This window comes from Sinohyriopsis cumingii, chromosome 10 (genome assembly GCF_028554795.1).
Source record: "Sinohyriopsis cumingii isolate HCF-2022 chromosome 10, ASM2855479v2, whole genome shotgun sequence".
Taxonomy (NCBI): Eukaryota; Metazoa; Mollusca; class Bivalvia; order Unionida; family Unionidae; genus Sinohyriopsis; species Sinohyriopsis cumingii.
The window spans coordinates 36,120,525-37,273,957 of NC_142970.1; the positions used below are offsets into that span (position 1 = coordinate 36,120,525).

Here is a 1,153,433-nt window from a genome sequence, read left to right on the forward strand (position 1 = left end):
TTGGCCATCAGACTTTTTAAAAACAAGTCTTCAACAATGGAAAATGGTTGCACAGCCATGAACTCTGCAATAGTTTGTTCCGACTAATAGCTCTCGGGTCGTCAGATGCAAATGGCTGCTTCTGGTCCAGCATGGCATCAGTAGTCAGAGTATGAGGAGTTGCTGCAGCTGCTGAGGTTAACTGTGCAGCATCCTTTCTTTTTTATCTGCCAGAAACAGGCCATGTTCGACGAAGTGAGTGCAGCACAAGTGCTGGACAAGATTTGATGTATAGTTTTTAGAATCATTTCCACATCTGGAAATGCATGCTTTGCAAAATGTGCAATCGACTGCGTTTAGTTTGAAGTAATTCCAGACTAAACTTGAGTGTTTCAAGTTCGACATTATGCATAGGCTTGGTAGTATATTTAATAGTGTACATTAGCTAGTCAATATTAATCCAAATGATTCATGCTCTTGAAACAATGTTTTAAGTCAGGTAAGTTACTACTAAGTTGTCCATATGGCTGGATGGATGCACGCATCATGCTGCGAGTCGTGCTGAAGTAGCTCAGCAGCTGGGTTATCCAGGGGTAACGTCGCTGGTGCTGGCATGCCAGTATCAATGCTGCATAATATTTGTATGTCAGTGTTCAGCTGCTTCAGCATCCAACCGTTATTCGTTGATTAGTAGCATTGCAGGACTGGTTAAAGAACAGATTAACTATAGTGAGTTATAGTTTAATAGTAGTTGGAAATTTCGCTAGCTATCTAATCTGCCTAGCTATCATCTAATGTGTATGCTGGAAGTTCAACAGCCACATGAGGCCTCATTGGCTGGTTGGCTGCTGTGACTTTTATGAGTGCATGAATGGTATTGATGATTTGTTGTGTGCAGACAATCAGCAGTAGTTTACAGCAAGTGTGTTAAAAAGTATTTACTTTTAAGAATATACTGTCTTTCAATTAAACCCCAAATCAAATGTTTCTTCCTTAATTTCTACATTTTAATTCTGATTTAAAATTCAAGCCATGTCAAGATGAATGTTATGATTAAATTTATAGTTTGGAAATTTGTTTACATTGGCACCGATTATTTTGGCCGATACGGATTATACCGATTGTTCTAATAATCGGCCCAATTGTGAGTATGGCCGGTTAATCGGTACAGCTTTAATTTGGAAGTCCTGTAAACTCCTTGAAAGCATTTGGAAGTCCTGTAAACTGCAGGGCTGTTTGAACCATGCAGTAATAGAGTTATTATTGTGTCCTTTTTGTTTTGAAAAGAAGTCAGTCTTAGAACAAGTCCTTAATATGAGACCGAATATCTGCAGTCAACAAATAAAAATGTTTATTCATCTAATAAAATATAAATTCAGGCTGCGTTATAATAATTCTGTTCCATGTGTTATTTATGGTACCTAGAATGAGGGAGCTGCAGTAGCTCAGGGGTTAGCATACCAGACTAAAGATCAAAAGGGTGGGGGGTTCAAACCTTCCATCGGACCAACCAGGGTCAGCTAACATGGTGTCTTTTGGTAAGGCACTTTTCTCCTATTGCCTTGGCATTAAATAGCCTACTTGTGTTGCTGTGCCATTAAGCACTAAACCAAACCTTGAACCAGTTTCACATTGAATTAAAGTCATGTTAAAGTTGTAAAGGCTAGGAATCTTTTTCAGCATATTTATGAACACTGTCATTAGTAAAGTTACAGAAATCATTTAATATTTCATCCTTGACCACATGCCTCCAGGGGCCCCGAGTGGCCGAGTGGTCTAAAGCGCTCTCCGTTACGGATCACTGCCATCTCACCTCTGTCTGTGTGAGTTCGAGTCTAGGATTCGGCTAATGTGGGTATGTGAGAAAGCTTGCCAGTAACTTCTCGTGGGTCGGTGGTTCTTCCTGGGGTTTTCCTGGGTTCTTCCTCCACCATTAATACTGGCCGCCATGTATAGCCTATCGTGTGCTGAAAAATGGCATTAAACCCCACAACAACAACAACAACAACATGCCTCCAAGCATACTTTGGCAGCTGAATCTCAGGCTGTATGCTCATTTTAAGAAATTCACATCACAAAATGTTTTTATCTGTCATTACTGGTATATATTATCAACTGTCCAAGCAGTGATTCCAAAACACAGATCAGATTGAGGAAGGGATACATACCTATCACCATGAAAATGGAGGAACTGTCTACTTACTTGTTCATTCTTTGAAGATATACACATGTTGTTGTAGGGTTTAATGCCATTTTTCAGCACACAATAGGCTATACATGGCGGCCAGTATTAATGAAGGAGGAAGAACCTGGGAAAACCCCGGAAAGAACCACCGACCCTCGAGAAGCTACTGGCAAGCTTTCTCACATACCCACATAGGCTGAATCCGAGACTCGAACCCACGCAGACAGAGGTGAGATGGCAGTGATCTGTAACGGAGAGTGCTTTAGACCACTTGGCCACTTGGGGCCCCAGATATACACATACTTTTCAGAATCTGAATACTTATTATCTTTGTAATTTAAAAAGAAATGCTAAACTTTTATTTGATTAAGATGACTTTTTTGTAATGGAGAAAGGGAAGATTATGGTTCCAATCCAGTAACATATATTATGGATGTGAATGGATTAAGGGAAAGATTATAACATGCAGAAATAAATGACTTTTGATTGGAATATTTCAAACAAAAAAATGTTGTGGCCACCAGATGGTTCTGATTGCAATAGCTAGATTTTATTAGTTTTGAAATCAGTTATGTGTGACTTTATTGATCAAAAATTCAGTCCAGATTAGACAGGTGTATGCTATATAAAGATATTTATAGGAAGATTTTCATGGTGATTCATTATGAACAGGTGGATAAACATATAAATGAGAATAGACTTTATTAAGCTGTAATTTGTCTGTTTTCCACAGGATGGGCTACATTGTGTAACTACAGTGAAAGGTAGTATGTTGGTTGGTGGTAAAATGTAGATCTTTGGAATTTGCTGGAACCAGTCTGTTATCATGTTTTATATCATTCCTTTCAATGTGGGAAGGGAAACCCATCAACTGATGTGTTTGTTTTGTAGCTTTCTGCGCAATTGCATTACAGTACATTTTGTGTCTGCTTCAGACCTGTCTGTTATACATCAGATCTAAAATCCCTGGTTGTGTGTAATAGAGGGCCCACTTGTTATGCATGAATTTGGCACATTATCTTGTCACTGACTTTATGATGATGATGGTGTGGTTATAAACATGAAATAAATAATATAATTTAAGGAAAGGAAAGTTGGGGAAAGGGGTAGTTTGGAGGGCTTTCAAGTTTGTACAGCTGATGCTAATCCAGCATCAGATATTGCTGTTAATGACGATAGAAAAGTCTTCAAATGACTCCTTTTCAAAACTGCTAAATAGAATTTGACTAAATTTGAAAGATTTAATAAAAGGATTACAGATTTGTTCAAATGATCCCATCATGCTGTCGAGTATGGCCACCAGTACTAAATATAGAAAATCTTTAAACAGCTTCTAAAAAGACCTCATCAAACCATTCATGCATGAAAGCCTTTCAAATTCATACAGGTGATAGCTATCCACCATCAAATATGACCAAAATTACTAAAATTAGAAAACCCTTAAATGACTTCTCATAAAACCCTCAGCAGAGTTTGACTAAATTTTGCTTTAAGCATCCTGGCATGAACAGGTTTAGCCTTCAGATATGGTCGCCATTACTAAAAATAGAAACAACTTAAACAGCATCTTGTTAAAAACATCTCAACATAAAGAGCTAGGGCTTACAAGAATATAAATGAGGCTGATCAAGCATCAAACATGGCTATCTTTATTAACAGTAGATAAACTTTCGAATGACTTCCGATGAGAAGCCACTCAGTAGGGTTTGATTAAATTTGAGAGAAAGAATCTTTACACTTTTTTACAATTGAAGCTGATCTGCCATCAGAGTTGGCTGCCAGTACTAAAATGGAAAATTCTTTAAAAAACTTTTCAAAAACAACATAACTTGAAGAAATGTGGTAGAAGGCATCCTGGCATAAAGATGTTTTAGCATTTGAATAGATGAAGCTGGTCTGTCAAATGTGGACAAAGATTGAAATTATCAAAACCCCATGAAAACCTGTTTTTGTAACATGTGTAGTCAACAGCATTGGAAGAAATTTCTCAGACACCATTCTTCTAACCCAGATTTGGGAGCCTTGAGTGGTCAAAGGTGCTTGTGTTACAGATCACTAGCATCGTATTTCTGTCTGTGTGGGTTCAAGCCTTGACTTGGACAACATCGATATGTGAGAGATCTTGCCAGTAACTTCCTATGGGTTGGTGGTTCTTCCTGGGTTCTTTGTCTACCAAATATACTGGTCACCATGTTCTGGAAGATGGCATTAAACCCACCATATCAGATCAAACCATATCTAACCCAGATTTCTTAAGATGCATTGCATTTGGTTATTAGGTACATGTTATATCCTGATGTTTAAGTGCTGAGTACATTGAAACCCCACTGTAACATGGTGGTCTGAGTGCACAGTGCGATCATGTTATATAGCATATCATGCAATATGTAGATAGGTTAACTGAAGAAAATGTATTGCATGTGCATCATCTCAAGGGGGGGGTAAACTGCAGTCTTCAGTGATGCAGTTACCACTTTAAATTCTTGCATGTTTTACAAGACATTCTTGAAATGTTGATTACTTATTTTGTTTTTTTCTGGTGGAGAATTGTGCAATGTATACATGTATAAGAAGATTGGCAACTGAATATTAGAGTATGTATTGTGAATAACCAATCACATTGTATCTGTAATAGTAACGCCATCAAAAATGTGCATAAAGAAACAAAATTTCCTGAAATTCTGTTAGAATCCAGAATTTGAATCCAGATACTTAATTTCTTGATGATACACTTGACAGACTTGTGAAACACTGTATTTTTTAAAGTATTTCTGTATGATAGATATGTCCACAGAGACTAATTATAAACAGACAATAAAATAGTTATATGTGCTAGATATGTCCACAGACTGATTATAGACAGACAATAAAATATTTATATATGCTATATATGTCCAGAGAGACTGATTATAGACAGACAATAAAATATTTCTATATGCTAGATATGTCCAGAGAGACTGATTATAGATGCACAATAAAATATTTCTTTATGCTATATATGTCCAGAGAGACTGATTTTAGACAGACAATAAAATATTTCTATATGCTAGATATGTCCACAGAGACTGATTATAGACAGGCAATAAAATGCATAAATGAGTCTTTGGGAGTTTTTAAAGGAAAGAAACGTGTATTTAGACTTTAAATTTGTTGTGACTAAAATTTGTACATGGGTCTTGACCCTGCATTGTACATGAGATAATCATTTCAATGGGTGTATGCCACAGCCATGTTACAGAATATACTGTTTGATTTCATGGGTAAAGAGTGTTCTCTAAAACGCCCTGTCAGGACATTTTCTAAAAGCCCTATATTCCCCATAACTTAGTTTATGATGTTAACTAGGATTTTACACTACTGCAGTGTTAGACTGAGCAGAGCAAATATTTCCATGCCAACAACTTACATGTTTCAGTCATTGTTTGGAGTATTGGGTGGCTGAGTTCTTTTAGGCACATACCTATACAGGTTACTTACATCTCACATCTGTCAGAGTGGGTTGGAGTCTTGGCTCAGTCAGTGTGTTTGTGAATGCTTACCAATAGCTTTCCAGGCATTGGTTGTTCTTTATGGGTTCTTCCTCTACTGAATAAAAAAAATAGCATGTCATGTGCTGAAAATGATGTTAAACCCTCAAAACTGAAACAAATTTAGTCATTTTTCAGCATTCCACAAAACACTGTAGCATTTACAGTGACAAAAGTGGCTTGTGTATATGAGTGATTTAAAGCTGGTGTTGGGCAGTGGGGTATATGGCAGTGACCAAGACTGCTCATGAAAATTTCAAGTGGTCAACTTACATCAACAATGGCATTAATTGTCTAGTGTTTGTGCAAATTGTTATCATGCTATGTAATGGTTTATTGAGTAGGCATTGGTGGTGTATTGTTTTCTCCTAAATAGGATATAATGTGGTACTCAGAAATACGAACTTGAATATATTTGTCTTGAGTATGATACAATTACCTCAGAGTCATTTACTCATTTGGCGTATGATTAGTAGAGATAAGGCTTCATGACTTAGGTAAACTGTTGCTTCAGTTGAAAATCATGAGAATAAATCATGTCATGCAGGCCTTTTATGGTCACCTTTTCTATTCTGTTGCTGAATTGTTTAACTTGTCAGGGTTGCTTTCAGTCAGTTCTCAAGGTCTCAAAATACTCTTTAAGCTCATTATAATGCATTTGAGAGTAATGGTTGTTTAAGATTTATTTACTGTTATATCTATGATTCTCTCACTTGTGATGAAGTCGTTGAAGAGTCCATTTAAATGAATTTCTAAGCATTTTAGACCACCACATTGTTTGTTGTTTGGGTGTGTTTGCCATATGACTGAGCAAATAGGTGCTGGCAGTTGTTTGTTGTTTGGGTGTGTTTGCCATATGACTGAGCAAATAGATGTTGGCAGTTATTTACTCAGGATTGAGCAATGACTGTACACAATACATTGAACTCAGATGTGGAGTCGATGACTTTATTTTGATGGTTTAGTAACAATTACGTTTAACAATTATCAGCTTTTTAAGGAGCTAAATAAGCAAGAAATGGTTATGAAATAATATTTTTTCTTAGAGAACACAATACATTTTGCCAAATTATTAAACTTGTTTATTTTGGCATTGGAGATTTGTAGTACTTGAAGAAATTGATGAAATTGTCATAAAAATTTCTGGAGCCATGCTGCAAATTGGCTGTATTCAGATTTTTCCATAATGAAGTGAGTTATGAGTTTCACTGAATTTCATGACATTCAGAGTTCTATGCCCATCCATTTATCTGTAACTTGATGGAGATCACCAAATTTTGGTACATTATTTACTCATATGCACTGTTCAGGTATAATTCTGGCTACTGGCAGAATTCAATCTTTATTTTAATTTTCCTGCCAACTATTTGTTGTTGAAAAGGGTATTCTTAAACAGACTAATTTAAAACATGTTCAAAATCCAAGTGAAAACACTAATATGGTAACCATATGTGTGACCTGTCAGTGTTGTATGTCACCTTTGGTTTACACGAATTTGTTGGGGGATGTGTGTAAAAGGTCAGATTTAAAAAAATTTCCATGACAGTAACATTGTCAATTTTTTTGCACACAACTGATTTTGAACTAATAGCAGAGTGCATATGTGGGTATTGATTAAAATTGAGTCAGAGTGTGTTTGTGGGGTGTTGATTAAAAATGGGCAATATGTTGTTTAAAGCATGGGGATTTTAATTGATTCTTTTGTCAGAGTCTGTACTTGGTTTTTGCATATTGGTCTTCCGGCATTGCCTTCTCATGAGAAAACTATTCCCTACAGTGTTGTCTGCCAGGTATAATGCCCTAGCCCCACCAGACAAGTCAAACAGAACTGTTCCAAGTGGTGTTGTCTGTTTAGTACATGTATATTAGCTCTATCTCACCAGATAACGCTAAGAGAATTGATCCCTATAGTGTTGTCTGTCATGTATAATACCCAAAATCCATCTGACAATACTTGAACAGGTGTGCACAACACAGGGCAAATTAAAATAACACAGAAACCTGGCCCATGAAGAGTAATTAAAGAAATTAGTGTTTGCGGTCCTCAAGTGGTCTTAGAAAATGTAATCTGGCCCTAATGGCTGAAAAGGGTTGAGAACCCCTGTACTAAGTGAATGGTTCTGTATTGTGTTGTCTGCCAGGTATAGTGCCTCAGCCATACCAGACAACAATAAGAACTATTCCCTTTAATGTTGTCTGCCATGTATGTTACTCCAGATCCACCAGAAAACACTTAGAGAACTGTTCCATAAGTTTTAAGAATAGTTCCCAAGACAGAAGGCAATAATAGATGACTGCTGAAATAGTGTAATTTTGATAACCAGGTATGGTATCCCCAGGTAATGGGGAATTCATACGGCCAAAAATAAATCCTTGTACATATAGTTTGTGTATTAAAAGTAGAAAATTTATGATATAAAATAATGTAATAATTTTAATTGCTTTTCATGGCCTACTGCAAAAGTTTTAGGTCAGTACATAGTATTACCTATGGCCAGCACAAGGCAATATGTCACTTTTTGCAAAAATGTATATTTTTGGTGATTTATTTCAAATAAATATTGATGACCTTATTACCCCATAACAAATTCTTATTGGTGTAGCTTCAACATGAATCTTAATGTCATTACTGTATTATCCCATAACAAATTCTTATTGGTGTAATGTCGACATGAATCTTAATGTCATTACTGTATTACCCCATAACAAATTCTTGTTGGTGTAATGTCGACATGAATCTTAATGCCATTACTGTATTACCCCATAACAAATTCTTATTGGTGTAGCTTCAACATGAATCTTAATGTCATTACTGTATTACCCCATAACAAATTCTTATTGGTGTAATGTCGACATGAATCTTAATGTCATTACTGTATTACCCCATAACAAATTCTTGTTGGTGTAATGTCGACATGAATCTTAATGCCATTACTGTATTACCCCATAACAAATTCTTATTGGTGTAGCTTCAACATGAATCTTAATGTCATTACTGTATTACCCCATAACAAATTCTTATTAGTGTAGCTTCAACATGAATCTTAATGCCATTACTGTATTACCCCATAACAAATTCTTATTGGTGTAGCTTCAACATGAATCTTAATGCCATTACTGTATTACCCCATAACAAATTCTTATTGGTGTAGCTTCAACATGAATCTTAATGCCATTACTGTATTACCCCATAACAAATTCTTATTGGTGTAGCTTCAACATGAATCTTAATGTAATTACTGTATTGCCCCATAACAAATTCTTATTGGTGTAATGTCAACATGAATCTTAATGCCATTACTGTATTACCCCATAATAAATTCTTATTGGTGTAGCTTCAACATGAATCTTAATGCCATTACTGTATTACCCCATAACAAATTCTTATTGGTGTAGCTTCAACATGAATCTTAATGTCATTACTGTATTATCCCATAACAAATTCTTATTGGTGTAGCTTCAACATGAATCTTAATGCCATTACTGTATTATCCCATAACAAATTCTTATTGGTGTAATGTCGACATGAATCTTAATGCCATTACTGTATTACCCCATAACAAATTCTTATTGGTGTAGCTTCAACATGAATCTTAATGTCATTACTGTATTACCCCATAACAAATTCTTATTGGTGTAATGTCGACATGAATCTTAATGTCATTACTGTATTACCCCATAACAAATTCTTGTTGGTGTAATGTCGACATGAATCTTAATGCCATTACTGTATTACCCCATAACAAATTCTTATTGGTGTAGCTTCAACATGAATCTTAATGTCATTACTGTATTACCCCATAACAAATTCTTATTGGTGTAATGTCGACATGAATCTTAATGCCATTACTGTATTACCCCATAACAAATTCTTATTGGTGTAGCTTCAACATGAATCTTAATGTCATTACTGTATTACCCCATAACAAATTCTTATTGGTGTAGCTTCAACATGAATCTTAATGTCATTACTGTATTACCCCATAACAAATTCTTATTGGTGTAATGTCGACATGAATCTTAATGCCATTACTGTATTACCCCATAACAAATTCTTATTGGTGTAGCTTCAACATGAATCTTAATGCCATTACTGTATTATCCCATAACAAATTCTTATTGGTGTAATGTCGACATGAATCTTAATGTCATTACTGTATTACCCCATAACAAATTCTTATTGGTGTAATGTCAACATGAATCTTAATGTCATTACTGTATTACCCCATAACAAATTCTTATTGGTGTAGCTTCAACATGAATCTTAATGTCATTACTGTATTACCCCATAACAAATTCTTGTTGGTGTAATGTCGACATGAATCTTAATGCCATTACTGTATTACCCCATAACAAATTCTTATTGGTGTAGCTTCAACATGAATCTTAATGTCATTACTGTATTACCCCATAACAAATTCTTATTGGTGTAATGTCGACATGAATCTTAATGCCATTACTGTATTACCCCATAACAAATTCTTATTGGTGTAGCTTCAACATGAATCTTAATGCCATTACTGTATTACCCCATAACAAATTCTTATTAGTGTAGCTTCAACATGAATCTTAATGTCATTACTGTATTACCCCATAACAAATTCTTATTGGTGTAATGTCGACATGAATCTTAATGTCATTACTGTATTACCCCATAACAAATTCTTATTGGTGTAATGTCGACATGAATCTTAATGTCATTACTGTATTACCCCATAACAAATTCTTATTGGTGTAGCTTCAACATGAATCTTAATGTCATTACTGTATTACCCCATAACAAATTCTTATTGGTGTAATGTCAACATGAATCTTAATGCCATTACTGTATTATCCCATAACAAATTCTTATTGGTGTAGCTTCAACATGAATCTTAATGTCATTCCTGTATTACCCCATAACAAATTCTTATTAGTGTAGCTTCAACATGAATCTTAATGTCATTACTGTATTATCCCATAACAAATTCTTATTGGTGTAGCTTCAACATGAATCTTAATGTCATTACTGTATTACCCCATAACAAATTCTTATTGGTGTAATGTCGACATGAATCTTAATGTAATTACTGTATTACCCCATAACAAATTCTTATTAGTGTAGCTTCAACATGAATCTTAATGCCATTACTGTATTACCCCGTAATAAATTCTTATTGGTGTAGCTTCAACATGAATCTTAATGCCATTACTGTATTACCCCATAACAAATTCTTATTGGTGTAGCTTCAACATGAATCTTAATGTCATTACTGTATTACCCCATAACAAATTCTTATTGGTGTAATGTCGACATGAATCTTAATGTCATTACTGTATTACCCCATAACAAATTCTTGTTGGTGTAATGTCGACATGAATCTTAATGCCATTACTGTATTACCCCATAACAAATTCTTATTGGTGTAGCTTCAACATGAATCTTAATGCCGTTACTGTATTACCCCATAACAAATTCTTATTAGTGTAGCTTCAACATGAATCTTAATGCCATTACTGTATTACCCCATAATAAATTCTTATTGGTGTAGCTTCAACATGAATCTTAATGCCATTACTGTATTACCCCATAACAAATTCTTATTGGTGTAGCTTCAACATGAATCTTAATGTCATTACTGTATTACCCCATAACAAATTCTTATTGGTGTAGCTTCAACATGAATCTTAATGTCATTACTGTATTACCCCATAACAAATTCTTATTGGTGTAATGTCGACATGAATCTTAATGTCATTACTGTATTACCCCATAACAAATTCTTGTTGGTGTAATGTCGACATGAATCTTAATGTCATTACTGTATTATCCCATAACAAATTCTTATTGGTGTAGCTTCAACATGAATCTTAATGCCATTACTGTATTACCCCATAACAAATTCTTATTGGTGTAATGTCGACATGAATCTTAATGCCATTACTGTATTACCCCATAACAAATTCTTATTGGTGTAGCTTCAACATGAATCTTAATGCCATTACTGTATTACCCCATAACAAATTCTTATTGGTGTAGCTTCAATATGAATCTTATGCCATTACTGTATTACCCCATAACAAATTCTTGTTGGTGTAGCTTCAACATGAATCTTAATGTCATTACTGTATTACCCCATAACAAATTCTTATTAGTGTAGCTTCAACATGAATCTTAATGTCATTACTGTATTATCCCATAACAAATTCTTATTGGTGTAGCTTCAACATGAATCTTAATGTCATTACTGTATTACCCCATAACAAATTCTTATTAGTGTAGCTTCAACATGAATCTTAATGTCATTACTGTATTATCCCATAACAAATTCTTATTGGTGTAGCTTCAACATGAATCTTAATGTCATTACTGTATTACCCCATAACAAATTCTTATTGGTGTAATGTCGACATGAATCTTAATTTCATTACTGTATTACCCCATAACAAATTCTTATTGGTGTAGCTTCAACATGAATCTTAATGTCATTACTGTATTACCCCATAACAAATTCTTATTGGTGTAGCTTCAACATGAATCTTAATGTCATTACTGTATTATCCCATAACAAATTCTTATTGGTGTAGCTTCAACATGAATCTTAATGTCATTACTGTATTATCCCATAACAAATTCTTATTGGTGTAGCTTCAACATGAATCTTAATGTCATTACTGTATTACCCCATAACAAATTCTTATTGGTGTAAATATTTCTTTACCTTGTTACTGAGTCTGCATTAGCTTAAGTTAAAATTCAGCTATCAAATGTTCAGCAGAAATAATAATGATAATGTCAATTAAGCTTTGTGTGTACAGTGATTTGATGGTATGTGTGTACAGTGATTTGATGGTATGTGTGTACAGTGATTTGATGGTATTGATCTGCAGAACCATTGTCTTGTATGTAGATTTAAGATTGCATATTGAGAGTCTGTATTATTGCAGAACCCTTGTCTTGTATGTAGATTTAAGTTTGCATATTGAGAATCTGTATTATTTGCAGAACCCGTCTTGTATGTAGATTTAAGTTTGCATATTGAGAGTCTGTATTATTGCAGAACCCTTGTCTTGTATGTAGATTTAAGTTTGCATATTGAGAGTCTGTATTATTGCAGAACCCTTGTCTTGTATGTAGATTTAAGATTGCATATTGAGAGTCTGTATTATTGCAGAACCCTTGTCTTGTATGTAGATTTAAGTTTGCATATTGAGAGTCTGTATTGTTGATATACTATTTTACAATAATAGACTAATGTGTTGTCTTTCTATTTAACTCATTGCATTTGTAGATAGAATGTGCTTTCATGGTTCCAAGATTTATCTGAATTTCTTGGCTAATTCAGATAGTTCTGGAAAGTTGTCAAGGAAGAAGACTGCAGACCAGTTTATCTTGTTCAGTCTGCCTGCTCACTAAGTTGATGTATATAGTACAAACAGCTTTGGTCTTATCAGACTAGGCTTTGTGTGATTTGGCATCGAAATAGTTTATATCTGCGCAGTGAATATTTCTTTGTTGTTTTTTTTAGGAGATGTTATTTGCAGTGTTGGAAGCTTGTTGTGTCATTAACCGCAACTTAAGTTGGTTGAGCTAAATTTAGTAAATTGGTTACGCTGAAGCATATCATTTCAACCTTTTAGTTTTTATCCACTTAAGGTTAAAAGGGTGATAAATTGTACAATTTGTTTGCAATTGTGTTTATTTTCAAAAATCTTTTGACCTGTTGGAGTTATATGTATAAATATAAAATACAGTGTTTTCCCCACTTTTCATTCTTGCATCTTTTTTCATGGAAACATTTTTATGTGCACACATCAGCACTGGTAGTTTGTCATACAATGTGCACAGAAATAGCAACCAGTCTTTGCTGTCCCCCAACTTTTGGGCACATCCACTAAGTTATCAAGACTTATGGTTTTGGATGATGCAGCAATCTTCACATGGATCAAATTTACTTCCTGCTTTGAGTTCTTAACTCTTTCACTTCGACTGACGTGTATATCCGCTGTATAAATGTGCCTAGCCTCACCAGTGACTGATAAATCCGCTTGTAAACAGAGCACTATTACTCCCGGTGACTGATATATCCGCTTGCCTTTTATGCTTCCTATACCCTAGTGACGGATAGATCCGCTCTGTATGTTCATGTTACAATTGGTCTTATTGGTCAATATATGGAAGTAAAAGGATATTCAACCAATCAAAATAGAGTTAACAAATGATTGTTCTGACTAAATCCGGGTTTCTTTTTCAAATATGTACCGCGTGTTTGTTAATACATGCATTTGTAGTTGACAGTGAAAACAATGGCGTTAGCTTATGATAGTGATTCAGATTCCGAATTTTCTGGTTTTTCTGAGGACGAATTTGACCACATTGAATTAAGAAGCATTGGTAGTGACATTGATCTATCTTCTTTGTCAAGTCTATCAGAAATTGAGACAGAATCCGATGATGAAGACGACGAATTGTGGACAAGAGATCGACGTGCCCCGAGAGTCACAGAGTTTACGGAAAGCGTCGGTTCAACTTTTGTTTTGGATGAGGGGAAAAAAGAAATTGATTTTTTCTATAAATTTTTTTCCCTGGCAATGATTGAAAGCATTGTTGCACAAACGAATGGATATGCGGCAAGATGTATCGAAGAAAAGCCTGATTCACTCTGGCAACCCACGACAATGGACGAAATGCTGGCCTTTCTAGGAATACATTTGATTATGTCAATCCTGGCACTTCCAGAATACAGTCTAGCTTGGCGATCAACATGGCCCTTCCAGATAATAAGTATTCCCACAATTATGACCAGAGTACGTTTTGAAAAGTTGTCGAAGTATTTCCATGTAAATGACACCAGGCAGAATCCTCCAAGACGCCAGCCCGGGCATGACAAATTGTGTCATGTAAGACCAGTTTTAGACGAAATTTCCAAAACGTGTCTCGAAAATTACAATGGTCATAAAGAGCAGAGTGTGGATGAAGGGATGATAGCATATAAAGGTAGATTATCCTTCAAGCAATATTTGCCTGCGAAGCCAACAAAGTTTGGAATAAAAGTTTGGGAGCGGGCAGACCCACACAATGGTTATGTGCACGAGTTTCAAGTGTACACTGGAAGAGAAGAAAGCCAGGCTGGACGCACAAAAGAAGAGGGCCTTGGTGCACGTGTGATAACTGATCTTACATCAAAAATACGTGGGAAATCACATGTAGTTTACATGGACAATTTTTTCTCCAGTCCAGCACTCTTTGAAGCACTCAGGAAAGAAAAAATTTATTGTCTCGGTACAGTGCGAGCAAATAGAAAGGGAATGCCAGAGGAAATAAAATCTGCCAAATTAAAGAACAGAGGCGACAGTGTCCTGATGACAAAAGGAAGCCTGTGTGCTATAGCTTGGAAGGACAAAAAAATTGTCCATTATCTTTCAACAAGTTGCAATCCAAGCGAGAGCAAGATGGTGCGTAGGAGACAAAAAAATGGAACCTACCAGGAAGTGCCAGCTCCGATTGTCTCTGAACTTTATAATAAATACATGTTTGGGGTTGACCTGGCAGACCAGAAAAGAATGCAGTACTCTACCTGTCGCAAAGCTACCAAATGGTGGAAATATCTGTTTTGGTTCTGCTTTGATGTTGCATTAGTTAATGCATTAATAACTATGCAGGAGTCGCCCAACCACAAACTTGTCACCAAAAAAAATAAAGAAATCAGACGGAGACAACTTGATTTTAGAATTGCACTTGCACAGCAGATGATAGGGACATTCCAAGGATCGAGAAAGAGAAAGGTTGTATCTGCAATTGATAACTGTGGAAATGCACATTGGCCCATACAAGCAGAGAAACCAGGGCGATGCAAAATGTGTACCAGAGAAAAAAGGCGGCATGAGGTGTCCATCATGTGCAAACAGTGTGATATCCGTCTATGTATAAAACATAACTGTTTCTCTAGATACCATGAGGAACTACTTAAGAAATAGTAGAACACAGTGACTAGGCATTTTTAGTAATTACATGTATATATTTGATAAATAACTTTGTATAAAAGACTCACAGATAAATTTTAGTGTTTTTACAAACAGTGTTTTGTGTTATATTCCTGGATTTTATATCATTCATGTGGATGTCAGCAGGATAAAATAATCAAACAGATATAAGGTAGTTATAGCTTTTATATATGCATGGTTTTAGTCTATAAATCAGAAAATAACTAACACAATTAGCCCATATCCCCACATCATCAGCTAAAAAGTTGAGATTTGGCTGCAGCAGCATTAGGCTCTGGTAGTCAGCCCACAAATCAGCTGCAGTAGTGACCCCAGCAGCTAGGCATAGCAGTGAGCCACTACAGTATCACTAGAAGTTAAAGAGTTAAGCAAGGAATTGTAAAGAATGAAAGAAATCTCACCTTTTTTGGCTGAAAACTTGTCATCAAAGGTGATAATGACTGATGGTCAGATATAAATATTGGTCAGATATATTGGTCAAGTAGTATAAATTTATACTGTATGAAATAACTTAATTGAAATGAATGATGACACTAGGGTCATTTTCTTGGTACCTGATAGGAGTACCAGGAGTTCTGGTGGGAGTGATAGTTTGACTAATCAAGTATAAAGAATGCATCCAAAAATGTGAGAAAAAGAATTTACACTGCATACATTCAGAATAAAAGGTTAGCTAAAAATAAAGCACCTTTGATAGAGCACTTGCATGTATAGTTAATCTGATTCTAATTACAGTGTATCTTAGAAATTCTTGTATTCAATAAGAACATGTAATAATAATTAACAATTAATAATTAAGAATGTGTAATAATAATTAACAATTAAGAATGTGTAATAATAATTAACAATTAAGAATGTGTAATAATAATTAACAATTAAGAATGTGTAATAATAATTAGCAATTGAGAGTGTGTAATAATAATTAACAATTAAGAATGTGTAATAATAATTAACAATTAAGAACGTGTAATAATAATTAACAATTAAGAATGTGTAATAATAATTAGCAATTGAGAATGTGTAATAATAATTAACAATTAAGAATGTGTAATAATAATTAACAATTAAGAATGTGTAATAATAATTAACAATGAAGAATGTGTAATAATAATTAACAATTGAGAATGTGTAATAATAATTAGCAATAATTTTGAATCCAATACAACTAATATTATGAATTTTACTGCTGTAATTTAAAGGAACTCTTGGTAATTATGTTGATATAATAAGTAGTCAATGAAATTATAAATAGGCAGAGGGCGACCTGGTGTGGGGTGGTGGCTCTTATGGCCTCTTTGCTTGCAGAGTTGGAGAAAAGGAGAATTAATTTAATTTGACAAATGGAGTGCTGGAGACAATTTGAGTATTGCCACTTAAAAAGACTTTAAATATCTTGACATCTTTGTTCTTTTAAAAATGAGCATTTATATTTCAAAATACTATTTTAACATTTTATCCCCTTCATTTGAAAGAGACACAGGGATATTGATAGAATATGTCTATATGTATGTACATATGGCCACATGTAAGTATGTGTTTAAGGACATTAAACTCCTTTCTCTGTTAAAATGGAAGCCAGCCTATGATTCTCTTTCAAAATGGAAACAAGCATAAGGTTCTCTGTTGAAATGGAAGGCAAGGTTCTCTGTTGAAATGGAAGCCAGCATAAGGTTCTCTGTTGGAATGGAAGCCAGCTTATGGTTCTCTGTTGAAATGGAAGCCAACCTAAGGTTCAGAGTTGAAATGGAAGACAACCTATGGTTCTTCATAGAAATGGAAGCCAGTCTAAAGTTTAATAAAGATTTGTTTATAATGTATAAATCAGCATTTTAAAAAACCGTAGCTTCTATCTTTTGAAACTTGAGTCATCTACCTTGATTTTCTGCATCATATTGACTCTGGTTGTTCATGCTTGCAATATAAACTCCCTTGAAATTCCTGAATTTTTTGTTTCCAAATTCAATTAATATTCTGGTATTTTTGTTGTATAAGAAGCACATGCCAAGTTTTTGTTCAAGTCTTTTTCATTTCCATAGAGGATTATAAAACATTGTTGAATTGTTGCTTTAAATCATTGCAAACTATTTTTTTTTTAAATCTTAGAACACAGCAGCACTAAATAAATGTTCTTGGTACATGTATGTAAAACCCATAGTTCCTAATGATGTACCTCTGAATTCCAGATGACACATTTGTCATGTGTTCCAGATGAGACATGTCCATATGAGTTCCTGATTATACGTGTGTGTCTGAATTCCTGATAATATGTATGTCTACGAGTTCCTGATTATACATGTGTGTTCTCCAAGTTCCTGATGATAATGTGTCTTTGAGTTCCTGATGATACATGTGTGTCTGAGTATCTGATTATGTGTATCTGTGAGTTCCTGATGATACATGTGTATCTGGGTTCCTGATGAAATATGCCTGATGATTCATGTGTGTTCTGTGAGCTTCTGATGATATGTGTGTCTTTGAGTTCCTGAGTATACATGTGTGTCTTTGAGTTCCTGATGATCAGTCTATTCTTTAAGTTTATGATGTGTTCTGTGAGTTTCTGGCTATACATGTGTTCAGTGAGCTTCTGACGATGCATGTGTCTGTGAGTTCCTGATGATGCGTGTGTCTGTGAGTTCCTGATGATACACACGTCTGAGTTTCTGAGTTCATGATGATAATGTGTCTTTGAGTTAATGATGATGCATGTGTGTCTGTGAGTTTCTGATTATACATATGTGTCTGTGAGTTCCTGATGATACACACATCTGTGAGTTTCTGAGTTCCTGATGATAATGTGTCTTTGAGTTAATGATGATGCATGTGTGTCTGAGTTTCTGATTATACATGTGTGTCTGTGAGTTCCTAATTAAACATCTGATGATTCATGTGTCTGTGAGTTTCTGATTATACATATGTGTCTGTGATTTCCTAATGATACACACGTCTGTGAGTTTCTGAGTTCATGATGATGTGTCTTTGAGTTAATGATGATGCATGTGTGTCTGTGAGTTTCTGATTATACATGTGTCTGTGAGTTCCTGATGATACACACATCTGTAAGTTTCTGAGTTCCTGATGATAATGTGTCTTTGAGTTAATGATAATGCATGTGTGTCTGAGTTTCTGATTATACATGTGTGTCTGTGAGTTCCTGATTAAACGTCTGATGATACATGTGTGTCTGTGACTTCCTGATGATACATGTCTGATGATGCATGTATGTCTGAGTTCCTGATGATACATGTCTGATTATACATGTGTGTCTGTGAGTTCCTGATGATACATGTCTGATGATACACGTGTCTGTGAGTTCCTGATGATACATGTCTGAATATATGTGTGTCTGTGAGTTCCTGATGATACATGTCTGATTATATGTGTGTCTGTGAGTACCTGATGATACATGTCTGATGATACATGTGTGTCGATGAGTTCCTGATGATACGACTGATTATACATGCATGTCTGTGAGTTCCTGATGATACATGTCTGATGATACATGTGTGTCTGTGAGTTCCTAATGGTATGTGTGTCTGTGAGATCCTGATGAAACATGTCTGATGATACATGTGTGTCTGTGAGATCCTGATGATACATTTATTTAGGATTTCTTGAGTATACATGTGTGCCTGTGAGTTCCTTATACGTCTATCCTGCGAGTTTCTGATGATACATCTGTCTATGAGTTCCTGATGACACATGTGTTTGTGAGTTCCTGATGATCAGATATTCTTTGTGTTCCAATGATACATGTGTGTCTGATATATGTTTAAAATAAAATTTTGAAGTTTATGTTATGCATGACTAATTTCTGTACTCAGGTAAAAATGTAGTGTTTAACTCATGATTTCAGCCTGTCAGTATCCCTCTATTTTTTTTTATTATTTCCCACTAAAATCCTGATATATTTCCTTGCAATTATAGGACACTAAGCCATTTTAAATTCAAATAATTTTCAAAAATATGGCTTATAGGCCTGTAATAATAATAGTAATAGCAGTAGCAAAGATGGATTGAGGCATGTTTGATGGCAGTTCTGTTACCAGTGTATTTTTGGATTGTGGAATAGAACTTAAGAAGTTGGTTTTCTGTTTAATACTTTGGCCATTTAAATCATAAAGTCAGCCAACCAATATTCTAGCAAATATAGAACCCAAAACAAGGTCCATGAAATTGATTTTGTTCAATTGAGGTACTTCCCTTAAATGTCAAATTGCATTTAATTTGAAAATATATCTCCCTTTTATCTTCATTATTCCAGTTTATAATTGGTTAGATAATCAGGGCCTTCAGTTATCCCACACCCATGGTGCTGTTTGGCACTTGAGAGCCTGGCTCCTGCCAGTTGATTACTATGCATATAATCAGTCTACAGGGAGGGTGTACCCATATATGGGGGAAAGTATGTATATACAGTGTGATATTGTACATGCATCTCTGGGACTATCCATTTTTTAAGGGGTGTTGTGGTGTGATTAGTTATGATTACAGTATAATACAGCCAGATAAACCATGTACAAGTGCACAATACATTGAGGTTCTTGTAATTTCAATTATATAATGACATACATGATGAATATTTTTGACAGTTGATACTTTTTAACTATATTATATAAGCTAAGCAATGGCTTATCACTTCTTCCATCAAAGAATGGAATGAACTGGTCCAGGAGTTTCTGGTATATAAGTGTACAGCAGATAGGAACTCTTGAGTGTTTAGGAAGTTGTTTAGAGCCGCAACCAAGCTGCATGCATGCCTATTTAGCTATATCAAAAACTGTCCTGCGCTTACATATTCCAATTCACAGAGTGATTTAAATTTATGTGTGATGTGTAAATATATAATACAACAAAATGGCAGATTGTATGTCGGACATCACAGAACTTTCGGAATTACCCCCCTCAACAACGACAATTAGCACTGTTGCAGTCCAGGCTGGACGATCAAAGGTCGTGCTTGCTGTTTTGCGAGTAAGTAAAATGCATTTTAAGTAATATAGGTAATTGTTATGTTAAATTGTCATGATTCTGTTGATTAATATAGGTATTTGTTATGTTAAATTGTCATGATTCTGTTGATTAATATAGGTATTTGTTATGTTAAATTGTCGTGATTTTATTAATTAATATCGGTATGTGTTATGTTAAATTGTCGTGATTTTATTAATTAATATCGGTATTTGTTATGTTAAATTGTGATGATTCTCATGGACTTGAGAATCTTTTTCTTCAAAACTTAGGTGAAAGTTTTTCGAAAATGGTATAAAGTTATAAAACCTTAACCAAGCAAAGATTTTATAACTGTTATCACAGAACTTAGCATAGATCTGATCATGAGCAGTTAGTGCAGTGAGCTTGATAAAATTAATATCGGGGTTATAAGCTTGTATTAATAAATTGAATACAGAGGTCCCTTACTGGAGCAAACTCTTTTTGAACCATACAATTATTTTAATTAACAGACCTTCCAAAACAATGAAAATTCCCAACTACTGTAAAACTTGAATGATCCAGAAAATAGTGATCAAAAATTTTAAATCATCAAGATTCATGGAATGTGCATTGGACTTCAAAATGTGTTCTTTACCTTTTTATAATTTATCTGGGAGCTCTGGATAAAATCTGTGAAAATCATTTTCTCTATCATGCTGGGATAATCTACGTCTGAAAGTGTGTGTGTGTGTGTGTGTGTGTGTTGATTATTTGCTTCGTTTATTATTTAGTTCATTTTCCCCATATTTATATCTTATATACCTACTTGTGTCATAATTTCACCAAAAAATTGTAAAACATAGTGAACAAAACATTACTTTGAAGGATAGTGAAGGATTGAAAATGATGTCTAGTTGTAGATGGCATAATTATGTGAGATTCTTTAATAGTATAATCAATTTTAAACACTGTGATAAAATAAGCAAAATAATTCCAAATTTAGAACTATGATGTAAATAAACTTAAAGGTAGAAAAGAAAATTCCAGAAATTACTTCCTCATAAAAATGAATAGTTAGATTAAATTATACAGAAAAAAGGCCTCAATTAAAACAACACTGAAACTTCAAGGTCCCCACTTCATCAGATAATGTTTCACAGAAATGCACTTTTTACTTCAATGCTTGAGCAAATAATTTTAGATTTGGGGGGGAAGGGGGGCCCATTATCAGTTAGGGCACCTCATTTTTCAGTTTCACATTTAGAGTGGTTATTATTGTTACTAGACCATCAGTTATCTCTCACATCCACATCATCTGCTAAATTCTTAAAGAATCATATATTCTCTTCAAAACTATTTTGAATCAGTTCCTTATCAATTAAGATGATTCATTGGGGCCCCGTAATCCCAATGTAATGGGGCCCCATTGGGGCCATAATCCCAATGTAATGGACCTCAGTCCCATATTAAATATTTCAGAATCATTCAGAATTTCTTCTTTCAGCAATTTACTCCAGAAAATTGTATTACCAGCTCATCAATTTTGTATTTCCCAAAATGATGGGCAGAGGTCCCATTCCCAGTAGTTGTGGAGATAGTCCTGGGTCAGAGTGCAGTGAACATTAGTATGTCAATTAGACATAATATACAGAATTTTCACAAGCATTGCTTTCTCTTTTAAAGCTGCATAAAAAAAATTGTATTATGTTCATTCCATTTACTGATTTAAAGGTGTTAAATGTGCTATTCAAGCCTAGTACAAGTCTAACAAAAACAAGAAGTCTTAATGAAGAGGCCAGCTTTAATAAAGAGACTATACATAAATCCGGACATTCAAGTATCAAATTTGATCATCCGAAAAGTTGAATTTGTTATTGCATGGAATAATGATTTACTTTATATTGAAAGATTAGTTCTAGACCATCAACTCTGTATATACATAGGTACTTGCATTAGTGGAGAGGAACATGACAGATTGTTGGTTATCAGTTAATCTTGGGATGGGGAAAGGTATTTGCAGCATCTTGGCCAGTTGCCATGGTGACTCATATTTCCTATTTGAGTCTTGTACCTGATTTATCCTGATAGTGTCAGATATAAATAACATGTATTCATGGATTTCAAGTTGCATTTATTAGGCCACTCAGTATGCAGTAATGTATTTGGCCATCCTCTGTGCTGTAATGTATTAGGTCACTCAGTATGCAGTAATGTATCAGGCCACTCAGTATGCAGTAATGTATCAAGCATCTCTGTATGCAGTAATGTATTTGGCCACCCTCTGTGCTCCAATGTATTAGGTCACTCAGTATGCAGTAATGTATCAGGCCACTCAGTATGCAGTAATGTATCAGGCATCTCTGTATGCAGTAATGTATTTGGCCACCCTCTGTGCTCTAATGTATTAAGTCACTCAGTATGCAGTAATGTATCAGGCCACTCAGTATGCAGTAATGTATCAGGCATCTCTGTATGCACTAATGTATTAGGCCACTGTATACAGTAATGTATTGAGCCTCAGTGTACAGTTATGTATTGGGCATCTGTATGCACAGTTATATATTGGGCCATTGTTTATACAGTTGCATATTGTGCCTTTGTGTACACAGTTACGTATTGGGCCTCTGCACAGAGTTATCTATTAGGCCTCTTTATATAAAGCTACATATTGGGCCTCTGTGTACACTGGTATGCATTGGGCCTCTGTGTACACTGGTATGCATTGGGCCTCTGTGTACACAGTTTATGTATTGGGCCTCTGTGTACAGTTATGTATTAGGTCATTATGTACTTCTGTATATATTCACTTACAAGTCAAGTCAAACGTCAAAGAGCAAAGATCCTGATCTGTCATAGCATAATATGCCTGCAGATGAGGGTCTCTGATGTTTGTTTTACAGATTACTCCTAACAAACTACACAGACCCTGATCTGCCAGCTCATTTTGTGATGGCAGATCTGGGTCTGTGCAGTTTGTAGTTCGACTTGTCATATAAGCAACTATATACGGTATGTAATTGTAACTTTATCAGAGTATGCTGCAACAATTAGCCACTACCATCCAGCTGAATCTCATACATTTAAATGAAATATTGCCGTATATATTTTGTTACCTATATTTCAGGTCTTGCACATTATGTCCATTTCTGATAATATTTCATATCATTTTATGTAAATTTTCCTCAAAATGTATTTGTGATGCTAATATTGTCCATGTACATATACATCAGTAGCCATGGTACAGAATGTTGAACTTGTGCACCTTCTCAATGCTGTTTAGATGGTAATGCAATCTGTCTGTACCCCTCCCAGATGAGCTCATGCTTCCAGTCTGTGAGATTTTATGTTTTCTGGCAGGATATTAAAGTCATCCTGATAAAAAGATTAAGTAAATGTGAAGAAAAGAAAGATGGCTGAATAAGAGCCAGAGTGACTTTGATGAGATCTTAGTCATACTGGTATACAGAAGTTTTGTGCTGAATCTTCAACAAAATGAAAAGATGACAGATTTAGTAATATTTATCATTTTAATAAATAGACAGAATTATGCCTCCAGACATTAAATCACAACTCATCATAAATGTTTTTAATTTTCTCCTACTTCTGCAATTATAGTAGCAGTTATAATTGTGAGCCTTACTTTGTTGTAATATTTCATCAAGATCTCCAGTCCATACATTATTTTGTTATATATTCTCAAAAATCTTTATCGCAAGCCATAGGTTGTTTTGTAATATTTAATCAAGATATCTAGCCCAGGCCATAATTTGTTGTAATATTTTATCAAGATTTCTAATCTAGCCATACTTTGTTGCAATATTTTATCAAGACTTCTAATCTAGCCATACTTTTTTGTAATATTTGATCATGGTCCCTGGCCCAGGCCATACTTTGTTGTAATATTTGATCAAGGTCCCTGGCCCAGGCCATACTTTGTTGTAATATTTGATCATGGTCCCTGGCTTAGGCCATACTTTGTTGTAATATTTGATCATGGTCCCTGGCCAGGCCATACATTGTTGTAATATTTGATCAAGGTCCCTGGCCCAGACCATCCTCTTTGAGCTACTCTTACTTTCCCTTTCTTGTCAAGCATGTTGGTTCTTTCATATCTGCATATCCATTCTTCTGTCCAGTCATCATAAATAAAGCTTTCAATAGATTAATGCATTCACATTCACAGCATTTGAAACTGATTTTGTTCACACTGAATATTTTTGAATTGGTTGTAATATTTGATCAAGGTCCCTGGCCCAGGCCATATTTTGTTGTAATATTTGATCAAGGTCCCTGGCCCAGGCCATTATACCAGTAATTTAAAAGCAAGATTGGATTATATCAAAATGCTTGTGGCTGTGTATGAACTAGAAGTCTGTTTATTCCATTGACTTTTATGTCAGATAGATAGTGTGATAAGTGTGATCATTAATTAAAATAGGCATTACATTTTTTAATTTGTTTGTACCATTTGATTCTGACAGCAGTAGGTGTGTTGCCTTCCACCAGGTATATTAATCAAAACCAATTTAAGAAGAAGAAAAAAGACAATGATAGCAGGATTTGTTTTGATTTTATTATGTAAAGTGAAATTGTGAAACATTATTAGGATGAGATGCAGATAAGTTTTTGTTTTGAGATTTCACTTGGCATATTTTATTATCTCTGTATTTACTATCCAGTGTTAGCACAGCAGGAGTTAATCAAAGGCAGGCAAACACTAATTAGCAGAATGGTTGGTCCAGACATCCCCTGCTGGACATACAACTTTTGTTCATCCTCAGCTGGACATGACATTTGTACTTTGTTCAGGTCATTGTAATTAGTACTGATGCCACATCAAACTTAAGTGGGATTTCTCTTCAGGGTCATTCCAACCTGCCTCCTTTTATTAGGTTATTGCAAGTTTATAATGACTTTGGTTACTCTGACAGTTAGGTAAGATGAACTAGACCATGCTGGAAGCTAATTGGCCTGATGCTTGATGATTTTTATAGAAACTCATGTGACAGCCATATTGGATTGATAAAAACCTTCAGTGTGTCAAAGTTAAAGGTCTTTGCACTAAAGAAGAAAAAACTTAAAAATCTAAACTTGGATTCCAAAAATATTTATTGTAACAGTTTAGGTTCAGAACTGTTTTCAGCAAATGGCTTATTCTTGTCTTCATTTCTCTAGGATCTGAGCTTAAAAATCATTAGACCCCCCCTCCCCAATCTTTAAAATTTAACACAAAAGAACTTTTGGCCAAGTAATTTAGAAAGTTTAATAATCTTCTGTTTTCATATTTTAACTTGTCCAATGACTTAAAGTTTCATTTGTTGCCATCAGCTAATGAAGGACTAGTTAAAATTCAGCATGACTGGTACATTTCTCAAGCTACTAGTCCAACTTTGATTTTGATTGTCAAACAAAGAACACATACCACGAAAATACCCAAGGGAACAGTGACATTTTTGTTATTGAAATATGATTTTAAAAATACAGGGTTTTTACAATGAATGGAACTAGCCTTGTCCAAGCTTGTTTTAATCCTTGGTTCAATTGTAATGTTTGAAAATGAAAAATGTTTCATAAGGAAAGGATAGTTGTTCTTTGCATTCACCAGGATGTCTGGAATATTTGTTACAATTAAAGCCAGAGCAAAATAACATTGGTATGAAGACTGGAATCCATCTGATACCTGTTTGTCATAGGAAACACTTAAGTCAGGTACCAATTGTCTTAGGAAACACTTAAATCTGATACCTGTTTGTCATAGGAAACACTTAAGTCAGGTACCTATTGTCATAGGAAACACTTAAATCTGATACCTGTTTGTCATAGGAAACACTTAAGTCAGGTACCGATTGTCATAGGAAACACTTACATCAGGTACCGATTGTCATAGGAAACACTTGTCAGGTACTGATTGTCATAGGAAATACTCGAGTCAGGTACCGATTGTCATAGAAAACACATAAGTCAGATACCATACTGTCATTGGAAACATTTAAGTCAGGTACCTGATTGTCATGGGAAACACTTAAATCTGATACCTGATTGTCACAGGAAACACTTAAGTCCAATACCTGATTGTCATAGGAAACACTTAAGTCAGATATCTGATTGTAACAGGAAACACTTAAGTCAGATACCTGATTGTCATCGAAAACACTCTTCTCTTCTGATCTTGTGCAAAATTTTATTAAGAGTGTACAATGTTGTCACACCTATTAATTTTGTACTTAATTTGTACACAATGTTTGATGTAGACAAATTAAATGCAAAACACACAATGTTCGATGTAGACAAATTAAAGACAAAACACGCAATGTTCAATGTAGACAAATTAAAGACAAAACACACAATGTTTGATGTAGATGAATTAAAAACAAAACACACAATGTTTGTTGTAGACAAATTAAAGACAAAACACACATTGTTTGATGTAGACAAATTAAAGACAAAACACACAATGTTTGATGTAAACAAATTAAAGACAAAACACAATGTTTGATGTAGACAAATTAAAGACAAAACACACAATGTTTGATGTAGACGAATTAAAAACAAAACACACAATGTTTGTTGTAGACAAATTAAAGACAAAACACACATTGTTTGATGTAGACAAATTAAAGACAAAACACACAATGTTTGATGTAAACAAATTAAAGACAAAACACAATGTTTGATGTAGACAAATTAAAGACAAAACACACATTGTTTGATGTAGACAAATTAAAGACGAAACACACATTGTTTGATGTAGACAAATTAAAGACAAAACACACAATGTTTGATGTAGACAAATTAAAGACAAAACACACAATGTTTGATGTAGACACACAATGTTTGATGTAGACATATTAAGTACAAAACACACAATGTTTGATGTAGACAAATTAAAGACAAAACACACAATGTTTGATGTAGACAAATTAAGTACAAAACACACAATGTTTGATGTAGACAAATTAAAGACAAAACACAATGTTTGATGTATACAAATTAAAGACAAAACACACAATGTTTGATGTAGACAAATTAAGTACAAAACACACAGTGTTTGATGTTGACAAATTAAGTACAAAACACACAATGTTTGATGTAGACAAATTAAAGACAAAACACACAATGTTTGATGTAGACAAATTAAAGACAAAACACACAATGTTTGATGTAAGCAAATTAAAGACAAAACACACAATGCTTGTTGTAGACAAATTAAAGACAAAACACAATGTTTGATGTAGACAAATTAAAGACAAAACACACAGTGTTTGATGTAGACAAATTAAGTATGAAACACAAGATATTTGATAAATACAAATTAAGTACAAAACACAGAACATTTAATGAATACTAATTAAAGACAAAACATAACTTTTATTGCATACAGTTTATGGACAAAACATGATATTTGATGCATACAAATGATAAAACTCACAGTATTTAATATGTACAAATTAAGGACAAAACACATGATATTTAATGTATATACATTATATTCAACACATATTTAATGCATGCAAATTTAGAACAAATCACATGATATTTAATGTATGTAAGTGAAAGACAAAACGTGATTTTTGAAGCATACAATTTAATGACAAAACACATAATATTTAATTGCATACAAATTAAGGACAAAAAACAATATTTAATGCAGACAAACTAAGGACAAAACACAATATTTAATGCATACAAATTGAGGACAAAACATATTTAATGCACACAAATTAAGGACAAAACACATACTATTCAATGCATGCAAATCAAGGACAAAATACGTGATATTTTATGCATGCAAATTAAAGACAAACACATAATTTTTTATGGATATAAATTAAGGACACATTACAAGATATTTAGTGAATAAAAATTAATGACTAAACATGATATTTGATGGATATAAATTAAGGACAAAAACCCCACATAATGATTGATCATTTTATACAAATTTATTCCAAAAAAACACAATATACATTGCATACAAATTACTTCAAACTAATCTTACCAACTATAGTTTTGTCAGTTGTTTATATTTAAAACTTCTAGTGGACCACATTATTTCATAAACACTGAAATTACAAAAGCATTACAACACACTAACAAAACTGTGTGTCTGAGTGGTCTTATTTGCAGTAAAGTTGAGACATTGTTTAATTTCTAGCAATTAGTGAAGTATAACATTTTTTAATGAAAAAAAGAACTGAAATTACACCATGTCCATATGAAATTACTCAGAAGCACAGATGGTAAGGAAAAGACAAACGGGTTTCATTTAGAGTGAAAATGAAATCCACTTTTCATTTGCCTATTGCAGAGTGCAGAATGGATCCGAGTCCGTGTCCACCAGATGGAGCCAGATCTAACGGAAGTTGGCTCCACCCTGGAAGAGGCACTAGAATACCAAAAAGAGCATGATGAAATGCTTGCCAAACTACAGGTAAGATATCTTCTATGCTATGATGAAATGCTTGCCAAACTATAGGTAAGATATCTTCTATGTTACGGTGAAATGCTAGCCAGGCTACAAGTACAATATCTTCTATGTTCTCATATGGTGAAATGCTTGTCAAACTACAGGTGCGATATCTTCTATGTTCTGTTTAGGTTTTACAGGTAAACATGACAAGCTTATGCTTTAAAGCCCCAATGCCACCATTTAACATAAAAGTTATCATTCATCCAATCTAATTAATGTTGGAAAATAGGAATTGATTTGACATAAACCATTCTTTGAAATAATCAAGATGTTAGGTTTAAACGATATTCATATGTTCAGTTTAGAATTAAGAAGTGCCACCCCTTAATTTAGTTGATGAAGTCACTTTTAATTCTATTATTTTTTGGGAGTGCTCCAAAAGTGGTGGTGTGAAACATTTGACAAATGCCACTATTGATTAATCTAATAGCAACAATATTCGCACTTGGTTCACAAATTGATTCAAGCAGGAATAAAGACAACAAGGCAGATTTTTTTAAAAATGGATCTGAAAAGAACAGTGCATTAGATAGGAATAAGATTACGGTGAATGTTGGTGATCAGCTGGTGTACTGAATAATTGAAGGGTGAAATTGGGCTGCAAACAATCTGACATTGGCTTCTTATATTTACAACAGTGACATCAAATCTTGTGTTCCAGCTTTTAACTGAAATTGGTTGACTTACCAATGTTAATATTGGATTAATTAGTAAACATGTAAAAAATGGCCAGGTTTCTCAGTTCATGGGAGAAATGGTTTCTCAGTTATGGGAGAAATGGTTCATAATGTGATGAAATGTTGATATTATGATTTTGATGGAACCCAACTATGTTTAGGACCAATCTTTCAAGAGTCAGTATTATTCAGATGATTTGGCATATACAAAGTTTTGCACATACCAATGGCATTGGGGCTTTAAAGGATGTACTGATGTTCTTTGAGATGGCAAATAGAAATCATTTTGAAAGATGATTCGTATTTCTGGCAAACCTAATGGTCTGGTCCAAAGATCATGTCCTGTGAGGAATATAATAGTACAAGCTCTGTATGCCTTGTAAGCTTACCAGTTGTTTTATTTGGCTTGAGGAATTTTTAGAAGGTCAAGCATCAGGAAGTAGGAAGATCAAATACTTTACCAGATAGAACATAAAACACCCATCACCTTTGGGTGACTTGGAGAGGAATGACTAATGGGGATGACTTAGAGAGGAATGACTGATGACAATGATTTAGAGAGGAACAACTGATGGGGACTACTTAGGAATGACTGATGGGGATGACTTGGAGAGGAATGACTGATGGTGATGATATAGAGAGTAATAAATGATGAGGATTACTCTGTGTGTGTGTGTGTGTGTGATTTGGATTTTTTAACCTAGCTTTAACAATTTTTTAGCCATATCGCTATGATGTCTGCAGTGTGGCAGTTTATAGTGATGTCTAGCACTGGGGCATCATGCTGCAGACATGTAGCATGATGTCCCACCCAGTCACATTATCCTGACACCAGGCCGACCAGTCCTAACACTAACCTCTTAATGCTGAGCTTCAAGCGAGGCAGTTGTTAGTACCATTTTTGTAAGTCTTTGGTATGACTCAGCCGGGGATCGAACCCACGACCTCCCGCATCCTAGGCAGGTGCTCAAACTACGAGGCCACCGGAGCAGTCTGGGATTACTATAACAAGAATGACTGATCGAGCTATGTCAGATAGGTTCATAAGCAAGCAATATAATGTGTGAGGTAGGCTCATCAGTAAGCAATATAATGTGTTGGGTATGTTCATTAGTAAGCAATATAATGTGTTGGGTATGTTCATTAGTAAGCAATATAATGTGACAGATAGGTTCATAAGTAAGATAAGGGTCAGTTTTGATTGGGCTTAGAATTCTGGGGATGGTTGGTTTGAAGACCATGGGCCATAATTGGACTCAGAATTCTGGGAATGGATGGATGGAAGATTAGGGGGGCATATTGGTTAAGCTGAATTCTGGGAAATGGTGGGTGGAAAACAAACGTCCATATTTATGGGGCTCAGAATTTAGGGAATTGTTGTGGAAGACCAGAGGCCATATTGATGGGGCTAACATTTCTGGAAACAGGTGGGTGGAAGCACCAGTTAAATCAGTGCCAAGTCAACTGTATTTATATTTTTCTGCCCAGATACCTTATGAAGTATGTTGGCATCAACACCATTTTTCTTTGCCAACAAAATGCCGTACTGTAGCAACTACATGTACTTTCAGGCAAAGATTCTTGCAACCAATGGCAACCAATGGCAATTTCAAAGTTGCTTTAACTGTCTGCTTATTAATACAGTCAGGCATTGACTATCCTAACTTCATTGTCCAGAATGATTGGTTTTTCTCTAATTTACTTTTTTTTTTCAGTTACTAAATAGTGTGCAAAGACTGCATTATGTGTACATTTTCCACAAGTGCCTGTTATGCAGTATAAAATGGAGAACAAGCATTTAATTAAAGGTTTACTTATTTTCATAGTTGTTGTACAATTAACAAATAGCTTAAAATCCATGTACTGGGGATAATTGTTATATCAGAAAATGGCAGAAATAAAGTTAGAAAATCTTACAGGCATTATGAAAGTCGGAATGAGTAGTTCCCTTTTGGTAAAGCTACTTAAAACTTTTCAGAAAACTGGTTACATAGAATTCTGGAAATGGGAAACTGTTATCAGTTATGGTAGACTGAGATTAGTGTTTCTGGTACAGAAAAAGATATAAACTTGGTTTATCAGTGAACCAGACTCTGTTCATACTGAGTCTTTGATATGTTTTCCATGACTATCTTCACACCAGTACTATATCATGGAGATACATTCCTGCCAAGTAAAAGACATTATTAGTTACAAAACAGGTTTATCTTTCAGATATGCTGCTGTGAAGTTAGGCTGTCATGGATAATGTTAGACTGTATAGATAGGCTTCTCAGCAGGAAATAACTTTCTTGGGCCAAAATGGTTACAGAGTAGATACAGACTTGTCTTCCAACTTGTTTTGAATATCTCAGTTTCTACATCCATGGTAGGAGAGTTCACCAGCATATCATCAATTCAACCTACTCAATTCCAAAATATCTTCACCTCATATATATGTCTTGAATTAATATCAGGAAAATTTTCAAAATAATGTGGTGGATAATTTTAACATTATTTTCCAGCTTTTACTGACAAGATGGTTAGCAGCAGAGGGGGCGAATCGGACATTTTGTCCAATCGTTATTTTGCTTAATTAATACTTTCTGCACTCAACGATCTAGTGTCGTCAGCGCCTGGTAAAAAAAAAACGACGACGGTCCATCCTACACGATGGTGACGTCATTTGGTTTAATTAACACCTTCTGCGCGCCGATCCCCAGTGTCGTCAGCGTCCGGTAAGCACATCGACGACCGCGTCGATGTCATCGCCCCCTCTGCTGCTAAGTGGTTATTTACAATGATCTTACAAACAGAGTGATCACTAACTCCTCCTCCTGTAGATCAATTAGGTTATTTGACTGATCGGTGAGTTTAAAATTAATTCTCGTTAAAAACCGATCATGGCATCGCATATAGACCGGATTAATCGGATTCTCAACGATTAAAAATCCCGGAGGGGCTGTTGGTGAAAATGAATAAAGGATATATCCCTGTTGAGCTTGATTTGATTGATTGGTATCTACCTGGTAACTCCCTTCGATAACATCACACACTAGATTGATTGCTATCACCGATGCGATATTTACGTTGTATGGAGCAATATGCCTACCATCATCCCCGTTATCGTGTCTGAGGATATAAGTTGATGGACCGATAAAATCATTAAGAGACTTTCTTAGTTCTGGCGTGTTGTATCTTGGAAACTTAAAATCGGGTAAATCGGCTTCTGCGATATTATACTCGGTTAGGAATTTTTGTTTATTATCAATTCTGCTAGTGGATATTACCCCGATGATTCTTTCATTGATATATTCCATGTCTGATATAAGTTGATTTAACACCTCAACGTGTTTTTGTGCTTTTGTTTCCCGTAGCTGTTCTAGTTGTGATTGGTAAATACGATTAATCTCGATAAAAAACCTATCGATATCATTTAAATTAACTTCGACCTCGACGACCGATCCAGGAATTTTCTCGTACCTAAAATACCAATACATGGTATTCCTGTCTTGAAATGTAAACCAGTCGGGGGGTGACGAGTTTTTCATAACAAACAAAACATCTCGATAATTGGGATTAATCTCATGATACGATTGTTTGCCCTCGGGGTTTTCATAAGGTGGATTCTTAGGCCATCCTAGTATGGTTCTTATTGAACTGTTATAAATATCAACCATATACCCCGGTGTGCTTATTTCAATCGTCGACGATAACGTCGGTTCATGAACCGTAATAGCGATTTTTGATTCCTTTCCTGTGATCGATTTTATCCTGCGTTGAAATTCTTTATTGATTTGTTCTATTTGGTATGACCCAGTTGGTATTGTAACCTCCTCCCAGTTTGGGGTTCCATCGGGTTTATTTTTCCGTGCAAAAACCAGCGAGTTATTAGGTTGTTGTCCGTTAAATGCGTCCGCTCGAATATTAGGCCAACTGTGATATACTCGCAATTTTGCCAGCGCTATTTCCTTCACTGGAACCGGTGATGGAAAGTTTACACTGAATTCGGGTTTCGTTGATGTTATCGATATCATATTTGTTTGTACCGGAGTGGTGTTCTCCGCGATCCGCTGAAGTAATTGAAACCCTTCGGGGTTCAGTGACATTATTATTATTTGTTGTCTTTAGTGTTTAATATTAATAACCAGAGCCCATTGAGGTGGTTCCGGCTTCCAGTTGAAAATCCTCGATTTTTGACATCGCGGAGCTATACAACTGGACCATCGTGGAGAATTCAACATCGGATACGAACAAATTATCAATCGATAACGAGATCAACCCGGATAATTTCGAGTATGCGTCGGATACTATTTGATGTTTTACTGTATACTCGTTGAGTTTTTTCTGAAAACACGATGATATCTTCCTAGTGATTGCGTTGGCGACTCCAGCAACTGTTGTCATCGCGGAGACAGCGATTGGAACAGCGATCGGGGCTATCGTGGTCACCGTGGATAAAATAACACCGGTACCGGCCACTATACCCGACACCGAGTACACGACCGCGTCGATGGCGGTTATTTTACGACGGTATTTTTTTATTTTTACACGGTATTGTTCGGAAAGCGTTTTCAAGTTCGCGGAAAATTCTTTTGCGGTATCGAATCGATATTGATGTGACGTCGGTGATACCTCTGATTCAACTTCCTTGGTGGTCATTTTTATTTTAAAAGAGCTAGTGTTTTTAATTACTTAGATTCGCTGCAAATTCCACATACCATGTAATGTTTGCCCGGGCTAGATTTCCATCAACGGCATAAATTGTAAACTGTTCAGTTGCGTTCTTGTCTATAATTGTTGATATTGTATTGTTAAACCCGGATGAACTCGACGATAATATATTAAACTGCATCATTGAAACCAGTGTCAGTCGATAAATACCCTTAACAGTTGCGGTGATATTTACTGTATTCTGTGTAGGAGTCCAATCGAATGATCCATGCCGAATTGTGTATACTGTGTTGATGATGTTCTCATGAGGGGTTTTTATTTTTTCGAATTGCTCTGCTACTCTCGGTAGCCCGTCTTTAATCGCTTCAACATCAGTTCTGATTATTCCTACTTCCCGCCAATGCGCGTCTACATTATTTATGATCGTTACAACATTAGTTTTGATTGTTTCTATTTCCCGTGTATTCTCGGTCATACTTTTTTTGTTTGCTGCAACATCAAGTTTGATTGTTCCTATTTCATATGTATGAACGTCTATACCTTTTTTGTTCGCTGCAACATCAGTTTTGATTAATCCTATTCCCCGCCAATACGCGTCTATATTTTTTTTATTCGCTTCAATATCAGTTTTGATTGTTCCTATTTCCTGTGTATGCGTGTCCATATTATTTATGATCGTTGTAACATCAGTTTTGATTGTTTCTATTTTCCGTCCATGCGAGTCTACATTATTTATGATCGTTGCAACATTAGCGCCGATTATTTCTATTTCCCGTTCATGCGCGTCTACACTCTTTTTGTTTGTTGCAACATCAGTTTTGATTGTTTTTATTTCCTGTCCATACGCAGTGATATCATTTATAGTTATTGTAATCTCATCCGGCTTGGTATTTTTTTTACCAAAGAATTTATCAAAGTTGTCATCGATCCTGTTAACATTTTTTCGCAACGGGGGTAAATTGGCCGACATCGCCGTAAACTCCAAAATAGCATCTCTTATTGTTTTAAGATTTGGTTCGGCTATCATCGCGGTTCCAAAAAAACTATTGATAATGAATTGCATACCGGCGACAGATACTTGTACCCCCTCGAACTGAATTGCTTGTATGTTAAATTTATTATACAAATTTTTTAACGAATCCGACATGGTTATATAATTGTCGCCAAGTGTACTTATTTTTCCATTTATTATCGATATATCTTCACCCGGTTTGAGTCGTCCGTCGCTGGTATACAGCGCGATAGTGTCCTCGGCGGCATCACGCTGTCGTATTAAAACGTCATTCAGTGACACATTACCGGATTTCAATTTACCCTGGCGGTCTTGAAATACAACTATTTCGCCTGGGTCAACACTTGTTAGATTCAACATATCAGTGATTTCATCCTCAATTAGTTTTTTTATGTCGGCGGCGGCCGTTTCCGTGGATTCTTTCAGCGCCGAAACCGGTCGCCCCCAGATATCAATCATTATTATTGTAAATGTTATTCTCTAAAATCCGTTGAGCTTCTACGACCCCACTAGTGTATTCGTTTACAACCACATGAGGTGGTTTTCGCGATGATGAAATCGCCGCGAGTACGTTCAATACTTCACGGCCACATATCGGTGGGTCGCTTAATCGCTGTGTTGGCAGCGTGGAATAAAAAACCGGGGCTGAACACGCCCGGGTTGAACACGCCCCGACATACCGCATGAACTCTTTCGGCGGGGCTAACCCGTATGAATCAAAATAGACGATCGCACGCGGATCAATCGCGTATGCAACCCAATGAGTTCCCGCTCCGGAGGACCCATCGAGGTTAATTATACCGGTTTCAATATTCCTTGGTGCCGCCGGTAATTGATCCCTCATGAAAACACCTCTGAAGTTTTTTATCGCTAACGCGTTTGCGGCGTCTATTAAATCAAAATTAGACATGGGAGTCATAGACTCAGGAGTCATTGACTCTCGAGTCAATAAACGGTTCCCGGTAGTCTTAGACCCTTTCCCGAATACCATGAATACGGGGTTCCCGGTAGTCTTAGACCCTTTCCGGCCACGGGTCGTTTTTTTTTGTAGCCTTTCCCGGTTGCCTTCTTCAATGCCATCCCCGCCGCGGTACCAACGGCTCCTAACGCCGCCGCCTTAGCCACTGCTGGTGCGGCCGCGGCAATCAATGCCGGAATCGCAGCTAACAGCGGAAATATCCCACCGGTCTTTTCCATGTTTTTAATCGCTGCGGCCGAAAAATCTATTTGAACACCCTTTTTATTCTTCATCGCATCATTGAAATGTTTTATTTGACGCGCCGTCAACGATATCTTATGATTACCACCCGCCATCTGCGACGGCTTCAGCGTTATTGTGGTCCCGCATTGTTTAGCCGACTTTGATCGTAATTTCTTGACTTGACCATCAGTCAACTCTACACTGACAACACTATACGACATTTTATTGTAAACGCGTTTGTGCTTTCAATTACATGTTTTCCACTGGCGCATCAACGATTCTCATTCGTCCACCAACACCTTCTAGCAGCATTGATTTATCGCTGAGAATGACAGCGACCGCTCTGTAATTAACATTACCCGGGGCTATACGAGCTCTGAAGTGTATATCAACGACGGATTGTCTCGTTAAATCAAGATGTTCCAACGAAAAGTAATAAATCGGATACAGGTTTTTAAAATCAAGTTGTGATATTTGCAAACCAGTGTCGACGTTTTGATCACGACCCATATATGACAGCAATCGATGATACACACGTGCGACATGGTTGTCACCGTAATTAAGCTGTATATCCTCGGATGGTTCCTGTTGTCCGTTTATTCTCAGCGAAACCTCCATGACTCCTAATCGATCAAATATCATATGGCTGCGTTCTTGACTGCCCAATCGTTCCCTATTCTGTAGCGCTATGAATATATGACGCGGGGCTGAAACACCCTGTTTTGATGCTAGGTGCCATGTAAACGTATCGGCGACGTTATCCTCTTTAGCATCAGTTGTTACCGTTAGCCAACTCAACAGCGATTTCCCTCCCTGTTCCATAAATGCTAACAATCGTGCTTCCGTGGTAACTGATGGAGTCAGCACCGGCATCCACAATGCCATTTTAGTTAAAATGACTTTACCGGCAGCGACGCCAGCAGCATGCCATATTGCATTGTTATCATCGCCCCTTCGCGTCAGCGCGATTGTATGCTTAGCCCCATAGACAACTTTTCTAACATTTCTGCAGAATCCAAATATGTGATGGAGTGGAATCGCGCATGAAAACTTTCGGCGTGGTCCTTGCAACATTCCTATTCGTGTTGCAAACCCTAGATTAAAATTATCGTTAGTACTTTTTATGATATTGAACTCAGCACCCGGTCTTGCTCTGCGGTCTGGGTTGGCTGCTTCAGCTTGATTATTAAATGCGGTATCTCTTTCCACCAGCACGTTAATGTACTGAATATGATCAGCGTTATCGGTGGAGTCCTTTGCGAACATTATAGATGGGCCCGCCGATCTTGTATAATCATCCGAGTATCTCGCCAACCCAATTATCGTCGTTGCAACATCAACCTCGCGTTCTATTGATTCAATTTCTCGCCCGTCAATAAGATATCTGGCGCTCTCAAATAACGCCATGATACCGTTGTTGACGAAGCCAACTCGAACACGATGGTCATCTGCGTATGGTGCATTATCGGCGGCATTTGTCACGAGTTCTCCCTCAATTTCGATAAACGCTTCACACGGCAGAAAGTATTTACTGGTATCTTGGACTTGAAGTTCAATTCGCGATCGTAGGTCGGGTTGCGCTGCATAAAAAGAATAATATTGATAATCACGGACAGAATCATCCCTGCGTACTGGGGCGTCCATATCAAACGCGGGATCAGCGGTACGCGCAAACATTCTATTATTTATCATGTTGATGTTTTCAATTGCGATTTTTTCGTCGTAAATTCTTTGAATTTAAACCACTCCCCGCTATCGCGTTCATGAGCGCGTTGGTTGCCGCATCGGCGGATGGCGAAGTCGTCGCCAACGACTGAGTCGTCGCCAACGACTCTAATTTTTCTTCCACGGCGTTATTTATTACTTTACTGACATTTGCAGGCATCACTGTCGTTGATGGCATCACCGGTGGTTTCTGTTTTTTTCTCCTGGATTTCACCAACGACATTAGTTTGTCTCGCGCGGCAGAAAGCGCCTTTCCGGCAACATCTCCAATAGCACTAATACCCTTATCACGAATAACATCAATAGCCTTCATTCCTAATTGTTTGGCTAACGGCGCTACTTTTGGAGCCATTCTTGTAAATAACCCCGCAATGGTGCTACCGAGACCATCTCCATAGTACGCGCGGTAAACAGGCAATCGCGAGTTTACCACGTAGACGAGTACTGGTTTATCATGGTTGTAGTGTATGATCATCCTTATTAAAAACACCAGTTTTCCAATTAATCATCCACGAGCTCGTCTATGAGCGTTCGATATGCATTAATGTCCATAATACCGCCTGCAAATAAACGCTTGCAAATATCAGCGGCCTCATTGATTATTTCCGTAGAGTTATTTCCAGCTCGTTTTCCTCCGATTAGTACTTCCAGCCGTGATATATCACTGAGAACACTATTAGGGCAGGTAACGCCGTAGGATTCTTTACCAACAGGGTATCCTTTTCCTTTTTTTGGTGTTATACTCTTAACTTCCTTGTGGAATGCGTCGTAATCGGATTTACTACGATGTGGTAATGCATCTTTATGTTTACTTGCTAAATACACTATTCTTGCCCAGTCTTTTAACGACTTTATATTTTTCTCGTAACCGCTATTGATATGCTTCTTATCTCGTGTGTTCTTAGCAAAATTGTTGGCAGTAAAATTAATTAATTCTTCCCTGTTGCTGAAGCCTCTAATTTGATCTATTGTGCTCTTCTTGAGTACAATACGGGGTATATTCCCCTCTTTTTCTTCCGGTACTTCTTCTTCTGGTGTTTCTTCGGGTATTTCTTCTTCTGGTTCTCTTGCGGTGGCGCCTGGTTCTTCTTCGTCGGCCATTGTAACATAAGGTTCTTGTGGTTCGGTTATAGCGAGTGGTGGTGGCCTCCGTGTTGTAGCATCCGCTATTTTTGCAGGGAGTGTTTCTAAAGACCTTTTTGTTTGTTTTGTCTCTGCCGCTATCTTTTCAAGCGCACCAAGAACGGGTACAGTTGCCGCCGTAACATCCTTAGTCGCTTTAGTTACCGGGGCAAATAACTGTTCGCTTCCAACAGTAAAATCGGTTTGCATTTGTTGTCGCGTTTGAAGTTTCTCTCTCACCCTGTCTCGTAACGGTATAAACTTTCTAAGCGCTGCTAGCCGCTCTCTGGCTAGCCGAGTAGTAAGTGATTCACCTACCATTATTGTAAATTGATCCGCAATTTTCTAATTTTCCGCCGAGTGTACCATCGGGGGCTCCACGGAGTTTTCGTCTATAATCCTTCTAATGTTTTTGATCTTACTAGAAATCTCCCGGCGTCGTTCATAAACACGTCCGAGTTTTTTTCGTATTATTTCAACGGCAGTGAATAGTCCAATGAATGCATTTGCGTCATTGTGGTACAAGTTTTCATTGATCGTATGTTGTAATCGTTTTATAAAAAAATACTCGCGGGCCAGGGTAAAACGCCCCCGTTTCGACTGTTCGTTAATAATCTCATAATCGGATAATATTTTTTCACTGTCGAGACCATCAGATAATTCAATTCCTTGATTTTTTAATTTTGAAATCTCAGTTAATATATTATTGATGTCTTCGATATTCATTATTCTTATAAAACATCTTATTTCTAATATCAAAAATTTTAATAAAATTATTGGGCCATTTTTGACCCCGTTTTTTGTATGGACAGTACAATGCCGTAGATCTCCACTCGAGTGTTGTGGCAGATTGCAGGCATACATGGACAGTACAATGCCGTAGATCTCCACTCGAGTGTTGTGGCAGATTACAGGCATATACATATACTTAATTAAGGACATTCACATCTTGGAACCCCAAAGCATACATCTCCGGGAGGGAGGCCTAGGGTGACAAACGTCATCGTAGACCGCCCAGAAGATATGCTTGGGGGACATCACTACATGTACTTAATTAAGGATGAATATATTTACAATGAAATGATTGATGGATGATGGGACGGCACAAGACAGCACAAACATAAAACGGCGGGGCGGAACTCTACGGCCAATTCAACCAATCAAAAGCAACCCAATTAAATTAACCCGGTTGCATGATTGTGAACAAAAGACAACCACACGCCCGGGTCAAGAGCGTGGGTTAGTTTTGATTAGTTGAATTGGCTTTCGAAAGCCCCAGGCTTATAACGAGTCATCTTGTATATAAAGTGACTAATACAGCGGCGTCAGTCACAAGGTGTGTGTTAATTTGAATTCCCTTGAATCGTTTGAATCCTTAAATACTTATTAATGGTGTTTCACGGCATTTAAATGAAACCAAATACTCAAATAAAACATTAAAAAAAAGAATACAGCTGTTAGATAATAGCGTGTATTTCATTAGTTTTCATCGTAAAATGATTAATTAATCGCAACATTAATTGGACTTCAAGGGACGCAACATTAATTAGACTTCAAGGGACGTAACTCCTGTCATGCGACGCTATCACAAAACGAGTTATCTCCCTTTGATGTTATATATGAAAATCGAATTCTATGACCCGTCTTTTTTGAGATCGCTGTTTGATATATTCGTTCTGCAACAAATTGTATTGAGGCGATACAAATGTCAAAATATTTTCCTGCCTCATTCATCGACTGAAATATTTTTTCCTCGTGAGTTGTTGTATCAAATGACTTTACGGGTTTTGCTTTCTTTGAGTATTTACCAGTTTGGCCTTTTTTACTATTTTCACTCTGAGAGATGGCTTGCAGATTACACAGTCTATTATTTTGATAATTAGAATCAATGTGATCAATAACGAGACTATCTTTGATCAATCCGTGGAAACATTCATAGATGATTCTGTGACAGAGATATTTTTTCCCTCCAGCAGTAAACATTAAATACCCGTGATTGTTTTTCCATCCAACCGGCTTCTTCAGTCTACGATTTCTAACAATACCGTCGCGAGATGCCTCGTAATTGACGAGCAGGGGATGCGGCTGAAATTCTTGGTCCATTTGTATAATAATACTACTTGTCTAATTTATTATTTGGTTTAATTATGAATCTTTCAACGTAGTCTTGGGGGGTTTTGATGACGAAGTCGGCGGTGGGGTTGATGACGGCGTTTTTAATTCGCTTGTCATAATAGCGTTTTAGTTCCCTGTATCGCTTTCCGCCACAATTGATACACAACTGTGATTTTCCTCTTACACCGACGTGGCAAACCAAGCACGGGAGGGGGCCAAGAGAACCATTACGAACGCTTTGTAAATGATACCCGCAGAATTCACCTCTACATGATTTATTGCACGGGGTTGTCGACCCAATCATCAACCATTTGCAGTGATTCATTATACTATATTCTTTCATTTAAATACTTGTTTTAATTATATGGATGAGTTCGAGAGATTGGCAGCAATTAAACCCCGGAAAAATATTAGGTTTAATCTCGATAGAGTCCTCAAGGACACACCAAAAGCGTTAATAAACGATAAAACCCTGTTGAGTAAAATACGCGATTGTATCAATGAATTCAAGCGTGATGGCGCATCTCACAGTTGGTCAACATTTCGAATTGATGGCATTGTTGATGCTACCATGAACGACAACCGCGCAGCAATGATAATATCACAACTTGACGGTAAAAGGTATTTCTTCAGAGTAAAATTCATTGTCCGGGTGGAATCAGGCGATTGGATCATGCGTGATAAATTTGAACCAGTTCTCAGCGACAAGAAAACAGTCACTGTCAGCCGCGACTCCAAGCCGGGGTTGTTAACCGGAATTGACAAACCATACTATGAACGAGCGTATCCTGAAACAGCAGTTGTTTATGGAATATACCCGTTAAATAAGAAACCTGATATCGGAAAACTGAAACCGATGAAACAGTCAACTGGGATAAATTGTGTAGCAGAACGAATAATAGAGCATTTTACAAATGCATGTCGAGGAAACAAATTGACTGATTTACGACGTAGCAAAATCAACCAGTGGGAACTAACCGTAAAAGAGCGTGGAGCAACCATCAGCGACATAGCGAGATTAGAAACATCGCTGAGATTTCCAATAACCGTTACAACGATAACCGGTGAAGTATTATACGAATCGAAGTATAAATCGAAGGGAGCCCCAATCAAAATTATTGATCATAACGAACACGCATGGACGCCCGTGATCACAATATTTCCACGGGATAGAACAGTAAAGTACATACCCGAAGAATTCCTGGGAGAACAATTCTCCAAGGACGGTTTTCTCGCGGAGAGGAAACTATTTGATGCTATTGCCTACTTGTGTAAAAACGACCCTGTATCAATGTGGTTACTTCGCAGCGCTGAAAACGATGCGGATACCTTTGATCAGTTTGTAAGACCAAACGGTGAATTATATCGCACTGAAGCATTTCACAACAGGATGAAAAAAACCGCCATAGAATTTGAGGAGCATGATGAACAACTGCTAACAAATTGTTTTACGATTCCATCGGTTGTAGCTCATGTTGCAGCAAGGAAAAATGCGTGGAGACCAACGCGCAGAGAATTTCTACCGGATGTACAATCCAGTTGTTTGGAATACTATCACGGTGGACTATGGAACACTGAATACAACCGCGACGCTATGATCTCGGTTGATATGGTTGCCTGTTATCCAGCGAGTTTTCTCGGGTATGGATCCGCCGCTGAGTACTTTAGACGATTTGGACACCCCAGTCATGAAATGACTCGTGTTGCTATTAATGGACCACTGCCTGATTTTGATTTAACCGGATTCGCTCGCATAGTATCATTTGAATTCGCGGCAGGACTCCATCGCTGTTGCTATATTTGGATCGGTAGACACATGGCTGAAAAGAGATGGCTGCCAATAGCGCTGCTACGGTATATGATTGATTGTAGCATGCTAGTTTCGTTGATTGTCAGTGACGCGATTATATCATACCGGGCACAGACTGAAGTCTGGTTACCAGAACCGGAGCGTCTAGATAGCATAATTGACGAGTCCAGAAAAAACATTGATGCCGACGAGGAATATATCATCGAATGGTCCAGGAGGATATTTAACCAACGAAACCGCGAGGCAAAAGATCTCGGTAGAAGAATAATTGGTAAGTTCACACAAGGTGGAAAAAACCACGACTACAAACGATATTGCTCACGGCTGATTATAGATGACGCAGAATATGATTTCGTAATCAAGGACACAGTGGCAAAAAATAGATACGTGAACTGCAAAACAGCTTTCTTGTCCAATGGAACGAGGTTGGGTACAGTTGTTACCTACAGCGATGGAGACAGCCCGGCGTATCCACATTTGAGGGCGTCTATGCTGGGATATGCCGCTATCAATTTATTCTCGATGATAAATAGATTCCCCGATACCGCGGTTAGAGTAGCCGTTGATTCGTTTTACATAGACGTAAAGTATAAGGAAAACGTAGCCGAGTTTACTAGTCCGGACGAGAGTTGGGGTACATGGAGAATTAAAAATGAAATACGACGCGATTATTCCCCGTCAGCAGATGTCACCGTTGAGAACAACTACTTACGCGGTGATAAATTGTCAGAATGGTCTAATGCACCATCGTGTTCTGATCCAATTTGTAGACACAAGACGGTTTATTTAAGCGGCTGTGGCGGGTCAGGAAAGACGACTCGGGCAATTGAATTATTTCGAACGCGGGCAAGTATAATCGTGCTTACACCGACTCATAGACTAGCGCGAGAGATAAAACAACGAAATGTTGACGCCGTTACTTATCACAGCTTCTTTCGATACAGCGGCGGTGAGTGGACTCCTGATCGAATGGGTGAAAAATTTATTCCCGACATTATCATCTGGGATGAGATATGTACTGTTTCGTTAGATACTTTACAAATGTTTCTTGAGTGGTTGCTGCGCGCGAATACAGCGGTAATCATGTGTGGGGACCATGGCCAACCACCACCATTTGTCGGCGAGGGTCCACATGATTGGTTAAGGGGTTTTGTGGACTATTATGAAGAAACCGATACTGATTACCGAGCACTTGATGAACAACTGCGCGAGGTTAAGAAATTAATCAGATTACAGCCGGATAGAGTTCAATGTGAAATAATTCGCGAGGTGATTCCGGAAACGCCGTTAAATGAATTCTGGGAAACATGGAGACCAAACGATTTGATTGTAGCGAGTAGAAAGATAGTCAGAGACACACTTCAGCGGAAGTTGTTTACGTTGCATAAGGAAAAGTTTCCAACGCGTCCAGTGCCGTTATGTTATAGACCCGCGGACACACGGCGGCAGAACATTGAAGTTGAAATTCCAGACCGGACAGAAAAACAAATTCTCGTGCTGAATGATATCGTGCTCGTTGATATCAGCGTCGTCGAGGACGCGCTACGTGCTGATAAATCCCCGTGGACGCTAGGATACGCAACAACAATACATTCCTCGCAGGGACTAACCATCACGGACACAATTGTTTGGATAGTTGATAATCGCATCGAATGGTCGAATCTAGTCTATCTTGCAGTGTCCAGAGTACGAAGGATAAATCAGCTTCGAAGAATTGTTATTGACGAAGCCACCGACGAAGCCGGCGACAAAGTCACCATCGATGCAAGCGTCATTGATAGAAAACTCTCGGGTTACCGCCAACAGGATAAAAAAAAACAGCGGCGTTTTGATATTGATGCCGAATTAATAATCTCGCTACGACAACAACAGAATAATCACTGCGCGAGTTGCAATTGTATAATGAGTTGGCGTTATTCGGATAAAGACACTCGCCAATTTACCGTGGATAGGATCGATAACAGTCTCGGTCATGTCAAAAACAATGTGAGGTTGACCTGTCTTGAGTGTAATAGACGCAACGGCGCTAGTTAAGACCACGCGGGGGTAATTGAGTATCGTTAGGTATCACTTGTAGTTGCTCGCGTGTAAATCCGCGCTGAGGAGCAATTGAATCCAGTCTATAGATCGGTGGTCTACCAGTTGATCGTGTTATCGTTGATATGTTATGTGTGGTAACACTCCAAATAGGATCGGTAGCCCTTTTTTTACTGCCTTCAAGCTCTCCTGGTTCATATAGATATCTAACAGTGACATCGCCAAGAATCGGCTTAGAAACGCTATTTATTTTTAATTTTCCGGGTATATACTCGTATTTAATCGCGTCGCTGGGCTTCATGTTGATTACTCGGGTAATCTCGTTATTTAACGCTGCAATTACACCTGGCAACCTTTTAACCCATTCACGAGATCGTTTTTCTTGGATGAATTCCTTCGCGTATTGATATCCAAATAACCGTTCAGCGAGAGTCCGATTGAATCGTTCAACAATTGCCTGATCACGATGTAGCGCAGTATGACCTCGTCGTATCGCGACGCTATGATGTTTCAGCGTTGATAAAACAGCGCCGCGAAATTCACTACCAGGATCAACTTGTAATAGATTTGGCCAGCGCAGAGGACCTCTTCGATAAATCCGCTCAAACGCATCGGCTACTTCAGTTGCTGACTTTGTTTTCAATGGTTCCGCTTGTTTGTATCGACTCGCAACATCAACTACGGTTAGCGCGTATTTGTAACCGTTGTCATGCGGCAGAAATAGTATATCAGCCTGATGAACTTCATTAGGTACGCTGACATCAAAGCGCGAGAAGTTGATTTGTTTAGGCGGTGGTAGATAGATTTGCCATATAGCCTGTTTGGATAACCAATTAGCCGCAGTGGTCTTTGTTACCTTTGCAGCGCTTGCAAGCTTACCAATTGCGGCCTTCCCCTTCCAGTATCCTCTCGGAGAATAATAGATGGAATCCATCGTTTTTCTTGGATGATTGTTATTAATTACCAGCGCCAATCATTAATTTACCTTTCATAGCCGATTTTACCAACCATGAGGCCAATTTTTCTTTGACGGATTGATCAGGAATAGCATTTAGCGCGTGAATTAATTTTACATCCGCGATATGACGCTGTTGCAGATCGCTACTTTTGTAAGCAACATCATGAGCATGACACGCCTTATCGATAGCGTTTATTGGATACTCACCGGGTTTGGGCTGATTTTGATCATCGAGTCTAATATCTAATCGTGTTCCGGGGCCACAGTAGTTATATCCTGGGAGGTGTTTTTCTCCTGGATACTTTGCCCACGGTGTTCCGGGGAGTTTTGCCAATTTGGCTGCGATGTCACCTCCTCGCTTTTTTTTAAAACATCTCTAATAGAAATAAATCTAAATTTCTTTGTACCGCATTGTACACACTTACCAGTAAGCGCCGATCTGTTATTTCTTGTCGTAACGGTTGTCATATCATTTGTGCCAGTACGCACTCTACACTTCACACAATATAGATCCATAATTTATGTATAGAGATATGAATATAATTGATTTTTCGGCGACTAAAACAAGAGAACCAGTTAAGCATGTTGCAGCGTTACCAAACTCGATCCGGATGATTATCATCGGACCATCTGGATCCGGCAAGACGCAATTGTTACTCAATTTAATAATGAGATGGATGAAGTGGGATAAGTTGTATTTGGTTGCTCCTAGCGTAGATGATCAACGATGCTACGAGGTGTTGAAAGATTTCAACGAGAATGCATCAGCGATCGCTAAAAAGAATGTTATTGAGTTTATTACGGATATCAATGATGCACCGGGTATTGATGATATTGATGGCGACGTTAACAATCTAGTCGTGTACGATGATGTTATGTTAGACAATCAAAAGAACCCAGCTAGGATATTTTCCAGAGGCAGGCATAAAAACACTGACGTGATATATGTCACTCAACGATACACTCAGATTCCAAAAGTAATCAGAGATAACTGCAATATTCTTGCTGTATTCAACGGCGTTGATACACACACGCTACGAAATATCTGGCAAACTTGGTGTGGCGGTGACATGGACTTTAATGGTTTTCGAAACTTTTTTAGTCATGCTCAGTCGACCCCACATGGATTTGTAACGATAAATTTACATGATCCTCGGACACGATATCGTATCGGACTTGACCAAATATTCGGTTAGTTGTAAATAATTTTCATTGTAAATAACCACTTAGCAGCAGAGGGGGCGATGACATCGACGCGGTCGTCGATGTGCTTACCGGACGCTGACGACACTGGGGATCGGCGCGCAGAAGGTGTTAATTAAACCAAATGACGTCACCATCGTGTAGGATGGACCGTCGTCGTTTTTTTTTACCAGGCGCTGACGACACTAGATCGTTGAGTGCAGAAAGTATTAATTAAGCAAAATAACGATTGGACAAAATGTCCGATTCGCCCCCTCTGCTGCTTGGTTCTGTATATTATTCTGTTTGTTTATGTGATTAATAAAGATTTTTCAGTGCCAAGATAGAGAGGTAATAGGAATAAATGTAACTGGTTTCCATCTGATGTTCAGTTTATATCATGAGTATGACATTGAAAAGGTAAACATCATGATATTGTGTTAAAATTACCCAATAGCAATACATGTAAATTAGATTTACAGTTGAAAATCCTAATAGCAATACATGTAAATTAGAATTACAGTTGAAAACCATAATAGCAATACATATAAATTAGAATTGCAGTTGAAAGCCCTAATAGCAATACATGTAAATCAGAATTACAATTGAAAGCCTCAATAGTAATATATATAAATCAGAATTACAGTTGAAAGACCCAATAGCAATACATGTAAATTTGAATTACAGTTAAAAATCCTAACAGCAATACGTGTAAATTTAGAATTACAGTTGAAAGCCCTAATAGCAATACATGTAAATTAGAATTACAGTTGAAAATCCTAATAGCAATACATGTAAATTTAGAATTACATTTGAAAGCCCTAATAGCAATACATGTAAATTAGAATTACATTTGAAAGCCATAATTGAAAGCACTAACAACAATACATATAAATCAGAATTACAGTTGAAAACCCTAATAGCAATACATGTAGATTATAATTACATTTGAAAGCCCTAATAGCAATACATGTAAATCAGAATTATATTTGAAAGCCCTAATAGCAATACATGTAAATTAGAATTACATTTGAAAGCCATAATAGCAATACATGTAAATTAGAATTACAGTTGAAAGCCCTAATAGCAATACATGTAAATTAGAATTACATTTGAAAGCCCTAATAGCAATACATGTAAATTAGAATTACATTTGAAAGCCATAATAGCAATACATGTAAATCAGAATTACAATTGAAAGCACTAACAATACATATAAATCAGAATTACAGTTGAAAACCCTAATAGCAATATATGTAGATTATAATTACATTTGAAAGCCCTAATAGCAATACATGTAAATCAGAATTACATTTGAAAGCCCTAATAGTAATACATGTAAATTAGAATTACAGTTGAAAGCCATAATAGCAATACATGTAAATTAGAATTACATTTGAAGACTCTAATAGTGATACATGTAAATCAGGATCATGGTTGAAAACCCCTACAGCAGTCAAGAGTTAGAAACTCTAATAGTGATAAATGTAAATCAGGATCATATTGAAAACCCCTACAGCAGTCAAGAGTTAGAAACTCTAAAAGTGATACATGTAAATCAGGATCATGGTTGAAAACCCCTGTAGCAGTCAAGAGTTAGAAACTCAAATAGTGATACATGTAAATCAGAATCATGGTTGAAAACCCCTACAGCAGTCAAGAGTTGAAAACCCTAATAGTGATACGTGTAAATCAGAATCATGGTTAAATACCCCTTACAGCAGTCAAGAGTTGAAAACTCTAATAGTGATACATGTAAATCAGAATCATGGTTAAATACCCCTTACAGCAGTCAAGAGTTTAAAACTCTAATAGTGATACAAGTAGCTTATGCACATACCATTTGTTGTTCAAACCAAGGGAGATAACTTATCACAACTGACTACTGAATCTGCCACATTGGTGTACACAGTCTTGGCAATGTTCTTGGCAGATCAGACATTTTTTTACCTTCCCTATCTGTAGACTGCACCTGTGATATACAGAATTCTCTGTTTATCTTAAGAACCAGAAATAGATCTGAGGAGGGTATGAGTCATACTCCATGCTGAAACTGTGGCCCATGGAAACTTGCTTTGGAGATAGCAATGGTCTGTGAATAATGTAGATGGTTAATCAACACCAGAGTGTCTAAAAATTTAGGATGAAATAGATATGCTAAAGTAGTAATCATTTTGTTTGAAATAAACAACATCAAGAGTTCCCATAGTTCATCATTTCTTTAACATCCTATGCTTGAGTTAGATAATTAAAGTTAATCCTATCCCCAAGCAAATAAAAAAGCCTTTAACAAATAAACACCCTAAATGTAGCTAGGTAGGGTCTTACCTATGATAAAAGTCTTATAGTTTACAGCTGTACTGGTCAATGCTGACCTGTTGGTTGGTCATCATATGCTCATCAGTTGATACAAATTTGTTATGATAACTTCTGCTGAACTAATTGGAGAATTGCCATGAAACATTCTATACACGCATTCATTCCAAGGTCTAGTTGGTCCTAAATTAACATCGTGCTGCTTGGACATCAGTATGGCTACCACAGTGGTCATCTGGAAAATCTGGACATTGTATGTTATTGCTACTTGTCCTGAACTGAAGGTAATATTGACATGGGGGTTTTTGTTGAAAGACTTCCTGAAAGGTCTGGTTGTTCCTAAATGAAAATATCAGATATACTGATCTGACCTCCAGTATGGCAACCGCAAAAGCCAACATGGAAACCTTGTTATCACTACACCAGTCCTGGATGGATGGCTATATCAGGATAGGGTTTTCATCAGGGCATATTGTGATGTTTAGCTGAATGAGTATCATGGTGCCAGTCTGACATCAGATATGCCTATCATGGCAGTCATTATCAAAATTGTGTTATTGTTATTCCTCCTGAATAGATTGTCATATTGACATCATATTGACATGGGGGTTTAACTACAAGATGTCTAATTGGTCACAAATGAAAATAGTGCTAATCTGGAATAAAATCTGGCCACCATGTCAATGCCCTTGAATATCTCCTAAAAAAAAGTAAAGTCATATTGACACTGGGTTTTCATCAGAAGACTTATTATGGTATATAGTGTGTCCTTGACTAAAATGGTGCTGATCTGACACCCAGTATGACCACATTGGTGTTTATCTTAAATGTCTTGTTATGGCTACTCCACCTGAATGTATGGTCATATCATGGGTTATTACAAAAGATTTCTTATGATATCTAGTTGGTCCTAAATCAAATGAAAATTTTCTGGATATTACATCCAATATGGCTGGTTAGCTTAAAAATCTTGTTTTTGTTGCTTCTCATGATTTGTTGGTCATATGACCAGAGGTAAGTTAAGATTATCACAGATTGTACACTCAGCATTTACAAAGAAGTAACAGTCTTGTCTAGTATTCTCTATATAAAATTGTTTTGGCCAGTAGAACATAATTCCTTTTGAGGGACTCATGTTTTAATATTCTACTTAAATATTAGGGTTTGTATGGTACTGGCTACTTTTTCATATGTTAATTAAGTGCTAGATTATAATTTAAGGATGGTAATTTCATGTAATTTCTGTACCTTTGCTAAGCATAAAAAAAAATATAAGATCTCCTTACATGAAGATGAACAGGAAACATATTTGCAGTCAAAATTTTTATAATATTGCTTTCAGAGAAAATTCAGGATTATCTTTATCAGGGACCAATTTGTTAATGAACATCAGTATAAATTGTGAGACGGGTAAAATGTTTATCTTCATTCTTCTTAATCTGCTCCTTTACATTAGGAACTCAGCAGTATTTGTTATGATCACAGAACATCCATTTCTAGATTTGCACAGATGTTAACCTGATCTTATTTTTTTCCATCTGAACTGCCCATCATTTGCAGTCTTATTCCTCATTTTTAATCTTAAATTCCCTGTATCTTATTGCCTGCCAGTTTCAAAATTTGAGATAAGCTCATCCAAGTTGACTTTGGGTAGCTCCAGAACTAATAGATCACATTCTGATATTATCAGGTACACCTTATACTTGCATATAAGTCGAATCCAAATACAAACTGCCCAGGCACAGCTCTGGTGTCACATGATGTGCCTGCAGATCTATATCTATGCAGTTTGATAGAGTAATAAGTAGAATAAAGCAACATAGACCCTGATAATGCTGGTGCATTGTGGGATGCAGATCAGGGTCTATGCTGTTTGCAGTTGGACTCGACATATAATTGAGTAAAGATGGTACTCAGCAGACTCCTCAATATCTCATATCCTGCCATTATTCAATGGCGTATCAACCTCTCACAGTTTTGAAATCTTTACCTTTCTCTGTAACTTGTATTTAGCCTGTGGAAACTTTAACTTTGGTTAGTGTAGTTCTTGAAGATTTCACGGTGAGCTTGGAATTGGAGAAATATTGAAATTCTTGGTTGTTCTGGAATATTATTGCGAGAGTTAATGAAACTAACTGAATGGACGATGTAAGTTTTTTAATTTTATATTTCATTTACTGAAAGAAAGTAAAGTATACAAGTGATAAACTTAATATGGTTGCACCTTTTTGTACAAATTAACAAAATAATTCCAGTTCACATTTGGATGATCTCAGTATTTATACTTCCTGCTCTAGCATGATATTTATTTTTATTAAGTGTTAAGCATAATAATTTACATTTAATTTGTAGAGTATAATTATTGTGTGCTGTCATATCGTCCTAGCTACATTTAATTTGTTGTTAGAGTATAGTTATTGTGTGCTGTCGTAGCGGCCTAATTTAACTTACTTCATTCAGTCAGTATTCTCCATGATTAGTGGCCCATATGTGACTTCATTCATTCTGTCAGTATTCTCCACCATTAGTGGCCCATATGTGACTTCATTCAGTCAGAATTCTCCACCAGTAGTAGTGGCCTATATTTGACTCACTTGATTCAGTCACTATTCTCAACCATTAGTGGCCCATATTGATTTACTTTATGCAGTTAGTATTCTCTACCAGTAGTGGCCCATAGATTATGCAGTCTTTTCTCCACCAGTGGTTTCTCCACCACCAGGTGGCTGAGTGGTCTAAAATCCTCACCTTTACTGATCAATGCCATCTTACTTTTGTCCTCATGGGTTCCAGACTCAAGCTCAGTCGTGTTGGTATATGAGAAGCTTGCCAGCAGCTTCCTGAGGGTTGGTGGTTTGTACTGGGGTTTTCCCTGAGTTCTTCCTCCAGCAGTTATACTGGAAGCAATGAACAGCCTATCGTGCACTGAAAAATGGTGTTAAACACAAAACAACAACAAACAACCACCAGTACTTGCCCTTATTTGACTTAATAAATGCACAGTTAGTATTCTCAAACATTTTTTGACTTCATATAGCCATTGTTCTTCACTAGTAGTTGACTTTAACTTGTTTAATGCCATCATTGTTCTCCATAAGTAAATGGCCGTTATTTGACTTAATTCATGCAGTCCAACTTCTCCACTTTTCCATCAGTAGTTGCCCTTATTTGACTTCATGCAGTCAGACTTACCCACCAGAAGTTGCCCTTATTTGACTTCATGAAGTCAGACTTACCCACCAGAAGTTGCCCTTATTTGACTTCATGCAGTCAGACTTACCCACCAGAAGTTGCCCTTTTTTGACTTCTTGCAGTCAGGTTTACCCACAAGTAGTTGCCCTTATTTGACTAAATACAGTCAGACTTACCCACCAGTAGTTGCCCTTATTTGACTTTATGCAGTCAGATTTATCCACCATAGTTGCCCTTATTGGACTTACTTTGTGCACTTATTTCTGCTCTTGTTAATAAATTTCAGTCATATTTGGCAGACAGGTTTACATTAGTGCTGCTGTTCCCGCTGCTATAGGTAAATAAATTTGCAGACACTTTTATCAACATTTAGTAAAAATCAAAGGACAAAAATAATTTGTTGAATTATAGTGTACTTAAATATTATAGAGCACAAAATAATTACAGACAATAAAGTATTGGAAAGCAGTTTTACCAGAAAGGATTTTATTGTGGTTTTGAGAAAGAAAGACTTTTAAACAATTTAATTAAATACGTCAAACATATAGTTGGTCTGAATATACCTTACTAACTTGAAGTGCAGTGCATTTTTATTACTCATTTATTTTGGCTACGAAATTTCAGATTTGAAGGTTAATATTTGCTTACATGGCGGAAATTTATTTTCACTGTTTTACCCAGCTAGATTGATCCAGCCAATATAAGAAGGTATATCATGGCTTTTGGCAAGAATTTAGCAGCTGGATATATAACAAATCTTGGATGCAGGGTTGGCAATAACCCAGAAATGCTACTGGTATATCATCATCATGGTTACAGATTGCAGACTAATTTATCTGGTAACCATAGCAACCTCTAGCAGGAGGAATGTTGCTGCTTTGATTACCTTGGGCCTAGTTTTGGGCAGGAGTAGCATTGATGTGTGGGGTTGAGATAATAAAGTTTAACTGCAGATTTGGATGTACAATGAGCCAGTAATTGTTAGAGGGCAATGAAACTTAATTGTGAATTAAGAACCAAAATTCTAATACAAGTTTTTTTTTATATCTTTGAATTAGGATAGAGATTCTTCTATTCCCATTGTATTTCTTTTTTGGTATAGAATTTTAAAAACTTCAATAATTTTTTTGAGAAAGGAGTGACAATAAAATAGGGTAAAGTTTGTGAATTTCTTGCACTTGGGATAAGAACAAAGCCTTTGAATTTGGGATCAAAAGATCATGGTTGTAGTGTGTCTATAAGAAAATAATAGTTCCTTCACTTAGGGCAAGCCAGGGCGTGAAAAGGACAAGATCATTGGCTGGAAAATAAATATAGGTTGTGGCAGAAAAATGTCCAGTTCTTGATCATATATCATTTCTTTGGCTGACTTACACTTTTAATAAGAAGCAAGCCTGTTGATCTTGGGATCAAAGGGTAAAATGTGAAGGTCACTCTAAAAGAAGAAAAGTAGTTTGTGCATCATAACTTTAGTTGTAGACCATGTACCTTGAGCAAAGTTTGTGGATGACTTGCACTTGTGGTATGAAAGAAGCCCATAGATTTGGGGATTTTAAGTAAAGATTGGTTGTTGTTCTTGTGGGTTTAACAGCATTTTTTGGCACATAATAGGCTTTACATGGTGGCCAGTATAACTGCTGGAGGAAGAACCAGGGAAAAGACTGAGAAGAACCACTGACCAACAGAAAGCTACTGGCAAGCTTTCTTAAATACCCACATTGGTCAGTCCCAAGATTCTGACCCATGTGGACAGAGGTGAAATGTCACTGATCTGTAAAGGCAAGCCCTTATACCACTTGACCAGCCTTGGCTCCAAAAGTCAAAGGTTAAGGTCATGGCAAGTCTTTAAGAAAATGATGCTATCTTCACAGTAAGTTTAGTTCATAGGTCCAGGTTATTGTGTCCCATTGGTGATTAAATCTCTAGAGTAATTGATACCTACAAAGTGCCTACATAGAGTATTTAATCTGCAGCAGGCATATATTATACTGTTCATGCTACACTTGTTAAAACAATGGAAATTTTGTAGAAAAAACATACAGTATCCATTTTATTGAATAGAAGTGACAAGTATGGTTCTTGTACAGTGAAACTAATGAACATTTTTTCTGTCATGATTTAATTGGGAAGTGTTAGATTTTCAGGATTGAGTCATCTTAAATTTTACTCTCAAGTTTTAAGATACACTTCATATGGCAAAATTCTTGGTGTAAAGTAAAAAATATTTTTAATGATGCATTTAAAAGATCTGTTAATGGGAAAGAAGGTTGAGCTGGGTAGGTAATGCATTATTGATAATGAGTCTTACTTTGTAATATATATAGTTTAATGCTAAACCTTAAAAAACCTAAACTTTCCAGCATCTGTTGCTGGTGCCTGTAGACCTGTAATGGGGTGTAATGGAGCATCAAATTATCACCCCTCTCTGACTCCCTCTCTGTGCTTGTTGGCATAACTGTTGAAAGCCTTTTGTATAGCCAGGCAGCCCTTTCCACATGGAGGAAGAATGACTTGCATGGCATGCAGTAAAGGACATTCAAGATATCACTTTACAACCAGCATATGGCATCTTTTTATAGTTCATTCCTGAGCTTTGTTGAAAAATAAAGATGTGATAATATGAATTTGTTAGTGGAGCCTAATGAGGAGTAAATTGGTCCCTAATATTAAACTCAGTAATTCCCCTTATCTCCTTACTGATAAATGTGCAAATGAGTCCACTGTCAGTGAATGCAGACATGCATAAGCAGAAGAAAATCTCCTGTGTATTATTGCTTTAAATGTCAATGGAGAAAGCCATAGAAGCAGTTACATGATAATAATAATAATAATAATAATAATAATAATAGTTAATTATAATAGTAATAATTTATTAATTCTGGGCATGAAAATAATCAGAAGGTTTTTTTGTGTGTGTAATCAAGTATGTGTGAGACCAAGAAAATTTTCTTTCCATCCATTTTTGTTTCTAAACTTATGGGATCTCAGCATGGCTGTTTCATTGTCCCAATTCATTGATATAGTGATGCTGTTGTAAATTATAAACAGGTGTTGGCCAAGTTTAAACATTCATGATCATCAGGTTCTGTACTTGTGTTATTAATTAATGACACATACCTTCTTGCCTCTGTAATGGAATTATTACATTTTTCATCCTTTTCTCCTTTCATGTTTTAGATTCAAAAGGACTTTTAAAAATCAAGTGGGGGCCCCAAGTGGCTGAGTGGTCTAAAATGCTCACCGTTATGGATCACTGCCATCTCACCTCTGCCTGTGTGGGTTCGAGTCTCAGGTTCGGCCTATGTGGGCATGTGAGAAAGCTTGCCAGTAGCTTCTCAGTGGTTCTTTCCGGGGTTTTCCCAGGTTCTTCCTCCACCATTAATACTGGCCGCCATGTATAGCCTATCGTGTGCTGAAAAATGGCGTTAAACCCTACAACAACAACAACAACAATAAAAATCAAGTGTTGGAGAAAAAGCAAGACTACCTGAGAGGTCTCTCAAAGTTTGTTGTAGATCGTTTCAGGAAATAACTGAACATTTTGGTATTTATTCCCAAAAGCATTTAATTTTAGATGTCTTTATGTCTGCCAAACACCTATCTCCAAACACAGAATTTATTTATTAATATAGATTTGATAATGTGCTGTCAAGCTAATTTTAGAGAATAAATTTATAGGTAGAAAGACCAGACATTTCTTTGGTACCGCGGATAATCCCAAACTCATCCTCATTGCCCAGACATTCCTCTTCTTGTCTGCATCATTTCATTATGCTCATTAGTGATCTGTTTGAGGAATTAACTCATTTGCCAGAAATGAATGAAATTCTCACCTGGGATGGGGATAGACAAAAATGATCCCTCATTTGTCAAAAGTGAATCCAAGGAAATTGAATGATTTTCATATTGATAGCTGGTTAGATGTCTAGATGTCTCGAGGAAGTTGTTTGGGATTGGCTATTTCATCATGAGATGCACAGAGTGATAAACATTGGCCTAATTTATAGGTCCATGATTTAAACATTTTGTATAAAATAAATCCAATGTCTCCTAATTTTCACAAAGCATTACCACATGACCATCTTGAAAATATTGTTACCACTACTCCAGAATGGAAAATCTTGTTACCACTACTCCAGAATGGAAAATCTTGTTACCACTACTCCAGAATGGAAAATCTTGTTACCACAACTCCAGAATGGAAAATCTTGTTACCACTACCCCAGAATGGAAAATCTTGTTACCACAACTCCAGAATGGAAAATCTTGTTACCACTACTCCAGAATGGAAAATCTTGTTACCACAACTCCAGAATGGAAAATCTTGTTACCACTACTCCAGAATGGAAAATCTTGTTACCACTACTCCAGAATGGAAAATCTTGTTACCGCTACTCCAGAATGGAAAATCTTGTTACCACTACTCCAGAATGGAAAATCTTGTTACCGCTACTCCAGAATGGAAAATCTTGTTACCACTACTCCAGAATGGAAAATCTTGTTACCGCTACTCCAGAATGGAAAATCTTGTTACCGCTACTCCAGAATGGAAAATCTTGTTACCACTACTCCAGAATGGAAAATCTTGTTACCACTACTCCAGAATGGAAAATCTTGTTACCGCTACTCCAGAATGGAAAATCTTGTTACCACTACTCCAGAATGGAAAATCATATGAAATTGAAAATCTTGTTGCCACTACTCTAGAATGGAAAATCATATGAAATGAGGTTTTCAGTTTAATACTTCTTATGTCAAATGGTGGTGTTTAGACATCCAGTATGGCCAACCAGTGTCAGATCAACATGGAGATTTTACCACAAGACTTATAACATCTGGTTAGCTCTAAATAAAAATGATGCCAGTCTGACATCAATGACAGGCATGTTGCCAGTCTGACATCAATGACAGGCATGTTGCCAGTCTGACATCAGTGACAGGCATGTTGGCAGTCTGACATCCATGACAGGCTTGTTGAAAATATTGCTGTCACTATCCCTCTGCATTGTATTGACATGGGGTTCTCACTAGAAGGCTCTTGTGATGTCTGGATAGTTGGTGCAGCTCTGATCTCCATTATGGCCACCATGGCAATTATCTTGAAAATCTTATTGCTGCTCCTCCTGTCAGCATAGACTTTTTACAAAACTGCTGTCTAGTTGGTCATGAAGGAAATTATGACACCAAATATGACCACCATGGCAACCATCCTCCAAGGTTCTTGTTATATTATTACTACTCCTCCTTAAAGGACATAAATGAAAATCATGCCAATCTAACATCCAGTATCACCACGGTAGTGGCCATCTTGTTTTGGCTGAATGGATGGCCATATCGACATTAGGAATTTGAGCAAACTTGACAAGATATCTTAAAAAATTATACTAATGATGTTGATTGTTTATGTTAATTAACTCTTTTCATTACAAATTATTTTGTAGTTTTTGTTCTGTGATTCAAGCAGCAATACACACAAAAGACTGGTTACTTGTTCATCTACTCTTTCATGACCATTCCTGTGATGTGCAAAAAATGCATGATAGTGACACTGATATATATTAAGAAACTAAAGTATAGATTGATGTAACATATTTGCAACTTATTTATTTTTTTGTTCAAAAATAGGGTTCTTTGTTTTATTTCTCAATCATATTATTTGATATTTTTTATTATCGTGCTGTGATCAATGTGTCATTGACACAGCATAGTGTTTTCAAAGGTAATCTGCAATGGCTAGTTACACATTGATATGTCAGACATAATTAAAATGCATTGTCCTGGTAAATTTTAGCTTGGACTAATATTTTTCATGATAGTCCAAATAAGTACAAGTCCAAATAAGTATAAGTAGTTAGCTGGAATGTTAATACTCCATCTTGAATCAGAATGATATAGTCCAGTAAAGTATCGACAGTCAAGGACTATTTTATTGTAAACCATCATGTAATATAAGATGATCAGTGTGATATTCAAAATGTCTGAACTTTAATTAACAAAATGAAAAAACAATGAAATCATCAAAACTTGAAAATGTTCTGTATCATATGTGTTTTATGTAGCTTAGGTAAGTTTTTCACCTCTTGATTGATCGAAAATTGTCTATATGACCAGGCAGAAAATAAAGTGTTTTGCACAAGTGCCTTCTTATGGATGAAAGAGTTATTGCCCATGGCAGGCAAAATCAGTTAGCTAATAATGAGAGGTATCATTACTTCTATTTTGTATCAATATGGTTATTTTCTTCATGTCCACATCTTTATTCCCCCAAAAATAATTGTTAATAGTTTAAATTGGAAAATTGCTATATGGCGGATGGCATTGTTTATGGAGGCCAGTTTAACAGGAAAACGAAATAAATCTGCATCTTTTTATGACTTGGTTGGGTTAGAAAACATTTCTTTTTGCAAATTATGTATAATTTAGGCAGCAGTGAGAATTCACTGTCTGATGTGCCTTTCATGTCAGCTTTTTTGTTGGGGCAAAAAGAATCATCTGTTGCATGTCTGATTTATGTTTTTTTTGCCACTTGTTTGGTGTCAGCCATAACACTGTACATGTAAGTTAGTGTTGTATTGATTCTCATTGCATTCTAGTGTTGGATTTGTAATTTTCAAACAGTTAAGTCTTCATGTTTTGTTTTTTTTTCAGTCCAAAGAAGAAGAAATCAAACAGCTGCTTGCTAGAGCTGACAGTTATGCCGCGGAGAATGTTTCGCAGGCGGAGGTGTACAGTTCTATGGCAAGCACACTTCATGAGGCCTGGCAGGACCTTAATGCGAAGCTCGAATACCGGAAAGTACTTCTCAGTGAAAGTGTCTTGTTCCAGCAGAAAGCTAAAGATGTGAGTTTGTTAACCATGACATTTTTATGTAAATTGAGTTTTTATGTAAATTGAGTATCATATCAGTCATTGAATGACTCATACCCAGTAAAGAAATGCATAGATGCAGGCTGGATATTGCATAAAACCTGCATTATGTTATAATAATTTAGTTAAGAATTATTTCATTTAAAAAATATAAATATTTATGACAATATATATGATGATAACCAATATGAAAGTGCTGAGGTCTTCTTATATGTAATGCTAAATGAGTTCTCACTACTATCCCAAATAAATTGTTAAATTCAAGGGAAGTAATTTTTAAATTCTCTGTTAACCACAAAATTCACAAAAATAGGTACATGATATGACCATAGAGATTTTACATTGCTTGCTGTATGCAGATGTTTTCTGGAGCATGACAGAAAAGTTTGATCCCCAGGGTGTAGACACTTAGACATTTGCATTAAACTGTTTATTATTATTATTAATGAGTTGCTCAATACACAAATTGTTCTCATATAACACATTGGTATAAAAGTTGCTTTTAGCACAGAAATTCCTTTGTACTTGAGCAATGTTTGAAATTCTGATGACATAATATAAATGTGTGACATCACATTAGACAGAATCAGGCTTGACGTGATAAATGTGTCTGACATTAAACTAGACAGAATCAGAGTGATAATGTAAAAGTGTTTGATATCAAACCAGACAGAATCAAGCTGTAAAGTGCTTGACATCAAACCAGACAGAATCAGGCTGATTCACATAAGAGTGTCGGACATCAAACCTGACAGAATCAGGCTGATTCATATAAGAGTGTCGGACATCAAACTAGACAGAATCAGGCTGATTCACATAAGAGTGTCGGACATCAATCCTGATGGTCTCTGATTTCTTTATTGCTTTCAGCACCATAACAAATATCATGCTTTTGGCCTTAAACTCTCAAAATTACCACATTAATGTATTAAATGTTCAGTTTGTTCTATACACTTCATTTGCACTCTTATTAACATCATTGCACCAACTCTGAATGTATCTTTGCACCAGTAGTTGCATTAGTGTAACAGTTCCGATCCCTAGTACACTGTTTTTAGCTTGTTTCTTTTTTGGGTGAATAGAATGCATACAAATACTAAGTACTATTTTATTTTCTTCAAAATGTTTACATTTTTTTTTTGTCAAAAGCAGATTTCAACTATTCAATAATATGTGCAGTAGACAGCCTTTAGAACTAATTTTGTCATACCGCTGGTAGACTCACATGCATGCAAAGCTTATATGTTACTTGAACCATGTTGTTTATACTTCAAGAAATGTTTGATAGTTTTAATTCACTAATGTAACTTAAACTGCTGTTATAAAATAATAAAAATGTTTTCATAGTATGCTGTTAACATTATTAAATTTTCGTTCTTAAAGAATTCTTAAAATCTCTTTTCAGTTTGCATCACAAATGGAACAAGCTCAGAGCAAGTTTGTGAGACTTCCTTTAGCCACTGACGTTGAAACAGCCCGCAGACAACTCCAGCAACATACAGACATTAAGAGAGGTTGTTGTGCAGTTCGTTATGATGATTATTCACAAAGAAGTATTTCATTAGAAATAACAGTCATTGCAAATATTAGGGAAATAATGTATTATAAATAAAATAAATCAAGATTTACTGTCATGAAAAGAACTCTATAATAAACAGAATGGCTATTGCTTGGCACGATTGGCTGAGGATCAGCCTTTTCAGTTGAAGACCTGAAGGTCATGGGTTCATATTCCACTTTTGCAATCATGCCAAGCTGTCTAGCAAATCAGGTTTTCTTCTTCCTGTCCATTCAGTTAATGGGCGCCAGCCTCATTAGGTTGGGATAAAATGGGGTTTAACTTGAATTCATTTGGACCCCTTTCCAGGAGAAGTGGTGCACTTAATTCCAGACATATGCAACCAGAGTAAGCTGAAACTTGTATCACTCATGGTAATCTTAGAAATACATTGACTTCATCTTAACTCTATACTTATTTATGACAAATTTTTATTTTTAGTGCCAGCCTGTCAGTTTATTGACCATGCAACATTGAAACATTTTCAGCAACTTGTATAGTTATGTACATCTGGAGACATGGTACATGTCTATAAATACTTGCATAGTTATGGACATCTGGAGACATGGTACATGTCTATTAATACTTGCATAGTTATGGACATCTGGAGACATAGTACATGTCTATTAATACTTGCATAGTTATGGACATGTGGAGACATGGTACATGTCTATTAATACTTGCATAGTTATGGACATGTGGAGACATGGTACATGTCTATAAATACTTGCATAGTTATGGACATCTGGAGACATGGTACATGTCTATTAATACTTGCATAGTTATGGACATCTGGAGACATAGTACATGTCTATTAATACTTGCATAGTTATGGACATGTGGAGACATGGTACATGTCTATAAATACTTGCATAGTTATGTACATGTGGAGACATGGTGCATGTCTATATATACTTTTATAGTTATGGACATGTGGAGACATGGTACATGTCTATTAATACTTGCATAGTTATGTACATCTGGAGACATGGTGCATGTCTATTTATACTTGCATAGTTATGGACATGTGGAGACATGGTACATGTCTATTAATACTTGCATAGTTATGGACATCTGGAGACATGGTACATGTCTATTAATACTTGCATAGTTATGGACATCTGGAGACATAGTACATGTCTATTAATACTTGCATAGTTATGTACATCTGGAGACATGGTGCGTGTCTATTTATACTTGCATAGTTATGGACATGTGGAGACATGGTGCATGTCTATTTATACTTGCATAGTTATGGACATGTGGAGACATGGTGCATGTCTATATATACTTGCATAGTTATGGACATGTGGAGACATGGTACATGTCTATAAATACTTGCATAGTTATGGACATCTGGAGATATGGTACATGTCTATAAATACTTGCATAGTTATGGACATCTGGAGACATGGTACATGTCTATATATACTTGCATAGTTATGGAGATCTGGAGACATGGTACATGTCTATATATACTTGCATAGTTATGGACATGTGGAGACATGGTACATGTCTATTAATACTTGCATAGTTATGGACATGTGGAGACATGGTACATGTCTATAAATACTTGCATAGTTATGGACATCTGGAGACATGGTGCATGTCTATATATATTTGCATAGTTATGGACATCTGGAGACATGGTGCATGTCTATTTATGCTTGCATAGTTATGGAGATTTGGAGACATGGTACATGTCTATATATACTTGCATAGTTATGGACATGTGGAGACATGGTACATGCCTATTAATACTTGCATAGTTATGGACATCTGGAGACATGGTACATGTCTATAAATACTTGCATAGTTATGGACATCTGGAGACATGGGACATGTCTTTATATTCATATTAGAAATATCAACAAATGAAAGATCTTACATGGTGAAAATAAAAAACATCATGTTTTCCCTTTCTATAAGTGTCCATTACTGACCAGCAATATTAAGTGCCCTGTCACCAAAAGACGAACTGGGAGCAACATAGATCCAGATATTCCCTCTCAGAATGAGCTAGCAGCTAGTGGGGGGGGGGTGTTGTTTCTTCAGTCTGTGTTGAACCTGATCTAATGGTGCATCTTCTGATGTCACATCTGGGTCTATGCTATTTTAGGTTGGATGTGTCTTATTTGAGCTGAACGGTGCATAATGTTTGCACCTATAATTTTAGAATAATTTCTTTTTAAATGAGCATAGAGATGTGATAATTACACCTGGTTCAACTCCTATAATGTTTAATTCATTACCTGTTGGTACTTTATATTATCAACACTAGGTTTTAATTTCATAGAAATTTATGTGAATTTTCTGAAGATTCCTGACTAATATGTGAAGATTATAAAGAACCCAGTGGATTAGAAATGTGAAGTGAGGCTCTGAAATTTGTTAGTTATGTTTATTTGATATATTTTGACAGATGAATCATAAATTTAAAATTCCATTTTGCAGGTATTCTTGAAGCTTCCAAATCCACGTTAGACTTAGGACATGCATTGCTTGAGCGAATCAAGGAAATGGGTATGCATGCGGACTTACAGAACCGGCATGCTACAACATCAGCATGCTACGGAATTGAACACCTACTAGAATTATTACAAGACCGAAGACGACACTTAGAAGAAATATGGGAACAACGAAGAATTCAACTTGAACAGTGCCTACAGCTGTGTCAGCTTGACCAGGAAGTTCACAAGGTAGACAGCTATCAAAGTTCTCATTATGTTTTTGCTGTTATTGATTATAATTGTTGTCATTATTGTCATCATTATCATTGACATAGTCATCATGATAGTTGTCATCTTTCTTTTTCTTCATATTCTGCTTGATTATCTGTCATGTTTATCTTAGGCTGGCCATGAGGTGGAGATTATTATGATGACTGTCCATCCAGCCATCCATGCATTTATTACCAATTCCATTTCCCCACAATAACTAGTTGTCGACCATCTACATTTACCAAACTTATTGATGGCTTGCACTTGAAGTAAGGAAGAATCCTATCGATTTTGGTCTTTAACTCATTCGGCCCCAGCACTGTTTTCACTATCTCTGCTGACATGCCTCAGAAGCACAAAGCTGTGTCTAGCTGCTTGTGCCCCATAGTTTTACCTGTTTGAAAACATCCTGTACATGCATTCACTCTTACCTTAATTTCTTTTCTTATATCCAAACAAAATCCACGAAATTTTCACCATTTATTTCAAATGAATTTGTCGACACATTGATGTAATTTTTTCCCTATTTGTCGAAGTCTTTCACAACTTATTTATCCAGTATTTACAAACTTATGTGCAACGTTTATCCGCAAGAACTCCATCATCATCACTGTCAGCATCATCATCTTCGGACGATTCAGTCTCAGAAACTTCTATGTCCAAATCTAAATCTCACAAAATATTCAACTGCTGAACATATCTTTCCTCAGCTTGCTCAATATTTTCAAGATCAAACCCGAGAAACTCCACATTTTTGCTCTCATCAAAAATCCGCCATCATTTACGATTTTTCATGAACAGAACATGTGTAGTTAAACCGCTCTCAAACTTTAGCCTTTTGCTTCAGAACAATTCAATTTTCCACAAATGAAAGTAAAATCATTTCTGATTGGTTTAATAGTTGTTTAGTTCTTGGAACAAACCATTTCTAACCAATCAGAGACGTTGTATCTAACACACATTCATCACGCCTGGAGACAGGATCGGCCATTGAATGCAGTAAACAAGTCACGACTACAGGCGGGATCGGCCAATGAATGCAGAAACCGGATCACACCTACAGACAGGATCGGGGCCAAATGAGTTAAAGTCAGGGTCATTGAGACTTAAGGAAGGAAAATAGTTTGCGCACAATAACTCTAAGTTCTCACCATTTACAATTACCATACTTTTAATTTGGGCTAGGAAGGAATCTCATTTTGATTTCAGGGACAAATGGTCAAAGGTAACTGAATGAAGAAAAATAGTTTCCACTTAGTAACAATTGGTCTACATGACATACGTCAACCAAACTTTATGGATTGCATGCAAGGGTGGGGTATAAAAAGAAGACAGTTATTGATTCCGGGGTCAAAAGGTTTTTGACAGAAAGAAGAAAATAGATTTAGCACAGCAACATCAGTTTAACTCACTGACCTGACCCAAACTTTGAGGATAGCTTGCACTTAGGTTAAGGAAGAAGCCTATTGTTTGATGAGGTCAAGAGATAAACAGTCAGGGTCATTGACTGAACAAATTAATTTGGTTTCTGCTCAAAATTTTAACTTCTCTGCATAGTGGAATATTAAACATGAAACGGGCATATAATGTGCCATTCATGGTATGCTTGCAGTCAATAATATTACCACACTGTTTATTTCAGATCATTAACCATTTGTTGTAGAACTTTAAGACACACAAACTATTCACAAAACTGAACACAGGACTTATCACTGATATTAATTACAAAGTTAGTGCTTTTGGTCTCTTTCATTAATTAACCTTTGTATAGCATGCTTCAACTCAGGTCTGGCAGTTTATATTGTGATGCCAAATAAGAGCCTACATTGTTTTAAAATTGTAAATAAAATGGACTGCTTAGACCAGATCTGCTGACAGATGCATCATATGGCACTAATGGACAGGTTATACCCTGATCTGCTGAAAGGCACATCTTTTGCAGGAGCAACAGTAAAAGAACAGTTTAGACCAGGCATGAGCAACCTAAAGCGTGTGAGCTGTTTACAGCCTGTGACCTGGTTTTAACCAGTAACATTTACATCATACCATGTTCATTTAAAAGTCCAGCCCTGAAGAAAGTTGCACATGTCTGAATTAGGTCCTGATTTGCAGTCAGACACATCTTATGGCAGTGGAATCAAATGAATAGTTTAGATAAATCAACTGATATGAATGTCTTTTGGCAGTGGAATCAAATGGTAAGTTTAGATAAATCAACTGACATGCATGTTGTCTGGCAGTGGAATCAAATGGACAGCTTAGACCCCGGTCAGTTAACAGGTGCATCCTATTTCTGCAAGAGCTGCAAATAGACACCATAGACCCTGATCTGCTGAGCATCCTTTGGCAGCAGTATATGGACCACTTCAGTCCGGACAGATGCATCTTATGGCAGCAGATCTGGGTCTGTGCCATTGGATGTGTGTGTGTGTGTATATATATATATATATATATATATATATATATATATATCTCATTCATTGCATCTTATACATAAAATTGAACAATTGTCTCTAGGGGTTTTCTGTCATGTTTAATAAGGAATGTTAAAATTGATTGACCCATGTGCAAGATAAATTTATTATACAGATGTGTGGTTACCACTTAATTTGTTTTAATTTTCTTCTTCATTCTATCAGATCCTGGAGTGGTACAGGACTGTTGGCACAATATACCTTCAGAGAACTGAGCTTGGTGACTCGTACAACTCCACCTTGCTCGTTCAAGAAGACCACAGACGATTTGAAACACAAGCAAGAGTAAGTATATTTTAGATTTCTTTTGACAGACATGCCAGGGTGGTTACCCAAATATGTGCCAACCAAGTAATTCTTACTATGTTTATTTCAGAATCATCCCTTGTGGTCTGCTGTACCCTTAGCTGTTGCATATTCAGAAATCTCTTTAATTTTTCATAGCAGACATGTCTTGAATTTTGCATTGCAGACATCTTTAATTTTACATTGCAGACGTCTTTAATTTTTAGATTACAGAACAGTTGCAGAGAGCTAATTTCACTTATCTTATTCCATATAGTGGATATTTTGGGGGAATGTGAAATTTGTCAATTTTCATTTAATTATGGGATATTAATTATAGCTTGTTTTGTATTTTAGTGATCCTAAATCTGCATAATTTATTTTAGATCAGGTGGTAAATTTTGTTGGGATTTATTTTCATGATCTCACTCTGTGACCAAATCATTTAAATGTCTCTACCACCAGCAATTCCTGCTGTGTGGTACATTACTGATGATGGTATGTAACAAATTTGAAAATTTTGTTGTGTAGATATCTTATAAAGGTGTGTACAGATGAGTAAATTAAGCTGCTGTTCATTCTATAGGAATCCATATATACATTCCACTGATTCTCTTGTTTAAATTCATAAAATTTATTCCAGCTATGAATTGTGGATTTTCTTTACAGGAAATTCAAGACACTGTTTTGCAGCTTATACGTACAGCTGACCAGCTTCTCCGTCGGGCACGCCTTGATGTCGAGGGGGTGAGACAGCGGCTGCAGACAGTTGATACAGAAAGTGAAAACTTCATGATGAAACTAGACACTCGAAGGAAGAACATCTCCACAGCTTTGTCCTTTTTTGACCAAGCTGAAACGGTACTGGTACATTCTTCTCTGCTTTCTTTACAGTTCTTTGGAAAATCATTTAGCATCAATCTCAAAATTTCAATAATTTTTCATCTTTTTCACTTGTTCTCTTGGTTGAAGTGGTGGCTAAATGTTGTTTTGTATCATTTTATTTCATGATACATTTCAAGATTACAAAAAGGAACATATGTTCCTAAGAATGTGACATAGGTATTTTTACTTTCTTAATTTTGTAAAGAGATTTATCTCTTGCAGTTTTTCATAACCTGTTGAGAACTTTACATTACATTTAGAAAGTTGAAATAAGTCACAAAATATGTAACAATATCTAAATGAACTGTTTATTCATGTTTTTCCTTCTCTTCCCTTTTCTCAAGGCTCTAACCAAACTGAATGAAGTTGAAGTCCAACTTAACAGCTCGGACTTGCCAAGGAACAGCACAGAGCTTGCAGATAGGCATTCCCAGTTGTCAAACGCCATCGTGGAAATCTCCACACCGGCACTCCATGAGGGCCGACTCCTACTTGAGAGGGTCAGTAGGAGCGACTCTGGTGCTGATGGCGTTAGACACAAGGTCAGTTTTCATTTAGAAATGCAAGGGTATGAAAATGAAACGTTTTATAGATTTTCAGAAATCGGGATATGTAAATAGGAGCACAATTAATTGAATACCAATTTTCCAGTTTTTGAATATTCTTTAAATCATTTCCCAATCATTTTGCATTTAATAAGTAGTATTCAGTATTTTTCCATATTGAGTGTAAATCAGATCATATTGTAGACAAATGTTTGCATGTACTGTTGTTACCATGTGATATAGGACTAAATTTGTTTACAAATAACATAGCAAATGGGGACAGTGATTTTGAACAACTTTTGTTTATAGAAAACTTGTTATATAGAGATACTGAAGGGAGGGAAGATCATTAATGCAATATCCAGTAATACCTTAATACTTGACCTCCAGCCTTGTTATCGTTTTATAGATGTCACAACTGCAAGACCGCTGTGCACAACTTGAGTCCTTATGCAAGGCACGAAGGGCCGAGGCCTGGGAGAGAGGTCAGGCATTCCTTGTATTCCAGGAGAAGTACAACAGTGTGAGTAATAACAAAGAAGTAACATAGCAGTTACACAATTTTGTTATTCATGTGTGGGCGGTTGTTAGTTCGAACCCTGATTGAGTCAAACCATCAAGAGGTTATTGTTAGGACTGATCAGCCTGGTGTCAGGATAATGTGACTGGGTGGGACATTATGCAAAATGTCTATGACATGATGCCCCAGTGTTAGATATCACTATAAACTGCCACACTGAAGACATTGTAGCGATATTACTGAAAAATTGTTAAAACTATGTTAAAAATCTAAATCTCACACACACACACACACACACACACACACACACACACATGCACACACATTTTGCTTCTTCATTAGCATCAGTTTGAAAACTAATTTGTAGCTATTACACAGAATGGTCTGTGTATACAAAGGAAACAAGTCTGTCATATGATCAACTCAGTGTAATCAGGTAACGTTTCAGATACATTTGTAATTTATGAGAGAAAAGTCACAGTGGTCAAGATACCATGTTTTACTTTATGGCAACCAGATGTCGTGCTTACTTGAGCTGAACAATGTTATGCTTCTCAGCCGTTGGCTTCTTGATAATTATAATACATCATGGTTTATCCTTAGAACTGGGATACTGGGATTTCCCAGAAATTAGCCCATGTACACCATGTATATAAATAAAATAGTGCCAAGTATTGATATTGCTACGACATGGCCTGGAGAGCCCAGTAGCTGTGGTACTTAGCACTTGTCATTATAAGAAGCAAATAACAAATGTTTCCACTGAATACTGACAGCAGGTGGGATATGAATGACCTTCCAGTAATGTTCTTGCATGATGCAAATGCTGTGCTTGACCTTGAAATGACTGGGCAAGTGGGTTGGAATGTTGCTGAAGCAGATGTAGATGGCAGATGACATGGAGATGTTATTACTGGGGAAATGGAGGATGATACAATGCACATGCAGATTCAAGCAACATACTGTTAGACTTAACCAGCTTCTTTATTTATTAGGGGGTGTATCAGACACCTTTGATTACAGGGAAGACATCAGTTGCTGCAAGAAAGATTTATTTTCATACATTCATAACCAAGTTATACATCACTGTATTATTACAAAGGTCATGCTTGTAATTTAGAAATCCTATGAATTATGCAACTGTATATTGTTCATTTGGTCCCAAATATAGTAAATTGGGTCTCAGATATAGTAAATTGTTTACTTCCTATCCAGGACTGAAATAACAGTAGGACAAGCTTGTGAGCTTCATGTACTTTGGGTATTGTGGGTGAGACCGAAGTACGGTTGGGCAAGCTTGTGAGCTCCATGTACTTTGGGTATTGTGGGTGAGACTGAAGTAACAGTAGGACAAGCTTGTGAGCTTCATGTACTTTGGGTATTGTGGGTGAGACCGAAGTACGGTTGGGCAAGCTTGTGAGCTCCATGTACTTTGGGTATTGTGGGTGAGACTGAAGTAACAGTAGGACAAGCTTGTGAGCTTCATGTACTTTGGATATTGTGAGTGAGACCGAAATAACAGTAGTGCAAGCTTGTGAACCTTTCGGTGAAATCATAATATCAAACAGTGCAAACACCTTTTTTATGCCCCATTTATTAAAAAAGACACGCCCAGAACAGTTACATTTATATATTCTAATGTTTGAAGAAGAGATAAAGGTAGAGGCACAAGAACTGCAAATAAATCCAGTGGACGTGGAAAACGCCACATAAAGCCAGAAAACGAACAAAACCATGAAGTGGTGATGCAGCAAGATGTAAAAAATGTTCAGCTATGGTTATGGAATGTGAAGATAGAGCATAGGACAAAATGACTATCTTAGTGAACCTTTGGTTTCTGTATGCAAATGTGAGATATAACTCTTGTCCAAATTGAAATTTAAAATAATATCTAATGTAGTCACCACCAAAATTAAATAAAGAAACCATGAATAGGTCTACATCCAAGAACTTAAAATTGCAAGAAAAAATACAGAGAGAGAGAGAGAGAGAGAGAGAGAGAGAATTACTTTAGGTAAGCCAGCGGTGCACCTGATTAGTTATTTTCATTTCATTTTTATATTTCGAAGACATTGGACTATTTGTGTTTTGTCTTATTTCAGTTTCACACCTGGTTAACACAGATTGTTCAGACTACTCTCAGTCGCCATGGCAACATGGGAAGCAGCCTTGCTGAAGCAAGAGACTTTTTAGAAGTTCATGAACATCTTGAGGAGGACATCAGAGTAAGCTGATATGTACCAAAATATGTAGACCAAAATCTGCCTACATATAATATGAAATCTAGTCAGAGTCAATGCTGTTTCTTCTTATTATCAGTTCAGTGTTGGAATATTTAACTTGTTGAAAACTTGATATTATTACATACCACTAGCTAAGGGTCCAAACAACCCAGGTCACTTGGCATGTGTAGGTTGATGAGTTATTTCTGCATAACTCATAGTTGAATACTTACCTTAATGTTAGGGGCATTACATAGGAAATAATGGAAACAAATATTGTCACTAATAGCCCATAAAATAATAGTGGAATGAGTATTTAAAGTTGTACATGTTGAAGAAAATAGATTTGTATGAAATGTAAAAAGAAGGTAATAGTATATGAAATATAAAATGAATAGGATATGTTGGTGGTGAACTTTTTACAGAATGACAGTTATTGAGATTACATCAGGTTTCTGCAACAGAAAGCTCTCACAGTTGATTTAGGGCAGGTTTTATATTCTTAAGATTTCTCAAGTACTTTTCAGTGTCTTTGTTTTTGTCTTTTACAGGACTGTTACAGCAAATGTAAAAATTATGTACAAATATTTCTTTATTAATTAATGGGAAACAAAATCACTACCATACACTTAAGTAAGAAGTGAAATCTCATTGATGATATCATAATGCAGTGATGATGTCATTCTGATCTGCAACTGTAAGCACTGGTTTTATGAAAGTGAAAATCTAAACACTTTGATGTACTGGTGCATTATACAGGACAGAATTGGGTCTACACAGTTTACAGTAGGGTGATTGGGAAAATACTATGCACTTTTGAGAGTTACACATACAAATGTCACTTGCGCTTAGTGAGTGTGGAATTGATTTCTTTGACACACATTTTCCTCCATCTATTTCAGTCATAGAAACATGTATGAGTTTTTGTAGTTTGATTTTTTTCTCATTGCTTTCTTAAGTCATCAGCATTATATGCCTGCCATTAGGCAATACATTTCATATTGTAATGTGTTTTATATAGGCTTGCCTTAAGGCAATACATTTCATATTGTAATGTGTTTTGTATATGCCTGCCATAAGGCAATACATTTCATATTGTAATGTGTTTTGTATATGCCTGCCATTAGGCAATACATTTCATATTGTAATGTGTTTTGTATATGCCTGCCATTAGGCAATACATTTCATATTGTAGTGTGTTTTATATGCCTGCCATTAGGCAATACATTTCATATTGTAATGTGTTTTTCTGTATGCCTGCCATTAGGCAATGCTTGTCATATTATGATTTATTACAAAACCATGGTCTTAAACTAAGTGATAGAAAAGAGCAAAAACCAACACATTTTGTAAAATTCAATGAATAATTTATTTCCTTTTAATACAAAAGTGAAAAATGTAAAAATAAATTATGATATTGCAAATTAAATCCCCAAAAATTCTATAATTTCTAACACAAGTCCTAATGATTGAAGTTTTGAATAAACATTAGTGGTATTCCAAAATGAATCCAACACAGAAAGTGTTGATGTGCTTGGCAATGTGCCAATAGTTTTTTTTATGGAATGACCATAATATAATCCAAAAATATATCCCTATTTGAATTTCACTATAATTCCAAGTCTTTGTTTCCAAGAATGTTATTTTTGAACACTCTTTATTTCCAGAGAAGAATACCTTGATTTAAATAATTTGAATAAATAAATTCCAGCTCAAATGAAATACTGGATACAAAAATAATACAACTGATTCAGCTCAGATCTTACAGCATGAATGAACATTTCTAGATAAGCAAGATTATTTAGTCTTCTACTTGACCTCAGGTCACAATTAGCTTTTCTAAAAAATCCTATTACCTAATGGAAAATTTAGTTATGAAGGTTCATAATGTTTACAAGATAAAATCTTAGAAGGTCTGTTACTAAAATTATAATGTAAAATGTGGAAAGCAACTGGTAGACCAGGCATATGGGGAATTTCCAATGTTCTGGACTCATGTTGAGATAAACATGTTTACAAAACTTACTGATTTTGGACAAGGTCAGGTATACAGTTTTACATTAATCAAAATATATTGTGAAATAAAAATTGTAAGATTAAAATACCAATGATTGATGAACAAAAGATTGACTTTTAAGGTCATAAAGAGTATAAGGTCATAATGGGTCAGCAATCATTTTATTCCTTTCCATAGGACAAGAATACGGACATGAAGTCCTTGTCAGAGGCAGCGGTTAGCCTGGTCAAGTCAGGGGACCGGGAAGCCAAATCTGCTGCTGAGAAGGTCGACACAGTTCACAAGCAAGTCCAGCGACTCTACCGAGTCACAGAAGTTCGTATCCAGTTGTCTCTTCTGTATGTCTCCTTCCACAGGCTGTTACAACAGGTAAGTGCTCCCTCCATATGGGATCGTTTTCGGGTTTGACTAGTATTATAATTTTTTAACACTTTTGCTAAAAGTGAAGGAAAATTATAGCAATCATAAAATTGTAAAAATATAAGTTGTGTCAAGTTTTTTCAGTTTGTAATATGGGTATGTACATGGGTCCCTGTATCACTAATGCATTTTTCTTTGGTCATTGCCATGTAATATTTTACAATTAGTTTGAACTCTTTTAACATCATAATTAACCTGTTTAGTTTATCACACATAAAACATACACAAGTCATTGTTACATAGTCTTGGCTGTACATGTATCGCTCCCCAGCTGATTGTTGTTTTTCCCATAATATGTTGTACCATTATGGATCCTAAGAACAGTCTTGTAACAAGTTGTTGTATCATGTTACAGCCTTGAAAAATGTGTAGAAACTTTACATGTGGATAATTAATGCTTAAATTTGTCTTTTCAGCTGACCAACTCGATGAACAGCCTTGAGCATATTTTAAGATCTGAGACGGAAGATTTGCAGGACCTTAATGAATCAGTGGTTCAAGAAACAGAAAGCATTTGGAAATCTAGTGAAAAGATTTTCCATGAAATGGATGACAAAGGCAGAGCATTTTTGAAAATGTCATCTAATGTAAGTAATACATTATCTGTATTTCATCCAGTGTAAGTAATACATTACCTGTGTATCATCCAGTGTAATCAATACATTACCAGACCTGCCAACTCTTACGATTTTGCCATAAGTCTTACAAAAAATACCCCTGAAATACTAACTTACGGTATAAAGCAAAAACTATGGATAAATGATCATTGCTGACAAATCCGGGAAATTTGTTCATCCATGTTCGATTTGGATCTAGGTTTTATATTAGAAGTAATGAAATCGGTCAGGTAACCAGACTAACTTTACAGCAGCACATCAGACTCTTTAATCTGCACCTATTTGTTCATGCGAAGCACCTGCATGATCAGACTGTTGATCATATAATTTTTAAAAAAAATGGTGTAAAGCAAGCAGTGTATGTTTAAGATGAAAGGGAAAATAAGCCTCTTGAAAAGTGTTAATAATCAACACAGGAAGAATAAAAAGGAATATTCAGATTTTTATGAATAAAAGCTGGAATGGACACAATTATGTTTATTGGACATCACGTGCCAATTTGAGTATGACTCGTGGCAGGAAATATGATTGCTGTCGTCATGGAAAAAGGAAAAAGAATTTCCAGGAATTACGTCAAGTTGAGAGACAGCAACAAGCCATTGAGCTGCATAGGGTTTGGAACTAAAATTTGTGCACTGTATTAGTGGTAAATAAAATCAACGCATACTTTACAAACTTTTCAGTTTAACATAATGTTTATCGTTGCTGCTCATTCCAAATACTGAACTTTAAATTACGTTTTCCAGCTTTACAATAGCAGTTTATGATCTTTTGTTAAACCTTACTGAAAACTGGTCAAACTTACAGAAAAAATCAACTGCCTTACTGAGATGGACTTGTCAGGGTTGGCAGGTCTACTTTACCTGTGTATCATCCATTGTAAGTAATACATCACCTGTGTATCATACAATGTAAGTAATACATTATCTGTATATCATCTAGTGTAAGTAATACATCACCTTCATATCATCCAGTGTAATACATTACCTGCGCATCATCCAGTTTAAGTAATACATTACCTGTGTATTACTGCTCCGGTGGACCAGTGGTTAGAACATCTGCCTCAGATGTGGGAGGTTGTGGGTTCAAACCCCTGCTGAGTCATACCAAAGACATAAAAATGGCACTAACAGCTGCCTCACTAGCAGCCCAACATTAAGAGGCTAGTGTTAAGACTGGTCGGCCTGGTGGCAGAATAATGTAACTGGGTGGAACAACATGCTACATTTCTGCGACATGATGCTTCAGTGCTAGACATCACTATAAACTGTCACACTGCAGACATCTTAGCGATATGACCGAAAAATCGTTAAAGCTACATTAAAAATCCAAATCACACACACATATGTATCATCCAGTGTCAGTAATACATCAGTTGTGTATCATTTGTGTAAGTAATACGTTACCTGAGTATCATCCAATGTAAGTAATATATTACCTGTGTATCATCCACTGTAAGTAATACATTACCTGTGTATCATCCAGTGTAAAAGTAATACATTACCTGTATCATCCAATGTAAGTAATACATTACCTGTGTATCATCCACTGTAAGTAATACATTACCTGTGTATCATCCAGTGTAAAAGTAATACATTACCTGTGTATCATCCAGTGTAATAACACATTACCTGTGTATCAGCCATTGCAAGTAATAGGTTATTTTTATATTGTTCAGTATAAGTAATACATTACCTGTATACTATCCAGTATAATTAATAACTTACCTGTTATATAAACCAGTGTAAGTATTATGTTGCCTGTTATATCCTTCATGGTCAGTAATATATTACCTGTTTTATTATCCATCAGTGGGTACATCATGTTTTTTTCTTCAGGGTGATAGTCATGCTGAGTATTTTTAAGTTTTTCATTACACTTCTATTCCTCTCCACAACTTTAAGTTTTCCATTACACTTCCATTCCTCTCCACAACTTTAAGTTTTCCATTACACTTCCATTCCTCTCCACAACTTTAAGTTTTCCATTACAATTCCATTCTTCTCCACAACTTTAAGTTTTCCATTACACTTCCATTCCTCTCCACAACTTTAAATTTTCCATTACACTTCTATTCCTCTCCACAACTTTAAGTTTTCCATTACACTTCCATTCCTCTCCACATCATTAGAACTGTTTGAGAGAAGAAACTTGTAATAAGATACACTATCATTAGGAAGCCTCTTGTGTACCACATTTCATCAGTATTTGAAGTTTTCCCTGACACAACCTTGTTGAGAGCCTTAATCTTAAAGGTTAGGGTTGCAGGCCAATAGGTTTGGTTTCAGGAAAATTTTCCTCTCCACACTAACTTGTAAGCTTTGTAAGATGCATGAATGAAATTTGATATTTTTTATGCTGTCATAAGATGTGTTGCAATTCACTTTTTATCCCAGGGGTGGGCAAATTACGGCCCACGCGCCGCATGCGGCCTGCCAAGGGTTTTCATGCGGTCTAGGAACAAGTCATCATTGGCACTGACTCTGTTTATGTTACTCTGTTTATCAACTAAATGTGCTTCTTTTGAAGTTTAAGTTTTCAAATATTAACAACATATTAACAACTGAAAATTAATTAGATGTTATTTAGAAAAACCTTTTGTTTTTGCTATTTCAAATATTAGTTATTTTACTTAATGAACTATGCGGCCCGCGACAATGTGTAAATTTGCCTAAATGCCCTTTGAAATAGAACAGGAACCTTGGTGATTTTCCATGTCTGCTGGTCAACCTCATCTTTACAGCTGTCACAAGGACCATATTTCAGTTTTGTATACTTTTGTTGACCTCACAACTATAGGCCAGAGACAAAAATTCACTGAATTTGATTCTTTATACATGTATGTAAAAAGTAATTATTTCGACATAATTCAGGAAATGCTGAAACTTAAAAATTGTGTTGCTTTGACTTTAAATTGACGTTTCTTTCCAGATTTCGGATGATGCAACATTACAAATTCGTCATACTGTAACCATCACCGAATCAATTCTGACTGAAGTCAGAGAGCGAATGTCACGACTCACAGCACAGTGGGAGTCATGGCAACAAAGAGCATCATCAAGTCGACAGTTTAAAACACAATGGCACCAATTTGTCCAGGATGCAAGACGGGTATGTACAGCCACTTTGCATGATAAGACTTGGAGAGTTATCGGTTTGTAAGCAAGTGCTAACAAATCTTTTGGTTTAAATAAATCCATAATTTTGTAAGGAATAGCAATGAAATCTATCAAGGCAGATAACTCCATATGAAGGGTACTGTCTAAAGGACCACATTTATGACACCTGTTAATCTCACATTAAACTTTTATGAACACTTGTTGATGGGTGTGAGTGAAACTTTTACCTCCTTTGAGTATCCTTCATAGGCTGGTATCACAGTTAGTTTATTGTTATATTTTCAACATAACTTTTTCATTATGTTTTCTTGAAGCTACATTTTTCTCCATTGTTATGATTTTAACAGAAAAAAATAAAATTTTCTATTTTCCCTTTTTGCTTGTCAATATCTTAGATACAGTTATCTTTGTCAAGTCACACTGAGGAAAGCCTATTATTAACTTGAATAAACAGTCATTTATGATTTGCCATTAGGTCAGTTCATTGTCATAATCTTGTGTCTAAAACTATTCTTCTGCAGTGTGTAATCAGTCAGATGTTACTGTGACCTTACTTAGACTGTTCATTGTGATTATTTATAACAAAAGTTTCTGCACAAAATTATCTTTTATACAAATTGCTAAATGTGATTGTGAGATATTTTTAATATCACTTTTTAAAAGTTATTACTGGTTTATAATTGGTACCAATATATGTACAAGAATCAGTACATTTTGCTTCACAGTGCAATTTTAACCAACCGCAGTGTTGCACAAGCATTTTTTCTAACATTTAATTGCACTTGAAGAATTTTGCTAACCCCTCAATGTGACTTAAGTGTTTTCACAAACTTATCTTTGATGGCATTTTTCTAATCTTGCAAACTTGAAACTTTAGATGTTGTAAATAATTTTTAACACTATTTAATGGATTATTTGTCCACATGAATCTTTGTTTATTGAAAAATAACTCATAACCTTTGTGACCATTCCATGAATGATTTCTAGTTCACCTGTACCAGAGAGCTTATGCTGTGACTCTTGTATCAATGACATATGTGTCTACATTTACATCTGCGTATGCAGCAAGAAAACTTGCATTTTCTATATTAGAGCCCATAAAACAAGTATCTATTTAAAATTTCACTGCTGTGTGTTCATTGGCACTTGATTTAATCTTATTTAGTTCATTTTATCCAATTTAACTGATCTTTTTGCAGTTTATGGGGAAATATTTGAGGTAAAAGTTTGTGTGTAAGGTTTATTAGATATAGACAACAGATTCAAGTTTGTGTTTTAGGTGTGTTCAGTGTAGACTGCAGGCTAGAGTTCGTTTATGGCTTACACTTTGTGGACAGCAATTATTGTTTGTTTAAGGTTTGCTGTATGTAGACAGTTGGTTAAAGGTTGTATTAAAGGTTTGATGTATTTAGACAACAGGCTGAAGGTTGTATTTAAGGTTTTCTGTATGTAGACAGCAGGCTAAAGGTTGTATTTAATGTTTTATATATATAGATAGCAGGCTAAAGATTGTGTTTAAGGTTTGCTGTATGTAGACAGCAGGCAGAAGGTTGTGTTTAATGTTTTCTGTATGTAGTCAACAGGCTGAAGGTTGTGTTTAATGTTTTCTGTATGTAGTCAACAGGCTGAATGCTGTGTTTAATGTTTTCTGTATGTAGTCAACAGGCTGAAGGTTGTGTTTAATGTTTTATGTATGTAGTCAACAGGCTGAAGGCTGTGTTTAATGTTTTATGTATGTAGTCAACAGGCTGAAGGCTGTGTTTAATGTTTTCTGTATGTAGTCAACAGGCTGAAGGTTGTGTTTAATGTTTTATGTATGTAGTCAACAGGCTGAAGGCTGTGTTTAATGTTTTCTGATTGTAGACAACAGGCTGCAAGTTGTGTCTATGAATACAACAAGTTAAAGTTTGTAGTTAGTCACTGAATTTAAATTCCATTTCTGCTCATTTATAAGAGGTTTTTCTGACCTTTTCATTTAGTTTAAAATACAGGTTTTACTTAATAAAGTTTATTGTGAAAAGTAAGGGATTCAAATTTTCATGTTTGCTATATTGGATCAAATTTGAAAAAACCCTTTTTACCATGAGGCCAACTTTTGATAGCTTATGAGGACATCATTTGTATCTGATCCGCAACAAATGAGGAAGAATCATAGTGTTAACCTCATCTCTCTGCCCATATGTCTGTCTGTTAAATTCTCAATTTCTCCATTTTACGTAGTTCAGTTTTGTATTATTTTAGTCATGTTAGTTTTCCCATGGAGCCATTGTTCATTTTTCCATAACATGAAAGGTAGAATACTTTTATCTACATTTTTGGCAGCAATGACAGTTTCAGCTCTGCATTTAGACCAGTAATATTACTTGGGTTATGTACCTTTGGAGATATTATCTGTGGTATGTATGACTCAATCATTCCATTACTAGGTCACTGAGACCGATATTTCATGTTGCATTGTCTTCAGTTGATTGTTATTGGTTGGAATCAGTGTCTTCTACACTACTGACTCTACAGGATTTAAAAAAAAAAGAAATTCTTTTGGTTTGTTCCAATGGCACTGTTAACACATTATTGGCTGAATCATGCCAAGGAAATGGTAGCTGTCTTACCTATGGATATGCAAGGGCAGCCAACTGGGCTGGCCTGGTGGGTAATAAGCTGACAACTCAAGAGTCTGGGCCCTGCCAACTGAGCTCACATAGCTCCCTCAACAGGTACATGTATATGTCTGTTTATTGGTCATATTGAGTGTTAATCTTGTACATTCCAGGTAGAGAGAGAGAGTGCTTCATTGACATAACATGTGAATCCCCAGTAGAGAGTGCTTCGTTTACATGTGAATCCCAGGTAGAGAGTGCTTCATTTACATTACATGTGAATCCCAGGTAAACAGTACTTTGTTTACATAACATGTGAATCCCAGGTAAACAGTGCTTTGTTTACATAACATGTGAATCCCAGGTAGAGGATGCTTCGTTTACATTGCATAGGAATCCCAGGTTGAGAGTACTTTGTTTATATTACATATTTTATCCCAGGTACAGAGTGCTTTGTTTACATTACATGTGAATCCCAAGTAGAGGGTGCTTTGTTTACATTACATGTGAATCCCAGTTGGAGGGTGCTTCACTGACATGTGAATCCCAGGTAGAGAGTGCTTTGTTTACATTACATGTAAATCCAAAGCATACAGTGCTTTGTTTACATTACATGTGAATCCTTACATTACATGTGAATCCCAGGTAGAGAGTGCTTTGTTTATATTACTTAATTTGTCTGTTCCTTGTATTTACTGAAATTCCAGTACAAACTGCCATATTAATTGTGTCCCAGAAGACAAGTTATCTGTCAGCAAGGTTTTGTGATGCTCAACCAGTATTACTTCATAAAAGTTAGACAGTATATTAACTTACAAATTGGGATTTCCTCAGAAATTGGAACTTTGGTCAGGTGTTAACAGTTGGCATTGGTGTACAGGTGTTGGTGTTCAGGTATTGGTGTACAGGTGAGTGTTTTGCTCTCTTCTGTTTTCTCTTTATATATCATCTAAAATTAACCACTCAGCTTCCTGCTGCTTTTGATGTGACCTGCTTAAATCAATTTGACCATTGTTCTCACAAGATTCTTGTAATTTTTCAGACAATAGATTGGGTCTTGAGACTTGAGAGGGACTTTTTCCCTATGTTGGCTGGGCCACTAGGCTCATCCATAGAGATGGCTAATGAATATCAAAAACGTCTCGAAACATTCCTTCCACAGTTCGAGGTAAAACCATGATTTAAATTTCTTTCTAAAATATGCTTCCAGTTACTGATTTTCTTGTTTCAAGAGTGGTATTTTCACTTTGATACTAAACTTATATTGTTTCCATCAGAAATACTTTAGGCACACTCAACCATTAGGTAGTTTAACAAAAACATCAAAGTCCTATCACTTGTTGCTATGGCAAACTATGCAAGGAAACAAGAAAATCATTTCCATCATGTGTTACTGGAGGCAGATTTTAATTGTTTTAATCATTGATGTTGTATTTTTCATGCTTTTTCTTTCTCACTGTTATTTTAATATAGACCATTGACTGGGTTATGAAAGTAGAGACTGAATTTTTCCACCCGTGTATCTCTGGGGACCTTGGAAATACAATGGAGAAAGCTCAGGAATTAAAACAAAAATTGGACATATTTGAGCCCACTGTGAAGGTAGCTTTTATTCATGTTGCGACCAATATTGAGCCATTCCAGAATGTCCAGAATTCAGAGCTTGACGATATGCTATGATGTCCTTGTATCAGATTTATTGCAAAATTAAAACCAACATGCCTTATTTCTTTTTAAAGCCCCAAAACCAGATACACGGTTCTTAAAAAGGGGAGGTGAACCAGCTTAATCTTTATGTAGGTATTATGTCTAAGTTTGGTTTCAGCATCATTTTATTTATTTATTAATAAAGCAAGATGGCAGATACTCATGGTTGGTTGCTGGTTAATAATGGATTCCAAAATATAGTTTTGTTTCCTGTGAAACCTCCTCTTTCTGACCAATTTACAACTGGTGTTTAAGGATGCTGGCATTTGTTAAACCACCACATATTGCACAGCTTGAAATGATGTGATTATTATATGATGACATAATAGATATGATACCACTTTTTACCCAAGTGTATTTTAGTACTATGAACTTTTGGAAAGATTGGATGTAAAACGATGTGATTGTAAATTAAGTTCAAGAAATAAGAAAGAAAAATGCACTGATAATAATTACTATAATCATCTCATGAAAGAAAATGATAAAGTGAAAAGTGTACAAGATCATGGCAATTTTTGGATAATATATAATCATGCAGGTTGGTGTTGTGTAAAACCGATATGATCTCAATCATTGTGTGTATTTGATATGAGGAGTATATTAACCATAATCTGGACAAATTTGATGAATTTTTTAATAAGCTTTCATCTATTAATAATATTGGGATACATAATAAGTGCTGCTATGTAATAATGGGGATACATAATAAGCAAGGCTGTATAATAATGATGTGATTAACGAGGCTATGTAATAATGGGGATACATAATAGGCAAGGCTGTATAATAATGATGTGATTAACGAGGTTATGTAATAATGGGGATACATAATAGGCAAGGCTGCTTAATGATTGGGATACATAATCAGCAAGGCTATGTTATAATGGAGGCACATGATAAGCAAGGCTATGTTATAATGGGCATACATAATAAGCAAGGCTGTTTAATAATGGGGTTATTAATGAGGCTATGTAATAATGGGGATACATAGTAGGCAAGGCTATTTAATGATTGGGATACATAATAAGCAAGGCTATGTTATAATGGAGGCACACAATAAGCAAGGCTATGTTATAATGGGCATACATAATTAGCAAGGCATTTTATAATGGGGAGCTTAATGAGGCTATGTAATAATGGGGTCACATGATAAGCAAGGCTATGTAATAATGGGGATACATAATAAGCAAGGTATAAAATAATGGATACACATAATAAGTAAGGGCATTTAATAATGGATGTTTTTAAAAAAAATGTTATAATGAGCTGTAATAATAGGGAACTGTAATTAAGTCACCCAGTATAACAAGGTCCATGATAGGACCTGTGTTGTAAATTGACCTGTTTTTATATCGTGGGGTATTATTCAGAGGGACCAAAGTACATACTGTATCTATGTATGTATACATCTCTCTAAAAATTGTACCTTTATAGCTTATATTCTGGAAATGGCAATATTGGTCAGCTGTAGATAGACAGATTATACCCATGCATGCCACCATGCACAATATGGAGAGGAAAGGACCTGATCCACAATATATAGTGCATATATAGAAATTTAATTTCATAGAAAGTTTCACTTTTTGGTTGAAGCCTGGCATCCATTTAAGTATATTTCTTTTATGTTGATATCTCTTATCATGCCATTTATTTTAATGACCACCATGGAACTTTATTAGATTCCATCTGATTAAAATCTCCAACATAACTGAGATCTGATAGAGACTAATAAAAGTAATGTCCCTTTGACTTTAGATGGAAACCAATTAAAAATAATGTCCTTTTGACCTTTGACAGAAACCAATTAAAAGTAATGTCCTTTGGACCTTTGACAGAAACCAATTAAAACTAATGACCTTCAGGTCTTTGGAATTCCCTGCACACTTAATTTGAATAGCCTGTCAGATATGTATTTTGTGTTGGAGATATGGTTAGGAATGATAAGTTCCTGGTGATAGTTTTCATTTTCAGAAATATGAAGTTTTAATTTGATTGGTGAATGAAAAAGGTCAAAAAATATGACCTTGTATCAGTGTTCATCAGATCCACTTAAATTAAGTAGATGTCAATTTTAATCAGACTGCCATTTTAGCATGTTATAGTCACTCCATCTGCATACTCCATACTAACTTTAGTTTATTTTAATGCCTTAGTGTGAATGGGTAGGGCATATTGTGTCATCCTTGTCCAGACAAATGTTCAGCTCATTAAAGTTTGTGTTTAAATTAGTTTTCAGGCACTGAGGTGGGATATTTAGGTTCCATGATCAAATGTCAATTTATTGATGAATTTATAAAGGGAAACTTTGAGTTTTAAAAGTAGGCAAATTTTATAAAAAAATTGTTTTGAGTCATGTCTTTCACCAAATCACATTTATGCTTTTGATTTATAGACATATCTTACCAAATTAGATTTATGCTTTATTTTGCAGACATGGCTGCACCAAATTACATTTATGTTTTGTTTCCAGACAACATGACCACTATTAACATTCCCGTAAAAGTTATTGGATTTTAAAATCAGTACAGGTTGTTGATTTTAAAAACAGTAAAAGTTTTTAAAATCAGTGCAAGTTGATTTTAAATATATATCTTGTAAAATACAGTAATAGCCTGTGTGACACTTCCATATTTAATTAGAACTGTGTAGAGACATAATCAGATATATGACTTGATTTTTCTTGTACTCCAAAAGCATTACAGTTCTAAAATCACCAGTAGCTTAGTTGCACATACTTTGGTAAGAACACCATGAGAAAAATGTTTATTCTTCAACATATTCCTATTTATGTTACATTATATATAGGTGTTACTATTTATTTGGCATATATATCAGTTTTCAAACATGTTCCTATGTATTTGATATCAGACATAAGTGTTCCTATTTATTGTACACCAAACTTAAGTTTTCCTATGTATTTGACATCAAACATAAATGTGCCTATTTATATGACAAAAGTCATAAATGTTCCTATTTATTTGACATGAAACAAGTGTTCCTATTTATGTGACATTAGACATATGTGTTCCTATTTATTTGGCATCACACATAAGTGTTCATATTTATTTGACAAAAGTCATAAATGTACATATTTATTTGACATCAATAAGTGTTCCTATTTATTTGACATCAGACATAAGTGTTTCTTTATATTTGACATAAAACTATTATTTGACAAAAGTCATAAATGTGCTTGTTTATTTATCAAACGTGTTTCTATTTATTTGACAAGCTATAAATGTGCCTATTTATTTGACATCAAATGTAAATGTTACTATTTATTTGACAAAAGTCATAACTGTTCCTATTTATTTGATGTGAAACATAAGTCTTCCAATGTTTTTGACAAAAGTCATAAACGTACCTTTTTATTTTTACATCAGACATAAGGATTTCTATTTATTTGACATCAAACATAAGTACATTCTAATTTTTGCAAGCCTACATTTATCTCTAGCAAAGTGTAGAATATCACTTGACAACTAATCTGTTTCAGTGAAAGAAAAACAAATCCTTAATGTGACAGTTATATTATAAATTAACTAGTGACAGCATTGCATAACAATTTCCAAAATAATTATGAATATTGTCATGTAGGTATGAAATAATTCTTAGATACATATTTTCTCATCATTTTTCCATGGGTAATATTTGACTCTGCTGTAACATGACTCATCTGTTAGAATAAGCAGTAACACCGTACAATAAATAAAATGATGTGGATATGAATTGGATTAAGCTAGGAAATAATTGGTTTTGTATTCTCTCACTAAATAAAGTAATCAGGTATCTTATATTGCAGTGCATCATAGATCAGTACCTTGTCATGATACTTGTTTCTGTTTTGGAAAAGGAACATTCTGCCATTTTTGGTTGCTCACATTCCCAGGAAAACATTAAATTAAATCTTTTGAATAACATTGTAGAAAGCCAAGGCAGAGATTGAAGAACATTTGAAAACTGCAGAGCTTTTATCCCTCAAAGGGGATACCAAAGGTGAGAAGGAGAAAATTGTTAATGAACTCATCAAAGTACACCAGCGATTCCAAGCCAGAATCCATGAATATCAAATTCTTCTCAAGATGACTATTCAGTTCTTCAGAAACTTGGATCAGGTAAGGCTTTTCTTGATATGAATTTTTTTATACAAATTTTCTTTGAAAATGAAGGGAAAAATTAATAGAATGATTCTCTGGGCAGGAAAATAAAAATCTAATATGCTTGCTGTGTATTATACATACCCAAATTCTAAGTGTTGTTTCTACTTTACATCACACCATTTACCAACAGATCAGGGTTTGTACTTTTTGTGTGCTAAACATCACTTACCAACATGTCAGAGTTGATGCTGTTTGTTCACTACACATCATTTACCAACAGATCAGGGTCTATGCTGCTTCATGGCCATCACATAATTTCCAACAGATCAGGGTCTATCTGTTTGTTTGCCAGCATATTAATTACCAACAGATCAGAATCTATGATTGATGTTTGTTTGCTACATATCATCCACCAACATATCATGGTCTATGCTATTTGTTTGCCATAACATAATTTACCAACAGGTCAGGGTCTTTGATGTTTGTTTGTCATCACATTTACCAAGAGATCAGGGTTTATGTTGTTTGTTTGCCATCACATCATCCACCAAGAGATCAGGGTCTATGCTATTTGTTTGCCATCACATCATCCACCAAGAGATCAGGGTTTATGCTGTTTGTTTGTCATCACATCATCCACCAGGAGATCAGGGTCAATGCTGTTTGTTTGCCATCACGTCATCCACCAACATATCAGGGTCTATGTTGATTGCTTGCCGTCACATCATCCACCAAGAGATCAGGTCTATTTTGTTTCTTTGCCATCTTTGATGCTTGTTTGCCATCACATCATTTACCAACAGATCAGGGTCTATGCTAGTTGTTTGCCATCATATTCACCAATAGATCAGGGTCAGTGCTGTCTGTTTGCCATCACATCATTTGCCAACAGATCGGGGTCAGTGCTGTTCGCAATCACATCACTTACCAACAGATCAGGGTCTGTGCTGTTTGTTGCCATCACATCATTTACCAACAGATCAGGGTCTGTGATGTTTGTTTGCCATCACATCATCCACCAACAGATCAGGGTTTATGCTGTTTGTTTGCCATCACATCATTGACCAACAGATCAGGGTCTGTGCTCTTTGTTTGCCGTCACATCATTTACCAACAGATCAGGGTCTGTGCTGTTTGTTTGCCATCACATCATCCACCAGCAGATCGGAATCAGTGCTGTTTGTTTGCCATCACATCATCCACCAACAGATCAGGGTCTATGCTGTTTGTTTGCCATCACATCATCCACCAACAGATCAGGGTCAATACTGTTTGTTTGCCATCACATCATCCACCAACAGATCAGGGTCTGTGCTGTTTGTTTGCCATCACATCATCCACCAACAGATCAGGGTCTATACTGTTTGTTTGTCATCACATCATCCACCAACAGATCAGGGTCTATGCTGTTTGTTTGCCATCACATCATCCACCAACAGATCAGGGTCTGTGCTGTTTGCCATCACATCATTTACCAACAGATCAGGGTCTATGCTGTTTGCCATCACATAATCCACCAAGAGATCAGGTCTATGCTGTTTGTTTGCCATCACATTGTTTACCAACATACACACAATTACATGCATATTTTGTTCTGAGTATGGATAAAGAATGAGTTTGATATTGGGATACATTGAACTTATTCATATTCGATGTAAAAAGACTTTGTCTTTTTGGTCATAAATGACAGGTGGTCATTTATAACAGAGATTGTTAAAGACAGGTACAAATATGGTATTTAATTTATGGTATTTAGAAGGATGTAATAATGCAGACATGACATCTATTGGCATTATGTGGTTTGCAAGCTATTATGTAATAGGGAATATTCCATTTGTATTTATGAATATTTGTAATAAAAGCATAATAAAGCTTGTGCCTTGTATTATGAACACAGGTTCTCACTGGAGATCATTTCTGTTTTCCAGCTGGACAAATTGATTGAAAAGACTGAGCAGGAATATATGGAGTCTGACCTGCCGTCTGACTTAAATCGAGCTGAGACAATGCTGGAGGAACATAAACGCAAGAAGCAAGAGATTAATAACCTGATCACCTACACTACAGATGAAGGAGAGAAAATTGTCTTAAGAGTTCGGCAAGTGGTAGGTGGACAATTTAGTCATGATTAATACAGTGTAGAAGATCGAGAGAGGAAGTTTTAGTAAATAAAGATAAAATTAAAATATTAGAAAAATATTTGAAATATGTTATATAAAATATAATTCTACAATGTCCACTTTTCTATACAATGCAGATATTAGAATTTTAATTAATTCACAGAATCATTAATACCACAAATGTTGTTATTGGAGAAGCTGCTTAAAGTCATCTCACACTTTCTTTAACTGGTTTAATTTTCCATATTGCCCCTACTGAAGGTTCCTGGGGATGTAGTAAATCCATCTGTCCCTGGGATAGATCCATGGTCAAGGTCACTTGTGCTGAAAATGTAATTTTCCTTTCTGCATGGTAACTATTATTTTTATGGCCTTATTTTCATAAACCTAATTGTTGACTATACATGGGCAGGGGAAGTTCTATAGTGATTTTTGAAGCAGCAAGGAGAAGTGTCAAGGTCACATGGGCTGACATTGTAATCTTTCTTTTGAATCTCAAGCCTACAGGTTAATCTCAGGGTTACATGAGCTTCAATTGTCTTTTTGGATTCCACATAATAAATCTACATTCCTCAAGGACCCAAGTTTTATCAACTTTATAATTGCATTATATTTGAAGAAGGACAGCTCTCTAAAGAGTCTTTGATTGATAGATCAGAGATTAAGGCCCTGGACATGCGGTTGCAAAATTATGTTAATTTTAGAGCTGTATTCACCATGGAACAGCCATTTTACATTTAGCTATTTCAATTGTTTTAGACTTGTTTATTTACTTTCCTGACTGTTACATGTTGTATTGTCAGGATGCAGAGACAGCAGCCAAGGAAGATGTACAGCGAGTACTTACTGCTGCAGAAGATTACAAACGAAGATGGAACCAGTCGTGGGAAGAACAGGAGAGGCGGTTGAGACAAAATCTCCAGATCTGTCAGTTCAACTTTGATCTCAGACAGGTGAGACATTTTATATCAAAACAGGATAAGACAACATTAGATCAATTAAATTGATCTTGCATCAGATTTTATTTTTAATGCAAACAATAGTTAAATGTATGCATGATTATTCTAATTTTTATTGTGCTTTAAATAGTAGAAACAGAATTAAGGTAACATCATATAATGCCAGATCTAGTTGAAAGATAACCAAAGAAATGTAAAGATTCATTGGTTGAAACTGATAATGCCAGATCTAGTTGAAAGATAACCAAAGAAATGGAAAGATTCATTGGTTGAAACTGATAATGCCAGATCTAGTTGAAAGATAACCAAAGAAATGGAAAGATTCATTGGTTGAAACTGATAATGCCAGATCTAGTTGAAAGATAACCAAAGAAATGGAAAGATTCATTGATTGAAACTGATAATGCCAGATCTAGTTGAAATATAACCAAAGAAATGGAAAGATTCATTGGTTGAAACTGATAATGCCAGATCTAGTTGAAAGATAACCAAAGAAATGGAAAGATTCATTGATTGAAACTGATAATGCCAGATCTAGTTGAAATATAACCAAAGAAATGGAAAGATTCATTGGTTGAAACTGATAATGCCAGATCTAGTTGAAAGATAGCCAAAGAAATGGAAAGATTCATTGGTTGAAACTGATAATGCCAGATCTAGTTGAAAGATAAACAAAGAAATGGAAAGTTTCATTGGTTGAAACTGATAATGCCAGATCTAGTTGAAAGATAACCAAAGAAATGGAAAGATTCATTGGTTGAAACTGATAATGCCAGATCTAGTTAAAAGATAACCAAAGAAATGGAAAGATTCATTGGTTGAAACTGAGAAATGATGAGTTTAATTCTGTAAGTCTTGTGCAGAAAATAAATGATCATTCTGTGTACATTAAAACATGTTTAGAATAAAGATGCTGGGACTTAAACACAAATCACTTTCATGAATGTGACAAACACTGATTAAAGACCAATTATCAATCACATAATTAAAGACCGGTTATCAATGACATCATCAAAGACCATTTGTCAGTGACATCATTCTTGGGCTGAATTACCAGAGGTAAGGGCTTTGATGAAAAGTTTTCTAGGGATTGTTACTCTATGTACCCACTTACAACTTGGGTCCAACTGCATAGACCCGGGTCTGCTGTCTCATAATACACTGGCAGATCTGGATCTATGCATTTTGTTAGGAGTAATGAGTAGAATAAACAACATAGATCCAGATCTGCCAGTGCATTGTGTGATGGAAGATGAGGGTGTGTGTTTTTTTGTAGTTGGAAGAGACTTATAAACAATTATGTTTAAATGGTTACAAAACTTGGCAATTTTAAATCTTGTAACTGAAATGAATTACTTCCATCTGAAATTAACTATACAGTTATACTTAACATTAGTTTCTTCAGTTGATATTTCTACATAGAAATAAACAATTATAAACAAAAATTAACAAGACACATTTGTGAAAAGACCTTTATAAGCTTGAAATCTTTTTAAGCTTAGATGCACAATACATTTTATTGATCTATTTGCACTGCAGATGAATTTGTAAAAATGTAATCACAATAAAACATTTCATGCAGTCATAATATTTTCACATACAAAAACCACCACTTGTTTATTACTGTTGCAGATCCACTCAGAAATAGACGAGCTTCATCACCACCTGCAGGCCAGGAGAGGCAGTTATGGTAATTCACTCTCAGCTGCCAAAATGACCTCACAGGCCTTTAGACAGTTTGAAATGACTGTAGAGGTGAGTGACTGTCTGAGAATAGTTTGGAATCTGAATGCAGTCTTAATTCATTTAAAGGAGTAATTTTGTACAATGCAAATAAGCTTTATTAAATATTAAGGTTTTTACAAATGTGGCCTGCTATTGTTTAGGAAAGGAAAGGAAAAAATGTTAAATGTTTGATTTTGTTTGGTAAAGTATTTATATGATGCCATGAACTCCACATGTATATCCTCCTTGACCTCACTGTACTGAACTCCACATGTATATCCTTCTGTACTGCAGTGTAACCAACTCCACATGTATATCCTTCTGTACTGCAGTGTAATCAACTCCACATGTATATCCTCCTTGACCTTATCCTTCTGTACTACAGTGTAATAGCCTCTTCATGTATATCTGTCTCTACCACACTGTAAGAAAGTCCACATAGATATCATTCTGTACTTCAATGTAATAAACTCCACATCAGTATCCTTCTGTACCTCACCATGTGTCCATCCTGCATCCATTTTAACATAATAGCACAAAAATAATTAACTTCTAGACTTGTCATGATCATCAAGAGACAATCTGATTTTTAGGCCATTTTAGAAAACTTTATTTTTGTTACAAAGTTTTGAAATTGTTTTAAAAAAGCCTTCGTATACAATATAACAACAGCCACTTGAAGCAGACAAATGAAATTTGGTAAGCATACTTGTATACGTATGTAAATGACCTAATTACATATTTGTATACATATGTAAATGACCTAATTACATAGCTGCCAAGTGTCCTGTGTTTTCCGTGATTCTTCCATATTTTGGACCTGAATACAGGTGTGCTTTTTTTTGGTTAAAAATACATTTTTTAATACAAAAAAAAGGCTACTATGCCAGTCTTTAACCACTATATCAGACTGCAAAGCAGTTGCCGTTATCACTTTATCTCATCTTCATAATATTCGACTTCAGAAAGGATAGCAGAAGATTCAGAATTTTTCCAGACAGTAAAATTGCAAAGGATTACTCATGTACTAGAAGGAAAACAGTTGAGTAAAAAAAAATCACACAGAATTCAGATCATCAATGAAAGATAGTACATTGGAATCAATAATGTATGGAAAAAAGGTGTGGAAAAGGCTTCTATAAACAGCCTATGTCTTGAGTGCATTTTGCATTCTTGCATCTTCTGAATGGGCAACTAAATGGAACAGAGTGCCCATTCAGAGGTACAATAGTGCAACACATGCATCATTCTCAGACATTAAATAATTAAGTTACTGTCCTACTTTACTGATGGTTATAGATGTTGTAAATAGTTACATATGCATTAAAGTTTTAAAAATCAGTATTTGTTCCTGAAAATCAGTATTTTTGTCATAAGCATTCTATATTTTTGTCATAAGCAGTTAGTATTTGTGTCATAAGCATTCTGTATTTTTGTCATAAGCACTCAGTATTTGTGTCATAAGCAGTCAGTATTTTTGTACCTTGGAGTTGGCAACAATGTAATTAGATTTATTCAGACATCATTTGGGGGCCCTGGTGGTCAAGTTGGCTAAGGCACTTGCCGTTCTAGATCACTTGCATCTTACCTTTGTCAAGGTGGGTTCAAGTCTAAGCCCAGCCAATGTGGGTATTGGAGAAAGCATGATAGTAGCTTCCTGTGTGTCAGTGATTCTAAGCAGGTTCTTCCTACACCAATATGCTGGCTGCCATGCATATCCTATCATGGGCAAATAATAGTGTAAAACCCCTAAAATCACAAATCAAGTGTCAATTTCTTAAATGCACAGCATAACATCAGCAATTTTCTTGGTGCTAACAGAAAAAATTTGAGATGCAACTTTGAAGTTTAGTGTATTTCCTACCAAAGAAGGGCTCTGCCTGTTTTCGCATAGAAACTGTTGCAGAAAGGTTTAACATGAAAATTTAGGGAATGTTTTTTCCTCTGCTACCAAGAAAAATACTATTGATTAAGCAATTAGTAATTCAAATTGTCATTATTTGTCTGGACAAAAACACATTTTTTCTCATTCTGCAGTTAATAGAGAAGAAAATTAAGAACTTCACCAGCACTGCAGAACTAATGGTGAAAGACAAGCACTATGATGCAGCACACATTCACCGTGAGATAGACATGCTGAACACAAAGTGGACAACATTCCACACCAGTGTACGAGATTATCGGGAAATGCTTGATACTTCAATCACCTTCTACAACTTGGTTGAAGAGGTCTGTTGCATCATTTATGTTTTCTTTTGGTCTTTGTATGACCTTGTAAATTAAGGAATGACTTTAAAATGGATGGATAAACAGGTTTGAATATAGTGTTTATAAAATCAGGATAGATACATAAAACATTTGTGTGAAATATTATGTTTGGTTTTGTATAATGCTCACTGATGTATAACATGCATCCTGATGGAGTTTGAACTATAGTTTCTAAAATGTAATTGGAGGTCATTTAGGTCTGTGTGTACTTTATGAACATAATGTTGCATTCACTGCATCAGATCACACTTCTAAACATTTTAAATGCATGTTTTCTAAGTCAACAATATTATTACATGAAATTTTGCTACACCCAATAGAAAATTTGATTTGTCAAAATACTGATTGCATAAGAAGATCTTGATGGGTCTGAATTTAGGTCATTGAAACCTATTGGTTGAAAATTACCTCCAGAGTAAACCTTACCCTACTAGTAGGGGACTATTAAACACTGGACAGGCATATCATGTTTCCAGCATGTTAAATTTACATATTTAGTGAATGTGTTTATTACCATTCCTTTTAAATCATGCAAATTTGACAGAAAAGCCTGTGGCCAACAAGTCTTATAGCTGGCCAGCCTGTGCCCAACAAGTCTTATGGCTGGTCAGCTTTATTTATATGGCATTCTTATTGGTCAGTATATTTTTTATCAATGCCCATTAAAGAATTATAAATTATGGTGTGACCTGATGGTAATCAATTTGTAGGATTTATGTGCCTGGTTTTTTTAATCTCATCATAAAAGCTTAAAGTGGAGGAATGGAGCTTTATGTGTAGGTGTGCTGTTCAAATTTGTAATAAGGATAAAGAATAGAATATATATTTTTTCTGTGGCATAGTTAGTTTACAAATTGATTTTATGCTGTTTTAGAGTGAGACTTGGATCAGAGAGGGAAACACCATTCTTATTAACCTTGGACGGCACATCACTGAGTGCCGATCTCCTCAAGAAGCAGAAGAACTGCGAAGAACTGTTCACAGATTTTTGGAGGAAGGCAGGCCCCAACAGGAAGACAGAATGAAACACATTTCACAGCTTGTCATTCAACTCTATGGTATTATTATCATCATCATTGTTATTATTAGCTCACAAGACCATATGACCAAGCGGGCTTTTGGGCTGGCCTTCTGTACTTTGTTTATCCATGTGTCTATCAACAGACATTTGTTACAATTCTGGAGGCCATATTTCAGATTCATTTTTGGTGTGTGTTTGTGATTTGGATTTTTAACATAGCTTTTAAACATTTTCAGTCAGATCGCTACAGTGCCTGCAGTGTGTCAGTTTATAGTGATGTCTAGCACTGGGGCATCATGCCGCAGACATGTAGCATGATGTCCTACCCAGTCACATTATCCTGACACCAGGCCAACCAATCCTAACACTAAACTCTTAATGTCGAGTACCTAACGAGGCAGCTGTTAGTACCATTTTAGAAGCCTTTGGTATGACTCGGATGGGGTTCGAACCCGCAACCTCCCACACCTGAGGATGACGCTCTAACGACTTATGCCACCTTAGTGGTCGATCCAGTTTGGGCTTTTTTGATAAAATTATAAAGATCTTTGATAATGAGTAAGATTCATGCATAATATTGAGGTGATCTTGCATCTGATTGACTGAGTTTGCTACCCCTCTCGAAGCCATGTTTCGGATCTGATTTGGTTCATTTGTGGTAAATAGGCTTGAATCATCAATAGCCTGGATGCGCACAAGATATTGAGATCCATGCATATTAATGAGTTCATCTGACATCTGATTGGCCAAACTTGCCAACATTTTTGTGACTATTTTTTTATCAGACTTGGCAAATACTCATATATTATCAAGCTGTGTAATGAGCTTTATAGTATCTGTATTTTCTGTTCCACTCAATAACTTAAACTTATACATCATCACTTGAATGTATCATATACCACATTATGGGTCCATTCATCAAGGTCAAGGTCAATGCTCATTATTTTTCATTTTCCATCATACTTTCTCTTCTGCTCTATAACGTTAGAGTCATTTGAGAATAATGGATGAAATTTGGTAAAGCCTATTCTATCATCATGATCTGAGACTAGTAAGATTATGTGTTAGATTTAGGTTGTGTATACTGTTTCGATTTTGATTATATTTTGGTTAAATTTGTTAAATATAATGGTCTTATAGTATTATGATGTTGGATATGTTTCATGATGATCAGGATCGATGCACATGTAATCTTGTATCTTACTGGTTGAGTTAGCACTCTGGAGACCAGATTTTGATCTTGTATCTTACTGGCTGAGTTAGCACTCTGGAGACCAGATTTTGATCTTGTATCTTACTGGCTGAGTTAGCACTATGGAGACCAGATTTTGATCTTGTATCTTACTGGCTGAGTTAGCACTCTGAAGACCAGATTTTGATCTTGTCTCTTACTGGTTGAGTTAGCACTCTGGAGACCAGATTTTGATCTTGTATCTTACTGGTTTAGTTAGCACTCTGGAGGCCAGATTTTGTTCTTGTATCTTACTGGTTGAGTTAGCACTCTGGAGACCAGATTTTGATCTTGTATCTTACTGGTTGAGTTAGTACTCTGGAGACCAGATTTTGTTCTTGTATTTGACTGGTGGAGTTAGCACTCTAGAGAACAGAGTTTGATCTTGTATCTGATTGGTTGAATTACCACTTTGGAGACCAGATTTTCATTAGATTCTGTGCCAACTTGATGAATAAGCAGTATGATGATGGTGTTTGACAGGTTCTGCAATAACAGTGAGTTCAGTTATGAATGGGATGATTGCATATTAATTATGTTTTTATATTTGGAAATATATTTTATCAGATTAGAGGAAAATGGATAAAATTTAATGTTGGGGATATCTTTTATAGTTTTCTGCCTTTGTAGTACTAACAGTCTGCTTAATTATATAGTTGGCTGTTTAAAGTTATGTAAATCAAGTGAGCAATATAAGGTTCACCTGAGCCTCTTGTCATTATTAATTTCAACCCTTAGATTTGAAGTTAATATACATAAGGTACTTATTTACATTGTTAAGTAAACTTATTTTTATTGAGTACTCTAGACACATCATATGAAATGTTAAATTCAGTGATCTACTCAAAGTGTACAATTTTAATTTTAATCTAGGTCTTAAAAATACATTTTAGAATAACCATTTTCTTAGTAACTATTGAAGCAGACTCATTGTTCTGTATCATAATATCTTCAAGACATAGTCAGCAAGTGGCTTTTTATAAGATTTACACAATAAACAATTGCCTTTTTATAAGATTTATAGTCAGCAAGTGGCCTTTGTCAGCAAGTGGCCTTTTTATTAGATTATATAATCAGGAAGTGGCTTTTGATAAAATTTTTAGTCAGCAAGTGGCTTTTAAGATTTATACAGTCAGCAAGTGGCTTTTGATAAGATGTATAGTCAGCAAATGGCTTTTGATAAGATTTGTACAGTCAGCAAGTGGCTTTTGATAAGATTTATACAGTCAGCAAGTGGCTATTGATGAGATTTATATAGTAAGCAAGTGGCTTTTGATAAGATTTATACAGTCACCAAGTAGCTTTTGATAAGATTTATATTCAGCAAGTGGCTATTGATGAGATTTATATAGTAAGCAAGTGGCTTTTGATAAGATTTATACAGTCACCAAGTAGCTTTTGATAAGAAATATAGTCAGTAAGTGGCTTTTGATAAGATTTATACAGTCAGCAAGTGGCTTTTGATAAGAGTTATACAGTCAGCAAGTGGCTATTGATGAGATTTATATAGTAAGCAAGTGGCTATTGATGAGATTTATATAGTCAGCAGGTGGCTATTGATGAGATTTATATAGTCAGCAAGTGGCTATTGATGAGATTTATAGTCAGCAAGTGGCTTTTGATAAGATTTATAGTCAGCAAGTGGCTTTTGATAAGATTTTTACAGTCAGCAAGTGGCTATTGATGAGATTTATATAGTCAGTAAGTGGCTTTTGATAAGATTTATAGTCAGCAAGTGGCTATTGATGAGATTTATATAGTCAGCAAGTGGCTTTTGATAAGATTTATATAGCCAGCAAGTGGCTTTTGATAAGATGTATAGTCAGCAAATGGCTTTTGATAAGATTTATAGTCAGCAAGTGGCTTTTGATAAGATTTATACAGTCAGCAAGTGGCTTTTGATAAGATTTATACAGTCAGCAAGTGGTTATTGATGAGATTTATATAGTCAGCAAGTGGCTTTTGATAAGATTTATATTCAGCAAGTGGCTATTGATGAGATTTATATAGTCAGCAAGTGGCTTCTGATGAGATTTATATAGTCAGCAAGTGCTTTTGATAAGATTTATATAGTCAGCAAGTGGCTTTTTATAACATTTTTCTTGAATGAGCAATACATTGGTTTCAGAGAAAGAATAAGCATTTTTCTCTGTATCTGCATTAAGTATTTGAATCCTTTATTTCATTAATTTCTATATATAAATATATTTAAAATAAGACAAGGAATGGAAGGCATTTCATATAAATTTTGTATGTATTATTGAAGTTCAGATTTCACTTGTGTTTATGTGTTTTTTTAATTTAAAAAATGATTGATGGATGTATGTTTTAAAAAATAACTTTTTGCATTTATGTGATTTCTTACTAGTGTAGACTAATAGTCATTGATGCTAATTGGTATTGTTATAGGTGATGATGGTCCCAGTCGAGTCCATAACCTTCATGTGCAGCATCAAGATTTGATGCAATCCCTACAACAGGCAGACAATGAAGTCTCCAAGATTCAGAAACAGCTGGTATGTAAAATGGTCACACCTCTTACTTAGTGCTTAACCTTTTATTAACAGTTTTAAATTGGGGTTTGGCCATTCATATTATTATTTCCTTACTAATAAGTCATAAATGCTAATAATTTCAGGGATTTGCTAACAAGACATGTGAAGTTACAGAGAAACAAATTAGGTTGAAAATGACTTGAGTATTGAGAGGAGATTAGCTGTATCTGGATAGACTGTCAAACATCTACATACTGTGCTGTTACTTTTTTTTCCTCAAGTTTCTACTATTAATTTTATTACAGTTGTTATAATTATAAACATGTTGCAGATTTTGAAAATAATTTTCTCGTTTGCAAGTCTTTTGCTGAACTTGATAATTCTGAGTAGCCATTTTATCAGCTTGTAAATGTTGCAATGTAATGTCTGCATTCACCATCCAGATCTTTGTTGACAGAAGTGAACACATCATCCTCTATGCCGTTGATTATATTACCATGCATACTACACAAATGTATTCTAACATCACGTTGTCTTACCCAGTCCTATTTCTGCTCCAGATCAGAATTATTTTTCATTTGGTATGTGTTTCTTTTCTTTTTTTTGGGTGTGATGTAACTAATTGATGTAACACGTTATCCACTTTTCTCGTTGATATCTTGAAACTGATGCTGTCCCATACTGCCCTTAGTCATTTATATTATGAATTGTAGTTCATTCTTGATTGTAAGGGTTTGACCATCTTTTAGTTGTATCCTTTTGAAAATTGATTGTAACGACTTTCTAGTTGAACAAGCCTGTTTCAATATTACTAACACCAGGGGGGATTTTAATAATGATTGCAATAATGGGAGGGCCAGGGGAAGGAATGGTTGTGAATTTGTCTGTTTTGAATTATTTAGTATCTGCCAGTACTTAAAAGTTCATGTTAAAATATTTTGGTTGGCATGTCCTTCATGTTTTCTTTGAACACTACTTCACCAAATTATAAAAGACATCTTCAGGCCTTGACAATACGATAGCTCATCTAATTGGAGTAAGTAAATGGGAGGGATTTATGGCACTGTAAAAGGTTATATCATGCTGAAGCAGGTAAAGGGCTATGTCCAAGGATACTCAGTGGTAGCTGATGTAGGCTGATACAGTGGTGGTAATCAAACTTGTAATCTTCTGATCAAGATTCCATTGTCTTAACCACTGTGACTTTAAATAAGTTTCAAGTTCTTCTGGAAGTATGATTTGTAGCAGACAATGGCAGATACAAAAATCCTTTAAAAATTGGCCATTATTGCTAGTAATAATTGTATGTAATATACTGGCATGTTGTCAAGACTAGTAGTCATTAGTTTTAATTTGGTTGGTGTAATAATTTTTCATCATCATAATGTGCTTATCCAATTCGAAATAATCTTATACTAGATATTGAAATGGTATTTTTGTAATAGTTTTGAGATAATTTTTTAATAAATGACCATTCTAAGGAATGTTTACTTGTTTATTTATAATTTATGCCCATTCTAAGGAGTGTTTACTCATTCATTTATAATTTATGACCATTCTAAGGAATGTTTACACATTCATTTATAATTTTAGGAGCAAGCTGTTAGAGTTCAAGATCAGATTCAGCCAATGGAAGTAACAGTGACAGCAGAAACCCCCATACGACCACCACAAATCATTCAGCATATCAAGAGTGCTGAGGTCATTGAGGGCACAAAGTAAGGGAAGATTTCAATACAACTTGATATCTTAAAGTAAAAATGCTTTTGGCTATGTTAGTTACAACTAGGATATCAAGTTTGGACATGCTAGGGTGGACACTACTGAGTGTACATGTGTACCAATTGATGCATGAGCAAAGCATTTATCATGACCAAACTTGGATCCACTATAAGGCAGAAACTACTAAGTGTACATGTATACCGATTGATGCATGAACGAAGCATTGATTATGGCCAAACTCGGACACTTTATAGGGCGGACACTACTGAGTGTATATGTGTACCGACTGATGCATGAACAAGGCATTTATCATGGCCATTTACTATTTGGTCTAAAGATTAATTTCAGTAAACTTGTTTGAATAAATCCACAAAGTCATCATACATATTTGGCTGGTTACTATTTCAGCATGAGATTGTTTTCCTGCAAGCCAGTTTCTTTTTATACAATGTATGCATTAATAGGATTGATTTCTTTAGAAACGCCATGAGGTGTTCTCGTTGGATTTTCTCATTATGGACAATAATCTTTTGATGTAATGATTGGTTTTTGGTTCACAGAAATCATTTATTATAGCAAGATTTACATGAGAAGTCATTAACCATGTACATTCATGATGGGCATAGCATACAATCTACCCTGTAACCATGTACATAACTGATGGGCATAGCATAAAATCTGCCCTGTAACCATGTACATAAAAGATAGGCATAGCATAACAATGTATATACATGATGGACATGGTATAAATCTACCCTGTAACCATTTACATAAATAATGGATATGAAAAAGCAGATGCACATACCCAGCTGTTATTTGCCCTTAGGAACCAACCTAAGAGGTTCAGACTTCAGGGAGGAGGTCAGATCACAGAAGAATGATGGTACAGGTTTACAGATATTGATGTGTGAGGTCTTTATGGAAGAAATATAGAGCTTCTCTGTGTAAAAGTGAATCTTTTGTCAGTGATTTACAGTTATTGTACTTAAAATTTGGAATTTAATTTGATACTTACTAAAATTATGCTTTGTTTTCTGTCATATTGCATAATTGCTTTGAATTTGACGTATAAGTAGTGATCAGTCAAGTTCTGAATGTGAATAACACATAAACACAAAAGTTGAAAAATTTGATATTCATGAAAACCTAACGATGCAGGAATTACTTCTGTGTACATTATTCTCTACATTGAGACTAATCTTTCTTAATCTGTTTCACTTAGGGTAACATTTGAATGCCGCATTGAGTCTACTCCAGAAGCAGAGGTAAGGTGGTTCAAGGACAACCTGCCTTTGAATAGTCCTGACTATGAGACATCGTACCTCAATGGAGTAGCCACACTGACAATTGAGGAGACTTTTTCTGAGGATACAGCTCGCTACACCTGCCGTGCAACCAATCCTGCTGGAGCTGTGGAGTCCTCAGCTTTTCTTAATGTTAAAGGTCAGTTGAAAATGCAAAAGCTATTAATCTAGATATCTGGGGAAATATTTTTAGCTAATTTTTAGTACACTTGACCATAAAGCCTGTGACCTTATTGTATGGCCATGCATCACTGTCTGTTATTCTTCATTGGTCTCGCCTATCCATCAATAGGTACCATGTTTTAGATACGACTTTGATCAAGCTAAAAATGTTGGATTATATCATCAATATCTTTGATTGGTTGAAATAAGAGTCAGATTCATGAATATTAATGAAGTGACGTTGCAACTGATTGGCTGAATTTGTCACTGCTATGGAGGCCTTACTTTTGATTGGATTCAAATCAGATATGGAATATATGCTTGTATCATCAGAAAAAAATGTGAAAATGAGCTAGATCCACACATTAATGACCTTATCTTTTCTGATTGGCTGAGTTTATTACCACTCTGGTCTCAGTATTTCTGATCCAGTTTTGATCAAACTTGGAATATGGGCTTAGATGAATTCAGTGTTGAATGAAACCATGCATATTAATGAGGTGATTTTGGATCTGATTGGCTAAGCTTGTTGCCACTAAGAAGGCCATATTTCTAATTGGATTTTGAAATGACATGGAATATTGGCTTTTATGATCAAGTGTCAAATGAATTTGGTAATGAGGAAGATCTATACATAATTATGAAGTGAGCTTGCATCAGACTGAATTTGTTACTACACTAGAGACTTTATATTTATTCTAGTTTTAAAACTTGGTAATTAGACAAAATAGACATAAATCATCGGGATGTCCTGTGAATTGTATTATGAGCAACAAGTAGTTCTCATATTGTATGACATTTAGTCAACTTTTTTGCTTTTGGAATACCCGTTTTCAGCCTCTCTAAAGTAAAGCAGAGCAAGGGATGTAACTCATGATAATGACTGATTCTAGAGTACAGAGTTCTTCCACTTGCACAAATTATAAAAACCAGTAAAAGTATACATTTTAGAATACAGTATGCATATATGCCAGTATAAAGATGAAGACAAATTAGAAAAATAATACACTTTTGGAATTAAAGTGAATAATTTGGGACTTATTACTGAAGAAAAAGTTAATTTTAAATATTATTAACCCTTTACCTCATATACTGTATGGCTTTTTAGCCTTTCAATATACATATAGCAAAGTTACCCAGTGCATAAACTATTTACAATGATGTAATTAAAGATCAGAATTTCTTGACACAATTATAGATATTTCTTTGCAAATAGTTGTGTTTATTTTGGCTCCAATAAACAAAATATTCCTTGTAAAAACCATGCCTAAGTTTATAAGTAGATTTGGCAGATAATTTTTTACAAAAACTTTACCATATCTGAAATTCTTAGATATCTGTAAGCAAGTTTGATGTGTAAAATTCAATGCTATTACTAACAAATTATTTGTATATTTAACTTAAATTCTTTGCTTTCTTTCTGAAATCCTTCCAAATTTAATTATGAAGAGTAAATAAACTCTTGGCTCAAAACTATCTGTGATTTAAAATTTTAGTTTTTATGAATAATGCAAGACCCTGTGGACTACTGATTAAAGCTTTATCTTTAAAATTAAGTTTTGATGATCCTATATGACTTTGATTATGGACTAGAGACCGTGCTTATTAATTATGCATTTTTCTTTTGAAAGAGTTATCTATCCTTAGTCTGTAGCAAAACAGGTCAAATGAAAAAGATATAAAATTTGGGAGATAGTTTGAATTGGTTGCATTTTTACGCTACTGCATAAGATTGCTTAACGAAACAGTCACTGTTAAGTTATGTAAGTCTGGTGAGCAATATCAGGCCCTCAGTGGTCTCTTGCTAGCTGAGAAGAATGCATTTCAGGATTTGTAATACTTTTTGCTGAAGATACACGGCACTTTAGTGTGCAGATTTTTAATGTGTTGTCCTGGGTACATGTGTTGACAGAGACATCGTTAGAGTCTCAAAAACAAACAAGCTATATTAAAACTAACATGCATGAGGGACAACTTTGGATTTTAATATATACAATGGATTCAGTGAATACTAAGGATGTAATGTGATAATTCATGCCTCATGTACATGTATATACATTATAGTTATCATCTGTTATCATTTGTTGAAATAATACAGTTTTAGGCATGTGCAAGAACAGTGTTAGCACACTTGTATCAGAAAAAATGACAGGTGATTAAATCAAATTAAATTGATTAAATTATCCATTCATAATGTATTAATGATAAAAGCATTAACTTGATGGCCTTTTGGAAATTTTTAATTGTTTGAAACTTACCCATTCTAAAACGATACACAATGTCTTCAACTTTCAAAGACCTTGGCGAAAATAAGTCTTGGCATGGTTCCTAGTTTCTTCATTTGAACTTACTGGATTTCATTAAAATAAATTACATTAGAAACAAAACATGTGCATGCTTGTATTTATGATTAATTTTTATTTCTCATGTATACAGTGTATTCAAAATAAAAGCTCGAGCACTAGTACATGCATATTCATATCTTGACTTGCAGAAACCCACCAGCAAATAATCCCCCCTGATTTCACAAAGAATCTCAAATCAGTGGATGCCCTTGAGGGCTCTTCGCACTCGTTTGAGTGTCATGTGACAGGAATTCCATCTCCCACTATCTCATGGTACAAGGACGATCAAAATATCGACAACTCCTCGGATTATGTCATTACAAAAATAAATGGCACATGTTGCCTGAAGATGCGTAAAGTGACACGGAGTCATAGTGCCCGTTACACCTGCTGTGCTAATAATCCTGGGGGCGAGTCTTCGTCCTCAGCTCGTCTGACCGTAATACGTAAGATCATGCCTTTGAGTTATTTTCCTGCTTGTGTACATCCCACTTTATCCCATGTAACATTTGCTGGTGTCGTACGATGTTAGAATTGCATGGCATGATTCATTATATATCAGGCTAGCATGCACTCTGTAGCATCTGCTTACTGATTTAAATTTATCACAAAAAAACTTTCATATTCACAGATAGTGGAGTGGAGTGAAAGGGTGGGCATTGATCAAAGTAAACCTATTAGCATATGTGACATATTTTTTGTTGAAATTTCTTAGATCCCATTTATTTACATAGAAACTGATACAATCAGCATTTAGGTAGATAACAAAAGGATTCAAAATTACCTGTAACAAAATACCTTGAGAGTTGAAACTAACAGAGCATCGAAAGTTTATTTCAGTTAAAATTTTCAGCTACTTTTTACCATTGCATAAGTAACCTTGAATTATGTCAGCTAGTTTCATGACCTGGATGAATAATAGTGTCTGTCTCTTTAGGTATGTCTTTGTGTGCATTTGTAGTGTATGTCTGTAGGTATGTCATTGTGTGCTTTTGTAGTGTATGTCTGTCTCAGTAGGTATTTCTTTGTGTGCATTTGTAGTGTATGTCTGTCTCAGTAGGTATGTCTGTGCATTTGTAGTGTATGTCTGTAGGTATGTCTTTGTGTGCTTTTGTAGTGTATGTCTGTCTCAGGTATTTCTTTGTGTGCATTTGTAGTGTATATCTGTCTCAGTAGGTATGTCTTTGTGTGCATTTGTAGTGTATGTCTGTCTGTAGGTATGTCTTTGTGTGCTTTTGTAGTGTATGTCTGTCTCAGTAGGTATTTCTTTGTGTGCATTTGTAGTGTATGTCTGTCACAGTAGGTATGTCTTTGTGTGCATTTGTAGTGTATGTCTGTCTAGGTGTGTCTTTGTGTGCTTTTGTAGTGTATGTCTGTCTCAGTAGGTATTTCTTTGTGTGCATTTGTAGTGTATGTCTGTCTCAGGTATGTCTTTGTGTGTATTTGTAGTGTATGTCTGTCTCAGTAGGTATGTCTTTGTGTGTATTTGTAGTGTTTGTCTGTAGGTATGTCTTTGTGTGTATTTGTAGTGTATGTCTGTCTCAGTAGGTATGTCTTTGTGTGCATTTGTAGTATATGTCTGTCTCAGTAGGTATTTCTTTGTGTGCATTTGTAGTTTATGTCTGTCTCAGTAGGTATGTCTTTGTGTGCTTTTGTAGCGTATGTCTGTGTTGTAAGGTTTGTCTTTGCATGAATTTGTAGCATCTGTCAGTATTATTGTGCATATCTTTCTATGCATTTGCAGTGTCTGTCAGTTTGTCTCCTTATGCATGTCTTTACATGCATTTGTGATGTCTTTCTGTCTACTTAGACATGTTTTTACATATATTTGCAGTGTCTGTCAGCCTGTCTCATTAGGAATGTCTTTAGATGCATTAGTGATGTCTCTCTGTTACATTAGACAATATTTTTACATGCATTTGTATGTCTTTCTGTCTTTCTAGACATGTTTTTACATGTATTTGTATCTAGAATCATATATATTGGACTTGAAACTCAAAAGTTATCCATTCAAAACTTTTATGTTGATGTAAATTCATTGTCAAAAAGTAGTAATTTTTCTGGATAGTTCTGACCTAGATAGTAATTTTTCTCTTTTTAATGAAACAACATATTTGCAATAATATATAAGAAGCATGAAGATTTAGGACACATTGTCTCACGTGCAAGAAATATCTTGAAAGGGGAGACAAATCAATCACTGTTTAGCTCAAATGGCCTTAATGGAAAGTGAACTTGGGCATTTTGTCTGGCAAACATTGTTTCTTGTAAACTGTCCATCATCTGTCAACATTTGCTGTTTGAAACTTATAAAATAGACCATTGGACAAATTTCAGTCAAGTATGGCAGAGTGTATCAAGCATGAGAGGCTTGTATATTTATATCAATGATGCCGATCCACCATTTGATATGGCCACCATTACCATTTCCCATCCCCCAAACAATTTGAAACTAGTCCTTAATAATAGCTAGATAGAATTTGACCAAGGTTAACTGAAAGTATCCTGGCTGGAAACGCTTTTATATTTATATAAATAAGGCTGATCTGTTATAAGATATAGCCACCATTATTATTCAAAAGAAAAACCATTTTGATGACTTCTCAAAACTAGCATTTGACAAAATTTAACAGAAGGCATCCTGGCATCCTGGGGGACTTTCAGATTTAAACAGCATGATGCTAATCCATCATCAAATGGACTTGCTGTGCCTAAAAAAAAAAACTTTTTAAAAGTCTTCACAGAAGAGGATGAGATGTGACAAAGCATTTGGTGTAGATTAAAGAGCTTAATACAATTTACCATGGTGCATCTTTTTGCAATGGCCTTATCCATGTACCTGAAGTCAACGTCACAAAGGGATTGGGTCAATCAATTGTCATCTCCACCCACTGTTTTTTACAAGGGATTGGGTTGATCAATTGTCAACTCCACCCACTGTTTTTACAAAGGGATTGGGTCGATCAATTGTCAACTCCACCCACTGTTTTTACAAAGGGAATGGGTCGATCAGTTGTCAACTCCATCCATTGTTTTTACAAAGGGATTGGGTCGATTGATTGTCCACTCCACCCACCTGTCACAGAATTATTTAATTATTTCATAGTTGAAATGCCATTTGACTGCAGACCAGTCCTAATGAACCCTAAGTGTGAATTACTATACTACATAATCATACTTACAATACACAATTATTTTGTCAGTCTATGTACAAGACTAAACAATGAAGTAGTCTTCATTATAACAGCATGTTCAAATTCAATTTTTTATAATTTCATTGTTACTTTTTCATGAAATGTGCTTGAAAATACTTTCAGTTATATGGTATACTTCAAAAATAAAAATAAAATCGGTGTCAAGAAATTCCAAAAATGTTGGCATGATGCTTTCTATTCTGAAGAAGCCATATTTTTTTGTGCCTGTCTCAGAAAAGCAATGATTCAGGTCATTTCTTCTATCACATAATGCAGAAGTACCAGATCAGAGGGTTATATTGTTAGTTCTTCAAACTTAGTGAAAAGCATATAGCCAGATCTATCAGTCCTGGCATTATAGTTAAGTCAACAGAGTATGACATGATCAATCTGTAACCAATCTGTCATGGCATTATAGTTATGTCAATAGAGTATACCATGATGTGTCTGTTATGGCATTATAGTTAAGTCAGTAGAGCATACCATGATCTATCTGTTATGGCATTATCTGTTATGGCATTATAGTTAAGTCAGTAGAGTATACCATGATCTGTCTGTTATGGCATTATAGTTAAGTCAGTAGAGCATACCATGATCTATCTGTTATGGCATTATAGTTAAGTCAGTAGAGTATACCATGATCTATTTGTTATGGCATTATCTGTTATGGCATTATAGTTAAGTCAGTAGAGTATACCATGATCTGTCTGTTATGGCATTATAGTTAAGTCAGTAGAGTATACCATGATCTATCTGTTATGGCATTATCTGTTATGGCATTATAGTTAAGTCAGTAGAGTATACCATGATCTGTCTGTTATGGCATTATAGTTAAGTCAGTAGAGCATACCATGATCTGTCTGTCATGGCATTATAGTTAAGTCAGTAGAGTATACCTTGATCTGTCTGTTATGGCATTATAGTTAAGTCAGTAGAGTATACCATGATCTGTCTGTTATGGCATTATAGTTAAGTCAGTAGAGTATACCATGATCTGTCTGTTATGGCATTATAGTTAAGTCAGTAGAGTATACCTTGATCTGTCTGTTATGGCATTATAGTTAAGTCAGTAGAGCATACCATGATCTGTCTGTCATGGCATTATAGTTAAGTCAGTAGAGTATACCATGATCTGTCTGTTATGGCATTATAGTTAAGTCAGTAGAGCATACCATGATCTGTCTGTCATGGCATTATAGTTAAGTCAGTAGAGTATACCATGATCTGTCTGTCATGGCATTATAGTTAAGTAAGCTGAGTATACCATGATATATCTGTCATGGCATTGTAGTTAAGTCAGTAAAGTATACCTGTATCAGAATGGATGGTCATATCGATATTGGGTTTTCACTGCAAGAGTTCTTATGATGTCCTGTTTGTCTTAAACAAATTTGGTGCAGATGCGAGATCTAATATGGCCACCCTGGCATCCCTGTAGAAGATCTTATTATTGCTACTCCTCCTGCTTAGATGGTCATATCAACATAGGGCATTCATTAAAAGACTTCTTACAATGTCTAGTTGGTCCGACATGAAATGGTGCCAGTCTGACATCCAATATAGCCACCATGGAATGAGCTTGAAAATCTTGTAGTTTCTCCTACATGGAGTGTCATATCAACATGGGGTTTTTCACTGAAAGACATCTTATGATGTCTGGTTGGTCCTACATGAAAATAGTGCCAGTCTGACATACAATATGACCACCACTACCAGCTGTCTTTAAAAAATCCTGTTATCACAACACTGCCTGAACAGAACTTCATATTGGCATGGGGTTTTCACCAGAAGACTTTTTATGATATGCAGTTGGTTTTAAGTGAAAATTATGCCATTCTAGTATCCAGTATGGTCACCACACAGAAGCCATCTTGAAAATCTTATTATCGCTAATACTTGTGAGGGGATGGTTTTATCAACAAGAGGCTTCCTATGATGTCTAGATGGTCTTGAATGAAAATGGTGATGATCTGATGTCCAATATGGCATCACAGTAGTCAGCTTCAAAATTTTGTTATTGCTAATCCTGAATGAAAAATCTCTACTCCTCCCAAATGGATGGCTATATCAAGATGAGATTTTCACTAATAGGCTTCTTATGATACCTAGTTGGTCCTATATGACAATGGTACCAATCATACATCCAATATGGCTGCCATGATGGCTGTCTTAAAAATCATTTTATCACTACTCCCCTGAAATGGATGATTATTATTACATGGGATTTTCACCAAAACACTTCTAATGATGTCTACATTGTTCCCAATGAAAATGGTGCCAAGCTGATATCCAGTATGTACACCACTGCATTTAATTTGATTTTTTTTTTATTGCTGAAGAATATCTGAGATGGTCTGAACGTTCAACAGTTTAAAGGCGGTAATGGTCTTATCTTGAATTCCTGGGAATTCTTTTCATTCAGTAGAGCATCAGTTCCATCACAGGACCTTGTTATGAGCTTGTACACTGGTCTTGATATGGCTGAACAGAAAATTTAGTTTTGTTATGAATGCACTTTTTATGATCTCAACTGATATTTTTAAAAAATTGTTATTTCAGCTTTGGAAGCTCCATCACTGATTAAGGGACTTCATGACATCAGCGTCCCAGAGGGTCGTGGTTTCAAACTGGAAGTTACATTTTCAGCATTCCCTGTGCCAGAAGTCACATGGTATAGGGGAGTGGATAGAATTGTACCATCATCCATTTTCAAGGTGTGTCATGAAAGCTTGTCTTTGAATGCACTTATGTGTTTTATTTTCAGTTTCTTTTCAGGGATAATAGTACTGAACTCTAGAGTTACCAAACTGATCCATTAGTTTTAGCATGATATATTTATCATGACGTAAAGAATGGTTGTGATAGTTATTTGATACATAATATTGTCATCAGCTACATTGCATCTGAACTCTTTATTTAGCAGTTTTCTTAACTGCGGTATCTTTTGTAATGCAGTATGCATGGCTTCTATATTTTTCTCTAGCAAAAAAAGGAATCCTTGGTCATACATGGGTTATATGCTGAGTTATTTACTGTTACAGTTACACTGTAGTTTATGCAGGAAACTTCGCAAAAAATGTGGGCTACAGTTCAAGATATCACTTTCAGTTGCAAAGTCTGTTTTTCACCATAAATATGGAGCATTCTTGAGTTTGTACATTTATTAGACTTGATAATCTAATAACTGAAACACTTGAGATTGATTTATTGCCAGACTCAGGTCTGTTGTCCATTATGCAGTGCCAGACTCAGGTCTATTGTCCATTATGCAATGCCAGACTCAGGTCTATTGTCCATTATGCAATGCCAAACTCAGGTCTGTTGCCCATTATGCAATGCCAGACTCAGGTCTGTTGTCCATTATGTAAAGCCAGACTCAGGTCTGTTGTCCATTATGCAATGCCAGACTCAGGTCTGTTGTCCATTATGCAATGCCAGACTCAGTGGCAGTGCATAATGGACAGTAGACCTTGGTCTGGCAGTGCATAGTGGACAATAGATCAGAATCTGGCAGTGCATAATGGACAATAGACCTGAGTCTGGCAGTGCATAGTGGACAATAGATCAGAATCTGGCAGTGCATATTGGACAGTAGATCAAAGTCTGTGCTGATTGTTCTAAGTGTTATTTTGTTGATTGATTCCAGATCCAGATAGAAGTGAATAAATCGGTACTGGAAGTGACAGAAGCCTACCCAGAGGATTCTAACCAATACTCTGTCATCATCAAAAACAACTCAGGCGAGATCAGGAGCTCCTGCACTGTTACTATTGAAAGCTTCTACTCTAGCACAGCGTAAGTTTTACACAATTTTTTTGTGTTCATTTATTAGAGTGATGAATGATTTTTCTAACTTCTTCATCAACATTTCCAGCAATTATTTTGTATCAGGAAAGCAGCCTTTGACAATGAATCATAAAAAGAGTTCAGCTAAAATCATTATTTACATTCAGTAGAACAATTTCAGTGACAATGGAATTATGTCTTTTTCATGTCACAGTTACAATTAGACAATAATCAAAGATCACTTTTTTTTCAATTCTTAGAAGTTTATATGGTGAATACTGTTAATGTAAAGAATTAAAAATGCACTGGAATATAAATTGCATATGAATATAAATTTCATATTAAATACATGATTTTGTAATGGATAAAAAAAAGGGTTCTTACAGCATATCTCATCAAGACCTTGGATTAGTTTGATAATGTGGAAGAGTAATTAGATTGGCTGAGCATGTTACCAATTTGGAGACCATATTTCTGATCTTTTTTGTAAATTTGTACCTTTTTATTTTGTTTTGACAAGGCTGCATATATTATAATTAGTGCTGTAAGTAAGTTATATTATTTTTTTATTTATTCCGACTACATTAACATAAGAATGTTTTATGCCATTTTGGGGGCTGAATATACCAGTTCAAATATGATGCTTACCTTTACAGTTCTGACCTGAAAATATCCATTTAAATACTTCAGAGGGGATATTTTTAATGAGAGTTATTCCTACATGGCTTTGATGCTCATACATTTTTCAAAGATAAAATACAAAACAAGTGATAATAACTGCCAGGAGACACATCAGTCTTTATTTCTTGCATTTGAAAGAATCCATCTCAAGCTCTGTAATGCAAGAATTTTCTCCATTTCCTTGATCCTGGGCCCTATTTAGAAAATTCCTAACAGAATATGTATTTCAAGAAGTTTCTCTATTCCCTGTGCCTTAAGCCATATTCAGCAAATTCATAACAAACTCATTAATATAAAAAGTTTCTGCATGCCCCAGGTCATATTTAGAAAAGTAGGAAAATGTTTGTATGGTGGTCATGTAATTTTTTCCTAACAGAGAAGACGTGTCTCTAGCATCAACCGACCAGGAGGCAGTGAAACCAACCTTCACCCACATGCTTGCCCCAACACGAGAAGTCATGGAGGGCAGTCGTGTAAGACTGGACTGTGTGCTAGTTGGCCACCCTGAACCAGAGGTAAAAGAAAATCTAATACCAGTCAAACTTGTTTGAAGAAGCAGTATTTTGTCTGGCATAATATACACAAAACTGCTTTTATTGTAAAATTTTCTCGAGCTACTATTGCATAATGTGGCCACAAATTAGTCTACTGTCTAATAATCTGCACACTAATTAGTCTACTGTCTAATACTATGCACGCAAATTAGTCTACTGTCTAATAATCTGCAAACAAATTAGTCTACTGTCTAATAATCTGCACAGAAATTAGTCTACTGTCTAATAATCTGCACACAAATCAGTTCAATATGCACATCAGCCTGCTGTTGCATAATACATACACAACTCAGTCTACTGTCACATAATGCACTCAAAAATCAGTCTACTGTCACATAATGCATTCACAAATCAATTCAATATGTAAATCAGCCTGCTGTTGCATAATACACCCACAGCCTGCTGTTGCATAATACACCCACAAATCAGTCTGCTATTGCATAATACACCCACAAATCAGTCTACTGTTGCATTATACACCCTCAAATCAGTCTACTGTTGCATTATACACCCACAAATCAGTCTACTGTCACATAATGCATTCACAAATCAATTCAGTATGTAAATCAGCCTGCTATTGCATAATATACCCACAAATCAGCCTGCTGTTGCATAATACACACACAAATCAGTCTGCTGTTGCATAATATAACCACAAATCAGCCTGCTGTTGCATAATATACCCACAAATCAGTCTACTGTCACATAATGCATTCACAAATCAATTGAGTGTTCAAATCAGCCTGCTGCTGCATAATATACCCACAAATCAGCCTGCTGTTGCATAATACACACACAAATCAGTCTACTGTTGCATAATACACCTACAAATCAGTCTACTGTTGCATAATACACCTACAAATCAGCCTGCTGTTGCATAATATACCCACAAATCAGCCTGCTGTTGCATAATAAACACACAAATCAGTCTGCTGTTGCATAATACACCTACAAATCAGCCTGCTGTTGCATAATACACACACAAATCAGTCTGCTGTTGCATAATATACCCACAAATCAGCCTGCTGTTGCATTATACACCCACATATCAGCCTGCTGTTGCATAATATACCCACAAATCAGTCTGCTGTTGCATAATATACCCACAACTCAGTCTACTGTCACATAATGCACTCACAGATAAGTCTACTGTCACATAATGCATTCACAAATCAATTCAATGTGCAAATCAGCCTGCTGTTGCATAATACGCACACAAATCAGTCTGCTGTTGCATAATATACCCACAAATCAGCCTGCTGTTGCATTATACACCCACAAATCAGCCTGCTGTTGCATAATATACCCACAAATCAGTCTGCTGTTGCATAATGCACCCACAAATCAGTCTACTGTCACATAATGCACTCACAAATCAGTCTCCTGTCACATAATGCACTCACAAACCGGTGTACTGTAACATAATACACCAACAAATCAGTCTACTGTCACATAATGCATTCACAAATCAGTCTACTGTCACGTTATGCACTTATAAATCAATCAGCTGTCACATAATACACTCACAAATCAGTCTCCTGTCACATAATGCACTTGAAAATAAGACTGCTGTCACATAATGCACTCATAAACCGGCCTACTGTAACATAATACACCCACAAATCAGTCTACTGTTGCATAATGCATTCACAAATCAGTCTACTGTCACATTATGCACTTATAAGTCAATCAGCTGTCACATAATACACTCACAGATTAGTCTACTGTCACATAATGTACTCACAATAAATAAGTACTCTGTCACATAATGCACCTACTGGTCAATCTACTGTCATATACTTTGGATCTCAGTTGTATTGTCCAGTTGACTCAGTTACCACTTATTGTTAATAATTGTGACCAGCAATGTTTTTGCCTTCTTAACTAACAGTCATACAGAGAGAGAGAGAGAGGGAGAGGAAGAATTATGTTCTTTGTCCATGTTGCATTTGTTCTCTCCCTCCACCCCAAAGGAAGAACCAAATTGAATGCAGCTTTTGATGCACACTGGTACACACTGTAGGACTACTTGTCACAAGCTGGCTGAAAGAACATCATCAGGTCTCAGTTGATAATAAGTGGTAACTGAGTAAATCAGACAATGCCATCAGACATCATAGTAGTGCACTTAAAATCAGTTTTCTGTCACATGATATATCCACAAAACAGTCTACTGTCACATGATGTATCCACAAATCAGTCTCCTGTCAAATGCTGTATGAACAATTCAGTATGATGATGCATAATGCACCCACATATTAGTCTACTTTCACATGATGTATCCACAAATCAGTTTGATGTTATATGCTGCACACACAAATCAGTCTACTGTCATTTTTTATATTTGGTACTGTTGGTCCAAATCAGTATCTGATTAGATGCAGCTGAAAAATCTGATCCAGTCAAAGTACTTCTCACAGTGATAGTTGATAATAACTCCAGGGTTATCACCTTTCATGTTACCATTCTTTGATTTAAATCATTAAAATGCAAGTTTATCTTTGAAGTCAAAGCATGTGAACATTGTGGACAGCATTGTCTTGAATAGAGAACAAACGTAATGACCACTCTGTCATTGGTCAGTTGATTTTGCTTCCTGCAAAGTCACTAGTAACTCTTTCATACAGTAGAATGCACTACCTATGTAGACAAATTACTAAGGGTCATTATGGAACAAAGTGGATCAATGACTATTGGCTAGAAATACGTGTTTTGGCAAGTATTACCACATTTAGTTCTGGGATACATTATCAGTCATTAAATTAATTAATGTACAAACTATTCATGTTTTAGTGGGATTTCTTAATAATTGGCTTAAAATTCTAAGACATTTAGTATGACTGACATAAGTCAATCCCCAATTTGCATCATTCAGCTTTGGGGGAAGAATGCAACAACTTATATATGTGTGTATATAGTAATTATGACATAATTTTCCTTTTTACAGGTTATCTGGTATCATAATGAGAAACCAGTGAAGGAGTCCAAGGACATCCAACTATTATTTGAGGGTGACAGGTGCACACTTGTTATCAGGGAGGCCTATTTAGAAGATGCTGGCATTTACAAAGTCGTGGCTAAAAATGATCATGGTACCGCAGAAAGTTCATGCAAGCTGCATGTTGAACGTAAGAGAATGTCTTACATTTTTTTAATTATTATGACTTCAGGTAATCATATTGGATAAGTGCCAGCCAGTTTCTGATTAGATTGTGCTTAATATATAGAAGATATGTTTCAAAAAAGGAAATTAAACTTATTTGTCCTTGTTACTTTGTTTTATCATTTCTTCTTAATTTAAATGCCAATTCATTTGATCATTTTTCTCATTTTTGCACCTAATATGTTCTTCTTTCTAAAATAATAAGACCAAAGAGATATGCTGTTATTGAAAATTAAAGTCTTAAATGTATGGAAACTTTTGGCATATCTCATCATGTGAAAAAATATCTTATTTGTGAACTGTACACATGACCAGTGAAAATAATTAAACATTGAATGTCTTCTAGACATAATCTGGATGTTTTCTGTGTCTGTATAATAGATGAGAGTTTTTGGCATCAATTTTGAAATCTGTATGTCTATATAATGGGTGAGAGTTTTTGGCATCAGTTGAAATCTGTATGTCTGTATAATGGGTGAGAGTTTTTGGCATCAGTTGAAATCTGTATGTCTGTATAATGGGTGAGAGTTTTTGGCATCAGTTTTGAAATCTGTATGTCTGTATAATGGATGAGAGTTTTTGGCATCAGTTTTGAAATCTGTATGTCTGTATAATGAATGAGAGTTCTTGGCATCAGTTTTGAAATCTGGTTAATGTATAATGGATTAGAGTTTTTGGCAGCAATTTTGAAATCTGGTTATTGTATTTAAGTAACCAAAGTTAAATTTGGAAATGTAACTTTCTGTCCAGTCCTTTGGTGTACAATTTGTAACAAATTAAGTTTTATTTCCTTTTTACATTGATAAATGTAGGTAATATTCCATTCCATATTGTTTTGGTTGTTAATCACTTTAAAAGTATCTTTTTATTCAACATTTCAGCATTGAGTGAACTGAGTGATGCCTCTGTCACTGAGGTCTCACCACCAAAGTTCACACAGACTCTGCGGGATCTTGTGGTCTACTCTGGACAGAGGGTATGTCTCCAGGTTCGTATTCTTGGACATCCCCTGCCTGAAGTCCAGTGGTTCAAGGATGATCGACCCATTGAAAGTTCACCTGATTTCCAGGTAAAATTAGGCACGAGAATTCCAGATTAATCTGAGATTTCTGATGAAAAGCTCTGGTTAGTTGATTTAATTTGCTAAAGAAATTCTTGTAAGAGTTAGTTCCCTTTCCAGCCTACCATTGTAGTACTGTAGAGACATAAATGAAGACCAAAACATTATTATATTGTCTTGATCTGGAGTATCATATATTTAATCAAAAAGTCATAGTCTGCCCTTGTCTGCCCTGTCTGGAGTATCATGTATTTAATCAAAAAGTCATAGTCTGCCCTTGTCTGCCCTGTCTGGAGTATCATGTGTTTAATCAAAAAGTCATAGTCTGCCCTTGTCTGCCCTGTCTGGAGTGTCATGTATTTAATCAAAAAGTCATAGTCTGCCCTTGTCTGCCCTGTCTGGAGTATCATGTGTTTAATCAAAAAGTCATAGTCTGCCCTTGTCTGCCCTGTCTGGAGTATCATGTATTTAATCAAAAAGTCATAGTCTGCCCTTGTCTGCCCTGTCTGGAGTATCGTGTGTAATCTGTCAAAAAAGTCCAAGTTTGCCCTGTCTGGAGTATCATGTGTTTAATCTGTCAAAAAGTTTCTTGTCTGCCCTGTCTGGAGTATCATCAAAAAGTCCTAGTCTGCCTTGTCTGGAGTATCATGTGTTTAATGTATCAAAAAGTCCTAGTCTGCCCTGTCTGGAGTATCGTGTGTTTAGTTTATCAAAAATTCCTCATCTGCCCAGTCTGGAGTATCTTGTTTAATCTATCAAAAAGTCCTAGTCTGCCATGACTGGTGGACTATTTAGTATCTGTCATTATCCCACTATATCAAAATATCTTAGTCTGACATGTCTGGTGGGTTATTTAGTATCTGCCAATATCCCAATCTATCAAAATGTTCTAGTCTGCCATGACTGATGGATTATTTAGTATCTGTCATTATCCATTTCTGTCACAATGTCTTAACCCTTTACCTCATAGAACATAGTGACAAAGTGCAGCACGCTATAAATAGAACACCTGTTACCTAGCAGACCGCATCCGCATAGGCATGCCTGTGAATTGTTAAGCACTGTAGTGGTGTTACGTTTAACAGCAGTGTTAACCATTTTACGTTTTAGGTAGACATCTATTATATATGGAAAAATTGAAGAGTAAAGTCCGATTGTTATAGCTGTGTACTTATTTTTCACGGAAGAATATTCTATGTGCTTCAAAATCTTGAGAGAACTCGTTCACCGTCATGTCCGTGAGGCCGCGTGACCGACCATAGCTGCCATTTCCCATACTCGAAATTTACATGTTTTTCGTCTGCGTCTACATCACTAAGTCATCTGAATTTGATAATCAATAAAAACTAATTGCTGCTTACATAAATTTCAGAGCCTTTACCTTAGTTACTGAATCTTTCGTAGTTGTGATTCTACTCGTGAAAACTTCGTAAGTACTGAATGAAATCCTGCCTGTGAACTGTTAAGCAATTTAGTGTATGTTACGTTTAACAACAATTTTAACCATTTTACATTTTTGGTACACATATATTATATGTGGACAAATTTAAGAGTAATGTCCGATTGTTATAGCTGTGTAATTATTTTCCACAGAAGAATTTTTTTATGTGCTTCAAAATCTTGAGAGAACTCGTTCACCGTCATGTCCATGAGGCCGCGTGACCAACCGTAGCTGCCATTTCCGATACTCGAAATTTACAAGGTTTTCGTGTGCGTCTATATCACTAAGTCATATGAATTTGATAATTTATAAAAACTAATTGCTGCCTACATTAATATCAGAGCCTTTACCTAATTTATTGAATCTTTCGTGGTTGTTATTCTAATCGTGAAAACTTCCTACGTACTGAATGAAATCCGCGGCTGCCATTTTGGAGAGTGGAGATTACGACCCAGTTACTTTAAATAGCAGATATCGACCAGTGCATGAATAGCGACCACGTGATCTGACGTAATTGTCATTCGCAGAAATGAATGTAGTATGTAATAAGGGGGTTTTCCCCGAAGGTGGCGCTACGAAAACTAGCTAAAAAAAACTGATATTTACAGCAGGCGTCAAAAGGCGCTTCTATGTGAATCTTGCAGAGGCGTCAAAAGGCGCTTCCATGCGAATGGAGTAGAGGCGTCCAAAGACGCTTGTATGAGGTAAAGGGTTAATCTGCCATGTCTGGTGGGTTATTTAGTATCTGCCAATATCCCAATCTATCAGAAAGTTCTAGTCTGCCATGTCTGGTGGGTTGTATTTAGTATCTGCCAATTTCCCAATCTATCAAAAAGTTCTAGTCTGCCATGTCTGGTGGATTATTTAGTATCTGTCATTATCCCAATCTGCAAGACTAGTATGGCATATCAGAATGGGAGTTCACTATATTAGCAGATCATAATGGAAATCTGCATATGATAATCAGCCAAATGTGACAGATCATGGCATATCAATCCTGGTATGTAAAGCAGATGTGATAGATCATGGCATATCAATCCTGGTATATAAAGCAAATGTGATAGATCATGGCATATCAATCCTGGTATGTAAAGCAAACGTGATAGATCATGGTATATCAATCCTGGTATGTAAAGCAAATGTGATAGATCATGGCATATCAATCCTGGTATGTAAAGCAAACGTGATAGATCGTGGCATATCAATCCTGGTATGCAAAGCAAATGTGATAGATCATGGCATATCAATCCTGGTATGTAAAGCAAATGTGATAGATCATGGCATATCAATCCTGGTATGCAAAGCAAATGTGATAGATCATGGCATATCAATCCTGGTATGTAAAGCAAATGTGATAGATCGTGGCATATCAATCCTGGTATGTAAAGCAAATGTGATAGATCATGGCATATCAATCCTCGTATGTAAAGCAAATGTGATAGATCATGGCATATCAGTCCTGGTATGTAAAGCAAATGTGATAGATCAGTGATGCCTCTTCATTCAATTTTTTTATCTTTTATATGAAATATTCTCACAAAACCAGTCATGTTTGCTCATAAGGTAAATCTTGAGGTGTGAATAGATACAAAATCATTTCAAATCTTGATGCAGTGAATAGATATAAAATCATTTCATATTTGTTGCCTTTCCTACTACTATCTTGGATATAAGGGCACTGGGTGCCAGAATGGTCTAAAGTGCTTGATGTTACCAAACACTGCCATCTCACATCTGTCTGCATGGGTTCAAGTCTTGGGCTTGGCTAATATGGGTATGTGAGAAAGATGCCAATAGCTTCCTGTGGGTCGGTGTTTCTTACCAGGGTTTTTCCAAATTCCTCCTTCACCAGTTATTCTGGCTGCTATGTATACCCTTTCCTTTGCTGAGAAATGGTGTTAAACCCAACAACAACAACAGTCTTGGATGTATTTACAAATAACACAAATACAGATACACAGATTTATTAGAATTTTTTACAATAGGAATACCTTACTTGAAATATATTGACAGAGAGTACATTACTTAGAACTGGATACATTTTTTACATATCTTGAAAAACTGCATAGAAATTATAAATGGACTAGTTATTTCATGAAGCATTTATTGATTTCAGATTACAGCCTTTGCTGATGTTCACAGTCTGACAATCCCAGAAGCATTTGAAGAAGATGGTGGCATGTACATAGTCAAAGCAGCCAACACAGCTGGAGATGCCAAATGTTATTCTAAATTAACAGTCAAACCTACTCCTGAGCCAAGGGGGGAGATCACGACTGTCCGTAGAACAGTTGAGCCAAGGGGGGAGATCATGACTGTCCGTAGAACAATTGAGACGAGGCAGACAACTGTCAAACAGGAACCTGTCCTAAAAGAGTCACCACCAGAATTGATGAGACTCTTTGTTGATAAAGTGGTAAAACCTGGGGACTCTGTCACTTTTGAATGTGCAGTTTCAGGAAGTCCAAAACCAAAGGTATGCTCTTTTCTTAACTACTTTCTATGATAGGACCTGCATGGTTGTGTAATTTTTTCTTGATGAAAATTAGTGTGGAGATGTCTTCATGTAGATGGCCTGAAATGAAAAAGATTAAATTAGTGTGGAGATGTCTTCATGTAGATGGCCTGAAATGAGAAAGATTAAATTAGTGTGGAGATGACTTCATGTAGATGGCCTGAAATGAAAAAGATTAAATTAGTGTGGAGATGTCTTCATGTAGATGGCCTGAAATGAAAAAGATTAAATTAGTGTGGAGATGTCTTCATGTAGATGGCCTGAAATGAGAAAGATTAAATTAGTATGGAGATGTCTTCATGTAGATGGCCTGAAATGAAAAAGATTAAATTAGTGTGGAGATGTCTTCATGTAGATGGCCTGAAATAAAAAAGATTAAATTAGTGTGGAGATGTCTTCATGTAGATGGCCTGAAATGAAAAAGATTAAATTAGTGTGGAGATGTCTTCATGTAGATGGCCTGAAATGAAAAAGATTAAATTAGTGTGGAGATGTCTTCATGTAGATGGCCTGAAATGAAAAAGATTAAATTAGTGTGGAGATGTCTTAATGTAGATGGCCTGAAATGAAAAAGATTAAATTAGTATGGAGATGTCTTCATGTAGATGGCCTGAAATGAAAAAGATTAAATTAGTATGGAGATGTCTTCATGTAGATGGCCTGAAATGAAAAAGATTAAATTAGTGTGGAGATGTCTTCATGTAGATGGCCTGAAATGAAAAAGATTAAATTAGTATGGAGATGTCTTCATGTAGATGGCCTGAAATGAAAAAGATTAAATTAGTGTGGAGATGTCTTCATGTAGATGGCCTGAAATGAAAAAGATTAAATTAGTATGGAGATGTCTTCATGTAGATGGCCTGAAATGAAAAAGATTAAATTAGTGTGGAGATGTCTTCATGTAGATGGCCTGAAATGAAAAAGATTAAATTAGTGTGGAGATGTCTTCATGTAGATGGCCTGAAATGAAAAAGATTAAATTAGTATGGAGATGTCTTCATGTAGATGGCCTGAAATGAAAAAGATTAGATTAGTATGGAGATGTCTTCATGTAGATGGCCTGAAATGAAAAAGATTAAATTAGTATGGAGATGTCTTCATGTAGATGGCCTGAAATGAAAAAGATTAGATTAGTATGGAGATGTCTTCATGTAGATGGCCTGAAATGAAAAAAAATTAGATTTTCTTACTTAGCTGCATAAAAGGTCAGCTGACCATCATTGGAGTTTCTTGTTTCATGCGATGATAATGTAATAATAAGGTGAGCTGACCATCATTGGGGTTTCTTGTTTCATGCGATGATAATGTAATAATAAGGTCAGCTGACCATCATTGGGGTTTCTTGTTTCATGCGATGATAATGTAATAATAAGGTCAGCTGACCATCATTGGGGTTTCTTGTTTCATGCGCTGATAATGTAATAATAAGGTCAGCTGACCATCATTGGGGTTTCTTGTTTCATGCGATGATAATGTAATAATAAGGTCATCTGACCATCATTGGGGTTTCTTGTTTCATGCAATGATAATGTAATAAAAAGGTAAGCTGACCATCATTGGGGTTTCTTGTTTCATGCAATGATAATGTAATAATAAGGTGAGAAAATTTATCATGATAAAAATATTTAATTTTGAGCTATAGTGCAGACAGAATATGTGTCTTGACATCCATTTAAAATTTTTGTCTTCCAGGATGCTACGTGTATGCAACTTTTGTTGTAAAAAAGCATACCTGGTATTATATTTGTAAAAGGGTGGGGGAAAAACCCCCATATATTTTGAGTATGTCATGAATCAGTACTTTTAAGTATGTTGCACAAATATAGAATTTGACATAGTTCATTCAAACATTGATAGCATTTTCTTTTGCAAGTACACTAATGCCCTATCATGGAGATTGTACTTTGACCTTCTTGTTAACACAAGTTATTTTTTTCAGGTATTCTGACTTTTAGTGAAATATTTACAAAAGCAAAGATTTTTTCTGAGTAAAAGTCCACACAAAAGATTTCTTTTCTCCTTTTTTTTTGAATAGGTGACATGGTATTTTAATGGAGAACCCTTAGTGTCCCAGGATTATATTGTCAGTATGGAAGGTAATCGACACACACTGTACATTCCTGAGGTGTTTGATGAGGATGCGGGTAGGTTTGCAATCACGGCAGAAAATAATGCTGGCAAGGCTACATGCTCTGCACTCCTGATTGTGGAGGAGGAAAAACCACTCAAGAGCAGGACATTTGAGTCACAAGTGTGAGTTATATATATCTTTGTGTATTTAATTTCTAAATAGCTTTTAAAAAAGTCACTTATAATCAAAATACATATGTACATTTAAACATACTACTGTGTTCAAATAACATGGTAGACAGTTATTGTACATGTATATTTGAGGGCTATTAGGTCTGTTGGCAGTGTGGTTATTGTTATGTTTTTCAACTTGGCTTGATAACATTTGTGTAGCTTGGACCTGTGCCATGTACTTGTATCAGTGGTGTAGATTTAACTTGTGCCATGTACTTGTATCAGTGGTGTAGATTTAACTTGTGCCATATACTTTTATCAGTTGTGCAGGTTGAACATGTGCCATGTACATGTCTAATTTGTGTAGCTTGAAGTTGTGCCATGCACTCATGCCGGACGAGATGTTGAAATGGGTGGAAAGCAGATGGCAGCATAGAGCTATTGGCATCATGAACAGTGTTAATAATTTTCAGTAAAGCAGTTAGGAAGTTATTAGCAAGATGGGTACATCATAGTGTGGTTTGCAGGTGTAACAGTGTTCTGCCGTAGAGTAGGGTATCATTCATATATATATATACTATAGTGCCTTATACATAAACCTTATGGGGACACCATCCATCTGAATTTTTCACATACAAATGTTGCTTGAAATCTGTTGTAGAAAGCTCATTAGCAGAATAAACCAAAAATGCATTCTTGTCTTTTCTGACTGGATTTTTTATATATTTTCAGATAAACTAAAATGATTTAGTACCTCTTTTATTGTGAACATTTAGCTGATTGGACCAAGCATAATAACACTTTTGGCTCAGCATAATAACACTTCAGGCCAAGCATTATAACACTTTTGGCTCCGCATAATAACACTTGGCTCAGCATAATAGCACTTCAGGCCAAGCATAATAACACTTTTGGCTAAGCATAATAGCACTTCAGGCCAAGCATTATAACACTTTGGGCCAAGCATAATAGCACTTCAGGCCAAGCATAATAACACTTTTGGCTAAGCATACTAACAGTGGGCTAAGCATAACAATGCAAGCAATAAATTGATGAAGAAATTTATTTTTACTAGAGTTACACAATATGTGCATAGAATATTGTTTGAAAAAAATACTTTCATACTTATAAATCATTAATAACTAAAATTCTTTGCTACATGGAATTTAAAAAGAGTGTATTTGTGGGTTACTTAAGAAAATATAGTAGATAAAGGGGACAGTCAGTTTGTATTGTACTTTGTTATTTGTAGTAGATATAAGGGGACAGTCAGTTTGTATTGTAAGCAGACAGTCAGTTTGTATTGTAAGCGGACAGTCAGTTTGTATTGTAAGCGGACAGTCAGTTTGTATTGTAAGCGGACAGTCAGTTTGTATTGTAAGGGGACAGTCAGTTTGTATTATAAGCGGACAGTCAGTTTGTATTGTAAGGGGACAGTCAGTTTGTATTGTAAGGGGACAGTCAGTTTGTATTGTAAGCGGACAGTCAGTTTGTATTGTAAGCGGACAGTCAGTTTGTATTGTAAGCGGACAGTCAGTTTGTATTGTAAGGGGACAGTAAGTTTGTATTGTAAGCGGACAGTCAGTTTGTATTGTAAGCGGACAGTCAGTTTGTATTGTAAGGGGGTAGTCAGTTTGTATTGTAAGGGGGTAGTCAGTTTGTACTGTACTTTGGTAAATGTAGAAGATTGAAGTTTTTTTCAGTACATGGTTTACTTGGCCTTCTATTTACATCATTTGATGGGAAGAAAGATGACAAAGAGAATGTTCAGTTTGAACAGTTATATGATTGAGTTTGTGTTTCATTCTACTATATAGCTTCATCAATAGTTACAGTCTTCGTTGTAATACAGTTCATTCAGGCTATATTGTAATACATTATTGCTAAAGTCCATATTGTAATACATTATTGCCAGTCCATATTGTAATACATTATTACCAGAGTCTCTATTGTGATACGCTATTGCCAGAGTCTGTGTTGTAATACATTATTGCCAGTCTGTATTGTGATTTATTGCTATCAAACTAGATGTTTTACTGACCTAGATATTATGTATGCCAACACATCTTCAGACCTGTAACGTACAGTTAATACTCATTTCAGTATCAGCTTCTCACATATTGTTTTCTTTATCAATGTCCATTTTTATTTATCAGAACCCGGCAGCAGGTCACTCGCGAGGTTACAAAGAAGATAATGTCAGAGACTCGTGTGAGCCAATCAGTCATCAAACTGCAGGAGCAGCCAACTTATATACCATCATATGAACAGCATGCTACAACAATCTTGACACAGATTCCAGACAAATACCAGCCAATTGAACCAATCAGAGCCACTGGCCATTATGCTACCACCATTACCACAGATTTACCACCCAAATTCCAGGCAGTGGATCTCACAATTTCGGTCCCTATACCACCTAAATTCATCCAGGCACTGAAAAATATCACTGCTATGGAAGGAACTAAAGTGATGTTTGAGGGGGTGGTGACAGGTAGGAGCTTCAAGTTGATCCCTGTCATCATTGACTTCTGCTTCCTTTGTTTGTACATTAACTCCAGGGACAAGTTAAATACAGTTGTACCAGTTTAGTTCAAACATAGGTTCTGCAGATTTTGCTTATGAATCACCAAATTATTGAATCTTTCATGATTTTTCCCCCTAGATTATCAAAATTGTATCATTAGTCATTTGTATGCATAGGAAATTCATGGCAGTCCTGGATTTATCATTAGAAAGAACTATAGTAATGTTATTTAGAACTTGAATGATGTCACATGTCAGTTTTTATCATATGACTGTTGTGTTACTTTTAGACATAAACCCAAATGTTAGTATACATGTTTTATGGTTTCATGTTAATATATTATAACATCAGAAGTTTTTGTAATGCTGTGTGCATTTTTTGTTGAAAATCAGTATTTTTTTGTCATGTAATAAATCTTACAGTTATGTTAATTGAAATTGAAACTTATGAAACTCATTGAATAATTTAAATTTTATGCTTGCTATTTCTCATAGAAAAGTAATTATTTAAGTTACATTTGGAAAGAGTATACTGTTAGATTATATCCCTAAATTGTATATTTGATGTGAAATCTCTTTTTCTGCATTCCAAAAAGAAGCATAAAAATCCATTACAGCACTGTATATGGATTGTGTTGATGTACCAGTAAACCCTGTACATACATCAGTAAGCATTATGGCACTATATAGCCAGGATTGAGTTGATGTGCCAGTAAACCCTGTACATACATCAGTAAGCATTATGTCACTATATAGTCAGGATTGTGTTGATGTTTGTAAACCCAGTACATACATCAGTAAGTATTATGTCACTATATAGTCAGGATTGTGTTGATGAGCCAGTAAACCCTGTACATACATAAGTAAGTATTATGGCACTATATAGCCAGGATTGTGTTGATGTGCCAGTAAACCCTGTACATAATCAGTAAGCATTATGGCACTATATAGCCAGGATTGTGTTGATGTGCCAGTAAACCCTGTACATAATCAGTAAGCTTTACAGCACTATATAGCCAGGATTGTGTTAATGTGCCAGTAAACCCTGTACATAATCAGTAAGCATTATGGCACTATATAGCCAGGATTGTGTTGATGTGCCAGTAAACCCTGTACATAATCAGTAAGCTTTACAGCACTATATAGCCAGGATTGTGTTGATGTGCCAGTAAACCCTGTACATAATCAGAATTTTTACAACACTACATAGCCAGGATTGTGTTGATGTGCCAGGAAATGCTGTAATTGATAGTATCCCTGTCTAAACTTCTTTATGTTGTCATTTTCTGTCACTGACAGTGCAAATAAAAAGAGATGTAGGCAGAAGTTTCTAATGTCAGTAAGTCCTATCTTGAAAGAATCTGAGTATGATTGACATGAAGGAGAGTATTGCATGAAATTATTTTAGTTTACTGACAACGAATGGTGTTTTCTCTAAGGCAAACCAGAACCAACCATTAAATGGTATCAGCGTGACAAGGAGCTTACGGATCAGCCAGATTTTCAGATTTCATACAAGGATTGCCGTGTGACATTAACAATACCCGAGGCCTTCCCTGAAGATTCAGGACAGTATTCATGTATTGCAGCAAATGAGGCAGGAAAAGCTACGAGTTCAGCAGAGCTTATTGTCAGAGGTTGAATTTTACTTTTCAGTTTCACATAACATACCATGTGATTGTAAACCTTAAATAACTTGTGGTGTGCTAATTCATAAGTTGTAATTTTTAAATATTGTCATAACGTTGAGAGAATATTTTGTATCTTGATTTAAATTGGATGGATATAGTCAGAGGTTATGATGGCAGTGATAGTTACAGTATAGTGATATTCAAAGCATGATAATTCATATCAGATTGTTCAAACAACTGAGTGTTCACAACAAATTTACACAATTTTTGTTGTCTAAAAAAAAATCTTGTTATCAGTAGCTCATGCAATTATTGTTTTGAATTTTGAGAAACAACTTAATGAGTGACTGCATAATTTTAGGGGTTAAGGCTGAAAGAATTTTAAAAATCAGACAGGGATCGGACTTTTGGGATAACTTGCATTTAGGGTTGAGGAAGAAGTCCGTTGATTTTTTAGTCAAATGGTCAAATAATCAAGGTCACTGTGACTGAAGTAATACAAATCATTTCTGCACAGTAGTATCATATCAATATTACAGAGTTCAACCAAACATTGTGTATGGCCTGCACTTTAGGTAAGGAAGAAGTACATCAATTTTGTGGTCAAAAGGTCATAACTCGAGGCAAATTTAGCAGAAAAAAAGGGTTTCTGCACAATAACATTAGTTCTACATCACATACCTCAACCAAACATTGTGAATGCCTTGCACTTATGGTAAGGAAGAATTCTCTTTGGGGGTAAAAAGGTCAAGGTCACTATGATTGAAAGAAGGAAAATTATCGCTGCACCATTTTTTTTTTCTCATCTACATCTTGTACTTTTAAATATGGGTGGGCATGTAATGAGGTGTTCATGGTACTCTTGCTAACTTTAATTTTGCTAATTTTAGCTTTAGTATTTCAGTTATAATTTTAAATTTGAAATATCTGCATAAACATTTTCAAACTCCAGTTGATATTATTGAAGTATATTATTTATCTTGTTTATCCTTCAGCATCAGTGACCCCACCATCTTTCACAGAGAGGTTGTATGACATCTCCATCAAGGAAGGGGAGCCAGTTCGCCTAACTGTCAGAGTTGCAGGGCACCCTCCCCCAGAGGTCACATGGTACCGGGAGGGGTCAAAAATTGTCAGCTCACCAGACTTTGAAATAATTCAAGAAGGAGATGTCCACTTTTTATACATCCCTGAAGTTTTCTATGAAGATGAGGGAAAATACACAGTCAAGGCTAGCAACGAGGCTGGACAGGCAGCATGCACTGCTAGCCTCAGTGTTGAAGGTATTTCTTGGTTTCTTTTAATTTTCACAACATTCCATTGTGACTTAGACACAGTTGTTATCATATTTAATTATAACTTATACCTATGAAGATGTCAATATTTGGCTTGATTGTTCATATATGTGCAGTAATGTTTGAACGGATTCCATCTAAATGTATTGAATTAAAAATGACTTGGTCATGTTGAAAATGAATGCATGATTTCCATGCAAAATTGATGCATTTCTGAACAGTTAGATTTGTTCAGATTATAATTTAGAATTTCTTCTTCTTTTTCATGTGAACTCAGTTTAAAACATTATGATGATGTACCATGAGAGAAAATCTTGTGACAAGTTTTAAACCTATATTTAAGGATGTTAGATCTACATTTATTTTTTTAATTTTACAAAAACATCTTTACCTTTTATATTTTATCTTGTTGTGCATCAAGCTCATAATTGTTTGTAAGGATTTATTTATTCTTTTAGTATGTTACCCAATCATAATACTGTAGGAGAACTACTTCCACATCACAAATCTAGCCCTCCCAAATAACACTTTTAGCTAAAAGAAGCTGAAAGCAACTCACCTCTGTCTGTGTGGGTTCGTGTCTAGGATTCAGCAAATGTGGATATGTGAGAAAGCTTACCAGTAGCTGCTGGTGGGTTGGTGGTTCTTCCTGGGGTTTTCCTGGGTTCTTCCTCCACCATTAATACTGCATAGCCTATCATGTGCTGAAAAATGGCGTTAAACCCCACAACAACAACAACAACAGAAGCTAAAAGTTGTCTGCTCACATAGATGGTGATCAGGCAAAGTGATCTTTCCTTGGTGCAGCGATTGGTGGCAAATTCTGTGAATATCTCAGTTATTACTTCCACTTGTGCCAAGCAGCATGTTCTCATCAATAGGGATCCTGCAAAAATCCTCTACCAAGTTTCTGGAAACTCTACATTGACAAGTTGGAGGAGTCTTCACTTCCAAAGAGAAGTATACTCCTGTGTTTCCAACTTTTCTTTCTTCCTATAGCGACAAAGTTCTGCCTTTACAATTATCACATTGCCATCACTGATTAGTATTACATACTTGCACAGGTAGCCTATGCAACTTAACAATTGTTCTAGCTATAGTTTTAATTAGATGTGCATGCAAATCTGTAGAGGCTATGGAAAACATATGTATAATTTCCACTACAGCCAGATATATACAGGTAAGTTTTCCTATAGTAATGCAGTCTTAGCATCTAGGCACCAAGCTCCATTGAATTCACTTGTACAGGCCATCATTGAGCCTTCCTACAGTATTTATATATTGATGCTTCACTGCCCTTCATTAGGCCATTAGCTAGCACTAATTCATAGTTGTATATGTGATACTTTATTGATCTTATCTGTATAGAACATCATTTGGCCTTTTCTCACAGGTAAAATCATCTCATAATGGATATTATAGTACCTACTTTGTACGTATTAATATTGGTGCATCAGTTCCTTTTTTATGTGTAGGTTTTTATGTGTAATATAGAAAACTTGTTTATGTTACTATATAGCTTCCACCCTGGTCGGATAAGTGCAGTTTTCTACACATGGTTTACTTCATAGTGTCCAGTTCACACATGTTACTATAAGTAATGCTTGAGTGATTTTACCTGTTCAGGCTGTCAACAGTTGGCCATCCTACAGGTAAACTGTTACTAGACTTGATTATTTGCCTTCCAGTCCGTACATGTACATGCTATAAGTGACGCTCCAGTGATTCTTCATGTACCAGCAGTCAGAATTCATGTACTACAAGTCATTTGTGACCAGAGTTGATTATTTAGCATCCAGTTTCTACATCTTAATACTGAGGCTATAATTTTCTACCTGTGCCGGTCAAGTGCACCCCACTACAGGTATTTGTCACAGTGGGTAACCCTGCATGGTTTCTTACAAGTTTAAAGCAGGATGTTCACTACACTAAATGTACACTACACTAGGGTCTAATCTGTTCTGTCTTGCAGATTTTAGACCGTGGGTGAGACTGTCTGACAACCACTCACAGTGTGTCGGTTCTGTGGTTGCCATAACTTGAATAAATGTCAGACTTAAATATTATAGACACAAAAATCAATCGCAGCTTGGGGGATGATAACATCTGCCTGCACGCAAAGGTTTGAACCATTTCTTTTCTGGACAGTGAGATGGAGAGCAGCAACAGGCATCAGTTGTAATCTCACATATCAGATTTATCGACTGGATATTTGGATCAATATACCATACCCAGTCCCAACCTCAGGAACTGGACAACTGCCAGCCAAGATGGGCATGTTTCTTCACAACCAGACTTGGCCATATAACCCTAATCACAAAGCCACAACTACCATCAATCATACAGTGTCAGCCACCAGAAAACGAACTTGTCCAGTTCCACAATTTATATATGATACCCAGTTTATGGATGTAATGCCCAAGAATGCAATTCATGAAACCAGTCATATATGGATCAGTCCAACTTGCATAGTGCTGCTAGGCACTTCCTGCAGACAATGCCCAGTCTGTGCAGGCACTCTCATGGATCAGTCTAAACACATAGTGCTGTTTGTTACTTCCTGAGGAAGGCATACAGTTATACAGACACCCTCATGGATCAGTCTAACCACATAGTACCTCAAAACACCTTTGGTGTATGATATCCATCTTTGGGCTCAAGTTTCAAGAGATGTTTCTTCATCCACCTCAAGCTTCTGTCACCCAAGAGACTCTACTATGTGACACACTGGGGATCTGACTCATCATTGGTGCAAACATAGTTGTGGACTGTTACTGCAATGATACTGGCATTCAAGTTTTCTCATCATTGTTAGATTCTACTTGGATGAGTGAACTCCACCTTGCAAACTTGAACTGAAGTTTCCCACCCAATCCCATAAAGTGTCTGTCCTCATTTCTCCACATCACCAGCCTGGTCTACAGTTCTAACATCAGGTGAAATTATCTATGGAAGATCCTTTCAGTTTTCTCCCAATTGGATTCTTTATTGGTTACCACCATAGGACTCCTCATTATTGGTGATTCCTTGACACCTGAGGATTTGGCTCAATATCTTTTGCTGAATACTGAGGGAGAGAGCTAAGCAAACAGCCAAAAGTATCCTCTCAAACAGCAGATGCATGGACTGGTTATGTGGATCAAACACACTGTAACCCATCCCAACATAATGACTCAGATGATGTCCTCCCCACACAGTTGACCCACTTCTGTTTCAGCTGGACTATTCCATATATAAGGCATCATAGGATCCATGACAACAACATATACATGATAAGTCACAGTATCAATTCAGGGTACTCCACGATTTTAGTTGATGGAATAAGCAGGTTTATATTCATAGGGTAGGATGGTCCACTTCATAACAGAGACACAAAATAACTATGGCTGTAATAGCAGCTAACAGATCACAACAGATGGAAAAAAAGAGCAATGTAATGCTCTCTACTTCCACCTTACAGACCATTCATTGCCCAGTATACAGATGCAACCTTCATCATTGATTCTCTTCTTTAACCATCATTTTGATGGAATTCACAAAATTCCACCAACCTTCTCAGTCTCAGTTAAAGCAAAGGGATTTGCAAGGCAGCCAACAAGGTGGCAGTGATGTCCCTAGAGAGCATGCCACAGGGAAACAATCCTACAACTAAATGGAAGAGGCCCTCCCCCTTGTCATCCTTATCATAGATCCCAGTATGGAGAGAGCTCCATTATTTCATGGCTGATTAGGGAAGATTTACCATGACGTCATTGGGACCAAACAAGTTTTCTGGGAACTCGTTATCATGTTCAGTTCACTTACTAAGCCTTTCGCCAGAATTCGTCAGCTACAATGCAGCACTCATCAGGTGGTCCTTAACCTGGGCACATTAAGTGAACTGTTATGCTTTTGGATTTTAAATGGATTGCAACAATGGATCCTAATGCTGTCCATTATGTAAGAGTTTAACGTTGTTTTTTCTGAGTTCATCGTGGTATAAACTGTCAGTTGCCGACTCACACGGCAAATAACGCCCGAAGGGCGTTATGTAAGCTGTGTGAGTCGGCAACTGACAGTTTATACCACGATGAACTCAGAAAAAACAATGTTAAACTCTTATAATTGAAATTTTAATTATTTGTTATGTTATTTTGTTTGCATCATTAAAAAAACAGAAATTTTAATTGAGCGTAGTAATACATGTTTGTGGTTTTTTTGTTACGTAGCTATTTATTGCACTTGGGATGTCCAGCTTGATCGCAATAAGGTCATCATAATACCAGTCCTTCAACCAATGGAAGCCAAATTTTTTCAGTTATTTTTTGTTTGTTTGTTAGAATGTTGTTTTTCTTAAATGCTTACTTCATGTCTGCCTTAACTGGCGGTGTTTATCTAATGCTGTACACGTGACTCTATTTATAGAAGTGGAAAAGTAGTTCTCCTTACAGTTCATACAGAAATGAACGCAATTCGTTTTGATCACGTGGTAACATTCTGACCAATGGAAATGTTAGTTCCCTGTACCAGCTACTGGCATTGCAATTATGGAGACTGTGTAATCTTGTTGTCGGCAAGAACAACATTGACCTCGTACTGTTTCAACGTTCAGTTGACTAGATCTGGAATCAATGGACCAGCACATCTGGATCTTATTCAGTAGTTCTCTCAACAATTGGTGGAAAATCCCTCAGGTGAAATGGCCATTCACCGTAGAGGTATATGAAGGCAAAGGAATATAATCTCAGCAGAGCACACAAAAGTACTTTATACCAATATGGACATCAATAGTTAACTTCCATTGATGAGAAACAGTTAGTACCAATAACAGTTGAACCTACTGTTCCACAATCACTGGCATACTGTGCTGTCATGGAAGAGAGGATATTAAACAAACCAAAGACATATCTGATCTTCTTTTCTTTGGGATTCCACCTGGCAGATGACATTGACCCTTGCCCAAGTGCAGGTTATCATGGGTATTAACATGGTGGAACAAGACACCATTACTTAGTTCACCTATCTTATGAATCCTGCTTCTTCACTACTTTGGCAGTTAGCAGGCAAAATCAGCAATACATTTCTTATTGGTGGACCTATCTACTTGCAGTTCCTCCATGATAAATCAATATAGCTCATGAAGCCTGTGGTTTCATTGCCAAGAACAGACTTCCATTCATGAGGAATTATACATTGGTATTAATTTCTGTCTATTCTGGGCACTTCATCACAAGGTCATCAACAGGACCCAGTGCAAGCTTTGAAGCGGTATTTCAGGAATATTGAGCAGCTGCATTGAAGGAGATCATGCCTTGTTTTAGTTTCAAAGAGGTTAAGGATGATATATCAACATAGACATTTTCATGCTGAATAAGTGGGTTATCTCTCCTGCATATTGGACTAAACACACATCAATGAATTTGCTCCACATTTTGGCTCACAAAATTAGGATGGTTAGCACTATCATTGCATAGGAGTTAAACTGGAGATCCAAATACACTTCAGCAGTTCTTATCAGAGATCTCTCATCCTAAAATGCCCAAGTCGATCTGTAAGAACCTTTACCTGTGGCACAAAGGTTACCCTTCCAGATTGTTTGACAGCTACATATGGACATGATTTCATGATGTCCACTGGATATGTAGGAGGAAAAATGTTTCCTTTTTGAAGCTGCTTCCCGACAGATGGAGTCTTTTCAAGTCGGGTTATCTAGAAGTTGTCTCACATACCTTAGGGGACTGGTGATTATCTCTCCAGTGTAAGGGGATGTATCTCCCTCCACCTCTTACCTATTCTCCTAAGATACTCTGATTGGGGAAAGTGTTTAAAGAAGAAACCGATTTTTTCTAGTAAAATATGTTTCTTTAAGAATACTTATCCAATCATAATACACTCTCTAAGCCTCGCTGCAGTTACACCCATAGAGAGTGTACCTTACATTCCAGTAGTAACAGATATTCATGGAATTTGGCATCAGTACCAAGGGAAGGTCACTGTACAACCTCCACCTAGGCTGGCAGATAACTTTTAGCAAAATGTATTATCTGAGAGGGATGGATTTGTGAGGTAGTAGTAGTTCTCCTAAGGTATTATGATTGGAATGAGTGTTCTTTGTTTGCTACAGGTCCTTTTATGCATTTCATTTTCTTTAGAATGTAATCAGTATCTTATTGTCACATAAATATTTTTAATATCATTAAATCTTTGTGATGATCTGTAGAAATGACTTTGGCATTAATTATGGATTGAACCAAATAATTGCAAATTATGCAGTTGAAAATAATAACTGTAGTGTATGACTTTTTTCTGTGAAAATAAAACTCAGGTCCTCAACTTCATTTTTTTATATATTCATATAACATTTTGCATGAATAGTTGACTCTTGCAGTCATAGTTCATTTGCTTTTTTCTTAATTTTCACAGCTCAACCAATGGAAGAAGAGATCAGTCCAGAAGTTAAACCTATCAGTGAGGTTCGAGAACAGTTCGAACCTAAGAGAGCCCTAGCTGCAAAATCACTTCTGCATAAGCCTCCAGAAGAGGCACCAGAGGCTAAGGTGCCTAAACTTCAGCGCCCTTCTGAATTTACAAAGAAAGATCTCCTGAAGGAAGAACCAAAAAGATTCATAGAACAGGTGGATATTCAGGTCAAGGAAAAACGAGAACTGCCCATGTTTGAAAAGAGAATTCACTTGTTTGGAGCACCAGAAGGAGAGGCAATTAAACCAGTTCATGAGGACATAGAAAAGAAGAAAACAATCCCAAGGGAAACCAAACTGCCAGAATTAAAAGCCCCAACCAAACCAGAAAAAGTGCCAGAAAAACTAGCTGCTGTTACCAAAAAGGAAAAGCCAAGATTTACAAAGGTGAGTCAATTTTGCAGTAGTTATAAATGTATTACCTGAGAAACTTGGACCATCAAACTTTGCCCAGTACTGATTGAAGGCTGTATCTACAAAAAAGTTACTCTTGTAATGAAGTATCTACAAATCAGTACAAGGGTTTGCCTGGAGGTATCTATACATCTGTATAAGGTCTTGTCATGAAGTCCCTACAGTTCAGTATAAGGTCTTGTCATGAAGTCCCTACAGTTCAGTACAAGGTCTTGTCATGAAGTCCCTACAATTCAGTACAAGGTCTTGTCATAAAGTCCCTACAGTTCAGTATAAGGTCTTGCCATGAAGTCCCTACAATTCAGTACAAGGTCTTGTCATGAAGTCCTTCCAGTTCAGTATAGGGTTTTGTCATGAAGTTCCTACAGTTCCGTATAAGGTCTTGTCATGAAGTCCCTACAGTTCAGTATAAAATCTTGCCATGAAATCCCTACAATTCAGTACAAGGTCTTGTCATGAAGTCCCTACAATTCAGTACAAGGTCTTGTCATGAAGTCCCTCCAGTTCAGTATAAGGTCTTGTCATGAAGTCCCTACAGTTCTGTATAAGGTCTTGTCATGAAGTCCCTACAGTTCAGTATAAAATCTTGCCATGAAATCCCTACAATTCAGTACAAGGTCTTGTCATGAAGTCCCTACAATTCTGTACAAGGTCTTGTCATGAAGTCCCTACAATTCAGTACAAGGTCTTGTCATAAAGTCCCTACAGTTCAGTACAAGGTCTTGTCATGAAGTCCCTACAATTCAGTATGAGGTCTTGGCATGAAATATCTACAATTCAGTTCAGTGTGTTGTGATGAAGTATCTACAACTCATTGCAAGGTTTTGTTATGAAGTATCTACAACTCATTGCAAGGTTTTGTTATGAAGTATTTACAACTCATTGCAAGGTTTTGTTATGAAGTATCTACAACTCATTGCAGTGTTTTGTGATGAAGTATCTACAACGCATTGCAACATTTTATTATGAAGTATTTACAGTGCATTGCAAAGTTTTGTTATGAAGTATCTACAACTCATTGCAAGGTTTTGTTATGAAGTATTTACAACTCATTGCAACATTTTGTTATGAAGTATCTGCAACTCATTGCAAGGTTTTGTTATGAATTATTTACAACTCATTGCAAGGTTTTGTTATGAAGTATCTGTAACTCATTGCAAAGTTTTGTTATGAAGTATCTACAACTCATTGCAAGGTTTTGTTATGAAGTATCTACCACTCATTGCAACATTTTATTATGAAGTATTTACAGTGCATTGCAACATTTTGTTATGAAGTATCTACAACTCATTGCAAGATTTTGTTATGAAGTATCTACAACTCATTCATATATCTTGTTTATTTAAACTGTTACTAATCAGATCACAACCATTTAACAGTGTCAGGTAGCATTTCTCTTGTGCATTTATGATTAAAAGTCATGATTTTTTGAGGAAAGATTATGTTCCAAGGCCTTTTCAAGTGGTTTAGGTAAGATTAAACTTGCTTTACCCCAGAAAGAAATATGTGAGACAAAGGGTGTCATATAAATGAAAATTAAAGAATTACATGAGTAAAGGGTGTTGCTTATATGAAAATTTTGTATGAAGAAGTACATGAGAAAATGCTTAAATGTTTAATGACATTTGTTTATGATCTCTTTAATAATTATCTAAGGGCTGGGGATAAATAAAAATGAAGATTTTCAGGATGAAAATATAAACAAATCTCTTTACGGAAAAACAATCTTTGCCTCTTTTCAGACTCTCCATCCTATTACAGCCAGAGAGGGTGAGAAGGTCATCTTTGAGGTCAGATTCAAAGGTCATCCTGAGCCAATCATCAAGTGGTACAGAGATGACTCGGATATACACAGTTCCACTGACTTTGAGATTTCCTACTCTGATGAATCATCATCACTGACAGTTGCTGAGGTTTTCCCAGAGGATTCTGGGATATTTAAGTGCATAGCCACGAATGCTGATGGATCAGCAAGTACAGAATGCATATTAGATGTGATAGGTATGTCATTGCTGTAGGGGAAATGCATTTGTGTTCCTCTTCTAGAGGGTTATTTGCCTGCTGTGTATGTCATTGCTATAGGGGAAATGCACAGGTTCCTCTTCTGTAGGGTTCTGTGCCTGCTGTTTATGTCATTGCTATAGGGGAAACGCACATGTTCCTCTTCTGTAGGGTTCTATGCCTGTTGTGTATGTCTTTGCTATAGGGGAAATGCACATGTTCCTCTTGTGTAGGGCTATATGCCTGCTTTGTATGTTGTTGCTATAGGGGAAATGCGCATGTTCCTATTCTATATGGCTATAATCCTGCAGTGTGTCATTGCTGTAGTGGAAATACATTCGTTCCTCTTCTATAGGGCTATATGCTTGCTGTGTATGTCATTGCTTTAGGGGAAATGCACATGTTCCTCTTCAATAGGGCTATATGCCTGCTGTGTATGTCATTGCTATAGGGCAAATGCACATATTCCTCTTCTATAGGGCTGTATGCCTGTTGTGTATGTCATTGCTATAGGGGAAATGCACATGTTCCTCTTCTATAGGGCTATATGCCTGCTGTATGTGTCATTGCTATAGGGGAAATGCACATATTCCTCTTCTATAGGGCTATATGCCTGTTGTGTATGTCATTGCTATATGGGAAATGCACATATTCCTCTTCTATAGGGCTATATGACTGCTGTATATGTCATTGCTATATGGGGAAATGCACATGTTCCTCTTCTGTAGGGCTATATGCTACTGTGAATGTCATTGCTGTATGGGAAATGCACATGTTCCTCTTCTATAGGGCTATATGACTGCTGTATATGTCATTGCTATATGGGGAAATGCACATGTTCCTCTTCTGTAGGGCTATATGCCTACTGTGAATGTCATTGCTATATGGGAAATGCACATGTTCCTCTTCTATAGGGCTATATGACTGCTGTATATGTCATTGCTATATGGGGAAATGCACATATTCCTCTTCTGTAGGGTATATATATATATATGCCTGCTGTGACACTTCTAGCCTGATTAGGATTTTCCTAAAGTTTTTGGAGAATTTTGTCTGAGACTTTAAATCATTTGATAAAAGTGATCCTAAAATGATGATGATAATTATAGTGCTTTAACAACATTTGTGAACATCATTTCTTAAAAAATCTTTTGTACAGAGTAAATATTTCATAGTACATTTTGGTATGTTATTAAAGGATCACAAAAATCATTTAACTTCCAGATTTCATTTGGGGAGAAAGCATGAGACTATCTAGAAATAATGCATTTAATTATTTGTGGGTAATTTCCTTAATCCCAAAGAGTCTTGAGCCTGTTTCTAGACTTGAATAACAAATGCTTCTTACTAGACTCTGTTTTATAATAACCTTATTAATTGTCCTGCCTGATGTTTGACTTTCATAGGTGACATATTACATCAATGTCAAAGCTTCTATAATATGTAATATGGACAGGTAACACCTTCGATCAATATCTAAGTTTCAGTAAGATGTAATATAGACAGGTGACTCCTGACATCAGTGTCTAAGCTTCTGTATTATGTAATATGGACAGGTGAGACCTTACATCAGTGTCAAAGCTTCTATAATATGTAATATGGACAGGTAACACCTTCGATCAACATCTAAGTTTCTATAAGATGTAATATAGACAGGTGACTCCTAACATCAGTGTCTAAGCTTCTGTAATATGTAATATGGACAGGTGACACCATACATCAGTGTCAGAGTTTCTATAATATGTAATATGGACAGGTGAGACCTTACATCAGTGTCAAAGCTTCAATAATATGTAATATGAACAGGTGACACCTTACATCAGTGTCAAAGCTTCTATAATATGTAATATGGACAGGTGACACCTTACGTCAGTGTGGGGGCCCCGAGTGGCCGAGTGGTCTAAAGCGCTTACCGTTCCGGATCACTGTCATCTCACCTCTGTCTGCGTGGGTTCGAGTCCAAGGCTCGGCTAGCGTGGGTATGTGGGAAAGCCTGCCAGTAGCTTCTCGTGGGTCGGTGGTTCTTCCCTGAGTTTTCCAGGGTTCTTCCTCCACCATTTATACTGGCCGCCATGTATAGCCTATCTTGTGCTGAAAAATGGCGTTAAACCCTACAACAACAACAACAACAACAGCGTCAGTGTCAAAGCTTCTATAATATGTAATATGGGCAGGTGACACCTTATCAAAGCTTCTATAATATGTAATATGGACAGGTAACACCTAAGATCAATATCAAAGTTTCTATAAGATGTAATATAGACAGGTGACACCTTACATTAGTGTCTAAGCTTCTGTAATATGTAAATGTAATATGGGCAGGTGACTCCATACATCAGTGTTCAAACTTTGATAAGATATAATACCAACAGGTGACTCCTTACATTAATGTCTAAGTTTCTTTCACATGTAATACAGACAAGTGATTTCTTGCACCAATGTCATAGCATTTCTAACCTGTAGAATAAGTAGCAAAATGTTGTTCTCTTGACATGAGCTAAATAATGTTTATACAAGTTGACTTCACTCTATTTATATAGGTGCTCCTCCAGAGGTATATGAGATGATGGAGCCGGCCCCTGTATCCCTTCCCCAAGAAGAAAGGATCCCTTCCCCCATTGAGGCTGTCAAGCCAGCCTTTGTGGATAGATTAACCAAAAGAAGACTTGTGGAGGGTACAAACATCATATTCGAGTGTTATGTGGTTGGACAGCCCATTCCCGAGGTGTACTGGAGCAGTGGAGGCCATCCCATCAAACCAGATTCAAGGTTTGTATTTATTGGAAACATCCATATCACTTTATGAAGAAGAGACTTGGAGGCACTTACAGAGGGACATAGTTATGGCATTTTGGCAGAGGCATCAAGGTACACAAAAACAAATTGATACACATTATGAGAGGAAAGTAAATAAAAATAACTCGTACAAAAACATTTCAGTTACAACTGAAAACTGATTTTTATTTCCTTATCTTTGAAGATAAGTTGGAAATTGCTGGATTTTTGCAGTTAATGTGTAGACATACTATACACTCATAGTGACATGATATCATCACAGTTTTGTTGCATCTTTGTGACTAAACTATCCTGTCCTAGCAGGGACCTTGGGATATATGGCATTTTATAAGTTAGCCATTCTTTTCCTTATTTTCATTTGCACATCTGACATCTTATTAAGGATACCTGTCTGTGGAGGTTAGAAAATGAGGGAGTATCAGTTTCATTGTAAGTCACAGTAGTAACCTTTTGCTTATGAGGTCTTGTGCAGTGGAAATGGCCAAGAAATTTTAATTAGGTTTGTATTCAGGACCTAAACGATTGAAATGAACATGAAAATTGTTGGGAATCTGTCTTGCTTTAAAGATTTATGTGCCAGGATTGTATATTAAATAAGCTATTTCCCATTCAATTTGCTGTCCGCTACTTCATTTGTACAGTTTGAAATGCTGTAAAACGTAACAGTTTGATATAAAATGATGACCTGCATGAAATCATGATAGAGTTATGTGTAATGTAGAATATTTTTTGAATTTAGCTGTTTGACAAGTTTCAGACAGAGGAATTGTGCCAAAAATTTTTAAACACATTGAATTAAATGAGTACTGCAGGACTTGTGTATTATGCAGAAGGTTGTATTAAGGGAGCACTGCAGGCTTTGTGTATTATGCAAAAGGTTGAATATGGTAGCACTGTAGGCCTTGTGTAATATGCAGAAGGTTACTACTGCTTATCTCAACATTTTCTTAATCAACTGACATAGCTAAGTGCTGTGTATAAAATGGAATAATGAGTCATAGCAAAATCCATATTTTACTGGTGGATGCAGATATTCTTTTATCATCATTTTTCACTCTACAGTTGTCTCAGTCTCTATGTTTTGTTAATATCAAAGTTTGTTTCATAATGAATTACTTTACTTTTTATCTTGAAATAAATGATAATAATTTGATGGTAGATCAAGGAATTACACTACTTATATACAGTATTTATGCTTGTGACTGTTTTGATTTTCAGACATAAGATGACATTTGATGAGAACACCGGTCGCTGTACTCTGATCATTTCCCACTGTCGGCCAGATGATGCAGGAGAATACACCTGCCATGCCATCAATCCTGTCGGTGAAGCAAGCACATCTGCTGCCCTACTTCCTGCTGAAAGTATGTGTATTCTGTTATTGTATCTCTAGATACACTGGAAATGCTAAACTACATTTAGAGATTTTAAGACTTGGATAAATGAATTCAGAGTGTACAAAATCTGCACAGTTGGTAGATGTGTAAAATTTATCAGATACTTTCACAGCCTTTTAGCATCATTAAATGTTAGTGACTCACTAAATTAACACCATGAAGTTTTCACAGATCACCTGCATTTTGATATGCTTAATGAAAAGCATTATGTGCATCCAGATGAATACAGTTCTGCACATTATTTTTTAAAGTTAGACTGTCTTATTGCAAAATAGAGAATGATGAAATGAGTTCAGTGTTAATATCAAGTATTAAGGACCTTTGTTGGATGCTCTGGTAACATTTTCAACACGGAAGTTGATTTTCTAAATTCCAGCAAAAGCACCACCTGCTCCACCCCCACCCATTGTACCCACCAAGGCCCCACGTCGGGAGGAGCCACCTACATTCCCACCTTCTGTGCCTGTCCAGGAGCTGCAGCAGCGAGACTTGCCACCAGTGCGTGGGGAGAAGGACTTCTTCATTCCACGCTCTGAGAAAATCCTGCAGAGCAATGTGGCATACAGGATGGCTCAACCAGAGGAGGAAGAGATGCAGCCAGTCGAGGAGGAAGCAGAACCGGTGAGTAGAATATATGTGATATGACCTGAATTAAAAGGGAATAAATCTTGTTACTCTTTGATTTCCTTGTTTACTTGTGTTGAAGAGATTCTGAAATTCACAATTATTATACATTTGTTACATGCTTTACTTTGTACCGGGGTTATCTCTCTCTCTGTACATTGAACGTGCAATTCAAACATTTTTACACGTGAAGCATGAATTATTAAATGGTAAGATAATGACAGTATACACATAACAATTTCTTGTTAAACATTGCATAGACCATTCGGATTTACCAAGGTTTGAAAGGGAGTTATTTACATTGGGAGCTGTATGATCAGATTTTGGTACAAAACTGTTTTCGTCTCCTCTGAGGAAATATTTGAGAAACACTTTATCCTTGAAAGTTTATGAGAGGCAGAAAATAGAAAATCTGTAACTAAATGTAATGGAATGAGTAAAGTGAATTCCTTTTACTTGTTTATAATGCAAAAACTTTTTTGTATTGTAGAGATTTGCAGTTTCCTCTTTTGAGGAGCGTCTAGTGCAGGAGGTACAGTATCGGGAGGGGAAGGTGAAATTCTCCAGTGAGACGGAGACCTCAGAGTATGACTCAGAGATAGACAGACTGAGCCCTAGTCAAATGTCACCACCACAGATTGAACAGAAACTAAAAGACTTCCAGTTGATGGAAGGATCTGATGCAACTTTCATCTGCAGAATTACAGGACGACCAAGACCAAAGGTATAAAATTGTAAAATCATTTTTGCAATAAAATGCAAAAACAGTTATTCAAATGTTGCCTTGCATAAATTAGCAGTCAAGAAGACTGTTCAGTCCCAACTGTTTCTTTTCTATTTCTATCTGTACAGATCTTATGCACCCTGTTTTGGGAAGTATTATGACTCGATTTTTCATTCCAAGTACTTTTTTGTGATGATTTTGACAATCATCTTGGGGGGCCTATTACACTAAGTCATTAAACATTCTATTTGTTTTGATAAGACACAGCATTAAAGTAACATTGTATCATTTTGTATTTCAAATAAAATTGTCAGCATTGAATTCAAATCTTTCATCTTTAATTTTTATCTATGATAGCTTTAGTTGAGGTGGTCTGTATAAAAATTCACCATTATTTTACAGGTTGCTTGGTACAAAGATGGACAAAGGATCAAGCGGTCCAACAGATATGAGATCAAGTATGACAGAGAAGGTTTTTGCACACTGCGCATCAGAGTGGCATTACCCGAAGACCATGGACATTATACTGTACTTGCTGTAAATTCTGTTGGCAAGGACACCTGCTCAGCACAGCTGTATGTTGATGAAGTTGGCAATATTGATGCCACCTCATTTATGGCACCAGAAACATTGGACAGGATTCTCAGACGGTAAGACTATCCGGGTGATTTATCAATCCAATACTTTTAATGTCGTAAAGTTACATTTTCTTGAATTCACCAAATTCAGATTATTTTCAGTAGAATATTTTGGAAATTTGCTGATTAGCTGTGTGTGTATTCTTCATTTGTGTTGATAATTTAAGCAAATTAAATGTTCACCAATTAAGTTATGTGGCTGTGTTCACACAGATCATATGCAAGTGTACTTATATGATTAATAGATACTAAAATATTCTAGAACTTGATGTTCAGTGTTGAAAAAGGGTAAGGAATTATCAGTGAAATAATATTTTTGTTTAAGAGTCATGCTTTAGAAACGTAGCATTTGTTAAAGAATTGCTTCTAAATCAGCTACACACACTAAATGCTATTTCTATCAATAATTATATGGTGTAGACCCAGATCTGCTCTACTCACACAATATGCTGAGTTAAAGCAAATAGCATATACACTGATCTGCTGTACTCAAACAATATGCTGAGTTAAAGCAAATAGCATAGACACTGATCTTCTGTACTCACACAGTGTGCTGAGTTAAAGCAAATAGCGTAGACACTGATCTGCTGTACTCACACAATGTGCTGAGTTAAAGCAAATAGCGTATACACTGATCTGTTGTACTCAAACAATGTGCTGACTGAGTTAAAGCAAATAGCATAGATACTGATCTGCTGTACTCACATGATGTGCTGAGTTAAAGCAAATAGCATAGGTACTGATCTGCTGTACTCACACAATGTGCTGACTGAGTTAAAGCAAATAACATATACACTGATCTGCTGTACTCACACAATGTGCTGACTGAGTTAAAGCAAATAGCATAGATACTGATCTGCTGTACTCACATGATGTGCTGAGTTAAAGCAAATAGCATAGGTACTGATCTGCTGTACTCACACAATGTGCTGAGTTAAAGCAAATAGCATAGATACTGATCTGCTGTACTCACATGATGTGCTGAGTTAAAGCAAATAGCGTAGACACTGATCTGCTGTACTCAAACAATGTGCTGAGCTAAAGCAAATAGCATAGATACTGATCTGCTGTACTCACATGATGTGCTGAGTTAAAGCAAATAGCATAGGTACTGATCTTCTGTACTCACACGATGTGCTGAGTTAAAGCAAATAGCATAGATACAGATCTGCTGGAACTTAATGCAATTTCAGATCAGGATTGACACTCCTATGTGGAAATACTATATAACTGATGTTATTTATTTGTCATTATCAGGGACTCTGCCAAGGACAAGGCTAAACCAGAGGATGAGAGTGGTGTGTATGAGGCACCTACTCAACCTACATTTAAGAAGGTTCCTGCTGAAGATCAGACTGTGCGTGAAGGCAACACTGTCCGATTTGACTGCATTGTATCGGGACGTCCAGCCCCAGAGTTGTCGTGGTACTGTAACGATATGCTTGTCCATAATGATGACCAACATAAGGTACATATGCATGTACTATACTTATCTGTTAAATTCATTTGTTATCGCTTCTACAGAGTATGGCAAAATTGTATGGTTTTCTTTTTATATCTCTGTCTTAAGTCCAAGTTATTATGGCTTCTGTTTACCCATGTGTCCATTTGTATGTCCATTAATATTTGCTTGTCAGGCCCATTTTTAATGGGTAGACAGTGTTTCATCAAACTTTGCCCAGGTGTTTGTCATGTCTAGTCTATGTTTTACATACCATATCCATGCCTTTGCATCATGATTAACACATTAACCCCTGGAGCCTTGTTTATGCATCAGGAGGTAGTACCCTACTTCCAAGCTCTGTGGTGTCAAGGTCATTTAAGATACACCAAAGTGAGTGGTATTACAGAAAAGTAGACAGTTGTAGCTCTACAATGATACCAAATAATCTGGACTTTATATTTGCATTACTATAAACAGAGGGAAATATGTATTTTTTTAGACCCAGTTTTTTTACACTAAAAATTTGCTTGTGGTTACAATCCGATTTTGTGTCTGGATTTTAGACTTTTTGGCTTCAGATCTAAGGCAGAACATTCTGAACTGCACACAGACAGGCAAACCTTTGCAAAAAGTAGACTAAGATGGGGAGTTGGAGTAAAAGGTAGCCAGGACACAAAAATATTTGGTACAATAAGCAACCCCCCCTCCAACTTTTACCCTTCTGTTCATGCGTGAGCTAAATAGCCAATGAAAAATGATGTTTCTAAGACACCTAGGCCTTGGGCTAAACTAAAATCTCTTGGAAGCCAATTTATTTTGATGTATTCAAAAGTAGCCCCCAAAACGAGTTTCCTACTTGCATTGAAGGTGAAAATAACAAATATCTCCAAGGGTTAATGAGTTAAGGTTATGGAAGGGGCATTGTAACCCATTGACTTGTGTTTGGAGTATAATATTTGAACCAGTGAATATATTTTAATGAGACTCTGTTCTTTGATAAATTTTAATTTGACATTGTCTCATTTAGTCATGTCCCCAGCCTTAAGGTCAAGATCAGAGCAAAGGATAATGTAAGCCTTCACCCTGTTTCCTTATCAAGGATGATTCTAACTGTGACATAAACATTACCAACATGTCATAATAAAATAGGGAAGTCCTTAGTTCCAAGGTCAAGGTCATATGTTGGGAAAAGGTCACAAAACACTTTTTTATGTACTGTTTGCTGCAACATGTTAGATTATAATTTTATGTTATTAGAAATTAAGAACTGACTCATTTTGATATTTATATGTATTAATGTGGCTGAAAGTCAAGAAGATATGAAGGTATTTTTAGATTTATAATATATGTCATGAATTTATTATTTTTGGTTTTACTGTCTGATAGCAATATTTAAATATAAAGACTACAGAGTGTCTGGATGTAAATATTGAGACACAAATACTGAGACATAAGTATCACAATTATAGCAAGTATTAAGACATACTAAATATAATATTTATCAAGATATAATAAGACATAAGGCGTTTATGAAACTCAAGTGTAACAACTTTCAGTCAAGACATGAGTATCATAAGCATCAAGATACAAGTGTCTATTAATAAATATAAAAACATCAAACCATAAATATAAATAGTATCAATACATCATTGTTCAGATAAGTGTCAAGATGTAGGTGTCAAGACAAATAGAAAAAACATTAGAGCTAAGACAATTATCAAACATATTATTTTGAATTTGGGTCAGAGTTTTTGAAAACTACATAAAACTTCATTGTTTGTAAGAAAATTGGGAAGGCAGGGGGTGGGGTGATTGACCAAGTTCTAAATGAAAATGGTGCCAGTCATGCATCCAAATTAGCTGTTATGCTGACTGTTTTAAAAATCGTGTTGACACAAATCAGGAGGTGATCATTATGGCATGAGGTTTTCACCAAATCACTTATAATGATGTCTCTTGTGTCCTAAACAAAATGGGTCACATCTTGCATCCAGTCTTGTGTCACAGCAGCTAATTTGACAATCATGTTATTGCTGAAGAATATGATGGATGGAAAGGAAGAAATGGTCTTATCTTGAATACATGTAAATTCTTTTTGCCTAATAGAACATCAGTCCCTTTAAAGGACTTTTGTTTTTCAAATTGTGTCAGTTATTTAACAGAAATATTGTCCTTTTTTCAGATTGTTGTGAATGAAGATGGAGTTAATTCCTTGATAATAATTAGAGCCTCCAGAAATGATGCTGGATGCTGGACATGTGTGGCCAGAAACAAGATAGGGGAAGTCACCTTCACTGTGAATCTTGGGGTTCTTGGTAAGCACTTTGGGCCAAAAGAAAGACCTTTTCTTAGGTATTTTGTCTTATTAAATGAAAATGATGCTGTTATTTTGATTTTTGTGAGTTTTTTTGTTCTTACCAAAATTATGGCACTTATTTATTAGTCTGAAAATTGTAGTAGAGCAACAAAGGTTTCTGGATGTGTAACAGAATCCTTTGTATTGTATTGTTTTATTATTGTCTTATTGAATATGTGTTTTTCTGTTGGCCTTGTTGGAAGGTCTAAGGTCACTTTTATCTGTCTAGAGTGAGTTATATTAGCCTGAGGCTTATACAGCCAGTCATGGGCCAAAAAACATCATTTATGTTTGTCCGAGTCGGAGGAAAGGACTTGATCAGTGGCATATGAATATATCATGGCCTAGTGGCCTCAGCTTGGCACTTTGTCCCATTGGTCTTGTTCTGTCTGCAGACTTGTAACAAAACAGTATTATGTAATTTTGGGTATACACGTGTATTATTACAGTTTTAGGTATACACATGTACTATTACAGTTTTGGGTATATACATGCACTAGGTAATAAAAAGACTGATGGTCCGGTGGAATATATATATATATATATATATATATATATATATATATATATATATATATATATATATATATATATATATTAATGTTATCATAGTGCATGGTTAATGATAAGGCATTTATTGAGTAAAAATTGGTTTCTGTGATTTATTGGAACACACCATTGCAATACCGGAACTATTCAAAGATGTACTTAAGACAGAGATCAGATACATTCTTCTTAATTTTGTCAAGATGAAGTCAAAGCAGAATCATTGTCATCATGGTTTATAATAGACATTTTGCAAATTTAGGTCATTGATTTATTGGGATGGAGTTTTGATAGACATTTTGTAAATTTAGGTCATTGATTTATTGGGATGGAGTTTTGATAGACATTTTGTAAATTTAGGTCATTGATTTATTGGAATGGAGTTGTGATAGACATTTTATAAATTTAGGTCATTGACTTATTGGAATGGAGTTGTGATAGACACTTTGTAAATTTAGGTCATTGATTTATAGGAATGGAGTTGTGATAGACATTTTGTAAATTTAGGTCATTGATTTATTGGGATGGAGTTGTAATAGACATTTTGTAAATTTAGGTCATTGATTTATCGGGATGGAGTTGAGATAGACATTTTGCAAATTTAGGTCATTGATTTACTGGGATGGAGTTGTGATAGACATTTTGTAAATTTAGGTCATTGATTTATGGGGATGGAGTTGTGATAGTTTGTAAACTTAGGTCATTGATTTATCGGGTTGGAGTTGTGCAGGGCCAGTTATTGACACAGAATATAGGTAGCTCTGAAATATCAGAGTACATATAAATACAACAACTATTTTCATATCTATTTCAGAAAAAGAACAGATGCAACCACCTAAGTTTGTGGAGAGAATGCAGAACTACACCATTAAAGAGGGTCAGTCTGTGACCTTGACCTGTAGGGCAGTTGGCACCCCAATCCCCATGATGAGCTGGCAGAAAAATAACAGGATGATTACTCAGAGCAGGGAATACAGGTAAGCAGGCTTTCTTCACTCAGAGTTGGGAATATGTGCAAGCAGGCTTTCCACACTTAGATCTGGGAATACAGGTAAGCAGGCTTTCCACGCTTAGAGTTGGGAATACAGGTAAGCAGGCTTTCAACACTCAGAGTTGGGAATACAGGTAAGCAGGCTTTCCATGCTCAGATCTGGGAATACAGGTAAGCAGGCTTTCCACACTCAGAGCAGGGAATACAGGTAAGCAGGCTTTCTTCACTCAGAGTTGGGAATATGTGCAAGCAGGCTTTCCACACTCAGATCTGGGAATACAGGTAAGCAGGCTTTCCACACTCAGAGTTGGGAATACAGGTAAGCAGGCTTTCAACACTCATAGTTGGGAATACAGGTAAGCAGGCTTTCCATGCTCAGATCTGGAAATACAGGTGAGCAGGCTTTCCACACTCAGAGCAGGGAATACAGGTAAGCAGGCTTTCCACACTCGGAGTTGGGAATATAGGTAAACATGCATTTTACACTCAGAGTTGGGAATACAGTTAAGCAGGCATTTTACACTGAGCGCAGGGAATTCAGGTAAGCAGGATTTCCACACTCAGAGCAGGGAATACAGGTAAGCAGGCTTTCCACACATGTACATGAGAATTAAAAGTTAGGATGTTCTGGTTCTCTAGGCATGACATATTAAAGATCTCGCCAAGCCTACTAGTGGCTCTTTAGGTCAGGGTTCACCCTGGTTTTTGTAGTTTTGTTGTGCGTGAGAGTACATTACTTCCTGTGGAAAGGATACCAGTCCATCACATGTTAACTAACCTTCCACAGATGCCATTACCCATCTGCAGACAAGTTAACATGAGTAACTGAGCTTACATAACTTGCAGGGACTACAGACTTACAGCCTCATTTGTCTGAGTCAACAGTATTATCCAATTAGCTACACCTTCATTCTAGACACTGAGTTATCATAAGACATCTTGATTAGAATTTACACTTATGGCTTGTAAGTGGTAGACTGGGTGAAAGAAAATCTTATGGTATTAGGTGAAATTGCTCTGATGTAGTTGTAAGACATTTTTATGAATTTGATATACTGAAAGTTTTTTGGACACTTTGAGTATGTATATATTTAAATTTCATTATGATTACACTGGATGCAGTATTTCTTTGTACTCAAGTGATGTACTAAAAATTTAATTGAAATTAAATTCTCTACTTTTATGATGTTCATTGCAATGACTACAAGCCAATGGTTTTTGTTTTAATGTAATCTTTGATATATGATCTGTCAATTTTTGTGGGAAAACTGCCATATTATTGGTATCACTTTGTGTGGTAAAACTGGCATATTGGGACATGATTTGGTGTGGGAGAACTGCCATATTGGGGCCTCATAAAAATGCTTTTACAGTTGAACTCATTATTCATCACTGTTCACACAGTTAATTGGCATTGCTAGCGCAGAACTTACCTGAAAAGTTATTTCAGTAGTTTGATTATGTTGAGTCTTTTAATTGGGGAGAATAAAGCTTTATTACCATTGTTACAGTTTTAGACTTTAGTAATGATATTTTGCAGTCATTAAGGACAATTTTAATGTATTTACTAAAGTTCAGAAATGTCTTTACAATCTTTGTGTTACATGTTTTGCTCTGAAATATCTAAAATTTCTTGTATTACTTTCAGAATTGAGATAGAAAATGGCCATGCCACTCTGCACATCGTTAAAGCTACACTGAATGATTCAGCTTGGTTCCAGTGTTCTGCTGTTAATGTGGCAGGCACTGCCACCACCAGAGCCAAGCTTGTAGTTCAGGGTAAGATTGTTATAGTCATTTAATGGTGAATGAATAAAAAACTTCATCAATGTTAGAAATAAAATGGCCAGAGATACTAAAGTAGAAAACCTTTAAATGAGTTTCAAAACTACTGAACCAAATCTGACCAAATATGAAAAGAATATTTGCAGGTGTGATTATTAGGGGTTCTTATTTCTTATGAATAAATAAAACCTTATTGTATTGGCAGTTTCTGAAGAAGCTGGCACCATAGTGTTTTTCATATCTATTTCCATTTTACTCGTCAGACAAGGTGGTAAGGAATGATCTGCCTACGTGATTAGCTAGTTAGGTTTCAACAGTTTTCGAAAATGGCGATAATTTGCTCCTCCAGAACAGATGGTCATATTACCATGGTTTTTACTCCTCCAGAACAGATGGTCATATTACCATGTCTTTTTTTTTCACTAAAAGACTTCATATGACCACTCCAGTGACCTAAATGAAATTGATGCTGATCTTATTTCAGTATGACCACCACAGCAACCATCTTGAAAACCCTGTTATTGCTGTTCCTCCTTGATTGTATTTGCATGAGGTTTTGAAGAAAAGACTTGCTGTCTTCTTGACCTTAAATGAAAGTGGTGCTAACTTCTTCCCAATATTTTCAGCATGGTGGTCTTCTTTAAATTTTTGTTATTGCTGATGAATATCAGAGATAGTTTCAACAAAAATAAAATTAAGAATGCCTCAAGCAACCTGTTTAGTTATGATAGAGCTTTAAGTAAAATAAAAGCAATCAATAATTGACCTTGAAATGTACAAATATAAAGCAGTAATTGACCTTGTACAAAAAGGAATCAATAATTGACCTTGTACAAAAAGAAATTAATAATTGACCTTTTTTAAAAAGAAATCATTAGTTGACCTTGTTATGTACTAAAAAGCATTTGATAAAATCCACTCTATGGATATGGTTTCCCTTTTTTGCAGCTGAACCTAAGCAACCAGAGCCAGAAAAGAAAGTCATCATTCCCAAGACAAAGAAATCCCCATCACCGTAAGTACATGTATATCTTTCCTGCAGCTAATTATCCTACCTGGCACTGATCATTACATGAAAATAGTGATACATTTATTCTTTTTTTAAACATAATATTGATTATTTTTGTAAAATCCTGGAGTTCATATTATCTTTTATGAAACAGGGTCATCTTGATGAATTTGGAGATGAATAATGAGTGTTACCTTTTACTTTGCTTTCTTTCAGTATTGGATTAATTTGTATACCATCTTTTGATTGAAATCATTTTGTAGCATAAACATACCATCTTGTGATTGAAATCATTTTTGTATCCTGTGTACCATTTTGTGAGTGATCACATTCTGTATTATGTGTCTACAGTTTTGTGATTGATCTCTTTTCGAGTTTTTATATATCAATTATAACATTCTACCATGTCTTTTATAAACATGAATACCCATTATCTCAATATTGTATTTATATTCACACACAAACAAAACAATTTTACCCCTCAACAACAATAACACCATGTACACCAGTTTGTTGATGCAATACCTATATGCCAGTTTGGTGTAATATTCAAACCTACCCCTCAACCCAACCCACAGTTCCCAAGTGTCTTAATATGAGAAGAAAAATGCCTTGGTTTATGGATTATGATGTGTCTGTGGAGAACACTAGTTGTGTTTCATGAACCCAATACCTATATGCTAATGAAGTCTATTATTAAATTATCTTCCAGCTTTCCACCTTCATTGAAATTATGACACCTATCTAATCAGTGCTTTACTTGACACTCAATCTCAGGAAAATGGTCAAAATTTAGAACTAAATTATTCAGTTTTAAATTTGAGGAAAATTGATACTTTTTGAATTTTCTGATAAGTAGACATAATTGGTCTTTTAATTATAAAAAAAGACACACAGAAATCATTTATTCCATGACCTTCCAAGATGCTTGTTATGGAAGTTATTTAATTAAATGTGAGAGCTTATTGCCAAGTAATTGGATATGCAAAAATCCAAGATGGTTATACATTACACAAACATCAAACAATGTATAATTTGTACATTTTAAATAGGCTTTTTAAAGCCAAACTGCTGATGCAACAGGCAGAAAATGCAATATTTGCAACTTTTGATTGATCTACATATAGAAAAGAGATTACATGTAGATTTTATTTTATTTAAAAATATTAACATTCATTTAAGATTAATTTATGACAATATATTAAATAACTTTTCAATGAAAACCGTAAGCAGTGGAATTAACCTTAATTGGACATTTTCCAGGGATTGGGTATTAAATATCCCAATCTTGACTGATGTACAATTGTTATTCATGTGTCTTCAGAGAATATGAGATCCAGCCTGTGGGACCAGTCCAACAGATCTCATATGTTACAGATAATGCTAGTGCTGTTCTTAGGCTTGTCCAAGAGGACGAGGAAGCCAGGTTAATTGCATACTCTATTAGCATGTTATCAGAGAGAGTCATGTTCTGAACCACGTTTATTATGTTTTGTTTCTTTTTTTTATGTTGTTTGTATCCTTTCATCATTGCATTGCAGTGTTTATAATTTATTTTGCACTTTATTTTTGTCACCTTTTTAAAAAATTGATTATATTGCAGAATCTGTTTTTGAAGCTTTAATTTCTGATATTTGCTGCATCCAATTTGTGCTTTGCTTTAGGTTGTCCCAATCAGGGAGGATCACCACATTGATGAGGAAAACAGTTTCTTGAATCTTAGTTTAACATTTTTTTTCTTCTTTTCAGTAAAAAAATCTTTCTCATTAGTCAGTATTATTTGAATAAACTTTTGATGAAAATTTTACATTTCTTTGAAAATGAACTTACATTTTCTTTCCCCTTTCTATAAACTTAGAAAATGAATCCATTGGAATTAGGAAATAAATATCACATTTTGCAGTTGAAAAAATCGATCTCTGTTGGTAAAATTTACACTGGTATATTACTGTGGACTAAATCAGTTATTTTATTTTGTTTAATATAAAAATTTCAACAGGCAGTAAACTGGACACTACTCACATTTTACCCACTAGAGTCTACATTTAAAGCAATAAAGATAGAAAACTAATTTCATACTTATAGGTACACTGTGATGATGAACTTTAGAGTAATTAATAATTCTTCGGTCAACTTGAAAATATTGATAACTTTTTCTCCTGAAATAGATTCATTAATTTGTTAGCCTGTCAGTGGTTTTTCATCGAGTGCCAAAATTTTAATTTGCTTCTTGATTTTGTAGTTTCTATAGTAAAAAAGGGTAACTGTAATACTTTGCTGCTTATAGTAAAATGAATCTTTGTTATTTTAATTCTTTCTACTTTCCTGGGGTATATGACACGTTTATACTAGTCATATTAATGATTTCGTACATATGTTTTAAAAGTAAATAACCTTAAATGTAGTGCCTCGATGACAAAGATTCTACAGAAGTTATTTCTGTTTGTTAAAAATGTAAAAAAGCAGATTATTCTGAGATAAAAGCATAATTTCAAAGATTTATGCCCATAAATATAAAATAGTTGGGAGGTTTCATGAATGTCTACTTATCTGCAAATCTACACTAAATCAGAATATGTGTGTGTGTGAGTAATCAGTCCACTAAGAAAGTTACTAACAACATGATTTTACAGGTGAGAGTTTTTGTTACAAAGTGCTTTTGCATGAATGGCATTGACCTTCCCAGTAAAAAGATGAAGGAGAAAATCAATTTATTTCTGTTGATTTTTAATTGTTGTAAATTGATGCTTTATACATAATACATACCTTTCTGTTGTGCATATTATTTTGACTATCACACATGGACAGCTATTTTTACTACTGTCTTGATTTTAGGATGTTATACCCTAGGATTGAGTATCCTGAATCACCAGAGCTATCCAGAATTCCCTCTTACCCTCCACGGGTACCCCCGCCCACCCCAGTGTGTGCATCTGTGGAGGCATCACCTGAATTGAGGAGAAAGAGGTTCTTTAATGTTTTTGTGTATTAAGCATGTTGTTGTACAAAGATTTTTCTAAAGCTCTCTTTATCGTTGATCCCACTTGTGAAGGGAGATGTATCAATCACTTTTCTGATGATATCCTCATTGTTGTCAACAGTTTAAGGTTTGGGTTAAATATGTTCATTTGCATATATTTCTTAAAACTGGTGGTGTTTTCTCATCATAATTAACATACATGATATGGAGCTAAGACAGTTCATTCTAGAACATGTTTGCATGCCCTTTTTCTTGGGGTCAGGGTCATGTGACAGTCATAGAAAATTTGTGTATGTATACCACCTGCTCAGCATAAAATGTTATGTTGGTATACTTATGACAATCATTGAAAATTTGCATTAAGTATTTTGTTAAAGTTTTGTCATTTGCTTATATTTCCTAAATCGTTTGATACATTTTGTTCATGCATTGGATGAATCATTATAAAGCTAAAACAATTCAATCTGCTTTCATACATTGGATGAATCATAATAATGCTTAAACAATTCAATCTGCTTTCATGCATTGGATGAATCGTAATAATGCTAAAACAATTCAATCTGCATTCATACATTGGATGAATCGTAATAATACTAAAACAATTCAGTCTGCTTTCATACATTGGATGAATCGTAATAATGCTAAAACAATTCAATCTGCTTTCATACATTGAATGAATCGTAATAATGCTAAAACAATTCAATCTGCTTTCATACATTGGATGAATTGTAATGCTAAAACAATTCAATCTGCTTTCATGCATTGGATGAATCGTAATAATGCTAAAACAATTCAATCTGCTTTCATACATTGGATGAATCGTAATAATGCTAAAACAATTCAATCTGCTTTCATACATTGGATGAATCGTAATAATGCTAAAACAATTCAATCTGCTTTCATACATTGGATGAATTGTAATGCTAAAACAATTCAATCTGCTTTCATACATTGGATGAATTGTAATGCTAAAACAATTCAATCTGCTTTCATACATTGGATGAATCGTAATGCTAAAACAATTCAATCTGCTTTCATACATTGGATGAATTGTAATGCTAAAACAATTCAATCTGCTTTCATACATTGGATGAATTGTAATGCTAAAACAATTCAATCTGCTTTCATACATTGGATGAATTGTAATGCTAAAACAATTCAATCTGCTTTCATACATTGGATGAATCGTAATAATGCTAAAACAATTCAATCTGCTTTCATACATTGGATGATTTGTAATAATGCTAAAACAATTCAGTCTGCTTTCATACATTGGATGAATCGCAATAATGCTAAAACAATTCAGTCTGCTTTCATACATTGGATGAATCGTAATGCTAAAACAATTCAATCTGCTTTCATACATTGGATGAATCGTAATAATGCTAAAACAATTCAATCTGCTTTCATACATTGGATGAATCATAATGCTAAAACAATTCAATCTGCTTTCCAGTTTTCTTCTTGGGCTCAAGATTATTTATATCACAGCATTGCTTTGAGTGTAGGCTTAATATACTGGCACTGACCTTTTTCGTTTTTGCCAATTTGATAAGAACCTGAGACTTAGGAGCAAGTGATCTAAAGTGCTCTCTGTTACGGATCACTGCCATCTCACCTCTGTCTGCGCTGATTCGAGTCTCGGATTCAACCAGTGTGGGTATGTGAGAAAGCTTGCCAGTAGCTTCTCGTGGGTCGGTGGTTCTTTCCAGGGTTTTCCCAGCTTCTTCCTCCACCATTAATACTGGCTGCCATGTATAGCCTATAGTTTGCTGAAAAATGGCGTTAACCCCACAACAACAACAACATCAGACTTAGGATAGGCAACCACTTGTCTGCAAGTGCTTCAATTAAGGATTGAATCCAAGACTGTTGAGATGGAAAGCAAGTGCAATTACTGCCTTGCTTTCCTTATCTCAAGTTAAATCAGAGTATTTGTATAGTTCAAGTATTAAACAATACACTTTTGTTGAATACCATGTGACAGTACTCAGTATAAAACTGAGCAGTTTGTAGTATTTTACATACATGTTATGTTGAGCAGTTGGTGTACATACACGTTATGTTGAGCAGTTGGTATACATACATGTTATGTTGAGCAGTTGGTATACATACATGTTATATGGAGCAGTTGGTATATATGTTATACAGAGCAGCTGGTATACATACACATTATGTTGAGCAGTTGGTGTACATACATGTTATGTTGAGTGGTTGGTATTCATACATGTTTGCAGTTGGTATACATACGCTTGTGAACACCATTTGCACAGACAACATGAATAAATTCAGTTTACTTAAGGCTTTGCTTTGTGGTAGTGTTTTGTTAGTTGCCCTTTTAGTGTTGTTCACTTCCTGATAGGTATTTATAACTACCTCAAAAAAGAAATACATTACTGTTTTAAATCTAAATTTATAATTCATACTACTGTATTAAATCTAAATTTATAATTCATACTACTGTTGTAAATCTAAATTTATAATTCATACTACTGTTGTAAATCTAAATTTATAATTCATACTACTGTTGTAAATCTAAATTTATAATTCATGCTGCTTTTGACAAATGTTAAGAGCTTTAGAAAAATTCATTCTCACTTGCATGTCTTTCTGTTAGATGTTGTTGATTTTTTGGGTTATGCCAGTGTACAAAAGTTTTACCACAGATTCATTGTGGCAAAATGAATACATTTTCCAGGCTGGTGCATTTCTTGTTCATGTCAAGATATATTTTAAAACATTTGCTCATTATGAAGAAAATATAACCCTCACCCCCAAGTGACCTAATATTTAGATCATGCATAGCTTTTGACTTCGTTGTAATCTCCATTAGGGATTAATTTGATGAAATGATATTCGCCTGTTAAAGTTGCTAATTTAATTAAATAAAAGTTGCTTATTATTCAGGTTGTGTTTCAAGCTCATAACGTCTTACATGGATGCTTTTGATGCACATTGATTTATTTCCTAATGCAGTTTTGGCTACCCTTTGAAAAATAATAAGATCACACTGATTGATCATCATGTCCACTTGACAACTCAATTAAGGTGCATCACACGAAATGTAAATTTCATGGAAGGCTTCATTCAATAGCAGGCAGTATAACATCAAGATTTATTGCATTCAGGCTTGCATGGAAACCACCAGGGGAGCAAGTAACCCCTATCTCGCGCACAGTCCCTGAAAGATCCCCTGCTGAAATGCAGGCAGAAGTTCCTGAGGAGGAATTCATCCAGTCAACAGTCTTCGATATTAAGAGGAAATTCGAAGAACCAGAAGAACCTGTCATACCAGCCAAGGCACCTAAAAAGGTTTTACCACCACCTGCACCAAAGCCAACAGTGCCAACACCTAAGAAAGAGGTCATTGTGCAAGAAACACCAAAACCTCGCAAGAAGAAGTCTCCATCACCAAGGTTTATAGCTCAGTTCCACTGCATGCTTGTACTATGTTAGAGAAATGTGAGGATGTGCTGTGAAATTTCTAAAGTGCAGTAAACGTTAAATTATTTTTTCTACATGCTTTAAATAAAAATGTTTAGATAGGTAGGAAGGATAATTGATTCTTTTGTTGTCACAATAGCAGTTCTTGCTAAATTTTCATGTTCACTTTTGTAGTACCCACTTTACATAAAAAATAAACTCTTCTGTAATCTCATGTTAACATAAAGCCTTTGCAGCCATAGTTTTCATTAAATAATGGCTTTCTTCACATTGTAATTGACCATGATAGATTTTCATGATCTTTAGTTTCTCACAATTTCTTTAAATGTAAACTTCGGTGAATCATCTTGACTGAACTTTATATGGCAGAATATGGATGTTGTCCATCTATCCGTCCATCAGTGTTAACAATTTTGTTCTACAAAATAACTTTAGTTTTCTACCATAAACAGCTACCAGACTTTGTAGATAGTTTGTGCTTGGGATAAGGATGAACTCTATTGATTTCAGGGTCAGAAGCTCAAAGGTCAGGGTCACTGTGACTGAAACAATGATAATGGTTAATGTAAGTTTTCCATCATCTACAGGTACTAAACTTTATGAAAGATTGCACTTGGGGTAAGCAAGAAGTTTATCAGTTTCATGGCAAAAATGTTAATTGTCAATGTCACTGTGACAGAAATAAGGAAAATCGTTAATGTGATTTTTGTCATCTATATATACTAAGCTTTGTGTATAGCTTGCACTTTGAGTAAGGAAAAAGCCTAATGATTTCATGGTCCGAAGGTCAAAGGTCATGTGTGACTGAAATGAATTTTGCAAAGTAACCCAGGTTATCCACCAACTACGGATACCAAACTTTGTGAATGGCTTGCTTTCGCTTGGGGTAAGGATGAATTCTATTGATTTCAGGCTCAAAAGGTTTGACTGAAAGAAGGAACATGGTTTTTGTGCAATAACTAACCATTCTTAAACATCTACAGTTACCAGACTTTGTGGAAGGCTCGTGTTTGTACAGAAGAACCCTGTACAGAAGAACCCTATTGATTTTGGAGTCAAACTGTCAAAGGTCTGGGTCACTGACTGAAACAAAAAAAATCATTAAAGCACAATAACATTATCTCAACTTGACTTTGTGGATGGTATGTACTTGGGGTAATAAAGAAAACTGTTGATTTTGGGGTGAAAAGGTCAAAGGTCAGGTCACTATCTGAAAGAATAAAAAGGATTTCTGCAAAATAGCATTTGTTTTATATCACAGACCTAGCTCATAGGGTAAGGAAGAAATCTATTGATTTCAGGGTCAAAAGGATAAAGGTCAAGGTCACTAAATAAAAGGAAGAAATGGTTTTGCACAAACATTCAGTTATCTACATAGAAAACTGTTAAATAGGAGAGGCAAATAATGTGTTGTTCACGGTACTCTTGTTCCTTGATGTCCTTGTCATGGTACATGGTTGAAGATTCAACCTATTTCCTTTAGTTAGTGTCTGTCTTTCAGTCATTTCAACATTTAGGGATATTAAACTTGAATCATTTGTCATGACATGTTTGAGCTCTCATTTCTCACCACGTGTTTCCTGACCATCTTGTACAATAATTATACTGATGATCAAGGTTCCAGTTGACCTTAGGTCAAAGGCTCTCTCCATCTTTTAAATCAAGGCACATTTGAGGTCTTGTTTTCCACCATTTTGTTGCTCTCTAGTCTCACACAGTTGAGATCCAAAACTCTGTTTCCTTTCATTTGCAGCTTCCATAAGGTCATTTTACATTTTTATATTTAAGATTGTCTTTTTCTGCCTTTGACTTATCTCACATTGTATGCTTGAGAGACAACCTTTTTTTGACATGTCTGCGTGCTGTCTCTCATAGTTATGAGATCCAGGATGAGGGTCCAGTTCAGCTCATCACCTATGCCTCAGACACAGAGATGGGTTCTCTCCGACTCATTTCTTCAGAGGATGAGGTGGACTTCCCAAGGTTTGTCTTCTTGTGTGGTCTGCATGTTGCATTTGTGTTGATGAGTCCATTCTGAAGAAAGGTTGAGAGTTTATCTCACATAATTGGTACAAGCCACTGATAAGTCACCTGAAATGCATGGGTGTCTGCCATGGCTCAGTCTAAATGCATGAGTGCCCATCATGGCTCAGTCTAAATGCATGGGTGTCTCCGTCATGGCTCGGTCTAAATGCATGGGATGCTACCTTACTGTTGATCACTTGGTTATCCCCTCACCCCACTAAGAAAATAGAATAGATTGGAGTAATTTATAAGACTACATTAAATATATTAGAGCTTTGATTGGTCATTTGAAATGCATCAAAGTCAGCAAAAAGGGAATGCATTGTGTTTATGGTATCATTTACTGAAAATGTATTGGACTTCTTGATACTTCTCCATTGATCACTCTGAATGCATGGAGTCAGCAGTTAGTTGTACGTAATTTATAGAAGTCATCAAATGAAGATGCTCTGATAATGAAATAGATCGTGTTTCCAACATGCATGAGAAATGATAAGAAGTAAATGCCTGCATGTCCATGACAAGTATCTAAAAGTGCATGAAAGTCCATGAGTCTCCTAAAAGTGTGAGGGTCAGTTGGTTGTACTAAATGTATGATACATTTCCTAAAAGTGTGAGGGTCAGTTGGTCATACTAAATGTATGATAAATCTCCAAAAAGTGTGAGGGTCAGTTGGTTATACTAAATGTATGATACATTTCCTAAAAGTGTGAGGGTCAGTTGGTTATACTAAATGTATGATAAGTCTCCTGAAAGTATGAGGGTCAGTTGGTTATACTAAATGTATGATAAGTCTCCACAAAGTATGAGGGTCAGTTGGTTATATTAGGTGTATGAGAGTATACAGCAAGTTAGAAAAGTTCCATTGGAGTCCTTATTTGAAAACTTTCAAAACAAGTCAGACTGGATTGAGTCTTGAGAACCCATGTGACTACAGACATGAACCTACTCTTGCTTGAGTTACCACCGTGAGTTAGAATTTGGATTCAGCCAACCCAGCAAGATGCATCAGGTTTGTTCCAGATAGCATTTGAGAGCAACATATTTCACTGTGGACTATTTTCATTTCAGTATTTAGATGAAATGGTAATAAATGTGCTGCGTGTAAGTTGTCAGTGAGTTGCATTAGAATCAGTGATATTACAAATGGCAGTGATGGTAATTCATGTAAATTGACAGTGAGTTGCATGAGAATCAGTGATATAACAAATGGCAGTGACTGTAATTCATGTAAATTGACAGTTAGTTACATAAGAATCAGTGATATATCAAATGGCAGTGACTGTAGTTCATGTAAATTGTCATTGAGCTGCATAATCAGTGATATAACAAATGGCAATGACTAATTATGTAAATTGTCATTGAGCTGCATGAGAATCAGTGATATAACAAATGGCAATGATGGTAATTCATGTAAATTGACATTTGCATAAGAATCAGTGATATAACAAATGGTAGTGACTAATTCATGTAAATTGTCATTGAGCTGCATGAGAATCAGTGATATAACAAATGGCAATGATGGTAATTCATGTAAATTGACAGTTAGTTGCATAAGAATCAGTGATATAACAAATGGCAATGATGGTAATTCATGTAAATTGACAGTTGCATAAGAATCAGTGATATAACAAATGGCAGTGATGGTAATTCATGTAAATTGACAGTTAGTTGCATAAGAATCAGTGATATAACAAATGGCAGTGACTGTAATTCATGTAAATTGACAGTTAGTTGCATAAGAATCAGTGATATAACAAATGGTAGTGACTGTAGTTCATGTAAATTGTCATTGAGCTGCATGAGAATCAGTGATATAACAAATGGCAGTGACTGTAATTCATGTAAATTGACAGTTAGTTACATAAGAATCAGTGATATATCAAATGGCAGTGACTGTAATTCATGTAAATTGACAGTTAGTTGCATAAGAATCAGTGATATAACAAATGGCAGTGACTGTAGTTCATGTAAATTGTCATTGAGCTGCATGAGAATCAGTGATATAACAAATGGTAGTGACTGTAGTTCATGTAAATTGTCATTGAGCTGCATGAGAATCAGTGATATAACAAATGGCAGTGACTGTAGTTCATGTAAATTGTCATTGAGCTGCATAATCAGTGATATAACAAATGGCAATGACTAATTATGTAAATTGTCATTGAGCTGCATGAGAATCAGTGATATAACAAATGGCAATGATGGTAATTCATGTAAATTGACATTTGCATAAGAATCAGTGATATAACAAATGGTAGTGACTAATTCATGTAAATTGTCATTGAGCTGCATGAGAATCAGTGATACAAGAAATGGTAATGACTAATTAATGTAAATTGTCAGTGAGCTGCATGATAATCAGTGATATGTCACAAGGAAATGACTGTAATTCATGTAAATTGTGAGTGAGCTGCATGATAATCAGTGATATGTCACAAGGAAATGACTGTAATTAATGTAAATTGTCATTGAGCTGCATGATAATCAGTGATATGTCACAAGGAAATGACTGTAATTAATGTAAATTGTCATTGAGCTGCATGATAATCAGTGATATAACAAATGGCAGTGACTGTAATTCATGTAAATTGACAGTTAGTTACATAAGAATCAGTGATATAACAAATGGCAGTGACTGTAGTTCATGTAAATTGTGAGTGAGCTGCATGTGAATCAGTGATATAATACAGGGTGATTACAGTAATTATAATATATAATTATCCATATAATAGTCTGAAATATTATAATATGAGAGTCAGCATTTAAAAATTAGGCTGTTGCAATTTTAATATTTTGTTGTAACCTATACCTATGTCTTAGAATAATCGCTAATGTTGCAAAGAAGTCAGTTGTAAGTCTTGGAAATACAAGTTGAATATTTTGTAGTATCAGAATGGGCTGTTCTCCAGAGCTAAGCTTGCCAGTAACATCCATCAAACATTCTTCCACCTATGGAAGACCATTGATGGGACTTACAGTTGGCAGCATAAGGAACAGTGATGTTTTGAATCTTCAGTTTTTCATTGTCTTAAGTTTCGACAAATTTTGGAACATTTACATTGGAAAATAAATATCAGCTTGTCTTCAGTGAAAATGGTATCTTTAAAGATCTATCCAGTAAATTATTTCAAAAAGCCAACAAGAGCCATTTTAGTTTCTTGCTTGAAGCATCCAAGATTGCCAGGGTTTAAATTGTCTAGACAGTTTGACAATGCATGCTTGAAGCATCCAAAATTGCCAGGGTTTAAATTGTCTCGATAGTTTGACAATGCATGCTGCTTGCCTCAACAGTACAGAAGTCCAAGTGAAGGAGTTCAGAGGATTTTAAATATTAAAATCAAAACCAAGGACAGAGTGGTCAGGTTAAACCCTTTTTTAAGTTATCTGAAAAGCATGCAGTCTTTTTGTTAACATGCCATGTTTTTTATGTTGTGATATTTCATAAATTTGTATTGAATGCATGTGGATAATATATACCTTTTTGTGATTTTTATAAAAGGAAATAAAAAATTACATATTTATCTGAATCTTGTTTGTTATTTTGTTGATGTGGAAAAATTTAATTAATTTCTGTTTGCAATTTCAGGTTATGCTAATATTTTTGCCATTGTGTATTTTTATATAATGTAGATGTGACACAGTATCCCTTTTCAGAAAGTAGTGGTATTTATATCTAGTCAGTTTTATACAATCTTAATATATTCTTCTTGCAGTTTGTTTTAAGTTGTAGTACAACTTACAGAGGTGTTGCAACCACATGGAAATTGTAGTAAAATATAATTTTAAAATTTCTGTATGTTAATTTGTAGTGTATGTTCCTTAATTTGTAGTGTATATTCCTTAATTAGTAGTGTATATTCCTTAATTAGTAGTGTATATTCCTTAATTTTTAGTGTATATTCCTTTACTAGGAGAGAAGAACTGACACGTGCAGTGCCACCTATGCCAGTACCAGCAGAGGAAGATGAATACAGGTTTGTAAACAGATTTATTATCATTTACATTATGACACTAGCATGCAGCACTTATGGTATTCAAGGATTTTCATGAAGTTTCATACCATATTTACCATGGTACTCAAGGATTATCAGGCAAAAAAAATATGTGTTTCCCCAGTCATCCAACTATTCCTGTTTTTCATTTCCATCCCTAGTACTTCCCCCACCTCCTTACATTTGTTGTAAATTTATATTTTTTCAAAATTAATTTGTGCATCTAATTGACCCAGTTTTGCCAGGGACTTGAAGCACTTAGTACATTTTGTATGCTAATCATTATAATATATGTATATTTTTTTTAAAAATCTACCCAGCTACCCTAATTTTAAAACCAGTGCTATAGGAAACAGATTTTTTTGGCCTCATGGAGTTTTAAACCGTATTTACCATTGCACTCAAGGATTGCCAGAGTTTCATACTGTATTTATCTTGTTTGATACATATATAATTGTAAACAGCATATATACTATGTATCTGTTGTTGTGTATTGTGTCAATAGATCATCAGGGTCTATGACATAAACCCTAATATTGTGTAAGTAGATCATCAGGGTCTATGACATAAACCCTAATATTGTGTAAGTAGATCATCAGGGTATATGACATAAACCGTAATATTATGTCAGTAGATAATCTGGGTCTATGATGTAAACTCTAATATTGTGTCAGTATATCATCAGGGTACATGATATGAACTCTAATATTATGTCAGTAGATAATCTGGGTCTATGATATAAACTCTAATATTGTGTCAGTATATCATCAGGGTACATGATATGAACTCTAATATTATGTCAGTAGATAATCTGGGTCTATGATATAAACTCTAATATTGTGTCAGTATGTCATCAGGGTACATGATATGAATGCTAATATTGTGTCAGTAGATAATCATGGTCTATGACATAAACCTTAAAATTGTATCGGTAGATAATCTGGATCTATGATATAAACTCCAATATTGTGTCAGTAGATCATCAGGGTCTATGATATCAACTCTGATATTGTGTTAATAGTTCATCAGGATCTAAGATATAAACTCTGATATTGTGTCAGTAGATCATCATAGTCTATGACATAAACCTGAAAATTGTGTCAGTAGATAATCTAGGTCTATGATATAAACTCTAATATTGTGTCAGTAGATCATCAGGTAAATCATATCAGACCTGCCAACTCTTGTGATTTTGCCATAAGTCTTACGAAAATTACATTTAAAGTACGGACTTAACGGCATACTAGCAAAAACTACAGAAAAATCGTTGCCAAAAAGTCTGGATAATTGGTTCATCTGTGTTTTATTTGGATCTGGGTTTCATCTTAGAATTAGTAAAATTAGGGAACCAGACTAACTTTACAACAGCACCCCAGATGCTTTAAACTGCACCTATTTGCCTATGTGAAGCATCTGCATGATCAAACTATTGATTATAGAATTTTTAAAAATAGTGTCCAGAAAGAGATGCAGGTTTAAGGGGAAAATAAGTTTCTAGAAAAGTGTTACTAATCAACACAGAAGAATGAAAAGGAGTACTCAGATTTCTGTGAATAAAAGCTGGAAAGGAAACAGTTAAAAAAATTGGACATCACGTGTCAGTTTGAGTATGTCTCATGGTGGGAGATATGATTGCTGTCATTATGTGAAATGGAAAACAGTTTCCAAGAATTATGAGTTTGTGCAACTGTACTACTGGTAAATAAAGTTCACGCATACTTTACAAAACTTTTCAGTTTAACATAACTATGGTAATTACTCATTTTTATAATGTTGCAGCATCGGTCACTTGAACCTTATACATTGAAAACAATAACAGGGGAAGGTTTCAGTTTTAAGTTACAGGTTTAAGACGTCATTTTCTTAATTTGTGTTTCTGTTATTTTTATGTCCATCTGTTTTGCAGTCTTATCTATCAGTATGGTCTTGTATATTTTTTTTTCATTTGCCATTTTGTGCACATGATCAAAGATGTAAGTACAGTAGAACCAGTCTTGAAAGACCACCCCTTTGCCAACAAAATTATGGTCTTTCAAGACAGGTGGTCTCTCATAACAGGTAATAATGCTGTATAACCAATCAATCTGTGTGCATAGAGAAATTGGTCTCAAGATAGCAGTGTTCTTTAAAGACGGGTTTTATTGTTTATTTAATAATAATGTTTTTTTCCAAGTTTGTGATAATTATATTGCTTCAAAGAAATGTAATTTTATTTCTTTGAAACTAATAATTGATAATTAGTGAGCTGTACACATTTTGTTTCCCATTTTTAACTCTCATGTAATCCTTGAGTATCAACATTGAAACTGGGTATGGAATATAGTTTGACTGTATACCCATATATCAGTAGTGTATGTGATATATCTAATACATTCATGTTGTATTGCTATATAGGAATCTGTATATTCAAATATCATTTCTCTAGTATTGCTTGAGTGTTTACCATGCTACTTTATTCAGTACTAATCCTGGTAATTTATGCTAGTATTCCCTCAATATAGTCCCTTATTATATACATATAGTGTTAATACTGCCTAAGGGGCCCCGAGTGGCCGAGTGGTCTAAAGCGCTCTCCGTTACGGATCACTGCCATCTCACCTCTGTCTGCGGCGGTTCGAGTCTAGGATTCAGCCAATGTGGGTATGTGGGAAAGCTTGCCAGTAGCTTCTCGTGGGTCGGTGGTTCTTTCCGGGGTTTTCCCGGGTTCTTCCTCCACCATTAATACTGGCCGCCATGTATAGCCTATCGTGTGCTGAAAAATGGCGTTAAGCCCCAAAACAACAACAACAACAACAACAATACTGCCTAATCCATGGCAATATCTGCCTTTTAAAAGGAATTGTGAGTTCTAAATGAGGCAGTACTGTATATTCATGTTTGTGTATGTTAGGACAGTGGATATTCTATAATGTAAATAAATACATGTTTTGAATTTATTTGGCTGTAACTTTTTTATCGTTTTCCTACAGTAAGTATGGCCTTACTATAGCAGTAGTGCCTCTGTTATAAATTAATTTAAAGATGAAGAAATGCTGGTATTTCCTTAAAAATATAGTTTTCCAAATAATATATAGCTTGACAGCATCAAATCAGAATGCATGTATATATATATGTTTATGTGACCTTGTCACTGTGGCTGGGCTTTAAACTAATAAGTGCAGTATAGTGTCTTATGATGTTTTGGTGATTGCATTCTTTTAATGACAGAGCAAGGAAACAGTTTTAGTTGACAGAAAAAGAAACATTTTTGTTTTTGTGAAGAAAAAGGTATTAAAGAAGGATTGACGGTAATATTCCTTTCATTGTTACATAATCAGTCAGATTCTTGCTCATTAGTCTTGTCTGAATTGGACCCATTTTAAATATTTCATATTTGAACTTTGTTTTATAATTTGCTTGTTTGTAGTTATTTTGCTTCATATTGTTATGTATGCTGAGCATCCAAAGAAGAATCGTAAAATATCTGTAATCTCTTTCAGATGTAAAAATTGGGTGAAAACACATTTTTCTTCTAATTCTGTAAAACAGTGACTAATTTGATGACTGATTATGTAAGAATAATGATCATATGTGGTTCACAGAGCTCAAACATTAGCTGGACTGAACTATTGGACTTTGCCTTCATGTTCAAATTCATCCATTGATGTAGTGAACTACTGGACTTTGCCTTCATGTTCAAACTCATCCATTGATGTAGTGAACTACTGGACTTTGCCTTCATGTTCAAACTCATCCATTGATGTAGTGAACTACTGGACTTTGCCTTCATGTTCAAACTCATCCATTGATGTAGTGAACTACTGGACTTTGCCTTCATGTTCAAACTCATCCATTGATGTAGTGAACTACGGGACTTTGCCTTCATGTTCAAACTCATCCATTGATGTAGTGAAGTACTGGACTTTGCCTTCATGTTCAAACTCATCCATTGATATAGTGAACTACTGGACTTTGCCTTCATGTTCAAACTCATCCATTGTGCTCCAGCAAATATTGCAAACATAGCTGTGTATGATCATTATACAAGTATGCTTGATGTTATTGTATTTCATGTATTAATTATATATTATGGTGCTAGTTTGTATATGCTTGAATGTTCTTTATATCATCACTAATAACATCATGAAATTCAAATCCACAGAGCTAAGGTGGTTATTGTGGAAAAACTAAAGACACCACTTCCACCACCACCACCAGCACCTAAACCTGTTGTCAAAGCAACAATATCTCCAGTAGCAGCAGCAGTTAAGGCACCACCTGAAATACCAACAACACAGGAAGAGCCAGTGGTTCAGACACCACAAAAAGTGCCACCAAAAGTAGCACCCAAGCCAAAGCGAGAATCACCAGAAAGGTGTTTTATTAAGTCACACTTGACTAGGAGCTTTAGATCTTTCCATTTGGTTGTGGACTAACCTTCTTTTGAACTTGAAAATTCTCATTGTTTTATATCATTATTTTGCAGCCTTTGAGATTGCAGTTGGATTTATTTGAGTTGAAAACACATTTTCAGATTTAGTTCAGGTTTTAATTTTCTGACTTGGACTGATATAATTGCTATTTTTTTTTAATGATCAACTTTGACAGATATAGTGCTATTTTCCATAGTATGACCGACTTAGATATAATTATTTCTTTCTTTAGTATGACTGACAAGGACATATATAATTATATTTTCTATAGTATGACTGACTAGGACATATATAATTATATTTTCTATAGAATAACTGACTTAGATATAATTACAATTTTCTTTATCATGACTGACTTGGACAGATCCAATCACTTTTTTATATTACATGACTGACTTTGAAAGATATAATTGCTATTTTCTTAACATTTGTTTTGGGTTTTAATACCTTCAGCACCATCAGTGTTACATTACTAAGTGACCCTGCATGCATTCCATTCATTTCTTTGTTACAAAAATTACACTTACTCTTTTTCTCTAATTTCTTTCATACCTGGTGTCTAGATCTGCACAGCTAATTATATAATGTTCAGCCAGCTTGCTGTGGCTTTTCTTGTAGTAAATCTGATTGATATTTACATGGAGTCACATACTCTGTCGTTAATGTTTGGATTTCATTAGATGCTTATTATCACCAACAGCAACATTTATGTTGGTAATGATATGTCTCACAGTAAGTTTCTACATGCTCCAAGAAATACAGTCTGCATGAAAATTGGATTGTTTGCCTTTGTGTTTATGCAGTTGATGCAGTAATAATTCACAATGCTTTTCCTGGGCAGTTCTCTCCCCCCCCCCACTCTTCAGTGTTCTGCTGACAGGCATGTCATGTTTGTTGTTCATTATTATGTTTGTGTGGTTATTATTGATATAGTATAATATGGTATAATATATGGATGATTTTTATTAGCTGGTCTAGTGAATTTGTATTCTATTCAGTTACTGAGTTTTCTTATGGTTTAAGATGGAGGCACAGAGTTGGTTAGTCTTTACTGATGTGCCACTTTACTAGACTCCCTTGTCATTCATCTGTCCCATCTTTCATGTGATCTTCACATGTAATTTTCCTCTTTATATAATTACTTATGTATAAGTAAATTAAGAAATACTTTTAAAATATAATTTAGTCAATGCTGGTAAAATAATCACATTTTTTATTTTTCATCAAATACCATAAGAGGCTTGGAAAGCAACAACAAACATATGTAGACTTTTAGAAAGACCTTTAGTGACTGAGCTCTGCAATAAAGGGTTTAGGTCATCAGTTATATTACATCAATGCTGAATAATGCTCATTATCTTTTTCTTTCAAGGTCTTTAAACCATCAATGTGAGAAATAAATAGAGAAATAGTTTTGGTTTCCATTACTTAGGTATATTTTTGGTTTCCGTTACTTGGGTATATTTTTGGTTTCCATTACTTAGGTGTATTTTGTTTTAGCAGTGTAAAGAATATTCTGAGGTCATTTAAGATTAATTTAGGGGAGATATTTTGTAAACTTTTGCATGCATGCAAGTTTGATTCATTAACCTCCAGTAAAGAAAATGACTGGTATACATTCCCCATTTTTAGACATTACGATATTCAAGAGTCGGGACCAGTCCAAGAGATACATTATGTATCTGACACTGAGGCTGCTACACTAAGACTGGTTTACTCAACTGATGAAGAGTGGACAAGGTGCGTGTTTAGCATGCACTTGTGTGATGTGATAAGTTAAGATTCATATTTGCATGCAAACCACTCAATCCATGACTAAAACTTTACAAACTTTTTATTTTTAAAAAATTAGGGAGATGAAAAACCTTTGGATTTGAGAATTCAGAAATTTACACCAAATAAGTGTTACCTTTAAAATGGTTTCATGTAATTTAATAATCTGATTTAATAATCTAATGTAAAATATAAATTTGGTAGCTTATTGGTTAGCATGTTAGACTTCTGACTAGAAGTGCACATTATTGAATCGGCTTAGGATGGCTATTTTGGTGTGCCCTGGCAATGTACTTTAATCTTCTTGCCTTGGCATGATACAGCCATTGTGTGTGTGTTGATGTGCCATGACACACACACACACACATACACACACACACACACTGAAACACACCAGAATAAACCTATCTGAAGCATTAAATCAAAATAAATTTTGCTTGGTGTGCATGTTCTGTCAGTAAGTGATCTCTGATTAAGTGGAATTTTTATGCAATCTGTGCAGAAGACAATTTTTGTCTGGCCTGGAGACAGTTTTTCTATGATCAGCACCTTTAAATGTTTTTCTCAGCATTCTATGATAAACATGGTCAGTATTTTAAATGTTGTTCTCACCATTCCATGATAAACAGTGAGTATTTCTTGTAATTTCTCACCATTCCATGATAAACAGTCAGTATTTCTTGTAATTTCTCACCATTCCATGATAAACAGTCAGTATTTCTTGTAATTTCTGCAATAGTATGCTGCATAATCCATTCTTGTACAACTTGGTTTTTAATTTTTTCTGACCTTCCAGATTTGATACAGAGTATCCAAAAGTTGAGCCAACAATTCCGATCTCACTTGAGACAAAGTATAAACTATTCAGGTGCAATGTTATTTTCTTGGCATGTTGAAGTTAATCACAGTGCATTTTTGTGTTACCCTTAGTGTTATCATGTATAGTTTTTATAGAGACTAGTTGATTACATGTCAGGTATCGGTAGTACATATTTAGGTTTATCTTGTTTTTATTACTTTCAGTTTCAAAACGGGCAGCTTATTTACTGAATTAATAATTAACTTGCATCTCTATTAGTTTTTTCTTGTTTTTTTGTCTCCTGCATTCTTCATACTGGCCTGAGTTTTGGCACTGTTTAGAAATATAAAGATGTAGATCAGCTAGTGTGGGATCTTAGTTTAGTTAGTTGATTCAGAACCAGTCTATTGTGTTAGATTACCTCCATTTTAGTTGCAGTGCTAAGCATGACAGCAGAGTACAAATGTAAATGAACACACAGTGGTTAGTTGACATAGATGGATTTGAGTGCATCACTTCAGTCTCTATTCTACCACATAAATCGATAAATTTGTTGTTGTAGTAATAATATCATGACAGAAATTGATAATGTTTCAAAGTATGTTAAATTCCATGTTGTTTAGGCCTGTAAAACCACCATCTCCAAAAGACAGAAGAAAGAGAAAGACACCTTCTCCTCCAAAAGAGAAAGTCAGGTAGAAATCTGCATGCCTTGTGGATTGGTTACAACCACCATTCCCCCCTCCCCCCATTCATTCCATTCCCACCTCATTGCCAAATGGAACTGGGAGTATTAGAAGCATTTTTTTCTTATTTATCCCATAAAAGTCGTACAAGTTTTAAGCTGAGCAAAAGCCATGCTGTCTAAAATTAATATAGAGTATTTATGTTTGTTAATTTAATGTTTCATTTCCCTTATTAATATTTGATGATTCTTAATTAGATTGTTTCTCATGCATCAGCTATGTTTTCAAAAAAAATTGGAAACTGCCTTTTCTTGTTGCTAATAAATTGACGTGAAGACATTGTTAGTGTAGAAATGATGTAAAAGGTTTAAGATATTTCATTTTAGAAAAGGACCAGATTTCCCATCTTAATCACAATGCAGAAATTCATTTATGAGTCATTAGTATTTGTAAAAAGTAGCTTTGTTCAGTGGAATGTTAAGTGTGAAACATTAATCAGTTATAAAGTTCTTCCATCAATTTTCCAATCCTTTTAAAATATTTATGCAAATTTTTAGTGAAATCTCAAGGATACTATTTAGGTTTTCAGAAATTTTTCATCTGTTTATCTTTAATGAACAAAATGATAAAGTCATTAATATTTAACCCTTTACCTCATACAACCGTCTTTGGACGCCTCTACAAAAGTCGCATCGAAGCGACTTTTGACGCTTCTACAAAAGTCCCATAGAAGCGCCTTTTTACGTCTGCTGTAAACAACGGCCATTTTAAGCCGGTTTTCGTAGCGCCACCTTCGGGGAAAACCCCTTATTAAATACTACATTCATTTCTGTGAATGACAATTACGTCAGATCACGTGGTCACTGTTTATGTACTGGTCGATATCTGCTATTTAAAGTAACTGGGTCGTAATCTCCACTCTCCAAAATGGCGGTCGCGGATTTCATTCAGTACTTACGAAGTTTTCATGATTAGAATCACAACTATGAAAGATTCAATAACCTAGGTAAAGGCTCTGATATTGATATAGGCTGCAATTAGTTTTTATAAATTATCAAATTTAGGTGACTTAGTGATGTAGACACAGATGAAAAACTTGTAAATTTCGAGTATGAGAAATGGCAGCTCTACGGTTGGTCACACGGCCTCACTGACATGACGGTGAACGAATTCTCTCCAGATTTTAAAGCACATAACAAATTCTTCCGTGATAAATAATTACACAGCTATAACAATCGGACTTTACTCTTAAATTGTTCCACATGTAATAGATGTGTACCAAAAATGTAAAATGGTTAAAATTGCTATGCGTATGCGGTCAACTAGGTAACCTGTGTTCTATGTATAGCGAGCTGCACTTTGTCACTATGCTCTATGAGGTAAAGGGTTAAATGGATGACTTTGAAGTCATTAATATCTGAACAGATGATATTGAAGTTATTAATATCTGAATGGATGACTTTGAAGTCATTTATATCTGAATGGATGACTTTGAGCAAGTTTCATTTTCCATAGACCCATTAAACCACCATCTCCAAGAGAGAAAAGGAAGAAAAAGACACCCTCACCACCCACAGAAAGAGTCAGGTAGTTACTTGCATGAGCACATTTATGTAAATTGTGTGGACAAAATTGATTTCAACCCCAACTTGCTAAATCAGCAATAAAATGGATCTCAGGTCCAGTTTAAATGACTCAGAAGAATTCCTTTTTGTGAAGTTCATATTATTTTGATATTGCTATTGCAGTAATAACAATAAGAACTTTGTGGTAGAATTTAAAACTTGAAGTATAATTATTTACGTAGCACATGTTTCACGTAAAGTTGAAGACAAACAGGGCTTTGTGTTTTGAGAAACCTGAGGGATAAAATTTCAAGCAGTCTACTATGAAATTACTATTTTTCAATGGAAATTAATTTTTATGGATTTTGTGGTTATGACAAACCAAGAATTGATAAAACCAATGAATATTGATCCATCTGTGGAAATAACAAGATCCAGTCTGCAATCTGTTAATTTGTGGGAAACAGATATGTTCTCTACAGTCCATGAATCTGGGAAAAAAAATACCTTCTCTACAGTCCATCAAAGAACAAGACCCTATTACAGTCCGTGAATATGTGGAAATGAAATTCTTTTCTACAATCCATAAATCTGTGGAAACAAGACAATCAACAATTCACCACTTTAAGTACCTATATAATGATATTTTGTTAGAAAAAAATACCCCAAATTTTCATACGTATGGAAATTGGATGTTCTTAGGACTGGTGTGATATTTTAAGGTAGGAACCCAGCACCATATCTTTATTTTCACCCTTTTCAGTTGGTTGAGTCACTGTTTTGACCTTTTTTTTTGGATCTTAGTCCGTTGTGAAATACTTTATAATTTTCTAAAATTGTTTCATAAACTGAAGAGTATTATTGTATTTCTCTTTGAATTTTCTTTTGAATTTTTAAAAAATATTTTCTGTTTATATACATCTCACATCTTTCAATGGGTGAAATTAAGTAGAATTATTTGTTAATTGCAAAATGTCTTTCTTACAAAATCTTGCTATTTTTGTCTTCTTGTGAAAACAATTTCTAAGTATCTCTTTGTTTTAATTTCTTTTTGTTACTGTAGTGTCTTTCTTTTATTGTCCTTTCTAGTGTATCTGACACTGAAGCACTGACCCCACTTGTTGCACCCAAACCAATACGCCGAAAAATTTCTAAAATAGAAGTTCCAATCTCAGAAACTGGTCCACCCACTGCGATCACATTTGAGGTCAAAGCATCTCATGTATCCAAGATTGAGATACCAGTCAAACCTCAAGTAGTTCAAACAGAGTTACTATGGAAACCTTACCAAGCAGCAGAGATTCAGACTAAAATCTATCCGAAACTTAGGTCAGTTGAACAATTGCCAGAAAAACCCCAAATGGTATCTTCAGTTGAAGTTGATGCACAGAAAAAAGTCTACCGCCAAACTGCTCCCAAATCTGAAACAAAACAGAGAAGGGTTAGGGTCCACACTAAAACAACGCAGCGGGTGTCTACTATTGACATGGTACCATTACTCCCTCAATATGAAACTCCCCCCTCCATATGGAAACCAGAGAGAAAAGAAGTCTTCAAGGCCATTGCTTTGATCCAGGAAAGTGAACAATACAGGTACTTTAAACTGCCTGCAAATGATTTGGGTTTATGGCAGTTTGAGATGGCCAGTTTGACATGGCCAGTTTGTGGTTGCCTTTTTGAGATGGCAGTTTGTGATGGCCAGTTTGAGATGGCCAGTTTGCAATGTTTCATGTCATCCGTCATAGTTACTTTGGAGCAGTTTGGTTTTCATGCTTTACATCTATTTTTGTGTTTTACCTTTCTCAGCCAGCAGTGGGTTGTTCAGTCTGTTTGCAAATGGTTTTGATTACCAGCCATTGGAGATGAACTCTTGACATGGTTACCAGCAATTTGACATGAACCCTTGGCTGTGTTTGACCTAATCCTTGGTTACCACTTTGCAAAAGTTTATGCTTTTTTGAATGTTTCTCATCCCACAAATGGTTTTGATTTTACTAAATTTCATAAATGCAAGTTTTACACATTTCAGGTTGTCAGTCACATGCATAGCTTGCGTTTCTTAAGTTGCACAAAGGTTGACTTTACATCTGCTTTTCAAGCCATGCTTATTGTATACACATACAGACTTTATATTTCTTTGTGCATTTTTATATCAGCAGATAGTGACACAAATTTATCACTTTTATGGCAGCTTCAGCCATGGTGGTTACATCCAGGTCCATGGAAAACAAAATTGTTTCTGACAGTCGCATAATGATAGTGTACAATTATGGGCATTAAATGTGTCATGCATGAAATGGCGACATGCTGGAGACAATATTGTTTGGTTCTATTCTTGTTCTTTTCTGTGTCAGTCGAAAGGACATTTCATGTCTGTCAACTTTGTATCTGATGGATTTTTTTGTGTCTGCCAGTTTTGTACCCCTTAGATGTTTTATGTCTGCTGACATTGTATCCCATGGATATATGATGTCTGTCACCTTTATAATTAATGGATATTTTTTTTTTGGCTGCTGAAAGAAAAGAAATGTTTATGAACAAAAGTGTATACTTGTGTTGCTCTGCTGTAAAGCTCCAAATGAAACCATCGGGGCTGATGCTTTTATTGCACTTTCATCTGTATGCTGCATGCACCATTGTTAACTTTTTGCATGTGCTTACTTTTCAGGCTTTTTTCAAAGTGTTCTGCATAATTTTACTTGTTTTATCGACTAATACTTTTTCTCCACAGCAGTTTATGAATGTCAGAAACACATATTTTAATTCAACAACTATTGCCATTCAACCATATAATAGATATGATTTATTTATAGAATATATCACTGAATTGGACTACTCATCTTTACATTTTTCATACAAACAAATCTCATTATCACACTGAGACTTAATACGGAAGTCTATGTGTGATTGGCTAACATTACATTATTGACCAATCAGATGCTTAAGATCTCCAAGCCTGATATCTGATTGGTTAATATCATTTCTCTGATCAGTGAGACATTTTATGATCACCAGGTGTGATATCTGCTTGCCTAACATAACATTAAGTCATTGGCCAATTAGAGGTTGAATTTTGAATTGGTATTTAGTGTAAGAGTTTGATCCTCAAGACCAGGACTATTAAATATGATTTTGGTATTAGCCTGTCTGTGAGATTTACGTATTCTTTGAATGTATACATGTACAGCCCTACAGCTCTTCTTTTATTTTGATATTGGCCTGTCTGTGAGATTTACATATTCTTTGAATGTATAAATGTACAGCCCTACAGCTCTACTGTGATTTTGATATTAGCCTGTCTGTGAGATTTACATATTCTTTGAATGTATGTACAGCCCTCAAGCTTTGCACATCTTGGTATGCCTGTAAAGTTGGATTAGGAAAACAACAGTTCTACTATCAAGTTAGTGTAATTTTCACAACTAAAGACTTTTAAGTGGTTAAGTGATGGGCAAATAAATTATACTGTATAAAGTCTTTGTTGAAATGAATTTTTTTAAATGTGAAATATTTTTTTCTGTGATAATGGAATTGGTTACAATGTTTACATATAATTGGCAGTAAATATATAAGTAAATATGTAAGTAAATATGTATGTAAATATGCAAGCAAACTGTGTATTTGTATAATGATAAGCTCAACCACTCATCGATTTTTACATACTTTTTACAAATATTAAATACTCAATAATAAGTCCACATCTAGTTTTTTTTATACAAACTTGTTAAACTGTTCCCCCTTTTAACATGTGAGAAATAATGTACTGAAATGAGGAAATAAATATTTTATGTTCATATTTATGTTTAACCTTTTGTACAATGATAGACCAAAATCATATTGCAATCAGTTTCTTGCAGTTGAAAGTGATGTAATTATTTTTTTAGAATTTTTGTCTGCTAAGTATTATGTATATCTGATTGATTTGTTGCTTAGCTTTGCTGTTAATGTTTGTAAAGTTAGGAAATAAAACGTAATTTTGTAGGATATGGTGAAGTAATGATGAAGATTCCAGTTTTATAAATTTACATTGGCTGGTGTCTCATATAAAGTGTTATTGTGTGTACTACAGAGATGAAGACCAAGAAAGTGCTGTGCAGGAATACATCAGGCGAGAGGGTCAAGAGCCAGCCCCAGAGGACATCTATGGCAAAGACAAGAAAATGCCACCTAAATTCAAGACACATATCAAGGACCTACTGAGTCTGAAAGAGAATGACTCTGCTCATTTTGAATGCAAGCTTGTGCCACTTGGTGATCCAAATATGAAAGTAGAATGGTTCTTCAATGACCATCCACTTCTTCATGGTAGGTTGATAATCCAGTCTATTTTACGTAGATTTTAAAATATTCTATGTCAATAAATTATGATTCTTTAATATATGAATTTTTTTCTTGTTCATTTCATCTCTTTTTAGGAATAAAAATGTTAGCATTCATACAATTTGACACTTATTGTGTAGTCTGCTATAGCAGAAGTTTACAATTCCAGAACACATGCCTTAAGAGTTTTGTAAATGCTGTTTTTTTTTTGGTGTGTCTCCTTTAGATGTATGTATTTTCTGATTGGATCATCAGGGTTTTATCTGAGATACTATTGTATTTATTTCTGATTTTACCTTTTGATAAAGGCCATGGTTTTAGTTTGAGCTTAAAATGTAATTCATGCCCATTTTGCATCATAAATGTTGAAGGGAAGTTTTCTAATACATACTTAAGTTTCTTTCTTTACGCAGGCTTCAGATTCAAGCCAGTTTATGATTTTGGCTTTGTATCCCTGGATATCCTGTACACAATCCCAGAAGACACTGGGGTTTACACATGCAAGGCAACTAACTCCTATGGCTCTGATGAGACCACTGCTAAAATTGTTTGCAAGAGTGAGTACAGCAGATTCAAAATGTACATTGTTCTAATGTATATTCGTATTTTAAAATGTATTGTTCTAATGTATATTCATATTTTAAAATCTACATTGTTCTAATGTATATTCATATTTTAAAATGTACATTGTTCTAATGTACATTCATATTTTAAAATGTACATTGTTCATATTTTAAAATGTACATTGTTCTAATGTATATTTATATTTTAAAATGTACATTGTGCTAATGTATATTCATATTTTAAAATGTACATTGTTCTAATGTATTTTTATATTTTAAAATGTACATTTTTCTAATGTATATTCATATCTTAAAATGTACATTGTTCTAATAATGTACATTCATATTTAAAAATGTACATTGTTCTAATGTACATTCATATTTTAAAATGTACATTGTTCTAATGTACATTCATATTTTAAAATGTACATTGTTCTAATGTACATTCATTTTTAAGATCTACACTGTTCTAATGTACATTCATATTTTAAAATGTACATTGTTCTAATGTACATTCATATTTTAAAATGTGCATTGTTCTAATGTACATGTTTTAAAATGTACATTGATCTAATGTACATTCATATTTTAAAATGTACATTGTTCTAATGTACATTCATTTTTAAGATCTACACTGTTCTAATGCACATTCATATTTAAAATCTAAATTGTTCTAATGTACATTCATATTTTAAATCTTCAACAAAAGTGTTAATTTTGAATCTGCAGTTGAGATAATTATCTGCCTTTCAGTGTCGGACTAAAAAATTCAATTGAATCCAATTTTTAATATCAATACATAATTAGTCACTCAATCAGTGGAATGAAAATTGTATAATAGAGTTGTTTTTTTGTTGTTGACAATATTCATTTTATGGCGGTGTAAAGATGTAGTGATAGAACTGTGTTGCTCAGTATGTTAATGTATATATATATATATGTCATGACAGTTCTTCTGTGTAAGGGACAGTAGGAAAATCAATAAAGTGCTTAGAGTGCAGGCATCAGATTCAGACATCTTTATGTGCATTACTGCTGGCATCACAAAAAACCTGGGGTATATTCATTCCAGAAGATATATATATATATATATATATATATATATATATATATATATATATATATATATATATATATATAGGACATGCCAGCTTTTTGTTACTGTCTTATGTTGGTGTTGTTGGGGCATGCTGGCTTTTTATCACTGTCTTATATTGGTGTCGTTGGGACATGCTGGCATTTTATCACTGGGGGTAATTGGTGTAGTTGGGCATACTAGCTTTTTATTACTGTTATATTGGTATAGTTGGGCATACTGGATTATTATTAATGTGTTATATTGGTATAGTTGGGGCATACTGGCTTTTTATCACTGGCTTATATTTGTGTTGTTGGGGCATGCTGGCATTTTATAACTGGTGGGGGAGGATTGGTGTAGTAGGGCATATTGGCTTTTTATTAATGTTGGTGTAGTTGGGCATACTGACTTTTTATTACTGTGTTATATTGGTGTAGTTGGGGCATGCTGGCATTTTATCACTGGTGGTGGGGATTGGTGTAGTAGGGCATATTGGCTTTTTATTAATGTTGGTGTAGTTGGGCATACAGTAGTCCCCCTCTTGAACGGGCCCCCTGACCAGCGGCCACCTGCTCCTTACGGCCAGAATCCGTTGGCACCGATGAGTTTGTGTTCAAAAGTACCCCTCGCGAAAGGCCACCCGGCTAACGCGACCAGCGGCCAGCATATTTGTGCAAAATCATAAAATTTACCCCTCACAAGCAGCGGCATTTTATTTGAATATGTATCCAGAACCAGTATTGTATTCATAACGTGTGTTAAGTAATCCGATTTCTGTTTCCCGATGTCAGGTTTTCGTTACTGAAAGAAGTGTTGAGTAAAGTAGTTACCATTAAGGTTAATATTATATCATTTACGCCTCACGAGAAGCCAAATTTATTCCATAAAAACCGAGAAAGACTCAAATTTTAATCCATACAAAAGGGTACGTACATGTAATCCAATTAGCCTTACTGCTGTGTTATCATAAGATGTCCGGTTTAGTCACTGATAATTGTTAAGAATACAATTATCGAACAGTAGTAACAGATGAGAAGTGGCAGTATCGATGTACAATACCCAAGTCAGCAGGAAAATGGTTTAATAGCCTTTATGGCTTCCCTTAGTAAGATGTTGAGCTTGTTCACTTTGGTAATCAGTGCCTATTACTACTGACAATAATTGTCAAAATTACGAATCCTAGCGGCCGTGAGGTCAAATCTGCGTGATGTTACTGGTACATATCGAAGCCGTTTTGGCTTCTCTCACCTAGTTTGAAGAAATGTATAAAAAAAAATAGGGTACCAGACTGCGACTAACAAATCACGTGACAAGATCACTTCCTTTAAAAACACACGGCAATTTGTTTAGATGCATATAAAATTGTTTTATCAGTATTGTAGTTGGGAACATGAATAGCTTAATGCAAAAAGATCAACATGTCATCGAGGAAAATAAAAATTCTCAGTTTAGAGGAGAACGTCAAAGTAATTCAACTGACGAAGGGGGGGGGAGGTCGTCGAGGATCCTTGCAGAAAACTAACGTCGGGAAGACTCAGATAAACAATATCGTGAAAGATAATGAAACAATTCTGCAGAAGTGGAGATTATTTGAGCCAGGAGACAAGAAAAAGCAAAAATTTTGTCAGTTGAACTGGGATATGACGACTTTACTGCAAGTAATGGATGGTTGCACAGATTTCAAGTGCGACTCAATATCAAGTGTTCTGTCATTAGCGGCGAATCAGCTGATGTTAATAATGAAGTTGTCGAAGATTGGAACAAAACACTAAACGATATATGCAGGGGATATGACAGCAAGGATATTTTTAATGTGATGAGACGGGTTTGTTTTTTAGACTGTTACCAACAAAGTGACGTGATGTGAACTGTAACATAATTAAAAAGACAGTTTTAATACTGTATCAATGGTTATTCATAGCATTCTTTTGCAAATGCTGACAAAGTTTGTTTTACATTTATTTCACATCATGCATGTGATTTTTTAATTAAAATATTAAATATTTAAAATTAAATGTACTTATGACTTTTTTCATATGTATTTACTATTCGCATTTGTCATCCCCCTCTAGAAAGGCCACCCGCATTATAAGGCCACTTCCCTGCTGCATTAGGGGTGGCCTTATAAGAGGGGGACTACTGTACTGACTTTTTATTACTGTGTTATATTGGTGTAGTTGGGGCATGCTGGCATTTTATCATTGGTGGTGGGGATTGGTGTAGTAGGGCATATTGGCTTTTGATTAATGTTGGTGTAGTTGGGCATACTGACTATTTATTACTGTGTTATATTGGTGTAGTTGAATTTTGACAGTAGCTTTAATCAGAAGCATTCATCATGTAAGATGTCCTTTTGTAGGATATACATTCAATAAATGTGTAAGGGATGCAAGTTGCAACACCTGTTCAGTCTAAGTATGCAATCGAGTCTGAAGATTCAGGGATGTATATATAGCATAGAGAACAATGATCCACAGCAGATTTGCCTTCAGGTCTTTTTTTTGTAAAGCTAAGGCATGTGACCTTTTCAACTGAAGGAATTGTTCTAATGTTGTAGGTCGGCGTGCTGTTATCATGGATTCTCAGCTCCCAGGAGAGGGTGCTTTACAGCTACAGAAGATGGAGGAACACTGGAGAAGGTCATTTTTCATATCTTACATAAAATACTGGAAAAGGTCATTTAGATTATGAACTGGAGGTCATTTTTCATGTCTGACATTACAATCTGGATAAGGTCATTTACATGTCTGACATTATAAACTGGATAAGGTCCTTTTTCATGTCTGACATTACAAACTGGATAAGGTCATTTTTCATGTCTGACATTACAATCTGGATAAGGTCATTTTTCATGTCTGACATTACAAACTGGATAAGGTCCTTTTTCATGTCTGACATTATAAACTGGATAAGGTCATTTTTCATGTCTGACATTACAATCTGGATAAGGTCATTTACATGTCTGACATTACAAACTGGACAAGGTCATTTACATGTCTGACATTACAAACTGGATAAGGTCATTTTTCATGTCTGACATTACAATCTGGATAAGGTCATTTTTCATGTCTGACATTACAAACTGGATAAGGTCATTTACATGTCTGACATTATAAACTGGATAAGGTCCTTTTTCATGTCTGACATTATAAACTGGATAAGGTCATTTTTCATGTCTGACATTACAATCTGGATAAGGTCATTTTTCATGTCTGACATTATAAACTGGATAAGGTAATTTTTCATGTCTGACATTACAGTCTGGATAAGGTCATTTTTCATGTCTGACATTACAGTCTGGATAAGGTCATTTTTCATGTCTGACATTACAAACTGGATAAGGTCATTTTTCATGTCTGACATTACAATCTGGATAAGGTCATTTTTCATGTCTGACATTACAAACTGGATAAGGTCATTTACATGTCTGACATTATAAACTGGATAAGGTCCTTTTTCATGTCTGACATTACAAACTGGATAAGGTCATTTTTCATGTCTGACATTACAATCTGGATAAGGTCATTTTTCATGTCTGACATTATAAACTGGATAAGGTCATTTTTCATGTCTGACATTACAATCTGGATAAGGTCCTTTTTCATGTCTGACATTATAAACTGGATAAGGTCATTTTTCATGTCTGACATTATAAACTGGATAAGGTCATTTTTCATGTCTGACATTACAATCTGGATAAGGTCATTTTTCATGTCTGACATTATAAACTGGATAAGGTCATTTTTCATGTCTGACATTACAAACTGGATAAGGTCATTTTTCATGTCTGACATTACAATCTGGATAAGGTCATTTTTCATGTCTGACATTACAATCTGGATAAGGTCATTTTTCATGTCTGACATTACAAACTGGATAAGGTCATTTTTCATGTCTGACATTATAAACTGGATAAGGTCATTTTTCATGTCTGACATTACAATCTGGATAAGGTCATTTTTCATGTCTGACATTATAAACTGGATAAGGTCATTTTTCATGTCTGACATTATAAACTGGATAAGGTCATTTTTCATGTCTGACATTACAAACTGGACAAGGTCATTTACATGTCTGACATTATAAACTGGATAAGGTCATTTTTCATGTCTGACATTACAAACTGGACAAGGTCATTTACATGTCTGACATTATAAACTGGATAAGGTCCTTTTTCATGTCTGACATTACAAACTGGATAAGGTCATTTTTCATGTCTGACATTATAAACTGGATAAGGTCATTTTTCATGTCTGACATTACAATCTGGATAAGGTCATTTTTCATGTCTGACATTACAATCTGGATAAGGTCATTTACATGTCTGACATTACAATCTGGATAAGGTCATTTTTCATGTCTGACATTACAATCTGGATAAGGTCATTTTTCATGTCTGACATTACAATCTGGATAAGGTCATTTTTCATGTCTGACATTATAAACTGGATAAGGTCATTTTTCATGTCTGACATTATAAACTGGATAAGGTCATTTTTCATGTCTGACATTACAAACTGGATAAGGTCATTTTTCATGTCTGACATTATAAACTGGACAAGGTCATTTTTCATGTCTGACATTACAAACTGGATAAGGTCATTTTTCATGTCTGACATTACAAACTGGATAAGGTCATTTTTCATGTCTGACATTACAATCTGGATAAGGTCATTTTTCATGTCTGACATTACAATCTGGATAAGGTCATTTACATGTCTGACATTATAAACTGGATAAGGTCATTTTTCATGTCTGACATTACAAACTGGACAAGGTCATTTACATGTCTGACATTATAAACTGGATAAGGTCCTTTTTCATGGCAAACATGATAAACAGGATAAGGTCATTTTTCATGTCTGACATTATGAACTGGAGGTTATTAAGATGTCTAACATAATAAACTGGACAAGGTCATTTTTCATGTCTGACATTATAAATAGATAATACATTTCAGTCTGCTTTTCTTGTATCTATGGAAAATTGCAAGTTGCTTGTATATCAGATTTCAAAAATGAGTAAATAGTAGTGATGATGACGATTTAGTTTGGGTATTATAGCATGCTTAGTCTTTGAACAAAATTGTGTTCTTCATATTTCCTGTCAACTTTTATCTACCAGCTAATATACAAAAGTATGTATGTATTATGACAAAGTGTTCTGAAACAGCTACATCATGTCCAACATGTCCAACAAATGAATTACAAGTATTTCTTGTTGTGTCCAACAAAGGAATTAAAATGCCAGGTTGCTGTCTTGATATTTTCAACATTTGAAAATGGTTGACATAATTCTGATGTAGTTATTGTGCCTTTATCAGTTGTTTAAATACTACTTAGCCACAAAGAATAAGATGTGTAAAATCTCTTGGACTCAACAAACCCTTGAAGACTGTGACTGAATATTTCCTATGAGCTCTGTACTTGTTTCAAAACAAAACAAGATTTGAAACTGTTTTGTGGTTGCAGTGTGTTACCGTGTACCACCCTTTGTAAGAACATCAAGCCTAGACTGTAATTATGACTTAAGAAGGCAGACTCAGCATTATTTTCATCCTCCAACACTTTTTTTATGAACCTGATTAGATAAAACTGTATATTTGGACTTGATTGGATTTCTCTGTCAATTCAGTGTCATGTGTTTTCAAGGCTGTGAATCATCTTCTTGACAATGTTTATTTCATTATGAAAAACATTGATTGGTCAGGTTCCAGAATATACAGTTTTCAGTGTTTAAAAAAATATTTTTGTAAATATGTAGTCTTAGAGAAACATTTGATCATAGAAGGATAATACTAACACTAAAAAATCTACAGTAAATCAAGAACAGATAATAACACATCTTCTGGTATATCTAATAATATGGAACATACATATATATATAAAATTTATTACTAAATAAAGATAAACAGTTTTATCAATATTTGTATTATGTATAATGCACACTTATTAGAGATATAGAAAAAAATAAAATAAAAAAAAATAATTTTAAAATATATATATATATATATATATATATATATATATATATATATATATATATATATATATATATATATATATATATATAATAAAATGTATATATATATATATATATAACAAAAAAATATATCTTGATATAATCTTCACAAATGTTAAATGGGTTATCGGAACTCAATTTATATAATAAAAAAAATACGGTGTGCATAATGCTTACTAACAAGTATTTTATAAATAATTAATCATATTATATTGAGAATTAATTTATAAATTCACTTTCATTTTTAATGAATTAGTAAACTTATTTTTATGATATTAGATTATACTTTTACCAATTAAGTTTCTCTGCAAAGTAAAATAATATGAAAATATTTTTATCTAATTGTAAACAGGACGTAATTCAGAAAAAATTTTAAAAAATTAATGAATGTCATATAGTGTTTTTGAATTTAGATCTTTTGGATATACCGTATTAAGACGGTGAATCCAATAGGTTTCCTTTAGCAGACATTCCATTTCAGAATCAGCTTTAATGATAGGTTGGAAGGAGAAATCTTGCAATGTATGGGAAATTTTGTTAAAATGTGCGACAACATGAGATGAAAATGATTGATCAATATAATTTTTTATATCTGATCTATGTTGGTTCATACGTTTAGATATTTGTTGACTGGTTTGTCCAACATACTGGATGCCACATTTTTTGCATGTTATCAAATAAATAACATTTGATGTTGCACAATTAGTATCACAATGCATATTAAAAGTTTCTTTCATATTATTACTTTTGAAAGAGGTATTTTCATTAATAAATGAACAGTGTGAACATCCAGGTCTATTACATTTAGTTGATGATCCTATTTTATATGATGGTTTTTCTATATATGTATATAGTAAGTAAAGAAACTGCAAGTATAGAAACTGCAGGCAGTGACTTAGAGAATTTTGTGATCCCTGTTATGTTTTTTAAAATTTTTACTGTTTCTACAGCCTTAAAAATAGAACAAATCTGATTACATATTGATTGATCTAAAACAATTAGGGCTGCTGCACCAATTTGCAAGGAATTGTCTTATTTATTTTTGACATTTCTCATTGCAGTTACATGGATGTGGAGGAAAAAACTGTTGAAGAACCCAAGGTCAAATCTGCTCCCATTATTGACCTAAAACCAGAACCGTTAGAGGTTGAGGAAGGTGAACCAGCCAAATTCATGGTCAAGGTTGGAGGTCATCCACGACCCAGGGTCACCTGGTACATCAATGGCGGCATAATTGCAGGTGTAAGTATTCCATTTAGTAATTAATTTGAATTCCCAGAAAATGATAAGCAATGTTTTTTTTAGCTGACCTGATCATGATGTGAGCTTATGTGTCCAACAATATTTGCTATTTTAAACTTCAAAAATCCACTGGATCATTTTAAGTCAAATTCTTCACAGAGCTTCCAGTAGATGTTCACGATACACTACTAAATATGGCTGCTGTTGCTATAAATAGACAAACCTTTATGACCAAATTTGACAGACGGCATCCTGATATAAAGGGCTTTCAGACTTTTACAAATGTTGATGATCCATCAGGTATGGTTGTTGTTACTAAAAATAGGACGGACTTTACATGACTGATCAGAACTTGACCATATTTGACAGACATCATCTAGGCATGAATGGCGTTCAGTCTATACAAATGTTGATGATATGCCATCAGATATGACCACTGATAATAAAAACTACCATACAGTGACTTAACAAAAAGTACCAAAGAGAATTTGACCAAATTTTACTAGAAGCATCCTGGCATAAAGGATTTAAGTTGATACAAATTATATTGATCTGCCATTACTAAATGTTGGAAAAACTTTAAAGAACTTCTCACGAAGTTTCCAGCTGAATTGGACCAAATTTGACAGAAAGCATTCTGCCATGAAAGACTTTGAAATTTATACCAATAATGCAGATCTGCCGTCAGAAATGGATGCCACTACTAAAAATAGAAAAGTCTTTTATTGACTTCTTCACAAGTAGTACTGAAGAGAATTGGACAAAATTTAAGTCACACCAATAGTGGCATAAGGGCTTTTAAGTTTGTAACCAATAGTGGCATAAGGGCTTTTAAGTTTGTACACCAATAGTGGCATAAGGGCTTTTAAGTTTGTACACCAGTAGTGGCATAAGGGGTTTTAAGTTTGTACACCAATAGTGGCATAAGGGCTTTTAAGTTTGTACACCAATAGTGGCATAAGGGCTTTTAAGTTTGTACACATTGTTTTATTTTGCCATTGGATATGGGCACAATTTCTAAAAATTGAGAAACATTCTAACAACTTAAGAAAATTGGAGGAATTTGAACAAATTTGACAGAAAGCATGGTATGAAGTGCTGTCTAATTTTTAGAATTAATTAAGGTGTGCCATCAAATATGACGACTGTTGATGTGTACATGTACTTATAACATTATCAGTTTTTAATTGTCTTCAAGTTGTAAAATAATTATTATATACTATGTGTTTGACATTAACTTTATATTACCAGTAAATCAAAGACTTTCTGTAAAGAATATTATGCCCAGTGCAATATTCCTTTACATAAGTATATAACCAGAGGATGTTTCCCCTCCCCCCTCCCCAGTTAACTTGGAGTGAGTCTTTGTTGGATTCCAACCAATAAAATGCAAACACAAGAGGCATCATTGCAATATATGCTACAGATATAAATAGAAAAAACACATAAAGATATAAACTTCCTTGAAGATTTAGTGCCCGTTTACTGTTGCCTGAAGTAAATTTCTCCATTCCTTCCTCATTATAAGTGTTCATTTTTGATAAAGTTTATTAGAAAGCAATTATTTTTACTTGCAGTCATGCAGTGTATGAGAAGCAAGAATTGTTGTTCTTGTTCTTGTTATAAAGCATGAAAAAATATCAGAAAATAAAAGCCACATCACCACCATTGTGTAGACTAATGACTAAGGGACTCCAAGGTATGTCTTCTAGATCAACACACTAACTAATTTAGCCAAAATCAATCACACCTTTCTAGGAGACAAATAGATGATGCTCATATACAGCATATTTGCTACAGATTCTGTGCATTTTAGACTAATTCTTCCAGTCCACTAAGACTAAATATTAACCAAGTCAGCTGTCTTTTACAGGCCACAAGATTTAAAGTTCGCTATGATGGCATGATCCATTACCTAGAAATTCCACGTGTCCGTGAAACTGATAGTGGTACTGTACGTGTTGTCGCCAAAAACAACATGGGTGAAGCCGAGGCCAGTACATCCCTTGCAGTCATCCCACGTGAGGACTGGCGATCACGACTACGACAGGCACCCAAAGGTATGTGCAAGCATTAGAAAGATAATTACATTTACAATGTTTGTCATTATTGAAATATGATAGGGCATGAATGATTTTACATGAAAGTGTATTGAAACCATTTATTGTTATACAAGATTGAGAAAATTATGTGATATACAAGATTAATAGATGACAATAATTATTACTTTGATGATGATGATAATGGTGATGAGGAAGAGGATAATTAGCTATTAGTAACATTTTGTTCATCGTTTAATGGCATTTTAATGTATTTGATTTTCAGAATTTAAGATATGTATAGGATTGTCAAAATTTAAAATATGTATTGGATTTTAAGTAATTCTTAATGCAAAAGCATATCTGATTTATTGTTGATTATACTGTAGGAGAACTTGAAATTGAACTGGAGAGACGAAAGAAAGTGGAACAACGATCAGTTGAATTGCAGAAAGCTTTTGAGAAACCAAAAGCTACTGAATTTGAGCTTAGAAAGGTTGAGAAAGGTAAGTATTGAGATAAGAGTTTGATATTAAGCAAAGTATGTCCTGCAGCAATAACCTTAACAGTAGTTTTGCCTTTCCTCATGTCCAGAATCTTGAAACATGGCGTGTAATTTCCCACCAAGGACTTGGTGTCCAGTGATTTTACCTGCTGGTTGAATGGTTCTTCTCAGACTGTATTGTCATATCAATATGAGATTTCCAATGAAAGACTCAGACTGTATTGTCATATCGATATGAGGTTTCCACTGAAGGACTCAGACTGTATTGTCATATCAATATGAGATTTCCACTGAAGGACTCAGACTGTATTGTCATATCAATATGAGATTTCCACTGAAGGACTCCTTTTGATATGTTAATGGTCCAGAATAAAAACATTGCCAATCTGTCATAGAAAATAAACGCCATGGTGGACAGCTTGAAAAGCTTATTATGTCTATTCCTCCTGTCATATTGACATAGGTTTTTGCTCAGTCTGATGTAAAACATAGCTTCCTTGGTGTCCTTGGTGAAAATCATGTTACTCCTTTAGAAAGAATTTTCATGTAAACATGGGGTTTTACTAAAAGACTTGTTATGAAATTTACTCTGTGCTTAAAGACATTGATGCCATTATGTCCTTCCCATATTGATACCACAGCAACCATAATTAAAATATTGTTATGGCTGGGGATGTTTTTTCAGCATGGTGTTTTCTCAAACTCTTTGAATATACAGCTGGTCCTATGTTGATAAGATATTAATCTCACCTCAGAAATGGTTTTTTTATTGGTCATCTTGAAAATCTTCATAAGGTTACATCTTCTGAGTGTTTGGTTATGTCAGCATGGGCTTTTCACTTATATACTGTTACAATATGGAGCTCTTCTAGAATGAAAATAATGCTGATTTTGTCCACCAATATTACAGCCATACTGGCCATTGCAAAGACATTGTTACCTTTAGTCTGAAATGAATGATGTTATTGACATGTGGTTTTCACTGAAAATCTTTTGCAATATGTAATTGGTCCTGAAAGAATGGTGCATATCTGATCACCAACATGTCCATGGTATTAAGAACAAGTTTGAACACCCAATCTATTTGACCTTTATGTCATGTTACATATGACATGATTTTTTAAAGCTTTCTAAACAGAAAGAAAATACATTGATTATGTAATCATTTGGTACCCAATTTGTACATTGTATAAACAAAGCATTTGCTTCATAAAAGTTCACTACATTGCTTCTGATATACTGTTTTGATATTAGAAAATAACTGTATATTGTATTTACTTCAGCCAAAGAGGCAAAAATCCAGCTTGTACATGAGCGTGAGGTTATGATGACAGAGGAGAGGTACATTACTGAGAAGTTTGAGCTAAAACCTGTCTTACCCCGTGAACATCAGCTGCCAGCCCGTGTTGTTCGCCCAGATCGCCCTGAAATCCAACTGGAGATCCAGAAAGCACATATGGTGGCTGTAATTCCACAGGAGCAACCCATGGATGAGACTAAAGTGTCAGTGGCACAAGTTATCCTCGAGAGACGAGAACCACCCATCTTTACAAAACCACTTAGACCAGCCAGAATTACAGAGGGAAATCCATTGACGTAAGTCCTGAAGTCTGAAATTGATGAAATGTTGATAAATATAGCTTTCTCTTTTGCCATTTGTGACATGTATGAATTTTGCTTTAATTTATGTGCAATATTATGTATGTGGAATCCTTTTCTCTGATTTGGAATCTAAACTGTAATAGAGGAATTGTTGATAAACATATCTATCTGTTGTTGTGGGTAGTGCTGAGTGTTAATTTTGCTTTAGTTTATTTAGAATAATATGTGTGGAATCCTTTCCTCTGATTTGGAATTTGAACTTTTAGGATTTAATAACAGAATTCTTAAAAGTGTTTATGCTTTTCTTGTCTAAAATTAATATTTGTAAGAACAGTAAATCAACAGGCAGACTTAGCAGGGTCGTACATTTTCACATGGTTTCTTTTTTTTGCAGTCTTGAAGTTCACTTCAAGGGTTATCCACCACCACTGATTACTTGGTACAGAGACAGCTTTGAGATCCAACCATCTCATGACTTCCAGGTAAGAGGCAAAATTATCCCACACAACTATGTCTAAGATCTTCTTATTTCATTGGTCTGTTCTAGCTTGCAGTAGAGATAACAGTTCCATGTAGTGTTGACTTTACATCATACTGATTGCTGTAGTATGGTATTGACTCGACATCATACTGATTGCTGTAGTATGGTACTGACTCAACATCATACTGATTGATGTAGTATGGTATTGACTCAACATCATACTGATTGATGTAGTATGGTATTGACTCAACATCATACTGATTGATGTAGTATGGTATTGACTCAGCATCATACTTATTGCTATAGTATGGTATTGACTCAACGTCATACTGATTGCTGTAGTATGGTACTGACTCTACGTCATACTGATTGCTGTAATATGGTATTGACTCAACATCATAGTGATTGATGTAGTATGGTATTGACTCAACATCATACTTATTGCTGTAGTATGGTATTGACTCTACATCATACTGATTGCTGTAGTATGATATTGACTCAACATCATGCTGATGGCTGTAGTATGGTATTGACTCTACATCATACTGATTGATGTAATATGGTACTGACTCTACATCATACTGATTGCTATGGTATGGTATTAACTCTATACATCATGCTGATTGTTGTAGTTTGGTACTGACTCAACATCATACTGATAAGTCTAGTATGGTATTGACTCTACATCATACTGATAGTTGTAGTATGGTATTGACCCTACATCATGCTAATTGTTGTAGTATGGTATTGACTCTACATTATACTGATTGCTTTAGTATGGTATCAACTCCACATAATGTGCCTTTCATTGTACTTTTGATGTTTCTTGCTGCAAGCAGTGAATATATATATATATATATATATATATATATATATATATATATATATATATATATATATATATAGTGCATGGTAGGATAGGATTTGTTTTTAGACAAAACTGTCTTTGATCCATCTTCAACAGTCTTTAAGCATTTTTGAGGGATTGCAATACATGAACATCTTTCCATTGTTCAGATCACAACAGATGAGACCACCAGCATCCTGCGTGTCCCTGAGGTGTTTCCTGAGGATACTGGGATGTTTACTGTCAAGGCTTACAATATGTATGGACAGGTCCAGTGTAAGGCTAAACTCACTGTCATTGGTAAGTCAGTATTTGGCAGTCTAACAGTATGTATTTACAGACAAAATGTAAGGCTAAACTCACTTTCATTTTCAAGTCCATATTTAACAGTCTTACAGTTTATATGGACAAGTCCATTGTAATGCATATTTGACAGTCTTACAGTTTATATGGACAAGTCCAATGTAATACATATTTGACAGTCTTACAGTTTATATGGACAAGTCCATTGTAATGCATATTTGACAGTCTTACAGTTTATATGGACAAGTCCAATGTAATACATATTTGACAGTCTTACAGTTTATATGGACAAGTCCAATGTAATACATATTTTGACAGTCTTACAGTTTATATGGACAAGTCCAATGTAATACATATTTGACAGTGTTGCAGATGTTTCTGTTACATGCATATTATATCTTCAGCATTTTCGGGAGGCTGCAGCATTTTAAATCTTTGTTTATCTTCATCTCAGATCTCCTGCAAATAGTGAGACAGTGTTTCAAATACTTAATAATAATTTGCCAACTTTGTGGCTTTAAAACTTGATGGGTCAAATATAATAAATATCTCCACTCAGCTACTATAGTCAGTGTTTGTATGGATACAGGTATAAAATAAAATTGAAACCTGCAAAGGAGGCCATTGTTTTGTTGATATTTGTTTTTGTAGAACACAGTCTAGTATGTGACATTTTAATTAGGGAATCAGTCTAGTATGTGAAGATTTAATTAGTGGATCACAGTCTAGTGTGTGAGGGTTTAATTAGAGGATCACAGTCTAGTATGTGAAGATTTAATTAGGGGATCACAGTCTAGTATGTGAAGATTTAATTAGGGGATCACAGTCTAGTATGTGAAGATTTAATTAGGGAATCAGTCTAGTATGTGAGGTTTTAATTAGGGGATCAGAGTCTTGTATGTAAGGATATAATTAAGGGATTACAGTCTTGTATATGAGGATTTAATTAAGGGACCAGTCTTGTAAGAAAGAATTTAATTATGGGATTACAGTCTTGTATGTGAGAATTTGAGGATTTATTAAATAAAATTGCTACAGAAAATAGAATTACAATCATTCATCTCAACATTGCATTCCTTTTCTGTAGAAAGTAAAATTACAGCTTTTTATTTATGTATAATGTTAAATTACAGCTTCTTATTTCTGTATAAAGTAAAATTACAGCTTTTTATTTATGTATAATGTTAAATTACAGATTCTTATTTCTGTATAAAGTAAAATTACAGCTTTTTATTTCTGTATAAAGTAAAATTACAGCTTTTTATTTCTGTATAAAGTAAAATTACAGCTTTTTATTTATGTATAATGTTAAATTACAGCATATTTCTGTATAAAGTAAAATTACAGCCTTTTATTTATGCATAAAGTAAATTTACAGCTTAAATTACAGCTTTTTATTTTGCATAAAGTAAAGTTACAGCTTTTTATTTCTGTATAAAGTAAAATTACAGCTTTTTATTTCTGTATAGAGTATAATTGCAGCTTTTTATTTCTGAAGAAAGTAAAAAATATTGCTGTCCATTTTAGTATGAAGTAGAATTATAGCTGTCTATTTGTTGTCATTACAGAGGAGGAGGAGCCAGAGAAAGATGTTCCTCCAGAGTTCCGTCAGCAGACTCATGACACTCAGGTCTTGGAAGGAGAACCTGTCACGTTTGACTGCCAAGTCACTGGTCATCCTTCACCTACTGTCCATTGGGAGAAGGTGACCTGATTTTGTAATGCTTGTATACAGTGCTGTCTTGTGTATCTAATTTCTGTTGATCAAACTTCTGCACGGGGAAAGATTTCACATGATATAAGAAGTTCAGGTTTCTTCAACCTTTTTAATGAAGACAGTTTACAGTGGATAAAAGGTTGAGATTATGACAAGTGTTAAATGCCAGTGAATAAAAATAAAAAGAGACTTTAAACTTTTTCTGGAAAACATAGTTTCTCATGACCGATACCCTGTCAATGATTTCATCATACCATAAAACCTGTCCTGAGTGACCACCTGCTATGAGTGACCACCTGTCGTTTATGACTATAATTATAATGCCTGGATCAGTTGTATTATATAAATGCACTGTCATGAGCATCCAACTGTAGAATGTGACCATGGTTTTTTGGCATCATAAAACAGGTAAACGCTGTTGACCTTTTTTGAATCCATTGTAATGATGACTACTTAGGATGGTCTGCAAGCAAAGTGCAAATTGTTCTAAACAACACTGTTACAAACAATTGCATGCCAAAACTGAGATAAGCACCACTGACCTTTATTTAGATTTTTTATTTTTTCCTTCTTAAACCCTGTTGAATTTTGACATTTAAATATAGTCAGCTTGCACAAACCTGTTTTAAGAGACATCCTGTCTTGAGGGATCATTTTAATTGGCAGAAGAGGTGGTCTTTAAATACAGGTTTACCGTATTAGAAAATGAAATCTGTGCTTTAAGCAAATAGTTGTAAATGACAGGTGTTATTCCACAGCTATTTAACAAATTATAATTTACTGTATAAATAGATCCATGAAATCTTGTAAAAGTTTGGTTTTCGTATTGTTAGACCTGGAATCCTGCCATGTAAAATTTAGGCTAATGGTAGGAGTTAATTATCAGTAAAGGTTGTCTTAAATAGACATTGCCCAAATTTTGTTTTCATTGGGATTGGGTTTTTGTTTAAGTTTCGACTTATCTTGTAAAAGTTATGTTGCTATATTGCAGGATGGCAAACCAATGAGGGAGAGCCCACACTGGAAGTTTATCTCAGAGCAGGAGAATTACACTTTGCTGATCTTTGAGGCCAAACCTGAGAATGCTGGGCAGTATGCATGTGTGGCCATTAACAAAGCAGGCAAGGCAACCTGCACTGCTAAATTGGCTGTAGAAAGTAAGTACTTAGGGAAAAAGTTATTTCTTGTCTGAGCAGAAAAAGTTAAACATTATTACACTGCATGTTTGTGGAACATTTTTCCAGCTAGCACTTAACAGAAAAATTTGCAGTTTTCTCCAAAAAAAATCTAATTTTTAGATTTGTTAAATGCAGCTTCTGATTTGAGAATATATTGCTTTTGTTTTATGCCTGCAGCAATAATCAATTTGCTATAGAATTTTCCATGTCTTTGTCAGTCTTTTATATATTATTTTGTTTAATGGCATGTCAGCACAATACAGACAATATAGTTGTGATTAAAAGTTAAGTTTTAAAGTGTAGATACATGTTTGTTGATTTTTAGATTTTTGTTGCTTTGTAGTTCCTGTCCAGCCCCCTGAAACCCTAGAGCCCTTCCACATGGAACCACCAGTACGGACCCCAGCTGTCATAGAGGAGCCACAGAATCTCTCAGTGGATGAGGGTGAACCTGTCACATTCACATGCAGAATCAGTGGATCACCAAGCAAGTTTTTTCACAACATTGAACCATTATGTACATGTCAAGTCTTCTTTTGCAGACCATGATAGCAGTATACAAGAGTGTTTTAGAACAACAACTTGAAATTGAGCTGGTGTTGGGTAAGGTTTGATGTTGTTTCAGGGTTCCCCCAGTCAAAAAAAAAGCATGACTGGGGGAACCCTGAGACAACATCAAACTGGAGAAGAAAAAAACTGTCATGTAAAGTATTGGAAAGTTCATGGAAAATAATTGTCATGGAAAGTATTGGAAAATTCGTGGAAAAAAAAGTGATATGAAGAGTAATGGAGAGCTCATGGAAAATAGTCAAAATATGAAAAGTCCTATTACTTGCTTTTCACTCCAGTTTTAAATTGGGTAGATCAGATAACTGTAAGGTGAGGAGAAGGCCGTCTTGACAAAAAAAGCTGGTTATATGGTTATCTTTCATATCATGCTGATCAGTATTATCATTATTTCCTGTGTACAGATCCAACATTCTAACTTTAATCGTAAACATTAATTTAGTCATGGAAAATAAGTACTGAAATTCATCATGGAGAAATCAGGGTACAAAGGCAGATTTGATTTGTGTCATCATGATACAATATCCATGTTGAAAGCAGACTACTGTGATCAAAATGTGTAGTTTACACAGCTACTAAACAGTGATCCAGCTTCAATACATCATACGCTTATTTTTATCTTATTTCAGCTCCAGTTGTCACATGGTATCGAAACAATCAGATAGTCAAACCGTCCAAGTACTTCCGGATGGACTCGACACCCGATGGTGTCCACAGACTCACAATCCAGGAAGCCTTCCCAGAAGACACTGGAACATATCGCTGTGTTGCCAGAAATAAAGCAGGCGAGACATCTTGTCAGGCATATCTTAAAGTTCATGGTAAGTAGTGTTTCAAGGAATTACTTCATTTTGTATTATGCATGCTTGATACCTATGTGCTTAGTCTTCCATGCCATGCAGTGTTATGGGATTCACAGCAGTATTGTTTTTGATTAACTGTCCATGCCATGCAGTGTTATGGGATTCACAGGAGTATTGTTTTTGATTGTCTGTCCATGCCATGCAGTGTTATGGGATTCACAGCAGTATTGTTTTTGATTATCTGTCCATGCCATGCAGTGTTATGGGATTCACAGCAGTATTGTATTGTTTTTGATTATCCGTCCATGCCATGCAGGGTTTTGGGATTCACAGCAGTATTGTTTTTGATTATCTGTCCATGCCATGCAGTGTTATGGGATTCACAGGGGTATTGTTTTTGATTATCAGTCCATGCCATGCAGTGTTATGGGATTCACAGCAGTATTGGTTTTTGATTGTCTGTCCATGCCATGCAGTGTTATGGGATTCACAGCAGTATTGTTTTTGATTGTCTGTCCATGCCATGCAGTGTTATGGGATTCACAGCAGTATTGTTTTTGATTGTCTGTCCATGCCATGCAGTGTTATGGGATTCACAGGGGTATTGTTTTTGATTGTCTGTCCATGCCATGCAGTGTTATGGGATTCACAGGGGTATTGTTTTTGATTATCTGTCCATGCCATGCAGTGTTATGGGATTCACAGCAGTATTGTTTTTGATTATCAGTCCATGCCATGCAGTGTTATGGGATTCACAGGGGTATTGTTTTTGATTATCTGTCCATGCCATGCAGTGTTATGGGATTCACAGGGGTATTGTTTTTGATTATCTGTCCATGCCATGCAGTGTTATGGGATTCACAGCAGTATTGTTTTTGATTATCTGTCCATGCCATGCAGTGTTATGGGATTCACAGGGGTATTGTTTTTGATTATCTGCCCATGCCATGCAGTGTTATGGGATTCACAGCAGTATTGTTTTTGATTATCTGTCCATGCCATGCAGTGTTATGGGATTCACAGCAGTATTGTATTGTTTTTGATTATCCGTCCATGCCATGCAGGGTTTTGGGATTCACAGCAGTATTGTTTTTGATTATCTGTCCATGCCATGCAGTGTTATGGGATTCACAGCAGTATTGTTTTTGATTATCTGTCCATGCCATGCAGTGTTATGGGATTCACAGCAGTATTGTATTGTTTTTGATTATCCGTCCATGCCATGCAGTGTTATGGGATTCACAGCAGTATTGTTTTTGATTATCTGTCCATGCCATGCAGTGTTATGGGATTCACAGCAGTATTGTATTGTTTTTGATTATCCGTCCATGCCATGCAGGGTTTTGGGATTCACAGCAGTATTGTTTTTGATTATCTGTCCATGCCATGCAGTGTTATGGGATTCACAGCAGTATTGTTTTTGATTATCTGTCCATGCCATGCAGTGTTATGGGATTCACAGCAGTATTGTATTGTTTTTGATTATCCGTCCATGCCATGCAGTGTTATGGGATTCACAGCAGTATTGTTTTTGATTATCTGTCCATGCCATGCAGTGTTATGGGATTCACAGCAGTATTGTATTGTTTTTGATTATCCGTCCATGCCATGCAGGGTTTTGGGATTCACAGCAGTATTGTTTTTGATTATCTGTCCATGCCATGCAGTGTTATGGGATTCACAGGGGTATTGTTTTTGATTATCCGTCCATGCCATGCAGTGTTATGGGATTCACAGCAGTATTGTTTTTGATTATCTGTCCATGCCATGCAGGGTTTTGGGATTCACAGCAGTATTGTTTTTGATTATCTGTCCATGCCATGCAGTGTTATGGGATTCACAGCAGTATTGTTTTTGATTATCTGTCCATGCCATGCAGTGTTATGGGATTCACAGCAGTATTGTTTTTGATTATCTGTCCATGCCATGCAGTGTTATGGGATTCACAGCAGTATTGTATTGTTTTTGATTATCCGTCCATACCATGCAGGGTTTTGGGATTCACAGCAGTATTGTTTTTGATTATCTGTCCATGCCATGCAGTGTTATGGGATTCACAGGGGTATTGTTTTTGATTATCTGCCCATGCCATGTAGTGTTATGGGATTCACAGCAGTATTGTTTTTGATTATCTGTCCATGCCATGCAGTGTTATGGGATTCACAGCAGTATTGTTTTTGATTATCAGTCCATGCTATGCAGGGTTTTGGGATTCACAGCAGTATTGTTTTTGATTATCTGTCCATGCCATGCAGTGTTATGGGATTCACAGGGGTATTGTTTTTGATTATCAGTCCATGCCATGCAGGGTTTTGGGATTCACAGCAGTATTGTTTTTGGTTATCTGTCCATGCCATGCAGGGTTTTGGGATTCACAGCAGTATTGTTTTTGATTATCTGTCCATGCCATGCAGTGTTATGGGATTCACAGCAGTATTGTTTTTGATTATCTGTCCATGCCATGCAGTGTTATGGGATTCACAGCAGTATTGGTTTTTATTAGCCGTCTATGCCAGGCAGGCTTTTTCCATTTACAGCAATATTAGTTTTTGGGAATGAACTATGTCCCACTGAATCTTACAGTGAAAGATGAAACTGTCAGAGGTCTCTGGTGAAATGACATGTATATTCAGTGGACCATGACATGCATATTCATTGGACTTAGACATGTATATTCATTGGACCTAGACATGTATATTCAATGGACCTTGACATGTATATTCATTGGACCTAGACATGTATATTCATTGGACCTAGACATGTATATTCATTGGACCTAGACATGTATATTCATTGGACCTAGACATGTATATTCAGTGGACCTAGACATGAATATTCAGTGGACCTAGACATGTATATTCATTGGACCTAGACATGTATATTCAATGAACCTAGACATGTATATTCATTGGACCTAGACACGTATATTCATTGGACCTAGACATGTATATTAAATGAACCTGTTGAGTCAGAGAATTATATGAATACCCATTCTGCCTTTAGCCCAGCTTTAACATATTTAACCTCCATGAATCCAAATATTTCTTAAATATTCTAACCAATCACAATCCTGTCCATCATAAAACTTAACTCCAAATCTTTCTTGGAAATATTTCAACCAATCACAAGTCTGCATACATTGATTTCAAGTAAGGCTTTCAAGTCTGGAGTAACATTTATTTCTCAAAATATTGGGTAACTTGCCATGGTTGTGGACCACCACACAGCTGTAAACAACTTGGAGAGAAACCTATCAGATTTAAGTGTATGGCAGTTATTTGCTTGAAACAATATCATACAACAACCAAGTGTGTTTTACTGATTAGCCATTGTGCTTGACTGATTAACCATAGCCATTATTTTTTTAATTAGCTATTGTTTTTGACTGATTAGCCATTTTGTTTGACTGATTAGCCATTGTGTTTGACTGATTAGTGATAGCCATAGTGTTTGAGTGATTAGCCATAGCCATTGTGTTTGACTGATTACCATTTATGATGTACATTCATAATGTGTACAGTATCATTCAGGAGTCCAAAATGGGGTTATATCAATCTTACAATGTATGACATGCATCATAGTAATAAACACCTGAAATCTTGCTTTCATGTCTTCATCACCTCAATTGCACAGTGGTGTTACACCAAATGGAAGTGCTAGTTGATTTTATGAGGCATATTGATATGCTGACTGCATACTTTCATTGACACTTGTAGCAACTTATATTTTGGTACACTACTACGTAGACTACATACCATAGAACTTTACATAATAATAATAATATTTATTACAAGTTCCTGTGTATGTTTTCTCTCTTTCTCTCTCTCTATATATATATGTGTGTGTGTGTGTGTGTGTGTGTGTTCCCCTTGGGTATTTTTCTCAGTATTATGTTACAGTAAGTCATAAAATCAAACACCTGGTTATTTAAACGTGTACTCTCCTATTTAGACCTTGATGTTATTTTTGCTGTTGTTTTGTTTTACCAACATCTTGACTGTACACATTATGTATGCATATTTGCTTTCTAGGCCTTGAGAGCGAGCCTGAGCCCATTCAGCCTGAGACATCAACACAGCAACCACCGCAGTTTGACAAGCCAATTAGCAATACACTGGTGGTGGAGGGAAGCCCTGCTAAGTTCACTGCAGAGTTCAGCGGAACTCCAAGACCCCAGATCACATGGCTAAGGAATGCTCTGCAAGTCTTGCAGGAAACCAGAAATATCAGGGTAAAGTTTATATATTTTTAATGATTGAATGAGAAATTTGGAGTTTTTAATCCTGTGTTCATGGAAATGTTATGATACGGAAAAAGAGACATTTAAAAACTTCACTTAACTACCCCCCCCCCCTTAAAAGCCACAAACTACATTGAGCAAAACTGTATTGTATGCTTAAAGGAAAAACAAATTAAAAGACTGAAATAAGGTTTACTTTTGCATATGTGTGTGTTAAAACATTTAAAAACTGAATATAATAAATAATAAGTGATGGTACATGTGATTCAGAATAACATTGTTCTTGAATAGTTGACTTTCATGCTTCAGTCTCTGTTAAGAATTATGTTGATAATACAAACTTTGCAGGCAGATATTTTTTCACTAATTTAGCAAGGTATCAAAATTTTTGAGCTTTTTAGTACATGTGTAATTCCAATTTGCAGATCGTGAAAATGTTTCCCATCATGCTGAATTGACCAGTTCAGAAAAATTCATTAATGCAAAAATAATTTTGATAACTATATGAAGATACTTTTAAATTAAAACTGCATTTTACATTGCATTTCATTGACAATTGTTCTTTTTAGATTGAGATTACAAATACATCTACAACACTGACAATACGTGAAGCCTTTCCAGAAGACAGTGGTCTGATCACCTGTCGTCTCAAGAATCCATACGGAACAACAGAATGTTCCGCTGAGCTCTACGTACAAGGTAACTTTACAATCCTGCTGAGTCAGCAAGAGATATTTTGCATTAAGTGCATGTTTATGAAATGAGTCAGAGAGATGACATTTTAGCATGGCTGTTTGCTTTATATGATATAGAAAAGTAATAAGCGATATTGTACTTTTTGATGAAGAAAAATATGTTGCCTTAGGAGTAAATAAAATCCTGGAAAGACAAGTCATATACTTGCTGTAGAGTTTGCATTTTTTATTAAAATATTTTGTTTCTAGTACTGGCATTTAAAAATATGGATGTAATTGCAAGTTAGAATATGACAGAAAATTAACAAATTAGGAGTTTTATTAGGAAGAAAACATTGTTATAGTTTTTCTTGAAATAATTTATTATTGGGGACAGATTATGAAAGAAGGTACAAATAAAAATTTTACTGTGATAAATATTTATAATGCTGCACTGGTTACTCATAGTCAATAACTTCCAATAAGTATGCATCCGAGTTGTGATTTTAAGTTACTCACCCTGTCCCAAATCTTCTAACACACTATACAGTTGTATTTTTCAGGGCATGACATCCTGGGAACATGCTTATCGACTGTTCTTTTGTAATAATTAAGGATAAAAGATTAAAATTTTAGACAGGACAGCAAGGAACACATAAATCACTAGATACCTTATATGAGTTCATGTCATTTAAATATACTTGAATAGCGTATGTTAGGAATTACATGATGCTGGTGATAAAAGTGTTCTTTGTTGACTTTTGACATATTTTTCATTGTAATTAGAAATTGTATGCTGCTCATTGTATTAAGATGATATGCATGGCTGAAAACAATGATTGATTTAACCTTTAAACATTGCAGGTTGTTTGTTTGAGACTTTTACCTTTAATGCTTTTGTATTCAGTATTAGTTTCAGTTCAGTTCATGTGTTTGTTCTTGTTTTATGTCTTTGGATGTATCTACTAACACCATTGTTAACTTTAGTTTCAGTTTGATATCTTGGTTGGGATTTTGTTATTCAATTTTTAGCTCACCAGTCTTTAAGGCCCAGTGAGATTATGGTGTTGCTCTGTCTGTCATGGGTCATCTGGCCCTGTCATGTGTCATCTGACCTGTACTATACCAGGCAGTAGTGGCTCAGTTGCTATATGGTTGCAGGTTCAATACCCATTCATGACAACTTAAGCCATCTTCATTGGTGTCTTCATGGGAAAGACCATTGGTTCCCATTTCCCATGCATGATATAGCCAGCAGTATCTGTAAACAAATTGCAGTTTTCAACTTTTCAAAATCAAATTTCAACCAGACTTGGCAGATATAATCCTTATATGAAGGCCATTAAAGTTTGAACAAATGATACTGATCCACAATGGCCACCAGTTGAAAACATAAAAAAAGCTTTAATTGACATCTTTCTAAAACAAATTCCTCAACAACATTGTACCAAATTTGACAATTTTTATGTCATATGGGGCTTAAAATTTACATATGATACCAGCCCACCTGAAATTTAAGCCACTATTACTTAAAATAGAAAAATTCTTCAAATGACTTCTACTCAAAACCTTCTCAACAGGTATTGAGATAATTTGACAGGAAGGAATCTGCTGATCTACAATCAGATATGACAGGAGTTACTAAAAATAATTTAAAAAAAAAAAACATTTTTGAAAACTGCTAAACAAAATTTGACCAAAATTAACAGAAAGTGTCCTGGCTTGAAGGCCTTTAAAATTATTAACTTTTTCTTTATTTGGTTATTGGGCAGGTGTCAGGCAGGTGAGAAATCTTGGGCCCACCTGGACAGCTGGTTACTAAGAGATTCAGGAAAATTTGTTTTCACAGATAAGATCTGGTAACAACAGTTTCAAAGAACTGAAAATCTCAACATATTTTAATGTTTTAGGAAACCATTGATATTTGACAACTAAGTTAATTGATCAGGATGTTGCACCTAGAGCTTGCATGTTTGACAATAAGTATTATTTATGTCTTTGATTAATATGAAACTTAGAACTAAATAAAACAAAAGCATGCAGCAGTTTTAGCCCAGTAAAGGTTACCACCATTTGGATGCATGACATGTACCATTTCCAAGATGCATGATGGGATACTTGAAGAATGATGCATGTGAGGATCTTCAAAGACTAAAATAGGAACAAGATTCCTGTCAGAAATGGGTGATTTAGGTTAGTTTGCAAACTATATTTTCTTGACAAATGTTTATTAAACAATGAAACTAATTTAGAACTTTGTTGCATTATCATTCACTGACATGTCTTCTGTTTTATGTTTGTTTAGAGAAAGTAATATTTTTAATTTAAGCGACTGTATAAAACATGTATAATATATTTTGTTTAATTAATAACTGAAAAAGTAAAGTTGTAACGAGGCACACAGGTTCAAATACAATTGTGCTCTTGGTGGACTTTAGTACATACCACTGTCGTCATACATGGAATGCTAGGATTAGGTTTTAATCGTACACAGTGTATAAAGTATTTGATGACATTTTAATTCACCTTTTTGATCAGTTCCATTATAAATGCATGCTATATTTAGCTGTTGATGACAGATCTAACACAATGACTCATTATTTTCTTCACACAATGTTTTTGGTATTTTTGTTATCATTGAATATGCCATCTATTTTTTCTTAAATGGGAAGAAGCTTTGAGATCACATTTCTAATGGTCACATTTATACTTATTTCTTTATTTTGCATAAACAATTAAACATCTTTTATTTTACCATAAAATTAACAAGTATAACTCATCAGTGGCATTGATAATGATGATGACGATGACAACAATTCTTTGATAATTATTGCAGTTTTCTATTCAAATATAGATGTAGAAGAAGCCCGTTTGCTTGAGGAGAGGTACAAGACAACCATTGAAACTCGCCCACCTGAGTTCATCAAGCCACTGCCTTCATTCCAGGAGGTCACACCTGGTTCAACAACCAGGTGGGTTTAGACTTTATTTTGTTACTCTTAATGATTTTTTTTAATAGAGCTCAGCATATTTTCTTTTATCATCATGAACATTTAACTTTTCTGTTTCTCCATTACTCCCCCAACCCCATTATATATTTGGAGGCTTAAAGCATTACTTATGTCCATCCATATGCACCTTAACATATCCATGATTTACCTCACAGATTAGGTACCTCAACATATCCATGATTTACCTCACAGATTAGGTACCTTAACATGGCCATCATTTGCCTCACAGATTAGGTACCTTAACATGGCCATCATTTACCTCACAGATTAGGTACCTTAACATGGCCATCATTTGCCTCACAGATTAGGTACCTTAACATGGCCATCATTTACCTCACAGATTAGGTACCTTAACATGGCCATCATTTGCCTCATAGATTAGGTACCTTAACATGTCCATCATTTGCCTCATAGATTAGGTACCTTAACATGTCCATCATTTGCCTCATAGATTAGGTACCTTAACATGTCCATCATTTGCCTCATAGATTAGGTACCTTAACATATCCTTTTACCTCTTAGCATCCTGCATGACCTCATATTAGACATCCTAACATATCCATCATTCTGAGATCAGATATCCTAACATATAATTTACCTAAAATTAGACATCCTAACATATCATTTACCTAAGATTAGACATCCTAACATATCATTTACCTAAGATTAGACATCCTAACAGATCCATCATCCTAAGATTAGACATCCTAACATATCATTTAGCTAAGATTAGACATCCTAACATATCATTTACCTAAGATTAGACATCCTAACATATCCATCATTTACCTCAGATTAGACATCCTAACATATCTATCATTTACCACAGATTAAACATCCTAACATATCCATCATTCACCACAGATTAGACATCCTATTCACCACAGATTAGACATCCTAACATATTCATCATTTACCTCAGATTAGACATCCTAACATAACCATTATTTACCTCGGATTAAGCAATATAACATATCGATCATTTACTTCATAAGTTAGGTTGCCATTTTAAAAAGACATTTGAAGGACTAGCAGAATTTAGCCTTATGATATAAAAGAGAGTTTTTGGCCTTGTTTTACTTTTTTATACTTGTTTTATGATATAAAAGAGTTATTGGCCTTGTTTTACTTGGAAATTTGCCCATTCAGCTTATACCTGTAGGATTTGTTCATTTTTAACATGTAGGCAGGCATATCCATATATTGGCACATATGTTATTCATTTTAAGGCATCAGTTTAGAATCTTTTTAAGATTGGAAGTAGATTAAACAGCCCATGTAAAAGTCTTAACTAAAATTTGTGCATAAAGTTTGAATACCTTGGAAAGAAAATGAAATAGTTGGAATCAAATTATTAGAGACTGCTACATTTTTTGTGTGACTTGGCTACAAGTGCTGTTCATTTGCTTCAAATAAACAATGCTAAGAAACTGCTGTAAATTTATGGTCAATAAAACACTGCCAAGAATGTTTTTGACTCTCTTTTTATTCAAAGTTGAGATATTTAGCATGGTAATTAAGGTTGTTTTCAGTCAATTATTTCCTATATCACATCTTTATAATGACTCAGTAGTTGTCATGTATTTAAAAGTGTAAAACAGACTGCTTTTAGCAGATTTTATGTTAAGATATTTTTTTCATATTTTAGGGTGTTTTCCCATACTGAAGATTGATTTAATAATGTTTTGACAGTTTTATTAAAACTTTAAAGTCTGTATTATTTTTAAGATCCATATTGTACAGCTACCTAGAGTAGCATAGCCTCAAAGGAAGTTGGTTTATGCTTTCTTCATTACCACAACGCAAAATACTTGCCACAAGAAAATTCCTAGTTCTGAAGTATAAACAGTGAATTATTTATTGGTGTTTAATGGCATATCAACACATGAAAGGTTATATTGTGCCAAGCAGATTTATGTCAGATGTTTTTCCCAGAGACACACCAAGACAGCTGGCCAGGCCTCATCTAGGTAGAATTTGAACTTTCTTTTTTCTTATTGCAAGTGCAGCAAAAACAGCTTTGCTTTAAAGGAGAAATTGAGATGGATTTGACATGAGTGCTCTTTTATATAGGCTTGAAGCTACCATTGCCTCCAAGCCACCACCCAGACGCTACACATGGTATATAGATGGCAGAGAAATTAGGCCAAATGAGAGGAGACGCATCGTAAAGGAAGGGAATACAATAATTCTAATTATCATAAATGTCAGACCTGAGGATGAGGGTGATTACCTGCTCCGTGTGGAGAATGACCTTGGGGAGATAACCTGCAAGACAACTCTCACAATGAAAGGTATAGATTTGGACTTTTAGTTTAGAGGAGTTATTTATGATGGCACTAATCAGTTTTTTTATGAATAGCTATGGAATAAATGTTTATCAATAGAGGTATAGGTACGTTCTACCAAAGTATCTCCACTTTTACTAGCCATGTGACCGCTCTGGTGGCCTGAGTGGTTAGAGTGCCCACCTCAGATGGAGGAGGTTGTGGTTTCGAACCCCAGCAGAGTTATACCAAAGATTTTTTAAAATGGTACTAGCAGCTGCTTCACATGGTACTCAGCATTAAGAGCTTAGTGCTAGGACTGGTCGGCCTGGTGTCAGGATAATGTGGCTGAGTGGGACATGATGCTGCATGTCTGTGGCATGATGCCCCAGTGCTAGACATCACTAAAACTGCCACACTGCAGAAAGCATTGTGATATGACTGAAGAATCATTAATACTATGTTTAAAATCCAAATCACACATACAACCCCTACTAATGTCAATATACTTCTATTGATATTGGGTTGGCATAGAGTGTGTTATTGATGATACTCTTCTTGGCTTTTTACAGGTTGTTTTTTGCTATTTAGTCAGATGATGAAAAACTGCTTGACAAAGGCAGATGTAAATTGGTATGTGTCGGTTAGAAAAATTCAATGTAAGGTAGGAAAGAATATATACAAATGAATTAAATTATTCTTGTGTTCATATGTAGATGATCTGATTGGATCTTTACACTATTTCAATGCTTTATAAAAGGTTGCCCTGATTGGATCTTTACACTATTTCAGTGCTTTATAAAATGTTGCCCTGATTGGATCTTTACACTATTTGAATGCTTTATAAAAGGTTGCCCTGATTGGATCTTTATACTATTTCAATGTTTGATAAAAGGTTGCCCTGATTGGATCTTTACACTATTTCAATGCTTTATAAAAGGTTGCCCTGATTGGATCTTTACACTATTTCAATGCTTTATAAAAGGTTGCCCTGATTGGATCTTTACACTATTTCAGTGTTTGATAAAAGGTTGCCCTGATTGGATCTTTACACTATTTCAGTGCTTTATAAAATGTTGCCCTGATTGGATCTTTACACTATTTCAGTGCTTTATAAAAGGTTGCCCTGATTGGATCTTTACACTATTTCAATGCTTTATAAAAGGTTGCCCTGATTGGATCTTTACACTATTTCAGTGTTTGATAAAGGTTGCCCTGATTGGATCTTTACACTATTTCAATGCTTTATAACAGGTTGCCCTGATTGGATCTTTACACTATTTCAATGCTTTTTAAAAGGTTGCCCCAGTTGGATCTTTACATTATTTCATTGCTTTAAAAAAGGTTGCCCTGATTGGATCTTTACACTATTTCAGTGTTTGATAAAGGTTGCCCTGATTGGATCTTTACACTATTTCAATGCTTTATAAAAGGTTGCCCTGATTGGATCTTTACACTATTTCAATGCTTTATAAAAGGTTGCCCCAGTTGGATCTTTACATTATTTCATTGCTTTAAAAAAGGTTGCCCTGATTGGATCTTTACACTATTTCAGTGTTTGATAAAGGTTGCCCTGATTGGATCTTTACACTATTTCAATGCTTTATAAAAGGTTGCCCTGATTGGATCTTTACACTATTTCAATGCTTTATAAAAGGTTGTCCTGATTGGATCTTTACACTATTTCAGTGTTTGATAAAAGGTTGCCCTGATTGGATCTTTACACTATTTCAATGCTTTATAAAAGGTTGCGCTGATTGGATCTTTACACTATTTCAATGCTTTATAAAAGGTTGCCCCAGTTGGATCTTTACACTATTTCGTTGCTTTAAAAAAGGTTGCCCTGATTGGATCTTTACACTATTTCAGTGTTTGATAAAGGTTGCCCTGATTGGATCTTTACACTATTTCAATGCTTTTTAAAAGGTTGCCCCAGCTGGATCTTTACATTATTTCATTGCTTTAAAAAAGGTTGCCCTGATTGGATCTTTACACTATTTCAGTGTTTGATAAAGGTTGCCCTGATTGGATCTTTACACTATTTCAATGCTTTATAAAAGGTTGCCCTGATTGGATCTTTACACTATTTCAATGCTTTATAAAAGGTTGCCCTGATTAAATCTTTACACTATTTCAATGCTTTATAAAAGGTTGCACTGATTGGATCTTTACACTATTTCAATGCTTTATAAAAGGTTGCCCTGATTGGATCTTTACACTATTTCAATGCTTTATAAAAGGTTTGCCCTGATTGGATCTTTACACTATTTCAGTGTTTGATAAAAGGTTGCCCTGATTGGATCTTTACACTATTTCAGTGTTTGATAAAGGTTGCCCTGATTGGATCTTTACACTATTTCAATGCTTTATAAAAGGTTGCCCTGATTGGATCTTTACACTATTTCAATGCTTTATAAAAGGTTGCCCTGATTAAATCTTTACACTATTTCAATGCTTTATAAAAGGTTGCCCTGATTAGATCTTTACACTATTTCAATGCTTTATAAAAGGTTGCCCTGATTGGATCTTTACACTATTTCAATGCTTTATAAAAGGTTTGCCCTGATTGGATCTTTACACTATTTCAGTGTTTGATAAAAGGTTGCCCTGATTGGATCTTTACACTATTTCAATGCTTTATAAAAGGTTGCGCTGATTGGATCTTTACACTATTTCAATGCTTTATAAAAGGTTGCCCCAGTTGGATCTTTACATTATTTCATTGCTTTAAAAAAGGTTGCCCTGATTGGATCTTTACACTATTTCAGTGTTTGATAAAGGTTGCCCTGATTGGATCTTTACACTATTTCAATGCTTTATAAAAGGTTGCCCGGATTGGATCTTTACACTATTTCAATGCTTTATAAAAGGTTGCCCTGATTGGATCTTTACACTATTTCAGTGTTTGATAAAAGGTTGCCCTGATTGGATCTTTACACTATTTCAATGCTTTATAAAAGGTTGCCCTGATTGGATCTTTACACTATTTCAGTGTTTGATAAAAGGTTGCCCCAGTTGGATCTTTACACTATTTCAATACTTTATAAAAGGTTGCCCTGATTGGATCTTTACACTATTTCAGTGTTTGATAAAAGGTTGCCCTGATTGGATCTTTACACTATTTCAATGCTTTATAAAAGGTTGCGCTGATTGGATCTTTACACTATTTCAATGCTTTATAAAAGGTTGCCCCAGTTGGATCTTTACACTATTTCATTGCTTTAAAAAAGGTTGCCCTGATTGGATCTTTACACTATTTCATTGCTTTATAAAAGGTTGCCTGACTTACTGACATTTTTATGAAACAGTATTAACACATTTATATATAATAATAAAAAAAGTTTTGGTTGAGGTTTTTGGAATGTTTAAAACTAAATGTTTTCAATCAAGGTATGGAATGCTTGTTTATTTGCACATGTAGATGGTTCGATATGATTTTTCTGACATTTAAATGATCTTTGGAAGTTTTTTCAGATTTTTAGACTTTGTGGACTTCATTTTTTTTAAATTTATTTTTTGCATTGGAGCATTACACGTTTTGCAAATGCTGAATGAGTTCTGGGAAAGTCTTGCAAAAATTAAAAAGTTGAGATTGTTGTACAGTGAAATAAATTGCCATACAGTATGCAATTTTTAAGATAAACCTGAACTTTCTGGAATATTTTCATTTTTTTTTTCTGTTACAGTATTTTGAGCAGTGATGATTATGTTAGGGAAAAAAATACACCCAGGCGCTGTATTCTTGACTTTGAGCATTGATGATTATGTCAGGAACAAAGCTATGGCCAGGTCCAGTATTCTTGTCTTTAAGCATTGATGACTTAGTCAGGGTAAAAGATATGGCCAGGCCATGTATTCTTGACTTTGAGCATTGGTGATTATATCTGGGACTAGGATTATGTCAGGGTGAAATATATAGCCAGGCCCTGTATTATTGACTTTTGACCATTGTTGATTATGTCAGGGACAAAGATATGGCCAGGCCCTGGATTCTTGACTTTGAGCATTGATGATTATGTCCGGGACAAAGATATGTCCAGGCCCTTTATTCTTGACTTTGAGCATTAATGACTATGTCAGGGACAAAGATATGGCCAGGCCCTGTATTCTTGACTTTGAGCATTGATGATTATGTCCGGGACAAAGATATGGCCAGGCCCTGTATTCTTGACTTTGAGCATGACTTTATGGTCACAGAGGTCTGAGAATATGGGTCTGGGAGTGAAAAAGTCTTCTTGAATCCAGTAATGGCTCAAAATGCTGTAGCTGATCTGGTTTTACTTGCATGATGTGTCTTAAAAGGAATAGAATGCCAGTCATTTGCTTGCCATTATTTTGAATGAGTTGAAATCTTCATTCTTTTTCATAGCAAGAATAGCTTACTTGTCCAGACAACACTTTTTCTAAATAGCTAAAAGGTACTATTGTATTTACAATTACAGGCAAAGAGAAGGTGGTAGAAGTGCCTTGCACTGAATTGGCAGAACCCTTGACCATTACTCACACCACCACAACTGTCACAAGAGAAGAACATGTGATGACACGATTTATCAAACCCCAGTTTTTACATCCTCTTGAGCCAGAGATCTATGTTCGTGAGAGGGGTATAGCAAGGTGAGGAAGAATCATGGAATAATTTATTTATAAATTGACTGGTCCTTCAGGTCACATGTTTTTTACATAGGGTAGTCTGTTTCCATGTTTCAAAATTTCCAGACATGAATTAAACCATTAGAAAGAGGAAAGCAGTCTTGAAATTCCATTGTATGCTTGTAATTTCTGACAATTGGCAAAGGTCATTTATGCATACCACTGGTAACAATGAATCAGTTTTTTGCATGCAGAATGCTGCTGCTGCTGAAGATGAATCAATGTGGAACAAGCTTCCACTACATGTAAAATCTGCTGAAATATTAGAGTATTTAAGAAGAGATATCATGAGCATGTCTGTGTTTCTAATATATAATGGAATTTAGTATTTTAATACTAAACATGTTACAATAAACAGTAATTATTGCTATCTTCATATAATGTGCATTGTTATATTCTCCTTAAGAGAGCTTCAAGGGAGAATAGTCCTTGACTAATGAGTCACCCTCTACAAATAAAGCATTATTATTATTATTATTGTTATTATTAATACCACTAACAAAAGTAAATTACTGGGACAAAATTAAGTTAGTCTTACCTTAAACGGTCATCATCACTGCAGGAGATAAGGAGTTTTCATTGTTGTTGCTTAGATGTTGCTGTAATGTTTTGACACCTGATAGTGACTAGACATGGCACCTCACACAGACCAGAAAGTAAAAAGCATGTGTTTGACACATTACACTGATCAGGTTTTGTTATTGTTATTTCTAAATTGCTTGGGACCGTTCCACTAGGTCAGAGCATCTGCCTTGGATCTGGGAAGTCGTGGGTTCAATCCTCGGTTGAACCTTACCAAAGACTTATAAAAATGGTACTAACAGCTGCCTTGCTTGGTGCTCAGCATTAAGAGGTTAGTGTTAGGACTGGCCAGCCACGCGTCAGGTTAATGTGACTGGATGGGACATCAAGCTACATGTCTGCTGCATGATGCCCCAGTGCTATAAACTGCGACACTGCAGACATCATAGCAATATGACTGAAATTTTTTTAAAGCTACATTAAAATTCCAAATCACACACACACACACACACACACACACATGCTAAATTGCTTGGAAGATTGCCATGAAACTTTACACACACATTTCTATCAGGGTCTAGTCGATCTAAATAAAAATGATGCCACTTAGACATTCAATATGGCTTACCACTACTCCTTCTGAACAGATGGTCATATCAACATGGGGTTCTCATTGAAAGACACTAGTTGGTCCTAAATGAAAATGGTGCTATTCTAACATCAAGTATGGCCACCAGGGCAGTCAATTTGAGAGTCTTTTTATTGCTTTTCCCATTGGATGGACAGTTACATTGACATGTTATGATATCTAATCAATCCTATATGAAAATGATTCCATACTGACATCCAGTATAGCTGCTGCCTGTTTGAAAATGTTATTGTTAGGATGATCATATCAATGTGGGATTTTCTCCAAGAGATAATGTCTGATTGTTTTTTAATGAGATGGTGCTGATCTGGTATGCAATATAGCCACTATGGCAGCCATCTTGAAAATCTTGATATTGCTTCTGCATACTAGTAGTCATATTGACATTGAGTTTTTGCCAGAAGACGTCCTATGATATCTAGTTAAATGAAAATTGTACCGATCTGGCATTCAATTTGACCATAAGTGTAGCCATCTTTAAAATCTTCCTGAATTGATAGATGTATTTACATAGTTTTCACCAAAAGACTTCTTATGTAGTTGGTCCTGAATGCAATTGGTGCCTATTTCAAATCTGATATGCCCACCATATCAGTTGTTTTAAAAATCTTGTTATTGCAACTCCTAATGGAATGGTCATATGGACATTGGGGTTTTCACCAGAAGAATTTTGATGTTCTAAATGAAATTTATGCTGATTTAATATCCAGTTGTGCTTTCACCACAGCAGATGAAAAGTAGAAACAGTCTTATTTTGATTCCTGGGAACTCTTTTGGGCTAATAGATTGTCATTCTCTTTGAGGAACTTTTATTTGTTAATGTTTTCCTCTACAGCTGCATTTATACTGCATGTATATTGGTAATCTGCCAGGACATGAGTTTATTGAATAGTATTTATGTGGTTACACATCACATACACAGGAAATATACCAGGACATGTGGGTATTGAGTAGCATTTATGTGGTTACACAGCACAGACACAGGAAATCTACCAGGACATGTGGGTATTGAGTAGCATTTATGTGGTTACACAGCACATACACAGGAAATCTACAAGGACATGTGGGTATTGAGTAGCATTTATGTGGTTACACAGCATGCACACAATAAATCTACCAGACATGTGGGTATTGAGTAGCATTTATGTGGTTACAATGCACATGCACAGGAAATCTACCAGGATATATGGGTATTGATTAGCATTTATGTGGTTACACAGCATGCACACAATAAATCTACCAGGACATGTGGGTATTGAGTAGCATTCATGTGGTTACTTTTGAATATCATAAAGAAACTAAAACACATTGCTGCTCTTTTCACAAATTGGTACATGTTTCATTATTTCTATTTAATTTTCCATGACTTTGTTATTTCAGACTTGAATGCACTATTGATGAGTACCCACCACCCATGGTTACTTGGTTTATCAATGGCATGGAAGTAAAGCCTTCACCACACTATGAGGTTTTGTATGACAATGGCAAGAGCATCCTACTGATAATAGAGGTTGGACCAGGTGATACAGGGGAATACACATGCAAGGCTGAGACTGAGCATGGAGAGATTGTCAGCAGCACCACTTTGTATGTGCAAGGTAAACATCAAGGATACCTGTTAGGTATATAGCATTATGGCAACAAATTAACTGTACATGTCACAAAGACATTTCTAATGTCATAGTTTTATTATCACATTAGAATAGTTGAAGGATATGAAGGAACTAATCAGTATGGGTTTATATGGAAGATTTTAGACTTTTAAAACTTTGTACTAATCAGAATGATATATTGTTGAAATTATTTTGAAGGGTCCTATGCTTACACTCTTTTAGGATTATATTTGGTTATTTTTGAGAAAAGAGAATACAGAATTAAAATTTTAAAAGTAATTGTGTCTCTAATATTAATCAAAATGAATCTTTCATTCTTTGCAGAACCAGTGACAGAGGAGCTGCCTGTTCTGCCAGAACAACCTGCTGACATAGCACAACTACAACCATCACCTTCTGCAAGGATTGAACCTCCAAATTTCATCCAGCAGATTCCATCAGTAGATGCTGTTGATGGACAGGAGCTCCGACTGAACTGCAAGGTAACAGGCAAGCCTGCCCCACGCATCTCCTGGTACCATAATGGCAAAAACATAGACCATGATGAGGAGTACGTCATCAGCTATAATCCAGACACAGGAGATATCAGTCTCCTGATTGTAGAGGTTTTCCCAGAGGATGAAGGGGAATACATCTGTGTAGCTCAGAACCCAGGAGGAGATGCCATCACTCGAGGAACTCTCACAGTACTAGAGCCTATGGAGGTATTTGCAGAGGAGATGGTACCTATGGAGATTGAAACAGCTGAGGTTTCACCTGAAGAGGCTCCAGCTGAGATTACTGAGCAAAAAGTGCCATATGAAGTTACTAAGGAAGAGTCACCAGTTCAGGTTGCTGAAGAGGAGGTCAAACCCCATGTCATTGAAAGACCCAAAGTTGTACCTTTTGAAGAAGCTAAACCTCCTAGAGTCCCATCACCAGAACCAGAAATTCATCACATAGAAGAGATCCTTCAGGTTGCAGAAGAACCTGCAGAAGAGGTTGCTGAAGAGGTTGCAGAAGAAGCTGTTGCACCTAAGAAAATAGAGAAACCTAAATTGAAGCCATTAGTTGAGGAGAAGAGACCAGAGTCCCCTGTTGAAGAACTTCCTGTCGAAGCATTTGAGGTTCCTAAAACTAGAGAAGAACCAGAAGAAGAGATTGTTGAAGAAGTTATTGAACATGAGGTGAAGGTTGTGAAGATTGAGAGACCAAAACCCAAGTCTGTATATGAGGAAAGAATCCCAGAATCACCAGAGAAGGAAGTCTCTGACTATAAGGAGGTACTAATTGAGGAGCTTAAGGAACTTCAAGAAGAGGTTGTTGAAAATATTGTCATCCCTGATGTTGTCACAAGGAAATTTGATATCCCATCAGGACCTCCTTTGGATGAACATGTTGGCAAGAAAGATAGGAAGGACAGTGAGGAGGGACCTCAAGTAAAGGAGGAGATTATAGCCACTGAATATGAGATGATTGAGGAGGCACAAACTGTTGAGGAAATACCACCAGAGTTTGAGGAACTCCTTCAACCTCAGGTTGTAAAGGATGGAGAGCAGGTCATTTTGAGGGGTCGGGTCATTGGCTTGCCACATCCAACCATAACATGGTATAAGGACACAATAGAAATCTTACCAAGCACTGATTTTCAGACAAGTTATGAGCCAGAAACTGGTGAATGTCAGTTGATCATTCCTGAGGTTTTCCCAGAAGATGCTGGGGAATACGCGTGCAGAGCTGTCAATCCTTTTGGAGAGGCTGTGACCACAGCAGACATTATTGTTGAAGGTAGGGGATACAATTAATCTTGTGGTTATTACATACTATGTCTCTGTAGTTTGCTCAGGGTTCTGCAATTTAGGTACAGTTAATATTTCACTGAAATCAAATTGTGTCTCATGCAAAGTTAAGATTACATCAGGATAATTGTTTATGCTTCTTATTATTTGTAAGTGTGGATATATAAGGTGACTTTGGTAATCAGTGTAATATTACATATCTCTAAAATTCCAGATCTATGAATCAATAAAAAATGATTACTCTGTTTGTTCTGAATTTTAATCAGATATGTGAACTATCGTGCATACCGTTCTATGTCCATTTTGTAAAACATGACAAATTGTGCATATCCATTTTTTAAGACGTGGTAAATCATTCATACCTCCAAATAGAATTTTGTAGCCACATTCAGCGTTAACCAGGTCCAGATAACATGATAAAGATCACAGTCATGGATATGTAGTATGTACCGTGGCCAAATAACATTGTAGAGATCAACCTCAGGTACATGTAGTATGTACTGGTTTTAAATAACATGATAGTGATGACACTCAGGGACATGTAGTATTCATCGGGTCCAAAAAACACGACAGAGGTCACAATCATGGACATTAGTATGTACTGGGTCTAAATAGCACGATAGAGATCACACTCAGGGACATATAGTATGCACCAGATCCAAATAACACAATAGAGATCACACTCAGTGACATGTATGCACCGTGTCCAAAAAATGCAAAAAGGATCACACTCAGGGACATTCATATGCACTGAGTCTAAAAAGCACGATAGCGATCACACTCAGGGACATATAATATGCACTGTGTCCAAATAACACGATAGAGATCCCACTCAGGGACATACAATATGCACCATGTCCAAATAACATGATAGAGATCACACTCAGGGAGATCTAATTTGATTGAATATCATGCTGACTTTTTAATGTCTTGCATGAAACTTTCCATACTGTTAATGGCAGATTTAAATGGCACAAGAAAGAAAATTGGGTTTTAAGAGATGTAAAGATGAGGGGAGGTCCAAGATGTTTTGAAAAGGAGAAAGTATTAATTTTCAGTCTAAATTGCTTTCAGTATCTCCTGGGGATGAGACTGACCAAGCCGTCAGATCGACTACTGAAATACATCCACAAACACAGGCACCAGAAGAGGTTCCTGAGAAACCCATTGTGAGCTCAGTACAACAGATGCCTGAGTTTCTACGACCACTTGCACCTAACATGGAATTTATGGAAAGGGATGTAGCAAAGTGAGTTTTTGTTATCTCACCTAGGTAGATACCGAGACAAATATATATAAGTACTAAGGTTTTACATAAAAGGTTTAATCCATATACATTGCAAAATGACTCTTTTTTTTAAAAAACTTATTTTAGAAAAATTAGACAATTTATTTGGTTAATACTATTCATTGTACGGCATATGAAGGTGACTTGACATTGAAAAGTCAGTTTCTAAACAAACATTGTGTGACATTTTGGCTAAGCGAGGGTTATATATATATATATATATATATATATATATATATATATATATATATATAAAACACATCCATTTTCATGTATAGTACATGTGTGAATTTTCAATAGTATTGATAGATGCAGTTTTCTGTTATCCACAGACCTTGTCCATATTCTTGCCTGTTCCTCCACAGTTCAGAATATGTAGATGTTTTAAAGACAGTGTTTTCAAACAGTCAAACAGGTGTGATATTAGATTTTCCAACGAGTCAGATATGGTTTCAAATTTTAAGTACTTAAACAATATTAAAATGTAATCAGTAATGTATCCAATTATTTGTAAATGGGATCATGGAAAGTAAAGGAATCAAGCCAAAGGTTTACTCAGTGAATGTAAAGTTTGTGTCATAGACAATAATTATGCACAAGATCAAAAGTTGGTAGTGAACTCAAAATTGCCGAGTCAACACTCAAAGGTTATGTCAAGGATGAGCAGACATTTCCGGGTAACTTGCATGATTGTGATTGCTGTGATGAGTTTAAACAAAAATAAACACTGCAAACAATATGGAACTAAATGATGCTGGTTCATACAGCAACATGAACAAGGTGTTCCTACTTCTGGAACAATTCTCAAGCCAAAATAGTATGGATAATGACTCCGATTTCATTGCCAGCCATGGAAGGCTTTGGAGATTCCAGTGCTGACATGGAATAAAACAAAATTCATTGTCAGGAGAGATAATCTCAGTGAATCTTGCTGTGAAATGTGAAGTGATTTTGCTATATGTGTCACAAGCTGCAAAATACTATTGTGTTCTCATTTGTATTTATTAAATTCATGTTTGTGATTTTATTTCTTTCTATTCTGCTATAATTAAATCCCTTTATTCATTAATCAATCTATCTAGTGACAGAAGAAACGAAAACAAATTTTAATGTTATTGTTTCCCAAAATGAATGTTGATTTGTGGGGAAAAAGAAACATTGTTTAAATTTGAATGAACAATAAAACTAGAATGTATCCAATTCAGTACAGAAAGCAGTGATGTAATACACAATTTGTTTAACAGTACACATATTAAGTATACAGAAACCATGTGGGATAATGTTTTCAATGATCTCTTCAATATAGTTTATCCAGAAATTAAAAGTAATTTATGAAGAAAAACAAATTATACCATTATAAAGAGATAGTTATTCACAGTTTATTTCAACACAATTATAAAATGATTATTCAGCAATTTAACATGCCACCCCACCTACCTGCTCTACTTCACCTTCCTCCATTAATTTTAGTCCTTTTATTAGGATTTTATAGGTGCCTTCACTTACAGTGCTATGTTTTTGGTCCTTGTTATGTGCAAGTTATTGAGGGAGTGGTGTAACTGACCAGTCTCTGTTTCTCTGAGAGGTTTGTTCACTGCCAGAATGAGAGAGAAGTGACAGATCAGTTTATTCTTCTTTTTATCATTTACCAGTCTTTCAGGTTTGTGTTTTAGTGTATGTATATGTATTGCCATTTGGCAATCATGTGTAAGAGTTTTACAGTATACAAATGTAAAACCATTTGGCAATCATGTGTAAGAGTTTTATGGTATATAAATGTAAAACCATTTGGCAATCATGTGTAAGAGTTTTACAGTATACAAATGTAAAACCATTTGGCAATCATGTGTAAGAGTTTTATGGTATACAAATGTAAAACCATTTGGCAATCATGTGTAAGAGTTTTACAGTATACAAATGTAAAACCATTTGGCAGTCATGTGTAAGAGTTTATTGGTATACAAATGTAAACCCATTTGGCAGTCATGTGTAAGAGTTTTACAGTATACAGATGTAAAGTTAACATACTTTTTTCCATCCAAAGGTTGGAGGTAGAACTTAAGGAGCAGCCCCAAGCTGAGGTATGGCCCAAGGTCACATGGTTTGTCAACAAGATTGAAATCAAGCCATCACCAAGGATTCAGATGATACAGGACAAGAGTGTTTTCACTCTTCTCATCTTTAATGTTACACAGGATGATTCAGCTGAGTACAGCTGCACTGCTGAAAATCCAGTAGGGAAAACTGTTTGTAAAACAACCCTTAAAATAACACGTAAGTACTAAATCTTCCATCCAGTTAAAAATAATATGTAAATATTAAATCTTCTTTCTATCCAGTTAAAAAAAGGGTATTAAATCTTTTACCCAGTTTCAAATAACTTGTAAGTATTCAATCTTCAACTCAGTAAGAAATAACATAAATGTTACATCCTTTACACAGATAAAAATAGGGTCCCTGAGTGGGCGAGTGGTCTAAAGCGCTCTGTTCTGGATCACTGCCATCTCACCTCTGCCTGCGTGGGTTCGAGTCCAAGGCTCGGCTAGCGTCGGTACGTGGGAAAGCCTGCCAGTAGCTTCTCGTGGGTCGGTGGTTCTTCCCTGGGTTTTCTAGGGTTCTTCCTCCACAAGTTATGCTGGCTGCCATGTATAGCCTATCTTGTGCTGAAAAATGGCGTTAAACCCTAGAACAACAACAACAACAACAACAACAGTTAAAAATAAGGCATAAGTATTAAATATTCTATCCAATTCAAAACATACTTACAATAACATGTATTAAATCTTCTACTCAGCTGAAAAACAAACTCGTAAAATAGCATGTATTTAATTTGTTACACAGTTAAAAAACTTGTAAAGTAAGATCTCTGTAATCTTCTTCCCAGTTAATAACAAACTTGTAAAGTAAGATGTTTGTAATTTTCTACCTGGTTAATAACAAAGTTGTAAAGTAAGATGTTTTTAATCATCTTCCCAGTTAATAACAAACTTGTAAAGTAAGATTGCTGTAATCTTCTACCCAGTTAATAACAAAGTTGTAAAGTAAAATTGCTGTAATCTTCTACCCAGTTAATAACAAAGTTGTAAAGTAAGATGTCTTTAATCTTCTACCCAGTCAATAACAAACTCTCTGTAACATTATGTCCCTGATCATAAATTCTTGCTGCATTTCTGACATAACACTAAGCAGAATAATAACTCATCATTGTTTCAATATTTATTGACTTCTGTGTTTTTTACATTAGCTTATTGATTAACTCATTCGGCCCCAGCACTGTTTTCAGTATCTCTGCTGATATGCCTCAGAAGCACAAAGCCGTGTCTAGCTGCTTGTGCCCCATAGTTTTTACCTGTTTGAAAACATCGTGCACATGCATTCACTCTTACCTTAATTTCTCTTCTTATATCCAAATAAAAGCCACGAATTTTTCAACATTTATTTCAAGTGAATTTGTCGACACATTGATGTAATTTTTTCCCTATTTGTCGAAGTCTTTCACAACTTATTTATACAGTATTTACAAAATTATGTGCACCGTTTATCTGCAAGAACTCCATCATCATCGCTGTCAGCATCCTCATCTTTGGATGATTCAGTCTCAAAAACTTCTGTGTCCAAATCTAAATCTCACAAAATATCCAACTGCCGAACATATCTTTCCTCAGCTTGCTCAATATTTTCAAGATCAAACCCGAGAAACTCCACATTTTTGCTCTCATCAAAAATCAATCTTCCGTCCGCCATCATTTACGATTTTTCATGAACAGAACACGTGTAGTTAAACCGCTCTCAAACTGTTGCCCTTGGCTTCTAAACAATTGAAATTTTCACAAATGAAAATAAAATCATTTCTGATTGGTTTAATAGTTGTTTAGTTCTTGGAATAAACCATTTCTAACCAATCAGAGACGTTGTATCTAACACACATTCATCATGCCTGGAGACAGGATCAGCCATTGAATGCAGTAAACAATTCATGACTACAGGCGGGATCAGCCATTGAATGCAGAAACCAGATGATGCCTACAGATGGGATCGGGGCCGAATGAGTTAAGAAACACAAGAATGTAAAAAAATAAAAATAGTATTGTTCATTTTTTGTATGTTGTTTTACAATAAAGGTGATCATTCATTAGTAGGATTTCAGGTTTGATCTACATACATGAGTAGTGTATAGATTTTATTTTATAATATATTCTTTTAAATTTATTTCTAAGCTTGCTAGGAAATGATTATGTACTCTAGCTGGCATTAAGCAGAGTAGATTTAGTTTAATTCTTGAATCACTTGCATTTATACAGTGTAGGTACTTTAGGTGCTATACAGTGATCTAATTAACACCAAGATCTTCAACATAACAGAGCTCTGACTGTCAAATGTTCATCATCTTTGGAGTTCCCAGTTGCCAAATTTTCATTGTTAGTTTATTGTACTTCATGCCATGGAGAGTTATGGTTGGCAGTGTGTTTCATGCTGTGGAGAGTTATGTTTTGTATTGTATTTCATGCCATGGAGAGTTATGTTTTGTATTGTATTTCATGCCATGGAGAGTTACACTTTGTATTGTATTTCATGCCATGGAAATTTATGGTTTGCAGAAATATGTTTTGTATGATGAAAACTAATTTGGTAAAACAAGAGGTCAGCAGAATATGACTTCATACCAGAACCTGTCAAATCTACTTACAGTTTAGCAGATCTGAATTTTAATCAGGTTTTACTTTAAAAATACATTCATACTTTAATGTGGAAAACATTCTTTTCTTTAGGAGTTTTCGATAATCAGTATCTCTGCATATTTTGTGCAAACAAATTATTTAAAGCATAATTTTAAGCATTTAGTTCAAAGTTGACATTGCATTTCTCTTGCTTAAACAAAATCCCAGTTTTACAGTGGCTTATTTCACCAGTTTAAACTATGACACCAGTCTATGTGTGGTTGAAATCATTGTACTTGATCACAGTGAGAACACTCACAACAGATCTACAAATGTGTCTTCATGCAAAAAGATATGAACAACATCTTGATGATGAAGGCTCAGTCTTGCATTGTGTTTGTGTATTGCAGTGCCAACAAGTACTCCATCAGAGTTCAGAAAATGCAATGAATTTTAAACAAATGAGTAAAATACCCAATTTATTAAGTTGTTATCTGGAGCTCTGGAGTTTAGTTGTCTAAATAAAGATTTATAAAAAACATTTGCAGGAATGAAAAGCTAAGTTGTAATAATTTGATTGTAATTAAGCAACAAACAACAAAGGTTTAACTAAGTATTGATATTTTCTTCTACAGCTGTAAAGAAAGTTGAGTTTGTGATTAGCCCTCAAGAGGAGATCAAACCTCAGTATACATCTGAGGAAGAGGATACAATTCCCAAGAAGCCAATCTTTGAATCTGACTTTGCCCCAACAAGTGAAGATGAAGAGGAGGGCTTTGCACCAGAATTCACAGAGCTCATGAAATCCAAGACAGTCAAAGATGGTGAACAGGTCATATTTAGAGTTCGCTTCCAAGGCCAACCCCAGCCCCGAATTCGCTGGTTCCATAATGGCCAGGAAATACAACCCAGCACAGACTTTCAAATCACAATCAACTATGAGATAGGGGAGACAACTCTGATCATCATAGAAGTGTTCCCAGAAGATGAAGGGGAGTACACATGTGTGGCTCGTAACAAATATGGAGAAACCATCACAACATCTAGACTGACAGTAGTTGGTGAGTGAAACTTTGGTTTACTATCAGGCTGTTTTAATGCCCCTGACCAAAACAACCATGCACAATCAGTTTGAAAACTACATTATATTTTTGTATTTTTCTTCCTATTTTATTTACCCATGCTAAAACTAGTACAAAGCTGCAGTGTCAGATACTTTAAATATGAAGCTTATTGATGCAATTCACACAAAAGTGGGGAAAAAAGTGGATTGTCATATCAGCGTGGGGATTTCATTAAAATAAATATGTATGATGTCCAGTTTGTGCTAAATGAAAATGTTGCAGATCTGACATCAGTATGGTCACTATGGTAGCCTTCTTAAAAATCTTGTTATTGCTACTCCTCCTAAATGGATGGTTAAATCAACATGGGGTTGAAAATAACACACTTACAACGTCTAGTTGGTTCTAAATGAAAATTATGCCAATCTGAGGTCCATTATGGCAACCACAGTGGCCATCTTGAAAATCTTGTGTCTACATGTATGGCATATTGGCTTAGGATTTTCGCAGAAAGACTAGTTATGGTGTCTTGTTTTTCTAAAATAAAAATGTTGCTGATTTGAAGTTCAATATGGATACAATGGCAACCATCTTGAAAATCCTTTTGCTGCAGCTTGTCAACAAAAAGTTATATTGGTATGGGGTTTTCACCAAAGACTTCATAAGATATCCAGCTGGTCTTAAATGAACATAGTGCTGATCGGACATCCATAAATATTGTCATTGCTGCTCATTCAGAATGGATTGTCATAGTAACATGAGACATTCACTAAAAGACTTCTAATGAGGTCGGCTTGGACCTGAATAAACATGGTGCTGATTGAACATCCAGTATGGCCACTATAGCAGCCATCTAGAAAATATATTTAACTCAACTCTTGAACAGTTACCTTGAACTGGAGTTTTTGCCAAAAGGCTTCCTATGATGTCTAGTTGCTCTTAAAGAAAGTAATGTTGATCTCGAGTCAATATGGCTACATCAATGGCCATCTTAAACATCATGAAAGAATGGCCATGTCATCAGGTGGTTTTCATTAAAAGACTTGTTGAACTTAAATTAAAATGGTAATGATCTGACATCCAGTGTTTGGCTATCTTGAAAAACTTTTTTTAGCTACTCCTCTTAAAGGGATAGTGACTTTGACCTGGGATTTTCATCAGACGAGTTTTGATACTCACTTAACTCACTTTTTTCAACTGCAAGAACAAACTTAAAGACCTCATAATGTTTCCTACCTTAAATATTCTCAGCATGTTTTTTATGTTTTCTAATTTCATTGTATTTGATTTTGTAATCATATCATTATATATGTTTTTTATCTTATAGTGCTTACAGCTTCTAAAGATTAGGAGCTATACAAAGTCCTCATTATTATTATTGTTATTATACTTGGTTCTAAATGAAAATAATCAATCCTCAGGAAGGCTACCATGTTTGCTAGCTTGAAAATAATGTTAACTTATCTCTACTCTGGAATGGAATACTATGTTAACATGAGGTTTTCACTTTTTATGATATCTAGTTGATCTTAAATTGAAAAGGTTGCCGGTCATACAACCAGTATAGCTGCCATGATGAATGTAGTTAAAATCTTGTAGTCACTACTTCCCTAGAATGGATTATCATTATAACATGGAATTTGCTCCAAAAGACTTCTAGTGATGTCTAAATTGTCCTTAATGTAAATGGTGCAGATCTGACATTCAGATGCAAAAAAGTATATTTGCTTATGCAGCAAGATATAAATTCTTTTAAAATAAAAACTCTAACATGAATAAACCAAATTTAAATACCTCACAGTACGTCTGCAATAAAGAATCCAGTAAAATATGCATTGCTGTGAAATAGTGATAAGTAAAATTGACAAAGACTTGAAGTACAACACTGACATGGATATGTAAGGCGTTTGTTTTCTTGTAGGTCCAGAAGAGGAAGGTCCAGCTGAAGAGAAATTCCGTGAAACCATTGAAATTCAGCATGATAGAAAACCAGACAAAGTAGAAGAGGCTCGCTTTACAGAGACAGTTCATCTCCAGCCACAACCTATGCCTGTGGTCACAGAAGAATCGAGATATACTCAGACAATTACAATTGATCAGAAACCAAAACAACTTGTCCTGCCAAAAGAGACAAGTTTCACTGAGACAATCCAAGTTGAAGGAAAACCCCAGAAGCAGCAACCAGTAGAAATCCACTTTGAAGTTCCTAGGACAACAGTTGCTGTACCATCCACATCAGTTGTTGTAACAACCACCACAGCTGTCCATGAGACAACCACCTATATACAGGTCACTAGTGACATATCGGAGCAACCAGAGGTGCCTGAAGTCATTGAAGGTGATGAAGTTAGAACAACTGTGGTAACTTACAGGAAAGGGGAAGAAATGCAGCCAATTTCACTGACTGTCAAGGTTCCAGAGAAACCTAAGCCAGAAGATTTTCTGTCTGGAGTATCTGAGAAAACTACTTCAGTTATAAAAGACATTCGTGTGGCAGCTCTTGAAGAAGTAGGGCCCATAGAAACACACAAAATGACAATAGAAATTGCAAGGGACACTCATCCAGAAGAGGTTGAATTTCATGTTACTTTACCAAAAGAGAAGATGACTGAAGTGACAAAGGAGATAACCATTGAAGAGGTTCGAAAACCAACACAGAGAATTGAGGTAGAAATTCAGGAGGCAACAATGCAACAGAAAGCAAAACAGACTGAAATATTCGTTCCTGCCCCTGAAGTAACATCTACACAGATTAATCTCAAGCAGCCTGAAGCCATGGTAGAGGTTTCAAGACCTGTTGATGAACAAATTGAGGAGGCCAAAGATGTAATAATTAAAGAGAAACAAAAGAAGGTTCCTGAAGAAGAAAAACCAAAAGATGTCCAAATGGAAATTCCATTCACAGAAGAAGTTAAGAGAGAGACCCAGATAATTACCACTGAAATCAGGAAAGAACTTGCTGAAAGACATGCTGAGGAAGTTTCTCTTGACATCAAAGATAAGCCTAAGGAGGTGATATTTGAGGTACAAGTAAAAGAAGAGAAACCTCTCCAGGAGGAAGTCACAGCTGAAGTAGAAGTTGAAGCTCCAGAACAACCCACTATTGTCACTGAGAGAGAGACAATAGAGGTTACCCAAATAGAGACTGAAACTCCTGCACCCCTTCAGCCAGAAGAGGTGATGGAAAGGGAGACAATTACTGTCAAGCCCAAACCAGAGGTTGAAACTAGGGCCCCTGAAACAGTGATAGAAGTTACAGAGAGGGAAACCATTGAAGTCATGAAGAAGCCTGAAGAAAAGAAGGTTGAAGTGCCAATTGAAAAGGTTCCAGAGGTGACAGAAGTTGCCAGAACTGAAGAGGTTACCAAAAAGACTTTCACACAGGAAAAAATATCAGAGGCACAGGAGACCTATAAAGAGGAATTTACCATTGATATCAAAGGAAAATCCCAAGAAGAGGTTCAACTACTTTTTCAGATTCAACCTTCTGAGAAGCAAGTTGCAGAAACTGAAGAAACACGAGAGACAGAGCATATCTCAGAGACAGAGACTGTTACAGAAGTCATCCATCTTCCAGAGATAGAAGACACTCAGCCGAAAGAAATTACACTGCAGGTTGAGGAGATGCCAGAAGAAGAGATAGAGTTTTCCATTGATATCCAGGAGAAGGAAATTACTATTGTAGAAGAAATTACCAAGACTGACACAACTGAAGTTACAGAGGATACCTTACACACCCTTCCAGAATCCACAGAAATTCGAGTTGAGGAAATTACTGTGCAAACAGAAGAGAAGCCAACTGAAGATGTGTCTTTCACATTAGAGATCGTACCAAAAGGGGCACCTGTCACCGAGGTAGTGAAGCAAATAGAACAAGTAACTGAGGTTGTCAAAGAAGTTGTTCATATTGCAGAAGAAGTTGCTCCAGAGAGAAAGGAAACAACCCTTCAGATTCAAGAAAGACCAGTTGAAGAGGTTAAGATAATGATTCAAATCGATACTGAGAAAGAAGTCCCGGAGGTTGAATTAACAAGACAGGTGGATCAGATCTCAGAGGTGAGAGAAGAAATCACTTTTGAACTCCCTGAATCAGTGGAAGTCCATAAAGAAGAAGTCACTCTGGATATTGAGAAGAAACCTGTTCAAGTTCAGTTGGAAGTTCCTGTACCAGAAGAACAAAAATATGCAGAGATGGTAGTGACTACTGAGGAGATTCAGACAGCACCTGAGGAAACTCATAAAGAGGAGATTACACTTGATTTGAAAGAAAAACCCCAGGAACTAGCTGAAGTTCAACTACAGATTACAACAAAACCAGGAAAAGAAAAACCACATGTCACTGAGACATTTGAGGTTGAAATCACACAAGTGAAGAAAGAGCTTGTTGAGGAATCAGTAGCAATATCCCCTGAGGAAATGCACAAAGAAGAAATCACTCTTGATTTGAAAGGCCGACCTCAAGAAATATCAGAAGTTCAGCTCCAGATTTCTACAAAACCAGAAGAGGAAATACAACAGGTCATTGAGAAATTTGAGGTTGAAATTACACAAGAGAAGAAAGAACTTGTTGAGGAATCAGTAGCAATATCCCCTGAGGAAACTCACAAAGAAGAAATCACTCTTGATTTGAAAGGCCGACCTCAAGAAATATCAGAAGTTCAGCTCCAGATTTCTACAAAACCAGAAGAGGAAATGCAACAGGTCATTGAGAAATTTGAGGTTGAAATTACACAAGAGAAGAAAGAACTTGTTGAGGAATCAGTAGCAATATCCCCTGAGGAAACTCACAAAGAAGAAATCACTCTTGATTTGAAAGGCCGACCTCAAGAAATATCAGAAGTTCAGCTCCAGATTTCTAGAAAACCAGAAGAGGAAATGCAACAGGTCATTGAGAAATTTGAGATTGAAATTACACAAAAGAAGAAAGAACTTGTTGAGGAATCAGTAACAATATCCCCTGAGGAAACTCACAAAGAAGAAATCACTCTTGATTTGAAAGGCCGACCTCAAGAAATATCAGAAGTTCAGCTCCAGATTTCTACAAAACCAGAAGAGGAAATACAACAGGTCATTGAGAAATTTGAGGTTGAAATTACACAAGAGAAGAAAGAACTTGTTGAGGAATCAGTAGCAATATCCCCTGAGGAAACTCACAAAGAAGAAATCACTCTTGATTTGAAAGGCCGACCTCAAGAAATATCAGAAGTTCAGCTCCAGATTTCTACAAAACCAGAAGAGGAAATACAACAGGTCATTGAGAAATTTGAGATTGAAATTACACAAAAGAAGAAAGAACTTGTTGAGGAATCAGTAGCAATATCCCCTGAGGAAACTCACAAAGAAGAAATCACTCTTGATTTGAAAGGCCGACCTCAAGAAATATCAGAAGTTCAGCTCCAGATTTCTGCAAAACCAGAAGAGGAAAAACAGGTCACTGAGCAATTAGAGGTTGAAATAATAGAAGAGAAGAAAGAGGTTGTAGAGGAAGTGATAGAAATATCTCCAGAGGAAACTCACAAAGCAGAGGTTACTCTTGATTTGAAAGGAAAACCAAAGGAACTTAAAGAAGTTCAATTTCAGATAACAAGACCAAAAGAACAGAAACCTGAAATTCCCAAACAGGTTGAACTTACAGCACTTACAACAGAGGAGATCTTTGATGGCTTTGAAACTGTTGAAGGTGCTCCTGAGTTTGTTTGGGGATTAACCTCTCTCAAAGTCATGGATGGAGAAGAGGCTAAGTTCCGTTGTGAGGTCACTGGATCACCCATGCCTGATATCTACTGGTTCCATGATGACAAACCTATTGCAGAAAACCAGGACTTTAGATTGACATATGACACAGAATCAGGTACTTGCACCCTGCTGATTGTGGAAGTTTTCCCTCAAGATGCAGGAGAGTACAGATGTGAAGCCACTAATCCACTTGGCAAGGCCATTACCAGAGCCACTCTGGAAGTGGAATGTGAGTATGATGTGTAGTTGTTGTTTTTTTTGATGACACATAGTAATTGTTTAAGATCTTTAAGCCATCATCTTTTTTTATAAAATGGGATATTTATCATCATCATTATTGGTTAAGCCATATTACAGGCATGTTGATACAGAATATGTGCTCTCTTCCTTTTCTGAGTGTATTAAAAGAACTTGGATTGTCCATAAGTAGAAAGATTTGAATTTGCATACAGAGAGTAATAACTGATCAGTGTCAAGGCTTGAAAAGATTATTTTAATGTAGATGTACAGTAGCAAAGAAAAGATTTTTACTACAGGAATTTATTCATTGATTATCAAAACTTTCAGGATCCAGAACACAAAATGGATATGTTATCCTACTAAAGTATGGTTTACATTTTGCTTCTAATTGACCCCATACACATGATAATTGAAAATGCTAAAAAAAAATCAAAATTCATTTACAGAATACATAATTGGAGAACCTCTTATCAATTTGTAATTGGATCAGACTTTGATCAGTTTATAGTTAGAGTTTTTGTTGTTGTTGTTGTTGTTGTAGGGTTTAACACCATTTTTCAGCACACGATAGGCTATACATGGCGGCCAGTATTAATGGTGGAGGAAGAACTCGGGAATATCCCAGAAAGAACCACCGGCCCATGAGAAGCTACTGGCAAGCTTTCTCTCATACCCACATTAGTCGAATCCAAGACTCGAACCCACGCAGACAGAGGTGATATGGCAGTGATCCGTAACGAAGAGCGCTTTAGACCACTCGGCCACTCGGGGCCCCGTTTATAGTTAGAGAGAAGCTCGGTCAGTTTACAGTTGGATCAAACCTAGAACAGTTTCTTGTTGGAGAGAACCTAGATCAGTTTGTAACTGGATCAAACCTAGATCATTTTGTAGTTGGATCAAACCTAGATCAGTTTGAAGTTGTAGAGAACCCAATTCAGTTTGTAACTTGACTGAACCTAGATCAGTTAGCAGTTGGAAAGAACATTGATCAGTTTGTTGTTTTAGATATCCTAGATCAATTTATGGTTGGAGAGAACCTAGATCATTTTGTAGTTGTAGAGAACCTAGATCAGTTTGTAATTGGATGAACCTGTATCAGTTTATAGTTGGATTAAACCTTGATCGTTTTGTAGTTGTAGAGAACCTAATTCAGTTTGTAACTGGATTGAACCTAGATCAGTTGGTAGTTGGAGAGAACATCGATCACTTTGTAGTTTTAGATATCCTGGATCAGTTTGTGGTTGGAGAGAACCTAGATCAGTTTGTAGTAGGAGAGAACCTACAGTAAATTAGTTTGTAATTTAATTGAACCTATATCATTTTTTATTTGGAGAGATCCTAGATCAGTTTTTAGTTGGATTGAGCTTAGATCGTTTGTAGTTTTAGAGATCCAAAATCAGTTTGTAGTTGGAGAAAATCCAGATGATTTTATAGTTGGAGGGAAACTAGATAAGTTTGTAATTGGATTGGACCTAGATCAATTTGTAGTAGACCAGTTTGTAGTTGGATTGAACCTAGATCAGTTTGTAGTTGGATTGAACCAGGATAAGTTGTAGTTGGATCAAACCTAGATCAGTTTGTAGTTGGAAAGATCCTAGTTCTGTTTGTATAGTGGAGAGATCTTAGATCTGTGTATAGTTGGAGAGAGCTTTGATCAGTGTTTTTGTTGGAGAAAACCTAGATTAGTTTGTAGTTGGATCAAACCTAGATCAGTTTTTTAGTTGGAGAAAACCTAAATTAGTTTGTAGTCAAAGAGAATCTAGATAAGTTTCTAATTTCAAAATCCATTTACTGGATACATAATTGGAGAGAACCTCTTATCATTTTGTAATTGGATTGAAGCTAGAGCAGTTTGTAGTTGGAGAGAACCTAGATCAGTTTGTAGTTGGAGAGAACCTAGATCAGTTTGTAGTTGGAGAAAACCTAGATCAGTTTGTAGTTGGAGAGAACCTAGATCAGTTTTAGTTGGAGAGAACCTAGAGCAGTTTGTAGTTGGAGAGAACCGAGATCAGTTTTAGTTGGAGAAATCAGTTTGTAATTGGAGAGATGTTAGATCAGTTTGTAATTGGATTGAACCTAGATCAATTAGTTGGAGAGAATCTAGATTAATTTGTGGTTGGAGAGAACCTAGATCGATCTGTCGTTGGAGAGAATCTCAGATCAGTTTGTTCTTGGAGAGATCCTCGATCAGTTTGTATAAAGTCATGGTTTAAATTCATTAGGCCATTTTTATGAAGACCTTTATAGATAGGATTGCTAACATTTTTGGGAAAATTTTCTTTCTTAAAGTTGAATCCCAACCTTCCAGTCCTTAGAGATGTCAAAATTTTAGGAAACTTCTACCAGATACCTGTCAGTCCTAACGATTGGTTACCTGGGAAATTGTATTAAATGTGAACCTGAGCTGCTTTGTTGTAGGGTCACACATGCCAACCCCCAAGAGAGGTATAAGGATAATTATTACTAATGTTAGTGGCAAAAAGCATAATTTGAGCATTAAAAAAACATTCTGTATATTGCTTGCCAGAATTACCGAAAACTGTATGAAAAATGTACATTTACTTTTGCTACTTATCTGGATCTGCAATTAAAATTCTTATCACATGAAATGTTACTTTGAATGGAAAATAAGGAAATTAGAAGGAGGTCTAATGATGAATAAATGAGCAGCAGCCAATAGTCCCACAATACGAACCTCAGACTGTAATTGTTATTATGTGTCTCCCTTCCTTCTGGTGTCTTTGATCATAACTTAGAAACATGTTGGGTTTTTTCCTTTTTCAATTTTTAACTGGTATGTAGTTGCCAGATTTATTAACCAGATTATTATCAATGGGCAGGTACCTATTTACCCGGATTATTATCAACAGGTACATACCTATTTACCAGGATTATTATCAACTGGCAGGTACCTATTTACCAGGATTATTATCAACAGGCAGGTACCTGTTTACCCAGATTGTTATCAACAGGCAGGTACCTATATACCCAGATTATTATCAATGGGCAGGTACATATTTAGCCAGATTATTATCATTGGGCAGGTACTTATTTACCCGGATTATTATCAGTGGGCAGGTACCTATTTACCTGGATTATTATCAGTGGGCAGGTACCTATTTACCCAGATTATTATCAGTGCACAGGTACCTATTTACCTGGTTTATTATCATTGGGCAGGTACCTATTTACCTGGTTTATTACCAGTGGGCAGGTACCTATTTATCCAGATTATTATTAATGGGCAGGTACCTATTTACCTGAATTATTATCAGTGGGCAGGTACTTATTTACCCGTATTATTATCAGTGGTTTGGTACCTATTTTCCCGGATTATTATCATTGGGTACGTACCTATTTTTCCGGATTATTATCAGTGGATAGGTACTCATTTCCCCAGGCTCCCGTTGACATTTTTACCATTCACTTTCCTTTTAGTGTTTTTGGGATACTGAATTTGCTGACCTACTTTTGATATAGCACATGTAAAAAGGACTTTCTGTAGAAATTCAAACTATAATCTTTAAAGTTCAAACCCTTCCTGATAGTTATATAGAATGTGTTTAATAGTTTTGTGCTTCATGATATCATTTCAGTTTTAAGGTCGAAGATTCACAAATGATTCTTATCATTGACTATTTAAATGTCCAGTTGCAAATAATTACTATACAGAAAACATGCCTTGTTGATTTAATTGGTTTTGTTTTTAGCTTCATTCATAAGACTGCACACTAAAGAAACTGTTTTGCAATATAAATCTTGTCCAGTAACCATCTTGGTAAAAATGATAACTATTTTAAGCAGTATTGACAGTTAAGTGGTGTATTAATACTCTCATGTCCATTAGACAGGTTCTTTGATTGGTCAGTGTAATATGTCTTAGTGATATATTAATACTCTCATGTCCATTAGACAGGTTCTTTGATTGGTCAGTATAATATGTCTTAGTGATATATTAATACTCTCATGTCCATTAGACAGGTTCTTTGATTGCTCAGTGTAATATGTCTTAGTGATGTATTAATACTCTCATGTCCATTAGACAGGTTCTTTGATTGGTCAGTGTAATATGTCTTAGTGATATATTAATACTCTCATGTCCATTAGACAGGTTCTTTGATTGCTCAGTGTAATATGTCTTAGTGATGTATTAATACACGTACTCTCTCATGTCCATTAGATAGGTTCTTTGATTGCTCAGTGTAATATGTCTTAGTGACTGGAGTTTCAATGTCTAAGTTTGTATCAAAATTTTGACATACAGAAACAAAAATATAATGCATTTCACTGTCTTGAAGTTTAATCAGCAACATTTGTATAACGAAGAAGCATTATGTTTTCACATGATGGTCATTATGATATTCAATACAGCAGTTCGAGATTGACCTGCAAAACAATACAAGCATTGCAAGACTTAAGAATAGAGATAATAACAGATCAGATGTAAAGTCAAATAATATTTTGTAAATATTTCCATTATTCATAAATTAAATGTTTGGCATGCAAAATAAACTACTGCTGATTATTGAAAACATAGTGTTTGTACCCTGGTATACTGTACTTGATCAGCTTGTAATGGTTACTGCAAAGGGTAGTATGCTAAACGCCTCACCTCCCAGAAAAGGAATCAATACCACATAAGTTTAGATATCTTTCTTTGATATTTTATATCAGTGTTTGCAGAAATATATACAAAAAGGGGTTTTATTAATGATTTACAATATATATATATATATATATATATATATATATATATTTATATCATTGGAAAATGCAGCAGTTGCAAAAGCAACCAAGAGCTTAAGATTTCAGCCAACATTTACCCGTTTACTCACATTTGTCAAGTGTTCACAAGTTAAATTCAACTCCTGTTGTAAATGTCAAAATGACAGAGTTTATATGGACAGCATTAAATTAATTCCCTGTTATAAATTTCACAACTACAAAGTTATATGAACAACATTAAATTCAACTCATGTTATAAATTTCACAACTACAAAAAAATATGGACAACATTAAATTCAACTCATGTTATAAATTTCACAACTACAAAGTTATATGAACAACATTAAATTCAACTCTTGTTATAAATTTCACAACTACAAAGTTATATGAACAACATTAAATTCAACTCATGTTATAAATTTCACAACTACAAAGTTATATGAACAACATTAAATTCGACTCATGTTATAAATTTCACAACTACAAAGTTATATGGACAACATTAAATTCAACTCTTGTTATAAATTTCACAACTACAAAGTTATATGGACAACATTAAATTCAACTCATGTTATAAATTTCACAACTACAAAGTTATATGGACAACATTAAATTCAACTCGTTATAAATTTCACAACTACAAAGTTATATGGACAACATTAAATTCAACTCTTGTTATAAATTTCACAACTAAAAAGTTATATGGACAACATTAAATTCAACTCTCGTTATAAATTTCACAAGCACAGTGTTTATGTTGACAGCTTACGAGTATGTACCTGACAGTGAGGAAGCATCCGAGTCCATGATGTCCTCTCTGGACACACAGTCTCCCCACAGAATGCCTGACTCTGACACTGAGGTTTCTGCCAGCAAACAGGTCCTTGAAGAGATGCAACAGCTACAGGATCGACTTACCTCAGTCTTCTCTGGCCTCAAGGTTAGTAAAGTGGTTATTCAGACAGAAGCAAAGTTTGAAAGTATAATTTGGTAATGGAAGGCATTGTTTACAAGATATTCAGTTGAATAATATCCAGACATTTTCATGAAATTAAAAGTATTATTTATGGTTGACAGGGCTTATGCAAGATCAGACATATCAAAATGTCTGTGAAAGATTCTTTACTGGCATCCAAGTAATGCCTGCCTCAGATTTGTGCTGACATTATTTTGAATAGACCCAAAACTAATGCTTGCCTCAAATTTATGGTGACATTATTTTGAATAGACCCAAAACTAATGCTTGCCTCAAATTTGTGCTGACATTATTTTGAATAGACCCAAAACTAATGCTTGCCTCAAATTTGTGTTGACATTATTTTGAATAGACCCAAAACTAATGCTTGCCTCAAATTTATGCTTTCATTACTTTGAATGGTTCCCAAAGTAAGCTGTAGAAGATATTGTTTTTGTTTTTAATGTATATAGGTATTTTTTCATAGCTGAATCAATTATGGAATGTAAATGAATGTAATGGCTAGACTTAAAAGGCAAAATTTTTAAGGTAATATATGTCCATTATTAAAGAGGGCATTTAAAAATTCAGACTTTCAAGTAACAGTCAAATATTTTGTATGTTGGCAGTTCATTGTTTTTAAAAAAAAATTTTATAAACCTTATGCAGACACAGGTCTGCTTCACTAAACAGCAGTATACTTGCAGTCCTGTACACACCAGCAGTATACTTGCAGTCCTGTACACACCAGCAGTATACTTGCAGTCCTGTACACACCAGGATTCCATTTATTAAAAAGAACCTAAAGTTCGACAATCACTTTTCCAATATAATAGACCTACCTTAAAATTAACAGGCCCTTAGCCCTATGAAATATATCCATTATTCATTCATTTTAAGCAGATAACCTCTGTATGTGTAGCAGAATTGTTTTTCATTTTTATAAATGGTTATGACTGTCCTGTTTATATCTTTCGACCTTCAAAGGTTATTTAGAAATGAAAAGATAATAAAGCATTTCACTGACTTGAAGTTACAGCAACATTTGTAACAGGAATACCCATTTTAATTTGACATGATGGTCAGCATAATACATGATACATATTCTGGGATTGGCCATCATACAAAAACACAAGCATTACAGATCATAACAATTGCAGTGTTTGCAGATTTGATATAAAGTCCAATAATATTGGAGAAACATTTTTATATTTGGTGATTAAAATGTTTACATATACAAAACATAATGGTTATTCCCTGGTCTGTTTTATGTTTAGCAGGATGTAATAGTAAATACAAAGTATTGTATTGTATACTAAGCAGCTATTCTCAAAGAAATTGAAGCATTGCCAAGCTTGATTTTACATTCATGAAATTGTGCATCTGATTTTGTTAAAACAAACAGATGGTTGGATTACTGATTTGTAGTCATTAGAAAATGCAGCACTTACAAAAAGAAGCAAGAGCTTAAAATTTCAAATTAAATTTTCCACAATTACTCAGCATTATGTGAGCTTGCAAATTTTTAATTCAAGCCCTTATACAGCTCACTTCTACAACAATTTATGTTACAGGAGGAAATGGAGGAAGAGATCCAGCGACAGGAAGAGAGGAGGCGTGAGATCTCATCTCACGTACATCCACAACCTGAGGTTGAGGAAGAAGAGGAGGCAGCAGAGATCATTGTAGAGGTACCACAGGAAGTCACTCAAGCCGAAGCTGAACAGGCAAGTAAAATGGCACTAAATCTGCACAAATTAGTTATGTCTTGTTACAGTGTTACATGGTCTAATGCAGTATCAGTATTATAAATTTATTTTAGTTGCAGTTATATAAAACCCGCAATTCTTGTGTTCCTGTGTCTTCTTTGGTGCCAGTTCCCAGTTCAGTGAGATTATTCCCTCATCCAGTTAGTAGAGGTCTAAAATGAAAAACAATGTCTTAGTCTGTTTTCAACGATCAGAATAATGTCCTATCTGAAGGTTTCATGCATCTCTTGTTTATGCTTGAGTAGACCTGTTTTAAATTGAAAGGATATTGATTGTTAGAGTCTAGTTTTCCTAGCAGAGATTTGCCAATAAGATGAACATTGACTGACCAGTCTTATAAGATTGCTTGTTAGTATGTCAGCTGACAGCATGCATGTATATGTCACAAGTCACCAGACTGGTTACAATGTGATGTGTCAGATGATAGTAATTGTCAGTCACCAGGCACTGAGCACTGATCATTAGGCACCAGATAAATAATTCAACTATTGTCAATATTTTGATTTTGTACTGACTTTGCAGCTTTGGGTGTTAAATCATGTTCTTCTTTATAAATGCCTGTTGTTCAGCAGTATGACAGCCCTGCACTTTTTCTTCTGTGAGTATAATAGTAGATGAACAAATATTCAAGGAATCAAGGATAATGCTGCTTTATGTACCCAATAAGTTTGTAATTGTATATTTTTGATATATAAATTATTTTTGAAAATGTATAATTATGGTTCATAATGTACACTTTTTAAACAGTTATGAGTGTTTATCATATTGCTATGTGACTAGTTATTTTGTCCATTCATAAACAGGCTGAGACCACAGTGTCCAGTGAAGTTCAAGAGTTTCAGGCTGTAGCTGTTGAAGAGGAGGCTGAGGAACTAGAGATAACTGATGTACAACCTACTGAAGAGGAGGTAGTATCACCTTCTAAGGAGCTTGAATTTGAGCAACCAGAATTTCAACAACCAGAAGAATCCAAAATTGATATTGTTCAGGAGTCCATTCAACAAGCTGAAGTCTCTGAGGTCATCCCTGACAAGGAAGAGAAAGCTACACCTTCAGAGGAACAGCCAGCATTGAGGCAACCAGAAGCTGGAATTGAGGAGTTCAAGACAGAGGAAGTTGCTGAAGTGATTGTACATCCTGAAGTAACAGCTGTTGCAGCAGCTGTTCTTGATTTAGCTAAAGCAGAAGATGTGTCAAAGGAATATGTAGAGACAGAGACTCAGTTTCCTTCAGAGTACAAAACTGATACAGTCATTGAGAAAGTTGAACAGCAAGACACCTATGATGTCACACTTCAAGAGGAGGAGGTTATTGCTCCATATGAAGAAAAAATTGAATTGGAGAGACCTATACCTGAACAAGGCAAAGAATTCAAAACAGAATCTGTCATAGAAGCTATTGAGAAACCTGAAGTCACTGATGTTACAGTGGTGGAAGGTGATAGTGTCAAACCTGCAGAAATTATTGTAGATTTGACCAAACCCGAAACAAGACAGCCACAGGAATATAAGACAGAAGTTGAGGAAGAGAAAGAAGAGCAACCAGAAGTTTCTGAATTTACTGTAGGAGAAGATGTGGTTAGACCAGAGGAAATTCCTGTTAGACTGACCAAACCCAGAGCAAAATCGCCAGAGAAGTACACAGTTGATTTTGTTGCTGAGAAAGAAGAGAAACCAGAGGTCACTCATGTCTCTGACGTCAAGACTGATGAGGCAAACCTAGAAGAGGTGGCATTCGAAGTCACTAAACCAGAAACCAAACTACCAGAAGAATACAAAACAGAGATCACAGAAGAAAAGTTTGAACATACAGATGTATCTGAAGTAGCAGAATTTGAAACTGAGGCAACAAAACCAGAGGAGATTGTTATTGATTTGGCCAAGTCAGAATCACAACCTACTGAAAAATACAGAACTGAGACAATTCCTGAGATTGTTGAAGAGACCACTGTCACAGATGTGACAGAAATCGAGGAAGACACAACAAAACAGAAGGAGGTTACTCTTGATTTAAGAACATCTAATGTTGTTCATCCTGAGGAGTCAGAAGTTCCAGTGTCTGAAGAATATGTTGAAGAAACAGAAGTTCTGTTTGTGTCTTCTGCAGAAGAGGAAACCACACATCAGGCTGAGGTAGAAATTGAGCTTAAGAAACCAGTGGCCCAGCAACCTGAAGAATACAAAACTGAGATTGAGATAGAAACAAAGGAAAAACCAGATGTTACTGAAGTATCTGTTGTCCCAGCAGACAAGGCCAAGACAGAAGAGGTATCTGTTCAGACTGCTATGTCAGAGATCAAATTACCAGAAGAATACCAATCAGAAACATCAGAAGATAAGGTTGACCAGGCAGAGGTAGCTGTAGTAGCTGAATTTGAAACTGAGGTAACCAAGCCAGAGGTTACTGCCATTGATTTGACGAAGCCAGAGACACAACCAACTGAAGAATACAGGAGTGAGACAGTTCTTGAATCCATTGAAGAGACTACTGTTACAGATGTCACAGAAATTGAGGAAGACACCATGAAACAGCAGGAGGTTGCTATTGATCTTATAGTCTCTGAGGTTGAACATCCTGAAAAATCTAAAGCCCCATTGTTAGAAGAAACTGTTGAAAAAGCAGAAGTTACATTAGTGACTCCTGCAGAAGAGGAAACAACCCAGTCTGCAGAGGTTACAATCAAGCTTAAGAAACCAGAGACTAAACAACCACAAGAATACAAATCTGAGGTTGAGGTAGAAGCAAAAGAAAGCCCAGAAGTTACTGAGGTATCCGCAGTCATTACTGATGTGGCCAAACCAGAAGATGTGTCCGTTCAAGTTGTTAAGCCAGCGACTATGCTACCAGAGGAATACAAAACAGAAATATCAGAAGAAAAATTTGATTATGAAGAGGTAGCTGAAGTCTCTGAAGTTGAAACTGAGGTAACCAAGCCAGAGGAAACTGCCATTGATTTGACAAAGCCTGAGACGCAACCAACTGAAGAATACAGGAGTGAGACTGTTCCTGAAATTGTGGAGGAGACCACCATTACAGAAGTTACAAAAGACGAGGAGGACATCACCAAACCACAAGAGGTTGCACATGATCTCAAAGTCCTTGTGGTGCATCATCCTGAAGAATTTAAAGCCCCTGTTGAAGAAGAAATGGTTCCAGAAACAGAAGTTACAGCTGTTACTGTAGCAATAGAAGAAACCACCCAGCTAAGTGAGGTTGAAACAGAACTGAAGAAACCAGAAGCTAGACAAACAGAAGAATTCAAAATTGAGGTGAAGGAAGAAATTGAGGAGAAATCAGAAGTGACTGAAGTCTTAGGTACTCCAGTGTACATGACTGAGGTTATAGATGTTTTGGAAGAAGTTGTAAAGCAAGAAACTGAACAACCACAGCAATATAAAGTTGGTGTAATGGAGGAGCAGGTAAAACAACCAGGTGTGGTTGAGATTGTTCTAGGAACACCTGAACAGCTGGAGGTAACAGAGTCTCAAGTGGAGTTGGCAAAGGCCAAACCAGTGGAAATTCTTGAACTTGAGATTGAGGAGGAAGAGAAACCACAAGAAAAAATTACAGTAGAAGTGTCTGAAGAAACAGTACCTAAAGAAACCTATAAGGCAGAAATTGACATTGCTTCAAAAGAAAGTGAACAAGCTGTGTCATTGGCAGGATTTGAAATAACTCAAAAAGAAGAGGTAACCATTGAGGTCAAAGCACAGCCTCAAGTAACTAAAACATTCACTGAGACTGTTTCCACAGAGGTGGAAGCAAAACCAAGTGACAGTAAGATATCCATGATTGGAGTTGAACTAAGCCCAAAAGTTGAGGTCATTGTTGAGGCTGGAGGACCTGAGGTAATTAAGACCTTCAAAGAAACTGTTACCACAGAGATTGAGGATCGACCAAAGGACAGGAAAGTATCAATGACTGGGGTTGAAATTATCCCTAAACAAGAAATTACTCTTGAGCTTGAAGCACCTGGTCCTGAGGTCATAAAAATTTTCAAAGAAACAGTTACAACAGAAGTGAGACCAAAAGATCAACAAGTTTCCATGACTATGACCAAAGTTACTCCAAAGGAGGACATCACACTTGAAATTGAGGCTCCAGGGCCAAAGGTTACTTTCAAGGAGACCATTACCATTGCTGAGGAAGAGGAAACCACAGTCAAGGAGGTAACAACTCTTGAGAGACAGGCACCAGTCTTCATTAAACAGCTACAAGAGGTGACTGTAATAGAAGGACAAACTCTTGAAATGGAGGTGATTGTAACAGGATATCCCATCCCCACTGTTAACTGGTTTATTGATGATGAAGAGTTGTTGCCATCACCAGACATTGAAATCATCTTTCAGGAAGGTCGCAGCATCCTGACCATCAGAGAGGTATTCTTGGAAGATGAAGGGGAGTACTATGTCGAGGCAGTAAATGATGTTGGCTTTGCTGTTACATCAGCTTACATCACTGTGCTACGTAAGTAGTGATTCACTGGTTCTGTGTCATTGTTTTGGTAAAGTACTAGATATTGGCAATTTATTAACTTTTTAAGTATTATTCAAATTATATATAATATTTTGTCATGTACAAGATACTGATGAAATGTGTAAATTAGTAAGATTTTCTAACATCTGACCTTTATTCTCATAGCCATGTGCAGATTGTTCTTGCAGATGCATCTGCCATGTAGCAGGACATTTTGGATGAATTAGTTTTCTTGGTAGATAGCCATCTAAAAGTGTACTACATAATTTACAAGTAGCCTAATGATTTTTGCATGAGCTTAACCCAGTTTCTATAGGCAATTATTTTTTTGGCATTATGTCGTTTATGGCCTAATTATGGTTAAAATTGTTGGTGGGTTCAAAGATTCAGTCCTTCATGATAGATTAACACCTGTTATGGATATCAGCTTAACATGTTGTTGTAAGATTTTCACTATCTTTTACCTTTTTCAGTGAAAACTTTAACTAGTTTTGGTACTTTCTTTATACAACTTGGTAGTATTTTCTGTCATAAGTAAATTTCTAATATGATCTTTACTTTGAATTTTACTTGATTCCAGCATCAAGTGTCCCATCCTCAGATGTGCAGCCTGAGGAAGAGGAGATCTCCATCCCTGAAAAGGAAGAAACCAGGGTCAAGGAGGTCATAACTGTAGCACCACACAAGACAACAGAAGTAACCTTGGAGGTTACAGCCAAAGACACTGAAATTATCAAGGAAGAAATAACCTTGGAGAAAAAGCGACCTAGTGTTGAAGTTGAAGTCAGCATGCCAACTGAAGTTACTGAGACCTTCCGTGAAACAATTGAAGTGGAAAAAAGACCAGAACTTGTTGAGAGCAGCATAGAACTGATTGACAGACACAAACCTGAGGTGGAAGAAATCGAAATTGAGATCAAGCCACAAAAGACAGAGACTCTTGTGACATACAGAGAGACTTTTGATGTGACAGAAGAACATGTTGAGGACAACGAGGTCAAAGCTCCTCAGGTGGAGATAGTCATCTCAGAGAGGGAGCAACTCACCATAACTGAACTTCCAGAAGAAAAAGAAGAGATGATTGAGTCTGCACCTCAAGTTGTTGAAATTATTGAAGAAGAGAAACCCACTTTCAGGGTTGAGACAGAAGTTCTCAGAACAGAAATGGAGACAAAGGTGGAAGAAATTATTGAGAAAATCACTACAGAAGAGACTGAAGAGAAGGAGGAAATTGAAAAAGAAAGACCAGAAGCTGAGGTAATTGAAATTACAAGAGAAAGGATAGAAGTTGTGCAGAAAAAAACATCTGAGGTAATGCCATTCTTGGAGGAGAAGATCAAAGTAGAAAAACCTGATGTGGTTGAAGAAGTTGAAGCAGAGAAACCAAAGGATGAAATAATTGAAGTGATCAGAGAGACAGTAGAAAAGGAAGAAGGAAAACCATTCTTAGTGAAAGTGTTTGAAGGAGTTGAGGGTGAAATAACTTCGGAAGTTGAATTTGAAATCACAGAAGAGCAGACTGTAACAGAGATCACTGATTCTACAAAAGAGACTATCACTGTCATGGAGGCAGCAGAAGCTGAGGTGAAAGAGGAAATTGAGATAGCTGAAATTCCAAGTAAGGAGGAGATCACTGAAGTTCCAACTGAGAAACCACAAGTTGAAGACACCACTAAAGAAAAAGAAATAGTCCAAGTTGACTTTAGAAAGCCAAGTAAAGTCTTTGAAGTTGAACATCTTGTAGAGGTAATAGAAACCAAAGATGTTGATGAGGTTGAAATAGAAAAACCCAAAGATGAAACTGTTGAAGTAATGAGAGAAATACTTGAAAAGGAAGCAGAAAAACCAACTGTAGTGAAAGAGGTTGATGAAATCAAGGTTGAGATTCCAACAGAAGTTGAGATTGAAGTTACTGAAGAGAAGCCTCTGACAGAGATCACACAGGTTTCAGAAGAGAGTGTCACTGTTGTAGAGCAAATGCTTTCTGAGGTGATGGAAGAAAAAGAGATGATTGAAACTCCAAGTAAGGAGGTGATTACTGAAGTTGAGGTTCAGGCACCTCAATTTGATGTCACTAAATTGGAGAAAGAAACAATCCAAATTGAAACAAAAAAACCAAGTAAAGTCTCTGAAGTTGAACATGTTGAAGAGGCAAGAGAAACTAAAGAAGTTGAAGAGATTGAAACTGAAAAACCAAAAGATGAAACCATAGAAGTGATTAGAGAGTTAATAGAAAAGGAAGAGATGAAACCATCTGCAGTGAAAGAAGTTGAAGGAATCGAGGGTGATGTGTCATCTGAAGTTGAGATTGAAATTCCCAAAGAACAGACTGTAGAAGGGATCACAGAGGATAAAACAGAGACTGTAATTGTCATTGAGGAAAAAGCTTCTGAAGTGAAGGAAGAGACTGAGATGATCACAACTTCAACAGAAGAGATTATTGAAGTTGAGATGGAGAAACCAAAAGTTGACAGTACCATGGAAGTGAAGCAAATAATCCAAATTGAACAAGGAAAACCAAGTGTTGTCTCAGAAGTTGAACAATTCCTGGATATCACTGAAACTAAAGATGTTAAAGAAGTTGAAACTGAGAAGCCCACTGAGGAGAAAACTGAGGAAATAAGAGAAACTATCATACTCCAAGTGGGAAAACCTTCAGAAGTTAAGGAAGAAGTTGGTGAGATGGATGTGAAAGAAATCAAAGATGAACTTGCTGAAGTAGAAGTGACAGCACCAGTAGAGGAGTTAATAGAGGAAATAAAGGAGACAATCACTATTGAAGGCCAGAAACCATCTGAGGTGGAAACAAAGACTGAGGAGATTGAGATTACCCTGACCAAAGAAATTTCTTCTGCAGATATTGAGAAATATGCTGAAACTTTTACGAAAGAAATCCTTGAGAAGGCTGCAATAGAGACAGAGAAACCATCAGAGACTTGTGTCATTGAAGTAGATGGTAGACCTGAAGAGATTGTGCAAGTGAAATATGACATTGTTGCAGATAAAACAGAGGAAGAGATTACTAGGAAGCCAACCGTAGAAGCACTAGTTGAGGAAGAAAAGCCTGTTCATGTAGAGATTGAAGAAGAAAAACCTGAAGAAGTTCCAGTTTCAGAGCTAAAAGAAGAAATAATTGAAAAGTATGTTGAGGAAATTCTTGAAGAAGGGCTTGAAAATATAGGAATCGAAGGAGAAAAACTCTCAGAAATAATTGCAGACGAATTAGAGATAAGCCCAGAAATTCCAGCTGAACTTAAGCCTGAAGAAGAGGTTGCAAAACCAGAAGAGACATGTATAACAGTGGTAACTGAGAAAGTTCTAATCATCATAGGAAAGCCTTCTGAAATTGCTGAGCTTGAGACTAAACCTGATGAAACTCCAGTTGAAATTCCAGAGGAGGTAGAGGGAGAGAAGATAAAAGAGGTTCCAACAGAAGAAGTCACTGAAGTAATAACTGTTGAGGAGGTAGTCTCACAGGAGGCTCCTGAAGCTCCAATTGAGGTTGAAACCATCACAGTGGATGTGAAAAAACCTGAGAAAACTGAGGTCTCTTTTAGGAAACAAGATGAGGAAAAATTATCTGTTGATATAGAGATATCAGAGAAACAGAGGACTGAAATCTCCACCATGCTCATCCAAAAAGATACAAAGGAGACAGTTGTCCTTGATGTTCATCTTGAGAAGAAGCCAAAGGAAGAAGTTACTCTGGAAATAACTGCTGAGGAAACTGTATCTGAGCAACTTGAAACAACTGCAACTTTTGAATTTATTGAGGAAGGCCCAGCAAAACCAGGCAAGTTCAAGGCTGATATGTACTATCACATGACTTGTATACATAGTGATTTCATGGTTTGATTAGTTGCTTTTCATGTGAATGGAGTCGGTGTTAAGTAAATTGAATATTATTTTTACCTTTTTCATTGTGTAAGTTTAGATTTGTCTTTTGTTTCTTTTGCTCATTGAAAGCAGAAGCCTGAACATAATTTGAATTGAATGATAATGTTATATTCATAGTTCTCTAGTCATTCACTGCCATCTTTCAGGGATTTAACAAAACCAGTTTAATATGATAAGGAAAAGCTGCTACACCACTTCTGAATTTTTAAAAACATTTAACAGACCATTATTTTGAAAATTCCAATAATAATAATAATAATAATAATAATAATAATCATAACAGACTATCAAAGGTATCTTTATATTTAATAACAATCAAAGATATTTTTATATTTCAGATTTTTGTTTGTTTCATGAAGTTACTTATTTTACTTGTCTTTCATTGTTGACCAAAGTGCTGCATCACTTTTGACATTTAACTATTTTGTATGAAAAAGAGCTTTTCAATAAATTTTGCATAGAGGTTTGTTTTCACCTGACTTGCTATACTTTTTGAATCCTTATAATGATATGTAAAAATTGTTTTCTTAATCAGAAGAAGTCCCGGAAGAAGCACTTTTACCCACCAAACCAGAGGAAAAAGTCCTAGAAGAAGCAATCTTACCCACTAAACCAGAGGAAGAAGGGCCATTGGAAGCTCCCCGTTTCATACAGACCCTCCAGCGACACATTGATGTCTTCGAAGGATCGACAGTTACACTGGAGTGTGTGGTGTCTGGCATGCCCAGACCTGAAATAACATGGTATTTGGTGAGTTTCAATTCTTCTTATTTATTTGCAAAAATTAAATACTTCCAAGTTGTAATTTACCTTGATTTAGTTAATAGTGAGACATAGGTATCTCTTCTATGGCAGCCTGCCAATTTGTGTCAACAATTGCTGCCTTGTCTGCATAAAGATGAAGGAAGACTTGTAAATTATGAACACTTTTGATTGAGATGTGATTAATTTCTAAATCACAGTAAGATGTAAAGCAGTAAATAATGAGTAGAGAATGTGGATAGGTTTTGCTGTTCTTATAATGTATCAATTAACAGTTAACAATGAGTAGAGACTGTGGATAGGTTTTACTGTTCTTATAATGTATCAATTAACAGTTAACAATGAGTAGAGACTGTGGATAGGTTTTACTATTCTTATAATACATCAATTAACAGTTAACAGTGAGTCGAGACTGGATAGGTTTTACTATTCTTATAATACATCAATTAACAGTTAACAGTAAATAATGAGTAGAGACTGTGGATAGGTTTTGCTGTTCTTATAATGTATCAATTAACAGTTAACAGTGAGTAGAGACTGGATAGGTTTTACTATTCTTATAATATATCAATTAACAGTTAACAGTGAGTCGAGACTGGATAGGTTTTACTATTCTTATAATATATCAATTAACAGTTAACAGTAAATAATGAGTAGAGACTGTGGATAGGTTTTGCTGTTCTTATAATATATCAATTAAAATTATCATATAATGTATCATTTGACAAGTAGTTTATGTAAAGAAATGAAATAAATCTACTGATAACATTTACCATATTTAGCAGCTTAGAGCTGGCATGCAGCTTTAGAGCATATTAGATATAGATCTGTTATCACATAATGCATTTTGGGGTAGGGGTCAGAATCTTTGTGTACTGCTACCACCCAACTAGGACTGTGTTATAGATCTGTAATTGCATAATGCACCAACACGGCAGAATCTCTGTGGAGAACTAATACCCACCTGGGACTGTTATAGATCAGTTATCACATAATGCACCAACATGGCAGAATCAGTGGAGAAATAATACCCGACTGGGACTTTGTTATAGATCTGTTATCACATAATGTACCAACATGGCAGAATCTCTGTGGAGAACTAATACCCACCTGGGACTGTGTTATAGATTTGTTATCACATAATGCACCAACACGGCAGAATCTCTGTGGAGAACTAATCCCCAATTTGGACTGTATTATAGATCTGTTATCACATAATGCAGATTCTCTGTGGAGAACTAATATGCAACTGGGACTGTGTTATGCATCTGTAATCACTTAATGCACCAACATGGCAGAATCTCTGTGGAGAACTTATACCCAACTGGGACTGTGTTATAGATCTGTTGTCACATAATGCACCAACATGGCAGAATGTGTGTGGAGAACTAATACCCAACTGGGACCATTCTAGATACAGATCTGTTATCATGTAATGCACTGGAAAGTGAGAATGTCTGTGTAACACCCAACTTGGAATGTGTTTGATCTAGGTCTGTTGTCACATGACGAACGAGAAGGTTAGGCTGTTTCCATAGTGTCAGCACCAAATTGAAAACAATTTAGACTAGATCTGTTATAATGCACTGCAAGGTCAGAATATATACTGTTAGTTCCAGATTATAGTATATTGTGGAGTGCATACCTTGTCTTTATACTGATGCTAAGAAAAAAGTATATATAGGTTTACACTGTTTGCTGTTAGGGATATAAAAACAAACACTGAAATGATCTATGTTTTACTTGCAGGATGATCAGCCAATATCACCAGATGACCACTTTGTAACTGAATACTACAGGAACACGTGTACCCTGACAATTAAGAACATAGCCATCTATGATGAAGCCTTCTACAAGTGTGAGGCCAGAAATGAGAAGGGCGTGGCTACCACTGTTGTCGAGCTTTTCGTAGAAAGTAAGCATCAACACCTGATGGCATGGCAACAAACCGGACACCAGTTCCATCATGCATTGCAGACTCAGAAACTTAGTGTTAACCCAAAGAATGTTATGGAAAAGGCAGGTTTAATGAGATTTAAAACACTCAGTGAAGTGTATAGAAAATTATTGGTATGAAAGTCTGACAATAGTTCTGAATCATATAATCCATGAATTATATAACAAAAAACTGATTGTGAAATTTGGAATGTTTGTTCAGGGGAGAGAAATTTGTAGTGTTTGATCAGGGGAGATAATTTAGCTTTGATTTGATCTTCAAATCTAAATTTTCTAATTTCATTTCTTCAGCAGAATTATGTAGAATAGATGGTAAACTTGTTTTGAAGTATTTCGTTGTCTTTTAATCAAGAATTTATCATTTTCTGGTGAAAATGCATCAGAATAGCAGGAATACAAAATGAAATTGATTTTACTGCCAACCCAGAACATTCAAGGATAACTGTATGTTAGTCCATTGCATTTATCATTTTTGTTTTTCTGCAAGTGTACCTTTATCCATAATTCCACCAATAAGCTTGGGATTCTTCTCCATATTTCAGCACCCCTTTAGAGTTTTCTCCATCAAAAATTAGTGTGCTCATCTTTTACCCTTTTTTTGACACCTATTCCAAGTTTTTGCCATCAGGAATTTGCTGTGATTAAATCCTGACCCCCATCTTGTTGGTGGCATAAAGTTAGATGTCATTTAGAGCCATTCATTGCATCTGATGTAACTGAATTTTTCATCCATTTATGTTTGTGGGAATATTTATCACACAGGTTTTTTAAAAGGTTTTGTAAGTAACTTTGTTTCATTCTTTGGCAAATCTACTGTACATCTATGAAATTAAAGATAACTGTATAGGGATATCATTGTCAATTAAACCACATATATATGGTGATATCAATATCATTTAAATTACAGATAACTGTATCATGATATCTGTACATAGATGATGTTCTAAAACATGAAATAAACTGCACAGAAAACATAAAAATGATATAGTAAGGTAATTGGTTAAATAGAATGGAAACAATTTTAAAAGCATCATACACTCACAAAAAGGGTGAAAAATTCAGAAATAAGTAGTTACTAGTAGTTTGTTCTTTTACATAATCACACTCAGATATAGTCTTTAATGATAAGTCACTTTGACCTTTCAAAAATCTTCCATGATTCATTAATGCCTGATTTGCAAAACAGAACATTTTGAGTTGGTCAGGTCTTACAGAATCTTGAGAGTAAAGTTCAAGGTGACTCAGTATTTCATTTGATCACAGACTGAGTCAAGTTTATTGGCTCATGAGGAATAACCTGTTTGTTTTTTCACCTAGCTTCACTCGTAGTTTATAGTTTCATTGCTTCAGTTTCATGGCCTCATTTATAAACCTTAATTTTGCTGACACTTCATTTTCATCCCATAATTTATGTCAGGATGAGATTCTTCATCCTGTACATATGGGAACATGCCATTGGCAAGTAAAAGGCATATTGGGGCAAATGTTGGAAAAAGGTTTTTATAGATAAATGCCTTTTCCATTTTCCATATTAAAGCTCAGTTTGATGTCAGAAAGCTTATCTACAAGCAATTCTCATTGTCATCCACACGCCAGCTTTTGCACTTGATGTCTGCACAGTGTCCTGGGTCATGATCAAGTCATCTCGCTTAGAGCTCACATCATGCAACAGCATGAGGTCATGATCATGTCAACTCGCTTAGAGCTCACGTCATGCAACAGCATGAGGTCGTGATCAAGTCATATCGCTTAGAGCTCACATCATGCAACAGCATGTCATGATCATGTCATCTCGCTTACAGCTCACATCATGCAACAGCATGAGGTTGTGATCAAGTCATCTCACTTAGAGATTACATCATGCAACAGCATGAAGCAGTGCATCATTATGGCCAGCTTTTGTTTTTGATTTCATATTTTAAGAGACTAAACAGCAAAACAAAGTAGATGGAGCTTTGTTTCCAGCCTGATTTGAAACAGCTGAATAGAGGGCTGTTGTTTAAGCTTCTCCCACTGGCCAAGGTTATACATGGTTTTTTTAATTGACCTTCACAGATGCTGCCCCCGCCTCCAGAAGTGTGTATGTCGGCTTCTTTATGTGGAATTCTAATCCCACAAATTTTTCTGTATAACACCCAACTGGTATTAGGCTAGATTCGGATCAGGGTCTAGATTATGCACTCTAGATCAGGGTCTACACAATGCAATCTATATCAGGGTCTACACTATGCACTCTAGATCAGGGTCTACATTATGCACTCTAGATCATAGTCTACATTATGCACTCTAGATCAGGGTCTACACAATGCACTCTAGATCAGGGTCTACACAGTGCACTTTAGATCAGGGTCTGCATAATGCACTCTAGATCATAGTCTACATAATGCACTCTAGATCAGGGTATTCATAAAGCACTCTAGATCAGGGTCTACACAGTGCACTATAGATCAGGGTCTACATTATGCACTCTAGATCAGGGTCTACACAATGCACTCTAGAGCAGAGATTACACAATGCACTCTAGATCAGAGTCTACACAATGCACTCTAGATCAGGGTCTACATAATGTACTCTAGCTCATAGTCTACATATAGCACTCTAGATAGGGTCTACACAATGCACTCTAGATCAGGATCTACATTATGCACTCTAGATCAGGGTCTACACAATGCAGTCTAGATCAGAGTCTACACAATGTACTATAGATCAAGGTTTACACAATGCAGTCTAGATCAGGGTCTACACAATGCAGTCTAGATCAGAGTCTACATTATGCACTTTACCAATAAATTAAGACCCTAATCATACTGAACATTATTTTGTGGCAGATACAGCTATATTCTATTAAAAGTTATGAGATATCATCACACAAATAATCAAGTCATGAAGTTTTTATATTGAATGAAATTGAAGAAAAAAGACTATATTAGTCCAAGTTTACAAAGAGGTTTCCATTCAGATTTTGTTGGAATCAGTCCTATTTTTATTGTCAGGCTATGCCATTATGATCACTTACTTCAGATTCCAATTTTTTCATCAGATAAAATGTTATATAGGCAAACTGCTATATTTAGATCAATGGAAAACTTTTAATGTCTGTAATTAATGTGTGAAAGCATTCCTAAACACTTGTATCACAAAAGCAATGGAATATTCAGATATAGTGTGGGCAAGACATCCTGATTCATCTGAGAAAGTTGTTGAGAACTACAGAAGTCAAGGATTATACCTCAACTTGCCTTGCTACTGAAATTTTAGGATAATCAAGTGTGAATGAATGCTATCCAGTTAGAGACTTTTCGTGGTGGACTTGTGCATGTCATTTGGTGAGGAAGACATATATAGGAAGCCAATTTCAACCAAAAGCTCTTTCAGTCAATAAGGTTTCATTCTTAAAAAAGTATTTATGTATGGATTCTGATTTTCTAAAAGCTGACATCCCATTTAACATTGGTAAGGGTTGGCATTTTTGGTTTACATTATGGTTTTGACTGCAAAACAATTTTGGTCAATCCAAGATCAAGTTTAAATGAATCATAAAGTGATGTGTGATTTTGTAAAATGTAATGGTCATTACTGTTTAAAAAAAGGGCCCCGAGTGGTCTAAAGTGCTCACTGTTCTGGATCACTGCCATCTCACCTTTGTCTGCGTGGGTTCAAGTCCAAGGCTCAGCTAGCATGGGTATGTGGGAAAGCCTGCCAGTAGCTTCTCATGGGTTGGTGGTTCTTCCCTGGGTTTTCCAGGGTTCTTCCTCCACCAGTTATCCCTTTACCTCATAGAGCATTGTGACAAAGTGCAGCTCGCTGTACATAGAACACAGGTTACCTAGTCGACCGCATACGCATAGCTTGCCTGTGAACTATTAAGCAATGTAGTGTATGTTACGTTTAACAGCAATTTTAACCATTTTACATTTTTGGTACACATCTATTACATGTGGAACAATTTAAGAGTAAAGTCCGATTGTTACAGCTGTGTAATTATTTATCACGGAAGAATTTGTTATGTGCTTTAAAATCTGGAGAGAATTCGTTCACCGTCATATCAGTGAGGCCGTGTGACCAACCGTAGAGCTGCCATTTCTCATACTCGAAATTTACAAGTTTTTCATCTGTGTCTACATCACTAAGTCACCTAAATTTGATAATTTATAAAAACTAATTGCAGCCTATATCAATATCAGAGCCTTTACCTAGGTTATTGAATCTTTCATAGTTGTGATTCTAATCATGAAAACTTCGTAAGTACTGAATGAAATCCGCGACCGCCATTTTGGAGAGTGGAGATTACGACCCAGTTACTTTAAATAGCAGATATCGACCAGTACATAAACAGTGACCACGTGATCTGACGTAATTGTCATTCACAGAAATGAATGTAGTATCTAATAAGGGGTTTTCCCCGAAGGTGGCGCTACGAAAACCGGCTTAAAATGGCCGTTGTTTACAGCAGACGTAAAAAGGCGCTTCTATGGGACTTTTGTAGAAGCGTCAATAGTCGCTTCTATGCGACTTTTGTAAAGGCGTCCAAAGACGGTTGTATGAGGTAAAGGGTTATACTGGCCACCATTTATAGCCTATCTTGTGCTGAAAAATGGCGTTAAACCATAGAACAACAAGAAAAACTGTTTAAAAACTTAGTAGGATGAAACATGAAGCATTGAAACTTCCTTTTTGTTCAACATCTACTAATTTTTATTGTACTAGATTTGTTTGAGTAACTACCACATTTTATTGGACTATATTTGTTTGAATGTAGATTTAACTGAACAGAATTCATTATGACCAGGATAAATATAAATAAATGTAGCATTATTGACATTTTTTGCATATCTTTGAGACTAGACTACCTAGAATAAAATAGTATTTTTCATTTGTGGTTCTTGGACATAGTAGTAGACATGGTTTAGACATAGTATTAGACTTGGTTTAGACAGCATTTCATTAGCTGTTGGATAAGGATTTCCTTGGTAAGCATATGGAGAGCATTTGCAATATTAACTAATATGTAACATATATCTTCAGACTTGAAATAATACTTAATATAAAACATGTGTACCTTTTCAGACTTGATATAATATCCAGTATAAAATGTGTATATCTCTTCAGACTGTGCTAATACTTATTACATATACAGTCTGAGATTAGTATTCCAGCATCATATATTTAGTCAAGTGAGCCTGTGGTATGGCTGTATTCATCTTGCATTTATAACATATTTTCAGCTCATCAGAAACCACTGGATTAATTTTTAACCATATTTGGCAGGGATGATTCTGGTATAAAGGCCTTTCAGTTTTATAAAAAATGATAAATTATATATATGTAATGTGACCAAATTTGACAGACAGCACCTTGGCATGATGGCCTTTGAACTTGTACAGAGAAGTCAATCATCCATCAAATATGGTCACCACTGCCAAGAAAAAAAACAATCCTTGAAACAAACTATTCTCAGAAACTGCTGATTTGACAGAAAGCATTCCAGCAAGAAGGCCTTATAAATTTGTACAGTTGATGCTGATCCGCCATTAAATATAGCCACCATTAATAACAAAAGGAGACCTTTAAATAAGATCTTCTCAAACCAAACACTTCTAATCAGATTTAGAGATGTAGACAAAACATCTGGGCATTAAGGTCTTTCATAACTATATATGGTTACCTTTAAAAAAAAGCCTAGAACATCATTAAAAAAAACTTTTTCAGATTATGTTAGAATAATTTTACCAAATTTAATGAAAAGCATCCCAGTTTTAATTCTTTTTAAGTTTGTGCAAAAAATAATAAAAATCTGCCATCAGATTTGGCCACAGTTACTAGAAGAAAACCTTGAAATAATTAAAATCCATTTAACAACAATTGATCAGATTTCCCTCAAAACAACATGGCATTAGACATTTCATTTTTACGTAAATGGTGTTGATCTGCCATCCAATATGGCTGTTATTACTAAAAACAGAAAATAAGTTTAAATCTCAGAAAGTGTCATACTAACTTAGATTCCTTGGCCATGTTCTATGGTCGAGGTCTGACAGGTGAGTGATTTAAACTGACCTGGGCCTCGTGTTAGGAAAAGTCATCAAAGTCACGAGAAGATCATACAAGCCATCAGTGCTTCAGTAAATCTTTAAACCTCAAGCTTTACCAAGGATATTTTCTCAGGCCTGTGTGCTTAATGGTTTGCAATCATTTGTTCAAATTTATACTTGAAAATATTTAGACAGACATAATAGTTGGGTTCTTGGTATTCATGGAAAAGCTTAATTTGTTGCAAACTTTTCGCACAAGAAAATAATTTTGTTCCATAAATGAATTTGTTATGAGTTAAGTTTAATACCAGTTCATATTCAATAATTCATACTCTAGTAGAAGTTTTAGATTTATTCAGAGGTACAGAACGAGTTAATGTTGTAGCATTGTATTTATTATGAGTAAGAAAAGAATCTAAATTTTGTATGACATTTCACGATTTACTAAAATAACTATTGTCCCTTAACATGTATTTAACAAAACTAGTTTAGTTCATGGAATCTGTGTTCAACCAGTACTTGAGTTGCTTCATACAGACACATCAAGCATAGATCTAATTGTCTCTTAAAAGCCACATTTGACTTTTCATAGAAAAGTCATTGCAAATATATACACATGGGAGAGGATTAAATGTCAGTTCAAATGTATATGCATGTGAAACAGGATTAAATAGCAATACAAATGAATATAAATGTAGGATAGGTTTAAATGGCAGTACAGATCAATGCACATGTGAAACTGGTTTGAATGTCAGCACAAATATATGCACATGTGAGACAGGTTTGAATGGCAGTACAAATGAAAACAAATGTGAGACAGGTTTGAATGGCAGTACATCATTTATTGCTTTTAAGAATAGTAACACAGGACTGGAAATATTTTTAATGGGAATTAAAATTGCTATAGAATTACTTAAAAATCTTGATATTCCCTTTGTATTCTTTATAAATTTCATGGCAGATTAAAAAATACATTTTATTTGCATAGCAAACTGGACACTTTATATGCATAGCAAACTGGACAAGGGAATTATCTGTCTTAGCAGTGTTTTAATGCCTGTCTTTATAGTGTTTAACAATATTTATTTACATGATTAAGAATTACTCAGCACTGATGCACATTAGAGACTGTCTAATTCTAGTGCCATTGGACCCATAAATATTGCTTGGAATGAAGTCAGTTTTAAAAGGGAGTCATTTCTGTGCTTTATACCAGTAATTCATTCTCATAAATAGTTGCAGTAATGAGAGTTTTAAAGTGCATGCTAATCTATGCAAATATTTGTTTGATTATTGATTTCAATAAAGTGAGAAGTAACTGATTCTCTTTTCTTCTTTAATTATTGGAAGTTTAAAGAATGCATGGCATGATGACGTGGAGACCAGTTTATTTTCTCATGCATGACCATAGGATGCTGTATACGTATACATTCAAATTACTTGTTTACATAGAGTTTCATAAAGAGTCTTTAAAATATTTTATTTGCTGTTTATTTTATTTTGTTAAATGTGGCTTTTATTGCATTAAGGTTTATGCTTGTGTGTTACAGAATTGTATCATAATAATCCTAAATTTCTTTCTTGCAAGATTTTACCACAAGAAAAGGCTTGCTTGAATAAGACTGTGTAATAGCGTGGGATGGGTTTACCAACAAGCATGGGTTTCTCGTGAGAGACCAAAATTGTGTAATAGTGTGGGATGGGTTTATTATCAATAATGTTTTTATCATGCAAGATCAAAACTCTCATAGTGTGGGATAATTTTGTCATCAAGCATGCTATTATCATGTGAGATCAAAACTATAAAAGTGTGGGATGGATTTATTATCAAGCATGGGTGTATACTGTGAGATCAAAACTAATTATAGTGTGGGATGGGTTTATCATCAAGCATGGGTGTATACTGTGAGATCAAAACTAATTATAGTGTGGGATGGGTTTATCATCAAGCATGGATTTATTATGTGAGATAAAAACTGTTTAATAATGACTGATGGATTTATTATCAAGCATGGTTTTATTGTATTAGATCATCCATTTTATCTCATCATCATTTCTTTATTCATGCCTTTCCCAACTTGGCTCTATCCCTGTGCTTTTGTCACTATATATTACTAATTCTTACTCACTTCTGCACATGCCCAGAGCTTTTGAATGCTGACGATGAAATAGTGCTGCATGAGGAGTATTATCACGTTGAAATTCAAATGGAAATACACTGGAAAAAGACCCCAAACAGAACGATGGAACTGAAACTTAACAAGAAACCAGGAGAAACATCTTGATATTGTATAATCTTATCTTGGATCTGTCATTAACAGGGTGACTGAAGCTTTGCATTTCATGACACTGAATACTGGTACATAAACTGTGATAGTTAAACAAAAAAGAGATTTATAAAGTTTCAGTGACCCTTGCATTATCCATTTTGTACAACTCACCTTATTGCTGAGGTCAAGAAATACATAAATTCCTCACAATTTGAAGTGTTGACACTTTTTATGGCTTGTACTTAAAAAGAGGATACATTGAACATATTTTATATATCTATCTTGGGTATTATCTATGTAGTTTTTTATGTCTTGGATTATTTTGAGATTTGCTGGTATTATTTTATGCAGGAGGAAACATTTTACAATATTTGCTTTGTTAAAAATATTGATTCATATTATTTTAGTTTGGTCTGCAATAAGGTGGGTTCAATCAACTTTTGTGTAAAATGTCACTGGATTATTTTTAGTTTTACTTTTGGTTTACACCAGTTTTGATGTAAATTAAACTAGTCAGTGTGGTAAAGATTTTAAATATATTGTTTTTTATTAAAAAAAGAAAGAACTTTTTACAAGAACTTGTCTCATTTTATAAGGAAAATTCAAGAAAATTTACAATAATTTGTCTCATAATATAAGGAAAATTCAGAAAACATCCACTGAATTGCTAACAGCAGACCAGAGATCTGATAAAGTGATACTAAAAGAGAAAGTACAATTAATGTCATATGGAGACAAAGACTTGATAAAGTGACACTAAAATAGAAATACAAATAAAGTCATGTGGAGGCAAAGACTTGATAAAGTGACACTAAATAGAAATACAAATAAAGTCATGCAGAGGCAAAGACTTGATAAAGTGACACTAAAATAGAAAGTACAAGTAAAGTCATATGGAGGAAAAGACTTGATAATGTGACACTAAAATAGAAATACAAATAAAGTTATATGGAGGCAAAGATATGATGAAATTAGACTAAAAAAGAAAATACAAGTAAAGTCATTAGGAAGCAAAGAAATCAAACCATATGCACATCAAGTGAAACATTCCTTGCAAATTTTGCTAGAAGTAGTCGCATCTAAGTAATCAGTCTCAGGTTTTAAATATTAGTACATATTTATTTTTATTCAATGTGATGAAAATACATATTGAAGACTTCACAGTACTGTCATCAATATATATTTTCTTTTCATTTCAAATTTGTATCGACCAATATTTTAAGCATACATTTTGTTTATGTCAAATTTTAACTTATTATTTTAGTTACTTTTACAGGAATTAAATGGCAACAATTTTGATAGAAGTTTAAAGACTCTGGTAAAGTTTTACAAATTTGTAAAAAAGATGAACTAGTCATTTAGTTTTGAAATTGAAGCATAATTTATATATATATAACTGATGGGGATTTGTGTGCTGGATATGATGATTGAATCAGTACATGTCAGTGATGTTATTGTTTACATATCACATACATATAAGTATGGCTTGTAAAAGTGATTGTAAAATATACATGCAGATTTTAAGAGCAAGCAGTATTTATCTTAAAACAATTACTTCACTAGGTTTGTTATTTGAACGTTGGTCTCAGTTGCCTTTGCAAACAATTTTCCACCCAGATTTGCAATTCATTGCACTGGAGTGGTGAATTTTGTCACCACATTTAATCAGCTGTTCACTCAAATGTCATATTTTTTTTTTTTACCATTTACAAGACAAAAATTCTTATATTTTGACAAACATTGTTTCATATGGAATTTTTAAAAAATTCAAATCTACTAAAACTTTTTTTTCCTGAAAATCTTAGATTTGAGCATCTGTGTTTTTGTTTTCAAAAATTAGCATTTATGGAACACTGTTATTTTTGTAGAAATCTCGGGTGTTAAATCGTTCTTTCAAAAAATAGAAATGTTTGTCATTTTGTATTTCATAATTAGGGTCTGATTACAGATGTGATATTAGCTGATTGATGAAAGATGGAAAATTCATTGCTGAAGCATGAGTTTTTTGTGGGTGTTTTTATTTTGTCTATAAAGAATTTAGCAGTTTGTAATCTCAGGTTCACCCTCATCAGCATTCACAAGTCAGGGCTTCAGATTTCTCTCAGCAGACTCAGGTCCATATAGGAACTTTATATCTACATATCTACATCTACATCCTTCCTTAACAAATTTCATAATTCCTATGCTTTACTGAAGCTTGGATACAAGTAATTGCAAGCTATCTTGTCAGATATTCTTAGAGAATATAGTAATAGGCACTGTGTATGACCCAGTAGGTTCTGTGTATGACCCCATAGGCTATGTGTATGACCCAACAGCCTCTGCACTGTGCATGACCCAGTAGGCATTGTGTATGACCCAGTAGGCTCTGTGTATGACCCAACAGGCTCTGCACTGTGTATGACCCAGTAAGTTCTGCACTGTGTATAACCTAGTAGGCACTGTGTATGACCCAATAGGCACTGTGTATGTCCCAATAGGTTTTGTGTATGACCCAATAGGCTCTGCACTGTGTATGACCGAGTGGGCACTGTATATGACCCAGTAGGCACTGTGTTGAACTGGATTCATACCATTTTTTGTCTGATATACAAACATCTAACTGTTGTTTGATTTTTATATCTGATTATTCAGAATGTAACTTGGATCTTTTTTTCTTTGAAGACTAAGTAGCTCATCATGTTGATGTGAAGATTCTTTACAAATCTTGCCCCTGTATTTGCATCGTACTTGCACCGTAAACGTGAAAATTATATTCACTTGCATCTTGTACCAGTAAACAAGGAAATTATATTCATTTGCAACTTACTTGTACTGGTAAACATGGAAATTACATTCACTTGCATATGTTACATGTACCATTTTGCTTTTGCATTTTTTCTTATTTTTTTTAATCTAATTTAATCATGGTATATTTACTTACAGTTATATCTTCTATGCAGAAAACAATTATTTCTTGAGAAGATTACCTATCTTGATTAGTTACAGCTTTGGCATGCAAGAACACTGAGAATTGAACCAAGTACCTCAGAGGTGCAAAGCAAGAGCAGTGAGAATTAAACCGAGTACCTTAGAGGTGCAAAGCAAGAGATTATGATTATTCAGTGGAAATTCTTGGTTATAATATAGATATATATGCGCTACAGATAAGTACAAGTCAGTATCACTAGATGTAGTTTGTACTGAGCGAATCATCATTCATCCATTGGATCCTTTCCAATCTTAAATCCCTCTCATCTTTTTAGCATCACACACAACTGATGAGCGTGAATCTGAGAGACTGGAAGTTGAAGTCACACAGGAAATTCCAGAAACACAACCTGTCTTGGAAAAGCCCTTGGCTGAAAGTATCCTACCTCTAGGTTGGCCATTTATGCATTCTATCACAGATGATTATGATGGCATGCAGCACTTTTTTCTTGCCATCATTCTGGCAATTTTGTTACTCCATATTTTGGCCTGGATGTACAGATTTGGTTGCTGTTTTTGGTCTTGCTTATTTCTTTGCTTATGGCAAACTTAGGGTACCTGTCTTTAGACTATAAACAAATTGATTTTTTTGAAAACAAGTCAGTTTTTTAAGGATATAAAATGCAACAGCCAATGAAATTGGCCTAATTTTTCAACAAATCTTTTCAAAAAGAAATTAAGGGCAGTATGAGGAATTTCAGTTATTATGTGTTTGCTGTTTAATTAATTGTAGTGACATTTCATTGCAGATTCAATCATAATTTCATAATAATTTGTCCAAATAGTTTTTATACTTACAATCATTTCAGTCAGAAACAGACTGTGATATTCACACAGACCAATGTATGAAATCGAAGCATTGTGAAAAATATTGCAACTTCATGAATGCAAGTCTTTCAAGAAAAGAAAACAAAACTTTATAAAACCCATAAAAATCATAGTGTAATAGCAGCAAGAGTGTATTTCAATGACGTAGCAAATTTGTGTACCCTAAGTTTTGCCAATTTTATTTTATTAAATTTCTTCATGTCAGAACTAAATGATAATTGAATATTGATGCATATTATATCTAAATTAACTTACTAAAACCTTTGTGAATTATTAATTTCTGAAAATTGTTTTGATTTTGCATGAACAGTTATTATTATATTTTTCATTTTTTTAGATAGAAATATTGTAAACAGCCTTTGTATTGATCTGCCTCTTTCATGTACAGATTTTTAACCCTCTGTTTCATCTCAGGAAAAAAAATGAATCTGCTGGTCTTCCTGTTAGCCATTGAATAGGAAATACAATTTAAAAATTTAAAAAAATAAGATTGTGCCATGTACTTTTAGACTAAGCACAGGTACATATTATCATCACATAGTTATAAAATGCATGTACACATGATGGTGTATGATAGATCACTACATTGGCTGTATATCAGTTGCCATGGTAATTTTTCACAGGTGAGCAGTAAGCATACCATATAAATATAGAATGTTTTGCTTAAAGTATTGAAAATATATTTTTTCAAAATAAAGTTACTGGTAATTAACTCTAAAACTGAAATTAATATATATTTGTTTTTGATTTTGTTCATTGGATAAGAATACTTGTATATTGGGAAAGGGTTTCTTTCATAAGTGTGACTTCAACTGTCCTTGATGTGATAAAGTTGAATTCAGTATTTTGACTGATGATGGACCAAATAAAAGTGACATAAATGATTGATTTTGTCTTATATGTATATATATTGAAGAAAACAAATTGAATCTGATGATTTGCATGCAAAGACAGCTTTGCTGATTGGATATACAGTACATGTATTGCATAAATCCATAAATCTATAACCCTAGATTCCACATTTGTGCCAGTTAGAAACATCTAGTTACTAGTCATGTGATGTATTGGGCAGTATGCCACTTCCTGTTTTGATGTATAGGGCATTGTGACACTTCCTGTTGTGATGTATAGGGCAGTATGCCACTTCCTATTATTCATTTCGACTGTCATAGTTTTATTACTAATCTAATTTATGATGCAACCTGCACCTGTTATGTGTTGTCATTTTCACAATTTTGTACTTGATTTGTTAGATGAACTGGTTTGCAGTTGTGTTTATTAGGCTGTTTTAGATATAGGAAGTGGTATATTGCTTTTTTTTTTTTTATAAAGTATGTACAGTTTCTATGGAAACCAGTCATGCTCACCTGATGATTTTGTAAGGTATGATTTTCTATTTCCTTGTTCTAAACCTAATAGTACATATTTATGCATGTGAATGGTTTATCTTGCAGATGTCCTGTATTATGCAAACACCAACTGGCATATTTGAGAGTCATGTGAATAAATTATGCGTTTTCCCAACTGTAAGGTGAAGTTTAAAATAATGCTTTCTTCTTTTTATAACTAGTTTTTCTAAAGATTGCATTATTTTGTCTCAAGGCCTTCCTGATAAATCCTGTTATTAAGAACAAATTTGCAATTTATTAACTTTATTTCCTCTCTTTCAGATGTTTTTTCTTGTCAAGAATACTGTTACTGTATTTACTAGTTTAATCACTGACCATCTGCAGACAGTGCAGAGTTAGATCTGCTGTTGCATAATATGTTGGCAGATCGGTGTCTATCAACTGCAGTCAGTGCTGATGGAGATTGACTGTTATTAATAACAATCAGATCTCATCAGGTCTTTTTAATTTATGAACATGCCTTATTGATAAAACATTTTACATGTTGGTGTCTGAAAAAGCCATGCATATCATTTTTAATACTGGTGATATTGTGTCAGTATAGCTTTTCACCATTCTTTCCCCATAATTACTGTGCACATCTGTTTTTTAAAATTAAAATCAGCCCATATAATTAGAATCATTATTTAGGTAGAAAAATACTTGTGATTCTTTTTCTTCATGATAGAAACAATTTTCTATGGTCTTTTCATTTAAATTGTTTTCTCTGATATGTATTTTTTTAAAAATAATTATTTTACATAAGTTTGAAGATTATTTTCAAAAACAGAATCATGAAATATAAGAAGCATGCAAGTAGTACAAAATATTAGCTCCAATTCCATACACATCATTTCAAAAGTAACAGCCATGAAAAGGAGGAAAAAAATCCTTTCCCAGAATTTTTCTATGACAGAGCTTTTTGATTCTTGAAAATGACCTCAAAACAAGTGGTAAAATTAGGTGATTATTTTCATCTTCATTATTAACTTTACTTTGTACATACAAATTTATGTTTTGTATCTCATTCAGTGGTCTGACTTGATATATTGCTAGTCATATATTGAATGTATTGACACAATATCCCCAACCATATGACATACATCTGTAAGCATGTACTTGTTAGAAGTTAAGCATGACAAAAGTTTGATTACAGCAGTGGCTGATAAGCATGTATCCAGGAATGTTGGCCCCCTAAAGCATGAGTTATTTCACCTTTAAAAGGTAAGTCACAATTTATCACCAGGTGACAATTTTTTAGAGAAATTTGGAAGGTGTCATTCTTTAAGAGCAAATTTGCAATGAAAATGGTATGTTTTGACAGATTCATGAAAATGATACAGTTTGACAGATTCAGGAAAATGGTATGTTTTGACAGATTCATGAAAATTGTACATTTTGACATATTCATAAAAATGGGTCATTTTGACAGATTCATATTTATTTCTAAGAACATTTTTAAAAATTTCTAAGCACATTTTAATAGAATTTTTTTTTTAACTTGCAATTAATCAAAACTTAGAAGTATTAGATGATAATAATGACAAGAAGAAGACTGGCAGTCTGTTTATCAGGAATGTAAGAGTATGAAATATTGGTATTTATAATAACAAGTATGGAAACTTAAAGGGATAAACTTTAATTTACTCCAAATCTGAATTTTTAAATCAATGCATCCTGTATAATTTAGGTACTGGATCTTGAGAACTGTTTGAAATAAATACAGATATGTATAAATAGTGCAACCATTGCTAAACATGCTGTTGAGAAATTGTGGACATGTTCATGAACTGTAATATTTATTAATTTTGACCTCAAATATTAAGTGTTGCAGTTTCAAAGTATAATGATAAGTTCTATTCTTCTATAAGTAATGAAGGGCCAAAAATAAAACATACGACTTTAAGAGTAAACTGAATGTCTTGGACAATCCTGTGATAGTTTAGTGCTGTGAAGATGCACATCCTTTAAATGCGAGTTGCATGCTCCACCAAGCTTTCCTTCTTGCATGATTTCACCCCAAAAAGCAAAGCAAGTCTCTCCTTAGTCTGTCTCATTACTCTACTCTTGTCTATACATGTCTCCTTCTCTTGTTTAATAGAAATTTACAAGACATTATTTTCAATATTTTATATTATTTTCTTGATGTAAGAAGTGTAGTTAATTGTAGATCCTTTAGCAAATAATCTTTATTTTCAAATTTCACCCATAATGGTATAAATATTTAGGGTAGGTCATGAAAAGAGAAATGGATCTTGTTAGATGTACCTTTAATAGATAGTTCCATAAAAGTATACATAGTTAGGGTAGGTCTTGAAATGGTAAATCATTACATGTCATAGACAGAATTATAAAAACGTATAAATAGTTAGGGTAGGTCTTGAAATGGGAAATCATTACGTGTCATAGACAGAATTATAAAAACATATAAATAGTTAGGGTAGGTCTTGAAATGGGAAATCATTATGTGTCATAGAATTATAAAAACTTATAAATATTTAGGGTAGGTCTTGAAATGGGAAATCATTACATGTCATAGACAGAATTATAAAAACATCAATATTTAGGGTAGGTCTTGAAATGGGAAATCATTACATGTCATAGACAGAATTATAAAAAAGGTATAAATATTTAGGGTAGGTCTTGAAAAGGGGAATCATTTTCTGTGCTACAGAGACATATAAATTTATACATATATATGTAGGTCTTGCAAAAGGAAATCTTTAACTGTAAATTAAACATGTGTAAGTATTCATATTTAGGGTAGGTTTTGAAAAGGGGAATTTTTGCCTGTAATAAATGTACATAGTTTTAAAAGTATTCCTTATTTTGGTTGGTTATGAAAACTGAAATGATTTAACCGTAACAGATAGACATAAAAGTATACATATATAAGGGAGGACTTGAAAAGCAAAATGCAAATTACCTGAAACAGATAGTTATATCAAGGTATACATATAAGAGAATGTCTTGAAATGTGTCTCATTACATTTGTTATATAAACATTTGAGCATTAAATATTTTAAAGAGAATTTATCAATAGTAATTTAAAATGTCTTTATTAAGAAATAAAATTCAAATATATCTCAACACTCATACTGTAAATGCTGTTCAGCATATAGGCGCGTCATATTATAAGCCAGTATACGAATTAGTGAGCCTGTCTAGGATTTATATATATATATATATATATATATATATATATATATATATATATATATATATATATATATATATATATATATATATATGGCTTAAATATGACATTACAAAGTTGTCCTGTATTTTTTAAGTATTAACATTTCACACACACACACACACACACTTTATATATATATATATATATATATATATATATATATATATATATATTGATATACACACACACCCTTAAATAGATATAATCAATTTTATGGCTTTCTTGAACTACATTATAAAGAGAGACATTATAAAGAGTGACATTATAATTAGAGACATTATAAAAAGAGAGAATGCTGTATAACCTTGTAGAAAATCTCTAATTTTATATACATAAGTATGTAGAGAAAGTTAGAATGAAAAAAATGCCACAATCCACCCCACTTACCTTGAATAGGCAAGGATCTTGAAATATGTTACAGTCTGGTTTTTTGTTGTTTATCCCTATTTTCATACACTTTCTAGAAACAGCTACTGTTCCTTATTCTCTGGTCATCATTAAAATGTACCACCACAATACAGAGCCTGCACCAAGCTTTTTCACAGTGCAACAGGTCCAGACATTTCTATAAAATGTACCACAGTGTAGTCTTTCCCAGAGTGTGTCAGTCCAGGTGTTTCCATGAAACATACTGCAATATATAGCCTGTACCAAGCTTTTCCACAGTACAGCAGATCCAGACATCTCAATAAAATATACCACAATACAGAGTCTATAACAAGCTTTTCCACAGTACAGCAGATCCAGACATCTCAATAAAATATACCACAATACAGAGTCTATAACAAGCTTTTCCACAGTACAGCAGATCCAAACATCTCAATAAAATATACCACAATACAGAGTCTATAACAGATTTTACTACAGTGCAATAAGTACAAAATCTCTTTAAATAAACACAAAAAACAACAACCATAAGGATTAACATAATCTAGGTGTTGGCAGCTGCCACATTTCTTAATTCCATGGACATGTTTTTTTAAACGATTTGAAGCTAATTTCCTTAAACTAATGCTGAGGATATTTGAATTTAATTTTAAGTACTAAGACTCAAATTTTATTTAATATTTCCAGAGAAATGACTCCAATAACAGTTCTCATCTAGCTGTTACTTTTGTATATTGGCATATTGTGTTATGATTCAGTCCATCATCTGTTTCTGCACAATAACTTAAGTTCTCTACAATTTAAAGTTACCATGCTTTGTGGATGATTTGTATTTAGGGTATGGAAGAAGTGTACCAAATTGGGGGTCAGAAGGGCAAAGGTCTAGGTCACTCTGAAAGAAGAAAATTTGTTTCTGCACAATAATATTAGTTATACATCATAGATCTGGAACAAAGTGTGTAAATGGATAGCACTTTAGGTAAGGAAAAAGACGGTCGATTATTGTTTCTGAAGCAGTGGTTCTTAACCTTTTTTAGTAGCAACCCAGCTTGTGGTGTCAGCCTTATCACCTATCAAATGCTGAAAAACCACAATGGTTGGAAATTTGAAACTTATTAAGGTTGATTTTGGCAACCCACTCAAAAACAGCATGGTACCCAGTTTTGGTCCATGGGCTAAGAAGCACTGGTCCAAAATCTAGGTCTCTGACTGAAGGAGAAAAAAGCTGCACAATACCAATAATTCTAAATGACAAACTGGACCAAAATTTGTGGTTGGTATGCACTTGGGACAGGGAGGAAGTCTGTTGATTTTGTTGTCAAGATGTCAAAGGTCACGGTCATCATGACTGAAAAAAGAAAAAAGTTTCTGCCCACACATTTCATTTCCTGACAATGTACTTTCAATTCAGGTAAGTGTAATTACATCTCAAAGAAGAATTAATGTCTGCAGAACAGTTTTTGTTCTAGAGTAAGTTGATAAAACTTGGGATGGTCTGCACCTAGGGATACAGAAAAACAGTCATGATAACTCAGATTAAGATAATAATGGTTTCTGTATGTTTAGTTGAAGACTACATATGATATATTGACCAGATGTCCATGTCATTCTGACCCATTGGTCAATAATCTGCAGGGCCATCCATGCCTATATAGGTCTGTCGAACCCATGGCTCTATAATATTCAGGGCCAACCATGCCCTGCATATATCTGTTGAACTCTTTTGGTCTATAATCTTCTGGGTCAACATACACTGGGTAGGTATGTTGGTCTATAATCTTCAGGGCCAAACATGCCCTTCATAGGTCTGTCAAACCTTTGGTCTATAATCTTCAGGGCCAACTGTGCCCTGCATAGGTCTGTCAAACCCATTGGTCTCTAATCTTCAGGGCCAACTATGCCCTTCATAGATCTGTCAGACCCATTGGTCTATAATCTTCAGGGCCAACTATGCCCTTCATAGGTCTGTCAAACCCATTGGTCTATAATCTTCAGTGCCAACTATGCCCTACATAGGTCTGTCAATCCCATTGGTCTCTAATCTTCAGGGCCAACCATGCCCTTCATAGGTCTGTCAAACCCATTGGTCTCTAATCTTCAGGGCCAACTATGCCCTTCATAGGTCTGTCAAACCCATTGGTCTATAATCTTCAGGGCCAACCATGCCCTTCATAGGTCTGTCAAACCCATTGGTCTCTAATCTTCACGGCCATCTATGCCCTACATAGGAACGTTGAACCTATTAATGGATAGTCTTCAGGGCCATCCATGCTTTATGTAGGTCTGTCAGACATGAGTGGGCATAAAATGTGCTGTTCCACAATACTCTTTGTAATAACTTCTAATAAGTTTAACAGTCTGCTTTTTCTAAATAATAAATCCTGAATATGTTTTAGATCTGGCATATGTATATGATTGATTCCTCTCAATTTTACCATTTAAATAATGGACCCATTTCATGTGGCATTCTACTATGTAAATTCTTTTCATGAAAATGGGAGAAATGGTCATTGTTCAAATAAGAAGAAAATAAAAGGAAGAAAAACATCTTAATCATAGAAACCATGTACCATAAAATACACATTCATAAGAACTGGAAAGTCTATTTTTGTATGAGAAAAATTGATAAAGAGGGAATAGCTTTGTTTGGCTTATGGATTGTATTTTTACCAGTCTTCCTGTCTCAGACAGTTTTAAAAGCATGGTTATAATGACTTTGCAGATTTCAGTTGAGAGTTCCTAAGCTTAAATCATGATACCAGCAAGAAAACTATTCCAATTTAATGTAAACAAAGGTGCACAGATTACAGATAACCATTCTAAGATAATAGAAATAAAGCATTCAGAATGGCCAGGGTTTAACATTTCTGATCAAGGCAATAACAACTGACAGTTCAAGTTTTGTTGGTGCTTTATGACACAGCAACACAAGGTTTTATTTAGAGTCAAGGCAATTGGAATAATATGCCTTGCCCAGGAACACACCACATTAGTTGACCCAGACTTGTTTTTATGGAAGGATTCGAACCCACACCCTTTCGGTCACAATTCAGCACACTAACCACTGAGGCACAACAACTCCTACAATTAAAGTAGCACAGTCTTTTAGATGAGTGTACCACCAAATTCTTAGAAATGATTGATTTCACAAGTAAATATTGATTTCTATGTTTTCTATACCAGTAACATTGGTAGAGTACTTATATCTATGGAGGACATATAAAAATGATGTGAAGATATTAGGTTTCCCTTGTAGCTTTGACAACATTGTGAACTTGCAGGAATGCTTGAGTAGGCCTAGCTACAGTTCATACTTTATGCAGAATTTTACTATACCTGAGTATGTCAGGGCAGTTGCTGTACTGGAGAAGAAATTCTGACAGTTATAAACAAAGTGCAATTGTCTGTTTGCTCCCTAGTCCAGCTAAATCTTGACAAGGGGTGGGTATGTATATCGCAGTTTTTTTTACAGTACTGCGGCAAAATAGAATATGGTGTCAACTGAAGGTAAAGTTTAAAAAATGTACAAATTAACACAGTAACACAAATTTAGGAAAAATGACCCTTCCAAATAAAAGTAACCTGACATTTAACAATATAAAAATAAAACGATCTACAGGACCTAATGTTCAAAGTCCGGGAAGAAGGATTTCTGTTGACCAGATAATTAGAACCTAATGTTCAATGACAAAGAAGGACTTCAATTGACCAGATACTTAAAACCTAATGTTCAAAAACAAAGGACTTCAGTTGACCAGATACTTAGAACCTGATGTTCAAAGAAAAAGAAGGACTTCAGTTGACCAGATATTCTAGATCGTTTATTAAATGCACTTTTCAAGTCATCATTACATGGCAACAGCCCATCCACCTTCAGACAAACAAACCAATAGCATTTTTATGCATTGTATTAAAGGTCAAAATGTTAAAATAAAGAGCAGTTTTTGTTAAGTATATTCCTATGAGACACTCCAGTTCAACTTTTTTTATATGACAGTTATATGACTGTATATTTTTAAATTAATTTTATAACCCAGTGATCTGCCAGCAGAGATTTACATTTTATAGTCACAGTCTTTTTGATGTCTTTTTTGACACAATAAACAGATCTGTTAGCTTTATCAGGATGTTTGGATCAAAGTTAAATGTACTTGAATGCTAAAGAATTAAAAATGATTTTCAAAGATATAGAATCCAAAATCCACATTTTGTGTGTCATTGATTGAGAGAAGTTGATACCCAAAATTGGCAAGAAAGGAACCATTTGGAAAAATATTGATGGCATTGTTGATCTTATATATGGGATTTGATTCACGCACTTTTAGGAACTCTCCAAATGAAGAGCAATGGGAATTAATACTTCTGATGTTCAAAAGCTGCTCTGTGTCAAATTCTTTTTTTTATTTTGTCATAGCACAAGACCATCCTCCAATTTTAATACCATCTTCAAATGACGATGTTGTCCAATTTCATTCCCATCTTCAAGTGAGGATATTGTCCAGTTTTAATACTATCTTCAAATAAGGACATGTCCAATTTTAATACCATCTTCAAATGATGATATTGTCCAATTTCATTCCCATCTTCAAATGAGGATATTGACCAATTTTAATACCATCTTCAAATGAGGATATTGTCCGTGTCAAAGCACTGGATATGATAGATATTGATTGAATGCAGCATTAAATGATCATTGGTTGAAGATAAAAAACCAGCATTACTCTTGCAAGGCATATAATTGACCATGACTGTCATGTAATACCCGATTAATTTGGATGAATACTTTAGTTTTAAAAAGTTGTAGTTTATGCAGTATATTAACAAATGTATAGTTTTATGAAATGTGTACAAAATATTGTACCCCACATTTTCATCAAAACAAAACTAACCTTCATCATCAGCATTGATTTCTTCATATCCATTTTACAAATCAGTCTCTTGCTTTTCTTAAAACATGCTGTGTTATGTCCAAAGATTTGTTTGTGTTTGAATGTCACAGCAAAAGACATGCTGTATGAAGTCCAAAGACTTTTTGTGTTTGAATGTCACAGCAAAAGACATGCTGTATTAAGTCACAGCAAACTTTTGAGATTTACTTTTAATGCAGAACATATTGATGAGAGTACAATCAATGAAGAAGTAACACCTTTTTTATTTTATGCCATATTATTTTTTGAAAGAATATGTAAGAGTTGCATTTGCTATGCAATGACATGGCAACTGAACATACAAGTTCCAGCTTAATTCTGCATTACTTGCATTTTTGACAGGTTGTCAACCAAAGGTACAAGTTCCAGCATAAATTCTTCTAGCATTTTTGGCATGTTTGGTGAGGTAGAATCATAAAGGAATTAGCATAATTTTTATACACAACATAAATTTCAGGAATAAATTAATTGTTTTGTAAATACTTTTGATAATTTCATGCTTGCAGACAATTTTATCTTCTAGTCATAGTTAGTTGTGTCATCTGAACCTACTGTCACATGATGAAAATGTGTTAGATTTCTTTGCTCAGAACAAACTACTATCACATGATGAAAATGTGTTAGATTTCTTAGCTCAGAACAAACTACTATCACATGATGAAAATGTGTTAGATTTCTTAGCTCAAAACAAACTACTATCACATGATGAAAATGTGTTAGATTGCTAGTCTTTGAAAATCAGCCCCTTCAAAAGTTATGAAAAACATGTTCACCTGTCCTTGGTTATGTATTGAGTGAACCCACTGATAATTATAATAAATTTATTCAAATAATTAAAAAGTGAAGAAATTTTTTATACAGTTCAAGAAGAGTTCAGAAGTAGTTTTTGTGAGCATTCTACTATGGGTCATGCATCAAATGCAAATTTGCTGTTTACAGTGATTTACCTTGAACATCACCATTTAAAGGACGCCTAGTTCAAGAAGGATAATATTTAGGTGCAGAAAAATTTCACTTACAACTATTTCACCTGTCCACCAAGGACAATCTTTTTCTAACACTTGGAGTGGACTTTGTAGACACTTTTTATTGTATGCATGCATTATATATTCCTAGATGACTAAGTTGAAAATTTAGATTGGAAGAATAAACTAATTGTAATGTAGACTTGCAGAACTGTAAAGAATGAAAGAAAGAAATGAACAGAAAACAATTATTTTGTTTTAATATTGTCGACTTTCTAACATTGAAGTTAAGTTTAGAAATTTGTTTACAATCAGCACCTCATTCTGAGGAAGTTACAGAGGTGGATATGGCCATACAAGGAGAAGGAAAACTGGAGGGTCAAGAGGTAATAGCACCAGAAAAAATGACTCCAGAGAAATCTGAGGTCATCACCCTGGAAATGACTACTGAAGATGTTGAGAAATGGGAGACGGAGGAGATTTCTTTCGAACTAGTGACCAGGGAGGCAGCTGAAACTACTCCTGAGGAGGTCACAGTTGAGGAGATGCCGCTTTCTGAAGAGGAGGGAGTTCCTCTGAGGGCGACAGTTCCAGAAATCTCCATGGTCATCACCAAGGAGATTGAAGAGGTCATTGCCAAGGAGACTCAGCCTGAAGAGGTTAAAAGAGTCACCACAGAGCTTGAACTGTCCTTGCCAAAAGAGGAACTTCCAGAAGTCAAGACAGCTCCAGAAGAGGTATGATTTTTATTGCTTGTTTTTGTAATGAATTAACAGAATTAAATCTGTATCAGTAAATATCAGTTATTCATGATTTAAAGGAACACGTTTTTTTTAGATTACAAATGTATTAGGCTTGAGATCATGTGTGAATTTGATGTTGAGAATTATGAACATGATGAATATATATTTGTATATTTTCTAATGTCAGAAATTATTGGGATGAATAATATAGTCTTGATACTTTTGTTGCAATATAAAAATTGTCAAACATACACAGGAGCTCTTTAAATATTGAGAAAATGTTGCATGTTAAAATACTTGGAAGAAAGTTCACAAATTTGTGACATCCCCATTTCAAGTTTGGTCTCAGTATATTAGAACAAAGTTCATAACATGGATGGATGGACAGAGTTGTGAAGATGGGGAATACAGTATACTCTATATTTCTCTAAACATGTATACAGATTATTTTCTGATTGTAGGAGCTAGAGGAGGAGATACCCCATGAAGAGGTTCCCACAAAGGTTGAGGAGGAAGAGGCCAAACCATTATTACCCAAAGGTGAAGCACCTTGCTTTACTACACAACTTACTAATATCACCATCACACAGGGACAAAGAATCCAATTTGTCTGTATTGTAACTGGAATACCTCGCCCCACCATCAGGTGGATCCTTGATGATGTCCCACTTACTGACTCAGATACCTATATCACCGAGTATCGTCTGGATGGAACCTGCACCCTTACAATTTTGGAGACCTTCCAAGAAGACGAGGGAGAATACATATGTGAAGCCAGGAATATGTTTGGAACAGCTAAGACTGTTGCAGAGCTTATTCTCAGAGGTAAGTTGTGCTTGAGCCATATTTCCCCCATTTGTTTTCACATTTATAGTGTCATATTTTAAGGTATGAGAGTTCTTAATCTTTAATTTAATATATATACAGCCAATTTAATGAATCTGTCATAAGTATGTTTGTATGATGTTGTCTCATATATTGTTACAGCTGTTGAATTTCCTTTTTGTTGGAGTCATACTTCTATTTAACCCACTTGAATTTCCTTTGTTGAGTTGATTTCTTGTTTCATTGATTAGAGCTGTTGTATTTAAGTGTATATCATATTTGTGTTAAACTTAGCTTTAACAATTTTAAATCAGATATTTTCTTCTCATTCTAATATATTTTGTAATTAGAATTTGCATCTATATTTTGGTATAATTTAAAAAAATAAACACAACAAAATAAACACATTGCATTTGTGGTAACAAAATAAGAATAAATCGGCCATAACCAGTTATCTCATTAGTTAGTGATATGATACACCTGCAGAGGTTATTGTATTAAATTATCATTTCCACTCAGTTGAAGTGGGGCCATCTTCATCTAATCTTTTCAAACCATTAGCATTTCCCAAGAAGTTTCTTTGCAAGATTGCTCAAAGGCAATTCTGCAGAGACAACTTAAATTTGGATAGCATAACTGTATGTATATTCTTGATCACCCTTATAGATGTTTAGGCCAGTGGTTCCCAACTTGTGAGCCAGAGGGTTGTTCCAAGGGGTCCATGACTAACTAAATAATATGTATCACACATATATTACTAGTTTCAAAATGTATGTATTTGTTTTAGCGATGAATAAACTTTGAATTCATTTACAAATGTATAATGTTTTGTCACTGTGTATTTCTTCAGTAAATGCAGACTAAAAATACAACGATTAGCATATGGAGGTTTGTCAGATTTGTTGAAGTTAAGAATGGGTCCTCATAGTCAAGAAGCACTGGTTTAAACCAATAAAGTGATTTCTCAAACATTGCCTCATAGTATCCTTCATGGACTTAAGTTTGTTTTATGAAAACGTCTGATTATGCAAAAACTATTTGAGGTAGTCAAATGAAATTTTCCCCACAGGTGTATGTTGATGACCTTATTCAGCATCACATAATTAGTCATAACATCACATAATTAGTCATAACATCACATAATTAGTCTTGGTTAGAGTTCTGTCATTCTCGGTTTTGGCTGTAATGTTGCTATTAGAAAATATTCCTGCTTATACTTCAAGGTTTGTTCAATTTTTTTTTGATTATCAAAAACTAAGATTTTAGATATTGGTGATTATATTCCTATTATGTAACTAACATTCATTTGTAATGTAATCACATACACACCTCAACCTTTTTTTAATATAGAAACAGTTATGTTATTAAAGACCTTTGCTCTGTGGAAAAGTACCAAAACATCAGTTGAATTAGATAGGTGGAATCTAATATGTCTCACAAACATCGTATATTAATAATTGCTAACTTTGTCATATATTTTAAATATGCACAAAAATTAAATCTGTACTTTTAGCAAACTTGTTTGACATTTGTCAGTATGCTACAGGTTTAAACCAATATTAGATCATGTTTTCATGCAATTCTTTATATTGACATTTTTAAAACATATAATCTGCACCATATAACCAGTATTGTGCTGACATATATATTAAAAATAGAATTATAGGATACTATTCCTATTTTGTTATTCATTGCATGCTAACTACAAAATAGGACGCCTCTATATATAGATTGGTAAATGTCCATATTTCAATAAGCTTTGTTGGTTCTTCTTTGTGCCTTGTCAACATAGAAGGTTCAATTCCTCAAGATGAGGTTGAATCATTACCCGAGGAAGAGGAGGTTAAAAAACCCATCAGAAAGCAGTTAAAGCCTCAGAGAGAATATCCTGTGGTTTCTGTCAAAGATGATTCTTCACAGATATTTGTTGAGAAAGAAGAGGTTATACCATCTTATCAAATAGAGGAGGTCATATTGGCACCTCGGCCTCAGAAAGAGGTAACCTCAATTCATGCAAAGAAAAAAGTTGCTCAAGAGGTCTGTGTAGAAGGACCTGATTTGAAAGAGGTCAGACCTCATGTTTCAGAGGATGTACTTCAACCTGAACAGCAAAGACAACCTGAAATTTCTGAATATGAAGAAGTTGAACACCCCATACTGACCCACAGAAAGGGTGAATATGAACAAATTGATATTGGAACTTCTGAAGATGACTCAACCTATGAGTCAGTCTATGAAGTAACGAGGAGACCAGAGTATGAGGAGATTGATTTTGATGTTAAATCAAAGAAAGAGGTAGAACTAGTTCTTGAAGACACTTATGAATCTGAAAAGAAACCAGCTCTTCAGTTCTCTGCAATGGATATAACATTGCAAAAGGATATTGATGAGAGCTTGGAAGAAACAGTTCCTTTCACAAAAATGGAGCATGAGTACGAAGAAATTGGTGTTACTTTGAAACCTAAGGAAAAAGCTGAAGAGCAGGAACAGCCACAAGAACCTTTGTATCATGAAATCATAGAACTGAAAGGAAAGTCTCTGACTGAGGAGATGCCTCAGGAGGAAACTGAAATAAAAGAGGTTGAGGAATCAGAAGAACCAATATACCAGGAAATTATTGAGACTAAAAGAAAACCTATTGAGGACATTCTTTTAGAACAAGAATCTGAAATTCAGGTTCCAACAGAAAAGGTGACTTACAAAACCAAAGTAGAGGTTGAACAGAAACCTAAACTTGAAGAGATTGAAATAGATATCAAACCTGAAAGGCCAGAAGACAAAGTCTACAGAAAAACCATTGATCTTGAAATAAAGCCAGAGGCAATTGAAATTGAACTTCAGCCAGAGATAGAAGAAATGTATACAGAGGTAATAGAGGTAGAAAAGAAACCTGTATTTGAAGAAATTGAACTTGACATCACACCAGAGACTACCATAGAAACTGTATACAAAGAAGCTATTGACATTGAGAAACAGCCTGAAGAAATGGAAGTTGTCATCAAAGAACAACGAACATTTGAAGAAGTAATCACAGAAACCACATCTGTTGAAAAGGAACAGAAGCCAGTAGAAGTTGTGGTAGAATTTGAAGTGCCAGAGGAGATTGAAACATCATACAAGGAGACAATTGAGATTACTGAGCAACCAAAGGAAGAGGAAGTGACAATCAAGATTGAAATGAAACCATCTGTTACAGTTCTGCATGAGGAGTTTGAACTTGAAAAGAGTGAGGAAATGTTTGAAGAGACTGAAATGGCCATACCTGAGAAATTGGATTTCTTAGAAACAGTTGAACAAGTGACGGAAGTTGAAGCGCCACTTACAGAGACAGTCACCGAAGAAAGAGAACAGGTAGAACAAAGACAAGTTCCTGAAGAAATAGTCATTGAGTCTGAGATAGAAATACCTTTAGCAGAAACAATCACAGAAGTTAGAGAACAGGTCACTCCATCTCAAAAACCCTTAATTACTGAGGAGGTTGTTGAGGTGATGAAGGAAGTTGAAAGAGAAGAGGCTGAAGAGGTTTCTTTGCCCAAGAAAATGGTACCTTACCCAACTCAATTTCCTGAGGAAATCATTGTGGCACCAGAAGAAATGGCAGAAAAAGCAGAAGAGGAGAGACTTTATGAAGAAACTGTTGAAGTTGATAGAAAAACCATATTGGAAGAAATTGAAATTATGCCAGAGATAATGGCAGAAACTGTGTACAAAGAAACTATTGATGTTGAACAAGTACCAGAAGAAATTCTGGTGGAAGCAAAGGAAACCTACAAGGAAGAATTAGAAGTAGAAAAGAAACCTAAATTTGAAGTAATTGAAATTGACATTAAACCTGAAAGACCAGTAGAGAAAGTGTACAAAGAAACCATTGATCTTGAAGAGAAGCCAGAAGAAATTGAAATTGAACTTCAGCCAGAGATAGAAGAAATGTATACAGAGGTAATAGAGGTAGAAAAGAAACCTGTATTTGAAGAAATTGAACTTGACATCACACCAGAGACTACCATAGAAACTGTATACAAAGAAACTATTGACATTGAGAAACAGCCTGAAGAAATGGAAGTTGTCATCAAAGAACAACCAACATTTGAAGAAGTAATCACAGAAACCACATCTGTTGAAAAGGAACAGAAGCCAGTAGAAGTTGTGGTAGAATTTGAAGTGCCAGAGGAGATTGAAACATCATACAAGGAGACAATTGAGATGACTGAGCAACCAAAGGAAGAGGAAGTAACAATCGAGATTGAAATGAAACCATCTGTTACAGTTCTGCATGAGGACTTTGAACTTGAAAAGAGTGAGGAAATGTTTGAAGAGATTGAAATGGCCATACCTGAGAAAATAGATGTCTTAGAAACAGTTGAACAAGTGACAGAAGTTGAAGTGCCACTTACAGAGACAGTCACCGAAGAAAGAGAACAGGTAGAACAAAAACAAGTTCCTGAAGAAATAGTTATTGAGTCTGAGATAGAAATACCTTTAGCAGAAACAATCACAGAAGTTAGAGAACAGGTCACTCCATCTCAAAAACCATCAGTTACTGAGGAGGTTGTTGAGGTGATGAAGGAAGTTGAAAGAGAAGAGGCTGAAGAGGTTTCTTTGCCCGAGAAAATGGTACCTTACACAATTGAATTTCCTGAGGAAATCATTGTGGCACCAGAAGAAATGGCAGAAAAAGCAGAAGAGGAGAGACTTTATGAAGAAACTGTTGAAGTTGATAGAAAAGCCAAATTGGAAGAAATTGAAATTGAAATTAAGCCAGAGATAATGGCAGAAACTGTGTACAAAGAAACTATTGATGTTGAACAAGTACCAGAAGAAATTCTGGTGGAAGCAAAGGAAACCTACAAGGAAGAATTGGAAGTAGAAAAAAAACCTAAATTTGAAGAAATTGAAATTGACATTAAACCTGAAAGACCAGTAGAGAAAGTGTACAAAGAAACCATTGATCTTGAAGAAAAGCCAGAGGAAATTGAAATTGAACTTCAGCCAGAGATAGAAGAAATGTATACAGAGGTAATAGAGGTAGAAAAGAAACCTGAATTTGAAGAAATTGAACTTGACATCACACCAGAGACTACCATAGAAACTGTATACAAAGAAACTATTGACATTGAGAAACAGCCTGAAGAAATGGAAGTTGTCATCAAAGAACAACCAACATTTGAAGAAGTAATCACAGAAACCACATCTGTTGAAAAGGAACAGAAGCCAGTAGAAGTTGTGGTAGAATTTGAAGTGCCAGAGGAGATTGAAACATCATACAAGGAGACAATTGAGATTACTGAGCAACCAAAGGAAGAGGAAGTAACAATCGAGATTGAAATGAAACCATCTGTTACAGTTCTGCATGAGGAGTTTGAACTTGAAAAGAGTGAGGAAATGTTTGAAGAGATTGAAATGGCCATACCTGAGAAAATGGATGTCTTAGAAACAGTTGAACAAGTGACGGAAGTTGAAGCGCCACTTACAGTCACCGAAGAAAGAGAACAGGTAGAACAAAAACAAGTCCCTGAAGAAATAGTCATTGAGTCTGAGATAGAAATACCTTTAGCAGAAACAATCACAGAAGTTAGAGAACAGGTCACTCCATCTCAAAAACCGTCAGTTACTGAGGAGGTTGTTGAGGTGATGAAGGAAGTTGAAAGAGAAGAGGCTGAAGAGGTTTCTTTGCCTGAGAAAATGGTACCTTATACAACTGAATTTCCTGAGGAAATCATTGTGGCACCAGAAGAAATGGCAGAAAAAGCAGAAGAGGAGAGACTTTATCAAGAAATTGTTGAAGTTGATAGAAAAGCCAAATTGGAAGAAATTGAAATTGAAATAATGCCAGAGATAATGGCAGAAACTGTGTACAAAGAAACTATTGATGTTGAACAAGTATCAGAAGAAATTCTGGTGGAAGCAAAGGAAACCTACAAGGAAGAATTAGAAGTAGAAAAGAAACCTAAATTTGAAGAAATTGAAATTGACATTAAACCTGAAAGACCAGTAGAGAAAGTGTACAAAGAAACCATTGATCTTGAAGAAAAGCCAGAGGAAATTGAAATTGAACTTCAGCCAGAGATAGAAGAAATGTATACAGAGGTAATAGAGGTAGAAAAGAAACCTGAATTTGAAGAAATTGAACTTGACATCACACCAGAGACTACCATAGAAACTGTATACAAAGAAACTGTTGACATTGAGAAACAGCCTGAAGAAATGGAAGTTGTCATCAAAGAACAACCAACATTTGAAGAAGTAATCACAGAAACTACATCTGTTGAAAAGGAACAGAAGCCAGTAGAAGTTATGGTAGAATTTGAAGTGCCAGAGGAGATTGAAACATCATACAAGGAGACAATTGAGATTACTGAGCAACCAAAGGAAGAGGAAGTGACAATCGAGATTGAAATGAAACCATCTGTTACAGTTCTGCATGAGGAGTTTGAACTTGAAAAGAGTGAGGAAATGTTTGAAGAGATTGAAATGGCCATACCTGAGAAAATGGATGTCTTAGAAACAGTTGAACAAGTGACGGAAGTTGAAGCGCCACTTATAGAGACAGTCACCGAAGAAAGAGAACAGGTAGAACAAAAACAAGTTCCTGAAGAAATAGTCATTGAGTCTGAGATAGAAATACCTTTAGCAGAAACAATCACAGAAGTTAGAGAACAGGTCACTCCATCTCAAAAACCGTCAGTTACTGAGGAGGTTGTTGAGGTGATGAAGGAAGTTGAAAGAGAAGAGGCTGAAGAGGTTTCTTTGCCTGAGAAAATGGTACCTTATACAACTGAATTTCCTGAGGAAATCATTGTGGCACCAGAAGAAATGGCAGAAAAAGGAGAAGAGGAGAGACTTTATCAAGAAATTGTTGAAGTTGATAGAAAAGCCAAATTGGAAGAAATTGAAATTGAAATAATGCCAGAGATAATGGCAGAAACTGTGTACAAAGAAACTATTGGTGTTGAACAAGTACCAGAAGAAATTCTGGTGGAAGCAAAGGAAACCTACAAGGAAGAATTAGAAGTAGAAAAGAAACCTAAATTTGAAGAAATTGAAATTGACATTAAACCTGAAAGACCAGTAGAGAAAGTGTACAAAGAAACCATTGATCTTGAAGAGAAGCCAGAGGAAATTGAAATTGAACTTCAGCCAGAGATAGAAGAAATATATACAGAGGTAATAGAGGTAGAAAAGAAACCTGAATTTGAAGAAATTGAACTTGACATCACACCAGAGACTACCATAGAAACTGTATACAAAGAAACTATTGACACTGAGAAACAGTTTGAGGAAATGGAAGTTGTCGTCAAAGAACAACCAACATTTGAAGAAGTAATCACAGAAACTACATCTGTTGAAAAGGAACAGAAGCCAGTAGAAGTTGTGGTAGAATTTGAAGTGCCAGAGGAGATTGAAACATCATACAAGGAGACAATTGAGATTACTGAGCAACCAAAGGAAGAGGAAGTAACAATCGAGATTGAAATGAAACCATCTGTTACAGTTCTGCATGAGGAGTTTGAACTTGAAAAGAGTGAGGAAATGTTTGAAGAGATTGAAATGGCCATACCTGAGAAAATGGATGTCTTAGAAACAGTTGAACAAGTGACGGAAGTTGAAGCGCCACTTACAGAGACAGTCACCGAAGAAAGAGAACAGGTAGAACAAAAACAAGTTCCTGAAGAAATAGTCATTGAGTCTGAGATAGAAATACCTTTAGCAGAAACAATCACAGAAGTTAGAGAACAGGTCACTCCATCTCAAAAACCGTCAGTTACTGAGGAGGTTGTTGAGGTGATGAAGGAAGTTGAAAGAGAAGAGGCTGAAGAGGTTTCTTTGCCTGAGAAAATGGTACCTTATACAACTGAATTTCCTGAGGAAATCATTGTGGCACCAGAAGAAATGGCAGAAAAAGGAGAAGAGGAGAGACTTTATCAAGAAATTGTTGAAGTTGACAGAAAAGCCAAAGTGGAAGAAATTGAAATTGAAATAATGCCAGAGATAATGGCAGAAACTGTGTACAAAGAAACTATTGATGTTGAACAAGTACCAGAAGAAATTCTTGTGGAAGCAAAGGAAACCTACAAGGAAGAATTAGAAGTAGAAAAGAAACCTAAATTTGAAGAAATTGAAATTGACATTAAACCTGAAAGAGCAATAGAGAAAGTGTACAAAGAAACCATTGATCTTGAAGAAAAGCCAGAAGAAATTGAAATTGAACTTCAGCCAGAGATAGAAGAAATGTATACAGAGGTAATAGAGGTAGAAAAGAAACCTGAATTTGAAGAAATTGAACTTGACATCACACCAGAGACTACCATAGAAACTGTATACAAAGAAACTGTTGACATTGAGAAACAGCCTGAAAAAATGGAAGTTGTCATCAAAGAACAACGAACATTTGAAGAAGTAATCACAGAAACTACATCTGTTGAAAAGGAACAGAAGCCAGTAGAAGTTGTGGTAGAATTTGAAGTGCCAGAGGAGATTGAAACATCATACAAGGAGACAATTGAGATTACTGAGCAACCAAAGGAAGAGGAAGTAACAATCGAGATTGAAATGAAACCATCTGTTACAGTTCTGCATGAGGACTTTGAACTTGAAAAGAGTGAGGAAATGTTTGAAGAGATTGAAATGGCCATACCTGAGAAAATGGATGTCTTAGAAACAGTTGAACAAGTGACGGAAGTTGAAGCGCCACTTACAGAGACAGTCACCGAAGAAAGAGAACAGGTAGAACAAAAACAAGTCCCTGAAGAAATGGTCATTGAGTCTGAGATAGAAATACCTTTAGCAGAAACAATCACAGAAGTTAGAGAACAGGTCACTCCATCTCAAAAACCGTCAGTCACTGAGGAGGTTGTTGAGGTGATGAAGGAAGTTGAAAGAGAAGAGGCTGAAGAGGTTTCTTTGCCTGAGAAAATGGTACCTTATACAACTGAATTTCCTGAGGAAATCATTGTGGCACCAGAAGAAATGGCAGAAAAAGCAGAAGAGGAGAGACTTTATCAAGAAATTGTTGAAGTTGATAGAAAAGCCAAATTGGAAGAAATTGAAATTGAAATAATGCCAGAGATAATGGCAGAAACTGTGTACAAAGAAACTATTGATGTTGAACAAGTACCAGAAGAAATTCTGGTGGAAGCAAAGGAAACCTACAAGGAAGAATTAGAAGTAGAAAAGAAACCTAAATTTGAAAAAATTGAAATTGACATTAAACCTGAAAGACCAGTAGAGAAAGTGTACAAAGAAACCATTGATCTTGAAAAGAAGCCAGAGGAAATTGAAATTGAACTTCAGCCAGAGATAGAAGAAATGTATACAGAGGTAATAGAGGTAGAAAAGAAACCTGAATTTGAAGAAATTGAACTTGACATCACACCAGAGACTACCATAGAAACTGTATACAAAGAAACTATTGACATTGAGAAACAGCCTGAAGAAATGGAAGTTGTCATCAAAGAACAACCAACATTTGAAGAAGTAATCACAGAAACTACATCTGTTGAAAAGGAACAGAAGCCAGTAGAAGTTGTGGTAGAATTTGAAGTGCCAGAGGAGATTGAAACATCATACAAGGAGACAATTGAGATTACTGAGCAACCAAAGGAAGAGGAAGTAACAATTGAGATTGAAATGAAACCATCTGTCACAGTTCTGCATGAGGAGTTTGAACTTGAAAAGAGTGAGGAAATGTTTGAAGAGACTGAAATGGCCATACCTGAGAAATTGGATTTCTTAGAAACAGTTGAACAAGTGACGGAAGTTGAAGCGCCACTTACAGAGACAGTCACCGAAGAAAGAGAACAGGTAGAACAAAAACAGGTTCCTGGAGAAATAGTCATTGAGTCTGAGATAGAAATACCTTTAGCAGAAACAATCACAGAAGTTAGAGAACAGGTCACTCCATCTCAAAAACCATCAATTACTGAGGAAGTTGTTGAGGTGATGAAGGAAGTTGAAAGAGAAGAGGCTGAAGAGGTATCTTTGCCTGAGAAAATGGTACCTTACACAATTGAATTTCCTGAGGAAATCATTGTGGCACCAGAAGAAATGGCAGAAAAAGCAGAAGAGGAGAGACTTTATCAAGAAACTACTGAAGTTGATAGAAAAGCCAAATTGGAAGAAATTGAAATTGAAATTATGCCAGAGATAATGGCAGAAACTGTGTACAAAGAAACTATTGATGTTGAACAAGTACCAGAAGAAATTCTGGTGGAAGCAAAGGAAACCTACAAGGAAGAATTAGAAGTAGAAAAGAAACCTAAATTTGAAGAAATTGAAATTGACATTAAACCTGAAAGAGCAATAGAGAAAATGTACAAAGAAACCATTGATCTTGAAGAGAAGCCAGAGGAAATTGAAATTGAACTTCAGCCAGAGATAGAAGAAATATATACAGAGGTAATAGAGGTAGAAAAGAAGCCTGTATTTAAAGAAATTGAACTTGACATCACACCAGAGACTACCATAGAAACTGTATACAAAGAAACTATTGACATTGAAAAACAGCCTGAAGAAATGGAAATTGTCATCAAAGAACAACGAACATTTGAAGAAGTAATCACAGAAACCACATCTGTTGAAAAGGAACAGAAGCCAGTAGAAGTTGTGGTAGAATTTGAAGTGCCAGAGGAGATTGAAACATCATACAAGGAGACAATTGAGATTACTGAGCAACCAAAGGAAGAGGAAGAAACAATCGAAATTGAAATGAAACCATCTGTTACAGTTCTGCATGAGGACTTTGAACTTGAAAAGAGTGAGGAAATGATTGAAGAGACTGAAATAGCCTTACCTGTGAAGTTGGATGTCTTAGAAACAGTTGAACAAGTGACAGAAGTTGAAGCGCCACTTACAGAGACAGTCACCGAAGAAAGAGAACAGGTAGAACAAAAACAAGTTCCTGAAGAAATAGTCATTGAGTCTGAGATAGAAATACCTTTAGCAGAAACAATCACAGAAGTTAGAGAACAGGTCACTCCATCTCAAAAACCATCAATTACTGAGGAGGTTGTTGAGGTGATGAAGGAAGTTGAAAGAGAAGAGGCTGAAGAGGTATCTTTGCCTGAGAAAATGGTACCTTACACAATTGAATTTCCTGAGGAAATCATTGTGGCACCAGAAGAAATGGCAGAAAAAGCAGAAGAGGAGAGACTTTATGAAGAAACTGTTGAAGTTGATAGAAAAGCCATATTGGAAGAAATTGAAATTGAATTTAAGCCAGAGATAATGGCAGAAACTGTGTACAAAGAAACTATTGATGTTGAACAAGTACCAGAAGAAATTCTGGTGGAAGCAAAGGAAACCTACAAGGAAGAATTAGAAGTAGAAAAGAAACCTAAATTTGAAGAAATTGAAATTGACATTAAACCTGAAAGAGCAATAGAGAAGATGTACAAAGAAACCATTGATCTTGAAGAGAAGCCAGAAGAAATTGAAATTGAACTTCAGCCAGAGATAGAAGAAATGTATACAGAAGTAATAGAGGTAGAAAAGAAACCTGTATTTGAAGAAATTGAACTTGACATCACACCAGAGACTACCATAGAAACTGTATACAAAGAAACTGAGAAACAGTTTGAGGAAATGGAAGTTGTCGTCAAAGAACAACCAACATTTGAAGAAGTAATCACAGAAACTACATCTGTTGAAAAGGAACAGAAGCCAGTAGAAGTTGTGGTAGAATTTGAAGTGCCAGAGGAGATTGAAACATCATACAAGGAGACAATTGAGATTACTGAGCAACCAAAGGAAGAGGAAGTAACAATCAAGATTGAAATGAAACCATCTGTTACAGTTCTGCATGAGGACTTTGAACTTGAAAAGAGTGAGGAAATGTTTGAAGAGACTGAAACGGCCATACCTGAGAAATTGGATGTCTTAGAAACAGTTGAACAAGTGACGGAAGTTGAAGCGCCACTTACAGAGACAGTCACCGAAGAAAGAGAACAGGTAGAACAAAAGCAAGTTCCTGGAGAAATAGTCGTTGAGTCTGAGATAGAAATTCCTTTAGTAGAAACAATCACAGAAGTTAGAGAACAGGTCACTCCATCTCAGAAACCCTTAATTACTGAGGAGGTTGTTGAGGTGATGAAGGAATTTGAAAGGGAAGAGGCTGAAGAGGTTTCTTTGCCCAAGAAAAAGGTACCTTTCCCAACTGAATTTCCTGAGGAAATCATTGTGGCACCAGAAGAAATGGCAGATAAAGCAGAAGAGGAGAGACTTTATCAAGAAACTGTTGAAGTTGATAGAAAAGCCAAATTGGAAGAAATTGAAATTGAAATAATGCCAGAGATAATATCAGAAGCTGTGTACAAAGAAACTATTGATGTTGAACAAGTACCAGAAGAAATTCTGGTGGAAGCAAAGGAAACATACAAGGAAGAATTAGAAGTAGAAAAGAAACCTAAATTGGAAGAAATTGAAATTGACATTAAACCTGAAAGACCAGTAGAGAAAGTGTACAAAGAAACCATTGATCTTGAAGAAAAGCCAGAGGAAATTGAAATTGAACTTCAGCCAGAGATAGAAGAAATGTATACAGAGGTAATAGAGGTAGAAAAGAAACCTGTATTTGAAGAAATTGAACTTGACATCACACCAGAGACTACCATAGAAACTGTATACAAAGAAACTATTGACATTGAGAAACAGCCTGAAGAAATGGAAGTTGTCATCAAAGAACAACGAACATTTGAAGAAGTAATCACAGAAACCACATCTGTTGAAAAGGAACAGAAGCCAGTAGAAGTTGTGGTAGAATTTGAAGTGCCAGAGGAGATTGAAACATCATACAAGGAGACAATTGAGATTACTGAGCAACCAAAGGAAGAGGAAGTAACAATCGAGATTGAAATGAAACCATCTGTTACAGTTCTGCATGAGGACTTTGAACTTGAAAAGAGTGAGGAAATGTTTGAAGAGATTGAAATGGCCATACCTGAGAAAATGGATGTCTTAGAAACAGTTGAACAAGTGACAGAAGTTGAAGCGCCACTTACAGAGACAGTCACCGAAGAAAGAGAACAGGTAGAACAAAAGCAAGTCCCTGAAGAAATAGTCATTGAGTCTGAAATAGAAATACCTTTAGCAGAAACAATCACAGAAGTTAGAGAACAGGTCACTCCATCTCAAAAACCGTCAGTTACTGAGGAGGTTGTTGAGGTGATGAAGGAAGTTGAAAGAGAAGAGGCTGAAGAGGTTTCTTTGCCCAAGAAAATGGTACCTTACACAACTGAATTTCCTGAGGAAATCAGTGTGGCACCAGAAGAAATGGCAGAAAAAGCAGAAGAGGAGAGACTTTATGAAGAAACTGTTGAAGTTGATAGAAAAGCCAAATTGGAAGAAATTGAAATTATGCCAGAGATAATGGCAGAAACTGTGTACAAAGAAACTATTGATGTTGAACAAGTACCAGAAGAAATTCTGGTGGAAGCAAAGGAAACCTACAAGGAAGAATTAGAAGTAGAAAAGAAACCTAAATTTGAAGAAATTGAAATTGACATTAAACCTGAAAGACCAGTAGAGAAAGTGTACAAAGAAACCATTGATCTTGAAGAAAAACCAGAGGAAATTGAAATTGAACTTCAGCCAGTGATAGAAGAAATTTATACAGAGGTAATAGAGGTAGAAAAGAAACCTGTATTTGAAGAAATTGAACTTGACATCACACCAGAGACTACCATAGAAACTGTATACAAAGAAACTATTGACATTGAGAAACAGCCTGAAGAAATGGAAGTTGTCATCAAAGAACAACCAACATTTGAAGAAGTAATCACAGAAACCACATCTGTTGAAAAGGAACAGAAGCCAGTAGAAGTTGTGGTAGAATTTGAATTGCCAGAGGAGATTGAAACATCATACAAGGAGACAATTGAGATTACTGAGCAACCAAAGGAAGAGGAAGTAACAATCGAGATTGAAATGAAACCATCTGTTACAGTTCTGCATGAGGACTTTGAACTTGAAAAGAGTGAGGAAATGTTTGAAGAGATTGAAATGGCCATACCTGAGAAATTGGATGTCTTAAAAACAGTTGAACAAGTGACGGAAGTTGAAGCACCACTTACAGAGACAGTCACCGAAGAAAGAGAACAGGTAGAACAAAAGCAAGTTCCTGAAGAAATAGCCATTGAATCTGAGATAGAAATACCTTTAGCAGAAACAATCACAGAAGATAGAGAACATGAAATGCCATCACATTTAGAAGAGGTTGTTGTGACAACCAAAGAGGAAAGAAGTGAGGAAGTTGAAGAGCTCATTCATCCAGAAGTAGAAGCAGAAGAGGTTCTTAAGGAGAGGGCAGAATTTGAGACCGAGGTCTTTGAGAAGTTGCATATTGAAGAATTTGTAGAGGAAATTATCGAGAGTGCTCTTCAGGAAGTAAAATCTACAGTCTTTGAGGACCAGACTAAATTAGATCAACTGCTGCAGGAGACACCTGTAAGTAAAGTTGAAGAGGTTAAGCCTGTGCCTGATACAAAGATTATGGAAACATTAGGAGTTGATGAAAAGGAAGAGACTTCTATGGGAGAAATATTTATAGATGTGACACAAAAACCAATGAAAGAGAAATTTGTATTGTCAGTTCAGGAATATGAAACAAAACTGATTGCAGAAAGCTTTGATGTGATAACAAAGGAACCTGATGCAGGTGTAGTCACAACTGCTGAAAACATTATTCTTGATATCACTGAGGGTTTATCTGAGGAGGAAAAACCTGAGGAAAGCCTGATTGAGCTATTGATTGTTGAGGAAGAGGAAAAGTTAGCAATGGAGGAAAAAGAATTCACTGCAGAACAAAAGCCTGAAGAGGTTCAAGCTACTCCAGTTAAAGAGGAAACAACTGAATTGGCCGAGGAAATTATTCCATCTAAGTCAGAAACAGAAGAAATACCATCAGTAGAGGCAATTGATGGTCACTTTGATCAAATTATTACTGTAGAAGTGGCAAAAGAAGCAACTGAAATTTCTTTTGCACCTAAGAAACTGAAGCCAGATACTGTAGTTGAAACAGTTCAGGTTGAGGTTGTACCTTCTGAAACTGAGGTACCAGAGGTAGAAGTGGTACCAGAAATCACTAAACTTAAACCACAGGATAGCATATCTTTCTCTGTTGAGGTCATTGGCAGTCCTACAGGTACATGGACATTCCTTTTAAGCATTTGGATGCGCACATTTCTAGCATATGGTTATGTCAGCCATAGTTGTATTCTAGATCAGTGTTATCATAACAGTTAACATGCCAATGCTATTTTTTGTTGTACCATCGATATCCAGATACAAATAAGCTTTCAACAAAGAACGTGGAATAAGTTTAAAATAGATCATGTCACTTGATCAGTTATGTTACCTTAAGCTGTTTATTTTGTGCTTTTAAGGGTAACACTTATTGGAAGCTTATTGATATGATGGATTCTGTGGAAATGTTTTCAATTTGGTTTATATATAAATGCTGAATGCATGACTAAAAATAGCATGCACTAAAGAAAGAAAGGCAAACCTAACATTTAAGAAACTGAACGGTACATTATTGCTCTGAAAAAGTTAAATATTGAAAACAGAAAATTGCCATTTTCATCTTAAAGATAAATTGCTTTCTTGAATTATGAAATTTATTTTTCCACTTTGTCATTCAGTAATTTAGTTGGCAGTTTCATTGGCAGTGTTGCTCTGGCTGATGATGGAAAGGGTGGAGTACAAATTTGTATTGGGATCGAATTTCCATGACTCTGATTGATCATGGACAGGGTGGCGTACAAATTAAATGTATTGTGATCGAATTTCCATGACTCTGGCTGATCATGGAAAGGGTGGAGTACAAATTAAATGTATTAGGATCGAATTTCCATGACTCTGATTGATCATGGACAGGGTGGAGTACAAATTAAATGTATTGGGATCAAATTTCCATGACTCTGGCTGATCATGGAAAGGGTGGAGTACAAATTAAATGTATTGGGACTGAATTTCCATTGCTATGGTTCTGAAGATGGGAATAATGCATATCTTTAGAAATTCTCATATCTGAATAAGATAGGGGTCTTTCTATTTTAAGATTTGTGATCCCTGGCAATCCTTAGAAAAACCCTACATCTGGTTTGGTATTCTGTACCATCCTTTGATTTCCTGTATTTACTTTGAATTCATTTATTTTTGTGGGTATTAATTTTGCAGTTTGTGAAAAATTATGCATGGTTTTGCAAACACAAGATTTAGAAACGTTTGTACCACATGAAAATTACTGAACTCAGACTACTCTGCCAGTAAATATTGTGGAATACTGAGTAGGAAAATGATAGGATTTGCTTTTCAAAGATGAGATCAAACAACAGGAGTCAAATATACAGGCAGATTTGTTTCAGGTTTGGTCATTCACAGGACAAATTCAGATGGCAGTGGGAAAGTCTAGTCCAACTGTAAGAAATACCATGTTAATACCCAAATTAATGAATACATTTTATAAGCTGTTAAAGAGAGAAATTAAATCAAATTAGTCATCGATGTGGTACTAATCAGATCATTTTCATTTCATCTGAATTTGACCTAAATCACTTAGATTTTGTAGTACTGTTCTGTTTTTTATCAGTGTTGTCTGGTATACTTTTTATTTTTTACTGAAGCTTTCATAGTGCATCATCAAATGGTAATCTGCAGTCCAGTCAATTTCTTTCAAATTGTATGCATTAAAGGCATTACACTAATACTAAGTTATGCTTTATTGAAAGCTTCAAAGCCATTTTGTTCAAATCTATGCAAACAAATAGTTTTTAATAACAAGTTAGCTGTCATAATAACATGGTAGCTGTCATAATAACAATGCAGAAATATATTAACATCATTTAATACTGCTTCTGTTTTTATTGCAGAACAATAACATGTGATTTCTTCTAGTTTAAAATAACCTATGCTGGAACTTTTTCTTACAGAAAGAAATCAGTCATTCATTTATTTAAGAAAATAGAGCAATTTAAGTTAGCTTTTTTAAAATAATCAACCATTTCCAGGCAGTGTCATTACCACAGGCCTCAGCCAGTAATAAAATGTGGCAATTTTCTAGTAATCAGATGATTGATATATCTCATTTGCTTATCAAGAATTACATTCTTTGTTTTGGTGTTTGTTAACTTTCTATTACAGTAATTTGTTTTTTTTAAAAAATGTTCTGTTTTAATCATTATTTCAACCACTTCGTGGTATACGTCACAATGATCTTCAATCACTAGAATTAAGACTCTAGTTTTACATTCTGGAATAATATGGTATGCTGTATGCAAGGTGCAAATCAGTCAAATACAGTAGGATTAATACATGATCATATATAAACACGATTAATGTGCATGATATAAACATTCTGTATTTCTGCTTGTACAGCCAATCTCAAAATGTGTCACTGATTTAGTGTTGCATCATTTGGAATGAATATTTGCATTAGGGTCTGTTAATTGTTCCATAGTGAAGTTCAGTTTTGTGAATGTTATGATACCTTGAACTGTGACTATAGTTAATTGCTAATTAGTCACATTTTTCTATGTATAAGAAGTTATTATAAATTCAGAGTGGGTAATTTGCTAATGAAACCATATGAAACTGCCAAGTTGTAAAAGTTCTATTTTGATCATTTTAATGATTAAGATAATTTTATATCAGTTTTCATTGTATATAAACTTCATGAAATAAATTAAATATGCCACAGGTTCCTTGGTGATAGTGCATAATGTATTATTCAGTGAGTGTTGTAAGTTTAATATATGTGAATATATAAGTTTAATTTCAGACGTAATGTTAGGGACTTTGAATTACTTGATGATAATCTGTGTTGCATTGTTAAGTTTTTTTCTTGGTTTGACATAAGTATTTTATTTTTCAACATGACATTATGACACGTGATATAAATATGAACATGTGACAGATATTTATCTGACTTTGTGTGTTCTTTTTATTCTTATCTGTCTGTTAGGTCTTATATATTCTTATGTAGTATTTATAATCAGGTTATTTTAAATGTACCATTTTAAATGGTGCATTGCTAAAGCAGAACCAGGAATACCAATCAGAAATTCTTTTTGAATTAGAGTTTGATATGGAATTCATTTTGAATTAGAGTTTGATATGGAATTCATTTTGAATTAGAGTTTGATATGGAATTCATGCAGGGCTATCATCATTAGTACCTTAAATTGAAAAGCATCTTTGAATAACATTTAATTGCAAAGCAAATATCAGCAACAGCTGATCAGATTAGATGAGATTTCAAATGAATATAGGTCACATCAAACACATGTAATAATTTAGATGAGATTTCAAATGAATATAGGTCAAATCAAACACGTAATAATTTAGCTATATGAAGTTATTTCATACACGTAATGTTAGTTGTACATTTTTAATTATTTGTATGGTATGATCATATATTATGTGAATATACAATGACTAAAATTAAGCAAAGAAGTTTTTTCGATATTCAAATAGAATTGTCACATAATAAATCAGCAAAATGTGGCACAAACTGTGAGTAGGTCATTTGATAATATTATTCTGAATTATAAGATTGTTTATTTATTGCAAGAGTGTAATGTACCTTTAGATTGCAAAAAAATAAGAAGTTTTTTGTTACATTAACAGCTCAAGAGGAGAAACCAGAGGAGAAGGTAGAGGTGGAATTAGTCCTTGAGGAGAAAGTTGAAAAAGAGGAGGTAATTTTTGAAGTTCAAGTGGAGGAAACTGAAGCCAAATTTCAACCTACAGGTGAGTACAGGCATGACAAATTTTAAGCTAAGAAAGCAGATTTCTAAAAATGTTTTGCCAGGAAACACCCAATGTTCAGCATTTTGATTAGTATGTATATATAGTATGTAGATATATATGTATATATAGTATGTAGATATATATGTATATATAGTATGTAGATATATATGTATATATAGTATGTAGATATATATGTATATATAGTTATACAGTAGAGGTTTAGGCTTTACTTTATACTTTCAACTTTTTCTCTTGTGAGTTGATTTCATGCTTTTAAAAGTTTGTAAATTTGCTTGTAGTTTCCCGTCTAGTTAATTTTATTTCCTCTGAAATAGGTCCCTGGCATCATTCAGATTAACTTACCTTGGACAGGAACGATAATATGTATTCACCTATCCCATTATGCCTTATAAGCAATGGTGACCATAAACATTGACTGAATCATAAGTGAGTGTGCAGGATAATGAAGGAAACAAATTTGATTAACGGGCCACGTGTGGGATGGGTGGAGCAGGCACATGACATTTACATTGTCCCAGAACATTATATACTAATCTAAAACAATTAACCAGAAAAGAAATGAAAAGACAAAAATATATGTTAGTAGAATTTGGGATATATGTACAGTTTGTGATTTTAGGCTGACCTACACCCAGGTGTTATTGTGATATCAGCACTTTTCACTAATGGAATCATCTGGAGGCAATTAGCTTGTGTCGTGGTATCAAAGGACCACTGCCAGTTAGCTTGTGTCAAGGTATCAGAGGACCACTGCCAGTTAGCTTCTGTCATGGTATCAGAGGACCACTGCCAGTTAGCTTGTGTCATGGCATTAGAGGACCACTACTAATTAGCTTGAATCATGGCATTAGAGGACCACTGCTAATTAGCTTGTGCCATGGTATTAGAGGACCACTGCTAATTAGCTTGTGTCATGGTATTAGAGGACCGCTGCTGTTTAGCTTGTGTCATGGAATTAGAAGACCACTGTTAATTAGCTTGTGTCAAGGTATTAGAGGACCACTGCTAATTAGCTTGTGTCATGGAATTAGAGGACTCTTTTCTAAGGTTGGTATGGTAATGGATCCCATTATATTGTGTAATATTGAATACTGTGTACCCCAGTATAAAGTCAACTCAGACCACAGATCATTGACAACTCACCTACATCCACATGGATTTGAGTTTCAGTGAATATGGGTATATTAGAAAGCTTGCCAATAGCTTCCTGTAGGTCAGTGGTTCTTCCCAGGATTTTGCCAGATTCTTCCTCCACCATATATACTGAGTCACCAAGTATCATGTGCTTAAACCAAGAAAACCAATCCATCATTGTCAGAAGGCAGACATTGCTTTGCTAGATCAGCTAAAATAAGGTAATGGTTTTAGAGGTGTAATATAAAACTAGAAGAAAAGTATTTACCTGCCACCAGTTTTATAGAATAGTCTCATTCCTTACTCTTCCTGTTTCCTCTCAGCAGAGGCCCCAGAAGGGAAGACAGTTGAGGAAGTGATTATGCTTGAAAAGAAACCAGAGAAAGAGGAAGAAGAGGTTGCAATCACTATACAGCTAGAGAAGGCCAAACCCAAACCTCAAGGTGGGTTTTTATTTTTATACTGGTAGATATCTAAAAATGAGGTGGTTTGAGTCAATTTACATTGCAGCCATTTTGATTTGGTAGAAGGAATTTCTTTTAGCTTTCTGAATTTTTTTCCCACAACAGTTATTTTATATGAACCAGTACAACTTTTTATATCAGAAATCTTGTCCTTGGATGAAGCATTTAGGATTAAGTTACATGTATATTCCAAAATCTGAGTTTATCCTGAGGCCCAATTGGTATTTGTTTCTTCAAATTTTAGACTGGGAAATGGTTGATGAAAATAGAACTAGCCACATGTTGTCTCACTGTTCCAGTAATAATTCTGAAACCAGTCTTGATATATCTGATTTAAAAATGCTATAATGTATAAATGTTGTAGAAACTAAATACTTTGTTATTATTGGACACTAAAAGCTTAACTAAAGCATGGAATATACCCTATTCACCTTTGTAAAATGTGCACCGAACTACCTCAAACTTAGACCCAGACCTGACATCACATAATGTACCTTCAGATCAGGGTCTCTACTGTTTGTTTAAATCATTAATGCAACAAGCAGCAAAGTCCCTGATTTGTTGGCTTATCATGTAATGTCAGGTCAGAGTCTGTGCATGTGGTAGGTGGCACATGTTATACATAGGTAAATACCATAACTTGAATATATATTGTCTGTATCCAGTAGTCTAGAAGTGATACCAGTTAGTCATAATCCAGTGGAGATGTGTAGCTAGAAAACTTGTATAAGGTTTAATACTTTCTGTAGATCAATATATAATTACTAATTTTGATAGAATAGTTCTCTGTTTTATAACTGATTTAGTGCTTTATATATGTATATATATTTACCAATGCTTTAGGAATGAATACTTCTCGTTTTATAATATTGTATGAAGTTAAACATTATTCTCACATATATATTATACATATGCAGTGTAGCTTCCTCACCCATATACTTTCTTTCTTTATTTGTTGTTTGTAAATATGCAGTTTTATCTACTAGCACTAGATATTTAATTTTTAAATAACTCATTGCATTGTAGTCAGTTCAGTGCAGATATGGAACATTTCCAATGTTTAATGACCCTTATGTCCTATGAAATGATGATCAACACTAGTAAAGCAAACGTTGCCTGTTTTCCTTGCTTGTTTTTACCTAAAATCCATTGTTCCTTTCCACCCTTTAATCCTTCCCAGAAGTTTCCATAGAGATAGGTGTCATCATGGAAGATTTAAAACCCCTTCAACAAGACCTTCAACAAGAAGATGTATTACCAAAGATTCAAACTGAACTAGCTCAGATACAATTAGAACAACCATCAGAAGTTGAAATTCAGTTCTCAGCTGATGAAAAAATGTCAGTTGAGGCAGCTTTTGAAAGTTTACTTATTTTTGAGACCGAAAAGGAGGCTGCACTACAGCTCCAAACTTCAGAAATAACTGAAATAACTTTAGATACTTTTGAGAAAGAGGAAATAGAAGAGGTCACTAAATATAAATTAGAAACAGTAGACATATCCAAAGTAGAAGATACAGTTAGAAAAGAAACTCAAACAGACACAAAAACGTTTGAACTATCTGAAGAAACACTGAAACTATCAGTCTCAGAAATTGAGGGAGTTCTTGTACAGGAAGCAGAAAAAGAAGAAATTAAAAAAGAACAAGCTGAAATTATTGTTGAGGTTAAACCAGAAATAAAGGTTACAGAAACTACAGAGGAAATATTTGATCTCACAGTCTCAGAAGTTGGGATAGTACCCAAAGAAGAAGCAGGGAAGGAAGAAATTGGGACAGTAGAAGCTGAGATCAGTGTAGAGACTAAGCCAGAAACCAAAATCAAAGAAATTGCAGAGGAAACAATTGAGTTTTCAGTCTCAGAATTGGAGATAATTCCAAAAGAAGAAGCAATGAAAGAACAAATAGTTAAAGAGAAAGCAGTGATCACTCTGGAGACTAAACCAGAAACCAAGATCACAGAAATTACTGAGCAAACAGTCGAACTCTCCGTCTCACAACTAGAAATAATTCCAAAAGAGGATGCAGTGAAGGAAGAAATTGCTACAGAAGAAATTGTGATCACTGTTGAGACTAAACCAGAAACCATGATCACAGAAACTGTTGAAAAAACTATAGTAATTTCAGTCTCTGAGCTAGAGATCATTCCTAAAGAGGAAGCAAAGAAGGAAAAAATTGCAAAAGATGAAGGTGAGATAACTGTAGAAACTAAACCAGAGACCAAAGTCAAAGAAGTTTCTGAGGAAAGAGTAGATGTTTCAGTATCAGAAATAGAGGTAATACCTAAAGAGGATGCAAAGAGGGAAACAATTTTAAAAGAGGAAGAAGAAATTACTGTAGAGACCAAACCAGAAACCAAGATAAAAGAAACTACTGAGGAAACAATAGAGTTCTGGGTCTCAGAACTTGAAATAGTTCCTAAAGAGGAAGCAGAAATGGAAGATATTGCACAAGAGAAGGCTGAAATCGCTCAAGAGACTAAACTAGTAACCAAAGTAGCAGAAATTGCTGAGGAAACATTAGTGGTCTCAGTCTCAGAACTAGAGATATTTCCCAAAGAAATGGCAAAGAAGGAAGAAATTTTTAAAGAGGAAGCTGAGATCACTGTAGAGATTCAACCAGAAACCAAGATTACAGAAATCTTTGAAGAATCATCTGATCTTCCAGTCATAGAAATTGAACTGATTACAGAAGAGGAAGCAACAAAGGAAGACATTGCAAAGGAAGAAGCTGAGATCACTGTAGCATTTAAACCAGAAACCAAGGTCACAGAAATTGGTGAGGAGACATTTTCAGTTTCAGTCTCTGAGATGGAGATTGCTCCCAAAGAGGAAGCAGAGAAGGAAGATATTGCAAAAGATATAGGTGTGCTAGTAGTAGAAACTAAACCAGAGACCATAGTGAAAGGAATCTCAGAGGAAACAGTTGAGATATCAGTCTCACAAATAGATGTAATTCCTGAATTGGAGGCAAAGCAGGAAGAAATTCCACTGGAGGAAGCTGATATCACCCAAGAGATTAAACCAGAAACCATGATAACAGAAATTCCTGAGGAAATAGTTGAGCTTTCAGTCTCAGAACTAGAGATATTTCCCAGAGAGGAAGCAAGGAAGGAAACAATTTCTAAAGAGGAAACTAAACTCACTGTGGAGACTAAACCAGAAACCAAAATCACAGAATTTGTTGAGAAATCAGTTCTGATTTCGGTCTCAGAGATAGAGGTCATTCCAAAAGAGGAGGCAAAGAAGGAAGAAATTATTAAAGAGGAAGCTGAGATAACTGTAGAAATTAAACCAGAGACTACAGTTAAAGAACTTTCAGAGGAAACAGTTGAGGTTTCAGTCTCAGAAATATTAGTCATTCCTAAACAAGAAGCAAAGAAGGAAGAAATTGCAAGAGAGGAAGGAAATATTATGAAGACTAAAGAAGAGACCAAAACAACTGAAACAACTGGACCAACAGCTGAGGTCTCAGTATCAGAATTAGCAATAACTCCAGAAGAGGAAGCAAAGACAGAAGAAATTGCAAAGGTGGAAATGGAGATCACTATAGGGACTAAACCAGAGACCAAGATCACAGAAATTGCTGAGGAGGTAGTTGAGGATTTAGCTTCAGAACTGGAAATAGTTGCCAAAGAAGAAGCAGTCACAAAAGAAATTGAAAAAGAGAAAGATGAGATCATTGTAGAGAATAAACCAGAAACCAAGATCACAGAAATTGCTGAGGAAGTAGTGGAGGTGTTGGCTTCAGAGCTGGAAATAGTTGCTAAAGAAGAAGCAGGCACAAAGGAAATCGAAAAAGAAATATCTGAGATCATTGTAGAGACTCAACCAGAAACCAAAATTACAGAAATTGCAGAGGAAGTAGTTGAGGTTTTAGCTTCAGAGCTGGAAATAATTGCTAAAGAAGAAGCAGGCACAGAGGAAATTGCAAAAGAAAAAGCTAAGATCACTGTAGAGACTAAAGCAGAAACCAAGATCACAGAAGTTGCAGAGGAAGTAGTTGAGGTTTCAGCTTCAGATCTAGAAATAGTTGCTAAAGAAGAAGCAGGCACAGAGGAAGTTGCAAAAGAAAAATCTGAGATCATTGTAGAGACTAAACCAGAAACCAAGATCACAGAAATTGCAGAGGAAGTAGTTGAGGTTTCAGCTTCAGAGCTGGGAATATTTGTCAAAGAAGAAGCAGGCACAGAGGAAATTGCAAAAGAAAAATATGAGGTCATTGTAGAGACTAAAGCAGAAACCAAGATCACAGAAATTGCTGAGGAAGTAGTTGAGGTTTTAGCTTCAGAGCTGGAAATAATTGCTAAAGAAGAAGCAGGCACAGAGGAAATTGCAAAAGAAAAAGCTGAGATCATTGTAGAGACTAAACCAGAAACCAAAATCACAGAAGTTGCTGAGGAAGTAGTTGAGGTTTTAGCTTCAGAGCTGGAAATAATTGCTAAAGAAGAAGCAGGCACAGAGGAAATTGCAAAAGAAAAATCTGAGATCATTGTAGAGACTAAACCAGAAACCAAGATAACAGAAATTGGAGAGGAAGTAGTTGAGGTTTTAGTTTCAGAGCTGGAAATAATTGCTAAAGAAGAAGCAGGCACAGAGGAAATTGCAAAAGAAAAATCTGAGATTACTGTAGAGACTAAAGCAGAAACCAAGATCACAGAAATTGCTGAGGAAGTAGTTGAGGTTTCAGTTTCAGAGCTGGAAATATTTGTCAAAGAAGAAGCAGGCACAGAGGAAATTGCAAAACAAAAATATGAGGTCATTGTAGAGACTAAAGCAGAAACCAAGATCACAGAAATTGCTGAGGAAGTAGTTGAGGTTTCAGCTTCAGAGCTGGAAATAATTGCTAAAGAAGAAGCAGGCACAGAGGAAATTGCAAAAGAAAAAGCTGAGATTATTGTAGAGACTAAACCAGAAACCAAAATCACAGAAGTTGCTGAGGAAGTAGTTGAGGTTTTAGCTTCAGAGCTAGAAATAATTGCTAAAGAAGAAGCAGGCACAGAGCAAATTGCAAAACAAAAATATGAGGTCATTGTAGAGACTAAACCAGAAACCAAGATCACAGAAATTGCTGAGGAAGTAGTTGAGGTTTTAGCTTCAGAGCTGGAAATAATTGCTAAAGAAGAAGCAGGCACAGAGGAAATTGCAAAAGAAAAAGCTGAGATCACTGTAGAGACTAAACCAGAAACCAAAATCACGGAAGTTGCTGAGGAAGTAGTTGAGGTTTCAGCTTCAGAGCTGGAAATAATTGCTAAAGAAGAAGCAGGCACAGAGGAAATTGCAAAAGAAAAATCTGAGATCATTGTAGAGACTAAACCAGAAACCAAGATTACAGAAATCGCAGAGGAAGTAGTTGAGGTTTCAGCTTCAGAGCTGGGAATATTTGTCAAAGAAGAAGCAGGCACAGAGGAAATTGCAAAAGACAAATATGAGGTCATTGTAGAGACTAAACCAGAAACCAAGATCACAGAAATTGCTGAGGAAGTAGTTGAGGTTTTAGCTTCAGAGCTGGAAATAATTGCTAAAGAAGAAGCAGGCACAGAGGAAATTGCAAAAGAAAAAGCTGAGATCATTGTAGAGACTAAACCAGAAACCAAAATCACAGAAGTTTCTGAGGAAGTAGTTGAGGTTTCAGCTTCAGAGCTGGAAATAATTGCTAAAGAAGAAGCAGGCACAGAGGAAATTGCAAAAGAAAAAGCTGAGATCATTGTAGAGACTAAACCAGAAACCAAGATCACAGAAATTGCAGAGGAAGTAGTTGAGGTTTCAGCTTCAGAGCTGGGAATATTTGTCAAAGAAGAAGCAGGCACAGAGGAAATTGCAAAAGACAAATATGAGGTCATTGTAGAGACTAAAGCAGAAACCAAGATCACAGAAATTGCTGAGGAAGTAGTTGAGGTTTTAGCTTCAGAGCTGGAAATAATTGCTAAAGAAGAAGCAGGCACAGAGGAAATTGCAAAAGAAGAAGCTGAGATCATTGTAGAGACTAAACCAGAAACCAAAATCACAGAAGTTGCTGAGGAAGTAGTTGAGGTTTTAGCTTCAGAGCTGGAAATAATTGCTAAAGAAGAAGCAGGCACAGAGGAAATTGCAAAAGAAAAATCTGAGATCATTGTTGAGACTAAACCAGAAATCAAAATCACAGAAATCGCAGAGGAAATATTTGAAGATTTAGCTTCAGAGCTGGAAATTGTTGCCAAAGAAGAAGCAGACACAGAGGAAATTGCAAAACAAAAATCTGAGATTACTGTAGAGACTAAACCAGAAACCAAGATCACAGAAATTGCTGAGGAAGTAGTTGAGGTTTCAGCTTCAGAGCTGGAATTAATTGCTAAAGAAGAAGCAGGCACAGAGGAAATTGCAAAAGAAAAAGCTGAGATCATTGTAGAGACTAAACCAGAAACCAAAATCACAGAAGTTGCAGAGGAAGTAGTTGAGGTTTTAGCTTCAGAGCTGGAAATAATTGCTAAAGAAGAAGCAGGCACAGAGGAAGTTGCAGAAGAAAAATCTGAGATCATTGTAGAGACTAAACCAGAAACCAAGATCACAGAAATCACAGAGGAAGTAATTGAGGTTTCAGCTTCAGAACTGGAAATAATTGCTAAAGAAGAAGCAGGCACAGAGGAAATTGCAAAAGAAAAATCTGAGATCATTGTAGAGACTAAAGCAGAAACCAAGATCACAGAAATTGCTGAGGAAGTAGTTGAGGTTTCAGCTTCAGAGCTGGAAATAATTGCTAAAGAAGAAGCAGGCACAGAGGAAATTGCAAAAGAAAAATCTGAGATTACTGTAGAGACTAAACCAGAAACCAAGATCACAGAAATTGCTGAGGAAGTAGTTGAGGTTTTAGCTTCAGAGCTGGAAATATTTGTCAAAGAAGAAGCAGGCACAGAGGAAATTGCAAAAGAAAAATATGAGGTCATTGTAGAGACTAAACCAGAAACCAAGATCACAGAAATTGCTGAGGAAGTAGTTGAGGTTTCAGCTTCAGAGCTGGAAATAATTGCTAAAGAAGAAGCAGGCACAGAGGAAATTGCAAAAGAAGAAGCTGAGATCATTGTAGAGACTAAACCAGAAACCAAAATCACAGAAGTTGCTGAGGAAGTAGTTGAGGTTTCAGCTTCAGAGCTGGAAATAATTGCTAAAGAAGAAGCAGGCACAGAGGAAATTGCAAAAGAAAAAGCTGAGATCATTGTAGAGACTAAACCAGAAACCAAAATCACAGAAGTTGCAGAGGAAGTAGTTGAGGTTTTAGCTTCAGAGCTGGAAATAATTGCTAAAGAAGAAGCAGGCACAGAGGAAGTTGCAGAAGAAAAATCTGAGATCATTGTAGAGACTAAACCAGAAACCAAGATCACAGAAATCGCAGAGGAAGTAGTTGAGGTTTCAGCTTCAGAGCTGGAAATAATTGCTAAAGAAGAAGTAGTCACAGAGGAAATTGCAAAAGAAAAATCTGAGATCATTGTAGAGACTAAACCAGAAACCAAGATCACAGAAATTGCAGAGGAAGTAGTTGAGGTTTCAGCTTCAGAGCTGGGAATATTTGTCAAAGAAGAAGCAGGCACAGAGGAAATTGCAAAAGAAAAATATGAGGTCATTGTAGAGACTAAAGCAGAAACCAAGATCACAGAAATTGCTGAGGAAGTAGTTGAGGTTTTAGCTTCAGAGCTGAAAATAATTGCTAAAGAAGAAGCAGGCACAGAGGAAATTGCAAAAGAAAAAGCTGAGATCATTGTAGAGACTAAACCAGAAACCAAAATCACAGAAGTTGCTGAGGAAGTAGTTGAGGTTTTAGCTTCAGAGCTGGAAATAATTGCTAAAGAAGAAGCAGGCACAGAGGAAATTGCAAAAGAAAAAGCTGAGATCATTGTAGAGACTAAACCAGAAACCAAAATCACAGAAGTTGCTGAGGAAGTAGTTGAGGTTTTAGCTTCAGAGCTGGAAATATTTGTCAAAGAAGAAGCAGGCACAGAGGAAATTGCAAAAGAAAAATATGAGGTCATTGTAGAGACTAAAGCAGAAACCAAGATCACAGAAATTGCTGAGGAAGTAGTTGAGGTTTCAGCTTCAGAGCTGGAAATAATTGCTAAAGAAGAAGCAGGCACAGAGGAAATTGCAAAAGAAGAAGCTGAGATCATTGTAGAGACTAAACCAGAAACCAAAATCACAGAAGTTGCTGAGGAAGTAGTTGAGGTTTCAGCTTCAGAGCTGGAAATAATTGCTAAAGAAGAAGCAGGCACAGAGGAAATTGCAAAAGAAAAAGCTGAGATCATTGTAGAGATTAAACCAGAAACCAAAATCACAGAAGTTGCAGAGGAAGTAGTTGAGGTTTTAGCTTCAGAGCTGGAAATAATTGCTAAAGAAGAAGCAGGCACAGAGGAAGTTGCAGAAGAAAAATCTGAGATCATTGTAGAGACTAAACCAGAAACCAAGATCACAGAAATCGCAGAGGAAGTAGTTGAGGTGTCAGCTTCAGAGCTGGAAATAATTGCTAAAGAAGAAGTAGTCACAGAGGAAATTGCAAAAGAAAAATCTGAGATCATTGTAGAGACTAAACCAGAAACCAAGATCACAGAAATCGCAGAGGAAGTAGTTGAGGTTTCAGCTTCAGAGCTGGGAATATTTGTCAAAGAAGAAGCAGGCACAGAGGAAATTGCAAAAGAAAAATATGAGGTCATTGTAGAGACTAAAGCAGAAACCAAGATCACAGAAATTGCTGAGGAAGTAGTTGAGGTTTTAGCTTCAGAGCTGGAAATAATTGCTAAAGAAGAAGCAGGCACAGAGGAAATTGCAAAAGAAAAAGCTGAGATCATTGTAGAGACTAAACCAGAAACCAAAATCACAGAAGTTGCTGAGGAAGTAGTTGAGGTTTTAGCTTCAGAGCTGGAAATAATTGCTAAAGAAGAAGCAGGCACAGAGGAAACTGCAAAAGAAATATCTGAGATCATTGTAGAGACTAAACCAGAAACCAAGATCACAGAAATCGCAGAGGAAGTAGTTGAGGTTTCAGCTTCAGAGCTGGAAATATTTGTCAAAGAAGAAGCAGGCACAGAGGAAATTGCAAAAGAAAAATATGAGGTCATTGTAGAGACTAAAGCAGAAACCAAGATCACAGAAATTGCTGAGGAAGTAGTTGAGGTTTTAGCTTCAGAGCTGGAAATAATTGCTAAAGAAGAAGCAGGCACAGAGGAAATTGCAAAAGAAAAAGCTGAGATCATTGTAGAGACTAAACCAGAAACCAAAATCACAGAAGTTGCTGAGGAAGTAGTTGAGGTTTTAGCTTCAGAGCTGGAAATAATTGCTAAAGAAGAAGCAGGCACAGAGGAAATTGCAAAAGAAAAATCTGAGATCATTGTAGAGACTAAACCAGAAACCAAAATCACAGAAATTGCAGAGGAAGTATTTGAGGTTTCAGCTTCAGAGCTAGAAATAGTTGCCAAAGAAGAAGCAGGCACAGAGGAAATTGCAAAAGAAAAATCTGAGATCACTGTAGAGACTAAACCAGAAACTAAGATCACAGAAATTGCTGAGGAAGTATTTGACTTGTTAGCTTCAGAGCTAGAAATAGTTCTCAAAGAAGAAGCAGGCACAGAGGAAATTGAAAAAGTAACACCTGAGATCATTATAGAGACTAAAGCAGAAACCAAGATCACAGAAATTGGAGAGGAAGTAGTTGAGGTTTTAGCTTCAGAGCTAGAAATGGTTGCTAAAGAAGCAGCAGGCACAGAAGAAATTGAAAAAGAAAAAGCTGACATCACTGTAGAGACTAAAATAGAAACCAAAATCAAAGCAATCTCTGATGAAACAACTGATATTCTAGCCACAGAAATAGAATTGGTTCAAGAAGAGGAAGCAGCAAAGGAAGTTATTGCTAAGGAAGACGCTGATATCACTGTAGAAGCCAAACCAGAAACCAAAATAACAGAAATTGTTGAGGAAACTTTTTCATTTTCAGTCTCAGAGATAGAGATCATTCTCAAAGAGGAAGCAAAGAAGGAAGAAATTGCTAAGGAAGAAGGTGAGATTACTGTAGAAACTAAACCAGAAACCACAGTCAAAGAACTTTCAGAGAAAACAGTTGAGGTTTCAGTCTCAGAAATAGTAGTCATTCCTGAACAAGAAGCAAAGAAGGAAGACATTGCAAGAGAGGAAGAAAAGATCACCATGAAGACTAAAGAAGAGACCAAGACAACAGAAATGGCTGGACAGACAGCTGAGGTCACATTATCAGAACTCAAGTTAACTCCTGAAGAGGAAGCAAAGATGGAAGAATTTGCAAAAACAGAAACTGAGATCACTATAGAGGCTAAACCAGAGACCAAGATCACAGAAGTTACAGAGGAGACAGTTGAGGTTTCTGTGTCAGTACTTGAAATGATTCTCAAAGAAGAAGCAGGCACAACAGAAATTGCAAAAGATAAAGCTGAGATTACTTTGGAGGCTAAACCAGACACCATGATCACAGAAACTGTGGAAGAAACATTAGAGGCTTCCATCTCAGATATTGAAGTTGTTCCCAAGGAGGAAACAAAGATCAAAGAGACTGCACAAGAGGAAGCAGAAATCACAGTAAAAACTAAACCGGAATCAAAAATCACAGAAATTTTTGAGGACACTATTTCAGTTTCAGTCTCTGAGATTGGTATGGCTCCCAAAGAGGAAGCAAAGAAAGAAGAAATTGCAAAAGAGGAAAGTGATATAACAGTAGAAACTATATCAGAGACCAAAGTAAAAGAAATCTCAGAGGAAACAGTTGAGGCATCAGTCTCAGAAATATACATAATTCCAGAGGAGGAAGCAAAACAGGAAGAAATTCCAGAAGAAAAAGCAGATATCACTGACATGACTAAATCAGAAACCAAAATAACAGAAATTCCAGAGGAAATAGCAGAGGTCTCAGTCTCAGAACTAGAGATAGTTCCCATAAAAGAAGCAAAGAGGGAAGAAATTGCAAAAGCAGAATCTGAAATCACTGTGGAGACAAAACCAGAAACTAGGATCACAGAAGGTGCTGAGGAAGTTGATGTTTCAGTCTCAGAACTAGAGATAGTTCCCAAAGAAGAAGCGAAGAAGGAAGAAATTTCAGAAGACAAAGTTGAGATCACAATAGAGATTAAACCAGAAACCAAGGTTGGAGAAATTGCTGGGGAGATATTTGAGGTCTCGGTCTCAGAAGTACAACTGATTTTTGCAGAGGAAGCAAAGAAGGAAGAAACTACAAGTGTGGAAGCAGATGTCACTGTAGTAACTAAACCAGGAAGTGAGATTACAGAAGTTGATGAAGTAACAGTCGAGGTCTCAGTCCCTGAACTAAAGATAGTTACCAAAGTGGAAGCAAAGCCAGAAGAAATTAAAGCAGAGTATGCTAAGATCACTGTAGAGACCCAACCAGATACCAAAATCACAGAAATTACTGAGGGACTCCTTGAGGTGGAAATATCAAAAGCTGAGTTTGAGTTGATTACTGATGTTGAGGAGATACCCCAGAAAAGTGTTGAAATTACATTAGAAACTAAACCAGAAGTTCACCAGGAAATTACATTAAAAACTAAACCTGAAGTTTATCAAGAGATTTCTGAAACTGAGGCAAAATTTGAACTTGTGTCTGAGATTGAAGAGAAACCCAGAGAGGACATTGAGATAACTGTCGATATGAAACCAGAGACAAAAGGGGTTGTTCCATGCAAAGAAGACTTTGCTACAGAAGAAATAGACATTACATTTGATGAGAAATTTGAAGTCTCAAGAGTTATTTCAGAAGTTGAGAGCCAATTTGCTATTGATGAAGTAGATAAAGTTCAGTTTGAATCTGAAGAGACCATGTTTAAGGAGATAGTTCATGAAAAGAAATCAGGTATTGTTAGCATGGTCACATTCCAAATGCTTTTAGCATGCTTGCTTGAAGCAAAAGCAGCGGATTGGTCATTCTTGTGTCTGATTGGTTTGCTTTCAGTCTCGTCTCTGTGTGTGTTTGAAAGTTTTCTTATTTTGTCATACATTTAAAATCAATGGAATGGCTTATTTTTGGGAAAGTATGTTTTGAGAGGTTATTTTGTGTTCAATGTCGGCAGTTAAATTTTATAAATTAATAATTAAACCTTTCACCAAGAAAGTACAATTTTTGGACAGCCATTTAAACTGACTGAAATGTTTAGAACTAACAGATAGATTATGTACAGATTGATGCATGACTTCTTAAGATGCTTCTGCAGCAAGCAACTTTGCTGAAATGTTATAATAGTAGATGAATAGCTGTGAATCGTGTCTCTTTTACATAACCTATCAGCTTGATGGTATTATATTGAGCTGTAAACAGGCTAACAGACTGACAATCTAACATCATGTCAGACTTGATTGTAAAAGAATAAGCAAATAAACTCACATAATAGGATTGGTTATAAACTTGTAAGCTAACAAGCAAGGTAGTGAAATTTTTTTAATAATTACATTTGTTACACCAGTTCATTCCAACTCTGGAAACTGCATAACCAAAGTTAATGCTTGGTGGATATAAGCCTTAACCAGAATAACCAGATGATTTGGGGGAAATGTCTACCATTTTAGCTGGTGTGTAGTGTACTTCAACTGTGATTTAGCATATACATAGATCTTCAGTTTCAAATATACCAACAGATAAGGAATTGAGCCTTGTTATTGAAATGATAAATAAAACAAACATGGTAGACCCTGATCAGCAGGACATTATGTGACATTAGATGTGGGTCGATCTTGTTTTCAGTTTGGTATGCATAGTACATGAATAAATACAATGTTTGGTACATTGATGTAATACAGAGTATTAAATAGTGACCTAGTTTAGCAGATTACTAGACTGAATGCTTCAAAAAGCCCAGTGGAAATTAACACAGTATACTAGACTGAATGCTTCAAAAAGCCCAGTGGAAATTAACACAGAATGCTAGACTGAATGCTTCAAACAGCCGTGTAGAAACTAACAGTTCTCATAATCACTCATCTGGATCATGACATCTGCAGCAGAACAGTATTATTCTATACCTTTCTCAGTTACCATTAAGTTTCCCCCTCCCACTACACACATGTGTATGCAAATATGTCCCCACCCATCTGGCTCTGGATTCAGGGGATTGATCATAATACATAAACAGTTATGCCCATCTGCAGACCATCCCCAGTCATATGCCAACATTTGAATTCTGTTTTCATGCCAACACCAAGGTCCATTGATAACCTAATACTCCATCTTTTCTTCCAAAAATGGGGTGGGTGGGGATAACTGAATTATTATACAACTAGGTCAGACTTATGTGTAGTCGGGGATTGCAGTTTTAAAAATAACACTGGTGAAGGTGAGCACTAATATTAACTTTTCTAGCATTACAATAATTTTAGTATATATTCACTAACAGCCTAGTAGTTCTGATTTGACTTGGTGAAAGTGTAGAATGAGACAAATATACAAAAAATAAAATTCAGGAATTGATCCAGAAATGTTTAACGAGAATTGTTGTGGTATTGATGTGTGAATTAAAGTTACAGCTTGTTAACATTCTAAGAGGGAGGGACATGTCTTGGCAATTTGTCAAACCATCTGGATTTTCTTTTGAAAAGATAAACATGGTATATGCTTTGTATAATGTTAGATTGTTAGGAGTAAACTTCAGGATATAGACCATGTTTATATTTGTAAAAACTGCTACATAATTATTATCAACTGATAGCTGATGTTGAAGAGACTTAAGTGTTGAGTGCAGCTACTTTATTATACATGTACAGTTAGATGTGCAGCCAGAATTAATGTGTTGGATTATATTTTTAGAATGATCTGAGTCTTGTCAGATAGAAAGCATTCAGTAGTTATTAAAGTAAATATACAGTCAATTAACCAGGTGAATATAAACAAAACTTACTTGCTAAAATTAAGTTACTATACATGCTCAGTGGTTACTTTTATGTACTTGCAACCAGAATGGTGTGGGTTCAAATCCTACACAGAACAACCAGGATCGGCTGCTGTGCTGTGTCTTCAGGCAAGGCTGTTTACCTTTATTGCTTAGGCACTAAATAGTTTTTGATTCCAAATGTGTTCTTAAACACCAGTTAGTCAATCCATGAATCAAGCAATCAGTCAATCATTAAGACTTGACATATTTGTCATGAATCTCATTCCTACAACAATCTGCATACCAGTAAGCATTACTACATTTAAGTATTTTCAAAATCCAAATAAATCAAAGTTCTGATGTACCAGTTGGCAGAGTTTGAATGAAAGATTCTAATTGTTACAGTCATGATGACTTTAGATTTCTTTCTTTTTCAAACAATGAATGAAAATAGACCATGCTTTGATACAAATATTCATACATATTGGATACATTCATACATATTGGAATGTGATTTGATGAGTCTATTAGTTCATCCTTGTGTGTAATTTTTGTGTGACTTTCTTACAGTTGTATTTTGCTGATGTTCTAAAACCTCAGCTTCATTTTATGTTGTGTCTTATGACTGCTGAGGCAATTATGTTAATAGATGTAATGAGACCGCTTAATAATAGAATAAAAGTTCCATCACTTTCATGTTCTCCACCTCACCCATCCGAAAAACCCTTGTCAATGTTATATATTCCTTTGGTTGTACAAGTTTTGGAATGTAATTGTGCATGTTCTAGCATGGATTTTAAGAAGATAAATAAAAGTTACAAGATTAAATCAAACCTTAAGGAACACAATACACTTTATTGTTTCCTTACTTCATCAAAAAGGACTATGTGCCATATAAAATTTTGGCAGTATAAATCCTATTTTATTTGCAGTAATTATCTTCTGCTATTGCATTACCTTCCTTTCCAAGACTAGTCCCCAGTCCAAATTAATTATTCCCTCCTCCAATCAGTATTGGAGGGCCAAATTTTAAAAGAACATGATTCAAGTCTGACTCCTTTGTCACAGCCAACATAACAGACTACCATTTCTTATTTCATTGGATAACATACACATTCCATTGATTTTTATACTAGTTTTGTTGAAGCAAGCAACCACCCAACTAACTGGTTAATTCAGCAGTGCAGTAGTGGCAGGTACTAACTGGTAAATGCAACAGTGCAATAGTGACAGGTCATAAAACTAATTTTCATAATATAATGCTTAGATTTCCTGCTTCCACCCTGCTCAGATGACCTGTACTGTAGGTCCAAGTCGAAAGAGGATGGTATTCCTTATGTTGGCTGTGATTAAGGAATCAGACTGGGATCATGTTTCAGTTCTGGCCCTAAAATACTAATACAGTATGAGCAGGAAATAATGTGTTTGGACTAGGGACTAGAATCATGGAAAATGAAGGCAATGTAATAGTAACAGTAAAGTATTATATGATTAAAAAGAGTTTCCTCTCAAAAACTATATTTTGTGTACTTCATTGGTAAGAGAAGGATATTCACAGTCAGAACTTATCAAGTTCCAAAATCAACTCTTGATTGATCTAAACAAAACTATTTAAGTAAGTGAAATATTTAGTTAAGATCAATTAAGAGCTTGATTTGAAATGTAAATGAGATAAAATTTTCAATTAAATATCTTGAGTTTGTTTTAGATACTTTGTTCATCTTCAGTAATTAAATGCTAAATCTTGTCATATGACTAAAAGTGAATGATTGCAAATGTGTATTATCTGCCATTTTTCATACCTGCTAATTATGTGTATACACACACACACACACACACACACACACACACACACACACACCAGAGTGCAAAATACTGCTGTCAAAGGTTTTGTAAAATGAATTTTAACTGCCAAAGAAAATGGTGATTACTTTCAACTGTTGTTAATTGAAGGCAAAAAATATCCAATTTCTTTACTAAATTCCACACTGCTAAACTAAGTGTAAAACTTTTGTATCATACCTTTGTTTGGTAAAAACTGACTGTAAATTCCCATACCTTTATTTTTTTTAAAATGTCTTTGTAAATTCCCATACATTTTCAGCAGGAATGTCTCTGAGTCATACCAGATTCCTCTGTGAATTTTACCTCTTTGTGTTTTTTTTAAAATAATGCACCTTTATTGACATTGTTGCCAAAGCGTTTACCTCTTTATCATGAATTATTAATTTAAAAATGTATCTTTGAATTAATTTCATTCCAGAATAATTTTTCAAAATGTTTCAAATATGATTTCATGAGAGAAAGGGTCACTGGAAAAAGTAATGTTAAATGGATTATATTTCTCTTATCATTTCAAAAACCTTGAGTAAAAATATTTTTCTGAGAAAATAAAACAAATCAAACCATACATAAGATAATTCTAGAACATCTTTCAGTAAGATTTATTCATCTGGAACATCTTTCAGTAAGATTCATTCATCTGGAACATCTTTCAGTAAGATTCATTCATCTGGAACATTATTCAGTAAGATTCATTCATCTGGAACATCTTTCAGTAAGATTCATTCATCTGGAACCTCTTTAGTAAGATTCATTATTCTGGAAAAGCAGATTTTTAAAAACTATAAATTAAATAAGGAACTTTTTTAATTGATTTACGGTTTTTAATTAACTTCGGAGATTTTTAGTTATCCTCATGGGGGGGAGGCCAAAATATAGATTGTGAATCAGAGAATATCCCAGATCATAAGGGGGATCCCACATTTATGCAAAAACATCTGTGTTATAGTTTTACAAGGTTAAGTATAATTTTGACGAAAAAAGAGAAAACATATCTAACCTTGATTGCTCTTTCTGGTGACACCCTTCTCAATCAGTACTTACTGAATTGTGAAATGATTTTGACTTTGATTATTAATAGATATCTCAGAGGAGATCACCATAGAAGAGCAAATTCTGTCAGAGAAGGAAAAGGTTACAGCAGGTAATGCAGTGAATTGGACATGAACTGTTACTTGGAGAAAATGTTAATGAAATCTCCTAGTCAGATTAACTGATTTAATTTTAAACAAGTTTAAAGTAATTATTTTTACCTATTGTGAGTGTGGAAGGGCATTTAGTGTTAGCATGGTCAAGCTTGCTGTACATGTTATGTCAGTGGAGAGGGTCAAGTTTTGCATTTAGGACATCTGGTTTCCTTGAATACATTTTGTTGCAGAGGTTTTCTTTAAAGTTTTAGGTCTGATATTAAAAGCAGTGATGCCACATATGCAAGCTACATTTTATTACATCCCCATTTAATCCTACATGCATCACTCCATTTCATTACAAATGCATTAAATCTAACATGCAATACTACATTTTATTACATGCCCATTTAATCTTACATGCAGTGCTACCATTTCTTATATTCCCATTTAATCTTACATCCAGTGCTACAGTTTCTTACATGCCCATTTAATCTTACATGCAATACTGCATTATATTACATGCCCATATTTTACATGCAGTGCTACATTTTATTACCTTCCCATTCAATCTTGCATGCACTGCAATGGTGTATTACAGCCCCATTAAACCTAACATGCAACACTATATTTTATTACATACTCATTTACTCTTCCATACAATACTGCATTTTATTGTACAACCTCGGATATGGGAGATCATGGGTTTGAACCCTGGCTGAGTCATAGAAAAGACTTACAAAAATGGTACTAATAGCTGCCTTGCTCACTATTAAGACGTTAGTGTCAGGACTGATCGGTCTGGTGTTAGGATAATGTGATTGGGTGGTAGGGGTGGGACATAATGCTATGTGTCTGGGGTATGATGGTCCAGTGCTGGACATCACTATAAAACTGCCACACTGCAGACATCTTAGTGATATGACTAAAAATTTTTTAAAGCTATGTTAAACTCCAGATCACACACACATGATGCACCCATTTAATTTTACATGCAATACTACATTTTATTACATATCCATTTAATATTACATGCAGTGCTATATTTTATTACATACCCATTTAAGTTTACATGCAGTGCTACATTTTATTATGTACTTATTTAATCTTACACGCAATGCTATATTTTATTACTTACCCATTTGATTTTACATTCAATACTACATTTTATTACATATCCATTTAATATTACATGCAGTGCTACATTTTATTACTTACCTGTTTAATATTATATGCAGTGCTACATTTTATTACATTTTTATTTAATCTTACATACAATGCCATATTTTATTACTTACCCATTTGATTTTACATTCAATACTACATTTTATTACATATCCATTTACATGCAGTGCTACATTTTATTACATACCTGTTTAATATTACATGCAGTGCTACATTTTATTACATATTTATTTAATCTTACATGCAGTGCTATATTTTATTACATACCCATTAAACTTAACATGCTTGATCTGGCATTAAATACAGCAGTTTAATCTATATTACCATATTACACACCAACATTCAGACTACTTAAAGTGCCTTGTTTGACACATAGATATTTTTGGATGTAGTGAATCAAACTTTTATAATGAGCAGTTTGTTTCAAATTTCATTCATACAGTAAAGCTAAAGTTGAAAGTATAAAATAAAGGTTATGTAATCAATATAAAACTGCATTTGTATTTTGTACTCAGTCATGGAAAAGAACTTGTTTTATATGGCTTATAAATATGTCTGAGTCTGATGACCTCAATCCATCTCAGTGCCACAAGAAACTCATTTCTTCCACTAGCTCAAAACATAATATGTATGTTTTGTAGATGTATACAAGTACATTTTAATTGCATGACGTCTTTACCCCAGGGCAGAGTATAGGTATTTTATTTGCACTTTCTTACTGAAATTGTGAGTATAATTGGTTTCAAGTTTGTATTTTTTTTAATTTTTCATCCTTTTCCTTGATTTAGGTATTTCTGTTTCAGATATATTTATTAATTAATAAATGAATGAATTAGTAGGTCATTGCATTGAGGTGTTTGAGCCCTATAGCTGTTACCATTTATGTCCATCATTTGGTCATCTACTTCTTATAATCATCATAGGTCTGCAATCCTTACTGATGCCATTTTTGGGTGAACCGCCTATTGCATTTATATATGTCTTTGAAAGGTGTTGTCTTTTCAGGCCAAGTTTTGCATTTCTCTAGAGAATTACATCTCTGCTATGGCAGATCCTTGTAACCAGCATAGCTCAGGAATCTTTCAAATGAAAATAATTATTTTGATGCAGTTTGGTACATACATTGTTTTGCAAACCTAGGTGTACCATTTGTATGTTTTGTCTCATCAGCTCAATCTCGAACAGTGTGTGACCCATGACAACTATTTTTATTTCTTCATATGGGGTCTTGCTTGTAACCAGTATATCTGTAACCCTAACACATTATTGGATTCCATTTGATCGGGTACTTCCATATTACACGAAGTCTCTTTACAGATTATTGTCCAGTTTTCATCACCATTATATCACTACTACAAACGATCTTTGTACATGACATAGCTATGAAAATATTCAACATATTCTGATGCAATTTGGTGTGTACATTGTCTCAAGAGAAAGATATGAAGTTTTGGGGTTTTGCTTGTTCAACATCACTTAAAAAGAGTTATGGACCTTGACAATTCACTTCAAAATCTTCACATCGGATGTTTGTGCATTTTCATAGATCAAGAACTATGCCACATATTCTGTACGAACATTATCACGTGCCCTTGCATGTACCCATGTGTGTCTTAGTCATATTTTAAGAGTTATGGCAGCCTGATTGCTCATCCTTCTGACTTCATCACAATTTGTTGGATTTCAGCTAAATCGGGCTTCAGATTGATTAGACCTTAAATTAGTTAAATTTCCAGCAGTCCAATGGATTATTTACAGGAGTTATTGGCCCTGGTTGCCTGTCCTCCTGACAGTGGTTTCTGAGTTATAACACTACTAAGCTGGTTTTAATTTCAACCAAATTTGGCAAGTAGCATTTAGACTGACAAGTCCTTGTATGGGTTAAATTTTAAGTCTTCCACATTCTTGTTTGGAATAGTTATTGCCCCTGTCTGATCACATTCCTTACCATAACTTTAATTAAAAAAATACTGCATTTCAGCAAATTTAAGGTATTAGGAACATTTATCTTGATGAGACCTTGTATAAATTGTTTTCCAATACTCCACATCATCATATGGATGAGTTATGGCCCTTGGATGCCCATCTTCAAACTTTTGTTTTCTGACAGGAGTTCTCTGTGTTTATGACCCTGCTAAGCAAATTGTAAAGAATGAGGCCATTTGCAATGTACTTAACACTACTAGTTTTAGTTTGTTCTGTATTCCAGAAGAGGAAAAGGAAGCTACATCAGAAGAAGAAGAAGCAGAAAAGCCAGAGGCCCCAGTCTTAAGTAAGATATCTATATAATATGTAATATGACAGTATATTATGTAATATAACTTTATGTTATGTATCTAGAGCTGGTACAAATCTGAGTCATTGGACTAGTCTCCATTAACCCAGTCTTGTTATACCCCACCATGATTGAGATTGGACTATGCTCCATTATCCTAGTCTTGTTATACCCCACCATGATTAAGACTGGACTATGCTCCATTATCCTAGTCCTGTTATACCCCACCATGATTGAGATTAGAATATTCACTATTAGCCAAGTCTTGTCATACCCCACCATGATTGAGATTGGACTATTCTCCATTATTCTGTTCTTGGTAGATCCCACAATGATTGAGATTGGACTATTGTTCATTATCCTATTCTTGGTATATCCCACCTTTTTTTTAGACTGGGCTATTTTCCATTATCCTAGTCTTGTTATACACAACCGTGATTGAGATTAGACTATTCTCCATTAGCCTAGCCTTGTAGTACCCAACCATGAATGAAATTGGACTGTTCTTCATTAGCCTAGTCTTGTTATATCACTCCATGATTGGAATTGGACTAGTCTGCATTATCCCAGTCTTGTTATACCCCACCATGAATGAAATTGGACTATTCTCCATTATCCCAGTCTTGTTATACCCCACCATTAATGAGACTGGACTATTCTCCATTATCCCAGTCTTGTTATACCGCACCATTAATGAGACTGGACTATTCTCCATTAGTCAAGTCTTGTTATACTCCACCTTGAATGAAATTGGACTATTCTCCATTATCCTAGTCTTGTTATACCCAATCTTGAATGAGACTGGACTATTCTCCATTATTCTAGTCTTGTTATACCCAATCTTGAATGAGACTGGACTATTCTTCATTATTCTAGTCTTGTTATACCCCACTTTGAATGAAATTGGACTATTCTCCATTAGCCTGGTCTTGTTATAGTCAATCTTGAATGAGATTGGACTATTCTCCATTATTCTAGTCTTGTTATACCCTACCTTGAATGAGATTGGACTACTCTCCATTAGCCTAGTCTTGTTATACCCCACCCTGAATGAAATTGGACTATTCTCCATTAGCCTGGTCTTGTTATATCCCACCATAAATGAGATTGGACTATTCTCCATTAGCCAAATCTTATTATATCCCAACATGAATGAGACTGAAGTATACTGTGTTGCCTCTGCTGTCCAAAATGTCAGTCTATTCAGTTATGTTTTGCATTTTGGTCAATTTTTAGGCACTCTCGTGGGGCATTTATTAGAATACATTTCTTTGCACTTGAGTGGGGTATTTATTTGAACAAATTTCTTGTCACTGTAGTGGGGCATTTATCTCCACACATTTCTAGGCACTGTGTTGTGGCATTTATTTTGAATACATTTCAAGACACTTTGGTGGGGCATTCATTTAACGCATTTCAGGGCACTGTGGTGGGACATTTATCTCCACACATTTCTAGGCACTGTGATAGGGCATTTATTTAACACATTTCTAGGTACTGTGGTGGATCGTTTATCTCCACACATTTCAAGGCACTGACAGGGCATTTATTTAACACATTTCTAGGCACTGTGGTGAAGTATTTATTTTGAACACATTTATATGCACTGTGTTGGGATGTTTATCTCCACACATTTCTAGGCACTATGATAGGGAATTTATTTAACACATTTCTGGGTACTGTGGTGGGACATTTATCTTGCATAATGGACACAGTAATTTTCATGTGGGCCTTCTCTGTATAGACACAGTAATTTTCACTTAGACTCTTGCATAATGGACACAGTAATTTTCATGTACGCCTTCACTGTATGGACACCTGTAATTTTCATGTAGACTCTTACATAATGGACACTAATTTTCATGTAGGTCTTCACTGTATGGACATCTGTAATTTTCATGTAGACTCTTACATAATGGACACAGTAATTTTAATGTAGGCCTTCACTGTAAGGACACCTGTAATCTTCACTTAGGCCTTCACTGTATGGACACAATAATTTTCACGTAGGCCTTCACTATATGGACAACTGTAATTTTCACATAAGCCTTCACTGTATGGAGACAGTAATTTTCACTTAGACTCTTGCATAATGGACACAGTAATTATCATATAGGCTTTCACTGTATGGACACCTGTAATTTTCATGTAGACTCTTACATAAAGGACACAGTAATTGCCATATAGGCCTTCACTGTATGGACATCTGTAATTTTCATGTAGACTCTTACATAATGGACACCAGCAATTTTGATGTAGGCCTTCACTATATGAACACCTGTAATTTTCATGTAGACTCTTACATATTGGACACAGTAATTGTCATATAGACCTTCACTGTATGAGCAACTGTAATTTTCATGTAGACTCTTACATAATGGACACAGTAATTGTCATATAGACCTTCACTGTAAGGACAACTGTAATTTTCATGTAGACTCTTACATAATGGACACAGTAATTGTCATATAGACCTTCACTGTATGAACAACTGTAATTTTTATGTAGGCCTTCACTGTATGGACACTTGTAATTTTTATGTAGACTCTTGCATAATGGACACCGGTAATTTTCTTATAGGCTTTCACTGTATGGATAACTGAAATTTTCATGTAGACTCTTACATATTGGACACCAGTAATTTTCATGTAGGCCTTCACTGTATGGACACCTGTAATTTTTATGTAGACTTTTGCATAATGGACACCAGTAATTGTCATATAGGCCTGCACTGTATGGACATCTATAATTTTCATGTAGACTCTTACATATTGGACACCAGTAATTTTCATATATACTTTTATTGTGATGCATTTTTTTTCTTCCTAGCCTCAATTTCACTAGGACAAGTCTGACTTTATCTTCAGACTTAATACAGTTTGTTGGTCTGTTTTAAGTCTGACATAATTTTCAGCCAATGGAATCTAGATACTAGGGTTTAGTTTAAAGTCCAGACTTAATGTTCTATTGGTGAAATTGAGGTTTGATGAGATAATTGCTACAGAAATTAATTTTGCTAGCTGCATGATTGATTTTACATTGTATTAGCTGCAATATACACATATAATTAATCTTAAAATACAGCAAAAATCATGCACAACATTTTTGTCCAGCTGCTGACATTGGAGATGTGCATACTGCACCAGAGTTCACAGCTCATCTTGAGGATGTTCGTGCTAAAGATGGTGGACAGGTTCATCTGGAATGCCGAATTGTTGGACACCCTCGTCCCACAGTCACATGGTACAAGGATGAAGCCCTTGTAGAAGAGACTGAGGAGTTCCAGCTGACCTACAAAGATGAAGTCTGCACACTTTTCATCCCAGATGTGTACCCAGAGGATGCTGGAAGATACACTGTTGTGGCTAAGAATGAACTGGGCACTGCAATGTCATCTGCTGAAATTTTTGTTGAAGGTATGTCTTCTTCTGTGATATGTACTTACAACACGTTAATTTTGTGTTATATTATGATATTTTTGAAATGATGTTGAAATTTTACCATGGAAAGAAAGATTCTTAGAATCTCCTTTATAACTTTGCATACCATTATAAGTACTGGAGATGATGGAATGAGCAAGTGGTTCAACTCATGTCTTTGAATTTATGAAATGTTCAGTAGTTGCTATTATTCTTATTTCACAGAATTATTTTAAACACAGCATTTCAACAAATAGAACATTTAATGCTTTGAAAACTTAGAAAAAAATGAGTGAGGTCAAATTTAATTTTGGGTCTCAGGAACCTGTTAAATAATAGTGACACATGAGTGGTCAGCCTGGTGTCAGGATAATGTGATTATGTAGGACATGATATATCAGTGCTTGACACATGAGTGGTCAGCCTGGTGTCAGGATAATGTGACTATGTAGGACATGACATCCCAGTGCCTGACGCATGAGTGGTCAGCCTGGTGTCAGGATAATGTGACCATATATGACATGATATCCCAGTGCTTGACACATGAGTGGTCAGCCAGGTGTCAGGATAATGTGACTATGTAGGACATGACATCCCAGTGCTTGACACATGAGTGGTCAGCCTGGTGTCAGGATAATGTCACTATGTAGGACATGATATCCCAGTGCTTGACATGATGCTTGACATCACTATAAACTGTCACACTCCAAACATCATGGTGTTATGACTCAAATTGTTAAAGCTACATTTTTTAAAAATCCAAAATTCTAAATAATAAGTTCTGGAACTGGGATATAAATGTTATATAGCAGTTATTGGTACTGTGATAGAAATGCTATCAATCACTAACACTTTTCGAGTTTATAATTTTTTTGGACTTGGCTTTTTATCACTAAAGTATTTGAAACCAAAATTGTGTTTAAACATGTATACTTTATTCAAAGAAATCATGAAATTCATTGAACCCCAAATATTATCTTTATATATTAGTGAACCACAAGGCAGAATCCATGTACTTAAGTAAAACCAAAGTAGAATCCATGTAGTTAAGTAAAACCAAAGTAGAATCCATGTACTTAAGTAAAACGAAAGTAGAATCCATTTACTTAAGTAAAACCAAAGTAGAATCCATGTACTTAAGTAAAACCAAAGTAGAATCCATGTACTTAAGTAAAACCAAAGTAGAATCCATGTACTTAAGTAAAACCACAAGGCAGAATCCATGTACTTAAGTAAAACCAAAGTAGAATCCATGTAGTTAAGTAAAACCAAAGTAGAATCCATGTACTTAAGTAAAACGAAAGTAGAATCCATGTACTTAAGTAAAACCAAAATAGAATCCATGTACTTAAGTAAAACCTAAGTAGAATCCATGTACTTAAGTAAAACCAAAGTAGAATCCATGTACTTAAGTAAAACCACAAAGCAGAATCCATGTACTTAAGTAAAACCAAAGTAGAATCCATGTACTTAAGTAAAACGAAAGTAGAATCCATGTACTTAAGTAAAACCAAAATAGAATCCATGTACTTAAGTAAAACCTAAGTAGAATCCATGTACTTAAGTAAAACCAAAGTAGAATCCATGTACTTAAGTAAAACCACAAGGCAGAATCCATGTACTTAAGTAAAACGAAAGTAGAATCCATGTACTTAAGTAAAACGAAAGTAGAATCCATGTACTTAAGTAAAACCAAAGTAGAATCCATGTACTTAAGTAAAACGAAAGTAGAATCCATGTACTTAAGTAAAACGAAAGTAGAATCCATGTACTTAAGTAAAACCAAAGTAGAATCCATGTACTTAAGTAAAACCAAAGTAGAATCCATGTACTTAAGTAAAACCAAAGTAGAATCCATGTACTTAAGTAAAACCAAAGTAGAATATCTGTATATTAATAAAACCCAAGACAGAAATTTTGTATATTAGCAAAAGCAAGACAGAAGTTTTGCATATTAGCAAAACCAAGACAGAAGTTTTGTATACTAGGACACCCAAGACAGAATCTGTGTATATTAGTAAAAGGAAGACAAAATCTTTGTATATTAGTAAAACCCACTACAGAATTGTTTTATATTAGGAACACCCAATACAGAATCTTTGTATATTAGTAAAACCCAAGACAGAATCTTTGTATATTAGTAAAACCCAGTACAGAATCTGTGTATATTAGTAAAAGCCAAGACACAATCTGTGTATATTAGTAAAACCCAAGACACAATCTGTGTATATTAGTAAATCCCAAGACACAGTCTGTGTATATTAGTAAAACCCAAGACACAATCTTTGTATATTAGTAAAACTTAAGACACAATCTATGTTAATTTCAGTTGAAGAAGAAGAAGAGGAGGCTGAAGACACAATACCTCCAACCTTCACCCAGAAGCCCAAATTCCAGAATGTAGATGAGGGACAGGATGTCACATTTGAGACCAAGATTGTTGCTGTCCCTAAACCAGAGGTCAGTCTGACACATTGTTTAAATTATCACTGGAAGTTCAATTTATTTTGTTATGTAATTTGTGTTATGTTACATGACGACATCATAAGGAAGTTAGCAAAATAAACAAAAGCGTCCAAAATGATATGGAACTATTAGTACTGAGCTTTTTTCAGCATTATAGTTAACAAAGTTTCATTGTCCTTAACAATATGGGTAAATCATATCATTATATATTTCTAAAACTTTATTAAAAAAATTCACGTTACCAGAGCTGCCAACCCTCCTGATTTAGACATGAGACTCATGAATTTTAATGTACATGCCCGTTCTTCTACTTGGAGTGTAACTTCTCATGATTCGTCATCATTGGAAAAAAAATAACCCGGTACAATAGTAAATTCACATTCCACTTCCATGTCTTAGTGTAGTGTCTGCATCTGTTTATAATCTGTGCTACGGAAGCAGGTTCTCGGTTGCATTAAAGACACTAGTACAGTGTTCATTGTTCAGCCTTGACTGTGCTGTTAAATTTTATAAAGACAACATCCAGCAAAAGGGCAAAAAGATATGAAACTATTTTCAAAAAAGGGTATACACAAGAGTTCCAGTGTATAATGGAATTGAGGAAAGGTATTCCTTACACATTTTGTACCATATGCTGGTGTGATTTCTCAATCTCTTATTGTGGGGCCCTGAGTGGCTGAGTGGTTTAAAGTGCTCTCCATTTTGGATCACTGCCATCTCATCTCTGTCTGCATGGGTTCGAGTCTCAGATTCGGCTAATGTGGGTATGTGAGAAAGCTTGCCAGTAGCTTCTCGTGGGTCAGTGGTTCTTTCCAATGTTTTCCCGGGTTCTTCCTCCACCATTAATACTGGCCACCATGTATAGCCTATCGTGTGCTGAAAAATGGCGTTAAACCCCCAAAAAAACAACAACATCAATCTCTCATTGCAGGAAGAATGGCATAGTGAAACACATTGATACAAAGAAACATAAGGATAATGTACATTGTGTACAAAGTAATAAAAAAAGAATAGGTTTCAGTTTTGAGTGCACAGTGACAATGTTATTAATACGGAATGGTTTTTGCGTCATTTCTTATTGAACACAACTTACCCTTAAGTTGTGCTGCTCATGCAGGTTATTTCGAAAAATGTTTCCTGATAATAAAATAGCAAAAAAATGTATTGCTTGAACAAAAACTGCAGCTGTTGTTGTAAAGATGCATTTAAAGTCTAAGGTCATGAGAGAAAAAAAATCTCCAGATTTTCTTATGTTGAAAGTGGGAGATCTTATTTCTTATTTTTGGAAAGTTGGTAGCTCTTTGTTACCATTACCCATAGTATTCTTTTGTTCATTCTTCAAAGTATTATAGCTAGAAATCATATTAATCAAACCTCATGGACCTAACTTATTCTAATGGACAGTAATTTTTTTCTGGCATGTTCGACACAAACTAGTATTGTATTTAAGACATAAAATGTGCCTGTCATTGACTTTGTGTTTGTCTCATTTCAATTCAGATATTCTGGAGTAAGGATGGAACCCGAATCATTGATTCCAAACATTTCTCAATAGATTTGGATGAAACTAACAATGTTTATGTCACTTCTCTCACAATTCATGATGTCACTTCTCAAGATGCAGGAACATACAAGGTCACTGCAACCAGCAAGGCAGGAGAAGAAACAGTCTCTGTGTCTCTACTTGTCAAAGGTAAAATGTGTTATATTTATTGGTGAAAATATTACATGCTTGTTGGTGTATAAACCAGCTGTGGACAACATGGCTCTAGATATGGTGTCCTGTAATGTACTCACAGATCAGTACAACATTCAGTACAACATAATATAGAAATGCTATCCTGTACTCACAGGTCAGAATAACAGAGTTCTGAACATGCTATCCTATAATGTACAGATCAGTACAACATAGATCTAGACATGCTGTCCTATAATGTACTCACAGATTGGTACAACATAGATCTAGACATTCTAACCTATAATGTACTCACATATCAGTGCAACATAGATCTAGACTTGCTGTTCCACAGTGTACTCACAGATTGGTACAACATAGATCAAGACATGGTGACCTATAATGCACTCACAAATGCACTCACAGATCAGTACAACATAGATCCAGACATGGTGTCCTATAATGCACTCACAGATCAGTACAACATAGATCTAGACTTGCTGTCCCACAGTGTACTCACAGATCAGTACAACTTAGATCCAGACATGGTGTCCTATAATGTACTCACAGATCAGTACAACATAGATCTAGACTTGCTGTCCCACAATGTACTCACAGATCAGTACAACATAGTTCCAGACATGGTGTCCTATAATGCACTCACAGATCAGTAGAAAATAGATCTAGACTTGATGTCCTGTAGTGCACTCACAGATCAGTACAACAGAGATCTGAACATGATATTCTATAATACACTCGCCTATCAGGGTCTACACTGTTTATTCTCAATATTTCAAGGAGCAGGTTTTAGTCAGTGCTGTTATCACTTGTATTTGTGTTATGTAGGTGTACTTATGGTAATTACAATTCAACATAGCCATATTAGGTAGATTTTATAAGACATTTGTGAATTGTTATGTGTACCAGCATATGAACAGTTTTCTTTGAAATGATACCTGTAAATGGTTATCTTGTCGAAGTTGAAGATGAAAAAAAAACAATTACTAAACATGACCATGCTTTAGAAATTGTAGAAAGAGATGTATCATTATTGGCATTTTAGACAAGATTGATTGATTGATTGATTGATTGATTGATTGATTTTTCAGAATCTCCTGATGGAGAACAAAAGGACTTCAGAGGGCAGCTTAAGACAGAAGTGTAAGTACAGCATGACTAATGAATATCATTACTAATTAGAAACAAGATTAATTAAGACAGTGATGTATTCTTGCATATTGGTAGTGTTTTGTAATGCAGTGTAATTAAGTACTGCATGAGTGATGAATGTTTGAATGCAAACAGACAATGTGATGTTGTCATTATTTATTCAATATGCATCCGAGTTTTCAAACAGTAGCACATGCTATGTTCCTTGTATTAAAGTCATTTATTTTGGTTTATTTGTCTGTGTGTTATTGTAGTACATTGCATTATGTTGAATTTACCCTGGGTTTTTTATGAAGACTAATAAATACTGGCATTGTGTTGAATTTACCCTGGGTTTTTTATGAAGACTATTAAATACTGGCAGTGTGTTGAATTTTCCCTGGGTTTTTTATGAAGACTAGTAAATACTGGCATTGTGTTGAATTTACCCTGGGTTTTTTATGAAGACTATTAAATACTGGCAGTGTGTTGAATTTACCCTGGGTTTTTTATGAAGACTACTAAATACTGGCATTGTATTGAATTTACCCTAGGTTTTCTATGAAGACTACTAAATACTGGCATTGTATTGAATTTACCCTAGGTTTTCTATGAAGACTACTACCCTGTTTTATTATGAAGACTACTAAATACTGGCCAACAACAATCAGATCTTCATTGATGTTCATGCTTCATTAATTTAGGAGTCCTGGACATAAATTGAAAGTTGCTAAATAGATAGACATCATAAAACATTTTAACAGATGTCATTCTAGAACAGTTGGATGCCAAATTTCTTTGTTTATCTTTTGATTCAGTCAAGCCTATCAGAATAGTGCTAGGTATTTTTGTATTACAATCACATTATTTTATAATATCCCCTCCCACTTTCCCCATTGTTTGTATTACAATCACAATATTTTATAATATCCCTTCCCACTTTCCCCATTGTTTGTATTACAATCACAATCTGTTATAATATCCCCTCCCACTTTCCCCATTGTTCGTATTACAATCACAATATTTTATAATATCCCCTCCCACTTTTCCCCATGTTCTTCAGATGCTTTAGATTAGGACTACAAAATCAAAAGTTCTCCATTAATATTCTGAGAAGCACAATTTTTCAAGTATAAATGTTAAGCAACTATTTGTTATCAGTATTTATGGTTTTAAAACATTATAGTGATTGTTTGTACCACATGATCTCATGAAGTATACAGAATGTAATTTATTCAATTATTTTGTATTTTTTCCTGTCACAGACTATAGACCCAATCAACTTAGAAAATTATCAGAAAAAAACACTTTTGTTCTGATGCAAATATTTGAAAGAAGGTTACAGTACACAGCCCATAATTGAAATTAGACCACTGGCTATGTATGTTTGATATTTTGGATTGAATATGATCTAGTTACTTTGACTATAAAGGACTTGCTATGACTATAAAGGACTTGCTATGACTATAAAGAACTTGCCGTGACTATAAAGGACTTGCTATGACTATAAAGAACTTGCCGTGACTATAAAGGACTTGCTGTGACTATAAAGGACATAAAGGATTTACAAGGACAGTAAAGCTCATCACAGTTAGCTGAGTTCAGAACATTTTAGTATATACAGTAGTCCTTCTCTTGAATGGCACCCTGACTAGTGGTAACCCGTTTCTTATGGCCAGAAGCCCTTGGTACAGAAAAGTTTATGTTCAAAAATACAACTCATGAATGGCCACCCCTCTAACGTGGCCAGCAGCCATCATATTAGTACAGAAATGCAAATTGTTCCCCTCACAAGCAGCCACTTTTTATTTAAAATGTGTCCAGAACCAATAATTCATATCATGAAGTAAGGTAAGTAATCAGATTATCTTTACCACTGATACATGTCTCCCGATGTCAGGTTTCCATTACTAAAGAAATGTTGACTAAAGTACATGTAACACTAAGATTAATATTATATCATTATCTATAAAAGCCAACATTTACAGGAAATGGGCTCAACAATTTTATGATGAAGTTTTGGGCTTCACACATCTGTCAAGTTATTCTCGTTGATGATTACAGCCGGATGTAATTATCATGATCATAATATGATCAGCATAGGCTAAAAATAGAATCTGTAGATTAACACACACAGAGAAATAAACCTTGAACAAAACAGGGTACCAGACAAAGACAGAAAAATCACATGACAATACAAATATAATTTTCTTTACAAAAAAGGCATGTTGTCCACTCTACAAAAGTTTTGTCTGCAGAATTAAATCGCATACAGTTAGCAACAGCCAAATAGATCATTACCAAACATTAACATGTCATCACGTAAATGGAGATGTATTATTTTAGAAAAACACAAGTTATTCTACTGAGCATCGGGTAGGGTGGGGAGGGGGGACTAGCTGAACATTTTTATGTAGAAAAGAGTCGAATAAAACAATTTTATGTTGAAAAGACTCGAATAAACAACATTCTAACCGATAAGGAGGTTATTCAGCAGCAGTAGGAAAATGGAGCAAATGGAAAGAGAATTATGTATGTACATGTACCAAGATTTAAATGACATTTTTGCAATGTGCATGATAACAATACCCGCTTGCATATCAGACTTATGTCAAGAATAAGAAGTAGTATATTCAGTTGAAATAAGCCTATTCATAAGACAAGAAAAACCTTTTAATAATTAATGTTACTTTTAAATGAAGATATTAAATGCTTTGAAGTATGTAATTTTCTTACTATGTGCATTACATATACTTCTCACACAAAATTTAGTCCCCCTCTGGAAAGGCCATGAATCTTATAAGGCCACTTTCCTGGTGCCGTATAAGAGGGGGACCACCGTATAATAAGCAGGTATATTCATACTCATTATGTTATGCTTAACTTTGATATGTGAAAGTAGTTGGCTGAATAAAAACCTGCATTTGGTTGGCTGTTACACGCTTTGTACGTTTTTGTTTTCTTGCATGTACAGGACAACTAAAGTTGGTGTGAAATACGATGCAGATCAAGTTGATTTTAGATCACAGCTAAAAAGAGATGTGTAAGTTGAATAGAATAATTCTTTAAATTGACAGTTATTTAGATATTGAGTATTACTTCTGTGCATATAATTATTACAATAATTGCAGAACACATATATTATAATAATGCTAGAATACACATATTACAATAATGCCAGAATACACAAATTACAGTAATGCCAGAATAAAAATATTATGATAAAGCCAGAATACACATATTACAATAATGCCAAAATACACATATTACAATAATGCCAGAATACACATATTACAATAATGCCAGGATACACATATTACAATAATGCCAAAATACACATATTACAATAATGCCAGAATACACATATTACAATAATGCCAAATACACATATTACAATAATGCCAGAATACACATATTACAATAATGCCAAAATACACATATTACAATAATGCCAGACTACATATATTAAAATAATGCCAAAATACACATATTACAATAATGACAAAATACATATTACAATAATGCCAAAATACACATATTACAATAATGACAAAGTACATATTACAATAATACCAGAATACGTTTATTACAATAATGCCAAAATACTTATTGCAATAGTGCCAGAATACATGTTACAATAATGCCAGATCAAAAATATTATAAGGTCAGAATACACATATTGCAGTAATACCAAAATACATATTACAGTGAATCCAAAATACATATATTACAATAATGCCAGAACACACATATTACAGTAATTCCAGAATACAAATGTTACAAAAATGCCAGAATCCAAAATATTAAAATAATGCCAGAATACAACTGTTATAAAATTGTGACAATACTGATATTACAATAATGCCAGATTAGTAAACCTTTTAAATACTGAGTAAAATTAGTTCTAATTGAAAGATCTAAGAGAGAATAATTTTATAAACAGGATGTTTCTTTTATGTAATAAGATTAATTCAGGATTTGTAAACATACTTTTAATATGAAAGTATGGCTTGATTGCCATTTAAAGGAATACTTTCTTAAAACTTAAATGCTATAGTTAACTTGAATTCTAAATTATACTAAACCTTAGGAAATGTTAAAAATATGAATCTAGTTCATTGGCTTTTGGTATTGTGTGAGGGATTTTTTTTTAAGTCATAGAAAAGACACTTTTAAGTATTTGTGTAAGATTTTACCAATGGAGTTATTTTGCAGCCATGAAGTTAAATAAGTTTTACTGTATTTTTTTTGACACTAATTTAGTTGTAGCTTTGACATTTCTGCCTTCATGAGGAACTTGGTTTACACTGTGGGCTACATTTGGACATAATATTCTGCCTCCACTCATATGTCCTGACAATCATTTTTTATGCCACAAATTTACGCAAACATATTCTGAACAATGTTTTATAATGAACATAGACATTTAGATATTGACAAATGCAAGTTAACTTCAAAGAACATGAATTTTTATAATTTCTGCAGTCATATGCATGATGGAAAATTTTAACAGAAATTGGAATCATGTAGTAAAATTTAAGTTGGGTGTGCTGTTTGATAAGTGTTGCCCTAATTAAACAATTTGCATGTAGGAAAACAAAGGAAGGTGTAAAATATATGGCGGAACAAAAGGACTTCCGGGAGACTCTGACAGCTCATGTGTAAGTTCAGATTCATTAGCCTTTATTTTGTTGAGTAAACTCCAGTCAGGTTTGGGTTCTTAAAGAAACACATCCGAAAACTTAAGCATTTTCCTCTTGGAAAAAAAAATAATTTAATTTAGATTTGTATTGAAAATAACCTGTATCTAAAAGAAAATCATAATGTGTATTCATGACATTATTTATATAAACACTGAAAGACATGTTCAGTCTTTGGAAAAATACATTAAAGTTGATAGTTTTCTTATTAAAGCAGATCACAGTGAAATAATGGTTAATTTAAAAAAAACTCATTTTTATACTGACAGAAGGACCACTTTGATTGAAAAAGGATTTTCAACTTATAATAAGACAATAAAGTCAAGATAGATTAATTGGTAGAAAACTTTTGAACCTTCCCTGTTGTATTTATTCACAATTTTTGAAAGAGTATACATCAGTGGAAACTTTATAAAAAAATTAGAGACAGTCTGGTGGAATTTTTTACGTATTATGCATTTTACAGTGCAGAGCAAGATTTTAAACAGTTTTTCTCACTTTAGCACATTTTCCTCTTTTTTTTCCTTAATTGAGTTCACATGTTTACTTCATTAGGAAAACAAAAGAAGGTGTGACATATGAAGCTGAACAGGTTGATTATAGGGACATGGCACTCACTAGACAAGTGTAAGTGGATCTATTTGTCACTTCATGTATTATTGGGAAACAACACTCACTAGACAAGTGTAAGTGAATCTATTTGTCAGTTCATGTATTATAGGGAAACAAAACTCACTAGACAAGTGTAAGTGAATCTGTTTGTCAATTCATGTATTATAGGGAAACAAAACTCACTAGACAAGTGTAAGTGGATCTATTTGTCACTTCATGTATTATAGGGAAACAAAACTCACTAGACAAGTGTAAGTGAATCTATTTGTCAGTTCTTGTATTATAGGGAAACAACACTCACTAGACAAGTGTAAGTGAATCTGTTTGTCAGTTCATGTATTATAGGGAAACAAAACTCACTAGACAAGTGTAATTGAATCTATTTGTCACTTCATGTATTATAGGGAAACAACACTCACTAGACAAGTGTAAGTGGATCTATTTGTCACTTCATGTATTATAGGGAAACAACACTCACTAGACAAGTGTAAGTGAATCTATTTGTCAGTTCTTGTATTATAGGGAAACAACACTCACTAGACAAGTGTAAGTGAATCTATTTGTCAGTTCATGTATTATAGGGAAACAAAACTCACTAGACAAGTGTAAGTGAATCTATTTGTCAGTTCATGTATTATAGGGAAACAAAACTCACTAGACAAGTGTAAGTGAATCTATTTGTCAGTTCATGTATTATAGGGAAACAAAACTCACTAGACAAGTGTAAGTGAATCTATTTGTCAGTTCATGTATTATAGGGAAACAAAACTCACTAGATAAGTGTAATGAATCTCCTTGTCAGTTCATACATTAATAAGGGAAATAATTTTAAAAAAATAATATTATCCAAGTACATGCCATAAAAAATATCAATTTAATTTTCTGAGATTAGTTACATGAATAATGGAGACAGAAGTATAAAGATTTGTGTGCCCGTTTGTTTACTCTGGAATCATTATGGAAAACAATTTAAATAAACAGGAAAGCAATTTAATGGCATTAGAATCTTAGACAGCTTCTGTATAGTACTTCAGGCAGAATTATTTCAGAAGCAAATGCTCATAAAAGGTAAATGCCTAAAAATAATTGTTTCAAAATTATTTGATTTAGTAATTTTTAATCAATTTTCTTGTAAGAGATAAAGAAGAAAAAAGACTGTCTCAGAACATTTAAAATTCAGATTGCAGGGGATATTAATTTGATATTTGCTTGTGATCATAGAAAGAGACTTGATTAACAAAATCTCATAATTTATATGTTCTTACCCATGGATCCTGTTTCATAAATTGTAGTACCCTAACCTTATAATCTGCCAGTATTCTGGGTACTTTGATTATTTGTGGAATGCCTCTGTTTTTCACTAAGTCATGAAATGTTTGCAACCTATTAAAAAGATATGGAATTTAGTATTTAAAGTTTTAAATATTTAAATTCTAGGTAAACATTCATAATCCTTCTTGTGCATACTGCCTAATTTCTTCCTTTTATTGATTTGGCATGTTTGCTTGAATAGGAAAACAAAAGAAGGAGTGAAGTTGGAAGCTGAACAATTTGATTATAGGGATTCCCTTACAAGACAAGTGTAAGTGTTTCCATGAAAGATTAGAATAAAGCAAATTACAATAATATTTTCATGAACACAATATATTTTTATTTAGCAAGACTGCAAAATTAACATATTCTGTTAATATTGATAAGTATGTTTAAACCTACAATATGCATATGGCTCGCATATAAAAAAAATTAACATTTCTTACATATATGTTGGAATTAATCCAATTGCAAATAAACACTGAAACAAAAGTATATAATTGATGTTTTTTAAAGTAAAACCATAAGTGTTTCAGTTTTTAAACCTTGAGTTTGAGATAGGAGTTATGAAAAGATTATTTTTTACAAACTCTTGTGTGACTTTAAATGGTCTAAAGGTTGTATATTTAAGAGACTTTTAAGGCATTTTACACTTACTAAAAAGAAAATTTAAATCTAATACTGATGTATTGAAACACAATTTAAGTTAAACGGCATGAAATATTATTTTTTTTTTCATTCTCAAGTATGGTATTATCTATAATTATTGTTATTGGTTGTTATTTAGGCCAACAAAGGTTGGTGTCATTTATGAGGCAGAGCAGGTTGATTACAGAAATGCATTAACAAAGAAAGTGTAAGTGCTCAGTGGTGGAGGTATTTTAGTTTTATCTTTTTTCAAAGAATAAATTCATTATTGCAGACTTTATCAGAAAAAATGAAGAAAGGGTAAAAATCATCAAGTTTGTTTTCTTCAAGGAAGATAAAATGTGTCACAGATGGTTAATACACACACACACACACACACACACACACACACACATATATACATATATATATATATATATATATATATATATATATATATATATATATATATATATATATAAAATCAGCAACTATTTTCATAAACAAATTATAGTGCTTTTTAATAACTTTTATTAATAAAAATAATAACCTAAAATTATAAAATCATTCAAACTGTTTAAATAGTGTTGCCAGTGATTGCCATCTATACTTACTTATAAGACGGGTCCAACTGCAATCATGATAGACTCTAATCTGCCATTATATTATGCGCTGGTGTTTCTGGTTGTGTTGATTGTCTAATCTGTCAGCATATAATATCAGATTCTGCATCTGTCCAGTTTACATTTTTACTCAACTTATAAGTTTGTATGTATGGTATATAATACAGTTGAACCTGTCTTGGAAGATGACCCATAAATAATGGTCTTTCAAGACAGGTGGTATGTCATGACAGTTCATAATAATAAGTTGGTGAATTGAGAACCTGGTCTCTCAAGACAGGTGGTCTCATGGCAGAGGTCTCTCAAGTCAGGTTTGACTGTGTTTTGAATTGTATAAAATGCTCATGCTTATTACATTATCCTAATAAATCAAGCTCATTTGTTGAAAGAGATTATGTAGTGGGTGAATTGTTTAAATACTAACTTTGATACAGTATCTTAGTTCAAGTATTTTAGCATGACTTGTGCTATAAATGATTTATTTACTTAGTATACTAATTGTTAAATGAATTGCTGCCCTGTTTCCTTGCATGCTGTTTTTGTTAGAATGTTTGTCTTGTATTAACAGTCAAACTAAGGAAGGAGTGAGGTATGATTCAGAACAGCTCGACTTCAGACATCAGTTGAAGACTGAAGTGTAAGTTGTCCATCACAACTCAGTACAGTACGATTTACACATTTACAGCTTCAGTGTATCAGCAAGAATCATACATTAGGTATTGTCTTGTAACCACCTAGAACTAAAGGAAAAACATTACCAACCCATGCATTATACAAAATTATTTTTAACAACACATTTACCCATAGTTGTATTAAAATACTTTCCTACATTCAGATTAACCTGTATTTAAGAGATTTGTACAAAAAGTTTGCAGTTGATTTAGTTGTGGCAAGCAACAAAAAAAAATGAGTGGTTAGGAAAAAAAGAAACAATTGGTGAAATTTGTGTTGGAATTTGTCTGGCCCAGTCCTGTAACATGGTAAATTTCAAACAGTATTCAGGTTGATTTGACTTAAATGCTTTTATTCTTCTCTGCAATGTAAAAGTAGCATATACATGGTATATTTTTAATCAAACATGAAAGCTCAGTAGAAATCTTCTATGAAATATAAAAGTAGCATATAGATGGTATATTTTTAATCAAATATGAAAGCTCAGTAGAAATTTGTAATTTTTCTTCATTGAAATGTGAAAGAAGCTTATAGATGGTATATTTTTTAATCAAACATGAAAACTCAGTAGAAATGAGTAATATTCAGTTCTGATGACATGATTATTACATATGCATGTTGCTTGATGCATGACATCCCTTGTATGAATCTTGTGTACAGGAAAACCAAAGTTGGTGTGCATTATCAGTCAGAACAGCTTGATTTTCGACATGTGCTTCTGTCACCTTCCAATGAGCAGACTCCAAGGTAAGACTAATTTGAATAAGTCCCTTTTGAAGACAAAGTATGGTGAAAATATTAGTATAAGCAGTACATTTTTATTTTTAGTTTTATTCATGGTAGAACTATTTGGATCCATTGCATTGATTGTCTTTGAGATGGGATCTGATTACTTTTGCATGAACACCATTCTCTTCTTCAGTTTCCATATCATCTTCTAGAGGTGTCCATTACAGTATGCTTTGTGTCATGCTATGAAGTTCTTTTTTGGAAAGTGATTGCTCACTGAAAAGTTCAAAATTAAGTAATCGTTCCATTTGGACATCAATATAACATCACCTTTACATGGGAATATTATAGTGATATGAGCTCAGAGAGATTTGACATAAAATGTTTTGACTTCTGACTCTTATTAAGTAGCAAAAGGAACCACACAATACCATCACATTAGAGAAAATGATTGAGTCTTGGAACATTTTAAGACCATGGCAGATCTTTAGGGATTACTCAACCAAGAAGACTGTTCATAATTGTCATACAAAAAAATTTGACTCATCATGCTCTTTGTTCTTTTCTTTTGCATTTGATAAGGAATTTACGATCGTGAACTTTGATGATGTCTGAATTCTTATTAAGGTATTTTTTTTATAGACAATTGGTGTCCAAGTACTTTTTCCTTAACATAATGACCCATTCCTGTGGATATTGAACCAAAGAGTAGCATAAGAAAAATGCATAACAAGCCGTACATGTTTTAGTGGCTCTTTATTGCCTGGACTATTAGCTATGTAAAAATATTAACTTTAGAAAAGTGAACTGTTGATTTCACAAGTGATCATCCTAAGTGTAGATCATTTTTAGACACAGTTGCTTTACAGTAACCAACATCAGTAAGGTTTACCAGTATTTTCTAATCAAAGGATTTACAAAAAAGTTTAATCTCAGATTGTTGAAATCTTCTGTACTCTAAATGCCTGTTTTGAAAGAATACAATGTTTTGAAATAATTCCCCTCCCCCAAAGTTATGTAAAAAATCATGGCAAACAATTTCTAAAAATTGTAACTTATTAAAATGTAACCTCTTGCCAACATTTCATCTTTTTGAGATAGGCTTAAGAATTTGGCAAGAAAGTGGATTCCGCAGAGTTGAATATTTGGGGAAATTTGCTTCTCTTGACAGAAATAAATCACAAATCTGTCTTTAATTTTAGAACCACAGAGGAGGTTTCAGAAGAGATCACCCTTATTGAAGAAGTTGAGAAACCTGTTGAGGCAAAAGTGGTTGATGTATCCTTTGAGGTAGAGTATTTTTTATGGTTGAGGTAGAGTATTTTTTACGGTTGAGGTAGAATATTTTTTATGGTTGATGTATCCTTTGAGGTAGAGTATTTTTTATGGTTGATGTATCTGTTGAGGTAGAGTATTTTTTATGGTTGATGTATCTGTTGAGGTAGAGTATTTTTTATGGTTTGATGTATCTGTTGAGGTAGAGTATTTCTTATGGTTGATGTATCTGTTGAGGTAGAGGATTTTTTATGGTTTAGATTTAACTACATATTGTTGAACAAAGTAAGTACACATACACTCAATTCTTATTTATTTGGCATTCTGGGAAAGGCAATATCAAGATCAGTACTGTATATACATGGCTTCCAACAGGTTTTTTAAAAAGTTATTTGGAAGAAAAATTGTTGCAGAAAAGGTGCTGTTATTTCAGATGAACTTGCTGTGTAATGTATCTGAATGAAAGAGCCTAGTCTACAATAAAAAGGCCACAGCTGATAATGACTTTGGGTAAGATAACATGACACAAGCTGTGTACAACCATCAGGAACCATAATTCAGTTCAAAGCACATATGCCACTTTCAGCTATATCTTTGTAAAGTCAGTGCTGTATAATTGCCTACAATAAGCCACAAATCAGAGGATGATTGGTGGGCTGTTTTTGAATGGAACTTTCAGCACGTTATAGGCTATATCTTGACAAGGAAATGGGATTCAGTAGAACGTGGAAGTGATCTTGTAAAAGGAAATGCTTTGGAATATTTAAATTTGTATGCAGATTCATCATCATGGATTTAATCCTATTTATTCTGTTTAAAACATTGCCACATTGTTGTAATAAGTCTTTTTTGTATGTTTATGGGTTGATTATACATGGGAGGGACAGGTGAAAGACAACAAGACTAGACACAATAGAGTTCTCATCTTTGATATTGAATAATGCTGTGGCTTCAGGGTGTCAGATAAATCTTGGATTGATTTCTTGGCTGCTTTGCAGTCTGTATGTTGCAATTAAAAAATATTTTTTGTGCTATTTACAGATTTTAATTGATTGAGTGACATCTAAGTTATCAGACATGCTATTATTAGCACATTCCTAAGAACATTCATATATATTAGATAAGAACACTGTGTATATTATATCAATGGAGAAATTATTACACACACACACACACACACACACACACACACATATATATATATATATATATATATATATATAATTTGGTGCTAGATTTGTGAGAACATCTAAATTTTGATGGAGAAATGGTCTAACACTCTTGTTGAGCCCTCAATAATTATACTGGGGATGAATAATAATAATTGTAAGATTATTTGTTATGTAACATGCTTTTTTGCCCCTTGACATTGGTATCAAGGTCACATAGGCCATTTGCACTAACATGTTGGCCAAAGTTTTTCAGTTGCATATATTACCTAAATGCAGTTTTGGAATATGTTTATACATGGCATGAACCATTTTGAAGCTAATATAATTTATTCTGAAACACTCGTCTTCACTCTTATGACTAAGGGGTCAGGGTCACAGTAATACAAGATTCATGTTCACTCTTATGACTAAGGGATCAGGGTCACAGTAATACAAGATTCATGTTCACTCTTATGACTAAGGGGTCAGGGTCACAGTAATACAAGATTCATGTTCACTCTTATGACTAAGGGGTCAGGGTCACAGTAATACAAGATTCATGTTCACTCTTTTGACTAAGGGGTCAGGGTCACAGTAATACAAGATTCATGTTCACTCTTATGACTAAGGTGTCAGGGTCACAGTAATACAAGATTCATATTAACGTTTGGTTAAAGTGTAATCATTGTCACAGAAGATATCAGTTATAGGTAAAGTATTTTGATTTGCTCATATTTCCTAAACCTCATGATGGATTTTATTCTCTAGGAATCATTGTCAAGCTGAGTCAATTTATTCTGATTTGTACTGGCTTTCCCCATTGTCCCTTGGGTTATGACACAGTAAAAAAAAAACAACATGCTTTTAGATTTGGGTTGAAATTATTTCATTCTCCTTTATTTCTTAAACCTCTTGTTGGATTTTATTCATGTTTGGGGTAAATCTTTATGAAACTTAGATTACTGATTCTGTGACAGTCGTTTGCCCTGTTAACATTTTGGTTTTGGTCTCAATTATAGAATGCTGGCATTAATATACCTTATAAACCCTGGTCTTATTAAAACTTTGCAATCTTCAGATGAGTTGTCTGACACTTAGTTATGTCAAAATTTGAGTAATTTTGTATCATGTCTATGAATGCACTAAAAATAGATTTTTGTTCTTCATACAGTTGTAATTTCCATTTATTGCAATATGTATTTATGATTTATATAGGAAGAGAAAGTTGAAGTTATCTCCCCTGAATTTGTCCTTACCATGGACGACCTGAAAGTCAAAGAGGGCAAACCTGCCAAATTTGTCTGCAAAGCCACAGGTCAGCCCACACCAACTATCACCTGGTACCATGACAACCAACCTATTGAGGATGGTGAGGTCTATAAAATTTCATCTGTTGAAGAAGGTCATAGCACTCTTCTTATACCGGAATGTTTCCTTGAAGATACTGGGGTGTACGTTGCCCGAGCTGTGAATGAAGTTGGGGAGGTAGAGTGCAGTGCCACCCTGGATGTTCAAGGTAAGTCATTTCAGTTTTGAATTCATTATTTCTGTGATACTTGATTATTATCATTAAATTATATTTTTCCATGTGGTTTTGTGATTTATTTAGGCTATACCAGTTTTAGCAGACTATTAAATGGTGTGATGGAGAATTTTCTTTTCCTCATTCATTTACAAAGAATTCAGTGCAAAACACTTTATCATTTAATTTGATTTTCTTAATAGTGATTTACCCAGAGTCTGCCATTTACCTTATTTTTATTTTGTGGTTGGAATATTATTTTGTTTCAAAAGTTTACATGTATCACCATCTTGGGGAGCTTTCATTCTGTGTAGACTTTACGGCTTTAGTAATGGACACAACACTCTCATATCTTTGTCATTCTTGCAAATATCTTATATTGATATTTTAATTATAGAAATAAAAGAAAAAGCTGAACAACTCGACTTCAGGGATACTCTCAAGCAAGAAGTGTAAGTTGATTATTTGCAGTGAATTAATTAATCATCTCAGAGGCACACACACAAATGTTGTCCTGCATGTGTCATGCTTTGGAATGCTCTGATTATTATTGTTTAGTGCTATATATAAAACAATGGAATGGCAGTTTATAAAAAAAATATGATAATTTATTTGTGATTGCTCAAGGGGAGGCAGATTGTCTGTCCATCCCACCATGTCACGCCATGTCAAAAAAAATTGTTTCTGCTCAATATTTTTTGAAGGTCTTCATGTATTGAAGCAAAAGTTGTCATGAGGCTCAAGGTAAAGAAGACTTAGTTTGATTTAATTTTCAATACAAACTTTTACAAAGCTATGGTCCCTTTTTGACTTTGTCCTTCAATTTCTGCTCAAGAAAATTTGAAAGACTTAATGGACTGAACCAAATTTAGTATAGGGCTTTACATCAAGAAGACATAAAGGACATCTTTATTTTCCCTGTTTCTGACAGAACTTTGCACAGTTGTGGCTCCTTTTTGATTAAAAACTGTTTGCTTCAATAGTGTTATTTTGGGAACTGTATATGTGTCTTGTAGAGATATTTTTGGTTAACATGTTCATATATTAAGGTGATTGAATAGATGACCACTGGATCATGAAACCTCCCAATTTATCAAATGGATTAGGCAAAAATAAAAACATACCCATCAGTCATGATCAAGCAGTTCACTATACTCACAAGTTTCACAATTTCTTGTCATGTCAGTTTTATTCAGTGGCAGATTTCCCTGTGATAACCTTATTTTAGATGTAGTTGGCTCAGTCTTTAGGCCTACAGTAGCATTTAAAACCACTATTCCTTGTAACATTTCTAAGCCAGTCTGAGTGGTTAGGCTCAATTGCATATTTGGAGGAATAGGTGCCATACGTGGAGTTGTTGTGTCAAGATCATTTCAAGAATTTTCAGAGTTTAGATATTTTGGCAATACATTATGTTATCACAATCACAATACATTCATTTACCACAGTGGCAATATATTATTATCACAATGGCAATACATTCTGTTATCACAATCACAATACATTCATTTACCACAGTGGCAATATATTATTATCACAATGGCAATACATTCTGTTATCACAGCTGCAATATATTCTGTTACCAATGGCAGTACATCCTGTTATCACAATATCAACACATTCTGTTATTGTCAACAATATTGGTGTTTTGAACAATCTAGTTATTAGAACTCACTCCAGTCAGCAGTTACATGCATTATTGTAATCTTGGTCACAATCTGACTAGAGATGAGTATTTGAGCAATGACTAAGGTTTGATGACTAAAGCTTGATGGGTTTTAAACAATTATACTTTTTCCATTCAAACAAATTATCATATCTGCTGCAGTCTGTCAGCTTGCCCAGAGCTTACAGAAACTAAGCTAATTATATAATTTAGGGTCAGTCACTTTAGATATAAAACTAATTTGATCATTTATGGCCAGCCACGGCAAATATTGTGGGACTGTGAACATTTATCACCATTGGTAGTACATGTACACAAAGAGACTTGCATAGTTTTACAATTTGTCAGCAGAGTATAAATGGCATTCCTTCCTCATTAGTGAATAATTCACAGTGTATTATTTTTTTAATCTCCATTAATCTTTTCCTATATTACCAGTAGCTTTACATTTTAGCTATATACTTAAATTATCTATCTTGACAAACAAGGAATTTTCCACCCATTGTAATGCATGTTAGATATTACCATATACAGAATGTAAGCTTTGCAAGAAAGATTAAAATGTATCTTCTTCACTAACCTTTTTTTACACTGTTTAACAGTGGTTTTGCATGGCAGTGATACATAACATATTGCCTGCAACCCCCACCACCATATTTGTGCAATGGGGGGGAGTCGTATAGTGTTACACATGTCCATTCATTCATCCTATGGCTTGCAAAGTTCAATTTGGAAAGTCTTGTTATCGAAATTTGAGTTACAGTTCTTTTTTTGCCTTAAATGTTTCCCCTTGCATGTTGAATAATAATGCCAGAGGCATCTGTATCCACAGTAAACCACTGTAAACATTTCTCAGACTGGTAATAAAGAAGTAATGTGATCACTGAGATCAGGTAAGAAAAGATGTATAGGAGTCTGCAACCTAGTTTTCCGTCTTGTATAACAGAATATGTATTGGATCTGAATAAACACCTATGGATTCTTGAAAATGCTTTTTGTTTTTATTGTAGTTTTATTAGGCATGGCATTTTGTGCATGATAAAAATGGTTTCCTGTTGATTTTTAGGAAAACCAAAGTTGGTGTTGTATATGGCATGGAACAGCTTGATTTCAGGTCCCTGCTGAAGCCTGCTGCAAGAAAGGCCAAGTAAGTTGTTACACATGGAAAACATATTTTTGAAAACTTTTTATACAATTCGTCAGGAATATATTGCAAAAATTAAGTATATGTAGAAATTGTGGTAAAGTTAGAAATTGATTTGCCTTCCAGTTTTTGACTCACCTGTATTAGCCTACTGGTGTATCAAGACCCAGTCATCACTTTTTCTGGTGGTTGAACTGTCATTAAATTCTTGAAGCTTTTTTATTATTATGGCCATTATATCTGTCATGGTGTTAAGTGTTTCCCATGTCCATCCATCTTGTTACATCACATCCTACAAATTTTCGTTTCTGTTCAGTAACCTTTGATGGACTTTGTGGATTGAAACCAAATTTGGAGTGTGGTTTTACATTCAGAAGAAGGTGCTAATGTTCGATTTAGCAGAATTGTACGGCATTGTGACCCTGATTTGACTTAGACTTCAGATCTTCATTTTTGTATCCACCCAGTAACTTTTGAAGTACATAATGGATTAAAATAAAATTTGGCTTTAGGCTTTGTGTGAAAAAGTTATAATCAGTTTTCAAAATTTTCTGTCAAAACTGTTTGGAGTTACAGTTTTTGTTTTACATAGAACTTAGGCCTTCAGTTATATTTCTGCTCAATAATAGTTGAAAGACTTTGTGACTTTAAAATAAATCTGGTCTGAGGCTTCACATTATTAGACCTATGTCAACTTCCATTTGACAATTATTCAGCAGAATTTATGATGCTATGGCTGTTTGATTTGGAACCATGACTTTCTATTTAATTTCTTACAATAACCTTTAAAAGACTTACTGGATTGAAATCATATTTAGTATGAAGCTGTATATTTAGAAGACGTGGGTCAGGTTTGAGTTTTACTGTTTTCTGGCAAATGGCCCTTGTTTGGTTAAATTTGGGCTTTTAATTTTTTTTTGTGCTATAACAATGGGACTACTTGGGTTTAAATCAAATTTGGTTGAAGCTTTTCATTAGGAATATTTGAGTGAAGTTCAGTTTTCATTGTTTTCTTAAAAGAGTTATAATAGTCATGCCTGTCAATTTCAGTTCCACTCAGTAACACTTGATGGAATTAGCACATTTAAATTCAAAATTTGGTATGAGGCTTTACTTTTAGAAGACTGGGTCAAGTTTATTTTCACTGTTTTATAACAAAAATGGAGTTGTGGCCCATGTTTACCCTACCTTTCATTTTCCAATCATTTTCAGATCTAGTGGACTGGAAAAAAATCAAGCACAAGATTTTATATTATGAACTTAGTCAAGTTTGATCTTTATCCTTTATATGCACAATTGTATGGTTTAACTTGTATCTTTGTCAGTTGCATCTTATTGGCAGGGGAATCTGTGTCATGTGAAAGTCATGTAGTGTTCAAAATATGCATGTTAAACATAGTGTTCTGTTGAAATTTTTGTTATTCATATACAGGTATGCTTGCTATATGCCAATACAATTTACGCACTTTCATTTTAACGCAATTTATAATGAATTAAGTTGGTTCCACTGTACTCATTTTTATGCTGATACTGGCTCCATGTGCCGTGACTCACATCACTCACCAGGAAAATTATGCATAAATGCTCATTACTTGAAAAATTAGGGTATTATAAGCCCTTAATTTACAAGTGTTCTGTGGGAAAAATTATTTTCAATTTGTGTCAATTTTTGGTTTATGTCATAACCTCAGGAACTTGTCTATTGCAGACATTGAGCATCACCTGTATGTAAAGTTATGTTACTCTAACATCATACAATTCAACCTATTCATCAGTTGGTAATGATCTCAATTTGCTGGTGAACCCAGATAAATTACAAGTTCATATTAACATTAGAAACATTACCAGTATGTATTGTTAACTTCATTTTGTGGAAAAGCAAGTGAAGATATTATTTTTTCACCATTTTCCTGTATTAGTATTGTTGATTATGTACAGGACTTGTAGTTTGATTTTTGCAGATCCTGCTAAAATCAGATAGAAGCCATTTCAGTTTTTAATTCAACATTTATTATTCATTAACATCAACAACAGTATTTCACCAACCAGTCTTGAAATTAAAGTACCATACACACTTTCATATTTCTCTGAACACTTAGTTTTGAAAGTGACATCATCATGACTTCTCCTGCGTCATATGTTAGCCATTTGTGTCTCTGCTACTTTTCTCATCTCTGCTCCTGATCATTTTGCAATCACATTATCTTTTCATAATCTAATTTCTGCCTTTTGGTGGCAGCTTGGCACCTTGTAAATATTTCAACATGTTTTACAATTGATATTGCACAATGCACTGAATGCTTGTCAACAATGATATAAATATTAAAACAACATTGTTTGGTATAATTCTGGACAATTCATTGAGTTGACAAACGCAGCTTTTTCTGATTGATCAATACTAGCTGGAAATCCTCTACCTTTTGCTATCATCACAAATGAAGTCAGTGCTTGGAAGTCATACACCAGGTTTGTTCCACTGTGCATAAAGACTGTACTGACAATATTCACACAAATTTACTTTATGAGTGGATGAGTGGTTTAACTGCAGTCCTGTGAGCATTTATTGTACCTTGTAAAGTGCATTATTTTGATAGGTACTCAATTAACACAATAAACAGATCAATTAATCATTAAATTGAATGCCTACTCATGAACACTTCTTAACTGTTATGGTAACCAGCAGCAGTAATTTTTACTGTTCTGACAGATTAACTATGGCTGGATTTTGGTGATCTTTTTTCAGAGTCATTAATGTCATGAGAACAGATTGGCATTCATTTCAAGCCCTGAGACAGGAATCATATATTTATTGTTTAATCTCTTTGGCTTAAAAATAGTTTGCTGAAACACTCTAGATCATTTGACTTGTTTTCAAGATCTAATAGAACATATATAATTATGTTAAACGTTATTCACTTGATTGCATAATTATAGATTAATCGTCTAGGTCCCCTGGGTGTTCAGGTCATACTGAGTCTACTGTAGTAATTGAAGTCCCTTAAGTGTTCAGGCTATCCAGAGACTACTGTAGTTCTGTAAGTCCCCTTAAGTGTTCAGGTTATACAGTCTGCTGTAGTTCTGTAAGTCCCCTGTGTGTTCAGGTTATACAGTCTGCTTTAGTTCTGTAAGTCCCCTGTGTGTTCAGGTTATACAGTCTGCTGTAGTTCTGTAAGACCCCTGGGTGTTCAGGTCACACTGAGTGCTGTAGTAATTGAAGTCCTTTAAGTGTTCAGGCTATCCAGAGACTACTGTAGTTATGTAAGTCCCCTGTGTGTTCAGGTTATACAGTCTGCTGTAGTTCTGTAAGTCCCCTGGGTGTTCAGGTTATCCAGAATCTACTGTTGCTCTGTAGGTCCCCTAGGTGTTTAGGCTTTCAAGAGTCTACTGTAGTTCTTTAAGACTTCAGGGTGTTCAGGTTATATAGCAGGGGTGCACAACCTTTTTTGGCCAAGGACCAGATTGTATTTTCTAAGACTACTCGAGGGCCGCAATTTCTGTAATATAATTACTGTTCACTGGCCTGATTTCTATGCTGTTTTAACTTTCCCTGAGGGCCGGATCTGGCCTGTGGGCCACAGGTTATGCACCCCTGTTATACAGTCTACTGTAGTTATCCAAGTCCCCTGGGTGTTCAGGCTGTCCAGAATCTTCTTTAGTTATGCATTATTTTTCAGAGCTGTCAAATTTACATGCAAAAATATTTCATAATTTTTTATAGTAATTATCTGTAGTCTTGTCTTATAATGAGGACAAAGTAATATAGGTCATGCTAATTTGATGTACATGTTTGTAGAAAATAAATTATGTTCATGTCTAATGGTAACAATGGAAAAACTGAATTTTATTAAATTTCCATTCTAGGAAATTTGCTGAAGATGTGACAGAGGAATTGACCACTGCAGCTGAAGAACAGGTGGAGTTCACAGTGACAGCCCAAGAGGTCAGCATGCTATTTTTCTCTCTCAGTGTCTGTCATAACAGTTTTTGTGTGGTATTGTTTTATGTCATTTGCCTGACTCTTACTGTTTCTGTAACATTATCCAAATGACCACATTCACCTTTGTGATATGTGCATTGACTGTACAATGTATAGATCCAGAAGTGGCATGATAACATTATGCATTCACCCATGTATAATGTATGTCAGCTGTACATTGTATAGATCCAGAAGTGACATGATAACATATGTGTTTACCTATTTATAATGTATGTCAGCTGTGCATAGTAACAGATCCAAAAGTGACATCATAACATTATGCGTTCACCCATGTATAATGTACGTCAGCTGTACATTGTATAGATCCAGAAGTGACATGATTACATTATGCATTCACCCATGTATAATGTATGTCAGCTGTACATAGTAATAGATCCAGAAGTGACATGATTACAGTATGCATTCACCCATGTATAATGTATGTCAGCTGTACAGTGTATAGATCCAGAAGTGACATGATTTTATTTTGTGCCAGTGCAGTCAGCCACACACTTTATGGACCCAGAAATTACATGATCACATTATGTACCAGTGTAGTCAGTCACACACTTTATGGACCCAGAAATGATGATTTCATTTTGTACCAGTGCAGTCAGCCACACAGTTTATAGACCCAGAAATGGCATGATTGCATTATGTACCAGTGCAGTCAACCACACACGTTATTGACCCAGAAATGACATGATTGCACTATGTGCAGACCATATAGACCAGAAATGATATAATTGCATCATGTACCAGTGCAATTAGCTGTACACAGTATATGATCTGTCATCCATCTGTCCATTAGTGCATGTTTGTTGTTGCTACTCCTCCAGAATTACTGGGAGGATTGCAGTAAAACTTTACAAACATTCATCCCAAGGTCTAGTTGGTCCTAAAATGAAAATGGTGTAGTTCAGACATCCAGTATGGCCACCACTGTGGCCAGCTCTTAAATCTTGTTCCTGCTATTTCTCCTGAATGAATGGCCATACCAACATGTGGTTTTCACTACAAGACTTTTTAGGATGTCTAGTTGGTCATAAATGAAAATTGTGCTGCCTCAATGGCCATCTAGAAAAATCTTCTGATAGATGCTTCCCCAGACTGTATGATGATATTGACATGGAGTTTGTGCTAAATGACTTCTTGTGATGTCTAGTTTGTTTTAAATGAAAATGGTACTCTCCAGACATATAGCTACCAGTTTAATTTTGAAATCCTTGTTTTCTCGTTTTCAAGTCTCCTGAATAAATGGTCATATCATAATTAGGTTATCACTGAAAGACTTTTTATGTTGTCTAGTTAGTTGTAAATGAAAACAAATGGTGGAGATACAACTACCAGGGAAGCCATTTTAAAAATCTTGTGATAGATAGTTCTTCTTGATGGCTGGTCATATCATTAGTATGCTTTTGCCAGAAAGACTTTATATTATGTCTAGTTAACCCATCACATCTTGTAAGTGACTTTGGATGCCTCTGCTATGCATGGAAGCAAGTTTGGATGCCTCTACACCATTCTCTTGGAAGCACATTTGGACACCTACTGTAAACATCAGCTGTTTTGAGCTTGTTTTCACAGTGCCACATTCCTAGAAAACCTCTGATTTGATACTACATTCATTGATGTAAATGACCATTATGTCAGATCATGTCGCTGTTTGTGCTCTAGTCATAATCTGCTATTTAAAGTAACTGGGTTGGATTCTCCACACTCCAAAATGGAGGTCGAAAACTTTGTTTAGTACTTGGAGTTTTTAATTAGAATCATGACTATGAGGACTTCAATAACTTAGGCAAAGGCTGTGATGTTGATGTAGGCAAAGGCTGTGATGTTGATGTAGGCAAAGGCTGTGGTGTTGATATAGGCAAAGGCTGTGATGTTGATGTAGGCAAAGGCTGTGATGTTGATGTAGGCAAAGGCTGTGATGTTGATGTAGACAAAGGCTGTGATATTGATATAGGCAAAGGCTGTGGTGTTGATATAGGCAAAGGCTGTGGTGTTGATATAGGCAAGGGCTTTGATGTTGATATAGGCAACAATGAGTTTTTATCAGATTCAGATGATTAGTGATATAAACATTGACACATAACTTGTAAATTTCGAGTATGAGAAATGGCAGCTATGTTTGGTCACATGGCTTCACTGGCTTGATGGTGAATGAGTTCTCTCAAGATTTTAAAGCACATAAAAATTTCTTCTGTGAAAATATTTATTCAGCTATAATGATCAGATTTTACTCTTAAATCTTATGATACATAATAGATGTGTACTAAAAATGTTAAATGGTTAAAATTGATGTTGAAAGTAACATATACTACACTGGTATAAGAATATGTGTATGGAGTCAAATAGGTAACAGGTATTCTCTTTATAGAGTACCACACTGTGTGACTTTCGGATGCATATATCAACAGCCTACAAAGTCATATACTGTATGAGGTAAAGGGATAATTCTAAATGGAAATGGTGCTAATGTGATATCAAGTATAGTCTGCTTTGGCAGCCATCTTGAAAACCTTGTTATCATTACTTCTTCAAAACATAAAGTTATATCAGCATGAGGTTTGTGCCAGTAATAGATCTTTTCAGGCTGCTGTTGGGTGTTTGTTGTACAAGGATAAATATAAGATAAATTGATTTGATTATAAGATCTCTTAATTTGTACACAGCATGTCACTACTGGAAAGTGCTTGTCAGATAAACCAATGACAGGTTTAGCATTATTCAGGTTATTATCTTTTTAGCCACTTTTTTCTATTTTATCTGAAACATTTTGCATTAGATTTCATCTGCAAGAGAATTTTCATAATCGTTTTTGAAAAATAATATTTCAGAATTTCTTGTTCTATTACATCTATGGAAAAAATTGTAGTTGCTATGAATACTACACAAGTAATGTTATAAACCCTCCAGAGCAAAGAAACTTTATATTTTATTATAACTTAAACTATTTCTTAATTGCATTTTTATTTTAGCTAAGCATTATGATTGTCGTTATGCATTTATTTAGGTTGAGGAGGGAGAGCTGATTGCCCCAATCATAATCAAACCAATAGAGGACATCCAGATAAAGGAAGGTGAAAGCATCACCCTTCTGTGCAAAGCAGAAGGCAAACCTGTGCCCATGTTTGCATGGTATCATGATGGCCGGCCCATCAGATCAGATGATATCTATAAGATACGATCTGGAGAGGAAGGGGAGACAATCTTGGAGATAACGGAAGTATTTCCTGAGGACAGCGGAGTCTACACTGTCAAAGCCATCAATGAGGCTGGATCAACTGAAAGTGTTGCAACTCTCAAGGTTACAGGTGGGTATCCTTAAATAAGCAGTACAATAAGGGATACACCTCTCAATACCACAGGTGGGTATCCCTAGATAAAACAAACAATAAGAGATGCAAAAGTAAGACAAATCTGTAGAATAATAAAAAATGTACTGAAGTTCTTTTTTATAATAGGTTAAAGTTATAAAATGTTATTTGATCAGCTATGATTACTGTTCAAATAAATTTTGTCTTTACTGTACATAATTTTGAATTGCTTTAATTTTGGCCTTATTTAACATTAAAGCTGTATATTTAGTTGAATAGTGCTATGGTAAGAAATTCACAGCTCTGTTCAACAATCACCATTTCAGATAATTACATTTATTGATGTTTGTCCTTGAAACTTGTTTGGCTTTTTGAAATAAATTGAAAATCAACTCAAGCTTGCTATGGAATTTTGGACATTTCCAACAGACATTCAGTTAAGTTTGAACACTAGCTTTCTAGAGCAATGAAAAGAAAACCTTCAAATATATTTCATACAGACAATTCAGTGAAGAGCATTGTGTACAGATAAGTCAATAAGGTCTGGATGATGCATACAGACAAGTCAAAGTTCATGAAATGCATTGCATACAAACAAGTCAATGACCCATGTAGACAATGCATACAAGCAAGTTAAAATTCCATGAAATGCATTGCATACAAACAAGTCAATGACCCATGATAGACAATGCATACAGGCAAGTCAAAATCCGTGACAAGCATTGTATACATACAAATCAATAACATTGCATGCATACTTGTCAGTAACTTGCAAAACATTTAACAACACCATATTTATTTCTTTGTCTTTATAGAAGAGATAAAAGTGAGTGAGTTAGAGGTGGAAGAAGAAAGTTTCACAGTTGAAGCTCCAGAAGAGGAGGCAGCAACCATCACCTTTGAGACCCCAGAGGTGCCCTCTGGTGTGGAAGTGGACTTTGCCCTCACTACTCAGGAGGAGACAACTGCAGAGGCAGAGTTCCAGGTAGGGGATTTCTGTTAATGTATACAATTAGTACCTAACTTGCACGGTTAAGACTCAGTTGTACAGGCTTTAATTGCACTGTTAGCACCACACATTTTCCAAAGCTTGCATATCCATTCATTTTGATATTGTAAATTACTTACAACGTCTCAAATTAGTATCTAAAAGTAACGTAATCAAGTACTGTACATAAAACGAAAATATTAAGAGACTTTATTGATTGGTTTTGCCATTTTATGACTTTTTCTGTTTAGATAAGGAATATTCATTAAATAACATTTCTGTCAAATTTCTGCCATGTATGTCAGGCCTGCATTTGATCCAAGGACAAGGAATTTTACTTTAAAAATTATGTTTAACAGTTTTTGAATTGAGAAATTGTTTTCCATATTGTTTACTATTGAAATGTTCATGTTTAGGTCTTTGCTTTTGTTTACCAGTTCTCTGAAGAAGAGAAAATGGATACATGTATGAGCATGTGAAATAAAGAATGAAACTGTCTGGACATCTTAATTTCAGCTGATTAACCATGCAGCCTTCATAACTTACAGTAGAGAATAAACTTATCTTTAAAAATATATATGATGTAATTATGTTATTAACGGTTACTAGAAAATTTACACTTTGTAATCAGATTAACAAAAGGTATACAAATTATTGGATTATAGTACACAGTATCTACCATATATACTCACTTATAAGTCAAGTTCAAATGCAGACTGCACAACAGACTCAGATTTGCAATCACATAATGTGCCAGCAGATCTGGGTCTATACAGTTTGTTAGGAGTAGTCAGTAGAATAAACATCATAGACCCTGATCTGCCTTAACATAATACACTGGCAGATCAGGGTCTATATTGTTTGCAGTTGGACTCAACTTATACATGAGTATGAATGGTATCTGTCTAATAACATAGCTTTATATTAATAACTGAGTGCATCTATGCTTGATAGACAGAAAAAATACCAGGATGTCACACCTTAATATAGATATGTAGTTTAAACATTACACTTCAAAACACTAAATGTCATTTGAAGAAGAAAAAGAAAACTAATTTTAAATGTTAGATTTGCATGTCAGTATTGTATTGTACTGTAATACCTTATGCCATATATATTCATTAGCACGCATAAACTTGCATAGATCAACCTGCTGACCTTGGTGAATGTTGAAATGAGGAATTGTGGGATTTTGTAAAAGGAAACTACTGTATGAATGCTGATCTCTCTTTTGTCATAAACTTAAAGCAGAGCATAGATATTCTTGATTGCATTTTGTTCATAATATTACATTATTAAACAAAAAATGGTTTAATGAGCATATTATGTCTTTTAATTTGCCCTTGTATTAAGTTCTAATGTTCCTGGAAATTAAGGGAATTTAACTAATATTTGTATTTCAGACTCCATTACAATTAGATATCTTCAAACCTACATAATTCAAACGATTTCCTTTTTTTATTCTGTCAAACATGTTTACATTAATGGCATCTCAAATTTCTTCAGAACTGCTATATATTTTTGAATGTGAACTATTCAAAATCGATTTTTTATATCTGCAAAATTCTGCTCGAGACATTACAATTTATTCTATACAATTTCAACAAATTTTCAGATAAACTATCTGTACATACGTTAGAGACAGATTGAATGTATATGCTTGAACTTGACATGGGCATTTTGTATGGCATGGGGCTGATTTTCTGCATGTGTGGATCGCATATTTGGTGTTTGGGTTGCACAGTGGTGGGAATCACAGGCGTCTTGGTTGAGAATTTTGTATCCTTCAGCTAGGGAACAGAGGAAACAGAAAATAACTTGCTTCAGCAGAATTAGAAACATTGACAGTATTTTCGGTGTGGAATATTTCAAATTGGATTTTATATTGTGTCATGTATCAAGGAAAGGGAAGGGGGTCAAAATACAATTTGGAAAGAATATATAATTTACTCCATGTAGGACTAGCAAATTACTTGGAAATCATAGTTTAGAAGTCAACACTTTTGAAAATTATACAAACCTGTTTGAATATGAACAATTTCCAGTTTGAAATTTGATATTAAATATTAAAATTGATATTAAATACAGATATGAAATTTTCAAGTAACCCATTTCATTGGTTTTGGCTCTGATTATGCTAGATCATCAAGTATCCTATTTCACTGGTATCTATGTATATATATATATATATATATATATATATATATATATATATATATATATATATATATATATATATATATATATATATATATATAAGGAGTCATGAAAATGTGCATTCCACAACAGTAATGCATCTCAGACGATACCAGTTATATAGTACAGTACAAGTTGTCTGGCATTATGTGTTGTTGATTTAAACTCATCTGTGCAACTTCACATCAGTTTGGCATGATTGCATGAAATGCTCTGTTCTCTCCACACAGCACCTGCATGACCCAGACAGTAATGAGGACATGCATGTATATACTTGGAAATTAAAACCACAAGGTAGCTCTTATCATGGCTATTCAATTTACAAGGAAGAAATTTCTGTTGAACAGACCTATCCTACTGCCCTCACTGAAGAACTCCAAGAGGAGACAACTGAACAAGACATTGTACCGCAGATACAGCATGTTAGTATTGAGGACTTTAACCCCAAGCCAGACTTAATATCTGACTTAATATCAATAGCTGAGACCACTATAGAGTCCAGCATGACTGAGGTAGAGCATACCCAGCCAACCTTGTTGGTTGACATTTTCATTGAAGAGAAGGAAAGTGAACAAAAAGAGGAAAGCAACATGACATTCACTGGTGATAAAAAAGACAAGGCTTTACATTTGGAAAAACCTGGAGATGAATTGGAGGTGGTTGAGACAGAAGAATTTGAAGTATTAAAGCCTTATCATGAGGCAAAGAAATTGTCTGAAATGGAGGAAAGTTTTGAAATTGTACAATCTCATTCACAAGTTCCAGAATTGAAAACTAGAGAGGAAGACATTAGAAGGTATGATGAATACCAGGATATTGATGAAGAAGAGAGGAAGCTTATTGAGGAGTATGAATTTGTGATTGCACAACAGGAGGCTAGAGAAGAGGCTGGTTTAGATGGAGATGAGATCTCGGATAAATATTTTGATGCTGCAATGTCAGTCAGGACTGAGGATGAGGTAGAGGAACTCCCAGAATCTGAAGAGGCCTCTGTAGCAGACAGAAAAGATGACATGGAGGATACTTTTGAAAAAGCTGGACAGAAAGAAAGTTCCAGTGATAGTTCAAGCTCAGAAGAAGAGGAGGAAAGTGAAAAATCAGATCACCACAAATCTGAGTCATCAAAGGAAATGCCCAGCAAGGTACCATTGAAAGAAAAAGATGACTCAGGGACACTGGAGAAAGTGTCTTCTTCAGAGGAATCAAAAGAATCAACTGTCAAGAAAGAAACCCAGTTTGAAAAATTGCCATATGTACAGAAGGAAGCAGAAGAAAAGCACGATGATCTAGATATTGAGCAAGACTATTTTTCCAAACCTGAGACAGAATTCAGGGAACCTTCTCATTTCCAAATGAAAATCTTAGATGATGATTCTTCCTATGATGAATCTCTGATGGGAGCAATTCCAACAAAAGTATTTTGGGAAGTATACCAAGATGAGATTGGAAAACCAATTGTTCCTCGATTAGATCTAAGCAGCTTCCAAACTGAGGAAGCTACATCTCCAGAAACTGGTTCAGTAGATGTTGTAACTGAGGTTATGTTTGAAAAGGTTGATTATCCTCAATTTGCCACACAGCAGGAGGTTAAAAGTAAACCTGACTTAATCCAAGATGTTAAAAAAGTAAAGTCTCCTACTATCACAAAGCCAACATTGGAGCTGGAGAAATTTGAAAGGGATGAAGAGTTTCCACTGGTTGAGACTTATGATGCAGATGATTTAGGTGACATTTCAAAATTTGACAGGCAGTATGATTTTGAATTTCAAAAACCAAAGAAGTGGGTTCCTCATGCTGATGTGGAGAGGCATGATGAGAATGAAGCAAATGAGGTGCCAACCTCCACCTTAGACCGATCTTATGAAATTTTTGAAGAGTATGAAATAATGGTACCAGAGAAACCAGAAGGACAGTTACTGAAGGTCAGGGAGTATACCTCATCTGAGGAAGAGGATGTACCACTGGAAGAGGCATCTGAAGAACCTTCATATGATGCTGAATACCAGGAGGAGGATGAGGAGGTTGATCAGGAGGAAGTTGTAGAGGAAACTCAGGAGGTCATGCATGTTACTCTAAGAGATGAGTTTCTTGAACAGATTCCTGAGGAGGTTGAACCTCTTGATACCTCCTCTGAGGCATCAAAAGGCACCTCTGATGCAGAGGCAAGCCTCAGTCCCAAGGAAAAGTCTCTCCATGGAAAAGAGGCTAAGGACTCATTGATTGAGGGAGCACAAACACCAGATACAAAGAAGGTAAATGGTTGCACAGGAAAGAAGAGACAGTGATGGTGAACAAAGAAATCTGAGCTGTTCATTTTATTGCATGAAAAGTATATTAACCTTTGCTAATCAAACTTAAAAACTGTGTTTGTTGATTTTTTGACAATTTTGTTTTGCCCTTCAGGTCATAATGTGAAGTGAACTTCTTGTAAAACCCAGCATATGTTATGCATGGATAAAAATTTTTTGATATTTTCAACTAATTCTTATGAACTACAGGATCAGTTTCAACCAAATGTGGCAGCAAGTATTTTGACACAAAGGCCTGTCAGGTTTATGCAGATGATTCCAGTTTGCCATCAGTTATGGCACTATTACTAAGAAAAGAAAGACCTTGGAACAAATTTATCTTAGAAACCACTGTGTAGAGTTTAATCAAATGCATCAGAAGCATCTTGATATGAAGAACTTTCAGGCTTATACAAATGATGCTGAACCACAATCAAATATAACTGCCATTACTAACTATGGTATAAACTTAAAATAACTTCTTCACAGATTAACAGAAATTGACCATATTTAACAGATAAAGCATCCTGGCATGGGGCTTTCAGTTTTATACAAATCACATCAATCTTCTACCCTTAAATATATCAATCTTCTACCCTTGAATAAAGCTAACATTACTTAGAAAAAATTTTCAGTAACTTCTTTTCTACAACCACTCTGCAGACCTTGACCAGTTACTACATAATGTCGACAGAAATGACTGCCACTGCTAAAGAATAGACAAACTCTGAAACCACTTGTCAAACAACACTCAAAAGAATATAACCAAATTTGACAGAAAGCATCCTGGGATAAGTTTCATTCAGACTTACAGAATTTGACAGAAAGCATCCTGGGATAAATTTCATTCAGATTTATACAATTTGACAGAAAGCATCCTGGGATAAATTTCATTCAGATTTATACAATTTGACAGAAAGCATCCTGGGATAAATTTCATTCATATTTAAACAAACAAATCTGATCATCCATCAGCTATGACTGCTTTTCCAAGCATAACAACATTTTAACTTTTGTTTCAAAACTGCTGAGCAGAGTTTGACTGAAAGCATCTTAGCTCAGAGGCCATTCAGACATACTGAAATGATGTTGATCAATCATTAAATATGGCTTCTGTTGCTAAAAACAGAAAAATAAATAACTCTTAAAAAGCAGTTAGTAGAATATGACCAACTTTGACCAAAAACATCATGGTACAAAATCCACCAAATATATATGAAGGTACAAAAATTGATTGGAAAAAAAACTTGTAAAATTAATTTTTATAACATAGAGAATAAACAGCTTTATAAGAAATCTCTTACGAAGCATCTATCTAACCAAGACTTCTTGGCTATCTGCCCTTGTATTTGGCTGTTAGGCAGATGTCAGGCAAATGAGCAGTGACAGGCCTACTTCATCCATTTTTGGTCATTTGAAATACCTTGTTTTGTCACTTTGTCTCAGTTTTTTTTTGTAACTTCAAAAATCTTGGTTAGTTACTGTTTTGGTATTTACTTTGTTTGCATGTGTTATTGTTTACTTAAATATGCTTTGCATAATGTGTTACAACTCTGAACTTGTTTGTCCATTTTCTGACCATGATTAATCTTTATATTCTGTGTGAAATCATTAATTCTTTTCAAGTAAAATTTACAACAGAACTGCTCTTTTAAAACAGTTTCTTGAATACACGTTGTAGCCTTTCTGTTTTATGTTCTGTAATTGTAGGGGTAAGTCCATGACTTTGGGCCAATCAAAGTTATCTTTTTCTTTTGTTTGAATATAAAATTATAAATCAGGAAAACATTATGTGGTGACTAATCACTTCAAGCAAATATTGGTTTATAATATGTTACAACAGACTTTTTTCATAATGTTGAATATCTAATCCAATATTTCTTGCTGATTGGAAATATATAGCATAAACATTGTATTTCTCATGCTGTACAATTGGTTATAAGCTCAGGTTTCTTTGCATAAGAGTGAAAGTGAAACTTTTCATGAAATTTAAGCCTGTGTGTTTTGTGTGTTTTCACAACACAAAGCCTGTGTGTTGTGTATTTTCATGACACAAAGCCTGTGTGTTTTGTGTGTTTTCACAATATTTGTGCTTTTGAGTTGTTTTTTTGTTTGTTCTTGATTTTGTTATATTTGTTATGATTGTTTTTGTCAATTTTAACATATTTATTGTGATTCAGGTCAAAGCATTTATTCATGAGTACTAACCAGATTGCAACAACAACAAAATTTAAAACCATGTGATGTTCCTTTAATTTTGAGATGAATCAGTATTGGAGAAATCAGAAGAATATCTTGCCAAACTGGTATGCCCTAGCAGTTAGCTTTTCCATTGACAAGGTTACTCACTACTGAAGGCTTTGCTAGCAGATCAAGTCCAAGCTTTTAGTAGAATCAACAAGGATATTTTAGCAGCAGGCCTTAATTTTAAGTTCTTTTTATCGGCTGCAGTCTAGGCCTTTGTTTTAAGCTCTTAATATAGGCAGTCTAGGCCTTATTATAGGCAGTCTAGGCCTACCCCTTTGATGAAGCTGAGGCTATACAGCATTCTCTTGGATGAGCATATGAGTTGCATGGGCCATGATCCAAATCCCTCACTTATATTATTTTCCGAATTTGTCCATTCCTCTTCTCACAAAATTGACCTATGTATCAAAATTGACCTATGTATCAAATTTGACATGTGTATCAAAACAATTTGCTTATTCATACTCCTTTGCACTACATATAATATTAATATTTTACAGTTGAACTTGGAAGCTGGATGTATTTACATTTTTTTTAGCTCATCTGGCTGCAAGGTGGTATGAGTTTATGGTATGGCACTGTATTCATCATCCATCCGTCTGTCTTTCAACAAATTGCTTTATTATATGCCCACAGGATAAAAACATTTCTTCACTGCCTTAGTGGATAGCCTGGATTTGGGTTTTAAAAAGTCTACAATTCATTGTCAAAGTCATTGATAAAAGGAAAATAATTTCCACATAATTATATTAGTTCTGCATTATGAGACTAGATAGTTTGCACCAGAGATAAGGTAGAAGCCTGTCAATTTCATAGTTAAAAGGTCAAAGGTTGGAGTCTGTGTTAAGAAAGAACAAAAATGGTTTGTACTCAATAATAGTAGTTATGTGTCACATACCAGAACCAAACATTATTGATACATCCATTTTGGATAAGGAATACTGATTTTGGGGGTCAAATTTCTGAGGCTGAGGTCATTTAACTGAAAGAAGAAAAATGGCTTCTGAGGCATACACCTTTACTAAAGTATGTGGTTATTTGAACTTTGGGTAAGAAAGAAGCCTGGTGTTTTTTGGGGTCAAAAGGTGACAATCAAGAAGTACAATAGGTTTTGCACATCAACTTAGTTTTATATTATAGATCTGCACTAAACTTTGAGGATGGTTTGCACTTGAACTAAGGAAGAAGCTTACTTTGGGGTCAAAGTTCAAGGTCATTGACTGAAAGAAGAAAAATGTTTTTTGCATAATAACTTTAGTTGTAAACCACATATCTTGGCCAATATTTGTGGAGGGCTGCACTAAGATATAAAGAGGATTCTAAATATCAAAGATAAAGGTCATTCTGGCTCAAGTGAAATGATTTTTGCAAAAATAATGTTCATTCTAGACTAAGTTCCATTACCAAATTTGTGGATGGCTTGGAGCTCTGGTACTGGAGTGAATAAACCTGTAGGGGCTTAAAGGTTAGTAGTCATGATCATGGTAAATATGAAAAAGAATAATGTTTTCTGAACAGTAACTTTAATTCAAGATGGCACACTTTGACCATGCATACAGGTCAATGAGATCCAGTGCTCAATAATCTGCCTTCTAGGTTCTGCACAAATGGCTACTATACATGGCAGTAAAAAGCACTTCTTGTATTACACTCTGGAGTCCATATTTCTGATTTTATTGTAATTAAACTGTCAGAAGAGCTAGATAATGAGTTGGATCCAGACATATTATTAAAGTGATCGGCTGAGCTGTCAAATAGTTACTGTTTCTAGGCTTTTATCGTCAAGCTTTTCATTGACTATGATTGTGAGTGAGAACCAGTCGTATTACTGATGTGATCTTGCATCGTATCATCTGAGCTTGTCAACTGCTGACAACTATATTTATGATCCAGTTTAGATCAGGCTCAACCATATATTTTCAAGATATTGGATGACTTTGTTAGCGAGATGTAAGCATATTTATGAGGTAATTTTGATTGGTTGAGATAGCTACCACCCATTAGAATGAATTTTGATCGGATTTTGCTCCAATTTGGTAAATAATTTTATGTCATTGTTGTCTTAGACAGTTTCTATAACTTGAGATCATGAGATGATCTTGCATCTGATTGGCTGAGCCTGTATGCAAATGTAGATCTACAGGGTATGTTTCTTACCCAAATCTGATGAAACTTGGTAAATAGGTTGATTATGAACAAGAGATGATACATTTTAATTGTGACCTTACCTTCGAAGAAAAGATTTTTCAGACCATAATAAAATATGTAAAATCCACATAATATAAAGTTTTGGAGATAGTTTCCAAGGGTTGTGTTTTTACATCACCATAGCAACCTCTTTTAACTTGTGTAATCCAAGTTGGTCATATCAAGCTCAGGTGGGCCACTTTGTTATTACAATGATGATAATTTTGTTTCCAAATTTTTTTAAAATTGAGACAATGAAATGTCTTTTTTGATGTTAACAGTTTAAGGTTTTAATGAACTCACTTGTACTGGAGCATTTTCACCCATAATTTTGGTCCCAGATATATTGGACACAGGGAGTTGTGGTGGGGTGGGATGTAAGTATTTATGACTTTTAAATGCTTGAGACAATTTTGTCAGCTTAGAACTCCCCCACTCCCCCACTTTAAGGTCCTTCATTATAACACCATTCCTGTTATAAGAGGTGAGTATGGTCATAGATTCCATCTCATTAAGCGGTAGTTAAAATACTTCATTTTCATTATAAGGCAATATCTCTATAACATGGTATACTTGGTAGCTGTCTTGTGTTAAAATAAGGCAATATCTGTGTAACATGGTATACTTGGTAGCTGTCTTGTGTTAAAATAAGGCAATATCTCTATAACATGGTATACTTGGTAGCTGTCTTGGGTTAAAATAAGGCAATATCTGTATAACATGGTATACTTGGTAGCTGTCTTGTGTTAAAATAAGGCAATATCTGTATAACATGGTATACTTGGTAGCTGTCTTGTGTTAAAATAAGGCAATATCTGTATAACATGGTATACTTGGTAGCTGTCTTGTGTTAAAATAAGGCAATATCTGTATAACATGGTATACTTGGTAGCTGTCTTGTGTTAAAATAAGGCAATATCTGTATAACATGGTATACTTGGTAGCTGTCTTGTGTTAAAATAAGGCAATATCTGTATAACATGGTATACTTGGTAGCTGTCTTGTGTTAAAATAAGGCAATATCTGTATAACATGGTATACTTGGTAGCTGTCTTGGGTTAAAATAAGGCAATATCTGTATAACATGGTATACTTGGTAGCTGTCTTGTGTTAAAATAAGGCAATATCTGTATAACATGGTATACTTGGTAGCTGTCTTGGGTTAAAATAAGGCAATATCTCTATAACATGGTATACTTGGTAGCTGTCTTGTGTTAAAATAAGGGAATAAAATTTATATATATACATGAAATCCATTTTAATAATATAAAAATACATTTATTCTTCTACAAAGTTTGTCCTTGAGGAGGAAAAGTCATTGACAGAAGATATCTCCACGGAGGCCACCATCCCAGTTTTCATCCAGGAACTCTCTGATCAGGAAGTTACAGAAGGAGACACATTAACCTTGTTTGTAAAAGTCACTGGCAGACCATTCCCAGAAATCAAATGGTGAGTACAATTTTTCAGTCTGTTAACGTAAGTTAATTTGTTTGACATTTTATGCCTTTCATACTTCCTGCTGTTGTACCCTTATAATGTGCAATATTGGTCTGATGTTGTACCCTGATAATGTGCAGTATGACTCAGATGTTGTACCTTGATAATGTGCAGTTTTGCTCTGTTGTACCCTGATGATGTGCAATATGGCTCAGATGTTGTACCTTGATAATGTGCAATATTGCTCTAATGTGCCCTTGTAGATGTTTTGAAGAAGCAGCTAACAGAGGCAACCATTTTGTTAAATTAGAAATCTCATGATGAAGTTGCAGTGGAGAAGGGTCTTGCACTTTTTAAAACATTGAAAATTTTAACTTTGCATTAAAGGATTTACTGTTTTGCCATTATCTTTGTTTCCTGGGGCCACTTATGGCAGCTACTAACATTTACTTGGCATTTTTAGCAAGTGACATTTAACCCTACAGAAATTTTCAAGACTTGTGAACAGTTAATGGCCAGCATTTACCGTTGAAGCTGTACTTGCTCAGTAGCACTTGTCACAGTTTGTTGTTGTTGTTGTGGGTTTAATGACATTTTTTCAGAACATACTCAGCTGTACATTGTGACCCATATAGCCGGTGGAGGAAGAACCTGGGAAAATCCCAGTAAGAACCACTGACCCAATGGGAAGCTACTGGCAAACTATCTTACATACCTAAGCCTGAGACTCAAACCCATGCTGACAGAGGTGAGACGGCAGTCATCACTAAAGGCAAGCACTTTAGACCACTGGGCCACCTGAGGCCCTGTCACAGTTTGTGACATGAACAGTTGCAGAATTGACAGTATATGTCACAAATTAATCCATTTACTGGCAGCAAGTTTTCTGTCACTGGTTAATGCATAAATAAATCCATTTACTGGCAGCAAGTTCTCAGTCACTGGTAAATGTCACAAATAAATCCATTTACTGACAGCAAGCTTTCAGTCAGTGGTAAATGTCACAAATAAATCCATTTACTGGCAGCAAGCTTTCAGTCACTGATAAACGTGACATATTTACTGGCAGCAAGTTTTCAGTCACTGGTAAATGTCACAAATAAATCCATTTACTGGCAGCAAGTTTTCAGTCACTGATAAACGTGACATATTATTTACTGGCAGCAAGTTTTCAGTCACTGGTAAATGTCACAAATAAATCCATTTACTGGCAGGCAAGCTTTCAGTCACTGATAAACGTGACATATTATTTACTGGCAGCAAGTTTTCAGTTACTGGTAAATGTCATAAATAAATCCATTTACTGGCAGCAAGTATGCATTCAAATCTGTGAGATATTTAGCAGCTGTTATATTTATAATTTTCCCTACCTCAACATTATTGATCTGCACATGAAATGTATTGACAAAAATAAAAATCAATTTATTTTCATATGAGTAGAGAAATTGTTTGGACACAGTACACAATTGCCATACAGCAAAGCTATGCTATAATGAAATATGTTGCTTTACAACAAAGCTATGCTAAAATGAAGTATGTTGCATTACAGCAAAGCTATGCTATAATGAAATATGTTGCTTTACAACAAAGCTATGCTAAAATGAAGTATGTTGCCTTACAACAAAGCTATGCTATAATGAAGTATGTTGCCTTACAGCATTGCTGTGTTATAATGATGTATGTTGCCTTACAGCAATGCTATGTTATAATGAAGTATGTTGCATTACAACAAAGCTATGCTATAATGAAGTATGTTGCCTTACAGCAATGCTGTGTTATAATGATGTATGTTTCCTTACAGCAACGCAATGCTATAATGAAGTATGTTGCCTTAGAGCAACACTATGCTATAATGAAGTATGTTGCCTTACAGCAAAGCTATGCTATAATGAAGTATGTTGCCTTACAACAATGCTGTGTTATAATGATGTATGTTGCCTTACAGCAGCACTATGCTGTAATGATGTATATTGCCTTACAGCAATGCTATGTGATAATGATGTATATTGCCTTACAGCAACGCTGTGTTATAATGATGTATATTGCCTTACAGCAACGCTATGCTATAATGAAGTATGTTGCCTTACAGCAAGGCTATGCTATAATAAAGTATGTTGCCTTACAGCAAAGCTATGCTATAATGGAGTATGTCGCCTTACAGCAATGCTGTGTTATAATGATGTATGTTGCCCTACAGCAACGCTATGCTATAATGATGTATATTGCCTTACAGCAATGCTATGTTATAATGATGTATATTGCCTTACAGCAACGCTATGCTATAATGATGTATGTTGCCTTACAGCAATGCTATGCTATAATGACGTATGTTGCCTTACAGCAATGCTATGCTATAATGAAGTATGTTATGCATATTATCTACTGTTATAAAATAAACTGGGATGGATTAAAGTGAGGGATTGCTGTATTTATTTCAAAATACTGTGCAACATAACATCATTTCAGTTACATTGGATTTTAAACCATCATCATCTTTCCTTTTCATTTCCTTTTGCTCTGAACTAAACACCTTGTTTTCCCCCATTTCCAGGTTCCGTGATGGTGTGGAAATTCCAAACGATGACCGCTTTGTGATTGACTTGCGTGGCAAGTTTGCTTCTCTCATCATCAAGGACATTAATGTTGACGATGATGCAGAATACACAGTCACTGCCACCAATATTGCAGGCAAAGCTACAAGCCGAGCAGAACTTTTTGTCAATCCTTCAGGTAAGTCCATTTCATGCACAAATGTATTGCATTTCAGTAGTTATCATGTACCTTACTTGCTGGTTGGGAGTATTATATCAGGTATGTTCTAATTCCTTATTAGGACATTGCATTAAAAAAATTAACATTATCAAGTCATTTTTTCCACAAATTTTAATTGTTTGGTCAGAAGAACTAACCCTGTATGCAATTTGTCACTTATTCCATCATTTTTCTCTCCTTCAGAATGGGTACATTTTTATGCATTTGGTTAAACATCATATCAATACATCCATCTAATTGTTACAGGAAGCCTCATAAACATTCACTGAAATTCTGTTTTCTGGTCATTTCTTACAGACCGAAATTGAATGTCCATGTTGTTTGATGATGCAGCATGTTAATTTATATTTTCCATTTGATTTACATGTCAATCTCAGACTGAAGAGTTTCATGTACCATATATACTTGCTCATAAGTTTAGTCTGACTGCAAATTACACAGACCCATATCTGTGATCATATAATGTGATGGGAGATCTAGGTCAGTGCTGATTGTTAGGAGTAATCTGTACAATAAACAACATAGACCTGAACTGCCAGCACATGATGTAAAGGCAGATCAGGATCTCTGTTGCTTGCAGTTTGACTTGAATTATAAGTGAGTATAGATGGTATTTTTGTGTACTATATTTCTTCTGCAACACCATCTTAATATCATCATTATCACCATCATCAACATCAACATCAATGTCATCTTTCCCATTAATACATTCTCTATTGAAGGACAGAGTTTACCAAGTATAAAGTCATTAAAAGTTTGCTCTATACTAACTTTATTTGAGTGTACACTCAGTTTCTGTGTATTCAGAATTTGCATGGTTCTACCTAGCCCCATCGTACTTGAATACTTCAGGGCACAAATTTTATTTTATTAGTTCTTGTTCTTTTTTTACAATTTCATTTTAATGTTAGTTAAAAAATTATGCATGTTTTTGTTCAGAACTGTTAATTCCAAGGTTTGCAAAGAAATTACATTGATTAAATTTTAGTAAATAGTTAAATTAATGTCATCTGCAAGTTTCTATGTATTGTGGTTGATCATTGTGTGAAATGCATGTGCATGGTTTGTGGATGTCCCTGCTTGCTCTTGTAGGGGAGGCTCCGACATTTCTGTCTCGTCTGGAGGACACTGAGGTGGAACTGGGATCTTCCATAGTGATGATGTCACATGTCAGAGGTCAGCCCCGCCCACAAATTGTCTGGATGAAGGATGGAGAAGAGTTGGCAGGCCACAGATTTAAGTATGTCATTTTCCTCTTTTCCCCCTTGATTTTAGCTCATTTATGGAAGAAAAGAAACTTGAATTGTGTTCTTTCAAGATTGTTACCAGGTGCCCCTGAAAATTTAGGTTACATTGATCTAATATGGACACAAAGATATTGTCAGCTTTAGCTAAGGCACACTTACATACAAAGATGCAAGCCATGCAACTATGACATTGTATAAAAAAATGGCTTACACTGAAAATTTGACCTTGATAGACAGTTGTATATAAACAAATTATTGTATGTCATGTGACCTTCATCATTTGTTGGGGGCATGAATAATAGAGAGGGATTTGACCACGATTTTTGTGCAAATCTATTTACTCGAGTAGAATTTTTTGGGGGTGGGGGAGAGTTAAAATGATGCTCATTACTTTTAGATGTTGAGAGATAGTTATGTAAAATCTCAGGCATTGGAAGATGAAATAAATAATAAATGATATTCTTAGGTTTCCCTCCTCCACTTTACGGGTCCAGCCATGTGTCTGTACATCCCTTGAAATGTTCCATGTCCCATAAATTTATAGGAGGGAATATAGAAAATTTGAATTAGATAAAATTTGTCAAATTTTATATTCAGATGTTTGTTATTTGCCTTTTTCCCAAAAATATTTAATAAATGATTAGATACAGATTTTCTTTCCTTGTACCTTTTGTGCATATAACTTTTTATGAAGTGATAAATAAAAAAGCTTATGAAGAAATTTCAGTTTATGTGAGAAAAATATGCTTCATGAAAACTTTTGGAAGTCCTTGACAATTGCTTGAAAAGCATCTACCTGGATCCTGATGACTTTATTAGATTTTAACTGGGGCTGTATGAACTAGGGTATATGACCTATGTGAACCATGGTATATGACCTGATTATATTTTCACTGGGGCTGTATGAACTAGGGTATATGACCTATGTGAACCATGGTATATGACCTGATTATATTTTCACTGGGGCTGTATGAACTAGGGTATATGACCTATGTGAACCCATGGTATATGACCTGATTATATTTTCACCTGGGCTGTATGAACTAGGATATATGACTTATATGAACCATGGTATATAACCTGATTGTATTTTCACTGGGGCTGTATGAACTATGGTATATGACCTATATGAACCATGGTATATAACCTGATCAGAATTTCATTGGGGCTGTATGAACTATGGTATATGACCTATATGAACATGGTAGATAACCTGATTATCATTAGATTTTGGGAGTATTGCAGCCATTATTAAATTTTTTATGTACTTAAATATGCCTTTGTGAAGAAGGCTAAATCTCAAAGGTTTCAAAATAAGTAAATATAGTAGTGTTCTTTCATTTCATAGGTAGATGTCTTGGTTATATTTGTCCAGTTTTCATGCATTTTTTTATTTTTACTTTTTGGCCTACAATGGAGCATTGTTTTCCAAAGACAAAACTAGTTTCCATTTTCACAGTATCAAAGATTCTAATAGGATAATGATACCAGAATTGAAGCACATCACCATATTTATAGGGGCAACATCAGAACATTTTTTTTTTGGGAGTTGGTCTTTGGGGCTAGAGAAATTTTATAAAGCATGTGGGGTGGCCCCCAATTCTTCTTTTTAACTTTTCTGGTCCAGAAGAGCTGATGTGATGGTCTTTAATCCGTCATCTGTTGTCTGTTATTCTTTATCACTACTCTTCCAAAACTAACTGGAGGATTGCCATGAAACTTTAAACATACATACGATCTAGTTGGTCCTGAATGAAAATGGTGCTGCTTGGACATTGCCACCTTGGCAGCCATCTTGGACACCATGGCAGCCATCTTGAAAATCTTACTATAGCTACTCCTCCTGAATGGCTGTTGAGTCATACATGAAAGTCATACCATTCTATGTCCAATATGGCCACCACATTGTCGCTCTTGAAATTTTCTTTATAACTAATCCTACATGGATGTCAGATCAACATAGACTTTTCACTAAAGGACTTCATATGATTTATTTTTGGCTCTAAATGAAAATGGTGCCAATCTGACATTTAAAATGGCCACTTAGGCAGGCATCTTGAAAATTTTGTTATTGCTACTCCTCCTGAATGGATTGTCATAACAACATGGGATTTTCATTAAAAGACTCTTATGATGTCTAGTTGGTCCTAAAGGAAACGGTACCAATTTATACTTATGTATCTGTCTGTAAATACATCGATGCAGTCACACTCGACTGTTAAGCAATAGGTAATGCCTGGTCAGAGATAAAGTAAAGATGGTAGTGATAGGACAGTCAGAAGATAGGAGAGGCAGAAATAAGTAAAAGAGTGTCAGTGTATGTTTTCGTCCCTTCATACTCAGACCAATCCAGCTGCCGTAGGGGTGATGAGATAATGAACGTCAGCCAGCATAGCCCTGAGAATCACTAGGTCTTATTTTTAGCTGACTAGTTCTTGGAAAGCTCCTGTTTATGAGATACCAGGTCAGGAGCTTCTGCAATTATTGATGGTAATTTGTTCCAAGTCCCTTTTATATGTGGGAAGAAGCTGAACTTGAAACAATAAGCTGATGCTGACCTTAAATGTAACTTGTTCCTGTGGTTTTCCCTAGGGTCAGGTATTTGTCCCCTGCTATGTCCACCAGAGTGATTACTACCTTGTACAACATGATCAGCTGTGCCTTGGTTCACCTGGGTTCAAGTGATTCCCACTGGAGATGATTCAACATTGCACTTACACTGCTATTATTACAATATCTTTTTGTGGTGAATATATTATCTCTTTTCTGAACCATCTCTATCTTATTTAGTAGGCCTTTGTTATGTATGTTTCACACAGCTGAGCAGTGCTCAAGTCCTGGTCAAACCAGAGTGAAATATGCTGCAGTTTGTACTTCCTCATTGTTGATTTGGTGTTTGCAGCGCAGGAAACCAAGGTTACTGTTCCCAATCTGATCTCTGATTTAAAATATTATTCCAGTGCGTCCGATCATATCCGATTTGGCAATCACAGCATCCATGTTGAACATCTTGTTGTTCCTTAATGAAAATGGAACCGATGTGCCACAGCATCTGTCTTATAATTCTCTTTATCACTACTTCTTTTAAATGGAAAGTTATAATGACATGCTATTTTCACCAGGAGACATCTTATGATGTCTTGTTAGTCCTAAATGAAAATGGTGCCAGTATGATATCTGTCTTATGGCTGGCACAGTGCCCAGCTTGAAAATCTTAAAACTACTTCTCCTGAATGAGTGTTCAATCAGCATGGGATTTTCATTACAAAATAAACCTTTAATGTTTTATTGATCCTAAATTAAAATGGTGTTGATCTGACATCTGATACCTGGCCATCTTAAAAAACTTGTTTTCATTGCTCCGTGTAAATAGAAATTTGTTTTGACATAGGATTTTCATCAGAAGAGTTCTTATAGTGTCCCGGTGGTACTTAATAAAATGAATAAACCGCAATATAGCCACCATGTTGGGATCTTTGCTAGCCAAGGTTCTGATATAATAACCTTATCTACACCTTGGCAGATCGAACAGATATATTGGTGCTTTGTCCTATTGACACCTGTTATATTTCATGAGTTGCCTCCCTTATTATGCAATGCCAATTAACCAGCAGCATGGTGTATTGTACATTGGCCAAAAGTGTTGGAGGCAACTGACTGAAACTGGTTACTTTTTAAGTTTAACATCAAAAGTATGAGCATGTACCTGAGGGAATCCATTACAGGTGTATTTGGTGAAAGAAGGTATTTGTGCAAACATGGACCGGCAGTGAAAAATTGCTTATTTAAAAGTCCATTCAAGTTGTGTGCTCCTGTTGTCTTGATCTTGTAGTAACAGTGTTCAAATTTGAATTATGTAATTTTGATCGGATGCAGTTGCTTGCTGCTGCATCCAGTGAAATTCACAGATTTGAAGCACAGAAATATCTGCTCAGTATGCCATGTAGGCTGTCTTGAAAATATTATCTCTACTTCTCACAAAATGGATGATATATCTACATGGGGTTTTTACCAATAGACTTCTTACGATACCTAGCTGGTCCTAAATGAAAATGTGCCTGTCATGCATACAATATGGCTGCTATGATGATTGTCATAAGAATGCTGTTGTTATTCTCCCTAAATGGATGACCACTATAACATGGGGTTTTCACGACAAGACTTCTAATGGTATCTAAGGTACTTTGTCCTCAATGAAAATAGTTCCAATCTGACATCCAATATGTCCATCACAACAGCTAATTTTAAAATCTTTACATCGCTGAAGAATATCTGAGATGGTTTCAAAATTTGACAGTTAAAAAGAAGACATTGTGTTATCTTGAATTCCTTGAATTCTTTTGCCCAGTAGAGCATCAGTCTCATCAAGGGAATCTTGTTTATAATTTGGTCGGGCTACTAAGGCTGCCTTGGTTATCCTAGTTTCAGTGTCCTTGATTGATGTAAATTATGTGTAGGTCACCTTGTTTATAATTTGGTCAGGTTACTAAGGCTACCTTGGTTATCCCAGTTCCAATATCCTTGATTGATGTAAATTATGTGTAGGTCATCTTGTTTATAATTTGGTCAGGCTACTAAGGCTGCCTTGGTTATCCCAGTTCTAATGTCCTTGATTGATGTAAATTATGTGTAGGTCATCTTGTTTATAATTTGGTCAGGCTACTAAGGCTGCCTTGGTTATCCCAGTTCTAATGTCCTTGATTGATGTAAATTATGTGTAGGTCATCTTCATCATATTTCAGGTACTGTATATACTCGCTTATAAGTTGAGGCAAATTGCAAACGACAAATATTTTCTATAACATAATGTGCTTGCAGATCAGGGTCTGTGTTGTTTGTTCTACTGACTACTCCTGCAGTTTGCAGTTGATTTTGACTTATAAGAGAATATATACGGTATATATCTAGAAGAAAAAAAAAGAATGTAAATTATATCTTATAAGATATATACTCATACCAATGTAACTGGTAATTGTATGCTATACCATATATACTTATAAGTCAGATCCATCTGTAAACTGCACAGACCCATATCTGCCATCATATAAAGTACCAGTAGATCTGGGTTTTTGCAGTGTGTTAGAAATAATCAGCAGAACAAGCAACACAGACCTTGATCATCAAGTTCATTATGCACTGGCAGATCTGGGTTAATTTTTTGGGTTACAGTTGACAACTGAAATGTGACTCTGTGTGTGTGTGTGTGTGTGTGTGTATGTGTGTGTCCGTTTAATTTAGTTATCTTGCCAGTTATGAGAAATTGTATAGTTACAAAAGGTTTAGATTTACATTGCATTGACTTTTAATGTTTAATAAAATAAAATAAATCTTTTGCAGGTGTGAATATGAAGACGATATAGCTTGTCTGACCATTGAACACAGTATTCCTGAAGATGAAGGGGAATACACTATCAAAGCTATGAATGACAGAGGTGTTGCCACTAGCAATGCTGAAGTCCTGATTCATATTGAGGCTCCTGTCTTTAGACAGCCTCTTTCTGATGTCATTGTCAACGAAACTGAGACTGCCATATTTAAATGCAGGGTGACAGGAATTCCAAAGCCTAAAATTTCCTGGCTTATTAATGACGATACAGTTGTGTCGGAGAGTCCAAAATATTGCATGAATTTTGAAGACAGCATGGCTACATTAGAAATTAGAGATATTTCAGTAGACGATACTGAGATATTTGTTACATGCAAAGCAGAGAATATTGCAGGAGAATCTAGAAGTACAGCTGAACTGACAGTTGAAGGTATTTACGTCTGACAGTCATACCAGCTACATGTAATGAACCATGTTGTACCCTAAATTGTACCTTCCATAGCCATGAAAGAAATGTGAACCAAAATAAGGGTAGAAAATAGCCCGTAATACTTAACTTCCTATCTTTTATAAAAAAGGAGGGGTGTACTAAAATCTATCAAGGTGTTGAAATTCAGTATAATATGATGTAACTTTCCACTTAGAGTACACAGAAGACAAATTTATATATGTATGCAAATTTGTATCCAGCAGTACTTGACATGTTTATCTTCAGCAAAAGTTTATGTTGATAATGAAGTACAGGAAATTCATATTTTGCATACCTGTGTAAGGTAGGATACATATATAACTGTATGTCTGCACAGTAATTGATACATTGTTGCCTATGTGCTTAACTACTAGCAATCTGCAAATGCTTCACTTTTGATTGAAAGTTACAGAAATTTGATCATAATTCATGTTGCACAATCTCCCCCCCCCCAACAATTTCTTTCACTTTCTACTATAAAAGTTATGTACATGCAAAAAATATTTTTTATAAAAACTCTGTAAATACTGTTTTTGTAACATTTGTGTACAAGTCTACATTTTTTCTGTTCTTGAGACAAGGTAGGTTGCATTTATGTGACTGAGGATGAAAATGTAAATTTGATTGCGGTGGAATTTCATAAAAATGACATAACATTCTATTCTTATGCTTTTTAATCACGATACATTAATGTTTTTTTTTATTTTTCATCAAATTTATCTTTAGTGATTATCAAGTAATAATCATCATTATCAGCCATTTTTCATAGGGCTTCACATTTCTTTCATACCAAATTAATGGACCTGCCAGATGCATTTATCTCTGTTAACCTTGTAACCTTGACCTTTCCATTAATTGCTTGTTCATGTTGCTTTGTTTATACTAACCTAATGTCAGCATGGCGTAGGATAAATCTATATATCAGTGTATTTCTACAGAGAGTCAAAATAGCTGTGGGTACATGATAAAAATCCATTTATCATTGCATTTCTGCTTAAAAAAACAAAAGAGTTTGGGACAAATGATAACATATCTGTCTATTTATTAGTGCGTTTCTACAGAAAGACAAAATAGCTTTGGGCACATGATAACATAAATCTATTTATCATTGCATTTCTACTAAAAAACAAAATATCTTGGGACAAATGATAACATATCAGTCTATTTATTAGTGCATTTCTACAGAAAGACAAAATAGCTTTGGGCACATGATAACATAAATCTATTTATCAGTGCATTTCTACTAAAAACAAAATAGCTTGGGACAAATGATAACATATTAGTCTATTTATTAGTGCATTTCTACAGAAAGGCCAAATAGCTTTGGGTACATGATAACATAAATCTCTTTATCAGTGCATTTCTACTAATAAACAAAACAGCTTTAACATCAACTCAAGATGACGTTTGGTAGCTACTTCCATAAATTAAACAAGAACTTGTGTCCCAGAAGGGATTTTTTTGTTTGTTTTTTACCTGATTGTTTTTATATATTCTGTACATGTCATACATATATGAGAAAATGTTTCAGGTATTTGTAGATTCGTGATTATTTAAACTTGTTTTGCTTTTTTCTAGTTATCAGTTTAAATGCTATTTCTCTGCTGCAACTGGTTAAATTTTTACAATGTATGCTGTAGACGATTTTCAGTACTATCTTAGTAGAAACAAAGCGAGCCTTACAAATGTATATATAAAGATGAAGAAACAAACTCAGCATTACAAATGTATATATAAACTTACAAATGTATATATAAAACTGTAGAAACAAAAAGCAGCCTATATAAATATACATATAATGATGTCAAAAGAAAGCAACCCTACAAATATACATATAAAGTTGTAGAAAAATAGGGAGACTTATAATGTTTTGTTGTTATTGCCAGCATTACGATTCTATTTCTGTATTCAACCAGAACTTTGGTACCATGATAGTACTATGTATAGGCTAATATTTCAGTCTACCATACAACAGCAAATAGTGATACCATCACGGAACCCTTTATGTTGCCATGAGTATGGTTGGGTAACATTTTTTCATTTTAGGTCAATGTAGGTTACTGTTTGGGGTAATATTAAATATGCATGCAATATAGTTTATTATTATATGCTCATTTTTTTCTCTGTACATTGTCAGAATCATGCAGTATTTTGCGATATTAAACTCGCGTGAATAAAGGATTACCTTCTATTGTAAACAAACAATGGATGCAGATGCCAGCACTTTTGATTTATTTTATTTGTCTGTGGATGAAGTAAACCAACTTAATGAACTAAAGCAGATGTTTCATGGACTGCCACATAACAGCTGCTTTGGCACATTTCGTGTTAACTTTTTTGATACAGTGTTTTGGATTTAGGCTAGCTATAGATGCCAGACAGGTTTCTTACAAATAGCATGCAAGTGACAAGGAATAAACTGTCTTCTTTAACTGTTAATAAGAATGGCAAAAAATATACTTACAGTTTTACATCCTAAATTTCCTGAAAATTACCTTCTTAGTTCTGCAAATCCGAATTACATGAGTCATATCATGGGTTCTCAAGCTTGATTACACATTTTGCAATTGTACTGTAATTTTGACTATATTCCAAGTGCAATTAAATCCTCCTTACTGCACTCAAAATGAAATAAACATTATATTCCATTGTGTCTTTTTGATAATTGCAATTGAAAGCCTTCATATTTTTTCCACATTATGATTTCAAGCATTCAATGGCAGAACAGAAACACTCTTGCAGATGTCAACACGCTGCTCCATCGCTGCTGAAATCTGATGTACTTCATGTAGAATTGGCACATAAATCCAGTCCATAATCACAAAATTTCGTAGAAACGACAAAAATACCAAAATCTATTCCAGATCAAATGGAAAAGTTGTTGCAATGCACATTCATTCACAATATAACTCCGAATTTCAATTTTAAGTAGACCATGACGCCATTTTCTTCAGAAAGTTATGTCTAACGTGCAACTAAGTTCAAATTTATCAGGCCAGAGTTATGTGTGCATTAATACTGTTGTTGTTGTGTAATGATGAATCTGCGATTGTGTATTTAGTTCGGCTTACAGCATACAGTCAGTTACTTTGTTTCTTGTAGTGTATTTTCGTTTACATAGTTAAGCTTTAGGTAGAATAAGAAAATGAGCATATAATAAAAAGGTTACTGCATTTGTATGGGAAAATATGAACTCCTTTTGTTGGATGGATATACTTCACTCCCAAGTTTGTGCAGTATTTCCATCTGAAAAACTCATTCATATTTTACCATACAAATTCAGTAACCTATTATTCCTCTGCTTGCTTCCCATCTGTCTTTTCTCTTTTTTAACCCAGACATTGATGACTCACTCTTTCTGAACAAAAGGAAAAAGATGTTTGTAAAGGATAACAATTTCTAACAGATCATGAAAAGTATATGAATATGAAGCAAAAATCATCCAATAAATAGAATTTTTTTTTGTAATATAAGAATATTGAAATCAAAACATTAATTGTGCTTATTTGTTAAAATGAATAATTTTTACAAGCACTTCATAAAAATGATATGTGCTTAGCAAAATGATTTATATCCTTTGTGGGCTAGATCACTGTGTTGTAAATGGACTAAATATTCATTTGATAGGGTTAATTGTATGCCATGCTACAATTGTAGGAAGCTGATAATGTTACTCTCATCTGTTTTATATATGCACATACATCCATCGCTTTAACCTATTTTTATTTTACACTTTAATAACTTGAGAGAAGTTGCTTATAATCAGATTCTGAGACATTATTGACCATGGATTATGCATTAGTGACTTCCATGAAATTTTGTATTAAGGCCAGTTTCTACTGCATTATTGGCAACAGAAGCATACAGTGTACTTGCTGGATGCATCTTGATGAGTATAATGCCACCTTGCCAATATTAGGTCACTGAATAATGTTTCATTGAGGCCAGTTTCTGAGGCATTATTGGCAACGGAAGCATGCAGTGTAGTTGCTGGATGCATATTCACGAGTATAATGCCACCTTGCCAATATTAAGTCACTGAATAATGTTTCATTGAGGCCATTTTCTGAGGCATTATGAATTACAGTCTTGCAACTTGGTATGCAGATGCATTTATTTGTGTATATCTTATCAAAATAGGTAACTTTGTCCTACATTCAAGATTTTACTGGATTTGGTCGTTTTTATTTTTGGTCAGAATTGATCACAGAAGCATGCAGCTGGGATGTGTCTTCAGTACAGTGTGATCTTATTTGAAATGCATCCTTTGCACAGAAATTTGGTAACAAGTTCGCAGTACATGCAGCTAACTATCATCAGCTCTTAGTAACTTCTGGCATACGAATTACCAAACCAACTTTGACATGTTTTACGTTCCATGACTTGATTTATGAAATTTTACAAGAATATTTCTATTTGTTCTCTCTTGTTCTTTTGGTTCTCTTTTTGTCATTATGGTCACACCTTTATTGAGGTGGGGATGTACAGTCATCCTGGTGTCTATCTGTCCATTCATCCATCCATCCGGAACAGAATTTCGTTAGCACAGAAAGTCTTTAATGGATTGCAGTGAATATTATGGTCATCATCTGAATATGTGCATACAGCCAAAATCACTGCAATTATTGTTAAATCTTAACGCATTGTATAACACTATCTCACTAGAACAGTTAGTCCCAAAGATTAGACAGTGTTATAATCATCATCTGAAGATGCACTTACTGACAAATGACTGTTGTGAGTTTTGTTTGAGTTATTCCCCTTTCGTGACTTTTAACCGGATGTAAATTATAACAGAATCTTGTGAAGTAGAAGTTAGGCATTCAGTTTTGAATGGATCATTATGAAACATTGTAATGTTATGGTCATAATTTTCAAGACGTGCATTTTGAAAACTTACTATCCTTCCAGTTTTTTTTAAGAGCTATTGGCATTGGTCCTTATTGACTAACAGCTGGATGCATTGTAGGACAGAATTTTGTGAATGCAACTTCTCTTTCAGACTGGATAGTTTTGTAATTACTCTTAAAAATTGAACTGAATTGGTCTGCAATTACTCTAACAGATTTAACTGGATTGGTCTGCAACTACTCTAACAGATTTAACTGGATTGGTTTGCAACTACCATAACAGATTTAACTGAATTGGTTTGCAAATACCATAACAGATTTAACTGAATTGGTCTGCAAATACCATAACAGATTTAACTGGATTGTTTTGAAACTATTACATATTTGACTGGATTGGTATGAAACTATTACATATTTTGACTGGATTGGTATGAAGCTATTACAAATTTGACTGGATTGGTATAAAACTGTTACAGATTTGACTGGATTGGTCTGAACATTGGTTCATATTATATTCGTCATCCCGTAGACCAATTATTGTACTCACTTTTATCGGACAAGTTATATCCTTTCTCATTTCCACCATGGACTCATCATCATCAGTGCAGTGCATGAGCGAGGGATATTTATACATGAGGGAGATATACATGAGCAAATTACACTCAGTTCCACTGGTTTTGAAATAATATTGTTGGTTTTAAACTTTTATACATTCTGTTTGCTTTGACATAGATGGCACAAGAACTGTGTAATTGCTTATCAATTTTTTTACTAGGTTCATTATTTGCAATGAAAATCATACCCAGTAATTTTGAAACGTTTTTGTATAGTTTTGTTTTGTTCATCTGCAATATTTGGGGAGTTTTTTGTTTAAAACAGCTGAATTTGCTCAATCTTTTATACATTTTAGATTATAATCCACGTGTCAAATAAATAATATTACATATATTCTTTGAAAGGTATGGAAAAATTGTGTAAAAGCCAATTAAAAAATATATGTTGCAAATTCCAGCTGCATGTATTGCCAGTCCCACTTGTTTTAGCTTTTGTGTCAGAGTTGCACAAGAAAGCATGTACACAGCTCATCTCAGAGCTTTTGACTGAAGTTCCATTTTGGAATTTCTTTTTATTTGTATCTCATTAGGATCCTTAGGTATGCTAACATTTCATTTTAAAGTCATTTCACATAGTCATATAAATAAATTTGATGTTTTATAGAGCTTAGTGGTACTCAGTGTTTATAGTGGCTACATTACAGTGTCATATCTGACACACCATTGAATTTCTACATCCTCTAGGGAAAATGTAGTGTTTATTGTTTAGTTTTCGTTGCTATTTCATAATATTCATGCCATTGTTCATTATCTTGATTATGAATTCAGTTTACAGGGTCTATTCTAGAATTGACTAATTAGTGGGTACATTGAGTATTTAGTGGGTACATTGACTATTTAGTGGATACATTGAGTATTTAGTGGGTACATTGACTATTTAGTGGGTACATTGAGTATTTAGTGGGTACATTGAGTATTTAGTGGGTACATTGATTTTTTAGTGGGTAAATACCCTTCTCAGTTTGAGTTGTTTTACTGCACAGCAGCACAACTAGGTTATTTAATACTGAGGCATTTGGAGTAAATCATATTGCCAAATTAGTGCATGCCATGACCTGGGCTGATAGAAGGATTCAAACCTAGACCCTTTTGTTTACTAGTCTGACAGGCTAATCACTGACTAGCCTCTCTTAGTCACCTTTTACAACATTCCCGACCCTGTAAGGGAAATTTCAGTTTTGAAGAAGGGAGGGGTCTAGGTATAGACTGTTCATTAAGGGAGGATCCAAGATACCTTTTTAGTAATTAAAGATGTTTTCTGCTATTCCACATCCTAGGATAGACCCTGAGTTATTTTTTTTTTATTTGTGTTTTTTTTATAGTCATTCTAAGTTATTTGTATAGTCAGTTGCATCATTTATATATAGCTAATCTGCATTGCTTCGGACATTTTTGTCATAATACTACAGTTTTGAAATTCATGTTATTTTGAATAGTAAACTAAATGCATTTATCTATATACCCTCTCATTTCTCATTTGTACTTCATTTTCATCTTTGTACATCGTTTTCATCTTTTGTACATAATTTTCTTTTTTTATACTTCATTTTCATTATTGAACACCATGTGATTTCATTTTAACTTGCCATTGGAGTAAAAGATGCATCTGTTTAGATCTTTTTCACTCCATCACTTTTAAATTTCTGTCACTTCTCTATGAATTACTTTCATACAAAACTGACTTCCTTTAAGTACCATTCCTACACCAGTTTAATCATTCCAAATCATGCATGCTATATTGCAGATAGTGCAGTTATCTTTCAAGTTTGTTTACATTTTGAAAGTGTTCGTATCATTTTCCACAATGAAGATCTGATGATGGTACCTGATTAATATTATGACCACAATATTTTATCATATTGCTTTTTTCAAATTGTCCTCGTCGTTTTCTTGGAGAAGTGTGTTTGCAAACTAATGAATACTATGCTTATGTTGTTTGCATGTTGACAGAAATTTATGTCAAAATGTTGTGGCAATGATATGTATCATCAGTTTGTAGATTGTGTCTTTCATTAACAATATTTGCCTTGCATTTTTGTAGTATATAAATGTAAATAAAGGCATGAAACCAGTCTGCAAGTATTTGGTATGTTGTTATTGCTCCCATCATGCATAATTTTTCTTCCATGTTGACATGGTTCAGAATATCCATATTTTTTAAATAAAAATTACTTTGAGCGAGTTAGCATATATTTCTTGGCCACATCAAGTACAAAATGTTTTTCATTTGATAGCGGTAATTTATAGTTTATTTCTTGCCAATTTCTTAGCTTCTAGATAATTTTAAACAACTTCAGTGGTCAGTGATAGTTCACAGTGACCTATTTGTTCACAAACATTATTTTAGGTTTATTTAGGTTAATATATTATATATGGCTATTTTACAGATTGTACTTGATATGTATACAACTCCAACCAGGATTTTTCCATTCATTTGACAACTCCAAAGAGGTGTAGGTCACAGTGACCTAATATTCCTGATCAACATCATGTTGTCTATTAAAAGGCAAATTCTTTGGTATGCAGGCATGTTTATCATCCATTAGATAAATGTTGTATGTAATATAAATCCTTGTACCACAATGATACATGTCATATAGATTCTTTTATTTTGTGCAAGGTTTTTATTCTCTCTGTCATCTTTGAGTAACATATAAATAGGAAGTTATTGCTCAAATGAGGCCACTTTTTCAGCATTTAACTTCATACATTTAACTTTGGTTCAACATCAGGAAGTTTTGTGTGCTATTTCTCTGCCATTGTTGAGAATATTATCCTGGGAACTTAGAATATATGAAGTATTTGTTGTAGCCTTTTGAAATGATCTGTTAGGGATGTGTAGTTTTGAACCATGTCAGTATACATTCATCATAGCAGTATTATTTCATTCTCAATCTCCTCTCTTTAAATTTTCTAACAAGATGGTTTAATGCTGAATTTGCAGATAAAGTTTTTCTCAAAATAAGCAGTCAACTTGCCCAATATACAGTCACATGTTGATGTAGGTCAAGGATGGAGGTGGGCGAGCAATTTTGAAAAGAGGGGTGGGTTGCTGTATTTAAATTGGGCCAGCTTTCTTTGTTTTTTCACTGACTACCCCTTGAACTCTCTCTGGATTTCTTGCAGAAAATTATTACACAGAGAACAACAATGAATTTATCATTTTTAATCAAAATAAAAACTTTAATTGCTCTGACCTTTTTCGAGTTATCAAGACCTTTTATACAGAATAGACTAACAACTGATATAATCTAGAAACCAATCTGTTAAGTTGAATAACTTAATACAAGTCAAACATATGAATGAATAGAAATGATGAATAGTTTTCCTGGTCACAAAAAGCATGGACGAAGTCTGATTAGATCTTTATCAGACCAATGAATACAAATCTTTTATTTCCAATTTGTAGTTATCTTTCTTCATTCAGATCATTACTTGATATCAGATATTAAATGTCTGGCTCACAAGACTTTGATATAAATAAAGATATATTTGATCAATAAAATAAATTTGGTACCAGTTAGTAATAAAGTGAGGGTCTAAAGAAGCACTCTTCACCAATGTAGTGTTAGTCATGTTTTATGCAATAAATAATGTCTTAAAAGTATTTAATGGAGCTTAAAAGTTTCATAAATTCAATTAACTTCAATAAAGATATTAATTTTGAGATACAGAACTGAAAAAATATGGTTCAGTGTACATTGGTATGCATCTCATTTAATTTTTTAACCACCTGAATATTTTACTGTAAAAAATTTTTTTTTAAAAATGTTTAAAAATCTAGCAAGGAAATTAATTTTGTGAAAATATGTTGATTTTGAACAGACAGCGCATAACTAGTTAATGTGGTGTGGTTATTGAATTTTTACTCCATTTATATAAAATAAAAAAATATCTAATCAAACTACATGAATCAGTCATCGCTATTACAAATGTACCAATCAAATGTTTCCTCTTCTCCATTTTATATACCTGGACAAACGAGGAAGTCATTATTGTGTATACATTGCATATTCATGCATGGTAATTAAGGTCTAAAAATTTTAAAAACTGCACATTACCTGGATTTACCTTTTTTCCACAGTATTAGCAAATCAAAGGCTATGCTGCATTCCATAATAAAATATATCCATGGATAGATTAGTGTTCCACAAGCATTCAGGGGGTGGTTGTATAAACAGATATGTATGGCACCTTTGATGATTCAGCATAACCGATGCTGTCCCGCTACTAAATGAGGCTCCAGAGGAGTTTTACTAAGTTTTTAATGAAATTTAAACTTAATACCTGTTACATTCATAGCTTCATTTCTTTAATCATTCCTTCATTTACTACTGGACTGAGAAATGCAGTTGTACTCCAGTTTCAGCAGTGTTTCAAAGTTTAAACATTTCTAGGAATTCTCAAAATAAATTCCTTCATAGAAAAGTTCAGTTCATTAACAATAAGAAATATATTGAACTTTTTTAGTGTCACTCTATTGCTCTGAAGGTATGCTTTGAATCCTCTTTATTTTTGCACATCTTTATTGAGTCAGGGATATTACATTATGGCACTGTTTAACCATCTGAATGTTTACATCTTCTTGCCTCTCCTTTAACTTGGAGAGATTTTCATGAGTCATTGCTCAGTTAAATATCATGAGTAGATGATGTGTCGCATACATTAGCCGCCTTAAATTGAAAATCACCTCCAACTATTTATCATGATGTGTCGCATACATTAGACACCTTAAACTGAAGATCACTTCCAACTATTTATCATGATGTGTCGCATACATTAGCCACCTTAAATTGAAAATCACCTCCAACTATTTATCATGATGTGTCACATACATTAGATGCCTTAAACTGAAGATCACTTCCAACTATTTATCATGATGTGTCGCATACATTAGACACCTTAAACTGAAGATCACTTCCAACTATTTATCATGATGTGACACATACATAAGCCACCTTAAACTGAAGATCACTTCCAACTATTTATCATGATGTGTCACATACATTAGACACCTTAAACTGAAGATCACTTCCAACTATTTATCATGATGTGACACATACATTAGCCACCTTAAACTGAAGATCACTTCCAACTATTTATCATGATGTGTCACATACATTAGACACCTTAAACTGAAGATCACTTCCAACTATTTATCATGATGTGTCACATACATTAGACACCTTAAACTGAAGATCACTTCCAACTATTTATCATGATGTGTCGCATACATTAGACACCTTAAACTGAAGATCACTTCCAACTATTTATCATGATGTGTCACATACATTAGACACCTTAAACTGAAGATCACTTCCAACTATTTATCATGATGTGACACATACATTAGACACCTTAAACTGAAGATCATTTCCAACTATTTATCATGATGTGTCACATACATTAGCCACCTTAAACTGAAGATCATTTCCAACTATTTATCATGTTGTGTCACATACATTAGCCACCTTAAACTGAAGATCACTTCCAACTATTTATCATGATGTGTCACATACATTAGCCACCTTAAAGTGAAGATCATCTCCAACTATTTATCATGACTAGATAAAATGATGTGTCACATAGAAGATCTGCCTCAAGGTCTAGAACAAATTAAGGTAGAATGTAATCCTGAGATGTGTGTGTGTGTGTGTGTGTGTGTGTGTGCATGAAGCAACTGTATAAAGTATAACCTTTCAAACAACTGAAGATACTTCAATGAAGTTTTAACCAGTTATATATCAGGATTTAAGATAACTACACACACAAGCCTCATGGTCAAGTTCATGGCAACGGAAAATATATATCAGTGTCCATTATTAAAATGCTTAGATTTTAAACCAGTAAATATATTTTAATGAAACTTTAACCTTTTATATATCCTAACAGTGTCATATATTCACTGGCTGCCTCAAGGTCATGGTCACAACAAGGAACTATAGTTACTGTTAAAGTTCATGAAACAGGCACATGTGTTGAGTTGTATATTTTAAAAGACTATTAAATTTCATAATACACACAGTAATATTGTTTCTGTGAATTATTTCAGGCATAGACCCATTCAAATTAGGACTCGACTGAGCCATAATGTACATGTAGTTCCAAATTCTTTTAGTAGATTAATTTTTCTTCCAATATTTATTTAAGGTCCAATTGCCAATACAAAAGCAATTATGTTAAGAAGATAAGAAAGTATATGGTTTTAGAATAATAAGATTTCTTCATATTCTGTGTGAGGATCAGCTATGGAACTTGCTGGTAGATTTTCCATATTAGGCTTGTTAGTCATTAAGCAATAAATGTGAATTGCTAGGCGTGGTATGTAAGATACACTAATCTCTAGTTTCTATATTCTGGTACATAATTTAAGTGTTTAAGCAATTTTCACCTGTAAACAATGTATGTATACACCTAATTGTAAATTTTCACCTGCAAACAACTTATGTGCTCAACTGGTGTAAATGTTCACCTTCAGATAACTTGTGTATGCAGTTGCAATCAGTTGTTCAATAGGGATACAAACCATTGTACCTTTAAATGACTCCTTGTTTTCAAATTACTAAAACAATCAGAGAAATTTAAATCTCTGCTAAATTATCTTCTTTCATTGTATATTTTCATTAAAAAAATAGTACAACCACACCCCGATTATTTTTACTTGAATGCATTTGAGTTTGGTATTTGTGGTAACGTGTATAATATGGGCATATCCTTGTTGAAGTTTTATGATACATGATGTCATTGAGATTATAATTAATTGACCTGTATAATTAATTGAATTTCACAACAGAGATGTTATTCAACTCTTCCATGATAGTAAAGCCCAGCCACATCGTTTGAAGAAAAGAAAACAAAAGATGGTGGGGCCCAATACGAGAGTATATATAAAATATTTTCCTGCTTTGAGTTAACTGTGTCTTAGAATTATAATGATGTAAATGAGCAAGGTTATAACAATGATTTAAAAAAAATACTATTATTATTATTATTATTATTATTATCATCATTATTATCATATAATAAGTCTTAAGATGCAAAAGAAAATATCAAAATATATAATATTAGAATTAAAATATTTAGATGTAAGATTAAGCATTATATAATTGTTTTGAAGATTTATGACTTCATTTTTTATGTAATGTCAAATAACAAAACATTCAAAACATAATTTTCCTGTTTGTCATAACATTTGACATCTGAAGATATTTAAGTTTAAAATGTGATCTTCACACGAACTGAATTCCCAGTCAGTATTACAAAACAAATGTATTACAGATACAGGAAAGTAAATGTTTATAAACTTTCCTGTAATAGGTTCTTCAGACTAGTTTCACATCTTTCCTCAAAGTTCATTTCATGTTCAGTTATAATTTATGCTAGAGAAAATACTTGATGAGAAATTACCTTTTGTCATAAATGGAAAGCAAACACCTTGTTTAAGGTTGAGCAAGCTAAAGGTAAATATTCCCTGTTGCAGCACTCAGAAAACTTTTAAATTGCCGTATCTACCTATGTAATACATGTATGTAATATTTACACATATTCATCCTATAAGTGGTAGAGCAACTTTTAAAATTCTGTAAAATGTGTGGTTCAGTTTATTATTTGAATTCATTTGGTTGGACAACTTCTCAAAGATTTTAAAATGTGTCGATCAGTTTGCCATTGGAGTTCATGTGGTATTGCTACTTCTGAAATTTTTTAAACAGAGTTTGTTAGTTTGTCGTTAACATTTGTGTGGTGGGACCACTTTTGAAAGATTTAAAACTGGGGGTCAGTTTGTCATCAGTGAATATATATATATATATATATATATATATATATATATATATATATATATATATATATATATATATATATATATAATGACCATATCTACTAATATATACAATTGTCATAAATTGCATGCCATCTGTTACTATTGACTATTTTGTAAACAGTATATGATTTCATTTTGATCATCATTTGCTGAGTTTTAGTTTTCATCAATAAAAATCTGCACATCTAAAGCATGTACATTTACCTTGTTCCTGGAGACCAGTTTTCTTTAGGTCATAAGCTGATTTTGATATATTGTTTGAAGTCTAAAGCATGTACATTTACCTTGTTCCTGGAGACCAGTTTTCTTTAGGTCATAAGCTGATTTTGATATATTGTTTGAAGTCCAAAGCATGTACATTTACCTTGTTCCTGGAGACCAGTTTTCTTTAGGTCATAAGCTGATTTTGATATATTGTTTGAAGTCTAAAGCATGTACATTTACCTTGTTCCTGGAGACCAGTTTTCTTTAGGTCATAAGCTGATTTTGATATATTGTTTGAAGTCTAAAGCATGTACATTTACCTTGTTCCTGGAGACCAGTTTTCTTTAGGTCATAACATGATTTTGATACAGTGATATCTTACTGGAGTATGTTTTTGCATGTCGATGATTTTCAGAGATATTCGTTCTTTACTTTTATCAAATGTATAACACAAACATTTTTTACTGATGGCCATAAGAATGTTATTCTTGGTTTTACATTATTCGATTTTTTAAACTATCATCTTATTTTTCTGATGATAATTTCTGTCTTTCCAGATAGTTGTACTTCTATCTACAGTTTTGTTCAGTATTCTCCAATTCTTACTACTGTTTTATTCTATGTCCTATAATAGTTATACTTCTAACTACAATTTTTTCTCTATATCATGGTAATTATTCTTCTAACTCCTGTTTTATTTTGTATTCTCTAATAGTTATACTTCTGATTACTGTTTCATCCTGTATTCTCTAATAGTTACTTCTATCTGTTGTTTCATTGTGTATTTTCTAAATGTTTTACCTCTTTCTACTGTTTCATTGTGTATTCTCAGATAAATAATACTTGTAGCTGCTGTTTCATTCATTATCATCATATAATACTTAAAGAGAAAAATACATTTGTTAGCTATGTTCAGGCTTTATCAACTCCATGAGACTGAAAATAGCAATGTACAAGTGAATTAGGAAGTAATTCCAATACACATACTGCATGTACAAGTGAATTAGGAAGTAATTCCAATACACATACTGCATGTACAAGTGAATTAGGAAGTAATTTCAATACACATACTGCATGTACAAGTGAATTAGGAAGTAATTCCAATACACATGCTGAATGTACAAGTGAATTAGGAAGTAATTTCAATACACATACTGCATGTACAAGTGAATTAGGAAGTAATTTCAATACACATACTGCATGTACAAGTGAATTAGGAAGTAATTCCAATACACATACTGCACAAAACTAACTACAACCCAATACACATATTGAATTAGGAAGTAATTCCAATACACATACTACACAAAACTAACTACAACCCAATACACTTATTGCATGTACAAGTGAATTAGGAAGTAATTTCACTACACATACTGCATGAAACTAACTACAACCCAATACACATATTGCATGTACAAGCGAATTAGGAAGTAATTCAAAAACACATACTGCATGAAACTTACTACAACCCAATACACATATTGCATGTACAAGCGAATTAGTTAATAATATAATCCAATAAACATAATGCATTAAACATGATACAATTCAATTACACATAACGCATGAAAGAAAATACAATCCAATTCAAATACTACAAGAAAGTAAGCACCATCCCAAATATATATATATATATATATATATATATATATATATATATATATATATATATATATATATATATATATATATATATATATATACACACACACACATGCATACATACATACATGCATACATACTGCAAGAAACTAAATATTATTCAGTATACGTACTGCATGTACAGCAAGTGAATTAGTTAAGAAGTACAATGCAATGTACATATGGCATGAAACATTTGTTTATTTTATAGCTCCAGCCAAAGTTTTGGAGAAACCTGAAGACCTTATATTCAAAAAGGGTGAGGATATAACATTATCATTTTTGATTGAGGGATCACCAGCTCCAAAGGTTAGCTGGGTGAAGAATGATGTGACTTTGACTTTGGATGATCACCATGTGCAGACAACAGCAGATACATCTGTGACCTTGACCATACCCCATGCTGATGAAACTGATGCTGCTACCTACACTCTTGTGGTAGAGAACAAATTTGGGTCTGACAAGGCAACAGTTGTTGTTAAACTTAAAGGTATAGTTTTGGAAACTATTAATTTGTAGTTGCCAATAATGAAAATAAAAGCAACAGCAGCAGAAATAATGAAAACAACAATAACAGCAACAATAGTAATAAAAACACTACTATGACTAGCTACAAAACAAGCTGATTAAAAGTGAACTGTTAGCTATGTTCAGGCTTTAATGAAGTACAATGTACTAAGTAGATCTGACAGGCAGTGACACAGATTAATTCTCTGCCACCTTTGGAATTCCTGGCCTACATTTTAGGTAACCTATCAGAACAAGTGTTGCATTTCATGTTAGGGTAGAGATGTTGTTAGAAATTATATGTTTTGAATGAATTTTTTCACTTTCATGAATGTTAAAGCTGTAATTTGATTGGGGAATTAAAAGGTCAACAGATCAGTGCCTACCAGATTTCATTAATGATAGATCTCGATTATAATCAAATTGAATTACTGTAATGCTTGGAATCAGTTAGACTTTAAAGTCCCACTTCTAACGTTATTTGTTGCATTCAAAATATTTAATATCTCTGAGTTGTGTGATAATATTCCTCAAGACACCTTAGAAAAATCTTTCTTATTTTCAGGTGTTCCTCAAAATTAGTTGGCATAAGTGTTACCATGTACATAATTACTGACACAAAATAATAAAAAAATGTATCTGTGTGCAAGAAATGAAATACTTTAAATAATATATAACCCTGAACAATATAATGTAAAAAGTAACAATAGCACAGTATTAGGTTTCAAAGGTTGACTTTTGGATAATTATTTTGAAAGCAGTGAGATTCACACTTGAGCTGGCATAAGGTAGTCCTTAGGTGTGGTAGTTATAACTGTGTATGTGTGTATAGCATGCAACCAGCTACAAACAATACAGACAATGATTCGCTGTTATGTGTGCTGGCAGATTAGGGTCTGTGTTGCTGGCTTACAATTGTAAGACAAATGGACAAATGTAGATCCTGATTTGCTGTTATATTATGTGTTCTGGCAGATTGGGGTGTACTTCATTGGTTTAAATTTGTAAGACAAATGTCGATCCTGATTTGCTGTTATTATATGTGGTGGCAGATTGGGGTGTACTTCACTGGCTTAAATTTGTAAGATAAATGTAGATCCTGATTTGCTGTGATATGGCAGATTGGGGTCTATGTAGTTGATAGCTGGCATATATTATGTACACAAGCATTTTCCTAGATTTATCAGTATAGATGGTATGGCCTAGTGACAGTCTATAGTGGCATAGTTAGTACATATCAGTAACAGTGGCTATGACCTGCAAGAGAATTTATTTGTTAGTGAACAATTCAAGATCAGTCTTGCCTAACATAAACAATATATGGGTCCACATCTGTATTTTTGTACATGAATGTGTACTGTTGTGGGCATGTATTGTTACACTACATATGGTGTCATGAAAATTAAGAAAAAATGTTATTTCTAGAAAGACAATGAAAACTGGAAATTAGCTGCAGATTTTAATTATTAATTTGCAGTTATGATCAGCTCATGTTCCTTATATTGGACATCAGGGATTATCAAATAGCACAAATTCGATGAGTTCACTCTGTTGAAAATCAGAAATGGGTTAGACAAAAAATAGTGATTTTTGTGCGGATTGGAGCGGAGTAAAAGAGAAAGCTGAGAAACGTGTATAGATTTAATAGTTCTGCCAATGTTGGAGAATTCTTTTGTGTCAATTCATGCAGCAATCAAGAAAAAAGATGCTTGAGGATATAATAAACCAGACATATGTCAGTATCTACTGTAGCATGAAAATTGTGAATATTGCCTTGAAATTTGTAAATAAAGCTGGTAAGTCTTGGATATTGCCTTGGAATTTGTAAATAAAGCTGGTAAGTTTTGGATATTGCCTTGGAATTTGTAAATAAAGCTGGTAGGTTTGGGATATTGCCTTGGAAGTTGTATTAAGGCTGGTAAGTTTTGGATGTTGCCTTGGAATTTATAAATAAGGCTGGTAAGTTTTGGATGTTGCCTTGGAATTTATAAATAAGGCTGGTAAGTTTTGGATGTTGCCTTGGAATTTGTAAATAAAGCTGGTAAGTTTTGGATATTGCCTTGGAATTTGTAAATAAAGCTGGTAGGTTTGGGATATTGCCTTGGAAGTTGTATTAAGGCTGGTAAGTTTTGGATGTTGCCTTGGAATTTATAAATAAGGCTGGTAAGTTTTGGATGTTGCCTTGGAATTTATAAATAAGGCTGGTAGGTTTGGGATATTGCCTTGGAAGTTGTATTAAGGCTGGTAAGTTTTTGGATGTTGCCTTGGAATTTATAAATAAGGCTGGTAAGTTTTGGATATTACATTGGAATTTTTAAATAAGGATGGTATGTTTTGGATATCACATTGGAATTTATAAATAAGGCTGGTAAGTTTTGGATATTACATTGGAATTTTTAAATAAGGCTGGTAAGTTTTGGATATTACATTGGAATTTATAAATAAGGCTGGTAAGTTTTGGATATTACATTGGAATTTTTAAATAAGGCTAGTAAATTTTGGATATTACATTGGAATTTTTAAATAAGGCTTTTAATTGTTTTGATAATAGAGAATTAGTAATTTTATCACCTCATATGAGTAAGGTGGCCTTGCATAATCAAGACTGAGTGCTAAAGTAACAGTATGTACCATTTCATAGACAACACGAGTTTTTGTCTTGAAAGACCACCCATTGTGCAAAAACCATGCTCATTCAAGACATATGGTCTGTCATGATGGGTCTTTACACCATTTAACCAGTAAATTTGTGCATTTGGAAGATGTTATCTCAAGACAGGTGGTCTCTTGTGGCAGTAGTCTTTTAAGACAGGTTTTACTGTATTGTATCTTGGTACATGCTTGCATTCATACCCAAACCTAAGATTAAAGAAACGTGTTTGAATTACTGATTTTGCAAGAACTTGTTATCATGTTTTATATGCTAGCAGGGGTATAAATAAGGAATCGGTTGGGGGAGTTGTCATAAATAAGGAATGGATGATTGGGTGGGGGGTATAAATAAGGAATGGATGATTGGGGAGGGGTGTTATAAAAAAGGAATGTATGGTTTGGATGGGTTTTATTGTTGAGTGGGATTTTTTTTTATTAAATAAGGAGTGGGTGGTTTGGGTGGTAGTTTTTGTTATAAATAAGGAATGGTTGGTTTGGGTGGTTTTTTTGTTATAAAATAGGAATTGGTGATTTGGGTAGTAGTTCTTATTATAAATAAGGAATAGGTGATTTGGGTGGTAGTTTTTGTTATAAATAAGGAATGGGTGATTTGGGTGGGATTTTTTTGTTATAAATAAGGAATGGGTGGTTTGGGTCAGGGGGGTTTGTTATAAATAAGGTGTTAATAATTATCTGGGTAGTAGTTTTCTTATAAATAAGGAATGTGTTTTGGTTGTTTTTTTATTATAAATAAGGAAATGGTTTGGTGGAGGGGTTCATTGTAAATAAGGAATTTGTGGGTGGTTTTGTTTTAAATAAGGAATGTTTGTTTTGGGTTGCAAATTTTGTTATAAATGAGGAATTAGTTATCTGGGGGTGTAGTTTAGTTTTAAATAAAGATTAGATGGTTTGGGTGGTGTTTTAAATTTGTAAGTCTGCAGCACTCAAGAAAAAAATCATAAAATTTTGTGCAACACAAATTATATTAATTCTTCATTGTAAAACTAGAAACATAACATTATCATAAATCTATGGCCATGTCAGCCCTGCTCAAATTTAAGAATGAATTATAGTAGAGAATATGAACTAACCAAGGGTATTATAGCTATTTCTTGTTATGTAAGCTAATAGTTTAGTAATAATGTAAAACCTTGTTATGTAAGCTAATAGTTTAGTAATAATAATGTAAAACCTTGTTATGTAAGCTAATAGTTTAGTAGTAATGTAAAACCTTGGTTGATGTATCCGAGTGTTCTCTTTTAGAATTTGAAGAAGTCATCAAAGAGAAGGACACTGCTGGTCTTGAAACCAAAGGAAAAGCTCCAGAATTTATCCTGAAGATACAGACCAAAGAGGCAAGATTCCTCGCTTTTTTCACACTTTAACCATTATTTCTATATTAAAAGTACTTTATTTTCAACTACTTGTTCCACATATTGCTGATAGCACCAATTTTACAGCAGTGTAGCTTTTGCCAGATTATATTTTGCAAAATTTGTTTTTGTGTTTGTCTTTAATTTCATACAAATTATTCTTTTGACTCCATTTTTCTTGTACATTATCGGAGCATTCTGTTTTCAGTTGGAGGTTGGAGACACTCTTGACTTTAACTGTGAGGTTGTTGGAGAACCCAAACCTGAGATCAGGTGGATATACAATGGTCATGAATTAGAGAGTGCAGTCCGTTACGTCATCTTTGAGAAGGATGGATTGCATCACCTGGAGATTAAAGACATCTCACCAAAGGATGCTGGGGAGTACATCGTAGAAGCAAAAAATAAATTTGGATTGGCCACATGCTCTGCTGATCTGACAGTCAAAAGTGAGTTATGGCTGAGTTTGTAATCATTTCCTGCAGTTCATAATATTTTAGTACAATAATATTGATGAATTTACATTAAATCCTCATACAGTCGTACCATTGGCTTATTGTCAGTACGCATGTAGTATAATATTTTCATCCTGGCACAAAATTAGTTTTCGAAATTTGATCTTACTATGTATGAATGCATAAAAATTTTTGTCTAGAATATTTTGTCATTTAAAAAATGTATTCCTAAAAGAAAACTGTTTTTGTATTTCAACAACATGATTTGGATCTGTTCATTAACCTTGTGAAATTTCTTTCTCAAAATGAAAGATATTGCCAGTAACAAATGATAATATTGGAAATAATTCATCTGTAACATTTAGTTTATTATAATACTGAATTTGGAATTTATCGATATCGGACACAAAACTGTGTACACAAGGAACATAGGGATACAAATTTTACAGTGATACATGTATATGCACATAAGGATACAAATTTTACAGTGATACATGTATATGCACATAGGGATACAAATTTTACAGTGATACATGTATATGCACATAAGGATACAAATTTTACAGTGATACATGTATATGCACAAAGGGATACAAATTTTACAGTGATACATGTATATGCATAAAGTAAATTTTCTTAGTTCTTTTTGCTCAGTATTACCATTGTATGCATTGCCACAAAATATCATCCTATTATTCACCCAATTACAGCTAAACCAGCAGAAAAGGTGAAGAAACTTGAGGCACCCAAATTCACCATCGAGATACAAACTATTGAGGCCAAAGTTAGTAGTACTGCTAAATTCTACTGCAAAGCCAAAGGTATTCCAACCCCTGAAATCCACTGGTATAAAGAAGACAAAGAAATTACAAAAACTGATAATCGATTTACGATAGAGTATGATAAAGATGGAGAATCCTCACTTATTATTGTGGATGTTGTTCCAGAGCATGATGGGAAATACACTGCTGAAGCAAGGAATGAGGCTGGAGTTGCTACATGCCGTGCTGAACTCTTTGTTGAAGGTGAATTATCTTGTCTTCATGACAAATATCCACTTCTACAGAGAAAGCTTTTCTATATGCCCTGTATAAGAAGTTTGTTTGTGTCAGGGGAGGTGTACACTGGAGTCCACCCATATATCCAACTTTTGTTTACTTTATATATTTTAAATCCTTCATGAGATTCATCATTAAACTTAGTGTGTATTTGTATTATGATAAGAGTTTTTGGTTCCATAGCAGATTTGGCTGTCTTACATTAGTACTTTTCGAGTTTTAGTACAGATTGTGCCTTTATATCTGCTTCACTCTTTCTGGTCAATATGTCATGAACTGTTTGAGATATATGCATTTCTATCATGGTCGTAATTTTAGAGTAGGAATGGGGGTGGAGGATGGTAATTTGAGAGTAGGAATGGGGGGTGGAGGAAGGTAATTTTAGAGTAGGAATGGGGTGGAGGAAGGTAATTTTAGAGTAGGAATGGGGGTGGATGATGGTAATTTCAGAGTAGGAATGGAGGTGTAGGATGGTAATTTTAGAGTAGGAATGGGGTGGAGGATGGTAATTTTAGAGTAGTAATGGAGTGGAGGAGGGTATTTTGCTTACTGATCAATCTGGTTTTTATTATTAAGTTCTTTTTTTGCTGTTTGTATGGTGGATTTTTTAATGCAATATGGAGAGACCATTTTTACACATTTTGTCATAGATTTTTTATGATCAATCTAGAATACATTTAGCATAAAGATAAACATTTGCACTTTTACAGCAACAGGAGTGCCAACATCAAGATTTTGCTTTCAGAGTTTTGCTTTTGCTTTTAAAGAAAACAAAACCAAAATCGTATAGTTAATAGAACAGTTACTTATTCAAGTTCAAAACTTTGAACATCTTGGAAAATGTTTGTGACTTTTCTTTAAGTTGATTTTTATATCTTCAAGATTTTATTGTTTTGCTTTTCCCTTTACTTCATGCAAGCGCCTTTGGACGCCTCTACTCCATTCGCATGGAAGTGCCTTTTTACTCCTCTACTCCATTCACATGGAAGCGCCTTTTGACGCCTGCTGTAAACATCCGCCATTTTAAGCGAGTTTTCATAGCGCAACTTTCGGGTGAAAACCCCTATTAGATGCTACATTAATTTCTGCGAATGACCACTACGTCAGATCACATGGTCACTGTTTATGCTCTGGTCGAAATCTGCTATTTAAAGTAACTGGGTTGTATTCTCCACTCTCCAAAATGGAGGTTTTGGATTTCATTCAGTACTTATGAAGTTTTCACAATTAGAATCACAACTGTGAAAGATTCGATAACTTGGGTATAGGCTCTGATATTGATGTAGGCAGCAATTAGTTTTTATAAATTATCAAATTCAGATGACTTAGTGATGTAAACGCAGACAAAATCTTGTAAATTTTGAGTATGAGAAATGGCAGGTACGGTTGGTCACATGGCTTCACTGACTTGACGGTGAATGAGTTCTCTCAAGATTTTAAAGCACATAAAAAATTCTTCTGTGAAAAATAATTACACAGCTACAACGATCGGACTTTACTCTTAAATTTTTCCATACACAATAGATGTGTACCAAAAATGTAAAATGGTTAAAATTGCTGTTAAACATAACATATGCTACATTGCTTAACAGTTAACAGGCAGACCTATGTGTATGGAGTCGAATATGTAACAGGTGTTCTATTTATAGTGCACTGCACTGGGTAACTTTGCTCTATGAGGTAAAGGGTTAAGACTTTATAAATTATATTACCATTGTTTTTCGTGTGATTACTAATGTTGTAACTTAACACTATCATGCCTCATACAAATGTAACGCTATCATAATGTCTGTCTGTCTGTCTGTCTGCTAATTTTTCCTTTTCTTCACGATAACTTTAGTTTGACAGCATATACTATTACTAAACTTTGTTGAAAGCATACAAAGGTCAAAGTCTATTGGATTTGGGAATCATGGTTTCTGCTCACAGACTTCATTTCTCCTCCATGTGCCTTCACCAGCATTTAATTTAGCGGATAACTCTCTCATTGGGTAGGGAAGGTGCACATTGATTTTAGATCAAGCAGTCAAAAATTAAGATCACTGCAGTGGACAGAAGACAAAAAATATTTTTTGCATGATAAATTTAGTTTTACACTACCTACTTTGACCAAAGGTTGTGGAGGATGTGAACTTAAGGTTTGGAAATTGCCTATTGAGCTGGAATCAAAGTTCAAGATCATTGTGGATCAGAGAAAAATGGGTTTTGCAGAATAACATTTATTTTAAAGTAAGTTTCATGACCAAATTTATGGATGACTTGCAATTAAGGTAATAAAGACACCTGTAAATTCTGTGGTCTACAGCTCACAGGTCATGTTCATGGTAAGTCTGATAAGAAAAAAATAGTTTATATACAGTAATTTGGTTAAAGAACACATGCCTTGACCTAATGTCCAGGTGATTGGGACCCATTGTCCAGTAATCTCCAAAGTCAACCGTGCCATTCTAGTTCCTCATATATATATGACTATTACATTTTAGCTGGACAAATGATGTACTATACTCTAGAAAGAAGTAGTTAAATCTTTAAGACAGTGAGAAGTTAGATTTATAAGATAATTTTGTGTTGTTCACAATTATGCATATGTAAAGTTCAATTTGATTTTATTTAATGTAACTCCATACAGAAAAAGAAGAGAAATATGCACCTCAGTTCATCAAGACCCCTGAAGAAATCATTGTGAGGGAACACGACAGAGCTCAGTTCCTCGTAAAAGTCATTGGCAGTCCCAGTGCTACAGGTATAAACAATAGAGAGAGAGTTTTTACAAAGTCAGTACAAAATTATGTTGTTTAAGTGCATGTCGTTAGTTTCAAATGAAAATTAAAACTTTAATGCGTCAGAAATATCCAATTCTTCATAAAATAAATTGCTATAAGGTGTCAAAATTGCATGACCCATTGAGCATGTAATTTTTTTTTCGTGCAGTGAGTCATTTTAATTGCCAAAATTATACATGTATGATAATTGACTAATTTAAAATTTAATGATAATAAAGATTCAGTATAATTATATTTTTAATTTTGAATCTTTGCAGTGATATGGAAAAAGGATGGCAAGCCTCTTGATGACATAGATTTGTATCACATTGAACATTTTGAAGATACATATTGTTTTGAGATTAAAGACACGGGACCAGAGGATGCAGGCATCTATACTTGTATTGCTGAAAATGAAGTTGGACAGGTCACATGTGACATTCCACTGGAAGTCAGAGGTAATGCAAAAATTTGATTTAAGTAAGAGTAATAACTAGCTCTATAAATTCTTACTTTAAATAAAATTAGACGACAAGATGATGAATATGGATTTTTTATTTGGTATTTTGGGATATGGTTTGAGTAAGCTCATATTAAACTGAAAAAAATCCTTTTATAAGGTACATCTTTCTTGTAAATTTAAGTTTTTTTTACTGTATTTGGTTCTACTATGTCAACAAAAATGATATACACCTATTTATGTACCAGAAAGCAGAAATTCATTAAAGTATAATTTTTATTGATTTTTCTTAATTCTAATAATTGAATGTAAACCATACTTACAGACAATTTGACAAACTTGTAGTGTTAATTATAAACATTTTACTTGTATTTTAGCCTTTAGAAACACTATCAGTAGGATTCTATACAGCCATGGTAAGTTGTCGGCATGGGTTGCATTCCATAATTTTGGGTGTCAGGAACTTTTTGGTGATGATTTCTTTTTACGAGACTGTTAGTTATATATATCTGCCATATTTTATGCATAATATAAAGGTCAAGATGTGTATGCATACTTTAAGAAACACATATTATTCTGTGGTGCACTGGGAGCTCCTTTATAACAAATGACTGGGAACTCCTTTCTAACAAACCACTGGGAACTCCTAACAAACCACTGGGAACTTCTTTATAACAAAACACTGGGAACTTATAATAAACCACAGGAAACTCATTTATAATAAAGCACTGGGAACATACTTATAATAAACCATTTGGAACTCCTTTATAACAAATGAGTGGGAACTCCTTTATAACAAATGACTGGGAACTTCCTTATAACAAACTACTTGGAACTATCTAAGAAACCACTGGGAACTCATAATAAACCACTGAGAAGTCATTTATAATAAAGTACTGTGAATGTACTTATAATGAACTATTGTGAACTCCCTTATAACAAATGACTGGACCTCCTTTATAACAAATGACTGGGAACTTCCTTATAACAAACCACTTGGAACTTTCTGACAAACCACTGGGAACTCCTTACTAACCAACCACCAAGAATTTCTTTCTAACACACACATCTTTAGTGCAGTGGAACTCCCTTATAACAAACCACTGGGAACTCCCTACTGACAAACCACTGGTAACCCATGAAATACAATTATATGCAATAATAAATAAATGGAATAAAAGCAGTTATTAAATAAAAATAGGGAGTCCAATTAGCATGAGAAATTCATTAGACCAAGTGGATGTTTCACTGTATTTTGGAGTCCGATTAGCATGAGAAATTCATTAGACCAAGTGGATGTTTCACTGTATTTTGGAGTCCGATTAGCATGAGAAATTCATTAGACCAAGTGGATGTTTTGCTGTATTTTGGTCCTTATCCTGATAGTTATTTTGACTGGAAAACCATTTTGTAATTTGCTTTTGATGCAGCCATAAATAATAAATGTACTAAAAATACGACAGATAAAATTGGTGGTGGCCTGTCTATACATTATGGTTTTGATATTGATTTATATGTTGATTGTACTAAGCATACATGCTTACAGTCATTTATTTTGTTCATTATTAATAATGTAAATGTTCTTAGTCTCGTCTTTTACATTGACTTAAGGTTCTGTACTGTTCTGAGTCTATTCTGTTACCTTGACATTAAGGTTCTGTACTGTTCTGAGTCTATTTTGTTACCTTGACATTAAGGTTCTGTACTGTTCTGAGACTATTCTGTTACCTTGACATTAAGGTTCTGTACTGTTCTGAGTCTGTTCTGTTACCATGACATTAAGGTTCTGTACTGTTCTGAGTCTATTCTGTTACCTTGACATTAAGGTTCTGTACTGTTCTGAGTGTATTCTCTTACCTTGACATTAAAGTTCTGTACTGTTCTGAGTCTATTCTGTTACCTTGACATTAAGGTTCTGTACTGTTCTGAGTCTATTCTGTTATGTTTGACCTTAAGGTTCTGTACTATTCTGAGTCTGTTCTGTTACGTTGACCATAAGGTTCTGTACAGTTCTGAGTCCACTCTGTAACCTTGACCTTAATATTCTGTACTGTTCTGGGTCTACTCTGTTAACTTTAAACTTTGATTTTGTAATGTACCTTAGACCTAAGATTTTCTTTATCGTTCAGAGTCCAGTCTGTTATGTTAAGATTATGATTCTGTAATGTTCTAAGTCCACTTTGTCGCCTTAACCTCAAGATTCTTTAATGTATTTAGAACACTCTGTTACAATAAACTTACCATATCTACTCAAGTCCAGTCCAACTGCAGACTGAGCAAACCCAGATCTGCATAATGCAGCAGCAAATCTTGGTCTATGCATTTTATTAGAAGTAATCAGTAGAACAAACAACATCAACCCTGATATACTGGAACATTGTGTGATGGTAGATTAGGATCTATGCTATTTGCAGTTGGATTTGACTGTCAAGTGAGTATATTGGAGATTTCTATAGTGTTGTCAAGAGAACCTCATCTGACAACAGATCCAATATACATTTGTCACTGTTTAATTTTATGTGAGACCATGGAATTTATGTTTATGGTTTTGGAAAATTCATGACTTTATTATCTTGACCTGTCTCCACCATTACAGTTTATCTGTTTAGAATGGAGCAAGCTAGATTGACTAGACTGGTCCCACTGAGTGGCAAGAAGTTTTGCTAAAATATTAAAATCCTTTTTTCTTCTGTTTTTCTGCAAATTTGATTTGTACACGTCATCCATATTTGTTTTACTTCCTCAGATATAAGCATTTCTGGTACTTGAAATAATCAACAGAACAATTTTTTAATTAAATTGCATCAGTTTACAAAAATTTTGAGGAAGATAAGACCATTAATTAATCAGTATTATAATTCATCAGGATTTTAATTAATTTATTAACTTAACAGTCTATGCTACATCCTATTCACTTTATGTATTTTTATTATGTTTTACTTCTTTTCACTAAAATCATAAATGTAAACACTGCAAGAATAAGTATTCTATTTTACTAAAATCATAAAGGTAAACACTGTTTTAACCCTTTACCTCATGCAAGCGTCTTTGGACGCCTCTACTCCATTCACATGGAAGCACCTTTTGACGCCTCTACTCCATTCGCATGGAAGCGCCTTTGACGCCTGCTGTAAACATCAGCCATTTTAAGCCGGTTTTCATAACGCCACCTTCAGGGAAAACCTTCTATTAGATACTACATTCATTTCTGTGAATGACAATTACGTCAGATCACGTGGTCACTGTTTATGCTCTGGTTGATATCTGCTATTTAAAGTAACTGGGTCATAATCTCTACTCTCCAAAATGGAGGTCGCAGATTTCATTCAGTACTTATGAAGTTTACACGATTAGAATCACAACTGTGAAAGATTCAATAACTTAGGTAAAGGTTCTGATATTGATGTAGGCAGTAATTAGTTTTTAAAAATTATCAAATTCAGATGACTTAGTGATGTAGACGCAGACGAAAAACTTGTAAATTTTGAATTATAAATGACAGCTACAGTTGGTCACGCGGCCTCACTGACATGATGGTGAACGAGTTCTCTCAAGATTTTAAAGCACATAAAAAATTCTTCAGTGAAAAATAATTACACACCTATAACAATCGAACTTTACTCTTAAATTTTTCCACACATAATAGATGTGTACCAAAAATGTAAAATGGTTAAAATTGCTGTTAAACGTAACATACACTACATTGTTTAACAGTTCACAGGCAGGCCTATGCATATGCTGTCGACTAGGTAACAGGTGTTCTATTTATAGCGTGCTGCACTTTGTAACTATGCTGTATGAGGTAAAGGGTTAATAAGTTTCTTTTAAAATGATGAAGATAAACACTGCAGTAATATGTATTCTAAAATCATGAAGGTAAATACTGTAGATTTTTTTCTTCTATTTTATTCAGAATATATGAATTAAAACATGTTTCAACTTAGAGTTGCACAATTGTGAGGTGTGGAGATATGAAGCCAGTCTCGTACGCTGTAGATATCACAAGTGTGGAGGTATGAAACCAGTCAGGTACACTGAAAGTATCACAGGTGTGGAGATATAAAACCAGTCTCGTACACTGAAAGTTTCACAAGTGTGGAGGTGGGAAGCATATTTAGCAAATGCACAAAAGTGTTTTCATGGTATCAGCTTCATTTTTTTAAACCTGTTTTGACTGTCAATTGATTTGAATTGTTTTGCTGTATTTTAGACATCAAGAGGGATAGAATGTCAGAGTCCCCACTGGTTCTTCGTACTCAGGAGCTGACCCAGCCACCCATATTCAAGGACACATTTGAAGAGATTGTGGTAAAGATTTATTACAGATATAAAATATTATGTCTCCATCATTCTCATTCAGGCAGGTGTTGTATCTCAGTCAGTATGTGTACCCCAAAAGGAATCGATGAAAAATGCAAAAACAATGTGACTGCTCTGCTGACCTAGTAGTTAGAGCATCTGCCTTGGATGCAGGATGTCATGGGTTCGAACCCTGGCCATGTCGTACCAAAGACTTATAAAATGGTACTTGCAGCTGCCTTGCTTGGCACTCAGCATTAAGAGGTTAGTGTTAGGACTGGTTGGCCAGGTGTCAGGATAATGTGACTGGGTTGGACATCATGCTACATGTCTGCAGCACAATGCCCCAGTGCTAGACATCACTATAAACTGCCACACTGCAGACATCATAGTGATATGACTGAACATTTTTTAAAACTAAGTTAAAAATCCAAAACATGCACACATGCGCACATGCAAAAACAATGCAGCATATGTACACGTTTTGTGTCTTTGATTAATTTATCACATATAATGGAGTAGATACAGTGCTCCCTCCTTATAATGCTGTTCATGGGAACCATAGAGTGTACCACATTATAGTGAGACCTTGAAATGAAGGACATCATATGTATAATTTTACTACCACTTAATGAATTGGGACATCAAAGACGATACCTGCCTTCTAACATAAACTCCTTTGTAAAGAAGTAGGGATGGGATGGGAATGGAAATCAAAAAATCAATTATTGGTACCTTATATACTTGCCTTTACATGATGGCCCATTGCAAACTGCACAGACCCAGATCAGCTGTTCCATAATGTACTGGTACATCAAGGTCTTTGCAGTTTTTTAGGAGTTTTAAGTAGAACAAACAAGATAGACCCAGATCTGTCAATGCATTATGTGATGGCAGATCTGGATCTTTGTTGTTTGCAGTTGGACTCAACTTATAAACAAGTAAAATGCTAGCTTATGATTGATAATATTCCAGTGATTGCTTTTCTCAACAGTATTTTCATATTCTTTATTCTCACTACTCAGACAGGAAGGAATTGACTTTATAATAAAATATATATACCCAGAATTCATAGATTTTTAACTGACATCTTGGAAAAAAGAAGATATTGAAGTAATGTCTCAGGATGACAGCCGGTATCATCAAAGTTGCCATGACAGTGAAAGTTACATGACTTGTTGGCCAGTATTAAAACAAACTTTCTGTTGCTGAGATTGGCACTACCACATATATTTATCAATTAAAAATAGTTTGTTAGTATGCACTGAAAGAACAAAGCTACTATTGAATTTTATTTCTTTTTAAACAGATAAGAAAACTTTCTACATTGATCCAAACTCCAAAATTGTTCATTCCTGGTGGTATATTATAGAGAACAACATTCCATAAGAAATATGTGAAGGACAAAGGGCTGACGTACTTTACAGTGACTGTTGAATTACACACATACTAAAGATGAAACAGATTGTTTTATGGCATAGAAACTTGGCGTTAGGTTGTTTGTTTGTTTTTTTTTGTTTTTTTTTCATTGGCACTTTTCAGCACACCATTGGCTATGTCATGCCAAGGAAATGGGAATTTAATGCCTTTCTCAAAGACATGCCAAGGCAGCCAAACTGGGCTGGTCTGGATGGGTATCAAACCTGCAAGATTTGGATTATGAGTCCAATGTTCTACCAAGTGAGCTACTGTAGCTTTTGTAAAACCCTTCTTTTCATCCATTTAGAACATGTTTGAGTATATATTTTGAGACAAACATTGACAACCTGTAATATATTGTATGCATGGTAGAAACCAAGTTAAATTTTTTCACACAATCAATTTATAGACCTCAGAACTGATCCTCCATATTTCCAGTTGAACAAAAGGTCCTATGGTGATGGAGTACTTTATATTGCTATTATTTAGGAGGATGTAAATGCAGTTTGATTTTGACACCCAACTTTTACTTGGTACAAAGAATGACAATAGTTTTAATTAGTAAAACTAATGGAATCCACTGACTAACTTCATTTGAAAGCTTGATTCTTACGGTAATAGTTGGAACAATGTGTTACACTTTGTAATATAAATGACTTCATTTGAAAGCTTATTTCTTATGGTAATAATTGGAACAATGTTTTACATTGTGTAATATGAATAACTTCATTTGAAAGCTTGTTTCTTATGGTAATAGTTGGAACAATGTGTTACATTGTGTAATATGAATAACTTCATTTGAAAGCTTGTTTCTTATGGTAATAGTTGGAACGATGTGTTACATTGTGCAATATGATTGAATAAGTTCTTTTTTATTCTGCTTACATTGTTACTTAATGACAAAGAAGTTTTAGGGTAGTTTTTTTCTCCAAATGCAAGTGTAGTTTGTAGCATTGTAAAATAATTATCAAATATGGAATGAAATTAAAAATAACTTTATATCGGCTACTTAATTAAAGTCGAGTACAACTGCAAACAGTATTATAGACTCCTATCTGCCACTGCATTATGCACAGGCAGTTCAGAATCTATATTGTTTGTTCTATTGATTACTCCTAACAAATTGCATGGATCCAGATTTGTCTGCTGGTACATTAAGTAATGGCAGATCTGGGTGCAAGCAGTCTGCAGTTGTACTGAACTTATAAGTATGTTTATATGGTAGGAAATTGTTTTGATTTGCATTTTTAAACCTTTTTTATTGATATTAATGAGTGATATCACACAAAGTATATTATTCTTTCCCTCCACAGGCCATTATGGAAGAGAAACCACTTCAGCTTACCTGTACTGTCACTGGGTTGCCACGTCCTGAGATCACATGGTTAAGGTAAGACATAGATGATGTCCTTGTGTCTAATGAGATTTACTATCAACATATCTTAGACTGGTATTGGATTGTTTTTTAAAAATATATTCAGACTAGCAATAGCAATTTATCATAGACTGGTATTGAATAGTTTTTTGAGAACATTCGTGCTGTAAGAGCGAAGTTTTATAATATTGCATATGAGATTTTGCAAAATAATACATTCAAGAGAAAGGGTCTCATTATAGTGAAATGCCAATAGCTGACACATCGATATGCTTTATTCTTCAGCCTCCTTCACTCTCACAGAAATTTTTTCCTTTTGAGGAATTTCTGCTATAAGATTAAATGTATTTTCAAGTCTTAGTTTCCAGAATATAATGTAACTGTCATAGTTATGAATGTAGATGATATATTGATGTGCTTAATCAAAACAATATGGAAGAGGAAAAAATAGGAGAAATAAGTAATGACAAGCCTTTCCTAGAAGTATACACACAGATGTTGTTAAGATTCTATACTTGACCAAATTAAAAGTCTGGGAACATGTGTCTTACAAATATTATAAAACGATGATTGTGGTTATCATTGGAGAAAACAATCCTTAAATAACTTGCCAGAAATTTTTAAGAGTGTATGGGGTGGGTTTAAATCAAGCATAGGTGTATCTTCCGAGAATTAATGTATCCTGGGGAACATCATCTGCTTCTATCTTTTCTATTGCAAATAGCTGTAATATGCAAGTGCCATATGTACTTACTTATAAGTCAGTTCAAACTGCAAAAATCAGACCCTGATCTGCCACCACATAATGCACTGGGATGTCCACATAGAACTGATTTCAGAGAACAATCAGAATGGCAGTAAACTTTGACATCAGTTATACTGGAAAGGGATTATTTGAATGATATTTTCAATCCTGACTTCAAAATGTTGACATCAGTCATACTGGAAAGCAGTGTATCCCCCAGGGGTGTAAAATTGAGGGTGCAAAAAACCCCTAGGTGTCAAAACTGGGGGTCAAATAAAAAATGTGGGGGTCAAAAATGTACTGACAAATTTTCATAAGACTCGTACTTTTTCAGCTTGAAATGGGATATTGCAACTTGCACAACATTCTCTCTCTCTTTCTCTAAACATACAAATACACCAACATGCACAGTTAACAAACAAATGCATTGTCCATTCAAAGAATAATTTTATTAGTTCATATTTCTTTTAAAGTCATACTTTTAAGAGTCTCCTGAACAATATTATAGTCCAACACATTACATATAAGCCAATACAAAAAGCCAAATAAATCTTTTTAACCAAATGGGAGTTAATTTACTGCCTTTCATCAAATGTGTACTATCATAGGTTTCATTGTACTTCGTCATAGAACACATTTATCCAAATATCAAGGAGGATACTGATTCATCTTCTTTCTATTAAGTTAGGGGAAGCTTCTCCGTCATAACATTGCCTATGCTAGTCTGGTTCATTGTTTTATATGTTCCCTGCGTTGCACTTTGCTATACGAATAGAGGAGCGCAAGGCAGGGAGCAAACAAAGCGGGGAACCAGTCAATGCCTGTACGCGAAGTATATACGATGCCATCCATCGTCCAATGCATTGAGTATTAAACAAATCATGATCATATTATGAAAATCCTTTGCGTCAAAAAAACGCATGGTAACAAAATGTGTGCGTCAATTTTCTCCAGCATGCGTCCCTGACGCACAAATGTGCATAAAGGGAAACACTGCTGGAAAGGGATTATTTGAATGATATTCTCAATCCTGACCTCAAATGCTTAGTCAAGCAAATACTTAAAATAAAAATTACTGTGCATGGAGAACATCCATTTGTTCAAGCCATTCTGTAGTTAAACACATGGCAAGATGGTAATGTAAGTTAGTGTGCTGTGCATGGTGAACATCCATTTTAAAAGCCATACTGTAGTTGAACACATATGGCAAAATGTTCATGTAAGTTAGTGTACTGTGCTTGTAGAACATCCACTTTAAAAGCTTTGCTCTAGTTGAAAACATATGGCAAGGTGCTCATGTAAGTTAGTGTGCTGTGCATGGAGAACATCCATTTGTTCAAGTCACTGTGAATAATTAAACATATATGACAAGATATTCATGTATGTCAGTGATATGCGCATCAAGAACATCCCATTTCAGTTCATACTGTATGATAAATTCATGACACTCGTATATGTCAATGTGCTATGCATGGAGAACATCAATTTGTTCAAGTCATTCAGTATAATTACAAACAAATATCAAGATGTTCATGTATGGGGATGTTTTGTTTCTTTTCTCAGGAATGGCAAGGAGTTGGTGGAAACTCCCAATGTAAAGATAACCCATGAAGAAGAAACTGCCACACTTTCCATCAAGAAGATGTCTATGGACTTGGAGGGTGAATATAAATGTGTTGCCCAAAACTCTGCTGGCACAGCTGAGATATCAAGTAACATCACAGTAGAAGGTAGGCATTTAGTTTAGGAAAAGTTATTCTTGCGTCTTAATTATGAGATACATTGATAAATCTACACTTTTGCAAAGAAGGAACTCAGTGTCTCAATTTCAGAGTAGAGCTTAAGAACAAAAACTACCATGTTTGTTCATGTCTACTGTCCTCTAATTCACACTAAAAATTTTCCTTGTCAGTTTTATCTTTTCTTTCACATTGCAATGTCTTGGGCTTTTGTAGGAAAAACAGAAAGACCAGAATTTACAAGACCATTGTCAGACCGTGAGTGCCGTGAAGGTCGTCCTGTCAGATTTGACTGTGCCGTTAAGGGCCTGCCACAGCCTGAGATCACATGGTAAGTGTGTATGCACAGTCTTGATTTTTTTAAAACTCCATGAACAGAGGTTTCTGCATGAGAAGTAAATCTGGAAAAGTTCAAATTATTACATGCCAGAGAAAGCAACTGTCCAATTCAAGAGTTGTTTTTTTACCTTCAAACTATGAAACTAGTAATATTATTTTCCGGCAGTATACTTATCAGTCAGTGATTATAAGCAAGTTGATAAACATATTCCAATCATGTAATTTCAGGCATCATATGTCATAATGTTGCATCACAGAACTCAAAATTACATTCATTTATAGGCTAAAATTTCTATGATTTTTTTTTCAGATTTGTACTTCATCAAATAATCGCAAGAAAAAAGTATTTTACTTACATTCTTCTGCCAAAGTATATTTTCCATATTTTGTTGCAGGTTCATCAATGATCAGCCTATTGGGGCTGGCTTGCGTTTCCATACGGAGCAGCGCAAGGGTTATGGCGACATGACGCATAGCTTGAGTATTGACAGCACTGAGCTAGAGAATGCTGGGAAGATCAAGGCTCTTGCTAAAAACAAAGCAGGAGAAGCAGAGACCATTGCCATCCTCACTGTTGAAGGTTTTTTGAATAATCTTTTTTCTCACTTTCTTTTGCCTCAGTTGCAACAAATGTCATGAAAGATCAGACAAAGCATTCATATTGGCTGTCCTTCTATCCAACAACAACTGTTTTGGTTAAAGGTTTTCTTTTTTTGAGGTCGGTATCTCCTTTGTGCATCATTATGACTACAACTTTACCTGGGAAAAAGAAACATCCGTAATGATAATTTGACCATATCATCCCTAGGGACAAGAACCATCCATAATGATAATTTGACCATATCATCCCTAGGGACAAGAAACATCCTTAATGATAATTTGACCATATCATCCCTAGGGACAAGAAACATCCGTAATGATAATTTGACCATATCATCCCTAGGGACAAGAAACATCCTTAATGATAATTTGACCATATCATCCCTAGGGACAAGAAACATGCTTAATGATAATTTGACCATATCATCCCTAGGGACAAGAAACATCCGTAATGATAATTTGACCATATCAACCCTAGGGACAAGAAACATCCATAATGATAATTTGACCATATCATCCCTAGGGACAAGAAACATCCTTAATGATAATTTGACCATATCATCCCTAGGGACAAGAAACATCCGTAATGATAATTTGACCATATCATCCCTAGGGACAAGAAACATCCTTAATGATAATTTGACCATATCATCCCTAGGGACAAGAAACATCCGTAATGATAATTTGACCATATCATCCCTAGGGACAAGAAACATCCTTAATGATAATTTGACCGTATCATCCCTAGGGACAAGAAACATCTGTAATGATAATTTGACCATATCAACCCTAGGGACAAGAAACATCCATAATGATAATTTGACCATATCATCCCTAGGGACAAGAAACATCCGTAATGATAATTTGACCATATCATCCCTAGGGACAAGAAATATCCCTAAGGATAATTTAACCACATCCTTAAGGATGGGCACCTAAACTGATGAAATATCAAGTTAATGAGGATGGACATTAAAGTTAATACATGCCAATGGGTAAAGTGTTGTATCTCGTATTTGCATGAAAAAATTGTCAGGAGTCATTGCATAGGATTTTAAAGTAGGATGTGAAATATATCTAAAAATGTACATGTCAAAAGTTCCAAGGTTAAGGACACATGGTAAATGAATTACTCTTTGGAACTGACTTGTTTCAGTGAATTGAATTTCATCAGACTTTGCAGAGAAGTTCATCAAAGGACAAACACATATTGTAGATGTCACATCAAAAATTCAAAGCTCAGAGTAATGGAGCAAAATATTTTTAGATTTCCTTTGTTGAAATTTTCAGCAACTGGTTATATCTTTTGTTTCCAAGGGTGACATTTTATTAATATTACTATCAGATTTTACATCAAACTTAACTAGAGTGGATAGGACATGCATAGGAATAGAAGTCTAATTGAAAGGTCAAAGTCACAGTGTGAATGGCTGATGTGCTGCCAAGGTTTATAGAGTGATCTTTATTGCAGTCAAAACAATAAATTTACAGATTTAATATTTATTAATTGTAGTTGCTTTGAGAATTAATTCAGGATATTAGATTGGTTTCTTCAATGATTCAGTGTCTCGTTATATTTCTCATACCATGAGATACTTATAGCTGTTATGAACTAATTATTGGATTAAATAAAACAAAACAATTCCGTACATGCATATATTCTGCCAGAGTTATTTCCCTTTAAATTTTGCACCACTTCTCTAGTTTATCTCATTGAATGGTTTATTATTCTATTCATGCACTGCTCTTCTGCCTTGGCTATTTTGTTAACTGTTGTACAGTTGCTGATTGTATATTTTATAATTACAGAGAAGAAAGAATCTCCCAAGTTCATCCGTAAGATGGAGAATGTCGAAACTGTGGAAAAAGAGACAGTTATCTTTGAAGTTGAAGTCACAGGCAAACCTAAACCCCATGTCACATGGTAAGCATGGTTTGATACCTAAACCTAGACCCATGTTACATGGTAAACTTTGTTCCACAAAGAAACCTGACCCATGTTATGTGGTAAACTTTGTTACACAAAGAAACTCAGACCCATGTTGCATGGTAAACTATGTTACACAAGTAAACCCTTGTTACATGGTAAACTTTGATACACAAATCCAATCTACATGATCCATGATAAACTTAATTCTTCAGTATAGGTCGATAAGGTTTTTAAATAATAAATATTTTGTTAACAGATAATACTTATACCAGTAATGCAGAATTATGGGTAAATACTAAATCTGCATTTCATTTGCACTTCATTTGCATTTCATTTGCACTTCATTTGCACTCCATATGCATTTCATTTGCACTCCATTTGCCCTCTTTTTGCATTCCATTCACATTTGCATTTAAACCATCATTTCATTTTTTTTATTTATGGTCTTAAAATGACATTTTGATTTTGCATTTATCACTTCCATTCATTTCCTGTCATTTTTGTTCATTTGAATAAAATGGAATGGCATGTACCAAAGTAGTGTTTTCCATTTTTAAGAGTGAAAGAGGGAGATCTGTTGCATATCTTGTATTTTTAAACCTGTTTTAATAAAAAGAATAAAATGCAAACAGGTGTCATTGAATTTATGATAATAAAAAAATATAATTGTAACTGCAATAAATGTGAAAGATGCAGCCATATAGTGTCATTCTGCAAAAGTTTTTCCGTATTTCATTTCATTGCAATAAAAATTTAACTGATATAACCAGCATTAATGACATCAAGACATCAGTTGTAATTGTTGTCAGCCTTGACAAGAAGGGTGTCACAACTCACAACTTGTAATTGTTGTCAGCCTTGACAAGAAGGGTGTCACAACTCACAACTTGTAATTGTTGTCAGCCTTGACAAGAAGGGTGTCACAACTCACAACTTGTAATTGTTGTCAGCCTTGACAAGAAGGGTGTCACAACTCACAACTTGTAATTGTTGTCAGCCTTGACAAGAAGGGTGTCACAACTCACAACTTGTAAGGAGTGAAAAAATGGCCATCCATGTAAAGAATCATGCAAAATGGTTTTGACAGGATTTTTATTGGCAGCATGAAATGCGTGGTAAATGATTTTCAAATCCATTCATGAAATGCATTTACATTTTTTTGTTTTCATTTGTTCTTTATCATTCTGCATTCAGTGTTTTATATTTGTATTATCCTCTTGCAGCTCCTGATCTATACCTGTCTAATAAATTTTCCTTGTTGTTATTTCTGTACATAGATGTTTTGTAGTTAAAACTTCTCTTTCTATGCTAGGTTGAAAACTACAACAGAGCTTAGGGAGACTGAGGACATCCGGTTTGAGGTTGAGGACAAGGTTCATAGGATGATTATCAAGAATGTCCGACCTGGTGATGCTGGAGCCTACAGCTGCAGTGCCCATAACCCTGCTGGTCAAACTTCTTGTAGTGCCAGGCTGAAGGTTGCACGTAAGTAATACTCGCATTGAGATCCCTTGCAATCCACACTGATGCTTAAATTTATGAGATTTTTTTTACTCATTCCTTCATTATTAATACAAATGTGGCTTAAAACAAATGACAAGAAACTGTGACCCTTATTTATGATGTTATTTGAAGATATAAGAATCTACCGTGTTGAAGATATGCCTGCTTTAACACTCTAGATAAGATACAAGCAAAAATAATGCTATAATGGAGTGATATTGTATGCAAACCAATTTATTAATGGAGTTAAATTCTATGCAAACCATGTTATAATGGAATCTGTCATGTGAAATCACATTCTTATTGGGTGCTGAAAGCCAAGAATTTTAAACTTGTTATAAAAAGCTGACAAACAAGTTTAAACTAAATTGACTGAAATTAAAGAATCCTTGATAATACCCATGTTATACTGAAGTACCACTAGTACTTTGTGATTAATATATTTTTGTCAAGCCTTCATTAGTAGTTTTGGTTGATTGATACTATTTTAATGAATTCCTTTTTGTAAAGCCTTCATTAGTAGTTTTGGTTTTTTAATATTTTTTTTTAATGAATTCATTGTTGTGAAGCTTTTATTAGTGGTTTTGGTTTATTGTTGGTTTGTAATGAATTTTTGTCAAGCCTTAATTAGTGGTTTTGGTTCATTGTTACTTTTGTCATGAATTTGCTTTTGTCAAGTCTTTATTAGTGGCGTTGGTTCATTGTTACTTTATAATGAATTCATTTTTGTCAAGCCTTAATTAGTGAGTTTGATTCATGTTACTTTATAATGAATTTGCTTTTGTCAGGCCTTCGTTAGTGGTTTTGGTTCATTGTTACTTTATAATGAATTCATTATTGTCAAGGCTTCATTAGTACTTTCAGTTTCTTTGTTCTTTGTAATGAATTTATTTTTTTCAGGCCTTCATTAGTGGTTTTGGTTCAGTTTGTTAAAATGAATTTGCTATTGCCATGCCTTCATTAGTGGTTTTGGTTCAGCTTGTTATAATGAATTCGCTATTGCCATGCCTTCATTAGTGGTTTTGGTTCAGCTTGTTTTATTGAATTTGCTATTGCTAAGCCTTCATTAGTGGTTTTGGTTCAGCTTTTTATAATGAATTTGCTATTGCCAAGCCTTCATTAGTGGTTTTGGTTCAGCTTGTTATAATGAATTCGCTATTGCCATGCCTTCATTAGTGGTTTTGGTTCAGCTTTTTATAATGAATTTGCTATTGCCAAGCCTTCATTAGTGGTTTTGGTTCAGCTTGTTATAATGAATTCGCTATTGCCAAGTCTTCATTAGTGGTTTTGGTTCAGCTTGTTATAATGAATTCGCTACTGCCAAGCCTTCATTAGTGGTTTTGGTTCAGCTTGTTATAAAGAATTCGCTATTGCCATGCCTTCATTAGTGGTTTTGGTTCAGTTTGTTATAATGAATTCGCTATTGCCATGCCTTCATTAGTGGTTTTGGTTCAGCTTGTTCTAATGAATTCCCTATTGCCATGCCTTCATTAGTGGTTTTGGTTCAGCTTGTTATAATGAATTCGCTATTGCCAAGCCTTCATTAGTGGTTTTGGTTCAGCTTGTTAAAGTGAATTCGCTATTGCCAAACCAAACCATGCATACAAATTAACTTACTTCATTGCTTGGTCTTTGCCAGAATATGTCAGCTGAGTCTTATCTTCCCTTTGAGACTCTTTCTAATTTATATGTATCTGCATCCTTTCTGGAATATAATACTCACAATCATTGATACCTTATCTTTCAACAAATCGTCAAGCAGTCATTGCCTTGAATTTTTAGAATTTTCAAGACAGAGAATAAACATTTAGTCAGCCTTGATGGATTTAATCTCTCCCAAGTTTCTATTGATATCTGCTTGAATTTTTCAGCTCTGGTCATTTTAATCAATGTAAATTAAAACCACAATGTTTTAGTCATATGGGAATATAGTGTCCATTGAGTTTGGAGCAAAACTTCAAGAATTTACTGATTAAGTTTTAGTAATCCAAGGCCAGGTGTTTATGAGACTACACCTATTTCTCTTACAGCTGCCAGAAGGCCCAGTATTCTTAGACGTCCATCAGACATTGTTGCTCCTGAAGATGGATTTGCCAGATTTGAAGCCAAGATAGAGGGCTTCCCATTGCCACAAGTGAAGTGGTATGCATTTTCTTGTTTCGTTAACATAATAGACATTTCCCAAAGTATTAAATTTTAATGTTGGAGAGGCACAAAATGAGGCTCTGTTTAACACTTGGCAGCATCACTGTGTTTTGAGCCTAACTCCCAAGTGACATTGATTGAGATATGTTCTTTTAGTCATAGATGCAATGAAAATATGCCCTTACAAGCAGGGTGTCTTCCAGACAAAATGGTAAAAAGATGCCCTTACAAGCTGACAAAATGGTAAAAATATGTCCTTACAAGCAGGATGTCTTCCGGACAAAATGGTAAAATGTCACTACCTTTGTACAGAATACGGTGGCCATGCACTCATGAAAAATGCCTTACATAAGGTGGCCTACCAACAGAATGGTAAAAATGCAATACCTTTGTGCTTGATCTGGTGTCCTAGGTCACCTTGAAAGAGGTTTTACAAGAGGAGGTGACCTGATATAATGGTACAGTCACAATGGTACCTTATGTAGGATTTAATGGACTACCTCTCTTGAAAGAGGTCTTACAAGAAGAGGTGACCTGATATAATGGTACAGTCACTATGGTACCTTGTGTAGGATTTAATGGACTACCTCTCTTGAAAGAGGTCTTACAAGAGGGGTGTCATTGAGACAGAATGGTAAATATGCATTACCTTTGCATAGGAAATGGAGGTTTCTTGAAAGATGCCATTAAATGGAGGGGATCACTGTATTAAGAAATGGTCCACTTCTATTTTTCTGTTCCCATGATACCAAAGATAATTAAATTTCACTTGCTTACTAAGGGAATATTGATTTAAACTTGTATAATCATTTTGATTTCTTTTCATTTTAATTGAGTTCTATTATTTGGAAAGATGCTGGGCATAATTACATTTAAGAGTGGACATATCTATTATAAATTCACTGTTTTGTTGGCTACATTTTATTTGCACACCTGGTCATAAAAGTATTATGGCATTAAGGGATTGTACTTTTTCTATAGACATCTGTTTGCCATAAAATAAATATGGTTGCTGTAATAAAAACTCAGAAATCCTTGAATGACTTTTTAACTAAGTAACTGCTTAACAGAATTTGACCAAGCTGGACAGAAAGTGACCGTGCTTGAAAGCCATTCAGATTTGTACATAGATGCCATTATGCTGTCAAATAGTGCTGTCTTTGCTAAGAATAGACAAACCTGTTCAAGATTTATTTTCAAAAAATTCACTCAACAGAACTGACCAACTTTGACACAGACCATCCCAGAAATAGGGTCTTTCAATAATGTTTGAACAAATGACAATGATGTGTGGTCAGATATGGATGAGGATACAAAAACTTGAAAAACCTTGAAACAATTGTTTTCATAACATAAATAATCAATAGCATTCAAACATGTAACAGAAATCATCTTTATGATCCAGATTTCTTGGCTAAGTGCTTTTCCATTTGTTTATATAGCAAATGTCAATCAGGTCAACATTTTCACTCCCACTTGGGCTTCCTGTTGTGTTTTTGGTTGCTCTGACTGGTGAAAGTAAACCACCAATAAACAGTCTTTGAAGTGAAGAGGGAAATTTATGTCTTTGTAAATTTTTCACCCAAGCTAACTTACTATACACTGTATGATTTGTCTTGGGTGGGTTTTATCCTAGAAATTTAAAAGTTAGTCTGTGTGCTTGCAAAGCAAAACAAGATAAACAGGTTATTTTCACATGTAAATAATAACTTCCCGCTCTCTTTCATGATCTGTAGGTTCATCAATGACAAGGAAATTGAGCTTGGTGACACAGTCACTGTGGATGTTGACAAAGAGAACAAGACGTACACCCTTTGCATCAAAAACCCCACATCTGACATGACTGGCACTGTCAAGGCTGTTGCCATTAACAACGGAGGTGAAGAGATCTGCACTGCAAACCTTGAAGTCAGAGGTCGAATGCCAAAGTTCATCCAGGCTCCCATCAAGTGCACAGTTCTTGAAGGTAGATCAAGTATATCCTGAACAGTTTTCCATTCTTTATGGCCATTAGCCACTTGTTTTCTTCATAGAGAACAAAAGTTATCATAATAGTATCTAATTCCATGCAGAAAATAAATATTTTTACAGCATTCTAATAAAAGGCAAAAATAACCACACTTACAGTAACATACCAAATTAAAAATAATAAAGCACACCTACCAAGCAGTTGGCATTATTTACTGTTTTGTATTTCTACTGAAATAAGTATGTATATATTAGCATTTAAGTGGCACATCAACACAATAATAGCTATTTGTTGCCAATTAAAAGTGAAGTTCTTAATATGTAAATAGGTCAAAAATAGAAAGTGTGAACAGAAACTGACAACCTAGAGATTGACAGATCACTTGTGATGTCTTTCAAATTATGTATACTGGAAACAATGGTCCCTTCATGTATACTGGAAACACTGGTCCCTTCATGTATGTTGGAAACACTGGTCCCACCCATGTACATGCTTTCAGATACTCAAAAATTTGCTTTGTATTACTTGTATATTTTAAACAGCTGTATAGCTTACTAAATGTCCATTGTTTTCCTGGATTAAAATGACTAGCCTAAGCTGTATAGCTTACTAAATGTCCATAGTTTTCCTGGATTAAGATGACTAGCCTAAGCTGTATAGCTTACTAAATGTCCATAGTTTTCCTGGATTAAGATGACTAGCCTAAGCTGTATAGCTTACTAAATGTCCATTGTTTTCCTGGATTAAGATGACTAGCCTAAGCTGTATAGCTTACTAAATGTCCATAGTTTTCCTGGATTAAGATGACTAGCCTAAGCTGTATAGCTTACTAAATGTCCATAGTTTTCCTGGATTAAGATGACTAGCCTAAAGATTAAATGTTTGTGGACAACATAAAAGAGTATCATTGGATATTTAAGGAATATTTGATGTCATGTACCATTACAACTATCAATTTGTTTAACTTGTGACCACAGCTCACAGTGCATACAGATTACTATGGACCTTTTCATGCTGTTTTAAAGTTCTGAGCCTTTTCATGCTGTTTTAATGTTCTAGGTCTTTTCATGCTGTTTTAATGTTCTGGGCTTGTTTATGCTGTTTTAATGTTCTGGGTCTTTTCATGCTGTTTTAATGTTCTGGGCCTTTTCATGCTGTTTTAATGTTCTGGGTCTTTTCATCCTGTTTTAATATTCTGGGCCTTTTCATCCTGTTTTAATGTTCTGGGTCTTTTCTTGCTGTTTTAAAGTTCTGAGCCTTTTCATCCTGTTTTAATGTTCTGGGCCTTTTCATCCTGTTTTAATGTTCTGGGTCTTTTCATACTGTTTTAAAGTTCTGAGCCTTTTCATCCTGTTTTAATGTTCTGAGCCTTTTCATCCTGTTTTAATGTTCTGGGCCTTTTCATCCTGTTTTAATGTTCTGGGTCTTTTCATACTGTTTTAATGTTCTGGGCCTTTTCATCCTGTTTTAATGTTCTGGGCCTTTTCATCCTGTTTTAATGTTCTGGGCCTTTTCATCCTGTTTTAATGTTCTGGGTCTTTTCATCCTGTTTTAATGTTCTGGGTCTTTTCATGCTGTTTTAATGTTCTGGGTCTTTTCATGCTGTTTTAAAGTTCTGGGTCTTTTCATCCTGTTTTAATGTTCTGGGTCTTTTCATGCTGTTTTAAAGTTCTGAGCCTTTTCATCCTGTTTTAATGTTCTGAGCCTTTTCATCCTGTTTTAATGTTCTGGGTCTTTTCATACTGTTTTAATGTTCTGAGCCTTTTCATCCTGTTTTAAAGTTCTGAGCCTTTTCATCCTGTTTTAATGTTCTGAGCCTTTTCATCCTGTTTTAATGTTCTGGGTCTTTTCATACTGTTTTAATGTTCTGGGCCTTTTCATCCTGTTTTAATGTTCTGAGCCTTTTCATCCTGTTTTAATGTTCTGGGTCTTTTCATGCTGTTTTAATGTTCTGGGTCTTTTCTTGCTGTTTTAATGTTCTGGGTCTTTTCATGCTGTTTTAATGTTCTGGGTCTTTTCATGCTGTTTTAATGTTCTGGGTCTTTTCATGCTGTTTTAAAGTTCTGAGCCTTTTCATGCTGTTTTCATGTTTTGGGTCTTTTCATGCTGTTTTAAGTTCTGAGCCTTTTCATGCTGTTTTAATGTTCTGGGCTTGTTATGCTGTTGTAAAGTTTTGGACCTTGTTTGTTGTTTTATTTAAACTACTCATAATATCCCTATGTAACATGAATGAGCAACGTCTGATTTATCTTTTACATTTGAAACAATATGTTGGAACTGTGCACCATAATCTTTGTCCCAAAAATATTATATAAATTACACGCTAATACAATTTAGAAAACAGTTATTTGTAAGTTAATAAACTAAAACATATTTTGACATACAAGAAGTTATTTCTTAAACTTTAAATATGTTCACCAACATAGAAGAAAAATGAATGTTCTAAGTGCCATTATTGTAAAACTGAATGGATTAAAGAAGAATTCCTCTCATGTGTAAAAAATGAAGCCTTATAAAGTGTCGATTCCAAATATCATTCACATTTATGAATTATTTAACTCAAATATTGAAATCTGTTGAATATGAAAATGCTGAATATACTAGATCTTGATTAAATTTATTTTTAGTTTTCTTTTCCAGTTATTAAGATACACATGTATGTTACACATGATGATCATATTTTTATTAAATAAAGATAACAAACAGGCAACTGAAAGTTGTAACTCTTTCAAAGGTGACACTGCCATCTTTCGATGCAAGATTGATGGCCAACCTGAACCAACAGTGCAGTGGTCAAAAGGTAAATGGGCCAAACTTAAGGACAGCGATAAGACCAAGATTTACAAAGACATGACCACAGGAGAACATGTTCTTGAAATTAAGGACATTAAAAATAAAGATGCTGGAACTTACACCACCACTGCGACTAATGAGCATGGAAAGGTGGAGGAAGCTGCCACTCTCATTGTCACAACAAATCCCCAGGAAGCCGAAGACTGGAAGGCCATGCTCATGCATAGGTATGTATATGTACCAATACACATACTCATTTATAGGTATGTATATGTACCAATACACATACTCATTCATAGGTATGTATATGTACCAATACACATACTCATTCATAGGTATGTATATGTACCAGTACACATACTCATTCCTAGGTATGTATATGTACCAATACACATACTCATTCATAGGTATGTACATATACCAATACACATACTCATTCCTAGGTATGTACATGTACCCATACACATACTCATTCATAGGTATGTATATGTACCAATACACATACTCATTTATATGTATGTATATGTACCAGTACACATACTCATTCCTAGGTATGTATATGTACCAATACACATACTCATTCATAGGTATGTATATGTACCAATACACATACTCATTCCTAGGTATGTATATGTACCAATACACATACTCATTCCTAGGTATGTATATGTACCAATACACATACTCATTCCTAGGTATGTATATGTACCAATACACATAATCATTCCTAGGTATGTATATGTACCAATACACATACTCATTCCTAGGTATGTACATATACCAATACACATACTCATTCCTAGGTATGTACATGTACCAATACACATACTCATTCCTAGGTATGTACATGTACCAATAGACATACTCATTCCTAGGTATGTACATGTACCAATACACATACTCATTCCTAGGTATGTACATGTACCAATACACATACTCATGCCTAGGTATGTACATGTACCAATACACATACTCATGCCTAGGTATGTACATGTACCAATACACATACTCATGCATAGGTATGGACATGTACCAATACACATACTCATTCCTAGGTATGTACATGTACCAATACACATACTCATTTATAGGTATGTATCTGTACCAGTACACATACTCATTCATAGATATGTACGTGTACCAATACACATACTCATTCATAGGTATGTATATGTACCAATACACATACTCATTCCTAGGTATGTATATGTACCCATACACATACTCATTCCTAGGTATGTACATGTACCCATACACATACTCATTCCTAGGTATGTACATGTACCAATACACATACTCATTCCTAGGTATGTATATGTACCAATACACATACTCTTTTATAGGTATGTATGTGTACCAGTACACATACTCATTCATAGGTATGTATATGTACCAATACACATACTGATTCATATACATGTTCACATGTATACTCATATAACATTTCCCTCACAACCATAAATGCCTGCCTACATTTATATTTGACGCTGGGTGAATTGTGATGTTATGCCCTGTGATCTAGACACTTGATGTTAGGTGAATTGTGATGTTATGCCCTGTGATCTAGACACTTGATGTTAGGTGAATTACATTGTTTTGCCCTGTGATCTAGACACTTGATGCTAGGTGAATTGTGATGTTTTGCCCTGTGATCTAGACACTTGATGTTAGGTGAATTGTGATGTTATGCCCTGTGATCTAGACACTTGATGTTAGGTGAATTGTGATGTTATGCCCTGTGATCTAGACACTTGATGTTAGGTGAATTGTGATGTTTTGCCCTGTGATCTAGACACTTGATGCTGGGTGAATTACATTGTTTTGCCCTGTGATCTAGACACTTGATGTTAGGTGAATTGTGATGTTATGCCCTGTGATCTAGACACTTGATGTTAGGTGAATTGTGATGTTATGCCCTGTGATCTAGATACTTGATGCTGGATGAATTACAATGTTTTGCCCTGTGATCCAGACTCTTCATTCTGGGTAGATTGTTATGTTAGGCCCTTTGATCCAAACATTTGATGCCAGATGAATTGTGAAGTTATGCCCTGTGATCTAGGCACTTTACAGCTAGATTTAGTTAATAAAAGGATAATCTAGACTCTCATTATTTGCAAATAGGAGCATCTCATTGTACTTACTCATTTCATATTTTTTGCACAAATACATTGAAATATAATTTGGTAATATGTGTTAATTACATAGATTTATCTTGAAATATAATTTGGTAACATTTGTTAATTACATAGATTTATCTTGAAATATAATTTGGTAATATGTGTTAATTACATAGATTTATCGAACATATTTGATAATATATCTGACAGTAAACTGTATTAAGCTGGCTTATGTATTAAAATGATTATTTGCTACAAACAGGGAATATGATCGTAAAGATGAAGATGTCAGTGCAGACTGGTTACCTAAATTACGCCATGTTGAAGAAGAGGCCAAACCAACAGAGGAGGAAAAACAACCAGAACTGTTCCAAGAAGAGGAGGAGCCAATTGCTTTCCAGATCTTGGAGAAACGACGGAAGTCTTCGGTAAATATTACGAAGCACAAGATAAAACTAGAGCTGATATTTATTTCAAATTTCAGAATTGTATTAGAGTGGTGGGTTCCTTGTTGTGTAGCTAAGCAGACTCAAATTTATGTATTAGCAATGATTTGCTGACATTACTGACATCGATCCTCTGCAAAAACCTGGATGTACTGTCACGTAATGCACCAGCATATCAGTGTCTAGGCTATTTTCTTCAAATTTCATCATATACCCTGATATGCTAATACATTATGTAGATGCAGATCTGGGTCAATAACTTGGCATACATTTTCTACAAGCAAATACCATGTAAAACAACATATGACCCAAATCAGAACATGAAGACTGCTATAACAGGTAAAATAAATTTCGATCCTAGTAATAGATCAGTCTTTTTGTATTTATTCTGCATATTATTTGAAAAAATTATGTCCTACATTCTGAAACACTACTTTATTTTATACCTGCCCAAAATGTGTAAAATTCATTCAGTACCTTTACACTTTCATTAAATTTTATATTAGGTCATTTCGGGTTCAGTGCTTAATCAAATAAATGTTGTGTTTAGATTAAAGCCTTATGTTGTGACTCTGCAATGCTACTAGGAAGTCATTTATTTTTGTGAGTGTCAGTTTGTCAAACAAATGATGTGTTTAGACCAAAGCCATATGTTGTGCGCATAGCTGCTAGGAAGTCATTTACTTTTGTGAGTGTCAGTTTTCATGACTTTGTGAAAAGTAACGTTTTCATATGTGCTCATCTTTGTACTTTTGGGAAGTGGTCTTGTTGCTTCCACAGAATGATTGGTCTTCATAGGGTCTTTAAAGTCTTGGGTTGTAGCAGCCATGAAATGTCAAAAATCAGCTGGCAATGGTACTTGATGTAGGTCTGTGGTATTCATTGTACTTACTGATTTCAGTTGAATAGCATAACAAATTGGTCATCTCCTGGCACAGTATTCAACAGCAGATATAGGTCTACACTCTCCACACTTGTAGGCATCTGCTGGCACAGTATTCAACAATAGATATAGGTCTACACTGCCCACACTTGTATGCATCTGCTGGCACAGTATTCAACAGTAGACATAGGTCTACACTGCCCACACTTGTATGCATCTGCTGGCACAGTATTCAACAGTAGACATAGGTCTACACTGTTCACACTTGTAGGCATCTGCTGGCATAGTATTCAACAATAGATATAGGTCTACACTGCCCACACTTGTAGGCATCTGCTGGCACAGTATTCAACAATAGATATAGGTCTACACTGCCCACACTTGTATGCATCTGCTGGCATAGTATTCAACAGTAGACATAGGTCTACACTGCCCACACTTGGATGCATCTGCTGGCATAGTATTCAACAGTAGACATAGATCTACACTGTTCACACTTGTAGGCATCTGCTGGCACAGTATTCAACAATAGATATAGGTCTACACTGCCCACACTTGTAGGCATCTGCTGGCACAGTATTCAACAGTAGACATAGGTCTACACTGTTCACACTTGTATGCATCTGCTGGCACAGTATTCAACAATAGATATAGGTCTACACTGCCCACACTTGTATGCATCTGCTGGCACAGTATTCAACAGTAGACATAGGTCTACACTGTTCACACTTGTAGACATCTGCTGGCACAGTATTCAACAATAGATATAGGTCTACACTGCCCACACTTGTATGCATCTGCTGGCATAGTATTCAACAATAGATATAGGTCTACACTGTTCACACTTGTAGGCATCTGCTGGCATAGTATTCAACAATAGATATAGGTCTACACTGCCCACACTTGTATGCATCTGCTGGCATAGTATTCAACAGTAGATATAGGTCTACACTGCCCACACTTGGATGCATCTGCTGGCATAGTATTCAACAGTAGACATAGGTCTACACTGTTCACACTTGGATGCATCTGCTGGCATAGTATTCAACAGTAGGCATAGGTCTACACTGTTCACACTTGTAGGCATCTGCTGGCATAGTATTCAACAATAGATATAGGTCTACACTGCCCACACTTGTATGCATCTGCTGGCACAGTATTCAACAGTAGATATAGTTTTACACTTTTCACACTTTATGCTGTACATGAAATATGTAAGCTACAATTTAAATCTTAATTTTTCAGCTCTTGGAGAAACCTGCACTGCCAAAGATAGAAATTCCTGAGCGTGAGTTGCCAGAGTTGGAGGCAATGCCACCAAAACCTGCCGCTCCCAAGGCAGAAAAACCTTTGACTGAGGAACAACAACTCCAGTATATCCGGCCACCCAAGGAGGTAGAAAAGGATGAGGTGGATGCTCTGGAGCTAACCATTCCTAAGGTCACAGTAAGTCATGTTTTAGGTCATTGAGAAGGTGAATATCACTTGCAATATTCGATCAGGATAGGTCATTGACATACATTTTAAAATTTACTTGCTTTTATTTGTATAAAATAAAAATTATACTGAGGGACATCATTTATTGTTGATGTACTTACAGTTATTTAAACAATATGACTGCAGTATTGTTGTTTTTCTAAACTAGGTTTCGTATTACAAATTGCTTATGGTTTTTGTATTTTGGTTGGTGTAATTGCTCATAAATCTTACTTTCATAACCATTAAATAACCAATCACATGACTGTGTCTGCTTACTCAGTGCTGTTGGCCATTTAATAAAAGTGACAAAATAACCATCAGATTATGCTAGCATGACTTAATAAAGATGACAAAATAACCATCAGATTATGCTAGCATGACTTAATAAAGATGACAAAATAACCATCAGATTATGCTAGCATGACTTAATAAAAATGACAAAATAACCATCAGATTATGCTAGCATGACTTAATAAAGATGACAAAATAACCATCAGATTATGCTAGCATGACTTAATAAAAATGACAAAATAACCATCAGATTATGCTAGCATGACTCAATAAAGATGACAAAATAATCATCAGATTATGCTAGCATGACCAGCACCACAGAAAGTCAAAAACATTGCAGTCAAGAAAGCCACTTAAATAAGGATCTACAAATGAAATAATACAAATTTTGGGATGATACTGTTCACCATCATTTAAATATATTCTTCAAATTTTGTCAAGGAATAAACTTATTGCTCAAATTGAATCAAATATAATAATTATTTCCAGTGGGAATGGATTACACCTCTCAAGGACCTCACAGTCAAGGAAATGGAGTCAGCCTATTTTGTATGTGAGCTGTCCATTCCCAATGTCAATGTTACATGGACAGTCAAAGGTCAGAAAGTGGAGGCCAGTCCAAAGTATGCCATTGAGAGAGAGATTAAGAAGCACTCACTAACAATTACCAAGTGCCGTCCCAGTGATCAGGGTCTGGTCACCTGCACCTACTCTGACTTGACTACAGAAGCCACACTCATAGTGACAGGTATTGTTGTTTATCACATAATTTTTTTATTGACATATTATCATGTAAAAGAAATGTAAATTGCACTTTGACATAACAGTGGCAGTGTTAAAATTATTAATACCAATTAGTAATGAAGAGGTTTTTTTAGGTTTATGATAACTAGAGTCTCAAACTTGGTGCTTATTATGTGTAGAACACTGCATACAGCTTTTTCATCTTACCAGTCCTTCTTGACTTCAAAGGAATTTTTATTACTTCATAAATATACGTCAAGGTAGACACACATTTGAGAATATGCATGTACATTTTATTGTTGGTTTTTTTTTTACTGACTCTAAATTTGACATTGTTATCAAAATTCATGTCCATGTGGTATGGCTTAGAAACTAGTTTTCTTCATTTCAAAGTTTGACATTGTTATCAAAATCCATGTCCATGTGGTATGGCTTAGAAACCAGTTTTCTTCCTTTCAAAGTTTGACATTGTTATCAAAATCCATGTCCATGTGGTATGGCTTAGAAACCAATTTTCTTCCTTTCTAAGTTTGACATTGTTATCAAAATCCATGTCCATGTGGTATGGCTTAGAAACCACTTTTCTTCCTTTCTAAGTTTGACATTGTTATCAAAATCCATGTCCATGTGGTATGGCTTAGAAACCAATTTTCTTCCTTTCTAAGTTTGACATTGTTATCAAAATCCATGTCCATGTGGTATGGCTTAGAAACCAATTTTCTTCCTTTCAAAGTTTGACATTGTTATCAAAATCCATGTCCATGTGGTATGGCTTAGAAACCAATTTTCTTCCTTTCTAAGTTTGACATTGTTATCAAAATTCATGTCCATGTGGTATGGCTTAGAAACCAGTTTTCTTCCTTTCAAAGTTTGACATTGTTATCAAAATCCATGTCCATGTGGTATGGCTTAGAAACCAGTTTTCTTCCTTTCTAAGGTTGACATTGTTATCAAAATCCATGTCCATGTGGTATGGCTTAGAAACCAATTTTCTTCCTTTCTAAGTTTGACATTGTTATCAAAATCCATGTCCATGTGGTATGGCTTAGAAACCAATTTTCTTCCTTTCTAAGGTTGACATTGTTATCAAAATTCATGTCCATGTGGTATGGCTTAGAAACCAATTTTCTTCCTTTCTAAGTTTGACATTGTTATCAAAATTCATGTCCATGTGGTATGGCTTAGAAACCACTTTTCTTCCTTTCTAAGTTTGACATTGTTATCAAAATTCATGTCCATGTGGTATGGCTTAGAAACCACTTTTCTTCCTTTCTAAGTTTGACATTGTTATCAAAATTCATGTCCATGTGGTATGGCTTAGAAACCACTTTTCTTCCTTTCTAAGTTTGACATTGTTATCAAAATCCATGTCCATGTGGTATGGCTTAGAAACCACTTTTCTTCCTTTCTAAGTTTGGCACTGTTATCAAAATTCATGTCCATGTGGTATGGCTTAGAAACCACTTTCCTTCCTTTCTAAGTTTAGAAAGCTCCATGACCATAGCTAAAGGGGAATTTGGGAGGCATATAAATTTGCTTTGTAACATTGTAAACTTCTATAACATTTGCTGAAGGAGGAATGGGAAACCATGCAAATATTTCTTCATTTCTTTGTTTGCAAACTTTCATAACATTTCTAGGTTTATAAACGTCTGTGACAATTGCTATAGGGGAATTGGGGGAGAGGCTATAGAAAGTTTTCTTCCAAAGTTTGTAAACTTCCATGACAATTGCTAAATTGGCATGGATGTGCCATACAAAATTTTCTTCGCTTCTAACTTTGTAAACTTCTATGACAATTGCTAAAGGGTGATTGGGAGTTATTGGATTAGAATTCACTTTCACAATTCTATTGTGGTACATGGAATATTTAGTTCTTGGTGTACACCCCTTTTCTGTAATCTCTATTACAGAAGTACCCAAAGAATTCACCATGAAACTCGAGGATGCCACTGTCTCTGAGAATATGGAGGCCACATTTACTTGTCAAGTGAATGATGATGAAGCTGATGTTGTCTGGCTTGTCAACAACAAGGAAGTTACAGATTCACAGAAGTACCGTAGGAGGTCAGAGGGCATGACCCATACACTGACCATCACTGATTTGACCCCCGAGGACAGTGGTGATGTATCAGCAAAGTTTGCAGGGCAGACAACTTCTGCCAAACTCACTGTTGAAGGTTTGCGTACTGTATGAATAGTTAAATTTGGTTTTGAATTTTCTGTCAGCCTTTCATTTCAAGGGCATTCTCATCATCTTTTAAAGTAGAAAGCTAATTTTGAAAAGTTCATGGATTTGTTAATATAACAATGCAACTTGAATTGTTAAAATATATTTGGCAGAAGAGATGGCTTCACTTCAAAAGATACTTTTGCTTGCTGCTTGCACATAGAAAGAATATAATTCTAATATAAACATTTTGATCTCATGTGTTAAGGAACAGTCTTTAAGGAATATGTTTTATCATGTCTTTTCTTTCATTTATTTTAGCCCTGCTTGCTAGTTTTGTTTATTCATTGCTGTAGTAAAGTAGATCACAGTAGTTTTGTGTGAATATTTATTGATATTTTATGATAAAGTGAGTGTAGAAATAACTATTTAATATGCTTTATTGCAGAAGTTTCTGCTAAATTTGTTGTTCCTCTCACCGATGTGACAGCTTTGGAGAAATCTACTGCAGAATTTGTTTGCGAGCTTTCCATGCCCTTAGACAAAGTACGCTGGTTTCTTGACAATGTTGAGCTTCGTGAGGGTCAAAAGATAGAGTTCATAAGAGAGGGCAAGAAACATAAGCTTCTGATGAAACAAGTGTCCTTCACAGATGAAGGTCAAATTACGGTTGCCTTTGGTGACCAGAAATCATCCGCCAGCTTGTTTGTACAGGGTAACTACAACTATTTTTGTTTTTTCACACCCACTTTAATGTTGGTAGTAGCTGAACTAAACAAAACAATCTTTTACCTGTGGCATCACAGCATTAAAATTAAAATGCAAGGTGTATACAATATTTATCTAATTAAATTGAAAGCTTTGTTGTGTTTTAATTCAGTATTGCCTCTGTTATATTATGATACAGACTTGTATTGCCTCTGTTATATTATGATACAGACTTGTATTGCCTCTGTTATATTATGATACAGACTTGTATTGCCTCTTTTTTATTATGATACAGACTTGTATTGCCTCTGTTATATTATGATACAGACTTGTATTGCCTCTGTAATATTATGATATAGACTTGTATTATCAGTACACAACAATAAAATAATGAAATGATGTCAACTGTTGGAAGTAAATCCAAGGCCATATTTGATCTTGATACATGATGTATTGAAGACAATTCAGTTTTGATACATGTTGTATTGATGACAATTCAATCCTGATACATGTTGTATTGAAGACAATTCAGTCTTGTTACATGTTGGGATACAACTTGTCTGGTGATACATATTGGGATACAACTTGTCTGGTGATACACGTTGGGATACAGCTTGTTTGGTAATACTCAGTTCCATTCAAGAAGCACATATAAGATGAAGATGATCTGTGTGTTTAAGGGTCAATGATAAAAGGTTGTGTGGAGTCATATCTCAGATGAGGAGGTGTACTTGCTGCCTGGAGGGACTTTTGAATTTCACATTTAGAAGCATGTACATGCAACTGTGCCACATCTTTGTAACTTCCACGGGTAACATACTTCACTAATTTGTTCCTATGAAACAGCAGATTGCCTCACCCAGGTGAATGTGATAATCTTTTCTCAATTTGTGTCCACTGTATGACAGCAAATCCTAGTTCTTAATCTGTGTCCCTGTATGACTGCAAATCCTAGTTTAGTGAAAGTATCTTATAAAAACATCTTGGCATCATTTAGAATTTCTGCAGATGATCTTGCTGTAGATTTGTATATTCAGTTTCAGTTTTTTATTTTTATTTATTTGTTTTGAATGTTTTGGACCTTGCAAATGAAATTAAGCAAAAAACATTTCAGACAAATTAGATTCAGTAGATCACCTGTTTTGATGCCATTATAGCAACTTGCAATTTCTTCTAAGTTTTAATTTTTTTATAGTTTTGTTTTGTGGCAGGGGTATATGTGTTTTATAAATACAGATCCAGTTCTAATTAAGATGGCAGGGGTATATGTGTTTTATAAATACAGATAAAGTTCTAATTAAGATGGCAGGGGTATATGTGTTTTATAAATACAGATAAAGTTCTAATTAAGATGGCAGGGGTATATGTGTTTTATAAATTCAGATAAAGTTCTAATTAAGATGGCAGGGGTATATGTGTTTTATAAATACAGATCCAGTTCTAATTAAGATGGCAGGGGTATATGTGTTTTATAAATACAGATCCAGTTCTAATTAAGATGGCAGGAGTATATGTGTTTTATAAATACAGATCCAGTTCTAATTAAGATGGCAGGGGTATATGTGTTTTATAAATACAGACCCAGTTCTAATTAAGATGGCAGGGGTATATGTGTTTTATAAATACAGATCCAGTTCTAATTAAGATGGCCGGAGTATATGTGTTTTATAAATACAGATAAAGTTCAAATTAAGATCAGCTGGCCCAGTATGTGATGTCAGATCTTAGTCTGCACCTTTTACATTTGTATGGTTGTTGTTCATATAGGGTATGAACTATTGGAATCCAATTTATTCAGCTATTGGAGTTCAATTTATTCAGTTATTGGAGTCCAATTCATTCAGCTATTGGAGCCCAGTTCATTCAGCTATTGGGGTCCTCATTCAGGTATTGGAGGCCAGTTCATTCAGCTATTGTTTTTCGAGTCTTATACATAAGCAAATGTGGTATGAACCTTTGAAATCAAATTAATTCAACAGTAGTATGGTGGGTGCACATGAACAAATACAATTGTAAATATTGGAATTTCATTCAACTCTAGTATGCACCAGATGAACTTATACTGGTCGTTTTTGTTTTTTCAGATCATAATCAGACTGTATTTGGTATTTGTAAGAGATCATATGCATAATTAGAATAAATCTACTCTGTGAAATGAGTATGTTGTGTGAATTTTTTCATGAATTCTGACCTAAAACTGGTGTCAAGGTCAGGGAGTAAATTCTGATTGCAGGGTTTGTAACAGTAGGTGGCACTATCAAGAAAACAAATTGATTGTATCACTAATGTTAATATTGTACTGAAGTTCCATTATTAAATAATTTTTGCCAACTGTAGACTTTTATTTATATACTGTGATAATTCACTTACAGAGCAGCCACCTGACTTTATAAAGCCTCTCAGTGACATGATTGTCAAGGAAGGTGAAACTGTTGAGTTCACATGTGAAGTTAACAAAGAGGGAATGACTGTTAAATGGTATCTCGACAACCGTGAAATCACTGAGGATGAAAAGTATGAGATTCTCACTGATGGCAAGAAACACAAGCTTGTGATCAAAGATGCAGCTCTTCCTGATGGAGGGGAGATTATTGCTCGAGTTGAAGATAAGAAGCTGACTGCTACACTGACAGTAGAAGGTGAGTATAAACAAAAGTATGGATTAGAACCAGTCTCCAAGTTTACCAACAGATTTTAAAGTATAAGACAAGTGTAGGTTTTATGAAATTTGATTGGTCAGAATTAAGTTAGATAATCAGATCCAATCATATTGCTGGATTTTAGTTTCAGGTTTATGTTGAACTCTGAATTTGATGTCAAAATCCATCTTTGTTTATAAAGAACAATAAAGTTTCATGACAAATTCGTCCCTGTAGAGACACATGTCCAGTTATGCTGAAGTAAATTCATCTTATGCATGTAGATTTTCCCCATAAATCTATTGGAAGTGTTCAACATTTGCATATTTATTTTGGACATTATGGTAGAAAGAAAATATTCTTTCCTTGCTAATTTTAGAAACCCCTGTTGAAATCTTGGCTGCACTAACAGAACAACATGTTGAAGAACACAAAGCCAGCTATTTTGTGTGTGAAGTCAATAAAGATGATGTCAGTGTCACATGGTACAAGGACAATCAGAAAATTGCACCCAGTGACAAGCACATTCTCAGGGATGAGGGCAACAAACACACGCTTATTATCATGGACACCAGCAAGTCTGATATTGCTGAATATTCTGTTGTTGTTGGAGATAAGAAAAGCTCAGCCAAATTGCATCTGGATGGTAAGTGCTCTTCTATATTTTCAAAATGTTTCAAAGAAATTGCATAAATCTAAGACAGTAGTATCATGGTTACTTTTTAGTTCATTATGGTAATACTTGCTAAATATACTTGTATAGAAGGAACTTAAAAGCATGTAGAATTCTCAAGATTATAGAATGAAAGAAATGTAAATATAAGATGTAAATGAAAACCAGTCAAATTAATCTTTCAGTTATGATAGCATCATTTTATTTCACATTTGATCAGTTATATATTTTTACTATTTTTCGATCTTAATGCTTGGTTACTTGTTCCAGTATTATAGAACAGCCTATATAACAGCCTATACATGGAAGCCTTGAAGAATTTACAACCTTTATTTTTGTCCAAGTACTAATGGCAAATAATTTTAGGTAGCCCTTGCACATAACTGTATTGTTTATTTTTTGGGGGGGGGCCCCAGGTGGTCTAGTGGTCTAAAGCACTCACCATTACAGATCACTGCCATCTCACCTCTGTCTGCCTGGGTTCAAGTCTCAGGTTCAACCAATGTGGGTATGTGAGAAAGCTTGCCAGTAGCTTCTCGTGGGTTGGTGGTTCTTGGTTCTTTCCTGGGTTTTTCCAAGGTTCTTCTGCCACCATTTATAATGGCTGCCATGTATAGCCTATCTTGTGCTGAAAAATGGTGTTAAACCCTACAACAACAACAACAACAACATATTTTTTGTGCCATTGTAATTGAGAACTCATCACTTAATAATAAATTTGATTTAATATATATTTTTGAGAATATATATTAAATATACATGCAATGCTATTTAAACATTTTGAAAATCCAGGTGACATTTTCAGGGACTTTTCTTTGTGGCACTGCAACACACATTTCACCATGTGAAATTTGTAGGGACTTGCCTTTGTGGCACTGCAACACACATTTCACCAGATGAAATTTTCAGGGACTTACCTTGGTTGCACTGCAGCACATGTATCATCAGGTGACATTTATAGGGATTTTTCTTGGTGGCACTAAGCAACATGTGTCACCAAGAGACATTTAATGGGACTTATATTTTTTTGGCACTAAAACACAGGTGTCAGCTTGATTTAACTTGAACACGCTTGCTTTAATTTTGTAAGTAGTAGAAAACTTGTTGTAACTTAGATGATTAAATACTATAAAACAAGTTGTTTAGATTTTATATTTGTTCTACATTGGCATGTCTAGCAGCTTTTTTTTCAAGTCTACACTGTTCAATCAAACTGATATGCAGGAATTAATGAACAAGTTTTCTTCTACAAATTTTACATGAATATTTAGAATATTTCCCATGTACATGCATGTTTGGTTATATATGTTTGTATTTGTGTCTGTTTGTGTAATTCCCAAAACCAATACTATGATTACTAATTTGTATGCATCAGTCATCTGCAACTTATGAACCAAACTAGTGACATCCTATAATATTTCTCCATTAAATACATTACCTGATCACATTACATTAGGTTAATTTTCTCTGCTTCCTCCATATCAAGCCTTTCTGGAAAGATGGAGGAATGTCTTTCACAAAGGGAAACAAATCTTACAGGTTAACTCCCCTTTCTACCTTCCAGGTGACTATCATTTTATCTAGTTTACACCAGTTTCACTTTCGCTGTCATGATAAAAAGATGGCATCTGTAAAATCCTTTTTTTGATTTAATCTTTTCCTTAAAGTTCAAATTATTCATCTTTTATTTTCATTGACATAGAAAGTTAACATCTTTTATATCATGTTTTATATGGTGCATATTACATTTGTGCGAATTCTGCAGATTTATTAACATTCTTGTTATTATCATACAGTTCATTATTATCACATGTGATTTTAACTGGCAGCATTCAATTTCATTGGAGAAATTTTCAGGTGCAGTAGTTATCATCTATTAAACTTCTAAGTCATTTTGATAATGTTGTTTACATATTTTTATATTTGTTGCATGCACTTGCTTCTTCCTCTTCCTCATTATAGAAATGACAACCAAGTGCAAAGAATTTAAATGATTTAAGGTAGTAGAGGATGGACATGAGAAATGGTTACTCATACAGTTGTTCATTGGTACATGTTATGTGTGTACACTTTGGTACAAAATACTTTGTCCAACATTTTGGAAAAGCAGCTAATGGGCTGCAACAACAAACATGCTCCAATACATTGTATCAAGACTTTTAATATACACCTTACATGATGATTAGTCTCATGGGGATGTCAAGATGCCCTGTCCACCCATGATGCAGATGCAAACTGGCATTATATATAAAGCTGTCCATCGGAACCACATTGGTCACTCCATTCCATGGTGTAATCACTTTGATGGCATATCCAATGGCCAAAATTATGATGTGTGCTGGTTATCCTTCAACATCATTTCCTGTCAGTGAAGGTGATAAAATGGAAATACCAGAACATGCAGATCAGACAAATGTTCATCACTCAGAATCAAAACAAGTTTGGAGTTTTAGTCATGGAGAGGATTAAACAGCTGAAGACATAAAAGGCGAATTTGTGTGCTGTCAGTGACTGGTGTTACATCAGTGAAGTCACACCAGTTTCAGCATCCATTCCCCAATGGTAAGCATCTTTCTACTCTGCTTGGAAGTCGACATGTAAGCCCCTATCACATTCAAGTGATATTGTTTCATGATATCTGACACATTCAGACTTCCTGGAGGAGATGATTTTGATGACACCAAGGTAAACTCTGTCTTTTGGTCCAATTCTAACATATCCAGACAATGTTCATTTATGTTATTCCCAACTGGAATCTTGGCCAAACATGTCAGTATTTGAGCCACCCCACCCACCCACCCCCACCCCCACAATGCTCTGAAATAGCTATCGTACATGACATGCAATTTATCACAATGCTAATGTTGACATGCAAAGTGAGTGAGCTGCATACAGTATGCATAGATCTGAACTACATGCAGTTTTATTCTGACAGTTCAGTCATTCTAATGATATGTTCTGGTTGCTTGCTAAGAACAGCTTGCTGTCACTAGTCAAATGACAATGACTATTCAGTTCCCCTCCTTGATCAATTAGTTGAGAGAAGCAAAACTGTAGGACCCTGTATATACGCTCAGATGTTATCAGCGATGCATGGACAAAGACTATTCCTACCATAGAAGGCAAGAATGCAAGACATAACCAACAAAGATTGGCCACTTGGGTAAAGGGAATTATTAGATCTGTGTACTCTCACATAGATCAGGTATACAAATGAAGTAAAAACTGGCTTAAACGAGGTATAACTGTAGTCTTGTAGTTGGTAGAAGGGGAATTAACCTGTAAGAGTGACTTCCCTTTGTCTGTTTAATGTATAGACAGGAAGACGTTTCTCCATCTCTGTGGGAATGCTGGATTCAGAGTTAGCAGAGAAAGTTATCCTAATGTAATGTGATCAGATAAGTATTATTGGAGAAACATAATTTCCCCAAAAATCTGCTTTCGCCATTACATTTGGGAACAAATTTCAGAAATCCTTTATTCCCAGTTAAATTTTAAATTCCAAGTTTTCATTTTTGAAGTAACTGATGCTTTTCATCTTCACAAGGTCATTCTCTGGAACAGTGAAAGAAAGAATGATTTGTTTTTATTTTCACTATGCAGTCTAGCACATTTTTTTAATTGTGCATAAAAAGCTATCACATCAGATATCCACAGTAAGCTATCACATCAGATATGCACAGTAAGTTATCACATCAGATATCCACAGTAAGCTATCACATCAGATATCCACAGTAAGCTATCACATCAGATATCCACAGTAAGCTATCACATCAGATATCCACAGTAAGCTATTGCATTAGATATCCACAGTAAGCTATCACATCAGATATCCACAGTAAGTTTGGGTAGATCTTGCACATGACTATTGCATTACAGCTGTATTCAAGTTCACACAAGGTTATTTCTATCGTGTAGTGAAATAAAGAATGATACATGTCCCTCTTCATAGTGCAGTCAAGCACATTTTGTTGTGCATAGATAGCTACTATGTTAAATATCTATGACATGGGGAAGAAGGGTAGGGGTAGATATTTGCCCTAGTGCAAGGCGCAAGCATATTTGCACATAGATAATATGTGCCTTTGTTCAAGGTGCAAGCATAGTTTGTGAATCGATAGCTACCACATTAAATATCCACATGGGAATGGAGGTGGGATGAGGAGTTTGAGGTTGATGTGCTTCTGTTCAAGGTACAAGCATATTTTATGCATTTAGACTTAACACAGTAAACATCTCTTACTGGGATGGGGAAGAGGGCATAGGGGTAGATAATATGTTCCCCAGTTCAAGGTCCAAGCTCATTTTATTGTGCATAAAGAGCTACCATATTGAATACTGATGGAGGGGAGTAGGGGTGTTTGGTAGGGATAGATTTGTGCCCCTTTACAGTGTTTGTAAAGGCTTTGTTTGAAAAGTCCAGATACATGTATGTGGAATTATCATTATAGATTTTAAAGATTTTGGATACAGCTGTATATTTTAAAAAGCATGATTTGCATGATGAAAAGAGAGAGGAACAAATGTATACAGTAAAATCTATCTTTAAGCATCTGGATTCAAAGGACCATTAGGTTTTATTGTTATAATATGGACTCAATCATCTTGATTCATATGACCATTAGGTCTTATTGTTATAGGATGGACTCATTCATCTGGATTCAATGGACCAATAGGTCTTACTGTTATAGGATGGACTCATTCATCTTGATTCATAGTACCATTAGGTCTTATTGTTATAGGATGGACTCATTCATCTGAATTAATAGGACCATTAGGTCTTATTGTTAATGTATGGACTCACTCATCTTGATTCATAGGAACATAAGGTCTTACTGTTATAATATGGATTCATTCATCTGAATTCATAGGACCATTAGGTCTTACTGTTATAATATGGACTCGTTCATCTGAATTCATAGGACCATTAGGTCTTACTGTTATGGGATGGACTCATTCATCTGAATTCATAGGACCATTAGGTCTTACTGTTATGGGATGGACTCATTCATCTGAATTCATAGGACCATTAGGTCTTACTGTTATGGGATGGACTCATTCATCTGAATTCATAGGACCATTAGGTCTTATTGTTATAGTATGGACTCATTCATCTTGATTCATATGACCATTAGGTCTTACTTTTATAGGATGGACTCATTCATAAGGATTCATAGGATAATTAGGTCTTACTGTTATAGTATGGACTTGATCATCTTGATTCGTAGGACCATTAGGTCTTACTGTTGTAATAAGGACTCGTTCATCTTGATTCATATGACCATTAGGTCTCACTGTTATAGGATGGACTCATTCATCTTGATTCATAGCACCATTAGGTCTTATTGTTATAGGATGGACTCATTCATCTGAATTCATAGGACCATTAGGTCTTATTGTTATAGTATGGACTCATTCATCTGAATTCATAGGACCATTAAGTCTTATTGTTATAGGATGGACTCATTCATCTGAATTCATATGACCATTTGGTCTTACTGTTTATAGGATGGACTCATTCATCTTGATTCATAGCACCATTAGGTCTTATTGTTATAGGATGGACTCATTCATCTGAATTCATAGGACCATTAGGTCTTACTGTTATGGGATGGACTCATTCATCTGAATTCGTAGGACCATTAGGTCTTATTGTTATAGTATGGACTCATTCATCTTGATTGATATGACCATTAGGTCTTACTGTTACAGGATGGACTCAGTCATCTTGATTCATAGTACCATTAGATCTCACTGTTATAATATGGACTCGTTCATCTGGATTCATACGACCATTAGGTCTAACTTAATAAGTTCAATATGTATCTCTTACAGTATGAATTAACACATAATCAGGCTAATAATGATACTGTACATATATAAGTTAATTTAAAGAAATTTCTTCTAAACAATGCCACTTTTATGTTTTGAGACTTGATGTGAAGAAATTTACTTATGCATATGTTTTTTTTCATTTGAAAATATAGAACTTTAAAAAGTTGATAAAAAGATGACAATTTATTTTAAATAAATTTTAGTTGTTTATCTTGGCAGATTTCATTTCAAGATTTTAGTGTAAAAGAGTCACAAAAGAAATCGAAGAAATTTCTTGACTTACTATTTGGATTCACATATGCATGACCCCATATAACTTAACAGGATTTCTTTTGCTTGCTTCTATTTACAGAAACTTCACAAATCCAGATTGTTAAACCTCTGAAACCAGTTGAAGCCTGCAAACTTCAGTCAGCAACATTTGTTTGCAGGCTCTCACATGAAAATGCACGAGTCACATGGTTAAGAGACAATCGACCAATCACTTCATGTAAAAAATATGCCATGCATGTTGATGGCAGAGTACACAAACTTACTGTTACAGATCTTAATTTTGAGGATGATGGGAAATATTCATTAAAAATTGGTGACAGGGTTACTACTGCAAAATTGCATGTGACAGGTCTGTAATGTTTCAATGTTAACCCTGCATGCAGCAAAGTGGGGTAGGTTTTGATGCCTTATCACCCTGCACCTCCTTCCAGCAACAACATTAATATTTTTATGCTATGACAGATAATTTACACCATGACATTAATTATTCTAGTCACATAAAGACATCTCATTTGTTTAAAAGATGCCAATATAAACACAAATTACATAATATTTATTCAGTGCCATCCTTTTATCAAATGTTTTTTGCACCTAAACAGCTTTTATGTCGTTTATAAATTTATTTTTTCATTATTTTCTATTTTATTTTATTTAAGCCCTTTTTTTGTCAGAGTTTTTTTAAATATCTTTAATGAATAGTTTTTATAGGTTTTATAGTGCTTGTACTTAATTAATATTAGTATCTGCTTCTTTATGTTGCCCTTACATGTGATAATAAGTAAATACTCACTTTAGTTTGAATTCTTTGTTAACTGTCAATATACTTATATCTTGTACCCTTATTAGATTTTTACAAATAAATATACATATATAATAGTTACCTAGCAAACACAATCATGTTGTTTTAACAGGACATACTGCAGTCATCATTTAAAAAAGAAAACCAGTTTGCTTTACAGTTAAGAAAAGCAATTTTTTTTAACATAGGAGTATTACATCAAATATAACAAAGCTGCCATGCAATCAACTCACTATATACAACTTATTTAACATGTAACACTAGTAGCACAGATTGAAGTGTATTTGTTATTGGCATAGAATTTATGTATATAATTACATTTGATGTAAACACTTGAATATATATTAGCATACAAGTAAACAGGATTTGTTTTATGTTTATAAACAAGGGTCAGACAAAGGGGTATAATTTCATAAACCATGACTAATGTTTATATATTCACACAGAACATTGTTCCTCACATGTTCACCTCGAAGTTTTCACTCTACACCGCACCGTCCCACTTTTTCACGTAGTTGTACATTCTGAATCAAACATGTATTCCCAATACTCTGTTTATCTGATATGCACATGTAGGAGATTTTATCCAAAAATCATATGACTCAAAATCCCTTCCCAAAAAACTTTGCATTCCAGAAATCCCCATTAACCTGTCATTGAATCTTAAACATCACAGTCTTGACTCAGAATCTATGGCCACATTTACTTGCATCGTGTCCAAAACAAACATCGATGTAACATGGTACAAAGATAATACAGAGATAGCCCCTAGTAGTAAGTATGAGCTTCACCAAGATGGCTGCATGCACACGCTTACCATTCATGACCTTTGCATGTCCGATTATGGAGATTATGTTGTCATCATTGGGAGACGTCGCAGCATGGATATTCCAGGCATTGAAGGTTCGTATTGCTTAATATTATTGTATTTTTCAAAAAATGTAATGCCCCAATGTTTAGAAGTAGGTGATATATACCTTTTCTTTGTCTTGTCCATCAGTGTATTGTCCCTGTTTCGACTTGAAGCCAAATGTTGAGATTAAACTTGCAGTGTGGATGCATCTTTGCTGATTGTGTTGCTTACCAAAACTAGGTCACTTTGACCTTTCTTAGGCTTTAATTCTTATGCTTTTCAACTTTTTGCCACCTAAGTTAGAAAGTTGCCACTAAAGTTGGAATTTGGGTGCATCCTGAGATGAATGTTACACTTTGAAACTGAGTCGCTGTGACCTACTTTCCATTGTTTATTCAGTGCTATTTAAGAATGCTAATCATAGTCACAGTACTAAGCTTCTGCTTACTGACAACGTTATGAGTACAAGGCTTTCCTTTTTTCTAAAAACAATAATGGGTTCAACTCAAAAGTACAACAAAATACCTTGGAATTAGAGTAAAAGATGGAGCAGTAACAGTATTGGAGCATTTGGTTTTATAACTTTCCTCAAATGACTCAGCTAAAGTCAGACAAAATTATTGTAAAGACTGACATGCTTTCTTAGCACATGGACCTGCATATGGACCTGCATCTTTCAAGAGTGAAGTAATCAGTAAGCAACAAAAAGTGTATGAAATCCATGCTGGTTTACTGAAAAAGGTCCCAGTAATGTAAGGCCCTGTTGCAAGGTCCTACATGTAATACAATATATGTTGTACTTATCAAAACTGATCATATTTCGTTTCCTTTTGAATGTGTGGATGCATTATGTTTAGGATATTGTTTACATTACATATTAATTTGTGCATCTTGAAAATCCAGACAATCATTCTGGGTATTTTGTTTCTTTTTTTCTTCTTATGATAACTGAATTTATGCACTGAATGGTATGGTTGATGCATGTTTCAGGGGTGTCTTGTTGTGTGAATCCATTTGTAAATTGTGTTTTGTGTAAACTTCAGAATGACCTTTAATCTCGTACATTATTTAGCATTAAACTTTATTATTTCACAGATCTATATGGCATGCTATTAAATGCATGATGTAGAAGGCATAACAAAATTCTTCATTTAGTCTCATTTTCAATATTTAAATTGAACAGAGCTAATTTAGTTAATCTGGTATTCTTTATGATCTTCAGAAGCACCAGCTCAGTTTACAATTCCACTGCATGAGGCAACCTGCCATGAGGGACAAGATGTGACTTTCACCTGCGAGGTCACTGAAGAAAATCTACCTGCCAAGTGGTTGAAGGATGGCATTGAGATCGGACCTTCTGACAAATACATCATTTCTCAGGACAAGACACAATATACAATGACAATAAAAAATGCTCAGCTAGAGGATCGTGCTGAATACACCATTGTTGTGAAAGACAAACACAGCGTAGCACCACTATTCGTAGAAGGTACTAGCAAAATCTTCAGATTCTCGATACAGCGAGTCCTCTGTGTTTTGATAATGCTGAGCATTTGGAAATTGCTTTTTCAGTTGGCATTGGTACTCCACATGTAATTGTTTCTTGTTTAGAATAACTGCCATTTATTTTGGCACAAGATTTTCTTGTTGTTTGATATGATGTAAACCAATCAGTCAAATTGTTACGGTGATAAATGCTCAATTTGTGGATAAGAATATTATGATGAACAAGGTCGAAAGCTTTTCTAAGATCAACTTGTATGGATGCAAGAAATTTTCCTTAATCTTAGGCATTCATTCCTACCATACTAGACTGCTCCAGTGGCCTAGTGGTTAAAGTGTCTGTTCAGATGCAGGAGGTCACGGGTTTGAACCCCTGCCGAGTCATATTAAGACTTTTAAAAAATGGTACTAACAGTTGCCTTGCTTGGTGCTCAGCATTAAGAGATTAATGTTAGGACTATTCACCCTTGTGTCAGGATAATGTGACTGGGTGGGACATTATGCTACATGTCTGCGGTATGATGCCCCAGTACTAGACATCACTATAAACTGCCACACTGCAGGACAAGACTGAAATTTTTGTAAAGCTACATTTAAAATCCAAATCACACACACACGCACACACACTCACCTTCAGTACCAAAGGTGTTGGGGTTGGAATATGGATTATTCATTCCATACGAAAGGGGTTGAAATAGATTAAAGTAGCATATAATTGAAGTATAAGAATGGGTGTATCATTTTAGAATACCATATCATATCATTGAAGTATAAGAATGGGTGTATCATTTTAGAATACCATAGCATATCATTGAAGTATAAGAATGGGTGTATCATTTTAGAATACCATAGCATATCATTGAAGTATAAGAATGGGTGTATCATTTTAGAATACCATAGCATATAATTGAAGTATAAGAATGGGTGTATCATTTTAGAATACCATAGCATATAATTGAAGTATAAGAATGGGTGTATCACTTTAGAATACTATAGCAGATAATTGAAATGTAATAATAGTTGTATCATTTTAAAACACAGTGGCATATAATTGAAAGGTATAAATAGTTCTATCATTTTAAAATACAATAGCATATAATTGAAATGTAAGAATTGTTGTATCATTTTAAAATACAATAGCATATAATTGAAATGTAAGAATTGTTGTATCATTTTAAAATACAATAGCATTTAATTGAAATGTAAGAATTGTTGTATCATTTTAAAATACAATAGCATATAATTGAAGTGTAATCTTAAAATGGTTTCACAAAATACTGATGAAAAAATATCAGATTGACTCAGTAGTCATAAAAAGCCGGACTATTTGTTAATTACTTTCAGTGAGTCATACTCAGTGATGATCTTATTTAAAGCAATTTTGAGGTCAAAGAGACTAATTTTATTTTAAACTAAAAAGATGGTATAAATGAAAACATTTTGCAGTATATTCCTGACTATATCTGAAACATGTCTTTTCTGTTTTGCTTGCAGAATCTCCAACTGAGTTCATAGTGCCACTGCAGAATAGAAATGAATGCGTTGAGGGAGATACGATTACACTGGTCTGTGAAGTCAATAAGCCAGGAGTTCTTGCCATGTGGCTTAAAGATGGAGAACAAATCACCAAATCTCCACACTATGATATCAGTGTGGATGGAATTCGCCACATGCTGACAATCAGACAGGCCAGTTTGGATGATGAAGCAGAGTATACTGTCATGGTGGGAAGTGCCGAGTCAACAACCATGCTTTATGTGGAAGGTAAGACTAGTACTGCAGTTTTATGTAACTTTCATTTCTTTAAATATCACAATTTAACAATGGTATGATTGGAATGATCTTTGTGTATCAGATAGTTGCTTTGTTCTAATGATTAATACATATTGTATGACATCTATGAATTGCAGCAAAAAAAAAACATGCTAGTAATTTTTATTCCAGTCAGGTGTTCCTGGGTAGCCCAGTGTCCTAAGGCAATTGTTTTTACAGATCACTGACATTTCACCTCTGTCCACTTGGGCTTGGCCAATGCAGGTCTGTGAAATTGTTGGCCAGTAACTTCCTGTGGGTTGGTGGTTCTTCCTGTGTTTTTGACCAAGTTCTTCTTCCACCAAAATATACTGGCCACCACATATAGCCCATCATGTGCAGAAAAATGCTGTTGAACCTGTAGCAACAACATTCCAAACATAATGTTGTTTTTTTACTGTATTCTTATTGTGATTGTTATTAAAGCAAAACTTTATTGAATTGTCTTCATTGATTGATTTTCTTTCTTTCCCAGAATCTGCTGCAGAATTTTCCCACCGTCTTGGAGATACAACTGGCACTGAGGGTGAAGACATTGAGATGTATGTTGAATTAAGTCGCCCTGATGTTCCAGTAAGCTGGCTCAAAAACAAGGTGCCACTGACACCCAGTGAGAGAATCAAGATTTTGTGTGACCGTTACAGACATGTCCTTCAGATTCTGGAAGCTATTCCTGAGGATGAAGGCGAATATACCATCCAGCTGCCTAACAAGTCTGAATCTTCAGCCAGGCTCACTATCAAAGGTGATTATATTCCCTTAGTTAAATTGTCTCCCCTTTTCGAAATCAAAATCTTTGTGTTAATTTTCAAAATATTTTGGCAACAAGTACAAATATCTAGCTGTCTGACACACCTTCACCAAGGTTTAATATATTGTACATGATTATCTCTTAATTGATGAGTTAGCTCCCTTTTTGGAGGTCATTCTCAAAAGTATTACACAATGCCAGCAGGCCTAATGCTTTAGGGAAGAGATTTCAGACTGTTACATCAGTAGGCAGCGGTAAACAATGAGAGAATGTGTTTTTTTAAAACACAAAGTGAGTGAGATAAATGGGCTTGAATATGAGGTAAAATTTTCATTATAAAATGTTTACAGTTGGGAAGATTTAAACTCACATGAGAACCAGAATATAATTTCATGACAGAATATACATAAGATTTAGGATTAGAATTTCGTATAAATGATATCAGTTCTTGTGCTTATAATATGGGAATTTTTTGAACCTGTAGTGATGAATTAAAACAACTGTATAGCTGTTACACATAATTCGGAAGTTCAGACAAACAGCATTTTCTGTATTGACAAATTTGGATCAGATATGTATATTTGAAACCAAAAAGTTAGAACTTTATTTTTTTCCATATTTATTTTAGAGCTTCCACAGGAATTCACAAAGCCTTTAAAAGACATCACAGCCAAGGAAAAAGAGGATGTCACTCTTACTTGTGAATTCTCTAAGCCCAATATTCGTGGCAAATGGTTGAAGGATGGTGAGGAAATAAAACCAAGCGACAAGGTGAAAATAAGCACAGATGGATACATACAGCAGTTGGTCCTTCATGATATCACCCTGAAGGATGCTGGAATCTACAAATGTATCTGTGGTGATGTTGAAACAGGAGCCACACTTGTTATTGAAGGTAAAGAAGACTTAACAAAAATCATGCAAAATTAACAAAGGACTCATGTTTTGAAATATTTTTTGTATCAAAGAGTACATGCAATATTGTATATTTGTTTATACAGTCTGTACAAAGTCATTAATGTTTATTTCTATACACAGTATGTAGAAAGTCAATAATGTATATCTGTATATACAATATGTAGAAAGTCACTAGTATATATTTGTATAAACAGTATATAGAAAGTAACTAGTGTATATTTGTAATTACAGTATATAGAAAGTAACTAGTGATATTTGTATATAGAGTATATAGAAAGTACTAGTGTATATTTGTAATTACAGTATATAGAAAGTAACTAGTGATATTTGTATATACAGTATATAGAAAGTAACTAGTGATATTTGCATACACAGTATATAGAAAGTAACTAGTGATATTTGTATATACAGTATATAGAAAGTAACGTGTATATTTGTATATACAGTATATAGAAAGTAACTAGTGATATTTGTATATACAGTATATATAAAGTAATTAGTGATATTTGTATATACAGTATATAGAAAGTAACTAGTGATATTTGCATACACAGTATATAGAAAGTAATTATTGATATTTGTATATACAGTATATAGAAAGTAACTAGTGTATATTTGTATATACAGTATATAGAAAGTCACTAGCGATATTTGTATATACAGTATATGGAAAGTAACTAGTGTATATTTGTATATACAGTATGTAGAAAGTAACTAGTGTATATTTGTATATACAGTATATAGAAAGTCACTAGTGTATATAGAAAGTAACTAGTATATATTTGTATATACAGTATATATAAAGTGATTAGTGATATTTGTATATACAGTATATAGAAAGTAACTAGTGATATTTGTATATACAATGTATAGAAAGTAACTAGTGATATTTGCATACACAATATATAGAAAGTAATTAGTGATATTTGTATATACAGCACATAGAAAGTAACTAGTGTATATTTGTATATACATTATATAGAAAGTTACTAGTGATATTTGTATATACAGTATATAGAAAGTAACTAGTGTATATTTGTATATACAATATATAGAAAGTAACTAGTGTATATTTGTATATACTGTATATATGAAGTAATTAGTGATATTTATATATACAGTACATAGAAAGTAACAAGTGATATTTGTATATACAGTATATAGAAAGTAACTAGTGTATATTTGTATACACAGTATATAGAAAGTAACTAGTGTACACAGTATGTAGAATGTCACTAGTGTATATTTTGTATACACAGTATGTAGGAAGTCACTAGTGTATATTTGTATATATAATACATGTATGAAGAAAGTTACTAGTATATATTTGTATATACAATATCAATATATAGAAAAAGTCACTAGTGTATATTTGTATATACAGTATATAGAAAGTCACTAATATATATTTGTATATACATTATGTAAAATGTCACTACTGTATATTTTGTATACACAGTATGTAGGAAGTCACCAGTGTGTATTTTGTATACACATTATGTAGGAAGTCACCAGTGTGTATTTTGTATACACATTATGTAGAATGTCACTAGTGTATATTTTGTATACACAGTATGTAGGAAGTCACCAGTGTGTATTTTGTATACACATTATGTAGAATGTCACTAGTGTATATTTTGTATACACAGTATATAGGAAGTCACTAGTGTATATTTGTAAATACATTGTGTAGAAAGTCACTAGTATATGTTTTTATATACAGTATGTAGAAAGTCACTAATATATATTTGTATATACAATATGTAGAAAGTCACTAATTTATATAACTTCTTAACTCATAAAACCCTGGCATCTCATTTACACATCAGGAGACAGTAGCCTACTTCCAAGCTTTGTAGTGTCAAGTTAATTTAAGATACACTAAAGTGGGTTGAATTAGAGAAAGGTAGACTGCTCTACAATGATACCAAATAATCTGAACTTTCTAGCTGCACTACAAAAAAGCCAAGGGGAAAACCTAATTTTTTGGACCACATTTTTTTTTTCCACCAAAACTTTGCACGTTGTTTGGAATCTGATTTTTGTTTGGATTTTAGATTTTTGGCCTCAGATCTAAGGCAAAACAGTCTGAACTGCATACAGACAGGTGAACCTTTGCAAACAGTAGGATAAGATGGGTGTTTGGAATAAAAAGTGGTCTGGATATGAAAATGATTGATCCATTAAATAAAAATAAAAATAAAAAAAAACTCCAACTTTTACCCTTATGCTCATGCATGAGCGAAATAGCCAACGAAAAACAACATTTCTAACACAACTAGGCATTAAGTTAACTGGAAATCTCTTGGAAGTCAATGTATTAGGATTTATTCAGAAATGGCTCCCAAAATGTGTTTCCTACGTGCATTTAAGATGAAAATGACAAAAACCTCCTGGGGTTAATGAGTTCATGCAGAATATGATGACAGTTTGGAGTTTATTTACATGCTGTAAATTCAGTTATTTTAATGAAAATCTATTTTTTGTTTTTACCAACACAACAATTTTTGTGGTACCTTATATACTCTTTGGAAAGTCCAACTACCAACTGCACAGACCTAGATCTACCATTACTTAATGTACCAATGAATCAGGATCTGTGCAGTTTGTTAGGAGTAAGCACTAGAACAATCAATACAGTCCCTGATCCACTAGTGCATTATGTGGCATCAGATCAGGGTCTTTGTTGATTGCAGTTGGACTCAGTTTAAAGCAGTTATATACATATTTACATTTCTAGATTCAGGAAGTGGTACTCTTGTTTCCAGGAAGGATCATTCTGTGTTGGGGCTTTTATATTAATGGTTTGTATCACACATAAAAGCAATGAAAATTGCTACCTATAAAAACTAGTCAACTCACAATAGTGAAAAGATATGCATTGTGATTATTATTTTTTTAATTCTAGAAATGCCAGCTGATTTTAGGAAACCTCTAAAGGACCTTATTGCCAAAGAAAAGGACACAGTGATCTTAACCTGTGAGTTGAACAAACCTGATGTCAAGGTTAGATGGCTCAAGAATGGCCAGGAGGTCAAACCAAGTGACCTCATCTCCATAGTTACAGATGGCTACATTCAGCAACTTGTGATGGCAGATGTAACTTTGAAGGACACTGGCAAATACACATGTGTATGTGGTGATGTGAAAACTGAAGCCACACTTACTGTAACAGGTATAACAAAATTTCAAATTATTTTCTCTTTATTGCCTGTCTCTTTGTCTCATTATTCAAGTGGCATCTCTCAATTGCTCTCCATTTTGGTTTTATTAGAATTTGAAAGCCTGTCATTTCTTAACATCTTTTGGTTCTTGCCCAGTTGCTCTTTGTATGTGTCCACTTTCTGCACCTATCTGTTCTATTTTCATTTTTGTTTGTCTTTCCATATAATTCCATGTAATTATTTTTCCTAGTACTAATCTCTCTCTCTCTCTCTCTCTCTCTCTCACTGCTCAATAACTTTCCTTTACTTAAGTCAATGCAGTAGTTGATTTAGCCACTTAACTGCTGGCCCTCGGGCATAAAGCTTTGAGGAGGAATAGGTAATACTGACAGATGCAGACCCATGGGGCCAGTAAAAATATTGAGGGATCCAGCTGATTTCCTTATGAGTTGGCCCTGCTGGTAAATGGAAAAATCTGAGTTACAATGGCAGTTGAAAATGTGGCAACTTTTTAATTCTGACAGATACATTCTGTCTTATGGGAAACACCATTGTCCCAGTCATAATACTTTTTTAATATCAAAATGAAAAAAATATTGATGTGAAAAGTATTTAATCTAACTGAATTGGAGCATATTTAGTTATCTTAAAACATTATTCTCCTGTAGAATTACCACTTGAGTTCAGTAAACCCCTCAAGGACCTCACTGCCAAAGAGAAAGACACTGTGACATTGACCTGTGAGTTGAACAAACCTGATGTCAAGGTTAGATGGGTCAAGGATGGCATGGAAGTCAAACCAGATGACCACATTTCTATAGTAACAGATGGCTACATTCAGCAACTTTTGATGACAGATGTTACTCTGAATGACAGTGCCAAATATATGTGTATCTGTGGTGATGTAAAAACAGAGGCTACACTCACTGTTGAAGGTATTTTTCCTTTTTATGTGTCTGTCTGTCTTTTTAAATGTATTTTTCTTTGTCTCTCAGTCAATATCATTTTGCTCTTAACTGTGCAATTCTTTCTCATGTATCACCGTTTAGCTATCTCATCTTTATCACTATTGTACTGTTTGTTTGTCATATTCCTCACACAGATGCTAACAATTTTGGAATATCTGAATTATCAACACAAGTCTTATATTGTATCAATAGAATATATTATAATGACTTCATAAACAGACTTAGAAATACTAATTTATTCATATTTTTACTTGGGAAGACAGAGACTGAAATTCTACAGACTTGGGAAAGATGCGATAATTTTGTTCATTTTTTTTCTCTTCACATTACAGAATTACCAGCTGTATTCAGCAAACCTCTAAAGGACCTTACTGCCAAAGAAGCTGACACAGTGACCCTGACATGTGAATTAAACAAACCTGATGTCAAAGTCAAGTGGCTTAAGGATGGCAAGGAAGTTACACCCACTGACCTCATCTCCATAGTAACTGATGGCTACATTCAGCAACTTGTGATAGCAGATGTAACTTTGAAGGACACTGGCAAATATGCGTGTGTATGTGGTGATGTAAAAACTGAAGCCACACTTACTGTAACAGGTAATGTTTGTTGTCTTTATGTGTAACATTGTTTCTCTTTCTCTCTCTCTCCAAGATGCCAATTATTTAAGTATATGACATACTGTTTTGTTTAAGAACAATCTTTTAAGATATTCTTGGCTATTGTTTTCTCTATATTCTATATTTTATAGCATAAAAATCCAATACATTTTATACTTGGTCATTGAGGGATTATTGAATTATCTTGTATCTGAATAGTGGTGTATAGTGGTGTGATGGCCAAGGACAGTGGCATTTTCATCAGCATCAGCATTATCTAGATCCAGTCTTGCAGTTTTTAAAGTTGTATATCTTCTACCTCAGTCACATAATTTAAGTGAAATGTTGGTACAGTATTACTGTAAGCCTGTAAGTTTGTACTTCGATATACCAGGATCTCAGTTGTTAGCAATGTCATCAGAACACTATACATAGGTGAGATAGAATTTTGTTTGGAACACTTGTGTAGGTCCTGAACAAATCATAGTTACTGGTTACAGTGACTTCATAGTGCTGTCATCATTTTAATAACAATCATCCATTTTCAGAGCTTCCACCTAAATTCACCAAGCCTCTTGAAGACTTGACTGCCACAGAAAAGGACACAGTAACTTTGACCTGTGAACTGAGCAAACCAAACCTTCCTGTCAGGTGGCTCAAGGATGGCAAGGAGATCAGGAAAAGCAAAAATGTTTCAATTACTACAGACAGTTATGTGCAGCAGCTTATCTTAGCCGACGTAACGCTCAAAGACACTGGGAAATACACATGCATGTGTGGAGATGTCAGTACTGAAGCTACTCTCACTGTGCAAGGCAAGTTTATACACTATTTCACTGTGCAAGGCAAGTTTGTACACTCACTGTGCAAGCCAAGTTTGTACACTAATTCACTGTGCAAGGCAAGTTTATACACTATTTCACAGTGCAAGGCAAGTTTATACACTATTTCACAGTGCAAGGCAAGTTTGTACACTATTTCACTGTGCAAGGCAAGTTTATACACTATTTCACAGTGCAAGGCAAGTTTGTACACTATTTCACTGTGCAAGGCAAGTTTATACACTATTTCACAGTGCAAGGCAAGTTTGTACACTGTTTCACTGTATAAGGCACATTTATACAATATTTCACTGTGCAAGGCAAGTTTGTAAACTATTTCACTGTACAAGGCACATTTATACACTATTTCACTGTGCAAGACAAGTTTATGAACTATTTCACTGTGCAAGGCACATTTATACACTATTTCACTGTGCAAGACAAGTTTGTAAACTGTTTCACTGTACAAGGCACATTTGTACAATATTTCACTGTGCAAGGCAAGTTTGTAAACTATTTCACTGTACAAGGCACATGTATGCAGTATTTCACTGTGCAAGACAAGTTTATACACTATTTCACTGTGCAAGGCAAGTTTGTACACTATTTCACTGTACAAGGCACATTTATACAATATTTCACTGCAAGGCAAGTTTGTAAACTATTTCACTGTACAAGGCACATTTATACAATATTTCACTGTGCAAGGCAAGTTTGTAAACTATTTCACTGTACAAGGCACATTTATACACTATTTCACTGTGCAAGACAAGTTTATACACTATTTCACGTACAAGGCACATTTATACACTATTTCACTGTGCAAGACGAGTTTATACACTATTTCATGGTGCAAGGCACATTTATACAATATTTCACTGTGCAAGGCAAGTTTGTACACTATTTCACTGTACAAGGCACATTTATACAATATTCACTGTGCAAGGCAAGTTTATACACTGTTTCACTGTGCAAGGCAAGTTTGTACACTATTTCATTGTGCAAGGCAAGTTTGTACACTATTTCGCTATGCAAGGCAAGTTTTATACACTATTTCACTGTGCAAGGCATGTTTTTTACTATTTCACTGTGCAAAGCAAGTTTATACACTATATTTTACTGTGCAAGGCAATTTTATACACATTTCACTGTACAAGGCAAGTTTATATACTATTTAATGCAAGGCACATTTGTACACTCACTGTGCAAGGCAAGTTTGTATACTCTTTCGCTGTGCAAGGCAAGTTTATACACTATTTCACTGTACAAGGCAAGTTTATACACTATTTTACCACGTGTTATTTTCTTGCATTTAGCAGAAAGTAATGTTACAGTATATACATAACATTTCAGATGGCAGAATGGTGTTGGTATCAACAATACTGTTAGCAGTGTCAGAAATAAAATGTCAAAAAGTCGCTGAGATTTTATTGACACTATATAATGTTTCAGAATCCGTAGCTATATTTTTTGAAAAAGAAATTAAGATATTTATTACATGATATATATATATATATATATATATATATATATATATATATATATATAATGTTTCATAAATCCATTTAATATTTTTTATATTAGATCACATAATAAATGATGTCATGATTTCATTAGAGACTGTACATAATGTTGGCTGCCATTAGAGACTTACATTACATTGGCCACCAGTAGACACTGTACATGATGACACAAAGGTTGTTTACAATGGTTAATATACAAATACATTTAAAACACATAACTATGGCCTGATATTCCTGATGCTGGAACTAAATAAGAATTGATGCTTTTAATTTTCCTCTATTTTGCAAAGTGTGTCATGTACCACAATTAGGGGTCATATCAGGGTCAAGGTCATGGTCTAATATATTTATGCATCATCTTTGAATGTGTGTTGATTGCCACATTGGTTTCTTGTCATCAGGGTTAAGATCAGATCAATATTTAGAATTATTTCCTGACTTTTTTCCATTCAGCTTTATAACTTTAGGTCAATTTGAGATTAAACATGATGGAACTTAGTATACTTATTCATCATTATTAGGTTCATTATGTACCATATTTGGGATTATATCTTCAAGGTCAGTGTCATGGGTCAATATTGTTAGTTATCTTTAAAATACGTTGGTTATTGGAACACAGCCTCATCTAGATGCAGTCTTTGCTACTGTGGGTTGTTCAGTGGGGGAGTTGATGGTATTGCAAGTCTCATTAGTGTTTATCATTGCACTCATCATAACTAGATTATATCATTGTTCAGTGGGGGAGTTGATGGTGATACAAGTGTCATTAGAGTTTATCGTTGCCCTCATCAGAACTAGATTATACCATTGTTCAGTATGGGAGTTGATGGTGATGCAAGTGTCATTAGAGTTTATCATTGCACTCATCAGAACTAGATTATACCATTGTTCAATGGGGGGAGTTTATGGTAATGCAAGCGTCATTAGAGTTTATCATTGCCCTCATCAGAACTAGATTATACCATTGTTCAGTATGGGAGTTGATGGTGATGCAAGTGTCATTAGAGTTTATCATTGCCCTCATCAGAACTAGATTATACCATTGTTCAGTATGGGAGTTGATGGTGATGCAATTGTCATTAGAGTTTATCATTGCACTCATCAGAACTAGATTATACCATTGTTCGTACTTCCTGCAGATCTTGTTGAATTGTTTTTGCCACCGAAAAGTATCTTTCTTCATATACCTTGCTGTGAGGTGATGTGAAACATGCAGTGGCTACATTAGTCTCTAAAGATGGTAGTAAGATTTTGGGATTGATTCCTGCACTGTCCCAGTGATGGGTGGAATTACTATGCCTATGGTTGATGTAACCCCAGAATGATGAAATGTTGATATGCTATATGCAGTATGTGCAAAGAATAAAATGTTCCCTTTTCAAATCAAACTCTTATCAACTAGGAGTTCTAAACCTTAGTTTTGCTGGACTGTGATCACTTTGCTGATGGCTCATCCTTCCCTGAATCACAGCTGCATTTATACATTTTCCATTCAAAAATCAATTACAGTTCCATACTCTTTTGAAGTAATCACGCTTAAATATGGAATAAAATCCAACTTTAAGGAAACAATGATCACAAGATAGACAATATTGTTTAATAGATGTGGCTTTACTATTTACAGTGAGGGCATTGAAGTGTAATTATGGTTGATGGATTGAGTTAGAGACCTGAAACTTGCTTACCTTATGTTTTTCCACTTATTAACTAAAGCTATGTCAAAAGGGGGTCATAGACAGATTTCATTAGTGCATGTCTTTGGTGACCTCACCAGAAGATGGGGGCACAATAATTCACAGAATTTTCTTATTCATTTTTTATGACTTGATATGAGATATTGTGGGATTCTCATGATACGAGATGTGCATTACTGTGAGATTCTCATTCCATTCCATGCTTACATGCTATTAATTATGTTGAACAGAAGCCCCAGTTAAGATCACAAAACCTTTGACTGATACCAGCATTAAGGAGAAGAAGAAACTTACCCTAGAATGTGAAGTTAGTATAGCAGACCAGAAACCACGCTGGTTCCACAGTGATGTTGAGATTTTTGCCAACCAACATGTTGAGCTTATTTCTCGTGGAAAGACACATAAACTCATTATTTCAACAATGGAGGTGACAGATGGAGGCATTTACACTGTACAGGTTGGAGAAGATAAGAGTACAGCCACTGTTACAGTTCAAGGTGAGTTACCTGCCCTTGAGAGTTTATTCTTGTAATTGTGTTTACTTTGTTACTATAGCACAGTTTAACACAATAACTCTTATATACAACTTTGGAGCTGAAATGATATGTAAATATCTGTAAACTTTGAAAATCATTTTAAATGGGTTAAGGTGAAAGGTGAGGGTCACAAAGGTCAGTTTTGTGACTGTCATAAATATAGTCTTTTGTGAGTGATAAGTAAGAGTACAATCATAATTTAAACTCATGGATAGCATTAACCAGATAACACCATGATTGTAAAAGTAACATTACTGTACACCCATAATGAATTCAAAAAGTCAGTTTTCCATGCAAGATGATGCACAATGTCTCAGATTATTTCTGTATACCAAAATTCTGCACTGACAACAAATTAGACTCAGCCAAGCATTATCCTTCTTCTGTAACAGAGCTTCCAGCAGAATTCATCAAGAATCTTGGTGCTGTTGAAGTGACAGAGAAAAATCCCATTACTCTCGAATGTGAGGTTAACAAACCTGACAGGACTGCGACATGGTACAAGGACAACAAGCCACTTCCTGATAGTTATGAAACCACTGTAGATAAGATGCGCCACATTCTACACATCAAGGAAGCTACACTCAGTGATGCTGGCAAATATAAGATTGTAATCGGTGAAAGAGAAAGCATTGGCAAAGTCACTGTCAGAGGTGAGTAAGGTTTCATTATTAAATGTAATTATTCTGAATGTAGTTATAATTCATCAAGGTTCTGTGTGTTTCAATTTTTGGGGAATCAGATTTACTGATGGATGTCCAAATTAATGGATCTTAGGGACAGTTTTACAGATAAAAAAAAATTTGCAAATCTGTATCCATTTTTAAAAGCTGTGTGATTAATATGCATCATAATGTGAATTTTAAGACATTTAATTGAGATTGCTAGAGGTCACAAAGGGTCATGGCAGTTTACCACTGATTTGAATAGTAAAGCTTGACTAATCAGTACTTGATTAGATTGGTGGGTTGCATGAATTGTATTGAAATAGATCACTGACATAGTATATATGATGAACATACATATCTATGATTAACCTAATTATGGTTTCTGATTGTCACTACTATCTGCCCAGATCTTTATACATATCTGTAATAAACCTTTGTATGGTTTCTGATTTTCATATTTGTCCAGATTTATGTAATAAAGAACCCAACTTTGGGTTCTAATTTTGAAAACTTAGTAAGAGGTATAATTTTGTGTTCAACCAGTTTCATTGCTGGGGGGCTAATTATATTAGTACAGTGGATAATGCAACCAGATCTACTATTCCAGTGGACTTTGGGGTCAAACCTACTAGTCCAGTGGACTATGTGGCCTGACAGACTAGTCCAGTGGACTATGGGGTCAAACATACTAGTCCAGTGGATTATGTGGCCAATTATAGTAGTCAGATGGATTATGGGGTCAGACCTACTAGTCAAGTGGACTGTGGGGCCAGATATACTAGTCCAGTGGACTATGGGGCCAGATCCACTAGTCCAGTGGACTATGGGGCCAGATCCACTAGTCCAGTGGATTATCAGACTAAATCTACTAGTATAGTGAACCAGTGCCTAAAATATCAACTTTACAACACAAAGCTTAAGTGCAAGAGCCAAACACCAACATCAGAAATAATATTTAAAGTTAAGCAACATCATTGGCATTTAAAGTATATCCACATCATTGGCATTTAAAATATATTAGCATCATTGGCATTTGAAGTATATTGGCACCATTGGCATTTAAAGTTTATCTGCATCATTGGCATTTAAGGTTTATCTGCATCATTGGCATTTAAGGTTTATCTGCATCATTGGCATTTAAAGTATATCAACATCATTGGCATTTAAAGTATATCCACATCATTGGCATTTAAAGTATATCAACATCATTAACAGTTAGCATATTAGCAGAATTGCTGGGGTTAAAACAACTCCTTTATTCTGCTTAAAGTTATAGAATTTCAAATTGGACTTTTAGTTTACACTCAAGTCCAGGTCCATTAAGATATTGTAGTTGAAAGGTAGACCATAGTGTCATGCTGGACAGAACAGTAATGAAAGTTACGCTGTGACAACTACACTATGGCCTTGAGAACACTACAGTACATCATGGCCTTGAGGACACCACACTAGATCATGGCCTTGAGAATGCTACAGTACATTGTGGCTCTGAGAATACTAAACAACATTATGGCCATGAGAGCACTACACTACACTGTGGCCTTGAGAACACTACATGCATAATGGCCTTGAGAGCACTGCACTACATTGTGGCCTTGAGAGCACTACATTGCAACCACTTCAGTGGCCACCTCGGATGCGGCAGTTTGTGGGTTAGATCCCCAGCCAAGTCCTACCAAAGACTTACAAAAATGGTACTAATAGCTGCCTCGCTAGGCACTTAGCATTAAGAGGTTAGTGTTAGGACTGGTTGGCCAGGTGTCAAGATAATGTGACTGGGTGGGACATCATGCTACATGTCTGCGGCAAGATGCCTCAGTACTAGACATCACTATAAACTGCCACAATGCAGACATTGTAGTGATATGACTGAAAAATTGTTAAAGCTACATTAAAAATCCAAATCACACACACAAATGCACTACATTGCATCATGGTCTTGAGAGCACAACATTGTATTCATGGTCTTGAGAGCATTACACTGCATTGTGGTATTGAGAACACGACAGTACATTATGGCCTTGAGAGCACTACATTGCATCATGGTCTTGAGAGCATTACACTGCATTGTGGTATTGAGAACACTACAGTACATTATGGCCTTGAGAGCACTACACTACAATGTGGCCTTGAGAGCATTACACTGCATTGTGGTATTGAGAACACTAAAGTACATTATGGCCTTGAGAGTACTACATTGCATCATGGTCTTGAGAGCATAACATTGCATTCATGGTCTTGAGAGCATTACACTGCATTGTGGTATTGAGAACACTACAGTACATTATGCCCTTGAGATCACTACACTACATTGTGGCCTTGAGAGCATTACACTGCACTGTGGTATTGAGAACACTCAGTACATTATGGCCTTGAGAGTACTACATTGCATTCATGGTCTTGAGAGCACAACATTGGTGTATAGCCTATCTTGTGCTGAAAAATGGCGTTAAACCCTAGAACAACAAGAACAAGCACAACATTGCACTCGTGGTCTTGAGAACACTACAGTACATTTTGGCCTTGAGATCACTACACTACATTGTGGCCTTGAGAACACTACATTGCATCATGGTCTTGAGAGTATTACACAACATCATGGCTATGAGGATGCTAAAATAATTTTTTAAGTGCTGTATCTACATTTGTCAAACTTACATGCAAAAACATTGGGCTTCTGTCTTTTTATCATACAAAAACAGGTGTGTTTATTCAACTTATTTATCAAATTTCTATATTTTCTGGCATTACAATTATGTTCCCTTATTCTGCTTAGAACTTCCACCTGAGTTCACTAAACCACTTGAGGACATCACAGCCATAGAAAAGGACACAGTAACATTGACCTGTGAACTAAGCAAGCCAAATACCAAGGTCAGGTGGCTGAGAGATGGCAAGGAGTTGAGAAAGAGCTACAACCTCCTAATGACAACAGATAACTATAGTCAGCAACTGGTGCTAACAGATGTGACCTTAAAGGACACTGCCAAATACACCTGTGTATGTGGAGATGTCAGCACAGAAGCCACACTCACAGTTAAAGGTAAGTTTAACATTTTTTAATCAAATTTTGTAAAAAAGATAACATTTTTCCAGAGCCATTGGGTGGAATTTCATTCTTATTTCCATGGCAAACAACAACAAAGGACACATGGTTTTTCCATGGATTGGACAGCAGTTCAAGTCATGCTGTTGGTAAAGGTCTCATAATACTTGTCAGAACATGTTTTTTTTTCTTCAGGTTCGCAACTGTTTATACATCTGGGTACTTCAGCTTGACATGAATGGTTCATAAACTAATTTAATTGGCACAATGGGCCATGGAACGAGTATTTTGTCATAGTTTTAACCTTGCATTCATCAATGAAGTTGTGCAAATGCTTCTTTGAAATATTTGCAAAATAGAAAACCCAAAATGGCTGACTCCCAGCATTTTGTTTGTCTGTAGATGACAATTTCTTTTGGAAAAAACTGCATGATAATAGTGATAATGACAATGATTTTAAAAACTTGAAGTATATCAGATTAATGGAGTAGGAAAAGTGTTACTGGAAATACCAATGGGTGATTATGATCCTGAAAATGATGATACAAGTCCAGTGTACATGCTGGATGGACAAAAAGAGACAGCATGCTCGTCAACCGCCATGGTACTTCATAGTATTCCAAATGTAGAAAAGAGATAATACCATGCCGTATCAGAATATTAGCAATTTTAAAGCAGAGTGCAAATTTAGTTTCTTTTCTCAAACATTTAGCCCTGAGGGATCTTGTGCTACAAGCTACATAGCCCTTTAAGGGTTAAGAGATGCTGAATAAATAAATAAGAATCTAAAAAGAAATTAGAAAGTAAGGTTATTTACTTGATAATAATACCTGTGTCTGAACAAGCAAATTATGGCATCAATGGATTTAAAACCCTAATACAGCATTATGGAAGAGATAACAAGCTGACATGGTAGTCAGCAAAGCACTCATTCAAAAAAGTGAATTGTTGGCAAAGCTTATGTTAGTGTAAAACCTTATTTTGGAGCAGAAATTTCCAAGAGACAATACCTGTGACCTTTGTAAAATTGTTTATAACCTCCATAAAGATCAAGCTAGCTACACATATGCCCTTTCTTGAGTAGACTGTAAAAGGGGTTCATAGCACAGAACTATTCATACACGGATAAGGAACACATTGAACTCAGAAACAGTCAGCAGATTAATGCTTACACAACTAGAGGTGGAATCTGAGTAGGATTTTGATTTCATTAAACAGACTGGAGCAGGAATAATAAGAAACAGATATTTAAGTGTCAGGCAAATATTGAATTGTGGCCTGTTCCTCCTCCCACCCCTTTTTTCTACTTCCTCCCTAACTTGGTGACAAGAGTAGAGCTCACAACATAAAATCCTCACAGCATTGCTGGTTATAGTATTAATGGCTTGAAAAAGTATCTATTATATCATTTGTATTTATTCTTCCAACTCATTTTCAATGTCCACATAACAAATACACATTTTGTTCTAATCCAGAAGCCCCAGTTAAGATCACCAAACCCTTGACTGATACCAAAGTAACAGAGAAGAACAAGTTTACCCTGGAATGTGAAGTCAGTAAACCAGACCAGAAACCACAATGGTTCCTTGACAATGAAGAAATTTTTGCTAGTGATCGTATTGAATTGATATCACGTGGTAAGAGTCATAAGCTGTTGATTGCTTCAGCCAGACTTCACGATGAAGGAGAATACACAGTACAGGTTGGAGATGCCAAGAGTATGGCTAATGTGACTGTGGAAGGTGAATAGAGTTCTTCTAACTTTGTATTTTCATTCTGGCTGAATCCCATTATCTTCAGAATGATAAGACTGGGTCTTTAAGTTTTGTGTCAAGATCTTGTGTGCAAGTTTTTGAGAGTCATATTTTGCAAAGGAAAACTTACAGTCCATATAGACAAGCCAGTTTGTTATGAAGAACGTGTGTGAGCATTTGTGTACATGCATGCATGTGCTTGCCCATGCATGCATATATATGTGTCAAGCGGTGGCCATTATGTGTAACATTCGTTTGGATGTTCCTTGTGTACTCAGTCATCCTCTCCTAGTGGAAAATTATAATCAGAAAAACGTTCATAGTGTTTTCTTTCTTTAATCCCATTCATAAAAAGCTGATTATGGTGTTTTGTCTTTTCTAAGAAATTTCCATGAATTAGCCAATAAAAATATTCCTCTAGTTTTCAAAATTTTTCTGTATTGAAAATCTGAAAGTCATTATATATGTTTGAGCTTCAACAATTTGACAGAGCGTTAATATAAAACCTTCACAGTTCATACAAATTTTATTATATTGTTGGGAGTCTAATCTTGGTAGCAAAATAATGCTGCTGTAATTCTTTACTTTCAGAGCTTCCAATTGATTTTGTCAAGCCTCTACACAACCTTGATGTGAATGAAGGAAGCCCAGTAATTTTGGAATGTGAAGTCAGTAAACCTAACAAGCAAGCAACTTGGTACAAGAACAATGAACCCATAGCAGTCAGTGATGGATATGATATTAGAATGGATAAAACACAACACTCTGTACACCTTGAAAAGGCTCAGCCTGAAGATGATGCCACCTACAAGATTGTAATTGAAGGCAAAGAAAGTTCTGCTAAACTAACCATCAGAGGTTTGTAAAATGTTGCTATAGATGGTTGTGAAAAATATAATTATCTCTGTAGGTTTAAAGATACATAGGGACAGCCTCATATGTGTATATGTTGATGGTTTAACAATGACAAAAATATAATTGATGCTAAAATTGTCCACATTTTAGGGAGAAAGTCTTTGATTGTTTTGTTGATTAGTTCATTTTACTGACTTTATGAATAAGTTGGAGTGATTATAAAGTTATGCATGTGTTTGTTATTTAGAATGTACTTACAGACATACAAATATATATTGTTTACTTACAGACATACAAATATATATTGTTTACTTACAGACATACAAATATATATTGTTTACTTACAGACATACAAATATGTATTGCTTACTTACAGACATACAAATATATATTGTTTACTTACAGACATACAAATATGTATTGCTTACTTACAGACATACAAATATATATTGTTTACTTACAGACATACAGATATATATTGTTTACTTACAGACATACAAATATATATTGTTTACTTACAGACATACAAATATATATTGTTTACTTACAGACATACGAATATATATTGTTTACTTACAGACATACAAATATATATTGTTTACTTACAGACATACAGATATATATTGCTTACTTACAGACATACAAATATGTATTGCTTACTTACAGACATACAAATATATATTGTTTACTTACAGACATACAGATATATATTGTTTACTTACAGACATACAAATATATATTATTTACTTACAGACATACAAATATATATTGTTTACTTACAGACATACAAATATATATTGTTTACTTACAGACATACAAATATATATTGCTTACTTACATACATACGAATATATATTGTTTACTGATGCTTCGTAAGAAATATATGTTTAATTATCAGCTTCTTAACCATTTTTCAAAAGAATTTAATAACAACTGAATTTGGCAAGTAAAGAAAATATACATTATTTCAGTGCTCAGACTAAAAGAATGTTTACTCTAATTTCAATTTTTTAAAATTCTTTCCTTAACTTTTTGTGAACAAATTACTGTTTTCAATTACAGAAGAGTCACTGAAGATTATCAAGCCTCTGAAAGATGTGCAGGTTGCTCAGGGCAACAGCATAACTCTGGAATGTGAGGTGTCTAAACCAAACCTTCAGTCAACCTGGACCAAAGACAGCCACCCTCTTGTTGCAGATGAGAGAGTCAAACTTTCAGTATTGGAGACTGTACATAAGCTGGAAATTATCAGTGCCATCCTTGATGATCAGGGCAAATATGTGGTTAAGATTGACAATGTCTCCTCCAAGGCTACTCTTCAAGTTGAAGGTAAGCATAATCATTATTGTTTATTTTCTTCTAATCTTCAAATTCAAATGTAAAATAAAGAAAATCTTAATTATATGAATACAGTCTTTTTGAAAGAGATAAACTGAAAGGTGATTTTTTTCATTGAAATTACTGTATGCTAACAGTAGGTTTTAAATTGTTAGGAAAAGCTTGGTAAATTGGTGATGATTTAGTTGTGAAGAAAGACTAATATTGGACATTTGAAACTGTTTTTCTGCAGAAACAATGTTTATACTGCATTATAGTGATGCTTTTTGAGAGAAAGGTTTGTTCAAGTAATTCTGAGGTGTACCATGCAGATTCATTTTTACATGCAAACTTTCTCCACCCTGAACAATCAGTTACATAAATTTTATCATTCTTATAAAATGCAGAACAAATTTTTACAGAGCAACCTGTTGAATTCCTTCAACCACTGAAGGATGTTGATGTAGCAGTAATTCCTGGCAATGCCACACTTGAATGCGAGCTCTCAAGACCTGATGTCCCAGTCCAGTGGTACTTTGGTGACAAACTTATCACTCCTAGCAAAAAGTACAAAGTCATTTCTGATGGCCCAGTGCACAGACTTGAGATTTCAGATGTAGATGGGGAAGATGAGGGACCATACTCCGTTGTGGCCATGGACAAGAAATCTGTGGCCCAAGTCTTTGTGGAAGGTAGGGTTGGTCTTATCCTGCATTGTAAATTACACACCTATTTCATCAGCTATAAAAAAAAAGTTTTGGAATAAAATGACACTACAGGCAGATAAATTAGACATGAATGTGTTTATTATCTCTTCATTCATCGTGTGTCATCCATCATCCTATCAGAAATGTTCTTTAAAAATTCATCTTGAAAATCACTTGAGCAATATCACATGATGTTGCAGGAGTATTCTGGCATCAAATGCTACAATGGGGCATTATGGCATCAATTCCTTTCTGATCAGTTCTAATCCATCATCCAATGTGGCGACCCTTCCTAACAAAAAAAAAAACCTTGAAATGACTTCTGATGAAAAACCACTCAACAGACTTTGATTCAATAATCCTGGCATAAAGTCTTTCAAATCTGTTTAAACAATATCCAGCTGGCATTAACCAAAAAAATTAGCAAAACATTTTAATGACTTTTCCCAAAATCTGTTTGACAAAATTTGGCCAAATTTCACAGAAATTATCATAACTTTTAGGTCTTTCATACTTTTATAAATGATGCCTTGCCGAAATCAAATACATGTATTAAATATCTTAAATATGCATAATTTCTACTCAAATGTCATTCATCATAATTTGACAACACTTCATGTGAAATTATGCTTGCTAGAAGGGCTTTTCTCAAACGGACACAGATGATGCTAAGCCTCCTTTAAATATGGCCAGCATTGCTAAAAATAGAAAACCCACTGAGTGACTTCTTTTCAAAAGGTGGGCAAATGGTATATTTGGGTTGAAAGCATTTGTGATCTGAATGGCTTTCACTTTTACACAAATAATGTGTATCTGACATCAACAATAGCCACCATTACTAAAAGTGGAAATACCTCTAATCAGCTTCTCTTTGCCATTTAATTAGAAAGTCATTAAATATGGGCTTATCATCAGAAGAGTTCTTATGGTAACTAGCAGGTCCTTACTGAGATGACAAACCTTCAGCATGGTGGCTGTCTTGAAATAATATTATCTCTGCTTCTCCTAAATGGATGTCTTTATCACCATAGGGTTTTAACCCATGGGCTACTTAATATATCTAGTTCTAAATAAAAATGGTACCATTCATACATCCAATATGGCCACCTTGATAACTGTCTTTGAAAATTGTGTGCTTATTACTCCCCCTGAATGAATAATCATTATGGCCTGATGTTTTATCAAAATAATTCTAATTATGTCTGCTTTATCCTAAATGAAAATTATGCCAAGCTGACATCCAATATGTTCACACAGCAACACTCAAAAATTAAAAGGAAGAAATTGTCTTGTATGTGTTTCCTGGAAATTCTTTTTTCCCAGCAGAGTGCCAGTCCCTTCAAGGGATTCCTGTTGTATTTGTGTACATGTCTATACATTTGCTTATATATTCCTTACCTATTAACACTTTGACATCAGTAATATTGAAACTTTGGTAATAGGGCTGAAAATTTACTAATATTTATAAGGACTTCTTTCATTCATGCTAATGATTTACTTTCAGTACCACCTGAATTATTTGTGGATGAGTCATTTGAGGAGACAGTGATCCTGAAGAAGGGTAAAGCCACAGCTTTTGAGATACCATTTAAGGGCAATCCACAGCCAAGTGTCAGCTGGACATTTAACGGTGGCTCTCTGCCAGATATGAAGAGGATGGAGGTGGAAACAATCCGTAACATGACTACTGTGCGACTTTCTAAAGTTGTACGTTCTGATACTGGTGACTACACACTGACTTTAGAAAACACAGTTGGAAAAGCAACTCTTACCGTCAAGTTAATTGTACTAGGTAAGGTGAATTTTTTACACTCCTTTGTTGTAGGTAAATCTCTTGTGCAGAATTTAATTTTTGTGTGAATATAATTTCTTGTTTTTTTCTTTACCTATGTGAAATTTTCATGCAGGGAAGTTCCTATGACTTTAGCTTAATCTTGCATGATGAAAATATATGCCTAAATAAGCAGTGAAATAAACTTAAAAATGCTACATTTTGAAAACTTTAAATAAACTTACAAACGCTTAATTTTGGAAACACTAAATAAACTCAGGAATGCTAAAGTTTGGAAGATTAAATGTGAATAATTACAAGGTGGTGAATTTAGAAATTTGGTAGCACATATTTTGTTCTTGAATGAAGTATTTTGGAAATTAAGGTTGTTGTTTGCTTGAATGATTTCAGTAGCATTGTTTGTTTGCATCCAGTGTTATGCACCATTGTTCTGGTTCATATATCATTCAGTTGGCAAAGCAGAAATATTGTGTAGATATCATTGAGTGAATTTTGTTCATGTAGAATTACCTACAAGGTTGCCTTTCAAGAGTGTTTCCTTGTCTTACATGTTGTTAATTTGTATATTTTAGATGTACCATCACCACCTCAAAATCTTGTTGTCAAGGAAATGACCTCTGACACTGTAACTCTTGCTTGGGAACCACCCAAGGACAATGGTGGTAGTGAAATCAAACAGTATATCATTGAAAAGAGAGATGCCAGTCGAAAGGTTTATTCCAAGGTCAGCACTACTGCAGATCTGACCTTCATAGTACCAAAACTGCTTGAAGGAAACCAGTATGTGTTCCGAGTCTTTGCAGAAAATGAAGTTGGACAAAGTGAGCCAGTGGAACTGGCAACACCAGCCATTCCCAGGAGCCAATTCTGTGAGTTGTGTCCCCATTTTTATTAATAATGCTTTGAAAATTATTACTGATATAAGAAAAGCAGTTTACACCTTTAATTCCATCACAATCATTAGTATTGTATCTTTGTTTAAGAATTGATTTACATGGTCCTTTACTATATATGTGATGAAGTTGATGGTGACAACCTTATTAACAGTTTGTCATGAAAATTTCATAAAACTGCATAGTTAGTACATTATCAAAACAGTCTGTAACTGAAGACATTGTTACAACATTGCATTGTCAGTACATTATCAAAACAGTCTAACTGAAGACATTGTTACAACATTGCACAGTTAGTACATTATCAAAACAGTCTGAAACTGAAGACATTGTTACAACATTGCATAGTTAGTACATTATCAAAACAGTCTAACTGAAGACATTGTTACAACGTTGCATAGTTAGTACATTATCAAAACAGTTTGTAACTGAAGACATTGTTACAACATTGCATAGTTAGTTCATTATCAAAACAATCTGTATCTGAAGACATTGTTACAACATTGCATAGTTACCATAGTACATTATCAAAACAGTCTGTAACTGAAGTCATTGTTACAACATTGCATAGTTAATACATTATCAAAACACTTTTAGCATTGTTACTTTTTATCACATAGTCAGTACACTTTACATATGATTTGTGCAGTTTCATATTTTTGATATGACATGCTAAGATATCACATGTAATTCTGATTGGTCCCAATAAGCCCATTAAATTTGTGTGCAGTATTCTCTTTACTGAATGGCTGCAATCATGGGAATTTTTTCTTACCCCACCATCTAGAATGTTTTGTTATTACTATCAACATTCTGGCAGCTATTTTTCCAATGGATTAACCAAAGGGAATTGTCAGTCTGAATATATCAAATTTATCCCACAGGGGCTTATTATGCCATGTATAGCCTGTCATGTGCTGAAAAATGCCATTAAACCCTGAATAAGAAGGAGATCAACAGGAAATAAAACTAAGGAAATAGTCAATTGATAGAGGGCACGGGGAGACATGGGGCAATATACCTGTAACAAAGATTCACTCTATATACAAGAGTGATTTAAGTGTTAAATAAGCTCACCTCTGTTCACAGAAGAGTTTGGAAATTAATATCTCCCAACTAACAGTAATTTTTCTTACCATAGAATTTTTACATGGCAGAATATATGATGCAATTCCAGGTAAATAAAACTTGTAAACTGGATACTGTAGTCTATTATTACAGATCAAATAATGCAAATATCCAGTCACAAATACAGTGAAATAAATCTGGAATTTCTGCATTTAATAATCATCATTTCACAATATCCCAACAATTAGAGATGCTTAGTGGTGAAACTGACACTTTTTATCTATGAACATTGATTGTTTTCCCTAACATGAGTCAAACTGTGATATCACATGAAATTTCTATTTTACATTCTGTGTTGTAAAATGAGTTTGACTGTGTCATATGTTCTGTTGTTTAGGAAGGAGAGTTTCCTTTGATTTATAATTTGTAAAAAGAAACAAAATCAACTTTTAAATGTTGATTGTTATAGAACTGCCTCTGGGACTATTTTTTATGTGCAACAATTGAAACATGCAGTATTGAGTCAGAATGATCAAGATTATTTTTTCTTCTTTTTCTATAAACTTTTTGCATTAAAAAATACTATGTGATCAAAAGAATTTCAGATGGGTAATGACTTAATATTAAATTTATGAAACTCATTGAATAATGTCCAGCTTTTGCTTGCCAAGGCTCACAAGAGCTGGACTTTTATTCAGCTTGTTGAATAAATTTATTTTAAATCATTACCCACTGAGATCCTCTATACATTTTTACTCTATATGTACTTCATATCATTATTGCAATGAAACTATTATTATTATTGTGACTAATTATTATTTTTATTATTATCAATTTTGCATTATTATTATAGCTGTACCAGATGCCCCAGCAGCACCAACTGTGAGTGACATCACAAAGTCGTCTGCTATGGTTACTTGGAAACCACCAGCCAAAGATGGTGGAAGTTCTATTACAGACTACATCTTGGAGCGCAAGTCTGATACCAGCAGTAGATGGGTCCGTGCTACAAAGGATGCAATAGAGAGCACCTCCTATCAGGTTACAGATCTCATAGATGATACAAAATACCAATTCCGAGTCATTGCCAACAATAAGGTTGGATCCAGTGAGCCAAGTGCACCCTCAGAACCTATCATAACCAAGGAACCATGGGGTGGGTCATATTGTCTTTGTGTCAACTGTGTTTACAGATAGGTTGCTATAGATACAGTACAACATTTCTAGGTAAAGAGATGTCCTCAGTACCACTGTCAGCATTAAGATTTTCTGTTTGTTTCATGTATTATTCAGGGATAATGCATTTGAAAGAAGTTGCTATGCATAGCATAATGTTGCATAATATTCTATTCAGGGATAATACATTTGACAGAAGTTAATATGCATGGCATAATGTTGCATAATATTCTATTCAGGGATAATACATTTGACAGAAGTTGCTATGCATAGCATAATGTTCCATTGTACTCTTGTTGAATATATACAATACAGATATTTACCAGATAATATAATAATACTACTATTGACAAATACAAAGACTCCATTAAAATTTTAAATTGTACTTGGTAATAATCAGTGAGACTGATTTACAGTGTCTATACTGATACTATACTATAAAATCAATGTCATCAACCATTTTCTAAACTATTTTCATGATTGAAAAGTTCAGTGAATTTTCTTTAATTTTTGGGGTATCAATTTCACTAGCGTTGCTGTATTTTAAATTTGTTTATTGTTGAATGGCTGTATTTTAAATTTGAGAATGGGGAATGGCTTTAATTTTTTGGGTTGTGGAGTGGTTTTAAATTTGTAGATTTGGGAATGTCTTCTAAAACTTGCCAACCTCTCGGACAGAGTTGAAGTTTTTTTTTTTTATCCTGAAAAAGCGTGTTTGGAGGGCCCAAAGGAAGGTGTGAGGGAGTGTCGGTGCACATGACCCAACAAAAGTGATGTTATACAGTTGAGAAAGTCATCTACTCATATAAGCCAATAGAAAATTTATGGAAATTCAGATTGAAGAAAAAAAACATTTCTTGTAACATTTAATACACTTTTAAACAGAAAATAATAGGTATATTTAGGGACTGAACATTTAATTTGGGGGTGGGGTGCTAAGAATTTTTTAAACAAGGAATTAATTATTTCTTTATTTCATGATAATAGAAACATTTTCCAAGTAATATAAAAGATATTCTGTGTGGAGGTATTGTTTTGGGGTTGTTTTGCAATAATATTTTTTCAAGTTATTTTGGGGCCTGAAATGTAAAAAAAATCCATGAAAATTGTATGTTCATATCAAAAATACATCAAAATTGTATGTACCTTAGAAAAAGAAGTGATAATTTTGTACCTTACAAAAACCATGAAAATAATTTTTAAAAAAATGAAAATTGCATGTACCCAGTCCCCCCCCCCAAAAAAAAGCCTATGACATGTGTATGTACCCAACAAACAGCCATGAAAATAGTATGTATTTAACAAAAACGATCAAAAAATGTACAAACAAGAAAATTGTGTATACCTAGCAATAAAAACTTTTAAAAAAACAAACTATAAACATTGTATCTACCACAAAAAAAAAGACATGAAAATTGTATGGACGTAACAAAAATAGGGACTCTGCAATATATATTCTCAAAATTGACACACAGGCATGCATGTATAATGGCAACCTACCAATCAACAATTTATCATTGGCATTCAAATATTGACACACAGACATCCATGTGTAATGACAACCAGCTAATTAAGAATCTATCATTGAAATTATTGATACACAGACATGTATGTACAATGACAGCCAACCAATCAACAATCTGTCATTGACATTAAATTGTTGATACACAGACATTTTTGTAAAGTGACAGCCATGCAATCAACAATCCATCATTGACATTAAAATGGTTTAGAATATCAAAGGCAAGGAACATTAGAAAGTTTAATTCTGATAGAAAATGTATAATGGACAAACATGCATTAACTTTTGAGGTTAATCATTGAGGTGTTTGGGTTTTAAATTGGCATGGCTGGGCACTACTGTACAAGAAGATTATTGGAGAGATAAAGCATATGTTGCCTTACTTTGATGTCGGTAATTATGAAGAAGAAAAAAAATGAAATATTTCAGCTTTAATCTGGCATAATATCACTGTTAACCCACATTGTAGACAAACCAGGAGCTCCTGGCACACCAGAGATCATGGGGACCGACAAATCTTCTGTTGCCTTGAAATGGACACCACCTACAATTGATGGTGGTACACCCATCACCAACTACATTATTGAGTACCGCAGACCTGGTGCATTCCAGTGGAAAAAGGCTAGTGAGGGTCACACTGTGCCAGAAACAACATACAGTGTGACAGGACTTAAACAAGGTGATGAGTATGAGTTCAGAGTCAGTGCTGAAAATAAAGCAGGAGTTGGACCAGCCTCTGCTCCGACACAGCCTGTTAAAGTCATTGCACCACTTGGTAAGAGAAGATAGTGTAAATTGTCATTCATTATGTGTCTTTAAATCTTCAGCAATACTTGAAAAGTCACCATAAAGTGTACCACAAAGTCAGCCACAACAATATATCATCATATATTAATTTACTAGAAAAGACAGTCAATAGGGAGGTTGAACTAAGGTTGTTAATTGTTACATTAACATATTTTAAGCAGAGAAAAGTAAATTACTTTATTAGTTGGGTTGGTAATTAGGTATCTAATGAATCAAATAATTATTCAGTTCATTAGCTGTTTGAAATTTTTAAAAAAATCACAACAAAAGCTGATGACATTGTGTTTGGAAGGAATGTGCGATACTTCAACAAAGGTTTACCAAATCAGTTTTAGAATTGCTGATGAGTAATAATGATATATGAAAATATATTTCAAGTTTAACATTTTACAGTCTTGCTAATTCAACTTCCATTTGCTCACTATTTCTGTTTATACAGCACAGTGCTGAAAATAGTTGATTGCAGGTGATTTGGGTGTGCAATCATCTAACAATACAGTTAATTTTAAATTGTATAAAGGTATTAAATTGCATTGGATTAAAAAGACTAAATCATATCAAACTTTGTTACAGCAATATTTCAGCAACATTTTATTTCATTAATTTTATGTGTTGCAGTTGGTGTGCCACCTATGATCCTGGAACCACTTACAGATACCACAGTTGTGGCTCCTAGAGATGCTCTTCTTGAGTGTGACTTAGAACTTGGAGAACCAGAGGCTGAAATCAAATGGTAGGTAGAAGTCAAAGGTCAGCATCAAATGGTAATTAAAAGTCAAAGGTCATGGTCAAAAGGGTAGGTAAAAATCATAGGTTAGGGTCAAAATGTCAAGATATGATTTAATTGTTTATCACAAAAAACATTACTGTTTGCATTTGTATGTTTGTGTCTTAAAGACAGAAGACTTAAACTCAGACAGACAGACAGAAATATGGAGATAGACAGACAGATCTTAGCAAACTTTTATATTTCATATATATAACAGAGTAATTTAAAGACAAAACTGGACTATAAAAGAGGTTTAACTAGGCTGTCATTTTCTTCCTACCCTGGTAGTGAACAGGTCTCTAAGTTGGCACATTGTTGGTTAAACGTATTCCTGGTTGTTTGATAGCCAAGCCTGACCTCACACTTGTAACCAGCCGGTTTTAAAACTCTGTCTTTAGAGTGACATGGACATGTAATTTATTAGCATAACCGGTTTACTTTGTATGGACTTTTTAAAATTATTGTTGGCTTTTTCTCTCACCAACATATTTTAACATTTAAGTACCTGAAACAACAATTTCTTAGAATTGTTTTAAAATAGAAAATTAAGATCAATAGAAATATCCATATTTTGAGTGTACTAGATACTGTAAAAAACTTTAAATTTGCAGGGTTCCAATTTCTATAGTTTTCATGGGTAGACAGCAGTCACCTCCCACCCCCACCCCCCCATCATATGCAATGGAAATGCATTACCTGCGTTCTTCTTTGTTTTAATCCCATGGCTATTTTCAGTGTTGGGAAGGTGAAATATACATTAGGATAAGTACATGAATGATGTGGAATGCTGAAATTTAATTATTGCAATTAATTTCACATGAACTTGAAGACTCACGTCAGATAATGACTCTACCTGATGTACAATAATAATGCAGATTTACTGTCCGTCTTTTCCCTTATTTATTTCCCAAAGCATATATTATTCCCATTTATAAATACATTTTTGCACATAACAACTAACTTTATCAGCAGATTAGTCCTGCTTTCTCAAAGTCCATTTCAGTCAGGTCTCAAAAAGTGCTTCTTGGTCCTGTGTGCAGATAATCCACTTTGTGTGAATTGCCTTAAGGGAAGAGTTTACAGGTCAAAGATCAACTGAGGCCTGATCATTGAGATCATTTCCACTGTCCTCCAGTTCATTTAACTGATCAGTCAGCTGTGTTGAACACTGCCTACTCATGAAGTCATGATTTGAGGTCCTCTTTGTACAAGTTGTTAAAAGTTAAATCAAGGGGTGCAACTTATCCATACATGTGTCTGGCACACACATTGGTATAAACTCATTTTCCTTCTGACTTTCTCTACCATGCATTTTAAAAACACGAAAGATTGCAGCCATCTTTTTGTATTATACTGAATGAGGGAAGTAAATCATGTACAAAGTTCACATAGAGTATGAGAATTTGGTCAGCAAACTGAATCATGGAACCATCATTGCTCCAGTATATTTCTGTAAATGTCACATCCTAGTCACATGGGAATTTGAAACCCATGAAGTAAAGTGTTTTCCAATAGTGCTTCTTTCAGGTATGGAAATTTAGCAGATTACTATTTGAAACTACTGGTGAAAATTATATTTTGGGCATGTATTGGTTTAAAATACTGTAGTAAATTGTTTTAGTATTCTGCATGTCTTTAATTATAGTACGGATTTTTTTCTCTATGTTTCCAAAATAAACTCGCATCAGATATGGTGATCATTTTACCATCCTAATTTTTAATCAGGTTTAAAGGCATTAAATGCAGTAATATTTTTACCACACACTTGTTTTACTCAGGTTTAATGGGATCAAAGAAAATAATCTTTTTACCACACTTTTTTTTTACTGAGGTTAATCTTTTTACCACACTTTTTTTACTCAGGTTTAAAGGCATCAAATGCATTAATCTTTTTACCACACTTTTTTTACTCAGGTTTAAAGGCATAAAATACATTAATCTTTTTACCACACTTTTTTTACTCAGGTTTAAAGGCACAAAAGAGATTAAGAAGAGTCCCAAGTATGAGATGAGCTATGAGGACAACGTGGCTGCCCTTGTCATTCACAAAACTGAACCAGCAGACACAGGAATTTACCGATGTAAAGCAGAGAACCCTCTAAGTCAAGTACAGTCAGAGGGATCACTCACCATACACAGTAAGCAGCAACTTATGTGTATTTCTTAGTTGGAGAGTGAGTTGTAGATTGGCAGGATTTATTCTGTTTTAGCAGTTGCTATAAGGTCTTCATATCTGTTCAACCTGTAAGACATTAGCCCATTACCAATATCTGTTCAACATGTAAGCCAGTAAGACATTAACCCAAGTATTCATATCTGTACAGCATATAAGCCTGTAAGACGTTAGCCCATTACCCATATCTGTATAATATACAAGCATGTAAGACACTGATCCATTACCCATATCTATACAACATGTAACCCTGTAAGACATAAACCCATGTCTACATATATGTACAGCATGTAAGCCTGTAAACGTCAGCCCATTACCCATATCTGTATAGCATATAATACATTAGCCCATTACCCATATCTGAACAACATGTAAGCCTGTAAGACATTAACCCAAGTCATCATATCTGTACAAAATATAAGCCTGTATGACATTAATCCATTACCCATATCTGTACATGTAGGCCTGTAAGACTTTAGCCCATTACCCATATTTGTACATGTAGGCCTGTAAGACTTTAGCCCATTACCCATATCTGTACATGTAGGCCTGTAAGACTTTAGCCCATTACCCATATCTGTACATGTAGGCCTGTAAGACTTTAGCCCATTACCCATATCTGTACAACATGTAACCTGTAAGACTTTAGACTATTACCCATATCTGCACAAAATGTAACCCTGTAAAACTTTAGCCCATTAACAACTTTTAAAAAATGTCAATTGTATTTCTGGAAAGTTTAGTTACCCACAAGTTTCCGTTGCTATACCATAACCCAAATTCTTTCACAAAGAACACAGCAAATCAAAATCATCTCTGCTTTGTACAGAGACCATAAAAGACAACTACTGTATGGTATCAATAATTGTCCAACAAATATGACTTGTTAATCATGCAGGTTAGCTAAATCTACATTTTGCATTTCATTTTATTAATAGAGTATAAAAACCCACCCCAAAGTTTGGAGTTCGACTACAAATGTCAATTTACAGAAGCCATGAGCTTTTACAAGACATTGACATGTGCCAGTTGAAATATAGATTAAAGTGAGTCTAATATACAGGAAAGTTGTAAAGGTAGCATGTCATAGAATTTGAATCATTAATAGTAACATATTACTATGTTGTCTTTACATAGAATTTGAATCATTACATAGTAACTTATTACTGTGTTGTCTTTACATAGAATTTGAATCATTACATAGTAACTTATTACTATGTTGTCTGTACCCTCATTTTTTAGAGATGGTGCAGTTGAACTTGGGTACCAGTATCTTCTGGGAATTTGGGGTGGGGTGGGGTGGAGTTTGTTAACCTCCCCTGTTATGTACATCAAGTTATTTCATGCTATTTGAACCATGAGAAGCTCTAATTTTATGAGCCATTTGTAGACTTAAGAATACCTAAATCTTGACCTTAACAAAGGATATGAACTGAGCTAATCCAAATATTGTAAAATAATTTCAGCTCATCCTAAACTGGAGTATGACAACAAACTGAAGAGTGCCCAGATGGTCAAAGCAGGTTCTACACTCATTCTGCCTGTCAATATCAGTGGCATTCCATCGCCAGAGATCATATGGTTCCTGGATGAGGAACCACTGGAAAAGTCACCACGTGTTTCCATAGAGACAACCGATGACACCACAACCTTGAAGGTCAAGAATGTCATGTTAGATGACTCAGGTCTCTATTCAGTTGAGGCTGAAAATGTGGTGGGAAAAGCAATGGCTGACTTTGAAGTCACAGTCAGAGGTAAAATCTATACCATGTTTACTGGGTTATAAGTCAAGTCTAACAGCAAATTGCATGGACCCATATCTATTTGCATAGTGTGCTGGCAGATCAGGTTCTGTTATTTGCAGTTTGACACAACTTGAAGGAGAGTATTATATGACACTAATATCAAAGTTATCTAATTGGAAACGTGGATTCATTTTTACATTAATTGCTTATAAAGTAGTCCGTTTAGTCAAGTGAAAATATTTCTATAATATTTTTGACAGTTGGTTAACTGCAAATTATAAATGAGCTATAAATATTTGTTACCATGATCACATGGCATATTTATAATAGTTCCATAGACAGCATCAGATTACTAAGTGTAAATAATGATAATGCTAAACTAAGTACAGCATCATTTGTGAATAAAATAGTCTTGATATGATAAATAAAGTACCACATGATAAACTAAGCACAGAATGATAAAGTAAGTACAGCATCATTTGTGAATAAATTAATCCTGATATGATAAACTAAGTATAGAATGATAAACTAAGGGAAGATAATGAGTGTTTCGATGTGGAAGTGAACCCTCCCATCTGCTGGTGTGTCCCAGTCCCCCACTGTGTCTGACCATGGTCGTTACTATCGTAACTCATCAGAGGAAATAATATGGGTTGATTCGTTTGTTCAGCGGATCCTATAGTCTATATGAGAGTACATCATTACTCTTGTCCAGCTCTTCTACTTGTACAGTTGTCAGGAGAAATGAGACTTCAAACAAAATGAGAATACTGGGAGAACCAGTTATAGAATGCTCAGACGTGAAGCATTTGCTACTACCATCCCAATCAATTCTGCTTTATAAAGAAGCTAGAAAATTTATTTCCAAATATGTGAAATTAAAAAGGTGTCTGACTAGCCCCAAGAGTGTGGTCTTAAAAGGAAAATTGCTCGAGGATTAGAAATTAATCTACACCCGAGATTCACTAATTCTCCCGATTTCATCAATGCATAGAACACCATCCTCTGAGAAGCCTCAAAACTAAGAGGGCACTACCAAACACATGTCATCTATTTACTCACCTGCATGAAATATATGTAGGTGAAACTAAAAGGGAATTCAAGTGAGAATAAAAGAACACTTGAGGGATATCCATAATCATAAAGATTGTGTTAAATATCAGATAACAGAAATTATTAAAACTGATCCAGAGCTCTCCAGTTGGTTTTATAGGAACAATAGAGAACTTCATTGGATATACCAATTACATACTCTACAGCTGGTAGGGGGGATTAACATCTTGGTCTTAATGGGAGTTCTGAAATTTTTTAACAAAACAATAAACTAAGTACAGCATCATTGGTGAGTCAAATAATCGTGATAATTAGCATTTTGGATAATGGACATCTTGAATGATTAAGACCAAATTCCTTAAGTTCTACACTCCAGCAATATTTGTGAGATACAGGAATCACTTTTCTGAAGGCATGATAGATGTTGTTGTCATGGTAGTAGATATTAACATTAAGTCCCTGGATTTATCTCAGTTTCTGGACACATTTTTGTGTGCAGCTTAATGGGTGTATTGATAATTGATAGTACTACTCACTATGGGAGAGATAGGAACAGTGACCTACTTTTCATGCCACAGCCATTATGTTACATTTTTTCATTTAGTCCAGTTTATCTGACACTCTTGTTTGTAGTCCCAAAACTTGATGGTTATATTCATCTTGTTTGTAGTCCTAAAACTTGATGGTTATATTCATCTTGTTTGTAGTCCTAAAACATGATGGTTATATTCATCTTGTTTGTAGTCCTAAAACTTGATGGTTATAATCATCTTGTTTGTAGTCCTAAAACTTGATGGTTATATTCATCTTGTTTGTAGTCCCAAAACTTGATGGTTATAATCATCTTGTTTGTAGTCCTAAAACTTGATGGTTATATTCATCTTGTTTGTAGTCCTAAAACTTGATGGTTATAATCATCTTGTTTGTAGTCCTAAAACTTGATGGTTATAATCATCTTGTTTGTAGTCCTAAAACTTGATGGTTATATTCATCTTGTTTGTAGTCCTAAAACTTGATGGTTATATTCATCTTGTTTGTAGTCCTAAAACTTGATGGTTATATTCATCTTGTTTGTAGTCCTAAAACTTGATGGTTATAATCATCTTAGAGGATGCTGTAGGTCATGGTGATGTACTTTTGTACCAACTAGGGCACAAAACATTGTCAAGCAATAGCAACGTTTCATCAAAGTTGTTAACTGGGGCAATTCTTCATCAAAGCCATCATCTAAGGCAACTAACATATTTGTAAGCAATATCAACTCTTCATCAAAGCTGTCAACTGGGGCAACTCTTCATCAAAGCAATCAACTAGGGCAACTACATATTGACAAGCAATATCAACTCTTCATCAAAGCTGTCAGCTGGGGCAACTCTTCATCAAAGCCATCAACTAGGGCAACTACATATTGACAAGCAATATCAACTCTTCATCAAAGCTGTCAACTGGGGTAACTCTTCATCAAAGCCATCAACTAGGGCAACTACATATTGACAAGTAATATCAACTCTTCATCAAAGCTGTCAACTGGGGTAACTCTTCATCAAAGCAATCAACTAGGGCAACTAACATATTGACATGCTATAGCAACTCTTCATCAAAGCTGTCAATTAGGGTTGACTAAATGGAATATCATACCTTAAATTTTCTTTTAGTTTTAATATTTTAGGCCAAAAAAATAATGATTTTTTTATCATTGAAATAAATTTCAGAATTATACATTTTGATGCAGATTGTACATAATGACTTTGATATTATTTCAGACAAGCCATCTAAACCTAATAGTTTGAGTGTCATTGAAGTCATGAAGGACTCTGTTGTGTTGTCCTGGCAACCACCAACAAGCACAGGTGGCTCTAACCTCACTGCTTACATCATTGAGAAACGTGATGCCAAGAGGAACACCTGGACTCCAGTGGACAAGGTGTCAGGAATGACCCTAACTTATGCTGTTCAAAAACTTTTAGAAGGAAATGAATATTACTTCCGTGTCTCTGCTGAAAATGACCAAGGTCAGAGTGAGCCTGCTGAACTTGATCAGGGAACTGTAGCCAAGAGTCCATTTGGTATGTGTTTAAAATTTTCTTAGTCTAGATGCTAAGATCTACAAAACAATTCTTCATCAAGTCCAATTTCTAAAAACACCAATCAGCTTAAATTCTGAAAAGGCAGTCAGCTTAAATTCTGTAAATGGCAGTCAGTTTGAATTCAGAAAATACCAATGAGATTAAATTCTGAAAGTGGCAGCCAGCTTAAAGTCTGAAAATGACAGTTTAAATTTTGAAAATACCTGTCAGATTATAGCCTATTGTCTTATTTTGCAATTTTCTTTTAGATAGTTGTCTTTATTTCATATACTACATGAAATAAACGAAATACATTTATTTTTTATTTACAATGCAATAAATTCTAAGATAAGCAAAATCACTTGCAAGATGTTTTATTTTTCAGGTTTATCATTTATTTGACCTCTTAGACAGATTGTCATGGTTCATCATTTTCTTATTATTTAGACAGTTTGTCATGGTTCATCATTTTCTTATTATTTAGACAGATTGTCATGGTTCATCATTTTCTTATTATTTAGAAAGATTGTCATGGTTCATCATTTTCTTTTTATTTAGATAGATTGTCATGGTTCATCATTTTCTTAATTTTTAGATAGATTGTAAGAGTTCATCATTTTTTTGACTTTCAGATAGATTATCAGGATTCATTATTTTATTAATGTTTTGACAGATTGTCAGGGTTCATTATTTTTTTAACATTTTGACAGATTGTCTGGGTTCATCATTTCCTTGACTTTTTAGATAGTCTGGATTCATCATTTTCTCAACTTTTAGACAGATTGTCAGGGTTCATTATTTTCTTCACATTTTGACAGATTGTAAGGGTTCATCATTTACTTTTAAACAGATTTTCAGAGTTCAACATTTTCTTGACTTTTAGGTAAATTGTCAGGGTTCATCATTTACATGGCTCTTAGAGTGGTGACATTTCACGACAATGCACATAATTTGATTGGTTCAAGTTGTTAATGTCCCAATGTACAAAGAGACCAAAATTCTTATTCCCTTTCCTTTAGATGTTCCGGATGCTCCCACCAATCTGCATGCAACAGAAGTCACAAAGTCATCCATTACCTTGACATGGCAGCCACCTTCTAAAGACTGTGGCTGTCCCATCACAGGCTATATCATTGAGATCTGTCAAAATCGCAGCTCTCGCTGGTCTAAAGTCAATACAAAACCAGAACCAGAGACCACATACACCGTTGTTGACCTTGTGGAGGGTAATGAGTATCAGTTCCGGGTCTCAGCAGTCAATGCAGTTGGAGTTAGCAAGCCATCTGAGCCTACCAGTCCCATAGTAGCCAAAGAGCCATTTGGTAAGGAAAAACTTTGTGATATATAAGCAAGTGTTTACCATAGTCTGGTTATATGACAATTATTTAAATGCATGTGTGCAAAGGACCATTGATTGATTCAGTGCACATGATCTGCATCATATCAAATAGACTAAAGTGCATATCTGATGCACAGAATTTAGACATTTTCTTCATGAAAAGAACACATAATTAGAGTACAATAAGTTTATAAGAAAACTCACGTGATTCCCTGAAATTAATCCATTCCACATTATATCCCAGTTATATTATTCCTAATATACATCATTTTGCATCAGTGAAAATTAATTTTCATACTAATGATAAATATGATGTAGCTATCTCAGCAATCGGAGGACTAACCATCTAAAATTTCCTCTTAGATGGAAACTGTTTATTCTACTTGTACAAAGAGGCAAATGCTGGTAGACTGTAAGCTTTTCATTAATTCGCTTATACATTTGTTATACATAACTCTTCACTTGCTTGCCAAAAATATTGTATGAGTTTAATAGTTGCCTCCTATGATTCTTTCAATGAGTAAAATCCATGCATTAAAATTTGTTTTGGATTTAATATGTAAATTCTTCCAGAATTTAAATGTGAAATGAAGTGGAATGGTTTTGTATTCTTTGGAAACAGTGTTATTATAATTGTTTTATTTCAGATAAACCTAGTCAACCTGGTAGACCTAATGTAATTGACACAAGCAGGGACTCAGCTACAATCAAATGGCTACCACCTGAAAATGATGGAGGCAACCCAGTTTTCAACTATTTCATTGAGTACAAACAGCCACGCTCCACCCAGTGGCTTCCTGCCAGTAAGAACATCATAGTCCCTGAAACTAGTTTTATTGTAAAGGACCTCACAGAGGGGATGGAATACGAGTTTAGAGTCTCTGCTGAAAACAAAGCTGGTTTTAGTAAACCATCACAGCCATCTCAACGAGCTGTGATCAAGGAACCAGTTGGTACGTAGTGTAAATTAAATTTCATATTTTTTCTTCTTGTTATTCAAATGATGTTACAGAAGCAATGCTACAGATTGAATATACTGTAAATCTACCATGATGTTTTCACCTCTGTCTCAGTCTGGCCAATGTGAGAATGTAAGAAAGTTTGCCAGTAGCTTCCTGTGGGTCATTAGTTCTTCTTGGGGTTTTCCTGGGTTCTTCCTGCACCAGATATACTGGCTGCCATGTATAACCTATCATGTGCTTAAAAATGGTGTTAAGTCCACAGCAACAACAACACCAGCCATGATCAATTTTACAAATTTCAGAAGCTATATTTGCCATAGATTTCAAATACTGTAGGCCAGCCATGATTAGCCCTTTAGTCAGTTTCACAGAGTTACTCAGACTTCATTACTGCAGTTGAATATTTCTATAAAAAAACCTAATATGACATGTTTATTCTAGTATTATTATACATTTATTGTGTTTTCTTTTTTATGGTTCCACCTTATCTATTGAAGGGCCATTTTGTGTTAACCTTGTACATTCATCTGCTCACATTTTCACTATTCTCCAACAGATTAAAGAGAGTTATGGCCCCTGTTTGGAATTTTAACCTTCAGTTGCTTTTTGGGGGAAAGTGAAATCATGTATTACTGACACATATCTAGTTTTCATGTCAAGTTTAGACAGTTGTCATTAATTGCACTTAATCAGTTTAAACAAATATCAAATATGGAATATTATTTTTATTTTCCTCATTTGTATCTTTACAGTTGGTGAAGCACCATCTGTGCTAGAGGGACTGCCTGATATATCAGTAATACTTGGAGAGACAGCTGTCCTGGAATGTAAAATCAGTGGACAGCCAGAACCTTCACTCACATGGTATGTAGAAGTTATGTCTAATACAATTTTTTTTAAATGTCCATTTTGTTTCTTGCCAGGTTTAGTTGATAGCAAGAGGGTTTGTCTTTGCAGTTGTTGATTAGTTAGGAATTTGTATTAAAAGTTTTGAGTTAATATTATTTTAAAGAATTGTGGCCTAGTTTTGGGTTAATATTGTTTTAAAGGATTACACTACAGCCTAGTTTTGTGTTAATGTTTTTTAAAGGAATACACTGTAGCCTAGTTTTGGGTTAATATTGTTTTAAAGGAATACACTGCAGCCTAGTTTTGGGTTAATATTGTTTTAAAGGAATACACTGCAGCCTAGTTTTGGGTTAATATTGTTTTTTAAAGGAATACACTATAGCCTAGTTTGGGGTTAATATTGTTTTAAAGGAATACACTGTAGCCTAGTTTTGGGTTAATATTGTTTTTTTAAAGGAATACACTGTAGCCTAGTTTTGGGTTAATATTGTTTTTTAAAGGAATACACTGTAGCCTAGTTTTGGGTTAATATTGTTTTAAAGGAATACACTGTAGCCTAGTTTTGGGTTAATATTGTTTTTCAAAAGAATACACTGTAGCCTAGTTTTGGGTTAATATTATTTTAACCCATTACCTCATACAACCATCTTTGAACGCCTCTACAAAAGTCGCATCAAAGTGACTTTTGACGCTTCTACAAAAGTCCCATAGAAGCGCCTTTTGACGTCTGCTGTAAACATCAGCCATTTTAAGCCGGTTTTCGTAGCGCCACCTTTGGGGAAAACCCCTTATTAGATACTACATTCATTTCTGTGAATGACAATTACGTCAGATCACGTGGTCACTGTTTATGTACTGGTCGATATCTGCTATTTAAAGTAACTGGGTCGTAATCTCCACTCTCCAAAATGGCGGTCGCGGATTTCATTCAGTACTTACGAAGTTTTCATGATTAGAATCACAACTATGAAAGATTCAATAACCTAGGTAAAGGCTCTGATATTGATATAGGCTGCAATTAGTTTTTATAAATTATCAAATTTAGATGACTTAGTGATGTAGACACAGATGAAAAACTTGTAAATTTCGAGTATGAGAAATGGCAGCTCTACGGTTGGTCACACGGCCTCACTGACATGATGGTGAACGAATTCTCTCCAGATTTTAAAGCACATAACAAATTCTTCCATGATAAATAATTACACAGCTATAACAATCGGACTTTACTCTTAATTTGTTCCTCATGTAATAGATGTGTACCAAAAATGTAAAATGGTTAAAATTGCTGCTAAACGTAACATACACTACATTGCTTAATAGTTCACAGGCAAGCTATGCGTATGCGGTCGACTAGGTAACCTGTGTTCTATGTATAGCGAGCTGCACTTTGTCACTATGCTGTATGAGGTAAAGGGTTAAAGGAATACACTGTAGCCTAGGTTTGGGTTAATATTGTTTTTTAAAGGAATACACTGTAGCCTAGTTTTGGGTTAATATTGTTTTAAAGGAATACACTGTAGCCTAGTTTTGGGTTAATATTGTTTTTTAAAGGAATACACTGTAGCCTAGTTTTGGGTTAATATTGTTTTAAAGGAATACACAGTAGCCTAGTTTTGGGTTAATATTGTTTTTTAAAGGAATACACTGTTGCCTAGTTTTGGGTTAATGTTGTTTTTTAAAGGAATACACTGTAGCCTAGTTTTGGGTTAATATTGTTTTAAAGGAATACACTGTAGCCTAGTTTTGGGTTAATATTGTTTTTTAAAGGAATACACTGTAGCCTAGTTTTGGGTTAATATTGTTTTAAAGGAATACACTGTAGCCTAGTTTTGGGTTAATATTGTTTTTTAAAGGAATACACTGTAGCCTAGTTTTGGGTTAATATTGTTTTAAAGGAATACACAGTAGCCTAGTTTTGGGTTAATATTGTTTTTTAAAGGAATACACTGTTGCCTAGTTTTGGGTTAATATTGTTTTTTAAAGGAATACACTTTAGCCTAGTTTTGGGTTAATATTGTTTTAAAGGAATACACTGTAGCCTAGTTTTGGGTTAATATTGTTTTAAAGGAATACACTGTAGCCTAGTTTTGGGTTAATATTGTTTTAAAGGAATACATTGTAGTCCAGTTCAACAGACAACAGGATAAAATACTGCTAATTATTAAATGGTCAGGAGAATCACTTTGCAAACATGTATTTAATTTGTTATATGCATTATGAGAAGAAAATAATTTCACACCTTTCTGTACTATGTTAGAAAAGTTGTTTCCATGTTTAACGAATGCACACACTGCAGAAACTATAATAGTTGATGTAAGAATGAACTATGATATTATTATAAATGAAATATCAAGACACCACATTTTGACATCATATGAAATGTCAAGGCATCCCATGGTGACATCATCTGAAATATCAAGGCACCCTGTTGTGACATCATATGAAATGTCAAAACAGCCCATTGTGACATTATATGCAATGCCAAGGCACCCTGTTGTGACATAATATGAATGCCAAGACACCCATTGTGACATAATATGAATGCCAAGACACCCCATTGTGACATTGTATGCAATGTCAAGGCACCCTATTTTGACATCAAATGAATTCCAAGGCACCCTGTTGTGACATCATATGAAATGTCAAAACAGCCCATTGTGACATTATATACAATGTCAAGGCACCATATTTTGACATCATATGAATGCCAAGGCACCATATTGTGACATATATGAATGCCATGACACCCCATTGTAATATTGTATGCAATGTCAAGGCACCATATTTTAACATCAAATGAATTATCATTGGGACATCATATGAAATATCAAAGCATGTCATTGCCAGCAGCCACATTGTTACTGACAGATTAGTCATAACTATGACAGTAATCATTTTACCCAAGTGGATTTTTTCAGTAATTCATAGAGTGTAATTATGAAAAATAATGGTGAGAAGTTCCCCAGTAAATTGAAATCATGTGTATGATATATAGTATTCTGCTGATCCCTTGTTATTGTAATATGTGATTCCTCCAAGACACCAAGACCTTCTCACCTGTGGCTTTCTCTCAGGCACAGTGATCTGTCCCTTTTCGTTCAGGGGAGGGAAAGTAGCCCAAGTTAACTCAAACTAATTGGCCATGGCATGAGATTTTATAAATGGATTAGGAAACTTCCAAATGTAAAAGGAATAAATACTGTGAATTCAGATTCATTTTTTTTATCATTGTTAAAAATTGCGTTGAATGGTATTTTTTTTCAATGATTTCAAATTTCAAGTTCTGTTGTTTCCATTGAAAGGATCATTGTTCATTGGGTCATCTTCGTTAAAAATGAATCATCAGTCTCATGGTTTTTAGAAACCCGAAAATCAGTGAAAATGAGTACCTCATGAAAAGTAGTAATTGCACATTATAGAAAAACTACATTCTTCTTTAAAATTTTGTATTTTCTTAAGAAATAAATAATCCAATTTGAAGTTTATAATTATTTTTCAACATTTTTTAACATGACATAATTTTAACAAGTTTTTTCCATGCTTTTTTACAGGACAAAGGACCAGAATACAGTCTCAGAAAGCAAGAAATATGAGATGATCTATGCTGACCTTGTGGCCTCACTGACCATTCGAGAGGTCACAGAGAAGGATGCTGGCAGCTACACTTGTGAGGCATCCAATGACCTTGGGTCAGTGTCTAGCTCAGGACAGCTAGAGATTCAAGGTGAGAGAAATTATATGCAGTTACACTCAAATACATCTATCCACCCAGGTCAGTGATCACCTCAGGACAGATCAAATCTCTCTTTGTCCTGATCATTCAATTTCCTTCTTTCACATGCAACCACATATTGGACTGTTTGTATCAACCACATATTGGACTGTTTGTATTAAGCAAAGCAGTATAATTGCTTATCATGTCATAATAAAGATTTGTGTTACAATAAAGGAATCAATGAAAAAATAGTGTTCTTCTGCTCCTTCTTTGTTGTGAATTTCACTTTCTTTTGATTTTGAACATTCATTTCTAACAGACTTAGTTGTGAATTTCACTTTCTTTTGATTTTGAACATTCCGACTTTGGCTTGCTGTGTCAGATTTTTGCATTTATTATTTTTTATCAGAGGAATATATAAGAATTGGTTGTTATTCACATTCTCAATATTTTTTTTATTTCTGTCTTCATCAGCCACACCGAAACTTGAGTATGACAACAAGTTCCGAGATCTGGTCACTGTTCCAGTTGGAGCCACACTGAAAATCCCAGTAAAAGTAATGGGAATTCCAAAACCTTCAATCACCTGGTCCAAAGATAGCAAGCCACTCAGATCACATGGTCGGCTGTCACTGGATATCTCTGACAAGTCAACAACTCTCACGCTAAAGAAAATCACACGAGAAGATGATGGACTTTACAACCTGTTGGCAGAGAATGAAGTTGGTGAAGACTCAGCCAAATTCGACATTCAGGTCATAGGTATGTTTCCAATCCTGTTAATGAACTAGAACTTCAGTACTTTGTCATTACCATCTTGTCAATGCTAGTTTATAACAAAACATTGATAACACTTGAGTACTTTGTCATTACTGACTTTTCAATGCTACCTTATAACAAGACATGGATAACACTTGAATATTTTATCATTACTGTCTTGTCAATGCTAGCTTATAACAAGGAATGGATAACACTTGAATATTTTATCATTACTGTCTTGTCAATCAATGCTGGCAGATAACAAGACATGGATAACACTTTAGTACTTTGTCATTACTGTCTTGTCAATGCTAGCAGATAACAAGACATGGATAACACTTTAGTACTTTGTCATTACTGTCTTGTCAATGCTAGCAGATAACAAGACATGGATAACACTTTAGTCTTTGTCATTACTGTCTTGTCAATGCTAGCAGATAACAAGACATGGATAACACTTTAGTACTTTGTCATTACTGTCTTGTCAATGCTAGCAGATAACAAGACATGGATAACACTTTAGTACTTTGTCATTACTGTCTTGTCAATGCTAGCAGATAACAAGACATGGATAACACTTTTCCAGTGTTGGAAATACTGGTGCCAACAGTCTGTATGTTTTGTGTTTCAGTTTTTGTAAATCTGTATCTGACTTATCATTGTGTTGTTAGCAGATGTTCTGAAGAATTGTTGATACATGTTTGGAATAAGAAATGGGAATATAAGACAAATTTGGAATATAAAATGGAAATTTGAGAATAGAATGAAATGTTTGGAAAATAAACTGAGAATCTCAGACAAGGAAAAGACATGTTTGGAATATAAAATTGGTATCTGAGGCAAGGAAATGACATGTTTGGAAATAAAATGGGTATCTGAGGCAAGGACATGACATTGTCGCACACAAATTAGATTACAAAAAGTATTCTTAAGCTTTAGAAAATAATGTACATAAGATACAAGAAATACAAGAATAAACATTTGAATTATAAAATATTGAACTTTAGTATGCATATCAAAATTAAAAAAACAAGTATATTTGTTGTTACTGTATAATTGAAAAAAGTAAATATGTCAGCATGAAGATACCATTTTATATGACTTGCAGACATACCAGGTAAACCAGAAGGACCAATAAAAGTCTACGATGTAAAGCGTAATAGTGCTATCTTGAGCTGGAAGCCTCCTACTGATGATGGTGGTACTGATATAAAATCATATATTCTTGAGAAACGTGAATCTGGCTGCAGTATGTGGGTCAAAGTGACCAGTGTGGATGGTTCTGCAACCCAATACAAAGTGTCTGACCTCTTGGAAGGAAAGGAATATTTCTTCCGTGTATCAGCAGAAAATGAAGTAGGAATCTCAGAACCACTTGAGATGGATGCTCCACTCATTCCAAAAAGTCTGTATGGTATGTGTTGTTGTCTTACTGTTCGGACTCTTCCACGTGCCAGATTTGCTTGTTTAATATGGATCTTGCCATTATGGTTGTTGATATTACACATGCCTTACTTAGTTGCAAAATTTCAAATCTGTTCTTCACATATGTATTATGATATTCAGATTTTTAATTTCAGCCATTTCAAACATAGTTATATTACAAACTTCATTACAGATTTTTGACATCTTTGCAGAATTAAATGGTTATTCACCCAATATTTTACTTTTAATTCCTTATACACTGGACATGTTTATCAGTCATTTTATAAAATGAGATGACAAATGAGTTGAACATGAAAAATTATACTTTATGCCTCCCAGTTTTGAAATTTACATAGTCTGACTTATATCAGTTGTTTTCATGAAGAATTTATTTTTTGTATGGTGAGATCATGTATGAGCATTATTAGTTCCATTTTTGTTTTCAATTTTGTTTAATTTTTTTGTAAGATATGCTTGTCTTTACTAACAACACTACTAAAGCAATAGTTTGACCAAAAATTCAATATGGTTCTTTTATTTGCATGATAAGAGTTCACATAAACTTACTTTGTATGCTTTAAAAGTATTGAAATGGGAAACACTTCAGAATGAATCATTCAAGCATGAAGAAGACCACCAGTCTCAGACAGAACGAAAGTTCCAATTTGTGACAAGGATAATGCTTTCTATCAAGAAATCAAGAGGTTTTACTTTATCTCTGGGGAGAAAATAATTTTAGATTCAGTAGGATGCCTGATTCAAAAGTTCCAAGTTGTTTGCATGGACAAGCATGTCAGAATTAATACAAAATGTTAAGCTTGGTTTGCATTTGTTGATACTTTTGCCAGATATTTTGTAATAACTTTGAGCACGATTTCACTGTTTAATTATTCCATCTACTAACTCATTCCATTTGCTGTTTTAGCAAAATAAATTTATGAGCAAGCTATTTTGAAGGTAATGTAAACCAAATTTTTTTTGTTGTATTTTCTGTCTAGTTTTATTTCTTTCCTACCAAAAAAACCCGCCTTCACCAGTATTATGTCCTTAGCCTGCTTAAATACTAGAAACAGGGCTAGGTCAAGGGTCATTTGGTGTCTTTGGCTTGCTTAAATACTAGAAACAGAGCTAGGTCAAGGGTCATTTGGTGTCTTTGGCTTGCTTAAATACTAGAAACAGAGCATGGTCAAGGTCCATTTGATGTCATGCGGTTAGGACAAAGTATTCATCAGGATTTTGTACATTTTAATATCAGTTAACCAAAACTTCCTTTTAGTTGGCAGCATTTTATGATATTAAAATGTCAAGATTCTGTGGTCCAAATTTTCTTATATTTCATACTCTTAGCTACAACAGATAAAGATGAATAATGATTTTTGTCATGACCGATGTAGTGTATTATTTTTTTAAAAATAATAATGCCAGTAATATTGTAAGTATATTGGAGAATAAAGAAAGGGCACTCCCACCTTCTTTTATTCATTTCATTCATTTTGAAATAAGCATCAATATTTTGACATTTTGGATTAAGTGTTAACTATTTTGACATTTCCCACACAAATGTTGTTCAGTATTTTTCTTCAACAATTATAAATTACGGAAATAGGTCATACCTTTTTTTCAGTATATCTAATACTAAACAGAATAATGATCTAAATTTTGTAATGTATTTAATAAAGAATAGGTTTATACAAATTTTATTATCATGCCTTCATTTATCTTGCAATTAGGTTCTGATTAAGATGAATCAAATATTTCATATGGGTTGATATATGATGATAAAACATAATAATGATTTAATGATCATATCAATTATTGTTACATTTTCAAAGTTTATTTATTGAAAAAGTTCTCATTTAAGTTTTCAGTATGAAATTAACAGATCATTTTATATATCATAGTTAGATTTTGTCCAGTAACATATGTATATAGAAAGTATTTTCATTGTTATTCATATACCCTGATACCATATACACTTTTATTCATATACACTGATTCCATATACACTATTATATGCCCTGATACCATATACACTAGTATTCATATACACAGATACCATATATACTGTTATTCATATACACTGATACCATATACATGTTATTCATATACACTGATACCATATACACTATTATTCATATACACTGATACCATATACCTTTTATTCATATAAATGTATACTGATACCATATACCTGTTATTCATATACACTGATACCATATACATGTTATTCATATACACTGATACCATTTACCTGTACAACAATCATGCAAAGTATTCATTTTAAAGAGAATTTTGTTGTGTATACATACATATTAGAATTATGTATATTGTTATGCAGTAAAACCGTGATAATATACAAAATCTTTACAGAATGGTAATACTGTAGTTGTAGATGAGAGCTGCAGAATTGTATAATTATAATACGTAATTGAAAAAATTTATTCCTGTTATCTCATGACCATTATTTCCTATTGCAGACTGCAAAGGAATGCTGTATTTGTGTATAGTAGCAGTTATTTTCAAATCAAATAAAATTATTAACAAAAGCATGTTTTGTTTTAAGTTGGAATATTTGAAAATATTTACATTGCATTATATAGTTTCTGTCAGTATATTAGTATCTCTTTATCTTTCATTTTTTTCTCTCTCTTATATACTAACATCAAAGAAAGCTCAATTATCTGCTGCCTGTTCAAGCTGGATGGCATGCGAATGAAGTTGACAATACTCTCTCTCTCTCTCATGCACACACACACACACTGAAACACACACATAGGCATATTAATTTATATATATATATATATATATATATATATATATATATATATATATATATATATATATATATATTATAACTCATCCTTTCCCCTGTCCAGGTTGGATGGCATGAGATTGAAGATTAACTGTAATGCCAAGTTGTCAATATTCTCTCTCTTTCTCTCCCTCTCTCTCCCTTGCTCTGTCTCACACACACACATCAAAGAAAGCAGGAGTAGCTACCCCTTCCCCATCCAAGCTAGATTGCATGAGATTGAAGATTGATAACAATGCAGTGTTATCATTATTTGTTCTCTTTCACTCACTCTCTTTCCCCATCTCTGTCTCTGTCTCTCTCTCTCTGTCTCTCTCTCTCTCACACACACACACACACACACAGACACATATATACCACTAACATTAAACATAGCATGAATACCTTCCCTTATTCAACCTGGAGGCATGAGAATGAAGATTGAATGGCATGTGAAGTAGACAACACTGCATGGAACTGATGCAGCCTCCTAATGTGCAAGATCATATGTGCATATGGTAAGAAATACATCACTGTTAAACTTTATTTTATATCAGTAGAAACTGGTGCTGTAAATTTATTAAATAAGAGACACCTTTTTTGTTGAGCTTACCTTTTATTTAGAAAGAAAAGACTTACATTAAAGGAAAGTATATAACTTAAAAGATGTGGTATTATTCTATATGTGGGAGGACATAGAGATGGACTGACAGACATGCACACAGATGCCAACATGGTTATTCTATTATGCAGAGGTGGTCTTGACAACAAGGAGGTGTCAATAATGATATAATGTTTCAATACCTATAGAGAAATCCAATGTCAAAAAATGACAGCAACTTGAAATAACAAAATGTACACATTGCTCAATACAAAATGACATAGCATTTGCTTTACATAAATGCAAAAAAATGTACAATGAAATGAAACCTCCATGCAGTTCCTAGAATGCCAAGAAGCAGCTTGATACTGTATTGACCAATGCATGGTGTACAGACACTGCAGGTCCAGATCCTATGTAGACCAGTAACGTGCCAGCTCTTCGCTTTTAATCATACTTACATTAGGCTAATGTGGGAAGTTGGTTGGAATGTAAGGATCACTGATTTGTTTTTTAGAAACAATTAGGCATCAGTTTGAATCAAGCGGAGAGATTTTCTTTAGTTTTCATTGAACAAAAGACATTATCAAATTATTAAATTATTAAATTTTATAAAGCCAAATTTGTCAACTGCCTTGGTGCTTGTGCATGAGTTGTACTTACTAATTGAAGAGTATTTTAACTGGAAATTTTGTTAATGTATTTTACTTTTCCAGGAAGATATAAAAGTTTCTTGGATCAGCCATGTGGGTATGGCTTGAGTTATAAAATGCAGTATAGAATGCAATTTTAATGAGAGGCCTTATGTAATTTACTTTTCATGGAGATTTCATGCTCTATAAAAAATCAAATGGAATTTTTATTTATAGAAAATTATAGGTTTTTGAAAGGGATTGATATTTTGTTTTCATTGGTCACAGTTTCACTTACAACAGATCTTATAATAACCATTGTTACTGTCACCAGGTTATCATACAAAAGGCCAAAATGGCTGATATTGGGGACTGAGGACCAGTAACATTCTTTGTCTTAAAATATGTATAATTCCTCAAATGAACATCATCCTGGACTGCACTGCAGTGAGTAATATACATTTGAATCTTATTGGATAAAACTATTAACACATAATTTGACTTTTCTCACTGAGATTCAGATTTGAAATTATGAAAAAATATGGACAATTAGATATCTTTGGTCTTTTCCCCATGTAGGATAAAAAAATATGGACAATTAGATATCTTTGGTCTTTTCCCCATGTAGGATAAAAAAAATATGGACAATTAGATATCTTTGGTCTTTTCCCCATGTAGGATAAAAAAATATGGACAATTAGATATCTTTGGTCTTTTCCCCATGTAGGATAAAAAAAATATGGACAATTAGATATCTTTGGTCTTTTCCCCATGTGGAATAAAAAAAATATGGACAATTAGATATCTTTGATCTTTTCCCCATGTGGGATAAAAAAAATATGGACAATTAGATATCTTTGGTCTTTTCCCCATGTAGGATAAAACAATATGGACAATTAGATATCTTTGGTCTTTTCCCCATGTGGAATAAAAAAAATATGGACAATTAGATATCTTTGATCTTTTCCCCATGTAGGATCAAAAATATGGACAATTAGATATCTTTGGTCTTTTCCCCATGTGGAATTAAAAAAATATGGACAATTAGATATTTTTGGTCTTTTCCCCATGTGGGATAAAAAAAAATATGGACAATTAGAAATCTTTGATCTTTTCCCCATGTAGGATCAAAATATATGGACAATTAGATATCTTTGGTCTTTTCCCCATGTAGGATCAAAAAATATGGACAATTAGATATCTTTGGTCTTTTTTCCAGGTAGGATCAAAAGCTGCTTTCTCAGATGTTACACCTAGATAATCTGTTGCTTATTAAGCAAGAAATGCCTAACACATTGGGAATTTCCTGGACTGCAGTAGGGCAAAAAGATTAGAGTTGTACAAGTTTTTCTCTGATCATTTCAGGTGGCCAATTAAAAAAAATCTGTGTTTAGGCTCATGTTCCAAGATTTTGTATATAGACATAATTTATCATCCTTCCTCACAAATCTTATATATAATATAGATTTTGAAAATGTTTTCCTGTTGTTTCAATATAAAAGAAACCATATGATGGATCAAAATGGTTCATGTTATTGTTATTTAACAGAAAAACCATCAAGCCCTGCTGGCCCACTTACAGTATCCGGTCTAACAGAGGAGAGTGTGACACTCACCTGGAAGCCTCCTGAATCAGATGGTGGAACTCCTGTAACAGCATATGTCCTTGAAAAATGTGACACAAGAAAGATGACCTGGTCAAAGGTCGCTGACCTTGATGAAAAGACTTTGACCTACACTGTGCCGAAACTTTTTGAGGGTCAATCCTACTTGTTCCGTGTTTCAGCAGTGAATGCTGAGGGTCAGAGTAAACCTTTAGAAACAGCGGAGGAAATCAAACCAAAGAAACCAGCAGGTTTGTTGAACACTATTTTGTTAAAGCAGCTTTAAAATAAGATAAATCTAATGCATAGTCAAAACACATGCATAATTTATCCAAATATCAAAAAAAAACAAAAGAATAAAAATTGTTTGAGTTTTAAGATAGACTATTCAAGGTTGTTGCAATAGAAAAAATAATCTTAGAAGAAAATACAGTGCTGGAGTATTATTTTGCTGATTCATCCATTCGTGCACAAGGCCTTACTTCTGTACATATCAAATCTCTTTTAGCACGATAGCACATAAGATATTAAACCAACAGCCGTGAAATTTGGTTAACATTAATATGCTTATTAGTAGATGACCTGGTTAGATTTTCAAACCATTACAGCAATTTCTGTATACTTGACACAATTTTATAAGCCTGTCTTGATGTGAGTACTGTTTGTTATGGTGTCATCAGTTACTACATTTATCCATGTTACTGTTTGTTTGTCTGGTCCAAAACATTTGTAATGGTTGATGAGATCTTTTTGAAGCTTTGCAAAATTAATAATGGCTGATCAGTGTTTTACACACCATAACTAGGGTCCCTTCATCAGATCCATGATTTGTATCCTTGACCAGATTATAGCTTTATAACCACATAACCGCTGATACTTTGCCCATGTATATATCTTGGATAGACATAAAGGTTATGTGGCAGGTGCATCATCTGCTGCTTGCATTACTCTAGTTTAACTCCCTAGACAGACGTTTTTGACAAAAACTTTATCATGATTGAATGAAACCCACTAGAGGTGGATGAATAAATTTTGGGAGGCATGTTTGTAATTATAAGTAAATGACCTAAGAAGGTTTTTGACCATTTACACTTCTTAAAAAAATTTTGGGTTTTGGATCTTTTTATGCATTCTCAGCATGATTGACTAAAATCCACTTGTGGTTGACAAATGAAACTCAGTTGGTATATTTGTATTCATATTTAGATTAGATATGCAGTCTGTTACAGCAATATGGCAATATTCATATATATATATATATATATATATATATATATATATATATATATATATATATATATATATATATATATATATATATACATTTTTACTTAAGTATTTTCTGCATTGAACCTGTTTCACAAACACAAATTTAGCCAACCATTTTGTTATTATTATATGGATATATTATTCAAGTTGTCTCCCTTTCAAGAAGTCACCACTTCTTCAGTGACAAGATTTCCTTATCAAAGTGGTGGCCTCAAGTGAGGAGGATAAATTGGTAAAATGCAACATTTTGGTACAAGCTACTGTGATCTCTCATCAGCAGGTGGCTTGTCTTGAGAGGTGTCCATTTTCCCACTTGTCAATAATTGGTCCGATATATATTTCTAATTCAAAGATTTCATATTTCACTTAAAATGAAGATAAAACTATTTAAACATGTTGAGAACATTTGAATTTTAGAACTGAGTGAAAGAAATATTAACTTGATTCATAAAAATTTTTTAATTGGATACTATAGTTTAGATATAATTAGATACTATAGTTTAGATTTTGGATACTATAGTTTAGATAGTTGGATACTATAGTTTAGATATAGTTGGATACTATAGTTTAGATAATTGGATACTATAGTTAAGATAATTGGATACTGTTGTTTAGATAATTGGATACTATAGTTTAGATATAATTGGATACCATAGTTTAGATAATTGGATACTATAGTTTAGATATAATTGGATACTATAGTTTAGATATAGTTGGATACTATAGTTTAGATAATTGGATACTATAGTTAAGATAATTGGATAATATTGTTTAGATAATTGGATACTATAGTTTAGATATAATTGGATACTATAGTTTAGATAATTGGATACTATAGTTTAGATAATTGGATACTATAGTTTAGATTTTGTGATGCTATTCAGGAGTTTCTTAAATTTATTTTGTGCTAAAATTGGATCAGATGTGACTTATAAACACAAGAAAAAATAACAAAAAGCCTGTCCAATAAAATATACTTTGTAGAAAAATAATCAGAATAATTTAATTGTAGGTCCTCCAAGTAAACCAATGGGACCCATAGAATTTACCAAGATCCTGGCTGATTCTGTTACCCTAACATGGTCACCCCCGAAAAAAGATGGAGGAGCACCAATCAAGGGTTACAAAGTTGACATTTCCAAGGACAGCAAGAAATGGCAGGATTTGCAGGTTTTAGATAAAACAGCCACTCAGTATACTGCCATGAACCTGGAAGAAGGAGAGAACTATTACTTCCGTATCTCAGCTGTTAATGAGACTGGTGCTGGGGAGCCAATCGTTTCAGAGATTGTTGTACCAAAGAAACCACTAGGTAAAGAAACACATTGCTAAATTTACATTGATAACTTGCCTTTATAAATTACAGGAGAGATTATGCTTTGATAATGGTGCCAGCATTGGCAGATATAGACAACAGTTTAAAGAGTGTTTTAATTGTAACTCTTATAAAGGTACTATGTATTTACTGTGCTATGTTCATTAGCATATGCCTGACTTTGCTTATACTTTTTTATCTAGAGCTTTGTTAGCTTTGTTGGTAAAGCATTGTACATGTAATCCAAAAGTCATGGGTTTGATACCAACCCAGGTCAGTCCAGGTTGGCTGCCATGGCGTGTCCTGGAGAAAGGCACTTAGCTCCAGTTTCTTCTGCATGATATAGACATTAATGTGTTAAAAGTGTTGTTAAAAGCACAGAATAAAAAAATGGTTTTCATTGATATTTTTTTTTCATTTGCCAATTTTATGAAGAAAAGCTTATGGTTAAAATTTGTGTTGAAGGTTTGCTCTATATATAGATTGGGTTAATATTGGTGGTTGAAAAGTCAGTGCAGCTGATATGAAGGACTTGTGCATTTAATTGTTCATCTTTGTTTTAAAACAAATGTGCCTGATATAGTTTTTTTCCACATACCGTATTTTCCGGCGTATAAGTCGATGCGGAGTATAAGTCGAATTGACCAATTTTGTAAATTTTCCATCCTTCGTCCATATATAAGTCGATTCGGAGTATAAGATGAGACCAGGTCAATAACTTGGCTTTGTATTTTATACTACTGGTAGTAACTTCCGGCTGCATGAATATTGATGGTATCGTTGTATGATATTCCATATTACCGGCAATCGTGAAATTGCATTACCGATGCTAACATGCTTGTGCTTTTACTTCTGAACTGCTATATTTTGTTATCAATTGACACAGCTGAATAAACAGTCTATGCTTGTCTTATTATAATTGAAAGCACATCCATGTTGTAGTTCATTTTATTACCTGTAGTTATGAATGTAACTTATACAAACTTGTCATTTTCTATCGTAAGTTTGAAAGTCACGGACTCCGTTAAATCGATTCGTATATATATATATATATATATATATATATATATATATACTATTTTTTAAGTGTTTGTTCTGTTTGGACGTGGATATAATTAACATTTTATTACTAATCTCTTCAATGCTATACCCCACTGTTATCTTTATCGGCGAGTTCGAATACAAAGTAATGGGTATGATCTCTTGTCCTTATAACAAATTTTGTATGGACAATGACTTCAATAAAATGTTGACAGATTTTCATTTCCCTAAAATAAGCCTCATTTCCCTACTGGCAGCCTCGCTGATTTGACCTATTCTGTCTATTCTTGCCCTCAGCCTGGTTTCAGTTATAGCCAAAGCGCTAAGCATGTTTAATTACCATGTAAATAACACTGCATAGCCATGTGGTTGTTGTGACAATGTACATCGTAATGAAAACAAGAATGAATTGTTGATTTAGAGATGTTTATTGATAATGGAATATAGTAGGCTCGTAATACATGAGGATTATCACAATCGTCAGGTAACTCAAAATACCGTCTTTTTTCTCTTTGCAAAAGCTACAAATAAAAACCACCCTGAATAAAAGAATGATATTGTACACGGACAATTTTTTTCATCTCTCACTCTCTCTCTCTCTCTCTCTCTCGTGCGCACACACACAAGCACGCGCGCGCTCACAATATATCTGATTTTAGTTTAGTTTAAACCATATTTGTTTTAATTATTATATCCATTGCAACAAGAGCCACGTGACTGTGCATGCTATGAAAAGATTGATCAAAATATACCGAACTCATTAAAATGTGCTCGTACTATAGCAATGAAAACAATGCCCATGGCTAAATTCATTATTTACATCTAGAGAAGGGAGTGGGCATCATTTCCTGTTGTACTTAATCCCATTGATATTAAAAACGGGTAGCGTAATTGATGCGGATTAATGATAAAGAACAATGGGGTACCGGCAATATGGTAACTAGTATCGGTAGCTAAAGCCAATATCAAGGTCTAAACAATTGCGGCAACTGGCTTTGATTGTTATTGGAAACCAAAGACCAATTTATCAACAACCGGTATAATCAAAGAGAGACACCAAATCGTCAGCTGGTTAAGAATGAATATAGGTGAAGTGTTGACATTACAATTTGCTTTAAACTGAATTGCGAAACTAAAAATCATGGATCAGTGATGATCTATGAATACTGGTAGTCCATCCATATATCTGATTTTAGTGTAGTTTAAACCTAATTTATTTGAGAAACTTTGTCAAATACAATTAGAAACATATGATTTGGGGGATTCAGTAGAATGCATGATCTACATTATTTTATAAATAATCATAGAACTCTCGAGTTAATATGGATTACATCCCTTTGTAGGATCAGTTGGATCAATTAAAAAGCTATGCCGGTAATTGCTCACGTGTGTCCAACATTATACTGGAAAATCAAATATTAATGGACCAGTTATTTCATATCTTTTTTTTAGGAACAAACAATATGCTTTGAATTAATACAGTACACTATAGAGTATAGACCGTAAGTGTGCTATGCGGCCCGGTGAAGTTTTTACCGGTACGGTAAATTGTTTTCTTTTATTTTATGTTTGAGAAATAAGAAAAAACATGCAGAATGCAAAATAAATAATGACAAAACTTACAAATATAAACGCAGTCATATTAGTTTATGACAATTTATTGACATAGTAATTTAACATGAATTTGTACTTCTATGTGACCTGTTTTCGATTATGCCAATTATAGAGCAATGTCAATAGCATACCGGATACTGTAATCCATATATAGGTCAATGCAATTTCAATGACACGATCCATATATAAGTCGATTCGGAGTATAAGACGAAGACCGATCTTTCAAGTCAAAAAGTATCGACTTATACGCCGGAAAATACGGTAGTTAATGGGTATAATCATTTCTGTGCAATTTGTAGTAACAAATTAGAAGTTAATGTTAGTTTGGTTTGTTATATGTGTAAAACAGGTTAAAGTTTGTATGGTGTGTTATTTGTATAAAACATGAAAGTTTGTATGGTGTATTATGCGTAGAAAACAAGTTAAAGTTTGTAGGGTGTGTTATGTGTAGAAAACAAGTTATATGGTGTGTTCTATGTGTAGAAAACTAGTTAAAGTTTGTAGGGTGTGTTCTATGTGGAAAGTAAGTTTAAGTTTGTATGGTGTGTTATATGTAGAAATCAGATTAAAATTGGTATGGTGTGTTATATGTAGAAAACAGATTAAAGTTTGTATGGTGTGTTCTATGTATAGAAAACAGGTTAAAGTTTGTATGGTGTGTTATGTGTAGAAAACAGATTAAAGTTTGTATGATGTGTTCTATGTATAGAAAACAGGTTAAAGTTTGTATGGTGTGTTATGTGTAGAAAATATGTTAAAGTTTGTATGGTGTGTTATATGTAGAAATAGGTCAATGTTTGTATGTTGTGTTCAATATAGAAAGTAAGTTTAAATTTGTATTGTGTGTTATATGTAGAAAACAGGTTAAAGTTTGTTGTGTTATTTGTAGAAAACGGTTTAAAGTTTGCATTTGAAGTTTGTTATATTTATACAGCAGATGACTTGTATTTTAGGTTTGTTAACAGGTTAAAGTTATATTTTAGGTTTGTTAGCAGGTTAAAGTTATATTTTAGGTTTGTTAAATATTGATTGGGTTAAACATGTCTTGTAGGTTTGGTAGCAGGTTAAAGTTGTATTGTATGGTTGTTAGGTTCAAGTTGTATTGTAGGGTTGTTAGGTTAAAGTTGTACTGTAGGGATGTTAGGTTAAAGTTGTATTGTAGGGTTGTTAGGTTAAAATTTTATTGTAGGGTTGTTAGGTTAAAGTTGTATTGTAGGGTTGTTAGGTTAAAGTTGCATTGTAGGGTTGTTAGGTTAAAGTTGTATTGTAGGGTTGTTAAGTTAAAGTTGTACTGTCGGGATGTTAGGTTAAAGTTGTATTGTAGCGTTGTTAGGTTAAAGTTGTATTGTAGGGTTGTTAGGTTAAAGTTGTATTGTAGTGTTGTTAGGTTAAAGTTGTATTGTAGGGTTGTTAGGTTAAAGTTGTATTGTAGGGTTGTTAGGTTAAAGTTGTATTGTAGGGTTGTTAAGTTAAAGTTGTACTGTAGGGATGTTAGGTTAAAGTTGTATTGTAGGGTTGTTAGGTTAAAGTTGTATTGTAGGGTTGTTAGGTTAAAGTTGTATTGTAGGGTTGTTTGGTTAAAGTTGTATTGTAGGGTTGTTAGGTTAAAGTTGTATTGTAAGGTTGTTTGGTTAAAGTTGTATTGTAGGGTTGTTAGGTTAAAGTTGTATTGTAGGGTTGTTAAGTTAGAGTTGTATTGTTGGGTTGTTAGGTTAAAGTCGTATTGTAGGGTTATTAGGTTAAAGTTGTAGGGTTGTTAGGTTCAGGTTGTATTGTAGGGTTGTTAGGTTAAAGTTGTATTGTAGGGTTGTTAGGTTAAACTTGTATTGTAAGGTTGTTTGGTTAAAGTTGTATTGTAGGGTTGTTAGGTTAAAGTTGTATTGTAGGGTTGTTAGGTTAAAGTTGTATTGTAGGGTTGTTAGGTTAAAATTGTATTGTAGGGTTGTTAGGTTAAAGTTATATTTTAGGTTTTGTTTATGGCTCATTTGAAAGTAGCTATTCATAAAAAATTGTATTTCTTATCAGTGTATGAAATAACATGGGTCTAGCATTTTGGGGTTTTGTTTCTACAATGTTTCCAAGTTTTGTTTCCTTTGTTTTGGTATGAAAAGTCTATGCTTAAGATTTGTTATATGTAGACAGCAGGTTACATTTTTGTTTATGGTTTGTTATGTGCAGACAGCAGGTCTAAAGTTTGTGTTTAAGGTTTGTTCTATGTAGACAACAGGTTAAAGTTTGTGTTTAAGTTTTGTTGTAGACAACAGGTTAAAGTTTGTGTTTAAGGTCTGGTTATAGACATATGATAAAACTGCATTTAAATATCTCTAGTGTGCATTGATAAACAATTCCAGATCTTTCTGCATTAGTCTCTAATACAGGTTTTAATCAGTAATGAAAAGAATAAGGTTAAAGCTTCAGTTTTTTGTTTGCTCTATCAGATTATGTTTTTAAAATCTTTTATGTTATCATAAGGCCAACTTTTAATAAATTTTCACAAGACAAAAACTATTTTTGTATAAAGCACAATAAATGTAGGAGAGATATATAGCTTTATCCTCACTTTCACATATTGAATCTTAGTTTAGTGTGTAGATTCAACTTGAAGAGAACCAAAACTGTATGCAAAAGCAGGTTACAGTGACCAACATTTCATATAGGAATGACATTTATTTTGGACATTGGCTCGGTGTGTCATGCAACTTTGATTGTACAGTTGTGTGGTTTTCTCTGAAGAATCCATTAATACTGAGTACTACATTATCACGTAAAAGAAGATGGCTGTGACCTATATTTCACAATTCAGTGGTCTATAATAACTTTGTCATTTAACTCAATTTCTTAGACAGAATTACTGTAGTGTGATGTAAACTGATAATTAGGCTGTTGTATCATAAGAAGTGCTACATCATTTTTACAAGAAACTTTTCTTGGCAATCTAGTAATACTGCCATGGCAATTTTCTTATGATAAATAATTCTCATTCCTTATATTATATTCAAGTAAGGTCTCTTGTTCAGTTTTCCATGCATCATTTTCTATGGTATGGCCAAATATTCTGTGAAATTTAGCATTTTCATTTGAGATTAACTTTCAGTTTTGAATTTTTTGTAATAATACAATTTGCTCATGATTGCATTTAGGTTAACATTTACCGGATGTGAATAAGCAACAAAATTACTCTTAAAAGTAACTCATTTGATTCTTAATTTGTATTAGCGCATTACTAATTTAGATTTAAGTATCACATATAATTTCATTGTCTGTCAATATTGAAAAAATGTATGAGAAACCATACACAAAAAGAAATTTATTTTTTCACCTGGTGGCGAGATTCAGTAGTCAGTTTTCCACTGATTCGGGTTGAAGATTCACCTGTCTTTAAGTGAGAAATCAGTACCAAAGAATGAGACTGTGAGATGACCCAAAAGTCGTACAAAATTCTTTGCTTAACCAGTGAGATATCAGAGGTATGCAGTCTGCATAATCAAAATAGTGTAAGGTATTTGTTATGAATAATATAAAATTCCACTTTACTCCTTTACAACAGGGGCACCAGTCTGCATAATCAAAATAGTGTAAGGTATTTGTGATGAATAATATCAAATTCCACTTTACTCCTTTACAACTGGGGCACCAGTCTGCATAATCAAAATAGTGTAAGGTATTTGTTATGAATAATATAAAATTCCACTTTACTCCTTTACAACAGGGGCACCAGTCTGCATAATCAAAATAGTGTAAGGTATTTGTTATGAATATTATAAAATTCCACTTTACTCCTTTACAACAGGGGCACCAGTCTGCATAATCAAAATAGTGTAAGGTATTTGTGATGAATAAAATCAAATTCCACTTTACTCCTTTACAACAGGGGCACCAGCTGCACCAGAAGGACCATTGGAAGTTTTTGACATCAACCGTAACTCTGCCAAGCTAAGCTGGAAGCCACCAAGTCATGATGGTGGTAGTCCACTCACAGGATACATCATTGAGAAATTTGACACCAAAAAACATGTCTGGACCCCAGCAGGCAAAGCTCCTTATGATGCTACAGAATTCTTGGTGGAGAAACTTCTTGAAGGAACAGAATACCTCTTCCGGATTATTTCAGAGAACAAAAAGGGAAAGAGTCAGCCTCTTGAGACCAAGACTGCAGTCCTGGCAAAGAGTCCTTATGGTTTGTAGTCATTTTGTTTCTAACCTTCACTAACAGATGGTAGGAAATATATATGATATTCCTGTCAACCCTGCAGTGTCATTTAGAAATAATGTATTTTATTGATATAAATAGTGCAGTGTCATTTAGGAATAATATATTCATGGCAACATTGCAGTTTCATTTAGGTTAATTATGTATTATGTTAATGGGAACATGGAAGTCTCATTTAGGAATAGATATTATATAAGTTCATGGCAGCATTGCAGTGTCATTTAGAAATAGGTATTATATAAGTTCATGGCAGCATTGCAGTGTCATTTAGAAATAGGTATTATATAAGTTCATGGCAGCATTGCAGTGTCATTTAGAAATAGGTATTATATAAGTTCATGGTGGCATTTCTGTGCCATTTAGAAATAGGTAGAGTATAAATTCATGACAACATTGCACTATCATTTAGAAGTAGATACTATGTTCATGGCAGTATTGGAGTGTAATTTAAAAGTTGATATTATGTTCATGGCAGTATTGCAGTATCATTAATAAATACGTGTTATGTAAGTTCAGGGTGATATCTCATTTAGGAAATTTTTTCTGTCATTTAGGAGAAGATATCACCTTGTTCATAGACTTTAGATATACTGTTTGCCGTTTAATATTTTCCATATGACATGTTAACATATCACTTTATGTGATACTGATTGGTCCAAATAAACCATGAAATTTTTGCACAGTATTATCTTTAATGACTGACTGCAACTGTGGGAATTTTCCCTTATCCTGCCTTCTGGAACTTTTTATTTTTACCGTTACTATCAACATTTTGGCAGACATTTGTTGAATTGATTACCTAAAGCAAATTGGTGAAAAAATGGTCACATCTGTCTGAATGTGGTCAATTAAACACACAGGGACTTGTTTGAATGTTGCTAATTATACTCACAGGGACTTGTTTCACCATGTATAGCATATCATGTGCAGAGAAATGGCATTAAATGCCAAAACAAGAACAAAGACCAAGAAATAAAACTAAGGGTATTGGTTAAAGTAAAGGTATTGGTCAGTTGACAGCAGACATGATGGGAAGGGTGGTGATATACATGTAACATGGAATCCACTCTATATACAAGCATGGTTTAGACTTACATAGTAAATTAACTCACCTCTGTTTATTGCAGAATGTTTCCTAACTGACAGAAATTCATCCAACCGTAGCATTTATATGCATTAAAATAGCTCAGATGATTCTTACAATGTGATGCAGTTCCGACTCTAAATAAAAATTTGTCTTCATCTTCTGTTCCAAAATAAATAATATAAATTTCTGGTCACAAATACATTATAGTAAATCTGGAATTTCTGCATCCAGTAATCTTCACTTGAATAAAAATATGTATTATAAAAGTTTAGGGTGACATTGCAGTACCATTTAGGATGTTGAAGTTTTGTATTGAGGTATTTTAAGGTTATGTGCTCAACATCATAGAACTATTCATATGTCAGATATCTTGTTCTACAGAACCCATTTTACTTACTTTAAAATAAACATATGTAAATAGGTTAAAAAAAAAGGAATTTCTACTTAAAAAGTACATTTTTTGAAAACATGAATCACTAAAAAAAATCTTGTCCTTCTTGAGACCTTTTATCTTAGATTCACACTGACATAAAAATCTAATTTACAGTGTTATATTACATATTTATCTGATGAGAAGTCCATGCTTGATAATGATTAAACATTATACAAAAAATAACCAATGACTGGTTGGATATGTCAAATGACCAAACATTTGATATGTTTGGTCCAAAAAGTCAATGACCAAGCATTTGGTTATGATCGATTTGAAAAGTCAACTGACCAAGCTTTTGGTTATGATTGAGTTGAAAAAGTCAAATGACCAAGCTTTTGGTTTTTATTGATTTGAAAATTCAAATTACTTTGGTTATGACTGTTTTGAAAAGTCAATGACCAAGCATTTGATTGCAATTGATTTGAAAACTCAAATGACCAGATATAAATGATTCAAGTTTTATTTTTGTTGATGATTCCCTGCCTGACATTGTAATGGAAGGAATACTGTACAGAACTATGTGGCAAATAGATTGAAAGAAACAAGTCCATGAAAGGAGTTATTTCATAAACAAATATTACCTTATAATAAATCAGTTGCTAGGCACATGGCTATTCATGCATATAAATACTACATCACTTACAAAAGTAAAACATCTTCTAGAGTAAAGAGGACACTTCTTTGATTCATAGCTTTATACTTATTACAAAAATATTTTTTTTATAGATTTCAAATGGCTGCATTGTTTAGAATATTAATGTACCATTACATCATTTAATATTTGACTCGCATAATAAAAATGAGCATCTACTTGAGTTTAAAGTTTTTATGTATTTAAATATTTTTAAAGATACATGTATATAAGAGTTTACCAGGTATTGTGAAGATGATTCTGACAATTTACTTTCTAAATATTCATTTTTAGACAATCCAGTTATCTTCCCTGTTTTCTTTAACTGAAAACAAATTAAACTGATCTCTCATTTCTTTGTAACAGAGGTGCCATCATCTCCAGTTGGACCACTGACTGCCGACAATGTCACCCAGAATTCTGTAGACCTAAAGTGGCAGCCCCCAGAGAAAGATGGTGGCCTCCCAGTTGACAGCTACATTATTGAATATCGTCCTGCTAACAGATCAACCTGGGTAAAGGCTGGAATATCTTTAGATGGCATGACTACCAATTTCACAGTCAAAAATCTCCAGGAAGGTCAAGATTATTACTTCCGAGTCAGTGCCGTAAACCCCCAGGGCCAGAGCAAACCTCTTGAGACAGAACAAGTGGTCAAGCCACAAAAGAAAATTGGTGAGAACATTTTATTTCCAAATTATGATATTTGTTAATGAATTATTTATTAATGAGCCATTTGAGATTAAAATCATGTGAGTAATAAGCTCTCATAAAATGACAATTTATAAAAGAAATAATTACAGGTTATTGATTGTTTTTAAAAATAGTTTTAAATAAAGAAATTTTGTAAATGTTACTTTCATATGTAGATCTTAAATGTGCATCTTCATTTCTTCTGTGACATTTGGAATTTATTTTCTGTGCAATAAACTAGTAATTTTGTTGTTTAAGACTGGAAAACAATATCTGTATTGTAAACCTGGACTCTTTTTCAGTGCCTCCAAGTGCACCAAGACAATTGATGGTTGGTAAGATTGACAAAGACTCTGTCACACTGGAGTGGAAGCCTCCAACTGACAATGGTGGTGCAAAGGTTTCATATGTTGTCTCTCAGAAAGACAGCAAGAGTGACAAATGGGTCAAGGCTGCAACCTTGAAGCCATCAGAGACATCATATGTGGTGCCAAATCTAAAGGATGATAGGGACTACATTTTCTCTGTGCATGCTGCAAATGAGGCAGGACCAGGGCCTACTATTGAAACAGATACAGCAGTCAGGCCAAAACCTCCTGTTGGTATGTAAAAATACAGTATTATTTACTCCATTAGGATATCATAATGAAATTAGTTGCTGTATTTAAACAGGTCAGTTATGCTGCCCACAAAGGCATGTATCAGTTGGTGACTGAGACACAGCTGTCCTTAACTACATGAAAAATCAATACTAAAGGCATGTATAACTTGGTGACTGAGACACAGCTGTCCTTAACTACATGAAAAATCTATAATAAAGACATGTATAAGTTGGTGACTGAGGCACAGCTGTCCTTAACTACATGAAAAATCAATACTAAAGGCATGTATCAGTTGATGACTGAGACACAGCTGTCCTTAACCCTTTACCTTATGCAAGCGTCTTTGGATGCCTCTACTCCATTCGCATGGAAGCACCTTTTGACACCTCTACTCCATTTGCATGGAAGCGCCTTTTGATGCCTGCTGTAAACATCAGCCATTTTGAGCTGGTTTTCGTAGTGCCACCTTTGGGGAAAACCCCCCTATTAGATACTACATTCATTTCTGCAAATGACAATTACGTCAGATCACGTGGTCACTGTTTATGCACTAGTCAATATCTGCTATTTAAAGTAACTGGGTCGTAATCTCCACTCTCCAAAATGGCAGTCGCAGATTTCATTCAGTTCTTACGAAGTTTTCACGATTAGAATCACAACTATGAAAGATTCAATAAATTAGGTAACGGCTCTGATATTGATGTAGGCAGCAATTAGTTTTTATAAATTATCAAATTTAAAAAATTACTTAGTGATGTAGACGCAGACGAAAAACATGTCAATTTCGAGTATGGGAAATGGCAGCTACGGTTGGTCACGCGGCCTCACTGACATGATGGTGAACGAGTTCTCTCAAGATTTTAAAGCACATAAAGAATTCTTCTGTGAAAAATAATTACACAGCTATAACAATCGGACTTTACTCTTAATTTTTTCCACATATAATAGATGTGTACCAAAAATGTAAAATGGTTAAAATTGCTGTTAAACGTAACATACACTACATTGCTTAACAGTTCACAGGCAGGATTTCATTCAGTACTTACGAAGTTTTCACGATTAGAATCGCAACTATGAAAGATTCAATAACTTAGGTAGTGGCTCTGATATTGATGTAGGCGGCATTTAGTTTTTATAAATTATTAAATTCAGATGACTTAGTGATGTAGACGCAGACGAAAAACATGTAAATTTCGAGTATGGGAAATGGCAGCTAAGGTTGGTCACGCGGCCTCACTGACATGACGGTGAACAAGTTCTCTCAAGATTTTAAAGCACATAAAAAATTCTTCCATGAAAAATAATTACACAGCTATAACAATCGGATTTTACTCTTAAATTTTTCCGCATATAATAGATGTGTACCAGAACTGTAAAATGGTTAAAATTGCTGTTAAACGTAACATACACTACATTGCTTAACAGTTCACAGGCAGGCCTCTGCGTATGCGGTCGGCTAGGTAACAGGTATTTTATATATAGTGCGCTGCACTTTGTCACTATGCTTTATCAGGTAAAGGGTTAACTACATGAAAAATCTATAATAAAGGCATGTATCAGTTAATGACTGAGACATAGCTGTCCTTAACTACATGAAAAATCAATACTAAAGACATGTATAAGTTGGTGACTGAGACACGGCTGTCCTTAACTACATGAAAAATCTATAATAAAGGCATGTATCAGTTGGTGACTGAGACACACCTGTCCTTAACTACATGAAAAATCAATACTAAAGGCATATATAAGTTGGTGACTGAGACACAGCTGTCCTCAACTACATGAAAAATCTATAATAAGGGCATGTATCAGTTGATGACTGAGGCACAGCTGTCCTTAACTACGTGAAAAATCTATAATAAGGGCATGTGTCAGTTGATGACTGAGGCACAGCTGTCCTTAACTACGTGAAAAATCTATAATAAAGGCATGTATCAGTTCATGACTGAGACACAACTGTCCTTAACTATGTGAAAAATCAATACTAAAGGCATGTATAACTTGGTGACTGAGACACAGCTGTCCTTAACTACATGAAAAATCAATAATAAAGGCATGTATCAGTTGATGGCTGAGGCACAGCTGTCCTTAACTACATGAAAAATCAATAAAAAGGCATGTATCAGTTGATAAATTGGTTGGAGAATAAAGGGTTTTTATTTTTGTTTTTTTAAAAGATTGACTTTAAAGGAATAGTTTTAAAGATTTTTTTCAGATTGATTTTGCTATGCAAATGCAATATCAGTCATACCAAAAATCATTTTATTCATAAACTTTCTTCCAATAGTTTGTTGCTTGAACATTAGTCAGCTTTAGATGAAAATCTGCCTCAGTCTATAGCTTGTTGGACAAAATTAACCTGATGCAGGGGTTATTTCGTCTCTATAGCTTGCTGGGACAAAATTAACCTACTGCAGGGGTTACTTAGTCTCTATAGCTTGTTGGGACAAAATTAACCTAATGCAGGGGTTACTTAATCTCTGTAGCTTGTTGGGACAAAATTAACCTAATGCAGGGGTTACTTAGGCCCTATAGCTTGTTGGGACAAAATTAATCTAATGCAGGGGTTACTTTGGCTCTATAGCTTGTTGGGACAAAATTAACCTAATGCAGTGGTTACTTAGGCTCTATGGCTTGTTGGGACAAAATTAACGTAATGCAGGGGTTACTTAGGCTCTATGGCTTGTTGGGACAAAATTAACCTAATGCAGTGGTTACTTAGGCTCTATGGCTTGTTGGGACAAAATTAACGTAATGCAGGGGTTACTTAGGCTCTGTAGCTTGTTGGGACAAAATTAACCTACTGCAGGGGTTACTTAGGTCTTTTTAAAGTATATTAATTTTAATTATTTAATCATTCTCTTGTGTCAGGTCCCCCAGAAGCACCTGTAGGGCCTCTTGCAATTAGTGATTTGAACCTTGACTCTGTTACCCTGAGCTGGAAACCACCCAAGTATGATGGAGGTGCCCCACTAACTGGCTATCTCCTGGAGAAACGAGAGGGTCGCAAACCATACTGGACAAAAGTTGATCATCTACCACCAGATGTCAGTACTTACAAGGTCAAGGATTTGACAGAGGGAACCGACTACATCTTCCGATTGGTAGCAGAAAATGAGAAAGGATCAAGCAAGCCACTGGAGTCAGAAAAACCAATTATACCAAAGAGTCCATTTGGTAAATATTGTACATGACTTCCCTTTCTACAGACCATGCCCAAATCCATTAAATAGATTAACTCTGTCCCATTTCACACAAGCATATACATAAATCCTGTGTCCCCCACCATCCACATTGTCCCATTTCACACATATACATAAACCCCATGTCCCCCACCATTCACAGTGTATGTTAGATGCTGGTTCTTTTATGGATGTCAGAAAGTACAATACCTAAGAGAAAATCACAGAAAAAGCCATTTTTGTAAAGCACAGAAGCTCAGAACACTTTTCTGTCCATATATGCATGTCCATTTGTCTATCCCACCATTCACATCCTAGATGAAGGTTAATGTTAAATGTTTGGAATGAGTTCACTTTTAGTGTTCTACTTTTATTTTCTAGCTAAATTAAAGATGAGCTTGGCAAATGGGAATGACTAGTAAAAGTTTTTGTAAAATACCTCTTCTTGAAGGTACATGTACTTCTTATTTGTCTAAGATCACAGTTGCATATTTCTATATATCCAGGGAGTCCCCTGGCCAAACCTCGATGCTTATTGAGTCAGACCTGCCATATATTTTAGTACATGTTTGTATTGTTTTGTTCATCGCAATATAATGATGACTTCCACTCATAGGAAGAAAATATCAACAATGTTTCCATATTTGTGGGTTTATTTATGTCCTTAACACTTCTTGATAGAAATGTTAAGGACATAAAAAGAATTAAAAAATATGGAAATAATGCTATCTTACTCAGTTGTCAAAATATAATCTCACCAAAGCCTAGCAGCATGTCATGTCACATCTGTCCAACACAAATGTTGTTTCTACATGATAAGTTTTGAAAAACTTCATGGATTGAAAATAAATTTGATTTAAGTCCTTTTGGTAAGAAAAATTAGTTTAGGTTAGATTTTCACATTTTCGGACAAAATTGGACAGAGTTGTAACACTGTTTGATTTAAACACTCAAATTTGCATGTTGAACTAAGCTGACTGCACCATATTAGCAGGGGCCATCTTGTCCTAGAAAATTCTATTCATCTACATACATATTGTTTCAGAAAAACCAGACAAGCCTGTTGGTCCAATTGAATATTTAAGGATCACTGAAGATTCAGTTCAGTTGTCATGGAAACCACCCACAAAAGATGGTGGCTCACCCATTACTGGCTATGAGATCGAGTATCGTGATGCTAAACAAAAAGCCTGGTCCAAGGCAGGATCTGTCAATCCTGAGACTTTAACTTTCACCGCTCCCAAGCTTCTGGAGGGTAATGAGTATTTCTTCCGAGTCACTGCAAAGAATGCTGAAGGATCAAGTGTACCCTTGGAATCCATGGAAACTGTAAAGCCACAGAAACCAAAAAGTAGGCATTTAATATTTTTTTTATTGGTTATAATTGTCATGTTTCATTTTACTCCTTAGATTTACAAACATTCTTGACTTCCAGTCTCATTACATTTTATTTTCAGGCTATTAATTAAAAAGTAAGTGTGTGTTGAGGGAAGGACAATTAGAGCATTTTCAAGGAAGTGAATGTTCAGACCATACATTTATACAGAATCATTTGTTAGCATAAGATCTGTTTCTTGGAAATTTCTTTTGAAAACTTTGTTAGAGCTATTTTAATTTCTGGGTTTGGATTCTCATTTCTATTCATGAATAGTTTGTCATTTAGGCCATTTCCAAATCTAGTCTGATAGGAGCAGAGGCCCTTGCCCCGCTCATTTAGGCCATTTCCAAATCTAGTCTGATAGGAGCAGAGTCCCTTGCCCCGCTCATTTAGGCCATTTCCAAATCTAGTCTCATAGGAGCAGAGTCCCTTGCCCTGCTCATTTAGGCCATTTCCAAATCTAGTCTCATAGGAGCAGAGGGCCTTGCCCCACTATGCCTGTTTTCATCACCCACCTTTATACTACTGTAATACATTTATCTTACTGATTTGTTTTATTTCAGCAAATATATTTTCTTTAACATTTCTGTACCAAATATTTTGGTTGTATTAAACATTTCAAGATGCACAGTTAATCAAAAAATGGCATTGACAGATAGGGATATAATATTTGGGTGTGATTGAATCTTGACAGATAGGGATATAATAATTGGTGGATGTCATTGAATCTTGACAGATAGGCATATAATAATTGGGTGTCATTGAATCTTGACAGATAAGGATATAATAATTGGGTGTCATTGAATCTTGACAGATAGGGATATAATAATTGGGTGTCATTGAATCTTGACCGATAGGAGAAAGTTTTTAATTAAAAGCCCATGCAGACCTTGAAATTTCATTTAACTTGACACTCACCTTGCTGTATGGAAATTTAACACAAACTAACAAGCATTTTTTTTATGTCTTTTGATTTGTAAATCTTGCGATCTGATATTGGAAAACGTGATCTGATATGACCTAAGGTGATCTGATGTGATTGGACATGATCTGATTTTATTTAATGTGATTGGACATGATCTGACTTTATTTTGTATGATCAAATATGATTTGATGTGATTGGACCTGATCTGATTTTATTTTGTATGATCAGATATGATTTGATGTGATTGGACATGATCTGATTTTATTTTGTATGATCAAATATGATTTGATGTGATTGGACATGATCTGACTTTATTTTGTATGATCAAATATGATTTGATGTGATTGGACATGATCTGACTTTATTTTGTATAATCAAATATGATTTGATGTGATTGGACATGATCTGATTTTATTTTGTATGATTGAATATGATTTGATGTGATTGGACATGATCTGATTTTATTTTGTATGATCAAATATGATTTGATGTGATTGGACATGATCTGATTTTATTTTGTATGATCAAATATGATTTGATGTGATTGGACATGATCTGATTTAATTTTGTATGATCAAATATGATTTGATGTGATCTGATATGATCTATTATGATTAAATATGATCTAGTGGTCTGTTTCATCACTGCAGTTTGAGTTTTAAGTATTGTGTGTTTAATAATAGTGAATCTACCATTGACACCCTCAACTCTTTGAATGCAAGACAGTTAATCGTCTTTACTTTACCTACTTGTGTTATTTATGTGTTTTGGGAATCAAAAGTCTTTAATTTTGCTACTTTCTTATCATGCATTATGAAGTTACGACATATTCAATCAGTCATTTTTAATTTCCCGACCATTTCTATTTATTAAAGCTGTTCCAAAGGCCCCTACTGATCTGATAGCCAAGGATATTGAGGAGAACAAACTAACCTTGACCTGGAAGCCTCCAAAAGATGATGGAGGCGACAAAATACAGTCCTACAACATCCGTATGAAGGAAGTTGGAACAGATGAATGGAAGGAGATTGGCTCAGCTAGGGCAGTAGATAATGAGTTCAAGGTCAGAAGTCTACTCCCAGGAAAAGGTTACCACTTTGCTGTTATTCCAGTAAATAAAGTTGGACTTGGTGATGCCATAGAAACACAGTCACCAATTTCACCAAGGAAAAAGCCAGGTGAGTATATTACAACACTAATATACATGTCAGAGCTAGAATTTTACTAAAATCATCTGGATTGACCCAGATTCCTTGTATTAATAGCACCTGGTTCAGTCCAGATTTATAAATTTCTGGCATGTTAATGGTTAACAATTCTCCCTCCTTTCTATTAGACTGGTTTTTCTTTACTTGTTTCAAGTGCATTATATACATAAAAGACTACCCAAAATGATATTCCATGGTAACCCAATACCAGTATATTTTAGATTTACTTCTTTATGAGGATTTTGAACAAATATTGGTTATTGAAGAAAAGTTTTGAACTTTGGAGGTTAAATCTTGAATTTAACAAATCCATTTTAGAGCAATTTGAAAATATATTTTTATATAGATATATCTTCTGCTAAGCAAAAATAACTAAAATTTTTATGAGGTAAAAAGAAATACATGAAAATCAATTGTATTTTCTAAAATGAACAGCTGCTGATATGGTGTTTAAAATTTGATGTCAGTTAGAAGTTTTCAGAAGAATTTTCATAACTTTTTCTTTCAGAAAAACCATCACCACCTGTTGGACCAATCACATTCAAAGATATTAACCGCACATCCTTGACTTTGTCATGGAAACCATCTGAAAACGATGGAGGTTCTCCAATTATACACTACATCATTGAATTTAGAGAGTCACGGAAGTCGTCATGGTCACTGGTTACCAAAGTAAAACCTGATATCATATCCTACTGTGTACAGAATCTGAAGGATAGCCAGGAATATTTCTTCCGTGTAATTGCAGAGAATGCAGTTGGAAAATCAGAACCTTTGGTTTCTGATGGAGTTACACCAAAATCTCCATATGGTAAGAAATTGATATAAAAAAGGTGTCAGCACTTTTAAGCATGTAAACTGCCACAGTATAAATACCCACCAGTAAACATGTCAACAACCGTCCTATATATGCCCAGCATTAAACATGTCAACTGCAGTCCTATATATGCCCACCATTAAACATGTCAAATGCAGTCCTATATATGCCCATCATTAAACATGTCAACTGCAGTCCTGTATATGCCCATCATTAAACATGTCAACTGCAGTCCTATATATGCCCACCATTAAACATGTCAACTGCAGTCCTATATATGCCCACCATTAAACATGTCAACTGCAGTCCTATATATGCCCACCATTAAACATATACAACTGAAGTGATATATATGCCTATCATTAAACATGTCAACTGCAGTCCTATATATGCCCACCATTAAACATGTCAACTGCAGTCCTATATATGCCCACCATTAAACATATACAACTGAAGTGATATATATGCCTATCATTAAACATGTAAAACTAGTCATATATATAACTTTTAACTGATAAATCCCCCCAGTTGATATCTCATGAAAAAATGTACATTGACAGTATGTCAGGTTAAAGTTGAGGATAAATATATGATATCTAGATAGTTTCCTATTACTGTGAAATTTAGACAAAGGGTTTGAAGCATGGGTGCCATTTGACATAAAGCAGAATCTTTTCAATCAGACTAATTTTTCAATGTTAACTTGTTACTTTGTTTTAAGAGGATGGTCTTGAAAAAATCTTTTTTGAATAGAAATTGTATGGTCTTCACCTTTGACAAAAACATGTACTGTTAATAATAGAGTTATGAATTTATTCTGTAAATCGCAATGGTTTGGTGTCAATTAATATTAGTGACTCATTAATAAACAGTACATAAACAAGAGAAAAGTTTGGCAAAAATCTGGATGGCAAAAATATATATTTTTCATGATAATGGTTTTGTAAAACCAGAAAATGATTTAGGGATTTTTGAACTATAAATTATAGGAATAATTGTCAACAATGAGGAATATTCAGTCAGTTAAAGTATGACATTGATTGGTAACACAGTACTTTCTCATTATAACACTATTCGTTATAACACTATTCATTATAACATGGTTTATAGTATAATGCATGTATGGTCTTGGATCCTCTTTCATTAAGTGTTAGTAAAAGTATATTTGTACTTCATTATAACATGGTCTCACTATAAGTTGGTATACTCCATGACTACCTTGGACAGTGTTATAATGAGGGAGTACTGTATTATGTAACTCATTATAAGATAGTATACTCTAAGGTGGAATACTACATAACTACCTATTACAGTGTTTTAATGAGGGAGTGTTCTTTTTCGTGTAGAATATCTCCCAATGGTCCATCTTCTTACTAGTTCATATTCGTTCATAAAATGTTGGCTACCGAAATCTGTTCCTGGTTAAATACATGTAGTTGAACATTCTGTCATGGTAGTGTTTATATGATTTATATTATGTTATGTCCTAATATTTTGTGTTTTTACAGTGATGTAAATTGGGGTGACAATGAATCTAGAGTGGGCAGGAAATTTAGTTTGCAGTTCTAATAAGTCATCTTTTTTTTCAGTTCTAATTATTGGTTTAAATTTGCCATCTTTAAAAATTGACAGATAAACCATCTACACCAGTTGGCCCACTAGAGGTCTCTGACCTAACAGAGAAGTCTGCCACATTGTCATGGAAACCACCAGAATTAGATGGAGGTACTCCATTAACAAAGTATATTGTTGAAATGAGAGAATCAACTCGCAGCACATGGAAGCCGATAGGAGAGGTTCAACCAGCATTAACCCAATTTACTACTGATGAACTTAGAGATGGGAATGAGTACTTTTTCCGTGTAGTGGCAGTTAATGCTGAGGGTCCAAGTGAAGCATTGCAGACAAGCAAACCTGCCAAAGCCATTAAAAAGATTGGTAAGTATCATACCATTTTCTTGGTCTGAATTGCATGGTTTTGCAGAGGAACACAGATCAACATTATTAGGTCAAGATATTGTAGTATTAGTTATTAGTCTAATAAGAATAAATGCGTTAATTGACAAAGATCTAAAACGTTATACGATATTACAAATAATGTAATCATCATCTGAGTAGAAATATTTCCAAAATAATCAACTAACCTGTTTCCATTCATTATTAGAACAAACTGTTGTCTGCATTGTATGACTGTGTCTGACTGTGTATTACTTAAGAGATCAAGTCAGGTAATTTTCCATTTTTATTATTCCATCTTTCCCATTCCTACATTCAGAAATTTATGTTTCATTATAAAATTTTAAGAAGTTATTCTACACAACTCCTTATATATATATATATATATATATATATATATATATATATATATATATATATATATATATATTTATTAACAAAATGAGTAACAGAACTATTGTAAGAAATTGTCTATTTTGCAGAACCACCAAGTCCACCAGCTTTTGTAAAGTGTCCCAAAGTTGGCATTGACAATGTGGAACTTGAGTGGGGTAAACCCACAAGTGATGGTGGTGCAAAAATTACTGGATATGAGATCTACAAGGCCACTTCTATACCACCTGACTGGAAACTTGTGACAGAGGTCAGAGGTAATGAGAACCACTACTTCATCAAAAACCTCGTTGAGGGGCAGGAGTATTTCTTTGCTGTCACTGCTAGGAATGATGCTGGTGAAAGCAAACTCTGTGAAATGGACAAACCGATCAAACCACAGAAACCCAAAAGTAAGAATTTAATGTGACTCATTTGATACATTTCATTGTTTTATATTTGTGATCATTAATTACCACTCAGTAAGGGTTTTTTCAAAGAGTGTATCACAGGATACATTTTGTACTGAGTTGTGTGCTCTACTTTCTTAGTAGATTATCATCGTTCTTTCCTGTCATTTTTCATCTCGTATCTTTGGAACCTATTTTATTCCTATTAAAATTTTAATGGTTAGATACTTCAGTACTTCATTTTTATTTGTTCTGATCATAGCTTGAAACAAGCTGGGTGCCATTACCTTATATGACAAAAGAATAATTATTGACAAGTTGACAGTGAATTTCTTGTATTTTATTGGCATCAGAATTCACTCAGTCACTCATTTATGAAAATCTGTAATTCTATCTTTGTAAAAATTAGGTCATTAGAAATGAATTTTTATCCTAAGACAATATTTATGTTAAAAACAATATTGTCTTGTTTTTTGATTTTGCATTGTTTATTGTATTTCTGTTAAATTCTTGGAGTGCCATCATTGTTGTGTGGTGAACATGCTGCACTCACAGTCAGTGGGTTGCATATTCAAATCCTGCCAAGATTAGCCTGGATTGGGTGCTTTGGGGTGTATCTAGGCATAGGCACTTTGGTGTGTATCTAGGCATAGGCACTTTTGGTGTGTGTCTAGGCATAGGCACTTTGGTGTGTATCTAGGCATAGGCATAAGCATTTTGGTGTGTATCTAGACATAGGCACTTTGGTGTGTATCTGGGCATAGGCACTTTGGTGTGTGTCTAGTCATAGGCACTTTGGTGTGTATCTAGGCATAGGTATAAGCATTTTGGTGTGTGTCTAGGCATAGGCACTTTTGGTGTGTATCTAGGAATAGGCATAAGCATTTTGGTGTGTATCTAGGCATAGGCACTTTGGTGTGTATCAAGGCATTGGCACTTTGGTGTGTGTCTAGGCATAGGCACTTTTTGGTGTGTATCTAGGCATAGGCATAAGCATTTTGGTGTGTATCTAGGCATAGGCACTTTGGTGTGTATCTAGGCATAGGCCCTTTTGGTGTGTGTCTAGGCATAGGCACTTTTGGTGTGTATCTAGGCATAGGCACTTTGTTGTGTATATAGGTATAGGCACTTTGGTATGTATCTAGGCATAGGCACTTTTGCGTTGCTTGGGAACTAATTGGTCATTCATTTACTGATGTGCTTTATGTGCTTTAGTCAATCAATCTGTCTTTGAACTGTCATTATAATCTGTATTTTGATTTATCCCCTAGCTGCACCATCTCCACCTGTTGGCCCACTGGAAGCCATAGATATACAGTCTGATGGTCTTACGTTGACCTGGAAACCCAGCATAAATGATGGCGGTTCTCCCATCACATCATATGTTGTTGAACAAAGAGAGAGCCACAGAAAAACATGGAGCATCATCAAAAATACAGAGCCAAGCATCCACAAGCTTGTCCTGGATGGCCTTAAAGAGGGTCAGGAATATTACTTCCGGGTCAGTGCTGAAAATGCCATCGGAAGATCAGAGCCTCTTGAAATGGCAAAAGGTGTGAAACCACAAACACCACTCAGTGAGTATCCATGTGTGTATGAATGAGAGTTGCATAACATAATTAATCAAGCAGGAAAATTAGATTGCTGAACATGTTTTTTTTATAAAAATATGTTTTAACTGTTAATATATTGTGAAAAGAGATGGTGTTATACTGTCATAATTGCATAAACTTACACATTATAGATTGATAATGTTTTTGTTTATATTTTTTAAGTTTTGCTGCAAAAGCATAAGATACATTTTGTGGTCTTCGGTTTCTTTTTTGGCCACTTATAACCATTGGTATTGTTTTTCTTGTTTTTCTTGTTTTTGTTGTGGGATTAATGCTATTTTTTAAGCACAGGATAGACTTTATATGGCAGTCAATATATCTGATCGAGAAAGAACCCAGGAAAACCCCAGAGAACCATAAGCCCAAAAGAAGCTTCTGGCAAGCTTTTTCACATGCTTACACTGGCTGAACTTGGGATTTAAACCCACACAGACAGAGCTGAAATGTCAGTGATCTGTAAAAACGAGTGCCTTAGACCACTCAGCCACCCAGGGCCTTAGACCACTCAGCCACCCAGGGCCTTAGACCACTCAGCCACCTGGGGCCTTAGACCAATCAGCCACCCAGGACCTTTGACCACTCTGTCATGTGGGGCCTTAGACCACTCAGCCACCTGGGGCCTTAGACCACTCAGCCACCCAGGACTTTAGACCACTCAGCCACCCAGGACTTTAGACCTCTCAGCAACCCAGGACCTTATACCACTCACCACCCAAGACCTTAGAACACTCAGTCACCCAGGACCTTAGACCACTCAGTCACCCAGGACCTTAGACCACTCTGCCACATGGGTTAGAGGGGTCTTACCATTGTGAAATATAATCTATTCATATGATGAATATAATTACATATAATTATACCAAGCTGACATGATTAACCTCTAAATATGAATGTATTATGTGTATGTTGGTATAATGGTGGTAATTAGATCATAAAGCTGGTAAACATGGCAGTGTTCATGTCCCAGTCAGAATACAGTACGATTAAGAAGGCTTGATATAATGATGCTTATTGTATTATATCATGCTGGTAAACATGTCAGTGTTTTTGTGCATGTTGGTGTAATGGTGGTCATATTATGCAGCTGGTAAACCTGTGTTTTTGTACATGTCATGTCTTGGTCCTAATTAAAATAAAACATGACTGAGAATCCTGTGTAAACTTCAGAAGTTTTCCACAAATTGTGGAAATTCTAGTTGCAAATGTAAATCTATGACAGAATTGGCATTTTCTATTTCATAAAATGCTGATATAATCAACCATAATTGTTTATTTTGCTTGTTGGTGAACTGAAAAAGTAATTAATTTCAATCATCTTTGCTGAAAATAAAGAAGGAAAACCTTTAAGGGGAGTTAACTCAAACTGTATATGCACTTTTTTCCTGTGTTATTAACAAACTATACCAGTTATCTTATAAAGCTATTATTATTATTAGTGACTATCATACAAACTTGTTTTAAAGTTGTGAAACCGCAAACTGCACAATCCCAGATCTGCCAACAAGTAATGCACTAATAAACCTGGGTCTATACAGATTGTTAGGAGTACTCAGTAGAACAAACTACATAGACCCTTATCTTCTGGTGCATTATGCGACAGCAGATCAGGATCAATGTTTTTTTTTGCAGTTGGACTTGACCTATAAGTGAATATATATGGTAATTTTTTACACATTATTATCAAAGCTGACCATTTAAATTGTTTTGTTGCTGTTTGGTTTGATTGATTTGCTACTGCTGGTATATGGTTTGTAACATCTGCCAGTATATGGTTCATAACAGGGGTTGGCAACCTATTTAACATAGTGTGCCACTTTTTTCCAAATTAATTACAAAATGAATAAGCATGTGCCACCATTGAGAGTGTTGGCCTCCCTTCATGTGCCACACAAAACCTCTTGATGTTCCACCTTGTGGCATGTGTGCCGTAGGTTGCCAACCCCTGGTTTATAACATCTGCCAGTAAAAGGCTTGTAACATCTGCCAGTAGATGGTTTCAAACATCAGCTAGTATATGGTTCATAACTTCTGCTGGTATATAGTTTGTAACATCTATAACTGCTTAGTTTCACTAATTTAAAGAAAATAGCAGGTACATGAATAAAATAATAACACTGTTGTATTTTATTGTGCTATGAAGATAATCGCTGAAATTCAATGATTCATACTATTTGTATGTAGCTGCTCCAAAAGAACCTACTGGACCAATCAAAGTCTCGGATGTTACATCAGCTTCTGTCAAATTTGAGTGGCTACCTCCCAAAGACAATGGTGGTTCACCAGTTACAAAGTACAAGCTTCAATACTGTGAGAATAATGGTGACTGGATTAACCTCGACACTGTGGATGGCCGAGACATGTCCTACACTGCCAGAAAACTTAACCCAGAGAGTCGATACATCTTTAGAATCATTCCCGTCAATAAGGTTGGAGAGGGGAAACCACTTGATTCCAACATAGTCATGACCAAGAAACCTTCAGGTGAATTACTTTGATATGCTTGGTTATAAAAATAATTAAATTTCAATAATTTTTTAAATGTTCTGTAAATTATGCATATCTGCAAACATATAGTTTTGTATTTACTGAAGGCCAGTCATCTGCTGTTGATTCATATTGTTCTGTGGACATAGTTTTTGTTGTTTTGTAACAGTTGACAGTTTTGTTGGAACATAAATTTGTTGCTGGGAAAGGGTCCCATTATTTGTGCAGATCAAATATTGTTATGTGTTTTGTTATTCATGGTTTATAGGAACCATGATTCCATGAAAATGTATAATTTATTGATGACAGTAAATTTGCAATACATGAAAAGGCTACATATATCTTGAAGATAAAAAGTACTTTAAAAATATAGTTTTCGCACTCAAATCACAAAGGCACACAAAGATTCAGTTATTTATGTTTTTATCTTCCTAGATTAAAAAACAGTATTAATGGAATATCTTCCTAGTATAATAAAAGTGTCAAGTCAGTATCTTCCTAGTGAATAAAAGTGTCAAGTCAGTATCTTCCTAGTGTAATAAAAGTGTCAGGGAAAAATTATCCTAGTGTAATAAAATAGTAAGAAGGCACAATTATCTTTGTGTAATAAAATAGTTTCAAGGCAAGATCATCCTAGTGCAATAAAATAATGTCAAGACATTATCTTCCTAGTGTAATAAAAGTGTCAAGGCAAAATCATCCTAGTGTAATAAAATAGTATGAAGGCAAGATCATCCTAGTGCAATAAAATAATGTCAAGATATTATCTTCCTAGTGTAATAAAATCATGACAAGGCAAAATCATCCTAGTGTAATAAAATGGTTTCAAGGCAAGATCATCCTAGTGTAGTGAAATAGTTTCAAGGCAAGATCATCCAAGTGCAGTAAAATCATGTCCAGACAATACTTCCTAGTGTAATAAAATCATATCAAGAAAATATCTTCCTATTTTAATAAAATAGTGTCAAGACAATATCTTCCTAGTGTAATAAAATTGTGTCAAGGCAAAATCATCCTAATCTTCCAAGAAACTAAGAAAATATATGGCAAAGGTTCGTGCTGAAATCAGGTGAATCACATGTTCCTTTATTTTTACCCAAATATTTTTTTCTAGAAGAAAAATGTTGATTTTTGCTCTAAACTTTTAGCAGTATAATAATAATAAAAAAACATTTTTAGTAGTATCAGTTTCTAATGTTACAGGAATGATTGTGTTTACTCTTTGATGTATATCTGCATTGTTAAAAAAGATGACTGCATCAAATCAATGTATTTATTTAAGTTTTTTTATTGATTTCAGGTCCACCATCCAAGCCAGTTGGACCTCTTAATGTCTCAAACATAACTAACAGTTCAGCTACTCTTGACTGGAAACCACCTAAAGAGGATGGAGGACTGCCATTGAAATGCTACATCATTGAGTTCCGTGAGTCCACCAAAACCACATGGAGAAAGGCAGATAAAATCAATCCAGATATCACAAGCTACTGTGTACAAAACCTGGTCATGGCTAAGTCATACTACTTCCGTGTGATGGCAGAGAATGAGTCTGGCATTAGTGAACCTTTAGAAACTGATCAGCCAGTCACAATCAAGAGTCCCTACAGTAAGTTCATATTTTTAGCTCTTCTGGCCACACACAAAAAAGTTAACTTTATTTCTGATCCAGTTTTTATTGTACTGGGAGTATTGGCTGATATCTTGAAGATCCCGGATGAGTTTGATAATGGTTGAGATTCATGAATATTAATGAGGTGATATTGTATCTGCTCAGCTGAAAGTTTTACGTCTTTGGAGGTCATGTTTCCAGACTGATTTTGATTAAACTTGAAATATAAGTTTATATCGTAAAGATCTCATACCAGTTTGATATTGAATGAGTTTGAGAAACATGTATGAAGATCTGATTGGCTGAGGTTACTACCAGTATATGGAATCTGTTTCTGATTGGCTGAGCTTGCCACCACTATATAGACTATTTCTGATTGGCTGAGCTTGCTACTAATATATAGACTATTCTGATTGGCTGAGCTTGCTACCAATATATAGACTATTTCTGATAAGATTCTTTTAAATGTTGGTAAATAGGCTTATATCAACAAGATCTCAGATGAGTTTGATGATGAATGAGATTAATGAATATTAACGAGATTATCATGCATCTGATTGGCAGATTATGACTATTGATACTGTATTTCCAATCAGAATTTGATCAGTCTTGGTAAATAAATTTACACTATCAAGATGTCTTACAAGTTTTTCTCTTGGTAAGAAATGCATGCATTATTGAGGTAATGTTTGATTGACAAAATGCTTGATGAGTTTTACTTTGAATGAGATCTGTACATTAATGAGGTGATCATGTATTTGATTGGCTCTGCTTCTATCACTCTAGAAACTAGACCACTCCAGTGGCCTAGTGGTTACAGCATCCGCCTTGGATGCGGGAGGTCACAGGTTCGATCACCAGCCAAGTCATACCAAATACTTTAAAAATGGTACTAACAGCTGCATCGCTTGGCAAGCAGCATTAAGAGGTTAGTGTTAGGACTGGTCAGCCTGATGTCAGGATAATGTGACTGGGTGGGACATCATGCTACATGTCTGCAGCATGATGCCCCAGTACTAGACATCACTATAAACTGTCACACTGCAGACATGGTAGTGATATGACTGAAATTTTTTTAAAGCTACATTTAAAATCCAAATCACACACACACGCACACACACATTCTGGAAACTAGTTTTTGATAGGACTTGTATTATCATGGTTTTAGACAGGTTCTATCAATAGAGAGACCTAAGCATATTGATCTGGTGATCTTGCATCTGATTTCTCATCTGGTCTCGATAAATCTTGTTAGGTTTAATTATCATCAGGATCTTGGATGAGTTTGATTATGACTGAGATCTATGCATGCCTTTATCTTAGCAATGAATTTGTATCAAATTAGTGAAATAGGCAAAATTGACATATTATAATGGTTGGGAGATGCTTTATATTAGGTTGTATTCTTATAATATTACACAGACATATTACTTGAATTGGTTGTATTCTTATAATATTACACAGGCATAGTTATTGAATTGGTTGTATTCTTATAATACTACACAGGCATATTACTTGAATTGGTTGTATTCTTATAATACTACACAGGCATACTTATTGAATTGGTTGTATTCTTATAATATTACACAGGCATACTTATTGAATTGGTTGTATTCTTATAATATTACACAGGCATACTTATTGAATTGGTTGTATTCTTATAATACTACACAGGCATACTTATTGAATTGGTTGTATTCTTATAATACTACACAGGCATACTTATTGAATTGGTTGTATTCTTATAATATTACACAGGCATACTTATTGAATTGGTTGTATTCTTATAATATTACACAGGCATACTTATTGAATTGGTTGTATTCTTATAATACTACACAGGCATACTTATTGAATTGGTTGTATTCTTATAATATTACACAGGCATATTACTTGAATTGGTTGTATTCTTATAATACTACACAGGCATATTACTTGAATTGGTTGTATTCTTATAATACTACACAGGCATACTTATTGAATTGGTTGTATTCTTATAATATTACACAGGCATACTTATTGAATTGGTTGTATTCTTATAATATTACACAGGCATACTTATTGAATTGGTTGTATTCTTATAATATTACACAGGCATACTTATTGAATTGGTTGTATTCTTATAATATTACACAGGCATATTACTTGAATTGGTTGTATTCTTATAATACTACACAGGCATATTACTTGAATTGGTTGTATTCTTATAATATTACACAGGCATACTTTTTGAATTGGTTGTATTCTTATAATATTACACAGGCATACTTATTGAATTGGTTGTATTCTTATAATATTACACAGGCATATTACTTGAATTGGTTGTATTCTTATAATACTACACAGGCATATTACTTGAATTGGTTGTATTCTTATAATACTACACAGGCATACTTATTGAATTGGTTGTATTCTTATAATATTACACAGGCATACTTATTGAATTGGTTGTATTCTTATAATATTACACAGGCATATTACTTGAATTGGTTGTATTCTTATAATACTACACAGGCATATTACTTGAATTGGTTGTATTCTTATAATACTACACAGGCATACCTATTGAATTGGTTGTATTCTTATAATACTACACAGGCATACTTATTGAATTGGTTGTATTCTTATAATATTACACAGGCATACTTATTGAATTGGTTGTATTCTTATAATACTACACAGGCATACTTATTGAATTGGTTGTATTCTTATAATACTACACAGGCATACTTATTGAATTGGTTGTATTCTTATAATATTACACAGGCATACTTATTGAATTGGTTGTATTCTTATAATATTACACAGGCATACTTATTGAATTGGTTGTATTCTTATAATACTACACAGGCATACTTATTGAATTGGTTGTATTCTTATAATATTACACAGGCATACTTATTGAATTGGTTGTATTCTTATAATATTACACAGGCATATTACTTGAATTGGTTGTATTCTTATAATACTACACAGGCATATTACTTGAATTGGTTGTATTCTTATAATATTACACAGGCATACTTATTGAATTGGTTGTATTCTTATAATATTACACAGGCATACTTATTGAATTGGTTGTATTCTTATAATATTACACAGGCATATTACTTGAATTGGTTGTATTCTTAAAATACTACACAGGCATATTACTTGAATTGGTTGTATTCTTATAATACTACACAGGCATACCTATTGAATTGGTTGTATTCTTATAATACTACACAGGCATACTTATTGAATTGGTTGTATTCTTATAATATTACACAGGCATACTTATTGAATTGGTTGTATTCTTATAATATTACACAGGCATATTACTTGAATTGGTTGTATTCTTATAATACTACACAGGCATATTACTTGAATTGGTTGTATTCTTATAATACTACACAGGCATACCTATTGAATTGGTTGTATTCTTATAATACTACACAGGCATACTTATTGAATTGGTTGTATTCTTATAATATTACACAGGCATACTTATTGAATTGGTTGTATTCTTATAATACTACACAGGCATACTTATTGAATTGGTTGTATTCTTATAATACTACACAGGCATACTTATTGAATTGGTTGTATTCTTATAATATTACACAGGCATACTTATTGAATTGGTTGTATTCTTATAATACTACACAGGCATACTTATTGAATTGGTTGTATTCTTATAATACTACACAGGCATACTTATTGAATTGGTTGTATTCTTATAATATTACACAGGCATACTTATTGAATTGGTTGTATTCTTATAATACTACACAGGCATATTACTTGAATTGGTTGTATTCTTATAATACTACACAGGCATACCTATTGAATTGGTTGTATTCTTATAATATTACACAGGCATACTTATTGAATTGGTTGTATTCTTATAATATTACACAGGCATACTTATTGAATTGGTTGTATTCTTATAATATTACACAGGCATACTTATTGAATTGGTTGTATTCTTATAATACTACACAGGCATACTTATTGAATTGGTTGTATTCTTATAATATTACACAGGCATACTTATTGAATTGGTTGTATTCTTATAATACTACACAGGCATACCTATTGAATTGGTTGTATTCTTATAATATTACACAGGCATACTTATTGAATTGGTTGTATTCTTATAATACTACACAGGCATACTTATTGAATTGGTTGTATTCTTATAATACTACACAGGCATACTTATTGAATTGGTTGTATTCTTATATTATTATATGCTCATTTTTTCCCCCGTTAACTTTACATTGTCAGAATCGTTCAATATTCCCCGATACTGAACGCGCGCGACAATACACATATAGCATTCACGTGGATAAAGGAACTACTTTCTTTTGTAAATAAACAATGGACTCAGATGCCAATAATTTTGATTTGTAAACAAATCATGTACACTCGCGTAAGAGGCTCTTTACGTTGTGGTTGTTTAAATTTGTTTCTGAATGAACTTAAACATGTTTCGTGGACTGCAAAAAAACCCAGCTGTCTGGACATTTTGCGTTGATACAATGTTACGGATTTAGGCTAGCTACCTTATATAAATGACGGATTAGGTCCTTACAAATAACAAGGACTGTTTTCTTTAGCTGGTGATAAGAATGGCAAAATAAAATATACTTACAGTTTTACATCCTGAATTTCCTCAAAATGTTTTTTCTTAATTCTGCAAATCCGAATTACATGAGCCATGTCTTAGGTTTCCAATCTGGATTACACATTTCGAAAGAGTGCTGTAATTTCGATGATAAGTTCAATTGCATCCTCCTTACTGCACTCAAAATAAAATACACATTAAATTCCATAGCGTCTTTTTGAAAATTGCAAATGAAAGACTTCATATTTTTCCCACGTTATGATTTTAAACATTCAGTGACAGAAACAGAAATACATTTGCAGACATAAACAAGCTTCTCCCGCACCACTTCAATCTGATGTATTTCATGTATAATTTGCACAGATGAATCCAGTCCAAAATCACAAACTTTCGTTGAATCAAAACAAAATACCAAAATATGTTCACTCCAGATCAAATGGAAAAGTCATTACAATGCGCATTCATTTACAATATGACTGCAAATTTCAATTTTAACTAGACACGCCATTTTCTTTTGAAAGTTATGTCGACCGCGCGACTAAGTTCAAATTTATCTGGGCGGAGCTATGTGCGCATTAATAATGATGTCATTTTGTAATGTCAAATCTGCACTTGTGTATTTAGTTTGGAATACGGCATTCATTCATTTACGTTGTTTCTTGTAGTGTATTTTGTTTATATAATTAAACCTTAGGTAGAATAAAAAAAATGAGCATATAATAAAAAGGTTACTGCATTTGTATGGGAAAATATGAACTCGTTTTGTCGGAAGGATATACTGCACTCACAAGTTCGTGCAGTATTCATTCCGAAAACTCGTTCATATTTTCCGATACAAATGCAGTAACCTATAAATACTACACAGGCATACCTATTGAATTGGTTGTATTCTTATAATACTACACAGGCATACCTATTGAATTGGTTGTATTCTTATAATATTACACAGGCATACCTATTGAATTGGTTGTATTCTTATAATACTACACAGGCATACTTATTGAATTGGTTGTATTCTTATAATACTACACAGGCATACTTATTGAATTGGTTGTATTCTTATATTATTATATGCTCATTTTTTCCCCCGTTAACTTTACATTGTCAGAATCGTTCAATATTCCCCGATACTGAACGTGCGCGACAATACACATATAGCATTCATGTGGATAAAGGAACTACTTTCTTTTGTAAATAAACAATGGACTCAGACGCCAATAATTTTGATTTGTAAACAAATCATGTACACTCGCGTAAGAGGCTTTTTACGTTGTGGTTGTTTAAATTTGTTTCTGAATGAACTTAAACATGTTTCGTGGACTGCAAAAAAAACCAGCTGTCTGGACATTTTGCGTTGATACAATGTTACGGATTTAGGCTAGCTACCTTATATAAATGACGAAATTAGGTCCTTACAAATAACAAGGACTGTTTTCTTTAGCTGGTGATAAGAATGGCAAAATAAAATATACTTACAGTTTTACATCCTGAATTTCCTCAAAATGTTTTTTCTTAATTCTGCAAATCCAAATTACATGAGCCATGTCATAGGTTTTCAGTCTGGATTACACATTTCGAAAGAGTGCTGTAATTTCGATGATAAGTGCAATTGCATCCTCCTTACTGCACTCAAAATAAAATACACATTAAATTCCATAGCATCTTTTCGAAAATTGCAAATGAAAGACTTCATATTTTTCCCATGTTATGATTATTATACATTCAGTGACAGAAACAGAAATACATTTGCAGACATAAACAAGCTTCTCCCGCACCACTTCAATCCGATGTATTTCATGTATAATTTGCACAGATGAATCCAGTCCAAAATCACAAACTTTCGTCGAATCAAAACAAAATACCAAAATATATTCACTCCAGATCAAATGGAAAAGTCATTGCAATGCGCATTTCATTTACAATATGACTGCAAATTTCAATTTTAACTAGACACGCCATTTTCTTTTGAAAGTTATGTCGACTGCGCGACTAAGTTCAAATTTATCTGGACGGAGCTATGTGCGCATTAATAATGATGTCATTTTGTAATGTCAAATCTGCACTTGTGTATTTAGTTTGGAATACGGCATTCATTCATTTACGTTGTTTCTTGTAGTGTATTTTTTTTATATAATTAAACCTTAGGTAGAATTAAAAAAATGAGCACATAATAAAAAGGTTACTGCATTTGTATGGGAAAATATGAACTCGTTTTGTCGGAAGGATATACTGCACTCACAAGTTCGTGCAGTATTCATTCTGAAAACTCGTTCATATTTTCCGATACAAATGCAGTAACCTATAAATACTACACAGGCATACCTATTGAATTGGTTGTATTCTTATAATACTACACAGGCATACTTATTGAATTGGTTGTATTCTTATAATACTACACAGGCATACCTATTGAATTGGTTGTATTCTTATAATACTACACAGGCATACTTATTGAATTGGTTGTATCCTTATAATACTACACAGGCATACTTATTGAATTGGTTGTATTCTTATAATATTACACAGGCATACTTATTGAATTGGTTGTATTCTTATAATATTACACAGGCATACTTATTGAATTGGTTGTATTCTTATAATATTACACAGGCATACTTATTGAATTGGTTAGACAGCCAGGCGAATGATGTCAGTCCACATATGCCTCTTGCTTTAATAATGTAACTTTTATATTTGCAACTGTACCATCTGCCCCTGTTGGTCCACTGACTCTCAATAATGTAACTGGACCATCTGCCCCTGCTGGCCCACTGACTATCAGTAATGTAACTGTACCATCTGCCCCTGCTGGCCCACTGACTATCAGTAATGTAACTGCTGGCCCACTGACTATCAGTAATGTAACTGTACCATCTGGCCCACTGACTATCAGTAATGTAACTGTACCATCTGCCCCATGTTGGTCCACTGACTATCAATAATGTAACTGTACCATCTGCCCCTGTTGGTCCACTGACTATCAATAATGTAGCTGTACCATCTGCCCCTGTTGGTCCACTGACTATCAGTAATGTAACTCTACCATCTGCCCCTGTTGGTACACTGACTCTCAATAATGTAACTGGCCCATCTGCCCCTGCTGGCCCACTGACTATCAGTAATGTAACTGTACCATCTTCCCCTGTTGGTCCACTGACTATCAGTAATGTAACTGTACCATCTGCCCCTGTTGGTCCACTGACTCTCAGTAATGTAACTGTACCATCTGCCCCTGTTGGTCCACTGACTCTCAATAATGTAACTGGACCATCTGCCCCTGTTGGTCCACTGACTACCAGTAATGTAACTGTACCATCTGCCCCTGTTGGTCCACTGACTGTCAGTAATGTAACTGTACCATCTGCCCCTGTTGGTCCACTGACTCTCAATAATGTAACTGGACCATCTGCCCCTGCTGGCCCACTGACTATCAGTAATGTAACTGTACCATCTGCCCCTGTTGGTCCACTGACTATCAGTAATGTAACTGTACCATCTGCCCCTGTTGGTCCACTGACTATCAGTAATGTAACTGTACCATCTGCCCCTGTTGGTCCACTGACTCTCAATAATGTAACTGGACCATCTGCCCCTGCTGGCCCACTGACTATCAGTAATGTAACTGGACCATCTGCCCCTGTTGGTCCGCTGACTATCAGTAATGTAACTGTACCATCTGGCCCGCTGACTAACAGTAATGTAACTGTACCATCTGCCCCTGTTGGTCCACTGACTATCAGTAATGTAACTGTACCATCTGCCCTTGGTGGTCCACTGACTCTCAGTAATGTAACTGTACCATCTGCCCCTGTTGGTCCACTGACTCTCAATAATGTAACTAGACCATCTGCCCCTGCTGGCCCACTGACTATCAGTAATGTAACTATACCATCTGCACCTGTTGGTCCACTGACTATCAGTAATGTAACTGTACCATCTGCCCCTGTTGGTCCACTGACTCTCAGTAATGTAACTGTACCATCTGCCCCTGTTGGTCCACTGACTCTCAGTAATGTAACTGTACCATCTGCCCCTGTTGGTCCACTGACTATCAGTAATGTAACTTTTATATTTGCAGCTGTACCATCTGCCCCTGTTGGTCCACTGACTATCAGTAATGTAACCGAAAACTCTGCTGTCCTTAAATGGAAACCTCCAGAGAAAGATGGTGGTACTCCGATCACTCAGTACATCATTGAGACTCGGGAAGGTCGCAGAACAACCTGGAACAAGGTGGTAACTGTTCCTGCACTCGACACTGCATTCCAAGTGACAGGACTATCTCCAACAAATGAGTATACTTTCCGTGTTATTGCAGAAAATACAGAGGGACAGAGTCCACCACTGATATCTGATGAGATTGTCAGGCCACAGAAAAAACTTGGTATGTTAAACTCCATTTTTTAGTGTAACAGTTTTACATCTTGGGATCTTAACTATGTTTTTAAATGTTGCTGCCTTTTTAATTGCAGTACCTTTCTTGCTGTTATCTTGTCTACTAGTTGATCATTTCAAGCTCAAATTGATAACATTGTAGTCATGTTTTATTATAAAGAATGGGTAAAATTCAGTGGAAGACAATTCAGAATCTTCTAAGAGTATGAGCACGTCAAACTTTCATCTTTCTTCTTGAATGAATAGAATGGAAAAACGAATACTCATCCATTTTTCTGTGAAACAAGACTACTGGTAACTTATGGAGATAAAGAATTTGTTACAATATCTACATAATGTGTTTATCATGACAGATGTGCCATCTGCTCCTGAAAGTGTCATGGTCACAAAAGTTATCAAGGACAGTGCAATCTTGGAATGGAAACCACCCCTTGATGATGGTGGTACAAAGATACGTAAATATCGAGTCTGGATGAGTATAGAAGGTTCTGATGAATGGATTGAAATCAGTTCTGTGGAGTCACGCAGCACTCGTTTCACTGTGACTGACCTAAAATATGACATTAAGTACCTACTGGCTGTTACTGCAGAGAATGATGTAGGACAGAGTGACAAGAAAGTCATCTCTAAGGCAGTCTTTATTGAGAAACAGTTGGGTAAGTGGATACAGAGTAGTATCATTCTACATTTGCCCAAAAAAATCTCACAATTTATGACACAAATCATGTTTTGAGGCAGGTGAAAATTACCTTCTTATTCATTTACCATATTAACATACATTTAAGTGGATAGATAAAATAAATTTTTCATATAATTGTCATTTGTTAATTTTTGCTCCAAACAGTCTGGTGGTTACCTCATGGAAATAATTTGGTGATCATCTCATGGAAATGATTTGGTGGTTACATCATATAAATAATTTGGCAGTCATCACATGGAAATGATTTGGTGGTTACATCATCAAAATGATTTCATGATTACCTCATGGAAATAATTTGGCAGTCATCTCATGGAAATAATTTGGCAGTCATCTCATGGAAATAATTTAGTGGTTGCATCATATAAATAATTTGGCAGTCATCACATGGAAATAATTTGGTGGTCATCTCATGGAAATAATTTGGTGGTCATCTCATGGAAATAATTTGATGGTCATTTCATGGAAATGATTTGGTGGTTACTTCACAGGATAAGATGTCTCTAGATGGTTGTGTTAAAAATTCAGATATTGTTGTGAATTTACTTTTCACCTTGACTAAGAAAGTATACAAGAGGAAAAATACAAAATGTTCTGCAGTTTTACACAAGATAGATGATATTAACATCAATGAAGCAGTATCATTTATTTTCCATATATATTATTTATAGATAACATTCACCCTGTACTCATTTCTTATCAGTCAGATGAATGAAAGCTTGCATTTTGGTCTTGATCATAAAAGGTAGTATTTTTCAATTCATTCTCTTTGCAAAATATGTAAAAATTAAAACTTTTCAGAGATATGTATCAAGTTTTTGTTCTTAGAGAAATCATAATTATGTATCTTTATAGATGTTCCATCACTGCCTGTTGGACCCATTGTAGTGTCTGACATCACAAAAACTTCTGCCAGATTAACATGGAAACCAAGTGAAAGTGATGGTGGTTCTCCAATCACAGCGTATGTTGTTGAGAAGCGAGAGCAGTATAAACGATCTTATATGCAGGTAATGACGACCACACCAGATACCATGACCTGCATCTTGTTGAACCTTAAGGAAGGTCAAGAGTACTTTGTGCAAGTCCTGGCTGAAAATGCAATAGGACGATCCAAGCCATTAGAAATGGACAAGCCAATAATTCCAAAGAGTGCATTCAGTAAGTATATTTTGGCTAAAACAAGTCATTTGCTAATTGAATGTGTTGTGTGGAAAAGGTTATCATATATGTCAGGGTGTTCAAGGATACAACAACAGTAATACTAGCATCAGTTAAATCAAAACTTAATATTATTTGGTAATAAATTTTATCAAATTAATGTAACATCATACATGGAACTACTAACAGGATATTCACAGTCATGCATGTGACAGAACAGAGAAGCAAGCTTAGGACCAGTTTGGAGATTCACAAAATTTGGTCAGTAGTTATGACATCAAAAAGGGCAGGATTTTCTATGAGAATGGCAAATCTTTCAATGTAGCACATCTTCAACTTTCTTATCACAGTGAACTCAGAAAAAGCTTGGGTCACTGTGTGAGTAGTTTTCATCCATTTAAATGTGAACTTTTGTGTTATTTCCAAGACAGGTAACATTATTATTAATCGATCTGAAAAATGATCTGCTACGATAAATGGGAGATTATGTTCAGTTGTAAAGTTGGCAAACAGTACCTCAGCACATTATCTTGATCTGCATTTGAAACAGATTCAATAATCATGGATTTTGGTGATGGCGTACTTGTTGATGCATTTAATAAAAGTATGCTTTCATGAGATAGGGTTTCTGTATGACATGTCATGTCATTCTTGCCAGATTTTAAAATCATTTTTATGGTTAGGGCAGAATGCATATTCATATCCTTTGAACTTAATCGCAACTATTACTGAAATTCTTATTTCCATCCATCATTTAATTTCATGTGAAATCCAGTTGCTAAGAATTTGGTGTTTTAGCAAAAGGAGATGCCTAGACATCTCAACAAACTTTAAGCATGGAATCCAAATCAACCCTGTATTATGTCACTTGAGCTCTTTATTAATCCAGCCATATTCAGGTAACATCTTTAATCATGTCCGAATTACTTTTGATCACACACAATATAGAATCTAATCCATCTCAACAACTTTAAGCACCAAAGCAGAACATATGCTGCAGAGAGAATGAAAGTAATGTTTTATGCTTATTGAGCTCTTTAGTAATCCAACTATAATCAGCTAATGTCTTGAAGCCAGCCAAAACTGCTGACAGAATCAATGGGATATTAATTGTTTTATGCTGATTGAAATTAGCAGTTGTGTCATACCCTGCTGATGCCAGTTCAGTCACATGATTTTGGACATTATTACCATAAATGCACTATATTGCGAGAAATGTGTGAAAAGATGTCACTGCCATATCAATGAAATGGATGATATACTGTTAGCCATGTCTGTCACTGCCATATCAATGGAAGTGATCATATACTGTTAGCCATGTCTGTCACTGCCATATCAATGAAATGGATCATATACTGTTAGCCATGTCTGTCACTGCCATATCAATGAAATGGATGATATACTGTTAGCCATGTCTGTCACTGCCATATCAATGAAATGGATGATATACTGTTAGCCATGTCTGTCACTGCCATATCAATGGAAGTGATCATATACTGTTAGCCATGTCTGTCACTGCCATATCAGTGGAAGAGATCATATACTGTTAGCCATGTCTGTCACTGCCATATCAATGAAATGGATCATATACTGTTAGCCATGTCCGTCACTGCCATATCAATGAAATGGATCATATACTGTTAGCCATGTCCGTCACTGCCATATCAATGGAAGGGATCATATACTGTTAGCCATGTCTGTCACTGCCATATCAGTGGAAGAGATCATACACTGTTAGCCATGTCCATCACTGCCATATCAGTGGAAGAGATCATATACTGTTAGCCATGTCCGTCACTGCCATATCAATGGAAGAGATCATATCCTGTTAGCCATGTCCGTCATTGCCATATCAGTGGAAGGGATCATATACTGTTAGCCTTGTCTGTCATTGCCATATCAGTGGAAGGGATCATATACTGTTAGCCATGTGTGTCACTGCCATATCAGTGGAAGAGATCATATACTGTTAGCCATGTCTGTCACTGCCATATCAATGAAAGAGATCATATACTGTTAGCCATGTCTGTCACTGCCATATCAATGGAAGAGATCATATACTGTTAGCCATGTCTGTCACTGCCATATCAATGGAAGAGATCATATACTGTTAGCCATGTCTGTCACTGCCATATCAATGAAAGGGATCATGTACTGTTAGCCATATCTGTCACTGCCATATCAGTGGAAGAGATCATATACTGTTAGCCATGTCCATCACTGCCATATCAATGAAAGGGATCATATACTGTTAGCCATGTCTGTCACTGCCATATCAATGAAAGGGATCATATACTGTTAGCCATGCCCATCACTGCCATATCAATGAAATGGATCATATACTGTTAGCCATGCCCGTCACTGCCATATCAATGAAAGAGATCATATACTGTTAGCCATGTCTGTCAGTACCATATCAGTGGAAGGGATCATATACTGTTAGCCATGTCTGTCAGTACCATAGCAGTGAAAGGGATCATATACTGTTAGCCATGTCCGTCACTGCCATATCAGTGAAAGGGATCATATACTGTTAGCCATGTCCGTCACTGCCATATCAATGAAATGGATCATATACTGTTAGCCATGTCCGTCACTGCCATATCAATGAAAGGGATCATATACTGTTAGCCATGTCCGTCACTGCCATATCAATGAAAGGGATCATATACTGTTAGCCATGCCCATCACTGCCATATCAATGAAATGGATCATATACTGTTAGCCATGCCCGTCACTGCCATATCAGTGAAAGGGATCATATACTGTTAGCCATGTCCGTCACTGCCATATCAGTGAAATGGATGATATACTGTTAGCCATGTCCATTACTGCCATCTCAGTGGAAGGGATCATATACTGTTAGCCATGTCTGTCACTGCCATATCACATTTTGTTTCAGCTCAGCTTATTTTAGGGAATGAAATCTAATTTGTTTTGAGGCTTTTTACTGGATAAACGGTTTAGTTTTCACTGTTTTCCAGGAACGATTATGAAAGTTTGGGCCTAGTTTAACAGATAACTTTGCCCTTTAATTTTGTGTTCGCCCAGTAACTTTTGAAGGTCTAAAAGGAATAACGTCAAATTTGGGACTTTATATGAAAAAGATTGAGCAAGTTTTATTTTCAATGTTTTCCAGCACAATTTTTCTGGAGTTATGGTTTCTGCTTGACTTGAAACTTTGCCCTTTGATTACATCATATAGGAAGGGGCATCCATGATGCATGGACACATTTCAAGTTGTCCTGATTTACCACAACAGTTAATTTGTGGATACCTCAGTTATAAGACTGTAGAAGACACATTGGTCTTTCTTTGTGGAGTTTATGGGTGAACTTAGTTCCTGTTTAAGACTAAACAAATTCTGGTAAACTGACTGGCAACACTTAGTATTCCAAACAATTTCATATTTGTCATGGTAATGATAATTATAATATGGTTTTACCATTGAAGCATCAAGTAATGTACAATAAAAACAGGAAATGAATGAAACTGTTTATTTATATATTATATATTAACATTTATTTAATTATTTCCATAATACTTTTCTGGTAATAATTAGTTCAGTTTTCTTATCAAAATTAACATAACAATTGTTTTGTTTTTTTAGCAATTCCATCAGCACCCAGAAAGATAGAAGTAATGAATATCACTGCAGATAGAGCTACACTACAGTGGAAGGCTCCAGAAAATGATGGAGGCACTCCAATCACTGGCTACATCATCGAGAGACGAGACAAAAAGTGGGGACCTTGGACAAAGGAGGCCAAGGTCAAGGCTGATGCTACAAATCTGGACATAAAGAACCTAGTAGAAGGAACAGAGTATTTCTTCAGAGTTTGTGCAGAGAATGCCGAGGGAGCTGGAGAGTTTGCTGAGCTCCCACAAGCTGTCAAACCACAGAAAGAAATGAGTAAGTTTTTGTACATTTTTGTCTCCATTGTAATTAGTGATAAAAAATTTCATAATGATCTAGTTAAATAATGAAAGTTTCTTCTACTTGATTACACACTTTCACACTACTCAGTTTTTATCCACACTTAGATGAAAATTATTATGAATTTTTTTTGTCATAAAATAACCCTTTCTGTTATGGCTCATGCTGGCATAGTTAATGTTACACATTATATGTAACCCAGTCTGTTAGGGCTCATGCTGGGATATTTATTGTTACACACTATATGCAACCTAGTCTGTTATAGCTCATTTTGGCATATTTATTGTTACACACTATATGTAACCCAGTCTGTTGCAGCTTACTCTGGCATAGGTTTACAATTCCTGGATACCACATTGGTTACAATTCCAAGATGCTGCATTTATTACAACTCCTAGAGACCACATTGACTATAATTCTTGGATAACACATTGACCAAACTTTCTAGATATCACATCAGTTGCAATATCAGCCAAAATTTCTGGATCCCACATTGGCTACAGTTTCTGGATAACACAATTCCTAAATATCACATTTACTAAAATTCCTGGATACCACATTTACTGCAGTTCCTAGATACCACATGAACTACAATTTCTGGATAATACACTGACCACAATTTCTGGATGTCACATTGGTTACAATTTCTAGATATCACATAGACCAAACTTTCTGGATAACACATTGGCTACAATTTCTGGATAACACAATTCCTAGATACAACATTGATTTCAATTTCTGGATAACACATTGGCTTTAATTTCTGGATAACACATTGGCTACAGTTTCTACATACCACATTTTTCTACATACCACATTGGCTACAATTTCTATATAACACATTTATAATTCAATTTCTTTTAGCCTCGTTGGCTGAAAGGTTAAATCTGTAGATTTATCATTTGCATGGACTAAATGTCACCTATCCATTTAGGTCATTGGTTATCACAAGGGTTTGTCATCTGCATGGATTAAGGGCCACCTATTCATTTAGGTCATTGGTTATCACAAGGGTTTGTCATTTGCATGGATTAAACCCACCTAACCATTTAGGTCATTGGTTATCACAAGGGTTTGTCATTTGAATGGATTAAGGGCCACCTATTCATTTAGGTCATTGGTTATGACAAGGGTTTGTCATTTGCATGGATTAAGGGCCACCTATCCATTTAGGTCATTGGTTATCACAAGGGTTTGTCATTTTAATGGATTAAGGGCCACCTATTCATTTAGGTCATTGGTTATCACAAGGGTTTGTCATTTGAATGGATTAAGGGCCACCTATCCATTTAGGTCATTGGTTATCACAAGGGTTTGTCATTTGAATGGATTAAGGGCCACCTATCCATTTAGGTCATTGGTTATCACAAGGGTTTGTCATTTGCATGGATTAAACCCACCTAACCATTTAGGTCATTGGTTATCACAAGTGTTTGCCATTTACATGGATTAATAAAGGTCATCTATACATTTAGGATAGTGGGTATCTCTAGGTTTTTGGCATTCATATGATAAAAGCTCCATCTATGTCGGTGGTTACCAGTATCTCCAGGTTTTCCAGTTTTCTCATTTTCAGTGATCTTTTTCTCTGTTTGTCATTTCAGCTGTTCCTGACAAACCATCAGGACCAATTAAATTCAGGGACATCCATCCCACAAGCCTGATATTAGAATGGCAGCCACCAAAGAATGATGGTGGGTCAAAGGTCACTGGATATTTAATAGAAATGACATCAGACCTCAAGACCTGGTCAGAAGTGGAAACAGTGGATAGCAACATCTACAGTCTAAAAGTCAAGCAACTGATCACAAATCAAGAATACTACTTCAGAGTATCTGCCATGAATAAGATTGGAAAGAGCCGACCTCTTGATGCAGAAAAGGTTATACCATCCAAACCCAAAGGACCACCAGGACCACCTTCACCCCCATTATCTGGAAAAGTATTGTCACGTGACACAGTTGAGTTGTCATGGCAACCTCCAGAGGAAGATGGTGGATCTCCAATCATAGGTTATGCTATAGAGAAAAGAGAATTGACTCAAACTCTCTGGACATCTGCAGAAAAACTTACAACCCCTGACACCACTGTCATCATCAAGAGACTTACAACAGGAAATGAGTGTATGTTCCGTGTGGCCGCAATCAACAAACATGGAGTGGGTGAATTCCTGGAGATTCCAAAACCAATTCTTGTGAAAAGTCCATATGGTAAGTTTGAGAGCAAGGTATGCTTCAAACAATAATGACATACAAAACAATTTAAAATAATCTTAAAATAAAAGGAAAGGCTATTCAGATGAAAGGAAAGGCTATTCAAATGTAAGGAAAGGTTATTCAAATGAAAGGAAAGGCTATTCAGAGGACAAATATTAATAGGTTGTCATCAGTAAAAATTTCATTATCAATGTTATCCTACTTAAGTTGTAGCATTTTCCTCATCATTACAAGAGACAGTGATGGAAAAAACATTTCCTGCCTTTCTATTTGTCCTCTGAATAGCCTTTCCTTTCATTTGAATAACCTTTTCTTTTATTTTAGGATTATTTGAAATTGTTTTGTACATCATTATTGCTTGTATGTCATTATTGTTTGTATGTCATTACTGTTTGTATGTCATTATTGTTTGTATGTCATTATTGTTTGTATGTCATTACTGTTTGTATGTCATTATTGTTTGTATGTCATTATTGTTTGTATGTCATTACCATTTGTATGTCATTACAGTTTGTATGTCATTATTGTTTGTATGTTATTACTGTTTGTATGTCATTATTGTTTTATGTCATTACTGTTTGTATGTCATTATTGTTTTATGTCATTACTGTTTGTATGTCATTACTGTTTGAAGCATACCTTATAAAACATTTATATTTAACTATGCTTTGGTTGTGTATACTGGTAACTGTATTATGCTTAGGTTGTGTATACTGGTAACTGTATTATGCTTAGGTTGTGTATACTGGTAACTATATTATGCTTAGGTTGTGTATACTGGTAACTATATTATGCTTAGGTTGTGTATACTGGTAACTGTATTATGCTTAGGTTGTGCATACTGGTAACTGTATTATGATTTATCACTCTTTCTTTTCAGATGTACCATCGCCACCCAAAGGGCCCATTAGTTTTTCAAATCTCACTGAGAACAGTGTCAGTCTTCAATGGAAACCTTCAGAAAAGGACGGAGGTACACCAATTAAGAACTACAAGATTGAGATCCGTGAATCTCGTCGTAGTATTTGGGGAAGTGCTGGAACCACCGATGCTGAGACCACTTCCTTCACTGCCAAACATCTGGTAATCAATAATGAATACCACTTCCGAATCAGAGCCATTAATGCAGAAGGGGAGAGCAATCCACTAGAGTCAGATGAAGCCATCATTCCAAAGAAGAAACTTGGTATGTGCAGGGCAAATGATTATAGGATGATACAAATTCATAAAGTTCAGACATTCGTTGAAAGCAGTTTACCATGCTTAAGTTGCTTCTAAACAAATTTACCTCTAGTCACTTTTAAAACTTTGATACCAGGTAATACAACAGATTTAGCTCTAGTCACTTTTAAAACTTTGATACCAGGTAATACAACAGATTTAGCTCTAGTCACTTTAAAAACTTTGATACCAGGTAATGCAACAGATTTAGCTCTAGTCACTTTTAAAACTTTTATACCAGGTAATACAACAGATTTAGCTCTAGTCACTTTTAAAACTTTTATACCAGGTAATGCAACAGACTTACCTCTAGTCACTTTTAAAACTTTGATACCAGGTAATACAACAGATTTAGCTCTAGTCACTTTTAAAACTTTGATACCAGGTAATGCAACAGATTTAGCTCTAGTCACTTTTAAAACTTTGATACCAGGTAATACAACAGATTTAGCTCTAGTCACTTTTAAAACTTTGATACCAGGTAATACAACAGATTTAGCTCTAGTCACTTTTAAAACTTTGATACCAGGTAATACAACAGATTTAGCTCTAGTCACTTTTAAAACTTTGATACCAGGTAATGCAACAGATTTAGCTCTAGTCACTTTTAAAACTTTGATACCAGGTAATGCAACAGATTTAGCTCTAGTCACTTTTAAAACTTTGATACCAGGTAATGCAACAGATTTAGCTCTAGTCACTTTTAAAACTTTGATACCAGGTAATGCAACAGATTTAGCTCTAGTCACTTTTAAAACTTTGATACCAGGTAATGCAACAGATTTAGCTCTAGTCACTTTTAAAACTTTGATACCAGGTAATACAACAGATTTAGCTCTAGTCACTTTTAAAACTTTGATACCAGGTAATGCAACAGATTTAGCTCTAGTCACTTTTAAAACTTTGATACCAGGTAATACAACAGATTTACCTCTAGTCACTTTTAAAACTTTTATACCAGGTAATGCAACTGATATGTTTACTCACAATCTTAATAAAATTTTACATTTACTTAATTTTGATTTGAGTTCATTTTATTTTTGAAAAACACTTCACCTTTCTATAGGATTAACATTTGATGTTGTTGTTGTTGTGGGGTTTAACGCCATTTTGCAGCACATGATAGGCTATACATGGCAGCCAGTATTAATAGTGGAGGAAGAACCAGAGAAAACCCCAGAAAGAACCACCGACCCACGAGAAGCTACTGGCAAGCTTTCTCACATACCCACATTGGCTGAATCTTAGACTCGAACCGCCGCATACAGAGGTGAGATGGCAGTGATCCGTAACGAAGAGCGCTTTAGACCACTCGGCCATTCGGGGCCCCGGATTAACATTTGAGCTGAAAGTTTTATTATTTTTGTTTTGTTGCATTGATTTAATTTGTAGATGAATTCGTAAAATTCATTTCTTGTGAAAAATAAATTACCTGGTTTTATAACTGAGCAAGAATCTTTTTCAGAGCCACCTGGTGCACCTACAAGGGTCACAGTTACCACAGTAACTGAAGATGAGGCAACAATTGAGTGGAAAGCACCTAAAAGTGATGGTGGGTCACGCATCCGTAACTACCACATTAAGAAAATGGTTGATGGACGAGACACTGAGTGGGAAGATGTAGCAAAGGTTGAATCCTTCAAAACTTTGGCCATTGTGCCAAAACTGAAGCAAGATGTAAAGTATTACTTCGGTGTAATTGCTGAGAATGATGTTGGTAGTGGACCAATGGCAGCAACTGAAAAACCAGTATCACCAAAGAAGAAAATATGTAAGTAGCAATAGCATTATTATTCTTATTCCCATGCTTTAGTTATGGGATATTGTGATGGCCTCAATTGCCCATAATTATATCTCCCTTAACTGGTTTGAACAATATTCCTCAAACTTGGTATATCAGTTGCCCATATGATAGCTATTTATAGAATTTAGCCTCCTCCCCATGAGTCCCTTGAAAGGAATCAAATGTAAAATATATAATAAATGCAGTTATAGTGACATTCTTTACATATTTTTAGGAAACTTTATATTTGCATCATATACAGACAGATGCATGCTACTATAAATAGAGTTGTGACCTCAGGATCAAGAGGTGGGGTTTAGGAGTTTTGTAATCAATGAATATGGGATTTGCTATGGTCAGCTATGGATACATCTCTATTGAAAACATTTTGGGATTCACTAGGGCAAGCTGTGGTTGAAAATGATTGTAATAGTAAATTTCCAATAACTTCTTGAGACTGATTATTAAATAACTGTACATTTGTATCATTTTTAATATAAGGAACCCATATTGTTGAGTATAATATTGTTGTTATTGTTTTCACTCAAATTTGTTATTGTTTCCTTTCACTTTCTATGTAATTTCTTCACAGTTTCACAAGTGAAAAAATATATTATATTTTGTCCATTTATGAAAATTTTATTTTAATAAATTCAAATTAGTTCACTCTTTTGTCAATAAATGTCATTTGCTTTGAATTCTGTTTATATCCTGACTAAAAAAAGTAAAATAAAAAAATGTTCCTGCCATCAATATAATATTTAATTTTGTCTTTAGGGAAGTTTCTTAAAAATTTAATTTTTATTATTTGAATTGGTTTAAAACCTGAAACTTTGTGAAAGTCTAGACTGTATAATTGATGATTTTAAATAGACAACATCTGTATCATTAAAATTAATGTCATGTTCAGAGTTTTCTTTCTGACTTTGGTATAAGCATTGTTGACAAAATGTTTATTGTTTGGTACACTCAGCTCCCCCATCTGCCCCAATGGCTCCCCTTGAGATATCAGACATTCAGCGTAATTCAGCCACAATCACCTGGAATCCCAGTGAAGATGATGGTGGATCACCAATCACACACTATGTACTTGAGAAGCGTGAGGGATGGAAGTCCACATGGGGCTACATTGACCGTCAGAAGTCTGACACCACCAAATATGAACTGACTCACCTGACTGAGGGAACAGAATACTATGTAAGAGTGAAAGCTGAAAATAAAGCTGGACTTTCTGAGCCCTTGGAATCACCTGAACCATTCATTCCAAAGAGCCAGTATGGTAAGGATACTTGTCTTGTAGCTGTCTTATTCTTGCAAAAGTATGGTAAGGATACTTGTCTTGTAGCTGTCTTATTCTTGCAAAAGTATTGTACGGATACTTGTCTTGTAGCTGTCTTATTCTTGCAAAAGTAGTTATTCGCTTTCTCTAGCAAAAATATGTTTCTGTTTCATTTAAAATAATCCCCAATAAAATGATGTAGATCAGTAATATCTATTTGCAGGTTAAAATTTGTGCCATCAGCATGTCATTCTTTCTTGTGTTTTGTGACTAGTATATACTCTATTGTTATATGACATAATATATACTGTATTGTTATATAATGTAATATATACTGTATTGTTATATGATATAATATATACTGTATTGTTATGTGACATAATATATAATGTATTGTTATATGATATAATTTATACTGTATCATTATATGATACGATATACTGTATCATTATATGGTACGATATACTGTATCATTATATAATACGATATACTGTATCATTATATGATACGATATACTGTATCATTATATGATACGATATACTGTATCATTATATGATATGATATACTGTATCATTATATGATATGATATACTGTATCATTATATGATACGATATACTGTATCATTATATGATATGATATACTGTATCATTATATGATATGATATACTGTATCATTATATGATATAACAAGAACAACATTGCCACATTCTCGTCATGAAAAAAATCCTAATTGAAGAACTCGGTATGATAATACTACATCAGTGCCATTAGCATCATATTTCATTTGGCTGATGAATAAAGCATTTCTAAAAACAACAATGCATCACAGTTATGTACCCAAAAATCATACTCATTTTCACCTTAATGCTTGATGGCATGAATTATTATTCAACCATAGCATTTTTATGAGGTTGTTTTGGATATGTTGTCTCTTATGACATCTTTCTGTTTGAAAATGGTCCCTTATATTGATGTGGACAAAATATCTGCAGACAAGTAGATTGTTTTTTTGCTCTGAGTTGAGAAAAGCACATTTTATCTAAGTTCATTGCAATTTTTATTGTCCTTTTGTCACTTAGATTCATATTTATGTGCATATTTGTTTTCTAATCATCTTTTTCTCATTTTTTCAAGGTCCTCCTTCAGCACCAGAAGGTCCACTTGCTGTGTCCAACATTACTGCTAACTCTGTAACACTTACATGGAAGAAACCCAAAAGTGATGGAGGTCGCCCAATTAAACAATACATACTTGAACGGAGAGACGCTAATCGTCAAACATGGATACAGATTGATACTATCAGACCTGGCACTCATACATATGATGTCACCAAACTAACAGAAGGTGTTGACTACTTCTTCCGAGTCTTTGCTGAAAATGATGAAGGTAGAAGTCCTCCATTGGAGACAACTGAAGCTATCCTGTGCAGAAAAGCACCTGGTAAGTTGACAACATTTTTTTAATTCATTTTGTTTAAATTGTTGTTTACTTTAAAAGAATTGGAAGATTTGTAACACTTTTTACAATGTACTCTCAACAACTGAAATGTTTGAAACCAAATAACTGTGATAATTAAAAGTGGTTATTAAATACACCACCATTAATGCAACTCTCTTTTGATAATATGCAACACTTTGATGCAAACCTGCCCATGTTTACAAAATTTTGTATCATTTTTCTGAAAAACAATCATGAACTGTCTATGAGTTCTTGGGTATGTTAGGTAATTATGTGTAAAGAATTCAGATTCTAAGCATCTCAAGTTTTCTGTAGATAACGTTTATTGGAAAAGGGTTCCAGAAGCCTAATTCAATCTTTGTAACAGTTATTTAAAAAGAGTTCCAGATGCCTAATTCAGTATTTGTAACAGTTAGGGGAAACAAGTGCCAGTAACCTCACTCAGTCTTTGTAACAGTTATTGGAAAAGTGTACCAGAAACCTAATTCAGACTTTGTAACAGTTATTAGAAAAGAGTGCCAGAAACCGAATTAGGTCTTTGTATCAGTTATTGGAAAAGAGTGCTGGAAACCTAATTCAGTCCTTGTAACAGTTATTGGTAAAGAGTGCCAAAAACAGAAAACAAATTCAGTCTTTATAACAGTTCTTGGAAATGAGTGCCAAAAATCTAATTCATTCTTTGTAACAGTTATTCAAAAAGAGTGCCACCTAATTTAGTCTTTGTAACAGTTATTGGAAACAAGTGCCAGAAACCTAATTTAGTCTTTGTGACAGTTATTGGAAACAAGTGCCAGAAACCTAATTTAGTCTTTGTAACAGTTATTGGAAACAAGTGCCAGAAACCTAATTTAGTCTTTGTAACAGTTATTGGAAACAAGTGCCAGAAACCTAATTCAGTCATTGTGTAATTAGTTAGAATGAAATGAATGCATATATTTTTCGTTATTTTGTTCAAAAGTTTAAATAATGATCACTTTACAAGCTTAATTAGGAAATTGTATGCATGTCCCATAATCCCAACTTTATAAAGTAGACCATGGTTATTGAAATCCCCATCATTCAGATTAATAGTTTATCTAAACCACATTTACGTCATGGGAATGTGCAGATTTTGCACAACTCCCTTATCACAGCTTACATTTATTGCAGTACTTTGTGCCCCCTAGTAATGTGGGTAAATGGGGTTCAGCTGTAATTTTTGTTTCCTGTTGTAATATGGTTAACATTAATTTTATTTCAATATTAACTCTAATTGATATGTACACTAACAAAACATATTCATCTGTTAGTCAAACCAGGGGCACCTAATGGTCGCCTGAGGGCAACTAAAGTCACATCAGATACTGCCACTTTAAGCTGGATGCCACCCATAGATGATGGAGGTTCTCCAATCAAGAAGTATATTCTGGAAGCCAAAGACACCAGTTCTCCTGATTGGAAGATTGTTGCAGAACTACCAAGATATGATACAGAACACACCATTCGAAATCTGAAGGAAGGAGAGGAATATGACTTCCGAGTTTCTGCAGAGAATGATGTCGGAAGAGGACGACCAACAACCATGGACAAACCAGTCAGGCCCATGAGAGAGCCAGGTTTGTTTGCAATACTCATTAGTTTATAGAAATTCTGCAGTCATTAATTAGTTAATTTATTTAACATGAATCATATAAATCTTTGTACAATTTGCATTAATTAATCTCTCTTATCATGTTAATTATACTTTATTTATGTTTTCCAGAATCTTTAATATCAGATAATAAATGGAAAAAAAATTGTTTTTCAGAAACTCCTGGTGCACCTAGAGGGCCTTTAACCCCATCTGACATCACACGTGATTCAGTAACATTGTCATGGCAACCACCCCTTGATGATGGTGGCAGTCCACTAACTAGTTACATCATTGACAAACTGGACCAACAATGGGGAGGCTGGGTGCGTGCTGCCAAGGTACCACCTAACACCACTAGCTACACAGTTACTGGACTTAACAAGGACCACTTGTACAATTTCCGTGTGTATGCAGAGAACAAACTGGGAGCCAGTGAACCTATAGAGCTTAAAGAACCAGTCAAGGCAAAGAGTCCTATTGGTCAGTGTTCTTATATATTTCTAATAATTAAATTTAAAGAACCAGTCAGAGCTAATCTTTAGATTTTTTTTAAATTTTTGAATTTGTATCAACTACAAGTGTAAATTGCAAGACAGGCCTTTTCTTTTATCATATGGCAGATGGATTGTCAGCAGATGGTTTTGAATGGGAGCTTTTACATGTTATATCCTGGGTGATGCAGTCATAAGAGAGATCACAACTGGGAAATCACATTCTGCAAAAATGTTGTTCAAATTTATTGTTTAATGACCCTTTTTTATAATCAGCCTCATCAAAATGAAAGGGTCAATATTGTCTCAAGGTATTGATTGGTTCTGAGAAATATTTTTGTTTAACAAACATACAATCATTTATGTAAACCATTTTCATGTCTTTGAATTAAGTTGGATAATATAGAGCCCACTTAATTTTGAAAATGTTCTATTTACAGAAGGGAAAGTTAATATTTTCCTCTTTTCTCAGATGTGCCATCTGCACCACAGAGTCTTAAGGCAACAAATGTGACAGATGATTCTGTTTCATTAGAGTGGTCTGCCCCTGCATCCACAGGGGGCACTGACATCATAGGATATGCCATTGAAAAGAGAGATGCAAGCAAACAGGAGTGGGTTAGAGTTGCTCGTGTTGGTGCAGATCAAAGAAAATACAAAATCCCCAATTTGCTGGAGGGACGTGGCTACTTGTTCAGAGTCATGGCAGAGAATGCAGAGGGTCTGAGTGAACCTGCTGTCTTGGATAAAACCATCATACCAGAGAGACCTCTTGGTAAGTCAGTAGGTGCAGGAATACTTTAACCAAAGATACCAGTGTATTTATTCTTGTTCTGTACATGTGAAAATCTGTTGTCTGATATAAGAGCAGATCTTACATATAACCAGTTTCTTACAAGGCCCATGTTTGTACATGACATATAATTGCCAAAGCCCATGTGCGTACTTGACATGTATAAATGCTAATGCCCATATGCATACTTGACATGTATAAATGCTAAAGCCCATGTGCGTACTTGACATGTATAAATGCTAACGCCCATATGCATACTTGACATGTATAAATGCTAAAGCCCATGTGTGTACTTGACATGTATAAATGCTAAAGCCCATGTGCGTACTTGACATGTATAAATGCTAACACCCATGTGTGTACTTGACATGTATAAATGCTAAAGCCCATGTGCATACTTGACATGTATAAATGCTAAAGCCCATGTGCGTACTTGACATGTATAAATGCTAAAGCCCATGTGTGTACTTGACATGTATAAATGCTAACGCCCATGTGTGTACTTGGCATGTATAAATGCTAAAGCCCATGTGTGTACTTGACATGTATAAATGCTAACACCCATGTGTGTACTTGACATGTATAAATGCTAATGCCCATATGCATACTGGACATGTATAAATGCTAAAGCCCATGTGTGTACATGACATGTATAAATGCTAAAGCCCATGTGTGTACTTGGCATGTATAAATGCTAACACCCATGTGTGTACTTGACATGTATAAATGCTAATGCCCATATGCATACTTGACATGTATAAATGCTAAAGCCCATGTGCGTACTTGACATGTATAAATGCTAAAGCCCATGTGTGTACTTGACATGTATAAATGCTAACACCCATGTGTGTACTTGGCATGTATAAATGCTAAAGCCCATGTGTGTACTTGACATGTATAAATGCTAACACCCATGTGTGTACTTGACATGTATAAATGCTAATGCCCATATGCATACTTGACATGTATAAATGCTAAAGCCCATGTGCGTACTTGACATGTATAAATGCTAAAGCCCATGTGTGTACTTGACATGTAAAAATGCTAACGCCCATGTGTGTACTTGGCATGTATAAATGCTAATACCCATGTGTGTACTTGACATGTATAAATGCTAATGCCCATATGCATACTTGACATGTATAAATGCTAACACCCATGTGTGTACTTGACATGTATAAATGCTAATGCCCATATGCATACTTGACATGTATAAATGCTAAAGCCCATGTGCGTACTTGACATGTATAAATGCTAAAGCCCATGTGTGTACTTGACATGTATAAATGCTAAAGCCCATGTGTGTACTTGACATGTATAAATACTAAAGCCCATGTGTGTACTTGACATGTATAAATGCTAACGCCCATGTGTGTACTTGACATGTATAAATGCTAATGCCCATATACATACTTGACATGTATAAATGCTAACGTCCATGTGTGTACTTGACATGTATAAATGCTAAAGCCTATGTGTGTACTTGACATGTATAAATGCTAAAGCCCATGTGCATACTTGACATATATAATTGCTACAGCTCGTGTGTATTTGACATATATAATTGCCAAGGCCCATGTTTAAATGATTTAAAATTGCCTTCACTTTCTAAAGTTAAGTACAAAATTATAAATTCATACATTTTACTGTCTATGTCAGAATACCATTTAGAGTTCTTTGCATCTGTGCTTTTCTATGTTCTCTGTGGCAATGATAATTAATTTACAATTAATTAAGTATAGGTAAAACACAGACTTCATTATCTGTTAGTTTCATGCAGAATGTGAAGTAAGAGAGTGAAATATTTTGCTTTACCACTCTGAACATGAAAAAAAATACAATGTCATGAACGTCTACGTTTTAAGAAAATGAAAGTACAATATTGACCTTTAATGTTAATCCATTTTAGGACTTGAAAGTACAATATTGACCTTTGATGTTAATCCATTTTAGGACTTGAAAGTGCAATATTGACCTTTGATGTTAATCCATTTTAGGACTTGAAAGTGCAATATTGACCTTTGATGTTAATCCATTTTAGGACTTGAAAGTACAATATTGACCTTTAATGTTAATCCATTTTAGGACTTGAAAGTACAATATTGACCTTTAATGTTAATCCATTTTAGGACTTGAAAGTACAATATTGACCTTTAATGTTAATCCATTTTAGGACTTGAAAGTACAATATTGACCTTTAATGTTAATCCATTTTAGGACTTGAAAGTACAATATTGACCTTTAATGTTAATCCATTTTAGGACTTGAAAGTACAATATTGACCTTTAATGTTAATCCATTTTAGGACTTGAAAGTGCAATATTGACCTTTAATGTTAATCCATTTTAGGACTCGAAAGTACAATATTGACTTTTAATGTTAATCCATTTAGGTCCTCCTGGGCCACCTGAAGGACTTGAAGTCACCTCTGTTGAAAAAGACTTTGCTTCCATTCGATGGAAGAAACCTGCAAATGATGGAGGATCACCAATTACAGGATATCTCATTGAAATGAGCGACAACAAAAAGCGAACATGGAGCAAAGTAAAGGAGGTGGAAACATACACCCACAATTATATGGCTAAAAACCTGATCACAGAGAAGGAATATTACTTCCGTGTCAGAGCTATTACCAATGTTGGAATCAGTGAACCAGCTGAGCTGACAAATCCCATCATTTTAAGCAAGCCAATTGGTAAGTATTTTGTCAGAATATGAAAGACGTGAAATAGGATCAAGATAAGAATGTATAAGGAGAACATTTTTGGAAATCTCCTGGAATAAAATTTGAAATGCAGGCATCATATACAGTGTCATTATTAAGATTCTTCATATTTTATCAAACTGAATATTTTCATAAAGGACGAGTTATTTTCAGATTGTGGCTTTCATAATATCCAGTCAGAAGTAATCTTTAAATTCAGAGCTACTTAGCAAGTTAAGTACAACCTGCATGGCACTTGGTATGTATTAAACTTTATTAGGTCATCACCTCATATAGTGTATTTTTATTTATTTATTTATTTTTTTAAATTATGTTTCTATTCATAGATAAACCAACTGCTCCAAGTGGGCCACTAGAGGTCAGTGACATCACAGAGGATCATGTCAAGTTGTCATGGAAACCACCAGAGTATGATGGAGGTTCCCACCTCACCAGCTATATCATAGAAAAATCTGAAGCTCAGAGACCCAAATGGCTTCGGGTTGCTCGCCTGTCTCCAGATTCCTTATCAGCTGATATTGACAACTTAAAGGATAACACAGAGTATTATTTCCGTGTCATGGCTGAAAATGAAATGGGACTCAGTTCACCATTGGAGACCAAGAAACCAGTTTCACCCATCAGTCCATACGGTACATCTGGAATTCCTCTTCCTTTCTGACTGAGCATGTGTTTCTGTTTTTAAAATTTCTTTAAGACTGACTCTCTCTGTCTATGCTTGTCTGTCTGGGTATATAGACAGTGACTGCTGTATATATTTACATAGTTTACAGTAACACCTGTACATCTAATGATAGGTGTGCAGTGGCAGATGTACATACAGTGATAGAAATTGTACAGTGTACAATGGCACATGTACATCTAATGGAAGAAACTGTACAGTATACAAATGGTACATGTGCATCTAATGATAGAAGCTGTACAGTGTACAATGGCACATATACATACTGTATAGTGATAGAAGCTTTACAGTGTACAATGGCCTATGTACATATAGTGACAGAAACTATATAGTGTACAATAGCACACATGCATCTAGTGACAGAAATTGAGGTATGCATCTTAAGTAAACCAAAGGACGATAATTATCATGGCAATTTCTTAACTGTATATTGACATGGAAATATTAATATAATAGTCACCTGTACATTTATATCACTTGGTCACAACAGCCATTCTAATTTACCCCTAGTAAATTTCCTATATAAATGTTGTGTAATGGTCATCTGCCTTCTGCAGTTAGTGGCCATGTTTTTCCTAACCAGCATTGGTTTTCACTTGTCTTAAGTGGTCACCTGAGCATTTCAGCAGTGACTGCTGATGCATGAAAATGAAACATTTGTGAGATAAACAAGGCATTGTTTAGATAAAGGCATTGTTTAGATAAAGGCATATCAAGTGAATTGATGTGTAAACATGTATTATCTCACTTTAATTCACCATACTCCAATCACACTAATTCAAAGGTGACAATAGATCAGGTCTGAAAATGAGGTTGTTTTCATCCTTATATGAGAGGATCAAAGTCATTTGTTTGCTGGCTAGTGGAAAAAGTAGTTTTGTATTCAAAGCAGAAATGGTAGCTGGGTGAACTCTGATACAAGCGATTCTTCTTCACCACGATAGACCTGTCACATTAGCTCTTTTTTGATCTTAGTGGGTTGGGCAACTATTTATCCAGACATTGTTTTTGTAACTTAATCAGCTGTTTCGAAGCTTGGTTTATTTTAGTTGGCTTTCCAATAAGTCAGTCCTTTGTTTTACAGTCTTATGTCAGGCAGTATTGAAATTAATGGTTTGACAGGATGAACAAAACAGACTAAGATTATTTAAAGTCATTGATGATTTAATTTATAGGATGGATTAAGACAATTTAAAGTCAGTGATGATTTAATTTACAGGATGGATTAAGATTATTTAAAGTCAGTGATGATTTAATTTATAGGATGGATTAAGACAATTTAAAGTCAGTGATGATTTAATTTATGGGATGGATTAAAATTATTTAAAGTCAGTGATGATTTAATTTATAGGATGGATTAAGACAATTTAAAGTCAGTGATAATTTAATTTACAGGATGGATTAAGATTATTTAAAGTCATTGATGATTTAATTTATGGGATGGATTAAAATTATTTAAAGTCAGTGATAATTTAATTTACAGGATGGATTAAAATTATTTAAAGTCAGTAATGATTTAATTTATAGGATGGATTAAGACAATTTAAAGTCAGTGATAATTTAATTTATGGGATGGATTAAAATTATTTAAAGTCAGTGATGATTTAATTTATGGGATGGATTAAGATTATTTAAAGTCAGTAATGATTTAATTTATAGGATGGATTAAGATTATTTAAAGTCAGTGATGATTTAATTTATAGGACGGATTAAGACAATTTAAAGTCAGTGATAATTTAATTTACAGGATGGATTAAGATTATTTAAAGTCAGTGATGATTTAATTTATGGGATGGATTAAGATAATTTAAAGTCAGTAATGATTTAATTTATAGGATGGATTAAGACAATTTAAAGTCAGTGATAATTTAATTTATGGGATGGATTAAAATTATTTAAAGTCAGTGATGATTTAATTTATAGGATGGATTAAGACAATTTAAAGTTGTGATAATTTAATTTACAAGATGGATTAAGATTATTTAAAGTCAGCGATGATTTAATTTATGGGATGGATTAAGATTATTTAAAGTCAGTGATGATTTAATTTATAGGATGGATTAAAGAGAGCAGGATACATTAATCTTATATGGAATATAAATTTTGGAGAGAACAAAATATATACTCATGTGTATCATTTTGTTGTTTTGTATCATTATATATATATATAATGAGTATACTAAGGTAAGATGATATTAGAAAGGGGAGGTTATACCTCTGTAAAGGTTGAATATGTCAGCAGTTTAAAAAATTCCAGACCTATAGTAAGTATGTGTGTATGTATGTATGTATGTATGTATGTAAACACATCAGTACCAATACAGTTTTTATCTATGTAGCTAAAAAATATAGCTATCCTGATTGATTGGCATAATTTGCTAGAATATTTTAGTTAAAGTGATGTTTAGTACTAAATTTTATTGAATTGCTTCTTTTCCTCTTTAACCTGAAATTTTTATATATGTATGTAAAATTAATTAAAAAATTCTTTCTCCTTTTGACAGGCCCCCCTTCTGCACCAGTTGGACCTATCATTGTAAAGGACATTACAAGGGATTCTGCCACTATTGGATGGAAGCCTCCAGCCTCTGATGGTGGGTCTCCAATCACAGGTTATGTGATTGAGCGACGTGAGGGCACACGCCGTGTATACACCCAGGTTGGCAGAACTGACAGTGATGTTACCCAAATCAAGATGACCTCCCTGATGGAAGGGAAAGAGTTCTACTTCAAGATCTATGCAGAAAACAAATATGGTCTAAGTCCTGCACTGGACTCAGAATCCCCAGTTGTTCCAAAGAGAACATTTGGTACATACATTTTATCATTCCCATTTCATTATTTTCAGTGATTTTATGTTTTCTGCAAGCTCTTCTCTGTTTGGTGCCACTCATAGCTAGGTTTTTAAAAAAGGTTAAAAGAAAAGAAGAGAGAACAAATAGACCATGTTTATTTAGAATATCAATATATTAATCATGCAGACTCAACCTTAATCTTCTGTCTGTATGTTTGTCTGGTACACTTTGGTTAAGTTTCATGGTTAGGTCATTTCAGTCACTGTGAATACATTTCTTATTTTATTAACAGAAATTCCTGAGGCTCCAACATCTCTCCATGTCTCAGATATCAACCAGAGGTCCTTGACATTGAGTTGGGAACCCCCAGCTGAAGATGATACAATTACTGGCTATGTGATTGAGAAACGCAAACATGATAGTGACACCTGGGAGAAAGTCACACGTCTCCCTGCCCAGGTCAAGAGTTACAGTGTGACTGGTTTGATACCAGGTGGTTCTTATAGCTTCAGAATATCGGCCCAGAACCCAGCAGGTGTGGGAAAACCAGCAGAATTGTTAGCCACTGTTGAGCTTAAAGGCAAAAAAGGTATTCCCAATTTGAATTTTTAAAGGAACAATGGGAAACAATATGGAAGATCTAACAGAAATGTTTGAAACAAAAACAACTTTCCATGCTATATGTTCGTTTTGCTTTATTTTCATCCTTTCTTTTAGCATATATTTTTAGACTCCTCTGCAAATCAATCAGTCAATCAACAGCTTTTAAAGACAATTCTTCAAATCAATAAATCAATATACCTTTATATGACTCATCTGCAAATCAATAGCATTATGAGACTCAACTGCAAATCAATGGCTTTATGAGACTCATCTGCAAATCAATAGCTTTATGAGACTCATCTGCAAATCAATAGCTTTATGAGACTCGTGTGCAAATAAATAGCTTTATAAGACCCATCTGCAAATTAATAGCTTTATGAGACTCCTCTGCAAATCAATAAATTAATATCTTTTTAAGATTTTTTAAGACTCATCTGCAAATCAATAGCTTTATACAACTCATCTGCAAATCAATAGCTTATAACACCCATCTGCAAATCAATAAATGAATAGCTGTATATCATCTCATGTTCACTGCAATTATAACACTTAACAGTTACTATCAACTCTTCTCACTATTGATGGTTTTGCTTTCCTTTCCAATATTCACTATCATTTAAAAAATAAATGACTAAACAAAATTATTATTCCCAGTATGAATTTATGCTTACAAGGTTTCACTAAAAATTTATGGAAATTTTATTTTATTATTAGATTGTGAAAATATTAGAAATATTTGCAAAAATGAATGAATGAATTAATTGATACAGTCATTTTGAGAATTGTAATTATGTATATATTTTCCTTATCAAAAGGTAATAAAATGTTAGCTTATTTCTGTATATCTAATATGGAATTAAAATTGTTTATTAATGTTGATATAAGTTTTAGTTAAATGAATTATGATTTCAGGCAGATAATGATCAGTCATAATTACAATGATGCTATTACATTTTACAGTGATGCTATTACATTTTACAATGATGCTATTACATTTTATTTAGTGAATGGTATGCAACAGCACTTTTAGACAACAATAGAACACGTTTTAGAAAATTTTCAGACAGAAAAAGGAAGGTGAGAAATAATTGTCACACTTTCTTCAAAAAATGTTTTATCTTAAATTGAATTTTAATAACATGTTTTCCTTTCCAACAGCAAAACCAGGTGCCATCAGCAAGGCTCCAGAATATCTGGAGGTTGGTCCTAGGTACTGTGAGTTATCATGGCAACCACCTGCATATGATGGTGGCTCTCCAGTTACTGGCTACTATGTGGAAAGAGTAGACTTGTCTGGTTGCCGTTGGTTACCAGTCAACAAGGTTCCTGTCACAGACACCAGGTTTAAAATAACTGACCTTCTTGAAGAGATTCCTTATGAGTTCCGAGTACGAGCTGAGAACAAAGAAGGACTTGGTGAACCATCTCCAGCCTCTGAACCAGTCTATTGCAGTGGCAAAATAGGTCAGTGTGATCTAATGTTAATGTTAATGTTAACCTACTGTTTCCTGATGCCAAACAAATAATATTCATTTTACATATTCCAATGGGGGAGGGACTAACAAAATTAAAATTATTTTCATATCCTAATTCATTTCTTTGTTTTGAAATTTTGTGTTTTAGCATTATAAAGCACAAACTTTAAATTAAACCAAACAAAATGCTCCTTTAAATTGTCATTTTTTTGCTTGTTTAGTGTGTTTTAGAAATTCTAGATTTATATTGGAAGATATCAAATTTAATCTTATTGTTATATTATGAGAAAGGTAATTTTCTATTTTACTTTTACATTTTCTTAATGCATACATTTCCTTTATGAAATATGGAACTTGTGGTTGGTCAGTTGTCAGATCATCAGACTCCTATTCCAAGGGTCACAAGTTTGACACCTGCCCAGGCCAGACCAGATCAGCTGGCTTTGTGTGTTGTTGGGAGGCACTTGCTTCCATTTTCTCAACATGATAGTCAATAATGTGTTAAAAGTACTGTTAAAAACCAACCAACGAACATTTTTGAAATTCATAATCTGTGATTGAATTTCAGCTCTTGAGGCACCCAAGTTTGTAAAGCTGCTTGTTGACCTTGAAGTTGCTGAAGGCCAGGAAGCCAAGTTCACATGTGAGATCACAGGACTTCCACGACCTGAGGTCATTTGGTATGTTACAAGGTTTTGTTTGGGCAAACAGACAGCCTAATTTTACCAACCTATTCATCTGCCTAAAAACTGAACTAAATGTCTAGCTTCCACTACCCACTGGCATAAGAACATGAACACAGACACTTTCTTATTTTTGAGCAGGGCAATATAATATCTTTAATTGTAGAATTATTTATTTTTATAAATAATTCAACAAAAATATTCAAATTAGCATTGTTCTCCAATCATATTGTCAGTTTGTAATGATAAAAATTAGAAATAAAAAGCTTATTTTATAACACTTTCTGGTTCTACAAAAGCATTTTATTGAAAAGACACTGGATGAATATGAAAAAAATTCTTTGTCACAAAAGTTTCATAACTTTAAAATTTCCCGCAGTGGCATATTGAATTGTTCAGATTGTGAACGTATAATAAAATGATCTAGTCTATGAGTGAGATGCAAGAATAGAACAATGGAGAAATTCCCTTATGTGTGTGTTATATTGTTATATTATTTACTTTGTGAAAATTTGATAATTCACTTTTAATGAATATTGACAAATTTATTTTTCATAAATGGGAAGAAAGTTTATGTAATTTAGTAATTATGATTGCATGGTTTTGCCGTCTTACATAATTTCAAAGAATATAAATAGGGTGGAGAGAATAAAATGTCTAACATGATGTTTATTCTAACTATGACAGGTACAAGAACTACAGAGAGGTCTATGACACCAAAAAGACTAAACTGGTAGCCGAGGGTAACACATATACGCTGATCGTTAAAGATTTGGAGGAAAAGGACATCAGCTGCATTGAGTGTTATGCCAGAAACAAGATTGGGTCAGCTTCAAGCAGAGCCAATCTAAATGTCCTTGGTGAGTTAGAATCCATCTTAATCAACTTAACAAAATTGCTCAGGTTACAGTATAACCATTGGTGGTGTTCTGTTAAGAAAAATGTTTCTCACATCAATGTAATGCAAATGATGATATAATATAGAACCTGAATAGACTGATTAAAGTGAAGACATCATTGAACACTGCTTTGGAAATATAAAACTATTCAGAGAATACTTATTTCACTGAAAATAATTGATGTCAGTGTTGTTTTTCTTGATAATAATTGAAGAAATAATTATAAATAATAATTATTGAACTTAACAAAATGCTGAAAACTAAGATCAATATTCATCATTTCAGCCCCACCTAAGATTGATGATCTTCCTGATAGATTCGCCCATGGCCTAAAATTCTGCTGTGGAGACACCATCCACGTACGAATGATGTTCACTGGAAGACCAAACCCTACCGCTACCTGGTACAGAGATGACAAAGTGCTGAAAGCATCCCGCCAAATCAACATCAAGACAACATCTAGACACAGTGTCCTTGTGATTGATGATGCTGAAAGGACAGACAGTGGTGTATATAAACTAATGGTGGAGAACAAACTTGGCTCAGATAAAGCCAGTGTTCATATTTCTGTTGTTGGTAAGAATTTATGTTGTCTTATTATCTCAACATAATTTTGGAGTAATTATAATATCTGAAACTATCCATGTAACCATAGTAGATTTGAAAGAATGCATTTAGTTCTGTTGGGGCTGAGTGGATGGGTGAGACAACGCTTGCCATAGTGGAAGGTTGACAGAATGTTGACTTTGTTGTTGTTGTTGTTGTTGTAGGGTTTAACACCATTTTTCAGCACATGATAGGCTATACATAGCGGCCAGTATTAATAGTGGAGGAAGAACCCAGAAAAACCCAGGAAGGAACCATCGACCCATGAGAAGCTACTGCAAGCTTTCTCACACACCCACATTGGCTGAATCCGAGACTTGAACCTATGCAGACAGAGGTGAGATGGCAGTGATCTGTAATGGAGAGCGCTTTAGACCACTAGGCCACTCGGGGCCCCATGTTGACTTTGATGTTAATGTGTGTCACTCTATACCCAGCCACTCTATAGGTGTTAATGGTTTTATGCTTAATGTATGTGGTCAGTTTTTCAAGTACAGTTAGCCACATAGTCTTATTTCTTGGTACACTTCTTCCTCGATAACTTGTGAGCAATGGTGTCCATAAATATAAGCTGTGCCATAGGTAAGGGGATGGGATTGCATATCAACTGTGCCATAGGCAAGAGCATGGGATTGCATATCAACTGTGCCATAGGCAAGGGCATGGGATGACATATCAACTATGCTATAGGCAAGGGCATGGAATGTCAAGGAGACTCCAGTTATGGTAAACAGTTTGGAAAAGCAGTTAGGGTTGTGTGACAGAAACTTTATTGATACATGAGAATTATAATTACCATTGTCCCAAACAAATATTCATCTGAAGGATTATAAAATTTATAAATATTACAGCTGAAGAAATTAATTAAAGTAGATTAATTGATGTGTGACTTTTAGTATAAATAAAGTTGACAGTACTCACAGTTTGATTTATCAGTAATGTTGGAGTTGCTTCCCTTGTAAAGTCAGAACATAATGCTCTCTTTTGAAAGCAAACACCAATAAACTAAAGTTTGATAGTTAGAATTACATTAATAAACAACCAGAGGCAAGTTAACTCCTCAGTGTAGTGCTTTAGATGTCACTTCATCAATAGCTCATGAAAATGACTGAGCACAACCCTACCTCATTTTTACAATTAAAACAACAGATGCTACGTCCAAAATAGGAAAAACAAAGAGGCTAAACAAAAAGGAAATTTTTAAAATTAATTTTGAATGGATCATTGCAAACTTTAAAGAATTATCAACAGATGAGACAAAAACAACAATTTAGGAGTTGTCTTCAGAACGTGATTTTAGAAAGAAATTAGGTTGACCCAATGGATGGATGTTAGTGTCTTTTATGTATTGTAATTATTTGAGACAAATAATATGTTAATTACGTTGTGTTATCATGCTTAAAGACAATTAATCTCTCAACAGTTCTCAAAATAATTCCAGCTTAGGTGTTGGGTAAGCACTTAATAAAGTTCTCACAGAAATGCTAGCAGTCCTGACTATGACAGTTTGCTGACTCTGTCACATATTCCAACAAATGGAATCTGCCATTGCCTTTGCCATTTCTGTATAAAAAATGGAATCTGCCATTGCCTTTGCCATTTTTATATAAAAAAAATGGAATCTACCATTGCCTTTGCCATTTCTATATAAAAATGGAATCTACTATTGCCTTTGCCATTTCTGTATAAAAATGGAATCCACCATTGCCTTTGCCATTTCTATATAAAAAAAATGGAATCTACCATTGCCTTTGCCATATCTATATAAAAATGGAATCTACTATTGCCTTTGCCATTTCTATATAAAAATGGAATCTACTATTGCCTTTGCCATTTTTGTATAAAAATGGAATCTACCATTGCCTTTGCCATTTCTGTATAAAAAATGGAATCCACCATTGCCTTTGCCATTTCTATATAAAAAAATGGAATCTGCCATTGCCTTTTCCATTTCTATATAAAAAATGGAATCACCATTGCCTTTGCCATTTCTGTATAAAAATCGAATCCACCATTACCTTTGCCATTTCTATATAAAAAATGGAATCCACTATTGCCTTTGCTATTTGTATATGAAAAATGGACTTCACCATTGCCTTTGCCATTTCTATATAAAAATGGAATCCACCATTACCTTTGCCATTTCTATATAAAAAATGGAATCTACCATTGCCTTTGCCATTTCTATATAAAAAATGGAATCTACCATTGCCTTTGCCATTTCTGTATAAAAAATGGAATCCACCATTGCCTTTGCCATTTCTGTATAAAAAATGGAATCTGCCATTGCCTTTGCTATTTGTATATGAAAAATGGACTTCACCATTGCCTTTGCCATTTCTATATAAAAAATGGAATCCACCATTGCCTTTGCCATTTTTATATAAAAAACAACCAGAATCCACCATTGCTTTGACATTTCTATATAAAATATGGAATCCACCATTGCCTTTGCCATTTCTATATAAAATATGGAATCCACCATTGCCTTTGCCATTTCTATATAATGAAAAAAAAACAGAATCCACCATTGCTTTGCCATTTCTATACAAAAAAATTGGAACCACCATTGCCATGCCATTTCTATTTTAAAAAATGGATTCACCATTGCTTTTGCCATTTCTGTATAAAAAATGGAATCACCATTGCCATGGCATTTCTATATAAAAAAATGGAATCACTATTTCATTTGCCATTTCTTTAAAAAAAATGGAATCCACTGTTGCCTTTGCCATTTCTATATAACAATTGGATTGGAATCAACCATTGCTTTTGAATTATAAGTGGTTTCATCTGTTCTCAGATTGTGCTAAAGTAAGGTAGCAATATATGTGGGTACATTTTGATGTGTACAACACCAATTTACCATGTGGGCAGCATGACTAGTATCTTGTTACCATTAGAAACAAGATGATACAAAAGAAAAATATTGTTCTTATTAGATTAGGATTGATTATGTAGATAGAGCCACTTTGGTCAACTTATATACACCTTATACTGCAGTTACTTTTCATTTCTGGTTCCTTTAAAAGTTTGAAGTCTATATAACTCAGTACTGATGATGAAGATCAGTGTGACAAAACTGTAATATAACTCATTGTTCATGCATTTATTAATAGAAACAGTTCATGTTAAATCTTGCTTTGGTTAATATAAACACTATTTTGGGCAGTAAATCATGAGACATGGAATGTGTATAAACTTCTTCAGATTTAGTACAAATAGGTAAGTCTTCTTCAAACTAGAACTGGCAAGGACATTTTCTGTCCCTTAGTCATTACACTTTGACAGTAACCACTGTGACATTAAACACTAAATTTGTATAGTAACTAAATATGTTACAGTGTGATTTGCATTACATATTATTTCATTTGTAGACCGTCCTAAGCCACCACAAGGCCCAACCAAGATTGTAAACATTACAAAATATGCAATCGACCTTTCTTGGAAGGAGCCATTAGATAATGGTGGAGCATTAGTCAGTGGCTATATAGTAGAGAAATGTGACATGAAGACAGGGCTTTGGCGTAGGGCCACCACCTCCAAGACAACCTGTGCCACAGTCAGTTGTCTGGAAGAACACCAGGAATACAAGTTCAGGATCCTTGCTGAGAATGAAATAGGAATCAGTGAACCTGGGCCAGAATCTGAGGCAGTCCTTACTAGAGACCAGACTCCAGACATAGACTATGATACCCTGTGTATGTATTTTCCCAATCCTGAAGCACAATTAACCAGCAATATAAAGGTTATGATCAATCACAAAATATATATCATAAGCAGGAGTAAATTCATTGAGTAAACCAAAGAAATTTGTTTGTTCCTATTAATAATAACATAATTAACTCATTAATTAACCCCTGGTGCCTCATTTATGTATCAGAGGTAGTAGCGCACTTCAGAGCTCCGTAGTATCAAGGTCATTTAAGATACACTAAAGTGGATAGTATTATAGAAAGGTAGACAAATGTAGCTCTACAATGATACCAAATAACCTCAACTTTCTAGCTGCACTACTACTACAAAAAACGTAATTGTTTTGGACCCAGTTTTTTCCACAAAACATTTACCCATGGTCAGAATCCAATTTTGTGTCTGGATTTTTGACTTTTTGGCCACAGATCTAAAACAGACTGGTCTGAACTGCACACAGATAGGCAAACCTTTGCAAAAAGTAGGATGAGATGAGTGTTTGGATACCAAAATAATGGGTCCATTAAGCCAACACAAAAAAAAGAAGGAAAGAAATCCAACTTTTACCCTTCTGCTCATGCACAAGCAAAATAACCAATGAAAAATGACATTTCTAAGACAACTAGACTTTGGGTTAACTGGAAATCTTTTTGAAGTCAATATATTAGAATATATTCAGAAATAGCCCACAAAATGTGTTGCCTACTCGCATTTCAGGCGAAAATGACAAAAACCTCCAGGGGTTAATGAGTTAACTAATACATAAGGGGCATCAAACAGACTGTACATGATATCTTTTTGACTAATATGAGCTGTTCAGTTAATCAAACAGACTGTACATGATATCTTTTTGACTAATATGAGCTGTTCAGTTAATCAAACAGACTGTACATGATATCTTTTTGACTAATATGAGCTGTTCAGTTAATCAAACAGACTGTACATGATATCTTTTTGACTAATATGAGCTGTTCAGTTAATCAGACTGTACATGATATCTTTTTGACTAATATGAGGTGTTCAGTTAATCAAACAGACTGTACATTATATCTTTTTGACTAATATGAGGTGTTCAGTTAATCAAACAGACTGTACATTATATCTTTCTGACCAATATGAGGTGTTCAGTTAATCAAACAGACTGTACATTATATCTTTTTGACCAATATGAGGTGTTCAGTTAATCAAACAGACTGTACATTATATCTTTTTGACCAATATGATAATATGAGGTGTTCAGTTAATCAAACAGACTGTACATTATATCTTTTTGACCAATATGAGCTGTTCAGTTATTCAAAAAGACTGTACATTGTATCATTTTGACAAATATGAGCTGTTCCATTAATCAGACTGTACATGATATCAGTTTGACCAATATGAGCTGTTCAGTTAATCAAACAGACTGTACATTAGATCATTCTGGCCAATATGAGCTGTTCTGTTTATCACAAGAGGAACCCTTGTTCTTTTTTTAATTCTCTTGCAAATTTTGTGGATATTCCAAAAGAAATTGAGATTTGTCTTCACATTTGTTAGTGAAAGAATATCTTTTTTCAGATGATGCAACATTCAGAGGAACCCCAGTTAGTGTGGATAGAATCCGAGGAGATGTTCTTGGTAAATATATCATTTGTGAAGAACTAGGACGAGGAGCATTCGGAGTTGTGCATCGTGCCATCGAGAGAGCTACAGAAAAGAACTGGGCTGCAAAATTCATCCACTGTAAACCAAATGAGAAGGAGGCCGTGAGACATGAAATAGACATAATGAATAGTCTACATCATCCCAAACTGATGCAACTTCATGAAGCTTTTGACCAACCTGGAGAAATGGTTATGATTCTGGAACTGTGAGTGTATACTTTTTATGACAAGTCCATGCTTAGTAATAAGCTTATATCCCAGTTACTTATAATAAATAACAAATTTATTTGAAGGCAGCTGCATCCATTGATAAGACCTTTTCAGAAAAGGTCCTCTTGATCCTTGCAGAGAAGAAGTAATGTTATAGAAATAGTTCCTAAAAGGAATAATATAAATAAGTTCTTTGATATGGCTTTATTATAGGCATTTTGTTCAAGAAATTTAGTATCATTGTGAAGAACAAAATTTAGATATTTACTTAATTTTTTTTTACAGTTTTAGAAGAAACATAAGCAGATGAGATATCAACACCTAAGAATAAATGTTATGTATGTGAAACACTTAGTAATTAATAATATCTATGATTTTTGTTGAGTCCACACTTTGGTGTCTGTCTGCATGTCCATTATGTCTCTCCATATGTCCATTTGTATGTCTGTCCACACCCAAGATTAAGGTTAATGTTAAAATGTTTTAGATTAAGCTTAGTGAAAAAGTATTTTTCTTTCTAGTAAATTAAAGGCTCTATGAACAAAAAAGGGATGTTTTATTAAAACTAAGGATAAGTCACAAAACATTTGTCATGAAGAAATGTTTTACAAATTTTATGAGGTAAATGTTTTCCCAGGCAAACAATCAGTGCAGGATTTGAATTCCAGATAGACATATCATGTCATTCAGTACATAGTCATTGGTGAAATGTAGAACATTTATAAATGTTTGTGACATTTTCAACAAAATCAGTTTGACTAATAATTGTTGTGTGTGTTTTTAGTTTGAGTGGTGGCGAACTGTTTGACCGTCTGGTAAAAGAGGAGTATGACTTCACAGAAGAAGACTGTATAACTTATATGAGACAAATCTGCCAAGGTGTGAGACACATGCATCAGCAGAATATCATCCACCTAGATCTCAAGGTGAGTCAGATGTTGACATTTTGATTTGGGATATTTCTTTTTAACTTGAAATATTTTTAAATGAGACAAAATCTGCCAGGGTGTAGGATATATGCACCAGCAGTTTATCCTTCATGTAGATTTCAGAGATGTTATGGATAATATGCACAATAGTCTCAAAGTGAGACAGAGTACAAAGTCTCAAAGTGAGACAGGGAACCTTCTTCCATGATTTAATATTGTCTTCATTCATTTTAATGCCTAAGTGACAGCAACATTTTCAAGTAGTGAATTGCAATTTTTATTCATTAGTCAGGAAATTTGTTGAGTGTCATTTTGAGATTGTTTGTAATTGAATAGCACATAATTGTAAACCTTGTTATAATACAATGGTCAGTGTACATGAAACAACCTTGTTATAATTGTAAGGGTCTATGTAGTTACCTTGTTATAATGGTAAGGGTCCATGTAATTACCTTGTTATAATGGTAAGGGTCCATGTAATTACCTTGTTATAATGGTAAGGGTCCATGTAATTACCTTGTTATAATGGTAAGGGTCCATGTAATTACCTTGTTGTAATGGTAAGGGTCAATGTAATTACCTTGTTATAATGGTAAGGGTCCATGCAATTACCTTGTTATAATGGTAAGGGTCCATGAAATTACCTTGTATTACAGTGGTAAGGGTCCATGTAATTACCTTGTTATAAAACAATGGTTAGAGTCTTTGAAATAACCAAGTTTTTGTCAGAATACAATGGTCTGGCAAGTTTGAAAATATTTCTTATATATCCTTAAATAAATCAAACTAGTTTTCTTTTTAATACTAGTATTGCTGAATTTCACTGTAGAAACATGAGCAAAGTAGTGTTTATCTTCTTCACACAAAATTTTCTGTAGTAGTTCATCTAATAACTATTTCAGTCTTGTTGTTCAGTGTACCATATAAGGACATTTCATCCTTCTAATGGAAATGTACACAGATCAAAGTAAATATGTAGTGTGTTGAATAATGTATCATAGAACATCCAAATAGCAAGTTTTATTTTGCCATGAGAATCACATGTTATCTGTCATGGTGGTCAGAGTAAGGTTATAGAATCAACCATCTTGAAGTTTCACAGTTTAATATTTACACTGTATTTTGAATAAAAAGTGTGCATATATATATATATATATATATATATATATATATATATATATATATATATATATATATATATATATATATATATATATATATATATATTATTCATTACAGCCAGAGAATGTGATGTGTGTGACAAAGGACAGTAAGGATGTAAAAATCATTGACTTTGGACTTGCCCAGAGACTTGAAGAAGGCAAAACAATCAAGGTTCTGTTTGGCACAGCCGAGTTCTGTGCCCCAGAAATCATCAGCTTTGAACCAGTCTCCTTCTCTGCTGATCTGTGGTCTCTTGGAGTTGTAAGCTATGTCCTGTAAGTTGTACAGTACAGATACAGTAAATTAATAATCCTCATTGTCCCAAACCTGAGCAAATACACTCTGTCCGATACATTAACAAATACATTAACAATTAATGATCCTCACTGTCCCAAGCCTGAGCAAATACACTGTAACTGACACATTAACAAATGCAGTAAATCTTTGTTGATAGGCCTTGCTATCCCTGACTTTATAAATTTAAGTTAATTTAATTTAAGGGGATTTGATTTTATCATAAGACTACCCTCCCCAACCCCCTTATTGACAATAGTATCATCACCATTATTACAGGTATGCTACTGTAACTAAGGAGTCCATTGCTGATAATAAGTACACACTAGCAAATGACCATCAATGACCATGCACACATCTGATATACAATAAGTAAACACAACCAAATGACCATCAGTGCACACCTGATATACAATAATGTGCACACTAGCAAATGACCATCAGTGACCATGCATACATCTGATATACAATAAGTAAACACTACCAAATGACCATCAGTGCACATCTGATATATAATAATGTGCACACTAGCACATGACCATCAATGACCATGTACACATCTGATATACAATAATGTGCACTTAGCAAATGACCATCAGTGACCATGCATGCATGTGATATACCAATAATGTGCACACTATTCACTCTTGTAAATGACCATCAGTGACCATGCACACATCTGATACACAGTAATGTGCATACTAGCAAATGACCATCAATGACCATACATGCATCTAATATACAATAACATGCACACTAGCAGATGACCATCAATGACCATGCACACATGTGATGCACAATAATGTGCACACTAGCAAATGACCATCAATGACCATACATGCATCTGATATACATATTGTGCACACTTTGCACACTAGCAAATGACCATCAATGACCATGCATGCATGTGATACACAATAATGTGCACACTAGCAAATGACCATCAATGACCATGCATGCATGTGATACACAATAATATGCACACTAGTTAATGACCATCATTGACCATGCACACATCTGATATACAATAATGTGCACACTAGCAAATGACCATCAGTGACCATGCACACATCTGATATACAGTAATGTGCACACTAGCAAATGACCATCAGTGACCATGCACACATCTGATATATAGTAATGTACACACTAGGAAGTGACCATCAATGACCATGCATACATCTGATATACAATAATCTACACACTAAAAAATAACCATCAGTGACCATGCATACATCTGATATACAATAATGTGCACACTAGCAAATAACCATCAATGACCATGCTTGCATCTGATGTACAATAATGTGCACACTAGCAAATGACCATTAATGACCATACATGCATGTGATATACCAATAATGTGCAACAGAAAATATTAATTGTAAAAGGACAATTTTTGTTCATTTTACTTTTTTTTAACTTACAGGCTGAGTGGTTACTCACCATTTGCTGGTGAGACAGACCAGGAGACATTCACATACATCAACAATGGCGATTATGATTTTGATGACGACGTTTGGGAAAATATTTCAGATGATGCAAAAGACTTCATCCAGAAACTCCTTGTCAAGGATAAACAGTAAGTTTATATTGTGTACTTAACTCCTTGTCAAGGATAAACAGTAAGTTTATATTTTGTACTTAACTCCTTGTCAAGGATAAACAGTAAGTTTATATTCTGTTCTTAACTCCTTGTCAAGGATAAACAGTAAGTTTATATTCTGTACTTAACTCCTTGTCAATGATAAACAGTAAGTTTATATTCTGTACTTAACTCCTTGTCAAAGATAAACAGTAAGTTTATATTGTGTACTTAACTCCTTGTCAAAGATAAACAGTAAGTTTATATTTTGTACTTAACTCCTTGTCAAGGATAAACAGTAAGTTTATATTCTGTTCTTAACTCCTTGTCAAGGATAAACAGTAAGTTTATATTCTGTACTTAACTCCTTGTCAATGATAAACAGTAAGTTTATATTCTGTACTTAACTCCTTGTCAAAGATAAACAGTAAGTTTATATTGTGTACTTAACTCCTTGTCAAGGATAAACAGTAAGTTTATAACAGTAAGTTTATATTGTGTACTTAACTCCTTGTCAAAGATAAACAGTAAGTTTATATTTTGTACTTAACTCCTTGTCCAAGATAAACAGTAAGTTTATATTGTGTACTTAACTCCTTGTGAAAGATAAACAGTAAGTTTATATTGTGTACTTTATTGTCTTGCTTGTGGTAATTAAGGCAGAGTTAATGTTACGATTTTGTCTTCAAGTTTCTTGAATGATACTGTATTCAGTTGAAACTATGGTACAATATTAGTGTATTGCATAAAGTTTGTACCCAGATACGCTAGCATTTCCTGCCTTGCCTGCTTAAGTAGAAATATGTGCCATCATATCACTCACAGCAGGTAGACAGCACATTCCACACAAAGCCTTATTGTAATACCTTGCACAAAGCAGTGCTGCTTACTGATGGTTCTGATATATTTGTCTTATGTGGCCATTGAGATGGAAAAGACTTGATAACTAGGTCATGTTTCCTCACATTTCTGGTACCAGAGGCAGCAGAGACACAGAGCAAGTATAGTAAGATCAAATAATTTTTTGATAACTATAGTGTCAAAGCTTTTTCAGGAAATATCTTTTACCCAATTTGATATTATAAAGTATTTAACTTTCATAATTGGGAAACTTTTTATGTCTTTAATATGCTGAATTGATTACATTTGTGAACACTGAATGATACTCCATTGTGAAGATTGGCATTCTGTCATGACTATTTTATCCAAACTCCAGTCATTTTTTTCTTTTTGTTATACCTGCATTCGGAGATGGCAAGACACAGACATGACAGTGTTATCCATACTCCTGCCATTTTTTCATTTTTTGTTATACATACATTAGGAGATGGCAAGACACAGGCATGATAGTATTATCCATACTCCTGTCATTATTTCCTGTTTGTTATACATACATTTGGAGATGGCAGGACACAGACATGACAGTGTTATTCATACTCCTGTCATTATTTCCCGTTTGTTATACATACATTAGGAGATGGCAAGACACAGGCATGATAGTGTTATTCATACTGCTGTCATTATTTCCTGTTTGTTATACATACATTAGGAGATGGCAAGACACAGGCATACTCCTGTCATGTTTTCATTTTTTGTTATACATACATTAGGAGATGGCAAGACACAGGCATGATAGTATTATCCATACTCCTGTCATTATTTCCTGTTTGTTATACATACATTAGGAGATGGCAGGACACAAGCATGACAGTGTTATTCATAGTCTAACAAGAAACTTGATTTTATAGATTTACCTATCTTTTAGTTAAATAAATTATTTTATGCAATCAATATTTTTTTCTTCTTGCCTACTTAAGCATGTTATTTAATATAGGTATACATTTATATAGTTAACAGTAATGGCAGTGTAATTGTTAAAATTGGCTGTTACAGTTTTTGTTGCCAGCCTTGAGTATATTGATCTCTTTGGCATCTGTATGTATGCCTATGCCACAGATTAAGATCAATGTCAAAACTGTTTACCTTGTTACACTTTAGCGGAATGGCAAGACAGGGTCAACAGAACATCAGATCCAGGTGCCTGCATAATGGCATTGATGCAGGTGACACACCAGTATCCATGGTCAACTGTGTTTAATTATTTCTTAACTGTTTCTTTCTTTTCTTACAGCCAAAGACTGACAATTGATGAAGCTTTGGCCCATCCATGGCTCAATGTATGTACACTTTTTAAAATACAGTCTAGCATCTTATGCCAGCTTTTATTTCTTTCACTTACAGTATTCTTCCTTTGATAATGACAGTCTTGAAAATTCAGGGAATGTTTGGACAAGGCTTAATGAAATAAAAATGTACCAAAATTATATAAAAAGTGGGAAATGGGATTGTATCATCAATCATTGACTTGTCAAAAAAGAAATACTGTACTGAAAATCCACTATACTGAAAAGATTTGGTTAATTCCTAAAAAATTGATTTACATTTGCAATTTTTATCCTTTCTTTTCTTGATTTAAAACATTAATGTGATCACAATTATAAAATTAAGGTCATTTTAAGATAGTTTTTCTATATATTCAAGATTAAGTTTTACTGTTAAAAATTAATGGCTTTTTAAATATCTTCTTTGTCTTGCTCTCCAAATGTTTTTGATTTTATCAAATTAGTCTGTCTATTGTTTGTCAAGGCTAGTGCAAAAATCAGTTTTATTAGTTTGTGAATTCAGGACACTTTTTCCAAGTCTGTTCAGAGGATTTGCAGTGATAATTTCCTATTGCATGAAAACACTGGCAATTTTGCTTAATTTCATTCATCATTTCATCAGAAATTTCATAATTAAAAATAAAAAATGAACAATACAAGTTCAAACAAATAATATAATTTTGTATGATGTTATTATGTACTAACTTCCATCCACAGTCAGTTGAATTTACTCACTAAATTTCAGTTTGAAGAAACTGAAGTTTTATTCAGATGAATTTTCCTTATGTTAACCTAATTGTTTTCACTAGTTTCATTTAATAATGTTCACAAATTGAATTGAGTAAAGTAATCCATTTAAATTTAATAAAGTAATTTCAACACAAAACTTTAGAAAATATTATTGATATTTATTTTAAAATTTTATTTTTTGAAATGCTTTATTAAATATATGATGTTACAAGTCTGTCTTAAGTGTTTTTCAGGTGTTATTGAAATATATCCTGTATTTAATAATAAAACCTTTTGTAAAATTACCTGAAAATATTTCTTTATCAAAATCATACGTACAATTACTGAAAAGTATTCTCTCCTTCTGCAGTCATAGAGCTGTGCTATTGAATTACATGATTAAGTGGTGTATACAATCATCATTTTTTAAAATTAATTATTAAAATCACGGATTTTAAAATCATACTTCATCATTTCATTTTATCAGAAAAGGTATTGATTGACAGCTTTAGTATTTGGCTTTACTTATACATGCCTATGCTAGCTTACATGCTATTTCTCTGCTGTAGCCATTCACAAAGAAGGAAGAAGAATGTGAAAAGGGAAGTGTAAGTATCGCTTTGCTTAGCTAGCTATTTTGATTAGAGCTGTATTGATTGCTTTTCCTCGTGTTATAAATGGAAATTTTCACTCTTAAAGCATGAAAATTGTTTTTAAATAATTTTAATTCATTAATCTTCTAGTCATTTCACTCTTATCATAATATTCTCAGATAGAAATATTTTAAAACTCAGACAAAATTAGTCATGTCTGAATAAAATGAAACCACTAGTTTATCTTTGTTTTTTAGTATTTGTTGTTACATTATATGTCTATATGAGAAGGAGTGATTTGGTGACATAAATACAACCTGAAAATATCCATTCTACCAGATAATGTGCTGAATTACTTATTTGAAGTGAAAATTGCTGTAAGAAAATCACTCTCTATGACAACAACAGATAAATATGTTCATAATTCATAAATAAATTACATTATCATGGAGATTGTTTTATTTACTATGGGAGAACTAAATAAAAGTTATTTTAAAAAATTCACTCTTAAAAATACTGGTATATAATAGGATAGAAATATGTCACATTAATGCTGTTCATCGTTTTCTGTGATAAGCCACATATCCTGCTGTCAGAAATGTGAATGATGGGTGTATGATATAAAATATACCATAATCAAAAAGACAAGTACGATATACCAAATATGGTTAATGATTGCCTCTTGTTCAAAATCCAATGCTTCAGAAGTTAACTGATAATTATAACTGCAGTACATACTTTGTATTTACAAAAGGATGTAGAAACACCAATTCTTTGTTATTCCTACTATATAGTGTCGAGTGAGGTGTATAATAAGATAATTTGTACAACATTGATATTGAAATTGTAATATGTCTCCCAATAGGGCACAGCTGAAGCACAACTGAGCAAGAAATCTCTATCCAGAGCACATCACAAGGAGTACAGAGACAGAACAAGACACAAGGTACTCTGTTTTGAGCAGATATTATATTGTCTTATGTGTAGATATTTTGCATAAAACCAAATGTGTACTGCATTCTTTTTATTAGGTCTAATACTTCATATTACATTGCCCTTGAAATGTTTTATTTTACAATAAAGCACAACAAAAATATCAGATACTTTTTCATTACCTACTTTATTAAAAGTCTTCTCTTCAGTTATAAAATTACGGCTCTGGTGGCCTAGTGGTTAGAGCATCTGCCTCAGAAGCGGGAGGTTGTGGGTTCAAACCCCGGCTGAGTCATACCAGTGACTTACAAAAATGGTACTAACAGCTGCCTCACTAGGCACTCAGCATTAGGACTGTTAGGACTGGTCAGCCTGGTGTCAGGATAATGTGACTGGGTGGGACATCATGCTACATGTCTGCGGCATGATGCCCCAGTGCTAGACATCACTATAAACTGCCACACTGCAGACATCTTAGCAATATGACTGAAATTTTTTTAAAGCTACATTAAAAATTCTAATCACACATGCACATTCAATTAAAAAATTAAGATTTTTTTCAAATTTGTTTTGTCTTTTTGGTAAAAGAATTATTTTTAAGATGGACAAATTACATCTGATCCCAGAAACTGCACCACTTCACTATATGAGAAAATGCTGTATTTTTGTTAAAGGTGCAATTAATTGTGAGAGATTTGTTATTCAGCATAAAAATAATATTTATGAAATTTTTATCCTTTATTCAATCCTGGATTTACGTATATAATGTTCAGAATGTTTTCTATGTGTATTTTGCAGGAGGATGAGCTTGACATTCTTCCTATTGGCCGTCTGTCTCGTGACAGTGCCATCTTCAGGAAGGAGGGAGACATAGGTGTCCTTAAGAGAGAACTTGTCATGGGTAGGTGTCAGTCTTTCATCATATACCTAAATAGTTTCACAGCATATTAATATCTTAATACACCACTCGCTCGAAAACTCACACCCTGATAACTTGGGAACCTGTTTATAATGCGGGGTCAGTCATGGATCCCCATTTTTTCACTAGAAGTACCAATGATTTTTGGCCTCTATTTGTTGAACTTGAAGAAAATCGTGATAAACATTGGTAAATGAAACCTTGGTATATCACTCGTTTTATCATCAGAAATGGTTGATTGGACCTGGAAATTTGAATCAATTTTATGAAATTTTCAACTTAAGAAGTCATGTATTTTGTTAAAATTTCTTTCCAGACAACATTCTTGGTACACTGATCAATGAAAATGTCACTAAAGCGTTCTTGAGACAGCATTATAATAAATAAATACCAATTCAGTAAGCTTTTTTATTAAGTGAATTGCATGTTTTAGTTCTATCTTTTAGTTCAATTTAAGTCTAATGATCATAAATACATTGTGAAATATGTCAGTCCAGTAACTGTTATGTCTGCAAGCATTTCTGCGAGAACCTAATTAACCCTTTACCTCATAGAGCATAGTGACAAAGTGCAGCGCACTATAAATAGAACACATGTTACCTAGTCGACCGCATACGCATAGCCTGCCTATGAACTGTTAAGCAATGTAGTGTATGTTACGTTTAACAGCAATTTTAACCATTTTACATCTTTGGTATACATCTATTATATGTGGAAAAATTTAAGAGTAAAGTCCGATTGTTATAGCTGTGTCATTATTTATAACGGAAGAATTTGTTATGTGCTTTAAAATCTGGAGAGAACTCAGTTCACCGTCATGTCAGTGATGCCGTGTGACTAACCGTAGCTGCCTTTTCTCATACTCAAAATTTACTAGTTTTTCATCTGTGTCTTCATCACTAAGTCATATGAATTTGATAATTTATAAAAACTAATTGCTGCCTACATCAATATCAGAGCCTTTACCTAGGTTATTGAATCTTTCATAGTTGTGATTCTAATCGTGAAAACTTTGTAAGTACTGAATGAAATCCGCAACCACCATTTTGGAGAGTGGAGATTACGACCCAGTTACTTTAAATAGCAGATATCGACCAGTACATAAACAGTGACCATGTGATCTAATGTAATTGTCATTCACAGAAATGAATGTAGTATCTAATAAGGGGTTTTCCCCAAAGGTGGGACTACGAAAACCGGCTTAAAATGGCTGATGTTTACAGCCGACATCAAAAAGCGCTTCCATGGGACTTTTGTAGAGGCGTCAAAAGGCGCTTCAGTGCAACTTTTGTAGAGGCATCCAAAGATGGTTGCATGAGGTAAAGGATTAAGTGCCAACAATGTTTTGATACCTAATTTGCATAAAGTATTTGTTTTATTTTTGCATTGAATTAAAAGTTGACCTCCTTGTGTTGCCATGTTAATTAGTCTTTTGTATCAAATTAAGGGGGTGGAATAAATGAACAGTTAAAAGGCATGCAATCCAACCTGTGTAAGAGCTAGTGGTCCCAATCTAGTGTCAGGTCAACTCATTTCAAGTGATCAATCGAACACTGTTACATTTTTGGGGGCAAATGTAATATAATTAAACTAGCTTACATTAGCATACTCATTCACAGCTGTGATCAAATATAGCAAGACAATAAAAGTGAAATGAATACCTGATGATGTAAAATTCTGTTTCACAGATATGTTTTATTCATGAGAAGCTAGTTTCAGAGTTAGTAGTTAATTTGTAATTATTGAATTGGCATTCGGAAATTTCTTCACAGATAAGAAGTTTCACTATTGCTTGCAATGAAATCATTGCATCAATATTTTCCTAATAGAACAATATGAAAATTTACTTTTGACGATGAGGACTGTTAAGTATAATTTCTCTAGTGACATATACAGAAAAGAAAATTTTGAAAATTATTATGTACCCTGGCAGTCTGTATGCAATAGAATAAAGGGAACAGGAACATGTGATCTTGTATAAATTAGTGTCATTTCAACCAACCAATCCACCAGTATTCTTAATACTTTGATCTTGCAGTCTAAGGACATTGCTATATTGGAACACCCATCATTATAATACTTGTCATTGTAATATGGTCCTCTTTTATGCTTGTTATTGTAATGTGGGTCTCTTTTATGCTTCTCGTGGTAATGTGGGCCTCTTTTATGCTTCTCATTGTAATGTGGTACACTTTTATGCTTCTCATTGTAATGTGGGCCTCTTTTATGCTTCTTGTTGTAATGTGGTACACTTTTATGCCTCTCATTGTAATGTGGGCCTCTTTTATGCTTCTCATTGTAATGTAGGCCTCTTTTATGCTTCTCATTGTAATGTAGTACACTTTTATGCTTTTCACTGTAATGTGGTACACTTTTATGCTTCTTATTGTAGGTTGTGTTTATTTTATGCTTCTCATTGTAATGTGGACCCATTTCATGCTTCTCATTGTAATGTGGACCCATTTCATGCTTCTCATTGTAATGTGGACCCATTTCATGCTTCTCATTGTAATGTGGACCTCTTTTATGCTTCTCATTGTAATGTGGACCTCTTTTATGCTTCTCATTGTAATGTGGGCCTCTTTTATGCTTCTCATTGTAATGTTGACCTCTTTTATGCTTCTCATTGTAATGTGGACCTCTTGTATGTGTCTCATTGTAAGTTGTGTTTATTTTATGCTTATCATGGTAATGTGGGCCTCTTTCATGCTTTTCATTGTAATGTGAGTCTCTTTTATGCTTCTCATTTTATTTTCAGTTTATTTTATGCTTCACATTGTAATGTGAGCCTCTTGTATACTTCTCATTCTAATGTGGGTCTCTTTTATGCTTATCTTTGTGACATGGGCTTCTTTTATGCTTCACTTTGTAACATGGTCCACTTTTTTAGTTCTTATTGTAATGTGGGCCAATTTTTTATTCTCATTGTACTATGGTTCACTTTTTTATTCTCAATGTAATGTGGTTTACTTTTTTATTCTCATTGTAATGTGGGTCTCTTTTATGCTTATCATTGTGACATGGTCTTCTTTCTCGCTTCACATTGTAACATAGTCACTTTTTGGTTCTTATTGTAACATGGACCAAGCTTGACACAGCCTTGCCATAGCAATCCATACAAGCAGTTACAGTAAGAATGGATATAAAAGCTTGACACAGCCTTTCCTTAGCAATCCATACAAGCAGTTACAGTAAGAATGGATATAAAAGCTTGACACAGCCTTTCCTTAGCAATCCATACAAGCAGTTACAGTAAGAATGGATATAAAAGCTTGACACAGCCTTTCCTTAGCAATCCATACAAGCAGTTACAGTAAGAATGGATATAAAAGCTTGACACAGCCTTTCCTTAGCAATCCATACAAGCAGTTACAGTAAGAATGGATATAAAAGCTTGACACAGCCTTTCCTTAGCAATCCATACAAGCAGTTACAGTAAGAATGGATATAAAAGCTTGACACAGCCTTTCCTTAGCAATCCATACAAGCAGTTACAGTAAGAATGGATATAAAAGCTTGACACAGTCTTGCCATAGCAATCCATACAAGCAGTTACAGTAAGAATGGATATAAAAGCTTGACACAGTCTTGCCATAGCAATCCATACAAGCAGTTACAGTAAGAATGGGTATGAAAGCTTGACACAGCCTTTCCTTAGCAATCCATACAAGCAGTTACAGTAAGAATGGATATGAAAATTTAATGTCAGATTTACTATATCTCTCTGCAGAGTTACCTGACCATGCTCCATTTGTGCAGGAAGAACTTCAAGATATCAATGGCTTTGAGGGCTCCAGGATAGAACTGTCCTGCAAGATATTTGGAAAACCAGTGCCCACAATCACTTGGTTAGTTTGATTGGCGTATGCAAGTTGACAAAGTTCATAACTTGGTGACAGGTTAAAGTTGAGAGGTTAAAGGTCATCACAGCCTATATAGCAGATTCATGTTATTCATGAGCCATTTGAGTGTTTTCTTTTATAAATATTGGATAGATAAATAGAGATTAAAAAAGGGAGATAGGGAATAAGAAAGATTTTACTTGCAGATGTACACTTTTGATTGGTAGGTGACCATAACAAAACATGTTGGTACTAACTTTAGTGGTTCTTAAATCAGATACATTACTTAAAAGTTTTGGATTAAACTAAATATCACTCCATTTAAAATCTGTCAGCCATGGAAACAAAAGCTGAGAACTGTGCATCATCATATATTGTGTAACATAAAGAAGGGATAGTACCTAAAATTCTTGTGTGAATTAAAGTGGTTGTATTACAGTGTTTTGAGTGTTTGATAAGTTCCTTTTTTTCTTGTTAAGTTTTCAGAATAAAAATTTGATCCATTACATTTCTTCAGGTTCAAAGATGGAGATGAGGTAGAAGAATCTAAGAAATATCACATGACCTACAAAGATAGCATTGCTTCTCTTTTCATCAATGATCTAGACATAGAGGATGCTGGGAAATTTACATGCAAGGCAACCAATGACCTTGGTACTGCCAAGACCAGTGCCAAACTCAGTATTGAAGGTAAAGCAATTATGCTCTCAATTATACCAACTCTACAACTTAGTTGTTACTGTTCTAGTAATGTGAGTTAATTTCATCCAAGTACATTGAAGCTCATTTTTAGCAAACAGCCAGGGGATAATAAGGAAGTATCTGCTAATTCAAAACTAATATAACCATAATGCCTGTAGCCAATAAAAACTATAATAATAGTCTGCCCTTTAGACATGCCTGTAGCAGTTTAAAAACTAGCACCAGAAGTAGGATAAGTGGTAGGATTATGTGTATAATAATGGTCATTTTCTTCTAGGGCACTAGCCTAATTTACCTTGGGCACTTGACTTATTTACCTTGGACACTGGACTTATATACCTTGGATACTGGACTTATTTACCTTGGACACTGGACTTATTGATCATGGACACTGGACTTATTTACCTTGGACACTGGACTTATTGATCATGGACATTGGACTTATTCATTGTTAAAAATCTCTGCAATTTGTACATTTATTTTTAATTCACCAACATTATCATAAAATATTTTCTACAATGTGTCACATCTCCAAGACATTACATGATATCAGTCACTTGAAGCAAGCACACTCCTTGGTCATATATATTTTATATTATTAATTGGAAAATCTGTTCATTTAAGGCATATTTCTGTAGGAATCTTATTTCTTCTAGGACAAGTTTTATTTTATGTTATTTAGACAACCTTTAATTTTTAAAATACTTTTCAGATCTTAGTTTTGATGATAAAGTACAGTGAAACCTATCTTGAAAGATCACTGCTATGGGAGACCACCTGTCTTGAGAGACCATATTCTCAATGTACAAATTTATTGATTACATAGCATTTTAACCTGTTATGAAATACCACCTGCCTTGAGAGAACATACTTTTGGGGGCAGAAAGGGTGTCTTTATTGACAGGTTCTACTGTATTGGCTATATATTCAGAGTGATATTTGTTTTTTAAAAATAAAATATTAAATAAAGCTAGGAATACCAGTAGTATGTAAATAAGGATGGTGAGAAAGATCTCTTTTTCTGAGTAAGTCAGAAAATCATTCGAAAAGTAAAGGAATTTATCATTGCAATTACATTTGTATTCAGAAGTGAGACACAGAAGAAGGAAGAGGGAGGAAGATGCTTTGGCTCGAACTAAGTAAGTTTACATGTTTTTAATTTGATCATCTCAATATTTTTATAGTATTTTTTTAAAAATTGTATTTAATGATAAGTTTTTAACCCCTCCTACAAAATAGATTTATGCAACATGACACATTCTGTCCCCTTTTTGCAACCCCTTTAATATCCTGTTTCCTTTACTATCAACCCAAGTTACAAAGCAGGTTCTCTTAATTATTCTCATAACAATGGAAGAATCTAGTAGAACTTATACTATTATAAGAAAAGTCAAACCTTGACCTTTAAGTTTAGAAATCATAACTTAGGATATTTTGGTTGATCGCTTGGGTCTTGACTTATTGCTGGATTTGACTTGACTTGAGTCTTGATATATTGCTGGTTTTGACTTGACTGGAGTCTTGACTTATTGCTGGATTTGACTTGACTTGAGTCTTGATTTATTGCTGGATTTGACTTGACTGGAGTCTTGACTTATTGCTGGTTTTGACTTGACTTGAGTCTTGACTTATTGCTGGGTTTGCCTTGACTTGAGTCTTGACTTATGGCTGGTTTAGACTTGACTTATTGCTGGATTTGACTTGACTTGAGGCTTGACTTATTGCTGGTTTCTGGTCTTGTGTCCCGGAAAGACAGTCCTATTGTTGAATCCAGACATAAAGTCCTGATTTACATTGCAGTGTCTGTTTTTGGTGATTATCAAAATATTGATTTTTCATGCTACCTTCATCTGTTTCAGATATGCTAAACTTGAGCATGACTTGAGTGTCCTAGATACCAACATTCCACCAGAGTTTACTCTACCTTTGGTTGATCAAGTCAGAAAGGTTGGGGACATGGTGGAAATGACTGTTACAGGTGAGCTATTTTCTGAAAATTGATCTATATCTCTAAAATTGGCTCAACAGAAAGTTTGTCTCTTGACATGTAAACATATACTTTTGCAAAACAACTTCATCCAAATGAATTTTTTTATATCTTCAATAAAGATATCAGACCATAATAAAAAGGATTCCTTCAGATGACTTGTCTTTAATGGAATATTTTTTTTGAAGTTCATTTGCAGCTTGCTCTTTTAGAAAAGTGCTGGATATACTACCTGTCTTTGAAAGTTTACCATGGAAAATTTTAAGATAAATATACAGAAAAAACACTATGAAAAACAACCACGCTGAATAATGCACAATTGGGATCCCACTCACTCTGCAAGACATATAATAATTACACCAACAAAAATTCCACTTTTCTGTTACAGTGACTTGTCGCCCAGAGCCTGAAGTCAAATGGTACCTGAATGACAAGCTTATTAAGAGGTCATCCAAGTACAGCCTTGAGCACCACAAAGGTGTATATCGTGTCATCATCCACAGTGTGGAGACGTCTGATGCTGGCCAGTGGAAGTGTATGGCCACCAATCCATATGGACAAAATTGGTGTGCTTGTGAACTCAAGGTTATAGGTGAGTGTTACATCATTGTATTGCAATTACTAACTCATCTTTGGCATTAATTCATATTCAGTGATTTCTTTAGAACAGTGTTTGAATTGAATGAATAAATAAATAAATCAGAAGCAAATGTCTAAAGAGGTAAAGAAAGAAGAAATAAAGAAGAAACGATGGAGGGGAATAAATAGATTGTGAAAATTACAATCAATTAACTAATTAATTTATTGATGTGGTTTCACTTTTGTTCATCAGATTAAAAGTGTCATTGTTTTCTCTCTTTGTTGTTCCACACTATGAATTAAATGACCCAACAAAAAATGATCCACATATGATGCAGAAAGCCCCCCCCCCCTTTTCATATTGATACATTCCTCATGATCATAAACACTCAACTATTTGTTAATTCAGCTTGGTTACTATAAGAAAATATTACGTATTACATGTATTTGTTTTCTTATAAGACAGAAATACAAAGAATGATAAAAAACATTTTATATTGTTTCAATCAGTGTGTATGTATACAGTATCCAGTAAGTGTCAATTCCATTCAATTGCCTAAATTAACATGTGTTGTGAGATCAAAAAGGATAGAGAGAAAAGATTTATCATAAGGTATTGAAGAACTAGTATTGTTTGAAAACGAAAGAATGAATAATGAAAGGATATATGAAAATAAGATGTAATACATATGTACATTGATCCTTCATTCAGGTGAAACTGCTACTGAAAATACTGGTATGAAATAATGGTACTGAATTATTCTCTGAGTTTTAAGATTTAACCATAGTCAGATTGTATGAACCATAGTCAGATCATATGAATGAATAATCTAAATAAAGCAAAACATTTATATTTTTAAGTACAGGTAGCAAAACATTTATACTTTTAAGTACAGGTAACAAAACATTTATACTTTTAATTACAGGTAGCAAAACATTTATACTTTTAAGTACAGGTAGCAAAACATTTATACTTTTAAGTACAGGTAGCAAAACATTTATACTTTTAAGTACAGGTAGCAAAACATTTATACTTTTAAGTACAGGTAGCAAAACATTTATACTTTTAATTACAGGTAGCAAAATGTTCCGGTGAAAATGTAAATCTCCTTAAAGCACATATGATTTTATTCACACATTTTTAAGTGAAAGGAAGAAGACTTCAACATGGAATAGTTTTTTCCTTTGTATTATTTATAGCTGTAGAGATTAAACTATCCACAAACTTAAGAAGACTTCAACATGGAATAGTTTTTTCCTTTGTATTATTTATAGCTGTAGAGATTAAACTATCCACAAACTTAAGTACCACTAGAAATGTGTATTATTTCAAAATGAGGAAATCTGATTGTGAAACCAATTATTTTGGTGACTGATAAGCAAGAAACAGGTTTAGGTATATCATTCTTTTTATTATGATTATTATAGAAGCCATCCCAGAGGATACGGAACAACCCAGATTCATACATGAGCTTGAGAATGAGACCATTGTAAAGGGCAGCACTGTCAGATTGGAATGCAAGGTTAAGGGCAAACCAAGACCAGAAATTGAATGGTAAGTGACTATCTGAGCCAAATGACTGAGTCCAGATCTCTGAATTTTTAAGCATGTTGAAGCTTGCACAGACATGTGGTATCTCCTGATCATCAAGGAGACTCAGTGTTTCAGACATGTGTGATATCTCCTGTTCATCAAGAGACTCTAGAGACTCAGTGATTCAGACATATGTGATATCTCCTGACCATCAAGGAGACTCATTGATTCAGCATATGTGATATCTCTTGACCATCAAGGACACTCACCATCTGAAAGTCTAAAATATTACTTGCAAAAGTAAGAAAAACTGGAATGAAGACAAAATCTTCCTGAAGGCTGTTCCTGGTATGCAAATAATACAGAAAATAACAAAACTGTTAATTGTTTGTTAATTGTGCATGTTATTGAAGTCACATTCTCATATTATTTTGCCAGTTTCAGGCAGTTTGAGGCATCTGATTTTTACTAGTAATATTATTGTTGAATATCATAATTTCTCTTGTCATTTGAACACATTTGTTGTTTTAAATGTGTTCATTTTGAATCCTTGTCATCCAACTAGTAGATAAATCTTGAGCAGTTACAGCCTTGAACAGTGTATTCGAAACATTTGCCTCTGGGTTTAGAAATCTATCCTCATATCCAGCAAACATTTTAATTTTGCAAACTATGTATCATAGTCATGAGCCACAGTGATAATCTGCTATGCTCCTGTGTCACCTACGGCTCTTATACTGAGATTGCCATGTCTTTCATGCATACACATAAAAATAAATACATCATTTTGCACAGACATGTAACAATCTCATATACATCTCCCATTTTATTGATCAGTAAGTGACTGTGCTTGGAAGAGAAACTTTGATTGGTTCATTCAAACAGAGTGAAGGTCCTGTTGAGTCACAAGTGGCAAGAAAAATGTACTTGGAAGAGAAACTTTGATTGGTTCATTAAAACAGAGTGAAGGTCATGTTGAGTCACAGTGGCAAGAAAAAATGTACTCCTGCTCACACTGATTGGATATTAGCAGGTTTATGCATATGCATGAAAAACAAGGAAATCTCTGCATAGGCAGGCATGAGTGATAAAGAGTAGTCAATTATTGCTGGCCACAATGACCATATATCTATACATTAATTTCAGATATATATCACCATGCAGATGTTAGAATTATGCAGATTGATAGATAAATGTATTTCTACCACTGCTAGTAGTTGTGAATTCAATTAAAATCGCTATCCATAAAGTTTTATTTTTTTTTTGGTCAGTCTTATTAATTACCCATATTTGCTATTTTTTGAAATATTGAAAACTTATAGATTGGAAATTTTTTTAACTTAAAGGTATATTTTTTATCCTATTATGACAACACCAGCTTTTATGGAAATGTTCATATTTATCTCCTATTCAGGTACAAGGACCGCAAGTTGATCTACCCTGGCCGTCACTACAAAGTAAGTGTTGAGGATGATGGCACCTGCTTCCTGACAATCCATGATGCATTCCCACAGGACGATGGCAGATACATGTGTCGAGCAGTCAACAAGGTTGGCTCCACCACCACAGAAGCTAGAATACGGGTACAAGGTAAGAATTATGCATACTGTCACCATGTATATATTGTAAGTTTCACACACAGTAAAACTCCAGGACATAACATTACTGCATATAAGCAGGACTATATTTTCAAGCTGTGGAAGAATTGCGTGACCTATGAGATATTGAAATGTATCAGTGTGAGAAGAAGTGACATCACCACAGTGCAATAAAAGAGATATCAACAAAGGTGCAATAAAAGTGATATCACCACAGTGACAATAAAAGTGTTATCACCACTTCATTCCTCTCTCTCTCTCTGTCTTTCTCTCTTAAGAAATGAATCTTGAAATATGACAATACTGTCCATTATTTTTTATGTAAGCAGCAAGGAAATCCCATAAATATAACTCCAAACAATAAGTAGGTTTTCAGTTCTAGCTTATTTAAAATAGTTTTTCATGTAAATCAATCAAATTATTATTGATTGACCTTACATGACCTGTTTCTGTTTGATATTCACTGTCAACGACTATCAGACTTTGGTTTTATTGTCTGTTACTGTTTGATATTCACTGTCAGCAACTATCAGACTTTGGGTTTATTGTCTGTTACTGAAGAAGACTGCAAGTCGTATCATTGACATTGAATGCAGAAATACACAACATAAACAAGGAAAATCCTAATAAGTAAACTCACCTTTGGTAAAATCTTTAGTTTAAAGCTGGTATTGTCTGAAGACAGACATAACCGACTGCTCCGTGATGATTCTACCCCCAACCCAACAATGTTCACTGTATCAGTCTGTGCAGTAAATGTGTGAACAAAAATTAAGATTGTTTTATATTAAAAGAGTCCTACAAAACCACTGCTTTTGCCTTAAGAAATATATAATGAAAAAGAAACATATCAGGCATTATTCTTAGTAGACTCACACTCATGACAATACTTTGTTTCCTTGTCACTATTGACAATACATTGTTTCCTCATCACTCATCAGATATTTCCTTAAATATAATAAAAAAACATAGATATCCATTTTTATAGCCCATTTCATTTTAATTCTAAAATGAAATCTGTTAGTAAAGGACACTGAAGAGGCGAAAAACCATTTGATGCTGACAAGCATCCTTTATTTACAGGTCAGTTGATAATAAAATGAAGTAAAGACACTTGTCAATGTTGACTTCTAAAAGCAAATGTTAATGATATAGAGGTAAATGATAAGGAAGGTGTCTTTGTGTACTAAAATTGTAACCATTAATGGGAAAACAAAATTTTTCCCCCTCTCCCTCCACCCAATTATTTAAAATTGACCAGCACCCATTGCAATTAATTGCATGATAAACACTTAATATAATCCTTTTTCACGTTCAGAAGTGGAAGTCAAAGAATCAGAGTATGATTTTCCACGCCCAGCTGACCAGGGTGAATTTGCTCGACCAACGGCAGCACCTGTCTCCAAATATAAGCATAACCAAGCTCCCAACTTTACTGCCCGCCTTAAGGACAAACATGTTGTAGAGGGCAGCATGGTCAGAATGACATGTTCTGTGACTGGCATACCCAACCCACGGATCATTTGGCTGAAGGATGGACGTGATATCACAAATGATGCACATTACATTATTACTGTAAGCCTGATTAAGAGTTAGTAATTACAAATGATATGATAAAATACTAATGCCAAATCATTATTTTTCATTTAGATTTTCTTTTTTTTAATCTTCAAAGTGATGTCACTAAGATCATTTTTTTTTATTTTGATCTCACATTATTAAGATTTCTGTGATTTATTGTACAAAAATATCAAATTATTAAGGAGTAATACATTTGATATTTACAAAAAAAATTAAAAATTAAGTTATCAGAAGTGGTTATAAAGGTAATTACTGTTTGTCCTTGTCAATAATTTCACATTTTGTATGCATGTGGCAAAGTCAAAAGGATCCTCTTTCTCAGTTAAAATTATATTCACAAATGGAAAGACCAGCAAAGTGTCAGTTTTACAAAAGAGTGAACAATTGCCACCAATAAAAGTAAATAAATTCACCTTAAGTGGTTGTCATCTTTTAAGTCAGATATGTGGAAGTTATGTCATTAGTACTAGACTATGTTTTATTTTCCCGTAGAATAACTATGGACTGCTGACTATGGAGATAGAGAAAACCACCCTTCGTGACATGGGTCATTACACCTGTATTGCTGTCAACAGTGAGGGAGAGAAAGAATGCATATGCAAACTTGAGGTGGAAGGTATGTATGTAATCTTATGGTGAAGGGTATATATGCTAGCTTGAGGTGGAGGGTATATATGTTATCTTGAGGTGGAGGGTATGTATACAAGCGTGAGGTGAAGGGTATACGTGCAAGTATGAGGTAAAGGTATGTATGCAAGCTTGAGGTGGAGGGTATATATGCAAGCTTGAGGTGGAGGGTATATATGCTAGCTTGAGGTGGAGGGTATGTATTCAAGCTTGATGTAAAAGGTATATATGTTAGCTTGAGGTGGAGGGTATATATGTTATCTTGAGGTGGAGGGTATGTATGTAATCTTATGGTGAAGGGTATATATGCTAGCTTGAGGTGGAGGGTATATATGTTATCCTGAGGTGGAGGGTATGTATACAAGCGTGAGGTGAAGGGTATACATGCAAGTATGAGGTAAAGTATGTATGCAAGCTTGAGGTGGAGTATATATATGCTAGCTTGAGGTGGAGGGTATGTATTCAAGCTTGATGTAAAGGGTATATATGCTAGCTTAAGGTGGAGGGTATATATGTAGGCTTGTGCTGTAGGGTATATATGCTAGTTTGAGGTGGAGGGTATATATGTAGGCTTTTGCTGTAGGATATACAGCATATGCTAACTTAAGATGGAGGGTATATATGTAGGCTTGTGCTGTAGGGTGTATATGCTAGCTTGAGGTGGAGGGTATATATGTAGGCTTGTGCAGTAGGGTATATATGTAGGCCTTTGCTGTAGGGTATATATGCTAGCTTAAGGTGGAGGGTATATATGTAGGTTTGTGCTGTAGGGTATATATGCTAGCTTGAGGTGGAGGGTATATATGTAGGCTTTTGCTGTAGGGTATATATGCTAGCTTAAGGTGGAGGGTATGTATGTAGGCTTGTGCTGTAGGGTATATATGCTAGCTTGAGGTGGAGGGTATATATGTAGGCTTGTGCTCTAGGGTATATATGCTAGCTTGAGGTGGAGGGTATATATGTAGGCTTTTGCTGTAGGGTATATATGCTAGCTTAAGTTGGAGGGTATATATGTAGGCTTGTGCTGTAGGGTATATATGCTAGCTTGAGGTGGAGGGTATGTATGTAAGCTTGTGCTTTAGGGTATATATGCTAGCTTAAGGTGGAGGGTATATATGTAGGCTTGAGATGGAGGGTATATATGTAGGCTTGAGGTGGAGGTTATATATGTAGGCTTGTGCTGTAAGGTATATATGATAGCTTGAGGTGGACGGTATGTATGCCATTTTTTAACTTGGATCAAACTCACTTACCATTTTAATTTCATTCTCTTGTCATTTATATAGAAAATTTCATCAATCATTTTTTTAAATACAAACCCTCACAACTTAAACTGCTGAAACTTACAACAGCTTTAGATTCCAGACAGTTTGTAAATATCAGAAAGTAAAAACTTCATACAAAATAAAATTGAAAAACCCTTCGAGAATATCAGTATTATATTAGAGTAAGTAAAACAGCCAGATTTATATCTCCACACAAACAATTTGTCTTAAAACATATTAATTTACCTTTTATATTTCATTTCCCTTTTATATTTAAAATGCCTTTTATATTCATTTACCTTTTATATTCTTTTACTTTTTCTATTTCATTTATTTTTTATGTTCATTTACCGTTTATTTTCATTAACCTTTTATATTCATTTACCTTTTATTTTCATTTTCCTTTTATATTTATTTACTTTGTATGTTAATTTACCTTTAATTTTCATTTACCTTTTATATTCATTTACATTTTATATTCATTTTCCTTTTATATTCATTTACTTTGTATGTTAATTTACCTGTAATGTTCATTTACCTTTTATATTCATTTACCTTTTATATTCATTTTCCTTTTGATAGGAGACTTAAATTGTAATTATGGCTAATAACTGCATGGTCAAAAAGAATAATGTTCTCTATGAATGTTTGCAGAAGTCCAAAAGGAGAGTGAGAAGTCACCTGTTGCAGAAAAGATATCAAGACCTACTTTTATAGAACCACCTCATGACCTCACAGTCCATGAGGGAGAAAATGCTACCTTCTCATGCAGAGTGGTTGGCAAACCAGCACCAACCATCAAATGGTGGGTTATTTGCTGAAATAAAATTTCACATTTTTTATTCTACATTGATTGGCTAGATGTTTTTGGTTATTCTACATTGATTGGCTAGATGTTTTCAGTTATTCTACATTGACTGGCTAGATGATTTCAGTTTATGAAACTCTTACCAACTCACATATTATCATGAAGAACTAGTGATTGGGAGAAAACTGTTGACCTTGAGTGTCATTTTATTTCATAGTATACACATAATGGTGTTTGCAAACAATTTGTATAAAAGCTTACAAGCTATATCAATAGGCACAAACTCATATAGTTTGTAACAAACATTTTGCAAGAAAACTACATGAGTGAATTTTTAACGGGAAGTTTTATTAATAATTATATCAGCTTAAGGATCACATTTATTATCATTGACAAATAATATCAGTCAACCAAATATTTTAAATGGAATGAAAATGGATAGGTAAAACTCACATTTCATGTCTTGTGTTTCAGCCTTTTCAGTACACAGCCAAAATAATCAGTCATACCTGACATATTTCTCAGTTACTTCTGTAATTTATATCCCTGCAGTTAAGTAATGCAGTACAATATAGTTGTCGCTATGTCTATCAGTATATAATCTGTTGTCTATAAATATTGTTCTTTCTGGAACATAGCACTCAGAAAAAAACATTCAAGGTATTTCAACCAAATTTGGTCTATGTGTCAAGGTATTCCATCTAAACTTGGTCCATGTTTCAAGGTATTCCATCTAAACCTGGTCCATGTGTCAGGCAAGGTTCAATTAGATGTTGTTTGATACTTGAAATTTTTCTGCATTCAATGTATTTTTTATGTTGACATGGAAACAGTGTGTCACAGTAGCATAAGTAGTAAATAAGCCTGGCCATGGGGTACTAATAAAAGTGGTAGATAATTGAGGTTGCCTGGCCATAGAATACTAGTGGACACGGAATACTAGTAAAAGTGGTTGATAAATTGAGGTTGCCTGGTCACAGAATACTAGTAAAAGTGGTAGATAAATTGAGGTTGCCTGGCCATGGAATACTAGTAAAAGTGGTAGATAAATTGAGGTTGCCTGGCCATGGAATACTAGTAAAAGTGGTAGATAAATTGAGGTTGCCTGGCCATGGAATACTAGTAAAAGTGGTAGATAAATTGAGGTTGCCTGGCCATGGAATACTTGTAAAAGTGGTAGATAAATTGAGGTTGCCTGGCCATGGAATACTAGTAAAAGTGGTAGATAAATTGAGGTTGCCTGGCCATGGAATACTAGTAAAAGTGGTAGATAAATTGAGTTACATGTACATGATAATTTTTTCATTTTTAAAATATTTTTTATTCCAGGCAAAAAGATACACGTGACATTTCTGAATCTCGTCACTATAGCACTGAGGTTATTGGTGATGAAATTGCTGAACTGACAATCAGAAAAGTTGAAATGAGTGACCAAGGCCTGTACTACTGCACTGCTCAGAGTACAACTGGTCGCAGCAAATGCTCAGCCAGTCTGCGGGTTATACGTAAGTACTCCTAAGATAGATTGCTGAATCATTCTTCAACATTGTACACTTCACTGTGACCTAAAGTTTATCTGAATTGAGTTAAATGTAATTTTACTGTGGCCTAAAGTTTAATTGAATTTAGTTAAATGTAATTTTACTGTGGCCTTAAGGTTAATTGAATTTAGTTAAGCATACATTTTGCTGTGGTCTACAGTGTAACTGAATTTAGTTAAGCATACATTCTGCTATGGTGTATAGTTTAACTGAATTTAGTTAATGATACGTTTTACTGTGGCATAAAGTTTAACTGTATTTAGTTAAGCTTATTTTATTTGTTTCAAAAATTGACATTAAACTAATGCCTCTCTAGGTATAAACTCAATTAATGGTGTGAAAAGTCTTACTCCTAGATTAAATCTTCTTGTTACACTAATACGTTTGAAATATTTTAATGTAACCTTGAACGACCTATACTTTTTCAGCCAAACCACGTTCTATGACACCATCCAAACCCAAACCTGTTGAAGAACTCATCACACCCAGAAAGCCAAGTTCTTTGGAAAGGGCAGCAAAAGCAATCACTGAACCTGGAAATCCACCTGTTTGGCGAGTACGTCTGCCAAAGGTTGTCGAGCTTGAAGAGGGAGATAGGCTGAGATTGGAGTGCTCTGCTGACGGTCAACCAAAGCCCACAGGTAGGGAAATGTCTCCCATTTCCTTTAAAGGCATGGTCAGTGAAAACACTTATTTATATAAGTTACCCCATTTGATGTAAAGTTAAGATCAACTAAAAATGAATGTTTCTGAATAATCTCCTCGTTAAGAATGTGGATTATTGTGATCCTTTTTCATGGTACATATTTGGGTGGATTTCCTGAAAACTATGAATTTACAGAATCTGAAAAGACATTTCCAGAGATTTAAATACCAATGAAAATGATGTGTTTTAGCTAAACTTTGACAATTATGCTTACCAAAATAAAATCACAGTATTTTATGGGTGCTGGGTTCCTGTGTAAAAAGAAATGATGCACATCCATGTGCCTTCATTCATGTGGGAAGTACAGAGTTATTAACCATTCTGAATGTATCCTTTCTAGTCAAGTGGATGAGGTAACACTCCAACATTGCATAATGATATGTTTAAGCAGGACACTTATATACCCTTCTTTCTCTCTCTCTCTCTCTCTCTCTCTGTATCTGATCATTGTATTTATGACATTAATTTAATCTGATAAAGTTTTATTATATTTAAATTTTATACATTTTTTCTAGTCACATGGTATAGAGGTACCAGAGAACTATCATATGATTTCCGTCATCGCATCTCCTCCTATGCTAACATGCAGATGTTAGAAATCAAAGATGTTGTAGCCTCAGACTCAGGGCAGTACATTGCCAAGGCAACCAACATCCATGGCTTTGTGGAAACCAAGGTGACTGTTAGGGTCAAGAGGAGAAGCCCAAGAAGAGACGAGTAAGTTTTCATATAGTAGTATTCAGATTATTGTATTTCAGCAAGGAAATTCAGGAAATTAATGGAGATTTCTAAGTTATGAATGCCTGTAGTGCAGGGTACTAGGTTTCCAAAGCTCCATATTTTGTAGACCTCACAAAAGAAACCATGAAGAGAATCCTCACTTTCAGTAATCCTAAATTTTCTTTACAATTAAAATTGTTTAAATTTCTGGATTTCCCCAGAATTTAACATGTAATATTTTCTACTTTATACTACAACTGCCATATCACATCAGTATTCTTAGCATGTAATACTTATTTCTACAGTAGTTTTGATATGATATACAGGGTATTTGCTTGTATCGAGCAAATAACAGATATATTTCATCAAATGGGTAAAAATACTTGAGATAATCCCCATAAGTTTAAATATATTGCTTATTCACTTAGAACAAGCAAATTATATTTTATATTTTGTGCTCAAATACACTGGCTAGCAAAATGTATGACAGATTGAAGCAGGAGAGATGTCTTTCACTCAGTAATGTCAGCTGTTTGTCATTCATACTCTGATGTGTATTTGCACAGAAAATATAAATTGCAACATAATTCTCTTTCCCAAACAAAAATAAAAACGCATCTTAACCCCCCCAAAATTGAAGAAAAAAGCACATTGTGGGATTTGAACCTGATATTCCTGTGTGTCAGGGTACCATGCTTACAACTAGGCAAAACAATTAACTAAATCGCAGAAGAAGGTTTTGGTCATAATGTTATCTATGTTTGTTGACTGCAGTGAACAAATATTTTTGATTATTCACTATAGTGAATTATCAAAATCATTTCTCTTAGAAGCCTCTTTTGCTATGAAATCATGGTCCATCAAGAAATATCATCTCCATTAGAGGTTGTCCCAGTAAATAAAATATTTATCTCTGCATGAAAACTGATCTGTCAAGACAAATGGTTTCCCACAGCAGCATTCTCCATACAGATTTCACCACAGTAATATATGGTAACAGTGATGTTTTCTAAATGTATGTTGATTATGTGGACTTTTGCCAAGCTATATTACAACTCATTTGAGAATATACACAGACTGAGGTATTTATGACAGCCAGGTGTCCTCTTTCCTTTTAATGATCAGCCGTGAATTTGGACCCATTAAATGCAGACATGTGAAGTCAAATAAAAATGTGCTATTTTCTAAAGGATATCTTAATTTCCTTCAATGAAATTATTTGAATTTTGTGTACCTGAATAATGTTAATATTAATTTTGTGTACCCGTACTTGTCCTCTTGCCCCACCCACACATAAATACACATATGTATATAATCTGTCACTAGCTTTCATCTTATGAATCAGTTTGGTTCAGAATGTGAGTTTGTGATGCCACCTAGTATGTCAGTTATTGATGAATACTAATGTGTCAGTTAAGGCCAACTAGTGTGTCATTTCTTGATGCTAACAAATGTGTCAGTCAATGCCAACTAGTGTGTCAGTTGTTGATGCTACCTAGTGTATCAGTTGATGCCAACTAGTGTCAGTTGTTTATGCAGTTAGTGTGTCAGTTGTTCGTGCAACTATTGTGCCAGTTGTTAATGCCAGCAAGTATGTCAGATATTGATGCCAATCAGTGCATCAGTTATTTATGCCATCTAGTGTGTCAGTTATTTATGTCAACTAGTGTGTCAGTTGTTGATGCCTTCTGGTGTGTCAGTTACTGCTGCCTTCTGGTTTGTCAGTTATTGATACCAATTTGTGTGTCAATTATATGCCAACTAGTATGTCAGTTATTAATGACAACTAGTGATTATAATGAGGGCAAGAAGTATATAAGAAATTAATAAAAATAATTATTATGGCATCGATGTATGTTGGTGCACATTTCCTCAAGCTGATAAATGCATGTCAAATATTGGTTCTTCTAATTTCAATAAAAATTCTATACTTTTCTTTCAGGGATGATGAGATAGCCAGAACACTAACTCAAAGAGGTGCTGGTAAGTAATTCATTTGTGTGTTATTTCTTTTTATCTTTGTGTTTGTTAATTAATGATATGTAGTAATACAGAAAATATTTCTTGACTTTACTATATTCTCTTCATGTATATGAAGATTTTACAAAAATAAACAAAATTCCTATCAGCGTAACCATAATAGCCTTTATTACAGTAGTATTTCTTCCTGTTTGGAAAGCATGACTTGCTAAGCCCAGGGGGTTGACCGTGTAAGTTGGATGTCTGCTTATCGTTAGAAAAGAGTTTCTTAGACCAAAATTTGGCTAAATATTTTACACATCTGTGTGTGTTTGTCATCATACATCGATTATGATTGGAGAAATATGGTTACTTGGTATGGTTTCTTGTTTTTCTTCCTTGTAATTGCTAATATGTCATTTCATGTGTGTATTTCCCTAATTGATGAGCATTGTTAAAAAAAATAACGTGTGCTGCAAAGTTAACATTTTTCATCCTCAGAATATTTGTATGTAGTTTTTTTTATTGGCTAAGGAGTCATTCATCAACTAAATTTTAATTAAATATATAAATAATATATAATTCATTAATAATTCATTAATAATGAAGAGTTTATAAATAAAGTCAGTAATTGCATAACTGTCATTTTCTCAGTTTATAGAAAATTATGTTTATTGTAAAGTAAAATTATTTAGCTCCTGATGTCTTTCATGTTTCATTGAAATCTTGTTGATTCACAACCATACAGATGTCATAATAAACCATTTTCAGGGGTTACGGTTTACAGAGGAGGGTTTGGTATATACATATATTTTATTTTCTTCTTAATGCATTATACATATGCCTGTAAAATACATATATGTTAAATGTGTTTTATATAGAGTGTTGACTAAGTAGGTATACATATATTCATAGTCATGTAGAAGTATAGGCTCAAGTCATATGTACATGCAGTGAGCATGCATTATTGTTAGAACCAGTATTACCTCTTTATGTATGGTGTCCTCTATAAAAAATAAAAAAACCTGAAGTTATCGAGAAATGTTTGCTTGTGATCATAGGTAATATCCTTGATGTGGCCTACATTCAGAACTGTAGTTTTATGGATCAGCATGAACATACTGGATTTATCTCTAACATTTAGTTCCTGGGTAGAAACTGAAATGGAATGTTGCTGAAAAGTAGAAACTGAAATGGAATGTTACTGAAAAGTAGAAACGTAAATGGAATATTATTGAAAAGTAGAAATGGAAATGGAATGTTGCTGAAAAGTAGAAATGGAATGTTGTTCAGAAGTAGAAATGGAATGTTGTTCAGAAGTAGAAACTGAAATAAATGTTGAAAAAAAGAAACAAATGGAATGTTGAAAAGTAGAAACTGAAATGAAATGCTGTTGAGAAGTAGAAATGGAAATGGAATGTTCTTGAAAAGTAGAAACTGATTGCAGACTTAACACAAGTCTGCATATACCATGCAGGCTGTTCACAAATCTGACACTAGACTTAGCATGTTGTTTGCATGTCTCATGCAGGCTGTTCACAAATCTGACACTAGACTTACAATGTAGTCTGCATATCCCATGCGGGCTATTCACAGATCTGACACTAGACTTAGCATGTAGTCTACAATCTATTAACATTTGCATTTCACTGTCACAAAACAAATTTGAATATCTCAAACTGTAACAAAAAGGTTTAAATAGCAAAAATTCTAAAACTTTAAAGTTTATTACATGTAATGCCATTGATAATGAGTTTTTCCAACTTCTATTTAATTTGATTAAAGTTACCCATAACATTTTATTTTTAATTCAAGATTTTAAAAAACCTTTTTATCTTCATATGCAGACTTAAGATAGGATATGATGCCAAATGTAAATGACAAGACTCCACATTAAGGCTTTTCTCTGGACTTAATAAAGTACTTGCAAGGTTGGAAATGGTCTCAACTAAATAATATGAGAAAGAAAACAAACTCGCTCAAGACTAGCAAAACACACACACACATATGTATAGTTTTTCCTTTTTAAATACCCTTCAATGTGTCAAACATGTAATAATTTTTAAGTAAAAGAAAACTTGGCAATCCTTATCTTACTTTATTTAAAAATGTACACCTCAAGATATATACAATATATGGCATACATTATTTGCATTTCATGGTATACCAAAGATACAGCTTACATTTGTTATATGTATTTCATGGTATACCAAAGGTACGTCATACATTCTTTATTTGCATTTCATGGTATACCAAAGATACAGCATACATTTGTTATGCATTTTTATTTCATGGTATACCAAAGATACAGCATATGTTTTTGTTATATGCATTTTATTTCATGGTATACCAAAGATACACATACATTTGTTATATGCATTTTATTTCATGGTATACCAAAGATATAACATACATTCTTTATATGCATTTAATGGTATAACAAAGATATGGCATACATTCTTTATACACATTTCATGGTATATCAGAGATATGGCATACATTCTCTATATGTATTTCATGGTATACCAGAAGTACAGCATACATGCTATACATAAATGTAATTGGTAAGTCAAAGATATATGCATGATTTTAGCATGACAATGTAATCGAGGTATGATAATATATATATATATATATATATATATATATATATATATATATATATATATATATATATATATATATATATATATATATATATATATATGTTGACTCCTTGAATGTAGCTCTTTGATTTCACTAGAAATATTTTATTATATGCAAACCTTTTTAGTATTTGTCATTATTTACTAGTCTCTTGTCCAAAAATCCCAAAATGTATTGCATAGAATAGAAAAAAATGAAGATGGGACAGAATTTTTTTTATAGGAACAATCAGATTATATCTGTCCCATTCAAGATTAAGGGCAATCAGATTATATATGTCCCATTCAAGATTAAGGGCAATCAGATAATATCTGTCCCATTCAAGATTAAGGGCAATAATTTATATCTGTGCCATAAAGATTAGAGGCAGTATGAAAAGAAATGAAATTTTAAAACTTCTAATCTTTTAAACTTTTATACTTTTAATCTTTTAATCTTTTATACTTCACAAGAGTAAAGATAAGTTGTGATTATATATATATATATATATATATATATATATATATATATATATATATATATATATATATATATATATATATATATATATATATATATTGCTGCAATGCTATTCCAATTTCTAACGTAGCAAAGTGCTATTAAGATGTTCTTATCTCCCCTTAGCTCCATTCTTCATCAAGCACCTGCCACCATCAGTGGATGTAATGGAAGGATACAATATACAGTGGGACTGTTACGTTGAGGGGAGCATGGAACTTGTCCGCTATAAAACTACTGATGCCCAACATGTTGAAGAGACTCTAAGAAGACAAGGATTCGAGGGTGGATTTATGCAGATGAGCATGTCAGTGCCCTCTGGTGACATACATCAGAGAGAGTCTGGTGACAGAACAACCTTAGATCCCCCACGATTTGTGACAAGACCACATGACACAGTACTGCCTTCTGGTGCTGAAGCAGTATTTGAATGCACTGTGGCAGGAACACCATATCCAAATGTAGCGTGGTATGTACCTATTTGGATGCCTTACCATTATTTTTAACTATAGCTTGGTATGTACCTATTTGGATGCATTACCATTATTTTTAACTATAGCTTGGTATGTACCTATCTGGATGCATTACCATTATTTTTAACTATAGCTTGGTATGTACCTATCTGGATGCATTACCATTATTTTTAACTATAGCTTGGTATGTACCTATCTGGATGCATTACCATTATTTTTAACTATAGCTTGGTATGTACCTATCTGGATGCATTACCATTATTTTTAACTATAGCTTGGTATGTACCTATCTGGATGCATTACCATTATTTTTAACTATAGCTTGGTATGTACCTATCTGGATGCATTGCCATTATTTTTAACTATAGCATGGTATGTACCTATTTGGATGCATTACCATTATTTTTAACTATAGCGTGGTATGTACCTATCTGGATGCATTACCATTATTTTAACTATAGCGTGGTATGTACCTATTTGGATGCCTTACATTATTTTTAACTATAGCTTGGTATGTACCTATTTGGATGCATTATCATTATTTTTGACTATAGCATGGTATGTATTTCTATGGAAGCATTACCATTATTTTTAACTATAGCGTGGTATGTACCTATCTGGATGCATTACCATTATTTTAACCATAGCTTGGTATACATTTCTATGGAAGCATTACCATTATTTTTAACTATAGCTTGGTATGTACCTATCTGGATGCATTACCATTATTTTTAACTATAGCTTGGTATGTACCTATCTGGGTGCATTACCATTATTTTTAACTATAGCTTGGTATGTACCTATTTGGATGCATTACCATTATTTTTAACTATAGCTTGGTATGTACCTATTTGGATGCATTACCATTATTTTTAACTATAGCTTGGTATGTACCTATTTGGATGCATTACCATTATTTTTAACTATAGCTTGGTATGTATCTATTTGGATGCATTACCATTATTTTTAACTATAGCTTGGTATGTATTTCTATGGAAGCATTACCATTATTTTTAACTATAGCATGGTATGTACCTATCTGGATGCATTACCATTATTTTAACCATAGCTTGGTATACATTTCTATGGAAGCATTACCATTATTTTTAACTATAGCATGGTATGTACCTATCTGGATGCATTACCATTATTTTAACTATAGCGTGGTATGTACCTATTTGGATGCCTTACCATTATTTTTAACTATAGCTTGGTATGTACTTATTTGGATGCATTATCATTATTTTTGACTATAGCATGGTATGTATTTCTATGGAAGCATTACCATTATTTTTAACTATAGCATGGTATGTACCTATCTGGATGCATTACCATTATTTTAACCATAGCTTGGTATACATTTCTATGGAAGCATTACCATTATTTTTAACTATAGCTTGGTATGTACCTATCTGGATGCATTACCATTATTTTTAACTATAGCTTGGTATGTACCTATCTGGATGCATTACCATTATTTTTAACTATAGCTTGGTATGTACCTATTTGGATGCATTACCATTATTTTTAACTATAGCTTGGTATGTACCTATTTGGATGCATTACCATTATTTTTAACTATAGCGTGGTATGTACCTATTTGGATGCATTACCATTATTTTTAACTATAGCTTGGTATGTACCTATTTGGATGCATTACCATTATTTTTAACTATAGCGTGGTATGTACCTATTTGGATGCATTACCATTATTTTTAACTATAGCTTGGTATGTACCTATCTGGATGCATTACCATTATTTTTAACTATAGCTTGGTATGTACCTATTTGGATGCATTACCATTATTTTTAACTATAGCTTGGTATGTACCTATTTGGATGCATTACCATTATTTTTAACTATAGCTTGGTATGTACCTATTTGGATGCATTACCATTATTTTTAACTATAGCTTGGTATGTATTTCTATGGAAGCATTACCATTATTTTTAACTATAGCATGGTATGTACCTATCTGGATGCATTACCATTATTTTAACCATAGCTTGGTATACATTTCTATGGAAGCATTACCATTATTTTTAACTATAGCATGGTATGTACCTATCTGGATGCATTACCATTATTTTAACCATAGCTTGGTGTACATTTCTATGGAAGCATTACCATTATTTTAACCATAACTTGTTATGTATTTCTATGGAAACATTGCCATTATTTTAACCATAACTTGTTATGTATTTCTATGGAAGCATTACCATTATTTTAACCATAGCTTGGTGTACATTTCTATGGAAGCATTACCATTATTTTTAACTATAGCATGGTATGTACCTATCTGGATGCATTACCATTATTTTAACCATAGCTTGGTGTACATTTCTATGGAAGCATTACCATTATTTTAACCATAACTTGTTATGTATTTCTATGGAAACATTGCCATTATTTTAACCATAACTTGTTATGTATTTCTATGGAAGCATTGCCATGTATTTTTATGGAAGCATTACCATTATTTACTAGTCTTTTTAGCATAAAATTGAATTTTCTGTAATGAAACCAGGATTACCAACCACTTAACGCATAATCTCTACAGGACTTGTAAAATATTAAATATTAAATGGATGCAGTGAAGTTATGCACTGTTTATACAAAGTAAACAGGGATTTATTAGAAAGGGAAATAATTATGATATGATAGTCTTTTAGAGCAGGTAAATTAAAAATTAAATTGGAAATTATATAATTGGCCTATATACAGAGATGGTTGTTATATGCAGATGGTTGTTGTTATTTAATAGAACGAAGAAAATATATCCATTTTACAATTAGTGTTCATAGTTAATATTTTTCCTCAATATCGGCACACATGTAAATAAATCTTTCTCTCATCAAAGGTCACTTTATCTTTTTGTTTGATAAATTTTTCACATAGGTCAAAGAGCGGTGAACCAGTCTACTCAGGAAGGAGGATCAAGTTACAGAGTTCTGAGGATGGACACAAGCTTATTATTTCTGATATCAGTTATTCTGATGAGGGCGAGTACACCTGTACACTGAGTTCCCCTGCTGGCACAAAAACCTGCACTGTGACTCTCACTATTGCAGGTAAACATTCGTTATACAAAATTTGATCCAGTGACTAAAGCAATACTGGTATTTGGGTTATTAGTAAATTATTGATCACAGTTTTAGTTTGATTCATATCAGTTACACTGTGAAGGTGGTGTTAGTTTCATTCATATCAGTTATACTCTCAAGGTCTTGCTATTTTAATTTTGTATGAATTACACTGTTGAGGTCAATGTGTTGCCAGTTTAATTTGTATCAGTTATACTCTCAAGGTATTGCTATTTTAATTTTGTATGAATTACACTGTTGTGGTCAATGTGTTGCCAGTTTAATTTGTATCAGTTATACTCTCAAGGTATTGCTATTTTAATTTTGTATGAATTACACTGTTGAGGTCAGTGTGTTGCCAGTTTAATTTGTATCAGTTATACTCTCAAGGTATTGCTATTTTAATTTTGTATGAATTACACTGTTGTGGTCAATGTGTTGCCAGTTTAATTTGTATCAGTTATACTCTCAAGGTATTGCTATTTTAATTTTGTATGAATTACACTGTTGTGGTCAATGTGTTGCCAGTTTAATTTGTATCAGTTATACTCTCAAGGTATTGCTATTTTAATTTTGTATGAATTACACTGTTGAGGTCAGTGTGTTGCCAGTTTAATTTGTATCAGTTATACTCTCAAGGTATTGCTATTTTAATTTTGTATGAATTGCACTGTTGAGGTCAATGTGTTGCCAGTTTAATTTGTATCAGTTATACTCTCAAGGTATTGCTATTTTAATTTTGTATGAATTACACTGTTGAGGTCAGTGTGTTGCCAGTTTAATTTGTATCAGTTATACTCTCAAGGTATTGCTATTTTAATTTTGTATGAATTGCACTGTTGAGGTCAATGTGTTGCCAGTTTAATTTGTATCAGTTATATTCTCAAGGTATTGCTATTTTAATTTTGTATGAATTACACTGTTGTGGTCAATGTGTTGCCAGTTTAATTTGTATCAGTTATACTCTCAAGGTATTGCTATTTTAATTTTGTATGAATTACACTGTTGAGGTCAATGTGTTGCCAGTTTAATTTGTATCAGTTATACTCTCAAGGTATTGCTATTTTAATTTTGTATGAATTACACTGTTGAGGTCAATGTGTTGCCAGTTTAATTTGTATCAGTTATATTCTCAAGGTATTGCTATTTTAATTTTGTATGAATTACACTGTTGAGGTCAATGTGTTGCCAGTTTAATTTGTATCAGTTATATTCTCAAGGTATTGCTATTTTAATTTTGTATGAATTACACTGTTGTGGTCAATGTGTTGCCAGTTTAATTTGTATCAGTTATACCCTCAAGGTATTGCTATTTTAATTTTGTATGAATTACACTGTTGAGGTCAATGTGTTGCCAGTTTAATTTGTATCAGTTATACTCTCAAGGTATTGCTATTTTAATTTTGTATGAATTGCACTGTTGAGGTCAGTGTGTTGCCAGTTTAATTTGTATCAGTTATACTCTCAAGGTATTGCTATTTTAATTTTGTATGAATTACACTGTTGAGGTCAATGTGTTGCCAGTTTAATTTGTATCAGTTATATTCTCAAGGTATTGCTATTTTAATTTTGTATGAATTACACTGTTGAGGTCAATGTGTTGCCAGTTTAATTTGTATCAGTTATATTCTCAAGGTATTGCTATTTTAATTTTGTATGAATTACACTGTTGAGGTCAATGTGTTGCCAGTTTAATTTGTATCAGTTATATTCTCAAGGTATTGCTATTTTAATTTTGTATGAATTACACTGTTGAGGTCAGTGTGTTGCCAGTTTAATTTGTATCAGTTATACTCTCAAGGTATTGCTATTTTAATTTTGTATGAATTACACTGTTGAGGTCAATGTGTTGCCAGTTTAATTTGTATCAGTTATACTCTCAAGGTATTGCTATTTTAATTTTGTATGAATTACACTGTTGAGGTCAATGTGTTGCCAGTTTAATTTGTATCAGTTATACTCTCAAGGTATTGCTATTTTAATTTTGTATGAATTACACTGTTGAGGTCAATGTGTTGCCAGTTTAATTTGTATCAGTTATACTCTCAAGGTATTGCTATTTTAATTTTGTATGAATTACACTGTTGAGGTCAGTGTGTTGCCAGTTTAATTTGTATCAGTTATACTCTCAAGGTATTGCTATTTTAATTTTGTATGAATTACACTGTTGTGGTCAATGTGTTGCCAGTTTAATTTGTATCAGTTATACTCTCAAGGTATTGCTATTTTAATTTTGTATGAATTACACTGTGAAGGTGGTGTTAGTTTCATTCATATCAGTTATGCTCTCAAGGTATTGCTATTTTAATTTTGTATGAATTACACTGTTGAGGTCAGTGTGTTGCCAGTTTAAAGCTGTAAACAAGTGAGTGTTCAGCATCACCTATTTCCAAATTAAAACTTACAGCATTTAATATCTTACAATACAGTTTCCAAAATGTTTATGAATGCTTTGTTGATAATGTCAAAAACTGTTACGTTCTTGCTGTGTTTAGAATTGTTGTTTTACAGATTTAATATTTCTCTATTGTTTTCTGGCAGATTCTGTAGAGAAGGTTACAGTGGAAAAAGCATCCAGGTACTATGCATACATACTTTTAATTTAAAATCCTACAGCAAACTGCACCGACCCAGATCTGCCATCATATAATGCAATCACAGATCTGGGTCTATTCAGGTATAATTAGTAGAACAAATAATTTAGATTGTGATCTGCTGTTGCATTATGTGATGTAGATCAGGTATGTTCTTTGCATTATGGGATGTAGATCAGGTATGTTCTTTGCGTTATGGGATGTAGATCAGGTATGTTCTTTGCATTATGGGATGTAGATCAGGTATGTTCTTTGCCTTTTAACCTTTATGATATATCAGATCAGGGTGTATGTTTACAGTTGAACTTAGCTTATAAGTAAACACAAAGTTTTACTTACTGATATTTTGACCATTAGGAATCTGTCAGTCCATTTTCTGGCATTTATCTATATATTAGAAAATGGATTACATAAATGTATTACATATGGGAAAACTTGTTATCATAAGAAGAAGAATTTTTAATTTTATAATCCAAACATTTAAAGTTCGCCTGACAACATTCTGTTAACCAATTTGTTATAAGAATTTGTAGTCTAACAATGCAAACATCCAGAGTTCACCCGATACCATTTTGTTAACTTGTTATAAGAATTTGTAGTCAACAATGCAAACATCCAGAGTTTATCTGACACCATTCTGTCAACTTGTTATAAGAATTTTGGCAAATATGTGAATATTGCATGAAAGGAAATCCAATAGGGTTAGAAAAGGAGAAAAACTGTCCCAATTATTTGAAAGAAAATGACAGTTGATTAGAGAATGAATAAATATATGAATGCATCCAAAAGCTTAAAGAAGAAAAAGTAAACAAGCAGTTTAATTTTTAAGTAAATAATAGTAGTTAGGTCTTTAAAAAAGCATATTTTCTGCTTCTTAATAATAAAGGTTGAATATTTTCTTTGCCTATCAATACTTTGTGAAAAAAGAATTTATATGTAAAAGAAATGTTATATATGTTTGTCAACATCGGGTGGAATTGAGATTTTTTCCAAAAATGCATTTTTTTATATTTGTTTTTGTACAGAAAATCGTCTTCCAAGTTTGCAGTTGAGCTGAAACCAGAAGTTAAAGCCATTCCTGGTGATTCAGTGAAATTGACATGTGTCATAGATAATGAAATTGACAATGTCAGATGGAAGAAAAACAATAGAAGGGTAGGTTGAATAACCTCTATAAAATTGTTTCTTTACAAAATTTTGTATTATTTTATCACATATTGTTGGAAAACAATAATTGTTATTTCTCCTTCATTAAAAATTGAACAGCAATGGACCAGAAATAATTACCTCTTCTTCATATAAAATAGAGAAATAAAAAAGAATAATTACCTCTCCTTCACATTAAATAGTGATACAGTAATTATAATTCTCCTTCATACAGAGTAGGGAAACAATAATTATCTCTCCTTCACATAAAATCGGGGAAAAATGATTACTTTTTCTTCAGGTACAGTAGGTAAACAATAATTACAATGTTACCTCCACTGGTAGCAGTGTTCCATTGTTATTTATGAACTCTAAATGATGTTGCATAATTATATCAAAACTTTATAAGGCACACCCTCCTCATGTATGTATGTGTGTGTGTGATTTGGATTGTTAACAAAGCTTTAACACATTTTCAGTCATATCGCTACAATGTCTGTAGTGTGGCAGTTTATAATGATATCTAGCACATAGGCATCATGCTGCAGATGTAGCATGATGTCCCACCCAGTCACATTATCCTGACACCAGGCCAAGCAGACCTAACAATAACCTCTTAATACTGTGCACCAAGCAAAGCAGCTATTAGTACCAGTCTTTGGTATGACTCTGACGGGGATCAAACCCATGACATCCTACATATGAGGCGGGGACACTCTAACCACTAGGCCACCAGAGCGGTCTTATGTATGTATGTATGTGCACAGATTTATTGGCATTTGTGTTATTTTTTATTTCATATATATATATATATATGGTGTGTTAACACACAGGACATCTAGACATATACACATAATAATAATAAAATCCTGTAAATTGTCATGCAAGATGAAGGATAGAGTATTCGATAGAGTCTAAGATTTTCCTTGGAGGTGGGGGGGCTAGTTTGCTATTTTACAGCACATCAGCATATGAAGGTTATTTAGTATCAAGGTCACCAGAGTAGTTTCCCTTTCCCGGGGACACATTTTAGTAGCTTGTTTTGTTTTGGTTTGGTGTTTTACAGCACAGCATCAATTATATGTCTTGCAGTCCTTTCTGCATTGACCTCCTACACCTGTGCATCTTTTACAGCTTAATGTAGACCCAGATGTACTGACTTGATACGTATTAGCTGAGCTGTCTTTATATCATAATTATTGTTGAGAAGTTTCTTGATGACACTTAAGGTACACATCATTAAAAAAATCAAGGTTGAATAGACTTTTTTAAAAGAAAAGTGGTGTTAGATTTTAAAAGAACAGTTTATATTGAATTGAAAATGAGTGAATGCACATACATGACCTGTGTGACTTGTACTACAGCTGAGTGGTCTTTATATCATTGGTATGAATTTATAAGAATGAAAACAAATCAGAATAGTTTCAGCACATATTGCAAATATAACACTGTGAAAATCATGTCTTAGTTATTTACTCTTGAGATTGCTCAGCGTTTGTATATAAGGAGTGTTAGTTAGGTATTTTACAGCACTTACACACATGAAGTTTATTTAGTGCCAACATCCCCTGCCCTAGTCTAATGAGTCAAGTTGAGACATAAAGGTAACAGGTAAATTGGAAAACGAATCTGGATCATGTACCTACACACCAGAATTTGGAAAGTTAATTATTTGCTTCATGGATTATTTCCTACAAATCAAGGTGCCAATTGGATGGCTTTCATTTAGGAATATTGGTTCCCAAGTCAGTTGGATATGTAAAGGGCTAAATCATTAATGAACATAAGCTACAGATTTTTTTTACATACTATATGTAAGGATGGCAGACCCAAAGGTAAATATATAAGATAATTCTTTTAAAGCTATTGGATGGATTTGATCTCCACATGAGGATTATTACTAAATAATGTATATAACATATAGAACTGGCATGTTTTTTGTATTCAAACACGAGATTTTCAGCATACTTTTACTATGTATTTTGAGTCAGGTCATATGAAATTTGTATTTTATTGATTTCACATTGTCTATTTTCCATCAACCTTTAGTATTCTTGATTGTGACTATTAAAAATTTATAAAGTAAGAAATGCAATATCATGAGTTGCTAAAAACTGTATTTGCTGACTGATTTGTGTCAAGTGATTCAGCTTTTATTAGCATTTCAAACTTTCTTCATCTCCTAATGTAAATAATATTGATCTTAGTGAGTATCTAGTTTTTAGAACATTGAAAATGGTAGACAATTTTTTAAAATAAATCTTATGCAGTGTGACCTAGACTTTAAAATAAATTGAAATGGTTTTAAAACTGTCTTAGAGAAATATTCTTCACATTTATTAACATTGTAATGTCATACCATATAAGGTTATGTCATACATTTATAGAACACCTAGCCATTTCTAGTCATACTGTTACAGAACAACTAGCAGTTTCATGTCCTACTGTTACAGAACAACTAGCAGTTTCATGTCCTACTGTTACAGAACAACTAGCAGTTTCATGTCCTACTGTTACAGAACAACTAGCAGTTTCATGTCCTACTGTTACAGAACAACTAGCAGTTTCATGTCCTACTGTTACAGAACAACTAGCAGTTTCATGTCCTACTGTTACAGAACAACTAGCAGTTTCATGTCCTACTGTTACAGAACAACTAGCAGTTTCATGTCCTACTGTTACAGAACAACTAGCAGTTTCATGTCCTACTGTTACAGAACAACTAGCAGTTTCATGTCCTACTGTTACAGAACAACTAGCAGTTTCATGTCCTACTGTTACAGAACAACTAGCAGTTTCATGTCCTACTGTTACAGAACAACTAGCAGTTTCATGTCCTATTGTTACAGAACAACTAGCAGTTTCATGTCCTATTGTTACAGAACAACCAGCAGTTTCATGTCCTACTGTTACAGAACAACCAGCAGTTTCATGTCCTACTGTTACAGAACAACTAGCAGTTTCATGTCCTACTGTTACAGAACAACCAGCAGTTTCATGTCCTACTGTTACAGAACAACCAGCAGTTTCATGTCCTACTGTTACAGAACAACTAGCAGTTTCATGTCCTACTGTTACAGAACAACTAGCAGTTTCATGTCCTACTGTTACAGAACAACTAGCAGTTTCATGTCCTACTGTTACAGAACAACTAGCAGTTTCATGTCCTATTGTTACAGAACAACTAGCAGTTTCATGTCCTACTGTTACAGAACAACTAGCAGTTTCATGTCCTATTGTTACAGAACAACTAGCAGTTTCATGTCCTATTGTTACAGAACAACTAGCAGTTTCATGTCCTACTGTTACAGAACAACTAGCAGTTTCATGTCATACTGTTACAGAACACCTAATAGTTATGTCATATTTTCACAGAACAGCTTATAGCTTCATGTCTGACTGTTACAGAACACCTATCAGCTTCATATCAGTGTATTACAGAAAACACAGCAGTTTCATGTCACACGGTTACAAAACACTGAGTAGTTTCATTTCATACTGTTATAGAACATTCAGCAGTGTCATGTGACACTATTATAGAACACTTAGCAGTGTCATGTCACACTGTTATAGAACTCTTAGCAGTGTCATGTCACACTGTTATGAACACTTAGCAGTGTCATGTCACACTGTTACAGAACACAATAGTTTCATATACTGTTAAAGAAAACACAGCAGTTTCATGTCACACTGTTACAAAACACTGAGTAGTTTCATTTCATACTGTTATAGAACATTCAGCAGTGTCATGTGACACTGTTATAGAACACTTAGCAGTGTCATGTCACACTGTTATAGAACTCTTAGCAGTGTCATGTCACACTGTTATGAACACTTAGCAGTGTCATGTCACACTGTTACAGAACACAATAGTTTCATATACTGTTAAAGAAAACACAGCAGTTTCATGTCACACTGTTACAGAACACTGAGTACTTTCATTTCATACTATTACAGAACATTCAGCAGTGTCATGTCACACTGTTATAGAACACTTAGCAGTGTCATGTCACACTGTTACAGACAGAACACTGAGCAGTGTCATGTCACACTTTTATAGAACACTTAGCAGTGTAATATGATAGAAGAATTACATGTACTTAATGAAAATTCCTTGTACTACTATGATAACCTGAATTTGATAAGAATGTTTTATATGAAATCTCTGAAACTCATTGAATAATAGAGTATATTACTATCTACAAGCAGATTTTTAAATACACTATTAATTAACTCATTATAGAGATGTCATATCATAGGAACACTTCCTCTTTTTCTGTCACTTTAGCTTTCCCATGATGACAACATCAAAATAACCTCTGAGGCAGATGGAACACAGCAGTTGGTCATTAATGGTGTGAGACCTGATGATGCTGGACAATACTCCTGTATTGTTATGACAGCAGATGGCAATACCATCACCACCACTGGAGAACTGGTAGTACTGGGTAAGAATAAAAAAGAATTGGAAAAAATGTATCATATGCACTCATCTCAACAGAATATACATAATAGCCCTAATCTGCTATAGTAGATAGTACACACCCTGCTTGGCACTTGAGTACACCTGATAGCCCTAATCTAATATAGCAGATAGTATACACCCTGCTTGTCACTTGAGTACACCTGATAGCCCTAATCTGCTATAGCAGATAGTAAACACCCTGCTTGGCACTTGAGTACACCTGATAGCCCTAATCTGCTATAGCAGATTGTACACACCCTGCTTGGCACTTGAGTACACCTGATAGCCCTAATCTGCTATAGCAGATTGTACACACCCTGCTTGTCACTTGAGTACACCTGATAGCCTTAATCTGCTATAGCAGATAGTACACACCCTGTTTGTCACTTGAGTACACCTGATAGCCCTTATCTGCTATAGCAGATATTATATACCCTGATTGTCACTTGAGTACACCTGATAGCCCTTATCTGCTATAGCAGATATTATATACCCTGATTGTCACTTGAGTACACCTGATAGCCCTTATCTGCTATAGCAGACATTATACACCCTGATTGTCAACTGAGTACAGCTGTTAGTCCTAATATGCTATACCAGTTGTGTTATGTGGTGCAATGAATAATTGTCTGAGTATGCCTAATAACCAAATCTGCTGTACCACAGTCACCCGTCCTCTGTGACTTATCAAATGAGTACACCTGATAGCCCTAATTTGCTATACCACAGACATACCACCCCTAATGACTTTTCAACTGAGAATACCTAATGGACCTGATGTGTTATACCACAGGCGTCCTGCCCCTAATGACTTATTAACTGAGTATACTTCATGGCCCTAATATGCTATACCACTTAAAAATACTTTCACTTCAATTTTCTTATACATAGTTTTAGGTTTTAAAATGCCTTCTCTACTTACAGATTCCAGTACAAGTCAGTTTTTTCTCTATAATTAGTGATATTTATAATTTTTGTTTTGATTTTATGAGACTTTTGAATACTTTGTAAGTTGATAGCATGACATCACAAGATACATCAAATCATCTGCACATGTAATTACCTTCATTGTCTGCATTCAGTACTTTTGTCCCTGCGGTTGTGGTGGATGAGGGAAGGGGAAGATATTATGACACCCTCTCCCTGTCCATCCATCAAACTGTCGGTAACTCTGTCTCCTAATCCACTGGGTGGAAATTCATCAAACTTGGTGACCCCCTGTGGAGGGATATGATTTATTTACTTTTCTCCATGTTTTCATGGGAGGGGTCAGTTCAAATGCACAAAAATTGCAGTGGCCGTGACATTCCGAAAGATTTTTGGACCAAGCTTTTTACATGCATTTGTTGCCTGGGGAAACAAGATATGTAATGTATTTTGATTTACAAACCATGTGGGTCCAACATGATACAAAGAATGAGTTTTAAAAGCATTGGGGTTTGCCTGAGCAATTCATTGGAGTAACTCTATTTTAACTTTAGTTTTACACCTTTCAGTTGGAAAAGAACCTGTGTCTCCTGAGAGTTCTTCTGCTACGTAAGTATTGCTTAAGATTCATTCATTTGAAACTATAATTATAGCATTCATGTTTAAATCATGATGGGCATCGGATGCACATCTGTGGTATAGTCTCTGTTATTACTCAGATTATTTCTAAAATATAATGTAGTCTTTAAAGTCAGTCAGTGAAGTAGGTCATTGTTACCTGTATTTCGGTCAATAATAGCACAGTGTAGGAAAACATTGGTCTAGTTTACATGCTAATATATGTACATTAGTCTAACGATAATAATAATAATAATAATAATAATAATAATAATAATAATAATAACTTAAATATAAATAAAATAGATTTTGTATTCTAATGGTTGTCATGGGTTTCAGTGAGCCATACTTCGGTGACCCATTGCATGATATACACTGCAAGGATTGTGATGCAGTGACACTTGAGTGTACAGTAAATGGTTCTCCACGACCCCAAATTACCTGGTACAAAGATAATGTGGAAATACTTGACAGTCAGGTAGGTGGAATATTTGTGTATACACCTCTCCCTTGATAACTCACACACAACAGGATCCACAAACATGGACTGCACTGTAAAATTGAAAAAAATTCACTTATTCATCGAGAAATTTGTGGGGGGTAGGGAACTGGGCTGTTTAATGACTGAATCCTCCTTTTACAATCACGCTGATAATAATTGTTAATAATGTGCTTTTTCTAATAAAGTTGTTTGTTTTTCTGTATAAATAACAGTTATTTTCAAAATTTCCAACATGTAAAAGATCATTCCAACTGGTTTCAACAACCACCATGTGTATACAAAAACGTGTGTAGTACATCACTGCTCTTTGTTTTGTTGATTAGTCTGGTTCTCAGAGTGGTATTAAATATTATACTAGCAAGTCAGGAGTCAAAGTAGCCGGAAACTAGACTATCTGTTGATATACCACCAAACAAGAATCCTTTTTTTCAAAAACTACTGACGTTTATTTCATGAGACAATCACGTATGTCGAAACTCAATTTTTGTATTGTTCAGTTAGTACAATATTGATGTCATGATTTCATTGAAAGTAATAGTGAATTTCTTATCATCCTTGAGGATATCTCTAAGTGCCAGTTCAGAAATTCTCAGAAAATCGCTTGCGCACAATGGTCCATATCTGTAAAACCAAGTTCTTTATTTTACGAAGTATTTGTTTCGCTTGGTTGCCTTCCTATCTTTGATCACAGTTCTGAAAGAGTTAGTTAATTTAAGGTAGTTTATGTTACATACACAATAAAATGTATAACAGTGTTCGATTGATCAACTGAAGTGAGTTCACCCAACATAACAACTGGGGCCACTAGATTTTAGGTATGTAGGATTTGCGTGCCTTTTAGCCTTTTTTTATATATACATGCTTCTTTATTTGATTCAAAAGACATAAATAATGTGATAGGGCCTAATACAAAGGAGGCCAGCTGTTAATTCATTTTAACAACATAACAAGTACTTCTACAAGTCAGTTATCAAAACACAGTCGGCACTTAATGAGGTTCTCAGAGAAACACTTGTGGCTGTTACGGTAGATTGACACATTTGACATTTAAATACACATTGCATTTATGATGATTATGCTTTAGTGAAACTAAAAGATAGAATTAAAACACAAATTTCACTTACTAAAAATTGTTTAATTGTCATTTAAATATTAATGTACTGCCTACACTAGGCATAAGTGACATTTTCATTGATAGAAATTTCCTTGAATATCTTTAATTATGGTGTGCTGAAAATGTCATTTGGAAGGAAAATGTAACCAATTACAGTGGAACCCCGCTATAACGCGCCCCGCCATAACGCGAATTCGGATATAACGCGGTCGTAGCATGGCTCCCGAAATTTCGTATATTCATTCACACATGAAAAAAAAAAATTTGGAGAAAAGTAAAAAAAACAAAACAAGAAATTAACTTCATTTTGGGCATGAGATTAGTTGTGACTTTTAAAATAATATGATCGTGGCATGGTTCCTGAAATTTAAATTCATTTACGTGTATTTTTATCGGACTGTGAAAATATTTGTTTAACGTACGAGAAATAGTGTGTAAAACGTTTATTATAATTTGGTGGAAGAATTCGCGTATGACTTTTAATAATAAACGATCGGAACTTAACAATTTATCCAGGTTCTTTAAGTGATTTTGGAGAAGTGATCGTGTATGAATTCTAAAATAATACGATATATATAACGTACGAGAAATAGTGTGTACAACGCTTGGCTTCTGAAATTTATCAATTTGAACAGGTTGTGGTGAAGCTCCATATTCTACTCTAGAAGAGAAAACTGGTTTCATTAGGTTTTTGAATTGTTAAGCCGAAGTAAACATTATCGGAAGTGTTACTTATTACGGATCCATGAGTAAAGCCAGTAAATCGTCTTTGTGATTGTCTTCCATGAAATCTGTATACAGTCGTTGCTCAAACAATAGCCGACATGGGCTTCTTATTTAACTGCAATCACAGCCAAGCAGCAGACAAAGCTGTGGTTGATACAAGAGTCGCACAATTTAATAAACATCAAAGGACGAAAGCCGCCAACATGTGTGCTGTGCTTGGCGGTGTGATCAAACAACAAACAGTTGAAAGTAAATAATATCCAATACAGACACCGTATGTAGACCCGGGAATAGCTGCATGCAATGACCGTACGATATCAGACGGCAAGTAAATGGTTTCAATATTTTGTTCATCCTATATTTTACACGACGAATTCAGACTATTACAAAATTATTGAATATTTTAAATCTGTACGATTTTCAATGAAATTACATCCATTATGGATGAACTGCATGCCACGACGGCACGGTAGCATACGGTGTTGATACACTTTTCATGATATAGCGATAGTCTGGTATTATCGGTCAATCTGTATTATCGTTCAAACAAATAAAAATTAGTAAATGTTTTTAATGCACAGTAATAACCTATAAATATATTAGCCATCGATTATTTTGAATATATCTTAATTAATGCATTCCAGTTAATATTCATCTGATGATAAGCCGACTTTTGATCATTGCACATGTATACACGTATATGTTCTCGGAAAAAAAGTTAAATATTGTAAAACCCCGCATTAACGCGACCCCGCTTTTAACGCGATCCGATTTTATGGACCCCGATCATCGCGTTGTAGCGGGGTTCCACTGTATATGACAATTTCAAAATGTTAATTAAAGTTTCCAGGTCATATGTACTGTTTTTGACCATAAACAAGCGATATATAAATGTTTCAATTACCAATTTTTGAGGGGCACCGAGTGGTCTAAAGTGCTCTCCATTACGGATCACTGCCATCTCACCTCTGTCTGCGTGGGTTCGAGTCTCAGATGTGGGTATGTGAGTAAGCTTGCCAGTAGCTTCTCGTGGGTTGGTGGTTCTTTCCGGTGTTTTCCCGTGTTCTTTCTCCACCATTATTACTGGCCGCCATATATGACCTATCGTGTGCTGCAAAATGGCGTTAAACCTTACAACAACAACAACAACAACCAATTTTTAAACGCCATTTTTTTTTCAAGTTCAAGAAATATGGATTAGTTTTGTTTTTTTTTTGTATTTTCTGGTTTTAACAAAATGAGATCCATGCCTGACCCCGCGTTATAAGCATGTTCATGAGTTATCAGGGTGCGAGTTATCGAGGGAATGGTGTATTATATACTTGATTATATGTCCAATCCAACTGCAAACTGCACTGACACAGATATGCTAATGTCTAATGTTCCAGATCATCTGGGTCCATGCAGTTTGTTTGGAGTAATCAGTAGGACAAACAACATAGACCCTGATCTGCCTGTATATTATTTCCTGACTGATCAGGGTTTATGTTGTTTGCAGCTGACTCCACTTATAAGTGAGTGTGTGTATATGTTAACATTGGATATTTTGCAACACTTAAAAAAAAACTTGTCTAATGGCAGTGGTTACTAGATAACAATTGCCCTGGATAAGCAAATTTTCATGTAATTTACCCAGAACTGTGAAGAAAGTTTGAAGAAAAAAAAATTTCATGTACTTTTTTATATCCAGGCTTGTAAAAAATCTTGGGATTATTTTTTCTTTCTGGTATTAATAGTTATGAAAAGTGTTTAGTAAAATATGTCTTACTGTGATAGCTGCTGACTGTCCATATGCTTGCAGGTCTTTCGGACCATCTTGAGTCGAATTTAGAGCATACTTACAAAAACTATTGGCCCCATCCCAAGTTGAATTTAAAGCATAAGTACAAATATTATTGGACCTAGAACCATGAAGTTTTGTACACTTTAACATGGTCTTGAGTAGATGATATGATTAGATTTAATGTGTTTAAACGTTGTGAATTTTAAGGACTTGGACGGTTCCTAACAAAAAACTTGTTAGCATGAGTAAAAGTAAATCACTTGAGGTAGTCAAGTGAAATTTGATAGACATGTTTATTTTCTTATGTAGATGACCTGATTGAATGTTCAGGCCATCCATGTTATTTTTAATTTGTTTAAAACATTTTTTCAAACCTTTTTGACTTACATTTTAACAAAACATTTGTGGGCATAATTTAGGAAAATCATGGAAGGTAGACAGATTTAATTTGGATGCATAATTCAATGGCCTGATGAATTTTCATACTACTGTAGCAGTTTGTGAATTGTTCTTCAGTTTTGAATTTTTGGGGACTAATTGGACTATTTGGGTCTGCAGTGGCTACATTGAGGGTTACATGTTTTAAAAATACAAATCTAGTTAAAATTTGCTATAATCAATAATTTCTTCAATAACTATTGAAATATGAAATTTGGATTGTTATAAGATGCAAAGTTTTAATTAAAGTTCACAAAATTTGGCTTTCTTCGATTAATTTATAGTGAATCTACATCACAGTGAAATACACTCATTACTGCTGCATAAACTTTAGTATTTGTACATTAAAAGGTGTTATTCTTTCATCCATTGGATAAAGTTGTTTAATTAAATGTTTTTAGTGGTAAAAACTGTCCTTTGCCATCATTCTGTGGTCTTTGCAAGAAAGCTTATTTATGGTTGTGAAAATTTTCATGGAATAGAAGGCCAGTCTTGAAATGACATTGCAACATGAGTGTCAATTTTGTTAGGTTATTTTAAAATTCTCAGCACCTCTATTTTACAGAGTTTTCACAATACATGTACTTAAAATTTATAAGATATGTCACCTCTAAAAAGAGTATTTTGTCTATCCCAGGACTTCCAGATCAGTAACCTTGGCAACAAATGTTGTCTCCATATTGTTGAAGTGTTCCCTGAAGATGAAGGCAAATACAGCTGCAGAGCAGTCAACTCTGCAGGGGAGGCAACCACCAGATGCATGCTGACTGTTGAAGGTAGGTACATAGACATATTTCCCTTTACAATGAAAAAAATACATAATTAAAATCTATGCCAGTTTATAGTTTCTTGTTGCTTATATGTATAGTTCAAACATTATTACATCATTTATCAAGTAACACATCTGATATTTTATTAATTATTATCAGACAAGTTATTAATACATAACTTCCATGCAATACTTGCACTTACCATCATCATGTACTAATGATCCGTTTCATTTCTTTTTGTAATTTGACACTGTTATGACTTAAGCTGTGTCATCCAAATAATCAGTGTTTTCAAATATTTTGAATCATTTTGAAAATATGTTCATATTCCCATTGTCTATGTTAATGCGCATTTCCACTTTCCTTTCAAATAGTATTTATTATACGAAAAATGACCCCTCAGATAAAACAAATTTCCAGGGTATAAGAAGAAAACGCTGCTATGATATTAACAAATAGGAATGTTATCTTTTTATTTTATATGAACTTTAATGACTAGTAAATTATATTACTTAAAACCTTCTCTAAGTAATGTCCCTATATTTAAGCTACCTGTAATAACACAATTAGTTATCAAAACTAATCCTCATGTTTTAAGTGTAAATATTTGCTTTGTTCTCTATATTTGCTTTGTTCTCCATCCTAAACCATATTCCTCATTCTTTTTCATCCTTTCACCTCACCTAATTTAGAAGAATTAAATGCTGGTATTGAAACTGCATCTACATCATCATCCAATACACGTGGTAGTCGGGGTAAGGAACACTAAGTAGTATAGAGTAGATTAGTGCATGGTTCTTTTGCAGTGGCTTGGAGTTGATGTTGGCAACAATGGTTTGAAGTGAACATTGTTCATCCATATCAAATTTTCAAATTCAATAGGCATGTTACTCTTCTTGCTGATGTAAATAAAACCATTATTAGTGTTGCAAATCATATCAAATACAATGGAGGGAGTAAAAGTAACTTGATGTAAGAAAATTTTCAAGTAGAAAAAAAATTGGTAATCTTGTTCACTTGTCCCATTAAATGAAGCAGACATCAAATTGACAGCCTTGTCAGTATTATAAAATGGATGCATTTGAGATGAAAGTGTTTCTAAAGCACTGAAATGGGGTCATTTACTCAGACTTGCTAAGAGATTAATTTTGTCAGCAAACAAGAGCAGTATTTTGGAATATTATTGTTGTTTACTTTTACAAATTTATGATGAACCAAAAAACTAAACTTGTTTGAATAATTTATGCCATTAAATAATTAATTGCAGATTTTTCTAGGTTTTCTTTTCTTAAATAAAAGTCCAATGAAACAAATTGTCAGTTTTACATATTTCCTCAATTTAGAGTTCTGAGTAGAATTTTCCTTTAGTTTCAGTTTTCTGTAATTTTTCAGTATTGTTTGACTTCTAGCATTGTTGTGGGGGCTTTTTGTTGCTTTTTTTATTATGCCTCCACTGTGATAGGGGGCATATTGCTTTGCTACCATCCATCTCTTAAGTCCATACTGTCCACCTCTGACGTCTATACATCCATCCCAAATCCATTTTAGCACATCATCACACAAATATTGGACTCTTATCCATAAATTTTGTAAAAGGATTTAACTTTCAGACTTCAGCTTGGTTTACAAAACCCTTGTTATTACAGTTAACAAAATCGACTTTAAGGGCCAATACATATATTTTTATTTTATAAAACTCATTTTGGAACTTTTACTTTAAAATAAAGATTGTGATAACAGTTTAGGAAAAATCATATAGGAAAGATAAATGAATGTCTGGCAAGCATATTTGTGTGCATAAATAGATGACCACATTTGGCTTTTATGCAATTTAGAACAATTTTTAAAATGTTTCATCAGCTTTTTGAGGGTTATGGGTTATTTTGCATAGACATATGGTGTCTGTAGTGGGTAAATATATGTTTCACAAACAAGCATTTTGTTCTCTTTATATATATATATATATATATATATATATAATTTTGACAAGAAGTCTGTGTTTGTTTTATGAGCTGTTTCATTAATCTGTCAAATGTTAATGTATATTTACAGATACAGCTAACAAAAAAATACATTAATTGTAATGTTAGTAACCACTATGGACAGATCTCAAGAATTTGACATGGAAATTTTTCTTCAGAAGATTAGAATGTTTGAAGACAGACAGACAGACAAGCGAACATTACTCCCATCACACTTTCTTTTCTTGAAGTGTCAGTAGCTATAATGTGTTTATAATGTGTCTTTTACTTGAATATTTTAAAAGATGTAAATTTATTATGTCTGTGATATTCTGGAGTTTGCTGTAGTAATTATTTAAAAACACTAAAGTTATTATTACACAAAATATAAAGTTTTTATCTGTGTGTGTGTATTTGTGTTATCTGCATGCCATGTAGAATTTTTACATCAATTTACAAGAAAATTTCAGCCTGGGAATAATTAATCCAAGGGAGATAACTCTGTTTGGTTTATTTTGTACACTACCCCCTCCAATAATATCAATCCAGTTTGAGTGGCAACTACTATGATGTATTTTTTTAAAAAGTAGTTTCTTGGTTCAGTGATGTACAGATTCTTGGTTCAGTGATGTACAGATTCTTGGTTCAGTGATGTACATTTTTTGAGCTTGATGTACAATTTCATGGCTCAATGATATAAAGGTTCTTGGCGTGGAGATGTACCGTTTTAAAAAATTTCCTTTATTTAGAATGAAAAGTTGAAATAGGTGTGGGTCACATATTCCTGGTATATACATGTTTTGTTGGAATTGTCAATAGGATTGAAATAGATGTGTGTATATTTATGCTCCAAGATAAACGGAATTACCTACCTTCCGCGTTTATTTATGTTGCACCAGCACATCTCACAGGTAATAATGGTTGGGATGTACTGGGGTTCACATTTTTATACAAGTCTACATTCCTCACTTTGCAATAATTTCTGTATTTACTAAATTTCTGCACGCTGTGTTTTTACTTGTGCTTGCAATATATTCACACACACACACTCACACACACATACAACAATAGGGTGAAGGAAGTGGCTGTTAAATGTCACATATGCTCTTTCACTCTGTTTCACTCTTGAAGGCACACACAACAACAGGCTCAAGGAAATGCCTGTTATTTATAAATTAAAAGATGATCTTTCCCAAATTGGTGCCCCAAAATGTCATTGTTTCTTACAGACGAAATAAATAAAGTGAACTTTGTTAATTGATTATGTTATATCTTATGAAGGTACTGAATAAAGGAATATTGATGCATTCTTTCCTGTCAGCTGGGGTGGTCTTGACACACACACACACACATGCATGCTTTTTGTTGTTGCTGTGGGGTTTAACGCCATTTCTCAGCACACGATAGGCTATGCATGGCAGCCAGTATTAATGGTGGAGGAAGAACCCTGGAAAACCCCGGGAAGAACCACCGACCCACGAGAAGCTACTGGCGAGCTTTCTCACATATCCACGTTAGCCGAATCCTAGACTCGAACCCACGAAGACAGAGGTGAGATGGCATTGATCCGTAACGGAGACCATTTTAGACCACTCGGCCACTCAGGGCCCCAACATGCATGCATGCAAGAATATGTACACACACATGCGTGCGCGCACACACACACACACACACACATCTGTGACTGGTTTCTTCATCTTTTTGTAACTCATCGGAGGGAATAGGTCTTGTTGATTCATTCATTCAGCTGATCATCATGTCTTGTTGGTGCAGAATCTTTGTAAGCCCTTGCCACCAGTGTCACTGGCACAGCTGCTGTTTAGGTCATGTGACATTAGCTTCCCAGAGTTTGTGGTGGGCTGTAGTATCACAATCTTACATTTTCAGCCTTTGGGGTCCAACACAAAAGCATCCATTGAACTGGGATGGCTATTTGCATCCTTCTTCTTCTGACAGTGTGTGGAGTGCACTAATATAATGTGTAATATTTCACTCTCTTAGAGATTGAAGATTCTATCAACTATTTTTGAGCTTTTTAGTAGATAGAGAATTTTATTAGATATACCATTGACATATTCCACATGTGATAGGGATCAACATTTCTTTTTAAATGGGAGTCCAGGCATTTTTATTTTAATATCTTATACCTTTGCCTGAACTTTCACTTCAATATATATGTTTGTCTACAATGTGTTCATGCTGTTCAACTAGCATAACCAAGTAGTACATTTTTGACAGGCAGAAAGTAAGATAACCTGGTCATTAATGTACACCTGATATTATACTTTGAAATTTATCAGGTAAAGGTTAAAGGTGGAATATAAACCACTGTATTAAATAAAACACCGGACAGGCGACTATATTAGAGATAATCTCTTTCAAGCACCTGAAATTAGTGGGAGATATTTACACATAGGTGCTTATGTAGCACTAATCTAAATTAAATAGGCTATTTGCATTGTCTGGTAATAGATCCCACTTTTTGGACAAGAAATTTTCCCTGGTGTTACTAAACTGATTTCTGTATTGTTTGAGAATGATTTGCAGACTGTATTGATTGACAGGGAGTTTATAATTCTTATAGGTTAATGAAGTAAGTCTTGTGTTGTGACAGGTATTAAAGGTGAAGGTGAATTAATTATTGTCAACCACAGTTTTCATACTTTGATCTTTGAAAACTAATCTAATCAAGACAACACTAAGTTTTAGCAAATACAATAATTCAGTAAATAACCAGCTAATAAATGATAAATAGCCAGCATAAGCAGTAAATAGCCAGCTATATGCAGTAAATAGCCAGTTATAAGCAGTGAATAGCCAGCTATATGCAGTAAATAGCCAGTTATAAACAGTAAATAGGGAGCTATAAGCAGTAAATAGCCAGATATATGCAGTAAATAGCCAGTTATAAGCAGTAAACAGACAGCTATAAGCAGTAAATAGTCAGCTATATGCAGTAAATAGACAGTTACAAGCAGAAAATAGCCAACTATAAGCAGTAACTCACCAGCCATAAGCAGTAAATAGTCAGCTAATATGCAGTAAATAGCCAACTATAAGCAATAACTCACCAGCCATAAGCGGTAAATAGCCAGCTAATATGCAATAAATAGCCACTTAATATGCAGTAAATAGCCAGCTATAAGCAGAAAATAGCCAGCTATATGCAGTAAATAGCCAGCTATATGCAGTAAATAGCCAACTATAAGCAATAACTCACCAGCCATAAGCAGTAAATAGCCAGCTAATATGCAGTAAATAGCCAGCTATAAGCAGAAAATAGCCAGCTATGCGCAGAAAATAGCCAGCTATACGTGGTAATATATGTAGGAGATGATCAAGAATAAGGTTAACTCCGCCTTCTTCAACAACAGTTTTTTTGTTGTGTAAAATAGAATTTGCAGAAACTGTTGGAATATTATTTTTTACAGAGGTTTTTCAAATACCTTAGAGAGGTTTCAACTTGATTGTTTCATATACCATATCTTTTAGGTTTGTGAATCACTGCAGAGTGTGATCAAGGAGTCAATATCTTTGTCTTTAACTTGTTAATTGATACAGTAAGTAGAGAGGGAATATAAGGGGAAGTTCTAATTATTAATGATGATAGTCTAATTATTAATGATAATTGTACTACCTGCCTGATTAGTAAAGAGTACCCTACTTTAAAATGATAAATCAATGTAGAGCGTAAGTCAAGTTTTGAAGTACCCTGTTTATGACCCTTGCAAATAAAAATACAAAAATTTAACTCATTACCCCATATGCCACATTTTCATATCATACGGTTGTACCCTACTTCCAAGATCTGTACCATCAACATCATTTACAATACATGAAACTGGGGGGTAAAACAGAAAAGTAGACAGATGTAGCTCTACAATGATACTAGATCATGTAGACTTTCTACTCAAATTACAAAATACATTCAGAACCAGTCTGTATCTGGATTTAAGACATTTTGGCCCAAGATCTAAAGCAGACCAGTCCAAATTGCACATGAACAGGGGAACATTTTCTAAAAGTAGGATAAGTTTGAGATTTCAAGTCAAAAGCAGCCAGAACACAAAAATGGTTCCAATAGGCACAACAAAAACCAGAAATAAGAAAACTAAAATGTATTAAGATGTACTCATAAGTGACCCCAAAAATGAAATTTCTAACACCATTTCAGGCAAACATTATGATAATCTCCAGGGGTTAATGAGTTAATACTGATGTTGTTTTTATGCTGCATAAAATCAAAACACTTTGCTCAAGAGTTCTGCTAAACTTACAGATGATGGCATTTCATTAAAATGTTAAACATGCATTAAAAGTTGTTGAACTTTTTTTTTAAAATGAAATTTCTCCATGGTAAACTTTAAGAATAAATGTAGTTTTATTTTAGATGTATGCTTGTGTATTATTTTTTAATCATTAAATGAAAAAGCTGAGTAAACTTATAATATAGTCACTTACTTATGGTCTATCATGAATCAATGTTGACAATTGTTATTTTAAATTTTTTCTCAAAAACTGACCGATCAGTTTTTGCATGATTATACACTGGGCATTCTTGAAAAGGACATTTTTAATTTTTTCTTTGGATGCCAATCCAAAATCCAACATGGCCACCATTACTAAAAATAGAAACACCTTTAGACATCTTTTTAAAAATTCACTGAACATAATTTGACCATCAGTTGGGCTACTGTTGCTAAAAATAGATAAACATTTAAACAGCACGTATATCAGAAAACTGCAGATTAATGAATTTAACCAGATTTGACTTAAATCTTCCTGGCAGAAAGGAAGTATTGGACAAGTGATGCGTGAAAAATGGAGAAACCATGAAACAATTGTTGTTTTCATGAGATATGCAATCAACAGTATTGGAATAAATGTTACTGACCCAGATTAATGGACCATGCATTGGGTTATTAGGTGCATGTCAGCCAGAGTGATGTCAGGTCCAATTGGGACTTTTCAACATTTAATCTTTTGCTTTTCTTGTTAGTATTGGGGGAGGGGGTAAGTAAACCTAACAGAAAATAATTGTTACAGAACTGATCTTAATGACCATTTCATTTACACAGTCAAGAGTAGAGTTCTGAAAATATAACTCACAAAGACTGCTGACAAATCAAAATTTGTATATGCTGGTAAATTGATACTTATGCATACAGGAAAAAATGTTTGTACTTTTAGGTAAATTTATTTTTGTACATTACGATCAATTGATATTTGTACATGCAGGTAATTGATATTTGTTCATGCAGGTAAATTTATATTTGTACCTGCAGGTAAATTAATATTTGTACATACAGGTAAATGAATACTTTTTCATATTACAATATATTACACTAACCTTAAACAACCTGAAACACTTAAATCCCTGAGCAAACAAATTTGGACCTCCAGTACATCAAGTTTGTAAAGTTATACTGTATACAGGAATTATTTTTTTTTATACTGTATACAGGAATTATTTTTTATGAAGTTTTGTTGCCTTGTGGTAAATTTTTCAGTTTGTGGAAATACTGTAGTGTACATATGCTATGATGGAATGTTAAATTATTTTATTCCATTACTGCTGTCCAGTTACACCTTTATTATGACTCAGTTAATAAATAGTCATTTCAAACGGTCAGTATTGCTTTGGCTTTATCTGATTGAAATTGGCTACCTTGTTTCACCATTCTCAAACCCAGGTGACACCTGTTTAGGTAATAAAAAATAACTTCATATTCCAAGGTGTATAAATTGAGTATCTATCACAGGAAATGTATTGTAAGCAGAAACAAATGGTATATTTTTTGATGTAAAATAGAAGAATGTTGATTGACATACATGTAGTTTGATATATTTTGTCTGAATACATCCTCAAACATACATATCAAGACCAATTTCTGGATCATTTAAATTCAGTTTTGACAATATAGCTTTATGAAATAATGGACACAGTGATAACCAACAAGAAAAGCACTTACTTTAGACACATAAATTGATCTAACGTATGATGCTGATAGGGGTCATCTGATTTCAGGAACTGGTTGGATGAAAGGACTATACACATATAGCTTGTATTTTTGTAAATGTGTTACCAAAACACAGATGCCAGAAGAAAATCTAAATTATTTCTTCAGTACAATACTGAGATTAGCAAAGCATACTGAAGATAAATAATTTTAGCAACTTGAAGGAAAAAGAGATCTGGAGAAGTCATATTGTCAGAAGTGGACTGTAATTATGAATGTAAGAGACTTTTATTTTACAATGAGACATTTTAGACATGCCCTACTTTAACTGATCAAAGGAAGATTTGTGTTTAACAGTTCAGTCCTTTGTACTGAACCACTTATATGGACAAAGAATTTAAGATCAATGACTAGACAGTGAGCAGTGTATACAAGTAAAAAAGGCACCTCATTAATTCCGATTTTGTTTTACATGCCCTGTCAATTTGTATGGTTTACTAGACTCATCAAAATTAGCATGGGGTCCTGTGTATGCCTCATAAAGCAAATGGCAGAATACAACAAGGGCAATTTAACCCATCAAGTTCCTTGGGTACAATTTAACCCATCAAGTCCCTTGGGTAACTGCATTAGTTACAGACAATTTGCCCCAGATCTGCATAAAGTTCTTAAGAAATCAGTTCATTAAGCTTGAAAGACCCAAACATGTAGGTCAATTATCCACAGATTTGCATAAAGTTCTTAAGAAATCAATTCATTAAACTCGAAAGTCCAAAAATGTGGGCCACTTTTATGTGTCTATTCCAAAGTCTGACACAACTTGGTCAAATTTGATCTAAGACTATAAAGGTTTGGATCCATTGTGAACCATTACAACTTAATTGACATCATTACATATCAATTACTACAATTTAATTGACATCATTACATATCAATCCCTACAATTTAATTGACATCATTACATATCAATCACTACAATTTAATTGACATCATTACATATCAATTACTACAATTTAATTGACATCATTACATATCAATCCCTACAATTTAACTGACATCATTACATATCAATCCCTACAATTTAATTGACATCATTACATATCAATCCCTACAATTTAATTAACATAATTGCATATCAATCCCTACAATTTAATTGACATAATTACGTATAAATCACTACAATTTAATTGACATCATTACATATCAATCACTACAAAATTTATTTGACATCATTACATATCCATCCCTACAATTGTATTGACATAATTATGTATAAATCACTACAGTTCAGTGGACATTGTTGCATATAAATCACTACAATGTAATTGACATCATTACATATCAATCCCTATAATTGTATTGACATAATTATGTATAAATCACTACAATTCAATGGACATCGTTGCATATAAATCACTACAATTTAATTGACATCATTACATTAAATCACTACAGTTCAGTGGACATTGTTGCATATAAATCACTACAATGTAATTGACATCATTACATATCAATCCCTATAATTGTATTGACATAATTATGTATAAATCACTACAATTCAATGGACATCGTTGCATATAAATCACTACAATTTAATTGACATCATTACATATCAATCACTATAATTTTATTGACATAATTATGTATAAATCACTATAATTCAATGGACATCGTTGCATATAAATCACTATAATTCAATGGACATCGTTGCATATAAATCACTATAATTCAATTGACATCATTATATATAAATCACTACAATTTTATTGACATAATTATGTCTAAATCACTGCGATTCAATGGACATCATTACATATAAATCACTACATTTTAATGGACATAATTATGGATAAATCACTGCAATTTAATTGACATAATTATGGATAAATCATTGCATTTTAATTTACAAATATACACATAAATCATTGCAATTTGACATAATTACATATAAATCATTGCAATTTAATTGACATAATTACATGTAAATCATTGCAATTTAATTACATAATTACATATAAATCACTACAATATAATTGACATAATTATGAATAAATCATTGCATTTTAATTTACAAATTTACACATAAATCATTGTAATTTAACTGACATAATTACATATAAATCATTGCATTTTAATTGACATAATTGCATGTAAATCATTGCAATTTAATTACATAATTACATATAAATTTGCAATTTTATTGACATAATTACATCTAAACCATTGCAACTGAATTGACATAATTACATATAAATCATTGTATTTTAATTGACATAATTACATATAAATCACTTCAATTGAATTGACATACTTATAAATCATTACAATTTACTTGAATTCATTAGATATAAATCTTTGTTATAAAAGAAAAGAAAATTGATAGTTTTATAATCATGAAAATGCAAGATTTATAACCTCAGAACTGACAATATCGCACAAATTAGATGATGCTGTATTCTGGTTACAACACTCAAGGGCAACATAACCTTAAATGGAAAAACAACATCATCATTTTTAATTATTAATTCTTCATATGAGGTCATGTGTGGAACTGATAAATTGCCTGAACCTTGATAACAACACCCACACATGTGAGGTCATGTGTAGAACTGATCATCTAGGCATGTGAGGGCCATGAGTGTAAGTGATGAACTATCATAACCTAGGTAACAACACATACTCATGTTAGGCCATGGGTGTAACTGATAAATTGGCATAACCTAGGTAACAACACATACTCATGTTAGGCCATGAGTGTAACTGATAAATTGGCATAACCTAGGTAACAACACATACTCATGTTAGGCCATGGGTGTAACTGATAAATTGGCATAACCTAGGTAACAACACATACTCATGTTAGGCCATGAGTGTAACTGATAAATTGGCATAACCTAGGTAACAACACATACTCATGTTAGGCCATGAGTGTAACTGATAAATTGGCATAACCTAGGTAACAACACATACTCATGTTAGGCCATGGGTGTAACTGATAAATTGGCATAACCTAGATAGCAACATCTACTTGTTATCTTAGCCTTGTCTGTAAAATTTAAGTTTTTCTGTTGAAAGTGTTATCGCTTTGGTACAGAATTATTTTCAGCCAAAAGTGAACATTTGTTTATGAATTTGGATGAAAAATGACATCATTAAATGTTTAGTTTATGTCTTGTATCATGCAAACTGTTCTTGGTTTTAACCATTTGGGAAGTTGAATTACATTTAGACCAGCTTTGTACTGTACAAGTGTAATTACATAATGGATCAGGTATTGCCAGGGACATGATTGGTTAGTGACTAGCTGAAATTTCAAATAAGCAACAACTCACTGACAGCTTTTGGAGATACTGTAGGTGGAATTTGTGTATTAATTAATTGGAGCAGTTGATCATTCAATAGCTGAAAAGAGCTTTTACAATTCTTATGTATTAACTGCAAAAGTTTATTCTTTGGTTGCTTGGATTTTCATGACACTTTCAGAACCTTACTGGTCATGTTATGCAGAGGCAAGTGTCTTTCCCAAAGACACTAAGGCAGTGGACCAGAACTGGCCTGGGTGGGTAGTCTTTCCCAAGGACACTAAGGCAGCAGACCTGAGCTGGCCTGGGTGGATAGTGTCTTTCCCAAGGACACTAAGGCAGCTGACCTGAACTGGCCTGGGTGGGTAGTGTCTTTCCCAAGGACACTAAGGCAGCAGACCTGAGCTGGCCTGGGTGGGTAGTGTCTTTCCCAAGGACACTAAGGCAGCTGGCCTGGGTGGGTAGTGTCTTTCCCAAGGACACTAAGACAGCTGACCTGAGCTGGCCTGGGTGGGTAGTGTCTTTCCCAAGGACACTAAGGCAGCTGGCCTGGGTGGGTAGTGTCTTTCCCAAGGACACTAAGGCAGCTGACCTGAGCTGGCCTGGGTGGGTAGTGTCTTTCCCAAGCACACTAAGGCAGCTGACCTGAGCTGGCCTGGGTGGGTAGTGTCTTTCCCAAGGACACTAAGGCAGCTGACCTGAGCTGGCCTGGGTGGGTAGTGTCTTTTCCAAGGACACTAAGGCAGCTGACCTGAGCTGGCCTGGGTGGATAGTGTCTTTCCCAAGGACACTAAGGCAGCTGACCTGAGCTGGCCTGGGTGGGTAGTGTCTTTCCCAAGGACACTAAGGCAGCTGACCTGAGCTGGCCTGGATGGGTAGTGTCTTTCCCAAGGACACTAAGGCAGCAGACCTGAGCTGGCCTGGGTGGATAGTGTCTTTCCCAAGGACACTAAGGCAACTGACCTGAACTGGCCTGGGTGGGTATTAAACCCATAATGTTAGAATGCAAGTTCCGTGTACCAATTGAGCTGCAATGGCTTCTAGCTATAAACAGGCTGTATGGAATCTGTTGGTACTTGAGATTACTGTTTTTAGCTGGAAACAGACTGTATGAAATATGTTGGTACTCCGGATGACTTTTTCACAAATGAGACTTTATCCTCATCAGGAAATTTTGTGAGACAGTTTTTTTGGTCAAATATCAAAGTTGAAAAGCATAATTTCTTTTTAAAAAAACTAATTATTTATCAGTATCTGACGTTTACAAACATTATTCATTTTTGCAATAGATTAAATCTTTTTTCCAGAACAAAATAGTTTGTTATTTTACTGTGGTTTTCTCAGGTCATGGTATTTTATCAACACTTATTTTTCTTTGATCACATTCAAATCAAGAGCTTTCATTATCTTTGTCCTACACTAAAACATTAAGGGGTAATTGAACCCGCTGGCCTGCAGTAAAGGAAAGGAAGGGTTCAGATTTATACAAAAGTGTCTAATTAAGCTAGCTGTCTGCCCATTGTTGACACTGTCAGAAATGATAATAATAAAATGTCACAACCTTCACTGGTGATAATAACAGTGCTGCCTGTTGGTCTCTTCATGGTGTGGTTTCCCTTTCCTTGTAATTACACCTCTCCAACATAATTGTTTAAAGTGGTGAATATTTCAGGTCTGACCTGTCTGTGCCAAAGACCTTTTTCTAAAGGGTCAGAATCATTTTATAATGAGTACCTTAAACCCTATGGACAAACTTTGTAACATGGTGACTTAGTTTTCTTATATGACTAGCTAAATAAAGACCATGTTTCCAGGGTGAAGCTACCTTAAAATAGTCAAACTACTCATTTACACAACTGAAAGGGTAGTGTCATCTAACTACACAGGGAATCAAAAAGTAAATTTACATTCTTTATTTCAGGAAATTAAGATACTGACCTATGATGCAAACAAAACAGGTTACACTTTTTACAGTATAATGGACAGTCATGAAGTACAGTTTCCTGTCTAGCTTATAAATGGCACAGAGCACATGACTTGAGATGAAATCAAGCTGTAAATTATTTTTATTAAGATGAATAGGCACACTAACATTTATTTTCAATTTTTTTTTCCGCTAACATCTTGATAAATAAAAGAAACTGCAGTGTTCATAAGGAACTAATAGTAAATTATTTCGGGAAGAACAGAAGTTACAAATAATTTAAAATTGATGGCTAGAACTTATAAATACGGAAAAGTCCAAGGAATGTAATACATTCATTTTGTTGACTGGTTTATATTTTTATGCCATTGTTATCACATACAATCTAATGTCTGAGAAAAGATAATGTGTGAGAAGTGTTAATCTTGGATATAATTTTGTTACATCTTATGGAATCTTCTACCATGGCTGTATCAACATAATTAGAAACGTGTGCATTAAGACAAAATTCTTCTAAATAATTATTATCGATGACATTATAAATCTAATTCATTTAATTTTCAATTTTCACCTGTCAGTCTTATAATTAAAAGGAATGTACACTAAAATGGACGAACAAACAGAGGTAGGTGCATATACATTGTTAAGTGAAAAGTAGATAGAAGGATAAAATGAATGAAAGAATAAAACAAAACAAATGAACAATCAATAAGTGTACAAAGAGATTGACAGATACAAGAAATTTGAAACAAATCAGTCTGTACATGAATGACAATAAACAAGAGGTTAATAAAGGATGAAAACATTTGGCAAAGTATACATTATAATTGTACTGAAACTGGGAATGGTTTTATCTACAAAATCTGGTCAATATTTATATTTAGGTTTTATTTTGTACACATTTGCTGTATGCAGATTAGCATGGTTCACAGAATATGAGACATGGTTCAACATCAGCATCACCCTGTGTATGCTCCTATTTTGTACTGTGTGTCTCAAAGCAGTGTGGCAGTGCACATCAGATTTTTTGGGTAAATTACACAAAATTCTATTTATAGCAACATGGTGAATTTGCCCTATTAGGATTATATGAATATTCAAGGAAAGCAAATGTTTTAATATTTAGACTTTTATTCAGACAAGTGATAAATTATTAACATTAACTTAGTGGATGAGTCAGTATGTACCAGTACCACCTATGAGTCAGTATGTACCAGTACCACCTATGAGTCAGTATGTACCAGTACCACCTATGAGTCAGTATGTACCAGTACCACTTATGAGTCAGTATGTACCAGTACCACCTGTGAGTCAGTATTAGCTCAACCAAACTGGTGGCCTAATTGGTTAGAACATATGCCTTAGATGCCTGAGGTCCCAGGTTTGAACCCCAACTGAGTCGTACCAAAAGTTTATTAAAAAAAGGTACTTGCAGGTGTCTCACTTGGCATTGAACAGTAAGAGGTTAGTGTTACGACTGGTCAGCCTGGTGTCAGGATAATGTGACTGGTGGGACATGATGCTACATGTCTGTGGCATGATGCCCCAGTGCTAGACATCACTTTAATCTGCCACACTGCAGACATCCTAGCAGTATGACTGAATTTTTTTAAAAGCTAAGTTAAAAATCCAAATCACACACACACATACACACACACACACACACACAAACACACAGAGGACATGCACACACACAGGGTACGTACACACACCTACGACGGCGGGCACCCATCACATGGTATTCTGCCATTAGATTGTGAAAACAGGATTTTGTTGGGTATGAAAGGCTGGCAGATGATATTATAGTAATATGATCGTCAGTTCGTACAAATAATGAAAAGAATTGGCAAAAAGTGTTTCTTCTGATCAAATCATTATAACTTAAGGACAACACATCAGTGTGGAATTTAGACTATTCAACTTTTTGCAGTGATTTCTTACAGAGACTGACAAATCACTTAAATCCTCATGTTAATTGCTTTGCTTGGGTGTGGTAAAATGAATAATGCTCCATTAGAATGTATAGGGGCTTCATTGAAATTTCTGTAAGGGGTTGGACTCTATGAGTTGCTATATGGTGAAAAATTGTCCTGTCTGTAGATTGACTGTTTGGAATATACATCGTTTTAGAATTTTGATGAAGGCCTGGTTTTACAAGTATACAAGCGAATGACTTTCATCACATGGTTGAATTTGTTGTCTGCTACACTGACTGTGTGACTGGGAATTGCATAGTCCTGTTGAATTTTAATGAAGCTTTCAAGAGGGAAACCTGACCACAGTTAATTGAATGGCCAGATACTGGCATAGGCCATTCCCTATTATTATTATTGAAATTAAGCCTTCTTGCTTCACACCAGGTGTGTCATCAGGGTGATACCACTGGGTTGAGACAGGCTTTTATCCTTTTTGATAGCAATATTAGAAGAGGGCTCATGTATCAGTGTTAGATACCCATTCCACATATAAATATAGCTGTATGTATATTATTTCTTTTTACTTTTCAGACTTTGAAAAAAGTCACAAATAAGTGGTGAGGTCAGCTTTAGATGATAACAATAATCATCTGGCAAAAAAAAATAAAACAAAAGTTACAGTTTTAAATCAAGTTATTTTAAATCCCTAGTACAGTGTACAGAAAACATAATCATACACATAGTTCCAGTTTTAAGTGAACCATTTAAATTGCCTAATATGTACAGAAAACATAATCACACACATAGTTACAGTTTTAAGTGAGCCATTTCAGTTGTCTAATATGTACAGAAAACATAATCACACACATAGTTTTAAGTGAGCCATTTCAGTTGCCTAATATGTACAGACAACACAATCATACACATAGTTTTAAGTGAGCCATTTCAGTTGTCTAATATGTACAGAAAACATAATCACACACATAGTTACAGTTTTATGTGAGTCATTTCAGTTGTCTAATATGTACAGAAAACATTAATCATTCACATAGTTACAGTTTTATGTGAGTCATTTTATTTGCCGAATGTGTACAGAAAACATAATCATACACACAGTTACAGTTTTAACTGAGCCATTTCAGTTGACAAATATGTACAGAAAACATAATCATACACATAGTTTTAAGTGCGCCATTTCAGTTGCCTAATATGTACAGACAACACAATCATACACAGTTTTAAGTGAGCCATTTCAATTGTCTAATGTGTACAGAAAAGATAATTGTACACAGTTACAGTTTTAAGCAAATCATTTCAATTGCCTAAATATGTACAGAAAACATAATCATACAGTTTTGCACTTTATATAATTGTCAGTCATAATTAGTTACTTTTAACCATAATATAATAATTTCACCTGAGAATCTGATATAAAGACAATACAATGTATTTGAAAAAGAAGTAATCATTTTTTAAATTTCATGACAGTATTAGTCTGTAATTAGTTATCACATGACAGTATTAGTAGTATTAGTCTATATTTAATTATCACATGACAGTATTAGCCTATATTTAGTTACCATATGAACGCACCAACATTAATGCCAAAGAAATTTCTCATGCATGTGACAGAGAAATCTGGCAGACAACTTTTCTTACCCATATGACACAGAAACCCGACATATTTCTAATCCCTTATTTCCTTCTCTTAGTTCTGTTGTCTTGAATAATTTGTCATTGATTATTTCACACACAGTGATCTGATAATGTCATAATATGAAGAAAACAAAATACATTCATTACATATGCAACACTGTGTGTACAGTGATTTATCATACAACACAATTTGAGAGAAATAATCATTGTAAGAGTTAACACATTCGAAATCTGACATAGAATTCACAGTCTCTTGTATATTATGATACTACACGGAAATAAGTGTTGACTCTGCCAGACCCTATCATGAGTCTGACAAAGACCCTATCATGGGTCTGACAAAGACCTTATCATGAGTCTAATAAAGACCTTATATGGGTCTGAGAAAGACCTTATCATGAGTCTGATAAAACCTTATCATGGGTCTGAGAAAGACCTTATCATGGCTCTGACAAATGCTTTATCATGAGTCTGACAAAAACCTTATGAGTGTGACAAAGACCTTATCATGGGTCTGACAAATACCTTATGAGTCTGACAAATGTATCATGAGTATGATAAAGACCTTATCATGGGTGTGACAAAGACATTATCATGAGTCTGACAAAGACCTTATGAGTCTGACAAAGACCTTATCATGAGTCTGACAAATGCCTTATCATGGGTCTCTTTACACAATCAGGTTCATTAAGATCTCCATATAAAATTGTTGGACACTGATATGAGGTAATATTATGTTGAACTTTTAATTTACTTTCAGGTTATAAGCAACATTTATAAAAGTAAAAAACTTCATTTACAATATTTTGTTTCTAATGATATTTTTCCATGAATATAAAATGCAATGTTTATTATGACAGGTTAGTAAAAATAAAGAATCTGGAATTCCAAAGACCAGCAAAACATGAGCTTTTATCAGTGCTTATCAGCTAAACTGATTATAATGATATCATGATTTGAATTAAATTGGACTTAGCCCATATCTTTTCAAGCATTTATTGAATGAATCGTTTCTTCCTTTTGATAAGAGGAGCAGAAATGGCTTATTTGTCACTGTGTTGGACTTGTGAGAAAAATGCCTCAGGTTCAAATCCTACCATTGGATCAGCCCTGACTGGCTATCATGGAGTGTCCTTAGGCAAAATACTTTACTCCCATTGCCTTGACAGTAAATGACCTATTTGTGTTGCTGTACTATAGACTTAAGAAGTCCAAACATTCTGATAAAAGTGGTCATGCACTTGGTTGTCTTCAGAATTAACTAGGCATGGGCAGGTACCAAGCCTGACAGTGTTTTCCACCCATATAGCCAGGTTTTAAGATAAAAATTTGATCTTGTAGGGTCAGGTTCTCCACCCACCCCATGTCTTTCTGGATGTCAGTAATATAAAATTCAATAAATATTTTGTGGTTGACCAAAATGGAAGTGAGAGAGGGGGTGGGGAAACTGGACAAAATGGGAGTGGGGAAACCCTCCATAGTAAAATCTGACCTGAACTCCTGCTGGGTACTGGGCAAAATTTCCCAACCCATCCATCCCTAGAATTAACAGAATCATATGCATGGACCAGGAGTCTTAAAGGTTAAATATATAGTCAGTTTAAAAAAAATTGTTAAGCATCATGTGTAGATTAAAAATCTGTTTCTCCTGCACAATTTTTATGCCCACTTTTACTGATAAACTGTTAAAATCAATCAAGAGTTAGATTGTCCCAAATAATTGACTGCACTACCTCCCTTGACTAAGGGTCAGTTTGCTCTTATGTGTGACATCATTATAGAATGAGTGTAACAGCCATTTAAGACAATAGGTGTATTGATTACACTGTCAGTGAGTCATTTCAAGTAAATTATGCCAGGTTTTGTGCACCATAAAGTCACTGTGATGAGAAATAGAAAAAGGGCTATTTATGTTGCTTAGAATTGTTTGTTTTTTTTTTTTCATTTTTAAATGAAGACTTAGAATAGAGTTTGCTTATTATACTGTGTCATACTGGGAAGTATGATAAAAAACATTTCCTGTATGCCCTATTGCCCTTCCTAATTGTTATCTCCCCTAAAGGGGAATCAGTATCTGTATGGCCCAGTGAGCTTATGGTGAGGTCTTTTGTCCGTCATTTGTAATCTGTTCACCTTTTCTAGTTAACAACTTTTTAAAAACTGCATGACTGATTTGTATATGATTTTATATGAAGCATTCTGGTATATGCTAATCCATCATACAATGTGGTAAAGGTTACTGCATGTAGAAACAGCATTAATAAACATTCCCAAACACTGCTTGCCAGAATTTAACCAAATTTTTATATTAAAAAAATCCTGGGAACTTGGCAAAATTTCCCTACTATCCATCCCTGGAAGTAACAAAATCATATGCATGGACCTAAAATGTATTCAAATAAACAGGCAGCCATTAGAAACGCCTTAAAAAAATTCAAAAACTGCCATTACTGAAAGTTTAAAGACCTAAATACTTTTTAGAAAAGATACTCAACAAAATTTTAACACATTTCATAGAAAGCATCTAGCATAAAGGACTTGCAGTTATTTACATTTATCAATCTCCAATTAAATATGGCTGCCAATACTAAAACTATACCCAAGAAATCTATACATATGACTTTCTCAAAAACTTCTAACAGATTTGACATAATTTGCAAGTAATATCCTGGCATTAAGGCCTTTACAGTTTGTATAAATGATGTCAGTTCAAATAATATCCTGGCATTAAGGCCTTTCCAGTTTGTATAAATGATGCCAGTCCAAGTAATATCCTGGCATTAAGGCCTTTCCAGTTTGTATAAATGATGCCAGTCCAAGTAATATCCTGGCATTAAGGCCTTTCCAGTTTGTATAAATGATGCCAGTCCAAGTAATATCCTGGCATTAAGGCCTTTCCAGTTTGTATAAATGATGCCAGTTCAAATTTAGCCATCTTTACTAAAACTAGAAAAATATTAAACAACTTCTCAACAACTGCTTAGCAAAATTCAATGAAATTTGACAGAAAACATTGTGTCATTAAGAGCATTCAGATTCATAAAAATCATGCTGATTTACCGTTAATTATGGCCACCATTCCTTAAATTAGCACCATAACTCTTTTTGAAGGACTTCCCTTAAAAAAAACACTGCAGGATTTTCCAAAATTTGACACTAAGCATCTTGATATGATGGGCTTTTAATGCCAATCTGCCATCAAATATGGCTGCTTCTAACTGAAATGGAAAGACTTTTAATAGCTTCTTAAAAAAAATGCCACTTGACAGAATTTTACTAAATTTAACAGAATGTGTCTTAACTTAAAGACCATTCCCAGTTATAGAAAATGTACAATCTATTTTATATCTGGCAAATGACATTGATGTGCCATTAAATGTGGATGACTAGAGAAACCTTAATTGATAGTTTTCATAATATATGCTGAGCTATTTAAGGCTGATGTCAGAGATCACTTCATGCTTTGTTCCAAGCATATTATAAGCAGTCAGGTCATTCCAAATCCTTTCAACATTGAAAAAAAGGATTTTGACATAGGCAATCTTGTGGGGAAACTGAGAGCGAGGAAGAAAGAGAGAGATATAGAAGTAAAAGGACATATTCATTAAACTTTTGCATTTTAAATTTATGATGGAGAAATAAGAGAAGTATATCATGTAGACCGGTGGTCAAAATGTGCACTTTGCTTTTCACAAGTTATCAGTTTCAACATATTTTACTTAAAATCTGTCCAATCAACTTATCATACATCCAATATTATTTTGCAACTTTTTTCTTATATATATATATATATATATATATATATATATATATATATATATATATATATATATATATATATATATATATATATATATAAAGAGAGATTGTAAAAATGGTTTATTCCTTGTTTATTCAAACTGCATAATTCTGTTTTTCCCAAAAAGCAGTGACTTTTATTCTGCCTTCTGAATCATTACCTGTCAGACAAAATGGAAGTCTAGAAACTGACAAGCAGATTTAAATAAATAAATTCATTTGCTCCTTGAATGACACATTTTATTAACTTCAGTGTAAAATAATTCGCATAGTTTGCTGTTCCTAATGGACGTGAGAAGACTGTCCATAATTATTTACTGTCTAGTGGATGGCTAGGCGCCTTGGTGGCCGATAGACTGACTGCTTTTATCCCTTTGTATAGCTATCTTTTTCAGCAAAATGGATGGACTTTATAGGTGTTTTCTTTCACTCTGATTTAATTATAAACCTACAAACTGAATGCTATATTTTTACCCCAAAATGTTAGACATAATGATAAATGATGCTTGTTCTCAAAATTAAAGGGGGATCCACAGTACAAATAGCCTACTGTCAAAAACCAGATACTGTTTGACCTTTTGTGACCTCGACAATCTGCCATGGATGACAAACATTAACCTGGGCTCCATTTAACATATATATTTGCTTGTAAGTCAAGTCCAACTGCAAACAGCATAGACCCCTAATGTGCCAACAGAGTATGGTCTGTGTTGCTTGTTCCACTTAACAGTCACAACAGATCAGGGTCCATGTTGCTTGTTCCACTTAACAGTCACAACAGACCAGGGTCCATGTTGCTTGTTACATTTAACAGTCACAACAGATCTGCTGGCACATTATGCATTGGCAGATCTGGGTCTATACAGTTTTCATTTGGATTCCTCTTATTAGTATATATGGTAATAGTGTGAGGTATACATGACAGTTATGAATTATGTGTATCAGCTGGTTATATGGTAACATTTTGCACATTAATTCATTTTTATGGTTCCTATTAACATCAATTTGAACATCGATTTGTTATTGTCCACTGCCTGACATCAATTTGAACATCAATTTGTTATTGTCCACTGCCTGACAACTTTCAAAACCGAATCTGCAGATGTCTTCTTTTTCATGATCAGTAGCTGTTGTACTTGTTATTTATAATTTTGTTCTTCAAACTAAGGAACAAATTGGGTACAAAATATTACCAATATAACATACATGATCCTGAGTATTGAATATTATTACTAATTTGTCAGTTTGATTGTATATTATTTTAAAAATAATTTTGTCATATCAACACTCACTATCAAATGCTTTGGGTTCACTTTCATTGGTGGTGTAGCAGTTGATATAATTACTACAAACCACAAATTAAAAAAAGAACAATGATCCTTTTTTTATGAAGATGGTAGGAACACCATTCCTATTACAGGCTTCAAGCCATAAATTCAAGTAGCAGTAATAAAAGTGTGATTTCTTTGTAAAATATAAAACTAACATACAAAATGAAATGACTTCAAAGCATATAGTAAATTAAACAAAACGTTATTATATGGGGTACTGTAGACATTTTCAAGCAAGCACATAATCTGCCATTAGTAATGGCATTAAGGTAGCAAATGATTACCAGTGCACTGAAATTTTGCTATATGAAGGAAGCACTCGTACACTTACTGCAAAGTAAAGGAAACAGTGCTAATCCAAGTCCAATTGTCTTTTACAGGAGTTTTGAAATGCAAGGGGACACACTGAACTAATATAAAAAATGAAAACCTTTTTTTGTGATGTTGTTGTTGTTGTTGTAGGGTTAAACGCCATTTTTCAGCACACGATAGGTTATACATGGCAGCCAGTATAACTGGTGGAGGAAGAACCCTGGCAGACCCTGGGAAGAATCACCGACCCACGAAAAACTACTGGCAGGCTTTTTCACATACCCACATTAGCTGAGACAAGCCTGAGAGTCGAACCCACGCAGACAGAGGTGAGATGGCAGTGATTCAGAACAGTGAGCACTTTAGACCACTCAGCCACTTGGGGTTCCCCTCTTTTTTGTAGTTACAGCCATGAACTGGCATTCACTTTGGACTTGTGTTGAAGAGTCACTTGACCTTATGTGTCATCTCATAGGGTCCATTATGGTATGAAAGGTTCAGTGAAATTAACTAATTTAGTTTCATCACCATGTTTTTGTCCAGCTCAGTTTCCCTGATGGTGTTGGCCTCATCAGCTGTTATTAAGATTTTGGATTAAGTTTTTCAGTGGAGCATGATCCTTCATTTTCTCTGGTCAGACAGAGAGGTCACTTGGCATGTGTATGTCATGACTATATATTTGTACATAGGTGTGTATGCCTATCAAGACCATAAATTAACCTCCATGTACAGGTGTTTATGTGGTCAGTTACAGTTGGATGCAATGTGATGTTATTTGGGAAGTGGACACATCCTGATGTGACCAGCACAATTTTATCAAATACATCCTCCAGAAATGGGCTCAGCATGAAGGCTGTGGTCTGCTCATGGTTAATACAGTCAACATTGATTGTGTCTCTCAAACATTTATTTAAAATTAACATCCTGCAAGTTATCAGTTACAGCATTGATAAAATGCATGCATAATGCATATGTAATGATTCTCTCTCTCTCTCACTCTCTCTCTCTCTCTATATATATGTATATACACACACACAATGTATGTAATGTTAAAATATGCGTGTAACACATATGTAATGACAAAATACATATTTTGGGTTAGGGTTTTCTTGAGAGGAAAATGGAATCAAAAAGTTCAGTTGCCTCACATATTAAACATGGAATAAATATTTTCTTAACATCATCCTGACCATGTGTTTTTGTCGAGTTGTTTGTTGTTTTACATTTCACACCTGTCCCTTGATCTGCCTAGTAGTGAATTTGTTACTTGAGTAATTGCCCTTTGTGTCATATTTTATACAGGTATAAATTGTCTCTTATAATAATGTCAGTCTCATTTGAAACATACTTTGTACATGTATATATTGACTGAAAAAATAATTTTTATTTTTATTAGAGATGACAATGCATAATCTCTCAGTTTATTTTTCTCCTTAAAATTAAGTACACTTCTAAAACGTAGGACATTTCTTCACGTTTGTCTTTAATTTATCAGATTTGTTATGATACTTACTGTATTTACTCATTTATAAGTCCAGAGTAAACTGCAAACTGCATAGACCCAGATTTACCTTTGTCAAATAATGTCACATAATATGTTGGCAGATCTGAGTCAGTGCTGTGATTTTGTTAGCAGTAATTATTAGAAAACACAACATTGACCCAAATATGCCAGCTCCTTATACAACAGCAGATAAGGATCTATGTTTTTGGCAGTTGGACTTCAAAGTGAATAGAGTCAATATTTCTTATAATATATAAATTAATTATATACAGGATTTTTATGAAACTGAATGAAATAATTATATAATGTTTAAAGAAAATGAATTTAACTCCATGTTAGATTGGATATAATTATGCAGAGATAGCAAATGATTACCTTTAAAGGATATAAAATATGTTGAATAATTATTATTCCTTACATAGTACATGAAAGAGATTTTCTACATGGCTTGTGTGTGTGTGTGTGTGTGTGTGTGTGTGTGTGTGCGCGCGTCCACACTGTCAAGTTGGTAAATCATGCAAAATAATCAAAATGTCAGAAGGCTAAAGTATGGTTACAATACTATGAAAATTGCGTAATTTCAAAAAGTTGTTAATTATATCAAAGTTTGTCATTCCCTTTACCTGACATATAAATGGCTCAAGTGAGAAGTTAATATCTTTAATTTGACACCATGTTTTGTTAAATACATCCCACCTTGAACTGCTATGCCACACTCTGCCACCCAATCTGGGTCTTCATTATTCAGAATTCAGCTCCATATCCATCTAGTAAGCAAAGGTATACAATTTGCAGGTGCCCAGGTCAAATGCGTCATGTTCAGTGTCATTATGTAAATGTTCAGGTGACAGCCCCAGTTTACAGCAGTAATATACACCTGATGGCGTCATGCAATAAATATCCAGGTGTGAGTGCAACATAAAATTTCAGCAGTTTTTTGATGATCTGAAATCAAGTTCTATAGTCAAAAAATTTCCTGAGGACAAAAATGGGTTTTAAAAATACATACGATGTTTCGTTTTCATATATTGGTTTTTCACTTATGACTTATATGCCCATTTTCTACTCCTATCTGCCTTGCTAGCTCCAATTTTCCTTATAAAGTAATTAAAATGCATACAAGTCACCCAGCCAGCTTCATGTTTCTGAAGCCTTGATCCACCCTGTAACTAATGGTCTAGTAGCACATCTGAATCTATACAGTTTGCTATTTGGCCTTGACTTATAAACAACTATATATATATATATATATATATATATATATATATATATATATATATATATATATATATATATATATGCCTCGAATGCGAGAGGTCACGGGTGCAAACACCGCCCAAGTCATACCAGAGAAGTATAAAAATGGTACTAGCAGCTGCCTCGCTTGGCGCTCAACATTGGCGAAGAGGTTAAGGACGGCCTGGTGTCAGGATAATGTAACTCAGTGGGTTATATTGCTACATGTCTGTGGCATGATGCCCCAGTGCTAGACATCACTATAAACTGTCACACTGCGGACATCGAGCGATATGACTGAAATTTATTTAAAGCTACATTAAAAATACAAATTACACACACACACACACACACACACACACACACACACACATTTTACACTTAGCCGGGACAAAATCAGTCATGTCAAAAAAAAAAACAAAAAAAAAAAACCAGGACAGGAAGACTAAAATTTTCTCATCGTCCAACAGTTCATACCTAGACATTAAGGACTTGCCATGGGGCACATTCCTATTATTACCAACACCTCACCTTTAAGTAGCCACATTATTGGTATAATTTATTTTAACATTTAAATAGCATTTTGCTAATCACGATTTTATAAGAAGAATTTTGTATTTGTATAGAACATTTGCACTTTCTGTCTCTAGTGGTATCTTATTTCTCTGTGAGGAAATTAATTTAACTTGCTTTATAAGGATAAAAGGTAAGGTCTACCAGTTATATTGTTTTATATTCAGCCTGCGAGAGTCCCTTCGGGCTAGATGTAGGTGAGGTCTTGTGTGTTGGATTATTTACACCTCATAAATGTGGCCATAATTAGATTCCAGTCAACATTTACCAGTGTCTTTAATCAACATTCCTAATGGTTACATTGATGTATAGTGCCCGCAAAACTGACATTCTGAATACAGATTTAGCCATGTGCAGTGTTTTACACATGCTCTACATACCTGGGTGCCCTTTGGCTACCTACTGTGTCCTATACGGTGTAAAATTCAGATAGCCCAGACTGATAATAAGGTTACCAGTTTAATAATCTTTTTTTCAGTTAGTTCGCTGGACTGCTGTCTAATTGTGATTAAAGTCATCTAATTCTTCAAGACTGATAAAAGTCCATTTCCATGCCTTCCTGTAGTGCAGACAGTTTGTCTCTTCATAAAATCACTCCAGGTAGACACAGCCCTATAAAAAGTAGGAGAGGAAGACACTGATAATGAAGTAAAAAGGATTAAAAGGATCAAAATTCAAGTCTATAGAGACTTAATTCTGAAGCCATTTCCTATTTAATCAAAGCCCTTACAGGGGGTCTTCTTGTGAAGTGACAAAATAGCCCAAACGATATGTTGGGGGTGAAAGAGGAACGTTTGGGGACACTTTTCCCTTGATAATGATAATGTGCTTTGACAATAACTGCAGGTTATATGGGATGTAGTTTATTAACTTGTATAAACACTGTATCCCTCTCAAGGGCCCACATTTTACTGAAATTTTTTAGTAAATCACATAAAATATTTTAAGTTTAGTCTTAATAGCAGAAGAAAAGATGCTTTTTTATTTTTTAAAAACCTTTTTTCTTCTTTATAGTTTCAAAGAAAAGTTTCAGATTTCATGTAATAATTACCCCCATTCAAATCTGTTTTTAAAACAAAATGTAGGTTCTTAGGCAGAAAACGGAAATTTTCTGAAATAACTGATATTTCAAAGCAGGTAATTTAGTCATTTAAAGAACGAAAATATTTTGCTATCTGTAACCAAAATTGACTTACACCTGCTGTTGTATCAAGCAACACTTAATGAGGACATACTCACCTGTACCACAGTTGCTTGCACCTGCAGTTGTATAGTTTGCACGTAAATCAGGATCTTATCTGTACCACAGACACACTAACTTGATGTTGTAATAATTTGCCATTAAATCATGGCCTTTTCTTTACCAGTGTAGATCCATACCTGCTGCTGATATAATTTGTCATTATTAAATCAGGGATTTTCTGTACCAGCATAGATCTAGACCTGCAGTTGTGTAATGTGCCAGTAGATCAGAGCCTTCTTTATGCTATCATAGGCCCATACCTACTATAGTTAAATGCACCAGTGGATAAGATATGTACTGGTATAGACCCAGACCTGCTGTTGTGTAAATGAATCAGTAAATTAGGGCAACCTCTGTACCAGCATAGATCCAGACCTGTACAATTTATAGACCCAGTGATAGCAGATCTGGGTTTATGATATTTTACAATAGGTACACCCTGAACGTGTAAATCAGCAGTGATAGCTTCCCTGTCCACTTTTTACGTGTATCCTATTGCATTCGTTATAGACTAGATCAGACGTCACATGTTATCATCGCTGATTTACGGATGTATACTATGTAGTGTACGGCAAATAATATAGACCCAAATCAGCTGTCAAATTACACTTGTGCAAACAGATGTTTGAGGTTAATCCATTTGAAGCATCTCCTTTGATCTCTCAGCCAGACATTGTTGATACTGCATTGCTGTGTATGGCTTCTTGGTATCCATTGGTTACCTAAGACTCTTCCCGCCGTTTGATTAATCTTATGCGAATTTCATCTTTACCTTACCACAAGTAGGACATTTGGTGGGGGTGAAAAAAAGGGTTGAGATAAGAACACTTCTAATATCTGTTCTGCAAATAGCGACATATTGTTCTGGAAAAAATGACAGGAATGCCTCCATGATGCACTCGTTATCTACTAAATTCAGGCAAGACAGAAAGTGGATATTGGCAAAATAGATATGGTACCATTTGCTACTAGGTGTCAGTATTTATGATTTCATAATTGATCCAGATTTGGGTACACAGTTAAGAGACAGCATGTCAACTTGTTGTAAGTCAATACCAGGATACCTTTAAACATTTATTGCTCAGATCAAGGGTAACGTTTTATGTTAGAATCCATTTAATGAAGCCATTAAAAGATTCACTACTCAGATCAAGGGTATTTTTTTTTAGGTTGTAAGTCAGTTCTTGAAACCATTTAAAGGTTCACTGCTCAAATCAAGGGTAATTGTTTAAGTTTTAAGTCAGTTCTTGAAGCCATTTAAAGGTTCACTGCTCAGATCAAGAGTAACTTTGTATAGACCCGGCACCGCTTAATTAACTAAATAAGCAACAGAATTAACACGTTTGTCAATATTTTGAGTAAAGATTTTGCTGACAGCATAATCTTGACCTTCTAAAAGTATGTCTTTCAAACTACTGTATGTTGCAGCTCTGTATTGAGATTAACAATGAAAAATGATAACATTGATAGAGTAATTTAAAGAATGCAGAAATAAAGGGAACTTTTGCTGAAAACATTTTTGTTATATTTTTTTATTTCCTTTAAGATTTGTATCTGATAAATAAACTTTTATGGTCAACTTTAGAGAAAATCTTCAGTTATTTTGTTTTGTTTATGCCTGTGTATTAAAAATATACTGCTCCAATGCAGTTTACTCTTAAAAAATTCTCAAAACTAAAGACTGAAGTTAATGAAGAGTTAGAACTGCCAAAATTAGCAATGTTATGACCTCATTTGAGTTTGATTTTTTTGTTGTTATGTGTGCAGTCTTTCTAGAATGTCAAAGTTTATACAACAGAAGGGTCATTTCAACTGAAAATGTATTTTAGACCAAAAGCAGCTATTTGGTATACATACCTATTTTCCATTTGTTTTATTTCAGTATCATAAAGGATATAAAATATATGTACATGCAAAAGAATCTGAGATTGCACTAAAACATTAGAATGCACTGAAATTTGTTCATTCTTTCTAACAGTTTACTAATCAGATGTTAGGTTTTATATTTTTCCCATTGACAAATATCAACCTGTCTTCTAGAATGTTCTTTAACATTACTTCCCCTGACAATATCTGTCATAGCATGCATCTGCCATTAAGGTTCGATTACTGTTACTGATTATGCTATATGTGTGCCTGTCCCAATTGTTACTAGTACTGATGATATTGTATGTGTGTCTGTCCCAGTTATTACTGGTACTGTTTTAAACTGTATGTTGATTACTGGTACTGATTATGCTGTATGTGTATCTGTCCCAATTTTTTCATGTGCTGATGCATACTGTCTCTATGCTGATCCCAGTGATTACTGATGCTAATTTATGCATTATATGTGGCTGCCCAAATGATTACTGTGCTTTTTCATACTGTGTGCCTGTCCCAGTGATTACTGGTGCAGATTCATACTGTCTGTGTGCATGTCCCAGTGATTACTGATACTAATTTATGCTGTATGTGTACCTATTCCAATGATTACTGGTGCTAATTCAGATTGTGTGCCTGTCCCAGTGATTACTGGTGCAGATTCATACTATGTGAGTGTTCCAGTGATTATTGGTGCAGATGTACTGTCTATGTGAGTGTTCCAATGATTACTGGTGCTGATTCATACTGTGTGCCAGTGCCAGTGATTAATGATGTTGATTTGTACCCTCTGTGTGCCTGTTCCAATAATTACTGGTGCTGATTCATACTGTCTATGTGCATTCCCAATGATTACTGGTGCTAATTGATACTGCCTGTCTGCCTGTCCCAATGATTACTGGTGCTGATTCATACTGTATGTGTGCCTGTCTCATTGATTACTGATACTGATTCATACTGTATGTGTGCCTGTCTCATTGATTACTGATACTGATTCATACTGTATGTGTGCTTGTTCCAATGATTACTGGTGCTGATTCATACTGTCTGTGTGCCTGTCTCATTGATTACTGATACTGATTTATACTGTATGTGTGCCTGTCTCAATGATTACTGGTGCTAATTCATACTGTGTGCCTGTCCCAGTGATTACTGGTGCTGATTTATACTGTATGTGTACCTGTCCAAAGAAAGAATTTGTGGGGAAATAACCAATACCACAAACATTTGCCACAGCTTTTATTAAAATAAATTTATATTTCCACACAAAGCTTCAGTTTTTAAACTCTTAAACTCTAGAGTAAACAGTTACACAAGAATACAAGTAATTTACAAAAATGACATTTCACTTATTACGTGTACACTAAGTTGCTGAAAATGTCATGGCAAAGGAAACTAGTAGTAACAAATGTACCTATATTTAAATCAGGACATTTTCAGATTGTTAGTTTACGGAGGAAATAAAAAAATTGCCAAATTATATGTTTAAAAAACTGTCTTAATTCCAAAGTCATCAGAAAATCACCCACTTTAACTTAATTATGGTTTAATTTTTACATCTTTTTGATGTCATCATAAACTTAAACAAAATCTTACTCCCAAGCTAGAATGCAGTATTTTCATATTATTTGAAATATCTATGCAAGTATGGAACTGGAAAAGACCCATATTATAATGATGTTTGATGTGTAAATATTTCTGTCTGACCATTTAATGGACATTGTCAATATCATAATGACCGAATGATGTCATGCCATGTAAAACAATAATGACAATGACTACCCTGACTCGAGTCTTTGTCATTTTGAGTTCTATTTCCACCTGATTGCTATTCATTTCATAGCCATTCATGAGTTACTTGTACTTCAGTCTTTATTTAAATCATGATGCAACACTGAGGATGAGGTAATGCCTGCTTCAACTGTGAGGGCAGGATTTTTAAATGCATTAGTCCATAAAACTATACAATATAATTGTATATGAACAACAAATTTGTTTGTTTTTAAGTATAAACAATTCAACAATAATTCTAAATAGAAATCTCACTGTATCTGACATTTTCCTAAAAGTTTCATAAAATGATGTGGTCAGACTGTGCAATAAATTGAAGTTCTCCTATAATGTGGATGACAGTTGATATTAATCACTTTGTTTGCATATCACTTACAAGGGTATAGTATAACAAGTTGAAAGGGCATTTGAGAGGTTTATATAAATACCAAATAGCAGGGTTGGTCATCCTTTTCATTCAGTCTTGATAAGGAATAATGAAACATGAAAAAATCTGTGAGGTCTGACCCTGGCACTATATTTTGAGCTTTACTCCTATAATTGTTTGTGTGACAGGTGGGCTGCCAGCCATGAGTGTTTTACAGTGTTACCCACAATTCCATGGTATTTCTATCCACCACACATTGGTTACATTTTGCCTTGGTCAGTAGCTCTTGCATTGTAAGTTATAGTCATGCAGCTTTGTCTGCAAATGTGTTTTGAATACCACAAAAATCAACCAAATGTAGGTCACTGTGACCTAAAGACTTTCATTTTCCACTAAGTTTGGTTAAGTTCCTTAGGTATTGTTTGCTCTAGAAATATACAGCTTATACTTACATGTTGTGCAATATAATTTCATTTTATCATGAATTAATTACTGTAAATTATATTTCATACTTATGTGATTTTGTTGAATTTAGGTCATAGATTATAAGTCAGTGGAACTGGCTCCAGATGACTCCTTTAAAATAATCCCTGAGATTGCATAATATACATTCATTGTATGTGAACACTGTTATGTTCATGTGAAATCACACATATGACAACTGCACTGATTTACTTCAAACTGTGCTGTAAAATCAGACATGGTATTAACATTTAAGACAACCACGCTGATTTAATTCAGGCTGTGTTGAGAAATCACACTTCGTATTAACATCTAAGACCACCATGCTGATTTACTTAGGCTGTGTTGAGAAATCACACATGGTATAAACTTGTAAGAGAACCACGCTTATTTACTTCAGGCTGTGTTGAGAAATCACACATAGTATTAACATCTAAGCCAATCAAATTAATTTACTTTAGACTGTTGAGAAATCAAACATTGTATTAACAAATAAGACGAATTAATTTGCATTTTGACTGCTGTGAAATCACACACATGGTATATAGGTGATTACAGATTTATATCCTTTATCATCCATGTATATATAGATGATTACTGATTTATATCTTTCATACTGCATGTATATATAGATGATGATAGATCTATATCCTTCATCATCCATGTATATATAGATGATTACTGATTTATATCCTTTATCATCCATGTTTATATAGATGATTACAGATTTATATCTTTCATACTACATGTATATATAGATGATGATAGATCTATATCCTTCATCATCCATGTATATATAGATGATTATAGATCTAGATCCTTCATCATCCATGTATATATAGATGATTATAGATCTAGATCCTTCATCATCCATGTATATATAGATGATTGTAGATCTATATCCTTCATACTACATGTGCATAAACTCCTTAAAATATATTAAGACACATGCAACATATGCTGACTAACAGATCACTCACTTGAAAAACACTTGGCTTCTTGCCAGACTGTCCCAAAACTCTAAAAGCTATATACTGCTTGAAAAATTGTAAAGGAATATTGCTGTATTTGTTGATTCATTAAGTGTGTATTAGTTACTTCAAGTAGTTTACTCAAAGCAAAGTTCCAAGTTGTTATCATGATTGTAGATTATCCTCTCTCTCCCCTCCCCCATTTACAATCTTTTCCTTATGTCTCCTTTAGTCTAATTTAAATATGGCTGGCCAAATCAAAATTATTATTTATTTAGATTCTCTGATTTAGATTTTTAACGATTCTAATGAGTAAGCATGACATGTGCTTTAAATCTGGTGCAGATGTTTTTAACTTTTCGGAGTACAGATTTTACTTTGTATGTTTGAAGTCACATCATTTAAACTAATCCCATTACATGTACTATCAAATCCTTTGTGCTATTTTTGTCATACCAGAAAGAAATGGATAGATTCTAATACAAATGCTTCAAATGAAAATTTTAGGCTTTAAGTTTCAGTTGTTGGTTGGATTTTTAACAGCACTTAAAAGACATTAAAGGTTTTATCACACTGGCTGTGTCACCAGCCTTTCCCACGGACACACAGAAGCATCCAGCACAGGCTGTCCTCAATGGGTGTTGAACCCACAACACCTGGATTGCAAGTCCAGTGATCAACCAAATGAGCCACTGTGGCTCAACAGTATGAGACATAAGCTTTTTAGTGATGATGTTTCTCTTGGGAAATTTGAAAACATTTTTAAAAGAATTGACACTATAGTCACATTTTGTTATTAATTATTGCCTGTGTACTGACATCACTTGCTTTGAGACAAGCACTTACATCCGCCACGTCACTTTAGAACTGTAGTGATATAAGTTGTAGACAAAGTAAATCAGTACATAAATATGATCAACAGAATTACCTACAGTGACTAAAGAAATAAAAGGTTTAAAACCCTAAGGTTCTTTGTAAAGTAACGAAATTGAAAGACAACACAAGAAGTTGCCAAAATGTATGGAGACATTTAGAGTTACTTGGTTTCATCAAAAGCAGTCGATTGAGGTAAAATGAAAAACTACAGAACTTTACACAGTAACAATTTACAATTTTGTGCAAAGTGACAATGTTTACTAAACGTTTACAAAGCTACATTTAGAGCAAAGTGACAATGGTACGATTAATGCAAAGTGACAATGGTACGATTAATGCAAAGTAATGCAAAGTGACAATGGTACGATTAATGCAAAGTGACAATGTTGACCAGATCTTACAGTGCTACAGTTAGTGCAAAGTTACAATGCTGACCAGACTTTACAGTACTACAGGGGCCCCCGAGTGGTCTAAAGTGCTCACCATTATGGATCACTGCCATCTCACCTCTGTCTGCATGGTTTCGAGTCTCGGGTTTGGCAAACGTGGGCATGTGAGAAAACTTGCCACTAGCTTCTCGTGGGTTGGTGATTCTTCCGGGGTTTTCCTGGGTTCTTCCTCCACCATTTATACTGGCCACGATTGGAGGAAATATTTTGGGATTATTTTATGATAATTTAAAATTCCATGATTGGCCATACTTCAGCTTAATCTATTTAACTTAACGATGTCATTTCCAGTAGAAAAATTTCTTTCCTGAAAGATAAATGGATTAGTTTGGAAACAACTACATGTGTACACAATCCGAGATCTGAGATTTTAATATGAAATTTGTTTACTTGGTTAGTTTTGTGTGATTAGTTCATAAATTGGTATTGACTGGTACAAATTAACATGTATTGTCCAGGTTATATTTACCTGTATTATCTAGGCTGTGCATGTCGACATAGAGACTATAGATTAAGGCAAGTATATTTATATAGACATTCCTATGACAGTTTGAGATAAGCATTATTATCTATATTACCTCATATCTTGTACTCTCCAATAGAAGTCTTTATTTTAACAAGGACAAAATCAACACTAATTGGACAAATTGGGAATTGGATGTAAGTCTTGATTTATATTATCCATTGAGGCATGTTTAATTAGGTCGGAGCATATACTTGTATCAGCAGTTCTTCTATAGATGCCCAATGATGAAAGTTGTGTACCTGTTGCATCCAAGACAATGAAATTTCTCTTTTATTATAAAAAACCCCAAAAACAAATGGAAACATTTTTCAGGAAAATAGAATTTTCATCAACTATTCGCTCTATCCATTTATGAACTTTTAGCATATTTCCCGTGTGGGGGATAAATCAGCTTCCTTCGCTCACTAATATATCTAAAGATACATACTGTCACACCTGTTTGCACCTGGCACATGCGTTTGCACCTCACACACCTGTTTGTAATGGAGGTTTAAATGGATATAGTAGATGTCTATAAAAAGTGATCTTGGAGAAAAATTGCGATATACTGTATGTATGTACCTTTAACTGTGTTTCTTTATGTTTCAAAACAGAGTGTTTAGCATACCCTTCCAAGACCATCAGACTTTTGTAGAGAGATAGTAGCCGGGTGGAATTTTGATTCCCATGCTCAGACTTTAGAAATTTGTAACCCCAGAATAATGGTTTAGTTTATAGAGTTTATAAAGCAATATTAAGGTGCTTTTAGAATGAAAAGTTGCCACAGTTCTCAGAAAAGGGGCTATAGTTCTCTGAAAAGGGTGAAATGGGGTCATAGTTTTCTAGATAGCCTGGAATGGGATTTGGCAGACAGGAAGTCTAATACATTCATGTCATGTTCAGTTACCAAGTGTTTATCTTTGTAATAACTGTAGTGATTAAATAATGAAGCACCAGGTGTTTATCTTTCATACTAATTGTAGTGATGAAGTACTTAAACCATTGAAGGTGCATCAAATAAAGAGATCAATGTGCCTTAGGTTCTGACAGTGTGTGTGTATTTATGTATGTATGTATGTGTGTGTGCATATGTATGTATATATTTATGTGTGTGTGTGTGTGTGTGTGTGTGTGTGTGTGTGTGTGTGCATATGTATGTATGTGATTGTGTGTGTGCACACATGCATACATGCATATGTATGTATGTACATGTATGTATGTACATGTATGTATGTACATGTATGTATGTATGTATGTACATGTATGTATGTATATATGTACATGTATGTATGTATATGTATGTATGTATGTACATGTATGTATGTATGTATGTATGTATGTATGCATGTATGTATGTATGTATGTATGTATGCATGGTGCAAACTAAAAATCAGATCATGCTAGACCATATTGGTATTTACTTTTCAATTTTAAAATCAGTGTATATTTGTTGGATAATGAAGTACAAAAATATCTATTAGATAGCTGTTAAATGAAATCCCACATATTGATATATTCAAATTTTGATCTTATGAAAATGAATTACTCTAGTTTTCAAAGGCTTTTAGATTTTTTAATTTGCTGAGGATCTGTTAAAGTCCACCTGCACCCACCCACCCAAAATTACTATATTCAAGAAAACTGATTACAGACTAATCTATCAGGAATATTGACCTTACTTATAACTATGGAGGTAGATATGAAATGTCTGTGTGTACACTGTGTACTGATGAAATACAGTAATATAGATCATACAGTACTTATGACATAATGTGTTATGTCAATGCTAAATACGTGTCGTTCTACATGGTCCAATGGCTTAAGTCTTTCAGAATGTGAGGTTTAAATTTCCATGAAACCTGTCATTATTCAGTTCTCTGGACTTGCTGTGAATATGTAGGTCGTTGAGTACCAAAGGTTATTCCTCCTTTAGAATATTGAGTTTTGAATAAGCTGGTGTTAAAGATAAATTGGCACTATGTTGTTTTAAACTTGTTCATTGTTCATCTCTCTAAACCACTCAGCTTTAGGCACTGCCTCAGCAGAGTGTAGAATTTGGTACAGTTAACATGGGTGAGGTGCTACACATACTGCATATGTTGTATACTTGTAAATTTACAATCTAACCCCATTAATCAGACATCCATTCATCTGACTAATGCAGTAACAAAACTTTTGAATGGCAATAATCTATTAAAGGCAATACAGACTTTTAGCTCCTTTATTTCTGACTTGGGCTTATTTGATAAAAAAAACAGTTGCCTCGGGTTTATAAGACTTGCCTGGCTTTAGGTTAGTTGTTTTCCAAGTGCATGTATATCTGACTGCAAACAGCCTATAATCCAGATCTGATGTTGTATTGACAGATGATTAGAGTGTGTGCACTTTCATTAAATTCATTGACTGCGGGCCCAGATCTACCAGCTCAGTATGTGATAGCAGATCTTGGTCTTGAATGATATCAGTATGTGACAGTAGATCTTGGCCTCTTGGATAATATCAGTATGTGTTAGATGATCTTGGTCTCTTGGATAATATCAGTATGTGACAGCATATCTTGGTCTCTTGGATGATATCAGTATTTGACAGCAGATCTTAATCTTGAATAATATCAGTATGTGACAGCAGATCTTGGTCTCTTGGATGATATCAGTATGTGACAGCAGATCTTGGTCTCTTGGATGATATCAGTATGTGACAGCAGATCTTAATCTTGAATAATATCAGTATGTGACAGATGATCTTGGTCTCTTGGATAACATCAGTATGTGACAGCAGATCTTGGTCTCTTGGATGATATCAGTATTTGACAGCAGATCTTGGTCTCTTGGATGATATGAGTATGTGACAGCAGATCTTGGTCTCTTAGATAACATCAGTATGTGACAGCAGATCTTGGTCTCTTGGATAAAATCAGTATGTGACAGCAGATCTTGGTCTCTTGGATAATATCAGTATGTGACAGCAGATCTTGGTCTCAGATAATATCAGTATACAACAGCAGACTTTGATTTCTTGGATAATATCAGTATGTGATAGCAGATCTTGGTTTCAGATGATATCAGTATGTGACAACAGATCTTGGACTCTTGGATATCACTATGTGACAGCAGATCTTGGTCTTGGATAATATCAGTATGTGACAGCAGATCTTGGTCTCAGATAATATCAGTATATGACAGCAGATCTTGGTCTCTTGGATGATAGCAGTGTGTGACAGCAGATCTTGGTCTTCAATGATATCAGTATGTGACAGCAGATCTTGGTCTCTTGGATGATATCAGTTTGTGACAGCAGATCTTGGTCTTGGATAATATCAGTATTACATCAGATCTTGGTATTGGATGACGCCATGGTTGTACAGTTTACATCATACATCAGTTGAGATGGAACTGCATGGAGTATCACATTAGACATTGTGTCAGATTGAATTATGCTCTGAAATAAAGTAGAAAATGTGCCCCCCCCCCTTCCGAAAGGTATAAGGTCACAAGACCAGCCCATTATTTTAATACGTGGCACACTTTGCACATCTCACTAAACTTTGGTAGGATTACGAAGGAAGGATTTAAATCTACACAAGATGACTTGGATATTTGTTTAAATTTCAGAGATGTTTAACAAATAGAGAAGATGAATATAGTCAGTGTTACTAAGGATTACTTTGTGAATATAGTCAGTGTATAAGGATTGCTTTGTGAATATAGTCAGTGTATAAGGATTGCTCTCTGAATCTAGTCAGTGTATAACGAGTGCTCTCTGAATCTAGTCTTTGTATAAGGATTGCTCTGTGAACCTAGTCAGTGTATAAAAATTGTTAATCTAGTCATTGTATAAGGATTGCTCTGTGAATCTATCTAGTCAGTGCATAAAGATTATGAATGTATTCAGTGTATAAGGATTGCTCTGTGAATCTATCTAGTCAGTGCATAAAGATTATGAATGTATTCAGTGTATAAGGATTGCTCTGTGAATCTATCTAGTCAGTGCATAAAGATTATGAATGTATTCAGTGTATAAGGATTGCTCTGTGAATCTATCTAGTCAGTGCATAACGATTATGAATGTATTCAGTGTATAAGGATTGCTCTGTGAATCTATCTAGTCAGTGCATAAAGATTATGAATGTATTCAGTGTATAAGGATTGCTCTATGAATCTAGTTGGGTATAAGGATTGCTCTGTGAATCTAGTTGGTGTATAAGGATTGCTCTGTGTATCTAGTTGGTGTATAAGGATTGCTCTGTGTATCTTGTTGGTGTATAAGGATTGCTCTATGAATCTAGTTGGTGTATAATGATTGCTCTATGAATCTAGTTGGTGTATAAGGATTGCTCTGTGTATCTAGTTGGTGTATAAGGATTGCTCTGTGAATCTAGTTGGTGTATAAGGATTGCTCTATGAATCTAGTTGGTGTATAATGATTGCTCTATGAATCTAGTTGGTGTATAAGGATTGCTCTGTGAATCTAGTTGGTGTATAAGGATTGCTCTGTGTATCTTGTTGGTGTATAAGGATTGCTCTATGAATCTAGTTGGTGTATAATGATTGCTCTATGAATCTAGTTGGTGTATAAGGATTGCTCTGTGTATCTAGTTGGTGTATAAGGATTGCTCTGTGAATCTAGTTGGTGTATAAGGATTGCTCTATGAATCTAGTTGGTGTATAATGATTGCTCTATGAATCTAGTTGGTGTATAAGGATTGTTCTTTGAATCTAGTTGGTGTATAAGGATTGCTCTGTGAATCTAGTTGGTGTATAAGGATTGCTCTGTGAATCTAGTTGGTGTATAATGATTGCTCTTTGAATCTAGTTGGTGTATAATGATTGCTCTTTGAATCTAGTTGGTGTATAAGGATTGCTTTATGAATCTAGTTGGTGTATAATGATTGCTCTTTGAATCTAGTTGGTGTATAAGGATTGCTCTTTGAATCTAGTTGGTGTATAAGGATTGTTCTTTGAATCTAGTTGGTGTATAAGGATTGCTCTGTGAATCTAGTTGGTGTATAAGGATTGCTCTGTGAATCTAGTTGGTGTAAAAGGATTGCTGTATGAATCTAGTCAAAATTATGTTTCCTATTGCACTGGTTTTAAAATTGGGGTAGTCAAGTCGTTTATTTTTTAAGACGTATTTAATATGCTTTTTCTTAACCATGGGGACAAAGGTGTTTGGGTGGGCAATGAGAAACAGGGACAGTCAGCTGACTGGAAACAAGCCTATTCCAATTTAATATGAGGCTACCTAATATTGGGCAATAATATTTTCATTATTGATAATCTTTAACACCCAAATCCATTTAGCAACATATTACAGCAAATCTATTTATCTATTTACTTCTCACTAGTAAATTTCATCCCTTTTATTTTGGAATGTTTTATTTTGTTCAAGCTCACCTGGTCCTAAGTAACAAATATTACTTGGACCTAACTGAATGTCTTTTTGTAAGGTTTGTTTTATTTGCAAGTTTGATGCTTTGATGAGTCACTAAGTTTGATGACCTCCAGTTTCTTAGACATGTATAGCCCGTCATGCTTTTACTAAAATGTCAGTCGGGGAAATAGGTCTTTATCAACAATCCTATTTGGTTAAATATTACAATAATAATAGCAATTTCTTCTATTTGAATTTTCAATTACCCACTTAATGACAGTTGCTATTACTCATCCATGTGTCATTCCTAAGTCATTTATTGATGGTCAATGTTCCCAAGGAACGGTTCTGGATCAAGTGGCAGATCAGTCAGTGTACTTTGCTTGACTACAGGTATTGGTGATGGACTAATATGCCATTCATTCTAAGGCCAAGGATAAACTGATTGTTTGTACTTTCATATTAGGATTGTTTATTGTTGCCAACATTTAGCAATCATAAAATACATGATAAGTTAACTATACATACAAATCAATTCCAGTCCTGACATATGTTTTACAGAAATGAACTCAAATATTGTTAATGTGATAAGTCAAGGACCCCTCTTGACTTCTCTGAGATATGCTTTCATGTTTGTGAAGTACATTTCTGAACAGTTTGTGGGTTATGTATCAATGAAAAAATCCAGGATAGGTCAAAATGACATCATCCCATTTCACTACTCTGGACTGAAAATACACTGCCTGGTACAAACTAAAACTTAAATAACCATAGTTTTATGTGTTGACATTTTAAGATTTTGTTTTTTTCTAAAAGAATAATATTCCCAGATATAATTTAATGTAGTTTATTTCTCACAGATATGAATATTAAAAGAGAAACCACCATGCCATGGAATAATGCTATGGTGTTAGAAATTCATTTGTATGACATCAGTTTTCCACAATAACACGTTATCCAAAATGAATTTTATTTGGCAATTTAGCATCAAGGTTCATGTATGCACACACACACACCCTCATCATGACACTCCCCCAAACTGGCCCCTCTATCCTAGCTCCCTCATCATGAAACTCCCCCAAACTGGCCCCTCTCTATCCTAGCTCCCTCATCATGACACTTCCCCAATCTGGCCCCTTTCACTGTCCTAGCTCCCTCATCATGACACTCCCCTAAACTGGCCCTTCTCTATCCTAGCTACCTCATCATGACACTCCCCCAAACTGGCCTTCATCAGCTTTGCTTTTCCATGGTCAAATAAATTTACTCAACTCCACGTTTGATAAGAAAATGGTCTGACCAATCAGAATGATGCATTTATCTATTTCGGGCTGTAATATTTCAAAGTTTGGAGTGACATTAATTGTCAAAATTTGGAGTAAAGTTTTATGGGCTGGAGGACCAGGCTTCCTCCACATATTGGACACATATTTTGGTACCAAACTGACAGTTTTAGTACTACCAAAACCTCTTTATCCTGATTACCTCTAAAAAGAGCATCCTAAAAGTTTGGCAGCAACTTCTCATTTGGACAGTTTTAATGTTTTTCACAGAACTGAAACCATAATAGCTGGATCAATTATATCAGGGTAGATTAATGTACAAGTGTTGAGTATGGTGTTGTCAGATGACTTCCTTGTTTAGTCATGTCAAAATAAACAGCGATGAGTCATCCTATTATCTAGGGTGTTTCAAACTAGAACAGGACACTTTTACGGGTGTTGACTAAATTATATGGAAGTTGAAATGAGTCACATTTTGTCAGGTAGCTATCCTGTAGTATTTGAACCACATAATTTTGGCTTTTCCCACCTGTTTAATACCTGTCCAGAAATATTGAGAATCATAACATGTTGTCAGCCCTGAGTTAATTGTCAAAAAATGTTGATTAGCCAAAGACTAATTATCTGAAATGTTGACTGATAATCCAGACCATTAAAATATATTAGACCCATACCATTCAGATATTGACTGATAATCCAGGCCAGTAAAACACTGACTGATGTCCAGCCCAATGAAATATTGACTGATCCAGTGCAATGAAATATTGACTGATCCAGTGCAGTGAAAGATTGACTGATCCAGTGCAATGAAATATTGACTGATCCAGTGCAGTGAAATACTGACTGATCAGTGCAATGAAAGATTGACTGATCCAGTGCAATGAAAGATTGACCGATTATCCAGCACAATGAAATGACCTTTTTCACTTTCAGTGTGTACTTTACATTATTATCTTTTATACATACAATCATAAAGTTTAACTAGTCAAAATCTGGTTGTCCGATGGGAGTCAAACATTTTCTTTAATAAAATTAAAAAGTGTTGTTTGGCCCAGGCCCCATGGATATATCCCTGATTGCCCCCCCCCCTTGTTGGCCCTGGTCAGAATAATCAATATGTGACTGTAATTTGTACATTTGTTAGTGTATTTGTGTATGTATGTATGTATGCGTGCGTGCGTGTGTGTGTGTATGTATGTATGTATGTATGTACAGATGGCTGGCTGATTTAATGTGCATAATCTGTTTGATACTAACTTAAAGTCAAGTTGTAAAAATGTAAATAAAGAGTTCGATTGGCAAAAATAATTCAGGATATAAACCTCAAAATAAATGAAAAAATCATTTCAGGAAAAAATATACAAGGAAACAATTCTGTAAAAGGACTTTAAAATAAAAGATAAAAGTTAATAATATAAAATGCATAAAATGTTGAATTAAAATGAAGCGATATAGTAGAACCTGTCTTGATTGTACAAATGGTCGTTTAGGACAGATGATCTCTGATTGTATGTCTGAACACAGTATTATAGTTTAATCAGTACACTGTTAGTGTGTTCTCTCAAGACAGGTGGTCTTTCATGGCAGTGGTCTCACAAGATGAGTTTTAGTGTCTCAGCCACATTCCCTTAAAAGTAAAGATTTTCTCTAGTAGAACATTATCCAAATGCCCCATTATTGTATACAAACAGATTGGGTCTTTTATATAATCATAGATATATTATCAGCTGGGATACATGATTACCTTACTGACCATATACTGTATATTGTTAAGTTTGTATCACATGTCACGTACCCCTTTAATTGTTGCAATCACTGGGGCACTACTTCCAGTGTCCCTCTGACCATAGATCACCATAGATTGGTCATCACAGCTTCACTAGCGCAGGTTCCGTTTTGTTAACCCTATCTACACCATGGCGAATCTTTCAAATATTTCAGAGCTTTGTCCTAGCAACATATATTTTATTTCATGAGTTGTTTCCCTTAGTATATAATGCCAGCTAACCAGTAGCATATGACAGCAGTGTATTGAACATCGGCTGAAAATATGGTGGAGACAATTGACTTCAAAAGGACATTTTATAAGCTTAACTTTGAAAGTATGACTATACACCAGAGTGAAGCAAGCCATTAGACGTGTATTTGAGGGAAAGGATGTATTTGTACAAACACAGACTGGCAGTGGAAAATTGCTTTTTTTATAAGTTTATTCCATTTGGGTGCTTCCCTTGTCTCAGTCTTGTAGGAACTTTGTTCAAATTTGAACAACTTGCTTTTGATTGGATGCAATGGCTTGCCACTGCATCAAATGAAATTCACAGATCCAAGGTGTAGGTAGGGTTAACACATTGAAACCTTGGCTAGCAAAGATGTGTCCTTCAGCCTATGATGCCTCTTAAAGGGACATTGTCAAAGCCGATCAGCAGAGATTGGATAACCTATAATGCTTCTTAAAGTGGCATTCTCTGATGACTTCAAACCAGTTCTTGCACTGGCATCCTTTTCTCATTTAGACGCATACTATGCCCAGTAAAGGAGCTTTTTCTTTTTGATGATTGTGAAGAGGTCGTCATCGGTGTCAATGGCTGACTGATTGGTGTCAATGGCTGACTGATTGGTGCTGTACATCTCATTTATTTTGTGGTTTGTGTAGTAGAAGTTTAAGGATTGTGATTCACATCCATATTGAAAAAGTGACAGTTCCAATGCCCTTAAAAGTTAGACTTTGTTTTTGGTATTGATGCTTTTGCTTTCCGCCTCCTTTTCGGGCTTAAGAGGGCAGCTATAGCCAGGTCAATTCTGGATTGCACTTCTGCTGTACTTCATGACAGTTGAAGGTGGCAGGTTTCAGTGATAAACAGATTTATACATGTATTATTAGTTTGTGCAATTTTGTGACCTTGTCACAGTTTGCAAAAATTGTAATCTCAGATTTTTAATATATAAAAAAATAATATTGAAAAATTGCCAAATAAAAATTTATGCTTAGAATTTAACAGGTTTTACAAAACTGAAATTTTTCCATTGCAGTAATTTATTTATAAATTGCATTTTAAGCACACTGCTGAAAAATCTATATTATATATTAATAAGCAGAGGGGATGGGAAGGAGTTTGGCAGAATGTATTAAAATTCCATATTTTTTAAAACTTTACTAGTTTGATTAATAATAATAATAATGTGATTTTATATAAACCTTAAGATGTTTCAAAGACTTGATGCCTCAGTACCCTAATTAAAGTGCTTTTGTAACAGTTCTTGTATATGGACTACTGACTTTAGTTAAAGCACTGCTCTGGTCATAGGTGTATACATGTAATTGGCAAACTATCCTTTGCAATAAACATCCATTATCAGATGGGTGCTATAAATACAGCAGTGCCTAGTGTGCACGTGGAAATTAATATGCATTAGTGGGTGGGGTAATTTGAGTGAATGATAGGCTTTAGTGTCTGAACGAATACAGCTGACTGTGCACAAGTTTATTAATATTCATCAGTGGGCAGGGTGTATTGAGTAACTGGTCAACCCCAGAATTGATTTGTCATACATATTAATGAAGGGGGAGGTGTTAAGTGTTTGAATCTCAAGACCCACATTGATAGGTCTGTGTACAATCAGTTGACTTGCCTAAGGGGTGAAGCATTCATGTGCAGACAAAAGAACAAAAGAAAAGAAATAGTTGTTTTACATACCAGTTGTGGTTGTGTTATTGGGAGGCTCCATAGTATATGCTGTTTCTCTTAATACACTTTCCAGTTCATTCATAAAAGAGTTGATTTTGGAATGAAGTGTGCCAAAATTTGACTCCATGGAGAGCTACATACTAGCAATGAGTCATGCTGTGTTGAAACCACTGAAATGACTGTTAAGGTTTTGGAAAGAACCTATCACTAGTGGGATTTATTTTAGTGTGACAGTTTTATAAGGATATGTTTATTTCCCAGTGAATTGAACTTTTGTTACTTATAATAGAGGAATCTAGAATTCATTTCAAGCAAATGTTTTTGTGAAGATTTCAATATCCTGTATTCAGGTGAAAGTTGTTAACATTTTACAAAGGCTGTTGACAGAAAGTGGTGATATTAATTTTCCACTTGACTGAAGTGTACTGATGTATTTTCTGTTTGGAGATGGGAGATATTTTAATGAGTTATCAATCTGCACCAGATCAGAGGAGTGTGGTGGATTAATGATTTACAAATTTGAAAGTGATGGGGATTATATTTTCACAGAAATCATGTGCCTGTATAAAAGGGGAAAGTTACCTTGATAAAGGATCTCCCCATACATTGGACTGTAACCTACAAACTGCTATCAAAGACAGAACTTAGAACTTGTTTAGTATAAATTGTATCAGGTAGTGTAGATAAGAGAAATTCTGAAGGTTTACTTGAACATGCTGTGTGCTTGAGAACTGAGTGGTAGTTCAGTAATATAACATAAATAACATAGTATCATTTAGTTAGCGCATGAAGGGGATCTGAGATCCGCATGAAGGGGATCCGGATATTGACTGACATAAGGAAATGCTTATCAAAATGCAGTGATGGTATACTAGAGAAATTTTAGGGAGTGTACCATAAGTGATACATTTATGATCAAGGATCGTTCGTAACTTCTCAGAGCAGTGTACGTATATAGCGACTGAAGAATTTTAACCTAGTACTTTAACTAGGTGATTGTCACATATTAAACCAAGTACACAGAATTATTTAAAAAATGGGAGCAAACACTTCACAAGATCATGATGACAGAGAGTTTGGTTTCAATGAACAACGAAGCTACCATCTTTCAATGCGAAGCCCAATGCCACAGGGTAAGTAAACAGTCTTTTTCTTATGTATAGTTTAAATAAAACTGAGTTTCTTTTTTTAATAAAAATTATATGATTATCTAGATTTGAGGATATATGCACTTGTACACAGATTGTCACTTTGCCTGGATCACTAGGAACCAAAATGAGTCTACTTGAATGTCAAACCAAGAGTTGGGTTACTAGGTTACCCTAGTACTACAGTATAAGACATCAACCCTAATATTTATGTCTTTGGCAACCCCAAAACATAAATATCAGGGTTGATGTCTTACGTTGCAGAAATATAAGTTACCCTTGATTGGAGAGGTTGAATACTAAATTACCCTTGATTGGGGAGGTTAATTACCAAGTTACCCTTGATTTGGGACTTTGAATACTAAGTTAGCCTTGATTTGGGAGTTTGAATACTAAGTTACCCTTGATTGGGGAGTTTGAATACTAAGTTACCCTTGATGTGGGAGTTTGAATACCAAGTTACCCTTGATTGGGGAGTTTGAATACTAAGTTACCCTTGATTGGGGAGTTTGAATACTAAGTTACCCTTGATTGGGGAGTTTGAATACTAAGTTACCCTTGATTGGGGAGTTTGAATACTAAGTTACCCTTGATTTGGGACTTTGAATACTAAGTTACCCTTGATTGGGGAGGTCGATTACTAAGTTAACCTTGATTGAGGAGGTCGATTACCAAGTTACCCTTGATCGGGGAGGTTGATTACCAAGTTACCCTTGATTGGAGAGTTTGGTCTTTCTTGAGTATTTTTACCTATGAATATTATAGATGTACCAGTCTAGTTTGTTTGGATTGACTGGTTTATTGGGGTATTATTTTATGGCTTATTTTATTTAAACACCACAAATTCTAGCCTGTGCTTTCAGCTCTTTTGAATTTTATTTTGGAAACAAGGACTCCAGACACTTAATATAAGTTAGATTAAACCAAATAAGTCTTGTAGTAATGATTGTTGTGGTATGTTTTCTGTTGAAATATATTTTTATGACATTTGTGTGAATAAGTCTCAAATGTCAGGTTGCTTGGATTTTTGAAACTATTTGACTAAAATTGCAGACACAAGGAATAATACCAGGAACAGATGGTATTCTTTGTTTACTGGAGGCAAAAATCTAATTGTCTCGTGTTCCCAATTAAATATTCAGATCATAATAGTGTTTGCCCCATGGTTACCATAGAAACTTGTGATGGAATTTTAGAACATGAAAAAATACTGTCAATAACATTATGTTGTTATAAGTCTTGAAATGTTTTTGACTTTTTATAATGGCTGTATTAAAATTCAGTAGCATGTTTTTAAGAGGGAAACTTATTTCTTTATGCCAAAAAGCTATTCCTTCCAGGTAAATTTTCAACTTTCAAGACTTATTATTATTATTATTATTATTATTAATTGAAATAACACATCTGAAAGAGTTATCTCTCCACAATGTTTATAGCATGTTACTTGCTGACATTAATACCACTTGATTGATTTTCTGGCCCATGCTATATATTATCAAAAGATCAGATTTGTGGTTAATCCCAAACAAATATTATTCCTTATGGATAAGTCTTTAACTTGACAGAGCTAAATTATCCTATATTGCATCAGACCAGGTAACATGACAGGGCTAATGTCAGATATTACATCAGACCAGGTAACTTTCTGTAATAATAACTATTCTACTTATCATTCATCACAGGTAGACCAGATGCCCCTGAGGGATTCCCAAAAGTATTGGATATTACCCATAATTCCTTGACACTCTCCTGGTTTTCACCTAAGGGAATTAACTCTTCACAGATCTTGGCCTATCAGCTTGAGTGTTGTAATTTAAAAGAACGAAAATGGAAGGTCCTCACCAGCACATGTCAAGGTACAAGCTACCATGTGCGGAATTTAATACCAAATACAAAATATATGTTCAGAGTGAGAGCTGAAAATGTCTGTGGACAAGGCAAACCAGGCATGTGTTCTGATATTGTTGAAACCAAAAGTGATTACACTGTTCCAGCAGAAAAGACTGTTTCAAAATTGGTTCGAAGACACAGCAATTATACTCACTCAGAAGGAGGCCTAAATACATTATTAAAACATTCAGAAAAAGTTGAGGACACGAGTTCTGTAGGCACTGTTCCATTCAAAAGAAACAGTATGCGAATGACAATGCCAGCAACATTTCGGAGACGGCTGTCTGTTACTAGTGTGATGCCAGGAGCTCGGAGAGAAATTGTTTGTAGCTTGAAAGACTCCCAGAAGTCTGTTGAAGAGTCATCAGTTACGGAAGAAGATGGATTAAATATTAAAAGGATTTCTATTTCAACAACAGGATCGAGTAATTTATCTGCAACCTCAATGAGTTCTATTCCAGAAGAGGAAGAACTGAAGATGTTTTATGATCGTACAGATTGTAAGGATATGTGCAGCGATACAGACAGTTCTGTCTCTACTTCAAATTCTAGCCCAGGTACAAAGTACCATCACACAATTCTCACTGCCCCATTGTCAGATGATACCAAATTGGCATATGTTATATCACCAGATAGGCATCATAGTAATAAATATTTACAAAAAGGGGATAGATGTCACGATTCATGCTATAAGGAAAAAGTTACAGATCATGACCCAGTCTGGCATGGCAGAAACCAGTCCACATCTCAGGGTTACAGAAATATGCCTGATTTACGATCAATACGAGAGATGTTAAACTCTCAGGATGTGATGGTGAAAACCCATGACTTTGATAATAATAGTCTGTGTTCAAGCACTTGCGAAAGGCATAATTACTGTGCCATCAAAGAAATTGAGGATGACAATATTGCTATGGATGTTGAGTCAACAATTTAGAGTAGCTTAAGGAAAGAAATTGAGGAAGGGGATGACATTGCCATCGATATTGATTCTACAGTTTTGAGCAGCTATGTTAATTTAAGAAAATAAATTGGTATTTAATATTAATCAGTATTTATTTTAATTTCAAAACTTTGGTAAAATACTCATTAGCCAAGATTCGAGTAGAGATGAAAGAACTGTACCAAAGGTATTGAGTGTCTTTTTGATTTTTAACATAGCTTTAACAATCTTATCGCTATGATGTCTGCAGTGTGACAGTTTATAGTGATGTCTAGTACTGAGGCATCATGCCATGGACATAATGGCATCATGTCCCACCCAGTCAGATTATCCTGAATCCCACCCCACCAGTCCTAACACTAACCTCTTAATGCTGAGTACCTATCAAGGCAGCTGTTAGTACCATTTTTATAAGTCTTTGATATGACTCGGCCAGGCTTTGACCCGCAACCTCCCACATCTGAGGCAAATACTCTAACCGTTAGACTGCTGGAGCGGTTACGAATAAAAATAAAATAAAAGTTTTACATAACAACTAAACAAAATGCAAGTATAAATGAGTCTGAATGAACATAATTGATTTTAAAAAATGCTCAGTATGATGAATCTGTCTGGCTGTCTGTCTGTCTGTCTACTTTTCTTTTGAATGGGGTTATACCAGTATTCATTATGGTAGGTAGGGTTATGAGATTTGGAATACCATTTTAGAAATATGTATATTATAAGGCAAGGTACTGCTATAGCAAACAATTTTATGATTGGTGCATGCCATCTAATGAATGGTCCGTTATTATTCAAAGAAAAGTTTGAAAGGAATGGGCTAGAAATTATTGTCATGTAATTTTAGTGGGGTCTTTTCAATACAACTTCCTAATTCAATAGTGCAATAAAAGTATGATTCAGTTGGTAATTCAACTTTGGTCAAGGGCTTGTACATGCTTGTAAGCTTTGGTGAAAATTGATTTTTGAACCTGTGATATTGTGCAAGTAAAGAGCTAAGACTGATGAGCTTAGATCCAAGTACGTCTGTCCTGAATAGGGCCAATTCAGTCAACCAGGATACTTGTAAGGCCTGTCCTGAATAGGGCCAATTCAGTCAACCAGGATACTTGTAAGGCCTGTCCTGAATAGGGCCAATTCAGTCAAACAGGATACTTGTAAGGCCTGTCCCGATAAGGGCCAAATCAGTCAACCAGGATACTTGTAAGGCTTGTCCTGAATAGGGCCAATTTAGTCCCAAACAACCAGGACACTTTTAAGGCATGTATAGATAAATAGGAATTCATGGTGGAGATAAGGGGGGAAGGACAAATGATAAATGGACACCATACTTAATATCTATCAACTTTCTAGAGAATGATGGAGGGATTTCTCAAACATATTTTGAGGTGGGTTTGTTGTCAAAATAAGGGGGTGTCTTTGCCTGTGACTTGGGTAATTGACTTGTATTAATGATTTAAAAATGATTTAATTAATATATTATTTGACTCTTCACAAAGCTTGTTTGTCCTTCAGTACTTTTACATCAAGTAGCTGACAAATACAATTATTTTTTACACCAAAATAAAACTGTCCTTTACATCATGACAAATTATAAACCACAAGAAGCTACCAGAAAGCTTTCCCACATACCCAGATTGACAAATTATATCAAAACAAAGATGTTATGTCTCTTATCAGATTTAATATTCCTTGTATTTTGTTTATTTTACCTTCTTTGTTCCTTTTTTTAATAACCATCATGCCAAAATGTCTTCCATTGTATATCTTCATATTTTATGCAATTACTACAAAAGAAATGGACCGCTCTGGGGGTCTAGTGGTTAGACCATCCACCCTGGATGGGGGAGGTCGTGGGTTCAAACCCTGGCCGAGTCATACCAAAGACCTATAAAAATGGTACTAACAGCTGCCTCGCTAGGTGCTCAGCATTAAGAGGTTATTGTTAGGACTGGTCAGTCTGGTTTCAGAATAATGTGACTGGGTGGGACATCATGCTACATGTCTGCGGCATGATGCACCAGTGCCAGACATCACTTTAAACTGCCACACATGCAGACATCATAGCAGTATGACTGGAAAATTGTTAAAGTTACATTAAAATTCTGAATCACACACACAAGAGAAATGCCCTGGTATCCATTTCTTGCCTGCCCCCCCCCCCCTTTATTTTCTCTTTCTTTTTCTTTATGTGATTTTTCTTAATCTGATAAGCAATTCTGAAACATAAGTGAGTAAACAATTAGTTCCCCTAAAGAATTCACTTCATTCCAGACCAGATGGTCTTTCAATGACATTGGCTGTGCCTTCTGATGGATACAGTTAGCAATAAACCAGTTAATTAGCAGTAAACCTGTTAATTACTTGCTAATCCCTACTGAAAGCATTATTATGTTCCAGTCCTGCATTTTAAGATGTCAGCCCAGCTGGTGTGAGAGGAATTAAACCCCAACTATCTGAGACAGTGTCTTACAGTATAGGAGTCTTTTTCCTTAAACATAACTTGCATTATTAACCAATCCTGGCCGGCCAAACCCATGTATACTTCATTTTCAGACTGGTTCCCATTTTTCTATACAATTACTACCATGTGTCCTTAAAACTTCTGCTTTGAAAACATTACAGTCATCATGGTAAGCCAGCATTAGGGTTCTTGCCTTGTTTGTGTTGCAGTGTCCCAGAGCCTATATGTGTTTTCTTGACGGATTAACCCAAAATAGGATTATTGTAACTTAAGCCATGGATTATAAATGTCTTTTTTTTTGTTTATCAATTGGTAGCTAGCTTACCAAGTTTGCAATATGTACTCACTTATAAGTGGAGTCCAACTGCAAGTCAGCACAGACCTAGATCTGCCACAGTATAATGCACTGGCAGATCAATATAGTTTGTTGGGAGTAATCAGTTGAACAAACAACAGAGACCCTCATCTGCTGGCAGAGTATGCAACATCAATTTCGGGGTCTATGTTGTTTGCAGTTAGACTCAATTTATACATTAGTAGCATTATATATGGTACTTTCTTTATTGGTGTTTTGTGGACTGCACTAATTGCTAAGGCCAAATGTGTAATTTTTTATAAGGAGCAATTCTCAGTGAAGTTCAGATTAAATCATTGTCCACAAAGGCATTGGATATTTTTTACTTGGTTGTTTATACCCAATGGCTGGATCGTTAACATAAATTATTTTCTGCAATGTACCAATTAAAGGATAAGAAAAACTAAATGCATTAAACTGTATCAAAATACCATTTAACTGTGAAACATTTGTCATCAAAGTTCCATAAATGCCATCAATGAAAGTATAAATCATAGGCCTTGAATGGGAGGGATGGTTTTGTCAGCTGTAATTGCTGGAAGACACAGATAAAAAATGGTCTTTAATGGGACATTAATTATCTTAACACTGTAGGGAAGGGGCTTAAACTTTATTAAATTCCTAAATTTTTCTGCTTGTTTATTCCAAACATATTTTTTGTTTTTCTAACTTCATTTGTTCTTTCTTTAAAAATTTGTAAGAGTTTCTTTGATATTCTAAAAACCTCATTACTGTATGTTATTTTGTTCCCTATCTTTTTAATGATAATTTGCATATCACCATGTATTCAACAGTTGTGATAACTTTGGTGCAACTTTAAGCTTTAGACCAACCATTTGTTTTCATCAATGAGAAAAGTGACTATTACTGAAAATCATGTAGGTACCTTTGGTCAGGCAGTTTCCTGGGCACTTAACACACCTTGGAAAATTGGTTACACATTTATTTTTATTGTATAAAAGAATTTCACTTTGTTTGGAATGTGGGAAATTGTCAGTTCCTCGACTCTTTATTTGGTTGTCCCAGCTTGATAGAAAATATGTTGTTTCAAAATTCCATTGTTAAACACCTTAATATCAACTGTAGAATGTGGGGAATAGGCCATCATAATAAAAATGTCTATACTATGTGACCTGTTAATCCCTTAATTCCTTAAAGGCTTTTGAGTATCATACCATTGCTGCTTATGGTTTAGTTTAAAATGGTCACTATATATATAATAAGCCAGAAAAAAAAAAGAAACAGAAGTAGTTGTAAGTACAGTTAAAGTACTTCCCTACTGTGATCTATTTTCTGTCTTGTTTTTTGCTACTACGATTGTTACAGATTTGAATTAGGATAGCAGATAGTTATAAATGTGAACAACTATTGGTGCTGTTCTCAATGGCTTTTAAATTTTGTAAGTAAATATTTCTTAGTGTCAACCTAAATTAAATGGGCTGAAATAGCTGTAACAGTTAATTGTTTTTTTTAAAGATGCAGAGACATGAATAGACAAAGGAACCATTTTAGTCCTCATGGTAGATTTATATACACTGTTGGAGACATTTTGTACATTTTCATCATGAGTTTCTGAATTTAGGTTATTTTGAGACTTCTCCATGTTATAAAAATGAACTTACTGACGAGATCAATAAAACTGAAGGCCAAACTAGTGCAGCTATATTGCAGTGGCTCTTATGTCCATGTGTGGTCTTTTGATGTGAAGGACAAATAGGAAAATCTGATGGAAATTAAAGGGAAAAAAACTTGGATTGGTGACCTTGTGCATTTGGATATGTCACAGATTGAATCTGAGACTATATAGGTGCCAAGTGAATGCATTGCCACTTTGTTATCTAGGTTGCATTTGATTTGCAAGACAAAGTAAAAGGTAATAACCAAATCCTCCTGTCTTAATTGGATTTGTACCGCAAGTCCTGGTGTCTATAACTTAAAAGAAAGAATCTCTATCTATTCATTGTGTATGTTTGGAAAGTATCATAATGTATATAAAATACTACACCAAATAATTACTGGAATTTCCAAGTACAGTAAAAGTGATCATTCACTGGAGAAAATTATGAGAAATAATTTCACTGATGAGTCAGTAAAAACATAAACATGAAATTCAAGCTTTTCTTAGATGCTTACATGGCCATGTTGTAAAATTCTGCCTTGCATTTATAGCTGACTCCAATTCAAATCCAACAAGGCACACCAATTTTATTTTCTAAATGTACTATTTTACTTTGAATTGGAAAGGAGAATTATATAACTGTAAACACTTTATGTTTGAAATATCTCAAAATAATGGCAGAATTTTCTCTCTCATCTGTTGTTACGAATTTGGTGGATGGCTTGATGCATGTTAGGAAGAAGTGTATTAATTTGGGGTCAAAAGGTCAGGGTCACAATATTTTGAAAAATCAAAATGATTTCAGCACAATAACATTAGTTCTACATCACATTCCAGAATTTGTGAATCGCTTAAACTTGGAGTAATGTGAATTATATTTTCATTGCATTTCAGTATTCCATATATTTCAGACTCTTAAATGGTACATAATTCAAGCTTTGTGTATTGTAGCAAAGATTTCTATGACTTAGGAGTGAGAGAGATTGATAAGGCAAAAGACTGAGCCTACATTGTATTGACTGATTTGTAACAAAATATATCACTGAAGGGAGGGGAGTTGCCATTGCTATGACAAACAACATTAAAAAAGTATTTAGAATAAAAATTTGTATTGGTCGGAATAATGCCTGTTCATATATTATTTGATCAGCTGTCGGTTATGAACCTTATATACCCATAGTAAATGGACGTTCAGGGCCTGTTGTCTTTTATATATTGTAAATAAAAATAAACAAGCAGAGAATTAAACAAAAAGGGACATAGGTAATGTTATTTATCTAAAGTACATGTTAAACCTTAGATAGGTCTGACTCTAGTATGGTGTGTTTGCCTGAATGAATTCCATCCAATCTTGTGAGCAAACTTAAGTAACCTTGAAAATTTACATTTCAGTAAACAGGAAACCAGTCATTCTGTAGGAACTCAGTTAAAGGAAATTGAACACTATCTGGAGTGGATTATTAATAAATATGACAAAAGATGAATGTACTTGATACAGTCAGTTTTAATAGGAAATAATGGAGAATAGATTAAATTTTGTCACTGCATAATGGAGGACATAGGTACAAGCAGTAACATTAAACAATGAGGTCAACAGATCAATTTTCATCTCCCAGGTTTGAGACAGTTTGGTGATTTGCATTGTAGAAGGTGTGAAAAGTGTCATAAACCTTTTGAAGTCTTTGCAATATTTGACAATCTAATTAAGGACAAATCGGTGTTAACTGGTTAAATCAGTAATTCTTTTGTACAGTATAGAAGTTCTGGTTATAATCTATTGAATAAACAAAACAAAAAAGCACAAAAACACTGCAGACATTTTAAAGTTTGATTACACTTTTACTAACGTTTTTTATACTATTTTTGAAATGAACATGCATGTAAGATAAATTGCTGATTGAAATAACATGTCCCAGTCTTATGTTTCTTTTATGGTATCCACACTGGATGATATTATGTCCCAGTCTTGTTTCCTTTTAGTATCCAGACTGGAGATAACATATCACAGTCTTGCATTTCCTTTTTAGTGTCCAGACTGGAGATATTATGTCCCAGTCTTGCGTTTCTTTTTTAGTGTCCAGACTGGAGATAACATGTTCCAGTCTTATGTTTCCTTTTTAGTATCCAGACTGGAGATAACATGTCCCAGTCTTGTTTCCTTTTTAGTATCCAGACTGGAGATAACATTCCCATTCTTATGTTTCCTTTTAGTGTCCAGATTGGACCGCTCCGGTGGTCTAGTGGTTAGAACATCCACCTCGGATGTGGGAGTTCGTGGGTTCAATCCCTGACCAAGTCATACCAAAAGACTTACAAAAATGGTACTAACAGCTGTCTTGCTTGGCGCTCAGCAGTAAGGGGTTAGTGTTAGGACTGGTTGGCCTGGTGTCAGGATAATGTGCCTGGGTGGGACATCATGCTACATGTCTGCGGCATGATGTGCCAGTGCTAGACATCACTATAAACTGTTACACTGCAGACATCATAGCGATACGACTGAAAAATTGTTAAAGCTATGTTAAAAATCCAGATCACAAACACACACACACACACAGAGTATCCAGATTGGAGATATTATGCCCCAGTCTTATGTTTCCTTTTTGGTATCTAGACTGGAGATAACATGTCCCAGTCTTTTGTTTCCTTTTAGCATCCAGACTGGAGATATTATGTCAGAGTCTTGTGTTTCTTTTAAGTATCCAGATTGGAGATAACATTTCCCAGTCTTGTGTTTCCTTTTTAGTATCCAGATTAGAGATATTATGTCCCAGTCTTGTGTTTCCTTTTTGGTATTCAGACTGGAGATAACATGTCCCAGATAAGTATTTGTTTCCTTGTTGTTATCCAGACTTGGCTTTATACTCCTAATGAAAAAAGCGGGTCATTAATGCATGTGCCTTTGAGGATTTTCTGTATTTAAAAATATCTGTTTTTGACTTTCCAATTTTCACTTTCAGGAAAAAGGGGTTCCATTTTTTTTCTCCCATTCCAATGTATTCATTCCATTTAATTGAGAAATAAATCACAATATTTTGGTCTCCAGATTTTTAATGAATTATTGCATATTGGCAGGATAAGAGTTTCATACGATATGGCATACTGACTGCCAGAGAGTTGTATGACTCATGGCATACTGGCTGAGATTTGTATGACTCATGGCATACTGGTTGTCTGATATTTTGTATGACTCATGGTAAAATAGTTGCACAAGATTTTCATGAGTTACGGCATATTGGCAGTATAAGTCAATGATTTTCCTCAGCTTTGGCATACTTGCTGCACAAGGTTTTCACAATTTTATGACAAAGTAAACAAAGCCTGCCTAGTATTTTAGTGTTGCCAGTGAAAAATATTTGTATGAATTTGATTTCTGCACTAAATTGTTTATAAACACTGAAGTGCATTAAACATTTTTCATAACAATGACATGAAATTGTTTCACATTTGATATGAAATATGCCATTTGTTTTCTTCAAAAATCTAGCTCAAGTATAGATATCAAAGGAATTATGTTGCTGGAGATTACTGACAATATTGAGAATTTGTCTCAGAAGTAAATGAAAGTTGCAAAAATTGTACACCTCCCATATTTTTTTTTTTTTTGCTCTTGAAAAATGAATTGGGGAATTTGTCAAATGTGAAAAAATGTTCAAAGTTTCATAAGAAAGTTTTTAAAAACTGTTTTCAAGAGAATTCGGAATGTTATTGATTCATTTTTCTCCCTTTAACGACCTTTTAATGTGCATAGAAAACTTTATGGTTCCAAACCAATACTTGAGATAATCATAAGGTTTAGAAGAAAATATAATAGTTTTAGTAAAACTGAGAGATACACTGTTCAAACATGAGTGTACATTCTGCACAAATATAAATGTTTGATAAGACTTCACTATGTCATTATGACTGGGGTGTGAAAGTTGTGATAAATGGCCAGAGTTAATTTTGGAGACAGTGGTATGAAAAATATTTTGATAACCTCTATATTTATTTGCTGAGTAAGCAAATTCCAAGCCAATATAAATGAAATGCATCATTAGGAGAATGGAGACAAACCCAATATGTCATCAATATTGCATAAGCCAGACCATGTTTGTCAAGCCCGCCCTGATTGAAGTTTGATGTAGCTATCACTTTCATATCATGGTAGTGTTTGTGTGTTTCCACCCATATATCCTTCCACACTCTAGATTCAGTATTAAAAATGTCATGCTTTCTTTTATGTCTATCCATTCTTGTTAAATTAAATGTGAACATTTTGTATCTGGATTACTTTGGTGTCCATGTGCATGTCCGTCCATATGTCTGTACACCTCCTAGGTATGTCTTTTGATGTCCATGTACATGTCCATCCAGATGTATGTAAACATTCTAAGCATGTCTTTTCTGGAGAAATAAAAGAAGAAAAATCAGGTTTTTTGTTTAGGAAAAATAAGCTTTATTGCCTTAATAACCAATACATTTTCACATTTGTGTTGAATGTTATTTCCCTTTCTTTTCCAAGTATGTCACTTTCATAGAGTGCACTTTGATAGTTAGCAAAGAATAATTACTATATGACTGACTCACAGTGAAAGCAACATTTTTTCTTTGAAGAAGTGAAAGATAAATGCATAGTACATATACATCATTGCTGAGTCAACATATAATAACAGGCATGAGAAGAATAATAAGTTTGTATGCTTTTTAAAAATAGTAAATATTGATACTTGTGTATCTATGTGTGTATTGTAACCTTGCAGTACTACGCATTTTTTTGATTTCCGATGATAAAGTAGTGAATAAAAAAAGTTCATCATTTAAAAATTAACATAATAGGGTTTCTTTTTTAATCTTATATATATATATATATATATATATATATATATATATATATATATATATATATATATAATGTTGTGCAATCAATGTCAATCAAGAGACCATCTCCCAGTATTCCTGGCATAAACCAAGGCAATGTTGAATCAGTTTCTTGATATTCACAGACGTTATATATGTGCCAAGATTTGGCAGCCAACAAATGGCTCATAGGGCTATTCCCCAATTATTTAGTTAAAATGGTAGACAACAAGGTGACCTAAATTAACATTTCGCATGTGAAACAATCATTTTCTGAATGAATGAACACAAAAGCACATGAATAGGTTTACCAACTGAGTCCTGATTTCCGTCCATTCATTGAGCTTTATATTCATAAATCAGGGGTCATTTTTATAGTGGCTCTGATTTGGGTAAAATATAAATGTGCCCAGTTGTGCTATAGATACAGGTTATAATAAATTATTCAAGATGAACAAGTAGGAATGATTTAAAAGGAACTCCTGAGCATGCCCTTGAGACTCTCAGAGTATCAGACTAAGGTAGAAAGAATGTCTCTTTGGTCAGAAAGTACACTGATGTTAAACATTAGAGGTACAATACAGGGTTTTATTGACCTGGCAAAGTTGTATTGACTTGAGAAGACTACCATAACAGGGTCATATTTCAAACTTTATCATTCACTTACAGAAGGCAAAAGGTGAAACTTGATTAGGACACCCATTTAATACATGTAATATGATCTAATTTGATTAGATAAGGATCTGTTTGACACTAGACAGTAGAATTACTCCCAATGCAGTATACATATGAGAGATACATGTACATTTAAATTTGTATCATCAGTAGCATTGCAATTTTAGCATCTTTAGCAATCATAGCAATTCTAAAATGAATAAAATAATAATTTGCAGTTGTAATTAACCGTAACTTGATAGAAGATGTGCATATCAGTATCATACACAATTTGTACAATTTAAAATGAACTAACGACTTTTTAAAATGAAATCATTGTGCAATATTTATAAAAGAATCCTATGTAATTGTATTGTAATGTTTTATACCAATTAATTTTTTGTATTCATAATATATCTGTACAAGTTGTCACATTTCATACCTGCTAATTTGGTATTGAAAATATATACTTACACATCGTATTTAGTTATGTTCATAATGGTTTAACTTCATAAGATCTGATCTTAATAATACTCTCAGATCTGGATAATAAACATATATACTTTATTTTGTTTAATGAAATAAAATTTGTATGCACTGACCAACTTTGATTTTGATCTAAATCAAGATACAACAGTTTGTAAAGTATTAATAACTGGTAGTCATCAACAATACTAAGCTAAGTACATGCACACCATTCAGATCGGTCTTGACAGAAGGAAGGAAGGAAGGAAATAACTGAATAAAATTCTTAGAAAGCTGTGCTGATCATGATATGAAATATAAAGCAATTTTTTAAATAAAACAAATAACGTGTCTTCAGTATCATACATCATTCACATGTGTGCATGAGATAATTTTTGGTACGAAATACTGGAAGATCCATGCATGCCATACCAGTGTATTTGCTAATTTGGAGTATAAAATACCATTCTGGAAGATTAATGTGTGCCATACAGATGTAGTTGCTAATTTGGAGTATGAAATACTAGAAGATTAATGTGTGCCATATAGATGTAGTTGCTAATTCGGAGTATAAAATACTGGAAAATTAATGTGTGTCATGCACTTGTTTCCTTGTATGTACTGGAAAATCCATATGTGTCATACACTTGGTTTCCAAAAATCCATATGTGTCATACATTTGGTTTCCAAAAATCCATGTGTGTTCAATACATTTGCTTTCCTAAATGCTCCATATTATCCATATTTTGCAATATTTGCACTTAATAGTTATCTGAAAATTATAATTATAGTTTATAATTAATTGTACACCAAAATACTGTTAATAATACAGCCACAAAACATTGTGCAATTCATAAAATTTTCACTTTGAAGCCAAAGCAACTACAATGTCTGATGATAAACAGTAAAGTAATGTAAGGGAGGTAAATCTGCCACATGGTTCTGGTTTGGTGTTTAATGGCATAACAATACATGATGTTGTTTAGTGAAGAGGCAGTTGTTAGATCATCAGAGCTTTGATAACTCTTGCCTCTTCATTAGTATTGAAGTATATGTACGCCTCATTAACATTACAGTACATGTACGCCTCATTAACATTATAGAGTATGTACACCTAATAACATTATAGTATATGTACACCTTATTAACATTATGACTGCTCCAGTAGCTTTACAGGTTAGAGCATCTGCCTCGGATGCAGGAGGTCTCCTCATTAGTGTTACAGTATATGTACACCTCCTCATTAGTGTTACAGTATATGTACACCTCCTTACTAGCATTACAGTATATGTACACTTCCTCATTAGTGTTACAACATATGTATAAAATCAAATACCTCATTAGTATTGCAATATATGTACACCTCCTCATTAGCATTACAGTATATGTACACCTCATTAGCATTACAGTACATGTACACCTCTTCATTAGCATTACAGTACATGTACACCTCATTAGCAGTATAGTATATGTGCACCTCATTAGTATTATAGTACATGTACACCTCCTCATTAAAATTGCCATGTATGTATAAATCAAAGTTGTCATTAGCATTCTAATATATGAATATACGGAAAATTTCGTGAAAATTGGATGATAGGTTTTGAATTTACTATTATGTATTGTTTTGCATATTTAGGAAATTTTAACCAATTGTAGAACTAAGTTTATGTTTTATGGGAAGGGTTTATCTTTTTTAAATTGTTTTGCAATTCTTAACTTTAAATCAGAATTCTATAGCCAGTATTGTGCTGAGATGCCATTAAACTCATCAGGAGGCTTGGTGACTCAATGGTTACCATGCCAGGCAACTGCCCAAATAGGGTCTAGGTTCGAATTCATCACAACAACCCAGGTTAGCTACTTGTATAGTGTCCTTGGACAGGATACTTTAATAAAACTGCACTGGCACAATATAACCTAGTTGTGTTGATGTGCTGTACAGTGTCAAACACCTAAACTATACATGCACATTCATAATGATAGGTCTACAAAATCAGCAATCCATCAGTTGGAATAAAGTGCCTTGCTCAAAGACACAACACGATAGCCAAGTCGGCTTTTCCCATAGTAGGATTTTGAACTGCAAATTTTTTATTGTTGGTTTGGCATGCTGACCACTGAGCCACAGTGGCTTTCTCTTGTAAATGGAAGCCAGATAGCAAATAAAATAAAGACTCCATTGAACTGATCTTAGTGGCATCAAATAAGGCTACTCATTCTTTTAACAGATGTGTGTACATTCAGTTACCAGTATTCACCGAAAGACACACACCCAACAGATGTTCTGGCTGCATTTGTCAGCTGGGGAGAACAGTGAAATGGAATAAATTGGGGTATCAACTGATAATCAATACCATCCCTTTAGGAAGTGTGTCAACTCTAGATGACTGCACATACTATATAGGGATTCCCTTAAAAACATGTAGTGATGGGATGGACCATGGGGAGTGAATTATTTGGATGGTATGGGAGGGGAAGACAGATAGAGTTATGTGGTGGGCCATGAAGTGGAGTGATGGGTCAGAATGGAGCAGAGTGGTGGGTCATTAATTTGGGTTGGTGGATTAGGGCTGGATAGAATGTGATGGACTGATGGAGTTGTGAACTGTTGTTGAGTACTCATCCCAAGCATAAAGCTTGTACATGGTTTTTTGATGTCATGATAAGAAAAGTTTGTGATATATTTCAAATAAATCTCTATTCATAATGAAGAACAAAAATGAGCAGAATTGACAATAATTGGCTTTAAAATTCATGTCTTGCTTTGGCTGTATTTTTAATATGAAATTAAATTATATCCATTTGATCTATTTCAAAACTTGCTAAACTTTACCAATACTTTAAATCACTTTTACTTGACTGCTCCAGTGTCCACCTTGGATGCAGGACGTTGCTGGGTTGAACCCCAGCCAAGTCATAGCAAAGACATATAATAATGGTAATAGCAGCTGCCTTGCTTGGCTCTCAGCATTGAGAGGTTAGTGTTAGGACTGGTCGACCTGGTGTCAGGATAATGTGACTGGGTGGGACATGATGCTATATGTCTGGAGCATGATGCCCCAGTACTAGTCATCACTATAAACTGCTACACTGCAGACATCATAGCGATATGACTGAAAAATGGTTAAACCAATGTTCAAAATCTAAATCACACACACTCATACACTTTCAGTCTGCTGTCAACTTATTTGATAATTGGAATACAGTATCAAGATATGGCTGATTACTACTTTTTTATATGGAGAGCTACAAATATGATAACACCTTATGCATTGGGAAGATTGTAACATAACGACAGCACCCTATGCATTGGAAAGATTGTAACGTAACGACAGCACCCTATGCATTAGGAAAACTATAACTTACAAACATAAAACCCTCTCCGTTGGGAAAGAAATTACCCAGTAACTTACAAATATGACAAGACCCTCTGCATTGGAAAAACTAAACTTACAAATATGACCACACCCTATACACTGGGAAAGCTATAACTTACAAAAATGACAGTGCACTATGCATTGGAAAAACTAGAACTTACAAATATGACAAAATCCTATGCATTGAGAAAACTAGGACTACAGATATTACAACACACTGAGCGTTGGGAAAACTGGAACTACAAACATGACAACACTATTTACACTGGGTAAGCTATAACTTACAAATATGAGAACACCCTTTTGCAATGGGAAAACTATAGCTTACAAATATGACAGCACCCTATGCATTAGGAAAGCTGTAACTTGAAAGAATGTTAAAACCTGAACTTTGTTAAATGTCAGGTTTTCTATACATCTTGCATTTAATATAACCATTTTGTCACAAGCAGTTCATTTTTTTATCTTTAACAATATTCAATTTTTAGCTGATATCTACCCCCCATTCTTTGTATGTCAGAAAATGCAATCGATTACATTCATATTTTAGTTTTCATTTTTAATTATGTAAAAATTTACAGTTATAGATAAAAAGTGAGATGGTCCAATTATTTGTAAAGAATGTTTAACTTGAAGAAAATCTAAATAAATTTCGTAGAAATGAACAAAGAGATTTAAGTTGATTTGCATGTTGTGAAGATGGGGTGGCAGCAATAATCATTATGGAGGGGATAAGGTTTCACTCTTATGCCTCCAAAGTTTCTCCAGATGGTATTACATAGACTTACATCACTTGTAATGGAAGTCTGATAAATATCAGCTGTGTACTATTTGTTAAATGGGATTCTTGTATACCAAACATTGCATACTATAAGACTATTGCTGGGAATTGTCTTACATCCCCCCTCCACACACTCCATCTTTCTTTGTTGCTGTATGGCAAAATGTAATACAGTTAGTGTATATTGATTGGATATCAACAGATTGAAACTTGTATATAAAAAACACTCAGGGGACCTAAGAGAGTTATCTCTGTGGAGGGATGTATTAAACACCATCAGGGGACCTAAGAGAGTTATCTCTGTGGAGGGATGTATTAAACACCATCAGGGGACCTAAGAGAGTTATCTCTGTGGAGGGATGTATTAAAATACCATCAGGGGACCTAAAAGAATTATCTCTGTGGAGGGATGTATTAAACACCATCAGGGGACCTAAAAGAGTTATCTCTGTGGAGGGATGTATTAAACACCATCAGGGGACCTAAAAGAGTTATCTCTGTGGAGGCATGTATTAAACACCATCAGGGGACCTAAGAGAGTTATCTCTGTGGAGGGATGTATTAAAATACCATCAAGGAACCTAAAAGAGTTATCTCTGTGGAGGGATGTATTAAACACCATCAAGGGACCTAAAAGAGTTATCTCTGTGGAGGGATGTATTAAACACCATCAGGGGACCTAAAAGAGTTATCTCTGTGGAGGGATGTATTAAACACCATCAGGGGACCTAAGAGAGTTATCTCTGTGGAGGGATGTATTAAACACCATCAGGGGACCTAAAAGAGTTATCTCTGTGGAGGGATGTATTAAACACCATCAGGGGACCTAAAAGAGTTATCTCTGTGGAGGAATGTATTAAAATACCATCAGGGGACCTAAAAGAGTTATCTCTGTGGAGGGATGTTTTAAACACCATCAGGGGACCTAAAAGAGTTATCTCTGTGGAGGCATGTATTAAACACCTTCAGGGAACCTAAGAGAGTTATCTCTGTGGAGGCATTTATTAAACACCATCAGGGGACCTAAGAGAGTTGTCTCTGTGGAGGGATATATTAAACACCATCAGGGGACCTAAGAGAGTTATCTCTGTGGAGGGATGTATTAAACACCATCAGGGGACCTAAGAGAGTTATCTCTTTGGAGGCATGTATTAAACACCATCAGGGAACCTAAGAGAGTTATCTCTGTGGAGGGATGTATTAAACACCATCAGGGGACCTAAGAGAGTTATCTCTGTGGAGGGATGTATTAAAGACCATCAGGGGACCTAAGAGAGTTATCTCTGTGGAGGGATGTATTTAAAGACCATCAGGGGACCTAAGACAGTTATTTCTATGGAGGGATGTATTAAAGACCAGTTAATTGTTAGTTAGTCTTTGATGGGTAGTTCCTATGCCTTTTATGGGTAGTTCCTATGCCATATATCTGGAGCTGTTCTCCAATACTTGTTATCACTGTATGGTTAACCTTAAGCAAGAACACAAAAACTGTTGTATGCCTCCCTGATCCATTCTACTTAAAGAAATTAAATACCCATGTTATAAAATGTCCATTCTGGCTTACACAGTATTATGTAATTCTTGTTAAATGATCTTCTGTGACTCCCAATGCCTTAGGATCAAATCAGTGTTACTTTTCGGGTCTAGAAATTTGATGAGATCCATTAATCTGTAACTGGCAAGTACATAAACAATCTTGTCATCAAAAATGTTTTGGTGTTTCAACAAAGGTTTATAATAAAACAGCTAGTCCTGGTGTACATTTTACATAAATTGCAATACACCCAGTCAGGGTGTATATTTTACATAAATTGCAATACAGTCAGGGAGTATATTTTACATAAATTTTAATAATGCAGACAGTCAGAGTGTACATTTTACATAAATTGTAATAAAGACAGTCAGTTGTATATTTCACACTGACATATATGGATCTTTGTTGTTTGTTCTAATGATTGCTCCTAGCAAACTGCAAAGACTTAGATCTGCTGGCCCCTTATGAGACAGTGAATCTAAGTATGTGTAGTTTGCAGTTGGACTTGACTTATAATAAAGTACATAGTATAAAAGTCTTAATTTCATGTGACAATTCTTTTTCAAAATCAGCTATTTTTTCAAAAAGAAAATGTACCTAGATAGTACTCAAGCTTTGGTATGGTAGTTAGCAAAAGAGTACTCAAGCTGTGGCATGGTACCAAGCTAAAGAGTAATTTAGCTGTGGAATGGCACCAAGTTAAAGAGTACTCAAGCTGTGGCATGGTGCTGAAAACTGCTCATTGGAAGAGAAGCTAGATTTTGTAACCAACCAGAAGCAAATCAGACACTACCAAGTGATCTGTCCTTCCCTCAGGAGACTGTCACACTGAAACATCAAACAGAAGTCATGTGTATAAATAAATAGAAATGTGATTATCATTTGATGTCATAATATATTTTTTAAAAACTAGTCAAAGAAATGAAATTTTACTTATACATTATTTTTAGTAATCTCGAGTGACCAACAAGCAAACACCTATTTATTGTATTACTTATCATTGTACACGAACTGTATACAGAATGTCTGATTTAATACAGGAAGACATAAAAGACATTTTGGTTTTTGGAGTTTATAGCACAAAAAGAAAACACTTTCAAGGTTTTATTATACTGGGGCAAGTAAAATGTCTTGCCAATGGCATGCTACAGTTGCTGATCCAGGCAGATCACACAGTGGGAATGAAATCCAAACCCTGCTGGTCCAATGCCATCAACATTCAACCACTTTGACTTCTTTTCAGTAATAAAGGAAAGGTATTATTATTATTATTATTATTATTGATTCTGTAAATTTATGTCAGAAACAAGAGAGAAGAGTGGACATTTAAAAATAACTGAAAAAAATTTGCTCTCCCAATGGAAACTTGTATTTGATGGTGTGAATGTTCTTGTATTCACATACAATACTTTTCAAGAAAGTTATCATTTTAACACATAATTGGATTTGGCATTGAAATATATCAAACTAAAGGAGAAAAATCACAACAAAAACAAATGGCAGAAACAGTCCTACTGAAATAATAAATCCACTTTATTTGACTGCCAAGCAATTATTTACCATAGTATACGGGAGATAACTCTGGTTGTAATATGATCTAAACTATGGAAGGTAGCTGTTCTTGGCCTGTGCAATTATGCAAGAATGATATTGGGGGAAAAGCATCAAGTTATCTCAAACTTCTTTTTGAAAAATATTAAATTCATATATATCTAAATATTATGATTTTTTTTTTCATTTAATCTGAAATGGTAGGTACAAAAGAGTCTTCATAAATATTAGTTCAAATGTAGCTGAAATCATTTGGGTAAATCTTGGACATTTCCATTAGGTGTGCAGCAATTATTACTGTTAAAGTACCAACTTTTGCATAGTTGAAGTTTATTCTGTGGAATAACTTTAATTTTATATTAAAATATTGATAAAAGAAAATTCTGTCATGAAATTTGACAAATATAAATTTTTGAATATCAGATGCTGTCTCATAGAATTTATTTATCTAAAGGTAATAATTCTTTTGTTTTTACCAATAAATTGCAAACTTCAGTTATTTCGTCACCTATAAATGTGACAAGTAATTCATAAATTGACCATTTACTGTCAGTTAAGCAGATCCATGACAATGGGTTCTATGATATTTTGTCCTTGCATGCTCCTTTCCCCAGACATTTCAAATGAATAAGTGACTAATGTTTACAATGCTAAAAGACAAGTATTGTAAAAGAGTTTAGGAAAGTACATTTCTTCCCATACAAAAGAAATTTATCAAGACTATGGATCTTCCAAATAACAGAATGACACAGATTGTATTGCCGTGCAAAACACCGTATATACTGTAGTAATAGTACGATGAATTTGTGGCTGCAAATAGTATGGTCAGTTTTGTGGCAGTGGGTATAAACTCATAGAAATTAAGTTTTGTATTTCATGCATATAACGTTATTCCTTTTCAAGGTTTTTGAGATTCAGAGTTCTTTCTTTTTTCTTTTTTTTTTACACTGATTGGGTACATAAACATGGGTACACACAAGAGATCACTGCTTACCTAAGAATGTGCTCAAAGTCTGGGGTGAAAAAAGATATAAAAAATTTGAGTTCACAGGGTTACCCATGGGATAAATGAACGTGATAAAGGCATTTTTATTGTTGCTGTGTTTATTAAGATTTATTTATTGCAAGATACTTTATATATTTGGGGAAAAAATTAAATATGAGAATAATTTAAGTTTCTAATTGATAAGGCAGAAATAATTTTGTGTGAAATATTGAATAAATTAAAATATTTCTGACGTTACAAGGAATTTTATAAAAATGATTTCAAACTTTATATAATATTTAAAAAGTTGAAAAATATATTTGAACAAAACAAAAGAACTTTTTGCTCTTCCATTAGAGTAGAAACTGTTATCTCTTTATCAACAATAGAGCAAGAGAAATTATTTAATACTGTTAAACAAATAGGTGTCGTTGATCCCATCTGCACCTCTTTAGATTCCCCCAAGTTATTTTTATCACAGGAAGTGTCTCAGTTTTAGTGGCAACACTGTAGTCTGTTTCATCACTACTCAAACTATTAACCATTGCCACTGGGTGTTTAACCTCATTGTGGGAAAATTTCCTTCCCGGAAAGGAAATCATGCCCATGTAGAGCAGGATATACACTACATATGTGTACATGTGACAATATTCTGATGGATTCATTAACCACATTGCTGTAAGAGGCATAATAGATAATCATATGGATCATGTGAGATTAATGTTACTCCACCATGAGCCACAGGAAAGGGAAACCTAAGATTGTATATCGCTCATCAATTCATATACAGTTAGGTAAGAATTCAGAAGAGTGCATTATATTTGTGTTCACAAAATGGAATTATGCCAAAAAGTAAGTCAAAGTTTTGCCACTTATTATTCTTTGAGTTGCAGACTTTCCCAAATTATATTCATAATGCATCACTAGAATTTATATAAAAAAATTCAAATGAAGTAAAGATCCAACTCGACTTTCACTCTAGTCCTAGATGTAAGACCTGACGCACCTAAACAAAATCAACATGTGCTATGTCTTACATGTAGGCCTACTTCCACTCACACATGGATTTATTGTCAGTGTAAAGCATGTATGTTCACAAATAGTTATCTGAAATTGTACAAAAGCTGTTGTTTAGCTTGGAATAATATATTACACTGAATAAATACAGTGATATATTTACACCTGTACAATATGAGTGTGCAATGAAAAGTTAATGTACTTCATGACAGTAAATCAAGACATACAGTATACATCATTTGATAGATAATGGGTCGTTTGTATTCACTAAACTACTCCAGACTTGTATATTATATGTGTAAACTCATAAAATTCTCATAAAATAGTGCTGGAGTGATGGTTACATTTTGAACTGTTACCATATAGCAATAAAGCTACTTTTTATTAAAACAAGCTGTTGGCTTTGACATAAAACAATTTAATTGGAGGAGACAGACTTTTGCTTTTTTCACTTTTTATAAATTATTTTTACCTCGATACGATTTGTTTTCATCAACTAATATAGTAGTTATAATGAGGTTTTTTTTGTGAAATAAATCATAGCAGCAAGATTTGTCCAAAGTAACGAATTTGTAAAAAAAAAAAAATCCCAGGCTTTGCCCCCCCCCCCACTTTGAAAATTAAATTTTTAGTTCCGAAATTGGATGCAAGTGTTGTACTGCTATTATGATGATAAAGAAATTGGAACAAATTTGAGATGATTAGGGTCCCAGTCTGTTAAGATCAACAACATGTAATTCCAATGAAGGCTGAGCACATGTATGGATTTATTTGCATTTTAGAACATTTTCATTCCAGTTATGGTGATGGATAATTAAAAAGTACAGAATTATTTTGTTTAACTCCCATTTCTTTCACAGTAATGTATTATTTTTTTTTTAATTGCAAGACTTCTCAAATAATTGAAAATAAAGCAAGCTGAAGGGTGAATAATAAAAAAATTCTGTACAAAGGACATGAATTTTGTGTACTGTTTCTGTCCACTTATTTCACTTGTTCTTTGTAAGCGACAAATGTCTGCCATAATTATGCACAAAGGCAAGTATTTCAAACAATATGTTTTGACACCCTGTCAATGAAATGAGTTTTACAGTGTAATTACCAGTAGATTATACCAAATTTCCAGGTAACGACACCCTGCTTTATTTTTTAACTCCAGAAAGAATATACAAAATGGAATATTTCATTACATGAATATATATATATATATATATATATATATATATATATATATATATATATATATATATGTATTAGGACTAGAGGAGCCTGCCTTATTTTATACCTCTATACAAAAGGAAAACTCCATATACAAGACACATGCTCATGAAAAATAGTGTTATGGGTACCTTTATTTTTTCTGGAAATTCTGATTTTAACCTCAACAGCAATGGCATCCATCCACAGATCAAGCTGTTGTGTTCCACTGTGAGTTCTTTATTGGCAAGTTTGGCTGTAGAATGCTTTAAATGCAAGTCAAATGTTTGTGAGTTTAGCTGTACAACTATTTATGAATATTTTTAAGGTCATCAAAACTTGAGGATATGCATGTAAAATGCACCTATCTCCTTATTATATACATGTATACTGGCATTCATTGACACTACACATAGTTTGTGTTCACTTCCTCTCCCTGGATTCCTTACATAACTTTGTTACCAGTCTTTTTTGTGATAAAATGAATCAGCCTGAGAGGGTGTTGTACTTAGTATCAGTTAATGTGACAGTTTTCATGATGGTTTAATGACCGTGGAAAATCTTCTGATTTAGGGCTCAAATTGAAATAAAAATCGTCATTTTATTTGATTAAATTTAATAATTCTGTCTTGTTCAAATTGAAATGAAAATCATCATTTTATTTTATTAAATTTGATAACTCTGTCATGTTCTGTTTTATGATTAAGGACATTTGATTAAATTAAAGTTTTATTTGGTGCATTGGAGTACTCATATACAATCAAATCCAGACCAGCATACAATTTTATGTAGAACATGTTTCTGTCTGTAATAAATAAAGTAATACAGTTTATTATGGGGGAAAATCTAACTGCAGGGTGTTTGATTTCCTAACAAGCCAGATATGCACTGGAAACCCTACAGGTGTATTCAACAACACAGGTGTTCAATGGAAGGTTGTGGAATTTTAAAATGAATTGGGGGAAATATGTGCCACCGTTAAGTGTCAATAAAGTCTAATGTCTGTCGCCCACCAAGCATTATATGTTACACCTGAAAATACACATTTAAATTATTTATAATAAAGTTGAATGCAAGTTGAAGGAACTAAACTGTGACTGGAGAGAACAGTGCTATTATATAACAACTGTCAAAGGTGGCTAAGCTTTTAGATGCTTATCAGTTTGAATGCCGTGATTTTGTTCACATTTTTCATTCAGTATATTTTTTCATGGGATTATCATCATGAAAGGAAAATATATTTATAAAGTAAACGTGCATTTTTTTAAAATAAAAAATATGCAGATTGTTATAATAGCATAGAAAATAATATAATTATGCTCTTAGAATTTGGGTGTATATTTCCCGGATAATTAGATTTATAACCATATATTTTGAAGCCAGATGGATGTACTTAATATCCCAGCTGCTCAGACAGGAAATTGTTCTTTCCTTTTATACTTTAAGTGGAGGTTTAATTGCTTGTGTATTTAATAACTAGTAAATACAACTACCGCAGTACAGTCTGAATGTGTCATCAGATAACTATGGTCAACTAACTTCCCTGTCAAAAAACTATCACATACATTAGCTAATATAACCCAAACAAAAGTATATATGTTTGTACATTAGCTAATATAACCTAAACAAAAACATGTTTGTACATGCTTGGTTGTTGTTTTTGTTTGGTTTGATTGGATGTTTTAGGGTATAGAAGCGCAAGAATGCTAAGGCGGTCGAGTAAAAAGTATCCTGTCTAATGACACCACTGTAACAGATCCAGGCTGACCGAATGTAAGGTTTTAAACAACTCCAATTTAATCACAAGCCAGGCACATTAACCACTGAGACTCATATTATGGTTGCTATATTTTAATGAAAATTTTACAATGGAAGTGAAGTTTATTACATTTTTGCATCAATTTATCGTTTTGCTGTAGTATTTATAGCAACTAAAAATTTGTCCAAAGTCAGAATGCAGTTTAATTATGAGTCTAATGTCATGGTAGAGATGTCAGACATTGCCAGATATTTACAGATCAGGTTACTAATTCTGCTACATTAATTCAGTATAATTGGAATATATTCTTGTAATTGTAGTTATATTTTTAGAAACTTGAGCAGTGAAATTAACTATAGTAGAGTCCTCGTTTAGGTCTTCTGAGTTACACATCAATTAGAGTGTGCGAGCTGGGGCGTTGCAGGGCAGGCAGTTTTTGTTCTTGTTCAAATTACTATACATGTATAAAGTATTGGTTGACATTCTCATGAATCACTATTCCCTTCTCTTGAACAAAATATGTATGATGCATTGAAAATATATACTGTTCACATAACATTTTGCAAGTACAGTAAAATCTGTATTGTGAAACCACTTTTATGAGAGGCCACCTGTCTTGAGATACCATGTTCTCCATGCACATATTTATTGATCATGAACAGCGTTTGGGGGTGGTAAGTGGGGCGACCTCCCCAGGCCCCGCTCTTGAGGGGGCCCCGCGCTTTTGGCATAATAGTTTGTCAAGCTATAATCTCCAGTAAATTGGAAATGCTGATACATAGATAGACATACCCAGTGTTTGCAGTAGCATACAAATCGAGATACCGATACGCTTGCCCCGCGCGGTCATGGTCGGCCCTAGGCCCCGCGTACTCATAACGTCTCTGTTATTGATTATATCGTATTAAAACCCCTCATGGGAGACCACCTGTCTTGAGAAATCATTATTTTTATTGTCAGAAGGAGTGTTTTATCAAGACATGTTCTACTGTAGCATGAAAAACTTGCATATTGAAATATTGCTCAAGTACACCAGACAGGGATATATGTGATTGATAGATGTTGGGATCTACGGGCTAATATAAACAAGTCTTATTGATAGGTTTTCATGTATGGTGGGCCTATTCAGTGATTCATATTGTTTGCTTTTCACATACATAAATCTGCTATAATTCTATTATCTACAAAGAGGAAATGGCAGATAAGAAATTGATCATTCCATTGCATACATGTACATGATGGCACCAGACTAGTGCCAGTACAAAGAACACAACTTAAAATTGGGGGGGGGGGGGCAATTTTCTTAAAAAAGATTTTGATTTGAGACAGGCAGTTTAGTAATTCCACTTAATTATTATTGAAAAGTATTATCTACTGACAAAATATATATGAAAAAAATAAACAGGTCATATCATGAAACATGAATCTTAAAAAGAATATAAGAATTTGAATTAAACGTCATTTTTGCCAAGCTGACTTTAGTATGAAGTGATACATAGCAATAATGTTTGTTTTTTATGTATATTTTCCAAACCCCATGAATTTTCTTCATGTTTGGTTGTGAATAACTATGATGCTAAGAAAATCCATTCATTTGTTATGCAGTATGTGTTCTTTGACCTTGAAGTCAAGGTCATAGTAATGGAAAATTTGCAGTCTGGTTTGTGTATATATAAAAAAATTGATTTGTATATATTACCAAAACACTTGGATGGATTTTTTTCAAAACATTATGATGGTAAGACAGTTAATTCTGCAACATGCATACTCTGCCGTTTTGACCTTGATACCAGTGTCACACATTTTACTGCAAATTTAATTTAATCGTGTTCTCTATATGTGCACCATGGCAGCCTTGTTTTGTTTTATAAATCATCAGATATTGTTTGGTGAAAACTTTCAAGACTCAAATCCCCCTGGACCAAACTTTATTTTTGGTTATGATAGGTTACACATTTTAATAAATATAACCATAATAGGATGTATATTTTTACCTACGAAGGAAGAGTGGTTATTTGCCCTCCAGCATACAATTAAATATACAGAGGTAGATTTTAAAAAATGAATGTATATTTGCGATAATTAGGAATTTATTGTATCTGTGTGCATATCTTAATCTATATTATTTTTATTGTATATTTATTGAATTTTGGCTGTTTAAATATTAGTGGTTGGTCACATACTCCAATAAAGTTTAAGTTTTATGGATTTCATGTTGACTTTTGAAACCAAAAGTTTATTTCAGTGTAAAATGGTTTTAGTTTACTGAGTTACAATTTATTGACATTAAAAAAGAGATGGGGCTTTTTTCCTTTAGTTTTTTTAGGTTTTGGTGATGAGAGGTTTGATTATACTGTAAAAAGTAATGAACAGTGTTCTTTTTCAAAATGTTGAAGGTTATTGATATTTGGTATATAGTCTAAGTAATTCAAAATCACATAAAGTGTTTTATAGGTTGATGTAGTTTATTGCACACCTTGCAAGTTTTCATATTGTCGGTTTCACTTTTTTATTGAGTGTTTGCCGATACATGTATAATATCTCATGGCTGAATAATATATTGAAGTCTGAGTGATACATTAATCGCATCTTAATTGCCCATGCACCAATTAACAATCTGTACTCATCAGATAATTTCAAGTAGGACTGGATATATAATGGTCTCTGGCTGTCATATTCACATTTGTATACTGTTTATCCATCTCTGAACAAGACTTTCATAGTCTTCCAGCAGATCACATCCGTGTGATGTACATTCAACTTGTGGTTTCAAATGAGCATTTTAAAATCCTGATCTGTTCACTGTATAATGTGCCAGCAGATCTGTGTGTGCTATTGTAGTAGGTAGTATGACTATATTAAAAACTCCTGATCTGTTTGCTGCATAATGTGCCAGCAAATCTGTGTGCTATTGGTAGTAGGACTGTATTTTTATAAAGGCCTGATCTGTTTGCTGCAGTACGTGCCAGCAGATCTATGTGTGTGCTATTGGTAGTAGGTAGTAGGACGGTATATTATAAAGTCCTGATATGTAGATCTATGCGTGTGCTATTGGTAGTAGGTAGTAGGACTGTATATTATAAAGTCCTGATATGCAGATCTATGTGTGTGCTGTTGGTAGTAGGTAGTAGGACTGTACATTATAAAGTCCTGATATGCAGATCTATGTGTGTGCTATTGGTAGTAGGTAGTAGGACTGTATATTATAAAGTCCTGATATGTAGATCTGTGTGTGTGCTATTGGTAGTAGGACTGTGTAAAATCCTGATCTTCTCTTGTATAATGTGCCAGCAGATCTGGTTCTGTCCAATTGACACCTGACTATACATTATAAATTCCTGATGTGTTTCTGTATAATGTGCCAGAAGGCCTGGTTTGGTTTGTTGGCAGTAGGCGGTACACTATTAAGTCTGTAATGGCAGTTGGCTGTACACTAAGTCTATTCTGTTGGCAGTTGGCCATACACTTTTAAGTCTGTAATACTGACATTTGGCTGTCCACTTTTAAGTCTCTGCTATTGGCAGTTGGCTGTACACTATTAAGCCTGTAATATTGGCAGTTGGCTATATAACTAATTCTGTACTGTTGGCAGTTGACTGTACACTATTAAGTCTGTGCTTTGTGGTGTTGGCTGCACAGTATCAAGTCCTAATCTGTTTTTGCTGTTAAGGGTTTAATTCCAATTTTCAGCATGTGATAGGCTATACAAGGTGGCCAGTATAACTGGTGGAGGAAGAGCCTGGGACAACCCCAGAAAGAACCATTCAACTATGGGAAGCTAAAGGCAGTGCTCTCTCACATACATACAATGGCCAATCCCAAGACTCAAACTATATGGACATATGTGAGATGGCAGTGATAACCATAAGCAAGTGCTTTAGACCACTCAGCCTCCCAGGGTTACCCAGTCTGTTGTATAATGTGGCAGAAGATCTGGTTTTGTGCTACTGGTCTAATTGTAAATTTAAGAAAGAAAAAATCGGGGTGGGGCTAGAAAGAAAATAAAGTTATGAAACTGCAAATGTAGAATGATTCAATCATGTTTTGAAAACTTTTTTAGCTCATCAGCATTATGTTCATTTCTGCATCAACTTTAAATTAAATTTTAGCTGGATCCTTATCTTAATTTTCTCAGTCAAATTCAAGGAAAATTACTTCTTAAAATAATCCTGTGACTAAAACTTTTTGGATTCATGTTTTTCCGTTACTTAGTAAACATCGACTTGCAAATGAAAGTCATATATGGTGCATTGAAACGATGGTAAAATAGCCACAGTTTGTATGTGACTTGTCTAAGAAATAAAAGGTTGACTACTGTATCCATAGTAACACTGTTTTCCCAAAAATAATAATGACATCCTCGATGCTTCCCTTAATGACGTAGGTGCAGTCAGGTGATGGAAACCGTTATAGCTGCATTAATAAATCTTGGGCTAAGTGTATAGTGATAATCAAGCTGTAGTTTCACGACATCAGTGTTGTTGAATTACCCTAGCCATGAATACACACAATAGGAAATGAAAAGAAATCAACTTGTCAACAGAATTTGGACCTTATGCATGGAGTAGCACTTACGTATTTACATCATCGGTACATCCTCCAAAACAACAGAAAGGATTATATTTGTTTCATGTTTTCATAAACTTTATATAGTTCTGTCAAAATATTAGAACTTTTATGTTTTATGTTCAGGATATAACCATTTCACTGTTGTCAATCTTTTATCATTAATTATGGATCAGTTATGACCATATAAGGGCAAGGGGATGGGGGGACAAACAAAAGCACAGTAATAAAGGGATCAAACGGCTTTAATTATTGAATAACATGATTTAAAGACTTCAAATGACTTGCAGATTGGGAGCTGACAGCATAATATTTATGTATGATCATACATTGTCCCACTTCTCTTTATTTTCTGTTGTTCAGAATCTACCACTATATAGGTTGTGTGTCAACACTGGATGCATGACTTTGAAAACCCTGTCAACAGGGGTAGAAAAATCCATTGCTTGGGACCATTACAAATTAATGTTGGACAACCAGTTTTTTCCCCATTGTCAAAGCCTAATCAGGCAACTTCAAAATATTAATAAAAAGTATCATGCTAAAACTTCAAATGGAAATGATTCAGTGGTAAACGATTGATTTGTCCCTCTTTGTCTTTCTGTGTACCCAAGTTATCGTATAATTGTATAGTTGAGTATTGTGTAATTCTTGTTGATAAGAAATGGCAATAATCTATCTGTGTCTGCCACTAATTGTCTGATAAAGTAATTACAGTCCCTACTGCCAGCTCTTCACTGAGAATCATTAAAGAAATAATACTTGAAAATGTTTGTCTTTTGTCAACAGACTCCATATGGTAGTGTTTTCTATTTATAGCTTTCACTGAATGACTGTGATCTAGTACCTTGTGCTTCCTCCTAATTGGTCTGTTTTAGAAATGGACACTTGCTGTAGTGCAGAGGAAACAAATAACTTGTATATTGGCTACATATGGCCAGAGGAGTTATTTCCTGTGGCCTGCACAACACCTGGAATTTAAAAAATAATTAATAATGCAAATTTTTACTAAACAGCCAGCCAGGTTTTGATAAATTTTGTATTGTTACATCATTTAATTCTTGTTTCCAACATTTTAACTGGCTACCATTTATATGAGCCACTTTCAGTGTATGAAAAAGTTTTCATTGATGCGGTCTAGGGGCCAGTGAACTAGTCTTCATGTGGCCCATCTGGTGATCTGAGTTTGAGACCCTGCTGTAGAAATAATACAATATGAGCCCCTTGAGACAAAAGAATAACAATTTAATCAATCACATAAACTAATAGAGTCAGCTTCAATTCAAACAAATTGACATTTACAGAATTTCAATATCAGTGTTCTGTTACTGATTCATTTCATCATGATAACAAGAGTAGTGAAACAAGCACAATGTCCAAGCCTGATTTGCGTCACCCATCATCGCTTTGTCTCCTTGCATGCCATGTCTTCACACCTTCACATGTATACGTTTGATCTTTCTTGATCTCCTTTCCTAACCATTCGATCTCTTATCCGGACTTCTGTCTTTCGGACTATTCCAGAGAGCTGTTTCCCTTAATGCTGTCTTTCCAAGAACATGTGCATCCTAGCACTAAAGGCCTGTCTTTGCCTACAAGACAGACACCTGGTCCCCTTACGGTACTTGTCATAACATGACGCCTGTCTTTGCCTACAAGACAGACACCTGGTCCCCTTACGGTACTTGTCATAACATGAGGCCTGTCTTTGCCTACAAGACAGCCACCTGGTTCCCTTACGGTACTTGTCATAACACGAGGCCTGTCTTTGCCTACAAGACAGCCACCTGGTCCCCTTACGGTACTTGTCATAACACAAGAAAATAACTACTCTTAGTTTTTTTTCCTCCAAGTCAGACGAGTCATGCTTCTCTTGCAAGAAAATCTTGGATATAGGAAATTCGCACAAAGTCATTACTTTAAATTCAACGTAAGTGTTGAAAAGAGATTAAAAGAAATACATGTATTTTCAAAATTCCTTTGTTTGTGGAATTTTTGGCCTTTGAAATAAATTTAGATTTTCTTGTGACCTAGTTCTATCAAGATTCTGAAAAGTTCAGTTTTAAAATCAATTGATTTTGCATGGCAACATTGATGGACTCAATGCACTTGTTGATTTCCTGTGATGGCTTACCATGTATACCCACCTATAAATTTAGTTCAGCTGCAAACTGCACAAAGTCTAGCTGCAAACAACATAGACCCTGATCTGCCTTAACATAATACACTGGCAGATCCGACTCTATGCAGTTTGTTCTGAGTAATCAGTAGAACAAACAGTCTAGACCCTGATCTGCCTTAACACAATACACTGGCAGATCTGAAACTATGCAGTTTGTTCTGAGTAATCTGTAGAACAAACAGTATAGACCCTGATCTGCCTTAACATAATACACTGACAGATCTGACTCTATGCAGTTTGTTCTGAGTAATCAGTAGAACAATGTAAACCCTGATCTGCCACCACACATCATGTAACAGTATATCTGTGTGTATGTTGGACATTAAAGTAAGTATATTCTTTACATTAAATTTTAATAGTCCGTAAGTTTTGATCTGTGGTATATATATAGTTGAAGCATTTTTCAAGTTTATGTATTAAAATTATTAATCTTTCATCCTTCCTACCTAGATATTTACAGCTCATTCCCTATATCCAGAATGTGTTAAACAAGAGACATTTATAGCAGGGTCACTGGCAACTGGTGGACTGGTCAAAGTCTTTAGGTGTCATCATTTTAGCAGTGCATTATTAAGAGAAAATATGGGGGGGGGTGTTTAGCCATATTGCAAATCTAACTCAAAGCATGTTGTCAAATTTGGTCACAAAATAAATCTTTGATGTTACTGTTCTGTAAAATCTGTCTGTTTAACATAGAAATAAAAACAGTGTTATCTTTCTTTGAAACTCTATAAATAGAATAAGACCATGTGAGTAATGAGTCCAAGGCTTTTGTGTACCATCAGCTGTCAGAATGAGAGATGTGGGTGTGTGAGTTAGTGTTTAATATCACCATCAATTCTATTGCATACATTTCATGCTTGAAGCAAGCCCCAATCATATCTGTATTTATTTAAATTTAGATTGAATTAAATGTATAGTAGTCCGCACAGATTTTCAAGTAATTTGTTTGGAATGAAAAGGCAGTTACCAGTGTAAATAAAGAACAGTTGTAGCTTGAACTGTATGTCATCCATTAAAATATTTTAATTGTAATTCTAATGGATGCAAACTTGTATTGAATTCATTTTAATTTTTCTGATTGATGCATATCTTCATTGAATTTGTTTTTCCTTCATTTAAGAGGTGGATGAATTTTCTGCAAATTGATCAGTTTTTAGATGGTTACTTGGGTTGTATGTAAATTAGCAAGGTTGCCTTTTCATACAAAGGGTTGGTTGGTTGGTTAGTTTGAAGACGTAATTGACATTATCATGCAGAGGAATAAGAGCTAAGTGTCTGACACAAAAACATACTGAGACAGCTGATCTGAGTATCAAAAATGAGATATTTAGATTACCAGTCTAACATTTGGATTACCAATCTAACATATGGATTACCAATCTAATGTTTGGATTACCAATCTAACATTTGGATTACCAGTCTAATGTTCTGTCAACTGAGCCACTGCAAGTCTTCTTATTTTTTGACCTCGTTGAATGGTACAATCATGTATGCACATTTTGCAGAAACAATACAATCCCAGTTTTATTTAATAAAATTCACATGATTTAAAATTGCTTATAAAAGACAATATTAATTTACTATCCTTGTTCTTTGTTAGACAGATGTTAAAAAAAACCACATTACTGCCCTCTCTGTGCCTCTCTTCTCTCCGTCTCTGTCTCTCTCTCTCTCTCATTGTGTAAGTTGTTTTGGTTCACATTATGATCATCAACATCCAACTTGTGATATCTAAGTTATCAGCTACTTTTGTACACAGATGTCAACATTTTTGGCCAATTAAAACAAATCAAAGCCCAACAAACAAGTTTGAATGGTCTGGACATCTTACCACATTATCAAGTTAACTACACCAAATGTGCTTTATTCACACAGACAATGCTGCTTAGTTGTCTTCATGATTTGGACAAAAGATCCAACTCAGTCTTTATTGAACAAGGACAAAGAGACGTGAACTTTTCTGGATCTTCTCTTTGTCGATATCCTCATTGGCATATAACAAGGCAACCACATGCTATAACATAGGTGGTAGTGTAATTATGAAACTCTGTCATATATTTATATATATATATCTGGATTAACAGATAATCAATGTCATAGTTTTTAACATGTAATGTTGTTTACTTTATCATAGTAATTTGATTTGGATATTGAGTTCCAATCATTGGATTCTATTATCGGCAGCTAAATGCCCATCAGACATTTCATAGGGATCAATGAGCATTAGTACCCATGGATGAAATATTATTGAAAAGCATGTGGGTATATTTGCCATATATGTCATAATACAGGTACATTCTAATCTCAACATGATTCCCTGTTGTACACCAGGCTTTTCAATTTTAGTATGGTTCCAACTCAACTTTTGCGATTTTTATGTAAAATTGGCAGTACCAAATCTTTTGTGAGGGATAGTTTTGAATTCATGTTTACTCAAATTTTGTACAAAAGGGGAGTGGTCAAGTAAAGATCAAACAGATTTATGCAAGTTATCATTTGTATTAGTATCACCTATAGTAAGTAGGAACAGTTAAGGAAGAAGTTACATAAAATTCCAGTTATAAAGCATCAATAGAGAGTTAATAATTTCCTATATACAGCACTCCCTCTTTATAAGACCCATCATCATAACAACATTTTGGTGTGTGTATGTGTGTGTATATATATATATATATATATATATATATATATATATATATATATATATATATATATATATATATATGTGACACAATTCCTATTTTAAGGCAGGTAGTCATGAATCCCATGTTATTATGTAGTAATGAAATTATACATACATGTATAATGTACATCATTATAATGTAGTCTCGATATAAGAATGTATTCTCTATGGCTTCCATATATAATATTATAATAAGGGAGTACTGACTTTTCAGTGATCATCCTCTTAGAAAAATCATTACTTATTGTGGGCACAAAGTGACATTTTTAAAAGAGTTGAAACACAGATGCAGTTCTCTCACACACTTGCCAGAGGTATTCAGAGTTTTATGAATGGCAAGATAAATGTATATATCTCATTCTAAAGGATATGTGTGAGAAAAGCCATATGGGATATGCCTATCTCACATGAGCGCATCCAGTAGATGAGTTCAGTAGGCTTATGAATTCTTACATTTGCTGTTTCCTGCCATTACAAATTGGAACAAGATAAACTAGCATGCCATGAAAATTGTACACAAATGTTTTATGTTCTGTAATATTTTGGCCAAAACAAATATATGTGGTGGGTAAGAAAAAGGATCTAGTGTGTGAACAGGATAGAGTAGTTCCAAAACCAGTGTTCTTGGATATATATAGACTGTTTCGTGTTGTGTAGAAGGGACTTTGTTCACACATAACAAACATGTTTATTGGTTGATTTATCAAGAATATGCTAAGTGTTTTCCATCGATGAAACATGAGCATTATTTTCCTGTCCCTTGACTGTGCAGTTACTAAGACACTGATGATAAAGATTAAAGGCACTTTTGATTATCGACTTTATTGATCATTACACTGTCTAAAATTGTAATAAAAAGACCAGTCAGATTTATGCAAAGGGAAATATCCACTTAGATAGACTATTGTTGTTGTTGTGGGGTTTAACACCATTTTTCAGCACACGATAGGCTATACATGTCTGCCAGTATTAATGGTGGAGGAAGAACCCGGGAAAACCCCAGAAAGAACCATCGACCTACGAGAAGCTACTGGCAAGCTTTCTCACATACCTACATTGGCTGAATGAAACTCGAACCAGCACAGACAGAGGTGAGATGGCAGTGATCCTTAACAGAGAGCGCTTTAGACCACTTGGCCACTCAGGGCCCCTTTAGACAGACTAAAAATTGTAATAAAAAGACCAGACAAAGTTCTATGAAGGGAAGGATTGCAACCTTCTAAAAAATTTAACAGAAGGCTTGATAAAATTACACTAAGAGAAGCATCCATGACATCTGAAAATTGTAATAACAAGGCCAGACAAAATTATGTAAAGGTAAGAGTCCATACAATGAATAGAGTTATGTTTACACATGAATCCAAAATTATAATCGGAGAGTTCTTGTTAAAGTTGACCAGTTCAAATTCTCCATTAAATTGGAGGAGAAGAGGGGTTAACATTGAAGTATAAATGATCAAAAAGAGCAGTAGATGCCAAATCTGAGATTTTTGTCTTGCCTGCAAAGCAGATGCAAGACTTAGGGGTTATAATTTCAGAGAGCTTTGTTGGCAGCATGGCACCAATATTCATTTTTTTAAATATTTAGCTCAGCTTTTCTAACACATATGTACAGTCATTTTTAGATGTATTCAGTTTGGATGGTACTACTCACTATGGGCAAAACGCAGTGTATCCCCAAGGGGTGCAAGACTGAGAGTCAAAAATCACCTTGGTGTCAAAACTGGGGGTCAGACTGAGTTAAAAACAAACTTTGATATCAAAACTTGGAGTCAGATACAAAATTTGGAGGTCTCTGAAGCGCAAATGAGGGTTAAGGGAAACACTGAAACCATGTACAAAATTAGGTTACAGTGACCTAATTTTTGCCTCCATTGATTGCATTAAAGTTATTGCATTTACTTGTTTTTTCAAAGTCTGTTATATGTACAGTCATGAAGTTATGGGAGTGCATTCATCTTGGAGAATACTAATCACCGAAGTAGGTAACAGTGACCCAGGTGAGATGTAGCATTCCAGAGAATTCTTGTTTTTACCAGGGTTTGGTTTTTAGATGGGGTTGACTGAATTGCCTTACATGGCAGACCTTCCATATTTTTTGCTGAAAAGTGTATTTTCTGAACTGGAAAAGGAGGGTTCAACTCTCTCCCCCCCCCCATCCCCTCACCCCCTACTTCCACTGACCACTGGCAGAGGTAGATTTAGAGATGGAAGGAACCAGTGAATGTCCACTGGTAAAATTTTTATATGTATGGGCCTTGGACCGGGACTTTGCTTCTTTGTATTTACTATAGCCTGTGCCACCTCTCAGATCCCTATCGTTTTTAATTCTGATCACCCCCACCCCCAACCCATCAATTAAATTGTGCTGCTGCCTTTGGAGAATCTTCAAACCTTAATAGTGACAAAGCATAAACTTTAAAATGAGTGAGTCATCTGCAATTTTCAACATGTAGACATAGTCTGTTTCTTTTAGAGAATGATACTTGTCAGGCGTTGTCTTGTTTTTGACCTATGTGTAACATGCACTCAATAAACAACAATGAAGCAGACACTGAGGACATGTGTCTACAGCCGACTCTTTAGTGTACATGTCTCATTGTGTTTTTGTGTGCAGTATAATCTGAGACAAATGATCTGGCCTTTAATTATTTCATCTGCCACTGGTAAATTCTATGTAACATTGCTAAATAGCAAAGCAAGTAGTATTACTGTAGGGAACTGACAATTTATTAATGTCACCTCCATTGGGATGACCAATTAGACCTACACATTTATGAAATTGGATTGTAATAGATAAATAGAAAATTAGGCAGATATTTTTATAAAACCTCACTCAGCGATATTGCAATGTTTTCTTTGATCACCATGACCAGTGTCATTTATTAAACAAGATGTCTTTGACCTTTCAAAGATGTTACTTTTTACCTCATGCTTTTTATATTATTTAATAATAAAGTACCGTAGAGTAGAAGAGTTTATGGGATGGTATGTCGTCCATTGTTTGTTATCCCATCCAGTATCTTCTGTAAGCACAAGTTAGTGCTTAGTAACCCCTCCTAAACTACTTTGGAGGGTCAACATAAAGGTTTACACACACACACACACACACACACACACACACATTCATCCCATGGTCTATTTGGCGCCAACACTGGTTGCTCATTGATCAGTAAGCCTTCGGAGACTTTGTAGGGCAGACATATTTTGTTACAACATTTACATGCTGCAAGTGATATCCTTTTTATCTGCGTTTCTCATCAGTAAACCCCAGTATTGTCAACTGGTAATTCAACAAAAGCTGCATTGATTAGGCTGCAAATTTTGTTTTCTCAAAATCCAGCTGGGTTAAGCATAGGAATTCAGTATTTTTCACAGTGAAATACTCATTTTTGTAGAGTTCATGTTTGATACAAACCATGGTTTTAAAGAATCAACAGAGTATGTTTCTTTGTAAAAGCAAAAGGACTCGTTGCCCAATCCATGAGTTTAAGTGCAAACATTTCATTCTTTACAGAATCATAAATATTGATACCAAAAATAGTAAAGAAGTCAATGCTTTTAGTTTAAAAGCTGTAAGGAATTTATGTGCATGACGGAAGACAGTACTTCAGTGTGGGGTTGGGGGTTAGGTTAAGTGGCACTTCAACAAATGATTGGCTACATCATGCTTAGAAAATGGGAGCTAATGTAACCAGATGGGTAGCCAACTTGTGATGGCCTGGTTGGGTATCAAATCCAGGAGAATTGGATTAAAAGTCAAGTGGTGTACCAATTCAGCTGCAGTGGCTCACACAACTAGATATTTGATTTTCAGGCAGTACTTTCATTCTTATATGTGTATTCCATGTAATTTTATATACAGACAGAACACTGTGTTTGTATTCTTTCATGTCAGTGTGATCGCAAACAATTTTAAAAACTCTGTTCATTTGAACTGATAGTTTCCCTTCTTTTTTTCTAAATCGATAGTTGTGTTAGTCTTTCACAATGTCACATTTATTTTTAATTTGCACCTATTTACCTTTGTTGTTGTCACAGACCGGAGTTTTTTTTTTGGGGGGGGTTACCTTTTTATCACCAGTATTAAATTGCACTTCAAAGTGAAATGGTTACTAGGCCAGTATAACAATTTGGGAATTTGTAATAAAACTATAACATGAGCTTGAAGATTATATGTTTTAATACAAAAGAAACTGGTTGACCTTAGTAAGTCATTCCTGACAGTAGAGTTATTAGTTGTGGAATGTAAAGAAAGAAAACCTTTGCATTATACAATGCTGAACATTCTGACACTGTCATGCATTAGGACATGCTTATGTATCTATTGATATATGATTCTATTTATACATTGAGGATATTTCTTGCTGTTTATGTGGAATTTGTATGTCCTCATCATTATCTTTTGTTATTGTTTACAATGTTCTAAGATATAAAATTATGGAAGTTTTAAAAGCAAGCAGACAACATTCATCTAGTGACCTCATCTAGTGAAGTTTTAAAAGCAAGCAAACCACAGACATCTAGTGACCTCATGTAGTGAAGTTTTAAAAGCAAGCAGACCACAGACATCTAGTGACCTCATCTAGTGAAGTTTTAATTGCAAGCAGACCACAGACATCTAGCGACCTCCTCTAGTGCAGTTTTGATAACAAGCAGATGGCATTCATCTCTCAAAGAATTCCAAAGTGATAGATGGTCTGTCACTTAATATATCAAAATATCTTCTACTGATTGAGGTTTTGAATATCTGCAATTTCATACTGCATTGTAGTAAAAAAAATGATTCCCCCCCCCCCACAAACATTCAACATAATTCAAGGATTAAAACAGTTATAAAATCCTGAATTTTCCTAAAAGGACTCTTACCTTATCTCATAAATTTTGTCAATTTTTGGCAAATTTGAGGCATTCCTTTTATTTCAGTTTGAAAAATATTTGAAAGGTTTTGATGCCTTAAATGTTAAAAGAAAAAAGTGATTTTGCATCTGTCCACTATTTCTACACCTGACAAAATGTATTGATATTGTTTGATATATCATGAGTAATAAAATGCAAAACCTCAATTTGAGGAGATATTTTGAGAATTTTGGAGAAACCAGGGCCTGGCCCTTGTTCTAGAAAATTCTTTTTATCAAGCATAACTCGTGTTCAAAGGCCTAAAATCAGATGTGATATCTGAGGTGCTTTTATTCACTCGTATTTAGCATCCAGGTAGAGGAAGCAAATTGCAGCTTAGTCTGAAAACTTAATACTTTCCATTGGATTCTGAAAATTATTACAGAATATGAAAATGTATTTTGTGGCTCAAGCTTGAGTTGTATACACAGATTTTGCTAATACAAAATGTATTTGTATTACTCAGACCAGGATGAGAATAACAGTTTGGCACAATACAGTATTCCCTCAATGTAATACAGTCATACAATTAATAGAAGACCCATGTATATTACAAAGATCAGACCATCATCATGAACATAAGATGGCATTCCATGGCTTTAATGCCTTTCATTATAACACATTTATGCACAGACTTGTGTATAGTACTCAGAGCAGACCATGTTGAGTAAGATCGCATTCCATGACTATGATGCCTTTCATTATAACACATTTATGCACACAGACTTGTGTATAGTACTCAGAGCAGACCATGTTGAGTAAGATCGCATTCCATGACTATGATGCCTTTCATTATAACACATTTTTGCAGACTTGTGTATAGTACTCAGAGCAGACCATGAGGAACATAAGACTTAAACAAAATACAGCACTCACTCACTATAAGACCCTTCTGTGTAACACTTATGCACACAATTCAAGACTTGTGTTTGTGAACAGAGCAGACCATACTGATCATACTAATTTGGCTAAATACAGCATTCCCTCACTATAATGTCCTTCATTATAACACAGTTATACAGGCAATACAATATGTGTGTATGGCATAAGGTTGTGGGTTTGAACCCTGCCGTGTCATACCAAAGACTTGTACTAACAGCTGCCTCACTTGGCACTCAGCATTAAGAGGTTAGTGTTAGGACTAGTTGGCCTGCTGTCGGGATAATGTGACTGGGTGCGACATGAGGCCACATGTCTGTGGCATGGATGCCTTGGTGCTAGATATCACTATAAACTACCATACTGCAGGCATCATAGTGATATGACTGAAAAAAATGTTAAAGCTACATTAAAAATCCAAATCACAAATACACACAGACATGTGTATATTACTCACACAAGACCAGACTCAGCATCACAGTTTGATAAATACAGTATTCCCTCACTATAAGGCCATTCATTTTAATACAGTTCCAGTTATAAAGCATATCAGTATAGCAAAGTTCCTGGTAATAGGTGAGTATGGTCATAAATTCTGTTCCATTAGGTCATAATACAATTCTGTGTATATTGCACTCCATCATAAGACAGTCTCACTCTAAGCTGGTATATACTCAGTTGCTCCCTGGACAATGTTATAATGAGGAATTACTGTATTATGTACTTCATTATCCGGTAGTCTATACGGTGCTATATTCTATGATTCCCAGGGACAGTGTTATAATGAGGGAGGCTGTATTATGTACTTCATTATCCGGTAGTCTATATGGCGCTATATTCCATGATTCCCAGGGACAGTGTTATAATGAGGGAGGGCTGTCTCTCTGTCTTATCTGAGGTTTTGGAAGAAAACAATGCTTAATTATCAGCTTAAACAAAAAGGCAAAAAGAAAAAGATTTTATGAATGAACTGTACGTAACTTTGCCAAACTTTCACTTTGTTGATGTATGTTTAGTGTAGAGATGGGTACCATGAACATTTTTGTACCACAGTATACCATAGTATTTCTGAACTTGCCAAAATACTACCACATTATACTGCAATTAGGAACCAACAATTTAATGTTTTTGAGCAGGGGCTTGATACTTCATTTTCAAATTTCCATCTGTCAAAAATATCTAGCTCAGAAAGTTGGATAATTATCTGTCTCATTATTATAGGAAAATAACTCATATTGTACCCATTGTATTGTTTGAAGAAAAAATTCATCTTGAGGTAAAAGAAATAAAATATCTCGGCTCAGAAAGAAAATCGCAGCTTCCCCATACCTCCTGGAAAATGAAATGATCAGTAAGTACCTTATGGTGTTTAACTTACTGTCTGTATGTTGATTGTTGTATTAATGGTACTCTATGTACTATAACTAAATCTGGGATGATTTCAAGTTTACAGGTGACACTCTGTGAAAGACATTGTGCTGACATTAGACAGCTTGTTGATTAGGAAGTGTTGACACTATAGCCTACAATTTACTAACTATACTTTTGATAGACAGGGAAACTTTGAGTGGGATGTGAACACCCAGGCAATATATTTATCAGAAATACAACAAACTAGAAAATGTTTACTCGCCTTAGGATATTACAGTATGTACAATTCAAAACAGAAAATGTCTGATATCCTGAAAATCTTAGACAGATTCATAGTCCTACAAATTAATGTGTGTACTTAACACATTAACATACACTATTAAATAAATAAAAACTTAAATTTGTAATCTGAGATTTTTCTAGAAGTTCAACAGGATTTGACCTGAATTTGTTTCCCAACATTGTATTCAACCACCACATTGGCATACTTGACAGGTTTCAAACATATCAGAGGATCACACATATAATTATATTAGTAATATTCAAAATTAATTTGTACCAAATTTAACTGCTTTGTAAAAAAAAAATTACAACTATTTTGTCAATAAAAAAGGGGAACATGATGTTATCATTAAATAAAGAATAAGATTGCTCGGGAATTCTTTTGTGATGGAAACTACCAACGTAATGTTGCAATGAGAAAAGTACCATATGTACCACTTAAACAAAATACTATGGTAAACCAGTATACCATTAATACTCTGCGACTCTAGGGTACATTACCTAAAAATGTCCGTAACAGCATCATTTTCTTTCAACCATGACTCAGTAGGTGACAGTAGTGCTGGGGCATGTTTAATACATTGCAGTGCCCCTTAGACGTAAATGTAGGATATTGGAATGAATTAATTTTGACACGATGGCTGGGACTTGTTTATTGTTTAATACATTGCATTGCCCCTTAGACTTAAATGAAAGATGAGAATCAATGTTGAAGTTTGACAGGTGGGCTGTGGCATTGTGATACATTGGATTGCTCCATGGTCTTAAATGTAGGATATAGGAATGAATTAATTTTGACACGATGGCTGGGACTTGTTTAATAAATTGCATTGCCCCTCAGACTTAAATGTATAAATTAGAATCATTGATGCATTTTGACAGGTGGGTTGTGGCATGATACATTTCATTGCCCCTTGACTTTGTAGAGATTGGAATCAATGAATTTTGACAGGTGGGCTGTGGCATCATGATGCATTGCATAATGAATTTTGACATGAGGGCTGGAGCATGTTTAATACATTTCTTTGCCCCCTTAGACTTCGTAAAGATTGGAATCAATGAATTTTGACATGAGGGCTGGAACATGTTTAATACATTACATTGCCCCTTAGACTTTGTAAAGATTGGAATCAATGAATTTTGACAGGTGGGCTGTGGCATCATGATGCATTGCATAATGAATTTTGACATGAGGGCTGGAGCATGTTTAATACATTTCTTTGCCCCCTTAGACTTCGTAAAGATTGGAATCAATGAATTTTGACATGAGGGCTGGAGCATGTTTAATACATTACATTGCCCCTTAGACTTTGTAAAGATTGGAATCAATGAATTTTGACATGAGGGCTGGAGCATGTTTAATACATTACATTGCCCCTTAAACTTTGTAAAGATTGGAATCAATGAATTTTGACATGAGGGCTGGAGCATGTTTAATACATTACATTGCCCCTTAGACTTTGTAAAGATTGGAATCAATGAATTTTGACAGGTGGGCTGTGGCATCATGATGCATTGCATAATGAATTTTGACATGAGGGCTGGAGCATGTTTAATACATTTCTTTGCCCCCTTAGACTTCGTAAAGATTGGAATCAATGAATTTTGACATGAGGGCTGGAGCATGTTTAATACATTACATTGCCCCTTAGACTTTGTAAAGATTGGAATCAATGAATTTTGACATGAGGGCTGGAGCATGTTTAATACATTACATTGCCCCTTAGACTTTGTAAAGATTGGAATCAATGAATTTTGACATGAGGGCTGGAGCATGTTTAATACATTACATTGCCCCTTAGACTTTGTAAAGATTGGAATCAATGAATTTTGACATGAGGGCTGGAGCATGTTTAATACATTACATTGCCCCTTAGACTTTGTAAAGATTGGAATCAATGAATTTTGACATGAGGGCTGGAGCATGTTTAATACATTACATTGCCCCTTAGACTTTGTAAAGATTGGAATCAATGAATTTTGACATGAGGGCTGTGGCATCATGATACATTGCATTGCCCCTTGGACTTCAATGTAGGAGATCAGAATCAGTGAAAATTTTAATAATAAGGCTGTTGTATGTTTAACACATTGTGTTGCCCCTTATACTTTGTAGAGATTGGAATCAATGAATTTTGACAGGTGGGATGTGGCCTGATACATTTCATTGCCCCTTGACTTTGTAGAGATTGGAATCGATGAATTTTGACAGGTGGGATGTGGCATGATACATTTCATTGCCCCTTGACTTTGTAGAGATTGGAATCAATGAATTTTAACAGGTGGGCTGTGGTATCACAATACATTGCATTTTCCTTTGGACTTAAATGTAAGAGATTAAAATCAGTGCTGAAAATGACATTTGGGCTGTGGCATGTTGCATTGCCTGTTAGACTTAAATGTAGAGACTGTAATTTTTGGATTCTGTTGAAATTACTGACTGGTAATTTAATTGAACTGAATTTTTGCTACATTAGATAACATGGTTTTTGAATAATCATGTCATATCAACAATATGAACAATAAGCATATACCAAATATACTTGTACTTGCTTATAAGTAAAGACAAACTGCAAACAACAAAGACCCTGATCTGCTGTAGCATAATGCACGTGCAGATCAGGGTCAGATAAGTGAATGAATCTTATGGTTACTTTAAGTGAACCTACACAAATTAGGGGTGGGCAGGAGTGGATAATTATAAGTAATATCACTTTTTTGTAATCTTAACTTAGCTACACTTATTGATGAATAGAGGCAGGGGATAGTGATATAGGGCAAGTTATGAATTATGGGGATGTGACAAAATCTGTAATTACTTAGCCTACAAATAACCTTCATTGACAGACTGAATTACTAAAGCCTAAAAATAGGCTACATGGACAATGTTTTGACCCCACTTAGTGGACAGACTGAATTACTGAAGCCTAAAAATAGCCTACATTGACAATGTCTTGACCCCACTTGGTGGACAGTGTTACAAAAGCTATTTTATCACTGATAGATAGACACCCTAATATACAAATTAAAGGGTGCTTACAGCATCATCTCCCAACTAGAAATCTAAGTAAATTTATATTCTTTCTTTCAGTTATTTAGTCCTATAATACATACAAACAAAAGTCTAATATATTGGAGCACAACGCACTTTTTATAGTATAATTGACAGTAACGAAGTACAGTGTATTGTCTTGCTAATCAGTGGTACTAAAACTTTGGATGTTGAAAAGACATCACGCTGTTAAATTGTTCTAAAGATGGAAAGGCACACCAGCATTTTTAATTTTGTACATTTTATAAAACAGAAAAATAAACAATATTTGTAATCAACTAATAGTAAATTATTTATGAAACAAAAGCTCAAAATATGCTTTCAAGCACTGTGTCTGTATTAAGTATAATGGCAAGAACATTCTTATTTTAATAATAAGCAACAAATTTTTATTTGAAAATTCAGTTGACCCAGAAGGATACCACCACAGAATACTGCTAACCCCCGACTTACATGATAGTTGCTTACCCAAGAATGTCTGTGTAATATGAAATCACAAAACTAAAACATTTCACTGTCTTTAATTTTCATGGAAAATATGTAACTCAGTTTTAACTTTAATATCATTCATTTTAGCCATTTATTTCTTGGGGAGGGATGGGTGGGAAAATGATTTTAATATTTATTAATCTTCACTAAAGCAAATATATTTTTATAAATTCACATGAAATCGAGTAATTGCAAAATTTGCATTAGTTGAAACCACACAATTCAGCGGCTACTTGCATATCAGTAACTTATTTGTAATAGAGATCTTCTGCGTTCTTGAATAGAAATACACCTGTGTAATGTATATCAAGTGCACTGTATATATATCGGTGATGTATATTAATTGTGTATATCAATAATGTATAACAAGTTTGTTTGTGTCACCAAAATGTTATGTAACAAGAATGGAATTACATTAAATATATACCGAATACAGCCAATTCTTGATAATGTGAGAGCTGGTTATTTGGATTTTTAAGTATTATGAACTGAAAAAGTATTTGTTTCTTCAAAAATACATGAATAATCGGCTTTTTCTTATTCTAATACAAATAGTTTCCTCAGTTGCCAGAAAATGTTGTGATATATATGAGCTGTCAAAATCTTGTATTCTGGCTAATCAGGAAACATTGATTTTGTCTAAATAATTGATTACCTGGATAATTGATACATTTGTACCCAATAAATACGGTAAATGGTGGGCACTCCCTTGGTTCATTTGATGTGCAGTCCTGTGGTCCATTTGGTGGGAACTCCTTTGATCCATTTGATGGTCAATCCTTTGGTCCATTTGATGGGCACTCCTCTAGTCCACTTGATGGCCACTCCTTTGGTCTACTTGATGGGTACTCCACTGTTCTATTTAGTGGGCACTCCTCGTCTATTTGGTGGGTACTCCTCTGGTCTGTTTGGTGGGCACTCCTCTGGTCTGTTTGGTGGGCACTTCTCTGGTCTATTTGGTGGGCATTCCTCTGGTCTATTTGATAGGCACTCCTCTGGTCCATTTGATGGCCATTTCTTTGGTCCATTTGATTGGCACTCCTCTAGTCTACTTGGTGTGCACTCCTCTGGTCTATTTGGTGGGCACTCCTCTGGTCTATTTGATGAGTACTCCTCTGGTCTATTTGGTGGGCGGAGCCCCGAGTGGCCAAGTGGTCTAAAGAGCTCAACATTATGGATCACTGCCATCTCAGCTCTGACTGCGTGGATTCGAGTCTCAGATTCAGCCAATGTGGGTATGTGAGAAAGCTTGCCAGTAGCTTCTTGTGGGTCATTGGTTCTTTCTGGGGTTTTCCCGGGTTCTTCCTCCACCATTAATACTGGCCGCAATGTATGGCCGATCTTGTGCTGAAAAATGGCGTTAAGCCCTACAACAACAACAATTATTTGGTGGGCACTCCTCTGGTCTATTTGGTGAGCACCCCTCTGGTCTATTTGGTGGGTAGTCCTGGTCTACTTGATGGGCACTCTTCTTTTCTATTTGGTGAGAACTGCTCAGGTCTATTTGATGGACACTCCCCTGGTCTATTTGAAGAAAAGAAAAGTTTGGAGAAATAAGTAATACTGTTTTTATTTGTCTTGAATCTGTTGTGTTCAGAGTGTGAGCTGTAACAGTTTTTCACATGGTTTTGTATTACTGTAAATGGACCATAAATATTAACATTGTATTATTATTTTTCAGGAGACAGTAGGAACAGAAGTATTGATGGAGGATCTGGATCTGGTTAGTACTATCCAAATTTTTTTGGATGCTCCCCCCACAAAGAAGTTGGTGAGGGATGTAGGAATGAGTTCTGTCCCTCCATCCAACCACTTTCATCATTTTTATTTCCAGGGGCATAACTCCCTAACTAAATGAATCTTTATAAATACATTACACTTAGTGGTCCAGATAAGCCTTGTTACACACATTACACTATAGTGTTAATATACCTCCCTGTTTGTTTGTACCCACCAGCCAATTCAAAAAACCCAGTATTATTTAATGTGATAAAAAGTGCACAGTACTTAGTCAATTCATTCATTGATTTATAATTTGACTGTGAGTAGAGTGGCCCTAACACTATCATCATCTGTGCGTTAGTCAATTCATTCATTGATTTATAATTTGACTGTGAGTAGAGTGGCCCTAACACTATCATCATCTGTGCGTTTCATGCTTAACAGAAGTTTTCAATATAATAGACTGACATGCTCGAGATCCATTTCCAATTCCTGGACAAGTCCATTTTTGGCAAAGGGGTGTGTGCATGACTACAGATGTACATCATATGTCGTCTGCTATCGATATTGACAATGTCTAAGCAAGCAAAGGAAAAGAATGGCAACAACAAGTTTGCCTTTCATGTGGATTTAATAAGCAGCTTAATTTCTGTGTTCATGTGTGCAAAGGGATATAATTCCAAACTGTCAACATTATGGTAATTTACGGAATTATCCAGCAGTTACCAAATATGATGAAATACATCATTATGTTGTCTGATGGAAATAAACTAGCCCATAGTGTACACAATATGGCACTGTGCTAGTATGGAAAGTCCATGAAGCATGAAAGGTGCAGTGGATGCCAGTATTAGTGCCATTCTGGTCACAGTCAGGTTAGAAATTATAAATCAGTGATTCAGTTGACTTAGTTCTGTGCACTTTTTATCACATTAAACATTTTTGTTATTGGAATCAGTAGGGGGTACAAACAAATGGGGATATATAGTCAGACTATAGTTGTCCAGATGTGCCTTGGTACACTCATTACCCTAGTGGTCCAGATGTGCCTTGGTACACACATTATACTAGTGGTGGTTCAGATGTGCCTTGGTACACACATTACACTAGTGGTCCAGATGTGCCTTGGTACACACATTACACTAGTGGTCCAGGTATGCCTTGGTACACACATTATACTAGTGATCTAGATGTGTCCTGCTAAACACATTAGACTGGTTGTCTAGATGTACCTTGTCACACATGTTAGACCAGTGATCCAGATGTGCCATGTGTTACCCATATTAGACTAGCAGTCCTGATGTTCCTTGGTACATGCATTATAGTAGTGATCCAGATGTGCCATATGTTACACATATTAGACTAGCAGTCCTGATGTGCCTTGGTACATGCATTATAGTAGTGATCCAGATGTGCCTTGGTACATATACTTGACACGTCATTCAAATGTGCCTTTTGCTATTGGAGATTTTTAAGTTTTAATATTGTTAAGATTTTTGTCCATCTGTTGATCATTTATGCCATCATTTATATAGTCATTTATACCATCATTTATATAGTCACTTATACACTCATTTACATTTATATAGTCATTTATACCATCATTTATATAGTCATTTATACACACATTTATATAGTCATTTATACACTCATTTATATAGTCATTTACCATCATTTATATAGTCATTTCTGGAAGAAAACTATACAGTCATTCAATATATCCCTTTTAAACTCTGTTATTCTGTATACTTGCTTACAAGTCAAGCCCCAGTACAAACAATACAGACATGATCTGCCATTGCATAATGTTATAGCAGATATGGGTCTGTTTTATTTGTTCTTCTGATTGCTCCTTACAGACTGCATCTGTTGGTGCATTGTGTAATGGCTGATTTGGTTTTATGCAGTTTGCATTTGGACTTATAAGCAAATATATATCGTTTATACTTTATGTGACTTTTACTGTAAATAAAAATCAAGATTTTTTTTTATCCATTTCTCCATCATAAACACTTTCATTCCCGGAGCAAAATTCCAAAATTGTTCAAGTTATCCCCTTGACACTTAATAATCATATCATATTTGTGGTTGTATTGTTCCTTTTGTTTTTGGGAATTTAAAAAAAAAATTCTCAATATTTGTAAAGTATTTTCTTTCATAAGGCAATGGTAAAAGTCAGACAAGAACACACACATTGCTGATCAATTCCCTGCAAACATGTAAAAATGAACTTTCTGTATCAAGAAATCCTTCTGTCACCCAGTAGACATTTTGGTATGGTGAGTGTTACAGGGGACTCTGTCTCATTGTTTCTAATCAAATGAGAGCATTTACAAAATTTTAGTTGGTCAGGTGGTGTAAAGAACTCGACTTTACCGGTCACTGCCATCTCATCTCTATCCACATGGGTTTGAGTCTGTGGGTATGTGAGAAAGCATACAAGTATCATCCCATGGGATGGTGGTTCCTTCCAGGATTTTTCTGGATTCTTTACCAACAAGTTATAATGGCCACCATATAAACCCTATCTTGGGCTGAAAATGGCATTAGACCCACAACAACAACATTTCATGTAGAATTCATACAACTGTAATACTATTTCAAGCTTGAAATCTGGCTTAGTGTATCCAATAAACAGTTTTAAAAATCTTGTAACATATCCATATTTATATATTTGATAAATTCTGCAAGAAAAATTCCACCAGTTGACTGCCAATTTTGTTTTAGTAGTTTTTGTAAAGGATTGATTGATATACTACAGGACCAACCATAAGACAAAGCACCCTCCAACTTTTTAGGCAAAAGTAAAGTTTGTCTGATTTTTAACAAAATTAGATATAAAGTTATTTTTCGTCTATTTTTCAAGTATATCATAACTGTCTCAAATAAGAGAGTATAGTGACAGCATTCAAATCATCAACAATTTATTTTTTCAGTTGAATTCCAAGTGGACACCACAACAGGGTAAGTAGAGACTTGTATTTCTAAGTATGTATCATAAGACTATACCTTCATGTATTCCTAAGTATATATTATAACCCCATACACCACTCCCTCGATAACTCGCGCACATCGGGGTCCAGAAACATCGACCGCACTATAAGCGAGGGGCGAGTTATCGAGGGACCTATAAAATAAGCCCAAAACCAATAGTGATTGACGACATAACGTAAAAATGGGGGGGGGGGTAGGCAGATTATACTGTTGAATATTCACTTTATAATCGTTCTGAGATTAACTGTTAATAAATATCTCTTCATAACGGTGTACTTTATTATTTTCTCATAGGACAACATTAAAAATTTCAGGATAAATTACAGTATATTGAGGCGATCATTGAAAACATTATTCCACGTGGTTTCCGTTCGCTGAACATGTGTACCACTTCACACATTGTGTACTACGTCACTAATTTTTATGTTGAATTGTATACATTCTAGTTTTATTGTTTGAGCCAAATTATAATTTTTTTTTACACAAAAGATCGACTCTTTTCGAGAAACAGTGTCGATCGAACGATAGATAGATAGATAGATTTGAATGCGATAGAAGTAAAATGGGAAAAAAAACAAGAGTTAATCAGTACTAACATATTTAATTGGTCTCAAATTTAAAACAACGTAAATTAGAACAAGTTAATACTTGCCGTTTGTGCCGCGCTTGACAAATATCAATTCACTTTTTGAAAAAATCAGTTAATTTTTTGTGTGTGTGTTACTCCTTGGTTTCTCTGCCGCCGAGCAAAATCCCCCAGATTTCTCAACTGCATGAGCTTTACGTAGTCAACATTTTGGGTCTCTAGCCACCTTATGGCAGTATCAAAATATTTGCTTCCTGTGCAGAGGGGTGGGGGTGCAACATCTGTGTCTGCATCACTTTCAACACTTGTGTTATTCCAGTTAGAATCGTCTTCTGCTGCAAATTTGTTCGCTATAGAAATAATTATAGTTTCATCTGACATGTATGCGGCTGTAGGGCAATCATTGTCAGAACAAATCCACTCCTCCATCAAGAGAAACGCCCATCTCAGGACCATGAGTCTGTACTAATTTCTCCCAAACAGCCTCGGCATTAATGACATCAGTTCACTGAAACATTCGAAGTCACTATCGTCGTCGTTGTCTCTGTTACTGTTTAGCTTTACGTCGAAGGCAGCTCCAAGACGCTTAATCCAGCACCCGAGGTCTCTTGTAATCGATTTTTTTTTTAATGCAACAAACACTTCCCCAAGTTGTTGATCAAAACAAAGCCGGCATGTACATGTAATTAGGTTCTCACAGAAGTACTCACGGGTTTCAATGTGACGGTCGATTGACTCTTTTCATGTTTTCAATGAACAGACTATGTTGTAATTATAATGTTTACACTGAAACGGAATTAAAGGATTAGACTTTCACACAGGAAGTCGTTTAATTGGTGTTTATTTCATTCTCTGTTGCCACCTGTTAACATTTACCAGAAGTTTTCATTGATCGCTATTTCACCAGACTGTTTATTTACAGTATAATGACAACTATTTATCCTAAAAACTTACATAATATATGATATCTTTAAACAGAGGTCTCGCTAGGATTTTAAAACTGGGTCTTTCTGCCTCTGAATTCAATCACTAAATATCAGTATATTTTTTCACTCGGCCGCCAAGTCAAAGCCTTTGAACTAGCCGCCTAGCTGTTGCATCATGTTCTTTTTTTTTAATGTACTCTTATGAAATAGCAACAGTACATCAAAGAGTCTTTCAGTCACTGAATTCTGTCATTGTAAATATCAGCACAGTAAACTGATCTACACATTTTCCCACAAAGCAGGTGGCTGAACTGAAACAGGACCGGCAAATCTTTGAATTTTCCCGCGCACCTATTACATGCGTACGGAGGACTCCCGCCTTTTCTGCGTCCCAGATCAAAAATTGGCGTCCAAATACGCGTAATTAAGCGTTTTCGAGATCTCTGAAATTAATTCTTCTCTAGAACTTGCAAATTTCAAAATATGGATTATATTTTTACGGGCATTAATCACCATTTTCGATAATAAAACGAGCAATGTATCAAGGTTTAATTTATCAATTCTTATCGTAATTTTTTTCATGTTCAGCATATTTTAAAGATATTTTAAATACATTTTCTCTGGAAAAAATCGGGAGCCAAGACGGACACCGCGTTATAAGCGGGATCGCGAGTTATCCGGGCGCGAGTTATCGAGGGAGCGGTGTACCTACATGTATTCCTAAGTATATATTGTAAGTCCATACATTCATGTATTCCTAAGTATACAAGTCCATACCTACATGTATTCCTAAAATGTAATGCTATGTTGTCTATAAGTTTTCATACAACATCCACCAGTACAAATCACCTTTATTTTAGTCACTTAAGTTTTGGCACAGAGAATTTATTTTCTTATTTAGAGTTTACAAATTTAAAAATGAAATGATACATTTTACCAGTATTTTGTAAGTTGAAAACATTGATAGCAAATTTATTTAAAAACTCCAAACCATATGTTCGATAAAATGCTGATTAGATTTTTATAAATCCTTTTATTGATGTAACTGTTGTTTATGCATTTATCAGAATAAAGTATTTTTCTGAACTTTGGTTATTTCTTGAATTATAGAAAACTAATAAAAGAAAAGAGAGACAGAGATGATGCTAAAGAGAGAACACCAGAATTCATCATCAAACCACGACGCCAATTTATCAACAGTGGCGAGACGGCCAAGTTCAAAGCTTCATTTGATGGTTCCCCACAAACCAAACTTTTCTGGAGCAAAGATGGAACTACTCTGGCTGCTAACAAAAAGTATAAGGTACACATAATGTTTGGTTTTAATAATCGCCTGCACAGCTGTCTGCCTATCTGTCTGTCTGTCAGGAAACTTATATGTACTGAAAACATATCAAATTGCCATACAGAAATTAGTCGTAATATCAGGACAAAATGCTTTTAAATTTCCCAGAAATAAATTAATACAGTTTTATCTCAAACAACCAGATGAATTCTAGGGGGATACATATTTTAAGAGAATGTTTTCAGGAGAGTTTGAAGATAATGAAGCCATGTTTTGACCTTGAGTTTATTTATTACAGATGTACAAGGAAAATGAGTACTTTATTCTGGAGGTGGTGGAGGCTGCTTTGGAAGACCAAGGAATGTACACATGTACGATCCACAATTCCGCAGGATCAGCAGAAGTCACAGCTGACCTAGAGGTCTTCAGTAAGTTTTGCTTAGTTTTTCCTGACATTCATTTCTTGGTCTTCAAATGCTCTAGAGAAAGCTGAAAAGGAGTCAAATTACTTTTTTCTTTTTAACACATTAACCCCTGGAGCTTTTTGTCATTTTTGCCTAAAAATCGAGTAGGAAACACATTTTGAAAGCTATTTCTGAATAGACTCAAAAACACCAAATCCCCAGTCATCTTTCAATAACATACTGCCTAGTGGTGTTAGAACATCGATTTCCGTTGGCTATTTGACTCGCGCACAGGCAGACAGGTAAAAGTTGGACTTTTTTTGTTGTTGTTGCTAAACGGAGCCATTATTTTTGTATGGAGACCACTCTTTATTCCAGATGCTCATCTTATCCTACTTTCTTGTATGGAGACCTATCTTTATTCCAAATGCACATCTTATCCTACTTTTTGCAAAGGCTCATCTGTCAGTTTGCAGTTATACCGGTTTGCCTTAGATCTGAGACCAAAAAGTCTAAAATCCGGACACAAAATCAGATTCCAACCACGGGCAAATTTTGGGTTAAAAAAAAGTCGGGTCCAAAAAATGAGGTTTTTCTATCTGTATTTTGTAGTGCAGCTAGATATTCCAGATTATTTGGTATCATTGTAGAGCTACATTTGTCTACCTTTTATAATACCACCCACTTTAGTGTATCATGCATGACCATGACGCTACAGGACTCGGCAGTAGGCTACTACCTCCTGCCCCGTAAAGTCGTCGCTAGGGGTTAACGTGTTAAATAATTAATTATCAGTATATCTTTAGGCCTAGGGAGAATTACAGGTTTCAAAATGGCTGTCTCAATTGTCATAACTATAATGTTGCCATTGGGTTGGATCTTGCATAATTTTGTAAATTTTGTTTTGAGTTGTTGATGTCATTTTGCATAACAACATCTGGCAATCAGTGAAATACAAATGTATGGTTAAAATTTTTGAATTTTTGGTGCCAAGTCACTCTTTTCTAATTAGAGAGAAAAAATGACCTTTATACTTGACTTGGAGGTCTGCTTTTTTCAAGCCTGCATTGATGGAAGCTTTATATAGCAATCACATATGCTCATAAGAATGTAGGCCTATCTACATGTCTGTCCAGTTATACATCCACACTAAATTTAGTCTCAGAAATGAGCCCCCTAAATCTGTGTCAATACTGATGGACAATGTGCATGTCTGTTTATTATCATGTGCAAGCAATTTTGCTGAATGCAGGTCTTTCTAGAACATGCCTGTATACAGTTTAGAAAAATACTGATATTTGGTAATAGCCATATCCAGCATGAAGTTCAAAATGGCCGTAGGACATAGTTACGTTACAGGCTGTTTGGATACATTTTAATGTATACAATGCTGCAGGCTACATAGTCATGTTACAAGCTGTGTGGATACATCTTGATGTGTACTACAACATTGGCTTTATAATCATGTTACAGGCTATATGGGTACATCTTGATGTGTACAACACCATTGACTACATAGTCATGTTACAAGCTACATGAGTACATCTTAATGTGTACAACACCACTGACTACATAGTCATGTTACAAGCTATGTGAGTACATCTTGATGTGTACAACACCATTGACTACATAGTCATGTTACAAGCTACGTGAGTACATCTTAATGTGTACAACACCACTGACTACGTAGTCATGTTACAAGCTACGTGAGTACATCCTGATGTGTACAACACCACTGACTACATAGTCATGTTACATGCTGTGTGGATACACCTTGATGTGTACAGCACCACTGACTACATAGTCATTTTACAGGCTATATGGATACACCTTGATGTGTACAACACCATTGACTACATAGTCACTTCACAGTCACTTCACAGGCTGTGTGGATACACCTTGATGTATACAACACCATTGACTACATAGTCATTTCAAGGCTGTGTGGATACACCTTGATGTATACAACACCACTGACTACATAGTCATTTCACAGGCTGTGTGGATACACCTTGATATATACAACACCATTGACTACATAGTCATGTTACAAGCTATGTGAGTACATCTTAATGTGTGCAACACCAATGTGCTCTAAACATAAAGGAAAGCTTGACAAGCCAGCTATGGCATACTTTTTGTTATGAAGAATATATCAGAAAGCAACCAATCAGAACTCATGTTAATTGGATTGTTTGTCAATTAAATTCCAGTACGACCACCACTCCACACTAGCCAGACCGGTTTTCTAGCTCCCATAGTGGACATTCCTCTAGAGGACATGGAAGTGGCCAGCAGTCAGAGGGATGTCACTCTGGAATGCAAGTTCTCAAGTCAGTCAAATATAATCATTTGTGAATATTGTTTAATTAATAATAGTATAATCACTGGTACTACTCACTAAACCATAAATTGCAATATTATAACTGAATAAATATTCTTTCTAAAACAATATATTTTGAAATTATTATTATCCCATTAACACTGAAGAATCAGGACATTCAGATAGCAGATGAATTTGATTGGCTAAAATTATTTAGTTCAGTTGAAAATCAACCTTGAGAATTTACTGATGCTGTACAACATGTGCAGAAATGTACAAGTTCTAATTTCCGTCTTCACAGATCAGTAACATCATTCTACTTGCAGAAATTTCTGCTTTTACAGAATGTTTCAGAGAACTCAAAGCCTGTCAGAGTGAAGGAGGGAATAAAGAAGAATATTAAATTCACCATGTCAATTTTTCTCAGTTCTTGTATCTTCAATATATGTTGTACATGGTTGGTTAAAATTGGAAAAGAAAATTCTAAACTTTTATCACCAGATGCCATGGATGCTTCAACAACATGGTACAAAGATGGTCGTAAGATTAACAGCTGGCAAGGTAAAGCTTCCTTTGATGGCCGAACTGCACAACTTGTAATCCGTGAGGCCTCACGCAATGACTGTGGAACCTTTGAGTGTGTTGCCAAGAATACTGGTGGGGAAGCCAAAACCAAAGGAAAACTCTCGTTACTTGGTGAGAAAAATAATTAAGAACTGTATGTCCATGGCAGCTGTTGAGGCTTTTAAGATTGGTCTTCCATTTTACTATTCACTGATGCATTGATAATTTTACCATCTTAATACATGTACATGTGTAACACATTAATACAAAAAGTGCAGAATTGACACAAATGGTACATATTTTATTAAAGTTGCTTTAATCTTCAACAGACATGAATAATTATTAGTAATTTGCCACATTATTCTTAAACTGAGATTTCTTCATGTGAGTGAGCCATTGCGTCAGTTGTTTTTGTATTTGCAGGAAATGGATTCATTGCTAAGAATCGTTTCCCACATTCAGACTGGTTTTAGAAATGACTTTTGTTATTAAGATAATCCATTCTTCAAGTTGATACATGCATCAATATCTCCTGTGTCATATGTTGTGTAGTATTGATACAGTGGAACCCTGCTATAATGCGATAAAATTGGGGTCCAAAAAATTGGATTGCATTAATATCAGGGTCATGTTAATGTGGGGTTTTACAGTATTTTACTTTTTTCAAAGAACAACTCATTGGCACATATATGTGTATTCAGGTCAAATGTATATGATGAACAGGGTATCAACACCGTTTACTATCGTGGCAGTCAGTTCATCTATAATGCGTGTAATTCCATTGAAAAATTGCACACAGATTTACAGTATTGAATAATTTTTTCCTAGATCATTGTATCTGAATTCAACATCTAATATACAACATGAACAGAGTATCAACACTGTTTACTTCCTGTCTGATATTGTATCGTCGGGGCTTGAAATAATCCACAATATATGTAATTCCATTGCAAAAATTGCAGACATATTTAAACTGTTCAATAATTTTGTCACACATCATTATGTCTGAAGTCAATGGGAAACATTAACAGCAAAATTAGGTTAAGAAAGACAAAGCACGTGTACGGTTCATTACGTTCCAGAGTCTATGAACGGTATCTGTACAGATTTCATACTGCTAAAATTTTCTCATATGTGTTTCCGTGTACATTTATCCATTGCAAATTTCCAATAATTAACGCTTGTACGCCTATTTGTTTGAATGACTAGAGCAAGAATAATTACCAATCAACACATGTTTCCAGCGTGCATATAACTTTTACTTCAGATTTTGTGAATATCAAAAGAAAAGTGTGAAAACTACTATACTAATCATTGCGCATAGTGCAGAGAACAACTTGCATTTGTGAACTTGCTTTTTCATAACGGTAAAATATTTTTATAAAAAATAGGAAATTAATAATCAGTTTATAAAGAAACACTATACCCATGTAAAACCCAAGAACTAAGCGCAGTAGGCCTGCAATGGACAGGAGTCACTTTTATATAAAAAAAAATTATAAGCTGAAAGCATGTACAATTTCATACCATTTCAATTTCCGGTTAATAAACATTATTTACTTGGTCAACTGATTGCATCTAATAACACTGCCAAGCCCAGCAAACATGTTGGCGGCTTTCATGTTTTGATGTTTATTAAATTGTGAGAATCTTTGAACAATCACCACATTGTCTGTTACTTGGTTGTGTATGCAGTTAAAGAAGAAACACATGTCGACTATTGTTTGAGCAATGATTGTATACAGAATTAATTGAAGACAATCACAAAGACGACTTACTGGCTTTACTCATGGATCATTAACAAGTAACATTTCCAATAATGTTAATTTTGACATAATACTTTAACCCTTTACCTTATACAAGCGTCTTTGGACGCCTCTACTCCATTCGCATGGAAGCGCCTTTTGACGTCTCTACAAGATTCGCATAGAAGCGCCTTTTGACGCCTGCGGCAAATATCAGCCATTTTGAGCTAGTTTTCGTAGCGCCAGCATCGGGGAAAACCCCCCTATTACATACTACATTCATTTCTGCGAATGACAATTACGTCAGATCACGTGGTCACTATTCATGCACTGATCGATATCTGCTATTTAAAGTAACTGGGTCGTAATCTCCACTCTTCAAAATGGCAGCCGCAGATTTCATTCAGTACGTAAGAAGTTTTCACGATTAGAATAACAACCACGAAAGATTCAATAAATTAGGTAAAGTCTCTGATGCTGATGTAGGCAGCAATTAGTTTTTATAAATTATCAAATTCAGATGACTTAGTGATATAGATGAACACGAAAACCTTGTAAATTTCGAGTATCGGAAATGGCAGCTACGGTTGGTCATGCGGCCTCACGGACATGACAGTGAACGAGTTCTCTCTCGATTTTAAAGCACATAAAATATTCTTCCGTGAAAAATAAGTACACAGCTATAACAATCGGACTTTACTCTTAAATTTGTCCACATATAATATATGTGTACCAAAAATGTAAAATGGTTAAAATTGATGTTAAACGTAACAACACTACATTGCTTAACAATTCACAGGCAGGATTTCATTCAGTACTTAACGAAGTTTTCACGAGTAGAATCACAACCACGAAAGATTTAATAACCTTGGTAAAGGCTATGATATTTATGTAAGCAGCAATTAGTTTTTATTGATTATCAAATTCAGATGACTTAGTGATGTTGACGCAGACGAAAAACGTGTAAATTTCGAGTATGGGAAATGGCAGCTATGGTCGGTCACGCGGCCTCACTGACATGACGGTGAACGAGTTCTTTCTCGATTTTATAGCACATACAATATTCTTCTGTGAAAAATAATTACACAGCTATAACAATCGGACTTTACTCTTCAATTTTTCCACATATAATAGATGTCTACCTAAAACGTAAAATGGTTAAAACTGCTGTTAAACGTAACACCACTACATTGCTTAACAATTCACAGGCATGCCTATGCGGATGCAGTCTGCTAGGTAACAGGTGTTCTATTTATAGCGTGCTGCACTTTGTCACTATGCTCTATGAGGTAAAGGGTTAAGAACCTGGTGAAATTGTTAAATTTCAGAAGCCAAGCCACGATCATATTATATTCGAATTCATACTCAAACTCTTCCCCAAAGTGATAATAAACATTTTACACACTATTTCTCGTACTTTAAAAAAAATTATTTTTCTGGGTATGAGAAAAATTCACATGTATTTAAAATTTCAGGAACCATGCCACAATCGTATTATATATCATATTATTGTTGAATTCCTACATGATCTCTTCCCCAAAATGATAATAACATTTTTTTGTGTACAAAGTGCAGGGAACGAATTACGTTTGTGAACTTTCCATAACGGTAAAATATTTTTTTTAAAAATTAGGAAATTAAAACCGAGTTCATAAGGAAACCCCATACACATGTAAAACCCGAGAACTAAGTGCAGTAGGCCTGCAGTGGTCACGAGTCACTTTTATAAATTTTTTTAAAGCTCAATACAATTTCCAGCTAATAAAGCAGACATTATTTACTGGTCAACTGACAATCACAAGGATGACTTACTAACTTTACTCATGGACCAGTAATAAGTAACATTTCCGATAATGTTTATTTTGGCATAACACTTCAAGAACCTGATGATATTGTTAAATTTTAGAAGCTACGCCACAATTGTATTATCTTAAAATTCATAAACGAACTATTCCTAAAAATGATAATAAATGTTTTACACACTATTTCTCGTACTTAAAAAAAAAAATCACGGTACAAGAAAAATACACATGCATGAATTTAAAATTTCAGGAACCATGCTACGATCATATTAAATTCAAATTCATACGCAATCTCTTCCCCATAATGATAATACAATTTTTTATACACTATTTCATGTACTTTGAACAAAAAATATTTTTTCATGTGTGAATGAATATACAAAATTTCGGGAGCCACGCCACAACCGCGTTATATCTGAATTCGCGTTATAGCGGGGTTGCACTGTACATGACACGTATATAATTTCTCCCCAACATTACACTGAACAGTTCAAGTTTATAAATATGAATATGCCTAGCTTTTAGGACATGCTTTGTGCATGTTACTAGAAAATTGTTAAGTAACAATCATGAAAAACTGGTTTGCATTTTCAGGGCCAAGTTTGCAGTTGTCTGGATTGCTTTTATTGCTTGTTTTCCTTATCACATATCTTCAGTGTTTTATGATTGTCTGTGTGTGTGTGTGATTTGGATTTTTAATGTGGCTTTAAAATATTTTACTCATATCGCTCCGATGTCTACAGTGTGGTAGTTTATAGTGATGTCTAGCACTGGGGCATCATGCTGCAGACATGTAACATGATGTCCCACCCAGTCACATTATCCTGACACCAGGCCGACCAGTCCTAACACTAACCTCTTGATGCTGAGTGCCAAGCGAGGCAGCTGTTAATACCATTTTTGTAAGTCTTTGGTTTGACTCTGCCGGGGATTGAACCCATGACCTCCTGCATCCGAGGCGGACATTTTAACCCCTAGGCCACCAGAGCGGTTTCTGATAATGTAGGAATGTGTATTGAATTTGTTTGAAGACAGATGATTGTAAAAACAAATGATAAGAGCCATGGATTAGTTATGGGTCCATGTTTTTCTAAGTAACCTCTACTTAATTAATGTCAGTTAAAGATATTTGAGTAAGAAGTTCTGAGTGAGGGCAATCGAGAGATCTCTGTTATATTTGCTTTACATTTTACATCAGATGAGAACTATTCTCAAACTGTGGAACTAAAAGTGTTACCTCTAATTAAATGGTAAGATTTATTTTGCCTAATACCTGTTCTGAATTCAAAGCACTCAGATAAAATCACAGGTACTAATAATAACCCTTGCACTGCTGTATTTGTCTTCAAAATTTAATTTATCTGTTAACTGCACAGCTGATTTAATCAGGTGGGGTGTGTTTCAAGCAGGCCTGATTTTTTTATTGATTTCTAAGGCACATCTATTATTATAAATTCTATGTATTTTATTTCATTAAATATACCGTACTTTTCTGCATGTTTTTGGGTGGCAAAAAATATTTACTCTTTTTCTGTCCAAAACTATTTAATTCAGTGTCAGACAAATGAACAAAATATCCAAACCCAAGCAGCCAAACTTATACATACATTAAATTATTCCTTAAGTTGCACTGTATTACCCTGTATAATCCATAAGAAAATGCAAGCATATTAAAAAAACACAACACATAAACCAAAATAATCCAGTGTTTTAATCCCTAGCCATCACCCACTGCTCATGAAAATCTGCATAAATATAATACAGCTCTGACTGGTCACAGTTTGTAATTAAATGTAATACAGCTGTGACTGGTTACAGAGTGTCATTAATTGTAATAAAACTCTGACTAATCACATAGTTTGTCATTAAATATTATAAAACTGACTTGTTACAGAGTTCGTCATTAAATAGAAGAAAAAAACTATTTTCCAGATATCATTAGTTAAAGGAGTAGTGTATTTGGGTAATGACTGGAAGAGAGATCTGTCATAATTGGTGGAAGAGAAGAAGATCTGTTATAATATGTGATAGAGTTAAAGATCTGTCAAATGTGTAGGAGAATCTGTTATAAGGAATGGGAGGGTAGATCTTTCATAATGGATGAGAGGGTAGAAGATATGTTATAATGAATGGGAGGATATAAGATCTGTCGTATGTGCCTGAGTTAAAGATCTGTTATAATGGGTGGGCAGGCAGAACATCTGTCATGGATGGGAGGGTAGAGGATCTGTCCTAATGAATGAAGAGCTGGAGATCTGTTTTAAATGGGTGGGAGAGTAGAAGATCTGCCATAAATATTATTTATAAAAATATGAAACAAGTCCTTTTTTGCATGAGGTAACATGTTCTTCTTACATTGTTTGCCTTTGAGATTGTTTTCTTTACAGGTAAGTGATATTGTTTTATTTTTGTTGTTGGTTTGGGTTTAACGCCATTTTTCAGTGCATGACAGGCTATTCATGGTGGAATATTGTTTTAAACCAATGATATTTGTTTTATCAGTGTAAATGATCTAATGAATTGTGAATCCTAACACCTGCCTTGACATGGTTATTTCCATTGATAAGCAAGGTTTTTCTCCACTTTCCAAATGTGCCATTAGTCTGTGTCTCGTGTCTTGTCATAGCAGAACAAGGCATCAGCAGTTATTTGCCAATAAATTCAGGTGTCTGTAAATAGGATCTGAAGACAGAAACTATGGTATTGTACATTATTGAAAAGCCTAGTTCTGTTGACAAAATCCATTGTCAAGCTTCATTGCTCATCAATTGTGTGCTGTATGGGGTTCAGATTAACACACCTAGCTGTGAAATGGTCATTAACAATGGAAAAGAGGTTTATAATGGCAGACTTAGGTCTATAATTTTATAGCTGATATCAGAGTCCTTGATGTCAGGATTTTATATACTTGATCAGTTGAGACTGTATTTCACAGTGTGTTTTTACACTGAATAGTTCTCTTGGAATCTTACAAATGTGGAAAAAATTGTGATCATTGGATATGATTCTATAATTCATGACATAGGTCTTTTGCATCAGGAAAAGGAGAAAGTATGTAAATCTTGTATCGGAACATTTTATTTATCTAGTAATTGGAAGCATTTGGTTCTGTTACAGTTTGTCTGCCTTTTCTGTGATAATGAAATTGGCAGATACTGGAAGTCCATCAGTTTTCATGCTTCTCTTTTTGAATTTGCAAAAATGTGATGCTGACTAAAATGTTTGAGGCAAAAAAAATTTGGTTTTCATATTTGTATCACTGTGTATATGACTTTATTAGATTTTCAACCCACCGTGACAGTTTCAGTTTATAAAAACACTTCTCAAGTTTTGGAACATTTATATTAAAAAATCTTTTTAGCACAATTAAGCAAAAATTCCTTGGATGGGACAGTAGAATTTGCTAAATCTGTTTATACTTCATTAGCTTTCAGGCCAATGTAGAATGTTTTTGAAAATTTAAACTAGTTTGTTGACTAGACATTTGATAAAAATGTGCTAACAATAAAGCAAATGCAGCAAGAAATATACAAATAAAACATTGGTATACATGTTTAGTTGCATGCTTTGTATGCATATCTTGATAAACTGATTTCATTTTTATGCCATTATTTGTTGGACTTATAATTTGGATTGTACAGTGGGGTGTTTTTGTGTTTTACAAGCATTTTTGTTGTACTTTTGGGTGTTTGGGTGTTTTACAAGACTTTGTTCTGCAGTGGGGGATATTTGTGTTTTACAAACACAAATCAGGTTTTATTTGCTGGTGTTTCTCAGACACTGTTGTGTGTCCTGGCAAAATAGGTGACAGTGACCTACTTTCATGCTCCATTGATTAGTTTGACATGTTTCATTTAGCACAACTTTTCTGACACTTGTATGTACAATCATGACATTTGATTCATCATGGACAAAACAAATCAATGACAATGACTGACTTTTTCAGCCAGGCAACTTTGTATGTTTTTTATATATAGAGGTCACAGTGACTCATTCTTTCAATGTAGCAACTTGGAATGTTTTTTTGTTTAATATATCTTAGCAGCTGGGGAGGCTGAACATATTCCACTGATTTCTTGTTTTTTAATATACAAGTAAGCTTGTTTCCTTTTCATTGTTTATGATATTTGAAAGAACATGTCATTGAAGTTTTAATCATTAATCTCTTCAGCTTTATTACCGATAATAATACCACACTTTAGGTAGTATTTTGATACTTATAATAATACCACACTTTAGATAGTATTTTGATACTTATAATAATACCACACTTTAGATAGTATTTTGATACTTATAATAATACCACACTTTAGATAGTATTTTGATACTTATAATAATACCACACTTTAGATAGTATTTTGATACTTATAATAATACCACACTTTAGATAGTATTTTGATACTTATAATAATACCACACTTTAGATAGTATTTTGATACTTATAATAATACCACAGTTTAGGTAGTATTTTGATACTTATAATAATACCAAACTTTAGATAGTATTTTGATACTTATAATAATACCACACTTTAGGTAGTATTTTGATACTTATAATAATACCACACTTTAGATAGTATTTTTAAAAATCCCAATTTTAAAGTCACTTGTATATTTTATTTACAAATTTTCAGTTGTACCAACGAGTATTTAAAAAATATTTGAGCTGTAAAATACCTTGAGCAAGAAAAAGGTTAAACCGTATAAAAATATTTGATATGTTTCATTTAATCAATCCTCTTCATAAACAATATGCACTTATTTACAATCTAATAGAATTTAAACTAATTTTTGAAATTTTTAGTCAATCAGGGTGTTAGAATTCATTGTATACAATAAGTTCTAAAATTATTCTAAAAATTACTTACTCAATAACTTGTACTTCAAGAATACAAGCATGTGATTTGTTTACACACCTGAGTTTTATTGGAGCCAGAGCAGAGGTTTAATAGATACATGTAGGTATTTTCCACCTGGAAAATTTCTGATAATTCCCTGACCTCACCTGGCCTCATGCCTGTGGCTATTGATGCTGCTATACAATATATATATATATAGACTCCATGGGAATATGAACTTTACAGGCATCTCAATACCTTGGTTAATTGAATAGCTTTAAAATTGGTCTTGTTTGAAATTAATTTACATTACAATACTCATATATGGCGTTGTGCTTAGCTCAGATGAGACTGTAATAGACCTGCAGGATGATTCAACATTATAAAGAAAGCTTAAGTTTTTCAATGTTATTTTTAATTGATGTAGTGATTGATTTAATCATAAAAACAATCAAATATGGTTTTCCAAAACTTAATCGCTTGTAAAAACATTTGGCGGAAATCAGTCTGAACATTCAGGCTTTATAATTTGGGGTTCAAACTTTTCACCTTGACTGAAAACAAACATCATTATTGACATGTTCCATTTGGTTCAAACTGTTGGATTTGTAGTTCTGTTATGCATTTTACTTCACAAAGAACTATTTTGAATACTTTGTTCACGATAAATGATTGTAGGTGATAACTAGCTAAATTGTCCATCGGTTGTTAGTGAAGAATATCAAATCATGTACATGTATATATCATGCCAATCAGCTTTAGACTAAAATTTGGCCCAGTTGATGCGAGGAGTAAACTTCAAGTACAGTATCAAGATACCTACAGTTCACCCAGTTAACAACCATGTTGACCTAGATCATCTGTATGCCACCTATTAGCAGTCAATTATGGTTTTTGCTGTTATTCTTAAACATTTAAGTGAACAGATTACACTTTAATAATGCCTGCACACTATGCATATCAGGGTCTTTGCTTTAGTTTGTTATATATGTATCTGGCATAGTCAATACCACACTTCAACACTGATATGGTCCAGCAGACTCGTTGTCAACTTAGGGACCAACCATTTAATTTTGAGGGGGTTGGGTTTTGACCTAGGATTTTCTTTTGAACCAGGACACAAATTCTTTTACCATAAAGATCATTTTCTGTGCTTCAACAAAGTGAAATGAATATAATTTGTTCTTTTTCTTTAAATCAAAGAAAGAATTGTTTACTTAGCTATTTGGAGACCAAATATAAAAAATAATCCTATACCACCTGAAAATTAAATGGTCAGTCTCTAAATGACTTGGTCTGACTTTAAATCCAACATATACCTGGGGGCCGTTCCTGCAGCTTGCCAAAGAAACATGATAGGTGTTATGTATACATTCCCATCCATATATATGATGGAGCATATCCTGTTACCCATTTTCATTTTTGCCATCACATCCAGTCCTGTCCATTACAAATTTTGACTTGATTGGTAAATTGAAATAAAATTTGGCATGAAGTTTTAGATCAAGTTCAGTTATTTCCATTTGGGTTAATGTTTCACAGATTTATAACCCAGTTTTTAGTTCAAACTTTTTTGATCAATAACTTTTAAATGAGTTCTTGGATTGAATGAAATATGGTTTCTGGTGTGTGTTAAGAGTAAGATGACCTTGGTCAAGTTTAACTACTTCCAGGCAAATTGTTATGGAATTATGCCCCCTCCCCCCCCCCCAGCCATTTGACATTGAATAGTTCTGCTCAATAACTTTTGAAGCAAATCTAGATTGAAATAAAATTTGGTGTGAGAGTTTATTTTAAGAAAATAGGTCAGGTTTGAAATTTAATTTCTGGCAAAATTTGATAGAGTTGTGACCCTTGTTTGAGATCTTTACCTTTAGCTGCATCAGTCACCTGTTGGCTCAGATAGACCCATTTCAACTTTCTTGATGTTGTTGAGGTAAAATGTAAAATAGACCCATTGCAGCTTTCTGGATGTTGTTGAGGTAAAATGTAAATTAGACCCATTGCAACTTTCTGGATGTTGTTGAGGTAAAATGTAAATTAGACCCATTGCAGCTTTCTGGATGTTGTCGAGGTAAAATGTCAAATAGACCCATTGCAGCTTTCTGGATGTTGTTGAGGTAAAATGTAAAATAGACTCATTGCAACTTTCTGGATGTTGTTGAGGTAAAATGTAAAATAGATCCATTGCAACGTTCTGGATGTTGTTGAGGTAAAATGTAAAATAGACCCATTGCAGCTTCCTGGATGTTGTTGAGGTACTCATTTGAAGCAACCTTATAGCCCTGGGGTGCATCCAGTGAGACTGTTCAAGCTAAGATCTTAAGAGTGTTTTTAAAAAAAGAGGGGTTTATGTCAAGAATCTGAATTATTATTTTAAGGATTTTATCTTATTGTAGCCTTTTGTGGATCCCTAAACTTTCTTAGCACTGTGTATCCAGGATTGTTCTCATTTGTTGTTAAACCACCAGCATGCATATGCATGCATCCATACATACATACATACATACATACATCTATACATACATCCATCCATACATACATACATACATACATACATACATACATACATCCATACATACATACATACATCCATACATCCATACATACATACATACATACATACAGACAGATATACATACATCCATCCATACATACATACATGCATCATATTGGACCACTCATGTGGCCTAGTGGTTAGAGCATCTGCCTCAGATGCAGGAGGTCACAGGTTCGAACCCCGACCAAGTCATACCAAAGACTTATAAAAATGGTGCATGCAGCTGCCTCGCTTGGTGCTCAGCATTAATATGTTAGTGTTGCGACTGGTCTGCCTGGTGTCAGGAGAGTATGACTGGGTGGGACATCATGCTACATGTCTGCGGCATGATCCCCAGTGCTAGACATCACTATAAACTGCGACACTGCAGACATCATAGCAATATAACTGATTTTTTAAAAAGGCTATGTTAAAAATCCAAATCAGACACACACACACACACACATACAGACACAGACATCATAGCAGTATGACTGAAAAATTGTTTAAGCTATGTTAAAAATCGATTTCACAGACACGCACACACACACACACATCATATTAGATGGGGCATCTGTGTAACATGAAAATATTTCTAGTTTTTATCCCTTTTTCTCAGCTATCCATTGTTCAGAATCATAGATTTCATTGCTGGAGAACAGTTTAAGCAGAAATAATTATGATTCAGGAGTCACTGGTGTAGAAAACTTGTAAACCGTCATGGGAGTTGTGGTAGCTCATTTGTTAGAGCGCCACATGTAAAATCCAAAGATTGTGGGTTCAGATCCTGCCAAGATCAGCCCAGGTCAGCTGCTGTGTTTTGTCTCAGGGCAAGGGAGGTAGTACTCTTTATTTTGGCTTTTTATAATGTCCTATTACACATCAAGCAAACAAATAAAACCATAAACAGTTTTACATTTATTGTTGGGCAAATGACCAGGCATCAGATTTATTTTGAAATAATTTACATTTATCAGCAATGTATAATACTATTTTGACACCCAAGCTCTCCATAGAGAAAATGATTCATTAGTAAGGTTGAAATGTAAGTTCTCAGATGTCATGTATAAAGTATAACATGTAGCATGTATCACATGGTGGACTTCACTTGACTAGCACTGCCTGGTGCAGTTATCACATGGTTTGACAATACCAGCATTTGTATGTATTATATAACTAATTTAACAGTATTCAGATTTAATATGTCCTAATTACACATGAATTACCAGGTTTTGATTGCATAGGGTGTGGTGTCTGGCAAGATATGGTTACTTATGTATGGGTAAGGTTGGTAATTGATTGATAGATCAGGTCAAATGGAATTGCAAGTGTTATCACTGTTAGGCATCTCCCACCCGTATTTATAACTAATGTCTCCCACTGAATATTTCATGTGAAATTCCTGGATTTCATTTCAAACTTGAGTGGATATTGGATATTCACCCATTTAAAATGAGTTGATTTCGGATTTTAGATTTTAATTCAACAACATTGCAGGGGTTTGCTACACAGGACCTTGTTAATCAAGTATTTACCTACAGAATGTAAGTAGTAATGTATATGTAGGATCATCATTAGTCTCTGCTGTTATATGTTTCATTTATTTTATGCTGATTTTCTTTCAAACATCAGTTTAATAAATACTGTTATGTTTCTGACATAATAAAAATATATAATTGTAGATCCTAGGACTAAACCAGAGCTGCCAAAATTTACCAAGCTGCTGATTGACCAGACTGTGAAAGCTGGGGATAAATTAGTCCTAGAAGCAACTGTGACTGGTAAGTGAGAAAATAAAGTTCAAGATGGCTTGGTTTATATCTTTCTCTGCCTTATTCTTTCTTTCTTCATGCCTTTTATATTTAAAAAAAAATTTAAATGATACCTACTAAACCTCTTTTATGGGCCTAATTCTTTGTATCATTTTAAATTGTACTTTTATTCCTTACCCACTTCTAGTTTTATGTACTCCATAATCGCTTATGTTTGCATATTTGCATTTTTAAATCTCCAAGTGTTTCATACATCAAATATGGAACAGAGTACTGTAATATTTTCATACAGCAAAGATGGAACAGTGTACCGTAATATTTTCATACAGTAAAAGTTCTTTATTAGTGCACTGTACAAAAGTTTATTAGTAAATAATATGTCCTTGCATCACCTTCATATACTTCCTGCACACATCTGTACACTTTCTCAGTCAGATTATCCAATTAATAAAATACATTTTATATTTACTTTATTGTATGCTGTCCATGCACTGGTCAACTGATTTTCACCTGCCTAATGGTCAACTGATTTTTACCTGCCTCTCTACATAACTTTGACACCATGACTCAACCAAAAAATTACTTGGAACTGAATCAGTGCAGTATGGAGGATGACCACTCCTTTTTTCACAGAGAAATAATGCATATAATAACAGCTTCCCATTATCCTTGATTAGATGTATAAGATAAACAGCTGACAAATTAATGATAATAATAATGTTTACAATGGTGTATCCAGCATCTTTACCTGTGGCTTTACCTAGGATAGGACAGAGTTTTACCAATAAACTTTATCCAAGTAAGAAATACTGTACTTACTGACAGTCAGAAATACTGTACTTGCTGACAGTCAGAAATACTGTACTTGCTGACAGTCAGAAATACTGTACTTATATGATATTAGAAGTTTGTTGTTGGATTTTAGTTCTTTGTAAGAGTTAGATAACACATTTTGATTCTGCTGGTTTTTAATTGCATGAAAAAATAAGATTTGTTACCTGAAAGTTTGCAGCTGATATTCATGTACTGAAAATATGAAATCTTCTTGGCAAATACAGGAAAATAGGTTTTTGATTACAAAGTGTAGAAGGTTTACCAAGTGCAAAAGATTATACAAGTTTTACAAAGTGTGGAAGTTTTACAGATGTTAAAATTATAGGTTTCCAAAGTGTAGAAATGTACAAGACTTAGAAAATTTAAAGTGGCATACACACACACACACACACACACACACACACACACACTATTTATATTTAGCATTAGAACTGGGATAATTGAATGTTTTTGACATGCAGATTATTCTTGCTTAAAGGAAAAATAATCTAAGGCTTAAGTTGGACTTCGAGTATTAATTTTACATTTAAGGAAACATATATCAACACATCAATAAGGAATTAATATCACCAGTAATTACTGAATGACAGTGAATACACAGAGTATTGTATGATGTTTCTGTTGGAGATAACCGCATCACAGTGACTACTTAGATTACTGTGCTATAATGTTTATGTTAGAGAAAACAGCATCACAGTAATAAGACAGAATACTGTACCATAATCTTTATGTTAGAGAAAACAGCATCACAGTAATAAGACAGAATACTGTACCATAATGTTTATGTTAGAGAAAACAGCATCACAGTAATAAGACAGATTACTGTACCATAATGTTTATGTTAGAGAAAACAGCATCACAGTAATAAGACAGATTACTGTACCATAATGTTTATGTTAGAGAAAACAGCATCACAGTAGTAAGACAGATTACTGTACCATAATGTTTATGTTAGAGAAAACAGCATCACAGTAGTAAGACAGATTACTGTACCATAATGTTTATGTTAGAGAAAACAGCATCACAGTAATAAGACAGATTACTGTACCATAATGTTTATGTTAGAGAAAACAGCATCACAGTAGTAAGACAGAATACTGTACCATAATGTTTATGTTAGAGATCAGTGCATCACATTGGATGCACAAAGTACTGTACCACTGGAGATCACTGCATCAGTGGCTATACAGAAAAAGTCTAGGATTTAAATGCATATTTACCAACAGAAAATAATGTTGTTTGATCTCTTGTAGGAACACATGCTTATGTTTATTAATTTGGAAGAGTTTAATGTCTTCCTAAAGTGTGTAGCAATCATCTCTGTACAGTTTTAGAATTATCTATCTATCTATCAATCTATCTATCTATCTATTTATCTATCTATCTGTCTGTCTCTGTCTGTCTGTCTGTGGTCTATCTATCTGTCTGTCTGGGGCATTTTGCAAAATGGAATTGAAAATGATCATTGCCATTGTTATTTACAGGCAAACCAAGACCCACCATCAAGTGGTACAAGGGAAAGATTGAACTTGCATCTAGTCCTAATGTCAACACTGAATACACTAATGGAATAGTCCGTCTCATCATGAATCAGACTTCACAAGAAGACAGTACCACCTATACCTGTGTTGCTGAGAACATGGCAGGGAAGGACCAGACTAAGGCAGAGGTCCAGTGCTCAGGTCAGTTTACATACATGCAAACATAAAGCTTTAGTGTGATATAAGACAAGAGACAATCTTTGATTTTTTTGTGTAAAGAATACAGTTTATGTTACACATTTTGACTCTAAGGGATTTTGTTTTTAGAACTGTATGTTTATGGGTTTTTTTGCCAGAATTTTTCTTCCTAATTCTAATTGCAATTTTTACCATTACATTTATAGAACTTAACTTTTATTCAGTACAATCTAGCCAGGATTGTGCTGACATGCTGTTAGAACGTATACATGTTTTTCCATCCAGCCATCCTTTATCCACTTTTATTTCCATTTCCATCCAGCCATCCTTATCCACTTTTATTTCCATCTCCATCCAGCCATCTTTGTCCACTTTTATTTCCATCTCCATCCAGCCATCCTTTATCCACTTTTATTTCCATCTCCATCCAGCCATCTTTGTCCACTTTTATTTCCATCTCCATCCAGCCATCTTTATCCACTTTTATTTCCATTTCCATCCAGCCATCCTTTATCCACTTGTATTTCCATTTCCATCCAGCCATCCTTTATCCACTTTTATTTCCATTTCCATCCAGCCATCCTTTATCCACTTTTATTTCCATCTCGATCCAGCCATCCTTTATCCACTTTTATTTCCATTTCCATCCAGCCATCTTTATCCACTTTTATTTCCATTTCCATCCAGCCTTCCTTTATCCACTTTTATTTCCATTTCCATCCAGCCATCCTTTATCCACTTTTATTTCCATTTCCGTCCAGCCATCCTTTATTCACGCTTTCCCTGACAGGGTACAATTCTAAAACTGCAAGATATCACTAAGAAACTTGATATGTACATATTGGTCTTATCATTGAAATGTGACATGCCATTCACATTTCTTCAGTTTCAATATTTATTTTTGTCCATTTCACTAGACATTAGACCGTGATGAAAATGTGCCATTTTTTTTCCTAGTTCTTAATTTCAGGACTTTGAAATATTTTTCTCAATTTGTCTGATCATTATGCATCCATCATTCATACTTCCATCTAAGATGTTAACTTCCTAATACCTTTCACTTCCCTAAATACTTTGTAAATATGAATTTTCTATATAAAACATCTTCAAGAAAGCATTCTATCTCCTAGCTTACATTTTGACTGGATGTAAATGACTCTTTCTTCAATCTTCCTGGCATCATATACAGGGGATTTTCACAAAGCCATTTCAGTGTCCTTCTATCTGTTTGTCTCCATAGTATCAGATACAGTGGAGTTAGTTACACTGCGGTGCCCTTTGACGCTTAGAATTTTCCCCATTCAGTATTTATTCACTGTTACCATGGAAGCAAAACATAGCATAAATAGTAAATAAATTGTGAGTGCTGCACTGTATGGTACTATCATCAGTGGTATAAAACTGAGTATTGTACTACACTATAATGTACTTGTGGTATAAAACTGAGTATTGTTCTACACTACAATGTACTTGTGGTATAAAACTGAGTATTGTGCTACACTATAATGTACTAGTATAAGTGATATAAAATATGAGAGTTCTGTACCATATTGTACAAGCATAAGTGGTATAAAACTGAGACTACTACATTTGTTATGTATATTTAATTTGTTTGTTTTGGGTGTTTTAATTCGTTATATGCTATGGATAATTGTATTTTGTACATGACCTTGTCCAAAATCAAGTACACTGCTACACTATATGGTACTAGTAGTGTAAATGGTATGGAATGGCGAGTGCTATACTATAATGTACTAGAATAAATGGTATGGAATGGAGAGAGCTACACTATAAGGTACTAGAATAAATAGCATAAAATTGAGACTACTACACTATAAGGTACTAGCATAAATGGTATGGAATGGAGAGTGCTATACTATAATGTACTAGAATAAATAGCATAAAATTGAGACTACTACACTATAAGGTACTAGCATAAATGGTATAAACTTGAGAGTTCTGCACTACTGTATATGGTACTAGCACAAGTGGTATAAAATTGACTACTGGTACTACACTAAAATATTTTAGCACAAGTGGTATGAAATGGAGAGTACTACACTATAAGGTACTATTGTAAGCATAAAATTGAGTACTACACAATTGCATAAATGTTTTAAAATGGAGAGTACTACACTTTAAGATACTATCATAAGTGGTATAAATGTGAGAGTACTACACTATAATGTTCTGTCATAAGTGGTATAAATGTGAGAGTACTACACTATAATGTTCTGTCATAAGTGGTATAAATGTGAGAGTACTACACTATAATGTTCTCTCATAAGTGGTATAAATGAAAGTACTACACCATAGGGTACTTTCAGTATGAATTGTTTCATGAGTGGTGGACCAGGTGATATGTCATCTGTAGAGGATGCTTGTCTGCTTGTATGGCATCAGTGTTTTTTTTCAACTGCAGATGATGGTGCAACAAGTGACTTTAGAGAGCCACCTATCTTCACCAAGGAACTCAGCGACATGGAAGTCGATGATGGAGATCGTGTGGAAATGAGTGTCGAGGTCAAAGGTCAGTACAAAACTTTTACATCATCTTTGCAGTCAATATATTTACCTATTGCTATGTATTTCAATTTGCATATCTTTAATAATTTAAATTGACAACAAATTCTATTTTTATTTTATAGTCAGATGTATTGATCATGTTATGAATTGTCAATTATTCACTCAGGAAATGAAGGAATTTGGTTTATATGACGCAGAGCTAATCAGTTTCATCAAGAAAGTTGAATAATTAATATAATTGTAAAATTATTATAAGATTGTAGATAGTGTGTTGAATGTTATAGATGCCATTTTATCTCAGTCATCTAACAAAGTAGGTAAATGCATGCTTTAATACTGAATGGTCATGTGATTATCTGTTTTCATTTGCTTACTTACAAGTATTTGTTTGTTTGACTCGAAAATTTCTTCTGTGTAACTATTTCTTCTCTTTTAAGTAATTGCTTTTCTCAGAATATTTTACATGTTTCTTCCAATTGTTCTTGACACCTTTTGGGGCTTTTTTTTACTTGTTTGTTGATAAATGAGTTTAGAAAGTTCATAATACTTTGGTTTCATTTGAATGACTTGATTGACAATTTTCTGTTACATTGCATGACTCCTTCTAACAGGAACACCACCAATTGAAATTGTCTGGGTTCACAACAATCGGGAAATCCCTCCCTCTGATCCTGTATGTAGAATGTTGCATGATGGGAATGTTCATAGTTTGGTGATTCCAGAAGTGTTTCCCGAGGATACAGGAGAATATGTGTGTGAAGCTTATAATGACTATGGAGATACAGACACTTTTTGTAGATTAGTTGTTAGAGGTAAAAATATCTTTCATAGCCATTTTGAAATTTTTTTGGGAGAGGTCTCAAGGTATTTGTCATTGTTGTACATTTGGACAGAGTATCTTTCAAGGCCAAAGTTCAGAAATTACTGTAGTGTTTACTGGGAAGTAACAAATCAGGTGCAAAGATACATGTAATCTTTTATCACAGTAAAACCTTTTAGCAGACATCCATGATGCCGATTCATTCTGTCTACTATAAACATATATGTGTGTGTGCGTGTCTTTTGTTTAAATCAGATCCCCTTTCTTACATTTTGAAATGGCTATGAAAATGTCATGAGTATGTTCACATAATTTTCCTAGGTCTCTTGTAGAATCTTCAGACATACTGTCTGCAGGGTACTTATCAGCATGCACTTAAAATGCCGGCATTCTTTGCTAAAACTGCTTTTACGCATGAAAAGTTTGAAATAACATTTGAAAGACAACTATTCAAACTTATTTAATAAATTTTTCTACTTTTCTTTTTTCTTTTCACAGAATCTACATGGCCTCGTTCTCAATCCGACTCCAAATCTTCCTAAGTCAACATATCAAACTTTGCTCTTTTTTATTTTACTGTTCTATCTTCTTTACTTCCTTTTAGTTTTCTGACAGACATTCCAACTGAAAACTTGCCTTTATTCTATCTGTTCTATCTTCTTTTCTTCTGACTTTTCTATTTTTGTTTTAATATGTTTGTCAAAATTTGCGTGTCTTTTCAAAAATATTGTGCAGAACAAGCTGAAAGTTCACCAGAAAATTTAGTAGCACAACCAGAATTCATTATCCGTCCACAATCGTTAAATGTAAACCAAGACAACAGTGCAATATTTACGTGCCAAGTGGTTGGGACACCACTACCAAGAGTTGAATGGATGAAAGAAGGAAAGACAATCAAAAACAGCAATAAATATAAGGTTGGTTCACATTTTTTTCACAATATTTGATTTATTTTGGGCGTTTTAAAATACAGTACTGTCAGTTTATTTTGGCCTTATACTGTGTGTGTGTGTGTTTGTGTGTGTGTGTGTGTGTGTGTGTGTGTGTGTGTGTTTGCATGCGATCCTTGATAAAATTAAATATTGGGCAACAAACACCTGCAAACTATTGCCGTAATTTATTAATTGCAATGTCTTAAAATCATTATCTTGTGACTATGATCTAAATCAAATAAAACAATTAAGGAACTAATCAGCAGAAAAGTCTTGACTATATTGCAGACCTGCCAATTCTTACGATTTTTGCCATAAGTCTTATGAAAATTACCCTTAAAATACAGACTTATGGCATAAAAGCAAAAACTACAGGAAAATTCTGGAAAATTTGTTCATTTGAGTTTGATTTGAATCTGGATTTCATAATAGAATTAGTGAAATTAGTCAGGGAACCAGACTAACTTTACAGCAGTACTTCAGACTCTTTAAACTGCACCTATTTGGTCATGCGAAGCATCTGCATGTTCAAACTGTTGATTTTAGAATTTATTAAAAATGGTATTCAGAAAGCGTGATTAAGACAAAAGGGAAAGTAAGCCTCTTGAAAAATGTTAACAATCAACACAGAAGAATAAATCAGAATATTCAGATTCTTGTGAATAAAAGCTGGAAAGGACACAATTAGGTTTATAGGATATCACATGCCAATGTGAGTATGACGCGTGGCGGGAGATATGATTGCCGTCATCATGTGAAATGGAAAAAGATAAGAATTGCTGCAAGTTGAGAGATAGCAACAATCCATTGAGCTGCATCGAGTTTGGAAGTTGAGTTTGTGTGACTGTACTAGTGGTAAATAAAGTCTACGCATACTTTACAAACTTTTCAGCTGAACACAATGTTTATTTTTGCTGCGTGTTTCACATACTGAACTTTTAATTATGTTTTCAGGCTTTACAATAGCAGTTGATGATATTTATTTCTTCCATAATAAGTCTGTATAAGATGATTAGGCCATCCCCTGTTTTTAGAAAATGTTTGTAAAGGATGATTTTTTAAAATTTCTTAAAGCTCTGACGTTTTCAAAATATTTACAAGATGGGCAACGTCATATCATATGAGACATACTTAAATACTAACTTCTCAGCTGTTTTGAAATTTTGTTTAATTTTAACACGGTAAAACCTTCTGTTAGCAGACAGCAAATATGCTGATTCTGTCCACTATAAAAAGATTCTGGTAATTCAGATATGGTACCAAATGTTGAAAAAGATACTATGAAAATATGTTATGAACAGTCACTCTTCTATATCCTGTGTCCATAATGGCAGGTTTTGCTGTTATGGATAGTGGTTATATCATATGTCCATAATGGCAGGTTTTGCTGTCATGGATAGTGGTTTTGTTACATAATGTGTCCATAATGGCAGGTTTTGCTGTCATGGATAGTGTTTCTGTTACAACATGTGTCCATAATGGCAGGTTTTGCTGTCATGGATAGTGTTTCTGTTGCATCATGTGTCCATAATGGCAGGTTTTGCTGTCATGGATAGTGGTTCTGTTACATCATGTGTCCATAATGGCAGGTTTTGCTGTCATGGAGAGTGGTTCTGTTGCATCATGTGTCCATAATGGCAGGTTTTGCAGTCATGGATAGTGGTTCTGTTACATGTGTCCATAATGGCAGGTTTTGCTGTCATGGATAGTGGTTATGTTATATCATGTGTCCATAATGGCAGGTTTTGCTGTCATGGATAGTGGTTCTGTTATATCATATGTTCATAATGGCAGGTTTTGCTGTCATGGATAGTGGTTCTGTTAAATCATGTGTCCATTAGGGCAGGTTTTGCTGTTATGAGTAGCCATTCTGGTAAATCAAGTGTTCATTAGGGCAGATTCTGCCTCACTCACTTGACATAATTAATATGCACACATTTGAAACTCAACCTCATATTTTTTAATTTTTTGTTCTTAAGATGTGAAAATGGTAATTTCTGATTGAAGTGTCAAAAAGTACTTCATTTAAGTGGATAATGTTGGAAATTTGCTTTCATTTCTGTGTTTTATTTATCTCAAGGTTTCTAACAGTGGTGATGAACACTCACTTGAAATTTACAACACTGCCTTAGAAGACATGGGCATATATTCCTGCATCGTCACAAATGAAGCTGGGTCAATAAGTGCAGATGCTAATCTCTTAGTAACAGTGGAGATTACTCCAATGCCAGCACCTGCAGTTTTAAGATCAAGGTAGCTATGTATATTGGTGTGCAAAAAAACGTAGATTTACCACAGATCCCAAAACAGCTATATTTGCTAGACCTGACTGACAAATGAATTCAGATAGTTTGTTACCTAGACATAACAGACATTGGACACAGGGTGCCCATAATTATCCCAAGCAACTGTTTGGCTTTATCCTTTCCCAGTTGTTTTTAGTCTGTAGCAACAATGCACAAGACAAAAGAGGTGGGAGCCCTTGGTGACTTGTCGTCTAAGGTGCATGTATTATTTGTACATCACTCACACATCTCACCTGTCACTTTAAAGGTCACCCTCTTCAGCTCAGTGGTATGTGTGAAAACCAATTGTTGTATTTTCTCAGGTTCTTCCTCTGCCAGATATTCTGGCCACCATATATAGCCTTTTTGTTTGCTGAAAATGGCATTAAACTCACAACATAAAAAAGAGATGTGAAAGTTTATTTCTAGGACTGATCAAAAACCTATAATTAAACATTGTCATGGATCCTGTACTGTATACATGATATCAAACTCGGATACTGTGGTTTTTAGCTGTATTTTGTGGCAGTGTGGCAACTTATATCAGACCATTGGAACAAAATCTGTGCTTCTTAAGCCCTAATGCAAAAGAAAAATGACTTACAAAAAAAACTGAAGTTAAACATCGCCACAGAGCATGTATTGTTTACATTATATCAGACTCTGACCCATGTACCATGTACATTTTAACTTTATTGTGCGACAGAATAGATCAGACCATACCATGTGCTTTTTATATTGTGTGGCAGTACATATCAGACCATACCATGTGCTTTTTTAGTTACATTGTGTGGCAGTGCATATCAGACCATACCATGTGCTTTTTAAGTTACATTGTGAGGCAGTGCATATCAGACCATACCATGTGCTTTTTTAGTTATATTGTGTGGCAGTACATATCAGACCATACCATGTGCTTTTTTAGTTACATTGTGGGGCAGTGCATATCAGACCATACCATGTGCTTTTTTAGTTACATTGTGTGGCAGTGCATATCAGACCATACCATGTGCTTTTTTAGTTACACTGTGGGGCAGTGCATATCAGACCATACCATGTGCTTTTTTAGTTACATTTTGGGGCAGTGCATATCAGACCATACCATGTGCTTTTTTAGTTACATTGTGGGGCAGTGCATATCAGACCATACCATGTGCTTTTTAAGTTACATTGTGTGGCAGTGCATATCAGACCATGCCATGTGCTTTTTTAGTTACATTGTGTGGCAGTGCATATCAGACCATACCATGTGCTTTTTTAGTTACATTGTGTGGCAGTGCATATCAGACCATACCATGTGCTTTTTTAGTTACATTGTGTGGCAGTGCATATCAGACCATACCATGTGCTTTTTTAGTTACATTGTGTGGCAGTGCATATCAGACCATACCATGTGCTTTTTTAGTTACATTGTGTGGCAGTGCATATCAGACCATACCTTGTGCTTTTTAGTTACATTGTGTGGCAGTGCATATCAGACCATACCATGTGCTTTTTTAGTTACATTGTGTGGCAGTGCATATCAGACCATACCATGTGCTTTTTTAGTTACATTGTGTGGCAGTACGTATCAGACCATACCATGTGCTTTTTTAGTTACATTGTGGGGGAGTGCATATCAGACCATACCATGTGGTTTTTTAGTTACATTGTGTGGCAGTGCATATCAGACCATACCATGTGCTTTTTTAGTTACATTGTGTGGCAGTGCATATCAGACCATACCATGTGCTTTTTTAGTTACATTGTGGGGCAGTGCATATCAGACCATACCATGTGCTTTTTTAGTTACATTGTGTGGCAGTGCATATCAGACCATACCATGTGCTTTTTTAGTTACATTGTGTGGCAGTGCATATCAGACCATACCATGTGCTTTTTTAGTTACATTGTGTGGCAGTGCATATCAGACCATACCATGTGCTTTTTTAGTTACATTGTGTGGCAGTGCATATCAGACCATACCATGTGCTTTTTTAGTTACATTGTGTGGCAGTGCATATCAGACCATACCATGTGCTTTTTAAGTTATATTGTGTGGCAGTGCATATCAGACCATTAAAATAAAATATGTAAGCCTAAGTACTGATGAAAAAGAAAAAAAAATACTAGCAACATCAATGAGCTTTTATTATCATTCTCCAAGGCTTGTTTGAAATTCAAATAAATTAAATTTTACCAATAAAGCAGAAGGCTGTCAATATGGCAAGGGAGCTAACTCCTTGATTATGTACATACAAATAATGGGAACAAAATTTATAAATTTGTAGCTGTATGCTTAATTACAACATGTTTCATGGAATTTACCCAACTGAAAATTTGTTAAATATGAAGTGTGGGTGTTTTGTCAAAGGCAGTATAATTGTTTTCTTAACAAAACAGTGTTGGATTAATGTTTTGATTTAAATTTGACTGTTTCCAGACACGGAATTTCCCCTCAAAAGCAAAAAAGTACTGAGTCCGAAAAGTCAGATGTCTCATCCGATTCGGATCATAGTAAGAGGAATTTCCATTCTCAGCCTTCAGACCAACTTACAGAAAAGAAATCTGGAGGCATTGTTCAGCTAGATTTCCGTGGTGTGTTGAAAAATCGTACACAAAGACAACCTGTTACAAAGACTTCTGAGTTGCCAAAAAGCAAAATTATTTCTGAAAGTGGATCCATAACCAGAATTCAGTCAAGAGATGTATTAAATAGAAAAAAAGAGTTAAGTGAAACTAATATATCTGGTGGTGCAAATTTAGAAAATGGATCTAAAGCAAATGTACGACACAGATGTATCATAGATTCTTCTACCACATCAAAAGAAAAAGAGCAAAATAGAAAGGAGAATACAATTTGTAATTCAAAAATAGAAAGGAAAGTGGAGTTAAAACATTTTAGTCATAAGCATTTGGAAAATTTGAATAAGGATTCACAAATTGATAAAAAATCTGAAAGATTTTCTTCTAAAGTTTTAAATGGAAAAACAGAAAAAGACTTGAATGTGCATCTTGAGCAGAAAAAAATTTCTGGAGAATCATCTGTCCAACAAATAGATTATAGGGGCATTTTACGAAAATCAAGGGGCAAAGATCAGCTTACGGAAAATATACCAATCTGTTATGGAGTAGAACAGAGAGATTTTCGTGGACTATTATTCCATCATGAGCAAACCAGTCAGAATCCAGAATTCAAAACCAAAATGTCCAATCAAACAATTACTGCAGGGAATTCAGTGACCATGGAGAATTCAGTTATCGGGACGCCTGAGCCAGATATTAAATGGACAGCTAATGGTCAAGAAATTAAAGTAAGTATACACACTATTTTTGCTGTTATTGTTAATTTTCCGATGTTCATTACCACTACATCTTTAATTGATGTTTTTAGATGTATATATTTATATTTTATATGCAGGGCTATTTCTTTTCTTCTGTAAGCAGTAGCATTACATTTTATACTGTATTAAATTTGCCCCCTAACAACCATGATAGAGGTCCTTGTTTTTACTCTCGATAGGAATGAAGTTATAAAGTTACCTTAAAAGGACAGCAGTGGCAGAAATGAAATAACTGTAGTTACATACTTATAAGTAGAGTCCACCTACAAACATCATAGACCCTGTTTTGGAATCATGTAATCCACTGGCACACTAGGGTCATCAGGGTTCATACAGTCTTTGAAGGTCTTTCACAATTTGGGAAAAATGAGTTAGGATTTTCAAGGCCTTGAAAGTTTGGAAAAGTCTTTGAGATTACCCTGAGGTCTTTAAAAGTCTTTGAAAACTGAAATAAACCCAAACATTTTAATTTCTTTCCATAATCACAAATAAAATTGTCCAAGGTTGTTAGATTCAGATGTAGATGAGTTTTCCTGGTTTCTTTATTTTGATGACCCGTTCAGTTTCTTTTCATCATTAAGCAATATTGTAGTATTTTGCATTCCTTGTTTTCTCATATAACATAACTTTGTATGCAAAATGTTAGCGAAAATAGGTCTTGGAAATCTGTGTTTGTGGTCTTTGAAAGTTTGGGGAAAGTCTTTGAATTTATCATTCAGAATTCTGTGTGAACGCTGGTCATTGCTATATTGATTACATCCAACACACTGCATAAGCTTAGATCTGCTGACATGATATGTAATGGCAGATCTGGTTCTATGCAGTTTGCAGTTGGGGTCGACATATAAGTGAGTATATAGGGTACAAATGGTGTTGAACATTGAATCTTTATGCAGGGACTGATTTAAATTTTCCTTATAAAAGTTTGAAGCTCTTCAGTTGAAAACAATACTGTAAATTTGTTTATTTTAATGGGTAAAATTTGTTCTGGTTTTCCAAGAAAGTCACGTTTTCATTCGTTGCTTGTATTTGTACTGGGAGAGAGGTCCTGTTGTTTCATGCAAAATCATTGTTCGTCGTTTATGTGGACTGTAGTAACCACAAATTTCATGAAAATTGGCAACCCCTAAAATTTAGGGATTCATGGTATGTCACACTTATCATCTGTACAACAGTAATACATAACAATGTAGTACACAGTATTGTAGTACTACTTAACAGTATGGTATATGAATATTCTATTATCTGTACTACAGTAATACTTGACAGTGTGGCAAGTATTGTATGATTTGTACCACAATAGTACTTAACAATATGGTACACAATATTTATATCATCTGTACCACAGTAATACTTAATATGGTATACAATATTATATCATCTGTACTATAGTAATACTTAACAATATGGTATACAATATTATCAGTACTACAGTAATACACAATATGTTGCACAATATTTTATGACAGTAAAACTTAATATAATTTTTCATGATGTACAATGTTTCAAAGAATAATAACTCTAAATAAATGAATGCTTGCTTCAAAGAACAAGCATAAAGAAATGAAAACTTTACGAGTAACGTTTGAAATTGAAAAGATTAGATAAAAAAAGGACACTGTGCATGTTTAGTTTCAAGTTTCTTTTCTAAAAGTATACACACAAAAAAATATAAACATATTTATTCCATGCCTAGGGGATAATATTGAATTTAGACTCATAACATTCCAGTGTAATCTATGGTATTTTTGCATTCCATTCTTTCATTGTCAGGAGTCAAAATTCTTCCGTATGACCTATGAGAACAACATTGCCAGACTGGTTATTGCAGAAGTCTTTTCAGAGGATGAGGGTGAATATTGTTGTATTGCAACCAACCAGTCTGGCACAGTCAGATGCTCCTGTGATCTATTTGTACAAGGTAAGTTTCTTGTTCAAAGTTTGTGTGTGTGGCAGCATAAAATAAATATGTAGTTTATCCATTTTAGGACCATTTATCAGATTTTTCTCCTTTCTTTCAATATATATATCCTTTGTATATTTATCCATCATTCAGACACATACAAGAATTACTCTTGCTTTTTATGTTTAGTGTCTATTTTGTGGATATAACTTGTTTTGAAAAAGAGCTTGGTTAGCTCAGAATGTTCAGAGACTATTTTGGTTTTGTTTGCACCATTACCAGTTTGTGTGTGTTTTTATGTGTGTGTGTAATAATAGTAATAAACATGATAATATGACTGTAACTGTTTTTAAACAGAGGTAAATTCCCAAGCTGAACAAACAGATGAAGATATTTTACCTGCCCCATCTCCACCCAAAATCTATGATATATCACCAGCTAAATTCTCCATTTTACGAGGTGGCAGTTTAGAGATTCGGACATCATTCAGTGCTGTCCCAGCAGCAGAAGTGACATGGTACAAGAATAAAAGTCAAATATGGTCCGGTAAGTCACACAGTTGATTAGTTGATTGTCGTCTGAATGAAATGAACACAAAACCTTATAGTCTGATAATTTATCAATTAAACTTTTTAGATATGACTGTCATTGGATACATCAATACATCTTTATTTGTAGATATGACTGTCATTGGATACATTGACACACCTTTATTTGCAGATATGACTCAGTTGATACATAGATTCATCTTTGTTGGCAGATATTACTCATTGGATACATTGACACCTTTATTTATAGATATGGCTTATTGGATACATTGATACATCTTTATAGATATGACTCACTGGATACATTGATACATCATTATTTGTAGATATGACTCACTGGATACATTGATACATCATTATTTGTAGGTATGACTCATTGGATACATTAATACATCTTTGTTTATTTCATGCTGATTGGATAAAAGTTAAAACAACTTTCACTGCCATTCTTGACAGTCATATGTTTCACTCAGTAAATTTCTTGGCATTTCAAAAGGTTGATTTACTCAGTATATATTCTGGGGCAATTTAGCACATTGCATAACTGAAATGAACATGAAAAATTTAGCACATTGCATAACTGAAATGAACACGATCAATTTAGCACATTGTGTAACTGAAATGAACATGATAAATTTAAGACATTGTGTAACTGAAATGAACATGATAAATTTAGCACACTGTGTAACTGAAATGAACATGATAAATTTAGCACATTGTGTAACTGAAATGAACATGATAAATTTAGCACATTGTGTAACTGAAATGAACATGATAAATTTAGCACATTGTGTAACTAAAATGAACATGATAAATTGAGCACATTGTGTAACTGAAATGAACATGATAAATTTAGCACATTGTGTAACTGAAATGAACATGATAAATTTAGCACATTGTGTAACTGAAATGAACATGATAAATTTAGTACATTGTGTAACTGAAATGAACATGATAAATTTAGCGCATTGTGTACCTAAAATGAACATGATAGAAAGTTTGTTTCAAATTTAGTACTGTGATAAAATTCAAATCAATTTTTGTCTGTTTTAATCCAACTATTTATTGGTGTGCTTGTAAGATATTATTGTACTTACCAGAAATTTGACTTCATGTCAGTCTTAAAGCCTTTTTCAAGTCTTGTCAATGAAGTTGATTGGGAATATTTTTAGCATTGATGTAAATGAATCTATTTCTCTAGCTAAATATGCAACAATTTGAATGTGCATTACTGTTAGTATATTATAATTTTTTAGATGGTAGATTGGTTATTGACACATCGGAACACTTCAGTACCCTCTACTTGAACCAAGTCCAGCCTGGTGACAGTGGTTGCTACAAGGTCATCGTGAAAAATAACCTAGGATGCGATTCTGCCAAAACTTCACTAACTGTGGAAGGTATTGTATGGAATCCAAATATATTATCATTTCATGTGCTTCACTAACTGTGGAAGGTGTTGTAATGAATCCAAATATATTATCATTTCATGTGCATAAATGTGATCTAAATTGAACAACCAGTGTACAAGAAACAAATTTCTGTTTTATGGAGAAATTTACATTGGTTGATTGTTGTTTTTTGTGTGCAAAATATAGTATAACCTCTCCTTGTGACTCCCACCCCCACCCCCTCCTTAATCCAAAAATAATGAAACTACTGTCCAATTGCATCCCTATTTTGTCATTCCTATTATCATATTTAGGAGCATGTTCCAATCAAGGCCTCATAAGTATGTTTTATGAGGATGCCAAGTTGATGTCCAAAACGTATATGTGGAATATTACTAGATGCCTTGTATTAAAACTAAGAGATTTAAGATAGGACAGTCACCAAGGATTGCTGTGTGCACACTAGAAGGGGTAGGGAAAATACATTAGAGATGCAAGGTGTGCAGGGGAGAGGGCAGGTACATGTCCAAAGGGATTTCAGGGTGCCACCTGTCACCAGCAGTGCTCTTCTCAAACAAACTTGGGACAACCTTGTACTTGTATTCTTTGTTTATTCCAGATAAACCTGATCCTCCAGTGGGTAAGCCTTTTGTCAGTGATGTGACAGAAACCTCCCTCACCCTCTCTTGGTATGGGCCTGCTTATGATGGTGGCTGCCCAATTACAAGCTACCAAGTAGAGGCCTGTGATGCAGAGGAACAACTATGGAAGGTTGTTGCATCAAATATAAAGGTACAGTCCAACTTGTTTCAATAGTCACCTTCTGTACACAACTTATTCTTATGTGTAGTGTCTGATATCTTAAACAGCTACCAGACTTTGAACTCAAGACAATATTATATTTTAATAAATATAATCATTAGAATAAGCACATTGTGACAAAAATAATTTTTCCGTCTTGTGTTTGTACATACTAGAATATATAATTTCCTTTGGTTGTGTTATGAGCTGTCCGCTTTGGAGGTTCTGTCTCTCTCTGTCTCTCTCTCTCTCTCAACTTGGTTCCATTGAATTAAACACTTGTATCATCCATCTTTAAGACTTATTTTAACACAGAGGTTAAGGTGTAAGGAACCATCAGGCATACATAGCATGTGCCAAGAAAAATCAATGTTTAAAGTGTGGTTTAGCAGCCACCTCCCTCCTACTTTATATGCCATAATAGGATATGTACTCTAAAACATATTTTCGCAATGCAAGTTTGACCAGTATGTGTTTATGTGTGCTTATTGAGGCATGCAGAATTGTTATGTAAAACATAGTATTTTGCAGTTAAATGTTACTTCTGTTAATTAGTCACCAACCTTGTACAAATTTCTTTATTGGACAGCTGGTAAATAGTTTGATATGTAATTTTAGGGCTAGGTGGAACATTTTAAATCGTTGAGTTGATGATCATGGTGTTTGGTGATATAAGCTCTTTAGCAGTAATGTGATAAAATATCTGTAAATTTTAATTTCTGAAATTTTGATTCAGTAATTTTTCATATTTATTAATCATTGCATAAAATTTATAACCATTGCTTAAATGATGAAATTTAAAAAAAAAAAATTTTCATAACTTTAGCCATTAATTTCCTAAGGGAGTTCTCAAAATTGTGTAAAGAAAAAATGCACTTTATGTAGTTTTCGTTTTAACTGCAGATTTGTCAGTTGGTTTTCTTGAAATGCATTGGACCTCATCATCATTCATACAGAAAGATAATGCTTATAGTTTGTGCTATTTTAAAATTATTTAGGATACAAGTGTTCACATCCAAAGACTTGTCCCACGGACTCCATATTTCTTTCGTGTCTCTACCGAAAATAAGCATGGAATGAGCAGTCCTGGCCCCGCAACGGATGTGGTTGTCATGGCATCAAGATGCTCATCACTCAGGCTGAGCATAGATTCTGATGGTAATTCATTTATAGTTAATACAGCTACAACAGATGCTATAGTAACAAATTTCTGCTTGTTCCAAGTGTGAAGTTTTGTGAGCAACTAATTAAACATTTAAAGTTATGACTGTACAGTCTTCCTGAAATTGAACCCTTTTAGCATTAAACTTGATTGAATTAGTAAGCTTTTTTTTTAAACTTGCATGCCAGTAGCTAGTCATTAAAAATGTAGATATTTTAATGCTATACTAAGTGATTTAAATTTAGTGTTTTTCATGTTTACACAGCCTTATTTCTTTAGGTGACAACTATCATTGAAGTTTATATATCTATGTAAATTTCTTGTCTTGAAATTCTAGAGTGTATAATCTCTGCCAATATTTGTCAGATAGATGTATATTTCTCATTACCAGTGTCTATCAATATCAGTGGTAGATAGATGCACATTTTTCATTATCTATGTTAGATGGATAGAATGCACTTAGTCATTGAATCTCTCCCAAAGTTTATTGTGCTTTGTTGCATTATAAACTGTTAATGTCTTGATGTTTTACAGATCCTTCTAAAATGCAAATGAAAATATTTACATTTTTAGTATCCTCACTTCTTGCTGATGATTGGTGTACTTGTATATGCCTACCATAAGGTGGAGTGTATCAAGTTATAACGGCTGCTAGTTCATTAATTTGTTTAACCCTCCATCTGTTTTCTATATTGTTTCTTTAAAATAAATAAATTTTCACCATCAATCATTACCAAACTTTGTCAATAGTTTGCATCTGGGGTAAGAAAGAAGCAGATCAATTTTAGGGTCAGAGGTCAAGGTCAGTATAATTGAAGAAGAAAAAATGGTTTGTGTACAGTAAAATCAGTTCTATATCACAGGCCTGGATGAAGCTTGCACATGAGGCAAACAAGAAACCTATCAAAAACAAGATTACTGTAACTGAAAAAAGAAAAATGTTTTTTGTACAATAACTTGAGCTCTACGTCACAAACCCTACTAAACGTTGTGAATGGCTTTCTCTTGGAGTAAGATAGAAGCCTATTGATCTTGGGGTCAATATATCAAATATCACTGTGGCTGTAACATGAACAAAATTGGTTTCTGCACAAAAATTTCCATTGCTGACCATGTGCCTTCACCAAGTTTGGTTAAAGTCCACATACTTTGACCAAAGGTTAATGCCTTCAGGACACGTTGTTCAGTAATCTCCAGATTCAACTACACACTATACATGCCAACCATTACGCTTTTTTCACTAAATTACACCTTACACATAAACGTATTCAGATTACGCATTTTCAGTATGTTCCCTTCCCCAAAAAATTAATAAGTTGTTTTTTAAAATAATTTTAATTAACACCCTATTAATCTTTCAGACCGTATTCTAGAAAAGACGGCTTCTGTGTAACTAAGACATTACAGTATGCTTGTCCATAGACTTACATGCACATTCCTTACAGTATTATGTTCTATTTATAGCATCTGCCCTATTTCCAAGAAACATGCTGGTTTTACTTTCAAACTTTTGACTTCGGTTTCTATTTATAGCAACTGTATGGCTTAGTTAGGAGAGAACAGACTGGTTTTCTAATTTTTAATCTTTGCTTGCAGATTCTTTGTTCTAATTCATATCTGATACAGGTACCAGTCTGTAGGTATTTGGCACTAAAAGTCAAGTCAGATTTATTATAGTAGATGCATGTGGTAGAGCAAAAATGTTTTTCAAATATTACAAATGAATTAGAAAAAGATGAAAAACTGCTTCAAAGATGAATACATGAATTACACAATACAGCATTCCATTCTAGGGCAGCTTCACGCCCATTGCAGGCTGTGTGGAAAGGATGTTAATATTGGTCATGATGGTAAAACAAAGAAACCTTGAATTAGCTCATTTTACAAATACTAAGGTAACTTGTAACTTCCTTTTTAAAGCAGAACTAATAAATGCAGAGGTGTTATTTACCAAGTTCTTAATAGAATATGGACTAGAGCAGTAGAAGAATACGTTGGTCATTTTTTCAAACGGATGTTTCCTGATTCCAAAATTGCAGAAATAATGCATGTGCAAGAACATAATCATCTGATATTGTTAGGTGTTTAGCAGAAGATACTTCCCTTAAAATTGCAGAAGCCATGAAAATTGGGCCGTTTAGTATTGCAACTGACAGGAGCAGTGATTATGATGACAAAATATTGTACCCAGTCTGTGTAAGAGACTTTGATAATGAAAAAGGGCAGAGTGCTCTTCTTTGATTATCATAATTAACAGTAGATTCCACTTGATAAAACATTTTTTATTTGCTTGATAATGCTTTGAATAAACATAAGTTGGCAGAACTCTATGGGGTTTGCAGCTGATAATGCATCAGTGATGACTGGAATTCATAAACGAGTTGCATTCTGTATTTTGAAAATTGTCTCCATCAGTGTATATATCAGGTTGTCCCTGTCATATGATGCACCTTGCTGCAGAAAAGGCTGCTGATAAATTAGGAGAACCCCTGAAGTAGTTGGCATTCTACCTGACAATGTACTTCATGGAGACAGAGTTGATGTGCAATGGCACCTTATTTCCCAGCTAAAAGATCCAATAACTGGAAGATATATATTTCCTCTTCTTTGACAGGTTATGAAAGGAATATTGGTTCTTTACCATTCTAATGCTGACTTTGAGAGATTGTTCACTTTGTTAACAAACCTAAACTGAATTCAGATCCAGGCTCTGTATCCCAGCTCTTGGTTCTCTACTGGTGTGCAAAACATTCATAATCTCAGCTGGTACAAAGTGTTTTGAAATGCAGTATGAGAGACTTTTGTTTTATAAAGCTCAATGTGCTAAATATGAAAATTTGAAGCAGTTAATGATGTTAAAAGATCAGAAGAGGTAAATAAATCATTTTGTACATATGCTCATTGAATTTTTATCATGTTATATGTGGATTACTCTTTCTCTGCTCAGATTACTCTTTTTGTCCACTTGGATTACATTTTTTTCTTGCCAGGGGTTGGCATGTATGATACGCTACTCGGGTCTATATAGAGGACTATTCAACAAGAGTGGATATTGTTGCATCAGTGACACAATTTTAAAGTTCATTTGTATATTTGGACAAAATACACAATAAGAAGCCAGTGTCAAAGTTGTTACCTTGCTAGACTCGCACTCCAAAGGTTGCAGTTTTGAATCCTAATATCAACTCATGACAAGGCACATTATTTCAACTACCTCATCACTAAATAACTTTCATGCTTGTTGCAGTACCTTATGACATTAAACCAATAAAACCAAATATTCAGTAAAATATTTTGCAGACTTGTAGATTGCTTGAGTTTTTACATAAATCACCACTTGTTTAAGTGCTGTCGAACCCTAGGTAACGGATCAAACACTACACAGTCTGTGAGATGTTGAACCCCAGGTAACAGATCAAACACTACACAGTCTGTGAGATATTAACAGAGGTGAATGAAGCAGTGCACAATCAACTTTTGGAGAGAATGTTAGTATCATAACAAATTCTTGATATGCCCTCATACGATTGTTAGTGTTGTTACATATTTTGATTACTATCCCTATTTACATGCCATTTTGATTTAATTTAGAATGTAGAATTTGTGAACATGGATATAGATATCTTTGCATGATCTAAAGCCACAGTGTATACATTTTATTTCCAAAACAAAGAAAAAGTAGAAAATAAATATGCTTATATGCTTCAAAATATTTTTCATGCATTGAAAGCATACATACCATTTCTGAAATAATGCTGTTTCTGAGGAAATGTTTCGTGCTTATGATTGATGTTTGTTGCAGTTTTGGCACATGGTCATAAAAATAATACAATTTGAAATCCATAAGAATAATTAATATCCACACATTTTTTTAATATCCGTTTCGTATATCACCATACAATAATCGTATGGAGAAATTTCCTAATAAAATGCAACTTGAAACCAAGCAATTCTAGTGGGACATACTAGTATACTGCAGTAATGGTGGTTTACAGGATTTAAGTAGGAATACATTTTAGTGGGATGTATTGGTCTTATACAGTAATGGTGGTTTACAGGATTTAAGTAGGAATACATTTTAGTGGGATGTACTTGTTTTATACAGTAATGGTGGTTTACAGGATTTAAGTAGGAATACATTTTAGTGGGATGCATTTGTCTATACAGTAATGGTGATATACATACTTAAAGTGTAAAATATATTCTTCTTACTCAAAATTTAAATGATGGATACTGTTGAAAGATTACCATATTGCCTGTGCAATTTTTTCATGTATCATTAATTATCTCCTAATCTGACCTTTGTGTGAAAATTTGTTTCTAACACTTTGCAAATATTTGTGCTTGGGTATAAATTGAAAATTGTAGGTAATATTTTAGACTATAATTAATCATACAACTGAAAAGTATATGAAAAATGAATAGAAATAAGGTTAATTTGTATATTCAATAAAGATTTATACTTCAGTTCATTTATATCGGGTCGTTATATAATGCCTAATTACATTTGGAAATCAGTTTTTGAGCTATCCTTGAAAAACCATTTTCTTTATTTTGGAAAGCATGGTAAAATAAAATATCCAAACCCTTATTTCTTTTTTGCAAGTTTACATTATGAATTATTTGAAAGGGGTGGGGTAGAGGTTCTCTCTTACTGAACATGAATTTCATCTATTACAATGTTGGAGTATTTCATCACAAGATATGTCTATACCATAATAAAGTTAGCATATTTTAGTTAGTGTAGTGTACATGCTTTTTTAAGTTAGTCATGTATCATATACATCTGGTTATTATTATAAGAAAGTGTGTGGTCACACAGTTCTTAAGAACATCTCATAGATAAATTTGGAATGATCAATACACACTAATATAGATCAGATTGGATTTTGTTATAAACACATCTTCAGCACAGACAGGATGCATATTTTGGTTTCGGTAAGACCTGTTGTATTTCTAGTGATACCTCTTTATGCTGGAAACCACCATAATAGGGTAAAACGTTTTTGGTCTTGATGGAGTTCGGTTTGACTGTGACAGAGCTTTATTTGACCTTGACAGAGCTGGATTTGGCCTTGATGGAGCTGGATTTGGCCTAGACGGAACTGAGTTTGGCCTAAATGAAATTTGTTTTAATCGTAACAGAGCTGGATTTGGCCTTGGCACTGCTAGGTTTGGCCTTGATAGAGGTGGTTTTGGCCATGAGAGAGCTGGATTTAGAGAAGTTTTGTCAGGTTATAAAATAAAAGTAGATTATTAATGCCAGATCATCAAAATGCATTATAATATTTCAAATCTTGTAGATACAATTTTTAGGTTCTCAATAATTCTTGTGGTTAGAAAGTTTCTGCAGGTCACTTATGCACATTTTGAAGTATTATAATCATTGTTGATTCTTATTTTAATGTTTCTTTCAAGTCTGTTCTGAATCTAAGGATTAATTGAAGGAAGCAGTAAATTGGGTGTCATTCTTTATTGTTATGCTTGTTTACTGTAGTTAAGATTAAAATGAGTTCTTGTGTGACCACATACTTTGAAGCACTGCATGTTGTGAATGTGCTTGTTTTGTTGACCCCACCTTGTGAGAAAGCTGGACACAACAATCACTTTGGCATCTGCTTGTGTCTATCTACCCACAAAAGTCCAGCCACACCCAGGATTAAGATGGGTGTTAGAGATTTTTATGTTGTTAAATAACAACCAGGATCAGCAAAAAGGTGGTCTGATTGAAGCAAGCTGGGTTCAACAAAACAGGGGTCTGTTTGAAGCAAGCCTTGCTTTTTTGCTTCATGCTGGTGACTTGCTCCAATTTTCAGACGTGTTTCATGCACCTGAAGTAACTTCTCCACTGAGTGACACTTTTCCTTCACCATTATCTCCTGGTAAGAAAAGCAGACAGACAGGTGAACAGACACATACTGCATAGGTGTGGCAGGCCATCTGTGGTATACATATCAGCTAACTAGGTGGTTCTGTATTCCATAAGCTAATAACTTACAGAATATTTTCAATAAACCAACACTTGCATTCAGCAATACGCCAAGCTACACGTCCATCCAGCAATACACCAAGCTACACTTGCATTCAGCAATACACCAAGCTACACTTCCATCCAGTAATACACCAAACTACACTTGCATTCAGCAATACATGAAGCTACACTTCCATCCAGCAATACACCAAGCTACACTTCCATCCAGCAATACACCAAGCTATGTTTGCATTCAGCAATACATGAAGCTACACTTACATCCAGCAATACACCAAGCTACACTTACATCCAGCAATACACCAAGCTACTTACATCCAGCAATACACCAAGCTATACTTACATCCAGCAATACACCAAGCTACACTTACATCCAGCAATACACCAAGCTACACTTACATCCAGCAATACACCAAGCTACACTTACATCCAGAAATACACCAAGCTACACTTACATCCAGCAATACACCAAGCTACACTTACATCCAGCAATACACCAAGCTATACTTGCATTCAGCAATACAACAAGCTACACTTCCATTCAGCGATACACCAAGTTACACTTCCATTCAGAAGTTCTATCATGCCAAGTGTTTGTGTGGTTTTCAGTTACAGCACCAAACATTCATTATTGCAAGAATAATGAATACATGTACCAATATCTAAAACCAAGATATATTGTAGAATTTCTTTTTTTCTTTAAATTTTCTTTGAAATAATCTGGCAAAACATAGCCAATTGTAATTAAGGAGGTTTTAAACATAAAGACTTAAAAAATTAAGATTTTTTATTTTAAAAAAAAATAAAAGTTGACATGTTGTGAATTTAAATTTTTAATAAACAATCCATAATGTGTTATAATGTGTCAGAATAGGTTTATATGTCTTTTAAAAGTTTATTCCAAAAAGCTGTTTTAGCTGAATAAAATATATGGTGAGAAAAGAAAACATACTTTGGGATGGAACTTATGGAAGACAGTGTAACTACTGTAGTGATAAATAAGTAGATGTAAAATTATAATTTTAAAAATGTAAAGACCTTTCATTTAATTTTATTTGTCTTTACAATATAAGATCCTGGTTATAATTTTTCCACCAGATTATTTTTTAATTATCAGACAGTGATTGCAGTTCATAAAGTTTTTACCTGAACCTGAAATATTTCAATTTTTCTTGCCATAATCTTTTATGTACTGTCACATAATCATTGCATTGTAAAATGATGCCTCTTGCTTTTGTTATTTATATGTATTTAAGGTATCTCTTCTTAGTAAGAGAAATACATATAGCTAAGCAAAACAAAGGCATGGATACAAGTGTATGGCAAGGAACTGCAGTGGTTAAGTGGTTAACATATCAGATTTGCAAAAAAGTATGCAAGTTCAAAGCCCACAGTTGGATCATCTGGGTCAACAACCACTATGTGTCATTGGACTAGGCACTTCACTCCAATTCCCTCAGCTCTATATAACCTTTTTTGGTAATGTGCTGTAAAACACCAAACCAAGCCAAACTGCACCACACCAAACCACACTAAACCATACCAAACCACACCAAACTACACTGCACCACACCATACCAAACCACACCACACCATACCAAACCACACGATACCAAGCCACACCAAACCAAGCCCAGTAATGCAGTTAGTAGCATATTTTTTCAGGATGTACACATATACAATACATACCTATTTTTTTTAAACATTCTTACACTGAGACATACATTTACATATTATAAAGACTGCTTACAGAACTTTAATAGGATTTTAACATTGAAAGTCTATGGCCATGTTTCTCATTAATGTGATCCCAGTCAGTAGAAAACTGTAGACTCTTTTAGAGGGTACACAACTGGAAAATATAGATCCTAGAAGTGGGGACTCTTGTTCTGAGCAATCTGACTGATAAAGCTACAGTCTTAAAACTTGCTTTAGGATTATCACACTATACAGAATAAGTCATTGTAACCTATATTATCATACTATGCAAAACAAGTCATTGCGGCCTATAATTTACACAAAAAAGGCTTTGGTTAAGTTCAGTGTCATATGCTTGCTCATACATGGTTGTGGATATTACATGGCATAAAGAATATCACAGATTACTAGCATTGCTTTGAATTTTGCGTATTTGAATCACAGTGTAATATTGCATAACATTTTTAGAAAAGATATATGTTTCACAAAATTTTACACTTTGTCATTGTTTTTAATTATTTCAGCTAATATTGAATATAAGATTAGAAAATATTGTTGCTTACAATAGAATCTATTTCTGAAAACAGCATAGTCTGGCCACGTTTATCTTTTTATCAGGCTTTACAAGATTTACATGTTATTATAACATTATCAAATGCAACAATTTACTGATCATTCTCTAAATTAAAACCTTTTTTCTCCCAATAATATGATTTATCAGATGCCTTCATTTACATCAAATTCACAAGATCTGTATTTTGTATTTCTTTATCTCTATATTTATTTTCACATAAATTCTTAATATTTCATTCTGGTTATTTATGAATTTTACAGATGAGATACCTTTTGAGCACCGGGAAGTGAAAGTGACTGTGGGTCGAGTGTTTGAGGAACTATATGAACTCTCTCATGAAGTAGGCAAGTAAGTAATTCATGAGGCCTTCTTCAAGTAGAACTATAATAAATACTGAACTGGAGAAATGAAGTCCACAATCCTGCAGTCCCATTACATCTCAAATGTTCATTTCATGCCCACTTTTATGAGCATTATAAGTTTCATTTTAGGGGATTTCCGTTGTTTGTAATGCACTACTGCCTGGCTTTTCATTTCTGGTGCAAACTTTTCTTGCTGCTTTTATGAAAACATAAAATAGGTAATTATTATTATTTATAAAATATGGTAGATATTTATCTTGTCAAACCATTAATGGAGCATAAATGATTACTTTGTTTCAAGTTAAATTGGCTAATTCCATGTTTGTTATAAACAAGTACCACAGTATGTGTATTTATATTCTCTCTATTCAGAGGAAAGTTTGGGAGTGTATACAAATGCATAGAGAAATCAACACAGAATACCTGGGCTGCCAAAATCATTAAGTGTCGTGAGGCGGACAAGGTGAAGATTCACCAAGAGATTGATATCATGAACCAGCTGAAACACCCAAAAATCTTGATGCTGTGGGAAGTTTTTGAAGCTCCACGAAAAATTATCCTTGTCATGGAATAGTGAGTATTTTTGTCTCTTGTATAGGTATGGTCAGACATAGGTATTATCATCATGGAATAGTATTTTTGTATCTTCTATAGGTATGGTCAGACATAGGTATTATCATCATGGAATAGTATTTTGTCTCTTGTATAGGTATGGTCAGACCTAGGTATTATAATCATGATGGAATAGTATTTTTGTCTCTTGTATTATCATCATGGAACAGTATTTTTGTCTCATGTATAGGTATGGTCAGACAGGTATTGTCATCATGGAACAGTATTTTTGTCTCATGTATAGGTATGGTCAGACATAGGTATTGTCAACATGGAATAGTATTTTTGTCTCTTGTATAGGCATGGTCAGACATAGGTATTATCATGGAATAGTATTTTTGTCTCTTGTATAGGTATGGTCAGACATAGGTATTATCATCATGGAATAGTATTTTTGTCTCTTGTATAGGCATGGTCAGACATAGGTATTATCATCATGGAATAGTATTTTTGTCTCTTGTATAGGTATGGTCAGACATAGGTATTATCATCATCATGGAATAGTTTTTTGTCTCTTGTATAGGTATGGTCAGACATAGGTATCATCATCATGGAATAGTATTTTTGTCTCTTGTATAGGTATGGTCAGACATAGGTATTATCATCATCATGGAATAGTTTTTTGTCTCTTGTATAGGTATGGTCAGACATAGGTATCATCATCATGGAACAGTATTTTTGTCTCATGTATAGGTATGGTCGGACAGGTATTGTCATCATGGAACAGTATTTTTGTCTCATGTATAGGTATGGTCAGACATAGGTATTGTCATCATGGAATAGTATTTTTGTCTCTTGTATAGGCATGGTCAGACATAGGTATTATCATGGAATAGTATTTTTGTCTCTTGTATAGGTATGGTCAGACATAGGTATTATCATCATGGAATAGTATTTTTGTCTCTTGTATAGGCATGGTCAGACATAGGTATTATCATCATGGAATAGTATTTTTGTCTCTTGTATAGATATGGTCAGACATAGGTATTATCATCATCATGGAATAGTTTTTTGTCTCTTGTATAGGTATGGTCAGACATAGGTATTATCATCATCATGGAATAGTTTTTTGTCTCTTGTATAGGTATGGTCAGACATAGGTATCATCATCATGGAACAGTATTTTTGTCTCATGTATAGGTATGGTCAGACAGGTATTGTCATCATGGAACAGTATTTTTGTCTCATGTATAGGTATGGTCAGACATAGGTATTGTCATCATGGAATAGTATTTTTGTCTCTTGTATAGGCATGGTCAGACATAGGTATTATCATGGAATAGTATTTTTGTCTCTTGTATAGGTATGGTCAGACATAGGTATTATCATCATGGAATAGTATTTTTGTCTCTTGTATAGGCATGGTCAGACATAGGTATTATCATCATGGAATAGTATTTTTGTCTCTTGTATAGATATGGTCAGACATAGGTATTATCATCATCATGGAATAGTTTTTTGTCTCTTGTATAGGTATGGTCAGACATAGGTATCATCATCATGGAAATAGTATTTTTGTCTCTTGTATAGGTATGGTCAGACATAGCTCAAAATTAGTCTGCTAAGCCAAGGCTAGCAGATTTCCCATCAGACTAGTAACTCTCATAATATTAATAGACTGATAGTCAGCATTTGTTTACACCATTCCCTAATAAAGATTTGACTTAGCAGATGTTCTGTAGAATCAAAGCAGTGGTATTGTAAACACAGTCCTAACATATTAGCATGAGAAGATGAAGTCAATTTCTTCCTCGGAAAGGTGCGTTTCTATAACAAGAATCCATCAGATTTTGTGCATTTCACTTAACAGCGTCAGTTATGGTCCCATCATAAACAACGGAAGTGTGTTAATTGATCTTAATTAATGTGATAACGAATTAAATGAAAAAATGATGTGGTATCACACTTTATTAACTCGACCACAGTAACAAACTACAAAGCAGTATACCGCACAAAAGAACACGGCAAAACCTATTCAAAGAAATTAGTTTGCATGTTTTTTAGGTTTAAGGTTCTTTGTTTTTCCTCGCTACCCAGACAGAGCAACAGTCACAAACAGGAAACTAAATATTTTACATTTCCATCAAAATAATTATAAGAATTAGATCAATTTAATATGATTACGTTATTGACACATCCTTTCTGAACAATTACTTTTTCTATGATGATAAGAATAGTTTTTATTTTTTCCCTTACAAGAATGAACAAATAATTGAATGCACGTGGATATATCCAAGCAGAATGCCGTACATTTGTTGGGAATTAAAATCTCAGAGCAAGGGCATCTAAGAGTTGAGAATTTTCCGCCTCATTATTAATTTCAAAAATACATTGAGGTTCGATTAATTTGGAACAATTGCCAAACTTATGGCTTATGATACCATAATTGGAGCTGTTAAATACAACGCGCCGAGTGTCAGATGGCTTTGCTTGATGGGAAAACACCTTTTCCAAACTGAAACTAACACTATCTTCTGATGCTAATATTTTATAGCAGCGTTAACAACAGCCACTGCTTTGATCATGCAGAACATCCACTGAAGTTAAGTCTTTGTTAGGGAGAGTCCATTTAATTGTGAGAGGGGGCAAAGACACGTGTTTTGAAATGTGTTTCTTGCTCTTTCTTATATGAAGGACACTGTGCCATTCCTTTTCTTGCTTTAAATAATTCACGTCAGCTATACTATAACATCGCCTATTTCAAAACAAGGCACAATTCCCTCCTTATAAGACAGGCAAAATGTGTCATTTGATAGGTGTTTAGCCACCAGAAAAAAAAAGAGCAAAAGTTGAATGAGAATGATGAGGAATATTTCTTATGATAGGGAACAGCGTAATGGAAATTTTCAGAAGAAATGGACAAGAGACAGGGAATGGCTGAATTATGATGAGGAAAGGAGCATTATATGGTGTAACTGGTGTATGCAATTTGCAAAAAACAAACAGAAAACATCCAGTTTTGTTGGGGGTTATTCGAACTTTAAAATTGAATCGGTAAACATACATGAAAGCTGTGTGACATTGTTTTGTGAACAGGACTAGTAAAGATTTTGCAGGACTAGTAAATTTCTCAATATACTAGTACTTCTGGCTACAAAGAAATTTGTGTCAAATTCGAACCCTGCATAGGTATTATCATTCATCATGGAATAGTATTTTTGTCTCTTGTATAGGTATGGTCAGACACCGGTATTGTCATCATGAAATAGTATTTTTGTCTCTTGTATAGGTATAGTCAGACATAGGTATTATCATCATGGAATAGTATTTTTGTCTCTTGTATAGGTATGGTCAGACATAGGTATCATCATCATGGAATAGGATTTTTGTCTCTTGTATAGGTATAGTCAGACTTAGGTATTATCATCATCATGGAATAGTATTTTTGTCTCTTGTATAGGTATAGTCAGACTTAGGTATTATCATCATCATGGAATAGTATTTTTGTCTCTTGTATAGGTATTGTCAGACTTAGGTATTATCATCATCATGGAATAGTATTTTTGTCTCTTGTATAGGTATTGTCAGACTTAGGTATTATCATCATGGAATAATATTTTTGTCTCTTGTATAGGTATGGTCAGACATAGGTATTATCATCATCATGAAATAGTATTTTTGTCTCTTGTATAGGTATGGTCAGACATAGGTATTATCCTCATCATGGAGTAGTGAGTTTTTGTCTTGTCTGTGTAAATGTTCAGACATAATTATTATCCTTCTTACGGAGTAATATTTTTGTCTCACCTGGATCAACATTGTCAGACAGGTACTTTGTATCCTCATCATGGAGTAATATTTTTGTCTCACCTCTGTTGATGTTGTCAGACAGGTACACTGTATCCACATCATGGAGTAATATTTTTTTCTTGTATGCAAAACAGGCATATAAATTTTCTAGCAGTACCAGTGTCAATGTTCACATTTACTGTTTTCACAAGTCTGATATAGGTTTGATTACATCAGTGCATGTAACACCAGGATGTGCAAAATTTGTATTTGTATTTAATTTCATATCTAGATTTCAAAATTAATATTTACAGTTTAATCCCATTTCAGGCACTACTGTGATTACCATTTTTGACATAATCTATGGTGTACAGATTAACATTGTTCTGCCTGTTATCATAAAAATTTTTAAAAACTTGTTCTTAATCATTTTTATGATTCTCACCTCCCAGTTTTTCTTTGCTTTACAATTCCAAAGTTTTGGACTTTAATAGTGTAAGATATCTGAATTTTGCTATTATCTTCAATATAGAAATGCCAAGTTTTTTGGCATTTGTTCTGCAAGATTATCAATTTGGAATTATCAGTCAAAATCAATAATTAATGTCCAAGTTTTTGTGTCATGTATTTAGTAGGGGTCATAGCTGCTCTGGTTTCTTGGATAACAGATAATACAAATATGCTCACATTTTCAATTTTTCTTTGATAGTGTTGGAGGAGGAGAATTATTTGAACGTATCATCAGCGAGAATGCTGACCTAACGGAGCATGATTGTGTGCAGTTTATGCGTCAGATTTGTGATGGAGTGGCGTACATGCACAATAAAAATATCATCCATCTTGATCTTAAGCCAGAGAACATCCTGTGTGTCAAAGATGATAGCAACAAAATAAAAATTATTGACTTTGGACTAGCTAGATTCCATACAAAGGGAGATAGTGTTCGTGTGTTATTTGGAACACCAGAGTTCATAGCTCCGGAAGTTGTTAACTATGAGGAGATTGGATTTGAGACAGACATGTGGAGCCTTGGAGTTATATGCTATGTGCTGTAAGTTTAAAGTGTTATATAATTTTACTGTTTTAACCTCTGATTAATGTTTAGAACATTTTAAAAAGCATAAACCAAAATCTGTCATCACACAGTATACCAATAGGTCAGTGTCAGATCTGCCATTACACAAGCAGGTAGGGACAGGTCTGTGATCACACAATGCACTACAAGTCAGAGTCGATTCTGACATCACAGAAATTGCTGAGAGATCTGTCTTCACATTGTACAGGCAGCTCATTGTTGGATCTGTCATCACACAATGCACTTGCAGATCAGGGTCAAATATATCACAGTGCTAGCAGGTCAGGGTCAGATATATCACACACTGCTAGCAGGTCAGGGTCAGATCTGTAATCACATGATGAGCACCATTTGTACCAGAATTAATGTTATTTTTGTCATGTGATAAATATATCTATAAATTCTTCACTTATAGCATACAAACTTTATGACACTGGTTGAATAATTTCAGATGTACACTTGACCATGTTGGTGGCCTAATGGTTAGAGCATCTGCACAGATGCAGGAGATCACAGGTTTGAACCCCAGTGGAGTCATACCACAGACTTATAAAAATGGTGCTAACAGCTGCCTCACTAGGCACCCATCATTAAGAGGTTAGTGTTAAGACTGGTTGGCCTGGTGTCAGGATAATGTGACTGGCTGGGATATGTTATCACATGTTGGGTGGGATATGTTATCACATGTCTGCTGCATGATGCCTCAATGCTAGACATCACTATAAACTGCCACACTGCAGACATCATATTGATATGACAGAATTTTTTTAAAGCTACATTAAAATTCCAAATCACACACACAAGGCATACTCCATAAATATTAAATGATAACAATGAATAAGGTGATACTTGGTAATTATTAGGTAGAGTGTTGATTGGCTTGATCTCTGTATGACCCAGCATAGAATGAAGCCACTAGGAAACTTACCATGTAAGATGCTTATGCGTGTTTTTTGCCGACTATATAATTTTATAATGGGTCACTAGCAAACCATTTCACCAATGATCTTTATTATCTGTTTCTACATTATTTCTGATATTTTTTATGTCGAAGCATAACCATAAAAGATCAAGTGATCTTTGAAGGAATGAAAGCAATTGTGAGATGTCAAGGTGAATTAGTATTTTTCCTGTTGACTGTGTATTGTCTCATTCAGGTCATCATGTGACTCATTTTGACCAATGAAAATGCAAGAAACTAGTTGGAGGTGGATTAATGTCATTTTTCTTGAGACAGTATACTGTATTAGCCTAGATTCTTACTCAGACCTCCATAAATCAAATAACTTCACATTTTATTTTAATGTTATATTTTTGTTTTTTGAAGGCTGACTGGCATTAGTCCATTTATGGGTGATTCAGATGTAGAAACTCTTTCCAACGTCACCAGAGGAGACTATGATTTTGAAGATGTTACCTTTGAGCAGATCTCAGATGATGCCAAGGATTTCATCCTGCAATTGATGGTGAAAAACAAAAAGTGAATAATTCAGTTGTTTATCTCAGTATTTTTTTCTTCTACACTTATGGAACGATTTTCAATCTGCAGGGCAAATTTTTACACTGCATCAGCATGTTTATCCCTATAAAATATGTGCCAGTCAACCAGAGTCTGTTCTAGTCAGTTGCATTTGTTATTATAGTAAACAGTATAGACCCTCAGACCTGTTAACTCATGATATAAAGTTTACAAGCTTTTAATGTCATACGTATGATTACACTTTGCAGCTTGATTTGATACCGATTATATGCTGCAGCCTGATTTGATACTGATTCCAGATTGCAGCCTGATTTGATACTGATTACATGCTGCAGCCTGATTTGATACTGATTCCAGATTGCAGCCTGATTTGATACTGATTCCAGATTGCAGCCTGATTTGATACTGATTACATGCTGCAGCCTGATTTGACACTTATTACATGCTGCAGCCTGATTTGATACTGATTACATGCTGCAGCCTGATTTGATACTGATTACACTGTTCAGCCTGATTTGATACTGATGACACTGTGCAGCCTGATTTGATACTGATTACACTGTTCAGCCTGATTTGATTACTGATTACACTGTGCAGCCTGATTTGATACTGATTACAATGTGCAGCCTGATTTGATACTGATTACACTGTGCAGCCTGATTTGATATTGATTACACTGTGCAACCTGATTTGATACTGATTACAATGTGCAGCCTGATTTGATACTGATTACACTGTGCAGCCTGATTTGATACTGATTACAATGTGCAGCCTGATTTGATACTGTATATACAATCATATTGTGCTGACAAGTCATGTTACTTGGTAGATACAGCTTGATGTTTACATCACAGATTTTCCAAAAGCCTGGTGTAAACTCGACATTGCAAGCCTTGGCCGGTTTCTTGTTTTATTACTGGAGCATAAGTTGTTGTTGTTTTAGAGTTTAATGCCATTTTTCAGCACGAGATAGGCTATACATGGCAGACAGTATTAATGGTGGAGGAAGAACCCGGAAAGAACCACCAACCCATGAGAAGCTACTGGCAAGCTTTCTCACATACACACATTGGCTAAATCCGAGACTCGAACCCACACAGACAGAGGAGAGATGGTGGAGCATAAGTAATTACACTGCAGCACTTTTGGGGAGTAAATATTACAAAAAGAAAAGCAAGATCGTAAATTTTTGGTTTTATTTTTTTAATAAAATTTTGGTAAGCAATATCACCAAAACAAAACATATCTGATTATAATTTAATTACTCTCTCCATATCAGGGTCCACAGACTCAGTTGTAAACATGAAGTAACTGTTACGTGTTCCTCTTTTAAAAGGTGTTATAAGCATTAATAAGATAATGTGACAATAGAATCAAATGCATGAAGGAAAATGCTGAAATTCACAATTGTATTGTGATTCAAGAAAAACAGTTTTTGAAAACAAGCTTAACTAGATAAGTAGATAAATAAATCAATAAACACTCAATTTTTAGAAAATTCTATTGGTTTAAAACAGGTGCAATTCCTTACTTTAAATTATATTCAGTACACAAATTCAATCCAACTTGGACTTCATGAAGTAGGCTGCATGTCCTAATTACAAACTTGTGGTAATTGCTTTTATTTAGTCAGTAACTTTTCACAATTTTTTTTTCTAGGTTTATTCTAAAGTTGCATGTTGGGACACTTGCCTTTTCAAGTAAATAGATTCTGGTCTCAGACTTGGTGATTAAATCTCAACATCCATGATAGTATGGAAACTATTTTTCTTAACATGACAATTGCTGAACTCACACATGTCAATTTCAATTCATTATTGAGTCAGTAAGAGGGGCAGGCTGCAAACTACTCCCATCCCTTCAGCATGGCCACAATTCACTGCACCTTACCTAGCTTGAACAGGTACTGGATGTCACTTAAGAAGACAAAAGGCCTGGCTGTCATTATAGAAAGCCCTGATTTTGTCAGAAGTAGATAATATTGTGCAGTGATGTATGAAAGGGGAGACTACTGTATGATAGTTTGTTCTCTGTGTTACTGAGAATATTTATGATTTAAAAGAAAATATAAATCTTTGTATTAAGATTCACATTGTTTTGCCGATAACTGTAAATGAAAGTCAAAGAATGAATCTCTTATCATTTAAGTATAATTTAAATCATATATATTTGCTTCCACAGAAAGAGAATGACGGCATCTCAGTGTTTGAAACACAGCTGGCTGGCCCGGGATGAAGCTAATCGTAAAAAGATGAGGATAAACACAAAGAATCTGAGGCGATTCATGGCCCGCAGAAAATGGCAGGTTGGTAGAAAACCATTCTCAGGGGGAAAAAATATCTTGAAATATTTAAAAAGAGAAGCTAATAATATTGGGAAACAAATTGAATAGCACAAGATTATTTTGCAGTATGCTTATTTTTTTCAATTAAAAATATCTGCATAAATAAGAAGTGTTAATGTTCAGCAATGCATTTTTTGAAATTGAAATTGTAGGTTTACTGTACAGTTAATGAATAAATGGAATAATTGTTCATTCAGATTTATATACTGTTGAAATACTAAGCAGTCATATTTGAGGATTTGTAAATTATGCATGCATTAAATTCACACAGGCTTCAAACAAAAAAGTTGGACAAAGACAGCAATCAAGTGGGTGCATGCAGTTATGCTTGATGGATGGCTTGATCTGTTCACTTGTTGCCTATATTTTAACATATTACAAATTCCAATACTGCCTTATCAGTACAGGTGTTGATTCTTTCTTCTTGTAAATAATTCAGTATTGGAATTCACAGGAAAACTTTGTAAGCATTTGGTCCTGGTCACTCTTTGACATGTTCTTGGCTTTCATGCTACTGAGTTAATGGCAATAAAATTAAATATAATATTGTTTGAGAAGATGGAGTGATCTCCCATTAGAAATGGATATGTTATCACCAATAAATAGTGAACCAATCATGCTGTTGTATTCAAGAAATAATAAGAGTAGTCAACAACTCCAACTGCAAACAACATTGATCCTGATCAGATATCACACAATGTGCAAGCAGATCAGTGTCAGTTATGTTTGTTCTACTGATTACTCCTAACAAACTGCATGGACCCAGATCTGCTGGCATATTATGCAGTAGCAGAATCTGAGTCTATACAGTTGGAGTCAACTTCTAAGCAAGTGTGTGTGTGTGTGTGTGTATGTATATATATATATATATATATATATATATATATATATATATATATATATATAAAGTAATCACTTTAAGTGGTAATAATTGAAGAGCCCATGGCTATCAGAACTTCCTGAAACATAATATTTTGGTTTCAAGGCAGAGGAATTTTCCCATTTATTAATAAATGGAGTGATCCTATTTACAATGTGCAAACAGTTTGTGATAATTGTCCCTAAGTTCTGATGCCACTGAAAGCTGCTCAGATATGGCCAAAGTAACAGTTAGTTAAACTCTTTTCACTGTTACCACTAAGTTTCATATCAGAAATTATCTTGACTCAAAACTTTCTTGCTGCTTTGAAAAAAATGGTTCCATGACTCAACATTGAAATAATGCATATTATTTTAACAGTTGCATAGAGACTGGTTCATTGTTACAATATCAGTTGCATAGAGAACTGGTTCATTGTTACAATATCAGCTGCATAGACTGGTCCATTGTTACAATATCAGTTGCATAGAGACTGGTTCATTATTCAGATTTATTTTATGGGTATGTGGTTAGCATGTCTGTTGCAAAATAATGCTTACATTTTCTCATATTTAGCAGATTAGAAGGCCCAGTTATTAATTTATTTACTTATTTATTCACTGACATTATCTTTAGAAACAGATTCATGATGTCAAACTATTATTCTTTTTATTTTTAAATGCATTTTAAGTTAACTGGATTGGAAAGTAGGTTACTCTGCTGGGGGAATTGCTTGATCAATCTCTGAATGTTAAAAGGTGATGGAATTTCCTCTGCATGTCCTACCAATCTCATGCATTCCTGTCCTTAGATGTAATTCAGTCTCTTTGTATTAATACGGTGAGGTGAACTAAACATATGCTTAAAGGCTTTGGTGACGGTGCTTTTTTTTCCCTGCAGAAAACAGGCAACGCTATTCGTGCTTTAGGGCGGATGGCAGTGCTTCAGAAATTATCAAAACCTCAATCAGGCAGTAGTTTCGGTGATGGCAGTACGGAAAATAGTTCCTGTTCCAGTGATTCTACAATTGCTCAAGATATCTCAATGTCAGTGAGCTCCCAAATGTCATCTTCTTCATTTTCAAAGGTGAAGGACACAGAGGAAGTGGATGAAAACAGATCACAATCAAGACAAAGTACAGCAACTACTCAACTAGATTCAGATAAAAGCAACATTTCTGTGGATGAATTGGTGCCAAGAGACAAAACAAGACATGACTCACCTGGTTCCTACTCAAGAACTAAACAAAACAAAGAAATTTCAGACTCTGCTGACTTAGACCTATCCAACAATAATATAGATAACATGAGGAATGATAATATAAATAATATGAGGAAATATGCTCAGAGTGTGACAACAGGTTCTGTCAATAATAATGTAAAAGACAAAGAAATAATGAATAAAAGTGAAACAAATTACAGTAACATTGCTCAAGGCCTGTCGTTATTCATAAAAGGAATGAGAAACTGCAAGGCTTTTGCCGGTGATGTAATAAGATTTGATGTCACCGTGTCAGGTGAACTGCAACCTAAGATCACCTGGTTCTTCGAGGATGACATCATCCTTGAAAGTCCACGTCATATTATCCAACATGGGGAGGGTGGTGAATATTCCCTCATCATCAAGAATGTGAATGAGGATGATGATGGAGAATATTCTTGCAAAGCTGAAAATCAACACGGAGAAGAAATTTGCTATGCTGAGCTTATTGTGTATGGAGCAATATGATAAGTTATCCCCAAGCACAATATCATGGTTCATGAATTAAGTGTTTAAATCTACTTGTCCATCTTCACTGTTTTATCGTTGAGTATAAAGCAATCATATTGCAATGAAAATGGTGCTTAAAAACGTTCATTGACAAAGCTTGAGTGCTGATCCCCTGCTAAGGTGTGTGGTCCACTCTTAAGCTTGAGAAAGAAAATATATCAATCAACCAATAAAATATGAGTACAAGTTAATACCATCCAATCAAATTTGAGTCTGCCATATATCAATGAAAGAATAAGATCCTATAAATAAAAAAATCATGCCAACTAGTTTGATCGCTAGCAAAATGCTTCAATTGTAGTTTAGAATATTGGTTTTTGTACAGTGTATGAGAATAGTAATGTTTCTCTCTCAGTGCTTTGAATACTTGATTTTTCTTGGATCTGACAACATTCCTTGAATGCTCAGCTTTATTTCTCATCATCTCATAAATAATCAAAAACGTGAAGGAATCTTGTGCAGACCCATTTTTCGAACAATTTTCGTGACCCACTAACCCTGACAAGCACTGACTGACAAACATTCCCAGCACTTGAGAAAATCTTCTATTGTTATTAATTTATTTGTTTATGAAAATTGTGCTTTCAGAAAATGATGTATATTTGTTGTAGGGTTTTTAAGTTATTGTTGATCGCTCAGTGTAACATTATGAGGATGGAGTAAAATCAGGGATCTGATGACACTTTTCTGTTAGTGTTTTTGATTATTTTACAAACTGTTCTTTTATCAGTTGTTAGACTGACACCAACTGTTTGACTGCATACACTGTACTTGAATGCAATAAAATAATCATAAAAATAGTGTCTTATAGTTTTTTTTATCATCCATCTTCACTTTAAAGTTGATACTTTAAATCTGTGGTACAGCTACTTCAAACTTTGCAACTCACCATTGCTGACCTAAATGTAAGTGTGAGGAGGTGAAGAAAGTAGAAGCCAGGAAGAAACTACCTCTGGCATATGCCATAATGTGGGTTCAACCCAAGATTAGTCAGGTGCAAGATGATCACATTTTATTTTTTCTTTCCAGGATCTGTCATCACTTTCTTTCTTTCTGTTTTTTTTTTAACAGATACATTGTTGTCTGAGATGCCGCTTAATATTTTTCCAACAAATGTAACTTCCATTCTTACCTTGTCATAGACCACATTGAATACAGAGGGGGGTGGCATTTAGTATTACATGCTTATTTGTATGTACATCTATCCAGTTAAATTTTGCTTTAGATGGGGTATTTGTATTCCACATACAAAGCCCTAACAACAAAGAATATTTTCAAATGTAATTCTACAGGGTTTGCACAATAAAGAACTTGAATATACTTTAAAAATTAGGACTTGTCCTGAAAAAAATCTGTAATTTTTTTTATCCTTTAAAAGGGATAAATTTTGCAGCACATTCATCAAAAAGTTCTCTTTAACCAGTTAGCTGGTGTAGAACATCACATTTCAAATTTTGTAAGAGGTAAGCAATACAACTAAGAAATATAAGGATACATAATAAATGTAGTGGTAACTTGGTACTGAGAAAGAAATTAAAAGGTGGAAAGTGTGTGTGTTGGATTTTTAACGTAGGTTTAACAGTTTTAAAGTCATATCGCTACCATGTCTGCAATGTGGCAGTTCATAGTGATGGTTAGCACTTGGGCATCATACCGCAGACATGTAGCCTGATTCCCCACCCAGTCACATTATCCTGGCACCAGGCCGACCAGTCCTAACACTAACCTCTTAATGCTGAGTGCCAAGCGTGGCAGCTGTAAGTACCATTTTATAAGTCTTGGATATGACTCGGCGGGGGATCGAACCCACGACCTCCCGCATCCGAGGCTGATGCTCTAATCACTAGGCCACTGGAGCGGTTAAAGTTGAAAAGGAAATATGTGGTAATTTCAGACTTTAAAATTGCAAGTGGGTTTATCACTTTCATTGTGGGATGTGGGATAACGTGTGTGTGTGTTTCTAATAACTCAGAAGTAAATTCATGCCAATAGTCCCACACGAAGTAGGAATAACAAAGCCCCAGTTTTATTTAGTTTGGCCTCTTCAAATTCAAATGTAGTACAGTTAGTATCTTTCTTGTCAAACAGAATTGTGGGATTTTTTCTGCGGTAGTTTTTGTTGTTGTTGTTGTTGTGGGGTTTAACGCCATTTTTCAGCACGATAGGCTATACATGGCGGCCAGTATTAATGGTGGAGGAAGAACCCGGAAAACCCCGGAAAGAACCACCGACCCACGAGAAGCTACTGGCAAGCTTTCTCACATGCCCACATTGGCTGAATCTTAGACTCGAACCGCCGCAGACAGAGGTGAGATGGCAGTGATCCGTAACGAAGAGCGCTTTAGACCACTCGGCCACTCGGGGCCCCGGTAGTTTTTGTAAAATGGATGAAAAATATCTCTATCGTTTTAAAACTGTCAACTGGAGCATGTTGTTTTAATTTTTTTTAAAGAGCTGATGCATACAAATTGGAGAAAATCCTACAATTTTATCTTCGAATAATTTTAGATACTTTCCATAATAATTCAATATAGAATGGCTGTATTTAAATCTTTGATGCCCGCTGACTGTTGGTTGAATAATGCTTATAAAATAAATTATGACATTCTAAATCTGTATATGGGTCCTTAACTTTGTGTATGAACACTGTCTTAGGTGGAGAAATTCCGAAAATCCTGTCAACAGATGAAACGACTTTAAATGAATAAGCAATATATGCATTTTCTGCCACAATAGTGGTATAGCCTTCAGGACGTTTAGCTGTAACAAGCTTAGTCAGCCCTCTAAAGGTATCGTGAGTAAAAAAAATGAGTCCCCTTTGAATTTTACACCAAAAAAGTGATTTTAAGATAGTGTCGTGGATAACAAATCAATTTGACATAATGATATTTTGTCAAATATTCTGTGACAAATATCTGGCTGCAATGAGCATACGCAAGTAAATCTTTAAACTGCCATTACTGTCTGGCCAATACACGGACTGAAGGAAGCAGTTGAGCAATTGGATGTGTTTAGAAACACACACCGTTGAAAGCTACACCAGTATCGTGAATACTTTGATTTTTATGACTTGAACGAAATCTCGTTTACATACTATTTTTTATTATAACCAGAATGAGGAGCCAATTTTAGTGCAAGAAAACACAGCTCTCCCCGTCACCCACCCACCCTTTTTTTTTTTCTTTCTAGGAACAAGTTAGGAATACCCAGCAAAGCATTTTAGAACTTTAGATGACTGATTGCATGTTTTCATTTGTTGTTGGACAGGTTATAAGAAATGAAAATTCATAAACCCAGCAACTTGTTTCTCCTTTTAAAAAAAATTCTTCTTATATATACAATTCTTCTTATATATACAAAGTTCAAGGTAACATGCGATTACCTATGCTAAGGTGAATAAAAAAAATTTTTAAACCAGTAAACCTCGTATTAGCCGACGCGAAGTGAAGCCTAATTTATTGGGTTTAATGGTTCATGAAACTAAATATTAACTGGAAATGTCGATACACTTTGGTAAATTATTTCTTGTCAAATTTCCAAATTTAACTTGTTTCAAATTTGTAATATGTTATTTCAACTGCAGAACTCCCCCCACCCACAAAAAAATTACGTCACGATAGTGCGTATTACAAGCTATCGATCATCATACGATGTCGCGTTATCCAGCGAAATGGTGTATTAAATGGAAATCGTGCAATAACAAGTAACTAATTCGTATTCTAATTTATCAAACCCTTTTATTTCTTGTAACGGTTTTCATTACACTGAATTGTCAAACCCTTTGCATTGCTTTCACCCTTTTCTATACACTGAATTACCACACCCTTTTTATTGTTTTTATCAAACCCCTTAATTGCTTTCACCCTTTTCTATACACTGAATTATCACACCCTTTTTTATTGCTTTTGTTATCAAACCCCTTAACTGCTTTCACCCTTTTCTATACACTGAATTATCATACCCCTTTTTATTGCTTTTCACTCTTTTCTACTCCGAGTTATCAAACCCCTTTATTTCTTTTCACCCTTTTCTACACTCCGAGTTATCAAACCCGTTAATCGCTTTCTTTTCACCCTTTTCTATAGTCCAAGTTATCAAACTCTTATTTCTTTTCACCCTTTTCAATACTCCAAGTTATCAAACCTCTTCATTGCCTTTCACCATTTTCTATATTCTGTTATCAACCCCTTTTTTCACCCTTTGGCAATATATTATCACTTTTATGAAAATTTTTAAGTTTCTCTCAAAATGCCGATTTTTTATTTTAGAATCGTGATGAAATATTACAATACATCAATCACATTTGCCAATTACCTACATTTTTTTTTTCACAGATTTAATGCTTACAAAAAAGGCGCCCCCCCCCAAAAAAAAAATAAATAATTTTTTACAAATTATCTTTCAATCAAGCACATTACACCAAAGAAAAACGCACAGCGAGTATTTTACCGGGAATATTTTGCCAGCAGAGGACAAAACATCAAATTTTCAGCTTCCCAAACTTTCATACCCATTAGATAATTTTCATCTTGTTTTCATCTTTAGCAGTGATAAATTGTAGTCTAGCAATATATTTCTACATTAAGAAGCAAGCCCTGGCTTAGTCACTTGAAAATTGTTTCAGTTACACTTGTTTAATGACCTTATTGTGTAGGGTTGATTTACACCTTTGAATGCATGTAATACTTTAAATCAAATGATATGTCTTGTACAATAAATCTGAAAAAACTTTTTATAATCGAAAAGGCTGAAAATCAGTTATTCATTCCACATGCACTTAATGACCTTTATATGACCTTTACAAAATGACCACTTCACTGGATAAAGTAAGAATACATATACCGCTGTTTTAGCATGGTGATAACATTTCTTTAGTAAGATAATCCGAAATAAAATGGACAAGAACAGTGTTTTGGTCTGCACTTAATGAATCCTATATGACTTTTGCACTCTTGGATAAAGTAACCACCACCCTTATTTTCCTTGGCGCAAAAGATGGAGGTGTCTGAATTTCAAGTATACACATCAACTGCTTAATACCAAACGCATCGATTCCAAAGTCACTAAACCTATCTATCCAGTAGAACACAGTAATGTTTATTGTCATCGTGAAGGCAACAATAGTCTTCCTAAATACAATCAACACTTAGCTACAATTCAAATTTTGAACTAATTTACAAAATCATCGTTTCAGCTAATGTTAAATCACTGAGAAATGTCAATGACACAACTGTCAACTAGTGAAATACAGTATTAATGACCGAAAGTTTGATTATACATCAAAATGTTACTTTAAAGAGTCAGTGGCAATTTAAAGAGTGGTGCACAACTAGTACTCGGATTTTCTGCATAAACTTCAACAGTCTCTTGCAAAATATCGAACACACCCGTGTATACAGTGGTGACGTTATCAGTAGTAGATGGGCGCCTAAAAACGGGATAGCTACTGTTTTGAGTATCCCCAAGAATGGCCTTGACATCTTTGACGTTCCTAGGTGGCGCTATTTGTTCTGCACGTTTTGCACGTGCGAATGTGCTATTTAAGCCTGATCGCTCCTCAATGCCTTTTAAATGCTGGTAATGGTTGAAATGGAAGTAGTGGCAAGGTTTACTTACGTCATGTTGTTCATCTACATTTGTAACTTTCAGTGGACACTCTGTTTTGCCAGGTGCGACTTCCATCGACCACATTTCCTTTTTATTCAATGAAGCAAGATTAATGTTGTATCCATATGCCGACCCGTAATCATGGTTACGGGCTATGCGGATGACGTCGTCAACGCTGGAGGCAGACAAGAGTGCCCTGTTTATCAGATATCTAGTCGGAGAACCAAGACAAGCATTCTTTGCGTAGAGACCATTTATGGAAAAGACCAATCCGTGTTTGTTGCATCCAAATGCATTACCTGGTAAAGTTCCAGGATAGGAAAAAGCAAAGAAGTGCTCCTCGTCACATTTTACAGTGCCAGATTTTGCTCCCGGTTCAATCACATTGACATTCACAAGATACCCATAGGGTCTAATCGCTGGGTCGCAGTCTTCATTGTGAGCCAAAATTTTAACGCCTGGCCTATTTAGAAATACAGTTGAGCAACCATGTACATGGTTAAACTGCTTGGCCTCCATCTCTGCAAAATGTACGTTGTAGACTTCCTTCGAAATATTCAAAAGGTAGAGGTGCTCAAATGACATTCCACAGCCGTCTGCAATTCCTCTAATTTCAGTGACGTATTGTGGAAAACAATTTTCTCCTCCTACCAAATATTCGGCGAAGATATCTCTACCTCTCTGTGTATCATAGAAGCGGAGGAGTCGCGACTGAACATACGCTGACGAGTTGAAATACTTGCGTATCCTGTCCTTGAAAACTGAGCCGATACTGTAGCCCACTTCATAGTGAGTTCCTCTGGTAAACAGCAGGGGTAGTATCTGTGAGTTGTCAGAACTTGCCATCACGTATTCGTCTTTGGTTTTGTTACCTTGCTTGTGTTCGTTGATTCAGTCTACAAAATAATGATACAAAATATATCTACGTGGTATTGGGTTCAATAATTTTCTGTTCATTCATTGTCTTATCTTCGACGAATGTCACCCACTTTCTAGACCTTAACCTTTTATCTGTTTAATAATAATAATAATAATAATAATAATAATAATAATAATACTTCATTTGAGGAGGGTAACTGTACATTATCATATTCTCTCCCGAGGCGCCCTTGTTTGACCTCAATGATTTTACATTTTACTTTACTAACCCACGTGCCCAGGCATCAATGAACAACTTACCAAAATACGAACTGGAGGCATCACCGTTTCAGAAAACTTAAAAGCGTTTTGAGAAGGAATGTAATTTATATCTCCCTTTGGCGAAATTCCTAGCACGCAAACCACCCCGGTGTCTTAAATTGTAAGAGGTTACATATATCATTAAGGGCTACTGGCAATGCACAATTTAGTACAGGTGGGTTGGGGCGGTATTCTACTTGTGAAGAAATGATTAAAAATTACGGTAATAGTGATGTCCCATTTTCTTCAATTAAGCATCCTATAACAGTTAGCGGTGAGTGTGTAAAAGAATAACGTATAATAGGAAACATTGCATACCTTTTTTTGTCCAGACTTTGATGCAGCAATATGGAATCTCTACGTACTGAAAAAGAAATACCACTGATACTTATGGATATTCCAGTTAGTAAGATGAAGTGGATTTTGTACAAAACCTGGAAAAACTGAACGTCAGCTGTTAAAATAAAATGCATTTGTGTCGGTCTTAACCGGTTTGAAAGAAATTCCTACAGAAAAATGTAGTAATGCCTGTACGGCCATAAATAGCAGTTTATGGCACAGATAATGAGCACTTGTACATGTATTTTGGCAATAATAATAATAAAACAATTTGAAGTCCCAAACATTATGATGTTCCCCAACTTTTCTTAATATGTGCCACACTTCTGCCATGAGGAAGGTACCTTCTCACATACTACAATTACATTAGTTCTCATACTAGCAAGCAAACTCGACATACATCCACTTCATGCATAAATATAAAGTTTATTTGTCATAATTAGCTAATGTTCGGTAGTTTTTATTATCTTTACACGGGTACTGAGAAGGAAGGGCTGATAAAACCAGAAGATATAAACTTCTGTGGATTACTATATACAAAAACACGTGCGCTGAAATGAGAAGAAAGTCATTTCAAAGTAGGTATTTCGGGAATGTTTAGGAATTGTATTCGCTATTAGCAGTACCGACCACACCAGTACTTTCAATGTGGAAAGTCTAACAGCTATCAGGTTAAAGGCATGCGTGTAATATTACTTTAAGTCAAGTGACTGGATTGACTTGGAAAAGACCAATATGGTATCCCCCATTATATATGCATCATGATATTTGTCACATGCAACGTAGGCAAGGCCCACTCTATATGCAAAATGTAATGTTTGCTGCTCGCTTAGTCTTCATTAAACACGTTAACTGAATCGCAATAGCTCATTTCTATCTCAATGTAGTTATCTACTGAGCGTAAAATGCAAGTTGTCTATTTTGCACCTTTTTGCAAAACAATATTGTACCTGCACATTTAAATGACAGATTTGTAAGTCAATAATTTTAATTTTTCATTTATTATGTGCTATACATGATATCTGGCTATAACACACCCATTCTTTTAAGCATATTCGCATTACCAATAGCCCATAACGTAAAACATTAGGACAGATGCACATTTCATCCAGACGAAAAGGAGAGCAGAAAGAGATCGTGCACTACGTAGCTGAGTATAATCTTGTGCCTTCCTACATCAAATGTTGCAAATGACGCACACATCTGACACAATGTCCACCTTCTTGGCATTGCACCAGTTTCTGGGTTGCGTTTATAACAATACATCCTGTTTGCACCAGTGACTCGTTACTAAACCTTACGAGTAGATCAAGTATTTGCGTTTCTATCTGGCTCTATCTCCTTTTCTGTTTTTCTTTTAATTGGTAACACAACAAAAATTACACTACAGATGAGGGTATCAATTTACATTTTTGACGAATAACAAAATTTCAGACCGAGCTAGATCAACACCAGCTTCATCTAGCTTCTCCCGCTCCACCGCCAATCAAAACGTGCGATAACTTTGGAGGTGGGGGTTTCGCCATTTACATAGACACGACATGTATCATTCGCGAACCTGATATAACACGTATCATATAGTAATACCCATACTATATGTACCCCGATAAATATACCAACTTATTATTACGTGATTTGTAAGCATTTGCTTAACTGCAACGTATATTTCACTGTACAAACTAGCTCCAATATGTCGAACGTTTAAAGAAAACCGAAAAAAATATTATCACAAGTACAGAGAACGGCACATTATACACCTATCCTGTGTTTAATGGGGTGGACGTATAATATGACAACATACATACATACATACATACACACATGGTTTTAAATATGGCGAAACAATCGGAACACGTGGTGACTTTTATACCAAAATAGTTCCAAACATTGGCGGAAAGGCTAGATCGTGTTACGATTGTATCGCGTGTATGGACTATCTGAAGTCATAAAGAAAATATACACAAATCTTTTTTGACCGACTCTATATAGTGTTGTTATGTATTTGAGCAGACGCTACAGCATAACATCTATGTCTGACTGAAGAATGTTGTCCAAAAAAGATTAATATATTTAAGCAAATTATTGTTAGTGTTCCTTTTTGAGCACGCAGTTTGCTTAAAGCTGTTGGTATCTGTTTACGCTAGCCGCCAGCCCTACCTACTATATATATATATATATATATATATATATATATATATATATATATATATATATATATATATATATATATATATATATATATATATATATATGATCCGCAAGCGGAAAAAGGAAATGAGATCAGTAACAAATACTGTCCTGTTGCGTACGCTGCTAATTTACTTGGGGGGGGGGGGCGGCTGGTCGAGTGGCCTATAATGCTCACCTTTACGGATCAGTCACATCTTACCTCTGTCCACCTGGGTTAGAGTCTCGGCTGAGCCAAAGAGAGTTTGTGAAAAAAAGCTTGCCAGTAGCTTCCAGTGGGTCGGTGGTTCTTCCCAGGGTTTTCCCGGGTTGTTCCTCCATCAAACATACTGGCCACCAAATATAGCCATCATATGCAGAAAATGGTGTAAAACACACAAAACAAACCAACGTTTCGTGCGAGACAGGTACACTACACTTCTTGTGTCAACATAAAGTACGAAATACACAATCCAAACGTCATTGGCAATGTCTGCCAATGTTTACTACTAAATTAGTTAAGTATGATATTACAATACTGCAGTTTTGTTTCTTCAGATTCCACTTCAGTGATTTTATTTGCATTTATAATAGTACACAAGTTAACATTCTTAATTATGTATTTCCATCTCAAAAATTTATTTGCAAATTCACAGATTTAATTTTATAACACATTATTAAGTATTACACAGGTAAAATGTTCAGAGGTAATATCTTACGCAAGGTTACCGTGACCAAAGAGAAGATGCGGCACTTGGATCAACATAAGCTTTAGATAGAGCGACTTCCCACCTATGTGTTACAAAGATCAGAGGAACCCGCGAGGACCGGGGCGTGTTCTAAATCCGTCCCCACGTGGGCAGACAGCGAGAAGGACATTGTCCGATAAGTTTGATTGGATCGGATCAAAGCGAGAGAGAGAGAGCACCGGACTCTCGAAGAGATCGCCAGTATGGTGGAGAGATACGGACAGGCACACTCGAAGAGTAGAGGTTCCATGGGTACGGACCGACCCCGACCCACTGAGTCGCGCTGTGTGCTTGAGGGAGAGCTGGCTGTCCGTAACCGTCAGGGCGATGGGAAGGTCGGCGTGGGATCTACAGATAAGGATGCCACCCATAGACTAGGACAGTACTCACCCACGAAAATGGGCCTTGCAGGACGGCGAGGGCCGCAGACGTGCTACAACTGGAAGCACCCGGGGAATTTTGCAACGGACTGTTCCAGGGGCAGGCAGACCCAGGTGAATGTCGTCGCTAGGAAGGAGTGCGAGCCGGAGGCAAGCTGTAAACTAGCAAACCTCGCTTCCGCAACAGTCAACGGAGAAGGTGCCACCCTCTTGTAGGATACCGGGTATACTGTTCCCGCCCTTGTCGACAAGAAGTACGTTAAGCCTGAGGACTACACAGGGGAGGTAACTGAGGTCCAGTACGCGAACAGCGCGCGTGATTCGTTGTCAGTGGCTGTCATTACCCTTAATTCACCGTACTTGAAGGGGAAAATTGAAGCTGCGTGCTTGGATGGGTTATCACATGATGTCATACTGAGAGTTCGTTATGTGTTGCCATAACAGAACCCCGAAACCTGCACACCGACGCCAGTGAGTGCTATGGGAACCAGACCCAAGAATCTACAGACGAAACCGACACCGATGGAAGTTACGTCGAAATCGGTCAGTAACGTACTTCCGGCCGAATTGAGAAAGTTTTAGCAGAAAGACGCAACTCTTGCGCAGTTGCGTAAATACTCTGAAGAAGAAACGGAGAGAGAAACTCCGAATGGCGTGGTTAAGTTCATATACAAGAAGGGGATCTTGTATCGCCACACCAGAAAAGGACAAGAACACGAAGCAAGTCGTCGTGCCAAAGGAGAGGCGAGGTGAAGTGTTGAAACTCGCGCATGACAGTCTCATTGGAGGACACATGGGCACTGCCAAGACGCGTGATCGTCTTGTCAAGGAATTTTACTGGCCAGGGGTCCATGGAGATGTTAAGCGGTTCTGTATCTCCTGTGACAAGTGTTACAGAATAGCACCGAAAACGGATCATCGACCCGTCCCCTGGGGGAGTATACTCCTTATCGATGACCCATTTCGATGCGTCGCCAAGGATTTGATCAGACCGATAAAATCCACGTCGGCACAAAGAAATCTGAATATTTAAACGGTCGTAGATTACGCTGCACGCTATCCGGATGTTTTCGTGTCGCGTATGTCAGTCGGAAACTGTCTGCTACCGAGAAGAACTACTTCGTATTGGAGAGGGAATACCTCGGAATCGTGTACGGGATATCACGGTACTTATACAGGCGGAAGTTCATATTGGAAACCGACCACCAACCCCTCGCCTATCTCAGCGCTGAAATGGCATAAATCGCTCTGTCGATAACCATACGTTGTGCTTTATATTCGTGTCCGTACTTAGCGTGTAGCTTCGTTATGATCTTGTTTCTTTTATCGCGTGTAGTAACGTCCATTTCCATTCTGAGCAATTTTGAGGAAATAAAATCCCGATTTTATTCTCAAGCGTGTGTGTATGGGGGTTGGGGGTGTCACGTTTGCTCAGGCCATTTCGTAAGTCGTGTATAAACTAAGGTATTAGCACAAGCCATGTCAGATGTCTGAACATAGCCACAGGCTAGAGTTAATCTCTTACGCAAGGTTACCGTGACTAGAGAGAAAATGCGACACTTGGATCGGCACACTTTAGATCCAGCCACTTCCCACCAATGTGTTATGAGGATAAGAGGAACCCGCGAAAACCTGCGAGTGTTCTAAATCCGTCCCCACGTGGACAGACAGCGAGAAGGACCTTGTCAGCTAAGTTTGATTGGATCGGATCAAAGCGAGATCCAATCGGAAATGAGAAGGGTTTGATAACAATTTTGATCCGAATTATAACTTCTAACTAGCAAGCCCAAATTTAGTCTCGCCTAGGAAGATTGATGAGCAATATAACGTTACTCTGAGAGAGCCATTCGTAATTTCGCGGTAAAACTTAGAGAGGAGATTCTAAGGAAAGACAAAGCTTCGTAAAGGAAGCTTTTGGGGGGACATAACTTCCGGTTCAGTGAGTCCCGAGTCTCTAAGAGGGGAGACGGAAGTAAGACTAGCAGAGCAGTCGGAGTCGACAAGTCTAGTCGGTATAGAGTCGAGAAGGAGAAGGAAAAGAAGTCGGTGAAGAGAAAGTGGAAAAGGAGAAGTATGGAGAAGAAAGAATTTGGAGAAAGTCGTGAGGAAGAGAAGAAGTGTGTGTGTGTGTGTGTGTGTGTGCGTGTGTGTGGTTTGAATTTTTAACGTATCTTTAACCAGTTTTTCCGTCATATCGCTACGATGTCTGCAGTGTGACAGTTTATAGTGATGTCTAGCACTGGGGCATCATGCCGCAGACATGTAGCGAGATGTCCCACCTAGTCACAGTATCCTGACACCAGGCCGACCAGTCTTAACACTAACATCTTAATGTTCAGCGCCAAGCGAGGCAGCTGTTAGTACCATTTTTGTAAGTCTTTGGTATGATACGGCCGGGGATCGAACCCACGACCTCCCGCATCCGAGGCGGACGCTCTAACCATTAGGCCACCGAAGCGGTTGGAAGATGAGAAGGAATTGGAGGAACTGGAGAGAAAAATACACAGATGAGTAGAATACAAAGACAAGTGGAAAGTTGTCTCACACTACAATCAAATGATGCAATGCTATCACAGGGTCGAGCGGAAGGAGAGAACTTGGGAAATTTTAATCATTTGATTATTAAATTGTCATTAAATTGTTACTAGTTGAATTTCACTTTTTTGTATATTCAATCATTTAACCGTCGGCATTGCTGACTGGGGGCTCGGAGCTTTAATTAACTAATTTAACTTCCAAACAAAATCGAGCCTGGGTGGGACTTCTATAATAATTTAAATAAAATATTGGAAGCACCCCACCCCGCACCTACCACAGTGACGGCATAACACCCCGACGCGCCACACAGATAAATGTAACTACTTGTCACAAAAAATCAGCTAACTAAAACACCATTATAATTGTGGATTACATGAAATACATCGAACAATAAAAAGATTTAAATTTAAGAAACTAAAACAGATGGTTATCTCAAATACCTATACACTTTGTTAAATATATCCTTAGCTGAACCGAATATGAAAGTCTTTGAGAGACTTTGCTGAAAACAAATATCCGACTTCATCCGTTTTTCCATGAATTGAAAGCGAACGGAATACTGTCCTCTAATTGGTTAAAAGAAAATGACGTACTGTATTTATTTTTTATTTATAACTTAGTTTCAGTTGGCCAATGAGAAGGTAGTATTCCATTCAGGGCGTTGTTCTTGCATATCAAGCGGGCGCAATCTGGGCCATGTCGAGCGGTAGCGTGGGAAAATGATTTGGCAGGTGAGATCCCGCTGGATGGAATACTGTCCTCTCACTGAATAAAAGAAAATGAAGTCCTGTATTTATTTATAACTTAGTTTCAGTTGACCAATGAGAAGGTATTATTTCATTCAGCGCATTGTTCTTGCATATTAAGCTGGCTCGATCAGGGCCATGTCGAGCGGTAGCGTGGGAAAATGATTTCGCATTCCTTAAAGGTATGATATTAAGTCAAACTTTTGATAGGGATACACAGTCGAATGCCTAAGCTAAATATCGGTACCAACTTTCTTAAGCTACGCAAAGCGTAGCTTGAAATATCAGCGTTTATTCTTAAATAGGTCGCGAGAGCAAGGACACAAGTGTCCTCCCTAGTAGTTATTATATAGTACATGTATGACAGCTCAGTTGTAAGCAACGATACGATCCCCTGTGGATGCGATGGCTTGCCTCCACATCCAATGAAATTCACAGGCCCGAAGTACAGAAATATCTGCTCGATACGCCAAGGTGTAGATAGGGTTATCATATCTGAACCATGGCTAGCGAAGATGACTGTTGTCTATCATAATGGGTCATTGCAGTAATTCCCCATTATGACAACACCTGGCGTTAGTTACAATATTTCAACTTGCATTATGCCAATATCTTAGTTGTAGCTTTCACTGTGCTACACTACAAGTTCTAGTGTTGTGTATTTTTAACATTATGGTGATTAATATGTAATCAAATCAACTGTCAGAATGGTGAGACGAGACATAGAAATGGAACAATGTAATGTAGAATGTTGACGGGTGTAATATTGAAATGGAATGTGCATATAGAATTTTCAAGACATGAAATGGAAGCATTCCAATATCACGCATATAAAATTTAAAAAGAACTATTGGTATATTCGAAGGTGCAATCTTTAATGTACATCTTACACACACACACATAGAAAAATGGAATAATAAAATAACGCAGAAAGAATATACATCAAATACACGCATACAATTATGGCGTTAACACCTCTCCATACTTTACTTTCGTAACATCCGGTGCATATACCGTCAGAGGCGAATCATCAAATACATCGAATTGATGTGTATTCCTACAAGCACAGGAGTCTGACGTTTTATCAATAAAGTACGGCGAAATTTCTGACAATATGAAATCCCCTTATCGGTAATATAAATAAACACAAAGAGTGCAAGCGTGACCACAACTCTTCGCTCGATTCGACTTTTTCTCACGCGTCCTTTATCGCTTCAGAATCACAAGAGGACTGAAAAACTACACATATACATTCAAAAGACAGTAACGTACCAACGCATATCTCTTAAATGACCATGTCCTGAATCCAATCCGGCGAATTAACCTTTATTTTCACCACTACGGCGGAAATCTCTTTCTAGCAAAATCGACTAGACGGAAGTAGCACATTCTACCAGTTTCTACCCTGCAGTAAATACGCGTTAGGGTCTAATAATTGTACCGAACACGGCGCAGAATCTGTGTTATCTTTGAATATTAGGGAAATTTATGACTATTGATGACGTCATCAACCGTTATGTCTACTATCAAAACTTTGACTAAATATTTCTGTTTTGGAAATTTAAATAAAATTATAAAATGATACAATCTGAAATACAAAGCAAGATAAATATTTTATCTTGTGAAATTACTTTCATCATCTTATAACGCATATTTACTGCAGGGTAGAAACTGGTAGAATGTGCTACTTCCGTCTAGTGTTAATTCGCCGGATTGGATTTATGCGATTGTCGTCCGAGAGTTCTGCGTTGGTACGTTACTGTCTTTTGAATGTAAATGTGTAGTTTTTCAGTCTTCTTGCGATTCTGAAGCGATAAAAGACGCGTGAGAAAAAGTCGAAGCGAGCGAAGGGTTGTGGTCACGCTTGCACTCCTTGTGTTTATTTATATTACCGATAAGGGCATTTTATATTGTCAGAGATTTCGCCGTACTTTATTGATAAAACGTCAGACTCCTGTGCTACAAGCTACTTCCGATGTTATTTCACGACCTGAGAATGTTGGTTCGATATTCGAGGTATGAACTGAAGGACTGACCTGAAAGTTGCGAATTTGTAGTTCAGAATGGCGAGAGACCAATGTTGTCGATCACACCATACTACAGTCCTCCCACTCCTGTTAATCTAGAACTTCATCAAGTTAACAACGATAGTCTATCAAGCGAGTACTCTCCTTACACTAAACAAAAAGAACGAAAGAAAAGCATTTCCAGAGTTACGATAGATGTTGTAATAGTCAGGTTGGAGATGGAAGGTCATACGAAACTTGGGCTATAACCCCCACCCCTTGTCCTACTATGAAGACCAGTCAAAATACCACTACAAAATAAATATAAGATAATTTTGACCCCATCACCCATAGCACAAGTCTAGGCTCTGTAACATCCAGCCCTTGTTTTGAAGTCGAGAGCTATGCTTGCAGTTGTAAATTATCTTCTCAACGCATATCTCCAGCTTACACGGAGTTGATTATTTAACCTGATGTAATTATAGTATCACATGAGAGAGAGAGAGAGAGAGAGAGAGAGAGAGAGAGAGAGAGAGAGAGAGAGAATGTCAAAAAGAAGTATAATGGGCAAAATATACACAAGTATATAGATTTTTCCAGTTTAGATATATATAGCTATAAACTTACCGGCGTCTACCGGGTTTTCATTCTGACCGACCTTCACCCCATAAACAGCATGTACTGTACAAGTCATGCAGCTCATGTATGAGCATTTACTCACCTTAATTGTATTCAATCCTGAGTATTGAATGATCACCACCTTAACTGTCGTCAAGAAACTTCCAGACGAAAATCATTGATTGCTGTGGACTTGTACATTGGTGGCCAGGCACTAAATAGGGTAAAGAAAAGCGCACGTCGAGTCTAATCGTCACATTTTAGGTAGCACGCATTTGTTTATCTACATGCGTAGCTTTCATTTTGACCTCAAAGCGCGCTAGATTCAATCCAGATTTATACTGATTCACATGTTTAGGTTGATCTCGTCCAAAAATGTCCACGTACTTTAAGATTGATTTTGATGCATGTGAAATATTGGCCTTACAAAGGAATATGGCTGTATGACGATCCAAATAAAGTGAATAATTGCCACATAAAGGTATGTAGAATCAAATCCTAAAAAATATCACCCAATACTGAAATAATCGTCGTTGGACGTATACATGACCTATATAGTTTTACAAAAGTAGTACGATGGTCACAATTGCTGATTGGTATGAATCGCTGATTGATCTGCTCTCATAAACGTATCAAGAGACTATAAAATGCTGATTTTCATCTCTTAGATTTAGTTCTCCGTAAATGCCATTGAAGTAATTGCAAACAACAGAAAAAACAGCTGACCATGAATCTGTAAAACCTGTTTTATCAATTAAAACACTTTTTCACTGTCAAAATTACAGAATTTAATACCATTTAAGAACAGAACATATCTTTTCAATAACCGTGATCTATTATTGCGTGGAGTTGCTATTATAGCATACGTGCATTAGTATAATAAATCTTTCTTCCAAAATCAAGCTTTACTAGATTGGATATGCATTTTGCATGCAATATTTACTACATAAGTATAATCACGTTGGGAAAGAAGTTTGGCTTTTTTTAAAAATTTATTAAGCCCTCACACGATAAAATAAATTGGCATGGTTACACAAACTTCACCCTGTCCGCCATGACAGATAACGCGATACTCTCGCCGTGACTCTTTTATTATATAAGGCTTGCCAGACCATATTTGGACATTGAACGCTATGCTATTATCAATCAAGTGACGAATAATGGCTTCTTGGTGAAATTTTGAAAGTTGTCGATAAACCGTATTTACTTTTAATACACAGAATTTCTGGCTCAAACCGCGCCATATTTTTTACTACAATTTGTTTACGTTTCCAAATAAGGCCTCAATGTTCTTATATGGCACACAAACAAACGAGGCTGATAACGGAAGTAATCATTATTTTAACTAATATGGCGAACGATCTAAACGAAAATATCGTATAAGAAAGGTCAACGAGAGTTTACAACTATTTCTACAATGATTTGCGATACTTCCGGTATTAATAAGATGATAACTCAATTTATTTCATTATATCCAAAGAATATGTTCAAATTATTGAATCACACTCGGCTTGCTCCATTGACACGTATATGCTCATGTTAGTACCCCGTTCACGAGGTAGGAGTAGGGGTACTAATATTAATACTAGTCAAACCTCTACGTCAAGATGGTACCGTTGAAGTATCCAGAAACAAACGTTAATGGGTTCCAATTGTGCTACTGCATTTCATGGTTGATAAAAACATATTGACTAGATCTATCCATTGCGAAGGTCATCATTGGGTATAATCCATAACACAGGTTTGGTTTCCTGGATCACCCGCAGATGTAACGCGCGATGAAATTTCACACGCGAAAGATATTTGCAGAAGGATAAGGATACTTGATAGATTTATAACAGAGTGGTCCCAAGATTATTCATGAGCGTGTCGCAGATTAGTTACTGATCATTTTATATCAATGTGAAGTACATCCGTGATGAAACATTCCTGTGCTAATTGGTTAAAAACTGCTTCTTACGGTCAACACACGTGCAGCGGTAAATTAATACTGCTATATAATACAACATACAATCACTGGATATCAAACAAGACCAATTACATTTAACAATGAATGATCCACATGTGCATTATCGATTTTGTTATTTAAATGGCGGTCAAAGATCTGGTAAAACCGCACGTGCCATCAGTTTGCTTCTCAGCCAGGATTTAACCGTGTTAACGCCCAAGCAAAGACTTGCCAAAGATGTATCAGTTTCTTTCTATACTGCGGTAATACGTGCGCCGAAACAATGGGGCAAAACTACATACCCTGCGTGATAAAATTGGTGGTTCCGAAACACACGTTAGAAATAGTTCTCGCGTAGGTCGTCAGAAAAACCCGTGATGGTGTGTGGGGCTCAAGGACGCCCCCCCCCCCATTAGCAGGTGAATCTCCTCATGACTAGTAGTATGAAAATAGGGGTTTTGTATTCATTTTGCTGATATAGGCCAGAACCATCTACCTCCCCATGACTTTGTCTTCACATCACACTCGCATTGATGTGAATCTGCTATTGTAATGCGCGTGCATCTCAAACAAGCTCCCCTGCCAGCGCATATTAATATTGGGTAGAAAACTTCAACATTGATCATTGACAAACAAAACCGCTCTTGTCAATATCTCGATTTCGAAATCATGCGAGCAATGTTCGCAGTTGCTTGCAAACAATGGAATTATTTCCCCAGTCTTTTTGATTTGTGCTACCTCAGACTTTGACAACTTGAATGTCACCGAGATGCTCTTTCCATAATTTGATTTTGGGTCAACCACACTGGGATAACTGCATCTAACTTTGTCTGAGAAGACCTCATTGTGGCCCGCAATCGTTTCTTAGTAAGATCTTTATTGTTGCAAGCTGTGTTCAGCTAAGGCCAACCTTAACCTCGTGATAGGACATTATTATTTAAAAACTAGATTAAATTACTATGTTACGTGTTGTCTGTAAGTGGGCCAAAGACTCTCACTCGGCTACCTGTACCATCCAACGAAAGAAACATATGAGAGGATTATGTCAATGCGAAGGGGTGCGGGGAAGACGACGGCATTCTCTAAGGGAAATGGGAACATTTACACGTGCAAGAAAGTGCAAGTTAACCATGCACTACTTAAACAACTCGCGGTGTCCGAGTGACATATAATAAATGTGGTACAATGTGCGAAAGTCGTGCTGAGACCTGTGTCATTGTTTTTATACCGGCCCATTTATAAGCGTAGATGGTATCATGCCCAGGGGCCCCGAGTGGCCGAGTGGTCTAAAGCTCTGTCCGTTACGGATCACTGCCATCTCACCTCTGTCTGCGTGGGTTCGAGTCTAGGATTCGGCCAATGTGGGTATGTGAGAAAGCTTGCCAGTAGCTTCTCGAGGGTCGGTGGTTCTTTCCGGGGATTTCCCGGATTCTTCCTCCACCATTAATACTGGCCGCCATGTATAGCCTATCGTGTGCTGGAAAATGGCGTTAAACTCTACAACAACAGGTATCATGCCCATGCGACTTGATTGTAAAGCTAAGGGGTCCTAATAATCAATTATCCGCAGATAAGCTTCAGTTAGTCCTAGTTTGACAAATATTATAGCACTCTAAGTTTGCTTATTTTCTCATCCATATTTTCAAACACCACGAACACGTGTTTTGGTGCGCTGAAATCATGCTGGGTACATATCTGCCGTGTAAACTGTCCCTGCATATCGCTTCTTGGGTGCGCGTCTATGGTGTTCGCAAGAAAGGATAGCGTTGACGCGGTTTCAGACCGCATAAATTAAACAAAACGGTCTTTTATGGCCAGTGAAGGAAATAGCGCAGGCATCCACAATAATTACGTTGACAAGACAACTTGGCCAGTGCTATGTATACGTTTCGTAACACCTGGTACATGATTTTGTCCAGTTTGTGCAATTTTGATTCAGGGCTTTAAATTGTAGTGATTATCTTTAGTTGAAACTGTATACATGCAATGGGTCTGTTTTAAGATATTAAAGAACGTAAAACATCAGAGGACCTATAAATAGATGCTTACGTTCGTTTGACAATTACTAATATTGGAACTATTAGCAGATATGTTTACGAGATTCGGTTCCGATTGGGTATTTCGATCAGGTCGTAACTTAAAAGAATTAAGTTAATTCCTATTTGATGAGTTAGTTCACGTGAATAGGCATTTAAAAATATTAAATTGAGTAGTAAGATCTGTCATGTGGGGTATATTACTACATATAGTCGTAATAAACACTTTGAAGGTGTATATAAGGAGAGAACGGAGCAATCAAATTCAATGATGTTTTGGAGTCATTCTTTTTTCTTTTGCTCCTGTTATAACATCAAGTCTGCAGGCATGTTTTACGTTGCGCTTAGATAATATTTGAGAGGAATAAACGTTTGATTGGATTATACACTGTTTCGACTTTATTATTTTGGAACTGTTGTGAATTACTCATAGGAGTTCTGGGCAAAGCCATATATTTCGGGTTCTGAGGTTATTACAGAACTTTTCTTTCTTTAGGACTTCATTATAACTCTTTCAGGACTATTTTTGGATTCTGTTGAACGTACTGTAAGATCCTCTCACAATTTCATTTTAAAACATTATTAGTTAAATTGTTAAGGGTACATAACTTTTTACTTTTGCTTCTTTCTGTTGCTTAGTTTATAACCATAGAACCGTAACAGCCATCAGCAACGTCGTGGAGATTTTAAATTACATCGTTGGCGTGACTAATATCAGTTCACATGTTTGTGTATTTGACCCAAAAAATAACCTTGCAAATATCTCTGCAAAAGCATAATATATGATGGTGAGGAATCGCACATGAAGGCCTCAACGAGTTTCCTTCAAGATCCAAAGTTAAAATTCGGGTTGGTGTTGATAATCGTGTCTTCTACATCTGCAGCAGCATTCCTGCATGATTTTGAGGTTGCCTAATTTTTGTGTACGGTTTATGATCTGCGTGATCAGGCTAGTCCTTGTAAAATATCACAGACTGGAGAACAGGCTTCGCACAGTCATCGCTGGAGGATCTGATAATTGTTGTGGCAATGTCAACGTTGTTAAGAATTGGTTCGATTTTTTTCCGTACATGGAATAACGTGCGGCGCTAAACAGTGTCATGGTACCATTGTTGACAAATCCAACCATTGTATAGGTAGTGTAATCGTGATTGTTAGTCTGTGTACATGTTCCTCCATTTCCAAGAAAGCTCAAACGGAAGAAGAGGACAGACGTGTCATGCACTTCTAATTCTATTTTTAGTTGATCAGGGACCATAGCCGGGTTCAAATACTACTAAAAATATGTTTTGTTGTGATTTACCAACACAGTCTCGTCTGTCAAACGCGGGGTCGGATGTTTATTTTAAATTGGGCCATTGTTTATAATTACTGGTTTTGTTTAATACCCTTCGCAAGACAACCGCAATCCGTTTCCCATTGTCAAATTTATAATAGCTGAATACGCTAGAAGTGGCTAAATAACACCATTGTTGATTCTATTAAGCGGTATGGCATTGTTGCCGTCGATGATAGAGGAATTTCATTGATAGTGCTCAAGTAAATAATCGTCATAGTCGATCTCGAATCGATTGGACCGCCTGTAATAATAGATTTTCGGACTAACCCCTAACAGCGTTTTTGATGCTATTAACGGCTTGCATTGTGACTTGTTTAACGATCGCTAAAGCGCGCTAAGACAAAGTCGACTCGTGAGCACTTGCGCTGCACTGTAAAACGCAACAAACAACATCGCCACTGGCAATTCAGCAATATCTCATGTACAGGGTTTTCTCGAGATGACAACGCGCACTGGTATCCCACGTCCACTTACAACTGTTATTTATTCAATATTGTATCCAATGTATGGTTGTATTGTCAAGGGTATCAGATCACTGAGGCCTCAGTTGTGGCAAACAGAAATACATAACCCTGAGATATGTATGTTGTCGATGTTGAGGCTTCATAAAAACCAATGGTATCATCACAGGTCAAATTAAACCGAGTTGTGGTGATCCCGACACAGTTTGGTACCGTCGGGTCTTGCACGCAAAATTCGTTCGCTCATTTGGGGAAATCTCATTCCTGTCTTCAGGTCAAACAAGATCGGTTCTCAATAAGGATTGTGCAATATCAACCACATACTCTTGATATTTAATCAAGATGATGTATACAGTGTGGCTTTGTGTGTGAGAATAAAAATGGTAGGGTCTTTCCCGGTTCTTAATGTGCTTCTCTGCTGGATCTAATCATTTATTGATTTAAACTCGTATGTGTCCGTAGGAAGGCCAACAAAGTTTCAGGTGGCGCCATCGTCTGACAAAAGCACAAGAGAGTTATTTGCGGGAAGTCCTCCAAAACATCATGATCGAATATTGGCCAATTGCAATAAACACGCAACGACGCTAGTGCTATTTCGAGTGGATAACTTTCCATGTAACTATTGGCGTAGAAAAAGTCACATAAAATTCTAGTTATGTTGGCGAAATCGCAATCCTCGAGGTAGTACTCGGGGTTGTATTAACAATAACACGCTGAAACGCAGTATTAATTTCGCGTTAAACATAAATTATATCAGAATTCATCATCAGTGTCACAATATATATCATCGTGTCCTCAAAGATTCATGCATCAATGCGCAAAACGTCCCCGAGTCCATGATGTTAAGGGTCTGAAAGCTGGTCAGAAAAACATCGCTTGATCTTGGAGGTACAGTTGTACCGTAGAAAGATCAGACTACCCTAGCTGGTGACTGGTCGAATTATTAAAATGTCAAGTGTTGACATTTAAAGCATTTCATAATATAAAATAATTTTAAACTACATGAAAACATTTTCTAGTGATATCGAGTTGTTTATCTGCTGAGTATATAGTCATTATTTACAGGAATTAGATGCAAAGTGGTCTCATTTTATGCAGTATCAGTATTACGAGAAGAATCTTGATTTATTTATAATTTAATCGCTGAAATTTTAGAACTGACACATTTATTCTAAACAGACGTCATTTTATTGGATTCTTGTGAAATTATTCAAGGACTTGGATATTTATTAATCTCGTTGGATTGCCGTGAAACATTCAGAGACATATATGATCAAATTTCTTTGGATTTATTGAACAAGTAAAACCTTTTGGATATTAGAACCTTGATTCTTCTGTGGTGCTAGCACATAAGCACATTCTAACTTTCATTCGCGATACTTCCGGAGCGTTTTTGCGTTACTGTGAAATTGATAGAGCTTTTAGGAAATTCTAGGAATTCATACCATACTGTAAGTTATTTTTAATTCTTTCATATTGTTTGACTTTATATTTTAGGAAATAAATGTATATTTTGGATCACAGAATGCTTGTTGGTTTTTACTTTTTCTTGCGGGGCCCCGAGTGGCCGAGTGATCTTAAGCGCTCTCCGTTACGGATCACTGCCATCTCACCTCTGTCTGCGTGGGTTCGAGTCCAGGATTCGGCCAATGGGGGTATGTGAGAAAGCTTGCCAGTAGCTTCTCGTGGGTCGGTGGTTCTTCTCGGGGTTTTCCCGGGTTCTTCCTCCACCATTAATACTGGCCGCCATGCATAGCCTATCGTGTGCTGAAAAATGGCGTTAAACCCTACAACACTAACAACAACAACTTTTTCTTGCTACGCAGTTTGAACCCTTAGGGCGTAATAAAATAAATTCCGATATTGAATATGTTGATGTGCATGTAGTCTCAAACGTGCTAATGTGCCAATGGCCTGGATTGTGATGATGTGATAAGTCTTTTGATGTATCACAGCAGTATAATCCAAAATGTTCTTGCCGGAATTCACTTTAATTCCAAATTAATGTTCCAGTCCAATAATATTATATATTATTGGGCAACTTGTAATTCCAGTGAATAACGATTTGAATAAATAAATCAAACCAAATGAAAAATTAAACACGACAATAAGATTTTATTCTGCTTAGATGTTTGGGCAATAATGAGTAATTTTTGAAGCAAACAACATTATATAAAAGCTAAGACACGATAATATAGACAGGATGCAGTCAGTCTCCTTTATAAAACATTCAAAGTTGTCAACAAGTTTAGGAATTTCCAAGTTGAAAACCATGTCCTAGACTCAGATTCAAAATGAACATGCTTAAATCCACATATATTTAACCTATACTCTTAGAGAAATATTATATCAGGCACACCATTAACCTGACTTTAGATAAGGTCAGGTAAAAAATACAGAGTTGCAAAGCATATAATAATTAAGAAAAGCAAACAAACAACATAAATTAAATGTAAATAACACGCTGTTTTGGGTAGTTATCAATCATGATACGGACATCAAGCCGCTAAGGGATACATTTTATACAGCTTCGCGCTACGATGTGTCGCCAGGCAACCTTATCACTGTCTCGCAAACTAACTAGGTTTATTTACAATGCAACAACAATATAATATCCCGGTTAAGGTTCTCGTTCCTGGACCAAGTTGGACATCTGCTTGATTTGTGCGGCATGACAATTTTGATGAAATTGTATATCCGTTACCGAGCCAATTATTGAGTCGCCTTATAATGAAAACAACAATAACTTGCGCGCGTCTATTTACCGCACCGTTTACTACAATGGCCTTGGTGACCTTGTTTTCGGTTGTTTAGAAGATTGGCCCCCAAAGCATTGCCGATCGCTAAACAAATTCGCATGGAAGCCATTAGCGTGGTCAAGAATAAAGCGACTGTCACGGTAGGTGATTTTGCCGGAAATGCATTTTTGTAATGTGAGAACGATTGGCGAGATAAGTTATACAACGACAAACCTTGCCGCCAAGTCTGCTGGCCAAAGTAGAATTAATATGCACCTCTGATATGCCCGCTCAAAAGAATAATAAACAATGCAGCACAGCAGTAGCTTCACCAGGCGGAGGATAGATTAAGTAGAATCACGAAATTGTATTCGGACGCCTTGGACGATAACGCGATAACCGCAGATGAATTAAATCTCTTCATGACTGAGATGGACAAATGTAACACTATCCGTCACAATATACCCAACGTGACAGTCACGCGCGCTGTTAATTACAGACATACCCCACTCCACGATTTCAATTCTAAACATGTTTTGGCCTACATTCATGAAACTGAATACCTGACTATTCAGTGTGACCCAAACAAAGTAATTCTGCGGGCGCCCCTGACCACAGATCACCAACGACCTGTTTACTTTTTGTTTTGGGGCCCCGAATGGCCGAGTGGTCTAAAGCGCTCTCCGGTACGGATCACTGCCATCTCATGTCTGCGTGGGTTCGAGTCTCGGATTCGGCTAACGTGGGTATGTGAGAAAGGTTGCCAGTAGCTTATTGTGGGTCAGTGGTTCTTTCCGGGGTTTTCCCAGGTTCTTCCTCCACCATTAATACTGGTCGCCATTAATAACCTATCGTGTACTGAAAAATGGTGTTAAACCCTACAACAACAACAACTTTTTGTTTTTTCCTCCTCGTTAAACACTTCATCGTCACCGTCATCCCCGCTTGAGATCGACCAGATAATTAATATGTTTGGCTACGTAATCAGCGACACACCCTTCATTTTAAATGCGGGATTGACCATTTCAGCGACCAACAACTTCAGTTGCTGAGATCGTTTCGTCGAGTATTTGTTGATCGTATTGTGACAGTGCAGCTCTGGCACGTTCAATCACGCGTGAAAGTGGCAATAACGCGTTAACATCAACATTAGACTCCATCATGTGTTGCTGAAGTTCTTTGATGGATCTATATTCGGACAACAAGGTATAACGTCCTTGTTCACATCGTTGCTGAATTTCACCAAATTTTCTCACAGACATAGACATCCAGTTTTGGGTGAAGTTTATGATCATTAATTTGCAAATCTTTCCTTTCATGAATAATTTAATCTATGTTATCTACTTTTATGTGAAAATCAGACGTTTAATTTAACAACTTTAGTCTATATCTTGGCTTAATGCCAAGCTTGTCTTGAACATAGATAACTCCGTCGCATGCGCGAAATTTATTTGCTATCGCCGTTGGCAACTTCATGCCCCATATTAGGCCAATAAATCAGCCCCTCACCCGTCATGATATTGATTGGCGGTTTAGAGGTGGGTGTCATCTATTCATTAAAACCTGCAAAAGTTGCAGCTAATTTTGGTGTACATTTTATACACTCACCGGTATTTCTTGCGATGATGGAGCTACCGTCAGCTGAAAGGGTTATTTTTTGTGACAGTTCATTATATTTCCGGAGCAAAGTCTTGTTTGGTGACTTGTAAATCAACATGGAATAACACAACCTTCTGTCCTGTAGCCATTTTGAATTTCGCGCCAGATATATCTGTTACCAATTACCGGTATGTGTCTCAAGCGTACCCACGTTTCTTCCGAAATATTTGCATGCAGTAAAATTCCACATTTTAATGAACAGGCGACATCAGACCAACATATCGTCCATCAGTATCAAAACAGATTTTTGGTTTAATTTATCTGATTAGCTCCATAAACGAACGTACTCGCAGATTTTTTTTTTAAATTATAAAAAATCTGCTTTCCTGCTTCGTCCCTGATTCGTAATGTTATGTATATTTAATTTATATCAGATTTAATTGTTTGTAAGTTTAAAAAAAAATTATTTCATTATATGTCAAAATAATGTAGTTATGTTTACTAGGAACTCGATACTTTTGCAGAAAATAGTTTGACCTTGACTATTCATTTTAGTAAACACATAAGGCTGACCTGGTTCCCGACCTTAATTCAAAATTAGTAACAGTCACTTGAACAAGATTGTTTTATTGATTTTTATTGTGGGAATAATAAGGCTGAGATCGAGGCTGTGTTGGATACGTTACCCTCTACTTGTAAATAGTTTTTGAGTGAAGTAAACAACTTTTGGAGTAAAATGATTGGTTCTTATAAAGGATATACAGGGGCTAAGAGTTTTTTTTATATGTAAACATGATCACGTGATCCTCTATTTCGCAATTGGGCATTTCCGAAATTGCGCACTACTTAGTTTTAATAGCGATGCTTAGAAAGACATCTCACAGATTGGGCTTAAAAACGCTTGATGTCAAGTCGTTTCCTTCTGTTGTAGTCAGTTTTCGAGTTATATGTTAATTTTTCTTCATTGTTTTTAGATTCTAAAAGATTAATTCGTTTCTCTGGAAATATTGTTGTGCTCATACAGAATTCTTGAACAAAGACATTTCTTACAAAATTTATATGGATTTCCAAAACCAGAGAATTATTTCTTGTGTTTCTACAAGGAACTGTAGACAACAACATTGACCAGGATACAGTATACGTCGTCGCCTTCCATCTTTGATTCTTCGTCGGGACTCGAACTTTAATTCATTAGAACATTTTATTACTAGGACTTCTAAAATTGTATTCGTGGATTATTCTTGGATTATTTTTGTATTTGATTTTTGAAACCGTAAGTTCTTATTTTTTATTTTTACAGTATTTTTCCAGGGAAATAAATTATTTGTTAATTTTTTTTTCAAAGCTTGTTGTTTTCACTCTTTCTTGTGTTAATGTTTATTCGAGCCTAAACACGTAACATAAGAGTATCCTCCCTACGTTGCACTCCACTATACTTAGATGGTGCTCTTCAGTTTCGTATTTTGATTTTTGAAGATAAAGAATTTTTCATGTTTTCCTCATTGGTTACACTGGCTTTATTAACAACGGCCTTCTGCTGCTTAGATTATGTTTTAAAAAAACCTTTTAATTCCCTTTATTTTGGTGTATGATTCATATGTGTAATTTGGGTTATAGTATATACATCTTGGCGTTACTTCATATGTGCATCTTTCAAAAAACGTAGCTCTGCATGGTCATTTTCACTTCATGTATTTCAGAGGGAATTTGTAAAAAGGAGCCGATAACTTTTTTTTTTATTACATTTGATATATTTTGTAATTCAATCATTGCACTTTCAGACGCTATTATTGTCTAGACAGGCAAAATTCATTATTCCTATTTCAATAACTGCCAAAGATAGTGTACTTTAGATCAATTCAGGCTGATTTTTTTTTGAGCACATGGGAGCAGTCATCTGGAATCAGGTCACAATTAGTACTTCCCACGAATATAGTTCTAGTCTATTTTTAGAACATTTTTTTCCTCTCTCATTTTCGGGGTGATAGAAGAGTTATATTTATGCATTTTTGGTAGGGATTTAAAGGTAATTGTTTATACCTGAGAATACGAGCTCAGGGTGTGGTTTTCCGTGTGTATTTCGGCGACAGTGCACAGTGTGTAATAAGGCCTTGGTGATGATCCGGAAGAGAAATCTGTGTTCTGTTTACATGCTGCTCTGTTGACAGTCCAGCCTCTCAAACAAAATGCAGGTCAACCCTTGACAAGAACTTCACAGTGAAGTCATCTTTGAATGTATTTTAGATTAACATATGATTTGTATTGACTGTCACATGGTGGAAAGGTCATAATTGAGAAACAAATGTAGAGAACATATAGTAAATTTAATTGTGTTCTATGTCCATCTTAGCTAGCTGTGTGCTCAGATCATGTACAATTTCCCCAGCTACAATATCCAAATAAATTTCAGCCACTGTACATGAAAGTAGCTTAAAGGTATGCCAATATTCTCTCCATTGTGCATGTTGCAAACGTAAACAACTTCACCTTACACCCGTCACTCTCAGAAGTTGAGAATATCTGTAGAGCGCCCTCAAGGTCAGGCTAACACCGATGCCATATTGTCACGTGATCAAAACAAATGGCTAGCCTGGTTCCCTGCTTGGTATGCTACCTCCTGCAGGAGTGCAACGCAGGCAGGATATGAAGCAAGGAAACAAACTACAAATCCAGTGACACCTATAGGTGCGCATGGCAGAAATTTACCAAAAACAAAAACCATTAAACCCCCAGCATTTTTTTTTTGTTTTTTGTTTTTTTGCAATACTGTAATCATCCTGATGTATGTGTCACACCGGTTGAAACCACAAAGACTAACGCACCAGTGTCAACGGTACTGCATGGATACCCCTATTCAGTTTTTCTGTCTTCGCTGTTATCACGGTCGTACACGGTTCCCAAATGTTTACGAATGGAAATTACCGTTGCGAACGCAGACTGGTAAACTTTAACATCAATGGATCGCCGCAATGTTGCATTAAAATTTATTTTCAAGGATGTAAGGAGTCAATCGCCGCAATGCTCTCTTCTCAAATCCGGACCGCTCCGGTGGCCTAAGTGGTTAGAACATCTGCCTCGGATGAAGGAGGTCGCGACTTCGAACTCCGGCTAGTTATAACCAAGACTTATAAAAATGGTACTAACAGCTGCCTCGCTTGACGCTCAACATTAAGAGATTAGTATTAGGACTGGTCAGCCTGGTGTCAGGTTAATGGGTGGGACATGATGCTACATGTCTGCGGCATGGTGTCCCAGTGCTAGACATTATTATAAACTGCCACACTGCCGACATCGTAACGATATGATTGAAAAATTGTTGAAGCTACGTTACACACACACACACACACACACACACACACATTCTTACATCCACCTATACCAACTCGTCTAATTGAAACTAGAATGATGTCGTTCTATACACAAATTTATTTATTTATTTATTTATTTATTTATTTATTTATTTATTTATTTATTAGCTAGTTTGTTATTTTGTTAATTCAAAGACGAAAGTAGTCTCACACTTTCCTGCTCCACCATCAATCAGATATGACATATACTAAATCTGTTTACCTTTGTAATTGCGTCCGTTAATCTCAGTGCTATTGTCTGATGCATTATCTTAACATACTCATCGCAACATCCCAATGGTAGTAGCATATAGTGTAACCCTAGTCCTTGTATCCATCCGTGACACCATAGGATTTCGCTTATGGGCTAGTTTTTAGGCATTGTGGTGGACATGCGTGTTCCATGAATACGTTTAGAACTGTTCCTTCTTAACTGCAATACGGTTGAGAAGGTGTCGATTAGGAGTATCGTTCAGGTCTCACTGGATAGTTTCGTATTTTGACACCCACCCACCCAATACTTAAGGTAGAATGCATGAACCTAATTATCATAAGCCTATCGTTTATAAATTTACACATAAGCTAATATGGTTTACATTTACGTTGAGTTAGGCTTGAAAATGGGTTGGCTTGTTTGGTGCCCGCCTGTCACAACTAGACTAGCATTGGAGAGCAAATGTGTAAATTAAGCTACAAAAGAAGAACCGACTTGGTTTACATATTTACATATGTCTGCTACTGAGGTGAATATTTAAAAATTTTGATGGTTGAGGGGTAATGAGAAGTATGCTAATTTGTTATAGTACTAGTGAACTTTAATCATGCATAAGGCACGTACTTATTCTTTTAGCCGCCTTGTCACAGGAAAATATTCAAAATAGCTCTTTGCTGTTGAAAATGAATGTTAAAAAGAGGGATTGATGGTTATGTTAGTTCAATATAAAAGCAACCAGTTGTATAAGGAATTAACCTGAATACCTCAAACATGATTTCTTCAAAAATGATTAGTTACATTTTATTTGTAATAAACCACGGCTGGAAGAGGTATAGTCACTGAAATCTTTACTATTGCAGAGTAGAACGTTTCGGGATCGCTTTCACCAGTTTTATTGCACAATCTGAAATCTAATTTCAAGCTCAAGTTGAGATAATCAAGAGTTATGTTCAGGGGCGGATTAAGGCTCACTGGTGCCCTAAGCACTGACAAATCTTTGTGTCCCCCTCCTTTCCACGTACACCTGGGAAGATAACCCTAGGGTGCACCATGATCAAGAAACAGAACATTATGATCAATTTGCACTAGTTTTATCAATTTTTTTTACAAATCTTCATTCGTTTTTTTTTTCTTCACCCTTTTCTCAACTTTGTGGTGCCCCCTTTGACCCTGGTGCCCTAAGCACGTGCTTAGTCTGCTTAATGGTTAATACGCCCCTGGTTATGTTAGGTAAAGGTGTATTATCTGTCTGACTGTCTGTCTACTTGATTTTCGTTACGTAGTCATAAAATAAAGCGACTCATGTCCTTACCTTTTTCACCCATTCAGCTTATCATTCCGAGGTAATATTGTGATGAAGACAAGTCGCACACTAAGGCCATAACTCGCTTACTTTGGATTATTATGAAAACTCGTGTTGATATGAGAAGCCGCGATTTAAAAAAAAAAATCCTCAATTTGAACTCTATTGCGACAATATTAGATGTACTAACGGCATCGTTTTCATTTAGGACCAACTAGACTTTGAGATGACTGTAGCAATGTGGTTGACACAGACAAGGATTTAAGAACTCAACGTGAAACAGATTTTCTGAGGAAACAACAGAATCGCCATCCCATTTAATGCATTTCAGTTCCAAGAAAATTGTAATTTTTCTAAAAATACGAAACTTTATATCCACGAAAATATATAAATTCACAATAATCTATCTTTTCCACCGAAATGTTATAAATCTTTCCCTAGATAGGATGTGTAGTGTTTTTTCTTCTCATTGTTTGCTCTTAACATGAGTACCATGACTGGAATATCATAAGAACGTCTCATATATAATATTTATCTCTGTAGATAACTTAATTTTGCTCACACACCATTTATCTTGTTTCATTTAGGGTTAAATTTACATTAGCCCAGTTGACCTTGATATTGATAGGCATTTTCCTTGCCCTAAGTGCCAGCCATCCGCAGATTTGTCAAGTCTTGTGCAGAAACAATTTTCTTCTTTCAGTTAGTGACCGCTACCTTTGACCCAAAAACTAATAGCATTCTTTCTTACCCCAAGTACAAACCATCCAAAAAATTGTTTTTAAGTCTGTCATATAGAACTACTGTTATTGTGCGGAATCCATGTTTTGTTTTTTTCTTGCAGTGACATTGATCTTTGACCTTAAGGACCGTTGATGCCTTTGCTGAATGGGTAACAACTGTGTTGCTTCTACTAGAGGACTTGAGATAAATACAGGATTTATTCCCTGTGAATTAAGTATATAAACAGCATCGAAAGCTTTCCTAACACCCTCCCACTTTCCCGACGAAAACAGTGGGTTTTTGGTGGAAGATTTTGAAGTAAAATAACTACCTTGCAACTAGCCACATTAAAGAATGTTTATTTTGTCTTCATAGAAAAGGTTGTCATGGGGCTATGAGTTACTTTTTATTGTCTTATTAGGTAATTAAATAAGATTTAGTACGATTTATTAATATTATAATTCTGGCATAGAACAAATTATATCCACAAGTGTTAAATGTTGACCCGAGTTTCCCTAATAGGTTTATTGTACTACTGAACTGATTTGAAGTGAAATTATATCTTGTTGCTATGGAAAGAAATCATTATGATCAAAATGTACGTACAGACTTCATCAATGCTAATGTATAACTGTTGTAAGAGAGTTATCTCCCTTTAATTATGGTTGCATGATACATACTTGTTACTTATTTCCTAGAATGGTAGTGTGGTGGTCAATATGTGTTGAACCTATATGAAGTGCTGGACATCCTGAGGGGAATCCGTCATAATGTTGATAAAAGAATTTCACTTGAGAACAATAAGACATAATGAGCTTCGTTAATTTATATCTTCTGGTTACAACACATACTTGGATTTCAAATTATAAAATGCAAGAATTGAGGTATCATTGAAAGTGTGACCAACACATACGTTTCTATCATAGTTTATTGTTCTGAGAATGAAAATTCTACAAAAAGAAGAAATTAACTTTTTTAAACTAAATATTTCTATAACTGGATTAAATTAAATCTCTGTTTGGAAACTAAACTTAAGTACAAATGAAATTATGGGCGAGTGAGGCTACGAATAATGAAGGTTCTACATAGTTGCACAAGCTAATCATGGCATACATACAGGGAATGAAAGACTACAGTATGTTTACTGAGTTCAGTTGGGTATGACTGGATTGAATACAAAACACGGTGATCTTAGAGTAGAGAGTAGTAAGACAGAGGTTTATTTTGAATAAACTGTTGTGTCCAATGACAAGCATTACATAGTTTAGAAAATAACAACTGATAAGTGGGCTTTTGTAACGTGACTGAGCTATCATCCTTTGAGACTGAATGGGATTTTAAAAAAATAAAAAACACGTATGTGAGTGACAATAAAAACAAATGTATTGTTCTCTCGTACTAATGATTGTAAAATAAAGAAACAGGACACTGAAATTACAAGAGTATAGACCCAATGGAAAATAACGAAGAATAACAATTAATTTGGAATAATCGATAACTCAATGGCATTTACTCAGTCGAACACTACCGTGCCTCTTTTCTCTATAGTCTACTACTATACTGAAATTTCTCCTTACAGTCAAACACTATAATGACATTTCTCTTTATAGTCAAACACTATAATGACATTTCTCTTTATAGTCAAACACTATAATGACATTTCTCTTTATAGTCAAACACTGTAATGACATTTCTCTTTATAGTCAAATACTATAATGACATTTCTCTTTATAGTCAAACACTATAATGACATTTCTCTTTATAGTCAAACACTGTAATGACATTTCTCTTTATAGTCAAACACTATGACATTTGTCTTTATAGTCAATCACTATAATGGCATTTCTCTTTATAGTCAAACATTGTAATGACATTTCTCTTTATAGTCAAACACTACGACTTTCTCTTTATAATCAAACTATGATATTTTTCTTTATAGTCAAACACTATAATGACACTTCTCTGTATTATCAAACACTATAATGACATTTCTCTTTATAGTCAAACACTATGACACCTAGTTATCCACACCCAGTTAGCTGAAAAAAACAACTTTCCAAATAATCTGTTTTTTGATTATCGTTCATCTGAGCGTTGCAATCGAACCAATATCAACACACCTGCAATATTTCCTTATGTACGACTTCCTGTAATGTACTAATGACATACCATTGATTGGCTAACAAAATATGATATGTCAAAACTCTAATATATATGTATACAAACATCTTGAATATTATATATAATAACAACAAAAATAAACTACACAAAGGAGTAATGCATATATGCTCATGTCCTTGTCAATAATCTGAACCGTACCATCTCCTGCTACCAAATTACACGAGCCACACACTCTTGGTGCATTAAACTAAAAGTATGATAAAACAATGCAAGCCTATATTATAACACTGAACGTGCTTTGCGAAAAGTGAACATTAATTTGAGCTGAAAAATGTAACTCACTCAACTTGTTGTCTCGAATTAGGCAAAACATAATGGTAATCCCGCCCCGACATCTAGACGTACAAAGAGTTTCCCTCTAATGGCTGTCCAAATCAAGATCCCTAAGTAATATATATATATATATATATATATATATATATATATATATATATATATATATATATATATATATATATATATATATATATATATATATATATATATATATATATATGAAGTCGCGCGCGGTAACATGTATTACGCACGTGCCGCACAAGCAATGTAGGTATCACGCGATGCAAGGAAAAAGTACACTTACAAAGATACTATGGTGCGCCAAACACTTCTCCTTAATAATAATGGATTCTATGGTGGTCTAGCTATCAGGTATTTCGTAACAGTTTTATTTCAATTCAATCACAAGGGTTCGTATCTTTGCTTAAAATTTAATATCAGTCACATAAGTACTATATAATATTATTGTATAGTAGGCTGATATTAAATTTAAAGGATCGATACGAGCTTGGTGAAAGCTTTTGGACATGAATGCGTTGAACAGATGTTTCTGGAAAAAGTACTGAATTGTAAATCTCATTCACAGGAGAGTTCAGGTAGGTGACAGGTTTCTAGTGATAAAGTGGTGCCAGTTCTTAATTAAACTGATAAATCTGCACATGAAATTAAAGCAGACAGTTTATCTAGAAACAAAACCATCACAAATACACAGTATAATAAAGTGTTTAAAAAGGCACAATTTAGCCACATATTGAATTAGTTTATTTATCACAATATGATTCGTTGTTTAAAGATATTGCGATAGCTGAGTTCATCCTAGTCACTAAATTTATAAATACATTTAATACATGTAAAAACATCCAATGGTAAAAAGAATTTAACTCCTTCTACTCAGTAGGGAAAACCCGAACTTGTTGACAACGTTTTCACAAAAGATGGTGCCTACTTTAAACAGTCTATCCATTATGAAGATTCTATGTATGAAATTAATGCGTACATTTTATAATTCATAATTTGACAAATTGACAGTTTTCTTTTAATTTATTTGAGACCATATGAACAAAGCTATGCTCGAAACGTCTTTGATGGTACCAGAGACAGATGCATTGCACAGGTTTTCATGCTTTGTATTTCAGTTCATCATAACGAATAGCAGCAGAGAGAGTGGACAGACCAATTTTGGAAGCGTCCAAAAACCAAACCTTCCTACAAATGATTTTTTTTAGTAATTATGCACGCGTTTTACACAATTACGTCTTCGCCGAGGTCCCACCCTCTCTGCTGCTATTCATCCAAATATTTTATCAAGTCCAATACGATATCTTGTTCTAGGATCATGCAAATTTATTGTTATAAACCCGTGCGGAGTAGCTTGCGCTCGTGAAAAGAAGTTTCTGAATTTAATTATATCCATGTCACCGCTGCACCAAGTTTGATGAATATTTATCATCGTGTGTGTATCAACTCCATTAAACACAACTAAAATATTACAGTTATCTCTGATCACTTTTGGTATTTGTGTGTATCGTTGAGTAACATAAATGACATCAGTGTTTTTATGTCTACCTCGAGAAAATATTCTGGCTGGATTTGATTGTTTATCCAACATCACATCATCGTATACAACCAAATTTTAATAAATCCGTCTATGGAATCTACTGATGGTACTTCATCAATATCGGTTATAAACTCGATAACATCGTTATCTTTATCTATTCGTGCGTTTTCATTAAAATCCTTGAGCACATTATAACATCGTTGATCATCAACTGACGGTGCTACCAAATACAATTTATCTCACTTTAACCATCTCATTATAAGATTAAGTAACAACTGTGTCTTTCCACTTCCAGATGGTCCTATTATTATCATTCTGATGGAATTTGGTAACGCAGGATGGTGTTTGACAGGTTCTCGTTTTCTTGTCGCTGAAAAATCAATTATATCCATGCTGTATAAAATATCCATGGATTTATATTGCGTGAAGTGCAGGACGCGTACCCCGACGGATACACTAACAACTATTACCACAAAAAATAATAGATCAACGGTTACGGGTAAGTGTACGCGGTGTGGTACAAAGAAGTTTAAATTTATTCCCGGTGATAATTCAGGAAAAAAAGTCAGCGTTAAAAAAAAAAAGAAAAAAAAAGAGGTGATATTGCAGCAAAATTAACAAAGTTACCGGGAACTCCGTGGGCCAAATACCCAGGAGAAAAACATCTACCAGGATATAATTATTGCGGTCCTGGTACTCGACTCGATATTAGGCTTGATAATCAGGATCAACCAAAACCAGGCGAGGAACCAATAAACGCTATTTATAAAGCATGTCATGCTCATGATGTTGCGTATAAAAGCAATGATCTACAACATAGGCATATTGCAGATGTGAAATTAATTCATGCGCTAGATTCTATAAAAAATAAAAATATCAAAGAAAAATTAGCTAATTGGTTAGTATGATCCGCGATGAAAGGTAAATTAGCACTAGGGGCTGGTAATATATAAAATGGAATCGATTTATTATTCTCCAAGAGGATACTGGAAAGGTAAAGCAGCAATTAGTAAACTTGCTGATGCAGCAGCGCTTAAACATTCTACTGCTAAAGCGTGGTTAGCCAAACAGGCAATATGGCAAATTTACCTACCACCACCTAAGCAAATTCACTTTGCACATTTCGATGTTAGTGTTCCTAATGAAGTTCATCAAGCTGATATTCTGTTTTTTACCACATGATACTGTACGTAGAAAAACGTACAAATACGCGTTAACTGTCATTGACGTTGCAAGTAGATATAAAGAGGCAGAACCATTATCAACGAAAACATCATCTGAAGTAGCCGATGCATTTGAACGAATTTATCAACGAGGACCTTTACGATGGCCACAGCTGCTACAGGTTGATCCTGGCAAGAAATTTCTTGGTCCAGTATCATCGCTGATGAAACAACATAATACCAAAATACGACGAGGACATACTGCAATTGATCGTGATGAGGCAATTGTTGAACGATTTAATCGAACACTTGCTGAGCGGTTATTTGGATATCAATACGCGAAGGAATTTATTCAGGATACGAGATCTCGTGAATGGGTGGCAAGATTACCAAGTGTGATAGCAGCGTTAAATAACGAGATCACTCGAACGACCAACATGAAACCTATTAGCGCAATTACAAGAAAAAATATATCTACACAACGACGTGATCTTTCAGCACAGCCAGTATTAGGTAATATCACTGTAAGATATTTATACGAGCCCGGTGAACTCGAAGGTGGTAAAAAAAGAGCGACTGATCCTATCTGGAGTGTTACCACACACAAAATATCCACCGTGACAAGATCCTCAGGTAGACCCGCAATCTACCGATTAGATTCAACTGCTCCTCAACGTGGATTTGTACGTGAACAATTACAAGTAATTCCCGAGGATACACAATTACCACCGCGATCACTTAACTAGCTCCGTTACGTCGATTACACTCAAGACAGGTCAATATGGTATTTATTTTCTCGTGTATGACCAAGATTGTTATTTTTTCTGTCTACGGTAAATTGTCTTGGATCATTTTTCAGATGCCGCCATAACATTATACAATTACAACTTGCACAATGATTATTCTGTTGTTGTTTCAGCGCAATGACAACGTCAGTGTCTAGATCACATTCTCGATTATTTGTTTTATCAGATTGTTTATAACCAGCTAATTTTTTTCTTATTATATCACTTTGACATTCGTCAATATCATCACTAATCACTGACTCGTCCAAGACAATTCGTCTCAACTGAGATATTTTTCTAACTCGAGACACTGCGAGATAAACTAAGTTTGACCATTCAATGTGATCATCGACGATCCAAACAACTGTATCAGAGATAGTTAATCCTTGAGATGAATGAATCGTCATTGCGTATCCTAGCGTCCACGGGGATTTATCAGCACGTAGAGTATCTTCAACAACATCAACATCAACTGCGACAATATCATTCAGCACAAGATTCTGTTTCCTTGACTCTGTCAAGTGTCCTGGTATATCAACATCAATATTCTGCCGCCGTGTATCAGCTGGTCGATAACATAACGGAACTGGCAGCGTCGGGAACTTTTCTCGTTGTAACTGAAATAATTCCCGTTGAAGTTTATCACGAATTATCTTTCTACTTGCAACTATTAAATCGGTTGGTCGCCATGTTTGTAGAAAGTCATTCATGGGTGTTTCTGAAATTATTCCACGCATTACTTCACATTGAATTTTATTCGGTTGTAGTCTGATTAATTTTTTAAACTGTTTCAACGTTGCATCAAGTGCTCTATGATCATCAGACACTTCTTCGTAATAATCAACAAATTTCTCTAGCCATCCATGTGGAGATGGTCCAACAAACGGTGGTGGTTGACCCTGATGGCCGCACATTATCACAGCAGTATTTCTTGTTAACAACCAATCTAGAAATGTTTTTAATGTTTCCAACGACACAGTGCATATTTCATCCCAAATGATGATCTTTGGAATGTATTTCTCGCCCATCCTTAAAGATGTCCATGTATCACCCTTCCATCGAAAGAAGCTGTGATAAGTACATGATTGGACTCCTCGTTGTTTCATCTCTCGCGCGAGTCTGTGTGTAGGTGTCAGCACGATCATATCTGATTTTTGAAATAGTTCGATCGCTCGAGTGGTTTTACCAGAGCCTCCCGCTCCGTTTATGTATATCGTTTTATATCTAGCTATTGGATCATATACCGATGGTAACAACGAAGTTGTCGATGATATATTTGATCGTTGATTTTTATAATAATCATCTTTGATCGTAACATCTGCTGATTCTGAATAATCAAGTATACTTTCTTACTTTATTCTCCATGAACCCCACGGTGCATCATCGTCCGTAAAATCATCCAACAACGTTGCATATTTCTTATCGATATAGAACGAATCCGTTGCAACCCTAACTGCGGTATCAGGGAATTTATTTATCATAGATAGCAAGTTTATGCTCACGTAGGCCAACATCGATGATCTTAAATGCGTATACTGAGGCGATTCTCCATCCATATAGCTTACAATCGTACCTAATCGTGTTTCATTTGATAAATAAACATCCTCGCGGTTTATAAATATATTTCTCGCTGCTGCATCAGCAACTATAAAATCGTATTCGGTATCATCCAGTATTAATCGTGCATGACGTTGTTTATGATCATATGCTCCACCTTGAGTAAACTTTCCTATTATTTTTCTTCCAAGAGCCTTTGCTGTTTTATCGCTATTATTGAGTTTAATCTCGAGGATTCTAGGAGCATCTTTGATGATATCATCCTTGAAAGCATCAGGACATTTTTCTCTAAATTCTTTAATGACCTCATCGAGGCTGATATTTTCCCTCGGTGGTAACCAAACCTCGGTTTGTTTCTTATATGATATAATTGCCTCACTAACCATCAACGATACCAATATCGCACAATCGAGCATATATCGTAATAAAACTATTGGTGCCCAGCGTTTTTCTGAGAAATGTCTACCAAAACAAACATAACATATCGTATGAAGATCCATAGCAAACTCGAATGATTCAAGACAAGCAAATCCAGTTAGATCAAAATCCGGCAATGGTCCATTTATCGATACTCGCGTCATTTCATGTGTTCGATGACCGAACCTTGAAAAATAGTTAGAACAATCTCCGTATCCAAGAAAACTTCCTGGATAACACGCAACCATATCAACATATATCATATCGTTGTAATTATATTTGGTATTCCACAATCCGCCGTGGCCATACTCGACACAGCTTGATTGTATATCCGAAAGAAATTCATTTCTGGTTGGTTTCCACAAGTTTTGTTCTCCAGCAACATGAGCTGCAACAGATAAAACAGTTGCTGAGCAACTCATCAATATTTTCTGAATATTTCTGAACAAGATCATTTCCTTATGAAGGGATTCTTTACGATATATTTGACCGTTGGGTCGCACAAATTGATCATATTTTTCATCATCTGAGCTTTTGAATAACCACACTGACACAGGATCGTTTTTATTTATTTTGTTAATAAAATCAAACATGTTATCATCATAAAATTTAACAGTTCGATTTCGTGGAAACACTGTTACTGCGGTAGTCCATGCATGCGCGTTATGATCAATAATTTCGATCGAAGCTCCTTTTGATTTATACTTGGATTCATATAATATTTCTCCTGTTATCGTCGCTACGGTTATTGGGAATTTTAATCTTTTTCCTAACTCAGTGACATCTTTGATAGACACCTCGGTATCTTTAACCGTTTCGCCCCACTCATTTATTATTTTACGTCTTTTATCTGTTAAACCGTTTCCACGGGCCGCTTTTGTAAAATGTTCTATTACTCGCTCGGCTACACAGTTTATTTTTGAAAATTTCATCGGCGCTAGTTTATCAACGCTAGGTTTTCCATTTATCACATAGATTCCATAAACAACTGCTGTTGCAGGATACGCTCGCTCATAATACGGTTTGTCAATACCGGTCAGTAGACCTGGTTTGGAATTTCTACTTAGTATGACAGTTTTTATATTACCGTGGACAGGATCATATTTGTCACGGATAATCCAGTTGTCTGTTTCTGCAAGTATGACAAATTTTATTCTGAAAAGATAATTTCTATCATCAAGCTGCTCAATAATAGCTGCTGCTCTTTTGTCATTCATCGTAGCATCGATGATACCTTTGGCCTTGATTTTGTCATTGCGAATAATCTTGAACGTTGACCAGACATGAGATGCACCATCTGCGTGAAATTGTTTCTTGGCGTCGTGAATTTTTCCGATCAAACCTTTATTCTTCCGATCAAACAAATCTCGTATCGGCACGTCAGGAGATATCCTGTCAAGGTTGAATTTACTTGTTTTCCAAGGCTTTATTCGGGATGATCTCTCAAACTCATCCATTTATATTTCAGACAAGTATTTAAATAAAAATATTATATATACAATGTCTCAATGCAAATGGTTGATGATCGGATCATTAACTCGTTGTAATAAATCCTGTAAAAAGGAATTCTGCGGGCAACACTTGCAAAACGTTCACCGTGGAAGCTTTGGACCTATACCATATCTGCGATGTGGTGCTGGAGTACGAGGTAAAACACAGTTGTGTGTGTGTTGTGGTGGTAAACGGTACAGAGAGCTTAAAATATATTATGATTAAAAAAAATAATGACCCTGACAGAGTCAACGACAACGCTATAAAATCCGTGGAGGATTATCTAACTAAGTTTTCAGACAAATTATGATTTAAACAAATAATATTATTGTATAATGGAGCAAAATGAATTTGGCCCACATCCTATAATAACAAACTACGAATCAAATATTGATGGTATGATCAGAAATTGTCAGAAGAAAGTACCAGTTGGTTATATTAATAATCATGGTCATCTATTGTTTACTGCTGGGAAGAAACCTTATCACTGTCATCGTTTCACATACGAGTGTCACAAGGGGTTGATCAAGGACGGTTTTGTAATCGATCATATTGACGGGAATCCTCAAAATAATTATTTATTCAATCTTCGAGCTGTTACACAGAGCGAGAATAATACACGTGGTAATACTGGGAGGTGTAAAACAACCGGAAGAAGGGCGGTAAAATCTACAAACATAGAAACTGGCGAAGAGATTATATTTCAATCAATGAATTTAGCTGCGAAATATTTTAATATTAATCCGCCTTCAGTACAATTTGTCGCGGAATATATAACCAGATCCACTTTTTCCAAGAAATATAAACAGAAAATCACCCTCCAATATTGTTAATGAGATAAACTATCATCACTACCTAGATTATTTATTAACCATTATTTTAATTATTTATCCTTTTTGGCAAAAAGTCTCACTTTTGTACTACTTATTTTTTGACTCATGTGAAAGGGAGATTACTTCTGTAATATATATTTATCCGTAGATTTCTGATTTTTATGATCGTAATTAGTCAATTAACCATCCACGTCGTAATTAATATCAATAATTATATTCGTAGAAGGATATTTATGGTTTTTAGCTTACAAAATAAATATATAAACGTATTCCCATCATACAATATAGCGGAGTTATTTTTGGATCTGTTACGAGAAATCGAGGCAGAACACGCAGTTTTAATGCAGATATTTACAATCTGTTTAGGAACTGCTGTTATAATACAAACCGATCTGCAGATAAAAACGTTTAATAATGCAGTGGTAGCATGTACATATATTTTATCAAGGCAAAACACGCTGCTAGTGTAGATATTTACAATCTGTTACGAGAAATCTTGGCAGAAAATGCTGTTTTAATGCACAAGTATTTACAATATATTCAGAAAACGCTGTTTTAATGCACAAGTATATATACCTTACAATCTATTCAAAAACCGTGGTTATAATAATTTCTGAAACATATATTATAAGATGATTCGATAGCTCAGTTGTAACGCATCTGGCCTTGATGCTCACGGTCCCAGGATCGAATCCCATGACTGGCAACCGTCGGTGGTTTACGCATTCTTGCGATTTTTATAATTAATTGGGGGGCTCCGCCTGAAGCCTCGAAACTCAACAGAAAAAAGACACCCACCCACCGCATCACTGGTGGTAGATACATGTTTTGTATCACCCACCGGCTGATTATATGGGTGGGTGTAAAAATCTGTTGAGCGTAGAGAAGGCCCCCCGTATATGTTGTGCCGTCCTTGTCATTTATTCATTGTATATATTCCATGTCATTCATTCATTGAATATATTCCATGTCATTCATTCATTGTATATATTATAAATACTACGTGTTGTGCTGTCCTTAATTAAGATTTCATTCATTGTATATATTTCATGTCATTCATTGTATATATTCCATATACACCCTGAACTTGCTAAAAGACTCGAATAGAAGTTCATAGGGATTGTGTATGTTGTGCTGTCCTTAATTAAGATTTCATTCATTGTATATATTTCATATATCCCTGAACTTGCTAAAAGACTCGAATAGAGGTTCATAGGGATTGTCATTCATTGTATATGTTCATCATAGATGTTGTGCTGTGCCCCTTCCTGAACTTGCTAAAAGACTCGAATAGAAGTTCATAGGGGATTATCATTCATTGTATATATTTCATGTCATTCATTGTATATGTTTGTGCTGTCTTCACCAAACGCACCCTCTCGGGCCTCTAGACCGTTGTTTGACGGGTTAGGGGCTCACATGGGGGTAGTGTTTCCGTTGAACTTGGTAGAATGCGGTGGCAAGCTACGAATTCTGGGTTGTACTGTCCTTGTAAATACTATATGTTGTGCTGTGCCCCTTCCTGAACTTGCTAAAAGACTCGAATAGAAGTTCATAGGGGATTATCATTCATTGTATATATTTCATATATCCCTGAACTTGCTAAAAGACTCGAATAGAAGTTCATAGGGGATTGTCATTCATTGTATATATTCAGCATAGATGTTGTGCTGTGCCCCTTCCTGAACTTGCTAAAAGACTCGAATAGAAGCTCATAGGGAATAATTTTTCCTTTATATATATATATATATATATATATATATATATATATATATATATATATATATATATATATATATATATATATATATATATATATATATATATATATATATATACTAAATAATGAACAATGAAAATATCAATGATGTAAATGTTGCTATTAAAAAATTAGAAAAAGACAGTATTAATATATCTGATGAATTGAATCCTGAAAATATTAATTCTGATTTTGAAATCTTACAAGTACGTAAAAATGATGGTGGTTTTACACTGTCGTCTGAATACAAGTTCATAAAACACATTCAGGCGGCGATGTTCCGGTCACTAGCTGCAGTAAAAGATGATCAGGTCAAGGACTTCGTTTCTCTCTCTGCCGCAGTAGAAAAAATTAGATCGGAGTTATCCCACGAATACGAGGGGAAAAAAGATCAGTACTCGTATAAGACAATTGAGAAAAATTATGTTAGCGAGTAACCTCGTTAATGGTGAAACGATCCAAAGTAACTTCGTTGGTGAAACGACCGAATACGTGTAATATTTTATTTATTCTGAAATATTATATTTATTCTGAAATATTTTATTTATTCTGAAATATTTTATTTATTCTGAAATATCATATATTTATTCTGAAATATTATATTTTCTGAAATATTATATTTTCTGAAATATTATATATTTATTCTGAAATATTATACTTATTCTGAAATATTATATTTTCTGAAAAATTTTATTTTCTGAAATATTATATATTTATTCTGAAATATTATATTTATTCTGAAATATTATAATTTATTCTGAAATATTATATTTTCTGAAATATTATATATTTATTCTGAAATATTATATATTTATTCTGAAATATTATATATTTATTCTGAAATATTTTTATTTATTTTGAAATATTATATATTTATTCTGAAATATTATATATTTATTCTGAAATATTTTATTTATTCTGAAATATTGTCTTTTTCATAAAATCTGATTGATTTTGTTAATTTTAAGTACCAATCACCATATTAATTTCAGAAAAAAAAATATTTCGTAATAAAATATTTCTGAATAAATATATAATATTTTTTTGTAGTATTTTTTCAAAACTTATCGATTTACACGATTTTGAGTACCTAAATACCCATCAGAATTAACAAACCGATCGATTTGCATGATTTTGAGTGCCTAAATACCCATCAGAATTAACAAACTGATCGATTTGCATGATTTTGAGTATCAACCACCATATCAATTTCAGAATAGATACAATATTTCTGATAAAATAAAATATTTCTGATAAAAATACAATATTTCAGAAAAATCTACGATCAAAGATTTTACGATAAAAGTCTTTAAGACCTTACATACAGATTTACAAGTAGTTGTTCCCCACGCATATCAATTAAGTGTCCAAGGGGGTCCGTTAGTTTAAAATTTATTCGTGTTAACATATTATTATGACACCGCAGATAAACAGGATTAATTGGCTCTTGCACGATCAAATCCCCGGGGGAACTTGTGGTGTGAACGTGTATAAAATGTATCCTTGTTGAGCCTGATTTGATTTTCCGAGATCTATTTGATAGCTACCATCGATCACATCACAAACTAGATTGACTGCGATCGTTGAGGTTATATTAACGATTCCCGGAGATACATGTCTGCCGCCACCGTATGGATCATTATTATATCTAAGAACAGTTGCTGGTGGGGCTATTTTTCTCCATGCATCGAGTATTTTAGGAATGTTTTCGTTGATAATTTTGTTTAGTTTATCTTTTGTAAACTTTGGTACTATAAATTCGAGATTACCCGGTCCTTCATACTCTTTTTCTGATATTGTATAATGATTAAGAAATGGTCTTCTAGGACGGGGGAAGGAAAGAGCATGTTTAAGTGCTGCTTCAACAAAAATATCATTAATATAATTGAGATCTGATCCTACTTGATTGAGATGCTGTATTGACTCAATAATTTGTTGTTTTATATCCTCGGAATAATGTTGTAATAACGACAAAAAACAGATTTTGTATTTTGTCAATTGATTGTTGGATCTCAGAATTAATGGGATTAAAATACAATCTAAAAACATTCATATAAGTTATATCGTCACCGAAATTATAAATCCGATACGCATCACCGGCTCTATTCCATGGAAATTTTTCTCTGTATTTTGGAGTTATAATAAACTTTGTTTCATCTGTGATAAAATCATTTAACCTCGGTTCTGGTGGTCCATGATATTCTGGTGCAATACCAGGCCAACCTAGTACGGATCTTATCGTGGACTGATAAATATCAACGACGTAATCAGGAGAATGTATCTCAACCGCAGAAGATAGCGTCGGCTCATGAACGTTAATTGATATTTTTGATTCTTTTCCGGTTATTGATTTTATTCTACGCGCAAATTCTTCATTGATTTATTCGATCTCATAACTGCCAGTTGGAATTCCAACAACAACCCAGTCAGGTGTTCCATCGGGTTTGTTTTTATTAGCAAATACAAGTGAATTATTTGCTTGTGTACCATTAAATGATTTCGATCTGATATTTGGCCAACTATGGTATACTCGTAATTGCGCTAGTGCAATTTCATTCGCGCGAATCGCAGTTGGAAAATTGAAACTAAATTCAGGATTAGTCGAGCTTACCGAGATCATCGTGGTCTTGTGCGGTGTTGTGTTTGTCACGATCTGCTGGAGTAATTCCGTCATTATTAATACTCGTACCTTTAATGCCAGCGCAGCTGTATATTTTAATCATCTCTGAAAACTCGAAATCAGATATAATTCCATCAATGAGACTCGCTGATAACAACGAAGATAACTTCGAGTATGCGACCGTCGCTGTATGTAATCTTATCATGTAATCGGATAATTTTTCATTCGTGCAAGTGCATTCTTTTTTTGCAATGATATTGAGCACACCTGCAATTGTTGTTGATGCTGAAATACAAATAGTTACTGCTACTGGTGCCATCATTGTCACCGCTGATAATATCACACCGGTTCCAGCAACAACAGCGGATACTGAATAAACGATTACATCAACGATAACTAGTCGTCGACATTTTTTTACTTTTACCGTGTATTGTTCAACTCGATCTTTCAACGCAGCCTGCCATTCACGCGCTTGATTGTACCTATAATGTTGCGATGTAACATCGACTGAGGTACTCATTTTATTTTATACAGTAACCAATTGAGGTGTTTCAGCTACAAATTCCAAACACCACCAATAAGATGTTGCGGTTAATTTCTTATCAGCTGCTTCCAGAATAAATATTTCTTCGTTTCCGCTATTTAATACAACAGATACAACCCCGGAAAACTTATCAGTTGCGCTATTTAATACAACAGATACAACCCCGGAAAACTTATCAGTTGAATGACGCCATGGATACGTTGTAAATATTTCAAATTTTGCAGCACTAAACACAGACAACCTGTACACGCCAGTGACTGTTGCGGTATATTTGATAGTTTTATTTTTCTGCGACCATGTTGCAAATCCCGATGATACTGTGTATACGATGTTGGTAATATGCCCGGGAGCAACCCCGCCGGGAATTTTAATCAAAATGGTTTTATTAACGATCTCAGGAATCCCCGCTACGATGTTTTGCTGTGTTTGTTTGATCGTGTCGATGTTCGTCTTGATATCAACGAGTTTTACGTCAACGACCAACGGATTACCCAAAAAATTCTTCTGCGGTTTCATTAATGTTTCTAAAATTTCTGCGAAGATTTGTGAACGCGTTTGCATGAACGTCATACTCGGCCCGCAACGTGGATAATTTACCATCTACGGTGTTGTAATTGACGTCGACGTAATGTTTTGTTGCGGCATCTTCGTCGGATGTTGGATCTCTCAAAACTACTATCTTATTCCCGTTCATGCTGAGTTCTCCCGTCATTGTGTCACCGGTATTTTTCACGCGATTAGCAACGCTTGCTGTAATTTGATCTCTGATGGTTGTAAACGATGTACTTGAATCCCTGATTCTGCCGCCGTCAGTAAACACAGGGATGTTATCCGTGATCGCACCGAGTACTCGTCGAATTATATCATTCCATTTGATATTGCTGGTTTTTAGTTTACCATGTCGATCCTGAAAAATAACAACCTCATCTGGGTCAACTCCAGCCAGGTTCATAATATCAGCGAGTTCATCTTTAGTCGCGTACTTTGACAGATCAATGTCATCGGACTTTTTTTTTAACGCGTGAAGATCTTCTTCCGTAAATATCAACCATTATATAAGATCTAAGATCTGTTTAAAACGAATTGGTTGCTTGTATAATCATGCACGACTTTATGTGGCGGTTTGGATGATTTTGATATAGCGTTAAGTACATTAATTACTTCACGGCCACATATTGGCGGATCTGTCATTGTTTGTGTGGGTAGCGTTGAATACCAAACTTGCGCGTGAAGTGGTGCAACATACTTGATAAATTCAATGGGTGGAGCTAACCCGTATGAATCAAAATAAACGATTCCACGTGGATCAACCGCGTATGATACCCAATGAGTACCGGGTCCTGAATTCGAGTCAAGATTAATAATACCTGTTTCGAGTTTGTTCGGTTGTTTTGGTAATTGATCTTGCATAAAAACACCTCTGAAGTTTTTTATTTTTAATCGTTTAGCAGCATCAAGTAAATCAAAATTTGATGCTGGAGCATCTAACGAAGTGATCCTGGAAGCCTCAGACCTCTTCCCCAACGAAATCCCGGTAATCTTAGGCCGTGTCCCGTTTTTTGTACCCCTTTCCTGTTGCTTTCTTTAGAGCCATTGCAGCAGCGGTTCCAACAGCACCTAATGCGGCTGCTTTTGCTACGGCTGGAGCGGCGGCAGCTGGAATAGCCGCGAGAAGTGGAAAAATACCACCGGTTTTAGCTGAGTCCTTAATCGCACCCGCAGAGAGATTAAGTTTGACGCCTGTTTTTGATTGTTTTGCGCCGTTGAAATGTTTAAGCTGGCGTTCTGATAATGATAGTTTATTTTGACCACCCGTGATCTGATCTCGCTTTAGTGATATTTTTATTCCGCAGTTTTTGCTGAATTTGATTGAAGGTTTTTAATCTGACCAGGAGTCAGACTGACACTAACGTGATGATATGACATTTTATGATAAATACTTGCCACGCTCCGAATAATGATTAAAGATTTTCCACTGGTGCATCAACGACTGTCATTCGACCACCACGACCTTCAAGTAATATTGCTTTATCACTGAGTATAACCGCGACTGCTCTGTAATCAGCACTACCTGTATTTTACATTGCTTTAAGATGTATATCAACGACAGATTGCTTTGATAGATCAAGATGCTCCAGTGAAAAATAATAAATCGGATACAAAGTTCTGAAATCATGCTGTGATATTTGCAACCCAGTATCTACATTTTGATCACGTCCCATGAATGACATCAATCGATAATATACACGTCCTATATGATTTTGTTCATAATTTAGTTGTATATTCTCTGTTGGTTCTTGTTGTCCGTTTATCCGTAAAGAAATATCTGTGATACCTAGTTGGTCAAATATCATATGAGAGTGAACTTGTGAGCCTAATCGATCATGGCGCTGAAACGCAATAAAAATATGCCGTGGTGCAGAAACACCTTGTTGTGATGCTATATGCCGTTAACGTCAGTTTGTATACTATCTGTGCTTGTTGTTAACCATGACAACAAGGATTTACCACCTGTGTCCATGAAAGAAATCAACTTTTGTTCTTCTGCGATGGTTGGAGTCATTACCGGCATCCACAACGATAGCTTCGATAATACTACTTTACCAGCATCACCAGCAGGTCTCCACAGAGCATTGTTATCATCACTCTTTCTTACAAGAACAACCGTGTGTCTAGCTCCAAAAATAATCTTTCTAACATTTCTACAAAATCCAAAAATATGCGATAGTGGAATTGTACATGAAAACCTTCTATTGGCTCCTGGCAACATATTTCTACGTGCTGCAAATCCCAGGTTAAAATTTTCATTAGAGCCATGAACCACCGGCACCACATCAGCATCATCGGCAGCGGCAGAGTGTTTTTTGTTTTGGTCGTTTTATATTATACGGATCGCTTTCAGGGTGATTAGAATTATCTTTTACAAACATCATTGTCGGACCTGCTGATCTTGTATAATCATCAGAATATCTTGCCAACCCTATTATTGTTGTAGCAACGTCGACATCTTTCTGAATTGATTCAATATTTTTTCCATCGATCATATATGTGGCGCTATCAAATAATGCCATGATCCCGTTGTTGACAAAACCAACTTTAAATGCATCTAAGCAATTAGTATTATCCGTTTTTACAATTGTACCTTCTTCCTCAATAAAAGCCTCATCGGGTAAAAAGTATCTACTTGTGTCATGAACTTGTAGTTCAATTCTTCCTCCACGTTGATCTGGTGTTCGTGCGTCATAAGAATAAAACCGATAATCACGTACCGATTCATCTTTAAGGACAGGTTTTTCCATATCAAATGCTTCGTCGGATATGCGTTTGAACATTTTGTTATAATTATTTCCGTTTAACACGTTGATTACCGCGTTCGGGAAGTTCCACTTCGGGAAGTTCCACTTCCTGATATCAAACTTGAAATATCATTCCTTGGTTCACCGAGTCCTTGATCTGCTAACGCTGCCAGTTTTGATTTGCAGCTTGATTTATTATTTTACTTACGTCTGCAGGCATAATTTCAGTACTTGCCAGTTTCACTGGTGGCTGTGATCTTCGTCTTATTAATCGTGCTAGTCTATCTTTGATCGCCGAGAACACCTTACCAGCAACAGTGACAATTGCACCAGGAGTTTTTTCACGAACAATATCAATAGCTTTCATCGATAATTGTTTTGCAACAGGTGCTACTTTTGGAGCCATCCTTGTAAATAATCCCCGTACAACATCACCAAGTCCATCTCCGTAAATTGCTCCATAGACTGGTAATCGTGAGTTTACCGTTCTGACCTGTACGGATTTACGATGATTATTATGTATGATCATCTTATTTTATTTACCATTTATCTAACAACTAGTCATTGTAATCTTCAACGATAAGTTCTCGGTAAACGCCGATATCCATGATACCACCTTGAAATAATCGCCGACAAATATCACCTGCTTCATTGATTATTTCTGGTGAGTTATTTCCGGCACTTTTTCCCCCTATGAGAACTTCTAACCGTGACACGTCATTGAGGATATTATTAGGACATAAACTAGAACCTTTTTTAGGTTCATCTTGAGGTGTTTTAAATACTGGTGGTTGCATTACCGGATAAAATGATTCAGTGGTGACCGGGTATGTGTCAGGTGAATCACGTCAAAATCCACGTGGTGAATCTTTCGGTGTAAATGTAATTACCGACGCAGGAATTGTTTTACGTTGTAAAGGTGGAGGAAGTTGATATGAGGGTTCTTGCTGGGAGAGTTGTTCTTGTTCTTGTTGTTTTATTTTCTCTCTGTAAAGTCTTTTTACTTCTTTATCAAGATTTTAGTATTCTGGACCTCTAGCTTGTTTTTTGTTTCTATATACGCGATAGATCCATTTCATAAGATTATCATTATTTACTTTTTCATGGCGGGTTTTTAAAATATTAGATTTATTAAATATACCAAATAGTATTGTTTCGGGTAAGTTTTCTCTTTTAGTATTTTTAATATCTTCGACAAACCCTCTCCTAAATTTTGCGATCAATTCTAAGTTTTCTTCTACTGGTTCGGGTTCAGGTGTATGTTCTTTTCTCACGTCGGCGACTTTAGTACGAAGTTCTCCAATATCTTCACCAACGGGTGGAGGTTGAGCTGCAGCTATATCAGTTGGAAGATCTCGTAAAATCTTCTTTGTTTGTTTGGTTCTTCTTGCTATTTTTTCAGTCTGCGCTGCAGTTTGTTCTAATACTGGAAAAATACCATTTTTCCTCTTCTCATCATCCTCCGCAATATCTCCCCATATTTTTTTTCAACAGCCGCCGCAGCTTTCTTAGTAGCTGCAGTGACGGGTTTAAACAGTTCTTTAGTGTCTTCTTCATACTCAACTTGTGATTGTTGCTGCGCTCGTAAGTTTTCTCTAAATGAGTCTCTGACAGGAAGAAATTTTTTTATTGCTTCTAATCGTTCTCGAGCTATCCTTGCAGTATGAGATTCCGGATGTACCATTATTTTAATATAACATAATGATTTAATTATAGCAGCAGAGAGGGTGGGACCTCGGCGAAGACGTAATTGTGTAAAACGCGTGCATAATTACAAAAAAAAAATCACCAACGACAATGGAGTAATATTAATTAGACAAACCCCGGAGAGATTTTCTCAGTAACGTCGATGCTTTTTTTAAAAAATCTGTCGACGCTTTTTTATTTTTCGATCGTTTGTAGGAAGGTTTATTTTGGTTTATGGACGCTTCCAAAATTGGTCTGTCCACCCTCTCTGCTGCTCGAATACGAAATGTAAACCAATCTGCCACCATTCTGAAACGTTGATTTATTATGATTTGGACACAGTAGAAAGTTCAATAATGAGAAAACAAACATAGAGACTATATAGGAAAAATGAGCGTGACCTTAGTCCATGTGAAATAAAGTAGTCTTGAATACAGTTCTCAAAGGCGACTAATTACGTACGTGAGGCTTCTTTATGGGCTTGACGAAAATGGCCGAAGATGTTCCAATTGCTCAATAATTGTGCTGTACTTTGTCTTTAGCTTTTTCAAAATACTGAATTCGGTTAATCCATTGCTGCACATCATACTATCAGACAGACCTATGTCACATAACGCCATGCTATGATAAAGAGTATAGACTGTGGTATAGCCTGTGTCTAGTTTATGATTTTCTTGACTGAACAAACTGAATTCAATCATTCGTTGCTACTTTGCATGCACTGGAAGATGAGTAATGTTAGAGTTCTCATAATTCAGTAAGGTATTTCTTGTCGTAAAGGGTTCATGTACAAACGTGGTTTCGCGTAAAATTCAATATTATATGTACATTCACCGTACTTGCAGGTGAAACATACATTATATATATACTAGGATAACCTTTGATAGAATCATACATTATTCAAAATTGTGTACAAATTGAATATATTGATCACCATGATGACAGATCCACACACTGATCGTATTTGTTGATTACAAGTTCCATATGTTGATTCTTGTTAGAGTACACGTTGAAGTCACATGTTCGTGTTTAGTTCCGGTTAAAACTATATATTTTTCGTATATCAGTAATTTAACGCGGTGTGAATTATTCGTAAAATTCATGGTTGGCTTCATGCGTACGCGTATGGTATCAGATTTATTCATCGTTCAATTTAATTATAAATAATGATCTCGTCCACCAAATTGCTTTCAGGATCTTCGCTAAAGCCAATCTCATCCGGGCCTCATCCTATTACAAAAAACAAATTCGAGAACATTTAGCCGAGAAATCTGTGTCAGTATGATGCCTTCTTTATCATTATTCCCCAAATGATGTTGATTGAACGCAATAAGAATTGTTTCAATGATTTTGTACTATTTTGTTTTATCTTCAACCATGTTTGAAGGCACAATATCATCATGTGATCAGTAATGAATATATTTATAGCAAAACTCTTTGCTAAACTCAAACTCTATTTTGTTTTTCTAGTGGTCTTTTCGGGCGGGGGTGGTGGTGAGATAGCTTTGTTAACATGTTTTGCTGTTTGGAGTAATAGGGGCCTTTCTGATAATGTATCGGTACCATTTATATAAATTATAAATTCTTTCAAGTCGGGTATCGAATTGGCATGAAATGCAAAAGCTATTGATACCAAGATTCTATTAAACATGATAAAATTATTGGGTGGTTTTTAAGTTGCTTAGAGGGTTTGTTTCCTTCCCTAATTACAGTGCCCATGTTTGATGGTGGATCGGGATACTTTCACAATTTGAGAGCCTTTATGCTAGGGAGCAATATTGTGTTGTTCTTGAGAAATCATTTCAACGTTTTTCTGTTTTTAGTAATGGAACCCTTAGCTGATGGCGGATTGGCATCATTTGTGAAAATTGTATAACCAATTCGTATCGAGATGATTTCTGTCAAATTCTATTGAGCGGATTTTGACATTTTGATATTTAATATTTTCCACGTTTAGTAAGGACAGACACATTTGATGATAGAGTAGAAATATTTGTACAAATTTGAAAGCACATCTTGTCAGGAAGCTCTGTTGTTCACATTCAGTTAAGCAACTTTTGAGAAATAGTTAAATGAGAGCTGATTTTTTAAAATATGAAACTATAGTAAAAACAGACCATACTTGACGGTGAATCAGCGTAACTTGTATTAATTGAAAGACCTTCATCCCAGGATGGTTTCTGCCAAGTTGCATACAAACTGGTCCGGTGGATTTTGAGAAGAGGCTGAAAATGGCAATGCTAATGGCCAGGTGTGCTAAAATTTCACTCAGCGACATCTGCTTCATTTTGTGTTTGACAGCAGTGATTGTAAGATCTTCACCCCTTGCAAATTTGGGAATTTTCCAGTTCTCGTGCAGCCTTTAATTTTATGAAGAATTGGTGACAAGGTGATTTTCCCCTTATTTTTTATATGTAATGGTCGCAGTGGGGGTGGTGGTGTATATTCAACTAAGCGTAGCGCAAGAAAATGCATGCCAAACCAAATATTTTGAAGTGATTTTAGATGGTTATGTTAAAGTATCCATTAACTCTTGAAAATGACAATCTAGAAGGCCGGAAATTGAACTGTTTCGAGGTCTCATCATTTAAAACCTGCAAAATAACTCACTATAAAATCTAACTAGTATTGTTAAGGTTACTGGACTAATGTACAAATAGATGGATGGTCCGACTGTGACAATGATACCTCCAGACTCCTCTGACTTTGTCACAATGGACGAAATCTACTGTAAGTTCCATGTAAATCATCGTTTAGATATATCTGAATTAAACTTACCACAACTCCCACGAGTCAATCGTCCTTCACAGGGACTGATACTCTTTTGGTCGAAATGAATTTCTTTTTAACTGCTGAGTGTTGAAACCATATCTAACATTCTCGAGTGATAACAAGATTTTCAAGATGGCCGCCATACTGGCTGTACTATAGGCGTCATTTTCATTTAGGTCCATCTAGATATCATTAAGTCTTTTCGTGAAAACTCCATGTCGGTATGACAATTCATTCAGGAGGATCCGGTTTAGCAAGATGTTCAAGATGGTCGTTGCAGGGGTAAACTGGATGCAAGACTGGCATTCTATTTATTTAGGACCAACTAGACATAAAAATCCCATATCGATATTTGCTTTTCTACATCAGTGGCAGCTATATTGTGAGATTGGTAACAACGGTCAAGTAGACACCACATGAAGCCGATTGTTGAAAACTCCCACGTTGATATGAGGAGCAGCGAAAGTAAAAGATTCAAGCTGGCCCATGTCACAACCATACTGGATAACCGAGCGGCACACTTTTCAATTAGGATCAACTGGACCTTGAGATGAACGTGGCAATTTTCGTGAAATTCGTGGTTGCTACAAACAAGGAGAAAGAACCTGAAATACAAACGATTTTCTGTGGAATCAATACCCCTTCCTTCCCAGTTTTAAGTGCCAACAAGGACGTAATTTTTCTTGAAGTACAAAAATGTTTACCCACGAAAATAAATGAATCAATGATCAAGATTATTCCACCCATAAACATGTACCCGGATAAGACGGGTAACATATTTTGTACTTTTATTGTTAAAATAAGTACCCTGAATGGAATATCATACGAAAGAATCGTATATAATGGTCATCTCTAGGTAACTGAATTTTTGCAGCAACACCACTTTTTCTTTTGCAGTCAGGTTTATATTGACCTTTGCCCTTTTGGACCTCGGAAATGACAGACTTCTTCCTTATTCGAGTACATGACATCCACGTGGTATGGGTCAAATCAAACCGTCATGAAACCATCCATGACTTGATCAAAGCACCTTTTTAAGGGCAATAGCTATCATTTCCAAGATGTTTATGTGGAGGAGAATTTCTACATGTGACCAATTCCCTGGAGAAGTATTACTTCTGACTTTAAATGAGCACACCAAACCGAATCTAACACAACAATCTTCAGATATATGTGGGATGTAGAGGCATATAGTGGAACTCCACGCAGAAGTTGTTGTTACTTATGGTACTGAAAAATCGAACCCAGAGGAATCCGGTCTGACAAGATCCTTGTTTGGTTTCTAGATCATCAGTGGCGAACTAAATAGGATGTAAATGTAATCTCTATAGGGGTACCAGGTCTGTTGCGGAGTATAAGTTCCACAGAACAGAAAGATTAAGGCGAGCTGACAACGAAGTCTTGTCCTCTTGAGTTCGTAAGGGATTCGAATTATTTATGGGGAACACAAACCTGGTCCAGAAAAAGTGAGGAAGTTCATTACTAATATACATGAACCCTGAGAAGGAATGAAATCTGATTTCTCTACGTTCGATGCATGTTCCTCCGTAGTCGCTTTGGACCAACAGCAGATCAAACGAAGTAGCAGTCACTGTTGCTGTTGTGCTGCAACCCGTTGTCAAAATACTGGTTGAAAGGAATTCCCAGACACCTGTCTTGCACCACTACATCCATTCCTCTGATTATTTTTATTATCGTGAACAGTGCGTGCTCAGCCATTTAACAACTTCGTCATCAGTAAGGTGCAGAACATGCAGTCCACCGGGAAAATATGTCAGTGTGACATGGTCTGAAGAGATCCACATCAACATGAAGAGTTACAGCCTGGCCCCATAGGACAATGTTGACTGCACAACGAGCCTGTCATGTCCAAAAGGGGTTCAATGTGGTCCACCGATGACGTGGAAGGTTGAAGCCAGGACGGCAGTCAGATGGATCAGCTACGAGGGAGTGGTTTACATCTGTTGAGAACCACTCGAAATTCCATGCCGAAATAGCTGTCACGTCCTCCGGCAACGAACCTAATAAGACTGGGCGTCTCGAAGTCAAGCGGGCTGTTCGATGTGAGGTGAATGTTTCTCACTGGCACAGACCATAACCAAGACTTTTGTGGTTGCTTCCTGGCGACGCAGATGTGGAGGAGGAATGTTGCTGAGTACCGGCAGCCATGGTAAAGGAGTAGGACGTAGTGTTAAAGAGATTATGCGCATTGTTGTGTTGAGCTGGACATCAATTAACTTAGTGTGGAATGATCGAGCCCAGACAGGAGCACAATACTCGGCTGTCGAAAAAGAGAGGACCAGTGCTGATGTCTTGAGTGTCTGAGTACTAGCACACCAGGTTGAGCCAGCCAGTTTACGGAGTAGGTTGTTTCGAGTGCTAAGTTTTGCTGCAGTTTTCTTCAGATGGTTGTAGAATGTCGGTGATCTGTCCAGAGTCACGCTAAAGTATGTTGGTGTCAGATCGTGTTTTAATTGCTGCCCATTGAGGAGGATGCAAATCTCACGGTTCGCATTTGCATTGTTAAGGTGGAAGACGCTGGAGACTCTTTCTTGAGCTTGGCAATATACACTCTGATAAAGACACTGGTCACTGAGACAACATCACACGGAATGTCTCAGAATCAAAAGACCTCCTGTCCGAACAAAACACATTAATACTTTCTTGTGTAGAGGAAGGATTGGGATGTGGAAATAAGCACTCCGAAGATCAAAGGAAACTGCACAGCCTCTGTGTCTGATTGTACACTTTCCAGCTTGAAGGTATCCACTTGTAGATGTGTGTATGGGTAAAGTTATATTATCAACCTCAGTGTTTTGCCTATTTGGGGTACTAGAAATACAAGGCTGATGACCGGATATTTTGAACCCTCTTTACTGTGCCCGACAGATGAAGCATGTGCACCTTTCCCATTCAGTAGATTTCAGTGATGGAAAGAAAATGTGTGCCATTGAGGAAGGAGTTCGGTGAATCACAGACATGAACCCTCCTTCAATATGGAAGGGAAGCATCAATCTTCAATGATGCTCAACTAGATCTCTAAAGAGGGCTAATCGAACATCTGCTTGTACTTAAGATAGAGACGATGCGTTGCAGGAGAGGTGAGCCATCCTTGAGAATGCCCTAACCCCACCTGCTTTAGGAAAAAGTGTAAGTCAGGAGACCATCTCACCTCTCCAGCATTTTTTGTCTTCAGCATGATTGTTGTAGAGCGAGCTAATAGGAGGATTGGATACTTTGCTATGCTTGTTGAACGCCCTTCTTTTGGAAACTGGTCTATCCCATAGCTCAGACTGTGTTTGCTCCTTGGTCGTTTCAATGGGCCAGTAACCAAAGCAATGGGCAGAGACATGTGGTGCAAGTCTCACACAGGACCTTTTTATGCCCACTTTACAATACTTTGGTAGAGGTGAATAGAAGTTTCTGAAACAACTCTTTGGATGACAAAACAAAGAGGTATAAATAATAATTAGGGTTTCATTAGCCTAGTTGTTAACCTTGCTACTGATTCACAAATGATGAAGTCAGTTTATTCACATACTAAATTAATTGTAAACAGGGGAATATCTTTATGAATTATATCAAGGTCCATAGCAGAATCTTTTTACCAAATTCAATCCTTTTTCAATGATTTTTCATGATCTCCACATGAAAAGTTTTTATAGCAATGTTGCTATCTGGGAACTTGCTGTCAAAGACTTTGTTTATTCACATGTTAGGCAAATAACTGGTATGCCTTTAAACTGTGTGCAGAGTCCAATTAACTTCAGCCGCCAAAGTTGTCTTCGTTTGAACCAAACACTGACATAAACTAACAGAAAGACTGTTTAGATGTCAAGTTCACAAAGCTTGTTATATCGATAGGCTTTTTGAGAATCCAAATTGGCTTTGGGACATGGGACTGAAAAAATGATGCAATATCCACTGCTAAGGACTGTGCAGCTTTGATTGCCACTTGATCAGCATCTTTTGCACACAACTTCAAAGCACCTTCACCCACAGACATTACACTAAATGTCATAAGACAATTTGCAACATGCTAAATAAATATCTGCATCTTTATGAAGCCATTCTTTATATTCTTGATTTTTGAACTTGGAATTCTGTCTTGCTCACCATCTTTGTATCTGGGTATATGTATGTGGGCAAAAAACTGCATCCAGGCAAAACCGATGGCAACTCATTTGAGTTCGCAATATCTTTTCATCAGTTTTATTGTCAAGGGATTCCTTCAGAATTTCCAGATTATATTAAAATTTAAGCAATTTTCAATTTTCCAGAATGTCTATGGAATTCAAGGGTTTTCATGCATCACTAGACCCTGTATTATAATGAAGGAATATGTAATCTCTACTAGGTGCATAGGAGATTAAGCACACTGCTTTAAATATCAGTAATGATATTAATATATAATCCCACTCACCTGCAGACATGAAAACACATGTAGTGAGAACACAAAAGGACAATTATGATGACCCATTAGGAATTCACATATTCCTACAAACAAGTCCCAAATCAATGAGAGGGAGGGTAGGAGGGCCATCATGCATAAAACATTGAAATATTATCACTGGACTATCAAAACCAACCTTTTGACAATTAAGAACTCATGGACAATGTTCAAGAAATCTGAATATCTGGTCTAGATACAGGAAACCATCACTGAGTCGGACTGGGTTGATACAAATGTCCTAAAGCATTTTAGAATGGGGGATGGTACATCTTTCATAGACAAGGGTTTTACCTTTGTGGAATGAGTAAGCTATAAAATAGTGACAGGTAATCTATTACTGACATTAATATCAATCTGGATCTTTCTTACAGCAAGTGCAAGCCATCCATGAAGTTTGGTAGCCATAGGTGACAGAAAACTAGGTTACTGTATGGAAACCATTTTCCTTCTTTGTGTTATGGACTGTGTTACTATGACCCTTTGACATTGAAATCGATATGATTTTCCTAACCTCAAATGCAAGCCATCCACAAAACATAACTTTAAATGGTGCAATCCATTCATTCAGCCACAGTGACCTTGAACCATTGTGATTTTAGTCCAGATAGGGTTCTTCTTTAACCCAAGTGCAAGCCATCCAAAATTATTAAGAAACTAGAGATCATATATTCAGTTAGTGTGCAGAAACCAAATTGGTAAATGGCAGATCAAAAGAATATATGATCCAACATAATGGTAGGTATATGAAAACATGAATCAAGCCTTCAAATCCCCGATTTTATTATGTTGCAAATTTCATGAACACATGTTAAACACTGTCAATTTAACATTTCAGAAGCATTTGCTGTCTTTTCTGGCACATGATTCTTCAATAAAGATCTGTGCTTCTGTCCAGATGCCTTAACTTCAAACACCAAGCCAACATTACAGGCAATCTAGATCCAGAATACAAACACAAAATATACTGAAAAATTAATGTATATTCAGCACTCAACAAGTCTAAATGTGTAACTCTTGCTGAATGATTGTGAACTGGACTTTTGCAATGATCATGGTCAGGTGCTCATAGTGCTGTATTCTTCTAAATTTTGTAAAGCGGTGTTGATTTGTCACTTTTTCTGATCTGACGTGTTTCAAAGTTTGAAAAGATCTATCTGCTCAAACATTTTCCGTCATATAACATCCACAAGTCACACTGTAAAAGTGTTTCACTTAACATCTGGCACCATTTTCTTTAAAAATAATTACTGGTTCATTAGCTAGCTAGCTTTAACAACAAAATGGATATGTCAGACAAAGTTCACTTGAGCAGAAACCCGTCTGTTTTCTCGAAAGCAGGTCAATTACAGTTGCTACAAAAAGCAAATACAGAAAAGTACTTTAAGCTATTCTTATGTAGCACTCACCTTTTATAAGAATATTCATGAATTTATATGAGAGGAATTAAAGACATGATAATAAAATTGGCTAAAACAAGTTTTTATTGCTTTAATTTTATTTTTTAATGTAGCCAAAAGGGTGTAAACCATATACAGTCTGCAGGAAAATGTAATTTGATGCAAAAAACCGTAATGGCTGGCATGTATGCAAATGAAATTTTTTAATTAAGTGGCATCGTTCAAATGTAAAGTGATATTAATCTAACATAAATCATTTGAATGGATCATATTATATAGTGTAACAATATATGCATATATAAAACTGTCTAATTATTCATCTCTTAACTGTATAATGAATGTGATCATTAAGAAACTCCATAGTAAAAATGAAAATGATAAAATAATTCTCACAGTGAATACACTGAACATGAAAATGCCCCACAGTACCCGTAAAATACTTTAATTTTTATTTTTAAATGTTTTGTACACAGTTTTTTTTAAATACTGAAATTGATCTCAATGCACCATCTTATGAAATCTTTACCTCAAGTCAAGTTTGAAATTGCTTTTGTAATTACCTTTACAACGTGATTTTGCATAACAAGATGTAATTACACCCTGGTCTTCCTACATGCATCATTATAACATAGCCATAAATTTCACAAAGCAATATGCAAGTACACTCTGGTCTTGCTTACTATGTGCATCATTATAACATAGCCTTAAATTTCACACAGCAATATGTAAGTACACTCTGGTCTTGCTTACTGTATGCACAGCTGTCCACACAACCAACCTCAGTATAAGGCATTACAACTTTTAATTTTTTTTGAAAATAAAGACATGTTTTTACATGTATGCTTATATAAAGTGAGCAGAATAACAAAAAACGAATACCAACCAACAAACATGTAATTAAAACTGTTAAAATTCAAATATTTAAGAATGAATTAAACCACACAGAGGCCTATTAAAAATGTTTCTGTATCCCAGTCCACCAAAACTGTCTCCAGTCATGACAGGGACACCTGAATTGGCTAAACCTTTGTATGAACTTTTGTTACATGTCTGTAGAACGAGATATACTTATGTGGAAAACTTCAAAATCATCATTTATCTGTTAAAGGTATCTAACTTCCTTAAAATCTGAATGGCAATGTAACATTTCCAGAAACTGGCAGTACTTAGATTTCTGTATAGGTTTCCTTTACAATATCGGTTACTTTTAAAATGTCAATGGCAGTTTGAGAACAGGTGAACTGTCTGTAGCTGGATTTTCTGTGTAAATTTCCATGGTCTTCTGTGTAATATCAAACACAGCTGTACAAGCCGTGGTTGAATCATCTATGTCATTTGGACGCCTGAATAAAGGATAACTACAGTTTCCAGTGTCCCCAAGAAGGAACTTGACATCCTGCACAGTCTTAGGTGGTGCTATTTCTTCTGCACGTTTTGCACGTGCAACTGTACTCTGTAGACCTGAGCGTTCTGCAACATCCTTTATATGTTTGTACTGGTTGAAATGGAAATAGTGACAGACCTTGGATGCTTCTTCCTGTTCTGGTATAGTTGTCAGCTGCAGACGGCTTTCTGGTTTTCCTGGTCCAACCTCCAAAGACCACATCTCCTTGCAATTTAATGATGCAACATTTATGTTAAATCCATCAGCTGATCCATAGCCTTTGTTACGAGCTATGCGGATGACTTCATCCATGCTGGATGCTGACAGGAGTGCCCTACAGATTATGCTTACTGGTGAGGAACCTACGCTAGCTTTCTTAGGGCAAAGTTCATTTATTGTAAATATCATGCCATGCTTGTTGAATCCAAATGCATAGCCTGGCAAAAATCCAGGATAGGAAAAAGCAGTAAAGTGTTCCTCAGTATACTTAACAGTACCAGCATTGGATTGTTGGTCAATAATATGGGCACTGACAATGTAACTATTTGGAGCAATCATTGGTTCAGCATCTTCATTGTGTGCTAATATTTTTGTATCAGGTCTATTAATATGTACAGTAGAACAGCCATTAACTTGCTTGGAAGCTTCTGCCTGCATTTCATAATAATGGACACTGTATACTTCTTTTGAAAAGTTCATGAGAAAGAGATGCTCAAATGGCATTCCACTTCCATCAGCCATACCCCGAATTTCTTTAACATACTGAGGAAAACTCCTTTCTGCAGCATCCAAATATTCTTCATAGATGTCTCTCCCTCTGGAGGTTTTATAGAAGGGGAGGAGCTTGTTCTGTACAAGTGAAGATGAAATTAAATATTTCCGTATTCGTCCTCCGAAGACAGAGCCAATGCTGTAGCCCACCTCATAGTGTGTCCCTTTTGTGAACAGAACAGGTAGTACTTGTCCTTTGTGTGAGGGTGGAACCGTGTCAGTCTCTTTGTGAACATAGCATAGTCTACGGGCAAATGGGACATTGTTCCTCCCAAGAATCACTGAAAGAACATGAATAAAAATGTGAAAATTAACACTTATAGATAAATCAATAGAAATTTGTTTTGGAAAGCAAAAAATAGATGTTTTAAAAAATGACACCCCCCCCCCCCCCGTTTTGACAATATACTTTGGTGACACAAGCATTTGAAAATAAGAATGGGAAAATCCAACAAAGTGAATAAGTGAATTTTGTTCCGAATTTGATTTAGTCCAAGATAGGCTATACATGGTCGCCAGTATAAATGGTGGAGGAAGAACCCTGGAAAACCCAGGGAAGAACCACCGAACCACAAGAAGCTACTGGCAGGCTTTCCCCACGTACCCATGCTAGCCGAGCCTTGGACTCGAACCCACGCAGGCAGAGGTGAGATGACAGTGATCCGGAACGGTGAGTGCTTTAGACCACTCGGCCACACGGGGCCCCTGTACATGTTGAAATATTCATCATAAGTTGAAACTTGGAAGAGACCTTTACATGGAGGGGAGAGGGGAATGTAGAATTTCCCAGCCTTGGATGGGGCATCTGTTAATTATGGTGCTAAGATAAACTTGAGATCTAGCGGTTTGGGGTGTGTTTTCCATGAAAAGTATGTTGTTTTAGAAATGACTTAATGAGAGAATCAGGCTGTCCAGTTTTTTGCAAGGCAAAATGGTCTTGACCTGGGTAGGTGTGGGGTGGACGGATGGGAAGTAAGACCCTTATGAACGTTGTCCAAATGACATAAAGTTGAGAGTCTATGAGACCTATAATCATGGGTGTAAGGAGAAGGAAAAAGGAGCAAGCCACAATGTTTTAAGGTACAGTGTCTGTCATACATTATTTTTCTTTGCTCGAGTCTGAAGCTGTTTGAAATGATTTGTCTTAAATAATTATGAATCATGTATGTTAAAAATTGATCATTATTAGGTTTGTGGGACGCTTTTCTGCAAAGAATTTTTAGCAATACTGTTGTATAAGGAGTAAATTTTATTTATTTGTTTAACTAGGATGTTAAGTCTTTTAAGCTAAGAATTGGTTTCATTAACATTTGAGTAGCAGTTGTGTGCTGATTGGTTGTTTACTGATCAGCTATAATTGTTCCTGTATCTGACATTTAATTTAAAATAGTGCAACTCTCATTAACCCCTGGAGATTTTTGTCATTTTCGTCTGAAATGCGAGTAGGAAACACATTTTGTGGACTATTTCTAAATAAATCCTAATACATAGACTTCCAAGTGATTTTCCATTAACCTAATGCCTAGTCGTGTTAGAAACATCATTTTTATTGGCTATTTCACTTGCTCATGAGCATTAGGGTAAAAGTTGGAATTCGTTGGGTCTTTTTGCTGAACAGACCCATCATTTTTGTATCGAGACCACTCTTTATTCCAAATGCCCATCTTATTCAAAGGTTCATCTGTCTGTATGCAGTTCAGACCAGTCTGCCTTAGATCTGAGACCAAAAAGTCTAAAATCTGGACACAAAATCAGATTCTGACCACGGGCAGATTTTGGGTGGAAAAAATCAGGTCCAAAAAATGAGGTTTTTCCCTCTGTATTTTGTAGTGCAACTAGAACTTCCAGCTTATTTGGTATCATTGTAGAGCTACATCTGTCTACCTTTCTATAATACCACCCACTTTAGTGTATCATCCATGACCTTGATGCTACAGAGCTTGGCAGTAGGCTACTACCTCCTGCCCCATAAACGCGGTGCCAGGGGTTAATCAGTTCAGCAAGAGTATACTATGCTATTGATCAATTAGTAATAGTAATTAGTCCTATTGGAGATATATATTAATTTTCCTGTCTATGGAAAGTGAAGCTTGAGTGTATTTTGCCAAACATGACATTATTTGTACTGGATGCTAGGTTATGACCTGAAGCCAGCTGGGAGCAGAGTGTCTATGATGAAATAGGCTATTCTGAGTGCACCTGGGAGTGGAATGTTATGTTCTGTTCAGAAAGTAACAAAGAGTTAACTGCATTTATTTTATCAGGAAATAGCTTATCCCACATAAAAATCAGAGAGTAACAAAGAGAGGCAACTAAAGTTGGATGTATGCATAATTAGGCAATAGGGAACACGTGTTCTGGTTCAAGTTGACTCCAACACACTAGATATGCCAATTCTGGAGACTGAACACCTGCCAGTTATCAGGTTATGAAAGACATTCAGGACAATTAAAGTTAGAAACACTGGATTCTGCTTTATCGATATAAAGGGAGCTGCTAAGTACTTAAGAACTTTTAAGAGTTAATTATCTTCTTTTATTTCTGTTCTGATAGAGGTGCATCCTGGAATTGGTCCAGTACTTTTTTTATCGTGTTGTATCCAATTGATTAAACTGCTGTATTCTGGATACATGACTTGTGTTCAACATTTCTGCACAGATCTCCATTCCTTCCATCGATTAATTTCACGTGAATATTCATTTGATCTGGGCTATAAAATTATGGTCAATCATCGTCAAAGCATCGATAAGTACCAAAGCATGATAGCACCTTACATATTAGCATAGGTAAAGGCTTAAGACGTGTTCTACAGTATGAATTAGACAAGTACACAACAGTCACAAAAGTGTGGATGTAATGCAGAAGCACCTGAAGACTTCAATCATGCTCTGACGAATTTACAAAGAATGAACACTTGCTAGAAGCTTTGAGAAATTGTGTAATGGTAGCAGTTCATATACTGCGTGATAAAAATGATTTGTATGTCATTCTGAATAATGAGTAAGTTATAAATAGTAAAAAAATATTCTCCAACAACTGTCAATGTGGCAGATAGTATTGAAACAGCTGGAAAAACTGTGACCTTCTTCTCTGAGGTTAATGATGGGCAGAAAAAATACCCAACTTGTTGACAAGAAAGAAACTGAAAAGGACACAAGAGTATATACCTAAAGAACCACAACTGACAGAAACAGTAGAGATGCAAAGATACTAGACAAAACAGAAAGCAAATGAGAATTATAAAAATTATATTAAGGAATTTTATAATTATGAGAATTATAAAAAATGAAACAATCCTTAAGCAGAGACTAGCTGACACTGAAAACAAATGCCAATTTTGTATTGTAGAACAGTGGTTCCCAACCTGTGAGCCACAGGGTTATTCTAAGGAAGCCTAAAAATACAACTATTAGCATATGGGGGCTCTGACATTTTTTGGGAAGTTGAGAATCACTCTTGTAGAATACTGTGGAGAGTAACCAATTTTATCCTGTTCTCCCCATGGAAATCTAAAAAAAGGGATTTATAAAAGGATGGAAACTGTTGTTTAAAATAATGTGTACCATCAACAAGTCCCGCCATCAAGAAAATAAAAGACGGCAGTCCTTGTGTGCCTCAGTCTGAAAGGTAAATTAATGAGTTGTTTTTGTTGTTGTGGGCATATGTTCAGGGCCTTCCAGTAAAGCTGAGGGGTGAGTTGCCAAAGTAGGCAGGGTTTGGGTGTTGGGTTATAATTAGTAATTAGAATGCTGCGATCTATACACTCCGATAAATAAGAATTACCGTATATACTCATGTAAAAAACGACTGCCCAAAATGAATAGGTATGAATACTAAAAGGTGTATGACCCAAGTATAAGTCGACCTAAAAGTCCAAGATGACATCAAAAGATACATGCAGTAAGTTCTAAATGCATTTATTTTGGCAAACTTACATTAGCAAAAACTAATCATACAACTCTCTTGGGGTTTACAAGTACAATTATTACACAGAAATGGTATAAATCTGTTGGAAAAGTCAAGAAATTTATAAATTTTCTTTGATTTTTTAAATTGTTTCTAATTCAGATTCGCGCATAACTTGGTTGAACAACAATAAAAAGCATTTGTGGGTTGCTGAAACACTACATCTAGCTTTTGACTCGATTCTTGTTTATGCATTATTGCATTTGACTTTTTATATCAGTGCACCAGTAATTAAGTTTTTATTCTGCTTTAAAATTGCAAATACTTAACTCATTAAAATATAATCCCAGTATGACAAGACAATGAACAAAATCAATAGGGTTTGATTAAATGCTCACAATTTTGAATTAGGCTAGTGAGTGTATTTACATAATGGCGCCACCGCATGTACATTGTAGTTTTGAACACTCGCTGATTGAAGTACATCACTTGGATTCAAATCTTGGGTACCACTGCACTAAACTTTAATGATAAATCTAAAATACAATAATGTTGTTTCAGAAACAATGTTTTGAAAATTATGCTAATACCATAAATCTGAGTTGAAGTTTACTTTGATGTAAGTGACCTTATACCCCCGTTTTTGTTGTTGTTTTTCTTTTACAAAACTATGGTAATCATGCTAATATTACTGAGTGAAAGGCAATTACACATCAAAGTAGTGGTATAGTTGCCCGTCAAAATTCCCTCTCAACCCAAACTAGTTTCAGGATCTTAATGATTAACTGGCCTGTATTGATGTTGGAAAACAAAAGAAAAATCCTCCAATTATAAACAACGGAGATGCTGACACATCCATCTTTCCAATGTGTTGAAAATTATGATTTTGTTCCACCAAAAACACAGAAGTTTGGTTAAAAAAAATGAAAATAAAATCTGCATCAAATACATTTGGGAATAAACAAGGATTAAATAATAAAAGCCAGCTTAGCCAGCTTTAAGAAGTTGGAAAGTGTTCTTTATAGTTGCTATGTACAACTTTCCAGAGGCAGTCTCTTGGAGATCTTGTCTCCAAAAGATAAATAACTAACATGAGCTCTGCCAGTTTTCTTATCTATTCCATAATGCTGTACTAGGGGTTTAAGATCATCAATACAATAATTTCCTTGTTTAGACAAGTATTTTGATCAAATAAATATCCTTACTTTTAATTTCTTTATAAATTGTTATTTATTCATCTTAACCCTTAAAGGGCTATGTAGTCTGTAGCACAAGATCCCTCAGGACTAAATTGTTTGAGAAATGGAAATTGCACTCTACTTGAAATTTCCTGCATCTTAAAAAGGCATATTTTACCTTTTCTGCATTCAATTTTGAAAACCACTGCTTTGTGCCGTGTGAGTCCAACATGTACTTTAGAATTATATTCAATATCACTTTTGGGTTCAAGGTAACTCCCTGGCATTTCCATTAACACTTTCACAGCTACAATAATCTAATATACTAAAAATCTTTAAAGCCACTGTCATCATTGCTATCATCAGCCAGTATTTGTGAAACAAAACCTTCATTGCAAATGAAACATGTTGGGAGACAGCTGTTTGGGGTTTTTGCCAGGAAACCCATAGTTTTAAACAAGTACATGTATTTGCAAAACTTCTTTGATACAACTACAATAGAATGTTTGTTCCTGGGCTCAATGTGTCAATTTAAGTTAGATCACCAATCATTTCAAGTACTGAGGTGTGTAATCAGTTGCCTACCTGAAAACAAGGCAGATGTCGTGAATAACACTTGCAAGTGTGTTGTTGCAACTAAAAATTTTATCAAATGCTTAACCATGCTATTCTCCAAGTTTAAGTACAGCCAGAATGAATCACAGAATAGATTTGACTTTCTTTTCTATATTAATGTTTTCACTCAGCTGAATTCCATTTAAGATCAATAAATTTACCAAGACATTGAAAGAAGAAACAAATGGCAAAATTCCTGTGACCCTTCATTTCCTTGTGCCCTCCAAAACAAATATCTGGCGAGGCATCTTAATTACAGAACAGGATGATCATGAATTTAATTCTAAAGTTTGCAATAAGCATTCATGTGCTCAATCCCAAGTGCTGTATTTCATTACTTTCATATTCTTCTTTTAAAGTTTGTAAAATGGTGTTGATTTGTCCTTTTTTTCTGATCTGACATGTTTTGAAGTTTGCAAAGATCCATTTGCTCTAACAGTTTTCATTGAATAACATACACAAGTCACACCATAAAGTGTCTTGCTTATAATCTGGTGTCATTTTCTATAAAGCCAAAGACTGGTCTGCTACCTAATTTTATTACGAATATAATAGATCTGTGAGGCTAAGTTCAAGCTGATGAAACCCATGTTTTTTAAAATATAAAATGGGTTATATACAGTTGCTATAAATAGAAAACAAGGAAAATTCTTATTCAGCAGTGATGTTTTTTAAAGCAGATTCTCAAATTTATATGAGTGGAACTAAAGAGATTATACTAAAAATGATAATCATAGCTTTTGACTGATTTTTACTTATTTTATTTTTGAATTTACCAAAACAGCATAATCCATATACATAAAACGTAATTTGCTGAAAAAAGGCATAATGATTACGACAAAAGCATAATGGCTGGCATGTATGTGTTTAACCCCAAAATACTTTCCAGATTTGCAAACAACATTTTGTCCAGGTCTCAACGTGAAAGCAACAAATGTATTAAGATTTAGGGTTTATCTTCTAATTTCATTTGAATCCTTAGCACGTCATCCTTTTGAGATCATGTGCACTAAACTTATTTGACTACAATCTGACATGAACACAATGCATAATTAACGAGCATGACCTCAACAGACCGTGTAAAATATCCTTTTGACCTCTGTTTTGTGAAAGTTCTATATTATCTACAAGCTGGAAATCGATTTGTCCAGGAATTTTTATTGCGTCCAATGGGACTTTTAGGCTGGGTTTTTAATGCCTCATTTTTTCTTTTATTGCATCAGGGACGTACATTTGTGTGTTATCGGAAGCCCTGCTCAGTTCTGCAATTCTTTCAGCCTATCACATGAGAATCATGCTCCTCTCCAGCCTTGGACAATAACCTAAGCATTTACTTCTTTTACAAAACAAATTAATAACCACGTGTTTCTTTGAGGAGGGACTAGTTTGGTTTGGATTTTGCTGCTCTCTCGTGGATGACCGAAAGTTGTGTGACCACTAAACCATGCTGAAGCTGAAAGTTTTCACTAGAAGTACAGAAGTCTCACTAGGATTTTAAAACTAGGAGTTCAGGACTCCTATTTTGGGAAAAGATTCCCACCAGCAAACGTTGCAGTCCTTTACCAGAAGCATATTGGGCATACCTGAAGTGGCTAAATTTCCAGATAAGCAGAACCAGTGGTTACCATTGAGTTTAATTTCCCAAATTCTTTACTCCACCGACATATAACTGCTTGTCCATTAGAGTGAGAGTGAATTATGTCAGACCAAAAAAAGGTCTTATTCCAAGCATTAAGATAGGAACCATGTACCAGATAGAGTTCCATGCAAACTATCAGTTGTAACAACTTTAGCACTCTGCTACATCTCATTACAATCTTCATCAATTTGCTGTTTAACCCCAAAATAGTTATCCAAGTTTGCAAACAGCATTTTGTCTAGCTCTCAACATGTCTTGATTTCAAGGTCACATGCACTGCTTATTCGGCTACACCTGGAAATGAACACAATAATGAAAGTTAAAATTTGTTCATTTGATGTACTCTTATACCCATCTACATCACTGGGTCTTTCTACCTCTGAATTCAGTCGCTGTAAATATCAGCACATTTTCCCACCATTCAGTCGCTAGTTAAGTCTTTAAACTTGCCGCCAAGCTGTTGGGTGATGTTCTTTTGATGTACTCTTACAACGACAATATGACTTCTGGGGGTCATTCATCCAGTTAATTTTCTCATTGTAAATATCAGCACAGCTAAAATGATCAATTGATAAACATATTTTCCCACTCAGCAAGTGGTTGAAACAGGACCGGCAAGCCCATGAATTTGTCGTCCAGCAATTGCATGCGTAAGGAGGACTCCTAATAAGCGATTTTCTGCATCCCAGATAAAAAAAATTGCATCCAAATACGTGTTATTAAGCGTTTCCAAGGCATCTGAAGTATATATTTTATGTAGTACAAATCAGTCATCTTAACTATTAAATTTAGAAGTGTGTGTGATTAGGATTTTTAACATAGCTTTAACAATTTTTCAGTCATATTACTATGATGTCTGCAGTGTGGCAGTTTATAGTGATGTCTAGCACTGGGGCATCATGCCACAGACATGTCCCACCCAGTCACATTATCCTGACACCAGGCCAACCAGTCCTAACACTAACCTCTTTCTTAATGCTGAGCGCCTAGCAAGGCAGCTGTTAGTACCTTTTTTGGAAATCTCTGGTATGACTCGGCCGGGGTTCAAACCCACAACCTGCTTCTGAGGCAGACGCTCTAACCACAAATTTACAAGTTTGTATGTACACATATATGCCACAGAACCAGCGCTAAGGTAAGAGTTGATAGCTGCATCTGGACGGAAGACCTCAGTCTCTCATCCAACAGTTGTTCCTTATAAATAATTAATAAAGACTCTCGTGAATTCTTTAATCGTCTTAAATTTCTTAACTAAATGCTTGTTCACAATCAACATTGGATGGGCTTATAACAAACAGGATTTCTAACAGTTTACATAACAGACTAAGAGAAGGTGGAGTGAACACTAACAGTGTTCCAAGAATTTTAAAAGGTGTTTCCTGTGACTGCTTGTATGCCATCATCTTCACTTTGAACTCCACAATACTGCACCTGATTGGCAGAATGGTCATCCTTTCCGAAAACAAATTAGATGATTAATAAAAACCTGCAAGTGCAAGTCTTCAATTTCACCAGTGGTATCAAGTGGTAGCATGAGAAAATGGTCTGGTGTCCTTAAAGGTACAATAGTAAGCCAAACTCTGGTGTTGTTGTTGTTGTAGGGTTTAACACCATTTTTCAGCACAAGATAGGCTATACATGGCGGCCAGTATTAATGGTGGAGGAAGAACCTGGGAAATCCCCGGAAAGAACCACCGACCCACGAGAAGCTACTGGCGAGCTTTCTCACATGCCAACATAGGCCGAACCCGCGACTCAAACCCACGCAGACAGAGGTGAGATGGCAGTGATCCATAACGGTAAGCGCTTTAGACCACTCGGCCCCCCCCCCAAACTCTGGACACGCATACAAAGCCAAATGCCTGTGCTAAACATCAGTTCCAAATTTCTTATCCTATGCGAAATGTACTTGAAATATCAGTGTTTATTCTTGAATAGGTTGCGCGAGAAAGGACAGAAGTGTCCTCCCTTGAATTTATTATATTAGTACATGTATGACAGGTACACTTTAAGCAATGATACGAGCCCCTATGCAGAATGCCAAACAAGACAGAGATTGGTGAAATCAAACATGGAATAGGTCGATTCAATATGCAAATAAAAAAATTAAAAAGGCAAAAGAAGATTATTAGCTTTATGCAAATGGTTTTATGGCTGTATGTGGCTGAAACATCCCAGTCCAATCGTCCTGACCAAATGTACCATTTGGGCCAAATTGTCCTGGGCCAAACTGGTTTTGGTCCTTAATGTAGCATAACTTATCATTTTTTTTATTTGAAAGGTAACTCAATCAAAATTTGCACACATGTAATTCTCCTTGAAAGAAGCATATAAAAGCTTATTTTAAGAAAATATGTCAGAAATTGTATTTTTTATGATTTTTTTCAAACCACATCTACTTAATGCTGTTTAAGACTGATTTAATTTGGTGCCAAAAAGTGGTAACATACCCAGCATGCTTTTTTTGATATATTATAATTATAGCAATTTTAAGCTGCTTTTTGGGTTAGTTTGGGGCAAATGAGCTAAAAACACAAAATTTTAATATGGAGAGATAACCGCATAAATGTTGCTTCACCATAAGACTTTTCGTGAAGGAACATTCTCATTTATAGGGCCTTTATTCAGAGAATGAGAAAATTATGACAAAAATATCTGAACTTCCACCGTTTTAAATTCGCAATATTAGCACATAACAATGCATGGAAAAACAAGCAAATGGTGTTTGAGAGCTGCTTTCTTCTTTTTTCTTGACCCATTTTGTTTAGTAAAATTTTCAAATCAATCATCATAAAAGAATATTTACAATTTTAAGTTGCAACCTACACTCAACACTAAACTGTGTAGTCTACACTACAGCACAGGGGCTCATATTGTTGCTTACAATTTACCTGTCATACATGCATTATATAATAGCTACAAGAGAGGACACTTGTCTCCTTTCTCATGCAACCTATTTAAGAATAAACGCTGATATTTCAAACTACATTTACTTTTCATGTAGCATAATAAAACTGGTACAGATGTTTAGCTCAGGCATTCGACTTTGTATGCGTATCCGAAGTTTTGCTTACTATGGTCTCTTTAAGGAATGCCAGGCCCTTTTTCCACACGACTACTCAATATGGCCATGATAGCGCCTACTTAATATGCAAGAACGCTGCCTTCTCATTGGCCAACTGAAAATAAGTTATAAAAAATGCAGGATGTCATTTTCTTTTAACCAATGAGAGGACAGTATTCCATTTGGTGGGATTTCATTTGCATATTAAGTATCAAATTCCGGTTTGCACACACATGACCCCTCAATCAAAATCAAAGTTCTAACACTTTACGGTAATTATACATAAAATGCCCTGTTAATTGATTGAGCTGCAAACCTATGTTAAAATTAAAGCTGAGCAGAAGCTAGTACCACTGGAGTCAGACGTTTTATCAATAAAGTACTGCAAAATCTCTGACAACATAAAATCACCTTATTGGCAATATAAATGAACACTAGGAGTGCAACGGTGACCACAACCCTCCTCTCAATTTTGCTTTTCTCACGTGTCTTTTAGCGCTTCAGAAGACTGAAAAACTACACACATCATTCAAAAAACAGTGACGTACCAACACATAACTCTCGGACGACCATGTCATGAATCCAATCTGGCAAACTAATCTTTATTTTCACCATTACAGTCACACACCCTTTCTATAAGAATCCACCAGATGGAAGTAGTACATTCTACCAGTTTCTGCCCTGCAGTAAATATGCATTAGGATCTAATAATCATACCGAACACGGTGCAGAATCTGTTTTACCTTTTAATCCTAGGGAAATTTAATAATACAGTATCAACAGATTAGTTGATTTTGCTCAGAATAATGAATGCATCATGAAAATGTTATTTATAGTATTTTATTACTACTATTTTCAAAAATTCTAAATAAAGTAAATAAAATGCTCTCACTCTGCACATTCATATATACATTGATACATGCATATAGTTGCAGCCTCATCTCTGTCTCACATACACATCACCATCATCATCAATGGTTAATCAGTGGTATAAAGTATCAGCTTTCCTCCTTTCCTACTGTTTTTTATTCTCTCTATCATTATCATTATCATCATCAGCAGAATAAATAGTACATCCCTCATAGAAGTATCATATTTTCTTCTTCACTATTATCAGAGGTCTCGCTAGGATTTTAAAACTAGGAGTCCAGGACTCCCATTTTGGTAAAAATAGGAGTCCCACCATCAAAAGTTGCAGTCCCTTCTTTCCTACAGAATCAATACAGACTTGAGTGCATCTACTTTTAGATGGAGAGGTTTTCATAATATAATCATTTATGGTTTATTTAGTTGTATATGTACTTGTAGTAAGTTTAGGCAAATAAATTTTATCTGATTTGCTGTTTTTTCCCTGTATTTTCGCAAATACGTGACAAATCAGAAAACAGCTTAGACCTTAAAGCGCACTTCGTGAATTCCACAACACAGCAATGTCCGATACGTTTCTGACCTACATAATTTGCATTTTAAAGTTAAATCTTTAATAAAACAATACCTAAGCTTTGGCTTCAATGATTTGTTTATTTTTTCTGAATATATTTCCCCAATGATTTAAGAAAACAGACAATCTAACAAACTGGTACATCACAGACTTAGCGAAGTCTGCCATTATTTCCCATTAGGCCTACTGGTTCACTTACAGTTTCAAACTAATTTTATGATGAAATAGTGTATAAGAGGCAGTTATTATATATCCAGATCACCGATTCTGATCTTAAAATACAAGTTTGTATGTTTTATCATCAAAGGATAGCATGCAGGAAATTGATAATTGCTACCTTACTCGGAAAAGGGTTAATGGTCAATCAGCTATCAAAACATAATGCTTGTGAATGGACAAGAGTTTGTTTGTCAATGTAATTGATATAAAAACTAGGCCTAGCTACTGATGCTTTGATGAATACATTTCGCTACAACACTAGAAATAACCAGGATAAGGCGAGGGGCATTTAAAAAAAACATGGAATGATCAGTCAATGTATCTCTTAAATAATCACAGGGTGAAGTTGTTTTTGCTTTCCTAACAAAACAAGGCGAAGTTTACATTTTTAGGTGACTTGTCACCCACTTACGAATGGCATTTTGTCTAAGTCTCAACATGTCTTGATTCTGAGGTCACGTGCACTGCTTATTCTGCTACATTCGGAAATGAACACAATAAAGAAAGCTAAAGTTGTTTATTTGATGTACATCTCTGAATCTTTCTGCCTCTGAATTCAATCACTGTAAATATCAGTACATTTTCCCACCCGGCCACCAGTCAAAGCCTTTGAACTTGCTGCCCAGCTATTGTATCATGTTCTTGTTTATGTACTCCTATAAAATGGCAACATGTATATACATAAAGGGGTCTTTCAGTCACTGAATTCTGTCATTGTAAAAATCGGCACAGCTAGCTGATCAACACATTTTCCCACAAAGCAGGTGGCTGAAGCAGGACTGGCAGGTCTTTGAATTTTGCCGCACACCTATTACATGCGTATGGAGGACTCCCACCTCAGTGATTTTCTGTGTCTCAGATCAAAAATTGGCGTCCAAATACGCGTAATTAAGTGTTTCCAAGATCTCTGATTATTTTCTGTTATGAAAAACATCAGTACAAACAACAGATGATCTTACCAACCAGCAACCTCTAGAAAGTCGATCAAACACTTTTTTAAATCTACTGGGTCCAGCATCTGTCTTTAATATCTGAAGTGTGATGACGTCATTAACCGTTATTTCTACTATCCTAACTTTAACAACATATTTCTGTTTTGGAAATTTATATAAAATTATAAAATGATATAATCTGAAATAAAAGCAAGCTAAACATTTTATCTTGTGAAATTATTTTCATCATGTTATTCAGCCCATGGTAGAATGGGCTACTTCCATCTGGTGGATTCTAAAAGGGTTTGTGACCATAATGGTGAAAATAATGGTTAATTTGCCAGATTGGATTCATGACATGGTCGTCTGAGAGTTATGCGTTGGTACGTCACTGTCTTTTGAAGTACATGTGTAGTGTTTCAGTCTTCTTGCGATTCTAAGTGATATAAGATGCATGAGAACAGCTGAATCGAGCGGGTGTTGCCACCTTTGGACTCCTTGTATTCATTTATATTATCGATAAGGTGATTTCATGTTGTCAAGAGATTCTGGCATACTTTACTGATAAAACGTCATACTCCCGTGCTAGTACTAAGGAAATAAAGTTTCTGAAAGTTTAAAAACAATCGGAATCCTCGATTCCAGTAGGTTTTTGGAGCTTAATGTGACTGCAATATGAGATTAATGTATGAAGTTCATAACTTAAAACAGCCCATGAACATAAACGTAAGAAACGGCATAAGAGAACACCCCTGAGAGGCCAGTCAACGTGGACATTTAAGTGAGGCTGTTTTTTTTTTTTTTTAGTGCGGTAGGAGTTGTGTCCCTTGTTGGTACATGCTACTTAATGACCCTGAACCATCTGAATGGAGTATATTGCTGAAAGGTTAATACGAGTATTTTAGTGATGCCATCAAAACTGATGACCCCATGGTAAACATGTTTAACAATAAATAAATATTTATTAAACGTCGTTGGTGACTACGTTTTGTGGTCAATTTCTTTCTAGTTCGTTGTGTATTCCGTTCCGCACCGGATGATGACATTTATTTCGTAACACGTGGTTTGCAAACAATTACTATTTATTAAGGTTAAAAACAGAATATAGCGGACTCCTCCTTCCCTCTCTCTCAATCAGCAGCATTTAAAAAAACACCCCATCCACAAAGCTGCATATGACAGTCTGGTTTCAGAAAGAGTCGTAGTAAACCGTATTGTTTAACTGATGCAACACAGCAACTATCACCATCATTCAGTTAAATCTTTGATAAAAGTGGGGTGAACATCAACATACATATATATTCAAGATACTCAAATAACCCAAATAAAGTCCATGTATAACTTACCTTTCATACATCTAAAACAAGCTCTTAACCTAAGAGACATCTCGGCTTACAAAAAGACGCAGATGACAAATTCGAGTACTTTCTATGGCTAGACTGCTTACCGAGCGAAGTCGATTATATAATCTAACGGCATCCAATCTCACAACAGACTGGTTTACTTTTTCAGATACCAGTCTATACTAATTGTAGACTGGTCCCCTATCGTATTTATATTTACATATATATATTTGGGCATAGAACGTTTAAACATTTGAAGATAAACAATGAAACACACACACACACACACACACACACACACACACACACACACCTGTTTTCGCAAGCATAGTAAGAGACTGTAAAACGTTGATTAAATTTATACCTGATAGTTAATAGCAAATTTCCCGACGAATTCAAAACAAAATTGACATATTAGATTTAGATTTTACAACCAAACTAACTTTCCAATGTTCCAACAAAAACTATAAAAATTAACTTTTAATAAGTCAGGCTAGCATCAACACTATCGAGCTTTAATGCAAATAAATTGGCACGAAGTATATACTGAATTCTCGTGCAAATCGTGCTTAATTGTAGTGTGTGTGTGTGTGTGTGTGTTTGTGTGTGTGATTTTTATTTTGATTATCTATTGACTTTGGTATATCTTGAGTTTTTTTTAACGTCATTTGCCAATTTACTGAATTTAATACCATTCTAGAGCACAAAATATAATGCTGACTTGAAATAACTTTGGAAGCATTGGTTACATGGATGTGCTATTATATGTATTAATATAAAAATGCATATTCAGAAATGAATATTGACTGGGTTCATTATGTGATTTAAATTAAATATTTTCAAATATTTCCAATGTTAAAATGAAACAAAAAATTGGTTTACTGGCTCGAGGTCTTTGCTCGAGAGAACAATTCGAAGATAACATTAGAGAAAACTTTAATGATAACAACGGAGTAAGTTATGCCATAAATTTACTCATCAATAACTCTCTATACAAGAAGACCGATCCGGAGGCCTAAGTGGTTAGAGCATCCGATGCAAATGCGGGAGGTCGTGGGTTCGAACCCCGGCCAAGTCATCCAAATATAATACTAGCAGCTGCCTCTCTTGGCTCTCAGAATTAAGAGGTTAGTATTAGGACTGGTCGGCCTGGTATCAGGAAAATGTGACTGGGTGGGGCATGATGCCACATGTCTTCGGCATGATGTCCCAGTGCTAGACATCACCATAAACTGCCACACTGCAGTCATCATTGCGTATGACTGAAAGTTTTTTTTTTTAAAGTAACGTTAAAAATCCAAATCACAATATATATATATATATATATATATATATATATATATATATATATATATATATATATATATATATATACATACATACACACACACACACACACACACACATATATATATATATATATATATATATATATATATATATATATATATATATATATATATATATATATATATATATATATATATATATATATATATATATATATATATATATATATATATAAGTAGTGAAGGGGGATACCCTACGTACAATGGGAATTAGCATTACAGAACCCCTTGGGACACTCTACGTACAATGGAAATTTAACATGGCGAAAAATCGTGGGACACTCTACGTACAAGGGGAATTTAACATGGGAATAAATCGTGGGACAATCTACAGACAAAGGGAATTTAACATGGGATTTTTTTTTTTTTAAATTATTTAAAAAAGGGTAGGCAATGGAAAGGCTATCTCTTTTCGAGAAATATGGGGGCCCTGAAAACGGCCTTTGGGTTTTCTTCTGCTTCTAATTTCTTCTTTTCCTCCACCAACTTCTTATTTTATCTCCAACACTCTTTCTCTTCTTTTTTTTCTCCTCCTCTTCTTTCTTCTCTTCCTCCTCTTCTTCTTTCTTCCTCTTCTCATTTTCTTCTTCTTTTTCAATTTTTTCGTTCCATGTTCTTATTCTTATCTTTTCCTCTTCATCCTCCTTCTCCTCCTTTATTTCCTTCATCACACCACTAATCTTGTCCTTTGCTTTTCTTAAGTTGTTAATTTCCATCTTTACACGATGGGGACTATAGGAATAATGGTCTTCAACGAGTCTTATTAGCATCTGTTCCATTATTCCTAAGTTGTCTAAAACGTCTTGCAAGGTTTGTATTTTGTCCATTTGGTTTGACGCCATCTTCTTTTTATTCTTTGCAGAATGGTTTGAACAACTAACACTGTGGGTTCTTATAGTGAAAGCGCGAACGTGAAGGAAAACATCCCCCTAAAAACATAAAATGGATCTTACCTAGATCATGACCGAACAACGCGCGGACGTGAAGGAAAACATCCCCACTTTCTCATTTCATATAACCCAAACTATACTCTTCACATACGCTAAGAAACAATAAGTAAACCCATAATCTACTATTCACACTAACTTACTTTATTAGTTACAAACACAAACACACAAACACATACACTTCCACTATTAATAAAGAGTTAGTGTTTATTTTCACACTACTCTACTTACACACATTGGCAAATTGATCGTTATTTCTTTTCTAGAGTATTGGGTAGCCCTGAAAAGGGCTGTTTTGTTTGGAACTTCATGGACACCTGGTTAATGGTGGCACCTTCCAGGCCTGGCGCCACATACACATCTTATCCCCCAGTTACTTTTTACCTTTTGGGGGGAGAGAGCAGAGGCAGGATATGTCGCTTCAGAATCCCAATTTTCGCTCTCTGGGATTTTGAAATTTCTTCTCTCCTTTTCCTCCTCCTCTTCTTTGTTTCTTCTTTCCTCTTTATATCTTCTTTCTTCTTCTTCTTTATATCTTCTCTCCTCCTCTTCTTTGTTTCTTCTTTCCTCCTCTCTTATCCTTCCCTCCTCGACAATGGCTTCCGCGGCCAGTTCATTTAATATGCGCCTGGCATATTCCAGATGCACATGAAGCTCCAACAGTTTCTCCAGTCTCGTGTTCATTTTTTGGTGTTGATCAATCAACAAGGGTAGCTGGACTGCCGAACGAGTTTCAATTTATAGTGAAAGCACGGACGTGAAGGAAAACATCCCCCTAATAACATAAAATTCATCTTACCTAGATCATGACCAAAAAAAAAAACAACAACGCGCGGACCTAAAAGAAACACTCACTCACTTTTTATGCTACCCATTACTATTTAAAATTTTTTATAAATCACTTCAATAGACTATCCACATACACAAGGCAATCCAATCTAACCCCAAATATACACCTCAAACAGCCCCAAAAAAAACCAAACATCATTTTAATCTACTATCCACACCAACCTACTTTATCACTTACAAACACACAAACACACAAACACATACCCTCACATTTTTTAAGAAAGAGTTAGTGTTTATTTTCACACTACTCTACCTACACACATTGGCAAATCGATCGTTATTTCTTTTCTAGAGTATTGGGTAGCCCTGAAAAGGGCTGTTTTTTGTTTTGCTATGGCATTCTTTTTTAGTTTCTAAGAATGCGATGTCCTCTGAGGATAGACTTTCTGGCGATAGGTCTGCTTCTTCGGAAAGAGAAGAAGAACTCTTTGGTGTCGATACGACAATCGACAAAGCCTCTGTCAGCTTCAGGTTGCTGCTGCTGTTGCTGCTGTTGCTGCTGTCTCTGAAGTCTGTACTTCTCTGTCCATTCTTCTTTTTCCCTGTTCATTTCTTCTCTGAAGAGTTCTTCTATCAGGTCTTCAGTGATTTTTAACATTCTCACATTCTCTATTTCTTCTGGCTTCGGTATCAGATTGTGTCTGACCCTATGCAAATTCACGTAGGCTTCGTTGAGCTTAGCTAGTCTGGAGCACATCTTCTTAGGAGGATGAGTCGACAATGGATGGCTAGACTGGAAACAACCCCGGTTCTTAAAGTCAAAGCGCGGACGTGAAGGAAAACATCCCCCACACGGTTTTCGAGCCGCAACGTTTAGTGAGTGTCATGAGAGGGATAGTAAGAAATCAAAGAGCATCAATCCAACATTCTTCTAGCTAAACAAAAGACAAAGACATTTTTTTCAAAACACAACATTTTTTATTCAAAAATCACTTAACACTAAACAACAACAACTCTAACATTTTTTAACAATAATCCAACACTATAACATCAAACATTTTTTTCAAATCACAAACATTTGTTTTCTCAATGCACAATCTACTTTAAACAGGGCTGACAACGTTGTGAATGAAATTGTGATTTCCACTGTTGGAAATCATTTGGCCATTGATGGACACTACGTTTCCTAGCTTGAGACAAAAGATAAGCATAATGGTCGCAAAACCATCGATCTACTTTCACATCGTTTCTAGCAGAAGAACGAGGATCGAAATGAGTCACTAAATGTTCTAAGGAATAGCCCAGGCTGCGATGATGCAGAAAATACACACAGTACTGTCCACACACCAAGGAATCTGTGCCTTGTAATTTCACGTTATTGAATCGGGTGGTTTGAGCATTTCTTCTCATAAAGTCGATGATATCGTCTTCCAAAGGGGGCAATCCGTACGAATCGAAATATTCCACACATCCTTCTTGAGGAAAGTAGACGGCTACCCAGTGGGTTCCTGGGAGATGACTGTCGTCCGTGTTGATCACGTAAGCTTGATGGTCTTTAGGTTTGCGATGAGGGAGTTCATCTTTAGCACAGACGACAGGATTCCAAGAAGCCGTATATGAACTGTGGTTCAAAAGGTAATAAAGTTCCCAGGTATCCATTGATTTGTTTTCTTCTTCTTCACAGGTAATAATAAGTCGTCAATTCGATCCTGACTTTTTGCTTGAAAATGTCTGACGAATAAACGGTTATTCGTTCTGTTTCCTCACTCTGATTCAGGAGAGCTTCGATACGATAGATCTCTTGAGTGGTTAATGGTGGACAAGAATGTTCACGCAAGTCTTTATACCACTGGTGCAACACGTCTTTGTTTGAGATGAGGCTCCAAGCTTCGTCCAGAAACTCGTCCAATTTTTCTTCTTGACTCAACATCAGGCATTTATCGTGTTGAATTTGACTGGGATGATCGTTTTGACATCCATAACAATTTTTCTTGATCAATTCCGTCATTTTGTCGACCAAGTGTTTGGCAAAACAGGAGACTAAATGGGCTTCTTGTTCTGGCCATCTCGACTTCATCATGACAACTTCTTCGTCTTTGTCTTGGGATTCTCCTTCCACGGTCTCCTCACATTCCATCTCCAAAGTTTCTCCACTTTGTAAAGAGGGATAACAGTCTTCCATGGCTTCTAGTAATCTAGAATGACTTCTCTCAAACTGTTGATTTCTATGGTATTATCGAATTCTGCATACAGGATGACGTTCACCGTGTCTGGTAGACCAACCGCAAACTGAAGTTCCACACGAATCTGGCCGGATTTTATAGGGTGGAAATGTCCCTCGTCGCTGCCCTGGTCAGGAGTGAAATCAAAAGCCCACAAAGCATAGCCTCCGTCATATTCGTCGTACGTAATGCCGTGACTGGTGTTGGTTCCTAACTGTCCCGTGGCTTCGTACAGGGACAAGTACGATCTCAAGTAATTCGACTTAGTCTTATCGGCGATATTAAAGACAGGTTCGAAAGGTCGGGTACACAAGGTCTTGCCATCGCGACTGACTTCGATCTTGGACACTCTGTAATGTTGAAACTCAAAAGGATTTTCTTTATAGTCACCATTGAAAGCTGAATTCTTGACGATGCCAACAATCAAACGTTTGGGTAACTGTCCTTGGAAAAGATGATCTTCGATCTTGGATCGGAGTCCAGAGGCAATGGTGAACGTTTTCACTTCTACGCGTCGTATGGGATACTTGGCGGTTGTTCTGCTCAGTGTCTGACTGATGTCGTTACCTACTTTAGGTAACACTTTCACACGACGCACGTAAAGTCTGGCTTCTTCGATGATGGTTTTGTAAGTGGCATCAGCAGTACTAGTCATCAAATGGAAAGCGGCACTGCTACGATTCAGTCTCAGGCGGACATCCACCCCGTTCAGCAAATACTTTTCTTGTAACCACATGTCCAAATGCAAGCGATCCATCAGTTCTAAACTACGACTTAGATGAGTTTTCGCTCGTCGTTCTACAAATCCCGTTGGATTTGAAGTATCTCCGGCAAGTGTAAGGCCATTGAACTTACTCGCTTTGTCAGGTTTCCATACCACGCAAGCATCCAGATGAGTGTTCTTGGCTTCTTTTCCGTACGTCAAGAGATTCTCCAGGTAGGCTCGGTAAGGGTAAGTATCCATGCTGCTGCTGACCAGTTTGTTATTCAAGTACAAGTCCACTTCGCTAAACAAGGAATGCATGAAATTGTTGACGGGAGCTACTACATCATCATTGTCTATGGCACCGTTGTTCGCTTCGGTTACTTTGACTTTCAAGTACAGGTAACTGCTATTCAGATCGATGTAATCTTCGGGCTGTCCTTTGATTTCAAACTCGATGGGAGCGGAATCCGTCAAAGAGGAGACGGGATGAAATTCCACCCACTGGGATTCTTGCATGGTCATCATCGTGGGGGGCATGGCAAACAGATCCAGTTCCGTCTTGGAACAAGCGCAAGACTCTCGGTGCATCATTTTTTTTCCTCTTTCTCAATAATCGAAAACGTCTAAGTCTCGAACGGTTTTTCTTTCCTTGGCCTTTCTAGCTTGAAGTCTGGTGAAAGGGTGTTTTCTTCGTCGTCTCTTTCTGCCTTGTCCTTGCTGAATGCCTGATTCGGTAGCGTGCAGGGCATTTATAGGTGTGTCTCGTCGGCCCAAAATGTCTTTACCCGTTTGCAGCAAGACATTTTTGCCTGCCCTCATGAAGGCTTCTTTAGGGTTTTGTTTGTCGATGATGACATTTTGGAGAAATTCTTTGCCTTGCGTCAGTGCCGCATCTTTCAAGGCGTGCAATCCGCGTGTCACCATCGGTTTCAACACCGGAGCCACCGAACGAAAGGCCGATTTTAACATGTCTCCTAAACCGTGTCCTCGCTGTCGAGCAACCCCTCGGTACACTGGATACATGACTTACTTACTTACGAGTCGTGAGAGAACCGTTTTCGAAAATGGAGTTTCACCGTGACTTTTCCTTTGGTGAATGGAATATTTTGTCCCAGATCTCCTTTTATAGCAATGTTGACCGTGTCCAAATAAGACTTGCTGACAGGCAAATAGTGAGGATGGACAAATTCGCGGTGGACGTGGTAAGTGTTTCCACCTTCCTCGTCAGTGACCGTGGCAGAATTTACTTTGAAAGGAATGACACGTAGTAACGGTACGGAGGTGTGTCCCACCACGTTGTACTCCACCACATCGGAGTACACGAAGATCAAATTCAGTCCTTGGTTCAGTTCTACCGGGTAACGAAAATACCTTGCAAAATGCCCGTCGTTGTCAATCACTGCCCTTTTAATCTTTTTGGTGTCCTTATCCGTGACCATTTTGAGGTCTCCACCCAAAATGCCATACAATTCAGGGCAAAATTTAATACGTATACTTCTTTCCTCACTTTCAAATTTGATGAGTAGACGGTGAGACAGTTTGTGGTACTCGATGGTGACACGTTTTTTTTGTCCGGTCAGAACTTTGTCAAAGGTTGCATATAATTTGTCAGCGATGGCTTCCACGAGATGTTGACCACTAAAATAATGGCCTGGGTTAATTTTAAAGTGATAAACGAAAAGAGGAGGAGGAGAAGAAGAGTCACTGCTGCGGGGTAATAGCTCCTTTGCAGAATGTGAGTTATGTTGAGGACTGCCCGTCATCTTTTGCTGCAGTGCTGTGTCCAAAATTTCGACGTCAAAAGTGTTTTGACCTTCAATGATGTTTTGGATTTGTGTTGGGTGAATCATTTCTACCAAAGCCACTTCCCAATGGGCTTCGTGATCTAAGGGGATGGCCTGAGGTAATTTGGCCGTGTAACAGCACAACGTGTTGTGGGGAAACACCTCCATGGAACTGTCACTGGGTAAAGTTAAGTAAAATTGGTTTTGGTGACTCATAATTCCAGAGTTCTGTGGCTGTCCGAGGGGATATTACTGGACGTCAGAGGCGTGTCTCCGCCCAAAATGGGGTTCTGATTGTGGTTGGACTGGTGACTGGCACTGGACACAATGTTTCCGTTCGAGGAGAATTTCAGGGAGGGATTAGGAAGAAGGTAACCGATGCAACTGCTCAATAAAATGGTCCACAATTGTTTGTCTCCTTGTTGCAAACTCAAATTGGCGATGGCTGCCCCGATGACACAATACACCACGAAGATTTGGCAGAAAAAGACGATTTGCGTTTTAGGCACACGTTCTCCACACCACACCCACAAGGGTTGTTTTTGTAAATCTTGCACAGAAGAACTAGGGGAAGAAGGAGTGGTCGACGTAGCTGCGTCTGTTGTGTGAAAGGGCATGATGGTCACTTCTTTTTATAGTCGATGACTTGCGAAGCGTCGATCCAAGAATCGAAACTGGGTGGATATCCTTTCCAACGTACTTTGACTTCTTTGACACGTCGTTTGCCCACTTTACGGGTTCTGCGTTCGAGAATGCTTTCGATGTCGTACACGTCGTCTTCTTTTTTGGTGACACGTTGTAACTCGGGCAAATAAAACGTTCCTTTGAGCACTTCTCCGTTCATGTCTTCCAATTTATAGACGGCAGGATGACGGCCATGCACTCGTCCAGTGACGCGAAACAATTCGGTCGTCCAGTTAGGTAAGTAACCTTTGTCGAAAGTGCGTTTGGTTTTGCCAATGCGCACCCAATCTCCTACGGTCAACACTCCACTTTTCTCGGGGACAGCCCTCGTCGGGGACGTACCGAACAGACGCTCGAACACCAGCACTTCGTTGTCGGGAGTCACGTCTTGCGGGGCACGTCCGATGCTTCGATGGTAAGATTGGTTGTACGCTTGCACCAGGTGCGGTAAGATGTCGATGTACTTCAGAGTGTGGTGATGCGTAAAATATTTCCACATGCGTTCTTTCAAAGTGCGTTGAAAACGTTCCACGATGCTGGCTTTGGTTTCGGGATTCTCGGTGGTAAAAAAATGAATGTCACGTTTCTTTAATTCTTTTTGGAAAGCTTGGTTCAGAAATTCGGTGCCTTTGTCCGTTTGCCATCGAAGAGGGTGACGACCGCTTTGTTTCAACACCCGTTGCAGGGCTCGCACTAACTCGCTGCTCGATTTGGAAGTCAAGGGCACGACCCAGACAAATTTGGAAAAGACGTCGATGACACAAAACAAATATTTGTAGCCACGATTGTAGCTGGCCAAATGAGAGACATCGGCTAAATCGGCTTGCCATTGATGATCGATGCCTTCCACTCGGGTGCGACTTCTGGCAAACTTGCGTCGAATGGGTTTGTGTAAAGTGTAGGTAGCTTGTTCTTGTAACCATCGTTGCACTTGAGGTAAACGGAGACTTTTCAGTCGAGTTTTGGCAGCACGATACAATTTTTGAACTCCTGCGTAACCTGCAGGATGTGAGGGATCGTAGTAAATGCTGGCTAAGACTTTTTCCATTTTTTATTTTGTGTTGGCGTGTTAATAAGTCACCCACTCTTCGGTGATGCTACTTTGGGTGGGTCGAAAGGGTGGTTTGGAAACGGATTTACGTGTCCGATGGGCTACGGGAGTAGAAGTCGAAGGTAGTGGTGGTGGTGGTGGCAATGGAATGGCTTTGGTCTTCTTTTCTTTTTTCGCTTCTGGTTTCCCTTCTTTCTTTTTCACTTCTGTCGAAGGAGGCGTGGACATCATCTTTTTAACCCAAGCTTTCATTTCTTCTCGCTGGGGTGTAGGGGACGGGGTCAACAAGGATGCTGCAATCTTACTCGAAATGGGAGCTGCTGACGGTGTTTGAAACACTTCGCGCATCTCTTCTTCCTCAGGTCTTTGTGGGGTAGCATCTCTGGTGACCCTTGGGGATGGTAGTGGTGGTAATGATGATGATGGTGCTGGACTTTTCATCAAGGTCTTAAAATCTTTTAGAGTGGGTAAAGCTGTTTCGTCTAAAGCTTTCTGGTGAAAGAGTTGCAGTCGTTGCAAGAGTTGACCGTACTTTTGCGATTTTTCTGTTTCGGACAAATCTTGGCGATCCATCAAGGACTGCAATTCGTGTTGTAACTGGGACATCTCGCTCAAATTGGGATTGGGAGGTAAATGCGGGGTGCGTTGTTCTTGCCAACGATGGTATTCCATCCATCGTTTGTAAGGCACTAAAGCTAGTTTTCGTCCTTCCATGGGGTTGTCAGGGGTCGATTCTGAGATCTTGGGACTTTCGAAGGCCTTTTTATCTTGCTCCCATCAGTCCTCCCAACATGGTTCCCAAGACTCCTTTCAGTATGGGGCCTAACAAGAGAGGCAAAATGCCTCCACGTTGAACCAACATCTTCTTTTTTTGACGAATGGGAATTTTCTTTTGAACCATTTGGCGAAGAACGTGACGATGTTTGCCTAAGCATTGTTTCTGGTGTTTGGACAAAGGGATCGTGCCTTTCAAAACGTTCAAACAACATTCGCACACGGTATCGATGACCTCTTTGGAGGCCGTTTGAATGAGTTTTTTTCGTAGGGGTGGAGAAGCTTTGGACAGGACAGATAACAGGTCCCCATGTTTGGCTAAACGTGGTGGCAGTCCTTTCCTTTTCTTTCCTTGGGGTTTTCTGGAGGGTGACATCTTTGAGTCTTTAGGAGCACCAAAAGAACACTGATACCCTACTTGGTCACAGGCCTTTTTTATACTGGAACGCGTCGCCACTGATTGTCTTTACGGCGTATCAACTTCATGACAGGCATGACACGTCGTGCAGGGGTACGTAACGGACTAAATCGAGTCAGTTCTTGCTTGGACAAATCCAGTAAACTTTGTAACATGCCCGATCTTTCATGGACTTTGATTTTGGGAGAAGGTAATTTGTGAGCAGCAGCCACTGCCGCTAAATTGGAAGGTCCTGCCACTGGGGAAGTTCTTTTGGGGGTCATCAACGGAGAAGTTCTTGGTGTGATTAACGTCTCCAAGTACTCTTCAGTTCCTGGTGACATCAACGGAGAAGTGGATAAACGTGAGGCTGTCGGAGACACAGTCACCGCTGTGGCAGGTCGTGGTTTGCGAGTGTAAGGCTGCGTCCTGGCCGCAGTGCCTCTCTTGCGACTAGTTTTCTTCTGTGGACTTTTCTGAGGACTTTTTCTCTGTTTCTTTTTCTGGGGGCTTCTTTTCTTTTTTCGGGGTGGTGTCTGGTAAGAGGAGGGTCCCGCCACTGGAGAAGTTCTTCTCTTTGGGGACCTGGTCTTTTTCTTCTTGGGGCTTCGTTGAACTTTTGTCTTAGGGATAACTTTGGGGGCATTAGGATCCCATCTTAAGAGTGAGCGAATGATGACCCCTCCTAGAGTACCACTCCCTCCAGGTTTCAAAATGATTTGTTTTTTGGTTTGAGTGTCGATGCGGGGATCGGCCAGTTGGACCAAAGCGACTTTGTTTCGATCGAAAAAGCGTTGGGTTTGATGAGGAATCTGAATGATTCCTTGGAGTAATTGACGTGCCGTCACCGTAAACCATCGTAAGACTTCTTTGAGACTAGCTTCTAAGACACGAGCTCGTGTTTGTGGATCTTTTTCTGGACTGATGCCATACAAGGCACGAATCAATTTGACGGGAAGATGCGACTGAAGGGACGTCATGTTCGCACTGAGTGTGAGACAGACGAAAAAGGGTCTGAGGTTTTTATAGATTTTTTGATGGGGAGTGAAATGAAGTCGAGGACGGAGACGTGTTCAGGACAGGCCCTCCGTCTTGGCACCAGTGGTGAAACAAGTGGGTACGAAATCGCAAATCCTCGGGAGTGGTAGGTTTCAAATCGACGAGTAAATAGGCGTGTGGCGTTTGAGTGGCATCGTCGTACGCCTGAGTCAGCCAAGGCGTTCCTAACTGTTTGGCTAAGACTTGCACTTGCGATTTATCTCGAGGGCTTTTAAACAAGACCACGTAATGTGCATTGAGACTGATGGTGCGATGGGCTTTACTTTGTTGAAACAAATTTTGGGTGATGTAAACGACACTGGCATTACGGTGATGCCCTTTGCGCGTGAACCACAATTTAATTTCTTCTTCGTCTTCTCCTAACATGTCGTCGAAAATGACCAAATGGGTTAGACGGGAGTCAGAGACGATGCCGTCGTCTTCTTTAGGAATGCCTTCCACAAACACGATGGAATCGCCTTGACTTTCTCGCAAAAGGCTGTACGCCGATTGCCACTCTTTGTAACACCACACGATCCGTTGAGGTGGCCGATCGATCAAATGATGTTTATGTTCGATCAAACGTTTGACGAATTCGGTTTTGCCTGAACCGCTAGGTCCAGCAATGAGCATGTTAAAGGGATGGCGAAGATACAAAGCCTCCCAACTGGCACGATCTAAGTGTTCGTCGATGACTTTGACAGTAGAGGAAGAGGGAGCAGAGACAGCAGAGGTAGCCATGGTGTGAGAAATGTCACTTGTGACACGAAAAACAAACAAGACAAGAGTTTATATACTTTTTCAGAACACGTTTATTGAATGTTTCAAATATGAACACGAAAGACAAAAATACATACAACCCAAATAGTGATGTACAGGAATATAAAACACAGCAAAGCGATCAAAGTGGAATATAAACAAGTGTCTGTACAACATGTTTTGGGTAACCAAGATGTCCCACAAGCAATTTAACATCACTTTGGCAAACGATCGCCTGCCTTCGTTTTTCTCGATGTGGTCTAAAGTGATGCCTTCTTGTTCGTAGTATTTCTCTTTGAATTTTATTTGGTCTTCGGGAGTGTGACACCAGGACGGATAGCCGCTGGCTTCTTGCTTCAGTTTCAAAAAGGCATCCACGTAGTCTGCGAAAATGCCTTTCTGAGTAGGGTCACCCTTGTGGTATTGTTGTGTCTTGGGAAAGTGGCAAATTTCGTACACTTCTAACAGTTGGTATCCCATGTCCAGAGCTTTGAACAATTCTACGCTGACCCAGGTTCCCGTCAAGGCCCGTTCTTCCTGGGTGTGCTGACAAGGTTGGTCTTGGTTGCACGTTTCGGCACAAGTACGGCACAAGGGAAACATCAGTTTGCCTTGACAATGGTGAGGTAAGACGGGATGGTATAGGTTCGTGGGAGGCAAAACTTTACACTTGATCAAGCCTTCGTATTGTCGAATGTTTTTCAGGTCGATGTGTTCCGTGAACAATTGCGGGTGCCCTACAGGAAAGCGACAATATTTGCACACGTAGGGATACAGCGAACACACGTCCAAGTATTTGATTTCTTCTCCTTTCTCTTCGTCGGCTTGGTACAGCAAACAGGTGGCATTGGTCCTTCCTCCGTACAAACTATCCCTCGGGTTCAGCGGGTCCATGAACTGGTAACTTTCCACGAGGCATTTAAACTCGGGATCGGTTTTCATACGGTGATCGTACTCGTGTTCCCACATTTCCACCACTTGGTATCCTTCCTGTTCTAACTTTAGGCGCCGCTGACAAGTGTCCTGGTACAAGTCTTCCATGGTTCGTTGCAAAAACTGATTTTTAGTGCCACGGTCAGGGTAACAGACGGGACATCCGTGAAATAAGCAACCGTTAAACTCGTACACGATCTTGGGGTTTTCTAAGTCCCAGCCATCGACCGAATACGTTCCGATGGTCTTTTCGCCCCCTCCGTTGCGGGCATGTTGAATCCACTTGTCTTCCTTGTCGCACAAGTAATGTAACCAACGTAGGGCTTTGACCGAGTATTGACGTTTGACAAAGTGGGTCGTTTGAGGACTGATGACAGCCACGGTGTTTTCAGGCATGAATCGTTGTCGATACACTAAGGAACACGCTTTGGCAATGGTGCAAGCTTCTTTCAAAGGATCGACCCCTCCGTGTTCCATGAACAGTTCTCGAAATTTTCCACAGCAACGCCGTAAAATGTCCACGTCGGAACGACAATACTTTAGCATTTCTTCCTGAAAGTCGAAAGGGTCCGAGGCGTGAGCCTGGTACCAAGCGTAGAAAGCTTCTCGTTGTTCGGTACGCATGTTGTCGGGGTCGTAATAGTGAGCCTCAGGTAAATGGGGTAGAACGGCGTGTTGATTGGCTTCCGTATTGAAAAAGTGTGGAAAGTATCCTTTAGCCATTTCTGTCATTCCAAACGTTTTAGGCATTCGACTCAAAGGCATGGCCAAGTAACTCATCGAATCTTTAAACTGTACTTGTCCCACTTGCATGAAAATGATTTTGGCTCCGTTCAAAGTCACTTTAGGACGCTCGGTGCCTTGTTCCGTATAGTACCTCAAAAGAAACTGTCCATCGTATCCGGAAAAATTGTGAGCCATCACCGTGGCATGACGATGACAATCTCCGTAACGTTCGATGTCCTCTTGGCTCCACGTCTTGTCGACGGGGTCTAAGACCCATTGGGCAAAATCGGCTAACGTGTTTGGTCCCCGAAAGATTTTTTCACGCCCTCCGGGAATCTTGCTGCAGTGAGGGCAATGACTGAAGATAGGTTCTTGAATGCACTTCTCGCACGCTCGATGAGCCACGCAGAAATTAGGAATGTGAATGCCAGTCTCTTGCATGCATTCGAAATCGAAAAAGATGAAATTGCCTTTCTTCTTGTGACCGTCCTCTTTCTCAGTTGGGGGTTGGTATTTTTGCACGTAACATTCGTGTTCCAAGTCCACGATGTGGTGACAAATGTGACATTTTTTCTTTCCTGAACATACGTGTGCCTTGGTATTATTGGTACGTATGACTTGTTCACACGTAGAGCACAATCTCAGGAGTTGACAAGCGCATTTTTTCTGTGAACCTTGCGTCTTCAAATGTTGTTGGTAACAGGTAGGGCTGACAAACGTGCGCAGACAAGTCGAACAAGGCACTGGTTCTTCGCTCAGACAGGGTGAAGAGGCCAAACATCCTGTGCATTTCGATCCACAATGCTTGTGTTGCTCTCGATTGTTATAACCATGGTCACATTTCTCACAGTAATAACCGTATACTAGGAATCCGGTGATACTGGTAATGGTATCGAAATGGTCATCGTGATGATAAACATGAATGTATTTTCCGTCCTTAAAATCTTGGCCTCGAAACAATAGAGGTCCGCGCATTTCTTGAGGGTGCACTTTCAAGGTGTATCGTGGAGCTAGGACATCTTGCAATTTTTGCATCTCAGGAATGCCACAGGGTGTGTCTTTGGACAGTCCGGCTTGTTGTAACAGGAGTTCTGCTTCGTTTCGTTGTTTGGCTCGGTCGGAACGTTGAATAGTGTTCCAGGTTCTTTTCCATTCTACCGTGTCGTTCTTGTTGGCATAGGTTCGTCCCACCACGATGGCACGGGCTAAACACATCTGGTCATGAGGGTTGTTAATTCGGACGAGACTCGTTTTGGTGTTGCGAAGGTTGTCCACCAATAACATCTTTTTGCGTCCAGTCCCTTGAGGAGGAGAGACGTGGGTCATGTCCAGTGTGGCTTTACCATCGGTGATATCAAACTGATCATTAGATTGTTGTACGTGTTGAATCTTGTCCATGACTTTGGAAGCAGTCAATTCTGCAGGGGTGCTAAACTCGATCCAAACAGGGGATTTCAAACCGTCGTGTTGTATGGAAAGTCTCAAGCGATCGTCTTCTTTGGGTTGACATTGTCGCTTGAGTGCAGTGAGCAAAGAATCCCACACCTCAGTGATGAACACTTCTGCTTTCTCTAACGGCACTTCAGCCTTGAAATCTTTAAACTTCACTGTGTATTTGTAAGCCGTGGTTCTAAATTTTCTAGAGGAGCGCTTTTCCGTCTCTCGAATGGAATAGTACTTTTCAGGGTTGACTAAGGGTGGTGAACTTGGTTTAGAGGGTTCGGATTCTGGTTCACTCATGTCCTCTTCAAAATCACTGGCATGAATTTGTGCCAAGATTTCAGCCCTGGTACGAGGCGATAGATCACGTTTCTGCCTCTTACTTTCTTCTTCTTTCTTCTCGAATGAATGGGATCGTTTCATCTTGAAAGCAAAAAGTCAAATGACTCAAGTTCAAACACCATAAGCTACTTTATAGTCATAGTAGACCAGCGTATATAAAAGGGTGTGTGTCTTGTCCTTTCACTATTCATTTCACTCTCAAGCCGAGCACAACGATGGAAGAGACTAACCAGATGGAACGTTTCGTCAGAGCTTTGCGAGGGGTCATTAGAAAATTCTCTTCAGACCAGCCTACGGACTACTCTCCTTCCTTTCGAGATAAAAGTCAAGATACTTGCTATATCTGTCAGAAGAAAGGGCATTGGTCTTCAGAGTGTCCAGACCGTCAAAAACGAACAAAAGCAGGGACTAAAAAAGACAAAAGTCAAGATACCTGTTATTATTGTCAAGAAAAAGGACATTGGTCTCCAGATTGCCCAAAAAAGAAACAAGAGGAGTCAGAAGAAAAGAAGGATTCTTCAGAAGAAGAGAGGGATTCTTCGGAAGAAGAGAGGGATTCTTCAGAGAAAGAAGAGGAAGAAAAAAGACAATTCTATTTAGAAGAGGCAAAGAAACAGGAGAAGAAGAAAAGAAGAAGGGAAGAAAATGAGGAAAAGACGGTGAAGAAATTTAAAAAACAGAGAGAGTAAACAAGGAGAAAGAAGAAGTCAATGAACTTTTTATTAAAGTGTTGTGTTGTGAATTGTGAATTGGATTGTAAAAAATGGAGAAAAGAATAAATGAATGATAAAAGGTAAGTGTCTTTGAGTTGTGATTTTAAAATAAGAAGCTACACTCACGCACTCATACACAGACACGTACTATAAGGGCAAAATGGGTGGGTTTTTTTTTTGAGTTATTGGCAAATCGAAATTGTATTTCTTTTCGAGAAATGTGGGTGGCCCTGAAAAGGGCCTTTTTTTCTTCATGGTGAAAGGGTGAGTTTAAGCAATCAACTTTAACTGCCTTATGCCTTTGCCACGGCCAAGGCCTACTTCTGGACTGCGTAATGTTGATGATGATGATAATGATTGGGTTGAAATCACTAAGGGTGGTACGGTAGGCTTAGTCACAGGGTTGACGTGTTTAGCTCGGGAAGGTCGTATTCTCTTCGGTCGTGATAAAGAAGTCTGATACATTTGTTTCAGACTTCTTAACTCCGCTAAAATGTCCAACAGTACCGTGACCGTTCGATTTTCACCCTCTTGTTTCTTTGCTGCTACTTCTTCTTGCTGTTGTTTTTTTCTTACCTCTTCTTCTTGTTGCTGTTGCTGTAGGAGAAAAGCCTGTTCCGCTTCCTTTTGTCGTTGTATAAATTTCTCCAATTCTTCTTTCTGTCTCTGTCTAAAATTCTCCACTTGCGGTAATGAAGAAGGTAACGAAGGTTCCGGAACAAATTCTTGCGAGGAGAGAAAATCCACAAAATCCCAATTCACCTCTTCTGAAAGTAAGTCCGAGTTCCCTTGGGCAGTCTCCCCTGCTGGTGCACCCCAATGGATCGTTTTCTGAGTTTCCGTCATGTTGAATCACTGTCGCATAGATTGACTGCACACAAGCGCTAGCGAATCTATATAGACTACGTGACGTCACAGACTGCACTCTTCGGATTGGATGCGAGCTGACTGAATTCTGTAACGCGTGTTCGGATTGGTGAATGAACTCAATCCTTTTCAATCCTTCCTGTACCTATAAATAAGCGCCGTTCACTGCATTGATTCACCTATTCTCGGAGTCTCAACATGTGGACAGACGTTGAATCTTCAACCCTTGTGTCAACAATGATGTTCAGGACGGACATGCTCATGTATGTCCGATCCAAGTGGACCGTTGTCCACAGGACCAACAGCAGCCTGTGGATAAGAAGAGTCTATATAGAGAGACAAGGTTGCCTCAAGAGGACTCTGATGTATGGCCCTGCTGTAAGACGAAGTTTGAGGAAAAGAAGATGTCGCAAATGCCCTTTATGTTAAGGGCATATTAACATAAACCAAAGGCCCTTTTCAGGGCCAGCCATATATCTCGAAAAGAGATAGCCTTTCCATTGCCTACCCTTTTTTAAAAAATTTTAAAAAAAAAATCCCATGTTAAATTCCCTTTGTACGTAAAGTGACCCACGATTTATTCCCATGTTAAATTCCCCTTGTACGTAGAGTGTCCCACGATTTATTCCCATGTTAAATTCCCCTTGTACGTAGATTGTCCCACGATTTATTCCCATGTTAAATTCCCCTTGTACGTAGAGTGTCCCACGATTTTTCGCCATGTTAAATTTCCATTGTACGTAGAGTGTCCCAAGGGGTTCTGTAATGCTAATTCCCATTGTACGTAGGGTATCCCCCTTCACTACTTATATATATATATATATATATATATATATATATATATATATATATATATATATATATATATATATATATATATATATATATATATATATATATATATATATATATGCATGCATGTGAGTAATTGCAAAAAGTGTTATATCACAATGTATGGCCAGGGGACGAGAAGTGTTCTGCGACCGGGCTTCTTTACAGCCAATCAGATCTATGAAGGTTGATCTTTTTGTGTAGCTTTTCAGTTTCTCTGACATACTGAAGGCAACAGATCTTACATGTGATGAGATAAATTACATTCTCTGTTTTGCACGTTTTGTTTGGACCAAGCGGTTTAAACCAATGAAATATCTGAGATATAATTTGTGCTTACATAAATTTACATAAAACAACATATGTCGTTATGGCTCATCGATTTTAAGGTCAATAAAAATATTTTCTAGCATCCACAACAAGTGGATAAAAACTAGTTGAAACATAATACAGTCATGTAAAGTTTTGCAAACACAATAGCATTTGTGTTTTATTTATTTGCCTGTCTTGTCTATGTTTTGTGGTAACTTTTGACAGTATACATTACCCTATGGATTACACATACATACACACATATACATACACATGCATACACACACACGTATGTATGTATGTATGTATGTATGTATGTATGTATGTATCTATGAATGTGTGTGTGATTGTATGTATGTATGTATGTATATATGTATGTATATATCTATGAATGTGTGTGTATATGTATCTATGAATGTGTGTGTGTGATTGTATGTATGTATGTATGTATGTATGTATGAATGTATGTATGTATGTATGTATGTATGTATGTATGTATGTATGTATGTATGTATGTATGCATGTATGTATGAACGTATATATGTATTTATGCCTAATATAACGTTGGAACTGATGATACACAAACAACCTGTAAGGTAAATGCATGCCCTCTTTTTATGAAGGTCTAGTACAGACAAGTAGCTAGTCTGGTGTTATGAAGTTCTTGTACAGACAAGTAGCTAGTCTGGTGTTATGAAGTTCTAGTACAGACAAGTAGCTAGTCTGGTGTTATGAAGTTCTAGTACAGACAAGTAGCTAGTCTGGTGTTATGAAGTTCTAGTACAAACAAGTAGCTAGACTGGTGTTATGAAGTTCTAGTACAGACAAGTAGCTAGACTGGAGTTATGAAGGTCTAGTACAGACAAAAAGCTAGAATGGTGTTATGAAGTTCTAGTACAGACAAGTAGCTAGACTGGTGTTATGAAGGTCTAGTACAGACAAGTAGCTAGACTGCTGAAGATACTAGTATTACCATCAGACATAAGATTAACAAAAATCACGAATGATCAGTTAGTAAGCCATTATTTGTGCAAATTATTTTCTCTGACATTACTCCATGGATTACATGCTAAAATAAAGTGATTACATATTCCTCGATTCTTAAACCATTCATTGCATATGTGTGTGTGTGTGTGTGTGTGTGTGTGTGTGTGTGTGTGTGTGTGTGTGTGTGTGTGTGATCTAACGTTGGAACAGATGACACACAAACAACCTGTAAGGTAAATGCATGCACTCTTTTTATGAAAGTCTAGTACAGACAAATAGCTAGACTGGTCTTATGAAAGTCTGGCACAGATAAGTAGCTAGACTGGTCTTATGAATATCAAGTACATACAAGTAGCTAGACTGATGTTATGAAGGTCTAGTACAGACTGGTGTTATGATGGTCTAGTTCAGACAAGTAGCAAGACTGGTCTTATGAATGTCTAGTACAGACAAGTAGCTAGACTGGTGTTATAAAGGTCTAGTACTGACAAAGTATCTAGACTGGTGTCATGATGGTCTAGTACAGACAAGTAGCAAGACTGGTCTTATGAATGTCTAGTACAGAAAAGTAGCCAGACTGGTGTTACGATGGTCTAGTACAGACAAGCAGCTAGACTGGTGTTACGATGGTCTAGTACAGACAAGCAGCTAGACTGGTGAAGATACTAGTATTTTCATCAGACATAGGATTAAAAAAATTCACGAATGATCTATTTGTACAAATGGTTTTCTCTTACATTATCCTTCGGATTACATGTTAAAATAGAGTCATTACATATTCCCCCATTCTTAAACCATTCATTCCATAATAATAGCAAATTCTGTCGAAATCACGATGTCGACTTGTCTCCAATGCTAAATTATGACTGGAATACCCCAACCCCCCTACCAACTCCGCCAAACCCCAAAACAAATTAAACACATTCCAAACAACGACAACAACAAAAACAACAAAATAAACAAAACAAACACAAAAAAATCAAAGAATTGCATGTTTTAATTTTCATGGAAAATCGATAAATAAAAACATTTGAGGATTTAGCAAAGATTTACAATGCATGTAATCTCCTTGTATTGTACTTCTAACTTTACTAGGCCATAATTGCAGTGTATAATCTTTAATTCATTTTTGAAATAGCTGAAATAAAATTTAAAAAAAAAACAAAAAAAAAACACTGAGGAAATAACCTTGGCGGATTGATCAGATATTTCATTGTTTTGGGTCTGTGAATTTCACTGGATCAAAATCAAGTTGTTCAAATTTTAACACTGTTCCAATACGATCGTGACAAGGTGACCACACAACTGGATATGATTGATAAATAAGCAATTTTCCACTACCAGTCGGTGTTTGTACAAATACACCCCTTATCTCAAGTACACCTGTAATGGATTATCTCTAGTACATTGTCAGACTTTCGATGCTAAACTTACAAAGTATACTTTTGAAGTAAATTGCTTCCACCATTTGCGGCCTATGTGCAACGCACCGCTGCTGCACGCTATCGGTTAGTTGGCGTTACATACTAAGGAAGACAACTCATGACATCCAACAGCCATCGCTAGGACAAAGCAATTGAAACTTTTGATCAATCCGCCACTGTTTAGATGGGGTTAAATATCATAACCTTTGCTAGCAAAGATGTGTTATCCACTTTAACTGAGAATCTTAATTCCTAAAACATTTCACATCCACAACCGAAGACTTCGCGCTCATTCATTCATTTGATTATTAGACAGAACTATTTAACTGCCACCAAACTGCTACCTCAACGGGAACAACCAAGACACATTTTGTAAATAGACTGACGCGCATATGCAAGCTTGGTACGTCACAGGTGGAACCCTACTTAATCAGCAACACGTGGCTTATTTGTGTGACAGTCAGTGTTAGTACCAACAAAACTTGCTTTTCTTATGCATAAATGATGTGTAGATTTACATTAAGTATGGCTGACTACCTATAAAACCTTTCTCCATTTTCATTAAAGAGTTTCGCTAATATTTATATTTAGCACTGACTTGCGTGCAAAATCTTGCAAGCACTGCGATAGAAATACACTGCTTCTGAATAATTTTCTTCACAAAAAAAGATTTGCAAACATTTTGAACAATAGAACTAGTTGGGTACCAAATTTTCTTTATGTCGATTGCATATCTTGGACAATAAAACGCTATATTTTTATTAATATTGTCACATTTAGCATCCCCGGCAATTAACTCAAATATAGGATTCACTGTTATCTTTATTACTAAAATCAATAACAATGTGGGAAAATAGAGAGGGTCGGGCGAAAGGACATTAGACAGCCAGCTTGACACTGCCTTGTTTGTTTGTTGTTTGGGTGTAACGCCAGTTTTCAGTGGCTTTGCAATGGTAGCCAGCATAACTGGTGGAAGAATCACCTGGAAAAATCCGGTAAGAACCATTGACCCACATTAAGCTACTGGCAAGCTTTCTACACTTGTATTCATCTGTTTGTTGGGGTCATCTGTCTTTGGTAGATCGTCTACATAACTCTCTCTCTCTCTCTCCAGGAAATACGAGGATTCTGTAAATTACATATTCATGCAATGTCTACTTGATATCATCAATAGGCTCTGATATTCTATTTTGTGATGTTGAGACTGCGCACTCACTCTATTATTCGCCTACGTTGTTCCTGCTCTTGCATTATTACTCCCTCATTGCTTTCACTATTCTTGCAAAATAAGTTTACATATTTTTCCAAACATGGTTAATTAAAAAATAATTAAATTAACTGCCAGACATATCCCTAAGTGCATTTTTTCTTATAGCGACCGCTCAAAACTTACTCCTTCTATTTTTGTTGTCACTTAAAACTATAGTGTTTAACAGTGGAGTATGTAACCAGGGACGAGTAATGCTTCTTGCCAGCTGACTAAGGAGGAGAAAATGGTGTAAACTCGAACTCTTGATTTCTTTTCAACCATAACACAAGACGATTCATTTATTAAGAAACATTGAATAAAGTTGCAATTCATAACTGTGACAGTCTTGTCTATATACAAAGCCAGACTATTGTCTTGAGTTACGATTCTTTATATGACTATCTCATGCAAGGTCAAGGACATTTATTAGCCCCATGATATTAGTACATTATATTAATACCTCTTTGGATGCATAGAAATTATATAAGATTTACTATGTTTGGATTCAATTAGAATAAAGTTTACTATAGAAGAAAAGATATGATTTGATTGATTGGTTTGATTGATTTGATTGAAATGTAAAATCTGAAGGAGAACACTTTCTTGACATTACATTTCAACTATAGCATAATACTGATTTGAACTGAAATGATATCAATGGAATTAAATTGGCTGCCAAATCGGTGATGACGACTAGTAAATTATAAAATAAAAACATCAATGAATTATGTTTTTCTCGATTTCTAGATTAATCACGTATTGTTGAACTGAATTTAGAAATTAAATAGTGAGGACAACACTCACAATGATTTGGATATTAGAGCTTCTTATGAAAATCTTGGAATTACTTGTATGAAATGCTAGATTAAGTAATTACTAAATTGGTCTGAGAATTATATTCCCTACGAAGAATTTTAAACCCAAAATTTACGAGAATGAATTATATATTTGCAGTGAAATGAGATTTCTGTATGCATTAAGCTTCATAAAAAATAATTAAATAAAAAAAATTATACATAAATTAAAAAAAGGTAATGATCTGTGAGGACAACACTCACTCGATCACATAACTGAGTTCTCATAACAAATAATTTAACAATATCTAGTTTGCTTGTAAAGTAAATTAGAAATGAACATAATTCATATAATTTAGAAGTGATTATTTATATATTGTAATGGCAAAGTAAAGATGCGAGCAGATATTAAGATAAGTGTGTATCTTTGGCCTGCGTTTAAAAGAATTCCTACTGTCAGAGTTTTCACCAACTTTCCTTCTAAATCATGCATTTTGGTTAACTTTCATTCTATACACAGGAGCAATAAAATGGAAGATGCTGATTGATCAAATGAACTGGAATATTTTTAGGTCATTACCTTAACTAGATTTCAACCAACCAGCTGTTCCCTCGACATTCTCCGCTAATGAATAGACTACATTAGCACGCATTGTATGAAAGTTGGCGGTAGTCGGCTGAGACACTTTAAATATTTATCTCGTTAGCAAGTTACAACATTTTCCTTGCGAAAACTAATGACATACTTACATAAATATCTGCTGGCACCTTCCTTTGGCATGAAAATGTATCAATAAAAGTTTAGTCCTGAAAATACCGATGACCTCTGACAACAATAAATTTGCCTGAACAAATCATAACATTTTGACATGTCTGTTAACGTCTAACAGTTCCGACTGTAAAACTTTGTAATCTCTTGTTGAAAGGGAAACTCTCTTCACAAGAAGATCGTGCTTAACTTACTGAAAAGTGTCACTGTAAATCCAAACACCATTAAGAAATCAAGGACTGTGTCACTGTAAATCCAAACACCATTAAGAAATCAAGGACTGTGTCACTGTGAAAGCAAACACCATTACAAACTCAGGGACTATGTAGCTGTAAATGCAAACACCATTAAGAAATCAAGGACTGTCTCTGTAAATCCAAACACCATTAAAAAATAAATGACTGTGATAGTGTAAATGTAAACACCACTATGAAATCAATGACTGTAAATGCAAACACCAGTAAGAACAAAGGGCTGTGTCACTGTAAATCCAAACACCAGTAAGAGCTAAGGGCTGTGTCACTGTCAATACCCATGCACTTTTCGAAAGCCAAGTAGGGATCCTGAATATAAAAATATGTTCATAATATGTATGTATTTTAATAGGAAGCTTATATGGCATACATGTGGAAAAAATGAGGTCGTTTCCAATGCAACATTTTCGTAACTGATGATGAGTTGGCAGTTTAGACATATGTTATTTATAGATGACGCACACCAAATATTAGGCGAAGTTGAACTTCGGTGCATGTCATTGGGCACTCGGATTTATTCTCAACCTGCATCTACTCGGCTCAAAGACGATTACATAGTCATGTTTTATTTGACGAGAGAACGAGTGGTTGTCATGAGCTCCGAGTACCTCTTGTGACGACACATAGACTTGAGCCACGGAAACATGTTACGGGGGGGGGGGGGGAGGGCGGGGGCGGATTTTCATATGTACATTTAAACTTAAATATCGCGTCAACCGTTGATCGTACGAGTAGAACTTTAGGTACTGCATAATCATCATACTAAATAATTTAGAAGTAAGTGATATGGGGTTTCGGGTCTACCTTATATGAACACTTTGCTCAACCAATATAAAATTAAATTTAAATTTTTATACATGTGTTTTGCTCATGCAAACTGATTATCATTCTTCAGGTCATTTCAACATCAGATAACAATTAATAGGAAAACCTGCTTGATTAATGAGATTTAAATATAGCTAAGTTTGAATACGCTGTATATTAAAAACAGCAAATTACCAGATAGAACACTTAGGATGGGCCAACAATAACGCATAATCGCTAGGCCAAGGTTGGGCCATTCTTTCATTGCCAATGTTTGAAAAGCACCAGTCTGACTGAAAATTAGATCTCTGCAGTTCTAAGTGTACATCTAGCAGACACCAATAAAAATGTCATGTTTCTGTTGACACAGTGGTTTACCAATCAAATTACAACGGTCAAATTTGTGAAAATGATGCACGCTATTCGAACATATAATTAGTAACGATAACTCTTCCCTAACACGAAGTTGCAATGCTTTGTCTGATAGGATACTAAAAATAAGTGGACTGGAAATTCCAAAGGTCACTAAAACATGAACTTATTATGGGTGACTGTCGGATCTACACGTAGGACTGTATATATCTGATTTTAATTCGATTGGGAAAAGCACTAATGGGACAACCATGTTCTTTTAAAATGCCGAAGTTGTGATATATGCATTGGACCAACCTTCTCCAAGTTTAACATTTTCTACGTAAAAAATTAACCATGTCATTCCAGTTGAAACCAGATCTGTGGAATATGCAAACGAGGTAGATAAACCAACATGTAAATCTCCGTTTTTATTTTGTTGAAATTATTGGTAGTGGAGACCAACTGTGCGGGGTACAATTCAGATTGATGCTTTCACCCTCCTATCAGTTCGGACTAAGCGTCACTCGCAAGCAAATCAATAAATTTATTTTGACTGACATATCCATGCAGATGGGGGGCCCCGAGTGGCCGAGTGGTCTAAAGCGCTCTTCGTTACGGATCACTGCCATCTCACCTCTGTCTGCGGCGGTTCGAGTCTAAGATTCAGCCAAGGTGGGCATGTGAGAAAGCTTGCCAGTAGCTTCTCGTGGGTCGGTGGTTCTTTCCGGGGTTTTCCGGGTTCTTCCTCCACCATTAATACTGGTCGCCATGTATAAGCCTATCGTGCTGAAAAATGGCGTTAAACCCCACAACAACAACAACAACCATGCAGATGGAAAGTAAATTCCATCTTCTTTTGATTTATGGCAGATTAATTCTTCAAACACTCATATTTTTAGTATTATACCTTGTCAGAACAGAGCACCCATGTAACCATCGGTTATTGACCTTTTTTTGTTTTTAAATTGCTGACACATGCTTGGAAAACAGCATCACCCTAAGCTAAGAGCAACGCGTGGAGTTCCTAGACGGTCTTCACGCAATAATCTTGCCTTGGGGAAGCTGTTTTCCACGCATGCATCAGCAATATTTTTAAATACGCCCAGAAAAGGCATTTGTCTCTGCTACCAGTAGTGTCAGAAAAAAGCGGAGATCAGCATGTTAGTCTAGTGAATTTTTGTTTGAATGGCTCAGTACGTGATCATTTGTTTTTGATGAATTTTTACTATACAGTTATTTGAATATTTTTCAAAATGATCATGTCGGCAGATTTGTTTTCATCAATTTCAGATCACACGATTTTATTAAAGCGTTGTTGAGATGATTAAATGTGATCGCCTATATAATAGTTTTCTAATTAGTTCTAAGTAACTTCTTTTGTTACTCTGTTGTTATCTTTTTGGTGGATTAATCAGCCAGGAAAGAATCTTTGATACAGAAAAAAATGTAGGTCTCAACAAATGTTGTACAATTATCAGATGTTACCACTGCCATAACAAACTGGCATTTGTTTGGTCCTCCAAAGTTAACATTTAGCGGTGACTTTAATAACACAAAACAAATTATCTTTCATCAAAGGAAGTCAGCATCAAACTTAAATAAAAGCAATGGAATCTGATCAATTTTTGCATTTGCCAAAGTGATTGGAACACTATTATTATGCAGTTATAGTTTCCTTTTTGCAGGAAATATCTGTATGCTAAAGCTCATTATCAATAGTGACATAACATACAGATTAAATTCCAAATCATTCAAAACCATATATATATATATATATATATATATATATATGGTATAACGGTACCAATTGCGCAAGTCCAGGTGGGCGGAGCTTAAGGTGTATGGAACATTGTATTCAGAATTAAAGAACAAAACTAGCTGTGATTGGTGCATTATGTAAGACTTGTACTTTCTGTTTGGCTTAAAAAAAAGTTGAGCCTCTTGGCAACATGTGAGTTTGTGTTAATTTCTATCTAGATCATATTTTGTATTTTTTATGATTTTTTTAAAATATGGTACACATGACTGAAAATGTGCTTGTTGTGACTAGATAACTCTTACCCCTGTCTAGTTCCAGTAGAGTTATCTCTCTTAAATGCAATGGAGTACCTGGTTATGTCATTGTCAAATTGACAATCTAGCATTGTTCTATATGACAGCGTGTGACATGCATGCCCAAGTAGGACAGAAAGTATATTTATTTCACAAAACATTAGCATTGAGGTATATGGAAAAACAATTGGTACCGTGATACCTAAAGGAAAGAATAGCCTCACAGTGTTTCCATAGAAAAGCATACATGTGGGCGGCATTTATGAACTATACTAGTTTGATGTAGGAAAACAAATGTATGCTGAACACTTTTGGTCAAATATTGAAAGTTCTTTAAGAATAAAATGTATGAAATCTTTAGAAAATAGCACAAGATGGCTTTGGATGGGGACTTTTGATAACTATAGCTATGATAGATATAGACTTGTGTTACCTGATGCCTTTATGTATGTGCTGTTACCTCCTAGATTGGAATGCATGCAACAAAATAAGTTATGTAAACATAATATAGTTGATTTTGGCCAAATATTGGCTATTGTACCTGCAAAAGATGAAAAATCATGTGTACAAAAACAACTATCTTGTTCTTGTAAGGCATGCCATAAACCAGGATAGAGAACATTCTAAGTACACTTGTAGATAGATCACTTGTACCATGTGGGATGTTCTGGCATGAGTAATTTTTAGGTAATTTATTAAGGATTTGGTATTCCTTCCCATTTTGATTTGAATTGTCCTGCTCTAATTGTCCCTTTTTTTTTTTACACTCTCCTGCTTTGAAATTGTTCATGTAGTTAGTTCAGTTCTCTTGCATTCCCTTTTGTTGAAGTAGCAGTGAATACCAACAAACAAGAACAGTTTCCTTAAGTCAGCATTTCCTATTGGCACTTGTATAAGCCCAATTATAATCTACTATTGACTTTCAATTAATCCTATTTCTTTCTGTCAAGCTGCTCCTGTGGAATTTCCATGTTTGGTCCAACATTACAGAATGATAACCATTTTAGTCACACAGTGCATATTCATTCCATTCAAATCCACACTGTTCTTGAAACTTTGCATCCCATCGCAAGAATCCAAATTGGCATGAGATGATATCTGCATGGTTATGGAAGGCTGCACTCTACATGCCGGCATTGTAGAAAATATGAACTATGTGATATGAAAGAGCTGCGTCATCTTAGAAATTAAAATTACATGACTCTTGAGGTCTCCACTAAACATAGGAGTCTAAATGTTAGGTTCTCACTTTGTCAGTAATGTATTTTGAGATAATTTAATTGCAATGAAGTTAATACAGGTTGTTGATGAACTCATCTATATTACATGGATAATGTATTCAAGGTTACCACACCTTATGTATATCATTCAGTTATCTCCCTTACACCAGTCATAACATTTCAAGGAAATAAAATCTCACATTTTCAGTGACTGATTATGAAAATAAAGAGAAGATTTGTGAAGTATTATATTAGCCCTCAATCTTGATGCAAATGTAAGTAGAAGCAATTTGATAATTTCTCACAGTAAAGTTTACAAGTTTAAAAACTGATAAGGTATGTTCTGCTTGGCTCTGAGATAAGTTTCTCTCTATCTTATGCCAATTATTATTAAATTCTTATATAGAAGAAATATACTTTATATGTATCTATATTATCTAAATTATTCACCCTTTTATATTAGATGGAAATGAACACAACTTCACTTGAAATTTGGGTCCTGTAAGGGATGTTATAGCACAGTTGCCTTTGGGCTGTCCTTGGACCTGTTGGGCCCTGCCCCATATATTTGTCCAAGGTAAGGTCATCAAACTTTCACTTCTCATTTTTCGCATTGCTGATTTTGCCACCTTTAATTCCTTTATCATAAGCTACCTCTCCCTTTTAGATAAACACTTTCCTCCTGTTTTTAACTCCATTTGATGTGCTATACTTAGTGTTTATATTTGGCATTTTTCTGTATTTTATTCCCCTAATTTCACCTCCCAATCCAAACATAACCACTTAGAAGCTGCGATTTACTATATTTGGTGACTGACTGGCTTATTGAAACAATTTTATTCACATTACAAAGGAGGAAAGCTTACTATTTGTGTTACAAAGAGGATGGGTAGGTGGACCTTTGTGTGAGGACTGGTGGTTAGTGACCTCTTGTATCTGTAGATAGTGTAAAGTGGTCAAAGCTTATACTTTATAATAAGATTGGGTCATGTCCACCTGTCTCTGATGTTAAGTTCTGCACCTACCAAACAAATATAAATTCCTTTCTTTTAGGTGAATTGTACATTTTGAAGTAGGACAGGTGCATACTATTTGGTACATTGACCTTTGACCTAGTTATTACATAATATGATATAATGTGATTTATCCCATATCACCTATGTGAAGTTCAATAATTGCTGATATGAATAAGATACAACTCATAGTTGAAAGAATTCATTTTATTTCAAAAGATGATTTTGATGGTGAAGCAAAAGTATGAAAACAATAGTTCAAACAGCTCAATGACATTTCTATACACATTCATATAAGACATAGGTTAGTACCTCATCAAATTGTTTTTCACAAGTGAGACTAAGTATATTTGTTACTTATACAGTCCCGAACTATTTCACAGATTATTGGAAAAATTAAGGTTTGCTATAGGTATAACGGTACCAATTGCGCAAGTCCAGGTGGGTGGAGCTTAAGGTGTATGGAACATTGTATTCAGAATTAAAGAACAAAACTAGCTGTGATTGGTGCATTATGTAAGACTTGTACTTTCTGTTTGGCTTAAAAAAAAGTTGAGCCTCTTGGCAACATGTGAGTTTGTGTTAATTTCTATCTAGATCATATTTTGTATTTTTTATGATTTTTTTAAAATATGGTACACATGACTGAAAATGTGCTTGTTGTGACTAGATAACTCTTACCCCTGTCTAGTTCCAGTAGAGTTATCTCTCTTAAATGCAATGGAGTACCTGGTTATGTCATTGTCAAATTGACAATCTAGCATTGTTCTATATGACAGCGTGTGACATGCATGCCCAAGTAGGACAGAAAGTATATTTATTTCACAAAACATTAGCATTGAGGTATATGGAAAAACAATTGGTACCGTGATACCTAAAGGAAAGAATAGCCTCACAGTGTTTCCATAGAAAAGCATACATGTGGGCGGCATTTATGAACTATACTAGTTTGATGTAGGAAAACAAATGTATGCTGAACACTTTTGGTCAAATATTGAAAGTTCTTTAAGAATAAAATGTATGAAATCTTTAGAAAATAGCACAAGATGGCTTTGGATGGGGACTTTTGATAACTATAGCTATGATAGATATAGACTTGTGTTACCTGATGCCTTTATGTATGTGCTGTTACCTCCTAGATTGGAATGCATGCAACAAAATAAGTTATGTAAACATAATATAGTTGATTTTGGCCAAATATTGGCTATTGTACCTGCAAAAGATGAAAAATCATGTGTACAAAAACAACTATCTTGTTCTTGTAAGGCATGCCATAAACCAGGATAGAGAACATTCTAAGTACACTTGTAGATAGATCACTTGTACCATGTGGGATGTTCTGGCATGAGTAATTTTTAGGTAATTTATTAAGGATTTGGTATTCCTTCCCATTTTGATTTGAATTGTCCTGCTCTAATTGTCCCTTTTTTTTTTTACACTCTCCTGCTTTGAAATTGTTCATGTAGTTAGTTCAGTTCTCTTGCATTCCCTTTTGTTGAAGTAGCAGTGAATACCAACAAACAAGAACAGTTTCCTTAAGTCAGCATTTCCTATTGGCACTTGTATAAGCCCAATTATAATCTACTATTGACTTTCAATTAATCCTATTTCTTTCTGTCAAGCTGCTCCTGTGGAATTTCCATGTTTGGTCCAACATTACAGAATGATAACCATTTTAGTCACACAGTGCATATTCATTCCATTCAAATCCACACTGTTCTTGAAACTTTGCATCCCATCGCAAGAATCCAAATTGGCATGAGATGATATCTGCATGGTTATGGAAGGCTGCACTCTACATGCCGGCATTGTAGAAAATATGAACTATGTGATATGAAAGAGCTGCGTCATCTTAGAAATTAAAATTACATGACTCTTGAGGTCTCCACTAAACATAGGAGTCTAAATGTTAGGTTCTCACTTTGTCAGTAATGTATTTTGAGATAATTTAATTGCAATGAAGTTAATACAGGTTGTTGATGAACTCATCTATATTACATGGATAATGTATTCAAGGTTACCACACCTTATGTATATCATTCAGTTATCTCCCTTACACCAGTCATAACATTTCAAGGAAATAAAATCTCACATTTTCAGTGACTGATTATGAAAATAAAGAGAAGATTTGTGAAGTATTATATTAGCCCTCAATCTTGATGCAAATGTAAGTAGAAGCAATTTGATAATTTCTCACAGTAAAGTTTACAAGTTTAAAAACTGATAAGGTATGTTCTGCTTGGCTCTGAGATAAGTTTCTCTCTATCTTATGCCAATTATTATTAAATTCTTATATAGAAGAAATATACTTTATATGTATCTATATTATCTAAATTATTCACCCTTTTATATTAGATGGAAATGAACACAACTTCACTTGAAATTTGGGTCCTGTAAGGGATGTTATAGCACAGTTGCCTTTGGGCTGTCCTTGGACCTGTTGGGCCCTGCCCCATATATTTGTCCAAGGTAAGGTCATCAAACTTTCACTTCTCATTTTTCGCATTGCTGATTTTGCCACCTTTAATTCCTTTATCATAAGCTACCTCTCCCTTTTAGATAAACACTTTCCTCCTGTTTTTAACTCCATTTGATGTGCTATACTTAGTGTTTATATTTGGCATTTTTCTGTATTTTATTCCCCTAATTTCACCTCCCAATCCAAACATAACCACTTAGAAGCTGCGATTTACTATATTTGGTGACTGACTGGCTTATTGAAACAATTTTATTCACATTACAAAGGAGGAAAGCTTACTATTTGTGTTACAAAGAGGATGGGTAGGTGGACCTTTGTGTGAGGACTGGTGGTTAGTGACCTCTTGTATCTGTAGATAGTGTAAAGTGGTCAAAGCTTATACTTTATAATAAGATTGGGTCATGTCCACCTGTCTCTGATGTTAAGTTCTGCACCTACCAAACAAATATAAATTCCTTTCTTTTAGGTGAATTGTACATTTTGAAGTAGGACAGGTGCATACTATTTGGTACATTGACCTTTGACCTAGTTATTACATAATATGATATAATGTGATTTATCCCATATCACCTATGTGAAGTTCAATAATTGCTGATATGAATAAGATACAACTCATAGTTGAAAGAATTCATTTTATTTCAAAAGATGATTTTGATGGTGAAGCAAAAGTATGAAAACAATAGTTCAAACAGCTCAATGACATTTCTATACACATTCATATAAGACATAGGTTAGTACCTCATCAAATTGTTTTTCACAAGTGAGACTAAGTATATTTGTTACTTATACAGTCCCGAACTATTTCACAGATTATTGGAAAAATTAAGGTTTGCTAAAGGAAAGAATAGCCTCACAGTGTTTCCATAGAAAAGCATACATGTGGGCGGCATTTATGAACTATACTAGTTTGATGTAGGAAAACAAATGTATGCTGAACACTTTTGGTCAAATATTGAAAGTTCTTTAAGAATAAAATGTATGAAATCTTTAGAAAATAGCACAAGATGGCTTTGGATGGGGACTTTTGATAACTATAGCTATGATAGATATAGACTTGTGTTACCTGATGCCTTTATGTATGTGCTGTTACCTCCTAGATTGGAATGCATGCAACAAAATAAGTTATGTAAACATAATATAGTTGATTTTGGCCAAATATTGGCTATTGTACCTGCAAAAGATGAAAAATCATGTGTACAAAAACAACTATCTTGTTCTTGTAAGGCATGCCATAAACCAGGATAGAGAACATTCTAAGTACACTTGTAGATAGATCACTTGTACCATGTGGGATGTTCTGGCATGAGTAATTTTTAGGTAATTTATTAAGGATTTGGTATTCCTTCCCATTTTGATTTGAATTGTCCTGCTCTAATTGTCCCTTTTTTTTTTTACACTCTCCTGCTTTGAAATTGTTCATGTAGTTAGTTCAGTTCTCTTGCATTCCCTTTTGTTGAAGTAGCAGTGAATACCAACAAACAAGAACAGTTTCCTTAAGTCAGCATTTCCTATTGGCACTTGTATAAGCCCAATTATAATCTACTATTGACTTTCAATTAATCCTATTTCTTTCTGTCAAGCTGCTCCTGTGGAATTTCCATGTTTGGTCCAACATTACAGAATGATAACCATTTTAGTCACACAGTGCATATTCATTCCATTCAAATCCACACTGTTCTTGAAACTTTGCATCCCATCGCAAGAATCCAAATTGGCATGAGATGATATCTGCATGGTTATGGAAGGCTGCACTCTACATGCCGGCATTGTAGAAAATATGAACTATGTGATATGAAAGAGCTGCGTCATCTTAGAAATTAAAATTACATGACTCTTGAGGTCTCCACTAAACATAGGAGTCTAAATGTTAGGTTCTCACTTTGTCAGTAATGTATTTTGAGATAATTTAATTGCAATGAAGTTAATACAGGTTGTTGATGAACTCATCTATATTACATGGATAATGTATTCAAGGTTACCACACCTTATGTATATCATTCAGTTATCTCCCTTACACCAGTCATAACATTTCAAGGAAATAAAATCTCACATTTTCAGTGACTGATTATGAAAATAAAGAGAAGATTTGTGAAGTATTATATTAGCCCTCAATCTTGATGCAAATGTAAGTAGAAGCAATTTGATAATTTCTCACAGTAAAGTTTACAAGTTTAAAAACTGATAAGGTATGTTCTGCTTGGCTCTGAGATAAGTTTCTCTCTATCTTATGCCAATTATTATTAAATTCTTATATAGAAGAAATATACTTTATATGTATCTATATTATCTAAATTATTCACCCTTTTATATTAGATGGAAATGAACACAACTTCACTTGAAATTTGGGTCCTGTAAGGGATGTTATAGCACAGTTGCCTTTGGGCTGTCCTTGGACCTGTTGGGCCCTGCCCCATATATTTGTCCAAGGTAAGGTCATCAAACTTTCACTTCTCATTTTTCGCATTGCTGATTTTGCCACCTTTAATTCCTTTATCATAAGCTACCTCTCCCTTTTAGATAAACACTTTCCTCCTGTTTTTAACTCCATTTGATGTGCTATACTTAGTGTTTATATTTGGCATTTTTCTGTATTTTATTCCCCTAATTTCACCTCCCAATCCAAACATAACCACTTAGAAGCTGCGATTTACTATATTTGGTGACTGACTGGCTTATTGAAACAATTTTATTCACATTACAAAGGAGGAAAGCTTACTATTTGTGTTACAAAGAGGATGGGTAGGTGGACCTTTGTGTGAGGACTGGTGGTTAGTGACCTCTTGTATCTGTAGATAGTGTAAAGTGGTCAAAGCTTATACTTTATAATAAGATTGGGTCATGTCCACCTGTCTCTGATGTTAAGTTCTGCACCTACCAAACAAATATAAATTCCTTTCTTTTAGGTGAATTGTACATTTTGAAGTAGGACAGGTGCATACTATTTGGTACATTGACCTTTGACCTAGTTATTACATAATATGATATAATGTGATTTATCCCATATCACCTATGTGAAGTTCAATAATTGCTGATATGAATAAGATACAACTCATAGTTGAAAGAATTCATTTTATTTCAAAAGATGATTTTGATGGTGAAGCAAAAGTATGAAAACAATAGTTCAAACAGCTCAATGACATTTCTATACACATTCATATAAGACATAGGTTAGTACCTCATCAAATTGTTTTTCACAAGTGAGACTAAGTATATTTGTTACTTATACAGTCCCGAACTATTTCACAGATTATTGGAAAAATTAAGGTTTGCTATAGGTATAACGGTACCAATTGCGCAAGTCCAGGTGGGCGGAGCTTAAGGTGTATGGAACATTGTATTCAGAATTAAAGAACAAAACTAGCTGTGATTGGTGCATTATGTAAGACTTGTACTTTCTGTTTGGCTTAAAAAAAAGTTGAGCCTCTTGGCAACATGTGAGTTTGTGTTAATTTCTATCTAGATCATATTTTGTATTTTTTATGATTTTTTTAAAATATGGTACACATGACTGAAAATGTGCTTGTTGTGACTAGATAACTCTTACCCCTGTCTAGTTCCAGTAGAGTTATCTCTCTTAAATGCAATGGAGTACCTGGTTATGTCATTGTCAAATTGACAATCTAGCATTGTTCTATATGACAGCGTGTGACATGCATGCCCAAGTAGGACAGAAAGTATATTTATTTCACAAAACATTAGCATTGAGGTATATGGAAAAACAATTGGTACCGTGATACCTAAAGGAAAGAATAGCCTCACAGTGTTTCCATAGAAAAGCATACATGTGGGCGGCATTTATGAACTATACTAGTTTGATGTAGGAAAACAAATGTATGCTGAACACTTTTGGTCAAATATTGAAAGTTCTTTAAGAATAAAATGTATGAAATCTTTAGAAAATAGCACAAGATGGCTTTGGATGGGGACTTTTGATAACTATAGCTATGATAGATATAGACTTGTGTTACCTGATGCCTTTATGTATGTGCTGTTACCTCCTAGATTGGAATGCATGCAACAAAATAAGTTATGTAAACATAATATAGTTGATTTTGGCCAAATATTGGCTATTGTACCTGCAAAAGATGAAAAATCATGTGTACAAAAACAACTATCTTGTTCTTGTAAGGCATGCCATAAACCAGGATAGAGAACATTCTAAGTACACTTGTAGATAGATCACTTGTACCATGTGGGATGTTCTGGCATGAGTAATTTTTAGGTAATTTATTAAGGATTTGGTATTCCTTCCCATTTTGATTTGAATTGTCCTGCTCTAATTGTCCCTTTTTTTTTTTACACTCTCCTGCTTTGAAATTGTTCATGTAGTTAGTTCAGTTCTCTTGCATTCCCTTTTGTTGAAGTAGCAGTGAATACCAACAAACAAGAACAGTTTCCTTAAGTCAGCATTTCCTATTGGCACTTGTATAAGCCCAATTATAATCTACTATTGACTTTCAATTAATCCTATTTCTTTCTGTCAAGCTGCTCCTGTGGAATTTCCATGTTTGGTCCAACATTACAGAATGATAACCATTTTAGTCACACAGTGCATATTCATTCCATTCAAATCCACACTGTTCTTGAAACTTTGCATCCCATCGCAAGAATCCAAATTGGCATGAGATGATATCTGCATGGTTATGGAAGGCTGCACTCTACATGCCGGCATTGTAGAAAATATGAACTATGTGATATGAAAGAGCTGCGTCATCTTAGAAATTAAAATTACATGACTCTTGAGGTCTCCACTAAACATAGGAGTCTAAATGTTAGGTTCTCACTTTGTCAGTAATGTATTTTGAGATAATTTAATTGCAATGAAGTTAATACAGGTTGTTGATGAACTCATCTATATTACATGGATAATGTATTCAAGGTTACCACACCTTATGTATATCATTCAGTTATCTCCCTTACACCAGTCATAACATTTCAAGGAAATAAAATCTCACATTTTCAGTGACTGATTATGAAAATAAAGAGAAGATTTGTGAAGTATTATATTAGCCCTCAATCTTGATGCAAATGTAAGTAGAAGCAATTTGATAATTTCTCACAGTAAAGTTTACAAGTTTAAAAACTGATAAGGTATGTTCTGCTTGGCTCTGAGATAAGTTTCTCTCTATCTTATGCCAATTATTATTAAATTCTTATATAGAAGAAATATACTTTATATGTATCTATATTATCTAAATTATTCACCCTTTTATATTAGATGGAAATGAACACAACTTCACTTGAAATTTGGGTCCTGTAAGGGATGTTATAGCACAGTTGCCTTTGGGCTGTCCTTGGACCTGTTGGGCCCTGCCCCATATATTTGTCCAAGGTAAGGTCATCAAACTTTCACTTCTCATTTTTCGCATTGCTGATTTTGCCACCTTTAATTCCTTTATCATAAGCTACCTCTCCCTTTTAGATAAACACTTTCCTCCTGTTTTTAACTCCATTTGATGTGCTATACTTAGTGTTTATATTTGGCATTTTTCTGTATTTTATTCCCCTAATTTCACCTCCCAATCCAAACATAACCACTTAGAAGCTGCGATTTACTATATTTGGTGACTGACTGGCTTATTGAAACAATTTTATTCACATTACAAAGGAGGAAAGCTTACTATTTGTGTTACAAAGAGGATGGGTAGGTGGACCTTTGTGTGAGGACTGGTGGTTAGTGACCTCTTGTATCTGTAGATAGTGTAAAGTGGTCAAAGCTTATACTTTATAATAAGATTGGGTCATGTCCACCTGTCTCTGATGTTAAGTTCTGCACCTACCAAACAAATATAAATTCCTTTCTTTTAGGTGAATTGTACATTTTGAAGTAGGACAGGTGCATACTATTTGGTACATTGACCTTTGACCTAGTTATTACATAATATGATATAATGTGATTTATCCCATATCACCTATGTGAAGTTCAATAATTGCTGATATGAATAAGATACAACTCATAGTTGAAAGAATTCATTTTATTTCAAAAGATGATTTTGATGGTGAAGCAAAAGTATGAAAACAATAGTTCAAACAGCTCAATGACATTTCTATACACATTCATATAAGACATAGGTTAGTACCTCATCAAATTGTTTTTCACAAGTGAGACTAAGTATATTTGTTACTTATACAGTCCCGAACTATTTCACAGATTATTGGAAAAATTAAGGTTTGCTATAGGAAAGAATAGCCTCACAGTGTTTCCATAGAAAAGCATACATGTGGGCGGCATTTATGAACTATACTAGTTTGATGTAGGAAAACAAATGTATGCTGAACACTTTTGGTCAAATATTGAAAGTTCTTTAAGAATAAAATGTATGAAATCTTTAGAAAATAGCACAAGATGGCTTTGGATGGGGACTTTTGATAACTATAGCTATGATAGATATAGACTTGTGTTACCTGATGCCTTTATGTATGTGCTGTTACCTCCTAGATTGGAATGCATGCAACAAAATAAGTTATGTAAACATAATATAGTTGATTTTGGCCAAATATTGGCTATTGTACCTGCAAAAGATGAAAAATCATGTGTACAAAAACAACTATCTTGTTCTTGTAAGGCATGCCATAAACCAGGATAGAGAACATTCTAAGTACACTTGTAGATAGATCACTTGTACCATGTGGGATGTTCTGGCATGAGTAATTTTTAGGTAATTTATTAAGGATTTGGTATTCCTTCCCATTTTGATTTGAATTGTCCTGCTCTAATTGTCCCTTTTTTTTTTTACACTCTCCTGCTTTGAAATTGTTCATGTAGTTAGTTCAGTTCTCTTGCATTCCCTTTTGTTGAAGTAGCAGTGAATACCAACAAACAAGAACAGTTTCCTTAAGTCAGCATTTCCTATTGGCACTTGTATAAGCCCAATTATAATCTACTATTGACTTTCAATTAATCCTATTTCTTTCTGTCAAGCTGCTCCTGTGGAATTTCCATGTTTGGTCCAACATTACAGAATGATAACCATTTTAGTCACACAGTGCATATTCATTCCATTCAAATCCACACTGTTCTTGAAACTTTGCATCCCATCGCAAGAATCCAAATTGGCATGAGATGATATCTGCATGGTTATGGAAGGCTGCACTCTACATGCCGGCATTGTAGAAAATATGAACTATGTGATATGAAAGAGCTGCGTCATCTTAGAAATTAAAATTACATGACTCTTGAGGTCTCCACTAAACATAGGAGTCTAAATGTTAGGTTCTCACTTTGTCAGTAATGTATTTTGAGATAATTTAATTGCAATGAAGTTAATACAGGTTGTTGATGAACTCATCTATATTACATGGATAATGTATTCAAGGTTACCACACCTTATGTATATCATTCAGTTATCTCCCTTACACCAGTCATAACATTTCAAGGAAATAAAATCTCACATTTTCAGTGACTGATTATGAAAATAAAGAGAAGATTTGTGAAGTATTATATTAGCCCTCAATCTTGATGCAAATGTAAGTAGAAGCAATTTGATAATTTCTCACAGTAAAGTTTACAAGTTTAAAAACTGATAAGGTATGTTCTGCTTGGCTCTGAGATAAGTTTCTCTCTATCTTATGCCAATTATTATTAAATTCTTATATAGAAGAAATATACTTTATATGTATCTATATTATCTAAATTATTCACCCTTTTATATTAGATGGAAATGAACACAACTTCACTTGAAATTTGGGTCCTGTAAGGGATGTTATAGCACAGTTGCCTTTGGGCTGTCCTTGGACCTGTTGGGCCCTGCCCCATATATTTGTCCAAGGTAAGGTCATCAAACTTTCACTTCTCATTTTTCGCATTGCTGATTTTGCCACCTTTAATTCCTTTATCATAAGCTACCTCTCCCTTTTAGATAAACACTTTCCTCCTGTTTTTAACTCCATTTGATGTGCTATACTTAGTGTTTATATTTGGCATTTTTCTGTATTTTATTCCCCTAATTTCACCTCCCAATCCAAACATAACCACTTAGAAGCTGCGATTTACTATATTTGGTGACTGACTGGCTTATTGAAACAATTTTATTCACATTACAAAGGAGGAAAGCTTACTATTTGTGTTACAAAGAGGATGGGTAGGTGGACCTTTGTGTGAGGACTGGTGGTTAGTGACCTCTTGTATCTGTAGATAGTGTAAAGTGGTCAAAGCTTATACTTTATAATAAGATTGGGTCATGTCCACCTGTCTCTGATGTTAAGTTCTGCACCTACCAAACAAATATAAATTCCTTTCTTTTAGGTGAATTGTACATTTTGAAGTAGGACAGGTGCATACTATTTGGTACATTGACCTTTGACCTAGTTATTACATAATATGATATAATGTGATTTATCCCATATCACCTATGTGAAGTTCAATAATTGCTGATATGAATAAGATACAACTCATAGTTGAAAGAATTCATTTTATTTCAAAAGATGATTTTGATGGTGAAGCAAAAGTATGAAAACAATAGTTCAAACAGCTCAATGACATTTCTATACACATTCATATAAGACATAGGTTAGTACCTCATCAAATTGTTTTTCACAAGTGAGACTAAGTATATTTGTTACTTATACAGTCCCGAACTATTTCACAGATTATTGGAAAAATTAAGGTTTGCTAAAGGAAAGAATAGCCTCACAGTGTTTCCATAGAAAAGCATACATGTGGGCGGCATTTATGAACTATACTAGTTTGATGTAGGAAAACAAATGTATGCTGAACACTTTTGGTCAAATATTGAAAGTTCTTTAAGAATAAAATGTATGAAATCTTTAGAAAATAGCACAAGATGGCTTTGGATGGGGACTTTTGATAACTATAGCTATGATAGATATAGACTTGTGTTACCTGATGCCTTTATGTATGTGCTGTTACCTCCTAGATTGGAATGCATGCAACAAAATAAGTTATGTAAACATAATATAGTTGATTTTGGCCAAATATTGGCTATTGTACCTGCAAAAGATGAAAAATCATGTGTACAAAAACAACTATCTTGTTCTTGTAAGGCATGCCATAAACCAGGATAGAGAACATTCTAAGTACACTTGTAGATAGATCACTTGTACCATGTGGGATGTTCTGGCATGAGTAATTTTTAGGTAATTTATTAAGGATTTGGTATTCCTTCCCATTTTGATTTGAATTGTCCTGCTCTAATTGTCCCTTTTTTTTTTTACACTCTCCTGCTTTGAAATTGTTCATGTAGTTAGTTCAGTTCTCTTGCATTCCCTTTTGTTGAAGTAGCAGTGAATACCAACAAACAAGAACAGTTTCCTTAAGTCAGCATTTCCTATTGGCACTTGTATAAGCCCAATTATAATCTACTATTGACTTTCAATTAATCCTATTTCTTTCTGTCAAGCTGCTCCTGTGGAATTTCCATGTTTGGTCCAACATTACAGAATGATAACCATTTTAGTCACACAGTGCATATTCATTCCATTCAAATCCACACTGTTCTTGAAACTTTGCATCCCATCGCAAGAATCCAAATTGGCATGAGATGATATCTGCATGGTTATGGAAGGCTGCACTCTACATGCCGGCATTGTAGAAAATATGAACTATGTGATATGAAAGAGCTGCGTCATCTTAGAAATTAAAATTACATGACTCTTGAGGTCTCCACTAAACATAGGAGTCTAAATGTTAGGTTCTCACTTTGTCAGTAATGTATTTTGAGATAATTTAATTGCAATGAAGTTAATACAGGTTGTTGATGAACTCATCTATATTACATGGATAATGTATTCAAGGTTACCACACCTTATGTATATCATTCAGTTATCTCCCTTACACCAGTCATAACATTTCAAGGAAATAAAATCTCACATTTTCAGTGACTGATTATGAAAATAAAGAGAAGATTTGTGAAGTATTATATTAGCCCTCAATCTTGATGCAAATGTAAGTAGAAGCAATTTGATAATTTCTCACAGTAAAGTTTACAAGTTTAAAAACTGATAAGGTATGTTCTGCTTGGCTCTGAGATAAGTTTCTCTCTATCTTATGCCAATTATTATTAAATTCTTATATAGAAGAAATATACTTTATATGTATCTATATTATCTAAATTATTCACCCTTTTATATTAGATGGAAATGAACACAACTTCACTTGAAATTTGGGTCCTGTAAGGGATGTTATAGCACAGTTGCCTTTGGGCTGTCCTTGGACCTGTTGGGCCCTGCCCCATATATTTGTCCAAGGTAAGGTCATCAAACTTTCACTTCTCATTTTTCGCATTGCTGATTTTGCCACCTTTAATTCCTTTATCATAAGCTACCTCTCCCTTTTAGATAAACACTTTCCTCCTGTTTTTAACTCCATTTGATGTGCTATACTTAGTGTTTATATTTGGCATTTTTCTGTATTTTATTCCCCTAATTTCACCTCCCAATCCAAACATAACCACTTAGAAGCTGCGATTTACTATATTTGGTGACTGACTGGCTTATTGAAACAATTTTATTCACATTACAAAGGAGGAAAGCTTACTATTTGTGTTACAAAGAGGATGGGTAGGTGGACCTTTGTGTGAGGACTGGTGGTTAGTGACCTCTTGTATCTGTAGATAGTGTAAAGTGGTCAAAGCTTATACTTTATAATAAGATTGGGTCATGTCCACCTGTCTCTGATGTTAAGTTCTGCACCTACCAAACAAATATAAATTCCTTTCTTTTAGGTGAATTGTACATTTTGAAGTAGGACAGGTGCATACTATTTGGTACATTGACCTTTGACCTAGTTATTACATAATATGATATAATGTGATTTATCCCATATCACCTATGTGAAGTTCAATAATTGCTGATATGAATAAGATACAACTCATAGTTGAAAGAATTCATTTTATTTCAAAAGATGATTTTGATGGTGAAGCAAAAGTATGAAAACAATAGTTCAAACAGCTCAATGACATTTCTATACACATTCATATAAGACATAGGTTAGTACCTCATCAAATTGTTTTTCACAAGTGAGACTAAGTATATTTGTTACTTATACAGTCCCGAACTATTTCACAGATTATTGGAAAAATTAAGGTTTGCTATAGGTATAACGGTACCAATTGCGCAAGTCCAGGTGGGCGGAGCTTAAGGTGTATGGAACATTGTATTCAGAATTAAAGAACAAAACTAGCTGTGATTGGTGCATTATGTAAGACTTGTACTTTCTGTTTGGCTTAAAAAAAAGTTGAGCCTCTTGGCAACATGTGAGTTTGTGTTAATTTCTATCTAGATCATATTTTGTATTTTTTATGATTTTTTTAAAATATGGTACACATGACTGAAAATGTGCTTGTTGTGACTAGATAACTCTTACCCCTGTCTAGTTCCAGTAGAGTTATCTCTCTTAAATGCAATGGAGTACCTGGTTATGTCATTGTCAAATTGACAATCTAGCATTGTTCTATATGACAGCGTGTGACATGCATGCCCAAGTAGGACAGAAAGTATATTTATTTCACAAAACATTAGCATTGAGGTATATGGAAAAACAATTGGTACCGTGATACCATATATATATATATATATATATATATATATATATATCTGGTTGTCAGGTTAACTGATGGTGGGGCAGCTCATAAAGATGTTTGTTAAACTTTTTAATTTTTTCACGTTTTCATTTCCCAATGAATAATCTCAACTCCTTGGTAGCCTCAGCAAAATGATAGCTGTCTCCAGCTGACCAGAATCTAGGCAAATTTATATGCAAGTACATGTAGCATGTCGACAACTATATAGCCACATGCTATTAATTGTTTAGTGCCATGTGTTTGCTGACAATGGGATATAGATCAAACAAGGACTAACATATATAAAAGGTGGGTGATCTATTTGTTGATAGTTTTTTAAAGCCAGAACCATCCATGCAAGATTTTCAAGATGGCTACAACAGTGGCCATAAGGCATGTCAGATTGGCATGATTTTCATTTACAACCAATAAGATATCAAAACACATCAGTATGGTTTTCTGTTGAGGAGAAGTACTGAAAACAAGATTCAAAAGAGCAGCAATGGCAGCCATACTGGATGTCAGATCAGCACCATTTTTATGTAGGACCAACATTACAAAAATTGTTCTGGCAAAACCTCTGTGTGCATATGACCATCTTAAAGTAGCCATAACAAGATTTTTAAGACGGCAACTGTGATGACCATACTGGAGGTCAAATTAGCACCATTTTCATTTGCAATCAACAAGACAACCCAAGAATGTTCCAGTGAAAACCACACACTGATATGACAGTTCAAGCAGAACAGCGATAAAAAGATTTTCAGGATGACTGCCATGGTTGCAATTCTGGATGTCTGACACCAGATAAGCACAATTTTCACCTGGGATCAAAGGACCAACTAGACATCATAAGAAGTCTTTTAGTGAACACTTCATGTTGATAGTACCAATCATTCAGGGCAACTGGCAACAAGATTTTTTAGATGACCACTGTATCAGCCATATTAGATGTCCTACCGTTTTCATTTAAGACCAACTAGATCATGTAACAAATGCATATATTAGATCATGTCATGAATACACATGTAATATTTCACATCAATTCTCCATTGTAGCTTAGGAGAAATGACAATAAAAAGAACTTGCTCTAAAATATTGATGGACAATAAAGATGAGAGACAACAGGCCATCCCATAGCCTGTTTTGGTTTATGACCAGTAGAGCTAACAAAAGGCAGAGTGAAGGCTTTCTTTCATGGCACATAGTGCTCAAGTATCTAGTACTGATCAATAGTGTAAAATTAACTGCACTGTCAGCTTCTAACAAACCTACATATATGTGAAAAAGGAAGAGAGCAATAGTTATTTATTATCTACTGGTTTAAATAATTCCAAAAAAGTTTCACAACAGCACAGTCCAAAAACAGATGGTTTGAATTTGTCAGGTAAATTGGTGCAAAATGATCATTAATTAGTATTATTATTTAATATTAAAACAATGTAACATTTATATACTGACCAAAGATATTTTATTAGAAAATATATATAAAAGAGTAATGAAAATCATCCTTCATAAGTTTTAATTATTACTCATCTTTTTATCTTGTCAACTGGCTTCCTGCACAACTACCTGTGGATCAAACTATTTAATGTTTTGATGAACCGTTATGGAGGATTTCGTAAACTTACAAAAAAGTGATTTAATTTTGATAAAGGCAGCAATTTTATCAAAGAGGGGAAAGAATACTTTAAAGAAATTTACTGAAAAAATTTGTGTTCACTTACAAAACTGTAAAGAATATTGACTGATTTTTTCCTCAGACAAATGAGAAGAGCCACTGCCTGATTTTAAACCATAAAAATAAATATTTCATGCACCAAAAGGCAAAAGGCCAGGTGACAAGTGAATGGTTTGTTAAGTACAAGCTCAGAAAAGATTTATAATTTCATTATATATATATATATATATATATATATATATATATATATATATATATATATATATATATATGGAATGGGAAAGTATGAAACCTCTTAGACATTAACTTGCTTTACATGTTCTTGAAGCAAAGAAATTCTGTAATTGTTTTAAAAATTGATTTCTGATACAAATTTTTGACGCATGAAAGAAGGACAATGTTGAACGCTGATAAGATCCTTTCTTAGTGTTGTTCTTTATGCATTAAAATGTCATTGGAAGTTTCAAGAGAGGTGGATCATCTGTGTCTGGATTTTTTGTATATATTTCCATGGTTTTCTGCAAAATATCAAAGAAGGCTGTGCAGACGGTAAGAGCTGGATCTGTGTAACGTGGTGTCCTGAATATAGGATATTTGGTATCTTTGGAATCCCCAAGTATTATCTTGACATCTCTGACAGTCCTTGGTGACATCATGTCATTCACATGTTTTGCACGTGCAAATGTGCATGGCACATTATGGCGTTGTTCAACTCCCTCCAAATGAATAAAATGGTTGAAATGATAATAATGACATGGTTTTTCAGGATCTTTTTGTTCCTCAATTGATGTGAGTTTGAGGGGGCTCTCCGGTTTCCCTGGTCCAATCTCCAATGACCACATCTCCTTGCTACTCAATGACCCTATGTTAACATTGAATGCATCTGCACAGCCGTAACCTTGGTTACGTGATATTCTTACTACCTCATCCACACTTGATGCAGACATGAAAGCTCTGGCAATAAAACTTACAGGTGAGGAACCAACACTTACATTCTTTGCAAGAATCTCATTTATTGTGATGACAATACCATACTTGTTGAACCCAAATGCATAGCCTGGCATTGTTCCAGGATAGCAGAATGATGTAAATTGTTCCTCCTCACATGTGACAATTCCAGTTCTGGCTCCTGGGTCAACAATATGAGCAGTGACAAGGTAGGGGTAGGGACCAATCATTGGTTCACAGTCCTCGTTATGAGCCATAAGTTTTACATCTTGTGTGTTAAGACATACAGATGAACAACCATACACATGCTTCTCAGGCTCAGGCTCAATGGGTTTGTAATTCATATTGTATATTTCCTTTGCAATGTTCAATAGGAACAACTGCTCAAATTGCATTCCACTTCCATCCGCCACTCCATGAATTTCTCTAACATACTGAGGGAAACATTTTTCAGCTGCAATTAGATATTCATCAAATATGTTCCTTCCTTTTTTACTGTCATAAAATGGAACCAGGCATGATTGAACGTTGGTGGAACAGTTGAAGTAGTTCTGTATCCGCTCTCTGAAAACAGAACCAATGCTGTGACCCACTTCGTAATGAGTTCCTTGGGTAAACAGTAGTGGAATGGCTTGTGCTCTTTCTGCCATGTCTTTTGTTTTCGTACCTTCTTAAATTCTGATCTTCTCTTAGGCTGTCAATCTTTTCTGTGGTGTTCCAAAATAGCAAAGTAGGCAAAGTCTGAAAACGTGAAAATAAAGAATAGATCAGTCAACATGTGGGACAATAAGTTAAGATCAGTATGTGATAGATATGTTCTTTCAATGCTTACTTTTGTTATATTTGCCTGAAACTAGCTGTCACATATGTTCAACTACCAGAAGCAGAACACAATTTGCAATGAATTCCTGCTACCTGTACTGCGCTGTCATAGTTACCAAACTGCTCACCAGGTGGAGCTATTGTTCTCCTTAAAAATGAAACCAGCCGTGGATCTGTTTGCACATAAACTCAAATAGAGCCTACTAAATTTGATCATAACTGCATGGCTAAGTTTATAAAACAAATGATTATTTATTATTTTAACATTTCAAATTTTGATTCAATCACAAGCTGTCTGCATTTTGATTAAACAGTGGTATTTCAAATTATGTTTAATAGTATCAGACAGTGGTGTTGCAACCACAGTAACTAAGTTTTGTTGGAGGAGAGGGTTGACTTTCTTGCTACAACATTGCTATCAGATAACTGTTGAAAGATCATGATAATGTGATTTTGGCAGTTTCAAGTGTTTTACGGACTATGACCAACCATGGATATTGCTTACCAATGGGTCTCAATGACCACAATCTTTGGTCAATGTATATGCAGTCTTGACCATAACTTACTGTGCAGAAAACATTATTTTCTTATACTTATTATGACCATAACCTCTGACCTTGAGAGCCCAGAACCTATAGGTTTCTTTATTACCCTAAATGCAACCCATCCAGTTTCAGGTTTGCTAAAGAAATGGAAAAGCTATTCTGCAATATGTTATGTATATTTTATTTAATCGTTTCTTAGTTGTTGTTTTTTTAAATTTCATTATATGTTATTGCAATGTAACATTATATGTTGGACTTGACCTTGTCCAAAATTGAGTTCATTTCTGCTTGACCCAAATTGATTTTTTTTGTTTATTCATTGTAAACAACTAATACATACCTAAATTATTCTCTGTATGTATGGGTTTAAAATCTGTATTATTATTAGTAGAAGAAGTAAATATGTTTCTTTGTGTCTAGGTTAAGGAAATTTCAAAGTGAATTATACATAATCCAGGTGATCGTTTCTGTAAATGTTATTTTCCATTCGGTAATGTCTTTTTTATTTAAAATGCTAATTGTGTCCTGAGGTCAAGTAGGGAACTATATATAGTGTAACTCAGAGGATTTTATTAGCTGCTTTAATATGTAGCACCTTGAAATTGTATATTAAGGGTATGGTGTGAGTTTTTGAGCTATTATTGTGTAATAATTAAAGAGTTGGATATATTTGTGAACAAGGTGTTTCTGGCTTGTGTTGTTCTTGAAAGTGAGAGACATGTCCACCTCCCGTAGTCACTGCACAGTATGAAGCCACCGAAATTCCAATAGTCGGCTAGGAAGTAGAGCTAGCCTCCCACAGCAGTAGCCATGTGGGTTCAAGGCAAGTAGAATGTCATAAAAAATGGCTTGGATGACAACTATTCTAAATTGCATCAAACTATTTAGTAGATAATGTTTTTCAATAGTATCACCCAGGAAAAGGACTGGTGTTTGCACTGTGAGCACCACATGCTGTCAAAAAATGGCCTTTGGATGTGAAAAATGCATGTATACAATGGGGGTTGGGGTGCATAAGCATTTTATTCTATAAACTTCATTAGACTTGTCAGGTCATATGTGTGATATGACTATGTTGTGCTTCATAATAACTATCCAAAAATATGGACCTTTTTGACCTCACTCATGTATTAATTTTTATGAATTTTTATATTAGGCAGGTGCATGCGACATTAAATTTGATCATAAAAACTGTCCCCTGTCCCGTTAAGAAATCTGATAAAAAATTTTATTGGTGCAGCGAACCACATGTTATTGTTTTCTTGTTCTTTATGCATATGCAAGTAATTTGTATAAATTAGCCTCATTATATTTCCTTCCTTTGTACTTTTTTGTTAAGTTTCTAAGTTAGCAAGGCCACTGTGTACCCCCCACCCTTTATCAGCATCACTATAGCAAGAATATCAGGTCAGGAATTTTTGTCTGTGTCAGAATAAAATTACTTTTAAAGTACATTATAAATGTAAATGTCTTGTGATATTTTTCTTACTTTGTACACTTAAAAAAAATATTAAAGAAATATTTGCTTCCCGATTAAAGAAGTTCTATCATTGATAACTAAGAGTGTGTCTCATAGTCAGTCACCTCTTGGAACTGTAAAATCCATTCTCAGCATTCAGTCAACATTGTAAATGAAAATTTGAGTATTTCCTGACTATGACAGTAAAAGAAAAGACAGAAGACATCTTCCATTGCATACAATTTAAATTCTTTTTAAGAAGGCATGTATCGGCACACATTTTACAAAATGCAATGCTTTTTTGATGCAATGTGGTCACTTTTCTTAAAAAGTAATAATATTATTTTTGCATAAAATTTAATTTCCTTCAAACCATTAAGCTAAATAATGTTTAAATATGTGATATGTACAAAACTTTTGATAGAAATTATTTTGCACAAAATACTTAAGTTGGCAGGAGTCAGTTTTGCATATCGGCCCCTGGCAAATTTCTTAGGGGTATGGTGTGAGTTTCTGAACTATTATTGTGTAATAATTAAAGAGTTGGATATATTTGTGAACTATGTCCAGGTGTTTCGGGCTTGTGTTGCTCTTGAAATTGACGCGAAACATGTCCACCTCCCATAGTCACTGCACAGTATGTAGCCACTGAAATACCAATAGTTGGCTAGGAAGTAGAGCTAGCCACCCAAAGCAGTAGAAACACGGGTTCAAGGCAAGTAGTATATATCTCAATAACGGCTTGGATGATAACTATTCTGAACTGCATCAAGCTATTTAGTAGATAATGTTTTTCAATAGTATCACCCAGGAAAAGGGCTTGCGTTTGCACTGTGAGCACCACATGCTGTCAGAAAATGGCCTTTGGATGTGAAAAATGCATGTATACAATAGGGTTTGGGTAGTACTAATATTAGTACCCTTACTCGTTCCTCGTGGACAGGGTACTAACATGAGCATATACGTGTTAATGGAGCAAGCCGGGTGTGATTCACACCCGGCGCTCTTTTAGCCTAATAGTAACACTTTAAACATAGTCCTCGCATATAATCCAATAAATTGAGTAGTCCTCTTATTTAATACAGGAAGTATCGAAAATCATTGTAGAAATAGTTGTAAAATCTCGTTTACCTTTTTTAGCCGATATTTTCATTTAGATGTCTGCCATATTATTTCAAATAATGATTACTTCCGTTCTCAGCCTCGTTTGTTTGTGTGCCATATAAGGACATTGACGCCTTATTTGGAAATGTAAACAAATCGTAGTAAACATTTGGCACCGTTTGGGTCAGAAATTCTGCGCATTAAAAGTAAATATGGTTTATCGGCAACTTTGAAATTCCACCAAGAAGCGATTATTCGCACTTGATTGATAATAATATAGCGTAGAATATCCAAATATGATCTGGCAAGCTTTACGTAGAAAAGAGGTAACGGTGAGAGCCTCGTGTTATCTGTCATGGCGGACAGAATGAGGTTAGTGTAAACATGCCAATTTATTTTATCGTGTACGGGCTTAATAAATTCAAAATAAGCCAAACTTCTTTCACAGCATGATTATAATTATGTAGTTGATTTCTACACTGTTTGTTTTTCTCACTTTAGTGATGATTTTTTTGCTCCATTACATGATATGGGATCAGTTCGTAGCCTCAACTTGATTTGTTGTGGTTGAGGCTACGACATCGTAGCTAGGGGTTGGGGTGCATAAACATTTTATTCTAAGAACTTCAGTAGACTTGTCAGGTCATGTGTGTGGTATGATTATGTTGTGCTTCAAAATAACTATCCAAAAATATGGACCTTTTTGACCTCACTCATGTATTATTTTTTTATGAATTTTTATATCAGGCAGGTGCATGCGACATCAAATATGTGCATAAAAAATGGCCACTGGTCTAATCATACATGTAAGACCTTGATGCTGATATTTGTTTTGGGCGTCAGCACTAAAATAAAACCAACATGTGCTATGTCTTACATTGTAGGACTAGCCCCTGTCCCTGATACTTCGAGAGACGAATTCACATGGCTGTTGTACCACATGATAGAGAATGGCATCGGCCATTAAATTTGGCTCAGTGGCAGATAAACCTGTCTATAAACACAGGAGTCAGACTCCTGTATTTCAAATAGCGACCTTGAGTAACATGTTCCGAGTGAACTGACAGGAGATGTAGAGTAAACATTTTATAGAATATTTCACATAAATGGCAGCCCATATCGATATTCTTCCACAAATCTAAATCCAATGTAGTTTACTTACTTCGCTGTCTTTATACTGATGGAATCATAATCTGGCAGTAGCACATGGACGCGTGTTCCGTAAAGCTTTGAATGCGATGGAAGCCGGGAATGCCGAAATCGGATTCTTTGACAAAACGAATAAAATTATACTCATATTGAAGAACGTGTTTAAATAGCTTCGTTTCGTTTAATATATTTATCATTCTTTTAACCAATTACTACCAACCAACGGAAATGTAGGTCACTGGAACTTGAAAAACGTCCTTTGACTTGTGTGAGAATTTGAATTTATTTGATGAAAGACATAACAATAAGTAAGTTGTGTGGAAAAGCTTCAATATGTACTGCCAAGTGTGTGATATATTCTATAAAATTTGGACGCTTGTTCCGATGTCAGTCAACACCGGAACACGCTACACAAGGCCTTTATTGGTCCGTAAGACCTAGCACCAAACAGTTCCTACACTATGTAGTCATGCGCGAGTGCTTTTATTGATTGACTACATATTGGAATAAGCGATAAAAATACTAGCCAGTCAAAACACTTCAAATGAAACAAACCCGACATGATTAATTAGCAGTGTTAGAAACGACCTGTTGCTTTATTGTGTTTGCTTAACGTAGATATTAACAAGTGGATCGCCATTTGATTGTTGTTTACAGTCAACCCAATGAAATTAATGAAAGGTACTTTACAGACACAAGTGTCTGTTTCCTTTATGAACTGATTGAATGACAGTAATGGATCATTAAATTTTATTAATTGATTATACAGATGTGTGACATTGTTTATAAGCAAAATAGTATGGCTTTATTTATGCTAAAGGAGTGCGGACTTTGCAGTTAATGACAAAATGTATGTTAGGATACTTCAGTACAGATAGTTGTCAAGGGATGCATCTTTTTTATTTGTGTAAAATGGGTTTACAGAGTTATTTCTGCAAGGATGGTCATGACAGTTCAGAGAAGGAAGCTTTACGTGAAATTGGAGGGATAAGGTGAGAGGCCTGCCAAAGAGACATAAGCCAGACTCTCTATCAGCATAAAATGTAAAAAATGACGAATACATTTTCAGCTACATTTGGCTGATAATTATCCATGGCTTAAATTGATCGACTCTGAGGGAAATATATTTTGCCGTTTTTGCAAACAATATCACAAACGGGCTGTAAATTAAGCCAGTCTATTTGCCACTGGAAACGAGAAATCCGGGATTTAATCAACCAAGTCTAATGACGGTTCTGGGCCACACAAGGCTGTATGTTTATGACTAACCATCATGGGCAGAAAATCTCCCAAGTTAAGAGCTGCTCATACTCTGCTTGACAAGACCATTTAAAAAAGAAAATTGAAGGGGGGGGGGGGGGGGAGGGAACGAAAATTCTCTTCCGCACAGTCAACACTCTAGTCCAGTGTAAGGGGTGTGGGTTGATTGGCGGATTATACCTTCTTTGAAGGTGTCCGCTTTATTCGGTTCTCGTTATCTAGGAGGTGATCGCCCTCGGTGTTATTGCCCGGATCGAGTAAACTTATAGGTCGAATAAATAGAGATCTGAGCAGATATATATATAACAGAATGACACGAGCCCCCGTACGAAAAGAATCAAAACTTAATCAATTACATAAACACTGGAGATAATACATTAGGAAGATACACTTCTTTGGAATAAATCGTTCACCGAATTAAAAAAACCACAAATATATTTATAAAAATAGCCGATCTGTTTTACTGATAGAATTAGTCATCATATGATCGAGTGAACAATCGAAGTCGTTGCCTTGCACAACTGCATAACCTGCTTAGCTCTGGATCACTCCAATTTCACTGTAGCTGTTCTCTGTCCTTTCCCACTTCTTTCCTTCCTTTTTTCTTATTCTCTCCAACCTTTCTACTGCTTCGCCTCCCATCGGTACTCTTTCTTTGTATGGGTAGGTGGTTATGTAAGAATGTAGATACACAGCTAATTTGATTGGGTCAGTGCGTAGGTACATTTGATGATACGTCTGAAGATACGTCTGAAGAGCTATTTTCCCCTTGTATTTTTTCTCGCTCTTGCAGCCAAATTGTGACCGTTGAACTTTCAGTCATCTGGTCCCTTGGATAAGTGTTTTACGAAAGCGAAAATCTTTCAAATTCCTATCGGAGTCCACGTACGTTTACTCTTGCAACAAAGCTTAGACTAATTAGAATTTTTCGACCTGGCAATATTTAAAACTAGGCAATTTAGTGTGGGAAACACGCCCCTTATTTAGCGTAACCAATCAGAATTAAATGCATTTACCGTCTTTTATAACTAGGCGCCAGATCTGGGGTCAATTTGACCTTCTACGTTGCGACTATCGGTTTATGGAAATTTTCAATTTTTGACAGTTCTACTATGAAATCGAAGTTTAACTGTGTCCCTAATAGTACGTATGGCTGCTATATAAACAAAAGTGTAATTAGCCTCCTACGGTCCCCGACCAGACATTTAGAAATGCTTGCAGTATAGCGATTTAGCAAGCGCCTGTCTCCATGAATCTAATTAATTGTTCTCTGGTCTCAGACTAATGTGTTCTTTATAGATGGACAGAAATTCGCCCCCCCCCCCCCCCCCCCGTATAAAACCATTTACAAATATGGAAATGATACATGCATTCCAGGTGAAGAACCATGCTAATCTTAATGTTACTTATAAGAACAGATTCAAGGCTAGCTACGATGTCGTAGCCTCAACTTGATTTGTTGTGCTTGAGGCTACGAACTGATCCCATATCATGTAATGGAGCAAAAAAAATCATCACTAAAGTGAGAAAAACAAACAGTGTAGAAATCAACTACATAATTATAATCATGTTGTGAAAGAAGTTTGGCTTATTTTGAATTTATTAAGCCCGTATACGATAAAATAAATTGGCATGTTTACACTAACCTCATTCTGTCCGCCATGACAGATAACGCGAGACTCTCACCGTTACTTCTTTTCTACGTAAAGCTTGCCAGATCATATTTGGATATTCTACGCTATATTATTATCAATCAAGTGCGAATAATCGCTTCTTGGTGGAATTTCAAAGTTGCCGATAAACCATATTTACTTTTAATGCGCAGAATTTCTGACCCAAACGGCGCCAAATGTTTACTACGATTTGTTTACATTTCCAAATAAGGCGTCAGTGTCCTTATATGGCACACAAACAAACGAGGCTGAGAACGGAAGTAATCATTATTTGAAATAATATGGCAGACATCTAAACGAAAATATCGGCTATAAAAGGTAAACGAGATTTTACAACTATTTCTACAATGATTTTCGATACTTCCTGTATTAAATAAGAGGACTACTCAATTTATTGGATTATATGCGAGGACTATGTTTAAAGTGTTATTATTAGGCTAAAAGAGCGCCGGGTGTCAATCACACCCGGCTTGCTCCATTAACACGTATATGCTCATGTTAGTACCCTGTCCACGAGGAACGAGTAAGGGTACTAATATTAGTACTAATACAAGGCAAGTGACTTTGTTCTGTCACTGATCTTGAGACAAGTTAGGGAATGACTGAATTCCAGTAAATTCGTTTCCTTTATTTATACATTCATACATTTTTGTCGATTTCAGAGCTCACAAAGGTCAGTTTGCAATGATCTATCTTCTGTTGTTCCCACTTTTTGTCACTTTTCTGTTTTTTCGTTGTCTTGGAACTGATTTCCCCGGTTTTCTGTTATGTTCGTCAATGTTCTCTTTTTGTTGCTTTTCTTTCCTTTCTTTCTGTAAACGCTTGTTTTCTTCTGTTTCTGTTTTCTACCTATAACTCCGGCTCTATTGTGGTATCATTTCTACTTCATTTCTTTTCCATATACTTCCTTGCTGAATTGGTAATTCTTTTCTGTACTGCAACTTTGGCTCCTTTCTTGGTTTTGGAGTTGTTTTTTGTCTTATAGCTTATTTTGACGTCTTTACTTTATTCCTTTTCTATAACGACTGTTTGCTTTTCTCTTTTATCCTTATATCCTTATATACAGAGAGACAGAGAGAGAGAGAGAGAGAGATAGTTCCATTCCTATGTGTTTTATCCGGAATCATTTGTGCACTTTGGTACAACAGTGATAAACCGTCATTGTCTTGTTTGCGTTAGTTGCCTTGAAATCAATGTGGCCAACGCGTTAAATAAGTCTATTCATGGGCACCGCAGAATTAATATATATATATATATATATATATATATATATATATATATATATATATATATATATATATATATATATATATATATTTTTTTGTGGGGGGACAGTAGCATAAGGTACACACATTACAAATCTCTGATGGTGGAAGTACTAAACTAAATGTGTGCAGGTCCGTCCCTGAAGGTGCACAATCCTGACATACGGGTAATGGCAATCGGTACCGATTACACCGTATATTGAATTGGCTACGACCATGCGATACACACACACACACACACACACACACAGGAAGACACGAGCCCACACCACTTGGTATTTCCAGCCATTCTACTTTGTCCTAATTACGACTGCCAATTTCCGACTTGACGCCAGCCGTAATTAAGAATAGTTCAGTTTACAAAAACAGCTCAACATGCTTCGTTCAGTTCGTGACTAATTGGAGAAAAGTCAACAGTTGTTCGCCGAGTTGGATGAAACGACAGTACATGGGTCGAAGATGTCGATAACATTTGAGAGAGAGAGAGAGAGAGAGAGAGAGAGAGATCTTTCGGCACAAGAACGTCAAGTCAGTCATAGAGCTAGCAATATCCCTTGATCTCTCCAACAATCTAATCAGCCTGGATCGACTATAGAATTTCTGAGCCTTGTTTTAAGATCACTGGTTTGAATGCTCTTTTTAATTAAGTTTGAAAGTGTGTTAGGAGGAAAGAAAGTTGGGTTATTCTATTTTATGAAGATATTTTGTGAGTAATGGTACTGAACATATGGAATGCCTTAAAATAATGCACATTACTAATGATTCAGGCATTTATGATATGGCCATACTATCAACTGTAAACTTTAACTTAATATGAAACGTGCATCAAATTGTAAAGAATTTTAAGAGTGGTGATAATTCTCTGCAAATAAATTTTTAAATTTGGACAAAGATTTTGCAACAGTTATGTTCTTGCGTAAAGCAAAACATTTGCCGTGCACATAATTGAATTTTTGTAAAATATATTTTTATTTACAGTGGTTATGCTGTATATAAAGGTAGATAATGATAGCTTGGCACTATTTGCATAAAACTGAAAGCCCTTCATGCGTGAATGCTTTGTGCAAACATTTAGTCAAATTATAATATCAGCAGCCGTTTAAATGATATTTCCATTTCAGTTAGTGTGAGTTTCTGTCAAATTCTGCTAAGAAGTAAATAGGAGGAAGTGTATGTATGTTTGTATATATATATATATATATATATATATATATATATATATATATGGAAAGTTAAGTTCTGCTTGACCCGAATTGACTTTGTAAAAAAATACATAAAAATTATTCGTATATTATGTGTATGGGATTAAAATCAGTATTATTATTATTAATAGAAGTAAACATGTTTATTTGGGTCTAGGTCTAGGTTTTGGATTTTCCTATGTGTATTTTACATAATCCAGGTATTGGTTTTTATCTTGTAAACATTATGATCATTCTAGAGGGTTATTTTCCATTAGGTAATGGGTTGGTTTTTTATTTATAGAAAATGCTAATTGTGCCCCGAGGTCAAGTGGAGAACTATATAATGTTGTAACTGAGATGATTTTTTTCAGTTATGCTTTAAGAATTAGCACTTTTAAGCTATATTATATGTTGTGACCAGTGTTTCATTTTTGGGCTGGAAATTTTATTTCTTCAAATTATTATATTCAAGTTATTTATTGTCTTCTCTGGAAATACAAAATGCTCTAATAAAATTCTTGGATAGAGACATTCACTGGAATGTATAGTGAATTCAAAGCTGGAATTATATTACTGTGATTCAATAAAGGACTGTTGACACATTAAAACTTTATAAGCTACCACAGACATATCATCGCCTTCAGTTTTTGGATTTATTTTGGACTTCTACTGAATTTTTTTCAGGACTTTAAATTATTAGGACTTGTGTCTGTAAATCTTTAATTATTTCTGGATTGAATTCGCAATTCCGTAAGTTCTTTTTTCTCATTCTCACTTTGTATTGGAGGGAAATAAATTATTTGCTGAATTTTACAAAGCTTGTTTTCTTTCACTCTTTTCTGTTACTTATTTTTAGAGCATAGCCTCTTTAGATATATATATATATATATATATATATATATATATATATATATATATATATATATATATATATATATATATATATGGATTGGACTTCCGGTACACACGAGGTGACAGTCACGATAGTCGTTCTCAGAAGCACTCCCACATTTTATGATATTTTTGCAAATAACGCATGGGTAAGTTTTCTTAGATATGATAGTAACAGCTTTATCACATCAACTATGCATACACATTAAGCTGAATATTTGAAAAAGTGACTTTATTTAAAATGAAAGTGTGAACAAAGAAGGTCAGATACACGTACAAACCCGTGCAGAAGCGGCTTTGGGTCACATTACACGTAGCTGAAGTATACTGTTCGCCATCTGTTACGTTTTAAGCTGTGTAATGGTTTGGAGCAGTGAATGTGCTGGATTGGATGTTTCATCCAGCCAACCAAATCTCTGAAATCGACATCAATCACAAAAATGGAATTCAATGGTTTATCTGTGGCAGTTAAATGTGTGTTCTTTTTCCTGTTATATGTGGACTGACTGGAGACCAATCCAGTTCCTGGGCCTGCCACAAAAACCAGTCAAGGAAGGAGAACGCATCCACAAGGGCCACAAACGACATATAGCCCTTTCAATAATACCAGACCACACCATCTTACCGAGGAACGGGTGACAAACTCACAGAACACATTATTTACGTGAATGGGTAACTCTGAACCCAACGGACAAGACCAATTCAGGTTAGTGTTTCTGTACTAACTCACCAGAATCTCGGAACTCAGTAAAAAGTATGAAATGAAGGGAAGATATGAATAATTATATCTTTATACAGACGGCAGAACCAATGGATTCAAGCCTGAGAAATCTAATGCTAGAGATAAGAAATGAAGTAAAGAAACTTAATGAAAGATTTATATCTATTGAAAGTTCCCTAGATGAGCTGAAAAATAAAAATGTGTATGAGGAGAGAGGTTCTACTTCTGTGTTAGGTTGTTTGGTATGGAATATATCTGGGTTAAGTAATAAACTTATTAGAGAAAAGCGCTTTGAGTTTATTACCTATGTTGAAAACTTTGATATTCTAGCCTTTGTTGAAACGTGGGTAGAACCTATCGATCAGTTTCATATTAACGGGTATAAAAACTTTGATATCGTAAGAATGAAATCATAATCAGCTAAAATAAATCCATGGGGGATCTTAGTGTTTGTTCATGAACCCCACTTAATGCATTTCAATATATCTAGAGAAAAACGTGTCTCAGAACTATTATTTGGTTTCATGTAAGGCTAGCTTACTGAAATGGTACTTAATTTTTGGCTTTGTCTATTCATCACCTGAACACTCATCTGTTCATTCCGAAGAAAATGTACATACAGTGGTAGAAAATGAGTTTACTCATTTAAAAATGAAATATGCTGACTATAACATAATAATTGCAAGTGACTGTAATGCCTATACTGTTATGAAATATGCTGACTATAGCATAATGATTGCATGTGACTGTAATGCCTATACTGTTATGAAATATGCTGACTATAGCATAATAATTGCAAGTGACTGTAATGCCTATACTGTTATGAAATATGCTGACTATAGCATAATAATTGCAAATGACTGTAATGCCTATACTGTTATGAAATATGCTGACTATAGCATAATAATTGCAAATGACTGTAATGCCTATACTGTTATGAAATATGCTGACTATAACATAATAATTGCAAGTGACTGTAATGCCTGTACTGTTATGAAATATGCTGACTATAGCATAATAATTGCAAATGACTGTAATGCCTATACTGTTATGAAATATGCTGACTATAGCATAATAATTGCAAGTGACTGTAATGCCTATACTGTTATGAAATATGCTGACTATAGCATAATAATTGCAAGTGACTGTAATGCCTATACTGTTATGAAATATGCTGACTATAGCATACTAATTGCAAGTGACTGTAATGCCTATACTGTTATGAAATATGCTGACTATAGCATAAAAATTGCAAGTGACTGTAATGCCTATACTGTTATGGAGCCAGAGTTTATCAAGTATTATTGACCTACTTCAAGAATTTAAATATAAAGAAGACGAAGAAATGTACGATCGGGCTAATCAAGACGTAAGGGAGATAACTCACTAAGGATAAAAACTAATGCAACCATGCCAAATGACTGGAGTGACAATTGCTGATGGTAAATATGGATCAGATATAGGGATAGGGAAATTTACATTTTACCATGGCAACAGTAGATTATGTTTTAGCTGACGTATGTGTTTTGAATAAATATATCATCCTTTGACATAGATGATATATTGGAATATATACATATGCCCATTGTATTGTCCCTTGTCTACAAGGGTGAACAGAAGCAAAAGGCTTGAAGTATCTCTGGGTGTAACGAAATAAATACATATGGAAGAAAGTAGAAGGTATATCTTGTATCCAGAGTTGCAAAGATCTGTTATCTCAAAATATGGATAATATTTTAAATGATATAAACAATAAGAAACTTAACGAATGTGTGGAAACAATTACTGATATTTACCATGATGCAGAAAGCACTATGAAGACAATCAATAGAAGGCAAAACCTAGCTGTGACATCTCAAAGAAAAATTGTTGAATGACAGTCATGGTTTGACAAAGATTGCACAACCACCAGTTGCAAAGCCTTAGGATATAATTCAAATTAAAAGGCACAAGTGAATCACTTGAAGATTAAAATTTTTATAGAAATATATATAAATCTCTTACAAGAAGCAAGATAAAGCTATATAGTCTGTGGAAACTATTATGCACACTAGTGAACACCCTTACGCGCTCGTTATATTCGGTTCGGAGCGCAATAACCCTTGTTGTCTGACCGTCCACGTATATTATCGTAGCGGTGTCGTCGTCGGACTCTGGATCACGCAAGATCTTGTTGTTCTTTATGTTTAGCTCGCAAGTCATTATGTCGCTGGATTTCGCAGCTTGGCATTTCATACCTGATGGTTTTCACGGACACACCAACCTGAATGTTTGGTTTGAAATTTGCTTCGGCTAAGCGAGAAGTCCACCTGATGTTACTCGTTATTTTGTTGGCCAAATTGATACTAAAACACAACATCTTCGTCCGGACCAACATCAGTGAGATTTATTAAATCGACTACGTCGTCTTTGGTCACGAGCTTTTGACGTGTTGATGGCCTCTGTTCCTATGGTTGACCCCCTCTCCTCCGCTGTTTTCTCCATCGTCCATCAGCACTGCGATAAATTTGCAACCGTGTCATTGCTTCGAGGCGCCTGTCACACAGGAATCCCGGGTCTGTAAGGCAATGCTTGAGGATGACCAACTCCCTGATCATTTCAGCAAATCAGTATGGTCTAAAACACAACGAAGTAGGAAATAAGTATCATCCATGATGACATTGTTTATATGGTGCACACTCTCTGATATTGGATGCCCTTCATAAATATTGTTATTGAATATGATTTGTCAGCTATGTCTTTCCACGGTCCAATACTACTGAAATCTTGTAAGAAAGTTTACATTTGGTATACAACGTATGTACTGGTGGGGAAACAGAGTGATACTGTAACACCCTTTTAGTAACGGGCATAAGCAGATAACAGTTTGTTGGTTGGTTGCTGGATGGCATATATATAGCGATCAGAACTAACAACGCATGGGTAACCATCATCTGCTGCGGTGGATTTGGTTTTCAGTTCATCGTGTCTTTCTGTAATGCCTCGATGCTCGGGGTCGGTGTTGTAAACTTCACAACCGCATACATAACAACTGGGCAACTGTGCGGTAATAATTGTTATGTCGTCGCTCGTGGTAAACGTTGACCTGTAATGTCTGTGCCCGATACTTTATACCAAGACTGCCTTTTCTATCGATCGCACATAGATATCCAAAGACATGTTTTTGTTAATCAGCTATGCAGCTAATTTCTCAATAATGACAAAGTATGTTCGTGCTTAGCCTTTATGAGATTGTCGGACTTGCTGATCGCTTCAAGCGCCCCAATGACTTCCAACTGGCAGATGGGTGGATCAGTGCATGATTTTGTCGACAACGTCGAGTACCATACCGTTCACGTTTACCTCGCTGGAGAGTCGCATGCGTGACACAATCGAGAAATTCGCGAGGTGATGCTAGCCTGTATGAATCAAAATAAACAATGCAGTGGGAACAAATCGTGTATGTCCCAACGTTTGTCTGGACCCTCTCACGAATCCAAGTTGATGGTGCCAGTTTTGTATGCTGTACTCTTCGATTAATCTCAAGTGGTTTCATCGCTCATGAAAACCCCTCGTTAATGTTTGATTTCATGCCCCCGCGCCATGGTTAGTAGATCAAAGACGGACAAAGGCAGCATTCAAGAATAGTGCTATAAGACCACACCAGGTGGTCCTGCCTCGCATTCATTCCGACCCGTCCGACAGTTGAATTTTTCAAAATAGTGTGGCAAGAATATCCGTCGGCATCAAGTTCGGCTGTTTTCCTTACTGCCGGGACTGCAGCTTTGGTTAATCCACGGATTGGCACCAACACCGTGTTTGGTCATCTCCGCAACTTGCGTCTGGTCGCATTGACTAAGCTCACTGACGTGGCTGTTAGTGACAGTTTATGTGGTCCGCTACCAGTGATAATCGCGTAGAACGTTTTCAATGACACGCTAGTCTGTATTCCCGTGGTGGATCTCAGTTTTCAGGTTGAATCTGCGAACGTGTTACTGCCACGTAATGTTACCACTACTACGATGTAATATCTGTAGGGACTATTGACCGCCAGCAATGCACTTACGAGGAGTAGGAAATGAGTTGACTTAGGACGACAGACTTGATTCAAATGCTTGAGGACATCGTGGCATCGCTTGTCATCTGATGATGTTGCTATTAAGTACACTGTATCCCACATGAGCCACCGCATAATGAGGTTCAGTGTCAGCTGCGTATTGCCAGATTCAGTCGGCCCTACGATGATCGCATGAACCGTATTGGGGAATGTTTTCTTTGGCTCGTTGAAAGATATAGCCGATATAAAACTATGAAGAGTTCATATTGTGTTTGATGGAAAATATACACGAAGACGCAAGGGGAAATTCCGGTGGTCACGCGGTCGTACTGGCACGTAGGTACTGGGCCGTGTGTTCGTTGTGACCGACCCAAGTACAAATTTGTACGGGTCAGGAGCGCATGCGAAACAAGCAGTCGTTGACATTGCGTCTTCTTTGTGGAAACTGTCAGGCACCCCGTAGGTCAAATATCTTCGAGGAATTACATCTTCCCATATAAAGGTACTATCGGTAAGGGACACGACGGGATATACGATTGGATTCATGTGATCAACCATGTGAAGCGCCAGTAAATCAGATTGATCAGGATTGTTACCTCTTGTACATTTATTCAGACGAACTTCCCGACCGAAATGTCGCCAAAGTGCAGCTGATCCATGAACTAAGTCAGATCAAGGACCCCAGTGTTTGTGATTGGATGGGCGATAAATCATCAACATCGCGATGAGAGGTAAAAGTTTGTTATGGGTAAAATGACATCAGCATATATATATGAACAATATGGAATCTGTGTATTACAGCCCAATTGGTTTTTAAAAAGGCACCATGGCAATCAGTAGACAGCTAGTCCAGCAGAAGTTATAAAGAAGTAGTCAGATCGTGATTGACCTGACAAGCATTGTGGCAGATTTATTTACCGGCACTAAAGACAATCACACTAAAATAATTCAACGTTAGGACACTCAAATAATTTTTTCAGGCTGATATTTAATACTTGCGCAGGACTTGATATGAACAGGAGGGGATAATCCCCGTTATTGGTTTGTCTGTAAGGAGTTACAGGTGATACCCCCGGATTTACACTTACTTCCGGGTGTGTATTAACACAAATGTCTTGCGAGACTTGCGCATGCTAGCTGATCGATGCAACAGGACATTGACCGTGGATAAATAGGTCAGCGTGACGTTTTTTCCGTTGATGACTGTAAATACGATCCACGATGAACCGTATACAGTTATCAGCGAGGTAATACCACAATAGCTAAATATTGCATTTCTTACAGTTTTTGTCCTGTTGTCGTGCAAAACGCAACCGTCGCTACGTCGGTATGATGATAATTATATTTAAAATCATCGCATGTTGTCGCGCACTTGTGCTCAGCGACCAAGTGGTCAGCGATGAGGGACTGATGATCCACTCTTAATTCACACTGGATATAAGTGACATGTATTCAACCTATGACACAGCCATATACGCCAAGTTTGACCATTCAGTACAATTATCGACGATCCAGACACGTTTTAGACGCGATATCATCAATCTCAGCGAACTGTGAATCGTTAATGCACAGCTGAGACAATTTACTTGAACAATTTCTGCTGAAGTTTATCGTGTAGTTGTTTTCGTGAGACAATGATGAGGTTTTCAGTAGTCCAAGTGGACAGGAATATTTTTATAAGTGTTCTTGAAATACTTTCATCACACTGAACTTGATTGGATCTCGAGGACATTTTGAGCTTTAGTAGTTTTAAAAAGATCGCCCTTAGCTCGAAAATCGTTCCGCAGTTTGTAGTAATCGACGGTGCGGACCAATCAGTCGTGGTGGAAGGATTCATCCGCAGTTGGCGGTGGATGCATCTGACCTCTGCACGCATTTTCGCACATGGATTTTTGTAACAGCCATGCGAAAAGTTATTCTAACGTGTTTTGGGTGACTGTAGAGATTTCATATCAGATGATCATGCGTGGTATGTATTTTTACCCCTTATGGTTTGGATTCTGCTCATCGCCGCAGATTCTGAAGAAACTGATACATATGTGGTTTTCCATTTTTGTGTATTATCTCTTTCACGTGCCTGTGTGTGTATCGCGAACACGATACTATTTAGGCCGCGAAACAGGTTGATGTCATGTGATTGAATCAGTGACCACCCGGGCAGTAGACATCGTCACAATATTATTACTATGACGATATTCTTTCCGGTGATGTAATCGCTTCTGTTTGATTATCCAATGCTTATACGGTGTATTGGGGGGTGGGGGGTGGGGGGCGACATCAGCGTATCTTCGTACGGGTGTTGCTGAGGTTCACCTGGGCTATTATAACTATCTTAGAAAACAACCCAATTTGATCATGTTTTCCAGTTGTTGTATGTGTTTTCGATCTATGTAAAACGAGTCATTGGCGACTATGACGGTGTGTTGGGGAAATCTGTTAATCGTCAACAAATTTGTGCTCAGGTACGCGAACATGGGGGACCTCAAGTGCGTATACTGGGGATAGTCACCGTCATTGTAACTGATGAAGTGTCCGTTTGGGGTTGTATCCGATAGCGTCGGAGGTTGCGTCGGCTGATGAATCAGGAAACCAGATCTAATTTTGTGGTTTATTCGTGATTACTGCATCGGACAACGTCAGGTTTGTCAGTATGTCGTTGTCAAGCATGAAACTCAATAGTACGATTGGTGGCCAGCCGCGCTTTTTTATACATCTAAATGTCACGCGATGGGTTGAAATGGCGACCAACGTAGAGTTGAGTGGATTGACGCGTGATCAGAACTCAGGACTGTTCATCATGGCTGTTCCTATCAGATCGATGTTGGGTAATGGTCCATTGATGGTCACATGTTAAGTAGTGCGTGGGATGACCGAATCGTTTAAAGTAAGATCTGCATTCATCTTGCCCTAGAAAACTAACAGGATAACACAAGAACAAGTCGACGCTTGCGACCTTACTAGACTAGCATTGCACTTAGTCCAGAAACCGCCGTGCCCGTATTAAACACAGAAGCGCTGGATGTCCTGTATTTTTGCAGTGCAATGTGCGACACCACTGATGAGATCCTCAACGACTTATTGACGATGTCGGTTAGGTCGGCCGTGCATGTGAGTGCGACGGCGCGCTATCGTTCATGTAACTGCTCATTGCAGTAACACTTACCTAACGGCAACACAAGCTGTTCAACGCAGTCAGACATGATATAGCTACAGAACAACTACACCGATACGAGATCGCACGCAGTTATGTCCGTGATGTTGCGTTAAATATCGCCACCTTTGAATCTGACTGTACACTTTACGGGGAACCGTAGATCGGACGACCACGCATGTGCCTTGTGTTTGATAAGTTCAATGACCTTACAGTACTGGTATTTACCAGAATTGTGCCAAATATCGCTCATTATTTAAAAAAGAAACGTCTACTGGTTTAACACCGCTATCAGGATCTCGTGGTTCCTACTGTGCGATTTCTTTGCTCCTCTGCTCGGCCAATCCATGTCCATGACACACTTTTGTAAAATGGCACTGAAATCATCGTATCAATACGTATTAGGAACACATTGCCCATAATGAGATCGTTCATTGCATAAATACCGTACACGACTACGGTGACCGAATACGCATTCTCGAAGTAAATAGAATCAATACATGTCAATAATCCAGGCGGCAACATTTTTGATGATACAGTAACGTGCTGTCCGCGTCGACGGTCTTAGCGTATGGGTTCCGTCTTATAACGTATCACCCCCGTTTAGCTGACGTTGCTGCGCGTGTTGTATTTGATCCTGCGAAGATGATTTTGGCACGGCGCTATATCTTGGTCGGAACGTTTCTGTGGATCCAATTGTTCAACCTTTTCAAGTTGAAAAGATGTGGAAAGCGCCGTCAACGGAAATGTCATCCTTGATGACACGAAAATATGCGTGCAGCTCCGACAAACTGACCCATTCAAGATTCAATCACGGTTCTACAACAGGTTCGATTTGAGATTGACGCTGTAGTTCGTCAGTGAGGATGGTCTTGTCGATTGTCGAATGGAGATTACCTAGTAGCAAGTTATATCTTGGCCAAGGTGAAACGATTCCTGGTAGCTGAAAGCATATTTGTCTTATGAACTAAATTTTTGTCTGTTTGTATGTCTGCTTTCCCGAGAGAGAGAGAGAGAGAGAGAGAGATTAAAGTCACTGTAAAATTAGTTTATTTTTCCACCACCGCGCGAACGCGCAAATGTCTGCATGGCAGATAAATGGCAAAAAAACATGTTCATACCCCGTGTTTGCGTCTGGACCTATGTGATGTCGAGTTGCACGTTGTACCGCGCATTAAAGTTGATACAATCACGGTACGTCGATGGATACGGAACATCGCTGAGTATTTTAGTTCATCGCCATCAGCACGGGTCGTCACAAGTCAAGCTGACGTTTGCGCTGGTGTGCCAAATTAGATTCCTTCGTAAACTCCAACATGTGTTCGGAAAATTTCATCGAGTAAGATGGCATAAATATAACCTCAAGGGGACTGGCTCGAAATAATAATATTAACAATTCACCTCCAGCATCAGCTCGGTAAACTCATTACTGTCTATCTTGCTGAGACTTGTGAGCGCAGGCCTGCATGTATGGTTGATAATTTTCATGTATACACATAGGAGAAAAATGTCTAATTAAAACAAAACAGGATTGATCCGCTCGCGTGTACAGTTTGGAGGATTTGTACTAGAGTTTCTACTGCAGTTTGCGACTGCCACAGTTTTAGCACAATGCTATTTTTCCTTGCACACCAGTCCCACATTGTTTGCACAGAACCGGACCACTAGAATTACGAACACGATCAACATGTATCCAGCAAGATTTGTTCATACATTGCTCCCGCATTCCGTTCTGTTCCTCATGACAAACCACACATATTTTTCTCAGTCATATGCATAATATTATTACTTTTTAATTAGTCATTTAATATTGACCCGAGCGTTTGTTTCTCTCCAGCGTGGAGACCTTCGCACGCGCGTGTAAATATTCCCACCATCGCACAAGGCTACCATCCCTACCGCTTGTGTGATTGGCGGATCAGTTTGGCTGCCGCAGTGCGTCTGAATCTGAAGCACACATAATAAGTTCGATCCTTAATGGAAGCTGTAGTTTTTCCTTTTCTGTTAAAGTTTTATCTGATTGTGTGCTCCATGCATGAAACAAGACCGAACACTGTTCCACAGTAAACTGGTCCCAGTTTGGCTAAATCTATATTTTACTTCAAAAAGAGTTTTTAAATATTTTTGTATTGTTTCGCAGCAATTTATATTTCACTAAGCATTCAACTGGTATTAATGATTAATCTGTATTTACAATTTTCTAATATCTCATGCAAAGAGTTTGAGGAAATTATGATACGGTATTTTAATGTTCACATCTTGAAAAATAGAGACATCTTTAATGCATCGGTTATCTTTACGTCTGAAAAGTCTCAAGATTATCAAAAATGTCAAAAAGAAGATAATATGAAATCTAAATATGAGGAAAAATGAAAACAATTACGTAAAAAGCGGAACCACCTTGACATGGACATTGTTGTGAGGTTGGATATCTATCCTTTAAAGCATGTCGATTGTCAATAATTTGATAACATGCTAACAAACCAAGACCGAATTTCAATCAGTGAATTACATTAATGTTTCAATAAAAATACTTAGAGGCGAATCGACTTCATCATAGTTAATTATATTGTGCTTTTATTTCCTTATCTTGGACGTTGTATTGAAATTTAGCAATTGCAAACTTGCCTCTCGCCACAGTATAAGATCACTACTTGCACCAACTATAGCAGTGCGATAGATCGCAATCATAAAATCAGATTGCTCTTTAAAAATTTCACCCCCCCCCCCCATATCTCAGTCGTCCTACAGCTGATGCTAACCACATGACAGCGTGTATTAAGTGTTTTTGAAAAATATTAAAGTAGTCACTGAACTCAAATTTTAAATGTGACCTTATTCCCCCACCCAGAGAAACCCAGTTGTTGTTGTTGTTGTTGTAGGGTTTAATGCCATTTTTCAGCACACGATAGGCTGGCTATACATGGATGCCAGTATTAATGGTGGAGGAATAACCCGGGAAAACCCCAGAAAGAACTACCGACCCACGAGAAGCTGAATCCGAGACTCGAACTCACGCAGACAGAGGTGAGATGGCAATGATCCGTAATGGAGAACGCTTTAGACCACTCGGCCACTCGGGGCCTCAGAAACCCAGTTAATTCCAATATTGCGAATCGTTACAGTTTGATCAAGAAAACAACTACGTTTATTGAGTTTCTACAGGTCAGTTTGGAAGGCATATTATAGGACCAAAATGTCGTCGGAATGTACCACATAATTTCTCTATATCCAAGTTTTGGGATGAACAAATACGAAGAAAAAAATCTCACCCAAAACAAAACAAAACAAAGAAAAAATAAAAAATTGTTACCTTTAAGGTACAGCTATAAAACAATTTAAAACAAATTATGATGACAAAAGGATATTCAGAAATGTTATGATGCAACAATGTTAAACCCGTGTCATAAATATTTTCGAAATATACCATGGAAGAAACACACACACACACACACACACACACACACACACACACACGCATGTGCTTCTATGAAACGCATAAAACGGTCTGCAGTAGCTGTGGTAACACTCGTCGATCCAATTGGAGACACGATTCTTGACATTCGGCACGTGAAAGGTGTGTGTGATTTGGATTTTTAACGTAGCTTTAACAATTTTTCAGTCATATCGCTACGATGTCTGCAGTGTGGCAGTTTATAGTAGATGTCTAGCACTGGGGCATCATGCCGCAGACATGTAGCATCATGTCCCACCCAGTCACATTATCCTGACACCAGGCCGACCAGTCTTAACACTAACCTCTTAATGCTGAGCGCCAAGCGAGGCAGCTGTTGGTACCATTTTTGTAAGTCTTTGGTATGACTCGGCCGGGGATTGAACCCACGACCTCCCGCACCCGAGGCAGACGCTCTAACCACTAGGCCACCGGAGTGGTCGTGAAAGGAGAAAATAACTTATATGTTTAGTATAAAATCTAAAAGTCAATCAAAGCAAGACGCTAGTATATGTAAATTTATTCTTAATCCATATATCAAACAATGCACTATTCTCCGGTAATGTCCCTCCTCACTCCAAATTTATTTTCATTAAAAGGTTAGGGGAAGTTTCACAAGTGGCGCATTGTCGTTTCTTGGATTTTCAAGGTAAACTTCCATGGTTTTCTTTAAAATATCGAACACAACCGTGCATCCCGTCAAACTCGTATCTGGGCGTCGCGCACACCTATATATTGGATACACGCTATTCTGCGTATCTCCGAGCACAGCTTTGACATCCTTGAGGGTCCTAGGTGGCGGCATCTCTTCTGCACGTTTAGCACGTGCGCTTGAAGATGGTAAAATAGGGTTCTGCTCCACGTCCTTCAGATTAAAATATTCATTGAAGTGGTAATAATGACAAGGTTTGTCTGGATTTGCTTGTTCAGCAATAGTGGTGAGTTTCAGTGGACTCTCAAATTTGCCAGGTCCTACTTCCAAGGACCACATTTCCTTGTGATTTAATGACGCAATGTTTGCATGAAATCCATCAGCAGCCCCGTAGCCTTCATTGCGAGATATTCGGACCATTTCATCGACACTTGATGCAGACAAGAGAGCCCGTGTTATTAGACCCGTGGGCGCACCGCCCACACACGCTTTCATTGGTACAGTCGCATTTATTGCAAAAGCAAGACCGTGCTTGTTGAACCCGAATGCGTAGCCTGGCAATACCTCGGGACACGAAAGTGCTGTAAATTGTTCCTCCTCACATCTGACAGTTCCGGTTTGGGCTCCTGGGTCAATGATATGAGCGCTGATGATGTAAGAGTAAGGGTCTGCAAATGGTTCCCAGTCTTCATTGTGAGCCATGATTTTCACATCAGGAGTGTTGACATACACAGAGGAACAACCGCGGGCGTGCTGCTCAGGATTATGTTCTGCTTCCATTAAATCAAGAAAGTATGTTTCCTTCGCAATGTTCAACAAGAAAAGGTGTTCAAATGGCATTCCACTTCCGTCTGACATTCCTCGAATTTCTGTAACATACTGGGGGAAGCTGCTTTCGGAAGCCTTTAGATATTCGGCGAAGATTTCTCTCCCTTTGTGGGTATTATAAAAGGGGAGGAGACGTGACGGAATTAGGGAGGAGTTAAAATATTTGTGTATCCACTCTTTGAAAACTGTCCCAACATTGTGACCCACCTCATAATACGTCCCTCTGGTGAACAGCACGGGAAGTCTTTGTGCACTGTCCGTGTTTGCCATAATCTACTTTTAGGATCTTCTTGATGATATTGAACGTACTTTCTTTGGTACCGACGTTTTCAGCGAATCTCTGAAATAACCAGAATGAAAACAACGATTACATAGCTTGCTTCTTTGAAGCCTTTAGTAGTCTGTAATAGCTAGACATAAAACCATTTAAGAGTTTTTTTGGTATGAAGTGGAATCGCACTTGATTTTTGTCCTGTTGGATTTGCAATGATTTTTGTATTCTGGATGTTTTTGAAACAATTGTCCTTACAGACAGTCATGCTTCCACGACTAACATTCATTCTTTTGGGAAAGCTATGATTTGCAAATGTATATCTGAATGATTTAAAAAACGAATTGTTATATTGAATTTCTCCTCACCATTGCCAACCGTTATATTTATGATATATGATTATTACTTCTCTGATATTATGCCTTTTTTTTTTTTACTACGGCGATGGAATTTCAAAGGCCTGTTGTTCAAGTCTCTCAAGCTCGACCAATTTGAGTATGACAGAATGCTTGTCAATAGCTTCACGTGGGTCGGTGGTTCTTCTCAGGATTTTCCTTGGTTCTTCTTCCACCAAAGATACTGTCCGTCATATATAATCTGTTATGTGCTGAAAGATGGCGTTGAACCCACAAACAACAAAACACGAAAATTATCCCTAGCTGCACCACTTTTACGTTTTATTTATAACAGGTACGATGGTTAAGTTTTGAACGGTTCCTAAGACAATACAGATAGAAACGCAGTTTGGTCCACGGCCCTGAATTTTACCAATCAAGACATGCCATAAAATATTAATAGATAGATCAGAAAAATAAAGTGAAAGGAAACAAACCCAAACATGCTGAATCAGTAAGTAAATGTTCGAATCCTCGCTGTTGGGTCCTAACACAGCATCAAGTTTATTAAACACTTACTGGTTTAACAATATTTTGCACTTTGGGGGTACGGGAGGGGTGAAGCAAAAAGAAACATCAGGTGAGAAGATATTTCTTTAAAGCAAGATTATAAACTTAAGTTAGAATATTTCGACTTTAACCTGAGACAGATGAAAACAAGCACAAGGAGGACATAAGAAACGAAAAATCAAGAACGTACGCTACCCCCTCTTTCCAAGCAGGTATCTTGTATCATTTGTTTAGTAATTTACATGCGTATTAAGCAATATATTCCTTTGTAGAACGTATAATCAGCCTAAGATTTTCAGGAAATGCTGTTTTCTGTTTGACGTTTACGTAATTTCTCTAGTCCATTAAATATATTCTTGCTTAGGGTATTTTATGTATACTCGCCCTCTCTGATAAATATCTTTCCCGTGTGTTTGAATCCCACTCAACGTTTTCCTGCCGATTATATAAATAGTGAAGCTAGTAATTTGTCAGCTTCAGTGTCAATACTTCCTATTTTTATCAGCAAGCTCTTTCGTGCCATCACGATGTCATTTACTGGTTGTTAGCTATAGTGCAAGTTTAACAATTCTTCTTTAGTTATAGTGTATAGATGACACTTTGTACAACAAATATTATACATATAGCAAAATTATCTACCATAAAGTACTGACAATTTTATTTGGAGGTACGATTTTTTCCGAGCTCAGATAATTTGCTTTTATCAATATAATTACTTTTTTCTTTAAATAATGTAATAAATAGAGTGTGGTGTTATTTTGCTATAAATTAGAGCAAATATTATAATAACTAGAGTTTGAGACAACTATAGCTTATCACGTCTCCGAACCTATGGATCCCCGTCGAGTTCCCAATAATTTTCCCCAACTTGGGATTTGTTACACACGCGTGTATTCACGTGGAAGTTTCGCTTGTTACGCTCGCGTCAGGGTTAATGGGTTGGGGAGCCGTGGTAGGTAAATGTGGTCTAATGCACGCCCATTATCACACTACGCACTGAGATATATTAGGCTCCAGCGTTAGGTTTACTCGAGTTTTACTGCCTATAGATCCGTTACCTGTTTTGGGTCACCATTATTCAATAATTTTGCTCAGAGAAGTAGGTGGTTTTCCATCTCGAGCAGCACCGTCTCGAGCGCTCCCATTGTAAAGGTTTTATTTTGAGGGGGCCACTGATTACAGTTTACTAACTGGACTTAAACTACTTTGTGCCTCAGCGAGAAAAGTTGAATAGACACGTATTTTCGAGTGAAACCATACTAAAATTATTTTACCAGATCCGTCTACAAGACCAGTTACTATCGATATAGTTCCGCGAACAAATCCGATTGTCGTGTCAATAATAGTGCATGCAACAATGGTCTCGATTCCCTAACACCCTAACCAATATGATTCTATGACAACACACACAGCTTTTGCATTTTATGAGTAAACTGGTTCTCTTGGCGATTTCATTTTGCAGTTGTTGTTCCGCTTTGATCATGTTCTCACGTCGAGACCTTTGAGGGTCCGTTACAGCTCCTCGATTAATATTACAATTATGATCGCATAGTATAAATTGTTCAACAAGATGACCTTCTCCATGTGCAACACGCACACGCACTTATAAAAAAATTTACTAGTTTTGACTGTTACAACTGTCTGGCAATCATAAAAATATCTTCCTGGGGAATATTTAAGTGTCTGGCAATCGTGAGTTCTGAGGGCCCTAAACTGTGTTCACATAGAACCAAACTGATTACACTATTCGAAACGATCGTTCTCGTCTTCGCACAAGAACTGTTTCCCAAACAAGTGCGCCATTGTTGAATAATAGCCGAGATTTGACTTTTCTGATTTTAGCCAATGTTGCTTTTATATAATAGAAGGAAAATATAACAAGCTTGGATTTGTCGGTGAAAATCTACTTTATCTTTGCGAAAAATGACTTAATGACATTTTCACAGATGATGGCGTAGTCTGCAACCGGGTGTTTTTTTGCCTGCTAACGCAATGATTCCAAGCTGGTTGTCCCAACTGATGATTTTTTTTTAACCATTCTTTTACATTTGAGCGTACATGAGGGTCTGGTAACGCCATTTTCACATATATTCATTGACAAATAGAACAAAATCGCCATCGAAGTTGGCAACAACAAGATGTCCACATACTGAACCGCCCATCCGAGTTTGTGACAACAGCGTTGAATATGAAAATAATTAACAACTACACGTGGCCATGCAAGCCCGACAAGTCAAGTTACAAACGATGTCGAGATGTTACTAAGTATGCAACGCAATGAGTTCTATATCCTATTGTCAAATCCAGATTAAGGATACCAGTTTCCACGTGCGGAGGATCATCGATGCGAGTTCATCCCGCATAAAGACACATCTGGAATGTTTGACTGACTGTAATATCTTACTCAAGATAAGTCAACGGACGCACTTCTGTGTCTGTCAACGGCGAGGCCACAACTGAAGACCACTTCCACTGGGAAAACTTTGGCTCCGACGACTGGAGTATCGAAGGCCTTTTTCCTTTTTTATTTGTCTGCGATGCGCTATGCGTCCACCAACCGCCGTTTTCAGAGTCATCCGGATGCAGTTCAGAGAGCCCTCAACTAGGCCTTTGTTACCGCAAGAGTCGCTGCTGAAAAACAGCTCTGGTGGTAATATTACACCCCTCTTTTGCACAGGCGCAAAAATGACCTTCATTCGACCACTTGAACACTCCAACTACAGAACCTTCTTGGAGAGGTTCACAGCAAGTCATTGGTAATTGATAGCAGGCGCTTGTTCACGTGTCTCAAAGTATATGTCGACCACGGAATGTTTAAACAGCTTCAAGAGTCCGAATGAGAAGGAATAAATGGGATACAAAAAAGTGAAGCAACGCTGTTAAATCAGTGAAGGAACCGCTCCGGTGGCCTAGTGGTTAGAGCGTCCGCCTCGGATGCGGAATGTCGTGGGTTCAATCCCCGGCCGAGTCATACCAAAGACTTACAAAAATATTACTAACAGCTGCCTCGCTTGGCGCTCAGCATTAAAAGGCTAGTGTTAGGACTGGTTAGCCTTGTGTCAGGATAATGTGACTGGGTGGGACATCATGTTACATGTCTGTGGCATGATACCCCAGTGCTTGACATCACTATAAGCTAACACACTGCATACATCGTAGCGATATGACCGAAAAATTGTTAAAGCTACGTTAAAAAATCCAAAATCCAAATCCAAATCAGTGAAGGCGATATCACAGGCATCCACAAAACACATTTTGACAACCCAACTTTGCCATTATAATCAGCGCATGCGCGACGCTAAGTCGCACCGTTGGCGTTGTCCTATCCGTGTAACATGAATGTGTTTGACTCCAAAAATAACCATGCGAACACTTCTGCGAAATCCAAATATATGCTGGAGAGGACCCACATTTGAAAACACCAAGGAATCTCCATAAAGTTGTTTTTTAACGCTGCGCGAATCCACCATTGAAATTCGTGCTTTTTAACAGGGTGGTGTGCGCGGCAAGGTGCGGAACAGAATAATTCTGATGCACAAGAACTGTATTCTACACGACCTGCAAGCTCGGATGTGTCCTTGACAAAGATAGATCGGCCCGATGATTTCGCATAAGAGTCGTGTCTGGCGAGTCCGAGAATCGTCGTGGCGATGTAATCATAGTCCAAAAATGCTTCATTTTTTCAATCAATGAGATATTGTGCGCTATTGTACAACGCCGTTGCTAACAAATCCAATCCGGACATAGGCAGTATAATTGATGCCGTTGACAGCCCTTACAAGTTTCTCTCGATTTCCATGAAGGCCTCACACAGAAGAAAAAGCCTGGATGTGTTCTGCACTTGTAATTGCATTCATTGTACTTGATAGGCTCCCAAGGTGGGTGCAGATAATACTGAAAATCCCATACGCTTCAAACTGTCATCATAAGTGTGTTCATATCCAATGAGGGATAGGGTGCATCTTTGAATTTTGTCATAATGTAACTTTATACGTTATCGATTTCGTCTAATGCCTTTGTATAAATATTTGCTATGCAAACGCGCTTCCCACTGCCAGATCTGCAATCATCGAATCGGTATTGATTTGACACAGACGTTGTTGAGCGGTTTCACTGTCTATCTTACTAACCTGGGCTGGCACTCTTGCTGTATATGGAAGCATAGCCGCTTTTTTTGTCAAGTCATTAATTGTCGTTGATCTCAAAATGACTGGACCGCCTCAGCAGATTTTTTAACCGATCTACAGCAGCGCTTTTGATAATACGACGACTTGCATTGCAACTTATGTAGTGATTAGTGTACCGTGAGAGGTCAGAGTCGCGAGAACCTTTACAGCTGCTGTAAACAACATCCGGAAGACATCACCAAGATAGTTTCCTTAGTATCTTGAGAGATTTAATCGAGGTGGTAGAGATGAGTATCGAAAAGTGTATGTGTCTGAAAATATTATGGTCTTTTCCAGTCACTAACGTCATCCTCCGTTGGATTTCATCCTTGATCATTTTAAGTTGGTACGCGCCTGTTGGAAGCCTAACAACGTTCCAGGTTTCTTCTCGACCACCCCTGCCGAAAACTAGTTATTTGCGGGGAGGCCCCCGAACGGCTGAGATCGGATATTCGTCTAGCTGTGATAAACACGCAATGACCCTAGTGCAATCTGCAGTGTGCGGAATTGCTCCGCGATAATTAGCGTTGGATAAAACACGAGAAATTCCGGTTGCGTTGACGCTCGTGGTCAAATTGGCTGTTTATATATATATATATATATATATATATATATATATATATATATATATATATATATATATATATGTATATGTGTGTGTGTGTGTGTGTGTGTGTGTGTGTAAACGAAACGTTTCCCGGTGCATGATACAGTCCTTGAACAACTACTACCAAATTGAAGTACCTCACTGATGACTTCTTGCATGTTATTACAGGTGCGAGATGACCCCATGAGCGTTTCCAGACGATCCACTAGTTCGTAGACCTATTGCAGGTCACACACACGGGAAGTGGTCCATCAATACCTATTCCTTCAAGCAGTTATTTTTTCGCGTATTTTTCAGCATTTACTCTCTGACCGTTTTCCTGTTTTGCGTTTGGATTTTGGTTTGGGCGTTGGTTCAGGATCGTATGATAATCTGGGTTCGTAAGATGGCCTGGTCTAGTTCGTATGATGGTTCAGATTCGTATGATGGCCCAGATTGGGATTTGTATGATGGTCTGGGTTCAGGGTTTGGTCCAGTTTTAGGAGAACGTGCTTGCCCCTTGGGATTTGTAATCTTTCTTTGTTCCATGACGTCTTCTAGAATAACTGGTCACAGTTCCCTGTCTTCTTCAACGCTTTTCTTTAAAGACACTTAAATATTTTTGCTAAAACATTACACGCATTACCGCTTGTTTGTTTTATTCCAATATACTCTCTAAATATCCAGCTAGACTATACTTTGTTCATCTCAGCATCAGTTGTCTTCGATTCTAGTATCAACAAGAGTTTATACCACTTAGGGAGGGAGTATTTAAAAGCGAAAAATACAAGATTTTCGAAACTCCACTGACAACTTCTTTCTTTAAATAACCAAGGCGGTGTTTTTCTGACCTACACTTGGTTGGTACTTGTGAAATATTCACAAGTGCATTCCTAACGTCTTTCTCAAGTACATGGATACCTTTTGCGGCCACAACAACGCTCTATACGATTTCCTCGATACCTTTCTGGATTCTCGCAATCGCTTCGGGCATCCGTCCACTATTCTGCATGGATGTTCCATTGAATTCCTTCATATCTTGGACGTATTCCGCAGTGGTGCAAAGGTTTGTCGAAATCCCGCAGTGAGGTATTTGAGTATGATGTCGATCAAAGAAATGTACATTCAAAAAACAAAAGTCGGCTGTGAAATCGCTGCTGCGTTAATAAAGATCCATGGGATACCGTGGAATAAATATCCTGGCAAAAAGTATATTTGGTTCCCTCCTGGCTCCAGACACAATTATTGACATCCTGGGACAAGCTAGACATACGACAAGACTATAATAACCAGGTGCGGAATCTGTAAACTGCTTCGATGTTGCATGTTGCCGACATGATCTTACGTAAAAAACGTCAAGTGATATACGTCAACGCACCGACCCGGATCTCAAGGTATATTTGACTTCGATATCACATTTAAGATACGGCCGAGCACCACTGACTACACGTAACACGAGCAAATGTGATTTTCAATATTCATAATGACATGTGTTATATATATATATATATATATATATATATATATATATATATATATATATATATATATATATATATATATATATATATATATATATATTACGGCTATATAGTTTTACAAGATGTAATAACGGAAAGAGAGAGAGAGAGAGAGAGAGAGAGTGAAGCAACAATCTTTGCAAAAGTCAACAAATAAAATTTATTATCCTATAGTACAAACTGAAAATGTATATAAAAAAGAACTTACAGAATTGCGAACTAAATTCCAAATAATCCTAACATTACATAGATAAGTCCTAATATATAAAACTCTAGTGGAAATCCAAATTACATCTAACGGTGTTGATTTGTCTGTATTGGCCCAGGTAGTGGTCATGTGACAACAGTCTTTTGTTGGATCACAATACAATCCAAGAATACATCCTTATTTGAAATTTCACTATAAATTCAAGTCTCTATTTCCAAGAATGCTATTTTTGTAGAGCATTATGCATTTCCTAAGAAGAATCACTTGAATTAAATAATTTGAATAAATAAATTTTCAGCGAGACTGAAGTTCCAGACACAATAATAATACAACTGATTCTGCTAAGATATTACATCACAAATAAATAATTTATAGAAAACCAAGATTATATAGGCTTCTACATGACCTCATGTCACAATTGGCATTTTCTGGAAGAAAAAAAAACAAGAACAAACTATTACCTAATGGAAAATAACATTCTAGGAGATCTTAATATTTACTAGATAAAATAATGATAAGAAAAAACATGGTAAAAGAATGCTCTTGACGAGGCAAAACTAATAATCCTAATAGTTATACCATTCACATAGAGAGAATAGTTTAGCTATATACTAGCTGTTCACCAAATTTAAAAAAGTCAATGATTCATGTAAAGTAGAAAAATTAAATTGATTTTGAACAAAGTCAAGTCTAACATTCAATGTTACATATGAATAGCATATAACGAAAAAATGTTTTGTTTCAAAAATTCCTATAAACAAACAATGCAAATCAAATATACATCTCTCTCTCTCTCTCTCTCTCTCTCTCTCTCTCTCTCTATATATATATATATATATATATATATATATGAATGAGAGGATTGTATTCTTTAATCTGCTTTCGCCGGTCTTTGTGCGTTTGTGTCCAGGAATATCGAATATCTCCGAATTTTTGTATATCTCTGCTGTAGTTTTTGGTCGGTTAGACATGGAATTGTTTTCAGAGATTTTCCCTCATTGGCTGTGTTTGGTTTCAGCGGCGTTGTTTATCAGTTAGTATGCTTCACGGATGTTAGCTATGGATGCCAGTATTATATTATACGACCAAAGCATTTATCTTATGGATTTACCCCTGGTGGTGATCTTCATTGCCTTCACTGCCTTCACTAGACCTTTCCATAATGTTTTCGCTGCCTTCGATGAATGCAACAATATCTTCGCTGGGCGACTCACTGAACGTCGGCGACTTTAATGTTCTTGCAAGACAGCATTAAATGATTTTAAACGCATTTTGTTATTTTCTTCGCCAAGGTTTCGTCATGCCTGTTCCAACGTGATCGCTAACCCAGTTGATATTTAAAGTGTTCCATACAGATGTTTTAAAATTATGCATCGTTTGGACCTTTTTGATTAATCGATGTGACGCATTCAGGCTATATAGAGGCTTAATCTTTTCTGTGACACATTGATCTGGTAATTTAATTCGTCTATTAGATACAAAGGCGAATTATTTTCATAATTCTGTAAGCGTGAAACTGTGTCGCGTCTGATGGCATTACATAATAGTCCATTGCAATTCTTTGAAGGTGAATAACTTGTGTGTTGTTAACCTAATCTGTATTAGTGAATAGTGCCATAATAGGCGTCTATGGGATGAAACGTAACTATTACTGCTCCTGTTATTTTAATTTGAATGAACACATTGGGCATAAAAATAATGTGTTGGGCTTTGCATATAGACAAGAAATCCCACTCGCGTGGTTACGCTAATTGTCTCCCCACACCGCGCCGAATCTGGTTTGATTGTTTGAGCATGAACAGAGTTTGACAAATATGCATAGGTTTAGGCTAATAAATGGTATGGCGCACTAGTTTAATTTGAAATGTTAAATACGTTTTGGGCGAGGTCTGTGCCCACGCTCATGAAATAAAGCAAGAATGATTGACTCATTAATTATAATGCCATAAATCCCATTAACTCCCTCCCCGTACTGTAGCGCCATCCCCCCGTCGTGCAATTTGAACGTTACTACTGGTGCAGAACTATTAACTACTGCATAAAAACACTTTGATTGCTGGCAAACATTCCCTACAACAGGACAGAAATGTACCCTCATAGACGGCGGCCATTTTTATTATTATTACTGTTCCGAGGAATTACTACAAACGTAATTTTCGGACTTCAGACAATAAGGTTATCCAAAACGTTTATACTGAAACAACAAATACAAATGAAAGTTTAATACCACCATAAATGGATCGATCAACTGATATAATTGTGGTACTTCAAAGTAACAAAGTAGAATTATATGAAATTCTTTGAACAAGATAAAGGATAGGACAAAACTACATTCTCATCAACTCTTTTCATAGAGGTGACATAGATACTCAGTGAGTTCAATATAAAACCTAAAGCTTCGGTATATATAATTTGTTTACATGTTTGGATGGGTTTACTGTGTGGTCAAGGACAGCGGTGATAAAAATAAATATTCAAGATAACATAAATGCTGATTTGCCTATATCGAACATTAGAAAAAGGTTGTACTGTAATTTGCCCAAAAAGCTGTTGATATCTAGACCGTATAAAGTGATTACAACATTGATATAAGTAACATCAATCCAGATCGAAATGTGATGAAACATGTTGAGTATGAAGATTGATAACATTACGTATTTGATGTGCATAAATAAATAATTCTATATTCATCTAAATATAACATGAATTCCCATAAACCGTAACAGGTTCACATAAAACGATTAATCAGAATCAGAGACAGAATTGTGGCAAGCAAAGTTATAGTCAAAACAGCATATGATTACTTGGTGTATAAAGTGGCTGTTTTCAGTCAATCACTGAAATGGCAAAATTTGACAGATCTGAATCATTTATATTCTTGAAAGGCCTGGAAAAAATAAGTTGTTGAAAATAAAAATGTCCGTTGTGCATGGATTTTCTACTGGCTTATTCATCAATCCCCCCCCCAAAAAAAACCAAAAACAATGTCAAGTGTAAAGCCCATGTTTTTATACTGTTTTAAACTGCTAAACATAATTGTCCGTTGGTTACCGGCTCTCTGCCTATACGGTACGCATGGGGCGCAACGGGACAAGCCTAGTTGCAAAATGGCAACGTCGCTGCACCCTTGATGTAAGGTTTACATGGAACAACCACCTGTTTGTTGTATCTCAAAAACCAGTGGAGTCTGACACGATGGCACATTGTGATGAAATAAATAAGCAATCGTGAGTATTATGAAGTGTTTATGGGAGGTGATACGGTTTACTTTCTGAAATAGGCTGCGCACTTTTAGCTAGTAGTTGCTTTGGCTACACCTTTGACCAAAGATAAGTGTAACAAATCCACTAGCGCCAAGACAAGTAAAAATGTTTTCCACATTTAATGACACAATTTGCCAGCAATATTGAATAACCAACTCATGGCTCTCAAATTATTTCATGCACTGATCCTGATTTTGTTGTTCTTGATTGTGTTGTTCTTGTTGTTGCTGCTGTTGTTTGCGTAACTCGCACAAACAATTGGCCACCTTTTCCATGCTTGTTTTATGACGACAGACAATAATTGATCTGGAATAGATGTACTTGAGGAACTGAATTAGGTGGTTGAGTATGAATAGTAGGTGGAGATTGAGCTGGAGGAGATGAAAGTGGAGGTCGCTGAATGAGTTGGATAAAGAGTATTAACAACTTTGCAATTCATAGTACAGTTCATGATATTGCCAACGCATTTGCCGTGGCTATACGAGTTATTTTTACAGTTATGTCAGTCTTTCAACCGATGGTATTTGTTTCCTAACCTGTCAGCTGATATTTCCATTGGTTTGTCTGAAACACTCTGTTGTAAATATCTAATTAAACCTTTATTGTTCTAACCCTTTGCAACGGTTCCTGAAATGCAAACCCTTTGCCTTGGTCTTTTTCCTTGCTGATACTCATTTCAAGCTCTTCCATATGTTATTCTCAAACATTTCAACATCAAGTTCCTTGGAGTCTATTTTTGATTTGACAACATTCTGCATCGTTTTATAGGCTATTAATTCCCGTTCCTCTTGAACATTAAATATGTTCTTTTTCATTTCCTGGAGCAAAACCGGCCTTTGTTTCCCTGGAGTGTGCACCAAATGGTACATTTGTGTTCATGGTTCGCATCTTAACGAATTATCACATGTATTGATTGCACAATGTTAAATGACGGTTCACTAGGATATTCTGTTTCATCATAAACTGACTGGGTAGCTTCCATTTCTTCTCACGCTCTCTCCAACCTAACATGGCAAACAAAATCACCCCTATTTTATCAGATATGGCTATAACAGGCAGCACGTATATTATCTCCCTTTCCATGAACGTTTAACCAGTCTACCATCAATCTTTTTAACAGTGTTAAACCTTCAGTTTTTAAGTCTTTATATATTAGTGCATACTGATGGTCATTTATCCAAAATTAGTCCGTTATTTGTACTCGTCTATCTGAGTCACACGCTTACCAAACTACCAGCTAAGTTGGACAAAGTTGTTCTAAAACCACTAGACAGACTTTCATTATCATCGACATCCTTTTGTTCGGTATTTACTACATCATCATCTTCATAAGCAGGATTTTGATATGCCTTCAATCTCCTAAACCCCCAGTGTTATATATATATATATATATATATATATATATATATATATATATATATATATATATATATATATATATATATATATATATATATATATATGTATGTGTGTGTGCTGGAAAGGTACACAAGTTCACAGTTGACAAAAGAATGGGGATTGTCTGAAGGTTATAACAGATCCATTTATCCGCGATTAGTATCTGGGAAGGTACCTGAAATGGAAGAGTTCAAACAGGAAATGAACATAAATCTGCAAATTAAACGTACACAGAGATAACCGGTAAATAGCTCAACTGAAAAAGTGCTTGAAAATATGGACTGTAAAGCAAAATAAATCAATGGGGTAAAATAGGTTGAAAAATGACTGAATTGCCATTAGTACTGGTTGCTTTGTTGTCGATGCATGTATGGTGTTTATCACATTAGATACAACCAGTTGAATACTGGCATTTATTTGCTCAAATATAATGTTAGCGATTTTAAATTATTACAAGTTTTCTGGTGATTTTTTTATTTTGTCTTCAGACAGTTTTTGTCCAATGGAAACATCTTCTCCCTTCATTACGAGACAATAAGAATGGCATGCTCAGTAGATTTGTCATCTTCATTATCACCTGGCTTTGTGAAGTATAGCCGCCTTTTTCAGTATTCTTAAAGTTGTATCCGGTCTGTTGTTGTCACATAATGCTTTCAGAATCCTACTTCATTTTATGCTGATTTATCTGACATTTTCTTCATTGCAGTATATTTGCTTCAAATATATTTTGCATTATGATTTTATTTGGTATCTGTTATAGTCCTCCTTGTCGTCTCCTTTTTTTGTCATATGCTCTGTCACAATGTTTGCAATAGCTCTGTTGCCAAAGTCGGAAATGTTTTTCATTTTGCTACGCTTTCGACATGTCTTGGAATCCATCTTGTATTTACCACAACTAAATTTCAAATTAGCTTTAATATACATTTTTACATAGTAAGGGAAAGAACAACATGAAGCAAGGTTGAAACAGTGCCCGGCAAAATAACTTCACAAAGGCCAAACGCTCCACGTACAACTAGTTTAACGTAGTAGGCAACATGGTAAGCAATCAGTGATTTAAAAAAAAAAACTAAAACTGACGAAGGATCAAGGTACTGGAACAGTAAATCAGATCACACTACATAACAGAAATCAAACGATTTTAATAAAACACAATATATTCTACGTGATATATGGATGTGCAGCTGCTGAAGGAATCTTGTTGATTTGGACAAATTGTAAAGTTCCTTTTCAACACGCAGTGGTAATATATGTTTACGATAACAATGAGCAGTAATCAGTGTAAAACAACAATATAAAATTATGCACTTTTGTACAACATCGGATCAGCGACGTGCAGGGCACATATTTGTCATCCTGGTCATTTTCCAGTCCAATGTCAGAATGCTTTATTTTGACATTAAGTCTGTCTACAGTGGGTTACCGTGAACGCTTGATAAATAGTAACATGTCCAGCAAAATAAAATCAACAGAACTTACCACACAGAGGATAAATCAGTTCTTACAGCTGCCTACGTCATACGTTCAAAGAAGCTGTTTAAAATATCGATAGGCATACCATTGGACTTGCAGGTTTTACTTTTCATTAAACCTGTTCCAAATAAATATCATCTTTAAAAGGAGATGAGTGAAACAGTAATATAACACCTTGGATACGTTACTAAGATTAAAAAATGATTTTGTCAAGGACTGTGAACACTGCAGAGGCATGAAAAAGAAATACAAAATGCAATCCAAAGAAATGACAGACGCAGGATTGGCAACAGTTTTAGCTGGTATATGTATTGAAAGGTGACCTGTAATAAGATGACTAGCGATGAAGAGTTGAATGTTATTGTTAAATAGTACAACATGTGTAAAGACATAAAAAAAACTCAGTCATAAAGCAAGAGGGAATACATGGAAAAAAAATCTTATTAAAACGGTCAGCCCAAATCTGCACTACTAGGTAACACGATTAACAGAGACTTAAACCTCATTAATAAGCATACAAACAATCTGGCACATCCGGTAGATAATTTGGATGGGCAAATACTGCTTGTTTACATATAAGTTCATACTCGGGTATTAAAACCTTTGGATGATAACAATTAGAAAGATATCAATACGTAATGGGAACAGGTTGACCCTAGGTTAACAGTCAGAGAGTAATACAATCTGACTGACAAGAAAATCAAAGCGATTGTGTAAATTCATGACTTGATTAAACACTTTTTATTCACCACCCTACACTCAGTCGGGGAAAAGCACAAGACTAGATCAAACACAGATTCAATATTTTATCTGCTACCGTATAAACCCTAAGATTATTAGGGGTAAAACAGATAACATTAGGCAATATTTCCAACCAAGCGAGCAGAGCATGAATATAATACATTACTAAAGGGTTGTGAAAAGCGTTTAAGCCTAAAGTTACACCTCGTACACGAGATACAGTTTATGGGTTTAAATAAAATCCCTCACGTTTCGATGAATAAGACGATTTATAATATTAGGGCAGTGCTGTCCAACCCGCGGCCCGTGGGCCGATTTTAAATGGCCCGCCAGAGCTCGAGCAGCTAAATAGTCGTAGCTTTTCAGTTCTCTGCTGCGGCCATCGGATTCAAGAAAACATTTTTCAGTGGCCCTTGTTGTCAAAAAGGTGTGGTAGCACTGCATTAGAGCATTAAAATAAAGTAAGTCTTGGTCAGGCCCAAATTCAATGTTCCAAAATATATTTTGAAGATCTTTTTTTCCAGTAAAACTATTATCTTAATTAGGTTAGAGGTGAAAAATGGAAACACCAACGTGCTCGTTACACATTAAAAGGTCAAAATTAACCCGTAGATTAATTTTTAAGCGTTATAAAACACGTACATATTTTCTAGATGAGAACAATATTTTTGTTAAAATTGGAGTTGCAATAAAACGAACTCGAACCTTACCACAAGGTAAAATTTAAACTGGCATCAGTTTCAAAATTTGTTGCTCACAAATAAAAGAGAATAAAAAGCAACAGTAAAAACAATGATTGGGGCAATAGCGCTCGCTCTAGCATTTACTGGAAGCGACTTAAGCTATTCAAGTATTTGATGATAATAGATCTGTTGAAGAAAGGATTAGGCATTATAGAATTCTAAAGTACCTGAGAAAAACTGGAGACTTTAAGGCCATGACGCGAGACTTCTTAAATGAGACATTGCGAGATTAAGGCATGACCAATGTGTACTTTAACAACCTCAACGATGCTTGTATCTCTGTATGTGTCAACTCGTCATGACGGCAGGCAATGCTTAAACGAAAAGACAAAACTTAAAGAAACCAAAACAACATAAACTTCTGATGAACAAGTCAAATACTAATAGATTTTCATCGCACTTATGATCGATATTTTCATGTGTATGATGTGTACCTAAATAAGCGAAATATCGTGCCCAAAGTACATCCATTACGGAGTCTTTTTAACATACAAACTGTCAAGGTAGATAACAACCAGAAGAAAAAATCTCATGGAGTTAAATACTTCAATCCAACAAATCAAAATGTCACGCACACTCGCTGGAGCAATGAACAAATCAAGCTTTAACAGTGAGGTGGTAAACAATTTGGGTAGAATGCCCGTGAAAGACATAACTGTTGCATACGGAAGCGATTTTATTTTTGATTTAAATCACTACACCATAGTGGATGGAAAATGTTTTGGATACCTTCCAAATTTAAAACACTCACCGATAACTGTCCACTGTATTCATATGCACTTCCTTAGGATTTCAGATATAATATTACGCTCCACCAAACTGGCGACGAAGGGATGTGAACTTGAAAAGATTTGTTCACAGCACAAGACTATGATATCTAAATCAACTGCTCAAACAATGAATGAAGGATGTAGAAAAAGGAATTAATTTCTACTATGCCTACGTCGTTACGAGAGAAAGAATCACATATATATAATCTAATACATCTTTAGATAACATCACTCTTGATTCACCAAGGATGAACTTATGAAATAACTTCAGGCAAAAGTTTAGGTTAGGGAAACCACTAATATCTGATGAGCAGCAAAAGAGACTAATATTATTAATTGTTAACAATAATTACACTGAAAATCATTGCATCTACGTTGATTTTTGGAGTATTCACTAAGAGATTACAGTGGACATACATTTGCTAATGTACAATAAGATATTTTTTTCAAATCAATTAAAAAGCAGGTGTAGTGACCCAAACATGTACATTTATCTCATCGCTGATTAACACTTAAACAAGCAACTCAGTTCGATTGATTTAGGCATGATAAATGCATGTATATGAATAAACAGACTACTTGATATGTGAAGCGACTGTTTGTGGTACAACTTTATTTGCACTAAATGTGATACAGACTGAATATAAGGAGTTTTGCGGTCAAGTTTTTAAAGTCTGTGCAACTTCGATCCAGAAGCTGGACAAATGGTTACGATTACACTGGTCAACAGTGAAATCATTACTGACTTGAAAAGGCCCTAATCTGTAGTATTTTGGTGTGCCGAACACGAATATAACCGTGAAAAATTTGTATTGGCTCTCGTTTTGAAGATATTCATATACCTCATTTTCTATGTTTCACTGTGTAAATTTCTCCAGTAGGACTGCAGCAACATCCGGAATAATGATGTAACATTGCATAATACCATCATGCTCACATCATCCACAGTTGATTGCATCATTTTCTGATGCAATGCAATACTAATGCCATGCGGCTGCTGAAGTAAGTTGACGTCAGCAGTGTACTATACATGTGTAGGCCTATTATACTAATGCCAGGCGGCTGCTGAAGCTGACGTAAGCAGTGTACTATATAAAGCCCAATCAGATAGGTTCAGCATTTAAAATATTTTAGACGTTGTGCGAGACAGTTCAAGCTACTGTTACATAAAACTTATTATTTTATCCATTTACGTACAATAAAGAACAGTAATGCCTCGAAAGTGTGTTAATACCGCGGACAATTTTTGCTATATTTGTGGGGAAGTGACATTTGCCAACCAGAAGAAAAGTATCAATTCTCAAGTGAAGAAGGCATATCATCTTTACTTCGGATGCAAGGTTGGTGACCAAGACAAGCCTTGGGCTCCGCATATATGCTGTGCTACATGTACAACACAGCTTTCACAGTGGTTGAATTGCAAAAGGTCATCAATGCCGTTTGCAGTCCCAATGGTGTGGAGAGAGCCAAGCAACCACCTAAATGACTGTTACTTCTGCTTGGTTCCTCCTCTACCCAAACATTCCGTCTGCATTGAGACCAGTTCCACATGGTGAGGGACTTCCTATTCCAGAACCTCCAGCAGAATATTCTCTTGATTCATCTGACGAAGACAAAGGTGAGTCGACCTGTTCTTCTCCTGGTCCATCAGCATGCAGTGATCCAGATTTTCACTGTGGTGCATCATCAACCCCACACAGAATAACACAGGAAGAACTAAATGACCTGATTCGTGATTTGGACTTATCAAAGAACAAGGCAGAATTGCTAGGATCAAGACTCCAACAATGGAATCTTCTAGAAGAAGATGTCACAATTACTGCATATCGAAAGCGCCACCAGCATTTGGAGCCTTTCTTCAGAAAGGAAAGTAATCTGATATTCTGTTCCGATATTGAGGGCCTCATGAATGCTTTAAAAATCACTCATGACCCACAAGAATGGAGACTATTTGTGGACTCTTCGAAACTGAGTCTCAAGGCTGTGCTTTTGCACAATGGAAACATTCTTCCATCTATTCCAGTAGCGTATGCTGTCCACATGAAAGAGACATACGATAACTTAAGGCAGCTACTGAATTCCATTGAGTATAACAAGTACAGCTGGCACCTCTGTGGTGATTTGAAGGTAGTTGCCCTTTTAATGGGACTGCAGCAAGGATATACAAAATACATGTGTTTCTTATGCGAGTGGGATAGCCGAGCAAGGGAAATGCACTACATGAGGAAGGAATGGACTCACAGGCAGAATGTAGCCATTGGAGAGAAGAATATCCAACACCCAGCTCTGGTTGAGGCTCAGAAAATCTTGCTACCACCCCTTCACATCAAACTAGGTTTGATGAAGAACTTCGTGAAAGCCATTGACCGGACTTTGCCAGCATTCCGATACCTGCATGAAAAATTCCCTCGACTCAGCGAAGCAAAGATTAAAGAGGGAGTTTTTGTGGGTCCTCAGATTCGAGAGCTTTTCAAAGATGACCGGTTCAACAACTTGCCGGAAGGTGACGCGAAACAAGCATGGAATGCTTTTCGCCTAGTTTCTACAAACTTCCTCGGAAATGTTAGGGCAGAAAACTATAAGGAACTAGTAGAAGACATGTTGATGAAGTATAAGAAACTTGGCTGCAATATGTCTCTAAAGATTCACTTCCTTCATTCCCATTTGGATTTCTTTCCTAGCAACTGTGGTATTGTTAGTGATGAACACGGCGAACGTTTTCATCAAGATATCGCAACAATTGAACAAAGATACCAGAAAAAATGGTCCACTACAATGCTGGCTGACTACTGCTGGACACTCCTCAGAGATGCTCCCGAACAGCTGTACAAGAGACAGGCGAAGAAATCTAAGATGTAGTCAATGACTTGATTTTTTATAGGTAGGCTATTACAGTTGACCTTTTACTATTGGAATGCATTTCATTATGTAAACATTAATTTCTTGCAGATTACAAAAAAACTAGAGCCAATTTTGCAATTTGACTGTCATATTCGTGTTCAGCACATAAAAATTGATAAGAATTGACTAATTTTATTTCAGTAACATGACTTTTGTAAAAATTTGTTGTCCAGTGTTATCAGTTGATATGTCGTTTATTTGTTCATTAACCTGAAATCAGTATCTTATTTATGATTGATTATTGTGGGAATCACGATGACAAAAGCAACTCATTTAGCAAAGCTAGAAATCAGTATCTTATTTATGATTGATTATTGTGGGAATCACGATGACGCGACACGAAAGCAACTCTTTTAGCCAAGCTAGAAATCAGTATCTTATTTATGATTGATTATTGTGGGAATCACGATGACGCGACACGAAAGCAACTCATTTAGCCAAGCTAGAAATCAGTATCTTATTTATGATTGATTATTGTGGGAATCACGATGACGCGACACAAAAGCAACTCATTTAGCCAAGCTAGAAATCAGTATCTTATTTATGATTGATTACTGTGGGAATCACGATGACGCGACACAAAAGCAATTCATTTAGCCAAGCTAGAAATCAGTATCTTATTTATGATTGATTACTGTGGGAATCACGATGACGCGACACAAAAGCAACTCATTTAGCCAAGCTAGAAATCAGTGGTAGAATTTTGAAATGAGTTCGTGGGTAATTGTGCAAAAAGTAAAACTATGTGATTAAATATTTAAGGGAAAATAGTATTTAGTCGTTTTATACGGCATGGACAAAAGGCAATGGAAACGGTGTTTGAAGGTAATCGCTTAATTCCAGATGAATGAAATCAAAGATTGTCGATATTTTCAAAGAAAGTAAAAGAAAAAAATCTTTTCATGACACTAAAATTGCCATTTCAATTCACGGTGTTAGTGTGACCGATAGGTAACGTATTTACATTGTCAATTGAGAAATGCTTATCAGCATAAACAAGCAAAGCAACTATGTTCATTGTGATGTCATACTTCTGACGATTGTATGACCTGCGTAAATGTTTTACCTGGCAGTTTTCCTTGCGATTGAATAAACAATCGTTGTACATCTCAAAATCTGCATTTTTTTTGAAAACGCAGTTTTTCATTCCTTTGCAAATTGTCTTTTCACTTTTGTCGTTCCTGTATCAGTGGAAGTTTTCTCTTAGACCACATAACTGTCCAGTTAGGGTGCCTTAGAACGCATCCGTGAATAGACCGGGTCTCTTTTGATTCACTTGTGGCATGTTAAGAACGTCGTCTTTCGGTTGATCATTACCGTCATAGAATTTGATGTCATCTATCATGTCGCTCTAAAAGTTGTACGTCTCCACATGAATGCATAACGAGCCTGTCATTCACTAGTAGACCCATCCTATCAACAGTTGTATGTCTCCACATGAATGCATAACGAGCCTGTCATTCACTAGTAGACTCATCCTATCAACAGTTGTATGTCTCCACATGAATGCATAACGAGCCTGTCATTCACTAGTAGACTCATCCTATCAACAGTTGTATGTCTCCACATGAATGCATAACCAGCCTGTCATTCATTAGTAGACTCATCATATCAACAGTTGTATGTCTCCACATGAATGCATAACGAGCCTGTCATTTACTAGTAGACTCATCCTATCAACAGTTGTATGTCTCCACATGAATGCATAACGAGCCTGTCATTCATTAGTAGACTCATCCTATCAACAGTTGTATGTCTCCACATGAATGCATAACCAGCCTGTCATTTACTAGTAGACTCATCCTATCAACAGTTGTATGTCTCCACATGAATGCATAACCAGCTTGTCAATCACTAGTAGACTCATCCTATCAACTGTTGTATGTATCCACATAAATGCATAACGAGCCTGTCATTCATTAGTAGACTCATCCTATCAACAGTTGTATGTCTCCACATGAATGCATAACGAGCCTGTCATTCATTAGTAGACTCATCCTATCAACAGTTGTATGTCTCCACATGAATGCATAACGAGCCTGTCATTTACTAGCAGACTCATCCTATCAACAGTTGTATGTCTCCACATGAATGCATAACGAGCCTGTCATTTACTAGTAGACTCATCAACAGTTGTATGTCTCCACATGAATGCATAACGAGCCTGTCCATCACTAGTAGACTCATCCTATCAACTGTTGTATGTATCCACATAAATGCATAACGAGCCTTTCATTCACGAGTAGACTCATCCTATCAACATATTTGCTTCCAGCCTGGCAGAATTCGTACATCAATATTTGAATAGCGCAAACACTGCAAAATCCCTATCAATAAATTTGGCTAGCTTTATATCTTTCTATTTCTGAGACTGACTGGTACCAAGTCTTTAACTATTATTGTCCTCATGGCAAATGGTGTGTCTTTTTGGCACTTCAGAAGGTTTCATTTGGACACATAACTGTTGCACTTTTCCCAAGATTTTCCATTTGCTTCTAGAACACTGAGTTGTTCACATATTTGAAGAAGTCTGTCCTGAACTCATTGGTAGCTTCTGTCTGTTAAAATTGTATTGAGATCTGTGCATGTCTTGGGTCAAAATTGCAGATCAAAAAAGATAATTCTGTGGGGTTTTTCACTTTCAGACCCAACAGCAGATAAACTTTAGGTTTCAGTAATTTATCACATGGTGCCCTTCATGTTTATTAATGTACACAATAGTTTCGGCATATCTGGTCTAGTGTAATTGTAATAATTTATCACTTTGTTTTGCAAGGGAGATACTGTTCGTCTGTAATTTTCTTTGAAGCAAGTTAGTAGTCCTTGCAATGGTCGTGTAGATGCAATTGTATCTCCAAATCCATCTCTAAAATATAACCTCTGTCATCAGCATTAGGGAACGAGCTTGAAATCCACTTTCACTCGTTAACATCAGGGATGTTTAACAAACTTTTCCTTGCAGCCACATCATTTGTTCTTCAATAGTCCATCTGAATTGTGCAACCTGCAAGCATTGGCTTATTGCCAGGTCATATAAATGTTTAATTTACAGGCATGTCATAAATGCCACTGACTGGATATTGTCCTCAGCTTTTACTACTCTCCGCAACGTGGGCGTTCATAATCAGAAATGTGCTATGTGACTTGGGCACATTACATTATATCTCCCATTCATCACCAACATAATATGCCTTACTTGCTTTGGAGTATCTGTGTTGGATCATGTTAATACCACCTCATGTCAGGATATGTCAAGTTCAAGTTCGATACCTGATATCTTTAAGCTGGCATCATGAGCTAAACCGGGTTCACTGTATTAATGCTTTGTGGTAAGTTTTGGTTTTCGCTACATTTATTGACTCATTGAACATTTAACATACCATCAATTAACCGTTTAACGTAATATTCATAATGGTTATATAGCATCTTCAATTTGAAATTTAAAATCGCATCATGAACATACTGACATGACGCATCTTATAGGTTACCGTCACTCAAATTTTAACAAAACCTTTCTTTACGAAGTATAGATGTTTCGGTAAATCGATCGAAGTTATTCTTATCTTCATATGGGAATATATGCTTTCTCAAATATGTAGATTGCATGTCTCTAAAATGTGTCATAGGCTACAAGAACCTGTCATCAGTCAAACTTCGATTCAGATTATCTAGAGATTGGTCCATCTACAACTCAAATCGTTCTTTTACCTATTGTTTCCTTGCCATCCATTATGAGACTATCTACAATGAAACCCTTGCTGAATGAAATGGCTTTTCATCGTTGTTGGGTATTAGTTTTATATTATCATTAGGATCATGCACTATATATCTTTTTACAGTTGCCTTGAGGAACAGATGAATATCATAACTTTCAGTTTATGAACGAATAGTGGGATGGCTAAAATTCAAATTAAAGTATATACGGACTGAACTTGCCTGTTAAGCTATCGTGGTCACGGGCTTTGACAGAGATGGTGCCCCACTCACCTCCGTTGGTAAATGTTTTTGTCTCCGATATAAATCCTGTACCTGTCGTGTTTGTTTTGGGCAGTAACTGATAGTTTTGCGACATTAGTAAGGTTCTAGTGGCGTGATAGATGGTTGCACTAGAGCAGGGGTTCAAGAGAGTTATGGCATTGGAATTCATGAGTAATTCATTATTGCTTTTATTTTGTAGTGCGCGACAACGTCACAGTTCCCATATTTTGTATTATTTGAAGTTGAACTATTACGCCAGAAGTCTTATTAACCTCCTATTACCTTAAAACATACAATTTAACCTACATCAATGAACCTGAAATATGGGTTATAATGACCTACTTTCGCGAGGAGGATGAAGTACTCATCAATATGCATTTCCTAACCAAGTATCATTATTTCAGGCATAACAATACGTATATAGGTTTCATAACTGTGATAGAAACGCATAACAAAAGCAAAAATATCGAAATAATTTACACCTTTGTATAACATAGCCCCCTTAGCCTTTTCACAGGGAGATAGGTGCAATGAAACCCAACTTGTTGCGTTAGACCTTCGAAACAGAACGGCTGAGATGCAGCGAGGATTTGCATACGTGCGAGGATGTGCGTATATACCAGGTTGACCATATGTGTCAGACTGTGCATGTATTCCAGGATGTGGATATATATATATATATATATATATATATATATATATATATATATATATATATATATATATATATATATACATACAGAGCCTTTAGATATTAATGTCTGATGGACAAAGTGTTCCCCTGATGGCATTCTTGAATAGCACATAGTAGATTGGTCTGAACTAATAGGTTCTTCACTGAAGTCAGACTTAGTTTGAACTGCAAACACTCATTTTTCCGTTCAGTTATTTCCTTGTTTTAATAGACTAACAACAACAAGGCTAGATCTGTTTACTCAGGCAGTAAAATAGCAATATTTCTTGTTACTTTTCACAAACTAAAAGGGTTAAAGATAGGAATCGGCAAGATTATTGCATCTAAAGCACAGAGGAAGCATAAGCATTAAAATAATAGTGCCACCCGAGGAGCAGTCTGAATTCTGTCTATCTGAGTGTTTGCCTTTCGAGAATGAAATAAGCAACATGATTTATCATGTCATGTTATGTTAGGTAACTGTCATCGATATAACATTTCATAAAGTTAAACACTTTGATCAAAAATATTAGTATATACTCGCATAATCAAAGCATTTTTAATCCTCGTAGTAAGGGTCTATGGATTAGATATGGATCATTAGAACTTTATGTTCGGCCCGCCATAGCAGATGCTCGGCTGTAAACGATCAATTTGGTGTATGTGTGTCTCCGTCCGCGTCTCAATGACTTCTAATTTCACGTCAGACCCTATATTTAACCTCACTGTTTAATTTTACTACTTACATTTTATTTCAACACAATTTAGTCCTATCCATTTCTGATATAGCTTGTATTAGTTTCAGTATGTGATTTCCTTTCTACATACACATATATATGGTCATCTCTCTCTCTCTCTCTCTCTCTCTCTCTCTCTCATACACACACGCCGCATTTTGTTACCTGTATCATGTACGTATTCAATATATGCCCAAAATATCAACCCGCTAGGAAAATATTTATCAAAAACCAAAAGGAGATTGGATCACCACACACATACCCAGAATTACTTATGGACTCTAATAAAAATAAACAATCAGCATACAAAAATATAAATAAATTCATAGGCTCAACAGGACTTAGGAACAAAATATAATTACTAGCCCCACAAAACCAAAAGACCCAGTAACTAGCTAAATAAATTTAGAAGCCCCCACATAAAAACCCATAACATATCATTCAATTTTATAAAAATATTAATAAATAATTCACTTACGAAGCACCTATCCAAAACTAAGGGAACCGCAAAATCGGATGTCCTAGATGTCCTTAACGAACCGAGTAATCAGCTAGGTCTCCGGTCCTAGATGTCCTTAACGAACCGTGTAATCGGCTAGGACTCCGGTCTCTTGCTAAATAAAGTATAAATAACATTCAATCTCTAAAAACATTAATAAATAAATAACTTAAAGAGGCAATATCTAAAAACTTATAAATAACATAACGTAGGAAGCACACCCTAAACACCGCGACTAGTATTACCATAATAACCTTGAAAATCTCTCTTCATACATGATTTCTACTAGCAACCTCTCTAAACAGCATAGAACACACTCCCCTTTTTATAGAACATTTTGAAGAACAAAAACAAAAAACGAAACAAAAACGCAAGAAACACCAGGCAAATGCAACAAGAAACCAGCGAGGTGAAGCAACCAGGACCGTTCCCGAGCTCTTATTCCCACTAATGACAGCCAACCATTCAACTGTAAGGGACCTTTATGGACCCACAGATTGAGGCCAAACTATCAGGGTTCTTTGAACCCGTAAAAGCCTGGGGGAGGTGGCAGTCAGAAAAAAGTGGCACATGCACAACTGTGCGCACGCCACTATAATTAAACTCAACAACAACAACAACTTGTATCAAATTCTTTTATCACAAAACTCCCCTTTCTTGAAAAAAGGTGTTACAAAAGATACCACTTTAATACCATTCGTGTATCCATTTGTACGTCTTTCTGCTTGTTACTAAAATTCCTCCTAACAATCTGCGAGAGGTGTGCCATTCTTAGCTCTTGTCCATCTGGACCCTTGAATTTTGTTAAAGATCAAATGCGACCAAAATTCAATTACCTAGATATTTTCAAACATTTTCTGACCAAATTTCGTTTATAGCAGTATGATAAATAGGAGCTTGAGACAGGATCACCAGTTCCGGTCCACAGCCTGTAAACCCTCTAGTTCCCCCATATCCTTTTCCCCACTGAGGAAATGTTTGCTCATGTTTGTATAGGGGATTGTAACCGGCATATAAGACGTTAGTACTCAAAGATACGTAGGGTGAAGGTTTGCCCCGCGCGAGATGCTTTCATGTTCATCCCTAACAACCTTAGTGCGAGGATAACTTCAGATTAGCTTTCTCTATGCAGTTTGTGTATGTGATTGAACAGTTGAAACATTGTCATATATGACGTCAAGATATTTTGCCTTGTACGAGGCATACCCAGATCGAAAACATGTACGTGGCGATAACCGTAATACTTATGATCCCAATATCAAAGTTGGATTCATCAAAAAACGGTACTTCACGTTGTTTAGAAGCGCATGATATTTCATCGGCGGAGAATGTTTGGACAACGTCCATGTTGCTTTGATAATTCTCGGACTCGTACAGGGACGAAATCGATCATGCAGTGAATATCCAACAGGCCATTTATCATCTTGCGCAGGATGCTTACGCGCATCTAGGACCAGCTGGTATGCCTGCCAGACCTGGTGTTGGCGCCACCCTTGCACCGAGTCCAAAACTGAATGTCAACAGTGAATTTTGTTACGCGTAGACGAAAATTTGGGGGAAACGAATTGTTCTTTTCGTGTGAGATTCCACTCAATCATATATTCGGGTTTGCAAAGATATTCGTGGGGTTATCTTCGGAACCAAACACAGTCGTGTTAACCCGAAACGTCAACAATAACGATGCAATTTGGTATGGTACTGGTGTTGCTGATGGTCGATTAGTTATGTTATGTTGTCAAAAATTGGCATTGCCGATGCCAGCAATAGCCACATCACTGACCAAAGAAACGCGTTTGCTATCGTAAAGGAATCCAGAGGTACGTTAACGTTATTGTTTCTCACGCTCACAACAGATTCGATATAAAACGCCGTTCAACAGTTGTCATGACAAATAAGTACCCAACAAGGTATCACTTGTTTCTTGTGTTTTAAGCCCGTAGCCTAATGAAATTTGACAAGTTCGGAGTTAGTGAATATTGTCTGCGGATAAACAGTCATCCGGAAGCGTCCGAAGAAATTTTGCTCGATAGGGAAACCAATCATGTCGCACGTGTATACCACACGCAGTGGTCGTACATGAACGGGCATAAATAAAAAGTTGACACGGGCCTGCAGATGTTCCAGAAAAAAAACTTTATTACATTGTGATCGATTTATTAATTTTCTCTTGAGCATCTAGACCAGTCGATATGCGCTGCAATGCATGCGTGTCAATTACTGATGAACTGCTGTAATCACCCCTTTCAGATTCTCCTTCTGGAGGGCACAGTTGGCCGTAATAGGGTCATTAACGAGCCTATAGAGAATTCGGAGACTCTTCCAAGAACTCGTAGTTATTATAACTGAACCTCTAATGTTTAAAATAAAATGTCAAATTTGTGTAAACTTGTTACACTGAGCCCACGTCAACTTGAAAAGATTTCAACAATGAGGAGAAAACAAAACGGAATTCATTTGAATCTTTTCGCGGACGAGATGTCCGGAAACACCACACTGATGTTGACATGGAAGCTGGAAACGTTAATATCGCAATCTGCAAAACGTCAACATCGCGGAATAGCTTAAGTTGTTAGTAGCCGGTGTTGTCGTGATGAACACGACGGCTGAATATTATCATTTCTCACGGTCATTTCAGCGCCATTTCACGGCTGCAGCTCATGCGGTTGCAACTGCAGCTGCATTATGAGCCGTCGGAACCTTATCCGGGATGGCCCTGGTGCATAACTTCTGGCGGAGCCTTTCATGAACACATTAGAAAGAAAAAGGTGACATCCTTGGTAAATTTCGTCCTCTATTTATCTATTGTTTCTATTTAACATGATCGTTAAATTGATTTGTCAGACGTTTGCGTTTTGACGCGCACGCCATTTCCCCCAAAGTGGCCATGTCGAGCCTCAGTCCACCAGATATGTCAATCGTAAAGAAACAATACGGGTGCTGGATGACCTCCACGAACATGTATCGGAACTCATTCCATCAAACATTGGTTCAGAGCCAATAAGCCAAGACGACGAAGACGTCTTATTTTCATTGGCAAAATGGACTGTCTCGCAGCAGCTACTTAGCAATTTTCCCGGTTTAACAACTTTTTTTGGTACAATGTTTTGGATTTAGGACTATAGTAGACTAGTGATAGAAGCCCTACAGATCATGTACGTTTCTGGTGTCCCTTCAATAAAGAGAACGCAAATAACAGGGCATAAACACATGCTTTTCTTACTTGGTAATATGAATTTTAAAAAAAAATAATATATTTACATTTTTTAAATTTCAATTTCCTCAAAATTTGCATTTTTAGTTCTGCAAATTCAGATTACACGACCACGTCATGGATTCCAAAACTTGATACATACCGCACAATTGTAGTGTAATTTCGACTACATTTCTAACAGAAATGTAATTTCGTGTAATTTCGACCACATTTCTAACTCGTTTTTTCGGACTAATACTGCACTCCCAAGGTCATGCAGTATTACTCAGAAAACACTGGTTCGTATTTTCCCATACAAATGCAGTAACCTATACATATACAACGGAGTCACGATCAATTATAAAACTTCTACTAGCTGTAGTATTTGTGTATTAGGACGCCTCGTGGAAACTTTACTTGGAACTATGGGGTTTGGGGTGCGCAGATTACATTCGTGTACATTTTTGTGTGCATAATTCCTCAGTGGTAGAAAGTCACGGGGTGTATAGAAAGTTATTTAAGGATCAGAAACCGTAATGGGTCGTCCGGTCTCAAACTGCTATTATGATAATACTCTTGGAACAGGTTTTAAATGCAGTGACTTTAACCGAGCCTGGAATGGTTTGTCATTTGAATCATCTCCAGGCTGTTATCCATGTATAAACATCCCAAAGTATGAAACAAATCGTCATGAAAAGTTAACAAACCGACAGATGACAGTGGATCCAACATGTCATCAAGTAACTGTTGCAAGTCTAAATATCAGCAGGATGATTCTTGTTTTTGATCTATAGGGTTGCTTTTTTTTCCTTTAAAAAAAATAAAGCTTAAGTATCCTTAGAGCATGCCATGTTTTGGATACAAGCACTTGTATTAACAAATAATAAAACTTCCACATGCATAGCCACGTGTTATGACGCCTGTCAATTAATTATCACCAAAGAAATTAACCATTCAGGGAAAGCTGTACAATAACAGGCTCCAGGACACTTTCATATTTATATCCACAGACGAAATCCATAACCACATATAACACTTGCATGAGGTGAACATAAACGTGATATGTTCTGGTGACAGTTCACAATTTTTTTTAGCAGTTCCATGCTGAGTATAATTGTAAACGTGTCTGTCATGATCACTATCCAAGTGCTAATTTACTTTTCACTTGAATTTGTTTGCTTTATAGTCTTTGCAAATAATAACTTCAGAAGGTTAATGGTAAACATTGAAGCTGATGGAATGCGAGTGAATTATCTTACAGTTCAAAGGTCATCTTGATTTGTTTCAAAGCGTATTTATTATCATGCTACAACTTAGTGTAGGTTCTGTAATAACTTGCTGTAATGGCAGAAATCACTTTAAACGATTGCGTAGAAAATGTATGACCTAAACTATATATAACTGCTTGTAGATGTTGATTAGAAATGAAATATATCCTTTAAAAATATTATTTTAGATTTCTACTGAATGCCTGATTTGCCTGATGAACAATACAGTATATATATATATATATATATATATATATATATATATATATATATATATATATATATATATATATATATATATATATATCAATACAAAGAATGACTTGTTGCGATGCAAAATGAAAACGTACGGTATGTGATAGATAAACTGACACTTTTTTAATATCTTATTTATTTTATACAAGATAATGTATATAATTTATAGATATCTTATAAGCTACTTATATAAATTATCTTATAAATTTTGATACTTTATAAACTTAATAACATATTTCAAAAACGTTTTCGGTTATTTCATAAGCTGTCTTAGATAAAGTTATCAATTGTATAATTTGTCCTTTAGATTATATGTTGTTATTGTTGTTATAGGGTTCAACACCATTTTTTTTAGCACACGATAGGGTAGTATAAAAGGTGGAGGAAGAAACAGGGAAAATCCCGGAAAGGACCACCGACCCACGAGAAGCTACTGGCAAGCTTTCTCACGTACCCACACTGGCCGAGCCGGATACTCGAACCCACGCAGAGGTGAGGTGGCAGTGATTCGTAAAGAGAGTCCCTTATAGATTATATAAGATATCGTATTGACCCAAATAATATCTAGTGCAGTTTACAATATATCTTAGATATTATGATATTATTAAGATGACTTTGAAACTTTACAGGATATCTTATTTAAATCTTAAGTATAACTGAATATAATGTATTTATAGAGTTTATAAGATATTTAATAATGTTATGAGATATCTTATACAGTTTATAAGATATCTTACAGCGTTTGAGATATATAGTTCTGGGAATAAATATTAAACTGACTTGCCATATGTTTTACAGACATATTTAACGAAACCGCGCAGAAGCGGCATTGGCCATCGCTTTCACTGGCTCTAATGAGGGTAGGCAAACTTACATCAAACCCTACCAGCAGGAAATCAATACAAAAGCAATTTATCTACAAAGATATTAAAGTTCAAAACTTATTTTCTTCCCCTATAAGCTGCCACTATAATCAAAGTTAACATTGTTTACAAACTGGACCTCGTACTTAGCCAGTTCTCATATTACTTGCTCACGTGATTCACTATCTTCCCCTTCAACATACCTGTCCAAAATAAACGGGAAAGGTTAACGGAAACTAGAACTACACCGGTAGAACACGCCTGTAAGTGAATCGTATTTACATTTAATCAGAGTCATAAATGCTATGTATGTCTCGGATTTGACTAACAACATAAATTCTGTATTCATACATAACAAGCTAATTTTGCACCCGCAACTTTAAAATACCTGAATTCTGAAGACAGCGTTGTCCTTAAGACAGACAGCAGTTCTCAATCGGAACACATCGTTGCTTTCTTAGCAAAATCAACAACTGAAATACCTTTCTACGATGATTGGCGGAAATGCCCGAATGTATTGCGAGTTCTGATCATGTTCTTTATCATCAAGTACAAACAAACGTCGGTATTCTTGTATTCAACATACTGGAACATTCCCTTTATCCTCAGTTCCATAAAGGGTTCCAATATACAGTTTCTTACGTTGCATGTGGGGTGTGATTTTAACCAAAAGAAATTCTCAGGTTCTCCTAACTGGTTATCCTGGTTATATAAAAACGACTTCATATATCTTAGGTATTGCTAAAATAACTTTGAATTTTCTTTATTATGACTGAAAGGTATAATTTGGGTTGTACAGCATACAGATTAGTCTTATTTCAGATATGCACCTCTCAAAAGACCCAGTTCCACAAAGTTATTTTTCTTTCTGATAAAAGGTAAATTGGGAGAAAAAAAAAAGAACCGATGACTTTTTAATTTTTAATATTTGAATATTTTATAATTCATCTATTGCAATTTCAGAAGATGATATTGTCTGTTCTGGCAAAAATCATTTTCCCTATTTTAATAACTGATAAAACTTACTGCATTTTACACTAGTTCAGGCTCGTTTTTCCTACACATGGCAACAGCCATATTGATCAGCTGTCTGCTTTGGGTAGTATATAGATTCCAAGAGTACCATCGGTAAAGTAGCATAAAGGTATGCCAACATTCTCCCTTCTATGCATGTCGCCAGTGCAAACAACTTTACCGTATACCGTTCCATCTCTCAGAAGTACATAATAACTGTAGAGCGGAAGCAATATCATGACGCGTTGTTTATCAGTATAAAATATTAATGAAGACACAAAAAGTAAGAAAGATTCTAAATAAGCTGTGAGGCGATTTTTATATCTCTACACCTGAACCTAAACAAAAACAGAAAACAAGGAAAAAAAGAGCAACAAAATGTCCTACAAATTAGGTATATAGCTACAATGGAAATGTCATTTTTATTGATTTTTTATGGGTCAATGTTATATATTTGCTTTGATTAAAGTAACTAGTGTAAGTTGAATTAAGTCAAGTATACTTATGATGCATGGATATCTCCAGGCAGGTATAGTAAACTTTCAATGTATTTTTGTAGCTAAACCATTTGTCGTTATCTTTATGTAATGTACGTCATCACTGATAAGCAGTGTTTCCCTTTACGCACATTTATGCAAGGGATTCACATAATGCAATCAGGATTTTTATTTAGTATCCAATGCGTTGGACGAAGGGTGGCATCGTGTATACTCCGAGCATAGGTATTGACTGGTTCCCCGCTTTGTTTACTTCCTGTGTTGGTCTCCTGTATTCGGATAGCGCAGTGGAACGCAGGGAACATACGAAATAAGGAACCAGACTAGCATAGGCAATGTTATGACGGAGTAGCTTCCCCTATTCTCGCGAGCTCTCACGCGATTTCCATTAAGCTCAGCAAGATGTCATCTTGATGTTTAACCTCAATGCTTGTTGCACTAGAAAGTGATCTCCAGATTAAAACGTCGTGCACTAAAAATCATTAGCGAAGAAAGTGAAAGAAGCAGAACACAAAAGAGTAACTGTGGATCTAACTTTAATGAAAAATGGAGAAAATAATTCCCTTGACTGGAATACGGCACATCCATTAGGATTACCGATGTGACTTCTGATAGCGTGATTGCGAAGACTGCAGAAGTGAATAATCCTTTCGTGACAGGGTTTAAGAATTTTAACAACTCTGCCCTCGTTCGCCACAAGCTATCTGAGAACACATTATAACCCAATACATTCTTTCACAACTAAGAAATCATTAAACTTGCCGAGACAAATGCGTTTATTTGGATTACACAGTCAGGGGGTCATTGCAGATTTTGTTGGTTTCTAACTTTGCTGCAATAAAAGAAAGACCTTAAAATTCAAGTGTAACTTATTAGAAACAAGACGAATCATTAGTCTCCTTCATTTTTGGATAAATTTGTTCTAGGACGAAGTACTTTGAAACCGATGATAGTACACATTTTATGACAGGCAGTAAATTGACTGCCATTCAGTTAAAAAGATTTATTAGGCTTTTTGTATTGGCTTGTATGTAATAAGATTATAAGGAGACTGTTAAAAGTACGATTTTAAAAGAAAATTAACTAATAAAATTATTCTTTGAATGGACAATGCATTTGTTTGTTAACTGTGCATGTTGGTTTATTTATATGTTTAGAGAGAGAGAGAGAGAGAGAGAGTATGTTGTGCAAGTTGCAATATCCTATTTCATGCTGAAAAAAGTACGAGTCGGATGAAAATTTGTCAGTATATTTTTGACCCCCACATTTTTTATTTGACCCCCAGTTCTGACACCAAGGTTTTTTTTTTTACCCTCAGTTTTACACCCCTAGGGGATACACTGCTGATAAGGCGAAGTATCAGCAAATTCCTTACACCCATATACGGGACCCATACACAAAAACACAAAGACTTGCATAATCATGAAATATTCCGAGATCAAACAAAATAAAATGAACAAGTAGGATAGCAAAATCTGACACGAAAAAATCATGTTACTTTTTTTCTTCTTCAAAATCGACCACACTGTACTCAACACATGTCCTATACAATGTGCCATTACATTAATCCAATGTTTCAGTAGCCAGTAAAAATAATAACAGTTTCTAATTCGTAAAATGATCATATTAGTCTCTCTCTCTCTCTCTCTCTCTCTCTCTCCATGGCCTCTTAAGTCCTGATACGTGACATTTATCACAACACAATACCCAATTTTTCAACAGAACGAACCCTGACTGATCAGCCAAATAAGATTTTAATATTGGGGTTTGTTCTGACTTTATCGTGGTATAAACTGTCAGTGGCCGACTCACACAGCAAATAACGCCCGAGGGGCTTTATGTAAGCTGTATGAGTCGGCAACTGACAGTTTATACCATGATAAACTCAGGAAAAAATACATTACACTCTTTTAATTGCAATTCTTTATAAAAAATAAAAAAATTTATTCTTGTTGTTTTGGGGTTTATTAACATATTTCATAAAGATTTTGGAGCCTTATTTCAATGTCAGAATTATTGTTGAGGGCGCCTGCTACGTAGCTATTTATAGAACAGGGGATTCTCCATCTGCAAGTCATAACTACATGAACATCAAACATAATTCTACGAATAGTAGTCGATCTAAGGTTTTGAACATTCAAAAGCATGGTCTTAATCTTATATCTAAATTGACATATCTGATCTGAAGATAAGTTCAATATTCAACGCAAAGGATGTATTGTTTTGTTTGACATACGAATGACTCTTGCACTTGATGTTCCTGTGAATTCATTGTAACATGGCCGAATCGTTATTGTCCATAAACGTGAGTGACCACTTTTCGTTTCTATAAAACTATTTTCGAATTGATTATCAGTTTAGGCTACCTTTAGTGGCTACATTCAGACGAAATTAAGACTATCGGCAATTGGTTATAGTGATGCGGGTCCAATAGTCAACCAGTGCAAGACGTTGACCACGACAGTTACGAGATTTCTAGCGAGATTTCTACCACCTCCCACCCCCATATTGTAATTATCAAGGCCGGCATCTTACATTCTAGGACAGTGAATCCAATTGTTATAATATTAGATTATACCCTCATCCTAATCCATATATCCATTTACCCATAGTTTTAAATTTATATTTAACGAGCCGCAGTGAAAGTACTGAACAGTGTAACCCCAATGTTACTCTTGGCAGAGGGAGCCCCGAGTGGCCTAAAGCGCTCACCGTTCCAGATCACTGCCATCTCACCTCTGTCTACGTGGGTTCGATTCTCAGGCTCAACTAACATGGGTACGTGAGAAAGCATGCCAATAGTTTCTCGTGGGTCGGTGGTTCTTCACGAGATTTTCAAGTGTTCTGCCCTCACCTGTTATACCGCCTGCCATGTATAGCTTGGCATGTGCTGAAAATGGCGTTAAACCCTATAACAACTGCAACTCTTGGCAGATTTTAAGTCTCCCAGTGTTTTTTAAACGTACTCAAAGATTTATTTATATTCAGAAAAAATATAAAGATTTATTATTTGATTATTTCAAATCAATTTATACAATTTTCTAAATAAAACACAAATCCACTGTTTTTATTTCATTTTAAAGGTTTGCAGTGAGTAAGCCTTCCGATTCAATGTTTACATTAGTTACTTTGTACGTGACTCTGATCACATGGTTATGTTCTGACCAATATAAATCTTCCCTACACATATCACTTGATGCAATTATTGGGAAATGACCCCAAACTTCTCAACAGGTTCATTATTACGATTAATTTTAAACATCGTCAGCATCTATTTTATAGTTCATTCGATCATCAGAAACAAGAAAAGCGCGAAAACATATTGTATACATCATAAAACTATTTCATTTTTCCAACAGAACTGATGTAGTTTCTCTCCATATTGATGTGCCCTCCTTCTATCAAACTTTGACCATCAAATCTCGTATCCCGATATCAGGGACTATACAGTTCCCATATCAGACAAGTTTGGTTTTCAAAGTCGCTATTCTTGGACAAATGCTTATTTTATAACAACCTGGCATGGGCTAATTTACGTACTTGAAATGCTTTATCTACCTTTAATTGACCATTCACTACCTCGACGCATGGCCAGTGCTTGCATCTACAGCAAGCGGTGATTGATAACTGTCACATGTGGACGAGTTCTATTACTGCTTGACTGCATATTTGGACTAAAACACTTCAATAAAAGAAATCCGGCATGCTTTAAACATCTTGTTACATTATCTGGACTCAACATATGTAAGAGTGAGCCATCACCCTACGTCAAAAGGAGCGAGAAGTGTTTGCACGAGGACTCTGGCAAATTAGTTTATAGTCGATTGTATCAAAATAAACTTTGCGCAGTATACACTATTTATCAACGAAGGTGCTTGTCATGGCCTAAGTCTTACGGCCAGTAGAGGTCATTTACCGCTTGTTACCTGACTAACGTTTAATTTACGTCGCATTCGCCATATGGCATGCGCGACAGGTTAATGCCCGCACCGCGGGATAATTAATTAATCACTGGGAAGGAAAAAGATCCTCACCTCCCAGCGAGTTTATGCACATAAAGTGTCCTACTTAGTTAGTCCGATTCCCGAGCATTTATGCCTCACGAGACATACGATGGGAGGGAATAGAAACACACATGTCCATCTGTATCTACTATAAGACGTTTATTGGGGATAACTACCCATTCATAGAGCAACCCCCGGGGCACCTGTTAATTTAAAAGAGCGGACATAGTTGCACATTTCGTTATGTAAACGTCCGAGCGAGAGAGAGGAGGAGAGGGACTTGGCATAAGGCTACAAGAACCAACTTAAGTACTGAAACCCCGGTTCGTTCTCAAATCAAATTTTTGTCCAGTTATTCTAATGGACAATTTAAAATACCAATAATGTGTAAGCCACCTGTGCAATTAGTAAAATCCTTTACGTGAAACAAATTTCATTTAATGATTCACACATTTAATTTGAATTTTGTGTACAACGGGACAGAGGCGTAGCTATGATATTTTGCGCCCGGGGACGAACTATAAAATTGGTGCCCCAGCCCCCTCCCCGTTTAATCACATTTTTTAATATTACCCTTGTTTACTTATTATAATGTAACGTTGTAAGCCTCATTTTGGCGCCCCTGTACCTTGGCGCCCGGGGACATATGTACCCCCCTGCCCCCCCCCCAGCTACGCCTCTGCAACGGGAATTTCTAATTTCCGAAATAATCCCAATTCGTTGAGTCCAAATGATTCATGTTATTTTTGTATCACGCAAAATTTGTAATAGAATTTAAATTGTGATGGCATTGTATAAAGGATCAAATCAAGATATGTCAAGGATACAAAGATATCATCGAAAGAAGTTTTTAACAGTGAAAATGACAACTCCATCCATTCATTCAGGCAATCTTGATTGTGGCTCGACCTTTTCAAGTCGAGTTCGCTGATGAAGACGTACAGACACCTCCAGAATGCAAGCTGTACTGTAGTCCTGGCTGGTTTTCTTCTAATTTTCTGGTGGCTGCCATTGCACGGCGCTCTCCCTTCAAACTTCAAAGTCACCTTGTCTGTTTTCTATGCTGGTTCTTTACAGTTCAATAAATATATGTTGGTTCCCATTGCAATAGGGTTGGTGTTCAGGCCCGACCCCAGTGCAAGGTTTTTTGCTTTGAGTCCCACACATTGCTTTTGCTGCCTTGGGCACCGCATGCTGCCTTGGGCCCCGCACATCCTAGGGCCGGACCAATTGGGGGCGGTGGCCTCCCTGCTCCGACATGGCGGAATCCCTCGCTCGTATATATATATATATATATATATATATATATATATATATATATATATATATATATATATATACACACACACACATACACATACACTTGGCAGCAGTATAATGTGGAGAGGAAGAACCCATAAAAACACCGGTGTGAACCACCAACACAGCTACTGGCAAGCTTTCTCACACAGTCACTTTGGCCTTGTCCGATACAGATACTCGAACACTATATATATATATATATTTAGTCCGTTTCTTTCTCGGTTCAAAATAAATAATTTTAAAACATCATTCAATGTTAAAACTTAATATATTTATATTTAGTAGTTTGAGTGGCTATTTCTGCTTGAAACAAAAGTTATTTGTGCAGATCTTTTAAGTATCTGAAAATGTAATTCCGCTTGTCTCGGTCCAAACTTAGCAAGCCAATGTCAAACTCTGTTAACTAGTCAATTATATAGCCTCGTACCATGACCTCCCATGTGCAAAGCAAGTCTACATTGATCAAATGATGTGCAAAGCATCATGGGAAGCCAGGGTACCAGGCTAGTAAATTATGATTCGTCCTTAGACGAATAGCTATTAAAGGTTCTGATGATGAAACCTGTGCCACAGTCGTATAACCATCCTATTCAAAATTAAATCCTAAGAAAATAATTATATATACATGAACAAGCCTGATGGACTACCAGAAACCTCCAGACAGACTCAGAAGTACCCACTACAGAACATCCCGCTGCTTGATGGCAGGAAAATGTTTGCCCCAACACCAAATTGACATAGAGCGCCAGGAGGTCAATTTGCCCACGGATCATTTCATGAAGACTGACCCCGGGCAAATTCTTCAGCGATATGTACTGAAACCAGCTTTGAGCAAATAATATACAAACTCAAGTAACACATTAAGATCTAGTAAAGGTACATAAGACCTACATAATAAACAATTTGACCCAGCCAAATAAGAAACTAAAAGAAATATAATACTACCCAAAAGTCTACATAATGATTAGAAATACAAGAGTACCACGGTACATCAAAAGTGTACAAAACTGAACTATAAGAAAAACCACCACCCTGCTAAAATCTATATAATATGCGAAGACGCAATACAACCCCCCCCCCCACAAGATACACAAACACACAAATATATATACACACTTTATTATTCTTATATACTTATCTAAGAGAAAGACTGGAATCATTTGACATAGATAAGCCAATACAAAAAAAAAACATACGTGAAACATACTATTTAAAAAAAAAGAAAAAAAAGAAAAAAAATAATAAATAAAAAAAAGAAAAAAAGGGGTATATATATATATATATATATATATATATATATATATATATATACATGTGTATATATATATATACATATACGCACAAAATAAATACATGAATAAAAGGGGTTAAATGACTCTGGCAAAGTCAACTACATAAGAAAACAATATAAAGAAAAAAAGGGGGAGGAATTTGGCCCATGACATTAATATGTCACTGGGACAATAGTACGACCCAAAATCGGAAGTCAAAACTTATGGAACTCGGACCCCTAAAAAGTCCTATGGGGGTCGGAAAGTACATACAATTTTGACTTCATGGGATTTAAAAAAACTTACAAATATGATGAGAAAAAAGAAATTAACCCTGCAAAATTCAAAATCAACATTATTGTTTTTATACAATGAACATACACAGATAACTTATGGGAGGACAGGGTCAACCCACAATAAAATACACTTTTAGATATAATCAGGGTGTCACTTCTAAGTTCTAACAAGCTATATATGCTGGGATGGAGCTAAGATATGTCAACAATAGACGTATAGCAGTGTGCTTAGGCAGGGACGATATCAAGTATGCATCAAGATCAATGTATGGGCAGCCGTCACTGCCAAATCTACATTGATCAAATGATGTAGTATGAAATCAAATGATTTAACCAAGCAAATGAAATGATAAATCCAAAATCCAAATGGTGTGGTCTCATATGGAACGGAATGTTGAATTTAGATTCCAAATTTCGTGGTATTAAATTAAATGATGTAGTATGAAATGAAAAGTGTTAACCCAACAAATGAAATGATGAATTCATATACCAAAATAATGTGGCATTAAATGACATTATTTAAACAACACAAAGGAATAATGAATTCAGATTCCAAATGACGTATTATTAAACAAAATTACTTAAGGAATAAAACGGAGTGATGAAGTTTTTCCAATCAAATAAAACGATGATTGAAATGATTTAACCCAACAAATGAAAGGATGAATTAAGATTCCAAATGATTTGGTATTGAATTAAGTGGTCTGAAGAACAGAATGGAATGACACATTCAGTGACCAAACGAAGTGGTATTAAACGAAATTTGTGGAAAGCAAATTGTTTGAATGTAAAGCCAAACTGCAAATCATCTAAAGTAAATCCAAAAATACATAGGGGCGCTGCTGTCTATGGTGTATGGTGTCATCAAGCCCAAATTTATAATTTAGAGAGGTAGTTACAGCATTCGGTTGAGATTTTTGCAGACGACACTTCGACAGCCGTGGTGTGTTTCCTAAGATACAAACAAGAACAATATTTTCGAATCAGCATAACGTGACTTGATCCACATTATTGAATGTGCGTGCACTCTAACATTTTTCCGTCTTGTACTGCGCGAGCTTCCAACGCTTCAACAAACCTAGATCTATGAATTAGGGAGATTAAAATCTTGATCTTATTTAATCAATAGTAATTCCCATGTTTGAGGACCTTAAGTATCATGCACACTAAACTAACAAGTTGTCTACTGACACTTTTTTAAAAATATATATCTTACATTACTGGCCGTACGTACATACGCATTAGTCGCCAAAGTTCTGTATGTAACAATTCTTTTTTTTTTTTGCCATTGAATCCCACTTTGCAGCGAAATATTACTATATTTTTTATAGTTCTCTCCTGGAGATCGAATATGATTTTCTGTAGAATCCCTGACTTAACCACTTTTAGTACCTTTGAAACACCCGACTCTCCATTACAAACATATTGACAATTGCGGTGGGGGTCGGGGTACTTCGTCCTTTATTTCTCAAGAAGTGAACATGTGAACAATAAGCAGTTGCATCCCTTGGAGTGGTTTATGACACAAGAAAGCACAGATGATGATCATGCTTCTTCTTCTTATCGGTGAACGTGGTATTTGTGCTGCTGTTGTCTTTAATCGGATGATATTGTTTGATTTTGGTGGTGCTGTACATCATGGACAATAAGGTGTTCTCCGCCTTTTGTTCTGACATGACTGGTGGAGCCATCCGTTAAGTAAGAAGAAAGAAAATGGCGGAGAACATATTATTGGTCTTAGTGGTTCTAAAAAGCGATGACGATTGCAACGTTATTTGATACTGAAGAATAACTCAAGTATGGATGAATACCATGTCTGTTTTTCATACGTTTTATTAATAAAATATGTATAGATGTCACAAATATCACATGTGCAGGTGTGCACTCAGAAAATATATTATGCAAAGGAGAGCGATAGATGTATTACCAATCAATATGAACGGTATATAGTACATCAAGTACGACTGGAAACGAAACGAGAATAATTTAATCACGTGGTGAGTAATTCATGACATTAATATTACGTATATTATTGACAAGGTCAAAAGGGAAATAAGCAGTGAAGGAATGGCGGAAAAAACACATACTGGTACAAACACATGAAACTGTTAAGTACCATTTAGACATGGAGCATAACTGGAGTTATGCAGCTGAATATAACGTAATTGAAAGGAGTATGCATTGAATATAACGTAATTGAAAGGAGTATGCATTGAATATAATGTAATTGAAAGGAGTATGCATTGAATATAACGTAATTGAAAGGTGTATGCATTGAATATAACGTAATTGAAAGGAGTATGCATTGAATATAACGTAATTGAAAGGAGTATGCATTGAATATAACGTAATTGAAAGGAGTATGCAATGAATGAACGATGGGATACAAAATATGAGGGCTAGTATTAACTGTGAAGGTAAGGTCTTGTGAAACAGGTAAAATATTTGCATGGGAATTAGGATTTGGTACAGTTTGATATCAATTACTAATTCAGTGTTATATAGTGAGCAGAATAATCCAGGTAAGCACCATTTATCAATGAAGTGATTCGGATTCAATCGTTAAAAATCGGCTCTTATTCTGCATTTTTATCTGGATAGAAAGAAGGATAATAATGCATCGCTGGATATTTGTTTCTTAATCCGTATGGCATATTTGGATTCAACGCTTGATAAGTATCTATTAATTACACGACATCGGTACAGTTGCCAAAAAGTGTCAAGAAAATGTTTTTAGATTAGTGTGCATGTCACATAAGGTCATCAAACATGGTAATTACTATTGATCAAAATTTTAATCTCCTTGATTGATAGATCTAGGTTTGCTGAAGCCTTGGAAGCTCGCTCAGTACAAGACAGAGAAATGTTCAAAGAATGCACGCACATCCATTAATGTGAAGCCACTGTAAGTCCCCTACTGAAATCAGAGATGTTGAATTTAGCTGTATAAGCAATAATATGTTGATTGTTTATGAGCTTAATCTGTTCATGAACATATTTCTGTACCGAGAACCCCCTTTCACAGTCTGCTGTCTGAAGGGGCATATACATAGTTGGCTTAGAAAGCTGGAACAAGTTTGCAAACTGTTCTTTATGGTTGTTTTATAAAATTGTCTACAGCTCATAAGAATTGTCTTTTGAATACTTCTGCTCCAAAATAAAAAAATTCAGAACATGTGCTCTGCCAAAGTTCAACATTTTGAATTAGCACTCTACTGACTACCATGTTAGATTTACTGTTTCTTAATGCTGTATTAAGTCCATTAATATCATAGTCTACTTGTTAAAGCAACTTATTGTGATCAAATAAATATATTTACTTAATTTCGTTTATAGATTCTTATTTATAAGATTTATCATAAACGATATGCTAGGGTTATATGGTTTTATAAGCTCATGATCCCACAGGGCTAATTGCTAGGGCTTAATGGTTTTATCAGCACATGATCCCAGAGGGCTAAATTGTGAAGAGAAAAGAAATGAAAATTTCACTCTATTTTTAAATTGTCAATATTTTAATTCAGCTTGTTTGTCTGTCTGTCTTTTAGATATTTAGTTTTGAATACCTTTGAAATGAAGGTTTGACCAGCTTGCTGTCCTTTTGTTTTGGCCCTCCAGCATGTACATTGGACTTGAATTTAACGCCAGCAGCAGAGGGGGCGAACCCTACAACTTTTAGAAGCCTCCAAACGCCGAAATAAGCCCTAAAAAAAAACGCGTTGACGCTTCATTGTAAACGTAATTGTCGCCGTTTTGTTGTCGTCGTCCCCAGAAGGGGCTGAATCCCACAACTTTTAGGAAGCCTCCAAACGCCGAAATGGAGGGCTAACCCTAATCCGTTGTTGTCGCCGTTGTTGCTGCGTTTTGTTGTCGTCGTCCCCTCTGCTGCTGTGAATTAAAAATTTAAGTTAACGATAATGGCCAACATTGGAGAAGCACATTCCGTTAAATTAGCTCGAGAGCGACTAGAAACAATAAAGAAATTTCTTCCTGTGAGAGATTCTGTAAGACAAAAATTACAAGCGCGGCAAGAAGCACAAGTTGAATTTGCGACAGGTGCAGAACAATTATTTAAACCTGTTACGACAGCTACTGAAAAAGCTGCGGTGGTCACTGAAAGAGCTTTACTGGGAGATCCTAAGGATGATATTAAGGAGGAAGAGGAACGAAGAAAGGGTATTCTTCCAGTGCTAAAACAAACCGCCGAGCAGACTCAAAAAATTGCTAGAAGAATCAAACAAACAAAAAAGATTTTACGAGACCTTCCAACTGACATAGCTGCAGCTCAACCTCTACCCACCGCTGAAGAAGGCACTGAAGTCGCCGATGCTGCTGCACCCAAAGCAGCAAAAGAAAGTGTTGAACTGACTGCAAAATTTGATCCGTCTTTTATTAGAGTCCTTAAGAAAGCACCAGAAGAAAAATTACCTGGATTGATATTAGCGGGTTTATATAACAAAGGTAAAGTTTTAAACTCGAAATATATTTCCGTGACTGATGACAATTTTGTTAGATGGGCGTATCGTGTATACTACGACAAAAAAACGGTCAAATCTAACGATCCAAAATATCCAAAACTTATAAAGGCAATGCGGGAGCTTCACGAAGGTAGACAACCACAAGATCCTCCACCCCCCTATTCACCGCCTGAACGAACTTCATCGATGCAGCGAATAGAACAAAATAAATCTCGACCCACACCTGTAGGATTTTTTACCAATAAAGCTCTTAGTGCTTTTACTAACCGGGATAAATTACTCAATATTGCTGCATATGATTATGATTCTAGAAAAAGATATCTAAAACCCCAACATGTTAAAGAAATAAAACCTGAACATTGGGCTCCTTTATTATATTTTGCTTCTAAAAATTTACCTGTTGATGCAGAAGATCCCGGGCATAAAAAATTTATAAAAGATGTAGAGGAGAAAAAATGACCACAATCTCCAGAAGTATTTTACGATGCGCCCGACACCGGCGCAACTGGCAGTGGTTTGAGGGGTGATTTTATTCCCTGCCCTAACAATATCATCAATGACGTATCGCGGTTAGAAGTTCTCATAGGAGGAGCGCGAGCTGGAAATAACTCACCAGAAATCATTAATGAAGCCGCCGATATCTGTCAGCGATTGTTTCAAGGTGGTATCATGGATACTAGCATCTACCGAGAACTTATTGATGAACTCACGGACAGCGACTAGTTAGATAAATATCTAATTAAATAAAATAATTGTACACAGTTCTCATCGTAGACCAGTTATGGTTAGAGTTGTAAATTCACGACTACCAGTATACAGGATGACATATGGAAATGGACTTGGTGATGTTGTTCGGGGTTTATTCGCGAGGATGGCTCCTAAAGCAATACCAATCGCAAAACAATTATCAATGAAAGCTATTGACGTTATTAAGGATAAAGCTATTGGTGCTGTTGGTAGCGCTGCCGGTAAAGCATTCTTGGCAATCAAGGACAGACTAGCACGATTAATACGTAGACCCCAAGGGGGTCCACCTCAAAGGGGTTCGCCGCCGGTAAAATTACCAGCCACCGCAGACATGCCTGCAAATGTTAGTAAAGTAATAAACGAAGCCGCAAATCAAAAACTAGCAGCGCTGATAAATCCTGAACAAATAAACACAAGTTTGGTGGCGGAAGTCGTCTTCGTTTTAGACGATAACTTCTAAAATAAAATATATAAACGGGAATCCGACACAGCATTCGACATAGACGAACCGGCTCTTAAAAATGAATCAGTGCGTGATTATCAGTATTATTCTTATCACGCACGAGAACCAAATAAACGAGGACGAACTGAATTACAGTTCAGGATACAAGTAGATATTTCTTGCCCGCTGAAGCATTTATTGAAGTAGAAGGTGAAATTATAAAAACAGATGATACAGTATACGGACCTGATGTTAATATCGGTTTTGTCAATAACGGAATTATGGCCTTGTTTGATAGTGCTATCTACATGATTGATGGAAAAAATATCGAATCGATTCAGAAGGATGTCGATGTTGCTACAACAATAATTGGTCTAGTAAGATATTCTGATGATTATACAAGATCAGCTGGTCCATCAATGATGTTTGCCAAGGCCGCATCTAATTTTCCTAACAGTGATCAGTTTATTATTAGACGACCAAAAAAACCGTGTTGCCCCTAATCCTGCTGATATCGATGTGGAAGACATGATTATTAGCGCTAATACAGAATTTAATTTAGGTTTCGCTGCACGTAGACAAATGTTGAAAGGTAATCGTAGAAATTTTTCATGTGCCATTCCGCTGTCGCACATCTTTGGATTTTGCAGAGATGTCAGAAAGGTAATTTTTGGAGCAAAACATACGGTCGTGCTTGTTAGAAAAAATAACGATAATGATGCTTTATGGCGACCTATGGGTGACCCTGGTAAGGTAGAAATAACAAAACTATCACTGTGGATGCCGGTAATGACTCCTGCAATTACTGAAGAACAGCGACTGCTTTCTTTTATGGATCAGGGTGGTAAAGTGTTGTTATCGTGGCTTACAACAACCACAGATAGTATTCAAAGTACCAATAACGGCTTATTTACATGGCATATAGCATCATGGCATATAGCATCACAGCAGGGGGTTTCTGCGCCGCGACATATTTTTATTGCTCTTCAAAATGCTGCACGAGTAGGTGATCAAACAGGTTCGCATATGATATTTGATCAACTTGGTATCACTGACGTTTCTCCGAGAATAAATGGACATCAAAAACCGTCTGAGAACATACTGATAAATTTTGATAATAATCATGTTGCACGTGTATATCAACGATTGGCGAAATATCTAGCGCGTGATCTAAATATCGATACTGGTTTGCAAATATCACAATTGGATTTTATATCTCATTATCCAATCTATTACTTCTCACTAGAGCATCTTGATTTAACTAGACAGTCTGTCGTTGATGTGCACTTTCGGGGTACCGTGAATAGAGACCTACTAGCAGCAGGAGCTATAGCTAATTACAGAGCAATCGCTGTTACACTTTCTGATGAACAATGTTACTTGAAGGTGTTGGCGGCCGAATGAGATTCGTTGATGCACCAGTAGAAAATATGTAACAATTAGATCAATCTCGTATTAAATAAAATGTTATACAGTCACGTTAATGTCACTCTGATTCCTGGTCAGGCTAAGAAATTACAATCGAAAAACGCGAGCATATGTGGGGCAACGATAACACTAAAAAATGATCAGATTACTGGCGGTCCAAACAAATTATCGCTGACTAAAACACAACTTAATCATTTCAATAAAGCAAAACAAGCAAAAACTGGAGTTCGACTTGATTTCGCTCCAAAAGCTGTCAAGGACATGATTAAAACCGGTGGTATATTTCCTCTTCTCGCAGCAATACCAGCACTGATAGATGCTGCTGCCTCAGCTGTTGCTAAAGCAGCCGCGTTAGGAGTTGTTGGAACCGCTGCTGGAATGGCACCGAAAAAGGCCACAGGGAAAGGATACAAAAAAAAGGGACGCGGGCTAAGACTTCCAGGAACTCCGCCTTCATGGTACCCAAAACGGTTTTGAAAACCACACCGATGTCAAATTTTGATTTGCTCGATGCTGTTAAACAATTTAATATAAAAAATTTCAGAGGCGTCTTTATGAGAGATCAGCTACCACGACAACCGAATAATCCAGAAACTGGAATTATTAATCTCGATAACAGCGATGGTCCAGGAACTCACTGGGTTGCTTACGCGATCGATCCACGTGGAATCATCTATTTTGATTCGTATGGGTTAGCACCGCCAGTTGAATTCCTCAAATATACAAAAGACATCCCCTGTCAAAAACAGGGACAAAAGTTTGGTACTCAACGCTGCCAACACAAACACTGACCGATCCTCCGATATGTGGTCAACAAGTATCGAATGTCCTCGATGCGATATCAGCGTCAATCAAACCACCTCACAAAGTCGTGCACGAGTATACCACGGGTCGATTTAAACAGTTTCCTATCAAATAATGGTTGATATTTACGGAAGACCTCTTCTCAACAGAAAAGTGAAGCGCGCTGATATAGATTTATCAAAATATGCGACCAAAGATGAAATCGATAATCTTTTAAGTCTGACCGGGATAGACCCTGATGAGGTTGTTATTTTTCAGGACCGACACGGAAAATTAAAAACCAGTATATCAAATGGCATGAAATAATTCGTAGGGTTATTGGATCTACTCCGCGTAACATCCCTGTGTTCACTGATAGCGGAAAAATCAGAGATTCGCTGATATCAATCGTGACGCTTCGAGATGAAATGCAGAAAGTTGCAGTAAAAAAGACCGGTGATACAATGACAGGTGAACTTAGCATGAACGGCAACAAAATAGTGGTTTTAAGAGATCCAACATCCCCGGAAGCTGCCGCAAACAAACAATATGTTGACGCAAGCGCTAGCGCCATTGACGATAAACTATCCACGTTGCGAGCCGAGTATGATGTTCATGTAAACGCGTTTACAAATCTCCGTAGAAACTTTAGAAAAACCGATGAGACCACGGATTAGTTCTTTGGAACTAATCCCATCATCGATATGAAGCTTTCTGATATCAAGACCAACACTGACACGATCAAACAAACACAGCAGGATATCGTAACGGGGATTCCTGAGATCATTAACAAAACCAGTTTGATTAAAATCCCATCTGGAGTTATTCCCGGGCATATTATCAATATAGTATACACGGTATCATCTGGATTTGCAACCTGGTCCAAACAAAATAATACTATCAAATATACAGCAACAGTCACTGGAGTGTATAGACTGTCTGTGTTCAGTGCCGCTAAATTTGAAATCTTCACAACATATCCCTGGAGATATTCCACTGACAAGTATTCCGGGGTTGTGACTATCATATTAAACAAAGGGACCGAAGAAACATTTATACTGGAATCCGCCGACAAGAAATTAACCGCAACATCTTACTGGTGGTGTTTGGAATTCGTAGCTGAAACGTCTCAATTGGTTACTGCGTAAAATAATAAAATGGCGTTAAAAAATAAGTCAGCATCAATGACAACACTGGATGCTCAGCAATATAGGTACGATCAAGTACGCGAATGGCAGTCAGAGTTAAAAAATACTATTAACGAATGCACAGCAAAAGTAAAAAAATACAAACGGCGTGTAATCATCCTAGACACAAAAGTGTATTCAGTGTCCGCATTAGTTGCATCTACGGGAGTATTATTATCAGCGTTAACACCAGTGACAACTGCAATCGCGGTCACAATTACAGTTTCAACATCAACGACAATTGCAGGAGTTGCTAATATTATCGCGAAAAAAATATCCTCGTGTGCGCTAACAAAATTGCATGAATATGAAAAGTTAATGCGGCCACGAGCACCTACTCGAAATTGTCGTCGTTGATATTATCCAGTCTCGACGATACAACAATATCAGATTCCGAATTCACGCAAATGGCAAAGATGTATGAAGACTACACTGGTCATTTGAAGCGACAAAAGATAAATAATGACAAAATTACTTCAACAGATAGTCGCAATACAAACCCGAAACGAACTTCAATGATAACAGTAACCTCAACTAAGCCAGTATTCAATATTAATTTTCCAACTGCGATTCCAGTAAACGAGATCCCGTTAGCACAATTGCGAGTATATCACAGTTGGCCCAATATCAGATCAAGATCGTTTGGTAGATTACCAGCAAATAATTCGTTTGTGTTTGCATATAAAAATAAACCCGATGGTACACCAGACTGGAACGTCATTGGGTTACCAACCGGGTCTTATCAAATCGAAGAAATCAATGAGGAATTACAACGTCGAATAAAAAATATCACAACAAAGGAATCCAAAATAGAAATAACTGTTCATGAGCCAACTCTGTCGGCGGCCATCGAAATAAGCACCCCAGACTACGCCGTGGATATATACAATAGTTCAATCAGAACAGTTTTGGATGGCCTGAAGTTGCTTCACTGGCACGACCAATACCACCAATGCTGATAAAGTCTGATTATACAACGAACACACAATCATACCATGAAATTACTCCAAATTACAAACAAGATTTAATTAACATAAAAACTACCATAACGGTGAATAAGACGTTCATATTTGTCGACAAAAACGATATGGGTTGGGATTTGTATTATAAATTCCCTTCCGCCCGTACCTTCATCTTTCGTTTTAAACTAGATTATATTACCAGATGTTTTGAAGAAGTTAATCAATTACATCAAACACAACTACAGAGGTTACAGCAGCATTTTCAAGAACATCTCTTTGATTCACAAAGTTCACGCGAAGAAATTATCAAACACGTTGAAAAGTTAAATCTGCTTGTATCCGATATGGAATATCTCAATCAGCGAGCAGTTCAGGAAATAATTGATGACAAAAGTAACAATAAGCAAAAATTTCTAGCTGCATATTCACTGACAGAAGCCACACTGCCGAATTTTAAATTTCCCGGATATAACGCGCCCGAGTTAAGAAAATCTGTCAATAATCTAATCAATGAGTTCTTTGATGACATACCCGCACAATACAGAAAAACACTACCGGAGCCAACTATCCTCAGACACAACAATAGCCCAATCGTTGAAGGCAAGCATGTATCCCCGGGCATCGTAAATATAACTGAAGTGGTCGCGGTCAATCTTGTGTGTGATGTCATTGATGGCAGCTACAACACGGACACGACAGTATCAAATCAAGCCCAGCAAGGATATGTTCTTTATTCATTTACTCCGTAAGATGTACCACCTGAATTTCTAATCGTGCAAGAGCCGATCAATCCGGTCTATCTACGATGTCATAATCCGTGGATGACCAGAATAAATTTCGCGCTGACAGACCAAAGTGGTCATCTTCTTGATTTACGGAATGAAACACTACATATTAGTCTGCTAGTGAAATCCTAGGGATTTTCAATCTTAAAAATATTTTATTTTGTGCACACTGTCTGATTTGCTAATTTTGATAGGGTGTTTACTAGTAAAAATCACAGAAATCGATCAATTTGCTAATTTTGATAGGGTGTTTACTAGTAAAAATCATGCGAATATAGTAAAAAGCAAAAAATATATATATATTTATTCTTTTACTGAAAAATCGTTTACGATTTTACAATTAATCAAGCAAGTATTATATAATGTATCACCGCGTGAAATGTTTCATTCATAACAAAGAACTTCTTGATGAAGCTGTCAAAACCGGAAAAGTTACCCCGGAAAAAATAATTGTTGATGAATACGGCAATGACGATTTTATACTTACTGATACGCAACTACAGCGACTAAAAAAAGATCATATTGCGATCGCGCATTGCAGTATACATCAAATTTTAGAATATATACGCGTATTTAGATCTTAGATTTATGAATATGTACACCATATAAATGTTTTCGTGTATGACAAACAAGCGCTCGAGCTAGCAGTTAGGGCTGCATTTGCACAAGAAGAAATTAACGTTAAATTTATTATTGACGAATACCGAGAAGAAGACTTTTTACTAACACAGCAACAGTTAGATAGTCTCAGACGCGAGCATATTATTTCAATTGTATGCGACAGAGATCAAATTCTCAATTATGCGCACTCCTGCATTAAACCCTATCGACTATGGGAAATATTATCTAACTCGGACTGATGCAAGTAAAAAAAAAGTGATATATTTTTTTTACTTCCCCTTGACAAAGTCAAGGCAATTTCATTTCCAAGTACTTGATTTCTAGGTATTCAAATCAAAGTGAGATATTTACTTCCTTGACGAAGTCATCCTTGACTTTGTCAGCGGACATACAATTCTTTAACTTCCTTACACGAGTATTTATTATCTTCTTTGTTTCATATTCTTGAGCTAATTCCAACCTAATCTTTTCAATTGCACGAGACAATGAAACAAATTCATTTATTTGTGCTTCTTCTACTGTAGCCAGCGATTTATATAAATTTGCTTGTATTATCTTTATAAATCGGTATTGAGCAGGAAGAATATAACGCCCTGCGCATTTAGCTTCATGTAGTGATTCAAAATCGGACATATTTGTTTCAGGATTTAGTGATATATTAAATCCGGGCTCTTCTAATTTTTTAATAGCAGCAATCACATCATTGATATTTTCGCAATTCATATGTATATAAATATTATATATTTAAAAGAAAAAAATAAACAGTAGCCACTGATGAGCGGTTATCAATCATGGCCTATGTGTTTTACGAGGTCCTTTCAGACTGTCTTTTTTTACTTCCTTGATTTTGTCAAGGTGATTTTTTCTCAGTCTTACAGGGCTTTTCTGATAGCTTCTCGGTATCCTCGTCTTTTTGACCCATGTGATGTAAAGCTTTATACATCCAAGGCTACTGTTTATTTTTGGGCGCTCCATGTACATACCCCCGCCCCCCCCACCCCGATCGAAGTCCCAGGGGTGAAAAACACACCACCACGATTCGACGTGGAGGAGATATGTACACAAGGCCCCTGCTGGAGCCCCCATTCTATTATAAAAGTATGTCCGTGACGAGATTCGAACATGACATCTGATAAAGTCGGGACGAGAGTCAAACGGGCTACCACTGTGCCACTGTCTAATCTGATAATACAGAATTTAAAAATTATCATATAGGTAACTACTGACAGACAGTTAACAAGTTCTAAAACATTTCTTAACTAGATTTTAAACACTAAATTTAAATTGTGAACTGGATTTTAAATTTAAGTTGGATCTAAATACAGAATTTGAAAAAACCTGTACTCGCAAACGCGGAAGTGTTATAGACTGACGCAATTGTAAAAAAAAATAATTGTATACCGCTCTGGGTATTGCACACTCTCAAGGAGTGTTGCACAATTACCTTGACAAGGGGGAGGAAACTAATTGCATGAGATATGCTTAACGGAGTTATCTCCCATTAAAAAAACTTAAGGATTCCTAACAATAATGAAAAACAATTTTCTGCTTATATGTTTTTGAGAGGACAGATTTGTCCACTTTATCTGCCACACGTCGTACCGAACGCGAGTTAATACCAAAATACTTGGCAGCTGAGTTCATTGAATGAAATATTTTTTCTTCACTGGTACTTATATTGAAAGATCTGACAGCTCTGGGAATTTTTACAAATTTACCGGTACCTCCTCGTGCAGAATTTTCGCTCTGTGTGATGGCCTGTAAATTTTGAAGAGAATTATCAAGTTTGTTGTTGTTAATATGATCAATTACAAGATTGTCTTTGATCTCTCCAAAGAAACACTCGAACATGACCCTGTGATTATGATACTTCTTTTTCCCAACAGTAAATCTAAGATAACCAGCATTACTAACAACACCAACTGGTTTTTTCAATCTACAGTGCCTAACTATTCCATCACGATTCGATTCGTAATTCTCAATGATAGGATGTGGGACAAATTCTTGGCTCATTTATATAATAATATATTTGTCTAATTTATAATTTGTCTGAAAACTTAGTTAAATAATCACGCTCACATTTTAGCGCAACATCATTATTTTTTTTTGTTATAATATCTTTCAAGTTCACAGTATCTTTTTCCTGCGCAACTTGCACATAACTGTGTTTTACCCCTGACCCCAACACCACATCGCAGGCAGGGTATTGGTCCTAAACTACCCCTTCGGACCCTTTGGTAATGTTGCCCGCAGAATTCTTTTCTGCAGGATTTATTACAAATAATTACAGATCCAACTTGAAGCCACTTGCATTTATTCATTATACAATATTTTCTTATTTAAATGTTTGTCTTAAATATAATATGGAGGAGTTTGAAAGATTATCTGCCATTGGCACAGGGAGATTCGATCTTGACAGACTAACCCCTGACTCGCGGAGACGGGCACTGACTGATCTGTTTGATATTACCAGGAATGCCAAAAAAGAATTTCGTAACGACGGTGCATCTCACGTATGGTCCACATTTAAAATTATACGCGACACTGTCTCTGTCAAGGACGCTACAATGAATGATGCACGAGCAAAAACAATTATTGATTACTTTGATATTCATCAAGGTAGTCAGAAATATTTTTTCAGAATAAAATTTATTGTGCAAGCAGATTCCGATACGTGGATTATCCGTGACAAAAATGACCCTGTCCTTGCTAATGGAAAAACCATTCTGTTAAGTAAAGATCCCAAACCAGGAATGCTGACTGGGATTGATAAACCATATTACGCTCGAGCGTATCCTGTGACCGCGGTCATTTATGGAATCTATCCGATAAAAAAACCAAAAATCAATAAACTCACCCCAATGAGATTGTCAAGGCTGAATTGTGTAGCCGAGCGAGTAATGGAACATTTTAAAAATGTGATGCGCGGAAACGGTCTAACTGATCTAAGACGTTCCAAGATAGCAGTGTGGGCTGAGCGAGTCAAGGATACAGGAGCATCAATAAACGATGTTGCCGAGCTAGAAAAAGCATTAAGATTTCCCATAACCGTAACAACGATAATAGAAGAAGTATTATACAAATCGAAATACAATCAAAACGAAGCTCCAATAAATATCATTGACCATAACGCTCACGCTTGGACCAACGCAGTTACGATATTTCCGCGGGATCGTGTTGTGAAATATTATTCGGGAAATATATTTGATTTTATTAAACAGATAAGCAAAAATGACCCTGTGTCGATGTGGTTGTTTAAAAGCTCCGAAGATGGCGAGTATGATCAACTTGTAAGACCCAGTGGTGAATTATACCGGACGGAATCTCTGCAACAACAAATGAAAAAACTCGCAGAGAAATATTCAGAAAACACTGAGCAGTTATTAACTAATTGTTTTACAGTTCCAAGTGTTGCCGCTCACGCCACCAGAGAGAAATTTGTGGAAGCCAACCCGAAGTGAGTTTCTTGAAGACATACAATTGAGTTGTGTCGAGTATGGACACGGCGGTTTGTGGAATACTAAACATGACCACAGCGAGATGATATCCGAAGACATGATTGCGTGTTATCCGGGAAGCTTTCTCGGGATGGGCGAGTGTAACGAATACTTTTACCATGGTTTTCTGTAAAACACTGAGCACCGCTCTACATGTTGTCAAACTTGGATCTGTGTCATGCAGACACCTCTATGCTGAATACTTGCTGTTCTGCACATCTCTCAGTATGGCCTTGATAGCCTTGATGGTTCTAAGTAGCCCCATCTCTTCTGCACATTTAGCATGTGCCAATGTTGGTGGCAAATCAAGGATTTGCTCAATGCCCTCTAGCTGTTTATATCAGTTAAAATGTTAATAATGGCAGGGTTTGCCTTATCATGTTCAGTGTCATGTATCTGTGATATTCTAGCCACTTAGGACACTGGAGTGGTCTTATTCAGTGATGGTTGTCAGTTTCCATGGACTCTATGGCTTCCCAGGTTCTATATTCAAAAAGTTCAAAACACAGCTGCTTGGATCATACTTAGAGTACCACGATCAGAGCACACCTCCCTGCTGCTCTGTATCCTACACTGGCTATCCATTTGATCCAGAATCAAACAAAAAATTTGTTCTCTGTGCTATGTTTCACTGTCGGACTCTAGTCAAACATATCTATCCGACCTCACCTATGTGTACACACCGGCAAGATACTTACGCTCCTCTTCTGATGATTGTATACTCATCATTCCCACTATGAAAACAAAGTCATATGGACAGCGTTCTTTTGCATACCAGGGCCCAGCAACGTGGAATGAATTGCCCACTGACCTTAGACACAAAGACACAGTGATCACATTCAAGAGAGCTCTCAAAACTCACTTTTTTCAACTGAAAGAACAAACTTAAAGACCTAATAATGTTTCATACCTTAAATATTCTCAGCATGTTTGTTTAAATGTTTTCTAATTTCATGGTGTTTGTTTTTGTAATCATATCATTATATTATTATGTTTTTTATCTTATAGGTGTTGTCTAATGTTGTAAAGCACTTAGAGCTTCTAAAGATTAGGTGCTATACAAAGTCCTCATTATTATTATTATTATGACCACATATCCTTGCATGCCCATTCATTATGAGCTATTTGGACTAAATCATCGATATTTGATGCAGTCAAGAATACTATGCAGGGATCGTCCTGGGCTTCGCCAATGTCGCAAATTGCGATTTTTTTTCCTTATTGGCGAAAAAAATATCCCATTTGGCGATTTTTTTGGCGACAGACTTTTTGGTTATTTAATTTGTACATACAATCATGGATTTGGACTGGATAAATTAAAAGGGAGAATGAAAGGAGGCCACAAACTTGACAAAGCAATGCATTGGAATCAATCTGTTACACAAACGATCCTTTGTTCGTATTGACAACCCCATCTTTACGGTGCATTGTTACATCATAATCTGCTTATCCTGACATCTGGGCTGAGTACTGTATGCTGTGATACAGTCAATCTTGCTACCGAACTATACCTACAACTGACCGACTTCTGAAGACACGAATAGAACAGATACAATTAACTGAATGGCTAATCCTTCTGTTTTTTGTTTTTTTTTTACATATACCAATACAATAGTTTTGCTGAACCTTCATAGAAAACTGATAACCTTTGAAGTACCAACTACTGTGTATAAATACAAAGCAAATGGAAAAAATCTCAATCACAATTATATCTGTCGCCAGTACAGCATTTTACTCATTGATCTTTTCCTTTTGCCATCAATCCGTGTTACCGCTGCAGAGACTTAAACTCCACAACAAGAAATAGCCAAAAAAAACAAACAAAACAGTTTTGCATAATTAATAATAATTATTTTTTTCTCAAAATACAGGAGTGAAAGAATCCCTAAATTGGGTGTGAATTTATGCTTATATATACGGTCCAATATTGCCAGGTGTTGACTCATGTAAGTTTCATTCTTGGGAATGGAGATCCTATTTTGCTTGTCGAGAAAATTTATAGAGCATTCAGTGATCATTCTTGGGATTTTAGGAAGCAATTCACTACAAGCTTTGTGAAGCTAGCCATGGGGGGGGGTTTGCTGAGAGACTACTGGTGTCACCTGTCAGCACTGTAGACTGTGAACGTGGATTCAGTAAGATGAAATTCATAAAAACGGACATCAGAAATAAACTCTGCATCTCATCTCTCGAGAATTTAATGAGAATCAGCAGAATCAGCATGTACAGATGTGAAAAATTAGACTCTGAAACAAGTGGGCAGCCCTAAAATCGCGACGGATATTCATGTAACACTTTGTAACATTTTGTTAATGCTTGTTGTAATTAGAGTATTAACTAACCCATCTTTTGTAATTTTCATTGCTTGTTAAATTAATAGACTAAATTAACACTTGAAAAAATGTACACTTCTTGTTCTGGCGACATTTTTTGAAAATTGGCGACAAAATATTGAGGTTGGCGATTTTTTTGGCGACATCTTTTTAAAAGCCAGGACCATCCCTGCTATGCTATTAATCCTACAGGCATGGAGCCCAAGCTGGCTTTCATAGAGAAAATCAAATTTACAGTACTGATTTTGGCTTCCAGGTCAACAATATGTGCATTGATGAGGTAAATGTGGGCCAATCATCGAATCACATTCTATATTGTGAGACAATATTTTTGTATCAGGTGTATTGAGATATAAAATTGCACAAGCATGCATGTGTTTCTCAATTTTGTTTTATTTCCTCAAAATGGATACTTTCTCTTCTGGTGCAATGTTCAACAAGAAAAGGTGTTCAAATGGCATTCTACCTTCATCTGACATTCCTTGAATTTTTGTAACATACTGAGGGAAGCTGATCTCAGCTGCCTTTTGATATTCAGTGAAGATATACCTTTCCTTTGTGTGTATTATAAAAGGGATGGAGGCATGACTGAACAAGGAAAAAAGAGCTGAAATATAGTTGTATTTATTCCCAGAAAAATGACCAAACTTTATAACCCATTTCATAATTTGTACCTCTGCTGAACAGCATGGGAAGAGTTTGTGCATTGTCTGTTTATACCATAGTGCACTTCACTTTTCAGTATCTTTTATCCAGCATGCAATTTCTTCCATCGGTATTGCCATCTTTAATGAAAGTCTGAAATAAAAATTGTAAAATGGGTTGAAAATGTAAAAAACAGCTACTTAGAAGATAATATTAAACTGATATGTCATAAAAGATAACATATATCTCCACACAACTTACTAGATCAGCCTGCATGATAGTTTCTTCCAAAAGATGACCTTATTTCTCTATTCAATTTTTGTCAGTTTTTTTTATGACACAATTAATGGACTTAACAATGACAAGGCCAGATCTGCTTAGCAAGTGGTAAAATGTCTGGAATTCTGTCTATCTTTCTGCACACTTCACAGAGGAGGCCCAGAGTGGCCAAATGGTTTAAAGTGCTCACCGTTCTGGATCACTGCCATCTCACCTCTGTCTGTGTGGGTTCAAGTCTTACACTTGGCTAACATGAGTACATGAGAAAGCTTACCAGTAGCTTCTCGTGGGTTGGTGGTTATTCCCGGGGTTTTCCAGGGCTCTTCCTCCTCCAGTTATACTGGCTGCCATGTATAGCATATCTTGTGCTGAAAATTGACATTAAACACGACAACAACAACAACACTCCACAGAAATTAGAGTACAAGAAATGATGCCAGAAAACACAGTAGCATCAGTGGCATTTAGAGAAAATCGTGTCACCTGGGGAGCATTCTGAATCATCTCTATTCAAGTGTCTGCTTTTTGTAAATGAAACAAGCCACGATTTATCATGTTGGTTTTATTTTAAGCAACTTCATTAGTAACATGTTTTAATAAAGTTACTGACCTTGATAAGTTCTACTTGTATAGACTAATAATGAATCTCTGTTTTGGAGGCTTGAATAGTCCTAGTCTGTAAATGGTTCAAACCATCATCTCTCTCTCTCCCCCACAGAGATCAGATGTGCAAAATAATTATTTATGAACATGCAAAACTGTGTTTAAAATTAGTTAAAGGCATACACTTTTATGGGCAAGGATTCTGCATATGGAATCAAAATATTTGTTCCTTTCAGTCAAGGGTTATAGCTTATAGAAGCTAAATTCATATTAGTTGATACATATGGTTGGTGTCAAAATTGTCAAGCAGATTAAACACAGTATTCATTTTAATGATTCTGTATTAGGATGCTCCTATTATAAACAACTGAACCAACAGATTAATTTATCTGGCTAGACAATATTATGAAATGTCACATGATTAAGTACAAATCAGTAGTTTTCAGAGCCATTAATGCTGACATGTTAAATTCCAGACATTACCCCAGTAGCTGAAATGCTGACAGGTTATATTCCAGACATTACCCCAGTAGCTGAAATGCTGACAGGTTATATTCCAGACATTACCCAGTAGCTGAAATGCTGACAGGTTATATTCCAGACATTACCCCAGTAGCTGAAATGCTGACAGGTTATATTCCAGACATTACCACAGTAGCCGAAATGCTGACATGTTATATTCCAGACATTACCCCAGTAGCCGAAATGCTGACAGGTTATATTCCAGACATTATCCCAGTAGCTGAAATGCTGACAGGTTATATTCCAGACATTACCACAGTAGCCAAAATGCTGACAGGTTATATTCCAGACATTACCCCAGTAGCTGAAATGCTGACAGGTTATATTCCAGACATTATCCCAGTAGCTGAAATGCTGACATGTTATATTCCAGACATTACCCCAGTAGCTGAAATGCTGACAGGTTATATTCCAGACATTATCCCAGTAGCTGAAATGCTGACAGGTTATATTCCAGACATTATCCCAGTAGCTGAAATGCTGACATGTTATATTCCAGACATTATCCAAGTAGCTGAAAGTGCCAGATCATAGTCTTAAGCAGAGAAATTTGACATGGGCCAATTTACAAAATTATCCTTTGCTACCCTGAACATTTTCCTTAAAATAGTTTCTGTCAAAAGTTGTGTATGTATCACATATTTGGACATTATTAAAATGATATAAAGGAAACTTTATTGTATGCAATACTACAAATTTTATTACTCTTTTAGAAATGTGACTAGTTAGCATGAAAACACATTGCATTGCATATATTTGAGTTATAAATGCCCATTAGATGTTTCTTGTCTTTGTTTACCACTACAGCAACAGGACATAACCAAACCTCCTTTACAATGCTGCTTGAATGTCAATCAGCCATTGTAGAGTTATAAATCATATAATGACAGAAAATTTGTTCTCAACGATAAAACTGAAAAGATTATCAGTAGTGTATTCCTCTAAAGTGTAAAAGTGAGGGTAAAAAGACCACCTTGTGTCAGAACTGTCGGTCAAATGAAAAATGTGGAGGTCAAAAATGTACTGACAGCTTTTTCATTTGACCCATATTTTTTCAGCTTTAAATGGGATACTGCAACTTGCACAACATACTCTCTCTCTCTAAACATACAAATAAACCAACATGCACAATTAACAAACAAATGCATTGTCCATTCAAAGAATAATTTTATTAGTTCATTTTCCTTTTTAGTTTATAGTCATACTTTTAACATTCTTCTTATACTCTTTTTGCAGCAATACATTAGATATATATATATATATATATATATATATATATATATATATATATATATATACAGTATATATAAGCCAATACAAAAACCCAAATAAATCTTTCTAACCAAATGGCAGTGAATTATCTCCCTGTCATAAAATGTGTATTATTGGTTTTATTGCACCTTGTCCTGGAAAATATTTATCCAAAAATCAAAGGCTAATAATTCATCTTCTTTTTAGTAAGTTACATTTAAACTTTTAAATCTTCTCTGTTTGCAGCAAAGCTACAAAAAAGAAACAAAATCCTGCAGGTATCACAGTACAAATTGTTTTTCCATAGACCTCAATGCTAATGTTTTGTGAAATAAATATACTTTCTATCCTAACTCAGAAAGCATGCCACACACTGTCATAGAGAACAATGCTAGACTGTCAATTTGACAAGGACAGATCCAGGTACTCCACTACATTTAAGAGAGATAACTCTGCTGGAACTAGACAAGGGTAAGAGTTATTGCATCACAACAGACACATTTTCAGCCATGTGTACCACATTAAAAAAAATCTTAAAAAATACAAAATATGATCTAGATATGACTTAACATGATCTCACATGATGCCAAGAGGCTCAACCTTTTTTTAAGCCTAACATAAAGAACAACTCTTACATAATGCACCAATCACAGCTAGTGTTGTTGTTTATTTCTGAATACAATGTTCCTAGACCTTAAGCTCTGCCCACCTACAGTTGTACAATTGCTACCGTTATACCTGCAATGACCCCCTGACTTTGTAATCCAAATAACACATTTGTCTCTGCAAGCTTTCTGATTTCTATGTTGTGAAAGAATGCCTTAGGTGATAATGTACTCTAGCTATCTTGTGGCAAACAAGAGCAGATTTAAAAAAATTCTTAAACCCTGTCACAAAAAGATTATTCACTTTGGCAGTCTTCGCTATCACACAATCAGAAGTCACACTGGTATTCCAGTCAAGGGAATTATTTTCTTCATTTTTCATTAAAGTTAGATACACAGTCACTCTTTTGTGTTCTATGTCTTTCACTTTCTTGGCCGTTTTCATCTGGATATCACATTCTAGTTCGATAAGCATTGAGATTAAATGTCTAGATGACATTTTGTTGAGCTCGATAGAAATAGTGTGAGAATTCATGAGATTAGGGGAAGCTAACAATGCCTATGCTTGAAGTATACACGATGACATCCCTAATACTAACCACAGGATATTAAATAAATCCTGATCACATTATGTGAATAATTTGCATTAAAAAAAAAAGCCCTCACACATGCGTCAATTATCTCCAGCATGCATCCCTGATGAAAAAATATTTATACAGGGAAACAATGTAACTTAACAAAAAGCCAACATAAAGTTCAGTAAATATGTGCTTTAGAAGTATTTTCTGCCTCACATAAAAGAATAGTTCCTAGCCTTCCATGCTGATAATGGTGGTACTAATGGCAGCAGCAGATTTGTGTGGGTCAGTGGATGCTTAGTGGGGGAAGGGGATAAATCACATGTCTAGCTAATTGAGAGATATCAAAGATTAATCAACAAACATTGGCACATGTTGGAATATTAAATTATTGCTGTGAGGGACCTAGCTATACTTAAAGTGACATATCAATAAATGGCCAACAAACTCCATACAATTTAATAGAGAAATTTCTTTGCAGACTGTAATGATTTCTGGAGTTGACAAAATGACAGTGAATATTAAGATAAGGTATAGAAAAAATATCAACAATGGAAAATTCATCTCAAAATAGGAAGCATTTTAATTGCTTTGATTCTATTAAGTACATACCAGAAAACATGGCGTTGCTAAGTCTATCCATCAGTATCTTGTGCACTTAAATCTGGATGAATATTTGGATGAGGTTCAAGATGGTGATTCTATAACCATTACTGACCAATTAATCCTAATATTTTACCATGCAAATTGAGACCTGCAAAATGAAAAGAAAGAAGTGATACTGGTGCAGTTTTAATACTTTGTGATATCTTGAGAATTTTATTGGAAGACCAGTATTGTTAATTTTCGGAAACTTTCTAACTAATTAGAATGAATCAATCCCATGAATGTGAAAATGGTTTTCCTGTTGTGAAAATCCATAAAAGACAAGGCATGTGCCTTTACATTCAGTTGATAAGGCAGAGTAAACCTGATTTGGCAAAGGGATTTGGTATGCCAAGAGAAAAGAATGATCTGCTATTTCAACAACTAACATTCTAACCAACAAAAGAATTGTTGATACATCATGTTTTGAGAAGTCTTTTTTTTTTGGTACAAAGAAAAATTGGTAAACCAGTGAAAAGAAGCAAAGCATCAAGAAATTACACAAATTAGTTTATTTTACAGGACAGATCAACCCTGAACAACCAGTGAACCCAGATATGGCATAAACCCAATAATATAATTACCTCGCATGATACATTTGGCTCAGTCATTATTTCCAACACTTCCCCACTTATTTTTAAGCTTTTCCCATTTTGATAACTGACCATAGAATTTTCAAGATACATGCATAACAATGATACATTTCATGTTATCACTTAAGTATGAGGCATGAATCTCTGATGTCAACTTCACATTGGGGTCATAAAGGTAGAAACTAAGTTGGAGTGTTTAAACTTTCATTCTTCTCCTCGAAAATATAGTCCACAAAATGCCATATGCATCGCTATTTGAAGGACTGTTCTATTAGTGGAATTCAACATTAACACTGGCATATTTATGATTTCTCTTAAGTGTACCTACTTCTGCACAGTTACATTACTTTTAAGAATATATGACAACACATTGTGATTGTGATTATTTTTGTGTCTGTACAGAAATACAAATGATATTCATTAAAATAGGAGTGCAGAGCTTGACACCTACCGAATAAGCAAGGCAGTATCCCGATTATTTTCCTTAATCTTGGAAGTTTACCCCCAAAATATGCTACTTTATCACGGTGGATATAGTTCTAACACTGAGGTGCAAAATGCAGTTGCCTCACCCTCAAATGAGTCTTCCACGCTGCATAGTGTATGTTTAAATAAGGTAGTATAATGAGATTAATGCATAAATATTACTTACATACATACAATGACACAGAAATTTTACAACATGTGGTTGACTGCGCCAATAGAATATAGATGTTTTTTTTTTTATACACGAACGTAATGTTGCATCCTTTTAAAAGTTCATACGAAAATAAATACACAAAGCCAAAAAGGACCTTATTTTGTATAGCTATAACAAGACAAAGGATATAAATTTTATTCACTTGACAAGTCAATGGCAGTTCACACCCCAACCACAAATTTCTACCTGCATTTTTCATAAAGTCATAACAATAACCTCTTAATGCTGAGTACCATTTTTGTAAGTCTTTGGTATGACTCAGCTGGGGTTCGGCGTAATATATGTTACAGTGTATATTACTTGGCCTTACTCCACACGTGTACCTTTCCAAAAACTGCTAGCTCAACTTGGTCATTTCACTTCTTGGACATAGAGTAGTACTAATATTAGTACCCTTACTCGTACCTCGTGGACAGGGTACTAACATGAGCATATACGTGTTAATGGAGCAAGCCGGGTGTGATGCACACCCGGCGCTCTTTTAGCCTAATAATAACACTTTAAACACATTCCTTGCATATAATCCAATAAATTGAGCAGTCCTCTTATTTAATACTGGAAGTATCGGAAATCATTGTAGAAATAGTTGCAAAATCTCGTTTACCTTTTTTAGCCGATATTTTCGTTTAGATCGTCCGCCATATTATTTCAAATAATGATTACTTCCGTTCTCAGCCTCGTTTGTTTGTGTGCCATATAAGGACATTGACGCCTTATTTGGTAATGTAAACAAATCGTAGTAAAAATTTGGCTCCGTTTGGGTCAGAAATTCTGCGCATTAAAAGTAAATACGGTTTATCGGCAACTTTGAAATTCCACCAAGAAGCGATTATTCGCACTTGATTGATAATAATATAGCGTAGAATATCCAAAATATGGTCTGGCAAGCCTTACGTAGAAAAGGGGTCACGGCGAGAGTCTCGTGTTATCTGTCATGGTGGACAGGATACGGTTAGAGTAACCAAGCCAATTTATTTTATCGTGTAAGGGTTTAATAAATTCAAAATAAGCCAAACTTCTTTCACAGCATGATTATACTTATGTAGTTGATTTCTACACTGTTTGTTTTTCTCACTTTGGTGATGATTTTTTTTGCTCCATTACTTGATATGGGATCAGTTCGTAGCCTCAACCACAACAAATCAAGCTGAGGCTACGACATCGTAGCTAGGACATAGAGGAGCAGCAGAGAGGGTGAACAGACCAATTTTGGACCAGACTAGACAATACCAGCTTCTGAAACTGCAATGAATGAATTTACCAAATACATAAAATGTACTTTTTTATATATAAAAAACAGTTATCAGCTCTCTTTCTTTACAGTTTACCTCTAGGAGCAGAGACGGTGAACAGACCAATTTTGGAAGCGTCCAAAAACCGAAATAATTCCTACGAACGATCGAAAAATAAAAAAAGCGTCGACAGATTTAAAAAAAGCGTCGACACTTTACTGAGAAAATCTCTCCGGAATTTGTCTAATTAATATTACTCCATTGTCGTTGGTGATTTTTTCTAGTTTATTATGTACGCGCTTTACGCAATATACGTCTTCACCGAGGTCCCCCCATCCTCTCTGCTGCTATTAATTTATCCAAATATTTTATCAAGTCCAATACGATATCTTGTTCTAGGATCATGTAGTGCTATTGTTATAAATCCATGCGGAGCAGCTTGCGCTCGTGAAAAGAAATTTTTGAATTTAATTATATCCATGTCACCGTTACACCAAGATTGATGAATATTTCTCATCGTATGTGTATCAACTCCATTAAACACAACTAAAATATTACAGTTATCTCTGATCACTTTTGGTATTTGTGTGTACCGTTGAGTAACATAAATGACATCAGTGTTTTTATGTCTACCACGGGAAAAAATCCTAGCTGGATTTGATTGTTTATCCAGCATCACATCATTGTATACAACCAAATTATTAATAGATCCGTCTATGGAATCAACTGATGGTGTTTCATCAATATTGGTTATAAACTTGATAACATCGTCATCCAGTAATCGCGCGTTTTCATTAAAATCCTTGAGCACATCATAACATCGTTGATCATCAATTGAAGGGCTATCAAATACAATTTATCCCACTTTAACCATCTCGGGCCGAATTTTTTACACAAAAAACAGTAATATGTCGGACCCATCAAAGTCACTGGAGAAACTTGCATATTTCCTATAATAAAATATTTGACGGTCAATCTGACACTACATCTGTCGGTGTGGAAAAACTACATAAATTATATATATATATATATATATATATATATATATATATATATATATATATATATAATGTAGTTTTTCCACACAGACAGATGTAACAGTTATTTTATCAATCTGACACTACATCGATGAAACCCGATAGAACATTTATTTTATCAATCTGACGTTTCCCCATAATTCAGTGACGCACGCGTCTGTTGCGTTGCTGTATATAATCATGCGGTGTTGGTGGTTCTTCTCGTTTAGAGAAGTACTTATTTTTTTTTTTGTTGTAACACGCCAGTAACGCTCTATATGCGCTTCCTCCGCATCTTTTGCAGATTTCAGCGCGTCCTCGCAATCCACGTCCGCATCCAATACACGGTTTTAATAACGCTCCTCTTCTGATATTTTGATTGTGATGTTCGCAGTATTCCCCGCGACATCATCTGTTACAAAGTTCAGTTGATCCCTCTGGAAGCCATTTGCAATTGTTTTTTCCAATCCTCAATGATATATATATATATATATATATATATATATATATATATATATATATATATATATATATATATATATATATATATATATATATATATATATATATATTAATTAATTAGACAGATACTTATCTATATCATACAATGATGGACGAAAAAAATAACGACAATTACAATTTGGTTGGTCACTATACTGATACAGACAAATGTTTAATTGAAAAAAATAACGACAAGCATATCATCGATTATATGCAACCTGATCCTGATTATATCCAGGAGATGTTTGACAATATTCCCGATGATGAGCTACGTGATGCTGCTCAATTCGGCTGGTTCATCTTAATGAGTACTGCGAGCAGTTCATGACGTCACTCAACGAGGTTGTTCGCGTTGATAACAAGCAGGACGCAATTAAGTTGCTGGTCTATTGTGATTATCTGCTGCGTGGGATAATAATACAACATTTCTCGGATTTTTATGTTTTTACTGACGATAAATATTTTAATCTCGTCGCACGCGAATTTGCTGGCAAATCATCCGTTACTGAGATCATTCCGCGTGGCAGAACAAGATATCCTGTTTTTGATCTTGATACAAAATATCGCAACGCGGTATTGACGTACAAACATGATAAACCATCGTATAAACCATCTGATGAGAAACTCAACACAGATGAGATAATTGATTATTTCTCACGATTGTGCGATTGTGCTCGGAATAAAATCTATTTATTCGAAACAAATAGCGGATATCACGTACTCGTTAAATCAGCCCCTGTAACGTTCGATGAACACAAACAATTGCTAAACAAAGCCGCTGATGAGAAAAATCCCGACTGGGTCGTTGATCGACAAGCTGGACTTCACAGCATCAAGCTGGCGGCGACGCGATCTTGTAAACAAACTCCAACTGCGTGTAAAACATTAATATCAAACTACGCATCTGAACCATCTGAACTGTTATCGTGTCCAACATCAATTCAGAATTATATTAAGTCACAAGAACAACCCGAGCAGATCATTGATGAGACTCTTACCGTAGATGAGATAATTAAAATATCAACTGCGTTAACAAATCAACACGATCAATTAACAAAGATCGTATCATCGTCAAACAACATGATCACCATAGCGAGGCGACTCGGTCATTATTGTAATATCTGTCAACGGCGCCACGGATACAACGAAATTCACGGATATATCGAATCAAAATGTGTTGATTGTTTTGTTGTGGTGCATTCAGATATGTTTGTGATCGGTTGTTTCAGATCATCAGGAAAAAGATAACGATACCACGTGACAATATCAACGATCAGATTGACGATTTTATTAACGGTGAATCAACTAACCCAGCAATTGCCGAGGTTGATAATGTTTTACCGCGGCAACAACGAAATATCGAGTATATAAGATATTTGATGAAACTGAAACTCCGTCGCCGTAATTATCCTGGTCATTTCGTTGGTAAAAATCCTGATTATATTTATACTGAACCACCGTTACATGAATCGGGAAGCGGATGCAGAATTATCTACGGCGACTACGTTGATGGGTCAGTGTGTGGCATGGGAAAGTCTGAAGCCGCGTGGAGGTCTGTTGAATCAAAACAATCCTTGCTCGCGTTGAGCTACAGAAAAACGTTTACAAAAAAAATAAAATCTGATTATGGTGCAGAATCATACCTTGACATCGTCGGTGATATTGTGTTCAGACCAGGCGATGCACGACGAGTAATCGTACAAGTCGAATCTTTACACAGGGTCGTAGGTGTTCCGGATGTATTAATCATCGATGAATGGCACGGTATTCGTAGACAGATTTTCAAAAATATATCATCGTATAGAAAATACTGGAATAAGTTTTCAGCGTTAATAAATACAACCGGTCGTGTAATTGTCCTTGATGCCGACGCGAATAACGATGATCTGAATTTATTCAAATTATCCAGGCCGAACATAAAATTTATCATTAACGAGCATAAACCAGATCACGATAAAACATTTATCATTGAGAACTCGCACAAGGACAATCTGATACTGCTTCTGGATGAAATGAGATCTCGCCCCGATGAGAAGAGCGTGATATTTTCACATTATAAGTCAAGTACAGATTATTTCGTGGAGGGTCTTGCAAAAATATTACAATCGCACGGATATCGTGTAAGATATTATCACGCTGATACCGATCCATCACAGAAGAAGAAGGATTTTGCCGATATCAATCACGCGTACGATGATAGTAACGCTGTTCTTTTCAATCTCGCTGGTGAAGCTGGTATCAGCATAACTGATCAGAGATTCAAGAAGATGTTTGTTTTCTCGCACGAGCTTGGATCTGTCGAAGCAATAAAACAAGCTCTGCATAGATTTATAGATGCATCAACGAGATTCATTATTCATTTGTACGTAAATCATACCGTAAAAATCTTCCACTGACATGTGCCGATGTACGAAGATTGATAATCGATCTTGAAAAATTACTCGCCAGCGAAATAAAACTACATAGAGCTCCAAATTCAGATGAGCTATCAGATCCGTGTCGGGTTGCGTTCTTAACTGATATTGTTGAGGAAAATAATTCCAGGAAGTTCTTTACGGCACGATTGATTGAAATGATGAAAAATTCCGGATATAAGATAATAGAACAACCACCCGATAACTACGATGTGTGGTTATCAAAGAAAAATACAATAATGGATCACAATTATGTCGTTGATGATTTTTTGAGTACCAATGTCGGTGATCGAATAAAACACGCTGAACTTTATACCGAAAACAAAAATCCAACAACAAAATATCATAGATATAATCCTAATCAAGCTCATGAACCATATGTAGCAAAAAAGTTCTACCTTTAGATATAATCCTAATCAAGCTCATGAACCATATGTAGCAAAAAAGTTCTACCTTAATCATCTATTTCAGTGCAACATTGAAAAATTACCATCGGATGAAATCGAATCATTGTATAAAAAATCAAAGTATCTCAAACTATCTCAGCAGGTTATCGTTGATAAATTTAACAATGGTCGTGCCGTAGATAACAAAATATTTCGATCTGATAAAATCAGTCCTCGAGAAAAAATCGATCTGATCAGAGATTTCTTAACGATGTTGAATTTACCTGACATTGTTCCTGACGATTTATCACAACCATCCGTAACGGTATCGCATGAAGATCTTAAGATGCACATTGAAGTTATGTTACACGATCAAGATCAACTTGCCAAATATAACAATCTCATGAAAAACTGGTATGACATATTTCCCAACATGAGGATCTTCTCAAAGAAATTGACGATCAGAAGCATCATAGAGAAAATCAAATCGATTTACGGAGGATTCGGCACAACGTTATTATCTGATAACGAGATAAATCCTAATCGTTCCGATTATACGCTGAGATATCCGCGCTGGCCTGAATCAGATTTTATTTCCGATAAATCATGGAGAAACACGATCGTAGATTATATCGGGGTTGATGGTGGCAATGATATTTCTATAACAAACAAACACTCCGAGATGTTAAAATTTCACATCTGGAGCGTCAACGGATGGTTCAAATTATTTGATAATGAAGATGATCTGTTGATGTATCAATGAGACGATCTGACACTGGAACATTAGATGTTCTATCGATGAGTGTGGAAAACTACATAAATATTATATATATATATATATATATATATATATATATATATATATATATATATAAGAAATGTAGTTTTTTTTCCACACCGACATATGTAACATTTAAGTTGTCAATGAGACGATCTGACACTGGAACATTAGATGTTCTATCAATGAGTGTGGAAAAACTACATAAATATTATATATATCTATATAAGAAATGTAGTTTTTCCACACCGACAGATGTAACATTTATCTGATGCTATGTACGTGTGTGATCAGTGTGGAATCTTACAGATTTTATATAATAATATTGTTTATGTAAGTTTCTCCACCAGCAAATAGAACAGTTATTTTGTTAATCTGACAAATATCATTGATGTGGAATCTTCCTAAAACAATATATTATATGGAAAAGGAAGATTCGCCATATTTTTTTTAAAGTAGTTTCAACCCCGATATAATCTACGATCGTGTTTCTCCATGATTTATCGGAAATAAAATCTGATTCAGGCCAGCGCGGATATCTCAGCGTATAATCGGAACGATTAGGATTTATCTCGTTATCAGATAATAACGTTGTGCCGAATCCTCCGTAAATCGATTTGATTTTCTCTATGATGCTTCTGATCGTCAATTTCTTTGAGAAGATCCTCATGTTGGGAAATATGTCATACCAGTTTTTCATGAGATTGTTATATTTGGCAAGTTGATCTTGATCGTGTAACATAACTTCAATGTGCATCTTAAGATCTTCATGCGATACCGTTACGGATGGTTGTGATAAATCGTCAGGAACAATGTCAGGTAAATTCAACATCGTTAAGAAATCTCTGATCAGATCGATTTTTTCTCGAGGACTGATTTTATCAGATCGAAATATTTTGTTATCTACGGCACGACCATTGTTAAATTTATCAACGATAACCTGCTGAGATAGTTTGAGATACTTTGATTTTTTATACAATGATTCGATTTCATCCGATGGTAATTTTTCAATGTTGCACTGAAATAGATGATTAAGGTAGAACTTTTTTGCTACATATGGTTCATGAGCTTGATTAGGATTATATCTAAAGGTAGAACTTTTTTGCTACATATGGTTCATGAGCTTGATTAGGATTATATCTATGATATTTTGTTGTTGGATTTTTGTTTTCGGTATAAAGTTCAGCGTGTTTTATTCGATCACCGACATTGGTACTCAAAAAATCATCAACGACATAATTGTGATCCATTATTGTATTTTTCTTTGATAACCACACATCGTAGTTATCGGGTGGTTGTTCTATTATCTTATATCCGGAATTTTTCATCATTTCAATCAATCGTGCCGTAAAGAACTTCCTGGAATTATTTTCCTCAACAATATCAGTTAAGAACGCAACCCGACACGGATCTGATAGCTCATCTGAATTTGGAGCTCTATGTAGTTTTATTTCGCTGGCGAGTAATTTTTCAAGATCGATTATCAATCTTCGTACATCGGCACATGTCAGTGGAAGATTTTTACGGTATGATTTACGTACAAATGAATAATGAATCTCGTTGATGCATCTATAAATCTATGCAGAGCTTGTTTTATTGCTTCGACAGATCCAAGCTCGTGCGAGAAAACAAACATCTTCTTGAATCTCTGATCAGTTATGCTGATACCAGCTTCACCAGCGAGATTGAAAAGAACAGCGTTACTATCATCGTACGCGTGATTGATATCGGCAAAATCCTTCTTCTTCTGTGATGGATCGGTATCAGCGTGATAATATCTTACACGATATCCGTGCGATTGTAATATTTTTGCAAGACCCTCCACGAAATAATCTGTACTTGACTTATAATGTGAAAATATCACGCTCTTCTCATCGGGGCGAGATCTCATTTCATCCAGAAGCAGTATCAGATTGTCCTTGTGCGAGTTCTCAATGATAAATGTTTTATCGTGATCTGGTTTATGCTCGTTAATGATAAATTTTATGTTCGGCCTGGATAATTTGAATAAATTCAGATCATCGTTATTCGCGTCGGCATCAAGGACAATTACACGACCGGTTGTATTTATTAACGCTGAAAACTTATTCCAGTATTTTCTATACGATGATATATTTTTGAAAATCTGTCTACGAATACCGTGCCATTCATCGATGATTAATACATCCGGAACACCTACGACCCTGTGTAAAGATTCGACTTGTACGATTACTCGTCGTGCATCGCCTGGTCTGAACACAATATCACCGACGATGTCAAGGTATGATTCTGCACCATAATCAGATTTTATTTTTTTCGTAAACGTTTTTCTGTAGCTCAACGCGAGCAAGGATTGTTTTGATTCAACAGACCTCCACGCGGCTTCAGACTTTCCCATGCCACACACTGACCCATCAACGTAGTCGCCGTAGATAATTCTGCATCCGCTTCCCGATTCATGTAACGGTGGTTCAGTATAAACATAATCAGGATTTTTACCAACGAAATGACCAGGATAATTACGGCGACGGAGTTTCAGTTTCATCAAATATCTTATATACTCGATATTTCGTTGTTGCCGCGGTAAAACATTATCAACCTCGGCAATTGCTGGGTTAGTTGATTCACCGTTAATAAAATCGTCAATCTGATCGTTGATATTGTCACGTGGTATCGTTATCTTTTTCCTGATGATCTGAAACAACCGATCACAAACATATCTGAATGCACCACAACAAAACAATCAACACATTTTGATTCGATATATCCGTGAATTTCGTTGTATCCGTGACGCCGTTGACAGATATTACAATAATGACCGAGTCGCCTCGCTATGGTGATCATGTTGTTTGACGATGATACGATCTTTGTTAATTGATCGTGTTGATTTGTTAACGCAGTTGATATTTTAATTATCTCATCTACGGTAAGAGTCTCATCAATGATCTGCTTGGGTTGTTCTTGTGACCTAATATAATTCTGTATTGATGTTGGACACGATAACAGTTCAGATGGTTCAAATGCGTAGTTTGATATTAATGTTTTACACGCAGTTGGAGTTTGTTTACAAGATCGCGTCGCCGCCAGCTTGATGCTGTGAAGTCCAGCTTGTCGATCAACGACCCAGTCGGGATTTTTCTCATCAGCGGCTTTGTTTAGCAATTGTTTGTGTTCATCGAACGTTACAGGGGCTGATTTAACGAGTACGTGATATCCGCTATTTGTTTCGAATAAATAGATTTTATTCCGAGCACAATCGCACAATCGTGAGAAATAATCAATTATCTCATCTGTGTTGAGTTTCTCATCAGATGGTTTATACGATGGTTTATCATGTTTGTACGTCAATACCGCGTTGCGATATTTTGTATCAAGATCAAAAACAGGATATCTTGTTCTGCCACGCGGAATGATCTCAGTAACGGATGATTTGCCAGCAAATTCGCGTGCGACGAGATTAAAATATTTATCGTCAGTAAAAACATAAAAATCCGAGAAATGTTGTATTATTATCCCACGCAGCAGATAATCACAATAAACCAGCAACTTAATTGCGTCCTGCTTGTTATCAACGCGAACAACCTCGTTGAGTGACGTCATGAACTGCTCGCAGTACTCATTAAGATGAACCAGCCGAATTGAGCAGCATCACGTAGCTCATCATCGGGAATATTGTCAAACATCTCCTGGATATAATCAGGATCATGTTGCATATAATCGATGATATGCTTGTCGTTATTTTTTTCAATTAAACTTCTGTCTGTATCAGCATAGTGACCAACCAAATTGTAATTGTCGTTATTTTTTTCGTCCATCATTGTATGATATAGATAAGTATCTGTCTAATTAATATATATATATATATATATATATATATATATATATATATATATATATATATATATATATATATATATATATATATATATATATATATATGTCATTGAGGATTGGAAAAAACAATTGCAAATGGCTTCCAGAGGGATCAACTGAACTTTGTAACAGATGATGTCGCGGGGAATACTGCGAACATCACAATCAAAATATCAGAAGAGGAGCGTTATTAAAACCGTGTATTGGATGCGGACGTGGATTGCGAGGACACGCTGAAATCTGCAATAGATGCGGAGGAAGCGCATATAGAGCGTTACTGGCGTGTTACAACAACAACAAAAAAAAAAGTACTTCTCTAAACGAGAAGAACCACCAACACCGCATGATTATATACAACAACGCAACAGACGCGTGCGTCACTGAATTATGGGGAAACATCAGATTGATAAAATAACTGTTCTATCGGGTTTCATCGATGTAGTGTCAGATTGATAAAATAACTGTTACATCTGTCGGTGTGGAAAAACTACATTTCTTATATATATATATATATATATATATATATATATATATATATATATATATATATATAAGAAATGTAGTTTTTCCATACCGACAGATGTAGTGTCAGACTGACCGTCAAAAATTTTATTATAGGAAATATGCAAGTTTCTCCATTGACATATATGTGTCCGACATATTACTGTGTTTTATTGTTATTTTTCGATCGTTCGTAGGAAGGCTTATTTCGGCTTTTGGACGCTTCCAAAATTGGTCTGTTCACCCTCTCAGCTGCTAGAGGTAAACTTTAAAAAAAGAGAGCTGATAACTGTTTTTTATATATAAAAAAATACATTTTATGTATTTGGTAAATTCATTCATTGCAGTTTCAGAAGCTGGTATTGTCTAGTCTGGCAAAATTGATTGTTTCAATTTAAAAGCTGCTAAATATAGTGTGCTTTAGACTAATTCAGGCTGATGAGCATAAAGGAGTAGTCATTTAAGTTAGCTGTGTGCTTAGATCATTTACAATTTCCACAAGTACAATATCCAAAGAAATGTCAGCCACAGTACATCAAAGTAGTACAGAGGCATGCCAACATTCTCTCTGCTGTGCATTTTTCAAATGCAAACAACTTCATCTTATATACATCACTCTCAAAAGTACATAATAACTGGTGAGCACTTTTCGTATGACATATTCAGCGGAAATAAACATCATTTTCTAAAATGTTGGAAAATTAACTAAATGAAAATATATACTGACCTACAAATAATTTTTAATACTTTGGAGAGAAATTTACAAAAACAATGGTACAATGTTAGAATATTTGCGGTAGAACCTCCCTCCAATTGTGTCTTTTAATTGGTCGCCCACTATAGCACGAACTTGTCCCAGAGTGACGGTGTGTTTAAACGTAAACAATGGCAACAAAAGGCGTGAATTTAGTAAAAAAAAATAAAAAAATCATTTTATGACAAAGTGGACATTTATACCAAGGAGTCGACTTATATAAACGTGCTTTCATTCATTATTCTAGGTGTATTAAATTGTTTCGTACAATATTTTGTTGTGTAATGTATTTTCGAGGTTAGACTCGGACATGACAAATGACGGATGATATACAGTACAGACTCAATACAGAGGCATTGTTAGGCCTATTTAATTTATACTTGGAGTGTTTAGGGTTAGTATACTGCAGACGAAAAGGAGGTAAAATTTGCATTATATGGAATTTTTTGTGAATATCTGAATGTTGACATTATAAAATAAATAACAATCATAAATATTTAATGAGATATCAGTGCCAGTTCTTACTTTCTCACTCTGATTTCACAATGCAAGGAAATTTCCGAAGCTGACTAGCTAAATTGTGTTGGTTCAGTCTAAAAATATGGAGCATATTTGAAAATGAGGCTAGCATGGTAGTTTAGTATGGTAATCCTCAAATACACTGTGTACATTTTTAAAAGCAATCTGTCAACTAGTCTCCAGGCAAGCAACCACCAATAAGGTCTTGATTCCGAATTAGGTCCCTTCCCTGTCATGGAAAACCACACTTTATCTTGAGCAATTTTATTATATGATTTCTTTTTTTAAAAAAAATAATCTGAAAAGCATAATTTTCTTTATAGAACACTGATAGAATGGGATCTCTGTCTCAGAAAACAAAAATTATATACATTAAATTTTTTTTATATTTCATATCAAAAGAAGTAACAATTTTTTTCTTCTGCCAGTACATAATAATAATAATAATAATAATAATAATTACCATCATTCTGATCATACTGCTTCAGATTATTTACAACAACACTTAAGGATTATATATATATATATATATATATATATATATATATATATATATATATATATATATATATATATATATATATATATATATATATATAATAACATGCTTGATGATAAGAAGCAGAAGCATCAGAAAAATTCAATTTTATAAATAATTACTGATTTTCTCCATATTTGGCCCTAAAATGCTCATTATTTAAGCATTGATATTGTAGCTGGAAATGTATAAAACAGAGAAAAGGTCATATTCATTTACTTATCTTAAATCTGTAAAGTTTATCATCATCATCATCATTGTTATTATTATTATTATTATTATTATTATTGAAAGTCTGTATATTTACCACATTCAGAAATATTTATGGCAGGAATCACAACCTATGTTACATAGCGTGGCACTGTTTTCTGGATTAATTACAAAATGAACAAGTGCGTGCCACTAGTATGAGAGTAACACTTAAAATCTAGATTTTTGGATGCTCTTTGCATGCCACACAAAACCTCTTTACGTGCCACACGTGCTGTAGGTTGCCACCCCTGGTTTAGGGTATAGGAGAAAAGTAGTTCTTTGGGTGGATACACATGCAATTTTGCAAAGTGACCACACGAACAATCCGGCTGGATGGACAAAATCTATATATGAAGAACCACACTTGGGATGTTTTGAAATGAATTCATCTGGTGGAGCATTCATTGCACTGTCCAATACTTACACTTTGCTAAAATTAAAAGAATTTTTTTTGAAAGACAAAACATATCTCCACCATCCCAACCTTGAAAAAGCAATTCAGTTATACTGGTACTTGATAAATGGAAAGGAAAAATCGAGTATGGTGAAGTGAAAGGAATGTTGTTAGTATGATGACAAATCATTGATTTTGCATGTCAAAGGGAAGTATTTTACGTCTAGAAGAAACACTGCTATAATGACAAGGAATTGAATCAAGTCATCTACATATGCATATCAACATGCAAATCTTGTCTGCAAAAGCTGTTCATTCTAAAATAAGCTCACAGTTTTTGGTTTAAAAACAAAGCCAAATGCAAAATTTTATTAAATACATATATGTGCAAATTGGAACAATGGTTGTAATGCCCTGAAAAACTATATTCAGGTCACCTATATTTTATTACTAAACATGCTTACTATGTTTTATTTGTCTACCATACATATATGCGATTATTTGTTAACCATGCCAGCAACGTTTTATCTTAAATAAGTCTCAAACATAAGGACACAATCACCAGAATCTAAACAGATCATATCACCTACATGAACACTTCTAAATATCTGATCTGGCCTAGTTTAGCCAAATATTTTTTGTTGATACTTGCTTTACAATGTATATGCAAAAAAGGCTTTGGTAAAAATGTTCAAGAGTAGTTTTTAAAAATGGAACAAATTGCTTTAATGGTTTGAAATTGTCATCAGGTCACTGGTATATTACTAATAAATTCCATTTGTCAATTGATTTTTTAGCTTAGTCTTCCTTACATGGTTTATGTCAAATAATTCCATATCCCAAATGGTTACAAATGTGTAAAAGATGACAAATTACCAAAAGGGCATGTGAGTCTAATCGGGTTATTTCAAAGCAATATAAATATCCATATCAAATTCCATTTGTCAAATTCAAGTGATTTTTCTTAATGCTGATTATTAGGTTTTGCAAAAGAATCCGAGATAAGAAGGTAAAAAAAATGTGTGCAAGGAATTAAAAAATAACATCAATTAATGGAACCAAATCAAGTCTTTGAGGTCACTCAAGATATATACATACAGTATATTGTCTGGTTTTGTGTGACTTAATAGTTGTTTAAAACGGCTTACTTTCAAGTCATAGTGTGACAGACAGAGTGATGAACGGTGAGCCCAAAATTAATTTGTCTCTTTCCTTGGGTAGAGACCTAAATATGAGTGCAATATATGCAATAGTTAGGTACATATTATACTGAAACATATTTTCCACCCCTAAACTGATCCTATTGTTGTATTAGTTACAACTGTATATTACTTCTGCTAGAGCATTTGAGAGAAACACCAGATTTACCCTCTGTAAATAAAGTATATGAACAAATGGAAACGTGTTTCCAAATATGCACCAAATGTGGACAGTGTTTTAGAAAAGGTGTTGGATTTAATCACTTATTACAAATTGCCACATCATGGAATGCTCATTTTTTCTTTATATAAAGGATTTTTTGAGGCTGAATGACTGTGAAGGTCCCATTATTATTCTATGTCAAAGATGCATAGATCACCTAAAAAAGACCACTCTGGTGGTCTAGTGGTTAGAGCAGCCGCCTCAGATGAGGGAGGTCACGGGTTTGAACCCCACCTGAGTAATACCAAAGACTTATAAAAATGGTATTTACAGCTGCCTTGCTTGGCACTCAGCATTAAGAGGTTAGTGTCAGGACTGGTCAGCCTGGTGTCAGGATAATGTGACGGAGTGGGACATCATGCTACATGTCTGCAGCATGATGCCCCAGTGCAGGACATCACTATAAACTGCCACACTGCAGACATCGTAGCAATATGACTGAATTTTTTAAAAAGCTACATTAAAAATCCAAATCACACACACACACACTCACCTAAAAATCACTTTATCTTTTTCTTCTTGCCAGTAAGTATGACTGCAATGAATATCATATACTTTTTATTGTCTAATTATGTAATTAAAGAAAATTAAGTAAGTAATATTGCAAATAATATTATATATGGTGAGAATTGTATATTCATCAAAGAATTACTTTTAATTGTCAAATTAGGTAATCAAAGAAGACTAAAGACTTAAAGATTAAAGTTATTTCACAGACCAAATGATCTCCACAAGTGTTGAATGTTGACCTGAGTTTGACTAATAGGACTACTGTACTTTTGTGCTCATTTCAAGGGAAACTGCATATTCATTTTATTGAGAAAAAAAATCCCATTATTTAAAAAAGTACATACAGAATTCCTCAATGTTGATGTATACAAATTTTAAAGGTTATCTCCCTTCAATTACAATTACTTTTCAAACGTATGCTACATATTTCCTGGAATGGGAGGATGGTGATTGTATGATGGTATGTTAGAGGAACCTATTTGTTTTGAATTTTAAGGGGACATGGACAAATCCTATCCAAGATTTAAATAAAAAAAAACCATGTATGAAAGTAGCATCTTCCTATGGGTTGATTATTGTTGGCATGTATTTAGAACATGTTATCTGGAACTGTAGGGTATTGTGTTTAAAATAGTATGGACTGGAGATTAGGGAGGGGAATTCTTTAGAAGGTTCTGTTCTCTGCTAACAGTTGTGTAAAATTAGCACTAATTAGCACTAATTTTCAAGATATCTGACAACAGAATTCTCAAATACAGAACCATATGGTATTTGATAAGCTTTGGGGTTAATGACGTTTCTTTAAGAAGATATGGATATCAAGAACCGTCTGAAGAAGTGTTGCTGGATTTTGAAAATAATCACGCTGCACATGCTTATCATCATTTGATGACATTCATGGATCGTGTTCAGAATGTTGATTCTGGTTTGCTGATTTCTCAATGTTGTATCCATTCTACTAGTTCTCGCTGGAACATTTAGATATGTCTAGACAGTAAGTCGTTGACGTACATTTTCGAGCTCGAATAAGTGCACTACCAGCTGGTGTTACTGATTACAGGGCAAATGTTGTCATACTTTCAGATAAAGCAATGTTACCTGAAGGTTTTGGTGGACAAATGAGTCATTGCTGCCTGAGTAGAAAACATGTAATTAAATCGTTTATGATATTATAATGTCATATCATCATGTTAGTGTCAGTTTGTCTGTGGTCAAACTAAAAAACTACAGTCAGCATAAAAAATAATTGTGGAATGAAATTGTCACTAAAAAATGGACAAATCACAAATGGTCCAAATAGACTATCATTGTCAGAAAGTCAACTTTGGCACTTTAATAAAGCCAAACAATCAAAGACTGGCGTCAAACTCAATCTTTTTCTACAGGTACCATTAAATATACTGTTACAAAAGGTGGTACATTTACACTTCGTGCAGCTATGCCAGCGTTGATAGACGCTGTGGCTCCAGCTGTTGCAAAAGCAGCCGCACTTGGTGCTGTTGGAACTGCTGATGAAACGGCACTAAATAAAGCAACAGGAGAAGGAATAAAGATTTCTAAAAAGGGGAAAGTGTATAAGACCAACGTTATCAACACAGACAATAACAGATCCGCCAAGATGTGACCGTGAATTAATTGCTGTACTTGACGCTGTGTCAAAGTCCCTAAAACCACCTAATAAAGTCGTGCCCGAGTATACAAGTAGACGCATCATTTTAAACATATCTTAAAGTATAATGGTAGATATTTATGGAAGATCTTCTTCACAAAAACCAAACAACTAATAGAATAACCCATGAAAATGTAAGTAAACAGATTGGTGATGAAATATCTGAATTATTAAATCTTGCAAATGTAGATCCAAACGAAGTGGTTGTATTTCAAGATAAGCAAGGGAAATTAAAAACAAGAAATCTTTCATTGCAAGATATTATCATAGGAATTAATGGGATAACTGAAAATAGCATTGTTGTGTTTGATAGTAATAGTATAACTAAACACGGTGTTATTATGACAACGATATCGGATAATATTCGTGGTCGAGTACTGAAATCCGGTGATACAATGATCTGTTCTCTTAATATGTATAATAATAAAATTACAGATCTTGGAGAACCAGAATCAGACAATGAAGCTGTAATGTAAAAAACACCTCCCAATGATGAATTCGTTAGTTTCATTTAATGATGCAATAACCACATTTAAATATGATTTTAATACTCATGTAAACACATTTTCGAATTATCACAAAGGAATAAAAGGATTTGTTGATAATTTCTTTGGAAAGCCAGCATTTATTGGTATTAAACTCAAAGAAATTAAAAAAATCACAGACAGTGTAGTTTGTACAGTAACGTCTGGACAAGCATTATGGTCACCACTTGATAAATCTATCAAACATCGTGCTGAGGTTACCGGTATATACAGGTTCTCAGTACTCGGCATTACAACATTTACGATATCCACCACAATACCATGGCGTTATCCCCTGACTCTATCAGGTGGATCTGTGTTATTTATGCTGGAGTAAAACAAGACAATATTTATAAAACTTCCAGAGTATCGAGAAAAATATCCATGGTACTGTGTAGAGAAAGGAAGAAGAAAATCTTCTACGGGTCCAGATCCTGAAGACTTTTTTTTACTTCGACTGATGGTATAATAGTTAAAAGAATTGGCATAACATTATATAATTTGCTCGTCATTATATTGATGATGTTTTTCTTAATTATTTTCCTAGGAACATCAAACCTGAACATGTACACGTACTTAATGATCTACAAAATTTATTTTCCAATATCATACAATATTAAAGTGACGATGTAAAAGAACAGATCATTGAAACAATACAGCATTTAAATAAAATTGTATCAGATATTGAATATGTCAACTATCTTATCGTCGAAGAAGTTTTTTGATGCTCTTATTGACTGATATGTTGAACTTAAACAAATAATTGTTAGATTAAGATAAATATTTGCTAATCATTATAAAATAAGCGAAGCAGATATACCGAAATTTGTACTGCCTAAATTTAGAACTGATGAATTAAGAAAATCACTCAACGTTTTGATCAATGAAAACTTTCCTAAAATAGTTGACAAATGGAGCCAAATAGCCCCACCAGCAGCTATTCTCAAACATAACAATGATCCATACGGTGGAGGTCGTAATATTTCACCACGAATTGTAAATATTACGTCAACAACCGCAGTCTATCTTGCATTAGATGCAATTGATATCAGTTCTCAAGTTGATCTTGAAAAATCTAGTTAAGCCCGACAAGGATATATTTCATATGCATTTACGCCTCAAGTTGCTCCTGGATTTTTGATTGTACAAGAACCCATTAATCCGGTTTATCTACGTTGTCATAATCCGCTAATATCATGAAATGATTTCAAACATACTGACCATTCCGGACACGTATTTGATTTATGAATTGAAATTTGAATTTGAAACTGTATGTGAAATCTTAACGATTTTAAGATCACAGATTTTCACGTTCGTGATTGATTTTCAATCGGGGAAAATACACAATATTAGAGGAGAATGTTTTTTTTATTGATTCTCGATCATTGTTTATAATTTGATGGTGTATATGATGCTCGTAATTTTTCAGATAATTAAACACTTTCATAAAATTGATGGGGTAAATAATACTCAAAACAATAAAAATTTCACCGAATTTTTTTTTTAAAATTACATAATAATCCTTGACTTTGTCGAGGAACAAATAAATATATTATGACAATTTTTTTAAAATTATTACTGATTCTCGTCAGATTTCAGGTAAATGATACTCGTAATTGTTAAAATCATTCAGATTTTATAATTTGATGGGGTATATGATACTCGTAATTGTTAAAATCATTCAGAATTTCTAATTTAATGGGATATATGCAATTAAAGTAATAATTATAAGACTAATTTTATAATTTGATGGGGTATATGATACTCGTAATTGTGAAAATCCTAATGAAAAGCAGAAAATTACATAATTATTAGATTGAATATTATTATGACAATAATTTATCAAAAATAAAAATCTTATTCTTCACTGATTATTGTGTTTGTTGGGGAAAATGATGCTAGAAATAATAATTATAGGACTGATTTCAAAATTTGATGGGGTATTTTTCAAATCATAATGTGGGAGAAAATATGAAGTCTTTCAATTGCAATTATCAAAATGAAGCTATGGAATTTAATGCTTATTTCATTTTCAGTGCAGTAAGGAGGATGCAATTGCACTTATCGAAATTACAGCAGAATTTCAAAATGTGTAATCCAGATTGAAAACCTATGACATGGCTCATGTAATTCGGATTTGCAGAATTAAGAAAATACATTTTGAGGAAATTCAGGATATAAAACTGTAAGTATATTTTATTTTGCCATTCTTATCACCAGCTAAAGAAAAGAGTATATGACTTGTCACTTGTATGTTATATGTAAGGACCTTATCTTGCGTATCTTATATAATGTAACTAGCCTAAATCCGTAACATTGTATCAACGCGGATTGTGCCAAAGCAGCTGGTATGTGGCAGTCCACGAAACATGTTTTAGTTCATTCAGAAACAAATTTAAACAACCACAACGTAAAGAGCCTTTTACGCGAGTGTACATGATTTGTGTACAAATGAATAGTGCTGGCGTCTGCGTCCATTGTTTGTTTACAATAGAAAGTAGTTCCTTTATGCACGTGAATGCTGGATGTGTATTGTCGCGCGAGTTCAATATCTGGTAATACTGAACGATTCTGACAATGTAAAGTTAACGGGGGGAAAAAATCAGCATATAATAATAATTATTTTTACACACATATATAGGTTCAACATTTCTGCAGAGCCTCGCCCAAAATCCACCACGGGAGAGTGCAAAAGAGCACCCACCACATGGTGACATGGTGGGAAGTGTGCCTGACTGTTGAAGATCGACATTTAGAGGAAAAAAACTTTTAGGAAACGGCCCCATGCTATTTAACCTAACTAATAGTTAGAAATCCAAAAGTAGCTCACGCAATAGGCGTGGCTTATTTGCTGTTTGTTTTTCCTAATTATTATCGCTGACAAAATCTAGATGATGCATCAGACCTGACAGATTCAGAAAAATAATTATTTATAAGGTTACAGGCTCTACCTTCGATGACATATTTATTCCCCTTGACTCTGACAAGGCTGATGTCGTCGACGAAGTCATAAAACATTAAATTGCTTTCTTACGATAAGAGCGTTTCCTATCTTACTTCAGGAGTGAAATACTGACAACATAATATGTTTGTAACGCCGATTTGGTTCGTTGTACCGAAGGAGAGAAAAAAAAAACAACACAAAAACAAACCCAACAACAACCACAAGATATAGTTTATTTATAACCGAATATTATTATTAAATACAGGCAAGATAATTCTTTAACGGCTGTACGTATTCATGACAGAGCTATCTCTCTGTACAATTTCCTTGCTATATGCAATACTGAAATGTTATTTATTTATATTTCTTCGAAAGCGCTGATCTGCTACATATTCTACAGACCGCATTGAAATATCATAATATTTTCCAGCCGCATTCATTGATTTAAATGTTATTTCTTCACCAGTCTCTACATTTACAGATTTAACCGATCTCCTTGCAATTATTTTGTGTATACCAGTTTCACCAAATTTGCTATTTTGACTCTGTGTAATAGCTTGTAAATTACCCAAGGAATTATCGAGTTTCCTGATGCTAGTATGATCAAATACAAGTCCATCTTCGCTTACTCTATCAAAACGTTCATATATAAATCTGTGAGAAATATACATTTTCTTTTGCCAGCACGGAATTTGAGATAACCAGTATTAATGCAGAACCGACTGTATTTTTAGTCGACAGTTTCTGATATAATCACGAGATGTTTCGTAACCTTTGATGAAGGGATGTTTAAAAACTCATTTTGCTCCATTTTATATAATAGTATTATTTGTCTAAATCATCGTTTTGAAAATCTGGGGAGATTGTTTTCAGCGTTTATTATAACCTTATGATTGTTGCACACACAACTGCGTTTCTCCTCTAAATCGAACACCGCACTTCAAACACGGTTTTGATCCAATTTATTTACGTAGGCTTTGTTACAGGGAGTTCTAGAACCTATTATTAGCCAGATACAGTTATTCTTTGTTTGAATCATTTTATATATTATCAACATAAAAAATTACAGGATTGCTAGAACAACTACATATAGGCGTTGATGCATCATGGGGCGAATGGAGAATAAAACAAGAAAAGATACTTAGTTATTCTGATTGTTTTAACACCTACACATACACTCGCTAGATAAATGAACAAACGAAGAGTAAAATCTCATACTTATCACAGCTTCGTTCGATGGAAGGGAGACGCATGGACTCCTGAACGAATCGGTGAGTAATATACTCCAAGGATTATTATTTGGGATGAAATATGTACAGTGCCGCTAGAAACATTAAAAATATTTCTTGATTCGCTATTGTTGAAGAATACTGCAGTGATATTGTGTGGCGATCATGGTCAACCACCACCATTTGTTGGATTGTCTCCACACGAATTGCTAAAAAGTTTATAAATTATTATGAGGAAATAACTCATGATCATAGAGTGCTTGATGCAGAATTAAAAGAGTTTAAGAAATTAATCAGACTACAACCAAATACAATTCAATGTGAAACAATGCGTGAGATGATTTCAGAAACTTCTGTGAACGATTTTCTTTAAGTGTGTAGACCAGATCATTTGATAATTGCAAGTATTATAATAGTTCGTGATACACTTCAACAACAATTATTTCTGTTACATAAAGAAAACAATTCAAATCTACATGTACCATTGTGTTATCGCCCAGCAGATACTCGATGGCAAAATATAGACATTTAAATTCCAGGTTCCATCCGTCAAGGAAACACAATCTTGTATCGAATGATATTTAGTTCCTGTCAGTGTTTTAGAGAGCACATTAGCAATAGAAAAACTCCACAGGCGCTAGAATATGCAATAACGATTCATTCGTCATAAGGATTAACTATTTCGGATACTAATTTTTGGATTGTTGATGATCGTATTGAGTGGTCAAACTTGGTTTTCCTCGCGGTGCCTCGAGTTAGAAGAATATCTCAGCTGCGGAGGTTTATCGTTTTCACTGGAATTAATAATCATACTCAGGAAACCATTGTTGGCAATTGCGATGAAATAGTAAGATTTTTAATATAAAAAAACAATGTGACAAAAAATAAGCACGATTTTAATCTCGATGCTGAAGTCATCATGACATAAAAACAACAACAGAATAATCATTGTACGAGCTGTAACAGTAATGTTGTGGCATTATTTTAATAATAATCCAAGACAGTTTACTTTAGATAGAATTAATAGAAGTCTTGGACACACACTCAGAAAGTGATGCTGACCTCTCTTGAGTGTAATCAACGTAAGGGTGCTGACACTTAGGCGCTGGTTCACAAAAGTGAATGCGGTGGTATCTGTGAATCTTCTGGAATTACTTGTAATTGTTCACGACGTACAAATCTACGTTGAAGAGAAGTTGAATCTAATCTGTAAATTGCAGGTGTACCGTGGATCTTACCACACTGGAAATGTTATAAGTCGCAACACTCGAAATAGAATCACTATTTTTAACCACCTTCATGTTCCTCTCAGGTTCATATAAATATCTTACAGTCACATTACTTAGTACTGGTTGTGTTGAAAAGTCATGTCGTTGTATTGGTATGTGTTCTTATTTAATTGCATAAATGGTTTTCATAGAAATCGCACGAGTAATTTCATTTTTTAACGCAACCCATCCAATAAATCTCTTGTCTTTCTGAACTATTTCCTTCGCCTGCTGATATCCAAAAAACCGCTCAGCAAGTGTTCGATTAAATCATTCAACAATTGCCTGATTGCGATGAATTGCAGTATGTCCTCGTCTGATTTTGACGTCATGTTTTTTCATCAGAGATGATACTGTACCAATAGATTCTGTGCTAGGATCAACCTGTAACAACTGTGGCCATCGTAGACCACCTTGTGGTCCGGATCCTCGTTGATAAATTCGTTCAAAAGCAGATACAACTGATGTTTCAGTTGATCGTGGTTCTGCTTCTTAATATCTACTTGTAAAGTCAATGACAGTCAACGCGTATTAATTAGTATGTGCATGATTGACGTTTACCAGTTTTAACGATATCGTGTGGTAAAAACAAAATATCTGCCTGATGAACTTCATTGGGAGCGCTGACATCAAAATGTGCGTACTGAATTCATTTAGGTGGTGGTAGGTAAATTTATCATATTGCTTGTCGTGCTAACCAATTTGCAGCAGCAGAACTTGTGACATTTGCTGCATCAACGAGTTTACTAATCGCTGGTCTACCTTTCCAATATCCTCTTAGGCTATAATAACTCGATTCCATTATTATAATAATCGGTCAATTAATTACCAGCCCCAAGCACTAGTTTACCTTTCATCACAGATCTTACCAACCAATTAGCTAATGATTCTCTGAAATATTTATTTTGTGTGGAATTTAACGTGTGTTTAACTTCCCATCTGCAATATGTCGTTCTTGTAAATCTTTATTTTTATACGCTACATCATGAACGTGACATGCTTCATCAATCACATTTATTGGATACTCTCTAGGTCTTGGTTGAGCTCGCTCGTCAAGTCGGATATCAAAACGGGTTCCTGGATCACAATAATTATATCCTGGAAAATGTTGTCATCCTAGGTATTTAGCCCATGGAGTTCCTGGTAATTTTCCTAATGCTGCATCAATATCACCACTTGTATTCATACGAGACTAAATACATTTATATTTATTTGTACCACATTTTACACATTTGCCGTAAGTGCGAGCTTTTTATTTTTTTGTTATTATTGTTGTTAATCCACTGGTGGAGGTGGATGCTCTACATCGAACACAATATAAATTCATATTATTTGTTATATTTGTATGACATGGATGTCATTGATTTCTCAGCTATACGAAAACAACAGCCAGTAAAACATCATCCAGCGCTACCAAATTCTATCAGAGCAATTATTGATTAATCTGATAATGAGATGGCTCAAATACGATAAGTTATATTTAGTAGCTCCATCCGTACATGATCAGAGATGCTACGAGGTGCTTAAATATTTTAATAAAAATGCCAAATTGTTGGACGAGGATGATGCTGATATTATTGATTCTATCATCGATATTGATGAAGCCCCATCTGTAGATGACCTCGATGGATTTATTAATAATCTCGTTGTATATAACGACGTAATGCTGGACAAACAATCAAATCCAGCTAGAATATGTTCTCGAGACAGGCATAAAAACACAGACGTGATTTATTTTACTCAGCGATATACACAAATAACTAAATTGATCAGAGATAACTGCAATATTTTAATTGTGTTTAATGGAGTTGATACACATACTCTGCGAAACATTCATCAGATTTGGTGTTCGGTGGATATGGACATAATTAAGTTTAGAAATTTCTTTACAAAGGCACAATCTACTCCACACGATTTATAAAAATAAATTGACATGATCCTCGATCGGGATATGGTATAGATCTTGATAAAATGTTTGGATAAAAATACATGAGCAGGAAGGGTGCGACCACAAATGAGTGTAGGACGGGTAAACAAAACACAAATACTTATTGAAAACAAAAGACAAAGATAAAGTAATAAAATGAGCTAACCCAATTAGAGAACTTCGCTATAGTTAGTGGCTTCCGTTTGACGTTATTGACCTTATATTTTCATTTTCGTAGGAACCTTTATTTTTCATAAATGGACTTTCAAGCAAACGGTCGGTTCACCCTCCCTGCTGCTTATTGGGAGTCAACATTTTTGATTTTCTCAGCAGCCCCAAAACAAGCATTTGTAAAACTTGCTTGATGAAGGCAAATTTAAAACTACGGCACGATGCATGTTCCAGGGTAGTACGTGCCAATGAAATTTAGTTTACCAAGCAATTAAGGCAAGCTGAAGTATAAGAACAAAGATACATGTCGCGACTATTATGATAAAATAGAACAGCTCTTGGTGTATTAACGGTCCAGACAGTGAGCGAGGGATTCTGCCATGTAGGAGCAGGGAGGCCATCGCCCCCAACTGGTCCGGGCTACGTTGTGCGGGGCCCAAGGCAGCATGCGGGGTCCAAGGCAGCAAAAGCGATGCGTGGGGCTCAAAGCAAAAAAATATGCACTGCCTGAAAGCGCTGTGCCCAAGGCTGTTGCCTTGTTCGCCTTGCCCTAGGGTCGGGCCTGACCACCAACCCAATTGCAATGGGAACCAGCATATGTGTATTGAACTGTAAGGAACCAGCACTGAAAACAGGTAAGATGACTTTGAAGTTTGAAGTGAGTGCGCCGTGCAATGGCAGCCACCAGAAAATTAGAAGAAAACCAGTCAGGACTACAGTGCAGCTTGCATTCTTGAGATGTTTGTACGTCCTTATCAGCGAACTCGACTTGAAAAGGTCGAGCCACAAACAAGATTGTCTGAATAAATGGATGGGGTTGTCATCTTCACTATAGAAAACCTCTTTCGATAATATCTTTATATCCTTTACATATCTTGATTTGATCCTAGATACACCGCCATCAAAATTTAAATTATATTACAAGAATAACACGAATCTTTAGACTCAACGGATTGGGATTATTTCGGAAATTATAAATACCCGTTGTACACAAAATTCAAATTAAATGTGTGAATCATTAAATGAAATTTGTTTCACTTAAAGGATTTTACTAATTGCACAGGTGGCTTATACATTATTGATATTTTAAATTGTCCATTAGAACTGGACAAAACTTTGATTTGAGAACGAACCGGGGTTTCAGTACTTAAGTTGGTTCTTGTAGCCTCTTGCCAAATCCCTCTCCTCCTCTCTCTCGCTTTGACATTTACATAACGAAATGTGGAACTATGTCCGCTCTTCTAAATTAACAGGTGCCCCGATGAGCGTGTAAGCACAGAACCGGGGTTGTGCTATGAATGGGTAGTTATCCCCAATAAACGTCTTATAGTATATACAGATGGGCATGTGTGTTTCTATTCCTTCCCAGCGTATGTCTCGTGAGGCATAAATGCTCGGGAATCGGACTAAGCAAGTACGACACTTTGTGTGCAAAAACGCGCTGGGATGTGATGGAATCGGTTCAGTACCCACGAATGTAGTTCTAGTCTATTTTAGAACATTTTTTCCTCTCTCATTTTGGTGGTGATAGAAGAGTTTTATTTATGCATTTTTGGTTGGGATTTAAAGGTAACTGTTTATTCTTGATAATATGAGCTCAGGGTGTTGTTGTCTGTGTGTATTTCGGTGACAGTGCACAGTGAGTAATAAGGCCTTGATGATGATCCGGAAGTGAAATCTGTGTTCTGTTTACATGCTGCTATGTTGACAGTCCAACATCTAAAAAAAGAGCAGGTCAACCTTTGACGAGAACTTCACCGTGAAGTCATCTTTGAAGGTATTTTAGATTAACATATGATTTGTATTGATTGACACACAGTGGAAAGGTCAGTACTGAGAAACAAATGCAGAGAACATATAGTAAAATTAATTGTATCCTATGTTCTGTCAGGGAAGCATTGATTCAACTTTAAATTGCTATAAAAATTTTATTATTAAAGATAGACACATGAGATTTTGACACCATGTGTATATTGACTGTAGCAATCAGAAAATATAATTAAAATTGAAAAAAATTAATTATTTTTTTAAAAATTAATCTTTCCCTATAAATTCACAGAAATGGTATCTGTTGGAAATGACACTCATTATTATTAGCAGCAATGTATTCCTACACCATATAGAAGTTGCAATGGAGGATTTTTTCAAAGCCTGTCAGCAAAAATTTCATTGAATTCTGTAATAGCACATAATAGTGTTTGTAAAATATGGACAGGAAATGTAACAGCCAATGGATTATATGGCCTATTGTCATATAAGGATCCCGTGACAAACACATGGAAGAAAAAACATGTTCACAGACTGGCACTGATGGTGAAGTTGAGAAGTCTGACTATACCAAAGGAGCTAGATGCATCCCATTTGTGCCATAATAGTTTGTGTGTGAATGTGGATCATCTGGTTCTAGAGCGTCATTCCATTAACAATAATAGGCAGTATTGCAAAGGTTATGGTCATTGCATTGGCTATGGTGACTATCCAGACTGTATGATAAAGTTGAAATTGTAATATGGAATAAATTCAGGTATCATGATATATCCTTTACATCCACCCACATCCGTATCAATTTATGTCTGGCATGGAAGGAAGGATGGATGGACGGATGGATGGATATGTTGAGTAACAAGGAGAAAGGAAAGAGTGTGGTCTTTATTTTAGTAGACCATGCTGGTATGACAGTGCTTTCTTAAATACATTTCTCCCTCCCTCCCTCCCTTCCTTCCTTCCTTCCTTCCTTCCTTCATTTCATTCATTCATTCATTCATTCATTCATTTATTCAGCTAGTCTAGTAAGTCATGTCTTGTCATGTCATGTTGTTTTAATTTTGATTTTTTAAATCTTTATTTATTTTGCTTTTAATTTCTTTATTTGTGTCTTCATATTCAGAGAAAACTGTTTCGACCTCTCCATAGGTCTCATCAGGTGGTAGTAAGTAACACAACTGCACATAACATACGTTGTGTTACCTATGGATTTTCCCACTACAGTTTTCCCTTCTGTACAATGTGTTCTTCATGGTGTATTTGAGCACTTTCATTTTGCACATGGAATTAAGATAACTTTTTCTGTCTGCAGTGTCCATTGGCTCCTGCTAAACCTTTGTATAGGAGTGATCGCCCTTGGTATCTAGCAGTCCTTTGCAGTAGTCAGACTTCCTATTGCCTTGCTGTGTCCTGTACCTCTGATGGGCCTGTATCATATTTCCTCGCCTTGCTAGAATACGTTTCCTGGTTTGGGGATGCTTTTGATACAACTAATGGTAAGTGCATTCTTTATCCATTGTCTCCAGTGATCTCAGAGTCCTTGTTGAAAGTTTACTTCCCACGTGTGTCACTTTTATTTTCAGTGATGATCCCAGGCTGTTATTGAGTCTGTGTATTGTTGAATGCAGTCTTGCCTCAAAGTTTCTGGAATAGTTCACATTTTTAGGTAATGAAACACTGATTGATCTGTTCTCTGCCTCACATTTCTGTGTGTTTGTGTTCAGTCGCAGTCTTTCTACAACATCACAGGAGAGTTTCATTTTCAGAAGTTCTAGCAGGATGTTCTTATCATTTTTTGTCATGTTGAGATGAGTCATTTGATGAGGGCCCAGGTATGCTGACCGCATCCACCAGCTTTAGTACTTCCTTCCCACACAGACCTTTGAATAATGCCAGCATTTGGAGCAGTCCCCTGAATAACAGAGCAGAGTGACATCCAATACTTGGGGAAGCTGACGTTTAATTTTTGTAACATCACCACTATTGTCCTCCATCATTTGCTTGAAGATTAAACCGCAACGTGCTTTAATGTCTTGTCGAACAATTTTCTGTTTGAGCATTTTTCCTTCTCTTGTACTTATTCCTAGAAACATGTTTTCACTAAATATTGCAGAATTACACCGTTTGAACTGTAAACGACCCAAATGGATGGGATCCGACAGTCTTTCTTCTTGCCACATTGGATGCAGAATGGTGTAAACATTTTTGAAGCCAGCAGCAGCCTGTGCATCTCCATCTGTTGTTGCATGTCTAATGAGAATCTCTTGCAGAACAAACTTGTTTCCCATTTCTCTTGCCATTTCATACTCTGAATGTGGTGCAACTGGTTACAGATTTGCTGTGCAGTCAACATGGCCTCCTGGGCATTTCACATCAAAACCTTTCCCCTTCAGCCATGCTCCAGTCCAACACAGCTTGTTTTCTATTGTAGTTCCCACAATGTATTGCTTCTCTGTAACAGTTTCGCAGGCAATTCCAACAGCTTGTGATGAACTTTGACCAGGTTTCTTTTCATGTCCAAAGCTAATGGCATTGTATCTTGCATCAAAAGCAACATTTATTTGCTCAGGATGCTGAACACCACGCATAAAATTAACTTGTCTGACTAGTTTCAGCTTGTCTGTCATGTCCATTTCATTGAGCTCCACAGTTGCTTTGCCTAGAAGGTTGGAGGCCCTTTGCATAGATGTTCTGCTAGGTGGCGGAATGTCAGTGGCTGCAAGCAAGTATCTAGCCCTGGTGTTGCCCATTGGTGTATCTTGTAGTCCAGCTTGAAACATCATATTTACAGCAGCAGGATTTGGCCCACGTTTATTTGCTTTTATCTCATCATACAACCTATACTCTGGTGACTTAAAGCTGCAGTTTTTACACATCATAGTATGCTTCCAAGCAAGTCCCCATTTTATTTCATTAGCAATTTGGAACTCTGGTCTGCCACATATGTTGACTTGATTGCCATGGCGATGAATGATATTATTCCACATTTCAACATTTTTTTTCATACAGGTCATATGTGTCCCATCGTGCTCATTCAAATTTGTCTCTTTCAGGTCCAGTTTTGCTTTGGATGATGTTCGTAGAATTTTGGCAGACCCAGGTGTGCCATTACAGTCTGGTGCCTGAATTGACCTGAGACCCCCATTTGTCGGCTTTGTCACTGCTATGAGAGAGAACTTGTCTGCATCAGTTCTTCTGATCACTGGAACAGATGCAGCACTGGAACTTGGTAGAGTATCATCAGTCAGATATGTAACTCCTTTGTTATGTGGAATATATCCAGGTTTAAGAAAAAGTTGTCTTCCTCTTCTTGTACCCTTTCATGGTTTCAGTTACAATAACTGCATGTAAAATACAAGAATTATCCTCTCTCTCTCACTTATATAACTAGGAGAAGGCATGCTAGCGTGGTTTCAGAGAACTTCACCAACTCTTCAATACTACTGGAAGCCTGACATCTGAAGACTCCTCCCCTTCATGGGTGGAAATGATGTCATGTACTTGGTTAGACCTAGCTTGCGTATTTCGATGCTACCAGATTTCAGGTGTTACCTTTCACTGACAAGATCTGGTTTAATTGCTTCACACCTTATAAGGAAAACCATTGATGTTTATGGCAAAGGAATGGAGAGACTTTGCCATAGAACAAAATTTGTCAAATTCAGGTTTTAAATTTTCATTAAAATTTAAGTTAAATTTTAATTTTCATATCAAAATATGTATCATTTTTTAAAATTGAATTTTCTAAGAAAGTTAAAAAGTCAAGTTTAATTTCTAGTAATTTCCAGATTGGTTTTAGATCTAAAAACTAATTACAGTTTATTTGAAGTGTTTATCTTGATTAGCAAAATCACAATTAAACTTTAAGTTTTGTGCATTTTTTAAATTCGGCCATTTGGAATTGGCTTGTGCTTGTGTTACATTGGTGTCAGCTAAAAGCCTGTATCTGTCCTATTCATGGATGATATTCCTTAAAACTTTGCTGCAATATTTAAGAGACATTGATTTGATCACGGATGGAAGTTTTGTCCATGGAGGTGAAATTGTCTAACCCTGTCAGGAATCGGTTCACAATTAATACTTCCAGTTCAGTACCCACGAATGTAGTTCTAGTCTATTTTAGAGCATTTTTTCCTCTCTCATTTTGATGGTGATAGAAGAGTTTTATTTATGCATTTTTGGTAGGGATTTAAAGGTAACTGTTTATTCTTGATAATATGAGCTCAGGGTGTTGTTGACTGTGTGTATTTCGGCGAGAGTGCACAGTAAGTAATAAGGCCTTGATGATGATCCGGAAGTGAAATTTGTGTTCTGTTTACATGCTGCTATGTTGACAGTCCAACATCTAAAAAAAGAGCAGGTCAACCTTTGACGAGAACTTCACCGTGAAGTCATCTTTGAAGGTATTTTAGATTAACATATGATTTGTATTGATTGTCACACAGTGGAAAGGACAGTACTGAGAAACAAATGCAGAGAACATATAGTAAAATTAATTGTGTCCTATGTCCTGATGATCTTTTTCCTTCCCAGTGATTAATTAATTATCCCGCAGTGCGGGCATTAACCTGTCGCGCATGCCATATGGCTAATGCGACGTAAATTAAGCATTAGTCAGGTGACAAGAGGTAAATGACCTATACTGGCCGTAAGACTTAGGCCATGACAAGCACGTTCGTTGATAAATATTGTAAACTGCGCAAAGTTTATTTTGATACGCGCGACTATAAACTAATTTGCCAGAGTCCCCGTGCAAATACTGCCCGCTCCTTTTGACGTAGGGTGATGGCTCACTGCTATGTATGTTGAGTCAAGACAATATGACAAGATGTTTAAAGCATGCCGGATTTGTTTTCTTGAAGTGTATTAGTCCAAATATGCAGTCAAGCAGTAATAGAACTCGCCCACACGTGACCGTAATCAATCACCGCTTGCTGTAGAATCATGTGAACGAATAAATGTAGGCAAATGCAAGCATTCGCCATGCGTCGAGGTAATGAATGGTCAATTAAAGGTAGATAAAGCATTTCAAGTACGTAAATTAGCCCATGCCAGGTTGTTTTAAAATAAGCATTTGTCCAAGAATAGCGCCGTTGAAAGCCAAACTTGTCTGACAGGGAAAAATATAGTCCCTGATGTCGGAATATGAGATTTGACCATTCAAAGTTTGATAGAAGGAGGGCACATCAATATGGCGAGAAACTACATCAGTTCTGTTGGAAAAATGAAATAGTGTTATGATGTATACAATATGCTTTCACGCTCATCTTGTTTCTGATGATCGAATGAGCTATAAAATAGATGCTGACGATGTTTACAGTTAATCGTAATAATGAACCTGTTGAGAAGTTTGGGGTCATTTCCCAATAATTGCATCAAGTGATATATGTAGGGAAGATTTCTACTGGTCAGAACATAACCATGTGATCAGAGTCACGTACAAAGTAACTAATGTAAACATTGAATCGGAAGGCTTACTCACTGCAAACCTTTAAAATGAAATAAAAACAGTGGATTTGTGTTTTATTTAGAAACTGTAATAAATTGATTTGACAGAATCAAATAAGAAATCTTTATATTTTTTTTCCGAATATAAATAAATTTTTGATTACGTTTAAAAAACGCTGGGAGACTTAAAATCTGCCAAGAGTTGTAGTTGTTGTAGGGTTTAACGCCATTTTCAGCACATGATAAGCTATACATGGCAGGCGGAAGAAAAGGTGAAGGGAGAACCCTTGAAAACCTCGTGAAGAACCACCGACCCACGAGAAGCTACTGGCAAGCTTTCTCTCGTACCCATGTTAGCCGAGCCTGAGAATCGAACCCACGTAGACAGAAGTGAGATGGCAGTGATCCGGAACGGTGAACGCTTTAGGCCACTCGGGATCTCACTGCCAAGAGTAACATTAGGGTTACGCTGTACAGTGCTTTCACTGCGGCTCGTTAAATATAAATTTAAAACTATGGGTAAATGGATATAGGGATTAGGATGAGGGTATAGTCTAATATTATAACAATTGGATTCACTGTCCTACAATGTAAGATGCCGGCCTTGATAATTACAATATGGGGGTGGGAGGTGGTAGAAATCTCGCTACTCACCCATCGTAACGGTCGTCGTCAACGTCTTGCACTGGTTGACTATTGGACCCGCATCACTATAACCAATTGCCGATAGTCTTAATTTCGTCTGAATGTAGCCACTAAAGGTAGCCTAAACTGATAATCAATTCGAAAATAGTTTTATAGAAACGAAAAGTGGTCACTCACGTTTATGGACAATAACGATTCGGCCATGTTACAATGAACTCACAGGAACATCAAGTGCAAGAGTCATTCGTATGTCAAACAAAACAACACATCCTTTGCGTTGAATATTGAACTTATCTTCAGATCAGATATGTCAATTTACATTATGATTAAGACCATGCTTTTGAATGTTCAGAACCTTAGATCGCCTACCATTGGTAGAATTATCTGTTTGATGTTCATGTAGTTATGACTTGCAGATGGAGAATCCCCCGTTCTATAAATAGCTACGTAGCAGGCGCCCTCAACAATAATTCTGACATTGAAATAAGGCTCCAAAATCTTTATGAAATAAGTTAATAAACCCCAAAATTACAAGTATAAATAAATAAAATTATAAAGAATTGCAATTAAAAGAGTCAGTTGCCGATTCAAACAGCTTACATAAAGTCCATCGGAGGTTATCTGCTGTGTGATTCGGCCACTAACAGTTTATACCACGATAAAATCAGAACAAACAAACCCCAATATTAAGATCTTATTTGGCTGGTTAGTCAGGGTTCGTTCTACTGCAAAGTTGGGTATTGTGTAGTGATAAATGTCACGATGAAGTATCAGGACGAGAGAGAGAGAGAGAGAGAGAGAGAGAGAGAGAGATTACTACCATGATTGTTTTACTATCAGTCTGCAGATGTGTCCAATGTTGTGCTAGATTTAATTGAGAGGATTTGGATTTGTGTGTTATTTGGATTTATAAGACAGCTTTAACAATGTTTCATTCATGTTGCTACGATGTCTACAGTGTCGCAGTTTTTAGTGATGTCTAGCATTGGGGCATCGTTGCCGCAGAAATGTAGCATGATGTCCCACCCAGTTACATTATTCTGAAACCAGGCCGACCAGTCCTAAAACTAACCTCTTAATGATGAGCGCCTAGAGAGGCTGCTATTAGTACCATTTTTAGAAGTCTTTGGTATGACTCGGCCGGGCTTTGAACCCGCGACCTCCCGCATCCAAGGCGTTGACGCTTTGACTAAAGGCCACCGAAGCGGTCTAATTGAGACGAAATCATTTGTTTCGATTATTCGTTGGAATTACTAAGTTTTATTCGACTCCGGACTACAATATTATTATGGAACTATTGTGAATTTAGTCAAGGAAGTTGTAGGTAATTCCAATCTCATAAATGTTTGTTTTATAACATGGGGAATAAAAGTATTTGTTACATTTTACAAAATGTGTTGGTCTTGCTTGTATCTCACACTTAGTTGAACACTAAAGAGTCGTTATAAAAAAGAAAGAGACACGTTTACACGCTAATAATCTTTCAGGAAAGAAGTCGAAGTGACAACACAGATGGAAGGTGCCATTATGTTGGAATAAAAGATGTTTCTAAATGTTTGTCATCCCAGATAAACAGATAAGAAGCAATATAATACAATAGTAAGAAAATGTAAATATTTTTAATAGACGAAAAAATACCTAAACACAAAAAAAAAAGTTAGAATGCAAATAACTCGAACGCAAGAACAGCATGAATGTATGAACTTATTAGTTCTGAGAGTTGTCGGTGATATCCATTTCCGCCAACACTGTCTTGGTCGCGCTAGTTATTTTATCATCGATATAAACCGAACACAGTTTACTCGTCCTGTTGACACTATTTTATACCGCTGCAAGCAGTTCTGAAACTGATGGCCTATTGTTTTTTCTATTACTAATACAATTGCGTGGTACAATTGCACAACTGCCTGACCCTGTCCGCACTCGCAGAAAATATCTTCTTGGTGAATATTCAAATCTAGGGCTTTGGTATGTTCTAGGGGTCTAACGCCCTATTCATTAAACAATATACCTATTATGCCTGTACTTATTACCTCTTAGGATCGTCGTCCAAAAATTGCTGTCAGAACTAGTACGTCGTTGTTGAAGGACACTCGAGGTTTATCTTTTCCTAACTGAGTCAATGCTATGTGTAACGCATTCATTAGTGAACGTAACCAGGGTGGATTTGTCGGTAAATTCCACTTCGTCGTTGTAGAAACAATCCCTGATTGTTTTTGCATCTGGCCAGCGATGGAGTGTTTTCACGTGTTGGTGCTATAACACCAAGTTGAAATCTTTCTAGTGTTGGCACATTTATACATATAAAGATCTTGTAACACCATCAGACGGAGATATTTGTCGACAAGTGGGACACAATCATCCTCATTATTATTTGCTCATTTTTCCCCCGTTAACTTTACATTGTCAAAATCGTTCAATATTACCCGATACTGAACTCGCGCGACAATACACATATAGCATTCACGTGCATAAAGGAACTACTTTCTGTTGTAAACAAACAATGGACGCAGACGCCAGCACTATTCATTTGTACACAAATCATGTACACTCGCGTAAGAGGCTCTTGACGTTGTGGTTGTTTAAATTTGTTTCTGAATGAACTAAAACATGTTTCGTGGACTGCAAAAAAACTCCAGCTGTTTTTGCACATTCCGCGTTGATACAATGTTACTGATTTAGGCTAGTTACATTATATAACAGACGGAAGATAAGGTCTTTACAAATAACATACAAGTGACAAGTCATATACTCTCTTCTTTAGCTGGTGATAAGAATGGCAAAATAAAATATACTTACAGTTTTATATCCTGAATTTCCTCAAAATGTATTTTCTTAAATCTGCAAATCCGAATTACATGAGCCATGTCATAGGTTTTCAATCTGGATTACACATTCGAAATTCTGCTGTAATTTCGATGATAAGTGCAACTGCATCCTCCTTAATGCACTCAAAATGAAATAAGCATTAAATTCCATAGCGTCATTTTGATAATTGCAGTTGAAAGACTTCATATTTTCCCACATTATGATTTCAAACATTCAATGACAGGAACAGAAACACATTTGCTGATGTAAACACACTTCTCCCGCGCCACTTCAATCCGATGTATTTCATGTATAATTTGCACAGATGAATCCAGTCCAAAATCACAAACTTTCGTCGAATAGAAACAAAATACCAAAATATATTCATTCCAGATCAAATGGAAAAGTTGTTGCAATGAGCATTCATTCACAATATGACTGCAAATTTCAATTTTAACTAGACAAGCCATTTTCGTTCCAAAGTTATGTCGAGCGCGCGACTAAGTTCAAATTTATCTGGGCGGAGTTACGTGCGCATTAATAATGATGTCATTGTGTAATGACAAAACTGCGCTTGAGTATTTAGTTTGGAATTCGGCATTCATTCGTTTACGTTGTTTCTTGTAGCGTATTTTGTTTATATAATTAAGCCTTAGGTAGAATAAAAAATGAGCATATAATAAAACGGTTACTGCATTTATTTGGGAAAATATGAACTCGTTTTGCCGGAAGGATATACGTCACTCCCAAGGTCGTACAGTATTCCATCCCAAAACTCGTTCATATTTTCCCATAAAAATGCAGTAACCTATAAATATTAGCATCCACTGTCAAATGGTCTAACATTCAATCGGAAAAATTCCGCAACCTCTTCAGCGCGGTCAGAATCCTTCACGTATACAGAGGATCTCAAAAGGGTGATGATTTAATATTGAATTTATTAAAAGATTTTAATAATGTCCAGCTTTTGCGAGCCTTGGCGAGCAAAAGTTTGATATTATTGAACGAGTTCATATACTATTATATTAAATCATTACTAATTTGAGATTTTTTTTTATCACATAGTTTTTATTTCAATGGAAATTATTTAGATAGAAAGAAAAACGAATAATTTCGCTTATTCTGACAAACGTTGCATCTTTCATGTGTCGTGCGTAAAAAATAGTCGCAAACAAAGTTGAAGTAGATTGACGTTTAAAAGTAGTTTAAACGTTTCGTACAATCTCTAAGTCAACGAACAAGCGTCCTTCCGAATAAACAGAGCATGTTACACAAAACAAAATGACCAATGCTTGTGATGTTACATTGTTTGGTGCAGTACTTGAACAGAGGTTAGTTTATTTACTCATGTAAGTTAACATTTAAACCATTCTTTTATATAGGGTGGATTCCATGCTTCGGGTGTAACGCCCCCTCGAAACCTAGCTTACATATTTCGCTATGAACTGAGCAATACCCTTAGTTTTACTTGTTGTTGATGTTCTTGCTTTGGGTTTTAGCCATTTTTGATGCCATGATATGTTGTACATGACATAACAAGTCCCTGCGGTGGTAAATTAGCCATAATCAGACATAAGAGACAATTTTCCCACAATTCCTTTCGTGAATCGATTAAATATATGGCGGCCAAAATGTTCATTGACAACAAAACATTCCAGAAAGCGGGGTTAAAAATGTTTTCCCACTATCACATCCAATCAGTAAAAAGAACACTGCACAATACTTTCTGGGTCTATTTGTACCAAACATAATCACATAAAGTGATATGTTCACCTGTTATAATAAGAAAAATATAAAATTTCAGACAAAGAATGCGGCATTCAGACCCTTTTTGTCCTGCGCGCAATTTTTTTAATATATTTTCGGGAATATATTTGCGTTAACCAAGAACTATTCTCAGTGACTACTGTCCAATGTAAAGAAATATTTCGGAGATTCTATTACGATTGAACAGCTGAGTGTGGACTCGTGTTCGCGTATAAAAATACTAGAGCCTTCACCTGTCCACAACGAAATTCTTCGTCGGTCCTCATCATTAATCATCCGCAACTTTAGGAAATTGTACCGTATACCAAACTGATCCATCATCTAGTAAAACTATCAGCAAGATATTCGCGTCAACACCACCAAACGGTTGAAACCTCGTGTTAGACCAACTGCAATAAACTCGCAGCGACACTAATACAGTTTCTAGAGTGCTTTATTCGCCAACAGTAATAGGTGTAGAAAAAGTCAACTAAATTCTGGTTTTGTTGACGAAATTGTGATCATCGAGGTAACGCTTTGGGTTGTATTTACGTCATCCTGTTTAATCACACCATATATTTCGCATAGCACGCGCAGCGTCTCGATCGTTAAGTACTCATAAGTGTTGTTATAATATACATTGTTGATGTCTTCAGTAAGTTCATGCATCAACGAGCGTTATGTTTTTCTATCCATGATGTCATTTGTGAGCAACTGCTGACAAATCGATGGGGCTTCATTACTGAGTTCTGTTACGTTGTTTCCAGGATGAATTGACTTAATAAGTGTTTCCAATTGATCTGTGAGGTCGTTAGGGTCAAATAGTCCACCAAGACTTTCTCCTTGTTTTGCTTGTTTCTTTATCCAAGCTATAAATGTTCTTGTTCTTCCGGTGTTATTCCAGGTAACTGAACTTTTGGTTGCTCTGCAAATTCTTTGGGGTTTTTCCCGTGTGGAGCCACTGGTTACTGGTGGAGGCACAGATAGAGGAATGTGCATTGTTACACATTTTCTCCATACATTTTCACCTTATTCGGTTCTTCTGTCTATAAATGCATTAAGCGTTTTACAAATGCTATCTCTGATCACCGGTAGCTTGTTTATTCCCCCTAAATAGCTAAATAGAATACTGAGGCCATTCAATGACCATGTGTTAATCATGTGTCTTTGATGAAATTTTTATAACATGCAATCTTCCCAGTTGACGGTTCTGTTAAGAGCGAAACTTCTCTGATCCGCGAAGATCGCCTGGCGAATTTCCTTTTTAGAGAAGCGTATAATAGTTTCGGAAATTGCTCGTTTTTTATTTTAAAAATATCTTTGCTTAATTTATTTATTTTACTCATTGTTCTTCTATTACAGTTAGCGCTGCCACTATTTCCACTGTTGGTTTTATTGCACTTCTAATGTTCTCAGAATGTTTTACAGTTTCTTTAAGTAGTTTGAACAGCAGCGCAAATGTTTGTTCAAAGCCTGATGTGAAATGTGGTTGCGCGTTTTGTCGCGACTGTAACATGCCTTTCACACTTTTACGACCTGCAGTAACATTGCGAACCAATTCTAGTGTTCACGAGCGGATTCACAGCGTCATTTGTCATATTCTTCTATGGTATCACTGGTACAAAGATGAGGGTTTTCAAGCTGGATGTTCTCTTTTGATATTTTTATGTGATTACTGCGATTACCAAACGCGAAAAAGAAATCGATTGTAGACGATTTTGTCTTACCGACTTAGCCACTCAACGCTTCCTTAAAATCTTTTAAAACGTCATAACACGGTTGATCATCAGCTGACGGTGCAATTATGCACAACTGATCCCATGTCAGTCATCTTAAAATCATATTCAACAACAGTTGACTTTTTCCTGATCAAGCAGGGTCAATGATCAAGACACAAACTGAACTGGATGATTGTAAAATCTTTGATATTTTTTTGGTCTTAAAGCAGAGCTTTTCAAATCTGTGAATTTTCTATTTCGTGACGCCATGATTAGTACATTATATTATACAGTTAGTATATAACTTAATCATGTCTTCATATTGCGTGTGATATCGCGCACACACACACACACAGAGCAAATTCAACTCTAGTTCAAACACGAAGTAATAGAGCCGCAAGCACGGGAAACTGTTAGATAGGAAGCAAACAAGTTTACTTTAATTTTAAAATGTCGGTGGTGATGTCGCTGTTGCATTAACGAGATTATCATGAAACCATGGAGAAAATATCTGGTGAAAAACATATTCATAGATACAATTACTGTGGGCATGGTGCATGGCTTGATATACGACTTGATTCTAACAACCAACCAAGGCGTGGTGAAGCACCAGTAAATTGCAATGATACTACATGTTGCCTTCATGACCATGTTGATAAAATACCAAATGATATCCGTGCATTTCAACGTTCAGAGAATGTTGGTTTTGACTGTATTTCTATACATTATATTATATGAGAATATAATATATTTCGTAGAGACTAAGTGAAAATATTAGGTATGAAACAATTATCGAGCATACATATATATTTATTAGTAAGTATTTATTAGTACTCAATTCTGGGATATACTACTAGAGCGGTCGAGTATTTCCAACCACTCAGAAATTGCTCAGTTGCTGTTTTGTTTAAATGGACCATACAAGTTTGGCAAAGTGGTTCAAAAGATTTCTGATTTTCAAATACGTATCTGCAGCTTCTTGATCAATTAGTCGGCTTAGGAGTTGTCTTGGAACAGCAACGACTTTGACTTGAAGACTGTGGCGTTGCGTAGACCACCCAGTGTGGATGTAGTAACCAGTATATATTCTAATAAAGCATGTAATGTGCGAATTAAGTACACGTATTGGCAACAAAAATCAGGGAAAAATTAAATAAAGACGTGCTTTTATCATTAAAATATAACAATGACAGTACGAAGACATACATCAAAAGGAGAATAAAGGCAACTGGTCCTATGCGATACATTCGCCAAAGATATATTTAAATAAAGATTGGGCAGCTATGACTATATGCCAAAAACACGTTACAGTCGAGACAAATCGAATGAGTAGATCTCACAGTGGGCTTTCAATAATTTTTTGCACCGCTGATAAGACCAACAAAGGAAATTGTATGCGACGAACTAAGTTCGTCTGCTAAGGATGAATTTCGATATACTTGCTATACTGAATGAAATAAAATCGTCGTTGCTACGTGTCTTTGTAAATACAGCCCCAAACATCACCTGGATGACTATAATCCAGTCAACGAAGACAGAATTGTATGTAACTTTCTCTACTCTAATTGCCGCAGGGAAATTATGCACACTTAAGATTTCTTCGGCGTCGTTCCGCGTGTATTACAGTAGGCCTAATATCCAATAACTCGCTTGTGTTTACGTAGGACAGTGGTGCTACCTGGAATAGTATTTAATTTTTCACGGTAGGGTACCACATGGAATCAGTCAGAGAAGAGATTCAGAGGAGAATTTCGTTACACTCTGACAAAGGCTTTAAAATTTGTATATGTAAACATTAGTCCACATTCAGTTCTAGCAAAATATCTGCGTGGTTGATCGTGCGTGTTTGACATCGCACAATTGTCAGTAAGAACAATTCACTGTTGGTCAATTTTGCACAAGGGATTGTCAAGATTACCTCAACGGTTCAACATTGTCAACATTACCTCAACGGTTCAAATCAATATAACCCGTGATGTAAACAGTGACAATTATAAGAGCGAATCTTTTGCAATCATACCATCTAGGGCATACTATACTGTTTGGATTTTCACCAACCTTGAAACCAGGTGATCTATTTTGGATTACTGCAGGGAAGCCTGTTAATCTTTCAAATCACAGTTCCCGGTTGACGCAGCTTCGTTTAACCCTTCTGGAACAGGACGCACAAATGGCAGATTTCCTCTAGCTTACGTTAACAATACAGCTGTACATTAGATATTCAAATATAATTACAGCCGTAAGTGGATGTATGATACCCGTGCATGGTATCAGCTCAATAAAATCCGTTTACATGGCATAATTCGGAAATGAACTTGATAATGTTGTTCGGGGAGTATTTAGAGGCGGCCGAAACTTGCTAACAGCCTTGTTTTCGCGCTTTGCACCGATCAGTAAACAATTTACAATGTGATAGCGTCGCAAACGTTGCTGCGGATCAGTGATAAATTCTGGAAAGCAATGCTGAAGCAAAGACGATTACGGTCGATCAACAGAAACAATGCTCGAGCTGATAAGTACAGCCATGAATGAAGGTGTTCAACAACGTCTAGCTGATTCACTCCTTGCAAATTCAGTCATTGGAAACGAATTATGGTTATGGGCCTTACCTGGACGCAAGCGTTGATAAAAAAGTATTTGGCGAAACCGTCAATGTATAAACAATGGCAACATTTGAAGAAATATCTAATACCATGTTTGACATGGAAATGATTTTGAAGATAGATCAAAGTAATTCAGATTATCAGTACTATTCGCATCTGGCCATGAAGCCTAATGAACAGGCTGAACAGAATTAGAAGTGTACGTCACGTTTCAGTCTTAATCTTATGGAAATCCATAGGAAAATTATACAAGATGTTGATCATTTTCTTAATTTTCACCGCGGTGAGAAAATTTGGATTTGATACTAATGGTATCAGGGCAAATTGAGTCCATCAGTGCTTGGAGATTTATTGCTGGACAGTGACAATAGCTGCTCAATTTAATGAAAACAAGAGACAAGCCAAGAAGGGCCGAATACACACTGAATAAGGACTAAACTATGCACTTATATATACATAATATATTTTTGCATTTGTTTCATAATAAATTTTATTTAAATATCCCTTTTGCTGTTTTTTAAAGTGTTACATAAATAGGACAGGTGAAATATTATTATGTAAAACAACCATAAACACATGAAAAGACATATGTTTACAAAGCATGATTAAAACTCCACTATCTACACAATATACATAAACGTAAAGGGTAAAAACCTAAATATCTCGGAAAGTGTAGCCAGTCAGTTGTTTTTATTGTCATATTGGAATTTGGTACTCAAAATCCATAAGAAATAGCACATTTTATCTTTGAAGCAGACCACTTCTAAACAATTGTAGACCAGTGTAATCATTGGACTCGCCATATAGACTGATCACTACGCGAGATTTACTGGAACAACTAAGATGTTTCACAAGGACGCAATCCAACATGGAGATCATATCGAGTATTTACAGTATCAACTTGCAGAGACCGTTAGATATGACCCTCAACCCCCTTGTTTTGCTGACCTAATAAAAATCAAAATTACAGTTTTGGCGTGTCGGTAACAACTTCATGAACCGGTAATATAAGTTTCGTGCACGATTCCTCTCTCTCATATGCTTGGGTTTTACAGAGATGTTGTTTTTGGAAACAAACACACTTATAGGATACGGAAAGCCTTGTCTGCAATAATGCTATTTTTTGTTGTTGCGAAAGTCCAGATAATATTTGTTTCGGCTAAATGGCAGGTGGGATTATATTCACAATACTGTAAGTGCCTTTTTAATTTTTCACTTTGTATTATAGAGAAATAAATTATTTGTTGAATTTAACTAATCCAAAAGCATGTTAACAAAATGACTCTGGCGACCTACAGTTATGGACAAACATGGTGACTCAAGACTCAAGGTTGTGACTCAAGATTGCAAACGAGGAAATCAAGTTATAACTGATACCAGAGAAAATCCAATTAATCTGTAAAATCAATGACATAATCTCGAGTTAAGTTAAATGTTTCTTGAAGAATCAATGCTTCTTGGAACAACTTAACTGAGGTGGTATCGTAACAGCAATTTGCGACAGGTCAGCCGATTACGGTTTCAGATCTATAAGCCCCTTCTAAATACCCCGTGATAATTTCCCACTCACAATATCATGTCAGATATTGTCAGAATCAGGGCCACGATTCAAGATAATGTAATCTTTGACGCCATCAGCAGCAATTACTGTTTAGGTATTGAAGCGAAAGTTCCCCATGCGCATCTTCTCAGGGCTACATTTTGCTTTCACTCACACTGAGGCTTTCTGCGACAAAGTTTACTGGACATTGCTCATTGCGAGTAATCCATGCACAACTTAATAAAGTCAGAACCTTAAAACAAAAATAACACTTGGGTGATAATACAGTCGTCAAAGTCAGAGGAGAAGCGGCCTCAAATAACCGGTGAAATTGTGAAATGTCGCGTCGATTTCAGCTTTGTTGATGGATGCACACACCACGGTTGCAAAAGCGGACCCGCTAGGGGCCGTCTGAACCGTCACATGGAATGCTCAAGAAAAGGCGGTTCGTGGCCGCAGAATGTCTCGTGCATATACAAAAAAGAAAAAGATCTTTGATGATCCAGTCGGAACCAAAGGTTCCCGAGTGGAAGTGGTCTATGGTTGAAGTTTCGACGCTGACGAACCCAATGCGTTCATTAACCAGTTTTGTTTTGATATCGATCAAAAGACAGCCAGGTATTTCCAGGGAGTATTTTTGCGTGATGAACCTGCGTTGATGATTCCTTGGAAATTCAGTTTTGTTAATAATGTGGATTCAAGAACAGGACCTGGGACTCATTGGGTTGCGTAAATTGTAATGCTTAGACATATTTTATAGGATGATTCGTTCGGGATTGCACTGCTACTTGAAGTTGTTGATATTTAACCCAATGTAGTGCTATAGCCCATTGACGACGGTATTGTTTGCATTCTACACTTCTATCACAAACTCTGCTGGATGGTCCATTATGCGCACATCGCACATCTTGTCTTTAAAGCACTGCATACACTCCTTTACATGCTACACTCGATAACATATAAATGCTGATTGAAATTTCCTCAGCGGACATATGCAGCGCTGAGGATTTCACCATGCTTGTCACAGAAGACGAGATCGCAAAAAACATGGCGAAAATAAATGAAAACCAGGGAATTCGAGCCTCGGTCGTGTCGGTGGTCGATATATACAAATATATAAATGATGGAGATGCTAAGGAGTTGTCAGCCATACCTTCACCGATATCTATGGTGAATTAATGGGGCAAATACAGTGGAATATGAACCAGCGAAGAAGAGGGGAAAAAAGTGATGTGGCAATTGGTAGACTTGTTGGCATTGGTGTCAAAGATGGCTCTGATTAGCCCCAATCCAAAATTTTATAGGTGTGTGAACCGTGATTATATTTGCTCATCTTAGCCGGACCTAGTGGATGGTGAGGTGCAATTACAATAGTGATAATGCTTACCAGCTTGGGAGACCATCAGTTACGCGTATCATCAAAGACAACAATATAGAAATTCTTTCACATATTCAATATCAGTGTCTTTTGCTGTCTGAGATGAAAATGAGTTCGAAGGAGATAACATTTTTCAGAGCGCGTACTTTAGACATCGACAGTTGGGACCACCCTAATGTTCCAATGGAAACTTAAAGCCAGCTTAGAATCTTGCATTAGCACCCGAGCACACACAGTAAGAGTCTGAAAGACGACGTGTGAAAACTCCCAGGTATTGTTTTCTCAACGATAGAGTGGAATTCACAGACAACCCACTCCTGTTACATTTCACATCAAACCACTAGCATTAATTCAACATAAAAAAGGAAGATTGTGAATGTTGCCTTGTCTGTGTAGTACTTGTTTGGAGAAGAGGCACAAGAAAAGGCGTCATCGGTGTAGTTTTAGGCTTATCGTGGAAACTGGACCTCTCCCGCACGCAAAATCTCCGATGACATAAATATTCATTATTTTCTACGCTGGCATACTATTTGTACTAGTAAAGAAAGGCAGTTCGTTAGAAGTACGTGTACGTCTTTTACCACACCAAATCGAGCCCGTCGAGGAGTTTATACTACGCGAACACAGTTTTAATAAAGGAACCATAATAGACCCTTAAAGTTACATATGCTGGAAAATAATCAAAACGGAACAACAGCTGCGGGACGAATCCATAAGAAAACCGTTTTATTCATGAAATATAACCGCGTGCGTGTTGGCCTTGGAGTGGCGGGAGATATGCCTTCATCAAATATCATAGGAACACCCATCGGATTTATTGTGTGAGTTGAATTGATAGCAATCGCTCTGGCCGTCAGTGTGGAAAAATAATTTCACGAAGTCTACATTCGTTAATACTTGTTTACTTGGAACTTCTCTGGGCGGGACAACGTAATCTCAGCACAATTACCAAGCTGTACTCTTTAGCCATATGAAATAATATGATTAGCATGTGTGAGTTCCAAATGGCGCTGGTCGACATGGCAACCAAGGACGTCTCTGAGCATAAATACGTAACCGGGGCGTTAGTGACCCGAAATGGTAGCTAATTTACAGGATGTGCCAAAAAATTGGCGTTATTAACGTTTTACATGTTTTCAAAGTGACAATTTTCGTACTCAAAAACAAATTAATCACCATTACTAAAGAAGTTTGAACGGTGTTTGTTGAGAATTCATTTAAAGGATTTTATATTGTCAATAATCATTGGCTATATTTGATGACGAATAGGCATCGTTTATACAATTTGAATGTTCATGACGCCAAAGTGAATCTCATAACTTGTACTAAGCACGTTAGAGGACCTAGAATTGGTATATTTTGGTCTTTTGTGGTGGAGAAGATCGGAGAATCCGGAGGAGACCACCAACCTTGGATGGGAGACAAACTTGATCTTGAACATGCTGGAACCGTTGAAAGAACCCAAGACATCATAAGTGCCAAGTGAATATGCCATCAGGGTGCTATGTTTATGCCATCTGTCTGTCTCTCTGTCTGTCCTTCGCAAGATCGCTTCTCCACCCTTGCCTAAACAGATACAGTTATTTCATATTTCTTGCCACGGTTTATTTTGTATTGCATCTTTTGCAGATCTTTCTTCTGCAGCTCGTCTCTCTCCCACCCTCTACTTAGGTACTTATTATGTGTCAAAATTACAAGGAATCAAGTCAACGACTGAGAGAGAGAGGCTTATTATCTGTTTATTTATAATAAATAATATTATATATCCATGTATTTAGTTAAGTGTGTTTACCCTTCATTATTTTTAAATCGAATTTTCCATCGCCACAGATTAATAAAAGCTATCTTGGGAAAACACAACTATGGGACTATGTTATTCGGGTCGTTAGTTCAAATACAAATAATTATGTGAGAGGAAGTATTAATTGTTTTCTTTGATCATCTTAAAAATTGATATGCTCACCTTTGATGTATATTATTAAATTTTTACCACTGGGACTTTAGATTATCTTTAATTCAAACTTACCAAGGTCTGTATTATATAGGGCAATCAGTTACCCGAGTTAAATTTATTCCGATTTGATGTATCGGCTATTTTTAAGTGCCAGGAAAACTTTTGATCAGTGATGATCTTAAATACCTTTTTATTGCTTGCAAGACGTAATGATCACAGCGTGATGCAATTTAGAGCTTTTTGTGTCGTTTACAGAATATTGTTTATCGTCTTTTTCTATGGATGGATGCATTGTTTGATAGTACATATTTAATTTTGTAGAATGAAACCTAGACAGTATACAAATAGTCTTCATACCAAACTCGGGTTTTAAAGGTCAAGGCGCTACACATGAATGACTTCAAAAGAGGATTTTAACGCTGGTTCTCTTTATTTTTGTTTTCTTTGTGAAATAAAATGTTTCTGCATTTACTGCTGAACACAAACAGAAAACGTCACTCATATATTTAGAACGCTGATGCACGTTATATGATGTTTTCGACTGTATGTAAATGTAAGGGGATACTTCCCGTCCTAACAGGACCACATTTGCAAATTCATTGGAATCAATCAAGTCGCATCCGGTTAGATGCAAGGTTTTGCTCATAAGTTTGTCTGAGCCAGTGCTTTATGAAAACGATATAGCGCACCCAAGACACTTAAGTAGTAGCTGTTTGTTTTGTCTTGTTTTGTTGTGTGAGCAGCTCTGAGTTCTTTGATCGACTGTTATGCCATTAGCTGACGCGTAATGCCACCGTATGAAAGGCCGAAGTAATTTGCCTGATTGTGACTTATGATTATGAAGATTCTGGGTTGGTGCTGTAACGTCCTAAATGATGACCTGAAACTCTTAGATAAAAAATTGTATCTATCTATCTATCTATCTATCTATCTATCTATCCCCCCATATATATATATATATATATATATATATATATATATATATATATATATATATATATACACACACACACACACACACACACACACACACACACGGTTCAATGACATTAGGACACGATCACTACAAAGGCGTAAACCTTGTCAAACAGGATTTATGCGGCATAACACTTCATTTCGAATACTTAAGATCACATATGATAGCGCTACGTGTTCGTCCCGGCGCTCGACAAAGTCTCATCGGTAGTGTCTGAGTAAAGACGAGCTTTGCCGGCCATGCGGATCTGTTCGCGAATATTATCTATGATTGTTGATATATCTGACCCAGTTGACGAAACAAGCTCAGATGGCAATGAAATCATAGCCAAATAAAAGCGATTGCAGCTTCTGATCCAGATAAGTTCAAATATAATTTTGATTTGCAAAGATGTGCACGAGTTTAAATGTTTCCTATCCTATATTCGGCTGCTAGAATGGTGCATTTGTAGAATGACGCAAAAACTTTAATACAAGGTTTCTTCCGAGGCTATATTTTCTTGGATATAGCAAAAGAAAAACATTGTTGATCAGTGTTAAACTTCGCACAGTTTTGTTTTTCGAGTGAAAATTCTTTTTTTAAAATATCCACTATTGCCTTACTTATCGATGTTGTTAATATTCTGTGTAAAGATACGTAGCTAAACAAAATTACTGAATACAAACTTGATCTAATGACCATCTTCAGAGTCAAGCAAGGTAAAGAATTTAATTGAATGTGAAACTACCAATAGGAAATCCAAAATCAATTATAATGTGATTCTAGTATATGGATAAGCACGGATATGCCTAGAAATATGAAATCAAAAGTAAAACTAGGACACCGATATAGTCGTTTAATTTATTCCTCGTGTCATTTTGAAGAAAATTGTTGAAGAGTAGGACTTACCAAAGGTAACGTTTCAACGTTGCAGCAAGGAAACTTGTTATATTACGTACGTCGCGACAACATTATTTGGTGATTTTCCGGTTTGTACTAGATCAATGTTGTTTAATGTCATGATATCACATTTCTACAATGTCCTGAATACATTCATAAACAACTGGAAAGAACAAAGAACGAAAGCTACTTTCTATTTGTAAAATACAACTGCCCCATATTTTGTCCAAAGACGTCTATATGCATTTACAAGAATAACTACGAATAATTCTCATCCCATACAAATCCTCTTCCGTAAAGGTATAACATGACGTTTTGAAACGTATTTGTACCGGATCTATGCCATATACAAATGCGCAAAGGCACACAAAATGTTTAATGATCTGCCTTGAGTAGATTTTGTTAACTTTACAGACAACATGTTTCTTCAGTAAGTTTAAGGTTCAAAAGTTCACGTAAAATATGACGACGTTAGAGCCATGATTGTAAAAATGTAAAAAATCATTAATATGTAAATGAAAATATCTGCACTAAATTACATTTGTCTACATTAGTTGATTTCACTCATTCACACTTCACATAATGGGCCTTAAGTAGCTGATGGCCATACAGCATGGTGGACAGGACTTCACATACTGAGAATTAAGGAGCGGATGGCCATACAGCATGGTGGACAGGACTTCACATAATGGGCCTTAAGGAGCGGATGGCCATACAGCATGGTGGACAGGACTTCACATAATGAGCCTTAAGGAGCGGATGGCCATACAGCATGGTGGACAGGACTTCACATAATGGGCCTTAAGGAGCGGATGGCCATACAGCATGGTGGACAGGACTTCACATAATGAGTCTTAAGGAGCGGATGGCCATACAGCATGGAGGACAGGACTTCACTTAATGGGCCTTAAGGAGCGGATGACCATACAGCATGGTGTACAGGATGACATTTAGACTTTCTCATTGCAAGTACTGAGGTAGAAAATGAAATTCACATAATTGCCTACAATTGTTAGGTCATCTAAGTATCGATGAAAACATGGCATCCAACTGGTTTGTCAACATCTTGAACTTGTTTTAGTATCGATTGAACGCAAAATTTGTTTGCTGTTGATAACACGTAATCCTATTTAGCTAACCTACATAAGCAAAGAAATTACTTGTATATGTCATTTTCTCATACACTTTTTATCATGTAGTTTGATAAAACGCTTTACAGCTTTATATGCTGAAATTATCGACATTTATTATTAATAATATATAAGGGGGTATCGACTAAAAACAAGAATCATATTTTCAACTTTTAACTTCATTTGCTCTTCATTTTTTAAATTTAAAAAGAGTCCATATCCGAATCTGCATTGTGGACATCAAGATTAATCTCTGTATTCTTCTCATTCTACCAGGAGTTCCTGTAATTTCGAAACTAAAATGCTTGGACAAAGTAATATATTTCAGCACTGCTTACATTGTTAACAAGTGTAATGAAACTTTATTCACTGTACTTATGCTGCCTATATTTAAACAGGGTTAGACGTTATCTTGGAGAATCAAAGATTAATTCGTGTAAGTGGATGCGGATGGTAAAAGCTATTTTGCCCTGAGTAGAATCTACCTGTCTGAATAATTTACTTTCAATAAAATGCCATGTGACACAATTGCTCAATCGGACAAGATGGATGTAAAAAAAATTCAGAACTCAAGTTATGGTTCTCCATGGCAATGGGACGACCATCAATATTACCTGTAATTTAAAAATGCAAATTCTTTTGGAAATGTAATGCACATTAAAACAAATCGAACCACGTTTTATCAAAGGAAGAGCTCAAAAACGGCTAGTTTCGTATTTCCCTCTTCGTTCGAATGGAGTGTAATGGAGAGTCTCAGATATTACCTCTTCATTTGCATTGACAATATTTGTCAGATATGCTTTTTGCTAAGAGTTACAAATACGTTGTAAACCACGTTTCACTACAATGGAGAAATGAAATTTTTTTAACTTGTATCAGTAATTAGTATTTGCCCAACATATTGCCTTATCCATTCATTTAAATATCTGTGGCTTGCAACATGAAAATAGAAACAATAAATCATATCATATTTACGTATCAAAGCTCCGCACACCGTTCCTACCAGAGATTCCATCATAAGACGGAAAATGTCCCGAAACAATATTTACCAAAGGAACTATAATAATAATAATAATAATAATAATAATAATAATAATGCGATGCAATAAGACTATTGACAATATACTTTTTATAGGCAGGTTGAAAACATATTTTAAAATATTAGTTTACTTTGTGTTTCGGCGTGGAAATATATTTGCACAAACTTTATAATATTTTAACAATTTTAAAATCTGCAAGACGATATACTATGGTCTATGATGTAACAAATTATTTAGAGAGAAAATCCATCCCTTCCACTAAAGACAGAATTTTATGAACAGTGGAGGGATGTCAAGAAGACATAAAAGTAGGGCTCGAGCATAAACTGCGCAATTATGTTAGGATCCTGTCGATTTTTCGGCGCAGATTTTAGCTCTTTTATCAAAGACAATAATAGCGTACAGAAGGGTGCAGTGTTTAGCTCCGTTTGTCAAAGACCATACTAGTGTATGGAAGGGTGCATTATTTAGCTCCGTTTGTCAAAGACCATAAGAGTGTATGGAAGGGTGCAGTATTTAGCTCCGTTTGTCCAAGACCATGATAGTGTATGGAAGTGTGCAGGATTTAGCTCCGTTTGTCAAAGACCATAATTGTGTATAGAAGTGTGCATTATTTAGCTCCGTTTGTCAAAGACGATAAGAGTGTATGGAAGGGTGCAGTATTTAGCTCCGTTTGTCAAAGACCATGATAGTGTATGGAAGGGTGCAGCATTTAGCTCCGTTTGTCAAAGACCATGATAGTGTATGGAAGGGTGCAGCATTTAGCTCCGTTTGTCAAAGACCATGATAGTGTATGGAAGGGTGCAGCATTTGGCTCCGTTTGTCAAAGACCATAATAGCGTATGGAAGGGTGCAGCATTTAGCTCCGTTTGTCAAAGACCATGATAGTATGGAAGGGTACAACATTTAGCTCCGTTTGTCAAAGACCATAATAGTGTATGGAAGGGTGCAGTATTTAGCTCCGTTTGTCAAAGACCATAATAGTGTATGGAAGGGTGCAGTATTTAGCTCCATTTGTCAAAGCTCATAACAGTGTATAGTAGGGTGCAGCATTTAACTCCGTTTGTCAAAGACCATGATAGTGTATGGAAGGGTGCAATATTTAGTTCCGTTTGTCAAAGACCATACTAGTGTATGGAAGGGTGCAGTATTTAGCTCCGTTTGTCAAAGCTCATAACAGTGTATAAAAGGGTTCAGCATTTAGTTCCGTTTGTCAAAGACCATACTAGTGTATGGAAGGGTGCAGTATTTAGCTCCGTTTGTCAAAGCTCATAACAGTGTATAGAAGGGTGCAGCATTTAGCTCCGTTTGTCAAAGACCATGATAGTGTATGGAAGGGTGCAGTATTTAGTTCCGTTTGTCAAAGACCATGATAGTGTGTGGAAGGGTGCAGTATTTAGCTCCGTTTGTCAAAGACCATAAAAATGTATGGGAAAGGAACCTGAATATACACACCCCTATAATGGCTAACATGGAAAATGAATGACATGAAAATGACAAGCATATAAAATTGCAGACACGTAAAATGCCCTCACCTGACTCGTTGCACTTGTATAAAAAGCGAATTGGAGAATTACATATCAATACAACTGCCGGAGTTGCAGGCGTTCCCAGATAACAAGTACAAATCTACAGAGAGCACTTAAAATGCACAAAATGGAAAATGACAAAATGTACTTCAATAGAAAATGCGCACACTGGACCATAAAAGAAAAGGACCAAATCGGAAAACGTACAGATGGGAAAATGAAAGACAAAGACAACAGCGGGAAATCTAGAAACTAACAAGCACCTGAAATACTGGAAGATGCGCTACCTGGAAACTGACATACGTGCAGAAAGATATAAAATAAGCTTCAAGTTAACAGATCACTGTGATAAATAACAATGTAAATGTGATAATGATAATGGGAAGGAAGAATACATAAATAAATATATTTGAAAAAGTTATTCGGCTGACAAAAACTCGCTGTCAAAGGCCTCCTAAAATTATATGGCAGGTATTATGTTCTCAGTGAAAATATATTGACACACATCCAGGCACATGTGCTTTGGTGTGATGTTGGTTAGTTTGATATGAATCTGAAAGATTTAGCAATACTGATGTCCCATTCAAGTCACTCTGTCCAGTGATGTCCCATTCTAGTCACTCTGTCCAATGATGTCCCATTCAAGTCACTCTGTCCAATGATGTCCCATTCTAGTCACTCTGTCCAATGATGTCCCATTCTAGTCACTCTGTCCAAAAATATTGATCCTGATCTTAATTTTGGATATAATATGACACTGACAAGCAAAATATAGAAAGACTTATTAGGGATACTAGGTCGAACGATCTTTATGCTACAACAGTTATGTCAACAGTTTCGTATTTACTTGAATCACGGCGATTCGTAGTATTTTTGTGATTCAGTATGTTGCTCATAAACATAATAAACCTTCGCAAACAAAGGGAAATATAATATATCCATACAAGCTGTTACCTGACAGCATGTATATCAAATTTATGTGTGTAAGGAAAATCGTCATCAGTGTGCCATAGAACATATTGTTGTTCCATGCAAATTATTAAAGACATGTCAAGGCTCGTGACATGTTTCAAAGAAGAATGTATTTTGAAGAAATAATATATGACCCATACTCTGTTGTACTAGATTGTATGTAATATATAGAACGCATAGAAATGAAGCAGAATAAAACGAGCCCGCACATACGTTCATCACAAAATTGTCTCCACCATACTGGCAGTCTTGGTGTTTCCCCGGGCAAGGAACTTTACTCCAATTTCCTCGAACAAAACAACTTGTGTTTTTGTACCGTAAAACACCAAACCAGACCAATTATGATGATGTGACTACTTAATATAAACAGTGGCTATTTAAATATGAATTATCTATGCAATTAGCGAAGTTGACTGATTGTTCCTCTGAACCGACACGTGTATTTATGTACTTCCTTACACGTATTGTTATAGCCTACCTTCAAGAAAAGCAAGGAAAAGAAATGAAACGGAAAAAAAACTAGTTTACTGTACAAGCAAACAATACAAAACTATTTAAGAAATGTCTTCTTTTTACGAACGAATTTAATTATAGTTTTAATCATATGCAAACTTTACCCAATGCAAAATTTGCTTAGTTTTTTGTAATTTTAAAATCTATCCATATGTGGCTGCAAATTAGAAACCAGTTAATTACCGTGTTGCCATCCTGGTGTTTCTACCGTGCTAGTTAATTACCGTGTTGCCATCCCATTGTTTCTACCGTGCCAGTTAATTACCGTGTTGCCATCCCAGTGTTTCTACTGTGCAAGAACGTCCCTATCCACGTAGAGAGGTAAGAGGGTTGGAACAGGCAGGCAAGGCTACATGTGTCGTATCTCTGTAGCGGACAAATTGCAAATTCTCTAACCTGCATGATAATACTCATTCTCAATACATATTTTCACGTGACCTTAATACGCATCCTCTTGGGATGTACTGGGATGGTATTTTCAGCTCTGGTGTATATTTATAACTGTCTGTATTGGATTCTCTGTGCCTTGATTTATGTTAGGTGATTCCGGAGTGAGTGTGTATTGCATGAGAGTTAATTAATAGTTGACATTAGAGTATGTCAGTTACGTAAGAAGGATTGTGTGCACAAAGGAGGGTGTGTTGGTGCATGCAGGCAAGACCATTAGTGTAGTACTCCTCAGACCCATATTCGAATCTCAGTGTGGTAAAAATAACTGAATTTCTATATCGTAAGATAATACTGTTTCTCCATATATAATGTTACTTCATATTTGTAAGCATCCTGATGTAGGATCGACTGATCACACGTTACTCCTAGCAGGTTATATTATCCTACCTTTAAGCGACAACATATAATTTTGAACCTTCTGACATCCTTGTATAGAAAATATGTACGAATCATTATCGTACCTGTATGGCAGATTCTCAAAGAAATACTGGAAGGAATTATTAAAGGCAATAGAATGGGCTAAAACAAAGACCCCCTCCCTCCCCCCCCCCAAAAAAAAAAAACAAACACCACAGAAACAATAACAACAACAACATCACCCCTCCCCCCCCCCCAAAAAAAAAAACACAACAAAAAACATTAACTGTCGCACGAAGGTAAAATGATATGTTCATGTATATGACCTGTTTATTTTAGGGAACATAACATACTGGCTCATGTGTAAGTGTTACCCTTAGATATTTTGAATACATGTAACTCAAAGGTAAGAGATATATGAGACCCGTTGGTCTCATGTGCAGTGAAAATTAGCCATATCACCTTTTGAAGATCTGGAAATAAATTTGCCTCCTGCGGGCGGAATCTATCAGGTAGTATGTAGGTATGTATGTCTGTCTGTCCGTCTGTCTGTCTGTATGCATGTATGTATGTCTGTATGTATGTACATATATATTAATAAATAATTTTACTTCGGAGATAAAGAAGACGTACACAATGTTACAACACTTTCTTAAAAGATATTTCTCGGACCGGGTGAAGGACAGATATTGCATCCCCCTTTTAAGGCTCCAACTTACTATTTAAGTTAGTTTAGGAGTGGCAGCGGTCTCGTACTAATCACAGTGTCGTATAAAGTGAACATTTGTCTGAAATTTGTTTTCAGATTTGTTGTCGTTTTCGTGTCCTCTAAGTCGCGGGCTCATTGCAGTGCACTCACTGAACCTCCTCCCCCTGTCCAATGTTCTCTTGCGTGGGCATAAGGTCAATTCGAGGTATAAAACTGACTTGGGTTAGTATAGTCTTCGTATGCTTCAGTGTATAAAAAGAAACCCACCCGCAGCTGCTTAAGAGACAAACTGTACGTGTCAGTGTACGAGAGGGAAATTCTGATTCCGATGCTATAATGTTTCTAATTACGATGCGTGATGAATAATTATGTTCTCACATTTCTCAACGAAAAATGAGGATATAAGTCAAAATGGCGTGTGGTGAATACTGACATAATTTAAAACAACATACATTCCATTGAAAATGTCACGTTCTTACGAGAGATCGTAAAAAGGTTATGGTTTTGCGTTGACTTTAAATGATATTTAGGGACATTTTAATGCTCGATAGAAAAGACGACTATGCTAATGACAAGACACTCCGTCTGAAGTGTGTACTGCAGGCAGCTTGAAAAATAATACAAATATGAACAAGGCAAACAACAAAGTCCTCTCTTATCGATACGATTATTCAAGACAGACATAAAATAATGATATAGTCCTCGATTCAGATTTGATTTACCATTCACAAATACTGGTGAAAACATAAATCTGAAATAAATAAATAACAAATACTATAGCGGCTATTCCGACTCGAAATTTGACTGTAGCTAGGTCGATCAGTGTAAAATGTCCTGTTTACAGGACACTTTACATCAACCACTGTTTGTTTCCTATGCTCGCACTATAAGGACAAAATTGTTCCCGATCAGGATAAATGTCACGTGTCTGGTAGAATACGGATTTTCTGCATTGGTTTTTCGCCTTGAAAATCTCTATTCATACTAATAGGAAAAGTGGGAACGTCTGGTTGTAATATACGAGAAGCGGGTGTCTTAATTCATTTTTTTTCTTCTATACTTTAATTTCCGATGGAGTTTAATGTTAATAGGTTCAAGCATAAAAATAATTTGTACGCTAGATTGGCATACACATGCTTTCATTGATGATGGAGACATTTTTCAGCAGTGAACAGAGCATTTAGCGACTAGAAGAATGAGGGATCAAATGCTATCATCAGATCAACCACGATCGGCTACCATGATATCTTCTTGGGCAAATCAATTAATAGAATAACACACACACACACACACACACACACACACACACACACACACAAATCAATTAATAGAATAACATTGCACCTAGAGCTCCTATAATATTTAGTCAGTATAATCCCAAACACGTGATATTAACTATAGCAAAAAGAATGAAGTTTGTGAAATTAATAATGGAAAAAAATGAACCTATTTATTAGCCAGTAAATATATCTCAAAATTTCGATTTTTGGTCCCACCCCCACCAGTAGACTGGTTGCCTGGCTGTTAAATAGTTAATTGTCCTTAATTTGAGATTATACATACTTTTAAATAATATAATAAAAAGTGTTTATGGAAGCTAACAAGTTAGTTTGAATTATTTTCTTTGTAGAAAGCCAACTCTGCTGGACTTTAAAAGCTAGCAGACATAAGCACATTGTCAGAAAACATTTCCAATGTTAGATGCAAACATGGGATCCAGGGTTTGAAAACTTTATCCATAAAAGTCGTGTTAAATTTTAATCATAGTTAAAAGGAAGCTAATCGCATCGACTGCCATTATTGAAATGACAACCCGATACCGTTGCGTTCTTGCAAAATACCTAATCAGATTTATGTATTATGCAGAAACGCAATAACAATTGTAAAAGAGAATGATTGAAACTTGATTTAAATAATCAGTATTTTTACAACTAAATATTGATAAACATTAGTCATTAAATAAATTAACATGTCAAGACATGTGACGATACAGTAAAAAACCCACAAACATTCAACTATATCGCTCACCTTTGTTTAGAGACGCACATTTGAAATTCATAATTTTATAAGTGAAATATCCGGAACCAAATTGGCGTTTAGAAATTAGAGGAAGAATGTTGAAGTCAGAAATATCCAAGAGATAAATAATTAATGCCAAACATTTTATCAGTTTATCAACATATTCCAACATTCAGAAACTTCTTCACTGCATAAGCTTATACACATTTTGAGTAATTATGACGACACAATTTTATGAAAAGTGGTCATAGTCTTCAAAGTACCGGAAACTAAAAACATTACCTTTCGATGTCATTTGAAAACCAACACTTCCGCTGTGTAGAAAGATTTCATTGGCAGATCAAGACTCTGATACATTCATTGAAATATGTTTTTATTCAGAACAGAATCTCAGTCATGAAAGATACTTTACAAAAGACACGATGCAACGCAGGACCTAAAGATAGATGTAAATTTTGTTGACATTCAAATTATATAAAAGTAAACGTGATCAAGTCACTTTTAGACAATTGCGTGACACATAAACTTGACGATGTGAGTGTTAAAATCGAAACCAAGGAAGCATGCTATATTAAGTCACGTGGAAATGATCAATGCTTCGGCTCAAACAGCTTCACCTATGTTAACTGTAGAGAAGAGAGGTTATATCAATCTTTTGAAGAGACTGTCGAAGAAGACCTAACACGAGGTTACAGCTCAAAGAAGAAATGTCCATGCTAAAATTTTCTTTGTGGAGGCATATTACACTCCCGACAACGTAAAGCGTTGTTTGAAGGTGTTGAAGAAACTGTTATGGTTTTAAATGAGAACACAAACAACTGGCCTAAAGTACAATAAGAACATAGGGTACATAAGTAAGACTTCAAGACATACCAGTAAATATACATTTTGTAAAGTTATAGGAAATTGTATCAGTTTTGTTGCAATAAGATATGCTATGTGCATTTAGTAATGACGAAATGTACAAATCACACAGTGATTATTTATCATCGTTGACTCAGTTATACTGTTATTGGTAATCACTTGAAAAAAGTAAAACCTTTTTAAATTTATTGTTTGAACCACTCTGAAAGATAATCTGCAACTACTTACCTACCGTTGTGTTCATCAATCGCCTTTAAATGATAAGCGGAGAAACAATACTGCTATGTGTAACGATGTATAGTCAAATCCACTATCAATGGATTGTTCGGTTGTTTTCGTTATTTCAGAGTTACAAATATGAAGAGGAAACACATTTTCAAGGTGTGTTACAAAATCTTCTGTTTGAAAAGAAAATATTTGAAAATGAGATTAACAGTCAACTTTCTGACGAGATAAACAGTTGTTTAGACTGGCAGACAAACGCAACACTAGATGGATACAATACGACGACAAACGGGTGGACGGACGAAGAGATGAATACACAAACGGATGGATAAGCAAAAAGAAAATAGAAATATGGACGAATGGCGAACGAATGACTGAAGGAACTGACAGACAGACAAAATTATACAAAAATAAATAATGGTAGAATATACATACAGATTTGTGAACATGGTAACTAAGAAGGAAAACGGACAAAACATGGCTAGACTGAGAAGTAAAACGGACAAAACATGGCTAGACTGAGAGAAAACGAACAAAGCATGTCTAGACTGAGAAGGAAAATGGACAAAACGTGGCTAGACTGAGAAGGAAAAGGGACAAAACTTGGCTAGACTGAGAAGAAAACGGATAAAACATGGCTAGACTGAAAGGGAAAACGGACGAAACTTGGCTAGACTGAGAGGAAAAATGGACAAGACATGGCTAGACTGAGAGGGAAAATGGATAAAACATACTAGACTGAGAGGGTAAGCGGACGAAATATAGCTAGACTGAGAGGGAAAACAGACAAAACATGTTTAGACTGAAAGGGAAAACGGAAAATCATGGTTCGACTGAAAGGGAAAATGGACAAATCATGGTTATACTGAAAGCTACAACGGACAAAATATGGTTAGACTAAGAGGAAAAACAGACAAAACATGGTTATACTCAGAAGGAAAACGGGCAGAGAAAAACGAGCATAGACGATAATGAAGTTCTTCGGCCAAAATTCCAAGAATTGTATAGTATTTGTTCAGGCAAGAAAGCCACCAATTAAAACGTCCACCAGACAACAAGCACTTGAATAGATGCGCAATTAGGCGTGACTAATTCTGCTACCTTTAGTTTGTTTCGGAGGATGAGGAACCTGATATCGGCAAACAAAATTAATTTTTTTAAAAGACGGTTTATGAACATATTACTTTAGAAATACATTGTGAAGGTCCTATCGATGTAGTATGTTCACCGTAACCAAGTTTTAGTGGTCTCTTTTATTTAAATGCCCATTCTCTCTCTCTCTCTCTCTCTCATCATCTCCAACAAGGGCATTTCACTTTAAAATTGTACAACCTTTGCATTCTCGATGAAAAGTTACCGACGTATTTCATTTTTAATTTTGCTGTTATCGGAAGCAATTATTACAAGAAGCAGAGGGCACTTTGTCGTAATACGCCTGGTAGTAACTATCCAGTGCAGTTAATTATAATATAAAAATACAATGGCGATACGCATATATATTTGATGAAAATACATACAGAAAAATGTCCACCCTGGTAAGCGTTCATGTACACCAACTTAGGATTTCTTTCTTTCTCTATCTTTCTCATATCTATTCAAGAACAATGAATTCTGAATAATATAGTCCCCTTTACATTATCATAAACCGGTTACATAGTGCAAACATAATAGAGCGTTGTAACAAAACAGAACTAAACTAAACTTTATTGCAACTCAGCATTAACAATAAGTACAGCAGATCGGTAGAAATACATGATATAAAGGTGATAGGGTATTTTGTTCATGCACAACAAATCGAAGTGAAAAGATAATATACATAAATACATAACTATTTTGCGTTCATATATGAATAGAATGATTTAAATATCAGTTCTTTAAATTTACTTAATCGTATCTGTAAGAAAACATTTGTGTTATCTAGCAATTCACTAAAGTTGCATGCATTAAAATGTATTTCAGAAACATTATGTTGAAAACAGATCATGAAGTTGGTCACGTGTCTTTTTAGACACAGAATTCACATTTTCTTTCAGATATATACAATTTCAGCTATCGTTCAGTTTTCATTGGAAGCACACGAGTCGTTGTAAGAAACTTTGTTAACAATTTGCAATACTTTTGGGGCAATACTTCGAAACAAGATCATGAAAGTCCTAAATTTGCTTTACCTAATATGTAAGATAAATTCAACAAAGAAATTTTCTACAAACTGAATTATGTTATATTTGATAATAGATGCATACTCCATACAACGTCAATATTAATGTCACACAGTGCTTGTTACTAATCACGCATATAATCATTTCTAGGCAGTAAACATGTAAAATGTATTAGTTAAGCGTATGAAAATACACCTTGGAGACCAGTGTATTGAATATTGTATTGAATATTGAATAAACACGAATCTAAACCGATCGTGTTTATTTAGTTATAGTTCTTTTGAAATGTTTCATATGTACAAGTCAGTCTATAGAACGTGTTGAAAATTGTAGTTCAACTTGATTATTCCCTTTCCTAATAAAAGACGAAAGGTAATTCAGTGCTTTCTCAAAGCATATTTGTGCATGTATCCTGTTTGTTAGCTGGTAAGTCAGGCTTTTAATTATTTTCATATGCAAAGGCAAATTCATTCCGGAATAAAATGAACCATCTCCTCCTCTCAACAAATAACTGATTATTATCTGTGAACGACAATGCGCTCATTGAATTGTTATATCTTATAAGCGATTTATAATCAAATATCGCAGGCTTAGTCTCTCTCTCTGTGATAAAGGAATTAAGGTTTTAAGACAGGGCAGCGTGCATTAAGAATTAACTGAATTTCAGTCGCTACTATGATGAATACATATATTAAGTTAGTGTGTATTAAGGATAAGCAATACATTATTTACACACACCTTCACCTCTATGATACCTACATACATGAAGTTAGTGTGTATAAAGAATACACTATACTTTATTTACACACACCCTCATCCCTGTGATACCTACATATATTAAGGCAATGTGTGTATTAAGGATAAACTATACGTTATTTACACACACCCTCATCCCTGTGATACCTACATATATTAAGGCAATGTGTGTATTAAGGATAAACTATACTTTATTTACACACACCCTCATCCCTGTGATACCTACATATATTAAGGCAAAGTGTGTATTAAGGATAAACTATACGTTATTTACACATACCTTCATCTCTGTGATGCCTACATATATTAAGGCAATGTGTGTATTAAGGACAAACTATACGTTATTTACACACACCCTCATCCCAATGATGTGTGTGTGTGACTTGAATTTTTAGCGAAGCTTTAACAATTTTTCAATAACATCGCTACGATGTCTGCAATGTGGCAGTTTACAGTGATGTCTAGCACTGGTGCATCATGCCGCAGACATATAGCACGATGTCCCACCCAGTCACATTATCCTGACACCAGGCCGACCAGTACTAACACTAACCTCTTAACGCTGAGCGCCAAGCGAGGTAGCTATTAGTACCATTTTTGTAATTCTTAAGTATGACTCGGCCGGGGATCTAACCTACAACCCCCCGCATCCGAGGCAGACGCTCTAACCATTAGGCCATTTGAGCGGTCATCCCTATGATACATACATATATTGTGTTAGTGTATATTAAGGATAAACTATACTTTATTCACACCCACCCTCACCACTATGATACCTACATACATGAAGTTAGTGTGTATTAAGGATAAACTATACTTTATTTACACACACCCTCATCCCTATGATACCTATATATATTAAGGCAATGTGTGTATTAAGGATAAACTATACGTTATTTACACATACCTTCATCCCTGTGATGCCTACATATATTAAGACAATGTGTGTATTAAGGATAAACTATACGTTATTTACACATACCCTCATCCCTGTGATACCTACATATATTAAGGCAAAGTGTGTATTAAGGATAAACTATACTTTATTTACACACACCCTCATCCCTGTGATGCCTACATATATTAAGACAATGTGTGTATTAAGGATAAACTATACGTTATTTACACATACCTTCATCCCTGTGATGCCTACATATATTAAGACAATGTGTGTATTAAGGATAAACTATACGTTATTTACACATACCCTCAGCCTTTTGATACCTACATATCTTAAGGCAAAGTGTGTATTAAGGATAAACTGTACGTTATTTACACACACCCTCATCCCTGTGATACCTACATATATTAAGACAATGTGTGTATTAAGGATAAACTATACTTTATTTACACACACCCTCATCCCTGTGATGCCTACATATATTAAGGCAAAGTGTGTATTAAGGATAAACTATACGTTATTTACACATACCTTCATCCCTATGATACCTATATATATTAAGGCAATGTGTGTATTAAGGATAAACTATACGTTATTTACACATACCTTCATCCCTGTGATGCCTACATATATTAAGACAATGTGTGTATTAAGGATAAACTATACTTTATTTACACATACCTTCATCCCTGTGATGCCTACATATATTAAGACAATGTGTGTATTAAGGATAAACTATACGTTATTTACACATACCCTCATCCCTGTGATACCTACATATATTAAGGCAAAGTGTGTATTAAGGATAAACTATACTTTATTTACACACACCCTCATCCCTGTGATGCCTACATATATTAAGGCAAAGTGTGTATTAAGGATAAACTATACGTTATTTACACACACCCTCATCCCTGTGATGCCTACATATATTAAGGCAAATTGTGTATTAAGGATAAACTATACGTTATTTACACATACCTTCATCTCTGTGATGCCTACATATATTAAGGCAATGTGTGTATTAAGGACAAACTATACGTTATTTACACACACCCTCATTCCAATGATGTGTGTGTGTGACTTGAATTTTTAGCGAAGCTTTTACAATTTTTCAATAACATCGCTACGATGTCTGCAATGTGGCAGTTTACAGTGATGTCTAGCACTGGTGCATCATGCCGCAGACATATAGCACGATGTCCCACCCAGTCACATTATCCTGACACCAGGCCGACCAGTACTAACACTAACCTCTTAACGCTGAGCGCCAAGCGAGGTAGCTATTAGTACCATTTTTGTAATTCTTAAGTATGACTCGGCCGGGGATCTAACCTACAACCCCCCGCATCCGAGGCAGACGCTCTAACCATTAGGCCATTTGAGCGGTCATCCCTATGATACATACATATATTGTGTTAGTGTATATTAAGGATAAACTATACTTTATTCACACCCACCCTCACCACTATGATACCTACATACATGAAGTTAGTGTGTATTAAGGATAAACTATACTTTATTTACACACACCCTCATCCCTATGATACCTACATATATTAAGGCAATGTGTGTATTAAGGATAAACTATACGTTATTTACACACACCCTCATCCCTGTGATGCCTACATATATCAAGACAGTGTGTGTGTTAAGGATAAACTATACGTTATTTACACATACCTTCATCCCTGTGATGCCTACATATATTAAGACAATGTGTCTATTAAGGATAAACTATACGTTATTTACACACACCCTCATCCCTATGATACCTATATATATTAAGGCAATGTGTGTATTAAGGATAAACTATACTTTATTTACACACACCCTCATCCCTGTGATACCTACATATATTAAGGCAAAGTGTGTATTAAGGATAAACTATACGTTATTTACACATACCTTCATCTCTGTGATGCCTACATATATTAAGACAATGTGTCTATTAAGGATAAACTATACGTTATTTACACATACCCTCATCCCTGTGATGCCTACATATATTAAGGCAAAGTGTGTATTAAGGATAAACTATACTTTATTTACACACACCCTCATCCCTGTGATACCTACATATATTAAGGCAATGTGTGTATTAAGGATAAACTATACTTTATTTACACACACCCTCATCCCTGTGATGCCTACATATATTAAGACAGTGTGTGTGTTAAGGATAAACTATACTTTATTTACATACACCCTCATCCCTGTGATACCTACATATATTAAGGCAAAGTGTGTATTAAGGATAAACTATACGTTATTTACACATATCCTCATCCCTCTGATACACATAAGAGCAATGTGTGTTAAGGATAAATTAGAGTTTGCCCCTCCCCCCCCGCAACTATTAAGGTTGAGAATAAACTTAATGGACCTATCGCCAATTGTCAATCATTCTGCTCGACTGACCAATCAGCGAGCGCTATTATACACACCCCCATTCACTGTTTGCGTCCGCCATTTTCCTCCGACAAGCTGCTTCTGTTGATATCGACTCGGCGATTGTATATCAATAATTTTTTTTCAGTTCTTCAGTTGAATGCTTCCAGATCATAAATATGTCATCTAAAAATCTGAACCAAAGAGATGGATTAAACTTTTCGTTTTGAATAAAATCCTTTTCTAATTCACCCATGAAAGGGAAGAGTATATAGGAGCCATATTAATACCCATTATCTGTATGTAATTCGTATTATTAAATTGAAAATAATTATTTTCCAAGATGGTTTTTATTATTTTACAAATATCTTCGCTAGATAGTGTGCTATTACTAGGATTGTTATCAAGAAAATATTTGCATGCTTCAATACCATCTGCATGCGGAATGTTGGTATATAGTGATGTTACATCTAATGATACCAGGATTGAAATTATCAGATAGATGTGGAATAGACTTTGACTTTTTAATGAAAGTAGTTGTATCTTTAATGTATGAGTTGACTTTTTAATGAAAGTAGTTGTATCTTTAATGTATGAAGGAAGCGATTTCATTAAAGGTTGAAAAACACTATCAATAAATTTGGATAGGTTTTCAATATATGAATTACAACCTGATATAATGGGTCGTCGTGGAAAATTTAAAGGTAAATTATGGTGAGGATTTGTATGTGTTTTGGGTAATATGTAGAATTGAGGTGTACGTATGTTAAGATGGAAAGTATCAAATTCCTCATATACGGAATTATTATTTTTGAGGTGCACGTATGTTAAGAGGGAAAGTATCAAATTCCTCACATACGGAATTATTATTTTTAGCGATCTCATTAATGCTTGTTGAAATTTTTTATTTAATTTCTAATTGACGTTCAACTTTTTTAACATAATCATCTTGATTCACAATAATAATAGTGTTTGACTTATCATCCTTTTTAATCACTATACTGTCGTCATTCATTAGATTATATACAGACTTAATTTCGTCCTTATAAATATTACTATGATATTGCTTTAATTTAGTTAATATCTCTTTTGTGATCGCGTATATATAGTAAAAGATGACTTAATTCTGTTATAAAAAGGTCTGTCTCTGTCTTAATGTTGTTTCATATGGCAAATATTGCTCACCAATATCGTCTGGTATATCTTTTAATGTTATCACGCCCGCCATTTTCACAGAATGTTTGTCGGAGGTTAAGAAGTTGTCATGTCACGTGTTCGGTAGGCGGAGCGATCTACCTTCTGGCGTAAGGTCAATTGTATTTTCAAGTCAAATTATATTAATCCTGTTATTTTATTTAAACTTATCCATCAACAGCTATCCTCTTGACAAGTTATTTGATTCGCTTCTTTGCAGAAGTCTTTTGTCTGTACCATATTGGTTTTAGCAATGGTCGGATCGTCATTGTAAAGTTAGACAAAGAACAAATCTTGTATTTATTTTGTATCTGATAAAAATTTGAAAACTTCTTACGTTTTGAAACACTTTATTTAAAAAAGACGGTATTAGACGCGTGAACATAAGAAATATACGAACCTGATAATCAGTCAGTCAATCAACAATTAAACCATTCGTTCCTTTAGAGTATTTATGTCCAGTAAGGAGTATTTATGACAGAATCGAACAGGACCATGAACAAATTCACAAGAAGGTGGACATGGACGACTAGCGCCCACTATCTTAACTTCATGTTAAATAAATCATCCACTTGTAAAACCTTGGTCCTGCATAAAGCATAAAACGCTGTTATTATGTAGATCGGTAGTCTGTTCATTTTTCGTTCATTGTGTTGTGAACAAACTATTTGAAAAAGTATTGAACCTAACAATATTAAATTTATATGTGGGTGCCTCTAGAAGATTACAAGTCCTAATTAAAATGACCTTAATCCAATTTTCAAAGGTGACAAATAAGTACCTTGAAATATATTTCTGCTTCTGAACGAACTATCTGAAGTATCACTTAATACATTTCCTTGTCATAAAGGAAGCTACTCTGTGAACAGTATATATCATGTATTTGCGAGACCATATCTAACCTTATTTGAACTGCAAATTCATTTTAATATTTCAAAGCCCTTCGTAATATCTGTGGCATTTAGGCTAATCAATGTATGTAATTCAATCCCTTGCGCATGCTGATTGCAATCTGATTAAAATCAGATCTCCGCTGCCCTAGGTGAAGATCTGACAGCGACCGGCTAGGGGCAATGTTCTGGTGATCTATGCTATTATCATAATCACTAATTTTATCAGCGATCCAGAAGAGGTTTAATATCTTCGAGTGCGGGAGACTGAGCAGTGTGGCTGAATACTATCAATATGTGCCGAACGATTTGATTCACTTTAAGATTTCTTGCTGCATTTCCATTGGCTAGTTCAACAGTCACCAGAACATCACCCCTGAGCGGTTGCTGTCAGATTTTCACCTTTAACAGTGGAGATTGATATTAATCAGATTGATGCTGATTGATACCAGCGGAACATCTACCGATACTATCGCTAGGCGTATGGTATTCTAAAAGGGTCAAAAATATCATTAGTGTGGCATATGTATCAATATATCGTTGAAACGATATATTCAATACCGTTGCAATGCAAATTTGTATGTATGTAACGTTAATTATATTCTGCTTCGATAATAAACATTACTTTTAACACTGATATCAACGCAAGTGTATTGACATAATGTTGCAATGACATTAGCCACGGTTAGAAAAAATATATATTAAAATATCAGTGCGACGGTATTTTCTCTTGTTTCAAAGTTTATATCCCAATTCTAGCAGTATGGTCACACCGATAATATTACGTTCTACAGTTGTCGTGATTAAACAAATGAAAACATCAATAACAAATACTGTTGCTAAGGTAGCATAAGCCATTGCAACAACATAAAGTACCATACACCAGTACTTCATTGTTGTTGGAACGGTTCGATGAGAGCAGTGTTCCATGCAAAGAAAAGAAAGGAAAGTTGCAAAATTGAAAATTCAAGACGATCAAATATGCAAGCAATTTTTAATCTTTATACTTACATGAACATAAAATACAAACTGATGTGGCGAAACATGCTACAATTTTAGCTACTTTTTAACACAGCTTATATAGTACCAGTTTGAGTCTACAGGTCATAACACAACCATATACAACTGTCACTCTTCCGGTGTTTGTGACACTGAACTTAACTATTGTCCTTTCTTATTTGAAAGTAGTAGCTACGTATGTATGATATTAGCTTACCAATTCAGGTGGGGTGCTAGGGACATTTCAATGCAGATAAGTTAATTATTGACATTCAATTTGGAGAATTTCTTTGACTCACTAATAGCCCAGTTCAATTTACTTTACCAACGCTGGAATTCGTGCTTTGTCAATGTTGCAAGTTATTTGAGGAGGGAAGTAATATCTCTTTTTGATTGACCCATTGTTACAGCTGAATGTTATTTGCCGCCGGTGGGTGGTGGGAAGTCAGATATACCCGTTTAGTTTGATCCGTTGTTACACGTGAATCTTATCTGCATCGATTGGCAATGTCAGATATATCAATTATGTTTGACCCATTGTCACAGACGAATGTTAATTGCGGAGGCTAGATACATCTGTTTATGTATGACTCATTGTCATAGATAAATGTTTTTGCATCGGGTGAGTGGATGGGAGGGCAGATCAATTTGGTTTTGTTTGACTCATTATATTATATGAATGTTATACGATGTACAAGCCCTAAATATATGTGATACGATGTACAAGTTTTAAATGTATGTAACATGATGTACAACTCCTAAATATATGTAATTAGGTGTAGAAACTTAAGTATATGTAATACGATGTACAAGTTTTAAATGTATGTAACATGATGTACAACTCCTAAATATATGTAATTAGGTGTAGAAACCTAAGTATATGTAATACGATGTACAAGTTTTAAATGTATGTAACATGATGTACAACTCCTAAATATATGTAATTAGGTGTAGAAAACTTAAGAATATATATATATATATATATATATATATATATATATATATATATATATATATATATATATAAAATTTTAATGTAAAAGTTTTAAATATATGTAATATTATGTACAAGGCCTAAATATATGTAATACCATGTACAAACCTAAATATATGTAATGCGATATGCAGACTTAAATATATGTAATACGATGTACAAGTCCTAATCATATGTAATACGACGTATAAACTATGGCAAATATGGTTTTTAGGAAAGGTAATCGTTTTAGTCGTCTGATAGTGATTGCAGAGGAAGTAAGAGAATATTACTTTCTCCACCAGGCACACGTGTCTGCCACGTTCAGCTTTAATTTTTCCTACACGACCTGGGACGGATTCAGGCAAAAAAAAGAAAGGAAAGTTGCAAAATTGAAAATTCAAGACGATCATGTATGCAAGCAATTTTTAATCTTCATACTTACATGAACATATAATACAAACTGATGTGGCGAAACATGCTACAATTGTAGCTACTTTTTAATACAGATTATATAGTACCAGTTTGAGTCTACATGTCTTAACACAACCATTACGTCTGTACTTACGATATGGCGCATCCCATATAGAACGCCATCTGTGCCAGAGCTGTTCGATAAATTCGGTTGTCAGAATCCTTTTCCTTTAAAATCACGTCTAGGATAATTTGTTTGCTTTATGCTTGTTAATTTGCAATAAAGCAAATATTTAAATTCCTTTTGAGTGCCATTTTAATAAATAGTCACAAGAAGCCCTATAGATATGGAAGCCCATGGATGACGAACGCAAGGAATACGAGAGAGAGAGAGAGAGAGAGAGAGAGAGGGAAATGATGGTGCAAAATTTCAAAGAAAGTGTCCGCACAATGAACATTATTATAATCTAAGTTCGTTGTCAGTAATGTAGGCCACTAACCCAAATGATGCAATATGTATACAGTGATTGTAAATGCACCGAGGAAGGTTATGCCAAAATCAAATATATAAATGATCCTTTAAACAGAAATTTCCCGGTTCGAAAGCATACAAATAATTTTACCAATTGTTGTAGCATTTTTCTGTGGTTACTTACAGAGTAATTATATTTGTATATGATGTCTTCTGACGGGATAAATCAAGAATACAAATATCGAAACTGAATAGTGTTGGCACGGCAATAAGTATCGGTGTCAGCATAAAGTTGAATGCCTTAGTAGTGTTGACAATCGTTTTGAGAGCATGGTTAAGCCAATTTTAAGGAGCATGGGGCTGCAAATATTTGGAAGTAATAGAAATAGAAAAGGTACAACACAAATGTTGTCTATGGTACCGTAATCTTTCATCCTCAACGAATATTGCTCATGTAGTTAGATAATGTGGAAAAATACCCACTATGTATTACGTATTATCAGGACCGTAGAGAGGGATCACGGGCCCGGGGGTAAGAAACACCCTGGCCTCTCCTAGTTCTTATTCAAACAAATTTTTTCTTTAATAACATTAAAAAGTGTTGTTCGCCCGAAACCCCTTAAGGGCCCGGGGCCCCGGAGATATATCCCCGGTTGCCACCCAACTCTTGTCCGCCCTGCATATTATAAACGGTTTCGTTTACATACCAATCAAAACAAATATTCCTAAAATTGTTACATATTGTTAAGGCATATTGATGAACATGATAATCGTATTATATATGCAATACACATAAAACAATTCCTGTATCCATATGGGTTTGGTTTCCTATGGAGTGTTGGAGATATTAATTTGCTCATAATGATATTTCAATGAACAGTTAAAGATTATAAACATGCAAAAATGACGTAATCAAGGCATGGATTCAACGCGATGAAGTTACAATGTTTGAAATCTTTGTTAAACCCCAGGCAGATATTATCAATAACATTTCTATTTTGATTTAGAAAAAGTATTCTTGAAGATATATGTTCCAGTCATAATTTAGCGATAAAAGACTTGTCGGTTTCGTGGCTTGGATGTATGTGATAGAATCTGCCCATATTACCAAAAGAATGGTTTCATATTTATACAAGACGACCATTTGTATTAGCAGAAAGAGAACAGGAGAATCTCAGAGAAACGTATTAACATAAGAGACAGACTAATAACGGATCATACATTCATTTAGTTAATCTAATGTCCAGTTGTTAAGCTTAGCACCAAGACTAGACTAGATGCTTTTCTGTAACGTGCTTTCACAAGAAGTGAAATTGTATGACATGTGCTATGATCTAATATATATATATTTGTAGTTATATTACTGGTTGTTTTTATGTACTCTGTTCCAACGTTATATTATACTGTTTAATGTGTATTATGAACCGGTGGAACGAAAATCCAAATAAATGTGTTGTATTGTATTATAAATATGCTCATCTAATATTTCAGGTAGAGTAGAAGAAGCGTCAATTTGAGTAAATATTATCGAAGATTAATATTATCGAAGATTAATACTGTTCAAATAAATACTAAAAAATTATAAAAAGGAATCAGCTTGAGATATCATATTTTGTGGAATAAGTTAATAATGTACGTTTAAACAAGCATGAACTTTTACAATATACACTTTGATACATGATTTATGCACCCGTATATATTAAGACAGAGATACAAAACCTGCTGTAAGAAGTAGCAGGTAGCAATGTTTGCATTAACTCATAATGTCATCATTTATGATTCTGGAAAAGAGTTAAAGATGTGTCCAAAGTTACAAAACAAACCACATCTGATCTATAGATAGGGCTTTCATTTCGACCCCCTACTCACTGACATAACACAAATAAACTAAAGGTATCTTATGTTCATTCTTACCTAGGTTGATTTAGTTAAAATATTTTAAATATTCAACATGTATCGGCGTGTGTTAGGTTTTGAGTGACATATTGCGATATCTTAACATCTGAGTGTATTAACCATCCTAATTTAGCCTGTTCATGTACGGCATCTAAAGCTTGTCTTCTTTGTCATTTTCCAACATTATTGTGCTTCCTTAGTTTTATTGGTACTTCAGACTATTGTGGAAACAAGAGCTCATTGGACATGATGTATCAATGTCTATAATCACCGTGCTTTTGTCCAAATATTATTTGTCCTTAGTTTGCATGGATACTTAATTCTATCTGTGTAAACATCTATTCGTTAACCATGATATGCCATTGTCCACAATCTCGGTGCTTTTGTCAAATAGCTACGTGCGTCCTTAGTTTGTATTGATGGTAAGTTCTACTTAAAAACGTTTTCATTATCTAAGATGGACCATCGTCAACAATTTTCTTGTTGTTGACAATTATTTTGTCTTTCGTTTTAAGCATAAGACAGACCATCAGTGTACAAGCGTGCGTTAAATACTTAGTATGGATATAAACAAACAAGCTTGATAAGTGATATATATATATATCATGAAACAAATAATACAATCCAAATTAAACAAACTCCATATAATGAGAAAAGGAAATCAGCTAGGGGTTTCAAAAATTATTTGGTTTCATATTTTGTGGAATAGGTTGGAGTCATGTTGGTTCTTGATATTGTCCATTAACAAATAGTTACAATAGCACAATAGATTTTTTGATACATGATTTTGGTTGTACAAATTCAGTGATTTGCTTTTGTCTAAGCACGTGTGTGAAACGTATGGAACCACCGGACTGCCACCTTGCGGTATGGATAAACTATAACAAACTAACATATGAAGTATTTACCTAGAGAGGGAATAATCATGATGCGGTCATCCTTTGATTTTTTTAGCGTTAAGGACCTGTATCGGATGAAGGAAAAAAATTACTTAAATATGCATGTGAGTGCACTAACCTTCTGAGTCTGAACCATTCATCCATGGCCTAGTAATACTATCTTCATTTTTATTTTACAAAATAATGGGATACCTAATTGTCCACGATGTCACATTGCCTACATTTTTCATATTTTGGTCAATAGTTAGTTTCACTTGTCTAAACGTGTGCGTCCTCGATTGCATTGTTAAATTTAATATTCTAAGGCATTAATCCTAGAATGCATTCCTCGACGTCACTGTTTGCTATCAAGTGGCTTCTAGAAACTGCATCTTTTTCACTTGAGGATATTTAGAACAAATGTCCTCTGTATGGGGTTCCATACCAAAGTACTCGATATGTTTACTGACCTAATTATTGTCAGCATGTTTTGTTTTGTAATGTCATGGTGTTTAGTTGTGTAATCTAGTCGTTGCATATGCTTAATGCATTATCTAATATTATAAGGCGCGTAGAGTTGTACTAAATCCACATTATTATTATTATTATTATTATACCATTGAAAAATACAAGCGAGTGTGTGTTTCGATGGGAGAGCGAGGGTCTGTCTACAAGAGGAAAGTTTTACCCACGGATGAATCCTCGCTCTAAAGTTGTTATGGAGGCGTGAATGATCTAGATGAGGTGAATTTGGACGGTATGTAGATGGGATGCCATGTAACACCAGCACAACTGAGAAGATAGATTTATAGCGTATATGATCATACTTTCCACCCATGGTTCAGCAAACATTTTTACCTGACGATCCGTTAATGGTGCGATGGAGAAACATTCCAGTCAGAAAAGGTTCACAACAACAAAAACGTTAACATTAAACAACAAGCACACGAAACAAATGATCTCCATTGAGAATCCCCACGCTTTCCACTGCATATTCCAAACATGTCATCCTTGGCACGACTTTTGGGTACTCTCACCCACGCTATGTCCTTGACACAAATGTCACAACTCAAAACCGTTGTATATATTATGTGACTTCCGGCCGTGGATGGAGACATAAGGTCTCAATACAAATTCCTATACAAATTACATGCATTTTATACGTATGAATTTAATCTGGAGTGTAGGTCAGCGTATTATTAGAGGCGAATCAGGGTATGCTCGTGATACAAGGATCTGAATTTAGCATTTGTACATCGGGTTTTTAGTTTCAATAGGAATGACATTCCATAATTTGGACCCGATAATGTAGATAGCACACACAACCATACTAATCTCTCCAATTGACGAGATCTTAATATCTATGTTAATGACCGGCCAAACTAGCAGGGATATGTACTGGGAGTATTGATTCTGGTCTGTAGGTAACCGGTACTGTTATGGGAAGGAACTACAGCAGTTTTGTTTTTCTGTTGTTATATATATCTATATTATGTGTATTATTTACATGATAGTTTTTGCAGAAGTAGTAATATTCTATTATCGTTGTTTGCACTTTAAAGTTGAGTCATGTATCAAGCGCGTAAATTCATTCATAAAATTCCAAAGATGAATCGTCCTATTAGTACAGGTAAACATCACGTTATCCGTGAAGGATATGGGTTCTAGTGGAAGGCTATGCTGACCTAACATTCTGATCGGTCAGTGTAATTCTTGTTTACTGATAGAGTGATTTTGAAATGCCATATGATTCATTTAAACTTCGTACTGCATTCTGTATTGTATTTCAGTAGTGTATATAACACACATATTGCGTAGAATTAGGTATTCTTAAGAGTACCACCAGTCTTAGAGTATTTCATTTATTTAATGCACTTATTCCTTGAAATTACAGTGCTTGAAATATACATGTGGATAATTATAACTGTTGCATAATTACCGTGAATACATTTAAAGACGATTTGGATTATATCACAAGATTCTTCCGTACTGATGATACATCATTACAATAAAGACCATCATTCGGAATACCTTTGGAACTCATTCAGATTAGTCGATGCTTTTGGAATTGATACCATTTATAACTATTTACGATTTTTTAAAATTCTTTCAATTTGTGATTTAGGAAATAAACAACATGTTATTGATGGCCACATTTGTGGGTGTTCGCTTGTTACTTATTTTAAGGGGGGCCCCGAGTGGCCGAGTGGTCTAAAGCGCTCTCCGTTACGGATCAATGCCATCTCACCTCTGTCTGCGTGGGTTCGAGTCTAGGATTAGGTTAATGTGGGTATGTAAGAAGGCTTGACAGTAGCTTCTAGTGGGTCGGTAGTTCCTGTGGTTTTCCCGGGTTCTTCCTCCACCTTTAATACTGGCCGCCATGTATAGCCAATCGTGTACTGAAAAATGGCGTTAAACTCCACAACAACAACAACTTATTTTAAGGCCAAAGAGTGGTAACACTAAGTGTTAGCCAAACGTGTCCCACTTCTAAGTAATATCACTGGTCACATGTCTCACTTCTAGGTAATAATCATTGGTCACATGTCCTACAAGTATGTAATATCATTGGTCACGTGTCCCACTTCTATGTAATATCATTGGTCACGGAAATAACCTCTTATATATAGAAAAGCACAACAGTTGAAGTGTAAAGGAACTTGTGTCAAAGGTAGATTTCGTACGAAAATACGTATGTCTCACAACAGTTGAAGTTTAAAGGAACTTGTGTCGGAGATAGGTTTGATAATATTATATATGTCTCACAAAGGCTACATTTGTCATCGAATGATAAAAAGGTCGTAAAAGTTGGATATTTGTCATGAAAAATGGACTTTTTGGAGACAAATTTGGGAGGAGACAATTATATTTTTATAATTGTTATGCATATTTGATTTAATTGGATCTAATTTAGTTGTTTGTAAGTTTTAAAATCTTATTTTTTTAAAAATTCATTATATGTCAAAATGTTTGCTAGGAATTCATACTTTTTCCAGAAAATAGTTTGACTCTTGACTGTTAATTTTAAAATACACCAAATGTTGACCTAGATCCTGACCTTGATTCAAAATTAGTAGCAGCCACGTAAATAAGTTCATATTTTTATTTTAATATGATTGGTAGTTGTCGAAGTCATGACTACGGGATTTAGATGTAAACACTTTTTTAAAGTTTATTTCTTACAGTAAAATGTTTGGTTTTCGCCAGGATCAAGTTAGGCGTACGTGATATAAACACGATCACGTGACCCCCTTTTTTGATTTCGCAACTTGGGGATTTTTGAAACTGCGTTTTAGAATACAATATAACCTTTTGTTTTGGAGAAATTTTCTCAGCTAGGCTCTTACACTGGAAAGAGTCTGTTGTTTCGTTTGGAGTTATTTCAAATCATTTTGGATACAAAAAGATTAATTCATTTTTTCTGGAAAAAATACGTGTGCTCTTATAAAAATTTATTCGGATTTACAAAACAGGAGTGATATTTCTTGTTTCTACAAGGAACTGAAGACTTCAACCACACTACAGTTTACAGCATACGTCATCGTCTTCCATCTTTGATTCTACGTCGGGACACGAACTTGAAATCATTAGAACATTTTACTATCAGGACCTCTAATATTTTATTCGTGGATTATTCTTGGATTATTTTTGGATTTGATTCTTAAAATCGCAAGTTCATATTTTTTTTTATTATCATTTTTACAGTATTTTTCCAGGGAAAAAAATAATTATATTTTTCAAAGCTTGTTTTTGCTCTTTTATGCATTGCTTATAGAGACTATATTATTACTTACATGAGAAAATTCACATATATACATATATACGCTGTTAAGGGCATGTTCCCAATAGATGAATTTCATTCTTTGGTGTCCCAATGGTAGTATTCGCGATTTGATATTTATATATATACGAAAGGTAAAATTTGTTATATGCTGTTATATGCATTTATTGTGAAAGCTGAGTTGGTGTTATCATTCGGTGACGTTTATGTGAAAAGAAATAATTTACTAATCTATACTACTTTGCCCAGATTATAATAGAAAAGTCAAAGCGGATATATTTTGATTGCCCATATCCTGTCAGGTAAATGTAAATAGTTAAGTACTGCTATCAGATTGTTGTCCGGTTGTGGATGTTTCGTCCATATATTCCCGACAGGCCAGTGGGAAGATGCCTTTAACTATGTATTTGTTTTAGTGGTTTGGTCGTTGAAAATCTTCACAAATATGTTATATGGGACACATCTCTTCTTCAGCGTTTAGGGTTTGAATGTTTTGCATCTTTCATGTAACAGAAAAAACATTACCTGCTAGTGAATGGCTTCGGACCAGAATTTTGAAAGGCTAGGAACAAACTTACATATGTTTGGAACAGTTTTGTAATTAAGTTTGAAACTCTTGATATATTGTTATGTACATTTAATTTGCATTGTTTCTTATTGTTTATTTCTTATATGCCATGGGTTATGTAAAATTGTTTTTTTCTAGCTGACTTTGTCCAAAATCAAGTTCATTGTTCATTTAACAAGAATCATTGGCTCTTCAAATCTGTAAACAATCAATACATAGCTAATATGTTTTGTACATGTATTGATCACTAGCAGTGAACATACTCATTTCGGTCTGAGTGAAGGACATTCTGTTTACCATGTTCTGTATTATAATTGTAGTAACATACATTGTCATTATCACTAAGAAATTTATAGAAATAAACTTTTCGCCCAGTGTTATAGTTTTGTTTTTATATAAATACTGTTTACTGGGAAAAGTATTTATTCCTGCATCTGGGAAGAAAACATACTGTTGTATTCAGATTTTGATTTGGGTGAATTTGTTTATTATTCTTTAATATACAAAGGTCTCTATAAAGAGAAAGAGACATTAACTCGGAAGTATTGTGCATTCGGATAAGAAAACCTTTGATTATATTACGATGATTCAACGAAAGACTCTTGGTACATTATTTTTGAATACTTCTGAAGATAACGCAGAACTTTACTTGTATTAGTAATTCTATGATTACTTCGGATTTAATTCGAAATATTGCTAGTTCTTTTTTTACATTTTAACTTTTTATTCTAGGGAAATAAATTATGTGTTGAATTTTACAATATTGGTGGTTTTCGCTCTTATCTGTTACTTTGTTTATGACCATAGAGTCGTGATATAATCTATATTCAGTTATCAATGACGATACCGATGAATGAAGTCAATAATCAGCAATCATGAGGGGTCCAAGTATCGGGGGGGGGGGGGGCGGTGGCGACAAAAGTCCAGCTTTTAATTTGCAGTTGTGTAGGAGAATCGTGGTTTTTTCTGAAATGTGTAAATGAACCCCATTTTTACATTTTGTTAAACATTTGGCAACTAGGCCTGGTTTTATATTTGAAATTGGATTAAATATATAATCTTATTTGGGATGAAAACCTTCAACGGTTTTCTTTCCATTGCAATTTGTGGGTAGTCGACATTGAAACAGTCGTTTCTTGTTATTGGGTAAGCTGACAGTGAGGCCTGTAATTGAAGAATGTATGAATCGACTTTATTGAAAAATTGTTTCCGTATTAATTCTCTGGCAATGTATTGTTATATGTGTTATTAGTGTAAATGTTTGCATTTCGTGCCTTTGACAGGGATCAGATCACACTAAAATGTTTCCAGCTGAGAGTGGAGCCAAGAAGTGCTATATAAATTTAGAGGTTACGATGGGTGTTTGTATTTTGTGTTAAGTGTGAGTACCTTGCGTATGATAAATTCCAGGTGATACCTATTTTATATATTGCTGTACAAGAATATGTACAGGTAAAGGTTTTGGTGATTTATGAATAACATAAGTTTTATCTACGAGGCCTGCAAGGTTTAGTAGTCAAACGAAGAGATATTTTCCAATGAGTAAAACAGAATAATGAATCTATTGTATGCATGCAATTAACTCATTGTACAAAGACTAATGAATGAGGATAAAAAATGTACATTTAGTCACTGTACTATTAAATAGTGCTGTAGTCTGAATATTCTTTAGAAATTCTTTTGAATTTGTGATTCATAGAGAAAGATTTGACAGTCAAGGGAGATTTATCATGCTAGATATTACAATCATTGGAATTAGAATAACTCTCGTAAATTTCAATGGGTATAACGATGATAACCCTAAAGGAAGATAATTTAGTATTTGAGAACTCGTCAATTAATGTGGGGAGATTGGAATAATGTTCAAGACCTATATTTGGATACTTATAATATTTTACACGACAAACATGAACCGTCTCGAGCAGCAATCCAAGACCTGAAAAGCGAACTGGAATTAACTGACCCCTGAGAAATTCCAAAACAAAGTGTCCAAGGGGAAAAGGATATTATAAATGTAATGCTCAATTGTTGAGGGATGATAATTATATAGACTTGGTCAAAAGGTTTATAGCTGACACTGTAAATGAATATTACGTAGGGAGAAATAAAGTAGACTCTCCTCATGTTTTTCTTTCCTTTAATGATCAAATATTCTTTGGAATTTTGACAATGAAAATAAGATCGAAACTATTGATTATTATATTAGAAAAAATAGAGGAGAAACGGGATAAATTAAAGAAAATTGAACAGGAAATATTAGACATTCACAGGGGATTGTTACACATGGGAAAGCTCTGGAAAATTAAGAAAAAAAAGCAGAAGTAGAAAAATCTAAGACAAAATACATAGGTGTTATATTAAGATCCAAAGCTCAAATAGTACGAGTGGGGAGAAAAAAAATCACGAACTCTTTTACATCTTGAAAAAAAAAATTATGTCAATAAGACAAATAAAGGAAATAATTTTAGATGGGACAAATATATATCAGACCAAAGATATATCTTAGAAGCTGTAACAAAATTAAAACCGAGTGGGTTTTGGATTAAATGAATAACGCAAACACAATGTGATGGACGATGGAAATTTATGAAAAGAATTAATAAAAACGTATATATATTATAAATACAATGCTTTTACCCACGTTCTCAACATACTGATCCAGTCACTCTACACGAACATTCACAAATTGAAAAACGAAAATATTATTCATGTAATGTTACGTATGGAAAGTGAGATTCAAATAACCTCATGGACTGCAAATACGTTTCAAATAATATTATGCAATGTAAGAGTGATTCACATGATCTCACGTATGGAATACGATTAAGAATCAAATAATCTAAAGGAATTCAAATATGTTTCAAATAATATTATGCAATGTAAGAGAGATCCACACAATATCACGTATGGAATACGATTAAGATTCAAATAATCTCAAGGGATTCAAATATGTTTCAAATAATATTATGCAGTGTAAGTGAGATTCACATAATCTCCTATAACATGCAGTGTAAGTGAGATTCATATAATCTCCTATAACATGCAGTGTAAGTGAGATTCACATAATCTCCTATAACATGCAGTGTAAGTGAGATTCACATAATCTCCTGGAATACAAATAAGATTCAAAATAATCTAATATAATTGAAAATGTACTCAATTGAAACATCAGTTGGAACAAACATACGACTCTTGACACTTGTACAGTCGTACGATTCATAAACTGATGAACACCACCGTTTCACCGAATCCTTGAGTTGGCCCACTTTATCGGCCGCTCACACCCTTCACGGATCCACCACATGTACAGAGACATACGTATACACACATACGTACCAACATCATACAGCACCCTTGTATTGGCTACGCTTACATTCGTGGCTCCACCGCGTGTACAGACATGTATACACACGTACAGAGAGCACGCAGCCCTAAACAGCTACAGTCAGCCCTAAACAGTTACCGTCAGCCCTAAACAGCTACAATAAAACCAAACTGGTCATAATAATGGGTTCTGAAAAATCTTTAGATAATATGCTAATAAATTAAACTCTAGCAACTTGTAATTCAAAGTTCACCACGTTTCAGATCTGCGTAGGAGTAAATGCATCATTATAGGATATGACATTAAAATCTGAATAAGCTTCACATATCAAATAAAATATAAATTTAACACTTTCCCCTATGGCTGGAGAACACAATGGAGGAGGTTCAATCCTTGACAAGATCCAAAACGACCTAGTGTCGGTTAGAAATGAAACCTACCTTAAATCCATAGCAGAGTGAGTAATATTCAGGGTAAAATACCCGTGTATACCGTGCTATTAGTGTCTCACACCGCAAGTAATTTTCGACGAGATACATGCTAGTACAGTCACTTACCAGGGAAAACAATTATTCACCTTAGGTAACGTTGTACGCATGTACAACGAAAAATGGTCAAATCGTTCTATGGCAAAACCAAGTTATTTCTTGCCTTATTCTGTGACAGAAGCCTCAAAAGAGCTCCATTTGGAACTACACAAAAGCAAAACTGCTCAGCTTGATGCTAATGATATTCAAGAAACTCAAATTAGATTTTGGAATCACAATATTAAACTTAGTCAAGCGAAACGAGAATCAGGCGAGGGTCCACCTAGAATTAGTGAATACAGCATGTCTCTAAAACGGATGGAAAATAGGGAAAGTCTCGGCTCGGATGGATTTACGATAGATTTCTGTAAGTTCTTTTGGAAGACTATTGGAGGATTTCTGTGCAGATCAGCAAATAATGGATATACTATAGGAAAACGTTCAGATGTTCAGACTCAAGGATCCATCACATGTCTACCAAAAGAAGATAAAGAAGACAGAAGATATTTTAAAAAATTGGAGACCTATATCACTCCTAAATATTGACTATAACATAGCTTCGGGAGCTATTGCAGCTAAGGTTAAAAAAGTTCTTCCTTCAATATTCAGTGATACTCACAAGGGATTTATGAGAGGTAAATTCCCTGGAGAAAATACCAGGCTATGATACGATATTATGAATCAACTAGAGAATGAAGATAGATACAGTTTATTATTGTTAATATACTTCGAAAAAGCCTTCTACTTAATTAACTGGAGCTGTATGGAAAAAGTTTTACAATCTTTTAATTTTGGTGATTCTGTTTGACAGTGGTTTAAACTGTATTGCAATAGCTCTAAAAATAAATTGTGTTATAAATAATGGAAATAAGTCGTCATTTTTTCGTCTTGAACGAGGACGTCGTCAACGGGATCCTCTTCCGCCTTATTTGTCTATTATCGGTTTGAGATTTTAGCTATAAATTTAAAGCAGAATGCTTTTGTACGGGGTCTCGTCTTTGATGTCAGTGAGTATAAATTAGGTCAGTATGCTGATAACGCTTTTATTCTCCTCGACGGATCTCAACATTTTCTTCCAGCAACTATGAATATCTTGCAAGACCTTTTTATATTATCTGGACTTAAATGTAACATAACAAAAACAAATGCTATTTTGCATTGGAAACAAGAAATTTTCTAATGAAAGATTATGTCCCGATATGGAACTAAACTGGATTTCTTCCAACTTTACACTTCTTGGCATCGATTTTCTCTACACTTACAACAAATGGTGGAAAATAATTACATATAAGAAACTAATAAAGGCAAAACGAATTCTGGCAAGCTGGAGTCAAATACATCTTTCATTAGCAGGTAAAGTTATTGTTGTGAAAACCCTTGTTCTGCCCATACTCCTACATCTTTTTTAGCACTTCCAAATCCATCAGCACAAACTGAAACAGAACTAAAAAATACCTTATTTATGTTTGTGTGGGGTAGAAAAGTAGAGAGAATTAAACGTGATATGCTAGTAGCCCAGGAGAATGAAGGAGGATTAAATAAGATACACAGTTATTCGTTCATTAGGTATATTAAGATAAGACTGGTTAAAATATTACTGGGAAAACAAAGATGGAGCGTTGCACAACCTGTTCAATACAACTATATTCATAAATATGAAGGATATTTGGAATATAGGGAGGAGGACATTTGAAGAAATTTGTAAGCTCATTAAAAACAGTTTATGGAGAGATGTAATTTTAACAGAATTGAAGTCGAAAGAGAATACACAAATGAGTATTTATACCTACGTTTTTTAAATTTTGTTCCACCTAGAAAGTTCCATGAATACAAATCATGGAAAGATTAGTTGATGATCGCAGTCAAATGATCAAACAAAAAACTGGATGATACAACTTTTTGAAATACTTTTCATTAGCATCCAAAATGCCAAAATCTAGGAAAGATCAATCAAAAACCATTTGGCTCACAACAAATTTGATAAGCAGGAGGATAAAATAATGAACTTATATAAACAAAACTCACTGAAGTTTGTTTAGAAAGATTTTTAAAAAGGATAGAGCGGCAACATACTACTAAGTATGAAACGTGAATACAATTATTAAATAAAAATGGTAAGTAGTGAAAATTGGTCCAAGATTTATAGCCGGGCGAAACTATGTACTAAGGATACAATGTTGATCTCTTGTAAATTTAGATTAATTAATATAATATTTGTCACTAATACCTTCTTGTAAAGAATTAACATGATAGATAACAGCAAATGCACTTTCTGTAAGAGTGAGAACGAAAGTATTGAACCTCTTTTCTACAACTGCATATCACTTCAACGGTTTCGTACTCTTTTACTAAACTTTTGCACCTTGTTGTCCAAATATTGTCCATTTTTCCAGAAAATAATTTCTTTTTTAGGAAGTGACCAATTGGACATTTTGTGTAATGTCTTGCTTATTTTGGCTAAATATTATATTTACACTTGCAGATTCAACATGTAAAATCCTTTCCTTTATGTTTTTGTAGCAAACAGTTGAAGCGCATAAGAACATTCCAAAATATGCTGCTAAGTTAAACAAAAGAGAGGACCAATTTATATAAAAAAGGGGATCAACCATGAACTTGTAATTTGTGCAGTGGGGAAAACAGGAAGTAATACTGTAATATTGCGAAGTCTGTATCACCTATACAGTGTTACTTGTGTCTAATTTCTGTTAAAAGAGATTGCGTTGAATATTCATGCGTGCATGCGCGCGTGTGTGTGTTTTTCTATGTTGTGTATTATTTATTGTCCCTAGATTAACTAATAACCAGAAATGTTTTGATTGTAAGGTGACCTTGGGATGTGTTCTCCGACCCATCGGTCAACCTATTATGGGGATAATAAAAAATCATTTGAAAAAGTGAAATTTGTTGGGTTTTTTTGTTGAGGTTTTGTTTGGCCGTATCTTGCGCTGTGATATATTTAAAACAGGGACTAGTTTTCATGGGGAAGATGGTGAAATAGTTATTCTTTATTTTGAGATAAATTATGTTATGGTTGTGAAAGCAGTATGGCAGAAGCGCACAGGTAAAGTAAGTATGAAATATGGTTAAGAAAAATGTTTTCTTTGAACCGGAAATGAAATCCTGACCCCATTAAATTTTTCAACGTCATTAAAAAAATGCAGGATAACACCTGATAAGTTGTAGTGTGTGTTAATGTACTAAAATGGCACTGCAAGGCCTAGAAATATAAATGTCTTTGGAATGTTGGTTTGAGTTTAGCTTGGAAAAATGTATGTAGGTAACATATAGGATACTATTTAGTGGTCTCACCCCAGTTACACAGCATGTGTCCCCTGGATCTTTCAACACAATCATATCGATCTGGATAGACTACCCAATTTCTGATATGGGGTTCATTGCTGTTAGTAACTAAATCTGGAAGTGTGTTAGTAGGATAAGACGTTGGGTCTTTAGTTTGCTTACAATTAAAAACTATAATAATAATAATAATAATAATAATAATAATAATAATAATAATAATATTATTATTATTATTATTATTAGTAGTAGTAGTAGTAGTGGCAGTAGTAGTAGTAGTAGCAGTAGTAATAGTAGTAGTAGTAGTAAACACGGTCCCTATTTAAAGAGTATAGCTCAATTAGTAAAATATAATTGATCTCCCTTGAGACCCGTAACAAAATTATATATATATATATATATATATATATATATATATATATATATATATATATATATATATATATATATATATATATATATATATATATATTAAACTTTTTTTCATGGAAATTTTTCTTACATTGAATTGACCGCTCCAGAGGCCTAGTTGTTTGAGCGTTAGCCTCGGATGCGGGAGGTCGCGGGTTCGAACCCCGGGCGAGTTATACCAAAGACTTCTAAAAATGGTACTAACGGCTTCCTAGTTAGGCGTTCAGTATTAAGAGGTTTGTGTTAGAATTGGTCGGCCCGATGTCAGAATAATGTGACTGGGTGGGACATGATGCTACATGTCTGAGGCATGATGCCCCAGTGGTAGACATCGCTATAGACTGCCACACTGCAGACCTCGTGGCGATATAACTGAAAAATAGTTAAAGGTACGTTAAATATCCAACACACACGCTCACTGAAGCATTACAACAGTTCTGGAATATATGGAAAGACTAATTTTAGGTGATTGACTTTTGTAAAGGTGATTGACTTTTGTTTGGTGTGGGTGGAAATACTTTCTAAACGTTTATTTATTTCTCCAATCAGAAACAATCTGCATAAACCTAAACCAGCAATTCAAAATAGTCTTAATCATAGGTTACATCCCCTGCTTCCCTCTAACGGAAATCATGTTTAGTCGATGCGTGCAGTCGAAATTTCTTCTACTGCTCTTTACGTCTGTCGGTATTAATTCAGCTCCTATAGTAAACCTTTGGAACACGATGATATTAAAACTTTGATAACTTTAAATTTCTTGAATTCTCAAGATCAAACCTATTTTTATCAGCATAGACATATCATTATTTCAGTTATGAACTTTCCATACTCAAGCTTGCAAAGGAACTGAAATTACATTAATAAAACAGTGTCTCTATTTTTTCAGTTGCAGCTACGATCGTCTCTCAAAAGATCATTTTTACTAAAATATTACTTTCATTATCAACAAGTCCTGGCCAGCTAATCCCCTATAATTGCATTATTACAGGAACCCCTTACTGCACCAAGGCATCATGATCCCTTCAGTACATGTGATATAGAAATAACTGTTTTGGGGTTTCACCATTATTTTGCATTTTCATCCTTATTAGAGGCATTATCAGCATCATTTGTCCAATATTCAAACATCTATGGGTCAGGACGTTTTATCCTGAAGTTCCAGTTCAGCAGTTTTGTCTTTTTTGTGTTTAAGTTTTTACAGTTAAATTTGGGTAAATATTTTTTGTATTACTGACAGCCTTTAATAATGGTGAAACTGTATTATTTGTCAGCTTTGAGCAAAGTCTGTTCACTGCTTTTTAGACGAAGTTATTAAAGTTGTTTATGGGTTTTGTTTAGTAATGACAACCAAACATTAGTACTTTGTCGTTGGACTATCGAAATTTACACACAACTGTGAAGATTTAATAAGATAATTATTAATTAATTTTCATAATCAAATACGAAGATTTCATAGGATAATTCTAATTTAGTTTCCAAGAAATATATCTTGCAAATGTGGGCCGACAACTTATTTAGAGTTGAGATACAGTAGGCATGTGGGACCAGGTGAGGCACTTTTTCCAAACGAAGAAAACAGCCGATGAGAACAGAATTGTGCCAAAGAGAACTAGAGTCAAATATTGCAAGAAACATAAATTCAGACCTAAAGAAACATTGTTCTCTTAATTCACACTAATAATTGGATACGAATCATAAGGTATATAATAAGAACGGACACACCCACTATTTTATTTTTATATGAAGTACACAAAACAGTTGTGCAGTAATTGTGGTAACAATTATCGATAAAGTTAGAGACAGAAAATTCCTGACACCGTGCGTGTGAAAGGAGAAAATATTCCCTGAAATAGTATATACATGTAAAATCAAAACAAAAAGTCAAATCAAGAATCTCTAATCTGTAAATTCATTCTCAATCCAGACGTAGTATAATGGCCCACTGTCTAGTAATGTCTCTCCTCACTCCAAATTTATTTTCGACGAAAGGTTAGAGGAAGTTTCACAAGTGGCGCATTGTTGCTTTTAGGATTTTCAATGTAAACTTCCATGGTTTTCTTTAAAATATCGAACACAACCGTGCTCCCCGTCAAACTGGGATCTGGGCCTCGTGCACACCTGTATATTGGATACATGCTGTTCTCCGTGTCTCCGAGCACCGCTTTGATATCCTTGAGGGTCCTAGGTGGAGGCATCTCTCCTGCACGTTTTGTACGTGCATTTGAAGATGGCAAATTAAAGTTTTGCTCCACGTCTTTGAGATGATAATATGAGTTGAAATGATAATAATGACATGGTTTGTCTGGATCTACTTGTTCGTGGATAGTGGTCAGTTTCAAAGGACTCTCAAATTTGCCAGGCCCTACTTCTAATGACCACATTTCCTTGTGATTCATTGAAGCTATGTTTGCATTAAATCCATCAGAAGCCCCGTATCCTTGATTACGAGCTATTCGGACCATTTCATCGACACTTGATGCAGACAAAAGTCCCCGTGTTATTAGACCAGCGGGCGTGCCGCCCAAGCTAGCTTTCATCGGTACAGTCGCATTTATTGCAAAAGCAAGACCGTACTTGTTGAACCCAAATGTAAAACCTGGCAACATATCAGGACACGAAAGTGCTGTGAAATGTTCCTCCTCACAAGTGACAGTTCCTTTCTGGGCCATCGGGTCAATAATATGAGCGCTAATGATGTAAAAGTAAGGGACACCAAACGCGTCAACGTCTTCATTTTGAGCCAAAATTTTCAGGTTAGGAGTGTTGACATATACAGAGGAACAACCGTGGATGTGCTGCTCAGGATTGTGTTCTGCTTCCATTAAATCAAGAAAGTATGTTTCCTTCGCAATGTTCAGCAAGAAAAGGTGTTCAAATGGCATTCCACTTCCGTCTGACATTCCTCGAAGTTCCGTAACATACTGGGGGAAGCTGCATTCTGATGCTTTTAGATATTCATCGAAGATTTCTCTCCCTTTGTGGGTATTATAAAAGGGGAGGAGATGTGATGGAATTTGGGAGGAGTTAAAATATTTATGTATCCACTCCCTGAAAACTGTCCCAACGTTGTGACCCACCTCGTAATAAGTCCCTCGCGTGTACAGCACGGGAAGTCTTTGTGCATTATTCGTGTGTGCCATAATCTACTCTTTAGGATCTTCTTTACACTGCTGAACGTACTTTCGTTGGGTATTGCCTTCTTCATCAACTATCTGAAATAACCCGAATGAAAGCAATAATTACATAGCTTGCATATATGAATACTTTAGAAGTCTATAGCAGTCAGACATAAAACCATAAAGAGAAAAAGTTTGGTGTGAATGGAGTCATGCCAGATTTACCATTAATTTTTTTTCTCTCGATTACTTTGAAACTATCATCCTTACAGTCATGTATGTATGTATGTATGCTTGCACGCACGCACGCACGCACGTACGTATGTATGTATGCATATATGCATGCATGCATGTATGTATGTATGTATGTGATATTTCCCTTCTGATATTCTGCCATTTTCTACCATCATTGATATAATTTCAAAGGCCGATGGTTTAAGTCTCAGGCTTGGTCAGCATGGTTATGTGAGACCAGTTGGGTGGTTTTTCCCCAGCTATAATGATCCAAATATGTTCCGTAATTTCTCCTAGTCCACTAAATATTTTCTTAAATCAATTTGTTTTATTTACTTTTTAAAATCTCAATCACAAATTCCAAAGACGGATATGCGAAAGGTCCGTGTATATTTCCGTAATTGGTGTACTAAAACGCAGCTGATCGTTTACATATATTATTATCATACTCCACTCGCCCCTCTACCTAGATAAGGTGAATAAATACCATCCAGACTCACACATTTGTAATATGTGAGCTCTAAATTTATCAAGGTAATCCATAAACACTTAAAGTAAATCGATCCTTTGTTAAGAAGTCAATCTTCTTTTCCTCTCCTTGCAGGTCGACATACCATTGAGATATCCTCGTGAAGTTATTATGCATGGTGGTGACGGCACATCGGCAATCTCTGTATCCACGTGCTGTTTTTTCTTAGCACCAGTAACGTCGATGTCATTTATGGAAAATTCCACCGGCACGCTGCTATTGTTGACTCCCCCGACCAGGTTTTTCAAAACAACGTTGTTGATATCCACGTTGAACGCTTTAAATTTTCCAGTTCGACTTTTAGAAATCACAAGCTCTTCCGAGCTGACGTCAATAACAATCAGCTTCGCGTGGTAAACTAATTCAAATCTTAGTTGAAAAAAATATGGGCAGATCTATATTATTTCCCTGCATTGTCGCCTTCATAAATGTCGACATGCATTGTATGTACTAATAAGAGTAGATTCTAAGTAACATCAACAAGTGCTTGCGGGATCGGGCTTGCCGCATAGTCACACATACTATAGAAACGTTGTCGAGGTGTATGTATGTATGTATGTATGTATGCATGTATGTTAGTCTGTGTGTGTGTATATATGTGTGTGTGTATGTATGTATGTATGTATGTATGTATGTATGTATGTATGTGTATGTGTATGTCTGTCTGTGTGTGTGTATGTGTATGTATTTCTGTCTCTGTGTGTGTGTATATGTGTGTGTATGTATGTATGTATGTATGTGTGTGTGTATGTATGTATGTATGTATGTATGTGTGTGTGTGTGTGTGTGTGTATGCATGTATGTATGTATGTATGTATGTATGTATGTATGTATGTATGTATGTATGTGCTTTAGCAGAGGCCCCTAAAAGTGAATAGAAGGACTCGAAACAGAAAGGGAATGGAAACAAACCAACAACTACTGAGGCCGTAAGTTATGATGATATCAATAATCTGTTTCAATCATCGCTGCTGGGACCTAATACACGATCACGTTTATTAACCATTTACTGGTCTAGCAATGCATTCATTTAATGGTTCGGAAAGGGGCGTGAAATAAAGAATGTCTAACTGTTGATATCACTTTACGCACGATTATGAAATTAATTTTGAAGACAGCAAGTCACACAATAAATAAGAAACCAAAGATGTAAGCTACCACAATCTTTCCTTGTATGTATACATATATACATATTATAAAAACAATCGTCCCAGTGAAATTTGTGACCCTGACGATACATTCTTCCCTGACCCCGTAACTCATGTGGATGCTCCTGGGCCAAATGACCAATGTTTTTTTTTCCTTTTTGTTTATTTTGTTTTTTAAGGGTATAAGTTGGGGCAAGAAAGCCAATTACCTTTATGAAGAAAAGTGCTGTAAAAACAAACTTGCCCAAACTTGAGAAAATATTTGTGTCAGAAAATAGTAGAAGACAATATTCTGGACACACAGGCTATCCATATTACTGTCCATAAAAATTCTAAATCTCTTAACAGCAAACTTAGTAACAACCATACATATTTTATGGCAATGTTGTAGCCAGCTAACGTTTCCAAACCCTATCTGCCTCATTTTAATCAAAGATGATAATACAATGACAAAATGAAAATTCCGGTACTTACCAGTTATAGTGGTTCATTCATCTGTCTACACACTATTCCACCTTAAGACTTCTTAGTATCATTTCCTTGTACTAGTGTTAGCGACAACGGTCATATATCCATGACAGAAAATATAAGATTTCTAACCTAACTAGAGAACTCCTCGCGTGACTTTCAGCAGAGTACTGCGTTTGAGGGGTATTTCATACAACTGGTCACGTGGGTAATTTTACAAGCTGTATCAGTTACATCTCCCATGTTTCACAAACCATTAGACCTCTTCCGAACAGAGGAGACTTATATAGGTCAGTGACACGGTCAGTGATTTTTAGTCCAACCCATATATTTTACTATTCTTTAGACCTTGTACCTAATATCGTATCGTTAGTAGACGTTTGTAATATTATCGGTTTACCGCGATTTATTTTCAGGCAGTACCTGTCATAGTACTTCTTCACTGCCCCGGTACTTCGGTAGTTTCTGTCAGTACGGAATGTATGCAGATTCCAGTGCAATCGTTTTTGGAATTTAATGATGTTAAAAAATGTTTTTATTTTTCACGAGAAAATATTTGCCAAAAATGTTGTTTTTGTTAAATAGTTGTATTTGCCATAATATTTTGCGAATATTTCAAATTGAATTTTATTTATGGACCTTTCGTAACACGTTGAACACGTGTCACATGTGACAATACTGCTGTCGAATGGGATGTTCTGAAATATATTTGAGCCAAATCCAGCCTTTTGAAAAGTTCGGAGTAAACCATTTTTTTGTATAGTTATCTACTGGCATTTTATGTACATGTACATGCCATAAACATCCAAAGATTTACAGGAGACTAGTTGTTTCCTGTTTAAATTACAAAATTTCTCTAGTCCACTAAATATTTTCTTAAGCCAGCGTGTTTTGTTTACTGGTCTTCACTGATAAACATTTTTTGCCGAGTTTACATCCTGTTCAAAGTTTCACTGTCTATTATGTCAATAGCTAGCAAAATGAGCTCTTCGGTTCACTTCCAACTTTTTGTTTCAACAAGCTCTCCAATGTCATCTCAATATCTTTAGCAGGGTTTCAGGTATAGTGTAAGCTTAATCATTTTCGTTTGTTTACAGTGTTTAGATGACAACTTATACAAAAAAAAAAAAAAAAAAAAATAAAAACAGCAAACAACAGTGGACATATTGTAAAATAATCTACAATAAGGAATTGAGAATTTGACTTTTCCGAGGTGGGATGGGGTGGGGAGCTTCTATTTTACTTCGAGTCTAGATATTTTATTTTATTTTATTTTATCCCAAAATAAATAATTTTGGTGTCTTTCAATAAATATTGGATTTAGTATGGGGCTATTTTGCTATAATTAAGAGGAAGTAGTATCATACGGGGTATTTCAGACCACATTTACCTATCACGTATCCTATTATATGAAACTCCTTACAGTTCCCAATAGCTTTTCCCCACTGGGGATTTGTTACACTTGCGTGCATATCTACATGGATGTTTCGCTTGTCGAACATGGGTCAAGGTTCATGGGATGGGGAACCATGATGGGTTAGAACGGTGTTATGACTCAGTGGTTATAGAGTAAATAACAGAAAGAAGTAAAACTTAATAAACAATCTAATTAACAATGTTGTAAAATGAAAATTTAAGAGGAACTTACATAATTATGAATTCAAACCAAACTAATTCTGAAAACGTTATATTAAAGTCCAAATGAATGAAATATTCTGTATATAATTTCAAATCCATGAATATACTGGTCCGCCAACAGTGTTGACGTGTCAAAATGGCGTTGTCCAGAACTCTTTTGATTAATTCACACTAGTCCCAGAATAAAACTATAGTCCAATGAGCACTTTCTATTTCAACTGAATAATCAAAATAACTGTTTCGTCTCAAATACAACATAAAATTACGTCAGTAGGAATGATATTACATCAAGAGCACAAGAAATAAGAAAGAGGACATTGTTCAGAGACGAAGGGGAAAACACGCATATTATCACAACTTGTTACGTGGCAGAGTGTAAATCTCCAATATTGTTAAAAAACTCATTTGGTCTCACCCAACCAATGGGAAATAACTTAATTCTTCTAAGAACCCACCTGATCGACCTCTCCAGTGGGAAACAGACCGAGACGTGTCATAATGTTTATCACAAACATTATTATTAGTAACTGCAAACACGCACTCAAGCATATATTGATAGATCCTATGAAATGGTACGTTCTTAATATCTTATAATAGAAGCTATGCACGTACAAAATTTCAGCTTAAGAAAATCACTACCATTTACAGACATGAATACACTTTACAGAATAAATAGATATAAATGATAGTTGTTTGATACTAGCCAATTATGATACTATTTACGGACGGAGACATTATTTTCCGGCGATTGGTTTCTTACTGCCTGCTGAACAGTTACCTGTTATTGGTGGAGTTTCTACGTAACATCAACAAGTGCTTGCGGGATTGGGCTTGAGATACGTTGTATAACAGGAGTCCATGCAGTGCTTCTACAACATATTCGGCTGTGGATCTTAATTTGCAACAGCCATGTTGAATAAAACAGCGGTAGATGAATATGTCGTCTATGCAAAGATTCAACAATTTCAGGTGGTTGTTCATCGGAAATGCCTAACTGACTCTGCCAACTGAAGTAGATGACGATTAGTCAACACGGTAGCTGCTGCCGCCCACAGCTCTGAAATCGTTGCGAGGAATTGAAATATTGCACTCCTATATTTTATGTGCATCACCCCAGACACTGACAACTTTAATTTTTCTGATGTCATCTTGTGTTTATCTGTTTCGAGTTGATCAAGTTGCGTTTATGTTAGCCAAAGTTTGTTGGTGAAATCCCCAGTGTGACCCCATGCTCATTTCTTAGTACGCTCTTTATTTTCGTGATATAACATTATTTTAATTGTGCTGTTCAATTATGTGAAAACAACTACGTGTTTTCTACAACCCATCAATGATCCTCGTTCAACCACATACTTCTCCAATAATAGACGCTTCTGTGAGAGGATCACAGTAATGCACGTGTAATTGAAACCAGGGTCATGTACACATGCCTTAATGTATACGATGACCACGAACAGTTTAAACAGCTTCAGGTGTAGCAATCAAAAGTAATAAATCGGGTACAAGGGAGTGAAGTTATGCTCCGAAATCTGCTTACCTGTAACAACGTTTTCATGCTGGAGAATATATCATAACAGCATGTGATGTGTATGGCCTACCTTTTCTACGTTAAAGTGAAGCCAAATCGTTTAAAAGGTTCGTGATGTCCGTTTAATAGCACATAAATTTCAGACACTCCTAACTTATTGAACAGTATTACACTACACATGAGGCCGATCCCCTCTTGATTTATAATTTGAAACACCACGATGTTTCGATTTGTCAATAACTTTCTGCGTATTAATTTGCCATAAAATCTGTCCCTTTGAGTTAACTGGTAGCAAGTTCGTGGTCATCGCGAGAACAAACGCAATTCTGTGGTCAGCCACTGGGTTCAGATCCACAAAATCATTTTCGAAAACGAAATTTTGCTGTTTTAGCTATTCCAGTACCAAGCTAAACTGCAACGTTGGCTTTGTCATTTTGGTGTAATATGACCGTGTGTTTCAGTCCGAGAACATCTCTGCAAAACCCAGATATTTGACATAGAGGGCTCGCGTAAGAAAACACCAACGAGTTTCTATGAAGTTGTTTTTGACGAAGGGCGAAGCCACCATTGAAATCTGTTTTAGTGCTTTTTAACAGGAGAGCTAAGACATCTTGATTTACTTCAGTGTATTCTTAGGCATCTTTGCGGCGTCAGTCTGCATGATCTGCCATGACAGCGCATGCAGGTTTCCGCATTTTGTATGTTTATCATAGATTTAAAAATGATTTGCGAGACATGATGCTCTTTCACCCTATGGAAACAGACAATTCGGGTCAAGTTGAGGAACTTCTGTGGGTCCCAAATATCTTGAAACTCATCCCGCGAGATGTCTGCCGAACATAATGTGTAATGAATGACAGTGTCCATAAACCCAGGGAAACATAATCAAAATTTACCAGTTTTTTTTTCTTATCACCTTCGGCACGTGTGAATATCGATAAGTCATGTGGATCATGAGCTGTATTCTTGTTCCGGCTCCGGGAATAGGTTCTCGCGGGGTTGTCTTGCAGGTAAAGTGTCACATCGTCGTACACAACAAGATTATTTTGCTCTGGGTCAAGGTTGTCAGTTTCGGGGGCTTTATAGAAAAGAACCGAATGATAAATAACGAAACATCTTTCAACATGCTAGTGGTTAGTTAAACAATCTGAATGTTTCATGACATGGCTGTTCGTCTTCCCTGGAGGGCTCTTTCAAGTGCAGTCTATTCCATGTTAACCGTCACATTACCAGATTCAGCAGCAACTACTTTTTCCTAGATCCAGCCTTGATAATAATTACGTACTAACTGAATTTAGAAACATGCCGCATGTTTGGGTGATCGAGGCTCTGACGAAGAAGAGATGTCGATAGCAGAAAAAATATATATTTTTTTCATTAGTGATGTCCTGTTAAATATCACTTGCAGTATAATGTTAAATGTCAGTTCAGTAGAATTTATAACTTACCATCATGCCTTCATACTCTGTGCGATGCCGCATGAAAGCTCGTACTACAAATTGAACTCAGTGTCAGACGCTCTAAAACAGAGCATCAACGCTGTAACTTGCGTCCGATGTAGAGCAAGGAAGTTTACGCTTATTAAAAGTCGGCGGCAAATTGGGTGCTCCGTTAACGAGGCTTTCTGGGGTACCGTGGAGTAAATATCTTGGTAAAAAGCTGTCCCGATAAAATTATGACGGGCTTGGGACATGGATAGATAAATAAATCTGGACTCTAATAGGCAACCATAGTTAAGAGAAGAAACTGTCAACCTGTTCGATGCTGCAAATTATCTATATCTTAAATATAAAAGGTCAGGTGATATACGTGCAAGTCAATGCGTCGACGTGGATCTAAGGTTTGACTTAAATAATATTGATTGAGCAGCCATTGGAGAAATAATCGCCATATATTGTCAAAGGAGGTATGAAGGCAATGGCTGCACTTGGAAGATCATAGATGCTCTTATGGACAAAGTCACTCGGCATAGCCTCTTGAGGATGTTTAGATCTGCTCATGGACAACGTTTAATCACTGGAGGTGAATCCACTATATAATAAATATGGAGGCGCGGTTACTGTAATGGTGAATCTGGATTTGAAGTTTATGGGCGTGGCAAAATTTACTTGGATTGTTGCCATAGCGTGCCTGGCCAAAGAATCATTGTGGCAAATTTACCTAACCTCAGCAAGGAAACGTTTCCGCGATGGTTTGATGTGAGGATGAGGACTCACAATGAAACTCACGAGGCGATTATTTGTTTCTCCCACATGACTGGGTACGTGCGCGTATATAGTGTTCTTTTTTCTTCGAGTTCTAATATGACCATGATATCACTAACTGTTTAGTCACTGTGAATACGTGAGTGATTGAACTTGCCAAGTTTGCTATGAACTGTCTGCGGCACACTTTGCAGGAGATAATGCTTGAATTCGCTTGATTAAAAGAGGACATGCTCATGCTACAGTACTGCCTCCGCAGTTTCTCTTCGTTCAAATTTTGTACCTCTAGTATGGATAGGACTCTCCATATGGTGCAATCATATGTAAGATATTCCCTAGAGTCATTGTCCAAATTAAAGTACTCCAATGATAACTTGATGAAATCTTTGTAAAAAATTCTTCTGATTACCCTGAGATCGCTTTTCTCCATCATTTTGGCCTAGAAGATCTTTTGTAGTAGTCGCTTTTATGACATACTGGTGACTCAGCCTGCTCGTCCCAACTGCATAATGTGCATGCTTGAAACGCCTTCCCATGTAAAACCCTCAGTGTCTGGGACCCTGTCCTGCCATCTTAGCTTCATCAATTTGTTCCAGCAGCCATGTGTAAATGGTTTAGTTTCTTAGCATGGCGTCTGTACACCGTCCAGGTTACATAAGCATAGAGCATGGTCGGCAACGCAATGGTTTGTAGATACCACGTTTGTTTGTGATCTGAGCACATAAACAAACCAAATATAAATACACTAATACATTTTCATAGCACTTGTGATGGATATTAATGTGTGTGTTCTTTACTGGCTTGTGTAGTGATTTCACCATAATAAATACCCAAACGCAATGGTTTGTAGATACCACGTTTGTTTGTGATCTGAGCACATAAACAAACCAAATATAAATACACTAATACATTTTCATAGCACTTGTGATGGATATAAATGTGTGTGTTCTTTACTGGCTTGTGTAGTGATTTCACCATAATAAATACCCAAACGCAATGGTTTGTAGATACCACGTTTGTTTGTAATCTGAGCACATAAACAAACCAAATATAAATACACTAATACATTTTCATAGCACTTGTGATGGATATTAGTGTGTGTGTTCTTTACTGGCTTGTGTAGTGATTTCACCATAATAAATACCCAAGAAGTCGTTTGCCGAAGGTACATCGATTGCATCCATTACTTTTTAGCATAATAAATGGCAAGGTAGATAATACACAATTTACAAGAAAAAAGAGAAGAGAAGAAAAAGCTCAGAGAGTTATATACCTCAATCCAACAAAACAAGTATAACACACTCGAAGAAGTAATAAAAAACAATTCAAACTTTAGCAGTGAGATGGTAAACAGTTTAGGTATAATGTTCGTGGAAGAAATAACTACATCATACGGATGCGTTGCTCTTTCAGTTTAATTGCTACCACACTGTCGTCACATACATTATTTGTGGTTACACCTATCATTCAGGAAAATATAACCGAACACTGTGTAATGAATTAAAAGTAACGAAGTTGAGGAGCTATAACTCACTACACTGGTACTGAAGTGCATGGAGAACGTTTTGGATACATTTACAATTTTAGACACTAAAATATCAAATGGAACATTACACTCGCCAAACTGACTGAATGATCGAAGGTGGCAACCCAGGCAGTGAACGTCAAAACATTTGTTTGCAGCACGATACCATTAAATCTGAATATTGGTCAATCAGTTCATGACAAGTGCAAACATGGAGTGCTTTCTTCTACGTCTACGTCACGAGAGAAGGAATCACAGACATATCACATAATACATCTTAAGCTAATATCACTCTTGGGTCACCTAGGATGGGCTTATAGAACGTAATTTCAAACCAACTGCAGGTAAAATATTAGGTTCCTATAATGTATCGCATATGTCCCTTTTGTTTTAATGTACACATAGTTTCGGTACATTTGATCTAGTACCCTGGTATTCATGTATATTTTGTATGAAATTGCCGTGTAGATGCATAGGTATCTCCACACATCAGGAATGTTTTAAAAAGCTTATGTTTCAAGCCGTATCGTTTGTTTATAAATAGTCCCCCCGAAGTGTTTAACCAGCATGCATTGGTTTATTATCAAGTGATATAAACTGTTGATTTATAGGTCCATAATATATGACCTTTCACCAAACTCTGTCTTTAGTTTTGAAGAAAGAAACTTGGCTATTGAAGATGAACTCGAGGTCGTCCTCATCTGTGTGATTCCCTCGATTAACTTTACTATTAGATTTTAGCACCTACCTTTTATTTGAATACCAGTTTGTCCCAACCGCATCTGATTTAGCTTATATATATATATATATATATATATATATATATATATATATATATATATATATATATATATATATATATATATATTCTACAGGATATCAGCAAAATACGTCCTTTGTGCGGAAATGTCATCTTCAAGCGAAAGGAGGGATAAATAATGGGCTTGATACGGATATCCTGTACAATTAACACCATTCTCCCTATATGAACAGGCACATGCATATATATATATATATATATATATATATATATATATATATATATATATATATATATATATATATATATATATATATATATTAACTTCTTTCCATATATATATATGTTTGTACACACACACACACACACATATTAATATATATATATATATATATATATATATATATATATATATATATATATATATATATATATATATATATATATCGCAACGTATGACACGCGCCCTTCTTTTTGAAAGTGGATTCAAACTAATTAGCATTTCTTGTTTTAGGCAAACTCCGAATTTTAAAACATATTCTTAACAGCATCGATACAATTAATGAATATTTATAAATGATTTATTTCCCCATAATACGGGGCCCCGAGTGGCCGAGTGGTCTAAAGCGCTCTCCGTTACGGATCACTGCCATCTCACCTCTGTCTGCGGCGGTTCGAGTCTCGGATTCAGCCAATGTGGGTATATGAGAGAGCTTGCCAGCTTCTCGTGGGTCGGTGGTTTTTTCCGGGGTTTTCCCGGGTTCTTCCTCCACCATTAATACTGGTCGCCATGTATAGCCTATCGTGTGCTGAAAAATGGCGTTAAGCTCCACAACAACAACAAATCCCCAAAATACAAAGTGAAAATTTGAAAAGGACTTAGGTAATGTGAAATAAATCCCAAATAGTCCTAAAGGTTTTATCATAAGTCCAAACGTATGAAGTTCCTATTGAATTCCAGTGGTATTCCAGTTAATTCCAGTATTGAATGTGTTGATGTACATGTAGTCTCGAATGTGATTATGTGCAAATAGCCTGGATTGTGGCTATATGATAAGAGTCTTTTGGTGTATCACAATAATGTTATCGAAAACGTTCTTGTTTGAAATCACGATTATTCCAAAAGAATGTTCCAATCCGAGAATAACTTAGATGGGCACTTTATATTTCTATATTATAATGCTTACTTACACATTTCGAAATTGTACTGTACTGTGATGAAAATTAAGAACAAAATCATTCAAGGGGTTTAGGACATACAAGCAAATGAGAAAACGTCAACAAAAGTCACCAATGGAAATTCTCTATGACAGTGACCTTAACACACATAAGCAAAGTGGCAATAGAACATCACCAAATTAATTGTGAAAATCACCAAATTAATTGTATTAGCTTCATAATGATTCATTCCAATTATGAAGAAAATCCATCAAGAGGTTTAAGAAATATCATCTAATATATAACTTTAAGCACAATCTTAATGCAGACTTCCCCTGTGACCTTGACCCCAAGGTCAATGGGACAATCTTGTCGTATAATTAATTGTCCAGGTTCCTAATTGGTTATGACAAGTTTGAACAAAAGCAACGAGGGAGTACATGCAAATGAAAAACTTTAACCAAGACTATATCAAACTGTTAACACTAGCACCAGAAACGTCACTGATAATTATCGCTTTCCCAATAACTTCGGTTCAAGGAAATATGCTGGGCAATTATTTTAAGAAACAATTTTCTTATGTTAGGTGGAAAATAAAACAATAGTTAATATAATAAATTTTGACGGTAAAAGGACATATGCAAAGTGCATGTATTGACAATTAAAATCTATCGATATTTACATTATTAGCCCATGAAAGAAATATATGCACTTACACACCACATAAAGACACACGTACAAAATAATCATGTTTGCATAAAATACGCCAGAACAGTCTGTGCATAAGTTGTGCTTTGAAACAATCATCAATTCCACTGGAGACACAATTCTTGACATTATACGTATGAAAAGAGACATTATTGCCTGAAGTAGTATATACATGTAATCTCATAATCAAATGCAAGTCAAAGCAAGAACTAAAAATCTGGAATGCATTATCAATTCCAATGTGGGTTATCGCACATATTTATATTAATAATTCCCCTACTCTAAATATTCCATTCCAAATTTAATCTGTCAGGGGTAGTTTCAAAAACTGAGCATACTGGGATTGTCTAAATACATTTTCCATGGTTTCTTGTAAAATATTAAATACAACTGTACATATCTTTAACGGGTCATGTGGATGTGACTATTGGATACGTAATGTTCGGTGTATTTCCAAGCATGACACTGATACCATTGATGGTTCTAGATATTCCTATCTCATCTGTACATGTAGCATGTGCCCATGTTGATGGCAAATCAGGGATTTTTCAGCGCTCCCTAGATGCTTATAAACACCTAGAGAGCATATGAAATCGTTTGGCGAAAACCGCATTTCGATATGACTTTCCATTCAGGAGGAGCAGCGACAACAAAATTTCAAGTTACGCGCCATGTTGACCGCATTGTATGTAACATCAGCACCTTTTTCACTTAGGACAGTCCAGGCCTCATACAACGTCTTTTGGTAAAAATTCCCATGTTGATGTGACCATTCGTTTGCGACGAATAGTGGTAACATTATTGTCAAGATGGACACTGTGGCAGCTATGTAAGATGTCCGAGTTGAACTATTTTCATTTAAGACCAACTACACATAAGAAGAAGTGTTCAGTGAAAATCGGATATTAATATGACTTTCCACTCTAAAGTAGTGATATAGTTTTTAAGATGGATGTCATGGTGGCCATATTGGGCATACAATCGGCACTATTTTCATTTATGTTCAACTTGACATCATAATAAATCTTTGGGTAAAAAATTGCTAAGATTGCCATCCATTCTGGAGGTGCTGTGATGACAATATTGTCAAGAAGGCTGCTGTGGCAACCATGCTGGATGTTTTATGGTTTCCATTTTGATTGAGAACCAGCAAGACTTTGGTATAAATCTGTGTGTAAATTTCATGGCAACCCTCCGCGTTGTTTAACAAAAGCAAAAACAAATTTGCTCTAAGATCAAACAAAGGTAATGTGTGGTTCTGGTTAAACAAAAATTCTATATTTCATGTCGACCCTATAAAAGCAACTGTGAAAAAGCCCCTACCCCCACCCCGCAAATTAAAGAACATCCATCATCTAACTCCCAACCTCCAAAAAATCAGGAAAAAAATAACAAATTGACTAGCTACAATCAAAGTAAAATTCATAATGCACGTGATGCTTTTTGCGGTTTACCTTCGTTTGAAAATAGTCAGGTCTGTGACAAAAAAATATACTTACCTACTAGACCATACATTTTTTTCTCAATGTAAACAGAACCACACAAGTTTTATTTGTCTTAATGGACGGAGGGATGATGGATGTCGGACGATGGAAAACTGACCAAATCATAAGTACTACATAATAATTACAGTCAAGCCTTATACAAAAGCATGACAGGTTGGCAATTATTAATGTTGACCTTGAATCTTTGTATAATAGCATAGCTGATTTGCAATTAATGTTTTCCTTGAAACTTAACACAAAAACATAGTTGCTTTGCAATGTTCAGAAGACATTGATGAATTTATTTTAATTTGGAAAGCTGAAGTAATGATAGAATGAACATATATTCATATATTCCGCAAAAGCATACACGTTTATGTCTTTAATTTTGATGCATGCAAAACTAAAGTATTTTGGTTCCCATTTGAATATTCAATGTAAAATCTATGCTAAATGAACGCATAACTGCATACCTCACAGGACTTTGTCAAGGGAATCCGGGATCATTACAGTGGTTACTAATTGGTATAAAATATAATTTATTGCGTTTCTCAAATAATTACTCAACGCCATTGAAAGTGGTCACACGCCATTGAAAGTGGTCACATAAAGTCTTTCTTGGTTTAGAGGGCATGTCTGGTAAATATATACAAGTAGAGTTTGAGAGCTTGACCAATATACCACTATGTCTGGGTCGCCTGAGAAAGGTTAAAAACCCATATAATAATGGTCACTGATATTATCCCATACAATCACCGGAAACGATTGTTTTGTTATAATAATCTGAACCAGATTATTGTCGGTCACCAGAACAGTGTTTGAACACTGATCTATTTCACTTTTTATGGCAATACCAGTGGATGTACGGCTTATATTACAATGAGGAAAATATCAAAGGTTATTGTGTTTTTGTTTGCTTTTGTTGCTCTCTTTTACCAGTGCATCAAATATCATTACATTCTGATTGATTTACTGATATATATTACCCATAATGTTTATTAAAATATATTGATAAAAATACGGTTCATCAAATGAAATTTCAAATACTTGTTAAATACTTGTTGCATCTCTACATAATTCATAACAACGATTTAGCATTTTACAACAAACAGGTTGTCAGTCCAGTAATGTCAGTCGGGTAGACGCATCACAGTAATTAGAACTCTTTTTCAGGGATAAATATTAATAATGTTGATCAGGTTTTGCATTGAAATCGTATGTGATTGGCGGTATTTCAAACTGAGAAAAGGAAAATACTACCGATGAACTTTGATCCAGACATTTAACTGATTTGTATCGTTGCTAAATATTTATTGCGTCATTGTATAATACGTATCAATGATTTAGCATTTCGCAAGACCGATAACCAGTTTTCATTCCGGTAAGGATTGATGACGTTGTCTCACTGGAAGCATGTTAAGATATCTTATATACGTCCTTAATCTAGTATATCAAGATGAACCTTAGTATTCCTCCAATTTCATAAAAGATTTATTAACCTCATTTACATTTAGAGAGTACACGTGTTTTCACGTGTTTAATGTTACTCATACAAATCCAATTTGAATAATCAGTAACTTCTCCATCCTTAACAACTAAATCAAGCAGCTTGAAAGTGCATAAAGCATACCATGATGCAACTTTACGCGCTCTTTCAGAGGGGTGGGGGTGGTACAGAGGGAATAGAATATTGCATAAGATAAACTAAATCTATCAGTACGCCAAATATGATAAATTAGTCTTATTATGTATTTCGCAGACTGCCTTTATTTACCTGTACGTATATTATTACATTTATGATCTTTATTTACCTGTACGTATATTATTACATTTATGATCTTTTTGGTACAAAAGGTTAAGCATATAGTTGCATATTTAATTCAATCTCGGCGATACGTGGCATTTTCGTGAGTCAATGATGTTAATAATAAACTTGCTAAACCTACACAAACAAAAGGAAATACATTATACTGTTACAAGCTGTTACCTGACAACATGTATGCAAAATATCTGTGTGTAAGGAAATCGTGAATCATCCTATGTGTGCTATCGAACATATTTTTGTTGCTATGCATATTAGTAAAGACTTTTGAACACTCGTGACATGTTTAAAAGAAAGCTGCATTTTGAAGAAGTACCATGTTCCCACTATAATGTTCTTTAGATTGTCTGTAATGCATGTAACGTAAAACAAAGATCCACTGAGAAATTAAGGAAAATAAAAAAATTCTAACCTGTGTTAATACTCTTTCTCAATACATCATTTTACTCGACCTTATTACGCATCCTCCTGGAACATACGGGGTTGGTATGTCTGATGCATGTTTGTACGTATACTGCTGTGTGCCTAGATTTCTGTCAGGTGAATCGGGAGTGACTGTCTGTTACGTGAGAGTTAGTTAATGGGCCGACATGTGAGTATCTAAGTTACATAAGAATGACCATACTCACGAAGAAAAGTATTGGGGTTGGGGCGTACAGTCAAGACGACTAGTGCTGCAGTCTTCAGACCCGTTTTCGAATCTCAGCATACTAAAATTGATAACATATTCTCTCCTGGAAGATAATATGTTTTCTCCGTATATAATGTCACTACATATTTCCACACATCCTTATGTGAGATCCAATGATAACTGTAGGATTCAGTGATAACACATTCCGCTCTGCTGGCTATATAATCCCACCTTTCATTGACAGCATATACTTTGGTACCTTCCGAAATCTATGTATAGGCAAGAAATCAATGGGGTAAATCAAACTAGCCTGGAATAATATAATCTTTTATATGTGTATGTGTATCAGAGCGACGCTCCACCCGAGCGGGAGAAATTCTGATTACGTGGGTAGAATGTTTCTGACATCGATGAGTAATTAAGCATTATTTGCTCACATTCCGGATCTAAATATGAGGATCGGTGTCAAAATGGTGAATACTGTTGTAAATTGAAAACAGGATATCAGGCATTGATAATGTCACCTCCTTACGAGAGAGTGAAAAATGATTTGGTTTTACACTGACTTTAAATGATACTCAAGTACATTTTAATGATCAGTAGAAAAGACGACTTTCCTAATGACAAGCCACTCCGTCTGAAGTGTGTACTTAGCTTGAAAAATAATACAAACATGGACAGGGCCAACAACAAAGTCCACTCTTATCGATAAGATTATTCAAGACATACATAGATAGAGTCCTCGACTCAGATTTGACTTATCATTCATAAATACTAGTCAGAACATAAATCTGAAATAAAAAACAAGTACCTACAGCGGAGTTATTTCTGACTCGAAATCTGTCTGTAGCTAGGTCGATCATAGTAAATTGTCTTGTTTGCATTACACTTGACTTCAACTGTCTGTTGCAGTCCGTAAATGTTCCGCATATACTGTTATCTTGATTATTGTGAAAGAATGTTCAAGTGATGATATAAATCAGTTAAACGTTGCTACATTACCATCGCCAACTATTCCATGAAGCGATGTGATAACTTTCCACAATATGTACACCCAATAGGTATACCAGAGTGTATTCAAGGAGAAAGGAAAAACAAGAACGACAACTCTGATCGTAACTCGTGCTTCTTATACTATATCTATAGATAGTTTTAAATGTACTCTCCATGCACACATGCCAGTTTGTTTCGTTTGGCATTTTGGGCGATTTAACTAGATTTTTCAGGACACACAGCGGCCCGTTTAAATGGCGGAGGAAGAATCCTGGAGAAATCCTGTAAGAAACACCGATCCAGGGGAAGCTACTGGCAAACTTTCTTACATACCCACACTAGCCCAGCCCGAAACTCGAATCCACGCTGACACGTATGAGATGCAAGTGACTGGTAAGGGCAAGAGTTTTAGGCCACTCGGCCAACCTGGGTCTCCACATATGCCAGGACCCTAACAAAGAGAAGAAAAGAACCTAGCTCAGTCACAAAACAATCATGTTAGAGTTTTGAACACGATGTACATTTTGTTTGTAGAATTCGATACTTTTTCAATGGAATACTTATGTTGTGATGTTGATTATTTCCTCAGGAATATGACATTTTGAGAACTCTCACCATCTTCCTCCAGTTTTGCATTGCGTCCATCCAGCATGCCTTCTCCGTCATTATCACGCAGATACACAAAAAAAAAAACAACTTCATAATATACGTTCTCATATTTTGATATAGTACAGAGATCTTGCATAAGCCAAATATGTTTTGAACCCTTGACCAATTCCCTCCTTAATTTTTATGTTGTATCCCTTCCAATTCATGTCACGTTTGCCATCTTGACGGTGAAGATTAAATACTATAATGAGTGGATATAAAATGCGGACCTTTTCATGATTTCTTTTGAAAAACTTTGAGTAACACACAAAACGATGCTGTAAGTTATAAATTCTCCACCCAAAAGGGCGATGTAGCTGAATCCAGGAAAAAACGTTTTAAAATGAAGTAAAGCCACGTATAAATTCTTACTAATATAGTACCACTTACAAAGCCTTAATTAGCTACAATTTTTAATACAGACACAACTAAGCACTTGTATCGAAACAGAACTGCACTTAATTTGATTGCCAACACGGGTCTAACAATATACATAGCACACCAGTACAAATACAAATTACTAATAACTGCGGTGCAACGAATAGAAAACGGATTAGGTAGAGAGATATTCTGATTAAAAGCGAAATGAAGCGGTAATAGACACAACAATTTTGAGCTTATACTGGAACGAAATGGTTTAAATGTCATTTTTTTAAATTTATTTAATTCTTTACGCGTGGGATAAAATTTGTAATAATTAGCAAAGCACAAAATTTGTATGCATTAACATTTCTGAAAATGTCTTATTTTTATATTGTTTTCTTCTTTCAGAAACAATGGTCAACTGAAACATTTTCTTTCAGATATAACCAATTCTGACACCTTTCAGTTTGAATTGGAAACCAATGAGTAGTAAGGAATAGCTTTGTGGCAGCACAACGAAACGATATTATAACAATCCTAAAGTTGTTTTGCCTAATTTGTCAGATATACGCAAGAAAGACCTTTTTACAAGCTGAATTATACCATGTTATTGTAAAACATTTACTCCATACAATGTCAATACTAAAGTCACAGAGTACGTGTTACTTATGACACTTACAAAATTGTATTCAAACGTATCCAGACCATAAAGATGTATACTTTGTCAATTTACTTTTATAAAAAGACTGCTGAAATACCCCCGTAGCTATTTTATTTAATATTTTAAGCACGTGAATAAAAAACAATGGACTGTTTATTCCACATCTCATTCTTTTCAAATATGTCACCTTTATTCGGCAGTTCATTGTACGTGTTCAGATTTTCGATGCAATTTAATAGTTCCTTTATATAATATGTCGGACGATGATTCAATGCTTTTCGACAGGCTCCTTGTACTGAAACGAAAATTGATCCTGTTTGGGAAGGCCTTAAGCAAGTTCTATTTATCTTCATATGCAAAAGCAAATACCTTTCGGATTTATTATTGTCTGTGAATGAAGCTACTCATTGCATGCTTATATGTTGTAAAGATTTTTAATTGAAGTATTTCAGGGTATGTCCTCGTCTGATTGCACACAATATCGCTGTCTGTGTCTCTGTCTCTCTTTGATAATACTCATATTAAGACGGTATTCATTAGGAATAAAAAGATCTCTCTCTCTCTCTCTCTCTCTCTGGTACTGTCATAAGGTATTGAGGCAGTGTGCGTTAAAAATAAATTAGATTCAGTCGAATTTTCTGATATATACAAATATGGTTGTGTTAATAAGCTCGATTTTATTTTCTAGTCAAATGATATTAAGCATATTATTGTATTTACACGTATCTGTTCGCGACTAGTAATGGTCTTAGAAATGGTCAGATCGTGAGCCTAAAGCGAAACAAGTAATAATTCATGTATTTATTAGTCTTCAGATCAAAATTTTTAAACCTCGTGTATTTTGAACACACATTATTTATTATTAACCTGAAAATCAATTAGCAAAAAAGAATAGTCATTCACCAACTCATTCTACCCGTTTATTTATATCCAGTTTGGAGTATTTACGACATAAAGGAAGAAGACGATGTCCAAATTCACAAGAAGGTCGACCAGGATGATTTGCGCTGAATATCTTGAGTTCGTAAAAGGAAGTTTCCATACCATTTGCATCGGGAACTTTCACCTATTATCACCACATCATCTTTTTGTTTTTCTGATAATACTTTCTTTCATATAGCCTTTCTTTTGGCTCTATATATCCCCACAGATATGGTGCGCCGTAAAATCTATAATTAACCAACCAACCAAATCTAACCTAATTTGATATGCTGGTGTCGTATGATAATTCAAATGTTTACTCAAGATCTGGGGCATGTAGGCTAATCATCGTATGTCAGTCAGACCCATACACATGACATTTGATACCTGTGAATCAACAACCAGTGCTCTCGCAAGTAAAGGTTATGGTGTACCCAAAGGAATCAAAATTACTGCAGCATAAATTTTGTTCGTCTTACGGTAATTTTATTCTAAATTAATTATATAAATAAATAAATTCCAACACAATGAAACACTGGACACAACAAAAACACGACCGCTTCTATTCAGACTTAGATCACGAACGTATTATTTCTAGATAAACAAGATTAGATAGTCCTCCACATGGCCTCAGGACACAAATAGCATTTACTAAAAAAAACAGGAAACTAGTATCTGATGCAAAATTTCATTTTGGAAGTTTCCAAATGTTTACAAGATAAAATATTAGTTATAATTAAAGCGTCTGTTACTAAAATTATAATATAACATGTGCTGAGCAAACGTTACACCCGGCATTGTATGGGAAAATTCAAATTATCTTGACTCGGGTTGAGAAAAAAATGTGTTGTTTACAAAACCGAAATCAATAATTCAGGTCATGTTTAAATATGATTTTGGAGGATGTGAAGTACAAAATACAAGTATCCATAGCATATAATGAATAAAATCTATTAAACAATGCAAATTGAATATACATAACTATATATAGTTAGTACTCTGCGGTGATAAACTAAGTAAGTGAAAAATGCTAAAACCAATAAGCCATGTAAAATTTAACATTTTTTGTTGTTGTTCAGAGTACAAGGTGAAAAGTTGAAAAGAACTTACAATATTGTGACTTAAATCCCAAATAGTCCTAAATGTTCTACGATGACAAGTCCAATGTGTGAAGTTCCAACTGAATTCCAGTGGTATTGCAAATTAATTCCGATATTGAATAGGTTGATGTTCTTGTAATCTATAACATACTAATGTGCCAGTGCCTTGGATTGCGGTGATGTATTAACAGTCTTTCAATGAATCACAAAAATATAATCCAAAATGTTCTTATCTGAATTCACTATAATTCCAATTGATGGTCTAGTCCAATAATATTATTGAGCACTTTATAATAACAGTGAATACTAATTAGACAAAAATAAGTCCACCCAAAACAAATATTGAGATCAACAATATGAATGGTTCTGATTCATATTTTAATGCAAGAATGTGTAATTATTCAAGCAAACAAGATTATAAAAAGTTAGACACAATAGTAGAACCAGGATACAGGTCAAAGTTGTAAAGAAATGTTGGAATTTCCAAGTACGCATTATGCAAAATAGATGGTGGGACCGCAAAGCAGATCGAGTCCAGCATTACGCAGACACCAACAACTCAATAGACTTTTTCAGGTCCCTGAAAAATGTCTATGGACAATCAAAAGCCTGCAGGACCCCGCTAATCTCTTCTGAGCGGACCACTCTGCTCAAGGACAAAGACAGTATCACTGAAATGTGGAAGGAACACTTCTCCAATCTTCTGAACATGCCCTCCACCGAAGACTCTGCAGCGCAGCGTTAAGGTACTTGAGGCACTGCACAGCATCCTGATCAGCATTTGGGAAGATGAGTCCACGCCAAAGGAGTTCAAAGACGCAATGATTGTCACCTAATACAAAAAGAAAGGGAACAAAGATGACTGCGGCAACTTACGAGGCATATCACTCCTGTCGATTGCAGTCAAGATAATGGAGCGCGTCCTTCTCAACAGTCTGGCCGATAATGTCTCAGAAGCCATACTGCCGGAAGCCCAATGTGTCTTCAGACCAGATCGGAACACGGCCGACATGATCTTCACAGTGAGAAAAATACAGGAAAAGTGCATTGAACAAAACATGAACTTCTACGGTGTCTTCATAGACCTCAGAAACGTCTCCTATACGGTCAACAGGGATGCACTATGGGTCATCTTAGCACGATTCGGTTGCTCTAGGATGTTCATTAAGATGCGACTTTTCCATGACGGGGCTCGTTTTCTACAACGTGGATGTCTCCAAGCCATTCAACGTTTCTAACGGCGTGAAGAAGGGTTGCGTTATTGGCCTAGTCTTATTCAACTTATCCTTTACATGTGTCCTAAACCATGCTTCCCTCCTTTCCTCCGTCTCTCTATCCGAGACAACGGGACCAAACTTTTACTGGTCTGTCCCTCAAGTCGTTAACAAATGTTTTATCGAACCTCACCTCACACTATAACGACAATTAACCATCAGATAGCTGTCACTGTTTCGGCCACGCATGCATACACATCGAAATTCCCACACACTTCTTGCAGGGTAAACAATGGCGTAATAACACAGTATCAGCGAATTGTTATACAGACATCAATACATTGCGTCACGTCAGTATATACACATATATATTTAATCTCATCGTACTACAATCTGACAAAATCAGACGCATGTCTGTACATTACAAATATTCAACAATGGCAAAATCTATAATCATATGAACATATGTGCTAGTCTACTATAAAATACCCACATAGTAAATTACAATATTAAGTCTTACGACGGCTAGCAAGCTATATAATTCTTTACAAATATCAACTCATTTCTTCAAAATATGCAAACATATTAACAAAACAAAGTAATTCTTCGTACTACGATTCTAGTAATAATAAAGTATACATACGACCTACAATTAAAATGCAGTCGCATCCCACAAAGACCGAACAAATATCTACTGACCTTTTGAAGCTTTCTGTACTTAGAATTTCCCGCTCTAAGATTTTCCCGCCAATAACGACTGGCTATTCGGAGTTACGCTAACCTCTTCTCTGGGTAATTTCTCTCAGCGAACTAACTTTTGCCGGAAAACGCAGGGATATCATTCTACCCAAATCAAGGTCTCCCCCCTATCTCGATTCTGATTGGGTGGCGCTGTGTCCCTGTCCAATCGTCTTAGCGGCCAGTTCAACCTGTCTGTCTGTTTGCAGGGGAAAGAAGTTAGGACACTCCCACTTCTTCATGCAATTTCTTTTGATCTGGGAACATTTCGACACCTAGGTGATAACTGGCTATCGGGCGCCTCGCAACTCCGATGTCCGGTTCTTCTATTCTAGCCACAACAATCTTACGTAACGGATTAGTGCTAGCCTTCGGCAATGTTCGACATCAAACAATGACCCGTCAGAATTACCTTGATTATACATGTTTCAAACTGGGCTACTCTGGGTCGGGGTAAACATGACACCCCCCCACGCTTGAGAATAAAATCGGGATTTTATTCCCTCAAAATTACTTCAAATGCAATGGCATTAATACACGAAATAAAGAACAAAATTATCGCGACACTACACACTGAGTGCGAACATGAATATATATATATATATATATATATATATATATATATATATATATATATATATATATATATATATATATATATATATATATATATATATACAGCGATCTATACCATTCCAGCGCTCCTGCTCATGAAATCGGCGCCTACGTTCTCAGTTTCTTTCACGTATCTGATCTGCATCTGGTATTGTTGTAAGAACAGCGACCATCGCATCAATCGTCCATTCGACAATTTCGCCTGCGCGAGATACGCGAGTGGTTGGTGGTCGGTCTCCAAGATGAACTTCCGCCCGTATAAGTACCGCTCGAACCGTGATATACCGAACACGATTCCGAGGCATTCTCTCTCCGATACGGAGTAGTTCTTCTCGGCAGCTGACAACTTCCGACTGCCGTACGCGACAGGAAAAAGCGTCTCATCGTATTCCTGTAGTAGTACTGCTCCCAGTCCCGTGTCACATGCGTCGGTGCGAAGAACGAAGTCTTTTGCCAGATCCGGTAGACGGACAACTGCGTCGGATGTAAGTCTATCCTTCAGCGTTTGGAAAGCATGCTCACACGCATCTGTCCAAATAACCTTAGTCGGGGCACGTTTCTTGGTTAGGTCAGACAACGGTCCCGCAATCGCGTTGAAATTGGCCACATACCTCCGGTAATACCCGGCCAATCCCAGAAATGACCTCACCTCAGTTTTCGTGGTGGGACGTGCGGCGCTTCTCAGCTGCTCCACCTTCGACTTCTCTGGGGACAGCGTACCTTCGCTCAGGGTATGACCCAAATAGTCCAATATCCGGAACCCTATGTGACATTTGGAAGGGCGAGCTGTCAATCCCGCCTGACGCAGCCGCTCCAAAACGTCAGCTAACAGAGTGAGGTGTCCACCCCACGTCGCTGTGGCTAACAAGAGGTCATCCATGAAGTTGTGGACACCTCTATCGCGCAACGGTTCCAACAACTTCCGCATCATCCTAGTAAAGACGCTGGGCGCGTTCTGTACCCCGAACGGCATGACCAACCATTGGTAGGTCCCGTCGGGAGTAGCAAAAGCTAGCTTTGCCCTATCCTCCTCCCTTACCGGAATTTGCCAATAGCCCTTGGACAAATCCAGCTTGGAGAAATATTTCGCTTTCGAGACAGAAGCGAAAATATGTTCCTGGTCAGGTAGCATTTCGACTTGAAATTCTGTCACCTGATTTAGCTTCCGGTAGTCTACACAAGACCGATGGGTGCCGTCCTTCTTCTGCACTAGGACTACCGGAGAGCTGTACGGAGAGTCGGCGGGTTCGATCACTCCCAGAGCAATCATCTGCTCGATCTCCTCCCTTACGAGTTGTCGTTTTGCGTGGGGCAAGGGGTAGGGTTTCCGCTGGACTGGCCGGTTATCCACCAGCTTTAACCCGAACTCGACAAGCGACGTTCTCCCGGGTATTTCCGTAAGCACATCGGAATACCCGGCCAGCAACGTATCAATCTCTCCCCGCTGTACCGCAGTCAACATGGGGTCGCACTCCACGTCCGAGGGTGTCTCAGCCCTCGTTAACGGACAGCTCGGAACAGTGTTGGCACCTTCCGTATCGCCTTCGGCGTCCTCGGTGACTATCGTGGCGATAACAAAATCGCTGACGGTCTCTCTTTCCCGGTATCTCTTAAGGAGATTGGCATGGTACAATTTCTCCTTCGTTGGTAGCCGTATCCGATATGTTTGACCTCCGACCTTCTCGGTGACAACGTATGGACCCCTCCAGGAAACTTGCAACTTGTTGTGTTCTTTGGGCAGCAGTAACAACACCTTGTCCCCTACTTCAAACTGGCGTGGTTTTGCGCGCTTGTTGTAATTCTTCGCCTGACGCGCCTTCGCTCGCTTGAGGTTCTCCTGTGCGAGGGAACAAACTTCCTCCAGTTTGTTGCGCAAGTCCACAACGTATTGGTAGGTGGTGCGTACCTCCTCCGCAGCGTGATCGTCCGTCCACAGTTGTCTCAGTATGGCGATTGGGCCGCGTACGGTCCTCCAGTACAGGAGTTCAAAGGGAGAGAACCCTAAACTCGCTTGAGGTACTTCCCGGTAGGCGAAAAGCATGGCAGGAATATACCGATCCCAATCCTTGGGGCGGCCTTCGCACAGCTTCTTGAGCGTGTTCTTTAGGGTCCCGTTAAACCATTCGACCAGTCCGTTACATTGAGGGTGATACGGTGTAGTCGTGAGGTGCTTAATTGACATCAGTCGGTTTACCTCTGCCATCACGCGACTCATGAATTGTGTCCCTTGGTCGGTCAGGATCTCGTCGGGCACTCCAACTCTTGACCAAATCCCAAAACAGCGCTTCCGCGACGGTTTCCGAATCAATATTACGCAGCGCAACGGCCTCCGGATAGCGTGTAGCGTAATCTACGACCGTTAAGATATACCGATTTCCGTGCGACGACGCGGGTTTTATCGGTCCGATCAAGTCCATCGCGACGCGTCTAAACGGTTCATCGATAAGGGGTGTACTCCCCAAGGGGACGGGTCGATGATCCGTTTTCGGTGCCATTCTCTGACACTTGTCACAGGAGAGACAGAACCGTTTGACGTCTCCCTGGACCCCTGGCCAGTAGAATCCTTTGACAAGACGGTCACGCGTCTTGGCAATTCCCATGTGTCCACCCATGAGACTCTCGTGCGCAAGTTTCAACACTTCCCCTCGCTTCTCTTTTGGTACGACGACTTGCTTAAAGTGTTCGTTACCATTCCTGGCGTAGCGATACAAGATCCCCTTCTTGTATGCGAACTTCACCCGCCATTCGGAGTTTCTCTCTCCGTCCCTGCTGCAGCGTGTTGGTGCAACTGCGCCAGAGTTGCGTCTTCCTGTTGCAGCTTCCTCAGCTCGGCCGGAAGAACGTTACTCACCGGTGTCGATGTAACTTCCATCGGCTTCGCTTCCGTCTGTCGACTCTTGGACCTGGTTTCCACAGCACTCACCGGCATCGGTGTACAGGTTTCGGGGTTCGGTTGTGGCAACACATAACGACATCCCAGTATGACGTCATGCGACAAACCATCCAAGCATGCAGCTTCAATTTTCCCCTTCACGTACGGTGAATCGAGGTCAATGACAGCCACTGGCAATGAGTCACGTGCGCTGTTCGCGTACTGAACTTCGATTACCTACCCTGTGTAATCCTCGGGCTTAACGTACTTCTTGTCGACAAGGGCTGGGACGCTACACCCACTGTCATACAAGATGGTGGCACCTTCTCCGTTGACAGTAGCAGACGCGAGGTTGGCTGGGTTACAGCTTTCCTCCGGCTCGCGCTCCTTCCTAGCGACGGCATTCACCTGGGTCTGCCTGCCCTTGGGACAGTCCCTGGCAATATGCCCCGGGCGCTTGCAGTTGCAACACGTCGGCGGCCCTCGCCGACCTGCAAGTCCCGCTTTCGTGGGTGAGGCCTGTCCAGGTCTATGGTTGGCATCCCTACCTGTAGATCCCCCTCCGACCCTCCCGTCGCCCTGACGGTTACGGACAGCCGGCTCTACCTCAACCACACGGCGCGACTCAGTGGGTCGGGGTCGATCCGCACCCCCGGGACCTCCACTTTTCGAGTGTGCCTGCTCGTATCGCTCCGCCATGCTAGCGATCTCTTCGAGCGTCCGGTGCTCTCTCTCTGCTAGAAAGACTGTCAACTCGCGACGGTAAGTACTCAGGACATGTTCCTTGAGTATAACCTCGCGTAGACCGTCGTACGATCGTTCGACTTCGGCCATCTTCATCCACTTCTCAAATAACCCTCGAACACGGGTGTGGAATTGAGAGTGGGTCTCCGTTGCCTTTTTCGCCGAGTCCCGAAAAAGTTTACGATATGTTTCGGCGGTCAGCCGATAATGGCAGAGAAGGGCCTTTTTGAGCGCATTGTAGTCGTCAGCATCGTCTGCAGCTAAGCCGTGGTAGACTTCACGAGCCGCACCTTGCAAAAAAGCTGAGACATTAATCGCCCAATGTTGTTCAGGAAGTTTATGAGCGTGAGCGAGTTTCTCAAACTGAACAAGAAAATCGTCGATAGATTCCTCCTTATCGCTGAACCGCGGCATACTTATCTGGACCATTCGGTGGTCGATGAAAGGTCGTCCAGTCCCTCCAGAACTTGTGCTAGCGTCGTCCCGATCTATGACCCTAGCGGCTAACCTGACCTTCTCCATTTCGAGAGTGTGAGCAAGCTCTCGTTCTTTTGTGGCCGCTGATATCCGGGCCAGCTCCAGCTCTTTCTGGGTTTCTCTGTCCGCTGCTATCTTGGCTAACTCCAGCTCTCTGTCCGCGGCTATCTTGGCCAGTTCTCGCTCTTGGTCCGCTGCCATCTTAGCCAGCGCCTTCTCCGCTGCTTTTTCTGCCTTCCATTCCTTGATTCTTTCTTCAATAAATGCTGCCAGGCGATCTCCCTCGTATCCGAGATCTTCCGAGCCCATGGCACGGTACTCCTTTATCATTTGCCTTTCTGTAGCCATATTGTTATACTAATAGGAAGTGATACCTTGTCTCGACCTTACTAACAATGGACAGATATTACAAGTTCCCAGCCAAATACTTACCTGTCGACAACAACTAATTTCGTTCAGGTAAGATATTTGCTCGATATTTGCTTCACAATTACTGCAAGTAATTAAAGATCTACCAAACATGCAAATATCAAATATAACAAACACAAGATGAGAAAATCATAAAAATTCAAAATACATAGGATGGAAAATATCTCACACTGTTCACTAATACCTCCTAACAAATAAACTTTTAGGTCGTAAAATAATAGTTACGTCTAATTCAAATCCCGGACGGAGCGCCCACTGTGGCGTTCTGTCGTATTGGGGTGGGGTTCTCCCAATATAATTTAATTAAATTAAATTGAAAGTTCCACCCTGGCTCGTTAGGTTAGAAAGTTAAATTAGTGATGATGTAGATTTACAGCTCTGAGCCCCGAGTCAGCAATGCCGACGGTTAAATTATAGAGAACACGAAGATGAAATTCAATCAATAACAATTTAATAAATGTGATAATTTAAAAACGATAACTTCCAATCACTCGTCTTTCCCTCGACCAAGTGACAGCCTAACTCATTCCGTGATTTACAGTGTGAGTTCGATTTTCCCCCTGTCCTTGCATCTACTCATCTATTTCTTGCCGCTGATTCTTCCTTCTTTCCGTTCCTCTAATTCCTTCTTTGTCTCTGTTTCCTCTCTACTATCTCCTCCAGCTTCGCTCCAGACTTCAACTTCTCCTTTCTTCTCCTTTCCCTCTCTATTATCTCCTCCTCCAATTCCGCTCCCAGACTTCAACTCCACCCTCTTCTTCCCTCCTTTCCTCCGTCTCTCTATCCGAGACAACGGGACCAAACTTTAACTGGTCTGTCCCTCAAAGCTTCCTGTGAAAAACCACAAGGCTTTAACAAATGTTTTATCGAACCTCACCTCACACTGTAACGACAATTAACCATCAGATAGCTGTCACTGTTTCGGCCACGCATGCATACACATCGAAATTCCCACACACTTCTTGCAGGGTAAACAATGGCGTAATAACACAGTATCAGTGAATTGTTATACAGACATCAATACATTGCGTCACGTCAGTATATACACATATATATTTAATCTCATCGTACTACAATCTGACAAAATCAGATGCATGTCTGTACATTACAAATATTCAACAATGGCAAAATCTATAATCATATGAACATATGTGCTAGTCTACTATAAAATACCCACATAGTAAATTACAATATTAAGTCTTACGACGGCTAGCAAGCTATATAATTCTTTACAAATATCAACTCATTTCTTCAAAATATGCAAACATATTAACAAAACAAAGTAATTCTTCGTACTACGATTCTAGTAATAATAAAGTATACATACGACCTACAATTAAAATGCAGTCGCATCCCACAAAGACCGAACAAATATCTACTGACCTTTTGAAGCTTTCTGTACTTAGAATTTCCCGCTCTAAGATTTTCCCGCCAATAACGACTGGCTATTCGGAGTTACGCTAACCTCTTCTCTGGGTAATTTCTCTCAGCGAACTAACTTTTGCCGGAAAACGCAGGGATATCATTCTACCCAAATCAAGGTCTCCCCCCTATCTCGATTCTGATTGGGTGGCGCTGTGTCCCTGTCCAATCGTCTTAGCGGCCAGTTCAACCTGTCTGTCTGTTTGCAGGGGAAAGAAGTTAGGACACTCCCACTTCTTCATGCAATTTCTTTTGATCTGGGAACATTTCGACACCTAGGTGATAACTGGCTATCGGGCGCCTCGCAACTCCGATGTCCGGTTCTTCTATTCTAGCCACAACAATCTTACGTAACGGATTAGTGCTAGCCTTCGGCAATGTTCGACATCAAACAATGACCCGTCAGAATTACCTTGATTATACATGTTTCAAACTGGGCTACTCTGGGTCGGGGTAAACATGACAATGCGTATCTCGTATCGGACTCACCAGCCACACGAGGACCAATCAGCGTATAGCAGCTCAGGACTGACTTCATCGAGCCTGATGGTCAACCAACACTATGTCGTTAAAAATAGATGTTACTGGTTTAGCACTTCATTTTGGACTTGGGTACGTACTATATATATATATATATATATATATATATATATATATATATATATATATATATATATATATATATATATATATATAAACACACGTAAGCGTATAAGAGGGCAATGTGAGTTGCGTACAAGGAAGCGCAAAAGGATATTGGACATCGTTTTTCGGCATCAGACGGCCAACCATGATCTCAAGGTACATGTTCTGTTTTGTTTTATTGACCATGAAGATATACCATGAGAAAAAAAAAGCCAAATAACTGATACTACAGGTCAAGTGGGCTTGACCTAGGTATATTGTTAAGAAAATAACTGACGTTAGGAACCCAATTGTTCACATGAAGCAATTGAAACCCATGCTTCTCAAGACTTTAGAGTTACCATGAATCTACATACAGCAAGGAACAGGCATATATTTGGGTGATGAGACACATAAGAAATAGTTCTAATACCTTAGATTGTGGCACGCAGAGAGAACTACGCGAGTCGAAAAGAGACGAACATGAGAACTTTAGATATGATAATAGCAAAGAGTCGCTGGCCTTTTCTTTATATTGTACTATAAGCAAGAGATCTGAGCTTTGGAGGATACGACAAGATCACGCTAAGGCTTTCGCTCGAATTTGACATGCAAGTTTCTTCCGCAGTCTTACTTCCTTTTTATTAATTAACTCAGCGGTTATAGATACAACATTAGGGTGGGAACCGTTGTGTTCCCGGGTCTGTTGAATGGTTGGGTTTAATAGAGACAAGTTCACGAATCACTCAGATTGCTACGTGCCCTATGGTTGATGTACATTTTATAATTATTATTATTTTCCTTTAATATTGGTAGGTCATGGCCGTCGTCTCGTGTTTATGGTAAATAGTTTTGGATTAAACACGTGCACTATTAACTTCCAGAGACATTTGTTAGCAGTACTTATTTTTGCTACTTTGATCAATATTGATGTAAATTTAGAGTGGTTGGTTTGCTTTTATGGAAGCAGTCCTAAATAACGCTATGGAGTTTGAAATGGAACTATTTGCAAAGAGTGCTTTTGGCGCAAGATTCTCTCTTTGGTATGAGTGAAATGTGACGTTTTAGTTTGTCATTGTTTAGAGGCTAGTAAACGCTTTTCTGTTACTGTAGTAATTGTATTTTAGTTGTGATGTAGATGTGAGAATGCAATATTAGCTCGCATGGACTGTAGATGACGATAGGGTTTACATTGTTTGGTATGTACGCTGAAGTCATGGACGACGAATGACTGTGCGTTGTCCAAAAGAATTACAATCTCTATACCTGAGTTTTCGAAGTTGCAAGCAGGTTTAGCTTGCGGTGTTGAAATGTTATAGACATCATTGTTCAGAAGCTTTTTCCTGCATTGTACTTCAAAAACTGTTGAGTACCCGCATCACATTGGAAATGGTATGCTATGTTTAAATCATGCTTAAATAGAAGTGCCAGCTTGTACTGATCGTTGTTATTGGGATATCTCAGCAATACTGCTCAAACAACACAACATTTAGTTTGAAGCAGCGATAGAAGAACTATCGCAATTTCATGTTTAGAGTTGGTCTGTTTGTGCTTTAGAAGTGTTCCACCCGCATATTATTGATTATTAGTAATCACCGATTGGATATTGTTCTTACAGTGCTCTCGGGGGAAAGGTTTCTTATTTAGCCAGCAGAATCAGCAAATGGTTCGGCTTGAATAGCTTGGAACGTGTGAGAATCTATGGCCCTTTGTCGGTGGCATGCTTGTTGCACAAGAGAAGTTCAAGGTATCCTTTATCGCAGCAGGGAGTAGCATTGTTCTTCAGAATAACTATATGGGGCCCCGAGTGGCCGAGTGGTCTAAAACGCTCTTCGTTACGGAGTCTGCGGCGGTTCGAGTCTAAGATTCAGCCAATGTGGGCATGTGAGAAAGCTTGCCAGTAGCTTCTCGTGGGTCGGTGGTTCTTTCCTGGGTTTTCCGGGTTCTTCCTCCACCATTAATACTGGCCGCCATGTATAGCCTATCGTGCTGAAAAATGGCGTTAAACCCCACAACAACAACAACAATCAGAATAACTATGCCGATTTGTCGGTCATCATGTATGAGATTGGAATTACAATCATGTGGCTTCGGCGTTTGCTGTTTTGTTAGCTCGCTTGAAAACATCGGGATGTATTTGAATGGACTTGTTATTATTATACAATAATATGTCTGTGTTTTTATTGTGTTCTGGTGTTTTTACAGTTTGAGTCTTATCGCTACGATGTCTTCAGTTGGACAGTATATAGTAATGTCTAGCACTGTGGCTTGATACCGCAGACATTTGTCAAAGTGTCCCGCCCAGTCACATTATTCTGACACCACGCTGACCAGTAAAAACACTAACCTCTTAATTCTAAATGCCAAGCTGCTAGTACCATATTTATAAGTCTTTGGTATTGCTCAGCCGGGTTTCGAACCCATTATCTTTCGCATCCGAAACGGATGCTTCTAATCACTAAGGCCATCGGAGCGGTCTACACATCAAAAACCCAATTAACTGTGATAAAAATAGAACAGATTACATATCCAAGAGAATATGTCCCCTTGCTAGCCCAGTCATAGCTATATCATGATTGACTGCACCTTAAATGGTTGTTTAATATTCTTTATGCGTATCGTTATTAGGCGATGTGTAAATATGCACTATGTTATGTTCGACAGATAGGGGTGGATCTAATGAAGTATATTATGTGCTAGTTTTTTAATTTTGTTTCATAATCACGAATCGGGTTGATTCTTGAGGACTAATGAGTGACAAGTGAGTTTTGGAGGCATGGATAATGTAATAAATCTAGAGTGTGCGTTATTTGTATTTATGCTTCCGTTTATAGCTTTCGTAGAGTAATTTAATTATTTTTTATTATAGGGATGTCGGGAAGAGATCTGACAGGCTGGTAATAAGCCAGTTTGTAGGACCAGACGTCTTAATACACAATTCGTTTCGTAAACTAGACCCTCCCTAAGTTCGTAAAAAAGGGAAATGACAGGAAGCTCAAATATATAATTATTTTCTATGCTGATATAGTAAAAATGCTTTGCTTCAGGTATTTGGGTCGTATTTAATTTTTCATGGCGTGAGGCACTAATATTCGGCTTAGACATGCTTGGCGATGAATCTGTAAAATAAGAAACACCATCTGATTGTGAATTAAGAGTTCACTTACGTTTGGTCATAATGGAAATAAACAGATAATTTATTTCCAGTATTCCACTTTTTGAATCAATACTTTGGCAGCGACCGTTGTCATTGGATCTTTGGCGAAAGTAGAAAAGTAACGAATTCAAGCCATGATGATGCATGTTTTAATTTGCTAGGTTCAGGGACCCATTGTTTCCTGATATTATTAACACTTAAAGCGTGTTGAATGAAACAATTAACGTTTCTGTATCAGCGACAGCTATCTGCCTTCGAGTTGTGAGTAGCTGAAATACATATCAGCTCTTAATTGGCTATTAATTATTCTTTAAGACGGTTTTCGAAAGTGACATACCTACATACATACATACATATCGGAAAGTTTTGTGTTTTTCATTTATTATTAGATAAAATCTGAGTAAATGCTTCTTTCTTCAACTGATCAGTGTTTTAGTCGAATCTATTAAAAACTTTGTGTAATTAATAACGGTATCAAAATACAAAAGTAGATCGGCGTCATGTGTATACAGTTAAAAGTACGCCATACGTGAATGATTTCTACAAACTTTGGTCAAATGCTTTTCTGTCTTTTAAGAAGTCTATTGAAGCATTTATTCATTTTTTTTTTTACTTTGAAATAGTTTATTGAGTATCTATTCAACCCTGATTGTCGAATGTTCTGCATCTTACATGTCATAAAAAATATCCAGACAAAATGTATTGATTACAGCGCACTAAAGTAAATCCGATTTTTATTGGATCACACATTTACGTTATCTTCGTCCCAAATGTCTTCATTTCTTAACATTTATTTAGTACTATGTACCCTTCAAGTCATGTATATAATGATATAAAAGAATATGGATATATGCGGATCAAGATAAAGCGAATGATTGCCATTGAAATGCACGTGTAATCAAATTGTAAAAATGACACCCACTTGTAAAATAGACGGGACTTAGTGCATATATTATTTGTATGACTTTAACTTTCCTCTCTAAAATTGCTGAATTGAACTTTGCGTATTTTACATAAAGCAATCCCAGCATAACGGCTTTTTAAGTTTGAAGAAATGATGCCTATCCACCATAAACCATAACCACTTATACGGCTTCTTCTGAGACGTTTCCTAGTGGAATTGGAGTAAAGTTTACAGAGAGCATTCTGGTAATAAAAGCTTTCAAAGTTAAAAAATGGAAAAAATGCTTCAAACGGCTTCTTAAAACACATAATATAATTTGATCAAGGATTGCCGAAAGCATTAGCGTATGACTGGTGTTTAATTGTATACACATGACACCAATCTACCATTGTATTTGGCTACCGTTATTAAACAAACAAAGATTTAATTAATTAGACTAAAACACTGATCAGTTAAAGAAGGAAGCATTTGCTCAGTTTTATCTAACAATAAACAAAAGATACACACACAATACTGAGCAGAATTTGGGGAACTTCAGTATAAAACATCCATACAAACTGGTATTTGAATATTGGACAAATTATATTAATGTCACTAATATGAATGAAGATGAAAAAGTTGGTTATGGGTTTTTGAAGTTCGGGAGGAAAGTTGTTATCAATTGAAGGAAGCTGAACGTATCTCTTTATATTGCTCTTATTTGTAATCAGCATGTGTGACCTGGGACAAATGTACATGTACTGACTAAACTATAACCAAACAATAGTTTTGCTCTCGTCGTTTTATTGACGTGCTAAACGCGCATTGTCGTTCACTTCTTCATATACAGCATACATGTGACCAGAAGACGCCTTTATCATTTCTTCATTGGCAGTGTGCCAACATGCTTTATAGAAAAGATAACTACATCGAATAATAAATAAGCATTTATAGGTATTTCAACAACTCACAACTCTAAGGCAGATAGCTGTCGCTGATATAGAAAAGTAAAATGTTTCATTGAGCACCTGTTAAGTGTTAATAATATCCAGACGAAACGAGGCTCTGTAGGGGGCAAATTAATACATGAGCCAGCATGGCTTGAATCCCATACCTTTTCACTTTTGCTAAAGACCTAATGACAGCAGTTGTTGTCAACGTAAATGTTCGAGAATGGGAACACTGGAAACAAATTATCTCTAATCACATAATGCCCACACTTAAGAAAACTCCTCGTTCACACTTGCATGGTGTTACTGATTTTACAGATGTATGATTCATCACCAAGCATTTCCATCTCGAGGATTAGTACCTTACGCCATGCAATATGAAACACAACTCAAACACCTGAAACAAAGTATTATTACCATCTCAATATACTAAACAATTTTATCTTAAAACATAATGACAATTTAATATGTTAAGAAGTGAGGGAGGGTCCATAAAATATCGTGCTATTGTGCATTAAGACGTCTGTTCCTATAAATGGCTTATCACCAGCCATGCTAAATGTCTCCCAACACCCCGATAATCAACAATAATCATACACTTCAAAAAATCGATAAACGGAAACATAAATACAAATAGCACACACCCTAGATTTATTGCGTTACCGATGCTTCGCTACCGAGCGATCACGAACATCAATCCCTGTGGGAATCAATTTCAATTTATTAGTCCCCAAGAAAAAATTCCAAACTGATTCATGATTATGAAACATGATTACAAAACAATTAGATCCACCACTATGCGTCGAACTACAGATTATGCACAGTTACACATCGCCTAATAACGAAACACACACAAAAAAAAAAAACAACTATGCAAAGTTCGATCAATCATGACACGGTTATGACTGTGCCATCAAGGGTACATGTTCTATTTTTTAAATAAGCAGTGCTATTGTCATCACAGTTAATTGGTTCTTTGATGTGTAGAACGCTCCAGTGGATGCGGAAGGTCGCGGGTACTAACCCCAACCGAATCGCACCAAAGACTCATAAAGTGGTTCTAGCATCTGCCTGGCTTGGCGCTTAGCATTAACAGGTTTGTGTTAGGACTGGTTTCAGGATAATGTGTCTGGGTGGGACATTTTGCCATATATCTGCGGCATGATGCCCAAGTGTAAGACATTGCTATAAAATGTCACACTGCAGATTGTGAAAGCTACGTTAAAAATTCAAAACACACAAAACACAAATACACATCTTCTCCTGTTATTAAAAACAGGTTACAAGTCCATTAAAACATCAGGATGATCTCAAGCGAGCTAACAAAGCTAGTATAGTCGATAGAGACATTATTGTAATATCAGTCTTATACAAGATGACCAACAAATATGCATATCTATTCTGAAGACTGCTACTCCCTGCTGCAATAAAGGATACCTCGAATATCTTCTGTCCAACCAGCAAAGGGTGAAACATGTTGGTACTTTCTGCGAATACTACGGAGATAAGGCAGGTAGAACGAGGTTGATTCTTATTAACTGACCAACAGAAACCGTTGTACATCATTTATGCTGTACCAGTGACAACTCGTTCCAATAGCTATTCTAAAACACCAATCTTGCTAAAATCAACACTATCAGACATTTTATATCCCAATGCAAATGTATTAATGCCACCAGAACAGTATATTTTATCATCGAAATTGCAAAGACCAAATTTTAATTCTAACATCCATCTCAATTTTAAGACAATTTATTTTATTGCCATCATTTCGACATGACCACTAAAACAGTTTAAAGCCGACTTATAATTATTAAATCCTATTACCTTACCGACCACATTTATTTTCATTCCCTTGACTCATTTTTTAACTTTATTATCAGATAATGTTAAGCAGTAAAGTTTACTATGTAATCCAATGAATTCCATTATAATTTTCATAGAAACTTCATTTTAAACTTTCCTGTGACATTTTTATCGTCATCGCAGTAATATCTGCTATTTGTTGGATAATCAGAAAGATGAAACAGATCCCGGTGTTCATACAATTCTTTGTAAATATCAACAAATTCTATCTTGAACGTCAACGAGTCAGTTTCTGTAAATAGCAACTCTGCATCAGGCCACTCAGCCTCAACAAATCGTAATGAAAGTCGTACATTAACGTCTTTGATGTCTCAAGTACTGCCATACCAACATATACTGGTTTATTCAACTCTAAGTTTGTCTTTCTCTTATGTATAGCGACGAGAATTTCATTAAAAAATTTCATACTGACAAAATTATCAGATGCTACAAGTTTATTAGGACGTTCAGCGTTATTGACGATCTCCATATTAACTCTCTTTCTGATATTTTCCATGGTCTTTCCGAAGACGCTGTTGTTGATGAGCTTGAAGAAGTTTCTTTCAAATTCTGTTGTTTCAGCTGCTCCTCGTCTAGTATTAGAGTCGGTATAATCTTTCATCCAAAGCGACTGATTAAACTTTAACACAGAATGAACTGTTCTTAGAATTAGACCACGATCAAGCGCCTGTTTGAGATTTTTATAATGTAAATTATATTTTCGTTTGTCAAGAAGATTTAGTGCTAGTTTTTGAACAACAGATTTACCACTGGTGCTGTTACTAGACGAGTAATATTGCTGTTTTTCTATTAGTAAATTATAGTCGATCAGCATTGACTCAGGACAAAACGAATAATCGTTATTTGCATCACAACGATCAACGGGATAGTCAAGATCAAAATAACCAATATTATTACGTACAGTTTTGAAAATCTGCTTATACAATGAAATCGACCATACGGCATCGGCTCAGACATTGCATCTTCATACAGATTATTCGTGTCCAAATAAACTATGAAAAAAAAACGACGGCAATGTCTTATCAGAATTGCTCATGTACTTGTTATTTGTAGCTGCATGTTTGTTTGTTATAAAGCTGATTCCACCTCGGATTCCACAATCTATGAAACAAAGCATGTGAGGATCTGTTAGCAATTCCATATTATTTTACTGTCCTTGATTAATGCGTTCCAAGATAATCCCGGTAATGGGTAATACCATGCTGGGTCAAGTCTGTAGTCATCAGCGCAGACATCCATAAAATTTTCAGATATATCCACGAGCAACAACACATCTGTAATCAGATACAAGTCATGATAATGTCCAAATGTTTATAGTCTAAAACATTCCAAATTATTCCAGTTGTGCTGAGCATGGGCATCGTCGTCATTGCAGACCCTTTCAAGATTTAATAGAGAATAAATACGTTCCCGGTCAAGTAAACTTGTTTCATCAAATCGGCTCCAATCGTCAAGATATTCGTATGGAGAGATACCTTTTCTTGTGAAAGAAAACTAGTTTTCTCACCGAAATGATCAGTCAAATTATCAAACTTTCCACATCCTTTCACGAGTTCGTCTAACAATGTCGCCATGAACTAGAGACTATTAATAAATCTCACCTTGCCGAGTGTCACAGACATATACCTTTCCGTTTTGTTTGGAATACTTTTTATTTTATCGTTGTTATTGATTTTCAGGCGGTTAATTATATCTTTGTTGCCGAATGCTTCTACAATAATATGAAAGTCATAACCATGGAAATTATGTGCGACAACAGGAAAGAAATCTGGTGCGGTATATTTAAGATTGCATTTGTCATGAGCTGGACCGCGATACTTACCTGTAATATGACAGTGATCTTTTACTAGATCTTGAGTCGTAAACGCCTGCTCGCATATATGACATTTTTGCTGAAGCAAATTCTGTTTCTTGTTTTGTTGTAAGCGGTTTCATTTTCGTTATCCTGTTGAGCAACATCATGATGGCATCAACCTCGCTAATGAGATTTTTTTTAAACTACTACAGAGCAAGATTTTCTCCACGATAAAGCTTAACAGGTTTTGATAAACGTTTATCAACAGCACATACAATTTTGTATGTGACCTCACAAGGAACATGTTCTACTTTTCTTGTAGAAGATTTATCAGGATTATGTTCTACTCCTTGCACAGGAAGTAGATTCGACTCGAAATCGTAGTATATTATAAACGGAACTTTCATTTTGTGTTCGTGATTCGTGAACTGCAATATATTTTCATCTTTACCTGGCAAAGATATTAGTTATACGTTGGAACTATATTCTAGGTGACTATCTAATACCAGCTGCGACTTACACCCATGGAGACACTTGAAACAGAAATGATTTCTTTCGTTTTGCTTGTTATACTGCCCACCGACTAACACGTTAAATTTTGCGATCCACGTGTAGTGGTTTTTATAGAACAACAATAGAACAACTAGTTTCTTGCTGTTTGGATCCTGCAGTATCTGACGTGGCTCTATCGCTGATATATATCTTTTGTATATCAACATCGACCCCACATACATTAATACCACCTGGCAAAAGTAACATGTTTTTTCTCAATTGTTGCGATTTGATACTACTCAGAAACGGGGAAAACGATTCCGGAAAAGTTTAGATTGTTAGAATGACAAACGTAATTTGATACTCTGTTGCGTGCTTTTCTACTGAAAATAACGCTGATAATAATGCGCATTCAAAACATTTGTTGTCTTTGTTCTTGACATCGATAAAACATTTTGAGTTTTTAAGTTTAGTTGGCGGATCAACATATGAGCTACCTGACATTGGATTATATATTTCATAGTATAAAACAAAATTTCTGTTATTTTATCGAATCTCCAACCCTATTAAGATGCTGTGTATTCATCAATCGTTATTTGTATCTCCGAAAATATATCATCTGACAATGATATTAAATTTGTTATAATCAAAACTCGGCGGGATAGCGAAGTAATGTAAGGATCAGCAAGTTCTTCGAATTAATGTTGAGATGACTGCGTCTGATCAGATTGCCGATCCGATGATATACTCATCTTTGACAAATTGCACAATGACTTTTATACCCTTATGCGTTGCAAGCTCAGATTTTACTGTTGGCTTAAGTAGATGAAACAAATTTGTAGATGAGAAATTTGTTAGTAAAAGTTGATTCCAGCTATTGTCAAATCCAGCAAATGCTGTTGCATTTGTTTTGGCTAATATTTTGTCACGAACAAACTTTGTTTGCGATATCTGCAAGTTTCAACATCATATAATATTGTGTTTTATATTTCTTTAATAGTACGATACGAAATTGTTAATTAGATAAACAAAATTGCAAATAGCATAGACGGAACATTTATATCAACGACCTATTATCGTTAATGGTCTTGCAAGGTGCGAGGAAATATTCTGGTTCCATCCAAAATATAACTTGTTCGCTGGCAATGAACTTGGGGTTGTTATAAATCTCAAAACAAAAATTACTATCGGAGTATTAACATTGGAGAGTTACAGGATAACAGTAAAAGCGGAAGAGGATAATTAATATACTAAGATGTTCTTACACGACTTTATCTGGACATTGTTCAATGACGATATTCTGGTTGGAATTCAAGTTTATCATGTCAATGATCAAATGACCGACAACAATATTTCCAGTTTGTCTTTGAAAGAGGAGTTTAAACCACGTCCGATATACAATTTGTATGAGGCTAGCAGAGGTGGGATTGTCAGGAACATTAGAACTAAAAAAATATTGGTTATGTTGGTAATATGGGATATTTTCAAGTGTTAGTACGAGGTATACAAACTAATCAAACTTGATATCCCTTACATCGTTTAATTTTGAAGTATTTCAAAGGCCTCTTCCTGTTGGTTATTGATCATATAAAGACGGACAAATTTTTTGAAAATCTCGATATTGGTACTTCTAAACAAAATAATATGCGAGGACGAGGGCGATTTAATTTAAAACGTCCCGCTAAGCCTGTTATGGCAACAACAGGAGAAGAAACATTATTTCGGTGAATGATATCAGCTACAAAATATTTCAATATTCACTCACGATCAATTAAATTTGTTGCTGATGGAACCACAAAGTCTCCCTTCTCAAAAACAAGACGTGATAGAATCTTCTTTCCATTTTCACTTACTGTTTATTATTACGACAACATCGCTGTTGGTCAAACAGCAATTACATATTTGTTTAGCGCTTCTCCGTCGTACTTGATCAAAATCTTACCATATTTCAACATGCGATCGACTTCGATGTTGTTAAGCAAAATAAGATATTTTTTCTCGTTCTATTTCGATGTGGGTCGTCCTGTCAACATCACCGCGAAACATATTTCTTATAACCTCTTCAAGTTGATATGCGTTCACAACAGTAGCTCGAGTAATAAACCGTTCCATGTTATTCAACTATCTAACACAAAATTAGAGTGGTTTGCACTCCATTGATCACAGATCATTCTTTAGAATATCCCTACGATTTTCTCGGGTCAAACAACAATAAACTCATTTCATGACAGTTTCCCTGTCATATCTGACAAAATTGTTAAAAATCTTTTTCAAGTTGCAAGAACTCAGTATATGTTAACAGTACATCAAAAGGTGAGTAAGGATCATATCCAACGATAAGATTTACATGCTTGAGATCCGTTTTGTCATTGCTCATGAAAACATTAACCGTGTCAAAAAGCAAGTTTATATTTAAGGTTTTAGCTGTGATAATACTGTTGTTCGTCTTGCATTTTTTATTATTCATATTATATAAAAGTGTTATGTATAATGTCGCTGATAAAACATGACATATTTCAGCGATTGTCTGATCTTTGAGCTGATCTAGATAAAATAGAAGATTGTAATCGACTGACATCATCGCATCAGCATGAAGAACAATCACAATTTGATCTAGAAACATATTTGTTTTCTGTACCTGATTATCAACTTGCCGAAGAACCTGGTATTATACGTCAACACTAATACGTTTATGTTGCAGCGAAATCATGATATGATATTACCTTTCTAAGAAGATAAAAAAAATGATTTTACTGTCTCAGAGCACCAGATATTGTGGGAAATGCTCAAACCGTTTACGTGTATTGAAAAACTTGAGGTATATGGTCGTCAAAAAAAATTTGATTTCATCTTTGTAAAGATTTTAAACTTGATGACAGCTTGAACAGACGATCGAAGACGATATCTGATATCGTTGTGAAGATCTATCAAATGCAAGTCTGTTCTGCTAAATTGTTAAAACTATCACCGTAACCGCGCCATTTGTTCAAACTTTGTTTACCACGTTTGCTTATCACTCGTTCGAATATAAATATATATTGTGTTGTTACTTGAAGTACTTGTCCATAACAACTTCCTATGACGTATTCCTTTGCAAGATATTTTAGATTGTATGCTACCGGTATTGGTGTTAAAATCTTCTCAATGACAAAAATTTCTTCAGACCAGTTCAACGTTAAACTTGTGTCTGCGATATATGTTCTTGTTTGCAAGAATAGGATTTTTGTTATTATAGCGTCATTTAGTGATATTCCAGTTGTTTTGTGTTTAGTTTTATTGTAATCTGTTTTCAGCGCTGGCAGATCATCAATATATCCGTTGGTGTTGTTTGCTGTAAGATATTTGTAGATCTTTTCTTTTATCGTACGATTAACTCGTTCGACAACAACACTCTTTCCTTTGTTACCGGTAATATATTATTTATATTGTTTTCTTGCAGAAACTGCTCTAACATTTAAAAACAAAACTATGATCCATAATAGGTCCAGATTTTATTTCGATTTCGCTCCGTCTTAACAATAATGTCTCTCAACACATCTGGTATCGTCGGTCCAGTTTTATCAGAAACAGGAACACCAAACGCGTATTTGCTAAAGACATCATTAACGTTAAACATATACCGTTTGTTATCGTTGTACTGTGCAACGTCTTGCATATCTGCTAGATCTATCGACCAGATATCATCAACTGCGTTTGAGACGACCTTGCGTCGTAGAAACCTTTTTATAGGTCTATGTAGCTCATGCGCTAGCGTCTCCATTGCAAGTTTAACAGGTACACAAACCCCAAGTTTATATTTTGCTCCAATGATACCTTGTTCTAATTTTCTGTCAAATCATTCTCGCATATTATCGGGTTTAATATCTAGTAGTTCTTCAAGCATTAACCGATTGATACCTAGTTTATCGTCGAGGTGATCACGGTAACAAATATCATGGCGCATCGCGATTGCATCAACTGTATTGTAAGGTTCCTGTTCCGGTAACGGATTGTCATTTTCATCGAGTTGCTGCTCAAGTGGATTCCATGGTCCGGAATATTTGTGTCCTGACAATGTCCAACCTCCCTTTGAGTTTGGTAATTTGCCAATAATTTTATTTATATCCAATCCTGAACCAATGACAGCTCAATGTTTGCAACGCTGTCATTAAGCAAATATCTTTTTTTGTTCAAGGCACATATCTTTGTTCACATCCTCGCAATTATATTTCATTTATTTTTATTAGCTTACTAAAATAACTTTTTCGTCGGACGTTATTGGTACAATTTGCATTGCACAACCACCAGTGATTGTATCACTGGATTTATCTTGTTGAAGGATCATACATTTTCTCTTACCACATACATCACATGTACTTCTTAGCCGTTTTCTGTTATTAGCGGTCGTTTCTGTTGTTTTATCGATGTTGTTGGTTTTGGTTCTGCATTTAAGACATTATGTTGTCATTTGTGTATTTAATGTCAAAAAAAAATTAATGCTAGATCGTTTACGATCCTAGTACCGCTTTACGATCATTGCTGATATTAAAAAATGAGTTAAATTGCAGGAAAAACTTTTAAGACATTGTTGTGTTTAGTTCGGTTATCGGATCCAGATATTTGTTTGATAAACATAACATAATAATAACCACAAGCTGAAGTTCCGACTGGCTGCAGATGATTAGAGTTATTTTTTATTTTTTTTAAATTTCTTTAGGCTGTAATGTTAGATAACATCACTCAGAGGAAGACCAAACGAGTCAAAGTAGTTGTTGTCGAAAAGAGCTACCTAGTGAGTTCCAGATCGGTTGTTGAAATTTTGGATATTGATGACACATCTTTGATCAGAAGTTTGCTAGTTCGTCTTTGGAAAATATACTGATACATCATTAAGTTTATCAGCGATATCAAAGTTGTTTAACGCGGACGATTTCATCTTTTGAGTTCCAGAACTCGTCTACGATTTGAACTCCTGTTCCGGAATTATCAGTATTCGGCCCCTACTGCGACGAGCCAGTTTTTGCATTGGATTTCCCTTCATTCCGCGTCCTATCCCTAACAAATTTGGTAATAAACTTCCCGATATCCCTGCTAGCACCATGTCTATAAACCCGCCTCTGACCGCGTTGCGGTTCGTTCCTGTGGTTCTTATTTCTTTTTGTCATAGGAGTTTTTCGTGCTCGTGTTGTCTGCATTGTAATAATTATCGATCAGATAAAATTTGGATTTTATAGCGGCCGCTGTTACAGCAACTGTTTGATTCCGTCACTGGTGACTTCGTCTCCAGTTACAGCTTTTTATTATCGCTCCTGATACTGCAACTGACGTTTCCATTAATCCTAACGTTCATAGCACAGGTAATATCTTTGACAATAATGTTCGTGCTAAAGTAGCTATCGTTGCTCCGATTGATCCAGCAAGGATTGATTTCTATCTGGCAAATGCTGCTTTGTGTGACACCGACAGATCAAGTACAAAAGGCTCACCTGTTAACATTTTATTTATCCAGCGCTGTGTTAGAAGTAATTTTATTCATATTCCTGGAAGACGCTGAGTTTTGAACTCTTTTTGATGAAAACGCTTTGCGTTTACCTAACACCTGTGCTATCTTTTTGTATTTGTCCTTGTGACCGATTAATATCATGCGAAATATATTTCATTATTGATTTTATCAGATAAAATATTTGTTAACACTACACTGTACAGTCATTCTACTTTGACGGCGTCAAGGGTTATGCATCTGTCAGATGTTACAAGAGCATAAGTGTAATATTGTAGAACAACTGGAGGACCAGCAGCTCGTGGAACATTTCATAACGTTACCTTAATATCAGTGGTTGATACAATAGCTCGTTTGCTGTGTTTAGACAAATCGAAATGAAATATGGGGTAAAGAGATCGAAACTCTTTGACAGATATCTGAAAACCAGTATCAGCGTCCTAATACTTTTGCATTGCCTCCATCAGGTACATATACGCACGAGATAAGTTTCTGGTATGATGATTTATAAAGCTAAATTCGATCGCTCGTTCAGAATATTGCTTAGAGTTTATTCTGAAGAATATTTGCCCTACATCAGTGCTATAAAATTGAAATGTTTTGCTCTTGACTACCGCGCCTTTCCTGTTTTGAAACACAGCAAATATATGTCTCGGCAACTGTTCACTAGGCGCTGTTGTTATTCGCCATGTACTATCGGTTGAATTTGCTATTGCAATTTGATAAACATTAGGCTGTTTCAAGTATATCTTTCTGCTGTGCGCAGATAACCTCGTCTCAAGTTTTATCAATTTTGAGACGGATACAACGACTCGTGGCATCCATAACGCCAATCCTGAAATTATAAATTGACAATCAGCATCACCAACTCGCAACAGACCATCGTTCTGATCAGCTCTGTCAAGTATAAGCGTATGTTTGATACTACGAAATACTTTCTTATAGTCGTGCCAGAACACAAATATTGTACTTAACGGAAACATCATTGTAAGTTTTTTTGGATAGTTCTGCAAACGCGTTTCGCTTAGCATATCCCTCGTTGTAATTTGACCGCCTAACATTACCAAGTGCACTTTTTATTGTTGCTGCAACACTGCTGCTGTAAGTGCTGCTACTGTATGTTTTGCTGCTGCATTAGCACCTGCTTGTTTTATAAATAATTCATTATGTACTGCAGCATCAGCATCAGTGCCGGCTTTAAACTTGTTTGAAATAGCATCTCCGGTTCCTGTTTCTTTGAATCATAGCATATTTGTTGTAATGGATCTCGAGTAATCATTGCTGAACGACACAGTGTTAAGAGTAGTACTTGCTATCGGCAAGTTCATACAAATATTTTTGACTGTTTGATTTGCGATCTGATATCTAGCTATCTAGCGCTTTTTAATAAACTCCAACCGTTATTCACCAGTGATATATCAACACCAGCAGCAATTGCTACTGGAGGTTTAGCTATTGTCATTATACTTCCCTCTACTTCAAGAATTGATTTATGAGGAATTAAAAACACATCTTCGTCTCGAATATTAAATGTTCTGATGCCCATCGTGTTAGGCTCAGATATTTCGTCGCGATATTCAGTATACTCGAACTCCATTTCAGAGTCGTCTACGGTTATCTCATCGGTAAGAACAAAATAGTTTTTTGAGACATTTTTATTGCAATCGTCAGACAAAATCGTGATTATTTTTAGAATCACCTGAAACACAGCAACATCAAGTCGAGTGCTAGCACTCCGAGGTTTAGCTCGCGCTACGAGTTTTCTAACAATCTCTTTGCCGGCTGGAAACAAAAATGTTTTGTTGTTATCATCGCACGTGCTGTTTTTGATGATGGTGCTATTTCAGAAATAACATGTTTTATATCCGAACCACTTGGCACTCCACCTTTGATTTTATCAGCGATCTTTATTTCGACAGCTATTCCTGCTTCAGATGCGGCTCCTTTTGCAAAAGCCTTTGACGTGTCTAACGCGATTGGCCCAACTTTGTGAGCTATTCCAGGTATATGTTTATCTTTGAGAAGATATTCTCTACAAAAAAACACCTACGAGTTTTTGTGATAAATATTTTGTTGTTTCATCTTGTTATACAAATTGTCTGATAAAAATGGACTGTGGTGAGATAGCTCACTATGGTCAGCTACTGACGCGCAGATGAAGATGGTAAGCAACAATTTCGTTGTTAAGATCAATCTGACGATCTGATTGATCGGTGTCATCGTGATAGATGATATTTGATTTTCAACGCTGATCGGATGGTATAGTATCTGTCTCGGCTTTACTTGCATTAATGAACCGGTTGGAACACCAGGACTACACGAATAAATCGTTTGTCCTTGGCTACTCCGTGCTGTGTATGACCCATTTGCAATGGAACAGTTTATCATGATTGTATTTACATCTGTAATGTTGACGACTGACTCGCTTTCATATGATATTGTCGCAGATGTGTTAGATCCATATTACTGAATCCGAGTAATGATCCGATTGTGTATACTAAGATAGATAAACAATTTGCTTGTTTGTTTTTTTTTTGTTATTCTTGCTCGTAGCGTGTTGTAAATCGAAATGCTCTCGAAATTATCAGATTATGCACCACTTCTGCAACGGTTATAAAATATTGTATTGTTTTGTTGATAGATGTAACGCTATAGGCGCCCTGTGGTATCTTAACAGATTTCCACTCGATGACGCATTGGTTTTTATGTCGAATGTAAAATCGTCCTTGACGTTAATTTTAACATTTGCCATACAGTGCCAGACAGTAGCAGATACTAATCTGATTAGCACCAGCAGTCGATCAGTTAAAGATAATTAATCCTTCACCTTCGTTTTCTTCTACAGTATCATATTCAGAATCTGATTTAAATTGTGTATCATCTTCTATACCCTGCTGCTCGTCCTTTTTATGTTATGTAACTCCTCATCTTCTATACTTTGCTGCTCGTCCTTTGTTATGTTATGTAACTCCTCATCTTCTATACTCTGCTGCTCGTCCTTTGTTGTGTTATGTAACTCCTCATCTCCTATACTCTGCTGCTCGTCCTTTTTATGTCATGTAACTCCTCATCTTCTATACTCTGCTGCTCGTCCTTTTTATGCTATGTAACTCCTCATCTTCTATACTCTGCTGCTCGTCCTTTTTATGTTATATAACTCCTCATCTTCTATACTCTGCTGCTCGTCCTTTTTATGTTATGTAACTCCTCATCTTCTATGCTCTGCTGCTCGTCCTTTGTTATGTTATGTAACTCCTCATCTTCTATACTCTGCTGCTCGTCCTTTTTATGTTATGTAACTCATCTTCTATACTCTGCTGCTCGTCCTTTTTATGTTATGTAACTCCTCATTTTCTATACCTGCTGCTCGTTCTTTTTATGTTATATAACTCCTCATCTTCTATACTCTGCTGCTCGTCCTTTTTATGTTATGTAACTCCTCATTTTCTATGCTCTGCTGCTCGTCCTTTGTTATGTTATGTAACTCCTCATCTTCTATACTCTGCTGCTCGTCCTTTTTATGTTATGTAACTCATCTTCTATACTCTGCTGCTCGTCCTTTTTATGTTATGTAACTCCTCATTTTCTATACTCTGCTGCTCGTCTTTTTTATGTTATGTAACTCCTCATCTTCTATACTCTGCTGCTCGTCTTTTTTATGTTATGTAACTCCTCATTTTCTATACTCTGCTGCTCGTCCTTTTTATGTTATGTAACTCCTCATCTTCTATACTCTGCTGCTCGTCCTTTTTATGTTATGTAACTCCTCATCTTCTATACTCTGCTGCTCGTCCGTTTTATGTTATGTAACTCCTCATCTTCTATACTCTGCTGCTCGTCCTTTTTTATGTTATGTAACTCCTCATCTTCTATACTCTGCTGCTCGTCCTTTTTTATGTTATGTAACTCCTCATCTTCTATTTCTTTAGCAAGTGTTTTTGAATTTTTTTGCAGCTGTAAAACCCTTTCAGATCTTAAATCTCTTTCAAAAACTTTTAAGCATATCTTAGCAATAACACCATGTCGGAATATGTTTTAGCATGATCAATTTCTATGAAGAATCTAAACCATTTATAGCCTCATCTGAGTTTTGTATTATATTATTTAAATTTGTTGAAAAGAGTCTTTTTCATTTTTAGTCCATAGTCTCATTTTTTGTTTTCTTTCTTCTTAAAAATTCTTTACATATCTTTTGTCAAACTCAAAGATAAAATGTTTTGTATCTCTGATTATTTTTTAGTTGGTGTTTTTATAACTTTTGTTTTTTTTTCTTGTTTACTTCCTCAAGTACCTTTTGTCTTTCTCGTTGTTCTCTAATTTGCTTATTAAATAACAAATCTTTTTCTTTAATTTTTTGTAAAACCTAAGTTTGTCGTGCATCAGGATCACCAATTCGCTGAACCAGGATATCCCTCGGCAACTTTTGGTTGTCCTTCTTCGAGTAGTCCTCGCAAACCTTTTTCTTTTAGTTTTTCTAGATCTTCCGGTGATACTTTATCAACACCAAGTTGTTTGCCAAGTACGGACTCGCTGATAGGCTTAAATAGTCTAGCAGTTTCCTTTGTAGTTTGTTGTTGTCAGGAACGTTCCTGCTTTACTTTGTTCTTAGCCACATATTTGTTTAGAAGATTTATCAGCGCCTTGTCCATTATTGTAAGCAACACACTACTTTTATACTTTTAACAGTCTAAAAACGTCTCATTTCCGCATCGAAACATATGCTTGGTATCTATGGCAGGTTTATTGTATAAGATCAAAGCTGAATAGAAGACTGTATCATTGTTATATATGAATGGTAAATGAATTCGAGATCAAAGCTGAATAGAAGACTGTATCATTAATATTTCTGAATTGTAAATCAGTTCTAGATCAAATCTGAGTCGAGGACTATATCATTATTGTATGTCTCTCTTGAATAATCGTATCGATAAGAGAGGACTTTGTTGTTTGCCTTGTTTATATTTTTTTTCTTCAAGTTATCGCAGTACGCACTTCAGACGGAGTGTCTTGTCACTAGCATAGTTGCCTCTTCCGCTAAGCATTAAATTATTTTAGACATTAGTGCCAATCCACTCTTTATCGCAATGACATGACAGTTGTATTGGGTTTAACGTTGTTTGACTGTTACGTCAGTATTCACCATACGCCATGTTTTGTCTTCAGTCCTAGTTTTTCATTCAAGAGTGCTCCTAAAACTCACCTATTTCCACTACAAGAGCAGACGTAAAGATTTTATAATGTTTAACATCTTAATTATTGTCAGCATGGTTTTGTTTTGTAATTTTACAAGTGTTTGTTTTAGTAACCTTGTCATTGTATATGTTTTATGTGTTGACTAATATTGCAAAGCGCGTGGAGCTTCTAAAGGTTAGGCGCTGTACTAAGCTGTTATTATTATTATTATTGTGTGAAAATAAGTCTTCATTACGCATCAGTGTTAGATATGAAATTTCCACCATAGAATTTCAAACCCTCGGGTGGAATTTCCTTCTCATACACTGACGCATACGAAGACTATGTTATTCTTGGTCAGTTTTATATGTCTTATTGACTATTTTTTTACCTCGTTCATGCAAAAAAGGAACGAAGGCTGGGGTTCATTCAGAGCACTGGACATAGTAAGCTCGATTTAGAGTAGCGGCAAAGAAAACAAATAGGAAAAAACCTTGTTTAAAATGCTATTAACTTTATGCACAATTTGTAATTAGCATGATGACGGCGACACTATGGAAGTAACTTAAATGGTAAGTTTTATCCATGGAATCCCGAAATTCGGAATAATATATCATTTTAAGTTTTCTAAGTTCCTGATGAAATTATTTATCAATATGTCTGTACATACATTTATAAATATATACATACATACATGCATACATATATACATACATGCATACCTACCTACCTACCTACCTACTTACATACTACTACCTGATAGATTCTGAAAGAGAAACCCCATAATTTAGACCAAACTGCTGGTATAACCACTTTCATTTAGTCCAGTCAGTGGTCGTCAAATCGAATTTCATCTGTATATGACACTACTGTGTGACTGACACACACACACACACACACACACATATTACATTTCAGCGTCATATATACAAAATAATAAAGGGACACCCTAAACATGAACTGTTATGTTATGTCGCCCATATATGCTGTAGCTTAAAGGCAGAATTATAGAACCAGCAGAGCTGAAACTGTGATCACTGGATCCTACATTAAGATGCGTGAAAATATAAAGTGATATTATATATGGACAAAGGGTATTATCTTACAGGATATAAATTTAGTCATTTTTACCCCACTGAGATTTTGACAGGGTTCAATGAGTACAACATTTATGATCTTGCATGCACTCACTAACCCAACACCCTCCTTGAGCAAATTCATTTTTACGTACGTGACATACTTGCACATCAACCCATGAATTTAACTCTCATGTAATACACCTCAAGGTCCATCCACCTGGGGTTGCACAAATGGTCCCGTTATATCAAATGTACACAAAGAAGAAAGGGAAATACTAACCCCGTATCATACAGGAGTATACGTGATAAGGTGATAGAAAATAGGTATCGAGAAAGGGTATGATCATTCATGTTAAAGAATTTGCAATTTGTCCACTACTGACAGAGAACACCAGTCACCTTACCTGCATCCCCAAACGTTATTCAATTTTTCAGGGGCACATACATTCTTGCAAAGCAGAAAGACTCGCATGGCAACCTAGGAATTACCTGGTTCAACAATTTTGAGGAGAAGACATTTCTCGTAATATTAAATTATTTGCGCTCTTCGCTTGCAGCTATAAATAGTTGACATTACTGGTTGTGTATATACAGTAGAGTAGATTTTCATTTATTTCTTTTGTTTTTGTAATTAGACCATCTGCAAGCTTATGAAAACAATGCATTTAAGGGAAAAAATAGGCATTTCTCCGTTTCAGAGGGACAATAAAACAACCTCACTTATGTCATAGATGATTCATGTTTAAATAACTTTCATTAAGTAGTCAGGTGATCATAACTGGTTTGATTTTGGTGCTTTATGGCAAGTAACACACATTTATTTAGTGCCGAGGCATTTGGAAAGTGCCTTGCCCAGGGACACACCAAGTTAACTGAGCCAGTCCAGTCTGAAAGTAGGACTCGAACTTCATCAGCGAATGCCAATAATGGGCGAATCGTTATTGGAAAGGCCACCCTTTATGTGCAAGTACTTACTGTTCTTTTGCCTTGATTTTACAAACTGATTTTCTATTTTCTGCTGTAAACGTTTGCTTTTGGTATTAAGACTGCAATTAATCTTTTTGTCCTGATTGATATGATGGATACATTTCTGTGAATTATGTATTTATTCTGCTGAGTTGTAAGGCGATACTTGCTAAACATGATATACGTTACATACAATCCAGTACATCAAAAAAAAATACACATTACTTATTTTCTTTTCCAAATGCAACCTTCTTTAGATAATGTCTCGATGGTTCAAAAGTTATTAATAATTCGTATGGAAACAAAAATGTGTTCCACACTACACTCATGATGATTTTAACGATTTCCTTACACACAGATATTTGATATATATACTGACAAGTAACAGCTTGTATGAACAACACATTTTATTTTACTTTGTTAGTGAAGGTTAAGCAAGTTTATACTTTACATAACTGAAAAACAACATTGCTATATATCTCCGTAGTTAGGTTAAATGTGCAACTGTATATATATATATATATATATATATATATATATATATATATATATATATATATATATATATAACTACACGCAGCATCAATATCCAAAATGTAATAGTTTTCAAATAGGTAAACAAAGCCAGTCTACAAAATACACAATGAGAATCATCTAATTTACTTGGCATACTCATAGAAATAGGAAAACATATGCAATGTCTCTTTCACTAAGTGCTACACCCACGCCTCTGGAAAATAAAGTATATATTCAACATGTTATTGTTCATGTACTTGCAAGTTGCTTGAGTTACGTTTTTAAGGTGGAAGACGTTACTGCTTATTTGAACTTGATTATCCTGAGTAACATTAAACATACGTACTCGGTAAATGCAAATGAGGTTTATTAATCTTTAACGAATTGGGAGAAGAATAAGAAACAGTTTGATATGATAGATTAAGGTCAAATATTCTTAGCATGCATCCAGTGACACATTATGACAGCCCGAGGCATCATTATTTGTTACAAAATGCTAAATTATTGTTAAGAACTATGTAGAGACGCAATAAATATTTAACAAATGATATAAACTTTAATTTCAATAGCCGTGATGCAGAATATATTATATGTTAAAGATTCGAAATAATGTTCATAAGTAGTATTTTCTTTCTCAGCTTGAGAAAAAGACCAAAAGATTTTAATATGGGATGCAAACACTGATATCAGAATCTAGATTATAAAACTTTATCTGTGAAAAAGGGTGTTTAATGTCTCTGATACGTCAGAATATTCTCGAATCGACTGGCATTAGTGGATTGACAACCTGATGTCACGGTTTTTGTTGCAAAATGTTAAATCATTGTTAATTATTATGTAGAGATGCAAAATGTATTTGACAAATTTTAAAATTCTATTCGATGATTCATGTTCTTATAAATTTATTTTAATAAGCATTAGACATATAACTCTGGTAACAAAGAACAACAACAATTAAAACCATGCATTAATTAATTGTATATTCCTCATTAAAATATAAGCCGTAGATCCACTGATTCTGCGATATAAAAAAGTATAAAAAGTCTAGTATTCACACACCTGTTCTAGTGACAGTCAATATAGTAAACAATATCCATGTCAGAATGCTAGGCATGGGTAGAACAAAACATTTTGAAAAGGACTAGCACACATTTAGGCATATAGCATACTAGCTGCCTGCTCTTAGTAAACTAGCCACCTATATTTCGGGTAAGTAAAGCATTAACCTAGTCTATACAGTTAATAATTCAAATATTGAGGATGATATAATCAAAATTAATATAATTTTCAAGATTAATATCATCATCAAATTAAATCACGTAGCCCCTGTATGTCCTTGATAAGACCCAATCATTTTACACCGAGAATAAAAGTTGTTTACCTCACTAAAAACTATTTACAAGTCTACGGTCACGTATTCAATACAGCTTCGATCTCACTCTTATACGTCCCACAATAAAAATATAAAATAAACTTGTTGATATGGCTGTTACTAGTTTACATTTTTTACATCTCAGTGATTAAGTCCAAAATACATTGGACTGTCTATCGTTCTTGCACATTGAGTCCTTTTAATTTATTCACACTGGTAAAGTTATTTCGTCATTTCCGATATGACTTTATGGGAAATGAACTTGCAGCAATGATCACTCACACGTGGGAAACTGGAATCGTTAACCTGGCTTTGAGAATTGGACCTGAAAGTCATTGTGTTGCATAAAACATCTCATCAATCTAAACACGTACGGGATTGCAGCACCACGTGAAGTGTGATGATTATCTGTATGGACAACAGTAATCTAACGATGTTTTATTCAACAGGGCCGTTCCAAAATCAATGGAGCGCCAATTTGTGGACATCTTCTTGCTGAACTGCCTGCACTCGAGGGAGGCAATTCTTCATCAAGACCGAATCTGCACGAACGTCTTGATTTTACTTAGAAACTAAACTTCATAATATACAAAGTGCCTGTTGAATTTAAATACGGGACAGTTCATCAACCAGACACGGCGTGGATGTAGAACTGATCCGTGTTACCAACCAAGAAGATTTGACTGAGTTTGCTGAATGGGATTTTACTGACGTAATCCCATGCTAGCTTGTGATTTTTTCAAATTAAATTGTAACATTTAAGTCTTGAACGAAGCTGATTTGACAAACTTGGTCGAAAAAATCAACAAAATCAGAGGAGAAAAAGCTATCTTAGTGTCAGTGCAATTTTGCAAAAATTAAAACAGTGTTACTGATCCTACGATCAATACGCCGATGCAAAGATTCCCATGGTTCCCTCACCATCTCGCGTATTAATTTCAAAGGAATATACCAAATGAATGTCCTTCATCAAACGGGATAAAAAAAACTGATTCCATAACAAATTTTCGACTTCATTTAAGTGTTATGGATGGGGATTAATTTGATAGATCTATACCTCACTTATTACAAGGGGATGCCAACAGCAAGGGTGTTTTTGTCCCATTTGTACAAAAATGGCGTTACTGGAAGCCCATATACTCTTAGATACAATACACAATATTGTTAAATAGAAATCGGCAGGTGGAAGCACCAACTTGACACCATCTTAGAATCATTTCATCAATACGCGAAAACAGCCGGTCGCTGACTACGCCATCATGCCAGAAATTGTTTTGGCAACGATGAAGTAGATTTCACCGATGAATCCACGCCGGTTATATTTCGCATCAGTCATGTTAAAACAACAATGGATCAATCAAGAAAACAAATATCCACTGTTGTTCAACAAGGACGCACCTGTTCGTGTAACCGTTCTTGAGCAAAGATGAAAAAGATCGTTTTTGGCACCGATTAATGGTGTAATAAGTATGATTGTGTAGGAGTAGTGTGTCGGGAATCAGGAACGCAAAATTGCCGAAGACGTAAACATTCCCCCCGGAAAGGATTGTCTGTTATTCCATGACAGTTGAAACAGTAGAAAAGTCTAATTGCTTAGAGGTGCATTATTTTCTTTTTTTTCGGGGGGGGGGGGGGCGGGGAACAAACAGATGTCCCCCCCCCCACTTAACCACAAAAATATAAAAAGTGTTTTTATGTATTGTTGTGTCCCCTAGATATGTTGTTTGTTTGAAATTTTATAAACAGAATTTCGATCAAATATTTTCATTTGAATTTTTGACGGGGTATTTAAAATCCCTAGTGTTCTCTATAGGATTGTTCATCCGTATAGGTTTTTATTACCTAACTCGGAGTTCCTTTGCTATTTTTCTCCTTTGACCTTTGCTAGAGGTCACCTATATCACACGTGTGCTATATGTGTGTATCCTATATGTTGTGAGCGCTATATATTGTATTCATGTAGGGATATCCGTCTATATCAAATTCATTCCCAGTTGTCTTATGATCCTTATTATTTGGATCCAATTTAATTTAGACTGATTAAATTTAAATTTTACTGTTTTTGAATTTTGGCGAAGCAACGGTGCGCTAATGATTTTTCAAGAAAAAATTTCCTAATGTTTTAGTGCTTGCTATTTTATGTGTCGTTCTTCGCAAATATAGTCGTTAAATTAGGTCAGCTGTGTTCGAGTGGGGTCCATACTTTCTTTATTTAATGTACTTCTCCCAGCTCGATTTTGGCTGCCTATATTTATTTATTGTATTACTACCAAATGAATCTCCAAAATTGTTTAATTTCCCACTAAGGGGATATACTGTACAGTTCGGGTGCTGTACCGTGAATGAGGTTAGTATTATCAGAGAAAGAGACTCCTTGTTTCTTTATTTTGTATGCAATGAAATCACCCATGGGGTTGTTTTTCCAAGACTCTTCCTTGGTCCTGTTCACTTCGTGCAGCGCCATGAGACATAGCCCCATGGCGTCATTGTCTCGTACTTTCCCCATTCTTACACTCCTTGTTGAGAAGTACAGTCTGTTTTAGCAATGTCGCGAACAAAGCAAACGGATTAGAAGCAGTGTACCAGTGGACAAGAGTTATAGTGAGAGATATTTATATTTATTCACATTTTGTTTGCATTATATGTTTAGTATTTTCTACCAACTTTTTTTCGTACTAGTATCCAGTTTGATGCTAGTAGGCATCCTACAATTTGTAATTTTCATATATATGACTTGTTTTGCCTTCGTAAAATAGGTACTTTGTGTCATTAAGTATTCAAATAACATTCTGATAATCCATATTGATAGGCATCACCGCCTCCATAATCTCCAATTACCTATAAATTTGTAGCTATCCAAATAATAGTGGTGTAAGACCCACCTTAGTGAAATCTGTTCACATTACAATTCCAAACAATGGATAAAGACACCATGCCAGTAAACACAGCACAGAAAGGATCAAAGCTTGGAAAAATTTTCCATACAAGAGTTGAAGAAAACAAGCTTATTGTTAGCCATCCAGCAGGTTCCCTGACCTTAGATTTTGGAATGGTACCCACAGCGCCAAAACAGGCAGAAGTATTAACGGCCCTCTATACAATGGGAGTCAACATAGGGAAAACTGACGGACTACAACATGCAGGAATAAACAAGTACGTCATATACACTAAGGACCAAATATCCCTACTGGACTCTGGTGAAATGGAAATAAAGGGGATAAAAGCTACGGTGACGTCCACTGAACCCTTCATCAGACACATAGTGCCGAACCTCACAGAAATCCAAGTAATGGGGCTTCCATTAGAAGTTGACAATGAAGAACTAAAACAGAAGGTAGAGAAAAAATTCAGGGTGGAAATAGTAACCCACAAGATGGCGACGGTGTGGGGCTTTGCTCCAATAAAATCGGGAAACAGAACAATATACGTAAACAAAGAATATGCAAAGAAAATCCCGATTTTCTTTTTTGTACTAGGTTTTGAGCTTAAAACCTGGTATAAGGGATCTGAGAATGACAGAAGTTGCCCCAGATGCCAGCAGACCGGCCACGGGCCACGCGACTGCCCAGACCAGGGACCACAAGTTGACAAAACAAAAGAAACAAATACCTACGCCAGTATGGCAGCATCACCCAAGAACACTTCAGGAAACATGGCACAACAGCAACAACAACAAAAACAACAACAACTATGGCAACAGCAGAAAGAAATACTGGATATGACAAAACAAATAAGGGAAGAAAAAAGGGAAATGAAACGGAAGAAACAGACACAACGCTTCCGGAAATTGATGTAACAGAAATTCAAGATTTACAATCAACCCCAGAGTGGCAACAAATTTTAAGTCCAAATAGAACAGGGGCAACAGCAACACCAGCGAAGGAAGGGATCGCGGTTAAAAATAGATTCAAAGGATTAGAACATGAAGAAATACAGGAAGAAGAAGAAAATGACCTAATCGGAGTAGAACCCTTAACACCACTGACATCCACTCCAATTCCAAGAAGACACAGACAGAAAAGAAAGGCTGAAAGTGGGATAGAATCGCCCCAGGAAAAAGAAGATGAAAGAGAAATAGAGAAGACAGATATAAATTCACACGAAGAACAGGAAGTAAGGAAAACAAATCAGGCACAAAAGAAAAAGAGGGAAACAGCAAGTGACGAAAGCGGGACAGAGAATGAAATGGAAAAAGTTGAAGACGATGAAAGAAATATACAGACAGAATCTGAATATGAGATCATGGAAGAGACGACGAGCACGATAAGGACCGAGACAACAAACCAAGAGACTGAAATAACGGAAAACACCACAAACCAGACAGAAAATGACAATAGAAACGTCATCGAACGACACAAATAGGAGGGGGTGGGGGTTAGTACCCCCACCTGAAATGTTCAAATAAAAATAAAATAACCAAACCCCAAAACAAATCACATACAAATTAAAATAATAATTTTAAAAAAAAAACAATGCGACACCCTGGAGAATTGAAAAAATGGAAGAAAGGAACTTCCAAGTCTTATCAATTAATGTAAATGGAATAAATAAAGGAACAAATTGCCAAATTTAGTCCAAACCTAGAATATGACATTTTGTTCTTTCAGGAAACTCACAATGGATTTACTGATGAGATAAAAGCATATTGTGAGAGTTACATCAACGCTCGGCGCTTCATCAATATCGGTTGTAAACTCGAAAACATCGTTATCTTCGTCCAGTAATCTTGCGTTTTCATTAAAATCTTTAAGTACATCATAACATCTTTGATCATCAACTGATGGTGCTACTAAATACAACTTATCCCACTTTAACCATCTCATTATCAGATTAAGTAATAATTGCGTCTTACCCGATCCAGATGGACCTATTATTATCATTCTGATCCAATTTGGCAACGCAGGATGGTGTTTAACTGGCTCTTGTTATCGTGTCGCTGAGAAATCAATTATATCCATAATTAAATAATATGAATCTATATTGTTTACGTTGTTTACGTTGTAGAGCTAAAACTCCAACTAATGATCTATCTACTGTTACAACAAAAAATAAAAGAAAAGCATATTGTGGAAGATGTGCAGTATGTAATAGAAAAAAGTTTTCGTTTTTACCCAAAAAAAGACGGCGGTGATATTGCTGCATTAATGTCAAAGTTCCCAGGAACCCCATGGGCTAAATACCCTGGAGAAAAACATCTACCAGGATATAATTATTGTGGTCCTGGTACTCGACTTGATATCAGGCTTGACAATCAGGATCAGCCAAAACCAGGTGAGTATCCCACAAATGATATTGATAAAGCATGTCACGTTCATGATGTGGCTTACACAAATAAAGATCTACAACATAGACATATTGCAGATGTGAAGTAGATTCCAAAAATAAAAATAAAAATATCAGAGAATCATTAGTTAAGTGGTTTGTAAAATCTGCAATGAAAGGTAAACTCGTATTAGGAGCTGGTAATTAATTATAAATGGAATCAATTTATTATAGTCCAAGGGGATACTGGAGGGGTAAAGCAGCAATTAGTAAACTCGCTGATGCAGCAGCAGTTAAACATTCTACTGCTAAAGCGTGGTTATCCAAACAAGCAATATGGCAAATTTACCTACCATCACCGAAACGAATTCAGTACGCACATTTCGATGTTAGTGTTCCTAATGAAGTTCATCAAGTAGATATTCTGTTTGTACGTTATGATACGATTAAAGTACGTAGACGTCAAATAACATACAGATACGCGTTAACTGTCATTGACGTTGCAAGTAGATAAAAAGAGGCAGAACCATTATCAACGAAAGCATCATCTGAAGTTTCTTCTGCGTTTGAACGAATTTATCAACGAGGACCATTACGATGGCCACAACTATTACAGGTTGATCCTGGCAAATAATTTTTTGGTCCAGTATCATCGTTAATGAAGCAACATAATGTCAAAATCAGACGAGGACATACTGCAATTCATCGTGATGAGGCAATTGTTGAACGATTTAATCGAACACTTGCTGAGCGGTTATTTGGATATCAATACGCGAAGGAATTCATTCAAGACAATAGATCTCGCGAATGGATTGCAAGATCACCAAGTGTGATATTACGAAATTACTCGAACAACCAACATGAAACCCATTAGCGCAGTCACAAAAAAAAATATATATACCAATACAACGACGTGATTTTTCAGCTCAGCCAGTTCTATGTATTACCACTGTAAGATATTTATATGAACCCGGTGAACTTGAAGGTGGTAAAAAAAAGAGCGACTGATCCTATTTGGAGTATTACGACACACAAGATATCTAGCGTAACAAGATCTACTGGTAGACCCGCAATCTACAGACTAGATTCAACTGCTCCTCAACGTGGTTTTACACGTAAACAATTGCAGGTGATTCCTGAAGATACACAATTACCACCGCAATCACTTAACTAGCACCCCTACGTCGATTACACTCAAGACAGGTCAACATCGTGTTTTCTCGTGTATGGCCAAGATGGTTATCTTTCCTATCTACGGTAAATTGTCTTGGATCATTTTTCAGATACCCCCATAACATTATACAATTACAACTTGCACAGTGATTATTCTGCTGTTCTTTCATCGTATTAATAAATTCAACGTCAAGATCAAAGTCGCGTTTATTTTTTTTATCACAATGTTTATAACCAGCTAATTTGTTTCTTATTATATCGTTGTCAATATCATCATCATTGATCACTGACACGTTCATGATAATCCTTCGTAGTTGAGATATTCTTTTAACTCTAGATACAGCGAGACAAATCAAATTTCACCACTCGATGCGATCATCGACGATCCAAACAACTGTATCAGTAATACTTAATCCTTGAGATGAATGAATCGTCATCGCGTATCCTAGCGTCCACGGGGATTTATTTGTTTTTAGCGCATCTTCAACAACATTGACATCAACTGTGACAATATCATTTAATACTAAATTCTGTTTCTCGGTCTGTCCTGGTATATCAACATCAATATTCTGCCGCCGTGTATCAGCTGGTCGATAACATTACGGAACTGGCAACGTTGAAAACTTTTCTTTATGTAACTGAAACAACCGCTGCTGAAGTGTGTCTCTGACCATCTTTCTACTTGCAACTATCAGATCGTTTGGTCTCCACGTTTGCAAAAAGTTTTTCATGGGTGTTTGTGAAATTATCCCACGCATTACTTCACATTGAATTTTATTCGGCTGTAGTCTGATTAATTTTTTTCTTCAAAGTGGTCAACAAAATCTTTCAGCCAATCATGTGGAGATGGTCCAACAAAAGGTGGTGGTTGGCCGTGATCGCCACACATTATCACAGCAGTATTTCTTGTTAATAACCAATCAAGAAATGTTTTTAATGTTTCTAACGGCACAGTCCCAAACGATAATCCTTGGAATATAATTCTCTCCCATCCTCGAAGAAGTCCATGCATCACCCTTCCATCGGAAGAAGCTGTGATAGGTACACGACTGCACTCCTAGTTGTTTCATCTCTCGCGCGAGTCTATGTGTAGGCGTTAAAACAATCATATCTGAATTCTGAAATAATTCGATTGTTCGAGTCGTCTTAGCAGAACCTCCCGGTCCGTTCAGATAAACCGTTTTATTTCTGGTTATTGGATCGTACACTGATGGTGCAGAAGATAGCTTTAATGTTTGATATTTTTTACAATAAATATCTTTAATCGTAACATCAGCGGATTCGGAATAATCGAGTATGTTTTCTTCTTTTATTCTCCACGAACCCCACTGTGCACAAGTATCGATATGTAGTTGTTCTAGCAATCCTGAGTATTTTTTATTGATATAAAACGAATCAGTAGCAACTCTGACAGCAAATTTAGAAACCTTATTTATCATCGATAATAGATTTATCGAAACATATGCGAGCATTGAAGATCTTAAATGAGTAGACTGCGGTGACTCACCGTCCATATAACTCACAATTGTACCTAGTTTGTTTCCATTTGGCAAGAAAGCTATTTCTCGATTTATAAACGTGTTTCTACTCCTTGTATCAGCGATTATAAAATCTAACTCAGCATCGTCCATGATCAATCTTGCACAATGTCGTTTATGATCGTATGATCCTCCTTGAGTGAACTTGCCAATTATTTTTCTGCCAAGATCTTTCGTAATTTTATTCTCGTAATCTGTTTTATCCGGGTTTTCATCATCAGAATACTGTTTTTGTTGTGGTAACCAAACTTCGGTTTGTTTCCGATATGATATAATTGCTACTTTTACAATCAAAGATATTAACATCCCACAATCAAGCATATACCGTAATAGTACTATTGGTACTCACATTTTTTCTGAAAAAAATGTTTTCCAAACCAAACATAACAAATTGGATGAAGTCCCATAGCAAACTCGAATGACTCGATACAAGCGAATCCAGTCAGGTCAAAATCCAGTAATGGTCCATTTATTGATACTCGTGTCATTTCGTGCGTCGGATGACCGAATCTTTTAAAGTACACGAAACAATCTCCCATCCCGAGAAAACTTCCGGGATAACACGCGAACATATCAACCGAAATAGCATCTCCGTGATCGTATTTAGTATTCCATAATCCACCGTGTCCGTATTCGACACAACTGGATATTACGTCATTGCGAAAATCAAATCTAGTTGGTTTCCACGAATTTTTCTTTCTAGCAAAATGAGCCTCAACTGATGGAACAGTAAAACAGTTCGTCAGTATCATCAGTATATTGCAGTGCAAGATTTTTCATTTTCTCGTGGAGAAGATCTTTTCGATTAATAACGCCATTAGATCGTACAAACTGATCAAATTTATTTTTTTCTTCCATACATGATTCGTCGTTAGAACTCTGAAATAACCATGCTGACACAGGATCGTTTTTACTTATTTCGTTGATAAAATCAAACCTATCTCCGCGATAGTATTTAACAGTTTGATCTCGTGGAAACACTGTTACTGTGCTGGTCCATGCATGCGCGTTATGATCAATAATTTTGATCGAAACTCCTTTTGATTTATATTTTGATTCATATAATATTTTTCCAGTTATCGTCGCTACGGTTATTGGGAACTTTTGTTTTTTTCCTAACTCGGCCACATCTTTGATTGGCGCCTTATATCTTTAATCATTTCTCCCGATGTGTTTATTATTTTACGTCTTTTATCCGTTAAGCCGTTTCCACGAGTCGAAACGGTAAAATGTTCTGTTACTCGTTCAGCCACACAGTTTATTTTTGAAAATTTCATCGGCGCCAGTTTATCAACACTGGGTTTTTCATTTATCTCATAGATTCCATAAATAACTGCTGTTGCAGGATACGCTCGCTCATAATATGGTTTGTCAATACCAGTCAATAGACCTGGTTTGGAATCTTTACTTAGTACGACAGTTTTTTCACTCTTGTGTACAGGATCATATTTGTCACTGATAATCCAATTACCTGTTTCTGTTAGCACGACAAATTTTATTCTGAAAAGATATTTGCGATTATCAATGTAGTTAATGATAGTTGCTGCTCGTTCGTCATTCATCGTAGCGTCGATGACACCGTTGCGTATAATCTTGAACGTTGATCATACATGAGATGCACCATCTGTGTGAAATTCTTTCTTGGCGCCGTGAATTGATTAATCAAGTCTTTATTTTTCGGATCAACCACATCTCGCATCGGTAGGTCGGGATATATTATGTCGAGATTAAATTTATGTGGGCTCCAGGGCTTGATTTTGGATAATCTATCGAACTCGTTTATATTATATTTCAAACAAGTATTTAAATAAAAAATATTATGTATAATGTCTCGATGCAAATGGTTGATGATCGGTTCAGTGACTCCTTGTAATAAATCCTGTAAAAACGAATTTTGCGGGCAACACTTGCAGTGCGTTCACCGTGGAAGCTTGGGACCAATACCGTGCCTGCGATGTGGTGTTGGAGTACGAGGAAAAACACAATTATCTGCACGCTGTGGTGGACAAAATATCGCGAGCTTAAAAGATATTATGATTAAAAACATAATGACAGTGAAAGATCTATAAAATCCGTAGAGATCTATCTAAAAAGGTTTTCAGGCAAATTATGATTTAAGTAAATACTATTATTATATAAATGGAGCAAAATATGAACCACGAATTTGTAAAACGTCCTATAATAACGAAATACGAAAAAAATGGTGATGGTGTGGTCAGAAATTGCAGGTTGAAAAAACCAGTTGGTGCTGTTAGTAATACTGGTTATCTAAGATTTACTGCTGATGGGAAGAAAAATTATCACTGTCATTGGTTCATATACGAGTGTCACAAGGGGTTGATCAAAGACGGTCTTGTGATCGATCACATTGACGGAAATAAACTTAATAATAATTTATCCAATCTTCAGGCTATTACACAAAGCGAGAACTCTGCACGGGGAGGGACAGGTAAATATGAAAAACAATAGCAAGGAGAGCGATTGAAACTACAAATGTAGATACTGGTGAAGAAAAGATGTTTCAATCAATGTATGCAGCTGCGAGATATTTTGATGTTAAGCGGCGTGTGGTACAATCCGTCGCAGAAAATACAACTAAAACTACCTTTTCCAAAAATACAAACAAAAAACATATTTTCTATTATTGTTAATGAGATAAACTATCTACACCATGAAAGGTCTCTTTTCATGATATCCTAACACCAATGTAAAACTTAATATTTACCTCTAATTCTATTTATTAACTATTTATTTAATATTTGGGTCTATATTGTACTCGTATACTATTTACCTGAAGAAGGGAGATAACTACGTTGATCATACTCATTTAATTGAGTTACTTCCCTTTGACCATGTCACGGATCCGCAGACGTGTTTATGATCGTAAGCGGAAAATTGTTGCACATAAATATAAACTTGTAAATAATATTTTTTCTATGTATTTCTAAAGTCAGTTGAGTTCGACAAACCGTACTTATTTAATTTTGATTTGTCTAAAGCTGGCTAACGGGAAGAATATCAGTTATTTTCCGTTGTCTTACAGGAAGGGTATCAGTTATATCCCTTATTTTATATCAGTGACTTTATTTAGCATAAATAATATACTTTTTTTATTTTATTAAATTCATTCGGTTTTCCTGGTTCATCTATATTGTCTTCTGCGATAGTAAAACAAATAGCAAGTAGCCAGAACGTTTTTCGAATCGTTTTTCAGGTACATATATTATCCCGAAAAATAACTAACTTTTTCAATCTGACTTGTTAAGCAGAAATACGTTTTATTCTGTGTTCAGAAATGAAAATCAGTTGTATTTGGGGAAAAATGCCCAATACTGATTTCTTCAGCGAATGGCTAACTACATAATAACTTCTGAAGCGTATACAAGCAGATAAGAACCATGGCGCAATTGGTACAGTAGCTGATTCTCAGTGAAGGGGTCGGCGGTTCGAATCTCGTAACGGATATATTGTCGACGGTACCTATGGTAGGTTTTTTCCTGTATAAAGTGGGGGCTGCAGCAGCCGGTGTACATCTCACACTACGAAAACCACGTAGTGTGGGTGCGATTTTGCAACCCCCGGGTTTTCTCCTGGGGGTGTACATGAAACTGGCGCATAGACAATCTTCTGAATATTCTAACATTTCGTTTCGGTTAGAAAAATTATCCAGGTATATGTCTATGACGCCCCCAAAATAAACAGCAGCGAGGATGTATAAGCTCTAAGTCACATGGGTGCCCACATAACAAACATTCAGAAAGAATGTTTGGCTAAAAGAAACGATCATCGGATGCCGAGAAGACCATAAGAAAGGTCTCAAATGAAGACAAAGGTCTCAAATGAAGACAAAAGTCTCAAACAAAGGATCCCATGGAGACACAAAGGCCGGTGCAGGAAAACCCATGAAATTGATAACCGCTCATCATTGCTACTGTTTATTTTTGTTAAAATTTATTCATTCTGAAATGTATATATTTTTTTATTTTGAAGTATTTTTTTAATTCTGAAATATTTTTTATTTATCATAAAATCTGATCTATTTGAGTACTAACCACCCCATCAAAATTAACAAACTGATTGATTTTGTTAATTTTGAGTCCTATTTACCCCGTCAAAATTAAGAAACTGATTGATTTTGTTAATTTTGAGTACCATTTACCCCGTCAAAATTAACAAACTGATTGATTTTGTTAATTTTGAGTACCATTTACCCCAATAATAATAAAATATTTCTGAATAAAATATTTCAGATTATAATAATTATTGCAGAATAAAATATTTCAGATTATAATAATTATTGCAGCACTGATTGATTTGCATAATTTTAAGTACCAACCACCCCATAAAAATTAACAAACTGATTGATTTTGTTAATTTTGATTACCATTTACCCCGTGAAAATTAACAAACTGATTGATTTGCACGATTTTTAATGCCATTTACCCCGTCAATTTCTGAATAATTAAAATATTTCTGAATAAAATATTTCAGAATGAACTAATTATTTCAGAATAAAATATTTCAGATGATAATAATTATTGCAAAACTGATTGATTTGCAAAATTTTAAGTACCATTTTACCCTATCAGAACCAACAATCTGATTGATTTACATGATTTTGAGTATCATTTACCCCATCAAAATCAACAATCTAATTGATTTACATTATTTTGAGTACCATGTATCCATCAATTTCTGAATCAATAAAATATTTCAGAATAAAATATTTCAGATTATAATAATTATTGCAAATCTGATTGATTTGAGTACCATTAACCCCATCAAAACAAAAATCTGATTGCTTTACAAGATTTTTAGTACCATTTACCCCGTCAAAATTAACAAACTGATTGATTTATACGAATTTGAGTACCATTTACCCAATAATAATAAAATATTTCTGAAAAATCTACGATTTCACATACAGATTCACAATTAATTCATCTCCCCGCAGGTCACCGAGGTGGTCTGTGAATTTAAAATTTATTCGTGTTAACATATTATTATGACACCGCAGATATACAGGATTGGTTGGTATTTGCACGATCAAATACCCAGGTGAAACTTGTGGTTTGAACGTGTATAAAACGTGTCCTTGTTGAGCCTGATTTGATTTTCCAAGATCTATTTGATAGCTGCCATCGATCACATCACAAACGAGATTAACCGCGATTGTTGATGTTATATTGACGATTCCTGGTGAAATATGTCTGCCGCCGCCGTATGGATCATTGTCATGTCTGAGAACAAGCGGAGGTGGGGCTATTTTTCTCTATGATTCGATGATTTTAGGAAAATTTATATCAATAATTTTTTTCAGTTCATCTTTTCTAAATTTTGGTTCTTCAAATGTAAAATCGCCTTCCTCTTCATATTCTTTTTCTGCTATTCCATAATAATAGATAAATGGCTTTCTAGGGCGGGAAAAAGAAAGAGCACGAGCAGCAAACTCCACTTCTGCATGATTACGTACTTCCCTACTGAAAGTTTCGTTAACATAATTATACTCTGAATCCAATTGATTTATTGACTCAATGATCTGTTGTTTTATATCATCATTATAATGTTGCGATAACGACAACAACAAATTTGGTATATTGTCGATTGATTGTTTGACCTCAGAATTAATAGGGCCGGAATACATTTCATAAACCTCCAAATATCTTATTTCACCACTAAAAGTATAAACTGTATATTCACGGGTTCCCTTCCATGGGTATAAATTTCGGTATTTAGGAGTTGTTAGAAATTTCTTTTCATCTGTAAGAAAATCATCCCGACGTGGTTCTGGTGGTCCATGATATTCTGACGCAATATCAGGCCAACCTAGTACTGATCTTATCGATGATTGATAAATATCAACGGCGTAATCAGGAGAATGTATCTCAACTGCAGTGGATAGCATCGGCTCATGAACTTTAATTGATATTTTTGCATCTTTTCCGGTTATTGATTTTATTCTACCCGCAAATTCTTCATTGATCTCTTCAATCTCATAGCTGCCAGTGGGTATCCCAATAACGTTCCAGTCAGGTGTTCCATCATCTTTATTTTTATTAGCAAATATAAGCGAATTATTTGCTGGTGTACCATTAAATGATTTCGATCTGATATTTGGCCAACTGTAATATACTCGTAATTCTGCAAGTGCGATTTCTTTTACTGGAATCGCAGTTGGAAAACTAACGTTAAATTCAGGATTAGTCGAACTTCCTGAGATCATTATTTGTTTTTGGTGGAGTTGTGTTTGTCACGATCTGCTGGAGTAGCTCTAGTGATGTCATTATTTAAAATATTTGTACCTTTAATACCATCGCATTCGTGATATATTTTAATCATTTCTGTAAACTAAAAATCGGAAATGATTCCATCATTAAGACTCACTGATAACAACGAAGATAACTTTGAGTATGTTACCGTCGCTGTGTGCAACTTTATCATGTAATCGGATAATTTTTTATTCGTGCAAGTACTTATTTTTTTGCAATGATATTGAGCACACCTGCAATTGATGTTGTAGCTGAAATACAAATTGTTACGGCTACTGGCGCCGTCATTGTTATCGTTGATAATAATACGCCGGTGGACACAACAACAGCGGATACTGAATAAACGATTACGTCAACGATAACTAGTTGTCGTCGATATTTCTTTATTTTTACCGTGTATTGTTCGACTCGATTTTTTAAGTTCGTTTGCCATTCACGTGCTTGATTGTACCTGTAATGTTGCGATGCTGAGGTACTCATTATATTTTATACAGTAACCAATAGAGGTGCTTCAGCTACAGATTCTAGACACCACCAGTAAGATGTTGCGATTAATTTCTTATCAGCTGCTTCCAGAATAAATATTTCTTCGCTTCCTTTATTTAATGTAATAGACACAACTCCAGAAAACTTGTCGGTGGAATGACGCCATGGATACGTTGTGAAAATCTCGAATTTTGCAGCACTGAACACAGACAGCCTGTACACGCCAGTGACTATTGCGGTATATTTAATAGTTTTATTTTGCTGTGACCATGTTGCGAATCCAAATGATAATGTGCATACGATATTGGTAATATGCCCGGGAGTTATTCCGGCTGGAATTTTAATCAGACTAATTTTGTTAGCGATATCAGGAATTCCACTTACGACATCTTCGAGTGTTTTTTATTTGCGTCTAGGTTAGTTTTGATATCAGAAAGTTTTATGTCAACGGTGTGCGGAGTGCCGAATAATTTATCTACGGATTCATCGGTTTTTTGAAAATTTCTTCGAAATCTTCCAAAAGCGCCTACGTGCACATCATACTCGGCCCGCAACGTGGATAATTTACCATCTACGGTATTGTAGTTAACGTCCACATATTTTTTCGTCGCGGCATCTTCGTCGGATGTTGGATCCCTTAACACTGTTATCTTGTTTCCATTCATGCTGAGTTCACCTGTCATTATGTCACCGGTATTTTCAATCGATTAGCAACACCATTATGTCACCGGTATTTTCAATCGATTAGCAACACATTTTGCAATTTCATATCTGATGGTTATAAACGATATACTTGAATCCCTGATTCTACTGCCGTCATTAAACACAGGAATGTTATCCGTGACCGCACCGAGTACTCGTCGAACTATATCATTCCATTTGATATTGCTAGTTTTTGGTTTTCCGTATCGGTCCTGAAAAACAACAACTTCATCTCGGTCAACTCCAGCCAGGTTCATAATATCAGCGAGTTCATCTTTAGTCGCGTACTTTGACAAATCAATGTCATCTTTGTTTTTCTTACTGGTAGAAGAAGATCTTCCGTAAATATCAACCATTATAATTTAAGATGCGTTCAAAACGATGCGGTTACTTGTATAATCATGCATGACTTTACGAGGTGCCGCAGAGGACTTTGATATAGCGTCGAGTACATTAATTACATCACTTCCGCATATTGGCGGATCCGTCATTGTTTGTGTTGGTAGCGTTGAATACCAAACCGCTGCGTGAAGTGGCGCGGCATACTTGATAAACTCACGAGGTGGAGCTAACCCGTACGAATCGAAATAAACGATTCCACGTGGATCAATTGCGTATGCGGTCCAATGAGTACCGGGTCCTGAATTATCATCAAGATTAATAATACCCGTTTCAGCGCTGTTTGGTCTGTCCGGCAATTGATCTCGCATAAAAACACCTCTGAAGTTTTTTTTTTTTTTTTAGTTGTTTAGCAGCATCAAGTAAATAAAAATTTGATGCTGGAATAATTAACGAAGTGATCCTGGAAGCCTCAGACCTCTTCCCCAACGAGATCCCGGTAATCTTAATCCGGTCCTTCTTTTTTTAATCCTCGCCCTGTTGCTTTCTTTAATGCCATTCCATCAGCGGTTCCAACAGCACCTAATGCGGATGCTTTTGCTACGGTAGGTGCGGCTGGTACAATTAATGCTGGAATAGCCGCGAGAAGTGGAAAAATACCACCTGTTTTAATTGAGTCTTTAACCGCACCCGCAAAGAGATTAAGTTTGATGCCTGTCTTTGATTGTTTAGCGCTGTTGAAATGTTTAAGTTGACGTTCTGATAATGATAATTTATTTTGACCACCCGTGATCTGATCTCGCTTTAGTGATATTTTCATTCCGCAGTTGTTTGCTGAATTTGATTGAAGGTTTTTAATCTGAGCAGGAGTCAGACTGACACTAACGTGATGATATGGCATTTTATGATAAATACTTGCCACGCTCCAAATATTGATTATAGATTTTCCACTGGTGCATCAACGACTCTCATTTGACCACTACCACCTTCAAGTAACATTGCTTTGTCGCTGAGCATAACCGCGATTGCTCTGTAGAGGACACCACCATCTGGCGGCTCACTAACACGAGCTCGAAAGTGTATATTAACGACGGATTACTTGGATAAATCAAGATGCTCCAGCGTAAAGTAATAAATCGGGTACAGATTTATAAAATTTAACTGTGATATTTGCAGCCCATTATCCACGTTTTCATCACGCCCCATAAATGACATCAAACTATGATATGCACACGCTACGTGATTTTGATTAAAATTTAACAATATATCTTCAACTGGTTCTTGATGTCCATTTATCCGCAAGGAAACTTAATCAACTCCAAGTTTGTCAAATATCATATGTGAACGTTCAACCGATTACTATTTTGCAGCGTGATAAAAATATGTCGTGGCGCAGAAACACCTTGCTGTGATGCTATATGCCATGTGAATAAATCATTAACATTACTTTGAACAGCATCTGTAGTTACTGTTAACCATGATAACAATGATTTACCGTCTTGATCCGTAAAAGAGAGTAATTTTTGTTCTTCAGCAATAGATTGAATCATTACAGGCATTCACAATGAAAGTTTTGGTATATTTCCTTTACCAGATCAGCAACACCATCACCTCGCCAAATTTCATCATTATCATCACCTTTTCTTACGAGCACAACTGTGTGTTTAGCTCCAAAGATGACCTTTCTAACATTTCTGCAAAATCCAAAGATGTGAGACAGTGGAATTGCACATGAAAAATTTCTATCATCTCCTTACAACGCTGCTCGGCGTGTTGCAAATCCTAGGTTGTAAGTCGCATTAACTTTTCCCATAATATCAAAAGCACTTGCTGGTCTATCTTCATGTTCAAAATCAACAGGTTGTGGATTAGCTACAGTATCTCGTGGTGTTTGTACCTTAATATACTGAACATGATCAGCGTGGTTAGTAATATCCTTAGCAAACATCATTGTTGGACCGGCTGATCTTGGGTAATCATCAGAATATCTCGCTAGACCAATTATTGTTGTAGCAACATCAACATCCTTCTGAATTGATTCAATATTTTTTCCATCAATCATGTATGTGGCGCTATCAAACAGTGCCATAATCCCGTTGTTGACAAAACCAAAACGCAAATTGGCATCATATGGCGTATCAGTGCAACATTCATTGCAAGTTTGCCTTCTACTTCAATAAACGCCTCAGCGGACAAGAAATATCTACTTGTATCCTGAACCTGTAGTTCGATTCTCCCCCGCTGATTTGGTTGTGTTGCGTCATAGGAATACAATTAATAATCACGTACTGATTCATCTTTGAGGACCGGTGCATTCATGTCAAATGCTGGGTCGGATATCCGCTTGAACATTTTATTATAATTACTCATTTTTCCGAAAGGTGATCTAAATTATCGTTGTCTGACATGAAGACCGCTTCCTGCCATTAAATTTGCAGTTATATTTCTTTCTGCTTCTTCAGATAATTCCGCTAGTTTTTGATTTGCGGCTTGATTTATTATTTTACTGACATTTGCGGGCATAACTTCAGTGCTGGCCAGTTTCATTGGTTGCTGCTGTTTTCTTCGCACTAATCGAAATATTCTGTCCTTGAATGTCGAGAACGCTTTACTGGCAAGATTACCAATAGCGCCAGGAATTGTATCCTTCATCCCTAATTGTTTTGCAATCGGTATTGCTTTTGGAGCCATCCTTCTAAATAGACCCTGAACAACATCACCAAGTCCATCTCCGTAAACTGTTTTGTAATTTGGCAGTCGTGAGTTTACTACCCTGACCATGATCGGTCCACGTTGAGCAGTGTGTCCAATCATTTTTTATACTGATTAATTAATTGTTTAGTCGCTGTGATAATCATCAGCAATTTCATCAATAAGAGAACGATAAATGCTACGATCCATAATGCCGCCTTGAAATAATCTTCGACAAATATCAGATATTTCATTAACAATTTCTGTAGAATTATTTCCAGCTCGTTTTCCTCCAATCAGTATTTCTAGTCGTTCTACGTCGGAAAGAACATTGTTAGGACAGGCAATAAGACCACTTCCCGTTACTCCAGGCGCATCATCATAAAATTCTTCTTCAGGATATTGCGGTTGAGTAGTTTGCTGCTGCGGTGGAGATTGTGGTTGAGTAGATCGTCGCTGCGGTGGAGATTGTGGTTGAGGAGTTCGTCGCCGCGGTGAAGATCGTCGTTGTTGTATTAGTGTAGAATATTCATTTATTGTGTCAGTAAATTCAATATATTTAGTATCACTACTTCTAGCTCGATCAACTCCTTAATGTATACGATATATCCATTTGTACCAATTCTCACGGCTCACCGGATCATTGGTATACTCGGATTTTAAAACGCTATCTCGTTTATCATAACTTCTCATAGCAAAACTAGCCAATTCACATACGTTTTTAGATCCTCTTATCTGATCAATACTGCTGTAGTTAAATTTATTATGTCAACCCTGGCCCTTTGCTCCGTTTCTGGTACACGATCTTTCATATCACCTATTTCAGTAGGAATTTTGTCAATACCTTCAAGTATTTTTTCATCGGGTGGAGGTTGAGCTGCAGCTATATCAGTTGGAAGTTTTCGTAAAATCCCTTTTTTTTTTTTTTAGTTCTTCCTGCTATTTTTTCAGTTTGTTCTGCGGTTTGTACTAATACTGGAAAAATACCCTTTTTCCTCTTCTCATCCTCCTCCTTTATATCTACCCATATAGTATTTTTAGCAGCCGCTGCAGCTTTTTCAGTAGCTGTAGTGACGGGTTTAAATAACTTTTTAGTGTCTTCTTCGTACTCAACTTGTGCTTCCTGCTGCGCTTGTAGATTTTTTCTAAATGAATCTCTAACAGGAAGAAATTTCTTAATTGCTTCTAATCGTTCTCGAGCTAATCTAGTGGTGTGAGATTTACTAGCCAGTGGCATTTATTAATATGATGATGATTTAATTATAAAAGCAGAGGGGGCGGGACCTCAATGAGACGTCCGGTGGGTAAACACAAATTTCGATACAAACTCTCGGTCAGGTTAGACGCTTGGGTTTAGCGTCAGTGACCTTATTTTTTTTATTTCCGAAGAAGCTTATATTTTAAGCAAATGACGTTTCAAACAAGTGGTCTGTTCGCCCACTCTGCTGCTGCACACGATTTAGCATTTAAAAAAAACCGCTGTGCGATTTTCAATTAAAGAAAATAATCACGGCAAATTATACTTTTTCTTACTAAATTAACAAATAACTAATTCTAGCTGTTAGCTCCATTCCATAAAACAGGCACTAGGTTACATGCTAGTACACGCCTGGACAGAATCCTTGCAAATTACGAGCATATATGTGATATTGTGAGATTTTCTGTTACAAGGAAAACAAACAGTCTTCTTTATTCTCTACTCTAACAAATTATTAACAAAATCCCATAACAATACCCCCCCCAAAAAAAATCCCTAGAAAAATGGCATCAAAACTGATTAACAAGAAATACATTAATGAGAGAAACGCAAAAGACTATTTAAAAAAAATAAATTACGCAAAGCAATGGCAACATTCAATGCCTCAAGCTCCAAAGTAACCACAACTCCAACCAACCTGAGAAAAGTAAATTTATCACCTAACCCCAGTAACTAGAAAAATATGAACCCACAATCACCAATAAATTTCTTTTTTTTTTTGGGGGGGGGGGGCACCAGACAGATGCCCCCCCAAAAAAAAAAAATAAAAAAATAAAAAGTGTTTTATGTGCAAGTGTTACCCCCACAGATATGTTGTTTGTTTTATTTTAAGATAGAATTTAGATTAAATTTTAGATGGGGTATTTTTTTTTTAAACCCTAGTGTTATCTATAGGGTTGTTCTTCCGATGGGTTTCTATCACCTAACTCGAAATCCCTTCCCTAGATTCCAAGTAGACCTTGGCTAAAGGTCGCCTATATCCCGTGTGTGCTATACGAGTATATGCTATATTGTATGTGTGCTATATATATATATATATATATATATATATATATATATATATATATATATATATATATATATATATATATATAGTTTTTTTGTAGGGATAGCCAGTTATTGTCAAATCGTCCACAGTTGTCTTGCGATCCAGATGATAATTGGATCAAAACTTTACTTTTATATTAATTATTTTGAATTTCTGCAAAGTAACGTTGTAATACTGGTTTGATTGAAGAAAGATAAAAAAAAAATTCCTCTTGTTTCATGTGAGTGTTAATCTGTGTCGTTCTTAGCATAATTTATTTATCATTTGATTGAGTTCGGCTGTGCTCGAATTGGGGTCCACACATTCTTTATTCATTTGTATTTCTCTCAACTCGAGTTAGGCCGCCTCTAATTATTTATTGGATTATTACCAAAGTTCCAAGAGGGTTTAAGTTTCCCACACAAAGGGGATTAACTGTACAGTACGAGAGCTGTACAGTTGAAGGAAAGAAATAGAAGAGAAAATTACACGAGAGTCTTTGTTTTTATGTTATGCATGTAAGTTTTCCTACCTGGGATAGTTTTCCAAAACTCTTTCATCGGCCTGTTCACTTCGAGTGGCGCCATGTGACATAGCCCCATGACGCCCTTATCTCGTACTTTCCCCATTATAGATCCCTGTCCCTCCCTGTTTATATTTTTTTAGAGTATTTAAAACTTTCTCTAATCTAAAAAGATAGTTTTAAGGTACACACAGTGTCTATGTTTAAATTAATTTTTTATTTATCTTTAGAATTGTGACATTTATTTTAATCTTAAAATACATCTAGAGATTCCTGTTGCATCACGGCCCAGAGAGCATCAGAGTCATGGAGCGAGATTGGGATCTCCGGTCCGTTTCACGGTGACATCCATAAGGGGTGCCCTCCGAAGCTCCCCCTTCTCCTCACCCCCAGTCCACGGGCCCAAAAAAATCTTTAAATGAACCTTAATTTAGTTATTATAATTTATTATTTTTTAATTGTTTTGAAACCACAATGGGAGAAGAAGTGTTAGATGCAACCTTAGCTGCGGATTTCTATGACCAGATAAAAGTACAATCTCCAGAGAGTAAACCCACTCCCAATTACACAGTACTGGCACAATCGCCGAAGAAGAAAAAAAAAACCATCTCAGTTATCACTGAAACCATGCTAGCAGGAACGGGAATTAACAGCGGGGAGTACCCTTCAAACATTACGCAAGCCAATAACGTACAGGTAGACAATAGCGGAACTACAATAACGCCTAGGGGCACAACTTCACAAGACCATACAATCCCGCACGAAGTCAGTGAAACAATTTACCACAATAGCCAAACCCCGGGGCCATCAAAACCACTAACAAAGAAAAACTTGATATACAGTCAAAACAAAAGGCACAATCACAACAAGCAAGAAAATAGCCCCACCCCATGTATAAAAAATATTAAAAACAAATGGGACGGGAAAGGGAAAGGCCCCTTAACCCCGGAAAGAAAACAGAATTAAAGAAACAGCACATAAACCTGAACTAAGAAAGACAACCACCTCCGCCCACCAAGCATGCAAGAAAAGTAATACCAACCCCAAAAATATCAAACCTCTCCCAAACAACAAGGCAAATCAAAAACCAACCACCACCCCCTCCAATTGATAAAACAAATACCACCAACCCACAAATACAAAAGAAACAAAATAAATACCACCCATTTGATCACAAACTATTCATAAAAAGCCACTCATCCCAATTACTAAATCTAAGCACAAACAGTATTGTAGGGGCCCTCCGCAGGGTACATTCAGGGCAATTCAGAATTATTAGACCAAACACGGGATACATTATAGTACACTTAGCACCCAAAGCCAAACGGCAAAATTTCTAGAAATAGAAACAATAACTAAATTCCCAGGAGTGATTGAAAAACATCACAAAACTAGGAAAAACATACAATCAATAAAAGTTGTCTCAAACAACCAAAACCAAATCAATACGGAAACCCCAACCCAATAAAATTCAATAACCCAACCACCCCCACCCCCAGAACACAGCAATCCACATTTTAAGCAATACTAAAATTAAAAGGTAAGATCCAAAATCTAAACAATGAAAAACTAACCACACAACTCAAAGATGGGACACCCATAAACAGGGAATTAAGATTAAAGAATTAAAAAGGGCAGGAAACCAACTCAGCAGTACTGGAATCACAGCTACTACTATTATCACCAGAATAGTAGAGAACTCGCCCCATGGAGAACTCGCCCTGGGAGAACTCATCCCAGGTGTCAGGAGAAGTTGCCCGATGGTGGTCAGAGAAGTCGCCCCACTTCGCCTGGAGGGGTCACCCCAAGGATAATATATAGTAATTCTGAGATGTCGCCACATTTTTGTAAAGGCTTTATTTATTGTTGTTTTTCTTCAATTTAATAACTTATTAAATCTATAAAATGTGAAATTGTTTCAAGTTTTCCATTTGATCAACTCCGCTTCTGTACTTAACGAAAAATACGTCTATCATTCCAAAAAATTCAATGTAAACAATAAATAAAACTTGGATTTAAAAATATTGCAACCTAAATGGTGTATATCAATACCTACGTTACTGTCGCCAGTGTAATTACGAGCTAGTTCTGTCAGATAAAGTTAAAAAATAAAACTAAAGATTGAATTAAAAAGTCTGTAAATTAAGCATGTATAATCTTTGACAAATCTAAAAACAAATTTTGAATAATTATACCCTGAGCATTCATTCACGAGGCTTCAGAATGTAGGTCGCTAAGGTCATGATAGATACGTAACACGGCATTTTTTGTGTGTGTAAAGCAAGAGTTTTGTGGAGTATAAAGGGCGCTCAAAATTTACTTGTACGTTTTATTATTTAAAAAAAACAACCAAATAAATGGTTATTGTTGATGCATATCATTTTTTTAAGTGCCATGTGTTGTGATGTTCATAGGTTATAATGCAAAATGGGAAGGAAGGGTTTATTTTACAACGAGTGGAAAACCGTCTTGTACGCAAGTGTGGAAGAAAAACGCATATTCATCCGAAAGGTGCATAAACAAATTGATGTTGGAAACACTGAATGCAAAAAGCGTAAACAGGTCTTTAATGGTAATTCATTTGGAATTATTTTTATTATAATTAAAAGATGGAGATACAAAAAAGTGCCCAAAAATTGAGGATTGTTCCAGTACTCATATTAATATAATTTTACATTTTGCTATGATGACATTCTTACCATTATGTTTGCATGACAATCATAATAAAATATAATTGCTGTACAGGCACAGCATATAATCTGGCACATTTATTAAGCAATGCATTGATATTTAGTTCATCATTTTGGAACATAGGATACAAAGTATTTAACTTATGAATCTGTAAAGTTTCTTTTTTGAGTCTATTCATGTCACCATGCACAATATATATTGGCATGAAAGACAATTCGCTTAGAGAGTGATTATTGGTGTTAAACTGTGTTGAAATATTAGATGAAAACTGCGGATCTCTATAATTTTATATATGAAAGCGATGATTATTCATTTTAGTAGTTTCTCTTATGTTTGCACATCAAAAGCACCGGTGTATGTTACATTTAGATGACGAAAATTTGTTTTTTTTTCTGTCTGTTTAATACTAATAAAAAAATCTTGCAAATTCTTGGGTCTTCTTTAAGCGATAATTGATTTATTTTTTAAAGTGCCTTTACGCTGGTTTTATTTGATAAATTTAGGAGACTATAAAATTTATTAATTATACGACGTAGATTAGATAATGAAAGATTCGATTGTATTGTGAAAGGAATTACATCTCTCTCTATATTAAATTCTGCTGTGTTTAAAGCCTCATGTTGAGTATTATTACAGGCTTTGTTCAGTGCAGAATCAATTATATTTGTAGGATAATTTCTATTTTGTAAATATGTTTGTAATTTATTCAACGAATTTTGTAATTGACAATCATCTGAAATAATGCGTCGGTATCTTTTCGACTGGCTATATGGTATACCGTTTTTACATGACATGGGATAACATGAAGAATATTCCACATATTTGTGGATATTAGTTTCCTTGATATGAATATTTGTAGAGATAGTGTTATCAATATTTTATATCACATTTACATCTAAAAATGAAACATGCGTACTAGATGCACTATAAATAAATTTAATTGTCGGATGAAAATGATTTAGGCGGTTGACTGCTTCCAGATATAAATATGTCATCGAAAAATCTGAACCAAAAAGATGGATTAAACTTTTCGTTTTGAAGAAAATCTTTTTCAAATTTACCCATGAAAAGGAGCCATATTAATACTCATTGACGTACCCATTATTTGTATGTAATTCGTATTATTAAATTGAAAATAATTATTTTCCAAGATAAGTTTTATTATTATACGAATATCTTCACAAGATAGTGTGCTATTATTAGCATTGTTAGCAAGAAAATATTTACACGCTTCAAATACCAACTGCATGCGGAAAGTTGGTATATAGTGATGTTACATCTAATAATACCAGGATTGAAATTAACAGATAGCTGTGGAATAGACCTCAACTTTTTAATGAAAGTTGTTGTATCTTTAATGTATGATTTCATTATGAGTTTTGGGTAATATATAGAATTGAGGTGTACGCATGTTAAGAGGGAAAGTAACAAATTCCTCATATACGGATTTTTTTTTTAGCCATCTCATTAATGCATGTTGAAATTTTTTTATTTAATTTCTATTGAAGGATCTTCGACAATTTTGTTTGTAGTAGTTTTCATCATTTAGTTGACGTTCAACTTCTTTAACATAATCTTCTTGATTCATAATAATAATAGTGTTTGATTAATCATCCTTTTTAATCACTATACTGTCGTCATTTATTAGATTATATAAAGACTTAATTTCGTCCTTAGATATATTATTCTGATATTGCTTTTTATGATTACCAGTTAATATCTCTTTTGTGATCGCGTAGAAGTAAAAATCTAAATATGAATCACGTAAAAGATGTTTTAATTCTGTTATAAAAAGGTTATCTGGGTTTTGGGGCGACTTCTCCAGACGAAGTGGGGCGACTTCTCCAACCACTCTGGGGCGACTTCTCCAGATACGGTGGGGCAAGTTCTCCCAGGGCGAGTTCTCCATGGGGCGAATTCTCCATGGGGCGAGTTCTCTGCATACCTTATCACCAGTAAAACTAGGCCCCTCAGGGATAAGATACCACATTGAGCCGTTCATTAACAAACCAGGGCTGTGTAGCAACTGTCAACATTGGGACCACTTTGCCTCCAAATGTGAATTCCAGAAAAATTGCTATCAGTGTGGGGGGAAACATAAGGGGAAATACAATAGGAAAACACCTAAATGCACCAATTTTCTGGGCCCCCACCTACCCCAATTACCTGACTGCCCTCATGCAATACGAGAAACCCAAACTATTCATCTAATGAACTCAAAGAACGTAAAATACCAGGCAGCCCAAAAAGAAATACTAAAAAACAACCCCCGAACAATACTAACACAAACCACCCCCCCAAAAAACTCAGAACTCACCAAATACCCCGATTACCCACCCCCATAACTAGCCAAAGCACCCCCCACCCCAGTGGAATGAAAGTAATAATAGCAGACACAAGATAGTACAGGAAACAGAAATAGGTAAACTAATTTGGGAAATTAAAACTGACTTATCAAACAGAATCAGCCTATCTGAACATTTATTAGAACAAATAGATAACTAACTGCAAATAATCCTAAATAAGATCTGATAACTCAATACCAAACCAATCAATTACTAAAAGACCACTACTATTATGAATAATACAAACAGAAATATTACAATATGGCAATGGAATGCTAGAGGGTTAACAAGTAATATTAGTGAACTTGAAGCTAAGCTACAAAATCTAGTCAATAAACCAGATATTATCTGTATACAAGAAACAAACATAACAAGCGGAACTAAACAAATACCAAGACTCACAGGTTACGCCCCAGGCCACTTCAAAAATCGAACTACAGAACAAGGGGGGTGGGCTTAGCTATGTTTACAGCAGATAACATTCCAAATGTAACACCAGTAGCAATGAGGCATTTGAAGTACAGTCCCTCATAATTCACACAGGCAGGGGTCACATACAAGTATTTAACATTTATGACCCAGGGGGAAAATCAGACACAGCTAATTTAATTACATATAGGCAAATAAATGACCACAGACGAGTGGACCAGATCGTCATCTGTGGAGATTTCAATGCCCATAACGAGCTGTGCGGTGGGGGTGGGGGTATTATGACGGACAAAAGAGGCAGATTGATTGAAGCATGGACCGCTGTGTCCAACCTGACAATTTTAAATGACGGCACAAAAATACGCCTCAACCAAGAAAACGGTCTCATGTCCGCCATCGACCTCACCATTTGCTCGCCCAGGTAGCGGACTGGAGGGTGGATCAAACTGACTCCATGGGCAGTGACCACTTCCCGGTAAGTTACCCTGCAGATGACCGTCCAGTACAACTCCCTCAAAAGAACCCCTAGATGGATATACTCAATAGCAGACTGGACAACATTTTAAGAAACTCTAAGCAAAGTAGACACCAAAAACTAGAAAATGACATTATTAATAACTATTATGAAAAGCTGATTGATATCATACTAAAAGCAGCCTCCACCAACATACCCAAAACTAGTGGTAATCCAAATAAACAAGCTGCCCCATGGTGGAATGATGAATGCAAACAAGCCATCAAAGATAAGAAAAAGGCGCTCAATAAAATTTAAACGCACTAAAACCTCTATTGACTTCACTATATATAAACAAAGGGAGAAAAACCTTTAAAACCTAATTAAACAGGCAAAGGAAACAATTTGGCATGACTACTGCACAAATATAAATATTACAACTAGCACCAAACAAGTCTGGGATAAGATTAAAACAATTAGAGGGATGGCAACTAACATCAACCCCAATATGTAACATGTGTTCAACATGTTCTTTAAGGTTTATAAATTAAATTGAATTTGAAATATTCGAAAAAAAATTATGAAAAATGCAACTATTTCTTCTTAAATTTGGAATTATTTTCTCATGAAAAATTAAAGCATGATTTCGATATCATTAAATTCGTAACACGATTGTTCGGTAATTTCCGTACATTCCTTACTGACGGAAACTAAAGATGTACCGGGACTGTGAAAAAGTAAAAGTGGCAGGAAATGCCTGAAAAATACTCGTGGTATAGGGGCATTTTATGTACAAATGTAATGCCTTATTGAGCAACCTAGTATAAAAAAGTCACAATAAATCAAATACACAAGTGAGGTCAAAAACGTCATATTCAACATTCACAAGAGTATGTTTATGTATGATTCCTCTGAAGTCATTCTGCTCCTGTGGAATTAAATTAATTTTAAGAATGCATGGTGACATGCTATACAATTCTTTATGTGTGTCTGTATTGAAATATGAATACTATTCATAAAATAGGGGTGCAAACCTTGAGAACTTCAGAATGAACAAGAAAATACATTATGGTCACCATTTTGATCCCATATTTAGAAAGTTATGTCAAAATATGCTACATTGTCATGACGTAAACAGCTTTAACATTGAGGTACAAAACACAGTTAATGCTCTCCAAAGTGCATTACATACAACACTATGTGATATATGGAAAAGGAAGGAAATATAATAAAGCTAATGCAAAAAAATTATTTAAATAACAAAAAGAAACAGAAAAGTATAATAGATGTGGCTGACTGTATCAATAAAAGTTATTAGTTTTCTATTAGGGGGCAGGGCCAGTTTTTATGTCAATATGTAATGCCTCAATCAACGACTTAGCATAAAAAATCATTAAAAATCAAATACACATGTGAGGTCAAACAGGTCCATATCTTTGGATATATATATTAAAACAAAGCGTAAGAATATTATCTACTTCTTGTTTTTTGTTTTTGTGGGTTTAGCGCAATTTTTCAGCACATGACACGCTATAAGTGGCGGGCAGTATGATTGGTGGAGGATGAATCTGGGCAAAATAAAACTGGGAAGAACCACCCAATTGGAAAGATTGCTTACATATCCTTCCTGACCGAGCCAGACAGTTGAACCACAGGCCTTTGAAAGTATATCACTGGTAGTAGAAAACGGCAGAATATCAGTGGGTAAAAAATCACATACATACATACATACATACATACATACATACATACATACATACATACATGCATACATACATACATACATACATACCACGGACGGACGGACGGACAGACAGAGAGACATACATACATACATACATACATACATACGGAAAGGATTATAGTTTCAAAGTAATCCAGATAAAATAATTGTAAATCCATAATTACTTCATTCGTGCCAAATATTTTCTTTTTATAGTTGTATGGACGGCTACCATGATACTAAAGTCTTCATGAAGGCAATCTATGTAATTATTGTTTTCATTCTGGTTATTTCAGAGATTCTTAAGAAGCACCACCCAAAGAAATTACGTTCAGCAAACTAAGCATGATAATAAAAAAAATACATTATGGCACACACGGATAATGCAAAAAGTCTTTCCGTACTGTAAACCAAAGTTACGTATTATGAGGTGGGTAACAAAGTTGGAACAGTCTTCAAGGAGTGGATACATACATATTTTAACTCCTCCCCAATTCCACTACGTCTCATCCCCTTTAATAATACACACAAAGGGAGAGAAATCTTGGATGAATTCTAAAGGCATCAGAAAGCAGCTTCCTCTAGTATCTTACGGAACATCGAGGAATGTCAGACGGAAATGGAATGCCATTTGAACATCTTTTCTTGCTGAACATTGCGAAGGAAACATACTTTCTCGATTTAATGGAAGCAGAACACAATCCTGAGCAGCACATCCACGGTTGTTCCTCTGTATATGTCAACACTACTAACCTGAAAATTTTGGCTCAAAATAAAGACGTTGACGCGTTTGGTGACCCTTACCTTTACGTCCTTAGCGCTCATATGATTGACCAAGGAGCCCAGAAAGGATTTGTCACCTGTGAGGATGTACATTTAACATTCCTTTCTTGTCTTGAGCTGTTGCGAGGCTTTGCATTCGGGTTTAGTAAGTACGGTGTTGCTCATTCAATAAATGCAACTATACCAGTGAAACCCTGCACTGGCTACCCACTCGAAGGTCTAATAACACGGGGACGTTAGTCTGCAGAAAGTGTCAATGATTTGGTTCGAATATCTTGTAATAAGGGCTTCGGGGCTTCTGATGGATTTCATGCAAACATAGCTTCAGTGAATTACAAGGAAATGTGGTCATTGGAAGTAGGACATGTTACATTTGAGAGTCATTTGGAACTGACCACCATCCTTGAACAAGTAGAGAAACTTTGTCATTATTTCCATTTCAACTCATATTGTCATCTTAAGGATGTTGTGCAAAACTTTAATTTACAATCTTCAAATGCACGTACCTAAGATGCACGATAGATCCCGTCACCTAGGACCATCAATGATATCAAAGCGGTGCTCGGAGACACGCAGGACAGCATGTATCCAATACACAGGTGTGCACGAGTCCAAGATTCCAGTTTGACTGGGAGAACGATTGTGTTCGATATCTTAAATAAAACCATGGAAGTTTACAGTAAAAATCAGAAACGTGACAATGCACCACTTGTTAAACATCCCCTAGCCTTTTACTGAAAATACATTTGAAGTGAGGAGGAACATTTCCGGAGAGTGGAAAATTATATACTTCGTCGGGATTGTGAATGCATTTACAGATTCCAAATTCTTGCTTTTATTTACATTTTTAGTTCTGATTTTAGATATAAATACTATTTCAGGAAATAATTTCTCCTTTAACATGCCCGTTGTCAAGAACTGTCTCCAACCGAATCGATTATTGTTAACACAACTACTGCACACATGTTTTGTGCATTTCGTATAAGCCTAAAATACTCTGTGTGTGTGTGTATATTCATTATTAGAATATGCCTTCAGATCTGTATCGAATTACAAATGTGAACAAAGAGAAAATTATTTCTTTTGATTTAAATTTATGGTTCTTGTAATAGTTAACTAGAGTTCTCTTTGGTACTATTCTTGACCGATTTTTCCTTTGTTTGGATCGAATGCCTTACTTGGTTCCACTTTCCTACTATATCTCAACTCTAAATACGTTGTCGGCCCACATTTCCAAGCTACATCTCTTAGAAACTAAAATAGAACAAAATCTTTACAGATGTGTTGTTTTTAACCTCTTATAATCAAACGCACATATTTCAAGTTTAAACTCGAATTTGGTACATAAAAGACGAGTTTGACATCAATTATTGTTTATGAAGATTTATAAAGTATCTGAATGAAAGTTTGCCACCCTCTCCAATTTTATGGTGGAATAATAGGAATACAGTCACTCTCTCTTTCTCGTATGAATACTAATTTGGACGCACACAAAATAGGCCAATATATGGCTGGAATGTTTGATTAACACATTTCCAAATAACCCGCGAATAACTTTCGGTCAGATAATTTCGTTGGAAATATCTCAAGTCAGATTGATGTCTATCAAACTAAGTCAACATAGTTCAAGCTTACTTGTATCTCATGAGTCTTAAAGGGTTTTCAAATTTTGTGTTAAACGAAAGCGGTATGTTAATTGAAACATTGCAATTATATAATTGCATGACAACATTATTTATACCTAAAGGCTCTTGTTAAATTTGGTCTGAAATAGTCCAGTAATTGTTGATACTTCTCAAGCAACACAAACCAGTTTTTACTCAGTTGGCCGAGATTATTCTTGCTTAAGTAGCTCTTACATTTGTACAGTATGACGCCTATCCGCCATCAAAAGTGGCTCCCATTCCGAAAAGTAGAAAAAGGAATCAGGAATCAACTACGTATAAAAAAATACACTGCAAAGGATTGCAACAAATTGGACAGAATACATTTGGTCGATGTTGCACAAATATAAACGTCACTGTTACTAATAAGAGAAACCATTAAACGACTTCTCCAAAATCTACCACACTTTACACAAAGCATCCTAACATGAATTACTTTCAATTTATTTTTAAAAAACATTACCGATCCGCCATCAAGAATTATACGTTTCCAGAAAAGAGAAAAGTACATTGGACTTCTTCTAAAACCACGCTAGTAGATTTTGACAACCTTGACAGAAACTTCATGGTGAAAATTGTTTGCAGGTTTATGCAACTGTTCTTGTTCCACCATCAACTCTGACGGCTGTTGCTAAAACAGAAAAGCATTTAAGGATCTTCTTCTCGTAAACCGCTGAACAGGATTTGACCATATTTGATGAAAATAATCCTGTCATAAAGACATGAAAAATTATATTAATAAAGCTCGATCCAATCTGGCTGCCAGTACTAAACGCGGAAAGTGGTCTTTATTAAAGGGTTCTGGCCCAAAACCCTATTTGGTATTGGACGACAATATGACTTTAACCCTCCTTCCAAGGCCCCCTCAGGTTAGTCTAAACAAATACGAAAACAACTTTATTGAGGCAACACATTTTTGTTATTTCGTAATCGTTCACTTGTCTAGGACATTTTAGTGAATGATCACCGTCGTCAAACAAAATAGGGGTTGATCCAGAAACACTCCGTTTATAAAATTACTATACATTTCACATAAAATTTTGCTATGTAATTGCTAGCAAGTTTTATGTCTGATATTTCACTCCAAATTGCTAGAGACTTATCGGGATATTTTTAACGTCTCAGCTTTACAATAACATAACTCTCATCGTCATGACATAACACATGAAAATTAATTTTACCGCTGATAAGAGAAACAGGTTCTCACATTTTTGTTTACACTTTCTATCAGAAACTGTTCTCTTATTAACGTAACATTTGTTTAGCTCATCAGCTACTGTAATATTGGATTATAAAGATTGTCGACAGTTTTAACGAGCTCTTTTGTGATCATGGCTAGTTTATCAAAATATTCCGATTAATCATTGAAAACCAGAGACATTGTTTTGTTTCATTTTTGAAGTACGTGCTATACTTCTCGTTGTTAAACATAATCGTCATATGAATACCCTGAAAGAGAATTCTCTTCATCCTTAACGTGGTATCATCCAATTTCATATCTTCGATTATAATTCATATTTCACACAAAAGTTACCAAATACTGTTTTTCAAATTTTACAACACTGTTTGGAATCATATCAACTAACATATCATCTTTAACTCGAAGTTCTAGGATCAGATCTAACATTATACACTTTCCACCTCTGATATAAGCTCAAATTGATTCAATATTTTATTATAAGTCGCTGTTGCTATCTTAAAAGACACGTTTTTGTTCCCCTAGATTGGATCTTTGTTTTTGTTGATCGCTGATAACGCAATATCTGCTCCCGACACTATAAGCAATACTATATTTGCTGTTCATCCTGCTGATACTATTCCTGCTGTTAATAACACAGTCGGGACGTAGTTTAGCACGCTTATTATTTTACTATAATATTTCTATCTTTTCTGACACAGTAATGTTTTCTATGGTAATATTTATATTATTTGATCAGCTCGTCTCTATTGTTGTCTTGGTGACCAGATGAAATATGGTTGAAGTAGAATTTTTCCATTACTGGCCTGTTTCAATAATTAGTTCACGTTACGTAATAAAAGTGTTTTCGGCTGAAGCTTTATCGACCAACGCACTAAACTGTTTATTGACAGGATCGGCAAGAAACTCTATGCACTTATCATATACTTCAGATGAGATATCATCATATTTAATATCTGTTAAACTGGGGGTCAAAATGTGTTTGTATTTCAATAATATCATTAGACTCTATTACGATAAATATCTCCTGTTTTGTCGATATAACTAAGAACATAAGATAAATAACCCAACTTAAATTTTATAAGTACTAGATGCTACATGAGAATTCAATTTGTAAAATTTAAAAGACCGCTTGCTGTATATCTATGGCGGGTAGATTTATGTATCCAGCAATCAGATCTTTTGATCTTTCTGTATTTGTTTTCTGTCAGTAACTTTTTGATTTTAGAACTATTAGGTATTTCATAATCTTCATCAATTTCATATATTACAGATATAATATGATAAAGCTCTTGATAAAATATATATTGTTTGACATTATCATATGACTCAATCCTGGGCTAAATATCTCATACTGCGTTTAGCGCAGCATTATTGTGATATACGTCATACATTTCTGCATCGCCGGTGACAGAGTCTATCATAACTAAACATGATGTTGTTAGCAGGTTAGTGTCAACGCTGTTATCTACTATTTCTAATAGCGTCTTTTTATCATAATAGTCGACACAAAGTACACGAAATACTAGATGTTTAGCAAATGTGTAATTGAGCTTAAAAATTTTAAGCAACTTGTGTTTTCATGTTTCAGCTAGATTGTCAAACTCATCATGAATCTTCTTTAGTCGCTCTTGTTCTGGCTTTTTACCACCATTAAATTTTGTTTTTACAAAGTTAGATTTATCGATCGTCAAAACAATTTTTTTATTTAGCTCACTCAATGTATTTGTCAAATATTTTTCAAGTTTTAATCGCCGCTCCTCACATTCACTTACAGGACAGTATTTTCAATCAACGTCTATGATTGCGTATCTTAGTTGAGGGCTTCTGATTCCCGAACCTCTGGCAAAACTATCACTGTTTCTGTTTTAAGCCGGGTGACTGTAAAGTTAATTTTTTCATTCGAGCAATTATATGTATTGCTCTTGCTTCCTCAACACGTTCTGGATCTAGCAAATCAGCATCAGCTATTTCGATATCTGTTTTCGGGTTTAGTATAAATTATAAATTTCTTTTGCGTCCTTGATCGATGGGAATTAATGGACATTACAGATTACAATCACAGTGAATCGTGAAACATTGACAAACCTGGGTGAGAACCTCTACCGCTGATAAAATAAATTCGGAAATACGAGTACTTGTTTGTAGTTTCCTTAGGATTAAGTGTATATTGCAGAGTAGTAGTAACATTATCCTGAGACGTAGTAAAATAATTACCCAGTACCCTATCTAGCTCATCCCATGTTGTATTATCGTTAGATTCTTCTAATTTCGAATTGCAAATGTTTCCGATATTAGCACATATTTGACCTTGTAATTGAAATTTTAATATTGCTACAGCCACTGGACATTGTATTTTGACCCATGAATCATATAATCCACCGTTAGTGACCCACTCTAAATCGCCCGATATAGGGGTGTTAAACGCAAACGCGTAACCTGGATTATTATCCGAATAATAAGTTGACGTTGTTGCAATAAAACCATAACGATAAATAATCGGATTACCAAGATGTGGGATGTGACCGACACTATTTTAGCTCGTTTTGTACTACCACCAATTGCAAGCGATTGTTATACACTGTCCACATACTGTTTATTTGTAAGATCGGATGTAGAAACGGGTACATACATAAAAGTTATCTTTTTGTCAGTCATAACGATCGCACCTGCAATTTACCACCAGTTTGCTTAACATAAATGCATCAGCACCTCTACCTGCTTATATCAATATCATTATTTGTTGCAGTACTTGATCTCAGATCAATATAAGATCTATTTGTAATATCATATCCAGCAGTTGCGTTATATGATGATATCTTGTTCGATCCCATTTCCAGATTTCCCACCATAGTATCTCCGGATTTTATTAAATAGTTGTTCTTTACAAACTTTACATTTGTTACAGAATTCTTACTGGTCAAAGTTAAGGTATCAAGCTGAGTATTACATATTAATTTCCTATCCATTTTTATATTTCCAGCCATCGTCCCACCAGATAATGAGAACTCATTAGTACTATCTTCCACCCTAAGTTGTGCGTAACGTACCGCTTGTGAGTTATTTATGTTAGTAAAGGGGTATTCGGTCTCAAGATTTGCAATCTTTACTTTTACTCATGTTGATATTTCCGGTCTTCTTTCCATCAATTTTTGTCAATTTACCATTACTTACCACACTAAGTTGTTCGAAACTTACTGCTGGTGAGTTATCTACGTCGATAGGTCGATATGTCGTCTCTAGGTCTAGCACTCACTGACCTGACATATTTAAGTTACCGGTCACCATTCCACCGGCAAGTGAAAGATTTTTAGATACTGCTGTGGCTAGTTGATTATAACTAACAGCTTGTGTATTATTGACGTTGACCAGAGGATATGGTGTTTCTAGATCTTACTTTCGATGTCCTGGCATAAAAAGGTTGCCGGTCATAATGTCACAAGATTTCTTGAGATAATTTGTTAGATTAACATATGTTGATGTTACGGTTGTTTCATCGGATGAACCGCTTACTAACGCACCAAATGTTGTGTAGCAGCTCATGTTATTGTATTTGGTGCTGACAAAAGTATATGCACATCTTATATGATGAGCATAATAAACTTTGACAAGGAACGAGTAATAAAAAATAAACAACTATCAGCTGCCGGATTGTCATTACCTGATTTTTGGACGAACTGGATATGGCAAAACAAACTTGCCAATGAGCTTGTTGCTCAACGACATATTCATCTACGAGTGGGTGTATATTTGTAAGAACAATCCGCAGCAGGACAAATACGAGTTGTTGAACGAGTACAACGGAAAGCTAACAAATGACCTTGATCCTGGCTAATAAACATTTGTTATAAGAACTTCCGAAGATCTTAATCCTGTTGCCGAGCTAGACTTGGATGAACATAAAACTATCGCTTTTTATGACATCCTGTTGAACAATGCTGAAATGGATAAGATCAAATCCTACTTTTCATTGTCAATAAATCGAAGATGCAATACAATTTATCTTGACCAAGGGTTTTATAACTTTGATCGTTTTATCAGAAGAAATACGGGTTGTTTTATACTGTGTAACGGACTTGACAATATTGATGTACAAAACAGTTCACGAAAACGATGCGGTGATGTTTCCAGAGATAAATTTGTTTAGCTGTATCATGAGGCATCTCATGGAAATCACAGTTCTTTCTTATTCAATAAACTTGCCAGAGATACCAATCATATGTTTCAACGCAGAATTGATAAGGTTTTAGACTGTAAAAAAGTATACAATTAATGTGTGTTATTCATAATAATGGACAAGGTGCGGATACATCTTTTAAGGAAATATGTTGCTGCAAGAACTGTATTTAAGATAAAAGTTGAATAAGAACGTGCTGGACAACAAACAGCAGAAGAAACTGCAAGACATTTTATGCCTATCACCGAATCTGTACTTGGCAAGCAACCCGCTGTTGATAAAGTATCACCAGAAGATCTAGAAAACTAAAACAAAACGGCTTGCGAGGACTACTGGAAAAAGGACAAAACAAAATTGCTGAGGATATTATTGAGGGAGCTGGTGTTCTGATGCACGGCAAACTTAGGTTTGGCAAAAAAATGAGAGAAAAAAAAAAACAATAAGCAGATGAGAAAACTACGGGAAAAACAAAAGATACTTGAGGAAGTAAACAGGAACAGAATAAAATAGAATTATAAAGACACTGTTTACAGAAAAATTCATGTTTCAGAATATTTTCCCTTCGAGTTTGACAATAGAAACATTAAGTTTTAAAAAAAACCACACGAAAAAGGTGATAAACCTTAGATGAAATAGATTCGTTTTTATAAACAAACTTGAATAATATAATACAAAAAGCAAATGAGGCTAGACATCGTTTGTATTCTGCAAAATGAGTTGGTGATATTGAAAAATATTTTAAAATAGTCAGACAAGGTGTTATTGCGAAGATATATTTGGAAGTTTTTGATAGAGTTTTAATGTCTGGAAAAGGTTTTACAACTGCAAAAAGTTTCAAACAATGGTGAAAGAAATAAAAGATGAAGAGTTAAATAAAGTGGAAAAAGACAGTAGCAGAGTATAGAATATGATAATCAATTTGAATAAGATTCCGAGTATGATACCGTGAAAGAAACATCAGGTACAGGAATAAAGATCTTTAAGCCGGCAGCTGATATTATTGATCAGCCGTTGCTACTAATCTCATCGAAGAAAACTGGAAACACGAGTACATAAATCGATAATGAAATAGTTGAAATACTTGATCATTTGATATCGAACGGATCTTTAACGACGGACGAGTATAATGTGTCACGCGGTGATCTGATTCGCTAAAGCAAACCAGTTATTATGTTTTTATCTGCGAAAAACAAATAAAAATCTCGTCGATGACATTGTTATTTGACTTATCTCAGACAACATCGAACAGCACAAATTTGTCAGCTTTTACATTCCTATTATCGAAGTTGGCATTTATCAGTACGAGGTCGGATTAGTGTCTACTACTGTCTGGCACTCTATTGAAAATATGAAAAGTAAAATCAACGATGAATTTACATTCGGCATAAAAGCCAATGGCGTCATCGAGTGGAAATCTGTAAAGTTTCCACAAGGTGCCTACAACGTAGCAGATATCAACAAAACAATAAAGTATCTTAATACTGCTGACCGTAGTGGAATCTCATCTGATAAGTTCGAGATCATTTTGAACTACAGCACGCTACGAGCAAGAATAACACTAAAATCAACTTTGTTATGTAACTGTTATTGGCTCCACAATATGATCATTGTTAGGATTTAATAAACGACAAAATGGATCAGATCAGCAAAGTGGATCAACACATCTGCGACAGAATCGTATGACAGTATTTCAGTTGTTAACATTATAGGTGTACACTTACCGATCAATCAGGCAATCAGATTGACATTAACAATGAAATTGTGACTTATCATTTGCATATGCGTGTCAGTAACTGGCCTAATTCATTTTTATCGGACATTTTGTATAAACAAGATGAAACTACGAAACATTTATCACACTAATATAATAGGCACTTTTCTCGGGAATATCTATTCAAACATAATCGAAAATATATATGGTATAGCTAACAAAGTAGCGCCAATCGGGTTAGACAGGCCAAAGGCTTTTGCAACAGGAGCCGCATCTGTAACAGGAACAGCTGTCGGACAAAAGATCCTGATAAAATAAAAGGTGGAGTGCCAAGTGGTTCGGATATGAAACAGATTTTTTTTTAAAATAACACCATCGGAATCAGCACGTGCGATGATAACAACAACGAAAAAATTGTTGTCTCCGGCCCTCGAATAGATTTTCAGAAAGTTAATAACACGAACTAAACCTCAAAATTGCTAGCACCCAACTTGATGTTGCTGCGTTTTAGGTTGTTTGAAATATTCACGATTTTATGTAACGATTACAATAAAAATATCTATTAAAATTATCTTGATATTGCTGATGAGATAAACATAGACGACTCTGCAACGGAGTTCGTGTATATCGAATATCTTGAGGAGAACTCTAATGAGCTTAACAAGATGGAGATTAGAACAAGATGGAGATTAGAACATTTAATACACGAGACGAAGATGTATTTTTACTGCCTCGTAAAGAAGTACTCGAAGTACAAGGAACTATAATAAAAATGTCCAATCCTCCAGTAGTAGTTGCTGCTGATGTTGATATATCACTGGTGGATATCGGATGGAGTTATTCAAAAGCGCTAGACATCAGATTGCCAATCAAACCGTCGAAGGTATTCCTATGCACTTGCCGAAAGCAAGTACTATTCTTAACATTGTGTCGTTCAGTGATGATTACTCGAGATTTATTGCGACAAATATGTTGTGGCTTAAAGATACTAGAACTGGAGAAGCTATTTCAAACAAGTTTAAAACTGGCACTGATGTTGATTCTGCAGAACAAAATGGATTAATTCTAACACAATCTGGTGTTAATGCAGCAGCACAACATACCGTATCAGCACTTACATCAGATTCGGCTGGTGTAGTCATTGTTGCAGCACCAATAAGAAGTGCCCTTGGAAAAAGTATTGTTGTCGAACGCGTTAATTGTACGATAAAATATAAAGTCTACAAGCAGCTTACAGCTAAAAACACTAACAGATATATTGATCTACCAGGAATACTATCAGATTACAATAAAACTAAACACAGAACAATTGGAATGTCAACAAATGACGCTATAAAAATCAGATTCTTGCAAACGAGAACATGTATCGCAGAGACAAGTTTAACGTTGGTGATCGTGTCAGAATTTCATTAACGATAAAAACATTTGAAAAAGATTGTATACAGAACTAGTCTGAAGAAGCGTTTGTCATCGACAAGATTTTAACAACAATAACGGTAACATATAAGTTAAAGATCTTGCAAGCGAAGATGTCATAGGAAATTTTCTGAGCAAGAACTTCAACTAACAACGCAAAATATATTCGTTATCGAACGAATGATAAAAAGACGTGGTAATCGACGTTTGGTCAAATGGCGCGGTTAACGTGATAGTTTTAACAGTTGGATTTCAACTAGTGAAAACAAAGATCTTTAATGAGATCGCTGTAAATCTTCTCGTATTTTAGCAGAACAGTTTTGCATTTTTCAGGTCCGTACAACGATATCAGATACTGTCTTCGATCTGCTGTTAAATCTGTCATCAAGTTTAAAATCGTTATAAAAATAAATCAAATTTTACAGTTTTCCACGACCGCAAACTTTATGTTGTCCAATTCGCATAAATGCCTTAAGTATCTCCCAAGATATATGATGCTCTGTGACACAAAATCAACTTTTTAAATCGTTCGGGGAAGATGATACTTGACATTATATCGTGATTGCACTGCAACATAAACATGTTCAAGTTGAGGTATAATACCTGGTTGATCGACAAGTTGATCATCAGGTACAGGAAACCAATATGTTTCTAGATCAAACTCTAATTGCAGGCAGTTTTATAATGCTCCGCATTACGGTGTGTTATTGCCGGTCAATTTCAATCTTCAATCTTCGTTGAAACATATCACATTTGATAAGCGACATTATACATTAAACTTTATCAAATATGCGTAATAAATGTCAGACGAAATAAGAGCATAGTCACATCTAAAATCTTAAATATAATATACTATTTGACGCAGTTACAGTTTTCATAAGAAATGATAAAACGGATCTTAAGCATGTTAATCTTTTCATTTTTTTTATAACATATCAAAGGAGGTGGTACAAGAGAATTATATAAAACCGATGTAAAAACCCACCGAAGTGCAAACTATACTATTAGGAAGAAAATATTAGAAATGGATACGTCTCCATATTATACTGTCGTTCTTCTCATTTGTGGCAATAATTAAAGTAATGACCATGCTGCCATTTTATATTTTACCTGGTGGTAAGGCATTAGTTAGGTTTATTTCAGAATCGATTACACAAATATTGTTGTATTCCAGATGTACGTTTTTCTTTCAATCTGTGGAATTTAGTTTGGGTTCTGTTTTGAGTTTCAGTATTTAAGGAATATGTTGGTTATATTTTACTTCTAACGAAATGTAAGACTCAGTACTATGACATGACAAAATATATCTTCTAAATCGACGTTGGAACATTGTGTATACTCATGACCCTGACAGGTTCTATTTTAATGCTCTGGTGCTATGAATCATTTTATTCAGCAAAACGCGAGAAATGTTATTACAACCCATACACTGTATATCGTGAATAAAGCGTAACTTCATGCATACACGTTTTTAATAACCCTCTAATAAATGTTTTGTTCATTCACTGCTCAACTGGGTGCAAATATTGCCTAATATTACACAGAGCAACTGCCTTTTCCCAAGACTGATTGTAGGGTTTGTACGGTAGTAGATAAAGTATTAAATCAGTATTCGATCAAGTCTTCAACTTCTAAAATTTATTTGTCCACAAGTTATTTTAATATTGACAGTTAACTAATTGTCACCATGTTAATTTTAAGTCTTTATATCTTTCTAACTGTTATACTCGAAAGGTTGAAATTATCTGGGTATCAACGTTTAGGTTTACAAACATACAGTTTGCAGCATCCAATTTATCTACCGGAACTGACGGATTGACTGTTCGGATTTTGCTTAGGTTTAAGTCGGTGCTAATAGAGTGACCAAGTGTTACATATACATATGTTGTGAATCAGTGGTTGATCTTGAATCTCTGTATTCTTTCCCAGTGTCTGCTCTTCCTGTAAAAATTATCTATGGGAATCTACCTCATACCCAAACTATTTGTCAGATCATTAAGTGACGATATGATTAGCATATGACAACGAATTATTATATCAGAGAAGTTCCTACACTTTCATGCCGTACCTTGCAATACTCGAACAGAATTTCTTTGAAATGTCTTTCCCAATCTCACTGTCCCTCCGCGCGCATACCAATCCATTACATATGGAGTGATACGGTGTTTTGCGTAACTACTTAATCGACAACAGCTTTCTAAATTTTGCAATAAGATCCGAGGTAAATTTTCCCCCACCTTTCCTAAGCACCCCTTCAGGCACCGCAACCCTATTGAACATCTCAACAACTGCCACGGCCACACATTCAGTTTCAACTGATGGTAAAGTAATTTCTTCATTGTATCTAAGTGCATAAGCTATTAGAGATAGCGTGCATTGATTTTTCCGATCTAACAGTAAATATTGGTCTCACAATATCAACTGCCACCCTTTTTAATGGGATATTGGTCAAACACACATGGTCTAATGGTATAATGGTGAAAACGTCTTCTGGCAAACATCGCATAATCTACATAATATTGCTACGTCGCTACTGACGCCATACCAATAAAAGTCGGGTAACAAAACCACTTCGGTCCTTTTCCCCATGCCTAATGGACCTGTCGACGTTGACTTGTGTGCTTGAGTACTTCCGGGACTTTCAACTTACGGCCATTTGATAGTTCGAGCCCCTGTAACATAATTTCAAACTTGTATAATATGAAACCGAAGATCTGAAATAACTGGGAGTCTGGAATCTTCGATATTTCCAATAGCTAGGTTTATTTTATTGTCCATGCACAATGCTTCAACGGGACCGGCCAGAAAAGGCTCCTCAATTTCAGTTCTCGCGACGGGAACGTGATCATCATTATATTTAATCTAATACACGGGTTTTCCAAAGAATTATTGTATCATCCCTAAAGGTAATCGGCTTTACCGCGACGCACGTGCACCAAGTGTCGCGTAAGTCAGTACCGCAAGCTGTTAGTACCCTAGTCTCTGGAAGAAGTATTGTGCAGCTCGACTAAAAAGCATCACGACGAATCTGCGGACTCGAATTCAGCAATCGCTTTATTAGTTGCAGAATTATCACTCGCAAGATTATCGTTCTTTCAGATTGTTCATCACCCCTGCTTTCAATAGCAAACATGACTTCTTGGACAAACTATGTTTGCCTTGGATAATCGGGTTAGATGTGACCCATATCCTTACATGCATACTATTGCATGAAAATGTCAACCTTTGTTAGCACCATGTTGTTGGAGTTCTCTGGGTTTCTTGTCTATACATTGATTACCAGTCTTATAGTCTCTTGGGACAACTTTTTTAAAGTGTCTCCATTTCATATCCAAACTGTTTCCCCATTTCACTATATATTTCAGTGACGACATGATTAATATTGGCTATATCCTTTGAGGCGTAGCGTGCGAAAAATACAATTGCGGAATTAGCACACAAGAAACCTTATCTTACTTCTCATAGGGCAATAAATAAGATTATTATGTATATATCTTAAAATAATTTCATATATAATAGGAGCGAGATATTTACTCAACCTCCTGCATTATGCCTTGTCAGGAAAGTCACGGTCTATTACTAGAATCAAGACTTATGCAAACTCACATTAGTGCTCCATTTAACTTAAATCCACTTCCGACACCATTGTAAAAAAATAGTCCTGGATGGGATTAGATGTTAGCGAAGACACGGAAAGCTTTTTCGTCAGTGAAATGTTGATTTATGTTGTAATTGAACGATGAATCAAACTGACATCAAACTCGTGCGTATTAAGTCCAACCATGGATTTAACAGAATGATGGACATGGAGTTAAACAACTAATATAAGCAAATGACATCGTTCAAACTGTAAGCGGGTAATCAAACCGGAATCAACGCATGGAACTTATTAAACATATCTGATTGATATATGAATATATCGTCAGCAAAGTTGTATTGTTGAAACTTGTTTTGTTAATACATGTGCTAACCCCGTCGCAATGACCACATGCATGTGTTTGTTGTCGTAATATCACAAATTCGCTACCAGTTGACCAAAAGGGACAGCTTTCATGGCAAATTAATACGCAGAAAGGTAGTAATGCAAAGAAACATGTGTTCTTGTAGCTTTAAAATATAAAACTAGAGGAGGTCGGGCACGTGTGTAGTGTCATGATATTTGATAAGTTAAGAGTGTCTAATGTTTCTCTGATATTAAACGGCCATCACGAACCATTTTAACATTTTTGCTTCACTTCGAAGTCAATCAGTTCGTACATACACATAACAAATAAATGCTGTCGTACATGCACCGGCATGAAAACATTGTCGCGGGTAAGCATATCTACCAGCACGACGTCACTCCGTTGTACCCGTTTTTTACTTTTTATTGCTACACTTACAGCTGCTTAAACTGTCCGTGGTCTATGTATACATTAAAGCACGTGTACATGACCATGGTTTAAACTATATATGCGTTACTGTGAACCTCTCACAGAAGCTTCTATTCTTGGAAAATTGTAACTGATGCACCTGTGGAAAACTGGTAGTTGTCTCATAATTGAACAGTTGTCTCACTGAGGATTTCTCCAAGAAAGCTGACTGGAATTTTCCTCGTTTGGTTAAAATAAAAGCAACGTAAAAAATTGCAAATACAAGAACACCTCGGTAACAATAAAGTTGTCGAAGGTGATGCGCAAACAATATAGGGCAATATTTGTAATCCTCGCGACAATTTCAGCGCTGTAGGGGGCTGCGGAAACTGTTGACTAATCTTGATTTACCCAAGATGGTAAAATCAGTCAGGCATTTCAGACGCATCCTTACTCAAAATGAATTTGCATCAGTTAGTCCCTCGAACTTGGGAAACTGACATTGTTAACGAGAATATGTCAATGGGATCTTGAACTCACTGGGTTGCAGACGTGGAAACACCTCCACAACATTTGTACTTTGACACGGGATTTATACCACCACGTAAAATTGTTGATTATTTGTGCAGACGACAACACTGCCGTTGCAAATTCAGATGTACAGCCCACTATGTGAACACCTTGCTGATGCTGCTCAACGCTTCCTCAAGCCCGAACCCGGAAGCAAGTGTTGATTTTACTATGAAACTACTCTCGATAGTTATATGTCAACATACAACAATGTATGTTGACATAGATGAACGCGTATACATATCTGCCCGAGTTGTGCTGTGTTTTCTTCACCGAAAAATTTTGAATTAGTTTACCAAGGGTGGGGGATGCTGAAGTCAACCCGATGAGCTTGTAACTTTTCAAAATCAAACTGGATAATGTAACATTCTTTTGAAACAACTGGTCGGAAGTGTAAAAGAACGTGGCATCTCGGTGGACGTTTTCAAACATTACATCGATGGTGCTGATGCTACGACGAAACAACAAGTTTTTAAAAACATTGCTCGTACCCTCACCATCATGCATAGCAACGACATGGAGATATATCAATGAAATGTCTGGTAGATTTACTTTAAGTGGTATGGAATGCTTTGGCAGACTTGGACCTCACATATTACAAAAGTGCGAGTCTAGATTGTATTTATTCATCTTACCTAGGTGATGGGGCGAGTAATAAGAATATATGTAAATGATCAGATGCATTGTAGTATACCAAGTCACGGAAATATTCAGGGACCTTACGCGTATGAAATATCAGGATCGTCTCTGGATTTTGTGTTTTAGATTGATTTTTACATATAAGTAACTGATTCGGAACAGTCAGGCGATGATGATGTTGCGCAATTTACAGACGAGGTACTGGATCGTCTGACAGAGCATGCCAACAACAACGGCTCTTTTGTTGCACTTTTCAACGAATATTTGCGTTAAAACGGCGTTACCGGACGCTCATATACTCCTTGATATAATCTACGCAAAGATAAAGTCGATATAATCAGTTGGGACAACTTGCTTGTAATCATTTAATTAGCATGCGAAAACAGCCGGTCGCAGCCTATGCTATCATGCCAGAGACTGTTTTGTTAAAATGGAAGACGTCAGGCGTTTCCGCGCGTATATACCAACCGGTGCGACCGATAACAGGTAATGGATCCGCGGGCATAAAAGACTTTCGATGGAACATAATCTGTCTCTGTGAGTGGTATCATAAAAGGCAAGTATCAGAACAATAGTATGTATATCTATCATTTCTGTACATTTTATTCATGACTGTAAATGGCTGTGATCATCTTTAGTTGAAATTTGATAGTACTTAGGTTTTATTTTAAGAT

At 35.3% G+C, this 1,153,433-nt stretch overlaps 8 protein-coding genes across 63 annotated transcripts; 3 read left to right on the forward strand and 5 right to left on the reverse strand.

Moving 5' to 3' along the window:
* Nucleotides 1-20,394: 20,394 nt before the first annotated feature.
* LOC149789875 (uncharacterized) lies at nt 20,395-724,700 on the forward strand. 38 transcript variants are annotated; one of them, XM_089971894.1, is made up of 246 exons: nt 20,395-20,646; nt 28,916-29,038; nt 59,726-59,917; nt 61,350-61,458; nt 63,957-64,201; nt 66,862-66,981; nt 67,651-67,842; nt 68,211-68,408; nt 68,821-68,934; nt 71,034-71,156; nt 73,348-73,539; nt 74,007-74,177; nt 77,139-77,318; nt 81,397-81,525; nt 85,554-85,742; nt 87,656-87,832; nt 88,651-88,800; nt 90,439-90,561; nt 92,569-92,760; nt 93,674-93,857; nt 97,461-97,567; nt 99,140-99,264; nt 100,491-100,711; nt 103,229-103,525; nt 108,833-108,987; nt 109,920-110,068; nt 111,117-111,255; nt 114,242-114,422; nt 115,339-115,526; nt 119,075-119,434; nt 121,509-121,726; nt 123,874-124,211; nt 125,683-125,880; nt 126,870-127,157; nt 133,572-134,014; nt 135,784-136,042; nt 138,583-138,811; nt 140,057-140,202; nt 140,612-140,856; nt 141,350-141,583; nt 141,986-142,233; nt 143,479-143,689; nt 145,848-145,980; nt 147,382-147,544; nt 149,207-149,337; nt 150,292-150,358; nt 151,677-151,778; nt 153,188-153,319; nt 156,461-156,748; nt 158,652-158,759; nt 162,716-162,778; nt 166,938-167,150; nt 168,841-168,948; nt 169,778-169,849; nt 170,404-170,475; nt 171,982-172,053; nt 173,121-173,624; nt 176,101-176,336; nt 176,765-176,908; nt 180,550-180,631; nt 185,075-185,255; nt 187,129-187,315; nt 187,684-187,800; nt 189,083-189,395; nt 189,796-189,883; nt 190,900-191,029; nt 192,601-192,737; nt 193,741-193,906; nt 194,271-194,414; nt 195,124-195,315; nt 199,329-199,528; nt 200,107-200,236; nt 203,066-203,183; nt 205,296-205,516; nt 209,932-210,103; nt 212,691-212,908; nt 213,248-214,690; nt 215,776-215,950; nt 218,034-218,263; nt 221,283-221,708; nt 223,633-227,676; nt 233,177-233,352; nt 234,942-235,094; nt 235,940-239,603; nt 240,193-243,405; nt 244,045-244,259; nt 246,021-246,186; nt 257,775-257,891; nt 269,510-269,931; nt 270,399-270,762; nt 272,555-285,898; nt 289,384-289,506; nt 290,985-291,104; nt 292,306-299,990; nt 300,126-302,976; nt 307,908-307,970; nt 311,348-311,410; nt 314,527-314,829; nt 317,162-317,292; nt 318,799-318,991; nt 320,083-320,134; nt 323,097-323,165; nt 324,715-324,783; nt 325,378-325,449; nt 326,948-327,016; nt 327,533-327,601; nt 328,564-328,632; nt 329,328-329,414; nt 330,599-330,686; nt 333,038-333,338; nt 333,742-333,796; nt 340,016-340,094; nt 343,150-343,450; nt 344,269-344,438; nt 346,985-348,889; nt 354,654-354,811; nt 357,351-357,529; nt 379,959-380,237; nt 384,170-384,261; nt 384,488-384,728; nt 385,445-385,759; nt 388,422-388,535; nt 388,833-389,012; nt 393,225-393,322; nt 396,046-396,122; nt 398,416-398,582; nt 398,808-398,922; nt 399,326-399,510; nt 401,340-401,454; nt 402,773-402,945; nt 404,994-405,105; nt 406,845-407,074; nt 409,812-410,097; nt 412,253-412,418; nt 414,565-414,765; nt 415,579-415,837; nt 417,747-418,013; nt 418,452-418,718; nt 421,084-421,350; nt 421,730-421,996; nt 429,567-429,833; nt 431,006-431,272; nt 432,781-433,050; nt 433,574-433,843; nt 434,478-434,744; nt 437,676-437,942; nt 438,600-438,866; nt 439,232-439,498; nt 440,047-440,313; nt 443,767-444,033; nt 444,465-444,725; nt 447,517-447,783; nt 449,262-449,528; nt 450,132-450,398; nt 451,458-451,724; nt 452,120-452,404; nt 453,924-454,211; nt 454,784-455,080; nt 457,026-457,328; nt 459,340-459,645; nt 460,296-460,410; nt 462,412-462,584; nt 464,086-464,373; nt 467,181-467,483; nt 468,503-468,805; nt 469,470-469,775; nt 470,537-470,648; nt 474,185-474,357; nt 474,823-475,110; nt 476,216-476,521; nt 482,106-482,411; nt 484,442-484,741; nt 491,271-491,576; nt 494,127-494,435; nt 494,756-495,055; nt 497,927-498,232; nt 499,283-499,588; nt 501,416-501,718; nt 502,257-502,559; nt 504,198-504,503; nt 505,004-505,306; nt 506,575-506,880; nt 509,098-509,397; nt 510,701-511,006; nt 519,697-520,002; nt 520,367-520,669; nt 521,566-521,871; nt 525,482-525,784; nt 527,413-528,018; nt 528,905-529,210; nt 530,711-531,016; nt 532,002-532,307; nt 533,441-533,746; nt 535,054-535,359; nt 535,551-535,856; nt 536,340-536,642; nt 539,053-539,355; nt 539,712-540,017; nt 542,572-542,877; nt 543,155-543,451; nt 544,624-544,929; nt 545,509-545,620; nt 546,311-546,483; nt 546,808-547,098; nt 550,506-550,829; nt 552,382-552,673; nt 553,462-553,603; nt 554,846-555,045; nt 556,494-556,646; nt 558,781-558,826; nt 560,999-561,079; nt 561,865-561,967; nt 565,716-565,833; nt 566,345-566,517; nt 567,617-567,668; nt 568,389-568,507; nt 568,905-569,108; nt 570,524-570,650; nt 572,044-572,219; nt 573,546-573,802; nt 574,301-574,424; nt 576,355-576,505; nt 577,838-578,013; nt 578,478-578,690; nt 579,271-579,472; nt 581,418-581,458; nt 582,206-582,232; nt 584,705-585,047; nt 587,951-588,123; nt 590,677-590,713; nt 591,755-591,884; nt 596,164-596,323; nt 597,837-597,876; nt 598,225-598,363; nt 603,086-603,224; nt 603,911-603,973; nt 696,225-696,266; nt 699,202-699,229; nt 701,882-702,074; nt 702,355-702,484; nt 704,674-704,793; nt 705,285-705,479; nt 717,953-718,051; nt 720,361-720,558; nt 722,978-723,085; nt 724,400-724,700. In XM_089971894.1, exons 1-246 carry the CDS (start codon nt 20,530-20,532, stop codon nt 724,441-724,443), a joined length of 85,602 nt encoding a protein of 28,533 aa, XP_089828020.1. In that variant the 5' UTR covers nt 20,395-20,529; the 3' UTR covers nt 724,444-724,700. The 38 variants fall into 38 exon arrangements, 37 of the variants coding, with proteins under 37 accessions (XP_089828020.1, XP_089828029.1, XP_089828027.1 ...); XM_089971903.1 differs by having other exon boundaries at nt 292,306-299,855; XM_089971901.1 differs by having other exon boundaries at nt 292,306-299,450; nt 299,721-302,976.
* On the forward strand, nt 647,423-651,646 carry LOC149789876 (uncharacterized). The gene is made up of 2 exons (XM_089971924.1): nt 647,423-648,693; nt 650,391-651,646. The coding sequence occupies exons 1-2, from the start codon at nt 648,597-648,599 to the stop codon at nt 651,533-651,535; spliced, it is 1,242 nt and encodes a 413-aa protein (XP_089828050.1). The 5' UTR covers nt 647,423-648,596; the 3' UTR covers nt 651,536-651,646.
* On the forward strand, nt 724,594-757,536 carry LOC149789877 (myosin light chain kinase, smooth muscle-like). Its single transcript, XM_089971922.1, has 15 exons — nt 724,594-724,818; nt 726,914-727,086; nt 729,541-730,411; nt 732,215-732,362; nt 732,702-732,890; nt 734,149-734,292; nt 734,903-735,075; nt 736,083-736,242; nt 742,063-742,128; nt 744,768-744,855; nt 745,242-745,442; nt 749,920-750,261; nt 751,613-751,765; nt 753,947-754,070; nt 755,869-757,536. The coding sequence occupies exons 1-15, from the start codon at nt 724,594-724,596 to the stop codon at nt 756,694-756,696; spliced, it is 3,885 nt and encodes a 1,294-aa protein (XP_089828048.1). The 3' UTR covers nt 756,697-757,536.
* Nucleotides 757,049-773,556, reverse strand: LOC149789878 (beta-alanyl-dopamine/carcinine hydrolase-like). Of its 6 annotated transcripts, none has more exons than XM_089971927.1 (4): nt 773,076-773,106; nt 770,290-770,461; nt 763,843-763,888; nt 757,049-763,241 (listed from the first exon to the last, which is right to left on the reverse strand). In XM_089971927.1, exon 4 carries the CDS (start codon nt 763,189-763,191, stop codon nt 762,031-762,033), a length of 1,161 nt encoding a protein of 386 aa, XP_089828053.1. In that variant the 5' UTR covers nt 763,192-763,241; nt 763,843-763,888; nt 770,290-770,461; nt 773,076-773,106; the 3' UTR covers nt 757,049-762,030. The 6 variants fall into 6 exon arrangements, with proteins under 6 accessions (XP_089828053.1, XP_089828052.1, XP_089828057.1 ...); XM_089971926.1 differs by lacking the exon at nt 773,076-773,106 and adding an exon at nt 771,715-771,842; XM_089971931.1 differs by lacking the exons at nt 770,290-770,461; nt 773,076-773,106 and adding an exon at nt 773,170-773,556 and having other exon boundaries at nt 757,049-763,243; nt 763,844-763,888.
* A 44,073-nt stretch (nt 773,557-817,629) lies between these two features.
* On the reverse strand, nt 817,630-834,192 carry LOC149789879 (beta-alanyl-dopamine/carcinine hydrolase-like). The gene is made up of 2 exons (XM_089971881.1): nt 834,058-834,192; nt 817,630-819,998 (listed from the first exon to the last, which is right to left on the reverse strand). The coding sequence occupies exons 1-2, from the start codon at nt 834,095-834,097 to the stop codon at nt 818,770-818,772; spliced, it is 1,269 nt and encodes a 422-aa protein (XP_089828007.1). The 5' UTR covers nt 834,098-834,192; the 3' UTR covers nt 817,630-818,769.
* A 44,737-nt stretch (nt 834,193-878,929) lies between these two features.
* On the reverse strand, nt 878,930-885,502 carry LOC149789880 (beta-alanyl-dopamine/carcinine hydrolase-like). 2 transcript variants are annotated; one of them, XM_089971932.1, is made up of 2 exons: nt 885,358-885,502; nt 878,930-881,006 (listed from the first exon to the last, which is right to left on the reverse strand). In XM_089971932.1, exon 2 carries the CDS (start codon nt 880,913-880,915, stop codon nt 879,761-879,763), a length of 1,155 nt encoding a protein of 384 aa, XP_089828058.1. In that variant the 5' UTR covers nt 880,916-881,006; nt 885,358-885,502; the 3' UTR covers nt 878,930-879,760. The 2 variants fall into 2 exon arrangements, with proteins under 2 accessions (XP_089828058.1, XP_089828059.1); XM_089971933.1 differs by lacking the exon at nt 885,358-885,502 and adding an exon at nt 884,223-884,350.
* A 17,981-nt stretch (nt 885,503-903,483) lies between these two features.
* On the reverse strand, nt 903,484-935,333 carry LOC149789881 (beta-alanyl-dopamine/carcinine hydrolase-like). 5 transcript variants are annotated; one of them, XM_089971935.1, is made up of 4 exons: nt 935,256-935,333; nt 929,271-929,406; nt 919,901-920,047; nt 903,484-904,799 (listed from the first exon to the last, which is right to left on the reverse strand). In XM_089971935.1, the coding sequence occupies exon 4, from the start codon at nt 904,727-904,729 to the stop codon at nt 903,572-903,574; it is 1,158 nt and encodes a 385-aa protein (XP_089828061.1). In that variant the 5' UTR covers nt 904,730-904,799; nt 919,901-920,047; nt 929,271-929,406; nt 935,256-935,333; the 3' UTR covers nt 903,484-903,571. The 5 variants fall into 5 exon arrangements, 3 of the variants coding, with proteins under 3 accessions (XP_089828061.1, XP_089828060.1, XP_089828062.1); XR_016423749.1 differs by lacking the exon at nt 903,484-904,799 and adding an exon at nt 916,839-916,951; XM_089971934.1 differs by lacking the exon at nt 919,901-920,047.
* A 25,789-nt stretch (nt 935,334-961,122) lies between these two features.
* LOC149789882 (beta-alanyl-dopamine/carcinine hydrolase-like) lies at nt 961,123-1,071,766 on the reverse strand. 9 transcript variants are annotated; one of them, XR_016423751.1, is made up of 3 exons: nt 1,069,573-1,071,755; nt 965,610-965,751; nt 961,123-961,312 (listed from the first exon to the last, which is right to left on the reverse strand). XR_016423751.1 is itself a non-coding variant. In XM_089971943.1 (2 exons), the coding sequence occupies exon 2, from the start codon at nt 1,053,976-1,053,978 to the stop codon at nt 1,052,812-1,052,814; it is 1,167 nt and encodes a 388-aa protein (XP_089828069.1). In that variant the 5' UTR covers nt 1,053,979-1,054,050; nt 1,070,794-1,071,766; the 3' UTR covers nt 1,052,541-1,052,811. The 9 variants fall into 9 exon arrangements, 6 of the variants coding, with proteins under 6 accessions (XP_089828069.1, XP_089828067.1, XP_089828065.1 ...); XR_016423752.1 differs by lacking the exon at nt 1,069,573-1,071,755 and adding an exon at nt 967,540-967,603; XR_016423753.1 differs by lacking the exon at nt 1,069,573-1,071,755 and adding an exon at nt 967,259-967,306.
* Nucleotides 1,071,767-1,153,433: the final 81,667 nt, after the last annotated feature.

Bases quoted from the DNA above. Each gene is read 5' to 3' on its own strand.
- LOC149789875 (XM_089971882.1), top strand. From the start codon at position 20,530: ATGGCAGATTGTATGTCGGACATCACAGAACTTTCGGAATTACCCCCC. The intron at 437,943-438,599 runs GTATAACAAAAT...ATTCTCCTGTAG, and splicing joins AGCCACACTTACTGTAACAG to AATTACCACTTGAGTTCAGT. The intron at 511,007-519,696 runs GTAAGTTCATAT...TTATATTTGCAG, and splicing joins CACAATCAAGAGTCCCTACA to CTGTACCATCTGCCCCTGTT.
- LOC149789876 (XM_089971924.1), top strand. From the start codon at position 648,597: ATGGGAGCAAACACTTCACAAGATCATGATGACAGAGAGTTTGGTTTC. The intron at 648,694-650,390 runs GTAAGTAAACAG...CATTCATCACAG, and splicing joins GCGAAGCCCAATGCCACAGG to GTAGACCAGATGCCCCTGAG.
- LOC149789877 (XM_089971922.1), top strand. From the start codon at position 724,594: ATGTTTGTCAAAATTTGCGTGTCTTTTCAAAAATATTGTGCAGAACAA. The intron at 727,087-729,540 runs GTAGCTATGTAT...GACTGTTTCCAG, and splicing joins CCTGCAGTTTTAAGATCAAG to ACACGGAATTTCCCCTCAAA. The intron at 754,071-755,868 runs GTTGGTAGAAAA...TTTTCCCTGCAG, and splicing joins TGGCCCGCAGAAAATGGCAG to AAAACAGGCAACGCTATTCG.
- LOC149789878 (XM_089971931.1), bottom strand. From the start codon at position 763,191: ATGGCAAGTTCTGACAACTCACAGATACTACCCCTGCTGTTTACCAGA.
- LOC149789879 (XM_089971881.1), bottom strand. From the start codon at position 834,097: ATGTCTCTTAGGTTAAGAGCTTGTTTTAGATGTATGAAAG. The intron at 819,999-834,057 runs GTAAGTTATACA...ATGTTCTTTCAG, and splicing joins TTGTTTTAGATGTATGAAAG to TGATTCTTGGGAGGAACAAT.
- LOC149789880 (XM_089971932.1), bottom strand. From the start codon at position 880,915: ATGGCAGAAAGAGCACAAGCCATTCCACTACTGTTTACCCAAGGAACT.
- LOC149789881 (XM_089971934.1), bottom strand. From the start codon at position 904,729: ATGGCAAACACGGACAGTGCACAAAGACTTCCCGTGCTGTTCACCAGA.
- LOC149789882 (XM_089971943.1), bottom strand. From the start codon at position 1,053,978: ATGGCACACACGAATAATGCACAAAGACTTCCCGTGCTGTACACGCGA.